Here is a 1,153,433-nt window from a genome sequence, read left to right on the forward strand (position 1 = left end):
CAAAAGTTGTATTTTAGACAAGAGAAAATCTGTGGTTCCTTGTAATTTCCTGACACTACCCAGTCTATCATCTTTGCATTTTGTAAGATACATTATGAAATGTCCACATTAAAATTTGGTGTCATTTCAACTTCTTTAGTAGTATAAAAAATAAGAACGGTTCTTCAGTTTAACTTGGGCACCAAGATATAATACGTTAATGACCAAAAATACAATCCATACAAATTGCAATGACAGTTTAATAAAAAAAATATACTTCTTAGTAGGTCAGACTGGCAATTAATTAAAATTAAAGGTAAATTAGATAACAGTCAATATGCTTTGGTGTGGTGTTCAAATATTTTTGTTATTTTAGGTAAAGCTTCCCCTCGCACATATGTGCTAGTCATTCCCAGCTCTAGGGGATGGTGTTCATCTCCATTTCAAAGCCGAAGAGCCAGCGCTGTCCAAAAACATCTCCGTGATCATGTGGCTGGCATGACTAAATGCCAAAGGTGCACGGAACGCTGTTACCTTCCCACCAAAGGTGGTCCTTATTTTTCTACTTGCATTTTTTACTTGCTTTTGAACTGCTAAGTTGGCAGAAGCTGGGACAAGTAACAGGAGCTGACCCCGTTACGTGGCACTAGGGATTTGAACCATTGACCTTTCGATTGACAAGCTCAGTGTCTTTGCCACTGAGCCACCACGTTCCTCATTTAAAACCTTGTGATAATAAACTTGTTATTTTAGATAAGATAAGAATATACAAGCTTTACACTGCAACAGGCAGATCAAAGATTCAACCGCTCTTTTACTATAATAAAAAAATTAAAATCTTAATATTCTGGTTCTGTTCAAGAAGAATATAATGAAAGGTTGTTGACCAAATGGTTTGTTTAAGTCACTAAAATATTTTTTCCAACAAATTGACCCATTCTACCCAGTCCATCATCTTTGCATTTTGTAAGATACATTATGAAATGTCCACATTAAAAATTTGGTATCATTTCAACTTCTTTAGTAGTATAAAAAATAAGAACGGTTCTTCAGTTTAACTCAGGCACCAAGATATAATACGATAATGACCAAAAATACAATCCATACAAATTGCAATGACAGTTTAATAAAAAAATATACTTCTTAGTAGGTCAGACTGGCAATTAGTAGGTCAGACTTAGTAGGTCAGACTGGCAAGTAGGTCAGACGGGTCCACAACTGAGGACCCAGTTGTGGGGGCAATAAGCTGACTTTGTATAAATATACAAAAGAATGAAGGCTATTGCTTAGCACATTGTAAGCCGCCCTGAGTCTCCGGAGAAGGGCGGCATATAAATCAATTTTTTTAAAAAAAATTAATTAAAATTAAAATTAAAGGTAAATTAGATAACAATAATAACAGACTGACAGAGTTGGAAGTGACCTTCAGGTCTTCTAGTCCAATTCCCGGTCTTGCAGGAAACCCTATACCACTGGGGTAGGGTTTCCTATACCCAGTTTGAATGAAATCCAGATTGATTGATACAGAAATTAATGTACATTTCATAGTTCGAAGACCAATTAAAAATAAAAACATATTTATATTGTGAGAAGTCATAATATACAATAGCTTTGTTGGAAAAATACAAATAAAGACTGCAAGAGAAACAATCAGTTCTTTAACAAATATTTAAGTAGAAAATGATCACACACACAAAAATCCTTTGACTCTTAATGATCACAGTTAACCAGTGCTATGGTATATGGAACTCAATAAACAAATGTTTTCACTAAGAACAAACATTAGTAAGCATGCTGGATTTGATAACATCAGGAAATATCTGTTAAGCTATTCTGGAATGAATCTGTTACTAAACCTTTATATGGAAAATGTATATAGAATCATTGTTTAGAAGACTACTTCATCTTGAAAAAAAATATCCAGTAATAATAAGACAGTCTGCAGAGTATATTTTAATCAATGGATATCACACATATAATTTTTTCAGTGAAAAATGAATGTGTTTAACGGCTTTCATACCAAGGGGTGGGAGGGAGAGATAATATATTAGCAACCTTTATGGTATAATATGAAAAAACAGATAAGAAATTATCTCAGTTCGTCCAATATAAATTGATAACTCCTCTAATATGAATTTAGAGTTCAGCCAACACAGATCAGTTACTCCTCTAACTTGAAAAGAGAAAGTTGAGCTTGAACTTGATCTTCATGCATTTTCGCTTCTAAAGACTTCCAGCAGCATATGTTAACTTGCATTGCTTCTTTGAACATCGGTCTTTTCCATCTATCAATAGAAGGGGCATTCGTTTGAAGTAATCAACAATTTCAGTCACTGAAGTGAAGTCCTGTGTAATTTGCAAAATACCTTTCAGTTACTTTTGTGACAGAAAAAAAGTTCAAACAACTTCATTTTGCCTACTTTGTAATAATTTCATTTTATAGAATTATTTAGTTGAGGACAGATCAATGGATCTTTATTTAGTTACTAATATTTTTATAGAAATATTAGATCAGAAGATGTGAAGAGACCTGGCCCATTGAATGGCCACAATTTGGATATCCTTTAATAGATAACATCATCATTTTTATAGATTTGATTCTGCTCAGTTAATATATACAGATTTTGTAGAACATCTGAGGGAGGACAATTTGACTGACATAGAAAGTCTTACATTTAATAAACTTTCATAGCGGAAATATTATGGAGTTAAGAGAATGATGCCACAACATACCTCATTTCCTTTCAAGCTAGTTCCCAAGAAGTAGACCTGAGTCTCTTGTTGATAACGTATCTGGATATTGTAAACTTTGTTGTGGTAAAGCACCATTAGAACATACGGCTGCGCAACTGATTTTTTGGAGCTGTCTCTTACTAAAAATGAACCATCCTAAAAAAGTAACATATTAAAACATTTTTGAGAAATGATGTCATCACAACAGCTTTATAAATTAAAAATACATAAATAACAGATAAATTTTGATTGCATTTTTAAGCAGTTAGCAATTTTCTTGTATACATATGTACTAGAGTTTCTCAACCTCAACAACTTTTAAGATGTGTGGATTTCAGCTCTCAGAATGCCCCACCGGCATGAAACCTTCACCTCTTAAATTTACTGAGGTTGAAAAATACTGATCCATACAGACAATAATCATTGAAATCTTTACCTGGTTTATATTCCTAAGTGCAACTTCTGCATCTGACCTGGTGATATCAGCAGCATACCACTTTTGATTTTGTTGACCCTGATGATCAGTCAGCCAAATGAAAAAAGAAATGGAAAAATGTGTTTATTATCATAATCATGGAGGTGGAATTTTGAAATGTATTTAGAAAAGCATACAGATCATTTAAAGTCCTGAAAGTATTCAACTGCTGAGAGTTGATTTTGCTTATGTTGCTAAATATGTATGTTTAATGTAAATAAACAAATTAAATTGTATCTTCTTGAAAAAGTTTTGTTTATCCTTCATGGCTTTTGGATGCCATTCTAAAATATTTTGCACCTGCCATGTATTTACTTAATAATACTTCTTTGCAATTGTCCAAATTCTGTCTTAAGTTAAAATTACCAACTAGTATTTGGAACTTTTCACCATAACCAGAGGTATTTCCTTCATATTCTTTCCTCTCCCTGCTACATTTTTTCTTTGCTTTCTTTCTTTATTCATGGCAGAAGTATCATGATTAAAACAAGGCATGCTTCACAGCATAACATTTAAAATATAAAATGCAAGATTAAAATATGTACAAGTTAAACAGATCTTGGCCAGAAATTAGCAATATTAATTGCATCTCATGGCCATGAGATCCTCAAGTGTACACTAATCAGGACACAAAGCACAGGTATACATATGTGTTGTTGTCTGCCTGTCATCACAATCGCAAGGGCAGAAGCCACCGGATAGTCTCATTTGTTCAGAGTATCTCTGAATCTTGTTGTACCCATCTGTAGTTTAGTCAACTATTTCCATACTTCCCAGCTTTTGCCAGACCTTTGTTTTTGCTTTGCTTTGTCTTAAATCCTTGCTTAAGGGTCTATACAGACGTTCTGCATATTTTCTTTCTAATACAGGTAGTCCTCAACTTACAACAGTTCATTTAGTGACCATTGAAACTTACAACATCACTGAAAAAAAGTGACGTATGTTTTTCACACTTACAACCGTTGCAGCATCCCACTGTTCACAAGATCAAAATTTGGATGCTGTGCAACTGGTTCATATTTATGAAGATTGCAGTATTTCGGGGTTATGTGATCCCCTGACAAGCAAAGTCAATGGGGAAGCCATATTCACTTAACAACTGTGTTACTAATTTAACAATCGTAGCGATTCACTTAACAACCGTAGCAAGAAAAGTTGTAAAATGGGGCAAAACTCACTTAACAAATGTTTCACTTGGCAATATAAATTCTGGGCTCAATTGTGGTAGTAAGTCAAGAACTATCTGTATATAATATAATTTATAATACTTCTGCCTTGTAAGCTAATATTATAGTGTTTATAAAAGCAAAGAATGAGGAAAGCAATAGAAACAGTGGGGAAAATCTACAGTTAAGAAGTTGCAGTTTAAACTAAGAGGGGTGTTAGTTTGACCTGAGTTTGGATTGTGTATTCTCTTCTGCCATGTCACCAACCCACGATTAGACAGGGTTAAGACATTTTTAGCTGTGTTAGCTTTTTTCCTTTTCTAATACCAATGTCTCCTTGAGATTTATCAAATATGTTAGCTAACTACTAAATTAAAATATTATCCATTTATTTTTGGATTGCTATAATTCTATGCCACCATGGAATTTGTTGTCCCTGTTGCTGATTCCCTTTGCCTGTCTTTTAGTCCCCCCACCCCAAACCAATGATGGTGTCCTGATTTCATGTGTGCAGGGCATGTTAAGCAAAATGATTGGTTAAATCTGGTTTATTTGCTTCTGGAGTAAACAACTGGCAAGAACCTATCCATCAATTATGATAGTGAATATGTGACTGAATGGGCACGTGCTTTCGGAGGACGGCATGTTTTGCCTCTTACAGATTTAGTTCCCACCTCTGGAGGCCACAGATATTATAAAAAAGCTTCTACTTTGTGTAGAGGGAATCATATAACAAGTTTCTTTACACATTTTCCTACAAAGCCTCTTTTTATCTTATTTAAATAATAGAAGAAGATACCTTCCTGCTGGTCTTTATTGTTGACTTCAACTTGCCTTGACCTCAACTTACCTTACCTAACATCTTATGTCCATATACTGTTCCCTTGATTTCATATGTATCAGCTGGGTCTGAGATTTTATTGAATAAATCACTTACATGTTCCAGTATTTAATTTTTGTATACCTTATGACTTTGTTCCATTCTTTCATTGTCAGCTTTAGGAAATTCTGCATTTGGTTTATTGGGAATTGGTAATGGTGGTCTGCCATCTGCTGGGGTTTTGGAAAAGGTTCTGGAGAGATTACCTTCAGAAACATTAAATATGTTTAGAAATTAAAGTTAGCCCACTGAATTCATACTAAGATATAGTTAAGGAATCTATTTCAAGTGAACCAGATGTACTTCATATTGACACCAAGATTTAGATTAATGCTGTTTTGCTGTCAATCCAGTATACAAACTGATTAAAAACAGACTATATTACCCACAAACTTTTACTCACAAATACATTGATAGCTTGCTAGAGACGGAAAAATTCTCAAAATTTTCCATTTGTAAAATCCACCACAGATATTCTCTTTCACTGTAATGTATATACAGATGTTACTCCTCTATCTGGTGCCAGCAGAGTAGAATTAGCAAAGACAAGTAGATAATGATCTTCTGTGATAAATCATGTACAGTGCTATCTGGTTATATAGTACAGGGTAGATTATTTGTTGATCTTGGCTTCCACTGGTACATGTGCATCTCCTTAATTTTATTACTCTACCCTAATTATGGTTTATTCTTTGGAATAATGATTCATCACTATATATGTAAAATGTCCCCACACACATTTTAAAGGGTCACCTTAATTGCTCATATATTTAATACCCATATTTATTGGCATGTACAGTAGCGATATGCATCCCCATCACTGTGTAATTATATCACTAGTTCAAATCTAGAACAAAAGGCAATACATGACATCGTGCCTGATTTGCAAGTATGGGAAGCTACAAAAAAGAATAGTGAAAGTTGTTGGGTGAATTTACATTTCTGTTTTTCTTTCATGTCTTTAATTTATTTGTCTTATTCTGTTGTGACACAGAGATCATTGATGCTTTATAAATTTGCATTAATACAAATATTTTATGGTTCTCCAACTGATAAAATTTAATGAAATACTAGATTTCAGTATCTGTAGATTATCTCAAAATGCAAACTCAACATTCATAAAATAGTTCTAAAATACATACTTGGCAGAAGTCGTGGTGGTAATGATGCACTTGAGGGAATGCTATAATGAAAACAAAGACTGATTAGGATACACAGATGAATTCTGATATAGTACCCTCTTAATCTATAGCAGCGGTTCTCAACCTGGGGGTGGTGATCCCTTTGGGGGTCAAACGGCCATTTCACAGGGGTCGCCAAAGCCCTCTCTCACCCCCCCATGCCTTCACTCACTCTCACCCTCTGCCTCTGTTGGATCACCGGTCGCCAGTTGCTTACCCCGCCCACTCCCAATCTATTGCTGCCTCCTGAGTCCCAGGTAATGGCTAGAGGGAAACAAACCAGTGGTGGGATTCTGCCGGTTCTAGGTTGTTTGGTCGAACCGTTTGTTAAATTGCTGGCTCACCCCGTCCCTTGCCAATAAATAGTGGGGGTGGGGTGGGGCGAGGGGTGGGCGAGCCAGTAATTTAACAAACGGTTTGGTGTTTTTTTGCAATTTATTGGCCTCGCAGCACACCGAACCATTTGTTAAATTGCTGGCTCATCTGCCCCTCGCCTTGCCCCACCTCCCACCCACACGGCGTCAGCCTACCCTAGCCCAGGACTGGGCAATTGTGGCTCTTTTACAACCTGTGGACTTCAACTCCCGCCTAGCCCATTCTGGGGAATTGTGGAGAATTCTGGGAGTTGAAGTCCACAAGTTTTAAAGCTGCCAAGGTGGGAGACATCTGCTGTTACACTGTAGAATCCTTTCAAGCATGAAGATGGCCAAGTATCCTCCTTGAGAGACAACAGTTGAACATCAGGAGGGCTAATAGAGGGCAGGGCTACATTTGGAAATTTTTGCATTTTTGCAGGTGGTGCAATACGATCTGGTGTCTGCAATGGAGAGAAAATCCGGCTTCTTCTCTCCGCTGTAAGTGCGGCATCAGGATTCCACCTTGGTATATTTGCAGCACAAGGCAGCCCTCCTCTCCTGCCGCTTGGGACTCAGAGTGGTAAACAGCGTCTGGTTTGGGGATCAGCCGGACTTTGCTCTCCATTGCTCTCTCAGCCCCCTGCAAGCTCTCGTCTCTCGAGGAATGCTCCCTGAAGTGGTGCGGGAAACTTTGGTTGGGCTTCTCGAGAGATGAGAGCTTGCAGGGGGCCGAGAGAGCAATGGAGAGCAAAATCCAGCTGCTCCCCAAACCAGACGCTATTTACCGCTCCGAGTCGGCAGGAAACGAGGGCTGCCTTGCACCGCAAATATACCAAGGCGGAATCCTAATGCTGCACTTACAACAGAGAGAAGAAGCTGGATTTTGCTCTCCATTGCAGACACCAGATCAGCCCCCTGCAAGAGAATGAGAGAGAGAAAGTGGGGGAGAGTGGGGGAGAGAGAGGGAAAGAGAAAGGGGGGGAGAGAAAGAGAATGAGAGAAGGGGGGGAGAGAGAAAGAGAGAGAAATAGTGGGGGAGAGAGAGAAGGGGGAGAGAAAGAATGAGAGACTGGGGGAGAGAGAGAAGGGGGAGAGAAAGAGAATGAGAGCGAGAGAGTGGAGGAGAGAGAGAAGGGAGAGAAAGAATGAGAGAGTAGGGGAGAGAGAATGAGAGAGAGAGAGTGGGGGAGAGAGAGAGAAAGAGGGGGGAGAGAAAGAGAAAATGAGAGAGAGAGAGTGGGGGAGAGAGGGAGAAAGAGGGGGGAGAGAAAGAGAGAATGAGAGAGGGGGGAGAAAGAGAGAAAGAGGGGGGGAGAGTGCCTGAAGGACCCTATCCCATCACTGGGCGTCCAGGTGCTTCAGCAAGTGGCACACTGGATTCATATTAGTAGTCTGCGAAATTTAAAATTATGAACTTGGTGGTCCCTGAGGTCCAAAAGGTTGGGGACCCCTGCTCTGGAGGATTTAAGTAGCTTAACTGTGCTTGCTTGTCAATACCAGAATTACAGAGTTGGAAGGGACCTTTGGAGGTTTCTAGTCGAGAGATCTCCAACTTTGGCAACTTTCTTTGCCTGGGCCTGATGCTTCCTGAGGCAGGGGGTCTCTCCAAATGGGACCCCCTCCCCAAAAGGCTGGCCCCAAAGCCCTAGCTCAAGAGGTCTTCAAACTTGGCAGCTTTAAGACTTGTGGACTTCAACTCCCAGAATTCTCTAGCCAGCATAGCTGGCTGGGGAATTCTGGGAGTTGAAGTCTGCCAGGCTTAAAGTTGCCAAGGTTGGAGATCTCTGGACTAGAAGATAAATGATGGCATAAATGATGACCGGTCAAAAGTGCGAGCACCTGTCAGAAATTACTTTTTTCAGCCCTCTGGGTAGTCCTTTTGTGCACATGGACTACTCAGAGGGCTGAAAAAGTTATTTTTGACCGGTCCTCGCACTTTTGACCAGTCCTCGAATTTACGACTGGCCTCACATTTTACGTTTTTTGCCCTATCTTATCACCATGGTGAAGAGAAGCAGTTGTGAAATGAGTGACATGGTTGTTAAGAATGCTGCATGGGCATAAATGTGAGGATGGTCATAAGTGTGAGGACCAGTCAAAAGTGTGAGGATCTGTCAGAAATGACTTTTTTCAGCCCTCTGAGTAGTCCCTATACACATAGCCATGGCCACCCGGTCACATGACCAGCTAGCCATGCCCACCCAGTCACATGACCTCCAAGCCACGCCCACAAAATAAGCCACGCCCACAGAACCGATAGTAAAAAAATTTAGAACCCACCCCTGGTTGGGGGTCACCACAACATGAGGAACTGTATTAATGGGTCACGGCATTAGGAAGGTTGAGAACCACTGATCTATAGCTATATAAACAGTAGTTAAGTTTTGCTGTCCCTTTTTTTTTTTCAATCTTCACTATATGTAAACCAGAAATTGCTTACTGCAATCCTTTATTCTAGAATTCTTGCAAGCAACTAATATTTACAATACTTATATTAAAAGAATGTAGTTTTAGAGTAATCTAAGGCAAATTCTAATGCTGATAATACCTTAGGAGCTTTAGATGCAGCTGGATCATGTCAGAAAGACAAGAGATGTTTTAATGGAATATATTACCATTTCAGTTTTAGGTAATATACATTCCTTTTATAATAACTGAAATAATTTAGAGACTTGATTGATAAACAGTTGGTTAAACTTTTTAAAATTTATCCAATTTCCTAAGAATCTGTGCAAAGCCAGGCACAGGATCAAGTCTTTCCACTCCAACAACATTGACTGAAATGACCTCAAAAGAAGGAAAATTGTCACAACATTGTGTCCCCAATCCCAACCCCCTTAGCCCATCCAGAAATATATCATGATTGATAATATCAAAAGTCACTGGAAGCTCAAGAAGGACCATCCTGTTCCCAGGATTTATTGGTCCTGCAATAAATTCTGCTTCAATACTATAACTAAATATGTAATCCAAGTGAAATAGGTCCAGATGTATTCTGGGCTCTTTGAATCTGTGTCATGATCAATTTCTGAATGACTTTCCCTAAAATGGGCAGCTTGGACAGAGGACCAAAATTGCCCAATTTCTGGTCCAAAGATTGAGTCCAGCATTGGTTTCTTAAGAAAGGAATGGAAGATGAACCATTGCTATCTTCTTAGGCAGAGGTGGGATCATCATTTTACTGGGGCAGATGGTATTTTGATTTCCAAAATAAGAGTATAGCCACTATTTTCAAATTGCTATTGTTCAGAGTGAAATTTTATAGTGTGAATAAATATTAAAATTATACTTCATTGTACATCTTTCAAATGTGTCTTGAAGGTTTTAATACGAGAAGTACAGTAGCTCTATGGCTAAAGCAAGCATCAAACCCTTTCTATAAAGAACATAGAGGGAGGCTGTATTTTCTTCTATATTCTTTATAGAAACAAAGACATAATTGATAGTCTCAGACCAATGCTAAAACAATTTAATTTGCTTGTTAGCTTTATAAACAAATAATAAATTATTATAGCCTTAGCTATTGGTTTATGGGATTTCCATTGCAGTGAAACATCTTTAGATTAAAAATCTTAAATACATTATTATGAAAGTTTCTTCTTTCAGACTACTTAACTATTAAAATGGATACTAATCTAGCATAGAACATCATTATTAAAAGAATATTATTTATAGAATTAAATGATGACTAATAATTGCAACATAAGTTGATTCTGTACTTTGGGTTGATAGTTCATTCAACCAACCTTTCTGTATGTAGATCTGTCTTCATTTTGGGTGGTAAAGGAATTAAATTAGACTTAGTGGTTCTGGAAGGAAAGGTGTTGAAGGGCTGAGGTGATGGCTGTGGAACTGGCCTTTGGAGAATATCTAGAGAGAAGAGCAAAAACAAACAATTGACAAAAAAAAAAAAATCCCCTGGCTGTGAAAAAGACCAATTTCATGTTAACGATCACTAGGAAATGGGATTGAAAATATAAACGCTAACACTGTAACATTCTTATCAAATCTATGGTACAGCTTCACTTAGAATACTGCTTATGGACCTGGTGGTCTGGTAGCCATCTTTAGCTACTCAATAGGGCAACCAAAATTAGCTGATGGCTCAAAGACCTCCTCTGCAAGAAAAGGCTACAGCATGTGGCACTTTTTAGCATGGAAAATAGGTAACTGAGAGGAAACATGAGTTAGGGATATAAATAGCATGGAGAACATGAATAGGGAGGTTTTGTCGCTACCTCAAAACATTTGTCAAAACCCCATACAATAGAGTTGATTGGAAGATGCTTTAAAAGACACAAAATGAAATACTTCTTCACATCATGCACAGTTAACTTGTGGAAAGAATAACCGCAAATATACTAATCACCTTTCTTCAATGGTCTTAAAAAGAAATTGGAAAAATTGGGAGGACAGGCTTATTAGGAGCTATTGGTCCTGGAAGGTTCTAGATTAATTCTCACTGAGGGAAGCCTGCATCCAAATAGAATTTGCATGGGAGCAATGGTAAGAGTGAGGAATATATCCATCTCCTGCTGTTGAGCACCCTAAAGGCATCAGGTTTACTATTGTGAAAAACAAAATGCTGAACTAAGCTGGGTTTGCCCTGAACCAGAAGGACTTTTTTACATTCTTATGCATTCATATGAGCTATATTATATGGTGTAGCTAAATAATTATGCAAGGACAGTAGGTCCTATTCATGCTTTCTATATGAACATCTAATAAGACTTCTAATAAACTAAGTCCATTGATATTGCATGGCTACCACTGGCTCCAAATTTGCCCACTAATTTCATATCATGTGTAGTTTGATAGCATTCCTAGCACACATCATTGTTAGCAATGTACAGTAGTGGCATCATCATGTAAGTGGTTCAGTACAAATTGCTTATTTCCCATGGAAAGTTTTTTTCAATTCCTTCTCCAGAGCTTTTTTTTTTCTTGGAAAGTGTTTGGAAAGACACTTGGAAAGTGACTCATTCTTTACTGCTAATATTTAATAGAAAACAGATTCACTGGGTATGACAATAGTAGAGTAAATATAAAACATTACGTACTGTCAGATTCCATCTGAAAGAAATATAACATAAATCAATATTAGTGTTGCCAGTTCTTTATTGATTAACTGAATTGGTTTATTTAGAATATCAAATAATCTGTACAAAATTTACAGAAATCAAAAGAATGTATCATAGACATATGTATGTGCATATCCATACATCCATACATGCATACATATGAGTGACATAATAGGAATTATCTTAGAAGACGAAAGAAATCTTTTAAGGTAATTTCCTATGTTTCTCCTTCCTTCCTTCCTTCCTTCCTTCCTTCCTTCCTTCCTTCCTTCCTTCCTTCCTTCCTTCCTTCCTTCCTTCCTTTCTTCATCCCTCCCTCCCTCCCTCCCTCCCTCCCTCAATAATTGTCATAATAACCAACAATTTGCCAGAATTGAGACAACAATTCAATAAATCATCACTTCTATAATTAAAACCACATAGTTTTAGGTCTAGCTTTGTTTTGCTAAAGGTAATTTTTGAAATGTTTTATTTAGGGACTAAGAAAGAATGGATATTTAAGATCAGTCTTCTTCTTTTTCAATCCCTTTTGGCATCAACTTGATTGGGACATCATTGTTTTCAAAAGGTACACAGTGACCTAAAGTTATTCTGCCTGGATACTATTTCTGTGCCAATATAAGGAAAGATACTTCCATATAGACACCAATATGTTCGGAAGCATTTCTACACTACTTTGTTGCCCACTTCACTGGCCTCTATTGTCCCATTTAATGATCACCATTCTCTCCAACTAGTCCAGGTAGAAGCATGAAAAATGGCAGCAAGGCAGCCATCTGCTCCCATTCTTACTCTTCTCTCACTGCATCTGCTTATAAGGGTGGGGGAAGAAAAGAATACAGGTGTCTCCTATGCAGGGTAGCAGCAGAGTCACCTCAGGAACTGGGAGAAAACCACCAAGGTGCTATGGAACCTTGACTACAATGTAGAAGGGCAATCCTGAATAGCAGGAAGATGGGAATCCCTGCCAATTGGAACCCATCTGTCTTCAAGCTCTCAAAGAAACACCACAAAGCTGCCTTTATAGGACTTCCCTTATTAGAGACCTAGGGAGAGGGTACAAATACTTGATACAAATATTATTGTATTTGTACAATATAGTATTCAGAAGCAGTTGATTAAACATAAAAGATGGAAATGTTCCTTAAATCCTGGGATGAGAGATAGTACAGGTAGTCCTTTTCTTTTTTTTTTTAATTTGATTTATATGCCGCCCTTTTCCAAAGACTCAGGGCGGCTTACAATGTGCTCAGCATAAGCCTTCATCCTTTTGTATATTTATACAAAGTCAGCTTATTGCCCCCACAAACTGGGTCCTCATTTCACCTACCTTAGAAAGGATGGAAGGCTGAGTCAACCTTGAGCCTTGGCGAGATTCGAACCCTGCAGTCCTTGACTTACAACAGTCCATTTAGTGATCATTCAAAGTTACAACAGCACTGAAAAAAGTGACTTATGACCGTTTTCACAGTTACAACCTTTGTAGCATCCCAATGATTATGCGATCAAAATTCAGATGCTTGGCAACTGGTTCATACTTATGACCGTTGCAGCATCCTGGGGTCACGTGATCACCTTTTGCAAGCTTCTGACAAACAAAGGAAGAAGTCAGATTCACTTAACAAACCAGGTTACTAACTTATCAACTACGGTGATTCACTTAACAACTGTGGCAAGAAATGTCGTGAAATGGAGCAAAATTCACTTAACAAATGTCTCACTTAACAACAGAAATTTTGGGCTCCATTGTGGTCATAAGTCGAGGACTATCTGTATTAAGTGGAGTCTCAGGAAAATTCCCCTCTGACTGAGGTACATGAGGAAGGAAAGGAGAAGCACAATCAGACTTTCAAAATAATTTTATTTTAGCCGTAAAAGTATGACCCTTGCCTTCCTGATCTGGTCCACTCAGTAATTGCCTTACTTGCAATTATATAGTCATTTTCCCCATTGTTGGTGATGATCTCAAGTCAGTCTAGCCCTTAAATGTGGAAGGAGCCTAATGTTTACCAGCTCAGCCAAAACATCTATATCATCTTCAAGATGGACACCTTCTTATACTCTCTATTCTACACTTGGCAGCATAATTTTGAGAGGTTCTGTTTTTAAATCTTCCAGGGTAGGAAGCATGTATTAAATATATATATTTTAAAAAATCCAGATTGTTAAATGTACTGCTAATTTATCCATTAAGTTAACCATATTGGAATGTAGTATATTAAGGCAGCAAAGAGATCGTATAAACTAGTTCAAGGATTAGTGAAATTAGAAAATGTAAAAAAAAAAAAAAAAAAAAAGACCTGTTAAATTGAGAACATGTACAAATGACATTTTCAAAGAGAGAGTTTATATATGGATATACTTACTTCTGTCTGTCTTTCAAGCATCTGATTGCTCCTAGAAAACAAGTAAAATTACTAATATGTTCTGCAAGTATTATTTAATTTAAAAAAAATAGTTGATCTGTTTTTAAAAAATCAAATAAAAAATAAATCCTAAGTAATGAAATTGCATGATCAGTAATTAAAATGGCATTTTGATTCCAAGTAATTTGCTGTTGTTCTAAACAAGGAAAAGTCATTTTGGACAAAAGATTACAGTAGTTGCTGTTCCCTTAGGAACCTAAACAAGAAAACTGAACTATGAAATCTTTACTTAGTACCTCTGTTTATGCAACATATTAAACCAAAATCAACCAAAGCAATTTTGGTTTAATATGCAGTGTGAACTGAACATTGTGGTTTGCAAACTATGCTCTATAATAGTGATGGCTAACCTTTTTGCCATCGCGTGCCAGGAGTAGGGAGTGCGCACACATGGCCACACCCATAATTCTATGTGCCCCGCCCCTGTGCATGTACGCATGACCCCCCCGCTCCCTCCTGCTCCTGGCACGCGATAGCACAGTGCCTTTCTATGAGCTTGGGTAGGGCGAAAACAGTCTCCCCCTCCCCCAGAGGCCCTCCAGAGGCCGGAAAAGGCCCATTTGCCAATTTCCGGTGAAACCAGAAGGCCCGTTTTTTGCTCTCCCCAGCCTCCAGAGTCTTTCTAAGAGCCTGAGGAGGGCGAAAAAGGCCTTCCCCATCCTCCCCGGAGGCCCTCATTTTGCTTAATGACAGAGTGTCAATTGTAGTCACTAAACAAGAATTACTACCAGTAATATTAGGGGCAGTGCTGATAATTGTGGGGAAACAGCTCAGGAAGGAAATTCTATGTGAAATTTATATCATTTATATCCCCGTCTTTCTAAGTGGGCTGCTGACAATACCTATTTGCATTTCAGTCATGTGACATTCTGCTATTTATGTTAGAGCTTAAAAATCAAAATGTGGTATTCAGAGCATGTTCAAAAGAACATTAGAAGATACTTTGCTAACAAGAAATCCATAGAATTGTTTTCCAGAGATGTAGCCCATCAGCGCACCGCACTTGCTGAATGGTGAATTATTTATGTTTTACAGATATAGTTACTTTATGTGTGGCAGCATTTTTCTAGAGGAAGGACTATTTTTTTCGAATCTCTCAGTGGGTGGCAGAGGAGGCTTCTGTATCTTTGCCAAGTCTTCTGCCAGAGATCTAAGAGAGAAAGAGAGAGGATTTGGGAGTGAATTTCTTCATATTGTGTTTCTTTGGCTAATTCTGATGGTTTACTTTACAGAAAATTAAATGGTTACCTAAGCTTTGGTGTTAGAGCCTAGAAAGAAAGAAAGAAAAACAAGGGTACATTGAAAAAAATTGAAAAAACAAACTAAAATATTGTATTTATTCACTAGAATAAAGCCATCTCTTACCATTTCAGCTCGTTTGCCTTAGTTGAAAAAAAAATGAATGAAAAGAGGAAAAAACAGTTAGTTACTCATCACTGAACTCAGAAAACTAGACAGTGTCGCTAAGGTTACATTTAAGTTTAAAAAAAGCTGAAGAATATTACCAGGTCTTTGTGAAGAAAACAAAAATCTAATAATGACTTTATCTCTTATAAAACGTGTTAAAATACAGATAGTCCTCAACTTATGACCACAATTGAGCCAAAATTTAGGTTGGTAAGTGAGAAACTTCTTAAGTGAGTTTTGCCCACATTTTTGCCACATTTGCCACTGCCATTGTTAAATTACTAACACAGTCATTAAGTGAATTCAGTTTCCCCATTGACTTTGCTTATCAGAAGGTTGCAAAAGGAGATCGCACAAGCCCGGGGCACTGCAACCGTCATAAATATGAATCAGTACCCAAACATCCAAATTTTGATCACATGACTATGGCGATTCTGCCATGGTCTTAAGTATGAAAAATGGTCATAAGTCCCTCTTTTCAGTGCCATTGTAACTTTGAACGGTCACTAAACAAACTGTTGTAATTCGAGGACTACCTGTATTCATGTTTTATTTAGCCATAGAGCACTCCCATCTTGCTCTGTGGACAACTTGCATGTTGCCATGCAACTTGCATGTTGCCAAGCCTTAAAAAGAGAATCTCTTAAAGGAATTTCTTGTAAGCAACATTTGGATGGTGGAGTCCCTTGTCTCCTGTGCTTGAGGACTTGAAATCAGGATAATGCAGGGGCACAGCATTGAGACTGGAACCATCAGTGTAGTTTACTATTTCTGCAACTTTTGGCAGCCCTGTTCACATTTGATTTTTTTTTATTTATTTATTTTTTGGTGAATGGGGCTGTCACCCTGCACAATAACTCTGTAGAAATGTTTCACATCATAATTACACTGATGGCAATGTAGACATAAGTAAATCTGCAATTTGGCCAATCTGAGACAAGTACATTATCTTAACACCAGCGTTGGGTTTCACTTACCTTTGCTACCAGTTCGCTCGCATCTGTGCATGCGTCTGCGCATGCACAGATCATATTTCATGACGTCCAGGCAGGTGAGCGGAGCCTCCCGCTGCCGCTGCTACCCATTCGCCCGAACTGGCGTGAACCAGTAGCAACCCACCACTGCTTAACACAATTTCTTTCCTTTTTGTAGGTATATCTATATCTATATCTATATCTATATCTATATTATATCTATATCTATCTATTATCTCTCTCTCTCTCTCTCTCTCTCTCTCTCTCTCTCTCTCTCTCTCTCTCTCTCTCTCTCTCTCTCTCTCTCTCTGTGTGTGTGTGTGTGTGTGTGTGTGTATATATGATGCAATATTCTCCAGAAAGGCAGCAAGAACATGTCAAAGTCATACTTGCAAATTTGCACTAACTTGGCTTCATTTCTAAATGTGAAGGAAATTGATATTGCAGATAGAATTGTTCTCTTTCTGGAATGCCAAAGAAATGATAATGCCCTTTGAGAAACTGCTTTACTGTTAAAAGTCCATTAAACATGCCTTAAGCATGGTGCGTTTCTTGTTCTTTTATTTGATAGATCGATCAACTAAACTCTTCCTTGTTGAAAACAAAATTATGTAGTCTCATTAAAATGTTCTTGCAAAGACATAACACTTTTTATCTTCAGCTTTATACACCCACTCTAAATTTGTTTTCTGACCTTTATCCAATTTTTCTCTGGTTTGAATCATGCACTATTTCTAACAATCTCCCTGTAGACTCATCAGAATTATACTTCGGTTGAAAAAAATCTCTTGCTATTGCTTGCCCACTGTGTTTTTCTGAAGCTTTACATTTCATCTATACATTCTATTTTCTAATAACCTGCACCGTATATTTGTCCAGTGCCCTCTCTTTTTCAGGCAATTAACAAATCTGACCCTGAACAAAGGCCAGAATTAAAAAATGATGATTATGAATACACGCTCACCAGCTCCAAGGCTTTCTCTCTCAAAGGTTGGCCCAGGTCGATCCATTGGTGGTTTTTTGCTTCGATCGACTGGTGCTGGAATGAAATGCAAAAAGGATATTGGATCAGATAGCATGCTACTATTTCTGTGCACTATTTCCACAGCTTAAAGTCATCTTACTTATTTTTAGAATTCTAATAACAACTTTCATTCAAAAATTGGTTAAACTTAAAGAATAGCTTTAACTGCCTGGGTGGAATAGCACAATTTTGGGTGCTATTGATATCCCCTTTTTTCTACATAAATCAAATAAATAAATCAAAAACCCTTTACAAAATAAAGTTAATTTAAAAACTCAACATGCTATCATTAAAAAGAATCAGATTAGTATTAGAATTGTGGAAAGGCTGGGAAGGCAGGAGGAATATTTTATATTTTTAATAGTGGAAAGCCATTAAATGCAAGAAAGAAAGCACACTTACGTCTAAAGAGATTTGCACTTTTGTCTCTGTAACTCTCATTATTGCTTGAAGGAGAACTGAAAGGTGTCTGCCAAAGTACATTAACATAAACAAATAAATAAATAAATAGGAGTGTATTCAACAATATGGTACCTAACTTGAGTTAAATTTGCATGAAATAATTTTAGATGCCCTCCAGAGGTGCCAACAAAGTATCAGAATGATCTTCTAACTATTACATCTTTTATGGCTGGATGCATATTGAAGTAGGTTAAACTATAAAGAAAAACTCTCCTTTAAGTTAAGATTGAGTCCTATTGACTTCTTATATATGCTTATTTAGGGATTTTGACAATAACATATAAAATATTTGCCTTTCAATTCTTCCACACTTTTTTTTTACATCCCCATATAGACTATGGCCTGGCTGGTTCCTCATCCAAATATTAGCCTATCCCTGCTTTATTTTTCAAGATTAACCAAGGTTGGGTTTATTTATACTTCAGAATACTTTTAGTGAAGAATGCCTCTTCAACTCTGAGATGCAGAGTATACCTAAAGCATACTCAAAGCAAACATTCAAAACAGTTTGATTAAATGTTGTGAGGAAGATTATACAGACATGTATACATTGCTATACAGCATTTCTTCATGTTGTGGTCTGCCAGCAGCCTGCGGAGCTGGCAGCGGAGTTGGACAGTGAGGAGGCTGGGGAGGAACATGGGCCAGTCCTGGAGTCTGGGGAAGGCCCAGACGAGGGCTCTTTGTCAGAGGCAGAGATGGGCATCTGGGACTGATGCACGGACTCCGGAGCCTCCAGAGTCGGACAGCAGAGGGGCAGAGGAACAGGAGGAGCCTGTACCTAGTGCACACATGCGCAAAGCTGCCAGAAGGCACGAACAGTTAAAATGAAAGGGACGACTTAGGAGTAAGGCCTGGAGATGATTGGCCCGCCCATAAGGCTTAAAAGAGAAGCAAAGGCACGTGGGCCCTTTGCAGGAAAGCAATGTTGTTAATTCTGTTCCCAGTCGGCATCTCTGTTTGATTCTGGACTTCCTTCAAATAAATATGAAAATAAGCTATTTGAACTTCAAAGAAACTACATACCCCATGGACTCTGCTTCGGGATGCTCCTGGTATGGGGCTGTGGGCAGGCCTCTGTGGGGGAACAGGAGGCTGGAGAGAAGTTTTACCTCTCTCTGTTGCAGGTCTGTCTAACAAAGGCAAGGGCATATATATTAACCTCTTTTTGTTGTGTGAGCTAGGTATTTTTAAAACATTTCTACATTGCCACAATAAACATGGTTCTTAGTGACTTCCATAGGGGGAAAAAAGAGCTGAGGTGGCACAGTGGTTAGAGTGCAGTACTGCAGCTACTTCAGCTGACTGCTAGTTCAGCAGATCAGCAGATCAAATATCACCGGCTCAAGGTTGACTCAGCCTTCCATCCTTCCAAGGTGGGTAAAATGAGGACCCAGATTGTTGGGGGCAATATGCTATTTAGTATACTGTCTTTGGTGTAAGCCGCCCAGAGTCCTCGGAGGATGGGCGGCATAGAAATAATAATAATAATAATAATAATAATAATAATAATAATAATAATAATAATAATATATATATATATATATATATATATATATATATATATATATATATATATATATATATATATAACCAATATAAAAATAAAAACACACTACAATTCAAACAACATAAAAATAAAAACAGTACAATGCTGCAATATAAAAAAATAGAATAACATGATAGCAATATCAAAATCAATTAGGGGAAAGCTCTCTAAAACAGCCTGGAATTTAAGAGCTTTTGAAAAGCAGCACAAAGAACCTAACCTGATCTCCATAAGGAGGCTGTTCTATAGATACAGCACTGCAATAGAAAAGTAGTCCCTGAATCTCCAGAAATAGGAGGTTTGTACCTGTTTTTTCCTATTAGATTTAGAGTCAGGCCAAACTGGTTGGAGACAGCAATTCTATACATCCTAATGTCTATGGAGATTCTTGGTCATCCAGGTCATGGTTGTCCCAGAGATGCTTTTTCAAGAGGCAACTAAAACCAGAAAGTCCAGTTGTCTCTTGAAAAAGCATTTTTGGGATATAGATCAATGGTAGGTTTCAAAATTTTTTACTACTGGTTCTGTGGGTGTGGCTTGGTGGGCATGGCATGGCTTGGTGGGCGTGGCTTGGGAAGGTTATTGCAAAACCCCATTTCCTCCTGATCAGCTGGAACTTGAGAGGCAGAGAATAGATGGGGGTGGGGCCAGTCAGAATTTTTACTACCGGTTCTCTGAACTATTCAAAATTTCCACTACCGGTTCTACAGAACTGGTCAGAACCTGCTGAAACCTATCTCTGATATAGATGTTAAGGTGTGAAGGGCTTTAGAGTTCAAAACAAAACCTTAAATTGGATTCAAAAGGCAACCAATGCAAAGCCCTCAAAACTGGTGATATGTACTGCCAGTTTTGAGAGCCCCAGAGCATGCAGGCTGGTGATTTTTGGACCACATGCAGTTTCTGAATATCTTTTATAAGCAGGCCCCAAGTAGAGAGTATTATAGTAATCTAGATAAGTAGTGGTCAGGATGCATAATTTTATATCTTTATGTTTTACTTTTATATTTATATTTAGGCTGGCTTTTCAGAAACTATGAATGAATTCCATAACGCAGCTTAAAAGAGCATGCAAACAAAGAATGAATTTGAAAAAAAATATTTTAAGGAATAAGAAAATTGTTGCTATTATTATTCAATGGGGAAAGTTCTCCACATCTCTTCTGCAAAATACCACACCTCCCCTCCCAATTATTTGAATAATGAGCTGCTTCAAATCAGATTTAAAATAGTTACCTATGTATGTTTTTGTTTGTTTTTTGTTTGTTTGTTTTAAACCATTTAATAATTTTTTTTTAAAAAGTAGTTACCTATGTAGTCTGAAGTGGCCAGAATTGGTTTGTGAGGAAATATAACATTGCGGACAGTGTCCTCATCATTTGATGGAGGAGGTTCATAATCTGCATCATTTTCATCAAACCCATCTTGATCATTGGGCGTCTCATAATCAACACCATCTCCAGTCTGATCTTCATCCGGGCTTTCATAATCATCACTTTCATCCTGTCAGAACAGATGTGTCCTTTTGCCAAAACAATCTATCATTTTAAGATTACCTTTCGGGGTACAGAATGAATTCTATCACAAGCCACAACCAAGAGTAACATTTAATACACAAACATATACACATACTCCAGAAGCTAATGATTCTATTTATAGTGATTACTCTGATAAGGTGGTAGAAAAGCTAACAATGCATTCCTTAATTTTCAAGATTATGCTAACTGCTCTCTCCCCAATGACTGATTTGAAAAGCATCCTTCATTTAGCTTTGTCAGGGAAATAAATTGCTTAGAGAATCTGTGACAATTAGAAACTTGGTAAAGGGTGATACACTAAATTCACTTTCTTCAAACATGTTTATCTGTTCTTGAACTGCATAATAGGTTTCATTAGAAAGTTGAATTATTTCTGATACTTTGGGGGTTTTTTGAAACACAATAATGTTCTTCAAAAAAACTGGATTTATTTATAATTTTAATTTATAGGACTGTTCATTCATGGATAATGAATGGCTTACAGAGATTAAAAACAATATTACAATATATGCATTGTCACATTTTAATAGTAGCTTCAACCCCAAACTGTTAGCAAAGTAAAGCAAAGAGTACAGTAGCAGTCTTGTCATGTTTACTATAATTCCGTTTCTTTCAAACATATCAATTGTGGTTATTTAAAACCAAGATTTAAGTGCACAATCTATGTCTATCTAGAGCTTCATCAAAATTTACCACTGAGAAACCATCATTTTCATAGCTACAGAAATGGGTAAATTTTTCTATTTATATGGAGCAATCATATTAAATTAATGTTTAAATTAAATTAAATTAATATACATTTTCAGTTAACAGACTTTATTTTTTGCCTGCATGTTCTTTAAAACAAATGCAACACTTGCCTCAAATGCCAAAATATACTTACAAAGGAGGACCAGCCATCACCCTCCTCTTGTTTATATTCTATGGAAAAACAGTAAAAAAATAATATATTTCTTAATACACAGAAGAATATAAACATTGAAATTTGGAATGGTTCCCCAGTTAACCATTAGTGCATAGTTAGCAGAGCTTGGTAGAGGAACCAGAGCTAATAAAGTCATGTATACAGTGGTGAAATGCAGCCAGTTCTATCCGGCTCGGGTGAACTGGTAGCGCCGGTGGCGGGAGGCTCCACCCATATGCGTAGGCATCATCACGTCCCATTTTTGATGCTCTGCACATGCACAGAGGTGTCACGAGCGAAGTGAGCGCGCACGCACACACTCCCATTTGCAAACCGGTAGCGAAGGTAAGTGGATTTCACCCTGCATGTATATATTATCTGATAGGTCATGATAATCCCTCCACAATATTATTTGTCTGTCTCAGTTGAATATTTGAATGTATTCCACTGAAAATGATAGAGCGTGAAATTTCAAGAGTCCTGTTTTGACATTTCATGTATCAGATTATAGCCATTTTCTCCATCAATGATTTACAGCATCTTTTGGTTTCACCTTGTCATTGTTAAGTCAATGTTAAGGTTGACCTGTTACATCAGCACAATCATAGTTAGATAATACTAAAAATGTTTTAAGTCATTAGCAGAGATCCTGCTTATACTGTATTGTGGATATTGAGTGATAAAACGGTGTATACCCGAATCATCCTTAACTGAAGCAGATATATGAGCAAAAAGAGGATCATAAGAAATGATCTTGAAGATCATAAGAAATGATCCTGAAGATCATAAGAAAAGAAACTGAAGCCTATAGCCTCAGTTAATTACAAAAAACAATTTCACAATTCATACATCAGGAAGTACATAATTAATTAGTATTTATTTACTAGGATAGCAAAAATCTTTGAGACACTCAGTAGTTCCTGTTTTGACTTAATTCTGTTAGCACAATTATCTACCGGTATGATTTATCTGTTCAAGAATGAGTATTATATTTATGTGTTTCCTACTTAATTATAATAATGATGGCACTCTTACTATATCTCTTGGGAGAATATATAAATTAAGAGCATGGCTTCAAAATGATTCCCTATCTTGTATTAAAAAAACAAAAAACAAACCATACCATCTCCAACTCAATTGCATTGCCAGTAACAAGGTTCTAGAAGGAAGTGTCTGAAGGAATAGTAATTTGAGTGAATGGATTAGTGTTAATCCTAAATGGAAAGTGGTAAACACAATTGTGTGTATCAGGCTATATGGCCTGCACCCCATCATTAGTCTGTTCTCATTGAGTGTGAGTGGGAGACAGAAACAAAGATTGAATTGCCAATTTGTTCATTATCTGTACACGGGACAGAGAGAGTGCTTTTTTGTCTTTCACCTCAGGCAGGAAAATGTCTTGCCTTGTTTGTAACCTATACTTTGATCTCCTGATGTCCTTGCCTCCCATCTTCTTGGAATGCTGCAGTTATTCCTCAAAGATTCTTTAAAATATTATACATCCACCTTTTATCCAATGATAATCCCTATCCTGCCTCTGTTCTGCATCGCCACCAAATAGTGTTGTCCATTTGGGACAGGCATGGCTATTTTTTTTTCCTCTGTTTTACTGCTCTTCCCTTTCAGCATGGTATCAGCCAGTCATGAGGATAATCATGAATCATGGTAATCACTGAGGCACGAATATGATTAGTCTCTTATCAGGATTCTGCTTGGCTTTTCTAGGAAGTTCCTCCTACATCTTGAGATGTTTAAACATCTCAATGGTTAAAATATGTGAAACACACGGCAAGACCCCAGGAAGACCCAGATAGGAAGAAGACAAATCCTGCTGAGTATGTAAAGAGAACTAAAATTAATTAACCATTAGGCAACTATTTCCATTACCATCCCAGGACTGGTGGGGGGGAGGGGGGAATAACTTAAATAGACTGATATAGGGGAAATGACAAATAAGTAATGAAAATCCAGTTTACTGTCCTTCATCATTTTCTGGGCACATAATGAGGAAAAACAGAACTATTGTATCTTCAATTAAACATACATTTCAGAATATTATTAAAGCAGAGGAGTGCCAAAGTGATCCTTCTTCTTCTTTAAATAAAATAGTGGATGTCTGTTCTACTCTCATATCTCTAGCTGAAAGCCTGGAGAGAAGTTGTCACCATAAATAGGAAGGTGATGGATAACAAAGTGATGAGTTCAGAAGAACTTATTGAACAAAATACTAATGAAAAGGGTAAACACTGGGAGAGAGATGACTATAGTTGAGGCTACTTAATAACCAGGAGGAAGGAAATATGTAATATCTCTCCCCAGTTCACAAACCAACTTTATCATACTCCCTACTGTACATCTAACTTTGCCTCCAAGAAATAAATTGCAAAGCATAACAGATTTTACACACCTTGATGCTTTTGTTGAATTATATTCAAACTTTATGTTCTTACTGATATATTTAAACATGATTTACAATTGTCTCATTGAGTTAGAAGGAGGGATTTTAGAGCAAAATCATGTGGTTAAGGGAGAAAGTTGACACTGAAGTGAAAACAGTGCCTATGATTAATCAGTATTGAAACAATATATGATACTAAGCTCTTAGGTAGTTTTGTTTTGATTCTGGGTAACCATAATTTCAAAAGATCAAATAACAAATGCAGCACTATGTTGTGACTTCCACCCTTTCTGAATGTGTACTGTGGCATCCAACCCAAGTTTGAAAGGGGTGGAGTTTGCATTGCAATGATGCAATGCTGTTGAAATCCTTCAATCCTGGGCCTGCCAATCAAAATGAATGGAAGAGAGAGATAAGTCCGAAACATTAGCAAAATGCAAGTTTTGTAAACAGTCCTGCTTTATTTATCTGTTCAATTTACATGGCTTTGGTGGAAGCCCAAACTATGAGTAGGTTTTACAGCTGCAAAACAGGAATCTTTTAGTATGGCATCAAAGGACAAGTAGGAAAAATGTTTTTCCACTTGTGGTAAATTTTATTTAACGCTTTTGCTCTTCAACTTTCATTGTTTTAAAAGCCATTATTATGTATCAAACTGTTGGCTCCAAGGTAAATTGATTTCATTTATTTCTCTTGGAAATCATTTAAATTAAACATCATGTTTAACATTTCGCATTGATTTCTGTAACATTGAAGTATAACCAACATAGCCTAAAGCCATACCATCAAGTAGGAATATTAAAAAAAAAAAAAAAAAAAAAAACTGGTTACCAGCATGAATTCTGAATATTGGTGCACAGTGAATAGGCATAACAAATATTTTTACCTGTATGTTCAGGAGATTTCTGTATCTGCGTTCTGTAAAATTAGAAGAGAAAATAAGCAAATTGGTGTTTTAGGTGATAAGACAATGATAAGAAACTTGGGTTATGTGTGGTGGAATCTCCAGCTAAACTGGAGGGAAGCCTTGTCTGGCCATTCCCAAAGGAATGCACTCAATCTGGTGAAATTCTTGTAACATATTTGCCTAACAATAAAGTTTCTGCTTGAGACAATTCATGAGCAGTTCTATTTGCTTGCCCCTGACAGGTTAATGCAAGTGTCCTGATTGCTCTGGTTTACCATTTGTGGAAGACATGAATATGTGACATTGTCCCCAATCCAGCCTTGGCCAAAGATGGCAGTTCCATCTCTCTTTCCTTGCATCAAAAAAAATGGTACCTTTTCCAGCTTTGGCCAGCACAACACATTCTAAACACTCCTAGATAGTGCGTGCCTTTGCGTATACACCCTCTCAGATCCAGACAGCTGTACAAGTTTTGCTCTGTGCAGATATATAGTTCAGATATTTGTGCAGTTTCTGTCTCTTCTCAGACTAAGTATTCAGATTCTTTTTTTAAAAAAACCACTCTCACAAGCTGAGCTTTCTTTAAAGAGGTTTTTTGTTTTTTTGCTGCCTTCTTAGTGCAAACCATTGGAGTCAGCTGTGAAGCTAATGAGACTAAAAGCCCCAGGCACTGAAATTAATGACACTTATTTCAAGAAATGTGCTCAACACTAGAGTCAGAATGGAGTTGCTGCAAATGGAGGGCCATATTATTTCTGCCTTAAGTCCCTTGCCCCTGAAAGGAAATCTACTAATTAGCAATAAAATATATGATATGACACCACTAGATTGTGAAACTCCCTAACACTTCATTTCACTCTTTGGGTGTTGTTTTGCAGAGGCCAAAAATACTCAGAAGCATTCTGAGTGTTGCATTACATTTCGCAAAGAAGCACATGTCATTGACTTTCAATGCTTACTTCCTGCCTCAGTAGGAAAAAGAATCTGAGCCCTTGTTGTAAAAGAAATTCACAGCTGAAAATAGTTAGATAAGTGAGCCTTGTCAACTCCAGCTACCTAACATTAGTATCAGACATGCCCCGGTCAGATCCCTTAAGAAGGAAAGACCCTCAACTCCATTTGGTTGAAGTGAAGTTGAAGAACCTATGTTCTTTTACTAAAGGTTGCTGGCTGCAGTAAAATCAGGCTAGAACTAAGGTTCCGATGCAAAAGGTTATATATTCCATCACCATCCCAACCCAGGCCTTCTTCTTTGACCAGTTTGGCCAATGGAGAGCTGCATAGGTGTTGTGAGAATCACTTGAATGTTTCACATTCCATTCCCAGGCCGCTCAGGCATCATGGCCTTAGAGACTGGCACAAACTGGTTCTGTGCATCTCTGGTCTTTCTCACAATGTCAATCTCCCCTCCCTATTTCCCCCCATTTCCCCATACAGGTTTATTGCCCATTGGTCCCCCTCCCCACAAAGGTTTTGATGGCAGGATGCCAGCAAGGGCTCAGGCCAGAAATGGTACAACTGACAATTAGATTGGAAAGCAAGGTTGTCTGCAATGAAGAAGAAGAAGGTATCAAGTTTCTGTTTTAGAAGCTGGTTTTGGAATCTGCTGGTGAAACTGAAAATATTAAAGCCTTTCAGAGGGACTTTCAGATTAACTAATTCAGTACGCTAACCAAGAATGAAATTCCTGGTAATTTCTCCCTATAAGCAATAGTTGTACAGCTGAATTGGGTGAATAAACCCAGCATCTATTCAAGAGAAGGTAAGTGCCAAGTCATACACTCATTAACATAATAGTTTCTGCTGGTGTTTAATAAAATGTGTTCTGTTGCAATATGTTAATGCCACTCATATTGAGTTTTAAAATTCAATCTCTTGAGCCATGCTGGATGATTTGGGCTGCACTAAGTTTGCTTTTGTTATTCCTTCCTTGGATGTGGTTTGGCAATTAATACTGTATCAAGCGAACACAGCTGAAAGCGGTTCCATTCAACCTAACAGCTGGATTTGCATCCTCTCCTGCCCTCTAATGGCAGTAAGTAACAGGAAAGTTTTCATTTACTATTGTTACAACAGAAATATACTAAACTTTTCCTACCTTTTTGGAAAGATGCTTCTTTTTTCTTCATGTCGGTTTATTTCCTGACTTAATTTACTTAGAATGCTGAGATGAGAAAAGAAACAAGGAGCAATTAATAAAATAATCATGATATTAAAACTGGATACAGTATGTTCAATTTGGTTTAACATCCCGATCCTGTTGCGAACTGGTAGTAAAGGTAAGTAGAACCCACCCCTGATTTAGTTGTGCCATTGCTGCATATTCTTCTAGTTAAGTTCCCAGCTAAAATACCTGTTGTATTCAACAAAAATATCTTCAATATTCAACAAAGTTCATTCTCACAGTTGTAAATGTGTATCTCAATATATTAGATATTAAATTTGAAATGAAATCATATTTTAACTAGATACTCTGGAATGCATTAACAAGAAACATCATATTTACTGAGACAACAATTTTAGTTTTCTTGGAACTTGTTTTTCGATTTTGACTTTTTGACTCCATGTAGACATATTTGTGCTTTTGTTTTCCCTAGGAAGATATTTAGATTAGAGGTTTTTAACTGCCATTGCCCAACAATATCCTGCAAAATCTAGCCTCAGGAATGTACGTGGATCATATTTAATGCAATAATTTTCAAAGGGCTCACTGTTGATTTTTCTTGGAAAAATTAACCAGGTTTCTGTGGAGCAGTGGTGAGATTCTACCGATTTGGACTGGTTCGGATGAACCATTAGCTCTGACTTTCAGCTGTGAGCAAACCGGTTCACTCCGACTTTGAAGTGGGCCCACCCACCCACCCCTGCATTATACTCACCTATATTTCTGAAGCCCAGCTGATTAGCGCAGCAGAGTGGATTGCCGTGCCTCAGATGCTTTCCTTGCCAGCAGTAATGCGGAAGGTGACTTTTCTCCAAACTGTGCATGCGTGTGTACTGTGCATCTGGCCCACGCATGCTCAGCGAACCAGTTGTTAAACCGGTAGGATCCCACCCCTGCTGTGGAGGATTGCAAACTACTGTTTATGTTTGGATATGATCTTGACTTGTAAAGAGAGTAACAGGCAAGGATCTATAGTTGGAATTATATGGTAAACTTTCAATCTCCAGTAAATTAAATGGTGTCAAATAAAAAGAGGCAGAGGCAGCCACAGTTTAAAGGTCAACCTTCACGCCAACTCTTACTGTATGTATGAAATGGAGCTTTTAGAAGTTTCTTTTCCTGTACATTAAAGTAATTACTATTACAAAAACCACTGTCACCTTTAAAACAAAAACCTCTCAGATTTTGGTTTAATTTTATTTTTCCATAGGAAGAAGGTTAGTCAAAATGCATGCATTAAGTAATCTTTTAAATTAAATTAAAATTTATTTTTATAAAGAAGGAACTGGTAAGACCAAATTTCTCTTTCTTTTCCTTTTAGTTTGTTGATGGTTTATAAAGTGGTCATAAATGCAGAACTATATATTTATGCATGCAGTGTAAATATATCGTGACGGGTCAAGAGATTATAGTTTATAACCTTGTGAACTCTCAAGCTTCCCCTTTCTGATATGTATTCAAGATGGACAATGATTAGTGTCTGTCTGTCTATCTATCTATCTATCTATCTATCTATCTATCTATCTATCTATCTATCTATCTATCTATCATCTCTCTCTCTCTCTTTCTCATGTATGTATGTATGTATGTATGTATGTATGTATGTATCTATGTATGTATGATTTTCTCTTTAGCTAGGTTCTTCCTATGTAAACCAAGATTTTTATGCAGCCCTAGTTCAGTGAAATCCCAATCCACTAGTTTCTAGGCTTTTTTCTGGCAGCCAGCAAGCACCCTGCTGCCCATTGGGAAACTAAGGAGACTTAGTCTCCTTAGTCTCCCAATGGCTAAAGAGAAATACACATAAAGGCCTATGAAAAGAAAAGAAAACATATATATATATATATATGAAGACATACACACCCCGAGACCTCCAACCAAATCACACTCCAGCCAGCCACAAAGATGAAGCCCTGCCACCTGGTGGAGAAAAAGCAACCATACACTCGAAGCCAAGCCAATAGACACAGACTGGGACTCCCAACCAATCAGAATGAAGAGGTGGGGCCATCCCAGCAAAGCAGACTACCAGCACCAGATTTGAAATAGTAAGGGCAGTTGCTGCAGAAGACCCCTTGCATAAGTCTGATGATGGCAGATGAGATTCTGTCGAAACGTTGCCAAAGTGAGGAGCAATGTGTGTAATCGCAGCTGTTTCTTCCTTTTAACTGCCAGTGGGGGTGTGAACTGATTGGGTGGGAGCTTGGCTGTGTTCTGATTGAGTGGAGGTGTGTTCTGATTGGTTGGGGGTTTGGCTGTGCTCTGATTGGATGGGGGGTTGGCTGTGCTCTGATTGGATGGGTGTGTGTTCTGTTTGGGTGGGGGCTTGGTTGTGCTCGGGTTAGTCTGAGTAGCAGGGGGATTTGAGCTGGTGAGCTGTGTTACTGTTGTTTGGCTTCGTGTTCGTGGCCGTGCCATCTCTTCATGTTGAGTGTCAGTCTGCTTCATGTATGGATTGGAGGGGTTTAAAGTGGCTAATGATGCAGCTGTGGTCTGGCTTCTGATCCGTGGTTGTGCCTGACCATCAGTGTGGGTTTGAGTCTGCTTTCTGCGTGGATGTGTAGTGGTTACATCCTGTGGCTCCTGTGGCTCTCGTGAGTGTGAGTCTGGTGTCATTCTTTGTGTTAGGGACTCGTTTGTCAATAAGGGCGGGTTTCCAAATGGCTGGCAGGTGGGAGGTATCATCTCGTTTATTCATGCTGTGTGGACGTTTTTCTATCTCGATGGCTTCTCTGATTATTCTGTTGTTAAAGTGTTCAGTTTTGGCGATAGTTCTGGTCTTTTTAAAGTCAATATCATGTTCTGTGGCTTTGAGGTGTTGGACCAGGGAAGAAGTTGGTTCCTCTTTTCTAACTGAGTTCTTGTTTTCTTCAATGCATGCACTTATTCTTCTGTTGGTTTGTCCGATGTATGTGGTGGAGCAGGCGGTGCAAAGGATTTCATATACTCCTTGATTTTCTAACTCAATTTTGTCTTTGGGGTTTCTTAGGATGGTGGATATTTTTCGGTTTGTGCAGAATGCTGTCTTGATGTTGTGTTTGTGGAGGATCTTGCTGATTCTGTCTGTGGTGCCTTTTATGTATGGGAGGAGGGCTTTGCCCGTTTTCTTGTTCTCTGTCTTGGATTTTAGTGGGGGTTTCTTTTTGGATTAGGTTGGTGATCTTATTTCTTTGGAATCCATTGGATGTTAGTACGTTAGTGAGAGTGTGTAGTTCAGTTTTTAGGTGTTGTTCGTCAGCGAAGTGTTTTGTTCTGGAGATGAGTGTCTTGGCTACGGAGTTGATCTGTGCTGGGTGGTGGTGTGAGAGTGCGTGCAGATAGCGGTTTGTGTGTGTTTTCTTCTGGTAGATGGTGTGTCCTAGGGAGCCATTGGATTTTTTGTAGACTAAGACATCCAGGAAGGGAAGTTGGTTGTTCGCTTCTGTTTCCATGGTGAACTGTATTTTGGGGTGTAAGCTGTTGAGGTGTGTGAGGAAGTTGTCCAGTTTTTCTTTCCCATGTGGCCAGATTATGAAGGTGTCATCTACGTATCTGAGCCAGAGTTTCGGTTTGTGATCAGATTTTTCTAGAGCTTGGGTTTCAAAGTGTTCCATGTAGAGGTTAGCAATGACAGGTGAGAGGGGTGATCCCATGGGTGCTCCTTCTATTTGTTTGTATTTTTGTCTGTTATAGATGAAGTATGTGTTGGATAGGCAGTGGTTGGTCAGATCTAGGATGTGCTTGGGGGATCTGACCAACCACTGCCTATCCAACACATACTTCATCTATAATGGACAAAAATACAATATAATTTATAATTATTATAATATACAATATAATTTATAATTATAATTTATAATATATAATTTAATTTATATACCGCCCTACTCCCGAAGACTCAGGGCGGTGAACAGCCACAAGCTAAAAGTACATCATACAAAAGTTAAAAACCATTTAAAAGTATACTAAATAATTTTGGCCCAAAAAATGAATTTAAAAACACCCAATTAGTATAAAACTTAAAAGCAAATTAAAAGGGAGAGTCAAGCCAGACCAGCCTGCTGGAATAAAAATGTTTTGAGGGCGCATCGGAATGTGCGTAAATCTGGATCCTCCGTATCTCCGGGGGGAGCTCATTCCAGATGACAGGTGCCCCCACAGAGAAGGCTGTCCCCCTGGGGGCCGCCAGTCGACACTATTTGGCCGACGGCACCCTGAGGAGCCCCTCTCTATGGGAGCGTACTGGTCGGTGAGAGGCTACTGGTGGCAGAAGTTGGTCTCGTAAGTACCCTGGTCCTAAGCCATGGAGCTCTCTAAAGGTGGTGACCAAAACCTTGAAGCACACCCGGAAGACCACCAGGAGCCAGTGCAGCTCGCGCAGGAGGGGAGCCACGTCGCTCCCATAACCACCCGCACGGCCACATTCTGGACCAGCTGGAGCCTCCGGGTGCTCCACAAGGGGAGCCCCATGTAGAAAGCATTACAGTAGTCCAGGCGTGAGGTGATGAGGCCATGAGTGACCGTACATAATGAGTCCCAATCCAGAAAGGGACACAGCTGGCGAATCAGGTGGACCTGATAAAAAGTCCTCCTGGCCACAGCTGTCAAATGCACTTCTAAAGACAGTTGTGAGTCCAGGAGGACACCCAAGTTGCGAGCCCTATCCGTGGGGGCCAACGACTCGCCCCCAATAGTCAGTAATGGCACCAACTGACTATATCGGGATGTCGGAAACCACAGCCACTTGGTCTTGGATGGGTTGAGTCTGAGTCTGTTTCTCCCCATCCAGATCCGCACGGCCTCCAGGCACCGGAACATCACTTCAAGGGCATCATTGGGGTGATCCGGGGTGGAGATGTACAGCTGAGTGTCATCAGCGTACTGGTGGTACTTCACCCCGAAACCATGGATGATCTCGCCCATCGGCTTCACATAAATGTTGAACAGAAGGGGCGAGAGGACCGATCCTTGTGGCACCCCACATACAAGGGGCCTTGGGGCCGACCTCTGCCCCCCTGTCAACACAGACTGCAACTGGTCGGAGAGAAAGGAGGAGAACCACTGCAACACGGTGCTTCCCACCCCCAACCCTTCCAACCGGTGTAGCATGATACCATGGTCGATGGTATCAAAAGCCGCTGAGAGGTCTAACAGGACCAGGACAGAGGAGCAACCCCTGTCCCGAGCCTTCCAGAGATCATCAACCAATGCGACCAATGCTGTTTCTGTGCTGTACCCAGGCCTCAAGCCCTACTGGAACGGATCTAGATAAACCGATTCATCCAGGTACTGAGGCAGTTGTCGCGCGACCACACTTTCAACAACCTTTGCAACAAAGCGTAGGTTGGAGACTGGGCGATAATTAGCCAACACTGCCAGGTCCAGGGAAGGCTTCTTGAGGAGAGGCCTCACCACTGCCTGTGTCAAGGTGGTGGGGAAAACACCCTCATTCAAAGAAGCATTTATAGTCCCCTCGAGCCAGCTTTGTGTAACCTCCCGAGAGGCCAGCACCAACCAGGAGGGACACGGGTCCAATAAACATGTGGCCGCACATGTTGTGGCCGCAGACTGAATGGCCACACTGTCCATACTGTGGACAGTATCCTGTCCACGCCTTTGGGAGTCACAGGATCAAACTCTTCCCAAATAATATTCCCAAGACCTGCCTCCGTCATCCCTCCTGGATCTACCCAGTCAGAGTCTAGGTGTTCCTGAATCTGAGCGATTTTGTCATACAGATATTGTACAAAGTCCTCAGCCCTACCCTCCAAAGGGTCCTTCCCCACCCCCTGGTGGAGCAGGGAGTGGGTCACCCTAAACAGGGCGGCTGGGCGATTATCTGATGATGCAATAAAAGTGGAAAAATTAATTACTCTTCTCTGTTTTTATCGCCACCGGGTAGGTCTTAATATAAGACCTTACCAGTGTTCAGTTGGATTCAGAACAACTAGCCCTCCAACTGCTCTCTAGGCGTCTTTTCTGGCGCTTCATCTCCCTCAGCTCCTCGGTGAACCAAGGAGCCAGGTGAGACCGGCACTGGGTCAGAGGCCGCAAAGGCGTGACTCGGTCCAAAGCTCCAGCGGCCGCCCTATCCCAGGCGGCCACTAGGTCTTCAGCCGAGCCGTGTGCCAGAGCCTCAGGAAGTGGCCCAAGCTCCGTCTGGAATGTATGCATGAGTGTAGGTATATACATGTGTGTGTGTGTGTGTGTGTGTGTGTGTGTGTAGCCTGTGTATATGTGTGTTATGTATGTGTACACTTTTGAGAGTAGGCAACAGAATTTCATTTTTAATGTGTGTCAATGTGCCCACAGTAAAAAAATAAAATAAAAATGACAATAAAGCAGTGGTGAAATGTAAAATTTGTTACTACTGGTTCTGTGAGCGTGGCTTGGTGGGGGATAATATGACTGAGTGGGCGTGGCCAACTTTTTTTTTTTTAACTTTTTTAACTTTTAAACCATAAATAGGAAGAATCTGGCTAAAGAAAAATACACATAAAGGCCTCCCATTCGGCTGAAGAGGTTGTACAAAAATGCTTTTAAAAGCCTCTGACGAGCCCAGTTGACTTGCCTGATCAGCAGAGGCTTTTCTTTCTTTTTTTTAAAGCCTCTGACGATCCCAGCTGACTTGCCTGATCGGCAGAGGCTTTGTTTTTACTTTTAAAAGCATTTTTCGGCTGAAGAGGTTCTAGAAAAAATGCTTTTAAAAATAAAATAAAAAGCCTCTGATGATTGCGCGGCTCAGTTGGGCATGGGGGTGGGCAGGGATTTTTGCTACCAGTTCTCCGAACCACCCGCTGCCATCGCTACCGGATCAGGTGATCCGGTCTGAACCAGGAGCATTTCACCCCTGCAATAAAGGTTATCTATATAGTTCAGTTTTTACCACTGCAGCATATTTCACACTTTAAAAAAATCCTTAATGCTTAGGAGATGTACATGAAGAACTGAACAACTTCTTACTCTTGTAGCTCAGTGCCACTTCCCTCTCTAAGCTTCTTTTGAGGTTAAACTCCTGCAAATAGAATCATGTAGAAATAGCTCGAGTAGAGGGATTTGAATCTGGGCTAATTTTTCTTATGACAAGTGTTTGCATTTATCAACTTAATTATTGTCTTAAACTGAGTTTTATTGGGGATCCTTTAGTTTATTGATTTTGCAACCTGAAAGATACATGTTGCTGTAGCTTTTCAAGCTAATTTTTGCTAGCAGTCTAGATTCAGACGTTCAAAAAAAGAAATCAAGCAACTTCTGCAAGACTTAATAAATTGGGAATTCATAAACTATTCATCCTGTCAAAGTACCCATATGACTATATGGATTTAAACCATCACAGAGCTTCATCCCAAGATTATATTAATGTTCTACCCTTGACAATACTACAGAGAAAAATACAACATTCTCCTGTCAGAACTTCATTTGAACTTCAAGACATTGAGTCTCTAACCCACATATCACTTCATGGCTCTCTTTCATTCCATATGGTTTTGATCAAAGATTCCATCATATGTTGTATGAAATTTTGTACACTAAGACCATTATATATCTACCTTATCTATAATCTTATCTCCATTAGATTAGACAAAGGTCTTATCATGGTTTAAAACAGTAGTGGAAAAAAATAGTAAGACTCATTTGCAGAAAATCCTCAGGAGGAGATTGACACAACTACATTAAAGCTTAGGTGATTAAAAGAAGAAAACAGTCTTGTCATTTACTCTCTTCAACCCAATCAATGTTACCGCATGAATTCAGAATTCAAAATCAAGTTGTCAGGGTTCCAACACCCTCAACAAAATAAAGCTCTGAGGCCTGAGGTTCCTCAAAGTTCCAATTTATTAGAAATGTCATGTTGGCACATCTGGGAAAACCCGAATCTGAAAGCTTCCAGGTTTTCCCCACCCAGCTAAGAGTTCACAGCCCTGCCCCACACCCACAAGTTCATCACATTGTCCAATCAACTCTTCACACTCCACCAGATACAATCTTCAGGCAGTCTCCATCAGACGCAGGCAAAAGTCCTTGAATACGGAATGTTATGACTAACTTTCTACTGCTCCAACAACAACCCCCTCGCAACTTCCCCAGCTAAAATACGTGGCAGTTTAGAAGCAAAAAGAAAATTGTCTTCCAAAACTGACACAAGTCATCTAAAGGATTGCATAATTCAGTCTTGGTCAGTAAACACAGTTGCCTGTACCACACACCCAACATTTTTTTTCAATCATATAAGTCAACAAAAAGAACTCAGCAAGATCCAAGGATTCAAATCATTTTAGGTTGATACCACATATAACAACAACCCAACCAATTCTAGAATTTTCAGTTGGGGAAAGAAGCAATCCTGTTTAAATACAGAGGAAAAAAAGCAATACAAATGCAACATTAGAAATGCAAATTAAAAACAGCAAAAGGGGTTTTATATTGCAGCTTGGCATTGGTTGATTGATTGATTGATTGATTGATTGGTTGGTTGATTGATTCATTCATTCATTCATTAACATATTGCCTTTATTTTACATATGTATACTCTTCAACATCTCCATAAATGATTTATACAAAGAAGGGGAATTCATCAAATTTGCAGAAGATAGCAATCTGAGGGGAATAGCCAACAGTTTAGAACATAAGGTCAAGACCCAGAAGGATCTTAAGAGACTTGATCACTGGGTTCTATCCAACAAAATGCAATTCAGTAGCGAGAAATTAAGATTTTATATATAAGCAAAAAAAAAAAAAAGGCACAGGTATCAAACTAGTGGTACCTGGCTCAACAGCAGTAACTGTGAGAGGATCTAGAAGTCCTAGTGCACAATCACATAAGCATGAGCCAGCAGTGTGCTGCAGCTGCCAAAAAGGCCTGTGCAATCCTAGGTTGCATCAACAAAATCAGGGTATCAAGATACTAACAAACAAAGTGTTAGTATCCCTTCATACTGGTTTGGTAAGACATACTTGGAATACTTTGTCTAGTTTTGATCACATGATGGGGATTCTGGTGGTAGAAAGATGGCAATGGAAAACGGTCTCCTACTAGCAATAAGAAAAGGCTGAATGAACTTTGAGGCTAGATGAGTAACAAACATACAAGCCACAAAAGAGCAGAGGGAGGGAGGGAATTAAAACAAAAATCTACACACCCACTGCATCCTGTTGCATGTTCTTACCAGATTGGCAATCTCTCTTTTCTGTTCTTACCTGAGAGAAAGCAACCATCCAACAGCGTATCAAACAAAAGTCAGGTAATGTAGAATTCACATTATTGGGCCTTCATCTGATCAGCAAGACAATGTGGTTATGCAAAAGAAAACCTGTGTTGTTTCTACTTGCATTTCCTGCCTTGCAAAAGTCACTTGGCCTCACTGAAGCTTTTTAAAAAGCAAAAAGATTTTTGAGTTTGGAGAGACTGGTGAAAAGCAACAATTTTAGAAAGTTGCCTCTGTTAAGGTTACAAGAGCCCAGACATGTGGGGAATCCAAATCATGGGTTTATGTCAGAGGAATGGCAGAGGAGGGATGTGCTTTTGATTTTCCTGGTTCTGGAAAAAAAACCTGAAGATCAGCCAAGGAAAGTATTTTCCAGTGAGAGAGAAACAACATAAGCTCTCCTCTAGCAAAATCAATAGTGGCCATGTTCTTTTCCCACTACCTTCCCTTCCCTTTTCTCTTACATTGTGTCTCTCATTTCATTTCTCAACATCTCTACTACCCTGAGGGGGGGAAATCTAGGAGATTTATAACATGATAGCTTCTATCATGCCCAACTGGTATGATATAACATGATAGCTTATATCATGCCCAACTGGTATGATATATGATTTACAGTATGTTGTTTTATATTATGTGTTTTATGTTTTTATTTGTTTTATTGTAAGCCATCTGGTGTCATATAAAAGTGAGGTGAGTGGTTATATAAAACAAGTAAGTAAACACACACACACACACACACACACACACAATATAAAGCAAATGATAAGAGATTTTCCCCCCAATAGAGAACATTTCATAAATCACTATTGATGAAGGCAGACTTGATAGCACCACAGCAATGGCTGGATGACGTTGTAAATTGACATAAATCCCTGGTGAAGAAGCTGCCAGGATCAACCACTTACTGAATCCAAGCAGAGGTTCTCTGAATTTTTAGAGTGGCTGGATAGGCTTCAGTGGTCAAATGAAAGAGCCCACAATGCTTTTTGAACAGTTCAGTAGCTTTTTCTCAGAACTTTAATACTCAAATTTGAAAACTGCACATAGAATATGATTCCTCACCAATGTTAAATAAAAGCATGATCTGGCAAAATTTTAGAATCAGCAGATTTCAACTAGAGACAACTCACTTAACATTCTAAAGTTAAAACACACTAAAACAGAAATGCTCAATGGAGAAGTTTCTCCCCCTTCCTCCAGTTCCTCTATTCTCTACTTCCTTTCTTTTTGTATGTCTGCAGATCTTGGTATGGGGGAAAGAGCGAGGATAAGGAAACAAAGGCTTAAGTGTTTACATCCTAACTATGCTATTACTTACAATTCTGCTGTAAGGCAACTTGGCACATAAAAATTAATTAAACAGCCATTATAAAAACAGATAAAAAGACAAAAAGCCATAGTAATAAACATCATAAAAACCAAAATACTAAAGGAAGGATTAAAAATGACCTCCTCAGCCACAGAGCCATCAAGACAAATATTTGATTCCTGGGAGTCCCAGGCCTAGCAGTATAACCAGTGTCAAAAGCAATGGGACCAGTCTAATTTAAAATAAAGGATATTCTAAAAGGCAGGCACCATAGCAAAGAAGGCACATCTTCTGGGACCCACCAAATTTAAGTTCCCTAAGTAATGGTAACATGCCTTCTTTGTGAGATCTAATGGGGCAGGCTGATGTCACCCCAATGATGCCCTTGAAGTGATGTCCCAGTGCCTGGAGGCCGTGCGGGCCTGGATGGGGAGAAACAGGCTCCGACTCAACCCCTCCAAGACCGAGTGGCTGTGGCTTCCGGCGTCCCTATATAGCCAGCTGATGCCATCGCTGGCTATTGGGGGTGAATCACTCGCCCCCACAGAGAGGGCTCGTAACTTGGGCGTCCTCCTGGATGCACGGCTGTCTTTGGAAGATCATTTGATGGCCGTAGCCAGGGGGGCTTTCTATCAGGTCCGCCTGATACACCAGTTGCGCCCCTTTCTAGATCGGGACTCCCTACGTACAGTCACTCAGGCACTCGTCACTTCCCGCCTGGACTACTGCAACGCTCTCTACATGGGGCTCCCCCTGGGGTGCACCCGGAGGCTCCAGCTGGTCCAGAACGCGGCCGCGCGGGGGATTATGGGGGCGACGAGGCGCTCCCATGTGACACCTCTCCTGCGCGAGCTGCACTGGCTCCCGGTGGTCTTCCAGGTGCGCTTCAAGGTGTTGGTGACCACCTTTAAAGCACTCCATGGCTTAGGGCCGGGGTACTTACGAGACCGCCTTCTGCCACCAATAGCCTCCCACCGGCCAGTGCGCTCACACAGAGTGGGCCTCCTCAGGGTGCCGTCCGCCAGACAATGTCGGCTGGCGACCCCCAGGGGGAGAGCCTTCTCTGTGGTGGCGCCCACCCTCTGGAACAACCTCCCCCCAGAGTTACGGATAATAACAGACCTCCGGATTTTTCGTCGGGCCCTGAAAACCCATTTATTTCAACTAGCTGGGCTGGCTTGAGTCAAATTTTAAACTGATTTTAAATTGGAATTGTTTTAATTACGGCCAAAAGATTTAATTATTTTAATCAGTTTTTAGATTTTGTATGTTTTGTATGTATGTTTTGTTTTATTTTGGCTGTTCACCGCCCTGAGTCCTATATTGGAGAAGGGTGGTATAGAAATTTAAACAAATAAATAAATAAAAATGTCAACTGGCTTCCTTAGGCACAGAAATTTCAGATTCTACCTTTTGGATTAGTAACTACTCAGTTCCTAGTTCTCCATACTTCCAGGACTTGCAATTGTTTGTTTTCCTGGCCTCCAGATAGCCTGACTTTGGAACTTCATTTCCTAAGAGAAGCTGGAAAAAACATCTATCTAGTAGTTGCCATCCATCCAGCCATTCAGCAGTTTCCCAGTAGAGAAACCAAGATATCCTAAGTCAACAACAATATGCTCACCTAGGCTTGGGAACTAAGTAGGAGCAATGATTAATACTTGGGCAGGAGATCTTAGAGAACTTCAGGATTGGAGGCAAAACCATGAAGTTGAAAAAGAACCCTACTGTTACAAAAAAACCTATAAGGATGTGTCTAAGAAGGCAAGAGTGGTTAAGCTCAACTTAATGAAGACTCAACTCCAAGACTTCATGGCATTAGCCTTTTCAAGGCTACTTCAAGCATGAATTTTTCTCTTCAGAGTAGTTTCCTTATAGCAAATTGTATTTTTTTAAAACTTAAATCAATTTTTAGTCTCAATGTCAGGGTTCCAAGTAACACCCCCAACAGAAATAAAACTCCAAGGCAGGCATCTTCCTCAAAGTCCTATTTTATTAGAGATGTCATATTGGCACATCTGGCAAAACCTGAATCTGAAAGGCCCCTGGGTTTTCCCCACCCAAAGAAAAGTCAAAGTCCCTTCCCCTGCACCCACATGTCCATCACATGGCCCAATCAGGTCACTATCCTGATTGGAGTTGTTTCCTAGTTACGCCTCTTCAGGTGTAGGCTGAATATCCTTGATTCCCAGGGAAAAGAATGTTGTTATGGCTATACATCTCATTCTGTCTCCATCCAACCTTCCCCTCCTGTTTCCTACAGCATGCCATCCACCAAGTGTGGCAGCCCTGAAGATCCAAAGTAAAAGATGGCCTCCAGGGCTGACACTCTGCTATTTTGATTGAAAAAGAATGGTTTATAATATGTTTGTATATATAGCAATCAGCCTTAAAACTGATAATCAGGGTACTGAAATATTGAATAGTATTTGCTTTTAGAATCATGTAAAACTAAAGGAATCAGCATTTTATTTTTTTAAAAAGCTACAGGTCAGTATCTAGTAGAATCAAGATAAAGACCTTGAAAAAGCTGCTGGGATGTGTTTATATCTATAAAGATTAGAATCATGCAAGCAATACTTTTCCTGTGAAATTTGATGGAATTAAAAATTAGAGCTTGAAACAGTAAAATAGAAAGAATTCTGATTGCTTGTGAACTTTGGTGTTGAAGAAAACTCCTGAAATCAGGCAAATATATCATAGCACAAATTAATTCAGAGTTCTCATTTGACATGCAATGACCAAGCTGAAATTATATTATATGTTTGATATATTATGCAAAGACCTAACTCTCTGGAGAAATTCATAATGCCAAGAAATTCATAATGGCATGAAAAAGAAAAGGCACAACCAGCAGGAAGGTGATTGGATTCCATGTTGGATGATCTAATATCCTGGAGAAAATCCATCTATGTGGTCACTAAGAGTCAACATTGACTTACTGGCACATAAGCAATATAGTGTAAGTCTTCTGACACATGGGTATGCATATAAACATGTGAGAAAGGGAAGGGAGGATGCTGGCTCCGCATATAGTATCAACACATATTTTGTTTAAACCATGGTCTGTTAAATAATTCACAGCTGAGTTATAGCTCTGTGTCAGAAATCATACCTGATAAATTACAAGAGTTATATAAAGTTTAAACGAAAACCAAACAAACCATATTATTGGCTTAGTACCATGGATTAATTCAGCCAGTACATATATATATAAGATGTGAATGAATGAATATGATAAATCAGATAATAATGTTTGATTGGAATTGTATATGATTCTCATTGCTTTTTATTATCTCATCTACTTTTCTTGTGTGATATGGAGTGACAAATTTATACTCATTGGTCTTGACAAACATGTAAGTGGATGGAAGAGTGGAAAGATACATAGTAATGTGCAATAAAGTGAAATGTAAGAACATTTGAATGTTCTGTGTTCCAACTGAATAAAATTTAAAAACATTTTCAGAGCTCTTATCATTGGGTATTTAAAATTAATGGAGCAATAGGAGATAGGTATTTGCACACACACACACAAAATCGACCAAAATCAGCTAATAACTTAAACAATATTTTTTTAAAAAAATATTTTTAAAAAAGTCCTAGCAAACAGTGGAAGCAACCATTAAAGATGGTTTCTGAAACCTTTGCTTGCAGAAAAAGCAATAAAACTAAATTTAGCAAAGATGTCAATAGCAACAGATAGATTTCAACAAAGCTGATGAACCATAAACAAAAACCTAAGTGGCAATTGGTTTGGGACTTTTTTTTTCTTAAACAAATAAAGCAACATAGTTTTTATATTTAGTAACCTGAATGAGCAACAGCAACACTATTTGTTAAGGCAACACACAATGCACTCTTTTGCATTTGTCAATCTGCCTGTCAAACAAAACAAAGTATTTTCTGTGTTTGGCAATCTGGCAGAATAAAGCACAACACAATCAGAGAACAAACAGTGACCACAATGTAACATGAGTTCACATGATTTAGGCCATGTATGTACAGAGATTCCAAACCTCATGCAATAAAGAGGCTTCTTACGGGTCTCCTCTCTTTTCCTTTTGACTTAGTTCATGCATGTCAATCAAATCCCACAGAATATTTGTGGCACAAATATGACTCTCAGGTGCTATGTTTTCTATTTTGGGAAGATACCAACAAAGCTTTCTCAGTGCTTTTTTCCATTATCTAAAGCAATCTGATTGGTCAGTCTGAATAATTCCTGTCTAAGGCCTATGAAAAACAGTAATTCTTTCTCAATTATGAGACCAACATTCTTCCTCCTACTCTTAACATTGCCATTGTCGAAATGGTTGAGAAAAAAAGCAAAAGAACTATAAATGGGAGGGAAAAAACTTGAGAACTACTATGTGGGTGGTAATAAAACATGTGATCTTGAAGCTATTTCAGAGAGTGAAGCCGAGACAGGAAAACACATGCTACTGAAAGGAAAAACCATATCAAAATATTGCAGAAAAGATCAAATATTTTTGTACCACTGCACTCCACATCCTGGAGCTCTTGATATATTTTGTTTCTAAAAGTTTCACAATTCTCACCCAGAAGGATTCTGCCTAGGATGCCTGAACAGTTTTGGGATATATTTGGAGCAGCCAGGAACAATTATGACATATTTCAGAAATTGGAATTCTACACAGTATTGCATTTGTGACAGAATATTATTTATATTCCCTAAATGTACTGAAACAACCTCAATAAATTGTTGCGTGCATTTGCAAAGATCCCATAGCAATAATTTAGGTTAAAAAAAATGCACGTGGTAGAACAATACAACTGCACTGCTTCTAAAGCAATTAAAGAAGGACAATAATAGTGTCAGAATGATTTAGATTTTTTTTTTAAAAAAAGCCATAAGCCTGTGAGTCAAAATATCAATGGATTATGTAATTTATACATTAATGCCTAATGCCTACCATAGAAGACGGGAATGAATGTTTTTTGCTTGATAACAATTAAATTGTAGACATGCATTCTTACAAACCCAAACATGTTGCTCCCTTTTGGAGTAATAAGTGGTGTTATACCTTGTTTCCCTGAAAATAAGACCCTGTCTTATATTTTTTGGAACCCTGAAATAAGCGCTTGGCCTTTTTGCCATGCGCTCAAAAGCCCGATTGGGTTTATTATCAGGGGATTATCAGGGAATGTCTTATTTTGGGGGAAACAGGGAATAGCCCTGAAGAAAGAAGTAATAAACAAAACATATTAAAAGAAGCAGATAAGAAAAGGAAGCATCACTAAATCTAGTTTATACCAACACAATTGATTGCTCTCCAGGCATCTCTATTCTTTCCTGCTGTGAAAAGTTAAAAACATATTGTGAAAGTTTTAGATGTTCCTGACATTTCTTGCAATATAATCGAAACTGGAGCTTTAGGGCCAGCTTTATATAAGGAAGAAAAAAGGATACTATATTTGGCTATAAAAATTTTTGAAGGGGTTTTGCACCTTACCATTATTTCTATTTCTTTCTACATTTAATTCTATAATAAGTGTTAGAAAATGATAATGGCATCAATGGCATCTAATTCAACTTCTTTATGGTCCCATAGTAATTTGGACAAAAAAGTGGCTGTAACTTATTCTTACTGATTTGAATGAAATCTGACTCCAGCACCACTTAGATTCTTACTTTAGGTATACTTATTTATAAATAAATAAACTCAGTTTGGATTCTGACCAAGTTGTTTAAATTAGAAAAGGTTGTTTTGGCTGTATCTATTTCTCAAGTAGATTCCAGTAGTATTTCCTGTTTGGGCCAACAATTGCTTTATCTTTCAGAAATAGGTTTTTGCCCTCATCTCTACATCGTCACGGAAAGGAAATTAATTTTATCTGATCCAGGGCAAGACAATTCGAGCCAGGGAGAGGGGGACGGAAGCCTCTAGTGAGCATAAGCAGAACTTGTGTTCAAGGAATTAGTTTTCCTTTTTAATTGGATTGTGATGGTTTTCTTTTCCACATATTTAGCATCAACTTACTGGTGACAGAATCAGATTTTAAAATGCATGTGATTTACTTACGGAACTTTTAGCTTTGGAAACTTCTGAATATCATTTTCAGACAAGTTCTGAAACAAAAAAAAAAGCAACATGCTATAATTAGGCACATGCCATTGTTTTAGTTACTGAGGATGATTATTCTAAAATAAAAATAAAATCTATTTTTATTCTAAAAATAAAAATAGAATTGCAATGATCACATGAGATCACATGTAACTTTCAACACATGCTGTTTCCTCATACCTTCACTTCTTCCCTAATTATTCACCAATACTCCTTTGTTTTTATTAGCTTACTTATTATCCATCAATAATGATTGATTGATTAACTGATTGCATACCCAAAGAGATTAGAACTTTTGACATATCTTTCTGAAAATTGTAGCAAGGTTTAAATGCTGTCCCTGAACTTTCTAGAGAATTAGATTAAATAATCCTTATGTTCAATTCCAGCTCTATATTCTGTAAATCTACAAAAATATTGAAAAACTTACCAGAAATCTTTGTCCAGTTATGTTAAGTTTCCTAACAACTTTCTCGCAATCCTTGAAGTTTAACTGCAAATGAAGATAAACTTTGTTAATGATAAGAACACTTGTAAAAATCACTGTTAGCCTGCCATCCTCTACTCATATTTTTGGGGAGTAAATGCCATCAAATTCAGAAGTTATACACAATTTTGCATTGTTAGGCTTGTACTGTTAATAATTAGAAGCATATTTGTAACCAGATTTAAACTGTCTGAATAAAGCATAACTGATTTATTCCCAAAAATTAGAGATGCTTCTTCAGAAATAACACTAACTTGAGTAGGAGTTATGACTCCAGAATTGTTTCTATAATGATAGCAGTCAGATGTAGTATTCAAGACTATTTCATCATCATCAACTGAAAGGTTAAAAACACAATTTGTCAGAGCTTTCAAATGCAGATCTAACCTGATTTTTTGGAGTGTTTTTATTTTAAAAAATAAACCTTAATTGCAGAAGAGATTGTATAATTTTAGCTCTAAGATCGTAACTACTCACAGTGAGAAGAGTGCTATAAGATTTTTTAAATTGCCATTTAAGTAGAAGTTCAGTGAAATGTGTCTTCTGTACAGCTTCACACCTTGTACAGTTTCACAACTTATTTAGCCTTAGCAAGCTTCTATTAATGTATTTGCTTTACTATTTTCTTGGTTTGTTTTCTTCTAAAAGAGCAGGTGGAAGAAGGCTTTTGCCCAGCTTTGGCTAATGTTCAGTCAGGAGGCTCCAACAAAGATAACTTCCACCTTGATCAGTACACATCTGGATTACTGCAAGGCATTCTATGTGGATCTGCCTTTGGAGACAAATCACAGCTGATACAGAATGCAACAGTGAGAAGAGTACCATAAGAGTGCTATAAGCTAAACCACTGACATGGCCAGCTTGTTACTGCAGACTTATTAAAGTATCACTTATAAAGTTGCAAATAACATAACACTCAGATATATCAGGAACCAACCACTTTTCATATGAATGAGTCTACCCATCATGTCCGAATATCTAGTGAGGGCTTGCTGAGTTTCCTATCCACTTAAGAGGTACAGCCAATGTGGGCTAGGAAGCAGTTTTTTTCAGTAATATCTCTAAGACAGTATTTTTCAACTTGGCAACTTTAAGATGTGTGGACCAACTCCCAGAATTCCTTAGCTAGCATTTGTCCCATGCTTCCCTGTCAGTGGTGGTATTCAAATTTTTTTTACTACTGGTTGTGTGGGCGTGGCTTGGTGGGTGTGGTATGGCTTGGTGGGCATGGCAGGGGAAGGATACTGTAAAATCTTCATTCCCTCCCCACTCCAGGGGAAGGTTACTGCAAAATCCCCATTTCCTCCCAATCAGCTGGGATTCGGGAGGCAGAGAATAGATGGGAGCGGGGCCAGTCAGATGTGGTATTTACTGGTTCTCTGAACTACTTAAAATTTCTGCTGCCGGTTCTCTAGAACTGGTCAGAACCTGCTGAATAACCACCTCTGTTCCCTGTTCTCCCTAAGGCAATTAAAACTGTCCTATTCTGATATGCCTTTGACTTTGAATAGTGGAATTCATTATATTAATTGGTATACTAATTCATGTTGTAATTTTGTTTAGTTTGTGTTGTCTTGTTTTCCTTGCTGTATACTATCCAGAGTTTGATGGCAAAAGTTTACAAATATTGATAATATTTTTAATGGTTTCTCCTGTGCATAGCCATTATCTAACCACCCAAAAGCAAATCTGAGTGCAGAACAGTTTCATTAGGCCATTGCTAGTGGCTGCAAATTCAACCTGAAGAGGTGTGTCACACGACAGAGGCAACATAATTCTTCGCACTGAAGTGAAAAAATAACTATAAGTATAATACTTTACATTATCTTAAAACTTTCTCCAGGAATCCCACAAGCAAAAAGAGTGTTTTGCACATGCATCAAGAGATTGACATTCATCCACAAAAATTTCTTCTACCAGTGGGAACTGCTGGATGATGCTTTTAATTGAAACAATGTGACTACATAAGTTTGGTTAAGAAAGGGCTTGCTGGGGGGCGGGATTCAATTTTGAAGAACTTTTGTTCTCATTATGTTAATTGGATATGTTAAGAGTGAATGGGAAGCTCAGACAAACAGTCTATAAACCAAGACATAGAAACGATGTTCTGTTTTTTCCCCCCTAAATTTAAGTTCAGTTTTAAATGAATTCACTACATTTCATTACAGGTTACATTATATTCATTATGGTGAACACCGAATTCATGAGAGTTTCCTGACTGACTGAAATCTCTCTTCTTGAACCAAAACATAAAACATCTCACTCATATCCTTGTTGAGATTTTCTTCCAGCAGCATACATCTTAGCCAGAGGAATAAAACGGATCCCTACTTAGTGATCATAAATACATGCAACAGTTCTCAATACAAAATCAGAGTCCCACCCTCTAGCAAGATAGTAACTAAAGCATAATTCTTACACAATTTCACCCTGAAGAATGGTCCAGAAAGGTTTTTGAGTCCTCAACACTACTCTAAAAGACTAAGAGAAGTCAGAAGTCAAATATAGGACCAACATAGGTGGCAAGATAGGTATGGCATAGGTCAATCAAGCAGTTTAGCTCTCAAAATTATTTTAGAAAATACAAAAATAATAAATATCTTGATATTCCTAAATAATAAGGAATCAAGTAATAATTCAGGAATCAAGTAACATTGATATTACCACCAAAGGGCTTCATCTAACTCACAGTTGTCAAACTTGCTCTGTCACGTTGTCGTCATGTGACATTTTGTGATGTTATTCCCATTCGCAGAACTGGGGTGGGTATGGCCTGCGCATGACGCATCCAGCCTGCGGGCCACCAGTTTGACACCCCTGATCTAATTGGTAAATTTGACACTGGCTGGTAGTCTAAAACAGTTATTACAAAGACAGCTTTTATATTTTAATTTAAGGCAATTAGATTGATTGATCGACTTCTGTCTGTAAGGACAGAACATGTTGCTCAAGTTGAAAAGTAGTACCAAGAAAAGGACATCTAAGGAAACTACTTCTTTACAGTTATACAGGAGATGATCTAGCACTAGAGAAAACAACAACCCAGGAAGAAAAGACTGAGATGGTTTGCAGCAACTTTCCATATTGTTAGTTAGTTATAGATAGTTAGGACTGCAGAAAAAACAATTGCAACCAGCCTGCCTTCCATTGAGGATCTGTATACTGCATGGCCCAGAAAGAGGGCTGTGAAAATATTTACAGACCCCTCACATTCTGGACATAAATTGTTTCAACTTCTCCCTTTATGTTGTCGCTGTGAAGCATTGCATGTCAAAACAACTAGATACAAATATAGTTTTTCCCCCATGCCATCACTCTACTGAACATCTAATTCCCACAGCACTGTCTTAGTCCTCAACATATTTACCCATATAGTAGGCTATACTGTTATTATCATTATCATCTCATCTTCTCATCTTTCCACTATCTTTTCCTATTGGTATCTTATGATTTATCACTTGTTGTGGTATCTTATGATAAATGATTGTAACTATGACCTATGATGTATGATCTATCACTTTGTTACTTGTATGTACACTGTAAGCTTATACACTGGAGACAAATTTTTTGTGTGGCCAATCACACTTGGCCAATAAATCTGCATACAGATGGGAAGTTGAACAACTTGCCTCATGGTGCTACTGGAACAATCTGGAACCGAACACCTTTCATTGAGACCTGTATACTGCACGAATCAAAAAGAGGGCTGTGAAAATATTTACAGACCCCTCACATCCTGGACATAAATTGTTTCAACTCCTACCCTCAAAACGACGCTATAGAGCACTGCACACCAAAACAACTAGACACAAGAACAGTTTTTTCCTGAACGCCATCATTCTGCTAAAATAAATCCCTCAACACTGTCAAACTATTCACTAAGGCTGCATTATTATTACTATTAGTCTTCTCATCATTCCTATCTCCTCCCACTTATGATTGCATGACTGTAACTTTGTTGCTTGTATTCTTATGATTTATATTGATATTGTTTCGTAGTATGATTTGATTGCTTATTTGTACCCTATGACTATCATTAAGTGTTGTACCTTATGATTCTTGATGAATGTATCTTGTCTTTTTATGTACATATGTACCAAAGACAAATTCCTTGTGTGTCCAATCACACTTGGCCAACAAAGATTTCTATTCTATTCTATTCTATTCTATTCTATTCTATTCTATTCTATTCTATTCTATTCTATTCTATTCTATTCTATTCTATTCTATTGCTGATTGCATGATCAACCACTACATTGAAAATATGGCAAGTAAAGCTGCAGGAAGGCCAAAAGTTGAATAGGACTTTGCATAGCAACCCACTGCTGATCAATTCAGAATTCTCTAATGCTTTAAACATCAATGTGCTGAAAAAGTCAGTCCCTAATTTGACCTGATGCTAAATTAACATGGGTGGCATTCGGGGAACCCACTTTCAAAAATATTTGAACTATAATATTTGCACCCCACAACAAACAACTTTTCTATTTCTAGAAATCCACTCTGCTAAAAAGTAGAGCATGTATCCATAAAAATAAATTCCTCATATCAGTCTCCATCTGAGAGTCAAAGCTCCCAGTCACACTTTACATTCCTACTAGGAAAAGAGTGAGAATTCAGATGTTATACATGTGGAAAGGATTCTACCTAGGCAGAGCCATTTGGGTAATTGGCCCAAGGGAAATGGGAAGAAGTTTTTGTTTATGAAGTGCAAGACAGTGTTGTCATAACAGAACTGCTCACTGGTGCTTTAAAAAGTGTAGAAATAAAATAGTCAATGCCTGTGTAATTTTGGTTTTGGTTTTGGAATCACATTTACAGTATTTACTGGCAGAAAGATAAAGTTCTTTCCTCAGAGAAGTATTTACAAATTCTGGAAAGGAGGGGAAGGTGTTGAGATCAACCTAAATTCTGCTGAAGTCAGTACTGTAGAAGAATCTGTTCAAAACAAAGGAACTGCCAAGTGTAGATGATAAAAGAGCTTGTTTCTGAAAAACTGGAGGCCTTGAAAATTAGCAAATCACCAGCTGCTCATTTGATTAATTTAACATTAGTAAACACTGATACAAGACTTTTGTCTGAATCCTAGATGTATTTTGGATTCATTGACCAGATGTCCTTTATTACAAAGAACAGTCCTTTATTTCAGAAAGCTGAGTTTTAGATTTGTTTATTTTTTAAAAATTTTCTTGGTCTGGCTCTTAGATTGTCCTTGCAAGGCAAAGTTATAAATATAAACAATTGATTTTTTTTTTATGCTTATGAACCACTTTCATATTTGTTCCCCTTTTAGGTCTGTCCTTTGTTTTTTCCCAAGAAAATATGGTCACTGTAATTTTTTCCAAGAAAATATGGTCACTAGAAGAAGCTAATGGAACATATGCTATTTCCAGAAGTTTCCAAGTTCAATCCCCACCACCTTCACGTAAAGAAACAGGTAAGAGAAGGAAGAGAATGAAGATGAGATCCATCATTTATTAATATTGTCAACTCATACTGTAATGTAGAAGCACATGAAAGAAATTTGACTTTTAATATGCAGAGGGCATGTAAATCAAGCTCTTTCAGCAAACACAATATTTTGTGGCTTTGTGTAATTGTCGAGCCCTGGCCGGGACTTGACAATTTGGGGGTCCCACGAGAGTGGGATACGCGGAGGCTACCTGTAAAGAAGCTGCGACGGTGGTGGGAGGCAATTCAGGTGGCGAGTGGATGGCAGGCATTGAAAGGCTGTCAGCAAAGCAGCAGGAGATTGATGACAACTGCGGGAAGGTTTCTGGCTCCCGGCATGGTCTGACAACTTGTGATGATGTCTCAAAGTGCCAGAGTGCCGCGGAAGGGCGGGAATCGCAAAAGACCCAACGGACAGCTAATGGAAGGGTGGCTTCAAACACCAGATGCTGGCTAACCAAACCTAAATGTATAAATAGCGCTGAGAGGTGGTTGCTCTCAGCACTGACTTTGACCCGATCACTTGCTTTGTCCTGCCTGTTGGCTGTGTTCGGCTATTAAAGCTTTGCAACTATCTTCATCTGCTGGTCTTTATTTTGAATCGCACAGACCCGGAGCAGAAAGGCCAAGAGTAATATTTTGTGTGCAATCTTTTGTGCAAAACTAGAATGAGCAAAGCCAGATATTTTGTGCAAAAGCTGGTTGTCTGCTGAGATTTTTTTCATAAAAAGAGTACAGACCACAAGTCTGCAAAGGCAATGCAAGAAGGGTATATCTGGAGAACACAAAAGCAATTAGTAAAAAAAGGAGAAAAGAACAAGAAATCCATCCTCAAGTTTTCCAAAGAACTTAATCTGTACATTCATTTGAACTACACAGAATTGTAGTCTGTTGCTGGGCCACTGCAAAGTTGTCACTCGAGCTTGATTTATTCTTGACTATTGCCTGGGGGTATAATAAAGCTGAAAGAGACTAATTGAATCTGTCAAGGCTAGAAGACCTGTAAGTCCAAGGTAGTGTAATTGTCAATGCTCCTGCTGTCTCCACTCCACTCTAATGAAGTCTGCCACTTGGTTTAACTTCTCTCTGACTGCTAACATGGTATTCATCTGCGAAAGCACATTGCTATGAGTTGTAGGAAAAATAAATTAAGTTGTCGTAGCCACATAGTGCAATCAAGGCAGAAAGTGCTGTGTCTCCTGAAAGCTACATCAAGCTGAGCCTGAACTATTGGCCCTAATACTGTGGGGTTACTATTTGGGGTGTCTATGTAGCACCTAGTCACTTATCATAGTTAACATGGTATTAAAGAGAAAGTGATTGACATAAAGGGATGGAAAAATAGGACGAAACTTAATGAGACCGCAAACTATTTCTAGAATTAAAGTCTTTTTAATGCTGCCCACTGATGGCTCTAAAAGCCATGTTCAAAACTCTGCAGTATACTGCACAATCTATGCACACTGTAATTCAATTTGGGGAAAGGGGAGATGGCATTTTATGGCAAACACAAGCAGCATTCCACATTTGCTACACAAGAGCACCAGTGTGTGATCATAAGAATGTCCCCTTCCTGGCACAGCAATAGCTCTTTGCAATTTGGTTCTTATCCTTCTTCCAATAGTTATAAAGCTAAAACACCAAGCTATGCAAGAAAGCCTTCTCAGAGAACTTTAGAAAGCACAACCAAATGCTTCTTTTTCTCACCAGGCATTAATGGTGAGAAATGTGTCTTTTGCTTAAAGCCTTTAATTATGGCCCTCCAAATCAAAAGTCAGCTAAGTTTCAAGCTTTGCTTTGAGGCAGAAATGTTGCCTCTCTCTCTGAAGAATGTGTAGGCCAAGAAAGAAAGAAAAAAGAATTAGCCTTGTCCTCAAGGCCTAGATAGATTTAGATCATGATACAAATAAAGAGCCTTCTGGTGAGGGTGAAGGAGAGTGCAAAAGTTGGCTTGAAACGCAACATTAAGAAAACTAAGATCATGGCTTCCGGCCCTCTCAATTCCAGGCAAATAGATGGAGAAGAAATGGAGGTAGTGACAGAGTTTATTTTCATGGGCTCCACAATCACCGCACATGGGAACTACAGCTAAGAAATTAAAAGACGCTTGCTCCTGGGGAGGAAAGCTATGGCAAAGTTAGACAGCATACTAAAAAGCAGAGATATCACCCTACCAACAAAAGTGCGTATAGTCAAGGCTATGGTTTTCCCAGTTGCAATGTATGGCTGTGAAAGTTGGACCATAAGAAAGGCTGAGCGCCAAAGAATTGAGGCCTTTGAACTATGGTGCTGGAGAAGACTCCTGAGAGCCCCGTGGACTGCAAGGTGATCAAACAAGTCAGTCCTAAAGGAGATCAACCCTGACTGCTCTTTAGAAGGTCAGGTCCTGAAGATGAAACTGAAATACTTTGGCCACTTAATGAGAAGGAAGGACTCACTGGAGAAGAGCCTAATGCTGAGAACGATTGAGGGCAAAAGAAGAAGGGGACGGTAGACAATGAGGTGGCTGTATGGAGCCACTGAAGCAGTCGGCGTGAGCTTAAATGGTCTCTGGAGGATGGTAGAGGACAGGAAGGCCTGGAGGAAAGTTGTCTATTGGGGTTGCAATGGGTCAGACATGACTTTGCAACTAACAACAACAACAAATTGAATGTAAATAATGTGGCCTCTTGTAACTTTGAATCTGGAATGGCAGTCATTCACTCACACTTTACAGAGAGACCATATGACTTTATTGCCAATTAGTAGAATTCTAAGCTCTTATTACAAATAAGTGGAGAGAGTGTAACAGATAATAATAATAATAATAATAATAATAATAATAATAATAATAATTCCATTTCTCCCTAGATGCAACCTAATATACGATATTCTTTGGGAAGGATCACTTTGGAAAGCTGAAATTACATAAAAAACATATATATACAGAAAAATATGTTTTCTGTAAACAAGGAAAAGAGACAGAATCTCAGGCTTTCCAATGAAGAAAATTGGGAATGCTAATTGGAAAGGGTAAAGATGACAGTGTTCAATTAAAATGAAACTTACCCTCCTAAAGTAGTCTCCCAAGTCATTGGGCGACCAGCGGGCCACTTCGGAGCGATAGGGTGTGCTTCGTAAATCCATTTCTGGTTCTGATTAGTCAGTTAGGAAGCAAAACATGTTAATCTTTGGCTGTGACACACTGTAGGATATTGCCTCAGCAGCAACGGAGACAGGAAAAATGTGGCAGATCCACGGAATTCATTTAAAAGAAATTGAACTCCTGGGTTTGGGCTTTCCTTAGAAGTGTGCTGCAACTGAAGACAGCAAAGCTTCCGGTATGAGCTGAACGGTTTCTTTCTCAGAAAACCTGTCAGCAAGCAGCTCAGTTTCACCACTTCCTTTTCTGAATCTAAATACATAAGTAAGGAAAGAAGGTGGTTCAATTCCATTATTGCAAAAGAAGGCTTGAAAATCATGTTACCCTTGAGCAAAGACATTGTTCTGCTCAAATGTGAGAAGCTAGGGATCAACACAACTGGGGGAGTCAGTGGCTTTGTGGAAAAGAACATGATAACATATTGAGACTGCAGAATGGGATTTTTTAAAAAAATTCATGACGAAAAAGAAAAAAGGAGGACTCACATAATAATAGGAAATGAAGAAGCCAGAATAAGTCTTCCTCTGTTCCTCTCTCACTTGATGACATAATCACTTGAATGAAATTTATTGTATATGTAAAATAGCATTTCAAAATTTGACACTTGTCTTATAATTAATATAACCATCCTGCTCTGGGGTGACAAGACAGTTTGCAAATAGCTCTAGTTCTTTAGCAAAGTTGAAAGACAGCCAAAGATTAAGTGCAAAAAAATAAAGACAGCCAAAGATCAAGGGCATAATCTGAAAGATTATGTTGAGCCACTAAATGAAGCCTAGACTTATTTATTGAAGCCCTATTGAATAAGCCACAATGATCAGGCTTCACAGTAAAAATAAATAAACAAATAAAACAAATAACATTTAAACTAGAAATTGTGTTTTGTAAATAAAGACCCTGGATGCAGATCACACCCAGCTCATTTTGATTCAGTATAATGGATAAGTCTAATCAAAGATGCAAGCGCAAGTGTGTCTGTGTCACAGACACTATCCTAACGTCATGCTGCTACAAAATGAAAGTGCATGTGTCCAGAAGGAAGGAAGGCGAGGAAGAGGAAGAAGAAGAGGAAGAGAAAAAAGTTGAAAACCACAATTGTGCAACTGAAACTCCATTGTCCAATTTTTTGGGATCCATCCCTGCAGATGCCCCTTCAGTTCAACTTCAACTGTTAAGTCTTCCAATTTCTTTCAAGTACTATGCAACGTGCTATGCAAATACAAAGTAAAGATATGAAAAAAAATAATAATTATAAGGAAAGAGAATAAGGGATCAATAAAATCAAAACCGTTTTTTGTGTTTATTTTTGGGTGATGTAAACGTACATTAAAATAAACCCTTTGTTAGATTTCTTCTAGATTTCTCTTTTCGCAATTACATTAACAACTGGGTTAGCATCCATTAGAAGTTACTGCAAGTTACACATCTTATCTCATCCTATGTTACAGTTATGAATATTAAAATAGTATAATGATGTTTAAAGATTATAATCACTGTGATGATCTTTTTACTTCTCTTTCGTATCAAGAAATAGAAAAATGAATAATACGTAGTGCCCTGCATCACCACAAGAGTGCAGTCAAACTCAATTCTTCTCACACACATATGAGACTTGTTCATAATATGAATGAGGAGGATTTCAGCATTCAAACTTGCAAAACACATGCATTGTCACAAGATGGGCTGGGGAGGTGCCTTCTAAAAATATTGAGTTCCCATAGTTTCTAGCCTGCAAAGGTATTTAGGGGAATACCCTCTTTATCTTTGACCTTGAGTTTTTCTTTTTTGAAAAATAGACAAAAGCGAATTCATTAAAACCTTTTCTCCATTTTTCTTTTGTAGCTTTTTCTAATGTTACAACTGTTGCATACAATTCTTTGATCTATGTAGTTCTTAAAAGTTAATTATCTAAGATTTTTTTAAAATTGCAAAAATCTTTGATGTTATTCTTTGTTACATAATATACAGAGGGCTTTCAAAATTGTAGAGAATATTCGTAGCTCGGTTAGTAGATTTAGGCAGAGATCTGTCCTCTGAGCTTGGCTCCCAGATGTTTCATTACCAAACTAAGTAACATCTTCAGTGGGTCTGAGCTGAAATGTTTTTTTTTTTTTTTTCATTTATAAAGTGTCTTTTTCCTGCCTGGTTGGTTGGTCTTGTGACTGGTTGAATCACAAGACTGATTCTGGTCTTGTGACTTATGATTGGTTGCTGTGAGGTGTGAAATTCAACTGGTGAGGGGGTGACCCACTTCCTTATTGATTCATATGCTGGTACTAAGTCAATGTGTTTGTTGATAGACCCGTTGGTATTTGGCAAGTTTTCGACCGCAATTGAGCCCAAAATTTCTGTGGTTAAGTGAGATATTTCTTAAGTAAGGCTTCCCCATTTTACAACTTTTAATGCCACAGTTGTTAAAGAAATCACTGCAATTAAGTGAATCTGACTTCCCCCATTGCTTTGGCTTGTCAGAAAACATCTGGGAAAATTATAAATGGTAATCACATGATCCCCCTCCCCAGACAGTACAACTGTCATAAATACGTGCCAGTTACCAAGTGCCCAGATTTTGATCACATGATTATGGGGCTGTTGCAACGGTCGTAAATGTGAGCCTGAGTCATAAATCACTTTTTCAGTGCTGTTGTAACTTTAAACAATCATGAAATGAATGGTTGCAATGCTACCTGTATATTTCCCAGTGTATATTTCTGAAGTATATGCAGTGACAGTGTTTTAGAAATAGGTGTTTTTTGCAGTGATCTGTCATAAACAAATATGTTTTGTGTAGGTTTCTTTGGAGAAAAATGGACAGTAAGAACCAGTAGGATAGTCAGTCCAGTATTATTGTCTGTTCCATGGCAGGTACTTTTTTCTTCTTTTTTAGTGGCTTTTACAAAACTGAATTGAACAGCCATTCTATGATGGCTTTTTTAAGGATTAGGTGAGTGATGTTCACTTTTTCATGTCACATGAAAGAGTGAACGCTACTCACTTAGTCCTCCTGTTAGTCCTTCCATCATTGAAGCTGTCTGAAGTCTTTTTAACTTATTATTTGACCTCTTATCGCAAGCTGCACAGTTCTTGGGTTTGAAATGACTAACTCACTAGGATGCACTAACTCAGATATGGGATTACTACAGTGGAATCTACAAGGAGATCCCAAAAAGCCAAGATGGGTATCACATTCAATACAAATGAATCCCCGTCCCTTTTGTAAATGCATGCATCAATATCACACATATTTACAAAAGATTAGAATGGCTCTGACACTTCTGATCTTTCATAAGGTCTTAAAAGATTCTGGTTCTGTTCCACAGCCCATTGCCCTAAGTGTGTGAAGGGTCCCATCTCTTGGCTGTGCTAACAACTATTGATTGTGACATCTTCCTCGGTTGCTGTGCATTTTAATATTTGTATTTATGATGGGAGTTTTAATTTCTAATTGTTGTTTAATAATTTTGAAATTATTTTAAGAGTCTTTGCCCAGCAAACAATCTTAAAATAATGTGTGGCATACAAACATACAAATACAAATTTGTATGTACAAATACAAATAAAGGAGCGGCGCTTCAGCTGAATAGTGGCAACTACCATCTTTACTTTTTTTTTTTTTTTAGATCCTTTGCAGCCCCACTGGGTTATTTTACTTAAAGCCACTTAACTCTCTCAATTTTAATGGTGTTGTTCTTATTAGTCAATAAAAGAGATCCCTCCAATCCAATCCACAGGCAATTATTTGAGGTAAAAAAAAAAATCCTTTAGAAATAAAATGTGTGCCATATAGCTGATATATTATACACTTTCTGAATCATTAAATATTTCCCTCACTTTACATAAAGGAAATAAATGTAGCTAAAAACAGCTATGGGACAATTTCAGTGAGTGAATGAATTTCTAAACTGAGAATTAAAAATGCCAGAATAAGTTTAATTTAGGCTCCAATCCAAAATTCAACACTACAAAAACCAACCAAACCAATAAATGGAAGCACCCTAAATCTAATAGACAATTTGCATTCTGTATGTTGAACTGAGTCAGTACTAGTTTTTATATGGGTAATCTAAAGTTTAATATTTTTTAGAACAGCAGATAAGTCTACTAGTCAGATTATAACACTAGGCGCCTAGAGTTCTTCATGGCATGCCAGAAAGCCTTGAAGATTTTGTTGTGTTTTCAGACTTTGAGTTAAGAGGAACAAAGTCCCTTGTTGGATGTGTTTTTGTCTCTTTTTGTATCGAATGAATGGATCCTAGCTTCTTTTGATCTGTACTGGTTGTTATTTATACATAGCTTCGATTTAATACCACAATGTAGCCCAAAATTTCTGATGCTAAGTGAGACAGTTGTTAAGTGAATTTTTCCCCATTTTACAACTTTCCTTGACAACTTGAAGTTGTTAAATTAGTAATTTTGGGAGTTTTTGGAGCTTTGACTTACTGAAGGAAACCCCGGGCTTTTCAGATTCGGGTTAATGTCAGCATTCCAGAAAAACCCCAACTCCAAGTAAAGACGCGGAAGCAAACATTTTCTTCTAGTAAAGTTCTCTTTACTAGAATAGACAAACTGGTACAACTGGGAAAACCCGAATCTGAAAAGCCCAGTGTTTCTTTCAGTAAGTCAAAGCTCCCAAAACCATCCCCTTTTCCCCCCAGTCGGTCACATGCTCCAATCAATGTCCACTCCATTTCGATCCAGCCCCCTGACCACTCCTTCTCCAGATGCTGGATTGCCCTGACCTTGACTGACATAAGAAATAAGAATGCCTATTATGTCTACTAACAAACCCACTCCTTAATCCCCCCTCCTACTGTCCCACACACAAGATGGTGGCAGCATTGGAGCTTCCGGTCTAATATGGCTTCCAAGGCTGACAAGTAACATGGTTGTCAAGGGAATATGGCTTCCCCATTGATTTTGCTTGTCACAAGATCACAAAAAGTGATCACATGACCCAGAGACACTGCAACTGTCATCAATATGAGCCAGTTGTCAAGCATCTGAATTTTGGCCATGTGACCATGGGGATGCTGCAAAGGTCGTAAATGTGAAAAATGGTGATAAGTCACTTTTTTCAGTGCTCTTGTATCTTGAGAACAGTTGTAAGTTGATGGCTATCTGTATTATTATTTATCTGTTGTAGGTGACACTGTGAGTCATTCAGGCAGTGCCTATATTTAGACAAACAAAGACATACAGTCTGATGTTTAATATTTCCTTTTTCTGTTGAAACATAGTCTGGTCATCACAAAACTGAAGCTGGAGAGGTGGAACTTCTCAGCCCAGACTGCCAGCTGCTCTAGTGTGTTCAAAGAACCAGTGAAATATCCACTGACTCCATAAAGTGAAAGGAAAAAGCTTAAATTTCTAACTCTGAACACGATCATATAAGGTTATTGCTGTAAATTGCAGTAGAAGTAGACATTACTTTTTTGTTCTCTGCAGTTAACCACTTAGTTAATTTTGCTGGGCCTGCTGTTAGCTCATTACAGAATGCAGAGATGAGTTTTTGGAAAGTAGAAATTGATTGCTGTGGCTGGCATGAAGTCTGAAAGTTATGTGAAACTATTCAAATAAGGTCTGTTTTAAATATGTTCCTTTTAACATTCCTTTAATTACTGGCACTTTGGATGCAATACATTGTAATACTTAGAAGCCTTTTCCCTGAAAACACATACGCAACCCTTTAAAGAAGGTGATGCAATTTCCCCAATAGTCATTGGTGAGTAATGACTATGGTCTCTGAACAAAACATTTTTCTATTTGCAGGAGGAAGAAATCAAAGAAGATCCATCTAGAAATGGACAAGAAGGATAAGCTAGAAATGGGCAAAGATAACCCATTTGATTAGAGGAACGAGATCATTGGACTGAGGATCCAGCCCTGATCAAACCAGAGATGGTGCAATTTTTCTTCATGGGTTGATTTAAAGCCATCTCAGACAGCTGAGCACAGCAGTAGATCACAAACAATTATAAAATTAGGTCTCCATGTATGGATAAAACAAACCATGTATCACAAACATCAGAGCAGAGAATTGGAGCAAAAGGTAAATATGCCCTCAGATCAAGAGGTAATAATGATGTCCATGTAACTTTCTGGGCAAAAGAAGTAAATTGTTTTACTTTTTAATAAAATTTTCATCCACATTAAATTCCTTTGTTCAAATAAACTGTTGTGCAGTTCTGACACCCACCTTAGGTGATGGATAGGAGGCATTCCAGTGAGATCCAATCAGGTTTACTTTCCCACAATTGTATAATGTGGCAGCTCTACTTTACTAATCTAATAGTAGGGATTGGAATCCAAAATTTCTTTTTACATTTTGCTTTTGGAAATGGAAATTTGGTGAGGCAGTTTCAAATGCTGTATTGCCAGATCACTAAAGGTATCTATACTGTTTCTATTTGCAGTCATCCCACATTTTTACTCTACTGTTCTCTCATCCAAAGGAAACAAAAACCAGTAATAGTACCTGGTATCCTTCCTACTTGGGGAAATTGGGAATAATTAACAAAGTAAAGGCAAGGTTGAAAATAATGGAAAAATAATACACAGGGCAGCATTGTTAGCAACCAGCTAGAATAAGCTATGCTACATTGGGAAATCATTGAGGCTTTTTTGACTATATCCAGAAAACTTGCTCTTGTCCTATATGAGCTAGAACAAAATGTTTGAAGCTGCTTCCAAACTGCTTTTGAAGTATGATACTCAAAGGCACTCAAATGACCTCATTAGTTTACATATGAGTTCACCTTCATGGAAAACACTTCCAGAAAACCAAAGGTTATCAAACTGTGTTTTCTTTCTTATTGCTAAAGGAATACGAATATCATCCTACAATTCTATAAACCTTGATAGTTAAGCCTGAACCTGGTATGTGGGAAGTAGGTATGTGGGAAGTGGGGAACCAAATGATGTTGGGAGTTTAAGCATAGGAAAAACAAAAGAAAGAAAGCTTAGTACAAAACAAACTCTCCTAGAAAAAAATGTACTATCTAGCTTATGGCATACTGTTCTTCTTAGTATAATACATGGTAATTTATGTAACTTTAATAGTATTTAACTTTATTTTATGGGAAGCTAATTCAAGCAAGGTAAAGGGGGAAGGAGATTGGGCTGATTTGCATACTGTAATTAAATAATGACTGCAATCATGTTCCCCACGCTTTGCATTGGTGTCTGAAAGATGGCATCTTCCAGAAGTTAATTCCAAAAGCAGAGTAGCAGAAACTTCCACCATGAATCTATGCTCTTAGCATTTCTTATTTGTCTTGCTATTTGTGATCTCGTATACTACACCTGAGGGAGATGGTTGGTTTAGAAATATGAAATATTGGTACATGTTGTAATACTAAACATGTTCACTTTGCAAAAAGCTTGATAAACACAATGGAACTTATTTACAAGTAAATGTGTGCAGACTGTGAGCCGAAATATTGTTACTACAGAGTCAATAAAGATGTTTTGAAGCTATACTAGATTTGCTATTACATTTAGGGTCCTAAACTGGTTTACTGTAAGGACTATACTGACCCCTCCTTAGCTTCACTTGGTTTCTTCAAGCAAATATGATGCTGTGGATGACTTCACCCAAGGTGGTGACTTCTGAAAAGTCATTCTCTTTCTTAGCAACTCATATACAATAAAGCAAGACCACCTCATGATATCAAACACAATACTGGTTTACTGCTAACCTTCCACCAATGTAAAGAAATACAAAAGTTACAGAGGCATTTAAAAGTTTCTGAACCCTTTTGAATGTTCAATATGTCTGTACAAATATGACCTAAAACATGATCTGTTCTCTACCCAAATCTTAAAATGAGATACAGAGTTTGGTCTAGTAGTTAAGATATCACACTAGAAAGCAGGAGTTCAAGCCCCACCTTAGCCATGAAAGCCACTGGGTGACTTTGGGCCAGTCACTCTCTCTCAGCCAACTCACCTCACAAGATTTTTCATTGTGGGGGAAATAGGTGGAGGAAAGTGTGTTGGATATGTTTGCTGCCTTGAATTATTTCTAAAAATAGCAAATGTGGGATACAAATAAGTAAATAATAAAATAAAAAAAGAATCTAATTAAACATAGGAATCAAAACATTTTACTTGTTCATTTATTTATTGAGGAAAATTATATCTTAAAAGAAGTCCTCCTTCCAATCCCCTTTTTCAATTTTCAACTCGTCCTCTGTCACCTATGTTTCTGCAGCCTTGATCTCATTTAAGGAACAATAAATATATGGGAAGCTTACATGCTTTTGTCTCCAAAAATAATTCTGGGCTCCAAATGGAAAGGCATCCAAAGACATCCTTAGAAAATAAAATAGTGTTTGCTTTGTAAGTGTGATACTGATTCTGAAAGGAGGAAAAAGGAATGTAAGCAGAGGCAATAGGCAGGCCCTTGAAAAGATGGAGGGAGTGGTTAGGTTAACTTATTTCTGATTGATATCCAGTTTTTGATTGGCAATGCCTGTAGGGGTGGTAATAATGGGTTTTCAAATTCCCAAATCAGCACAAAATAGGTGGGGGATCCTCACTCTGAAGTTTCTTTTCCTAATCTTTACAGAACAGATCTTTTGAGCCAGTTGGACCAACCATCTAATTGTGTATAAGGCACTTTTCCAGTGAACATCTTTTCCTAGCATAATGTGTACTCAAGGTACTAAATCAGAATGACAGCTGAAATTTCCGGATGGCCGTTAATATACGCACTCAAGACTGTTTTTGCTGCTGAGGTGAGTCATCATCATTTCTCTATTTAAAACAAGATTTTGTTGATGGACAAGAATGGGAAAAATAATCAGTACTTTCTTCCACCCTGTAGCCTGTCTCCATTTTGTAAATGAAGGAAATTGTTTTGTAAAGGCCCTCAGGGTGACTCTGTTTTCATTGTTCCCACTTTCAGCCCTCATCAACAAGATTATGATTCCTACCAGCAGATACAGTGCCTTGCTGGGGAGTTTTCCTGCTAAATTAATGGCATCTTCTCTTCTCTTCTCTTCTCTTCTCTTCTCTTCTCTTCTCTTCTCTTCTCTTCTCTTCTCTTCTCTTCTCTTCTCTTCTCTCCTCTCCTCTCCTCTCCTCTCCTCTCCTCTCCTCTCCCCTCCCCTCCCCTCCCCTCTCCTCTCCTCTCCTCTTCTTTCCTCTCCCCCCCCTCTCCTCTCTTCTCCTCTCCATCATAGCTGCCTTTCTATCAATGACATTTCCTCATCTGAATATACTATTCTGGTATTTTAATCATGATTTGCCTCTGCCCTTGTCTTTCTCCTCAGGACATATTATTCCATAAATTATTTGGAAGTTGTGCCTCAGTTTTCAGAACTGATTTCATATTATTTTTATTTTCCCCACTCTTGAATCCACAACTCAGTCTTTCTCAGACTGCCACTGCCTTCCTCTCTCAGTTGGCAGCCTCTTAGCATTCCTAGGCAACAATCCCATTCATCTGAAGGATGCCAAGTCAAGGAAATCAGCTCTGACTGAAATTCAAGAGGCATAAATCATATACGCCATTTCCAGTTGTAGAGTTGCTGAGTTTCTGGTCGTTTCCCCCAACAAGGATTTGGATGAGAAATAACTGTGCAGTTAACTGCCCATGCAGCTGAAGCTCTTACCCAATGCATCAACAAAAAGCTTATAATGTTGATTATTTTATTAGATTTTAAGCAATTAATTAATGAGTATTTGTAAAGAACATATGTGTCAGGGTATATAGAATTCTTTTGTATAAGCCTTTGCTCTAATTTCTCTGATCTGTTCCAAACTGCTCTTCAAGAGAAAATACATGCAGAATTCTTATGTTGCTATTTTTACTGACACTCTTGGAATTCTTCATTACAAAGTTTAAGAAAGTTTTGGATTAAGATTGAGTGCTATATATGCATGATTTTACAATGTGCGTGAGAATATTGCTGATTCTGAAGATTAAACTCTGATTCAATTCAATTTATCTTTCCAGAAAGATTTCCCTTCAAAGTAGCATTTATTACCTATAATAATTACTTGTAATGTCAAGTGTAATTTTTCCACTCTAAAATATAAGGAATATGATTTCCATTTCCCTGAAACTAATATAAGGTTAAGATAACATAGACACATACTTTTTTAAAATATTGTTACTAGCAACTGCTGCCTCTTTTGAGTTTTCAAATTAATGACTTCTTGTTGCTCCAAATAAAAGTATATATTGGCATAAGAATGATCTCATACAGCATCTGAAAAGAGAGGAATATTAATGATTCTAGCAACATACCTTCATCTCATAGAATTCAAAGTAGATATGCCCCTTATAAGAGAGTGGGATGGCTCAGCAGTTAAAGATGCTGACCTTCTCAGCTAGAAAGCTGATAGCCTGTGTTTGGCTTGGCGATCTCCCTTATTTGCCACAACTCCTGCCCACCTAGCAGTTCGGAAGCATGCAAATGTAAGTATATAAATTGGTACCACTTTGGTGGGAAGGTAACAGTGTTCCATGTGTCTTGGGATATAGTAATGATGGCTACATTACCATGGAAGCATCTTGGGACAATGCTGTCATCCTCAGCTAAGAAACGGACATGAGCATTGCTCATTAAAATGATCTCCCCCAAACAATTTTATTTCAGTGCATCAACTGCAATTTCTCCCACAAAGAAGGATAGAATGTACTTAATTCTCAAGTTATCTAATCAAGGTTTTTTTTTTTTTAAAAAAAATTAAAATACCTTGAAACTGACAAAATACTTTTTTTCATAAACTTTATATGAGCAAATCTGCCTAGAAACAGAATTTACTAGGAAACAATAACCTTTCCATCTGTCCTTTTTAGTGATATGGAAATGTTATGTTCCTTCTTTTTCCTCCCAGAAGACATCAGGAAGTAAAAAATGGCAGTATTTGAGAAGCATAACTCTCAGATAATAATAATAATAATAATAGTAATAATAATAGTAATAATAATAGTAATAATAATAGTAATAATAATAGTAATAATAATAATAATAATAATAATAATAATAATAATAATAATAATAATAATAATAATAATAATAATAACAACAAACAACAACAACAACAACAGTAATAATAAAACAATCTGCCATACCCGTCATCAGATATACTGCTGGGATCGTAAACTGGACACAGGCAGAACTGGACAGTCTGGGTAGAAAAACAAGAAAACTGATGATCATACACTATGCGCTGCACCCGCGTAGTGACGTTGACAGGCTATATTTGCCCAGAAAAGCAGGTGGCAGAGGACTTCTGCAAGTGAAGCAGACAGTCGAAGAAGAGAAGCATGCTCTGGCAGATTATGTGAAAGACAGTGTTGAACCAGCTTTGATGGAGGTCAACAAGAGGAAGCTGCTCAAAGTGCAGCAAACCAAGAATCAATATAGGAAAACAGTGATGCAAACTCGGGCTAACAGCTGGTGTAACAAAGCACTGCATGGACAGTTCCTTGAAAAGATCCAAGGAAAAGTAGATAAGGAAAAGACCTGGTTATGGCTGACCAACGGAACACTGAAGAAAGAAACAGAAGGACTGATTCTTGCAGCCCAAGAACAAGCCATCAGAATGAATGTAATCAAAGCCAGAATAGAAAAATCTGCTGATGACCCCAAATGCAGACTCTGAAAGAAGCATATGAAACCATTGATCACATATTGAACTGTTGCAAGACAATAGCTCAGACTGACTACAAACAACGTCACAACACAGTCGCTCAGATGGTCCACTGGAACTTGTGTCACAACTATCATCTGCCTGTAGCAAAGAACTGGTGGGATCATAAGCCTGAAAAAGTGGTCGAAAATGAGCATGCAAAACTACTGTGGGACTTCCGAATACAGACTGACAAAGTTTTGGAACATAATATCCCGGATATCACGATTGTGGAGAAGAAAAAAGTGTGGATTGTTGATATTGCCATACCTGGTGACAGCAGAATCGATGAGAAACAACTTGAAAAAGTCACCAGATATCAGGACTTGAGAATCGAACTGCAGAGACTCTGGCATAAACCAGTGCAGGTGGTCCCAGTGGTACTTGGCACACTGGGTGCTGTGCCTAAAGACCTAGGCAAACACTTAAAAACAATTGGCGCTGACAAGATCACCATTGGTCAGCTGCAGAAGGCCACCTTACTGGGATCTGCTCGCATAATCCGCCGATACATCACACAGTCCTAAATGCTTGGAAAGTGTTTGACTAGTGATTTGTGATACAAAACCCAGCATGGTTATCTCGTTTGCTGTGTATACTGTCATTTTTGTGTATAATAATAAAACAATCCAAACTTCCGACTTTGCAACAACAAAGTCAAAACTGTTTCACATTTAATATGTGAATGCAGCAAAATCACACAAACTGATTACAAAGCTAGACATGACCGAGTTGCTAAATTAAGGTCATTAAGTAAAAAATACAATTTACCTGTATCCAAAAAGTCATGGGAACATAAAGTGGAAAAAGTTATAGAAAATGAGAAGGTGAAGATCTTGTGGGACTTTTGAATACAGACAGATCATCACTTGGAACACAACATGCCAGATATCATAGTTGTCAAAAACTGAAATGTACAATTTATTGATATTGCGGTACCAGGAGATGCCAGATTTGAAGAAAAAGAACCGGAAAAAATCATGAAATATCACGACCTGGCCATCGAAACTACATGGTAATGGATGAAACATGTAACAGTGTCATCGGGGCACTTGGTACCATGTCCAAGAATTTTATAAGATGCATCAACAAATTGCAGCTTCCTGCAATAACACCAGTGGAACCGCAAAAAAACTGTGCTACTTGGAACATCGTACATCTTAAGAAGGTACTTGGTTGATACATAGGACCCTGACAGCAACCCGTATTAACCATTAGCACCAGTCAATGGTATTTGTGATGCATTTTTGAATGTTCAGTTGACTGAGTTTCATGTTTAAAGAACAAAGTAAATAATAATAATAAAAAAAATGGAACAAGTATGGGAAATTTGCAAACAACAAAAAAAAAGAGAGACAGTGTTCCATAATGTTAGAGGTAGCAGATCAGAGTGGGCACCTACATCACCAGTAGGTCGGGCTTCATTTGTTGCAGTCAAATGTCTGCATAAGACTACTAGCTCCATTACAATAATACAATACTCTAAATAACACTGTGAGTAAAGAATATTCAGATGAATTATTTTCCAATGACTAACAGCTAAAGGTTTTATAAACCATCAGACTGCACATCTTAGGAAGGGACTTTAGAGGTCTTCTAGCCCAAACCCAGGAGACCTTATACTATCCTGGACAAATGGCTGTTCAATCTTTTCTTGACATCCCCTCAAGTGCTAGAGGACAGTTGTCATATTCTCCACAATCCTTCTCTTTGATAGGCTTGATATTCCTAGCTCCCCAACTGTTCATAATACAATTTAGCCTCCAGACACTTTATTGTCTTTGTTGGTCTTCTCTGCACACTATTCTATACTTGTGCTTTTGGTTTTTCTTGCCTAAATGCAGAAGCTTACTTTTCTTACCACTGAACTACAACTTTGTCAGGGTAATGATAATTTAAAGCTGACCAGCCAATGTATGTCTCTGTGTGCTGTGTTTTGCTCCTGGGTTGTCTAATAGTAGTCATGCTGCAAAAGCTCTGACAAACTTGACAAAGCAGGGCCCAATGCTTAAGTCTCTCAAGATCCTTCTGAATCTGGAATATATCTTCCAAAGTGTTAGCAATCCCCCCTCCCTCCTCAGTTTGGTGTCATCTGAAAATTTGATGAGTTCCCCTTCTATCCCCTCATCTAGATCACTTATGAAGAGAACTGGGTCAAAGACAGAACCTGGAGGTATCCCAATGCCTACTCCCCTCTATGTAGATGCATTTCCATTGAGGACTACATGTTGAGTTTGGTTGGTCATCCAACTTTGAATTCATCTGGCCTGTGGTCTACTGTGTCAAATGCCTTACTAAAATCCAAGTATACTATAGTGACAGCATTTTCCTGATCTACTAATTTAGTTGCTTTATTAAAGAAGGCAAAAAAGTTTGTCTTGCATGATCTGTTTTTAACAAACTCATGCTGGCTTCTATTAATTAGCTTGTTTGTTTATAGGTACTCACAAATCCACTGCTTAATTATCTTTTTCCAGGATTTCCCCATGTATTGATGTCAAGCTGATTGGTCTATAGTTTCATGGATGAGGTTGAGAAATACTAGACACTTAAAAACTGGAAAAAATGTATAATTGGGTATTAGCTTGAAAGTCTTCCCAATGGTTTACCATTGCAGTTTTCTGATTCTGCATGAGATTTTATTTTTAATAATGTTTGCAGGATTGTCAATGCTGAGGTTTACTGACTTCACAGAACAATAATAGTAATAAAAACTGGTACCACATTTGAAGATCCAGGAAGGATTTGAACAGTAGTTCAAAATAATCATTGTAAGGGAAGGGGATGAATAGAAAATATGTTCCCACCCTCCTCTCTCTCTCTCTCTCTCTCTCTCTCTCTCTCTCTCTCTCTCTCTCTCTCTCTCTCTCTCTCTCTCTGTGTGTGTGTGTGTATGAATGTTCCCATCCACTACCATTGTCTTTTTGTGAATCAAAACAAGTAATGGAGATGAAGAAAGCAATTGCAGCACACCCAGCCAAGTTTGTGGCATACATAACACAGAAGTTAAAGGCTATTCATACAGATAAACTTCATGATCAAAACCTTAAACTCTCATTACAATCCCAGCAAGAGGGGAACAATTTAAGCACAGCAGGTATCCTTCAGCTTCTGTTAGTTTCTGCCATTCCACACTTTGCTTTGAAACAAAATAATAAAAACTCAAGTGGAAAATAACTAATTTTCAAAATGGAATTTGTGAGGCTTTAAACCCAATAACAGATATATTGTTGAGGGCTCAGTGTAATGAAATTGTCCAATGAGGGGAAACAATTTCATTAAATGTTTGCAAATAGCCATTCATCATATATATGTTGATTTTTTCTTCCAAAATATATTACATATGATGGAAAAGTATACTGTATCTATGTTGGAGAAAGAGCTCTGCAATATATCCATTTGTATTTTTACTGAGTCACCTGATAGGGGAGATGGGTCCATAAAAAAATTATTAATAAATACACCTTTATCAGGACCACACAAATCATTCCAAAAAGATACTTTGGAAGGTATTGGCATTTTATGAGGCCCTTCTTTCTGAATAGTTTTGAATACTTCAAATGAAGAGGCTGTACAAACAAGGAAATGAAGAGGATACCTGACAGCAAGCAGCTTCTAGGTAGGATGTGATTATTTTAGTAATTCAAAAAGAAGTACTTCAAAAAAAAGTACTCTTTCTATGCAACACAGATGATCTATTTCAAAGGATTTCCATCTATCTATCTATCTATCTATCTATCTATCTATCTATCTATCTATCTATCTATCTATCTATCTCATCTACTTACCTATCATTAACAAAGGACATTTTTGTAAAGTGAGATTAGTCCCTTGCCATACTAAATATATAAATGAGATTAGAGGCATAAGAATATGGCATTGTGGCAAAATCTAGGTCAGGGCTTCAAACACCTGGCCCATGGGCCGGATGCGTCATATGCTGCCCACGCCCACACCCAGTTTAAAGAAGGGGGAAAAAGTCCCGATATGTCATGTGATGCTGCCGTGACGACGTGAGTTTGATACTCCTGGTCTAGGTAGTCATAGAGCATCATGCACAGAGAATACATTTTTACTTAGAGCTATAGTATGTATTTCTCATTCACAAGTACTGTACTAATTTAGTAATATGTATTTAGCATACGGAATGTATTCAGTTACCCTCTCAATTCTTTTGGGAGATGTCCTGTAGTACAAAGTACCAAAATGGAATATACACCTTGATTCCCGCAGTCCACCAATGTACAAGATGCTCAACTCTTGCATAGTCCTACTGCCCAGACTACACAAGGATAAAAAGAAATGGTAGATACATGCCCACCATATTAAATTATAATTATTATATATTATGCAGCTAATATTGAGACAGACATTTCAAGATGAAAATTATTGCAGGAATAATTAATTGAATAAATTTGGGTAGCAAATACACAAGACAACTAATCTGGTTTTAAAAGGGGATTTTAAAAACCCATAAGCTAAACTTTCCCCTGTAGTATTTTTAGGATCCAGAAATTCTTAATATCGCATTTTGTGCTATATGCATTTACCCAATAATAGCTTGATATTATATATTAATAATAGCAACAGCACCTAGACTTATATAGCACTTCATACTGCTTTACAGCCCTCTCTAAGCGGTTTACAGAGTCAGCATATTGCCCCCAACAATCTGGGTCCTCATTTTACCAACCTCAGAAGAATGGAAGATTCAATCAATCTTGAGCCACTGAGGATCGAACTCCTGGCAGTGAGCTGAATTATCCTGCAATACTGCATTCTAAACACTACACCACCATGGGTCAATAAATAAACAAACAGCAGCATTTATGTTATCTCAAATGTGACCTGTACATGGAGCAAATGCTTCTTTCTTCTCAGTTAAAAAAAAAGTGAGTTAAGAGCCAAACTAATAAACTTTCCCTCTAAAAGCAGGTGCCAACAGCTTTTTATTAGAATGAGTTTCAGCTATTATATTGTGAGGTGTTATCCGAATAGAAGAGGTGTGTACCAATGGTGGGATTAAAAATTTTTTACTACTGGTTCTGTGGGCTTGGCTTGGTGAGCATGGCAGGCTTGGTGGGCATGGCAAGGGAAGGATCTTGTAAAATCTCCATCCCCTCCCCACTCCAAGGGAAGGTTACTGCAAAATCCCCATTTCCTCCTGATCAGCTGGGACTTAGGAGGCAGAGAATAGATTGGGGCAGGGCCAGTCAGAGGTGGTATTTACTGGTTCTCCAAACTACTCAAATTTTCCGCTTCTGGTTCTCCAGAACTGGTCAGAACCTGCTGAATACCACCTCTGGTATGTACAGGAATGTACCACATGTGTGGTATGTGTGGAAGGAGAGCTAGCTTTTCACTGGAACTCAGGTATTGTAATATAAATTGTATTTGGAATAATCTGTGAAACCCACTAGCAGTCCATGAGGGAAAAGTTCTTTATTTTAGTTTGGTAAGATTTCTCTTGTTTTTGCATGTAGCCAAAAACCTTAGAAAGTTGATGTGTTTTTTTTCTCAATGTAATTCATTATTTTATTTTATTTTGTTTTAAAAAGTTTTTGATGGTTGTATTCATTTTAACTAAAACTCTTTCCTCTGTGACCTTTGTAGAAGCATGAGTTGTTCTGAATAAAAAAATTATCATCTCTATTGATATTTATTTTATGTAGCACGGTAGCCACTTGCTGTATGTGCACATCATTATCATGCAATCAATACTTTAGTTTCAGCTGTTTTGAATGGAATCCAAATCTAATTTAAAATCAAGCATTTTATGTTTGCTTTTCAGCTAAATGGCTTTGCTTTTGAGAGGATTGCCCTTCAACATGAATCCCGTGAATTGCTATTTCACCATTTTTTTTCCTGATTTCACAACAAGTTTGGAATATTTCTTTAAGGCACAGAGCTAGAGACAGGGAAACCACCACGATTTCTTGTCTTGCCTTAGGGACAAATCTGACAATTTGGGGCCAGTCACTCTCTCTCTCAGCTCTAGGAAAAAAAACACTATAAGCCAGTTTCAAAACTCATTCCAAGAAAACTGTAGGAACTTTGTCTGGGCAGCCAGAAGGAGTCACGATTGACTCAAAGACAATATAAATATGTCTTAATTTGAGGATTAACATGAACTATTCAACATGCTACATGTTTTGCACAATTCTCAACTTGAAGTAAAAGGACTCCCCAGAGAACCAGTCTAAGTTCAATGCCTGGCACAGAACTTGCCACCTAAATCAGAAAAAGTGTCCAGCCCCAGCAAGGCAAGATGGCTGCTTCCCAGCCATCTGGATAATAAGGAATTTGCTCCTAGTCTATGCCTGAGCCTATTCTTTAAATACTATTACAGATTGATTGAATATCTACCATCAAATCAAGACTGACCCTTAGTGACCATAAATTGAATAATCGGACAGAATCCTGAAATTCAATCACCCTATATGATTTATCATGGAAACCTATTAGAACTCTTCTTCTTCAGAGGGGACACCCAGCCTTACTTTAGAGGTTATAATTTAATATCTGACTGCACTGGCTAGTAAGTGCCCTAATTCACGGATTAAAAGACAACACATTCCTTTGCATTGTATTGCTTGTATAGAGTTGTTGTGGGCAAATAGGCAGCTATATAAATTCTCTAAACATGCACGCACACACCCACACCCACACACAAACACTACTTAGTATACTTGTGAATACAACCAAAACAATATGATAAAGTCTGAGGCTAAAACATAGTTCTTGGAATTGATGTTTTATAAAACATTTACCTATTAGGTCATTGTGGAATATCTCTGAATATTCTTTATTCACAATTTCATTGAGTATGATTGTAGTGGAGCCTTATAGAGGTATCTGACTGCATCAAACAAAGGCTAAACTAGTGGGGATGTAGGTGCTTACTTATCTGCCTGGCCAGAGCTAAAGATCTCTGGACTTTTAACTGAGTCCTCTGAGAGAGATTCATACTTACATTTACAATCCAATCCTTGGTTTACAATCTCATGAAGCAGCATTCCAGAAGTTTATGCTTGATATGAGCCAGAATACTCACAACTGGATTTATGATTTTTCATGCTGCCTCAAAAATTCTACCATAGAGCAGTCCATCTCCTTCCTGGTTTATCTTTCATGAATTGCAAAGAAATGCCTCCATAAATTCAGTGAAAATATCGTATCAAATGTTCTATGACTTCAATGGCCATGCCCTCTGAATGTGTTAGCTCATTCTTTTTCTAATTACATTTCAACATTTCAGGGTAGGAGGGAATAAATATGAGTTCTGTTTGATTTCTCTAACATTAATAACAGACTTTGGTTGACCCTGAAAAGCTAAGTATCAAAACTGTAAATTAAAGTAGAAAGAAAAAAAATTATTGGAAAAAGGGCAGTGACAATCTGCCTCTGTATCAATGTCCAGAAAAATACATCCATGTATTTATGAGCTCATCAAGAATTGAGGAAGTAAACATTAATACTGACTCAAAGGAAACCTTACCTGTACACCTATAGCAAGCAGAAGCCAATAGATCATATTGTACTTTAGCCCAAATATAGTCAGGCAGGTGTGGGTTATTCAGTAAGTCATACTTAAATCATGACTTAGTGTACATGTGAGCACAACCAATTTGTGTGCTTCTACTCTTAATCTTTCTTTTCAGGGCTTAACAAACAAGGTTTGGAAATCCCAATGCCCTAGTCTGTCTAACAGTATTGTACTTCTTATTGCTATTGAAATGTTTCTTTCAGAAGTACCCAGATTATGGATATTTTGCATTTGTAAAGTGGAAATTTTTAAAGCTAAATCTTTAATGTTAATTTGCATAATGAATATCAATTGACAATGCTAATTTAAATAAGAAGGCATTCAAGCTTGGGAAAATGTGCTAACTGTTGTAAGATGTATATTCCATACAGAGCATTGGCAAAGAGCCTCGGTAGTACAGTGGTCTAAGGCACCCTGTTATTAAGCTGGTTATTAAGACCAGCTGCCTGCAATTACTGCAGGTTCGAATCTCACCAAGGCTCAAGGTTGACTCAGCCTTCCATCCTTTCTAAGGTAGGTAAATTGAGGACCCAGTTGTGGGGGCAATAAGCTGACTTTGTATAAATATATACAAAAGGATGAAGGCTATTGCTGAGCACATTGTAAGCCGCCCTGAGTCTCCGGAGAAGGGTGGCATATAAATCAAATTTAAAAAAAAAAAAAAATTGACCAAAATACATCTTTTGGATCTAGCTCTCTGTCTTTAATGACACAATGAGTGACAGATATAATTAATTGCATCATTTTTATGTTTTAGCTTTCAGGGAAGATAGTAAAATATGGTTTATGGATGAAAATGTTGCTATACTTACTTGCTCATTGGAGTCAATGGCAAAAATGCAAAATGGAAATAATGAATCTTCATCACAGAGCAAAAACAAATATTTTACTTAGCAGTAGGAGATTATGCGTAACATGTGATCATGGTCAATAAAACAATTCACACAGTCCTCTTCTCAATAACCAGGAATGTATCAGATTTCGCAAAGATTTCCTACATTAAATCACAACTCTTTCATTTCCTGTTCACCCTAGTGCTACTAAACTTAATTAGGTATTTTTTTAGATTGTGTAAGTATTATATTTTTCCTCATAATGTTATTACATTGTACATTACGTTGTGTTTCAGTGTTAAACCAAAACTCTTTATTTTTATGTACGTTCTGATAAAACAGAAATCACTGTTTTCTCAGAAGTGACTAGAGTGACTAGGCTTTGAGAAGCGTCTTCCCACAGTGATTTCTCAGAATCTCTGAAATCTGAAGAATTTATTTTCATCATATCTGCTACTAAACCTCCCGTCATTGAGGCTCTAAGGGGAACTTACCTCCCTCCTTGGATATCTAATCAGATTTTAAAACAATGAACTTTTCACTGATTGTATTTATAACATTAGAAAGAGTCTCCAGTCACATTAACTATAGGCACAGTAGCAGAATAGAAGTTTTACACTAAGCAAGCAGATTGAGTAACTATCTATCCTTACTGCACTCTTCCCAATTGTGTTCCTTCTACTTGTTTTTGCCAATGTCAATATACTTTTTGTAGCTGCCTTCATGGATCAGCATTTCAAAGCATTGTTCTCCTCTCACCTCATTGTTTTCTCCTTGGGGTTGATCTTCAAACTCCTTCTCCTCACCGGTGAAACTTTCAGCTCTTCACATCAAGTTGATGTAGCTGTCAATCATCACTCTGATATTTCTTTATACAAAAGCTTCCTATCCTTTCTTCTTTGCTGCTGGCTACTCTTTGTAACTGAGGTCTGGATAACCCACTAGTTCCAAACATCCTTCTTTTCCTTTCTCCCTTTTTCATACACTTCTTGTCTTCCACTTTTTGATTTTTAGGCTGCAACTAGTTAAACAATAACCTAGAATTAGCATGGAATGTTTAGCATGGAAATCTAACCATTTTTATTCTCCAAATCTGTATTTTCATCTCAAAAATTTCTGTTTCTTATGTCCTGCTATTTGGCTAGGTATCTTATATGTTGTTTCTACCCAAATTCCGTGCAAACCACTGATTTGCATTTAAAAATACATTTGCATTTAGACGATACAATGATATTGGGGCTTATAACTGAAAGGGATGAATCAGCATACAGGGAAGAACTCTAGAAGGTATCCATATGATATTCAAAAAACAACTAACATCTAAATACTAGCAAGATAAAGGAGATGGTGCTAGATTTCCTGAAACACAGAGAGGAACCTGTCCCACTGTATATTGAGGGGGACTGTGTGGAGAGGGTTTCCTCTTTTAAATTCTTGGGAGTGCTCATTAGTCAAGATCTCACCTGGAAAAACAACACGTCCCTGGTGGTTAGTAAGGCTCAACAGAGACTTCATTCCCTTAGAGTCCTGTGGAAAAATCAGGTGGAACAACGGCTGACGACTTCTTTCTATTGGTCCACGATAAAAAGTGTCCTCACATACTGTATAACAGTATGGTATGGTGCTCTAACAGCTGTGGACAAGAAGGCACTACAGAGAGTGATCGATTTGGCACAAGAAACCATTGGGCCACTAGATGACATCGGGTCTTGCTGTTTCAGCAGAGTAAGGAAAATACTTAGGGATGATTCACACCCTGGCCAGTGTCTCTTTTTGCTTTTATCATTGGTCAGAAGACATCGAAGCATAGCCTGCTGGACAAACAGGTTTAAAAACAGCTTCTACCCATGGGCTGTCAGACTCTTAAAAACAATCACAATCACTCCATGCACATATGGAAAAATATGACTAGTCTTTTTTCCCCAATTACTTGTATAGGGATTATTCTCTATACTGTTTGTGTTGTTTTGTATTTTCTGTTCTGGATTGCACCAGAGAGGCTAAACCAATTTTGTTGTATATATGATGTACAATGACAATAAAGGCTATGCTACTAAAAAGTTCAAAATATATATTTAATTGTATCTTTTCTTTCATTCAGGGGAATGACATAGATTCACAGTGTTACAAAAAAATGATATCTGGTAAATGTTATGGACCTATATTTTGGACTACACTGTAATCCAAGAATATCGATCAGAATATTTCACCTCCAAATTTACAAGTCTTTCTCAATTATTTTAAGCCATGAAAGACTCTGGAATCCCACCAAAGGAAAAAGCTTATTAAGCACATATTCTGTATGCTAAAATTGATTGAATCTCTTCTTGGTGTGTAAAGAATGACCAACATCTGCTCTATTCTATTCACAAAAGCTGATTTTCTTCGTTCTTTGGTCAAAAACAATTGGAGCCTTGTCACATTATGGGTGCTAGTTGTATCCAGTCAGAGAGGCTGGTGATTATATTAGGCAATAAGATTTAAAACACATGCAATAAAAAATGTCCTAATTTGATTTTAGACCATAACAATTCTATTCCATTTTGCTTCTGATGCAATTTGTGTGAATCATCTATATTTGGAGAGACCAATTCTCAGTGCAGTGTTTGCGGATACATTTAGTTAATTTTTGTTTTTCTTCAGCAGATAGCAAAGACTCCTGTTTTTCTGTGCCAAAATCATTGTTGTTTTCTTGAGGCTATTTTCTGTGTTCTGACTCTGCACTGATAGAGTTTGGAAGGGAATTCAAACTAGCATTTTTAATGAAAAATATTTTTGTTCCAAACACCATAGTCCAGGAATATATTACATTGGCTCTGTTCTTAAGACACATTTTTGAACTACAAGTTACCCAACCATAGATTAACTTACAGTATTTTTCGGAGTATAAGACACACTTTTTTCCCCCCAAAAAGAGGGTGAAAATCTGGTGCGTCTTATACTCTGAATGTAGCCCTACCCAGCTTTTCAGAGGCTGAAAAAAGCATCAGAAACGAAGCTTCAGAAAAGAAGCTGCCAAACAGAGCTTCAGAAAAGAAGCCTCCAAAAAGAGCTTCAGAAAAGAAGCCCCCAAATAGAGCTTCAGAGGCTTTTTTTCTGAAGGTCTGTTTCGGAGGCTTTTTTTCTGAAGCTCTGTTTCAGAGGCTTTCAGAGTCAGGAAAAAAAGTTTTTTCTGAAACAGAGTTTCAGAAGTTTCAGAGGCAGAAAAAAAAAAGGAAAAAAACAAAGCACAGAGCTCACAACCAAGGAACCTGTTGCTAAAATTCAACTCTGAGAACAGCTGATTGGGGGTATTCCAGGAGGCAGATCCACCTGCAAATCAGCTTTTTTCTTATTTTCCTCCCCAAAAACTAAGGTGCATCTTATACTCCGGTGCATCTTATACTCCGAAAAATATGGTACCGTATATAAGATGCACTGGAGTATAAGACACACGTAAATTTTGGGGGAGGAAAACAAGAATTCTACCTCTGCCTACCAGCATTTTGGAACGGTCTGGGGGGAATCTGCCTGGCAGTTTCGGGAACAAGGCAGGTGCCACGATTTGTGGCTGGTCACCCCTCTGGCTGCCCAGCAGGCAGCTTAGGGCAGGCAATGGCCGCAAAGACTTCACTCCCCTGCAGTGTGAGGAGCTGCCACCTAAGCCCTCTGCGCTCAGGAGCCGAGCAAGCCGAATGAGAGCTCCTAAAGAAAAACACCCCTCCTTTCCAGCCACCGCTGCCCGGATTCCCCAACGCAATAATCAGATCCGCGTTTCATGTGGCGGGCGGCCAATGTGAGGAGCTGCCGCCTCTCTGCGCCCAGGACCTGAGCGAGCCGAACGGGAGCTCCTAAAGTAAAATGCTGATATGGAAAATTAAAGCAAAATTTCTGCCAGTAAATCTCAGAGCACAGTTTTTCTCTTCAGAAAGAGATACTTCTTCTGCTGCCCATTACTAACAAGACTAGAAAGAGAAGCATGTTTTGCTTGTGTGTATGCGTATGTGTATTCCTGGTTCCTATACCAAAATAACATAGCAGGTTTGTGGGACCTTATTCCTTGACTAATGGAACATGGGAGGCAATATTTATAGCTCTGCTCTGCTAAACAACAGATTTTGCTTCTCCATCGTATAGGTATCAGGATGGAAGTAGTTTTACAAAGGTTACATACAAGTATGTACTAACCGAAACACACCACTGCTCTTTCACTTAATTTAAGGGGCCACAACAGCACAATCTGAAATACATGAAATACAATGAACAAAGAAGTGGGCAGACGTTTGCTCACACTGCCATCTCTTGACTTTTTTTCTTTTTACCACATCCTATTTGACCACACTCTGATCTCCAAGATGGTTACTATAATATAGCACTTAAAGAAAACCACACATCACCCTTAGTATATTTGGTTTCAAATGTTGTTTTTAACTCTTTTTTCCCCTCCAAATAAGTTTTATTAAAAGTTTAGAATTTTTTTTAAAAAACTGTAGAAACATAGACAAACAAATAGAAGAAGAAATTATAAAGAGGTAAAAGAAAAAGTGAAGGATTTTTAAAAAAGAAAATGGAAGATATCTAAAGAAGTGACTTCCAATCTTCTCTTTAGCTGTAACAAACACAAGAATTATCAACTCTACCTTCCCACTTTGCATATTATAGTTCCTTTCTTCTAATAAACAAACTTTTGTAATCAATAAATCACAATATCACTTATTTATTTTTATTTATTTTATTTATTTATTTATTTCCAGCAAAAAATTCATAATGTCTTTGCAGAATCCCACGGTCACATGATCAAAATTTATACACTTGGCAACTGATTCATATTTATGACAGATACAGTGTTCCAAGGTCATGTGATCACCTTTTGCGACCTTGTGACAAGCAAAGTCAATGGGAAACCAGATTCACTTAACAAACATGTTACTACCTTAACAACTGCAGTGATTCACTTAACAACTATGTCAAAAAAGGTTATAAAATGTGATGTGCCAGTGCCTGGAGGCTGTAAGAATCTGGATGGGAGTCAACTGGCTCAGACTTAACCCAGACAAGACCGAGTGGCTGTCGATATTGCCTCCCAAGGACCTTGTCGATTGTCCATCCTTAGCCCTGGTGGGGGGAAGCTGTCCCGCTCAGAACGGGTTCGCAATTTGGGTGTCCTCCTTGATCCACAACTGAGATTAGAGCAACACTGGCAGTTGTGGCTAAGGGACCTTTGTACAGGTTCGCCTTGTACACCAATTATGACCCTACCTGGATCGGGAGGCTCTTCTCACAGTCACTCATGCCCTTGTCACCTCACAGTTGGATTATTGCAACACGCTCTACATAGGGCTACTCCTGAAAAGTGTTCGGAGACTACAGTTAGTCCAGAATGCAGCCACTCGAGCGGTCGTCGGTGTACCTAGGTACTCCCACATTACACCAATCCTCTGTGAGCTGCACTGGCTTCCTATCAGTCTCTGGTCACAATTCAAGGTGGTGGTTATTACCTTTAAAGCCCTATATGGCTTAGGGCCAGGCTATCTTCGAGACCGTCTTCTACCGCATAGCTCCCAGCGACCTGTAAGATCCCACAGAGTTGGCCTCCTCCGGGTCTCATCAGCTAAACAATGTCGGCTGGTGGGTCCGTGTGGGAGGGCCTTCTCTGTGGTTGCCCCAGCTCTCTGGAATCAGCTACCTCCTGAGCCCCGGACTGCTCCCACTCTACTGGCCTTCCAGAAAATGGTGAAAACCTGGCTTTTCCGGCAGGCTTGGGGCCGTTGATCTCGCCGCTGTGATCGTGTGAGATCCAGCCATGAGCAGTGTGTATAGGGTGTTTTTAACGTCTCTTATTGTATATTGTTCATATTGTCTTTGTTGTAAGCCGCCCAGAGTCCTCGGAGAGTTGGGCGGCATAGAAATACAAATAATAAAATAAATAAATAAAATAAATAAAATGGGGCAAAACTCACTTAACAAATGTCTCATTTAGCAACAGAAATTTGGGGCTCATTTGGGGTCGTAAGTCAAGGACAACCTGTGAAGGTTTATCCATAGGTCAATGAACAGACATATAACATTATTAAAATGATATTAAAATGAATCTCTTCCAACCTCACAGCTGTTATCAATGCTTAGGAAAACAGATAGTTTCAAGGTAGCATTAGGAACCTGGTCAAAGGAGACCAGAAGCTCTTTTGGACCAGGAGGCACTGGCATGCAGATAAAAGGAGAAAATCTGGCCAATTGGCTACCACCAGCCTTCTTCTAATTTGATGAAAAAGGGAAGCAGCTGGAAGAGGGATTTGGATTAATTTTAGTACTAAGTGGTGCTGATATTGCAAAATCCCAAAATAATATCCCAAGTATATCTCTAAGCAGTAGGGAGAAAATAGGGGCCTTAGGGCCAGCTGTGGATATATCTTTAGACGTGTATCAAACATAACAAAAGCTGGAACAGAAAACAGCCTCATTTGGCACTTGTTTAGTATCATTAGTGAGCCAAATTGAGGAAATGATTTTGGCCAAGCAGCTGTGATAAAAATCAAAGCTTGAAACAAGAATGGGAGACCTGAGCTTTTATTAAACCAGCGTTGCCCTAAGCAGAAGAAAATGAGGATTGGGGGAAGTAGACCCTTCCCTTCTCAGAGAAGGCCAGGTCTTGAAATGCCTCTTCCTATTTGTCTCTGTTGCAAAATATTCCCATCAGTAAGAAAATAATTCTTTTCTTACTGACGTTCCACTTGATTTCAGTAATGGGGCTGAAATAGCTCTTTTCCTACAAATTAAATCAATCAATCTCAGCTAAAACTGGGTTTGCTTACTGGGAGCTGCTTTCTTTCTAGAAACATATTCTATGCTGAGTCTATTGTGACTTTCAAAGAGATATTTCAAGGAAAATAAGCGTGTTGATTAGGCAACCATTTTTGCAAAGAAAGTTTGAATTTGGGCCATATTCCTTAAAAATAGTAGGACTTTTATTTCAGCAGGAAATATTCACCATTCACTCTAAATCTTTCCCATTGAAACCAATAGATTTTAAAAGGTTTCAATGTTGGATGGATTGTCCCTTGGTTTTTACACTAGTGAAAACCACAACCTACGTCCAAAGCAGGGGTGAAATGCTCCCGGTTCAGACTGGATCGCCTGATCCAGTAGCGATGGCAGCGGGTGGTTTGGAGAACCAGTAGCAAAAATCCCTGTCCACCCCCCCATGCCCAGCTGAGCTGCGCAATCATCAGAGGTTTTTTTTTTTTTACTTTTAAAAGCATTTTTTCTAAAACCTCTTCGGCCGAAGAGGTTTTAGAAAAAATGCTTTTAAAAGTAAAAAAAAAAAAAGAGTCTCTGATGATCACGCGGCTCAGCTGAAATCGTCAGAGCCTTTTAAAAGTATTTTTTTCCACTACCTCTTCAGCTGAAGAGGTTGTAGAAAAAATGCTTTTAAAAGTTAAAAAAAAGATGTCCACGCCCACCCAGTCACATTACCCCCCAAGCCACATCCACAGAACCGGTAGTAACAAATTTTACATTTCACCACTGATCCGAAGGCCAGTTTTAATTTTAGTCCGAAGCTGAAATTCTATATATAAATATATATATATATACACACACACACACACACACATACATAATGAATCTAGCTTTATACAGCCTTATGTAGGGACAGCAAGTATGACCTTAATCTCTCCTTTTTCTCTAAAACTATAGTTTTGAAATACAGCCAGGCCTTTCCATTGGCTTGGTTTTATATTCTGCTTTCTTCAATGTTGTTGGTCAGATATCAAATCATTCTGTTTTTATAGTGTGTTTGCCCTTGCAAATTAGGAAAGGCTGAAATTGTAAATTATTTTCTCCTTTGTTATCCTTCTATGTGGACTTATGTGTTTGACTCATTTACCATATTTTTCGGAGTATAAGGCACTCAGGAGTATAAGACGCACCTTAGTTTTTGGGGAGGAAAATAAGGAGAAAAAAATTCTGCCTCTGCCTACCAGCATCCATCAGTATTCATCTGGCTAGTGTCCTAGTGTGTGAGAGAGTTGAGGGCTGTTTGGAAACTGAAACATTATTTGCTGTGTTAGCAACAAGGAAGGAGACAACAAGAAGCCTGGGCGTGGCTTAGCTCAACTGTTCTAAAGCTGCATGCTGTGCTGATCTCTGAAACAAAAACTGAAACTGAAACTCCTCTCCTCTGCTTGTGTTTTGCTTGTATTTACTACCACGTTGGAAAACCTGCTTTTGGTATTGTATATTTACTTCATGTGTTATATTATATATAAAAAGAAGTTATTGAATCCTGCTGAATCAGTTACATTTGTGTGCTTTCTGGATTTGATTGCTGCTGACAGTCCTTGCAGCAAATAGCAAACAGCCAGGTCAGCTTCAGCACATTATTGCAGCCTGATTCAGCATGAGCAGCTGATTGGCGGGTGGATCAGCATCCCAGAATACCCCCAATCAGCTGTTCCAGGCTGCAGGAATTGCCACAGACCATCGCCTCCTACGTGCCTCTTTTCACCCTCTTTTTTTGGGGGGGGGAAATGTCTTAAATTCTGAAAAATATGTATACTGTGAGGTATTTTTAGTAGGGAGATCAGGCCAATATGTGGCTCCTTCTAGCACAAGAACCAACTCTAGACCATCATGTACATTGTCTGCTGCTAGAGCTAGACAATCATGACTTTATAACATTATAACTTTATAACTCTCCCTTTTAAATTGGGTTTTAAATGTTTTTAGATAAATTGGATGTCTTAAATTTGTTTTTTGAGCCCAAATTATTTAATCTATTTTTAATAGTTTTTAACTTTTGTATGTTCTTTGTATTTTTATCTTGGCTGTTCACCGCCCTGAGTCCTCCGGGAGTAGGGCGGTATACAAATATGATAAATAAATAAATAAATAAATAAATAAATAAATAAATAAATAAATAAATAAATAAATAAATTATAAGCAAATACTCTGGAAACATCTCATTATTCATAAGTACTGTATGTATGTATAAAACCATACAGAGCAATTAGAAATATCTTATTCAACTCTTGTGCCTGCCAAGTTTGTTTAATTTCAATGATGTATTATACACATTATTTGTCCTCCTTTAATTGTGTAGGTTAATAGAAGAGTCTGCTAACAAATCTTGGAAGTGCAAGAAGAGTTATTTTTACTCTGTTACAAACAACATCCTTGTGTATTGGAATGCACAATAATTCTAACTTACAAATTTAATTTAAATGGCTATTAATGAACATTATCATGATATGGATAGAGGCTATCAAATTGGTATAAATAATCCAATGTATTGATTTACCAGTAATTTACAATTCTTTGAGCACTGTACCATTTTGACAGCCCTGATTAGAAATAGGAATAGTCAAGTCAGACTTTACACTTTTTACGAATGTAAAACTTTGGGTATAGGTCTTTAGGACTTTCCCACTTATTTTTTTAAAAAAAATAAATTAATAAATAAAGCTATGAACAAATCCAAAGCACCAGTAGTGGGATTCCCACCACTACCAGTTTGCCCGAACTGGAGCGAACCGGGAGCAACCCATCACTGCAAAGCACCTTCCTCTTCCTATTTTCCCCACAATAACAATCCTGTGATGTGATTTGGGCTGAGACAGATTGCCTGGCCCAAGGTCAACCAGCTGGCTTTCATGGCTAAGGCAGGACTTGAACTGATGGCCTTAACCACCAGACCAAACTGGCTTTCTTACCTTGAACTAATGCATTTTTAGACAACTGATGTGACCTTCACATTTGATCAGTAAGGACTCAGCAGTGAGCCTCTGTTCCTTGAAAATCTATTTCGTTCCACTTTATTAATCTGGCCCAAAAGAAGAACTGAACAATCATTCTCTTTCTTTCAAATCAAGTGAGAATAGTCTTCCTCTTACAAATGGATGGGGTAACAATTTGGGATGGTGATGGTACAATGAGCTTTATTTTTATCTTCTTCAAAACCCTTCCTTGGTGTCATCTTTATCTGTGCCCTTGGTGAAACCTCAGTTCCTAGATATGTTTTAGATTTCAGCCTCCCTGGAGAGATTTTAAATTGCCCTTTGTTATACCACTGAGTTTAAAATCTCTTGGTGATTTAGAATGAGAAGAATTCCACTAAAATGACTTCTCACTATACATGGCAAACATAAAAGATAATTGCTGCTGAAGAAGCACTGAATATGTTATTATGAAAAACTGTGATTGTTTGAATATTGTGGACTAAATGAAAATCTGTTACTGCTTCTTTAAATCCTTGAACAAGTTTTTCAAGTAGTATGTATACAGCAAAGGACTAATGGGCACATTTGAATTTTCAAAACATGCTGAGGAATTCCAGAAAAATTATCCTGGTGTCAGGTTAGTTATTAAAAAATAGTTGTCAGTGATAATGCACCCATTTAACAAAGTCAAACATGTAATGATTATCTCTGCAAAATACAGTTTGCCTTTGTCTACTTTACTGAACAAGTGGACACACTACAAATTGCAGCTCCCACCATTTTTATTCTCTGACAAAATGTTATAGTCCCAAAGGCAATTTTAAAAATAAATTGTTTCTGGATGTTGGCAGCTTGTTTGCAGAATGCCAGGTTCACATTTAACTTCATTTAAAATTAAATTTCTATATGTTAAAGAAAAAGTAAAAAGATTATTACCTTCTATAATTTATGAACAGTTTGAGCAAGAAAGAAAAATAAATAACTGATAAAACTGAAGGACTTGAACCCATTATCTTTTTATTGTATTATTTTGTTTTTTACCCTCATTTTGTTTACTGTGTACAATTATTACTCCGCAGTAACTCATGATTCAGTACCAAGAACAGCTCCCTTCCTTTTCTTTTTTGTGTCTTAGTTATATGTTGTGAAGAGAGAGGTAATTCAAAAGCTAATATATTTATATGGTTTGTTCCATTTGCTTTAAAATAATTAACTTTTTGTTCTGAAGAAGCATAGCTTTGTCCTCTTTACATGCTCTGATTCCTAGTGGTTTATCATCAGAAAGTTAGAAAGAATGCAAAAGTGGTGACAAATTCATTGTAAATGGAATTACCCTCTTACCAAGATAGAGTATGTCCATTTTTTTTGTATTCTGAATGAAGGGCCACGTCTTAATTTTATTCATATTGCATTTGATTATTAGCATCAAAATGTACAATGTACAGCCATGAAAACACACACACACACACAAATGATTACCAAATAAATCAACTCAAGAGTTTTCACTTAAGGCACAAATGACCAGGTTCAAAGTATCAGTCTTTGGACACATTATGCAAAGACCTATGTAAGTATCTCTCTAGAGAAGGCTCTAATTCTGGTAAAGGTGGAAGGAAACAAAAGGATGACCAGCAGCAAGGACTCAGTTGCAGTAGCAATGAATGCACCATTGGAAGACCTGAAAACTGAGGTGCAATGGAGACTATCTTCCTCATGGTGTGCACCCCAGGCAACGTGCAGCTAAATAGTTTACACAAGGATCTCTCAGAAAGAAACAGCAGCACGAGTATTGAAATAAAGCAATGGTTAATGCCTATTGCTCCTTTCTGTGATGCCTTATGAAATAAATAAATTTATGGCTTCAATGCTGCCATAAATAAATAAACCTGAAAGCCAAGTTATGGGTTTTAGAAATTGCTCTTGACATTAGTCATGCATCCTTGCCTCCATTGAAGTAGGCCCTGTACACAGCCATTTGCATACAGGCAAATTGCGCTATCTCTGCAATCTGTGTGTAGGTTTTCTGGCCCCAAAGAAGATTATACACAAACAACTGAAAGAATGTCTGTTTACTGAGTCCAAATATTTCCCCAAATATCAAAGGACTGAGGTTGGTGTTGAAACAATATCGAAGAGGAAATTGTAAGTAAAAAGCTTAGTCTTGCAATCACTTTTGTTCTAATTATTACATTAATTCTGGAATAATAATATTAACTTTTCAGCAGAGTTAGTGTACTCCAGGTTTTCTCCATTAAACATATTATGGGATTGAGAAAGTGTGCCTTCTCTGTTGAGGCCCCCACCCTTGGGAAAAGCGTTCCCCCACAAATAAGGATAGTGTCCTCTCTCCTGGGGTTCTGGAAAGCTTTGAAAAAACAGTCTTTGATCCCAGGCCTTGGGTTGATGTTTCTTATTTGTTTAATGTCATTTGGCTTTTTGTTGTTGTTGTTGTTGATTTTGCTGTCTACTACCTACCTCCACCACCACACCACCACTACTACTACTACTACCTCTACTACTACTACTACTACTACTACTACTACTACTACTACTACTACTACTTTAGTTTTAGAAGCCTGGCACTCTGACAAATGAGCCTCAAAAGATACATAGATATTAACAACATCTATAGATTATGCAAAAGAGACAATCAACCAGCCCAAAAGAGAAAAAGACTCCAGCACCTTTCCACCAGCAATCAGCACTCAGATCAGCATGGATTAACTCCAAAATCAACATCAGACCAGCAATCAACTAAGCAATACCCCAACCAAGAAACTGCCAAAGGGCCAACAGTAAACAGCCTAACCAAAGAATCTCTAAGACCCTCACCCACCCACATAGACAGGAATATAAACTGACAGCAAACTACACTCCTGATGTTACCTAGTTAGGGTAATGAAACATCTGCAAGAAAACAAGCAAGCTCAGAGAGGATCTCTTATTTTAGTTTTGTGTTGGGAACTAAATTATCCTATCAAGAAATTGATTTGGAAGAAGGCAGTGGCCAACCTCTTCTATTTCTTTGTCAGGAAAACTGCATTGACTTTCCCCAGAATCAGCAGGACTGGAACGTTATAGAAGACTTAAGCTTTTATCTTTGAAACTTTCACATTTAAAAAACAATTAAAGGTATTTAGGTTTCTTATGAGTGACAGACTGAAGGACAACATTTCTCTTAACAAATCCATCATGCTGTTATTTTTTGGGGAAAACAAATGTGCTGTCAATTTTTCCTTTACTGAGTGTACTTTTTGAATACAGAAGGCTTCTTACATAAGACTTGATTAAAATGTCGGAGTTATTTACTTACCATACTTTTTTGCTGCATAAATTAATAGATATTAATTAGACTAAGAATTTCCAAATTTTCAAAACAATAAAATAAAATAAAAATTAAGCTTTGCTAGTTTTTCTAAGAAAATAGTTGTTATTCCTAAGAGAACTTCAGAATTTTTTCCCCCTCACTTCCAAATATTTTTTTAAAAAAATATATATTAATGCAATTTTCTTTGAATATTTTATCAACTATTTTTATGGGCATTTATATCCACAATACCCCAGAATAATATTGGACCTCTTGTGGATGATGCAAAATGATGTCTAGGAAGCCAACAGAGTTGCTGTTGCTGTTACTTGTATTAGAAGAAAAACCAATGTTCTTTAAAAAAAAAAAAATATTATTATTTTTGCCACTGCCAGTTGGGAACATAATCCTCGAAAAACTGTTGACCTGTTTATCTTGTCCTTGGAGAAAGTGAGTGAAAGTTAGTGAATTTCTCTGTTCTTAATGTTAAAGGAGAGAATGTTAATAGACCAGCTGCAGAAAGTACTCCATATAGTTGGTCTAAATGGGTTTATTTCTCACAAGCAGTACCAAAACTGAATTCTGGAAGTCATCTGTTCCCAAATTAAATTATTTTTGATTAAGTGCTTCAAACAAACCTTTTAAACCAATCAATCAATTTGTTTACCAGTTTAGAAACTTGCTTAAAGTCATAAAAAGGGAAATCTTTCAGCAGCATCCTGAGAACAAGGCCAGACCACACTTTCAAAAACATGTGGCTTTGGCATATTCACTTCTGGTACATGCACTCAGTCCTGATCTGAACAATAATTGCCTAAAGTTTCATTTGCTATTAGCATTAGAGTAGAAGTGGTGAATAGTAATCATAAATTTGGTGGCAACTAGCAGTCAAGAACTCCCAGTAGAAGGTAGGGTTGTGACTTCCATAAGAAGCAAATTTCAGATTTGCAAACAATTGTTACCAATGTATTATATTTGTACTATTTGCCCTGTGATCCAGGAGATTGATCCATAAAAAGAAGGAAATGGGAAAGTTATTTTATGTAAATATGGCACCAACCCCCTACTATTTTTAATAATTGGAAAGAGGCATACTGAATATCTGCCATAGCTCAGATGTTAATTGACTTGTTGGATGTGTATTTAACATTTGTGCCAAGGATGGTAGTCAAGTCAATTCACAATAAAAATAAAATGTTTCAAAATGAATTAAACAAGAGATACACTAAAACCAAATAAAAATACAGGATTGTAAATGTAAGACAATCAATGATTCAAAAACTACATTACATTCTATTCAATTACATTCTGGAATCGTCAACAGCTTCCTGTTGACAAAGCTACCGGTGGCACCGGGATCTTATCTGCTTCCAGGCAGAGCTATAATTCATCATGTCTTATTTCTGGACCACATTTAAGGGGCCTGGAATTACATTCTCAATAGTAGTTTGTGGGGCCAGGAGAAGAACTAAAGTTGATTCCCTTTCACTTATTTTTACATTTAATCAAACACAATTCAGGTAATCACCCTCCTATCATAGATTTTATAATTCCCCTTTGGATATGTTTCAATGGCACAAATCTGACAATTGCTTTTAGAAATCTGGAAGCTTTATCTAAAGTTTGGGGATGATGGGTGAGCGATTCTTCTTTCCTCCAGTCCCATAGTTTTATGAAAGAAATGCTTGGTCTTCCCTAAGACAGATTTTTGGCTGGCTGTATGGAGGAATTAAAAGATGTACTCCTTATCCTATCTGAAACATGTATAGCCTCAGGACACTGAATTTATCAGAGTTAAAGAGAAAAGCTACTCTCCAAAGATGTTAACATATTGACAGTGATTCATTGCTGCAAGCATATTAGTTAGGGATGAATTTAATGTGCAATTGCTGAGTTCTGACTTCTGAGTAGATTTTATTTCTCTCTTGATTTTTTTCCTGAAAGCCTGCATGCTGCTCAGTTTCTCCCACTTGTTTTTATCTCCTGCTGACAAATGGGTGCCTGGATTAGGACCAATATAAAGGATTTCCATGAGGGCATTACGGAGACTACTATAGAAATGGATGAAAAATGCAGACTATTTGTCACTAATGTATATGTTGGTTTCCATTCCTTGAGACCTTAAGGTTTCTGCTGCTATCTTTTGATTGTCAATAAGCAGCTGACTGTGTGCTTACGAGCTTTGTGATGCTTGAGGTCAGATGCATGAATTTAGTGGTTCCCTCCCGGCTTGAATTATAAAATTATCAGGTACACTCTAGGTTAAGTGGGACCATTTTTGTGGGTGTATTCTAAATGGATAGCAGCCACACTGTGGGCACAAAATGTACGAAGAAAACATGTTGCTCCCTGCCGAGTTCAGAAAACATTAAATTCAATGCAAATAGCTAATGATTATTATGTGTGCCTGGATTATAAGCAAAGTAGGCTTTGATGGAAGAAGCTATATTTTAGCACGTCCATGTTATATACTTTGCTGAACTGGTGTGAGTGATGTTGTATCAACAAGCCTTCGGTCCTTTCTATCTGTTTCTGAGTACTGTAGTAAGGAAGGATTGGAGAAACTTGAAGGTCTGAATGATTTGCAGTAGAGTAAAAACAGGTCATTCCAGTGTGCATTCTCATTATGTACTCCTATCTAATTTGATTGTTAATTCTATATTGTATGTATGTACATGTATGTATGTATGTATGTATGTATGTATGTATGTATATATGTATGTATGTATGTATGTATGTATTTTACTACCCATCTCACTATTTGGGGAGAGTCTGGGCAGCTTTATAGCCTTTCCAGTAATCCTTTCCTCTCCCCCTCTCATCTTGCTCTAGCTGGCAAACTTGGGTTCTAGTTAAAAAGGTTGAAATCTGCCTAGGCTGGAATGGATATATACAAGAATTGGAGGAAACTACCAAGTATGCAGTGAATGCCCCATCCCAACTGCATTTAATGTATTCATTGTTATTTAAACTTCAAAAATAAATATTTAAAACTTCTTTTTAAAAGTTAAGTATTAGAATTAATCAAGTGTTAAAAACTGAATTTCTATTTCAATATCTGAAATTTTTATTAAATATAAATTACTAACCGCTCTGTACATAGTAACTGACACAAGGACATACTGTCAATTTTTCACCGAATTTAAGAAACAGATTTTCTTTCTAGGCACATTTTTGTGAGAGTGCATTGAAATGAACTGCGTACTATACAAAATATGTTGTAAATTTAAAACATTATACAATGCAGGCTATTTTATTCAAAAATTGTATCTACTGAGCAGGGGTGGGTTCTACTTACCTTTACTACCGGTTCGCATCATGCCCACTCACACAGAAGCTTCTGTGCATTCGCAGGTTGCTTCTGGTGACGTCTGGGTTAGTGGGCGAAGCCTCCCGCCAGTTTTACTACTGGTTCTATAGAACCGGTCCGAACTGGGGACAACCCACCACTGCTACTGAGGCTATCTTTAAAAATCCATCTATAAAATCACTTTAAAAACAGAAAAAAAGATTGCCAAAATATTTCTGAGCAATAGAATTGTAGTTTAATGAAAAGCCATTATCCCAAAACCCCATTATCTGTATAGAATCTGTTAACCATTTGGTATGATTGTTTGGAAACCATTTGGGATTGTTTGGGAACTCTTGTGCTAACCAAAAAGTTAGATATTGTTATGGGTTGTGAGAATAACCTCAAAGAACAGGGAGAAAAGCAGAAACCATGGTCAAAGAAAAGAACCCCACTGTTCAACCTAAAGCGACTTTGTGAGAAAGTATCTGCACTAGCAAAATATCGTACGACAGAGATTAAAATCTAATTCGCATTGTTAAACCTCTATTTATTTATTTTTTGATTTAGCATATGGTGTAAACCGTATATTATAGTTGATAAATTGTGATATGCAGCCTAAAATGATATTTGAAAATGTGTTTTTGGAATAAGCTGAACATCTGCGACTTTGGGCTAACCACTATGTTTCAGCCCTACTTTGAACTCAGTATTATTCATTTTTGACTCTATAGCTTTTTGTCTTCTTCTTTAAAAAAGAAAAAGAAAGAAAGGTAAAGGTTTCTCCTGTCTAGTCATGTCTGACTTTAGGGGGTGAGGCTCATCTCTGTTTCCTAGGTGAGGGAGCCAGGGTTGTATGAAGACACTTCCGTAATCATGTGGCCAGCATGATTATATTGCCAAGGTGAAAGGAATGATAACTACTCCCTAATTATCCCCCTTATTTTAATGTTTGTCCTATATGGTTTGTTTCTTGACAGAAGCAAAACTGGCTTTGTACATGATGATGCTTCTGCTTACTTTATTACATGTAAATGAGAACTGGGTGTGTCAGGAGAAACGTAAAAGTACATTGAATAGAGTAGGAATGGAACTTTAAGAAGTGTTTCTGCTTCTTAAGGGATAGAAGTGATAGGATCAAGATTGGATAAATGAAGGTTGAATGGTAAAAATGGCTGGCATGAAATACATTGAGATGGGGGCCCAGTACAAATAGAGAGTGGGTCCCAGAACAAATAGGGGTAGGAGGTCTTGGGGAAGTGGAAAAAAAATCACACTCAGATGGATATTTTAAATGTAATTAAATGTTTATGGTCTGAATAACAGATTTTGCCCATAAGTACTTCAAAGAAGCTTAACATTTTTTACACAAAATACAATATATACGTCGTCTATACATTCCATAATTCAATTTCGTCACTGTATTAGGGTTGCTCTAGTGTTAAAATAGAAGGGATGTGGTGGCTCAGTGGCTAAGATGCTGAGCTTGTCGATCGAAAGGTCGGCAGTTCAGCGGTTCGAATCCCTAGTGCCCCGTAATGGGGTGAGCTCCCGTTACTTGTCCCAGCTTCTGCCAACCTAGCAGTTCAAAAGCACGTAAAAATGCAAGTAGAAAAATAGGGACCACCTTTGGTGGGAAGGTAACAGCGTTCCGTGAGCCTTTGGCATTTAGTCATGCTGGCCACATGATGACGGAGACGTCTTCAGACAGCGCTGGCTCTCCGGCTTTGAAACAGAGATGAGCACCGCCTTCTAGAGTCGGGAATGACTAGCACATATTTGTGAGGGGAACCTTTACTTTTACCTTTAGTGTTAAAATCTGTCCTGATATGTGCATGTGATTTAGGTGCAGCATTGCCACTTATGTTTCACATTATATTGCCGCTCAAGGAAGCATCACAAGGTACAGGCAGTCCTCGACTTACAACCAGAATTGAGCCCAAAATTTATGTTGTTAAGTGAGACATTTGTTAAATGAGTCTTACTCCATTTTATGAGTTTTCTTGCCACAGCTGTTAAGTGAATCCCTGCAGTTGTCAAGTTAGTAACATGGTTGTTAAGTGCATCTGGCTTCCCCATTGACTTTGCTTGTCAAAAGGTCACAAAAGGTGATCACACGACCCTGGGACACTCCAACAGACATAAATATGACTCAGTTGTCAAGTGTCTGAATTTCTATCGCATAACTATGTGGATGCCACAATGTCCATAAGGGTGAAATCACATTTTTTCAGTGCCATTGTAACTTTGTAACAGTCGCTAAATGAACTGTTGTAAATCAAGGACTACCTGTATTGAAAAAGTAAATAATTCAACATTATTCATTGCCTTTCGTAGAGAAGAAGTCTTGAGATGTAAAAGATACTCTCCTAATGATTTTTTTGTCAGGTTATTACCACTTGGCTTGTAAAGTATTTGCTTCCTGCTCTCGTGTAATAACAGCAAGCTGCAGGTAGACAGGCAAAACAAGACTCATTATATTTTTGTTTTCAGGAATAATCTTATGCTATGTTATGTTCTGTTAGCACAGAACCATGGCATCAAGATCACCTGAAGGGTAATTATCACTTGATGCACTGGGTATATCTCTTGCTCATACTGTAGAATAGAGTAGAGTAGAGTAGAGTAGAGTAGAGTAGAGTAGAGTAGAGTAGAGTAGAGTAGAATAGAATAGAATAGAATAGAATAGAATAGAATAGAATAGAATAGAATAGAATAGAATTCTTTATTGGCCAAGTGTGATTGGACACACAAGGAATTTGTCTTGGTGCATACGCTCTCGGTGTACATAAAAGAAAAGATACATTTGTCAAGAATCATAAGGTACAACACTTAATGATAGTCATAGGGAACAAATAAGCAATCAAATCATATTAGGAAACAGTTAATATACCCATTTACCCAATCAAAGGGGAGACTATGGTTGGGTGTGTTTTGTAGGATTTTTTCCCCAAGATGCGTTTGCCAAAGTTGGAATCTAGAATTAAACATAAGAGGGAAGGGTTGAACTGGGAATAAATATTCAGCCAGTTTTTCACAAATGTGGCATAGATACTTATGCATTTTGGGCCTTCTATATAGTCAGGCTTGGAAAGACAATAAAAAGTAAAAACTACTTCCAAATGCCAGCACTACCCTTTTCTTTAAAAAAAATTTCTATGGCAGGTGCAACACACTGGCAAGTATAACTTCCACAGAAGTAGTAGTATTTCTAGATATAACTGTATTTATCTATGATATATTGGCCTATCAAGAGTATATTTTCCTAATAGAGGTAGCCTACTCACTTCAAAATTAGTCCCAGGCTAATTAATTCCTCCCATTATATTGGGAGAGGGAATCTTTTTTGCTCTGGGAAAAACAATAGCACTTAGCACTTAAGATTTATATACCGCTTCATAGTGCTTTACAGCCCTCTCTAAGCGGTTTACAGAGTCAGCATATTGCCAGCATCCATCATTTTATCTCAGAAGAATGGATAAGTGTGTAATCTGTATTTTTTGGGGTATTGGGGTTGGTGGGTGGTGGGAAAGGTATACCCAACTTTACTTTAGCAGAACTCTTCTGAACCAAAAGCTAGAGAAGTTGCCAACTTTTTTTGTTTCGTTTTTTTGAAACTGCAAGGTGGTGCATAGCAATCTGCTAAGGTGCTTATTTCCCCAGGATGGTAAAATGAACTTCTGCAGAGACCAGGGCAACATCGATAAGAGGACGAGGGGAGGAGGAAGAGGGGGGAAAGGGAGAGGAAGAGGGGAGGGAGAGAGAGAGAGAGAGAAAGAAAGAATGAGAATGGAAATTCAAGCACCAGTTGCTACTTTCCTAATCAGCAGCATCAGAAGCGTTAACCCCTGCAGGAGCCCGTCAAACCGGTAGCGGACGTCGGAAGCAGAGCTCCCGGTGGGCTGCTGTAATTTCAGAAAAGAGCCAGCCGACAGGCTCGCTGGGGTAGCAAATCCTTCCAAGCACGGTCTTCTCTTCGAGAATAGTCGCTCCCCTCGTTTCTGAGAAGACAGACCAACGGGTCGGAGAAGCCAAAAACGGGGCTCCCCAACGCCCGTCCCTCGCCCCCAGTGCTGCTCTCCACATTCCTTGCTGCATTTCCACTGCCCCAGAAGGCGGTCGGCAAAGCGCGGTGCGGCAGCTAACTCCTCGGGCTGCTCAACCCTACGGGGCATCCACCATCCTTCTGCCAGGGTGGAGGGAACAGGAGGGCAAGGAAGCAGCTGCGCCTTTAACACGGGGTAGCGCACACGCCTCGGCTGCTCTCCCCATTGCTGGAAACTCAGCGTGGCAACCCGGCGTCCGGGAACAGCAGCGAAAGGGACGAAAGAGAGTTTTGCGCTCTCGGAAGTTGTCGAGGACTTTTCGGGCTAGTAGGAGAGAAGCGGGCCCTTTCTCGGGAGCCATGAGCGGGTGCTCGAAGCGGTGCAGGCACGGCCTGGTGAAATTTGCCCGCACCCTCTTCAAACTCGTCACGGGCACTCTTAACAAAGGTAAGATGAGGAGCAGGCGACGCGGGAACGGCTGGCCACAGAGGAGAGAGGGAGGTAAAAGGAGCGAGTAAGCCAACCGTTGGCCAACCGTTGGGTTTGGGGAGAGGAATGGGTCCCTGGTCCCTTCGGAGAGGGCGTTGCGCTGTGGCGTTTTTGCCGTGCCGAGGAAGATGCTAACTGTTGGTGGGTCACTTCTGGGCGATCGGTGAGGCTCCGGACCAGGCAAGCATTTTTGAGTCAGCTTCACCAGGTTGCTGCGGCTGTCTGGGTGCAGCAGCTCCAAGAAGTCTTTTGCTCGGGAGTCTGAATCCTTTTCAGGGTCGGGAGACCCGTTTTAATATCCAAATGAGCGTCGATGAGTGGATTTGCAGCGAGCCTCGTAGAAAAAAGGCTTCCATCGGGACATGCTTTCCTGCTTCCGAAGCTGCGATTCGTCCTTTTTCATTTGCAGCAGTAACGGCAGAGGTTAGAAGGCGGTGTGAAAACCGATCCGCGAATCTCTAGTTTCTCGATGGGAAGACTCGTTCTCTGTGCTTTTGCCTCTTTCCCCTCCTCCCCATCACTCTCGATTGATGCCCGGCCGGGTCAAGGTTGACAGGCTCGGAATGGAATGGAATCGATGCTTTCCCCCCACCCCACCCCCCAAAAAAAATAAAAATTAAAAATATCCTCGTTTTGATTAACTTTCTCTGAAGTTTTAGTAATGGGAAATGTTTCTTCAGTGTTCTTTAATTGCCTGAAGAAGTTTTGTGATTTCACACTTGAACTGTTTGATGATGGCTAATGGAGACATTTTAAAGTTTTGTTGTTGTTGTTGAGCTCAGTCAAGAGAGGAATGCAGATGTGAAGTCGCATTAGGATTAGCTGGTGAAATTGTTTTCTTCTCTCGCCTTTCTTCTCCAAAAAACAAAACCCCAGAAGCTTTGAAATACCCTCTAGGAACATTAGAAGAAATTAAGGCTTGTTTTTGTGCAGTGTGAAATCTCAGGTGTGCCACTGCTTTATTGGCTGTGTTGTTTTTGGTGACGAGGGGGATATGGTCAAGCTTTGGATTTTATGCCTTTCCCCAAAGAACTCAATGTGTACCTGGAGATGTTGGGTATTTGTGATCAGCTATGCAATAAATATTTCCAATCGCTTAGTAAATGATTGGAAACTTAACTCATTACAGTAGATTCCCTCATGTTTTAAATAGTTAGGTTAAATGATTCAATAACTGGCATCTCCTGAGGAAAATATTCTGCACTAAACATAATAGTGGCATTGTCTTCCAAGCTGAGAATCTGGAACCAGCTACAAACTTCTAACAACTGTCTAGCCTTAGTGGCAATGACCCTGACTTTTCATTATTGCCAAAATGGCTTGGTCATGAAAAGGTTAAAGGACAAATAATATGCTGGGCATCTCAGGGCTGAGTTAGAAGTGGTGACATTCAGACCTCTGGCATCCTGGTGTGCTAATTCCTACTGCTGCTGTAAGAAGTACCACCATTTGTGTGCTTGACCTCTGCACTCTGAAGGAAATGATGCTTGTTAATCACATACATATAGACACTTTTTTGTTGCTGTCCTTTGGTTTAGCTGACTTCTTTCTGGATACCAGCATTATAGCAATTCACAACATCCATACTTTTTATAGCTACAAGATGTTTATTTCTGTATCATTTTAACTGATGGGCACCTTTAAAAGATAATTACCTTTATTTGGATGCAAGATTAGCAAAGTTGGGGAAAATGCTGTGCTTCCCCCATCAGCATATAGTAAAATACAAATCAATAGTAACATGCAAGAGAAAGAATATAGTGCAGAAGATCAGACTGGATTTTAAATAAATGCTTGATTCTGAACATGTTTACTTGTGAAATCAGTCCTTTTGAATTAAGTGAATGTATTTTTCTTCCCTAATTAGTACAGTAATATATTGCTCCTCATACATGAGAAATGCATAGAAGGGAGTGAATATCATCAACTCCAACTACGGTAGCATTATATAGCTTTCATTGTAGTAATTATAAATCATTCTAAAAGTTACAATTTCCCCTACAAGATATTGAAGGACATTAGTTTTTCTGACTTTCAAATTCTATTGGAAAAATGCCATGCAAACGTTACCTTCTTGCAGAACTACGACTTCCAGGTAGCCCTGGGATAAATGGATAATTTTTTGTCAATATTGTGATTAAAGGTTAAAAACTTACTAAACTTCTGTATATAAGCTCTTCTATAGGCTCTTCTATAAGTTCTTCTCAGGTTTTGACTGCATATGGTGCTACGTATTAGTTAAGCATGGAAAACCTGGCAAAGTATTCCAAATAGCATAAATTACTAGCAAACTTCTCATGAATTATAAAATACTGTTATTGGCACACTGCCATTATTTTGCTCTTGGATATTTCGATTTACCTGTTTGTTTTCAATAACAGTGTCTCATTTCAGAACTGCAAAGATTAAAAGTTTGTGATCTCTAAGGAGTTGATTTAATCATGTATTTTCCCCCCACTACATGGTTTTCAGTCTAGAAGACATGGACTTTGGATGGCGTCAACAGCAGGAAGAAGTTGCTGCTTAAAATCTCTCTCTGATTCAATGCAGTTACTGTTGAATGTTCCAACAGCTCAAATAATGAAAACTTAAGTGGAGAGCCATTACTTCGTAATATATTAGACATCTTAAAGAAATCTACCTGCCTTGAGTAAATATTTCTTTTATATTGTGTCTTTAGTTCCTGTAAGTTGCCTTGAGTTGCTGAGAAAGAGTAGGTGGCAATATAAATTTTCCAAATAAATAAATAACCAAACTTCTCTTATTGGTCATGACAAATGGTGGTAGTAAAAAATGTTTCTATATAATCATTATTTATTCTGTTCTGGACTCCAAGATACTTTTGACACAGCATTTGTTCAAGGGTTCTCTACAAGAGCTTCCTGTCCCTAACACAGATTTGGCACTCTCTTTCTTTGGTTTTGAACATTTCCCCCCCCACATCTTTTACAAACACAATATGTAATTTGTTAACAGAGATACATAAAGCACAGTGTGACCTATGCCAGTAATATGCTCTAACTCAGCAGTACTATAATGGTAAAAGAAAATACCTCTGCACCATTTGGAATCACTAAAGTGTGAAAAAGATTTTTATCCCTTTCCCATGTTGACTGAGAAAATCTGAAAGGAGATTATAGCTGCCTGTAGCTGTTTGGATTTTAGTCCTCCAGGAGCTTGGAAACTCTATGCGTGGTTTCTGAGATCTTTTGGGGAACTGCAGTTAAATCTAAGTGAACATAAGTTGCATTTGCTGTTCATATCTTCTATATCTATCTACTGGAAGGAGAAAGATAAGAGTACTTTGACTGGTTACTTCATCATTTATATATTTTCCAGGATTCTTCAGAAAATATTAGCCTGATCTAATTGTGTAAATATTTTCTGTCCTTGTATAAACCTGCTACCTAAATAGTTTTCCATGCAGAGGAAATAGTTCGTAGTTCAAAGGTGGGTTCAGAAACATCTTATCTTGCTAGAAGCCAAACTCATCAGGGTATTTCACCTTCCATTTCCATTGTGTTAATTAGAAGGAATAAAATCATGTAGAAGTTCATCTAGGGCAGGAGAAAAAGAAACATTGCCCCTGATTTTGATCTACCAGCTGTCTGTTGCCAATTCTGCATTACTAACTGTACTCTAGATTGCTTTGCTTTTATAGAAAAGTGGAAAGCAATGTTTTAAACAAATGGTATACTTTACTGATGGTTTGTTTATTGAATGAGAGCTCTCAAAGGGATTAAATTTATCTGTCCTGCTGTGTTGAGAACAGATTGATTTCACCCAAAGAATTGTGCCACCTTTTGCATAAGAAAGAAAAATTCTTATAAAGAATTTGGGAAGGTTTTATGCCAACCGATACTTGATGTCTAATGTATTTGGCAATCATTCTTTATTTGGTGCTATTTCTGCAATTTTTCATGTTATCCTCATTTTCTAAACATTGGAAGGCTAAGGCTAAACTAACTGTATAGGTGTGTGTGTGTGCACTCTTGTCAGCGAAAGGTACCTGGTAAACTAGGGAGGGATATGTGCTGGGGAAAGAGCATACAAATTGTCTGGAACTGGTGACTTTAATGTTAATGATTCTGTAGTTCCTTTTGTGCCCTACAAATAGAATCATTTATTAGTTATATAACTACACACTTCACCCTAACACTTGCTTTGTTTAAGCATGGTTAGTTGACACTAAACACTCAAACACTAAACCAGTGTTGAGTTCAGACATTGAATTAACCCATAAACCATAGTTTTCATATCCCAGTGGCATTATACACACAACATACGTTGATAGGCGGCATATACATTTAATAAATAGGAAACATGCTAAGCCAAATCTGAGAAAGACATACAGATATAGGACCAATAACAGAGTCTTGGGAATCCTCACTTGATTTTTCCCTCCAAAGGATAAGTACTCCTTAGGTCTGGGTCTTCAGTCAGAAACTCATTTGCTGAAATGCAGTAGAATATCCTGGTTTATTCACTTTTCCTTTGTCAACGAGCTGTCACAAGAGACTTTGTCAAATGTTCTTCTGAGCTCATGGTGTACTTCATTAACAGCGTTCTCCTGGTCTACCAAATTTCTAAATTTCTAAAAATGTGATAAGGTTAGCCTGGCATGATTTATTCTTGACAAACCCATACTGGTTCCTTGCAGTGGAAACTTTCTTTTTGAATGCTCCTAGATATTTGCTTAATAGTCCTTTCTAAAAAAAATTGCTAAGCACAAATGTTAAGCAGTCTGGTCTTGTTTCTTTCCCCCAGATTACCCTCTTCTATGAATGTGTTTATTATTTTTTTCTCAACCTTTTGTCTCATTGCCAATTTTTCTCAAATTTTCATAGATTAGAGTCAGCACTTCTGATGTCTCAGCTCTTTTAGCATCTGAGAATTTGTTTAAGATAGAAATGTGAGCTCTTATGCTCCTTTTATCAAACCTGAGTTCCCTCTTCCTTAGTCATGTCAGGAAGGCCTTTTTTCCCTCTTGGGCGAGAATGCAAAGAATGTGTTTCAGTTCTGCTTTCTACCCATTCCCAATTATTATTTCTCCACCTCCCTGTGCAACAACTAACAGCTTCTTCAACATCTGGGAGCTACTATCCATTTTCATCATGTCTTGCATTAATTGAGCCTTTGGGGTATTATTCCTATGGAATCAAACTACTGATTTGTACTCTTTCTTCATTATCAGCCCCTGATATTTTATGCATGTGCTTTCCTTTTTAGCTGCTATTCCTTCATATATGGACATCTTAAAACTTTTCCTAGTTTCCCTTCTCTGGAAACCATTGGTTTCTGCACTTTCACTCTCTTCTTCAAGATCTCCATCCTTGTTGAGCTGGTTTATCTTTTTAAGATATGAAGACCTATTAAGCTGGCTTGTTTTCATTTGATTTCATGAAATCCTGCTCTTTTGAACCATAGGATACATGATGTATTTCTGTCAGATTTTCCTCTATTAGTTATCCTGAATTCCAACATAATACAACCTCTTTTCCCCATGGTGTCTGACATTTTCAGACCATCAACTAATTGCTCTCAACTTGTCAGGATTTTGTCCAGGATAAAGTTTCTTTTACTTTCAGAAAAATGAAACTCACCACAAGAGAGGTCTGAAATCTGAATCTTCATTCTTAACTGACTCCTTTCTCCAGCAGATATCAGGGTAGTAGACGATACCATTTTACCATTTTAACTTATCTTTTGAAAGTTTAGTTAATTGATTTAGAAAGGCATTCTGGCTAGGTGGCCTAGAGTAAGCTTTTACAATGGTACTACTTTGGGAGGGGGCGTTATGCCTTTACACTTTTTTTAGTTGGTGATACATATAAAACTTCAGTTTTCAAAGAATCAAAAATACTGGAGCATGCATAAAAGGAAATATGATCTATAATATTAAAGAGAAAATATTGAATTTTAAGCCAGTGCATATGTACAACATACAGCTATGGCATTCAAAATAAAATAAGCCAGAGCAAATTGAGCTGTGGGAGTTGGGAAAAAAAATCTGGCTATTTTCCAAATACAAATTAAATGAGTGGCCTTGTGCAATTGTGAGCATTTCTCTCTCTTTTCTTTTACCAGGTGAAATTGAATTGAAAAGAATTCTGCTAGTTTCTCCATCTAGCTCAGGAGACAGGAAGAACTGCAAAACTGCAGTGTTTTCTTTTCCCTTTTCCCTGGTGGATGCACCAGAACACAAGGTGTTAGGTGTAAATGAAATAACAGAATAAATGTAAGTGAAATAACAGAAATCTTCCAAGGTTGTCAGGGCAAAATATCGGTTCTAAAGAGTAAAGGAAAACAATGTGTGTTTGATTTCCTGGCAGAGGTAGAAGGAATAAAGAAGCAGGGGAATCCACCAACTAGTCTTGGTAATCCTGGTCCAAGCAGAATAGCTGATGAACCTCTTTTTCAAATCTGAAGAATAGCTTCAAATCTGGACATGGCTTTCTTAACCCAACTTCCTTTCTAACCAGTTTCTGCATAGAAAGTGAGCATCTTAAGGAGATTTAAGACCAGGTAATAAAGGAGTTTGAATACTCAAAATAATATCCTAGAAATAATAATGAGCAAACAGGTGTATAAATTTCGTGGAAGGAAGGATGATTTACAAGGGACAGAAAGGCAAGAGTGGGATAATGAACGATGTTGGTGAAAACTAGATCTCATAGGATTACCTTTTTTCTTATTACCCAGCTTTAATTCCTTACCCTGAAAGGGAATAGCAGAATATATATATGTGATATATATATTTCGGGCTAAAACATAAAAAATAAAAAAGTCAGGCTGCTCAGTTAGTTTAAAAAATATGCAGGGGAAATATGACGCTGTGGGGTACAAGAAAGCTATAACTGGAACACTGAAAACCAAATTACTGTAGAAATTGGAATGACACTTAAAGAAAATTAATGTAGATGAATCTTTATTTCAGCAAGGCTCATATCAATTTAAGGATGTCTTATTTAAGACATCTTAAATAAGCTTGATATTAAAGATATTAAATAAATCATAAAAGCATAGGTAATACAATCATAAGTTAAAGGTCATTTAACCCAAACCTGTGCTCAGTCTCAGATGTACACAATCTCAGTCTCAACTACACAATCTTTTTGATCGTGACCATCTAGCATCTGTTTAGCGAAAGAAAATCAACCACTTAGTATTGACAGCCTCTTGAACTATCTGACATCTGTAGAATCTGGATATTCCTTCTGAAATTTTCCTTGAACTTGTTTCCTTGGAGTAATTTCTTTAATTATTTCCTTTAATCCATTGGTTCTGGTCTTGCCCTCTGGAGCAACACAGAAAAAGTTGACTCCCTCTTCTTTGTAGCAGCCCTTCCAATATTTAAAAACTGCTGTCATATCTCCCTTTAGCTATCTCTTCCATAGGTTAAAGGTTCTCAGATCTTTAACCATATCCCATACATTTCATTTGCAGACATCTTAATGCTGTCACAGCCCTCTTCTGAACTTCAGTTTGTCATTGTCCATTTTTAACTCTGGTGCACAGAATTGGATAGGGTACACCAAATGGAGTCTAACCAGACCAGTGTAGCTTGGAACAGTTGCTTCCGTGATCAGGACTGTGTGGTGTCCAAGAGAGGATTTGCCTTTTTAGTATCTGCATCAAGTGGCTAGATCCATATGGTTTACTAGGATACCCACAAGGCAATCATGGCCCAGCCAATAAGACTCTCCACTGTTGCTGGCATATCCATGAAGCCAGGATGAGTAGATTTACTGCTCTACTAAGACTGCTGGCCCATTCCCATAACTGAGCTGTAGCACTCTGACTTTTCCAGATAACATGCTAAGCACCAACGACTTGGAGAGCTGCAAATTTGAGACTGCCTGTTACAGCTGACTTTGATGGCACTGTGCTACTCTTAAGCAACACAAGAAACTTTCTTTGGCTTCCTTAATGGACCTTACAGATGTATACATTGAATTCTGTTTGAACTCCTGGTGATATTGAGTTCCATTGATTATGATGCACTTGATTTAAGCTCTGGACACTTGTCTGCTTGTAGTATTGGATTTGGTTGAGTGTGATGGTCCTGTGATAATTCAGAATGAGTTTCAATATTTCAAATTAAGTCCCAGATAAATACTGAGAATGTTTTCTTAAAGAAACATTCACATGGAATGTACCATATTCATGGTACTTGTTGAGCTGATACTTTCATCTGTATTGTTTTATTGGACTTTTCACCTACTGATACTGATTTCCAAATATTTCCTTTTTTTAAAAAGATACCTGCTTACATTAAAATATGTATCCATTTTTTTTTAAATTTGATTTATATGCCGCCCTTCTCCGAAGACTCAGGGCAGCTTACAATGTGCTCAGCAATAGCCTTCATCCTTTTGTATATTTATACAAAGTCAGCTTATTGCCCCCACAAACTGGGTCCTCATTTCACCTACCTTAGAAAGGATGGAAGGCTGAGTCAACCTTGAGCCTTGGCGAGATTCGAACCCTGCAGTAATTGCAGGCAGCTGGTCTTAATAACCAGCTTAATAACAGGGTGCCTTAAACCCCTGTACTACCAAGGCTCTGTTTGTGTCCTTTGATAGTGGCCACTTCCTATAATCCTTCCTGATAAAGATTCAGAATATGGTTTTATAAATGACTGCCTGCAAGCATCTTATTAGCGAAGTGACCCACTAGATGGGTGATTTGCAGAAAGCCAGTTTTAAAAAAAAAGGGGGGGGGAGAAAACTTCACCATGATGTATGGTAGGGATGAAATATCTGTTTCCTGCCTGGAAAATATTCCAGTTACCAGAATATTTTATATCCACATTTTTGTAATCTTTGCTCAATAGACAAGGTGGGAATCATGCTTGGAAACAGAATTACTTGTAGTTTTGTGCACAGGCCAAGAGCATAACAGTAGGCACATAGAGAAAAAGGATCCCTTTTCTGCTCATGGGTAAAGCTGCTCTTTCCATGCAAAGGATGCATTTGCTTCCAGACATCTCTTGTTCAGGAAAAAAGGATTACCATTTTCTGTAATGTGGAGAAGGCTCTAATTGATACGGGCAGAAATGGAGTTCATACGACACTTTGAAGGCACTTGGGAGCTTGGCATTGAAAAACTTTGGAAGATTTTCTAGATTTACTGCCCCCTATTTCTTCCAAGGATTGGGAATCCACTGGAGAAATATTTGGGAAGGTAGGTAGTGAAGAGGAAACCAAAGACATACCAAAGACTTGCATAACATAAAACACACCAGGAGAACAGATTAAAAGAACTACAGGTAGCCTTCAATTTACAGCCATTCACTCAGTGATCATTCAAAGTTATCACAGTGCTGAACAAATGATGGTTTACAACCGGTCCTCAGCATTCCAGCTGTCCAAGTACTCCTGCAGTTATTTTTGATTGCAACCTGAGTGTTTGACAACTGGCTCACATTTATGGTTGCTTGCAGCACCCCACAATCAGATGATCGGCATTTGCCATTTTCCCTGCTGGCTTCCCCAGAAAGTCAAAGCCGATCTCTTGCACCCTCCTGCACCTCTCCCCGAGTCTCTTTATGCCTCAGTGCCATTTGTGCCCCTCCACACAGCTTACCTGAACTTCACTGTGCTTTTGTGTCACTACTGCAGCACACTCCTTTTCTCACCCACCCAGCAGCAGTCACCTACGCCTTGCTGCACTTGCATCGCTCCATCTACCTTTGCACCCCTGCATGCCTCCTGGGACATTCAACTTCCTATCAGATTCCCTATGTCTTTGGTTGTTATTAGGGGGGAGTTGCGATCTTGTGCTTGTCTAGCGACCACTGTGATTAAGTTAATTTAAAGCCCTACATGGCTCAGGGCCAGGGTATCTTCGAGACCACCTTCTACCGCATAACTCCTAACGACCGGTAAAATCTCACAGAATTGGTCTCCTCCGGGTCCCGTCAGCTAAACAATGTCGGCTGGCGGACCCGCGGGGGAGGGCCTTCTCTGTGGCTGCCCCCAGCTCTCTGGAACCAGTTACCTCCTGTGGTCCAGACCATCCCTGCCCTATTGGCCTTCCGAAACGTGGTGAAGACCTGGCTTTTCCCGCAGGCCTGGGGCTGTTGATCTCGTTTTGCGATCCAGCGAGATCCAGCCATGAATGATGTGAATGAGTTTTAATGTTTTTAATTTTTAAATGTTTTTTATAATGATTTTAAATGCATTGTGAGCCACCCTGAGTCTTCGGAGAGAGGCGGCATACAAATTGAATTAATAAATAATAAATTTGGACTGCAGGGACTGCTGCCACTAAGCAGTATGGTCTTGCTTTAAAACCACATCGCTTATTGATGGACATTTTGGTCCCACTTGCCATTGTAACTTTAGACTACCTGTATGGATGTTTCCTTAACAAAGAAAGCAATACAAATGCCTTGTGCATGTTTCAAGAAGCAGTCATAATAAATGGCTTGTTTCTGACAGGAACTGATGTTCAGAGGTGTATCTTATGCATGTCTTTGGAATGTTTTACTGGTTTTATCTTGTTTTTTCCTCCACAGCACACAGATTGAACACAATAGTTTTCAGGAAAGGCTAAAAAAAAGTAAGATGTGATTTCAGGGAGGGTGAACATTTGACCGAGGTCTACTTGGATGAGCTTGGGAAGACTCTTTCTGGTGTTTTTTTCCAGTCATCTCATTCTGCCCTTCTCTTATCACTTAATAAATCAGGTAAAAGATTCTGGCTTAAAAGTACAACTAAGACTCTTCACATGTAGTTCTCAATTTACAACTATTCATTTAGTGACCATTTGAAGTTTCAATGGCAATGAAAAAAGCGACTTTCCATGACCATTCTAGCATTGATCATGGTCACACGATCATGGTCACATGATCAAAATTTGAATGCTTGGAAATTGGCATGCATTTATGACATTTGCACTGTCCCAGGGTCATGTGATCACGTGATTCCCATCCAGCTTTCAGCAAGTAAAGTCAATGAAGGAAACCTGATTCACTTAACAACTGCATGATATATTTAACAATTGTATGGTGATTTACTTAACAAGTGTGGCAAGAAAGGTTGTAAAATGAGGCACACCTCACTTAATAACTGCCTTGCTTAGCAATATAAATTTGGGTCTCGGTTGTGTTCTTAAATTGAGTACTACCTGTAGTTTGGTCTAATCTCCTAACATTGGCTTTTGTAGCCAATTAAACTAAATAATGTAGTTGGTAAACATTAAAAGTTTATGAAGGCATTTTTTTTGGCTCAAGCAATGGAACAAATGGCAAGGATTTGTCTTGTGCATAGTGTATTATGGGTAATCTTTACCCAAACTGAACCTATTTTTTTGTTTCATTTCAAATGACTCTGGAGCTCTGACTTTCTTCTCCTGGGGCTGTTTATCCTCAGAGAGTATGAAAAGTTTATTTTGTTTTTGCTGCCACTTCCTTTGATGTCCTCCCCTTCTCTTCTAATTTATCACCTCGATAGATATCTGCCATGACCTCCCCATAGTTTTAAGGCATCTTTTAACTCTGATTTGTAGAAGGAATGTCTGAGAATAATACTAAGGTCCAGAGATGCCTTATATAAATCTCATGAAACAAGACACCTTGGAATATTACAACTACTTCTTTGTATTTATTTATCTATTAAATTGGATCAGTTTACATTAAAAGTTATCGTGAGTTTCAGGAACTGTCTTGTACAGCTGATTGTCCGACACTGAATTTACATAGTTGCTTAATGTCATGACAAAAATATGAGTTCCATTTCTGTAATTAAAGGAAACAATGACAATAATATAGTATCTTCATGAATGTGGATCCTTCCACCTCATTTGCCTTTTAAAGCAACTGCCCTCCCTCTTATCTACCAACTGGAATTTCATCATTTCCAGCAACTATGCAGTATTTTATTTTTCTTTAATGTGACCAATACTTTAATTATCTGAAAGGAATAACGAGTTCCCCTTTATCTTGAAGATAGAAGGCAATAGTAAATCAGCAGATTGGCTCCAGACCCCCAATTTTAGTGAAATGAATAGTATATCAGAGGAAATATTTCTAAATATATAGTTGTTATTAAAAATGGCATGGTCAAATTTCTCATCATAGAATTTATCAGTGTAATATTATAAGCCATTTTAAAGCTTGAATATTTGAATAGCTGGCACCGTATTAATAATAAGAAATATAAATATAAATAAAAATATTGGTTTAGTACCAGAAAAATTGAAGATTTGTTTATAAAGCAACAAACAGCAATAGATAGGAAAATTGAACATGAACCTTCCAATTTAAGCAAATTCAGTTTCTTCTTGATTGAAGAAACTTCAACCAGTTTCTACCAAAGTATAAATAGCAGGAGAAATTCTGAAAGTGGGAAACCAACAAAAAAGAAACAATCCAGTTTTGGAAAGACCAATGGGAAACAATCCAGTTTTGGAAAGATCAATGGGAAACTCAAAAAGACTACAATAAAATACTGGATTAATAAAACAATTTGAAGATGAATTTAATAAGAATTAAAGGTTAGAATCGATAATAACAACAAAATTGGTTAAACATTGAGTAACAAGATTAAAAATTGAACATTTCCTGGAAAGATCAATTGCTTGACTTTTGGCTCAAATATCTGACTAGTTTACATCCAATTATAGCTAAACAGATTAATGAAGTATTGCATCAGTGTCTGGTTAATTAATAACTAGGCAAAAGGCATCTGATTTTTAAAAAATCAGTGAAAGGGACAACACAGGAAACTACAAGCCAATGAGATCTTGCCTATAGTGTTTAAATTACAGGCAAAACAGTGGACAACAACCAAGATTACTTAGAAGAAAATATCATTCTTCCTGTAGAATAGAAAGGAAGTAAAAGGAAAAGCAGAGGTATAAATGATCATGTTCTGATTGATAAAATGATTCTGGAGAATTGCAGAAGCCCCCCCCCCACCCCACCCCCCCAAAAAAAACACACCAAAACCATTTACATGTGGTCTGGATTGATTCTAAAAAGATTTATTACCACATAATAAGATCAAAGGTTTGAAAACATCTTGTGTCAATAAAAAAACATTAAGATGTTTATAGAAAAACAATGAAGCAGTGAAGAAAGGAATTGGTTGTTGGAACTGAAAAATATGGGCTTGTCAACATTAGGAAAGGCATCTTCCAGGGCGATTCATTATCACCCTTACTATTAGTCTTTGCTATGTTCCTACTTTTGAAGGAAACAAATCTAGCTATCAAACACCAAAAAATGCCAATAAAATCTCACATTTGCTTTATATGGATGATCTGAAGCTTTATCGAAATCAGAAATTGAATGCCAGTCATTGAAAAGTATTGTAAGCATGTTTAGCACAGATATAGCAATGGAATTTGGCTTGAAGAAATATGCCATAGTAGCAACAAATTGGGGTAAAATCGCACACAGTAATGGAATTGAATTGATTCTGATGATTTGGCTGAATGGCCAAATCATCAGAAGCCATAAGGATGAAGCCTACAAGTATCTGGATATTTTACAGTTGGATAGTATCAGGTACAGACAAGTGAAAATAATGTAATTAATGAACAATACATCCCAAAAGTGAAACAATTGCTAAAGACAAAATTGAATGGTGGAAACTCTATCAAAAGTATCAATACCTTTATGTAATTATGTAAAAGAGAGCCAAAAACAAGCATTGATGCAAGTTAAAAATAGGAACTTCCTGAATGTATAAGAAACAAAACATGAATATTTAAATCTTGTAATAAAAACACTAACAGAATGTTGGCAAGAAAAAGCATTGCATGGCCAATTTCTACAAAAGATCAAGGAAAAAGTAGATAAAGATAAAACCCGGGAATGGCCTACAGCTGGAATATTTAAAAAAAGAAACTGAAGGCTTAGTTTTAGCTACTCAAGAGCAAGTTATTTGAACTAATTCAATCAAGACCAAAACTGAAAAATTATCAAGTGTTTCAAAGTGCAGATTGTACAAAGAAGTTGCTAGTAGAAGACAAAGAATTGGAGAAGGTCAAAAAATTGGAAGAACATACCATCAGCCATGGTGTTGGTTATCAGCACACTGGGTGCCATACCAAAAAAATCTTGGGGAGCACTTAGAAAATCTGTGCATTGACAAATCTCGATCTCTTAATTACAAATGGCTTCAATTCGCACATACACTGTGCAGATACATAATAACTTCTTAAGTTCTTGGGAAGAACTTGATGTATATGAAGGCCAAATCCAGTTAAAGACCTGCAGCTGTGATTTCACATTATTTTGATGATGATGATGATGATGATGATGATGATGATGATAATAATAATAATAATAATAATAATAATAATAATAATAATAATAATAATAATAATAATTTGATACCTAGGATGCTGGCAGCAACCCATATCAAACATTAGCACCAGTCAATGGTATTTGTGATACATAAATGTTCAGTTGACTCAGTTTCATGTTTAATGAATAAAAGAGATAATAATAATATTATAATTGGGATAGAGTACAGGACAAGGAATGTCCTTAAATATATTATTGTATCTTTTGTATATTTATGATACTGTTTTGACTTTGAGAAGTAAATAATGATTAACTTAATGTTTGGAAACATTTTTCCTCTTATATGAGAAAAGCACTTACTCAAACAAGACTTAGTTCCATAGTAGTTAAAAGTATGATCACTTCTCCTAGCATAACTATTCATAGCTTTGAAATAATTTCACCTTTTAGATCATTTAGTAATTTTTTCTTAAGGAAAGGAAGAATGTTCTGTGATTGTAACTTTACTTACAGTTTGGCTGACAGCTGGTTGTTGTGAATCCAGCTGTGGTTAGACTTCTTTGCATAGGAAATCAGATATGTACAGCCAACAGGTTGAGAAATCTTTTATTAATGACTGATATATACACTTTGGCTTCTTGCCAATCTCAATAAAAAGCATTTATCCATTCCAACTGCACTGAATTAACTCAAGTATTAAACATCAGTGTAATATTGTCTGCTGTAATATTAATGGCAGTATATCAGCATGTATGTATGTACATATGTGTGTGTGTGTGTGTGTGTGTTTATGGTTATACCTTTACCACTGGTGGGTAATGATGCTGGAGAAGGCCAATACTCTGATGATTCAGGTCCTAGTCATTTGAAAGCATATTACATGCAAATAGATAAATAGGTAACTCTTTGGTGGGAAAAAATGGCACTTCAAGTGACAGTATGATTCAACTGGTGCCAGATCTGCTCGAATGTGAAGGATTGATGGTGGCAAAAACCCCTGATATTATGGCAGATGCCATCAAGCCTTCTGAGTTCAGAGCCAGTTCGGTCCCAATGTGGTGCTCTTTGGATAAGCATGCAAGCATGAACTGAATGAACTAGCTAGCAATCATTGGCAGCCAAACAACTACTTTGTATTAACACCGTAGTCTCCTAGCTAATGGAACATTGCCATATGCTAAATACATACATACATACACGTATCTGAAAAGTGAGTCAGCCTTGAGGTTGGACAATGTGAAAACTGTCTACATTTTACCCATGAAGCAAAGAAACGAAGAATATTGAACCTGTCCAATGACCTGTGTGGCTCATGTATATAACCCTCAGTGAAGCTGTCCTGGATTAAACTAAAGTCCTTTCAAATCCAGTGTTCTGATTACTTTCCCCAACAGCTAATCAGATACATTGGAAAAATGATAGATAATGACCCCCACCTCAATTTGTGTAACAGTGTAGGTAGAGTAGAAGTGGGCTATACAATGAATCAAACTATGGGATAGTAACATATCACTATGTTTGTACAGTTTTTTAAAAAAAGATATCTGACATTACTTTGATCCATGGATAATTAATTTATGTTGTATTGTCGCATTACTGGTTTTAATTCTCTTTTACGAGATTGCTTGTTTCAGTAACTGTCCTTTATGCTTTTTAAAATATATTTGATTGTCTTTATTCTGATGCTGTCACTCCCTCAAATTTTTCAAAACAAAGGCAGGTGGAAATGAAAAAAGAGTCAGCTCAACCTTTGTTGTACTAATCTGCTCCATTCCATCACCCCTATGCTTTTTTCGTTTCCACATCATTGGCTTCTGAAGTGTGGAAAACTCATAACGTCTAACATAATTTCTTACAGTTTGTCTTACTGCAGTAGAATAGCAGAGGTAGTGTTCTGTGTTTGAAGTCAGATTTTTTTAAAAAAAAAAGCAATTGGAGGAAGCTATTGAAACTAGAGGTGAAGACCTGCAAATTGCTCAAACTTCTTTTTAATATTAGTCCTTTGATCTGTCATGATCAATATGCTAGTTTCTTCTCCCTTCTTCAAATAATTAGAATGCCAGAAATTTTCCAACTGAGGAAGGAGGCAGGGGTGGGCTTCAAAAATTTTAGCAAGGGGTTCTCTGCCTGGTTGTTGGGTGGGCGTGGCCATGGTGGGCGTGGCCTAGTCAGCTTCCTGCACCACAGCTTTCCTTGAGCCTCTGGGAGGGCGAAAATGGTCTCCCCAGCCTCCAGAGGCCCTCTGGAGGCTGAAAACAGGCCTTCCTGAATTTACAGTAGGCCCATTTTTCATTCTCCCTGAGCCTCCATGCACACCCTGCACTTACCTGCATCCAAAACAGGCCACATGGGGACTCCTGGGAGGGGTGGGGTGGGGAGGGTTGGGTGGCATGGGGCCAGCCAGGAGTAGGATTTAGGGGTTCTCTGAACTGCACAGAATCTTAGCTAGAGGTTCTCCCGATCCCTTGCGAACCCCCAGCAGCCCACCCTGGAAGAGAGGAACTTTCTATTTTAGCAGAGACGAAAACACTAAAAGTAAGAGAATGTGCAAGTAGTAGGGCAAGTTATCGAGTGAGTCACATGTGCTGAACTTTGCATTCTTGAACCTTCAGCTCCTATCGCGGGAGCTAAAATTCAACAAATCAAAATAGGAATAGCTTGAAGAAGAGTAGCTTAACTTTCTGTACTAACCTGAAGTGTTCTTTTATTAAATACATAAAATGATGAAGATGATAATTATTCCTTTTTCAGTTGGTGTCTTTCCTTCTGTTAAATTTAATCTCCTGCTGCCAGGAGAAGTTCTTTGGTTTCTCTCTAAATTTATGTAAGCATTTGTTATAGGTCTATGGCTTTGATTAGATCTTACTGACATCATTGATTTTCTTTTTATGTCTGCTGCTTCAATGATTTTACTGTGTGTGTGTGGGAGAGAGACTGTGTGTGTAACTGCATGCTCCTTTTATATAGAGTATATATGGAAATATGCTTTACCTTTGCTTTCTTTGAAATGCAGTGTGGTTTATAAATGAACAACCTAGAGCAATAGCAGAGTTATGGTAATGTATTGCAAAATGAAATTATGATTCAATAGAGAATATAAAGGGTTAGTACCATTTGCCTCATTCTGCACTCATATCTCTTATAAGAGCTGTTATAAGAGAATAACCGAATGGCAGCTTTCTAAGTTTCATTTTATTGCCTTTGAAAATCCAAAGTCAGCATGTTTTCTTGTCATGTCCATAAAATCCTGTGTACTCAATGAATGCCTAACAAATTACAATCCAGCAACATTATCTGATGCAAATGTTATTGCAAAGCAATTGTCATTTAATGCATATAATTTTCTACTTGGCTAAGGTTTATAAGGAAGCAGAAGGATACAGCACTTTTTTGTCTCATCTTGGATGCAACTACCCTTGGAATTTATGGGTGATTTCCTTTCATTTGATTTTTGATTTGATTTTTTGATTTTGATTTGATTTGATTTGATTTATATGCCGCCCTTCTCCGGAGACTCAGGGCAGCTTACAATGCGTTAAGCAATAGCCTTCATACTTCTGTATATTTTATACAAAGTCAGCTTATTGCCCCCACAATCTGGGTCCTCATTTTACCTACCTTAGAAAGGATGGAAGGCTGAGTCAACCTTGAGTCTGGTGAGATTTGAACTTGCAGTAATTGCAGACAGCTGATGTTAATAACAGTGCTTTAGTCTGCTGTACCAGCAGGGCTCAATTTATTTGATTGTTGGGCTACATAGAGCAAGACACTGAAAGTTTTGTAAGTACCTGCATATATTAGTTTATTTATTTATCTACCGATCATATTTGAATAGCTGCCCATCTCATGTAGTGATTCTGAGTGGCATAGAGAATAGAACAATCATAATACATAACCATTAAAAACCACCCATTTAAATTAAAAAGATAAAAACAAAATTTTAAAAAGTGTAATGGCAGAAAAACATACAAAGAGTGCATCCAATTACCTGTAGCAGGCTCCACTCCCTCATGGGAACATCTACCTAGTTGACAGAACCATGTTTTAAGGACCTTCCAGGTTGCTGCCATCCTTACCTCAGAGGAATGATATTCCAGAGGGTGGGGGCGACAGCAGAAAAGGCTGTCCTCCTAGATCCTGCTGACAAAACTCCCTGGTTGATGGGTTGTGCATGAACTCTAACATAGTTCCAAAAGTAGACTCTAATACAATTGCTTGATGGTTAATCAAGTGTGGTTTGGTTCATATACTAAGAGATTATTCTACCAGTTGGTGATTCCTAGCCTACACATAAGACTGAACATCTGTTTCTGATTTGTTATGTACTGATGACATGAGATTGAATATCTAGCATCCATTACTCCTTAAATTATTGGGAAATGCATAGAGAATAGTATATGGAATATATAGGTGAATGTACTCCTACCAAAGATGAAGTGTGTATTATCTATCAGTTGCCATTTACAGTAGTATTGTTTATGTTTCTTGTGACATGAAATTCTCCCAACTGAACTAGCTTAAAGTCTATTAAGAAAAATAATAGAACAGTTGAAGAGGTGTAAAGGACTCATTTGTTATTTCCAACTTATTTGTTATTTAGTTGCTGCTGCAACTTTTTCCTCTTATAAATGGCTCAACATTTTCAGTAATGTACCAGCTTTGCTGTCAAAATAATGTAATTCGTAATTATCTATTATAAACTTTGCTGTTGATAGTAAATCTGCTTCCAATTCTTATTCTGCTCTTGGTTATAAAAAAAGAGCCCATCAAAATAGTACCATCTGCAATGGACTCCTTAATTCCATCGATACTTTCTGCAGTGAAGTCTGTCCTTTGTGGTGTGTGACCTGTTTTTATGATTAAGGCCGAGCTTTTTCCCATAGGGGATAGTCATTTAAAATAAAGTTTACTGGAGAAGAAGGAGGTCTTGACTAAGTTTGAATCAGATTCTTTCCAGCCCAAACCTTGTCTTTTTTCCACTAGAAGAGACGGAAATATCCTCAAGTTAGCTGAAGACTGGGAATGTATGAAAGTGCAAGTAGGACAGAATTTTAGCTACAGGAAATCGCACTATAGGTCCGGCAGATTAAATGAGTATTTTGTGAAACTAGGAAAATGATCCCATTCAGCAACTGGTGCGTCTGAGGATTTTCATTTGATGACTTTGGAAGCAATTATTGCAAAGCTTTCTTTTCTTTTCCAATGAACAAATGAATTCTGTAAAAGGTTCTTCTTTCCTCCCAGTTCTATTGGCAGCATGGTAATTTCCAGTATTAAAAGAACGATGGGGCTATTCTTGAAAATAATGATGCATGTGAAGTTCATCATTGCCTTCCAGATTTTTCAATATTTTAGTGTAAAAGAAATGTGAAAAGAAACCAGCAGGTAAACCAGCATTTACCAACAGTTCTTGTTGGTAAATGAAGCTCATGCTGTGCAGGAATGATGGAGAAAGCTGTCATGTGAAAGTGAGATTTTTCTACTAGCTTAATGGTGGTTCTCTTACTTGGTCATAAGAGAGTAAAATATTATGCTTATTTGGAAACTCCTAGCTGAATATGACAAGATAATTGCTAAGCACTTCACTGCCACTGCTGTAAAATAGCCCTTACTCGGGAATAAGTAAGGCATACAGTAGGCATTCAGATAAGGTTAGTCTTATTAAACACAAGAAGTCAGTCATAAATCCAGGGAAGATTTGGCCACTAGAGTATGTATGTAAACAAGCCAGACTTGTTTAAATCTGTGTTCCCTGTTTGAAGTGTTAGGCTTTTTCCTCCCACCTTTCTGAGTCAATGGATATTTGCCTGTTGTCTTGTAATCTTGGTGAGGGTGGGGGAGGGCTAATCTGTATTGATAAAATACTTCTCTTTATTCCAGAAAGTTCTGGTTCTTGCCTTACTGTTGATTCAGTATCATTCAGCACAAGAAGTGAAGAAATGGCAAAACCAATCTTTGTGGATGGAAACCTTGGCTTATTGCTTAGGATCTTGTGTGGGTCCAGCAAATTGCCCTGCGTTCAGTAAACCTTGGATAAATAAGCCATGGCATAGACTATAGTAGGGCTGTCAAACTCACGTCGTCACGGCGAGGTCACGTATCGGGACTTTTTTCCCATTCGCTAAACTGGGTGGGAGTGTGGCCAGCACATGACGCATCTGGCCTGTGGGCTGGGAGTTTGACAGCCCTGGACTATAGAGTAAAATCTTTTTCCTCCTTAGGACTCTCCATTCTGTTTGTGCCCTACCTGCAATTGTACAAAGCATGACTGTTGAGCAGAATTTCTAATATCTGCAACAATAACTTTTGGCCTAGGGATTTTTCTGGTCCTAAGTGTTTCTACAACTTGGTATCTCACAAAAGAACAGGCTTAAAGTTTTGCCATCAGGGGTTTTAGAAAGGAGGTTCAGTCACCTTTCTTTCCAGAGTTGACATCGGCATCACATGCTCTGCTGTATTATTTATGGCACTTGGAACTAATATCACCCCTCTATTACTCTGGGAGAGAATATATTTTTCTTTATTAGCTGATAAATCCTTAGAAAACTCAAAAAAAAGTACAAAAATGCTGTTCAATCATGTGAGCTGTAAGGACATTCTGGGTATAATTAAATTCTGACAGTGTTTCCATGCCACAAGGCAATTAGGTATCCAGTTTTCTTGTTGTTATTTTAGTTTTCTTAAAAGTTTACTGTTTGATGTTTTATACAGCATCATGTCAATGACCGTAAATGAAATGTAACTGAGGACCAAGGTCAGGTTGAACATTTTTGAAGCCTTTTCTTCCAGGAGAGTTGCTGAAAGAAAAATAGATCCACAAGTATTTATTTTTGCTTTCTATCTTACAAGAAAGGATAAAATAATACAAAAGTTGGGTCTTAAATGAGTTTTAAGGATGCCTTAAAATTTGATAAGAGCTAAGGGTTTCATTTGGTTCTTTACTTCACCCAGGAAGAAAAGTATCTTAAAAATTAGGATGTACTCTGAAAACTAGGGCACTGATGGATTAATTTATCTTGTGTTGCTGAAACAACATCATCTTTTTTTATAGACTACCATGCACACAAAAGTGGACATAGCTGGGAACATCTTACTATCTAAGATTGGAACATGAATGCGGCTTTAATATTTCAAAAAGAGGTGCATCACATCTGATCCCCATCTCCCAAGCTCCTTTTTCAAAGTAGTTGCGTAACTGTACAGTTTGCTACATCCCACATGGAATTTCAGCTACTCCTACATTGAAATTTGCCATCTTATTTTCATGAATTTTCTTTTTCTACACAAAAGGCATTCCATTTTTTCCCCCTAAGTTGTTTTAGAATATCTGCAGATGGTACATTTTGAAGTAAGCTTGTTGCAAGGTGATGTTGCTCTTGTATTATGGCATCATTCTCAGTCTCTGTCTCCTTCCCTGCTATTTTCATCTGCTATCTTAAGTCCTTTGATTTGAAGAAAAAACCCGAACATTCTAGAAAGGGCTTTCACCCCTCTACCATTTCCCTGACAATACAATGAGAGAGGAAAAATACTTCTTCCTACGATCTACCCATAACCAGTGGTGGAATTCAAATTTTTTTAATACCAGTTCTGTGGGCATGGCTTGGTGGGCATGGCTTCGTGGGCATGGCAGAGGAAGGATACTGCAAAAACCCCATTCCCTCCCCACTCTTGGGGGGGAAGGATATTGCAAAATCTCCATTCCCACCCCACTCTTGGGCCAGCCAGAGGTGGTATTTGCCGGTTCTCAAAACTACTCAAAATTTCCACTACCGGTTCTCCAGAACCTGTCAGAACCTGTTGAATTTAACCCCTGCCCATAACTTATATTTAAGGTAGATTCAAGAATGCAGTAGTAAAAATGTCATTTAATTAATTAATTAAAAGATTTTGTATGGCCAATTATCCCAGTGCACAACTCTGGGCAGCTCACAGTAATAATTGCCATAAAACCAGAGAACCAGAGGGAAAAAAAAACCTAGAAGCTAAAATACTTAGTATCTCAGTTGTCTCCTGAAAAGGCCCTACAGCTGTACATAGTCTCTCATTACTCTACTTCAGTGCCTTAAAGAAAAGTATTGATGGTTTTTCAGAAGGTTAAATGGATGAAGGCTTACCACATCATTAGGGGGATAGTGTTCCAGATTGTAGGGACTTTTTATTAATGTTTTGGTCTCCTTAGAGATGGGAAAGAATGAAGTTACTTTTTCCTTTTTGTCAGATTGAATGAAGCTAATGGAAACACTATGGATTTTTTTTTTTTTTTGGCAAAATATTGTTGTGAGGCAGTAACAATGCAACACACTAGTAGCTTTATTCCAGCAGCAATTTAGTGACTATTGACGAGCAGTTTTAAGGCATAACTATTGCTGTCATGCTACAGAATGGTTGGCTCTTTATACTAGGCACAAAGTAGTAGCTGTCTAGCACATTGACAAGAAAACAGTATAATATTGGAGCCAGGGGTGGGTTCTAATTTTTTTTACTACCGGTTCTGTGGGCATGGCTTATTTTGGTGGGTGTGTCTTGGAGGTCATGTGACTGGGTGGGCATGGCTAGCTGGTCATGTGATCGGGTGGCCATGGCTATGTGTATAGGGACTACTCAGAGGGCTGAAAAAAGTCATTTCTGACAGGTTCTCGCACTTTTGACTGGTCCTCACACTTATGACCATCCTCACATTTATGCCCGTGCAGCATTCTTAACAACCATGTCACTCATTTCACAACTGCTTCTCTTCACCATGGTGACAAAATAGGGCAAAAACATAAAATGTGAGGACAGTTGTAAGTTCGAGGACTGGTCAAAAGTGCGAGGACCAGTCAAAAATAACTTTTTCAGCCCTCTGAGTAGTCCATATGCATAAAAGGATAAAGCAATAGAGAGGGATGAAGGAAGGGAACGGAAATTAGAGTAGGAGTGAGGGTAAGAGAGGGAGGAAGAGAGAAGGAGAAGGAGAAAGGAAGAGGAAGTAGGGAGGAGAAGAAGAGGGGGGGGAAAGAGAAAATAAGAAGGAAAGAAAAGAGAGAGGTGATAGGTTTGAGGAGAAAGATTGCTGTACAATAAAAAAGATGAAAGCCAACCCCAAACAAATATAAATATATTAAGATAAAGAATGAATTGTTAAACTTTAATCTATTTTAATCTATTTTTTAAAAAAACCAATATCACCCTTCATCTTCATCTCTAATCTTAATCAAATTCAATTTTTCCCTTCTATTCTATATTATACCCCTTCCCATTGTCATCTATTTTTATATCCATCCTCACATTGGTTAATTATGTAATATTACAGTTGTTTAATACAAATTCAACATTTTAATATAAATCAATTAGTTATATAACTATCTTTTTTGTATATTAATCAATATGAACATGAATATTCCAATTATTTCCATGCAATCCAATTTCTTACAAATCAATTAATTATATTTACCAATAATAATAAACCAAATAATTTCCCCCATATATTCCTTCAAATCACAACTTAACCATTTCTGTTTTCAACACAATATACAATTAATAGTATCTCAATTATTACAATTCCCTAATTAAATAGAGATTTTTTTCTTTTGTGTTTTAAAATCTTGAACTCTCCTCTTTTGCCTAAATTTCCCATTGTTTGCAGTTTTGCACTTATCTTTTTTGGTGAGGAAAAAAAAAAATCTCTCTCTGCCTCATTTTGTCACATTGCAGCAAAGACCCCGCTTTACTTTCGGTTTTGTTTTTTCAGCATAACTAGGGGAAAAAAATATCTGCTCCAGGACTCTTTGCAGCTAGCAACAGAGCTCTGAGCAAAACAGCTGAGAGCAAATCAGCTGAGAGTCAGGAGACTCTAATCAACTTGTGCTAATTAACCTATGCTGAAGCTGAAGGGGGCTGTTTTTTCTATTTTTGCAGGCACCCTCTACTCATTTGTTTTCTTTTAACACTGATCAGCTGTAGGGCGGCCTTTTGAAGCCCCGCAGCAAGAGTTTAAACAGTTTTTTCCTCTCTAGCCATTAGCTGGGAGCCTGGGACTCAGGAGGCAGCATAGATTGGGAGTGGACAGGGTAAGCGAATGGCGACAGGGCCGGTTCAGGGGCATGGCCAGCCAATCTTATTACCAGTTCTCCGAACTATTAAATTTTTTTACTACCGGTTCTTGAGAACCGGTGCAAACCGGGAGCAACCCACCACTGATTGGAGCATTGTTTAACCTCTCCCACAAGATTAGAGAACTGGAGATATTTTTATTTTCTATTGTTTTGGCCTTTTATTCCAGGCTTCAGGATCTATCTTTATGCCTCAGATGGAAGTTCTTAGCTCCAATATCTTTGTTCTCCTAATTAGAATTACTGAAATTGAAAATAGGAAGAAAATCATTGTGATCAGTGATTAATTTTCCTATATATTGCTAGACTGCAGAACATGCAAAACCATAAATCTATATTCTTCCATAAACTAAGTCATGCATTCAGGAGCTAGATAACAGAAGAAACCTCAAGGGCTTAATAGCGCTAGGTAAATTCCATTATTGGAGACAAAAACAGATACAGATTTCCCTAATGAATCCGGAAACCATCCCACACATTTATCTATCTGTCTTTCTGTCTCTCTATCCCAGAATTTAAATCTGAAGCTTTTTCTTCATTTTGTCTGGGTCAATGGGCTTTTGGCTTCTCTTTTTCCAGTTTTGAGAGTGGAATACACAGGACTGAACAATGTCACATCCTGCTTTATCTGATACAGCCTTTATATTTTGATCATACAGAACAGAGTTTTCTGCCCTATCGTTTAACAACCTAATTCGGAGCCCTACGCTTGGAAACTGGCTCAATAATAATTCATAACTTGTGGGCTTGTCATCCTCTCTCTGTTGGAGAGCCGTATTTCCTCACTTGCCAACTCCCAGTGAGATGTTTATTGGAAGATTTTTCAACTGAGGTAGACAATAAAAGGCCAAATCCCCAGGGGGTCTGAATGAAATCAATGACACTCCCATAAGTAGCAGAAGATATGTCTATCAGATGGGACGGATGTTTTAATTTGTAACCAAAGCTAGCTGGATTCTTTCTTTAGAGATCTGATAAGAAGAATGTGCACTCTGCTTCATAAGCTTACAAAACCAATTAAATAATTCAAAACTATTTTAAAAAATCAGAACAAGATAATAAGAACAGTAAATTTAAACTGCCAGAAAAATCCTCATTGGAAAAATATGTGAACAATCACATATTTAAGCAGTGGTATTAAAGCTGGCATAATAGAGCTGTCCATATGGTTCAGGATAACTTTAAATTTTTGCTTCTAGATATAAATATGGTTTTTACAATACTGTACATTCCCATGTGGTACTATTAGTGTAATAGATATGCCTCCCCAATTCTCAGTTTAATTCACGGTTTTATAAATGCAATTGCTTATTTCTATTTACATCTCTGGACCTCTAAAAGTTCTGATTAGGAAATGGTTCTCACTTGTTGTTAGTTGCAAAGTCGTGTCCGACCCATCACGACCCCATGGACAACGTTTCTCCAGGCCTTTCTGTCCTCTACCATCCCCCAGAGTTCATTTAAGATCATGCCGACTGCTTCAGTGACCCCATCCAGCCACCTCATTCTCTGCCGTCCCCTTCTTTTGCCCTTGATCTTTCCCAGCATTAGGCTCTTCTCCAGTGAGTCCTTCCTTCTCATTAGGTGGCCAAAGTATTTGAATTTCATCTTCAGGATCTGGCCTTCTAAAGAGCAGTCAGGGTTGATCTTCTCTAGGATTGACCGGTTTGTTTGCCTTGCAGTCCAAGGGACTCACAGGAGTCTTCTCCAGCACCATAGTTCAAAGGCCTCAATTCTTTGGTGCTCAGCCTTCCTTATGGTCCAGCCCATTGCAATTGGGAAAACCATAGCCTTGACTATACACATTTTTGTTGGCAGGGTGATGTCTCTGCTTTTTAGTATACTGTCTAGATTTGCCATGGCTTTCCTTCCCAGGAGCAAGTGTCTTTTAATTTCTTGGCTGTAGTTCCCATCTGCGGTGATCTTGGAGTCCAGGAAAATAAAATATGTCACTTCCTCCGTTTCTTCCCTATCTATTTGCTAGGAATTGAGAGGGCTGAGTACCATGATCTTAGTTTTCTTAATGTTGAATTTCAAGCCAACATTTGCACTCTCCTCCTTACCCGCATCAAAAGGTTCTTTAGTTCCTCTTCACTTTCTGCCATTAGAGTGGTATCATCTACATATCTGAGGTTGTTTATATTTCTCCCGGCAATCTTAATTTCAATTTGTGATTTATCTAGCCCTGCCTTTCTCATGATGTGCTCTGCATATAAGTTAAATAGGCAGGGCAACAGTATACAGCCTTGCCGGACTCCTTTCTCAATTTTCAACCAATCAGTGGTTCCGTGTCCAGTTCTCACTGTTGCTTCTTGATCTGCATATAGGTTTCTCAAGAGGCAAATAAGATGGTCTGGTACTCCCATCTCTTTGAGAACTTTGAGAATTTGTTGTGATCCACACAATCAAAGGCTTTAACATAAGCAATGAAGCAGAAGTAGATGTTTTTCTGGAACTCCCTAGCTTTCTCCATGATCCAGTGTATGTTGGCAATTTGATCTCAAGTTCGTCTGCCTCTTTGAAATCCTTCCTGTACTTCTGGTAGTTCTCAGTCCACATACTGCTGGAGTCTAGCTTGTAGGATTTTGAGCATAATTTTGCTAGCATGTGAAATGAGTGCAGTATTTTAATTTTAATTATATTCATTTTATGTATTCAATTCATGCTTATAGTTGTATATATTATCTAATACGTATTCGACAAATAAATAAAATAAATAAAAATAAATAAATCGTTTGAACATTCTTTGGCATTGCCTTTCTTTGGAATTGAAACAGATCTTTTCCAATCCTATGCCCACTGTTAAGTTTTCCAAATTTGCTGGCATATTGAGTGTAGCACTTTTACTGCATCATCTTTCAAGATTTTGAATAGCTCAACTGGAATACTGTCACCTCCACTAGCTTTGTTGTTGCTCAGAATTCCAAAGACCTATTTGACTTCACATTCCAGGATGTCTGGCTCAAGGTCAGTGGCCACCCCATCTTGGTTATCAGGGATGTTAAGCTCCTTCTTGTATAGTCTTCTGTGTAATTTTGCCACCTCTTCTTAATCACTTCTGCCTCTGTTAGGTCCCTGCCATTTTGGTACTTTATCATGCCCATCTTTGCATGAAACATTCCCTTCATATCTCCAATTTTTTTTTTTTAAATTTGATTTATATGCCGCCCTTCTCCGAAGACTCAGGGCGGCTTACAATGTGCTCAGCAATAGCCTTCATCCTTTTGTATATATTTATACAAAGTCAGCTTATTGCCCCCACAACTGGGTCCTCATTTCACCTACCTTAGAAAGGATGGAAGGCTGAGTCAACCTTGAGCCTTGGCGAGATTCGAACCCTGCAGTAATTGCAGGCAGCTGGTCTTAATAAGCTTAATAACAGGGTGCCTTAAACCCCTGTACTACCAAGGCTCTTGAAGAGGTCTCTGGTCCTCCTTATTCTATTGTTTTCTTCTATCTCTTTGCACTGTTCATTTAAGAACACATTCTTATCTCTTCTAGCTATTCTCTGGAATTCTGCATTCAATTGGGTGTATCTTTCTCTTTCTCCCTTGCTTTTTGTGCCCCTTCTTTCCTCAGCTATTTGTAAAGCTTCCTCAGACAGCCATTTTGCTTTCTTGCATTTCTTTTTCTTTTGGGATGGTTTTAGTTGCTACCTCTTGTACAATGTTGCGAACCTCCATCTATAGTTCTTCAGGTACTCTGTCTATCAGATCTAATTCCTTAAATCTATTTGTCACCTCTACTGTAAATTCATCAGGGATATGATTTAGTTCATACCTGAGTGGCCTAGTGCTTTCCCCTACTTTCTTTAATTTAAGCCTAAATTTTGCAACAAGAAGTTCATGATCTGAGCCACAGTCAGCTCCTGGTCTTGTTTTTACTGACTGTATAGAGCTTCTCCATCTTTGGCTGCAGAGCACATAGTCAATCTGATTTTTGTGTTGACTATCTGGTGATGTCCATGTGTAGAGTCATCTCTTGGGTTGCTGGAAAAGAGTGTTTGCTCTGACCATTGTTTTCTCTTGACAAAATTCTACCAGCCTGTTCCCTACTTCATTTTGTACTCCAAGGCCAAACTTGGCCTGTTATTCCGGTTATCTTTTGGCTTCCTACTTTAGCATCCAATCCCCCATGATTATAAGGACATCATTTTTTGGTGTTAATTCTAGAAGGTGTTGTAGGGCTTCATAGAACCGGTCAATTTCATCCCTTTCAGCACCAGTGGTTGGGACATAGACTTGGACTACTGTGAATTTGAATGGTTTTCCTTGGATTCGAACTGAGATAATTCTGTCATTTTGGGGATTGAATCCCAGTTCTGCTTTTCCTATTCTTTTATTGACTATGAAGGCTACTCCATTTCTTCTGATGGATTCTTGCCCTCAGTAGTATACCTGATGTTCATCTGAATTAAGTTCATCCATTCCTGTCCATTTTAGTTCTCTGATTCCTAAAATGTTGATGTTCAGTCTTTTTATTTCTTTCTGACCATGTCCAACTTACCTTGATTCATGATTCCACGTTCCTATGGAGAATAGATCTGTACAGCATCAAACTTTCCTTTCAGTACCAGATAAGCTGAGCGTCCTTTCGGCTTTGGCCCAGTCATATTACTCTTTCTGGCGCTACTAGTACTAGCCCTCTGCTCTTCTCCAGTAGCATATTGGACACCTTCCGACCTGAGGGGCTCATCTTCCAGTGTCATACTGTATCTTTTTGCCTTTTGGTACTGTCCATGGGGTTTTCATGGCAAAGATACTGGAGTGGGTTGCCATTTCCTTCTTCAGTGGATCCCGTTTTGTGAGAGCTCTCTGCTATGACCTGTCCATCTTGGGTGGCCCTGCAGGGCATAGCTCATAGCTTCATTGGGCTACACAAGCCCCTTTGCCATGACAAGGCAGTGAACCATGAAGGGGATGGTTCTAACTACCACTTTTCTAATTTCAAAGATAATTCCATTTGTAGCACCACTCTGTTTTCCCCAGAATAAGACATCCCCAGATAATAAGCCCAGTCAGGCTTTTGAGTACATGGCAATAAAGCCAAGCACTTATTTCAGGGTTCAAAAAAATATAAGACAAGGTCTTATTTTCAGGGAAACACGGTATATACTCTGCTTCAAACAAATGTGTTAATAAGAAATGAATTGTCTGAAGTGATTGAAAGGCAATAAAATTAAATTCCTTTCTGCATGTATTTGTATTAGTCATTTTAGCATGGCCCTATAATAATCCAAATCAGAAGAGGTATAAATTGCAAAAAGGCGGGGGGAGAGAATTTGGGCCATAGGAAAAAAATAAGAAGGAAACAATTGTCTTTTCTGCCTTTAATATGTGCTTTGTCTGTCAAAATCTCATTGTTCTGTATCCTGGAAATGGGTTTTGTATTTTTAATGTCCCACTAAGGTTTTAATTCAATAATTATATGCGAAATGGGAAGGAGACAAGATCACCTTAACAAATATATGCTCTAGCTTTCTAATGCTTTTTCATTGCTTCAGAAGGTTTACAAGAATTAAAAATAAAACAAAGCCTATAAAAGTCGTAAAGTGTTGTAAAAGTGGAAATAGACTTTGGGAGTAAAAAACACTTTAAAAGAAGAGTTTGTCAATTTGCATCCTTTCCTAATTGTTAAGAATACTCCTTTAACAGGTTTCAGTTGATATATATAATCAAAAGTGAAAGAAACAATTTCAGATGTACTGAGAAGGTACCGCTTCAGGCAAGGTGAAATCAAGATTATATCTAAAAAAAAAAAATCAATCCCATTGGTATATAATATGGGGAATTAGTCCTTAGGCATCTTGCATTCAAATCAAGATGGGCTTTAAAAAAAAAATAAATTTGCAATGCTTTGAATTGATTCTGTGAACAAGTGAGCTATTGTAGAAGGTATTATGGAATAAGGGTGACAGGATTCCAGAAGAAATTGTATGAACTGGAGTGCTTCGTCTGACATTTGGGACCTTCAGATGGAGCCTCCTGGTAAAATACAGTAAACCAGTCTGCCCAACCAAAATATGTGGCAGTCATCTCTGATTTCTAAAAAAGTGTTTGTAGCTTGCACAATAACTTAACATAGTTATGGCTTTCTTTCTTTCTTTCTTTCTTTCTTTCTTTCTTTCTTTCTTTCTTTCTTTCTTTCTTTCTTTCTTTCTTTCTTTCTTTCTTTCTTTCTTTCTTTCTTCCTTCCTTCCTTCCTTCCTTCCTTCCTTCTCTCTCTCTCTTTCTTCTTTCTTTCTTTCTAAATTTCTTTCTTCCTCTCACTTTCCCTCCCGCCCTCCCTTCTTCCTCCCTCCCTCCCTCCCTCCCTCCCTCCCTTCCTCCCTTCCTTCCTTCCTTCCTTCCTTCCCACTATAAAGACAATGGAAAATTAGAATTTCTTTAAAAATAACAGACATGGGAGAACATAAACCTGAGGGACTTTCAGTACTGACTAAGTTCTTAAATTTCTGGATAGGTTTATCTTTAAAGTAGCTAGCCTATTTTGAGACTTGTCCCAAATTTTTAAAGAAATTTTAAACAAGTCCTGTTCTTATTAGATCAAAAGTTAGTTTGAGCCAGCATTTTCTTTTCCATGATAGTCAACTAAAGCTTCTTGGGCTGCTGCTTCTCAAAAAAACAAAATAGTATAGTACACACTGGTTTAATTACAGTATATATACTGCGGAGTTAAAAAAAAAACGGGATATTGGCAGTTATAGCCTTTTTGAAGTACAGTAGTTTGCTGTTTTATTTTATATTTTTAAAGTGTGAAGTAGATGCTTTATTTATTTATTAGCCTTATATAACTGCCCAATTTATGAAACACAGTTCTGGATAACTCACAACAATATTCTATTCTTACCCCTGTGGATAAAATCTGAATAATTTGAAGTTCTGCTTATTTAAGCTTTAGGCAAGAGAAGTGTCATGAAGCATCATATTGTAACTTAATACAGAATTTAGGGTGCTCTGGAATTGCAGCCCTCTGCTGCACTTAGTTACTGCTTGGAAAACAGGACCGAGAAACACCTATTGTTCTATATTTTCATTTTCTATCAAACAAAATTAGGTATGAGACTAGCCAGTATCATCTTATCACCTTGGGTCACATTGAGTTGTACACTCTAGGGCAGTGATGACTAACCTTTTTGCCATCACTTGCCAAAAGTGGGGGGAGAATGGGGGGCTCATGTTAGCTCATGCCCACACCCATAATTCAATGCGCTCTACCGCCCCATGCATGTGCACACGACCCCCCCATGCTCCCCACGCTTTGGCACGGTGGGCCTGGTAGACCTGTTTTTCAGCCTCCCCAGGCTCCAGAGGTTTTCTTGGAGTCTGGGGACAGTGAAAACGACCTTTCCCACTTGACCAGAGGCCCTCTGGAGGCCAGAAATGGCCCATTTCCCGACTTCCGGTGGGACTGGAGGCTCGTTTTTCACCCTCGCCAGGCTCCAGAGGCTTTCTAGGAGCCTGGGGAGGGTGAAAGTGACCTTCCCCACACCCCCGGAGGCTCTCTGGAGGCTGGAAATAGCCCGTTTCCTGACTTCTGGTGGGCCCAAAAGGCCCAAAAATCAGTTGGCCGGTGCGTGCATTTGCTTTGGAGTTGAGCTAGGGCAACGCTCACGTGCCTACAGATATGGCTCCTTGTGGCACGCGTGCCATAGGTTCGCCATCACAGCTCTAGGGATTATTAAATCTACTGCTGTGTTGAGAGAAAAGGCTAATTTGAATAGGACATGGAGGCATTTTGATGCATGGTATCTTTATCATATAATGGCTTATTACATGTATCAGTAATCCTCGATTTACAACAGTTCATTTAGTGATCGTTCAAAGTTACAACGGCACTGAAAAAAGGGACGTATGACTGTTTTTCACACTTATGACCATTGCAGCATCCCATGGTCACATTTACATTCAGATGCTTGACAACTGGTTCATATTTATGATGATTGCAGTGTCCCAGGGTCTTGTGATCATCTTTTACAACTTTCTGTCAAGCAAAGTCAATGGGGAAGCCAGATTCACTTAACAATCGTGTTACTAATTTAACAACTGCAGTGATTCACTTAACAAATGTAGCAAGAAAAGTCGTAAAATGGGGCAAAACTCACTTAACAAATTTCTCACTTAGCCATGTAAATTCTGGGCTCATTTGTGGTCATATGTTGGGGACTACCTGTAGTTTTATTTACTTTGTTGACATATGCTTGATTCCCTACCCTTCAAAAAAAAAAAAAAAGACCTGCATGACTAATATTTAGAAACTGGTAAAAAACATTTTTTAAAAATTAAGCAGACATTTGGGAAATTAGTGGAAGATATATGGGGGACATTGGTAATAATATTATGTGGGATGGAATTTGTATTATACTATATGTTTTAGTATTTTTGCACGATATATTGCTTCTTAGATTCATTTTTTATTAAAGTGGCATAAAAACATTCTGTAGAAGATAGATGATAGATAGATGTGATTGATATTAATGACATATACCGTGCAATAAGATCTGAAAATTTCTTTTTAAACTTGGTATATGAATGATTTATGATATTGTTGCATGGATTATTTTCTGTATTTGATTCAGTTGATTTGGGAATAATATTCCACATTAGATTCACTTAAGTTTCCTGCTCTAAGACCACCCCAGTTGGTGGGGTTATTCCAGTTTGAATGCATGGGCTTTTGCAAATTTTCAAGTACCCTATAGTATTAATAGATGATTAATTTCTCCTTAGGAGGAAGCCAACATTTGCTTGAGTTCCACACACTTTATTTTGACTGCAGATAATACTGAGAAAATGATGAACTGATCCAACTCACCACATTTACTTTACAACACTTTCACTTACACTGTACTCAGATGAAACTTACTGTACTTTCCAAAGGAATTTGTTCTTGCTGGGTGTGTATTTATTTTAAACATTTTTTCATCCCTTTTCATATAAAATAAAGTAAAATCCCAATGTGGTTTTTACAGTACTGCTCCCTATGGGGAAGTAGCCAGATCTTTTGTACTTTTAAACCCATGACTAGTGTTAAAAAATCTTTGAAGCATCATGCAGCTTCAGCATCTCAAATGCTGATTCAAATTGATTTGATTCTTGGCATTTATTATTTCAATTTATATAGCTGCCCATCTCAGCTGCGCGACTGGGAGCTTACATTTAAAAACTAGAAAGCGAACAAGTCTGATCTTAAGCCATGGTTTAAAAGCATAGAAAACCATAACAGAACATTATGAACAGAAAATTCAGGTCTGAAAATTGCAAAGTATACTCAGCCTAACCACTGTATAGCAGTAGTTATACTGATCCCACTGTATAGCAGTAGTTATACAGATCCCACTGCATAGCAGTGGGATCTGGCTATGCAGTTCTGCTGCATAGCCAGATCCCACCATCCAGTGTCACAGTTCCACTTCTAAGCCCTTACAAAAGGCCAGTAGAATCAGGCTCAATTTGACTAGGTTTCTTGTTCTTCCCATTTAATTTTTTAACTCAAGCTATATATTTTTTTTCTGAGCAAAACATTTATTTCTGCTTGGACAGAAATGTTGGAAGAAAAATCCAGTTTCAGTTCTAAGCTGGGAGAAAGGCGCTAGAAATAAAATGGAGGCTGGTTGGAAAGGATTCTGTTTATTGATGAGCAGAACCACCAACAGTTCTGTAACAGCTGACAAAATGGAGTTGAGAGTAGGGTGGGTTTTTATACCTTTTTGATTTCTATGGGGTCATGTAGGGGTTGTGGCTGGCTCTTTAGGTAAAAGGGGAAATACAAATCCTATGTGTTTGTCTGAGCTAATCTTATCTTGCCTAATTGTTTATCTGGAGTTTCTGTCTGACCCAGACTTTCTGAATGGATTACCAAATCTGCATTTCTAAAAGCTGGCTTCCTCAGTTTCTGCGGGGCAGTTTCTGCCTCCCTTAAGATTTTCCCCCATTTCTCCTTTAGAGGAAATATTTTATCCTGCCTTTTTAATATCCCCCAAAACTTCATTCTCTAGGAGGGTGTGTTGGTGCTGACTTTCTACAACACCCAGCTTTTGTAGAGTCCTTTCCATTTCATTTTAATTTAGACAAAAGAGCAAAATTCAAGTTGATGTTTTCCTAAGAGAAATAGCAAAAGACCTTCTGAAGTGTTAAAAGGGGAATGTCCTGCCTCTCCCAAATGTTCTGTTTCAGAGCTGTAGCATAATTTAAGTACATTGCCTGTAATTTATCACTAAGTGTTGTGTGGAATTGCTACAGTGAGAATGCACTGGGACATACAGTATCTGGAACAGAAAGATATACATGTCTTTATTTTGCCAATGTATTTATTGCTGTTGCAATCGAATGCTTTAAGCAGTTGTCATTGATGAACAGGGGCTTTAATTTCAGAGGAGGAAAGGAAGAATTAAATCATCTTGATACCCCCATCTGTGTTTTAATGAGAAGAAAAACGAATTTAAACAGAAGAATGGTGCCTCAATTTATCCTTGTGTCAACTCGTGAAGCTTTCCTGACCTTCTCCAGAGTTGCCATAGGCAGTGGGATGGGAAATCGCACCTCGCAGCTGCACTGAGGAATTCACAACTCAGTCAAAATGAAACACATCCTAGCCATCCGTAGTCAAGGCCATCTCCACAGAGACCCGCAACGGCCAGAGGGAGTGACTTCTATAACCTGCAAAATTGGGTTATGAGGGCAACAGGGTCAGAAGCAAGGCACGAACTGGGTGAAGTCAGAGCTGGCTTCACCTAAGTAATGCCGACATGACACGCCTAATAAACAACTGGATTTTTCTTGCACAATGGCTTGAGGATCCTGATTTTATTAGGGCATTGGTTGGAATCCTGACACCTTGTTCTTTTTGATGCAACACTAGCTAGCTATTTTTCCCCAGTTGTAAGGACAAGTCACTTAACATTAGTATTATTTTTCAATCCTTGGATTTAAAATGCCTTTTCTTTTCTGAATATGTTACCTTGCATTGAAGGCTGCTAGCCAATTGGCATGTCTTTTTACCCCTTTCTAACATAGATCGATCGATCGATCGATTGATAGAATAACTTTATTGTCCCTTTGAATGTACACTAATTGGCATACATTAAAATGAAATTTCATTGCATACAGGTCATAAGGGTCACCACCTCCAATATACACTACATAAACGTCAAAATAAATAAATAAAATAAATAAAAAGTTATGCATTTACCCACATATATTATATGACACAAAGACGCAACACAGTCTAGTCCCGATGTATACATATACCTGGCGAGAAAAACAAAATTTGTGAGTTTACGAGATGGATGGCATAGGGAATCTGGTAGTCCTGCTAGAAATGCTAAACCATAAAGTGGATGTGTGGGGTCTCTAACAATGCTTTGAGCTCTAAGTACATAGCGGTAACATTTTCCTGGAAGTGCAAGAAAGGTCTGCTTTTAATTCAAATTTCTGTGACAGAAATTTGCCAACTAGCTTGTCAGTTGAGCCAGTAGAGATAGTGACTGCTAAAGATAGCCAGCCAGCTTTCAGGCCTAAAACAGAACTAGAACTCACAGTATCCTAGTTTTCTTTTTTCTTTTTAACCTGGTGCCTTAATCTGTAGACCAAACAACTGGCTTTTCCTGAAATTTGTTCATAATTTTTCTTCTAATTTTCTTCTTGCCTTGTTCTATTCATTTTTTTTAAATGTTGAAAGTATTTTTAGTAGGAGAGTGTTTGCCAGCAATTCAAATCCAGGAAAACAGATTAGTTTCTCTTTGTTATCCTTTTACCAGCAGGCAAAAATATTGTAATGTAGACAGGCCTTGAAATGTTGAGTGTGCTTAGTGTGTATTCATGATATGCCTTAACATGTGATATGTTTTTAGGGATTCACATTACACAGATAGCTATTTTGAGTGCCACTTGTTGGTGGAAAAATGAAATATAAATGCCATGAATAAATATACACGTTTATTTTTTCATATTCCAACTTTAACCTTCTTGTTGTCTTGTTGTACTCCCTTATTTCTGCTGTTTACCATAGAGGGGATTATGAGAGTTCTAAAAAAACTAATGTTGCTGGAAAAATATGTACTACTTCTAATGTATGCTGAATATGCTGATGTGGGGGGGGATGGGACGGATGCCTTCTGCAGCACCCTGCTGGCCAAAATGGGGTGCAGGGGGTCCACGTGCATCCCCCCTGCACCTCATTTTCACCCTCAATAGCCTCCTGCAGCACTCTGCTAGCCATTTATTGCCCGTTTTTCAGTGGGCAGAGTGCTGCAGGAGGCCATGGAGGGCAGGGGTGGGTTCTAAAAATTTTTACTACTGGTTCTGTGGGCATGGCTTATTTTGTGGGTGTGGCTTGGTGGGGGGTAATGTGACTGGGTGGGTGTGGCCAACTTTTTTTTTTTTTACTTTTAAAAGCATTTTTTCTACAACCTTAAGAGGTTGCAGAAAAAAATCCTTTTAGAAGCCTCTGAGGATCAGGCAATTCAGCTGGGATTGTCAGAGGCTTTTACAGGCATTTTTTTTTCTACAACCTCTTCGGCTGAAGAGGTTGTAGAAAAAATGCTTTGAAAAGCCTCTGATGATCCCAGCTGAGCCACACGATCATCAGAGGCTTTTTTTTTTTTACTTTTAAAAGTAAAAAAATTACTGTAATTTTTTCAGCCGAAGAGGTTGTAGAAAAAATGCTTTTAAAAGTAAAAAAAAAACAACTTTGATGAGGTGGGCAGGGTAAGCGAGCGGCAACCGGGCCGGGGACTGGTTCGGGGGTGTGGCCAGCCAATGTTATTACCAGTTCTCCGAACTACTACAAATTTTTACTACCGGTTCTTGCGAACCAGTGCGAACCGGGAGCAACCCACCACTGATGGAGGGTGAAAATGCGGTGCGGGGGCCCCTGCACACAGCCCATTTTTTCTGCCAGAGGCATCGTGGGCCAGTCCTTTGATATTTCCAGGCTGATCCCTTGGGCTAGATTTAAGCACTCCTGGTGGCCCACGGGGCTTGAATTTAACGCCCCTGCTCTAGGATGATGTTTGGCAAGTCTTAGCTTCCTTTTTGCCTTTTTTTTTTTTTTTTGAAATAGGCACACTTCCAAATGCATTTTAGATTGGGGCCACATTCATTCTCTTACAGTGGCTCTTGTATCTGCGTGAGCACAGAGACATGCTTGCAGATGAAGAGAATGCCGGAGGTTGACAGTTTCAGCACACCAGTTTTATTATTATTTTTAATTTAAATATTTTTTTTTAAAGTCCAGTGATTCAGGGACCTGGGGGGCCACCAAGATGATGTTCATATGTGTTGCTACACTGAAGCCTATGGTCACTGTGGTGTCTACCCTTGTAATAAGTATTCGGCCTTAATCCTTCCTTTGTGATTTTCTATTATAGCACTATTAGGGTGGAAATCTGCATATTTGAATATTGTATCCATTAATGAATGCATAAAGTTAAAATAAAGGCTTTCGATTACCCTCCAAGAGCATTAACATTTTGCACATTTTTCTTTCTCAGTTCCATAAGTGCTGTGCTGATTCTTTTCTATTAAACCTATAACTCATTGTTAAGGTCTTAGCCTCGTGAATACACAGACTTTGAGTGTTCAGCTATTGCTTACAAATGCTCCAAAATGACTTAAGTGAACTTCGAAAAGAGTAAGCAGGTTGATTTCAAGGTAGTTCAGGTATCCTTGCTTTACTATACTGGCAGAGATTATTTGGTGGCATTTGTCATCATTACAACGAAAGAATTATCTGTAATTGCTTTAGTTGGTTAATTTTATTCCTGGATCACTTGTATTTAATATCTGGCAAGAATCCCAGGAGAACATTACTATTTTGAGATCATCCTTTCATCCTAGGGTTCCATTAAAAGAATTATGTTTTAGTGTTTTTAATCAATAGCATAACTGGAGAAAAATCAATCTGGTTGGGCTCTTTAAGTAAAAATTAGAATATTTTATGCAGCATAAATATTATATTCCCAATATATGTATATTTTAAGAATGCATCTGTATTTCTCATAGCAATTGTAAAATGTAAGCATCAAGACATATACCTAGGCGTGTATTATTGTTTGCATAAATTTACATATTATGTACATTTATTTGTTGTAAAAGGAGTTACTCGGGAAAGCAAAGAAGAAAACAGATACGTTTTTAAATATGAATACTTTCTCCAGTAGAGAAAAGCTGGAATGAATAGTGGAATAAATGTATACTGGTTACAGTATATACAGCCAAGCTGTGGATTAATATTTTAACTGCATATGGTCCTTTTTGCCACATGCTGTTTTACCAAGCAGACTAGTTTGATGTAGATGAAGCAAACAACAAAATGATAAAGTTCTTTTGAATGTGGGACTCTTTATGGAACTTCGAGCTTACTGGTAATAGTATTACCCCTCCAATAGATGTTGTGGCCTGTCAACAGCCTGTGCAGCTAGTAGCTGATTCCGACAGTGGGGAGGCTGATGTGGTGCTGTGCCAGCAGCCTGTGCAGCTGGCACTCGAGTCAGACAATGAGGAGGCTGGAGAAGATGTGGTGCCAGAGGCGGGGATTCATCCAGGGCCTTCAGAACCTCCAGAAGCCCCCTTAAGTGAAGAGGATGAAGAGGAGGAACCTCTTCTCGATGCACAGGCACGCAGACTGCCAAAAGGTAGGAGTGGCTCCTCAGGAGGAGGTCTCCTCGAGAGTAAGGTTTGGGACTAATTGGCCACTTCCTTAGCCTATTTAAGGAGGAACGCCGACTGAAGCAATTTTCAGGGAACAACTTCGTTCACATACCTTCGTTTCTTGTCTTGCTTATCTTATCAGCTTCCTGTAAATTGCTTCTGGGCATTCTGCCAACCACAGTAACCTTTCAGTATTATTATTTGAATTCTTGGCAGCTATTAATGCAGTTAATTAACAGCCGTTGTTGTAAAGAACTGGTTTATTTAGTAAACTAAGGTTTGAACAGACTTTGTACTGTATGTGCTGCATTCTTTGTGGTCCGTAGCTGGAGCAAAACAATAGAAGAGTACAATACCAAATACACATAATCCTCGACTTACGACCACAATTGAGCCCAAAAGTTCTGTTGCTAAGTGAGACAGTTGTTAAGTGAGGTTTGCCTCATTTTACGACTTTTCTTTTCAAAATTGTTAAGTGAATCACTGCAGTTCTTAAGTTAGTAACAGGGTTTTTAAGTCTGGCTTAAAATCTGGCTTCCCCATTGACTTTGCTGATCAAAAGGTTGCAAAAGGTGATCACAGGACCCCGGGACTCTGCACCCGTCATAAATATGAACCAGTTGCCAAGCGGCTGAATTTTGATCACATGACCATGAGGATTGCTGCAACGGTGGTTAAGTATGAAAAATGGTCATAAGTCACTTTTACAGTGCTGTTGTAACTTTGAATGGTTACAAAACAAACTGTTGTAAGTCGAGGGGGAGAAACAGGGTTTGCTGTAACTCATAAAGAAAAAGCATTAGTGCTGACTGGTAGAAAAAGAATTCCTAATACTCAAGTCATAGCCTATATCTACCAGGAGGGCATATAGGAAGTGGTTAAGGCACTGAACTAGGACTGGGGAGATTCAGCTTTAAAGTTGAAACTTAAAACTACAAATCACCCTCAACGTAGTTGATCTCATACAAGTTATTGTTGTGGGCATAAAGTGAAAGGAAGCATCCAGGTGAGCTGATTCAAACTTCTAGAGAAAAGGTGAGATATAAATCTTACCTAATAAATAAAGATTAGGCCAATTCAAGTTTCCCCCCAACACACACCCACACCCACACATAATTCAAGCTCCAGAGCTCTTTATCAGGTAAGAGGAAAATTGCCATATGCATGGTCTTTTATTTAGCAGAAGTGATCCATGTTTTAGATTAGATTAGATTAGAATTCTTTATTGGCCAAGTGTGATTGGACACACAAGTAATTTGTCTTTGGTGCATATGCTGTCAGTGTACATAAAAAGAAAAGGTACATTCATTAAGAATCATAAGGTACAACACTTAATGTTAGTCATAGGGTACAAATAAGCGATCGAATTATACTAGGAATAATCAATATAAATCGTAAGGATACAGCAACAAGTTAAAGTCATACAGTTATAAGTAGGAGGAGATGGGTGATAGAAATAATGAGAAGATTAATAGTAATGCAGACTTCATGAATTTTTTCAAGCCAAAATTACTTTATCCTATGAAGTTATAGTTCAGTGCAAAACGATTGGTGGAGGCACTGGTGGGATTCAGCCAGTTCGCACCACTTCGGGAGAAACGGTTGTTAACTTTCTGACCAGTTTGGCAAACTGGTTGTTGGAAAAAATTATTAGGGCAGAGAACCGGTTGTTAAATTACTTGAATCCCACCACTGGGTGGAGGTAATGGTGATGAAGATGATAATTCCCATTCTTTCCCAGTAGGTTGAGTGTGATGCCAAGCATGACTAAAATCAAATAAAAACCCCAGAAATGTCAAAGTTACATGTAGGACACATGTAGGAATACCAACTACAACACACACAAACACATGAAAGAGAGAGAACGAGAGAGAGGCGGGGGAGAGGGAGAGAGATAGATAAACATCCTTAAAAAAGGCAATGACAAGCTAATTCTATATCGCTAACCAACAGAAATCAATATCAATTTGATGGGAATACACAGAGAGAGAGGGAGGGAGAGAGAGAGACAGAGTGACAGAGCGACAGAGAGAGACACAGAGACACAGAGAGAATGAATCTTAATTAATTTTCATCGCCACCCATCTTCCAAAAATGAGTCTAGGCAGTGAACCTAGTTCGAAATATCTATGACATATGACAATAAAAAAGTAATATAACCGCAAAATATAACAATATAACAGTAAGCATATTACTCTGACAAAAGTGAGGTAAAAAGGCCTATCAGTCTATGAAAGACAAAAATAATACTAATGGGTCTTTCCCAAAAGGCGTGTCTACTCAATGGATAGGATTTTTGAGTTTCTTTTTCATAAATTCCTGATTAAGAACACTCTATTCTGATAATTGTTGTTTTACTGACTGTATGCATACTGTATATGCAGAAATGTATTTGCTGAAACATCTTTGTTGAATCCTAATACAGTACAGTAGATAGTTCCTTACACTGACTTTATATAACGAACATTTTCGTGTCACATCATCTTTAAAAAAAAAATGCCTTCCTAACAATTTTAATGGCATTTTAAGACTTTTATTATTTTACTTTTTCTCTGCTATGCTTTTGCTGATTTAATTTATTATGTCAGAACTACTGTTGTCCCTTCCACCCCTCTCCATCTGAGCTTGAGATAGTTTTTTAAGCTTTTATTGCTATTTGCCCAGGTGTTACTAATTGCATAATGTAAAAATCATGTCATTAAATTACAAAATAAAGGAGCAAATGTCACATGATGATTGGTTTAGCAAAGAGTTTCTCTTAAATTATTTTCTACCATGAGTTTATGAAGCATGTAATAGCAGTGTTCTTGCCTAGCTACAACTAGCAATATGAGCTCGTCATGCAGTTTCTCATGGAAATCTGGGATGTGCCACTCTGGAATTGGCTTGTAAAATATGTCCCAATGAGTTAAAAAATCTCCTTATAATATAAAGACAACCAGTATTTACCACATGTTGTTTAACTGGTCCTCCTGCCTGTGCACTTTCTATTCAAGTCGGAATAAATTTTTTTATTTAATTTCTATGTGATGTGTGTATATGTTTTTTTCTTGTTTTATTCTATTTTTAATTTTTAGCCAGACAATGTACTAGAGATGGGTGACCATATACATTTAATAAATAAATAAATAAATAAATAAATAAATAAATAAATAAATAAATAAATAAATAAATAAATAAATAAATAAATAAATAAATCACACACACACCTCTTCCCCCTTCTCTCTGTGTGTATTCCCCTCAAATTGATATCAATGTCTGTTGAGTAGTGATATAGAATTAGTTTGCTAGTGCCTTTTTTCTAGGCTGTTTATCTGATTTCCCAATCCTGGGATTCCTGTTGATCTCCTACCCAAGTACTAATCAGTACTGACCCCGCTTAGGTGGGTTGTATTGTGATATGACAGGGTTTGATATGAACTGCAAAGTGATATTCTGCCTATAAAAAAGAATTGTCTCCATAATATAAGCCTAAAAAATGTGCTAGACGAAGTCATCTATCTATTGTATGGATTTCCTTCTTGTTTCCCGTGCAACCAACTGCAGCAGAAGACTATATTCACATTGATAGCATTGGTGTCTATAAGCTGATAAGAAAATAGGCATGTTCCGTGTGGGTAGTCTTTGACTTACAATTACAATTGGGATGGAACTTCAGTTGCCAAGAGATGCATTTCTTATATGAGTGATGCTTGATTTTAAAACTATTTTTCCCCTATTGGTTAAGCAAATCATACCATTGGTAAAATAATCCAGATTCTCCCATTAATTTTGCTGGTTGGAAGCACCCAGCTTCCTTGGGAAGGTTTTCAATGGCGATCACATGACCTGTGATATTGCAACCCTCATAGTGCATACTGGTTGCCTCGTGCCCAGATGATTATCACATGACCATGGGGACTCTGCAATGGTCATAAGTAGGATGACCAGTTGCAAGTCACTTTTTTCAGCACCATTGTAACTTCAAACAGCCATTAATCAAATGGTCATAAGTCGACAATGACCTGCAATTAACTGATAACAAACAACTGCAGTCAGTTGACAGGTTATTCAGGCATTTCTTTAAAATGTGCATCTGAGTCATAATACTTTAATTTCAGATAGTCCAAATACAATAAAAGCAGTACCCTGCATTTTAATAGATTGAAGAAAAGCAATCAGCTTTCCAAATAGTAACAATCTACAGTCCACTGAAAAAAAGTTGCCTATCTGCATAGTTAGTAAGATTCAAAACTGAAACTGGACTCCAGAAATGCTGTGAATTTATATATAAAAAACGTTATTGTTGTGGTGAAAGAGAAGTGGGAAGCCAGTCCTGTATTGGCCTTCTCTTTTTCAGGCAGTTTTAAATTTTGTGAGAGGAATGGTGTGTCAGGTTCCAAACAGAAGGAAATAAAAGGAGACAAACCTGGATGGCTGCTACCTTAGTTTAATCACTTCTTGGCACTCACTGACAATCACAGATGAAAATCTTGTTAGGGCTACTGCCCTGTGCTTCCCACCACCATTTATCCATTAGTTATCACCACCCACCCAATCACACGCGCTGCTCCCTCCCATGTGACCCGGAAGTTGGCTTATGTTTAATTCTTGAGTATTTACAACCAGCATCTAAACAGTTAATCCACTTGTTATTTCTGGCTGGCCATGATAATGTCATCCCCCAGCTATTCCCTCCCGTCAATCCTATCAGTTCCTGGGAGGCTCGACAAAGCAGATGCTGGGCTGAAACGAGGTTTGTGCATTCCCCCAAGAATGGCAGCTCCATGCCTACAGCACGCTGGATCTGGCATGGTGTTAACTGCAGTCTCATTTTGGGGAGATGTAGAGTGAATAATAAGACAGCAGGAGCTAGTTTGAAAGATTGAACCATTTCCCTCCCTTTTGCTATACCTGCATGGACTATGGAGAAGTTCTCACATGGTATTTATCAACTTCAGCAACTTGAAGATGTATGGACTTCCACTCTCAGAATTCCTCAGCCAGTGTGAAGTCCACACATCTTTAAGTTGCTGAGATTGAGAAACAATCCTCTAACCAGTGATGGGCTCCAAATTTTTTAACAATTGGTTCTCTGCCCTAAAGACTGGCTGGGTGGCCATGGCTGGGTGTGTGTGTCATGTGACTGAATGAGCGTGGCCAACTCTACATCACTTGTGTGGGTGGTACCTGTATGGGACAGGCAGGGTTAGGAAGGGAATCCAGGGGTCTCCGGTAGGAGTGGGTGGAGGAAAGAAACATCCAACCTATGTGTGTGTGTGTGTGTGTGTGTGTGTGTGTGTGTGTGTGTGCGTGTGCATGTATGTCCATGAGAGAGAGAGACCAGGTCAAGCTAGACTGGGAAAGCTGGCTGCGAGAGGAAGAGAAGCTGAGTAAGCTGGACCCAGATACTTCCCGGGTCCCCTCATCCCAGAAGCAGCAACCTCGCACTCTCCCCTCTCTGCTAGCACCCTTCTTCGCATGGGATTGACCAGCAGCAGAGAGGGAGAGGGAGAAGGGGGCAGCTGTGGCAGCTAGAATTGAAGGGAGAGCCCCACACAGAAAGGGGAGCACACAGAAATGCCACCCCTTTCTCCCTCTCTGTCTTCGTTGCTGTGTGGGGGATAGCAGAGAGGGGAAGAGTGTGAGGTTACTGTTTCTGGGACAAAGGGACCTGAGATATTTCTGGGTCTGGATCATCTGTCTTCTCTTCCACTCACAGCCAGCTTTTTTGGGACATTTTCAGGACATTTTTCAGACCGTTTTCAGGACATTTTTGGGCTGTTTTCAGGCTGTTTTTGGGGCTATTTTTGGCCATTTTGGGGGCAAAAAATGGCCTGAAAATGCCCCCCAAAATGGCCTGAAAATAGGCCCCAAATGGCCTGAAAATAGGCCCCAAATGGCCTGTTTGGGGGCATTTTCAGGCTGATTTTCAGGCTGATTTTGACCAAGAAATGGCTTGGGTTTTTTGGCCTGTTTTGGGGGCATTTTATGGGCCATTTTCAGACCATTTTTCAGGCCATTTTCAGGCAGTTTTTCAGCTGATTTTGGCTGGCAAACAGCCTGAAAATCGCCCAAAAAACAGCCAAAAATGGCCCCAAAAATGGGTGGGGCAGGGCCAGCTGGTGGTCTGATTTGCCCACTCTCCAAACTGCACAGAATTGGAACAACTGGTTCAGGCGAACCGGTCCAAACCACCTCTGCCTCTAACTGAAATAAAAGCCATAACCAGGCAGCAACTAGACAAATAGGATTGCAGAAACAGATTTCTTCTCTCGTGTTTTATATTTATTCAATTGGAAAATAAAATAATTTTCTTGTTCAATTACCTGCTAATTGATGGTCAGTCTTAACATTGTCTGAGAGCTCATCCACACATCCTGCTTGCCTTTCTGTGAAGTTACCTCACTAACTATTTTGTGGAGGGCATGAATGTCCTCCACAATGAAAGCTGCTCTTCTCATCTTTCCTTGGTCTATGACAAAAGTGCTCTTCTAAATTTCTGCAGGTGCAAGCAGTCTGTGGAGCTCAGTTTGGAAGCAAGTAATGGGATGTAAGAGTAACCTTGAGGAGCAGGAGAAAGAGTCACAGTCAAGACAGTAATCGGATAAAGGGAATTTAAGTCCAAAGCACAAATGTCATTTGTGAAACATCTCAAATTTGACCTTCCCTAGTTTTCTTAAAGATAAAGACAGGGAGGGGGAGGCACATTCAGACATGCAAGATTATGTTATGTAACTCTGCAATAAAAGTAGTATTAGCATTCATAACTTTGATTTCCTAGTCTGGTCTATCTCAAAGAGCTGACACATACCCACCTCCAGTTGTTCACTTCAGGTTATTGTGGGCACCCTGTATCCGTTCTCCCAGTGCTCTTCTCAATCCATGGGAAATCCCTTTCGCGTATGTAGTTGTAAGTGGATAGTATCTTCCTTCACACAAGTGAAAGGCACAAACTTGCTCTACTAACATGCTGTTCTCTATTTCAACCCCAGCTCCCCCATCCTTCATTATAAGATAAAACCATCTTCTGGGGAAGGTGGGAAGGGGGAGTTGCTATTCATGGTTTCTACATGTGTCCGTGTTAGAAGGTAATTTTTTTTTAAAAAAGGTTGAATTCTTTAAATAGCATTAGTAATAAATAAACCCTAAAATTGGAATTTTTGACACACCCCTCATAGCTTTTTTATTGAGTAGAATATATTTATCTCTGAATATTTTTGTTTACATTTTCTGTATTCTGTTCTTCTGATTAAAGTAGTTTAAGGGTAGTGAAGATATAAAATTAGATATTCATCCATCCATTCCAGTGGTGGGTTTCAAATTTTTTTTTAATTTTTATTTCTTTGCAAACAAAATATATAACAACATATAGATCGCGGTGAGAACCTTACACTTTTTTTACTACCGGTTCTGTGGTCATGGCTTGGGTGGGCGTGGCAGGGGCATGGCAGGGGAAGGATACTGTAAAATCTCCATTCCCTCCCCACTCCTGGGGAAGGTTAATGCAAAATCCCCATTTCCTCCCGATCAGCTGGGACTTGGGAGGCAGAGAATAGATGGGGGCGGGGCCAATCAGAATTTTTACTGCGGGTTCTCCGAACTACTCAAAATTTCCACTACCAGTTCTCCAGAACTGGTCAGAACCTGCTGAAACCCATCTCTGATCCATTTATCCTAACCTTTGCCCCTTTACTGGTTTCAGCAAAATGCAGCATGAGCCAAGGAAGCTGAAATGTACATTTATTTTTTTATTCAGAGTTGTATTAAAGTATTGCTTTACGTGAAATTCCACTGATGTCCAAAGTGAATTTAAAAACTTTCCCTCCTCTACTTACTTTTGATTTTGTTTGCTTTTATTTTATTTGTGGTGATATATCTACCAGGACAACAATGTCAGGTTGAGGAGTGATTTCCTACTGAGATAAATTCTGCTTAAATATAAAGATAAATGGATCTATTTGTAGAGGATAGAAAGTAGAAAAAGGTGGACATGCTCAATGGCAGCTAAATATTGGAAGAAAATACGACGATGGTTGCTTGAAATTACACACTGTAGAGTGGAATTGAAATTGGAAACTTTTTTGTTGGGGGTTAGACCCGCAAATATTGGATTGACTAAATGGTATTTGATGCTGCACATAATTAATGCAGGGAGACTGGCATTCACACAAGAATGGAAGAATGAGGACTTACCAACGGACTCAAAAATAATTTATAAAATCATGGAATGTGCAGAGTCCGCCAGACTTACAAAACTGATTAAGGGTAAAAGAGACTCAGACTTTCATGGTAGTTGGAATGTGTGGTATGCTTGGATCCAGAAACGATGGGAGAGAGACAAAGGATAATGTTGGATTATAATTATAGATGATGGTATATTTATGGTAATTATGTGTGTACAGTTAATATTTCGGGTTTCCTCCCATGTAATTGTGAACATATCCCTATTCTACCCTTTTAGGGATATGTTCACAATTACACGGGAAGAAACCCGAAATATTAACTGTACACACACACACACACATATATATATGGATATTTTGGCGATGTTACACCGTGATAGAAAAATTATTATACATTTGTTTTTGATTTTTCTTTTTGATGCTTTAATAAAATTTAAAATTAAAAAAAAAGCAGAAAAAGTGTAGCGTTAATCTTCTCCTGTAACTATTAGTTTACAGATTACTTTAACTTTACAGTGTATTAAACCCTCTGTAAGCAGAATTTGACTGCACATTAAAAATCAATCTTGCTAAAAAAATTAGCACATCCTTCTCAGAACAACAGTTCTGTGTGTCTGTAGTTAACTAGAGTTTCTTCAAAGACATTTTAGATACAATTACAGTTTTGTAGATTTTTGGGTTCTCTGATACATCTTAATGTCAGGGCAGCTCACCTAACATGAATGCATCACCAGAAATAATTGAGAAAAGTTATGCCTATAGTGTATTTTTGAATAATTGGAAGAAGTTATATTCTTCAGATACTCTTGTTCATCATACAGGACTGTATATATTGAATATTTTATGTTCTAGATAACAATTAATACCTTATTTTAGGTTGAAGTTTTCTTGTGGATTTTGTGAAGATACTGGATAATCCATGTAGGCAGGACAAAGGGGAAATGTTATTAAAAATAGAACTTGGAACACATGAATAAACCATTAAAAAAAAAATCCTGTCTGGACACTTGCCAAGAATTAACACTTTTCCAAAATTTGTTCTCCGATTTCAGTTTTGCTCTTTTTTCTGCCAAGAAATGTCTTAAGTTGCTCTTGAAGTTTTCTGCGCTTTCGCTTACCGGTACATTGGAGTCTTTTACTAGTATGATAATTAAGCATTTTAAGCAGAGAAGCGGCTCAGATGGGAATTCAAGCTGAATCTATTGGCAGTTTGAAGATGAAGTTAAAGTGGAACTGCAAGCAAGGAAGAGAATAAATTTACAGAGGAGATACTGCAATGTGCTAGTGGTCTCTATTACTTTGGCAGCTTTTCAGGGCATGACTGGAATTCAAGTTTGGGTTTAGGTTTTAGGTTTAAAAGATGCACATTTCATTTTCTCCTGGGACAAAAATAGCTAAAGAGCACTAGGTCCTTGGACTGCCTTGCAACATTTAGCCTGTGAGAAAGAACTAGGGCAGAAGCTACTTATTTATGGCGAAAAACAGCTTGGAATATTCCTCCATTTCCATTTGTAAATAATAATACTTAGTATTATTATTAGTTAGTATATTATTATTACTAAGTATTATTACTTAGTATTATTATTTACTTAATATTAATACTTAATAACTCGAATATAATCAAACAGTAACAAGAATAAAACAATATACCAGATTTCATAGTTCAAGCTGACCACGTTCTTTTACCTAAGATCTTAATAACTTAAGGAAAAGATCTGGGATTTGTTTCATGCAAAACAGATCTTTGTTTTCTCCTGAGAATCTTAGGTGGACCTTTCAAGCTCCTTCAGAAATTGCCATGGAATTGTAAGTTTAAATGTGACTAGAAGCGAGGGTGATAAATGCATTTAAAGTAATCCCATTTGTTGTTGTTTTTTAGTTTTATTTATATTGGCATGAAAATAAAAACAAATTTAGCTTTTTTTCTGGTTTTTCTCATTTTTTTTGTAGTGTAACTATTCCATATCTTCCTCCAAGGCTCAGGGTAGTCCTGAGTTTGAGAATTGCTGTGCCCCCTTGTTTTACTGTGAATTGAGCCCTCGCCTTTACTAGCTGCTGATTTAATGAATATGATCTTACTTTCTTTGAAGAAAGGTGAAGCTGAAATCTTAAACATCTCTTTGTGTTGATTGGAAATTAGAAGATAGTATTCATAAGCACTTTTTTCATTCATTGATGCTTGAATAACATTCTGTAAATAACATTTACAATTTAGTTAGTCTTATAAGCTGCATTTATGCCTTTTAAAAGCCTATGTACTGTTTTCTGAGTCTATTAATAATATCTCTCATCTGCTTGATTGTACTTAAGTCTTGGGATTTATCACCCTATACCATTGTTTATTTGCTTGGGGGAAAAAACTTGTACAATTTTTAGTGAGTTAATCAAGAAAACATTTTAAGTTCAATTTACTGCAAATCTGAGTTGCCTCATTTCATATATAATGCTGCTCTATGAAGACTAAACCAAAACAAACAAAAAACAACCCCATTGTCACTTAGAGCATTATTTGAAGACATATTGTGCATATGGTGTATTTGTTAATAAATACAATAATTTATTTGATGAAATTTATAAGCCATCTGATTTAAAAGGACTGTGGATGAAGTAGCTTTTTAAAAAGTAAGGAAGAATAAATAGGTTAAAAATAGATACATATTATATCAACAGAAAACCAGCAGGGCTCAACAACCATTCTAGCCCAAAGTGTAGGACAACAAAAATGATGACAATATCAACCTTGAAGCCATATGGATTCAGGGGTAATGGAGAATAAAGTAGTTTTACACAATTGTAGTGAAAGATACATTTTAGATCTAAAGTAGACATTGTATTAACACATCAGTTCTTACATATAATTTTTTTAAAGAAAGCTAACTAGAAGCCATCAAAACCTCCTTTGAAGATCAGGTGGTGAGAACATGGCACATTTAATCCAGTGGTGGGTTGCCACCGGTAGTGACGGCGGTGGGAGGCTCTGCCCACCTGCCTGGACACTTCTGTGCATGTGCAGAAGTGTCTCACAGGTGACGGCACACGAGCGAACCAGTAGCGACAGGATTTGAAACCCACAACTGATTTAATCCCATATCAGGAGAGGTGTCTCCAGATGTTCTTTGTGCAATTGCTGTTATGGCCTATCACTAGTATGGATTGTAGCAACTATTCAGCCTATTCTAAGGTTATTGGCCAGTCTGGAATGTTCCCAATTCTTAATGTTGACCTTTGTCTAATCTAGAGGATCTTGTTACTTTGAATTATAAGCCGCCCTGAGTCTCCGGAGAAGGGCGGCATATAAATTAAAGCAAAAAAATAAAATAAAATAGTAATATTTTAGAATTGTTGAAAAGTGTTGTTTTCCATTCTTCGCCTTCCTCAAAAATCCATATAAGTTTGCAAATAGGTGCACATTCTTTCAGAAGCAATTCCTTTGTAATTGAGTACTGACTCATCCCTCTTTTTAGTGGCATGATGTACTTTCATCACTCCTGTTGTCTATTATGTGATGACTAATGACTCTGCAAGACGCAAAGTTGGAATATGATGAGTCCTCTCACAAATAAATAGTCCCAATTGCCCCCTCCCAAAGCCCACTTTCTGACCAATTCTCCCCATTGATGAAATGTCAGTATTATATTAGAATTACCTTACCCTAACTCAGTTTATAACTAACTATAATCACCCACTCTTGGGCTTACAGGTCCCAAGCAATGGGAGAGAAAACTTGAGGAAAGTTTTTCAGTGAAGACTTTTGTTTTAATGCAGGTTCATCCAATGCATATTTTCTGAGCAGGAGCCTTACATTGGAGTAAGAATTACTGGAAAAATCACATAGACCAGAAATGAGATTGCGTTTCTACCTTTTAAAAAACTAGAATAAATTACAAGCATTTGCAGATATTTTCCTGCTAGGATGTAAGTTGTTGAGGGTATAAATCTGTGAAAAAATTCGTCCTCATGGTTTTTGCACACAAAAAAATTAATTTAATCTTCTTTCTTAACATATATCAAGGATTGTGTGCATATTCAGCAGACCATACTTTACTTACTCTTAAACATGGAAAGGCAAAATGTAAAAGTGTGGCATCATGGATTTTGAGAGAATAATTGATTAGGCTTTATTGGAATTGCAGGAAACCTACTGAGAAGTTGCTAACTTGCTTCTTCAAAGCAATTTAGGATGTCTTATGAAATGCCGTAATAGCTGAACAAAGAAAATGCTTAATATGACATAATGAACACTTTGAAAATACAAATAAATGCAACTATATTAAAGAAAACTGCATATCAACATGCAAGGCCACACAGGGAATAACTAGAAAAACAATTAGAAAAATATTTTAAACAATGTCTAAATATTGGAATTATACCTCTTAATTTAAGATTGCAAAAGGTGATGATGGAATAAATTATAGAGTTATGTTATTCAAACTAGAAATGTGCTTACACTTTTTCTTATCAATTAATAAATCAGAGCTTGTTTAGATACGTAGAATAATTTATTTACTTAGGTTTAATTAATGTTAAATTATCTTGCCTCCCCTCAAAGTAGTAATCATTCATGGCTTGATACGTATTTTAGCATTGCAGGATTAAATGATATACTTTTTAAAAGGGCAGATTTGGAGAGTTGAAAACTGTGGATAAGATTAATGATGAAATAATTTCAGGACAATATATAAATGTAGATTGCTTTTGAAAAGGGCAACACTCTTGAACAGCCAATCCAATATTGGATTAAATACTTGGCTGGAACTTAGATGAAAAAAAAACTAGTTTTCTTATGGGTTCAACGTATTGAATACTTAAGGCATTTAGAAAATGCTGTGTGGGTAAAATCTTAAATTCTTCAACATTTATGGAGAAGAAATCATTATATTCATTTTTATATTATAGTTTGACATCAAGCTTTACAACATCAAAAAAGAAGTTCAGCTGAATCAATCCTGGTGATCAATGGGGTGACAGGTATCATAGCCAGATCACCATCATATCACAAAAAAGAGGTTGTGAGAAATACCATGTAAACTAGATGGCTGCAAGGCATCATCCAAAAACAAAAAGAATACAAATTAAAATGCAATTACACTACAATTTAAAACCAATTAAAAAGCCTGCGGAAATAGAAAGGTGTTCACGTGGTCTGAAATGATACTAGTGTGGGTGTCAGTTGCATCTCTCTGAGTAGGGAATTCCATAAAACCTCTCCAATTTGTAGAGGTCCACTTAACCTCCTGGAGAAGACCTGGTTAAGAACCTCATTAAAAGATAAGGTACATGAGAGAGAAAAGTTTGAAACTCATACAAAGCATGAAGGATCCCCCTTTGAATATGCAGTTCAGAATAGCCACAAGGATCTCGTTTTCATTGCCAATGGGACCAACAAGATCACTGATCTCCAATCTTTCTGACTTTTCAGACTAGTGGGGGTGGGGATGGTTCCTACAAGTAGTGGGTGAATGGTGCGTGGAGCTCCATTTGGGCAAGCAGGAGGTAGACACGCCCGCTGCTCATACAAATGGAGCTGGGTGTGCACTTGCCTGCCATTCCAGTGGTGGGTTGCTACCGATTCTCCCCAATTCTTTCGAATGGGTAGTGGAAATTTTGAGTAGTTCAGAGAACCAGTAAATACATCTCTGCTTGGCCCCATCCCCCAATCTATTCGCTGCCTCCGGAGTCCCAGCTGATCAGCCAGAAGGAAAAAATCAGGGCTCACTTGATGGAGAGAGAGAGAGAGAGAGAGAGAGAGAGAGAGAGAGGGAGAAACAAGACAGTTTAGCTTTAAATTGAGAAGCCAAGAAGCCTCCCAACTGATCGGCTAGAACTGATCCACTCCTTGTAAACTGCTCGGTGGTGGTAGATTGGCAATTGAGGCCAAGCTGCCTGAAAGCGTTTTCCGATGCTCTCGGTGGTGGCAGTGCGGCAAAAAACTGTTTAAACTCTTGCCGCGGCACTTCAAAGGGCTGCCCTACAGCTGATCAGTGGTAAAAGGCAGTGTGGTGGTAGACCAGTGCACTCCAAAAACAAATAGGTAGACTGGAACACTCCAAAAACAAATGGGTAGACCGGTACAGCTCTGCAAGCAGTTAAAAGCCTGATAGACCAGTACTGCTGCTAAATCCTAAAGAATTGTTTGTCACATGACCATCAAACCACACCCACAAAATAAGCCACACCCACAGAACCGGTAGTAAAAAAAATTAGAAACCCCCCCCCCCCCCCGTGCCATTCCCATAGCTCAGTTCCAAACAGACCACAGCCCAGTACTGGACCGCAGCCTGGGGTTTGGCGACCCCGAACAAGATTGCAATAAATGAGCAGAATTGATTGATGTTGTGATAAGGCAATTGAAGGCAACTTGGAGATATGGATTAAATATCCTGAATAGTGGCATCTATTTCTGAAGAATTATATTGTCATCATTGTAAACTGTAGAGAACATTGTTTCAGTTTTAGTGGGAATGGGATAATCTTTCAAATTTTTGGAAGAAAATTTTAAATGATATAAATAATAGAATATTAATTTGTCTACAAAGTTAGGTTTACTATGTATATATAATAGTTAAATAAAAGTAGCAAATTAAAACAAAAGTAGCAGCCAAATAAAGTAACACACTCAATAATAGAAATATCCAGATAATGTATCAAGGATAGAAGGTATAGTAAGATTTAGTCTACAGTGCTGCTTGAAAATTTTTCTGATGAAATTCATTGTGGGTCATTGCAAAGTAACAAACCATTATTCTACAAGGAATGGTAGAAGAAATAAACATCCTTGAAACACTCTGTTTCAGAAACTGTGAGGTATACACCATCCTTTTATGAAAACTCAGTAAGTAACAATGCATTCCTTGATTATTCAAAGGCCGAACAGCTTCTGGGTATAATAGCCATTGTGACTTCTCTAGAAATAGCAGGCATTTTAATATATTTGTTGTTATTATTTAAGTGATGTCTGTGATAAGGTGCATGAAAATATATAATAATAATAATAATAATAATAATAATAATAATAATAATAATAATAATAATAATAATAATAATAATAATAATAATAATAATAATAATAAATTTTATTTCTATACCGCCCTTTTCCCAAAGGACTCAGGGCGGTGTACAGCCAATTTAAAAACACAAGACAAAACAATGATTAAAAATTAAAATAATTAAATAAATTTGGCCCGGTTTAAAACCCCGAAAATTTAAAATACCCCAATTTAAAATTATTATGTTGATAGCCCAGCCTGGCGGAACAAAAGGGTCTTCACTGCACAGCGAAACACCCGGAGGTCGGAGATCTTACGTATTTCCGGGGGCAGTTCATTCCACAGTTCATCCCACAGAGAAGGCCCTCTCCCTGGGTGTCACCAGCCGACATAACTTGGCTGATGGCATCTTGAGGAGACCCTTTCTGTGGGAGCGAACTGGCTGGTGGGAGGCTATTGGTGGCAGAAGTCGGTCTCGAAGGTACTGGGGTCCTACGCCATGGAATGCTTTAAAGGTGATGACCAACACCTTGAATCGCACCCGGAAGACCACTGGGAGCCAGTGCAGCTCACGCAGGAGGGGTGTCATGCGGGCACAATGAGTTGTGCCCATAACCACCCACGCGGCCGCATTCTGGACCAGTTGGAGTCTCTGAGTGCTCTTCAAGGAGAGCCCCATGTAGAGAGCATTACAATAGTCCAGCCGGGAGGTGACAAGGGCGTGAGTGACCATGCGCAAGGCGTCCCGGTCCAGAAAGGGCTACAACTGGCGAATCAGGCGAACCTGATAAAAGGCCCCCCTGGCCACGGCCGTCATATGCTCTTCTAAAGACAGCCGTGCATCCAGAAGGACACCCAGATTGCGAGCCCTCTCTGTGGGGGGCAAAGATTCACCCCCAATAGTCAGCGATGGCACCTGCTGAGTATATCGGGACGCTGGCAGCCACAGCCACTCAGTCTTGGACGGGTTGAGTCTGAACCTGTTCCTCCCCATCCAGACCCGCACGGCCTCCAGGCAGCGAGACATCACATCAAGGGCATCGTTGGGGTGGTCTGGGGTGGAGATGTACAGCTGAGTATCATCAGCGTACAGATGACACTTCACCCCAAAACCACAGATGATCTCACCCAGCGGCTTCACATAAATGTTGAACAGAAGGGGCGAGAGGACCAACCCTTGTGGCACTCCCCATGCGAGGTGCCTCATGGTCGACCTCTGCCCCCCTGCCAACACAAACTGCGAGCGGTCGGAGAGGAAGGAGGAGAACCACCGCAGAATGGTGCCCCCTATTCCTAACCCTCTCAACCGCTGCAGCATGATACCATGGTCGATGGTATCAAAAGCCGCTGAGAGATCTAATAGGACTAGGACAGAGGAGCAACCCCTGTCCCGAACCCTCCAGAGATCATCCACCAACACGACCAATGCCGTTTCTGTGCTGTGCCCCTGCCTGAAGCCTGACTGGTACGGGTCTAGATAGATAGCTTCACCCAGGTGCCTGGGCAGTTGTCGTGCCACCACACTCTCAACAACCTTCGCCACAAAACGAAGGTTGGAGACCGGACGGTAGTTGGCTAATTCAGCCGGGTCCAGGGAAGGCTTCTTGAGGAGGGGCCTCACCACCACCTCTTTCACGGTGACGGGAAAGACACCCTCACTCAGAGAAGCAGTTATAATCCCCTGGAGCCAGCCTCGTGTAACCTCCCGGGAGGCCAGTACCAACCAGGAGGGACACGGGTCCAATAAAACATGTGGCGGCATTATAAAAATAATGTTAGCCTAAAACACAAAAGAAGAGATTAACATGCCAAACAATTGAGAATGTTTTTCAAATTAAGGGGTAAGGTACACAAAATTTAAAAAGGGGCAACATTAAATCAACATTAAATCTATCATAATTGAGAGAGACAATATGTTCAATGCAGATAATCTAGCAACTACCAAAAAGGTCTACTATGTTGTTATCAAGGTGATGAGATATATCACAGGGCTTCTGATGACAATTACAAATTACAGAACAGTTTCATATGGAAACTGTCATGGCTATAGTGAGCATTAATGTTGTTATAAATTTAAAATCAGTAAATATGAAATAGGATGTGAAGCCAGGAGAAGACATGAGTAAAGTTGACCCAAAGTTGATACAATGTGATCTATAAAACAATTTGCTGACAAATATTTTTTGCATTATATTTGCAGGACAATGGTCCATGCTAAATTCTTTATAATAAGCTAAATAAGCCAGGATGTGGTAATTCATGACCTGCCTTCTTAAAGACAGTGAAGCTGGACTTCTGGGGGATGAATGATGAATTAAAGTGCCAACAACAGCAGCAAAGAACTGATGAGTAGACCAATTCCTGGAAACTTCTCTGGATAGAAATGAACAGTAGATTGTCCACGGGTGCTCTGGATTGCATTTCCTTTTGGAAAGACCACAATATAGTGCTTTTCTGTGGATTTGATGGCTGGGACATGAAGAGATTATTTTGTTTGTTTGTTTGTTTGTTTGTTTGTTTGTTGTTTATTTATTTATTTATTTATTTGATTTATATGCCGCCCTTCTCCGGAGACTCAGGGCGGCTTACAATGCGTTAAACAATAGCCTTCATACTTTTGTATATTTATACAAAGTCAGCTTATTGCCCCCACAAACTGGGTCCTCAATTTACCTACCTTAGAAAGGATGGAAGGCTGAGTCAACCTTGAGCCTGGGGAGATTCGAACTTGCAGTAATTGCAGGCAGCTGAATGTTAATTATCCATCTTGCTTGGAACCATAGTGGGGCCTTTTAAAGGACACAAAGTTTGCAACCTCACTTCTTATCACCTTTGGAAATTGCAACAACTTCAAAGCTGTTAAAGACCTTTAGAATGACAAGTTTGAAAAGTCTTCATTGGGAGAATTTAACTTCAACTCTGAACAAAAGAAAAATTAATTGCAAGCTTAAGAACATATGGAATCTGAAATAAAGAGCAAAAAACTGATAAGATTTTGATCTTAGAAAGTTATAAATAAAGTTCTATATAAATCTTGAATCCTGAAACTTTTCCAAGATTTTGAAATTATTTATGAAGAACAAACAGCTTCTCATGAGAAATAGATGTGTTTTGGTTTTTGGAAGACAGAGATATGTAATTTCATGATTTAAAAACTGGATACTAGATGCTAGTAAAGAAATGACAGATGTAGAACAAATTTTATCTGACTAGAGAAAAATACAAATTATAAACCAAGAGAGTGACTGAGACAATTTCTTTCTTATTCGATTAAAATAAGAGGCTTATTAAAACCTAGAAAAATTCTGTGTGATGGGACAAAAAAGAAATAATGAAAAAACAAATCTTGCAACAATAATAAAGGTGGGATACAAATAAATAGATAAAAATATTTGAATTGGCTAAAGATGAAGACTGTTAGAAATAAAAACAAGGAATATAAAGTTGGTTTATTTGATCAAATTTAAAATAAATTACCTCAGGCAACTCTTTATGGACTTAAAAGAGAATTTTTATAGATTTGTCTATAGATAAGGGGTGGGATATAGGTCGAAGAGTTAATTGTTTGTAAACTACCATAAGAGGAAATGAAGAGTCACTAAATTTGTTTATTCTTGTGACAAAGGTTGGAAGTCATTTCTTTATATTTTTTATTTATTATAGAAATATTAATTTCTTCTTTTGTTTCCTTGCATCTTTTATTCTTTCTTTCTCTTTCTAATTTTTGTTCGTATTACATTTTACTATTATAACCAACATACTTACTAAAATTATACATCATAAAAATAGTGAAACTGGCAGAGCAAATAAAGCTCAGTGGATACATTTTTAACTATTGTTGGCACAATGATTCAAAAGCAACACAGAGAATTGTGTTCCCGAAGAGATGGTCTATGGTTAACAAATTGGGTCTAGTTTAGGCTGAGTTCATATACTAGAAAGAATAAATGTGGAAATATGTATGCTGGGAGAATTCAGCCGAGTCTTAATTTTAGGTCTAAATCAGTGATTTGCTGGGCAATGATAAACCCTATGAAAGAGGAAAGAATGCTGAACAAATTGGTGTTCAAAGCAGGTAATATCCCTTTAACCAACCCACGCTTTCTGTTGCAAGTGCCAATTCATTATGGCAAAATAATTGCTTTGTAGTAAGCAGTGAAGAGTTGCTCATTAGAAAACATTGCACAGACATAATTTCTTTAGCTCAAGCTGCTATTGGACTGATAGTTAGAATCTGCTTTTAAGAAGCTTCTGTGAATGTGTTAACTATGGCTTTAGGCAACACATAGGCAGGCAGCTGTGCAGTTCACTGAGCACTAAAGCTATAAATGTTAGCTTAATGCACAGCTAATGATAATGACTACAGTAGTGCATCATAGTAATTTAATAGTACATTGAGTTTTTTATGGTGCTTGCTTCAAGGCTGGTGAAGAAAATCATATAAACTGCACCTTGAATAATCTAATTAAAATAAGTGCATTTTTACTCCCTGCAGATTCGTTACAACTGAAAAATGTATGTTCTTCCATCCCACAGTTACTGGATAGATAGTTTTTGTTATCATCGGTTTAACAGAATCTGCCATTCCATATAATAAACTGATCTTGCAGGGATAAAAGTGTATGCTGCATTAACATGCCTCAGTAATTTGCCTAATTTTCTAAACTTGAAATACAAAATCTTTTTATTATCACCTGAATTTTGAGATGACCTCTAAGGAAGGAGGTTAGGAAAGAAAATGTAAGTTCACTTTCACTTACTCATTACCTCAGGGTTAATCAGATACTTAGATGTTCATTTTCTTAAAAATGAATTTGGAAAATGCTTAGAATAAACTGATTTAAAATAATAATAATATGTTGCCTGGTTGTCATGTCACCACAATAGACCAACCCTCATTTTCTGGAGGACAGAAAGAGACAGCAACCATCCTGTTAATTTCATACTGAATATCGAAGTAACTCACGGTGCATTTTTCTGCTCCACTTTCCAAAACACAATTTTCCGTGTTATGTTGCCTAGAGCACTTCTGTTTCTTTGGGATAGCTTGCTTCAGTTTGTTAAGGATAACCTCAGAAATTCATTAGCTATTTTACAGAGGCAAGAACACCCCTTCAATGGAGAAAGTGCTTACATGGTTCAGTGATCATGTAAACAAAAATTAAATCAGCTACCTCATCCAAATTCCTCACGATGACTAGAAATATTAACAAAAGGTATTTTGTCAAATCTAAATAATATAACTGAATTTGTAAAAAATGTGGTGAACTCAGACAAGTATAATTTGAATGTCTCCTGTCTAATTTGATGTCTCCTCTTATCTATATTTTCCTTATCTTTACTGCAGTGTTGTTTATCCTCAGTGTAAACTTGAGAACTTACTCCCGATTTGCCTCTAATACAGGTAATCCTTGATTTACGACCATAACTGAGCCCAACATTTCTGTTGCTAAGTGAAAAATGTGTTAAGTGAATTTGGCCCCATTTTATAACCTTTGCCACAGTTGTTAAGTGAATTATTGCAGTTGCAGTTGTTAAGTTAGTAACACAGTTGTTAAGTGAATCTGGCTTCCCCATTGATTTGGCTTGTAAGAAGATTGCAAAAGGTGATCACATAACTCCTGGAATGCCGCAAGGGTCATAAGTATGAAAGACGGTCATAAGTCCCCTTTTTCAGTGCCATTTGTAAGTTTGAGCAGTCACTAAATGAACTGTTGTAAGTCAAGGACGACCTGTACAAAAGTGAATGCAAAATCCAGATCTTAGTTAGAAAAAGCTATATGAGTGTTCTGCGTTGTTTAGCAGAGACTAAGGCAAGATACTGACTTAGTTTCACCAAGATGACTATCAAGATTCCACCAATCAGTAGCACAGTTGGCCAGGCAAAAGCAATGAGAAGGCCTTCTGGAGGATACAATCTCTTGAAAAGGACGCTCTTTTCTTTCCTTGATGGGTCATAATGGCAAAGAAACCTCTGATGCTTTCTGAAATTGTCTCTTATCATTTCTACATGCTGCTGAACTTTTTTATAATTCTCCATATCAGGCGGTATATAAGAGCACTGCAGAAGAAAAGAAAGAAAACTCAGGATTACTGCTTTTCAAAATTATTGACCGAAAGTAAAACAGTAATTTGGGGGTACTTTTAATCAGTGCTGCCTTAATATTGTTTTTTTCCTGCACTGTGGCTGTTGTGAATTAGATTATGAATACTACATGTATCCTATTGTGACTTTTGTAGGGGAATCCATGAACTTTCCAAAGCTATCCTTCATTTACTTATTGTTAATCAGAGTTTTTCAGGGTCAGAGGAAGATCATAACTCAACCTATTCTTACAAGCAATTAAGGAATCAAAAGTCTTTTTCTCTGCTGTGATTAGAACTAAAGGAACTATTTGTTCTATAGGTAGAGTATAGGATTACAAGGAAAATATTGCTAGGAAAAACTGGGATCATAGATTTCCTTCCTTCCTTCCTTTCTCCCTCCCTCCCTCCCTCTCTCCCTCCCTCCGGAATATTATCTATGTGAGCATAGATAGAAGGGAAATTGTTTATTTAGTTATCAAATCTGTACACCACCCATTTCATCTGCATAACTGTGGACAGCGTACAAATAGAACATTAGGAATGAACTGACACATTTGCTAATAAGCAAGATTTTAGATTAGAGGAAAATGGATTCATTAAATTTTGCTGAAGAAGGGGAAAATATTATAGGATTTTTTAAAAGTACTACATTTTTATACATTTTTGAAATTTGAGAATTATACTCAATGTTTTGGAATTAAATATTTGAATTTCATCTTAGAGTTATGATAGTGAGACTTTCTCGTTTGTAAACAATGAAGGGAACACTATGTCTATCCTTGCAATTAAGTTTCATGTATAGTTTGCTTCCTTATAATTTTCTACAGATGTTTGATCTGTAGCCTTAGGGAGTAAATCCTATTGGATAAATTGGGATGTACAGTAGATATTTATAATGTTATAGCTTGTGTTTTCACTTTTTCCCCAATACACATAGAGATGAGGGTCGGGGTGAAATCCAGCAGGTTCTGGAGAACCGGTAGCAGAAATTTTGATCAGTTTGGAGAACCGGTAGGGGAAATTTTGAGTAGTTTGGAGGACCGGCAAATACCAGCTCTGGCTGGCCCCAGAGTGGGGTGGGAATGGAGATTTTGCAGTATCCTTCCCCTGGAGTGGGGTGGGGTGCTGAAAGCAGTAAAGGGGCAAAAGTTAGGATGAATGGATCAGAGGTGGGTTTCAGCAGGTTCTGACCAGTTCTGGAAAACCGATAGTGGAAATTTTGAGTAGTTTGGAGAACCGGAAGTAAAAATTCTGATTAGCCCGCCCCCATCTATTCTTTGCCTCCCAAGTCCCAGCTGATCAGGAGGAAATGGGGATTTTTCAGTAACCTTCAGTAATCCTAACCTGGATTGAGGAGGGAATGGAGATTTTACAGTATCCTTCCCCTGCCACACCCACCACGCCACACCACTCTCACCAAGCCACGCCCACAGAACCAGTAGTAAAAAAAAAATGGGATTTCACCACTGGTGAAATGAAGAAAAAATTACAAATATTGCAGTTAAAGTGGACTAATATATACTTTAAACTATAAATTTCTTGGGGGATAAACATATATTGAATGATGCTGTTAAAATTTTTAGCATGCTGAAAGGTTAGGTTAGCCATTGATATTGGAGACGATGTGAATTATTGGTGAGATGAATTTGATGTTCTGCTAAGAGTAGTATCAATTGTCTAATTATATAAGAAGCCTTAAGAAATATTTTGAGAAAATTCGAAATATTTAGCATTAATAGGATTCTATGGTATCGGAGAAGGAAAGGACGAAAGTCTAGTGCTATGAACCATATGATGGTCCAGTGCCTTGGGTAGAATGCCTTGGAATGTCTACTATATTGTTGTAATATGAAATTTGAAATGTGCTTATTTTTATTTACAAAGTCAAAACGTTGAAAATAAATGAAGCAGCATTTCTAGTTATAATTTAGAGATCCAATTTTACTTAAGATGAATTAGCTCATAGTAATATTTAATTTACGGGAAAAAAAAGTACTCTCTTAAAATTAGGACTATTTAATTGAAAAGGCTGGAAATCTGAGGTCCACCCCAGATTCTTGAAGGAACTAACTGAATATTGCTGTCAGCGTTTCAACGCTGGCATAGAGAGAGCAGAGGAGAGCGAAAGATAAACTCTGAAACTTTTGCCTATGCAATAGCGTGAGTATTCCTGATTTCTCTTTTTAATTGCTCTTGCCTGCTGGAGATTGAATGTGTAAGCACCATTTCAAGGCCTTAAAGTAAATGTTGAGCTACCCCTTAGGGAAATTTGCTTCATTGTTTTTATCTACAGAATTATAGATTGCTGTGTAAATGAAATGATTTTCTGCTAGGCTATGAATTATAGCAAAGTGATGGCTTCCATAAGAAATGAGCTTGAAAATGAAGGAATGTAAAACATGATTAGGTAGAAGAAACAGCATTTATATATTATAGCAAATATACACAGCTTATAGTATTTGATATAATTATAAATTGCTCTTGCATAGTACAAGGATGAGCATGTTTAGTTTTATTCTGCTATAACCTCTGATGATCTGTATCGCTCAGAATCCCAGAAGAAAATGTGGATTTGGGAGGACAGAAATAATTCCTGCACATGTAACATTGCAGTAATGATACTGAATAATAATGACTTTTATTTATTGTACGCTGCCCAGAGTCCCTCTTTGAGAGAGATGAGCCATTCAGAAATATAATATATGAAGAAGGTAACATTATTGGTTTAAATATAACATTCTTTGAAAGCTGCTATATGAAGTATGTCTAGGAGTTGAGGCAAAGCCAGTATAAATTTATTTATGTGGGGAACTTCCCTGAGGCAAAACAATGCTGCCTTCCATCAAACTATTACTTAAATACCTTTGAGCCCAAGTGATGCCTGACTTTTATGCAAGGAACAACTGCATAAATACCATCAAAATTGCCCATCGCTGACAGGATAGGAATTCAGGATTGTGGTTGAACAAAATTCATTACTATTCAGAAACCTTTATTATTTGCATTATCTACCAGGACAAACAAAATTCTGCCATAGGGAGTTACCTTTTGCTTCAATGATATTTCAGGACAAGAAAGGATAATTTGGCAAGAATAGCCATTGTATCACCATTTATTATATCTCTTCTTGCATGTATCCTGGTTAGAATTTGCTGAGTAGTAATAGAACGCACAGCCTTAATATATAGCATACAAACCTTGGGATTTCTGTCCACAGTGATCTCTGTGTGGTAGAGCATGACTAATTGCCCTAAATGGGTTAAATTCACATAGATTTCCAGACAAGGATAGTGAAAAATATTTTTATCCTCAGAGCCTTCAATGAATGAACAATGGACTTTTTCCTTGATGTTAGCTGTCACTACATTGCATTCACCTTCATCAGCCCAGACACTGCAGAGACAAATTTATTAAGAATTTATGCATAACTTAAGCCTGGTAGTACATAAATATCTGTTTTTGATATTGTCAGCACAACTTGTGTGAAAAATACGGTGAGACAAAACAGTATTAAAATTATATTGTCCATATGAGTAAAGGCAAATAGCAATCACAGTAGTACTTAGACTTATATACTGCTTCACAGTGCTTTATAGACATCTCTAAGTGGTGTACACAAAAGTCAGCATATTGCCCCCAACAATCTCATTTCACCCACCTCAGAAGGATGGAAGGCTGAGTCAACTTTGAACTGGTCAGAATTGAACTGCTGGTAGTGGGCAGAGTTTGCTTGTAATACTGCATTCTAACCACTGCACCATCACAGTTCTTATGTACACTTTTAGCAAATGCTCTGGCATACACACACACACACACACACACACACACACACACACTGATTTTGAGTATGCTTTTCCTATCATCTGATAGGCCAATAAAATACAAACTCTTTAGGGTAACACAATCATATTTTTTTAAATCCCACATTTATAAACATACTTAATACTGCTTCCTCCAATTTTGTCCACAGCAACCCTGTGAGGTGGGTTGGGCTGAGAGAGTGACCAGCTCAAAATCACCCAGCTGGATTTCCTGCTTAAAGTGGGACTAGAAATCACAGTCTCCTGGCCCTTCTAGCCTGATGGCTCAACCACTACATCAAACTGGCTCTCATGTTTATTTAATTAAGATTATTAAAATTTGAATAGAAAGATATTTCAAAACATATATGATAGAGAGGTTGATGAGTAAGTGATTAGAATTAGTTCAGGATTCCTTTCCACATTCAGATCAGTTTGGAATAATGCAGAAAAGAATGTTAGTTCCTAATGGATTTGATGGCTCAAGTGGAGATAGGAATGGTCTCTATAGAAAAAAAATCCTACCTGGGATCCCACGGTGCCTCAGAATAGAATCCATAGTAGTTTAGGGATCTCTGACTCTTATGGAGGATTGACTTTTCTCTCTCTTACACCCACACACATGGATCCATACTTTTTCCCCTTCAACAACATTCCTCCCCCCCCCTAGTTCAGATGTCTTTCTTTCATTCCATCTTTCTATTATTTTCTCCCTTTTCTGCTCTTTTTTTTCCTGAAATGGAGGGAAATACATGTGGAGGTGAATTTCTATGTTTGATATGTGCAGATAGGGATGAATCCGTTTTGTTAAATGGAGTATTTTATTTTACATGCAGTTAGTTTGATTAGTAGTTGTTAATTTAATTAGTATTAATTTACTTTTTTGTCCTTACCCTCCGTGCGTGTGGGTGTATGCATTTATACCGAGACATATACTCATCTACACATACAGTTTATACTGGGTATATAAATCTCACACAGAGATTTAATGAGTCAGCTTTATGTTGTCATGCTTGGACTTTCCTCAACCTATTGTCACAAGTCGGCCTTGGGGAAAAAAGAACGAAGGAGAAATCCTGGCCCAGTTATACTATTGCCATACAAGTACGGTATTAAGTTAACTATGAAAGAAAGATGATAATTCCTGTGTTCCAGAAGCAAAAACTTCTTCCATTTAACCAACATAGCTTCCAGTTTAACAATTTATGTTTCAGCTTTAATATATTAATGAAGATTATTTATTAAATGCTTTCTGAGTACAATAGAATTTCCATTTTGAGAGGCATCACATGTTCAGAGCTACGTGACACCAGATTCATTTGTATAATCCAGCTAGCCATTCACTGGAGATGAACATACTCTCTATTGGTATCTCTCCCTTCCCCAGCATTTTAAAGGGACAAATGATGCATTAAAAATCAATTAGTTTAGTTTCTCCACCTCTGCAAAACTCTGAGAGGAAATAAATCATGGAAATAAGGCATACGTTTTGTACCTAGTCATCCCACAGCATAGAAGAAAGACATTTTCCAGTCTTTCCACTAATGTCTTCTGCTAAAGTTGCCAAAGCTTCCAAACAGACTCACTTGCTGCTTGGAGACCCACTTTTTTTTTCTTTTTTGCATGGTTTAAGAAATAACGTTTCTTTTACCTTCCTCTATGTAAAGGCACCAGGACGATACCAATAAAAAGATACATCATTGCTGAGCAGGCCATCATTCCCAAACCTAGCCATAGGGCCCTGGTCTCCCCTCGTTTCTGTAATGCCACCACCTTTTTCTGTAACATGACTTCTTGGGATGCTTCTGTGGTTCTTATCTCTGCATAAAAATATAATCAAATCTATCAGGTTTGTTTGTATGACAGCTCCACTAACAGTAAACTCATCCTTATCCCAGAGATTGCATATAACTCGGTTTAATATCATTAAGTACTTGCTTGCCAAAAATAAAAACTTGAGAACAAGCCCAATTTTGCGAGCTATACAATAGTATTTACTCACTTTTTCAAGGGTAACATCAAAAAATCACACTTCAGGTGCTCAGACCATCGAGTATCTTTTTTTCTCAATAGGAACAGTTCAGTGTTTCATTTGTAAATGCTGGTGGATTTTCGTAGCCAAAATTCTAAAGGGCATTTCATTTCCTGAAATTAGCGGTTCTCATCCCATGCACAGACTAACACAGCCAGTTTTAGCCCATTTTTGGCCTGCAGAGATGTAAGAGAGAAAGAAAGAGAGAGATATAGACACACACACACACACACACACACACACACACACACACACACACACACAGAGAGAGAGAGAGAGAGACTTGTTGATTTTAAGCTCCTTGGGGCTCAGAAGAATTGCTGCAAAACTGAGTTTCTTGAAGTTGATCACTAGACTCCTAAACAACTGAAAAAACAATCTAGTAAAAAGAAAAGTCAACCAAAAGAGCAACATGCAAACAAAAGCAAACAAAACACCCCCAGGAGCGAAACAAATTAAAGTTTAATTTGTGTGCATTGTTTAATAGACTGTTAAATTGGCCACACCCACCTAGTCACATGGCCTAGCCACACCCACCAAGTCACATGACCATCTAGCCAGACCCACCGATGAATTGGCCCCCTGTTTAAAAAGTTTAAGGAATCCTGTGTTATGCATTTCCTTCTTTTGCTAGGTAATACATAACTACCCTCCCTATCCTCTTTTGGTACAAAACAGCTTTAGAAGTGTTTTTGTCAGAGGTGTGGCAGGCAGAATAAAGTTCTCCTTTCCCTGTAGTCCGATTTTCAGGAATTTGTTTATAAGTTTGGAAGGAAGACAGATTTATTTGAGAAGGGCATATCAGTGATGCTGGGGTTGGTGACAGTGGAGAGGTTGTGATTCATTTTACTTCACCCTCAGGCTCTCCTTTCAATTGAATTGCAGTCTTGTGCAATCCCCCAAAGTCATCCAAATAGTGAAACTATTTATAACAATCCTTGGAGAGTGTATTTGTAAAGTCTATTGCAGCTCGGATGCCATGTAACTATGCCATTTGGGCATGCTGTGAAAAAGGGAACTAGACATAATATACTTCTTAATGGACACCCTTGAATAACTTCCAGTGTAAGATGCTATGACCCTAAAACAGCTTCTTTTCTAAGAACAGTGCTATGCTGAACATTTCTTCCATATTATTTCCCCATCAATTCTCTCACAGGGTGCTGGATAATAAACTGCTTTCAAATTTTAATACAGTTCTCATGTGTTAAGTCCAGGAGTCTAAAGCTTTAGATTCCTGAGCTAAATTGATAGGAAGAAGATGAGCATGGCTTTAAAACTGGAAGGGAGGATTCGATAACCTGTGCCAAATTGATGATGCTGTCTGATAGCTGAAAGTGCAAATAATCTACAAGGTCTAGTAATGAAAGTTAAGGAGCACAGACAAAAAAAAATGGGACTAAAATTAAACATAAAGAAGACCAAACTAATGATCACAGAAATAACAACCAGCTTTAGAAATGACAGTGAAGATACTGTCATACTGAAGGGGTGAATAGCTTCTGCCTAGAATCATCAACACTAAATAAATTGGTTGTCGAGAATCACACCATGGACTAGCACAGAGTAGCATTCAAGCAGCCAGCAAGGCCTTGAAAAAGATACTCATTTGTGGTTGATGTGCATATATCTATGAAGATCAGAATAGTGCAAGCAATGGTTTTTCCTAAGACTCCATGGAAGTAAAAGTTGGACTTTGAAGAAGCAGGATAGAAATTGCGTTGAAGTTTTTGCCCGTTGGTATTGGAGAAGACTCCTGAGAATACCATGGAGGGATAAGAAAATACATAAGTAGGGAATTGAATACATCAAGTCAGAGTTTTCACTCAAGGCACAAACATCAGGTGCAAATGACCTACCTCAGATAATATGAAAACCTTGCTTTCTAGAGAAGGTTCTAATGCTTGGGGAGGTGAAAGGACTCAGTTACAGTGACGGTGAGTGCACCATTGGAACGTCTGTAGGACTGGGTTGAGAAAAGATCCTAGTAGAGAAAATCCATATGGTTGTTAACAGTTGACATTGACTTTGATGGCACATAATCAATCTTGGTTGCAGGATTCCTAGTACATCAGTTTATCCCAGTCTTGGATTTGGTTTTTATCATGCTTTTTTTCTTCTTCTAGAGTCTGATTTGATCTTTCTTTTAAAAAAGAAAAGTTCTCCTTAATTTATTTATTGCCCTTTTAAAATGTTTTCAGAAAAGTTCATGAGAAATTTGAATTTATTTATTGAATCCATTATTTATTGAATCCATTATTGAATCCATTTCAGGGATTAAAGGAATTTGGATAGTAGGGAAGAGAGGATAACACTCCTCCACCTTACTTAAGTACTGCCATCATGAATTTCAGAACCCATAATTCTTGAACTCTTGATCTTCCAGCCAATTGAATCTCAATTTGAATCTCAATACTTTTACACCAAGGACAAGAACATATTGTAAATCTCTTTCCACAACAATTTTACTGTAATAATTAAATATAAATTATAGATTTTTAAAAAAAACCACTAAGAAACCTGATTTTTAAACAATAGATTTACTTGTTTTCTACTGCTTCTTTATATGCTGTTATGTGCTGCATAATTTATGCAATGGTGCTCATTTTCTATTGAAAAGCTATATCAGAGCCCAGTTCTTTGTGGAAACCATCATTCTTTCCTTAATCTCTGAAATATCAATCTCTCTATGTACTTATTTTATAAAGTGAACAATATTTCTACAAATATCAGTTCTCTACGTGCCAAACTGTATATAGGGGGAGAGTAAAGGCAAGAAAGAATCTACACTGGAAATTGGGAAAGTTTCAAAATTGCACATTTAGAAAAACACCGAAGAGAGATTTAGAGATAAAGATAAAGAAAAGTTAGTGAGACGAATCAGATTAAATTGAGATCACTGTTGAACAGGAATGATCTCTATTATATAACATTTGGTTCCAGGTCACATTTTTCTTTATCTGTACATTGTAAAGTTCAATGATAAAGACACTGTTGATAACAGAACCACAGGTATGACTTTTGACATGAAACAATGAAGTAATATTTCAATTTAATGCTGCCATTACAAGTTTAATAACCCTAATGTACTAAAAGAGTTGAAATCCAAATTAGATGGTAAACAATGTACTTTAAAGAAATCCATTTAACATCTGATTGCCTAAAATTAGAACATTACACCCCTCACCCTCAAAACTGTTACTTGTTTGCTATAAATATCTACCTTTCACAATTGGCTCGCTAGACATTTCTGTATTTTATATTACTATAGACTTTCTCAATATTAATTTGCATTCTAAAATAATGTTATTAAAGAAAATGAAAGTATTTCAAAACACTGAATCCCTTCAAGAAATCAGGAATGGACATTTCGAAAAACATCCAGTTCAAATCCTTTTCGTTAAAACATTAAATGATTTTAATTATCACTAAATAAAACTACGGTGCTGCCACTGTGTGCCCATAAACTAAAACTCGTCATCTTAACATCATAAACACAAAACTATTCTGGTTTTTTTTTTTTAGAAAATATATTGATAAAAAACACCTTGTGTTTTTTGTTTCTGTTCTTACTTAAAATAAGGTTTAAATGTTTCTGCAATCTGGTAAAACTCTAATAGGAATCTAATAGTTCAAATGTTCATGTTATTCAGAAGCGTTGTATACACAGGATTGCTGAAAAGAAACTTTTCGGAAGTCATGCTTACCGCCTTTGAAATGTGGCTGAGAAGTTCATGAATTTTGGGGGAAAAAAATGATCTGCAAAGATCAGCTCCGTGCTGGGCCCCCAAGTAGCAAATCTGTCAGCTGTAAAACGATTACCTTCCTCCAAAGTTGCTGCTGCTGATTTTTGAAAATGGATGTTTAGCTAACTTTCCTAGTATGAGATTTCTGCTACCATAAATGGTAAGGTATGGAAACATGCAGAGTTTTACAAGATTAATAGTGCAATGCAGTGACTGATGTGTTATGAACAATTGTAAGCTAGAATCCTCTATTCCTTTGTGCTGGAAATGGAAAGATTCCTGTTTTGTATGTTATAATGCAACTAAATATAATCTCCGTGCACTGGCATACTTTTTAAAGTAACTGAGAATCCGTGGCATTTTCTAAATAGTAACTTTAAAGAGATTCTACTGTCCAGCCATTACTTTTCTTCTTCTCATTTTTATATTAAGATAAGGTTTGTGTTTAATTATTCATATAAATCCGAATGCAGTATACATTTGGATTTATATGAACAATTGAACACAAAGTGTTGATTTTCTTGGACTTCAAAACATGATAAGCCATGATGTTACCTTGGTGATTATTATTTTTCCTCATGGCAACATGCCTCTCAGCAAATGAAGAAAACAGAGAAATAATAATAATAAAAAAAATAGAAAGGTTTTGATAAGGATGGGCCAAAGATTCCCCAAAGATTATGTTTACTTGATTGTTACATCTTGACTGCCACCTTTTTCATCCAGTTACGTGGAAATTAAAAGTTATTACTGAATCTGTTTGATAATTGTATGTAGAAATTTAAAGGACTTTTAAATAATGAACCATATGCTTGCAGATATGGATGCCAAAAGATTTAGAATTCTGAAAAAAAGATGTAAATGAAGGGTCATGTTTTAATGCCATTGTTTACTAAAAGATGGCAGAAATTTTGAGAAGACGATGTTTAAGCAGTGAAAAATTCCAGCAAAATATTGCAAGCAATTTTTTTTTTTAACATCTTATTTAAAGTAGCTGTGTTTCCTTTTGGGATTGTACAGTGCTACTGCACAAATTCTGCATTAGTCTGGGGCATTCAGCTGGGTTCCTTTTTTTATCCACTAATTAATATTGTCTGGTAATAATACAGAGGTGGGTTTCAGCCGGTTCTGAACAGTTCTGGAGAACTGGTAGCAGAAATTTTGAGTAGTTCGAAGAACTGGTAAATACCACCTCTGACTGATCCCGCCCCCATCTATTCTCTGCCTACCAAGTCCCAGCTGATCGGGAGGAAATGGGGATTTTGCAGTAACCTTTCCCTGGAGTGGGGAGGGAATTGAGGTTTTACAGTATCCTTCCCCTGCCACGCCCACCATGCCGCCAAGCCATGCCATGCCCACCAAGCCACACTACAGAACCGGTAGTAAAAATTTTTGAAACCCACCACTGTAATAATACATTACATTTAAGAAATAAAATATTGGAAATCATACATTTATCTTGGAGCTTAACTCAAATTAGTTAAACAACAACCTTAGCAGAAAAGCTGGGCCTGGTCTTACAGCATTCAGTTCCAGTTCACCTCAGTGCACCAGGAGTAGTCTTTTTGTTCATCAAATGAAACTCTTTGAATAAGAGAACAATGTTTTCCAGAGATATAAGCCATCGTGTTACCATTTTAGCATCATAACAAAGGTGCTAAAAAATCAAGCTGGAGTGAAATAAACAGAGTACTCATGATTCAAATGAAGAGAGGTTTTCTCATTTCCCTTTCTTCTAGACTGCTGATTGCTAGGCTAGCACTTTGGACTGAATACTGCTTCCTACTTATGGTACTTTTTTTTTTTATTGAAAAAGTTTTCAAATACAAAATTTTTCCCCCCACATTTTTCTCCCGCCCTCCTCCCTAACCCCCCCTCACCACCCATCCCCCCCATGACTTCCTCACAACAAAAACCTAATTCATAACAGATTATATAATATTTTACCATCCCCTTACTCCCTCCTCTAAATACTGACCCTTATTTACTAATAATATTATTAATATTATTACTTCCCCCTTTAACCATACATTTCAAAATATCATTTTACTATAGTATTGCGTAATAACTTCTAATTTAACATAATAATATTATTATAACTCCCGATTTAACAATAATCTGCCCTATTTCTCCTCCCCATACTTATATCTGTATATTAATACAACATTTCATAACAACCTTCCATTTTAAAACTATATAATAAATCCTGCTTTAACATTTAATCTTTTGTATATATTAATATAACATTTCAAAGCAGCCTTCCCCATAAATCCTAATTTAGCATTTATTCAGCTCCATCCATTTGCTCCAGTCCCATAAGTATATCACTTAAGCATCCCTTTTCTTAAACTAAACAATCTGTAAACTAACCTATCTCCACCCACGTTCCTACAAAATTGCCATACACAACAGTTCTTAATATCTTTAATCTACTACCCACCCTACTAAAAAAAAAGTATTCCATTATATAGAAAAAATCAATAACTTTAAGTTTATAATCCATATAATATCTTCTTTAGTGTCTTTCCACTAGATTGTTGAGTACATCATCCATATTAGGGTAACATAGCATCCTAGTTGCAACAGATTGTTCCAAATCCTCAGTTGTCTTCTGCCCCCATCAATAATGAATCTCCTCCTATATATATAAAAAAGAAAAACAACTACCCGAGTGACATTATAATTATATTCCATACAGTATCTGTAATTGTGGTTTTCTTCAGGATTATTCATTCCCATCATCATAATGGGTAACAACCAGATCTTCTGCATGACCCAGCTCGACATAAATATAATACATTTATCAATAAAAAGAACTCCAAGATAGATAATTGCAATCCAACCAGTTTAAGGCTCTTTTCACATCCCAAAATTACGGCATTGCAGAGGTCTGTCACTCTCCTCAGGATATTGTTAACCAATACTTCGCCTCAACTGTCTTTTCATATATTCGTTCATTTTTTTTTAAAAAAAAAAAACTGGCTTCACTGTTGCTTAATTTAGAAATTTTTATTTTTGTGAGACCTATTTCTTTTTTTCTTTTCCTTTTGTGGGTTTGTTCTCCATCCTAATTTCCTTTCTGCAAGTTGTATATCGACTAAGCGATTTTCATTCTGGTTTATGACTTGATCTTGTTGGTTTTGCTGTAACTCATATTTCTTTTCTGACAATTGTATATCAGCTAATTGATTTCCATGCTTGTCTGTAACTTGATGAATCATAATCACGTTAGAATCTGATGCCACTTCTCTTTTATTTGTAAATAATCCAGCTGGGGTGTCTAAAGAATCCGAAGGCAATTTGTCTACAGAAGCCTCTATAATTCGATGTTTTCCCTTTATTTCCAATTCCTTCTGCTTATCCTGTATTGTGCATAAAGATGTTGAATTCATTTTCAAAATTTTTTGATAAAATCCTTCCGCTTTTTCAACAGTATTTAATTGATATCTTTCTCCTTGATATCTCAATATAATACCCACTGGAGCGTCCCACCTGAATAGAATATTTCTTTTTTTAAGTTCAGTTACCAGAAAACCAAATTTCTTTCTTTCCGATAACATCTTGGGCGGGAGCTCTTTGTATATCCAAATCTTTCTTCCAAACCATTGCAAAGTAGAATTGTAAGAATTTTGCACAATATTATTTCTTATCTCCTTATCTATAAAATAAATCACCACATCTCTAGGCAGTTGCCTTTGCTTTGCAGTCCAGGAATTTATTCTATAAACTCTATCAATCCTACAAAATACTTCCTCAGGTTGAACCTTTAAAATCCCAGCCAGAATTTCAGAAGATATTTTCCTTAAATCATCTCTGTTGTTTTCCTGCAGTCCTCTCAGTCTAATCGCATATTCAGTAAAATTATATTGCATCATTAAAACTTCTCTTTCAATCCGTTGTTGTATGTTTTCTGCATTACAAGTCTTTTGATCAGCCTCCATTTTAGGTTTTTCTTCTGGGCTATTATCTTGAGTATTTGACAAGTCATTTTCAATTTTTTGTATTCTATTGTCCAAATTATCCTCAGTTTCTTCCATTTTGGACTCTAATAACTTAGTATTTGCATCCAACTGGATCATAAATTCTGAAAAACCATTAGCCATTTTTATAATCTTTCGTTCCAAAAAATCAAACTTTGATTGCACCAATTCTTTAATTTCCTGCTTAAATTTTTCAAGGTGCTGATTCACAATCTCATCCCTTCTTACAATCTCCTCTAAGAGAAATTCTATTATGTTAAAATCAGTTTTCTGAGACTGGAGACTTAGAACTTGTTCATGTAATTTGTTAATGGGGGAATCCCCCCCCACTGCTTGTTTGTCTGACTTTATAAATCTCAATGCCATGTTTCCGCCCAGACAAACTTTTTTAGAAAAGAGAAGAAAAGCAGGGAAAAAAAAAACTTCTTTCCAATCAAGATCAATATCAAATCTCCAGGAGAAAAAAGACACAAAAGTGAAGTTTTACCTTCAATTGTAGCCAAAAGTATTTATTCCGCTACTTTGTAGTAATAGAAAACGGAAGTACTTTCCCTTTCAGCCCCTTCTCAAGCCGCGGCAGTCGCCATTTTAAAAAATCTTTTTTTCCTTCTTACTTTCTTGAATAACTTTTATAAAATAAATAAAATACTTGCGATTCAGGATCACAGGTCCAGCTCATGTCCTCTTTGATTAATCTGTTAAATTTGTGGGCTTGTTCTTGTCGCCTAGCTCTGCATAAGCAGAGGTCTCCCAAAGCCCGGAGCGGCGACTAGGGATATGGGGAGTCTCATCTGCTCCGTCCCAAAAGTTAAAAAAAAAACTTTTGGGGCTACGCAAAGAGCTCTACCCACCCTAGCCTGCTCTATCTCCATTTCCTCGTGGAAACGGAGTTTTTTCAAGCCGCCATTCCGTTGTGAAGGCGGCTCTTTACAGGCAGTGGGGCAGGCGATCCCGAGAGATCGGCTGGCGGTGACAAGCAGCAAACCAGAAGCCCCTACTTATGGTACTTTTATCCATGGTACTTTTCAGATAAAACTAACAATTCTCAGTACTCCTGAAGATTACTCTATATTAGTTAAACTTTGACGCAAATGGAAAAGAGGGAAGATAAGCAAAATACTGTTCATTCAATCCCATTTAAAATTCAGTTTAAACCCTCGGAAACCTCAGCTAAGGGGATGCTGGCTCACGAGTTCCAAAAGTCTACATATACAAGCTGGGGGTAGTTGCTTTAAAAAAAAATCTGAAAACTATACATCATTCTGCAGGCCTTCCTTTTGATTTGGAGTACAAGAAATACATTTATTATTTATTTAGCGTATGGTTAAATGTTAAAAAGCACATCACAGTTACATTTTCAATGAGCAAATATAAAACTATTTACTAAATTCAAAGATAAATTTAAAGGTAGACTATTTATATAGTCAATGCATGATTAGTTGCATACAGATTTTCTGGGATTTCCCTGAAATTTAGTGTAATAGAAAATACACCAGAGATCTGGCTACTAATTTCAAATCAATGTGTGAAATGTGGACTTTTTCTTTCTCCATGCAGTTTTGCCTATCACTTTACTGAGAGAAAGTTGGAGCAGTTCCTGGAGGGTTGCCATGTTAGCAATGGCATATAGGTTTTAAATATGATAACCAGCCCCTCGAATTGTACCTGGAAAGAAGCCAATGCCATTTACACAGAAATGGTGTAATGGTATAATAGGAGGAGACTGTGAAGTGCTCAGAACTCAAGTGTTGTCACATTCTGAACCAGTTGCAGATAGTCTTCAAGGGCATGCCCATGTAGAATGCATTGTAGTAACGCAACCAGGAAATGGTATGGTAGAAGTTTGAATTTTTGAAATCACAAGTGATTTCATGCCTTTACCTACCATTTGTTTGAGGTAGTCATCCTCTTCCATTTCAACCCCAAAAATTGATAATAGCTTGTAGAATAATTTGCATGTCACTCAAGCTTTGGCTTAACGTCCCTTATTTATATTTACATGTATTTATTTAAAACATTTATAAGCTGTCCATCACTTAACTAATTCTGGACTTTGGACAAGTCCAAATCATAAGTTAAAACAACATATGTAAAAGGATAATTCCTAGCAAGTAACTATCTTCCTTCCTTCCTTCCTTCCTTCCTTCCTTCCTTCCTAATACTTCCTATACTAATACTATTTTTTTTTACTTACAGATTGCTTTACTAATATTAGTTTTTTATTTCCAAATTGCCTTCCTGCAACCTGATTTTAATTTCATATGGAAAAATAAATGGCTGTGAATACATATATTTTCTTCTCAGAAAGTAATCCTACTGGACTGAAGATGGAATGTGGAGATTGTTATTATTATCCATTAAATATTCCAACTCTTTCTATTGCAAAAATGTACAAAATGTAAAACTACATAATTTTATCAAAAGACTGGGATGAAAGGAAAGAGTCTTTCACACTTCAGGCTATATAGACTAATAACTAAGTGTTGACTGTACTTTATTGGTAATGAAACTGAGTAATCTAACTGCAGGGTAAATAATGTTTTTGGATACCCTAAGCATTGATAGATACCATATGCAACTAACATGTGCAGAAAAATATTGAAATTTATTTTTAAAAGGTGGGTTAATAAATGTTTTAACTGAACTGGATTAAGTTAAATTTCTATCAGGGATAGCAATTCTTTCTTGTTACTAAAGAGTCAGTGAATTATAGAATCAGAATATTTCTAATCTTAGAAAAAAGCTACAGACAAAATACAGTACATTAACAGGACATCATTTGAATGCTAGAAATTGTAATTGCAAAAGAAATGAAATGTAAATGAGAATCTTCTGAATGTGACTGTAGAAAATTCTTGTTTTTTCAGATAACTAACTGGGGAGAGTAAAAAAAAAAGTCATAATCCCATATGAATAAAATGGAGGCCACAATGTTAAAGAATTCAAACATTTCACATATAAAAATGAATGGTAATTTAAGGTGCATTTAGATAAAATAATATATACCAGAGTAATAGCCTATTCTCCATAGTGTAATGGAGACTCCTGAAAAAGGAAAAATTTAAAAAATCATGTAATGGTTAAGAATAAATATTTCAGCCACTGTTAAGACAGGTCTTTCTACCTTTAAAAGCATTTGAAAGACTTTTCTTCAGAGAATGAAATAGATACGGAAATTTGTTTTGGGCTTTTAATGCTGGAAGTTTTTCTCTGTAGTTTCACAGAATAGTAGTGGGACAACAAATAAAAGATCATGGGATCAGGGATGGTACAGATCCTAAGCAGGAGGCATACACATCAGATCTAGTCAGAAAGTGCTGTATTATTTTTTAAAAATACATTGTTTTCTGTTACAAAAGAGAGACTATCAAAATAGTTTCTCTGTCCTATGTCTATTCTTTTGATGGGCTATTTTAGTCTTCTAATCTCTATCCTGTTTTGTTTATCTCTTTCTGTTGACTTATCTTTTACCATTTTTCCATAGAGCTTCCTAAATTCATACTACCTAATTTCCATTTTTTAACATTTTCTATCTAATATTCTTAATATTCTCCTTAATATTCTTATGTCATTTTGGGGTGATTAGTTTTATATGCTAGCTCTGTCTTAACTTCATCTTACTCTCAGTTACACTACCAACTACACTTTTGATTGTTAGTTGGGCAGGTTGTGCTACCAGCTGGCTGAATTAGACTTGATTATCATGGTGTTAGAATTGCTCCTGGTGTTGTTTGACATGGTCACATCGCTTTTCTCCTTTGGAAACATAAAAGATATGATTTCCACATATTATTATGTATCCAAAAAGAATAGGAAATTTAAAAGATATGACCATTTGACCATTGGAAATGACAAAAATTCCATTCAGCAATTCACAAAAGAATATGAAACATCCTCCACAGAGAAGGAAGGAAGGAAGGAAGGAAGGAAGGAAGGAAGGAAGGAAGGAAGGAAGGAGACTTGCATCAAAGCAAACCAAAATAAAACAAATGTAGAAAATACTCCAATTAAAGATACTTCCTTTAATTATAATTAGGTTTTCTAATGACACTTAAAATTGGCTTCTGATACGATGATGTCTAGGTTTTGGCTTTTGTTCTTGTAATATTGCTTTACTCTGATTTACTAGCTGAAATCTGATTATTCTGCGGTGGCTTCCTTCATTTGTATCTTTGGCTCCTGATTTATGAAGCTATCTAGGCTCAACTCTCTCTATTTAATGTGCTTCCTGACTGTAGAAGAATGCACAATTCTTATAGATTTATGTGGGAAAATGATATGCTTAAAAAAGGATCGCTTTTGAAAGTTTAATACAAATACAAAAGATATAAGAAAATCTCATTTAGCTGTTTGGGTCCCAAGTCAGGAATGCTTTAAAGGCATATCAGTGAATAAATGGCTGAATTATTTCTCATGATAGTTTTCAAACTGGTCAGAATTCTGTCTGTTGAACTTCTAAAAATTAAAATTTTTGAAACATACTCAAGGCTAGACTCCAAATGTGAAATTACCAGGACAGAGATCATTGTGATCTATTGGAGAAAAACTAGAACTGGGAATATGACAATTCCCAATCTACTTATTTATGTTGGGAGGCATCCCCAGGTATGTGGTTTTTTTTTTTTATCAGTGTTGAAGAAGTTCTCCTGGATGACTTCATAACAATGTGTAGGCAAGGAACCAATTGCCTCTTTCACAAGACCTTCTTGGTTTTATCCCAGCCAGTCCTTTATTCAGCCATTATTTAGTCCAAACAGAAACTAATACTTTATAATTTCCATCAGATAATGATGACATTTGAATGTCATCAATGTTATAACCATAGCATATGAAAATACCATGGGATTAAGGAGAAATTCCAGTCTTCTAATTTACATTGTTGTTGGACAACATACTGAGGGAAATTAAACTGACATACAGTGAATCCTCAATTTTCAGTGTCCAGTTATGACAGTGGTTAACAAGTAGGACATATGATCAACATGCAAAGTAGTGGCTATCACAGCATCCTAGTGGTCACATGATCACAATCTGGGTGCTTGGTGCTCAGTTTGCGACTCTGCAGTTCAGCAGTTTGATCCTCAAGATTGACTCAGCCTTCCATCCTGGGGTTGGTAAAATGTGGATGCAGATTGTTGGGGCAACATGCTGACTCTGTAAACCGCTGTGAAGTGGTATGTAAGTCTAAGTGCTATTGCTATTGCCACAATGTTGCAGTACGTTGGAGTCAAATGATTATGATTTCTGAGGTTCCTTGCTGGCTCCCCACAAGCAAAGTCAGTAGGGAAACTGACAGGAAGTCAGAAGATTCTCCTGCTGCCTTTTCACTTGCTACCCTCCATAGCAATCCCAGTCCTCCTCAAGCATCTGTGCAGACGTTTGTGCTCTACAGTGCAGTGGTGGGATTGAAAATTATTTACTACCGTTCTGTGGGTGTGGCTTAGTGGGTGTGGCTTGTGGGCGTGGCAGGGGAAGGATCAGGGGTGAAATCCAGTAGGTTCTGACAGATTCTGGAGAACCGGTAGCGGAAATTTTGAGTAGTTTGGAGAACCGGCAAATGCCACCTCTTGCTGCCCCCAGAGTGGGGTGGGAATGGAGATTTTGCAATATCCTTCCCCTGGGAGTGGGGAGGGAATGGAGATTTTGCAGTATCCTTCCCCTGCCATACCCACCAAGCCACACCACACCCACCAAACTATGACCACAGAACTGGTAGTAAAAAAAAATTTCACCACTGGGAAGTATACTGTAAAATCTCCATTCCCTCCCCACTCTAGGAGAAGGTTACTGCAAAATCTCCATTTCTTCCCAATCAGCTAGGACTCAGGAGGCAGAGAATAGATGGGGGCAGGGCCAGTCAGAGGTGGTATTTATCAGTTCTCCGAACTACTCAAAATTTCTGCTACCGGTTCTCCGGAACTGGTCAGAACCTACTGAATACCACCTCTACTACAATGCCTGCCCAAGGCACCCGAGGGCCATAGCTTTTACCTGTAGCTCTCATCTGCCAGCCTGCTCAACAATGAGCTATATATATGTCTATATATACAAGAACATCATTACTTATGACCAAATATGAAATAAAATTTAGAAAATATATTACTCTATGTTAAAGTTTATCTAAAACTTTAACAAAATTGCTTTATAGATTAAAAAGTGCATGAATTCATGGGAGCACTGAAAAATGTCATTGTTATAAAAGCAGAACTAATCAATGAACAACAGAATTCAAATAAAGGGCAGGAAAGTGGTTCCTAATGTGGCAGGATTTCTAAAATAAAACAAAAAGTCCCTATCGTTTCTTTTTTTTCCCCATGTAAGAAATACTTCATAAAGTCCATCTTATCTCATACAATGGTGATATAATTGTGTAAAAATTAGAACCAAGTTAAAGGAAAATAAAAGCAGTGGTTAGAACAAGCAGTGTTTTATGCTGATGTTATAACTCTGATTTAAGATGTTGTTATTCTCCAACCAAGGACTTAACAGAGTATAGCATCTCAATTGTTCTCAGGGTTAATAGTCTTGTGCTTATCTCTTTTATGCAGCTGAAGACAGCTAATTCTCTACAACTAACAAGTGATCAATGTGTTTCCTCATTATCTTAATGCTAGTTTGTATAAAATGTGGACCAGTTGCTGGACAGATAAAGTATTCCTTCTCTTTCTACTGACTCAGAAGATAGCAAATTAGAACACTGGATTCTGTTCTCTATCAAGAATCTTTCACTGGTGGAAGAATTTAACAACAAAATCTGTTTTGTTTCCCTTTAACGTTTCATTCATTACCCAAGCTAATGAAAGTTTATAATCATTCTCTCTCTATAATAAGATTGATGGTGCTTTTACTGGAGCTACAAATTTGGGGTTAATTTAAGACTCCATTTTAAAATCTTTATTGTAAACCTCTCACAAAATTAACAAGATTATCTCAATAACCATGCCTTCATCTAAGAAATCAAATCCACTAAAAATAACATTATAAGGAATGTTAGCTGTGCTTTTAGCACAGTGCTTGGAGGGCTAACTGACTGTAAATTTCAGCAACCTTTTCCTGAAGCAGTAGATGCAAAGGTACATATTTTAACCTATCTCAAAAAATTGGGGAGGGGTGGGAGAAGAAGAAGAGGAGACCACAGGTGAGAGTGGGAAGTGAGGAGATAGTTCAGTTTGCCAGGTTTCTGAGGTAGGATTGGAAATTGGAGTCAAGTTCAAACAAAAGTCTTTAATAGAGAGGATAGAACTCAAACATAAAATAGAGGCAAACATCCTGTCTTCACCTTATGTATTATTTTGTACATATGTCCAGCTCCTACGTCTTAAATATTCCTGTATTATACAAAATGGCTATGGTTTTTAAAAATAAAGACATGAATGTTATGATTTCTTATGATTTCAGATCTTGTTGTATTTAAGTAATTCAATTCTACTATCATTCATACCTTTCTGTATCCAAGATAGTACTGTAAATCTGAAGTTGCCCTGTGTTTCCACCATTGAAAAGTGGGAAAATTAATTTCATTCTTAAAACATAAAAAGTAGATTTTAATTTTCATAAAACTTGGAGGCATTGTTTTTCTAAGCCAGGATATTCCCTTCTACATTCTATATCTCAAGCATATTACCAAAGTTAATTGTCACCCAATATTCTAATTCCATGTTAAATTAAATTGGTGACTTCACATCAAATCATCTGGGTTTTTGTTGTTTTTTTTACAAATTCTAGGAATGCATCAGGTCAGTACATTTCAATTGTATATATTGCTAGGCAAAAATTATGGGTAGGTCATAGCTAGAATGTTATCTATCAATATCTTTAAAATAGCCATCATAAATCAAGTGATATACTTATTGCTTGCTAAGCGCAGGATTTCTTATAAAGCAACTTTCCTTCTATCTTCAGACTTGGATTATTCCACAGTATCTATTTCTCGTGTGATTTTCAATCAAACTTAACTGCTTATCTATTAATAACTAAATATGCTTAGCAGGTAGGCTGGATAAGAAAATTCCTGCTTGATCATAAACATTGCAAAGATTTCAAAGGCATCACAATTACTCTATAATTGGCCCCAAAGAGGCAATATTTTAAAAAGTTGGTATTCTACAGAAAAATAGATGTTAAAATGAGAACCCAATGGTAAAACTGAAAATATCATTGTAAAGCAAGTACAATTTGGCCAAAGATATTTAAGAGATTTTGGCCTGCCATCAAAACTTTCTCAATAATTTATCCTTTTGTATTAGGAATTATCATTGGAATCCCTCTTAAATATTACCTTAGTTTTAATATAATATTCAATGGAGGTCTTTATTACCAGTCTGAACCTACTGAAACTGTTTCTATAGGTTCGTCTCATGGACAAATCTATAGATACATAATATGTACCATACAATGTCATTGACAAATTCCAGACATCATAATAGTTGAAAAGATGAGTATATTTATTAATTAACTGAAATAGTTGAACAAAAGTTGTGTCAGAATTTTCCATTTCACAGTACTGAAGGAATTTTCCATAATCAGTGACCATCATTGTAATTTTCAATTCAATTTTTCTAATTATCAGAGTGTCATGTCGCAAAAATGCTTTCCAAAAGGCAACTGGACTTTCTTGGTTTTTTTTCCTTGAAAATGTTTCACATCTAATCCAAGAAGTTGAAGCTGAAGCTTATTGGGTGAGAAGCAAAACATTTTCAACAAAGAAAGAAGAAAGTTCAGTTTCTTTTGAAAAGTATTTTTGGGATAACCATGACCTGGATGATTGAGAAGCAAGCTCCATAAACATATCAGACTGTCAATTAGTGATTTAAAATTGCTTGGGGATCTTTTCTAAAACTGGACGGTTCAAGATGGGTAATTGAAGGTGAATTGTCTGTCATCTACTATGATGGAATGTTGTCTGGATTCCCAAGGGGGAGGAGTGCATTTCAGAGTAACAAGACATGGCACAATTTATGTGGGAGAAATGGGAAGAAGACGGCTCATCTCTACAGGTAATCTTTGACTTGCAATCATTTGTTTAGTGACTGTTTGAAGTTACAACAGCTCTGAAAAAAGTAACTTATGACCATTGGAGCCTCCCATGGTCACGGGATCAAAATTTGGATGCTTGGCAAGTGGTTCATATTTATGTGTCCCAGGGTCACGCAATCATGTTTTGCGACCTTCTGAAAAGCAAAGTCAATGGGGAATCCAAATTCAGTTAACAATCATGTTACTAATTTAACAACTGCAGTGATTCACTTAACAACTGTGGCAAGAAAGGTCATAAAATGGGGCAAAACTCACTTCACTAGTACCTTGCTTAGCAACTGCTACTTTGGGGTTAATTGTAGTCGTAAGTCAAGGACTACCTGTAATAATTCCCAATTATGATGTGTAGTCACCTTTAATTCAGCAAGATTTCTGTCTATAAGTGAGAAACTCTATATAAGAATTTCATTGTCTCTTTCTTGGGGGGTTTTCGTGGTTTTTTTAGTGCCTGACATCTATATGCTTGGGTTGCTGTTAGTACTGTTATATCAACATTTAACAAGAAAATTGGATGCTAATTTGTATATTTTGTGGGATCTTCACCAGTTACAATTATTGAAGCCTCATTGAAGGTTATATCAAAACTATATTTAAAAAGACAAGGGAAAGAAGGGAATGAAAAGGGAATATAGAGTAACACTCAGTAAGGTAACTATGCCTTTTCTCTTTTCAAAGATTTAATGGTATATAATCAATTTTCTGGAGAGGTAAAGAACCAACAAAGTACTAAAATATTTTAGTTATTTACAACACCTATATGGAATTGGAAAGAAGTACATTCTTGATGCAAAGGATTTAAAAATTGACTTATAGTTGCCATTCTGACATACTGTATAGGCTTCCATTATGAGAATTAGCTTTATGTGGGATAATATTCTTAAAATGTATATATTTCGTTTTTGTGCTTTTGAGCCAGTGTTGACTCCTGGAGAAGTCCCTTCAGTTTTCTTGGCAAGATTTTGGAAGTGGGTTGTCATTCCCTCCTTCCTAGGACTGAGAGAGAATAACTGGCCTAACGTCACCCAGCTGGTTTTATGCCTAAAAAGGAACTAGAATTCACACTCATTCCAATCTCTAGTTTCATGCCTTAAGGGCCCTCCCGAGCTCCGTTTTTGCTGGCAGAAAGTTACAGGAGGCTGTCGCAGCCGAAAATAGAGCTTGAGAGCCCGTTTTTGCTGGTAGAGTGCTCGGGATACCACAGGCGCTCCCAACACGAGTGATGTTGAGCTGGCCATATCCACCCTGGCTACGCCCACCCAGGCCCTGAAGGTCAAATACAATCCTGATATGGTCCTCAATGAATCGAGTTTGACTGCCTTAAGTACTACATCAAACTGGTTTTCCAAAACATGTATGTATGTAATATACTTAAAATAAACTAATAATAATGTACTTTACATTTGTAAAAAAAAAAACCTTAAGTACCTTAAGTACTATATTTAATAAACCAACTGTTTAATTTATTTTGTTCCACTAGACTTTGAATACTTGTTAAAATTATCAAAGCTCTCTTCCAAATAATTTTGAATGATCTTCAGCTCTTGAATTTTGACTTCATCCACTTATCCCATCCATTGGAGATTAATCTCTTGCAAACAAATATAGAGGTCTTGTAAAAAAAAAAAAGTTCAGACTTTTGGTTGCTCAGTTTGATAAGCATATGCCTCTCTTATAGAGACATCTAAGGTCTTTTCTGTTCCATGATACCATGTTTCCAGGGGTGGGTTCTACTTACCTTTACTATAGGTTCACAACGGGGCCACGCGCATGCGCTTCTGTGCATGTGCAGAAGCATTTTGATGATGGTGGGATCAGTAGGCGGAGCTTCCTGCCGGTTTTACTTCCGGTTCTATAGAACCAGTGCGAACCGGGGGCAACCCACCACTGCGTGTTTCCACGGAAATAAGACCATGTCTTATATTTTTTTGAACTTGAAATAAGTGCTTGGCCTTATTGCCATGTGCTCAAAAGCCCGATTGGGCTTAGTATCAGGGGATGTCTTATTTTGTGGGAAATAGGGTAGTAGTGACATTTGTGCAGTGTTGCAAGACTCACAGAAAAAGATGAACACTGTGGGACTATGACACTGCTTTTGTCAGTCTAACTAACCCATCATCTCCCTTTTTTTTCCTGTTTGGATAACATGATATGACATTGGACCAAAGCTTAAACATCCCCCCCAAAAAAAATCATAAGTGAAAGTAAAGAAAGAAAAGACATTGCTTTTCATATTTTTTTAAAAAAGATAAACAAATAAATGTGAGCATGAATGCTAAAAAGAATTTTTTAAAGTCTCCATTGCATTAAGATTTCTGTAATGGAACATTCGAATTTTGTCAGCTCGTAACCCGTTTAAAAGTAGAAAACCTATAAAGACATTCTGGCATATTTTCCCTGCTGCTGCGTGACCAGCTTCTGGCCACCTGCAATGGATAAAACTCAGCTGATATTAAGGAATTTGCATCATACTATGAGAGTTGCTATTTCAAGACTCTGACTTAGCATTTTAGATAAAAATATCTGTTTTTAAATAGCTTCAAATTTAAATAAAATTATTGCCTAGGCAGCAGCGTCTTAGAGCTTTTATTAGCAGTGTCAAATACTATGATAATACAAATGACAATGGTTGCTGGTGATTCTGTAGCATTGAAGATGAATGCTTCAGCTGCTTGAACATATTGTCAGAGGAAACTGGCATAACACTTTACGTTTCTTGGGAAGCTATAAAGACAGAAACAGACTGCTTTGGTTGGAAAGATGTAGGATAGCTCTTTGACAAAATTTAAGGAACAGCCAGTCATTTAATATCCAGCGCTAATAAATATTTGCTTCCTGTTGTTATATCATGGAAATCTGGCCAGCCAAGGAGAGCATCCTAATGTCTGTCTTCCTTTTCTCAAATTGTGCAATGTGACATTTATTATGCCATCTAATCATAGGTGTACATTTTCTAATCTTTATTAACCATTGATTAGGTAAATGCATTTAGCCACTGATGTCACTCCCAATAGACACTTATAGATAGATTTTGTTCTTCCTCCATTTTGTTTCACTGATGACTAGTTGAAAAGCCTAGGAAATTCAATGTGCTGCACATTCACTTCATACAGTAACTGTTGTTATGTATTATGAGCCGTGACAGCACAGTGGTTAGAATTCAGTACTGCAGGCTACTTCTGCTGCCTGCCAGCTGCCTGCAATTTGGCAGTTCGAATCTCATCAGACTCAAGGTTGACTTAGCCTTCCATCCTTCCGAGATCGGTAAAATGAGGACCTAGATTGTTGGGGGCAATATGCTGACTCTGTAAACCGCTTAGAGAGGGCTGTAAAGCACGTGAAGCAGTACATAAATCTAAGTGCTATTGCTATGTTAAGGAGCCTTGGTGGCACAGCAGATTAAAGCACTGTTAAGTAACACCAGCTGTCTGCAATTACTGCAAGTTCAAATCTCACCAGGCTCAAGGTTGACTCAGCCTTCCATCCTTTCAAGGTAGGTAAAATGAGGACCCGGTTTGTGGGGGCAATAAGCTGACTTTGTATAAAAAAGAACACCGCTTAGGGTGGGGGGCAAAAGCCCTACTAAGCAGGTATATACAAAAGTATGAAGGCTATTGCTTAACGCATTGTAAGCTGCCCTGAGTCTCTGGAAAAGGGCGGCATATAAATCGAACCAATAAATAAATAAATAAATAAATAAATAAATAAATAAATAAATAAATAAATAAATATTATGATTGAGAATGAAAAATTATGCAGTGGCCAGGCTTTTAGTGACCGTCACGTATAACATGCTGAAAGAAATTATCAGCAATTTTTAAAATCTCAGGAGCCACTTCTCCAAACTTCTTCGTATTGACAATGTTTAGATGTTTGGCTGAGGCTTCAACTCTCAAGATTTCTGAGTAGATGATTAGAGACAGCACAAACCTATTTGGAGAGTCCGAATTAGGCATCTACTGTATAGTCTGGATCTATTCTATAGAGTTGCAATGGCATGGAAGTTCTAAAACTTTTAAAGAACTGAATGTAGATTTTTTTTTTAACCGAAGACACATTTTGCAAAGCATGGCTTATTATTTCTGAACTGAGTGTTCAGAAACAGGCTTGTGAGACAGTGTGGTGTAGTAAGAAAATGGATGAGGAGCAAGGAGATCCAGATTCTAGTTCAACCTCAGCAGTGGTAGGTTGCTCCCGGTTTGGCCCGGTCTACCGAATAGGTAGTAACTTTAGGAAGTAGTTCTCTGAACTACTGGCTGCCGTAGTAACGGCAGCCAGGCCATGCCCCTGAACCGGTTCCCCGGTCGCTGCTTGCTCGCCCACCCGAAGCTGACTGGAGCAAAGAAGCCTCTCAGCTGCCTGGCTGCAGGGTGCCGAAAAGTCCTTCAGCCGGTGAGAAGAAAGCTGCGCATGTGCGAAGATGGCAGCAGCAACTGGAGATTTTTCCGGTGCTGTATGCCAGTGGCTGGATGGAAAAGAAGCCTCTCGGCTTCCAAGTTCAGCAGTAGGCTCAGTCCCTTCACACAGAGTTGCTTTTCTCCGCACCCAAGAAAGATCAAAAGGCTCGGAGCAGCCTTTAATGACAAAGTCGCCTACATGAGGTAAAAGAAAACAAACCACTGATGGAAGGAGCCCACTGGGGTCGGCTGCTGGTGTTGCAGCCTACCCCCCTCCCCACAGCTTGGAGCTCCAAACGGAAGAATTGCTCGGCTGTTGCAAAGAAGCGGTAGCTCTGGGTGCGCCACGCCCACTTCTTTCTCTTTGAGAGCCGCTTTGCAAACAAGGTGCAAAGCGGCTCTCAAAGAGAACGAAGCGGGTGTGGCACACTCAGAGCTGCCATTTCTTCCCAACAGCTGAGGATGGAAGAGTTCACTCAGGAGCGACTCCAGCAAGGAAGGCGGGCTGTGTCAGAGGGAGGTGTAGCCTCTCTGTGATGGGTAAACAAGTGTGGGGAGGCGAAGGGGAGTGGACTTGGCCCTCAACGTGTTGAACCCCTCTCCCAGCCTTCACCTGCGCCTCTGTGCCACCAGCATCTCCCAAAGCTGCCGCCATTGGAGCCGCGATAGGGACTGGGGCAGCCCAGTAGTGGCCATAAGCCATGCTTACAGCCCAGATGAGCTGAGTAACTGCGGGGAGCCTCCCCTGTGTTGCATCCTGTCCCAGCCTTCGCCTGCGCTTCCATGCCGCCAGCATCTCCCGAAGCCGCCGCCGTTAGAGCCGCGACAGGGATGGGGGCAGCCCAGTAAGCTGGGTGCCTGAAAATGTTGCGGAGGTGCGTGGGCAAGGCTGGGAGGGGGTGCAACACATGGGAGGCTCCCTGCAGTTCCTTGGCTCATCTCTGCAGCTGAGTCTGCTGCTCTGAGCTGGCAGAGTGGGTTCCTCCGGCTGCAACCACGAGGAAGGCCCATCAGAGGTGAGAAGGGGTGCTTTTTGGCCAGGAAGGGCAATGGAGGGAAAGCCGAGACGACCACTGTCACCCCACGCATCCCGACCTGGATATGGGGCCAGAGTGTCAAAAAAAAAAAGTTTCAAAAAGTCCCAAAAATTTTAGCCATCTTTTTGGTGGGTGTGGCTTGGGGGGGGTCATGTGACTGAGTGCATGAGTGATGTCACATTGGCCACGCCTAATCAGTCATCCCCCGCCACCTAGCGACACCCACCAAACCGGTAGTAAAAAAATTTAGAACCCACCACTGAACCTCAGTCACAAACTCATTGAGTTATTTGGGTCAGTCATTTTCTTGGTCCAGAATTGAAGGTTCTTGTGTGTCTGGGGGGGGGGGGTATGAGTAAGGAGTTCTGTGTATGGCAACTTGACCTTTTGAATGAAAGATAAGGTATTAATTTTTGTTTAAAAAATGCTTACCATGGAATTAATTTCACTGGGGAACTGCTCTGTGATTTTGTTCATGTATCTCATATATTTTGGAGTCTCAGGCCACACTTCAGCTCAATTTTTAAAACATTGCTAATTCCATCGGTGCTGTGTTAGCTACAGTAAATCTGATCACAGTTCCTGCATTTGCTTTGTCAGTTGGCATAACAACTTTCTCACAAAGTAAGAAATCTTGCATGTTCTTTTATAGTTTTTACAATCACAAGCGTTTGATTAGGAAAATTATGAGAGAACAAGAATGCAAACTTTTTCTCCCTGAAATGTATCATCCAGAGATGCTCATAGAAATTGTTTCATACAAATTCTTGTTCTATTTTATTTGTTTCAGAAGAAAAGCTGCTAGGGTCTTTGTACTAATGTAGAAGATATTTCATTGTTGCCCTCATGAGATTTATAATGCACTCCATTAAAACTGATTGTGTCCTACTTTATATAGTTACCTGACTGTACCTCATGCACTTTAATTTGGACATCAAAGCTACCCCAAATTATTTTATTAATTTAACAAAGTCCTTTTAAGAACTTCTAAGTTTACTTAATAACATCAGATCCAAAGAAAGTGAGAAAAGCCTTTCCCAGTTTCTGATTTGTCATTATTATAGATGCTGAGGATGACCATTGGAAATAAAGAGCCTATTTTATCAATGAAAGTGCTGCAGGTTATGTAATCACATTAAAAATGAGATTTTTTTTTCATCATAGTCAGTCTCCACTGATTAAAAAAAAATTATCCCCATTTCTGAAGTTCATCCTGAGCACAAAAAAAAGTAACAAAGAGGTATGGATAGTGCTTCATTTGAATTAATGTAAATCAGACAGTGGATATTCAAGGTCAGGACTGTGGTTTAAATTGACTGGAAAGTTAAAGTATCAAATGCATATATTTTGTAATATATATAACAAGAACACAAAATGTACTTTGTAAGAGAACATTTCTGCATCAGCTAGGAGCATTGTCGGCATACGCAAAGTCATGTTTCTTACTATTCATGCCCCTCAAATGACATTCAGAAAGGCTGTTTGATAAGTTGTATTATCTTTTCTATTCTTGCAATAACCAAGTTACCGTATATCCTTGAGCAGTAAGTTGTCATTTGAATAAGGGCAGCATCATGTTACAGATACCGGCTGTGGAGCATCTTCTTGAATAAATCCTCTATTGGTAGTCAAACCAAGTTATTTAACTTGCCTTCCTGTTTTGTCTAGCAGGGGTCAACACCTGTCAGATCAGTGGTGGGTTGCTACCGGTTCGGTCCAGATCTTGCAAACCGGTAGTAACGGTGGTGGGAGGCTCTGCCCAACCACACGGACGTCATAACGGACACTCTGCGCATGCGCAGAAGTGCTGCACGTGAGTGAAGCGAGAGCACACATGCACTCCCATTGCAAACCGGTAGCAAAGGTAAGTGGAACCCACCCCTGTGTCAGACCTTGTTTCGGCTCTGAAACCAAGGAGACGTGCTTAGTGGATAGGATACCATGAGGGTTTTCCAGGACTTCAGACTAGAAAGGGACATTGAAAAAGTTCTGGAAAAAGCATGATTCAGTCACCCAGGATTTTTCTGGGACAAATTCTACTAAAAGCCATGAATTATTTGTGTCAAATAAACATTAATGTTTATTTGAAAATTAATGTGAGTATGTATGTCTGTAGTATTTGACCTGGAAGAATACTTTAAAAATTTGTAAGAAACAGACTTTGCATGTTAATATTATGCAAAAGAGAATCTAATTTTTTTAAAAAAAGAAAAATAAATGAACATATCAGAGAAGTAAAGATTAAAGTGGGTGTCTGAACAAGCTATTATGATTCTCAAAGAAAGATAACATGAAAGCCTTGGCGTCAAGGATATATAATGATTGAAAAAGAGTTCCAACATCAAACAGAAAAGGATATGCCAGAACACTTGGTTATTTTTCCCGAAAAGGGGTGTTGGTCCTACCTGATACACACCTTCTTGTTGGGTGGAGATAGCAGCCAGATGTGGGTTGTGCTCATTGGCCAAAATGAAGGACTGAGCCTGTCTAGAAGCTAAATTCTGCCCCTGTTGCTAGGGGCTCCCAGCTTTTGTCAAAGAAGGAAGACAGACTCGGAATGTGGAAAGAAAAACAGAACAAACATCAGTGACCAGATTGGCAAGGGTGGGGCTGGCTGCTGTCTCCACCCAACGAGAAGGTGCGTATCAGGTAGGACCAATGCCCCTTCTCCATTGTGGGTGGAGACAGCAACCAGACATGGGACATACCAAAGTTCATTGTCCCAGCTCACGGGAGGGAACAGTCTGGGTAGAAGACTCCCCCCGCACACCAACACCCTGCAACACCCTTCTCCCAAAGCCTCTGTGGAGGCAAACTTATCTAGTTTATAATGCTGAATAAAGGGAGAAGGAGACGTCCATGTAGCTGCCTGGCAGATGTCTAGCAATGAAACCTGGGAAGCCCAGGCAGCTGAAGTCACCGCACTTCTCGTAGAATGGGCTGTCACGGCAGCTGGAGGAGGCAACGAACGGAGCTCATATGCAATAGTAATTGTGGATCGAATCCAACGACCGATCGTGGATGAAGTCACTCTGTTACCTAAGGAAGCAGGGAGAAAGGAGACGAACAAAGATTCTGTCCGCCGGATATCAACAGTCTGGAGGTAGATGCGAAGAGCTCGCTGGACATCTAACTTATGCCACCGTCGCTCCGAGTCGGAAGGACGCGGGCAGAAATCTGGAAGAACAAGGTCCTGCAAGCGGTGAAAAGGAGAGTTAATTTTTGGCACAAAGCTAGGATCCAATCTGAGGACCACATGGTCTACGTGGAACACGCACAAATTGTCCCGCATAGACAATGCCACAAAAATGCCTTGCAGAGGTTATGGCTACAAGGAAAGCCACTTTGAAGGATAAGATCCGGAGGCTTGCAGAACCTAGTGGCTCATACAGAGACCCCGTAAGAGAGTCCAACACCAGGGGAAGGTCCCAAGTGGGGTACCAATGCAGCACTGGAGGAGACAAGTTCGTAGCTCCTCGGAGGAACAACACACCAAGGGATGGTGCGATAAAGAGTGAGGAGAATCGTAAGCCAATATCAATGAAATGGCGGCCACCTGCCTCCGTAGAGTGTTGGGAGAGAGACCCTTGTCCAGACTGGTCTTGAGAAACACCAGGACCTGCACAACAGAAGCCTGAAGGGCAGAGAAGCCCTGGATGTCACACCAAGAAGAAAAGGTCCGGCAAGTGGCCGAATAAATCCGATCCATAGATGACCGAAGAGAAGCCTGGATCATTCAAATAACCAAGGCTGGGATGCGGTCTCGCTGTAGAGCTTCGTGCTCAACCGCCAAGCGGTCATTCGTAGCCACTGAGGCTCCGGGTGTACAATCGCCCCTTGGCTGAGACCATCTCTGGTGCACGGGAGCCTCCAGGGAGGAGACACTGATAAACTCATGAGGTCCGCGAACCATGACCTTCTCGGCCAATATGGCGCTATGAGGATGACCTCCGCCTATTCCAATATAAGTTTCCGCAGGACCCTCGGAAGGAGGGGAATCGGCGGGAAGGCGTACAACAGGCTCGGAGGCCACAGGGAGCACAGAGCATCCACCGCTTCTGCCCGGAGCGAACAGAAACGAGAGAAAAATCGGGGAAGTTTGGCATTCTGTGGAGATGTGAACATATCTACCTCTGGCATGCCGAAGCGGTCTGCCAACATCTGGAAAAGGAGCGGATGGAGACTACATTCTGCGTGATCTATCATTTGGCGACTCAGCCAATCTGCCATCACATTCGCTTCCCCAGAGATATGGTCTGCCTTCAATGAAGCCAGATGGTGCTCTGCCCAAAGGCCCAGTCATTGGCTTCTAGCATCAGAGACTTGGACCTGGTGCCGCCCTGGCAATTTACATGGGTCTTGGCTGAGGTGTTGTTGGTGAGCACCAGCACATGAGTGCCGGACACTAGGTGATGAAAAGTCCGAAGTGCGAGGAATATAGCTCGTAGTTCTAGCCAATTGATACTGCGAAAAGTCTCGGAGGCCGACCACGTGTCCTGAGCCACCTGCGAGTCGCAGTGAGCTCCCCAGCCGAACTTGCTGGCGTCGGTGGTCACAACCACCCATTGAGGTTCCAGGAACAGGCAGCCCTTGGAGATCGCTGGAGACCGCCACCAACAAAGGGATGTGAGTACTTTTCTTGGAACTGTCACCTTGGTCGAAGAAGAGCCCTTTCCCGCCTTCTGCAAAGGCAAGAGAAACCACTGAAGATCTGTAAGGTGTAACCGGGCCCAGAGGATGATCGAAATGGCCGAGACCATTTTGCCCAAAAGTTTGGAGAGGAGCAAGGGGGATGCCCTCCTATCCTTCTGCACCTTGGCTACAATGGATCTCAACCCCATCTGACGGTCCGGGGAGAGGAAAATCCTGCCTTCAACGGAATCAATTACAGCTCCTAAATGAAGAATCCTAGTCGAGGGATTCAGATGGCTTTTCTCCGTGTTAATGGAGAAGCCGTGCGAGGCCAGCGTATGAATGGTAAGTTTCAGATCTGAACTGGCCTGCTGAGGGGAACTAGACATAATTAGAATGTCATCCAGGTAACACTGGAGACGAACGGCCCGAAGCTTGAGGTGAGCGGCTAAAGCTGCCAACATTTTGGTGAAACTATGGGGAGCAGAGGAAAGCCCGAAAGACAAAGCCTTGTATTGGTAGTGAACCCCAGCATAACAAAAACGAAGAAACCTCCTATGGGAAGGTAGAATGGGAACATGGAGATACACCTCAGTGAGGTCTATAGAACAAAGGAGATCGCCCCTCCGAACGCCATCCAGAATTGATCTCAAGGATTGCATTTTGAACCTTCGGTAGACTACAAAGCGGTTCAAACGTTTAAGGTCCAGAATAGGTCTCCACCCACCTGATGACTTAGGACTAGGAAGACCCAAGAATTGAACCCCTGTCCAGCTTCGTCTGCCGGAACCCATTGAATAGCCTTGATGGTGAGAAGGTGGTTAATGCCCGACTCCATAAGAGAACGGCGCTTGGCACTCAGAGACAGCGGACAGGGAAGAAAGGACAACAAATTCAATGGCCAGCCCAAATGTAATGGAGGCCCGGACCCAGCAATCCGAAGTGGTACTCTTCCAAACTTCGGCGAAGAAGGTCAAACGTCCGCCAATGGGAGGATCCCCTGTACTACTAACAATGGCGACGGATGGAACAACCCCCTCCCCCTCAAAAGGGCCACCGGGAACCGAAGGACTTTCCCCTTAATGATCTATCCTGAAACCATCGCTGTCTGGGGGCAAAATTACCGGTGTTACGAGAAGACCCCAGACCCCCATCCGATGGTCAAAATTGGGAGCGAGGGACATAAGGAGAGAAACGAGGCTCCCCTCTGCGGAAAACTGCAGGTAATATCTTTCATTTATCCTTGGTTTCCACCAGGAAGGCTTCCAAGGGTTCTCCAAACAATTTCGGACCCGAGAAGAGAACAGACGCCAGACGCCATTTATGTCGAGCGTTGGCCTGCCAGTGGCAAAGCCACACCAAGCGACGGGCAGCAATGGATGAAGCCAGGGATTTAGCTGCAAAACGTGCTGCGTTCAAGGTAGCATCCGCAGAGAACTGCACCACAGCAATGATTTTATTCAGGTCCTGCTTCAATCTGGAGTCATCAGGTGAGATCTTATCCTGAAGTTGGCGGAGCCACAGGAGTGTAGAGCGATTGAAGAATGAAGCCGTGGTGGCCGATTTAATGGCCCAGGCTGCCCCTTGATGAGCCCTCCGGAGAACCTGCTCGGACTGATGTTCCTCAGGTTGAAGGCCCTCTTCTGGATCCCCGGGAACAGAAGTAGAAGAAAGCAAAGCCGCCACTGGGGCGTCAACAGAGGGCACTTGTAGAAGTGAATTCAAATCAGAAGACACCGTAAAATTCCTCCTATCAGTGGACGAAGGGACCAGAGCCGAAATAGGCGAGGACCACTGTCCTTGAATGACATCGAGGAAAAGAGGAGGAGTAGGAATGGCAGTCACTGGCCTAGGCAACTCGACAAATAAAGGAGTTAAAGAACCTGGAACCGGAGGGGGATCAGGCTGAGCAGCAGCCCCGAGTTGTGCAACGTTGATTGCATTAAACAGAAGTGACTTAAATAGGGCCTGGGGAAACAGGCCCATGAATGTGGGCTGATCCGGTGGTAAGCCCTCATCCTCCGACAACTCAGGTTCTTGAGTGTCCACGTCTTCCAAAACAGATGGTCCACTGCCAAAGGAAGTGGCATCAGAGCCAGTCAGTGAGATGGCGTCCTCCATACCATTCCTGCCAGGAGATGCTGAAGGGTCCGAATGGAGCGAAGGAATGACAGCCTGACTGGTGGGAGGAAGCAGATGGGCAGAGATTGACTGCTGTACTGCTACTGCAATCATACATTGAATGTCCTCCGGGTGTAGCCAGGCAGACATATGGTCCCAGGCTGGTTCGGCTTCCGTAGAGGCTCGAACCGGGGGCAGAAGAATTAGGTGGTGGAACCACCATGATCACGGGAGCACTAGACTCCGCAGGACAGATAGACCCCATAAATCAGAAGATTCAACTGATAATGGAAAGTCTTGCAAAGACATTTGATCCGGGGTCGGAGGGGGAGGGGGAGGGAGAGGATGATGTCCACTAGTCTTATCCACCGACCTTGGCAAGGTCTTGTCTTGGTGTTTCAACCCCTGGTGCTTTGAGACCCCCTGACGTGGCTTAATGGAGACACCGTCCCCTTGAGCCTGACAGAGTTCTGCCCGTACAGAGGCTGCAGACTGCTCTTGCACTCCGGCCTTGCAGCCATGTCTAGATTTTGCCAATGCCTTAGGCATGGTAGGCCTTATAATGCCCAGCAAGGGCCAACAGCAGCCTACAACAAGGCAGGAATTACTAGGGAACAGCTAGGCCTGGACACCAGCAGCAGTCTGTAAACCCCACATGTGAGCCCTGCAATTCTTATCCCCTGGAACGCTGGCGACACTAGACCGCCCACTGGAGCGGAAAGCTCCACCAGTACCTATACTGACCAGTACAGTGAAGAGATGACATGATGATAGCTAACAAGGAGTAGAGTTCCAAGAAGCCTTCTGAGGAAAAAGTTTTCCACAACAAGATCAGTAAACAGAAGAATGGTCGAATAGAAAGTCCAAAGGTCAAAAACCAGAAAAATCAGGTATGAATCAAACACTCTAACGCTGAAAGCTGTCAGAGCTAGCAATCCACACAACTATCCAGTTTGACGGACTGAGCAAAAGCTGGGAGCCCCTAGCAACAGGGGCAGAATTTAGCTTCTAGACAGGCTCAGTCCTTCATTCTGGCCAATGAGCACAAGCCACGTCTGGCTGCTGTCTCCACCCACAATGGAGAAACCTTTGTAATGAATGAGAAGCTGGTAAAAACTGAACTAGGAGAAACATACTAATTCCATATTGGAAAGGGAATGAAACAAGGATGCATATTGCCCTCACATCTATACAGCAAATACTTTTTAAGAACAGTAGGATTGGAAAAGATGACAGTGGGAATCAAAATAGGCCAAAACAACTAACACTCTGAGATAGCTTTTATTTGTAGGATCCAATCTGGATTGGCCACTGGACCAGAGGTTTAATGTTCTGAGCTTTTGGATTTATGATGGAACCCATCCTCAGGGAGAGTATGTGCCAGAGTTTTCATTTGTTTATTATCAAACTTGTATCCTACCCAACTTGCCAAAGGCAACTTGGTGGCTAGCTATTTATCAGAGATATTGTCAGGTTTCCAAGTGATGAAATCCATTCGAAAAAGAAATAGGCAAAGTCTATCTTCCAAAACAAATTTCTTTTATTTAGGTGGGCATCAAACTGGCAAAGACTGTTGTAGTTCCGGATCTGACACAAACCGGAATTACACCACATAATATTGAAATTTAGAAACATCCCACAAAAGTCACATTCCCCAATAAAAGCAAAAAATCCACATTGCCCGGTGTCTTCAAACGCCACCTTCCTTTCACACCAGGAGCAGCCTCTGTTCCCATGGGAAAGAAGGTCACCTCTATTTGCTCCTTCCCCCCCACCACAAGAATGTGGGGAGCCCCCCCAAAAAACCCTTACATAGTAAAGAGAAAGTAAAGGAATAAATGAGTAAAATAGAGAGCTAAATAAAATGGCTACACATATGTCAATTTCGGGTTCGACAGATATATAATTGCCCTTCCTCCATGAGCTCATAGAATTCCGTCCCCCAATATTTCCCGCAGGTTTCTTGTAATTTGGAATGATAGCTGTATTTGGCTCAAGAAAGTCAGAAACTTCATTGGCTACTAGTGAAATCTCTCTGGATCTACTCCTGGAAGGACAAGAAAAAGAAGAAAGGTTTAGAAAAGGCCCTCATGACAAAAGTCTGATTTTCTGCTTTCCATATTTAATGTTAAATAGTAAAAAGACAAAAATAATTTCAAACAGCATATGGTACAGACAATCCTCAACTAACAACCACAATAGGGACCTGAAAATGTGTTGTTAAATGATACAGAATTTAAGTAATTTAATTAGCAATTTTATGATGTTTGTGTTTCTATATTTTTCTTGACTGTACACCGCCTTGAGTCCTACGGGAGAAAGGAGGTATAGAAATATAATAAATAAAATAAATAAATAAATAAATAAATAAATAAGTGAGGTACCATGTGACCATGATGAACTTACGACCTTGCTGTTTGCCACGATCATTAGAGAAATCATAAGCAGGTCTTGTGATTTTTACCTTCAGTTGGTAAGTGAAACAACTGGTATAGCACTTACCAGAGGTCATTCCTGCTTCTTTAACCTTCCCAACCTTTGTACTATAATGTGATAAATAGCATCAAAATGTTTTGAAAACACTGTAAAATGGATCTGCCTCTTCTAAAGCAAAACGTTAATTTTAGAACGTATTTTGGTTACTACTGCATTTTAGCAAACTTGCATGATAAAACAAAGAGCTTTTAATTCCCCCCCCCCTAATACTTGTAGTAATGAATTGGGATCAAGAATACTTCACTGTACTATGTGAATCCTCCCAGGCTTCTCTGCTCCCAGCAACAGTTATAACTTAATTCTTATGCAAATGCACCAAATTAGATTCATAAAAATATGAGTCAGTGTTAAGCAATGTGTGGCTTATATTAGATAATTTGTGAATATAAATTCACAAGTTCAATGTGCAAACCCAGTTGGGTTTACAAATCTATTCTTGAAATTCAGGCAAAGGTCAAATGGAATTCAGCTGGGATCATTCCTTTTTCAGATCTCTCTGCTTGATTAAGTAAATTCTGCACTATAAGAGGTTTATGCAATCACAAATTGTTTTTATTTTAAACTTTCTTAGAAGCCCTTTTATTTTATTTTATTTATTTTTAAATCTCTGGCAGAACTGGGCTTCTCATTACCGGCTTCACTGCAATACAGGTCAATATAGCCAATGCAGAGCTATATTTTATTTTCCGCAGCCTCCCTTGTGAGAGGGTTAATCATGTCCAAATGCTAAAAGCTTTTGCAAGTTTCCAAACAGTGTCCTCTGCCCCTACCTTCCCCTGAAGCAAACTGGATTCTTTCCAACATGGGCTTTAACAAACAGAGAGGGTTTTGTGCCAGAAGCAACTCTCAGGGTCAGCTCTGAGAATTGGAGATGGATGGTACAATTTTGTGAAAAATCCTTCCTCTGGGACCATCTGAATCAGTGTTGATAGGGATGGGAGATCCAGTCCACAGGCCCTGGTTTGTGGAGTGCCACAAGGCTTGGTACCTTCTCTGCTCCTTTTTAACATGTACATAGAGCTGCTGAGTGTGATCATCTGTTGCTACAGGATGAGCACATCAATATGCTGATGATACCAAGATATACATTTCCATCCGGGGCAAATTAGGCAATACTATAGATGCTCTTTCTTGATGCCTGGAGGCTGTGAGAGCCTGAATGGGAGATAACCAGTGATGGGATTCAAATAATTTAATAACCGGTTCTCTGCCCTAACAACCAGCTGGGTAGTCATGGCTCGGTAGTCATGTTACCATGTGGGCATGGCCAACTCAACATCACTCACTTCGATGTGTGCTTCACCTTAGCTGTTACAATGTAATAAGGGTTAACCAAAAAGGCAGTTTCTGTAAGCAGGGCAAGAAAGATTAGGCTAGAAACAACACCAGAATCTTTCAGTTCCTTACAGGATTAGCCTGTAAAGTGGGAAAAAAACAAAATAAGATTTCTTCCAACAACTGATTCTCCGAACTGCTCAGAAAGTTAACAACCGGTGCTCCTGAATAGGTGTGAACTGGCTGAATCCCACCACTGGAGATAACAGATATCAGCTGAGCCCTGATAAGACAGAGTGACTGTGGATAGGTGGCTTCTCTGTATCTGGGGTTTGTTTGATTTTGGATGAAGTAGCACTATTCCCCAGTGCATAACTTGTGATTATGGATTCACAACTTCTGCTTGAGAAGGTGGCAATCATAGCTAGGAGGGTCTTTGCTGAATGTTATTCACCAGTTACGCTCTTTCCTGGATCAAGAAGCCCTTCTCACAATCACTCATGCCCTGGTCATCTCCCGAATGGACTACTGCAATGCGCTCTACATCCTTGGAGAGTATCCAGAAGCTGCAACTGGGTGCACAATGCAGTAGTGTGAGCAGTTTTGAGCACTCTTAAGGTGGCTCCTATAACATCTCTGCAACACAAGCTGTACTGGGTGTCAGTTTGTTCCCAGGTCCAATTCAAACTCTTGCTTTGAAACCCTTAATGGCATGGAAACAAGAAACCTAAGGAATGTCTCATCCCAATTTCATCAACCTGTCCCACTTAGTCAAGCAGCATGCTATGTATCTCATTGGTCAGGATATTTCAATGGGTGGGATCTACGATGAGGCCTTTTCAGCTACTGCTCTTGCCTTATAGAATATCTTGAAGTGAAGTGAACCCCAACACTTTTGGATTTTTTTGGAAAAGTATTAAGGCCTGGCTTTGTCAATTAGCATGGCGATCTAGTATGATACAGTCTTGGGGGTACTGGTAGCTACTCTGTTCCCTCCTAGCTGTTGAATTTTAACCTGACTCATTTCTACTTCTAAAGTTTAACTTGTTTTTGATCTGGTTTTTAAGCAATGGTTTTATTTATGTATATAATATGGTTTTATTATATTGTTATAAACATCCAGAGTCATGTTAAGTGAGACGAGTGATGTAGAAATTTAATAAAGAAATAAACTCAAATCAATAAATTTAATAAATAAATAAAATTCTTTTTGACTGATGACATGAGTTGTTAATCTTAAAAAGGTACTAATATACCTGTTCTGTTTTTACATACTATTATGAGTAATTTTTAACGAAGTGCTTCTTAGTTTTTTAGGAATGGGCAATATTTATTTAATTGTGAATGTAAGGCTGTTAACTCCATAGGTTTATCCTATGGACTTACTTGCTTATAGACTGTGATCACAACTTCATGAAAATTAATTGATTTAATTTTACAGTATTTTTACCATTTATGTATTTTATTTATTATTTTTTATGCCACCTACATCTCACTAAGTAATACTTTTAATTAGCAATTTTATGATGTTTATGATGTTTTTGTGTCTATATTTTTCTTGACTGTACACCACCTTGAGTCCTACGGGAGAAAGGCTGTATAGAAATATAATAAATAAATAAATAAATAAATAAATAAATAAATAAATAAATAAATAAATAAATAAATAAATAAATAAATAAACAAACAAACTATCCAAAGGGATTCTGGGTAGCTAGCATATAAGAAGTTTAGTATATAAGCAATCAAGACTTTTTTATTTCTGGGAAAAGAAGCCAGAAAATACAAATTATCATCTCCTGTTTCTACAAATTGCTAATTATGAAGTGGATAAGAAAGTTGGGATGGCAGTTGGACAATGGCAAGGAAAAACCAAAATGATTTACACTTTGGGTTACATTACAATTTTAGAAAGCTTTTCTATAGTCCATTCCGCAAAGCATAAAACCACAGCGCGTACCTGCATTGCAGCAGAAAAGGAGCTTCTACAACAAAACACAAAGGCTCTACTACAAATTTAAAATTTTAGACCAATTATAAAGCTGTACTACACAGTTGTCAATCGCTTAACTCTGTTATCAGTGGTTATTACCATTAAGAAAAGTATCACTAACATTAAATATATCTTGGAGCTCTTTAGGCTTTACAGCAGAAATATACTAATATAAAATGCATTAAACTGTAAGTAACTATAAAGAGCTTAGCTGAAACAGAATATTAGAAATGGAAATCAAACTTAACCCCAATGAAAGCATTTTTGCTCTGCACAGGCAAAGAAACCTTGTGTTGTACTGTTGATGTATCGGGAAATAAGCTTCTACTGTTCTTTAAAGATCTCAAATTATGTTCCCTGCCTCATTAATATTTGATGTTTCTGTTGATTTAAGATGTTTCACATAAATAAAATAATCTGGCTCCTTTTTGAATGAAATTTTTTTCTTTGTCATTTCTTCCCAACTCGATCACACTTCTGAAATGAACTTGCACATAAACTTCCAGAATTTTCTCTCAATCTTGAAGTTGAGTATTTGACAAATGTTCTTATATTCATCATCTTAAGGTTCTGCTATATTTAGCAATATCTGCATAATTTTAATCAACTATAATTATTAGAAAAAGTTTTGTTATATTAGTGGAAATGAAGGAACCTTAAATGAAACTTTGACGCTTAAATGCTGTATATAACTGAGAATGGAAAATCCACTAAATTTCAATCCTTCGTAAAGATTCATTTTATTCACAGTTTATAAAATCAATGAATGTACTGTATCACAATGAGTGTAAATTCAAGATTTTAACTACTCTTGATCAAAGTGTCTCAATACTCCACATTTCTGGGTTATTACTGTTGATGATCATTCCTTTGGACTCTAGTTATCATTCATGGTCATGTGGAATGTTTTTTGTTTTTGCAATTTCTTCTTTTCTTGTTAAGTAACACCCACAAATAAAGCAAAGAGTAGGATCAGCAGCAGTGTTAAAGCTTTAATTTTGCAGACTTTGGCTTTAAAAAGTAATTGTTAGAACCCACATTCCATTTTCTTTTGGTTTAACCATTCTATTATATACATGATAAGACCATTTAATTATTTATTTATTTTATTCATTACATTTGTCTGCCACTCATCTCAACGATAAGTGACTCTATTAATAATGTACCAGAACTGGAGAAGTCTGGAGGAACTGAAGATTTCAGAAGCAGGGTGACTCATCTCTAGATCTAACCTCAAAACTCTTGTTTTATTTCTTTTTGACCTGTTCAACCATATTCTATTCTATCACATGATACCCATTAGACTATAAAAAATGGATTTACGACTAAACCTGTGTTTAGCAGTTCATCTATTGATAGGAGTGCAGTGGGAGTTCCCTTTCCCTGAACAATGTAACTCTTATGCTGTGACTGTCTGTGGAAATTCTCAATCATCCAGGTCATGGTTGTCCCGAAGATGCTTTTCCAAATGGCAACTGGACTTCCTTGATTTTCCCTTCTCATCTAAAAAACTTCTCTGAAAGCCCCTCCATTTATACAGTTATCCAAAGTTATAATTGTCATAGTGTGAGACCCAAAGGTGCTTTTCCAAAGGGCAACTGGACTTCCTTGGTTTTTTGAAAACGTTTCATCCAAAAACTTCTTCAGAGTTGGATGAGAAATGTTTTGCTTCCCATCCAAGAAGTTTCTTGGATTGTTTTGTTTCTTTCCCACTAATTACTAAACTAAATGCAGAAAAATCTGATGAAGTGCTATAAGCATGCTTAATAAATTCTTCAGTACTACTACTATTAATAATAGAAATCGCATGATGAAAATTTAAGCAGATGCTAATGGGCACAGTCAGCTGTTTGATGCCATAGCCTGCATCATCCTCTGTTATCAGCATGAATGAAGACAGACTCTATCAAATGGGAATATTTTCCAATCTTCAGATAGAAAACTCTTTTGCTGATATCAGCAATAAAGAAAGTGCCTCTTTCCTTCATGATTTAACATGTTGTCTCATAGCTTAGCTTTGTAGGTGACTGATTACTTTTGTAAACCTGGTACAGGAAAAAGATCAGTTGATTAAGTGAAATAAGCACAGAAAAATATTGCCACTGTAAATAAGATGCTACTAGTTGGAATCAGTTTATTTATGCTGATTGATTCCTGAGATGCAGATCAAAGCTAGCTATGTCTAATGAGATCCACCTGGAATATATTGATTTGACTTTAAAATATTGGAACTCTCAAATGCTTTCTTTCCTCTGGAAATACAACTATATACACTTAAGGAAAATTGACAAATCACGTTATGATTTCTTGAAGGAGTTCTAGATTTATAAATCACATGTTGCTCTCCAAATATTTTCACTTCATTTATTTCATTTCTCATCATCATCTAGCATGTCCAGCGGCAAGGGATTATTGGAACAGTATTTATTTTAGGGATTTAAAAAATTATGGGCCTCCCTTCAAAACAAATTATCTTTCACAGGGCAGCTTCAAGACACACCAAAAGCCAGTATTTTTAAGCTAAAACCAGAAGGATCACAGACACAATAAAACAATAAAGCAAAGCAAATGTAGAAGCAGTTGCTAAGGAGCAAGAATAAGATTAATTAACATATTTATCTTGGCCTTTCAAAATCTATTCAGGGTTTTACTATTTCAACACATTTAGAGTGCATTTATTTCTGGATTTTATTATTTTTAAAAACATTTGTTGCTTTGAAGTATTGAGCTAAGTAACAAGTTAATTGAAATGACGGAACTTTATCTGTGTGCTTGAGATCACAAACTTGTTTCTTGCTCCAATTTGCACCCAGATTTTGTCATTTAGTTCCAAGGCAGGTTACATTTGAATTTCCCTTGCTTTTTCCTTCTTCATTACTTAATTCCTGTCATTCATAAAGTAATTGCTCCTTCATCCTTATAATTGAGAAAGAAACTGGCCTGGAAAGAGAGGATTGGAAGGGTTTTTCTCCCCAGTGAATTTTAAAGAGAGTGATTGTCATGTAGATATAGATTTTATTAGGTTTCGTCATATCTATAGCAGGGGTGGGTTCTACGTACCTTTACTACCGGTTCGCAATGGGATCACTTTGCTGTGTGCATGCCAGGCTTCTGTGCATGCGCAGATCGCCTATGATAACATCCGGGGCGGCAGGAAGAGCCTCCCACCGGTTTTACTATTGGTTCTTATGAACCTGTCTGAACTGGGGGCAACCCACCACTGATCTATAGGATGAAACAGGTAAGCATGTCTTGTCATACTGTAGAGAGTACTTTAAACAACACTGAGAGGAAGACTACAACAACTTGATATATTTTTATTCAGAGCTGATCCTTACTTTGACATGCGGAATATAATGCAAATCAATCTAGCAAATCACATAGCAATCCAATTCTGCATAACCATGTATGAATATATATATATATTGGTTGTCTCAATTCATTTTGCCAAGGAACTTTAGTGTCCTGTCAAGCCTTATGTCAGGGCTGCTCATGCAATTATGAGAAATGTGCTGGTATCCTAGATAAGTTCAGACAATTCAAAACACATCTTAACATTAGCAGACTGAATTGCAACTTGGATCTAAGCTATATGGAGGGGAGGAATCCTGATTTGCATGCCCATCCCATCCCATCCCATCTCATCCCATCAGCTACAACTTGGAAAGACCCTCCTGACTTTTAGTTGTGAGCCACACTCACAATCATTCGTAATTTAATGACTCCTTGCTTGAACTGAAGGTATAGTTAGTCCAGAATGTGGCAGCACAAATAGTTTTGAAGACACTTCAATAGGTCCAAGCTTTAATTATTTATAGTGAAATGCCAGGAAGAAAGATGTTTCTTTCCATTTGTGTAAAATTAATGCAATTTGGCATTCTGTACTTGCACTAGTAAACTCGTCAGGAACATGTTGAGGCTAGGAAGGAACCTCCATAAAAGGTTTTTAATATATCTGTTTCATTTGGAGATTGTCTTCCTCCTGTTGGATTGAAGTGTAGCCAGAAAGGGGTAACATAAAGGAGAGAGACACAAACACACAAATTGAATATTCAAAGATTGATTTGATTTAACATTACAACAGTTAACTGTTGTTAACTGTTTCTTATAGAAATGACCACTTTTTTTCTTTTCTTGGTGCCCTCTGTCTATCAATTACTGCTACTTTTAGAATCCTGTGAGAAGTGAGATTGTTGCATATAGTGCTGGTATTTGGTAGAAGTTGTGAAAATTACTTTTTCTTCCTCTATTTAATAATAGAAATAAAGTTGCTCCACACAGTTCAGTGGAAGAGATAGATATGAAACCATGCCCTCCTGCCCTCTTCTCTCAACATGCTGTTGCTCATTGTGAAGGTGACATGGGAATTCATATACAGAAATGTTGAGGAATGCTCTCCTCACTCACTACAAACTGTTTCTCTCAGTTAAATTGATTTTATTGCCAACTGAACTGACATAAGATTTATATCTTGATATAATCAAGATTGTGTGAAGTTTTTTTCACAAAGCCTTAATAAGACCACACTTGGAATATTGTATCCAGTTCTGGTCACCACAATATAAAAAAAGATGTTCAAACTCTGGAAAAACTGTAGAGAAGAGCAACCAAAATGATTAGGGAGCTGGAGGCTAAAACATATAAAGAATGGTTGCTGGAATTGGGTATGTCTAATTTGATGAAAAGAAGGATTGGGATGACATGATAGCAGTGTCCCAATATCTCAGGCACTGCCACAAAGAAGAGGGAGTCAAGCTATTCTCTAAAGCACCCGAAGGTAGGACAAGAAGCAGTGGGTGGAAACTAATCAAGGAGAGAAGCAACCTAGAACCAAGGATAAATTTCCTGACCATTAGAACAATTAATCAGTGGAACAACTTGCCTCCAGAAGTTATAAATGCTCCAACACTGGAAGGTTTTAAGAAGAGATTGGATAACCATTTGTCTGAAGTGGTATAGGGTATCCTGCCTAAGCAGGGGGTTGGACTAGAAGACCTCCAAGATCCTTCCAACTCTGTTATTCTAGTCTAGTCTAGTCTAGTCTAGTCTAGTCTAATGAAAAGAAGTACTAAGGGTGACATGATATTACTGCTTTGACATTTGAGGGGCTCCTACAAAGACAAAGAGGTCAAACTATTTTCCAAAGCACCAAAAGGGAAGACAAGAAACAACGGTTGGAACCTAAGCAAGGAGAAAATTAACTAGAACTAAGGAGAAATATCCTAATGGTGAGAGCAATCAACCAATGGAATAGCTTGCCCCCAGACGTTGTGAATGCTTCATCGCTGGGGGCTTTCAAAAAGAGACTGAACAATCATTTCTCTGGTATAGGGTTTCCTGGTCAAGCAGTGGGTTGGACTAGAAGACCTTCAAGATCCCTTCCATCTCTATTATTTTATGTTCTATGATCTCCTTAATGATTAAAGGAAGTGATGGGCTTATTAGCAGACTCAGCTGTGAATCTCAGCTTTCCAGATATTTATTCTATATTAAAGAATCAGTTTAATTGTCAGTAGACTCTCAGACACATACATTCAAGCAATATACGAGATTATTTGTCCACTATAGTAGACTGTATGCTCCAGGTTATTAAGTCTAGAACTTTTCCTTCAGCCTGAATTATCAGATACTTGATTGTTCTTTTGATGGCTTTGAAAAGTATCTTATCTATGTTGACATAACAGTTTCTCTAGCTGGAATCACTGGGTCCTGTACTCTAGCTTTATTTAGACCAGAAGCAGAACATGTAAACCTTGGATCTGTAGTCTCCAATTTGACTATTTGAATCGCAAACTCCCTTTGCCTTTCAGCGTAACTCTAATATGTAGCTAACTGATACTATTTGTTTAACTGCAAATAAATTACCAAGAAAATAAAGTGCCTAGTCAACATTACAGTTATTCTGTAATCCTCAGCACTTTCCTCCCATTTCAGTCTTCCTGAGTAAATCCAAATTGCGGTCCAATGGCTATTGCTATGCTGCAAAATTCTGGGGAACATTATGACCAGTATCCCACAGTGAAGTACAGAGGAAGTTGCAGCTGCAAAATTTCGAGCTGCATCACAATCAAGTCTCAGCAAGCAGCAGGAAGATATTTACAGCAGTATTTTTGTCTCTGTCATTGGCTTGGCTGCAGTTGTGGTTAGCCAGATACAATTACTTGGAATATGTCTTGTACTGAATAGAATACTAAAACTACTTCTTAATGTTCTGTTTCAGCAAACATTGATTCCTGGTCACTCACAATCTCCAACATGTATTTTGTGGCAAGAAATCAATCTGAGTTTCTCAGCAACACAACAGTCAAGCAAAACAGTTTCATTCACACTGTATTCCCAGTTTCACAGCTGACTTTTTAAAAACATTCCACACAGTTTTCCATAACATAACAATGATGGTGCACAATTCACCTTCACTACTAAAAGATAAATATTCTCTTTCTTGCTTTACTCATTTATTTCCCTTTCTTATCAACTGTAGTTTAGTTCTGGTGCTATTTTGTCCACCTTTCACATCCAATGGACTTGAGCCCAACATTAACTTGAAACTGAGTTAATGTTGGTTTCATTCCTGTGAAAATCAAAACTAAATCAACCCAAAGCTTGGACTTTTAACAAAGCTTAATATATATATTTTTTGTTAAAAGAATATATGTAAAAATCTATATTTTAATAAGAAATACTCTAAAAAGTATTTTAAAAATATGTCAGATTGAAACATTTTCAGGAGAATCTGTTTAAAAATCCTTGTGTAAAAACAAGAACATAATAGATTAATGAATCTGTGTGAAAATCACCAAGCTGTAAACTGACTGACACATCAATTCTTAAGCAGTACCTATTCTAGCTTTCTCCTTATGTTGCATTACAAATCCCATAACTCTAAGTCAACATTGCAATATGGTTGGAACTCAAGTACACCATTTGGGAAGGTTAGTCAGTTTTCAGCCTATAACTCTGATACTTTTTGACCTGAAGAGCAAATAGTGAAACAATTAATCTACTTGGAAAGCGCTTCTAATTAATTCTTTAGCCGCAGGGATGCTTGAGAGAAAGAGACATTGCTCTTAGGGCTAAATTAAAACCATCTAATTGTTAATGGAGCTCTTTGTACCTAACCAGGCAATTTTAGAAGAAACAATGGAAAATTGTCTTTTTTTTTTCAGGGGTGGGTGCGTTTCACTATTGTTTTAACAGACAGGAGCTTGAACCAAAAGATCAGTTTAATTAAACCTGGGAAACACAGGATAGAGAACCTCCAGAGCTGATGCGCATAAGAATTTCTGGCCAAATGGCCAGAACTAAAGCCAGAATAAAAAATATAGGATTCTGTTGGATGCTTTTGCACCAGCCCTTGTTTCTCAATAGACACTTTTTTTCCCCTAGCTCCCATTATCCTGTTTTTCAAGGCTTCTGGAGACTCACAGTGGTCTAAGTAAGGTTACCCAGTGCTTCATAACAGCAATTCAATGAAGAGCGATCCTATTCAGGATAGGCTATTCGTTTTAATTTAAAAAAAGTTAATTGAATTACGTGTAATGACTTAGAGATATAAATATGAAGACATAATGAGCTTCAATGATGATACCTCGGATTTGAATTCAAGTCTTGTCATACTCAGTTCAACACACTGGCTGCTATGCTATGTAGGTTTTTGCTAAATTGCTATATAATGAGAAAATGAATCATGTTACATCTATCTCTATATTTGTTTATAATGCAGGGTTGTATATAATGCATCTATGGTTGTATATAATGCAGGATTATAAGATTGGGTTTTTACTGGAATTCTTAGGCTAATATAAAACCCACAAAACTGAAAATTCAGATGAATCTGCAACAGCATGATATAATCAAGTGCATCTTGTAAAGAAGTAAAAACTATTTCTTCAAGCCATATGGAAGAAGCAGGGAAGATTCTGCCAATTATTCTTTATGGTATTAGTTCTAGGTATTTAATGAAAAACTTCTGTACTTTTAAAACACACTGTAAAATTCAGCTTCAGAACAGCATTTTTATCAGTCAATAAACTCTGGTTATTAGAACTAAACTTCATAATGCAGTGAGCTGGAATCATATAGAGACTTATGATTAAATATTGCCTACCATGATTCAGGAGTAAAGCCACAAAGGCAGCAGTCTGAAGTAAATTTACAGAGTGAATTTCCATTAATTTGTTACAGACTTGTACTTGAGCTGTCAATGAAGCATGTTTAGATCTTGCTGTTCCCTATTGTTGTTTCTACAACCATCTTCCATTTCTTTTCATTTTTCAACACAAAATCAAAGGGTTTGTGTTTTTTGGCAGGTTACAATCAATATTTTGGAGTCTGACTTCCATCTTTAGTGATAGGCCCATAGACTTTGAAGGAGTGAGTGAGGGAATTTCTCATAGACTTAAATGTATAAATCCTAAACACATGACTTCCAGGTCTATGCCATTGTGTTCCTTGCTTCAGGAGATCACACTGCTGTCCTTTGGCTCTAAAATCCGATCAGGAAAAACAAAATAAAGCCACAGTCTTCCCAAACAAGGAACCAAAAGCTGGAAAGAATACTGTAAATTTTTAGAAGCTTCTTTGATGAAAAGCAAAGCCAGCATTCAAAATGGGAATAAAAATAAAATCTTGTTTTGAGCCTGGTCATATAGTCTCCAACCAGAAATATCTAGGCTGTTAGCTAGAGCTTGAACCTCACCTTTGAGATGTGAGCACTCCTTCGGGTGGAAAATTTGACAGTCCTCTAAAGTAGGCAAGGTCAAGTAATATATAGAATAAGGATCCCTAGAATGGAATCAAGCCCACCTCATGGGGTGCTTATAGAGATACAAGGTATGTATTTTTATATTATATGTATCAATTTAATAGACGTGTGAATATACATAGAGATAATTTTGCCCAAATTCTAGGACAAGCTGTATGCATTGACACACACACACACACATTTAAGCCAGGAGTTCATATTTTCTCCAATCTTTGCATGAGAAAGAGGAATTTGTAAATATTTGATTTACTTTGAGGAAATCATTTGACTTCCTTTCCAAATGGAGGATTGTAAATGTACCCATCATTTATCATATCTGACTGTTTGATTATTACTGGTGGATTTACAATAGTTGCTTTCTAGATTTCATGCAGTAATTAATATTTTGTATATAAATTTTATGAGAATATATTCTGATATTCTTGTACAGGGAAGTATCATGTCAGGTTGATGAACTGATTTCTCCATAGGCAAATGTTGACATGTTAATTAATGAAGCTACTGTGAGAATCTGCTTCTCTTTAAAAATGTTCTTTGCTGGAAGATGTTTATTTGCCAAATCTTATGAGGAGAAAAACTGTGTTATCTTCTGTATGTATTTATACTACTTTAAGCAACCCATCTATTAACCAAAAGTAATGGTTGCTTAGTCTAATATATATATCATGTGTGTTCAGGTTAATGAAGGCTGCTCACTTAAAATTTTTGCTAAGTCTCTGCAGCAGCTTATTCTGGTATAGCTCATTTCACAGCTCACTTAAGGCAAAGCACCTAGAACTACATTTACCTGCAGGTAAATTTACCTGCATGTTTTTAAAAATGTCAATGATCCACTGGTGGATTGATTTTTTTAAAAAAAAAAAAGAAAGAAAAGAAAAACCTAGTAGAAAATTTGGTAGCTCAGAGAAAGAAAAATTATAATTGAAAAAAAAATGTTTTTGTTCGGTGTAGTCTGGAGGTTTGCTGTGGTAGAAGCTATAGCACACATTAAGGAACAAACTGAAAAATTGGAAGAAAAGAACTTTTTGGTATATGCTGCACATGTGTACGTGTATGCTTTGATGCTCTAACTTTGGAAATTGCATTAAGTTTTTTAAAGAGTATATATAAGCACAGTAATAAAACACAATCAAGGACTATTTTTTGACACAAACATTCTAACCCTATAGTACAGGGCAGAGGTGGGTTTCAGCAGGTTCTGACAAATTCTGGAGAACTGGTAGCAGAAATTTTGAGTAGTTCAGAGAACTGGTAGTAAAAATTCTGACTGGCCCCACCCCCATCTATTCTCTATCTCCCAAGTCCCAGCTGATCAGGAGGAAATGGGGATTTTTCAGTAACCTTCCCCTGGATTGGGGAGGGAATGAAGATTTTACAGTATCCTTCCCCTGCCATGCCCACCAAGCCACACCCACAGAACCGGTAGTAAAAAAATTTGAAACCCACCACTGGTACAGGCGTATTGCTGGCTGTTTTCAAAAAATTCTGTGAGTGTGTCCTTCGTTGTCTTGTCCTATGTCCTATAAGAGCCATCCATAGTAAGAAAAGAGATTCACACTTGGCTTCCTGGCATGAGTGTAGGGATAAACTAACAAAATGCTCAGAGGGCATGTAAAACATGTTTTTGGCAAAACATCTAAAATTAACACCTATCACAATTCTATTGCTGGATCAGACTTGAAAATGAAATGCATTGGCTTCAATTCACAAATAATCCTTCGAGTAACGAAATCAAACCCTAAAACTTGGTGAGTTCACAAGATTTGTTCTGATGATCTGTTTTTGTAAGCACCCAATTATTGAAGAAACCATTAATCTCTTTTCTCAATTTTTTTTCCTTTGAAAACTAATTCCATATGCTCATGAAAGGCTCACAAGAATTCGGGGTGAATATATTGAGCCAAATCTTAAGAACAGTCAATAAACAATAAGAGGTCATTTTAACTTCATTACTGACTCTTTAGGCATTTTTTAAAAGCAATTATTGTTATTTCGATCAAAAGCAGCAAAGTTAAATTGATTTAAATAGGAATAGTGCTTATTTTACTTTGAAATACAGAATGTTGAATCAACATTGATATGCTTTTGATATGCTTTCTTATATGTAAGCATATGACTTAAATATTACTAGGTTGTATGATTTAACTGTATGATTTAGAAGAGCCTTGGTAGTACAGTGGTCTAAGGCACCCTGTTATTATTTATTTATTTATTTATTTATTTATTTTATTAAATTTCTATACCGCCCTTCTCCCGAAGGACTCAGGGCGGTGAACAGCCAGAAAATAAAACACAGGAAGTACAAAATCTAAAATAAATTAAAACAAATTAAATAATTTAGGCTGAATTTTAAAATACCCCATAATTAAACAGATTAAAAATTTATGTTTAAAATTTAAATTTAAAAGAGGAGATGATTTAGGCCAGGCCAGCTTGATGAAATAAAAACGTTTTAAGCGCGCGACAGAAGGTGCGAAGATCCAGGATCCTCCGTATCTCCGGGGGGAGCTCGTTCCAGATCGTAGGTGCCCCCACAGAGAAGGCTCTCCCCCTGGGGGCTGCCAGCTGACATTGTTTGGCTGACGGCACCCGGAGGAGCCCCTCTCTATGGGAGCATACTGGCCGGTGGGAGGCTATTGGGAGCTATAGGTGGTAGCAGGCAGTCCCGTAGATAACCAGGTCCTAAGCCATGGAGCGCTTTAAAGGTAGTAACCAAAACCTTGAAGCGCACTCGGAGCCAGTGCAGCTCGCACAGGAGAGGTGTTACATGGGAGCTCCATGTTGCTCCCATAACCACCCGCGCGGCCGCACTCTGCGCCAATTGGAGCCTCCGAGTCCACCGATTAATTGTTCTAACTGTCAGGAAATTTCTCCTCAGTTCTAGGTTGCTTCTGTCCTCGATTAGATTTCCATCCATTGCTTCTTGTCCTGCCTTCAGATGTTTTGGAGAATAGCTTGACTCCCTCTTCTTTGTGGCAACCCCTGAAATATTGGAACACTGCTATCATGTCACCTAGTTCTTCTTTTCATTAAACTAGACAGACCAAATTCCAGCAACCGTTCTTTATATGTTTTAACCTCCAATCCCCTAATCATCTTTGTTGCTCTTCTCTGCACTTTTTCTAGAGTCTCAACATCTTTTTTACATCATGGTGACCAAAACTGAGTGTATTCCAAGTCGGCTTTACCAAGGCATTATAAAATGGTATTAACACTTCTTGTGATCTTGATTCTATCCTTATGTTAATGCAGCCTAGAACTGTGTTGGATCCCTCTCACAATTACTACTATTGAGTGTGGTACCACATATACGGTACCTGTGAATTTTGTTTTTCTTTCAAATGTAGAACCTTGCTTCTTTCACCACTGAATTTCATTTTGTTAGATAGGGCCCAATATTCAAGTCTATTATATATCAACACATTTGACCTTTATCAATACATCAGAATCCAATGCAGTTCTTAAATACATGGATTGGATTAAGCTTAATGAAAATTGACATGGGGAACTGATAAAATAATTGGACTATGACTCTGTGCTCATAGTAACATTAATAAGAAGTTAAAGTTTCCAAGTTTGTATCACTGACAGAAGAAAAAGGTCACAGTATTTCAAGTGAAACCAGCTCTGAATGTAGTTTTCTCACTTAATTTCATGCACCGATACACTTCTTTAGTAGTTACCTGGAGTTTTCCATACATTTTTTCAATAGAATCTTCTGATCCCGTTATCCTACATCAAGCTGTGGAAAAACAAGAACATTATTATAACTTTGGAGAATACTATAGAATGGATGTTTCCATTATTACTCACTTAGGCACTAGTCCAAATGGAATGAAAACCTATACAAATTATGATCATTTTTTAAATAGTTACCAATGTTAATTTCAAACATTGGATTTGATGTCTGATGTTTTAACAAAGATGTAAAGAAAACCCTGTTTTTATATTTCCAGTTATTGTAATTTTAATGGATGCATCAATAAATGTAAACAAATCTGAAGTATTTTGTATCCATGATTGATTAATAGGCTTGACCAACAAGATGTCTGTTTTTCCAAATTTTTCTATGTCAGTTTTTCAAACACAAAACTACAATTCTTTAGGAAAGATGGAGCTGAACATTTTTGCTTTGAATTAGCTTCAGCAATCTTTCAAAATATCATTCTGTAAAATGAGCATTTAAGTTGTGGTATTTGTTAGAGTATTTGCCAGTTCTTCTTGCAATTCTTGGCACTAGCTGCTGTGATTTATGCATATGAGAAGTATACCATATTTTTTGGACTATAAGATGCTTCGAAGTTTAAGATGCACCTAGCTTTTGGGGAGGAAAAGAAGAGAAAAAAAATGCCTCTGCCTCCCAGCAATTTGCCACCTTGCAGCAAACAGCAAACAGCGTGGTCAGCTTCAGCACAGCCTGATTTAGCACATGTAGCTGATTGGCGGTTGGATCTGCCTCCTGGAATACCTATCAGCTATTACAGGCTGATCACTGCCATCCATCAGCGCTGGCGCTGCCCATCACCACCTTCAACTATCGCCGCTGTCATCTATCCGCGCACCCCATTTTTGGCCTCCATGTGTTCCATTTTTGGCCCGTTCCAGGCAGTGGGGATCGCTGCTGCTGCCTATCCCCACCATCTGGAACCGGGCCAAAAATGGGATGCATGGGATGTATGGAGGTCGAAATGGGGTGCACAGAGGCGGCGATACGTGACAGTAGCGATGGGCAGTGCCAGCACCAATGTGATGGTGATCCCCCAAGCCTGGAATAGCTGATAGGAGGTATTCCGGGAAGCCGATCCAACTTCCAATTAGCTGCTTGTGCTAAATCAGGCTGTGCTGAAGCTGACCACGCTGTTTGCTGTTTACTGCAAGGAGGTAAATTGCTGGGAGGCAGAGGCCAAAGGGTGGGGGGCGGCGGGTGGGCAGGGCTTCATCAACATTCGCTGTATAAAATGCGCAGACATTTCCACCCACTTTTTTATACTCTGAAAAATATATTAGCATTTTATAGGACCATATTATTGTTTGTACTTCCCAAACACGGTCTGGAAAGTTATTTTCTGATGCTAATCAACAAGAATTAAAAAAATTACTATAGATAGGTAGATGTTCCAAGAGCCATTGGCTTTCAGGCAGTAGGGTACATTGGAGCTTCCTCAAAGCTAGGCGGTTCCAGACACTTTACTCAAGCTGTCATAGTTGCTTTGCATAGACAATTTTATTTTCTACTTTCCCATTCCCCAAGTCATACAATATAAATACAAATGCAGTAGTTGGGCTAATTCACAGTAGTGCAAATGCCTGATATACAAAAGTTCTTAACTTTAAAAGGTCTTAACTTTATCTCACAAGCAAACAAGAGCATTAGAGAAAAATAGCAATAAAGAGGAAAAATCCTCTTCATTGAGAGATGATTGAACTCTAGAGGCTTCAGATCAAATCAAATCAAACCAAATCAAAACTTAATGCTTAAATTCAGGCTTCAGTTGCCCCAAGCCAGAATGGAACCCAATTGCATTTAGGAAGTTGTGTTTATTGCCAGGTAACAAAAAAGGACATTTTTCCTTAAATGATAAGATTTATTTTATCTGTTTATAGTCTGATCTCCATTTTTGTTAGTGGGGTTCTATAGTTATATTTGTTCATTGAGTGAACACTTGAATTTCTATTAATATGGGGAAAAAACCATTTCTTCCTTTAAGTGCTTGAAATATTAAATTCCAGACAGTCCTTTGAGAAGCAGAATTTAAACCTGAGCATCTTTAAAAATATGTCCTTTGAGAGATGATACTGGCTTTGGTTGGCTTTTTAATTTATTTTCCCTCTGCTAAAAGGTAATTTGTTTATTCAGATGTAATGCAGTTGATTCCATTTGATTCATCACAGCATTGTTGTGTTTCTTTTAAGTCCAAAAAGATTCATATTATGTACGTAAGAACTAGTTAGCAGAATTCAATAAATATTTGTCAGTGGAAGATGGGAGTCATCAGAAATGATCACATCTGAGATTCCTCCCTCCCCCACCTGCCCAGGTGATATTTATGTTTTATATTGCTGTAATCAGGTTCTGCTAATTCCACAATAATATTTGGGGGAAAAAGGGGCCATGGGCATTTACAAGGGAGCAATATGGAACAAATGATGAAATGTGCATTGCGTGGAGTTTCCCTGTTGGTCATACATCAGCATGAGTTGTCCAGAAACAGAGTAAATTGCTTTAGGTCATGGAATATTTAAAGTAGGTGAGAAGATAGTTGGACAAATTGATGGTCAAAGTGAGTGTAGGAACTTATTCATGGGTGGCTTTTTGATAATAAGGACCACTATTATTATTCTTATGCTCCTTCTAGGGTTAAAAGCTCCAATGTCCAGAGTGATGAAGTGGAATTTGCAGGGCTGCATCACGTTTGTGGCTTTCTGTATGTTTTCCTTGTGCTTCTTGATGGGAATATGCATTTTTAAAATTGTGTTATTCAATTTTATAGTTTATACCAGGGGCCCCTAACCCCTAGTCTGTGGTTGGGTACCAGGTCGCAGTCTGTTTGGAACCAGGCCACACAAATAGCGGGTGAGCATGTGAGCACACACAACTCCATATGTATGAGCAGTGGGCGCATGTATGCACCATTTATACAAATGGAGCTTGAGAGCACACTCGCTTGTTGCTTGCAAGGAACCATCCCTTCTCCTCCATTGCTGCCACCCCCACCGGTCTGCAAAGCTGGAAAGGTTATGGGCTGCTGGTTTATACCACAGATTGTCTACTTTTCCTACTAAGGTGCAAGGATTAATAGCTATTTTAGGGGCAAGAGTTGTATTTAGGGTTGTGCATCTGTGAATTCTCACAAGTGGGTAGAAGAAAGAAAGAATGGATAGAACAAAGCTGAATAAATATATAAATAATTGACTACTAGATTAAATGCATGGGTCAACAAAATATTGTGGCTGCTTCCACAAGGTTTTGAATATAGCTGTGATTACCAAAAGAGCCAGGAAGCATAACTGCCATATTTATTGATATGATTACCAAATATTTTTTTCTTTAAATTTAAGATAAAGTTTGTGGCATGTAGAATTCTTTATTGGCCAAGTGTGATTGGAGACACAAGGAACTTGTCTTTGGTGCGTATGCTCTCAGTGTACATAAAAAGAGAAGTTACATTCGTCAAGAATCATAAGGTACAACACTTAAGGATAGTCATAGGATACAAATAAGCAATCAAATCATACTAAGAAACAATATAAATCGTAAGAATACAGGCAACAAAGTTACAGTCATAAGTGGGCGGAGATGGGTGATAGGAATGATGAGAAGATGAATAGTAATGCAGACTTAGTGAATAGTTTGACAGTGTTGAGGGAAATATTTGTTTATTTGATTAATTATTTGATGCATATTGACACATATTTTGGGTATGGATATACAGAATTTGGGATGCAGAGGCACAAGAGGATTCAGAGCATGCAAGTCACAAGGATAGTTAGTGCCTGCCTGCAATCCGTTGCAGTAGCCATAACTTTTTTTACAGGAAAATGCATCCACTATCTACCTATCTACTTTCCTGTCTTGTGATCATAGCAAAATATATGTTTAAGGAGTTGCACAAAGGCTATGTGCTCTTAAGGACCTTTGTGCATAGAGGTCTAAAGCCCTGAAAACCTAATGTTTTGTCACCATAGAGCATTTTAAAACAAGAAAAAAATGTAATTTTTAAAAGCAAAGCAGAATAATTCTGAAATAGTTTCCTGTATTCTTTTTTTTTTTAAGTGCTAAATCCTATCTTTTCATATGGCTAAATAGATAGATTGCAGTGACTGTAATAGTAAGATGTTGTGTTGGTGGAAAAAATGTAATTGTCAAATCAATAAATCAATAGTTCATTGTGTTCTTTTGCATTTTCAGCAAAAATCCATACAGAGTTTCCAATCACTGGAACTTGTTCCAGCACTTGCATTTTTTCCATTTCATGAATCTTTACCATCTCAGTGTGGTGCAAACAGTTGCATTCCTGCTTTGAATGCCTCGTGATCTTCTGCTCTCCTTGTCCAAATTTGTTTGAAGCTCCATAAAGAATTAAAGTTGAATAGAGCTTTCTTGAAAGATGCTGTATTATATCATTTCAGTTTCATCTGATTGTCTACAAATAGGGGAGCCATCATCCAGAGAGACAGCACTCACCCAAAATGAATCCAGACCACCAGACTGAAGACAAGCATCTGCATTCTTTATATAACATTGCTTTGCTTTTGCCTGCCTGCTTGCTTGCTTGCTTGAATTGGTGGCCTGATGAAAACAATTTTAAAAGGTTGTGTGTGTTATCCCGGTCATCTTGTCCATACCTTTCCATTCCTGATAGATAAATTACTGATTTAGAACATCTAATAAAATTTCTCCAATCCTTAATAAATATGGAAGTGCAAAAGCAGCAATAGCATAGTGACTGAACAGCTCAATTAACAGATTTTTAAACCAAACAAATTGGCAAACAGCATTCTCCAAATTCAGTTTTAGGCTTCAAAAGAAGTTTTAAAGTTTTTTTCAATAGTACCAAATCTATTCTAGCTGACAAAATCATGGGACTCTCCAACTTGTCCCCCTTTTAACAGTTCTTTTTTTAAACTTAAATTGTATTGTAACTTACATTGCTGATTAGTAAGAAAATTCAAACGTTATTTGTACGCCAATCGTTCCGATTTGCACTTTACAACAAAATTGTACATTTATTGGACAATGAGCGGGATTTTTAAACAAGAAAAATGAATATAAAATAAAGAAAAAGAAGCTTTTTGCACTAATCAGCCAATCAACTAGCTAATACCAATTTAAAAAACAACAACAACAGTGTTATGAAATTACCCAGGACAAGAAATTGGTAATGAAACTGTCATCTGAAATACATAAGAATATCTTACTTTTAACATAACATGGTGTTGTATTTAATTTTATTTATTTATTTTATTTATTATAATTATAATTTATTATATTACAAACAAAAACGAGAACAAGAATAAAAAATTAAAAATACAATGACAGGGACGATAGGCACGTTAGTGCACTTATGCATGTCCCCTCTACTAATGAACCAAATAGCCTACATACAAAGATTATACGTTTGAGAATAAACCTGCCTGTTCTTAAGATACAACATTCTTTTCCTTTCCTTCTATGTAATGATATTTTATATATGTATCTAAAAACTGAGAGCTGCCTTGGTGCACTGATTAAAGACATTGAATTAGAGGTTGTGAGGCTGTGGATTCTAATCCTGATCTAGCTATGAAATTTGGGTGACTTTGGGCCAGTTACTCTATCAGACGCAGGAAGAAAGGTATAGAAAACATCCTAAAAAATGTTTCCTTGGAAACTCTATAATCCCATGAGTCAAGATCGTTCTGCTCTAGGGAAGGGCAAATCCAGTCCTAATTATGTCACCCTACCTCATCACCCTACATCAATATAGCTTGCATTTAATGCTAGTTTATTAACATGCTATTGATTTTTTTAAAAAAAATAACTCCGTTGGAATTCTTTTTTTTTCCATTTTTTATTTGAAAATATAAACTAAACAAAACAAATAACAACAAAACATACAAAAGATGTAAACATATAAACAAAAATTCAAATATATATAAAGTTTATCGCAACTGTACTCCATTGGAATTCTATTGTTCCTGATTTTGTGTTAGTAGGATTTTACAATAAAATAATACATCTGGCAGTATGAGGAAAATGGATGCATCTAGATTTTGCTGTTCTTTCATCATTTCACAATAAGCAAGTTCTTACCTGGAGGTTTCTAACGCTTGATGACCTCTAGCATTACCAGGCTTCATTGCTTCTTACACAGATCAGAATTTTCAAACATGATCAAAAGTAACAACTCAAGGTGGGAGGCAAGGATATGTTTCATCAGAAAGACAGTTAGGATGAACAAATTGTTTTCAAGCATGACACATTATTTGATGCCCTCTGTTTTGTTTTTTGCTTATAATGTACCAATTAATAGAAGATCTTCATTCCTGTGTTTTATTGTGTAACACCTAAATTGCAAACAAGGACATAAAAAATCAGAAGACAGACTCGTTATGTGAGCAGCAGCTCCATTGCCAGCTACTAGATTGTTTGCTTTGATCTTGGAAACAAATTGCAAACTCCCAGAAAGACAGAGTTCCCTGCTTGCATTCCCTACAGCAGGGAAAAAAAGATCACATACTTTTGTGCAGTTGTTAAATCTCTGAGAAAAACGTAATTATATGGGAAACTGTGAAATGCTTACTAGAACTATAACTTCTATCCATTATCATCTCAGATGCCAGCATCACCTACACCTCCCTGGGTGGATCTGCAATTCCTTTAGTCTTAGTTTTTCAACTGTAAAATGTAACAAATTATGACCAATGTAGCAAGACTGCCTTGAGCATTAACTGGAATAGATTTCTTATTAATAAACATTCTACTTGTTTATTTTTATCCCATATACCAGTCTCTTTTGTGTTTTATCACATATGTGTATTTAAAACAGTGGTGAAATCCAAATTTTTTTACTACGGGTTCTGTGGGCGTGGCTTGGTGGGAGTGGTGTGGCTTGGTGGGCGTGGCTTGGTGAGCGTGGCAGGGGAAGGATACTGCAAAATCTCCATTCCCACCCTACTCCAGGAGAAGGATACTACAAAATCTCCATTCCCACCCTACCCTGAGGCCAGCCAGAGGTGGTATTTGCAGGTTCTCCAAACTTCTCAAAATTTCCATTACCTGTTCTCCAGAACCTGTCAGAACCTGCTGGATTTCACCCCTGATTTAAGCTTTACCATTTAGACATAGGTAATCCTTGAAATCAGATGCCATATTTAGCTGGAAACAAACAGTGGTGCTTGGATTCAGAACTATTTTCTTAAAGGGAAGCAATCAATGAGTACATAACTTTGTAATCAGGACTTCTGGCTTAATTATGCTTAGTCAATAGTCAAGTAGCAGGACTGCTTTTTTAAAAAACAAATTATTAGTTATCTGTGAATGGAATCACTTTTAACACTCTTCTTCAGTGTACAAGGAGAGAGTGCTTATGCCCACGACTCTCTGTCCCTCATTATTTCTAACAAGGACTCCCTGTTTGCACTAAGGCTCTGCATCTCATTGGGGTGAACCTTCAGAGCAGGGTGGTTCTAAACAATTCTGAGGTGCTTTTTATCAAGTGGGCAATTCTGAATTTACAATTTCAGGAAGTTTCATGTTGTAATTTGGCATCCTATAGAAAAGTGGACAGCGTATTTGTAAAGGAAAACAAATCAAGATTAAAAAGAGGAACAGAGTCACTGATAACATCAGAATAAAGCAATGTATAATGTACAGTATATAAATCAGACCCAAAACAGCCAAACATTGTATAGTTGCTGGAATGCAATAACCCCCTCTATGTAATCTGTCTGTCTGTCTGTCTGTCTGTCTGTCTGTCTATTTATCTATTTGTCTATTTAGCTATCTATCATCTATCTATCTATCTATCTATCTATCTATCTATCTATCTATCTATCTATCTATCTATCATCTACCTACCTACTACATATATGTGTTAAAGTATGGGTTTATATATATAGTGTGTGGGTTTATATATGTTCATATCTTTATGTCTTTCTCTGTGTGTCTGTATATAAATAGAAAGAGTTTTACACATATATTACACACAATATCCCTGGTGCTGCATAAAAAAGTAAAAATGAATCAGATTTCTGGAATTGTGTTTAGAGTCAAACCTGATAGCCCCAAACTCAAACTTACTTGATTTGCCTTTTCCCCCCTATCTTTTCCAGATTTGTTCTTCCTGTTGATGTATATCTAAGTATGAATCCAACTTGAAGCTTACCAGTTAATGTTCTGATATTTTCCTAGCATACAATTAGCCAATACACTATAAACCTAGAGTGGCAACAAACCTGTTCAAAAGTCAGCACAACCACCTCATTATACAGTTTTTTTAAATCTTTGATTACTCAGCATTTCTTCCAGAATCAGACTGCAAAGAAGGCCTGAGCTGTTTTTTTCCCCCTCCCTGCTTGCCAGATGAAACCTCCAGACAGTCTTTTGCTTAACTAAAACAGAAGGTTGATGTTGAAGCCTTAAAAAAACATTTTGTCCTATAGACCTCTAGGTTTTGCTGACAACCTCAAAATGTTTGCATTATCAGCTACCTGGAAGTTTGGTTTGGTCCTCTGAGCTAGATCACCAATTGATCTAGATTAGCATAACCTCAGTGGGCTGAGATGTTGTAGTCACATTGAGAGTTGGGCCTATCATTTTCTCAAGTCAGCAATCAACAGTGCAGTTTTCTCTTTGTTCTCTGCAAGTAAAAGATGGGGTGGGAGGTAGGCAGAAACTTAAAAAAAAAAAAAACAAGAATTGCTGCTCTCTCTTTGCTGATCACAGTTCTCATTAAATAATGTCAGAACAGGAACAATGCTGAATCAGCAAGAAAAAGTGGGTGGTTTTGTTCTCTTATCCTAAAATGAAGAGGCCAGATTTGGATTGTAGGATTTAAAAGGAAAAGGAAGTAAGCCCGGTGTCATGATGATGAAACTTCAAGGAATGAGGAGGGGAGGATACAAGGCAGTAGTGGGATTCAAATCCAGTCACTACCAGTTTGTATGCGCATGCAACACTTCTATGCATGCACATGGATGTCTGGGCAAGTGGGCGGAGCCTCCCGCCACTGCCGCTACTGGTTCGCCCAATCCGGGGCGAACTGGTAGCAACCCACCACTGGTACAAGGAAACAGACTCAAACCTGCCCATTATAGAATGTAAGAATTCCTGTCAAGGTAGGCAGTTTGAGGATTGCCCAAAGAAAGATGACAGTCATTGCAGGAATCAAATGTCAAACTCAGTTCTTCTCCCTCTCTGTGAAGGCCACATGCCAAACAGGTTTAGCAGTGAAGCACCTCCTGGTTTTTGAGCCCAGAGCATGTGCTCAGATGAGGGTCTCCTTATACTAGGGTTACATATTGTTCCTGTGCCATGCTTCCAGTCAGTCACCCAGCCAATCCAAATACAGAACCAAGACAAGGTATGGTCAATTTGCAATAATGTATGTAAATCCCGTTACTTAATTGTGATGATCTAAATAACTTATATAGAGGATGAAATCCTCCGTAATCTCTTGTCTTAAACAGAATCAAAAGGCAGCATGGGACTGGTTGAAAAGTAACTTCTCAGAATGACTAATCAGCTAGCAGAACAATGCAACAGAACAGGATGAGGCAAGATTAGATGAGATAAATCACCTCTTGGCAATATGATTAGCATTTATCCATAAGTAAGTGGGGGGATGCCTTGCCATCTGGAAAAGATGAGGAGAAAGGACCCAAGAAACTTGCAAGACTTCAGCTCCTTTTTCTCCAGAGGCTGACATGTTGTGCCAGTTGCTAGAGTGGCTTTTATAGGACAACTGAAATTTCCGATAAGATTTCTTGTTTCTGGGTTTCCATTCCAAAGTAAAATTCAGGCAAAATTCCATTCTCTGAGGAATGGATGTTCTTTTATTTTAATCTTGGATTGACTGCTGCAAACATTTCTGGATTTGTTGCTAAAGCTGGTATTCTCAGTAGGGGCAGGATGTTCTCAGCAGAGAAGTTATTTCTTTTTCTGGTAAATATTTTTAGTTGTGTTTTGAGTTTAGGCTTTCAGTGGGATTCCATTGATATCTGAATTAATACTGATGGAAGCATGTGCTCATTTAAATCTTTTTTAAAAAAAAACAGTTTCATACTGGGTAGGAAAGTAAGCAACGTAGTGGCCTAGTGGTGAAGAAGCTCACTTCCCACTCGGAAGATTGAAAGTTCAATCCTAGGTTGTGGAAGATGCTTCTCTCCTAAGGCACAAATAAAAAAATATCTGCTGTGAAATCCACATAGGCGTCAGGAAGGGTATCTGGTCAGAAAACGCTTAACTCCACCTCAGAGGTGGGACTCACTTACCTTTCCTACCAGTTCACAAATGTGAGCATGCGCATGCACAAGCTTGCTTTGCTCGCATGTGCCTCTTCTGCGCATGCACCCAGGGCTCAAAAATGTGCCTAAATAGGAGGGCATTATGTCCGGGTGAGTGGGTGGAGCCTCGCACAGTCACATTACTGTTTTGCACAAACCGGACAGAACCGGCTGAATCCCACCTCTGCTCCACCCTCACTCTACCTGAATTAAGGAATTACAGGGTCATAAAAAAGAAAAACAACTGGATAGGAGAATACTGTACATACTAGATAAGTAAAGATTTATCCTGTCCTGTCATGTCCAACTCTAGGGCACTGTGCTCATCTCCATTTCTTAGCTAAGGTAGTCAGCATTGTCTGAAGACATTTCCGTGATCATGTGGCCAACATGACTATATGCTGAAGTGCACGAAATTCTGTTACCTTCCCACTGAAGTGGTACTGTTTATGTACACGCATTTGCATACTTTCAAACTTCTAGGTAGACAGGAGCTGGGGCAAGGATGGGAGCTCATCATGCGGAGCTTGGGTCTTAAGCCTGGGCTTTCCAGTTGACAAGCTCAGCATCTTTAACTGCTGACTATCGGGGGCCTTTTATATGTATTAGATAGCTATTCCTTAATTTAAAAAATGATCCGGTGTTCCATTTATCTACATTCACAGAGTGATGAAAATATAACCCAAGTGATGGACCTTGCATTTTATGACCGGTTCATGTAATATCTAATAAATAAAAATGGAACAAATCTAGTATTGCTGTATTTACCATTTTCTATCAACTCATCAGAGTCCTTCTTCTGAATATAGCACAATCTTCCAGATTGTGAAAATTTGGGATTCCCTCAATTGCAGAGGACTCACTCATGGAATCAAGCAACAGACAACAAAGGTAAGGCAAGGACTTAGACAATATGTAGGAGTATTTTTGCATTGACTGATTGGCCTCAGTTTTATCCTACATAAGCTGTCTAGAGCTGCAGTTGACAAATTAGGCAGCCATATAAATAGTTTAAATAAATCTAACCTAACACTTGGCACACAGCTTGTGCAAACAGATACATTCCCATGTAGTCATATATGACTCCTGAAGGATATTTGCTATTTAACCTGCTCTCTTTTGAGCCCTATTAAAATCCTCAGCTCATTCTGATAATGAAATAGAGATACCATGGTATTTCTGGTGATATTTCATGGTTTGAAACAGCTCGGGAGAGTGCAGATTTTCCTCCTGATGTCTTCTGTAGGGAAATCAGGCAGTCTGCAAAAGAAATGATTATACAATGAAATACTGGCCTTGACTTCTGCACCACTTAATCATCTTCTTCTACATTCCACCTGTGAGGATTTCAGCCAGATATTAAACCTTTCCTTCCCATTAAAAATTCTTCACATTTGTCCTACCTTTTCCTATTTGAGTTATTGGCATGGTGTGCACATGTGTTAAGACATGCATTTAACCTTGCCTTATACGTTTGAGAAAATTTAAATATTTTTGGATGAATAGTTCCCCAGGAACTGATATAAACAAACTAAATGTATCTTGACGTATCTAAATGTAAATGAGCTGTGGTAATGCAGTGGTTAGACTACAATACTGCAAGCTACTTCTGCTGACTACTGGCTGTAGTTTGGCAGTTCAGTTCTCACCAGCTCAAGGTTGACTCAGCCTTCCATTTATTTAATTTATTTTATTAGTCATATTTCTATGCCGCCCACTCTCCAAGGACTCTGGGCGGCTTACACCAAAGACAGTATACTAAATAGCATATTGCCCCCAACAATCTGGGTCCTCATTTTACCCACCTCAGAAGGATGGAAGGCTGAGTCAACCCTGAGCCGGTGAGATTTGATCCGCTGATCTGCTGAACTAGCAGTCAGCTGAAGTAGCTGCAGTACTGCACTCTAACCACTGCGCCACTTCGGCTCTTTCCATCCTTCCAAAGTGGGTAAAATGAGGACCCAGATTGTTGTGGGCAATAAGGTGACTCTGTAAACCGCTTAGAGAGGGCTGTAAAGAGCTGTGAAGCAGTATATAAGTCTAAGTGCTATTGCGATATGAAAGGAGGCATTGCTGCATCATTCTTTCAGTTGGATGGCTCTTCCCATCCCAAAGTGTAAGCAGATGTGGACTAGAAATAAATCCTAATATTCAGCAAAAGCAATCTGACTTTAAAATCACTGGGAAATATATATATTAAAATTACTCCAGAACTTCTTATTATCTCCTTCTCCCTGACAAAGTGATAAAATAGTAATTCATCTAGAAATACTTAATTTGCATTTCTATGCGATAATATCATTACATACAGATCAATACTTCAGGGTTTCCTAACCCTCGGTCCGTGGCCCAGTGCCAGGCCACAGTCCGTTTGGAACTCGGTTGCAGAAGTGGGCAACTGGGTGCATGTGTGCACGAAACTACATTTGTAAAATCATCCCCTGACCCTGTCCCTCCTGCCACCAGTGCCAGTCCGCCGAGCCAGAAAGGTTAGGGAACGCTGCAATACTCTTAACTCACTTATCTCCAGTTTTCAATTTTTTTGGGGGGAGGGGAGGCTAAAGGAGACTTCTATTTTTCTATTTTACTATTGCTTTTCTAAAAATAAAATTAGTGGTATTTAGTTTGTAGAGGATGATACGTATTATTGAGACTTGATTTAGGTTGTGACAACCTTGTTTTATTCTTCGGTTATGTATCATTCTGAACTTTCCAGGGCTGCTGATATTTCGTGCTTCGAAAAAGCCCAGAAGTGTGCAAATTTTCCTCCTGGTGTCTCCTGTAGGGAAATCAGGCAGTTTGCAAAAGAAATGATTATACAATGAAAAACTGGCCTCGGCTTCTACACCTTCATCCATATTCCACCTGGGAAGACTTTAGCCAGATTTTCACTTTCTTTTTTCTAAAATAAGAGCAAAGTATTTTCTTTCAGATTGTATAAGAAATGGCTGAACACAATGCAGAAAGTATTTTCAGCATAGCAAGAATTACAATGCACAGCATTTTGCGCACCTACTTTTTTTTGAGAGAAGAAATGCTACAGTATCCTATGACAAACATGGTTTTGAAAGAGAAGCAAGGCTCTTGACCACAGATAGTTGGCTATTAGAACAGTGCTTGTCAATCTCAGCAAGTTTATAATGTATGGATTATGACTTCCAGAATTCTGGGAGTCATAGTCCATACATTAAAAATTTGTTGAGATTGATAAACACTGTAGGCAGGATATAGAAGGTACATAAGGAAAAACAATTTGCTTAAGAGAAAGGATGTTGATCAGTGTTTATAAGGTGACTATATTGGTGATATAAATGTCAATGTATATTTTACTATTACAATTTGTCAGCAAATTGTTTTGCTGAATGTTTAGGTTGAATTTGAGTCCTATTGAGTCCTTCCAAAGATCTGGAATAGGCAACTGTTGTTTGACGGTGTTAAAAGTATCGTCACAGGATGTAAGCTGTTCAAAGTAAAGCTGGCAGCTGAAAGCAGTAAAAAACTGTACTGTTCATTCTTTAAGCTTTTATGCAATGGTTATGTCACATCTTTCTAGCTTTTGTGGCTTTAAGAAGTCCCCACCCCACTTTCTCTGCTTAGATTGATAGTATCAGGTATTTCACCATGATGCATGCATAAGTGTGCCTTTGAAAAAAAAAATCTGAGTTCCATTTTTTTGTAATTAATTTAAATTAGAACAATTAGTCAGTGGAACAACTTGCCTCCAGAAGTTGTGGGTGCTCCAACACTGGAAGTTTTTAAGAAGAGTTTGGACAACCATTTGTCTGAAATGGTATAGGGTTTCCTGCCTGAGCAGGGGGTTGGACTAGAAGGCCTCCAAAGTTCCTTCCAATTCTGCTATTCTGTTATCATGTTAATGAGCTGTACTCTCTGAAAATAAAATCTGCCTCTTCAGCTATCAACACTTTTCCAAAGCAAGAGAAAAATATTAAGAATTATGAACTTGTAGTTGGAATTATAGGTAGCCATTTGAATAAATTGCTCATGCTGCCAGCATGATGCTTTTGAAATAGAACATGGATAATAAAAGAATCTATGGCGTTTGAGGTTATCAGGACAAAATGTTTCCTTCCAAACATAGCTGCTATTCTTTTCAATAAACTGGTTACCATTATTTGTGAGGAGGATTCATTCAGAATGGATTGAAAATGTGGGGGATTGTTTTACATTATGCTTTTGTACATTTAAAAGAAATCAGCTTGTTTATTATTATTTTTTTACAATAAATGTTGCATATTTTATATCCGCTGTACTTTGGTTTGCCATGGCCCTGAACAAGTGGTGGGTAATGAACATTACACTAGTAGCCTAATATCCAATCCCTGATATTTCAGTGGGAAATAAGTGTAATGAATGTTAGTTGATCTAGAAATCATTTGTTTCAATTTCAAGATATTATTGGTAAGCAAAAATAAATTGGTGGTGATAGCTGGGACATTTGCTTTTAAAGCCAAGCTCAAATTTGGTTTCATTTAATTATGAATTAGTCATAATGTGCATTCTGAAGTGAGCTAAGCCTGAGTGAGCAACCTGCAGTTTCACATCTACATGTAGTCCTTGAACACTTATTTGTGATCCCAGATTCCTCCCTGATTATGTGGTGTTATTTGGCAATGTTTTTCAGAAACGTCTGTTACAATTTCTTGATATTTTGCAATAAGAAAGAAACTAAAATGATGGCATAGATAGACTTTTCAAATAGGTCACCCATACCAAGAACTCAACTACCTCCAGTTTGTGAAATCATTTAACCACGATCCTGGCTGGTCTACACAGTGGTGAAATGTAAAATTTGTTACTACTGGTTCTGTGGGTGTGGCTTGGAAGGGTAATATGAGTGGGTGTGGCCAACTTTTTTTTTTTTTTTTACTTTTAAAACCATTTTTTCTACAACCTCTTCGGCTGAAGAGGTTGTAAAAAAAATGATTTTAAAGCCTCTGCTGACTTACCTGATCGGCAGAGGCTTTCTTTTTTTTTTAAAAGCCTCTTGATGATCCCAGCTGACCCATGCAATTATCAGAGGCTTTTTTTTTTTACTTTTAAAAGCATTTTTTCTGCCAAAGAGGTTGTAGAAAAAATGCTTTTAAATTTTTTTTAAAAAAGCCTCTGATGATTGCGCTGTTCAGCTGGGCAATGGGGGGGGACAGGGATTTTTGCTACCGGTTCTCTGAACCACCCACCTCCATCACTACTGGATCGGGCAATCTGGTCCAAACCGGGAGCATTTCACCCCTGCATCAACATACTGCTCAAATGTTGAAATGTTTCCATGCATAAAATGTTCATGCCCATATTCCCAGGCCCAGCATCACCTTTCCTTTATGGAAATTATTTTTATCTTTCTTTTTAATGGCAAACTTTTTTTAGTTAAGCCTTCTTCTGCTGGGTATGTTTGAAAATTTTAACAGGTCTGTTTCAGAACTTTGCTTCAAGAAGGAAGATTGGCAAGGAGACTTTGAATATTAATTCAAATTCATATAGAAGCGCACCTTGGTAATTGTCATTAATTGGCTCCAGGAGGCACGATGAGTACCAAAACCATAAGTACCGAGCAAATTTTTCCCATGAGGAATAATGTAAATAAATTTAATGCATTTCTAAACCAAAGGCAATGCACATTTTAACGGCAATGTGAAAAAAGATAGGGTTGTATATCATTACTTTACATGAGAAATAGACCTAAAAATTAATGAATACTTACCGTATTTTTCAGAGTATAAGATGAACCGGAGTATAAGATGCACCGGAGTATAAGATGCACCTACCCTTTTTGGTGAGGAAAAGAAAAAAAAAAGAAATCTCCCTCTGTCTCTGAGCAATTTTGCCTCCTTGCAGCAAACAGCCTGCTTTACTTTCATTTTCATTTTCAGCATAGCTTGATTAGCCCAAGGAAAAAAAAAATCTGCTCCAGCAATTTACCTCTTTGCAGCAAGCAGCAGAGCCCTGCGCAAAACAGCTGAGAGTCGGCAGGCCCATCCAATCAACTTGTGCTAATTAGGCTGTGAGCTGTTTTTTCTTTCTGTTTGCTTGCAAGGAGGTAACTGCTGTGAGGCAGAGGCCAAAGGGTGGGAGCCAGTGGGTGGGTGGGGCTACATTCAGTGCATAAGACGCATCTAAATTTTCATCCCCTTTTAGGGGGAAAAAGGTGCATCTTATACTCTGAAAAATACGGTAAATAAAGATTTCACTCTACCTGTACTAATGAGAAAAAAATAATACACAAAAAGACCACAGAAGCTAAGGCAAGACTACAAGGAGGTGTGCACAGGCAAGAGCAATCATGTGACTAATGTGTCACCCTTTCTCTTGTCTGGAAAGTGTAGCAATGCAAGAGTCAACCAACACCAACAAGTTCTAGCTTTTGCATTGAGTACCAAACAAATGACAAGTACTGAGACAAAATTTTCTAGTCAAAATGTGTTTAGCAGGTTGATGAGTTTCAAAGCAGTTGAATATTGAGGCATCACTGTATTTCTGTAGGGCTCATGAAAAACATCCTTCAAAATTTATTGATTTCTTAAGAAGCTGCTTGCTGGTTAAAACTAAAACACTCCCAAAAGATTTATGGCAGTTTACAAGTGTTACAATCATTCCATAGTTACGATTTATGATTCATTATGATTTCCTCAGGTCAGTGCAAGATTCAGAGTAGCTGGGATTTCTTGTCATTTTTGCTACTTTTTCAGAGGATGGGCACAACACCTAGAGATATTTTGATGCTACCGTTATTTATTTATTTTTATTCTGCCTTTATTACTTTATGAGTAACTCAACATACCTAATAGTCTTCATATTTTCCCCACAGCAACAACTCTGTGAGGTGAATTGGGCTGAGAGAGAATGACTGGCCTAAAGTCATCCAGCTGGCTTTGATGCCTAAGGCGAGACTAGAAGTCACAATCTGCTGGTTTGTAGCCTGGTGCCTTAACCATTACATGAAATGTAGCAGTGACTTGATTGTAATCCAAAAGTTAATCAAGATACCAAATACATTCTAATGGAGACATTGTTCTTAACATACTATTGCTTATTTTCTCCAGCTAGGGACTATGGAGTACATGCTGCTATTTTTGTCTCAAATATTGCAGGCTGTATTGTAGTTATGAATTTCAAAAAGGGAAAGCGATTATAAGATAACAAGATTCAGTAACACAATTTATGATCCTTGTTATGAAATCTTTTATAACAAGAATATAAGATATTTATCTTGTATATGTGAAGAAAAATTAGTATGTCAAACCTATATTGTCCTGCCATTTCATCCTCACTTGTACAATAGATTTCTGAATGTAAACATAAATTATTTTGAAGTTATTAAATCTCCTCATCTCAACTTATTGGTTAAGATCAAATGTGCCTAATTAATTTATTTCATGATATTTCTCTGAATTTAAATTATTTTCATAATTACATCTTATAATTTATTTGTGTAAATATACACAATTTCTAATAATAGTAGAATTACACAAAAATATACAGTTACATAAAAAACATAAATTGCACTAATTTTTCATCCTGCTTTTGAAACAACATTTGAAATTGAAGTCCAGACTACAATTTTGTCTATTCTTCTGAAGCCGGCTCAGTGGGAGTCACTAACATTAAGGTTATACTTTACATCATAGTTACACAAAGTAAATAAGGTAGTAAATAAATAATTACATCTCCCACAGCTTTATTTTTACAGAACAACAGTAGAACAGCATGTGTGCCTTATGCTTTTTCCCACAATAAGTATTCCCTTTAAACTCTTAGAAGTGTTACCCTATTTTTATTCTGAAAGCTTTCAGGGTAGAATGTTAAGTCAAGAGAAGGGGGAAAAAATTCTTTGGCAAAATAAATTGATGATTTTATGCAGATAAAAGGCTAGTGAAAACCCTTTCCTGTGAAGCTCCCAACTGAGAAGGAAGGGGCTGACTATATCAAGTTTTCACTTTCTAAAATCAGCTTTCGTCCTGTTTGACTAAATCCAGAGTTATCAGAATTTGGCTAAATAATTCATATTGCCTTAGATTATTATTTTTATTTGCTTCCTTCAAAATGAAACCCACTTCTTCCGCAAAGCCAGCATAGCCAGGGACCCAGCAGTGAGAATTAGCTTTAGCCATTAATTGAAGCAGCAGATTCACACATAGGCTTTGTAGGGATTTGAAACACCAAGTACCATGGAATATAGCAGTTAAGCAGTTTTGTTCCCAGTCATGTATATTTTTTAAACACAGACCTGGAATCCATTTGCCTGGTATGAGTTCATCTTCATATAAACAAACAAATAAAAAATACCAAAATCCATGTCATCTGAGAGGAATCATGTTGGTTTCTTGGGGAAAACCTCAAGGTGTTTGAAAAACGTGATCTCATTTAAACTATTACCATCAATTATCCATCTCATGGTTTAAAAGTTGCTAAATGAAAACAATCGCCTTTGTTACAGTATAATTAGTGTCAAATTGTCTTAAGAGCTTGGTATGGTTGCTCTCAGTATAAAGTTATTGTAAGGAGAGCTATATCATTGACATTAAAAAATGCTTTGGGCAATGAAATGCAGTGTGTGTGTGTGTGTGTGTGTGTGCATACACACACACACACACAACACACACACACACACAACACACATACACATAAACTACACTGTAGTCAATCTTGGAATCATGGGGTCAACAAGAGAAGAACAGTTAAGATCTCTTCCTTTTATATCTTTCTGGATACATATGTTGGCTGATAAAGTACATTGGCTGCCACAACCAAAGTACCTTGGGATGTTGCTATGTGGCATCTTAATTAACAGTAGCTTCCTTTGATTGATGGGAGGTTGTTCCAATTTCCTTCAGAGTCTATCTGTGATGATTGGATCAAATGCTGATTTTTAAGTTCATGTACAAATATAACAGGCTTCACAGGGAGTACAATACTTTCATTCCTTAAATTTCAAAGAATAATACAAACATAAAGTTTAACTGTGATGACTTCACTAATGTGTTTGTGTTATTTTATTGGCAACAGTAAATGGCTTTTGGGGGATGGCTTTTGGGGGATCAAGGTGGGATGGAATGGGGAACTTTCTAATGTAAGGTTCAGCCATGGGATTCCCTGAAAAACTCTAAGCCTAAATGCTGACTGCTCCTGACCTTGCAGTTTTCAAATCCAGTAAAGTGTTGCCATCCATTGAGATTAGGCAGAATATTCTAATTACAGGGGTATCAAACTGGCGGCCCATGGGTCAGATGCATCACGTTCAAGCCACGCCCACCCCAATTTTGCCACAAAATGTCATGTCATGGCAATGTGACGCGGCGAGTTTGACCCCAGTGTTCTAATATAATACAGACCTTTCTTCTCTATACCCACTTTACTTCCCCTATTTTTTCCAGTTCAGTGCTTTATAATAAAGAAGTTGAACAGAGAGTTTATTGATCACACTTGGCAAATTGACTGAATAAGAACTAGCTAGGTCAGCCCTGACCCTTTTCTTATGAACAGCAAATCATTTTCATTCCCTGAAATCTGTAGCACATAAGTTAAACGAAGAAAGCAGGTCAACAATCAGTTGAGAAACTGAGAAGGACAGATTCATGTCAGATAAAAGAATATTTTTTGAAACAATATTTTTTGAAAGAAAATCAGTATAATTAGGGCATTGTACCATAGCTTAGCCAAGACATTCATGGTGGTTATTTGCTTTCAGATAATAACAGGAAACATTTTTCTTGCTTTTTTTGCACAATGCATCTTAGAATTTATTTTTAGATTCCTTCATGACGAGGAAGGAGTTGTTTTCAACTGAATGAGCTGGTAGAATATATTTGTGCTGATCTTCCAGCAGTCTGCTAATCATTTTAGTCAGTGATTTATGTGCCTAGATTCAGCACTAATGTATTATTACCCTGCTTTTATTTACTTAGGGAGGTACAATGGCTCAGTGGTTAAAGATACTAAGCTTTGCCTGGGTTCGTGCCCCAAACGCCACTCAATGGGGTGAATTCCCGTTCCTGCCCCAGCTCCTGCCCATCTAGCAGTTCAAAAGCATGCAAATATGAGTAGATTAATAGGTTCCTCTTCAGTAGGAAGGCTATATGCACCTTTGGCATATAGCCATGCTGACCACATGACCACAGAAAATGTCTTCAGACAACGCTGGCTCCCTCTGCCAAGAAATGAAAATGAGCACCACTTCATAGAATTGGACACGAATGTTCAGGGAAACCTTTACCCTTTTCTATTTACTTAACTATAATATGTTCTTTTCAACTAGGTTAGTAAATCTAATGCTTGGTAGTTTTTACACATTACTTTTTGTTTTTCAGGCTTTGAAGATAAGACAGTTAGTTGGGGTGGATTTAAACTTAAGACAAAATAGCATTCTGTGACTGATATAAAGCACGTTAAGTTCAAAGAGCTGTGTTGAATAATCTAGATAACACTGCTCTCTGCTGTTCACAGATTGCACTGAAATATGCTATAAATATCCATAGCACAAGTAAGAAAGATTCACTGCAGGGCAAATAGAACATTAGCAATTCCTCAGTTGTTGTATAAGCTAATTAATATTTAATTCTGAAAACTTCCTACATGGTCTTAAAATATCACTAGGATTAGTTTCAGGGTTTGTAATTAGTGGTTCATTTGCCGTCATTGCTACCACAATTAAAAACAAATTCATATGCAGTCTTTAAAAAGTTTATAATTTTGGAAAAAGTGAGCTAGTCTTTTGATTTTAGACTTGATGAGTTTCTCATTTTACTGCCTGCAAATTCTGCTTGTCTCTGTGAACATGAATTTGATAGGAGAGCTTTCTTTCAATATTTTCTTAATTTGAATATTACTTGTTCTAGTTAGTCCTGGCCCAAAATAATCTTGAATGATTTTTAGTATACTTTTCCTAATGTGCACACTTTGCATACAATTTTTCTAACAGAAATGTGCATAATACAATATGTATTGTTTCATGCTATATTATCAGTCTTTTGATGTACATAAGTTATATAAACAAATTCTTGAAAGCCTGACAAACTTTCTCTTTCTCTTTTACACCAGAGAGTTTACAATGAGGAAGTCTTGGGAAACTTTCTCACATTTTCCTGTTTTCCTGTTGGGCATGTTTTATTATTAATGTGTTCATAGAAACTGGTACTCTGATAATGCTTAAATAAATTTCAGCAAATTTAAACATGTCAAATTACGTCATGGAACTTTTTCAAAAACTTTGATTAAATGTAGTAGAATGAAATACCTTGCCTATCTTTTTCTTTTCTTTCTGCTTTTAGTTCAGTTTTAGACTCCTGGCATCTTCCTGGATTATATATTCTGCAGTTTTCATGGCAAGTGTCTATGGAGATTCTTATCCTGTCATCCAGGTCATGGTTGTTCTAAGGATGCTTTTTTTCTCAAGAGGCAACTGGACTTTCTGGTTTTTCTTTCATTCCTCACTATTCAGTCAGAGCTGAAGAAGCTTCTTGGATGAGAAGGGAAACATTGTCAAAGAAAAACTAGGAGGTCCAGTTGCTTCTTGATAAATGGTATTTTCATGGCAAGGTTTTTCTTTTCTTCTTTTTTTTTTTTTCAATTGCAAAATGTTTTACTTGGAACATTTTACATCCTGCAATGATAATTTTAATATTCTTTTTTTTCTTTTTTTCCCTCCAATTTTTATTTATAAGTATAAACTAAACAGAACAATGAAACGTACAAAACATAAAAACATATAAACATCCATTTCAATACATGTCCAGTTTGTCGCAACTATAATATACATTTCTCTTTGTATTTTGACTCTTCCTTATTTGGTCATTCCCTTTTATCTATCTAATATTGATCTTTGTTGACCTATGTCTGTTCTTTGTTTCCATCATATTATATTTGGTCATTTTATTTACTTCCTATTGCTTCATCTCTTTCCTATCTTTCAGCCAACTATACCATTTTTCCCATACTAAGTAAAAGTCACATTCTTCCCTATTTTGTAATTCCTTTGTGAGTCTATCTAATTCCGCACATTCCATAATTTTATTGATTACTTTATCTGGTGTTGGTATATCACTACTCTTCCAGTGTTGTGCATATAGTATTCGTGCTGCTGTTATCATATGTATAATTAAATAGGTTGTTTCTTCTTCATAGTATCCATTCACTATGCCTAATAAGAAGCTTTCTGGTCTTAGTTCTAAAATCCACTCCGGGATTTTGTAATAATGTGCCTTTTTAATACTCTGTCATGGCAAGGTTTTTCATGGCAAGCCATGTCGCCTTAGGAGTGAGAGAGAAGGACTGTCTCAAGGGCACCCAGCTGGCTAAGGCAGGACTAGAACTCACAGTCTCCAGGTTTTTAGCTTGGTGTCTTAATCACTATACCAAACAGATTCCTTTTTCTAAACTTAAAAGCCTGAGCTAGTAATTCTTTCATGATAGTTACTCCAGTCTACAAAGTAATATTGTTTGCTCTTTCTCTTGTACATTATTCACTTTTACAATGTTGTTTCAAATTCCCTTTGCTAACCAGGGTTGAACATGGCATGCTAAGTAGAACCGTATCAGATAATAAAAGACATTATTCATGTGAATTATTTCCAATATGGATACATGCCCAGCTACAGGATGTCCTGGGCTTGTTACTGTCAAGTTTGTTTGATAACTTTTATTTTTTTTTCAAGTTAGTGCAGAATAATAAATGGGAATTATGAATTTAAAAAGACAATATTAATCAGATCTGAAGACAAATGAGACAAGAGTAGCTTCTTTGAAATTTTAGTGTTAGCATTGAAAGTTCATTGAACCTTTCATTGAAAGTTCATGGAAAATTAAGTATTTTCTAACAAGAAAGTTCCCTGTCATTTATTGTTAATTCAAATTGTATATTTATCAAGTTATATTAAAGGTAAAGGTTCCCCTCACACATAGGTGCTAGTCATTCCTGACTTTTTATTTATTTATTTGATTTTTATCAAAGGATATATCCTTTGATAGGATATATTAAGTTATTTGTTGTTGTTAGTTGCAAAGTCATGTCTGACCCATCGCGACCCCATGGACAATGTTCCTCCAGGCCTTCCTGTCCTCTATCATCTTCTGGAGTCCATTTAAGCTCACGCCTATTGCTTCAGTGACTCCATCCAGCCACCTCGTTCCCTGTCGTTCCCTTCTTCTTTTGCCCTCAATCTTTCCCAGCATTAGGTTCTTCTCCAGTGAGTCCTTCCTTCTCATTAGGTGGCCAAAATATTTGAGTTCCATCTTCAGGATCTGGCCCTCTAAAAAGCAGTCAGGGTTGATCTCCTCTAGGATTGACTTGTTCATCTTGCAGTCCAAGGGACTCGCAGGAGTCTTCTCCAGCACCATAGTTCAAAGGCCTCAATTCTTTGGCACTCAGCCTTTCTTATGGTCCAACTTTCACAGCCATACATTGCAACTATACGGTTGCAATGTATCATACATCGGGAAAATCATAGCCTTAACTATACACACATTTGTTGGCAGGGTGATGTCTCTGCTTTCAAGTTATATCTACTTTTAAATAAATAATTTCAGTTTGGAATTCAAAGTAACTAGAAGACTCTATAAAAGAAGCACACTTTTTTTCCAGAAAAGCTCAGCCTTTCACTTTCATTAGCAAAATAATAATTCTTAATGCATTTGTTTAATGTACTGTATCTGAGCTGACCAGTTCCAGAAGCATGCAGTAGAGTGCAGCATGGTTCCTTTTCTTATATCTTGATGGAGGCTCAGTTGTTCCTCTGATTTGCAGTGTGCGATTGAATCACTTGTAGCCCTTAAAGCCTGAACGGGCTGCAGAAAAATTGCTGCAGTGTGTCTCAGTAAATATTCCTTTGACCAGAATAATAGATGTTTCTCTTTTTGCTTAACCATGTACATTATTACAGCAAATCCAGAATTGATTTGCATTTATACAGCGTTGAAACCAAAACCTCCTCCTCCACTGCAGAAAAATCATGAATTCATGTACTGGTGGAAAGAAGGTGCTATTCGGTCCAGATCCTGTTTAAATTTTAAAATGAAAAATAAAGGCTTTTGAAAGCAGTGCCCATTGATCTAGAAATATTTTCTCTCTGTTCAGTTGGTCAGGCATGACTTGGGAAGGGGGTTTATAGAGTAATATTTTGCATACATAAGATCCTTCTTCCAGCTCCTGGCATTTGCAGGTAGATTAGGGCCAAAAAACAAAACAAAAACCCAAACATTTATCTGAAAGCTTAGAAAACTTCTGACAAGCAGTCCTGAGTCATTAGCTCAGTTTTCTCTAATCTGATAATTTACAGCAGGGGTGAAATCCAGCAGGTTCTCACAGGTTCTGGAGAACCGATAGTGGAACTTTTGAGTAGTTCGGAGAACTGGCAAATACAACTTTTGCCTGGCCCCAGAGTGGGGTGGGAATGGAGATTTTGCAATATCCTTCCCCCAGGAGTGGGGAGGGAATGGGGATTTTGCAATATCCTTCCCCTGCCATGCCCACCAAGCCATGCCCACAGAACCGGTAGGGGAAAATTTCACCCCTGATTTACAGATATGGGGGATTACAAATCCAAGGTCCATTTAATTGAAAATTATGGGAATTACAACCCCATATATCCAGAGGGCACTCTGTTGCTATAAAGCATTTTCAGACTTTCCAGGATAATTCTAGACAATCAACGAGATGTGCAATAACCCCCAGTATAGGCTCATTGACTTATAATAATCACTATTACTATTCACATTCTGCTGTATCTATGTGAACTAATGCTTAATAAGTGTATATGTAGTATTTTATTTGTATTTTTAAGGGAGTCATTGGTAGCCTAAATCCTCCATTGTTAATTGAGTTGGTGTGTATTAGATGTGTTTTATAGGACTATATGACTTTTCAAAATTCAGTAATCATCATCATCTTCATGGATCATATTTCATTTGTTCTGTATCCCTTTCTCTATAAATTCTCGATAAGCATCACATTACCAGTATAAAATTTGGCTGCAACTTTAGCATTCAAACCTCAGTAAAGCATGTGTATTGAATGCATTCTTATAGGTGAGGTAGTTTTTCATTCATTAAGGCAGAGATAACCCAAAAGAGATAGAAAGTTTCTATGATTCATACAAACTTCAGGGGAGTTATATATGGGGCCAGAGGCAGGTTTTGGCAGAATCCTTGAGAGAAACCTTCAAAAGCATGGTGGAAAACTGGTTGCAAGAGCCTTTGCAACAGTTGGTCTAGTGGTAAAGGCACCAGGCTGCAATATAGGAGATCATGAGTTCAAATCCCATCTTAACCATGAAAGTCTGCTGGGGAACTTTGGGCCAGTCACTGTCTCTCAGCCCAAGCCACATCACAGGGTTGTTGTTGTTGTTTTACAAAAGGTTTTTTTTATTTTTTTAGACAAACACACAAACGAACATACAATATATTTTCTTTGAACAGAATATTTGGCTGGTTCACAAATTTAAACAAGGTTTAGTCATTTCAATTAAGTTTACAATTTCTATATTTCCTTTTTGCCATATGTATTCCTTATCTATTTTTTTTAAAAAAAACCAATATACCCTTCATTCTCATCTCTAATCTTAATCATAATCAAATTCAATTTTTCCGTTCTATCTATATTATACCCCTTCTCATTGTCATCTATTTTTATATCTATCCTCACATTGGTTAGTTATGTAACATTACCATTTTTTAATATAAGTCCAACATTTTAGCAAAGATCAGTTAATTATGTAACTATCTTTTTTTGTATATTAATCAATATGAACATAAATCATCCAATTATTTCCATGCAATCCAATTTCTTACAAGTCAATTAGTTATATTTATCAATAGTAATAAACCAAATAATTTCCCCCCTTATTTTACTCATTAAACTCTCCCAATAAACCAAATAGTTTTGCCCATATAATCCTCCAAATCACAATTTAATCATTTCTACTTCCATCACAATATACAATTAAAAGTATTTCAATTGTCATTATCTAGATTTCAAAGATACAAAAACAAATATTCCAAGTATTATTCGTTTCATTTTTACAGTCGTGTGATTTCCCATTTGTTTCTTACTACTATTCATATTTCAATCCTAAATATATATAACATCTTTCTCTTTCATTTCTTTTTCTCCCTTCCCATTTTTATATTTGCCTTTTTCTTTCTCCTTTTTTTCTTTTGTGTTTTAAAATCTTGAACTCTCCTCTTTTGCCCTAAATTTCCCCTTGTTTCCCATCTCTTTTCTACTTTTCTTATCTCCCCACTATTCATCCCACTGTTTATTCCAGTGTAATCATTCTGTATTTCAGAAATCTGGACTCTTCTATTTTGCCCTGCCTTTCCTGTTGTTTTCCATCCTTTTCCTCTTTTTCCTCCCTTTTCACTGTTAGTCCCAGTGTAATCATTTAAGTTTTTTGTATTCTTTCTATGCCACCCTTCATTCCTTCTTTGTCTCTTCCCGCCCTTTCTGTTTTTTTCCATTGTTAATCCCAATGTAATCTCTAAAAACCTCCTTTTTATTATTAATATTTACATATTCAATTATTTTTCCAAAATTAATCACATTGTCTTTATCTTCTTTTTTATATTCAGTCTCAGTGTCTTGCTTCTCTGTCTTTGTTTCCTTGTTAGCTTGAGCTTGCTCTATCTCAATTTTTGGATCCTCAAATTTCGATTCTTCATGTAACATTGTAATTATTCCACTTATTTCCGCTTTCCACGACAAGTACATCATTTCCATCATTTCTCTAATTTCCTGCACCATTTTATTCTTTCTATGTTAATATTGTTCCAGTTTTAAAAGTTCCGTTGTTTTCCTTTTTTTTAAAGTCAAGCCGCTTGCAGACAAAGCAATCCTCCCCAAAAGTTCTCATGACTATTATCACTAATGTAGTTCAAAATTTCCCAAAACAAAGATTCCAAATTGCAATGCTCTTTTTTCTCTTGAAGATGTCTCTCTACAATCCACAATTCTCTTAATTGTTTAACAAAGTGTCCATTTTGTATCAGTCCTCGTTCACAGTCTAGCTTCTTTTTTCTTCTTTTTAACTTTGAAAATACCAAATCATTTTTATAGTCCAGTCCAAATTAAACAATACTTTTCCCCTCTTTTTTTTTCTCCTTTATTTTATCTTTAGGTATACAGCATTTCTGTATGTTGTTCCGCCAGGCTGGGCTATCAATGTAAAGATTTTAAATTGGTTTAAAATGGGATTTAAATTTGGGGTTTTATAAATTGGGCCTATTATTTAATAATTTTAATTATTTTTAAATTTTGTCTGTCTTTGTGTTTTTAATTAGGCTGTACACTGCCCTGAGTCCTTCGGGAGAAGGGCGGTATAGAAATAAAATAAAATAAATAAATAAATTAATTAATTAATTAATTAATTAATTTCTGTTGCAGGGCTTAATATCCAATTATCTTTTATTTTTCTTAGCCTTCAAAAATAAAGGATCTATTTATTTTCTTTCCAATCCTTTAGTCAATTTTGGAGTTACTTCTTCTAATTCTTAAAATTTTCCAGATAATTTTATTCAAAAGTCAATGTTCTTTTCAGGGTTTTGTCCCTTTAAATTCCGCTTGCATCCTCTTTTTCTTCCCCCCATGCCAGTTAGCTGCTATTTTTATGCTGGGGGTTTCAGGTTTAAATATTTTTTTTTTGTTGTTGTTACTTCACCTGTAGGTTGGCTGTCACTCACCTGGCTTCAAAAACTCTGTTACATTCACCGCTCCTATCCAATACTTAGTCCGGTTGCCCCAGCTTCTTGACAGCCACAATGGCTGCTGCCCCACTGCCGAATCAGAGAGAGATTCCTCTGACCTTCAAGGAACTTGCCTGTTCCTCTTGGTCTTCCGAGGTGCCTCTCCTTCTTCCCTGTCCCTACAGGATGGTTCTGGTCCGAAGAACCCTCAGCAGTGGTTCATCAGTCCAGGTTTTCGTGGAGCTCATCAGAGCTTGCTAATTCCCCGACTGTCTTGCCGCAATGCTTCCGGCTGAATCCTCACAGGGTTGTTGTTGTGGAGAAAATAGGAGGAGGAAGATGTGTTGGACGTATTGCTGAGAGAGTGTGACTGGTCCAAAATCACCCTAAATAGGGCACAGAAGTCATGGGCTCTCTGTTTCTAGGCCTGGTGCATTAATCACTATTCCAGACTAGCTTCATTTAGGAATGTAAATAAATAGAAATCCAATAAAGAGCTTCTTTCATCTGTATTAAAGCTTAGCTCTGTCATCTGAGCTTAATAGCATATACCGTTGAGTATGATAATGGTGGGAATCTTCAGTTCACCCTCCATTCTTACCTATTCTTGCCTGCATTCAGTACCCATCCTTACCCTATCTACTTATAAAGTAAAGTTAAGGAACCTGTGGCCCACCAGAGGATGTAGAAATACAGTGCTGGAAGCTGTGATGCAACAATAGCTTGAGCCCTCCCCTCCTTCTATAAAGAATGCACATACTGTAGACTTATTTGAATATTGCAGTATTTGTCCAATAGAGATTAAAGTTATGACTCTAAACATATGTTTTTTCCCTTAATCTCTGACATCTGCTTCATTTTTCTTCTTCCATTGTAAAATAACAACTATTAGAATCCTGGCTCTGGGATGAGACTTTATCTGTGAAGTTCCATGCCTACCTGGCTTTATCTCTTTTGACATTTGGAAGATGAATCATCAACATTTCTCTAGTTTAGAATGCTATATGAATATTCAGCTCTCTCCTATAATTAACATGGGGCTGATCATGCCAAAGTTGATGGAAGGTAAATCATATCCAACCCTTCCTGTATGGTTCTAAAATGTATATTAGATAGGACAGAAGATGATGCCAAATGATAAGGAGATAGATGACAGAAACCAGATTGTTGCCCTTTCTGGAAAGAGGTGAAAGGAGAGGCAACAAGAGTATAATAAGGGGCATATTAGAAAGTGCTACTATTAGTAAAAGGGCCAGGGCTTAGAGCCCTTGTAGGAATGTACAATTTAGAGGCAGTGAGTCAAATCATAGTAAATTCATCCTGTATTGTTGTCAGTTGCTATATTTCAGCTGTAAAAATCACAATATGATTTATATAGCTTTTTATGTAACACATCTAGGAGTATATGCCACATATACTATATGTTTGGTAACACTGCTGAATTTGGAGTTCTTTTGCATTCTTGTGGCACAAAGCCCAGGGATTACTATGATTTGTGCATGCCAATAAAAGATATATGTTGCATCTAATTCCACTTAATTTGGTCTTTAATTTAAGTGAGCATTTTTCTCTAAAGGTGAAGGTGAAAGGGTAGAGCAGTGCACTGAGCAAAAGGTTTTACTGATCTGGGGGAATCTCCACATGATTTAGAAGCCGAGTTATGGAAGAAAATGGGATCGGTATATGTGTGTAGGTGTGAGGAGAAGTGGAGAAAATGCAGCTGCCCCAGAAGTAGCATACTTGACCCTATTTTCATTCATGTAAATATAATTACAAATGGGGGTTCTAGATAAAGGAGTAGGAATTTGGGCATAGCTCTTTGAATGACCGCCTCTTTTAAAAGATCTTGTTGCATAGTATTTTGACATAGTATTTTGTTGGTTTTTATTATTGCACTCAATTTTTTTAATGTAGGTTTGATAGACCAATTGAACTTAGTACACAAGATACAAGTATAAACCTTACATACTGTGGAAATAAGAGCTTTCTTAAAAGCATTAAATGCCTATTAGTCCATGTAGAAACATGTACCTCTTAAAGAAAGGTATAGAAGATTTCATAATAAGTGTACATAGCAGTCTCTGTTCCTACTTAAAATCCAGTAAGATCTGATTTAGGATTTTTCTGATTTTTCCTATATCTTTCATTCAGTTTTTTTTTTAAAGACAGCTTTTCTGGACAAAAAAAGATATCTAACAATTAGAGGTGGTGCATCATGAGATGCATAACACTTATGCTTTCAAAGTCTCATCACTGTATCTACAAACATTTATTTGCTTTTTTGATCCTTTGCCTGTGGAAGTTACAATTTCCTCTTGGGAAGGGAAGACTTTTTTTTTTTTTGAAGATTTTTTTTCCTCTTGGAAAGGCTGTGCTAGAAGCAACTACAAGAGGAAGAACACCACATTTCAGATTGATTTCCCAAAAGACCAGAAACTGGGGATCTGAAAAGCTTTTGATATGATGGGAATCAATAGCACAGTCTCACTAAATGTAACACTCTTCACCTACCATGCATTACAAGCATGTTGGAGCCTGTTTTTTGGTTACTTCCTTTCAAAAAGAACTTTCAAAAGTGTAGTTGAAGCAGTAGAAAACAGGAGACAATGGCATCTAGCTTGCATTGTAAACCTGACTACCAAGGGATGCAATCCAGCACCTTCTCCAAGAAAAGTGTATATATATAATGGGGTTGAGTCTTTGTATACTTAACATGTCATTCAGAAATCACTATTTCAGGGCACGTGTCTCTTTGTCTGGTTTGAAATCAGAATGTGATTAATGTCTCCTGCATATCACGCAGAGCAGAAGTGCACATTAAAATGCACTTTGGTGCATCTGCAAAGAACTTAAGGGTTGCACTTATTCTTCCATTAAGAATGCTTTTTATTTTCTCCATCACTTGCGTTCCTTATTACCACTCTCCTGCATTACTCTCTCATGTTAGGTTAAGCAGCACTAAGATAGGTTTATGTGTTCAAAAGAAAATGGTCAAATCTAAGAATGGTGATTAAGAACAAAAAAGAAACCCCTTTGGAAAAATAAACACAAATTATTCTAACATATTTAGAATTAAGATGCATAAATTAAAACAATGGATTATTGGCACATTTCACCTTTATGTTGTATCTTTATAATTGGGAAGACATGCTGGTGGGTGTAGGTTTCTTCCCTTTTAGTAGGTAAGCTTTGACTATGCTTCTAATTTTCCATCCTCAGAGCCTACAAAAGTTTCATTCCAATGAAACTGGATGCCATTTTCAGAATTCTCATCCAGCCTGCTAATTTGGTGAGTTGATTTGCCCAGTATTAAAGTATTGAACTAGAAACGTGTCAAAAAACTAGAATCACTTTTTGGAAACTTATTTATTGCTAGTAGGATTTTTCAACAGAACCTTGAAAGTCCACCAAAATACGTAAATTCTCCCTGTACTACTGATACTTAATATAGTTAATGATACAATGATATGAGGCTCTTTCTCTCACTTCCACTTCTGCCCTGGCCTCAAGCATCTCTTATGTACTGGATCTGTCCCCTCCCTTAATTGTCTTGCTGCTTCCTCTGTGTTCTCCAGGTCCATCCCAGGATGTTTGGTATGCTACTCAAAACTCATGAATGAATTATTAAGAAAGAAAAAAGTAGCAATATTTTATTACCAATATTAGTATTGTTGTCAACCTGATAATTATTTGCTTCTATTATCATGAAGCCAAGGATTTTTAATCTTACCCTTATCAGCAATTACAGTGGCTGTAATTTTCCTACTAATTAGAATAGAATAGAATAACAGAGTTGGAAGGGACCTTGGAGGTCTTCTAGTCCAACCCCCTGCCCAGGCAGGAAACCCTACACAAATGGTTATCCAACATCTTCTTAAAAATTTCCAGTGTTGGAGCATTCACAACTTCTACTACTAATTCACAAATTAGTAATGAAATTATTTAGCTTTATTCTTGATTGTGTTTTCTCACTGTTTTGTGAAATTCTAACAAATGCAGCCAAGTATGCCCTTTCAGAAAATAAAATCCTGAAAGGAATATCCTGACCTTATTTGTACTGACTTAATCATTTAATCATTTAAATATGAGCCAGCAGTGTGCTGTAATTGCCAAAAAAAAGCCAATTCAATATAGGGATAGAATCAAGATCACATAAAGCGTTAGTATCCCTTTATAATGCCTTGCTAAGGTGACACTTGGAATATTGCATCCAGTTTTGGTCGCCAAAGTATAAAAAAGATATTGAGTCTATAGAAAGAGTAAGGAGAAGAGCAATAAAGATGAATAGGAGCTAGAAGCTAAAACATGAAGAATAGCTACAGTAATTGGGTGTGTCTAGTCTAATAGAATTCTTTATTGGCCAAGTGTGATTGGACACAGAAGTAATTTGTCTTGATGTATAGGCTCTCAGTGTACATAAAAGAAAAAATACATTCATCAAGAACCATAAGGTACAACACTTAATGATATAAATCTTAAGGATACCAGCAACAAGGTTACAGTCATACAGTCATAAGTGGGTGATAGGAACGATGAAAAGATTAATGAAGATGGTAGAGGACAGGAAGGCCTGGAGGAATGTTGTCCATGGGGTTGCGATGGGTCGGACATGACTTTGCAACTAATAACAGCAAAAGTCTAATGAAAAGAAGGACTGGGGGTGACATGATAGTGTTTCAATATTTGAGGGGTTCCTACAAAGGCAAGGGAGTCAAACATTGGATGGAAACTAGCTAAAGAGAGAAGCAACCTAGAAATAAGGAGAACATTTCTAATGATGAGAGCAATCAACCAATGGAATAAATTGCTTTCAGAAGTTGTGGATGCTCCCTCACTGGAGGCTTTCAAAAAGAGACTGGACAATGATTTGTCTGAAATGGTATAGGGTTTCCTGCTTGAGCAGGGATTTGGATTAGAAGATCTCCAAAGTTCCTTTCAATTTTGCTATTCTGTTAACTGTCTTTTTTGTATCCATAGAACCATCTAATCTGCCAATCAACTGAATCTGGGTCAGAACCATTTTTCTCCTATTGATCAAATGTTCTTCAAATAGTTTTATTTATTTTTTCATGGATTGAACAACTCAAAAACCTAGAAAGCAAAGCCCACCATTGGAATCAGCTGAATATAGGTCCACAATAGTTGTCTCTGCTGCATCTTTTGAGACAGATGATATTGGAGTGCATGGATAGGATGCCTATCTAGCCTCAATATTGTTTCTGACCACTATCTAGCACCACCAAATGGGATAGGAAACAAATTATCATTCAAACAAACTAAATTTAACTCATTGGATGACACCCCTGTTAATTAAAGACATCTTTGCAAAAGCAATCTGTGAATAGACAGTTCTTCCGAACTCTGTGTATAAGGAGAGTATAGGAAATTGCCCACATGTTGTCTAGATGGCTCCTCCTTGCAAGGAGACCACAGGACACCAGTCCTCCATAGGTTTGAGTACTGGGAGATAAAGGGATTAACGATCTTGCTTTCAACCATAATGGAGCCTTTTAAAGAACAGTTAGTTTGCAATTCTCATTTTCTAACCACATTTGGAAATTGCCTATTAACTGGTGGTGAAATCCATTTTTTTTACTACTGGTTCTGTGGGTGTGGCTTGGTGGACTTGGTGTGGCTTGGTGTGTGTGGCTTGGTGGGCATGGCAGGGAAGGATACTGCAAAATTTCCATTCCCACCCCACTCCAGGGGAAGGATACTGCAAAATCCCATTCCCTCCCCATTCTTGGGGGAAAGGATATTGCAAAATCCTCATTCCCTCCCCACTCTGAGGCCAGCCAGAGGTGCTTTTGAGTAGTTCTACAAACTACTCAAAATTTCTGCTACCAGTTCTCCAGAACCTGTCAGAATCTGCTGAATTTCACCCCTGCTATTAACCATCTTAAAGCTATTGGAGACCTTCAGAACAACAACTTTGAAAAGTTGCTAGGTCAGTTTAGTTTCAACTTTGAACAAAATAAAACTTAATTACAAGCTTTAGAAAAAATGTGAAATAAACAGCAAAGAGCTAAATAGGATTTTGATCTAAGAAAGTTATAAATAGATTATGAGTCCAGTTAAATTTGGAATATTGACTTTTACTATAAGATTTGGGAATTAACTGTAAAACATAGATAGCTTCTCTTGTAAAGCAAATTTATTTTAGCTATTTTGAATCATGATAAAGATAAGTACCTTTATGATTTTAGAAACTGGACACTAGAATAAGCTAAAGTATGCAAAAGAAGAACAGAAATACAAGCCGGCTTTTGATGTCAATTAACTGAAAGTTACAAAATGACACCAATTATCATAGCATTGGAAATATTAAAGGAATTCTTTGAAGAATGGAGTAAAAACATTAGCTACAATATTAACAGTGTCAATAATAATTTCTGATTCTATGACTAGATTATATTCAAAAGATGTTAGTAAGAGAATGTCAGAAGTGGAGCAAGACAGAAAGTACAGAAAATGGAATTACAAATTGTAAGCCAAAATAATGATTTGGAAAAGGATACTTTATTGGATATTAAAGAAAAAACAAAAAACAAATACCCTAAACCTAACTGAAGTTTTAAAACTTAAAGGATGACTAACGGCAAACCAAGAGAATGTCTTAGAAAATGTTTTCTTATGAATGAACTAAAGAATAAGACTTTTCGAAGGAAAAGGAAAGAAATCAGGATTGAAAAGTTGATGTTTTATGGATTTGCTTACAGATAAGGGATAGGATATGGGATGAAGATATTTCTATTTGTAACTTTCTAGAGGGTGAAGTTACTTCATTGTTATAATGAAGGTTGGAAGTCACTTCTTTGTTTGTTCTTTAGCATATTCTGTTGTTTTCTCTTTTTTCTTGTAGTTTTTTTAACTATTGTATACACACACACACACACACATATCTACATATATGTACTTATATGTACTTATATATACACATACATACATACATACTTACATGCATACATATAACACCCCTAGTTAGGTAAATAGATTTCTACAGTCAGATGTCCTGCTATCCTTAAGATACCCTTAAGTTTCTTGCTCTATTCCAAACACCCTTTTCCATTTAGAACATAAATGTTTCTCTGTAGCAGATCATGGAACTGGTCCCTGGTGCCCAAAAAGTTGGCAGCCGCTGCTGTAAAAAAAAGATTAGCTTGTTTGGCTTGTAGTTCACTCTCGGGGGGCCTAGAAAAACAGAGTTGACATTGGCAGGTATCTTGGCTTCTGTTTAGTTGCCAGGCAACTGGGTTGGAATTCCCCCCTTTCCTTATTTTTCTTTTGTGTGGTGTGAGGGATGAGTGATCTTTAGTTAGTGTTGCTGGTACTATACGATCCACTTTCTTTTCAGCATTTCCTGCAGGATCACCTTTTGTGCCAGGTGGATATCCTTGACAATATCTTATTGTGGTCCCTTACTACCAGCAAGTAACTGGCGCAGGAGCTTGTAGTCAAATGTTGCACTCTTTCTTCTGGAAGGACCTTCCCCTTGAAAACAGATTAGCATTCATTGAGATGGCCTCCAGAGATTCATGAAAATTGACTTGTGCTGAAGAGCATTTATTGATGCCATCCACTTTTGATCCATTTATTATTTTATTTTGATTTTAGTTTTCTTTCTGTTACTTTTGTTGTAATCTGTGGGAGAAAGGGGGACTTTTAAAGCCTACTCGCTCTTGGAAAGTTTTTCTTATTTAAATTGCACTCCTTTAGCTCTTTTTTTTCTCTGAAGAAAAAAAAAAGATTTGGGTAATAGTTGGTAGAGATGTAATTATATTACCTGTTTCTATTACTAGTGCAACCAATATCTAATGAATTTGCAATAACTTGATTCTTTATTTATGCATAATATATGTTATGTACTTAAATTATGCATCTATCTTGCATACTTTTCAGTTTCCTGGTAGTCTAGTTTCCTGTTAAAATAAAAAGAAGATTAGTTCAAGAATCTTGGAATGAATATGTTTTTTATAATAGGTTTTTCTCAGAGAAGAATCTTGGTTGTTTTTTTTTAAAGTAGGACATTAAAATTCTAGAGAAGAAAAGGTCAGGAAAGCTTTTGTGTTCAAATGATTTCCTCCTGGTTTATCATGCAATACCATATAATTATGCAAGACAAATTTAGCATGGAATTATTTAACATCTTTATTGTCCAATAGAAGTGAGCAAGAACTGGTATCATCTTATGCCAGGACTAGTCCTCATATCTTGGCAGCCCCAACCATCGGCCATAACCAGTGATCAAGAATGTGGGAAACTGAATTCTACAAGAATTGATGACTATTCATTCCCTATCCTTGTCTTCATGGTAAGGCCCCTTCCAGGTTGACTGTAATATCATCACAGACACATCCATTATATCCAGGTAGTTTTATACATACACAAACACACACAGCCTGGAAAATGCCCTCCTAAAACTAATCTTGTCTGGCCTCTTGGTATTGCTTAGAGATCCATTTTATATTGAATTTGGCATTTGTCCTCTAGTGACATTTTGCTAGTGTGGTAAAATAAGAACTTTAAAACAAGAAATGGTATTTCAAAATTCTTGACTTATTTTAGAATAGAATAGAATAGAATAGAATAGAATAGAATAGAATAGAATAGAATAGAATAGAATAGAATAGAATAGAATTGAATTCTTTATTGGCCAAATGTGATTGGACACACAAGGAATTTGTCTTGGTGCATACTCTCTCGGTGTACATAAAAGAAAAGATACATTCGTCAAGAATCATAAAGTACAACACTTAATGATAGTCATAGGGAAACAGTCAATATAAATCTTAAGGATACCACTAACAAGGTTACAGTCATACAGTCATAAATGGGAAGAGATCGGTGATTGGAATGATGAGAAAATTAATAGTAATGCAGACTTAGTAACTAATTTGACAGTGTTGATGGAATTATTTGTTTAGCAGAATGATGGCATTTGGAAAAAAACTGTTGTTACGTCTAGTTGTTCTGGTGTACAGTGCTCTATAGCATCATTTTGAGGGTAGGAGTTGAAACAGTTTATGTCCAGGATGTGAGGGGTCTTTTGGTAGAATATAATGTAAACCTTAATGGTTTTTTTAATGTTGACATATAATGTGCTGAAAATATACCATATCTTAGAACTGAGCTATAATTGCAGGACATACAGTACTTGTGGATTATTTTTTCTAGCTCATTCTTGTTGGCACCTTTATGAATCTAGGTATAACATATCATGTAAAGATAAATATGCTAGGAGAAGAAAAATAATATTAACTATTCTAAAAATAAAATTAAAAAACAAAAAACAAACAAACTTTTTAGTATAAAAATATGTTAAATATTTGAATCTATCTGTAGGATTAGAAATTATTTTGGAATGCCTAAGATGATTGATTAAAGTTAATTGAAACTGGAAAAAGTAGCTTCTACTGTTGATACAAGTCGTGAGGGCTAGCCCAAAGTATGGTTAAGACACACTGACCTTAAAATTCTACAGGGTGTACAATGTATTGTGGGCTTAAAAGATATGTAGCTTCATACATTCTCCCAGGAACTAATTATCAGTTCACAAGACAGATATGGAGAGAAAGATCTAAATAGGATAAGGGTTCCTTTTTTTTTTTAATTGAAAAGTTTTATAAAAGATACAAACATTTTCTCCCCCGTCCCACCCCTCACTCCTCACCCCATCCCACCCCCCTTCATGTGTTAAAAAGTCGTTTTATATGCTGGAAAATACGGTAATTCTTTTTCTTTTCATTTTTATGATAAGTAAGAGTTCATAATCAGACAGGTACCCTGCAGGAGAGCTGATGAACATCATGACATGTCTTGCTTTCCAAAACTTCCTTTCCCTTCTTCACTTATTTGGCACACTCAGTTGCTTTTGTAAACTCAGATCACCAACAATCTTATACTGCAGATACCTTCCCATTCTTTCTCCAAAGCTAAGGAAACTTCTGCTTCCTGAATTACCTGGATTTGTGGCAGAAAACTGCTCCTTTGGAAGTGGTTCACTGATGAAGAACTGCTGGTTGCTGAGCAGTTGCTCTGATCCAACTATGCTTTTTGACAATGCATATTAGACTTCATTTATTTATTTTTACCCCATTTTTTATCAATAGTTTAAGATGACAAACATACCTAATACTCCTTCTTCCTCTGTTTTTCCCACAACTACAACTCTATGAGGTGGATTGGGCTGAGAGAGAGGGGCTGGCCCAAAGTCACCCAAATGGCTTTCATATCTAAAACTAGACAGGACTAGAACTCGTGGTCTCCTGGTTCTAGCCTGGTGCTTTAACCATTAGATGAAATTAACTCTTCTCAAACTGAACCTATCATGGCAAATGTCAGTGGCCAACTAGTATAGAGACTGATTTTGTTATTTTGCATATTCTTGTTCACAGAAACATCACAGTACACCACTGGTATGATATAATAACATCATATACAATTTTCATTTTTTTATGACCATCCCATAAATGGAAATAACTTATATTTATGGCAATATTATTTTTTCCAGATCTTACATTGTTATTTTTTTAAAGATTGTTGATTTTAATGCTAAATTGTCAAGCCAATGCTTTGTGTATGCATTCATCAAACCAATTTATTGTTCTTTCCTTGTAAATTTTTATATTTAGGCTCACTGAATAACTAAACTAAGGGATCCAGTTTATTTAGTTAACATATATCTTTAACATAGGGCTGGAGAAGGAAACATAGAACAGTTCCAGACATCAGACAAATATGAAATTGCCTTTTAAAATTTCATAGAACTTGAAGTAACAGGACCATATTAACAGGCAGAGATAGCTAATTAATTGCAACCATAATGTCTTTTGAAATTTGCAAATCTTCTGAAGTGTTTGAAAACAAGAATTCTTTATATATCTTCAGCCTCTCTCATCCTCCCCTCCTCTGTGTAGATATTTTACTCAATAATTGCAAAGTACAAAGATGAAGTACATTTTACTATATGATTCTTGTACCTCCAAAGCAGTTCTATTGACCTTAGGATATGGTTTTGATCTTAAATGCTAAGCAGTATTTTTTTTCCTTTCTCTGTTTTTGATTTGCAAATTTACATAAAGCCTTACTTCGGGTTCCTTGAAACATGATACAGTCACCATAACCATGTCCTTGGAGATTATAGCTAAGTGAATGAATGTGACTAAGCTTTAAATATAAAAAAGAAAATTCAAAACAGCCCGCAGGTAGAGGCAGTGTAGAAACCTACAGAAATGAATAACCTTGCTATGTCAACTCTTGGTGTATGTTAATAAGTGTATGTTGTTCTCAGTAGGTGTTTGCATAAAATAACCCTATTTTTCTCTGAGAAAGAATTTTGGTTTGATGCATTGGTAAATATTTCAAGTTAACTACTTCTAATAGTTCAGAATTCTGCAGTATTTATATTCTGGGATGTAAAGAACTTTCCTTAAAGTTGGCTTGTGCTTTATAGCTTGACATATTTATAAGAGCTAGAACAGTTTGTTGTCAGGTATATATACATACATACATACTTGTTTTCTCAGGTTTTCGCGGGTGTTTGTATGTAGGTCTTTGGTTATTCGGGTCTTCTCCCACGTAAAATTGGAAGTGTCTTGGCGACGTTTCGACGAAGTCTCATTCGTCATCTTCAGGCTGGTGTTCTCGGCTTCGTGCTTCCAGGAGCAAACCTGAACAGCCTGAGCAGCCTGAAGATGACGAATGAGACTTCGTCGAAACGTCGCCAAGACACTTCCAATTTTACGTGGGAGAAGACCCGAATAACCAAAGACCTACATACATACATACATACATACATACATACATACATACATACATGAAAAATTGCAGATCTTATAATCAGATACTGAGAACACATAAAATTAGAGGTAATGACTGATACCTGACTGGATGGATAATAGGCCACTTGTAATGGATGAACAAATACAATTCTATTTGTAAATGAAATGTTTTCGGGAATATACAGTATATTTGTTTTAGATAAGAGACTAGAGTCTGCTGGGAGGTAATGTTTTGTGAATTAAAATAAATAGGGTTGAGACAAACAAGCATGTCATCTAATATACTTGTTAAGGAGATATGAACATAATATTGGGAAAGTATCTTGTTTAGGACAAGCCCATTATGAAGCCATCATAGCACTTTAGAAAACTATACATAAAGTAGGTGCACGTGGATGGAAACAGTTCCTTCCTCTATCATAATAATGAAACTGGAAATCATCCAATGAAGTCATTATTCTGAACGGGTAAAAGGAAATAATTCTTCCAATGAAGGATAGCAGTGCTATGAAGTCATGTTAATAAAAGTAACTGGTAATAAAATGTGATAGGTAAATTAATGGAGAATAAGGTCATCGATGTCCCAAGAGCTATCTCCAGTATATTTGGAGATATTGAAGCTGTTGGAGAACATATGGGTTTTCCCTGGACATTTGATTGAGCACTATGCAAAATATGCTGTAGTTTTTCATCGCAAAGAAAAGAATTTAGACTGAAATGTTGTTTTGCTATAGCAGTTACAATTACTATTACTTTGGATATTTTTAATTATTACCTTGGATCCTGATTACGGTAGGAGCAAAAAGTGGGATATAAATCTTCTTACTACATGTTTTTCCTACATGTTTTTCTGCATGAAATATAGTATATCTATTTCAATCTAGTTTTAGCTCCAGTTTGAGAATTGAAGTAGACTCGGTCAACTTAGAGACTAACAAGCTGGAACTGGACCAGGAACTGGAAGTCAACTGTGGGACATATCCTGCTTTTTTTGCTGGACCTTAGAACATTTTTAAAATATTGAGTTGTTTGTAACAAAATTTTAGAATTCTTAGACACGCTGCTGAGAATTCTCAACCAACATAATTGGGAACTCTGGGATTGCATTTCAGCACATCTGGAAGATTCTAAGCTGAGTAAGACACTTAGGATATACAGTTCCATCTTACACATGCACATTTCTGAAAAATAGGAACTATAAGGAAAGATATGTTATTTATATCAAAAGATATCAAGGCATTCATGAAAAAGATGAAGTTTCCAACTAAAAACATAACTACAATTACTGATTAAAGCTGAACATTGTTAAAAGCAATGCACCATCATTACTGAAGATGGTTTCCATAGTGAACATCATTACTCATATATATTCTGTTTTTCTCAGCTTTTATCTAGAACTGAATATTTTATCTCAGCCCTCCTTGAAAGTTGTAACAAAAGTGAAGGGTTTTATCACAGTTCCTCAACTCGTGTTTCCCTTCCTTAAACCATCATCAGTGTTGACTTAAGGAGGTTATAGGGTATGGTAAAAAGCTCCCTTGAGTCATAGCGGTCCATGAAAATGGGCTACGAGTATGCAATCTGAGGAGGTAAAAGTGAAGAGATACAGATTCTTGCCTCTGTTGCTTTGCCCGAAAGAAGTCAAGAGTTTTTAGTGGGCAAGAGTATCCATGGCCTAATTTAGCTGTATGTCATCCATTGATAAGCCAGATCAATCAAGGTTTGGAGCACGGTGGTCACTCACTGGCTGATGCAGCTCAACAGGTAGTCAACTCTCTGCCACATTTGGGGTTGAAATTTAATTTGTTAAATGATGGGCTTGTTAAGTGATTCATCCTGTGACCAGACCATTTTATGACCATTTTTATTGCAATTGTTAAGCAGATCACATAGTCATGAAGTGAAACCAGTTTTCCCAATGACATTGCTTGTTGGACGCTGGCTGGGGAGGTTGCAAATCCTGATCTTATAACCACAAGACACTGCAGCTATAGAAAATGTGAGCCAGTTGCCAAGTGCTCTGATTGTGATCACATGATCATGGAGGTGGTGCAACAGTCATAACTTCAAGGACAGGTCATAAATCACTTTTCCAAATCCATCATAGTTCATTAAATGAATGGTTATAAATCAAGGACTACCTGAATATTAACTAGGAGCTAGGTAGGGCTGATGAGGATACATTTGCTCTTTATTTTATTGATTAAATTTATATGCCAAACATCTCACTATCTAAGGTGACTCTGGGGTCATGTAAATATTTATAGACTATATTGAAAAAAAAAAACTAGAATAATATTTCATCCCACAGTTCCTACAGCACCTATTGAGTTAGAACTGGAAAGAATTAGCTATTTCTACCACCATAATACAAAACTGCTGCAATTAGAATAATGCTGTTTCTTAGTTAAAGATTTTTATGAAAGGAACAAATACCCAGGATATTCTTGCTATAAGACCAGGCTAGAAACCAGGAGACTGTGAGTTCTAGACCGTAGACACAAAGCTGCCTAGGTAACTTTTTGCTAGTTAGTCTCTCTCAGTTCTAGAAAGCAGGCAAACCCACACCTGCAACCTTGCCACAAAATCTGCAGGGTTTTGTTCAGGCAGTTGCCAGGAGTCAATCCTGACTTAAAGGCATCAAGAAAGAAAGAAAGAGAAAGAAAGAAAGAAAGAAAGAAAGAAAGAAAGAAAGAAAGAAAGAAAGAAAGAAAGAAAGAAGAGAGAGAGAGAGAGAGAGGGAGGGAGGGAGGGAGGGAGGGAGAGAGGGAGGGAAAAGGTAGAAAACTAAAATTTGATTTTCCTTTGTTTTTTCTCATGAATTCCTTTCCTTTTCTTTCAGTTTAAGGCAAATAGACCCTCCATTTGTAACATTCTAGAAACAAAGGTGAAAAGATAATGTAGGTAAGAAATGTGGAGAGGTGCATGTAAGTACCTTAAAAAGAACGAGCGTCATTTTTAAAATGTCAGTTCCCAAAGCCGAAGATAGCCAAATGCATTGATATTACTTAATCATGAAAAATGTTAATGTATCTCGATGTCAATATGTGGCATTCAAACAAGACTTAATGCATCTGGTTTAGGTATTAGACCCAGAATAACAAATAGTTTTTGTACTTCTTTATATGCAAAGTGTTTAATTCATTTCATTGTATTTTTTTCTGTGCTCGGATACTCGGATACAACAACAAGAAAAAACCCTCTGCTCCTCATCCTCAGTTTGATCTCCAGTGAACATTATTATGTTACAAAAATCTTTATAGATAAAATTAATCAGAATAGCTTTCTGTGTTGAATTTACTACACATAATTATACCTCAGTACCTGACCTACAAAGCTCTCTCTTTTTTTATAGCCAACTAATGGGAGTTATTTTTCTCAGCTTTGCCCTTGAGACATTGTTATATTTCACAGGGGGGAAAAAAATCACACTTCTTGAATCAATAGTATTGCCATGGGGACTTCTGAAAAAAAAACCCCACAAAAAACACAACTCTAAGAGAGGCTATCTCTGTGTCTTCTATGCGAGTGTCCTTTGGATATATGGCTTAATGAAGTGAAGATTGGGGTCTTGAATGATCTCAAAGAAGTCACTTGGAAACTATTCTGTAGGTAACCAGCTAACAGCTTTAAGGAAGTGCCTGAAAGCAAGCAGTTAAATTATGAGGTGATTCTTCAGGTCACAGATAGTGCAAATGATAAAAGAGAAGAGACACAGAGAGAAAAAATGTATGTTCAAACTGCAGTAATTCAGGGAAGTCTTGTAATGAACCAGGCTGTACCTTTGGATCCAGGGGTGGGTTCTACTTACCTTTACTACTGGTTCGCAACGGGGGCCGTGCGCGCGCTCTTCTGCACATGCGCAGAAACATTTTGATGATGTTGGGGTCAGTGGGCGGAGCCTCCCGCCAGTTTTATTACCGGTTCTATAGAACCAGTGCGAACCGGAGGCAACCCACCACGGTTTGGATCAATGAAATATTTGCCTTTTTTATATTATGAGGGTTATTTCTAATTACAAAAAAAGATATTTCTTCCAGCTCATCATTACATTGGGCGATTATCAGTTTATTTATGAGACCAGAAAAGATTTAAGTGTGGGGAAAAGTTTTCTTTGCAAAAGGAAATGAATAAACCAAGGAACCCTAGATATTGGGGGAAGCCAGGGGAGAAGTGTGTATAAAGTTTTAGAAACAAGAACAATTTTTGTAACCACAGAATAAGGGATTGTTTTATATTTATATTTATAATGGCTATAAGAAAATCAGAAATCACATCTTTCACATACTTTTTTCTTTTGATTTGTGCATCTTTGCCTTTGTTTTTTCTTTTCTTTCTTCTTTTTTTATTCTAAATATTAATGCTTGTTACTTTTTTTTCTCTGCTAAAAAATTTAATAAAGATTATATATAAAAAAGAAATAGGTACAAAATGGCTACTGCTAATTCCAGCTGCTGCAGAATGAAATCCAATTTTCAACATGCTTTCATTTTATATCTCATGTCTCTCTTTCAAAAAAAAAAAACGTATTATATCAAAATACGTGTATCTTCTCTGAGAGCTTTGGGGGTGAATGGGAGAGGGAAAACGCTGTTACAAAGAACATTCAATCTCCTTCTACCTTTTAGAAATAATTACTAGAGAAGGATTTGAAGTAAAAGCAATAATACAAAGACTGTGTTTATACTGAAAATAATGGATGCTGCTCCTTTTACCTAGGGAAGAATAGACTTTGGACCATCTTCATGCTCCCAAGATTATTTTTGTGGAATAGAATTTGAGCTCAGAAATAATCTACTCAAAGTGGCAATATATGTGGCATCATCATTGTTGGTTCAGTTCACATCAGATACATCTCATCTTTACAAGTCAATTCAGACATCTGTTTTCTGTAGCAAGAATTTGTCATCCAAAAGGTAGAGGACAGAACCAGAAAGTCAGGTATACTGGATTTAATCATTACTAATAATGATGAAATGATAGTGGGGGTTGAAGTTGCGGGAACTTTGGGGGAGAGTGATCAGGTCATATTAGAATTCAACATAATGCAGGCACAAATACTACAACAAAGTCAAGTGAGTTTCTTAGATTTTAGGAGAACTGATTTCAACAAATTTAGAGCTTAAGAAGAACTTCATGGATGGGAAACTTAAGAAGAAATAAAATTCAAGAAGCTTGGGAAAGTCAGAAAAATGAGATTATAAAAGCCAAGTCTAGAACAATACCATTGAGAAAGAAAAATAAGAGTTTCCAGATGAAATCAGCATGGTTACATAAAGAATTCATTGATAAATTGAGAGACATAAAGCACAAGTACAGTATGAAAAATGAAAAGAGGAACAAATGTCTTAAGCCGAATACCAGCAAATAGCCTGAATCTGCTAAAATGAAGTCAGGAAAGCTGAGACTCACAATGAACTAAGACTTGCAACAAATGTCAAAAAAAGTTTCTTTCAAATATAAAAATAGGAAAGGAGGTGGTAGGTAGTAGAAAAAAGCAGAATTTCCAGGAGGTAGGAGCTCATTTATTTGTTTCTGAATGTTCTTCTATAAATATTATTACATTGATTAATCATATACAACATGATTTACTATTTTGATAAGAGGTTGATCTGGATCTGCTTAGTTTTTTTTTCTAGGTTGCTCCAATGGTTGATAATTCAGTGAAGATACTGATCCAGCATTCTAACTTTGTGAATTTGTGCATCAAAGGCTTGATATACATATTTAATATTTCATCTATTGGGACCTAATTATCCATTGGAGTTCACCTTTGCATAGATCTTTATTTGCATAGATCTTTCTCTCCTATCTATATGAGAGCTGAGCACACTTTGGAAATGATTGAGAACAAGTGTTTCAGACATGAATGCAGGATCTCTCTGCTGTTTATTAAACCATACATGTCTTCACGGGGAAGGGCTTTCTATGAGCCAGAAAATAACAATACTTCTTATTTAATGAGCTTAATAATTAAATAGCAGATTATATATATATATATATATATATATATATATATATATATATATATATATATATATATATATATATATATATATATATATATATATATATATATATATATATATTACTAAAACTCTTGTCATGACCTTTAATGCATTAAAGGGCAACAATTTTTCAATCAAGTTACCTCAGATGGGTTGATTTATAAAATGTATCCAAAACCCAGGACTCATGACTTCTCATGCAGGAGTGAAATTTGAAGATATTGTGGCTCGTTAGTGCTACTGGTTGCTGCTGTGCTGCTGTTGCTGCTGTGGTCCTGTGATCTTCATTTACAACATTATGTGACAGTTTCCCAGCTAGTCTTGTAATCCCTTGCTCCCTCCACCACTCATGATCAGCCACTTACTTGCAGTACCTCTTGAGTTTCCTTCCCCACCCTTTCTAACTCCCACAATATCTTTCATACATCCCATATACCAATTCTGATCCATAATCCCATGTTCTCCCTTGCTGCCTCATCCAGTACCAGTCACTTAGCTACCTGCTGGTCTTGGACTTGAAGCTTCCTGCTGGCTTTCCATTGACTTTCTCTTTGCTAGCTTCCTACAAGTAAAGTAAATGGGGAAGCCAGCAGGAATTTTAAGGAAGGAAGAAAAAAAAGATAAGAAGGCAATCAAGTAGGAAGATAATGACAGAATGAAAGGAGAAGGTAAGGAAAGAAAGGGGATGGGAAGAGAAGGGAGGGAGGAAGGGAGGGAGGGAGGGTTTTTGATGCTTCTTGCTAGTTTCCCACAAGAAACTCAGTGGGGAATTTGGCAGGAAGTTCAAGTTGCTCCCACTCCCACTAATTTTTTTGCCCACCTGTGATCATTCTCTTTCTCTGGTAAGGTAAGAAAATATCTCTGAAATGAGGACCCAATTGAGCACAAGTTGTCTAGTCCTTAATAAAACACTGAAATTTTAACATCTTTTTTTCAGACTTTGGATTAATTCATCTCTGATTCATCTCAAACACTAAACAGGTTTAGTGCTTGGCTTAAGACTATTTGGGTTTCTAGGACTGGGAGATCAGTGTGGAGCAATGGGAAACCTCTTCCATATAATGCTAAAAAATCAGAAAGAAAATTTTCCAGGCAAGTGAGAAATTTATGAGAAAATGATACATGTTGGAATTCATAGAAATTGGTACAGAGGGATTTTTTAAAAGCTTTATTTCTTTTCATTCTGGTTTTTTTTTTTTAAATGATCCAGTAACTTTGTTATCTAGGGATAGACTGTGATGAATTGCCATGCCAAATTTTAGGCACAGAGATGAAGCTTATTTGTGCATAGAGAATAGTTGTTCACAAGGAATGATAAATGTGACAGACCTGATTTCCATGGGGGCTTTGGCAGAGGTATATGGAATGAATGTGCTATTCTTACTTTTGCATTATTAGTTTCTCCTGCTGTGTTGTGCTGTAAAAACAATGCCAGTGTCCCCTCCAACTGTAAATTGTAGATCTCCCTCAGAAAATAAATAATTTCTTAGGCCTTCCTTTTTTATTCTGCTTAGGAATCACCAGAAAGATTGAAAGATTACTAGGTGACAACACAAAGGAGGAACACTTTAAATTCAGATTGAAGGAAAAGATTTTCAAATGGAAGATGATGATGATGATGATGATGATGATGATGATGATGATGATGATGATAATAATAATAATAATAATAATAATAATAATAATAATAATAATAATAATAATAATAATCATCCTGTTCTTCTCCATCATGTGCCATATAAAACCAAGAACTTTGTATAGCACTGTGATGGCCAGCTTGTCTTGCATCATGAGTTCCCGGGTTAGATAATCAGAGCAAATTCCAAGTTCCATGCAATTCAAGCTGTTCTGTTATATACTGTAGAGTTCCATTCAGAATTTTGAAGCCCAGATAGTGTGGCAAGCTATACTCCAGGGCAGAACTGCACAGCATAGGCTTCATGAACCATATGTGACCCACGAAGCTGTTTTATGCAGCCCATTGCCATTTTTCCCCCTAAAAACCTAATTACTTTAATGACAGGCTTGCACCTCTATCTGAAAAACACTGCTGAGTGGCTCCAAGTCTCGCCACTGCTGCCAACTTCAGTGCTGTCATCACTCCTGTAGCCATCAAATAGCTGGTTGACATACTGGGTATTTCTTTGTGGCCTGCAATGATTTTTCATTTATCAACGTGGCCCTGCCTGCTCTCTATAAGTTATGCAAGTCTGATATGGGGCATAAAATTGTAGATGCTAAAGGTGGTGTTGCTAATATTTAGGGTGATTAATTCATGTGGGATATTTTGTGTTCATTACCCTGTTTCCCTGAAAATAAGACATCCCCTGATAATAAGGCCAATTGGGCTTTTCAGCGGAAGCACTAAAATAAGCCTCCCCCCAAAAAATAAAACCTCCCCGAAAATAAGGCCAAGCACTTATTTCAAAAATATAAGAGAGGATCTTATTTTCAGAGAAACATGGTATTGTTTCAAAAGAATGTTGATACCAGAGACATACATGCTTATGGCATTTTGCTTGCACATACAGAAGTATGAGAAGATTGTTGTGGCTTTGGATACTTCCTGGATTATATAAATCCCAATCATTATCAGTCTTTTGTGTGAAGAACATTCAGTTTCAAGAATATTGTGTAAAGAAAATGTAGTAATTCAGGTCAATGTAACCAAAGCTTTGATGTATTATACACTGAGTACTCTATTAAATGGGCAGCTTCCCTCTGGAGATTTCAACTGTTCTTCATTGTTATTGATTTGTTTCAGTCAAACAGATGTTTAGACTGGATTTCACATTTTTACCCACCCATTAAGTCCTTCCTAAAGACCTGGGAAAGGCAGATGCTGTGGTTTGATGGTGTTAAAGGTATTGCCACAGGGTATAAGGTCTTCCAAATGATTGACTGATGGTGATTTTGTCAATCTGATGATATTAAAGTGAGGTCCAGATGTTTGGGGATAGCACCGAAGGCTTCTATTACTGTTGGTACTATCTTTGCTTTCTTTTGCCATGGTTGCTCTACTTCTATTTGCAGGTCTTGGTATCTTGTGGTTTTCTCCTGTTCTTTCTCTTATACTGTCTTCAGGTACTTCAACATCCACTTCTTTGTCAAATGTTAATGAGACAGATACCTTTAATTATTATATGAGCCTTGGTGGCGCAGTGGTTAGAGTGCAGTACTGCAGGCCATTTCTGCTGACTACTGGCTGCCTGCAATTTGACAGTTCAAATCCCACCAGGCTCAAGGTTGACTCAGCCTTCCATCCTTCCAAGGTGGCTAAAATGGAGACCCAGATTGTTGGGGACAATATGCCGACTCTGTAAAACCACTAACAGAGATCTGTAAAGCACTATAAAGTGGTATATAAATCTAAGCGCTATTCCTATTGCTATTGCTATATTGATAATTAGCTATGTGTTTTCTGTTTTGATCCCCATTTCCCAATTTGGCCTTTAGTGATGGCCTAAATGAACACATAGTAACTATATGTAGTAACAACTTCCCCGGCACCTGGATGAAGCTATCTATCTAGACCCGTACCAGTCGGGCTTCAGGCGGGGGTACAGCACAGAAACGGCATTGGTCGCGTTGGTGGATGATCTCTGGAGGGCTCGGGACAGGGGTTGTTCCTCTGTCCTAGTCCTATTAGATCTCTCAGCGGCTTTTGATACCATCGACCATGGTATCATGCTGCAGCGGTTGAGGGGGTTAGGAATAGGGGGCACCGTTTTGCGGTGGTTCTCCTCCTTCCTCTCCGACCGCTCGCAGTTCGTGTTGGCAGGGGGGCAGAGATCGACCTCGAGGCGTCTCGCATGGGGAGTGCCGCAAGAGTCGGTCCTCTCGCCCCTCCTGTTCAACATTTATGTGAAGCCGCTGGGTGAGATCATCCGTGGTTTTGGGGTGAAGTGTCATCTGTACGCTGACGATACTCAGCTGTACATCTCCACCCCAGACCACCCCAACGATGCCCTTGATGTGATGTCCCGCTGCCTGGAGGCCGTGCGGGTCTGGATGGGGAGGAACAGGCTCAGACTCAACCCCTCCAAGACCGAGTGGCTGTGGCTTCTGGCGCCCCGATATAGTCAGCAGGTGCCATCGCTGACTATTGGGGGTGAATCTTTGCCCCCCACAGAGAGGGCTCGCAATCTGGGTGTCCTCCTGGACGCACGGCTGTCTTTAGAAGAGCACATGACGGCCGTGGCCAGGGGGCCTTTTATCAGGTTCGCCTGATTCGCCAGTTGCAGCCCTTTCTGGACCGGGACGCCTTGCGCACGGTCACTCATGCCCTTGTCACCTCCCGGTTGGACTATTGTAATGCTCTCTACATGGGGCTCCCCTTGAAGAGCACTCGGAGGCTCCAGCTGGTCCAGAATGCAGCCGCGCGGGTGGTTATGGGCGCAACCCATTATGCCCATGTGACACCCCTCCTGCGCGAGCTGCACTGGCTCCCGGTGGTCTTCCGGGTGTGATTCAAGGTGTTGGTTACCACCTTTAAAGCGCTCCATGGCATAGGACCCGGGTACCTCCGAGACCGTCTTCTGCCACCAATAGCCTCCCACCGACCAGTTCGTTCCCACAGAGAGGGCCTCCTCAGGGTGCCATCAGCCAAGTTATGTCGGCTGGCGACGCCCAGGGGGAGGGCCTTCTCTGTGGGAGCCCCAGCCCTGTGGAATGAACTGCCCCCGGAAATTCGTAAGATCTCCGACCTCCGGGTGTTTCGCTGCGCATTGAAGACCCTGTTGTTCCTCCAGGCCGGACTATCAACACAATAGTTTTAAATTGGGGTATTTAAATTTATTGGGGTTTTAAATTTGAGCCACTTATTTAATTATTTTAAATTTTATATCATTGTTTTGTCTGTGTTTTTAAATAGGCTGTACACCGCCCTGAGTCCTTCGGGAGAAGGGCGGTATAGAAATAAAATTATTATTATTATTATTATTATTATTATTATTATTATTATTATTATTATTATTATTATTATTATTATATTTTTTCCAGAAAAAAAGAAAAAGAAAGAAAGTTCTACAAAGGCCTCCTCTGTTCTCCTAAACTGTTATGTAGTATTGGGAATAAATACATGATTTATAAGACAGGCTGCATTGTCTCCCATGCCTTCTGAGCTTTCCATTTATCTTACTCAAGGAGTTGAGGAACTTGAGATACTGTCCTTCACACTTTTTCTATGGTACAAATAAGTTCATCATCTGCAAGTGAACATCTGTAAATCTATTCACCTGTAGTCAAGGAAGATAGGCAATTCATTTTTGAAGTGTGCAAGAAGGAGGCACACGAGGTAAAACAAGATTGAAATTTACCTCTACCTGTTATTTACATTTGAAAAGCTCTCTCAACAGTCTATTCTTGATATATTTTTGAAAATTATTTTAATTTTAATATGTATACATGACTAAATATGTGTTTTGTCTTCTTATTCATTTGCAAGAACAATGAAGGATCAGTGAGAGTTTTGCAAATGAGGAAGGGAAATCAAAATCATATTTAATGTGCTGGACAATAATAACATTATAGTCACAAGCAGTAGGACTGAAATCTCATCCTCCCAATGACTCCCAATTAGTTCATTGATATCACACACATTTATAAATGAGCAGGGCTTGGATTACTTCCCTGTGGATGTTGTTGGTTGTGGAGTATAGCATATGTATCCAATGTAGATGATATAAAGAAACATAAAGGGAAATGAAAAAAAGAAAGAAAGAAAGAAGCAAAAAGAGAGAGAGAGAGAGAGAGAGAATGTCATGGAAAATATATCCTATATCTGTGGACAAAGTAAAAAAATTTGATCTAACATATGCTTGCATACAGGAAGAACTTATTAGAAGTTTTAGTCTAATTTTCAAGCAGAACTGCAACATTATTCTCATGTTTTTCATGTCTAAATGATCTGTTTCCAAAATTTGGGGATATTACTTAATATATAATTGCTAAATGGTTTCAGTATACTTTTCATTATTGTAGGGAATGCTTTCACGACTCACTTTCTAACTTACGATTTGAGTAAATTGATTGTTGTACAGAACATCAATATTTTTAGAGCATCATTCAGTGATTTTTTTTTCAAGGTTAGCTATGTTTCTTGGCGATTATGAGTTAATGCATATTGATCTGAGTACTTTATTAATATCAACTAAATTTAATCTAGAGTGATTTCATTTTTCCTGTTGGGAAAAGGTTAATGAAATATATTTTTGTGGTATCAGAGGCAAGTGAACAGTTAAGGACTTTAGTTGGCTAATGGGAATTGGCACTCTGCTCAAAAGGAATGAAGCTGGATGAGCACTATGAGTACATACTTTGTAGTCATTTACAGAGAAAAATCTGTTTATTGTTTATTTGACCATGTTGGCTCTAAGAAGTAGACAGAGTTATCAGAATTGTTTGCAGAGTCACTTGCCAATTTGTAATGAAGTGAGAAAACCTACAAGTTTTCCTTCCTTAGTAACAGAAATTTCGGGCTCAATTGTGGTCGTAAATTGAGGACTACCTGTAATCATATATTGCCAGAAGTCATCTTTGACTTTTGAGACAAAAGCCTAACAAGATAACTTAAGCTGTAATACAGCTTGCAGTTGAAGCTGCAGTTGAAGTTGCATTTTTAACAGCATTCACTGCTTTCCTATTTTAATGCTTTCCATTTCCATTTGTTTTGTGCCTTTATTATTCTTACAAAGAACTCAAGGCAGCAAACATATACAACGTACCTTCCTCCTCCTATTTTTCCCACAACAGCAACCCTGTGAGATGGGTTGGGATGAGACAGTGTGATTAACCTAAGGTCACCCAACTGGCTTTCATGGCTAAGGCAAGAGTTGAACACACAGTCTTCCACTTTTTAGTCTGGTGCCTTAACCACTAGACCAAACTGGCTCTCCTTCCCACAAGAAGGCACCTACAACATAGCATGTATATCTTCATTCAAGGGCATGAGGTTTCTTTAATTCCTTTATTCCATTTTCATAGTACAGGAGAAATGATTGACAGGAAAAAGCTGGCCTCAAAATAAGCAACTGTAGAAGTGTTTTGAATGAGAGGAATGCAATAGCACTAATACCTTAAGTGGCCCAATTTTCCTTGGAGATAGTTGCTGCCCATCTCACTTGTGTCAAATTAGTTAACAGTGCTGCAAGCCCAGGGATGGAAAGGTCACTGTGAGAGTCCTTCAATACCCTGGCAAAGATGGGCAAATTTCCCATCTTTGCACAGTTTGAGTGTTTTATCTCTGGGAAAATGCTTACAAATGATACTACTGCTTGCCCTTCACGCTTTTGACTGCCTGAGGTTAATGCTAAATTACACCTAAAGCCATATAGGAACACTTCAGTTTAGATTATAAGAAATCATTAATTCATCAACTAGATTGTGTGTGTGTGTGTGTGTGTGTGTGTGTGTGTGTGTGTGTGTGTGTGTGTGTGTAATGCGGCATGCCCTAGATTATAGTTCTAGGTCATAATACATAACCATCTTTTGAACAATGTTATCTTCTTTTAATGTTGGAAGTGTTGGAATATTAATTTGCTTCAAATCAAAATGCAATGAACTAAAAATGGGACATTACAGATCGTGTATATGTTTGTGTGATCAAAGAAACTCATCAAATGCTGAATATGAAGATCTGAGATTAGGAGCCAAGAAATCCAAGCAGTCACACATCTTCCCAGGATCTTTCAGGATCGTGTACAGAGGTGGGTTTCAGCAGGTTGTGACCAGTTCTGGAGAATCAGTAATGGAAATTTTGAGTAGTTCGGAGAACTGGTAAATACCAATTCTGACTGGCCCCACCCCCATCTATTCTCTGCTTCCCAAGTCCCAGGAGGGAAATGGGGATTTTGCAGTAACCTTCCCCTGGAGGGGGGAGGGAATTTTACAGTATCCTTCCCCTGCGATGCCCACCAAGCCACGTCTACCAAGCCATGCTATGCCCACCAAGCCACAGCCACAGAACTGGTAGTAAAAATTTTTTGAAACCCACCACTGATTGTATAGAATGACATCGCTAACTAACCAACCAACAACAAATACCATGGTGATATCCTATCCCAAAGATGCTTTTTTTCAAGAGGCAACTGGACTTTCTGGTTTTTCTTTGAAGACGTTTTACTTCTCATCCAAGAAGCTTCTTCAGCTCTGACTGGATGGTGTGGAATGGAATGATTTATACTCCTTGAGAGAGCTGGTCATTTGCATTCTTTTAGCCAGTCGTTAAGGTCACCTAGAAGTTTATCTGGGTCATCAAGGTCACCTGAGTGGTACAAATTGGTGTGGAGCCTTCTTGGAACTGTTGAAAGGACTGTGTTGTAGATTGGAGATAGATGATATTGTATCCCTCCCCCTCTGTTGAGAGAGGGCTGTTCAGTTTTGACATAGATGGCCTCTTTAATCCCTCTTTCAAACCAGTGATCCTCTCTGTCCAAAATATGGACTTTGTTGTCTTCAAAAGAATGGCCTGTGTCTTTCAAATGCAGGTGAAATCTAGTCTTGATGTGTTTGTTCTCCTATGTTGTCTTCTCTCTTCTGACTAGCAACAAAGAACAACAAAAAAAGAGTATCATTTCTTACCTATAACTATAAACCTTAGACTATACAGTCACAAAGTCAAAAGCACTAAGGAAGGCAACATTTAATTATATAGTTGACTTTATTCTGTACAGTCTGTACTGGAGATGTGTCAGGCTCTTCCGTGGCCTGCCATTAAAGCAAAGTTGTGAATGCTTCATAAAGCAGTGAAGCTGTTAGTGGCCAGGTATTGCATATTGCAAAAGAACACTGAGCAAAAAAAAAATTGCCAGCCTTTTAACATCACTTAATCTTTTTCTATAATCTCTGGAGCAAAAAGGCATCATAGAGTTTATGAGTTTTAACAAGTGGAGAGAGTCTTAATTTTCCAAGAATAGAAATTCTATAACAGAATTAAGTGTGTGTGTGAGAGAGACCTTGTGGAGATAACTAAATCACTGTCAACAATTAACGGGTAGAAACAGAGCAAAGTCTTCAGACATTAGAGAGATTTACAGATACTTTAGTTCATTTTAAATGTGTTTCTTGTTCCTGAAATAAGTGGAAAGTACAGAGAATTAATCAGAAATTAAATCTTGATAAAATTGCTTGTAGAAAAGAAATCCAAGCACTGAGGAACAAAACAGGCAGAGCAACAGCTTGTGTTTACCAAGTTGTTTGAAACTTGAAAAATGTAAATTAAAACTATTAGGGAATTTAATTTCATATCACTTCATTGAAATAGTAAAAAAGAAAGAAAGAAAGAAAGAAAGAAAGAAAGAAAGAAAGAAAGAAAGAAAGAAAGAAAGAAAGTTCACTTAGTTATCACTTTTAGAATTTTACCAATATTCAGTGATTTGTTTGTTTCCAATTAGACCTCTCATATTATCGTCCATAAATGGCAGAAAGTCCCAAAGCAAGTTCTTTTTAATAAAGAATAACTAGAATAGATATTATTTGTTTTATACTTATTCTGTCAAGGAAGATGGAGTATTTTCAACACAGCACTTAATTATGACACTAATGGTCTGGGACATTTAGTCTCACTAACCTTATTAAGCGGGTTTTGGTTGCAACAGGAAAAAAAATCTGAATTTGGAATGAATTCAGTGAATCATTGAACTTGATAAAGCACTCTGGACAATGTTTGTTTGTTTGTTTGTTTGTTTGTTTGTTTGTTTGCTTGTTTGTTTTATTATACTTATATGCCGCCCTTCTCCCAAGGGACTCGGGGCGTCTCACAGAAATTAAAACAATAAAAACAATAAAAATAAACTACTAAAAATAATCAAATTAAAATCTCCCCAATTAAAAATCACCCATCAGATCAGCAAATTTGTTGAAAAAGCCATGTCTTCAGGTCATGGTGGAAAGGGCGGAGGTCGGGGGCCATCCGAGTCCCGTGGGTAACCCATTCCAGAGGGTCGGTGCGCCCACAGAGAACGCCATCATCCTGGGCGCCACCAGTTGACATTGTCTGGACGATGGCACCCGGAGGAGGGCAGTTCTATGTGAGCACACAGGGCAGTGGGAGGCAGGCAGAAGGTGATCCTGCAAATACTTTGCATAATTTATATCAATTTTATGGGATTTATGTAAATGATGACTATATAAATCACATAACACAGTTTGGTGGACTTTTGTATCATTCTTGACTCCTGGATACTGGAGAAATCCCTGCAGTTTTGTAGGCAAAACCAGTAGGGACCATCCTTGGGCTAAGAAATAGTGACTGAACTTACATTTTGCTGGTTGCTAGCCTGGTGCTTTTAATTACTACACCAAACCTTTTCCCCTAAGAAGTATGTACATTACATAAATTTAGATTCAATAGCTATTCATCATTAACATATCTTCCTCCTAGTTGGTCCATTTAATCAAGGTTATATTGAATGATCATTGTGAGCCATGGGAGCTCCTAATTTAGAAGAGGCAGGTACATATTATAATTTTACTCCTCATATTGGTTTAGTACTAATGTTTTATTAATAATAATATCCTTGAAATTCTTTAGATATTTTAACAGAATAGCAGAGTTGGAAGGGACCTTAGAGGTCTTCTAGTCTAACCCCCTGCTCAAACAGGAGACTCTATACCAGGGGTGAAATCTACTTACCTTTCCCACTGGTTTGGAAGTGCATGCACAGTGCGCAGACCCTCTGCGCATGCACAAACCCTTCTGTCCATGCGCAGAGGGTAAAAAACAGGTTACTTCCTGGTTAAAACCAGGAAGTAATGATGACCAGGCAGGTGGGCAGAGCCTCGCGCTGCTGTCGCTACCGGTTCTCCAAACCACTCACCGCCATTGCTACCGGTTTGGTTCAACCGGTCCGAACCGGTAGCTTTTCACCCCTACTCTATACCATTCAGACAAATGGTTATGCAATGACTTCTTAAAAACTTCCAGTGTTGGAGCACACACAACTTCTAAAGGCAAGCCATTCCATTCATTGATGGTTAGGAAATGTCTCCTTAGTTCTAGGTTTGGTCCTCTCTTTCTTTGATTAGTTTCCAGCCATTATTTCTTGTTCTGCCTTCAGGTGCTTTGAGAATAGGTTGACCCCTCTTTTTTAAAAAAAAAAATTTTTTTTACAATTTTGATTCTTACAAGACTATTTTTCCCCCTCCATATTTAGTGTGGCCTGCGCAGGCATCATAAGAAAAACTACTTAAAGTTTCCATTGTACATATAAGTACTATGCCATCTTGCTAAACATACAAACTGTACTTATGATGATAATCTGTGGCTAGGAAGTAGAAGAATTTTTTCGCCCTTTTTTCTGAAGATTGTGCTCTTTCTTAACTTTAATTGTTCACAATCTCTCACACTTTGTTTTTAATTCATTCATCTTTTATATCTTCCAGATTTTCATTGTGTTTTTAGATTTTTATTTTTGCTCTGATGTATCCTCTAAGATTTTAAAGATTGTACCCTACCTTCCTTATGCTGCTCTGTGACTGTAATAAAGGTTTTATTTGGTTTTATAGTCTCTCGTGGACAGAGACAGTTGAAAGGGGTTAAGGAGCAAATATGGATTTAGGCAGTCTCTGACTGCTGAAGTTACAAAGAATGATTCAAAGTCACTGAAATGAAGGAGGTTGTAGTAAGGAATCTGTTTTCCCAGTTCAGATGCCCAGAGGGAGAAGAGAATCTGAAAAGGAAAGAAGATCAAGGTTGATTGAAGGACTAGAAGTTGCCTGGTAAGTTGAACTGAAGTTCTTGAGTTGAGTAACTCTTTGAGGAGTTAGTAGGAGCTACATTCTGAATTACAGCTTAGACACACTATCATTTCAGCAGTGCTGTTGCTGCAGAAAGATGGTTTCTGAACCTCAGAGTAGTTAGGTCAGAAAGGGAGTTACTCTATGCTACCTTCTTTGTAAGAGTTATTTCTCTCTCTCCCTCCCTCTCTCTCTCTCTCTCTCTCTCTCTCTCTCTCTCTCTCTCTCTCTCTTTTGATATTGGAAAGAAAAAATGTTTTTAAAAGACTTCTTTTCATTTCTACACTGAAAGCGGTAACAAATATATATATATATATGGTCCTGATTTATTGGACGCACTCTCCTGTTTTGCTGTTTAACAGTTGCAATATTTTCAGTTGTATGTGACAAATCATGATGTATTTTATTCTTATGGTCAACCTCATTCCTGCAGAAAACAAGGGCCCTTTTGTTTCTAAAAATGAAGTGGGTGGCTCCAAGCAATGTTTTCTCTTGACTGATATACTTGTGATTTCAGAGCTGGGCTCTTTGTTGGAGCTGATGTAACATTTCTGGAAAGATAGAACAGAAATGTTTAAAATAAAACAAATAAATAATGGGAGGAGGGAAGAGCAAGACAGATGGGGGGAAAGTTCAGATTCTCTGAAATAGATTTCTGTAGCTACACTCCTGGTTGATGTTAAAAGATGAAGCTTTGACATGCCATAGTGAAATGCATGAGTAGCAGGAATGTACCGTATTTTTGGAGTATCAGATGCACTAGAGTATAAGACGGACCTTAGTTTTTGGGGAGGAAAATAGGGAAAAAAAATTCTGCCTATCAGTTATTCATCTGGCTAGTGTCCTTAGTTTGGTCAGCTTCAGCACATTAGTTTGCTTGTTTTGAGCATGCGTGCGTGCGTGCTTTTTATCCCCTAATCGGGAATAAAAAACAGCTTCTAAAACATAGCTAATTGTCAGAGAGAGAAGCAATGAGAAAAGCAGGCGAAGCATGGAAGATTGCTTCACTCGCTAGCACCTCATTAAGGCTGAAAAAAAGCTTCGAAAAAGCTACATTCGGAATATAACACGCACCCAAATTTTCAGCCTATTTTAGGGGGGAAAAGGTGCGTCTCCGAAAAATACGGTATCTAAATGGATGACGACCAACTTTTCATATCTAAACTTTATTTTTTAAATAATTTTTATTCAACATTTACATCTTTAACATCCTTGTTACATTTTTACAGCTTTCTGATACCGGCATCTTTAATAATATCTATTTTATCTTTTAACCAACTATATACACAAACATTTTATATACTACTTACTACTTTCTAAATTCACTGCAATTTATACGTATTTATTACACAATAACTATTTTGCTCCTCTCTAATATCTAAACTTTTTGTGCACATACTCATTTCCCATTTTCTATTCCCAACTGCAAGGAAGGATGTGTCAGAAAAATGGCCTGCTGTTTATATTCATGATTATTAAATCAGTTTGACCCAGTAAAAAATGATTTAATATCTCATTAAATAATCTTATTTTTCCTTGAATCAAGAGAAGGACTTAGCCATATAGCAAGCATATGTCAGTAGTATTTAAAATTTAAAATATGGCAGATGGGACCAAAATCTCACAATGTGAAATTGCTTAGTGTGAAGTACATGAAAACTGCCCATGGACATAAACATCTTAGAAAAAGAATATATTGGCAAAAATAAAGAAAAAACGAAAGGTTAAAAGTATTTTTATTTTGCTTTAGTTTTGCTTAAATCCTGACTTAGACATCTTAAGTATTCTAATGCTATTGTTGGGATGTTTTTCACGTTTTATAGTTTTCGTCACTGTGAACAAGAATTGTAAGATTGTGAAAGATTTGTTCTAAGCATTTCATAACCGTGGGATTTTCACTTCAGTTGCATTAACATATTTAAACTTTGGGGAGAGCTTAGAACAAAAGCAAGGGCTTTTTAATTATAATCCTGAGAATTAACCCACTGAAATACTTTTGCTAAGCAATTGCTCAAATTGAAGAAAAGTGTGCCAGAACAGGAAAATGCTTAAAAGTTATTTGTCTAATTAAAAATGTCTGTCTTAGGTATTGTGCTGCTATCTTTACTGCTGCTGCATTTCAAGAAACTTTCTTTTATCACCATTTCCACTGGTGCCCCCTCATCTCAACCAGCATGCTAGGGTAAAGGCTAAAAAAGCTGAAACCTGATCAGAATAGATATTTCAACTGTGAACTAGGCATGAAGGCATCTACCTGTGGAAACATCTGGGAAAGTGAAGGAAAGACATGGGGACTACCGAGGAGGGAACAATCCCTAAGAGCAAAAGACAAGCACTGTAGACCTTTCCACACAGGAACCAGTCAATGAGACATCCCTTCCTTCCATGGATGGAAAGAAACAGAGGAATGAATATGTCTTGCATTGGCCAAGTAGCAGCCAGCTCTATTCTCAACCCACTGCAAGTAGGCCATAATTTATGACCTTGGATTAGGGAGCACAATGGGAGACCAGTAGTTTAGGCTGTAGTATGGAATTCCCCTAAGAATTACTCTAAGATAACAATACATTGTACCTTTCTGGGTGACTGACACAATTGTGTCCACTGCCAGAAAAAAATCCTCTTATTCAGATCTGCATTCCACTCTTCGACAACAAAAATGAAAGGAAATATTGTCTTCTGAGATAACACAGAGGAGTAAGTATTGCACCTCAAATATTTAGCATTTCTTTTCCTATCCCCAGCCTGACAGTTTTTAAAATCAATATTAATGTTTAAATGTCTGTTCGTCTGACTATTTGTTTTAGTATATTTTGTACACTGAACATATAAAATGGGTTGCATATATTTTAAGAAGAGATAAATAAAACTATACCACAAAAAAGTTGATGAACCAAAAACCCTCTATATTAATGTATTAAGTTAATTCAGAGATATAGATCGGTGGATGTGTTTGTATATGTGTGGGTGCTATGTGTTTCTGTTGACAGTTCCAAAGTTTGGGTGTGTCATGTCTTAGTTGCAAGTGCAGAATGGACACCAGATTGATTACATAAATGTTTTTGTTCAGAATATTGCTGAATGGGAAATGTATTTGATTAAACAGATAGTTGTCCATTTTGCAGCTTAGCTAAATGAATCCTTGTTTAACTGTACTCCCTGATGGGTAGTACTGTTTCATAAATAATTATAATGAACAGCAGGCAGGCAAAGGGATGTACAAGGCTGCAGCCACAATTAACAATGTTATGGATGAGAAGCTCTTACGTGAATTAGATTGCCGTTCTAAAAAGATAAAGTGGTTGATGAAGGGGATATATTTAATAGGTTTCTACATTTTGTTTGTAAATCTGCCATTCTTTTCCTATAATATTTTCTTTCTCTCTTTTGATAGATGATGATAGATAGATAGATAGATAGATAGATAGATAGATAGATAGATAATGATGTTGATGATAGATAGATAGATAGATAGATAGATAGATAGATAGATGATGATGATAGATGATAGATAGATGATAGATGATAGATAGATAATGATGATGATGAAGATAGATAGATAGATAAATAGATAGATAGATAGATAGATAGATAGATAGATAGATAGATAGATAGATAGATGAGAGACAGAGACAGAGATAGAGACAGAGACAGATGATAGACAGACAGATAGATCCACTTCTTTTACACAGCACACTAATTCCTTTTTATTTGCTAGGATCATTCTAGTTCTACTCTCTCTGCTCTCTTCCCCTAAAATGCCCTAAGAATATTTAAGCAGTATATTACAATGTAGTGATATCTAATTAAACTGAGGAAGTCTATTTTAATGATTCAGAAGCTTTGAGTCTTATTGGAGGAGTATAGATTCCTCTTCCTCCCCTCTCCATGAAAGCATTAGAAGCCAGAAAACCATATTCTCCTTGTTCCTAAATCAGCTAGGAACCAGATACCTATGTAAAGTCTCCTCTGAGTCAAACATAATTTTTTGGAACTTCATGGACTTACCTGAGTTCTTGGCAATAAATAAGAAGTGGTTTGCCATTTTTTAAAATTTCCAGTTTAGCCACGAGTGTTGGTACTACTCAGTGATTACTCATCCAGCTCCTAACCAGGTCCAGCTCTGCTAAACCCTGAGCCCAGACGGGTCAGCCAGATGTTGTTCCTACTGAGAGAGAGATGCCCAAGTACATCTCATTTATTACTCTGCCATTCAAGACAAATGTTGAAAAGCAGTTCTGGCTGAAATCAAGCTATCTTTCTAGGCAATACGCCAGTGGCTCATTAAAAATAAATTAAGTGAGGAAGTCATTGTTTAAATCAAACACCTTTCACTGTCAAGTAGAAGAGGGAAAAATGCCTTTGTATCCTGAGTATTGGCAACATGTCCTTGTTGCACATGAGGCTGCACATGAGGCTGCAAAAACTTGCTCTTTGCAAAGATTTACTCTGCACTGTTTGATTCCTTTAATGGATCTCCCCTCCAATAATTCAGCTCTTGAATATTAATGTCTCTTCACTTGGTGATAAAAGCAAGATTCTCTTACCACTTAACAAAGAAGTGAAGGATATTTTGCTTCGTCTTTTTTATCTTCGGTAATAGAATTAGCCTACTTAATCTTGGCTGGTAATTCTAGTTCATCTCTTTATTTAAGAAAGGGTGGGGAAAAACACCAGGATACTGTATAATTCAATCCAATGCAGTTTGCTGATGATTGTGCTTATATACATCAGTCAACTAATGCATGTAATAATAATAAAAAAGATTGATTCTGGGACCTGACCATTCATGTATGTCAGATAGTGAGACAGCAGAATCCACCTTGATATCTTTGCTCATTGCCAAAGACAGTTATTTTTATGATATCACATTACAAGCAGATGGAAATGCCAGGAGAATTTACAGAGGCATTGGAGATACTGTAAAGCAGTGTTTTTCTAGCTTGGCAACTTTAAGATATATGGACGTTAACTCCAGAAATCCCCAGCTAGCTTGAATTCTGAGACTTGAAGTATACATATCTTACATATGCCAAGTTTGAAAAACATTGCTGTAAACTATAGAACTGTGGGTGGTTGCTAATTGTAGGTCAAACTGATTATTTGGGAGCTGGGTTTGCAACGTTTTTTATTGGATTGGAAAAAAACCCACTATGAAATGGTGCACATCTTGATCTAGCACATTTAGAGCTGACTAGCATAGAAAACAATAATTTTCAAAATATTTATGCTGGGTTTTGACCTAGTAATCTTCTATTTAATGCACAAAGAACGTAGCCACTGTCCTATTTCAGCAGTGGGTTAAGAAGAAGTTCTAACATCATTAAAGATCGACTGTTGACACAATTGAAGAAACAGGTCTTCTGCAGAATAGCTGGAGTTAGCTTATTAGAATTCTCCAGGCAAACTAGAGAGCATCATATTAGAAAATATAAAGGAAAAACAATACTTTAAAACCCTAACAGGAAAATACACCTTGAGGTTGTTTTCACAGTGAATAGAAGGTGAAAACAGGCGATGTCCATTTCTGCACTGAGCAATGCCTCTGCTTATGCAACCATTCCGTCACACTTGAGCAGCTGGTCCCCATGGACTTGAACTTGGCTCTCTTTAATTCTACTTCAATAACTAATTATTGCAGTGCACAGAATTATAACCTTCAAAATCCAGACAGAGTAAAATACAAGAGCAATTATGTATTACAAAATACAGTAACACTGTATGTGCTTGTTTATCACTGTTTATCTGTCGTTGGAAAGGTAAGATTAGCAGATATGGTTAATTCATCATAAATTCTGGGCCTATGAATACTTGAAGTGAAAGGGACAGTTCTGTCTCTCTTTGTCCTATTCCTTTGTTTCAGAGTTCTTTGAAAGTGGCATCTCTTTTCATAACTCTTTGTGAAATGAGCTCAAGTGGAAAGTTCTAGGCCTGATGAATGTTCATTTTGTTTAAAATTTTCACGAACCATTTTCCCAAAGTTCCCAATCTCATTAAGATTTACATAACCTATTTGGAATGCTTGAGGGAATAAGATAAATATTCAGAGGAATTTCCTAATGATGGGAAATGTTTTAAGAATAATGTAGAAGAAATTATTGCTGGAATTGATAAGCTATATGAGTGGTATGTGTTTGGGTGTAAATTAAAGTGCCACAAATACTGTAAGTGTCCTGTTCTTATCAACACTTTTCTTTAAAATAAATGTATGTCCACAATGACTTCAGGAGGAAGAGAGATGTATATCTACCATTGTATATAAATGGTGAGGAGGTGGAGAGGTGGGTAGTTTTAAATTTTAAAATTGATTAAAAACTAAATACGCATGTGCAAGGGGAAAATCACTTGAATATGGCTTGAGCAATAAAAAGGATCAAAACTGGATTCTGAATTATGAGGTGGCTGGATGGAGTCACTGAAGCAATAGATGTGAGCTTAAATGGACTTCAGAGGATGGTAGAGGACAGGAAGGCCTGGAGGAACGTTGTCCATGGGGTCGCGATGGGTCGGACATGACTTCGCAACTAACAACAACAAAATGTATTGTATCTGTGTTTGGTTCCCATATTCAATGAAGTGGTATTATTATGTGCTTGTGTATATACATGTAAAATTATGTGTTGTGTGTACCCGTGTTTATATTTTACTTCACCTAGTGCTTGTAATGCAGTTTTATTGTAGTGTGCTGTGCTAATGAAGAGTCACGTCAGATTCTCAGTGTTGAAATGTTTTATTTTTGTTCTTGTCCTTAATATATTTCAAGTAGCAATAATTGCATCCAGGATTAACCATATTAGCTATAATGCTGCACTGCACCAAGCTTTTGTTGATATACATATATAAGTGTGCAATATTTATGGCATGTAATAGGAGAGAGAGAGAAAGAGAGAGAGAGAATGTATGTGATGTATATTAAAGTATGTGTGTATAAATAATATATATATATATATATATATATATATATATATATATATATATATATATATATATATATATATATATATATATATATATATACACATATTCTATAGATATACAGGTTTTATAATGTGCTTTTTTCTTCTTACTATCTCAAGAAAATGTTTTATAGTCACTCCCAGTTTATATAACCATGCAATTTAAAAAATTGTATAACCTCATTAAAAAAAAAAAATCAAATAGAGCAGCTGCTCCCAAACCAAATTTACAACTGTCTTGAAAAATGATTAGATAAAAGATGGTATAGTAGTCAGAAGGATTGACCTTAAAGACAGGAGATTGCAATATTTTGTTATTATAACTTTATAATAAAAGTAGGGTTGTACATGTATGACTTTGGTTTTCTAGTCTGATCTACCTTGAAGGTCTGAGATCAGCAGCGGAAAGTCTCTAAATAAAAGTTTCTTGTAAAGATGTGGCCCAACCTAATATCCAGGGGTGGGCTTCAAAAATTTTAGCAAGGGCTTTTTCTGCCCGGTTGCTGGGTGGGCATGGCCATGGTGGGCGTGGCCTAGTTGGCCTCCTGCACCGCAGCAGAGGGGGACTTTTTGCCCTTTCCTGGCTTCAGAGGCTTTGCTCGAGCCTCCAGGAGGGCAAAAATAGCCTCCCCAGGCTCCAGAGGCTCTCTGGAGGCCAGAAATGGGCCATTTCCCAGCCTTCCTGAACTTCCAGTAGGCCCCTTTTTCGTCCTCCCCGAGCCTCCCTGCACTTATCTGCATCCAAAACGGGCAACATGGGGACTCCTGGGAGGCGCCGGGGGGGGAGCCAGGAGTGGGATTTGGGGCTTCTCTGAACTTCACAGAATCTTAGCTAGAGGTTCTCCCGAACCCCTGCGAACCCACAGCAGCCCACCCCTGCTAATATCTCATTCTGTAGTATTCATTCATATATCATATGCCCTTTCAACATTCTAGATTAGGTGAGTGGGACAAATTTGTTTGATTTATGGCTTTTTAGAAAATAAACACTTTTTTTTTGTCAGGTTTGTGCAAATCAGGTCTTATGGAATCCAGGAAGTGTCTATACATCTGATTTTTATTAATCAAGCTCAACTCTTGCTGCTTTTATGCACATTTCCATATTATTTTTGAGAACAATGTAGAACTACTTTTGATACCTCCAGAAAGCTTTAAAACGAAATCCAAGTCTAGCATAAAGCCCTGACTCTGATCTTGCTTAGCTTTTTTGATAAATCCAAGGTTGCTGCATCCATTCATCAAACGTGACAGAGGATGCAGCTGTATTTGGGGAGAAATTACTACATGTTGCGATTTGTTGCAGAGATGAACTTTAAGACTTGTAGATTGGTTCTGAAAAATAGATGGTCTAAACAAGTCTGGTTTAATCTAAATTTAAGATTTTGTGACTCATCACTGGAAATGTACACAGCGTAGGGAAATAAATTTCAAAATTGAAAATCTAAATTTCTTCCTAGAATTCTTACCCCGAAGCATCTGTTTTTCTACTTTAGATTTCCTGGACTCCCCTTTTTTCTGCAAATTACAATATTTAATCTGGAGGTTTGGGAAAAGTTACTTCCTTTATTAGTCTCTGCCTAGCAACTTCGGTCTTGGTCTTAAAATATATTTTTTTCTTCCAAAATATAGAATGGAGTATCTATCTCTGCATATGACAGAAAACACTCCCACCCACCCGTCTATTTCTCTTTCTCATGATGCTACATATTTTATACCTGCATCTGTCTGGCAGTCAGTTGGCAAGCATAAAACATGACATTTACAAGAGAAACTCGTTGTCAGATAATTTTGGCCTGATATTTTGCTCCTCAGTTAAAATTGAATTTCTGCCCGCATAAATCCCCGTACCAATATTGACTTGGAGACCAATGCAAATTGTGAGTGCAGAGACTGTGACTTGCAAATTAATTACAACCTTTATAATTTCTGTGGCACATGAAGTGAGGTATTATTTTTCCATGATCTGGTTTTTACAACATGAGTGGAAATTGATTTTTTAAAATGCATTATTTGATTCTATGTGGAATATAAATTACTAAATATATGTATTTTCAGTCTTCCCATGCACCTTGAATTAAGGGACTGTTAAAAATGTTTTTCATGAGACTAAGTTTACCTTGTATCTGAGACCCTTAATTATATTGCATATTTGGGTTTTTCATTGTGGTATTTGGTTGTCTTTCTTACATGACAGGTGGCTTTTTGGTTTCTAGGAACTTCCATAGTATCTTAATTAAATTCAGATTTTAATTCAGTGGCTGCCTAAAGGTTAGATTCCTGGAATTTCATTTTTTAGTTAGTGATAAATTCAAATGCAAATGCTAACTCATTAACAAGGTATCCAACACTTTCTCACAGCAATTCTATTCTGTGACTGTATCAGCAATTAGTACAGCAGGAAAGGATAATAAATCACATGCCTGCTATCATTTACTAATTCTGCCCTTCAATCATAAAGTCAACTAAATAATTACTGTGAGCATGATTTTAGTACATGATGGCAACCACCAGCTATGAGCATTGCTGTAGAAAGGCCAGTTGAGAGTAAGGGCATAATTTGAATATGAAATCCAAGAAGAAGTAAGAAAGCTTTTTGTGGCTTATCTCCTTCAGGAACTTTGATAGCAACATACCCACATGATTAGTACCAGAAGCAATCTAACTTGAAGAAAAAAGGCCAGCTGGCTAACAAAACATCTAACAGACATGGATAGGCTGATGACTCATTTCAGGCACAGACTGCTAAGAAAGATGTGCAAATATTGTAAGTATTAACTCAGAATCATCTGTGTCTAATCACCTGGTTCACAGGACTTGGAGGATTTATTTATTTATTTACTTGGGTGAGTCATTTAGTAGTGCTAGCACCTAGCTTCAGTGGCTTGCAGTTTCTTTTTTTTAATAGCAGACATAGGAAATTGACAATTACTGTTCCCACACTAATAATAATTAACCCAAAGGACCTGTGGCTTTGGATGAACATTTGTCTGAAATAATTTAGGATCTCCTTCTTGAGCAGGGGATTGGACGAGAAGACTTCCAATGCCCTTTGTAATTCTGTTAATTAAATGTGGTTAGACTTCCATGACCTTCTTTACTGGTTCTTCTTACAAGAAACAGGAGAAGGACAAAGTAAAATCTAGATGAAGTACTATTGAGTTAACCAGGCAGTAGCACAGGAGACAAGCAAGAGTCAAGGCTTAATATTCCAGATTTTGCAGTCATGGATTTCGACTCCACTTCATCTATAGTACCAAGACACTAAACTGCTAGGTTGCTTGCAGTACCTTTTGTGATTACTGATTATTGAAAGGCATGGTCTATTGAGTCATATTTTCTGAATAGCTCACTTCCTGCAACTAATTGTACTCTTTAACAGATTAACAGAGTTGGAAGGGACTTTATAGGTCATCTAATCCAACCCTCTGCTCAAGCAGGAGACCCTAAACCATTTCTGACAAATGGCAGTCCAATCTTTTCTTGAAAGTCTCAAGTGATGAAGCTCCCACAACTTCCAAAGGCAATTTGTTCCATTGGTTGATTGTTCTCACTGTCAGAAAGTTCCTCCTCATTTCTAGGTTGAATCTCTCCTTGGTCAGTTTCCATCCATTATTCCTTGTCTGGCCTTCAGGTGCTTTAGAAAAGAGCTTGACCCCCTCCTTTCTGGGGCAGCCCCTCAAGTATTGGAAGACAGCTATCATGTCTCCCCTGGTTCTTCTCTTCACTAGACTAGCCATGTCCAGTTCATGTAACCGTTCTTCATATGTTTTAGTCTCCAGTCTCCTAATCATCCTGGTTGCTCTCCTCTACAGTTTTTCTAGAGTCTCAACATCTTTTTTATAGTGTGGTGACCAAAACTGGATGCAGTACTCTAGGTGTGGTCTTACTAGGGTTTTATAGAGTGGTATTAGTACCACTCACTTGATCTTGATTGTATCCCTCTGTTAATGCAATTTAGGATTGCGATCAGTACTAGCTGTACTTGAATGCAGCTCAACTGGTACTGATCATAATTTCCAATATTTCAAATGTCTGAATGCCTGAGAGTAGGCAAATGCTTAAATAACTTATGTTTGTCTCTCTGTGTAGTAGGCTGGGCAACACCTTGAATTCAAGGCTTCAGAATGTGAGGGGAGGACACATATAACACATGTCTACAACCTATTAGTTGCTCTTTTTCTGGAATTATGATGCTCTTGTGGAGGGCAGACTTATGATCTCCCCAATGCAGCTTATATAAAGAGCTGCAGACAGGTGCTATATGTCTGCTCCTCTATACTCCAAAATAACTTTTTGCATTTGAATCTGAAGCTACCTCTTTTAGGTACTAAGTACCTATGGAATAATTTCTTACTGCTCTACACTTAGGATCTTGCCTGATAATAGAGAGATTTTTATGAGAGAAGAAGCATTATCAGTGCTGTTGAATGTTGAATAAATGAAATGAATTCCATAATTTTCATCATGAATCAAATGCAGAAAGCCACCAAGAAGAAGCATGAAACAGGAGAGTGAAATGTGAAGGAATGTGGGTAGAAAAATCAGACAGGTTTTTGGTAGAAAACAATTGTTTTATAACTCTGACCCAAGTTAACCGGTGATCTGTATTAGCAAAAGTAGCATGGCCAGGAAGAATCGTAAAATATTAGGTGTCAAAGTTGCATTTCTTATACAATTAGATAACATATCTAAAAAGAAAAGTTGTTAAAGGAGGCACAATACAAATATTCCACATATTGAGAGACTGATTTTATTTATGATTTTCTTTATGAACAAGAGGAATACGTTGATAAAGATGCTTGATGCAAGACAATTTGATGATGTGGGAGAAAATAGATTCTCTCAGGTTGTCTGTTCATAAATATCTGATGAGAGACAGGAACTATTAAGTCTATTAAGTCTGTATTATATTAGAAAGAATGTACTACAAATGGCCAGCTGAGTTCCTTCATGCTTATGTCTAGTTTGGCCAGACCTATCAATAATTTACAAGCTAAAATGTAGAAATGCATTAATGATTTGATTAAGTGAATGCTCTGCCATGCCTGAACTAACTTTGAAATGTTTTGATATTGTTTTGAGTTTCAGAACCCATAGAGGCATAGATCTCCAGGGAAGTTTGACAGTGTACTTTGGAAACATTAAGCATGCCTGATAACTGCTAAGCTTTTGCGCCTTAAAAAAAATAAATAAGGGGCTTTGTTTTTGAAGATGGCACAGCTGTTTACAATATACTTGATTCCTGGTCAGTTCAAATTTTTATTAGTTTACGAAACTATAAAATACAGAAATATAGAATGGAAAAAAATGAAAATAATGGGAAAATAGGGGAGGAGAAAGGAAAGAAGAAAATGTATAGGGGAAAGGGGAAAAGAAAAAGAAAAGAAAAACTTTTCTTTCTTCTTTTCCACTTTACCTTACACAATATTTTATTACCTTACACTATATATTTGAATATATTTGACCCACAACTTTGCCTACAGTTGTACTTTGTGTACCTCCTGTAATACTTACCATTTTGTTAACTCCTTGAGTCAGTATATGGACTCTCTCTCTCCTCTCTCTCCCCCCTACCCCTTCTTCTCTCTCTCTGTTCTCATCCAGATTTCTTTATATATTTAAAATTTCTCCTGTAAATGCACATATTGAACATGCTGCTCCAAGCTTCAGATTGTTTTTGCCTAATTTAAATCCAAATAGATTTTGCTTCTTCCTATCCATTATATTGACTGACAATCAGGCGAACCGGTAGTGGCAGCAGTGGGAGGCTCCGCCCACCTGCCCGGATGCTCCTGCGATGCGCAGAAGCATCGTGAGCACGTGCCCGCCCACAAGCGAACTCGTAGTGATAGGTTTTGAAACCCGCCCCTGACTGACGTTAGACTGATCATCTTTCTTCTTGACTCTCAGCATTTTGTTCACAGGTTTTAATCACCCTCATTTACACTTTACCATTCACCTCCTCTTGTTCACCCCCCTTTAACTGCAAACGGCTGACATCTATTTCACCTAGAGTGTTGTTATTTTGACAGCTATTTTTTTTCTCAATAGTAAAACCGACAATATCATTGCCCTTCAAGTGAGCAGAAGAGTGGTAATTAGTCTATCACCAGGACAAAAGCTGAATAGCTTTTTAATAGCCTCTGCTCTGTTTCTTTTTAGTGAAAGTTCTGCATGGACAATGTAGTTGGATTTTGATTCTGTATCGGTACTCTGATCTTCTAAAAATACTGAATTCTTGATTCTGAAGAAAAAATATAGACCTATTCTCTTAGCTGTTAAATTCTCAAATCCAACTAAGTCAACAATAGTAAGATCATAATACAAACTGCTGCTGTGCAATAGACAAAAAGCCTATTTAACTCAGCATCCCATTTTTATTAGATTATAATCCCCGACTCTTTAACATCTGCTTGTGAAAAAGAAGGTGATGCAGACGGCCATTGATTCCCCTATTTGAGAATCTATTACAATTCTTTCCCTATTTTCAGTCACAGAAAGAGAAGATGAAAACTCTAAATTTCATTTACAACCCATCAGCCACATTGCAACCAACATTTAAATCTAAAGATATGGTCCTATGGTCCTTTTTAAGTGAGTATGGATGTATTGCCATTTGAACTATTAAGAGCTCAGTTGATTGTGAATCATTGCTGAACATCATAGAAGAAATGTGTACGGTTTGTTTAATTTCCAATCTCTACCTGTTCCATTTTGTTTTGTTTCAAATTCTGGTTCCAGTTTTGCATATCGTAGGCCTCACTTAATGACTATCCTGTTTAGTGATTATTCAAAGTGATGAAAAAGAATCTTTATGACCAGTCCTCACATTTACGGCCATCACAGTATCCCCTGGTCACATGATTGCCATTGTACACTTCACAACCGGCTTCCCACAAGTAGAGTCAACGGAGCTATAAAACTGCAAATCATAGTTGTGGGATTGTTGTCCCCAAAACTGGGCTCTTGCTTGGTGTCGAAAATGATAAGTCACCGGACACAAGGTGTGATACAAAATTATACTTTTATTTTGATACCAAGATATAAGGACCCTGATTCAAAAAGCTAACCAAGGGCCTTGAGCAAGGTCATACGACAATTCTTATAGTCGAAGGGTGGTCCCATACACCCCTTTGCCCTTCCCCTAATAATGCATGCATAACATATAATATTGATTGGTTAATTGGTTTACAACCCCCTAAAAGTCCTACGCTGCTTATGCTATAGCTAAAATCGTGTCACCTGTTGTTCACACAGGTCACAGGCTTCCTTGCCAGCTATGTGGTTTTGGGGGGCTTTCTTATAAGCAAGCTATTCTTGTGTCTAACATCCTAGCTATTGGTTTTCTAACAGGCAAGGTGCTAACTTCTGTCTCACTACGAATGTGTCCCCCTTTCTATTGCAGAGGAACAAACAGTTTTCTCTGAGGCAGTGCCCCCCCCATTCCCGGCAACCCCTGCCTCCTGCAGTGAGAGAAGACAGGAAAGAGCAAAGCTCTTATCTGTTTGTTGTAAGGCAAAAAAAATGATCAGAGAAAACGTTTTATCAGAATTCATATTCCTCGCTCTCATGTCCATTCCATCCATACCTGGGTCCTATCTCCACATATGACCCTTCCTCTGAATCCCAGCGGCTCATCTCTACATACATGCTATCATTTGATCCTTCAGAATATCTCACTGTATCAGGGGTAAGCTAGGTACCTATGAGAAGACCACATGAGAGAGGGAGAAAGCATTCATTTGCTCTGTTTTTTTTAATAATAATTAGCTTCACAGCTTCCAAACTGTTACTCAGACTGGAAATGTGTGTATAAGAATCTATGCTATGTACAGAGCAATGTTAATAGTAGAATCAAAATGTTTGATGCCTCGCAACAGGCAAGTATTTACAATTTCAGTGTCTCAAGGTCAGATGATCACCATTTACACTCTTCCCAGGTGCTTCCAACAAGCAAAGCTAATGAGGAATCTGGATTTGCTTAATAACCATGTGACTTGATTAATAACCATAGCAAAAAAGGTAACATTGGGCATAACTCATTTAATGACCATACTGCTGAGTACCAGAAGTTCTAGTCCCAATTGTTGTTATAAGTCGAGGACTAAAATGCAGGTCCATTTTTGTGTAGCTTTTGCAGGTAGAACTTGTGAGTGAGAAAACAAAAATTTTCTCACACAAAGAACATTGATAGGTCCACTCTTTTCTGTCCACAAACTGGACATGAAGACAATGATCCATTCTTTAATGGCAGCTTCTTTATGCTGCTTCTAATCTTAGAAATAACACAGAGAAATCAAGATTAATTATTTTGACTTTGTGTTCAGTCTTGTAAATTACACTTTGATATACAGTATGTTTGGTCTTCTGCCTTTATTCTTTGTTTATAAAATACTTAAGACTGATTCTAAGAATGTAACATTACTCGAGTATTAAATACTTTGAGGAGGAATTTATGTTGCATAAATAAACTATGATACAGTGTAGTTAAAATAGACTCTAATCTCTTATTTTAGAATTTAGTTAGAGTTGCAGTTTATAATAACAGAATAACAGAATGAAAGAGTTGGAATGGATCTGGGAGGTCTGGAATGGTTCAGGCAGGAACCCCTATATCATTTCAGACTGATTATCCAAGTGTTGGCGAACTTTTTCAGCACTGACTGCTGAAATGGGAGTGTGTGCGCCGGAATAGCAGTTCCCCGGTGCTGAACTTCTGGTTTCCAATATGTGCATGCTCCCTCATATTCAAATTGCATTTTGCGCAAGGTCACTATTGGAGGGTGAATTAAAAAAAAATCCAATCCCTCCCTGCAGCACCCTTATTTATATACAGAAAGAATCCATATGAGAAAGCAATAATATTTTCAACATTAAAAAAGAGAAAAAGAAATTTGGAGCGGAGAGGGGGTGTAAGTGGAATTTTATATCATGGAACTTTGCATGCCTGCAGCTACTCTGGTTATATAAAACATACCTGGTGAAAACACAGCAGTAAGGATAACCTTTGGGTGTCCTAGTTTGCTCTCAAACTCAAAAACAAAAACTCCCCAAAATTACTTGAATTTTTGGAAAGATTTTGGTTGTTAATAGGATAATGTTAAAAAAAAAAATCTTAAAGTCTATTGTGACAGGTTCTTTTTTTTAAATGTACCCAATTAGTTTGGCCCAAACTCAAAAGAAACACAAAAGCACCGAACATATCTCCCTGAAAGGATTGAAGAGATGCTTAATTTTCTAAAAATAAACATTAAAAAAAATTATAGGTGACTGCTTCCTATATTCTTCCCATACTTCTATGACAATTATTATATTCCATTGTCTTATTATTCAATTATTATTACTATGACAATGCTTATACTATATATTATTTGATATACGATTTTACTATTACCTATTACTCTATTACTCTACTATAATAGACTATGAGCTATACTATTATCAATATACAGCAAATTTTCCCTTCATAAATTTATTCTGCCTTAAGCGCCCCCTCTCTGAGCTTTCTCTCTGAGATTTGTTTTTCTTTTTCTGTTAATGGTCAGCATGCAGAGCTCTTGTATCTTTTTCTTTTTTATCTTGCTGTGTTTTGTCTTGCTGGGCTTCTTTCTCTCCCTTTTTTGGGCCACCCACTCTTTCTAAATGAGAACTGCCTTATTTCATTGGCTGCTGTACTCAGTTTGCTGGTAGCTGAGAGCCCCCAGAGCAGTGGTGAAATTCAAATTTTTTTATTACTGGTTCTGTGGGCATGGCTTGGTGGGTGTGGCGTGGCTTAGTGGGCGTGGCTTGGTGGGCATAGCAGGGGAAGGATACTGCAAAATCCCCATTCCCTCCCCACTCCTGGGGCAAGGATATTGCAAAATCTCCATTCCCACCCCACTCTGGGACTAGCCAGAGGTGGTATTTGCCGGTTCTCTGAACTACTCAAAATTTCCACTACCGGTTCTCCAGAACCTGTCAGAACCTGCTGGATTTCACCCCTGCCCCAAACACATTTGCCTCTAGGTAATTGTTTTATTGACAATTCCTCCATGCTGAGGTTTGGAAAAGCCTCCAATGGAAGGGAAAGAAGGAAGTATGGGGGTCTGCATACTGCATTCAAGCAGTTTGCTCTACCAATGTAATTCTCCTGCACAACTGAGACCTAATATAATTAATAATATTACATTATAAGATGAGTTTCTTTCTCTACCTTTCCCTCTCCAGTCATCATTATTTTCCTTCCAAATGCATAGAAGGCATGAAGCAAATAAGAAGGGTGCACGTAAGAGAAGGACTTTCCTATTGGACATCTTCATCTTTTTTGTTTTCTTATGGCCAGTAATTAAATCATATCATTAATCAGTAATTAAACATTAAATCAATTCTGAACTCATTTCTTCATAAATATTCTTGTTTTTTAATTATAACCACAAAAGGGAGAGGACTTTAAGAGCCCTAGCAACCTATACAAAACTACTCTATTCAAATGATCTTTTGAAAGACTCCTTCACAAGGAAAATGGGATAAAAATGAAACAGAAAAAAAATGACATATTATGCTTTCAAAATTGTCCAGATTGAGTGACTGGCATCTAATACTTTAAAAACGGCAGTACAAAACAGAACAATTTAGGCTACAATTGAATATGACTCATAAACTAGGAGGTAAGTCTTCCACAATATGAAGTAAATTCTATAAATGTATATTAGCAACAGCAGGCTTAAAAGAACAAATAATGTTCTATAATTTTAATGGTACTTTTTTAACAATTAAATATTAAGATGCATGTTTTTTTTTGTACAGGATGTGAATGAGAGTTTGATAATTAGGAAAAGACAGTAGCTACCTAGAGTCTAGTGAGTAGGCAGCATGTAAATTGTTATAATCCATCCATCCATCACTCAAACAATTAATGTCGTGTTGTCTGAGTTATTATTGATAAAAAGAGAGTTAGTGTAGAGAACAAAGAAGATGACTGACAAATATAGGTGAGATCTATTGCCAAAGTAATAAGAAAAACATGTCCTAAATCTCAAAAATGCAGAAGGAATTTGAAAGCATCTTAGATTGACACCACCATTCTCATGAGAATAGAAGGAGAAGAAAGTACAGGTAGTTCTTGAGTTACAACCACTATTGAGCCAAAAATTTCTGTTGCTAAGTGAAACATTTATGTGTTTTGTCCAATTTTACGACCTTTCTTGCCGCAGTTGTTAAGTGAATCACCGCAGTTATTAAGTTAGTAACAAAGTTGTTAAATGAATCTGGCTTTCCCATTGACTTTGCTTGTCAGAAGGTCACAAAAAGGGATCACATGACTGCAACTGTCATAAATATGAGTCAGTTGCCAAGCATCAGAATTTTGATCATGTGACCATGGGGATGCTGCAAAGGTCATAAGTGTGAAAAAAGGTCTTAAGTCACTTTTTCCAGTGCTGTTATAAGTTTGAACAGCCACTAAATGAACTGTTGTAAATTGAGGACTACCTGTATCAGATTTGCAAGATTTTCAAGATTCTGATATTTTAGCCAATCTTTATAAAAGTAGTTTTAGTTTTCCTGTGGAGTTGATTTCTTGGTCTGATTTACAGAGTAGAACTAATGAGGGATATTTTCTATCCAAATTAGACACTTTTAGTAATTGTGCTTTGTGTATGTTAGAGACTGCTTCCTTGTTTTTCCAGTAACTTATAAATTTTAGTATCTATCCTATGTACCTTTGAGAAATGCTACAATAATTTAAATGAAAATCAATTTGTCAATAAAATGTCCGGTTCTTTGGCAGCTTTGTGTATGTTAGAGACTGCTTCCTTGATTTCTTAGTAACTTATAAATTTTAAAATCTATCCTATGTATCTTTTAGGAATGCTACAATAATTTAAATGACAACCAATTTGACAATAAAATGTCCAGTTCTTTGGTAGTACTAAGGACATGTTCTGTCACTTTTCCCCTTCCAGCAAATTCTTCTAAATAAAACTTTCCTCTAATTAGTAAAGCATGATGCCCATCAGTGTGGTCCATGGTGTTTGTCAATGTCAAAAGAATTATACTTTTGTTCAAGGTGTACTTACTCTTTGTGGAATGACAAACCATTTATCCAGAAACAATTCCAAGCATATCTAAGTCAACAATCTATCATTTAGATAATTAGACCTGCAGATAAACAGAGGTTTCTCACTTCTGTGCTACAGAAGCCTCTGTAAATATAATAATGATATAATATAATGCATTTTCAAATAGTTCTTATATCAATCACAAGCCATTAGAACTTGGAACCATTAGTTTTAATATTCTGTTTGATTATTCTTTGTAATATACATTGCTTCATAATCAAGCAAATTAAGTGCCATGAAAGGAATTCAATTCCTGGCCACCAAATGGGCTAATGTTCACCTTCAATTGCATCAAAGCTATAATCTGTATATTATTGACTGTTGTTTAGAAAATCGCCCCCGTTAAGTAATTTCTATTTTCTAAATAGAACCTTTTCTATCTTGGCAATTGGTGATTCTGATACACTGTGAAGATAATAGATATACTTGTCACATATGCCCGTACTTAGCATGTGATCTAGTCCTTTGGAAATTTAAGTACAGGGTATCATATTTGTAATAACACAGTGGTAATCTTTTAAAAAGCTGTTCAAGTCTACTAGCACAAATTTGAAATGATGACATCTGTTTTAACAAATGATAGATTTTCTGTTATGTAAAATCAGTGAAAGAATTTTAGAAGAATGCAAATTTTGAGTGGACTGATGATTTGTAATCAACATGTTGTGAACGGATGTTGAGTAGATGACTTTTTAATGATGAGATAATAATGCAGATATGAAGTATATGAGACTCCACGTTTTACAAAATAACTGACAGGTGATAACCATCTCAGATGAGTAAATGAAGTCTTGATGCTGTTATAGATGACTCACTCTTAGAAAGCCTAAAAGCCCTGGATTATTGATTGGTTGATTGATTAAATTTCTACATTGGCCATCTCACTAAATGACTCTGGATGGTTGAAAACAGCATAGTAATAATATAAACACATGACTAAAAGCACAGTTAAAATACAGAATTAAAAACAAGTTAAAAATGAAAAACAAAGATAAAAAATTCAGAACCATTGATGTACACACACACACAAACATGCGTATATACATATGTATGCACTCTAGCCTCTGCAGTCATTCACTGTAATTTTTTTATGGTAAAGAGAACTTTATTACGCTAACCCAATTAATGCATCATTCAATGTTGTTTACAACAATCCTAAATGGTCAAAATGTTGCTTTAACTGTAAGAAAGTCTACATAATGGTCATGAATAAGTCAGTGATTTGTTCCAAGTCAGTGAGTTGTAAATTAGTACTGTTTGGGCTAAAGCACTCAATATACTAGGCAAAAGGAATATTAAATATCGGGTTGTGACAATGACACAAAGAACCATTTAATTTATCTTAGTTTGTATGGTAGTTTTGGTGAGTACAAGTCTTTTACCACATACATGTAGTACATGGGAGAAACAATAGAATCATATTTATCAATTCAGTTCCCCTTTTGAAGTACCTCTTAGTCCCTTCAATGATATGCTTGTGTTCCAGTGGTGGGTTTCAAAATTTTTTACTACCGGTTCTGTGGGTGTGGCTTGGTGGGTGTGGCATGGCTTGGTGGGCATGGCAGGGGAAGGATACTGTAAAATCTCCATTCCCACCCACTCCAGGGGGAGGTTACTGCAAAATCCACATTTCCTTCTGATCAGCTGGGACTTGGGAGGTAGAGAATAGATGGGGGCAGGGCCAGTCAGAATTTTTACTACCGGTTCTCCGAACTACTCAAAATGTCCACTACCGGTTCTCCAGAACTTGTCAGAACCTGCTGAAATCCATCTCTGTTGTGTTCCACATAATATCTTTAAAAAATTCATTTGCAGATACTATAAGCTATCAAGAATCTTGCAAGGTCAGGTTCTGTTGGATAAAAATGGATATGAATGAAATGAGTATCTATGGCTATAGATATTCCATTCAAACATACCTTGCCATAATCAAATAGCACCAAAAGTCACATTTTATATAGGAGATTTGTATATAGGAGATCTGGAAAAGGCACAGCATGAACTCTTTCCCACTTTGGATCCTCAGTTCCTCATGGCTCTCAGCTGCATACGTACAGCGGACTGTATTCGATTCTCCATTGAAGCTTCTGTCTAATGAATAGAAATGAGAAATGTATAGTTATGAGCTGGGGATAGTCTCCGAGTTCCTTGAAGGAATTTTTTTCAAAACGTCTTTTATGTTTTTAGCTGTACATATTTATTTTACTCACAAATATTTCATTTGAGAAATAAGTTTTTTGTGGAAGGCTTTGAAACTGTTTCAGGCAGCAAATGATCATTCTTTTCTCAAACAACATTCTTTGTCTATAGGAAAACCATCCAGACATTATGTTAGGATTTTCTGAGCATGATCTATATATTTTAACAAAAGATACAGGCAAAGTCTTATTTGAGTGATTTTGAATATGAATATGTCAATCTCATGGAAGTTCATTGATGTTGTCTTCTTCTAAGATGTCTTTCAGCTGTCCTATTGCCTCACTATTCTCTAGTGATCTCCCATCCCAATACTAAACTGGGCACATCCAAAATTAGCTTCTGAACCTAGACAAAGGGGGTTGGACTAGAGGACCGCAAAGATCCTTTCCAACCCTATTATTCTATGTTCTCTGTTCTAAATAGCTAAATACCAGAGGCAGCCTCCCAAAATAAAGAATAATGTTCTGCTGTGAGTTGAGAGAATCATGAGCAATGTGTTTGCATTAATCAAACTAAGCATATATTATACATAACAATAGCACAGCATCTTCCTTTTATTTTCTCCTTTGAGTTATTAAGTCTCCATGGTTATGGGAAAAGGAAGCGATATATCCTGTGTTGATATCTCTACAAAAAAAGGGAGATTAGCTTTGCAAGTCTTTAAGCTTCTCTTCAATATGGGCTCATCAGTTTATGTAAATTGGGTTTTATTGTTTTTTTCCCCCCTTTTGGTTACTCAGCCAATACTGCAGCCATTGCTCACTTTCTTCCAAGTGCCGCTAAGATAACTTAAGAATGTAAAATGTCCATTGTTAAGAGCTTCAGTGAAATTAAAATAATTCCTTTTAATTACCGCTAAAAATATTCTCTGTAGCCAGCTGACAAATATGAAAACTAGAACAGAAGAAGATTGTGGGGGGAGCTGCAGTCTTCACTGTCAATGCAAATTGTGAGCTAAGATAAGCAAGAGATAGAGTGGTAGCATGAGGAAAAAAGAAGCAAGGTAAGTATTAAAAATAATATTGAAAAGTATCAATTTAGTTTTAAGTGAGAAGCAATTGTAGTCAGGTAGAATATCCTCAGGTGTGTGTCTTGAGAAGCGATAGTTAATCTGGTTTTCAGGTGGCCAAAACAGTGGAAAAGTTAACATCCCTGTGACTGATTTCAATGAAGCTAGTGATCGAAGGTAAAGTGGGACAGCACTCTTGAGTTCAGTAAAAACAAAAGGTACACCTGTGTGTAAGAAAGATAGCTGTTTAAACAAATATATGTACAACGAGGAAAGGTACAGTGTTTCCACAAAAAGTATCTCATGCTGGTGTTAATTATTTAAAGTGAAAAAACAACACCAGAGATGCATTTTTTGAGATTTTTCAGATTTTTTTTTCTCCAACAGAATCAACAGTAACATCTTAAAATCATATTTTTTAGACAATCCGGATTCTCAATGAAAAGTATAATGTTTGTATAGACAAGTGCCCAGGTTTTTTTAAAATTAGTTTTGGCTTTGAAAAAAATCACATCCCCCTTCACAATGTTTCTTTGGACAGCAATCTATCCTTAATGAAACTGAATTGTTTATTTAGTCTGCCATATGCATTTTTGCCCATAATTAATGAATCCATTATACAAGAGAAACATTGGATATAGAATTGGATTGTCCCAGTGGTGAAATGTTACTACCGGTTCTGTGGGTGTAGCTTGGTGGCGGGATAATGTGACTGGGTGGGCATGGCCAACTTTTTTTTTAAAAAAAAACCTTTTTTAAAGCATTTTTTGCAACCTATTCAGGTGAATAGGTTGTAAAAAAAATGCTTTTAAAGGGTAAAAAAAGGCTCTGACGATCACAGCTGTGACGCGCAATTATCAGAGCCTTTTTTTCACCTTTTAAAAGCAGGAAGTGATGACACCTGGGCCAGTGGGTGGAGCCTTGTGCCACCATCGCTATGGATCCGAAGCACCTGCCACAATTGCTACCGGATTGCCTGATCTGGTCCGAACCGGAAGCATTCCACAATTAAATCAATGCACAATGGTTTCCTCTTCCATGCAAAACTTTTGTGTGCTCTTTGGCCATTATTCCCAGTTCCTAAATCCATCAAATTGTATATTATGAAAGTAATATAGAAGTATACCATCTATTTTCACAGTGGTGCACAAGTCATTCCCTGCTCCTACAAATTTTTGTTCCCAATATCTGGCTTTTGCAGAACATCATTCCAAAAGGTGAAGATCAACATTATGTCACATTGCTAGTGATTTTGCTGCATGGATAGCTACAAGTAATCACATGTCACTCTCAAATTTGTTAAATATCAGAATAATGCTCATATCAAGTTCCAGTTCCATTATTTCTTATGAATCACCTTGCTTCTGATAAATTTTAAATGATATGAAATTTTTCTTTATATTCTTCTTTAACTTTGCCAGTTTTTGATAAATAAAAACATATGCTAGTAATATGGAAGTAAAGATTGCAAAACATACACACAAAGCTTCATTTGCCTCAGTATTACACTCATGCAACAGCAGATACTCCAAACAAATTCAGGTTGTGGATTGCACAATTTCATATCTCTATGAAATTTTAATCTTCTCTTTGTAAGAGTTGAGGCAACTCTACTCAGTCCAGTACTTTATATTTTGCAGTACAATATTAATACAGTATTAGATTTTTTCTACCAGCAATTATCCTGATATTTGCATTCTTCCAATAATCAAGATCAGTTTCAAATTCATTACAATGCTTACTGCTGATCAATAATTTGCACACAAATCAGTACAGTTGATTTACTAACTACAACCTTCCCATTTCCTGAATGTCTACTGATTTTTTTCTTTATATTTCTTGTCATGGAAAAATAGCAATATCAAAATTCTGAGATGGACTGACATTAGCAAAAACAGATCTCAGATTGACACAGTCTTCTTTCCAGAATGCAGGATCAATGGGGCACTTAGGCCAATCAGAAAAGTAGGCATCTCATTTTAGCATGAGAGTTTTGGTAGATAAAATTTGTTTTCAGAATAACTGGCCTATTTTATTTGATCCCTCTATGACAGAATATGTTTCTGCTTCTTCACAAAGATTGCTATCATCCTGACCCCAACTGCATCATTAATGGTAATGTCCATAGGGCCTTATGTACCTTGTCCATGAACTTCAAAGGAAATGCCTTGATCACTTCCAGTGCTTTCTTCTTTTTTTCATTTCTTCATCTCTGTTATACGTTGTAATCGCTGTCTCTCTTTCTTCAATTTTTTTTGCATTCAATAATGTTAATGTAAAGGTAAAGGTTCCCCTCACACATACGTGCTAGTTGTTCCCGACTCTAGGGGGTGGTACTCATCTCCATTTCTAAGCTAAAGAGCGCTGTCCGCAGACGTCTCCATGGTCATGTGGCTGGCATGACTAAATGCTGAAGACACATGGAATGCTGTTAGCTTCCCACCAAAGGTGGTCCCTATTTTTCTACTTGCATTTTTTTTACGTGCTTTCGAACTGCTAGGTTGGCAGAAGCTGGGACAAGTAACGAGAGCTCACACCGTTACGCAGTGCTAGGGATTCGAACCACCGAACTGCCGACCTTTTTGATTGACAAGCTCAGCGTCTTAGCCCCTGAGCCACCGCGTCCCCTTAATGTTAATGTATAAATAAGAATATTAAATTGTTATGCCAGTTTAAGTATTTCTGTTTTTAAGTAGAAAAGAAAAAAAATATATAATCAGGCTCAAATAAGCTGTTAAGTCTTGCCACATATTGTAATATTTGGGTATCAGAATGATAAACTGTGAGGAGTAAACTCTCTATTTCATATCCTCACTAAATATTATCCAATTTCATTCACCTGATATAACATCAATTATCCATTCTAAAGACGATGACACATACTAGTGACCAACAAATTATAATATTCTTTGATACAGTATATTATTATATCACATATAATAATTTTGCTTTGTGACTGATGTAATTTTGCTCATTCATACAGTGCAACAATGCAAAAAAGCTCATGGAACAGAAGTAGTATTGCCTCAAACATCTTAATAAACTCTTTTCCAAAAGATTCCTATCCAACCATTCCTTATTGTGTTCAAAGCTTCAAAACCTAAACACAACCAACCACATTTTTGTTTATTTAACAATAACTTACTTGACTGGACATTTACTTATATTGAAGTTATTTTGAATGATTAAAGAACTGCTCTGAAATATTTTTCAGGAATCTTTTTCCATCAGACTTCTGGTGAGCATCATGGCGAACTGATGTCCTCTTGATTTGCAGGACTGTGTATATGAGGAAAATCATGGTTGGTGCTAGGCCAGTGAAGGGTACAGACCAGTGAAATCTCTCCATAGGAAGAAAAGATCATTGATATCATACACATGACTTTGGACTGAGAGTTGAAATTAAACTAAGTTGACCTGTACAATACAGCCTTCTACAGATATTGAGCTCATTTCTTAATCATTTTCTGGATTTTTTTAAAATTGTTATACTGGAGAGATTAATCCCCTCTGGATTGACAAGCCTTTTCTGTATTTGTTAGGTAAATCCTCACTACTTTAGAGAAAGTATACCTTAAATATAAATTTGATTAAAAAAAAAAAAAAATTAAAATACATGATTTTTTGGATTACACCACAAAAATATGAATTTCAGAAAATTAATAATGGTTTAAGGGTGCATATTGACTTAAAATTATAGCTTTTATTTATTTAGAAAAAATTTCTCATGAGAAAATGCCTTTTTTAAGGATTATATGATAAGGGGACCTTGAAGGTTGAGCACTAGAGGGAGCAAGAGGACGAAGAAAAGAATGAAGCAAAACTATAACAGAATCAGTTGAACTTTTGTCAATCATTTTTGAATAAACTTCTTGATAAAATGAACAGAGTATATTGCACTTAAATTACAGAACAAAAACAAGCTAAAATCAATAAATAAATCTGAAATCATTTTGAAGGGGGACTTAACTATGATAAACAATGATAATGCAGAAAAATATGGATATACAAATGAATTGATGGATTTATTTTATAAAGGAGATGTATAATTATTGAGCCAGGAAATGGATTTGGATATTTTGTTCTCTTATCGGATATACTAAAGAGTTAAAGTCTTGAAGGATTTTACTGGAGAAGGACAAAAGAAAAAGACAAGTGTTACAAAAAGACAAATGGCATGACGTATTTGTCTTGAATTATGGGACAGGGCAAAACAAATTGCTATTTTGTTCTAGTCCACAAATTTTTGTAAGCCAAAATGTCACATATTTAGTTTTGGCCTTTCATATTGTCTAAGTCAACCATTGTGATGTTGCTTTATTGAGATTTCCAGAGTCAGTGAATTGATGGAATCTAGCGGAAAAATTAAATTTGGTCTCTTCAGTGAATGATAACTATGTCCTGTGTTCTATCGCTCAGTGCAACATGAGAATCTAATCAATATCCTGTTGTGCATCAAGATTACGGTGAGGATCCATTGAGTTGGATTATTGATCTGAAAAGACTCCTTTTAGTTTTTATTATACTTTCTTCTCTGGAGTAACATCAATACAATTGAATTCTGACAAAGGGAAACTGTGTAATCTTTGCGATGAGTCTAGCATTTGGTGGCTCTTTAAAATTATGCAACCATTTCATGAAGCACATTCACAGTAACGGTTATTTCTGGTTTCTCTTTTCTGATGCTACAGTTATAGCTTCTGTCTCAATTTGCTTTGGCAGGAAGGATTTGCTGTGATCAGTCCAGATATTTATATAATCTTCTCTTCTCAGCGACATCTTCTTGCCTTTGAAATAGACCCTGGTTAAAGCAGGGCACGCTCCTCTCCGTAACATTGCACGCAGATTACATCAGTGAGAATGGATAGAAGAAATGCCTGACCTTTTTTCAGATTATGTAATCACTGCGATGCATCCCTGTGTAATACTCTCTACCCAGGGAAAGATAAACTCTATCATTTGCAGAACCAAATTGCTGCTGTAGCTTAATGCCAGTCAGGTAGACATCCCTTAAAAATTCAGGCTGCATTTAAGGGGACCCCCTTCTGTGCAGGATATAGCAACACTTGTGCCAAGGAATCTCAGATATTTGCTTCATAAAGCAATTAAGTTAGTGGCAGCAGCAACAGCAGCCTGTGCTTTCCTATTTTATCTAAATACCCACTGCTAGGATGCCCTCTAGAATGAAGATAACAGGAACAAAGACAAACTGGTGACCGGTTATCTGTACCTGTCTGAATATTCTTTCCAGTTTCATCTAGCTTGTACTACAGTTGGACTAATAGTGTATTTGTTAGCCAGAAAGCCAAATTGTAGAGGTTTTTCTACAGAGAGGTAAGTCCTCAACATATGACCACACTTGGGACCAGTATGTCCATTGCTGAGCAAGGCAGTGGTTAAGCGAGATATGCACAATTTTACAATCTTATTTTCCATGGTTGTCAAGCGAATCACTGCAGTTGTTCCGTGAATCAAACGGTTGTGAAGTAAATCCATCTTTCCCCATTGACTTTCTTTGTCGGAAGCCAGGGAAAGTCACAAATGACAATCACATGACTATAGGATGCTTGCAAGCATGGTAAATACATGTTGGTTGCCAAACACACAAATTTTGATCACGTGACCATGGGATGTCATAAATGCAGGGACCGGTTATTTTTTTTTCACTATTATTATAATTTTGAATAGCTGCTAAACAAATGATTGTATTTCAAGGGCTATCTGTAATTATAATTTCTGTAGGAGTTTACTTAAGGCTATATAGAAATAGCATTTAGACTTATACATTACTTTTATGATGGCGAACCTTTGGCACGCATGCCACAGGTGGCACACAATGCCCTCTCTGTGGGCACATGAGCCATTGCTCCAGTTCAGCTCGACCGTGCATGCACGCGCACCTCCAGCCGGCCAGCTGGTTGTCAGGTCTTTGCCATGCATGCGCAGGGGGTAGGGCATGTGGGGAGATGCGCGCATGTGCAGGGGTGGGTAAGACACGTGTGGGGTCTGTGCATGCATACATGGGGGGCAGGATGCATGCACGGGGGCCGCACGTGCATTGCATTTTGGGGATTTGGCTGCTCGGTCCAGAAAAGGTTAGCCATCACTGTACTACATAATGCTTTGCAGCATCTCCAAGTAGTTTACAATGTCAGCATGTTGTTCCCAACAATTTGGGTCCTTATTTTACCAACCTCACAAGGATGGAAGGACACACACACACACACACACACACACTGTATATGGTGTCTTGGGCCCTGATCTGTTTTTAAGAAGAACCGGAAGATGTGTAGGAGAAAATGACTTTTTGCTGCAGCAGGTTTGTGAACTTTGTATTTGTTATTCTTGGCTTGGAGAAAAAAAAAATCATTTTGATAGATTAGAAAGTTGTCTCATGCTGAAGACAGCACAGAGCAATTCTCTTTGTTCCAAGATGTAGAACCAGAAAGACGGTGTGAAAATGAACCTATCTCCTAGAAAGAAGTGATTGATGAGCAGATAAATACTCTTAGGAGGCCCTCCAGAAGCTGAAAGGCTTAATCATAAACTAGAAAACCACCTGTCAAGAAAGTTGGTTTTGCCTGGGCATTGCAGGTTCATCATTTAATTGAAACCCCATCTGGATTATCTCCATAGTCCTTTTTTAATTCCCTGATTCTAATATCAATTTAAATAAGCCAATACACAAAGGAAACCTGTGCTTTTATAATTCCTTGCTGGTAACCAATGACATTATCACTTTTTCACATTTCTTAAAACTCTTAAAATAGTAAGTAGCATGAAGTCCGGGCTTGCTTCTTTTCTCAATGCACATTTTTTTTTTAACTTGGTAAGAGGAGAGGATTTATGCTTCAAAGTTCAGACCACAAATGTGTGGCAAACAGTGGAAGGCTCTTAGGAAGCAAAAAGTCTGCAGAATGACCACCATGCTTACAAAGAGGTGCAAAGCTGTTCAGTGACCTGATTTACCAGCTGGCACTTCTGATCCGAGTACTTAAGATGCTAGGAGATGCAGGCAAACAATCTGGGAAACGCAACTCTTTTTTTTTTTTTTTAAATCCCATCAGCCCTACCTGAGCTGCAAATTGTCCCTCTGGATAGCGTTACTGGTTCTGAACTGAAGCAGGAGATGAAATTAGCTCTTAACTAGCTTGGCCTTTGTGTGTTTTCTTTACCTCCTTTTTGTGTTCTGCGTGCAATTTTAATTGGGCATTCTAAGTATTCACCAGCACTTAGTTTCTTGGATTGATGGCTGAAAAAAGACCAAAATATTTCCACCTTGCAGATTTTTATGGAACTGCAAATAATATTGAAATAAAGGTTGTTTGGTGTGGCTATGCAGATCAGAGGTGGGTTTCAACAGGTTCTGACCAATTCTGGAGAACCGGTAGTGGAAATTTTGAGTAGTTCAGAGAACCGGTAGTAAAAATTCTGACTGGCTCCGCCCCCATCTATTCTCTGCTTCTCAAATCCCAGCTGATCGGGAGGAAATGGGGATTTTGCAGTAACCTTCCCCTGGAGTGGGGAGGGAATGGAGATTTTACAGTATCCTTCCCCTGCCACGCCCACCAAGCCACACCCACAGAACCGGTAGTAAAAAATTTTGAAACCCACCACTGATGCAGACCCCAAATTTATTTAATAAGTCACATTCATTGTTGCTTTCCACAGCTCATGTTATCTTGAACAAGTAATTTAAGCACTGTTCTTTAAGCATTCCCTTTACAAAATGGAAATAGCATGCCATGCAGTTTAGCAAAGGAAAGAGAATATTCAGAAATAAATGAGTAGATGTATCAATGCTCTAGTAGCTTGCTCCAGGGTTACAACTGAGTGAAAATGACACTTTTACTGGTTGATGTAGTCTTTTATTGCCTGCTTGCCATTAGAACTTGAAAATGATGTCTCTGCAAAGTGATTTTTAATCTTTCAGTCATCATGTGATCAGAGCCAGGTGGAGTGAAACCCTGCGAAAGCCAGTCTTCTCTTTGGGGTATAACTTTTTATGGTCACTGGGATTCATGCTAAATCTACTCTACAGTCCCGGATGCCAGCAGCCTTATGTAGCTAAAAATTACATTTGCCAACTGCATATATTAAAACATGACACTTGACTGAGCGAATAGAAATCCTGAGACATCCTAGTAAAAAGGTAAAGGTTTCTCTGTCACTCATGTATGACTCTAGGGCATGGTGCTCGTCTCCATTTCTATGCCGAGGGATCAATTACTTTTTACAATTACAATTACAAATTTTACAATTACAATTACAAATCCTAGTATCAATTATTTTTTTCAAAGCTTTTTCAGTATAATTTTTTCAGTATAATTTTAGGAAATACATCTTAGTCATGCTGTCTTTTATTCACAGTGTTGGTTGGAACATGAAAATGGACAATATAGCAAGGTATACCAATAACAGTTCTAATCAATTATTAAACGCAAACTGGGTCTTGGCATTTCATTCATTCTGAGAATAAAGGTAAAGGTAAAGGTTCCCCTTGCACATATGTGCTAGTTGTTCCTGACTCTAGGGGGTGGTGCTCATCTCCGTTTCAAAGTCTAAGAGCCAGCACTGTCCAAAGACGTCTCCGTGGTCATGTGGCCGGCATGACTAAATACCAAAGGCGCACAGAACGCTGTTACCTTCCCACCGAAGGTGGTCCCTATTTTTCTACTTGCATTTTTTACAGGCTTTCGAACTGCTAGGTTGGCAGAAGCTGGGACAAGTAACGGGAGCTCACCCCATTGCGTGGCACTAGGATTTGAACCTCTGAACTGCCGACTTTTCAATCAACAAGCTCAGTGTCTTAGCCACTGAGCCACCACATCCCTCTCTCTTTTTTTTTTTTTCCTATTCTGAGAATAAAAAAGGCTAAAAGAAAACATTGGAGGTTCTCTTTAGCAGTTCTAGTCATCCTTCACATTATGCTCCGAATTGACCTCAAAGCTTCTGGGCTTTTTAATTCACTTTGCATTTTTATTTTTTTCTTCTGAAAAGTCAAGGAAAAACCTGGCAGCTTTATTTTGCATATTTTATGGGCTGGCTTTCAAAATCTGGGGAGAACTTTTGCTTTGGGCTCATGTAGTTGTACTAATAAATTGTTTAATGACTTTTTCATAGTGAGAACACTCTTTACCCAAATTATTCTGCCTTATTACTTTCTATATTGTTGATCCTGCTGTCAGTAAGTAGATTTGGAAAGGTCAGTTTTAATTATAAATTAAGCCTCTTAAAATGCTGTCAGTTTTTCAATGAACTCGGCTTTATTTCGGACATATTATTTAATTTAATGGTGGCCCAGATTAGATTTTGTAACATTTGAACCTTTCTTGATAACTCTAGACCAGGGGTGGGTTCTACTTACCTTTACTACCGGTTCGCATCACGCCCGCGTGCTCTTCTGCGCATGCACAGATCACCTATGATGACATCCAGGTCAGTGGGCAGAGCCTCCCGCCAGTTTTACTACCGATTCTTGAGAACTTGTCCGAACCACTGCTCTAGATCTCTCTGACCTTGATGGCACTGCAGATCTAGAAAGCTCCGTAAAGTTTATTTTCCAACTCTCAACAGAAGATAAATTTTCTTGAATTAATTAAAATTAGACTAATGGAGAGGACAATATACACTCAATTTCATATTTCCTAGATAAGCAAGAATAAATCAGGCTCTGAATTTCTGATTTAATATATGATAGCGATGATCTTGCTAATACTCTTCTATTGGAGAATCATTTGGAGGATTATTCTCTCTATTAAAAAATAGAATAATTGTTACACCCATTGCCAGATACCTGCTAATCACACATTGGATACAGTATTAACAGCAGAAATTAATGAAAATCATTATAAGTCATCCATAGTAGCAGTGCAAAATTTAAATGTATCCAGTCTAAAATGTATGCCTTTTTGCCTAGCGTGTGTAAGGGTAAAGTCATATTATTCAGCAAGATCTTGTCTAAATCTGCAGGTGGGCTTGCTGATTACGTACCTGGCTCCTTGCTGTGTGGCAATGGCCCTGCCCGAGCTCCTCAACATAATAGCCAGGGTGGCGGTTGATACCTCCAGGCTTTTGGTCATGGAGGATTTCAACCTGCCATCCATCGGTGAAACATCTGAGGTGACTCGGGGATTCATGGCTTCCATGACAGCCATGGACCTGACCCAGTTAATTCATGGCCCTACTCACGCAGGAGGACACACTCTGGACTTGGTTTTTGTCTCTGCTCAGTGGTTGAATGGCCTAGCTACAGGGGATATAGCCATCGAACCCTTGTCATGGTCAGACCATTCTCTCCTTAGGCTTGACTTTCTGATCGCTACACCCCACTGCAGGGAGGCGGAACCGATTAGGTGGTTCTGTCCCAGGCACCTGATGGATCCTGATAGGTTCCAGATGGAGCTTGGGCTATTCCCTGAGACTCTGGCTCACAACTCGACTGAAGACCCGGTGGCCGCCTGGGATAGGACGGCCGCTGGTGCTTTGGATCGGGTCATGCCTTTGCGGCCTCTGACCTGGCGCCGAACCTGCCCAGCTCCTTGGTTCTCCGAAGAGCTGAGGGAGATGAAGTGCCGGAAAAGACACCTAGAGAGTAGTCGTTCCGAATCCGACCGAACACTGGTGAGGTCTCATATTAAGACCTACTTAGTGGTGATAAAAGCGGCAAAGTGTAATTACTTTTCCGCTCTTATTGCGTCGGCAGATAACCATCCAGCTGCCCTGTTTAGGGTGACCCGCTCCCTTCTCCATCTGGGAGCACAGGAAGACCCCTTGCAAGGGCGAGCTGAGGATTTTGCACAATATCTGCATGATAAAATCGCTCAAATTCGGGAAGGCTTGGACTCTGACTGGGTAGGTTCAGGCGGGATGTCTGAGGCGGGTCTTGAGAATGTTATCTGGGATGAGTTTGACCCTGTGACTCCTGAGGATGTGGACAGGATGCTGGGGAGGCTGAATGCAACCACATGTTTATTAGACCCGTGTCCCTCCTGGCTGGTGCTGGCTACCCGGGAGGTTACACGAGGCTGGCTCCAGAGGATTATAAATGCTTCCTTGAGTGAGGGTTTCCTGCCTCCTGCCTTGAAAGAGGCAGTGGTGAGGCCGCTCCTCAAGAAGCCCTCTCTGGACTCAGCTGTTGTGGCAAATTATCATCCAGTCTCCAATCTTCGCTTTGTGGCGAAGGTTGTTGAGAGTGTGGTGGTGCGACAGCTCCCGCAGTACCTGGATGAAACTGTCTATCTAGATCCGTTCCAGTCCAGCTTTAGGCCTGGATACAGCATGGAAATGGCATTGGTCACATTGGTTGATGATCTCTGGAGGGCTTGGGATAGGGGCTGTTCCTCTGTTCTGGTCCTATTAGACCTCTCAGCAGCTTTTGATACCATCGACCATGGTGTCATGCTGTGCCGGCTGGAAGGTTGGGAGTGGGAGGCACTGTTTTACTATCTCTCCGACCGGTCGCAGTCTGTGTTGGCAGAGGGGCAGAGGTCTACCTCAAGGCACCTTGTTTGTGGGGTGCCACAAGGGTCGGTCCTCTCGCCTCTCTTGTTCAACATTTATGTGAAGTCGCTGGGTGAGATCATCCGTGGTTTTGGGGTGCAGTGCCATCTGTACGCTGATGACACTCAGCTGAACATCTCCACCCCAGACCACCTCAATGATGCCCTTAAAGTGATGTCCCGGTGCCTGGAGGGGTCTGGATGGGGAAGAACAGGCTCCGACTCAACCCCTCCAAGACTGAGTGGCTGTGGTTGCCGGCATCCCGATATAGCCAGCTGGTGCCATCGCTATTGGGGGCGAGTCATTGGCCCCCACGGAGAGGGCTCGTAACTTGGGCGTCCTCCTGAATGCACGGCTGTCTTTAGAAGAGCATATGATGGCCGTGGCCAGGGGGGCTTTTTATCAGGTCCGCCTGATATGCCAGTTGCGCCCCTTTCTGGATCGGGACTCCTTATGCACAGTCACTCATGCCCTTGACACTTCCCACCTGGACTACTGTAATGCTCTCTACATGGGGCTCCCCTTGAGGAGCACCCGGAGGCTCCAACTGGTTCAGAATGTGGCCACGCGGGTGATTGTGGGGGTGACATGGCACTCCCATGTAACACCTCTCCTGCGCAAGCTGCACTGGCTTCTGGTGGTCTTCCGGGTGCACTTCAAGGCATTGGTTCTCATCTTTAAAGCACTCCATGGCTTAGGGCCTGGGTATCTACAAGACCACCTTCTGCCACTGATAACCTCCCACCGGCCAATACGCTCCCAATGAAAGGGTGCCGTCGGTCAAACAATGTCGACTGGTGGCCCCCTGGGGGAGAGCCTTCTCTGTGGGGGCACCTGCCCTCTGGAACGAGCTACCCCTAGGGATACGACTGATCCCGGACCTCCGTACTTTCCACCGGGCCCTGAAGACTTTTCTATTTCAGCAAACCGGGCTGGCTTAAAGTTTTTAACTGGTTAATTTTATGGGTAAGGGGTTTTAAATTGGGGAAGACAAATTGATTTAATTATGTTTTAAATTATTTTAATTTTCATATTGTATGTATTTTAATCTTGTCTGCTCACCGCCCTGAGTCCTTCGGGAGAAGGGCGGTATAAAAATTTAATTTAAAAAAAAACTGGATTAAAGTCAGTAATTAATATTTTTATGAAAAAGGAAAGTAACTGAATTGTGGAAATTGTTCCATGAATGCCATCAGTACACTAGATTGTTAAATTTGAGATCACACATGGAAAATGGGAAAAATTAAGGAAAAAGGGCATTGATTTTATAACTAGACAAATCATCATTTTAAACCACCTAGAGTCCACAACATACAAAAAGCTATATTAAATACAAAGTAAATACATTTGCAAGAAAAGGAAGAGCAGCTTACTGTATCTGCCTCCCTCCCTCCCTCCCTCCCTTTGGTGCAGAGCTGTGTTGACAGCTAAAGAGATAGAAAGGTCTGTTCAATATATGGAGCTTATCAGTGCATTGTGGGCAAGGACAACCATTTGAGTTAATTTTTAAATTGGATTTTGGGTCTCTACTGCTGAATTTATAATGATAACTAATGCAAAGTGAGAATGGGGAAATATGTTTTGCAACTGTCCTGTGACATGTTTCTATAGCTTTCAGCAACTTTCAGTCAACTGTTGCTCATAATGGCCATCAACAACATCAACAGGATGTTTATTTCAAGATATTCACTTTATCTGCTGTAAAACAAAACAAAATATGCATGCCAGGACTAATGGATATCTTGCTTGGTATTGTGAAACAGGAGAAACTCTATAAAATGGACAGATTTTATTAAATTCCAATCAGGTTCCTTGTAGTAGTGTCCTACCAAAAATATTTCTACAGAAAGAGTAAGGAACAATAATTGCTTAATATCACTCCAACAAGGCATAGATCAATCTATCTGTTTTCATGTTTGTAAAAGTGGCAAAGTTGGGAAACACTTATGTAGACTGTGAATCTTTTCATAACTGAGGGTATTATATAGATAAATATTCCATTTAACCACCTGTAAAAACACCATTAAGATTTGCCTAGATACGTATCATAGGAACGGTTGAAGAAATGCCCTGAGATACTTATATATCCATGTCATGCACAATAAGTTACATTTTGCCTTTAGAATGGGAATTGTGACATAGAACCAGGTTACTTTTAGAAGAGTTTCAGCAGCTGGACTGATATTTCCAAGACTGTGACAGAGGGGAAAAGATGCCATGTTGTTCTATTAGAAAATATAACTGTGCAGTATGAAGAAATGAGTAATAGGCAGGATGCCCTGCAGTGCACAGTATGTTTCTACACTGCTATAAGGATATATAAGTTTTTGCCAGCTTTAGCTGCCATTAACTGAGTTCACAGTCTTAAATATATTTCACTATGGTTAAGTCTCACTAAGTAGGGTTCCAAGTAAACATACATAGAACTATAAATTATATCTCACTAATATAAATTTAGTTTGGTGAAGTAATTAATGCATCAGGCTAGAAACCAGGACATTGTGAGTTCTAGTTCCACCTTGGGCATGAAGCCAGCTGGGTGACCTTGGGCCAGTCCCTTTCTTTCAACCTAGGAAGAAGGCAATGGCAAACCACTTCTGAAAAACTTTGTCAAGAATACTGCAGGGACTTCTCCAGGTAGCCTCTGTACCAGTATATTTATTCTTTTTTATAAACCCACCACACCATAAGACCTGGAGAAGTATTGCAATAGGGTCCAGCCATCCTCATTATTTTAAAAGATAGAATGATGCATCTTATAGCTGTTAGCAGATACAAAGTATCTGAATAAACAAAGTTTGATCTTAATTAGATCAAGTCTGTAGCTTCCAATTAGACAAAAATTTAAGAGTTATGGAATATATAAAGCAAATGTGGATGGTTGCTAGGGAACACTGGCCATAGCCATTTAATTTTTTGTTGTTCAATCGTTCAGATGCTACTGACATTTTGTGACCCAATGGACAACAGTTCATAAGAATTGTCTTCTCAATAGCTGTGTCTTTCTGTTCTTAAAAATGCATGAATACTAGATAAACACCTCAGCAATTTAATAGATATAAAGTATTTTATACTGCAAATGGATATTTCAGGATAAGAAAACTTTCAAAAGATTTGTGAATGCTCCATATACAGTCTGTCCAAAACATAACAATCAGCTTCTTCAAGATTTATTTCAAGAAGTAGTCACATCACATTCACAGCAACCAGATTAATGGAATCTCAAAACCCCCAATGTTTTGGTCTCCTCAAAATATTGCATGGTAGAAAAACAGGTGTGTGCAACTAACAGTTTTTGTCGAAATAATGAATTGGGTGTTAGGATGTAACTATGCAGGCTCTACCCCATATATACTTTTCTGCACTGTCATAATTCAAGGTCAGAATTGTACTTTGTATTGAATTTGCTGCAACTCACATGCCATCATTTCTCCCTCCATCTGCCTCATAAACACCCATGGCCAAAATGCTACATTTTGCACATTTCTGCAATTTAACCCTTTACTAGCCAGCTCAGTGTGTTCTACTGCCATTTCTAATAATTATTTTGATGTTTTAAGTATTAAGCCATTCTGTTAATGCCTCAGTACTAATTTAACTTTTATTTGTGTTGATTTAGCAAAAATAATAAAAATCTTTACTTGTTTTAACTTTTTGCTAGTTTATAGCAAAAGTACACACATATACACAAATGAAAGTGCTTTACTTTGTGATCTCCATAAACAATTCTAGATTTGTATAGATATTTCAACATCAAATTAGGACTGATGCTTGACAACATCTGTCTTTTCTTGTTGTTTTAATTAAGAGGTTTGTTGGCTGGGCATTCTTTTTTTTTTTCTCCTGCATTTAATACTTCACAGCTGAAGTAACACTTGTTGTCATCAGAAGAGACCTTTCATGAGACTATCAAGTCTAGGCCCTAAATTTATCTAATTGCAGTGTTCTTCTTCAGTTACAGTTACTTCCTTGAGCTGAGGAGCAGTGGAGATTTGGATGAAACATCAAGATTAAATTTGGCAAGGCTGTGAACTGAGCTTTTACAATACCACATGTTGGTGCAGTACAACTATATTTTGCGTGCTGGGAAATACAAAAGGCGTCTATGGGCAGATAGATCCTAAGCTACAAGAGACAGATGGCAACTAATGCGCTCCCTGCTGATGTTCCATCTTTCATACTAAAAGCAATTTGGAATAAAATAATAAATGATAAGAAAATTAAAAATTAAAACTTCTATTTCAACTGGAAAATTGTCTGCTGTGAGAATATAGATTGCCATTACTAAGCGTTAGCCATGAATGAAACTACAGAAATAATTGGCAGCTTGATAGCTATGTTCCTGCTCTGCTTGTGTCCTTCATGATTTTTACCCCAAAGATGAAAGATACATTTCTTCTTCCTCTTTTAGCTATTCTTTTGGCCTTTGCCAATTTAGTCGTCCCCGTAGCCAGATTTCTTACCTTTTTTTAAGGATGACGTTTATATAGTTAACCACATCATAGTGTTAAGCTGTGCACATGAATCATAATGGGTTAAAGTTATACATGACTTGTGCATCTTAAGAATAATTAATCACTGACTTTTAAGGGCCAAGATTATTATTCAGAGCTGTGTTTTTTACACCCCAGCCCACTCTCAGAAGAGACAGTTCTCTCTTAACATTAGCTGCTTATGAGCAAGAGAAGACAGGTTATTGATTTCTTGTGAGGTAAATTTTGGTATGTATATGACCTATCCAGAGACAGCTCACTCACTCACTCTATTCCTTTGATGGTTGTAATCAGAACTGCAGAAAAAACAATTACTACTGTTGGAAGTTAAAACCCACCCCTCTCCTAGAAAAATGAAATATTTTAGGATATACTAAAAAGGCAGAATATTTTCCCCAAATTGAAGCAGAAACTCAGCCGCCCCACCCCCACCCCCTAGTTAATGGGCCATTAAGGCCTGGGCCAGTCTATCCTACATAACAAAGATCTACCTTCTTCAGGCAGAGCCATATAAGGAATTGCCCAAAGCCCTTTCATTACATCACCACCCAGCAACCAAACTTGGACTCAAAACACAGCCTACAGAATTGCCCCTGGATGGCCCCATGGGAGTCTGACAATCAATCAGAATACGGTCAAAGACAATGCCCAGCAGAAGGCATAAAACCAAGGCACTCTCAGCATCTCGGCCTTTTTTTTCTGCTCAGGAACTCAAGCCATGTGATCCTGTTCATCAGTAAACCTTCTTTCCAAACAACTTCCATGAATCCAGTATCTTTTCCCCCACTTGGAACTGAACCCAGATGGACATTTCTTCCAATACTACCAACCTCAAAAAGAGGGCTGTAAAAATATTTACAGACCTCTCGCATCCTGGACATAAATTGTTTCAACTCCTACCCTCAAAACGATGGTATAGAGCACTGCACACCAAGACAACTAGATAAAAGAACAGTTTTTTCCCAAACGCCATCCCTCTGCTAAAGAAATAATTCCCTCAACACTGTCAAACTATTCACATTAGGCTTCATTACTACTGCTATTGGTCTTCTCATCGTTCCTGTTGCCCATCTCCTCTCACTTGTGACTGCATGACTATAACTTGTTGCTTGTATTCTTGTGATTTATATTGATATTGTTTCCTAGTATGATTTGATTGCTTATTGTACCATATGACTGTTCTGTTCTGTTCTGTTCTGTTCTGTTCTACTCTACTCTACTCTACTCTACTCTACTCTACTCTATTCTCTGATTTCTCCCTTCTACTCTCTTTAGTGCTATGCTAACATTTCTTTTACCCTATTCCTTTTTAGTTATTTTGGGTAGCTTAACAGGGAACAATCTGTGTTTACTTATTTCTTTTCTTTTTTCTTAGAAGAAAAACTTGATGAAATTCTCTTTGGAGGGATATGGAATGGGTGCACATCATGCACTTTTATGAAGTAGCTAGGATCCTCTCTAGTAGTCTACAGCTCTGCATTTCTCAAGCTTCAATTAATTTGTTAGAAAAGATATGGAAAAGGAACTCCTTCAATGGGAATTAAAGGAGCTTTATTGAATTAGAAACTACCTTGTCTCAAAGGAGGCTGGAATACAATCCCCCTGAGCATGTGGCAGAAAATTGGAAGCCCTTTTTTTTTTCTTTAGGAAAGGCAACTCATTAGAAATAGGAGAGAAAAATCTATTGCAGTTCAGCTGCTGGCGTTTTTGGAAACATTTACTTGGCTTTCAAGCCTCCTTTACTAATCACAGATTAAACTTTCATCCTATTTTAGATAGTGAAATCCATGTTGTCTGTACTATAATTAGCATTGCCAGTTGCTTCTGAAGTTTGAAAAAAAAGTAGATATTTGAGAGAAATATGTACTGTTCCATGTAGGTGAAACTATTCTAGCAATTTTAGAGAACATTAAGATTCTACAAGTGAATAATATTAAGGATAAATATTACTGTTATTTATTGGGCTTTGTTCACATGTATTTATTACTACATTGCTTTTAGGTGAAACAGCTACAGGCATTTCAGAGAACAATAGAAGAGAATATATGTAGCTGAGGGCTGAATTATGGAGTCCTTTGTGCTCTCTGAGCTTGGTTTGCTTGTAGATGTTTTATTACATGATTAGGTCACATCATCATTGCTAGTTAGTGTTGGGTTTGCTCCCTGTAGCTTGCCCTGCTAGTGTTGGTGGGAATGTGATTTTCTCCTTGGTAGTGCTTTTATTAAGTTATTGTTTTCTGATTGTTTGTCTGGTGTTAATCTCTGTTTATCTGTCAGAGGATATTCCCTCATCTGTAGATGAAATAAATCTTAGTTTGGTTTCTGTCATTATGCCATGCAGAGGTTAGATGTTTTATCCTTAATGTTTCTATAACACTCTAATATCATGAGAAATCATGCCTTGACCATCTACTTTTATATAAGTCTTTCCCAAATTAGGTTTCCTCCAAATGGACAGATTTTCAACTCCTAGAATTCTAAACAAGAATCCGAATTTACAGAATATGATCCTCACCAGTGGTTTGCCCAGCCTAACATTTGGCATCTAGAGAAATACCACATTAGATTCTGGAGCACAAATTTATAGCTTGCATGCACACAATATTGTAGTATTGATTACTAGTAGATTGGTTAACTTTTTACTTTTTTACACTTTTTACACTTCTTTTGGTTCATGGTTCAGGGGTGTCAAACTCACATCGTCACGTGACATTTCAGGATTTTTTCCTCCTTTGCTAAACTGGACGTGGGCGTGGCCAGCACTCATGGCCCATGGGCCATGAGTTTCACAGCCCTAATGTAGTTGAATAAAATCAACATTTATGGGCCATCACCTCCCCCACAATTTAATCATGGATTTCACTCACACCTTATGGATTTGTGCATTATTCAAATGGATTTCCATTTGCTCTGCCTGCAAATGTTTTGTATACTATTGTGCTTCTTCAATTCTATTGAATTTTAGGTATATTAATATATGATAATTTAAGCATATTTCATTATTTTAGACACATTCTGTAAACGTAAAATAAAGAGCACTAGGAAATCCTAAAACGATGTAAAACCCAAATATAATTTGAGGGTGGGTGGACACATCTTAGTCATAAATTCTGTGTTTAAGCATTAATTTGGCCTATCTTTTGGTAGTAGGAAGAGTCACCCTGGAAGGGTGGAATATTAACTATGCTGAACTCTTTTTTTAATAATAATTATAACCATTTTGGGCCATAAGGGGAGAAAAACCCACAACAGTACCATTATTAGAGCCAATCAAGATGACATAAAACAGTGGGCCAGTTTTTGAATTTCCCACATCTCATTATCGAGCCAAGTGTTATAGAAAGCAGCAGATGCAGAAGAACGAGAAATTAAGCCAGGTGCTTCAGCCAAAATCCTTTTTATTCCTTGTTGTGAACTCTTTAGCTCTTTCTCTTCTTGGGCATCAGAGTTCAAATTTAGAATCTGCTTTCTTAAATACTGGTAATTCAGAGAATCTTTGTACCCAAGCATGGGCCTTTTCCTCAAGATAAAATGCAATAATTATGTGCAGTTCAAATCAAAGGGTGAGCGATTATTCTAACTTCACTACTTGGACCCTGAATTTTCCCTGCCATGTCTCCGTTTTTTATTCTTATTGTCAGATGATCAACATATGCAATGTTAGGCAGCAGTTGACTCTGCCAGTGTAATCTACTTTCCTTTAAATTCATGGACATAATCCAGATGAAGAATGATGGTGAATGACTGACAGGAAAGATGGAGGTTGCATTTCAGATGTGAATAATGAAAAGAATGGATATCAAAATAAGGATAATCTTTCATGGAATTTATCCATTTTATGCTACTGAATTTCCATTCTGTATCATTTGCATTCACTTTTGCACACCTTGAATTAACTGCCAAATGCACTTGCAGTGGAGATATCTCCGGTACACAAAAGGAGCGAATTGGATGGACTACAGCCATGATAAGGTTTATTAATTTTGGTATTCTGATTGAAATAAGTTGTCGCCTTATGTCCTGGCCTTAGAAGATTTTAAGACAGTATTATTTCTTGCTCACACTCTACCCCTGCCCTGTATGAGACTGTTTAATAACCAGGAAGGAGCTTTATGCAAAACCACAACTTTGACATCTGCTTCTCTCTTATTTTTTCATTCAGTTAAGTTGTCGTTCATTCATTCATTCACTGATTATTGCTCCCCAGCCCGTTTCCTCAGGCACCCCCTGGAGACCTTCGCCTCGCCATCCCAAGAGGTAGCTTAATCTAGAATGCAAAAAGGATTTATCGGTGCTTTCTCTATAGATCTACAAGCTTCTTGTTGCAGCCATAAAGGAATGAGAGGAAGAATTAGCCTGTGTGTTTGTGTGGCTCTGCTCCAGTAAATATTTTGATGCATCTGCTGCCAGCACTGGTCTGAGGGAATCTACCTAGCATTTAAATTTTGATGGCGAGCTGTTTTGAATAATAAGAGTGCAGCCGGCTGTGAGTCAGTGCATGTGTGTTGACTGAAGGGGGGAAAAAAATCTAAAAGCTTAATGCCTGCTGAACGCTGAGCTGCAGTGCTTTGCTTTTGCCACCACCACCACTCCTTCTCCTCCTCCTCCTCCTCCTCTTTCTAGTAGATATTCCAAACTGATTTTTTTTTGTCTTGCTCACTGAAGGGGAGGAACAAAAAAATATAGCCCCTCACCCAAGTAGCAGTTGCAATGGGTGCTGTAATGGGCACGTTCTCTTCTCTGCAAACCAAACAAAGAAGACCCTCGAGAGGTAAGGACCCTTCCCCCTCCTCCTTTCCCCCAGGTGTTATTAGTGAGGATTCAATGTTACCCCTTTTCCTTTAGAAACCGAGGGGATTAAAAAAAAAAAAAAAGACCGAAGCATGTGCCACTTGCAACTAACACAGCGAACGCCGATCGTTTGGAGGAAATTTGCAGCAAACGATGAAAGCTAGCATGCGTCTCTCTCTATCTCTCTCTTTCTGTGTATGCCTGTTTCTGTGTTAGGAGCTGCAGAAGGAAGAAAGGGGGTAGTTTCCTTGGGGTCTTCGTTGTGGTTGTTCGGAAGAGGGAAGGTGTGCCTAAAATGTTGTAAAGCCAGCATACAAACATGTGTAAGGCGGAGAACTAGAGAGGTAGCCAGCTGGGCAGAGCAGTTGCAGAAGAAACCTGTTTACTCTGGGTCCCATGCTGTGTGTGGTTCCTGAGGGGTAGTATCAACATAGGAAAAGAAAAAGAAAAAAAAATCAGCATTTACCAGCTGCCTTTGAGGATCACTTAAAAAAAAAAAGGAATAAGACATTACTTCTGAAAAAGATGTGTAAGAAATGCTGCCGGTGGATGTCAAATGTTTGCCTTTTTTGGAGAGGGAGGGAGAGAAGGAGTGATAGATTTGCGGAGCAGCGGAAGTGAGAGAGCAGTCAGGCAAGCAAGATTTTAAGCTTTCTCTCTCACACCCCAATCCTTTTTCAAATCCTGAAATTGGCGAGATTTGTATATAGCATGCTAATATTCTGTGTTAACTGTGCACTGTTTAGGATAGGGTGGCTTTTTTTTTAGCCCTGTTTCCTTACTGGTATTAACCCCAGAGTTACTGGGGTTTCTTACTGGTAAGTAAGGAAACTTACTGTTTCCTTACTGGTATTAACCCCAGAGTTGAAGAGAATTGGGGAATCCAAAGTTGGGAGGCTCACTAAGGAGTAAGATGAAAGAAAACAAGTTGGACAAGATAATTTTGTTTTGTTTTCTAAATCAACTTTATGTACTCAGTTCTCTCACACTGGCTCTAGAAACAGCATAAAAATGCAAATGCTCCATGGACAGGACCATAGAGTTGTGGGTAGCTTTTTAAAAGTAAGGTTTCTTTTTATGGGAGAAGATCAGTTCCATAATGGCAGAGATGGGAGAACCAGTTTGTAGATCCACACTCATTGTGGAGTGATGGAATAAAGTGTGATGGAAGTATGATGACTAAAAAGGTCAACTTTTCCCCAGTCAGAAATCCTTTTATAGATTTTGGCAGCCATCCTTCCCACAATTTCCTATATCCCACTGAAATCACCAGGATTTAAGTGGCTTATAGGTATCCATGGTTGCTGTCCATATTTTTTTTTCATAGATACTAGTGTGAAGGCAATTGCTAAGAAATACTTAAGAGTATCTCAATCCACATGTTAAACCTGTTGAGGTGATAGAAGTACTTTAGAATTTAGCTGAGCTTTACTGAAATAAATTCACTTGGTATATACATAATATTTTGCATAAATTTACTAATCTTTGATACTAAAGACCCAAGTTAAAAATAAGAAGTGCTGTTTATTTTTCTGCATGCAGGCTACCATTCTGATTTAACCTGAAATAGTGGAGAATTTATTCAGAGTCACTTTGAGTTTGCAGTTTCCTGCTTCCACCATTTTACAACAGGTGGTCCTATGGGGAAGAAGGGAACAGCTTGAAATGGCTGGTGACTAGATTACTTTATTAATATTTATTAATTATAAATATTTGACTTGGGGGTAGTGATTCTCTTTCAGCTACAAGTATCACCAATACTTTCCCTTAAAGTCTTTATTTAGCAGTGTTCTTGGAGATGCAGTTTTAAGGCTGAAAATAATGCTGGGCTTTCCTGAAGTCTGGGTAATTATTGTTTGTTGGTTTTTAAGTTCCTAAATAGATACTTTGCTCTGGTCTCCAAAAGGGGTAAGTCAGGATCTGTGGATTTTTATCTCCTTTCCTTACATTTTTCTAAGGTGGCCAAGTTACCTTTCCTTGCTCCATGACTTTAAAGAAGTCAAAATGTTATGCAAGCAATGCAAGTCTGCCTCTTGTCCTTATCCAAATAGGAGCGGTGATGCTTGATTGGGAAATAAACTGCAATAGCCTAGCTATGTTCCCATGTGGCATGACCCCTCTTAACATAGGAATAGTCATGAAGTTCTACATGTCCTGCATGAAGTTGTTGGTTACAGTAGAAGTAGGGGAAGGAGAGCCCTCACCTGCTTTCAAACACTTTATGGCAAGACCTCCATGGAGATGATAAGGAGTCGCTCTTAGACTTCATGTAAGTGGAAGGACTGATGGAATGAAATGGGGGCTTTTCCTTCAGCAGTCAACAAAATTGAAGCCAATTGGCAGATTCTAGAAATCATCAAGGAGAACAGTTTGCATGAACTAAGCAAGGAAGTAGTATCACTCTCTACTTTCAGACTGCTGCTTCACACTGTGGAGAACAACTAACGATGATATGTTAAATCTTAGCTGCAGTTTCTCAGGAAGCCCCTGCTGAGAAAATATTTCATTTTGTTTCCTGCTGCAAAAATATAAAAACACCAGTGAGCTATGGCATTCCATAAATCCCATATACTCACTTGTCTATGGCAGTTATAATGTTCTGGAGGCCTTAGCGACTGATTGACTGTAATGAATGTCAGGTTTCCCTTTTACATGAATAGTGAATGCGGGGAGAGGAAACTACAATCAAATCTATTCTTCTTAATCCCCTGCACAATCTACATGTGGTAGCAGATGCCATTACATTGTTGTGCAGAAAGAACTTTATATTAAGTCCCCAATCAACAACCCATTATAGATGATGGCAATTTTGAAGATTTTAAGTGGGAACATCCCAAAATTGTTTTGTTGCAAAGGCAAGGCATTGTTCATGGTAAGAATTTACTCCTATCTCTTTAGTTTTCAGTGTACAAGAAAAACCACATAACTTCTTAAACTTTTCTTGTTCAGCCTGCTACCTATACTAGAAGCTTTTGCTAAGGTTTGCTTTCAGAAGTTAGTGTGTGTAGGTGTGTGTAGGTACCCAGAAACAACTTATGGAAGCAAATATAAAACCCTCAAATTACGACCACAATTGAACCCAAAATTTTATGTTGTTAAGTGAAAAATTTGTAAAATGGAGTTTTGCTCCATTTTATAACTTTTCTTGCTCCATTTAAATGAGCCACTGCAGTTGTGAAATTAGTAACCCGGTTGTTAAGTGAATCTGGCTTCCCCATTGACTTTGCTTGTCAAAAGGTGGCAAAAATGTTCACATGACCCTGGGACATTGCAGCCATCATAAATAAGTTGTCAACCATCCAAATGTAAATTACATGACCATGGGGATGCTGCAATGGTCATAAGCATGAAAAAAAAAATTCAATGCCTTTTCAATGCCGTTGTAACTTTTAATGGTCAATAAACAAACTGTTGTAAGTAGAGAACTACCTGTATCTATCCAAACACCTACAGTCATATGCATGCATGTAGACATACTCACAGATATGCTACTTTTTAAGTGTTGGATAGTCAATGATAAATTGAACCCCACTGCTACATTTCTGAACAATTTCATTGGTCCAAAGCACACAGACACAATTGTTTATGCATTATTTCCAATTTTTCCTGTAATTTATCAGAACATTGTAAATTCTATACTTAGTTTTGATAAGAGGTTATGAGTTGAAAGGTTGGATCAGATGAAGCAATAAAATTATCTACCTCTAAATATTATCTGCTGTATAATGTAACAGCATGTAGCTATTCTATCCTTGTACATATCAACTTATTTACAGTAGTTTAGGGTATATAAATGTGACTACAGACATGACAATTCAAATGTGAAATACAGATGTATAAATTATCTTTCACCCAAGGTGAAAATGCAGTTCAGAAATCTCAGGAAATATGGATTTAATAGCTGGAAGACATTAAAACCATTTTCTCCAATTTAGAAAGTTGATCTTACTCTTATTATTTGACAATCGTTATATATATATTTTTTTTGAGAATTCTGTTTTGCAGTTAAAATAACAAGGAGAATGTGGGTAGTTTAAAGCCTAGGGAAACCTATGTTTTCTAGTACACCTGAAAGCACTTTGGGCCCTTGTAGAAATTTACTACTTAATGGCTTTGATTAAACATAAAACTGCCCTTCCCAAAAGATAACTCTTGAGATTTTCTTTCCCCAAATCCTCTCTAGTTTGCATAGTTCTCCTAATCTTTATTAGCCGGCTGAAATCACTTGGCTGCAACCACTTAGCATTTCTATCTTAGAAGAATTTATATAGAATCCAAAGGTGCTTGGGAAATAAAGATGATGCTGTAACTGGTTCTTTGCTTTATATTATATCAGTTTTACATGTATTTAATTAATATTAAAAATAGAAGTTAGTATACACTTATACTGAACCAAAGCCAATACATTGTTAACACACTATGTGCACCAACCTAAAAATGGAGACAGGTCTAGGCCAGTCTAAATAATGCCACATCTGAAGAAAATGTTCCACAAATTATCAGAACTCAGAAAAGGGACATTTATAATGAGAAAGATTTTATAATGACTTCATGTACTTTGGCTTCTTTTCAAGCCAAATCCTAGCCCAGTTGTCTAATGGAAGTCAAAATACATATTTAAGCAGAAAGGGCCAATGTCTGTCTATGTTTTGGTGGATATACACATTTTGTTGTATATGTGAGATTTAAAGGCACCCAATTTTCATTTCTTGGCAGGATTCGCATATTGTGTAAAATTATTAAATTGTTGGTTTCCAGCTTAATGTGACATAGGAATTTATCCATTATAGTTTACCAATAACATTATGTATGAACTATGTCATTATGGCTTATTCAATAAACAAGTGTTTAAAGTATCTCTGTTTATTGTTATATGTAACTGAAGCTTGGTACCTGATAACAACAGCAGTATCACATTGTTATACACTTTAGAGAGACGTTATTTGATAGTTATGTATTATGTGTGCACATTCATATAGTAATCTGAACTCTTTAAAATCAATCCCTACTGATGAGAACTCCTCCATAACAGTAAAGTCCTTCATTTCATTCTTATGAAAACAATAAGTATGAATGATACATATGAATAATAAATTTATTATTCATACTTATTGTTCTGTTGAGTGGCTCTCTTCAATCAAAAATTTTCTGTCATCTGGATAAAATTATGCAGAAATCATTGAACTATAAAACTAAATCTTGGGTATTGTATACTTGTCGGTAGGTGGGCTGATTTTAAATGATGCTCAGTTTAAATTAATTCATGGTTCTGCATAACAAGAAATGTTGTCAGATTGCACTTGTCACCATTGCTGTTACAGTGTCAGACTTGTAAAATCGTGCAATATTTGCAATTAGAATTTGTAAATCAAATAATACTTGACTTTTATATGATAAACAAGGGGAAAAAAAGGAGTATACTGGCAAGCAGTTGGTGAGTTTGAAGAAATGGGATGTTTGTAAAATTTTGACTGATGGAGATGAATGGAACCAGTCATTGTGATTATCAGTCTCACCCATTACTTAGGAAGAAGTTAGACATAATATTGCTTTTAACTGATATTTAGAAAGTTCAATAAAATTATTCTTTTTGTTCCCCCATATCCTGTGTCAAAATAAATTACAACCATGCAGTTATGATTTCATTTCTTATCACTCATTAAGGATCAACACAAACACATACCTTGTCTGGCTGACAAACACAGGGCATTTTCATGAAATCGGCTTACTATACAACCAGGGCCAGACATAAAATTAATTTCAGGGCCTTGCAAAAGGTCAGCACAGTCAGGGCTAATCTCAGGAGAAATTATTTTGGGAATTTGTTGTGATATGAATTTAATAAATTATTATTTTCCAAGAAACATGCACTCTCCTCCTGGCCCCTGCCAGCTGACACTCCTTAGCCAAAGTGGGTGGGACTGGTAGAAGAACTGGGGATATATATTTACATGTTTTCTTTGGTTCTTTGGTTCCTCTTGTTCCTGATAGATGCAGCCAACTTCCCACAGAGGGGGAAGTCTTAGAAATAATCTGCTGTTTTCTTTCATTGCCTTTCTCCAATATTATATTGCAGCTGTTTTTCACATCATGATTGAGAACAACAAATAAGCATTATGTGCTCTCAACACTTCCAATGCACAAGCGCCTGAATTCAGAGAAAGTGAGATAGAAATGTTTATAGACCTGAATATCCAGTGAACCCCTCTATCTGAGCAATAATTCATATTTTTCCCATAAGCAAGAGGGGAACTGTAATACCAGTTGCACACTCTTATAACAGCAGTGTTTCTGGTACAGCAGTCTACTATTGCTGTTATATCAATTCCTTTTGATATTTCTTGGAAGCATTTCCTAATTGTTACTAAATAGCGCTTTAAGGACCTAATTTTGATCTTATTGTTCTTTATTCAAGTTTTTCTAATTAGCATTCACAAAATCAGATCTTTGTGATTTCCATAAAATATTTTAGACTGAAGAATACATACATATCCAAACTGAATGAATAAGAGGAGTTGGAAGAATCAAATGTATGGACTCTAATAAATTTGGAAGTGATTTTTTGTTCAAAGATGTCAAGCGTTACTTCTGACGATCACAGCTTTTTCAAAATGTGTGCAATACACAAGCATCCCAAAATCAGGAACTGAATCCTTCAAAGGGTATCAAACTATCTAGATTAGCACAATTTCTTTATCCAATTATTATAGCCTAATCTGTGTTAAGCATCAACTTTTCAGCCTTATCCATCTTGAAGCATGCAGGTGTCCAATAGAGTCATCTAGCCAGAGACAGTTCACTTGGCAAAAAAAAAATAAAAAGGGAAAATCAGTGTGTAAAATGTTCCTTATAGTTACAAAGTTGGAAAGGCACATTGTAATTTATTGCTTCATATCAGCTATCAAAGATTAAATCCTGTTGCAAAATGTTCAATTTAATAGGTGTCAAGTTATCAAATACTGAAATAAAGTGTTATGAGGCATCAAGTAGAAATAACAAACCAACATTTTGCAACTATTTAACCACTTCAAATTTCTGGCAAGTTTAATATCAATTTCAAAATTCATAATAATTGTTATTTTTAACATTAATTTCACTACTCTGGAAATGGAGTAGTCCATTTAAAAATGGAGCAGTTGCAGCCTTCAAGTCTAATCTTTGTGGCAGAGGAGATAGCATGCATTACAAGAAGCTGTTTCTCCAATATTAGCATCTGTTCTCAAATCAATGATCTGGGGACAGAAGCAGAGTTCTAGAAACTTTATCATGTACATCAATTCTGTGAGACCATCCAGTTGACATATTTAGCAAATATAATAAAATTTGCTCAGAGCAGCAGATATAATGAATAACAGAGAATAATACTTAAGTGTGGAATAGATCTTACTTCTTGCATTTTTTATAAAATTTTATTTTTCTGGTAGAGGCAACTTTTAGCCATAGCTTTGTTAAAGTTGATAGGGTCTTCCAGAAGTAAATTATTTTGGCCTCAGTCTAATCTGGAGATGGGCAAGTAGTCATTGCAGTTCCTAGTTTATTTAATAGGAAAACTATTGAGTACAAAAAGAAAGCCAGGCACTAGATAGTACAAAATAAACCCATAACCCTATATAGGGAAAGAAGGCAGCTTTAAGTCAAAAGGGTATAGAACTATCCTTTTATAGTTAGCATTCTGTTAAATCCAGAGGGAAAGAATGAGACCATCCAAGGAACAGACCTTTGACTGTGATTCCCTTTTTAAGTAGGCTTTCTGTTTGTTTAGAAGCACAATTTGTACTTGTGGGTGGGAATTCTTCTACCCACGGATTAAAAATGTATGAAAAGCAATTACTGGTGGAGTGTTCTAAAAAGGAAAAACTGGGGCAAGAAAGAGAGCACTAAGGAACAAAACCATAGAAGGGAAAGAAAAAGAGTTCCAGAAATGAGATTTGTAGTACTACTAGAAGTGGATTACAAAAATGTACTCTGGATAATAGCAGTAGGAGACAGAAATATAAGCTCCCATCTAGTTGTCTAGACTTTAACAGGCCTGGTCTGGTAGCTTGAAAGAGATGAAATTCAATTTTGAAACTACCCTTGTTTTTCTTATAGAGTTTAGATAATAAGAGTAGTGTTTGTAGCTCAGTCTTGGTGTCAAATTTAATTCAAAATCATGTTCTCAATATGAAGTGAAGTTGTAATAAAGAGACTGCTAATATATGTCCCTACACAACTTGGATTAGGGAGAAGAAAACGGAGGTTTTCTGATATGATTTCCACAAAACTAGATTCTTAAAAAGTCAGTGTAGAGAGCTGGCATAAATGCCATATGCAGCAATTCATTTCCCCTCCCCTTTTTAAATTCGTATATAACAAATTTCATATTTGTTTTATAATGTTAGTGTTTATAATTGATCGATAGTTTATCTTCCAAAAATTTCTGATTGCCTTTTCAAATATTTATTGTTTGTATAAAATCTATAGTCACATCTATCACTGTGTATCCAAGTAATTGATATATAGGCAGATTTATTAATCTTATTATTATTAATCTTTTTCATTTTAATAGTTTTTGATAATAGCATTCTTTTTTTTATTCTTGTTGGCAACCCAGAATTCCATCTGTATATAGATGAGCAGCCATTTATATTTGTTTAATAAATACAAATAAATTAATTCATCAATGATGACTTGCCTCAAGGAAAATGAGCTAGAGATAATTTTCTATATACACTCAAATTGCATATAACAGTAAAAAAACATGATGTATTGGCACCAAAATTCACATATAGGAATTCACATCTAACCACCTGTGGAAAATAATATATTTAGTCACAGAATATCCTGCCTATCCTTGGTATTGAAGTTGATGGAGTCCCTGAAATCTCACTGGACAGTTCTTAGATAGAGAAACCTTTCCAACTTGTACGGCCATGGCAAATCCGATGCTACCTCTACACTTAGAGGACCAGTAAGAGGATTCTAGCATTCAGATTCTAGGCTAGAATTGAATTCTAGCAATCCAATTTTAGGCCTCTAGAAATCCAGTATTCGGGACCTTGGACTGAGACTGAGGGGATAATAGAAAAGGTTGGATCTAAATTTCTGATTTTCCTTCTCCTGTAATCCTCTGCTGTCTGTCATATCTCTTTTTGCTATCACAACTATGATCCCCCCCACATTTCTTTTCATCCCCCACGGGGCCTCTCCCATTCTCCCTGGTGGTACCTAGTGTCTCTCTGCTATCTTGCCAAAGTTACTTCAGCAGCATGGACTGCAGAGATTGACTGCAGAGATTGCCCATCTCATCTCTCCATCTCCTGGTCTCCCTTTCTCTGTACTCTTATCCTCCATGCCTCTCAGTCAAGAGAGGCATGCTTACCTAAGCTATCAGGTTCCTTCTTCCTACCGGCAAAAAGAATGCCCAGGCAGCTGTCCTCTTCCCAAGGCCTTCCCTACTGTTGCCAGTACAGTTGCTGCTCTGCTCTGAGAGCTGGTCCAGGCCTAACTGAGTTGCAGTAAATAAAGGTGGGATAATAATAATAATCATCCAAATTGACTTGTAGAGATCTCTGAGGCCCAATGAAAAGAATGTCCAGATAGATTGGAGTCTTCATATTCAAGTCTAAAAGCAACAGAAGCAGTTGGTGATGGTGAAGTTAGAGTACCTTGACATTTGATGACCAATGATACTTAATTGCTCTCAAGCTGGGATACAGGAAATTGCTTTAGCCTTTCTTTTTAAACATTTAAAAATGCCTTTTTGAACAGTTGACAATAGAAACCTATTAAGAAAATTACATACAAATTATAAAAATTTCCACACTTTATCATTTAACAAAAAAATGTTCAAATGTTTTCAGGCTGGTTCAGGCAATAACTTTGCTTTAACAATGATGCTGTTAACTGACTTATGAGGATCTAAAAGTTGTTGATTTCAGAAAGCTTGCAAAATATAAAATGGAGTATTCAAAACTGAACATATGGCCAAAAAAGCTAAATTCCAGAAATTCCAAGTATAGTACTTTCTTTAAGAGTCTGGTCCACTGATCTTTTTTTTAAGTTCATTCCTGAATATTTTATAGTTCTTAATAGTAATTAAGGGATGTGGTGGCTCAGTGGCTAAGACATTGAGCTTGTCGATCGAAAGGTTGACAGCTCAGCGGTTCAAATCCTTAGTGCCGTGTAACAGGGTGAGCTCCCATTACTTGTCCCAGCTTCTGCCAACCTAGCAGTTCAAAAGCATGTAAAAAATGCAAGTAGAAAAATAGGGACCATCTTCGGTGGGAAGGTAACAGCCTTCTGTGCGCCTTTGGAGTTTAGTCATGCCAGCCACATGACCACATCTTTGGACAGTGCTGGCTCTTCAGTTTTGAAACAGAGATGAGCACTGCCTCCTAGAGTCAGGAACAACTAGCACATGTGTGCGAGAGGAACCTTTACCTTTTACCTTAATAATAATTAACCCTATTAGGACTTGGGCTACAATATTCTATCAGTGTAGGTAACATTGGGATAATCCACGGTATTTCAAGGTTCTTTATTATTTTAATGATACCTCTGGTTCATATTATATAAAAACCTAGCTCTCTAGATAAGTGTCTAATGCTGGGAATGATGAAAGGAAAGAGAAAAAGGAGATAAATATCAGCAAGATTCAGTTATGGTGGAATAAGTGCACCACTCAAGACCTGAAAGATTAGGTTAGGGGCAGCTTGTTCCTATTTTTCTGAAAAACTATCTATGTGGTCACAGTGAGTCAACACCAACTTGATGGCTCATAATCACCCCTGGATGAAAAATTATATTTGACTAATTATAGAACAATATTGCAAGCTTATGTTGCCAAATGCCCATGTTCTAATAATAAAATGTTTATTTCCTTATTAACAGTATTTGTTATTGCAAACTTTCAAAATATATAAATAGTTAATTAAAAAAACACATTTGCATACCTCACCAAATATTCTGTACTGTTAAATGTTGAATGATGAATGACATATTGTAGATATTTCATTAAGATGGGGAGAAGCTTGGGAGAAGCAGCCATCATTTGGGAAATATAGTGTTCAAGATATCTATAAAATGAAGTGTTTTTATATTTTATATATGTGGAAAGACTTGAGCAATAAAGAAGTGCAGAAATTATAGATGAAAAAATGGACTATTGATGACGTGATGGATTTAATTTAATTTAATTTAATTAATTAAATTTATATGCCGCCCCTCTCCGAAGACTCAGGGCAGCTGAGGTTCTACCCCACCTTGAATCAAACATGTTTGAGTAAGTTAATTGACTGAAACAGATAATTGCATAAGAAGCCTCATGATGTATTTACTTCCTTAAACGAAACCTTACTTTTTTCAAGACCAAGTGTAGAAAAAGGTTAAAAGATGCTACGACAGTAAATATGATGAAACCCAAGCTTTGTTTTTCATCTCCTACCAGTTTAAAACAAAATTATTTAAGAGTTAATAGAAAATGGTACCTATGATTTCAATAAAATATATTGGATGATGTGACATTTAAAAAGTCGATCTTGGATATATTGGCTGGAATTGTAACAAGATAAAGACTTTTGGTGGGTGGTATGTATATAATTAGATTTCATTGGTATCCTGCAATGCTTTTAGATACTTTGGAAGTTCTTTTAAATAATGTATTTTGATTCAATTTTTTTAAAAAAATGCACAGACAAATATAGACTTTCAAAAATGGTGATTGCAAATCATGTGGAGTTTTATAGATCCTGCTGGTTTTTTAACTGTGTCTGTAATTGTACTAAAAAAAAACCCAGTTATCTTGCTATATTGCAATTTACAAAGCAGTCAGATGCTCTATAGAACCAGCCAAGTCTGTAGCCCAATTGTCAGTACTCTCAATCAGTAGAAACTTTCAGATATTTTTCAAAGTCAGTCGCACATATACAACATTTCTCAAGGACAATTTTGCTTCTGGAGCATTGCAGTTCAAATGGAATGAACTACATTTATCATAGTATCCGACTTGTTGGCAGAAGGAATTGCCCCACTAACCTTAGCAGTGCAAGAATGCCGTAGACCTGATTATTGCTGAACATGAGACCCTAGACTGAGATTAAAATTCAGGAGTTCATCTAGTTTCATGAGAAATCTACCAAGGCAGATTAAACCTCTATTCCCCAATCTATTTTCAAATGGCCAGAAGCACACCTGTATTTTCTGAGGGCTTTTTCAGCAAGAAGAATCTGTACCTTTTTGAAAGTAGCTTCTCACCCTTCAGTGTTCCCAAGACATCAGCAGCATTTGAGAAGAGAGCTAGTTTGTTTCCAACTCAGCTGTAGGGTATTGCAAGTGTGTAAAGTTGAGGGGCTTTGTTTCGTGGAGATACTATGATGATCTCAGTTGGGAAGAATTTTCTCGCTTCTGAACTTCAGATCTTGTAAAGGAAATTTTAGCCTAATGGCTTGGCAGGCCTTCCTCAGTATTTTAGACATAATGAGTAGCACAAAATCAACAGTTTTTAAAAGATTAGGCTACTTAGATGCTCCTTGTCCTCTTCCTTCTCCTCCTTTTTTATTTTATATAGAATGTAGGTGAGGCTGTTTTATTACTATTGTATCTGCAACAGGTTGGGGGTCAGCCAATAATTTTTCATTCCTTGTCTCACCTTCCAAAACTGAGGACAATCAGGGATTGCCTTCAAACTGCCTCTGGAGAAACAGTGCTGTATGAAAGTGCCCCGCTTTAAGCTTCAGATTTGTGTGTGTGTGCTCTTCTGGTGTTATTATTAATACCAAACATGGATTTAAAAATTGAATAACTTCTATACTTTTAGGTGGAATAGAGTGATAAGACACTATTATTAACAGTACAGATAAATGAGTCAATAATGCACACCTTTACACAGTACAAGGTGGAATTCTGATTTCATGGAAAGCAAAAACTATATTTTTCAGTTCCTTGGCAGCACTAAGAAAAACATTTCCCAAGATAAGCAGCTCCGAGAGGGCAAGTTGCCAGTTTCTGCAAAAATTGTAGCTGCTTCAGCTTTATGGAAGAGATCCATCTCTTTCCCCAGGTTATAACAATTTCTACGCTAAGAGTTTCAAAGTCTTCAGCCACTTTGCAACCAACAGTTGAGTCTGGGACTAGTAAGACACTGATAGATTGTGGCTTTTAAAAATCAACTTAGAAGTTACTTTTCCATATCAGCACAGATTTGCAGTGTAGCACCACAGTCTTGCCTAGTAAAACTATCTTCTTCCTATAATGAACAAGCTTTTTATTTCTGGCCTGTTTATGGAAGGCTTCCTTCCTGCTTTGCTTTTCAATGCCACTGACACCAGCTATTGATTCTTAAGTTTACAAAATTATCTGCTATAGTGCTAGATGGACTGAAGAGGTTGCATTTCCTGAAACACACTAAATCTCATTGGATGCAGATGACACTGACAGATATAATCATAATAAAACAGTAACCAATTAAAATATTGGTTAATAGCAGATGGAACAGATGAAAACTAAATAGCAGATTAAAACACCGTACTGAAGCAAAAGTTCAGGAAATAAAAGTGCTTGGTAATAAGTGTGAGGCAGAATTTTTGGTGGGTTATTTTAGAAAATGCCTACTCACAAGTAGGCCATAACTCCATTTCAAGACCTTCAGAATGGTTTTAGATTTCAGTTAGAAAAATAAAGGAAGTGGTTTTACTATTTTATTTTGAGATAACAGAAAATGAAAAGATTACACTGTCATACAATTTATGTCTCTTCATAAATTATTTGTGAACTGTGTGTGATCTCTAAAGATGTAGTTTTTACATGTGGCATCATAGAAAGAAAGGAACTGGCATTTATTCAACATGCACTTTCACAGGAAATGTTTTGTTAGTTACTATCAAGCAGGCTTTAACCCTGTTTAGATAATCATTGATTTTCTTTGAATATGTGTAAAATGTATATTTTGGTGGGCAGTACTATCAAACATTTTTGTATCCTTTCTAAGAAGGATACAGCTATATAATTAGTGAGGGAACATACAGTATGCTGAAAACAGGGCAGAATTTTTCCAACATTTCCATGAGTATCCTAGCAATCTTTTTTGACAATCTTTAATAGCAATAGCCCTTAGACTTATATAACCAACCCCCTCCCCCTAGCACTTTACAGCACTCTCTGAGTGGTTTACAATGTCAGCATATTGCCCCCAACAATCTGGATCCTGATTTTACTGACCTTGGAAGGATGGAAAGCTGAGTCAACCTTGAGCCAATCAGGATCGAACTCCTGGCTGTAGACAGAGTTTGCCTGCAATACTGCATTGTAAACACTGTGCCACTATGGCTCTTTAAACTTAATATGTTGTCAAAAGTAGATGAGGAGAAGGTAGATGCTTCAGCATCCAAGTTAAAAGACGATGAACATATCAGTTAGATCTCTGTGAATAAGTCTTTATTTAATTTTAATTAGAGGACCAAAAAAAAAAAAAAATCAAATTGAGCATCTAAGGCAAAAATTAAAAAAAAAAAAAAAAGGCCAGGTTTGTGAAAGCTGCTTTGAGATTTGATTCAGAAAAATATCTGTGTATCAGCTGTAACAGGGACTCATCAAAATATCTACTTTTTTTCTTTGGGCAAAATGGAATGAAAATAGCAGGGTGATAGGTATTTTAGAGTCCATTAACTCATCCAAGTTTCGGTGGATCTCTTCAAATGGTTCACTTTAGTAATTTTTTTTAATGATTCTCCCAGTACGCTTTTAAAACATAGATAGCAGGGATGAGGGAAGAACACTACAGCAGCCTTCAAACTGTCCAACAAATTGTGCTGATTTGATGTACAAAATGTCCTGTTGCAACCTAAAAATAATAATAAAAAAAACCCTTCCAAGCCCTGTTTAGAAAGCAAGCATTTTTCCAGTTGCTTTTCTAAAGCGCCAGGCTTGGCATAATGTTGAAGAAAAAGACCATTAACTTGTTCCTTTCGGTGAGGGATTTTGCTGCCTATGATCAGTAGGTTTTCCAGCGTACTAAGAAAGTTGGCATAGCTGATTAGTAAACTCAGACACTTCTGGAAAAGACCACCTCATTGCTAGCTTTAGTTGAGTACCAAGCTAGACAGGACAGATTGTCAATACATCTGGAGAGCCATTTGGATTTACCAAATGCTCATTCATGGACCATTTGGATTTACCCTTGTTGTTTAGTGTAGCTTCGCTGTGCCAGATCACTAGGTTTTATGGAGTGCAAAGAGGATTGGCCAGGACCCTGTCATCACTGCCAGGACTAGGGTATGTTAGGTTTATGGGCAGTAATCTGTACTCATTAGTAGTCTTAGTCTCAGTCATTTTATTTCAATCATTGACCGCAAATATTCATTAGCATGTATTTTAGAATCAGGGTAGCAAGTGAGATACAGTGACAAAGACTGGTATAGCAAAAGAAATGGCATTTATAGCGCTATCTCACACAGTCTTAAAAGCAGTTAAACTTCTAGGCCAACATCTAAGTCTCCTTTCATTGTTGAAAAAGCTACACATATTCTAGTTATATAGAATTTAAAAGTAAGGTTTGAGCCAAGATGGTATACCAGTCAGGGGTGAAATCTACTTACCTTCCTTACTGGTTCGGAAGTGCATGCATGCACCAACCCTCTGCACATGCACAAATCCTTCTGTGCATGCGCAGAGGGTAAAAAACAGGTTTAACCAGGAAGTAACAACAACCGGAGGGTGGGCGGAGCCTTACACTGCCATCGCTACCAGTTCTCCGAACCACCCACTGCCATCACTACCGGTTCGGCTGAACCAGTCCGAACCGATAGCATTTCACCCCTCATACCAGTGTATTCTAGACTGATAAGTATGCTTACAGATTAATTACAAGCGAATACAGTTTGGTGTAGTGGTGAAGGTGCTGGCTTAGAAACCAAGAGACTGTAAGTTCTAGTCCTGCCTTAGGTATGAAAGCTGCTGGAGGACTTTGGGCCAGTTACTCTCTCTCAAACCAATTTACCTCACAGGGTTGTTGTGAGAAAAAAAAAGTACTTTTTAAACTGTGTCTTTAATTCACCACTTTGAATTACTTCATTATTTATAAAAATAAAAAGTCAGGATTAAAAAAAACCCTACGCCTTCCCCATTATGTGTATAAGAGTCAGTGTGGTGCAGTTTAAATTAGAAATGTGGAGATCCAGCTTCTAGTCTTGTCTTATCCCAAAACACTCACTGGGTGACTTTGGACTGACTTAGTCTTACTTATCTTACAAGGTTATTGTGAGAGGAAAATGACTCTTGAGCAAAAGCTTAGATATAAGGTTTTAGCAAACACAGATCCTACTACACTACAATAGTTCGGTTCACAAGATTGGAAGAATAACTTAAGCAAATGACAAGCAAAGTTATTACATATATAAAAATGAAGTTGAACATTATATAACATTATTATCAAGCAACTTTGCAAACAGCAAAGAAGCCACAGAATCTTCAAACACTATAAAAAGTATTTGGAAGCACGTCTGAGTCAACAATCTGCTTCAGTCCCTGCTTTGAATCCCAAATCTGGTTCATTGGAGATAATTCCATAGAAATGCTGTTGAATCAAAGCATCTTGGATGTTTTGCAGTCTGACTGTGCCCTGGTCCAGATTTGAAGATGGAAAGTGATTTGGGGTGTGTCTAGATTTTCAGTCATCCAGGTCATGGTTGTCCTAAAAGTGCTTGTTTTTCAAAGGCAACTGACTGGAGTCAGAACTGAAGAAGCTTCTTGAATGAGAAGTTAAACATCTTCAAGAAAAAACAAAGTATAGTTGTCCTTTGAAAAAAAGCACCTTTGGAATGATTTAGAGTATGTAAATGTGGCTAGATAATTGTATTTTTTAGCAGATTGTATAGCTACTGTCACATGATCTTAAGGTAGGACTTATTTAAGGATATTGTTTCTATATTGTAGAAATAATTTAAAATTTTGTGAGCGACTGTGTGTTGGACTTTATTTTCTGTTTGCAAAAAATGAAAAAATACTGGATTAATAGATTCAAGGAGATGCCAGGATGTACTAATTTGAACAGGCAACTATGCCCTGGGTCACATTTTTCTTCAATTCTGAATCACTGCACAGTCCTTTTGCAACTTTGCCCAGCCTTGCTATTAGTTTATTTACATTCTGTGGGTAAAATGGGCAGGTTCTCTATGCTTTTTAAAACGTTAATAATTCTACAGTTCGTTTCTTTCATGCTACTATTACTATTCTTCATTGCTTACAAAATAATGGAAGAACCAAGAACCGAAAACAGTGGCCTTACATTCTTTTGTACTGTAATTTATATACTGAAAGTTATGATATTACAGCCAAGAATGAATATCTATGGAAGTGATGCCATCAAGCTGAATCCTCATGAATACTTTTTTTAGCTTTTTCTTGCTTTCCCCCCTTTTTTGTATCTTTTTAAAAGCTTCTCAACCAGTGGTAGAATTCAATTTTTTTTACTACCGGTTCTGTGAGCGTGGCTTGGTGGGCATGGTGTGGCTTGGTGGGCATGATGTGGCTTGGTGGGCATGTCAGGGGAAGGATACTGCAAAATCCGCATTCCCTCCCCACTCCTGGGGGAAGAATACTGCAATATCTCCATTCCCACCCCACTCCAGGGGAAGGATACTGTAAAATCCCCATTCCCTCGCCACTCCTGGGGAAGGATATTGCAAAATCTCCATTCCCACCCCACTCTGCAGCCAGCCACAGGTGGTACTTGCCGGTTGTCCAAACTACTCAAAATTTCCGTTACCGGTTCTCTAGAACCTGACAGAACCTGCTGAATAGCACCCCTTTTCTCAACTATAAATATGAAAAACAAACTCTGATTGTGTTTTAAAGCTCTGGAGCCATGCTGATGGGAACCAAACACTAGCTACCAAAAAAAAAAAAACCCCAAAAACCAACCCAAGATATTTTGCAACAGCAGCATAGAGAAAAGTTATTTTTAACTTACAAGCAGAAAAGGAAGGCATTCAAAAGGTGCTCCTTCACTGATCTTCAGGAAGGTGTCTTACTTTCCCATCCCATTTAGTCTCCAGTGGGCCACACCTCAGACTCTGCACTTCTATTTCTTTCTCTTTGAAACGCTAAGAAAAACATCACTGGATCAGGTGAGGACCTCTGATTGAAACCATTTGCTCAAAAATGGAAAGAAACCGCAGGCATGGAAACTGGACTCCAAAAACCTCTCCTGAAAGCATTTTCAGTAATGCTGGAAGCATTCACAAAATGTTGCTGACATTCTTTCCTACTGGGATAACAATACAGCAAGTCTTTGGCAGTAGCACCTGGAAATTAGTTCAATTCCCACTCCGGTAATAGCACAGGAAAAAGTGTTTTGGTGCCTTGCACCAAGGACAAAGAAATTAGTGTGAACATACCCATAGCTGAGATTGCACACTCCATGTGCTGAAATCACAATTTTCTATGGTGTGATAGATTTGACTTTCTTGTAGCTATTCGCAGGAAATAATATTAAACTGTAGAAGATTAAATATTGTGATCACATTTGTGTAATTATTGCTGTGCTATTTCCAGATACAGATATGATAAAATTTGAAAGATTTGGAGGGCGGAAGTTAATGTGTTTGATAGTGAACAGTTTTCACCAAAAAGATGAATGCACTTCTTTTCATTTGTTTAATTGTGTGATTCAACTCTTCAGTGCTGACACTTGAAAGGGGTCTCCGTAAAGCGCAGCTTGTTTTATTTTAAGAAAAATAAGAGCTGTAATATTTAAAAAATATATTGGGTATGATGTGCACAAAATTAGTGTTACCAACATGTCAGAAACAGGAAATACATGGCCATATGGTAATTGGTGGGAAAATGGCCAAATCAAAAAGCTTAATCTGCTGTAAGTTCAGTAGCAGAAGGTAGCGAGCAAGCAGCAGTTCAAGAATTCCAAAGCTAAATGCAATTTTGTCTGTACTAATAAAAATAATGGATGCCCAACCATTTGCCCTTTATTTTATGCAGAAATCAGTGACATTGTAGGCAGTCAGTGGCCCACCTCAAGCTGCAATCCTGTCCGTGTGGCCAACCTCAGGCTGCTGCTGACTAGGGAAGATCAGTTTTTGTTTACTGACAATTTATTGCTCTAGTGGAGCTGTTTTTAGCAACTCTGCAAGTTGGAAAAGCTAGATAATATTTTTCTGGACAAAACCCATACAAGATAAAAACTAACATGTTTCCCAAGAGACCTTGCTGCCTAATGCAAAGGACGAGATAGCTTCTCCCCTGTGGGTAGAGAAGCTAGCTGAAATGACAGCCGAAAATGGCATTAGGTTGGGGCTTTTCACCTCACCTGAGAATAGCACATTAGTTTAGGAGGCTCCGGATGACCTGTCTTCTAATAGAGAGGAATGGTTGGCAAGCTCAAAAGAATAGCTAGGGAGCTGTTGGTACTGCCTTCAGCATCTCTCCATTACTGCCTTAAGGTCTACAAAACCAGTTTTCAAGAAGCAGCAGTTACAGAGGATTTATTGAGCCTTGTGTTCTCTTTCATTTGTTTTCAAAATGTGCTGGATTTTTCTTTGAATCTATGTGCCACCATGTGATTACTTCTGTTTTATATTACTTGTAGTTTGTTATCTGTCTACCTACCAGCCTACCTTCCACCTTATATTTGTGTGAAGGTATAAACAAACAGGAATGAAGGAAGATTGGGGAAAAATACCAGGATGAGGACCTCTGACATGGCACAGCAAAAGATTTGGGGGAATATGGTCTTCAGAATTATCACAAAGTATTCCAGTTTAGTATTCCTGGAATTCAAACCTAGCCTGGTAGAGTTGAGAATATGCACATGACATCCCAGGTTCATGGAATGGCATGTAACTGCTTGTATCTCCAAGATGATGTCACATAGGTTGGCTTCTTAGGTCATCTCTAGGGATCCTAGCTTGCATAGAGTAGTGTCAGCATCATTGATAAATGGGCTTGGATTTAATTTTTGATATGATGGCCAGGCTATGCCAAAACTCACTGATACTGTTCTTACAATTAGCAAGGAATGTAATATGTGACACAGTATGATCAAGATTAGTAACCTAGTTTACACATTATGCATCTTACTAAAAAATAATATGTGTAAATCTTAACTGACCAAAACCATGAGTGGCAGCATTCAATTTCTATAGGCTCCTGTGGTGGCGACATATAGAACATGGTGATTTGGAGTATAAGATAAATATATAGAAAAAGATGAATTATTGAATTAAATTAAATAAATAGATGTCATAGATTATTTTTTTTAAAAAATAAAAATAATATATGAAGCAGTATATGGTAGAAAAGATAGTTCACAAGTGTGAACATTTATAGAGAGGTATAGTGAATATTGTTGCTACAGTTTTATTTTTTCTAATTTCCTGTGTTTATTTTGCTCATGATTTTTTTACTGTTTTTCTGCACTTTTCACAACACTACTTACCCCAAAAGGGAATAGCATGATGAGTATGTAGGTGGGTATCCAGGATTTGTGGTAACTGAAGCTTTTAGTTCAGAAAGTAAACAAAAAGCATCATCAATCCATTTATCCATTTATCTTTGGATGTCCATTGCCTCTGGATAGAAAAGTAGCGTAACAAACTAGAATACATAAAGACTGTCTTTGCAACTCTGTGTATGATCGTGGAAGAGAAAATACTGTCAGAATCTGAATAGATGCTTGAGAGAAAGGAGAAGCAGAGCCATTGGCATCAGAGAATTACAACATGTCCTGCCTATGCTTTGAGCTGTCCAGTAATCCTGCTCTTGACTGATAGCCTCTTGAATGAGATAATGTACATTATATAACAGCTTTTGCTCTTCTTTGCACCCAGATGCAGACATACCTGCCTTTATTAAGGTATGCTGGCATTTGGCTGAGACATTGGTTTGTTTGAAGTTGATGTGGTACTTGAAGGGCCAGAACCCCCTTTTTTGAGCTCCCCTTATCCTAGGGTAGGGGTGGGCAAATGTGGCTCGGCTGTCTCAGGAATTCTGGGAGTTGAAGTCCACAGGTTGTAAAAGGGCCACATTTGCCCACCCTGTCCTAGGGAGGTCAGTTGGTATTCCTGCCTTTCTGCAGGACATAACTCAGAGGCTCATAATATGAACATTGCATATGATACTTCTAACTGCTTGCAGATTTACCCACTTAAAAATATGACCCGGACTCTCATTTTCAGGACCATTGGCTGCTTCTCTTAGTCTGAAAGACTAACACATTGCAGCCTGATTTCCTTTCCCCTATGCCTTCTCAAGACAATCTTCCCATTATTTTTCAAACCTGGCAAATATTTGAATAATTAAAAGCCCATCTACTTCTTTGTGACACTAAAATAACCCAAGTGATATTTTTCTCCCTGTGAAGATTGCAAAGGCGGGGAAGAGTCATGCTGCTGCCTGAGGGAATTCAGTAGGATGGGAAGGTGGAAAGTGTAGCTATGAGACAGGAAGAAGTTAAGCTTTTTCTTCTCTCAATGATATTCATTCACATCTGTTTACCAGCCTGGGAGATGGTACAATGGACTGATCTACATAAAACAGATTGAAGTATTCATGATTAGTCATTAATAGATCCTGATGGAAAAAGTTGCAGGTGTTTTTGATAGGATCCTGACAGATCCTTCAAAGAGTGTTTTCCTTAACCATCTGCAGTTTCCTGAATAGATTGTTCCTTCATATGAGGTCCCTCCATTTCCCTCATTTCTACTATTTGTTCCCTTGTTTTATCCTTTAGCTTCAATCAAAATGAATTGACTGCTTGATAATCTGAAAACAAAATGAAATTGGGCATCTTCTGGACTTTACTAAGTTATGGGTGTTTCTAAAATTTTGCTAAATTCATGACTTCCTTTACTATTCATTAGTAAATATCTATCCCCTATCTAGTATCTAGTAATATCTAGTATTATCTAGTATCTAGTAATATCTAGTATTTGGAAATGCAAGGTATCCAAATCTAGCATTATGTTTTTGGCATTTTGCAAAAAAACCCATTTCTTTATTCCCTACATTTGTCTTCACACATAAAAGATTGGGAAAGCAGGTATACAGTGTTGAAAAGAAAGAGCTGTTATGTTCTTTTTAAGCAATGCACATATGAACCATTACTGTAGTTTTGATATTTATTTGCTTATTTGCATTTCAATATCCATATGCTTTTAAATGGGGAAAATGACAGTGGCAATACGATTATCTTTTCTAGCTGCTTTGGTTATATTCACAATAGAAAATACATTCCAACTTTCTAGAGCAAATACACCATCTGCATTTGTTACTTTCTTAAAATACACAAAATGATGGATTGTCACAGCAACGGTTTGTAGTTAGCTTTTATGCTATTCCTTTATCCTTCTGAAAAATAATTTCCTTATTCCATTTGTCTGATGTGTCACCAACGTCTAGAATTCACACAGAGCTAAAACATGAATAATTAATACAGCAAATAAACTGTTTAGTGTGGCATTAACAGATGCCCACTTTCACATAGTATTTAAACCCAAACATTTGAACAGAGCATATCTGATGCCTTGATGTTTGATTTAGAACATTTGCTTCCAACAGTTTTCATTACCATTTTTGCATAAGTACTTTCATTCAGTTCAACTGCCTGTTGCTTCATTTCTTTTTAATCCCATATCTTCCTTTACTAATTCCTTTTCAAGTGCTACCTGTTCTAGTTAGAATCTCAGAACTTACCTGCTTTAACTTTGGAGGAGAGATCTAAACAAACATTTTAGTTGTTTTTTCTTCAGTTGCCTTCAGAAGTCAACCAAGACGGATGAGGTAAATACTTACTTGAGGATGGTATCAATATGCATAGTCAAAAATGGGGTGTGGGAGAGAGTTTGTGATTGGAAAGGATAAATGGGTTAGAAGTCTGAAGAACCAGAAAATTGGCAAACAGATAAGGGAAACAGAAAAGCAAACACAGTAACACGCATGAAGACTCAAGTTACATTTCAAATTGACCAACTTGTTCAAAACTACTTTTTTTTTCCTTTGACATATACTGCTGAATATCTGAAATTGCAAAACACTAGAAAATAGAATACCCCATCAAGGAACCACAAATTCAAATAAACAAGCTAACAGTAAACCACAGTCTAATCAAGGAACCATGACGACCACTCCCGCCAAAATTGACAGGGCAAGCCACTAGTATATAAAATAAGAGCAAACCCCACACCCTTCTTGCACTGATGATGGTACCTAGTTTGGTAATAAAACAAGAACACAACCAAGATCAAAAAAACCCCAAAAACCCCACAGTTCAACCCTGAGCTACAAAGTTTCTTTTCTATTAACATTAGAAAAGCTCAAATAGTCTCAAGTGAGCTTCCATGGTAAGGAAGAACACAGGTACTGTAGAAGGTGCTGTCCCTGACATCACCAAGATGTTTTGATATATGAAATATTTAAATGCTTTGCTTCAGACATCGGGAGTAATCTACCATAGGACAGTAATAGTTCATCAGCTTTATACTTTGAAACTCCAGATCTTCTGGTAAGGCTGAAAAATAATCAGACTGAAATCTGGGGAAAGATGTTATTTCATTGCAACAATTTTTAGAATGCTTCCGTAGCTAAAGCAGCATTTGGAAAGCAAAGGAATTTGCAAATATAGCATGTCTCTGAATTGTCCACATGGTTTGCACCTTTTGTAGCCATTTCAATCATTCTGGGTATCCTAGCACTTTGTATAACATATTCATTCTCGTCAATGTACTGTAGTTTGTTTGTTTTTACTCTGTTGGTACTTATGTATTCATTGCCATCTCAGTTGTTATTGTTTGTCTTTGAAAGAAACTTTTATCTTTGAAAGCAGGAAAAGCTCTTATTAAATGTCATTTCTTCCTACAAAGTTCGCATAATCTTCATCAAAGACACAGTTGGCTTCTTAAAAGAAAAGGAGATAGCAGCTGCGCTCCTTACATTTGAGGATTTCTTGTACAGATTCATCTATGTCTAGACTCATATCTGAATTTGTCCATCTGTGAAAGTTTGTCATAGGTTTAACTTTGAGAGGTTATGAGTCAGAGGCAGGTTGATATACAAATGCCTTCCAAGTGGGAATTTTGTTAGAAAAATATTTACAACTCAAAGAGTTTAATTTTCTTCTGATATGTTTAGAAGTTGTTGTAATTCTTTAGTTTCTAATATGCATTTTTATAGATAGTCCTTGTTCAGAAATTGCCTTGGACAGCAAAGCTTTGCAGTTATCATGGTAATAATAATAATAATAATAAAAACCAAACCTTTTCAATCAATGCCTGCATTTAGTCTTCACAGCACCTGTCTCTCAGTGACATATGCACCATTACAGTCAATTAATACACATTGTCCGGTGCCCAGTCCATTTTTCCCTTTTTTTTTCTTCCTCGCAGAATGGAGAGATTGCTTTAAAAATATTTCTTTCTGAGTTGCTTTTTTCCATAGTTCTCTAATTTCATGTTCCCTGGCAGCTGCTTCTTGAAATTGACAATATCTTAATCAGTTTCACACTAGAACATTCCTTTCCATGTGTATTCCCCATTGTGTGCCTGCCTACTCTCTTATAATCCCTTCCTCTCCAATGAATATAAATGCAAACCCCCTTGTTTATTATTCTAGTACCAAGGTGAAGATTTCAAAGATCAGCGGAGTGGGGGGAAAGCACATTTATGGTCATGTAATTTTCCAAATAACCACCTCTTTGTTTAGTGGCTGAATTGCCAATCCCAATTGCAGTGGTCAAATGATGACTATTTGTATCTTCTTAATCCTTTCTATAGTTGTCTGTTATCTGTTTTTTTTTTAAATCTATATTCCTATCATATCTATGTGGTTTATACTATGCTCCACAATTTACAGTTTATAATTCTAGTTCTATAGTTTTCAGTACTTGTAACCTTATCCTAGTATATATGTTGATCCAAGTTTCAATTTAATATTTCTTTCTTTTTTCTGTTTGGCTTATGACTGCCCAACCCAATTCACACTATACCCCAGTCACTTAAGTGGCCTCTGGTTGTTAAAATGGAGAGTTGAAGCAGGCCTCTTGTGAAAAGTTTTCACTATTGCCAGATACTTCAGGTAGGGTGTCTAAGTCACTAAGATCTCTCCTGTAATTATTTTATCTGAGCTGCTTGGAGACATGACTACACAGGGGCCACTTACTGACACTTTAAATGTTATCCCTGGGCTTTTATTTGGGTAAATCAATATCTAGACTGTGTGCATAACACATGGGCTTTAGTTGCCAGAATCTGAGCAGCACAAAGAATTAGTGGATTTCCTATTGGTCTCTCCTCTTTCACTGCAATCTTCTTTCTTCTTTCTTCATCTCTAACATCTTTCATTCTCCGCCTTCTTTTTGAAACACCCCATCATCACAATCTTCTCTTTAAGCAGACTTTTGTAAAGGGCCAGTTTTCCAGAAAGAATAATGGTGTGTTAAAGGGAATGGGGATGCAGAGAAGGAGTGGATATGAGTACTTTAGCCACCATGCATCATTCCACATTTTTTTCTTCCAAAACATAAGCTGAGACAGCCTTTCATCCCCCATTTCCAATAGACTTTGTGCAGCTGAGTTCTGCAAGCATCAGCCTAAATGCTTCTTTTGCACAGCCTGACTGTAAAGAAAAAAAGAGCTACTTCTCTGACCTGAAAAACTCATTATGAAATGTACAGCCTTGAATATTTCATTGCATTTGCTTACGCATATTGGTAGCCCTCCTTTTGAAGGCTTAGAGGGCAATGTAAAAATAAAATGGAACAAAAAATATAAGTGCTTATATACCACAATATTAAACCTCTCATAACTAGAATTAAAAAAAAAAAATACTTATCCATGTAGCTATCTCTCTGCTAAAGAATGCCAATGCAAAACAAGTTCTGTGAACATTAAGGGTTGAAAGAAATGGGCAACTGTTTCGAAAAGGAGACATTAAGGGGAGATAGGATCTCACTGAGATCTTCAAATACTGAAAGAATTATCAAAAGATACTTGTTTTTATTGCTTCAGAGCAGCCTTTCTCCAATCTACTACTACCTTTTGGATCTGTGAGATTTCAATGCCTATTTTTCTATAAAGCAGGCCATATTGGCTGAGAATCATGGCAGTCGAAATCAAACAGCACTAGAGGGCCCTGTGTTAAGTCAAAACTGTTAGTGGAAGGAAGTGACAGATCCAAATTTAATGGAAAGAGAACCTTCTTAATTGATGGTTATTTGACAATAGTACTAAATTGCCTTGGGCATCTTTCAATTCATTTTTGCCGCAATGTTTAATTGAAGGTTAGATGGCATTTCTATATTTCAAGATTTCTATGCCGGAAAGATATTGAGTCTTTCCAATTTTTGAATCTTTCCTCACTTATTTGGCAGCCTTCAGGGCACCCTTTCAGAAGCTGTTTTCAAAGCTTTTCTAAGTTTGCCTGGCACACTAGCTCTGCCGAGTTCTGTGAAACATTTAGAAAACATACAGATGCTATATCTGTCCCCACTTCACCCCATCTCTCTTCTTCCAAACAGCTGGAGATCTTCATTTCTCAGAGTTCTGGGAAACTTATGGGCCACAGTCCCAAAATATCTGGGAGTAACCAGATGGGGAAAGCTGCTTTATCATAGGCTCACATAATTATTGTATTCCCTCATATATCTCAGTAGAAAAATAGGTGATGGAGCTATGATTAATACAGCACACCACTTCCCTGGAAACATTGTAATCAGGGGTGGGTTCTACTTACCTTTTTCTACCGGTTCTAAAGAAACGGACAGAACCGGGAGCAACCCACCACTGGTTGTATTTTATATGCTTGAGAAAATATATGCACTTCTATTAAGTAGAAGTCATATCAAGTGGACAATGAAAGCGAACAATAACCAAGATTTAACTGTAAAATATAGTGCATGGTAGAATATTTCAATGGAACTGTAATGATTTCATGAAATACATGTATTTACATTCCATTAGCATGCTAATCTGATAATTGAGCCCATAGTAAAAGCAGGATAAAATTAAACATTTATTATTTATTTGAAATTCCATATGTAGTCTAATCTTGATTTATTAAATTTTGTTATCTTCTGTGGGAACAGATACTATTGTTCAGTCCCCAAACCATTTCCCCTGGTCTACACTTTTTCAGTTGTATCAAAATAATTTGATTCGGATTTAGCTGCACAAACAAAGGAAAATGGAAAATTTCTTTAAACACTGATTTACATCAAGCCATATTTTTTCCTCTGGATTCAGTGCTGCCTATTGCCAGATTTCCCATGTGGACTTCAGCTTCCAGAATTATTCAGCCAGTATGGCTATTGAAGTTTTTTCTGGTATTTGAAGTTCCCAGATCTGAAAAATGCCCAACCTGGGAAAGATTTGCCCTATACTGATTTTCAAATAAAATGTAATCCAGCCATATTTGGAGCTGCTCAGCTACTACTGACTTAGGCCATTCTCTTTTTCATTTAGCATTTATTTTCTGGAATGAGACAGAATGAATTTTCAAGGTCATCATACCTGGTTTACCATTTATGCTCTCTATCTGTTGCAATACATAGAAGGGCTCATCAGGTTTTTTAAAAATATGATTTTTGAAGAGAGCAAATTTCAAACTATTTATAAAAGTGTCAATGTTCAAATTTCATTCTGCATAGTATTAGCAACACACTTTTTGAAGTTCTTCTCTGGTTAGCTTGTACAGAACATTTGGCATGGAGAGGATTTATCTTTTCATTTCCTATTCATCCATTTCAGCTCTTGTCAGCCTGTCTGCCTGAGTTATCTGTCTGAGGAAGAGAGATTGATTAAAGCAATTGTTTCACAGCTCTACACAAGCTCATTTAAGCAATAATCTAAAAGCCACATAAATGAAAACAGAAAAGTCATCTAAGAATAAACAACACAGACATGATTTATTTTTCTTCTTCAGAAATTCTTCCCTGTAGGTGTCATGACAGTTGTTCCACACACTTTTTGTCTTCATGTGTGAGTTTCTCTGGTTCATCACCTCTCTGTTCACTGTTGAGAAAAGGCGATGGAGGAATCTGAATTCTGTGAAACTGATTCCTGAATGAATAATTGAGAGTTATCTTTTCCCCTTCCTAGGTTTGATGATAAGCATGTTTCCCATTTCTAAAAACCTATTGGAGAAAGTAAAGCTATCATAAAAATTTATAATTTGCATATACAAAAGCATGAAAACACAATCCTAAAGGCTTGTCTTATGCATTAATACATTCAGTATCTTTCTGCATGAAACCCAGGTTGTTCAAAACTGACTTGTCTTCCCAACACCTTCCAGATTTCTACCTCCAACATTATACAGGTACACTTATGCAAAGATATGCCTGCAAAAGTGGAATAAAGGGGCATTGTTAACTTTTAGTTTAATTTTAATGCATTTCTTCCCAACCAGATAGAAGCAAAATGTGTCTTAAATAATAGAGCTTAAAGTTACGTTGTATATTTCTGTTGTTGATTGAGAAGGCATTAAATGTATTTATTTGGAAAATGTTATGTTTTTCCCACAAAACCATATTTATAAATTCATAAGTAAAACAGTATAGTCAAAGCTTCTTAAGGGACAAACCTCCCACTTACTCCCACCCCAAAATCCTTATAATTTGACTGAATCAAATATTTCATAATTATTTCCCAAATTAAATGTTAGTAATTTCAGCATGGGCAGAAATGACAGAAAATAGATGAGCTAGTTACCTTTAAATAACACTAAGACATATAGGCTGTTAGAATCTGTCTTTGTTTGGGAAGATGTAAAATATCTTTGTGGTGAGAGCTCATAGTGAGAAAATAGTAGGTAAGCAGGATTTACTTCTTACCACAATGTAAGCAGAATTCGATCTATAGACAATATTCTAAAGAAAGAATAGTGGCTACTTTTAAGAGCATTCACTCTTCACTGTATATGTAAATGTCAGACACAAAAACCAGACGCCAAGGTTGAGTTCATCAAAACAACTACGAGTTGATTAAATGCAGCCTGTACAAGAATCTGATCTACTAACGGTCAAGGCAAATTGGCGACAGATAAGAGTCAATGGATTTCAAGGGAGGCTGATCTTAGGTCTTTTTCAAACATATATCAATGCCAGACTTCTGATGCGTTTGAACCTATCCTCAGGCTCAGCCTGGTCATCTTCTACAGTAATTTGGTCATGATGCTCAGGATCATTACTGTCCGTCTTCAAATTTTCTGAAGTTGTAGTTTTATGCCCATTTATTTCATTTGCTTATTTAGGAGTAATTGGCTGAATCCTATTTATTATGTTCATAGCTACCATTCTGTGCCCTGGCGATATGCTTCACTGAACACAGTTGGACTTGTTTCTGAATAAGTATGCAGAAGATGGCACTTGGAAAGATTTTGTATTCATTTTCTGCACTAGGAACCAGCAGAGGATCCTATTAACCTTAATAGAACATAGTAAATTGAATGATACCTTAGAAATCCTCCAATTCATCTGAGCAACAAGAGGGCATTTGTGCCAGCTGAGAGAACAAGTAGGCATCTGCCTTAATTTCTATCCTCTGTGGAAATATTCATGTGTTATACTTTACCAGAGAGCTGTCCTGTATTTGAAAGGCTGCTCTCTTTGAAAGGTCATTCAGTCCAAATCTGGTTTTTAATGTAGTCATAACCAGGAGAAATATCAGATTTTTGTCAAGAAACTAACATATAGTTAGTCCCTTAGGTTGGAAGAAGACACATTGTTATGCAGTTAGTCCTGTAGATACAAGAGTTGTTTTGCAATCCCAGTCTATAGAATTGAAAAAAGGAGCACTGAAGATGGGGCAATTGTCATTACCTAACTGTAGGTTGGTATATCCATGGTCATCTCCTTAAGAAGAAAGTGCTCTTTTCAAGAATGCAAGCACCTGTACTCACAGTGACAATGGCCTGGAGACATCTCCTTATTTACCCTTATAAGCCAGGAGTGATAGGGATCTAACCCACAGGTGACATAGTTCATATTATCAAGGACTTTCTATACTTTCCAGGATCAACTGGTTCAATTCTAATCGGTAAGGATTGTAAAATGTCATCCTTGGCATCTCTGTTCACTAGCTTTGAACTCTGAGTAAACATGGATGATTTTATCTGCACATGCTCATCTATCATCTTACGGTGGCCCATTCTTCCGGCCTATTCTTCCCTAACAATAGTCTGTCTCACCTTAAGAATCAAACTGCTAGCAACATTTTCCAAATAAGTGCATTTTTGTTGTTGTTGTTAGTTTCTCATTGCTACGGTAGGACTAACAGATTATGAATGTTTAGTTATCAATCTGGGATCATTTGGAGGGCAAAGAAAAGTTTCACAACATTCAATTTTCAGTTGTCATTATATATATTTCCTGTTTCCTGTTGCTTTATTATCATGATTTTAACATAATAAAAGCTTAAGCTAGGTTTTTACCTTAGGTTTAAAAGAGATTGTAATTATATCAATATCCCCTAAGCCAGGGGTGTCAAACAAGCGACCTGCAGGTTTTTATATTAAATGTAAACATTTCCTGCACTTTCTGATTGTATCGGTAAATAATAGGGCTCATTTGGCTTTCCATTTTCAATACAATTATATATTATATATCAAATCCAAACACTACCTCTCATTCTGAAAGTTAATTTGTTTTAATAACTGCTAGCCTTATACAAAGACAACTTTTTCCTATAATTGGGCTCTGTTATATTGAATTAGTAAAAGCTTGTTGATTAATTTAACTGTCATTGTTAGTAATAATGAATTAAGGCTAAATGCTTATTTGGGAGGCTAATAGAATTGCTCAACAAATATGATGCACTGACGTATTTGCCTCTACCAGTCCTAATAACAAATTGGGTTCTTTATATGTCTCTATTGATCTCTGAATTATTGCAACCCTTGATTATTATATATATATATGGTGTCATATGATTTTTCTTATTGCATTGCTTACAAAACATGTTACATGTTTTGAAAATCCAAGGAATTGTCTTGGATCAGAAATTAATCTGTTGAATTTCAGCAGAAAGCTCTGTGATTAATATCTCTTATTATGACCCCAACTTCCTTGTCGTTTTTAATCTCATTCTATTTTTTTAATTTAATGTGCTGAAGTGGCTTTGATGTCATCCTGGAGAAAGAATTGTTTAATAAATTACCTTGTCAGAATTGGTTCCCCCCAAATTTTCAGAATCAATGGAGACTCAGGTAATTCAAATGTCCAGGGAAGTTTTAGTCATCCAGGTCATGGTTGTCCCAAAGATGCTTAAGGCCACTGGACTTCCTTGATTTTTCTTGAAAATATTGCTAACTAATTGGTGGACAATGGAAAGGATTTTTATTCTTTGCAATCATCCAGTTATTAACACTCAAAGACCCTCAGAGTATCAATTACTGGCTTGACTGTAAAGGATATAAATCCTTTCCATTCTCCACCAGTTAGTTAGAACTGAAGAAGCTTCTTGGGTGACAAGTGAAATGTCTTCAAGAAAAATCAAGAAATTCATTACCTTTTAAAACACCTTTGGGATAGGTAATTTAAGGTTCTACTGTAAATTATCATCATCATCATTGAACATTTCCATCAACAATACAATTCAAAGAAAGAAAAACTCCTCTTGGTATAAATACACCCTGACGCTTTGTTTTTCCTGGATTATATGATGCAGAGCCTTCATAGTTGAACATATCAAAATTGCTGAAGTAGACCCACCATTGGTTCTTAAAATGGATATGTATTTAGCAACCACAATGTAAAATTTTTCTAAAAACATAAAACAAAATGAAGCAAACTAGGGGTGGGTTCTAAAATTTTTTACTACCAGTTCTGTTGGCGTGGCTTATTTTGTGGGCGTGGTTTGATGGACATGTGACAATTCTTTAGGATTTAGCAGAGGTACTGGTCTACCAGGCTTTTAACTGCTTGCATAGCTGTACCGGTCTACCCATTTGTTTTTGGAGTGCACCAGTCTACCCATTTGTTTTTGGAGTGCACTGGTCTACCACCACACTGTCTTTTACTGCTGATCAGCTGTAGGACGGCCCTTTGAAGCACCATGGCAAGAGTTTAAACAGTTTTTTTCCTTCTAGCCGATCAGCTGGGACTTGGGAGGCAGCAAATAAATTGAGGTCGGGACCAGGCAGAGGTGGTATTTACCGGTTCTCCAAACTATTCAAAATTTCCACTACCGGTTCGCAAGAACCGGGGAGAACCAATAGCAACCCACCACTGAAGCAAACACTGTCAATTCTATGAGCCTCTAAAATAAGCTTACAGCCTTAATTCATTACTACTAGCAATGACAGCTATATTAACCCACAAATTTTTCTGAGACACCAATTGTAAGACCAAAAACTGTCTCTATATAAGGCTAGCAGAATTTTCATTAAAATGAATTAACTTCCAGAATGAAGGGCAGTGTTTGGATCTGAGAGTAAATATACAATTGTATTGAAAATGCAAGGGCAAATGAATCCTCCTTTTATAGTTAGAAATAATCAATATTCCCTTGTGAGTACAGTACTTCCAAAAGTCAGTGATTTCAAGCCTTTGAAACTGGACAATATTTAATGAATGCCATCATGCTTCCTACACATTGTAGGAATGTAGGGGTGAAATCCAATTTTTTTCCCTACTGGTTCTGTGGGCATGGCTTCTGAGCATGGCAGGGGAAGGATACTGCAAAATCTCCATTCTCACCCCACTCTGGAACCAGCCAGAGATGGTATTTGCCGGATCTCCGAACTACTCAAAATTTCCACTACCGGTTCTCCAGAACCTATTAAAACCTGCTGGATTTCACCAAGGTGGGTAAAATGAGGACTGAGATTGTTGGGGGCAATATGCTGACTCTGTAAACCACTTACAGAGGGCTATAAAGCACTATGAAGCAGTATAGAAGTCTAAGTGCTATTGCTATTCATATATGCTACATGCAGCCTTATAACCCCTTTTAAGTTTAGCCTGTATTGAAAGCAGAAGATAGAACTACCCAAATTAAAAAAGTGACCAGGAATAGTTGCCATACAATTGTTCAATCGGTTTGTCCACTGTTACCATTCTCATCATGTTGTCAAAGAATACCTTAACTGACAGCATACAAAATAAATTTCACTTAATAGCAATATACTGTTTGGATTTGATATCCCATGCTGTTGTAATATGGGAATTCCACTTGTCCAGTAAAGGGTAAGGTTGAAGCACAGAGAGCGTAATTTGTTATTTTTCACATACTTATTTTTCTGATATTTCTTGATGTCTAGGTATAGATTTTGCAAATTAAACAAAGTGCCAGTAAATATTGAAGGCAGCAGTACATGCTATTTTAATTTTTTAAAATTTAGCGATCACATATATATTGTTGCCCATCTCACGTAGTGACATTTGCCTGCCAGTGAGTCCTATTATTTGAGTAGGATCTTTAAGTAAGCAGATTGGTCAGACTTTATACAGTTTTAGATATGTTGGGACTACAAATCACAGAATCCTTAGCCAGTGTACAGGGGGTTGGGAACGGTTAGAGCGCTTGTCACAATGTATTTGAAGGATTGCCAAAGTAATGGCAATGTGCTCAGAATGCAGAGTAACAAGACATACGGCTGGCAAATAGTCTGTTACTTGATTTATAGCATGCCTAAAAAGGAATGGCAGGTACGACTGATGAAGATGCCAGCAGAGTGGAATAGGATGTCAAGAGAAGATAGACTTCATCGGAACCGGCTAGTTAAGAAGACTGCTAGATCCATGCTTCAGATTGAGAAGCGCAGCAGGAGAAAATATTCTAGTGTTTTAGGACTGATTATAAGAAGCTTCTGATTGGAAGGGGCTTGTTTGCTTAAGCAGATAATCATGCCTCCACAAATGTATATTTTATTTCTACATGTGTAATTCTTATTTATTGCATCATTGTGCAAGATGAACACCAGGACAGGCCTCTTTCAAATGCACCTGCTCATATTATTTTACATTCAAAGAAACAGGAATTTCCATCCAGGGGTGACATTCAAAAATTTTCCCTACCAGTTCTGTGGGCGTGGCTTGGTGGGGGGAGGGTCATGTGACTTAGTTGGTGTGGCCAACTTGACATGACTCATAGCAAGATGGGGCGGCACCACCCCACCAAGCTACGCTCATCAAGCCACACCGACAGAAAAGTTTGGCCAAGTATTCTAGCGTTCAACCTGGCTGCTTCTCGTCTCTTTCTCATGTTTGTTCAATATGAGCCTGAGAAGAAAGAGGGAAGTAGCCATGTTGAATGCTGTGGCAGAGAGAAGCCTCCATTCACTGCTCCCTTTATGGTCCCTCCTCCCTCCCTGGGGTCAAAGTACCTTAAAGGGACAGGCAGGCTGCTGCAACTCCTTTTCTTCCTCCCTTCGCTGCGAAGGGAGGAAGAAAAGGTCTTCTCCTCCTTCTTTGGCATACACACAGAGCAGAAGGGGTGAGCAGTGAACGGGTGGGGGTTGGTGAGGTCAACCAGGGGTGGTTTTTACAGGTTCAATGAACCACTTCAAATCGCTGCTACCAGTATCCACGATCCGGTCCAAACCGGTCGAATTCCACCCCTGATTTCCATATACATTTGGGATAGTTTTTCTTGTAATTCTGGTTTTTATAATTCTACCACTACAAAGGGACATGGTTATACCAAAAATCAACTAAGAGGAATTGATTTAAGCAATACTGTATGTAAGCACCAGAAAAATGTCTATAACCTGGATTTATATAGTCTTACATAACTGTAAATTTGCTAGATTTTTGTATTAAAGTTTAATCTCAAATGCACCACTCTTTGCTAACTGTGAAATGGATGTATATTTTCTTAGAATTGAATATTGATGTATTTGGCTTAGAATCAGAAGTTTAAAAAGAAGGCAGATTTAGTCTGTGATAAACAATTCAAATAAAGATTCAAAGCATTCCTTCCAAGTTAAGAATGAAGTCCTCTAAGCATCTTTGTAGCCATACAAATTGGGCAAGAGTTTCAAAATGTGAATACGAGCTACAAAGAGAATAATTTTAAGTGTTTAATAAAATCCTATAAACATGTGCTATAAAAGCAGGGGTCCTCAACCCCAGACCGTGGACTGGACCGGGCCACAGAATGCCAGAAATGGGGCTGCGCAAACAAGTGAAGCCCCATCCATAGGATGCAGGCAGCACGTGAAACCATGCCTCCTCCAGTCTGTGGAAAAACCACTCTCCACGGAACCAGCTCCTGGTGCCAAAAAGTTGGAGGCCTCTGCTACAATGGGAATTGTTAGATTCTCCTGTAATGCAATGTACTTTAGAGATGGTTGCCTTCTGAGATTGCCAGATATGCTCTATTGTGTGATTTTATTTCAGCGTTTTTGTAGTTGAGAATTTTAGTGTCTCTGTGTGGTGTGGGTGTGGGTGTGTGCTCATATCCATACCTGGGAATCAGGGTTGACTCCTGGCAACTACGTTGGAACAGTCCCTGAAGTTTTCTTGGCAAGGTTTTAGAAGTGATTTGCAATTGCTTGCTTCTTAGGAAGGCAAGCAAAGCAAATACATACTATTGTGCTTTATACCAGACCCTGTTGTGATGTGCTCTACATCACACAAAAAAGTAAATAGTGTGTGGTAAATATTTTATTGTGCTCTATACCACATTAGTTGAAGGTCATGGTGATAAAGAACCCACCCAAAAGTACTGCAGCAAACAACAGAAGCTTTCTATCATCCCAAATGTACTGTGTTTTCCCGAAAATAAGACCCTGTCTTATATTTTTTTGAACCCTGAAATAAGCGCTTGGCCTTATTGCCATGCGCTCAAAAGCCCAATCAGGCTTATTATCAGGGGATGTCTTATTTTGGGGAAAACAAGGTAGTAGAGCTTACACTCAATGGAAAAGCAGTGGTCAGAGATGTAGAAAGGCTCTGGCTGAGCAGCTATACTTTCTATGCAGAAGATCATACTTGGTCTTCTGACCTTTCTAGGAAAGGTCAGAAGACCAAGTTATAGGAAAGGTACCTTAATTGGAAATGAAGACTACAGACAAATCAATGGCCTGTCCATCATCCAGTTTAATGCATGCATATAGAGTCTAAATAATGCTACAGTCCTGCCTATGTGAGCCATTGATTTCCTCTGACTCATTAGCAATGTGTTCTTCATTTTTCAGTGGGTTTTTCCAGCTCTTCTGAGTGAAATAAGATGGGAAAATGAAGCCCAGCCTCCTTTTGGGAAGAGGACGATTCAGTACTTTTTTCCCCTGTCCTTAGAAAATTAACACATGATCTTTCTGTGTGATGTGGAACAGTTTGCTAGTGGATGAGAAGGAAAAAATATCATAGAATATAAATGTTGACGGTAAGGTAAAAGTATACACAAGCCATCAGTTAAGTCCTCTTAGGATAAAGCCTGAAGCCAGACTGTAAATCAGCCCTGAAAGCAAAAATCAGAGGAGGGGGGAGGGGAAAAGAAAGAAAGCAAACTGTTAGGTGATTATTGTCTTGAGATACCATAAACCATCAAAATTGCTACTGTCCCCCAGAGCTGAAATAATTCACAGTAAGTTCTTTGTGATCCTCCATTGAAGCAACCATTGAATGCAACAAGCAGCATTGCCTACTCCACCACATAAAACTGCTGCTTTTTTTGTCATACTCCCAATCACAAGGGTAGAAGTATACAGGTAGTCCTCATTTTGAGACTCCAATTGGGACTGACAATTGGTTGTTAAGCAAAGAGATCACTAAGTAAAACTGTGCTGTGCTTATGATCTTACTTCTTTCGTTTGCTTTACAAACCTACAAAGGTTGTAAATGCAATGACTGGTTGTAATCGCCGTCATAACTGCAAATGGTCACTAAACAAATCATTCTCTAAACAAGAACTGTATGTACACAGTATTATTTGCAGACATTAAATGTAAACGTATGACTTTTGTAGAGTACAAGCAATCCTGCATTATGTTCCTATAGATATACAAAATAACATTATAATAATCTTCTTCCAGAAATATAATTTTTTTTTTTTGTCTTCAAATCTCATGCTACTTTGTAGGTGGCATAAACAATTTATAGTAACTCAGGCAGAAACGTCAGTTCCTTATGAAGAAGAAAATTAGTAGAGAATCTAGAGATTATGAATGCTTAAGAACACGACATGCATAATTTAAACATCACTTTAATATGCCCAATAGCAAAGTAAGTAATATAACCTTGTGAAACTATCTTACATAATATTGGTAGTGAACATAAGTTATTGAGATTTGACATGTAGAAAGGAAATGGAGAGGGCATAAGTTCCTCCTGAAATAATAGGGGATTTAAGCCTTGGTATATGCTGTATTTGAATCAGTCATCATGTACAGATGTAAAGGAATACAGAGATAACCTTGAAGAAGAATTGTGTGGGTGGTTATGTAAATACCAATTTGGCCCTGACAAAGAGGAGTGTTTGGAAAAAAAATCAAGATTATACCACCTTAGTTTTCTGTGACATAAGCGGGAAAGAGAGAAACTCTCTCAGGCTTTCAAGATTCTGTTACTATAACCTACAGCAATAAACTAGATTTTCAATAGTCCTTATAGTATTTGTTTCCTGACACTGATTTAAAACCTCTTATACTTTAGCCTTGATTTAAAACCCCTCATACTTTAATTTTAAAATTATAATCCTAAAGTAACTTGAGAATGAGAGCTGGTAATTTGTTTTTTTATGAAATCAGTGTATAACAGAACTTTGGATTTGTTCAAAGATAGTTATATTTATTAGGTGAGAAAGATAAAGTTAGCTACCTAAAACTAGTGGTAAAATAGAAATCTTTTCAATCAGTTGACATCTTACTGTCTTTCATTAAAAAAAGGAGAAATGGTACTTAAATTCTAGAAATGTGTAAATTGTATGTTATGTTTTGGTATGATACTTCATATGGGAAGTTTAGGAAGCTGGCTGCATTGCTGTAATGCTGTCCCTTGCCTCAGATTCAACTTGTTTTACTTCTTCCATATCATTTCTCATACAATCGAAATGATCCACCCTTTAGAACTGTCATGGTTTCATTACAGATTTTGGAAAACTACAAAGCTATAACAACTTTTAAGAAGCTGCTGTACCTCACCTTTAAGAAAATTCAGTGCCTTATTTCTAACTGGTTGCATATCTTCAGCTTTACAAGCCGTTAGTGCCATCTCAAGAAATATAATATTAAGAGCACAACTAGGTTATCCTGAAGGATAGTTAATGGAAATTGAGGGTCTTAAAATTCACACCTGTGTCTTTTTGAAGTATATGCTAGGTGGATTCATGTTTTCTGTTTGAATTAATGTAATATTTATTTTCCAGCCAAAAGTCATTTTTCCAGTCAACAGTGGAATTGAAGCCTATAGGAAGCAGATACTTCTAATTAGGAATATAAGGATCATTTTAAATACATGTTGGTATACCAATGTCTCGACAAAAGTTAATTTGTCCTCCAAATTAACTTTTCTGCTCATTATTGAAACACGTGCACACAATGCATTTGTTGTTGAACTTGGCTCCCCAAATGTATGCTTTTTTCCCTGTAAAACATAGTATGTTTTTTTTTTTTGAAAATTGAAAAGCACTTTGAGATGGACATTATAGATGTTGTGAATGATATATTTCTCTGTGCCCTATTCATTTTGGCAAGAAGTTAGTAATTTATTTTATATCCCAGCTGGTCATCTTTAGCCACAGCTATTTAGAATGTCATGAGAGCACATCTGGATCCGTAGATATTCCTTAAAATCATTTTGTGCAGATAGTAAAATACTGAAGTAAGTTATGTTATGAGATGTTTCTTGGATTGACCACATGGATTATTTTAACCATCATGAAAATCAGAGCAAACACAGATTGTGTAGTTTTTATCTCTATTGCAGCATTTCCTGAGAAAATTGTGCATGGGCGCTTCCTGAACTTAGCAGTGATGCAAGTATGAAGGTCATCTTAAATGTTCTAGTATTAAGTTGGATATTTGGAAACACTGAAGCAGACTCAGAGATTATGTTTCTTCCATATCTCTAATTCCCTCCAATATTCAGCTAAATAGAAATGCTCTTCCAATTCAAATGCCTGTTGATGGAGAACACTGTGATCATCCGTGAATAAGTCTACCTTCTCTGGGTATTTTATCTTCAAAATCTATATGCCATTTATTTCTCCTTGTTTTAATAAAACACAGCCATTCAGTTATATCTAGACTCTTGGTGGTGACAAAGATTGCATATCAAAGAGTAAGATCTGCATTGTAGTTCCTGTTTGTTTAGACATTAGCTGAGGTCCATCCCTCTGGCCTATATGTTGGAACAGGGGGAAATGATGTAGGACACATGTATATGTGGTTAATGTATATCCTAGAGCAGCAGTCTCCAATCTTTTTGGGCACTAGGAACTGGTTCTGTGGAGAAAGATTTTGTGTGGTGCCTGCATCCTGTAGGTGGGTCTTTGCTTGTTTGCACAGCCTAGTTGCTGGCATGCTGCAGACTGGTGCCAGTCCATGGACCAAGGATTGGGGACCCTGTTTTAGAGAAATAGATGAGGATTGATAGATAGATAGATAGATAGATAGATAGATAGATAGATAGATAGATAGATAGAAAGATAAACCAAATGAGTTGGGCAATATTCTATTTTTCATCCCAGTGAGGTAGATACATGATTGTGAGAAAAGAAAAATACTCCCCAATATAATAGTTTAACAAGTCTTCATTATGAAGTTACATAACTCTAGCATCAAAACATTTTCCCAAGACAGAGAGAAATAACAACCCAGAGTTTATTTTTTTAAGTATAAAATTAGGCACTGATAATATATGTAATAATTTTCTTTATTTCTTTATTGCTGATTGCAAAGGTGTCCAGAGAGTTATGCAATATTGACCAATTCATGACAATATTAAGTAACAGGTTTAGGATGCATATGACAAGTGAAGCAAATTGTTTGCTTGAGAATTAATTAGGTGAAAAGGCAGTCATAGTAATGGATTGCTACTAATGTGAAAATTCTCTTTGTGTATGTGTGTGAGAGAGCAAAAGAGCGAGGGAGGGAGGGAGGGAGGGAGGAAGAGGGACAGACCAGCATAAGAAGTTATTGGATTTCAGCTTTGATTTGAGGCTGATCAATATTTTTGTACTGTTCAATGTTCGCTTATTTTTTACTTAAATACCTTAGCCTAAATGTATATTTTATAAGCAGGGCTTTTAACTTTTAATGGGGCTCACTAAATTAATTGTCTAAATTAATTAAACAATGAGAAAGCTTTTGTGGGAAGTTGCTTGGCTATAGGGCATTTTTATCTCCTCCTTAACAGGTCCTCTGTGAATTGCAGAGATCCTTTCATCTGTTGCGCTGCTGTTCTCTTTGCAAATCATTTCCCAAAATTACAGACCAAACCCGTCTCTTGACCTTTATGCTTATGGCAGCCTGAGGGGACCTGACAAATAAACATCAGGAGTATTAAAAAAAAAATAATGGCCTATGAAGGCCATTTCATTTTGCTTTGCTTTCATCCTTCCTACTCAAATTCATCTGGCAGCTACAGCCCAGGTAGAAGTGTAGAAAGTTGTGGGAACTAGGCCAGAGATGAACCCCCAGGTGGATAGAGAAACAAATGAGGAAAGAAGCTCTATTTATTTTCTCTTAGCTTTTTCCTCATTCTTTTGCTTTCTGTTAAAATTTATCTCCCAGCTACAGTCTAGCTGAAGGCTTTGAGGTTGTTTTTAACAGTCTATTTTAGAGTCCATTTAAAAAATCCGTAATTAGAGTTGAAGCCCTCTAAAAGCATCATGGATGGCAGGAGCGAGAGAGAAAAACTAATGAAAAAAATGGAGAGTTTCAATAGTCATTTTAGATTTTGTACATTTTGTCAATATTTCAAAACAGTTCTGAACAATTTGCAGAGGGAAAGGGCCACGTGAATACATTAAATTTAGTCACGATCCACAAAGAAATATCTGCCACTGTGATCAAGTGGAGCTGATTTGGAGGTATGCAGTAGCCCCCCCTTTTATATATATATATAAATATTCTATTTGTTTTTAAACATCTTAAACATAAAATATATCTTTTAAGAATGAAGGTTTGGTCCGGTATTAGATAAGTACAATTGCCCACACTTCTTTAACCAATTTGATTCCAAATTTCATCCATTGCATGCAGTAGCCCTTTTTAAGGCAGAAATAGCAAAGACTTTATTACTTTTTTAAAAAATAATGTTGGTGGGCTGCTAAAGGCTTAAAACCACTCAGGGGAAAGGTGGTGTGTGGGTTTTTTTTAATACATTCATAATGATATGGAATTGGGAGAAAATCAATATTTTAAATGATGCAGAGACTTGATCTCAATTAGAAAACTAACCTCATTTCCATCCTTATGTTTTACAATCAACATAAGCAGACATTGTCTAGTCTGAATGGCTTAAAATTGAATCAAAATTAGAGAGGGGGTGCTAATTATTATGTGGCATAGTTCTGTTCCTTAGGTATCTGATTTTCTTGAACTGCAATGGCTTCACTATATGAGAGTCAAAAAAAATTTCTCTCAACCTTGCTACCATGATCACACTTCCCAACCCAATATCTGTGTGTGCGTATGTATTTTCCAAAGCATCTGAAGGCCAGAATAATGACTGGAAACTGAACAAGGACAGATTCAGCCTGGAAATAAGGAGAAATTTTGTCACTGTGAGAGCAATCAACCAATGGAACAGCTTACCTTCAGAAGTTATGGGAGCTTCATCACAGGAAGCTTTTAAGAAGAGACTGGCCTGTCATCTGTCAGAAATGGTGTAAGGTCTCTGGTTTGGCTGGAGGATTGGAGTAGATGACCTACAAGGACCCTTCCAACTCTGTTAATCTCTCTCTCTCTCTCTCTCTCTCTCTCTCTCTCTCTCTCTCTCTCTCTCTCTGTGTGTGTGTGTGTGTGTGTGTGTGTGTGTGTGTGTATATATACATACATACATATACACATATACACACTTAATTAAATACTAGTAAATAAAATTATTTTTCTTTTTACGTCTGAATATTTTCCATTCCAGAGAGGCAAATAAGAAAGTATACTTTTGCTTTCTTTTTAAAAATAGTTTTTTCACCTCAGAGTTCCATTTTTGTACCTGAAATATGGAAAGTCCGAAGGTATTCATAAGTGAATAGAAAATGTTGTCAACTGGAAGACATGAATTAGTATCTGCAGCCAATCAAAATTTTTATATTAAAATATCAGAACAAAATCAAATATTAGTAAAAACAATAAATGGAACAACCAATCCTCCTGTGCTCAGACTGACTTGCAAACCAAACAACAAAATGAAAATAGGAAAGCATCTTGTGACGTCTTAAATCCATCAAGTTTTTGTGGGTACCACTTTACTGCAACAGATGCATAGGGCAGAGTACTCTCAGAAAAGGGACTCTGATCACTTGGTGATTGGTAAATAGATGCAGATAGTATCTGGCACTATATAAACTATGTAATTGGTGTTTTTCAGGATGCTTTTATTTTATTTTATATTTTATTTCCTCTGCCTTTTAAAATATTTGTTTTTTTAAAATATTAAAGCCACTAAGTACAGTGAAGACAATCAAATGTCTGTTTTGACCCAATAAATGGCATTTAGATTTTAATGGAATTGTTTTGGGATATCAATATATATTCTTCAGTGAGACTAAGTTATAACACTAGAATTGACACAATCACTGAAGCTACAAGAGATAAACTAATTTATTTAGCTCAAATTATTATATAATTTATTTTAGTCCACGGGGGCCTTTTAAAAATGCATTTCCTACCTTCCCCCTGGAAATTTATTGAATTTATTGACTTTGACTTAGTTTCAACTAGCTTATTATATAAACAGCTTTCTACCAGCTAATACTGCAAAGATGCGTATTGAGCATTAATAGGTGCTAGAAAAGAAATTATCTGTCAGATTTGATTACATATTTCTTGGAAGGAAAAAATAAATTCCCTAGTGTGATTAAGATCTTTATGGTAACAAATGGGATACATGCAAATTTTCAACAAAGATTTCATTGAGGGAATGAGCATATTTATCACAGCTCATTATTAGATACTTCACAATAGAATTAATAAATCTAAAGTATTATCACAGAAATAGAGAAAAAAATATCGCAACTATTCTATAAAGTTTGCTACTGGTTTAATTAGTAGCAATTGCCTAGCCTTTTGTAACTGATATTATTTTTGAATTAATATCCCATCTTGAATAAAGCAAGTGTGCACTATTTGTAATATTGCACATTAATATTCATTATATAGAAGAATATTTGTCTTCAATTCAAAGAGCCATATTAGTTTTCCAGAAAGACTGATAACTGAGCTTGACAGTCAATAATTTTTAAAAAATTGACAAAATGAAATATTGGGACATTGCAATAGAAATACTTATTTACCACACAGGAATGCCAACTCTTAATATTAAATGCTGGAGGTAATAATAAATGGATTGTGGATTACTTTCTGGCTTTGATTTTTTTTTAAAAAAAAAAAATCTGAACTCTTCTATTTGTTTCTTAAGCCTTGAACAGATTGTGCTGACAAATGGCTCCTCATTCCTACAATAGTAATTCAATGTGCTGATAGCTACCTACAGCCCTACATAGCAGAGGGCCCAGTTACTTGAGAGAGACTGCCTGTCTCCTATAATATTCATCTGATCTTATAAGGTTGATATGCTCCAGGTTCCTTTGATTAAGCAATGTCATCTGTCAGGAAGTGCACCTTCTCTGTACTTGATGTCTGGAATGAAGTTTTTCCCAAGGTTTGAATGCCCTCTGGCCTACTGGTATTTCAAAGGGCCCCAGAGATGTGGCTTTTGGCTCAGGCCTTATGCAAGGATGATCCTTTCTTCTTTTTCTTTGTTTCCATCTAAGTTTGTTTGCCATCTTTTTCCTTTTGTTTTTGTGTTATTTCCTTATTACTAGTGATTTTTAATAATCCAAAACCAACCAAAATCACTGGGAGTCCAGTATAAATCTAATACATTATTATTGTTATTTCAACAACAAGTGTTTTTAAAGTGAAGCTCATATAAATGGCTGAGGAACAATAGTACAGTTTTTTTATATGAACATTGGATATATGATACAATACAAAATATGTCTTTAAATTGTCTTCTATCTCTGAATGGAGCCACCTTACAAAAAGAGTGGAAAGAGTGGGGCATTTAGGATTATGGTCATAAATCTGAGGCCATAAATAAGACTATAGACATGAGGAGGGAAATATTGTTTGATTGAGTCCAGTGGTGAAATCCTCTGAAGTCTGCTACTGGTTCTGTGAGTCTGCTACCGAGCGTGCGCTTCGCACATGCATGCACGCCTGAGGTGTGCCCATGCAGCACTAAAAAAGGAACATTTTGAAGCCTTTCGAGTCTGCAAAGGTAAGTAGGACAGCAAGTGGGGGGAATCCGCTGTGCCACACAATTTAGATTAACTAGAAAGCAGGAAATTCGATGATTCTAGCTAATATAAATCGTGCATCACAGCTGATCGTTGCCCAGCTGATCATTGCAAATACTGGTTTGCCTGAACTGGTAGCATTTTTTACTACCGGTTCAAGAGAACCGGTCCGAACCAGTAGCATTTCACCCCTGATTGAGTCCATTGTCATAATAGTATAGATTTGAAAGGAACTGAGATCAATTTTGTGAAACTACAGTTGAGTAAGATAAACTAGACAATTGCTGCTTCCCTCCCTACATTAAAACAGAAATCTGTAGGAACAAAATCTCATGTTTTGTTCTGCTACTGATAATTTCAGCCCCAAACAAGCATTGCTCATACATTCACATATATTAGATTTTAAATTAATACCCAAGATATAAAGAAAGATCATGAAAATATGTATTTTTAACTGGATGGATATAGATCATATTTTCATGAATATAGGAAGTAGACTCTTGCTTTTTATAGTGAAATCCAAGATGTGTTTATATAGAAATAAGCATTATTGAGTTCAATGGGACTTTTACCGAGATAAATGAATATAGAATTATAGTAATTAATTTCTTAACCACTAGTTACCTATGTTAATATGTTACTTGGATGTACTTGGATGATTGATAGCAAACTTTGAATTTTAGTTTTTTAAATATTGTGAATTATTTGATAGGAAAAAGGTTTGTTTTAAAAAAATCTAAGTTATACAATAAACTTTGTGCAACACCCAGTTATTTTCTACATTTTCCCTTTGAGAAACCTAATATTTTGCTAAGTAAATTAGACACAAGCTGTTTTCTACCCTGCAATCAGCTCAGAATAAATAATTTGTCACGTTAAAAGTTTTTAAGCAGCTTCTCTAGACAGACTTAACACACTATGCCTTAAAAGGTCTTTTAAAATAAATAACAAATAGGATGTTGTCATATTAGTGCATTGTATTGACATTGTGTTTGGGGTATGAGCGGTTGTAAAAGGCAGACAGAAAAGTGCCTGTTCCTTTGGTTAAGAAGCTAAATGGCATTTGCAATATATATTCATTTATAAGGCAGGTATTAGAACGGTCAAACAGGACAGGCTTTTCCATTATGTAGAGTAGGTTGGCTGCCTGAGCAGCAAACGTGAGAAGAGAGCAATGAAGTCTTAGAGGACAAAGTATTGAATGCTTCCTGAATCTTCTCAGCAATCTTGTTGATTTCACATGTGGTCGTGGTTACAGTATTGCATAAGCAAACATAACTTCTCTGTATGTGAAACGTATGTATGTATGTATGTATGTAAAATTTCATTTTGATCTCCACTTCGGGCAGAAAAATATCTTGTGTTGGTCTTGACTCTAAGGATGGCAAGCATCTCTCCCTTTCCCATGTACAAAACTTCATGACTGTAGCAGAGGTGGGCTTCAGCAGGTTCTGACCAGTTCTGGAGAACCGGTAGTGGAAATTTTGAGAAGTTCGGAGAACCGGTAGTAAAAATTCTGACTGGCCCTGCCCCCATCTATTCTCTGCCTCCCAAGTCCCAGCTGATTGGGAGAAAATGGTGATTTTGCAGTAACCTTCCCCTGGATTGGGGTGGGAATGGAGATTTTATAGTATCCTTCCCCTGCCACGCCCACCAAGCCATGCCTATCAAACCATGCCACACCCACTAAGCCACACTCACAGAACCGGTAGTAAAAAAATTTGAAACCCATCACTGGACTGTAAGTAAAAGAGATGAGTCTGTTTTCAAGCATCTGATGAATAAATATAAAAACCTTTAAGTAGTTTTGGCAAGTCAAAATGTGCCTCAGATAAAGTCTTTAAATTCCACAGCTTTTTCTAAAATGGAGGACAGCCACAAAGATAGTTGTGATGGAATAGACATAATATGGAGAATTCAAAGAAAGAAATATTTTAAAAGATCTATCCTAGTGATCCGAAAACTCAAATAGATCTTCATATCCCCTTTCACTACACAGTCCTATAGCACCTGCAATGTCTTACCAATAGACACATAGAATATTAAAAGGCTTCCTCTTAAAAGTGGGGGGGGAGATCTTACCCTGAGGTTGGTAAAATAAGGGCCCAGATTGTTGGGGAAAATATGCTGACTCTGTAAACCACTTAGAGAGGGCTGTAAAGCACTGTGAAGGAGTATATCAGTCTAAGTGCTATTGCTATTTCCTATTCATTGTTAAACAATTCATTAAGCATTGTCCCTATTCTCACCCAAGTTTTATTTATATCACATACCATTCTTACTGCATTCAACATCTAACTTTAAACTCCAGATTCATGCAAACATCCCATAATTCAAGCCCATTCCCTTTATCACATGTTTCCCCCAAAATAGGACATGTCCCAAAAATAAGGCCAAGCCTGATTTTTGGGATGGCCCTAAATATACGCCCTCTCCCAAAAATAAGCCCCCTCTCTCTCACACAGACACACGTACACACAGGTCCCTCACCCCCCCCCAACCCTCCCAAGGCAGCCACATCCCTGCAAACTCCTGCTCCCTCACCCTTTTCGCCGCCCATGGCACCAACCATAGGCCTCAAGTGCCTGCTCCTGCACCATGGTAGTAGCCCGCCTGCTCTCATCCCCATGCCCAGGCACTGCATTCGCATAGCCTGTGCTACCGAGTGCCTGCCACAGCAGCCCCAGTGCAAGCATCGCCGCCCCAGGGCTTCCTTTGCAGGGCAGCCACTGGCAGCCAAGCTCAGCCATGGGTGAGGAGCGTTGGCCATGGCTGGGCCGGCCGAGCTGTGTCTGTCGGCGCTGCCCTCGCCATGGCTGCCTGATGTCTCACTGCCGGGCATGTGGAAAGAGTAAACTGGACCTGCGGGCTTGCCAGCAGGCGCTCCGGTCAGTCAGTGCTCGGGCAATCAGAACGGAGAGGAGCAAGACGGGAAGGGGAGGCTTGCAACGAAAGCAGCAGAAACAGCAGAAATCTTTCTTTTTCTCTCCCAAACTCTCCCTCTGTGGCTTCCAAACTCCAGCCAGGGCAGCGGCTGCTCTAGGAGTGTGCTTCCCACTCTATGGTGACGGATGGAACTGGAGCCTGCAGGGAGAGCTGGCCCAGGCTGTGGCTTCTGCGCGGGTGCTGGTGGTGGGTGCCAGTGGCATTGGTTATGAGCTCAAGAACCTGGTGCTCACCGGCTTCGCCCACATTGACATGGTGAGGCCTGGGAGGTGCACAAGTGGGGGGTGGGGCTTGGCACCTTCAGGCCGCTCATGCTCTAAATGAACACCCTGGGGCAGGGGAGGGGCTTGATGGTGGCACGCAAAGGGAGCCTCTCTCTGCCGGATTCCTGGCTGTGAGTGTGCAGGCCGCCCGGGCCTCCTGCACACTTGAAATAGTAAGACCCCCTGATAATAAAGCCAAGCCCTTATTTTGGGGTTCAAAAGAAAATAAGACCCTGTCTTAGTTTCGGGGAAACATGGTAGTTGAAGAGCAAAAATAACATGGGGGTCTATATAGATAAACAGTTGGCATATATAGCTTTATAAACATGTAGTGTGGGCGTGTGTGGTTTTGTGTAAGTGACTAGTTGTATGCATATGAGCTTAATTTAGGTGAGAGGGTGTCATGTGTGCCATGACCTGTCATTAAGGATCTTTCATTGTCTTTACTTTTGCTTTTTACTTTCATTGTTTTTTTTTTACTTTTGCTTTTTTTTTTTTTCAGTTGGTCAGGTAGGTCTTTGAGAATCAGCACTTTGCTCATTTTTATTGACCCTACAATAGGTCTCAATTCATTACACAGAAAATTATATGGAAAAGAAGAAAGAAAGAGCAACTAAAACAAAATTCCTTATTAATGAGCAAGGCATTAGTAGACCTTTTTCAACCGTTAGTCTCTTGTGGTTGTATCATAGCTGCTGCACAGCCTATTCTTCAATTTACCACAGTTAAGAATAACTGTATCATTTATAATGGATATGAATGGCGCTTCCTTAATTCCATAGAATAGATACAGGTGAATAGTTTAATGCAAAATAAAAAAAAAGTTTTACTTATTTATTTGCTCTATGCAAAGAAAAAAGAATGAGGAAAATGTCAAAAAATATCACTTTCATACGGATATATAGCTATAGCAGAACTAGTACCATAGGTAAATGAATTATTAAGATTTAAGTCAACGTACTTAATAGTGAGAGGGGAAAGGAAATTAATCATATAAACTAGCATATATATTTATAGCTTTAGTTCCTCTTAAGAATTGCAAAAAGTTCAGTGATTTTTTTTCAGTACATATTAAGTCATCAATGGATAAGAAAGAAGTCACATAAGCATTGCTAACTATGCATAAATGAGCAAACCATAGGTTTTTTTCAAAGATTTTTTTTCAATGCAGCTTTATTCCGTTTAGAACCAAGACTGCCTAAGCTTTATGTGTCCTTGACATCTCATTTAAAATGGCATTTACACAGGGCTTCAGTGCTTAGTTTAGATCTGTATTGATGGTTTCTAATTGAAGCTGGAGCTTGTGAATCAGTTGTCTAAACAGTCTGTGATACTTGGGAACTAGATATTGCCTCTTCTTCTTACCCACAAAGGATTTGAAAGGCTTATGCAAGTGTGTGCAATTCTGAAAAAATACCTGAAGTCAACAGTAGATAAAGCTAATACTGACATCCTCCTGGCTCCTTCAATGTTTAAATGTAACCCTTCTGGGACATACTCTAGAAATGCTTCCACAAGATGCATTTCGGCCCTTGTAACTTTATTCGTAAACAATAAGCAACTCCCCAAATAACTCCAATTAGATTAATTACCACTTAAATAGTGCTTACTATTTAATATGGAACTATAGCTTGAAAACCAAAATCTCAAACAAGTCTTCCTAACAGGAGACAAAATTGTAAATTAACCTTTCCCAACTCGGTATCTTATCCAAGATGTTAGACTAAAAGTCCCTGAATTCCTAGGTAGAGTGATGAAATTGACATTATTTCTGGTCCAGAAACCAATCTGATTTTATAATATATAGGCACTTTATCAAAACTTACACAGACCTAGAACAATCAAGGAAGAATCGAAGTGATGGGTTTCGTGATGAAGGAAGACCAAGTTCTTCTAGACTTTAGGCGTATAATAATGCTATTTTCTTTTATGTACACTGAGAGCATATGCACAAGACAAATTCCTTGTGTGTTCCATCACACTTGGCCAATAAAAAATTCTATTCTATTCTATTCTATTCTATTCTATTCTATTCTATTCTATTCTATTCTATTCTATTCTATTCTATTCTATTGACCTCAACAATGTTTTTGATCTAACATCTTCTGAACTCCATTATCAATAGTCTGTATAACTCTTCATAGATACAGTTCAATTCCTTAGATTTATGCTAAGTTTGATCCTCCTTTGGAGACCAAAGGAATGTCAGAGCACCTTCTAATTCTCTTATTTGCCAGTTAGATTTGTTTGCAGATTTCCCTATAAGAGCTTACAAGTTTAGTAACACTCATTCTGCAGGAAGCAGAATTTCCAACTACCTTAAAGATGTTGAATTCCTTATTTAAGATGCAACCCTGTGAGTGACGCAGTAGCTAAACTAAGGTTGAAGATTAGAATTTTCTGTTTCTCTTCCATTCAAGAATTGGCAGGAAATAATTGATTTATTTCCTTCTTTCATTTGAAGCTCCCCAATTCAATATTATTCTGAGTGGCATACAATTCCACTCAGATTAATTTAAAATCAGATTAATAATAAATAACAGAAGAATAGAAAAAGTAACCATTCAGCTAAACCATAGGACCAAAGCATGAAGAATGTTTTTATAAAATAGGAATAATACTGTCAATAATATTAATTCAGTGACATTCTTCACCAAAGACAACAGTAACATCCATAATACCTGTTTATTCTACATTTACAATGGATGTGATGCACTGAGATCCATACAGTTTTAATAGTCAGGTTTGCAATTGGTTGACATTTTAGATTTTTTCTCATCCAGCCCATGAAAAAACTCCTCTAACTGTCATGCAGAAAGCTGTGCACACTCCATGCATTGCATTTTTCCCCTTTTATTTATCATTGATCAATTAAAGTTTGTTTGTTAATTCTTAAAACGTGATCCAAAAGTGCTTTTTCAAAAGGCAACTGGATTTTTTTTTTCCTTGAAGACATTTCACTTCTCATCCAGGAAGCTTCTTCAGCTGAATCTCCATAGGAATCTCCATAGGCACTCTTAAAACATGTTGAAACTGTTCAACATATCAACCACTAGATGGGACCAAAGAGTTGGAGGGGATAGCATCTATTGGTTATCATCCAGAAGTTATTCAGATATGTGCAGCCAAGATCCAGCCAGAGTGCTACTGAAGCAGTAGTGGGTTCCACTTAACCTCGCTACTGGTTTGGAACTGGGAGCACACGCGCAGCGCAGGGCTTCTGCACATGTGCAGAGCGTCCATGATGACATCCAGGAGGGTGGGTAAAGCCTCCCACCACCGCCACTACCAGTTCACCTGAGCCGGGGTGAACTGGTAGAAACCCACCACTGTACTGAAGAGCTAGAATTTAAGACAAGTTTAGCTGTCAGTACTACATGGAAACTGTAAATTATTCTAAGAACATAACTTTAGAAAAAGAAAAAGAAATAAGGAGACAGGGGTTCCCTGGGAGCAGCGGCCATTGGAAAGAGAATTTCCAACTGCCCACTTTGAAGCTGAATTCTTTCAATTATACTTCCCACTAAAGGTGTTAATTCAAGTTTACTTGAATCTAGTGAACTTCAGACTTTCATGTTTGGTAAGTTGGCAGTCAACTGACCCATTTAAATATAAAAGGGGCGGGGGAATGGCTGCAGAAGTCAGAATTCCAATTTCCTTTGCAGCCAAAACAGGACTGGGGAACAGTCAAATACTAAAGGGATAGCCCACAAAAATGAGCAGAACCAAATGGAGCCACTGGTTGGATGACAAAATGGATATAATTGCCGGCTTCCAACATGACTTATACGTCCTATCCCACATGACACGGGACAATAGGGAAAATATCCCTTCTAGAATATAAAACCTTAACACTTCCTTAGGAAGTCTCAGCTGAGGAGTGACATTGAGATATGAGTAAAGGATGTGAACATAGACCCAAGAAATCAGAAAATAGTGAGCTGTCCTGGTGCTGGACAAGGCAAGGAACCCATGAGCTTTAGAGCAAATAAATGTTTAGTCTGAGTTTATGCAATAGCTTTGCTGTTGCTGCACAAGCAAATGTTTGTATATCACTTCAGACATTGTAAAGCTTTCCATAGTAAGCTGACAGTCCACTAACACTTTAAAAAAAGAAACAAAAGTAACTCATATCTAAATATTATTAATGTATAATGTCTAGAGACTAGATTGGCTTAACTTTTGGAACAAAATTGTTTGGACTATATACATCTCTCATTTATATTGTGCAGACTATCTCTTATACTGTTATAACTATAGAAAGTCAGATTGTCATATTAAACAAAGTATTTTGATTTCCACTCATCATGCAACTGGATCATTTAATTTGATTTTGTATTGGTAAGAACGGCAAGGACTGTGCAACAGTAGATTTTGTGGGCTTCTCTAAAGTTGTGTAGCTGATTGTCATTTAACTGGTGATATTGTTGTTAATTAGATCTTCCACTTAGTTCTTCCTGCCCTCTAGATATTGTTGAACTTTCTTATTTAATTCACTTTTTTTCTTAATGTTTTTGTTTAGCTTTGATCTGTCTCTTTTCAATATTTTTCTTTCGGGGTTTGGATTTTAATGTTTTGAATAAAATAAATTGCTTTAAAAAAGAAAATCTGGCGTTCTCAGGTGTCCTACCCCTTTAAGAACTCCAGCCTCCTTACTGTAAATATAAATATGAATATTCAACTCATTGCCATTTATATCAAGTTCTAAACTCAGACACTTTTAGAAGATAATTGCCTCACTTCCTGTCTGCTGCGCTATTCACTATTCAATGAATATGAAAAATGAAAACAGAAGGATTTTCACAAGCACCCTTTGAGAATGATTTGTGAATATTAAAGAAAACATGTGATGCTATGAATGAACTTTTGGGCATATTCTTCATGCCCAAATATATTGCAGAAATTATATGAGCAAGTAGCTTCCTATCTTCTCTCTCTGCCATAGAATTTGCATTCATTTTATTATTAATTTGATTAAGCAGTTATATTTATTTATTTATTTATTTATTGGTTCGATTTATATGCCGTCCTTCTCCGGAGACTCAGGGCAGCTTGCAATGCATTAAGCAATAGCCTTCATATTTTTGTATATACCTGCTTAGAAGGGCTTTCACCTCCCCCTAAGTGGTGTTCTTTTTTATACAAAGTCATCTTATTGCCCCCACAATCCGGGTCCTCATTTTACTTACCTCGAAAGGATGAAAGGCTGAGTCAACCTTGAGCCTGGTGAGATTTGAACTTGCAGTAATTGCAGGCAGCTGGTGCTATTTAACAGCACTTTAGTCTGCTGCGCCACCAAGGTTCCTGTGCTGCATGTAATATATTTAATATTTTCTGTGTGGGAATATGAAGATTTAGCAATACTGAGCTTCAGCAATCAGGTGATCAAGCCACATATTTCAAGAAAATTGAAGGGAGCATATGCAGGAAAGTAACGGAGAAGATCCTAAACTGAAAGGGAAATTGAAATGGAAGTATTTTGAGTGATATTGAGGAGGGAACCTACAACTATATTAGAATAATGGGTGCTTGAGTATTCTAGAATTTATAACTTCTAGGTTCAGAAATACATATGATTTCCAGAGTTGGAGCTACTTCTTGAGTATGCCTAGAAGTTCTTGAACAGGCTAGGAGAAGCTGATAGCTTGAGATGTTCATATGGGCTGTGGTAAGTTTTGAAAATCTTACACAAAAGTCTTTGCCCTAAGTGAAGAAAGAGTAGAATATTCACAGTGCTAGCAGCGACAAAGAAAAATTAAATGAGTTTACGGCTACATTTACATAATTCACAATCTTGTTCCTCATTAAAAAACTTGTCATCTTCAAATATATTGGAACAATATATTTAGAAGGCCTAAGTTCAGAAAGTTGAATTACAAACAACTATAGGATTTCATTATATACTATCGTCCTTTGATGTGGACAGGTAGTGGTTCTTATAAATGAAGAGGCAGAATGTTCCAGAAGCTACAATTTGTGTGAGAATTAAAAAGAAGTCAGAAATTAGATTTCTGTCAACTGTCAATAACTTGCCACTATCACATTTGCCACAAATTTATAAAATGAAAAAATTTGAAGCTGAATCTCATATAAAATGGCACTTATAACTACCATGGTGTTCTTGCTGCCAATTCTACCATCTTTGCCAACAATAATAAAGTCATTTTGTTGTATAAATTAACCTACAAGAGATTCCATAGTGCCCTTCTTTAATGCAAGTGAGATTTTATACTGGGATTATTTGCTGCTGGGAAATGTGTATAAGGATTGTAATCAATTATGTCTGGTTCTACCAACAAAAACAATGTAGAATATATATAGATCTTTAAGCTATACTATATTTTCTGAGTTCTCAAAGAGCAACTTAAATTGGCTTGTAATTCCTTCTTGTTATGACAAATATATGAAAATTAGCTCAGAATATATCTGGAGGAGTATCTCTTATTTCTGCATTGGACATTTTCTTGCTTTGTTTTCTTTCTGCTGTAATAATTACTATAATACAGTGGTTTCTATATTTATACGAACCCAGCTGATCAAAAATTGGTACTACTAGCCTATTTTATATACACTTCAACTTGCCTGAATTGAAACATCTACCCCTTTCTAAGAGCTAAGCAGTCCTGTTCCTGCTTAGCATCTGAATGCAGACAAGGTTGTCCTGGTATTGTTTCCCACAAAAACAACCAATACATACAGGATCCTAAATTAAAGGCAGAAAGAATATGTGTAAAAAATGAGAGACCCATATTGAAGAGTCTACACTTCCTATTTAAAAAGATACAAAAGGGGTAGGAAAAATCCATTCAGATTTGTGAAAATGTATATATGCCTTTGGAGAAGGCAAATTATTCCCTGCGTCCCTTAATTTCAGGAATGGGATAGCCCAGGACAGAACTATTACAGAATTATAATTCCCAGAATTTTTCATCACTAATAACACTGATAATTCTGAGCGTTTCAGGACAGCAGCATTTTTCCCACTTCCATTTAGCTGGAAGTGATCTACAAATTAATTACTGAATATAGTAGATGAGCAGATAGCAGGAATCAGAAGTACTTTCCCGGGGGAAAACATTGGTGGATTTGTCTAATCCTGTTTCAATATTTTTCATATCCCTTTCCCCTTGGGAATAATTCTAAACCTACTTTGCCATGATTGAAGGAGTAATACCAAGTCCTTGAAAATTGGAAATAAATGCCTATGGGAAAAAGAGATAATTGATTTCAGAATTAAGTTCATAGAGATTGCACAAGGTTTAGACACTGCAGAGATTTATTACTTCTGTAGTCAGACATATCAGTCAGTCACTGTTTGACCTGAGACAAATGAGAAGTGTAACTTTGATAAGGGTCTAGTTGCAAAGGGAAATGTTGATACAGAGAGTTATACTTCAAAATCAGATGGCAGTCATTGGGAAGAGCTGAACATAAAATCAAAGTTGAAATGTTAATTATCTAAGACAATCTCTGGTTTATAACAGATAACTATGTTACTTAAGTTTCAGCTTCCCTCAACCAGAAAATAATGTTTAGTTCAGGAGCTGGGTCTGCACAGTATACAGAGCTTGATTGTGGCATTTCAAAAATCAAATTGGAATCTGCATCAAAAAAGACATTTACTACACCCAATGTTCCTCTAATTGTTTTCGGATGCAATCTGAAAAATGCTGCCAGAAAGTCGGTATGAGTCACTTTTCAGATAGAATAACATTCATAGCAGATTTTGGCAGAGAACTTTGCACCAGTGGGTGGCTGAAGATTATTAACCGTATTGTTATGCCTCTTACAGTGCCATCTCTGTACTTGGCGTACACAAGCACTTGCAGGGGCAATCATAATTTCAATAAAGTAAAATATAATTAGAGTCTTAAGAAATACGTGTCAACATTTTCCAAACCTTCTGCCACCACACTGGCTAAATCCAAGTATCGTAGCATTGCCAGTTTCTTGTGGGTGCAAGGTTTGACTGTGAGCAGGGATAATATTGCTTTCCTGCACACACATTTTGAACATCTCTCCCTCCCTCCCTCCCTCCCTCTCTCTCTCTTTCTCTCATTCTCTCTGTCCCACCCCTCCTCCCTCACATTATTGATAATCAGATAGGGAAGGAGATTAACATAGAATTGTAATTATCTAATTTACAATAAGACCAGTTTAAGCAAAAGAAAAAACAAGTATTGATAAAGGTATTTGAAAAGCAATTATTTGATAAAGGTAGTTAAACCTGAATACCATGTGCCTGAGTGTTTAATCTACATGTTATTCATAACTCAACTCACCATGGAAGCAGACTATGGCAGCCTTCCGAATAAGCCAATATAATTTACCCACAGGTCTGGTCTTCACTGGGTGTCTCGTAAACACACAGTATTTCCAATTGCAGAGCAGTCAAAATAAGATGATTGTATATTGAAAGTCTGTAGTGTGTATTTAAAGGGAGACAACAGAAGATCTGACTGTACTCCATTCTGCCTGATTGACTATATAGACTATGGAAGTAAAAGCACTTAACAATAAGAATTTCCAATGGATAGTTATAGACACTTGAAAAGCATTACTTGGCTGATGAGGCCATCTTCACTGATCTTGAAAATTTAAGTACAGCTTAAGTTTGTTAGTACTTGGATTGGAATCCACTAGGGGAATCTCAAGGCTACAGATTAGATTGAGAAGATAAGATCACATTCTGGAAGAGGTCAATAGCAAATCACTTCCATAGTGTGCAGAACAAGACATTTTGATTTGAGAGGCATTACTTTTATACTGGGATGAATCATACCGTACATTTAAAGCACTGTTGTTGTTGTTATTGTTGTTGTTATCATTTCATGGATCACTTCAATAGCCTTTCCCAACTTGGTACCATTCACGTAGATTGGGTTTTTCTTTCTAACCCTGATTCACATATCTGATGCCAAAAAAATATGTCCAGACACCCAAAATTTAGAGATTTGCACACCTGGAGACAGCAGGTTCAGGAGGCATCATAGGACATGCAGTTGATAAATATTTATTAACCATTTAATATTGATATTAAGTACTTCTGTGCATTGATTACATCAAATGTTCATTTTGGTTCTCTCAGGTTGTAGAATGGAAAAATGGGAGTCTGACAGGCTCAACTGACCAGCTTCTCATTTCTGAAAGCTTGTCAGTTTTGTAAAATGGTCACACCTTACATGCTGCATTTCTAGAATTTAAATCTTAAAAATCAATGTGGAAGGTAAAGGCACAGACTAGTTGAATACTGAATCCTTGCTGAGGAGAGACTATAATATACCATGGAAGGATACTCTGAATGGCATGAAATTACTTTTAAATGGTCATCAAGACATTATGTGGAACAAAAAAATGCACTTAAAATACTAATGTGGCATAGTTTGGATCAAAGCAGGAGAATGAGTATTTAAATTGTCCTATATTCAAAGAAATGAATAAGAAACATGCCCTGGTTTCAACCATTGGGACCAAGATTGTAAAGAAGCTACATTCCCTGCATATTATAGCAAGAGGGACACCCACTATTCTCCCAACCCAGAATCTATCTATTCCATAATAGTTTTTTCCTGATTGTGGAGCACTGCGAGCTGCGAGCAGAGCACGAGAGAGCTGAAGGGCAAGATGTTAAAGCCTCATTCATTGATTGTAATAACTCTGGCCTCAGAATTATTGACCAGTGGAGGAAAAAAACACAAATCATAGTTTGGCAAGAACTATGTATAAAATTTAGCACATTTTTCCTTTCTCCTTCTGGATTGGATGAACTGGTCTCTCAATCTATTCTCTTTAATCTTCATTGCGCTTCCATTTGTGAATCTTATTCTTATAGACAGTGAGCATCAATTCCCCTTCCCTTTAGCCCCTTTGGGAGTCATTGAGATAAGGAGATACAGATTATTCAGACCTGTTACAGCTTGTTTCAGGAACAGATATGGAACCAAGACAATATTGATTTTATTGATAGGTGACCTTAGGAAAACAGATTAGAAGTAATGCAGCCTATCTGATGATGCTTGATCAATCAATTACTTTTGATACTGTCCATCATGGTGTCCTTTGCATTACCTCTAAGGCTTGAGAGGAGGTCACTGTTTTGCAATGGTTTTCCTTCTTCCTAAAAGAGTGGTTCCATTTGGTTGTGGAAGGAGTGAGAGATTGTGCCATAGGAATCTCACTTAGGGTTTTTTGTATGATTGATACTCTCCCCATTCCTGTTTAGCAACTAGGTTATCTGTTGACATGGGATCAGGTATTACCAGTTGGTTGATAATATTCAGTTTTGCATCTTGATCAAAATGCTAGCCCATTGTAAGGTCTAGATTAAAATGAACAGATTTAGGATTAATCCTAAAGCTAAGGGTTCAAAAGCCATCTTTAATTTCATATTTGAAATTTATTTCGATGCTTCATCACCTGACTTTGATTCTCAGATCATGCAATACACTTTCTAAAACTGTTCCTCTTCATTTCTTCTTCTAAGCAACCATAATGTCATCTGTGTTTTGGCATCAATATTTCTTATTTTCAGTCTAAATTTAGCAACCATTAAAATCACACCATGTAATGTATCTGGAACAGTGCACAATTCAGTCTGAATTAAGTTTCTTGTCCTAGCTAAAAAAGAATCTCAGATTGCTCATTATTGTTGTTTTGGTGAGAGCAAGTAATTGACTTTATGTAGGATCTGAATTTCCTGAAGTTCTCAGCTGGAAAATGGGAAGCAATTTAACTTGGTGCTAAGGTTAAGAAAACCACTGAAAAGCAGGAAACGGAGGATCTCTCTTCAAAAGTAACTGCTTGAACTGAAAGAAAACTTTACTGCCTCAGCAATAATTTAGCCCTGGCAAATTAAAACAGTATTGATTTGAACTGCAATGGATGCCTTGACATTTCCATTGATGGAACAGAAAACCAATTTAAAGCAGAAGAGCAATTCACATTTTTCCAGGGTAGTTCATGAATTATAAATCAAGTATGTCAATAGCAGCTCTCTCTCTCACTCACTCACTTAAATATCAAATCAAGATTTAGGGTGGAGTGAGTTGTTTGCTTAGTAATTTGGAACATGAATCAACACTGATACATAAGTTAAGACAATGGAACTACATTTCCTACTTTAGTGGTGTGCCAGTTAACGGGGAGATAATTCTAACTCAGAGTAAAATTATCCTGCTTCTTTTACGTAATACCTTCCATGACTCATTGAAAAAAAGCCAGTGATGTGCACTGAAGGATGTTGCATTGTTTCTATGATTCTGAACCCTTGTCAGCAAAAATCAAGGCACTTTGGGAGGAAAATATGAACCTAGAATATTTAATTATATAGTCTACCATAGTAGCTCTGATGTTTATTAAATTTTTCTTTGTGAATTTATAAGACCAATTATTGAAAGTATAATATTGAAAGTACAATTACTGCAGGTTCGATCTCGCCAGGCTCAAGGTTGACTCAGCCTTCCATCCTTTCTAAGGTAGGTAAATTGAGGACCCAGTTGTGGGAGCAATAAGCTGACTTTGTATAAATATACAAAAGGATGAAGGCTATTGCTTAGCACATTGTAAGCCGCCCTGAGTCTCCGGAGAAGGGCGGCATATAAATCAAATTAAAAAAAATTTAAAAAAAATATTGTGCCTCTGGTATTCATGGTATAGAATTTGAAACCATTTGTTAGAAGTCATAAGTCTGGACTATTGTAACACTCTCTACATGGGGCTCCCTTTGGGTGCACCCGGAGGCTCCAACTGGTGCAAAATGCGGCCGCACGGGGGATTATGGGAGCGACGGGGCGCTCCCACATGACATCTCTCCTGCGCGAGCTGCATTGGCTTCCGGTGGACTTCTGGGTGCGCTTCAAGGTGTTGGTGACCACCTTTAAAGTGCTCCATGGCTTAGGCCGGGGTATTTACGGGACCGCCTTCTGTCACCAGTTGCCTTCCACCAGCCGGTTCGCTCCCACAGAGAGGGCCTCCTCAGGGTGCCGTCCGCCAGAAATTATCGGCTGGCGACTCCCGGGGGAGAGCCTTCTCTGTGGTGGCACCCACCCTCTGGAACGATCTACCCCCAGAGATACGAGTGATTCCAGACCTCCGGACTTTTCGTCGGGCCCTAAAAACTTACTTTTTTCAGCTAGCTGGGCTAGCCTGATTCCATGTTGGTTTTAACATTTGATACCGATTTTTAATTGATATGTTTTAAATTATGGGCCAAATTTCATTTAATTAGTTTTAATAATTATTTTAACTTTTGTGTACAAATGTTTTTATTTTGGCTATTCACCGCCCTGAGTCCGAAAGGAGAAGGGCGGTATACAAATTTAATAAATAAAATAAAAATAAGTTACTACTTCTGTGTCACACAATATATGATTATCAAGGTTTTATTAGGTACATCCATATTGCATATTCTTATTTCTTTTTTGTCATGATAGAATCATCACCATATTACAGAAATGAGCTGAAAATTGTCAATATTGAGTGTCATCAGTCTCATTGTGGGTTAATATAAAGATGTGTGTTGGTAGTTTTTGTAGAAGGGGATTAACTGTTTACTGTTGAAAGAAATAAAAACAGACAGATTGGCATGAATACCATTCAAACTGCTGGTGAAACAATTGGCTGCTAAATGCTTTGAAAATGAAGAGAATAGGAATTCTAGATAAAGCATCATAATAAGTTGTATTTTTCAGACTATAAGATGCACTTCCCCCCAAAAAAACCATGGGTGGAAATGTGTGCATCTTATAGAGCGAATGTTGCTGAAGCCCCACCCACCTGCCAGCCCCCACCCTTTAGCCTCTGCCTCTCAGCAATTTGCCTCCTTGCAGCAAACAGCAAACAGCCTAGTCAGCTTCAGCACAGCCTGATTTAGTATGAGCAGCTGATTGGCAGTTGGATCAGCCTCTGCGTGCCCCATTTTTGGCCTCCACATGTCCCATTTTCTATGCATCCCTTTCGGCGGTGATAGGTGGAAACGCAAATCCCCACCGCCTGGAATGGGCTAAAAACGGGATGCATGGAGGCCAAAATCAGAGCATGTGGATGCCAAAAATGGGATGCACAGAGGCCAAAAATGGGGCCTGTGGATGTGGCGATAGGTGGCAGTGATCCCCGCAGCCTGGAACAGCTGATCGTCAGTATTCTGGGAGGCTGATCCAACTGCCAATCAGCTGCTTGTGCTAAATCAGACAGTGCTGAAGCTAACCAGGCTGTTTGCTGCAAGGAGGCAGAGGCAGAGGCAGATTTTTTTTCTTGTTTTCCTCTCCCAAAGCTAGGTGCATTTTATAATCCAGAGCATTTTATAGTCCGAAAAATACGGTAATTTTCTTTTTAAAACAGGGATGATAAACTGTCACTCTTTCCTGTTTGCTGATCTTTGGAAACCCCCTTTGATCAGGATTGCAAAAAACGAATGGCATTTGAATCAAGAAACATGGTGTTGTATGGAAGCCTTTAAAATAGGCATGACATAATTAAAACAACAGCTATCACCACCAGGAGAACCTACCAAGTCTCAGTATTGCTCACATGTGTTCTTCCACTTTGCCCTCAACCTTCTCTCCAAGATGTCTACTGTGGCCCTTGGTTTTAAACTCTTCTAGCCAGTTTCTGACAAGCAAATTCAATTGGGCAAGTTGGATTTGCTTAATGACTGCAGTAAAAATAGTTGTAAAATCAGGTTTGGTCACGTGATGAGTTGTTTAATTTCCACATTGCTTTGTGCTGGAACAAAGGCTATATTTCAAAGTAACTGAATAACAAGAGCTGACTTCAGAACTCAGAATTTTCTAAAAGTTAATGCCATGCTAACTAGAAACTCTTATTCTGCAGTTGTCTGAAAAGATTAGCATTCAAATGCCAGTGAGATTTATAGAGCTGCGGTAGAGTAGGTATCACATTTTAATTGCTCTTTAGTTTAAGATTTTCAAGATTTGATGGCAAATTAGTTACTTACCTGTCATTATTTCTTTAATTTAGTCTGTTAATAAATTGCATTTCTGGAAGTTTTAAGTTCTGAAGATGCTTAACTATTAACTGATTCAAGCAGAAAATGTTCTCCAGTGAGAAGTTCTTTTCTTTTCTTTTCTTTTCTTTTCTTTTCTTTTCTTTTCTTTTCTTTTCTTTTCTTTTCTTTTCTTTTCTTTTCTTTTCTTTTCTGTGGTGTCTTCCCCTTTAGAATTTGGCAAAGGGCAACGAACAGTAGTTGATTTAGTGAACAGTCATTATTTATGGGAGAGGACATTCCATCCAATGACATTTTTATCAAAAATTAACTCCTCCCCCCCACCCCCGGAATTAATAGAACAGCACAATGAATAGCATCAAATATAGCTTCATAAAGGAAATGTACAGTTTTGTAAAATTCTTTAGGTATCCAGATAATTAATTTGGAAAGATTTGGGGATTCTAGTATGAGTTAAATCCATAGAAATAATCACTCTCATTCAACTGAATTCAAATTTCCTCTACTAGCTTTGAAATATTTTTGCAAACAAGTTATCTACCATACTTCTTGTATAATATCTCCTTGCTGTGGATAAATTAATGCTAAAATCACTCACTATACTTCTTTGTGACAAGCTAAGAATAATTTTACATACAGTAATGTTATCTTTCCAACCAAGGAATTACTTTCCCGGGCCTGTTCTCCCTTAAGTATTCTGCAAGTTCATATGACTTCGCTATCTAAATTATTTTTAATCTTCTGAAAATGTTTTCTTAAACTGTGGATTATTTAAAGGGTTTGGCATTGCAGGGGGGGAAAAAACTGTATTAGTCTCCGTTAGCAAAAATCAGCAGAAGTCTGGTAACTTCTTTCTCTGATAAATTTTATTGAAAGGCAAACTTATTTTTTTCATATGATGTAGTAAGCTGCTGCTCAAAAAAGCTTATGGCTTAAAAAAAAATCTTACAGTTGGAAAAGGTGCTACCAGAGCCATTCTGATTAGAGAATTTGGGAGATTTTTTAAAATGGTATAAATTAGTTTTTCAGTCTCTTCATGACAATATCCTTTCTTTTCTGTTCTAAATTTTAAAATAAGTGTAATAGAGCATGGAATATAAAAATTTAGAATTCCCTTCCGAAATATAGCTCCTAAAATTATAGGCAGAGATAAGTATATCAGTCTAAGTTTGAATCACTTGGTTGAGTTGAATATCATGTCCTTCAGTCATGTCCACATTGCAGGCCAGTGGGAGCTGTTTGGCAGAATTATCAGGTTTACAGTCATATAAATTGTCACTGTGTTGACTAACAATTGATTAGATTTATTTTTAGACTCAACTTGAGCAACCAACTTTTTAAAAGCTCAGCATTTTAGCTTAGTGAGACCTGAGACCTAGGGATAGCTTTCCTTCAGATTTAATTAAAGCTTCTCTTTTGAGGATGTGTTTTAGATCTCTTAAGAAGCATTTGGACAGGCTTGATTCCAGGTCATCTGTATATTATTGCAATAATTTTGTAGTGTCTGAATCAAAGGATTAGTAACAAGAACAGGACAAAATAACTACTTTATAAGCAAGATTACATGTTCTGTACTATTAAAAAAAATCAACTGGGTATGAACTGTTCCATTAATTTGGTGTAGAAGAGCTATGACTGCATTTATTTTTTGAATTAAATAATGAATGAATAAAGGGCATATCCAGTTTTGATAGAAGAGAATATTTGTAGCTCAGGTTTGAACTGTGCGATCCTTGCTGCTCTGGTGGTTTTCTTGCAGATGTTTCATTATCAAACTAGCACTGATAATGTTACCTAGTTTGGAAATGAACTGTCTGCAAGAAAACCACCACGGTTAGGGAGCACCAAGGACCCCACAGATCTAACTTTACCATTAGCTGATATAGTTGCTTCAGGTATCTCTATATTGTTAAAAGTTGATAGATACATTGTTTGTTTAAAATATTTTATTGTCAAGAAAAGAGAAAGATGTTTATTGGATGCTCTGATTCAGTTGTCAAAATAAGTTGGCTAGCCTTAGACACTTCGATCTCCTGAGAATTGCGTTGCTGGTTCTGGAAAATAATAAAGTTATTACCATTGCATAATAATGATTTCAACATTAATGATTAATTTTAAAAAAGGACCAATAAAATCTAATCTTGAATTCCACATGCCATACAATTTTCAGTAACTTAATTCAAGTGCTTATCATCTTTGTGTAATCATCTTTGTTTTAGTCTTTAAAGAAAAAATGTGATCAGGTACCCTGTTCCCCCCAAAATAAGACATCCCCTGATAAAAGCTCAATCGGGCTTTTGAGCGCATGGCAATAAGGCTGAGCACTTATTTCAGGTTTCAAAAAAATATAAGACAGGCTCTTATTTTCAGGAAAACACGATAGATAGATAGATATTACAATGGTGGTTAGAAACACTAGGATCATTTTTTTTCCTATAAAGTTCATCAACTAAATTAATTTCTCCTGCAAGGCTGAGAGGGTCCTATTTCAAGGACAACTCCAATCTGCAGAATCTACCATGCTTTCAACACAGCTAGCTGTCAAACACAGAAAATATCCAAAAGATACAAAGAAGGAATTGGAACAAGCTCTGCAAAACAGATGCTCAGTCTTGTATCTGGTATTTCTATAGGTCAGAGGCATTATTACACAAGTACCTAATTTACATCGTTTGTGAGATGATGTCATGAGGGCACCAAACATTATTTTGATGAAATCAAGACATCTTGAAAACTGTTTGAAGGGAAAACTATCTGATGGAAGTTTTTCAAAAGCTTAATATTTGTAAAATGTCATCTTCAATAACTAAGTTACATCTGTGAAAGTATTTGTTCTGAGTGTAACAGTTCTAATCTAAATCAATAAGATACAACAGCGATTCTCAAACATTTTGATCTTAGAACCCTTATACTTTCTTTAAAATGAGGGAGGATCCCAAAAAACTTTGCTTTACGTGGTTTGCATCCCTCAATATCTTCTGTGTTCCAAATTAAAACCAAGAAATGTTAAAATATTTATTTAATTGATTTTGCACATCCCTTGAAAAAGTTTCTCTCTATATATATATAGTTTATAGAGCTTAGGAGAAATTCAGAAACATTCTTACATTATGTCTGCTACTTTTCTTTGAATTTGCTGATTTGTCCATTCATTGTTTGGCTTGTTTTAAGCAAACATCTAATGGGTGGACCAAGAAACCTGATAAGCGCCAAATAATCAGAAAGGAGGATGTCTCAAAAACTAAAATAGATAGTTTTATCTATTCTTATAATGTTATTCTGATTATTTAGAAAGGAGAGATTACAGGAAATCATCATTTAAGTAGAAAACTCTTGAGCCATCCATGAGGCTATATCTGCCCAAATAATTTTTTTTGTGTGTGTGTGTGTGTGTGTGTGTGTGTGTGTGTGTGTACTATTTTTTGTGTATGACTATATATTATTGTATATGTTTATTGTATATCAGTAAAATCAATTGAGTCATGGTAGTCATAGCAGAGATGAAAAGAAAATCCAACTCTGTGCATGAGTATCATGACATCTGATAGAACTGATAAAGGATGTATACCAAATCATTAATTTAAATATTAGTTGCATAACCAAAATCTAGTGTTGATTTATAGTAATGAAATTAGGATATATCTTCATCAAATCAAAAGCAATTCAGTACCCAACGGATGTTGTAGATTACAATTTTTCATATAACTAATCCCAGAACATCAGGAGAACACCAAATTTTCAGACTTTGTTCTAAATTATTGTCAGTGAACGCCACTTTCTTTAAAATGATTTGAAACTGGACAGTTCAGTGACAGTATGGAAAAGTACAAAACAATACTCTTTGGTAAGTTTCAGCCAGTAAAGACTCAATTTGGAAGATTTTTTTTCTGTCTGTTTTACAGGCAAAATTCCATAATATCTTTGAAGTCTAAATTAGGATAATCCAAATAGTTCCTGCTTGAAGCTAATGTTCTGTGACAAGAAATTTACTGGGACAGCTTCTTATATCCCAGAAGTACACAAATGTGGCCATTTTTAACCTGCAAATTGAAACTACCTGGGCCCTTGATGCATCTGTTTTGTGAAATATAATTTCATGTTGGGTCATTGCATTACGATAGAAGATGTAAATTGGTGCTTAGACGTAAACCAGATAAACTTTGATCATTAGTGTTAAAAATAAAATCTGATCTCTTGACTATTAGAGGACAAGTTTTTAAAACCCTTGCAATCTTTGGTTTATAAATTTGTCTATTAAGGAGGAGCACATTTTACAATTAGGAGCTTCACCCCAGTATGATATTTTCTATAGAGTTTCTGTATTCTTACTTTACTCCAATGACACTGTGGTATTCCCTTAATTTATAAATCTGAACAATGCAAGCTAAGATCTCTTCTTTTTTTTAATAATTGCATTAAAGATTATGAGTGCAAATATAAAGACTAATACAAATTAAGAAAAATATATAAAGTAAAGAGAAAAAAAAGAAAAGTTCAAAATGACAAAAGTAAAAAAAAAAAGACATATAAAGCAATGACTCCCCACTTCCCGCCAGAGAAACAATCTTCTCATATCTCATCTGTTACCAATAAGCATATTGTAAAAACTCATCATCCAGTCCTACTCAATCGATTAAGAGTTACTAGAAATAGTAATATATTACTGTATATTTTAATCAAATAAATCTATTTTATATTTTTTATATTTCAACTTATCACTTTCCCTAAGAAATAAAGCAAAAAACAAAAAACAATCTTCAAAGCCTTATCATTTGAGAAGTGTCAAAAAAAGAAGTGCCTTTACTGACCACCAGAAACCACAACAGGTCTATTCAACCTGGTTGAATAAATCTACATTGCTTTTAAAAACCTTGCTCTTTAATCAACTTTAACTTTAATCAAGTTAAAAAATGTCCGAAAGCTGATTTCTTACAATTTTCTTTGTCTTCTCTCAGACACAGCTTTAGTAGTTTAACATCCTTTTGTTAAAGCCAAGATAAGAAAGCTTTCTATTGTTATTCTGATTTATTTTTTGCCTGTCTCCTTTAGTTATTAAAACATCAGTCAGTGTCATTTGTAAATTCATTGTAGTGTATTTATCCATATCGCTTTTGAAGTCTAGTATTTTAAAATCCATTTTCAAACATATTTTTTTTCTATATCAGAATTGAAGTCTGGCATTTTTTTTAAAAAAAAAATTCAAATCCACATTCAAGTCAGCCTCAGCCTCAATTTTATCCAGTAAAATCTGTTCCTGTCCTGTAGCTTCTGTTAAATCCATTTTGTAGTGTCAGAGAATCTTGAAAGTAATTTCTGAGTACATTGTTACCAAACAGCCTACATTTATACTATAATCCAATAGTATTGCACCATTGTGTTATCGTTCATAGTAATTGTCAGTTCATTCTGGTTCTCCCTTTAAAATGCCCTCATGTAACATATTTATTTCCCAATAAACAAAACTTTCTCATGGGACAATTTCTTACAATTAATTTGAAAAACTTGATATGTATTTTTTAAAAAGTTTAAATAACTGTCAACAAATGTTCTTTTATCTGGCTCCTTAACTTACCAAATCCCCTTTTGCTGTTTTCCATAGATTTAAAGCAAATCCTTTTGATTAAAATTACATGAAACTTTTTTTACCCGGAGGATGCAGTGGCCTAGTAGTTAAGTTGCTGGGCTTATCAACCAGAAGGTTGGCAGTTCAAGACCCAAGTATCACATGACGGGGTGAGCTCTTGTTCATGCCCCAGCTCCTGCTAACCTAGCAATTTCAAAGCATGCAAACACAAGTAGATAAATAGGTAACACTTTGGTGGGAAGGTAACAGTATTCCATGTTGTCCACAAGACCACAGAAGCATATTGGAAAAATGGTGGCCCCCTCAGCTAGGAAACAGGGATGAGCACTGCCCCTTAGAGTCAGACATGATGGGACAAGGGGAAATCATTACTTTTTTTTCCCATCCAGGGTAGAAGGAATTATCTCAGTAACATGAAACTGTACTCTTACTACTCTTGCCCTTCAGGAGATTCTTAACATTCAAAAATCAATAATAAGCAATTTCCTAAAGTAGTTAAGAAAGAAAGTGAGTAAATCCAATGTCCAAATGACGGTACCAAACCATCATTAGGCAAGATGAATTTCCTCCAGCTCTCAAACCTACTGGAAATGGCTATTTTATGATATCTTCATGGGAAGTCTCTATGTGAAACAAACTTATGGATGATCTTAGTCCTATCCTTTATTGGGAGAGATGTTTTAAGAACCCATTGCTTCCCTAGACTTTTCAAACCAAGCTCTATTCAATAACATAGTAAGAGAGCTGTAGACAGCCTCACACATAAATTTATTCTAGGCTTGTTTAACACTTATTTCTCAATTCTCTCACTTGAGCTATGTCAGTATATAAGAGTTTATGAATTGGAATAGACATGGCAACAGGTCAGCCAATGGGGACTGTTTGGTGACTCAGACAGTTTGGAGCCTGGGCATGGCTTAGCTTGACTGTTATATATAAAAGAGGTGGTTTGTCCTTGCATTATTGCTTCTGTGATTATATTGATTCTGTACTTCTGGATTCTGAGTACTGGTTCTGGCTTCTGCTTCATGGGTATTGTATACATGCATCATGCTTTATATTATTGTATATAAAGAAGTTTCTTATATAAATGAATACTGCTGAATTATTTACTTGTGTGCTGGTTGGATTGCTGCAAACTCTAACAAGCTATGTAAACAAATTGAAATTGTATAATGTGGTTAACATCATTTTCCTGAAGATAGGTCTCTCTGAGGAACTGATTATAACTATGTATTTTACCAGTGAAGACATACTTAAATATATATGAGGTGGTGAGTTGACCACCTCAAGCTAGGACCCCTAAGGCCTTCCCACATATTTTTAATTTTGCACCCACTTATAGTCTTGAAGAGTGGAATCTAGTTGCTGCACCACCAACTCTTTCCTGCCATATTTCTTTTCTGAGTCTTTCTTTGTAGAGGAGGAGATTCTTTTCTCTTGACCTCTTGGCTTCTGTGACCAGCAGAATGGCTGATTTGTGAGGTAGGCCATGTTCCCTGTCAAAATGAGAGTGCCAGTTCAGAGGATGATATAAGGTGCAAGATTATGGATTTCAGGTTCAGTTGTTAATTGAGAACTAAAAGCAAAGACAAACTGGAATTTGAATTCTGCAAGTTTTAGTTCACAAATATACTTCCAGGCAACATTCATACACGTCTACAATCTCGTAGAACAGAACAAGACTGAACACACACACACATACACACACTCATACGTTTCAAGGTCAGTCCATAATAGGAATGATGAAAAAAATATCTTAAATCATATTTAGTACTATTTTTCCCTCAATGGTTATTCTCTTCTGGTAGGCAAGAACAAAGCTCCCTTGAGACAGAGAGAAATTTCCCTACTCCTAACTTCTTCTCAGAGTTTGAATTTCTTAGCCTTAAATGATCTCTGAAATGGGATCTTCTCAAAAAAGGAAAAGGAACAGAAAGAAAACTGTTTTTTTCAAAATGATTCTTATCCCAATGGATTAATTCAAAATATTTGATGGAAATGATCATTTTCCTTTGCCTGTTCCCCAATAGATAAAAGGCAGTACTTTTGTCAGGTGAACTGCACATATCCATTTACTCATGGAGTATTTACATGGATTCTAAATTAAATGGCTATATTCAAGATTATAGTTTTTCAGTGGTTATTTGCATCAAAACTACTCATAATTTTGTATGTCTTGCAGTATACAATATTTTAATTCTCATATCTCTATGGTAGTACATTTCATTTTCTTTGCTAATCCATAACAAAAACCACCAGCTCTAATGTATAAACAGATTTTAAATAACTATTATTTACATTTGAAATGTTAAAATTGAATGTTGCGAAACATATGGGGTCAACTTATTTTCCAAAGCACCAGAAGGAATGGATGGAAATAATGGATGGAAACGAATCAAGGAGAGAAGCAAACTGGAATTAAGGAGGAACTTCCTAACAGTGAGAACGATTAACCAGTGGAACAGCTTGCCTTCAGAAGTTATGGCTGCTTCATCACTGGAGGTTTTTAAGAAGAGACTGGACAACTACTTCTCTAAAATAGTAGAGTCCCTGCTTGAGCAGGGACTTGAACTAGAAGATGTCCAAGGTTCCTTACAGCTCTATTCTGATTGATCTACACTTAAGAATCAGAAGATTTTTTTTGAAAATGATAAAATTTTGTGTTGTTATAATGCAGTGTGAGTTGCTTTCCTCCCAAACACCCCTTGTTAACGTGTGTCTAATGATAAACTTGAAAGTAGAATGGTATCCTACCCTACCCTTTTATAATTCGAAAGGCACATTAAATACTAAGAATACATATTTTCAGAAATTTCAGGAAATGAATATAGAAAAAGATGTATCTATCAATATAGTCCATTAGCATATATCATTGTACAAGGTCTAAAGGAAAAAGTGTACATCAGGTACTGATTGGACAGCTCTCTCTTTGACCTTCTCTGCTTGATTGCTTGGATGAAGTGTCTGCATACGTCATTCAAAAAATCCTCTTTGCTGAAGACTGTGTGCTCCTGGCACACAAAGACAATTATCTACAGTTGATGATGAACAAATTCTCAGACTCATGGGAGAATTGCTTTTCGGTGTGACTATTAGCCAGAACAAGAATAAAATACTTTATTAGTCTATGCCAGATACCAAATCAGTAGAACCAAAACTCATTGTTGACAACATCCAGATAACAAATGTAAACAGCTTGCAATACTTGGGAAGCATCATTTTGAGAGATGGGCCGTTTGAACAAAGAAATTGCCTCTAAGATAAGCAAGGCCATTCAGGCCCTGAGACAGATGTGTACCAGAGTGCTCAGTCAACACAATTTTTATATCTCCACAAAGCTGAAAGTTTACACAGCTTTTGTAGACTCCTATATGGATATAAGTCCTGGACTCTGTACTGAACATCAGAAAACTGGAAAAAAAATTCACATGCTTGCTCTCTGTTCCATCCTCTGTATTTGTTGGGAAGACCGCTTTTCCAATCTGGAGGTCACATGGACTCCACCAGCATTGAATCATTGCTCAGAGCCCAGATAAGTGGATTGGACACATCACCAAAATAGAATGACCACCATATGTCTTTCCAGTTACTCTATAGTATACTGGAATCTGGAAGAGACCTCAAGTTTGACCACACAGATGCTACAGAGACACTGTAAAAGAAATGTTTTGCCATTGTGACACCCAAACATGGGAACTAGAAGCTGTGATTACTGACAGAAGCCTCTGATGAGCCCAGAGCTCTGAAGCCTCAACCAGCTCTTTAAGATCGGTGCCAACAAAAGCTGATAGAAAACTGTGAACAGCATTACAGAATAACACCCAAAATTACTGCAACAATGGATTTTCATTGCCCCTATTGTGCTAGATTCTGTGCCTCCAGACTAGGAGTACAGAACCATCTTCATGTCCACAGGTGAACTGCACAACAAAGTGTCTTCTTTAAATCTGAAGCTTTACCACAATTGCAGAGAAAAATTAACCAAACTTCCTGATAGTTATTCTCACAGTGCATAATTTTCTGCAGTATCTGGCACAAAATAACAAACTGATTGCCATTTTCCAGATTCTTCCTGCACTTACTTTGTGCAAATTTCATAGCTTTTGAAGCATACTAATATCACTTTTTTTATTAGTTTTCCCTTTAGAGTTTTTCTTCAGCAGCATATTTCAGTGGTGATTTAATTGCTCCTCAAATATTTGTCACTATTTTAGATTGTTAATATTTTTCTATCATAATAGATGGTGCATTAGAAAGATTTTTCTTCTATAACTCAGTGGGGAAAAAGAAACATACGGTGTGGGAAAAGAGTGAGAGAGAAAGTGGTAATCTCCTGGAAAAACAAAATATATTCATTTTGTCTTATAAAAAGTATTGCTTTCCATACCCCGAGGTGTTCTTTATAATTTATCATTTACTTTGAAGTTTTTCCTCTGTGTACAAGTGTTTTTTTTCTTTGTGCAATCAATCTGTAATTGATCTCACAGTAATATTCTCTTTTCTTTCTCAGTGATATGCAAGTGGAGAAGAAAAACTTTAATGTGTCAAAATAGTCTGTGTACAACTCTATATAGCTTATAGAATGTATTCATTACCTTACAAAGAAAACAAAAGTATTTTTGTTCATCATATTTTTGTTATTACATAACCTAGTAAATAGTTACTATTATGCCCAATTTGAATATTTTAATAAACATTCTTTATTAGCAACCTGACACATCCTATATCTTATGAGAAATTATTGTTAATTATGTTTTCTAAATGCTATTCATTACAGTTTACAAGATACTTTTATTTAAAAAAATAGCAAGAGGCAATGCATGCCACTATGAATCAACTACATGGAGAATAAATGTTAAGCAAGCTGAATTAGACAGTTACCAAGAGTGCACATTTCTTTTGTAACTCACCCTTACTTAAATTGTGCAAATCTGTCTTGTATGGTCTCTACTTTCTGATTTTCAGTTCCCAAGAGAATAGATCATGAAGGGACTGTTCCATAGCTCAAGAATGTCCCACAAATTTAGGTGAAGAAATATGAGATGTGAGAAAGATAGCAGAATAAGGAAGAGATGTGGAATAGAAATGTATAGTGACTGCCATCTCTCACAATTAAGCATTTACCATGGTGTGTGCTAGTATATACAAAGTCAACATGAACAATCCTAGTGAAGATAGAATGCCTTCAAAAATTACTGCTTTTAAGTACTTTTAAGTTTGATACCTAATGACCAAGCGGTAGATTGAAGCTTGAACATGAATTTTAATTTAAAGATAAAATGTATGTACACGTATTAATTTGTATGTTATTCACCAATTTTTTAAATTATCCAGTGTTCTGCTTGAAGCTTAGCTCAGTTATATGTTTATAGTGATATGCTTCTATTTTATACAAGCTCAAATGAGTGTTGCACCTTTGGATATGTGTGAAATTCAAACATGTCATTCAAGGCCAAAGGGAACCAATAGCAGTTCTATTTAACTTAGACTTTCCAGTCTGCCTTCCAGGAAATTAAGAAGATGAGAGTAATCATCATTCTCTGTTATTTTGACAAGTAATCCAGTTTATAACTTAAATATAAGATCATATGCTGTGCAGGAATTGGTAAACACAGAACAGATTTTTCAATGCTAAATTAACCTAAACATACCAAGCTCAGCAGAATGCCAAGTAAATCAATGAATCTTTTGGTAATGAATTATTTTGGTAATAAAAGAACAACAGTCTCCCCACTCCAAAATAATAACATGAAACCATACTGAATGGAATGTTGTTTTAGCTTCTGAGTTAGGATTTGGTTTGAGCATCTATTATTGAACTCAAAAGCTTGTGTTGCCTGGATACATTGAGTCAAACGTTTGATTGGATGAGAGAAATCCATTTATTTGAACACTGACGGCAAATGTCAGAGCTCTCCTTAGCTTGTTTGTCTTCATTCTAGCTTTGTCCTTTAAGTAGAGAATCTCAGCTGATGCTCAAGATGACATATTATTTCAGATGTCTTAGTTTGTGGGGATATCTTAAATCAAAGAAAATCTATCTGAGAAAATATTCATTAGACTTGTGTGTACTTTAAAAGTCCTATTCAATGATTTCCCCCCCCTTTTTTTTTTTTTTACTTTTGGTACAGACTTTCATACTGGAATTTCTGATGAATATTTCCAACATTTACCAGTTGTTAGATATTGATCAGGATAAATTTGAGTTCAAAAATAAAATAAAGGCTTCAGCTAATAAAAAAATACTATAGTAGTAAGCTGCATCAATTATCTTCACACTGATTGGGCAAACGCATGTTCTGTTCATAGAAGTAATATTTTTGGTGCCCAAATGACTGCACTTTAGGATGGTTGTGCAGACTTGATAGGAAATGCAGTCTAGATAAGAATTTTGCAAATCAAAATTCTAAAAAATGCAACTGCCTCTAAATATAAATCATTGTCAAGGAAATCAGCGTGGTTGAATCTGACTTCAGCAAAGAGACTTATCTAAAATTAAGGATGTTCTGAAAAAGACAGTTATGGTAAAGCGGAAAAGTTGGGTTTTGGGGGTTTTTTGAACACAAGAAAAATAACAATTCAACTTGAATTTATACTATTTGTCAGGAATGTTGTTGCTTTCCGAGAAAAAGGCAGTGGCAACCCCAAGACGGCACTTTCGGTCATTGCCATTTTGGAGGTTGACAGATTGGTGTCCTGCCAGAGCTGATAGGCAGTTGTGTAAACATTGAAGAATTACCATATTTTACAGAGTATACGACACACTTTTCCCCCCTAAAATGGGTGAAAATTTGGGTGCATCTTAAACATTAAATGTTGCTGCAGCCCCGCCCACCCCCTGGCCCCCACCCTTTGGCTGTTTTCGGCCTCCGTGCATCACATTTTCAGCCGGTTCCAGACGGTGGGGATCAGTGGCAGCAAACAGGCCATGGTGAATGCGCCACGCTGAACGGACTGTGGTGAATGGGCCATGGTGGCAGCAAACAGGCTGCAGCAAACGGGCGGTGGTGCATGAGCCGCGCTGAATGGGCCACGATGGGGATGAATGGACCTCGCCGAATGGGCCATGGTGGCGGTGAATGGGCTGTGACAAATGAGCCACACCAAATGGGCCACAGTGGTGGCAAACAGGCTGAGCCAAAGGGCCATGGCAGCGGCGGCAGCGATATTTTTTTCTTGTTTTCTTCCCCCCAAAGGTTAGTGTCTTATACTCTGGTGCATCTTATAGTCCGAAAAATACAGTACTCAATTTCAAGGCCACCAAACACTGCAGAAAGTAACTCTTAATTTGTGAGACAGAGAAAGGAACAGTGGATTTGAACCCCTGCAGGCATTTGGATATTCACATTGGCAAAGAGAAAAATTATATCTTGACTGATATAATATGCTGTTGTGAATTTATAAATTACAAAATTAAACTGAAATACTGTTACAGTATATAGAAAAGGTTGCCATTCATTAACAGAACCTCTCACAACTGGGATGGGGATGAATTAATTGTTCTCAGCAATTTATTTTTAAGAAAAGAGCAACCCTCCATCTTTAGGGTTCTTTTAAAAATGCAATTGTATACTCCTCATTTGATATAGAAGGTTTTTCAACTTGTATCAGTCTCTCTACTTGCACTCATTAGACTCTAGTCACCTGTTCTTTGCCGAGTCTGTATTATATCATAATGGAATTCACTGTGGTGTTTTTTTTTTTTTTTTTTTTTTTTTAGTGTAAAGGCAGCTCCTACTGAGATCAAAGTGGGGAGGGAAGCTATTTTGTAGTAGAAAAACCTGCCTTGGATTGTTGCTGTAAAATGTGTTAACTTGGATGTATTTTCTCATCATTCTCCATGTCTCAGCCTGTATGTGTAAAGTAAGAGTTTGTATGCAGTGCTCAATTCCTTGGGATATCTTTGTGGGAGAAGAAAGCTTCTGTTGCAAAGCAAATGCTGGTATTATTTTTAATCTGAAATTTCAGTGTCAGTGTGAGGTTATCTAGATAAAACACTGTGACTTGGAAATAGCTTATGAATGCATAACAGTTGGGTCTCCTACACTAGCTTATTTATACTTGCAGAATGCTGCTGGTGCTTTTAGAGATGATACATGATGCTTTTAGTTGCTACGTGATGCTTTTACAGAAACATAGGAATTGATGGTCTCAGTCCTCTTCCAAGCTAAGAACTTTCTCCTCTTCTTTTTAAAAAATGTCTCTTTCAATTACTGCATTGGTTGCCTCTTGGTTGATTCTTCATACATCTGAAAATGAGATAGCAATAGCAATAACACTTAGACTTATATACCACTTCATAGTGCTTTTTCAGCCCTCTCTACGTGGTTTACAGAGTCAGTGTATTGCCCCCAACAATCTGGATAAGAGGGGAAAAAACACAATTCTCCTTTTTTCAGGGGTACAGCTACTTCTACAGTGAGTAGAAAGAAGAAGCTTCAGAGCTAAGTGAGAAAATTACTGAGACACATAGATGCAGTTACTTATTTTTTAGAAGCTTCTTCCCAAGATTATGTACTTTTGGAATGATAGAATGTACTTAGATGAATATATCAGTGAATAATTGAAACAATCTTCATATGGTATGTGAAAATAATGGAATTTGAAATCTTGGTGGCTGATTCTCATTTCAATAAAAGTTACTCAGTGTGAACATTTTGAAAAACAACATGGCATAGATATGGAGAGACTAGTCAGTATTTAAAGTGATTTGGGACAAAGCAACCTCTTGTGTCTAAATCAGTGAAACAGCGCAGCCCCACTGCGAACCGGTAGCAAAGGTAAGTAGAACCCACCCCTATTTCAGTCTGCAGACTCTAGTATGTCTCTCTACCTGCAGGCTGGATCCTTTTGAGGGGCAAGTAGGCTAAAGACAGGAGGTGGTAAATACCTCATGGTAGCAGGACATATTTCCTGCATACTTGAAGAAGGTTATGATACACCAAATCCTTCAGAAGCCTTTTGTGGAGATCTCTCTCTCTCTCTCTCTCTCTCTCTCTCTCTCTCTCTCTCTCTCTCTCTCTCTCTCTCTCTCTCTCTCTCTCTCTCTCTCTCTCTCTCCCTCCCTCCCTCCCTCCCTCCCTCCCTCCCTCTCTTTTTTTTGGAAAAAAAATTTTTTTACTAACAGTTCTGTGAGCGTAGCTTGGTGGGCGTGGTGTGGTGTGGTGTGGTGTGGCTTGGTGGGTGTGGCAGGAGAAGGATACTGCAAAATCTCCATTCCCACTCCACTCCAGGGGAAGGATACTGCAAAATCTCCATTCCCACCCAACTCCAGGGGAAGGATACTGCAAAATCCCCATTTCCACCGCACTCTGGGGCCAGCCAGAGGTGGTATTTGCCAGTTCTCCGAACTACTCAAAATTTCCACTACTGATTCTCCAGAACCTATCAGAACCTGCTAGATTTCACCCCTGCCATTAATACACAGACACATCTTTTCAGGCATAGGTTGATGAGCTTTGTCAGAACACAGATGCTGTGTGAAGTGTAGACCATTGCAATACACTCTGTGTGGGGAGATCTGCAACGCTGCACCACTGTCCAAAGTCCACAGGAGTCGTCTGTCGTACTCTGGTTGAGGTTGTGGATCATTGGTTAAAGCCAATGTGGCGAGTGGAGTTTGTAGATCACGCCGGGGACCACGACGACCTTGTCTTCCGCCTCTGCCTCTGCCTCTGCCTCTGGAATCTGTTCCTCTGGGCTGGTATGTGACAGGAGCTGGAACTCGTTGGGGACAATCCCGGGTGGCATGTCCCACACGATTGCAGGTGTTGCATCTTGGCATCCTTGGAGCATAGGTCCTTCCTCGGAAGGGGCGCCTAGCTGGAGCTCTTGATGCGGGTGGTCCTCTCAAGTGTGGAGTAGCTAGCATGAATGCCTCTTCTTCAATTAAAAGCCTACAGACATTGTCCACTGTGCGTTGAGCAATTGGGACTTGGTTAATTTTTGTAACAGCATCTTTCCATTCATAATTCAAAGAGTTAATAATGATGCTGATCATTTGAATATCTTCAATGTTATGGCCTCTTTCTCTCAATTCTGTTCTCAGACCTTTCAGTTTGGTCAAATGTCCTCCAATTTGTTCACCAGGTTTCAATCTCGAACCGTGGAGTTCAGACATTTTTAGTTTTGACTCACCAGTTAGTGGAGAGACAGAAAGTGCCTGGTAAGGAGCCTGCACTTGGTACGCTGGCTGTGCTGGCAGAAATGCCTGTGGTATTTGCTGTGCCTGTTGTGGACCTAAAAATGGTCTTGGTTGTGCCATTGGAGGTGGGCCAGGAGGTGGCCCTATTTGCACTTGTGGCTGGGGCACATATGCAGGCATTTGTAGCTGCTGTGGCTGATGCACTGGAATCTGCTGTGTTCCAGTTGCCATTTGTGCTTGATCTGCAATATTGGCATGACCTGCTGGAGATGCAGTCATTTGCCTTTGTTTTGTTCCATCTAAAAGGACACCAACACCGCCAGGGGGTGTTTGAGTTTGGGCCTGTGGAAACACTTGTGGCATTTCAGCTTCCTGTAGTAAATTACTTTTGCCAGCAGATGGTGCTGCACCTTTGGGCAGCTTTGCATACGGGGCATTGTATGCTTTAGAGTAGGAGTGGTTATGTAAGACATGTGTAACTTGATCAGGGAGACTTTCATGTGACGTATGCAGTGCTCTTTGTCTTAATTGGCCTGACACAGAATCCACCAGGGGGAGTGTCTTTGGCTCTGAGGAAGAAGACAAGATGGCCTCTTTTGAAAATTTTAAGTTATCTCCCATATCTTGCTCAAGCATAGATATAGCCATTTTTGCCTGGGATAGCTGCTGTTCATAGAGTTTTATACGGTCACGATAGGTTTTCATGGCCATCTCACGCTGGGTGAGCTCAGGGCTTTGAGGAGAATAATGAATTGTTTCTCTCTCTGCGTGGGAGTAATTTTGCTCAGCAGTGTTTGCACCGAGCGTTACAAATTCAGAAGGTTCTGGGGAGACTTTTTCAGAGCTTGGAAGACCAGAAGAAAATGTTACTGACCTCAGTCGTAAATCATCATCTTCAAAAACAGCTTCTGTCTTATCTCCATCCATTTCTGTTCCCACGGCTTTTTCTTGTTCCAGGCGTGTGGCTGTAGTAAGGGGCTGGAAATCTGGAAACCTCCTGTCTGCCACCTCTTCGTTGGAAAGATCAATCAAATCATTTACGAAGAGTGGTCTTGGTTTCACTTTGCCTTTTTTCTTCTGTTTCGGCATCTCAGCAATATAATTAGCGTACCTCAGTAGCTAAAAACTAATTGCCTATGCGCTCTTATCAGAAGTAACAAAAACAAGGAAAAAGCCATAAATCAAACCATCCTCTGCTACCAGAATGTCAGGGCATTTATTAATCCCATGTTTGGCTCTGGGACTAATTACCCTGGTTTAGAGGAGATGGATCGTGGCTTATCCTTGTTTCAATAATCTGAAAAGAAACGCGAAGGAAGGTTTCTAATAAAACTCATTTATTTGTTATAAAGAAAATAAAACACCTCACTAACTAAGAAAAGTTAATTGTTACATTTTTGAAAATAATTCTTGCCGGCTATCTGAGCCGGACTTCTGGCAAGAGAACAAAAGGAAAGAGTGTGTGAAGAGCAAGTGAAGGAATGTGGGTGGATACGGAAACACGTAGCTTACTGATAAGAAGTTGGCAAAGCTACGGAGAGTCTGACAGTCCAGAAATAATGAGCTCAGCTGGTAAATAAAATAATGCAGTGACAACTCTGAAGCTGCTTCAATGCAGAATGTGGCAGTCTGACTGGAGATTGGCATCATTCACCAGGAATATATTACATCATTGCCTACAGCCTTGCACTGATTGCCAATAAACTTCTGAATGCAGTTTAAGTTATTTGTTTTTGCTAAACAGGCAGTTAATTTTGTCTATATCCTGATAAATTATATCTACATAAAACAGATATTAAGAGCAAAAGAAATGGCTTGTTAAATTATTGGCTTTCTGATGGAAACAGCTACCTCTGAGCAATATTATTCATACAATCAAGGATATTTAGGGTAAAATGTACCGTATTTTCACTTCTATACTCAGCTTTCTAGTTATATGTTAAGGCTATAGAGGAAAAAGTTAAGCAGTTTTAATATCTTTCCAGAAATTACATAGGATCAAATTGGTTGGTTGGTTGCACCTATATCTTTTTAGGAAACAATATGAGAACTGGAAAAGATCCAGGCCCCAATGGCAGTATAGCTCTGTAATTGGAATAAATGCTTTATCATTGGTTTGGCTCAGACATTGTCCAGATTAACAAGGTTCCAGATTAACAAGGTTCTTATCAGATGTTGAGGAACTAAGGCAGTCTGGCACCAAGTGGGCTACTGGAACAAGCACTGATGAAATGTAAAATTTGTTACTACCGGTTCTGTGGGCGTGGCTTGGGGGGGGTAATGTGACTGGGTGGGCATGGCCAACTTCTTTTTTTTTACTTTTTTAAAGCATTTTTTTTACAACCTATTCAGCTGTGGCGCACGATCATCAGAGCCTTTTTTTAACCTTTTAAAAACAGGAAGTAATGACACATGGGTGGGTGGGCGGAGCCTTGCACCGCCATCGCTACTGGTTCTCCAAACCACCTGCCACAATCGCTACCAGATCGCTTGATCCGGTCCAAACCGGGACCATTTCACCCCTGGGGATAAGCCATTCATGGATGAGGCAAAATAATTTGGGATTAATGGAATGCTATTACAACATTAGACCTAATGAGAGGGGATATATGAAACATATGAGAGAACTATGGATGGACAGAAGATCTAAATCCATACTAATTTAGGAAAAGTTTGTTACCTAACTTCTCAACATAATGAAAAGGAAGCTGTTGTTTCAACAAGAGATAGAGCAAATACACATTACATCCCAGACTTAGAAGAATCAGGAGAATAACTAAGTGTGCAACCAATACCTGATCTAGAACATCACTGCCAATCCCTCTATTACAAAGCACAACAGCTATAAATATATAGAATAAAATCATGGGTAAACTAGTTAGTGGCAACCCTCAAGATTCATTACGAAGGCTCATTGGAGAACTACTATCAGATAGTAAGCTAGAAGATGCCAATAGAGCAGTCACAAGAATTCTCACTGTCATCATAATTCAAACCAATCAATTGGCATACACCACAGATGCTATAATTCAGGAGGCTCTACAATGGAATAAACTTTGTACAGATGTAACTTTAACTCAGCCTTTACCTGAGCCTTTAACTCAGGCTCAGACTCAACCCCTCCAAGACTGAGTGGCTGTGGCTCCCGACGGTCCGATATAGCCAGCTGACACCATCGCTGGCTATTGGGGATGAGATCTTACCTCCCTCAGAGAGGGCTCGCAACTTGGGCGTCCTCCTGGACTCATGGCTGTCCTTGGAGGATCATATGATGGCTGTGGCCAGGGGGGCTTTTTATCAGGTTCACCTGATCTCCCAGTTGCGTCCCTTTCTGGATCGGGACGCCCTGCGCACAGTCACCCATGCCCTTGTCACTTCCCAGCTGGACTATTGTAATGCTCTCTACATGGGGCTCCCCTTGAGGAGCACCTGGAGGCTCCAGCTGGTCCAGAATGCAGCCGTGCGAGTAATAATGGGGGCAACTCGTCGCTCCCATGTAACACCCGTCTTGCGCGAGCTGCACTGGCTCCCGGTGGTCTTCCGGGTGTGCTTCAAGGTGTTGGTTATCACCTTTAAAGCGCTCCATGGCTTAGGACCTGGTTACCTACAGGACCGCATTCTGCCACCGATTGCCTCCCACCGACCGATATGCTCCCACAGAGAGGGCCTCTTCAGGGTGCCGTCAGCCAAACAGTGTAGGCAGGCGACCCCCAGGGGGAGAGCCTTCTCTGTGGGGGCCCCAGCCCTATGGAATGAACTGCCCCCGGACATACAAAGGATCCCCGACCTCCGTGCCTTCCGTCGCGCTCTGAAGACCCTATTATTTCAGTAAGCTGGTCTGACAGGATAAAAGTTTTTTAAATTGGGTTTTGATAGGGGTTTTAAAATGATTTTAGTTGGATGTTTTAAATTTGGCCGAATGATTGAATTATTTTAATAAGCTTTTAATTTTGTTGTACATTGTTTTTACCATGGCTGTTCACCACCCTGAGTCCCTCGGGAGAAGGGCGGTATATAAATATAATAAACTAACTAACTAACTAACTGTAAATTACAGCTATAATTTTTCCTCTTCTCTTATCCTTCAGGATGATCATATACTCTGTGTGTGTGTGTGTGTGTGTGTGTGTGTGTGTGTGTGTGTGTGTGTGTACACAGCATATATATCTTTCCCCTGGCTCAAGCTGATGAAGGGAGGAGAACTTGTGGTTCAGAGGTTAATTCAACTGTCTAACATGCAGAAAGCCCAAGTTTGAATCTGAGTAAGAGTATGGCTAGCTGATGAGAGCTAAATAACTTGAAATAGATCTATACTACTCTCCCTTTATTTCTTTATCAGCAAAATATAAATTATATATATATAATTATTATATATATAATATATATATAATTATTATATATATAATATATATATAATTTTATATATATATATATATACACACACACTGTTTTTTGAGTTGATAATCAGTAAAGTGTTCTCTCAAATGCTGTCTCTTTAACAATTCTTAACACTGCAACAAAGCTGCACAAATCTGGACATCTACTTGATGACAGTCAACTCTTTGTTGCCATCTAGTGACTGCTAGGTCAATAGCTGGTTGGACAAACTAAATAGGCTGTCAAAGCACAAAAGTGTAGTCCTTTCATTTGCATTTTCAATTGCATGTACAGTATTAAGCCAACTACAGATTAGTTTCAGGAGTTTATATTCAGGAGTGGTGGTTTCAAATTTTTTTACTACCGGTTCTTGGTGGGCGGGGCTTGGGTTGGTGGGCATGGGTTGGTGGGCGTGGCAGGGGAAAGATACTGTAAAATCTCCATTCCCTCCTCAATCCAGGGGAAGGTCACTGCAAAATCCCCATTTCTTCCCGATCAACTGGGACTCGGGAGGCAGAGAATAGATGGGGGCGGGGCCAATCAGAATTTTTACTACCAGTTCTCCGAACTACTCAAAATTTCCACTACCGGTTCTCCAGAACTGGTCAGAACCTGCTGAAACCCACCTCTGGTTTATACCTGTAGGTCAACCAGTCAGGCAATCTATTGGATTTTTCAATCAGGGACAAAAAAAAAATGGAATTTATGATAATACTACAATCAAAGGTTACAAGTCTTTAAATACAGTAAATTGATATCAACAGATCTAAAATAGATTAATCCAAAAATCATTTTTTGAGTCTGTTGGATTCCCCAAAGAATATATTTGAAAGAAATGTCAGATATTCTTTGTTGATGTGAAAAAATTGATGGATCATTGATCCATGTGATTTCATCTTGTGAAGTATTAGTATCATTTTGGATTGGGATTTCAGGGCCCATAAGTAGATTTATAGGAAACTCATTAATGTTAAAGACATTAATGCGATGCGGAATTGTATCAAATTTTTGGAATTTATTACTGTGAAAATATAGTTGTACCAGGCAGTATAGTTGGATAGGAGGGGAAGAGGGAATTATTCTGAGTGGAATAATAGAAAAGTTTCAGACATTTCAGACATTAAAGTTTGGCATGTGCTTAAAAAATTCTTTTTCATAATCATTTGGTAGTATTAAAATTTTTATTTATTTATTTCATCAGTAGCAATAAGCTACCTATGACATGAAATTTCCAATATGAAAACCATTTACCAGCAAATGGTACATGGCTGGTATTCGTGATGCTTTAAGCTACTGAGTACATGAGACATAAAACCTTGTTTAGCATCCAACTGTATTGCTGGCAATGCCATTGAATTTTGCACTACAGAAGGAAGTATGTATATATGGATTTTCTTTTAACACTTTTTTTAAAAATCTGTCAAAAATTTTGAATCTTATGTATGATACCAAGTCTTTTTAGGATTCAGCCAGCAAAATTACAAGGTAGATTCTTTTATCATTTTTTAAATAAATAATAACATTCTTACGCCAACTGCCACTTACTGCTCATTGCCTAGGATGAAAGCCAGGGATTGGCAAAATATATAACTTTTAATATGTTAAAAAATATTTAAGCTCTCGTATAATAATATACAGAAACTTAATAGGAATTAAGATTTTTACTTTGAAAAATTATTTATTCAGCTCAGAGGAGCTATCTTGCAAATATTCTGATACCTGTGATGACCCAGGTCAAGGCACGAAGGTCACACAGCCAGCTGAGACTTCAAACTCCCCTCTAATGTTCCAAATATCCCCCCAAATGCTCCCACATTCTTGGCAAGTCCCAGAGCAAAGGGTGTGCATACACACACACACACACACACACACACACACACACACACACACACACACACACACACGGCAGCCTGGCTGTGCCCTGTCCAGAAAAACAAAGAAACAGGGAAATGAGTCCATGAAACAAGGAATAAACAATGAGTCCAATGAGTAAGAAATAAGGTACTGAGTCCACAAAGTAAGGAAGAAGCAAGCAGTCCTGCAAACTCCCAATGTCTGTACCGGCACATCAAACTCTACCAATTCAGCATTTGTTCCCAACAAATGCCCTTCCTCACAATGTCTCCTTAAATCTCAGTCCCCGGGTGTCCCCTGTGAAGAGGGGTGGAGCACTCTCCTCCCAAGTTATCGGGTCAGCCTGTGCTGTTCCTGCTTTTTCTCCACTCTCCATGCTCAGGGATCAGGAGGGGGGTCCTTGCTCATCACCTGAGCTCTGTTGCTTCTCATGTCCACTGCTTGCCCTTTATCGGTCATCCTTCTTCCGTTTCTCCCTGCTAACAAGCCATTCCAATCCTGAGGGACCCTGGGCTGTCTTGGCCTGCTCCTCCCCACATTCGTCTGAAGCCAGTGAAGCCACTTCCTCGATCTCCATCGACTCCAGCTCCAGCTTGTTCTACTTTGCAGATTCAGGCTCCGACGGGGGCATGACAGAAACCTATGTGCATTTCATTGCCAATTCCTGCAACAATTTTTTATTTTGTTGTATTGTTCATATTCCAGATGGGAGAAAAAGCCACCCAACTTACTCTAGGTCATAAAATTTGCCTTTTCGTAATGGAGTATAAATAATAAAACAAACTAATTTGGAGTGCCTACACCTGAGCGATGATTATCATAATTATTTATTGTTTGGCAAGACTAGAGGGAATGTCACACGGGGTGCTTAACAAGTAGAAGGCTGAGACTACAGCACTGCAGGTGTAATCATTATGAATCTTCTGTTTGCATATATGTGACAGTGCAGTTAAAAAGACTTTATCAGTTAGGTGGGTTTGCAGCAAATTACTATTTTGCTATTGAGATGTTTTTATGGATTTCTTACATGACTATCATGTCATTCCTTATATGACTATCCGAACCAGAACTGGTATTCTGGTATGATGTAGAAGAAATATCATCCGTTAGATTTACGAAAGCAGAGTAAGGACTGGTAGCGAGTTAATTGTTTTTTGCACTCAACTGCACACATGCAAATACTACCCAGAATCTTATGATGAAGCAGATCTATTCCCACCTCCCACCCAAATTTCACGGTCATATGGATAAAGTAAATTTCCTTTTAAAAGAATTGCCCATTCTCTTTCTTCAGAAGGCTGCAGAATATGATAAACATTATAGCACATAAAAACCTAGGTGAATTAGAGCTGTTGATGCCTTCAGTATTGTTGTATTTCATGCTAATAAACAAAAAGAACAGCAAACATTTTTCTTCAGGCTGTTCTTTTGGGAAATTATCTGGAAAGAGAAAATTTAATGCTGGCACTCTGTTTCAACTCTCAAAACAGATCTATGACATATTGGGATCCTTGAGGAATAGGCAATAAGGCTTTTCTTTATTTTACTTCAAAAGTAGGAATCGCACTAGTTTGGCAAGACTCCAGCAAGCTGGCTTTTTAAAGCTGGGATGAATGTGTCATAAATATGAATGGTGGTGTAATAGTAATAGCAATAACACTTAGACTTATATACCACTTCACAGTGCTGTACAGCCCTCTCTAAGTGGTTTACAGAATCAGCATAATTTCCCCAACAATCTGGGTCCTCATTTTACTGAACTCAGAAGGCTGGAAGGCTAAGTCAAACCTTGAGCCTGGTGAGATTCGAACTGCCAAATTGCAGGCAGCCGGCAGTCAGCAGAAGTAGCCTGCAGTACTGCGTTCTAACCACTGCGCCACCACGGTGATACTTCTCTTTTCTTTTTGCTTCTGGATCACTATTACTGGGAATATTGGCAGATGAGCATACACAATGACCTGTGACCTATCTTTTCCCAACTTTTATAGACTTTTCTATTAGATTTTTGCCCCAAGGTTCAACTTGACTATAATAATAAGTAAGTTGCATGGCAAAAAAAAAAAAAAAGAGAGAGAAAGGAGAGGTGTAGCGCTTTGGAGTCATAGTGTAAATGGAGCTAAACAAGCTTAAATGGTATCTGGTCTTTAATAGGAGCGATCATTTACCTTTCTTGTTCTCTTTCTCTCTCTTTTTTTGCTTAGGGGAAAGTCAGCATGAATGCCTGAATTGGCCCTAATTGCCACAGTCTAGATCACCATCTCCCAATCTATTATTTGCATCGTGAAAAACAAACAAACATTGACATGCAAATTGCCAGTGCAGGGTCATGAATATAGATCAGAGCAGCAGCAGGGGAGCCCTCCATACTAAGACTACAATCCCCAGATTTCAAATAAGAAAAATAATGTCTGTGGTGCTTAGGGATGGGAGATTTAAAACGAAGGGTGAAGTTTTTGTTAAAATGAACTACTGAAACCGAACAAGGTCTGCTGCTTTAAATAAGAAATAAGCTAAAGAGCTCAGAGCAGAATGTTATGAGAATGAAGATTTTCATTTTACAGCTTTTTTCATTTTAAATCCACATTAAAAACTAAAAGGCAAAGTAAGAAAGGTGTTCCAAGTCAAAAAGCATATTTTCCTCTCCCTTTATATACTTGCTGTTCTGTTCGGAATGACCCCTGGATTCCAAGCTCTTTCCAGTTTGAAAAGATAAAACAATTCTTGAACCCAGAAACAAGCTAAAAATGGATGCAGACCAAACAAAACAAATATAATATGTAAACGTTCTATCCCACTCAGACGGCAGCATTTCATACCAAATACTTTTGAAAGCCAGGCTCCCATCAAACACTTTACAGTAATTTCAACTGACCTGAATATCTACAGCAAGCACTGATTTCATCCAGCCCAAAACTAAAAAACAAAAACAAAACAAAACAAAAAAACCAAGCTCCTTAGCAACAGTTATTGATATATTTGTAGATCTAACAGAAACATCAGCTCACAGAGGCAACCCTTCCCATACTATGTACTTCCTAAGCAATAGTGATCAATATTCTAGTTATTTTCTTTTGCAGCTTAATTGATTTAGGAATAGAGTAAAATCAGAAGCTTGTGAATTATTTACCAACTAAAAATGCATATTTATCTATAAATTGCACACACACATACAAAACCCCAGTGTAAACTACTGATATAAATATCTAGAAATAAATTGTGCTTGACTTGTGACTTTAAATACAGCATCCCCTAATTTCTCGGCTTTATTAATTCCTAAATACTCCGTGAATGATTATTTTCATCAATAAGCAAGAATGCAGGGATAACCTATAATTTACATTAGATGTTGCAAGAACTGAACCTATTATTAATCTTGGACCTACAGACAAGGAGAGGAAGAGAGAGAAAAAAAAATCATTCATTCGACCTTGCCACACTGAGGAATATACATCACTGGAATCAAGTCATTTTTAAAAATTTCATTATATAGCATATGAGAGAAGGTAGGATCTCAAAATGAAATAGATTGATCATAAGTTTCCTCCTATGGATATTTTTAATATTATGAAGTATTTTTCCCCTCAGTGCTGCCTTTTTATATTCCTCATTTTAAAACTGATCCTAATGGCATACTAATCTTCAAGACAAAATATACATTGGCTCAGGCTTAATTTGTATCATTGAATTATTCTATCATGGTACATAGTCAATGGCTTGGGGGCTGAAAATACTCTGACACAATCTGTGTTCTCAGTGTCAGAAAGAAACACTAAATTATTAGCATTATCTTCATGCAGGCTAGCCCACAGAATCCCTACTGTGTAACATATAACAGATAATTGTAAGGTCCAGATAAATGCAGTTTATTATCTGCAACTAACAAGCAAGGAGAATTAACGTCATACTTTCACACCTGCAAATCTTTTTATCACCATCTAAGGATGTTTAGGTATGAATTAGACTATAATAGAGTGTGTTTTTAAAATAATTTTACATTGACATATTCTGCACTGAATCTCATGGAAACAGTTAAGTGCCTATCTTTCTTAGTTCCCTCTTTGACATCTTGATCTCCGTTATAATGGCAGCATAAAGAATGTCTTAAGAACCTTATTCTATCCATTAGAATTATTCAAATTACGATGTTGATTGTTAGTGGTCTATAAACTTATTTGAAGGATACTGCTCAAAGTGTTGAAGCTCTGTGTCAATCAAAAACTTGTTTGGGCCACTCTGAGGGACTCACAGCATGAACTGATTCTCCAAATGTATGGACAGACAACATTTCCACTAGATTTATGGCATTGTAAGCCATTCAGAGTCATTTGATAGTGAGCAGCAGCATACAAATTTAAGTTGCTTATGAGAAGGAGGCATCTGAAAGCTCGTGTTTATTCACAAATGATATTATTTTCCTATCCACTCTTTTACTGCCTCCAGTGCCAATCAATATTTTCCTGGCCTAGGGTAACGATATATATAAATGATGCCTCCTTCTCATAAGCAGCTTAAATTTGTATGCTGCTTCTCATCTCACTATCAAGCGACTCTGGCTGGCTTTCAGGGCCAGAAATAACAGAATAAAACAACTGCAGGATTAAAACATTGAGCATTAAAAGTTAAAGCATTAACTTTTAAAATTAAAAGTTATAATTTTAATTATAAAATTAATATAAAAGCAGATAAAAAGAACCAATGTGTAGACGGAGAGGAGGTAGGAGCTTCTACTAATCTACTAGATGTCTGAGCACATCAGCCAAGGTATTGATACAAATATGCAAAATTAACTACCTACCTGGAAATGTGTTCTGGGTAGGAGTAGATGAGGTGCCACGGATCTTGGACAAAGTCCAGATGAATCATGGAGATGGGTAATAGCAAGGACACAATGAGAGAATGAATCCCTGAAGGATTCAAGAGATACTAATATTCTGGCTCATTCTTTCAGATTTCTGATTCCAGGACAAAGGCTGACTGACTGATAAATCCATTCTTCTGACGCAGGGATTATAAATGTATTTGGAATCAGACAGTATCCTGTGTTGAGATAGTGTGAATAATTCAGGAGTCTAGAGTTTCCACCAAAACTGATTATTTTAAAGCTGCCATTGTAATTCATTGCAAGGTGACTGGTCACCATTGTTTATATTAGAGCGATGACATCTCTCTTCCCCTTTTAAGACCTGTGGTGGTGCAGTTGTTAGATTACAATATTGCAGGCTAACTTTGCTGACTGCCAGCAGTTCAATTCTGACCAACTGAAGGTTGTCTCAGCCTTCCATCCTTCCAAGGACCCAAATTGTTGGGGACAATATGCTGACTCTGTAAACTGCTTAAAGAGAGCTGTAAAGCAGTGTGAAGTGGTATATGAGTCTAAGTACTACAGTGGTTTAAAGCACCCTGTTATTAACACAGCTGCCTGCAATTTACTGCTGGTTCGAATCTCTCCAAGGCTCAAGGTTGACTCAGCCTTCCATCCTTTCTAAGGTAGGTTAAATGAGGACCCAGTTTGTGGGGGCAATAAGCTGACTTTGTATAAATATACAAAAGTATGAAGGCTATTGCTTATTGCTTAACGCACTGTAAGCCGCCCTGAGTCTCCGGAGAAGGGCGGCATATAAATCAAATTAAATAAATAAAATAAAATAAGTGCTATTGCTATTTAATATTTTCAATCTTATTGCAGATAAATTATTGAATTGTTATGGTTAGAGTTTTAAAAATTATTATTTGCTAATTATTATCATGTTTTCTTCCATGTTTTATTTGTATGTCTCCCTACAAACTATTCCTTCTTCCATTTTTTTTCTTCACAAGGACCTTGTGAGAGACAGTAGGCTGAGAAAATGTGATTGGTCCAAAGTTTACCAAGTATACTTCAGGGTTGACTCAAAGCTGTATCTTCAAAATCCTAGTTCAGCATCTTAACCTTTACACTAGGATGGAATTTTTAAATAAGTCAGTATTTATTACTGAAGTCTGAATATTGAAAAGTAAACACCACTAAAAGAATTTATTGCCATGTCTGCAGAGTTATGCAGGCTTCTAGACTCTAATTGTTTCATTTCTTGGAAGAATTCATAAGAATCTAGTGGATTTCCCCGCTAGTCTTTTTAAAATAAATTTAATAAACCTTTGAATGGAGACATATTAACTTAATAAACAATATTTATTGATGCCATTCCAGCCTGTTTAAGAGACAGGATCTTTAATATAATTTGTTTGATAGTCCATAAAATAACTGACGTTATTCTGTCAATTCATTAAACTTTGTGTAGCAATAAATATTGGCAGTGTTTGAAAGAGCTAGAGGCTACTTTTCAATAAGAAGTAAGAAAATATTTTTCTAGGGAGTTTTCAGTGATAATTCTTCAGATCTTAAAGCTATTTATTATGGGGTCCCATGTCAAAGCCTGTACTCTGAACGGTGCTTAAAAATCAGTTAGCATTCAATGCAGTTCCTGCATAGCTGCATTGGATAGTAAAAGATTATGGTTGTTCTCACCCACCAAAAATCTTTGTACCAATTGTATCTGTTTGTCTATCTAGCTATAATATAAATGATCGACACATGCTAAAACTGACACAGATAAATAGAATAAAAGTAACAAGTTATCAATATAATACAATAGCATTGAGCTGTGATTAAAAAGAACATGCAAAATCATACAAACCAAACTCATCTAGCATCCAGGTTTGAGGCATGAAGTATAATCCAGATGTGTAGGACCTTACAGGATACCAATAGATTTGGAGCTTCATGGATCCTGGGAGGGAATGGTATTCTTCTAGAGCAGGTGCTGTGGCAGAAAGGATCCCCTTAGATAACACTCATAGAGGGACCTCATAGAGGGACCTGATATTGCTCTTGAGGATCTGGTGGAACAGGCAAAAACAATGGGAGACAGGTAGTCAAGCAAATAACTCAATCCCATTAAGCTTTTGTAAATGATAACCAACACCTTGAATTTTACTCCAAAGCCTACTGGAAACCAATGCAGTTTGTAAAGCAGTTAGGATAGATGGGCATAGCATGATGCTCCTTAAACTGCGTGTATTGCTGCATTCTGAAACAGTTGAAATTTCAAAATACTCTTTAAGGATAGCTACATGTAGAACATATTGCAGTGGTACCAAACAAAAAGTGACTAAGGCAACAGGGACCATCGACAGGGCTCCCTGCTCCAGATAGTGCTATAATTGAAGCACCAGCTCTTTGCCATGGCTTCTTTGCTTCTCTAGCAGCAGCTATGAATCCAGATGGAACTCTAAGAAACCACAAGATGTAGACTTGATCTTTTATGACAAATATTACCTGATGCAAAAGAGCAGATAAGGAGCCTGATGGTTTCTAGACAAACAATGTTTCCGTCTTGCAGGGATTTAATTTCAGTTTGTTCCTTCCCATTCCGTCTATCTCAGCCTGCGGATGCCAATCAATAGATTCCTAGCCTGGGGTAGTGATGTATATTAATGATTCCTTTCTCTCCCAATCAATAGATTGTTTTCCCCAGATCTTTATGTAAATGTTGAAAGACAAAGGAGAGATGTATTAAGTTGTAATTTAAAACAAAGGAGAGGTTGAGTTCTGCTTCCCTCTGGCACTTTCAGAAGGGACTGGTTTAGGAAGGACCAGCACTATTGTAAAATAGTGTTCCCTCCTACCAATCTTTTTTTTTTGTTTGTTTGTTTCAATTTATATACCACCCTTCTCCCTAAGGACTCAGGGCGGTGCACAGCCAGAATTAAGAACATAAACTACAAATATTAAGAACAATTAATATATATATAAATTTGGCCCAAAAATTTAAAAATCACAAACCAATTAAAACATATAAAAAATTTTAAAATTTCTTCTTAAGCCAGCCCGGCTTGCTGGAAAAAGTAGGTTTTAAGGGCACAGCGGAAGGCACTGAGGTCTCTGGGGGCAACTGATTCCAGAGGGTAGGTGCCCCCACAGAGAAGGCTCTCCCCCTGGGGGTCACCAGCCTACATTGTTTGGCTGATGGCACCCTGAGGAGGCCCTCTCTGTGGGAGCGCACGGGTCGATGGGAGGTCGTCAGTAGCAGCAGGTGGTCTCGAAGATAGCTAGGCCCTATGCCATGGAGCGCTTTAAAGGTGATAACCAACACCTTGAAGCGCACCCGGAAGACCACCGGGAGCCAGTGCAGCTCGCGCAGGAGCGGTGTTACATGGGAGCGCCATGCTGCTCCCGTCACTACCCGCGCTGCTGTGTTCTGGACCAGCTGGAGCCTCTGGGTGCCTTTCAAGGGGAGCCCCATGTAGAGAGCATTGCAGTAGTCAAGGCGAGAGGTGACGAGGGCGTGAGTGACTGTGCACAGGGAATCCCGATCAAGAAAGGGCCGCAACTGGCGAATCAGGCGAACCTGATAAAAGGTCCCCCTGGTTACAGCCGTCAGATGTTCCTCCAAGGACAGCTGCATATCCAGGAGGACTCCCAGATTGCGAGCCCTTTCTATGGGGGCCAAAGACTCACCCCCAATAGTCAGTGATGGAGTCAATTGACTATATCGGGATGCCGGGAGCCATAGCCACTCAGTCTTGGAAGGGTTCATCTTGAGCCTGTTCCTCCCCATCCAGATCCGCACAGCCTCCAGGCACTGAGACATCACTTCAAGGGCATTGTTGGGGTGGCCTGGGGTGGAGATGTACAGCTGGGTGTCTTCAGCGTACTGGTGGTATCTCACCCGAAGCCACGGATGATCTCGCCCAGCAGCTTCACATAAATGTTGAACAGAAGGGGCGAGCGGACCGATCCCTGTGGCACTTCACAGATGAGAGGCCTCGAGGTCGACCTCTGCCCCCCTGCCAACACAAACTGCAACCGGTCGGAGAGAAAGGAGGAGAACCACCGCAATACGGTGCCTCCCACCCCAACTCTTCCAGCCGGTGCAGCATGATACCATGGTCGATGGTATCAAAAGCCGCTGAGAGATCTAACAGGACCAGAACAGAGGAGCAAACTCTGTCCCGAGCCCTCCAGGGATCATCAACCAACGCGACCAATGCCGTTTCCGTGCTGTGCCCAGACCTGAAACCTGACTGGAACGGATCTAGATAAGATGTTTCCTCCAGGAATTGTGGAAACTGTCGTGCGACCACACTGTCAACAACCTTCGCCATAAAGTGAAGGTTGGAGACAGGACAATAGTTGGCCAATATTGCTGGATCCAGGGACGGCTTCTTGAGGAGAAGCCTCACCACCGCCTATTTCAAGGATCCTGGGAGGGAATGGTATTCCCTCCCAGGATCCATCTTCATAGGTAGTTCAGAAGAATTCCAGGGTCAGTTACATTGAAGGTTTTAAAAAGTCTGGATGAGACAAACACCCCCATCCAAGTCAGATGAAGGTCATCAATCAGGATGCTTAAGACCTAAATCCTGACTGAAAGATATTCAGATCTGCTTTTTACTTAGACTAGACACCTAGACATAATGCTTATATTGTTACTGAAAATTTAATGGGATTTCAGAAACTTATTAATAATATTACTAGCAATGTTGGGAGCAAGGAAGGTAGACAACCATCTACCAGATCTTGCTCAATAATTTCAATTCTAAATAAGGGGTTCAGCAAAGTGGGATAGATATGACAATCAGAAACATACTGTTGCTCATATCTACAGGATCACTGAAGCATGATTGAGTTTTTTGTCAGTTTTCCTAAAATGACAGATTGTTTGCTTGAGATATAATTGAACATTGGGTGCTGCATTGCAATTTCTTATGGCTTATTTGAAAACATGTATCAGAATACAGTATCTGTATTCTGCAGTATCTTTCTTGCAGTTACTTGGAAGGGGGCAATTTTATTGAAATACCAAAAGATATTCTTAATGCAGTTAGGTATTGTATCCTTGCAGTTGAGCTAGTTCCACTTTTTTAATTAATTATATAATGTTTAACATTGATATTTGCAGTTTCCTAGCCAACTGCAGATAATTATCAAATTTCTTAAAGACAAAATGTTTTGCAAGAAAATTAATAATGTACTTCTAAGGAAGTCATTATTTCAGTCAATCTGTTGTTCATAAAGTATGCTCATGAGCTGAAGTATTCTCAGAATTTTCAGTTGGGCATGCAAAGTGGTTCATATGCATGTTTAGATTTATGTAGCTGTAAATGTGTAATAGCATTTAGTTACATTTACACATGTTCATGTATGTCCAATAGGTATGTGGTAATAAGTCTATTTCAATTTTAGACAAATTGGGAAGATGATGATAAAGGAGAATATGTGTAGCTCAGCATTAAACTGTGGAGTGTGAGTGTGAGGAGGAGGAAGAGAAGAGGAGGGGGAGGAGGAGAGGGAGGAGGAGGAGGATATCTAGTTGGGCAATGAAAATGACTGCAAGCAGGAAGAGGACGTGGCCGGCATCAGGCAATATGGTGTGGATTCTGGAGCTCCAGAAGAGCACCAATATCCCAGCCGATTTTGGGGATCCCTAGGGTTCATAGCTGTCTTGTAGGGACAGTGAAGAAAGAAGACGCAGGCTGGCACGGATAGGGAAAGAGCAAGTTCCCTGAAGTGCCGGCATTAGTCTTCGACCTATCGGTGAAGGAAGGCAGCCATGGAGCTGTCAAAAGCCGGAGCAGCCATGATCAGAAAGAGGAAGTGCAGGAGTGGTGATTGAACAGAGTACTGTTCAATCACTAGATGAGTGATTGGCCAACTCACAGGTAAGAAGAAAAAACTTTTAAAAGCTTGAAAGAAGTTCCAACGAGCAATTAGCAGCTAATTTGCACTTGGGAATTTAAGCAGAGGGGGAAAAAAGGAGGAACTTTAATGTTAAAATGAAAGCCCTAAAAGGAATCTTCCACCTGGATTTAAAATTGGATTTTGAAAGAAATAAAAACAAGACAAGGGAAAAGGAGACAGAGGAACATTTTTTAAACAATAAAAAGATTTAACTCGGAAGAGAGGAAACAGGCGTTCCCATGGAAAATGGATACTTTGTTGCCAAAAGAGTTGTGAATTGAAGAGAGACATCTGCTGGAGGAGAGATCGTGGGAAAGAGCCGTAGGAGTATACAGCTGAAAAGATTAAAAGAAGCAGAGAGGACGAGGACTGAGATTGTGATGACTCAGTGAGCATTTGAACTGGACGCTATCTGGAAAGAAAAAGGAGCTACCACATGGACTTTGAAACTAGAAGTATAAGTAAATGAAAATAATAAATTGGAAAATTCTAGCCTTCTAAAGTGACAATATGGAGAATTGGGAGGATGAATGTGAGATATTAAGGGAGATGTTTGAAAAAATAAGAGAAGCATTTAAGGGAAATAAGAAAGCAGAGGATTGGTTAGAATGCAAGAAAAAAGAAAGAGAAAAGATGAATGAGAAGCAAGAGAAACAAGGAGAAAATATTGAAAAGGAAATAAATGAAAATAAAGATAAAGATGATTACACTGGAATTAACAGTGAGAATAAAAATGGATATGAGAGAATAGATCTCAAAACTTAAAAGAAGAGAAATAAATGGGGAAATATTGAGAGGGAAAATTAACAGAGTGAAAATTAAAGAAAAGAGGCAGAAAGGGAGATATAAGAAAAGGAAGAGGAAGAAGATAAGGGAATGGGAGAAAGGGAGGAAAGCATCAAGAAATGGGATTGTGAAGAGTTTAAAAGAAAATGGTTAAGAGTCAGTGAAAATATTAATATGTTAATAAAGAGAAGGAAGTTAGTTGTAGAAATTATATGTGAAAATACTGTTTAATGTAAAATAGATCAGTAGATGAAATGTGGAAAAAAATGAACTATGTTTTTGATGTTGGAAAGGAGGAGAAGGAGAAAGGAAGAGGAAGTAGAGAGGAGCAGGAGAGAAGGGAAAAAGAAAGTAATAAGGAAAGAAGAGAGGGAGATGGCAGCATTGAGAAGAAAGATTGCTGTACAACAAAAAAGATGAAATGGAAGAAAGGCAACCCCGAACATATATAAATATACTAAGATAAAGAATGAATGGTTAAAAAATAAAAGAGAATAAATATGAATAAGCAGGAAAATCAGAATTTGAGGGCGAATGAAGATGTTGTTTATATAAGTAAGCAAAGAAATATTGAGATATGATTAAAAAAAGGGAAAAAAAAAATTGTGGCAAAAAATTGTAATTGAGTAAAATGTATTTGAATTTGATAAATTGTATAAGATAAGATATGGCCAATACTCTGTTAAAAAAAGATGTGGGTGAATGTGGGGGTGGGGTGGGGACCAATAAAACTTGATTTAAAAAGAAAAAAAAAGAAAATGACTGCAAGCAAACAATCAAGCTCAAAGAGCATCACGAACTTCACAATTTAAAAGTGCTTATTACTATTTTGTGGTATATGCCACAAAAGAGTACAATCAAAGGTCTCAGGTCAAAGTTGGGAAAAAGTTGCAAGGAAAGAAATTCTTTCCTATAAAACAAGTCACAGCTAAATATGCACCACAAGAATAATTTCATATAGATAGCAACGTTCATGTAATTTTCAAGTCTCTGTCTGCTTTCTACGGGAAGGCTTTCTTTGCATTCCTCCAGATTTTAATATTTCTCTAATAACTGCTTGGGTTAAATGTGATGACATGGGAGATAATGTTTTTCTCCTTCTTACCCCAATACAATGGAAAAGTAGAAGCAGACAGTCTTGGCTTCTCAGAAGACACAATAAGAGAACTTCATTATAGCTAGCCATGCAAAAAACAATATTTCTGTTATGTGACAGCGAGCCTGTTCTGAAATCATTTAAATTGTTGTCTTGTCTCAAAATAAAGTTTCTCCATAAAAGTTTCTCCATTTTTGTAATTTGGGTAAAATAAGCAGGAAAGGCATTTGCCTTCTCTTGTCAAATTTTGGAGGAAATATCCCTAACAAAAATTTTAAAATTTCCTGAACAGGAATTAAAACAAAAAACAAACAAACAAAATGTTTGCTATGCTAAGAAATGCTATGTCTTCTTTCTTATTTGAAGAGTAGTCTGCATGCTGCAGTACAAAATTAAGAAGAAAACACAAAGACCATTATTATTATTATTATTTATTGAATTTCTATACCGCCCTACTCCCGAAGGACTCAGGGCGGTGTACAGCCATGAAATAAAACACATAAATATACAAAATTTAAAATCGAATAAAATGAATTAAATAAATTTGGCTGAATTAATACCCATAATTTAAAATACCCATAATTTTAAAATACATTAAAATTTTAAAATTTACACTTAAAAGGGAGAAGATTTAGGCGAGGCCCGCTTGATGAAATAAAAGCGTCTTCAACTCGCGGCGGAAGGTGCGCAGATCCGGGATCCTCCGTATCTCTGGGGGGAGCTCATTCCAGATCGTCGGTGCCCCCACAGAGAAGGCACCATCAAGCATCCATTTTATTTTGAAAACAAGATCAACAGTTCTGAATGCATCAATCTGGGGAGAATGTCATATGAGAATTTTTAAAGCATCACTACTAAATGAAGAAGTGAAAACATAGCAAAGGAGTCGTAACAACTGTGTGGCAATATCCATTGCTTTCAAAATTTGTCACAGCAAAATTATTCCAAGATGAAGGAAAAGTGCCAGTAGTTTAAGTCAATGATCTAGAAAAGATGTTATGTGCTTGCTATAAGAATGTAAATCCTGTTTGACAGCCTTCAATCACAAATGCAGACGTTCAGAAGTCTATCAAAATAATAAGCTTTTTTCTAGATACATGATCGTTTATATTTTCTCAGATATAAAACATAGTTGCTATAATGGTGAAAACATGCTCTACATTTCAACAGAAAATCTTTTTTCTAGCATGCTTTTTTAATTGTTGAATTTTCACCCCTAGGAAATTTAGCCAGCAGAGTAATAATGAAATTTAAAGATAGATGCAGTTACCACAATTTCTTTTATGGGGAAGAAATGAAAGTGAGACATTCAGAAAAATATTATTTACATTGTAATGCATGGGCCTCGGGGAAGGTTCCCGAGGAATCCTCTAATGAAAAAGACAAGCGAAACCTATGATTCATTTTAGGCAAAAGGATTTATATATCCTTTTCTATGGGCCTAATTCAGAAGTCTGTTTGTTTCTATGTCATTTAAACATTAAGATCCTTGACATTTAGATAATAAGCCAAGTGTAGAAAATATCTTTGGAGTTAAGGGTAGATGAAGAAGAATATGTCTTTATGAACATAACATTTAAAACTAATTACTGGACCAAGCGATTATATGTGCTATCAGCTGCCAGCTGTCCCTAGGCATTTAGTTGCTCTTGATAAAATGAGATCGTCTGATTGAATAAGAAAATGTAGCCATAATAGAAAAACATGACTAGAATATGCATAAACATAAATATAATCTAGTTTTAGATTGATGCAGAGTATTCAGTTCATTTATACTTGCAAATGCCCATTAGGACAATTTGCCAACTTATATTAAATTATGTTCATAAGGTATTGTCTATTTAAAAAATAAATAAAAAGCCACGGTGTATGAAAGTAAGGGGAAAATAAGTTCAATAATCCTATTGAAAGTTAAGAGGAAAAAATATGTCCACATGTATATTATAATCTATGATCACCTATTTATTTTCATTAAAAATGTATGGTTATAGCTAATTAACTGCCCCCACTAACTAAATGGCATCTGTTTGTGACAGGAGAAAGAAGGAAAAGGTTCAGGGTGGAAGGAGATGAGAAATGTGTTTGTGCAACCTTAAAGCAAAGACTCCATGTCAAACTTGACTCTTGGCAACTTGCTGCCTTCAGGTTGGACTAAAGGTCCAAGGTCTCTTCCAGTCCTATGACTATGATTTGTGGCAAGTTTCTAGGATCCAACAGGTACTAACCATATCTAAACCTCTTCAGATCTTCAGTTCATCAGGATCAGTCAAGGTTAACCAGTGTCAGAAATATCGGATTTGGTAGTGGGGCTTTGGGGACATCAAAGAAAACTTTAAAAAGACAACATATTATCCAAAATAGTGATTATGCCATCCAATCTTGATTCTTTCTATTCAGTCACAAAGAAAGTAGTGAGGGAAAGTAGCAAGGGAAGTGTCATGGCACAGAATTTTGTATGAAAATAAAAATAATAATATGGAAAGTGATCTTTGGGAATAAATATTGGCTAATTATATTTTTGCTTAATTAATTAACCCTGAAGTAAATATTTCATTTTCCAGGCAAGAACGTCTAAGTTGACCGCTGACTGATAATTTAGCAGAAATTATCTCTGATCTCTGATATATGAAAACTGGTAATTGTTACTTGTAATAATTTGTACTATGATTTACATAAGTGTATTATTTTCCCCATTTGAATAACACCATGTTTTTATGTAAAACTGTTATTGAATTCATTTTCTTTCATTTAATTAAAATATATTATCCAGATAAATCATTTTTATTATTTATAGAGCCCAGACTATTATTTATTTATTTATTTTTATTGATATCCTGCCTTTGTTATGTTGTTATAAACAACACAAGTTGGCAAACTTATCTAATACTCCTTCTTCCTCCTATTTCTCTCACAATAATAGCCCTGTGAGGTAAATTGGGAAGATCTCTCCTCTCGCTCTCACTCACTCTTTCTCCCTCTCTCTTTCTTTCCGTATGTGTGCATGGGTGCTTTGAAATACTGTTGAGTGGTTGACTCCTTGTGACGGCCTGAATTTCCTGCAATTTCCTTGGCAAGATTTTTTAGAAGTGGGATTCACCATTACTGTCTTCCCATGGCTGAGAGACAGTGACTGGCCCCAAAACACCCAGCTGGTTCCATGCCTCAAAAGGAACTAGATTTCATAATCTCCTGATTTCTAGCCTGGTGCCTTAACTACTACACCAAACTGGTTCTCCCCTCAATTCATTGTTTTTACATAAATATCTAAATTCATTTTTTTTACTCATTCCATAGTAAATGTGCATTGGTTATATTGCTTCAGATTGCAAATAAGAGCTCTGTAGCTCTCTGTACATTTGATCACTCTGATTTCTGCTAGTCTGGGCTAATAAGGACTCCCCCCCCCCATCTTTTCCAATTAAAGATTATTCTCTATTTTATTCTGTACAGTACTGGAATATTCCATTAAATTGTAATCATGCAGTAAGAAACACTTTTTAAAAGGTTCAGAGAAATTGTTTATTGAATGTGAAATTGTCACATTCCTGGTTTTTTTTTTTTTTTTTTTTTAAGAAAGACAGATGTTTCTCTACACTGACACTCAACATGGGGAAATAAGATTTTCATCAATATGTTACTTGGGAAATTAGAAAACTATGCTACGAATTCATATATTTCATCACCAAAGTTAGCATTTCTGTATAGGGAAGACTTTCCAGATACACACCACAATAACGACAACAACAAAATACAATCAAAAGCCAATAAACCTCTCAAAACTGTTAATAACCAGAATAAAACCTAAGTGTATTGATAAGCTGCCTCCATCTGATAAGAATGCCACCACCCACCTCAACATCTGATGAAGACATTTTAACTTTCTTTATTGAAACTTTATATTGATGCAGAAAAACTGACTAGCTAGACGACCAGCCCAAACATCTTGCTGCATTATCTCTGAAAATTCTTAGCTGAACTGGCTTGGAGCCTATTTAATTACCATGGTAGACTGAACTTTTGCATCTGTCCTCAATGCTGGAGCATTTTTAAAAAATATTGTTAAAAATAATTTAACTCCTTTTCAACAGCAGCACCTTCTTGTATGTATTAAGAGATTGAGAAGCGGGATTCGATACAATTCTACATGTGTATACAAAAGATTAATGTGGAGCTTTGTGCAAAAGCTTTGTGCTGGTTTGTACTGAAAAGTGTCCTTTAAGGTGAATCTATAACCAAACCTATAACTAAGCAATAAAAAAAAAAACATTTAATTATTCAAAGCAGATACTGTGAATACCATATGCAAATGCATGGAAACCTGGACTAAAAATATATGAAAATCAATATGTTAATGAACAGAGGAATTTTACTTATTCATTAAGTTAACAAAATATAAAGCTCAAATACAGTTCCAGAGGTGCTTTTCCAAGAGGCAACTGGATTTTCTGGTTTTTCTTTGAAGACATTTCGCTTCTCATCTAGGAGCTTCTTCAGCTCTGACTGGATGGTGGGGAATGGAAGGATTTTTACTCCTTGCAGACAGCTGGTTGTTTGCATTTTTTTTAATACTCAAATACAGTTGGATTTCCAACCAAATCCATGTACTTGCCTTTCATAAGTTAGTTCCATGTGAGTTACATCTCATATTGAGAAATGGGAAAATAAACTTCTTATGTGGTAGTCCAGATAAGAAACACACTAGAAGTACTATCTCTAACTCGATTGTAAAGTTACCAGAAGCTTGCAAGTCAAAATACATCTCTCCTTCATTTCATCTTTAGAGTTCAAGAAACTAATGAGTGTCCCTTCTGAGACATTTACCATACCCAGATTCCTTCTGTGGGCTCAGCTGCTACTTCATCTGATTTTCTCCTGTCTCCAAAAGTTACCCCCCACATTTCATTACACTTCTGCTTGCTACAAGAATAGTATTATTTCATTCATACATCAATAACATAATTTAGGATAAAGCAATTCAAATGCAATAATAAAAATGAATTAAAATAGTATTTTTTTAAAAAAAAGTCATTAAAAGGTTGTGATTGAGGGAAATAGAATCCATCCAATATTGCCAGTCTGAAGCAATAGGCAGGTAACAGCATCTCAAAGATGTAAGGATACTTATTTCATGAATTTTGGGGAGGAGACCCTTGCAGAGTGCAGGTACCACTATAGTGAAGCCGTGCAAGTTACTGCAAAATGGGATTCTGCCTATTTCACACATTTCCCCTAAAAATCTTAGTAGTTGCCTTATCAGGTCCCTTGTTCAGAACTTTATATATCATAAGCAAAATCTTGAAGCTGGCTCAGCATCTAATTGGCAACTAACACACTTTTTTCAACAGTAAAGTTTGCATCAAGGCCAGATGTCTTATTCAGCAACCTGCATTTTGTAACAGCTGGAGCTTCTGGATCAAGCTCAAGAATATCCCGATAGGAGCATATTTCACAATTTAAAATGAAGGGTACCAGAGTACGAACCATAGCTAGCTTATCTCTGTCAAGAAAAACGGAATAACCGTTATAACAGCTAATAGATACTTGCAGCTACAGAAATTCCTTGGGCCTCTTAACCATCTCTTGCTGGTCACATTTACCCAACACATCAGAGAGTGGAGGCATCCACTGTGGGTCCCATCCCCTAGAGACATACACCTGGTGGGACCCAGAAAAAGGGCCTTTTCCATGGTGGCTCCCTCTCTCTGAAACATCATTCCCCAGAGATTAGAATGGAGCCCAGTCTAACACTCTTCCAAAAGGCGCTGAAGACCTGGTTCTGCCAGCAGGCATGGGGAACTCAGAGCGGGATGGGGCCCGTTAAATGGCTTGTGTAATCTGCTGTTGCCGGGGCAGGGGATGGGGGTGATTTTATTATATTAATTTATTTGATTATTTTTTATTAGTTTTATTGTTTTAAATTAGGTTTTATATTCTGTAAGTTGCCTTGAGGCGCCATGTGCGAATAGACGGAAATATAAATTCAGTAAATAAATAAACAAAAATAATGAACCTAGGAACATGCCCAAATTACAAACCTGTCCTTTCTGGGAAAGTGTAACACTATTAGGAATAAAGAAACTTTCCCATTTGTTTATCTGGGAGCTTAAAAAGTCTCTGTTTTCTCAGAATTCCATCTCAATTTATTGCCCTTCCTCACACTATCACTAAGTCTAAACATTATTGCAAAATGTTCATAACTTCTCTGCTTCAGAGAGTAGAGATAAGTGTATGAATGACACTTATCCCCCTCAATATCTGCTCTAAGAAACTTTATATAAAGGTTAAATAGTGCAGTGAAGACTCCTTTAAACAATATAACTGCCAGAGTTAAGCTATATAATACTATATATTGAGATACCTCTGTATTCTGAGTATGTGAAACTGTATGAACATGCCTGCAGTAAAAATGAATTTCAGAAGTTCATGTAGCATACTGACCAAAGCGTGTGCAACTGTAGTCCCTGCAGTTTCTTGGCAAGGTGTTTTGGAAGTGGTTTGCCATTATCCTTCCTAGGGCTGAGAGAGAGAGTGACTGCCCCAAGGTCACCCAATTGACTATGTGCCTAAGGCAGAGCTAAAATGCACAGTTTCTAGCCTGATGCTTTAAGCACCTCATGGCTCTCTGCTAGGCTTTGTGATGTTGCTGCTTTTTTCTGTCCCTTTCAGAACTTGCTATTCTTGCTTTCAGTTCTTGATCAATTTTGGTACATTAACTGCACATAGGGAAAATGAAATCAATGTCTAAAATCACTATCAGTTGAGCAGTTTACCTCATATTTATCTGACTGGCACAACATTTTTGACTCTGCGGTATGCAACCTTTTACAAGGATCTACAAAATTGTATGAGGCCTGAAGTGGTCATAAAGTTAGCCTGTTTAAAAACATCCCTGGCAGAACCTAAGCCTTAGAAATTCTACATTTAGCTAGATCATGTAGGACAATTTTCTACTAAGCAAACCGCCATGCACCTGTTCACATCCATCATGTAATGAACATAATTCAAACAATCCTTTCTGTGATTGCAAATCAAAGATCCTGGGGTTCTTCAGCAGAATTCATAATTACAAATGAATCTTGGCTACTAGTTCATGGAGTAATGTGTTAGCTCTTTCTCGAATATGCAATTAGTATGCCCTGAGAGCATAATAGATCTCCAGCTGTTTTTCTACTTGTGCCACTAAGCTTTCAACTTCAGATGATAAATGACCACTGTTATTAAGGAAATAGACAGATAGCACACAGTGGCAATCTAAATCTGATTTGAGGCAGCTGCTGTGGAAAGTCTTGCAAAAAGATGGACTATGTGTACATTGGCTTAAGTGGGTTCCACAAATCCACCATTCCAAAACTGAATGGAGTCAGTGTTGAGAGTAGTCCCTTAAAGATCAGGGTAAACAATTAGAGTACCTTGGAGCTGATCACTTATGTGGAAAAAAGAGGCATATGTTGTTCTTACTGATTATAATGGATTACTGCAATCAAAATGAGTAATAAAATACGGGTTTTCTTCTGTTGCATTTTTTCCAAAAACAAACAAACAAAAACCTGACTGGCTGAACCGGAAAATTAAAATGCTTCTTAATCCTAAAATAAAGTTTTGTAAGGTCCCAAAATGTACTTGAGTCACCAGAATGCTGAAGAGAGAGACTCAAGAAGAGGCTTGGAAAAATATCAGCTTTAATTTGTACGAAGAAGAGCTGGGTAAACCATCCCAGTACATACAGACAAAGAGCATGCAGTGAAAGGCCATGCCTTGGGGAAGGTATGGCATCCTTTTATATCTTCAGAGACATCAGCTTAGTATCCAATTCTGGCCCCTTGGCCCATGCCTTCCTTTGGCAGTGCAGCAAGGAACAGAGGGGTTGAGTGCTTAGCAACACTGGTATTTGCCCGATGTAACCCTGCCAGACCTTCTTAGAACATGCCAATTTGTTTTAAAATGTACAGTTTATGTAACCATATATGTAATGTATACATGTACTATCATTTTATGCTAGATATAATTATATATTTCTTAGATCTAAGTAGAACTACTCTCAGGCAAGAATATGTAGGATTTCAGGATCATAAAAAACCCTGAACAATTACTTTTGAACAGACAATATATTAATATATAGGGCATGGAGATAATTAATAATAATTACTATTAAAAAGACAAATATAGAACCTTTGTTGAAGTATTTTCACAGCCACCTGTTTCATTAGGATCATCTGTTTTTAGATAAATATTTTTCTTCCACTATAAAGGCAAATTCCTGGAAAATAGGAATGATTCATCTTACGTATGTCCTCTGAGTTTTTATTACCATTATTCTGGTCAGCATGCCGACTTTCAATAATTATGGTTCAGTGACCTTGAAGCTAGAATTATCTTTTCACATTAGCTTAAATGTTCAGCTAATGCACATTGTCAAAAACATTTTGTTCATCATTTTAGTGTTCTGTTTTCTGTTTATTTCTCCTGTATCTTTTTATTTCTTCTGTATCTTGAGGTCATTCTTTTTCAGTTTGTACACACGGACCTTTCATTCATAATAATTCAGAAGTGCTCTATTTGATTTGGTAAACCTTTTAGGTTAGAATGGGAAAACAATTAAAACAAACATAGCTCCCTCTATGAATGAAAGCAACTTATTGGCCAAAGCAACTTTAATATTTCATTGCACTTATTGGAAAATGGGAATGTTTTCTTTTAAATGTTATTTTGAACATTTCAGCCTCTAATTACCATATTTTTCAGAATATAACACGCACCGGAGTATAAGACACACCTACCTTTTTTGGTGAGGAAAAGAAGAAAAAGAAATCTTCCTCTGCCTCTGAGCAATTTTGCAGCAAAGAGCAAACAGCCTGCTTTACTTTCATTTTCGTTTTCAGCATAGCTTGATTAGCACAAGCGAAAAAAAAAAATCTGCTCCAGCAATTTACCTCTTTGCAGCAAGCAGCAGAGCCCTGCACAAAACAACTGAGAGCAAATCAGCTGAGAGTCAGGAGGCCAATCCAATCAACTTCTGCTAATTAGGCTGTGCTGAAGCTGAAAGTAACTGTTTTTTTCTTGCCGATTGCTTGCAAGGAGGTAACTGCTGCGAGGCTGTTCTGCCCAGCTCAGGATTTCCAAGGATTGTGACACACACCAATGGTTCTTATCAAAGTTATAACGTACGAAGAATAAACGAAGTCCGGCAAAGGTTGGCAACCAGCCCAGAAAACAAGATACAATAAGACACTCACTCTTCAAAAAGCTCTGTAATAATTACACATTGTTTCTAGCCAGAAATTACTAACTGCGTGCGACTTAAATAGGCTAAGGGAGTGGCCAATTATCCTCAAATCTTACTCTCGAGGAGATCTCCTCCTCCTGAGTAGCCACTCAGGCAGCCCTGCGTGCTCGAGCATTGAGGAGAGGCTCCTCCACTTCGTGCTCTCCACTTGAAGGAGCCTCTGGAGGTTCTGAAGGCCCTGGCTGAGTCTCTGCCTCTGGCATCACATCCTCTTCAGCCTCCTCACTGTCTGACGCACGCGCCGGCTCCACTGGCTGCTGGCGCAACCCCACACCAGCCTCCTCGTCGTCGGGATCAGCTACAATCCGCGCAGGCCACTGGCGGGCCACAACAGAGGCAGAGGCCAAAGGGTGGGGGCCAGTGGGTAGGTGGGGCTACATTTGGTGTATAAGATGTGCCTAAATTTTCACCCCCTTTTAGGGGGGGAAGGTACGTCTTATACTCTGAAAAATACGGTATATTTTACCCACTTGCATATAATAAAGGTATAATGAAGTACTAAACAGTTTTTTAAAAAAAATCTATTTGTAATGAAGTGTGAAAGTGTTCCCAGATGGATCATATGTGGGTTGCTACTTCACCACACTGAATCAGAATTCATCTTGAATTTATTCAACTTATCTAGGTCTGAGACAGCGGTGTAGAAATCACTACATTTGGGCTACACATTCCTGCTGGACACATGTCCAGAGCACATGGCAAATTCTTTTATTTGTTGTTGTTGTTGTTGTTAGGTTATTTGATCCTTTCTACAGAGATATAAAATTGTAAGCTGCCCAGAGTCACTTAGGTGAGATGGATGTTGTGGAAATTGAATAAATTTAAAAAGAAATAAGATATACATGCTGCTGCTATAAAAAATTCTAGAAGTTTCCCATAGTTTCCCATACTAGAATATTCCCAGCCTTCTTTTGCTTGGTTCTGCAAAATCATCCTCATCCATGCTCCTTGGGAGTTTGTTAATAAATGAGGGGAGGAAAGGAAGGCTCATTATGGATATAACACCTTTCTTAATATTTCCTATGAGAGCATTGGTCTTGGATTTGGGAGATTACACTTCTGACTCTGCAAGAAGTGTAGCATCATCCAGTCTTTTCTTCTTCTCTTAGTCCACCACAATATTTGTTCCCAGTCTGCAGAAGGGACCACAGAACTCCATTGACATTCACTCTTAACAGCAATCTTTTAAGGCAGCATCTGCTATATTCCTAAAACTTACACTGCTGAACCTTCAAAATTGTAACAGTACAAAAATAAAAATGGTGATGTTTCGTCTGAAATTAAGCCAAACAGGAAACTGCAGAGATCCCAATGGTGATTTATTTTCTGAAAATCCTGGTATGGGATAGCATCCATTACAATAACATCTTGATCTAACGTAGCCCTTTGTCTGCTAAATTCTTCAAAACTATTTCTTTCACTACTTCCTTGTATAGGGTTGCCAATCTGGGCACATCAACCTTTTAATTCCTTTCTCAGATGAGATTTTTGAGCTACTGCCAAATGCCGCATTTCTATAGCTTTCAAACAACTGCCAACTCTGTGCCGTCTGTTAGGCTCCATGACAGTATGTTTTAGGTGGCAAGAAACAGTGAAATACTGTAACTACTTCAGGTGTCTGAATGCTGAAGTTTTTACAAAGGGTTAGAATCATAATTTAGAATTTGGAGTATCCTTCTTAGTTAAACTTAAATATTAAGATGAAATTGAAATCCAATCAGAAGTTGGCAATGTAGCAATCACACTCTTTGTCTCATCTACATTTAAAAGTGGAGAATTGAAGTGGTAGAAATCTTTATTTACAAGCCCCACTGACATTCTTACAAAATAAAAAGGTGGACAGCCTAGTTCTTGATTTAAATGTGTATCTCCACACATGGGGGGCGAAGGAAAGCAATTTAAACTTTGAACTAAAAAGATCAAGAAATACACAGATTCTAGGAAACGGCTAAACTGGCATTGGCTGAAAAGCTTCACTGTAGTTCCATTGTTAACTTTAATTATTAAATGTAAACGTTATTGATAATTTGATTAAACTATAATTAGAATTATCTTTGCTGGGCATTGACAGGATAATGCAATAAGAAGCAGTTCATTTTAAATTGAATAGTCTTACAATAATTATTCTCCATATTTTTATCACTTCCTTTTTTATCAGGCTGGAATTAGAATTTGGAGGATATATTTAAGGGGTTGCAGATTATTGACCTCTGCCTCTAAAGAAATATAAATAAAAATACCATATACTGTAAATATAAATTCAGTATAAATACTTATTACAACTTCTGCTATGAGGCAATGCTAATGTTTAGACTACACATTTTAATAGCCACTAGGCTGTACGATGCTTTGAATGTAGGGTTGTCTGAAGCACCCCTTCAAAGTTGCTTTGGATTGTTGTTAGTAATTTTATTAAAGTTTACAATTTACAAGAATACCAACTAAACAAAAATAAAGGAATAAAAAGTAAAAAGTGTTGTGATTGCGGCGGCCCGGCAACAGGGATGCTGCCGGCAGATTGGCTAGAAGGGAGTGGCTAACACGCGCGGAGTTTTACTGAGTTCCTATTGGTTAGCACGTTGACAGCTCAGCGTATAAAAGAGCTGTCAGTTACCAGAAGCTGTTCTGTCCCGTTCCTGTCGTTGCTGTTATAAATTAAATAAACCTTTCTCGTTCATGCTACCCTCGCCTCGTTAATGTCTCAGCTGTCAACGGAACAAAAAGTAAAAGGGGAAAAAAAAGTGGTTCCTATTGCCACTGCTTTTTTGCCCATACATGGTCATTCAGTTTTTCTGTTTAGGTGAAGAATTATTTCTGAAACAATGAGTCAGTAGATCACAGGTACAAAATAAATCTGATGCACAATGTAATTATAATCATTCTTGGGTTATAATGGTATATATTGATTTGTATACTATCCAAAATGTGATTGTTGTCCCTTTATCCATAGAATTAAATTTTAGTCTGGTTTTTAGTGCTGATTTAACTTACTGCTGCCTATTACAGTTTTGTCAGTGATTAGTTCTGTTAACTAAGTATATTCAGATCCAGTTCCAAAGAGATAATTATATCATAATTTCTTTTTAACAAGTCCTATATTTTTTTCTTACATGTTCTTTTATTTTTATTCTTTCAAGATATTAAATTGCACCATAAGTGGGAGGAGCAGAAGAAGTAAATTAAAACTGCCACAAATGGTCAAATGGTGCTTTGGTTGTCTGGAACTGCTGGATAAGAGCACCTCATTGAAGAAAATGGAACTGATTCCATGATGCACAGCCCCTGCTCAAGATAAAACACTGCCACACTCAATAGTAGTTATTAGAATCATCAACTGATACTAATGCTTATTTCATGTCATTTATGTGTAGTGGCTGTAAACAGATTACACTGAATGTAATAAAGATAAGAAACAGTGATAGATACAGTAGGAAAGACCTGTACTTAAGATTTTGAAGGAGGGGGGGTATTTCCATCGGGGTTTTTTTCAACGAGCTCCAATCACAGTTTCTAAAATAAATCTGGGTGAGGTGTGTCTCAAGTCATTTTGTACCAAATGACATTGATTAAAGCCTTGTTAAATGAATAAATAGCAGTTGGTAAACCTAAAGCTTTTCTAAAATATAGCAAAACATTTTAAAAATTAAATCCATATTTAACCAGTGAGCAAAATTTTATGACAGTCAAGCTGTCAAAACTGAGCAAGGTGGGAGTTTTTTGTTGTTGTTTTAGGACAAGCACAGATACATATTTTGGCTGTCAAAATCTGTCCATTTTCCCATAAAGAGAAAGAGTTGTGCACATTTGAATGACAGGGAAATCTAGGCTTTATAAAGCATAAACAATCACAATAGATTTCAGGCAAGCCTAACCACTGAAGAACACATGTCAAATTAAATGAGAAGGGTTAGAACGAAGTTTAGCCCACTGAATGCATAATGAAATAATCCTTCAAAAATAATGCACAGCCTGAAACTACACATGCTAGGAAGTAAAAGCCAAGTCCATAGGGCTGCCGTATTTAGAACCAATGATGTCAAGAGTGAACAAATTAGGAAGGAGGTGGAAGTATCATTTTTAAACTATGAAATAAAGACATGGATTTGATTAGCTTGAAAAAGAGAAAACCGAAGAGAGCATATCTTACGCTCTTTGAGGATGGAAGGGATGTTCTATAAAACACGGGAACAACCGTCTCTCTGTTGTTTCAGAATGCAGAACAATAATGGGAGAATAATGAAGCTAATATTCTAGAAGGAAGCTCCTGCATGAACCTTAACAGAAATCTTCCCAACAGCAACAGCAGTTCAGCATTAGGACTCATTATGTCATGAGGAGAGCGAGTTACCCATCTTGGATGTGTTCAAGTCAGATAGATCTCTATACCAGATGCTACAACAGAGGAGCAAATTAAATGTAACAATCTAAATGGTTCATTAAACTCAAAGATTCAAGGATTCCATTACTTAGTTCTTTGACTGTAACACTTTGTCTAGCATTGTACTTACCCTTTCCAAAATATGTTCAGTTTTGTCTGAACCATAGTTAAAACACTCAGAAGCACAGCACAGTGCCCCAATGAAATTTATCTAATGCAGTATAGCCATCATAAATTTCCATATCTACTAGCCAGACTAAATTATCAGTCATATTTCTTCAAAGCTGTTAAAATAGGAGGTTGATATGAAAAGAATTCTGGGGAAAAATGCTGTCTTCCGCATTATTTGTTGTTATAAATAACAACAGATTACAGATTATTTGTCGTTCACACATAGTGTGATTAGAAATTATTAAAGCAAAAAGCTAATAAGTGCACCAAGAAATAGAATCCAAAGAGCTATCTTTGTCCTTGGTGTTCTTGACCTCTCACCCACTTTCAATTCCATCAATCGCAGTACTCTCCTGGAGTGGCTCTGAATGTTGGGGGTAGCTGGTACCATGTTGTGTTGCCGCTTGATCCTTCTTCTGGGGTTGATTCCAGTTAGTGTTGATAAGGAAGGAGAAGTGCAGCCCATGTCCCTTATTATTTGAGGTGCCGCAGGCTTAGTTCTTTCTCCTTTCCCATTTAACACCAATATGAAGCTACTATTTTTTCCTCATATGGTTTCGTATTTATCCAAAGCAGACCAAATGAATTAGTTTCACTTGAAATATAATCCATATTGCAGTAGTCAAGCAGCAGTGGCCATAGAAGGGATCTCTCTTTTCTTTCATTTAACAAAATAAATTATGAAATTGAACAATTTTGGCATGCCAGTTACATAACTCCTCAGAATTTTCTCTTTCCTTCTTAAACATATGCGACTCCTCCAATGTTTCATTGTAAGTTTTTTCTTACAGGACCCTAATCTTTCCAGGGTGAAAGAGAAATGCTTGGAGTCTACTATGGCATAACATTTATTATTAGAATAAGGATGGGGAGATCCAGATTCAAATCCACTCCCATCTGCAGAAGCATCTAGAAAATACATGTGTACTTTCTGAAACTTTAAGATTTAAAATCCTTTATCTATGCTTCTTTTCTGGTTCTACATGAAAATTCAAATGTGCTTCTACATTTATTTCTCCTAATGTATACATTTTTGCATGCATTTCCTTAACATACATAACCTTTAATATTTCATGTGCCCTAATGCATACCTGTTTAGATCAGAAAACCACTTGACAAATATTAGGTTGGAAGTCTGGTTTATTTCTATTACTGTAAAATGCAAATAAGGCACATTTTATGGGGCCATTGTCAGGTGAGCCATCACTTAATCCCAGGCGTTTCTCATGAATAAAACAATTTCAGGTAGGAAACTGAACAGCTGCTCACCAAATTAAATTATTATCTCCAAACTCACTCTTAAGCAGTCTGAATGATTCACTCATTACCATCAAACAGATAATATAAAAGTTAATAGATTTAAGTGAAACACCAGTTTATCACAGAAAATTCTTCCACCAAGCTCCTTAAAGCAACAACACACTAAGATGGATGTTTTATGTTAAGCGTTTTTTAAATAAATTCTATGCCAGGCATAACAAGACAGCCTGACATTAGAGAAATAATGGAAAAATCAATCACTACAATGAACATGGTAGAACAAATGCTATGTTTTCAAACATCTACCACTGTGGCCTTTCAGGGTCTTTCACAATTATGTTTCTTTTATTTGCAAACTACATTAAAGATTGTACCACAGGACTGGGAATTACTTAATATTTTTTTCTAGCTATTCCATATAGGGATATTGAATTTATTTCAGTGACTATGACTCGTCAATATATTCTGTTTTGTATATGCATTCATACTACCCTGATATTCCTATGAGTCAATGCCTTTGCAAAAGGCATTTCTAAATGCAAATTACTGTGGTCATAGACTTAATTATCTCAAGTCCAGTGGTAGAAGATGCTAATAAATAATATTTTTATTTGTGTGAATTACTTCTCTTTAACATGAACTCAAATGGAGTTCTTAGTATCATTAGTTAGCAATAACTTTAGAATAGATAATTATTAATTCATGTAAATAAATCTAATACCTTATTTGTTTATTACACATTGCTGCTTCAATTAGTTTTGACTCTAAACCACATTAATACTACTAATAAAAAATAATCATCTTCAGACTGTTCATCTATATCTCAGTAACTGTAGGAGATGACCAGGATAAGCCCTAGGGAGGGGTATAAAATGTGTCATCAGTATGAGTCCCTGCATGCCCATAAGAGCTCTAATCCAGCCTACCTTGAATTACTTTATTACTTTATTTATTTATTGGTTCAATTTATATGCCGCCCTTCTCCGGAGACTCAGGACGGCTTACAATGCGTTAAGCAATAGCCTTCATACTTTTGTATATACCTGCTTAGTAGGGCTTTCGCCCCCCCCAAGCGGTGTTCTTTTTATACAAAATCATCTTATCGCCCCCACAATCCGGGTCCTCATTTTACCTACCTCGGAAGGATGGAAGGCTGAGTCAACCTTGAGCCTGATGAGATTTGAACTTGCAGTAATTGCAGGCAGCTGGCAGCTAAGTGCTACTTAATAGCACTTTACTCTGCAGCGCCACCAAGGCTCCTTTCTTAACTCTCCCTCATTTCCCTTCCCCTGTAGTAGTTCAGATTCTTGTAGAGAGCTTAAACTTGCAATAAATCTTTATACATATTGGAACTGCCTGAATCTCCTGATGTCCCCCTTGATAGAAAGATATACATGATCTATATTCTCATCTACAACCAAATCATGTATGATACTATTCTTCTAAATAATTTTGTATTCAATAACATCAGCCAGAGGCAAAGATACTTAGCAATCCAGATATCTGGTTTCCAAGATGAGACCAAAAGATCAGGAAATTGTAGGAAAAGAACAAGCAGAGCTGGAGGACAAAGTTAAATGTGTCATCAGCTTAAAATATGTCACCACAAATGGTCCAGGTCCAGCCCCCACTCTTTGAATTCTGTTGACCCTTATCTAGTGTCAATTTAGTACTGACCATTAGCTGATTAGATTCTTGTGTATAGGATTGAATAAATATTCTGCACTGCAATTTAACGTACATATCTGATCCTTTGCAACTGGCAAAAATAGAATTGACCTCAAGATATCATACTAGTATAAATTAAGTGTATTTTGTATTATAGGATAGCCCAGATAAAATATATCTTTATGCTGACTGAGCATCTCAAGAAATGTTAATAAAGGGTTGGCTTTTAACTTTATTACGTTGAGGTAAAAAATGATGAGAGGACATTGTCCTATTCTTGCCTTCATTTGATTTTATACCAATTATAATCTATTAATATTGTTTTACAAACATAAGTGTGTTATAAGAATATGATGTACCCATGAATTACAAAAAACTTATTACAATAAGAATAATTATAGATTTATTGAATGCGGTGGTGTAGCAAAAAAAGAGATTACTTTTTATTGTTGTAAAGGGTAATCCCAAATTCCAGTATTGGGTTTCCAAGTCTTTCTGTTTATGAGCTAGCTGTAAAGTGATATAGTGAAATAACTGTTCAAGATTACTCCAAATGATAACTTTTTAATCTAAAGATTTAAAAATTAGGGTGATTCCCCCCATATATTAGACAATATGCTTTAGTTGTTATTTTTTCTTATTTTGCCTCTATTTTTTTTGTGTGTTTTTTCTTTCTTTCCTTTTCTTTCTTTTTCTTCTCTTTTTTGGATAGTAGAGAAATAAGAGAATAAGAATATTATTTTAAAAAACAAGCAAGCCACATCACAATAATAGATACACAGATAAAAACCTTGCAACTGTTTTGCAAGCTCTTCATTTTTTGGTTGCCACCCAAGTGACTCTTTCCAGTAGTTATTTCTTGACTGTTTACTTGATTACATTTATCTCATTGTCTTTTTATTAAGAATATGAAATTTGCAAATTTCTTCAGAAACTGGAGACAAATTGTTTGAGATTAAAAAAAAAAAAATCCTGGAGAAATTTATTAAGCTCAAGGTCTTAAAAAATCCTTTTCAGTTTTACTGCCTTCAATCATGTTTGTGATGTCATCAACTTCTTTATTGTCCTGGCAATTAGAAATGATATAACTTGAAACTGAAGAGAAAAGGGGAAGGGGAAGGGGAAGTAAGAAAAAGTAGAACTGGTTATACCAACTAATATTTGAAGCAACAACATTTGAAGCCACATATCAAACTAGAGAATATGATAATATAGTGATCTCATGCTCAGAGACAATATGGTATCATATGCTACCAGTATATGCTGAGGAAGAGTTGAAAGGATAGTAACTTTTATTCCCTTCCTGAAGCTTCTGTTGGGTCACTGTGAGAAGTAAGATCTTGAAGTCACTTAGTCTGGTTTAACAGAGCTGTTCATATGCTGCATTCCAAATATGTAGTCTGGATTTTCTTTTTTTCTTTTAACCAAATATAAGTTGGACTGTGTTTTTCTCTCTTCTCTTATTCAGCTGAATGATTAGGAAAGTTGGCAGTCATTTCAGTTTAGTATTCACAATGCCTGTTGATCTAATAACTGTAGATTTGGGGGGCAAATCTGTTTCACTTCATTATCTGAACCTATTGATCTTTTCAGTGGAATCTTCAGGCAATATCACTATTATTGTAGCAAAGCTGTGTCTACAATAAGTGTTTGGCAAGTTCCATGAAGAACCAGTTTAGAATTTTGGGCTAAATAGCTCTTTACCAGAAAACTGAGTAGATTATTTTGTCTAGGAATCCCTTGTGGAGTTTACTCTTCTAACTATAGGGAATGTGCTCATCTCTATTTCAAGGCCATTGAACCTTCAGTGCTGTCTGAAGACATAGCTGCAGTCATGTGGCCAGCATGACATCACAGAGTGCTGTTACCTTCCCACTGAAGTGGTACTTATCTACTCTCAATTGCATGCTTTTGAATTCCTAGATTGGCAATTCCTCACTGGGGCGAGGACAGGAACTCACCCCATTGAATGGCGCTCGGGTCTCAAATCCGGGCTGCCAGTTTTTCAGTCTTAATCGTTGAGCTACTGTACTCCCCAATATATGGGCATAAATTTGGTCTAGATAAGACATGAAACCTTACATGCCCCTAGGCATCACCACTCCCTTTGTAGCTTTGCAGGAAAAATTTCCAAACAGTAGTTGAAGAATAAGCTAAATGCTGGATGAATTTTTCTTTTCTATAAAATACATTTGATATAGGGAAATGTCAAATTAAATTGGGGCAGTGTTTCTTTCAGATGCCGTATCAGACTGTAGAATGATTTCGTCTCCAAGTGTTTAAAATATTATGCTTTTCTCTGGCTGTACTTTGACAGTGGATCAGGTAGTCAGACATCATTAGCTAGAAGCAAGTTTTAGTTTGGTCACCTTCTGAAACACATTTCATCACTTCTGTCATGAGTTCCAGCTGATTAAGTTCTCACTGCTCCTCTCTCATTTTTCTATTTTCACAATCTCTCTTGTCAGAAAATCACTTTTCACTCTTTAAAAATCAAAATTTTATATTTCAAAGGTGAACTCCCTCTCTTTGCAAAGGTTTTTCCCTGCAAATATGTTTGGAAAAAATAAAACTAATTCTTTCAATGAGTTACATAGTAAACAACCTCTGAAGATCAAACATAATAACAACTGAACTTATTCCAAAAACCAAAAGAAGTTTTAGAAAAGTTTAAAGGGAAATTGGGGAAAAAAATGAAAATGACAAAAAGACCTAACATTCTGGACTCTGAACAGCTATTACAAGAACCCAAGAATGTTAGGCATTACAGACAGTGATGGGATTCAGCCAGTTCGCACCACTTCGGGAGAACCGGTTGTTAACTTTCTGAGCAGTTTGGTGAACTGGTTGTTGGAAGAAATCATTGGGGCAGAGAACCAGTTGTTAAATTATTTAAATCCCACCACTGATTACAGATAATGACTTTTGAGATGTATTCTTGGCATAAATGTGGATTATAAATGTCTCATGTGGAATATAAATGGACCAAATGTTCCTCAGAAAAGAAGAATTTTTTTTCACCATTTTAAAAAGGTGAAATGAGATATAGACCATTTGCAAGAAACACATACTAGAAAAAAAAAATCATACAGATAGTCCTTGATTTATGACCAATCAAGTTAAAAGAAAGTTTTAAGGTGGATAATAGGACATTTGGAACTGAGCAGCAGAACACAGAATTTGAGTTGAACTATGAAAAAAAGGGTGAACATGTAATTGCTAAAATGTATAAACTTTTATTGAAAGTTGAAATAGAAAAATAACAAGTGAAAGATTATAAAAAAAGGAGTAAGCATAGCATATTAGGGAAACAATGGGGATATATGTGGTTAAAATGCTTTAAATTTATATTATGTAATAACTTAAAATAATTTTTAATAAATGATGCACTGTTGGTATATGACTTCAGAAAATATGTCTAGAATTATTAATGTACTTTTGATTTATGTTGGAAAGATACACAATGTGAAGGGTCATTTTATCATGCTTGGTAGTTTTGTAAAAAAGCCAGAAATTTGAGTTCAAATACATATAATGATACAAAGAATTTTAAAGTTTATAATTCTTTATGAAGATACAAAGAATTTTCAACATTCAACTGAAACCATAATTTTCTTGCTAGGATTAATGAACAATTAAAAAAGAACCATGGAAGATTATTTTTGTATATGACTGTGATGTGAGCACTATTGTATGCACAAAAAATGGAAAGAGTCTGAAATATCCACTTTACAGAGTTGATTGGTTAAGATTACAGAACTAGCAGAGATGCCAAAATTAACTTATCTGATTAGAGAAAGATCAATAACTATATTGATTGGTGACTGGAAACTCCTTAAGGATTTTTTTTTTTTTTTACTGAAAAAGAGAAAAATGAGTTTGTGATTTATGAGTTTGGAGACCAGAAAGCATAGCTTATGGAAGGAAAAAAATATAATATTAGAGAGAGGATAAAATTTAAATATATATGTAACTGCTGTCAAGGAAATCTGAAGCTGTTTCTTTAGAATCTTCCCTTCCCTTTTCGTCTTTACACCATGGATCAAATCCTGGCTTAATACTGAGTTCTGTAAGCAATCATTGAGAAAGTATAGAAACTCACTCAAACTCATCATTTCGACTACTGTCTCCATTTCTTCCACAAATTTTCATTCTTCCTAGTGAATATACACATTTAATATATTTTCTCTCTCTCTCTCTCTCTCCCTCCCTCTCTCCCTCTCTTATAACTATCTTCTATCATCTGTCAAACTTTTATCATCTATCTTTCTACTTGACTATCTGTCTCTGTCTCTGTCTGTCTATCTGTCATCTATCTGCTCTATCCATCATGACAACCATTCTCCTCTCTCCTTGGGCTGATAGAGAAAAGAACTTCATTTCACTGAAATTTAATATATCATTCCATCTGACCATAATTGCCCTTAAAGCAATGAGTCTTCCTGCTTCCTCATTTGTCAAACTCCCAGCATTAAATTCTTATGTTATAATTAAAGTGAAGAAGGAAATTGTTCTGCCTACAAGAACCTCATTATTCCAAGCTGATTAATGCTACTTCAGACTCCACATTGAGGATGGAAGCTATAGAAATTAAGAGGAAGCCGTGGCTTTTCTCTGAAATTTTCTGCAATCTTTTCTGTTCAAAGAGGGAATATAGTTTAGTATTCAATCTCTAAGGAAGGCTTAAGCCATCTGATTTAGATAAACAGTGCTCCATATAATTCTCTAGATTTGAGATGGGGAAAAGGTTTTTACAAAAAAAAAAAAAAAACACGCCACATTTGTGAAGAAACTAATTACTCTTGGTAGTTACGAGTTGCAGTTATTTTCTATGTGGATTCATCTGGCTGTGAACAGAAAAGGCTGTAGGGTTTATGGGCAAGTGGGTGGTATGGTATTTTTATCAACATACATTCATACAAATCCATATTATCCTATAATTTTGGAAAAAGAGCTTGGCTACTAAAGATATTCAGGGTTCTTGAAAAATCAATAATGCCAAAGCTTTTCAGAGAACTTTGAAGTTGAACTTTTTTTAAGCAATTCATATTTTCTTAAGATAATTAAAAGGGTACTTCCTATAAACAAAGAAGAAATGTTAATGGCTAACATGGCACAAAAGTAAAACTTCTGAAATGGAAAAAATTAAAGGAATTTGATTACATTTCTTGGACACACAGATAACTTTCTTTAGACCAATTGTTTATTCTTATATAAACCAATGTTATGCCTAATGCAGGTTTCCAAAAAACTTTGTTAGAGGTATTTCATACATGCCTGCTATCTTTAAGTGAACTGGAAGCCTTCTGCATATGAGTATATGCATTCAGTCACTGGGCTACTGAATTCAGATTCTGTTTTTATATGAGAAAAAAATGATATAGAAATAAAGTAGATCAAGATCCTATGTATTACAGAGGACCTGGAAATCAGTGAGTCTCACAGGTCACTCTGAGTGAATAGTGGTCATTTTCCCTCCACTGAAACCCCCGTCTCAAATGCATGCTTTAATTTTATCCACCTGTTTTGCATAGAACATGTATCAATTATTTTATTTTAATTTATTTTATTTATTTAGTTTGTCAAGCATGTATGAGAAAGCAAGTATACGTATGAACATAACATATAAACATATAAGTTTAAACAGGTATAGGTACATACATAAGAAATGAGTATGAATAAATGGGAACAGTAGGACAGGGACGGTAGCCATGCTGGTCCACTTATGCATGCCCCCTTATGGGGTGAGGTCCACGGTAGACAGTTTAAGGTTAAAGTTTTGGGGTTTTAAGGATGTAACAACAGAGTCAGGTAGAGCATTCCAGGCATTGACCACTCTGTTGCTGAAGTCATATTTTCTGCAATCAAGTTTGGAGCGATTTACTTTGCCCATGTATTATTGCGGTTGAAGCTGAAGTAGTCATTGATAGGTAGGACATTGTAGCAGACGATTTTGTGTACTAAGCTTAGATCAGACCATAGGCGGCCTAGTTTTAGGTTGTCCAGGTCCAAAATTCCAAGCCTGGTGGCATAAGGTATTCTTTTGAGAGCAGAGGAGTAGCGTACTCTTCTCGTGAAATACCTCTGGACTCGCTCAATTGTATTAATGTCCATTATACAGTGTGGCTTCCAGGCAGATGAGCTGTATTCTAGAATTGGTCTGGCAAAGGTTTTGTATACCCTGGTTTGCAGTACAATGTTACCGGAGAAGAAGCTTAATAAAATTAGGTTAACAACTGTTAATGCCTTTTTGGCAATGCTGTTACAGTGAGCTCTGGGGCTTAGATCTTTTGAAATGAATACTCCTAGGTCCTTGAGATGTAATTTAGCGGTGTTGGAAAATCCCAAGAAAGAGCCGGAGTGAAGATCCACCACTTTCTTCCCAAATGAGGTAGGTGTCCCAGCAAAGGCAGGGACCGTGGGCTTCTTCTGGATCCAGATGGGGAGAGGTCACAGCATTTGCAAGAAACCCCCTCCCCAAAATCACCTTTCCATTTTGAAACAGTTCCGGCGACCCACTGCCCCATTTCCAACACACACACCCCCACTGCCGCTGCCTGCCTCCGCTCTCCCTCATCTTTGCATCTTCCCCTCCCTTGGGATTTCAGGATGGAGCAGGCTGCCTGATTGGGGATGGGGGGGGGCTCAAGAACTACGTTGCTCAGAATGCCTTGCTCTCCAGCTGGTCTAGGAAGGGAAGGGGGGGTTATGCAGAATGGATGCAGTATTATGCAGAATGGATGCAGTAAACTATTTCCATCCTTGACTGCAGTACTTTTATTTGCTAAATTCTTTCATTATCAATAACCTTAGTTATGCCTATGAAGCCATTAATGATTAATTTATCCCCAAATAGTAATGATGGAGCCAATCATGAATAATATAAATAAGGATATTTTTCCTTCTCAAAAATCCTTTTTGCATTTAGCTGCAACTCTCTTTTCTTTATTTATTTTTTTCAAATTTAACCATTATTAATATGCAAATTTACAGTAGATAATAACCCCCCAGAAGGGAAGGACAGAGTCACCCTTGGGTTCTGTTTAGAAAATTGGAAATGAAGGATGATTAATGCATTGGTATTAAAATCATTCCCTTCTTACAGCCTGACGATTGTCTTCTTTTGGCCAGCTGTTCCTATATTCTTGTTTATTAGTACTGGAACATCTTCAGAGAATTTCAAGGACAAACAATATTACATGTTATCTTCAGCATCATCAGACTATGGTATTTCTATTTTTCTTTCACTGTTTGCACAAAATTAGGCATACCTCCTAATGCAGTTGTAAACGTTACCCAGCAGATTTAATACAGAAAAGAAAATATAAATGTTCATCTGTGAAACACTTTTCCCCAAACACCATTTTGTCCATTAGAACACCATTTTGTCCATTGGTAAAAATAGGAAACCCATTAGCTGCCTATAGCCTTCTACTTACTCCCTTCTGAGGCATAAATTGTTCTGCTTTTTAGCCTGGAAACATTTCTCCACTCCAAAACATCCAGTAACCCCTCTGCTGAAGTCCAGTATCAAAATTGCTCCATATACGTGTAAATTGAAACAAAAACAAATTATATTCCAACAAGACCCATCCCTTTGGAAGAAGTTGAAGTACAAATATTCATGGTCTGGAGCCATCTCTGCCATGCAGTTATGGTGCCTGATTCAAATTCAGCTTAACTCCTACTGATAGATATGTGTTGTTTTATGTATTTATTTATGTACTGTGTGTACTATGTTTAATATAGCCCGTTTATTGGCAACAGTAACAAATAGTTACTACTGTCTATTTCTGGAATTTTGTTTCTCATCTAGCATGTGGTCTTCAAATTTCTTGAGGTTCTCCCATTCTAGGTCTGACCAGATCTAACTCTCTTAGCCTTCTCAAGATCATCCACTTGCTACACACACACACACAGAGGGAGTCGTGTTCCCTCATGGCAACCTGGAAAATGCTGCACCCACATTTAGCTAGGTGTTGAGTGAGATGTACGTATCCATTTCTTTCAATCATGTTGCTACTATCTTAGACACAGATGCATCACTATGTCTACTGATTTGTCCTAAATTGCAATTGTCTGCCTGTTTGCTTGTCCCAAACATAGTGATTTAATGCAATCTGGGTTCCATTTTTATATTTTATTAGTTTTTCAGAATATAAAATACAAAAATACAAAGAAAAATGAAAATAACTGGAAAATAGGAGAGGAAAGGAGGAAAAGGAAAAAGTGTAGGGTAAAGGGGAAAAGAAAAAAAAGCATTGACTTTTGACTCCTTTTGGTGCAGTAGAATAAGGTAATAATATACATTTTTTTTACCTTTACATATTAATATATACTAGCATTTCTATAACAACAAACATATCTAATTAGCCAAACCCAAAATCAAAGTTTCATTTTTCCACCTCAATCACAAAGTCCAACAGCAGTTCCAAGTAGAAACAAAATTAATTATAATCTTTTCTTTAATCAAAGCAGTCATTTTTACCATCTTTGCTAACACCATCAATGTTTGCAACCATTTTGTCCATTGTAGGAATCAAAGTATCCTTCCACAATGTTGTCTGGATTCCCTGGGGGGAGGGAATGCATTCCAGAGTAGTAAGTGGCAATTCAGTTCAGATAGTTTGTGTGAGGGAAAGATGGTGAAGAGCCCCTCCTTAATGGTTCCTAAAATATATGCTTCGTATAGATAGTAGTCTGCTTCAGTTTGGCAAGACTCTGTCTATATGTGTGAAACAATAAAGACATCTGCTTAGAAGAATCACTATGTGTCTTCCTTGATTTTTAGAGCCTGCCAAACACTTATGCAATTTGGTATAATCTAAACCATGCTTTCATAATGGAAAAATGGTGGCAGCCTTCTCCACAACTGAAAGAAGCAAGACAGTAGGACATATGACACTACTTTCCAACTCCTCAATATTGTTGGTGGCAGATATTGTACAATGGTGGCAGATATTGTAATATCTGCACCATTGTACCTACATAGCTCTGCCTAAAGTTGAGTTGAACCTTGTTATGCTACATAATTGGAGGTGCCAGGAGTTCAATCTGGAGTTTTCTTCAAACAAAATACATATTCTATAACTGATTTTTAAAAAAGCCCAGAAATGATCCCATATTTTTATATATGAAACCAAATAATTTCTGAAGAAGACTTTTTGTGGTGAAGGTTGTTGAGTGTGGTGGCATGACAGCTCCCCCAGTATCTGGATGAAGCTGTCTATCTGGACCCTTACCAGTTGGGCTTCAGACAGGATACAGCACGGAAACGGCATTGGTCGCATTGGTGGATGATCTCTGGAGGGCTCAAGACAGAGGTTGTTCCTCTGTCCTGGTCCTATTAGATCTCTCAGTGGCTTTTGATACCATCGACCATGGTATCATGCTGCAGCGGTTGAGGAATAGGAGGCACCGTGTTGTGGTGGTTCTCCTCCTTCCTCTCCAACCGCTCACAGTTTGTGTTGGCAGGGGGGCAGAGGTCGACCTCAAGGCGCCTCGCTTGGGGGGTGCCGCAAGGGTCGGTCCTCTCACTCCTTCTGTTCAACATTTATGTGAAGCCGCTGGGTGAGATCATCCATGGTTTTGGGGTGAGGGTACATCAGTATGCTGATGACACTCAGCTGTACATCTCCATCCCAATGATGCCCTTGACGTGATGTCCCACTGCCTGGAGGCCGTACGGGTCTGGATGGGGAGAAATAGGCTCAGACTCAACCCTTCCAAGACCGAGTGGCTGTGGCTACCAGCGTCCCGGTATAGTCAGCTGATGCCATCACTGTCTATAGGGATGAATCTCTACCCCCCACAGAGAGGGCTCGCAATCTGGGCATCCTCCTGGATGCACGGCTATCTTTAGAAGAGCATATGAAGGCCGTGGCCAGGGGAACTTTCTATCAGGTTCGCCTGAGTCGCCAGTTGCATCCCTTTCTGGACCGGGACGCCTTGCGTACAGTCACTCATGCCCTTGTTATCTCCCGGCTGGACTACTGTAATGCTCTCTACATGGGGCTCCCCTTGAAGAGCACTCGAAGGCTCCAACTGGTCCAGAATGCGGCTGCGCGGGTAATTATGGGTGCAACTCATTGCGCCCATGTAACAACTCTCCTGCACGAGCTACACTGGCTCCCAGTGGTCTTCCGGGTGTGATTCAAGATGTTGGTTACCACCTTTAAAGCGCTCCATGGCTCAGGACCTGGGTACTTACGAGACTGCCTTCTGCCACCGATAGCCTCCCACCGACCAGTTCGCTCCCACAGAGAGGGACTCCTCAGGGTGCCGTCGGCCAAATTATGTCGGCTGGAAACACCCAGGGGGAGAGCCTTCTTTGTGGGAGCCCCTGCCCTTTGGAATGAACTACCCCCGACATACGCAAGATCTCTGACCTCTGAGTTTTCTGCTGTGCTCTTAAGACCCTGCTCTTCCAACAGGCAGGGCTAGCTTCATAATTGAGTTTTAAATTCAGAGTTCTTAAATTTTGGGGGGTTTTTAGCTAATTTTGTCCTTAAATGTAATACTTTTAAGAATTTTTTAAATTTAAATTGTCTTATTTGTATTGTGTTTTACCTGGCTGTACACCGCCCCGAGTCCCTCGGGAGAGGGGCGGTATAGAAATAAAATTATCCTTATCCTTATTTAATGTAACAAACTATCTAATAACACAGTTTTAGTTTCTTTCTTAGTACCCTGTTTCCCCGAAAATAAGACATGCCCTGATAATAAGCCCAATTGGGCTTTTGAGCGCATGCACTAAAATACCCCCCCCCCCCCAAAAATAATCCGTCCCCGAAAATATTTAAACACATGCACAGCCAGTCCCCACCATTTCCTCTGGTTTCTTCCACATGCCCCAAAATAATAAGACCTTCCAAAAATAAAGCCAAGCGCTTATTTTGGGGTTCAAAAAAATATAAGACAGGGTCTTATTTTCGGGGAAACACGGTAGACATTATTGAAGAGGAATGGTGTGGCCAAAATTCAGAAGGGGGTCTGGTCATATCACATTTTTTATACCAATAAATTTTATTAAAATACATAAGCTTTCATGAATTACAACTCATTTCACCAGGTCTGGGAGGGAGAGGGTTGGGAAGAGCCATTTTTAATCAAATCTGTTAGTCTGAAAAGGTGCTACCGAACTCCTACTGATTTTTAATTTGTTTCGTCAGAGCACTGGTTATTTATATGTTTATTTTGGTCACAGTTTAGCAGATATAGTATGCTTCATGTTATTTGTATGGCACAAAAGGCGAGTTGAAAACGTTGTCTTCTCTTGAATAAGATGAACAATCAATAGACCAATGTTATGCCACCTGCCATGAACACCAGTTTTGTTATTAACAAGTGAATGCTACAACAGAGAATCCACATTGATGGATGTCTTTAGACTTTCACATGCTGTGGCCTTGTAAAGGGCTGAAATGTTCTCCTCAAATCTCCTACTGTTTTGATTTAAACTGGAAAAAAGGGGGTTTCAGGCAGACCGCTGCTTTGCTATATCCAAATACACTGGCAACAGGGTTTGGAAAGACAATTTTTAAGAATTCACTCTGCTAGGAGTTAAATATGTCTGTTGATGAAAGTATACAACATGACAACTACATTACATTAGTCTTCAGTTTTCCCTACAGGGGTCAGTACTAAATTATCATATAAAAGCAACGGAAAGGTTTTGCTCCCAAAATCTCAAACCAAGAAATATTCTTTTATAGTGCATTTCAGTCAAATAAAATATGATTAGGAATGGACATGTGCCCACATGTAAAATGTTGCACAAATAACAGAGCACACTTGATTTACACTCTTCCTGACACCTAGGTTTGTGGGCCTCTTTCTTATTTTGTCCATCAAATCCATATTGCTACACAGCCCTATGGTGGTTATAAAGAATAAAAGGCCCCATTTTTTAAACTTTGAAAATAGTAATTGTTCTTTTAACTGTAATAGAAATGAAAGACTTCAGAAACTACGAATTCTAACATAAAATGGTTTATGGTTTTTGGAAGGTCAAATTTCCATCAGACCATTTTTTTTCCTCCTCAGAACATTTTTACTTGAATAGCCAAATAGCCTTTCTCAAGATGGTTTTACAGACAACTCTGTGCCACCCCGTCCCCTTTCACTAGAGGACAGAAGGAAATAAATCAACTCCACTGTCAGGCCTCTGATTAAGTTATTCAAAAGCTGAAATGGTTTTGTTTAATGGATGTGTCTCATCACTACGTATAGACAACTGGATAATTTCTAATTATGAAGCTATGTTATTATTTGGTATTCAGTGAAAAAGATTAGAATACAGCATCTTGACATCTGTAGCTCTTTGAGCAATATTTCTTCAGAAACAAAGCCAATTTATTTCCTTTTACTTCAGAATTTTTGTTGTTGTGGCACCTGCCTTCTGGCAGAGCATCTCCCAATGATCCTACAAAGGATGTCATAAGTCCTTGAAGTCTGCTTTGTTGTCAGGCATGGGGTTATTTGTTGAGTCCCTGGTGACGTATTTGTATATGGAGAGTTTAGGCAATAATAACAGCTGGACAATATTCAGGTAACACAGAGGAGATACTATTTTGGAGGCCTGCTTAAATGTTCCCCTCTGATTAGGGAGAAAAATAGGCCCCAAATGATATTCCTTGTCCAACTCTCAGATTCAAAGAAAGCATCAATGGCAGTGGAACTTTTCCCACCTGCCATCATTTTATTTCTTCATAGTTGTCCAGACAGACACATTACCCTAACAGATATGGTCCTCCTTCTTTCAAACTTAGTTGTGATTAAAATGGAACAATATTTTGACATCACTTCTAGTATAGATATAATTCAACTGTTGTATGCATTACTTTATCTTGCTATTTTGTGAGAAGGAAAAAAAATAAAGAAAAAATAAAGGGTAAAAGAGAAAAATCTGAAGGATTACTTGATCTAAAAGATGAACCAAATGTAGTGTTATCTTTGAACTTTTTCTATTCTAAACCTTGCAGGAAAATTGAACAAGTGATTACATACGTGTCTTTAATTGATTTTAATAAAAAGCTAAAGCATGTTTTGCAGAATATGACAAGATAGGCTTGATTTATACCAAGAGTGGGTTCCAATTTTTTTTACTACTGGTTCTGTGGGCGTGGCTTATTTTGTGGGCATGGTTTGATGGTCATGTGACAAACAATTCTTTAGGATTTAGCAGAGGTACTAGTCTATCAGGCTTTTAACTGCTTGCAGAGCCGTACCGGTCTACCCATTTGTTTTTGGAGCGTTCCGGTCTACCCATTTGTTTTTGGAGCGCACTGGTTTAACACCACACTGCCTTTTACTGCTGATCAGCTGTAGGGCAGCCCTTTGAAGTGCCGCAGCAAGAGTTTAAACAGTTTTTTGCCACTCTGTCACCACCGAGAGCATCGGAAAATGCTTTCAGGCAGCTTGGCCTCAATTGCCAATCTATCACCACCAAGCGGTTTACAAGGAGCAGATTCGTTCTAGCCGATCAGTTGGGAGGCTTCTTGGCTTCTCAATTTAAAGCTAAGGTGTCTTTTTTTTCTTTTTCTCTTCTTTGTCAAGTGAGCCCTGATTTTTTTCCTTCTAGCCAATCAGCTGGGACTCAGGAGGCAGCGAATAGATTGGGGGTGAGGCCAGGCAGAGGTGGTATTTACCGGTTCTCTGAACTACTCAAAATTTCCACTACCAGTTCGCAAGAACTGGGGAGAACGGTAACAACCCACCACTGATTTATACATAATGCCAAGTGTTCAACTGTCATAATCTATAATGATTGAGTTCTAGGTTTTTTAAAAGGAATGACAATTGCCTTGGGCCATTTTTGAATTGAAGATCCGCAACTGAAATATAATTTGGCATTTGAAATGTTCAGATGAATCAATATTTTTCCTCCAATCAAAAAAAAAACCCCTAATTAGTTGCAATGTAATGACAATAATTACTTCAGTTATTCAGGTTTCCTCACACACTCACCATTCTACACTATTGATTTCAGTGGAGAACCAACAATAGTGAAAAAAATTTCCATTGATGCAGAATGGAATGTGAAGAAAGGATGTAGGTAGTATGAGAGAGGTACTCCAATGAATCTTGTATTTCATTGATTCACTCAACACACTGAGCCAAAGCCAAATAAACCATACTATAACTTATAAATAAAGCTGTACTATAGCATGCTTTGAAAAGCATGAATTCCCTAGTAGCTGAGAGCTGTGCAATGAAATACAGACTTACTCTCACTGTTCTACTGCTTCCCTCTTTCTCTAGAAATAAAATGCCTTGGCTTTGTTTCAGAGTGGAATAGATTGTGTGGCATATAACTGGCTGGCTTTCAGTGTGTTGTATGAGGTATATTTTAGGACAGTTCTGCCTTTACCCCTGAGGGTGGAAATAGAGCCAGAATGCATGCTGCTCGAAGCTGTGGATAATCTTATCTATTCAAAAGCTAACTTCAAATGCTAAAATATATTAGGGGACACTAGAGAGATTTGCCTCATGATATTCTCTTCTATTCCATACTGTTAAATGACAAATTTACAATTGAGTATTATTTTTATAAAGTGAGGACAATGATAAATATTTCAGGCTTGGTTCAAATGTACATTGATTCTCATGTAGTAGTATCAACAATTTCATGCAGTGTATCTACCAAATTTAGACAGTAAAGGCATTTTTTAAAAAGTGACTAGCACAGAAAAATGGAAAAATTAACTAGCAGTTTTTCTTTTCTTTGTATATGTGAGTGCAGTATCTCTGGATACTGATGAATGATGTAAAATATGTGGCTTTGTTTTTTATTTCAGTGTCAATATAATTTTTTCTCCAGATTTCATACTAACTTATGAATATATGCATTTGAACTCAAATATGGCAATATTGGAATATTCCATATATGGCTAAGTAGACCTGATACATCTCTATTTGGAAAACTATCTTTTGGATGGTCAGATAAAACAAAAATGGGACTGTGAAGGCATAGCAATGACAGGCATTAACTTAATTTCTCTTTAGAAGGTAAACAAAACAATTCTAGTAAGGTTATCTATAATCTCTCAGATATTCTTTAGCAACAGGATAGAAGAATCTGTTCTCAAATGTAGCATGGTGCTAAACTGCACTATATGGTATATTTTGTTTTTATGGTTCTCCTTATTGGCTTTGAAAAATATTTGAAAAAAATATAAACTTTTAGTCTATTGCAGCGATGTCAAACTCGTAGCCCACATGCCGGATGTGTCACGTGCTTGCTACGCCCACACCCAGTTTAGCGAATGGGAAAAAAGTCACAATACGTCATGTGACAATGCCGTGATGATGTGAATTTGACCACCCCTGGTCTATTGGATATTTAATATGTCTGAAGAAGCATTAATAATGAATATTCATTTATAATGTCACTGTTTCAATGCAGAGCTAGGTGGTTTACAGTGCTTATAAGAAAATACAATAATACAATAATATAAATATGACAATATATATTGTAAATGTAATCAAATGTTAATGTGTATTGATAGCTCTAGAGTCAATCTGGAAAATCCATGTGTTTATACCTTTCCAGAATAGCATAAGAATAACATAAGTCATCTTAGTTATTATCCACTATTGAAAACTCAATCATACGTGTGTTTATTTGTTAGGAAATACAAATATGTATGACATTCCAGATTAGCTCATCCTTTTTTCCTATTAGATTTTAGTACAGTCGTGAATGGGAAGCTATCTGAACTGGATCAGAAAAAAATATGGAAAACATGTATACCAGGGTCCTCCTCAATGTTATGGTTGTTTAAAAATATTCCTTTAAAAGAGCATGCAGAAGATGATAAGCTCAATGCAACGTAAATGTCCCACTTACTCCAGCTTCAACTTCTCCCTTCTTGAAGAAAAAAAATCTGCAGTGAGGGCTAATAGCAGGAGTTCAGCAAATTATTAGACAGCAGCAAACGCATCCGAAATGAAGCACTTGGGGTTCTCTGAACAACAACAAGAGTTTTAAGTTAGCTGTATGTTTCATGATTAAGTATCATCAAATTGTTGTATGTCACCCGGAATCAATTTTGGTGAAATGAGAGGCTATATAAAGTAGATGAATGAATGAATGAATGAATGAATGAATGAATAAAAATTGATTCTTATTCCTGAACAAAAGAGAAACAAGTCGTTTCTATTTATTTATATTTTTAAAAATACAATATAATCATGTGTATATGATGTGCAAATTGCTTACCTTGAGGTGGTATTCTTTTTCTGTTGACAGGCCCCTGTGGCCTACTTGAGTCAGTTCTGAGTCATATGAAATCTTCATTCTTGAAGTGGCTTTGGACAATGCTCTTCCATAGCTTCTGCAGACTTCAAAAACCATGTGAAAGCATTCTCCATTCTTAAATTATTTTTAGAGACTTTGCAGGCCACAGAGCTTCTTCACATGACTTCTGGAAAATCCAGAGGCCATGTGAGAGCATACCCTATTCTCACACAGCCTCCACAGCCTCTGAAAAATCATGCAAGAATGGGCTTGCTTTCAAAAATAATTGTTGTCGGATCTTGATAAATTTCACCCAAAACATTGTGGCATGTCTCCTTGGACATGCATGACATAGGTTCACCATCACTATGTTAAGCTTGACACAATTCTGGTGTGCTAGATGAGTTTACTCAATGGATCAGAATGGAGAGAGTCATTATACTTCCTGTGTCCTTTTTCTAACTTCTAAAGCATTTTTGAAGGCATCTGCTTCTTCAATGGTGGTGGTGATTTTCTCATGATAATTCTCTTTAACAAATAACCATGGTTTGGGGTTGTGGACCTCTGATGGTAATTATTTTTGTTGTTAGAGGGGCCTTTTTGTTTTTAACAATTTTATTGTTAAATATGATATAACATACAAAAAATATACAAAAGCAAATAGTAGGAAAAATAGGGAAGGGAAAAGTGTGGAAAAGAGTGGGGGAGAAAGAAAAGGCATTGACTTCTGACTCCCTTTGGTGCAGAAGAATAGGGTAGTAACATCAAACCACAACTGTTTACTTCTATTTAGTAGTTTAAACTAGCCATTTCTATAAAAACAAATCTATCTAATTGGTTAAACACAAAGTCAAGGTTTCATTTCTTTTCTACCTCAAGCACAAAGTCCAGAAGTAGTTTCCAGGTAGAAACAGGGGCCTTTTGTCCAGACACGTGGGATTGTCTTTTGTTGTTTTCCTCTTATTGTTCTTATTTTTCTTTCACTTGTGAATATGATAGAAGGATAGGTAGGTCACGAAGCAACTTACTGAGCTGGTGCTGAATTTAGGTTCGGTTTGATTTTCTGATTCAAACTGTCATCAATTAACAGTACAGGAACATTTGACATTAAAATGTTGATATTCCTTTAAGATACTATTCCAGCTATATTTTAACTGTAAATATGTCAGTGTTAATCTCAATTCCTAGCTAATCTCAATTCCTAGCTTTGATTGGGACATGAGTAATAACTTGGAAAGCTTTTGGTGTATGCAGAAGGTTGGCAAACGTGATACTTCAATCTATTTACTAGTTGAAATGCTTGAGTCACTTCCAAGTAACTTTGTTATGGTACATTAGTAGTCAGAACATAAACATCCCTAGACTTCTGTAATTTTTCATGCAAAGCCAAATTGAAAAAAAAAAAGTTTTAGACTTGTTCTCTGTGTTGCATGAATAAAGGAACAGAGCAACCCTAGTGGCATTCTAAAGTTGCATTGATATAGCTCTGCTTGGAAGGACAGTAGTTTCTCCAATATGACATTTGCTTAAATTGTTCTATGAACTACAAAGTATTGCATAGTGGCTTATTGAAACCTGAACCTTGACTAATTTATTCACATGTTTTTCCAAAATGGCTTGTGCTTTGAGAAAACACTTGATTAGTAAGTACCCCGAGTGCAGAAAAAATGGTTATGAAGTTAGACTACAGAAAATATGTTGATTCAAGGGAGTAATTTCTTTCAATCAAAGCACATATTTTTATAGCATCAGAATTGCTCTACATGCAGATGAAATATTCATGTGGCTTTAAAACATGTACTTTCCATATCAAATTCTCTTTTTTGTTTCAACCAAATTGGAGAAAAGTTAGAGACGATATCTCCAATGGCACAATGTAAGATTAGCATAGTAGACATTTCTAGATAACTCTATCCCCTGTAATATGCTGCAATTTCAGGTACCAAGTAGCTATTAGATTGTTTCAAATGTTTCCCTGGAAAATGATTATTTAATCTGTAATGTGAGACTGTAATTGAGATGTGCAACAAGATTCCTAAGATCACTGTAAATCTGACTGAATTAAGTAATATTTGCACCACAATAAGTCTGTTGAGAATTATAGTTTAATATGTTAGAAATATAAAGTAATCATTATAACATAAATGATAATATGTTGAGAAAGAACAACCTGCATTGCATTTATTACATTTATGGCTACTTTCAAAATCTACCACAACACTACACAATTTACTGCCTTTGCATTTGTATTCAAATATCCTTAGAAAACAATAGGAACATCCTTATCTTCCACACATGCTGTTGATGTGCAATGTATCCAGCATGGAGAGCTGTCAGTATGCTTTCCAATGCAACAATTTAGATCAACAGTTTGAGTAGGAGCCAATTACAAGGGCTATAATTCAGAAACTGCAGGCCACTTAGATGTTAACTGAATTATGATTTCCTGTGCATTAGAAAAATGTCAGTAATTAAACACGATGTAGACAATGCACTGTGAATACTGAACTTCTGAACTTAATATACCTTTGTTCCCTTAACAAATTATTGGGAGCACTACAAATATATCTTTCAACTTTTGTGAAATTAAGCACAGAGTTAGTTCACACAATAATATATCTGTGACTATCCTTGGACATGAACATGCTTGCAAGTATCTTGGGGAATTACCTTGAAGCAGTTTGATGGATTTGAAAAGTCCTAACAAGGACTTTTCAAATCCATCAAAATGATAATAATTTTTATTAAAAAAAATTTATCCCACTTTTATTACTTTATAAGTAATAAAGGCAATGAACATATATAATATTTCTTCTTCCTCCTATTTTTCCCACAAGATCCCTGTAAAATAGATTAGGTTAAGAGAGAATAACTGCCCCAAAGCCAAGCTTTCATTCCTAACATAGGACTAGAACACACAGTTTTCTGGTGTCTAATCTGGTGCTATAGACACTAGATCAAATTCCACCAATAATAATTAAAAGGATGCTAAGTATATTTTATGTTCTGCTGTATCATGGTACATTTCTCATGTATTCATATCAGACTAAGCAGGATTCATGCTGAGCAGGGGTGGGTTCTATTTACCTTTACTACCGCTTCACAATGGGGCCACGCACTCGCGCACTCGCTTCACTTGCATGTGTGCACGTTCTTCTGCGCATGCGCAGAAGCATTTTGATGATGTCTGGGTCAGTGGGCGGAGCCTCCCACCAGTTTTCCTACCGGTTCTATAGTACCGGTGCGAACTGGGGGCAACCCACCACTGATGCTGAGGGGGGAAAAGACCCAATACCAGATCCTCTAAACTCTGAAGATTTAGAAATCTTGTCTTGTGGGGCAATGCTTTTCATGCTAAAGATGATGAGTTTTCAAACTTTTTCACCCCTTGAAACCTGTTACTTTTTTTAAAAAAAAATCCTGGTTCTCCTGAACACGAGACAAAATCCTAGTCAATGCAAATTAGCTGCCTTCAAGTTATTACGTCTTTTTCCTTAGTTGCTCATGGAATCCTATCAAGCACACCTCTTGAAGATGACCTCTGAAGTCATCTGCCAGGTGGATAACCCAGAGGACATTTAGTTAAAAAGAATTGTTATGCAGTTTTTTAAGAATAAGATTTAGTTATCAGGTTCTTTTTTTCCAATTTAAAACAGATTATAAAGAGATATTGTCCTTGTTATGAGCTTAGTACTTTGATGATAGTGAGAAATCAAACTGGAACGATGTTTTTTTTAAAGATCCAGAATAATCATTAATCAGTCTGAGCTAAGGTGCTTCTTCAAAGAACATACATTCCAACTCATATAAACTATTTTTGAGAACATTGCTATTATATCTATCTCTGTACTAATGAGCAATAATTTTTCAACCAAGGTACATCAGATGAGCTAATTTATGGAATGCATCCAAATTCCAGGATCTGTGACTCCCATGAAATTGACATTTGGCAAATTTATAAAATAGTTCATGACACAAAGATTATCATAAATTATTTTGTGACATAATACAGAATGTCATATAACTGGCCTGTCAAACTGGCCTGCATGTGAAGTGCAGGCCACGCCCACCCTGACTCCGCAAAGGCAAAAAACATTGTGATCAAGCCCATGACATGATCAAGTTTGACACCTATGTCACATAACATTTCCCATAGTCAACTGCTGATGTTTGACTGTGCTATACAGTTCAACATGGACTATTTTCAAAGTAGATAGGGTATATCTCTGAATATCTCCCTGAATTTTTAAAAACTTTCAGTGAAGGCAGAAGCTCTGTCACTGTTGAAGGCATTAAATAATCTAATGACGAAGTATTTCTGAAACGATTATCCAATGGGTCATAAGCTGTGTAGTATACCACTGAAACTCTCCTGTCTATGTGTAGTATTCAATTAGTGAAAAAGGCACATCATAGGGCAGTAATTTTTGAATGAAAATACTGGTGTACACTAATTTAAAGCATATATACAAAATCTGGAACCCATTTCTCCTGTGGAATTAAAATTTCAAGGATCTTCAGACTAGTTGTATTTGCAAAGTTGAGGCTACTGCAGGGCTCCCATAATCAATTGTGGCCTTGTGACTATAATTTCTGATACCCGCTCCCAGTTTCTTACAAACAAAGTCAATTGGAAAGTGGCAAGAATTCAGAAGACACTCCCACTCCCACTGGTTTTTTTTTTTTTTCCCCATTCATGGCCATTCTGTTTCTCTCTTTAGGTAAATAAATATTGACAAAGGATGAGCCAATTTGCCATAAGTTGTCTAGTAGAACTGTAGTAGTAGAAAATAATGTTGCACTACATAATAATATACATGTTACATTTATAAAATATGCAAAACTATTAGTTAAAAGGCCATAATATTAAAACCATCTATATGAATTTGTGTATTCATCTATTCTCAAGATATAACAAATTTAGAAGAACATTTTCACTTTCCAGATGTTTTTTGGGCTTTTGTGCTAGGTGTTGTGCACATGTATTTACAAGGTACCAAGATACAAGTTATCTTGATGCAAGGCATCAAGTTGACTGCTTTAAAAAAAAAAATGATCAGAACTGTTGAATATCCTACCTTCAGTTGTAAATGTACAATCAAGCCATATGCCCATTTCCCAGTTTTTCCCCCTTGGCCGGTGTTTAAATTCCTGGATATTGAGAAAGAGGCAATGAAATATATTATATTCTACAGAATATGAAAGACAGGTGGGAAGTAGATTTGAGATTAAAAGGATATATAGCCCACCCAATTACTGCATTCTCCCCCTAAGAAATAAAAAGATAATGCTGCATATTTACCCCATCAGGATTATATTATTAAAAAAGATTTTTGAATTCAGAATGAAAGAAAAGCTGGTAGAGTTGGCAACAATATACACTCTGGGGAAAATATTAATATTGCAGAAGTGCAATATATTAGAACTTATGTTTACCAAAAAAAAATCTAATTAATTGCAGCATCTATGAAAATAAAACCTTCTAGGTGAAAATGTATTTTTTGAAATACTGCTGGATTGTGCTTGAATATGAAATGGCTAGATGAACAATATGTTTATTTTATCATTCAAAAATTTCTGCACCACAGTTTATATAGAACACAGTTTCTTTTACTAAAATAAGCTGGCCAAAGATAATAAAATACAGAACATCAAATACTTCCCTCCAGTTACAAAAATACTGAAAATAACTGCAGACCAGAATGAAACCAGAAAATAAAGAACTTCAAACTCAGCTTGATTCCTGATGACTATCTGGTGATAATTGTCTTGGTATTTCTATGGAAATACGAAAATGGTGTCTTCATGTTTTGGAATGCCAGCTTGTCTCTCTTGAGGCGATCCCTCAAGTAACCACAGGTAGTCATCAACTTTTGAAATTTTGAGCCTAAAATTTCTATTGCTAAGCAAGTCAGTGGTTAACTGAGTTTTGCTTTTTTTAATTTATTTATTTATATGCCGCCCTTCTCCGAAGACTCAGGGCGGCTTACAATGTGCTCAGCAATAGCCTTCATCCTTTTGTATATTTATACAAAGTCAGCTTATTGCCCCCACAAACTGGGTCCTCATTTCACCTACCTTAGAAAGGATGGAAGGCTGAGTCAACCTTGAGCCTTGGCGAGATTCGAACCCTGCAGTAATTGCAGGCAGCTGGTCTTAATAATCAGCTTAATAACAGGGTGCCTTAAACCCCTGTACTACCAAGGCTCTTGATCATTGTACAACCTTTCTGGCCACAGATGTTAAGTGAATCTGGTTTCCCCATTGGCTTTGCCTGTCAGAGGGTCGCAAAAGGTGATCACTTGATCCTGTGACACTGCAACCATCATAAATGTATGTGGGTTGCCAAGCTTCCAAATTTTGATCATGTGATCATGGTGATGTTGCAATGGTTGTGAAAAACGGTCATAAGACACTTTTTTTTCAATGCTTTTGTAACTTTGAATAGTCACGAAACAATTTCTTATAATAATTGCCCTAGTTCTTCTATAGAAGCTTTTTTGCACATACATCAATTAATGTACCATGCAGGAGTTTAAATGGATCTTATTCTATAGTTCCATTAACACTAGAGTAAACACTTGTCCACACCACTGCTTATATGCTATTTATTCAAATGGTAAGTGCCACTTTTTAAACTGCAGCACATCAAAGGATAGAAGCCTTATTTTAAGTTTTTTTCTTGTGTACTGTGCTTCAGATATTTTGACAACAACATGTTTATGGTTTATAGTTCTGGTTAAACACTGAATTGAGAATAACTTCCTTTGACAAGGTAAAAGTGATTTTACAAAAATAACACTTTTTTTGCATAATTCATAATATTAAGTTGTTAAATGATTGGATCTAGGAAAAGTTACCTAAGTGCTTGTTATAACAGAGACAGAAAAAAAAATAGCTTCCCTTGTCAACTGCTTCCAGCACTTGTCACTCAAAGATCTATGAACTGTGGTTACTCAAGGCTATTGAAATATAAAATAGTACCTATTGTAGATGACGACTCTTTCACCTCTTCAGGAAATTTCCCACGTTGCCCAATCTTAATCTCAACAAACCTGAAGTTAGAACTTTTCCAGTTAGAACTATTATGGAGTCCTTGATGTTCTCTGACCTTGTTCTTTGCTTCCAAGCTTTTTGTTACCAAACTAGTTAATATCTTCAGTGCTAGAAGGGAGTGGGATTTCTTCTCTGCTTATATACAATAGCTGTCATTGTTGACAGGGTTGTTGTTTTCTCTTTGATTGGTTACTGCTTGTTTGTCTTAATACAAAAGAGCATTCAATGGGGTTCTGAATTTAAATAATATACAATGTCCATCAAATTTGGCTGGCTTTCTATAATGTCAGTGTTGACCTTAACAAAACTCAACAAATTGTCCAATTTTATTTGACCATTGTTCTGAATATAAGCAAGGTCTACGTTATTCGCCATAGAGTGTCCATCACTTTCCCCACTTACCAAATAAGTGTAATTAGTCTCAAATAAATGTATCTTTATTCATATCAAAGCCAGTTACATTAATGCATCTCCATTCTTCAGCACTGTCCAAATCCTGAAATTTAATCTTATCTACCATCTGAAAATGTTATTTCAGTGAATTAAGTTTAATATATTTTTCCTTTCAATTTTCATCTCTTTCTCATAAAAAAAAAAAAATCTCACCTGGGTAATACCCAGAATTTTAAAATTATTTTCACTCACACTCACAAACAAAAATGAAAAATTAGTAAGTGAGACTGTCTATGGAGATTCTCAGTCATCCAGGTCATGGTTGTCCCAAAGGTGCTTTTTTTTCAAGAGGCAACTGGACTTTCTGGTTTTTCTTTGAAGACATTTCACTTCTCATCCAAGAAGCTTCTTCAGCTCTTGACTGGATGGCCATTTTTTTGAAGATAACAAACTCCATATTTGGACAAAGAGGATCGCTGGTTTGAAAGAGGGGTTAAAGAGGCCATCTATGTCAAAATTGAACAATCCTCTCTCAACAGAGGGAGAGGAATACAACATCGATCATCTAACTCCAATCTACAACACAATCCTTTCAACAGTTCCAAGAAGGCTCCACCCCAATTTGCCCTGTGTCATCAGGGTCACACCAATTTGCCCTGTGTCATCAGGGTCACTCAGGTGACCCTGATGACACAGATAAACCCCCAGGTGACCTTAACAACCTGCTAAAAGAATGCAAATGACCAGCTGTCTGCAAGGAGTATAAATTCTTCCATTCCCCACCATCCAGTCAGAGCTGAAGAAGCTTCTTGGATGAGAAGCAAAATGTCGTCAAAGAAAAACCAGAAAGTCCAGTTGCCTCTTGAAAAGAAAAAGCACCTTTGGGATAGTAAGTGAGAAGCTTTGAGCTTTGAAATTTCACTTTAGACTTGTCTTCAAGTTGAGTTAAGTAGCCTCCAAACAAGTTGAAGTTTTTCCACTATGAAATAAAAATCCAAATTAAATTCTGTGGTTGATACATAAAAGCTGTGTAAAATTTGTTGGAAGAATAGAGTACCTGTGCCTTAATACATATTTGATGCAGGGCATCCATTTCCATTCTGTAAATTTTAGTGGGATTTTAGATTTGATCGTCTTATAACATACTTGTTATACATACATATAACATGAACCTAGGAGAGAGAATTTCAATTTCCTTTGAACTGATCAATGAAAGAATATCTTCCTGTCAGTTCCTACATCCTGAAATGAAATTTTCCAGATGTTTATAGGAAGTTAGTAACACTGGATTGCCATCTAGTGTTCAAGACAGGATACAGAAATAGAGATAGAAACATGTTTTTCATTGGTGAATTTTCTGTTTAAAAAAAAAAGGAAATGCTAACAGCATGTATCTAAATATTAATATTTAAGGACAAAGAACAGGAAAAATTAGCTGTTGAAATAAGGAATATAAGTGATCTTTGTTGATAGTGAGCTATAATTGGAAGAGAAGGTCTATAAAATTAAATGCCTGAAAACATGAACAGCTGTCTGTAGATGTATTTTGAAAATTATAGATATGTAGGATATTTTTAAAAAATTAATTGGGTTGCAGATTCTAGAAAGAGCACTTATAGTTTATTTAAGGGGAGTACAACATAGATAGTTGAGATGAATTTCTCCATGTCCGTACCAAATTTAAGCTAAACTAAACAATTGTATACATTATTGTGTTATTTGCTTCTTAAAAAAAAAGACACAGTGATGTCTAGTTGAAAATAGATAAAGCCGGGTATCTATCATACAATTTTTAAAGTGTTAGCCTTTGCATTTCAGAAGTATTCAATCTGTAAACTGTACAATATATCAAAAAGTCATGCTTTCTTTACATTTTTCAATAGAAAGGCAGCACCAGCCTATTCCAACCTGCATCTTCTACTTATAGAAGAAAATAATGCACTCCTGAAAAATTGATTTTATTACTGACTTTATACCCTGAGTGCACCTTATTTTGCACTCTGGTATTGTAACAGACTTTGCTATGAGGACAGATTGAACTATATATAATCAGTCAATTAGAAATTCTCTCTGATCTTGATACAGATTTTATGACAGCCTCCCAAAACTTACATATTTGGAAGAGAGAGGTTGAAAAGGCATCAAATAATGGTATTTGAGTAACAATGTAACCATGAACAGGCCATCAATGACTTACTAGCATCAGATAACTGACACAAGTTCATCTTGATGGCATTTGTGTTACTACATCATCATACATTTGTTGTTGTGTTAGCACCCCCAGGGCTTGCCAGGGCTTCTGCAGATGCTACTACATACTGGGAGTGCAGTTCCTAACTTATAACTAGACTAGCTATGAATACTGCAAACTGTAGTTCCAATATTCTCAATACCATAGAATTTATTTTATTTATTTATTTTATTTTTAAATTTATATACCTCCCTTCTCCCTGAGGACTCAGGGCGGTGTACAGCCAGAATTAAAAAACATGGAATACAAATATTAAAAAACAATTAAAATATATATAAATTTGGCCCAAGATTAAAAATACAAACCAATTAAAACATTTAAAATTTCTTCTTAAGCCAGCCCGGCTTTCTGGAAAAAGTGAGTTTTAAGGGCACGGCGGAAGGCACTAAGAATGCTGCCCTGAAGTTTGTAACAGATCTTTGCGGAGAACGGCTCTCACTGGAATGGTGCTATTTGGATTCACCCATTTAGAAAAGGGGAAAAAACCCACAGTATGGCCTCAGCACTTACAACATAGATAATTAGAGCATAAAAGTAATTTTACGGAATATCAGGTATACAAACTTTTCCTTCTTTAAGTTTCAGAGAGCCATATTTGACATGTTCCTTTTCTCAGGTACCATTTGGCAACTTTTGGAAGGTTTATAAGAGTTGTGCCATGATCATAAATAAATCTACAAGAAATACAGTGTATTTTTAGTATATTTAGAATTTTTTGTAAACAATTGTCATTGTGACTGTAATATATTTTATATCCCTATCCACCACTGAAAAATGTACAGAGCTCTGTAGAAGCTCCAGATCCGTGATGGCGAACCTATGGCACGCGTGCCACAGGTGGCACACGTAGCCATATCAGTGGGCACGCGAGTTCAGCTCTGGCAATTTTTGGGTCTTCTGGGCCCACCAGAAGTAGGGAAACAGGCTGTTTCCTGCCTCCAGAGGGCCTGGGGGTGGTGGGGAAGGTCCATTTTTCTCTCACACTTGGCTCCAGAGCGTCTCTAGGAATCTCTGAAGGCTGGGAACAGCAAAAAACGTCTCTTCCTGTCCAACCAGAAGTTGAAAAATGGGCCATTTCTGGCCTCCAGAGGGCCTCCAGGGGGGTGGGGAAGGCTGTTTTCACCCTCCCGAGACTCATAGAGAGGCTCTGGAACCAGGTAAAAGAGAAAAACGGGCCTACCGGGCCATCGGTGCTAGGAGCAGGGGGGAGGGGTGGTCTCACACGCATGCGTGGGGGCAGGGTGCATAGAACTATGGGTGTGTGCACGACCCCCCCTCCCCCCTCCTAGCATGCAATTGCAAAAGGGTTAGCCATCACTGCTCTAGATCATGAATTCATGTTTGGTATTCCAGATGTTCTGAATTGTATCTCCCAGCTTCCCTCACTATCATCCAAAATGTACTGGTCATATGTACTGGTCACTTTAAAGATTGTGAAAGAGTCACCATACGTGTATATATGGTACATGTATGATATACACAAAACAACTTCATGTGAGAAAGAAATCTGACTGGGAAAGAATCTTTCATGATAGAAAAACTCTATATTGGCATGCCAAAAGGCGTATAGAATCCCTTCATTCAAGGGTGGAGTTATGAAGTCTTAATATTTGGTTCCTGGCCAGTTCTTTTAAGGTATGAATTGATTCAAGTATATTCCACAGGTAATGAAAAAAGGATTTCAGCATCAACTATTAAGCCATATTTGTTTATGCCTGTTTTTCTTCATTTTTCAGCTAGTATTTTATTACAGGTGATCATTTCACTCTTATTTGTTACTCTTTGCTCTTATTTATGTGATAGCATTCCTCATTATTTAGTAGCAGTCATATAGTTACTAAAAAGAATAATTTACTAGTTTCATGTATCATGAACTACTCAGGGATATAATGTTTAATGGCCTTTGGGATTATAGAGATCATAAATGTAAATTCTTTGGATAAAGAAGAATTAGCCACTTACAAGCTTTATATATATCCCTTCCTCTTCCCCCTCCCAGCCAAGTCTTTAGTCCTAAATAAGTGCTGTGCCAACTCTTTGTAATTAAAAGAGGGGGAATCAGCAGCACTTGAGTAACTTGTTCTTGAACAAAATAGGGTATTAAGGAACATTTAGCTACTATACTTAGTAGAAAATATCTTGGCTTCTCTGTGGAGTATTTTACATTTTTTTTTGGTATGAGATTCTTCTCCATAGATCATTTAATGAAAATGCTTGCCAGGTATCCTTTAAGAATGATAAACAGGCCTAGGATAAAGATAAGGTGATGTTCTGTCAGTGGTTTATTATATAAATACATGCCAAATTTATAACTTGCTACTCCTGCAAAGATACCAGGAGAGTCATTTTATTCTCAAAATTGATGAGTTAGGTTAGTCTAAATAACTAGCTAAATTATCCAATAAAATTCATGGGTGGTTGTAATTGCTGGAGTTAGTATCTTATTTCCTCTTAACGCCTCTAAAAGTTAAACGCCTGAGACCTTTCCTCTGCATATCCATGCACATGGGAAGGAAACATAGTTCAATCATGAAATTTGAGATTTTCTGTCCTAAGGTCAGGTTTATCCAAATATAAGTAATTTCAAATAGTAAGACTGTATTGCTGGAGAGGCATGGCCTGTCAGAGTATTTAGCGTCCTTCAAATTATGCTAAAGTCCCATCATCTATCACTTTTGGGCATAAAAATAAGAATTCTGAATAAGAGCTGATAGAAATTAAACTACAACAGTAGACACTGTTGGGTTGGATAGCTGAAACACAATATAAAACATTCTGTATTTGTAAAAGGAAAGGCCCCATATATTGCACAGGCTGCCATGGGATATATCAGAGTATATACTCACAATATATACCATCTTACCCTAATGGAAATAGCCTGCCCCACTCATTTAGGCAGAGGGGACATACTTCAAACCCTGTCACTCAGGAGCCACACCCTCTTGGCCTTCCTTCCAAAAGGGTTCAAAAACCTGGTTCTGCCAACTGGCTTTGGATCTCGATGGGAACGTCTCATGCTGGAGATAGTTAGTAGACTAACAAAAATCCAATCTTTGCCCCATTTTGTGTATTGTTTCCTATCTTACCCAGTTTTAATGTTCAATGGTTTAACAATTTAACCTTTTAATGTTTTATATTTCTGCTTTTATGAAATTGTAAAAAAAACCCTCCCAAAATTATTGGGTATTGCTATGGGCAAGCATATAAATTAAAAAATATATATTGTTAGATAATTATATGTCTCAAAATAATTTCAACCAGAACCACAATCTGCCTTACAGGTTTGAAGTAGTAACAACATAAAGCTACTGCAGAGTAACTCTACCAATTACATAAAAAACATGTTGCCTTCAGCAATGTGTAGGAGTAGTGAATCAGCACTAATGTACACTGTGAAGAGAGAACTGTTGCAACATTACTGTTGAAATTTGTGAAATAACAGAGGATGAGATAATCATAATTCTTCCCCCTACACTATTAGAAGAAAAAAAAAAAAGAGTTGTAAGCACCTAACTGTAGAATGATGGTGAGAAAAAATACGTTTTAAGTTTACAAAATGTAGCACTGAGCAAAAAATTGCCTCATACCTAGTTACATTTTTTTTTTTAATTTGATTTATATGCCGCCCTTCTCCGGAGACTCAGGGCAGCTTACAATGCGTTAAGCAATAGCCTTCATACTTTTGTATATTTATACAAAGTCAGTTTATTGCCCCCACAAACTAGGTCTTAGTTACATTTTATGGATACAAGATATATATATTACTTCATTTACCTAAGAAAATTAGGTTTTTGTTTCTGTTGTGGGAGGCATCATCTAACATCGTCTGATAAGAAGAAGCAAGTAGAAATTTTTTTAAAAATGAGCAAAAATTGAAATGGCTTGTAAATATTACTGCTGAAAAGTATGGGTGGGTTTGTTTGTGTGATAAATTTAATACTTCTTTTGATGCCTAAGCAGGCTTTTTCCTGCTCTTTCTTTCTTGGGTAGTTATCTCTTGCCTTTGTCTCTTTTCCATGTAGCTTTCTCCTACTTCATAGAGTCAGTTTGGTTTAGTGGTTAAAACATCAGGCTAGAAAGCAGAAGACTCTGAGTTCAAGTCCCACCTTAGCCATGAAAACCCAACCAAGTTCACAGGGTTGTTATTGTGAGGAAAATAGGAGGAGGAATGTGTGTTGGATATGTTTGCCACTTTGAATTATTTGTAAAAATAATAAAGACAGTAAACTAACTAACTAACTTGTTGCAATATTTTCAGGATCAGACTCAATAAGTTATGAGAGAATTAAGAGTTCAAATATATTTTCTTTTATTTACATAAGGCATTCTATATTCACTGAATATTCACAGATAGAAGCAAAGAAGAGAGTGTGTGTAGCTCCTTATATATACAATGGGTGGAGCTAGATATGGGAGTGGTGAAGTATGAATACATTAAGAAATGAAGAATAAATTAACCCCTGACATCCCGTTCATATACTATTTACACATTAGAGAATAAGGCATTTACTTGTGACAAATCCCCCTCTAAATGCCGATTCGATATGCTACATTTATTACATTCAGATTCAGAACAATATAATACATATAATTTGGAAGTCAAATATTTATGTTGCTTAGATGGCAAAGGCTTTGTCAATATGTCAGCTAACTGTTCCGATGTCTCACAATGCACTGCCTTAATAAATCCATCTTGAGATAATTGTCTCACATGTTTAAATTTTATGTCTATATGTCTAGATCTCTGTCCAATGGCTTCGGATCTAGATATTTCAATGGCTGCTTTATTGTCTTCGTGCATGACAAAAGGTAGTGCAGGTTTTTTCCAAACATCAGAAATCAGATCATTAAACCATACAAGGTTATTTGCTGCTTTAGATAAACAAACATATTCCGCTTCTGTTGTTGAAGTGGCCACTAAATCTTGTTTGCCAGTGTACCAGTAAACTGGACAATCGTTTAGGAGAAATAAGTAACCAGATGTACTTTTTCTGCATGAAGTGTCTCCAGCCCAATCTGCATCTGCGTAACATGTGAGTTTCGGTTCTTGACATTATTAGGTTCTAACATTAAGCAAAAGTCTAATGTGTTTTTTAAATATCTTAATATTCTTTTAACAGCTTCCCAGTGATACATAGTTGGTTTGCTGACATGTCTGGACAATAAATTAAGGGGTAAAGTGATGTCTGGTCTTGTCCAATTAGAAATGTAAAGAAGTGAACCTATGATTGATCTATAGAATGTGTTATCTTTGAATTCAGGGGATGATTCATCAGCATTTCTTAGGAAATCAGTTTGCATTGGAGTGTCACAGGGCTTAGCATCATTTAGGTTACATTTGTTCAAAAGTTCTGTGATCTTATCTTTCTGAGAAAGCTTGAATCCCCTTTTAGTCTTACTAATTTGAACACCAAGATACTTATTTACTTTACCTAAGGATTTCAATGAGAAATGTTCATTTAACTTTGTTACAAATGTTTCTCTTCTTTCTTTGTGATTACCTATATATAAAATGTCGTCCACATAGATTAATACAAATTCTATGTAATCATTACCCTTTTTAACAAAGAAACAATTATCAGCAGTGGTAGCATTGAATTCCATAGTTCTTAGTACTTTTACTAAACAATCATACCATCGTTTACCAGATTGTTTTAGCCCATATAGACTTTTGTTTAATAACCAAATCTCATTCTTATTTGTATATTGACTGTGAGGTGCCCTTACATATATTTCCTTATCTAATTTTGCGTGTAAATACGCAGTCTGTATGTCATACTGGAATAAATCGAGATTGAGTGCTGATGCTACAACTAGAGCCGTTTTTACACTTTCAGTTCTTACTGTGGGGGAGTAAGTGTCAGTATAGTCCTCTGGATATTTCTGTGCATAACCTTGTGCAACTAATCTAGCCTTGTATAGAGTATTGCCTTCCTCTAAATTTTTAATTTTATATATCCACCTAGTGCCAATAATTGTTTTGTCCTTTGGTGCAATCGTAGGTGTAAATACATTTAATCCTTGTAAGCTTTCCATCTCTTTTGTCATTGCTAATTCCCACTTTTCTTTTTCTTTAGGGGGAAGTTTTAACACTTCCTCATATGTGCTAGGTGTCATAGTTTCTCCATCCATATGCATTATATAATCTTTATATTTATTTGGTATTTGGTTTCTAGTGTTTCTAATTGGCTTCTCGGGTTTACTATTATTGTCATGCAAATATCTTGCTTCCTTTTTTGTTAATGTATCTGTCTTTATTTTGTGTTGACTATTTGTCCATGTTTTGGTTTTGTTTTTATATTTGTTGTCTTTTTGCTTTTCTACAGTTCTTTTCTCTTGGGATTTAGTATCTGTGTTGTTGTTTGGGAATATTTCATTAAGATGTATTCTAGACCAGTTGGCCTGTTCATGAAACACAGCTGTTCTGGAAACTATAAATTTGTTATTATTATCAATGAATCTGTATCCTTTTGTACCTGTCTCATATCCCATAAATCTAAGTCTTCTAGACACATTTTCTCCCTTTCTTCTTAATTGTTTAGGTATGTGTACGTCTGCGGTGACTCCAAAAATGTGCATGTGTGCTAGTTTTGGTTTTCTATTATACATCACTTCATATGGTGTCTTATTCACAATGCTGGACCAAGTTCTATTTTGTGTGTAATTGGAATATTGTAGGGCTTCTGACCAGAATTGTTTGCTTAAGCCAGCATCTTCCAATGTGCATCTAATCATGGTTTGTAATGTTGAGTTCTTCCTCTCTACAATTCCGTTCTGGAACACGGAAAATGGGCTAGATGTGTAATGTAACATTCCTCTGTCCTTCAACCATTGGGAGAATTCCTTAGACATGAATTCACATCTCCTATCTGTCATTATTTGTTTTATTTTGATATTGTGTTGTGTTTCTACGCGTTTGTAAAACTCTTTAAATTTTTGAAAGGTTTCATCTTTGTGTTTTAATGTGTAAACAAATCCATAGCGACTATAGTCATCCACAATAGTTAAGAAGTAACGTTTTTTATAAATGATTGATGGAGTCAGTGGACCAACCAGGTCCATGTGTACTAAATCAAAAATCTTGTTAGTTGACCTTGTAGATTTTCTAGGCCTGGGACTAGTTTTTAGTTTTGTAGATTTACATACTGAGCATTCCAAATAGTTTTCACAATTTTTTATTTTGACACCTTCTGCGTGTTCGGTCATTTTCTGTACTACAGGAAAACTGGCATGTCCTAACTTCCTATGTAAGACATGAGCACACTCATCATGAATTGGCTTACCTATTTTTGGTTTTTTCTCATTATGTGCATCCTTGTTATCATGAGCTATTTTACATTCATCATTGTCACTGTTGCTAATGTTTTCATTATCTAGTTCAATACAATCTTCCATATTTGAATCAATGTTGTGTAGCCATTTCTCTTTAGTTATTAAATAAAGTAGGCCTCCTTTAATCATTACTGTACCTATATCTGTTTTATTTTTCTCCAAAGTTGCTTTTCCTTTTGAAAACACAATATTAATATCAGAATCTCTGCTTAGTTTTATGGCACTTAATATGTTATGAGGTATCTCAGGTATCAGTAATACCCCCTCTATTTTTCCTATACCAGGCAAGGTTACATTTCCTCTTCCTAATACTTGGACCTTTTCTTGGTTGGCTACCTTTATTACAAATTTATCTTCTATAAATGAAGATAGTATGTTCTTATTATTAGTAGTATGATTGGTTGCTCCAGAATCAATAAGCCAATTATTATCCTCAGTTTGCTGTATGTTAGTGTTGTCTTGCTTGTTTAGTCCATTTAGTGAACCAGATTTTCTGTCCTTTGAATTATCTCTACCCCCTCTATATTCTTTGTAATTTGGTGGGCTTCTATATCTATGTCTAGCAATGGAAGACTGTCTATGGATGTATTTGTTTCTGTGTTCTGACCTATGTCTTTCTTTTGTAATTTTGGGACAATCTCTTCTATTGTGTTCCCTGGATCCACAATTGTGGCATCTGAATGTTTCATTATATCTTTCTTGGAAAACCACTTTTCTATATGGTTTATGTTCAATGTGATTGTTAGAGCGGCTCTTCCTTGAATTGTCTTCAGCTATTAACTTATTGGATAGACTTTCTATGGATAAATATCCAAGATTGATTGTGTCTAAATGTGACATATAATTGTCCCATGATGGGTCAAGTGAGTTTATGATAACACTTTTCATTGTTTGGTCTGAAATCACCTCCCCCCTTAAATGTAGCTCAGCTCTTATTTTGTTTAAAGATATTAAATGTTCACTTATGGAAACCCCTGGTTTTATCCTAGAAGAAAAGAAATCTTTAGACATTCTTGTGGTGGTAGCTACACTATCACTGTGAAACAAATTGAACATGCATTGAATAATTTCTGAGACAGTCAGATTTTGCTTAATACTGTGATACATGGCAGGAGACACACTAAAAATTAATAAGAAAAATGCTCTATGGTGTAAGCAGTCTAACTTTAAAGTCCAAGGTCTTTTTGGGGGATTAGTGATGAAAAACAGTAAGTTTTCTTTCATAAAGACCACCTGGAGCTGCTGATACCATTCTTGTAAATTAATGCCATCTATTCTCAGCTTTGGGAAGTCACTGGGCAAGTTTCCGACATTATTAGGTCCATTACTTACAACCGGAGGTAGTCCGTGGTCTCGTAGATGGTGAAAATTACAAAACGGCGTGGGAATGCTCGCGACGAGTCTGCAGGGTCCTTTCGGCAACTCATGTCTTCCCGGGCCATCTGCGTAGTCTCGCGCATGCGCGTTGCTCATTTCGATCCTGGAGTCGTCGTGAGAGGTTCTCGTCGTTGCGGCTCGCTCACTCAGCTCCTCCTCAGATGAATCGGTCTCCGGCTCGATCTTAGGGGTTCTGACGATGGCGTTTGTTCTTTTTCTTCTCCTGAGTGCGTTGGTGCTTTCATTGGTCTGCGGTGTGGGACGATATTTGCAGGGCTCTCTTGGTTCAGGCGTCGGTGCTCTCGTCGTCAGGATGGGAGCGGGTAGATTTTGAGACGTTGGCTTGCTCGTTCGTTTTCTGGTTGACTTTTTGGTAATTTTTAGTTTTGGTCCAAATGCAGCAAAAAGCGTTTTCATTGCTGACTTTATTTGAGTATCTGTTGAATCACCTTCACTTTCTGATTCTGATTCTTCTGAGGTGTTTGATTTTTCTTTTTCGTTTTCGTTATCCAGTAGTGCCTTTCGCGCCAGAAATTTTGAATCAAGTTTTCTGATTGGCTCTGCTTCATTCCTTCTGGAGGTCTGTTGGAACCAAGATGGCTGCCATTCAAAATTTTGCGCGGGATCACCGTTTTTCTTCTTTATAGCGTTCTTTTCTTTAGTCGTATCACTTACTATTTTGGAGTCTTTTGACTTTTCGGTGGCGATGTGCTTCTCTCTCGCTGCTCCGCTGTTTTTCAACATGTCTTGGAGGTTCGCGATGAGGCTATCATCGTTTTTCTGGCTCTTTAACAGTTTTAATATTTCTGACCTGAGTTCGTTGTTTTCTATTTTAATTTCCTCTCGGTCACCATCTTCATCTATTATTTCTTCGTCTTCAGTTGTGTATTCTTCGGATTCTCTCGAAATTGCATTTGTGGACTCATCTATTATTTCTTGATCCGTTTCCATTTCTTTGCTGTATGCCCTGGTGTTGGGCCTATCTCTCTTAGACATATTTAAGTTTTTATTGAGTCAATTTAACCATCCTCTGCTACCAGCTTGTTGCAATATTTTCAGGATCAGACTCAATAAGTTATGAGAGAATTAAGAGTTCAAATATATTTTCTTTTATTTACATAAGGCATTCTATATTCACTGAATATTCACAGATAGAAGCAAAGAAGAGAGTGTGTGTAGCTCCTTATATATACAATGGGTGGAGCTAGATATGGGAGTGGTGAAGTATGAATACATTAAGAAATGAAGAATAAATTAACCCCTGACATCCCGTTCATATACTATTTACACATTAGAGAATAAGGCATTTACTTGTGACATAACTAAATAAATTTCCTTCCTACTGCCCCTATACCTTCCTCTCATCCTATCTTCATTCTGTGTTTGAGTGTTATTTGACTTCTTTTTTAGCTATTTTTGAAAGAGGGAAGGCAAAGTCATATGCATTCTTTAATTCTGTTCCTGATAATGGTTTGAATATGAGAGGAAATGATTTCGGTGTGTAGATGAGAATCAATTCATTTCATAGTACAAGCCTTTATAACAGGTTTATAGGCAGCAGAATTTAGATTAGACGATTAAATTTACTTAAGCTTAATTAAGGTTGGAGCATAGCAATAAAAGCCCCAACTCTTTTTTTTAATGTGCAGATCACAATATGGATTATGAAAATAGGTGGGACTTGCATTTTAATGCTCTAGCTGCCATCTTGTTGATTTTGATTCCTGTCTGCAAAGACCACTGGCTACAAGCAAATCATTTTATTAGCAGTTAGTAATTTCCTTTTTTCTAGTGTTAGGCTTCTGACACATATATAAAGAGAGGTTATCAGAGCCAAGTTAGTATAATGGTTAAGGCGTCAGGCTAGAAACCAGGAGACTATGACCTTGGGTGGCATTGGCCTAGTCACACTGTCTCAGCCCTAGGTAGGAGGGCTATTGAAATGTTGTCAAGAAAAACTGCAGGGACATACTTATCCAGGAGTCAAGTCTGACTCAAAGGCAAAAAAAGAAAATGAAATTAAAAAATAGTGCCTTTAGATCTATGCTACAAATATCCATACAATCAGAAGATAGCTGCAAAGGCATACAGAATATTCTTTGCTGCCATATAGTGTTCACCCCAACTTTTATAGCCAAGATCTAGTAGCCCTAATCTATACAAGGGTGTCAATAAGCAAAATTTATGGAGGAGAGGGAAAAATCTCTAGATGTTTCATCTAGAGCAGGGGTGCCAAACTCAAGGCCCAGGAGCCAGATTTGGCCCACTGGGTGCTTAGATCTGGCCCATGGGCCTGCCCTGGAAACAGCAAAGGATCAGCCCGCAGTGCCCTTGCCAGCAAAAATGGAGCTCAGGAGGTCCCTCATGAGCTCTGTTTTCACTGGCAGAGTGTTGCAGTAGGCTGTCTCAGTCACAAACAGAGCTCAGGCACCCATATTTGCTGGCAGAGTCCCCGAGCCACCACAGGCACACCCAACACGAGTGACATCATGCTGGTCATGCCCACCCTGGTCATGCCCACTCTGCCCCCACCCTTGTGGTCAAACACAATCCTGATGTGGCCCTCAATGAAATTGAGTTTAACACCCCTAATCTAGAGTTTAAATTGATGAAATATAGAAAATGGATATTCCTTTGTGCTAATTCAGGCTTGTTTTCCTTCAGTTAAATATGGCATGTACAGAAAAGTTGATTGTTTCACAGAAGTATGAGAGATCTATAGTATCTTACATAATGTTGTTAGCAGGAAAAAAATGATATCAGGCAGCCATCTCCCTTCCTTCACAACCCTATATAATGAAGGATATATTTTGCTCTGCTTTTGCCCTCCAGGGTTGTAGCCTCTCTCTTCATCTTCGCTTTTAATAGAGACTGCCTCTGACTAATTTGGCCATTACAAACTCCAAACATAGCTGGAATTTTATGCAAATCTGAATGCATCTCTCCATTGTAGTTTGCACTTCTTTAAATTTTGCAATGCCATTTTTAGCTGAAACCTGATATAAGGTTCATTAGGGAAGCCCATTTATATGAAAATTTAGAAATGCATCTTTTGAGAGGAAATACCTTTTTAAAATACTATTTAAATGTAAATGTTAATATATCCATTTAAAAACGCAGTGGAGGCATAAGATGAATAGGAAAGGATATATATATATATATATATATATATATATATATATATATATATATATATATATATATATATATATATATATATATATATATATATATATATATATATATATATATATATATGTATGCAAGACTTTGGGGATTTGTTTATTAAATTGTGGGGGAAGACCATGAGTCTTTCTGATATACGATAGGAAAGTTCTAGAGGAATGCAAACATGATTTATTGGCATCTTGAGCTTTAATAAGCAGCAGAGGGCAGCATTAGACCTGGTATTTTATAGCGAGTGATAGTGTCATGAAAAGACTACAGTTTACATCTGCTGTACCTGCTTGAGCTATTAAATTAGTGAAGCTTGTAAATAAGTTTAGCTGTTAATAAAATATTAATGCTGTAATAAATTTCTCTAGCAGAATTTTATTACGTTTGGTCCAGCAGCAATCTTATTATTTAGTCCATTGCTTAAGCAAAGGGAAGAGAAAGACCGAGACATCTCTCTTTTAAAAGCTACCAAGCAGCTTTGGGTGACAAGCTGTTTTTTGCAAGAATGAGGAACTTCATCCAGCCATTCAGATTAAGAGACTTTAATGTTTTAGGGAGGATTATAATTCCTATATCAGGGATAGGAATTCCTTATACAAGGGATTCTTAAGCATTCTGATGTGATGCATCTTCAATTATAAATGATTTTTTTCTCCACCACCAACCTCCCAGACCCTAAACAAAATTAAATTGCCAACTGGCAAGAAACAATTTACTAACCATCAATCATTTATCAAGTGTTGCCTTGATTGACAGGTAGTTTTGACAGATGGTTAGATTAATGTGTTTAGCCAGCATTCAAATACCCCCTGGGCTTTCATTCTCACTTTGCTTGTACCAGCTGTCAGTGAGCTTGCTAGATGGGATAGCTTTGGTTTCCAGCTACTCACTTCCTCATCATTACATGCCTCATCAGGCAAAGAGGGACCAGGTATGAACAGGGTTCCTATTTTGACTTTTGCCAGTTTTATCATCTTGTAAACAAACAGTGAATCCTTCCCACTGCCAGTGATCGACAGTTTGATCATTCTTTCCTTACACCCACCTCATTAAAAAGAAATAATAATAATAACAACAACAACAACAACAACAACAACAACAACAACAACAGAAAGAGCAAGAACCCACCCATAGATATCATAGATATTCCAAGAGAACATTTAATGGGGACTTAGTTTCAGAACTAGTCTTCATAGTATGTCATTTCTGGACTCTCTCTAGACAGCACATGAAGATTGTTTAATGTCTTTCCAAAGTGCAGAAGAAGGTCAGGGTACAACTCTCTCCTTATTACAGGAATGAACGAGTGGTGAAAAATGTAAGAGATGTTTGAAAAGCATCAGGATTTCCTAAATCAAGGAACCTTTCCTGCTTGTAGCCCTGGTTGTAAGTCTGTGAAAAAGGGAACATTGTTAGCACAAGGCTTTCTGGATTGTGATTGTAAATGGGGTCAGAACCTGACCATTACTGTTGGCAAATTGAGAATCTAGCTGCTGTTGATTGATGATCAAAGAAATGTATTTGAAGTCTTTTCTAGTCATAATTTGCCCATTTTTGACCAATGTTTGTTTAAAAGGGTAAATATCTTCAGAGCTGAAGAAGCTTCTTGGATGAGAAGCAAAACATCTTCAAAGAAAAACCAGAAAGTCCAGTTGCCTCTTGGGGGGGGAGCACCTTTGGGACATATCTGTAAATGTTTTCTCATATAAACTATTTTCTTAGATTTGCCAAACATTCAGGGATGTAAGCCTGCCCACTCTACACTTACCACAGTGTATATTTTGCCTTAAAACCCAAATCATTTCTGAGCGAAGAGTTGAATGGGTTTTTGATCAGCTGTATATTAATATTAACTCTGAATAACTGTAGAATTTACCTATTGAAGTAAGTGCATTTGTGGCAGCATCCTTTTGTCTTTCTCCGATATGGATTTTCTGGCAAGATTACCTTGTAAACCAACACACTCTTCCCCTCATTGTATCAACTAGGAGGGACATGCAGCATATTGACATACCCTTAGAGTGTTGTAAAAATGTTTAAATTCTTTACTAAAGTTAATTTGTTGTGCAGAGAACAAAGAAATGAAAATCAATGGCTTATGATGCTACACAGTCCTATCAAATTAGCCCTACTCATTTATAAGATTGTAGATCCTTACCTGATAAGCTAAACCATCAAATTTTAGCTCAGAGATACAATAGAAAAGGAGAAATACAATGGGGATGTATATGTATTTGCTTCAGTTATGTATATTTACCTTGCAACAAGCCACAGTACCAGTTGGTTAGAGGATAGTCTCTGGAACCTCTTCAACAATTGCCATTGCACATACTGTATAATTTGTAATTTGACAAAAAGAATGATTTGACAGCTGTCTGGATGAATGTGACTCTCAATTGAAAAATGCTTTTGCCTCATGGCAGTATGAAGTACGGTATACAATATGGAGGCTGAGGCAGTATGCCAAAAGAAAGTTCAGGTTTGGGTAGTGTATGTGAAATTTTACTACTAGTTGGGGTTGGGGCTAAGCATTACAACAGTTTCAGTTACATTGAAACAGAGTGACTACAGACTGACGTCTCCAAGTATCTGGTGGGTTTAGTTGCAAGTGGCATCATGACAATAATAATCTTGTAATATAAGATGGCTTTATTCAAAAATATTATGGTTACTGAAATCCCAGTGATTTACTTCAAGTACATAAGGCACATTGGTAAAATGTTTTCTCCTGTCTCTACTGCTTTATACTGAAATGTTTAATTGCTTTGAGACTGATGAGATTACAGATATCATTTTGATGTAATATTGACTGATGATATACAGATATAATAAAATCTGGGGGCTGGGCAGGGGACAGAATGTATCTGCCCTCAGATGTCCCTTCTGTGTGGAAGGGATTGCCACTCTCGAATTGGCCTTTTTAGTCACACTAGATGCTGTTTTAGGACCTCTTTCCAGAGCACAATACCATAGTCTTTTGAGACTGAAGGATGCCAATATTGAAGGACAACTGAGTCATGTTGTTATAGATGTGATGAAAAATTCATTTCCTGTCCAAGAATATCAATTCCGTGGTAGCAAATAGATGATCTTTTCCATGGATTTTCAAAACATTAAAATGGAACACAAAGGCTAGTACAGATTCATGTGCATCTGCCAATGAATATTATGGAAACAACATTTACTCAGTAAAAAGAATAGAGGAAGAAATAAGACTAGAGAGTTATCTCCAACTAGCTCAATAGTACATCTTGGCATGGAAAATACCTAAAGTTTCAGGGAAGTTGGCACAAATAATAGATTTTTTTAGTACATGTCCATTTCAAATTAAATTACAAGAAAGAAAAGGCAATTTCAATTATTTTCAACATAATCTCTCCAGTAGTGGGATTCAAATCCTGGTGCTACTGGTTTACTATTGGTAGCACACGGTGCTTCTGCATATGTGCAGAGCGTTTTTGATGACATCTGGGTGGGTGGGCGGAGCCTCCCGCCGCCACTACCAGTTGGCCCAAACCAGGGCGAACTGGGAGCAACCCACCACTGAATCTCTTTCCATAAATAAACAATTAGAAATTATTAGAGTTCGTTGTATAATGATTTGCAGCTTATTTCCATAATGCAAATGATTATTTCCCCATTGTTGTCAACACCCATTTGTGCAGAAGCTCGAGCACTAATCAAAGCAATGACTATGTTTCTCTTTTTTTCTTTGCAGGTAAGTCAGGATTGGGCTATTTGGTGAAATGTGCAATTTGGGGATATAAGGAACCAAAGTAAGCCTTCATCAAGCTGTCGCAGCCTGTTAACAAGGTTAGAGTGTCATCTTAAAGTTTGCTCTGCCCCAGCTATTTAAGCAACTAAAATGCAGAATATGCCACCCATCAAATTAACAATAATCACTACTGTAGTGTAAGATGAGCTCTGCTGCGTTCAGTAGTGGATTGTATTCAATTGAGTTTGTTTTCCAGATTGTTAAGAGATCTACTTGGAAAGCCTGAATCAAAGCCTCACAGCACTACATCCAAATGCCTTGTCTTTAATGTGCATATATGTACATGTATGTACCCTAGAAGGCTGATGATTCTATTTCTTACGTTCTTCCCTTATGTATTAGGTCTTTTTTTAAAAAAAAAAATGGCTCCTTCTAGCCTGCCATGCCCTACGTTAACAGGCCATATGCTGAAAAGCTTACTTTGAGGGCCAGCTAAGAGTGGCTAGCTTCCTCAACTCATCAAGCCAAGAACATTGCTTCTCCTCTTAACCATTATTTGACTGCTGTAGAACAGGCATGCCTTGCTTCCTATTTGGCCATTCTGCTCTAAACAACTACTGCTGCCATGAGCAAGTTCTCTCATGCATCTTGGCATCAAAATCAACTCCTTCGATTCATTGAACCAGTTGTCATATTTCCTTTTGCCATCGTGCTAAATCTAATTTTATTCCAGGGTCCACACCTCTTGCTTTTCTCTCCAACCCAATCAGGTACTCTGAAATAATTCCCAAGTAATAAAGTATACAGAATCGGACCTCACCTACGGGAGGGCAGAAGGAACTGACAGGAGTTTGTAAAGAAAGTGGCATCTTTGTCCTGATGAAAACTTAACCATTTCTTATATTCTGCTTAATTTTCTTTACACATTACTCTTTCCAAGAAATGAAACTGTCTTCTGATATTAATGGGTGACTTGATTTGGCTTAGATTGTATATTTCCTTTGTCCAGATGTGGACTGTTCTATAAGACGAAGTTTTTCTGGAAGTTCCCTAAAGATGTATCAAGTATTTCCTTAATGTCATGATTAAAAGATTATATATACTCTTTAACACAATGGCAGGGCAACTCTATGCATGTGTAGAATGTAAACAAGTAGATAAATGTGCATAAATCTGAATTTTGTAGAAGTTTATTCTGTGTATTTCAAATGACCATCACTACTAATGCATCATCTTTGTCAATAGGTTAATCACTTATGTTAAGACAAAACTCCAATGAATGAAAAGGTCATCCAATTTTGCTGGATAAACTGTCTTTCTTTATAATACAGGGCTAGCAGGATTTTCACACATGCATTGGCATCTGCAGGACTATTTGTAAGCCAAGGGGTAGAGAATATTTGCCACTTCTCTGCCCTTGTGCAAATATCAGCTACCATTTTCACTTATTTTTGCTAACCAAGAACAGTAAGAGCCTTCTTGCAGACATCATACCCTCTTGCATTATGTCCTCTTGCAGACAAAAAGCACACATGTATTCATCAGGCATTCCATGAGTCTAATTTTTCCAAGAATTTAATAATCATTAGAAAATGTTAAAAATAATATGACGAAAGTATGTATCACTTGTCTGAACTCAAAAGCAGAACCAACTGTATGACCATTAGAATTACAGCATTTATTAGTGTCATTCCACATCCATATCTGAGGATCCGTTTAGAAACTATGATGCTGAAATAAAAATAGCAAACACTTTTTTCTTAAAGAGCATGGGGGGGGTTACGCAGTGGTTTTGCATAATCAGTTTGTGTGAATCAGTCTTAACTGTATTGGTGGTGTAACATTGCATTAGAAGAAGACCAATTGCATTAAATTACTTAATTGTTGAGCAAGTGAATGAAACCCAAACAGTATTAGCTGTCTATGCTAAAGAGAGTTTTCATGGGCAAAAATGTCTTCTATTTTTTTCAAGAGAGGACAATGTCTTTCATGAATGGGAATTGAAGGAGGCAACAGGTGGTATATCTTAGAGTAATTTGCTTATTGTTACATATGGATCAAGAAGTAGGAATAATCACTGCAGTCAGGCTTATGCACTTGAGGATAGAAGAAATAGAGATGAACCCAGTGATTCAAAATAGAAGTGAATTTGTTTCCTAATTTAAATTACCCTCTTGGTACGGTGATCCAACTTATTGGCCAACTCTTCCTGTCAGTGTCATAAATCTGACCGTATCTTTTGATCTCTTCAACATTTCCATATATGGAAATGAAAGTAAAATACTGTATATTGCCTGTATCGCTGCCAGACACAGCAGGAAAGCCGTCATGCATGCAAAGTGCTGAAAGGCTTCAAGGCTCTTCAGAGTCATGTGATTTTATTTGCTACTATACAGGAAGCTTCCCCTTTGATCTGTGAGTTTGTTTCAGTGAGGTAATTCTGTTAAAGCTTTGCTGAGGCAGAGTCCTTCTTTGAAACCTTGCACAAGCCTTTGGTTTGAGTCAGAGCTCTCAGATTCAAAGGCAGATATAGTAACTGATACCTGGCAGTTCACAGAGATTACCTAATAACATTCCTCGGCAAACAAGAGCACTGATATGACTTTGGTATCAAATTGGCCATGTGGTGTCACAAGTCCCCTCTAGCTTCTCATGATATGAGAAGCAAAGCTTCTGATGGAACCTGAGAGCCAAGTGTGATTTGCCAACTCACCAATGCCAGCTGCACAATGCTTGATGCTAACAAAATTAAAGTGCTAAAAATAAGCACAGGAGCCATTTGAAAATATGGCTTCAGGGGAAAACAGTCTAGATCAGTGATGGCTAACCTTTTTGCCATCGCATGCCAAAAGCGGGGGGAGCGCAGTGGGGTCACATGCATGCGTGCCCACATCTGTAATTCTATGTGCCCCGCCCCCCTGTGCTTCCCCCGCTTTTGGCACGCGATGGCATGGTGGGCCCAGGAGGCCTGTTTTTCGCTCTCCCCAGGCTCCAGAGCTTTCTAGGAGCCTGGGGAGGATGAAAAAAGCCTTCCCCACCCCCCAAGAGACCCTCCGGAGGCCGGAAACAGTGTGTTTCCTGACTTCTGGTGGTCCCAGAAGGCCCAAAAATCAGCTGGCCAGTGCATGCATGCGTGCCAGAGCTGAGCTCACGTGCCCACCAAATGGCTTCACGTGCCACCTGTGGAACCCGTGCCATAGGTTCGCCATCATGGGTCTAGATGATCTATCCAAAATAGGAGTGGAAGGAATTCGGAAACTGAAGGCCAGAATCAGAATAAACCTGGAATTAAGAGTGAAGAGAAAATGGATGGGAACCACTCCTTCCTCTCCCAAAGGTTTTTTTCAGGGAGCAACTGGACTTTCTTGTTCTTTTTTTTTTCTTTTCTTTTGAAGTCATTTCGCTTCTCATCCAAGAAGCTTCTTTAGCTCTGACAGGATAGTGGGGAATGGAAGGATTTATATTCCTTGCAGACAGCTGGTAATTTGTATCCTTTTTTAGAGGGTCGTTGAAGCACTTGGAGGTTTATCTGTGTCCTCAGGGTCACTTGAGTAGTGCTCCTGGTTCCTGTAATCTGCAATTTTTCCTCTGGAAATCCATTCCTACTCCCACATTATTCAAAGTGTGTTCATTCCAAATTGTATAGCTAAAGGTCTGTAGAGATTCTCAGTCATCCAGGTCATGGTTGTCCCAAAGATGCCATGATCTGGATGATTGATAATCTCTACACAGTCCTTCCTCTATTACTGAAGACTTATGAAATTGGTGAAGTCAGAAAGGAGAACCTTAAAGCTCCCCAAGAGTGCACAAAATAATAAATCTCTTTCTATCAATCATCATTTTGGGTTCAGTCATTAGTAACTGAAAGAATTAAGACATGTAGAGTAGACTTCATCACCCTGGTGTCCTTTTGGCTGATTGGCAGTCCTCGAAGCTGCACTCAACATATCTGAAGAGCACCAGTTGACAAAACCTGTGCAGAATGAGCTATGAATAGCAAATATCATTTCCTTTTGGCAGGAACAAAAAGTCATATTGGTGTGAGCTAATATTCACTGGTTTGTAACACAGCTGTCAGGTAAGCATTCTGAATGTTAAAATTGTGCCAGCGCTGTTTATCTTAATGAGGAGTTATTAATTCCTCACACAACTGTGGCTGCTACATTTATCCCTTCACCCAGAAAATTGGATGGGATTATCAGCGACATGGGAACAGGGAGAGAATGAAAGTGGAGAAATTATCATTCAGAGTGACAAGTTGTTTTTGTCTACCCAACATTTCTGTGCCATCATAATAGCAAAAGTATCACAAAACAGCAGATACATATCAGCACTATGGGGAAAATGACTTGGTAGATCACCCATCTTTTTTGCATTCAGTGTTGAAGCTGTTGATGTGAAGAAGAAAATATTGGGGAGGGGAAAAAATCATGCATTTTAACCTAGCAGCTAGGAAGGAATGTTTCATCAGCTGGTTTCTTTTGAGAAATGATAAAATCTCTTATTGGAATTCTTAATAAGCAATTGCTATTGGAAGGAGAGAGATCTTCTTAAAGGGTTAGTGGGATACATATCAAACGGAGCAGCTATCATTTCTAAGAGCCAAATATGATCTTGAATTATTATTATGAAAGTAATGATAGATCTGCGAAACAAATTGGGCCTGTATTATATATTGGGTATAAATAAGTCATAAATATTACAATTTTGCCCTTCGTGTACAACCAATTGCCCTAGGAACATTCTCTCCAAAGCAGGAGCTTGTTTTATAACTCATAGAAAAAAATAATATCACTAAAACAATCCAAACAAAGACTCTGAGCTACTTATACACAACCTGTTTTTGCTTCTTGATTATTTTTCATAGCCCCGTTGCGAACCGGTAGTAAAGGTAAGTAGAACCCACCCCTGCCCTCCACCATGGTGCAGCATGCCGACTAGGCTACGCCCATCATGGCTACACCCACCCAGCAACCGGGCAGAGAACCCTCTTTAATGGCTTGTTTATTGGATCCTGGAAGCCAAAGTCTCTAACTCATTTCTTCAAAACAAGCTAGGAGCCAGACGCTAAGGTCAAACGATGGCTTTTCACTGGCTTATTACCGGGGTATATAAGAGACCGCCTTCTGCCACCAACAGCCTGCCACCGCCCAATACGCTCCCACAGAGAGGGGCTCCTCAGGGTGCCGTCAGCCAAACAATGTCGACTGGCGACACCCAGGGGGAGAGCCTTCTCTGCGGGGGCACCAGCCCTCTGGAATGAGCTCCCCTTAGAGCTTCATCTTAGCTCTGACCTGCGTACCTTTCGCCGCGCCCTGAAGACCCTTCTGTTCCAGCAAGCCGGATTGGCCTAATACGGATTTTATAAGGGGTGTATGTACGTCTTAATTTTTGAGCCAAATTTTATATATCTGATTTTAATTGGTTTTAAATTTTGTAAATCTATGTGTTTTAATATGGCTGTACACCGCCCTGAGTCCTTTGGGAGAAGGGCGATATAGAAGTCTAATAAATAAATAAATAAATAAATAAATAAATAAATAAATAAATAAATAAATAAATAAATAAATAAAAAGTGGAACAAATCTGAGTTTTTGGTATACAGATTATATACTGATCATGGAAGGACCTTCCATGGTTTGCTTAGCCATTATGTACTCTTTTTTTAATAGCAGATAGTCACATATGGGAGGGGAAATCTATGAAATATGGACAATACTCTAGTAGACTGAGGACAGGATGAAATGTGGTGATTCCCTTGGAGTTACAAAAGATTGAGTCTATGAAGAGATGGTTGAGGAGAGAAACCTCCTCAAGACCATGAAACAAAGAAAACTGAGTTATTTGGAAACACAATCTTATTCAAAGGACCTTGCTAGAAGACTGGCTGATAATTATATATTTCACCCCAGCATTGTTAATCTCTTTACATAACTGACTTTACCTTCTAAATGTCATCCTGTGACACTAGGGCTGTCATATGGCTTCAGTCCCTAAATGTTCTAAGTTGTCTGTGGCATGTTTTTTTTCCCCCTGTGATCAGAAAACTGGTTTTCCAGAAAGAAACATTTGACTGTCTGGTCTTTGATTTGCTTGTTTGTTTTAAGTTCCAGAGCAAAAGCTGCCAAAAGAACATTTCTATTTGATAACCTCAAAACGCTTTGCTTGTGATTCATTTCAGAGAAAGCTGCTCCCAAGAAAAAAGAGAGAGTGAACAAGTAAGCAAGAGAGATGGATTTAGACTCATCAGACAGACTATTAAACTCTTGTCAAATCTGGCTTGTCAAAAGACTCTACTGCATCTTCATTCATTTGTTCCATGTTACTTAATGTGATCATGATTCTCACTATACTGAAGCATATTTTCTGGTTTCTCTTTTTGAAATTAATTTCTTTGCTAAAAAGCTCTACACTGACTTATAAGATGAAAACAGAAGCAGGTTAATAACAGCTATCTGATATGCAATTAATGTTTCCTATTAAGAAACATGGAATTTCCAATAGAATGAAAGAACTTGTTGCAGAATATATTCAACAAAGTGTTGTGTTATGTTTTAAAACACATAGCTAAACTTCTAATATTATAGAAATAGTTTCCTTTCTTTCTAGCTCTACCCTAAAATAAGCTTCATGGGTCTTATATGCAACTAAATATATTAGGATTATTGTGTGAGAATGCAGTTTACACATGCAGTTTACACATAGGAAAACACATTAAAATCAGTGAAACTGTAGGCATTGCATTATAACTTAAATTATTGATCTCATAAAATCCAGTACAGTTGACACTAATTACAAAAAACATATCATCATAGGGCTGGAATGGATCTCTGAGGTTTTGCAGTCTAACCAGTGGTGGGATTCAAATTTTCTTACTACCGATTCTGTGGGCGTGGCTTGGTGGGTGTGTCAGGGGAAGGATACTGTAAAATCTCCATTCCCTTCCCACTCCAGGGGAAGGTTATTGCAAAATCCCCATTTGTTCCCGATCAGCTGGGACTTGGGAGGCAGAGAATAAATGGGGGCAAGGCCAGCCAGAGGTGGTATTTACTGGTTCTCCGATCTACTCAAAATTTCTGCTACCGGTTCTCCAGAACTGGTCAGAACCTGCTGAATACCACCTCTGAGTCTAACCCCCTGGTCAAGGCAAGAAAAGTCTTATGCTATCCCAGTTAATGGTTGTCCAGTCTATTTTTGAAAACCTTCAATGATGGAGCTCACACAACTAAAAGAGGTAAGCTATTCCATCGACTAATTGTTCTCACTATCATATAAGTGTTTTTCCAGTGAGACCAATCTATCAGGGCAACCTGGTCTACCCAATTATGGGACGGAGCATACTGCTTTCACTTTCGCCCAGCCCCAGTCCAGGGGCCTTTGCAGGCAGTCGCTTTCACAATGAACTATTTTGTGTGAAATTATGTTTACCAACAAAGAAATAAAGGGAGACTAGTATAGATCTATTTCAAGCTATTTATCTCTTATCAGCTAGCCATACCCTTACCCTTCTGGGATTCGAACCTGGGCTACTTGCATATTAGGTAGATATATTAACATCTAAGCCATGGGTTCTCCTCGCTTTGTCGGCTATACCAGGGGAGAGATTGTTTTTCTGGTGAGACCGGTATATCAGGGCAACCTGGTCTACCCAATTATGGGATGGAGCATAATGCTTCCGCTTTTGCCTTTCTGTCATAAAACTTCTCCTTATTTCTAGCCTGGATCTCATTAACAAGCTTCCATCCATTATTTTTTGTCTTGCCTTTAGTGCTTTGGAGAATAAGTTGATCCCCTCTTCTCTATGTCTCTCAAGTACTGGAGGACAGCTTTCATGCCTCCCTCCAATTCTTCTCTCCAATGCATTTGACATATCTAGGACCCTCAGCCATTTATCGTACAATTTAGTCTCCAAACCCTTTACCATCACCGCAGGAGCCGCGGTGGTGCAGTGGTTAGAGTGCAGTACTGCAATACTTCTGCTAATCACCAGTTGCCAAGTTTGGCAGATTGAATCTCACCAGGCTCAAGGTTGACTCAGCCTTCCATCCTTCTGAGGTGGGCAAAATGAGGGCCCAGATTGTTGGGGGCAAAAGACTGATTCTGTAAACCGTTTAGAAAGGGCTGTAAAGCACTATGAAGCAATATATAAGTCTAAGTGCTATTGCTATTGCTATTGCTATCTTGTTCCTCTTCTCTGCACATTTTCCAGGGTTTCAATTTCCTTTTTGTATCATGGTGACCAGAACTGCATGAAGTATTCCAAGTTTGGTCTCATCAATATGGCATAAAGCAGTACTATCACTTCTCGTAATCTTGATCATATTCCTCTATTGATGCAGCCCAGGATTATGTTGGCTTTTTTGGCAGATGCAGCACATTGCTGATTCATACTTAAGTGGTAGTCCACTAGGACATCTACATCTCTCCCATAGTTACTACTGGTGAGTCAAGTACCACCCATTCTGTAAATATATGTTTGATTTTTTCCTACCTAGTGCAGGACTTTACTTTTCTTACCACATAACTGCATCTTGTTTGATAGGGCCCAGTCTTTGTCAAGTTTGTCAAGATCCTTCTTGATCTTGAGCCTATCTTCCGAACTGTTAAGAGCCCCCTCCCAAAAAAACTTGGTGTCATCTGTAATTATGATGATTCTCCTTTTATGTCCTCATTTATGAAGATGATTAAGGGTATTGGGCCCAAGACAGAACCTCGAGGTACCCCACTGCATGCTTCCCTCCATGCAGTTCCATTGAGGACTACATGCTCAGGTACAGTTTGTCAGACAATTACGAATCCATGTGATGATGATACTGTCTATCCCACATCCCACATCTTACCAAGAAGTAGGTTGTGTTCTGTTTTGTCAAATAGCTTAATGAAGTCCAAATATATTATGTCCATAGTATTTTGCTGTTTCACTAATTTAGTCACTTTATCAACAAAAGGCAATAAGGTTTGTTGGGTATGATCTGTTTTTAGCAAACCTGTGCTGGCTTCTAGTAATCACCTTGTTCATTTCTAAGTGCTCACAATGCTTTGCTTAATTACTGTATCTTGACCAGGATTTTCTCTGGTATTGATGTCAAGCTGATTGGCCTATAATTTCCTGGATCCATTTTCCCCTTTTTGTAGATTTGAACCTTATCAGCCTTGCCAGGAGTTACCAGGGACATTTATATATTTCAGTGTATGCATTCTGCCAGTGACCTGTAGGTATAACATATGGACAAGTGGACATATGCAGTACATGATGCTGAGAATTCATTTTTTATTGAAACAAATTATTTATTGTGGGATGGGCAGCCCTATAAACCTGATGAATAAAAATTTTAAGGCAGAATCCAAAATATGAAGCTGGAATGTCACATTGTTAACCTATAAAACAGCTAAATAGCTTTCAATAGCTGTTGAATAGTTATTACCATGAGTCTGAACTAAACCAAATTAAAATATGATGTAGGTCATAGAGAACAGAATTGCACCATTAAAAACGTATATATAATAGATACACTTTATATGCATAAAAATACATTCTGAATCTGAACATTAGTTAATTGGCAGGCTTGATGGAATTGGATCGGTTCTGATTATTTGAATGAATTAAGTTTAAAATACATTCAATCATATGAATTTTATTTGAATATTTAAATTGATTTGAAATTGAGTCAAAAGTCTAATTTTGACAGAAGGGCCCAAGAAGACAAAAATGGTCATATTACAATGTATTTTACCCAGATACTAGTAAAGGTTTGCTGAATTGAATCAACATTACAATGACTTGCATAGCCCTACAAAATAAGCATTGATCATGAATGTTAACTATAAATCTGTCTTCAGCCACATCTAAGGGAATAAGAAAGGCACGTGGTAGTCCATTCAACCAGGTTGCATGAAAACTTTAAAAGTAACCAATACAAATTTTTTAAAAAGTCATAAAGGTCTTCAGAAAAAAAAAGTTTTACTTGTACCATCTAGTGACTAGATTCGCATATTGCCTACATCATAATGTGTTTTGTTTAGTTTTAGCTTAGCATGATGTTTGAATTTATCAAGCCATGGCCAATTCAACAAATTGTGATTAAGTCATGCCATGGATATGAACAACTTCCCTCCTTTAAAAAAAACTGTTATTAAATACTGACTTAAAATAATTTTAAACGTTACAGTTAGAAGAAGCTATGTAGACCCTTGTTCTGTGCAGAATAAAGCATCCACAACAGCTAACTGTCTTGCTTCTGCATAAACATAAATTGTGGACATTCTATTTCTCTGAGTAATTGATCACACTGTCAAATACTCTTCCTGTTACAAATTATTTTTTTTAACTACTAGAACATGCCTTCTGTAATATATGTCCATCCTTCCATGTCCTTCACCCAGGAATGATAAACAAGAGATCTTGAACTTCTATTGTTTCAAGAATTTGAAGAGTGCAGTCATCTTCCCCCTTCGTTTTTTTTTCAATGTTTCCAATACCTTCTTTTTCTCTTCATAGGACTTAGTTTCTGATCCCCTAATAATCCTTTTTGTCCTTCTCTGAACCTGCTTGCATTTCTCTGAATCTTTCTTAAAACATTTTGCTCAGAACACACTAATTCAGCGGTTCTCAACCTGGGGGTCACGACCCCTTTGGGGGTCGAACGGCCATTTCCCAGAGGTCGCCAAAGCCCTCTCTCGCCCCCCCCCGCCTTCACTCACCCTCTGCCTCTGCTGGATCGCCCGGTCGCCGTTCGCTTACCCCGCCCACTCCCAATCTATTGCTGCTCCGGAGTCCCAGCTGATGGCTAGAGGGAAAAAAACTTTAAATTCTTGCCGCGGGGCTTCAAAGAGCTAGCTGCAAAGAGGTAAATTCCTGGAGCAAGTTTTTTTCCCCCTAGCTATACTGAAAAGAGAAAGCAGGGTCTTAGCTGCAACGTGACAAAATGAGGCAGAGAGGTTTCTTTTTCTTTTTCCTCACCAAAAAAGGTAGGTACAAAACTGCAAACAATGGGAAATTTAGGGCAAGAGGAGGTTCAAGATTTTAAAACACAAAATAAAAAAAGCTCTATTTAACTAGGGAATTGTAATAATTGAGATACTATTAATTGTATATTGTGTTGAAAGCAGAAATGGTTAAGTTGTGGTTTGGAGGAATATATGGGGGAAATTATTTGGTTTATTATTATTGGTAAATATAATTAATTGATTTGTAAGAAATTGGATTGCATGGAAATAATTGGAATATTCATGTTCATATTGATAAATATAGAAAAAAGATAGTTATATAACTAATTGATTTATATTAAAATGTTGAATTTGTATTAAACAACTGTATTACATAATTAACCAATGTGAGGATGGATATAAAATAGATGACAATGCAAAGGGGTATAATATAGAATAGAAGGGAAAAATTGAATTTGATTAAGATTAAAGATGAGGATGAAGGGTAATATTGGTTTTTTTAAAAAATAGTTGAGGAATAAATATGGTAAAAAGGAAATATAGAAATTGTAAATTTAATTGAAATGACTAAATACTGTGTTGGAAGAAATATCCTTCTGGGTTCTGCTCCAAGTGGGGAAAAAGACACTGGAAACATGGAGACTGTTTGGAAAGATGTTTTAATAGTGGACAGGATCACATGGCTTGATGGGGCCCATTGTGTTAGTTTCTGTTGCTATTGTGTTGCAAATGTCCTTTGACAAAGGATTGACTTTCTGCCTCTGGCCCATTAACAAAGGGTGGGGGGCAGGAAGGTGGGAGCTGCTTTGTCTGTAAAATATGCTTCTCCATTTCTCATCCAGGGAAATATAATATTCTGCCTTTTTAATATTTCCTAAAATATTTCATTCTTCTAGGAAAGGGGTGGCTGCTAACCTCCTACAACTGTTTAAATTTGTGGACCGGCCAAATACTCTGTTCAAAGAAAATATGTTGTATGTTTGTATGTGTGTTTCTAATTATTGCTATTTATTGCTATTTGTTCTCTTTTATTCTTTAAAGTTTAACAATTCATTCTTTATCTTAATATCTTTATATTTGTTTGGGGTTGGCTTTCTTCCCTTTCATCTTTTTTATTGTACAGCAATCTTTCTCCTCAAACCTACCACCTTTGTCTTTTCTTTCTTACTTACTTTCTCTTCCCCCCCCTCTTCTTCTTCTCCCTACTTCCTCTTTCTTCTTCTCCTCCTCTCTTCCTCCCTCTCTTACCTTCACTCCTATTCTAATTTCCCTTCCCTTCCTTCATCCCTCTCTATTGCTGTATCCTTTTATGCATATGGACTACTCAGAGGGGTGAAAAAGTTATTTTTGACTGGTCCTCGCACTTTTGACCAGTCCTCGAACTTACGACTGTCGTCACATTTTACGTTTTTGCCCTATCTTGTCACCATGGTGAAGAGAAGCAGTTGTGAAATGAGTGACATGGTTGTTAAGAATGCTACAATGGGCATAAATGATGACCAGTCATAACTGCGAAGACCGGTCAAAAGTGCGAGGACCTGTCAGAAATCACATTTTTCAGCCCTCTGGGTAGTCCTTTTGTGCACAGGGACTACTCAGAGGGCTGAAAAAGTTATTTTTGACTGGTCCTCGCACTTTTGACCAGTCCTCGAATTTACGACTGTCCTCACATTTTACGTTTTTTGCCCTATCTTATACCATGTTGAAGAGAAGCAGTTGTGAAATGAGTGACATGGTTGTTAAGAATGCTGCACAGGCATAAATGTGAGGATGGTCATAAGTGTGAGGACCAGTCAAAAGTGCGAGGACCTGTCAGAAATGATTTTTTTTTCAGCCCTCTGAGTAGTCCCTATACACATAGCCATGGCCACCCGGTCACATGACCAGCTAGCCACGCCCACTCAGTCACATGACCTCCAAGCCATGCCCACAAAATAAGCCATGCCCACAGAACCGGTAGTAAAAGAAATTTAGAACCCACCCCTGGTTGGGGGTCACCACAACATGAGGAACTGTATTAAAGGGTCGCGGCATTAGGAAGGTTGAGAACCACTGCACTAATTGGAGTAGAATTTGACTAATGCAAAATTAGGTGGAGCTATTAATTCTCCTTACTTGAAAACTATTTTTCTCTTGATGTAGCCAAAATCGGTTTCTCTTCCTCCTCCTACATTACTACTGTCACTATTACTACTTTGTCTTCCTCCTCCTCTTCTTCCTCCATCATCCTGATGATTCATATTCATTTTGCTTTCAGTTCTACATATTTATTCTACATAATCTGAAATAGGGCAGGATATCAAAGATATATCAAATCAAGGCAGTACAAAGGTGGAACCCATAAAATAGCAAATGGTGTGACCAAAGTGATTGCTCCATCAGTCTCCATCAGTCTTGCCAACTAGTCAACCATTAGATATATGGACTACAACTCTAATGGAGATACTCTGTCTTCAAATAACCTGAGACAGTATCCAATTAGGAAAGGTTGGTAGGTAGGTTGGTTGGTTGGTTCAGAAACCAACTAAAAATGAAACAATAGCAGTATATTAAATTTGTGATAAGCCACTGCTTTCTAAGCTCTCTAATTTAAAGGTGCTAATATCTTGCTTTACTTTTTAGCAAAAGGAATCTGGTTACATAAACAAGAATGAAGAAAAAATGATAAAAAATGGGAAAGGCACAGTATTACAGTACAATTACACCTCGTGTTTGTATATAGCCTATTTTATTTCCTTGATTATGAATTATTTTGAAAATAGATATCAAGCATTACTGATCTCACCTCTATTACTATGTAGTAATAAGAAGTAAATGGGGTTTTGAAGTCTACAGGAGAATATAATATTACTTTCTCCTATGTATTATAAAGTACAGAAATCCAATAATGGCCTTGGACTGTTAACCATTATTCTTTTGAACTTTCAGTTAGCACTGCATTAAAATTGGAAAAGGCATCAGTTCTTGCATTTTAAGGCTTAATTTGCATTTGCATTAAACTCTCAGCATATTGGGTTATACCACTGTAAATAATAAAAAGATAATCATTGAGTGTCACTTTTGAGCACAAAATAAATTGCTCTTGAATATAATACTTTTTTAGCATTTCAAGAAATATGAATGATATTATAGGACTGTGGAAATATTGAAGTGGCACGTTCTGCCTGAGTGAACGTCAACAGTTTTTTTAACATAAATTATTTCTTTTTAAAATATAGCCATAGGCAGAAGAAAATTAAACCATTACTCAGACAATAATACATTGCACTTATTTGGGGGGATGACTTTTTTAAAAAAGGAAGGATATGAAGAAACTCATATATAGAACTGTAACCAAACTATTATTTTCAAAGAGTCTAAGTCTGTATTATGAGCTAAGATACTCTTTTCTTTAACGTAGAATTGCAGTCTTTCTTTCTCCCTACCACCTTATAGGAATTGTTTCCTTTTTAGGGTCTGCTGATAACAATTTGTGTTCGGCAAATAAGGAAAAATAAACACTGTGAGATTTCTAGTAATTTGATGTTCAGATCAGAAACACAAACACTTATTTCGGGAACTGTTTTTTTTTTTTTTTTACTTTTACTAATGTTTGATCTAACAGATGATATAAATGACTTTGATAAATGCAACATCATTGTTAGAACATAACTCAAGATTAGGATGACATGATACCAGTGGTGAGATTCAGCCAGTTCGCACAACTTCGAGAGAACCGGTTGTTAACTTTCTGAGCAGTTTGGTGAACTGGTTGTTGGAAGAAATCATTAGGGCAGAGAAGCGGTTGTTAAATTATTTGAATCCCACCACTGCATGATACCTACAGTAAATGGAAATGCTAATAAAACTGAATAGCAGAAAACAGAGATGGAAGAGACCTTTGAGGTCTTCTAGTCCAAACCCCTGCTCAAGCAGGAAACTCTATATTTGGACAGACAAATGGCTGTCCAGTCTCTTCTTTAAAACCTCCAGTGTTGGAGCACCCACAACTTCAGAAGGCCAGTCATTCTACTGATTAATTGTTCTGTCAGGAAATTTCTTCTTAGTTCTAGGTTGCTTCTCTCCTTGATTAGTTTCCATCCATTGCTTCTTGCTCTGCCTTCAGGCGCTTTGGAGAATAGGTTGACCTCCTCTTTTTTGTGACAGCCTCTTATATATTAGAACACTGTTATCATGTCACCTGTAGTCCAAAAGAACTGAAAGTGTATTTTGGTCTTTAGCTGCATCTAGTCAATTCATGCTAAATCATATGAAAAGCAACTGTTGAAAGCCTTGCTTAAGGTGTTCTGCCACCAGTGGCTTTAATAAGGATATGGAGCCTTGGGCACATCTTCTCCAAATCCATTTCTTCTCTCCTTTCATAAAGAACAGTCTTTCCCAGTTTACTTTCTTGCCAAGAAGGCTAAGACTAGGTTTAAGACAATGGTAGTCTAGCACATTGAACGGCCATCAGGCTGATGAAGCAGCTCTTTCAGAAATTGTGAAAGCCTTGATCCAAAATTTAAAAAATGTCCCGGAATTTATTGACATTAAACACCAGCAAGGATTGCTTGCTAAGACTCAGTTAACTTGCAATTAAAGGTCCAGCATAATGAATTCAATTCCAATCATTGCAGGGAACTATACAATGCTTATCTAAATGTAAGCTGGAACTTTTACGTCTATAGATTTTTTTTGTTCCTTCTTCAAAAGCTTGCAACAAAATGGTTGTGCCCATGCCAGAGTAAAATACAGCAGCTATTAACATTTACTTTTCAGTGTTAAGAAACCTTGCATCAGATTATGTGCAGCAAGCTCCTTTTTTACTATTAACTCACCCAGATCCATAAACTTCTAATAGCCGATGCTTGTTTTAAACAATTAGACACACATTTTATGGGTGCTATGAAGTCGAAGAGATACTTGGAACTCAAAACAGTAATATCTCTCTCTCTCTTTCTCTCTCTCTCTCCTCTCTCTCTCTCTCTCTCTCTCTCTCTCTCTCTCCTCCCTTCCTCCCTCCCTCTCTCCCTCCCTCTCTCTCTCCCTCCCTTCCTCCCTCCCTCTCTCTCTCTCTTCTTTGTAGTTTATGGATGAGAAAGAACAGAGCACCAGTGAGTTACAGGAAGGTAAAATGTAGCTTTGGGGAAATAAATGGAAGTAATTATGTAGGCTGAATGCAGTGTGATTTTTAAAATAAAACTGGAAGGGTTTACTTCTCTTATTTTACAATGCAGTTAAAAAATGCAGTAATTTTTCAGAAATCCTTCAGGGAGGATGTGCGATTGAAGAGGTAGTAATTAGTGAATCAGCGGATTGAGAAATCAGGGAAGCTGTTGGATTTTGTCTGGATTTATATTTATGGTTTTTTGGGGTATGTATTATGTTGTGAACCACTTAGAATCATTAAATAAAGGGGCATGCTAATTTACACAACTATATATTGGTAGAGAATATTTAGGGATGATTGTATTAATACATTTTTAAAGTACCATTTGAAGACATTTTAGTGAATTTTCCCCCTTGGTCCTTTCTCTAAACATACTCAACTCCTGTAACATTTTTCATATGTTCAACCTCCTAATTGTTTTTTGTTGCTGTTCTCTGCATTCTTTCCAGAGTCTCAACATCTTTTTTATATTATGGTGACCAGAACTGGATGCAGTATTCCAAGTGTGGACTTACTAAGGCTTTGTAAAGTACTAGAAGTTCACATAATCCTGATTCTAACTCTCTATTAAAGCAGCCTAAGATTGCACTGGCTTGTTTGGCTGTTGTTGGTTCATATTTAAGTGATTATCCACTAGTACTCTAAGATCCTGCTCACAATTACTGGCATTAGTCCTTACCTATACATGCCTAAATGTAGAACCTTACTTTTATCTATGTTGAATTTCATTTTGTTAGATAGGGCCCAATATTCAAATCTGTCAAGATCTTTTTGGGTTTTGAGTTTGTATTGTAATGTATTGGCTATTCCTGCCAGTTTAGTGTCATCTGCAAATTTGATGAATTACCCTTCTATTCCCTCATTTAGATCGTTTATGAAGATATTGAAGAGTATTCAGGCCAAAATGAAATCTTTGGTATCCCACTGCTTACTTCTTCCCATGTAGATGTAGTTCCATTGAGGACCACATGTTGAATATGATTTGTCAGCTAGTTACAGACCTATCTGATAGTGGTGCTGTCAACTAATTTAGTGCATGATGCCAGCAGGAATGTACTGTACAACCCATGGAACTAGTTCCTCCTGTCCCAATTTTTGTTTTCTTATCCTTCAGAGAAGGATGAAGGAAAGGCCTTCATACTATATTTGTAGGCATTTTTAGGAATGGAGGTGTATTTGTAAGCATATGTAGATGTATGCATGGTCATACACGCATACATGTACACACACACACACACACATGCATGCATGCATGCATGCACACACACACACATACACACACACACTGTTTCATAGTAAAAAACAAAGCAATTTTGTTAGTTAAATGAAGAAAAAGAATAGGCTTGCTAGTTTGCTAGCTTACTTGATGTAAACTAGTTTTAAAAATTCCACAAAACTTACTTGAATGAGCACATTATGCAATGAAGCCCCCTATCCCCCACATCCCACTGTTTCCAGTTCTGACTGTCTGTTTTGCTAGAAATTCTCTAGAGACAGGAAGGGAGGTTGATTGTCTCAACAATTTATGTGTTCAGTTGTTTTCTAACAGAAGAAAGACCAGTGATATGCAACTCTATCTGAAGGCAACTCTATCTGTATGCACGGCTATAATATGGAAATAATTCATCCTGGCTTTCAGTTGGTTGTAGACAAGACGGGCAGTGGTGTAGCACAGCTCTACATCTTGCATCTCATCCTTTCTTCAACCAATGGTGTTTTATATTCGTCTATCTCATAAAGGTCCCATTATGAAAGTGGTTATTTCTCCTGACTGACAAAGGAATAAATATTTTTGTTCAGAATCATTGTTAGATGTTCTGTGAATTTTTGTGACGTCTCTATTGATTTGGGAAAGGGGAGTAGTTTATGGAGGAAGGACCTATGTTTCCCATTCTAAGATACAATGTAATGCTATACTTTAAATCCTACCAGTAGCTCTCAATGATTCCCATCAGTGGTTATTTGCAGAAGTTCTACTAAAGCTTACTGTCCATTTAGGTTGTATAAAGATTCAAAGAGAAAAGGGTGACTTAGAATGTGCCTGGATGTTCACATTACACCTGTTAGAATTCCTTAAAGAAACTGTGTCACTTCTTGTACAGCAATCACCACGTAATCTTAGGAAAGTACACCTTTGGCTTAAAAAGACTTCAGCAGATAGCTTTCCCCCCCCTTTTTTTTAAAAAAAAAACCACAGATCTCTGCATTGCCTTTCTCCCTTTGTCTTTTTTCTTTCATTCATTCCAAACAGGATGGGAAAAAAATAGCATATTAGCAGTGAAGGAAGTTAAAAAAAAGATGCCAAGATCTGAAAGAATTTATATTGGCTTGATGCTTTTTTATCTCTATTCATGACTTCATTAATAGAGTGCAGTCCAGTATATCAAGGCCAGGTTAAATTAGATTGGGAGGAGCTGAAAATTGTTGAGAGAATAGGATAAAAAATGATTTCATAAAGCAAAGGGCAACAAGATAGCCAAAAATGTACTCAGCAAAATCAAATATCAAAAGGTTAAAAATATTCCCAGAGGCATGCTCATGTTTAACCTTCTAACTTGAAACTTTTTTTCTTCTCATTTGGAAAACTCTTTTTCACCTTCTGCACATTTTCTTTGAATCTTCCTGCTACTTAAGGCTCATCCTTAACGTCCCCCTCACTGCAGTAAGAACATGCTTCAGTAATAATTTTTATATGATGTAATAAAGATGGCACATTCTTGCTACAGTTAGAGGCATGCCCTCATGACATTGCCTTCATCTCATCTCCAGCCCACAGCGGAGGCTGCTTAAAGCTGACTTTAGCCACCCTGGTTTTAAAATAGTGTTTTTCCTCTTTTTTTGCAAGAGTCAGTTCTCAGCCTGAAAAAGACTCAAGCAACTATCAAGCCACAGCTGCAGGGTCTCCCTTTAGCAAGAAAAAGACTCCCTTGTCTCCAGTCCACCATGAGGCTGTGAGAAAAAGAATCTGTCTTAAGATACGCATGGATGTATTAGTTCTGAACTGAAAATACTTCGCTTGAGTATTGTTTCAATTTTATTGTTATGATAATTGTGCTAAAGAGAACCCTGCAATATTTATCATTGGAAGGAAAAAGCACTTTTAGTTCAGGTGGTCTGATGTTCTCCAGATACAATTTTTTTCCAAAGACATGATCTAGTTGGTGATTCAATTATGGCTGGGATTTGTCCACTCCTTTTGGCCACTTAATATTCTGTGAGCTTCTCTCCTTTGATTTCTGCCCATTATAAAAAACCTGGCTTGGACTCCAAGAGATACCAGACCCTTAACTACTACAGGAATATCTGGATATGTAATACCTGATTGATACTTTCGAAAATATTTGTCAGGTTTTACCTGACTTCCTTATATACCCAAGCTTAAAGCTACTTCGAATGTGCCCTAGACCTATTTTTGTAAACATGGCATTAGAGGCTTTCTTTTTTTAAATAATAGTTTTGTGTTTAAAAAGTAAAACCAATGCTCTCTTGAGATTGCACTAGTTCTGTGCTGTACAGGATGATGATTTAAACCAGGAAAAAGAACTGGATGCCTGTAAGGACCTGCCTCAGCTACCTTCTCAGGAAAGCATGACTCTTGAAACAATTTGCATTTTAAAAGGAACTTTTACTGAGAGACAATGACTGCAGAGAAGTCAGGCGGAGTCTAAAAATTCCCGCGCGAAGCATTAAACTAGTTTCCCCTGTTCAACTCCCACCCAATACCGCATGTCTACAATTAGCTAATATGATGCTGCAAAGGTGTTATGAGAAGTCTGAGGCGGGATGATGATAACAGGTCACCCTCGGGGTGCCGCGGCTCTGGGTAACAGGTTGGAACCAGGTGATAGAGAAGCCATCCTGATGGTCCACTCCTCCCCCCCTCATTCCCCAAGAAGTTACAGCAAAAGCGAAAGCATTCCAAGCATTCATCCCCCAAGAAGAATCCCCCCTCCCCTTCAGAATGTCAGCATTCCAGTAGGAACCTGACATGCTACTCCCCAGAAGAAAGAGATCCACACCTGGAGGAAAGAAAATAATAAATGGGGAAAAAGAAAAAAAAATGGTTATGGTCATTTTGGCTTATCAGGGAATTGATTATGGAACATTTAAACAACTTAGGGGCCTTAACATGCCACTTATCTACCCATTCATTCTAGGCCCCAGGAGCTTGGTCAATCTCTACTTCTTTGGCTAGCAAGCACCAGTCATGGAGACGAGCTGGGGCCCCTCTTGCGATACAAGCAGTATAAAGGTTGTCGTTCAGCCCATCTTTGAAACAACTCACTAGGATGTCTTCTGACCAGTCAGGATGACAAGCTAGATCTTGAAATTTCTCAATGTACTCAGCCACCAGCCAGTGTCCCTGCTGCATGGTTTTTATGCAGGCCACCCCAACAATGCCCTTGAAGTGATGTCCCAGTGCCTGGAGGCTGTGCGGATCTGGATAGGGAGAAACAGGCTCAAGCTCAACCCTTCCAAGACTGAGTGGCTGTGGCTCCCGGCATCCCGATATAGCCAGTTGACTATATCACTGACTATTGGGGGTGAGTCTTTGGCCCCCACAGAAAGGGCTCGCAATCTGGGAGTCCTCCTGGATATGCAGCTGTCCTTGGAGGAACATCTGACGGCTGTAACCAGGGGGACCTTTTGTCAGGTTCACCTGATTCGCCAGTTGCAGCCCTTTCTTGATCGGGATTCCCTGTGCACAGTCACTCACGCCCTCGTCACCTCTCGCCTTGACTACTGCAACGCTCTCTACATGGGGCTCCCCTTGAAGAGCACCCGGAGGCTCCAACTGGTCCAGAATGCAGCAGCGCGGGTAGTGACGGGAGCAACATGGCGCTCCCATGTAACACCGCTCCTGCGCGAGCTGTACTGGCTCCCGGTGGTCTTCTGGGTGCACTTCAAGGTGTTGGTCATCACCTTTAAAGCACTCCATGGCATAGGGCCTAGCTATCTTCAAGACCGCCTGCTGCTACCGACGACCTCCCATTGACCCGTGCACTCCCACAGAGAGGGCCTCCTCAGGGTGCCATCAGCCTAACAATGTAGGCTGGTGACCTCCAGGGGAAGAGCCTTCTCTGTGGGGGCACCTACCCTCTGGAATCAGTTGCCCCCAGAGATAAGGAGAATCCAAGACCTCAGCGCCTTCCGCCGTGCCCTTAAAACCCATTTTTTCCAGCAAGCCGGGCTGGCTTAAGAAGAAATTTTAAATGTTTTAATTGGTTTGTGATTTTTAATTTTGGGGCCAAATTTATATATATATATATTAATTGTTTTTTAATATTTGTATTTTATGTTCTTAATTCTGGCTGTACACTGCCCTGAGTCCTCAGGGAGAAGGGCGGTATATAAATTGGAAATAAAATAAAATAAATAAAATAAATGTGGTCGTGGGCTTTGCAGTCTGCTGGGGGTCTTCAAATTGCCATTTTAGGGCTATCATGAATCTGTTGAAGTTTCTCAACTTAGGGGCATTCGCGTTGTGGAGGCTCACCATTCATCTGGCCACAGCCCCCTCTTTAGCCAATGTGACAATCCGTCCTTCAGTAGGGATCTCATGGCCATACTTCTGCATGTAGGTGAGAATGTGGGCCAAGAAAAAGCTTAGTTGTTGAGGGCCTTCATTGAACTTTATGTTGGGGGGGTCTTCTGTTTTCAAAGAGTTGCCCTATTACCTGCTCTCGAGATGTTTGCTCCCCTTGAGCCCCCCTGTGGATTCCTTGCAGCCACCCCCATGATGTTGTACAGGGATGAGGCTTTCCCATCTCAATTTTCTGCTCTGCTCTGATGGCTGTCATCTCCCAACATCCAAGCTAAAGCCTCTCATGCCTTCAGGCTCTGGAAGGCATCCATTTCATGGCTTGTTTCATGAGAAGGTTGGCATGGTCAGGTTTGTCCCGTTCCTCCGCTTCAACTTCCAGTGTCTCCAGCTCATCTTTCCCTCCGCACCGATGACTGCCTCAGGTGAGGGTTGCTCCCTTTGTTCTCCCATCCCAGTCGCCTTCTTTCAATGCATATGGACCACCTAGGCTTAGTTGAGTCACCCAGACTTATAGCTTCCTCCTTCCGTTCAGCAGAGTTTGCTCCTGGGTAGGTCTTGGCAGAGGCCTCCTCCCAGCATTCAACTTCTTCTTGATCACTGTCTTGAATAGACATCATTTGCATGATCCCCAGGTAGGACAGATGCCTCTCTGGGTTGACCACTTTTTCAGACTCCGCCTAATGTAAGGACCTGCCTCAGCTACCTTCTCAGGATAGTATGACACATAAAACAATTTGCATTTCAAAAGGAACTTTTACTGAGAGACATTGATTGCAGAGAAGTCAGGTGTAGTCTGAAAATTCCTGCATGAAGTGTTAAGCTAATTTCCCCTGTTCAACCCCCACCCAGTACCCCATATCCACAATTATTCAATATGATGCCACAAAGGTGTTATGAGAATTGTGAGGTGGGATGATGATAACAGGCCTTGGGATGCCACGGTCATGGGTAATGGGCTGGAACCAACTTTATTATTATTATTTATTAGTCATAATCCTATGCCGCCCACACTCCGAGGACTCTAGGCGGCTTACACCAAAGACAGTATACTAAATAGCATATTGCCCCCAACAATCTGGGTCCTCAGTTTACCCACCTCGGAAGGATGGAAGGCTGAGTCAACCTGGAGCCGGTGAGATTTGATCCGCTGATCTGCTGAACTAGCAGTCAGCTAAAGTAGCTGCAGTACTGCACTCTAACCACTGCGCCACCTTGGCTCATTTGGGAAAGAAGGCCCACTATTTTCCTCTAATTCCCCAAGTAGTTACGACAAAAGCATTCAAAGCATTCATCTCCCAAGAAGATGAATGCTTCCCTTCAGAATAGCAGCATTCTGGCAGGAACCTGACAGTGCCTTACTGATTCTTCCACCAATTAATGATTACAGATTTTAGGCAGATTTTTCCTGACAAGGGATTTCAGGTGACAATATCTCTCATTGGTTTTATTACTGGACTGGTGGAGAATACCATTTTACTGATATCACAGACTGTTTCTAGGTGTTGCCTAGAATTTTCTTCCATTCTGAATTGAACTGAAGAAACTTCTTGGATGAGAAGTGAAACATGTTGAAGAAAAAGAAAAAAAAGTTCAGTTGCATTTTTTACAAAAGCATCTTTGGGACAACCATGACCGGATAACCTCCATGGACACAAAAAAACAAATCCCATTTGTGGCTCAGATGTTTATTGGTCAGGTACATGGTTCCTACAAGAACCGTGAACTCCCAAGAAGATATTGTTCAGAGAAAACTATCAACTTGAGAGATTGCCAGTATCAATCACCCAGAGTCACTGGGAGTTGGGCAACACATACACTTAATAAGTTATTATGGTTGGTCACCCAGTCAGCCAGAGGTTTACATGGCATTTTGGTTTACCTGTCAAGTTTTTTCCAAGGACCTGGGATAGGGAAATGTTGTTTGATGGTGATAAAGATATTGTCACAGGATATAAACTGTTTCAAGTAAACCTGCCTTTTGTGAATGACTGATGAGTATCTTGTGTACAGGTGATACTCCAGATATTTTGAGATGTTTTAAGATTGTACCCAAGGCACCTCTTACTATTGGTACTACATTTTCTTTCTTTTGCTACAGTCATTTATTTCTTTTTCCAGTCTTTATATTTTGTGATCCTCCCCTCCCCCCCCCATTTTCTTTTCTATTCTTCTGTATCCAGGTATGGCAATGTCAGAAGGCTGTAAAGCATTATGAAGTGGTATCTAAAACTAAGTACTATTGCTATCCAGACATTTTTTGTTTTTCTTATCAACAGTTGTTATGCCTGGGGTGTTGAGGGGGCAGATGTTTGTCTGTTTAAAGTCCAGACCACTTTAGCTTCTTCATTTTCTGTTACTTTGTCTATTTTGTGGTCCCACCAATTCTTGCTTGCAGGCAAGTGATACTTCTTGAAGATCTTCCGATGCACTATTGTTGTTGTTTTGTGATGCCATTGTTTGTAGTCAGTCTGTGAATCATCTTGCAGCGGCCAGCTAGACGGTCCATAGTTCCTTCAGCTTCTTTCTATTGATATTTTTTATTAGTTATTTCATTATATATTATTATTTGGGGAACTCCACTGTCATTTCAGTCACAGCATTGAACAGTTAGGTAAGGAGGCCAGGAGAGGAGCAGCCATCCCACCTCTTCCCTGAGGCCAAGTTCACACACAGGATCTCATATGAACTTATCTGAGGAGCGGTGTTGCAAGAATCTCCCAGAAGATAACAGTAAGAGCCATTCTCCCAGCCCTGCCTTGGGATCCTAGCTAGTGCTATACTTGAAACCAAACTCAGGTGGGCATATTCCAAGAGGAAGCCTCCTTCCTCCACTCCCATCTAAGACAGTAACTACAAGGTCTGCTCCCTTATAGATGAGGACAGCCTTATTGCAGGCTGATCTGCTTGGTTGTGCACTTAATTTCTTTTCTAGTTTCCCCCCCTCACCCTCTCCAGTTTCCTTTACATGTTCTTTTGAATGTTAGACTTTTTCACCATGTGGGAGGTTTATATTTTATTGTTTAAGAGGTAACTATTTGTCAAACGTCATATTGAAGGTGAATTTCACTTGTAATTGAAAGTTGCTGTTGAAAATGTATGTCCCAAGTTTAGAGGCTCTTTCAAGTATGACAAACGAATCTTTCCAAACCGGTAATTTGCCAGACCAAATCCCTGACACGTGGTGTTAGCAGTGCTACTTTTTCCTTCTTAGCTATGGATAATGACAAAAAAGAAGAATGACACACTTTTATCCACCTATGGGTCCCCCCTCTTTTTGAATATGCAAAAAAAAAAAAATAGTTGAATAATGTATTCAGTTCAAACATGCATAGGTAAATGTAATCTTCCTTATGTTCTGAATGTCCGTTTCCAGAGATGGTGCATGTTGCAGTCTAATAACTTGCATACCTTGATATTGGCTCATAAGGACACATATCTTCTTCATAGAGGCTCCCCTTCCCTTCCATCCAAAATGTTTGAGATGGAAAAATCCCAGATTAGTTGTCACAAGCAGAGGTGGGTTTCAGCAGGTTCTGACCAGTTCTGGAGAACTAGTAGCAGAAATTTTGAGTAGTTCGGAGAACCGGTAAATACCACTTCTGACTGACCCCACCCCCATCTATTCTCTGCCTTCCGAGTCCCAGCTGATCGGGAGGAAATGGGGATTTTGCAGTAACCTTCCCCTAGATTGGGGAGGGAATGGAGATTTTACAGTATCCTTCCCCTGGAGTGGGGTGGGAATGGAGATTTTACAGTATCCTTCCCCTGCCATGCCCACCAAGCCATGCCACGCCCACCAAGCCATACCCACAGAACCGGTAGTAAAAAAAATTGAAACTCTCCACTGGTCACAAGTGGTATCAGTATCTATACTATGACTGTCTACCCAAATCCAGCTAGTGTGTCAGAACTTTCTGGGAATACAAGTAGATCTCAATTTACAACAGTTTGTTTAGTGACCATTCAAAGTTACAGCGGCCCTGAAAAATGGGACTTGTGACTGTTTTTCACAGTTATGGCCTTTGCAGCAGGTCATTTTCAACAGCAACTTTCAAAGGTTACCACCTTTGAATGTGATCATGTGATCACATGTCATGTGATCAATGTTCAGATGCTTGGTACTTGGTTCGTATTTGTGACCTTTGATGTGTCCCAGGGTCTTGTGATCACTTTTGGATCTTTTGACAAGCAAAGTCAATGGGGAAGCCAGATACACTTGATAGCCAAGTTACTAACCTATCAACCACACTGATTCACTTAACAATTGGGGCAAGAAAGGTTGTAAAATGGGGGCAAAACTTACTTAACAAATATCTCACTGAACAACAGAAACTTTGGGCTCAATTGTGGTCGTAAGTCAAGAAATACATGTAGATGGAGCATTCGTCAACCTTGCAACATGGACGGTGGTTTTTATCAAAGCGATGGTCCCATTATTTCACTGTGGCTCTTGAATGTTCTCTTCAACTTTTGGTTTCCTGAGAGAATTTGTTCATTTGAAAGAACTGGAAGATAGCTACACTGCAAATAGAGTAAATATTGTGGTGCATTCAGTGACATCCAGATGAAAATGTATAGTCACACCTATAATGGAGCAACAGTGGTGTTTTAGAGGGCTCTACTTTTATTGTATCTTTTATGAAATACTTAGTTAGCCTTTTCATCTGGTTTACAAAGGTTACACTAAGCAGTCTAGAGGCAAATTCAGTTGACTATTTCATAGCCTACTTATGAAGGTAAAGTTTGAAATTAGATGCTTTGAATTTCTGCTGAACCTTTGTGTTATGTGGTAATATCATCTGGAGCTGGACCAATATTTTTGGAATGATTTGCAATGACTGTGGCTTGAAAAAGCAAATATGATCCTTATGCGCATCAAGTGAGCTACCATTTTATTGATGATGATGATGTTATGCATTCAGTCGTATCTGACTCTTGGTGATCCTATGGACCAGGCCTCTCCATGTTTTCCGAACTTGCATACTTACTTCATTAGACTGACCCATCATGTACTGAGGTTTATGTATATACGTATGTATTTGTTTATGTAGGTATGCATTGAAATTGCAGCACATGCAGGACATTACTGTTTGACTGTTAAGGAGAAGAACCAAATGTATTACATTGGTTGCCCAGAAGTAGCTGCTCCATGTCACAGAGTCCTAAATCATTAGCAGTGTCCACCAGCCTTCATGTTAAGATGATCTGGGGAGATCCTTTTTCAGAGTTCTTACCTGTGGATCTTATGCACAGTATGGTTATAAGAAATTAGAACTGAAGGAATCCTTTTCTTTGAACATTTGTTGAGATCAGACTCTCTTTCTGAAGAAAACTGTTTAATCGTAGTAAAACTAAAATGCTGCATTTCGTTTTATTTTATAACAAATTGCTTTGTTGGACAGTGATTCATGCTTCCTCAGAAGGAAAAATAGCTTATAAATGAAAGGAATAAATCTTTATCGCTGACCATTTTTCAAACTTCCAAAAATAAGTTAACTGGAAAATGTACATATTTGAATGATACCCTCTGTAATCAGTTACTGATTTTATTTTAGACCTCTGCCCATAATGTTGCAAAGCAATTGTAGTAGCTGTAGCAAAATAATTTAATGCTATTGCTTCGCATGCCCTTATTTTAGACTGAAACCAGATGTTGTTTTTGCATGCAGTAATGAAGCTTCGTTTACAACGAACATATTGAAAAATGCCATCAGTTCTAGCTAAGCCACTATTTTGTAAACTTTGGCATAAATCGTGTGTGTGTGTGCTAAACAAAGTAGCTCCTGTATATTTCTGTTGCCTTAGAGACTGAAACATCTGTATCCTATCTGTGCAGGCAAGTGATGCAGACATGGTAAGATATGACTTCCTTGCATTCCTCTCTTCATCTTGTTGTCAATAGTACTGTTTTTGGGGGGCAATGTGTAGGGCTTCCTTTACATTGTAGAGTAACCTGGTTGTCTAGCGTAACATAATCTGGGACAGCTTTTTATGAAGCTCTTCTAACTCCAAAGTCAGCATGCTGCCCTACGAAAAGATGCTCTCACACAAATAATTTTTCAAGATGAACTTGGAGGGACTTGAAATGATTGTTGTTCTGGTGATAATTGTGGCATTTGTGAAAGCCCTGGAACATATGGGACTGCTGGAAGATACAGATGCAGGTAGGATGCTAAAGAAGAATTATTGGTGTGTGTTTTGTTTTGGGGTTTTTTTTTGGGGGGGGGGGTTGCTGGAAAAGCTTTTTTCCAAAGGATAATCACTTTGTTTTTTTGTTTTTTTTTAACCTGCAATAAAGCTGGAAGGGAGAAAATTACAAGTGAGCTTCACGGTTGTTAAAAAACCATGTTAGAGATCCCTAGATATAAATGTGTGTGTATTTGAAGGTATGTTTGTTACTGCCTACCTGTACAGTATGTAGCTTTGTTTTCAACAAATGAGATTACTGTACTAAATTGTTTTTAATAACATTAACGGCATGTTATGCATAAATGGTAAAAATGATGTTTGTTACCCCTAATCTCTCTGTTCATAAACTTTGATACCCCAGTCTATTTCAAAGGAAATAGACTACTGCAGGAAACCTTGTTTACCAAATACGTTTTCCTACCACAATAATATTCTAAGCTTTTTGCATTGATTTTTTTCTTTTTTTTATATTGTTGTACTTTTTAGCAAATTAATATGTATGCAAAATCATTCCTGAGACTTGGGAGCCTGTAACAACAACCACCACAACAAAAAAACTTCACAGAAAAATGTTAACATCCAGTTCACAAAAATATCAATGTGAAGTTATGAAATTATACTTAGATCGTGCATGTTTAGAGAAACTCTTGACTATTGTTGCTTTTGATACTATTGTAGAGGAAAGTATACTTTACACTGACATAAAAGCAGAAATAGATGGCATAAAAATGAATGTATATTTTAAAAAATTAAACAGAACAGCAGTTTTAGAAGAGAAGTCAGTGTTGCTGTTATAGAAATAATGATTTATGTGAAATGTGCTTTTATTGTATATGCTTTTGTATGTACAGTAATACCGACATACAGTGTCTGTCTCTCTGTGTGTGTGTGTGTGTGTGTATAAACATGCATTTAATTTTTATTCCAAAGTCCATAGCACATATTAGCCCCACACATACTAAAAAAAAAAGTATATGGAGCAGTTAATGATGGTTCCTATCACTATATATAGTCTTAGATTCTTTGAAAACAAAACTTCATTAAAGTTTATATGCTTCAATTAATATATAACTTGCATGTTAATATGCATTATTCTTATAACAGTTTCATTGTATCATATGAATTTAAGTTTAAAGAAGAAAGTACATAATATTGAATATTGGACATATATTATAAACTACCAGATTTATTGTTAGGGTTATCATTTCTGCCTGTTAAGATTGCAAGGCAGGAAATGCATATAGAAAAATATTTTTGTTTTGCCTTCTATTGCTTTCAAGAGGCTGTAAACACACATCAGAAAAAGTTATAAATGCACTGTGAGGACAGTAACATTCATCTGCAGCTACACCAAGGTATTGTTTTGTTTTGTTTTTATTTTAAGGAATAAAAATTAAAGTCATTTAATATTCTGTCAAGTATAGAAATGGAAAAAAATGAGATACAAAAACAAAACAAATACTGAAAAATTTTAGGAAGGTTGCATAATTATACATTTTGTTTTTGTACCTATTGCATGCTTACTTTGTTTACATGTGATACTTCTGTACAAATACACATACATATAAGAAATGGCTGTCACATTATACCTGTTTTAAATTTGTTTCAAACAAAATATTCTTCAGTATATTTATTATTATTATTATTATTATTATTATTATTATTATTATTATTATTATTATTAATTATTAATTAATTATTATTATTTACCTGGAATTATCTGAAAACATCTTCATTTCTTTGGTAATGCGTTCTCTGCTGTCTCAGGACATGGAATGTTTAGTTTTTGTCATAGTTAGGGTCCACCCCTTTCATGCAATCTTAAAAAATGTAGAAATCATGCTATGTAGCTGGTCCAAATTTAAAGACACCCATCTTTTCGCTTCATTACCAACGTGTATATTCCCTGCCTACTTTTATATGGGGGAAAACTACACTTGATATGGAGGTTTCCACATATAGAGATGTTATTATATAGATGTTCAGTTTTCAGTATTAAAAACCAACTGGAGAAGGCAGTTTTGTGGAGGCAAAAATACTGTCATAAGGAGTACATAAGGAGTTTTTTAGATAGCATAATGCACCCAGAATATTTAGCCCAGGCATGTCTTGCACCTGAGTTCGTTCATCAGCTACGCTAGGCATGGTATAAAGAGCAACTTCAGAGGACTGAGAAGGGAAGGTTATGCTTTGAAAGGATGGAAAGGTTACTAAACAATATAATACAAAACAAAACAATCTTGCAACAAGGGCTGTCCTACAGGGTACAAGAGAAACAGCATAAGACGGTTACTGTAATTGAGCAGACAACACCAAGAATACACACAACTAGGTTACTAAATGTTATTCCTTTTCTTGTGGCTGCAGAGATGTTTTAATGAATATCGTCTGAGTGTACCATGAAATATGTGGCTTTCAAGTTACTCATAGTTCTGAGTGGATTTTTACATTCTTAGTACTCTTTCCTTCTTGCACTGTTCACATTTCAGGAATTAAACAAGAGCCACAAGTTCATCTTGTAACCAAAGTAATCTTTGCGCAATCTCCTTGTAAAAATGTACAGATTTCAACCCTATTTTTCCCCTTTCTAGAAGAAAAATGTATACTGTATACTAGAATCAATGCAGTAATTCGATCCATTTTCTACTGATTCTTTTAGAAGGTCCTAATAAAACTTTGGACTCACTTTTTTGTTTTATAGACCTATAAAAATGGCTGGAAACGTATTTTCAAAATGTAAAAATATAAACAAACAGATATTCTGAATTATCTGTTCATTGATATCACTAAGATTAAAACAAGCAACAAATGATAGCTAGAAATTCTGTAGGGCAGCAAGATTGGGATGGTTGCATTAAGATTTTCTTTTTGAAGTTCAGCTGCTGGATTGTCCAAGGTTGTACAATGCTAATGGGACAATAATTATACCAGAGCAAAAAATGCTTCTAAATTCTGGCATTAATTCCTCTCCTGTAACTCTGGCACGCTTTCTCGAAGTTCACTGTGTTTTCAGGAGTGGATTTAGGGTGGCAGATTGGGGTGCAGCAGAAAACTAAAGTTAGGAATGCCTTGTGATATAAAAAGAGTTGTATTCAGTTGGTCCCTAATGTAAAAGTAGCTATAATTACCACAGCACATTTATAATATGCAATGAGAAGCTTTCAGTTTTGTTGCTTCGTTTTAAGAAGTTACTAGACAACCTGTGGTCCATTGGGTCATTCTTTCTGTATACATTATAGGCTTCTGCTGTTTACCCAGAAGTATTGTGAGAATGGGATGCTGGATTGGAGAATGGCACAAGGCACCTTGGTTAGAAGGTCTGGCAGGGGCAATTGAGGTTTTGTAGAATGCTGCTTGCCTGACAAGGCATGGTAGAGAGTTTTGGGTGGCATTTCTATCAATTGATTAGCTGATACAGTCTAACTATTTTAAATTACTTACTACTTTGTGAGACTGTTTATTCACTTATTGAGCTCAAGGCAAATTGTAGCCAACATATTTCAAATCCCAACTTTCACAATTAATTTATAAAGCATCTTTTTGCAATGTAGAATTTTGTCTTGAGTCATTATTCAGCATTTCATAATGCTTCATGTTTTACTTCACATGGGGCTTCCATAGGTCAGTGACTTTTTTTATTGAAAATAACCTTCAGTGATCTACTTCAGTTCTGTTTCTAAATGACAACTTTGTGCAGATGCTAGCACAAATATCTGATAAGTCAGATATTTTTCTTTCTTGTTTAGAAAATTCTGAACTATTAAATGAGGATCTTGACTGAATCCATAAAAGAATCCAATAAGGGATCATTTTCTGCATCTAGTCCTTCTTTTTTAATATTTCTAATTTTCAAAGTCTAAATGTAATTGATGTGACTTCCATGGCATTATCCAGCAGGTCCTTGGCAGAAGACATTATTATTTTGTTCAGCTTATTGTTGCTTTCTGTATCACATCCATTGGGGAACATTTGAGTTAACTGCATAGATAGCTGGTCTTTTAGTTTCCAAACAACGGGCTCTCACAGGAAGCCATGCTGTGTTTCAACATGGATGACCTAAAGGATATATTTTAGTTCTATATAATAAAAGATGAGAACTGTGAGATTTGCATGTGTTAGATATTTTACTCTCTTTGAATTTTATATAATTTCTAACAAGCACCCACACATTTCCCACAAATGATACTTTTGCATCCAAATCTGCTTTTTAAAATTTTATTTCCTCTTCATTATGTATGTAAACATTTTCATACTGTTCTTCATTCTGTAAATAATGAGAATAATAAAACCTGATCAAATAGAATAAAATGTAGCACTTATCTAAAATATACGACCTCATAAGGCAATTGGAGATTAACATCTCTGAGCAAAAGTTTGATCTAGCAACAAAATTAACTTCAGAAAATTTTCAGAAGTCAAGAAGGATTTATCAAGAATAACACTTACTTCACTGAAAAGATCTAGTAGCTTCCTAACCAGGTTATGAGAATGTTGTGGACCTAATATACTGTATGATTTCATGTATTGATTTCAACAAACAAATCTGATTAACAAGCTAGTGAAGTATAAGCAGGATGTATAACAATTAAGTGGAAATTAAAATTTGTACTCAAAGAATGCCCATCAATAGCTTCTTATCCATTTGGACAGAGATATGGTATCACAAACTTCAGTCTTGGGCTCTCTATCAATTAACCTATTTTCTTAATAATATGAAAGCAGAGTAAAAGGAAAAAAATTGCAGGTGACCCTAAATTAGATTCTATAATTCATAGAATGCCATCTTTCTAACCCCTTACTCCATGCAGGAATCTTTTTTAAAATCTTCCTCAGTTACCTAGCCTTTACTCGAACACTTTCATGAAAGGAAGCCCATCAATTCTCTAGATAATTAATTCCACTGTCAAACTCCTCTTATTGTTAAGAAGGCCTTCTACTATTAAATCAGAAACTTGCTGTCTATAAAATAAACCCATTCTTCTTTGTCCTTTTCTCTGAAGCAATAAAGAATAGGTCCTGATATTTTTTCTGTCCAACACCTTTTCAAATCTTTGAAGAGTGCTACTATGTCTCTACCATCTCTGCTTACAGTTTTCTTTTGTTAAAGGTAAACTTTATCATTTCCCTTAATCTGTCCTTGTGTGCTATTCCTCTGCTCATCCTTCTTTTCGCTTGTTCCTCCAAATCATTAATAAAAATGTTGAAGAGTATAGCCCCCCAAATTAGCACCTCACTAATTAAAAACTGAAATAAGGTTGTGTTAACAGGACTTCTCGCTCATAAACAGTGGCATATCCATTTCTCCATCCATTGGCAAATGGCATAAGAATTTGTCCTTCAGTTCTCACTGGCTGTCCTGAAAGGCTGGTGTGTAAATGAGAAAATAGCCTATAATGAGGGGGTGGTGACAGCAAGGACACTTAATTTTCCTTTTATTGTTCATCCCCATACACAAATTACCTCAGAATCTAAATGCCTAAAGGGAAGAATAGGTTTGTGGCCTTAATACAGACAGAATTAATACAAAATTCGGTCCCATAATCTGTGTTCCTTAACAGTACCGACTGTCACTCTTATCACCTAATGGGCTGGTATGAATGTGTGTGGAAGCAACAATTTGTTAAACTGAACTCCTGAAGCAAATAATTTAAAAAAACAGATCATTTATTTCATTTGCTTCTTATCCCAAAAATGAAGGCAGAAGTGGTGGCACAGCAAGACCACGCAAAACTTCAGTTTGGACATTTGATTTGGAAAAGAAATCTATTAAACTTCAGAATTAGAAGTTCCTTCAGAAGTCAGGTCAACAATTGGAATTGATTTGACTTTCCAAATCAAATTGCTCCAACTGAAGTATTTAATTCAAAACATCAAATCAATTGACTTTTCAAGTTGAATCAATATCGCAGAGTGAGCCAACTTGATTCAATCAAATCAGCCATTCAAATCAAATTGCAACCAATTGTACGCAGTATGCAGCTGTCTTTTTTTAAGCTGTGGAGAAAAGTACTGAACTTGATTCTAGATTTCTTAATCTACTTAGTTTCAGATTTTCTATTGCAATACTCATTGTGAATTGTCTCTTTAAAAAAAAGAAAGAAAGAAAGATTAATGGTGATAGTCATACATTGTGTGGACTTTCCACTTTTTTTTTTTTTTTTGTACTTTGAGATCACACATATTTTCTAATACTAAGGACATCTATGATTTTTAAAAATGGTCTGTTGTTCCCTTAAGTATTTAGCATGTGATGGGCACTGAAAGAATCTGCTTCATTTTTATTGATGCAACACCACAGACTAACCACCAGCAAACTATTGAGCTAAATTCATCTATCTTGGAGAAGTGCCAGTTACTTAATTTTAATAAAAGTTAGATTTACATTATTCTAATCTACTGGAAGAATGAATAAGATGGAAATAGATTTTAAGAAGCATCTACTATCTTAGATGTCTGATCTCGATTTGCATCTGCCAGGCAGATAGTGGGTGGTGGAGGGAAATGACTAAATGAGCATTGCCACACTACAGCATAGACACTGTCTCTTTTGTATGTGCATTATGATATTGTATGTCTGTATGTAAGGAATACAGTTTAAATTGTGACATCATGATACTCACTTCATCATTCTGCTGAAACTGTTGAATGCTGAGTAGGTTTGATTATAGTGAGCTTAGCATTGTTCATTCCTGTCAGCCTTCCTAGCTAAACCAGAGAGGTCTAGATGAACTAATTATACTTCTTTGCAAACTACATTAACAGAATTTGGCAAGTCTGAAAGTACAAACCTCCCACTTCAATTATATCTGCTTGACCCATTAAAGTGGGTGCTTCCTAAGTTTTTCTCTGACCATTAAGCCACTAGGGATTCTTCCCTCTCTTGCCTAAACATCCCTTGTTCCTCCTATGCTCAATAATAGTAACTGTGAGAGGGATCTTGAAGTCCAGTGGACAACCATTTAAATATGAGCCAGCAGTGTGCAGCAGCCAACACAGTTCTAGACTGCATAAACAGAGGGATAGAATCAAGATTACATGAAGTATTAATACCACTTAATAATGCCTTGGTAAGGCCACTCTTGGAATACTGCATTCAGTTTTGGTCGCCACAATGTAAAAAAGGTGTGGAGACTAAAGAAGACTGCAGAGAAGAGCAACAAAGATGATTAGGGGACTGGAGGCTAAAACGTATGAAGAACGGTTGCAGGAACTGGATATGTCTAGTTTAATGAAAACAAGGGCTAGGGGAGACATGACAGCAGTGTTTCAATATCTCAGGGGTTGCCACAAAGAAGAGGAAGTCAAACTATTCTCCAAAGCACCTGAGGCTAGGACAAGAAGCAATGGGTGGAAACTAATCAAGGACAAAAGCAACTTAGAACTAAGGAGAAATTTCCTGACAGTTAGAACAATTCATCAGTGGAACAACTTTCCTCCAGAAGTTGAATGTTCCAACACTGGAGGTTTTTAAGAAGATGTTGAATAACCATTTGTCTGAAGTGGTATAAGGTTTCCTGCCTAAAGTGGGGATTGGACTAAAGACCTCCAAGATCCCTTCCAACTCTGTTATTATTCTTATTCTATTATATTATATTCTTCAAGGTCAGCCACACATTTCATTACAATTCCCATTTGCTTATTGAAGTATAGTAGCACTGAAAACTGCATTTCAGTTATAATAGGGCATAGAGAAGATCTGGTGTCTTATCTGTCATTTTAACCTTTTTAACTGTTATTTTATAAAAAATACAGAAAGCTATATTTAATTAATATGGGGGGGTTGGGTGTCAGATTTGGTGATTTTAAAAGCCCCACTTCTCTGCCTACTTATCAATCATGACTCAAGCAAGTCATTTTGTCTCAGATTGACATATTTTACATGTAGAATGGAAGACCTATAAAGACTTGTAAAATGAGGGGTCCTTGGTGCCCGCTGAGCTTGCTTGTTTTTGCATATGTAGAAAAATACAGAAGAAATTATAAGAATTATCAAATGCAAAGATCTCTACTTATGACTTTTTAAAAATGTGGGTACAAACTTTTCCACCTGGAATTATGTTTTGTGTGCAGTGATTTTAGAAGGATACACTGCTGAAAAATATGTTTCTTTGTAGCATGAATCAACCATCGCATTTTCCCCATTAATTCCAGAAGGCACATGCTTCATCACATAGACACTTTCTTTGGGGAAGGTCGTTAGACACAAGACCTTGTGGACAAAAAATGATTGATTCTATAGTGAAAAGAGGTGGATGGCAGCCAAACGTTTTTGATTCAATTTTCAGAATGTCAAACACAAAGTTTACATAAATGATAATGCAAACCTGAGTTCATTCAGATTCAAAGCCTGGGTACCTATTAGTAATAAGTGCCATGGATATGGATATTTGCAAATAAAACATTTGAATTTAATTGTGTTCTTTTTAAAAAACAAAACAAAACACAGTGCTTTAAATGTTTAAAAAAAACATTGCATTAAAGCAGGTACAGATATATAATAATGTATCTGTAAATAAGATAGCTCCTCCTCCTTTCCCATATTGGTTCTGCATTAAAAATAAAAAGTAACCTCCTTATCACCATGCTTAGGATCAGGCAAAGAAGATTGAAATCATTCATAGTTCTTACTTATAATCAAGTTGACCGGATAAAGAGAGTTCTTGGATTGTGGATTAAAAGTTGTAGAGTTGTAGAGTATGAAATTTGAACTGTAAGATACTTGAACATATCAGCATAAAATTATTTGGAAGTAGTCTGAATTTGGAGGGCTTTGAAGTTGTTTTGGAATGGAGAAACCGAATGATATCTTCCATTGGAATATAAACAAAATAGAAGCATTACAACATCATTTCACTAGAAAGTGGGCGAAAAGGAGCTCTAGTCCTGCCCATGCCTTGAAAGCCAGCTGGCTAACCTTGAGCCAGTCACTCTCTCTAAGCCCAATCCACTTCACAGGGTGGCGGTTATAGGAAAATAGGAGGAGGAAGTTGGGTTGGTTATGTTCACGGCCTTGAGTTATTTATGTAAATAAGAAAGGTGTGAGACAAATAAATAAAATAATGTGCAATTGATCCATTTTTGAACAAGCAACTCAACTCAAACCAAATGTTATTATTGTGGTCAAAGCTCAGAATGTCAAAATAAAACAGAATAAGATGAATAAAACTAGAAAATAAAATTAATAAAGTGGAATTAGGGGGTCTAGATTCATACTGATGGATTTGTCATATTTGCACAGTTGCTGCCATGTGCTCACTCGAGCCACAAAAAGATTGGCTCCTGTGTGGATAGAAGCATAGATGGGGTCCAGGGGTAAAATGCACTCACCTTCACTACCGGATCGCAAATGTGAGCATGCACCTCCCCCAGACATGCACAGAACCTTCTGCACATGCGCAGAGGGTCAAAACCAGGCATGATTACGTCCGGGCGGGTGGACGGAGCTTCCCGCCGCTGGCCTTACTGGATTGCGCAAACCAGATAGATCTGGCTGAATTTCATCACTGACGGGATTTGAACAAAGAAGATGGAAATAATATATTTCTTGGAAGATGCTGCAAGAGTGGAAAATAGACACCTTACACAGATCCCTGTAAAATTACCTTGAAACAATATATGTTTCTATTTCCCAAAAGCCACATGGGCAGAGTACCTTAATGAATCTACCTTTGTAGGAATGCTGATGGAACATCATTGTGCCTAGTTCTCAAAAACTCCTTCCTAAAAAAGGCATTTTAACAGCTAATTGAAAAACGATGCAAAATATTTCTCTTTGCACAGATTTCCTAATACCTTACAAAAATTGGGGATTTTGTTTTAATTTGAATTTTTCATGTATTGTTTACTACCTGATACACTGAAATGGCTCATAACTTTTTCCCTTTGTTTTGTTTGATATTATTTAGCATTAGTTGCATTGTTTTATTTATCTTTATAGTTTGTTCTGGGTTTTAGTTGCTGTATATTGTTCTGGTTTTATTTTCACATATAGTTTCTCCTTGGTTTTGAACTGGGTTAGCATTGAGAGTTACTTGCAAATAAATGAATAAAGATTTTGTCTGTTTTTAGATATGCCACTGTCTAAGATGGATACTGAATCCTGGTTTCATAACAAAGAGGAGGGAGAGAAATGTGAACACAGACAATATAAGCTAGCATGCGTGGAGGGGGAAAAAGTTTTACAATGAAGCTGTATTTGTCATTTAATAGTATACCTGGATACATATATTTTTCCAAACTAGTGATGGTAAAGTCTTCTTCCATAGGACCTGTTAAATCACAGGATCTGATCCAGGAATTAAATCCAGCAGGTTCTGACAGGTTCTGTATCGGAAATTTTGAGTAGTTCGGAGAACCAGAAAATGCCACCTCTGGCTGACCCCAGAGTGGGGTGGGAATGGAAATTTTGCAATATCCTTCCCCCAGGAGTAGGGAGGGAATGGGGATTTTGCAGTATCCTTCCCCTGCCATGCCCACCAAGCCACACCACACCCACCAAGCCACACCCACAGAACCGGTAGTTAAAAAAAAATTGGATTTCACCACTGGTCTGATCCTCTGCTAAATGAAGGCTCCAAATTAAAATAAGTACCGATGTGTCTATCCAACCTAGGATAGATTGCATCTCCCACAGCCATTGGTTTTGCTGTCAATAAGGTCTTAACTTCAGAAAAGTTTTCTAACATACCATTAGAATCTATATTCATGTAATTTAAATTCATTATTCAGTATTCTGTATCAAGAGATGATAGAGAAGAGCTCCTTGCTATTTTCTGGGTAGTTTGCGTTCAGATACTGGAAAAGCTATTGTTTCCTGTTTTAGTCAAGTTCTTTCAAGAATGAAGATATCTGCTTCCCTCTGTTTCATACATGTCATTGGCAATGTTACATGGGTTTTTGGCAGTGGTGGGTTGCTCCTGGTTTGGTCCGGTTTTTGCGAACTGGTCCATCCACCCACCTCAACGTTATCACTAATGATCTGCGCATGCGCAGAAGCTCCCATTGCAAACTGGTAGTAAAGGTAAGTGGAACCCACCCCCAGGTTTTGGTACTATTCCACAATGAGATTGGGGCATTTCTGCTCTCATTTTATCATCTCCACTCAGTAGTAGATGTGTTCCTGTTTCAGTGTGGCACACAAAAATTTGCAAACATTGAAGCATAAAATGCAATAGTGACGTTCTGCATAGCTTCTGACTGATCTCTTCCCCACTGTTAGGAACTCTTGCTCAGCCTCACTCCCAGCAGATGGCTTTTATCCATCACTGAAGTTTGTTGATAGGCTCTTAAAAAAGAAAAGAGACTTAAGAACTTTGCAGATCCCCTGCACAAAGTCCATGCAGGGTCTTTCACAAATAATCAGACAACTATACACTATTCTATTGATTTCACTTTAAAGGCAGCTGGGATTGACCTGAGCTTTTTTGATTAATTGCAAATCCAGTTATTTAGATATTGCAATTTGCCCTTTCTACCTCTGGAATCCAATATATATCCCCCTTGAATTTTTCCTCTCCTCTCCTCCTCCACAACTAAGACTAAAGGAAGAGATGGATCAGATAAGCACACAAGGCGTATAGGGCATTCTAATATAGAAAATAACTTAATTCCACTTTAAAAGGCAATTAATTCAAACTCCTACACAAAGCCAGTGCAGCAGCTTGGGAGTTGACCAATGGAGAATAAAATAGAAAGTCTCCCCCGCTGATTTTGATATAACCTATGATTGTATTTGCCTTATTGACAGTATCATCTGCTTAGTCAGATTCAGCTTGTGATCAACTATACTTCATGCATTGTGGCGATGGCCTTGTTCATGCTTATTGATGACCTATGGCAGAGCCAGTATAGAGGTGGTTTGTGCTCCCTGATCTCTCAGTGGCTTTTGGTACCATTTGATCTCTTTCTGACACAACTCCAAGAATTGAAAATTGGAGCCACCACATAATAGAGGTTCTCTTCCCTTCTTCATGGACAGTTCCAGTCAATATTGGGTATCTGTGGACATATCATGAAGAGCCATCCAGAACATGTGGGCAATCTTCCAATCTCTCCTTATCCAGGTAGGTTTGAATGAACTTGCCTAGTCACCTGTTCCTTGGTTCTTTGCCCTGATCATTGGCTCAACTTTCACAGTTTACCATAACTCTCCTGGAAGCTCAGCTAGCTTCTAGCTTGGGTAGCTTGAACATTTAAATAAATAAATATTAAATTCTTTAATTTTTCATATAAAATATTAAGTACAGAAAATGCTAGTAATATTATGGTTCATCACACAGTAAGCCAGATGCTCAGACTAGATTTGGCATTTTCATTCAGCTATTGAGTCCTTTCCAAGGACCTGGGATAGGCAGAAATGGATATTTGATAGAGATACAGGATGTAAGCTGTTCCCAGCAAAACCATTGACTGGTGGTGATTTTGTCAATGTCAATGGTGTTCAAGTGGTGCGCCAGTTGTTTTGGGATTGCACCCAAGGTGCCGATTACTATTGGTACTACTTTTGCTTTCTTCTGCCACAGTCATTCTATTTCTATTTGCAGGTCTTTGGAATTTGTTATCTTCTCCAGTTCTTTTTCTTCTATTCTGCTGTCTCCAGGTATTGCTACATCCACTACCCAGACCTTTTTTTTTGCCTTTCTTATTGACTATAGTTAAGACTGAGGTGTTATATAGCAAGAACCTGTCTGTTTGAATTCTAAAGTCCTAGAGCACTTTAGCTTCTCCATTTTCTAGGATTTTTTTTTTACAGTCCCAGCAATTCTTGCTTCAAGAAAATGGTATTTCTTGCAGATCCTCCAACGTGCCATTGTTGCTACTTTGTCATCCTGTTGTTTGTAGGCAGTCTGTGTAATCTTCTTGCATCAGTTAACCAGGTGATCCATCAGCTTCTTTGCAGAAGCAGCATTTGCTATCTGTTGCTATCTTCTCAGTTCTGGCTTTGTATGCATTAATTCTGGCTAATGCAATATTATTATTATTATTATGGTCCATTGCATAATAATTCATTCAGACTGGATTTGGCATTTTTATCCATCTGTTGAATACTTCCCAAGGACCAGGGATAGGTACATGTTCTTGATTGATGGCGTTAAAGGTATTGTTGCAGGATGTTCCAAGTAAAGATGCCCTTTGCAATTTGACCAATTGTGATTTTGTCAGCCTTGATGGTATTCCAATAGTGCTCCATTTTGTTTTGGGATTACACCCAAGGCACCTATTACTATTGGCATTATTTTTGCTTTCTTTTGCCACAGTCTTTCTACTTCTATTTCATTATCATTATATCCTCATTCCTGTTCCTGCTATTGTTGTTATTAACATTTCAATGGGAAGAAAATGAGAGTTGTGAATCGGAATATTCTTTTCCTCTTGTGTTTGCAAAATCTAATGTAAAAGAAAAAAAAACTTGTAGCTTGTATGATTAAGATTTTGAAAGGGATGGGTTTTTGTTTTGTTTTTGCCATCATTCATACACCATAGCTGTTTTGTTTACTTTATATCCTGAAAATAGGCATTTTGCTTTAGGGATAATTTGTTTTTCCAACTATATCAAAGGGTAATTACCTTGTTCTTTTTTTTATAATTAGAGAAGAACACTCTATTTCCAGGCTTGATCTTTTGCTATCATCCATCATTTAATTTGCTGGATGCTAGCAAGCCCAAAGGCACCACGAAAGCTGATGAATGCTTTTGATCCCCAGAGTTGATAGAAGAGCAACTGGTTTATATGACATAAGACTCCTGTTTAGAATAGGCTGACTCTTGGCTAGGAAAATCATAATCCCTTTATAAAAACAGGCTACACATCCAGGTAGCTTTTTCAATGGCAGAGTTTGTCTTCATTGGGTGAAAGTATAAAGATGTAAAACGTACTGTCTTTGAATACAAGTAGTCCTCAACTTACGACTACAATTTTAAAATAAAATTTTTATTGTTAAGTGAGACAATTATTAAGTGATTATGATTAACCTTTCTTGCCTCATTTGTTAAGTGAATCACTGCAGTTGATAAATTACTAATTTTTTAAATGAATCTGGCTTCCCCATTGACTTTGTTTGTCAGAAGGTCGCAAAGGGGGAATCTCATGACCTTGGGATAACAACTATGGTCATAAATATGAGCCATCTGACTTTTGATCACGTGATCATGGGGATGCTGGAAAGGTTGTAATTGTGAAAAACGGTCACTTTTTTCAGTGCCATTGTAACTTGGAATGGTGACTAAAGGAACTGTTGTAAGTGAAGGACTACTTGTACTCAATTCATAGATATCAACACATATTAATTGACCAAGTACCTCATCAGTCATATAATTAATTCAGTCTTTTCAAAACCGAGGTTGCATCTTAATCTGGGGCTTGTCACTGTTCTTGCAGAAGTTATCATATGAGACATCTCATAAGTTTACGAGATTTCAGCCATTAAATACACACACACAGATTTTAAATTTAAATTTGGAAGAGGAATGATGGTTGTATGGCATGCATTCAGTACATAATAATTATAAGACCAAAGTAATATTCTAAATTGGGGGTTTGAATCAGGCCTGGAATTGTTCAGACTCCTCTAGTCATTCTTTCCATCAGTTCAGCTAGCATAATACAATTTTTATATGATTTAATTCCTTTGAATTACATAATTATTTCTTTGGAATTGGATATTAGGGGGAAAAATGAGCTGCTAGTACCACTCCACCATACAGTAAATGTTTCTTAACTTTTAATCATTCACAAGTCAAAGACTGCTGGTTTTTGCCTGAAACTTGCCACAAATGCCATCCTAATTATGCTATTGTCCAATGTATCCATGTGCTCTATTCTTTTCCCAGAAATGCAATTCATGCCCTATTTCCTGTTTCATTTGATAGATGATATATATAGGGATAGATTAAAAACCTTGCTTCTGGCATCTATCCAACCATTTGGAAGGAAAAGCTTGGGTACCCAAATTACACCTTTTTTTCATAACATTATAGGCAGGTAAATGAGATGTTAATGCATAGTTTGTTCCTTTGTTTAGTGAGTGTGAAAATTTTACTTATACTTATACATCATGGCAATGGAAATGAAGTTAAAGATTCCTATTCCAAGAAAATATTAAATTAGGAGGTATTTTCATTTGGGTTTGCATTTTTTCTTTTCCTTGCCTTTCCTTTTTTTCTTCAAAAAATACTGAGAAAAAAAAATCCTTAGACTGAGATAATCTCATCCACTGGTTGAAAAACATCAAACATTAATTTGATACTGAAGTGCAGTCAAATATAATGATTGCTAGAATAAATCAATTTAGTCTAATTTTCTATTCTTCTGTAGTCTTAACGTTTTCTTACTTCTGGTGCAAATGTTCAAAGACAACAAGACTCATCATAGTCAAAGGATGGCAAAATCACTTTATGTATGTATGAATTTTTTGGAGGGAAAAAGATTCAGCTGCTAGTTTAACGTTTAACACTAGAAGACCTCCAAGGTCCCATACAATTCTGTGATTCTGTTACTCTGTTATTCTGTTAAAAATATTTTCTCCCTCCCTCTTCCCCAATTTTTTTTGTCTAGCTATAGCAGTCCCTTCCATTCCCCCCCCCCTTAAATGTTAATAAGATTACATTGATACAACTAGCAAATTGGCAAGCTCTGCTTCTTAAAGCAGATATGTTAATTTGCTTCCTGCCACTGCCTTGGAACAGATTAGTAATAATCTCTCTTCTCCCTCCTCATTTTACTTCTCAATTTTTTCAAGTATCATGAATCTACTATTATAAGTAGTACTCAACTTAGGACAGATGACTTCATGACCGTTCAAAATTACAACATTGAAAAAAGTGACGTATGACCATTTTTAACACTTAGAACCATTGCAACATCCTCATGGTCACATGTTCAAAATTCAGACGCTTGGCAACTGGCTCATATTTATGACTATTGCAGTGTCCCAGGATCATGTGGTCCCATTTTGCGACCTTCTGACGAGCAAAGTCAATGGGGAAACCAGATTCAGTTAACAAACCTGTTAGTAATTTAATAACTGCAGTGATTCACTTAAGAAATGTGGCTTAAAAAGTCATAAAATGAGGCAAAACTCACAACAAATTTCTCACATAGCAACATAAATTTGGGGCTCAATTATGGTTGTAAGTTGACGACTAGCTGTACTAGAACTGGTTTTTGGTATGTGGGTTGGTTATTTGTTTTTTGTTTTAATTTTTTAACCAGTTGTAAGTAACAGAAAATACAAATAGCCTATTCTGAATTAGAGAGTAGCCAGCTTTCAACTATGTACATGATCTGGGCCTAGACAATAGGACAGAATTACCTGCATACCTTGCTTCCATCATGAATTACACTGGAATTCGTGGGAGAGTCAGTTTCTTCTTCCTGGAGACCTTCTGCCAAAGTAAACAACAGATGTTAAGAACACCAATGCATGTTTCTGCTGCTGAGAATTAAGATCCTGCTCTCAATTTCTGAGCATTTTATTTCCACCTGCTTTCATTGCTAATGTTATTTTTGTGATCAGTAATGATTTGTCCAAATGCTTTACAATCCTTTATGGACATTAAGCAACATGAGTAAGGAGGAGAAGAAAATGAAGTTGTGGATTATTTGGAAATCCCAAAGATGACACACAGGAGATGTACCAGACATAATTAATTAGCCTCTGTTCCTGCATGTGAAATAGATTTTGGCTAGGAAAAATCACCGCACTATTAAGCAGTGACTGCTGAAAACCACACACACACCAATAACTTTCAAGTAGCAATACAACCCCAGAAAGTTTATTTCAGCCTGACTGCTTTTTGTGTACATAAAAAGGACACTCTTTTACCTTGCTGATTATGGTTATGGAGAATATCTTAGAACCAACAACTATCATGTGCTACAAGTATTAATTACAGTAACATAATTAAAAATATTACTCTTTTAGCCTTTACTTTCTGTAGAAACACAGAAGTGTGATGGTAACTATCTATAATGGTGTAATGTTTTCCTGTCCTAGTCATAGTGTATATAAATGATTTCAAAGTCACCAAATTAAGTAGGATTTAGTTTCAAGTACTTTCTTCAGGATTCATTTTTTCACTTTTTTATTTGTTTGTTACCTCCTAGATTCTCAGATATTGATAATTCAAGTAGGCTAAAATCTGGCAATCCTGGACACTATGGATAAAGTGATATTAATACTTCATATTAAGTTGTACTATATATTATAAAGTTATTGGCGATAAGCATTTTAGTATATAATGAGATTAATTTAATCAGCAGATATTTATTTATGACACAATACAGATAAAATGTATTTCTCATACTGCAAACACAGTATGGAGATTGCCACTGGAGCAATCAGCCATTCGAATTAGACTTCTTCTTCTTCTTCTTTTTTTAATTTGATTTATATGCCACCCTTCTCCGGAGACTCAGGGCGGCTTACAATGCATTAAGCAATAGCCTTCATACTTTTGTATATTTATACAAAGTCAGCTTATTGCCCCCACAAACTGGGTCCTCAATTTACCTACCTTAGAAAGGATGGAAGGCTGAGTCAACCTTGAGCCTGGGGAGATTCGAATGCCATTCGAACTTCTTTCCATTGGTGTTTGTGACTCTTTCTGTGCCTTATAAATCATCTATATGTGAGCTGAGCATGTACAACTCCCTGGATTTAGTTCAATAAAAGATTAAAAATAAAACAAACCAAAATATGTTGCAATGTACTGCCAAACCTTACACAGACTTAAAACAAGTTTTATAGACCAATCACCAGAGGGAGGTAAAGATCCACTGTGTAAGCATCTGCGAATACAGAAAAAGTTTCTGGCGGGAACCTCACTGTTGATGGGTCAATTGTGTGATATCATTTGCATTTAAAAATGACTATTTCATAAGCTGAGGAATGTGTGTGTATATGTCTAGACTGCTTTAATGCTGGTAAAACTGATTTGGACCATTCAAGATTTATTTAAAAATATTCATCCCAATGCAGCTTTAGATCTTGGCAACTTTTCCTCATGTTCCTTTCTTTAGAATTTTAGACGTTCAGGTTCACATAAATTTAACATAAATTTCCTGATAGACAGATGAAACTATGAATCTAGAAAGTCACAAAAATCAGGCTCTTGTCTTTCATGGCATGAAAGGACACAGCATGTTCTTGCTTTATGCTACCTGGTGTTAATATCTAAGTCAGAAATAGGTGAGAAGAATGTAAGGGGACATCAGAAAAGTAATCCCCTCTATAATTCCAGTTATAGAGGTCACAGTATGATTCACAACATTTTTACATCATTCCTGTATAACAAATGATATAGCCTATGGTTGTATATAGCTTGTCACCTTGTTTTATTCAGGGCTCCTTTATATTTCTATTTTATATTTCTTTGGCAAGGATCCCAGCAATCACTGTAACAATAAAGGATACTTGATTTCGACTATCTCCCATCACTTTGATTCCTTATTAAAATTGGCATTTTCTTACAGTGGAACTAAAGCAGGATGTTGTTATGCAGAATGCTTTGGTTTAGTCACCACTTCATTAATTCTTTCCAGCAGGAAAATAATTCATATAAATATATATCATAAGGAAAACGGCTACCCAAATAATGTAAAGGTTTGTATGATGTGTATTAAATAAGAGAGGCCTCTACTCAAATGGGGGTTATCTTTCTATTATGGACATTTAGAATGGAATTCTAGGAAAAGAGTTATGAGATCAATTAAACATAATAGAAGAAATGACTTAAAGAGATACTAGCAATAAGCTTCGATGTTCAACGTTCTGTGTAAAGTTGAAATGTTTAATTTCTGATTAGCAGTTAGGCAAATGGAAAAGGAAGGGGGAATGCATCACTCCTGCCTTATACATTTTTTCCCTTTTTTAAAAATCTTTATTCTGCTGTAATTTTCTTTAAAAATTGTTACAAGTGTAAGCTTAAAATAATTTTTTAAAAAGACAATACCCCCCTTAATTTTAGCATTTTTTTCAAGAGCAGAAGTCTAAGTCAAGTGACTCCACAAGTATTCCATCTATTTTATAATTTTCAACCCTTGCACAGGTTAATAACCAGAAGCTATAAAATGCATTCTAAAAATTAAAAAAAAATCTTTCACACAAAATTTGATGAAATTGTTGGGTTCTCAGTGCTCTCTTGGTTGTTTTCTTACTGTAATATCATCAGTGTTGGGAAGAGTGGTGTTAGCTGCTGTCGTGGTATAGGTGTGGCTTCTTCCTTGAGGGTTCCTTGATTATTGGTATTGATCAGGTTATTGTTTCTTGATTGATGGTTTATCTGGTTCTGGATGTTGGCTGCTGTAAGGATCTGTTCAAAATGGTTTATTTCATTCCTAGGCTTTTGATTGCATTGTTTAAATGGTATGTAAATAGGATTTATCTCTTTGTATCTATGTGGCAATGAGTGCATCATTGGCAGACTTAAAAGAACAGGTTTGGGGAATACCTGTGGGATTGATAGGAGTTGAAAACAACTTGAGGCCCATAATCAGTCAATCAATCAATATATCTAATGATTACTGATTGCTAATTGCACAACAGTACTAGAATACTTATCCAATAGTACATGCTTTTACTCTTTGGCTATTACCGGTTTAATATAATTCTTAAATAATTAATGCACTTACTTTATTCCTTCAGTTTGATTCTTTCCGTATGCAACTTGAGCTATGGCAGAAGGAGGAAGGTCAAGAGAAGAGGTTTTGAGATGTCACAATCCTGCGGCCAAACCCACTCCATTCTGCAGCATTATTATGGGCAGATGGTTTCCTTGCCAATTGGTGTTGTTCAGAAAAAGGAGGCCAAGAAAGCCAAAAAAAAAATCCCAACCAATTATTTTACTTATCATGCACTGCACAGGCAAAATCAGGATGGTAGCATCTGGCCCTGAAACAGAACAGATGCAATAGGGGCAAGATAAGGACTGCCAATTCAATGAGAAATAGATTGCACTTCAAAAGTGAGAAAAGGCCAATTGACTAAAAACAAGTTATTAGACATGAAGACCTTTGTATCAATCTGTCTTTTACAAGCATTGAAATATTTTTAAAGAGCAGGGTCTTGTGAAAATCATTTGCACTCAGGAAGAAATGTTCCCAGATCTGATTGGGTAGGGATCTCAAAGTGCTTTTGCCAGTAACATAGCCTGATACATCTACTTGAAACTCTGGCATTTCAGGTGCTATTAACACATTTTGGGGGATTTGTTCAACACTAGATATTTGACTGAGAATTTCAGTTACTTTCTTCCTTGTTTTCATTCAGATTTCTGATTCCATAAACTTTATAAATACACAATTAGGGGAAAAAGTGAAGACATTGCACATAAAAATATAGAAGTCTGAAGTGAGGGATCAAAACCATAATTCTGATCATTCTTCATGCATTTTACCTACAAAACTAACCTTGTACAAAAAGTGATATAAAATTAAGAAGTTTTTTTTTTGTTTAAAGATTTATATGTCCATCTAACTTGCAGAATGTGACTCCATACAACAATAAATACAAAGTCACAAAATCCAGACAACAGCAGCAAAACACATAGCTGGGGCACACCCACCATATACTCCACCACTATAACAAACTCACCTAACATTCTGATCCCAACATTTGGGGAAATAGCAAGGACTTAAAAGCCTTCCTGAAAACTAACAGAGTTGGGGCAGTTAAATCTTAGTGGGAAATTGTTTTATAGGGCAGAAACCACACCTAAAAAGGTTCTCATGTCCCACACATTATCACATACCTGGTACAGCTTTGAACATATCTCATCTCGAAATCACTTTTATGTTGTTCCATGTCACCCTGTCACAAGTAAGAACACTGAAATCTCATGGAAACTCATGTGGGACTGTCGAATGTTGACATTGACGGCTCTTGTTACTATTTTAAAATTATTTTCATTTAGTTTTATGGAGTTATGAATGTTGTTTGGAGGGACAATTGACAACTTCATGGCCTGTTACTGATGTCTTCGTTAACTAACATGAAGTAATTACAATGCAAAATACTTTAATGAGTAAAACCCACTCATGAATACATTAGACATTTGACTTGACCTAACATGTATAGGATTAAATGTACATGACGGAATGATGCTTGGAAAGATGGATCCATTCCCAGACCTTTTTAAAACTACAGCAATAACCATACTTGGCAGATTCTTTTTCTTTTCTGAGAAAGAGAGCCATTAAGGTCAAAGGTGTAGAAACTTATATAATACAGTTAGACACCAAAGCACACAACTGTTTGTAATAAATAGCTTTTATTTCCTTGTTTAATTGTAAGAAACTCATATTCTCATTATACATTAATATGAATGTGGTATGCAAAGAAGAGGATAGTTTTAGGCAAACAGTAGGCATATTTATAATTCAGAGAACACAGATGCTAGTTATTGGCTCTACACTGCAGAACCTAATTGGTAAATGAGTTTTCTCATATTCATAATACAGCAAATTACTTGGGTTGGACACCTCAAGGGAATGGTATTGTCATACATAGTATCCAGTACTTTAATGTTTTAGATTTCACAAGGGAGGAGGAGATGTACATAACTGTGTACAGGGAGAGAAAATTAAGAATTCTTAATAGTTTCCACTCTACCTTTCTGGAAAATGCTGCTGCTGAAGAGAGTTCTAGCATCTATTTTTGCTAAATTGAAGCAGAACAGATGGTAGCACCTGGCTAGCCTTCTCTAGCAAAGAATGGTTGGCACGTGGATAGGAGGCCACAAGGAAATCCTAGGGATATAAGCTAGAGATAGTAACTTTTTAAAAAAGATTCTAGAAGAAAAGAATGGCAGGGCTTCACCTGACAGACAAACCCAGGATCAATTTATGAGCTTGTTGGAAGATATGATTCACTCTTCTAGAAAAAGGAAAAGAAACTAAAAAAAATATTAAAAGAACAGGAAAATTTCCCTAAAAGAAAATAGAAACAAAAACTCAGGCAGAGCCCCCACCTTTGTCAATGGGCCATTAAGAAGCTGAAGCCACCCTATTTTCCACAACAAAGGAAGGACAAAATTACAGGAGCCTGCAACATCCAAACAGGTATGGGACACAGAAAAAAGCAAACACCCAAAAAGGAAAAGAAATCAAGCCAAAGTAATTAGAATTTTAAACACATGAGAAAAGGAGATATTCACTAAAACACAGCAAACTGATTAATTATAGGGAATGAACAACTACAAAGGGCTAGGAAAAACAGAGATTGGACCATAAAACAATTACTTATTTGCCAGATCCAGGACAGAAGAACCCAATCACAAAAAGCAGGATTTAAACACAATAAAACAATCACACATACAAATCAAAGGATTCACATGCCAAATCAAAAGAATTTCAAAAGACTTTAAAGGGTCACATAGAAAAATCAAAAAACATTTTAGGATATAAAAAAGGGTTTTTCTTACAGCTCAAACAGGATAGTCTGGGAACTCTGTGCTTGCATTGGTTTCTTGCCTGCTTTCCTATAAACAATAAACTAATTCTGCTCTCAAACAGCTGACCTCCAAACATTTCAAAGTAATCTCCCAGCTGGGAGTTTTGAATTTGAGAAGGGAAAGCTCTGCCTTCCAACAATCCTTAAAGGGAAAGGCTTCTTTTTTCTTCCAACAAGCTCAGAAGAATCCTAGAACTCCTGGTAAGTAGTTTTTATAAGATATAACAAAAGAATTATACAGCTACAGTCTTGCAAGGCAAACATATTTATAGATTTAAACCCTTTTGCATCCTATGTTAACAGACTTTTTGTAGAGCTGGCTTTGGGCTGTAGGAAGTTAGCACTCATCCCTCTCCTAGAAGAATGAAATATTTTAGGAAATATTTAAAAAAGGCAGAATATTATATTTCCCTGGATGAGAAATGGAGAAACATGTTTTAAAGACAAAGCAGCTTCCTGTCTCCCCCCCCACCTTTCTTAATGGGCCATTAAGGCCTCAGCCAAGCTCATTCATTTCCCCCCAACTTTGTCAATGGGCCATCATCTGCAACACAATAGGACCCATCTAGCAACAGAAACTCACCACATGACAAGACTCAAGCAAGCTTGAGAGACAACCTACAAAGTTAGCTAAGACCCCTAGACAACCTGAGAGTCTGACAACCAATCAGGATATTCTTCCTGTGCTCCAGGAAGTTCAAAGCACAGAGAGTGCATAAAACCAAGGCACGCTCAGCATCTCACCCCTTTTCTGTTCAGGAACTGAAACCATGTGATCCTGTCCACCATTAAACCATCTTTCCAAGCAGTCTCCATGTTTCCAGTGTCTTTTTCCCCACTTGGAGCTAAACCCAGAAGGATATTTCTTCCTACAGGGCAAGGGAAAGTTCTGAGTTGCACCTGTCCCTTGTTTAGCAGATAGCCTGAACTTTATTATGTTGTTGTTCTCTGACCATCTGAAAAGCAACTCATAAGCAATGGCAAACAAGTTCAATATTGCTGCTGTAACAATGACATGGATGTGTTGATGCAATTGCCAGAAGTCAAACTCATTGAGAAAGAGATTTAAAACAAAAAACAAAAAACAAACCACAGGTACAAAAATGATCTCCAGCTAGAGCATCAGATTAGAACTGGAGAGATCCAGGTACATAACGGGGCTATCGGTCATTGTCTCTCAGCTAGCCTACTTTGCAAGCTTGATGTATGTTAAAACTGGAAAGAAAGAGGCTACAGTCAGCTCTTCATAGAGAAAATCAGGTTATAAATGAAATATTATATTGCACACAAACCTTGGCCATATCTTTGAGGAGCAGCTGTTTCATGACAGTATTGAGCCAGGCTAAGATTCGATATTGGGATAAAACTCAAATATTAGAAATCCAAATCTTTGGTCAAGACAGAAGTGCCTCTCCCGTGCCAAGGTGCTGAAATGACAAACGGTATTTGACGTAGGTACAGAATTGTAGAAGGGCAAACTGACCCTAAACAGATACATTCTGTTGTTTAATGTTTATTGCATCCCAAATGTCATGCATATCCCTGGATAAGGGGTGCTGCTTCCTTATTGCCCTTGAGGCGTCTTCTAGCCTCTTATCTCCTTTTGTTATGTCTTGAGCTCCGGAGCTGAAAGCCTGAGCCTGTGGGAACCATGCTGTTATGTCTTTCCTAGAGATAGATTAAAGGGTAACTTCTACGTGTGAAATGTTGTACTCTTCGTAATAACTTTGTCTTTATACTGTATAAATATCTGGTTGAAATCATCCATCTTTGTTCAAACTTTTGGGGTCTTCGGACTGTTTGAACCTTTGCGCAAATAAAAACTCTTTCCTGCACTGAAGAGCTTGTCCTAGTCCGTCATTTTTCCTACAACAGCTGGCGACGCCGCCGGGACTGGGTACAAGGCGATATTTCGCTGAGGACCGTTTTGACCCCTCGGGACCATCGGGAGGTCGCTCCTGAACATTCTCCAGGCGCCACAGAGATACATCTCTGGGAGACAGCCGCGATAACCCGGTGGGCCCGACGGTGCTCTGATCGAGTCCAAGAACCCTGCGGTACAGGAAAGGTGGTCTGAACAAATTCCTGGCAAGGAATCTACGGAGTGGGAACGTTTTAAGTAAGTATATTGTAAAAGAATTGTACCTGCTTCATTTGAAAGCAGAAGGAGGGAATTGATCACTCCCTCGGACTCGGGGTAGGCTACCCTAATGAAGTCCATGTCAGGTTGTGTGGGTGGTTAAGCCGTCGCATTTCTCATTAGTGGCTGTGAGTTTCCAGGGCTATGAGTCAACGGCAGTGTGGTAGAAGGGATGGGGTTCAGAGCGTGCCAAATACTCCGTTGGCATGCATGTTAAAAGGTTTTGACAAGTATTTTAGCAACCCTTCCTATCTGAAAGGATCAAAGGATCAATTAAAATTCTTATGTAAATATGTGTGGCCACAAAGGGAGATGGGCTGACCCCCTCCCCCTCAGGGATGGTTAAAGGAAGAAACAGTGGATAAGTTGTGGGGAGTGATTGTAGTGAATCAGGATAAATATCCTGATCAATTTCAATATATTGATCAATGGGTGAAAGCCCTGTTGAAAAAAGCTGAGGATTTATTGCAATGTAGGGCTGAAACAGTCGGGTTATGTGTATCTGAGCAGGCAGGAAAAGTAAGGGGGCTGCTGGAGGGAGCGGAGGAGGAAATCAGAGGCGTATGAGTGATCCTGGCGTGAAGTCAAAAGTCAGGGGGAGTCATTCGCCTAGAGGTAGCAGTCAGAGTGAGGGAGGGGATGATGATGAGGAGGAAGAGGAGGAAGATTTGGAGGCTGTGGGGGCTGTAGGTGGAGAAGAAAGAGCAGGAGGCACGGATGAATAAAAAGGCTAGTTTGTTGGTAGGAGAACTGCGAAGTGGGATGCAAGGGGGTTTTTCTCCCCCCCCCCTTCCTTTGAAGGGGAGAAAGAGGAAAAGAGATGCTTTTAAAACTTTTTTTCTCCTTTCTGGTGTTTGTCTTGTTTTTTTAACAAAATAGGCTGTACACCGCCCTGAGTCTTTTGGGAGAAGGGTGGTATAGAAATAAAATTATTTGGGAAAAAGGAATTACTTGGGAAAAGGAATGCCCAAGACAGATGGTGAGAAGTTGAGGGATGAGAAGAGCGGATTTTGGGTCAGGGAGGCGTGGGCAGTTTGCAGGAAGAAGGGGAGAGTATTGGATTGGCAGACATGGTGTGGTCAGATTGAAGGGGACCAGGCTTGGGAGAACCCCCGCCTGAGCCGTTGGTTACAATGAGGATGGGGGGCCAGCAGACAACATTTTTAGTGGATACAGGAGCAGGTAGATCAGTTGTAAATTAGCAAATTGCAGCTCTTGGATCACATAAAATCCAGGTCCAGGGGGTATCAGGGCAAGCCATGGGGCGGCAGGTCTTGAAATCAGAGATGTGTGATTTTAAGGAAGCTGAAATCCAGCATGAATTTTTGTACATTTCTGAGTGCCCTATTCCATTGCTAGGCAGGGATATGCTGAGCAAATTAGGGGCAACAATTTCTTTTGATGAAGATAGTCAGAGAATGACCATAAGGCATTCTCCGGAGGAGATTTGGAGGTTGTTTGATGTGCGCTGAGGATAACCTGCCGGGTTTTGCAGCTCGCCACCCTCCAGTGGGGGTGGAACTAAAACCTGGAGTGGAGTCTGTGAGTATGAGGCAGCGTCCCGTTTTTTGGGGAAGCTATTTGTGCTATTTATGAAAGCATTCAGAGATTTGGAGGCGGGGTTTTTGGTGCTTATTTAGTCCTCCTGGAATACTCCAATTATCCCAATTAAACAGTTAGATGGGTTTTACAGCCCGGGGCACGGTAACTTTACACCCGGCCGTGTTGAATCCATATACCCTGTTAAGTTTAATTCCACCCCGGGCTGAGTGGTTTTCTGTTATTGATTTAAGGGATGCATTCTTTACAATTCCCATTCACCCCATAAGCCAGCCACTGTTTGCATTTTGAGTGGGAGAATCCTTACACAGGAATGAAAATGCAATATACTGGGACTCGGCTGTCTCGGGGATTTAAGAACTCCCCCGCATTGTTTGGAATAGCGGTAGCTAGAGACTTACAGTATTATGTGCCTCAACAACCAGGAGACACAATACTGTAATATGTTGATGATGTTTGGATCAACAGGACTGACAGAGGATTTATGATGGGAGAATACTAAGATTAATACACGATGATGTTAGATTTGTTACTAGAGTGTGGTTATTGGGTAGCAAGAAAGAAAGCTCAATTGGTGAAAAGGAAAGTTAGATATTTGGGATACAATATAAGGGTTATCGAGCTTTAGGACCAGAGCAGGAAAAGGGCGGTCCTAATGCTGGTAGAACCCCGAACAAAAAGACAACTGAGAAGCTTTTTAGGACTAGCTAGCTTTTCCTGTAATTGGATGGGGAGGGGGCCGAAAAGCTGGCCCCACTGTTTGAAGGTGCTGGCTGCAAGTGCAGAATTGATTCAGAATTGTAATAAACTTACTTTTTCTTGTCCTATACTCATGCACTCCCCTCATGAGGAGCAGTCTGTGTTGGATACTAAGGGACATTTGTGGATTAGTGGGCAAAGGCTGACAAAATATCATGCAATTAGGAGTGAGAATCCACAGGTGTGTCTGGTGGTGTCTAACTGATTAAATCCAGCAACTTTGTTGCATACGGAGTCTGTTTCTGAGTATGATTGTTTACAGGTATTGGAGGTTTATTCCACCCGACCATGTAAATATGGTAAAATAAGGTAAATATGTATGTTAGGTGGCCTGATTTAGGTCATAAAGGGGGGGGGGTTGGAATATGGAGATGGTACAAGAACTTAATAAGCAAATTGAGAGATTCCAACAATATGTGATGGAATAAGTACCCCCTAGATTAGTAACTTAATGTCACTCATTTGAACCTGGGGGCCAGGTGGAAGATGGAAGGGATCTTTTATTGGTATTATGACTTCTCCACTTGCTATTAAGATTGCAGAATCAAAATCATGGATCCATCGGACATGAGTCAAGGCAGCAGCTGACACTGGCTGGAAAGTGTCCGTGGATGAACAACATCCAACAAAACTGACATTTGAATATGTTTAAAGAAAGCTTTTGTATTCTATATATAGGTTACCTTGATGTATATCTGCTGATGTAACCCGCTGTAAGCTAAAAAGAGGATGGAGCACCTGCTCTCTTGGATTGGTCCGGAACTTGGATCCTGACAAGAGATTGGAGATCATTGCGGATCCATGTGGGAGGCAAATTGGGTGTGGGCACTTTGAGTAATTGGGGTAGTAGCTTTATTGATTATTGTGTTTTACAGATATAAGCAATGGTTTTGTGGACAACCAGGGCCCATTTGATTTCTCAGTCGTTCCGATTCCTAATAATTCCCCAACCGGCTGCGGAGTGTGAACCTCTTACAGATGAAAGAAGTCCCTGCTTAGGACACCCTGGAAGCTGCCTTTTGATGCAAAAGAACGGAAAAGAGAATTTTCTTTAAATGTGTTGGTTTTGTAATTGTGGGTGTGAGTGTTGTTGTTGCACTCACTGTATTGATTGTGTTTTATGTATAAGCTGTAAGGTAGAGTGGGACGTGAAAATTATAGAGGAGGTGCTAGTATATTATTTGGTAATAAATCCTGAACCCTTGTAATATTATCTGAAATGGAAAAGCTGCATATACCTGAAATTCCTAGTCATGTAACAAATACCTTTGTCAAATTAGCCTATTCTCTTATTTAGATTCAAGTTACTTCTGCATTTTTCTTATTATTCTGTTGTTGTTGTTTTTCATTTTCCTTCATGTGTCTTTGGGGGGATTTAAACTGATGTTTAGAATATTATGGATTCCTACTGAAAGCCGCATTTGTCTACAAAGAAACTAATTCTGTAATTTGGATTGAAAAATGCATCTTATATAATAGTAATATTATGTAGTAAAAGGCAGTGAAAGATGTACAAGTTGCTTTCTGTGACAGAGATATTCATTTTATTACATTCACAGTTCAAGACTAAAGGGAATCACAAATACGTTATCTACCAATAGACAAAGTGAGAAGTCAGCACATTAGGGAGATGGAATTAGTGGCTGACATTAAAAAGTTATTAGCCTTTGATCTCTAACATAGCACACCTGATCATCAAGTGGAAGTAAGGCTTAAACAGCACCTTCTAAAAACAGTTATAATGGACAAGAATTTAGCACCTTGGGTAGAAATTTCAATAGATTAGTGGAAGTGCACAACCTCTATTTCAGACCAATTTAATGAGGAGTAGAATACTGATATTTTCTTCCACAAATGATTGTGGGTAAACACTTTAAGAGTTATTTTCTGTTTTTGTTTTGTTTTTTAATTGTACCGGCAGGAAAGAAGGCTACTTGTATTGATATTGTTATTACAGGTAGCCTTTGATTTATGATCACAATGGAGCCCAAAATTTCTATTACTAAGCAAGACACTTGTTAAGTGAGTCGCACCCTATATTACAACCTTTCTCTTGCCACTTGTTGTTAAGCAAATCGCTGCGGTTGTTAAGCGAATCATGTAGTTGTTAAGAAAATCTGGCTTCTTCCATTGACTTTGCTTGTTGGAAGCCAATTGGGAAGATTTTAAATGGTGACAATGTGACACCTAGACAGTGCAACTGTCATAAATACATGCCAATTGACAAACACCCAAATTCTGATCACGTGATCATGGGGATGTTGCAACTGTGGTAAGTGTGAAAAGACAAGTCACTCATTTCAGTGTTGCTGTAACTTTGAACAGTTACTAAACGAACGGTTGTAAATCGAAAGCTACCTGTACTTGTATTCTTCGTGCAAAATGTGTAAGTGCTTTCATTTAGGACCATAGTGAAAATGCTTGCCTCCTACTTGGAGGGTTGAGAGTTCAAGCCTAGGTAGCAATGTAGGTCTTTGGTTATTCGGGTTTTCTCCCACGTAAAATTGGAAGTGTCTTGGCGACGTTTCAACGATGTCTCATTCATCATCTTCAGGCTGGTGTTTTCGGCTTCATGCTTCTAGGAGCAATGTGTGATCGTAGCTGTTTCTTCCTTTTAACTGCCAGTGGGGGTGTGAACTGATTGGGTGGGAGCTTGGCTGTGTTTGGATTGGGTGGAGGTGTGTTCTGATTGGTTGGGGGCTTGGCTGTGCTCTGATTGGATGGGGGGGTTGGCTGTGCTCTGATTGGATGGGAGTGTGTTCTGTTTGGGTGGGGGCTTTGTTGTGCTCGGGTTAGTCTGAGTTGCAGGGGGATTTGAGCTGGTGAGCTGCGTTGCTGTTGTTTGGCTTCGCGTTCGTGGTCGTGCCACATCTTCATGGTGGGTGTCAGTTTGCTTCATGTATGGATTGGAGGGGTTTAAAGTGGCTAATGATGCAGCTGTGGTCTGACTTCTGGTTTGTGGTCGTGTCTCATTATTGGTGTGGGTTTGAGTTTGCTTTTTGCGTGGATGTGTGGTGGTGACACCTGTGGTTTTCGTGACTGTGGGTCTGGTGTCGTTCTTTGTGTTAGGGACTCGTTTGTCAATAAGGGTGGGTTTCCAAATGGCTGATAGGCGGGAGATATCATCTCGTTTATTCATGCTGTGTGGGCGTTTTTCTATCTCGATGGCTTCTCTGATTATTCTGTTGTTAAAGTGTTCAGTTTTGGTGATAGTTCTGGTCTTTTTAAAGTCAATTTCATGTCCTGTGGCTTTAAGGTGTTGGATCAGGGAAGACGTTGGTTCCTCTTTTCTGACTGGTGGGGAGGTGGGGAGTGCTGGCTTTGTTGCTGTAAGTGGGTTGGTTGGCTGTGTTGTTACATCTTGATTAGTTGATGGAGTTGATGTTTGCAGATGTAACAACATCAAGATGTAACAACATCAAGATGTAATAACACAGCCAACCAACCCGCTTACAACAACAAAGCCAGCACTTCCCACCTCTCCACCAGCATTTATAGAGAGATGGCATCTCCGATCATGCTTTGGTCGCACATGCATGAAGCCGAAGAAACCAGCCTGAAGATGATGAGTGGGACCTCGTCGAAATGTCGCCAAGATATTCTCAATCTTACATGGGAAAAGACCCGAATACACCAAGACTTGCATACCTGTACCTGTGAAAATCTACGAAAACATATATAAGGAGTTTATTTAGGGCAGAGTTTTTGAAATGCTTCTAAACAGATCTCCTGCTAACATGTAGGGTTCTACTTACCTTTAATACTGGTTCTCAATGCGATTGCGCATGCGCATGAGTGAAGTGAACACACACACCTTTATTATTATTATTATTATTATTATTATTATTATTATTATTATTATTATTATTATTATTATTTTATTTATATACCGCCCTTCTCCCGAAGGACTCGGGGCGGTGTACAGCCAGAATTAAAACATAAATATACAATATCATGGTTAAAATTAATTAAAATCATTAAATAGTTTGGGCCGAATTTTAAAACCCAAAGTTAAAACCCAATTTAAAATCATTCAGTTAGACAGCCCCACCTGTCGGAACAGTTGGGTCTTGAGGGCACAGCGAAAGACCCGGAGGTCAGAGATGTTACGAATATCCTGGGGCAATTCATTCCAAAGGGCAGGAGCTCCGACAGAGAAGGCTCTCCTCCTGGGTGTCGTCAGCCGACATAACTTGGCCAACGGTACCCTAAGGAGTCCCTCTCTGTGGGAGCGAACTAGTCGGTGGGAGGCTGTGGGTGGCAGAAGGTGGTCCCGTAGATATCCTGGTCCTATGCAATGGAGCACTTTAAAGGTGGTGACCAACACCTTGAATTACACTTGGAAGACCACTGGGAGCCAGGGCAGCTCACGCAGGAGAGGTGTTACATGGGCGTAACGAGGTGCGCCCATAACCACCCGCATGGCCGCATTCTGGACCAGTTGGAGCCTCTGAGTGCTCTTCAAGGGGAGCCCCATGTAGAGAGCATTACAGTAGTCCAGATGAGAGGTGATGAGGGCGTGAGTGACCGTGCGCAAGGCATCCTGGTCCAGAAAGGGACGCAACTGGCGGATCAGGCGAACCTGATAAAAAGCCCCCCTGGCTACGGCCGTCATATGCTCTTCTAAAGACAGCTGTGAGTCCAGGAGGACACCCAGATTGCGGGCCCTCTCTGTGGGGGGCAAAGATTCACCCCCAATAGTCAGCGATGGCATCAGCTGACTATACCGGGATGCCGGAAGCCACAGCCACTCAGTCTTGGAAGGGTTGAGCTTGAGCCTATTTCTCCCCATCCAGACCCGCACGGCCTCCAGGCAGCGGGACATCACATCAAGGGCATCATTGGAGTGGTTTGGGGTGGAGATGTACAGCTGGGTGTCATCAGCGTACTCGTGAACTCTCACCCCAAAACCACATATGATCTCACCCAGTGGCTTCACATAAATGTTGAACAGAAGGGGCGAGAGGACCGACCCCTGCGGCACCCCCCAAGCGAGGCACCTCGAGGTCGATCTCTGCCCCCCTGCCAACACAAACTGCGAGTGGTTGGAGAGGTAGGAGGGGAACCACCATAACACGGTGCCTCCAATTCCTAACCCACTCAACCGCTGCAGCATGATACCATGGTCGATCATATCAAAAGCCGCTGAGAGATCTAATAGGACCAGGACAGAGGAACAACCCCTGTTCCGAGCCCTCCAGAGATCATCAACCAATGCGACCAATGCCGTTTCTGTGTTGTACCCCTGCCTGAAGCCCAACTTGTACGGGTCCAGATAGACAGCTTCCTCCAGGTACCGGGGTAGCTGTCGTGCCACCACACTCTCGACAACAAAACGAAGGTTGGAGACTGGACGGTAATTTGCTAATACAGCCGGGTCCAGGGATTGCTTCTTGAGGAGGGACCTCACTACCGCCTCTTTCAAGGCAGTGGAAAAGGCACCCTCATTCAAAGAAGCATTTATAATCCCCTGGAGCCAGCCTCGTGTAACCTCCTGGGAGGCCAGTACCAACCAGGACGGACACGGGTCCAATAAACATGTGGCAGCACTAAGCCTACCCAGAATCCTGTCCACGTCCTCAGGAGCCACAGGGTCAAACTCTTCCCAGATAATATTCTCAAGACTCACCCCCATCTCCAGGGGTGGGTTCTAAATTATTTTACTACCGGTTCTGTGGGCGTGGCTTATTTTGTGGGTGTGGCTTGGAGGTCATGTGACTAGGTGGGCATGGCTAGCTGGTCAGTGTCATTTCTGAAAGGTCCTTGCACTTACGACCAGTCCTCGCACTTACGACCCAACTCATTTGTTTGCTTTTAACACTGATCAGCTGTAGGACAGCCCTTTGAAGCCCCGCAACAAGAGTTTAAACAGTTTTTTTCCCTCTAGTCATCATCTGGGTCTCAGGAGGCAGCAATAGATTGGGGGTGGGACCAAATAAAAGGTAAGAATAACGTGGAGGGGTGGGGGGAGGGTGGGGGGAGAACCGGTTTGGTGACATCATATCATCACCGCTACCGGCTCGGCCGAACCGGGAGGAACCCACCACTGCCTGTCTCCCTCCCCGGACTCACCCAGTCGGAGTCCAAGCCTTCCCGAATCTGAGCGAATTTATTAACCTTGCTTCTTCACATGCGCAGATCGCCGATGATGACATCCAGGGCAGTGGGCAGGGCCTCCCACCAGTTTTACTACTGGTTCCACTACTGGTTTCTGCAAACTGGTCCGAACCAGGGGCATCCCACTGATGTAGGGTCTGCTGATGCAGTAACTCTGTTTTCTGAACTTCATTTTTTATGAAAAGAAAAAACAACAACAGGACTCAAATGCTGCACATAATTATTCTTTTATAATTATTTTGATCATATGATCCAAATTTGGGTGCTTAGCAATTGTCATGTATTTATAACAATTGCCAATTCTAATAAGCCTAGAGCGTACAAGCAATACACATCCAAGTCCAGGTGATGTGGCATCCGGGAACTGAAAAGGTAAATCTTGTGGTGAGAGATTAAGCATCGACATACATATTCCTGCCCTAGGACAACTCTATTGTTAATCTTTCTGCACATAATGGAAGAGGCTTTGATATATAGTGAAACTTGCCTTTATGGTTTTCAGTCCTGCATTCTGCTTCTTGAAAACAGCCTAGCATCATTTTATTAGAAACGAGTCATACATTTATTTTTATTTTTCTAAAAATGAAAATATTTGGTGCTGCATGAGAACATCGGAAATTGATCGAATTAAGCAGTTTCAAGGATCTATTCAATTATTTGTTGTAGGATTCCCACGTTTTACAAAGCCATTTAAACAAAAGCTCAGAAAATTCAACAGGGCAGAATTCCACCTAATATATGTTAAGAATGACCCAACTCCCTGCAAGCAAGTTTCTTCAACACTTTTTATTTATTTTCAGTTACTTTATGGCAGCTCAGAAACTATTGAATTGATTCCTTTTTTTAAAAAAAGAATCCATTTTAGCCCAAGTCTCAGAATTCCAGGAACCGTCTGTCCGAAGCTGGGTAAAGCACAACACACACACAAGGAATCGGCTAATACAACCCAGGGTTTAATCTCGGTTAACGCGACGGTTTTACAGAAAATGCTGGCACCGTGACTTCAACTCAAAGACGGAGTTAGCTGGCTGCTCAGTTGCTGAGTTTCTATTGGCGTTGTAGATGAGTTATAGCTATAGCATGTTTGAATATGCCGCCTGCTTCCGCCCCTCCCATTCGAAGGCTGAGAATGCCGGTGGATGATGTCATCAGCTGTCATCACCGCTTTAGCTTTAGATCGCCCGGGTTTCCCCCCCCCTTGGTTTCCTTTTTCCTATACCGTTCGTCACCTACTACCATCAATGTGTTTCCTATACGCACACCCCCCTCCACCGTGCTCTGTTGCTGAATCCAGGTGTATTCTTGAACGCCCCTTCCCTGCATGGATAAGGTTCTTGCCATCAGGTTCATCACATTGGTGACATGTGTGTCAAGGAGATTTGCTACTTGACATACTGCCCCCCCTACCAGGTTTCCTCCTGCAAGGGTGAGAACAAAGACATCGATTATCCGTTAGTTGTCTCATTTCCTGGTTTGTCTGGGTGTTCTATGCCTTATTTTTGAATCAAGTATTGTTTCCACCTCATACGGGTTACCTGTTATAGGTCCTGGACAATTAGTTGTTATCCATATGTTATTTGCTGGTTTAAGGAGGCTACTATGGAACACGGGATGTATTCGACTTAACAAAGGTGGTAGTTTTAACTTTATTGTTACAGGATTTATTATTTTAATAATGGTGAAAGGGCCTATATACTTCGGACCCAGTTTCCTACTTGGTATTCGCAGTTTAATATATTTGGTGGACAAATATACTCTATCTCCCACCCAGAAGGGTGGGGTCTCAGGTCTCCTTTTATCGGCATATTTTTTAGATTCTTTGGATGCCTTGGTTAAAGCGGTTTTTATGTGTGGCCAGCTTCTATTTATTTTTCTATCCATTCAGGGGTTTTGCATTGGTTTGGTAATTGACTATCCAGTTCGGGAATGGCAGGAAATTCTTTACCCGATACAACTTGAAAAGGTGTAAACCCCGTACTACTGTGTATAGTGTTATTACAGTGTATAGTGTAATTGAAGCCTCTAATTACTTCTTTTTATAATTAATTGCTGAGAGGCAGAAAAAACACTTGTCTGTAAGAGAGGATGGGCTGTCAAAACAGCTTCTAATTTATGTTCTGTGGCTACAGCCTTTATTTTTACTCGATTTGTTTTCTTTTCTCATATTTTATTCTAATGTATTGTTTTATGTTATCACGGTAATTCTTGTTAAGTGAAAATCCCTGCAAATTATACAGAGCACTGATATTGTTGAGATTATAGTTCTTCCTATTTATGGGTCTTATTATGAACTATTTAGTTTTTATTAGGTATATATCCAGACTTGCAAATTTGTAAAACGCTAGATTAAAGAAAAAAAAGAAGCTTTAAACATCTGGCAGCATTAACACACTATTAAAAGGCTGGAGATAATAAAGATGTCTTCACCAAGAATCAAACGCATAATAATATAAGGAAGAAAGCGAACAAAAAAAAAAAAAACCCAACCCAATATGTTAAAAGCAATACTATGCTACCTTGTTCTTTTTTATTTTATTTTCATTGAGCCCAATTTTATATTATTATTTTTAACTATCAATTTTGATGCAAAAATCTAAAAGTAGATAAAGAAAAGTTACATGTGAAGTTAAAACCTACAATCAGCAACTTTGATAGATTTCTTATACTTTTAGATTTTTTATACTTTTAAATTTGACTGTTGCTGATTCGTGTAAACGAATCCTTATGACTGCACCTCATGGCTTTGAAATTAGCTTGTTGTATGTACTCCACTGGAATACCAATAACAGGAGTTCCCGTGAATCTGCAAAGTAAGAATTAAATTGTACTTGAAAAAATTGTATTGCCATTTGTTTTGCTGTGAAGAATCTGAATTGGTGACAATAAATCCTTCCAGTCTCCATGCAGTTGTAACTAAGCTTATGACAAACTGAATGGTGAAAAACTGGGGGAATAAGAAGGTAATAGTAAAATGTTTTGCCCCTCTCAGAAAAGTCCCCCATAGGAAGTTTGACCTTACTCCTTGTATGTGCGCAAATTACAGATTACAAATTAACAGAGTTGGAAGGGACCTTGTTGGTCATCTAGTCCAACCCCCCGCCCAAGCAGGAGACCCTACACCATTTCTGACAAATGGCAGTCCAATCTCTTAGAAAGTCCAAATCTTAAAAAGTCAACTAAAGAGAACTATGAATCCCACTTACCTCAGTCTTTTTTCTTTCCCCTGTACTAGAATCTCTGGAGAAAAGAAAAGGATAAAAGGGATGGGGCGGGTATCTACATATCATAATCAACATCTCTATATCTGTATTCTCAGAGGTACATTCTATTTATGTATGTTTTCTGAATCTGAGGTACTTGACTAAAGGGGTATAAACTTGACTTTGCCTGCCCAGTCCCAGTGGAACTCCCATTCTGGCTTTTTGTGTATGTGTTCCCAAAGGGCTTGCTTACAAGATCCTTACTTACATTTTTTTAAAAAATCATAGAATACTTACCTAATTAATTCACCTTTTCCCCATTCACCTTCCCAACTATTACAAATAGTTTATTCTGCATACAGGCTTCTCAATTATATACAGCTAGAACTGGTACCTGTTCATTGCTGACAACTTAAGTCATATTCATTGCCTTTATACATGTAGGAGACCATTGATGTGATAACATTTTAGAAAATCCAAGAAGGCGTATCTAAAATTTGAGAGGCAGGAGGACATAAACAACAGAATAAGGGCAATAACATGGAAGAACAGGTAATCACAGATGAATGCACATGATGAATTTGTTTCATTTACAATAACTGTTATCTTTAAAGCCAGCTCATCAAAAATAGGTATTTAAACACATTAAAACGTGTGCTTTTCATCCTGAAATTTTTTTGCTTGTTGGGCAAATTAATATTTGAAATTTCAGTGTAAGTATTGAACTCCATTGGTAATAGTAAACAAGATTGGATAGTTAATTCCCTGGAAGCATGTCTTACTATAGTTCTGTGGAAATAAGCACTCTGTATACAGTCCTGTAGTTCTGTGCATACTGTGCATACATTTGTTGTTTATATCAAGTGTAATATGACATTTGCCAGCTTTGTATATATGAATAGGTATAAATTAAAATGTGGCAGATACCAGTTTGTACAGAATGCAAACATCAAATGTGGCAGATGTATCATGTCATACACACCCACACCCACTGATAACACAGGGTTTTGAAAGTGTGCCATGACAGCAGACAAACCTTTCAGAAGCAAAATCTATGGAATCTTATCAGCATTGCAACATTTATATTACTCATAAAACCTGCAGAGCTCACTTAATTCTCAAATAAATCATAACTTGTTATGGAAATAGTATGATTCAATTAATAAAGCCTTGTCTGTGAAAGACAAGTGCTTTGAAAGTAGTAAGAGCACAAAACTTTATATACTGCATACAAATGATAACATTAACTGACAACACATGACACATTGTTTCAAAATACTTCCTACCTAAACTAATAAACAGAATGACCACAGGCAGGCAGTTGGAGTAAGAGCAAAAGTCTTTGCCATCTTCCCCATTGACTTTGCTTGTGGCGAGCTGGCAGGAAGCATCTGAAATTACAATTATGTGATGGCATCTGACCACAGCGGTGCTGCAGGGGCCACAATCTTACAAATACAACTGGTCTGAAGATCCTTGAAATTTCAACTCCAGAGAAGTAATGGGTCTCAGACTTCCGATGCTCTCTTTAAATTAATCTATCCAGTACCTTATTTCAAAAATTGTGCCCTGTGATGCACTGTTTCGCCCAATTGAAGGTTACAAGCAGACAGGAGAGTTTTAATAATATATAGATCAGTGATGGCTAACCTTTTTGCCATCGCGTGCCAGGAGAGGGGGGGGCGGGGGAGGGTCGCATGCGCACGTGCCCACGCGCATGTGTGTGCAACCCCCTCCCCCCCCATTTTTCTTTCTTACCTGGTTCCAAATCCTCTCTGGGTATTTGGGAACAGCGAAAACAGCCTTTCCCACTCCCTTGGAGGCCCTACGGAGGCTGACAGGGCCCATTTCCCAACTCTCGGTGGGACAGGAAGTGACATTTTTTGCTGTCCCCAGCCTCCAGAACCTCTCTAGGAGTCTCTAGGAGACTCTCTAGGAGTCTCTAGAGGCTGGGGACAGGAAAAAAATCACTTCCTGTCCCACCGGGAGTGGGGAAATGGGCCCTTTCAGCCTCTGTAGGGCCTCCAAGGGAGTGGGAAAGGCTGTTTTCACCGTTCCCAGATACACAGAGAGGATCTGGAGCCAGGTAAGAAAGAAAAACGGGCCTTCCCCACACCCCCAGGCCCTCCAGAGGCAGGAAACAGCCTGTTTCCCTACTTCTGGTGGGCCCAGAAGGCCCGAAAATCAGCTGGCCGGCGCACGCATGCGCCCCAGAGCTGAGCTGGCATGCCCACTAATATGGCTCCGCATGCCACCTGTGGCACGCATGCCATAGGTTCGCCATCACGGATATAGGTCATTGATCTTCCATTAGGCATTACATTAAAATAGATTAAACATAGTCAGGCCCATCTGGCCCTGATATTTCATCCACCCAAAGCCTTCTAGAGGAATCAAAAGCTTTTGTAAGGCCATAAAAGTGGGAAGGAGCCTCATGCTGGTTCTCAGGATAGGAGCTCCCACAGACCATTTCCAAACCCTCTCCTGCCATACTTTTGGGGGCCTTCAAGCAGGTGTTCTCTGCTCACTTGGATGGGACAGGCAGAATCTGTGTGAGATACATGGTCTGATAGATATCCAATCCCTTTACAAAGCTTTATAAGTAATAACAAGCATTCCATTATATTTAAAGGAAGTGAAGGCATTATAGTTTGGGCCCAACATCATTTTCTTGTCTTGTCCTTAATACGTGTCTTTGGCAATTCTATTGCCTTTTTAGTTTTTGTAAAGTGGTTGCTATTTTCCAAGACCAAAAAAGAATTGTGAGAATAGGCTGTTTTCCTGAGATGGTTGAATGAAAGTTGAACCAAATGCACAGTTTGCATTTAAGATTCTGATCTTGTATCTGCATTGGATAATCTTCTGTTTTACACCAAGCTGAGCAGCCAGTCACTGAAATTGTAACAAAGAGAAATCAGAACAACAATTTTCCCTTTTCTTTTGAACACCTGGCCAATATGTAGCACTCTACCGCTTTGAGACCTATGCAGCTTATGAACCCCGACTCTGACTTTCAGCCTATAATTTGGCTTTGAGAAATGTGTTCAGTAATATTTAAATGCATTTTTGGAGAGTAAATTGTTGTTCTCAAACATTTTAAGACTTTGCAGAGAGAGCCTTTTTCCAAACAAATTGCCACTTTTCTGAAAAACTGTATTTAAGGCCAATGACAAATTTTGTAACTTTCTTGGACTAACTTCAATTTTTATACGTCATTGACAAGATGGATGCAATGAGAGAAAAGCAATTTCAGCCAGGTAGACATATTTGAACCTATTAATGCTGAATATTATTTAAATTTTGAAAGCACCTATCTCTACAGTGATTCTGGGTGGCTTACAATTTTAAAAAAATAATGAAAATGAGGCCATATTGCAAAGAAAAGACAGAAACATAAATCACTATCATTCTAACTAGAGGCTTGGGAAAATAGAGATGGCCTTCAGCTTACAACTATAATTGAGCTTGACAATAATAGTGATAAGTCATAACAGTTATAAAATAGATCATCAGGTGACCAATCTGATTTTATGACACGTTTTGCAGGAGTCATTAAATAAATGCTGTGGTCATTAAGAAAACCCATTGTTTGATATCGGCAGTTTTTTCTGGAAAATGGTAATAAACACTGGTTTCCGGCAAAATTATTATAAATCATGATGACATAATCATGGGGGCACTGCAAACAGCTGAAAATGCGGGTTGGTAGCTTGTTACAGATGAAAATACCTAACCTGATATCTGTAAATATGTGTGCTTGTTTATATGTCATTGTGTGATGTCATTGTGTCACTTACCATTGGTTAGTACTTACCATTAGCCCCGCCTTCTCTGTATATAAGTTCTTGCTCCTCCCAGATTAGTGCCTGTCTAATTGTGTTCCTGAGGAAGAAAAGAAATAAATATTACTATTACAAGAAAGCCTACAGTCTCTTATATATGGGCCTAACCAGGATAACCAAACTAGCAACAAATTGGTAGCAAGAGGATGGTTTGGTAGGCCCAACCGAACATAAAGATGCAAGACTCACATAACGACAAAAGAAGACCTGCCACCAGATACATAACGAAAAGAATGGCAGCTCAACTAACTCCTGACAAATATACACCACTTGAAAATATTAAGAAACAAACGCAATTACAAGAAAATGAACTGCTAACACCAAACAAAGAAGATGAGGTAAAAAGAAAAATACTAGAATTAATAGAAACAACTACAGCTGAATCAAATCTGCTTGTGAAAATCCGCAGCATAATAAACGACCACGGAACAGCAGCAGATAACGAAAATAACAAACAAGAAAACTGCAAGGTAAGAAATTCAACCCCTGACTTCAAAAATGACACCAAAGATGGCGACAGCTTCCCGCCTTTTTCATGGCAGCCATCTTACCCACCTAATACCTCTAAAATGCCTGACCAATTACTAAAAGAATTCCAAACCTCAAACTACGAAATAAAAAACAAAACCTACCAAGAAGATGATTACCCGAGTCCAAAAACAAATAAAAAACAATTATTTAAACAAAACAAAGCTCAACCTACTGAAGTAGAAATAGACAATGCTATACAGGTGCTAACTGCAGCACTCGGGACTAAACTAACAATACCAAACAAACAACCAGAAAATGAAATAGAAAATTCTAAACTACCATCTACCAAAGGCCAAAAAGAAATAGACTGTCTAAAGAAAGGCCTAGCCACCCGAAGAAAGACAAGCTGGCAATCATACTTACCTACTGAAGAGCAGCTCCCTGAACAACCCGGCTCCATTGGCAATGGCGGCCCGCCTCAAGCTCCACTTACTGACGACCTCAGAGAAGACTCCCCGATGAGCAGAGCAGCACCCCAGGCATTCTTCAGTCACCAGAGGCCCTCCGGAAACAAAGCAGAGCAACAGAAGGCCGTCTGGGACTTCACCCCAGGAGCTGCAGACACAGGAACCTCCCTCATCGACTGCTGGAGAAAAATGAGGACTGAGCATGCCCAGAACGAGCCTGCAAAGAAAGAAGAAGGAAACATAAATACAAGTCAGCGCAACATAGAGATAAGTAAATACAGACATACATCTACCATACCCAGGCCTTATTGTGAGTATGCTAAGGTCTTAAATCATGGACAGCTACTAAACATGAATAACACCTCACTACACTCAGGGACAATACCTCCAGACTTTATAAAATTGAAATTAGATGGAAGCAACTTAATGGAATGGGATCAGTGTTTACAGATTGTATATATGAAAGAAAATGTTTTATTTTTTATTGATAACCCACCAAATAAGCCTTGGACCTATGAAATAGACTGCCTCCACCACAAAGCATACTATATGTTAATTGTTTCTATTTCCCCAAGTATACTCCCCAGTATAGAGCATAATTTAACTGTATTTGAAGTATATCAAAAATTATTCAGACTATTCTATAGCAAAAATGTAGCCACTACCACAAAAATCTCTAGGGAATTCTATTCTGCCAAACTAAAACATGATACATCCATGAGTGAGCATATCTTGAATTTAAACGCTGTAAGAGCAGACCTTATTCAAAGGGGAGAAACCATTTCTGACAACACCATGAAAAGCATTATAATTAACTCACTAGATCACAGCTGGGATAACTACATTACACTAATAGATAACCTAAGTATAGAGCAAATTACTTTAGAAAACCTTACCAATAAGCTTATTACTGAAGATAGACTTAGAAGAGAGCGATATACACAACAAAGAGAAGGTAGAAATCAAAGAAGGACTGATTTCAGGGCCAGAGACAGATACCCACATGAATGTCTCACATGTGGATCTGAAAGACATCAGAGTAGAGACTGTCCCAAGAATATAGGATACAGTGACTCATATAAACACAAGGATAGAAGAATACACTTTTTAGACAGAACCTCCCCAGATTACAGGTATAAGAGAAGAGAATCACCACACTCTAGAGAAAGACAAACATACAGAAATAACCCTAGAGAAAATAAGAAAGGATCACTATATGGAATAAGAAATAATAACACTTTGATATCTGATTCACTCAACACCTGGCTCATAGATTCAGGAGCCACATGCCATACAACTCATAATAGAGAAATATTAAGTAACTTCACTGAAAAGAAATATTATATTAAAGTAGCAAACCAAAATAGAGTCCTAGTGAGAGGAATAGGAGACACGCATATAAAAGGTATAGGAAAAATAGAGGGGGTACTATTTGTGCCCGAAATTCCAAATAACATATTGGCAACCCTAAAGTTAAGCTTAGACAATGCAATAGAAACCACTTTCAGAGGTGGAAAGGTATTCATGACTAAGAACAACAGAAACATAGGTAAACTATTTACAAATGATGGACTAACATACCTACTGCCACAAGATAACGAACTAGTCTATGCAAACTATCAATTAAGAAACAAAAAACCAAATTCAGATAGCCATGATGAAAATAATGATAAGAATGCATCAAACACTGATACTAATATGTCTGAAAATTTAAACAATGGAAAACCTATTCACGATAATTGTAGTCACTTACTCCACAGAAAGCTAGGACACGCGAGCTTTCCAGTCATACGAAAAATGTTAGAGTGTTCCGAAGATTTAAAAATAAAGAACTGTAAAAATTACTTAGAATGCTCTGTATGCAATTCTTCCAAAATTAAAAACAAGCCAAAACCCAAAAAAGCCACCCGCACCACACAATCAACCTTTCAACTAATTCATATGGATGTAGTAGGCCCATTAAAACCTTCAATTAAATACAAAAAAAGATACTTCCTGACCATAGTCGATGACTATAGTAGATTTGGTTTTGTATACACCCTTAACCACAAAAGTGAGGTTTTCAAAAAATTTAAGGAGTTCTTTAAAATGGTAGAAACACAATACAATACCAAAATCAAACAAATAATGACTGACAGGGGGTCGGAATTCCTATCCAACGAATTTTCAATTTGGCTAAAATCACAAGGAATATTGCACTTTAAATCTTGTCCATTTTCCCCATTCCAAAATGGAGTCTCTGAAAGGAAGAATGGTTTGCTACAAACCATGGTTAAATGTGTGTTAGATGATGCTGGTTTAAACCAGTCATTCTGGGCTGAAGCCCTTAATTATTCCAATTACACTATAAATCGCTTATGGTCCAGTACAATCAATAAGACCCCATACGAACTCATGTATGGAAGGAAACCAAAAATTGGGCATTTACACGTATTTGGTGTATCTGCTGATGTATATGTGCCCTCACAGTTAAGACGCAAAGGAGAGAAAGTATCCAAAAGACTGATATTTATGGGGTACGAATCAGGAACCAAGGGATATCGCTTCATTGATAAAAATAATCACTTCATTGTATCCAGATCTGCCGTGTTTCATGAACACATGAACTGGTCAAAATTACATCTCAATGAAATTTACCCAGAATCAAAAAATATTACACACACGCACGCAAAACATCACACATCAGATACGAACCCCAAATCCACATCTACTAACAGAATCAAATGCCCAGTAATAGTTAATGATGAATGGAAAAAAGGACACCCCACTTTGAAAGTAGATCAATTAACCGAAAAAGAAGCTAAGTATATGCATAGCGATGAACATCCCCAGAATAGGCCCATTAGATCCAATAGGGGCATAATTCCTAAAAGATTAGATGATTACGTACTGTCTATCCAAGCTAAACACCTGACTCCTAACACATATGATGACATACTTAAGCTACCCCTAGAAGAAAAAAGTAAGTGGGAGGAAGCAATGAAAAAAGAGATGGACAGTTTGAGAGAACTAAATGTATATACACCAACAGACCTGCCCACTGAGAAATCCCCTATTGGCACTAGGTGGATCTATAAAATCAAGGAGCTAGAGGATGGTAAATTCCTATACAAAGCCAGGTTGGTGGCTCAAGGCTTTGCCCAAAGATTTCCGGATGACTATGAAGACACTTATTCCCCAACCGTTAGATCAGAAAGCGTGAAAACAGCACTAGTGTTAGCTTCTATCTTAAATCTGGAAGTATATCAATTTGACGTGCAGACAGCCTATCTGCACGCTGATCTAGATAAAGAAATTTATGTGAAAGCACCCCCAGGAAAGGATACAAAAAAGGGAGAAATTTGGCTATTAAACAAGAGCCTTTATGGACTAAAACAGTCCGGTAAGCGGTGGTATGAGTGCTTATCAAAGATACTTAAAAATATGGGTTTTGTAGCTACTTCATCTGATTTTTGTTTTTTCACAAAAAAAAATAATGATTCTATTGAATATGTTTTGATTTATGTTGATGATATATTGTATTTTGGACACGACAAAATTAAATGTGATAATTTCGCTGAACAACTAGGCAAAAATTTCAACTTAAAAATATTAGGAAAGGTAAATAAGTATCTAGGAGTCCAAATTGACAAAACAGATAAGGGGTTCAAATTATCTCAGAAAGACAAGATTATGGAACTCATACAAAAATGTAATTTAATTAATTCAAAAATTTGTGATACTCCTATGTCAACTGATTTTTATAGGAATGTGTATAATGAGTACGAACCATTCAAGGATAACACGTTATATCGATCAATTATTGGGTCCTTATTATACATATCTAATTGGACCAGGCCTGATATCACCCTTGCTGTAAATTTGTTGTCAAGACATGTAAGCAATCCTAACTCATACCACTGGGAAGGAATTAAGAGGATTCTAAAATATCTAAAGTCTAGCATTGATATGTGCTTATTCTTAGAACCATTCATTTCTGAAAAACCAACTTTGACCTGCTACGCTGATGCTGATTGGGCTACTGATTCAAAAACCAGAAAAAGTACTTCTGGATATGTTTTTCTTATAAATGGCTGTGCGGTGCACTGGTACACAGGCAAACAGAATTTAATTGCCACTTCCACAGCGGAAGCCGAATATGTTTGTTTATCCAAAGCGGTCAACAATCTAACTTGGTTCGATGACTTGTTAACCAATGTGTGGGATGAACCTGTTTATCCAATTATTATCAATGAGGACAATAAGGCAGCAATTGATATATCAGCTTCCGAAGCAATAGGTCAACGATCTCGACATATCGATATAAAATATAAACATGTAAGACAACTGTCAAGTATAGGATTTATTAAAGCTATCCATTGCAATACTAGTGAACAAATTGCTGATATCCTCACTAAGCCATTGCCAACCAAACAACATATGTATTTGACTTCCAAACTTGATGTGCATATATAATCTTAATAACCCACCATTAGTTAGGTATTTTAGAGGGGGATTTGTTACAGATGAAAATACCTAACCTGATATCTGTAAATATGTGTGCTTGTTTATATGTCATTGTGTGATGTCATTGTGTCACTTACCATTGGTTAGTACTTACCATTAGCCCCGCCTTCTCTGTATATAAGTTCTTGCTCCTCCCAGATTAGTGCCTGTCTAATTGTGTTCCTGAGGAAGAAAAGAAATAAATATTACTATTACAAGAAAGCCTACAGTCTCTTATATATGGGCCTAACCAGGATAACCAAACTAGCAACATAGCTGAGCACCTAAAGCATAGTCACATGACCACAGTAGGAGTGGCTATTGGAATCTCAGAATGGGTCATAAGTAGCTTTGGGGGGAATTTACAGCAACATTGTTAAAATAAAACTCAAAATAGTTAGAAAAGGGTAAAAAATGAAAATAAATTGTGTTGTTTATGGTATGTGTGAAATGAAAAGAAGCTTTAATATTCCATTGTTCATTTTGATGCACACAAATTCTTGCAAAGCATCAGTTACAGTCAAAAACTCATTGATAATAAGCTGATCTAACTCCTTAATATCCTTGTTGTCTCCTTTACTCAAAAACAAACCAAATCAAGATTTTCCTGTGATTATGAAATTAGAATTTGTTTGTTTGTCGAATTTATATACATCGTACTGTTTGGGCGACTTTAGGTGGCTTACAATAAATGGACTATCTTGAAGTAATCACTTTTGTTTTGAATAAGGATCATAGTTCAATCAATTAATTCAGTTCAATTTGATCAAGTATTGGAAACAAGGACAAAATGATAATTAAATAACAATAATGTAAACATTGCCTGTAGACATTCATTTGGGCTTTTATTAGGTCACGTGTTTTTAGTTATGGGCAGATGGCATGCCAAAATTTACAACCAAAGTTTTCTCGTTTAATGAAATAAAATTAACATAAAATTTATCAGGCCAGCTTAGACATGGGGAATAAAAAAGAGGCATTTGCAGTTTTACAAAGAAGCACTGCATGATAAATGGATTTAACAGCATTAGAGCCGACGTGGCGCAGTGCAGCACTGCAGGCTATTTCAGCTGACTGCTAGCTGCAGTTCGGCAGTTCAAATCTCACTGGTTCAAGGTTGACTCAGCCTTCCATCCTTCCGAGGTCAGTAAAATGAAGGCCCAGATTGTTGGGGGCAATGTGCTGACACTGTAAACCACTTGGAGAGGACTGTAAAAGCACTATGAAGCTATATAGAAGTCTAAGTGCTATTACTATTGCTATTAGTGCTGAAGAGGCAGGTACAAAAGTTATAGAGGCTTTATTAATTTTCCCATTAAAAGCTTTGTTAAGATGCTAAATCTAGTTCCAAACAAGTTGTTGGCATGGCAAAGTTATTGTCATGATATAACTACCCAGTTTCCCTCTCAAATATTTTGTTCATTCTCTGATAGGTTCTGAAATCAAGCAATGCTCATTTTATTACCTTAGTATAAAAACCTTTGTCTAATTATTTTCTTAGCATGTATACATTGTTAAATTTAGAAACCAAATTCTTCAATGTATGAGTGGCAGCTTTTAATTCTGGAAAAAAGATTGAATCTTCACTAAACGTTTATACAGGTAAGATCTGTCTGAAGAAAGCTGAATGACGAACTATTATTGTATAACATGATCAATGTATTTAATAATTTATAAATCAAGAAGGATCCTCTCCTCCCCATACTCTTTTATTTTTTATCAAATATTATTTATTTCAAGTTGCTCAGGGTAGCATATAAGATTAATCAACACAAATATAATAAACAGGTAAAAATCAATCCATTTTTAAAGCAAGCCAAAATGTGTTGTTGACTGTGTCTGCATACCATAATAGATCAGAATTCCACAAAATTCTGATTCACTTTCAATTATCAATTGGCTTCTTCTACCATTGACTGAATAAACTTCAAAAGCTCAGTTATGCAAACCAGGATTCCTGACTTGTTCCTCATATTTGGTAAATGAAGCCGGAAGAAGACATTTTATGTATCAATCCACAGAACCTGAGGCTTTAACTCTTAACTCAAATCCATTACACTTTTAAAAAGAGATTAATATGTGGACCATGTCATATATTTTATATTTGTTATGAAAGTATGATCCAAACTGGGTGTCAGGTTTTATTTTATACAGATCTATTTAGCTGTAGGTGTTAGTTTGACATCTATCTATATATATATTTCTATGGCGCAAAATATCAGATGTTGGAGAGATTCATTTATCATATGTTCACAAGCTATAGTAGGTTCATTCACGACTGGCTTCAATTCATCACACATAAAGTATCAAACTACTACATTCAACACTGCTGTTATACAATATAGGTAGACATTTTGGTGGCACAGTATTTAGTTACGATTCTCTCCCAAGAGTTATTTGTATGAATAAGAAGATTCTTCTTATCCTTGAAGACATTACTTTAAAATGTTGTTATTTGGTTTACTCAGAGTGCTTTAATTACACTAATTAACTCGCGCATTGGTGAGATCAGAACAAATGACAACATTGGTTGTATTGCAGTTAATTTACCACTTATGCAAATAGCGTTTTCAAAATATTTGGGCATTGTTGAGATTATGTTATGACTTTGGTATAAAAGAAATGTTTAAACTTCTCTCAGTAGGTTCTTCATTTGAGAAATATAACAGAAAAAATCTTTAGCTTTTCAAATGAAGGAACCAATTTACAAGAGTTTGAAATCTTGTTGGCATCAGGTTTTATTTTGTTTTTTATGAAAAGCCAGAGTTCTTCACTCTGATTTAAAGAAATTAGAAGAATATTAGAATAGTTGGAGGAAAAAGAATTTAATTAGTTAATCTATGTGTGTGTTTCCAGAAAAGCATCATAGAAAATGGTTTGTAAATATTTTGATCTCAGTACCTCTTTACTTTCTTAAAAAATAATGATGAACTCAGAGCTTTGATTTATGTAAGTTGTATCTATCAATATTTTCTGTTTGTTTATTTATCTTAAATGCCACTCACCCCACCAAACAAATTTAAACGTATTTATTTATTTGAGATTACAACCCTTCTGAAAGGATCTCAGGGAACCTCAGGATTCTCCAGGTCACTTTGAGAAGCACTGATCTAGGACATTAAGCTTACACTCATAATTCAACCAGTTCAGCTACTATGAGCAATTGCCAGCTTTTCCTCAGAATATGGGACCATTCTGAAATATACATAAGGAGGGAAGACTTTAGCTATTTAGCATATTTTAGTATGCTCAAGGAAATTCCACACAGGAATTCCCCTCTGCATCATATTCAACAACAATACAATATAGCAAACAGAATTTATATCAGGCTAAACTCATAAGTTATTCCACTGTTCTAGACTACTAGTGCAATCAAGGCTGAGAAACCCTTCAGGTACAAATAAATTCACAATTCTGAATCCTCTGTTTCTCATTTATCTGCCATTCCATCTTCTACATTGTGCTGTTTTCCTTTTCTTTTTGCTCATCGAGTTATGAAGAAAAGGGTGGCAACGCTTGAAACCTTTCTCCAAAGTGTCTTTAGAAAATGTTAAAATTAAAAAGAGAAATATAATCAAAGGAATTACTTGAAAGAGGTGAAAAAGAAAGAAGGAACTGAGGAAAAGAAAGGAAATAAAAAAAAGCACAGAAACATGGTGATAGAAGGGACTATCTGGATATTGATTTACTGTGGGTCATCAAGTCACTTTACTACTAAGCTACAGTTTGTATATTCATATAGTTATTTTCTTTAATTACTCATCTCTCCTTAATGTCCTAGTTACAACTCAGCTATTTGTTTCCCATAAAATTCTAAACTCAAGCTATAATCAGGAACTTCAATTTAGAAAATGTAAAATATTTTGCCTTGCTTTTCAATATTCTTTAAATTTCAGTTCACTTATAAATGTATTTTTTTCTTTCGCACAGTTTTTTTTCATTCCAAATTATTATCCTCAACCTATAAAATAGTATCTGTCTATGATTCAGATCTATGTTTCTGTGCTGAGGGCGTGTTATCCTTGTCTTAGCCTCAGTGTTTATATCTACCATTGCTGGTGATATCCAGATTTTTTTTAAAAAGATGCTGTAAAAACATTTCCAAGGCCTTCAATCCATCTGTTTCATTATTTCTAATAATATTGTTGAATAGCAGTATTTCTTTCTTCAGGAAAATTTAGCCTTGCATTAAAAGCTTCTGATTTTTTTGGGGTGGGTGAGGATATCAGATATATATTGATGGTCATGCTCATTTGGTTCTATGAGGAAGTTATTTGGTCAATACAGCTTCAGGTTCAAAAGGTTGTTTTTATTATTTACAAATATATACATACATACGATAATGAACAGGGTGTCCTGTTACTTTTTTACCCTAACTGTATGACTCAGATGTTGAGAGGAGAGAGAAGTTCATGTGTTGTCTCGCTGAGAGATAGATGAGAGAGAGAGAGAGAGAAAAAGGGGAAGATATCCAAGTGGTTTCTAGGTAAGAGTCCAATAAGAGAGTTCATTGGCTGATATAGACACATGTGATGTCTGTAAAGACTTAACCCCTTCTAGTCTCTGGTGCATCATATGCAGGCAATATCTGACAGAGGAGGGCAATACATTTGAAACATATATTTGGAAAAGTTAAGCAGCTCCTCCATCTTTTTTCATGCATGAGTAGCTGCTTTGAAGGTTTTTCCTGTTTGGTCACCTCATGTTTGCCATTCAATATTTCCCCACCCCTGGTATCATTGTGATTATTATTTTCAGTTCTTTTCTTAATGATTACCAATAGTGAATTTGCCTTTTTTGCCCCCCACACACTGAAAATTCACATACCTGGTGAATACTTTCCATTCAAAATATTCATTGCAGTCTCTCAGACACTGATTGCTTACATCTGCATCAATGTGTATATTTATTCAAAAGAAAGCACAGTTTCTCTTTTTTACTCTTGATAGATTTGTAAGTGTCAAATAATATATCTAGAAGAATTCTGTTATTATCCAGTAATTAATAAGCCTCCTTAAGAGTCCTTGAAAGGTTCTACACAAGTGTTCTGTACTACTTTAGGGCTGGCTTTGGATATGAGTGATATCACCCCACTGTCTGTTTTTAGTTGCTGAGATAATTATTTATTATTTATTTCTGGTTGTTGGAAATTGCAGCAACTTTTACGCATTCTTCTGAATTTCTGAGGTGAGTGATACATTTTTTACATTGGTGAGAATTCTTGCTTCTCTCACTCCCCCTTCCCCCCCAAAAATCTCTGGGATTCAAACCAGACACGAATCTCTTTCACTCCTCACATAAAGATCCAGTGATATGTTCCTGGAGCTTGGTTTTTTCAGTATCTGTTGTTGTGTCCTCCCATCCCCATGCACGAACACTTTTTAATACAACTGAAAAATGGTATAAAGGCAGCTAGGAAGCCTTTAAGAAAGACATTTGTTTATACTCTGTGCAATTGATCTTTGCTAAATATTTTTGGCAAAAGAGAGCCAGTTTGTACACACTCACCCACCCACCCACAGACAGAGAGACATATATACACATATATACATATACCAGTACATACATATATACACATACACATTGTATATATATATACAGTATAAGGTATCAGACTAGAAATTAAGACACCATGAGTTCTAGTCCTGCCTTAAGCACTGATCTAGAATGAGCTTGGACCAGTCACTCTCTCTCAGTACTAGAAAGCAGGCAATGACATGCTACTTCCAAAATCTTGCCAAGAAAACTGCAGGGACTTATCCAAGCAACTGCCAGGAGTTCTCTGCAGTGGAGGAACAAACATCCAGTTTAACCTGTTTTGATGAGTTTCAATAGAAATGTCGATCATACAGAAATTCCTGTCATCTGTGGTCTGCATAAATCTTATCTCTTAAATCATAAACCCTCCATGTTTAAACCTTTGAAGAATTATAAAATATGATTGAAGTACAGCTTAACTTTTGCTAAGCCCAAGTTGAGTCTATTTCATTGAGGTTTGATCTTCTATGTGCTTAAGGATTTTGACTTTAATAATGCTTCCCACTAATTTGCCAAGCGAGAGAAAGTTATAAAAATTTGTTGATAAATATGTCACATCCTACTTCCCTTTTAAAAAATTGTTCTTGCATTGGCCATTTTCCAGTTCACTGAAGGACATATGATCTATTTCTGTTATAAAAATTAGCACTTTCACACTTAATAGATTTGCATCATTTCTGAGTTCTCCTTGTCTACTAATGGGCCACAATTTCGGCATATTTTAGTTTTATTGCGTTTACCAATATCTTCATTTGATTTATTTCTGTATTATTTGTTTATTTCCCTTGGCTCAGTGCTAAACTACTCATGATGTTATTCATATCTTTGTAGTTTCTCTTACATTTTTAATGAATGGCTGGGAAGGAAGGGCTGAATGTAGCAGGGATGTTTTTAATCTTTTGCCTAACAGAATGTAGTGAAAGCTTTGTTCCCAATGCAGTAAACCAATAAAAGGGACTAACTGCAGGATGAACCTTCAGGAGAAGCTCATGATTAAAGAACCTTCTCCCATGCTACAATTTTAATTTAGTTTCCTCTCCCTCTGCTCCTGTTTTCTTGGTTATTTATTTATCTATTTTAAATCAGACTCTCCTAGGCTTTGAATGAGAAACTGACTAGTCTGAATCTTACTTTTCATTTTCCAGTTTGTTTGCATCACAAATAGTAAGCCTTTACTATACCCTCCTGCCAACTGTTCCCTAGCCATGTTTACCCAGAAGAAATTCCATAGTTTTCCAGATATGTGTTTTTGGTTACAGATGCTAAAGTTTTTAAAGGACCTTGGCTAAAAGTACTCTTTCCCTGGAGCCCGTCTTCTGTTGGGATCTATGAATAATGTGAATGATAAAACCCAGCCAAAGATCAGTATTCCCACAAGAAAGTGAAGTGACACCATGATTGAGGTTCTTCATCTCTGGACAATTTGATGAGAGCATTTAACATTCATAATAAGCCATGACAGATCAGTCATAATTAAAAAAAAACCAAACCATCAAACATCATCACATGACTTGCTTGGGGAAATGATTTGCCAAAGATGTAGAAAGCTTCTTATCATGACTCCTGTCTGTACACATAACTTTTGATATATACATTTGGGCTTTTTTAACCCTTAAGGTTGGTGATTGTGTTTATTGACATAACAAGCACAGCAAGACAGTGTGTCCTTATACTTTCCCCTTGTCTGGCTTGTAGTTTTGAAAACTCCAGTTAAGGAATGCAAAATTCATAAAATAAATTTCTAATATTTTAGCGCATAGTTTATATCTAGGTTGTATTGAATATTGGTTTGAAGATGGTTATTCACCTTGAGGGGTTGGAATGCCCTTTTTCTTGTTCTAATAAACATTGCCCGTGAAACAGACCACCAGAATAAAGCATTTTAAAAGCATTCTCTTTCTCTAAGGCCTGATAAAAGTGGATGAAATGTTGAATCATCTTTGAAGTTTCCATAAGTGAAATGGTGATTTAATTGAAAATAACTTTATCCACCTTCCCCAAAGGGCAAGATAAAAGCAAAGCAGAGCAAAGAAAGGGGATGGAAACTGGGAAAAAAAAGGGAGAGGGAATCCTAGTGAATTCAATTAAAAAATACAAAGACAAGCTACAGATTCAGTGGGGAAAGGAAAGGAAGTGAGCTTTATCAAATGTATGCAAAAGTTACCTATTATTTGAATGAATACTTTTACCTTTATGTTCATGATCTTTCTTTACAGCATTGTTAGGACTCTTTATTTCAGTTGATTAGTATCCATATTAGTCTTGCCATGTAAAATGAAATAGAACACGGCAAACTCAGGCTTCTGTTTTCCTCTACCTCATTCCTCCTCCTGTGGCACAATTAGGAGAAGAGCAGTCTACTTTAAATTAGAATAAATCACTGGTTAAGATTAATTCAAATCCATCAAGTTGTGATTCATAGCCATGGAAAATAAAAGGCAGCTTCATAAATGATTTTAGAAATTCAGGGGTCATGCCCTTGACACCTCTATTTTCTGAGTCAAAAGAGTCTTATTCTACCTTTGTTTCTAGTACCAATACTGACTTTTAAAAAACATTTTTCAGTGAATGCATACCAAGGTCAATAAATAAATCTGTCTGCTCCAAACTCGATTGCAGAAAATATGACTTCAGCAACAGAGTGGTCAATGCCTGGAATGCATTGACTCTGTTATTACATCCTCAAACCCCCAAAACTTTAATCTTAAACTGTCTACTGTGGACCTCACACCATTCCTAAGAGGTCTGTTAGGGGTGTGCATAAGCGCACTAGCATGCCTACCGTCCCTGTCCTACTGTCCCCATTTATTCGTACCCATTTCCTGTGTTCATATCCATGTTTATACTTATAACTATTATCTCATACATGTTTGACAAAACAAACAAACAAACAAGAGCTGGATCCCAGATTTAGCCTAGGTTCCCATTCCCAATCCTTCTAAGTGATAACAAAACAACAAAACCCAAAAGTGTTGATAGCTTGATTTGGAACCAGCTTAATTTTTTCATGCTAGGAGTCAGAAATGTCTTGTCCCTGACAGCAAAACCTTTTTTAAAAAAACTTTCAAATCAGGAGAAAGGCTTGCCTTTCTGCATGAGAGATGACTGCATAAGGCAAGACAACTGATGGAAAAATAAATAAATAATGAGACTTGTCTCATTTTCTTGATAGGTGAGTTTCTATGCGTACTGGAACCATTAGTAGCTTATTGTCCTCAATACATGCATCAAAAGTATTTACTTTTGGAATTTTCATCATCTATCAGTAATAAAAAAAAGTCTTATTCAATGAATATAAATTCCATAACATGATAATGTTGACTATTAGTTATACCTCAATAAGAGGATTTTTTTCCCCTTAATATTTTGGCTGACTAAGAAGTCATTAAATGAAACTTGCTTGAGAAATGCCATGCAGAGAAAATGGCTAATATTCAAGTTATATTTATTGTGTTTTCTAACAATTGGAGAAAAATGTGCCACAATAATGCTGTGAAAACATAACTCTTCTGTGGTAATTGTTTTTAACTTTAATTAAATGAGTTGATGAATTGGCAGTAGCTAAATGTGCTAGAAAGTTCTGTAGGGTGGATTCATCATTCCATTCATGAGAAGTTTGCACCAAAAAAGAAGAAATTTTTCACCAGTTTCAATTTGCCCCCTGCAGTCCTCAAAATTTTTGTTCTGGGAGGGTTTGGGAATCCAAAGGAACAAAGGTAATGTTAGAAACTGTAGAAGGAAGGAAAAAAATAATCAAAATGTGTTTCTTCATTCTGAAGAGACCTTTTCTGGAGCTGAAAGGAACCAGTTATAAATCTGAAACCAACCCTTATTTATTTCTAGTAATTTTTTAACTACATGCCAACATTAATATGTTATCAGTGATTGGTTATATAAATTTAAATGTCACTTGAGGTGTTAGTATACTATTAAAGATCTCTTTTTCTCAGCCAGAATTTAGGGAAAACAATAATACAAGAAACTGCTGTCATGCACCATAAACCAAACATCACAACTGCCCTTCTTTTACTGTACAGGCATAATAATAACATAATAACTGAAAGTCTGTAGGGGTAAAAGAATCCATTCTCTCAGGTGGCCTATACAGAAAAGAAGCAGCAAGATACTGAATTGTTGTATGCCATTCAGATTATCTTACTTATACATATATATATATAAATTTATATGCCACTTATCTAATTGTAGAACAACTATGGGCAGCTTAGCCTTCTAAGAAAGAATTCAATCTTTATAGAAAGTTAAGAAAACTGCATTGGCTTTTATATACGGCAGGGATAGGGGCGTTTTGTCTGTCACCTCAGGCAATTAAATACCTTGGATTAGTTTTGAGTTTATCCAAGAACATAACATCAAGGATTTAAGGCACACAAAGCAATTTCCTTTGAATGTGCATTTCCTATTCAGTATTTAGAAGTACTCAAGGATAATATCTATAATAAGTCTTCTATATATGTTCAAAGCACAAATCTATGTAGACAATGTGGGCAAACCTGAAGACCCCATTAGACCAGAGATTATTGTTTTGTTTTTGAGTACAAATAAAAATATATCATTTTCCTATTTTGGTTTGTGTCTCACCAATTATTAGGTGTCCTAAGGGGCAACCACATGTATGAGACAGCAGTGTGTTGCAGCTGCTGAAAAAGTCCTAGGCTGTATCAAGGTAGTGATAATACTGCTTTATACTGCACTGGTAAAACCATACTTGGAATATTACATCCAGTTCTGGTCACGACACAAAGTGATGTTGAGAGTCTAGATAGAGTGCAGAGAAGAGCAATAAAAATGATAAATGGTCTGAAGGCTAAACCATATGTTGTATGGTTGTGGGAACTAGATACATCTAATATAATAAAGAGAAGGACTAAAGGCGACATGATAGCAATCTTCCAACAGTTGAGGGCCTGTCACAGGGAAGATGGCTTTTTAACTTTTCTGTGAAGTTGATCCTTTGTTTTTTTTTTCTACCTAGTGGAGCTGACATAAGCTAATTCTGATAACAAAATAAGAGGCAATTTGAATATGTTTTAAAATGATCAGTATAGCAGATTTAATGACTTCCAATCAAGCATATTATAAAACTATTAATTTTTGTTTTGTATTAAGACTATCATCAACATTTTACCATCATTTTTCTTTTAAAAAGTTGCTTCTGGGTTAGGACGTGAAGGAAGGAGGAAAAAGTGAAGATGCTTAATGGACAGAACACTTTTTCCTCAATAATTATACCTGATTGTAAAATTGCCCTTTCAAGAAATAGAAATCTGAATCATTATTAGTTATAGGAGATGTCTATGTTTCCTAATTAGAAAAGAGAAAAGTTGCACATTTCTTTGTATGTTATTGTCACATTTTTCCTCTTTCTGGCAGTATTCTCTTTAAATTGCCTACCCTTGGAACAAAGAGAAAATGGCAAGATTACCATTATTTTAGACACATAACTACCCTGGAACTCATCCATTGAGCACCATATCTTGGTCACCTATTAATTCCTATTAGCTATCTAATTGTTGTAGTGAAAGACCAAGCCAACATATTTGTTATTTTGTTTATTTGCTTTTTTTTTATCAAGTGGTAAAAATGGTAACCTTCTCCCTATGGCAACTCTCTGGTACACATTAGAAGAGCCCCATCATGTTCAGGTTCCTGCAGGAATGTAAAGAAGTAGAGGGGTTGCTTTTAATCTACATAAATTCTTAAAGCAACAGCAGCAGCTTTGTCTCCTCTCCTGAAAAATCTGGGGGAAAAAAAGCCCAAGCTCCTTGAAAAAAATCTGAAGCAGGGGTGAAATCCAGCAGCTTCTGATAGGTTCTGGAGAACAGGTAGAGGAAATTTGGAGCAGTTCAGAGAACCACAAATACCCCCAGGAGTGGGGAGGGAATGGGGATTTTGCAATATCCTTCCCTCTGGAGTAGGATGGGAATGGAGATTTTGCAATATTCTTCCCTCTGGAGTGGGGTGGGAATGGAGATTTTGCAGCATCCTTCTCCTGCCACACCCACCAAGCCACACCCACCAAGTCACATCATGCCATCCAAGCCACTCCCACAGAACCGGTAGTAAAAAAATTTGGATTTCACCACTGATCTGAAGCTATTTGTGGTTATTTTCCCAAAAGATACTTAATTTGCTTGACAGCTGGGGCCATTCATCACTTCCTATTAGAAGTCCTATTTCTGTGTCCATCAGTACATCACTGTTTGTGCATATTTTAAACCTACAGGATGTCATTCTGAGGCTATATTCCAGCAGTGATTTTTTTATTATTATTATCCTAAGGAATCTGCTTCTTCCTAAGAGCAGATTTCTGGACTTTTCACATCACAGGGGAGATGCAAACTGCTAATGTTTCTGATCCAAATTTTAACAAGAAAGATTAAGAGATTTTAAACTATAGGTCCTGAATGAACCAAAAATTGATATTTTACATGGCTTTCAAATTAAAACTCTGCAAGCCATGACAAACCATTCTTTTAGGGCATTGAAAATCCCAGGATGAACCAGTTAATGAAAGATTAAGAAGTGCTTTCAAGTTTTATCTCATTTCCCTTTGAATCATTTCCCAATTCCCAGTGGCTAATTGTTTCTACTTTTTCTCCGGCTCAGTCACTAACAATATGCAGCTGATATGAAGCCAAAATAGAGAGAATAGGAGACAGTAACTTTTATGCAGGTTTCTTGGGGTTCTGTTCTGCCCGAGCTCCGGATTTCCAAGGATATTGACACACACCAATGGTCCTTATCAAATTTATTAAGTAGCAAGAATAAACCAAAGTCCGGCAAAGGTTGACAACCAGCCCAGAAAACAAAATGCGATAAGACTTTTCCAAGAATGCTGTGATGATAATTACAAGTTGTTTCCAGCAAGAAACTTACTAACTGCGTGTGACTTAAATAGGCTAATGGAGTAGCCAATTATCCTCAAGCCTTACTCTCGAGGAGACCTCCTCCTCCTGAGTAGCCACTCCTGCCTTTTGGCAGCCCTGCATGCTCGAGCATTGAGAAGAGGCTCTTCCATTTCGCTCTCTCCACTGGAAGGAGCCTCTGGAGGTTCTGAAGGCCCTGGCTGAGTCTCTGCCTCTGGAACCACATCCTCTTCAGCCTCCTCGCTGTCCAATGCGAGCGCTGGCTGCACAGGCTGCTGGCGCGACACCACACCATCCTCCTCGTCATCGGGATCAGCCACGATCCGCGCAGGCTGCTGGCGGGCCACAACAGGTTCCTTTTTTGTCTTGCAAAAAAAAAAAAAAAAAAACACCCCACCCTCAAAACATCTTCTCAACAAATAAAAATAAGGATCTGGTTTACCTCTATGTTTTCCAAGAAATGTTCATTATAATGTGTACTGACATTCTTGATTCTGAGGGATCCTTGGTGTTCTCTGAGCTGGGCTGTGTTCTTGTAGACGTTTCAATAAAACATGTAAGAACACAAGCCAGCTCAGAGAGCATCAAGGACCCCTCAAGTCGACCCTGAGCTACAAATATTCTCCTTCATTAGTAGATTTGATTCTCCATTGTGATGGGATTATGTTGTCATTATACAGCAGTTATGAAGAGTGAGAGTCATATTTTAAAGATTTTTGAGCAAAGGTATTGTCACCTGGGGGGGGCGCAATGGCTTGAAGATTAACTCGCTGAGTTTGTTGGCTGGAAAGCTGACAGCCGGGGTTCCAGACCTGAACACTGCATGATGTGAGCTCCCATCCTTATCCCAGCACCTGTCCACCTAGCATGCAAATGCGAGTAAATAGATACTACTTGGTAGGAAAGTAACAGCAGTCCATGAGCCTCAGTATATAGTCATGCTGGCAATATAACCATGGAAATGTCTTCAGACAAGGTATATATATACATTAAGTTAGAATAATATATATTCAAGTTCAAGGATAGCATTGATGCTAGGGGAACTTAACTAAAATGTTGAGATCTGGTAAAGCATAACTAGAATGATTTATTTAGTACTTTAATAACAGTATGAAATCTGTCTCATAGTTATTAGGTATGTGAATGGAGTTTTCGAAATGCACAATTTGAAAAAGTGATCAGTGACAGCAAGCACTGATCTGTAACATAAAATTCACCATGAATTGATAGCTCATGCAGTAAAATTTGATTTATGTAACATGGTACTTCTCTAGAGAATTCCCTACTGACCTATACCTTCTGGATCTGATAGAGAGGAATGAAAACAAATGTGAATTCTAATGTGATGTGACTTTCCAGATGGTTCAGTCTTTCAGGATTCATTTGGCACCAAATTGTCTTCACAACTCTATGTATATTCATCCAGGAATCATGTTTTTCTCACTATTTAAGCAGCCGTAACTATTAAAATGTCAAGAAAACTGCTTGCTATTCATAGTGCTGACATCATTCAACTACTTGTATTGTTTTCATAGCTTACATTTTTTAATATATTCATGATTAAACAAAATAAGTTATAGGTTTAAAACTCAACAGACCAACTGTCTTTTACCAAAGATTTATACTGATTATTTTACTTTTGGACCACTTTTCATTCTGCAATAGCCCATTTTCTATCCACAATTCCCATTTCCAGAGCTTTTATAATTGGGCATCACCATTATTTGGTGTGGAGCAATGGAAAAACAGTTTATAGTGTCCCAAAAATTGACTGACACCTTAATGTCAAATTCTTTAAACATTTTTAAAAGACAGGTCATTTTGCTGTTGTTAAAATTGCTTATTTTTCAGCAGTGAATGTGTTTAAATGATAAATAACTACCAGGATAGATTCATTTTTCTTAAAAAAAAAAAAATACTGCCCTATATATCTGTTCTATGTCACTTTACCCAATTCCTTTTTTAAAAAAAGTATTTGCATATCTGATATTTAAATAGAAGGAAGCCTATGCTTTTGCTTTTGTTTTTGTAGTTTGCCCAGATCTACATTATTTTAGTATACTTTTCTAGAGGAGAACAGCAGTTACACAAGAGAGATTCCATTTATGCAATGCCAGTGTTCATTTTGGTAAGTTCATGACAAAATAAATCCTTGCCAGTTTTCATTATCTTGTTTAGCCTTCACTTGTACTATCACAAAAACTGAAAAACTTCACCAGAAGTTTTAAAATTAAGGTCGTTTATCTGGACCGGTCTGTAAGTTTTAATTAGTTCCTAGCTTTAAATCAAAGAAGAATCCAGAGCCAAGAAGAAAAGTTTGCTTAGCAGAATTAAAAATGGGATTAAGATTTATGCTGGTAGCATTAATTGACTAGAGTGAAAAGCAGATTTAAGTGTCAGTATAAATGTCTGTTATCACAGTTGAATTGAATTTCAGCTGAATCGCTTATTCTGGATATAAACTAGGATAAATGAGATCAGAATTTGGTGTTCTGATGATAAGAGGTTTTTTAAGCTGCTTTTGATAATGCTGCCTTCTTTGAATTGCTGCCTGAAGAAAGGAGAAGTTGCCAATTCAAAATTTATATTGAACTACATTTAACACAGTTCTAAAACAGAAATAACATTTTTGTAAAAAAAAAAAAATGGATCCAAGTGAAAGATTTGCTTATCAAGCAATTATGAAAATACTATTTGGAAGCTTACTCAAAGGGCAAGGTTATCGCTAATATAGTTTTGGGGTTTATCAAAGATTGGTATGTGGATAGAGAGGATTAATTGATTAGGAAGACACAAAACTTGTTTACAGTATATTGAAGCATAATTCTTTAATTGTATAAGTATATACTACAATTAAGAGGTATTATTTATCTGTTAGGGCCCTGGTTCTACAAAACTGCCTTTCCCAAGAAATTGGACCCATTGTTGACCAGTTTTTTGTTAAGAACAAAACTTTTCCAGAGAACTTTTAATTATTTTATTTCATTGATTAAGTTTGTATGCCACCCTCTCACTATAATAGCAACTTTAGGTGGCATCTTTTGATGATGAATTATATTATGCTGCCTGTTGGCTATGTATCAATTGTCTTAATGGTCTTAGTTGCTTATGGAGAATTATTTCCATGAATGTTTTAATGTAGTTTAAATTGACTTAATTCTTCATTGGATCCCCATGGGTATTAGATTGTATTTGTTATATTGCAGGCACCTGAGATTCTTGGTGAAATATGTTGGCAAATAAGACTGATGAATTAAAACTTTGTTTAAGACATTGCATTGATAACTGTCTGAAGGGTGGAGTTTTGATACTCTAAGGGTGGATCAGTGAAAAACTAAACAATGGTAAAATTCCATCAACAATTTCGACAAATATGATTCGGAGATAAGCCTTTATTGTAATTCTTGAATGACAGCCTTAAGATAGTTGGCAGTTCAGAGCCTTGGTGCTCCCTGAGCTTGGTTCTTTTCTTACAATCATTTCACTGCATCTGCAAGAAAATAATCAATCTCAGCGAGCACTAAAGATTCAACAGTTCAAGCCTGAGCTACAAATATTCTCTTGTATTGATAGCTATCGGTCTCTGAGCTACTGCATACCTTAAAAAAACAATCAGAAATAAAACAAGAGACTGTCAGCTTGAAAATATATATGTAAAAAGTTAAAATCTCGGGTGTTTTCCCGCATCATTAAAAGTCTGTTAGTTGAAATACTTAAAATCCTGGCTAAAATCCCAGCTTAAAATCCTCCAAAATCCCAACAAAACACTTTGTAAGGTCTTTTGAAACTCTGGCTAAAATCCTAACCAACACTTTAAAAGTTTTCTTTTTGGCAGCGTTTCAACAAGCTCTCTAACTTGTCATCATCGGGCCCCTACTTTCAGTTTAGGAGCTGTGGGTATGCTGCGAGATCGGAGTTGTCGCTTTTCTATGTTCGCTGCTGCTGACATATGCTGGTTGGCCTGCAACTCTGTGTCCTGATTGAAGGGCAGCAGTTTTTTCTCCTGCTTCATTATCCTAGCTGCAGCCTGACTGTATGAGAGAGAGAAAGAGAGATAACACTAACAATACCTCCGATGTCAACTCTATCATGCGTATTTCTAATTATTTTGGAAGATATCAAAACTCATTCCTTCTGTATCAATGAGATAACATCATAACTATTTATGCTAGTATTTGCTAAAGAAACTAACTGTGGTGACATCTTGATGCTGATCTTTTCATGATTCTGGGAAGAAATACAAATGCATGCCACTGCCTTCTTGAAGACTGAAACAGAATTATAATAGATTTCAAGAATTTCAAGAAATTGCATATGGGTTTTAAAATATCATAATTGAAAAAATGAAAATTATGTTGCCTTTAATGATATATTTACTACCATTTTCAGAAGTGAAGTGCAATAGTTTCAACTAAGTTCCAGTATAAATATAAAAGTATAAGTTATATAGGTCTAACTCAGGGGTGTCAGACTCAAGGCTGAATCCGGCCCGTGGGATGCTTAGATCTGGCCTGAGGGGCTGGCCTGGAAATAGCAAAGGACTGGCCCGCAGTGCCTCTGCTAGTGAAAATGGGGCATGGGAGGGGATGCGTGTGGCCCGCTGCATGCCATTTTGGCTGGCAGAATGCTGCAGGAGACTATCCAGGCAAAAAATGGGATGCAGGAGGGCTACACATTGGCCCCCTACAGAGTGCTGCAGGAGAGTCCATCGAGGCTGAAAACGGAGCACAAAGGGGCTACATGTGACCTCCCCGTGCCTAATTTCGGCCAGCAGAATGCTGTAGGAGCCAGCCATCCCATCTCCCCCCCCCCACCCGGCCAGCCTGCAGAGGACAACTACAGTGCTGATCTGGCCCTCAATGAAATCCAGTTTGACACCCCTGCTCTAACTAGCATAAGTAGTACCGGTATAAGGACTCTAGACAGATTAAATGGTCTAACCTGGGAATGGATTCTATAAAAATAATCTAAAAAGCTGGATGGTGATTTCTACCAACTAGCAGCAGTTTGATCTGATCCCTTCATGACATAAATATGGCCACAAAGAGTCCCAAAAAGAGTAATGCTAATCACTTAGATAGGCTGTATTTAAGTATGCTAATCCCCAACACTTCCAGCAGAGATGAACTTTATGACATAATTATGAGGTAATATATAAAATGGTTACCATCCAATAAAGGTGCAAGTAATGATTCATAAGACTGGCAGTTTCAAAGTACCTGAACTTTTTAAAAAATATCTTAAATTTTATTAATTTGGGATTCCAAGGTATTATGAACATTACAAAAATATAGACTTGAAATTGAAGAACAGTTCATTAGTTATAGCATGACAGGAGGATATAGTGCAGAACTCAAATCAGTCCATGATTCACAAATCTTACTAAGAGGAGAAATAGGCTAAACGATTACCTCATAAATTATAGACCTTAGATATTATGTTGATTTATTCCAGAATGAATAGTATTAAATTTGTAAATCATCTATAAATTTGTTATTCATAAGAAATGGGGTATTTTAATCCTTGATATGTAAATTGTACAAAATTTATAGTAAATTTTCCACAAAGAGAAATCAACTGGAGTACCATCCTTTCTGTATGAACAGGTTTAAAATATCTACTACAAAAGTGGCTGATAAACTTTCTTTTCTGAAAAAAATATTAAAAAGCATATAAAACAGTGTTTCTTTGTTTAGACCAGGGGTGAAATGCTAATGGTTCAGACCGGATCACCCGATCCGGTAGCGATGGAGGCAGGTGGTTCGGCGAACCGGTAGCAAAAATCCCTGCCCCCCCCCATTGCCCAGCTGAGCTGCGCGATCATCAGAGGCTTTTTTTTTATTTTTAAAAGCATTTTTTCTACAACCTCTTTGGCCGAAAAAATGCTTTTAAAAGTAAAAAAAAAGCCTCTGATGATCACACGGCTCAGCTGGGATCATCAGAGGTTTTTAAAAGCATTTTTTCTACAACCTCTTCGGCCGAAGAGGTTATAGAAAAATTGTTTTTAAAAGGAAAAAAAGTCTCTGCCGATCAGGCAAGTTAGCTGGGATCATCAGAGGCTTTAAAAAAAAAAAAAGCTTCTGCTGATGAGGCAAGTCAGCTGGGATCGTCAGAGGCTTTAAAAAAAAGAAAGAAAGCCTCTGCCCGTCAGGCAAGTCAGCTGGGATCGTCAGAGGCTTTAAAAGCATTTTTTTTTAGGTTGTAGAAAAAATGGTTTTAAAAGTTAAAAAAAAAGTTGGCCACGCCCACTCAGTCATATTACCACCCCCCACCAAGCCACGCCCACAGAACCGGTAGTAACTGTTAAGGATATTGTTGAGTTACACCGAAGTTGTGGTTTATAAAGCAGAGTACCGTTAGAGTTTTACGCACAGAAACGTTTTGAGAGTAATTGTGAATAACATACAGACAAACTGGGTTTTATAGTACAGTATTTTACTTTTAGGGAAAAGCAAAATCATAGTCCTTTATCAATCCAAGTCTTAGCCATATAAAGTGCAATATAACATCAATCCAGGGATATAAAATCTTCTTACCAGTTTGTAGAAAAATACAAGGAACAATCAGGAACAATATAAAAACAGTTCAATAAATATCAGAAAGCAGTAAATAAATAATCATGATCAATCAATTGACCATAGAGAGATCAAAAAGAGTTACAGCGTAGCAGCAGGTAAAAATGATGTAGTGTCCACACTAACCATAATTTAGCTCTCCTTAAATACATTGGCTACAGAGCCAATCAGATGCAGAATGACTCGGCACAGTTTTTAAAGCTACATAATAAATTCACATAATACAAACATACAATGTTGGCTTATATATTTCCTGGCCAACCAATTAGGCAATAACCATTTCCTAACAGTAACAAATTTTACATTTCACCACTGGTTTAGACCAAATTATGCAAGTGCCTTACATAATTTTCCACTTTCTGTAATGATTATAATTATGGCAATTACAAATATCAAATATTTGTAATAAAAATTATTGACTAATCCCATAGTCATTATAGCCTAAATAATAAACTAAAAATATTTGTCTTAAACTATATTTACATGTTATCACTTTATCAGTGATTTACATGTATACTTTTTTCTGTTATTTTCTACTTTGCTAAAAGCAATTATATTACAAGACTGCCTTTAATGTAATAAAAGAAAACCTAACTTTTAGTTTTCAATTCAGTAAACTTAAGAAATAAGCTTTTGATTTTGAAAAAAAAAATGTAATTATAGAATGTGTTTTGAATGCCTTTATAGAATGTTTTCTTGCTTTATAAAATAGCGAAATCTGAATCTCACTCTAATTGATTTACAGGCTGATACACTGCAGCAAAAATGAAAAAAATATATTTGAAAATCAAAAGAACAAACAGGAGGTCACGGGAGCTCATTCAGTTAATTAATTAAGCATCTAGGATTTTCAAAAAGTTCCAGTTAATTAATTTCAAGATTCTAAATCCGTGCAATGCATATTCTCAACTGAACAGGCCATTTTTATGTATGGAAGTCGTTGCTTTCTGAAATTAATGTAATGAAAAAGTAATGAAAAAATGGTTTTATCAGCCTCTGCTTCCTTATTTTAAATTTAAAGATAGTAGTCTTGCTCATGCAACATTTTATTTATTTATCAGTAAAATCACCTCAAGATGTCACTGATCCACTTGCTCCCCAGGCCTGATAACATAGCCAGGTGTTGAGGAATATGAGCAGGAAGGTTATGCAGGATATGTTCGCTGACTTGAGTTATCTGTAAAAATAATAAAGAAGGATGCAAACAGGAATGGAACTAACCTCACTCTGGGAGGGAGAAAGTTTCATAGGTAGGCAATTCTTTGGTACAAATGAATGGATACAAGGCATAAAATGGCAGGAGCATCCATTACCAAGATATTACAATTGTGCTAAGATATTACAATAGACTTACGTAAATCATTTAAAATGGGTGTTTTGGTATGCATGAGAAGGATACAAGAATGCTTATTGTCAAATTGTTAAAGCAGCCACACCCTTTCCCAGAGTGTTTTGGAAGTCATTCTCAGCAGATTTCACATGCATGTCCATCCACAACCACTTTATTTCACTGGGATAAAATCCCTCTCTTTTTTTCAGTGTCTTCAAAAACTCTATTTCAAGGGATTTGCATAACCCTAATGTATAGGGTATATAATGTATGTATGTATGTATGTATGTATGTATGTATGTATGTATAAGGTATATATATATATATATATGTATAAGGGGCATGCATAAGCGCACCAGCGTGCCTACCGTCCTGTCCTAATGTTTTCTTTTATTCATATCCTTTTCATGTATTTATAATTATGTTTACACTTGTATCTGTCATAAAATACATGCTTGATGAAAATAAAAATAAATAAATAAAAAATATAGTTTGCCTTATAACCAACATGATGTTGAGAAGTAGTAACAAAAAAATGCAATCTCATCTGCATATTAAAATTTACTGATAGAGCTAAGTTTTATCTTAAAAACTTCCTCAGGCTGCCTTTTCTAGACACAGTGTTTTTCTTGATCACTGTGATTAACCTTATGAACTAGTAATGATATAATAAAGCTTTCTGTTCAGGAGGCTAATGTACTTGATATCTCTCCTGCTATAAACATTGGAATTATGGCCATAGATTGCTTTGATTGCTTCAATTATTGGCATTCGGTTATTTTGTAAACTTCCTAGTTTTATACCCTAAGAACTCAGAAAGTTCTGTCTGGATGTAATTGATTGATTTTCATAATTTATAACATCTCTATGTGCATGTTTCTTAGCCAATGCAGAAATTAAAAAATTAAACTTTCTGAATTAGCATAATTCACACATATTGAACAATTTACAAGGCAAAGGTTAGTTTTCCAATAAGCACAGAAAATAACTGCAAATAATTTATTCACTGCTTACCATATCCTCAACTTAGGTTCAATAACAGATAGGAAATTAAATGTTTATTCCTGATATCTGTAGACATCATGAATAACACTGGGCTCATCTGAATTTCAGATCAAGGATGAGCTTTAAGGTGAATAAAGAAGGGACTTCCTACATGAAGCTAGTTTAGAGGGAAGAATGGCTGTCTATGAGAAGACCAAGATCTCTATCAGTGTATAAAGGCTGTCATTATTATTATTATTATTATTATTATTATTATTATTATTATTATTATTATTATTATTATTATTAAAATTTGTATACCGCCCTTCTCCCGAAGGACTCAGGGTGGTGCACAGCCAAAATTAAAATACATACAATACAAAATTTAAAATAATTTAAAAGCAGAATTAAATCGAATTGGCTTCCCAAAACATTAAAACCCATTACCCTTAAAATAACCCATTAAAATTTTAAGCCAGCCCATCTTGCTGAAATAGGAAGGTCTTCAAAGCTCGACGGAAGGTATGGAGGTCCGGGATTAGTCGTATTCCTGGGGGTAGCTCGTTCCAGAGGGCGGGTGCCCCCACAGAGAAGGCTCTCCCCCTGGGGGTCGTCAGTCGACATTGCTTGACCGACGGCACCCTAAGGAGGCCCTCTCTGTGGGACCGAGTTGGCCGGTGGGAGGTTATCGGTGGCAGAAGGTGGTCTCGCAAATAACCAGGCCCTAAGCCATGGAGTGCTTTAAAGGTGAGAACCAATACCTTGAAGCACACCCGGAAGACCACCGGAAGCCAGTGCAGCTCACGCAGGCAAGGTGTCACATGGGAGCGCCATGTCGCCCCCATAATTACCCGCGCGGCCGCGTTCTGGACCAGCTGGAGCTTCCAAGTGCTCCTCAAGGGGAACCCCATGTAGAGAGCATTGCAGGCGAGAGGTGACGAGGGCATGAGTGACCATGCATAGGGAGTCCCGATCCAGAAAGGGGCGCAACTGGCGTATCAGGCAAACCTGATAAAAAGCCCCCCTGGCCACAGCCGTCATATGCTCTTCTAAAGACAGCCGTGCATCCAGGAGGACGCCCAAGTTGTGAGCCCTCTCTGTGGGGGCCAATGACTCGCCCCCAATAGCCAGAGATGACACCAGCTGGCTATATCAGGACGCCGGCATCCACAGCCACTTGGTCTTGGAAGGGTTGAGTCGAAGCCTGTTCCTCCCCATCCAGACCCGCACGGCCTGCAGGCACCGGGACATCACTTCAAGGGCATCATTGGGGTGGTCTGGGGTGGAGATGTACAGCTGAGTATCATCAGCGTACAGATGGCATCGCACCCCAAATCCACGGATGATCTCGCCCAGTGGCTTCACATAAATGTTGAACAGGAGAGGCGAGAGGACCGACCCTTGCGGCACCTCACAAACAAGGTGCCTCGAGGTCGACCTCTGCTCCCCAGCCAACACGGACTGCGACCGTCGGAGAGATAAGAGGAGAACCACCGTAGAATGGTGCCTCCCACTCCCAACCCCTCCAGCCGGCGCAGCATGATATCTTGGTCGAAAGCCGCTGAGAGATCTAATAGGACCAGGACAGAGGAACATCCCCTGTCCCGAGCCCTCCAGAGATCATCGACCAATGCGACCAATGCCGTTTCCGTGCTGTACCCAGGCCTGAAGCCGGACTGGAATGGATCCAGATAGACAGCTTCATCCAGGTATTGTGGGAGCTGTCGCACAACCACACTCTCGACAACCTTCGCCACAAAGCGAAGATTGGAGACAGGACGGTAGTTTGCCAAAACAGCCGGATCCAGAGATGGCTTCTTGAGGAGGGGCCTCACCACCGCCTCTTTCAAGGCGGGAGGTAAGACACCCTCACTCAGAGAAGCGTTACTAATCCTCTGGAGCCAGCCTCGTGTAACCTCCCAGATAGCCAGTCATTCATTTATAGATGTCATTTTACATTGTTGTGAAAGATATGCATGTGGGGAAGTGTATTTATATTTGGCTTTGACCTAATCTGGGTGAAGATTAATAAAATTTAGAAAAGGTGCAGTTTCCCAGTTTAACATATATGTAAAAGACACACAAAGAAAGAAACAACGGAAAGCAACAGCATGTATTCTACTACCATTGCTTTGCCTTTCACATCTCTGCAAAGACTTTTCCCCAGTGTTTTTGCAGGCTGGATGTTAACCATAACATATCCTGTTTCTCTGTTTCAGTCTTACGTACTAAAAGTGTGTCAGACATGAGGATAGCGAGAGACAGAGATGGAGAGCGCTTACTATGGAAAAAGAACAATTATATATGCAGAACATTGTGCTGTTATGGAAAGACATAAACCTGATCTTCTCCTTGGATTCATGACCATACTCTTTTTAGCAGTGAAGAGGATGATGGTATAATTCAAGATACATTGCAGTATCCTGAGTTTTACTAGCTTATCTTCAGGGGTGAAATGCTCCTGGATCGGACTGGATCACCCAATCTGGTAATGATTTTTCCCGGTGATCCGGTATCGATCGCCGCCCGGGTGTCATTACTTACTGGTTTTAACCAGAAAGTATTTTTTTTTACATTCTGCACATGTGCAGAAGGTTTTGCGCATGCGCAGAAGGTGTGCACGCCCCTGTGACACGAACGGATAAGGAAGGTAAGTAGATTTCCCCCTGCTTATCTTCAATATTAACTTGCTCTCCTAATCATCTGTATCCAGATTACTTCAGCTGCCTCAATTTCCTTGGCAATAGAGCATGAATGTTTTAGTACAAATATAGTTCTGCCCTTTTGTATGTCACTTTGCTGGAAATTTGATTGATGGGAATGAGTTGACAAGGCCTTTTGTTGGAAAACCCAACAGAACGTTGCAGCACTTTGAAAATATTTAATAAAAAGCATTTCAGAGTACGCAGGAGCTCAAAGATAGTCTAACTCTAAAAAGCAGCTCTCTTCATCCTATTTCTGCATAGTGGCCTTCTGCAAGATCCTAGCAAAAAGACACAGCTGCCTTAAAGAAATGCCTCTGTAAGTACATTTTCATCCCCACATGCTTAGAAGTGCCATTTTGGAATCCAAGACATCGCACTGTTCTAATATTTACCATATGGTATTTCTTGACAAGAAGTTCATCATATTATGCTCGGTCTGTCATGCTGTTCTTGCTGAAAGAAAGGCAAGATGAAAGAGACAAAATCATTGTGTGTCACTTTGTAATACACAATATAAAGCAACACCTGAAAGAATACATCCTTTTGATTCATACCCAACATTGCATGATATTTTGCTGTGAAGAGGGACGAAAGAAAATATGATTTGCCAGTTGATAGAGCAGGCTGCAAAAATGTTTGCTTTGTTTATCTTCAGCAGGGCTGCCAAACTCCTGGCCCATGGGCCAGATGTATAATGTGCTGGCCATGCCTAATTTAGTGAAAGGGGAAAAAAGTCCCGATACGTCGCTTGACACTGCCGTAATGATGTGAGTTTGACACCCCTGATCTTCAGCCAGAGATTTATACCAGGGGTGAAATCCAGCAGGTTCTGACAGGTTCTGGAGAATCGGTAGTGGAAATTTTGAGTAATTCGGAGAACTGGCAAATACCACCTCTGGCTGAGTGGAGTGGGAATGGAGATTTTGCAATATCCTTCCCCCGGAAGCGGGAGGGAATGGGGATTTTGCAGTATCCTTCCCCTGGAGTGGGGTGGGAATGGCGATTTTGCAATATCCTTCCCTTGCCACACCCACCAAGCCATGCCCACCAAGCCACACCATGCCCACCAAGCCACGCCCACACAACCAGTAGTAAAAAAAATTGGATTTCACCACTGTATCCCCTTCCCTTCCATCTCTGACCTCACCTCAGTGGGAGTTTAATTCCCAGTAACTGCCAGTTTGGTGTAGTAGTTAAGACACCAGACCAGAAACAGAGAAACCATGAGTTCTAGTCCTGTCATGAAGCCAGCTGAGTGACCTTAGGCCAGTAGGTATTTCTCAATTCTAAGAAGCAGGCAACATACTCCTGAAAATCTTGCCAAGAAAACTGCAGAAACTTTTCCAGGCAGTCACCAAAAGTCAACACTGACTTGAAAGCACCAAAAAAAAAAAAAAAAAAAGAGAAAGAAACCTATTTCCATGAGGGCTACTGCTATACGAATGAAGGCAAATATACATGTTCCATGATTGCAGGATCTAATCTGGGTCGGTCATCAGGACCTGAGATTTAGTTTTTAGTCTGCTACTGCAATAATTTACTTAAAGATGTTAAAACTTTTAAACATTTTTTTTCAACCTCACCCTCTATAACAGGACTGTTAAACTCCCGGCCCACGGGCTGAATACATCACGAACTGGCCACACCCAGTTTAGCGAAGGGGGAAAAAGTCCTGATATGTCATGTGACAGTGCCATGACAATGTGAGTTTGACACCCCTGCTCTATAACCACAGATAGCCAAAGAAAACCCTATTATAAGGGCTTATATTTAGAACACTACCTCAATTACCCAATCAGAATGAAAAGCCCAGCTGTTGTGCTGATACTGGTAGTTACCCAACTTCCGGGCTGCAAGTTGAGTTGGATACTTTTCAGCAAAATCTTGTACCGCTGGAAACAAAGCAGAGCCCCCAAATTAGTTTAAAAAGAAAAAAAGCACTTGAAAAGCAATTAGATTCAATAGAATTAGCTAAATTTCTCTTTTAATCAGTCCATGGAGAAACAATAGCAGCTGTCTCAATAAGGGGTAAATGGAGTCCACTTTCATTTAAAGGCTGGGCTTGCCTAGCCACTTTAATCAGGTCAGCTGAACCTGGCAGATGTATTTGCAGAAAGAGATGAGTTTGATTAGTTTTAATCTGAATAATTGAGAAGGGTGTAAATTTGTGCAAATGGGTTGATTCCATAACCAAACTAACTGCTCTGCAAAAAGGGAAAAGGAAAATCTGTGTTGCATACACAAACAAGCTATGCTTCTCCAGCTGATAAATCCTATGTGTGGCTGTATTCTGGTGTTGAGATATTTATTCCTAGTAGCAACAGCATGAAGATTATTCAGTTGTCTCAAGAATGGGAACCCAATCATCTTTCAAACATGTTGCTAAATGTTGCAGTCTCTGCAGCTGTTCTCACTGGGTTCAGGAGAACATTTCCTCCTTGGCAGTAATTTAGCCAGGTCCTTCCATAGACTTCTCACCTCCAATCCAGGGAGCCATCCACCCCACAATGCAAACCCAAGAGAGCAACCATAACCCATCCTTCAAATCTTCCTGTGGTGCAATTCTTTCAATGAGACACTACTGTCAGTGTAAATCTTTTAATCTAATGTAGAATAATTGGAGTCCCTCACATACCATCATGATTCAAACAGTCAAGTTTCCCAAGGGGAATTTCACTTGATTTCTACCATCACTGCCCCATCTCATCACACTACAGTGATCATTTAGCTGTCCTTGCCAGTGATCAATGGCTGACCCAATTGAAAAGGAATCTGGAGTATCTCCCCTCTTTCCATCAGGCTCCCAGTTTGCATCACTGATGCTGCCTATGACCTCTTCTGCTCAGGAAGAATCTCAGCACCCTGAGCAATAAGAAGTCTATAAATAAAACAATAGTCCCTCACCAAAACCAAATCTTCTCTTCTTAAGCAAAGAATTCCTCCAAGCGACTCTGTTCTTCCAAAAAGTACTACCTCAGTTTGTATCCTGGCACCAATACTGATTTTAATATCCTCCCCCAGCTCCTGGTTTCCAGGCAATGGTGGCACCACTCCATTTGCTCCTCTGATGCCATGGTTGCTCTGAATGCTACTCAATCTTTAGTCATAGAATCTGCAGAATTTATGCTACCTAACCGTCAATTTCTTCTATGCCACCACCCTGGTATTTTCCTCCGAAAGTACATTTGTCAGTTCCCAGATATTCCCTTCTTCCAGATATTCACTCTACTCCATAGTTTTCCATCCAGCTCTTCAATTAACTCCCACTTAACGCTAAATTTCACTTTAATAGCTCCTATACTTTCTGGTAAAAGTGCTTAATTCTGTTCCTCTGCATACAAACTTCTATTATATGATATAAAACTATTTTGAAAGAATTATATCAAGCATGTCATATCATGCATATAGAGAAGAATTATATCAAATATGCAAGATCTTTTGGTGAGTTTTTGAAATCATTTGATGGTATATTTTCAGGAGATAGAGTGAATCAATTGAATTTCACTTATTAATATATTCCAGGCAGCGTTATAGTTTATAATAGGATTTATGTAAAAATCCTTCAAGCAATTTAGACTCTAGCCTGAACTGCCTTAAATATTGATAGAGTTTGCCTGTGCTTGGATAAACATCTGATCATATCATATCTCTTGAAATACCACCTATCTTTTATTCATGGGAAAGTATTGGGAGAGGAGCATAGCTTTGATCTTTGGCCAGTGAGCATGGGTGGTTAGAAAGTAGTATTTTATTACCTGAGGCTATTTAATTTGTATGTGTGTACTGATGCACACTTCTGACAAATCTGTGGCACATTTGGATTATAGTAGCAGAAATGTTCTTTTGAACATGAATTTTTCACACCTTTAAAAACACACCATTTCAGTCCTTTCAAGGCACTCCTCAAATCTAGTCTGAATAGAGCTACTCTAGTCTATTACAACATGTCGGTACCTAAGACGCTGTTGTATTATACCAAGAATCCCAACAGTCTGCTTTCAAATTCTCTTGAAAGCACAAAAGTGCACAAAACTAATACTTATGTCATTCTTTGTGACTGAGTAATTCTTTGTTTCCATCATCAGGCACACAATCGCCACTTTTCCATAATTCTTAACTGTTGTTGGCTGAATTTCCACGAATTTTGATTTTGCTTAAAAGGCTAGGAGTGGCCATCACCATTTATATAAGAAATGACTACCTTATTACACATTCTTAGAAGAAGTATGGAATGACATTTCTCTTTGTTCTGCAATTAGTTACTCAGTTTCCCCATAATTCATTTCATCTATAATAGCAATTGGCAGCTATATGCGACTGTCTTCCTAGTATGTAGGCTTTGTGCAAAGCATTTGAAAGAAGTGCTTTGGAAAACATGAACATTTGTCTGAAGTACTCCTCTTTGAAGTATTACTGCAGCCTTGCTTCATAAAATGCTTTGCACACCCTGCTAACATATGCTATTTTTTCTACACCTTGATTGAAAGAATGATTAAGATTTATAGGCATTATTGGACCCACAAATCAGATCTAGACTTTTGCTTCAAAGTGACTGTGAATGTAAAATGTTAATTTGAAGAGTTTTGTTGCAGCTAGGAAAATATCCAGTAAAAAAGAGCTTTATTCACAAACTGAGAAATCAGATTGAGACAGGGTGATCAATTAACCCAAATTATAATATCCTTTGCCTTTAGTGCAGGCCTGTCAAACTGGTGGCCCGAGGGCAGGATACGTCATGCACAGGCCACACCCATCCTGGCTCCACAGAGGCAGAAATCGTCACGATACATCACGTGACATGATCACATTTGATACCCATGCTTTAGCATGCTGGTGATTTTGTTGTTTCAAATATACTTATATCATAAAAATGATTTTTTGCAAAACTCTGGAGAACAACTGGCTGACAATTTTCTTAGACATGCTCTACAATCATGGAATAACTTTTTTCATACCCCAAGTTGATCAACCCCATGTTGATACTATAATATTGTGACACTAAACACACTGGAAGTCTTAATTAACTGGTAATGATAGGCTTCTGCATAAATATTTTAAAAAATTCTATTTTTTTCATGCACTGGAGATTACCATTGGATTTTTTAAAAAATACATTTGTTCAGTAATGTTCTTTGTTCTTACAGATCAAAGCATCCTTTATTTTTAAGTAAAAAAGACAGATCTTAGCTTAAAAATACACGAATAAACTCATGAAGAGACAAAAACACTTCCAATGTCTTTCAAGATATAAGAGCCATCTTTAAGAGTCCTCTTAAAGTCACAGATGATGATAATGGAAACAGACGTGCTTCTTCAGTCTAATGCTCACTTTGAGGGTGAAGGTTAGTTTTAAATTTAGGGCACCATTTGAGATGCATATATGGTACGCTCAGGCCAGTTTCAAGTACTATAGGATTTCAAGCCTGTGAGAGTGAACTACTCACTTGGCAAATTACAGTCATAGCTACTCAATCCTTCATGTCCACTGGGAAGGCACATGCCTATGCTGTAACTTGAATGAAGGTGGCACTGTACTGAGTATGACTAAATACTAAGGAAGGAAAAGGTTTAAAAATGTGCTTCCCATTGTGAAAACATATATGTATTGGAGGCCAACCCCCCATCCAATCAGAGCACAGCCAAGCCTCCAACCAATCAGAACACACCTCCACCCAAACAGAACACAGCCAAGCTCCCACCCAATCAGTTCATACTCCCCACTGGCAGTTAAAAGGAAGAAACAACTGCGATCACACATTGCTCCTAGAAACATGAAGCTGAAAACACCAGCTTGAAGATGATGAATGAGGCTTCGTCGAAACGTCGCCAAGACACTTCCAATTTTATGTGGGAGAAAACCTGAATAACCAAAGACCTACATACAAATACACGCGAAAACCTCAGAATATATATATATATATATATATATATATATATATATATATATATATGTATGTATGTATGTATGTATGTATGTATGTATATGTATATGTATATGTATATGTATATGTATATAACTTTCTGATTTTTAACATTTTAAGATCTATTTTCTTTCATATTTCTAATGTTTAGTAATAGCACCAAGAATTCTGATTTACAGGGAGAATAAATCAAACATCAACATTAGACGTACATAGCTAATTGGCAGCCTAAAATCATTATTATTGCAACTGTGCAACGTTGATACCCCTTGAAAGAGGAAAATGCTTTATTAAGCATGAAAAGAGCGTAGCTTGATACATGCAACTTCTAATATAGTAAAAGTCATGTCCTTAATTGTAAATATAAAAATCATTTCTCAGTTCAATAATTTTTGAAAATGCCTTAAAAAGAACAGGTTGTAATGATAATTTTTAAAAAAATCAAAATCAAACTGAAGTCTCTAGAGTTGGTGCCATAATGTTAATTCTTGGAAACTGTATATCGGCAAAGAAATAAATATATGTAGTAGCCATTAGCTATAGGGATGAATAACTTAAGGAATGTTTTTTGCTCTTGTGTTTTTGGAGAGAATAAATAGGGAATATTCTCTTTGGTATGAATTATAAAAAATCTGTTCTGCAGCAGATTACCTCTCTGGAGATATTAATATTCATATGAACTCTATAGTATGCTAGCCTCAACTCAAGATAAATTTGTCAATCATAGCAAATACTTCATTATTCGCTAATGATGGTGTAGTAAAAAAAAGTGAGATGTTCAAAGGCTAAAGAAACCCCCTGAAAAAGCTGTTTATAGATCTGCTGAATATTTTATATGTAGTAAATCAGGGGGCACAGCCATATATTGTTACTCAAGGAATATTCATGGGCACAATTTCACTGCACAAATATTGTGGTTTCATCTTTGTCTAAAAACATCTCCAATTTCTTTCCCATCCTTGAAGAACTCACAATTCCACAAATGTCACCAAGCCCATCATCCAAGCAGTGTCCCTTAGGAAAGTTTTGTCTTTACAACAGAAAAACTTTATGTGTTTCCTCCAAACTCGTAGAAATAATTCACTGCAATCTTTTCCAGAAAGCATATACTACTTTAATAACTCCCTTTTCATCATGTTAGAAGAAAACAAAGTATTACTGAATTTGGTTATAACTAGTACATTTGCCCACATTCTCTGACTTCTTTAAATATAGTTTTAGTCAGCACATGAATAATCTAGTATTACAAGAAATTTATCATGTCATTGTCAAAAATAATAATAATTAACTGTGGTGTATTAGAAGTGTTTGGCATATGCAAAATGTTAAATAGTCACACTTCAGGCATACGTATTCTTTGATCCAAACAATATTGTATAAAAATAATTTCCCCATCTATTTAACAGTGCATCAAACTATGATATGTTGTAATCAACTGTAACAATGTAGTATGAAAAAGGTGACCTTAACTTAGTCTGCTGAAAGATGCAAGGAGGAGATACAGATTAAAAAGGGAGTTTTTGTCTGCAATTCCCTGCACTTTTCTTTCTGAGAAAATATATTGCATTCTTTAGAATAAGTGATAGCAGTTGAGCATCAAAAGTAGGAGGGGAGAAATTATATCCAATTTTATCTAAAGATGGTCCTCTGGTGGTCTTTATGAGTCATGTAGTAAAGTATGAGTTGAGGAAAAGTAATTGCTTTTCTGAGTTTAGATGGGAAAAGTAGAGTTCAGTTGGGAAAAAGCTCCCAAAATTTTGAACACATCTGTTAAAATTATTGAGAGAGAGAGAGAGAGAGAAGAGTACAGTTTAAATCTTGGTATGTTCATTTATGATATCTTCACATTGCAGCCACAAGCAAAGTTTAATTTGACTAGGCAGAAGATAATCTCATTTTGTATGAGGGTATGAACTGATTGTGGGTTCTCTTTAAAATAGAAATGACTGCTTAAATAGCTTCAATAATTAAATTTTATGAGTTGAAAATATCATAATTTGTGAAATATTGTTCCAGGTAAATAGAATCCCAGATGAAACCATCTGTTCATTATCTTCTCACTCTCTGATTCATGTACAAGGTAATGCATTCTAATTAAAATTGATACAAGTTTGTCAATTTAAATAATCATCTCTAAAATGTATATTATATAATTGCATCTCATTTGTAAGAAGTTGGAAGCAAGGTAATAAATATATACTTGCCTGTGAGCTTATTTACCTTTGTTTCTTGCTTGTACAGTAGTTGTCAGACTTCTCTTTCTTTTCATTAGCCCCATTCTTTTCATTAGCCCCATTTATTCTATCTCACTTCAGTCTTTGGATTAAAAACAATTAGAACATAATATAAAACTTTTAAGTCTTTTGGAATAATGTTAGCATAAATGGTACTTGTCTGATACTGGCCTTCAAAAATAAGTGGGTATTTTTTTTTTCAGTATGTGAATATTTATAAAATTTAAAGTATATGTAAGGTGGAAACCACTCGGTTCTTCTTTGAATAGAAGCCAATATGCATGCAATCTTATTTACAAAGACTTCCTTCCTGCATGGATATGCATGGACAATTGAGTGTCAATGAAAATGTCTCAATCTTATTTTTCAATGTCTATTGCATACTTGTAATACAGTGATGGTTTTTAGTAATCTATGATCATAGTGGAATGTGGAGAGGGGGTTGTCTTTCCCCCTCCCTAGTCACCCAGTAACACAAGAGAAAGCTGCTGGCAAGTCTGATGGTTATCTTCAATGCTCTCCAGAAATGAGTTTTCAGCACACATATTTGGATTTTTGCAAGAATTGCTTTATATTAATATGCTAGCGAAGTATGTTGTCAGAACTCTATTCCTGCTTGCTGATTTCCACTGTATATTTACAATGAGCCAAGCTTATTCATGAATATCAACTAATTCTTGACATGACAGAAATTGGTTTCAAATAGTTAAGGCTACAAGGAGAAAATGAGGATGCTAACACCACTTGATAAATTAGCAGCTACTGCAATTCAAGTGCTGACAAATACAAGATGAAGTACTTGAGATGGAATAATTGAAATGATTCCTGCATACCGGCACATTGCATGTAAACTAGTATTATCATAGAATAGGCAGAAGAGTGGGGGGAAGAATACAATAAAGAAGATAACTGAGCAGAAATAATTCTACAGCATATGGACTGGATGTGGATAAGCTAAATACACAGAACTATCATTTCTTGGAGGGGGGGGGGTCTTTTTTTAGAATTTAGTTCTGTTTTAAATGAAGATTGCATTCTTCTGTAAGAGTTAGGTCCACAGTTATGGTTCCTGGATTTGACATTGCTTCTGAATGGTGTTGGTAATCAGGAACCCTTTTCATCAGCTTTAGCTGGGAAAGTTGATTTCTTTTCCTGGAGAAAACATGCAGAGCTATCACCATGCATGCTTATTAACATCCCAGTTACATCATTCTAATGCATTTTACATGGCATTGCTTTTGATCTGAAGACTGCAGTTAATTAAAAATGCAGGGTTCCAATTGCTGGGCTCCTCAGAAGTTGGGCTTCTGAGGGTCAATGTAATTCTAATGAATTTCCAGCTTCTCTGCTTTCTTATTTGTTTTGGGCAACATTCAACTATTGATGCTGCAAGATTTGTAGCCATGAGCATACTGTGACAGGAAACCAAAAAGGTTGCCTTTCACATGAGATAGACCACTTATTTATTTATTGTCTCTAGGACTCTGGATGGTGTACAACTCTAAAACATAATAAAACAGTAAAAGATGCCACCCATATACATCCTGAAAAGGCAATTCTTCAAACAGATAAAATCTTATAGGGAATCAACATCCATCTTAGCCAAAGCCTGAGGTAACAGCTGGGTTTCAGGGATTTCTTGAACATCAGCAAAGTGTGAACCATATGGGGGCAGTTTTGTTCTAGATGGTAGATACCATGACAGAAAAACATACTTCCTGGGTCCCAACAGGTAGTAGGCTTTAACCAAAGAGATTCAGAGTGCATTCATTCTGATTTTTCATGACTGGATGGATGGATACTATCAGAGATAGGCAGTCCCTTAAATAAGCAGGCCCTATGCACTTGAATTGCACCCAGAAACTAATTGGCAACCAATGCATCTTGTATAGTTGTGATATTTCATGCATAAACCAAGGTAGGCTGGACAAGTTTTAACTTCTGAGTGATCTTCAAGGACAGACTCATATAGATCACATTGCAATAATCTACCCATAAAGCAATTAGGGTGTGAGTGCTGCCTGGAAGGCCTCCATATTCAGCAACAGATGCAACTGGATAAGATGAATCTGTACAAATACTATATCTTCTTTGTTGTAGTTACCACTTTCTCATTAAGCATAAACTGTAAGTCCAGATTGCTTACCAGTCCCAGATTCAACTTTATTTCACCCAGGATTAAAGATGGAAGATTTCTGGGTTGAATGGCCCAAATGCCCACAGACACATAGTCTTGCTAGAATTCAGCGTCAGTTTGCTCCTCTCCATCCAGTTCTTCGCAGTCTCCAGACACTGGGACAAGACTTCAACAGAATTACTTGATCAGTCTGGGCTCAAGATATACAGCTGGCTATCATCAGCAAACTAATGCTACTTGACCCCAAACTGATGAATGGCATAGCCCAGTGGATTTGGGTAGATGGCAAACAGAAGATACATGCCAATTTCAGCATTCCTATCTTATTACTATCTGAGGCATGGGAAGATTGATAAAAACAAAACATTTGTACTTGTAGTGCATTGTAGAATCTGCTTGCAAGAGAAATTTTATAAGGAAAGTGTTTATTTTGTAGTACTGTGCACTGCTTCATATCAGGCAGGTAATATTGGTTGGCAATGTTTGAAAGTTCCTATGGCTTTACTAACGTCATGCTGCATCTGGGAACGCAGCTGCACAATCCCATTAAAAGATAACAGCTGCTGGAGGGAGTATCCAACTGTCTTTTTGTGAATGTCCTTATAAAATTGGGAACTCTTTTTCTCTTGATATGAGCCACTGCATAGCCATTATATCTAATATCTACTATGGATTTGTTCTCATATCACCATTTTATCATTTTACTTCAGATTCACAGATGGTTTTTGATTCAAACAATGAAGTAGAACTGGACTATAGCTAAAGAACATGCTTTGCATTCAAGAAGCATCAGGATGATGCCAGAAAAAGACTCATATGAAATACTACACAGACTCAGTACTAAACCATTTTATGTACAACTAGAGACATAAGCACCACCATGCTTTTCCAACAGGAATAAGGCAGATGGAAATAAGTACAGTTTCTGCTATATGACTGCATGCCAATTATGGAACTCTTTACGTTTAGGACTCTGGGATCTGTAGTGGTGTAATTTTCAACTTTTTTCTCCATTTAGTACATTCATTTTTATATTGTTCTGTATATTTGTTATTCTGACCTTGGAGCCAGAAGGAATCTAATAAATAATTTTATAAATTGCTATGTTCCTCAGTATTTTCCTATTGGAAAGTCTCTTCATCTCTAAAAGAGCAATCTGTTTTCAAAAACAATAATGGCTTGATAAGGCAGAATGAGGAGGATAAGGAGCCTTCAAAAAGAATAGGCATGAAACAGAGAATCTTGCAGCAATCTTGTTAGAGTGAGCAGCATTAGAAATGATTTTCGATAGCACTGCTTGCATCTCATTGCAGATGTACTTGCTACTAGGAATTCCATCATTTCCTTTTACAATCCTTTACAGATTGATGTAAATAATTCAGGCAAATGATACTAAAGTCAAATATGGATGGCAGTTGGATTGCATTAAAAACTCTGACAGAATAAAAAATAGCAGATCACTCTTTCCTCCTAGAAATCTTGATGGATAGAATAAGAATGTCATTAGTCAAAATTATTTTACAGAAAGTAGAATTGGAAGTGGTGTTCTTTTCAAAGATAGTATCCTTTGTATTCAGTGCCAAGGGATGCAGAACAGCAAAGAAAGGTACAATGTGTTTTTCACAAATTGTTAACATGATCAAAGAATAAGGGACTTTCTGAATTGTAAGGGGTTAAATTTCAAGATTACAATCCTTAATATAATGTTCAGGAAATTTATCCTTATTTTATACCAAGATAGAATCATATTAAAAATATTTTAAGGGGTTGGTAGCCATAGTATTACTTGACTTCTTTTTGTAATGATTAAACCTTTTTCTGACTGTATTGCCTAGTAACAAATTAGTAGTTCTGGTGGCTCATGAAATGGATCTCTATACATTTTGGAAGCCGTCTAACAATGGGTGAGTGGCTGGAATAGAGATCTGTTTACCTCATAGTTTACCAACTTTAGAATGTTTTTAATACTTGAATTCTATTTTTCCATTATAGCATAGTTCCCAATAGTATTAAAACAATCATGCTATCCAAAAACAGTTTCATAGAAGCATAGAATTACAGCATTTGGAAGGGCCATTCAAAATTATTGCCTCCAACTGCTTCCTCTGTTTCAATAATCAACTCAAAGTATTATTGACAAATACATTTTTAGCTACTTACTACTTCATGTGCTTACTGCTGTGGGAGGAAAGATTTCAGGGATAAGAATCAGTAAAGTGCAGTGATTCCTCACTGCTGTCATTCTCTAACATGACATACAAAGACTGATGAAATAGTTTAGTGATATTCTAATGGGATTCTGGTACGGAAATGAAATAAATACAGTCAGAGTTATTTGGGCTAAGAATAAGAATGTAGGATGTGCTTTATGATAATCCATATTACTTTGTCCTCTGGTTTAAAAATATTCCTGGGAGCCATTTCAAGCTATCAAGTTCCTATGGTCATCCAGAATTGTCACTTTGAAGTCAATTAAGTTTGTATTATATTTTTTCCTACTTAGAAACTACGTCTGGATTTTGTGCTTGAGACAGAAAAAAAAATGAAACTTTGACCTTGGGATTTGCTGTTTAGACAAGTTTGTTGTTATAGAAATGGCTAATACATATTAAATATGCAAAAGTAGAAAGTTGAGGTTCTAATGTTATTTTTATTCAACTGTGCTGAAAAGTGTGAAGTTAATGTTTTTCTTTCTTTTTCCCCCCTTTATCCTTCATTGCTCTCTCTCCCCTTTTGCCCTTCTCTGTTTTCTAACTCTTCATTTTCGTTAGCATTTTATATTTGATATGTTTAATAAATTATGTTTTAAAAAGTTTGTATTATATATGCTGTGTGTATGTATATATATGTGTATATATTTTTACTGGAAGTACATAAACTTGATCTGGACACTTCACAATTAAGTAGAATTGAAAATGTCTGACTTTGCTTCACTTCAAAAGATACCAAAGAGAACTTTGTATTTTTTGGTTTCTTATGTATCTGGGAAACTTTCCAAGCAAAATCTGAATGTATTTCATATCTTAAATCTGAGTGTCATTCTCTGAGACATAAGGTTTATCTAATAAGATGCAATTTAGATCATGGGAGCTATCAATACAAAACTGTAAGCTTCTAAGCTTGGGGTAGCACTTATTCTACTGAAAATTTATGAGACATCTATAGTAATAGCAGGCAAGATTATGTTTCTGGATGGAAGATATTACCCTTAGTCCTCCATTAGTTAGGACTAGATGGCTCTTTACCATTAGGCAGATTTTATTCATTTCCATTATAGTGAATGGTCAAATGAGATTCCAGTTTCTCACTGCCTGTATGAATTTCAATCTACATTCAAGCCAATTGAGGAATCATAAAGACAGAGAAGTTTAAGTTTAAGTTTATTAATTTGTCAAGCATATATAAGATTACAGGTAAATGTATAAACATAATTTGAATACATGAAAAGAGTAAGTAAAAAGGAATATTAGGACAGGAACGGTAGGTTGTCTTATCTTACTCCAATTCTGATAGAGACTTTTAAAACAACGGCAGAAAATGGTTACCAGACTTAGATAAAATTAATGTTGTCCTCCTGAGTCCTTGATTAAAGGCTGAATTTGATAAGAAATTGGAAAAAGCCCAGAGAGGCAAGCAGAAGGCTTTTGCTTCCTGGTTAGATGATTGAGTTAGAATTTTAATCTTTGTTTTCTCGGTGTTTTTTTTTTCCATATAAACCCATGAGTGTGCACTTTATATAAAGTGGAACTTCTTTACAGCAAAGTTGCCTCTAAATTAGGAGCAATCAAGTATATTGTGGTTTGCCCAGAGCTTTATATTTTTCTTTATGTCTGTGTATGGGGAATCTTTTTAAGTCATTATCTGTAATTTGAACAACTCTATATTTTATCTCCTTTACTACTGAAAAGTTTTGCATGTGCCAACTTAAAGATAAAGGGAGTTTTACATTATTTCTTCTCTCTCTTTCTCTCTCTCTCTCTCTCTCTCTTTTAAATCAAGTTTGTCTATTGTCCAAGAAGAAAAAGGTAGGAGGATGGTGATTTCACCCCCCTAGCCTTACACCTTAATGTTACATAATGGCATTATAGAATTTATTTTCTTCTCATTTTTTTCCTCTTTTTGATTTGTCAGAAAAACAAACAGGTTGTGGGTGCCCCTTGCTTCTTTCACATAGCATATTGTAATTAGGAAGAGATTGCTAAGTAAGATGCCTCCTATAAGATAAATAGTGGTAGCAAGAACTACAAGAGGTTACTCAAGAGGCAGAAGGCAGGGCCAGTGTCTAAAGGTTAGGAAATGTCTCAGAGAGGAGTCCTCTGCCCTTTATGTTCATTTGTTCATTCAGGTCACTATGTAGTGGCAAGGTGAAGTACTAAGAACACTAGAGGTCAGCCCAGAGTTGTTGTTGTTCCTCCCCTCACCCCCAAAAGGTAGGGGTGTGTTTGTGTAAAAGAACATGGGACACATGATTTTCATTTATTAGTCCAAAAGTTGTTTTCATGTACATCTTTTCATTTCAGGCACACGATGAATTAGTGCTAGAGGTTAGAGCTTGATTGTATGCTATTGAGGAGAAGCAATCTAGTTGAGTTCAAGGAATATCAAGAAGGTCAGAACTTGTCCAAGATCCACAGAGAGATGGAGTCTAATCGATCACCAAAATTTATAATGTTATATTTTATGCAGCATTTTATTATTATTTTCTTATAGAGAAACTTCTGGCCACATTTAACTTTTACAGACCATCGTAAGGCACTTAGGAGTATGATTGATCTATGCTTTTTTGAGAGTTTCTTCAAATGATTTGGGGGTGGGGGGAATGGGAAAGCTGAGTAAAGAAGAAGGATACAAGTGGATGGTAATGCAAAGCAATGCCTGTTCCTAATCCCTAGTATAGGTCTCCTGCGTGAGCAGGAGGGTTGGACTAGATGACCTCCAAGGTCCCTTTCAACTCTGTTACTGTTACTAATGCTGGTATTATAAAGATTGTTTGTGATCCTGATAATAGTCCCAGAATAATTTATTTGGGTAAATTTTGTGAAGCTTTAAAAAAACTTGAGCCATGGCATGTTAGATGAGGGTGGTCAGAGCCAAATCAGTCTGCAAACCTCTACACCAGGTGTCCTCAAACTATGGTCTGCGGGCCAGATACGGCCAACCAAAGTCATTAATCCGGCCTGCATGGGACCATGAGGCTGTCCCGCCCACATTTCCTCACCTATCTGCTGGCCCCCACTCACCTTCTGGAAGCTGAGGGGGCCAAAAACAAGATGCCCAGAGGCCTCAGGAGGCCAAAAACAGGACTGTTTTTTGACCACAAAGTGGTACTGGAGTGGTACTGTTACCCTCCCCAGGCTGCAGAGAGAGAGAGGGGGAGACACACACACACACACACACACACACACACACATACACACACACGCACAAGTCCCTCCCCCTCCTCCCCAGGCAGCCACATCCCTTCACTAACCTGCTTTCCACCCCCAGGAACATAATAAATTAAAATTTAATTTGCATGTATTGTTTAATGGACTGATAAATTGGCTATGCCCGCCCAGTCACATAACACTTAGCCACACCCACCCAGAAACATGACCACCTAGCTACACCCACCCAACTGGTCCGCCCCCCAACAGTCTGAGGGACTGTGAATTGGCCCCCTGTTTCAAAATTTTGAGGACCCCTGCTCTACACCATTGGACTTCTTTCTTTCATTAACTGACTATGCAAGGGTAGATTGTTTTCCCCCCCCCAAGACTTCCTTCCATTTTTTTTTTATTTCATTTCCTGAATCTTCTGCATGAATTGCCATTTTGGAGGATTTGGAAGATAAAGAGGACTGAGGAGATATACCAATGAAACCTAGTGAAACCCATCATAAAGAATAACTTTGAATGTGTTGTTCATATCCAAATCCACATTATCCAGGTGTGTTATTCATATCCAAATCCAAACAATAACATTATATGCATGTGAGGTGTATGTGGGCACATGCTTCAAATATAAAGGTGGAGGGGTGGAAGCAATCAAAAGTTACCTAGAGACTTGCATTGGCTTTTCCCATTCCCAGACTCTAAATTCTAAAGAAAAAGGAAGCCTAGATATATGCTAATAATCAGCCTATCACCCTATCTTTGAGAGTAATTTAACATGAAAATCTGAACAATTGCAGGAATTCTACCCATAACTGATTGCTCCTCCTTAGAGCTATCAAATCGAACTAGATACAGGTTCCTAAGTATCAACTTCCATTCCTGGAATATTGTATCATCAGGGAAGATGATTTATCACAAACGATGAAATATCAGAAAGAAATATTAAGTTCTGGAACACTACACTAGTTATTTATACTGGAGAAAACTTAAATAATAATAATTCCAATTCTATAACTAAGCAAGGTTATTACTCCTTTTTCTGAAATGGTACTGGGTCCTGCAAGGAAAATATAATCTGGAAATACAGATTCTTTTGTGAGAAATGGGAAGGTACTTGATAGAGATAGAGATAGAGATAGAGATAGAGACAGAGATGAAGATACGGTCTGTTGTCTTGCAATGGTGTTGGGAAGGTTTGAAATATTAAAAGCATTTTCAACCAGAAACCACAGTGGGCAGAAAAATTAGTAGACAGCACTTCAGGAATAGGGATTCTATCATATATCCTTGATGTTTCCCATGTCTGTTGTTAACTAGGAAGGATCTGGCTTCACAATTGCACACAGTTCCTGGGTGGGAGTATCAAGAGTAGAAAACAGAATGTAAAATCCATGACACAGCTGACAAATCTGATTCATTTCTTGTGTTCTTCCTCTGCCTGGAAGGAACCAAGCTTTTGAAAAATTGCATGCTCTCAAGTGCCAGATGAACTGATATGCCAATGCACTTAAAATGGCAATGCCTATTTATTTCTTGCTTGAAGATCATAAGTAACTCAAGTTGGGCTCCACAATAAGCATCCTTGAAAAGCTTATTAGACTCAAGCTTTAAGACTTTTCTCAACTAAGCAGTGCATTTGGATTCTTGGGTTTAAAGAATGTGATCTCATAGAAAAATGGGATGGCAATCTGATAAATAATGTAACAAATTGGATGTATTATTATATCAGATGGCACTTCAGAAAACGCTTTCGTTATTTCTTCTGTCTTTTAAGATAACACTTTCAATTTTTTTCTTTTCTGGATGAATATCTCAGTATTCTTGAACTTTTGCAAAAGAAAAAAAATGTAATCTTTTATTAAGAATTGGTCTGAAACTCACCTTGATTAGACATTTTACTTTTCAAGTGATTTTAACACATTTTTTTTTAAAAAAATAAGCTATCCAGTTATACCTACCTAGGAATGACATTTTATGGCATTACCGAATAGATTTTGAAAAGCATAGCTGACCACGCTAAGAATGAAATAATGCTGTGCATGCCAGTCCTTTCATGTCACCACACACAAAACCCATCCTCTCATTTTTAGATTTTGCAGCATTGAATAACAATATCTGAATAGGAAATTTATATAGTGTTCAATGGAACACAAGCAGAAATCTCATATTGTTTCTGCCTATGCATTGGATGGAAATGTTGAGAGTTAAAATAACCAGGAAGCAGCAAAAAGGCTAAAATCCACATAAGTGTTTAAATTGGATTGACAAGATTGACCTTTAAGTGGTGTGTTTGCTGTGTAAGATAGCACACAAATATGCAGACACATTTCATCATTATTCTTTAATAGTATCATTTCCATTCTGCATTTGCTATTCATATCTAATTTAACACTGCAGCAATGTTCTAAGTTATTTTTTTCCCAAGATTCAATGAAAATATAATTTGATTAAAGAAAGAAAGAAAGGACATACATGAAAGTATGTATGATGACTCCCTGATATATGAGCTTATGTAGTTAGAGAATTACATTTTTCTTTTTAATTTGATTTATATGCCGCCCTTCTCTGGAGACTCAGGGCAGCTTACAATGCGTTAAGCAATAGCCTTCATACTTTTGTATATTTATACAAAGTCAGATTATTGCCCCCACAATTCGGGTCATCATTTTACCTACCTTAGAAAGGATGGAAGGCTGAGTCAACATTGAGCCTGGTGAGATTTGAACTTGCAGTAATTGCAGGCAGCTGATGTTAATAACAGTGCTTTAGTCTGCTGCGCCACCAGGGCTCTCCAAGATCTTTATACTCTTTCAGTATTATCCAAGGGACATATTTTTAGGATTTTTAAAAGAAGGAATTTAAACCAACAAAAATTTGAAATAAATACATGTATACTAAGACCAGACCTTTTGACTATATTTTTTAAAAAATCTAATATATGTTAAGAATTATGTGAAATGCAACCCAAAAGTTATGATCTTAAAGGAATACAATAGCATAAAGTTAGCACAAATGTAACCTAACAGAATAACAGAGTTGGAAGGGACCTTGGAGGTCTTCTAGCCCAAACCCTGCTCATGCAGGAAACCATATGCTATTTCAGACAAATGCTTGTCCAGTCTTTTCTTACAAGCCTGCAGTGTTAGAGCACTCACAACTTCTGGAGGCATATCATTCCACCGATTAATGTTCTGTCAGGAAATTTCTCAAGAAATTTCTCCTTTCACTAAGCAAATACATAAGGTGTAGATAATTTTAAAAAATCTGCATAGAAAAATATGTTAGTGGAATTGGAATCGGATAGCTGTGTCCCGTTGTCTTAACATTTAAAATTAAATAAGACATGCTTACATGGAACATAAATTTTCATGAACAAAAACAATTATCAGCTTCCAGTTCTCCAGGCTACAGTTCTGACATCTAAAAACATAGGCTGGATGGAAGACTGATTTAACCATCTGGGGAAAAAAAAGACAACACAAGCACAAATATCTGATATGAATGGGGCAGAGTCAGCAGCCTTTTCAGACACCGGATAACCAGTTTTAATAAAAATAATTTTAGTGAAGCTGAAATTATTCTAGAAAATTATGGGATGCTTGCTGGATATGTGGCGATGCTTCCAGGCACGAACTCTAAAATCTTGGATTTCAGCATTTAAAAATGGAAGATCTATTCTATCCATAGTCCTAAAAGGCTTATTAATAAGGCTTGACTTGACTGATGAGGGCCTCGTTATTAAACAATAACTTATCATTTATTAAAGGACAAAATACATATGCTTTGGCTGACTGGGGACATATTAAAATAAGTTAATAAGTTACCATCTCCCTGTTTTTACATTTATTGACCAATAGTGGAACTGAGGAACTGGATGACTAGTAGTAGTGTCAGCAGTAAGTGAGGCAGAGGTTGTGCTTAGCTCGGTCTTGCAACTTCTTCAGCTGACCCCTGGGCATATTTGAAGCCCTCAGTTGGACCAGCTGCATATTTCCGAATGGAAGTCTTGAGACTCAGATATCTTACTTGGAGCATCGAGAAGTGTATAATAGGGGAAAGGGAACTGGGGAGAGATTTCCTACCACATCTTCCAACGTACAAAGCAAGGAAAGCTAGAAGAAAAAGAGTTAAACAAATAATCCCTAGTGGAAAATAACAGCTCCACCACAGACACTGCTGTATGACTAGCAATGTGGAGTTTTGTTCTAAATGAACGATACAAACTGCTCTGGAGAGGCAGAGAGAGAGAGACTAAATCATCAGTTAAAATATAGAAATGATAAGCCTTAAGAGTGTGTATTAGGGGAGGAGGGGAGGAGAAAGAAGAGGGAAACAGGCAAAGGGTGAGATTCTCACTCCCGCACACACGGAGAGAAGCAGAGGGATGAATGAAGGAAAATGAGGCTTGCACTAACAGAGCAGCAGGAAGAAAGGCATCAAACGGCTGGTTTTCCCCCTGCTTTCGACTCCTGCCTGCCGTTTTCTTAGCATACCAGATCGGTGTGCTACTTTAAAGGATGTGGAGCAAAGGCGAGTCGGAAGGGCTCCAGACTTTAGGGATTGTGGTGGTGATTTGTTCTTCTCTGAAACTTTTGCATTACCTTGGACTAATAGACTTGTCAGATGGTAAGAAACTCTACAACTTTTATTCGCTCCTCAAAACTTGATGCAGCTGTTTGTGTATGTGTGTGTATGTGAATATGATATAATTAATATCGTCTAATGTAATGTTAATAATGTGCTGAGATTTAAGCCTTATGCCCATTCACTGGGAGTTACGGTAAGCTCATCAAACTCTTGAGTTTAGATTCATAGTATTGTGGCACAAATGTGTTTTTTTTGGGGGGGGAGGGGGATCAGTTTTATTTTTATATATCCTTCCAACTGAATTCTGCAGTGCTGAATGTTGCTTTGTACTTTTTGCAGGCTTCTGGGATTCTCACTGAGGAAAGATTTAACTTTTTTAAAAAAATGTATATAAAAGTGTCATCCTCCTTCCATTACAATTCACTTTACTACCCTGAGTTCTTGTTTAGTGGAATATGCCTCCCTTGGGATATCTGTACATCATTGAACTTTAGGAGTACAGTGTTTGACAGAGAGAAGCATTAGTGATGCCTTAACTGCCTGGATCTAAGCACGTTTTCTTCCCAAGTAAGTCTCAGTCAGCTCTGGAGGACATGCCTCTTGAAAAAGTACAAAAGGTGACGAGAAAGAGTATGAAGAGTAAAGGAGGAGGAGTCTGCATTTGGTACAAAGAACACTTTAACAAATTAGTGATAGAAATAATACAGTAACTTTTACATTAAATACATTTTCCCTCCCTTTGTTAAAAATGTTGGATGCTAGTTTGTTGTTTGATATTAATAGTTTACATGGCATTTAGCAGCCAAATTCCATACTTCCATTGAATGTGTTCCCATTGGAACACATTCCCATGTGGCATAAAAAACAACAATAGATATCTGTTGACATGCTAGTGCTTAAAATTAAAATAAATTTATCTAGGGAAATCTTTGAACCTTTGTTCTTGAATTTATACGGTATCCAGCAAGAATTAAATATAAAACAGAGATACAGATGATTGCTTGGTATTCAGTTAGTGAGAAATGTGTTCTATCATCTATCATGCGAAAGAGCAGATCTCTCTTATATAAACTGTTGTTGTGTCTCTATATAGAGTTTTTTTAAATTGCCTTGGGCTCCAAAGAAATAGCAAGGCTACCCTATACTTTTTCTTTTTAAAAAAAATCTAGATATTGTGTAGATTGTTCATACATGTTTACATACTGTAAACATGAATGTAGATCACATTACCCTGATATGAAATTAAATCTAACAGGGAACTTATCAAATGGAAAGGCTAGAATAATGTAGATGCTATGAAGGAAAGGACTCACCTGGGTGGACTGTGGGTGGAAAGCAGAACTGTGTGGGATTCCATAGGAGCTTATGTTTTGGAATACCATCCATATGAGTGCAAGACTCCCCCCCACTCTTCTTTATGGTAAATTTATGGTAAATCCATCTGTGAACGTCTGTGGTTACCTGGAAGATAAATCAGTTGTCAATAAGCTGTTACGATATAAATCAAAGTACTGTAATAACTTCATAGAGGAAGCTATAATGTAATACATATGCCAAAGTATATATGAGGGCATGATTGCATTTTAAAACCATTGAATTGCTGCTGTTATAAAATCCTGGATTAGATAAATATTTGAAACTATTTAGCTTTGGAGTAGCACCATTCAACTTCATTCAAATCCTGCAATTTCATTTACATATAATATTTGCAGGAACCAGCATGCACTAATCCAACATCTCTCGGTGCTAATAGACTACATCTCTTGTACTGCTCTGGTTGTTAATTGCAGCTACCTCTTGGTTGTAAAAGTGTCCTCCTAGGATTTGGCAGTATGTTTTGCAACATGCTGTTAAATAGCTTCAGTGTTCTGGTTTTATTTTTCTCTCTAGCCTTCTAAAATTTCTAACTGGAGTCCAAAGCCATGCCAAAGAGCAAGTATATGAAAAGAATCTCCCAGAATGAATGAATTCTATTTGCAATGATGTCGTGGAATTAAGCAGACAAAAGTTCCAGACTAGCCTTTCTCTTCTTAGTTTCCTTCAAATATGTTGGGATGCAAGAATTATAATTCCAAAACTTTTGAAAGTAGATGTTTATAGAGTATTGGAGCAGTGAGTGTGATTATAAATTTGTCTCCAATCCAATGTTTGGGTGAAAGTAAACTAGTCAAAAATATTAGTAAGACCACAGCAGGAAAATTTATATTGGAGCAAACATAAGGAAAAATATACATGCTTTACGCAAAGGAAGGTATTGTTTAATTAATGTTCTACAAGGTCCTATTTTTTTAAAAAAATAAATAAAATTATGGCATTTCTAGACTCTATAGGTCAGGGCTGTCAAACTCATGGTCCACAGGCCAGTTGCATCACACGCTGGCCACACCCATACCTGGTTTAGCGAAGGGGAATACATCACATGATGACGTCATGATGCCACGAGTTGGACACCCCTGCGCTAGGTGACAAATTATTGAGTGAGCAAACTTGGGAGGGGGGAATTAAAGTTAATGATGTTTATTTATAATATTAATTTGGTTACAAAATATTGTAGCCTATCATCACCCTTAGGTGATATTTATCTATCCTGTTTAGAGTTTATCTATCCTGTTTAGAGTTCTAGGTGCCCTAGAACAAGAGCTTTGAAGAGCTCTTCACCTATTTGGCTGAAAGATATATAATCATAGATTTCCCCCACCAAGATAACATGTATCCATGTTTTCCCTCTCCTTAATTTTCTTTACTTTTTTGAAAAAGGCAAATTTTCAACTGACATTCTAAGCAATTGCTTTCAGTCATAACTCTAATTGGCAGTCACTTGACCCTTTAAAATTCCCTACAACACCCAGCATGATATATGTATTGCAGAGTGAAGAAATTATTTTATTTTGAGATGGGCCTCATTTGTTTTCTTATATAAGAACTCAGCCATGTAAACTTTGTAGTAAAGTACATGCAACTTTTTTTTAAAAAAAAGCAAAGAATATATATGAATTTAAAATACTAACACCCTGCTAAGTGAGTCACAGTCATAATTTGAGGGAAGAGCTATTCGTTTCATCTAGTCCTGCCTGGTGCCTTTTGAACTCTTGTGTTAGGAGAATACTAGTACAGCTTCATTGTAATAGTGACTCTTTTCTAGCATAGCAGCAGTGAGTGTGATTGAATATAGCCACCGATCATCTTTGGAGATCTTCTGTGTTTCCTTGTCTTGATAATCCCATTTTATTCTGTGCTTTTTCATTTTATTCCCTTAGAGGATTGTTTGGGGAAGACTTAATCCCAGGGTTGAAAGGTTCAAAGAACAGGGATACAGGTTGGATTCACAAATGATCTGGTACAATACTGGATTAAAACTGATCTTTCATCACAATATGACTAGATTTATTAGTTTACAGACCTTATTGGATCCTTAATCAATCTAATTAATCTTGTTGTGTAAATTTTAAAATTTTACATTTTTAAAAAAGAAATAACAGGAAAAGTCCTATGTAATGGTAAAACATGCATGTACACACACATATAGATACACAAATTCTAAATTGACTCCTTAAATTTGCTGTACTTTATCAAAGAATTAGCTTCAAATTCTGATTTTTTTTTCTTATTCAAATGTAATATAGAGATACTTGAAATAAATTAATAATGTAAACTGAAAAGCTACATCTTGTTTGATACTATAGCTGTTCTCATTGCCTCACAGGAATATGATAGATGTGCCAAGGTTTTATCATATATTCAGGAATTGCAAGGTAGGAAAATTTACATTCCATACTAGATAATTGCAAACTGTGGTGAAACTCACTAGTTTAAAATGAGGTTTCAAACTCTATAAAATGCCTTATCATGAACATAAAAACAGAGAGGGGAAAAAATCAATAATAAGAGCACTGAAGATGGTTCCCCCTTGTTGTTTAAATCATTTTCTGTTAAATCTGTTGAATCATGCGTGTTTTGATGATCATGATAATATAATAGACTAGGCTACATGCACTCATCTGGGAATAAGACTCACTGAATTTAATGAGACTTATTTCTGATAAGATGCAGATATGTTTTTTTTTTAATCTAATGGATCATTGTCTGAGGTTTCTAAAAAGATTAAACAAAAATACTTCATCCAAATATGCTTCCTAAGATTTACATAAAAGTATATATTGATAAGTACCTCTGAATATTTATGTAGCAAGGACATGTGGAATATTTCAACTTTAAATTGTTCTATCTCAAAATGGCCAATATGAGCATTCCAGCTTCAAAACAAAACCCAGCCTTTTGAGTGGCATTGCTTTGCATGTTGTCATTTCTAAAACTGTCGCTGGAGGCTTAAAACTCTTCCATGCAAATAATTGCTTTCTTATATTCTTAAGAATAAAGACATTGAACAGGAGAGCAAATGATCTTAGTGAGACCAAAACATCAAGAGGCGTCTAGTGGCATCAATTCTGACTAACACATTTCATTAAAAGTGCTGTGAGCCACAGCTCATGAAAGTGTGTCTTTTAATATAAGGTTTTGTCCGATTTACCTAATTTTTGGCTACCTTAGATTAATATGGCTCGCCTTCTACAATGTAATCAGTAAGAACAAGGAAGATTTTTCTCTGGCCTTTCGACATAACTAATATTCACTGATACATTGAGAGAATTTTAGCAGGCCAAGCAGCAAGAAAGTTTTCATTTACTTAGCTCTGGTGGATCAGTTTAATGAGTTTGGTTCTTATTCCTTGCCAGAGCCACTGTCAAACAACTGGGTAATTTTTTATTTCTCTTAAATATTATATATACTCTTGAGAGGTGTTAATATTGATAAAATGGCACAATAAGATATAGAGTCTTCACTGAGAAGCTTTGTTTACTTTTCTGGAAAGTGCAGGCTGCAAAGAGTTAGCTTTTGATGTGGCAGATTCTTAGATCTCCCATTATGGTGTCTTGTTTCTATCAAAAGTCTATTCTCCAGAAGAAGAAAGTATAATAAAGAGGTCCTAAGAGATTTGTCAGGTATTGAAGATGATATATGTGACTTGTAAAGATACGAAGTTTCTAACCAGATGCCTGGGACTTAGGAACAGGAAAAAGTTGCAATGTTTTTAGGATTTGGGTCAGAAAATATTTTATATTGTAGACTAGAGCAATGCTATTTTAGGCTACAGCAACAAATTTTATATTTTAGGCCAGAACATTAGTCCATATAACTCAGTACTGACTAGCAGTCATTTCCATGAAGATAATGGCACTGAACCTGGGACATTCTGAATGGAATTCAATTATTGATTTGCAATCTTTGCTGATCTAAATTAACTTGTGTTGGTTGATTCATTTGAATAATCCTTTTTTGGTATGTATAGTTTTATAAGAGGAACCAATCTGTGTTTTTTGTACCAAAATGTTTTTGGTGTAGATCTATTTGTTTTGTATTGAAATATATAAAAATAGAAATGATGCAACTGAGTATCTTTTATCATCTCCTGAGTCCTTGAATTTCATTTTTATTTTTATTCATTTAGAATACTGACAATCTGAGTATGGTTAGAATCATGAGAAATGGGGTGATGGCATTAGGTAGATTTTTTTTTTATTTCTGTCCATTAAAAGAAATATTTCCTTAAGAACAGTGAAAATGTAAAGCAGAACAATATAGAAGTGAAATTAGTTTAAATGGTGGGTTATTTATTCTTTAAATAAAATTCTTCCACAAAATATTGTTTGTTCAAGCAATATTGTTTAGCATCTTTTAATTTTTAATGCTTTTAAAGTTTTTTTTTACATTTAAATTTTTTATAGTCTGCTTTTATATTTTAAACCACCCAGAGGTGCTTGACAGTGAGATGGGCAGGATATATATTTAATAAATAAAAATAAATCAATAAAAACAAATCCTATTCCACTGCTGTTTTTAAATCCTTTAAGAAAAGTTCATTTTCAGTAATATTTTATCAATTAAGAAGGGTATTACATTTACTGAAATTGCTAGCATTTTCATACCATGCTCAGCATAATTCCTGAAATGAGTAGAAACATAATAATCTAATGGTGCATGACATAAAGCCATGTTTTTGAGCAATCTAGATAGATTTCATCTTGTCGTTTGTCCCAGTGGGCAGTTGACTAGAAAGTGCTGTCAGCTTTTTATAAAGGGGGGGGGGAGAATATAATGTCCAATTAGTTCCAGGGAAAAATGTATATGTTTCTATCAACACATGGGCATTCACTGCTTGTCAATCAGCTTTATATTTACATTTTACATGCTTTATTTTCCCTGGTGCACTACCAATTATTATCAGACTCTCCTTCCTATATTAGCTATAGAGGATATTGTTGCAATTTAACTGCAGAATATCAAGCTACCCCTCAGATGCAAACCCATTATTCTTAAGATTTTAAAATATTTTTTAATTAATTTAAAAATCACATTTTTCTATTCAATAGCTTAGGCTTTATGCACATCCTTCTAAATAACACAAAGAGTTTGCATATGTCTGAAATATTGTGTTCTTATATGAGGTTATGAAAAGGCTAGCTGCTGGTTTTAGAGACATTAGCTTTTAAGGAGCTCAGAGCTACACTGCAGTTCAACTGCCTTTTGAGACAAAATATGCAAGTGCAGATAAAATATGAGAGGTTTAATTTTGCAATTATCTTCTGCTTGGTTACTATTCTTGTAACTTTATGAACCGAGCCAATCTGTTGCACCCTTTTCCATTCTCATATTTAATTAGCTGTATTTTTGTAACACAATAGTTGCATGGGTATTATATACAGGTACTGCAATTTTCAGCAATCACACATTTCCCAACTTCATGTCTTCCAAATATGCTGGGTTTCATCCTCCATAATCTCAGCGAACCAGCATATTTTTCCAATACAGCATTGAGCTACAGTCTTTCACTAATTTCATTTTCTAAGAAAGCCTACAGGAAGTAAGTGAAGTTCAAAGGATGATGATGTTGTGGCCTGTCGGCGGCCAGCAAAGCTGGCAGCAGAGTCAAACAGTGAGGAGGTTGGGGAGGAACATGGGCCAGTCCTGGGGGCTGGGGAAAGCTCGGATGAAGGCTCTGCGTTGGAGGCAGAGAAGGAGCTAAACAGCAGTGAGGCAGAGGAACAGCTGGAGCCTGTTCCCAGTGTACGCATGCACAGAGCTGCCAGAAGACATGAACAACTAAGAAAGCAGGGTCGACTTGGGAGTAAAGCCATACCTTGGAGGTGATTGGCCCCTCCCTAAGAAACAAAAAATGAGTGAATGGGAAATGGACTTTTGCAGGAAACAGTTCATTCGTTTGTTTGTTTCAAGAAACTGTGACTCTAAGAGACTCTGCCAAGTTTTGCCTTACACTGCCTTTGGAAACTAGTTATCTGGCAACTTTCCAAGTGAGATAAGGTTTGTGTTGATAAATATTCCTTTGAAAGACTGTTTGCCAAGCCTTGCTGACTGTGAATGAAAGGAATTCACAGTCTTGTAAACAAAATGAGTTTTGCCGGGACCAAGACTCTGCTTCATACTTTTTAAGGAAGCCTAGGTCAGAACAGATGAGGCTAAAGCCTGGAAGATTATTTGGCTGCATTGTTTTCTTTTTCTAATGAAGAGGAACACAAAAAGTTGGCTCAGGTGGGGAATCTGGTGTAATGAAAGGAGGTGTTCATAGACACCAGCCTACCCTTCCCAGAATAGAGTCGTAAAAGCTCAGCACTAGTTCTAACTTTTACAAAAGGTTCTATTGTAGCACATAATTAGACATCATTTAAAGAAGAGAACTGGAAGTTATTTCTCCTAGATCTACACAGGAACTTGACAAAGCATGAACAACTTTCCTTATCCAAATGAAACCTATAACTTCAATAAGGCTGATCCCTGAGAGTTTCATAAATCACCTGCTTTTCTGCTTGTCTACCACCTGACAGATTGTAACATTTATCAGCTGGGCTCTATCTGTTGAAAAATTATTCAGTCCTAGAAATTTTATCATCTTATGTTAGTGTCCATGAGTTGTTATTCCTCATTTATAGATAGGAGAGGGAGAAAGAGAGAGGGGGGCATCACGATAGCATTAGGTAGAAATCTCCATTATACATTATATTTTTGTAGATTTCCTTTTATTCCCAGTAGTTATTTAATGTAATTTCAGTAAGCTAATTAGCTGATGTAACTTAATTTGGTTTTCCATTCAATAAAAAAAAGTCCTGCTTTTTGGTAATAGGAGTAGATTTATTCCAAATGTAATTCCAAAACTGCTTTCATGCTCTTTCTTCTGTCTGCACAACACTGGAATTCTATAACTCTCTTAAGATTGAATTCCCATTATAATAAAGAGTTGGGCTAGACTGCTTGTTGGATAACTTGGGCCTCTTGAAAATATGACAAGAGTCTTTGTCAGCATTTCCCCTAGGTTCTGCCTCATTACATTTTCCTCTTGCTGAAGAAAATGTAAATCAGCACTCTTATTAGGAGAAAGTTCATCTGGAGGTGGCATAGCTTTTGACAGAAACATTTTAGAGATCCTCTGAGGCCTATATCCTAGCTGGAGGTTGGTTGGGCTAAAAAGGCTGTATTCCTCACAGATGAGACAAGATACAGCTAATCACCCATATTCTTTCTTTCTCTCCCCCTTTCTTTTACTTATTTTCTTTATTTTTTTCTTGACAATTTTTTATTGAAGTTGACTTAAAAGACTCAGCTGCCAGCAACAGAAATCTCCTTCCATCATTTTCACTTTCATAGTTCATTGGGGGGGGGGGGGGAGAGAGAGAGAGAGAGAGAGAGAGAGAGAGAGAGAGAGAGAGAGCGCTACCAAAGAAAAACAAAGAAAATGAAATTCTTCCTAAACAATTTGGATTCCATGTGAACCCTATGCAATTTCTCCTCCTGCTGTAGGTGATTTCATTTGAGTTTTTTTATAAATCACATAGAGAACCTCTTGCCTCCATAAAATGGGAGTGCAGTATCCTAAACGATTTCTCTCTCTCTCCTCCCTCCACTGCATTCTGACCTGCCCACTTCATTTACTTCATAGACCCCCATTAATTTTACTAGAAATAAATGGCTAGAGAACTCTTGACTTGACTATACAGTATTATGTTTCCAAACTCTACAAACTAACCACATAGAGGTGGTAAGCTGGAGTCTCATGCTGTTTTAGCCTTTCAAGCTGGCTTTATTTCACATTTCAATAGGTATGGGTTTAAATGAGCTATTGATTTCTGCCACTTCGTATGCAAAGGACATATTCCTGATCTCTTAATCCCTAAGGGATTAGTACATTCTTACCATTACACTGAAGGTATTAATGATTTAAATTACTTACTGCATTATTACACAATGCAACTATTAAACTTTTCTGCCTCCATTGTATTTTAAAATTCCTCATGCAGTATATGCAGACCCAAACACTCTTTTTAAGTTGGTTGTTATTGTTTACATTTATAACCATCTAACTGAAGATCAATTCTAATGCCAAGAGTTGTTGTTGTTGTTGTTGTTTTGCTTCCATAAGATATAATTCTAGTGACACATAACAAAGATCTCTGCTTTGAAATGGGCTGGCAAATCCAAAATAGTATATATCAACTCATAATGCCAACAAATGAAGGCTGATTTAGGTTCCTTTCACAAATGGAAGTATGATTTAGACAGATGTTATGTGCAGGTAGACAGGCAGAAGAGGACAACTGGGGGGGGGGATAAGGCTTTATATAAGGAGACCTGGCTAAGAAGAACATCCAATCCCATTTTGAAAGGATCGTCAATCTTATTGTTAAGGGAATGAGTAATACTGCTTGTCTATTTCTGTGGTGTCCATTTCTATAATACACTGCTTTTGGATTTTGTACATCATAATGTCTTTGAAAGATACACTCCTTGTAATAGGGACAGCTGCTTAATCTGAATCTGAAGTTCTGTTTCAGATTTTGTTTTTTGTTTTTTCTGAGTAACAGGAATTGAGCAGGAACCTTCCACGGGAAAAGGCAATACTCTAGAGCCTTTTCTCAGAACAACCAGAAAACTGAAAGGTTCAGAGCTAAACCTGCAGCAGAAATTTAGAAGCAGTTTGTGTCAAAGGTCTTCTACTAAAGCTTTCTTTTCTGTAGGAAGTCTGTTTTTCCTTCCTTGTTTAGTACTCAGTACTTGCCTGAAGTATTTTAATCATCAGCTTTTCTTTTAATATAAGTACAGGTTTGTTCAGATGGTTTTTGTGTATGTTGAGCTGTAATTCGGATAGTAGTTTAGATATGTAGAAAATTGATAATATACAGGTAGACCTTGACTTACAACAGTTCTGACTGTTCAAAGTTACAACAAGTGACTTATGATCATTTTTCACAGTTATGATCTTTGCAGCATCCCCATGATCATGTGATCAAAATTCAGATACTTCACAACTGGTTCCTATTTATGATGGTTGCTGTCTCCCAAGGTCATGGGGTCATCATCTTTTGCGAGCTCCTGGGGTCAATGGGGAAACCGGATTTACTTAATAACCAGGTTATTAACTTACCAAATGCAGTGATGCACTTAACAACTGTGGCGAGAAAGGTCATAAAATGGGATAAAATTCACCTAGCAAATATCTCACTTAAGAACAGAAAGTTTGTGCTCAATTTTAGTTGTAAGTCGACGGATACCTGTACTTAGTTTTCTTCATTGTTTTGGGTTTTGGTTTTGGCTTTTAGAAAATAAAGGCTTGTATGACCTTAGATACCATGAGAATAGATAAGCACATGAATGTTCAAAAATCTTTTCAATGTTCACCTTAAGCATATACATCATCGTGCACTTAGCTGAAGAATGCTTTACTATTAGTTCCAAGAATCTCAGGGACTCTCTTCACATCCAACATAAGCTGAACAATCTTCCCAAATGCATAAGATGTTGGAATTGGATCTGGGAGATTCATTCTCAGTTGCAAAAATGCACAAGACAACTTTGATCCAATTATTATCTCTTACCCTAGCCTACCCTAAAGGATTAATACTATTGGAAAAATTGGAAGAGGCAGGAATTCAAGATGAATGGCAGGATATATATCTAATAAGATTAAAGTATATCCAGTCCCTCTGCTAAATTAATACTATTTATAAAAACTATGCTATCTACATTCAAAGCACATGCATCAGCACACTGATTCTACATGCAATTAGAGATGCTTGAATCATCTAATCAATGGAAATTCCAAGATGGCTACCTGATCATACCTTTCAGATAGATATGCAGGTTGAATCTTAATTACTCTCTGGATGTTCTGATATATTGTTTTGGGATGAAAAACGACAAGCACAGGAAATCAGGAGTCCAGGCAGTTCAAATACATATAGGTTTCTTGTATGCTAATGCTTTCAAGAATCTGAACCACTAACAGTCAAAGTGAATTGAGATAGGCAAGGGTCATGGAATTCAAGGTGGGCTGGACCTGTATCTTTTGTGGGCACAAAGGAACTAGAGACTCATGACATACTTAACCCCTCCATCAGGCTCTGCTAATCTACAAAAAATATCTAAAATTAACTGAAATGGGCTGTATATGTGCAGATTCCCAGATTAATGAGAAATGAAAAGAAATGGATATCTTGAGTATAAACATTAAGCAAATGTGAGATGGGTAACAGGACACCCCAATCACCCATCCTATTTCAGAGTGAGGAAGGAAAATTACATGCCTGAATGAAATAATTCTAGTTAACCAAAAGGAAGATGACTCTGGTATTATAAAGGTCCCTCCATGCCACCAAAGGAAGGAATAAATCTGCAAAAGCTGTGCGATGTAATTAATTTGTGGATGTGACATACTTGCTTAAATGTGAATGTGCTTGTGCATGTGGCTGTCAGTATACGTATCTACTTCCTAGAAGCTGCCTGACTAGAAAAGGTCAGGATCCAGTTTTTAAAAGAATATTCATTTAACTAATAAACGGGGGTTAAAATGAGGTGTCTACAAAATAGGATATCCTCTTCATAAAAGAAACTGATTTCCCAACTGCTTCTTCCAAAGGAGAAAAAGAAAAAGAGAGGATAAATGACTGGGAAGGAAAGAAAGTGAAATGAGATGCAGAACTGGAAGAAATGAGAAGAAGGGAATATAGGACTGGAAAAAGAAAGAAAGAAGGATCCAAAATTTAGATTTTACAAAAAAGAGTTAAAATCCCTCAGATTTCAAAGATAACCTCAGAAATGGCGGTATGCAGCCATTTGTTCCTCCCATCTGCTAATTTGTTTTTAAGAAAATCCTGAAGGTAAGATGTCTCACACGCAATTCTCCTTGTACAAGTCATTCACAAGGAGATCCACATAGGAACCAACCTGGCAGCCTCCAGTTGCTGAATGAGCAGTTTTGTCTGCCCAACCATTTTATCTCTGCAGTCAGTGATTGTATTAATTGGGACTTTCTATCTACACTACTGTATGCCTGCATTGTGAGAGCATAAGAAATTAAATGAGGCTGAAGAAGCGTTCTCTTGCTGAGGGATGTGAGAGAGCACAAAAGTATATTTTACCTTCCTCAGTTAAGACTGAACTATAGTTGCAGAACCTAAAAGCTGGCCCCTTCCTTTTCTGAACAATTAGTGTGATCACCCACAGGCAAAGACATTTCACAAAACTATGGCCACAGCGTGCCAATTAGGGCTCCCTGCATGTTCCTATATTCAGGACCTCTTGAACAATGGGAAATGACTCCCAAGTCTCTATCAAGAATGCATTGGTATTTTGTAAGTGCTACAGGATCATATTATGTGAGCAAAATGCATAGAGGATGGAAGAAGAGGCTAGATAAGTTAGTTACCCTCCTAAAGGCATTTTCATGTCTCTAGACACAGCATACCTAACCTAGCTCTTCAAAAGAGAAATGTTGCCTTACAGCATCTGACTTTGGTCCATTCCCCAGGGCAGAGGTAGTCTTTCAGTATCCAGATCATACTTTGCCCAAACATCATGCAGTTCATAAAAACATCTTCTGGCAATCTCTAGCCCTAACATTGAACTCATGGACTTTGAATAAGAACTGTCTAACATGATTGCTATAAAATCATCTTCCATACTTTAGAGAGCTTTGCTGCAGTTAAATCGCAGCAAAACAGATATAGTCCTTGAAATGTGGCCACCAAATTACCATTTTTAATGCTGCTAGGGGAAATGATTAAATAATGAGTATTCCTATTTACTGTATTTATTTTTATTACGTTTAAAATATAAGTGAAATCAAAGTTTTGTCTTACTGAGTTTTTTGCTCTGTTTGTTTTCTAGAGTATATCCTGCAGCGTATTACTCAAAATTCAGATCCAGTCATTTGCATTAAAAAAGCCAAAGCAAAATCCTGCATCCTCAGTTTAGGGGAAACTAATCAAAATCCTGCCAGCTTTACTGTTTAACCATATAATCTGTGAAATTGTACTCACAGGCAGGCAGGCTGCTATTGGTGAAAGCTATTGTAGTAACTGTATATACAGAAATGCCTAGGAATGAGTCACACATTTATGTCCCTCAAATTCAGTATGAATTTGAATGTATGAATTTCACTCTCTCAGCCCAACTTATTGCATAAGGTGGTTGTTGTGGGGAAAATAGCAATAGCTATTACTGACCTCGTAAGGAGGGAAGGCTGAGTCAAACTTGAGCCATTCAGGATTGAAATCCTGGCAGTCAGCAGAATTAGCCTGCAGTACTGCATTCTAACTACTGCACCACCACCATGGCTCATAGGAGAAGGAAGGAGTATTGGGATATTCACCACCTTGAATGAAAAGGGCAGGCTACAAATATAAAAACAAAAAGTAGATAAGTAGCATTTGTGGATGAGACTGACAGAATTGTATGTCATAATTGTATATTAATCTGAATATGGTACTTTATAATAGTAATTTGGAGGTAAGAGGGCATATACATAAACTCCAATTCCCAGCATCCTATATATCAATGAGTTTGCGCATTTATGCACAAAGCTCTACAAAGGAGTCTATCTTCATGAAATACTTGGTGGTCAATGCATGAATATTCAAGGCATGCAGAGGCAGGTTCATTTATGCACCATGTTCCTCAAGCTATTTAGCTTTATTTCTATGTAGATATATAAGCTAAGATATAAATTTGCATATGGCTATATAAACTGCTAAAACTAATTAGTTTATGATGGAGACACATTCCCCCAAATCCAAATGTTTACCCTGTATTTGCTTGAACCCTGGTTATCACTTTATAGTTTTGAACCCAGCTCAAAGGAAATGAATGAAATGGTTGTTCTTACTAATGATGTTTAATTTAAAACAGTGTTTTTCAAACTTGGCAACTTTAAAATGCATGGATGCTGGCTGGGGAATTCTAGGAATTGAAGTTCACTTAAAACTGCAAGTTTGAAAAATACTGATTTAAAGGATTTGAAGCTGAGGCCCTGAGAATACATGCCATTGCAAAATTGATAAGGAAAGAATAGAACCTGGCTGGATGGTTACAATGCTTTTCCTCCCTTCAGGTACTTCTAGTAAAGTTTGCTAGGTTTCCAGAACTGCTTGCCAAATGAACAGCAGTTCTTGCTCTGTGTATAACAATTGTACAATTACATGAAAATGCTGAACAATTGTTTTTCCTATACAGCTGCTGCTTAATTGCTATAGAACTTTGAATTCTGTATATCCTTGGAGGACTGTTCCTGGTTTTTGAGATTGGGAATCAGATGCATTTGAAGATTTTAGCTAGATTTTGATTAATTTTGTCAGAGTTTCTTGCTTATTTTTATATAAGAACTAAGAAAGTAATTTTAGATCTTATGTTTGAGTTGAGTTCATGATTTAGTGGTCTTGTGTTTCTTGGAAGTATAGTTCACGTTAGATGAAGTTACAAGAAGTGCTGTGAAAATGCTACTCACTCAAAAGTGCCATCAATCAAACATTCCATCACTTTCCCTCCAGCAACAGAAAAACCATCTTCCATTCCATATCCTTCCTTAGAATGTATGATAGGTTATATCTATATAGGGTATTCACAGGATTCAGGGAAAGGGTGGATTTTTTTTGGCATTTGAGATTCCTTTACTACAAAGTTTCTTAAAATAATTTTCTCTCAGGGCTTTTCCCCACTTTTCAAAATTATGGAGAATCCTCAAAGAGCTTTTGTTTGTATAATTACATCTTTCAATATTTACCATAGTAAAAATTAAAATTGATGGATTCACTTCTCTCATTTGTTTAATGGGATATTAATATTGTATTATTATTCAGCTCAGCCTAGTAAATAATGTTGATTTGTGGACCCCTTGAGGGGGGTTCCTAAAACCACCCTCTAAAAAACACAGGCCATACTGAGCCATGGTGGCACAGTGGTTAAAATACACTATTGCAAGCTAATTCTGCTGATTGCTAGGAGTTCGGTCCTGACCGGCCCAAGGTTGATTCAGCCTTCCATCCTTCTGAGGTCGCTAAAATGAGGATCCAGATTGTTGGGGGCAATATGCTAACTCTGTAAACTGCTTAGACAAGGCTGTAAAGCACTATGATGTGGTATATAAGTCTAAGTGCTATTGCTATTAGAAAGAAATGCAGTCATCGTTCGAACTGCTAAGAGAGCACTGTTCTATCTTATAATGAGCAGTTAGACCCCAGAAGGGCTATGTCAGCACTAGTAGTCCAGGGCTGTGATTCTGTAGGAATGTTGGGAAATTATTTGGAATAGTTGAAGTTCTTTGAATTCACTAATAGAAAAAATATTTTTGATTGAATCATATTTTTAATGTTAAGTCTGTGATTACACTACAGCTATCATATTGTAAGGGGCTGTTCTGTTGGTTTGTTTTTTGTTTGTTTTTCTTAAGGGAAAAACATTCATTTCAAATCTCAGTTGCGATATTGGTGAAAGATGTGGTCTGTTTTAATATTTTCTCAGGTTGTATTTTCTCTCTTGGTATTATTTGTACTTTAGAAGCTGCTACTTTCCCTGTAGTTGTATGGAAGAGTTTACTATTATTGTTGGAATGGAGCCAGAGATTTTTTAAAAATCCTTCCCTAGTTCTGGAGCATCAGCACCATACAGTAGCTGTATTTATCATTTGAAATAAATAAATAAAATCTTGAATTTTCTCAGTGTCTTCTCAACGTTGGCTTTTGACAGTGTGTATGGTTCATTTAGTTCATGTGTGCATACCAGGGGTGAAATCCAGCAGGTTCTGACAGGTTCTGGAGAACCAGTAGCAGAAATTTTGAGTAGTTCAGAGAACCGGCAAATACCACCTCTGGCTGGCCCCAGAGTGGGGTGGGAATGGGGATTTTGCTATATCCTTCCCCCAGGAGTGGGGAGGGAATGGGGATTTTGCAGTATCCTTCCCCTGGAGTGGGGCAGGAATGAAGATTTTGCAGTACACTTCCCCTGCCACGCCCACCAAGCCATGCCTACAGAACCGGTAGTAAAAAAAATTGAATTCCACCACTGGTGCATAAAGAATTACATCTTTAAGTAGAGAAAAACTAGGTGATAATAGGACTTTTTGAAATTAACAGTTATAAACCCCTTAATTTTTGCCACTTTATTCCATAAAACTTAAATTGCGTCGTTACAGATTTTTCTAAGCATGTAACAGAATTGTTATTCCAATGTGCGAGAGACAGAGTGACATTTATTGCACAATAACTAACAGTATAGCTGACAGCATCTTTTATTTTATTTTTTTAAATGAAACTTCATTTCAGAGATCCTACTTCAAGCATCAGCAGGCTTTACTAATTGATTTAATGATTCTTCAAGGCTTCAACTTCCCAGGATCTGCCAAAAATAAACAACAGTTACTTTCATTTCTGTAAGGTATGGTTTGTAAACAGAATGAGAGGATAAATTTTGAATTTTATAAATTAGGATGAAAAATGCCCCAAAGCACAGCTGTTTTAGATCACATAGCTACAATTCATTGAATAAATCATACTGCTAGACTTTATAATGCACTTTGTATTGCGCTTGATTTTGCCAAAAATCGCAGACTTAGATGTTAAAAATTCAGGAGTTTTAGAAATTCAGAATTGCTGTAAATAGATGCCAGAATGGTGCTTAGAATTGCACATTTGAGGCTCATATATTTGGAGAGAACATAACAGCAGTGCACTCAACAATTGCAAGCAGGAATTTTGGGAACATCAAAACTTTTATCAGCAAGCATTTTTCAGGCCTTATGGCAGCAGCGTTAAATATATTTTAAACAAATATATTGTTTAAAAGTAGTAAGGACTTTTTTCTTGGCAAAGAGCATGTTGCAGAATTAACCACAAAAGAGAGAGAGAGAGAGAGAGAGAGAGAGAGAGAGAGAGAGAGAGAGAGAGAGAGAGAGAGAGAGAGAGACTGCTTTGAGTCCATAGGCAAACCTGCCTTAGCTTCAGACCCATTCCAGTCTCCAAGAAATGAATACTTCAGCCTCCAAACGGATGGATGGATGGATCGATCGATCGATCGATTATGCATGTTCAAAATGGCTTACAAGTGAATGAACAATATGCTGGTTCATGTCCTTTATTACTCATGGAAAAATAACATGTTTTTCTATTTAGAATGTCATAGGTTTAAGGCATCTCCACCTGAGGCTAGAACTCATTTAAAATTCTGAAAAGCTAGCCACTGTTGACAATTGGGAGGTCTTATAAATGCAGATTTTTAAAAAATCTACTTATATTCTAATTATACCTCTTCCTATTCCCAATTTTTGCAATGCAATAAACAACAACTAATGCCATCATCCAGGTTTATCAGCTGTATTGATAGAAGACAATATTTGTAGCCAAGGATTAACTGTGCTTCCTGAGCTTGGTTGAAGCTGTTTGATTACCAAACTAGGTAATATCATCAATGCATTATCAACTGTGCCTGGTGATATAGTAAAAAAAGCCCTTCCATAAGCACTTTAAATAACAGTAAGACATTAAGATGAAAATTCTGAAGAATTCTGGCTTACATTCTGCATAAATGAGACCAGTTTAAAAAGTGACTTACCTTGAAGAATTGTTAAAACAAATTATACCTTTGGTCCGTTTTGAATGTTATTATTACTGTTGAGGAATTATAGGCAAGGGCAATGATTCAGCCAGTTCGCACCTATTCAGGAGAACCCGTTGTTAACTTTCTAAGTAGTTCGGAGAACCGGTTGTTGGAAGAAATCTTATTTTGTTTTTTTTCACTTTACAGGGCTAATCCTGTAAGGAAGGCAGGAAGGAAACATTCTGGTGTTGTTTCTAGCCTAATCTTTATTGCCCTGCTTACAGAAACTGCCTCTCCGGTTAACCCTTATTACATTGTAACAGCTAAGGTGAAGTACCCATCAACGTGAGTGATGTTGAGTTGGTCACGCCCACATGGTCACATGACCACTGAGCCACGTCTACCCAGCTGATCATTAGGGCAGAGAACCGGTTGTTAAATTATTTGAATCCCACCACTGGGCAAGGGTATACTTTCTCGTCTGCCTTATTTATTTATACATTTATACATTTATTTCAATTGTGAACACTAAATGGTCCATATCTAAATGGAAACATATGCCATTTTGAGAAAATGCCATTCTTGCATGGGAACCTATCAGAATCTGTATACAGAGCTAAAGTAGCCTTCCTGATTCTAATATCTCCAGGAGATATTGGGATTGCAGAATTTCCACCCAAATGGTGGTTAATTAATTATGGATCCAGGGAAGAGCAATTGGGGAAAATTTGCTAAGTGACTGGGCATGTGAAAATTATAAGCTTGCATAAAGAATTCCAACTCCCAAATGGGTAAATTTTTGCTTCAGTTTATCTACCATGCCAGTGGTGGGTTTCAAAAATTTTTACTACCAGTTCTGTGGGTGTGGCTTGGTGGGCATGGCATGGCTTGGTGGGCGCGGCATGGCTTGGTGGGCATGGCTTGGTGAGCATGGCAAGGGAAGGATACTGCAAAATCCCCATTTCATCCCGATCAGCTGGGACTCGGGAGGCAGAGAATAGATGGGGGTGGGGCCAGTCAGAGATGGTATTTACCGGTTCTCCGAACTACTCAAAATTTCCACTACCAGTTCTCCAGAACTGGTCAGAACCTGCTGAAACCTAACTATGTACCATGCCTATTTGCAGTGAAATCACTTATTCAGTCAGCTAGGAGGTATTACCTATACACCATGATTTGAACTATTGATCTCAATTGTATGTCACAAATTGTGTATACGAAATCTTATAAGAAAACTTGGAAAGGATTGGAAATGACAAAGAAAAAAAAAAAAAGGCCACAGGACCCGAGATGATTAGTAATAAATGCTTCAATTAAATCAAGGCATCCTTCACATAGCAATTTATGCTATTTCCCTGCAATTTATATTAGGCAAAATGCTGCATTTTCCCCTCAAGCTTTCACCTTTTAATCCCATGGGGTATTAAATATTCTATGCAGTTCTCCTTGACTGATACATTTAATCAAAATTTATACAGATCAAAATGAAAAGCAAGAACAAAATAAAATCTAAATGCAAGGGAAATTATCAGACTCTTCTCAGATACAGTAAAAAGCTTAGCTATGGCAAGTATACACTATACAAACACGAGACAGAACAGCTTAAATTCTGGCATGACTATTTTTTTTTCTGCTGCAAGTTAACTGTAAAATCCTAGACTAAATCTTTTCTTTTAATTCCCAGAATTCAGTACAACCATATTCCCTAAGACATGTGGAAATATATAATAATGTTTTGCACTATATATATTGTATATGCTCTCTTACAAACACACATGAATTTTAGATTTACTGCAGTGGGATAAACAATCTCTTGTTGACAATTAAGGTTTGTATGGAAAAATAGTCCCTGGACTTGTTGCTCCTTTGTATCTGTGCAATATGGGTGAAATATCTTAGAAGTCCTTGTTTTAGAAAGTTTGGCTAAATTGGATGAGTATGCAAGTTACACGACCTTTTCTTTCAACAAGATATTACTCTCGATGTGCCATACCCTTTTGTTAAACAAATATCATAGAGAAATGTTCGGACTAATAAAATATACATCTGGGATAGTACTCTACTTGAACAGAAAGGTGTCTGCTTTGGATATCCAAACCAATGACTTCAGCCATTTCATCTTTATTAATTAGAAAGGTTCTATTCCCACTCCATGAGTAAATTGAATTAGTTTCTATGGTAAACCATTTGTGTAATATAAATATAAAGAAGAGGCATGTCAGAGATAAACACTTGAAAGCTAATCAACATGGGGATTTTTGTTCCAGGTTTTACACAGTAGGACAATTCAAGATCAAAATCAATATAAGAGAGCAGAATCAACAAAAGCATAAAGATGGATCCAAAGCATTATGTGTGTGGCTGCAAGGAAAGCAAAATAAAGGCAGAATTTTCCAAAAAATATAAGAAATTGATTATATTAAATTAAATAAATCCAGGGTCTCAACAGCAAGCTATTAATGGTTATGGAAGGAATTGAATAATGTAGGTACTAGTCCGTGTTAAAGGATGACTATGCTGCACAGAAATTCCTTTTAAGGAATTACTACCTAGGGGATAGCAAGGAGGCACAAATAAAAAAAAAATGAATCATGACATCATAACTCCCATTTCATTATTTTGATGAAATAATGTCTTGCTGTGATTGTACCTAGTATTACATATATTCTCTGTGTCAATGATTTTTGAGTTAAACTCGTTCAAGTGAACTGTTTTCTAATCCAGAAGCTCAATGTTATTAGTTCTTGAAGCTCTAAACATTTTGGATGAAATGTTTGATATAATTTAGCCACAAATGGATGAGTGATTAAGAGAAGAGGCTGTTTATCTCTGAGCTATCTTAACTTTACAATTCTTATTATACTTGAATACTATTTTTCAACTTAAATTTGTCTAAAAATAGGCACCAAGTTATGCTAAAACAATCATGCTCTAAAACAATTGCACAGAAACATAGAATTATACAGTCTGGAAAGGTCATTCAAGGTACTGTTTTCAACTATATTTCAAGTACATTGTATTCCTGCTCATTGTAGGAATACAAATTGAGGCATCTATGACAGGTGGTATATAGTTTTAGTTTGAGCATATCCAATGAAAGAAGCCTATCAGGTCTCTGAGTAATTGGTTCCACTGTTGAGTTCTTCAAAATATTAGAAAGTTTTTTCCTAACACTCAGGGGAGATCCCGCAATTCAAAGACATTATTACACACCTTGCATTCTCGACCTTCTGTGCGACATCCACTCAGGTTTAAGAATGCTATTATATTCCCCCATCTCGGTGTTTTGTTCTCAAAGCTAAATCATCTCATAGTCTCTATTCACCTGCTTTGCCGTTCTCTGCATCTGTTCACATTTAATAAGGATTCAGACAAACTATACTGCCCAGAAGAGAATACAATTTTTCAAACAGGTCTGCCCAATGCATAGTGTGGCAGAGCTTCTATTGCCCAAGATAAAGGAATTATGTTTTTATGAATGCAGCTTAAAATTGCATTCCCCTTTTTTCCCCTGCCACATCACACAGGTGACTCACACATTTACTTTGTAATTAAATACTATTCCTAGATCTTTTTCATAAATAGTATTCCCAAACGAATTTCTCGTTATAGATGTAGAATTTCATTCTATTAAATTCCATGTTATTATTCTAGCCTATTTCTCCTATGAAATTCACTTGAATTTCATTTCTGTCTCTTAGTATATTAAGTATCCCAATTTTCTATAAATCTGTATGTTTTATAAATTTCTGCTTTTGTCTTTGTTCTATTCATTTATATAAATGTTAACAAGAGCCTTGATAGTACAGGGGTTTAGTGCACCCTGTAATTAACACAGCTGCCTGCAATTTCTGCTGGTTCGAATCTCTCCAAGGCTCAAGGTTGACTCAGCCTTCCATCCTTTCTAAGGTAGGTGAAATGAGGACCCAGTTTGTGGGGGCAATAAGCTGACTTTGTATAAAAAACATACAAAAGAATGAAGGCTATTGCTTAACGCATTGTAAGCCACCCTGAGTCTCCGGAGAAGGGCGGCATATAAATCAAATTTAAAAAAACAAAAAAACAAGCACAAATCTCAAGGCTAAATACAAAATCCAAGACTGAACCTTGTTATCCACCTGATACTATACTGTTTGTGAGGCACAACTGAAATGCATTCTTTGAAATAACCTTTTTTTAATCAGCTGAAGATCCAGTTTATTATTAGAGGCATCCATTTCATTTTCTTATTTGTCTAGAGTGGTTAATTAGAACATCATTTAATTAATTTAATTAATTAAATTTATATGCCGCCCTTCTCCGAAGACTCAGAACTTGCTTAATCATGATTAAGCAATCCCTGATCTGACATAGATTTCAGTATATTTATTGAAGATACTTTACATCTGCAGCAATCCCGTAATCTACTGGGGAAGTTACCCAATCAGAAAAGGATATAACATCAGATTAGCTAAACAAGTTTTCAAACATCTATGCTGTCTTTGAGAAATGACATCATTATTTAAGGTGCTTACAGATGTCTTACTTTTTGGTTATGGAATCTTTCTAGGTACTAATATTTATCTCCCTTTTTGGATGATTAGAACATTTGTCAATTTCATTGTATGATAGGATTTATATTATTTTCAAATATTATAAACTCTTATTATCATGATCCTTAAGATATAAATAAATTCAAAATAATGAGCGATCCCTGACCATCTTTCTATTAACTTCAAATTTCAGTTCTAACGCTATCTGGCTCTTAAGTGATGTGATAAAATTCCTACTTTTTTGTTGGAGAAAACTGATCCAAAATCTGACCCAAATAATTCTATTTTTATTAGCATTTTGTCATATTTATTGGATTTTTTAAATTCAAGCCTTATCGTGTGGAAAATTCTCCTCCCTAAGATCCAATAGGCTTCCAGCCAACTAGCCTTCTTGAAGACCTTTAAAAGATGAGCTAATGTTTTTTTGTTTCTTAAATAATGAAAATATTGATTTAGGGGTTTGGGGTTTTGGTTTTATTTTTGTGGATGCTAGTGTATTTTATCTTAATGTTGATGAGAGCTGCCCAGCAATATAGCTCATTAAGATGACTGGCCATTTAAGTCAAACAAATGAATACTGTTTCTTTTCTCCTCTTTTTATTATGGATATATTAAAGAAATCTTTATTTTGTCATGTCATTATCGGGCTCAGCTGATTCAGAGCATTAACACTTCTAATGCTAACACAACTATATAAGCCACTTGTACCTCTTTTCTCTCTGTCTCTCTTTCTCTCTTTGTCTCTCTGTCTCTCTCTCTGTCTCTCTCTCTGTCTCTCTCTCTCTCTCTGTGTGTGTGTGTGTGTGTGTGTGTGTGTTTTCCGATTTTCACTAGTACTTTTTGCAATAATCTGGGCTTTATTTTTATCACCCATTCTTTTCCTCATTGGCATTATTTCTGGTTGTGTTTTTAGTATCTCCTTATTTTGAAACATCTTGTTGTGGCCCACCAGCGGCCAGCAGAGCTGGCAGCAGATTTGGACAGTGAGGAGGTTGGGGAGGAACGTGGGCTAGTCCTGGAGTCTGGGAAAGCTTGGATGAGGGCTCTGAGTCAGTGGCAGAGAGGGGCCCAAGGCCATCTGGTAGTTCTTTGCTGCCTCCAGAGTCTCAGGAGTCTGACATTAGTGAAGCAGAAGAACAGCGTTAGCCTGTTCCCAGTGTGTGCATGTGCAGAGCTGGCAGAAGACAGGAACAATTAAGAAAACAGGGTCGACTTGGGAGTAAGGCTTGGAGATGATTGGACCCTCCCATAAGACAAAAAAGAGAAGCAAATGGGATGTGAGCTTTTGCAGGAAGCAATTAGATCATCCGGTCAGTACAAGCTCTGGAAAACCTTTGTTTGACTCTGTGCTAAGTTTGGCCTTGCCCTGCATTTGACAATTAGTTCTCTGGCAGCATTCCAAGGGAGATAAGGTGAGTGTTTGTAAACACTCCCCTAACAGACTGTTTGAGAAGCCTTTCGGACTGAGAATGACAATAAGGTCACAGCCGTTTGAATTAAAGAGGTTTGCCGGGACTAAATTTATGCTGTATACTTTCTAAGGAAGCCTAGGTCAGAACAGATCTACCTTTCTTGAGCTACATCCAAAAAAACAGAGCTAAGTAAATCCACGACGACTTGTTATTAAAAGATTTTACTCAGTTCTTGTCTTTTTTTTTCTTGCATCATTTTTCTTCATCAGTTTAATTAAACACGTGCTGTTAATGGTTCATTTATTCTGCATCTAGAGAGAGAGAAGCTACTAAACCTTTCTTTCTCGGCTTTGTCTTGTCTTCTCCCTGGTTTTTCTTTGTTCCCTTAGGGCACTGTATTGATCATTATCATTGCCTAAACAGTAGAAATACTGTATAATTTGTATTTGTTTATTGAATAGCCCGAAGGCCTTTTCAAACAAAACAGAAAAGAAAAAGGGAAAAAGACAAAACAGTTACAGAAATAACAATCTAAAAATATATGATATATGACATTAAAATTTTACAATATCAGATTTCAATAGCTAAGTTGCCAAGACTAGATAACCCAAATAAGATAGCTCCTCTCTAACTCAGCTCATCTTTCTTACAATCAATGAAATTCTTTTCGATATAACTGGCTTGTATTGCTGTCATCCTTTTAAGATAGCGAGTGATAGTCCTTACCATGGGAGGAGAGTCAGCCTTCAACAGAAATGCTAATTTATGCTTTATATTCCAGTGGGGAAATTTATTTATAATTGGGGACAGATATTGTTTTCTTACTTCCTCATACAGCCTACATTCGAATATTATATGCGCCGTGTCCTTCACGACGTTTACCCCACATATACATGTTCTTTTGTCATACGGGATTTTCCCGTAACGGCCGAATTTAACGTTGGTATCTAAAAGTTCGAATCTAAACTTAACAAATAACTGTCTCTCCACTGATGGCATTTCTAAATGTAAATACTTTTCCAGGGTGAAAGTTGTTTTAACTGCTGTCAGCAGTTTAAGGGAGTGATTAGTTGAAAGAGTTGTTATGTCCATTTGCCCATGTATATCTTTAATCCGTTGTTTAACTTGCTTCAGTGTGTCACACAACGGGAACCCTACGCCATATCGGTTCAATATTTGACAGCCGGGTTAGCCAGGAATACCTTTGAGGATTTGAAATCTGCTGTTCCTCTAGGCAGATTTTGGGGAGTCTGCTGGCTTCCATCTGAGTCATTTTTAGCCAGTAGGCTACCGCCCTAGTGATTGTATAGGTGTACAGTGAGAAATATCCCAATTCAGCTCTGACGGCTGCAGCTGAAGTGGAATTGTTTACCCCGAGCATCCTCCTTAACAAATTATTTTGAGTTCCCTCCAATATGGGAAATACTGTATAAGAAACTGACCAAAATGCTTTTAATAGAACCAGAAAAGTCTGTAAGATGATCACTTATGAATGCATAGAAATAAAGTTAGCTTTAATCATACTGGGTTTTGTTGCCACTAAGATAAATCTTTCTAACTAGTTGTCTTCCTGTTCTTAGTGGAAGTATTGAATCCCTTCCCATCTGTTCCTGGGCTACAGATGCATCCTTTGTCATCCAGTCTTTCTCCCACATGCTTTGGTTCCTGACTCCTTCTGTTAATTCCTTCTTAATTTCATTAGGCTGAATGTATTTTCTTTCCTTCTTTCTAGCTTTCTCAGAGTTTTCTAAATGCTGCCAGTGCTGCAATACTTTAATCTAGGACAGCAAACTAACCACTTCTTTTGAATAGAGCTATATACTTATGCTTTTTTGGTACTTAGCCATAAATCTTTCCTTATTTATTTATTTTTTGAGCCAGTGATACAGGACTGCTAAATTATATGATAAACTAGAGGGAACTAGCTAGGTTATGTCTAGCCTGACAAAGAGAAAGGCTAGGGGTGATATGATGATGGTATTCCAGTATTAGAGGGCTGTCACAGAGAACAGGGAGTCAATTTATTCTCCAAAGCACCTGAGGGCAGGACAAGAAGTAACAGGTGGAAGATCATTAAAGAGAGATCCAACCTAGAATTAAGGAGAAATTTCCTGATAGTGAGAACAATTAATCAGTGGAATGGCTTGCCTTTGAAAAGTGTGGTGGTCCATCACTGGAGGCTTTCAAGAAAAGAATAGACAGCCATTTGTCTGGAATGGTATAGGACTGTGATGGTGAACCTATGACATGCGTTCCAGAGGTGGCACGCAGCACCCTCTCTGTGGGCATGCAAGCCGTCGCCCCAGTTCAGCTCTGCCGCGCATGTGTGCACCTTCAGCAGGCCAACTGGTCATCGGATCTCTGTTGTGCATGCATGGGGGCAGGGCATGTGCAGGAGGGATGTGTGCATGTGCATGCACAGGGATGGAGCACATGTACAGGAGCCATGTGCACATTGCATTTTGGGGGTCCGGGTATGCACGTTTTGGGCACTGTGTCTGGAAAAGGTTGGCCATCACTGATATAGGATATCCTGCAATGGACAGGAGATTGGACTGGAAGACCTCCAAGATCCCTTACAACCTATTATTCTATATTTTATGTAGCAGGATAATAGTATCAACTTCACACTGTACAAAGAAGCCACAGCTGAAAGAATAGTGACTTAAAAATACAAACAGTTCCCTGCTGGATCAGAGCCCTGGTTAATTTTGTCTGTTTATACAGTGGCCAGTGAACTGCATAAGGAAGCCCACTAGTCTCCTAGCAGATGACTTTCAGAGATATCCAAGCTAATAGCTACTGAAGAAAACTAGCAGAAAATATAATGCCTTGGTAAGACCACACTTGGAATATTTCATTCAGTTTTGGTTGCCACGATGTAAAAAAGATGTTGAGACTCTAGAAAGAAGAGCAACAAAGTTGATTAGGGGACTGGAGGCTAAAACATATGAAGAACAGTTGCAGGAACTGGGTATGTCTAGTTTGATGAAGAGAAGGACTAGGGGAGACATGATAGCAGTATTCCAATATCTCAGGGGTTGCCACAAAGAAGAGGGAGTCAAACTATTCTCCAAAGCACCTGAAGGCAGGACAAGAAGCAATGGGTGGAAACTAATCAAGGAGAGAGGCAATTTAGAACTAAGGAGAAATTTCCTGACAGTTAGAACAATTAATAAGTGGAACAACTTGCCTGCAGAAGTTGTGAATGCCCCAACACTGGAAATTTTTAAGAAGATGTTAGATAACCATTTGTCTGAAGTGGTGTAGGGTTTCCTGCTTGGGCAGGGGTTTGGACTAGAAGACCTCCCAGGTCCCTTCCAACTCTGTTATTTTATTCTATTCTAAAACCATAATGAAGGGCTAAGTTTTGAAGCAGAAAGTTCAATGTTCAACATTCCCCCTTTAAGTTATTATGATATAGTATCTGTAACTATGAAGGATAAGACAGTTTATTTCTGCAATTTTCCAATGCTCTTAAACACCAAATACTTCTAATCCTAATCCTAACTCCTTATACAATACAGCTATATTTAATATAGATTTATGCAACTCTTATTCAGATACAGCTTTTCCACGAGAGTAGTAATCTTATTTTTTATTATTGTTCCAAATAGGGTTTTCAATTTTGCCTAGCAGCTAGTTCACACTTGGGGGTTATGACTGGCCAAGCAGGCAGCAAAGATAAGAATAATACATATTCTCTAGGATCGCGTCACTGGATAGTATGTCTCATGCTTCATTGGGTTGAATTATTGTTGTTAGAGATCATTGATGATGCCTTTCACCACAGGAAGGATTTGATTCAGATATACCTTCAACACAAAGTCACAAAGCCAAGCAACATCCCATTTCTCTTCACTGAGTTGGAACAGCTATTATTAGCTGTTGATAGTGAAATGGAGACCAGTTAAGTCAGACTGTCATACTTCTCTGTGAGGTGAAAACACCTTTTTGCATGTATACAGAAGGCTCTTTTCCATATGAAAATTAATTGTTGCAAAGCCAATTTTTTAATCTATATATTTTTTTTCTAAATATATTACAACTACTTCATCTCAACTTTGTGCAGTTGATAACCATAGCACAAAGTAACCCCAGAATTCTTCCAAAATACAACAATCCAATTTGGCAATTGATTACTCACACATATTGAATGAACATTCCTAATTGGGAGCTTTAGTCTCCCAGGGCAGTGGTAGGTTGTACCGGTTTGCCCTGGATCGGGCAAACCGGTAGCAGTAGCAGTGGGAGGCTCCACGCACCTGCCCGGACATCTCTGCGCATGCACAGAAGCGTCACATGTGCGAGCATGCACGCACCCATGAGCAAACTGGTAGTGAAGGGATTTGAATCCCACTACTGTCCCAGGGAGTTGTAATCTCATTCATATTTGTTCTTGCACATAGTAAGAAAAAAAAAAAACATAATTAGTTCCTTAGTCATTCCCTACTACATCCCGATTGTAAAAGTTTTGTGTAGTTTCAACACTAAGAGTTCAACTCTTTCGAAGCTCACCTGTCCTTTGTGTGCCATCACTTCTAATGCCTCTGTTCAAGTTCATGCTAAATTTATGATTTATCATCAGCTGGGTGCCTCATTCATTTTTCTATCCAAATGCTTAAAATATGCTGACACCTAGAAAACTAAGGTATTAATAAATCAAGAAACTCTACTCTTTTCAGTGAGGTCAAATCCTTATTAAATGCAAGAGTTCTTCAGGGAATAAGACATTTATTTGCAATGCATTATTTGAGCTCATCATAGGAAGTTCACTATAACCTTTGCAAGAAAGAAAAGAAAACAATTAAAACTGAGTAACTTCATTTATAATTCAAAATGCTTTAGCAAGAACTTTGTTTAATAAGGACATTGCCTTTCAAATCTACTTTTGAAAAGGGATCAAAGCTTAATAATTGACTGGTTTTTGGCTAACTTGGGGAGCATATTCTTTTTTGAATGGGATCTTCATCTTTTACTGCTGTAAAACTGCTGTTATGTTAGTTCCCACAGAACTAGACACTAAAAGACAAAGGTTCATTTCTCCCAATTCATAATTGCAGGTCCTGAAAGTTCACTCTATGCCCTTCAAATGTACAGTCCCGTCCATTTTTGTCAGAGCCAAGATCTACTACCTAGTGTATGAAAAAATCTACTGAAATGATAAGCTATCCAACCAAAACTGAAAAACTAAGATTGTTTCATGATTTTGAGTTTGGACTGAAAGAAAATATGGGAAGACATGACATAGATATATAAAAATATAAATGGAACGGATAAGGTGATTATAGATTACAATGTCAGAACTTGGGGTCACCCATAAAATTAATGATTAGGAATCAATTAAAGTAATGGAGGAATTGGAATCAATTAAAGGTATTTGTTTTCACTTTATGGTGGAATTCCTGTCCTCAATTTGATGCTGGCTCTGAATTTACTTGGTTTTAATAGACTTGGGAGGGGGGGAAATCCATGAAGGATTGGATGTTTACTACTCCTTAGGGATATTTGCTCTCTCTGAAATCATGGAATCACATAACTGGAATACCTACGAAAGAACAATTGAAGGGATTTATCCTGTTTTTGTGCACATCTCTGAGCTTCTTAAATATACTTGGCCATTAAATCAGATATAATATTGGACTAGTGTCTTATCCATCAGTACAGTTTTCCAAGTTCTTGCGCTCTTAATTTGAACAAATAACTTCTTTGGAATTTAGGTTAATTAGAATGCTGATAAGATAAGATTATATCAAGAAGAATAACAGCTTTGTACGGTATGAAATGGTCTTGAGTGATAGTGAGAGTTTTCTTTAGGAGTGCTGTGATGGAGACATGCAAGCATCTGATTTTTTTTTTTCAAATCACCAAGCATTGCAGAATTACAGCAGAGTTCACACACTTGCTATACTAAGCCATGTTTTAAAAGCTGTTATTCAAAACAGCTTTTATTCAAGCTGTGAAGGCTAATGAAAACAAAAAAGAAACAAAACAGAGAGTCTTTATATTCTCCAAAGTGGAAATAAAGGTTTCTCCTAGCTGGGTATCTGTCATTCAGAGTCAATAGGATAGAAGTAACAGAGAAAGGTCAATAAATATTTCAGGATGATAGAATAACAGAGTTGGAAAAGACCCTGAAGGTCTTCTAGTCAAGCAGGAAACCCTATACCATTTCAGACAGATGGGTGTCCAGTAGGATTTCTTGCCTGAACAGGGGGTTAGACTAGAAGACCTCTAAGGTCTCTTCCAACTCTGTAATTCTGTAATATTATCTGGGCTTTCCCTGATATTTCTATCCTATTGGCTCTGAATGACTGATACCTAGCTAGGAGAAACCTTTATTTCCAGTTTGGAAATAAAGTGGGGAGCTTTAATTCAGGAATATTTGGAGAGCCAGAGTTCCTCATTCCATAATAAAAGAAATATCAAATATTCAAACATATGTTCCTTTTTTAACACTATGTAAATAACCATCCCGGTTGCAAGAGAAATTCTTCCTTGACAGAATGTTGTGGCTACTGAAGAAGGAAGACGAGAAAGATGTTACATCTGAGCACATTCTTCATTTCTTTATTATCTTGTGAGCAAATTTTAATGATGAAATGTATTATCTTCTTTATTAATGAAAACTCAACTTCCTGACTTTTGGGATATTGCGGCTAGCAGAAAATTAGGGCAAATCAAAGCTTTCTTGCTATTTCTGACATTTTTAATGGCCTATAAAGGTAATGGTTCACTTCAAATTCTGGATGTTATTTTAAAGGCTGCCACCCAGCCACCTTTGCTTTTTTTCATTTTCATAGGTACTTTTGAAGGATGAACATTTTTTTAAATTTGAATTGTACTTTGCAGCTATTGTTCAGATCAGCACTGAGAGAAACTGCATGCTAATAGCAATAGCACTTAGACTTACATATCACTTCACAGTGCTTCAAAGCCCTCTCTAAGCAGTTTAGAGTCAGCATATTGCCCCCCCCCCCCCGCCCAACAATCTGGGTCCAAAATACAACAAATTTTGAATTTTGGATTGTTCATTTCCATGGGACTGAACAACAGATTTATGTGAGAAACTATTTTGTGTCATGAAACTAGTCACAGGAAATAGGGATTTTCCACAGAAAGGGAAGTTGATGCCCTGATCTGAATTTTATTGTCTCTTAACTAAAATAAATATTTTCAATAATTTACCAACTCTTTCTTACACAATTTATAGCTGCTCTTTTGTCTTTGCGCTTGTCATTGAAGGCAATGTTATATTTCAGTCTCTTGAAAGAGATCTTATCACCCCAACTGAGCCATAAAAGAAAATATTAGCTAGCATAGGTTCTGAATTGCTAGATTTATAGGGTCTTTTTGTTTGGCTGCCTGAATAATAAAGAGACAATAAAACAGCTTTGCTGAGCACTTGAGACCGTAATCCATTTTCTTTCAGGAGTCAGTGACAATGTAGCACTACATACTGTCTGATTCTGATCTTATTTACCGCAATATAAACAGAGGGTATATCTATTAGATATAATGTCTGTTTAAAAATAAGACCGAATAGGGCAACGTGTTTTTTCCAAATGTCTTCTTTTCATTTTTTCCAAGCTGTGGGCCAAATTAAATGACATGCTGTTTAGAAATCTCTTGATGTTTCTGTATTTCAGTTTAAGATTTGCTCAGAGTTATACATCAACAATTACAATGATAAAAAGGAGCTGCATATATTGCAAAACCGATTAACTCTTTTCTATTGCTTTTTGTGATTGTGCTTTTTGTTGAAAAAGCTTGCTGCTGATGCCGTAGTATAGAAAATAGAATATTGGATGAGAGAGACACCTGAATTCAAATCTCGGTTTAATCATGAAATCTTGCCTGGTGAAATTGAGTTAATTATTCTAATTTGCCCACACATTTTCTATGAATTTTCTATGAAGATGAAACTGAAGTTTGGGTTTGGGTTTTTTTTAAAGAAAAGAATATGATGTTAGAGAACATTGTGTATACTAGTTCAGATCCTGGAAACAAAATGGAATAAATGCAATAAATAAAGATATATAAGAGCTATTAAAGCAATAGTGAGTCCCTTGTAAAAAAAAATAAAATCAGCTCATCCTGGATTGATTTTGAGCAAATTTAAAAAAATAGCCCTCTTTACCTATTGCTCCTCTATTGTCAGTGCTGCTTTTCAATGAATAATAGCAATAGCACTTAGATCTACCCAGAACACAAAACTCTGGCACTTAGTGCTATAAAATAAATAAATATAAAATAACCTCCATGCATTGTATTGTCATGTATTGGTGATGATTTATAAAAAAAACTTTAGAGTTATTTAAGTTCAGTGTTAATCATCTTCAACTATTAAGCAAAGGAAAAAAGATTAAAAGTCCCCATCATTGAATGAATGAATAGATCAAAGCTTCTTTATATTTTTATTTATTTTCTTTGTGTATTTATTTATTTATACATAATAGCTGAATTCACTTAACATGCCTTAATGGGAATTGGTTAATTACGGTATGAATATAGCTTCTGTCCATGTTACTATATAATAATATCAGAATGTTAACTAATATTTAGTCCTGTTTGGTGTTTGTTTGTTTGTTTTTCATTTTGCTCAAAATCAATCTATCTATAGCTGATTTTTCACCTAGCTTTCACAGTTCAACCGTGAGTGACCCTTGGTTAATTTTAACTCTGATTCATATGTGTTTGTTATATGAACCCTGCCTGTTTGTTATTTTATGGTCAGTGCACTATGTGAACCCAGAAAATGGGTTAATTCCAGGCTGAAAGTTGTGCAGATTTAGGCTGTCTCTTTTAAATGTTTACTTGCAATTCAGAAACAGCCACTTCAACATATCAGTAAAACTCTACATTAAACTACAAAATGCTCAAGAGAGCCATAAACTTTAATTAGGAGGTCAGTCAGCTAAATGTTTATAATTAATCAGTGAAATTCAGTTTTAATTGGAGAGGTGAGCATTTATAGGCACATTTGTTTATTGTTTAAGGCTATTTACATTCTTTATTACTACTATTCTACTGTTTAAAGGGATTTAGAAAAGAATCCAAAGGAATACATGGAATCTTCTTGTATTCCTTATTCTTGGCAAGTGCTACATTGCCTGAGAATAAGAGCGTGATTGCAGAGATCTGGGCTGGAAAGAAAAAATGGATTCAGAGCAGACATGGCCATGCATATAGCCCCTAATGAAAACATGTTAAAGCAGCTCTGCCTTTTCTTTGGTCCATGTAGCAACCCTGCACTGCTGCTATGCATTTCCAATATTTTTTATTTAAGGTGTCTCCAACACACAAGTGTTTTCCCTTTTAGGTACTTCACAACAACCAATAGCTTTGGTTATTAAAGAACATAACACTTCATTCTTTTTACCCAAAAGATATTCATACTGAGTTTTATAACTGGTTGTCTGAAATCAACTAAAATTTGTTTCCTGTACAGGCAGTCTTCACTTTAAAGCCTAATTGGGATGACAACTCCATCACTAAGCAGCACAATCTTTAAGTGAGTTATCATGTGCCTATGACAGACTTATGACCTCACATCCATTATGGTTATTAAGTAAGGCATTATGTGACCATAACTTGCTATCTTACTGCTGGATTCTCCATTGACTCTGCTTGCTGAAAGCTGGATGTAAAGCAACCTATGGTGATCACATCATTGTGAAACAATGATGATCATAAACACCTGCCCTAGCACCCAAATTAGTCATGTGACCTCAGGGACGCTGCAAAGATTAAAAGTGTGAAGACCAGTCAAAAAGCTACTCTTTCAGTCATAACTTTGAACACTTGCTAAACGGGGCAGTTTTTAAGCAAGGATTGAGAATTTATATTACTATTCAACATTCATACCATGATTCAGACAAAATGTTATAACAAATTAAGTATAAAAGAGAAATGCAATGCAATTAGCTCATCTGTAACAAACAGTCACCCCTAGATTGTAAAATAGAGTATGTTAATTGAAACTACATACAGATAAACATATCTGGTCGTATGGCTACCTAAATGCGTCTTTCATTTTACTTTTGCTGTTGGCTAACAAATGCCTTACCAGCTACAATTCATCATCTTCTTTCATTACATAAAATGTAAGAAGTTAGCATTGGAAGTCCCAAATACTGTTGTGACTTCACTAAGAAAACCCAGACACCTTTGAATAAGAAATATGGATCTTTTCATTCATCCAAGAAGGATCCAAAATAAAGAGAAAGCGAATGAAGTTGTTTTTCATACAGTAATTTTCCTGGAGTAAATAGCTTTAGAGTGATAGTCTTTTGTGCAGCATGAAATATAATAATTTATATAACAAAAAGGGTGCTTTTTTTTTTGAAAATAAGCATAATTTTTTAAAGGGAAATCATAAGTAAAAATGTATAATCCACATTTTTTAAGTAACTGTAATCCTCTAAAGCATGGTGAAAAACACATGTTTTCCCCCCCCATCCTACATCATTTCGAAGATTACAGTATTAAAATCCAGCAACAAAATGTCGAAATTAAACAGCTATTTCCTACTACCCTCAATGAAAAGTGAATGGAAAATAAGCTTAAGATTCATCTAAAGTAATTCCCCAGCCCCTTCTCTTCAAGATTGTTTTCTGGTATCTTCATGGCATCATCATCAACCCAACACACCTAACCTAATCTGATAAACAAATAAACAAATCTGCTTGCTTTAGAATAAAGAATCATTTCTATAAAGATCAATTAGACAACCTGAAAATAATGGGGCATATAAATTATTTCAGATAAAGACTGGCCAAATCCCACATCCACTCTATCTCTTTAATTAAAAGGTGAATGTATGCATAAACCATCTCTCTCTACTTTTCTTAATATTGTAACTGTCTGCAAATTTTGGCATAGATCTGATGGGATTATTGAGAAAGTGATATGATTTTTAAGAGAAGAATTACATATAATTCAACAAGGTGGCCAAATGCTGATCATGATTCTTGTTCTATTTCTATTTTTTAAAGAAAAGCCAAATCACCATTCCATGTAGCTGGTTTGGCAGAGTTTGGCAGTTCTCCTGCCATTCACTTTGAAAATCTGCTCAGAATTCCTCTGGGCAATGTTTTGTCTGCTTGGAGCAGTGACTAAGCTTTATTTTTTGAAAATTAAATTGGTAAGGGATTGAGTGTATGTTTCCAGGTAACAAGCCATGGGATGACTTGCAATATTTTCTATAATCCTATCCAAAGGATAATCATTCTATCTCTAGGGTTTGGGTGAAGTTTTCACAACCCCAGGAAACGTAGGGTCTTCACCATGTCCATAACTCATGTGGTAGCCAAAATGCCAGCAAAATACAGAAAAAAGTAACCATACAATTAACTTTAGAATAGCAGTCCCTACTTCAATATAGAATGCCAAATATGAGCTGCTGATAATTCATTGAGGAAAGTTTATTGGAGTTAATCTACTCCACATCATAGAACAGATGAGATGGCTAGCACAGGAAGGAAGGAAGGAAGGGTAGGGAAGGGAAGGGAAGGGAAGAGAAAGAAGGAAGGAAGGAAGGAAGGAAGGAAGGAAGGAAGGAAGGAAGGAAGGAAGGAAGGAAGGAAGGAATCTAATTCAGGACTAGATTTCCTGAATTACTAGAGTAGATGATGGGGCTTTCAATCTCCTATAAACTTGGCTGTTCTGTTATTATATAGATCTTTTCATTACATAGAAACAAATCAGAGATGCCTACCTACCCTAAAACAATGAGGATGAAAAGTTCCCATCCATGGGTAATCCCTAATCCCTACAAAATATGAACATCATGTCATTCCTCTTCCTTTTCTATAGCTTTCTAGGAATCTGTCATTTCATATCATAAATAACAGTTTGCTGAGCTACTTAAGTACTGTTTGACTTTGGAGAATTATTATGGTGGGATACTTGCATTTTGTATTATAGGTAACTGACACTTTTGAAGTCCAGTAGATCTCTAATATGGGTTATGGTCAGGGGTTTAACACATCTACATCTCCTCAATAAATACACCAAAGAAAAACAAATCAAAGCTAGAACCAAGAAATGCCTTTACAAGGAATATTGTCCTAGTTTTGGAGCTTGTCATGAAGCAGTTCTTTCAGGCAAAGCTTAGCTACCTCACAAATGGCTGTTTGTTTGTAAACTTATTTTTGTGCTTTAAAGGAAAACATATGGTTTCTTCATATGGTTTGTCTTCTATGTAGTTCTACTCTGCTTATAGTTCTTGCCAAACTTGTGCTGATGTTGCTGATTACTATAAATATCACTGTTTATGTTGGCAAATCATTGCAAATCTAATGCTGTAGAAATCACAACATAATCCTTTCCCACAAATTTGTAGGTTACCTCTTTACTAATGTGAATCTTCATCCAATTATTCATACATTATTATTATTTTTGTTTAAGAAAGGAGGGATATTTTCTCCAGTGTTTGTATTGGTAATTTCACTGATCTTGTTTAGGGGTAAAAGTGATGCTTCTGAAAAACCAATAGTAGTTACAATTCCCCCATCTTCCTACACTTAAAAATATGAGGCTCTTTTACTTGCTCGCTGTAATTGTTTCATTATTTTGTTGTGGCTTTAGCACTGGATAAAGTTATTGTTGGCGAACTTGAATATGTTGTCCTTTTTGGAAGTTGATAAATATATCCGCATGTGGGCCATCCTGATTAATTTTAACAGCATATGTGCAAACGGGATATCCCTTCTTACACCTAAGAAACAAACTATGGTTTACAAAATACAGTGGATCGGTTCCATACTACTAAAACATGATGGCTTAGGGCTATGCCTTAGTAAGGAAAATACCTGGCAAGAGTTCTGTATGGTTTGAGTGGTATTAATTTTAACAATACATGTTGCAGTTTGCAATATGAATGTAAAGTGACCAATTAAAGCCCTTAAGAATAACAGGGAAGTCAGGCACATGACAAGCAGTTAACAATACAAACTTTTTTTTCCTGCATTTGCCAACCTTTGTGTATACCTGATGTTTCTTTTTTCATAGGAATGACGGGATCTGTTCTTTGTGGTTGATTAAATTGCTTATGCCCCTACTGAGAGTGTTAATAGAATTTTTGTGCAATTCCAAAGTGGCTGTAAATTGCAACACATTCATGCAACGCCACAGGTTGCACTTGGATAAATGAAGCCTATAAACAAGACACAGGAGATCTGTATTATAGCTTTTAGAGAATTGGAAAAAGCTGGTTGTTATGGTCTAGAGAGAGAAAAAAAATGGAGTGAAATTTCATATTCATAGCACAAACCAAAAGGCCATAAAGCAGTACTAACTGGATTTTCATAGAAGCAGATTTCTCTATTATAAATTCAAGGCTGGAGAAAATGTGGCTGTTATTCAGAGCAATTCTAACTAATTCTACTTTTCTTTCCAGGATTTACCATTTGTAGGATTTTGAACTGAAACATGGACAGTAGATGCTGTTTGTCTCTTTTTTTTCCCCTGCTTTATTGCTAAACACTTTATTTCTTCTTAGGAAAAGATGGAACATTTTTGGTTATTGACAATACTTTTGATCACTTTGGTTTTTTAAAAAATCAAAATTGACTAGAGGTAGGCTTTCTTTGCAGGGATCATTCTTCCTTTCTACTACTGACAAGAAACAGAAGACTCAACTCTTTCATTTCAGAAAATAGAACCTAAACCTTTCCAATTCCCTTGTTAAGCTCTTGAAGTTGCATGAAAGGTGTCCTTTCATATCTTTAAAAGATCCTCATGGTTTTCAGGAATCATTACTTCTCCAACTGTTTCGTGAACCTTTTCTTCAGTTGCATGGTTGCATGAGCAGATGGCCTGCTGCCTTCCTGTTTTGTCTTGTCATTCATTGTCCTGTGGTTTCATGTAAGGGAAAAGTTTCACATTTGTTATCTCTACCTGGGAAAAACAGCAGGGGCCATTCAAATGAAAAAGTTCATATCCAGAAGAAAAAAAAAATCCAAACATACCATTTAGAAGATAGGGCTCTTTTCATAGCAAGAATAGAATCCCATCAACTTTTACATTGACGGTTTTTTTGGGGAAAAAAAAATTAAAGTGTCTATGGCCCTTTTTTGTTAAATTGTTTTCTTACTTTTTCCTAGAATTCGCCCGGTGGTATTACCTGTCTCAGAGAGGTAAAATTTAAATCAATTTGACTAACTTTCAAAATAATTTTCCCCCTTTTTATTCTAATATGATATAAATGGTTGTTGCGATTTCCCACCACCAAGGTTCTGTTTAAACTGGAAAAGTAGGGTGGGACTTGGAAGTTACAGGTACAAACCATGCTTCTGATCTGTTGCAGAGTGCATATGCAGATAAATTAAGAAGAAGTTGACAAGGAATAACTAATAATGAGCTCTTGCAAATATTCCTAACAAAGAAAACCAACTAACACTTTAGCATCAATCAACTGAGTTCTTCCACCATCTTCCTCAGTCTTATTATTAAGACCAAGGCACTTTTCACAGATTTCTAATAAGTCTACGGATTTGGAGTATGGTCCTCATACAAAGCAGATTACTGAGATATAAAATCATGAAGTGTTCCAGTTGTAGATATATATCATTCATGCAAGTATTTGAGGTAAAACTATGTATGGTTACAGCAAGCAAGCAAGCAAGCTCTTCTTTAAGTGTTTCTACAAGCAGGGAAGACCCTGTTCTGGTCCAAGAGGTGATCTCATTGCTTTCTCACCACTATCTACAATCTAGTGGTGGCTTGTTGCAATTAGCCGAAAGTTATGGCTGTACTGCAATCAACAGAAGCAATATTTTTTTATTCCTGCACTCCTTTGGATCAGAAGAAAACCCTTGGCAATCATGTGTCTCCAACCTTTGATTTGCAACTGAAGATCTTTGTTCCCTATCATGTCCCCAGTCTCCCAGCTTTTCAATATGGAGGAACATGGATTGCAGCCATAGAGGGTAAGGTGGTATGGGTCTACACATGTGTTGGACTTTAAAGTGCGTTTCTGAAAGCTAGTAAACCAACCAGATCTTTGTGTGGTACGGCTCGCTATTACAATCCAAATTAATATGTCCTGATGAAGTTACTATTATGTAGACTGTTAACTATGCTTATATATTCATAAGTATTCAGGGGCATTAAAAAGTTACTTTGAATCAGGTTATTTAACCAGTGAACTAGAAATCATTGAAGTAAATGCAGATGATTAAAAAAGTTCTCTGGAAACATGATACTGGGGTCATGACCCAGAAATGAAAAAAAGGTCTTTGAAGTTCAAGAACAATAAGCATAATATGAAATAATATATTGTTTCAGTGAATTTTCTTCTGTAGCTATTAAATCTGCCAAAGAGACCAGCTATAGCTTAGAAATGAAAGTAACTTTTTCTTAATTAAAATTTTAAACAAGCTTTGAGTAGCTATAGATGTTAGAACAAGCTTTTAAGCCAGGAAAATCTTAAAACCAATCATTTTAAGTCACTGCCAAATGGGAAATAATTCCAAGTTTATTCTTAACTTGTATCTAATAATATTTTTATATAAATTTCACATATAATATCAAATCTTTCTTTTATAATGATAAATTCATCCCGTTCCTACAATTCATAGCAATTTTATAAGTAAAGATGATGATTTCACATGTTTGTTCATGTAATCATTTTCTTTTCTTACCTAAGTAGAAATTTCATTTATATATCCTCTTAAATGTTGAGAAATAAATCATCTTTCCTTTAAATTAAAAAAAATGATGTGAAAAGCTTCTGGCTAATTAGATAGGAAATCTAAACATTCTCATCAGATATAAAAAATTATTTCTGCCACATCTACATTGCACACTTAAACTACTTTTGTTTTAATTTTGTAAATTGAATGTATATATACTCTAGAAAGTACCAAAATCAGATACACACACATCACGTAATCAGCTTTAAAATAAAATTTCCTTTCTTAATGCCATGTTGGCCTTTGTTGTCTCCTAAAGCAGGGGTTTTCAAAGTTATCCAAATTGGAGAACCTGTTACTTAATTTTTTTTTAAAAAAAACACAATGAAGAACTCTACCTTAGAAAAATTGCTATAGTTTTCCTTGGCTGAACTTAAGTGCAGCCTATGCTATAACCAGAAATCCTATAACAGCATAATATTTATAGCACTTTTGTTGAAAATTGAGATTTGCTGAATTGAAACCAGAATATTTTAATTACTATTTTTCTTCCCCTGAGGTAGTTACTTTTCTCTGGCCTCCTATCTTCATGTATAATGTAAGTCCTGGATTGCACCATTTCATTATCTTTCCAGGCACTTCAAGTAGAAGGGTTTTATCCTCAACTCCCAAATAGCCCAAATAAAATATGGGTTAAATGATGCATAATTTGATTTATTTTCAAAAAGCTTAAGAAAAAAGGATAATACCTGGAGGGGGGGAGCCAATAATAAAAATAGAAAAGCCTGTCAGGTTTACTTACTAGGTAGGTGTTACAGTTATGGTGCCATTGTAACATAATTCAAAAATCTAGTTCTGGAAGACCTTAATGAACTTAATAAACATTGATTCAGTGGCGAGGCATTTCTCTCTCTGCAAAATAGCAATTGAACTGCTGGGGTTATCCTGTAACAAAGTAAAGTACACCAGCTGAAACTGATAAGAACATTCAAGGTGACATAACAGGGAAAGAATAAAGACTATTTAAAATGACAAGAAGAAAGCATGACTGGAGGTTGCATTTACAATGAATACAGAGCAATGTTACCCATTCTTGCCCTCCAAAAATGACTGTTGCCTCTTCTTGTGATGGGGCTTTCAAGTAGGATGAATAAAGTGTGAATGCTCCCAAAAAGGATAATATCCAATTCAGAACTAGTTTGAACAAAATGGTTCCTAAAGAGTATCTTAGAATAGAATAATTTATTGGCCAGGTGATTGGACACCCATTGAATTTGTCTCCAATGGATAAGCTCTCAGAGTACATACAAACAACAAAGTAATATAATCATGTTATATAATATAATATAGTAATCCGTAATTATAGTACTATAATCATGTAATATAATAATATTAAGCTACGACATATAAAGTTCTATCAGAATAAAATGTAGGATCTTGTTTTAATGTATATTGGTAGATCATTTATTAATCAGTGACTGTGGGAGATAAAAACAAAACAAAAATCCATACAAAATAAACAAAGTTAAAAAGATGTGAAGAACGTTCTCAAGCACCAAACACCATAAGATTGCCTCCCATTCTAGGATCTCCATGCTAGTTGGCAGACCCAGGTCTTAACACACTTCTGGAAAGCCAACAGAGTGGGTGCCAACTTCACCTCAGGGGAAAGTTGTTCAGTAGGGCAATGACAGAGAAGCCTCTTTTTTTTTGGACCTTGCCTGTCAAAATTCTTTAATCAATGGGGTCCACAACATGCTCATTCTGTCTGACCAGGAGGGACAGGTTGATGTAACTGGGATAAATGATTACTAGTTTCAGATATTGTTATCAAGCAATGCCTCAGCAGCAATTTCAGTCCATTTCCTAAAAGCTTTTTGACTACTATGGAGGCATACATCTTGGGCATAAAAGCTTGTCAGCAGGATAAACTGTTAGACTTGCCTCTTTCACAGCGGCCATTGTGTTTAGCATCATACCTTTAGACTCCTGTTAATGGATCTTCAGACCATTCTGGGTGCATTAAGTTTAAACCACTTACGGATAGCCAGAATGGGAACTGAGCATTTTTTTCAGTGACAGAGTATAAGAATAAAGTTTATCAGTAAGTGTTGCATACCAATCAAATATCTTTAACTTCTGCCAAGTGAAGTCAAATGCCATCTAACTGATAACAATTCATTTAAAAAAAAACTTTTACAACATACTTCTGTCCTGAATGTTTATTAAAACAATCCCAAAGTGGTGCCAATTTAATAAAAATAATTCATAATAAATTAAAAACAATTAATGGTTCTGTCAAATGCAGTTTAAATTCATTATTTATTTGTAACTTCTAACAAGGATTAATCTAGTACCTGACTTTAGAAACAAACCTCTCTTGTCTGAGGTTTGTGAGAAAGTAATATGCTCTTTGTGATAATTATTTATGTCTCATTTGTGAATTATTTGAGTAATTCCATGGTCTTTAAAATGTTCACAGTTTTTTGTTCACAGTTCATGATTGTTATTATACTGGAATAAATTCTTCATTTCTCATTTAAAAATAGGAGACAAGTTTGTGTTAGTTTGTTTATGTTGTGATGTATTGTTCATATAAATGCAATAATTTCAATAAAGTTACAATTTTAATATAAAGAAATTTTGTCATTTTTAATATCTTCACCCGATAGTTTATTTTAATAAGGTATTTTTCTCTCTCAAACACTATATGAATAGATATGTGCATGGCCAATTTTACTACATCAAGTGTAGTATGTGATATTTAAAGGAAAATATAACAAATATCTATTTAGATTCCATCTTTCTTCCAAGTATAAGAGCCGCAGTAGCGCAGTGGTTAGAGTGCAGTACTGCAGGCTACTTCTTCTGATCACCAACTGCCAGGAGTTTGGCAGATTGAATCTCACCAGGCTCAAGGTTGACTCAGCCTTCCATCCTTCTGAGGTGGGTAAAATGAGGACCCAGATTGTTGGGGGCAATAGGCTGACTCTGTAAACCGCTTAGAGAGGCTATAAAGCACTGTGAAGTGGTATATAAGTCTAAGTGCTATTGCTATTGCTACTCATGATGGTGTACATAATACTCATTTTACATTTTTTTTCCACAAGAAGAATTCCTTGACAATTCCTTGGGCTGAAAGCAAAAGACCAGTCCTAAGATTACAGTATTAATGGGTAGGAGTACACTTCACCTTGGAACTCCTCAGCCTAACACCTTAACCACTACACAACACTGGCTCTTGTTTCAAACTGTACACAAAAATATAAATCAAGCAGTTTCCCTCATAGGCAGCCCCATTAAATACTTTGCTCATGGTAGCCAGAAATCAAGTATCCAAGAGAGCATGCAGCTAGAATATCAAGCACAATAGCCAGCTACTACTGAGAGTTCTAGAACTTCCCAAACCTTTAAGACCATTTCACTGGGAAAACAGGTCTCCATCCAGAATAGGCTTGTTATCAATTCTTAGTTCAATTCATTTGTTGCTTATTGAAAACTTTTTTAATGTAGGTATAGTTTAATTTTTGACACAGAGAATCCATGAATCACTGAGATTCCAGCAAATTAAAATAAATAAATAAAGGTTATCATCCATAAATGATGATATGGAGTGCCAAATTCTCACGGAAAATTTCCCAGTGATTTCATATAGCTAAATGGCATAGAAAATAAGGTGTAATCAGACTGTCACGTAGAATTAATCAGCTAGAGATTTCGATCTGGCAGAACCCAGGAAGAGTCTTTTTAGCCATGGCACCTGCTTTCTGGAATATCATCTGTCTTGAAATGAGACTTGCCCTGACCTTGCTGGTGTTTTCCAAGATATTAAAAAAAAAACCTTGCTATCAAGCCTAGACTGTCAGGCCCTGATAGTCTGGGTGAGCTCATCTTATGACACATTTTAATATAGGTCCTTGTGAATATTCTTGGCAGCTATTCTATGCAATAGGTGTTGTTTTTTTTAAAAAAACTGTGGTTCTTTTATCCTGTTTTTTATTTTACTTTTAATGGTTAACCTTCCAAACTTATGTATTTGAGATAGGTGGCCATATAAATTTATTAAATAAATAGACAATGAATATTGTCAATTATAGGAATCTTTCTTATATCATCAGGCTACACTAAACGACAGGAATGCGAGTCACAATAATAGCAAGAGGCTATAGTAATCCCACTGGAAATATCTACAGATTATATATGATCTGTAGTTGTTGGCTGTGCCTATATTGTAGAAAACAGCAGGTGTCAAAACATTTTAATGTGCTGGTTCCAGTTATTGCTTTGGGTAGCAACTTGGAAATGTGAAGTGCCATCACTTATTTCCAGGGGCTACCTCATCTGTTCTCTACCCCATGATAGCAGGGTGTGAGAGAGAAAGGGCTCTCGCCACCTGTGCTGCCTTGACATGTGTTGCCAAGTGTGGTGTCAGATCTGCTCTGAAAGCATGGCTTGTGGAATATCAGAATGCAGACATTGGCTCATACACCAGAACTTGGACATCGTTCACACACACACAAAAAAAAGTAGCCACAAAAAACTACATTTTGTTATGTAGCTGCTCATTTCTCATTTGAGAACACATTTTAACTCAGATGCATTTTATAGTACCCACCTATTCATTCACAGCAAGTGTGAAAATTTAACGCAAAATGTAACACTTCTTCTCCATTTCAGTCTGAATAAATGGCATGCTTTGATTGCTCGATTCTAATCATGGGAGTTATCCCGCCAAGTCTCAAATATGCTTATTAAGTAATACATGCCTTCTTAATTACTCATATACAAAGCATTAATGTTTAAATAATGAAAGACATGGATGTTGAGCCCATATTCTCTCTTATTTTTCTTATTTATACTGTATTTTTCAGAGTATAAGAGGCACCTTAGTTTTTGAGGAGGAAAATAAGAAAAAAGCTGATTGGCAGGTAGATCAGCCTCCCTGAATAGCCCCAATCAGCTGTTCCCAGAGGTGAATTTTAGCAACAGGTTCCTCGTTTCTCAGTTGTTAGCTCCGTGCCTTGGTTTTTTGTTTTTTTTTTTTTTGTTTTTTTGCTTTTTTTTCTGCCTCTGAAACTCCTTTTCAGAAAAAAAATTTTCCCTTCTCTGAAAGCCTCAGAAACAGCTTCAGAAAAAAAGTCTCTGAAGCTCTGTTTGGGGGCTTCTTTTCTGAAGCTTCATTTCTGGTGCTTTTTTCAGCCTCTGGGGCCACATTCAGAGTATAAGACGCACCCAGATTTTCACCCTCTTTTTTGGGGGGAAAAGATGCGTCTTATACTCCAAAAAATACGATAGTTCCTATTACAGCAATGTTCCCATTTCTTTCTCAAATGAATGCATTCACTTTCAATCCTTATTTCAATGTTTTTGTCTTTAACTCCCCGGGATTCATTTCGTCTCAAGCTTTCCCTGCTTTGACCAAACAGCTTAGTTTGTCATGGGAGCTGCGTCAGTTAAGAAATTCTAAACATTCTCAAGAATAATGACTTCAGTTTGGATTTTGAAACACTGCTTCTTCTAATATTGTGGAATAAAAGACATTCAGTAACTTGTTCTGGAATTTGCATACAAGGAAAAAGGACAGAACATAAGAAAACATAAGGGAGCTCTGGTGGTGCAGCAGACTAAAGCACTGTTATTAAGATCAGCTGCCTGCAATTACTGCAAGTTCAAATCTCGCCAGGCTCAAGGTTGACTCAGCCTTCCATCCTTTCTAAGGTAGGTAAAATGAGGACCCAGTTTGTGGGGGCAATAAGCTGACTTTGTATAAATATACAAAAGTATGAAGGCTATTGCTTAACGCATTGTAAGCCACCCTGAGTCTCCGGAGAAGGGTGGCATATAAATCAAATTAAAAAAAAAAACACATGTGCCTAGAATCTAACAACATATATTGTTGATGGGAGATAAAAAATTGTTCAGCTTGCATCTCCTTTTTGGGGGTGGAAGTCTCGAGAAGTGTGTTGAGTCCTGGCAAGTCACTGCCATTTTTCATGGCAAGATTTTAGAAGTGATTGACCCATGCCTTCTTCCTGAGTAAGAATTACTGGGCCAAAGTTATGCAGTTAGATCGATGCCTAAGGCCAGAGTAGAAGTTATGGTCTCCCAATTCCTAATTTGATGATACCATGACTATTATCTAGTCCAGGGATATCAAACTTGATTTCATCGAGGGCCGCATCAGGGTTGTGTTTGACCTTAGGGGGTCAGGGTGGACATGGCCAGCTCGACATCACTAGTGTCAGGGGCACCTGTGGTGGCCTGAGTGCTCTGCCAGCAATTTTCACCTTCAACAATCTCCTGCAACCCTCTGCCAGTGAAAATGGAGCTTGGCACGGCTGCACGCAGCCCTCCTGAGCTACATTTCTGCTGGCAGAGACACTGTGGGCCAGTCCTTCACTGTTTCCAGGGCAGCCCCGCAGGCCAAATCTAAGCACCCCATGGGACAGATCCAGCCCCCAGGCCTTGAGTTGACACCCCTGATCTAGTCTGATGATACCGTGGTATCTGATGATACCATGATACCAGAACATTCCATTTTGCAATTCAGTTTGCAAGTAAGAACAGATCTCTGACTAAGGCAGTCATACATGGACTGCAAACTCTGCATAATCCTTTAGATGGCAGCAAAGAGTTAGAATATTATATATTTCCTACCAGTACTGCCATTTAATGGCCATCTGGATTTTTTCCACCCAGATATGGCAGTTCCAAAACTGGCAAAATGAATTTCAGAATGAGGTTTGAAACTCAAAAGTTGCATAGAAAAGTAAGATTTAAAATGTCTTCCAAAGAGTATCCCTAAATACATGTATTGCATACAAAAATCTACCCAGATTTTTATGCTGGGTTAGTTAGTTTGAAAAAGTCAGAAACTGGTACAGAAAGTGATCAAACCAAATTTAATACAGAACAATAGAAAACTGAACAATGGGTAGTTCCATCCATTCTTAAAGCAGGTAAATTTAATAAATTTAATAAATGTGAAAATGAGTAAAGAAGACAGAATAGATAATCAAGTAACTTCACTTCCAAATTGCTGTCCATCAGCTGCAGACCATCGCTGTCCTCAAAGGAGTGGATACCCACAAATGAAGCTCAACTGCAAATTAGGAAAGTTCAAAGAAAAAAAAAGTTACTTAGAGTCAATTAAAGCTTGACAGAGAAAAAAGGGATAAAAGGGAAAACAAGAACACAGCATTAGTATAGATTAAAGCTTTTGAATGAACAAGATAGGCTTTTCCAATAAGCACTGGAGATAAGTTTCATCAGCTTTAAATGAGACCTGCTCGAATTTGTGAAATATCTGCATTGCATATTTATAAAAGACATTAGCATGATTAGGAAAGAACAAAAGCCTTGATGATTTGGCTGATAGTAATATGGCTCAGGGCCAGGGTATCTTTGAGACCGCCTTCTACCGCATAGCTCCCAGCGACCGGTAAGATCCCACAGAGTTGGTCTCCTCCGGGTCCCGTCAGCTAAACAGTGCCGGCTGGTGGGCCCGCGGGGGAGGGCCTTCTCTGTGGCTGCCCCAGCTCTCTGGAACCAGTTACCTCCTGAGATCCAGACAATCCCCACCCTATTGGCCTTCTGAAAAGCAGTGAAGACCTGGCTTTTCTGGCAGGCCATTGATCTCGCTGTTGCGATCTAGCAAGATCCGGCCATGAATGGTGTGAATAGGTTTTAATTGTTTTTAATGTTTTAATTTTTAATGTTTTTATATATGGTTTTTAAATGCATTGTAAGCCGCCTTGAGTCTTCGGAGAAAAGCAGCATACAAGTTGAACAAATAAATAAATTGAACAAATAAATATAGGAGGGGCACCCATGTTTTAAAAGAAATCACTTAATCAATGGTATTGATCTTTTGTGTTGGAAAAACTATTAGGAAAATGAGCACGCACATGCGCTCTTCTGCGCATGCGCAGAAGCATTTTGATGATGTCGGGGTTGGTGGGCGGAGCCTCTCACCGGTTTTATTACTGGTTCTATAGAACCGCTGCGAACCAGGGGCAACCCACCACTGGACCTCTTTAATGATCAAGAAGATCCCAAAATGTTCCTTAAACAAAATCCCTCGCATTCTAATCTTGAACATAACTGCAAACATTTACTGTCTTGGAGGGAGGGAGGGGGAGAGAGACAGAGATTTTCTCAAGGATTTTGTTTTAATATTTTAGGTAGGAAAATGGGTACCTTAAGGTTTTGACTTTATTCTACTGGACAGGTTATAAATTTTATAACCTGTCCTATACATACATACATACATACATACATACATACATACATACATACCAGTGGTGGGTTGCCCCCTGTTCGAACCAGTTCTATAGAACCAATAGTAAAACCGGTGGGAGGCTCCGCCCACCGACCTCGATGTCATCAAAATGCTTCTGCGCATGCACAGAAGCTTCTGCGCTTACGCAGAAGGGCGCATGCACAGCCCCATTACAAACTGGTAGTAAAGGTAAGTAAAACCCACTCCTGATACATACATACAGACAGACATACAGACAGACAGACAGACAGACAAATATATCTCACTCTCAAGTCACAATTGACATATAAATTACTAAATGTGAGCACACAGATGCCAGATGCCTATCATGCATACCTAAAACTAACTTCAATGATTGGAATCTATGAAGAAAAAGATACCTCATAAAAACGAATTGAATATGACAACAAATTTGGTGAGTGTCCATATGACTAACATTTCTCTGCCTAGAATGCATATAGATATCTTGTCCTACATCAAGTTCTTAACTCACTTCAGGAGCTGAGGATGCCAGGTGGTTGGTCATCACACAGGTAAGCAAGGGAGTTTCCAAATATAATCTCTATTGATCTTGGCATCCATTGCGATATCTGAATACAATCTTCCTATATTACTAATATTCATTATATTACTACAACCATTTTTCCGCCACTCCCCACAGTCAGGAGTGGTGTCTCCCATATGTAGGGAAAACATTCATCTTTTTTTTCAGTTAAGTTCTCTCTTGCATTCCATGCCAATGACTGCTATCACTGACCAAAGTCTGTTGTGCACCTTTTGCTTTCCTGATGCTTAGTTTAAATGCAACAATGCAAAGGGTGATTTCTAACAGTCTCCAATTGAAAGGGGGCTTTTCAGGAAGCTGCTGTTTGCTCATGTGTCTTTCCCTCTCTCCTTTTTTCCCTCACCTCTCTTAGTTTCTTAGGCTGCTGTCCCAGAAGTACAAGATCCATCCAGCTGCTCCTTTCATGAAACCTGGATAGGAGTCCATCCCATAACCAGCAGCAATGTATAGGATTCATTCTTGCTGGTTTTATTCCATGGGACTATGCTCTAGACAGATTCCTGTATCTTTGCAGGCTCCATGAAAAATAGTTAGGCAACAAGGGAAGTATTTCTAACAAGGAATTGAGGCCATTGAGAACACTCAATCTGGTATCCTATTGTTTGTCAAGCCACAGATGTTCTTCTGGAGAGACTAATTGGCAACCTTGCACATGTGCCTATCCATTTCAGGTTCTCCATTCCATTGTGTTCAATAAAAGTTCTTATTTTGCCACATGTATTTTTGTTGTTGTTGTTGTTGTTGCTAGATTGGGCTACATAGGGATCAACGCGATACATCCTAGCAGGGCCTGGAGTAAGCTGGCCTGTAAATGAGATTGTGAGGCAGGAGAGTTTCCTCAACCATCTCCCTGGCCTGTGGATGAGGATGTACAAAGAGGACAAGTTTTAGCGTCATGAGAGAGGAGGCAATCTTGTGGAAGGGAGGCTGAAATAATTAGCACATAGATAACATGAATTTAGGGAGAGGCTTTTCAGTGTCTCTTAGCTTTAAATGTGTTACTTCCTATATGAAGACATGGAGCAATTCCACTGAGCTAAGGTTATTTCTGCTGGTACTTTGTGCTCATAGCATCAGTGACATGGCTCAGCATGAAATAAACATCTATGCCAGTTTCAAAAATCCATTTTCAGTTTTGGGGTGTGTATGTATGTGTACGTATATGTACAGAAGGAAAGAGACATTTAGGAAAGAGCCTGAGACAATGTCCAGATATAATATGTCCACAGATATTATCTGTACTACAAATGATACTTTGTTCTGAGATACAATTTATTAACATTGGCAAGAGATCAATTCTCGCTCCTTGACTATGACTATCATTAAGTGTTGTACCTTATGATTCTTGATGAACGTATCTTTTCTTTTATGTACACTGAGAGCATATGCACCAAGACAAATTCCTTGTGTGTCCAATCACACTTGGCCAATAAAAAATTCTATTCTATTCTATTGCGTTTATCTCCATCTATGAAAACCACAAAAACAGTGTCTTCCTTGAATTTAAAACTCTATCAAAATATGAATAAAAGTGGAAAACCCGAGTCTGCAAACTGTACTGGGTAGCTGAAAATAAACAGCTAACTACTAATAATGCCTCACAAGAGCCAGTTTGGTGGAATGGTTAAAGCATCATGATAGAAACCAGGGGACTGTTAGTTCTAGTCCTGCCTTTAGCACAAAGCCGGATGGGTGATCTTGGGCCAATCGCTCTCACTAAGCCCTAGGAAAGAGTCAATGTTTCCAAAAAAAACCTTGCCAAGAATACCGCAGGGACATGTCCAGGCAGTTTGAGATTTGGCACAAATGAATGGAATGGAAAAAAAAAAATACCCCAGTCATCTATTTGCCTTTTCATTACAAAGATCCCCATTGAATACACAGACACTTGGAAAAACTGGATAATTGAAGAAGCATTCCAGAAGAGGACATACTATTCCAACATTATAAAAAAAAAAAAATACATGAAGACTTAGATTACCAGGAGTCAGTCTTAACTTGACGAAGGTTTCACCTTTCTTTCTTAAAGTTGGATTCAAAATGTAATTGTTCGTCCTGAAGAATGTATTGGGGAAATGTATGTAACAAAGTTCATTATTAGGGTAATTTATTTTAAAAAAAAACAATCTCAGAATCTGTGTTAACAACTATATAAATTGCCTACAGAATTGTGGATGTTAAGGAAAGTTGTAACTTTTACTGCAACTTTTTCGCCATTTTTAAAGCTTATGTATGTGAAAAAATCTGTAGATTAAATTGATATTTCTCTACATATTCATATAATCAAGTCAAGTTCATAGGTTCTAAAATGTTCTTCATTTTCATCCTTTCTGATTTCCAAGTGATGGATTGTATATAGCCATAGAATGCAATGAGGCACTTTGCTACAAGTCCCCAAGCTGAATGCAAACTTCTAATTGTAATTAGAAACACAGACAATCAAACATAGAAGACAATATCTAATTACATTGAAATTGCTCTCTGCTCATTATCTTAGGAAGTTGCTATTCCATCTATGGACAAGATATATGTGAATAGTAGCAGTGCTCAAAATTATTATACAGAAAAGCAAGACTTTGGGGAAAAGAAATGTTCTCCACAGTGTCACTGCCTGTCACTTTAAAGAAATATTTATATATTTAGCTTTCTAAACCACTGCAGTCATGTGACTCTCGGTAATATATAAAAGGAACAATATATAATACATATAATATATACAATATATAATCATAAAGTATAAATAATATACAACAAATATAAAAATTAAGAACAACTAACATGCATCAATATAAACGTATCCTTAGAATAAGCACTGATTTAACTTCTAGAATAGTAATTCAGCAATAACATCAAGGCTAATTAATGTAGCTTCTTTTGGGAAGGCTGATCTATAACATAGGCAAGATATACTTACTTCACAACCTATACATTTCAGGAACTTATTGCCTTTTTACTATTTCTTCACTTAGCAAGATAAAAACCATATTTTGGGGAAAATAATTCCAAAATAATTTACACTGGTTTTTGCTAACACTGTATTAGTTAGAATGTCGTCTCCAACTCTTTTGTTGCATAACAAAAGAAAAATGGATCTCCATGCCTGCTGAATGTAATAATTGTTCGTTCTGCTCTTAAATATATTATGTGGAAGTAATTTATATCTGTTAAGCAATACACATTGCCACATTAGTGTGTTAGAGGGGGATTTCACATCTTTTTGTCTACTCTGTTTTAGCACGTTGGGTCCTTGTTCTACCTGCAATTTGTGATATCGTTCTAAAAAAGTTGCTGCATGTTGGAAAATATTTTCAAATCAGTGAGCAGGAACTTGACTCTGATCTTCTGGTTGAATTTGAAACATGTTTCAAATGTCATTAAGGAATAGAGCATTACAACAGGAATGCAATAATAATAGTTTGTGTGATAATAACTCTTATAAAAAATGTGCAATATGCCTCTGCTTCTTGTGTTGATTTTACGTTAAATGGAACTGAATGAGTATACAGCTCAATGTGTAATTATGTCCAAATTAATTGGTTTTTGTTGAATTCCTTCCACTACTTCTCAAACAGTATGGTGTTCCAAATCAAACTCTGTCCTTGTTTTAGATAAAATTGAAGATGAATTGGAAATGACAACAGTATGTTATCGACCAGAAGGATTAGAACAACTTGAGGCACAAACCAATTTCACAAAGAAGGAACTTCAAGTGCTTTACAGAGGATTCAAAAATGTAAGATGGTAAAATATACTTATTATGAACTGACCAGTAAATCAGAACAGGAGAGGAAGTTTTTCTGAAGTCCTTCTTTAGGTCTAAGATCAGACAGATAAAAGGCTATTATGGCTATTTTTAATGTCATATTTAAAAGGAGGCCAGACTGAAAACTTGCCGCTCACCTGTTAAATGTAGCCTGTGTTGTAATTTTCTCATGTACATAGTGGATGAACTTAATAGCTCTGTAACCTGGCAATTTCAGCCAATCTCTTTATTGCTTCTTCATTGTGTCAAATTAGATTTTGGGACAGTCCATTGTTACTTTGGGATATCTTGGACATATTTTGTATTTCACAATTGTGGCCATTCAGGTCATATCTTTTTTTAAAAAAAAAAAAATCCAAGCATTTAGGAGCTAAACTTACCCGTACAAATTGTTTGACAATAACAGAATGAATGACCTAACAAAATAAGTATTTGTAAGCTCCAATTTTCACTGAAGTTCTCTTTTCCTTCCATAGTATTATGAAGATGCTTTTTTTCTTGGGGGTGGGAGGCAGATAGGATAGTATGATTACTTCAAAGATAAAATGTTAAATTTCTCCTCCCTCCCTCCCTCCTTTCCATTATTAATTAATGTGAGTCTTTAAGACGCAGCTTGAACAGTGAGCTATTGCTCTCCATAGTGATAATTCATTGTTCAAGCTGCATATTAAAAAGACTCATACTAATTAATAATTTGATTCTGCCACAATTATTCAAAACTTATTCAAAAGGTACAATTGTATTGTTTTCACTATGTATATTATTAAATGTAGTGGATTCAGATGGAGAGAATCCAATTTAGGAAGAAAAAAATGAATATATATGTTGTAATTTATCTTAGTCTAAAAGCCTACAGTTTGGGCAGCTATAAGTGTACACAGTGTGCTGGACTGTTGAGATTGAAAAGAAACATATGACTATCAGATCAAATTTCTACTTCAGCAATGAACCATAAGTATCATTCACTGAAATATATTAATTTCATAAAAAGAAAAATGTTTCATAACGTTAGTGCTTATTGATAAGGTGTGTGGAAGTAAAGTTTTTGCTTCATTAGTCATCCTGATTTCAATATTTCTAAGGGGGATGTATTTTGCTATGTTTGATCTCAATTATTTTGCCAAAACTTTTCAGGGTCAAGACAGATCCAAATCTTGGTGTATGGCAAACCAATAACATACTTAAACAATTCAACATCTTCAAATACAAATTGGCTAGGAAATTGCTTTTATTTGCTAGAGCAGAATTTGACAACTTGAATGAATATCTCCATGTATTAGATAGATTATTATTGAACCTATTATTTTCTTTTAAGAAATCAGCAATGTTCATATAACAAAAAATGTAAAACCTAGAGTGCCCTTGATTGGCTGGATTAAGGCCAATTGATGCCTTAAACTCAGCACATAGTGGTATCCCCCAATCCTTCCATTGCTTAAATGACAAGACATTAAGTCTAATTAAGTGCTGAAAAGTAAAATTGAGTGTCAGTGAAATAGTTAAAGACATGATAGCTAAGGGAAAAAATTCTTGGTGCCCCCACACCTTCTTTTGGTTCTTCATGATGTTTACACTCCATCAATTCATTGCCGACTCCCAGCAACCCCATGCATAGATTTTCTCCATGATGATCTGTCCCTAACCTGGTGCACTCTTCCAATGGTGTACTCAGTATCACTTTAACAGAATTCATCCATCTTACTGTTGAACATCCTTCTTCCACCTTTTCCAGCAATTACAGCCTTCCCCAGAGAGCTAGATCTTTACATAATGTGTGAGAAATAAAATAGTTTGAGCTTCAGGTGAGAATGCCCTAACTAAAAGCAAGCAAGGTATTTGAGAAATAGAAACAACAAAATATACTTTCGTGTAAATACTTTTTTTTTTTAATTTGATTTATATGCCGCCCTTCTCCGAAGACTCAGGGCGGCTTACAATGTGCTCAGCAATAGCCTTCATCCTTTTGTATATTTATACAAAGTCAGCTTATAGCCCCCACAAACTGGGTCCTCATTTCACCTACCTTAGAAAGGATGGAAGGCTGAGTCAACCTTGAGCCTTGGCGAGATTCGAACCCTGCAGTAATTGCAGGCAGCTGGTCTTAATAAGCTTAATAACAGGGTGCCTTAAACCCCTGTACTACCAAGACTCTCACTTACAGTGAGTCACGGGATTCCCTACTGGCAACCTGCAAGAGAGAACTCTGAACAAGCCCGCTCCTCATGTTATATATGTTGGCAATAACATTTAAATAGATAGGTAACTGGAAGATAAGGGGGGGGGAGGGTGGTAATGTAGTCAGCCAGTGCCATTTCCTCTGGAGTGCTTTGACAAGCTATGTGATTGACCTTACTGCTACCTTTTCACACCTTTCTCATGGCATCAATGTACACCATAATCATTGGTGTCTATTTGCTTTCTGTTGATCATTTCCACCCTAGGGTCACAGCACCAGGTGTTAGATTATGGGTTTACTTCTACCAAAAGCCATGATACATTTTTATACACTTACTATAATGTGGAATGCTCCATACTGCTGTGTTACTTTGCTTAATGGTTAATCAAAGACTGTTCTTGGCCCCTCAGGCTGGAGGCAAATATTTAGTAAGCATGAGAGGCAAACATCTAGGTATAGATACAATCCAAGTGCGTCCTGTTAGCTAAGGGAAGGCAGCATTCATCTCCCAAGAACAGTTTATAGCAAGGACTACATTTCAGGCACTAGGTGGAGCACAGTTGAAAATTAAGTCTCAAATATGCAAACCTAGGCTGTCCTGGAATGTTGGAAGCTGTGTTGGGTGTGTTCCTGTAAGTGTTACAGAAAGTGGGAATCCTGTCAGATAAAAAGTGATGAAGCAAGTTTTATTCCTGTTGGCAACAGTAAGGAGACTTATTCAGGGGAATACCTGATAGTGTCAGGGAAAACCTGATGTAGCTAACTACATTTTATTAGGAGGATAGTAAACAGTGTGGATAACTATGTGTATATGCAGCTAGGATGAAAGGCAGATACAAGTGAACTCAGATTAACACTGTCTCGGACAAAGAGCAGGCGGAATAGTATACAAAGAGGTGACATGGAGTATAATGTTAAATCTTGATTTCTCATGTAATAAAGGCAGGGTAAAAATCTCACAAATAAATAAATCTACTGTCTCCTTGTGGTCAGTATGTGATGAGGTACTAATAAGACAGTACGTTGGTGGATGTGAACTTCCAAAAGTTTTAATGCTGGTTTGCTTTTAGAGGAGACCTTAAATTCCGGAACCTCTGGGCATAGCTGACATGATCATTTCTGATTCCAATATCAAGAGTGATATGAATTATCCTGGCTAAGCCCAATTTTTCTCTATACAATCGAGCATTTTTTTTTGTCTCCACATGGATTAGGAAGGTAAAACTCTAATGTCAAGGGCCAAGAACACCAAGGACGTATGCATAACATGGTTGTTAGTGTTGACAGCGCTTGACTGATTAATCCTAGTTGAAGGCTGACTCTTTCTTGCGCTGAAATGCAAAAGATTTTGATATCTAGGTTACTTATCAAAATGTGTTTATAAAAAAAGTAATTGTACGATGGTATAATGTTGCATAGTATAAGAATGCACTGATTTTTTTTAAAAAAATACTTTTGTGGAGAAAACTTAAGCTAGCTTCTGGATATGTAAGAAAAAAGGGCTAAAAAGTAACTTGTTATTTTCCCATAAAGTTTCATACCCTAGCTGTGAAAATTCTCAATTTATGGAATTGCAGAGGAACATCGGAATACCCCAATTATCCCTGATATGCACAAATTTCTAGTTATATAGTTTAAAGGATTGTGCATAATTAATCAGACTGAATATTCATCAAAATTTTTAATGAACTAATTTTGTCATAGTTATGTAGAAATTACATGAAGGGGCATACCTGCTTGATTTCCCAAGGAATAAGTCTGAAGATTTAGCTGTATTAAGTTATTCTCTCTATTGCTAATGAGATCTCTTGAGCATTCTTGACTCTTGTGAAACAAAACTGTGACCATTTAAGTATAAATGAATTGGAACTAGTAGGCGCATTTGAAAGCAGTCCAAAGACTGAAAATTAAAAGTACATGTTCACTTTGACACTCAGAAAGGGTTATTCAAATCTTGCCAAAAATTATCCAAACTTCCTCAAATTTATTTACATGGAGGGGGAACAGCAAAAATTTCAGCTGTGCAGGAAACCATTGTTACCCTTCAGGCCAAGAATGAAAACACCCTGAAAAGTCATAGCTTGAGGATATCATTTGGCAATTATAGCTATTCTCTCTTCCCTAAAGAATGAAAACTACACATTGCCAAAAGAGCACATTTAGTTTTGCATAATATTTATTAGAATAACATAAAAAGAATTATAAATTTTAAATAATAAAAAATTAAATAGTTAGAAATTATTTTATTGTATTTTAAACAGAAATACCAAACAACTTGATAGGTACTGTCTAGGGCGTGTCAAATTTTTCAACTTTCAATTTTGAAATACTAAGGGTGCTCAAATGTTGTGACATGCCTTGGGGATTGTAAAGATATTTTGGTTACTTAATATAATTTAGATGTCCTTGGTAAGTACCATGTTTCCCCGAAAATAAGACCCTGTCTTATATATTTTTTTTGCCACAAAAAAGGCACCAGGTCTTATTTTTTTGGGGGGGTGTCATCCACTGACTCACCTCATTTGCATGTGTCACCCCCTAGCTTCCTTTTCGCTCTCAGAGGCCTTCAGGAATTTCTTCTGAGGCCAGCAAGGCTTTCTTGAAGGCCTCTGCAGCTGATAATTACATAAACATAACTTTTTAACATTTTGTTTGTTTTATGTGACACCAGGTTATCTATATGTCTGTTTAGTTTGGGTTGTTTTGGATGCTGACTGTTGATGAACTGCTTCGATGTCCTCGGTTTCCTTTCTAAAATAGTTCTTTACCTGTAAATCAGAATTGAATTTCAGTCCTTGAAAGTGATAATAGTTCTGCATAAAGTAAAATGTAACATTTAATAAGTTCAAATGCATAGCAATAGTGATAGCACTTAGGTTTATATACCGCTTCATAGTGCTTTGCAGACCTCTCTAAGCAGTTTACAGAGTCAGCACATTGCTCCCAACACTCTGGCTCCTCATTTTACCGACCTCAGAAGGATGGAAGGCTTCAACATGCTTCAAGCATAGAATTTTATAAGACTTCCAAACTTATAACCATTTTCCACATGTACTTCTCCATGATCTCTCACCACTTTTTCCATTTTTTTTAATCATTTTCACAAAAAAATGGCAACATTGGTATCACAAATACCTATCAATTTAGAGATAGACTTGTACCAACAATGTTTGTACATATTCATAATAGATTTTTGATCTATAAATGCAAAAAATAAATCTCTATTTTATAACTTGCTTCATAATGTCCCAATTCCTTTTCTATAGATGATAACCAGCTGGGTCATTTTAATTTAATTTTATTAAGCATTACAATTAAAAAGATAAAAATTAACATGTATATGTATATATGTACCGTATTTTCCGGTGTATAAGATGACTGGGCGTATAAGACGACCCCCAACTTTTCCTGTTAAAATATAGGGTTTGGGCTATACTCGCCATATAAGACTATCCCTCTTCCAATGCACACCAAATAAAAATTTAAAAAACATCAGCTGGCTCACCTACAATGTAAAAGCAGCTGTGCTAGTCCCAAAATGGCCCCTGCAACAAGCAGGAACCTCACACAGCCACAAAAAGCCCCCCAAAAAACTTTCACACTCTACACACACACAACACAACTGGCTCACCCACAATGTAAAAGCAGCTGTGCTAGACCCAAAATGGCCCCTGCAACAAGCAGGAACCTCACACAGCCACAAAAAGTCCAAAAAACCAACTTTCACACTTTACACACACAAAATTCCACATACAGCTTTGTGAGATTTTGTGTGTTTGTGTAGTTAGAGTGAAACACTACAGAAACACACTAAATCTCAGAAAGCTGCACAAATATTATTTTATTTTATTTTTATTTTTATATGAAAGCTAAATTTAAAACTTCCTAAACTTTAAATGGCTAGGTCTAAAAAAGAACAACTAAAAAAACCCCACTTGACTATTTTTTTTAAAGCTCCCAAAGGGGAAAAAAACTTACCCAATAGAACAGGGGTCTCCAACCTTGGCAACTTTAAGACTTGTAGACTTCAACTCCCAGAATTCCTCAGCCAGCTTTGCTTTGCTGGCTGAGGAATTCTGGGAGTTGAAGTCCACAACTCCCTGCTTGCTTGATTGCAGGCAGGGAGTTGCTTGCTGATGGAATGGATTCAGGCAAGCGAAGCAAGGCAAGCGTTGTGACTAGCAGCTGAGGTAAGCAAGCTGGAGGGGGAAAACTTTTTTCCTTTTACATGGCTCTGGCCATCCCAGCTGAGTTGCAGGGAACTCAGCTGGGATGGGATCAACCGTCAGAGCTGGGACCGTCAGAGCCATGGTTCTGGCAATCCCAGCTGAGTTGCAGGGAACTCAGCTGGGATCGTCAGAGCTTGGATCGTCAGAGTAAAAGGGAAAAAACTTTTTTCCTTTTACATGGTTTCTGGCGATCCCAGCTGAGTTTCAGGGAACTCAGCTGGGATGGGATCGACCGTCAGAGCTGGGACCGTCAGAGCCATGGTTCTGGCGATCCCAGCTGAGTTGCAGGGAACTCAGCTGGGATCGTCAGAGCTTGGATCGTCAGAGTAAAAGGGAAAAAACTTTTTTCCTTTTACATGGTTTCTGGCGATCCCAGCTGAGTTTCAGGGAACTCAGCTGGGATGGGATCGACCGTCAGAGCTGGGACCATCAGAGCCATGGTTCTGGCGATCCCAACTGAGTTGCAGGGAACTCAGCTGGGATCGTCAGAGCTTGGATCGTCAGAGTAAAAGGGAAAAAACTTTTTTCTTTTTACATGGTTTCTGGCGATCCCAGCTGAGTTGCAGGGAACTCAGCTGGGATTGTCAGAGCTGGGATCGTCAGAGCTGGGATCGCCAGAGCCATTTAAGGCTCGTCAGAGCCTTTCGGGCTGGTCTGCCTGGTTACAGGAGAACGACACCCGGCGTATAAGACGACCCCCGACTTTTGAGAAGATTTTCATGTGTTAAAAAGTCGTCTTATACGCCGGAAAATACGGTATATATATATGTATGTATGTATATGTGTATGTATGTATGTATATGTGTATGTATGTATGTATGTATGTATGTATGTATGTATATATATATATATATATATATATATATATATTGCTGGAAAAAAGAAATAAAAACAGAAGAAAAAATAATATGGTAAAGGAGAAGTAGATACTGTATATAAACAAACAACTTCCCTCTTCATCACAACAAATATAAACAATTTTATTTTAAAATTTATCATCTTCTCTTAAAACATAACAACTCTATTTTGTTATTCCAATATGGGGAAATTATCCTAGCCACTCTTTTGATAGTTGTTATTCTATATACTTTTTAATTAGTAAGACAAAAGCTGGTTTCATTTGTATAACTAGCGGAGCTTTTTTTGCCATGTCTTTTTTGTTGCATATAATTTTTAAACCCACTTTCAGATCAGTCTCAATCTAAAATGTCTATCATATTCTTATTCCATATCATCATTTAAAAACAGCCTATTTTAACTCTTTTGCCACAGTCATCAATCAGTTCCACTAAAAATAGAGCCATCTTCATTTTACCATTTTTTCCCCAGAAGTCTGTGCCAGTTGGGTCCTTCTGACAGAGAAAAGTCAAAAGTGCTTTTAAGTGCAGTTTTTTTTTCTCATTTTATTACTGTTCTAAAGAACATTTGCTAATTTATCCTGCTTAAAAGTATTTTAAAGCTTTCCAATAAAATCAATAGAACTTAATTTTGCTCGCCCTTGGTGGGAACGAACTCATTTGCTCCTTCAAAAGCTATCACTCCTTAGCACTTCAGTTTTTGCTGTTTGTCAGCAGATGATGCCTGCTTCTGAGGAATTACTTTAATTCTCATTTATTCATTTTGTTCTCTTTTGACCAAGCATCTTTTGCCCCAAAGATATTTAAATATCTAAAAGCAAAAACATCTTTTCCTGGAAAATTTGCATATCCAGATATTTCACTAAGTACAAATGGAAAGTTTTGGGGTTTCCTTAAGGCTGATCTGTCTTGAGGCTGTGGCAATGGCACCAGGATGATGCAGAGAGGAACAACAAGAAACGAGTGCCAAAAGTATTCTAGTTTAATTATCAATTCTTTCCAATCTCTCAATAAGCAAGCAAGGTAACAGAGGTGAACATAAGTGCTGTAACACTAGAACCAGAAGGCATAGCCAGAGCCTAAATCTGGTTAACAGCATGGGACAGTTTTTTTCTGTATCTCTGTAGTTCCACTTTGGTTTCCAACAGCCAGCAGTGCTAATATGATCAACAGTCGCCCTCCCCACTATAGATGAGATCAGAATCTTGTTATGCTGCACATTTATAGACAGATTTACCTACAGGTAAATTGCAAAACAACTGTGTCTCTTCAGACAATCAATTGTTCCCTAATTAGCTTTGATTCTGCCGTTCCTTTTTTTTTTTTTTTTTTGTGGGGAATCAAATAAAATTAATTGCCTGAGGGGATCTGGCTCAAAATGGTCTCTGCAGGTCTTTGTTCCAGGCGGCAAAATGGATTTTAGCACCCCCTCCAACAGAACAAGGATTTGGACTTAAACTTGATTTTCACTGCATGCTAATGGCAAAAGAAATTGCTTACTGAGCAAAGAGGGGAAAGTATTGATTAAAACTGCCATAAGAGAATTTCTTCGGTTCTAAGCATATAGCATTCAGTGGTCAGAAATATGATGGTAAGAGTGTAGTGGGGACCAGGTGATACTATAAATAAAAAAAACAACAGCTTTACTCTTTGTTTCCCCATAGGAATGCCCTAGTGGAGCTGTTAATGAAGAAACATTCAAACAGATCTATGCACAGTTTTTCCCTCATGGTGGTGAGTGACAGCATTTCTTTTATTGAGAAGAGCTAGCTTAAAGTATAGAACTCATGAGTTAGACAGAACTGAAGATACATTTTTTCAATCTATAGTTCCTGAAAGAGAAGTATGGAAACTGGAAAAGAAGGAAAGCACACATAAATTACCTATGCACTGTGGAAAATGGCGATCTGTCAGCTATACTGTTTCATATCAGGCCTCTCAGAATCGAAAATGAACCCAGAGGATATTCCGTTCAGCTCTGCATAGGTTTACTTTCGTTATTTTAATAATATAATCTTCAATTGACTTGTGTTTTTCAGATGCTAGTATGTACGCCCATTATCTTTTTAACGCATTTGATACAGCGCAGAATGGATCTGTGAAATTTGAGGTAAAGAAATCATAATAATCTCCAGGTGATTGTACCAAATACCATGTTTTAAATTGCTGATAGAATGGCTATTTGTCCTTAATATAAGCCAACAAGCATTAGCTTGTGTGTTTATGTCTATCTGTGCAAATTTCTAGGTGTATACACCTACATGAGGTCACTAGGATTTCTTTAATAAATTATTTCCTATACAAGGTGAATAGAGGTGATGCATAAGAATGCGCTTTGGGGCTTTTTACCTGTTGCATCAATATTTTACAATGCAAATGTTTGTGATAGTTGATTTAATCAGTAAAGTTATTAATTCTAAAATGTATAACTCATATCTAAAGAATTATTCATACCTGATTCAATGCCTATCATAGGCTTCTTAAGCATGTCTAAAATATAGCAAATTTTCTTTCACTTTCTGCCATTTGAGAATTTAATAATATAATCATCTGACTTCCCATTCTTTCAGCTGTTTTGGAAAAGTTGTCATCTAGTCAGATTGGTCTGACCTTAGACCTGAACAAAGGCATTATTAAGTATAACTGAATATTTTTATATGAGATCTTGGTTCTAATAAAGTATCATTTGCAAACATTGTTCTATGAAAGCATTTTCATTTGGTTAAAGCAAATCAGTATTCAGTTAAATCAGATTTGTATTCCTGGATCCACAGGATTTTGTGATGGCACTCTCCATTCTTTTGAGAGGAACAGTTCATGAAAAGCTACGATGGACATTTAATCTCTATGACATAAATAAGGATGGCTATATAAACAAGGAGGTAAGGTGGTTTATAGTCCTCTCCAGGCTTTTGGTTGCTGATTAAACCTGCAAAATGCAATTCAGGCTAATAAAAAGTTTTCTATTACTAGTTCTGGATTAAATATTTTTTAAAAAATAATAATGATTTAGCTTTTAGTATATATAAATTATTGGTATCTGTGCATTTCTAACCATCTTGTCAAACATTTCAAACATCTGTTGTATAAAATATAGAATGAATGTTAGATCTATATAGACAAAGGGCATTAAGATTTTTTCCTACTCCCTGTTGGAGCTAAAATCTGCCTTGCTACAAGGAGGAAATCTGTTTTGCTCAGAGATCGATCTTGGTTTCCATGTTGCTTTAGTTCAGGGCTAGCTGGGAAAACCACTCAATGCTTAAAACAAGCATTGAAAGAAGGGAATATTACAAGCAAGTATCTAATTTTTTTGGAATTCATTAATAAAATAATTAGTTTTTAAAATGCCATAGCTTTTAGCATACAATAAGTTTTATTGGTTTTATAAGGATTAAGACAACTGGAAGGTGCCAATATGAGATAAACAGTGAAAGAGAAAGAAGGAGAGAGACCACACTGTAACACATGTCACAGATACAACAGCTTTGCTCAGGGTTTTTAGGTCATATTTAGAAATAGTGTCTGTATTATCACCAGTCTTCCCATGTTGAGAAGAGGTTGTCTGGAGGGACTTTTACTTCTATCCATGCAATTCAAAAAGAGTTGAGTTGAGATGATGAGATGAGATGAGATGAGATGAGATGAGATGAGATGAGATGAGATGAGATGAGGAGATATCAGAGTTCCAGTGTTGTTGGTCATATAATTGTGGCCTCACTCAATTCTTATAAAAACCAATCAACTCTATCAGCACTCAAAATGTTGTAATACTGGCCTTCCCATTCAATATAGAAATTAGGAATGGTGAACATAGTGGAGACAAAGCCTGGGCAAGACTTCTCATGTCTGTTATTGGGGTTTATATACCCATAACATCAGAATGGGCAATAACCTTTAAATCTTACTTCATTCTCTTTAACTGCAATTCATTGAGCGGAGGCATTTTAACTTTGTCCAGATCACACCATACATAGGAAACACATCTATATAGATATTAACAAAATTGAGATGAATTGAACCATCACGTGGAATTGAATAGCGTATGTTGCAAAAACAATAACAACAGAGCAGAGCAGAAAGCAATCTGATTGCTGGGTGCCTTGTCCCAGACAAAACGTTTTGGAAGAACAGACTCTCTGACTTGCATCTCAGCAAAATTATTTCTTTGGGAAAACAGGAATACAAAGAGAGAAGTACATAGTGCATTTATGGCTCCAGTAATAATCTCACAGACAAATTTGCAATGCACAAAGCACCATATGTCAACTTGGCCATTTTAGCCCTTTACAAATTTACATGGCAACAACTTCCCTCAATATGTTCAATAAATTACACAAGCTCATTATCTCTTCTGAGCCGCACACTATGCCAGGAAATGTTTGCAAGGAATTTTTGTGCTGTTCTTTGAAATGGAACAGGCAAACATCAGATTCATCCAATAACTGGGTTGAATTTTGTGACAGCAGAGTTTCTACATGTATTGGTCCAGTTTAATCCAAGTGAGACTTATTCCCAATGTAATTAAATTAGAACTGAGAAACTAAGGAGAAATTTCCCATTGGTGGGAGCAATTAACCAATGGAACATCTTGCCTTCAGAAGTTGTGGGTAGTCCATCACTGGAGGTTTTCAAAAAGAGACTGGACAAACATTTGTCTGAAATGATATAGGTTTCCTGCTTAAGCAGGGAGTTGACTAGAAGACCTACAAGGTTCCTTCCATCTCTATTTTTCTATGTTCTGTTGAGATTCTGAAGGACATGCTGTTTTCCAAGGGAGAATGAATAAAAGCCGGAACGTCTTACTCAAAAAACTAGCCTGGATCATATAGTAGGTATCATACTGTTTTCATTTTTGCAGGGAAATTAAAATATTTTAACAATTAGATTAAAGCATTTTAATTTCCTTGAAAAAATTCTTGTTAAAGGATGTATAGTAACACCTAGAAGCAGGAATTAGCATCAGATAAACAACTGGGCAAAAGTCTATAATCAAGTCTAAGCAATGATCAAACTACACCCTTATCTTTACCTCACGAGCTACTATGTATAAAAACAGGCAGCAAACCCCACCCTCATTCACACTGATGATATTACCTATTGGGGAAGTGAAATGTCTGCAAGCAAACAGCTAAGTTCAGAGAGCACCAAAATCTTCACAATGACATTTTGGCTCATTGATTCAGTTAGCATATGCACAAAACAAGTTAATAAAATACATGAATATAATTTTCCAGAGAGTTGTACTAGAGTTTTGCAGCAGCACCTTTTTGGTTTAAAAAGTTTATTAAGGTATGCATGCATTTGATAGATAGGATCAAATGAAATATGCAACAGAGTGAACAGCAAGTCCTTGAAGTTTATGTTATAATTGATGTGTTAGCTTTTAATATGCTGCAAGATTTTTTACTTTTAGTGGAGTAACAGCACTTACTGCTTACTTATGTGAGACAAACAAAGGGTTGCATCCAGCACGACTGACATTTTCTTATGTACATATAATTGTTGACTGTACTGTATTGATGAGACTGACTGGCAATATCCAGGGATGGCTTTTGCATTAACAAATAATTACATTATTAACTACAGCCTTAGATGCTAATTAAAAAAACTGGACTTCAGAACTGAAGTAACACTCCATAACTGTAAGGATCTAGTATAGGGAGCAAAAGGAGATAGGAAAACTGAAAAGACTAGATGACCCATCTTGGATAAAGAGAAATGGGTTTTGCTGATGCAAAACTGTCTTTGGATATAAGCTGCTGACAAAAATATCTGAATTTAATTTAGAAATAACAATTAAGAGTACTGATCTGTAAACATAGTTATCAGAAATCCAGTCCATGGTCTTGCAAATGCAAGTAATGTTCAACCTGTGCCTTATAAGATCTCTGACAAGATCAAATATAGCGCCAGGTCTGGGCATGCCGAACAAATTTTGTTTTGAGTATAAAAGTTTATTGAATTCAAAGTTACTAAGTAGACATTTTCTAATGAAAGGATCAAAACACAGGTATGCATAACATAATACATATATATTACTCTGCATTTATGTTTTAAACTTTCATTTGAAAATGTCGGTATCACAGCTATGAATTTAATAAACCTTCTAATCGAAACAATTCTGTATTATGTGCAGCTTTAAACCTCCTAATGGAATATTGCCATGTTAGTGTTGTTTTGTTGTGGAAAATCAGCACTCAAAGAAAAAAAAATAGATTTCTAGGGTGTCATTGCCATAGCTGCATTGGATTTGAAAATTAATCTTATTTGATATCTCAAATAAGTGCTTTAATTGTCATAATTTCAGGAAATGATGGACATAGTAAAGGCAATTTATGACATGATGGGCAAGTATACTTACCCAGTGCTGAAGGAAGATGCTCCAAGACAACATGTAGAAGTATTTTTCCAGGTAATATTCATGTGTTTCTACATGGAAAATTTATATTTTTAATCATTTCATATTTGGAAAATACAGTCTGGAGACATCTGCAGAATGTAGAGCTGTGCTTCTGCAGCATTTCTGTCTTATGCTTCAAAGCCAATACAGAGTCAAAATGTTTCCATTTTTCTTTCTTTTTCTTTACAGAAAATGGACAAAAACAAAGATGGCATTGTAACTTTGGATGAGTTTATTGAGTCATGTCAGGAGGTAAGGACAATATAGGCAAGGCAAAATTTCTTTTGGGGGGCTGTGCCTGCCCAAATCCGCAGTAGGCAGTGGAGTTTGGAAAACCCTGAGATATATAAATGAAAATGTAATTAGTAAGAGTAAATGGTCAATACTTCCTTTTTTGCCTGCCATTAGGATTAAAATCTCATGCCCAAAGGTTTTTTCCCCCCACAACAGATTTAATTGATTGGCACAATATTCTTGTGGTTATGCTGTAAAATATCTACATTCACAAAGGTAATTGTCAATCATTAAGTGATAACGCTAACTCTAACTCTGATCATGTGGTGTGGAAAAATGTATTGAAATAGCTGAAACAAATGGAGATAATTAACTGGTGCATGAAATTCATTGGAAAGAACACAAGCCAAAGGGTCTATTTATTTCTTGTCAGTTAACTCAGTTTGTTTTATTCATTGGAGAGGGAGGGGATCATCATTGCTATACAATGAACAAAATAGAGACACTAACTTCTTGTAAAGAAAATACCTGTTTCCCCAAAAATAAGACATCCCCTGATAATAAGCCCAATTGGGCTTTTGAATGCATGGCAATAAGGCCAAGCGCTTTTTTCAGGATTCAAAAAAATATAAGACAGGGTCTTATTTTTGGGGAACCATGGTAATGAAGGCTCAAAGAAACATTCTGTTTCTAATCTCTCCCAGTGTTTAAAAATCCTTTATTCTAGTAATTTTTAAAAAACTAACCATGGAGGAATTTGCCCTAAAGATTGCTTCTACTGCTTTGCTTTCTTGATTTTGACACTTCTAGTACAGATCATTTTGGCTTACCAACCGCAATAGGGACTGGAACAAATCACTGTAATGGAACAAATCACTGTGAATCATAAGATTGATGTCATGTGACTGTGACTTGGGACTTCCTGCTGGCTTTCCCATTGACTTTGCCTGTTGGAATCCAGTTGTGAAGGTTGCAAATGGCCAACAGGTGACTACAGGACACTTTGACCATTATAAATGTGCAGTAGTTGCAAAACACCTAAATCACTGTTTTGAAGCTGTGGGGATGCTGCAATGGCCATAAACTCAAGGGATGGTCATACACTTATCTTTTCAACACCACTGTAAGTTTGAACAAGTGCTGAATAAGGCAGTTAGTTGGTAAGTATACAGTAAGAATACTGTATATTTCAGAAAGCCATTGTCTTTCTGCCTTTATATGTAGAAAAAACTACAGATATTATCAAACTGTTACTGAAAGGGGAATCAGCCAAATAATAGTGTAAATATATTTAGAATTTCATTAAAAATTGAAACGTGTAACCCATCTGCTTCCTAAAAACTCTTTGATTTTTTTCAGTGGCTACAAAGTCCTTTTAAGAATAACTTGCATCCAATAGAGATCTCTAATATTCCCTTAGGAGATCACTTTGCATTCTCCTTAATTAAAATAGCTAAACTTCATTAAATACATAGCATATATTTTATATATTTTTTTCTTCCTATAATTGTTTATCAGATGAATACTTGATGATCAGTTGCTTTGCTGGGCCTTGCAGATCTAATTAAACATTGCATATAAACACTGTTTTTCAAATAACTCTTCATGCTTATGATACTTGGTAGAATATATATGTAACAAAATGCCATAAATATAATGAAAATACATATGTAATAAAAATGTAAAGGACTACCTTTATATGTAAAGTGGGGACTTTTTTTCAGTGGGGCATAGAAGCTTAGTTCTTCCTTTACAGCACGGATATCAAACTCGCCACTTCACGTTGCCGTCATGGGACATTTTGCAACATTTTTCCCACTTGCAGAGCTGGGGTGGGCTTAGCCTGCACATGACACATCTGGCCCGTGGGCCGCCAGTTTGACATCCCTATTTTATAGTCCTTCATATTTTTATTAGAAGCATTAGAAGAATAGACCTTCATATTTTTATTAGAAGCATTTGCTTGTACGTCTCAGTTAGATTCCCAGTGGATAATTTGATGTCAGTTTTAATTTTGGTAGTTATTATTAGCTTGTAAAATTAAATTTCCTTATTTTATTGAATATGAGCATTCAGGTCACTTTATTCAATATTATGATGGAAATAAATTAATATCATTTTAGTTTCCCCATTTAGCACAACAGGCAAGACAATAGCAAAACATCTCGTCCCCTTTAATTTACTCAGTTCAGAAAGAGCGGGAACAAAATAAAAATCCTTCATTTCAGAATACTTTCCTTCAGAAGAAGAAATTATCTTTCTATTGCTCCTTTTAAAAAGAATCATCCGTGTTCACTGTCTTGATCCAGATTCTCCTCTGTAGCTACTTGCAAAGAATGATCAACTGTCATACAGTAGTCTATTGACCACACAATATTGTACTCAAGTTATCATTCTTGATTATGTGCCATCAAGTCATGTTCAACTCCTAGCAGCCACACAGATAGATTTTCTCCTTGAGGACTGTCCCTAACCCGGCCTTTCAGTATTCCAATGGTGCAACCATCACCATTATAACCAGTGGTAGGATTCAAATAATTTAACAACTGGTTCTCTGCCCTAATGACTGGCTAGGTGGCCGTGGCCATGGGAGCCAGGCAGGGGTGGGTTCTACTTACCTTTACTACCAGTTCGCTTCGCTCATGTGCACACCTTGCTTCTGCACATGCGCAGATCGCTGATGATGACATCCAGGGCAGTGGGCTGAGCCTCCTGCCAGTTTTACTAGTGGTTCTTGCGAACTGGTCCAAACCAGGGGCAACCCACCACTGGAGCCAGGGAGGGTGACAGGCAGCACTTTGTCTCCTGCACCCCCCTGAAAGCAAAAATGGGCCACGGGGGCATCGCCCCCCCTGCACCCTGTTTTGGGCCTAGTAGGGCTCCCTGCTCTTAGCTGAGAGCCAAAATGGGTGCATGGGGACTCCTGGAAGGGGCATGGTGGGGAGGGCGGGGCCAGCCAGCAATTTAACAATTGGTTCGCCCAAACCAGCCCGAACCAGCTGAATCCCACCACTGATTACAACTGAATGGATTAACTTTCTGCTAGTCATCCTCTTCTTCTCTTTAAGTAGGTCAAAGTTATCTTTTCTGTACTCCAAAGTACAGGAGGGTAGAGTTACCCCATGTTGCTGCAGCTACTTGTGAATGCATGCGTGCTTAACTTTTTTTAAAAAAGTAAACAATTGTGACCAGCTCTTCTTAAAAGACTGATTGCATTTCCCTTTACTTAAACATTGTCTGTGACAGACTTCCTATTTTTCAGGCTCGGTTTCAGTCTTTGCAACCGGTTCTTTAAAGTTAGGTTTAACCTCCCTTGTCTCATTAGAATACTAAGCAGACATAAGCAGGTTTTTTTTTTCTTCTTTCCCTTTCTGATTTCTTGTATTACCATCTGAGCAAAGCAATTCCAATTATACCCAGGATGAGAAGCAATTTTGTCAGAAAGAGAAATGTAACATTTATAATAAATCTATTAGTTCCTACCACAATAAATTTGAATTTGAGTCTATTTTATTTAAGCCCAAATCCCAAACAAGAGCAAAGTAGTTGTACAGAATCGGCAGATCAAACTTGTATAACCATTTATGATTTACAATTACATTTCCTTATCTCCAGGAAACAGGCCTTGGGGTAAGCAAAATAAATAAACATTATCTGAACACATTTTGTAGTTCTCCTAAATCATTTGTTCATGTTTGCCTATTTCACTGGCCTTCTATTCTGGTAGAGAAACACCAGCTTTATCAAATATGTCCTTCTTCAGCATCCATCTTTCCTCAGCATTGTTTGATCTGTCATGCTAACCCTTTCCCATATTATCATGCACCCTATTTTATTTGTAAAAATGAAATTATCACCTTTTTCCAGATTATCACAGGTCCCTGGCAACAACAATTTCTACCATTCAGTTGATGATCATAAAATAGAGCTGGAAGGGTCCTTGGAGTTCTTGTAGTCCAAACCCTTGCCCAAGGAAGAAGTCTTTATATTATCCTGGGCAAATGGTTGTCTATTCTTTTATTGAAAATCCCCAGTGATGGATCACTGGAACAATTGTGGAAGGCAAATTGTTTCACTTATTAAGCATTCTTGCTGTCAGAAAAATTCTTCTTATTTTCAGTTTGGTTCTCCATCTGACCAGCTTCCAGCCATTGCTTCTTGGAAGAGTTAGGGCATAAAGAAAAGCACTTGAATGGCACACTATTAATTAGAATAGAATAGAATTTTTTATTGGCCAAGTGTGATTGGACACACAAGGAATTTGTCTTGGTGCATATGCTCTCAGTGTACATAAAAGAAAAGATATGTTCATCACGAATCATAAGGTACAACACTTAATGATAGTCATAGTCAAGGAGCGAGAATTGATCTCTTGCCAATGTGAGGACCCAGTTGTGGGGGCAATAAGCTGACTTTGTATAAATATACAAAAGGATGAAGGCTATTGCTGAGCACATTGTAAGCCACCCTGAGTCTCCGGAGAAGGGCGGCATATAAATCAAATAAAAAAAAAAGCTATTGGGGCATCTTGAACTGTGATATTTGCCCATATTCTACTGTATATGTGGCTATCACTAACCATATTCCCAAGCCTAAAGTACGGGGCTCTGAATAACAGAGTAAATTGTAGTAATTAAATGGCAATTTGCTATGGAATTGAAGAAAATGGTTTAGGAAAAAGAGCTGGAAACAGGTTCATCACTTTCTTATAGAAACCAGGGCTCAGTTTCCTAGAAATGCAGAAACTTGAGTCTGCAGAAGATAGAGTCATTTTTAAAAAATATTTTTATGTTATAAGAGTAAATCAAAAATTATAACAACAAAGGTATCAGAAACAAGATTGTTACTGATGTCAATAAAAACTGACAACAAACTCATAAAAGAAGAGGGAGGAGAAGAGAAATGCATTTAAAGAGAAATGTAATATCCAATTTTTTTTTTACTCCTACCATCATTCTTTCTTTTCAAAAGAGTATGTATACAACACGTAAAGGTCATCTGTAAGGAAAAAATTATTAATATTTTATTTATTTATTTATTTATTTATTTATTTATTTATTTATTTATTTATTTATTTATTTATTTATTTATTTATTTATTTATTAAATTTCTATACCACCCTACTCCTGGAGGACTCAGGGCAGTGAACAGCCAAGATAAAATACAGATAATACAAACATTAAAAATCCATTAAAATTATTAAAGATTTTGGCTGAAAAACAAATTTAAAACACCCAATTTATAAAACAAATCAAACGATTTAAACATTTAAAAGGGAGAGTTAGGCCAGGCCAGCCTGCTGAAATAAAAAAGTTTTGAGAGCACGACGAAACGTGCACAGATTTGGGATCCTCCGTATCTCTGGGAAGAGCTCGTTCCAGATGGTAGGTGCCCCCACAGAGAAGGCTCTCCCCCTGGGGGCAGCCAGTCGACACTGTTTGGCCGACGGCACCCTGAGAAGCCCCTCTCTATGGGAGTGTATTGGTCAATGGGAAGCTATTGGTAGCAGAAGACAGTCTCGTAAATAACCCGGTCCGATGCCATGGAGCGGTCTAAAGGTGGTAACCAAAACCTTGAAGTGCACCCAGGAGCCAGTGCAGCTCGTGCAGGAGGGGGGTCACATGGGAGCGCCACACTGCTCCCATAACCACCTGCACGGCCACATTCTGGACCAGCTGGAGCCTCCGGGTGCTCCTCAAGGGGAGCCCCATGTAGAGAGCATTGCAGTAGTCCAGGCGGGAAGTCACGAGAACATGAGTGACCGTAATTAACAAGTCCCGATCCAGAAAGGGATGCAACTGGCGAATCAGGTGGACCTGATAAAAAATCCCCCTGGCCATGGCCGTCAAGTGCTCTTCCAAAGACAGCTGTGAGTCCAGGAGGACACCCAAGTTGCGAGCCCTCTCCGTGGGGGCCAATGACTCACCCCCAATAGTCAGTGATGGCACCAACTGACTATATCGGGATGTCGGAAACCACAGCCACTCGGTCTTGGATGGGTTGAGCCTGAGTCTGTTTCTCCCCATCCAGATCCGCACGGCCTCCAAGCACTGGGACATCACTTCAAGGGCATCATTGGGGTGGTCCAGGGTGGAGATGTACAACTGAGTATCGTCAGCATACTGATGGTACTTCACCCTGAAACCACAGATGGTCTCACCCAGCGGATTCACATAAATGTTGAACAGAAGGGGCAAGAGGACCGACCCTTGTGGCACCCCACATACAAGGGGCTTCGGGGTCGACCTCTGCCCCCCTGTCAACACGGACTGCGACCGGTCAAAGAGAAAGGCGGAGAACCACCGTAGGATGGTGCCCCCCACCCCTAACTCCTCTAGCTGGTGCAGCATGATACCATGGTCCATGGTATCAAAAGCCGCTGAAAGGTCTAATAGGACTAGAACAGAGGAACAACCCCTGTCCCAAGCCCTCCAGAGATCATCAACCAACGCGACCAATGCCATTTCCGTGCTGTACCCAGGCCTGAAACCCGACTGGAACGGATCCAGATATGATGATTCATCCAGGTACTGAGGGAGCTGTCACGCTACCACACTCTCAACAACCTTCGCAACGAAGTGAAGGTTGGAGACTGGATGATAATTTGCCAACACTGCCGGGTCCAGGGAAGGCTTCTTGAGGAGATGCCTCACCACTGCCTCTTTCAAGGTGGCGGGGAAGACACCCTCACTCAGAGAAGCATTTATAATCCCCTGGAGCCAGCCTCGTGTAACCTCCCGAGAGACCAGCACCAGCCAGGAGGGACACGGGTCCAGTAAACATGTGGCTGCACTCAGTCTGCCCAGTATCCTGTCCATGTCTTCGGGCATCACAGAATCAAACTCTTCCCAGATAATACTCACAAGACCTGCCTCTGTCCTCCCCCCTGAATCTACCCAGTCAGAGTCCAGGTGTTTATTTTTATTTATTTATTTATTTATTTTTAAATTTATATACCACCCTTCTCCCTGAGGACTCAGGGCGGTGTACAGCCAGAATTAAAAAACATGAAATACAAATATTAAAAACAATTAAAATATATATAAATTTGGCCCAAAATTAAAAATACAAACCAATTAAAACATTTAAAATTTCTTCTTAAGCCAGCCCGGCTTGCTGGAAAAAGTGGGTTTTAAGGGCACGGCGGAAGGCACTAAGGTCTTGGATTCTCCTTATCTCTGGGGACAACTGATTCCAGAGGGTAGGTGCCCCCACAGAGAAGGCCCTCCCCCTGGGAGTCACCAGCATACATTGATTGGCTGATGGCACCCTGAGGAGGCCCTCTCTGTGGGAGCGCACGGGACGATGGGAGGTCATCGGTAGCAGCAGGCGGTCTCGAAGATAGCTAGGCCCAATGCCATGGAGCACTTTAAAGGTGATAATCAACACCTTGAAGCGCACCCGGAAGACCACTGGGAGCCAGTGCAGCTCGCACAGGAGCGGTGTTACATGGGAGCGCCATGCTGCTCCCATCACTACCCGTGCTGCTGCATTCTGGACCAGTTGGAGCCTCCGGGTGCTCTTCAAGGGGAGCCCCATGTAGAGAGCGTTGCAGTAGTCAAGGTGAGAGGTGACGAGGGCATGAGTGACTGTGCACAGGGAATCCCAATCAAGAAAGGGCCGCAACTATTCCCGAATCTGAGCGATTTTGTCATGCAGATACTGTACAAAATCCTCGGCTCTACCCTCCAAGGGGTCCTCCCGCTCTTCCTGGTGGAGCAGGGAGCGGGTCACCCTAAACAGGGCGGCCGGGCGCTTATCTGATGATGCAATAAGAGCGGCAAAATAGTTATACTTCGCCGCTTTTATCGCCACCAGGTAGGTCTTAATATGAGACCTTACCAGTGTTCGGTCAGATTCAGAATGGCTGGCCCTCCAACCGCTCTCCAGGCGTCTTTTCCGGCACTTCATCTCCCTCAGCTCCTCGGTGAACCAAGGAGCCAGGCGAGATCGGCACCGGGTCAGAGGCCGCAAAGGCACAACCCGATCCAAAGCTCCAGCAGCCGCCCTATCCCAGGCGGCTACCAGCTCCTCAGTCGAGCCGTGTGCCAGAGCCTCAGGAAATGGCCCAAGCTCCGTCTGGAACCTATCTGGATCCATCAGGCACCTGGGACGGAACCACCTCAATGGTTCCGCCTCCCTGTGGCAGGGTGCGGCGGTTCGAAGGTCAAAGCAAAGGAGGGAGTGATCCGACCATGACAAGGGCTCGATCACTATATCCCCTATCTCAAGATCACTCAACCACTGACCAGAGACAAAAACCAGGTCCAGCGTGTTTCCCCCCGTGTCAGTAGGGCCATGAACTAACTGGGTCAGGTCCATGGCCGTCATGGAAGCCATGAACTCCCGAGCCACCTCAGATGCCTCACCGGCGGATGGCAGGTTAAAATCCCCCATCATTTAATAGTAATGATGACCAAATGTGATTGAATTTTCTTTTATTGTAGAGTTTTCCAAAGCTCTTACTGTTAATTTTTCAGGCTGAACAACTTTCCACATTGAAATATCTCTGAAATACTTTACATGAGATGCACTTCAGATTTCCATTATTTTGCAATAATAAATCTAGTCACTAACAGTGAAACTGAAACAAATTAATTAAGAGTCTATATCTGGGTGCCTCTGGGTTCAAATGTGATATATAAAATTCCCATACTGATTACATATACTTAAATGTCTAGACAATATAGTAAATTAACTGAATGGTTTATTATAAAATATTGCCAAAAGATTTCCTAAAGTACTGGACATGGGCATCAAAGTTGGCAACATTTATCAATTTATTTCTGCAACCCCAAAAGGGTTGCAATTTATATAGCATCCTATAATACTTTATATAGCATCCTATAATAACAGCTTGCTGAGACAGACCAAGAAACCTTCTTAGTGTTTTAAAGAATTAAAATCAGATCAGAATCATGCTTATGCCCATTTTTCAGCAGGCACAGAGATATTCAACCTCTTGACAAGATGACTGCTTGGGATGGTGGGTTGGTCAATTGGTCAGGGATAAAATGTTCCTTTTTTGCTGGAGCTTTTGGTTATGCATAAAGTCCAAAGCTTTCACCTACAAAGTCTGCTAAACTGTGTAGCTGTATTAACATTATAACAAAAACAAAAAAAACCCAGAAAAATATATTTAGAGTATGTATGTGCATACACAGAGAGACAAGACACCAGAATTCAGGAAATCAGCCAAAGTAATATAATATTCTGATGTTTTAAATATATCCAGAGGCTTAAAATTAATGAGTCCCAAAACAATTAGGACAGATGCATGGGATCAGAGAAACTGGACTTTGTACTGATTGCTCTTTTTCAGAGTAAACATCTCACACTTTTGCCTCACCATACATTCAGAATCATGTGATAATTTGTAAACTAGATCATCTGTGGGTCTTTGAAAACATTCCCCCATCGCTATCACAGACTAGACAAAACTGTCAGCAATTAAAATATGTATATTGTATTTTCTTGTTGTTTCCAGGATGACAATATCATGAGATCTTTACAGCTTTTTGAAAATGTCATGTAACAGCAACTGAAGAGCAGTCTAGAAATCTAAGACTTTATATGTACTGAGATCCTGAAGAAAACAAGTCAAGATTTTTCTCCCCACCATCTTTTTTGATGAAAGCTTTTTACTACTTGGACAGACTCAGTGTATAAGGATTTTGTATGTTACTGCAAACTGAGCTGTGTCTCTGAATGCAACAAACTCAATCTTGCCTCCCTCAAGAGACACTGACTAGAATTTATTTCATTTAGAAGCATGCTAATAAAATCCGACCAGAGAGACCTGCTGCTTAAAGTTTAATAAATTATTGAAGTTTAAATTATTGAAACAATATTCAATATTCTATTAGCTAATCACAAAAAAAAAATCTGCTGCTTTGACTCTAGCAAGTTGGATTGCATATGGTAACACAGCATCAGTAGCTTCTTTAATCATCCGTTGTGTTTTTGTATCATCACATTGTGTTAACATTTTCTTTTGATGGTACTGGAAAAGTTTGTGCTACTTTTACAAGCTGACACAAATATAACATGGTAAATGGGGGTGGGGGTGAATTCATTTAGAACCTGTCTGGACAATTATTTATTTACATTTATTGCACAAATATTTATTGGGCAATAAATGTAGAGCAGTTACTAATTTATTGTACCAGATTCAGGCATTTGTTTACCCAAGAAAAGACTTTCCATTCAGCAAAACTGCATTTTCTTAGCTTTTAGACTGTTACTGGAAATATACATTTCTTTTCACCACTAACAAAATAGTTGCAATCTGGAATCTACCTGCAAAAGGGTATTTCCATGTATGCTAAAATTGTCACTTTTCAAGACAAAGATTTGACAAGCTGGTCCATTTCAAAACTGCCACTATAGCCTCTCCCTCTCACCCAGAGCAAATGTTCAAGCATGTTCAAGTGAAATTAATAACTTGGGGCTGGGCCTATGCAAGAGAAGGGTTACCAAAGGTGAAACTGAAAAGCATGTGTAGGTGTGTTTTTGACACATTTTGCTATCTGATTACTAAGTGCCAGCTGTTGTGGGAGTTTCGTCTGCGGGCTGAGTAAAATAGAGTCTGATGCAATGGAAAGAGGAAAGAATCAAGGACAGTCAATACCATAATCTACTGTATAGGTAAGCCTAGTGTTTTATTGCTTTTGACTTAAAAAAGTATTACTATAAAAGAAGACCGTGTGCTTTGAAATAATATTTAGAGGGATTGAAGCCAATTGTCTACCTGTCCCATTGTTTACCAAACCTGGTCATGCAGTTGCCTTAAGAGTTGAATTTTTTTTAAAAATGGTTCTTTAAAGACTGCTTAACATGTAGCAGAGAAGTGATACTCTCACAGGAATTCCAAAATATTTCCCTTGTACCTTTTCAAAGTATTTAATCACTCCCTTTTTTGCTGTCAAAAAGTCCAGTTTAGGTTTTTCCTCTATGCCTTCTGGTGATTATTCATATGAAACTGAGACTCACATAAAAACAGACTACAGTACACTTTTGGCAGAAAATGTCAGGAAAATATTTAGCTAAATAGGACAATGTTTTGCCTTATTGTTCCAATTGACCTAAAGGTATAGAACCAAGCTTCAAGCTTTTGAAATGTTTCAGGAGAATGAAATATCCAACTCTTCTAAATCATTGCTCAGTACAACATATAAGATATTATTTTATTTAACAAAACATTCACCAGTTTTTATGCCTTGTATTTAAGCTGAAATGTGCAGGCTCTTCTTTGTATATTGTGTACCTACAGTTTTCAAGCACAAAACCAGCCATACCAGCCTCTGTATGCTGAAACAAAGTCACTGCATAGTTCATAGTTTCATAGTTAAAGCAACTTAGATTGTGTTGCAGAATACAAAAGTGTTAAAATTCCAAGCTATCTTCAAGCAAACCTTGATTTCACTGGAACTGAAGGTTCCAGTTTTTAATACAAGGATATTAAGAGTCAGGATGAACAACTGCTGTTTGGAGATTTGGGGGTAGGGAGGTTGCATTGTTTCTAAAAAAAATTCTCACATCTTATTGATGTTTTTGCCCTTTTCAGATACAAATATTTAAAAATAAAAAGTCAACCTGTTATTTTGAGCAATTTTGTTAGCAGTTAACATGGCTGATGCTGAAAGACATGATGAAAGATAGATTGATGTTTTTAAAATGAAATTTGAGGTTTCAAAGTCCAAGACTACATTTAAAATTGTATGCAATATATATCATTCACATTATGACAATTTCAGTCAACTAAACCTAACCATGATATGCTGCACACTACTATGCTATTTTTTTTTTCAAATAGAAGTCCCATGAAATGCAAACAGAATGGTGTTTTAAGGTAACAATCCTAATGAAGTAGCTTTGAAGTAAATTCTACTGAAAGTATTAATGGAACTTACTTCCAAATAATCTTGGTTAAGGTTGAATTTACTGATTCAAATAGAATTGCTTTCAGCAGCAGCCACAGATTTAGCAATTAAAATCAGTACATCCAGTATATGCAGAAACCTCTAATTGAACTTATTGAGGGCTGTTTATTTGCCTAACACAGCCTTGTAATGAGACACATGGAGAAAGGAACTCAGAAAGAAGTCATTCTTGGAAATATATGAATGCGAAGGAATGTTTATATGACCCCAACACCTTCGTTCTACATTTGTACACCTCCATTTCCTTACCCACCTTAAGATATTGTTAGCATACTTTTGCTCTAGCAAAATAGTGTTTTATTTCAGATAAGTGAAACAATAGGCCTGATCTATGGTTAAGCTAGACAAGAGGTCAAGAGATAGGGAGACCTTCCAACCCAATTCTGTCCTGGAACTTCAGGTCTGTTCTCCACCAGTGGCAGATATACATTTCAGCCTGTCATTCCCAGAGGTTCCCAAGCCAATTTGGCAGGGAAAACATTATACACCAACAGAAAACTGTCTAATATGGGATTCACACCCTATGCTGCACCATGTTAGCCATCACCAATAAAAACTGTGGCCACTATTTTCCCACTCGTTCTCCTGAAAGTGAATAGAATCAGCTCTGGAACATAAAGTAGCAATTTTTAGCTGACCTTAAGAACTAACTGTGCTGGATTATAGCTGGATTATAGCTGGATTGTCATGCATATAAAATAAAATATTGAACATTTATAGTTAAGCTAAATAAGAATTAAAACTAAATTTGATTTCCTGGTTTAAGAAAAAATGTTCAGATTATACATTTTTAAATACACAGGAATGAAGTTATTTGATTTTTTTTTTCCCTGGGGAAAAAAATAACGAAGGGCTGCAACAAGTAGCTTTCCTTATATTGTTCTAACTTGTGACCATCATATTTTCAATAAGGTTTTAGCTGTATTTTTTACAACAGATTATGTATTATTGGCAAGGAAAATATATTTTAAAAATATCATTCATAGTTCTATATTTTATAAAACACATTAACTGTAAAGTCTTTATACAGAAAGTTGTAAACCTGATACTACTGTAACTGGGTTTGTAATGTAATGGGCATGTTCTCAGAAAACTTTTCGATGCCCTTTAGATATCTTGTAGAATATATTTGGAGGTTTTTATCCCCAGTGATTCTCCAGTTCCTAAGTGTCCCTCCTGTGTCTGGCTCAACTGCTTTTTAGTTCCAATATCCACTGTCAAACCTTGGAATTAGGGTCACCATTAAAGTACTGTAGGTATAGAGATATGTAACCTTCCAGATAGACTTATGTGGTTCCCCTCCAATGCAGGCACCATGGCCTTTGTGCAAACTGAAACCCCAGAGAGGGTTCCCATCTGCACCTCTCTCTCTTTGTCAATCAGTTGGCAGGATTTTCTTCTTTTTTCTAACAATTTAGCATATGAAACACTGACTGCTTAGTCCACGCTCTACACCTGGTCTACTATATAGCAGGAAAGAGACTTCAGATTGGGAAGATGGAATGGGGAGGAGAATTAAACTGAGTTTATGAGTCTTTGTAAAGATGGAATAGTCAAGCAAATAATTACAGATATAGGAAAAAGAGGTAAGGAAATTAAGAATATTTTTCCCAGCTTCAACCATTTAAGGGTTTGATGAAGATGAGTTAAACTAGTAAAATGATACCATCAGCATGAAGGAGTTAAGTAGATAATTTTACATGAAATTTAAACAGGTGTAACTTTTTGGAAGCAAAGTTTATACAAGCCTTTCCTCAAAATATGGGCTGAGGATGACAGAATTCGTAGCCAAAGAATTTATATATTAGACACACAGCTGACAAATTTTAGATAAGTTTAGCTGCTGCAATAAATTAAATATATATCTTGCAGAATTCATCTTTTGAAAGTAATGCTTCTGAATTCCTGTAGGAGAGTTCTTTGTCTAAAATCAAGAAAAGAAAGAGAAAAAAAGACAGAATTTCTTAGTACAACATAGTTCTCACAAATTCTGACGCACAATACAAACATTTGTTCAGACAGAGATGTTGAGAACCCCACTGGGGTTACTAGGGAGAGACAGATTCCAAATTTATCCTATTGCAGTCCCACTTTTTGTAAAACTTTACATTTATATAAATCAGCATATTTAATAAGAATGTGTATCAGATTCAGGTAAATTCTGAGTTGGATGTGATATCTTCATGCTCTGAAGTTCCATGAAGATCTCTTCAGTATGACCCAAACTAATTTGGTATTAAATTGCTTTCTATAAAGAGAGCAACTCTGCATATTAATGTTATCCAACCCTATCAAAACTAAGGATCCATCAATAAAATGAAATTATTTTTTTTAAAAAATAAGAGCCTTGGTAGTACAGTGGTCTAAAGCACCCTGTTATTAAGACCAGCTGCCTGCAATTACTGCAGGTTAGAATCTCGCCAGGCTCAAGGTTGACTCAGCCTTCCATCCTTTCTAAGGAGGTAAATTGAGGACCCAGTTGTGGGGCAATAAACTGACTTTGTATAAATATACAAAAGGATGAAGGCTATTGCTTAGCGCATTGTAAGCCGCCCTGAGTCTCCAGAGAAGGGCGGCATATAAATCAAATTAAAATAAAATAAAATAAAAGATGAAGATTAGTTCTAAATACCATATACTTATTTCCTTGACATTGGTAGGTTTTGTTCTTTTGAAAAGCCTAATGCACTTGCTTGCTATATCTAGTTTCATCACAAACTAAATTCTAGAACTGATCCTGAGGTTTTTGTAGGTTGGTCAGTGAGAAATTTTTGTCATACTAAAGCTTTGAGTCAAATCAGCAGCTGACTTTCAGATGACTTGGCCACCTTCATAATAGCTGCCTTATAGATTAAATTAGAGTAGTCTGAGTTTTTTAAAAAATAATAATAATTAAAACTAAAGGCTATCCACTAATGTAGTAAGATTAACGGATCTGGCCTGTAAAAAGTCCAGACAGCTACCAGATGGGAGTAGAAAGAGTTATCCTTGTTGCTATCTAATAGTCCTCCAAATCTAGTAGCCATTATGTAACAAATTCTTTGCATTATTTTGTCTGCCAACTTTTCAATCAATCTAGTATTTTTTGCTAAGTAGGTTGAGACCTACTGTACTGTGTGGGTTATAAATTAATCTGTTGATCTATTTTTAAATTTCTTTTTAGTGGGACAAAAAGCAAAGATATTGTTTCCTTTGACTTTCTCAAAAGTAAAAGTTTCCATAGTTGCATATATTTTGTGTCTCCTAATTTTCCATGGATTGCAGCTGTGCTACAAATACACATTAATGTGGGCTGAGCTATGAGGTTGGAAGCAGAAGACATGAGAATGAGACTGCAGATTGGGAAGGCGAAGTGGGGAGGAGAATTAAATTGAGGTTATGAGCCTTTGTAAAATTTACTTGAGAATAAATTTGAACTATGGGGAAGAGAGAAAGAGCCAGTGTGTAAAACACTTCCTCTTTTCTCCCAACAATGACATAATCTTCCTATTATTCATCTCTTGAATATCAGAAAAGCTCTACAGTTCCTTCCAATATTACTATGCTAACAAAAAGAAAAAAACATGAAATGAAAATCCACCCTCTAGAAGCCTAGTAGCTAGTTGTTCAGTGTTGTTCAAGGTCTTCTGCTGTAAGAAGGTATAACTTTTATAAAACAAGACATCTTGCAAGAGGAGAAGGTTAACATGGCATGATAAGACATTTTTCCTAGCCCAGTTGATTGGCAAAACTGGTGACCACAACAAGAATATAGAATATATCGTCTCTCTGCAGTGATGCTTAAACAGCTGCTAGCCAAAAATAACTAATGTTACTTTTCGGGGTCTTTATTAATGCATGTCATAAAAGGAGACTGAAGCCATTATCACTTTCTAACAATATTAAACTCTGTGATGATCCCAGAGTCCTTAATACATTCATTTCTTCTCTTTGTTGTTAATGGAGTTCTTATCCATGAACAAATCCATGACTGTAGCATGTATCCTGATTAATAAAGAAAGATAAATGCATAATTCATGATAGTATCATTTAGTATTAAAAAATAAGCTCATGTATCATGAAGCATGTGCTAACCCAGGTTATGTGCTACCTGAAAATTGATGAGATCAACTACCTGTAGAAAAGAACTAAGCATCCAGTTTACAACCTGGATTTAAAAAACTGTGTACTTTAATCTGAATTATACCCAGTATGAACATTTTGGAGCTCATAAGCATGTTCATTTTTCATATTTGTAATATGTATGACAACGTCTTGGTGACAATAATTGAAATTCTACACTCAACAAATTTTGCTTCATCCTGAATTTTACTTTCAATATATAGAAACTAACCTGGACAAGAGATTTAAGTTTTAAATGATCAGTGCTCTCCATTGTACAAAACTGCTCAGAACTGTAATTGTTTCGACAGTGTCTAAAATATTTGTCAGATCATTAGCTATGAGTTATTACAATTAAATCAGGAAATTCATTTTTTCCAGATGATGATTATATACATTATGGGCAACAGATTGATAAAAATAGAAATGATAAGAATAGTGATGCAAAAAATTGATGTGATTGCTGCTGTGGATGTTAGTTTTCCTGTTACTCATTTCATTTGCATGAGTAACCATGAATTATACTGATTGTAATGGATTGATAGAAGATATTTGCATTGTTCAGTTGGAATGGCAGATTAAAAGTATCTTGGAGATTTTCTTCATATTATCAGAAAACTTCCCCAGTGTGTTGACATTAGAAATGTGCAGTAGTGTTACAGCTTCCCTTCTTTGTGTGCAACTACCACCATTGCTTTTGAGCTCATCAGAAAAATTAACAAACATCCATGATAAGTAAAGCCATTCTATTGAAGCAGCAACATATAGTTCCACTTCCACAAATATTATGATCAAACAGCAATTTGTATAATATTTTGTTGAACATTTTCAAAGATTTTGGTTTTAATAATAAAAAATATAATATGTACAGAAGGTGATGTGACTGTCTTCTTTATGAGCATTCAATCTCAACTCTGCTTGAGGCAGAGAGACAAGGTTATAGCAAATTCTTCTAGGCAACGGGGAGTTAGTCACACAATGGGTCAACAAAGAAAAGAGCTATTGTTAATGTCTAATGACCTCATGCAGTTGAAAATTTACAAAGGCTAGGTAAGATGACAACTGAATTCATTGGTCAATGATTGGTGAGGAACAGGTTTGAAGATGGGACAGATATAAAAAGTGCATTACCCATAGTTACCTTCATAAGAGAAATTAACCCATACATTTACACAAAGCTTCTATTTCACTGTAATCCTCTATGTTCTTTCTTAGAAGCAACCCTCATTAAATTCAAAAGGCTTTGTGGTAATGGTCTTAATATTGTCACTTTCATAGTGGATGTGGCAGAGATCTTTACAAGGAAAGAGTGGGGAGCTGGCTAGTGACTAACTGAAAGCAATCTCTGGACTCTCCACATGTGTAAAGAACCTGGGAAAATTTATTCTATCAGCATTCAAAGTCATGATCTGAAAATAAAAATAGTTCTTTGAAGCTTCACCAGTCCAAACTAAGAACTCAAAATAGCAGTCAAAATAATGCCTAACCAAGGACATCATCTCTTCTGGATGAGCAGTTTGTTGTCCTGCGCTCTCACCAAGAGTCACAATAAACCTTCCAATCTCAGCTGTGGGGATATAAGCAGCTCCTTATAAGTCTTACTCCTTTCCTTCCACATGAGGAAGGCTTTCTAGTCTCAATAACTAGCTTTCTTTTCTACCTGGACAATATGTTGCAATGGGTGAATTCACTTATATAGGCCTGATAAGAATGATCTACTGATCTTCCTCTTCAGGTTTTTGTTTGTGATCTTCAAACCTGCCATCTCCAACAACTTTTTCCTCCAGCCCCTGCCACCTTCGTCAACAGAACAGGCTGGCACTGAATTTCCAGACACTCATACTTCTGCTGCTATGGCTTACAAGGAGCCTGGTGTTTTCCCTTCACCACAATGGAAATTATTGTCCTTAAATAGACCACATTGTGTGCAACTAAGCATCACCCCAGGTGACACTTCTCTTTCAGAGTAATCTTGTGCATGTTTACTTATAAACAATCCCCATTATATTCAGAGGACCTGCTTAATGGTAAGTGTTCTAAGACTGCCACTTTCATAGCAAAGGTATCATTCTCAAGTGGACCATATTGTGCAACTAAATATAACCCATCTCCTTCTGATTTAGAACAACGTTCACCGAATTAAGTCTGTTGTTTGATTGGATTAGATTTGAAAAATCTTTATTCCTGACCACAAGAGCAGGGGGAAAAGGTACCATACAAGAAACTTTATATGTAGAAGACTCCATTTGTCCACAGATGGGATCTCAGTGTTTGTTACAAAGAGAAAGAAAGAAGAATAAATATTAAAACATTTCAGCAAAAAAAAAAAGAATCCCATAAAAAAAAACTATTGTATTGTTAAATTACATTAAAGTGGGGAAATTATTTTAGATAGTTCTCCAGGTCATTTCCTGTGCAGATAGACAACTTGTATTTTCTGTACTATCAAGCAGAGATACTTCTATTTCTGGTATGGGGTGCAATTCAAGGTGTGGTTAATTCCTGACATGGCTTGGAACTGGAGTACCTGAGGGATCTCCTTTTCCCAAGCCTTTATACATCCAACTAGATCTAGCAGGATGGGCATGCTCCAGATCTCATCAGCCAAAGACTATCTGCTGGTGGGGGTCTAGAAGATGGGCTTTTTTCCACAGTGGCTCCTGATTTATGGAACATCATCCTTTTAGAGATTAGAACAGTGGTTCTCAACCTTCCTAATGCTGGGACCCTTTAATACAGTTCCTCATGTTGTGGTGACCCCCAACCATAAAATTATTTCTAAGACCATTGAAAATATGTGTTTTCCGATGGTCTTAGGCAACCCCTCTGAAAGGGTCGTTCGACCCCCAAAGGGGTCGCGACCCACAGGTTGAGAACCACTGGATTAGAATAACCCCAATCCTGGTAGCCTTTCAGAAGGCCCTAAAAACTTGATATGTTCCTGAACCTGGGATGATGAATATATCAAGAACCCCATTTCTATTGTCAAGAACTGTATTGCTAACTGGCCAAGTATCTTGGCTCCTAGGTACAGTATGTTTATTTTGGATGTTTCTATTCTTTTTATTGTTTTAAAATGTTTTTATTATTTTGATTGTTATATATATAAATTGTAAGATGCCCAGAGTCATTGACCCATTCAATAGAAATTGAATGAATGAATGAATGAATGAATGAATGAATGAATGAATGAATGAATCCTTTTTGTTAGTACTTTTAAAGGACTTCCTTTGGCAGAAATAATAAGTTCTAAAAGTCTTCCTATCCTTGCTTTTGAAATCCCCCCCTCCCAATATTTCTCCTTGCCAGACTATCTCAGATATATTCTTAGGTGCATGGCACATTCAAGATGTTACTGCAGACTTTCAATAATAGATGAATCACAGAGACTGTGAAGGACAGTTCAAATCGTTTAGCTTCCTTTCTGTTTTCTTTGGAAGCTGTGATTACATTCAGTGTGTTACAATACTGAATGTATTACAATTACAATACAATACAGTGTGTTTGGATACTGAATGGGTATCCAAAATTTTTGTTCCTGGTTTCTTAATATGACTCTGTTATCAACTGCACATCAATAAGCGTTCATTCACATTTGCAGAAAGATATTGTGTTTAATTTTATACCATATAGAGATTGGAAGGGTGTTTTTTTTTTCCCCTTTAAATTTAGGGATTCACAGAATGATAGGTTAGGATTTTACAAAGGGTACCAATGTTTGTAATTGCCTTCCTGTTCACTACAGATGAGATACGTTTCTAATTTTTTTTTAATTTTTAATAGTGGCATACAAACAACTACAAGTTCAACAGCAAAGCTACAGTAGGGATTATTCACTGAAATGCAAATCTACATATATTGGTGGCAGTGGTGAAATCTAAAATTTGTTACTACCGGTTCTGTGGGCATGGCTTGGTGTGGGGGGTAATGTGACTGGGTGGACATGGCCAATTTTTTTTTTTTTTTACTTTTAAAACCATTTTTTCTACAACCTCTTCGGCGAAGAGGTTGTAAAAAATGCTTTCAAAAGGCTCTGACGATCCCAGCTGAGTTGCCTGATCAGCAGAGACTTTTTTTCTTTTAAATGCCTCTGACAATCAGGCAACTCAGCTTGGATCATCAGAGGCATTTTTTTTCTTTTAAATGCCTCTGATGATCAGGCAACTCAGCTTGGATCATCAGAGGCATTTAAAAGAAAAAGAGGGTTTTTTCTTTTAAATACCTCTGACGATCCAAGCTGAGTTGCCTGATCGTCAGAGGCATTTAAAAGAAAAAAAGTCTATGCTGATCAGGCAACTCAGCTTGGATCATCAGAGGCATTTTTTTTCTTTTAAATGCCTCTGATGATCAGGCAACTCAGCTTGGATCATCAGAGGCATTTAAAAGAAAAAGAGGGTTTTTTCTTTTAAATACCTCTGACGATCCAAGCTGAGTTGCCTGATCGTCAGAGGCATTTAAAAGAAAAAAAGTCTATGCTGATCAGGCAACTCAGTTTGGATCGTCAGAGGCATTTAAAAGAAAAAAAAACCTTTTTTTCTTTTAAATGCCTCTGACAACCCAAGCTGAGTTGCCTGATTGTTAGAGGTATTTAAAAGGAAAAAAGTCTCTGCCAATTAGGCAACTCAGCTTGGATCATCAGAGGCATTTAAAAGGAAAAAAAAGGTTTTTTTTCTTTTAAAAGCCTTTGATGATCCCAGCTGAGCCGCGTGATCATCAGAGGCTTTTCTTTTTACTTTTAAAAGCATTTTTTTGGCCGAAGAGGTTGTAGAAATAATGCTTTTAAAAGTAAAAAGAAATGCCTCTGATGATTGTGCGGCTCAGCTGGGCATGGGGGTGGGGGGCCCAGGGATTTTTGCTACCGGTTCTCCGAACCATCCGCCTCCATCGCTACCAGATCGGGTGATCCGGTCCGAACCAGGAGCATTTCACCTCTGATTGGTGGTAAATAAACTAAACAAAATAATGGTAATTAATACATTTGGATTTAATAAACAATAGATATTTATTGCATTCCATTCTAATATATACCCATCCAATATTATCTAATCTTGAGAACAGTTAACAGATCTTTTTTGGACCTCTTCTTTCTAGCTGAGAATCTAAATTCAATTGAAATTGCCAGCACAAATTATATGTTTGATAGTTTGCAGAGTATAGCTCAGGAAAAGTTTGTTCTTAGTGGAGCCATAAACGTGAATGCCTTATTTAAAAAAAGAGTATCCATCACTGTCACAGTTTTTATATTCCACTTCAATTTTAGAATTGCCATCAAATGTAGTAACTGTCCTTCATGCTTTATTTGACCAATCACTATTAGGTTTCTCCAATCCAGCACCGGGGCCTCAAAAAATGTTGTTCAAATATCTGGTTGTAACATTTCCAGGTTATTACATATTTGTCCAGGTTATTACACAGAAATCCATTTAGTTACCAGCTGATTCATGGTGCTATGCCCTTCATATTGACAAGATATTTCTCAAGGTCAGTTTCACAATATTGTAGGCGTACTGCACTCTAATAGCAGATACACAAATGGAAAACTTTTAAATAACATGGATCTAAATTAAAAGAAATGAAACATGAAACAAAAAAGCACGGTAAAGGAGAAAATATCCAATGTACTATAACTATATTATTTTTTTAAAAAAAGAATAAAAGAAAAAAATCCATTTTAAACCTCCAATTTTGCAGATTACTGCCCTTCTCTTTTTTGACTCTGAAAATAAAGACATAGAAAGTAAGTATTTATGCTTATATACAATAGTAGCAGCAACTGCTAAACAAAAGAAGCGGAAGAAAAACAAGATTGGTACGCACCAGATTTGGTATCAGATTAATACTCAGAGCTTGTAAAAAATTCACAACAACAGATGCGTTTCTAAATGTGTTTTTTTTTCCTATTCTCCAAAAGCAAAACAAAATTGCTGGATAAAAAATATGTAAAAAAATATATAACTTTCTGTCTTGCAAATGTACCTGCAACCTCAAAGTCTTTTCTTAAATGTACTTGTAAAGAAAGATCTGGGTAACCCAATATTTTACTTAAATAATATTTCAAATTGGTAGTTTGTCTTGAAAGTGGTAAAAAGCAGTTTCTTGATGTCAGACTTCAAAAACTTTCTTCAGATTGTGTAAAATCTTTTGCCTTTTACTAGTATGAAATGCACTGAGCATATAACTAGAAATGTATCTTATATAGAGCAAGACAAGGTGCTAGATCAAAAAGATTCGCTGTAAAATTCATAATAAATATTTAAACCATTTCTTGCTTTTTCAGCCATCGACTTTCAGCTTTTTTATGATCAGTTCAAAAAACCTAAAGCATTGTCAATTCAAGGTACTGGTTATTATCTTTAAAACCCTACGTAGTACAGGGCCACGTTATTTGTGGACACTCCAGGTCCCATCCCTTAATGTTGCCATCTTGTAGGACTTAGGTACATGCATTTTCTATAGCAACCCCTGCCTTGTAGAACACTCTTCACTCTGGGATCAGGCCAGTCCCCTCCTCTTTAGACTTCTAGAAAAGCAGTAAAGGGGTGACTTTTTCCCAAGGGTCTAGGATAGAATAAGATTGGAGTTCAAGGATTGTGTCAATTGATGCATTGGATATAATTGTTTAGAAGTTTAATTTGTTTGCTTTTTTCCCTTTATTTTGTTGTATCTTCTTACTGTTTTTTTCCTTTTATTATTATTAGGAGACACCCCAAGTTGTATTCTACAAAATGGGCAGTCATATCAATCTTTTAAATAAATAAATATAGCTTTGCATCTATTCAGGTATTGGTAACTATGGATGTCCCTGGTGTATCAACTTCTGTGAAAATGCTGCAGTAGTTATATCACCAAGGCTGACGTTTATAATGTTGAAAATAGGAAAGAAGGCAGTGGTCCCTAAAGTATGCTAGAAAATGAGAGAAAGAAAATGATGCAGAGAGTGAACAAGCAAGCACAGGGACATTAGGAGAGGGAAAGGGAGAGAAAGACTGATGGATTTGTTGTGCATATGGGCGGTGATTGGGGGGACTAGTATGTTAATGTGGCTTGCTATTAAAATGGCTTAATATGCCGCTTGTTCAGTCATGTACATAGCTGACACGTGAATCCTGAAAAGCTCAAATCATAGTACTGCAAATCGTGACAGACAAAAGATTCCTCAAGCCTGCAATGCATCTTCTTTACTGGAGCTGACATAAGCCTATCTTCTTGCAAATTCTACCTACACAGAAATGTACTTCAAATTTACTTCACCTATCCATTGGAAGAGAAAGACTAGACAGACAAATCTGTCTGAGGCAGATGCCCCATGCCACAACTCAGCTTTGGAGCTGGCCTTGATTTATTTTAATTTATTTTTTAAAAAAACAACATGTGAAAACACAATGCAATGTTAGTCAGGGTGCTGCTCTATAACTTAGGAGGATCCATGGGATTTCATGAGTTTGAGTTTAGAGAAAACACTTTTATAACATTCCTTAGATTTGCTTTCCTTTGGTGCCACAGTGTGGTTACCGATTGCTTTCATTTAAAATAGAGGATTTCCCCAATATTATGTTGCAGAAACGATGCCAGATTTTCAATTTAATAATATAAATGTATATTCTAGTATGCATTTCTCTAGTCATGATAGAATGTCTTAGGCGCAACATCTAAAATGACTCTGCATTCATTTTAGTGCTGCTTAGTCATAGGGAATCATCTCAACAGTATGGGTTTTGCTAGCATCAGGATAGTTTCCTGTTTCTAGTACATGGCTCAAAATGAACTGGTTAAAATAAAGGTGCCTAAATAGCAGAAGGTTAATCTTTGTCAGATGATAAAGAGCTAAAGATGCAAATAATAATAATAAAAAAATAAATAAATAAAAAATATAGGTATCTCTACCCAAAAGGATTAGCATCATCAAAAGTGTCAGGAATAAGTTTCCATAAAATTTGCATCTTCCAATTTCTTTGATATTTATTTCTTACATAAAAATAATTATGTAATTAATAATTAATGCTATAATAATAAATAAATAAATAATGATATAATAATTTATAATTGTTTTTAATGATTTAGGAAGAGGAGAATTTAAATTCCATAGGCAAATAGATTTCTCTCTCTTTACATATAACTTCATTGAAAGTTTTAAAAACAAGAATAATACAAGCTATAATAGAATAAGAAGGAAAAAAGCAAAGAAAAAAAGGATCAGGAAAGCTAAATACAAAAAGAAAGAAAGAAGAAATAAATACAGGAAGGAAGGAAGGAAGGAAGGAAGGAAGGAAGGAAGGAAGGAAGGAAGGAAGGAAGGAAGGAAGGAAGGAAGGAGGAAAGAAAAATAGAAAAGAAATAAAACAGATATAAAGTGACCTGGTTTTATTTACAGCAGTTATAAGTATAATTGTAAATTTATCTCGCTAAAGTTTCAATGTGACTTCTTTTTATAATCTGTATTATCTAATCTTCAAAACCACAAGTCATAAATTTATTTTTTTTAATTTACTTTTCAAGAATTGGAAAAGAAATTTATAAAAAAGAAATAAAAATAAAGTAAATCAAAGAAAATAAAATAAGCCCCCTAGATCAACAACAGCCACTAAGATTGCTCAAAAAATAAAATGCTTACAGTATAGCAGTATGAATGCATGAGCTTCACTCCACTGGTCCTGCACACAAGCGAAAACAAAGGAATGCCAGTTACGAACTGCCCAGATGATGCTTGCTCACGTGATCCTGGGAAAGCAATCATTATTAGCGCTCACTGCTTCTGGTATACCATATGTCAGCCACATGATTGTGGAGGCCTTGCAAAGGCTGAAAATGGCCACCACTTCTGAAATGATAAATGTTAATCACATGATCATGGAGGTCTCACAGGGGTTGTCATTTCCGAATTAGTCACAAGTCTATTTTTGAAACACTGTTGTTACTTCGAACAGATACTAATTGGATGGTCATAAGTTGAGGACTATGTGTAGCCATACTGAAAATTACTAGAAAAGAAGAACATAAATCAGCTACAGTTTCAATCAGAAAATCAGCAGGAACCAATAAAGGCTTCCGAACCAGATACTTAGGTTAGATACAGTGCCATAGCCAGAACCAGCATTATGGAAGGAAATGCAGAACTTGTTTGCACGTGAAAATCAAATGTGGACTAAAGATGCAGATGTGATGACAAAGTCATTCCCAAGACTCCAATTTGAAGAACTCAGAAGAAGGATGGGATTTAAAAGAGAAGTATTTGTTGAATGAGGATGTTAGGCTACTATTATACGCTATCACATAAGTAACAAATAACACAAATATACTCTGTTTTATAATATATTGTTTGGTTTTGTCAGTATGTGGCAGTGTTTAAGGTTATTCTTGAAAAGGTCTCTGTGAGATGATGTCACATCTATTTCTTCTTCATATTGGGTAAAGATGAAACTGTCAGCCATGTTTGAAATATCGTCTTGACTGGAAAATGTCTGATTGAAACAGCATCTCCTGATGTCAAAATATTCTACTAACAAGTTGTTTAAACTTAATCAATAATGTTCTCTTATGCTATGGGCCATAGAGTTACTTCACAGATAGCAAGTAAATTAGACGGGGTTGTCTTCTAAACAAAAACCCAGTAAAATATTTGTTTCCCAACATTCTGGAATACATTATTCATCTATATTGTTATAATGCCTTGCCTGGGCTTGTAAGATTAGGAAAAAATTGTTTTAGTAGTGGTGTCAGTTGTATGCAAATATCCCTATTGTTCAGCACATTCAGTCTTCCTCTGTTTCATGCATGATGCTAATTTTGTTAAATAATGGTGAGAGAGTCTCTGACATCAAAAGGCACTTTTTGACAACAAGTTCTATTGAGGGAGATAATGGAGGAAGACAAATATTATTTACAAGTCTCTAGGGGATTTGCATGAATGCCACCAGTCTTTAAGACTGCTTTGGATAGATCTTGCCCAATTGAATCTAAGCGTCATACATCTCCTGCTCCTTGATTTCATCATTAGATACAAATTCTTCCATACTCTTAACAGGCAATGTCTCAATGAACAGAGCCTACAGATTTGAAACTTCAAGGGAATCCAATGAATTTATTCATCCGCCAATAAAATTCTCCATTGTTCAGAGCCCAAAGTTTTTTGGGTTCTTTGGGCTTGTCTTTAGTTGCCTTTTCTTATTCCACATACTAGTTAGTAAAACTTTAAAAAATGAACAGCTCTTGCCAGATTAAAAAAACACTTCACCTGTGTTAAAAGAGAAATGTTATAGTTTAACAGGAGGGAGAAAGAAGAAATTTCTAAATATAGAGAGCCATGCGTGAGCTGGTTGTGTCATTTTAGTATTTTGGTTTTTTTCCCCCAAAACTATTAAAAGATGAGTGCTTTTCATGCTGCAGTATCTATCAGAAGAAATGATGAATAATATTTATTAAAGAGAATAAAGAAAACAAAGAGAGAGAAGCAGGAAAGAGAGAGGGAAAAGAAGAAATCTGCTAATTTACATACTATTACCATGTTAAAGGGATTATACAGTATACATATGGGGGGAAATTTTCATGCCCATAACTATAATAAAAAAAGGACCAATAAGAGACTACCCACAGAACCATCAATAATATTTTTAAAGGAATCCAGTTTACTAGAGAAGAAAAAAACAACAACTTGCTACCCTTCCTGGAATCTTGATCAGCAGAGACCACAATGGCAAACTAGAAATGTAAGTCTACAGAAAAACCATCCATACTAACCAACTGCTCCACTACCAAAGCAACAATCTCCTCCCACAAGAGAAACTGTGTAAGGACTTTATTTAAATGAGACCAAACACACTGCAGCAACCCAGAACAGCAGAAAAAGGAAATGGAGCATCTATACAACACATTCCAACAAAACGGATACTCACACAACTTTATCAAAAAGTCCCTGACCATTCAACTCAATACAGTACAACCAACACAAATCCTAAAAAGAACTACACTGCCATACATCAAGAATATCTCAGAAACCACCAACAGACTACTACAATCACATGTATTACACAAGCCAACTAAAGCCCTTCAAAATATCTTAAGCAAACCAAAAGACCTAGCAACCCCAGAAGAAAGTCATCTACAACATACAATGTAAGAACTGCAACAACTACTACATAGGACAAACAGGCAGAATGCATCCATGAACACCAACTGGCAGACAGAAGACCTGACGAAAATTCTTTAATTTCACAACACATAAACAGATTTAACCATAGTTTCAATTGGGAAAATGTGACAATCCTAGACTAGGCCAAGTCCAAAAATGCCAGGGAATTTCTAGAAGCCTGGCACTCTGGCAAATCAGCCATCAATAGACACATAGACATTAACAATATCTATAGATTATGCAAAATAAACGATCGACCAGCCCTAAAGAGAAAAAGATTCCATCACCAGTGCTCAGCATTCAGATCAGCATAGATTAACTCCAAGGTTAACTTCAGACCAACAGTCAAGTAAGCAAGACTCCAATCAAGAACGGCCAAAGAGCCATCAGTAAACAGCCCAACCAAAGAATCTCTAAGAGCGCCCCCACCCACACAGACAGGCAAGACACCAGAATATAAACCGAGAGAAAACCCCACTCTTTACTAGCACTGCTGATGTTACCTAGTTAAGAGTAATGAAACATCTGCAACCCCTCATTTCCTGCCCCTGGTAGACAAAATGTTTTAATCTTTAAAACTGTCATAAACATTATGATGATTGTGAAAAGGCAGTTCAGAAGATTTCCATATAAGCATTACACAAACCACCAGAGGGGGATATAAACAAAAAAGATTAAATATACTAATGCTATAACAGTTCAAAATGATGTCTACTTAAACAGCTTTCATCCTTTTCACTGTTACACTTTAACAATATTAAATAAATCTGAAAAAAACCCATTAAGATTGCAAATCTGGGCATATTTATCCCAAAATTTCAAATACTGTAACATAGGAGACTTCTGACTTAAGTAAGAAAATGAAAAGAAAAATATCTAAACTAGTTTAAAACAATTCAATTTGATACTCTTCTCAATATACCTTTGTCCTTATAAACCGCGCTTCATATATTGCATTTTATTTCTTAACTTTTTCACTTCTTTGTCTTTAAGATTTTATTAACTCCATCTAGCCACATCTTTCTCATTCTTTCCTTTCCCCTCAACCCATTCATCCTTCTGTTACATATTTTTATGACTCAATTCTCACTCCTTCTCTCTACATGATAAAAATAGATCAGCATACTTTCATTGTGCTTTTGTATACAATTGACATTCATTTGGGGAGGGGGAGGGGGGAATTACTTTAAGTCAGAGTTGACTCCTGATGACTGCCTGGACTAGTCCCTATAGATTTCTTGGAAAGATTTCAGAAATGGTTTGTCATTTCCTGCTTCTGAGGTCTTAGAGAGAGAGACTGTTTCAAAGTCACCCAGTTGCTTTGTGTCTAAGGTGGGATTAGAATTTATAGTTCCCAGTTTCTAGTCTCATGCTTCAACCGCTATATCAAAGTGGCTCTCATTCAGTTATCTGCTTATTATTGAACCTCCTCTGTTTTTGTTTTAATATACCGTATTTTTTTGGACTATAAAACCCACTTCCCCCTCCCCAAAAAAGTTGGTGGAAATGTCTGTGCATTTTTTAGAGTGAATATTGCGGCGAAGGAAAGGGGGGTTGGTGCAGTGCCAATCAGCTGGTGATCGGCAGTGAATGGGCCATGGTGAACGGGCTGTAGCAGTGGTAAATGAGCCGTTGCAAATGGGTGGTGGCAAATGGGCCACAGTGAATGGACCATGGTGAACGGGCCGTGGAGGCAGAGGCAGGTTTTTTTTCTTGTTTTCCTCTTCAAAAGCTAAAAGCATCTTATAGTCGAAAGCATCTTATAGTCCAAAAAATACAGTACATATTTTTTACATCACTGCATTCATCCTACTTTTATGTTTCTCTGACATACTCAGTCCTCACTACCACATAACAAAGTTAACACCTATATTTTCATGAATTCCTCACAACTGAGCTATCACCTACTTGTCTGCCAACATTTGCATAGTCCAAAATTCTCCATTCATTTTCCTATTGCTAAAAAAAAGGGCGGGGGCACATTAATTCATCTATTTGTTCTACTTACCATTTAGGAATAGTCTTGCAATTGTTCACTCTTATTTCCTGTGAGATCGATACATTAATTTTCATATCCTCCCTCATTGTATGATGCAATCTATAAATTTTGCAATATGGGTTTATGGTTTTATATGGTTTTTAAAATTGTTCTTAAATTTCTGTATTATTTTGATACGTTTATATTGTTTTGTGAGTCGCACAGTGTCATATCTTGAGATGGGTATCTATTAAAAAATGGAAATAAACCAATAAAATACAAAGTAAATGAATGTCACACATGATTTTTTTGTAAAATGCACATTCTAATATATTATGAGTAGGAGGTTTTATTATCTGAAATAATTATATTACTTGAATGTAAGTTACATTAAATTTTACAGCAAAATTTATCAATGTAGAATGTGATATCTTGAACTCATTGTTCAGAAAATGTACAAGAGAATTCATCAGTCTTCAAGAATATTCAAATCCAGAAGCAATACTATGCTATTACATGTATCAAGTCACTGGGAGTATTTGCATAACACTAGAGGATTCTAGTGCCAAAAGAAGCTCACTGCAAGCTTAAAAGAACTCAGACTTTGTGCTGTGATCACCTAAAAATCTAAGCAGGAAGTCTACAAGTTAATATCTTTTTGAAGCTGCTCAAATCCTGAACAGTAACAAAGCCATGGAGAAATAATAATAATAATAATAATAATAATAATAATAATAATAATAATAATAATAATAATAATAATAATAATAATAATAATAATAATAATAATAATAATAATAATAATAATAATAATAATAATAATAATAATATTTATATACCGCCCTTCTCCCGAAGGACTCAGGGCAGTGTATAGCCAAGATTAAAAACATAAATATACAATATTATTATTATTATTATTATTATTATTATTATTATTATTATTATTATTATTATTATTATTATTATTAATTTTATTTCTATACCACCCTTCTCCCGAAGGCGGTGTATAGCCTAATTAAAAACACAAAGACAGACAAAATTTAAAAATAATTAAAATTATTAAATAATAGGCCCAATTTATAAAACCCCAAATTTAAAATCCCATTTAAACCAATTAAAATCTTTACATTGATAGCCCAGGCTGGCGGAACAACATGGTTTTGAGGGCACAGCGAAACACACGGAGATCAGAGATTTTACGAATTTCTGGGGGCAGATCATTCCAAAGGGCAGGGGCTCCCACAGAGAAGGGCCTCCCCCTGAATGTCACCAGCCGACATAATTTGGCCGATGGCACCCTGAGGAGACCCTCTCTGTGGGAGCGAACTGGCCAGTGGGAGGCTACTGGTGGCAGAAGACGGTCTCGAAGGTATACAGGTCCAATGCCATGGAGTGCTTTAAAGGTGGTAACCAACACCTTGAATCACACCCGGAAGACCACTGGGAGCAAGTGCAGCTCACGCAGGAGGGTGTCATGTGGGCACAATGAGTTCCGCCCATAACCACCCGCGCGGCCGCATTCTGGACAAGTTGGAGCCTCCGAGTGCTTTTCAAGGGGAGCCCCATGTAGAGAGGATTGCAGTAGTCCAGTTGGGAGGTGACAAGGGCATGAGTGACTGTGTGCAAGGGGTCGCGGTCCAGAAAGGGCCACAACTGGCGGATCAGGCGAACCTGATAAAAAGCCCCCCTGGCCACGGCCGTCATATGTTCTTTTAAAGACAGCCATGCGTCCAGGAGGACGCCCAGATTGTGGGCCCTCTCTGTGGGGGGTAAAGACTCACCCCCAATAGTCAGCAATGGCACCAGCTGACTATATCGCGATGCCGGGAACCACAGCCACTCGGTCTTGGAGGGGTTGAGTCTGAGCCTATTTCTCCCCATCCAGACCCGCACGGCCTCCAGGCAGCAAGACATCACATCAAGGGCATCGTTGCGGTGGTCTGGGGTGGAGATGTACAGCTGAGTATCATCAGCGTACAGATGGACTCTTACCCCAAAACCACGGATGATCTCACCCAGCGGCTTCACATAAATGTTGAACAGAAGGGGTTCCCTGCAGCACTCCCCATGCAAGGCGCCTCAAAGTCGACCTCTGCCCCCCTGTCAAGACGAACTGCGAGTGGTCAGAGAGGAAGGAGGAGAACCACCGCAATGGTTCCCCCTATTCCTAACCCCCTCAACCACTGCAGCATGATACCATCGTCAATGGTATCAAAAGCCGCTGAGAGATCTAACAGGACCAGGACAGAGGAGCAACCCCTGTCCCGATCCCTCCAGAGATCATCCACCAACGCGACCAATGCCGTTTCTGTGCTGTACCCCTGCCTGAAGCCCGACTGGTACGGGTCCAGATAGATAGCTTCATCCAGGTGCCCGGGCAGTTGTCGTGCCACCACACTCTCAACAACCTTCATCACAAAACAAAGGTTGGAGACTGGACGGTAGTTGGCTAATTCAGCCGGGTCCAGGGAAGGCTTCTTGAGGAGGGGCCTCACCACCACCTCTTTCAAGGCAGCGGGAAAGGCACCCTCACTCAGAGAAGCACTTATAATCCCCTGGAGCCAGCCTCGTGTAACCTCCCGGGAGGCCAGTACCAACCAGAAGGGACACAGGTCCAATTAACATGTGGCGGCACTAATCCTACCCAGAACCCTGTCTACATCCTCGGGAGCCACAGGATCAAACTCCTCCCAGATAATATTCTCAAGACCTACCCCTCATCTCCTCCCCTGGACTCACCCAGTCGGAGTCCAAGCCTTCCCAAATCCGAGCGACTTTATCATGCAGGAATTGCACAAAATCCTCAGCTCGACCCTGCAAGGGATCTTCCCGCACTCCCCCCCGAAGAAGGGAGTGGGTCACCCTAAACAAGGCAGCTGGGCGGTTCTCTGCAGATGTGATAAGAGGGGAAAAATAGTTGGATTTTGCCGCTTTTATTGCCACTAGGTAGGTCTTGATATAAGACCTCACCAGTGTCCGGTCGGAATTGGATTGACTAGTCCTCCTAATGTTCTCTAGGCGTCTTTTCCAACGCTTCAGCTCTCTCAGCTCCTCGGAGAACCAAGGAGCCAATTGAGGTCGGCATCGGGTCAGAGGCCACAAAGGCATGACGCGGTCCAAAGCCCCGGCAGCCGCCCTCTCCCAGGCGGCCACCAGGTCTTCAGTCAAGTCGTGTGCCAGGGTCTCAGGAAATGGCCCAAGCTCCGTCAGGAACCTTTCGGGATCCATCAGGCACCTGGGACGGAACCATTTAATCAGTTCCATCTCCCTGCGGTGGGGTGGAAACAGCAGGAAAGTCCAAGCGAAGAAGAGAATGATCTGTCCATGACAAGGGTTTAATGTCTAAATCCCCTCTACCAAGATCATTCAACCATTGACCAGAGATGAAAATCAAGTCCAGAGTGTGTCCCCCTTTGTGAGTGGGGCCCTGAACTAATTGGGTCAGGTCCATGGCCGCCATGGAAGTCATGAACCCCGAGCCACCTCTGACGCCTCACCTGCAGATGGCAGGTTGAAATCCCCCATGACAATAAGTCTGGGGGATTGCCGCCACCCCGGCAATAATGTCGAGCAGCTCGGGCAGGGTTGCTGCCACGTGGCAGGGAGCCAGGTACGTAGTCAGCAAACCCATCTGCCTCCCATGGCCCCACTTCATGAGGAGGGACTCACATTCGGCTATCTGAGGAACAGTGGTCTCCCTCGGACTAAGACTTGCCCTAATAATCGCCGCCACTCCTCCACCCCTCCCCTGAGCCCTTGGCTGGTGAAATGCACAGAAACCTGGTGGGCACATTTCAACAAGGGGAACCCCACGCCCTCGTGGCCCAACCAGGTCTCCGTAATACCTGCCAGGTCTGCACCTCCCTCCAAAATAAGATCACAAATGAGGGGGGCTTTGTTAACAACAGACCTGGCATTACATAACATCAGCCACAGACCCAGGGCCTGAGGCTCTGTGCAACCCAGGACCCGAGTCGCACATTGGGGGCCGGAGTGCGCAATCGCTCATAGACAGCATATGCACACTCCCGGAACATGATATGGTCCCCTGCGCCCATTGTATCTGCCCCTCCCACTCACTATTTCAATTGCACTGCCCTTCCCAAAACCTCGTTGTTCCCCAGACAAATTTCCTTCCGTGATCCCTCTGCTGTGCCCAAGCGACCCATCATCCCGCCCAATGGCTATAAGGACCCCCCCAGGTCCATCTCTACAACCCCCTCCCCTCCTCCCAGGTCTCCTTAAAATTTTCCTTAAAAATCCCAATAAAAAACCCCTCAACCCCCTCTTCGCTGCATGCCATCTCTCGGGGTTCCAAAGCCCATCATCAAGATAGGCCCTCAATGACGTGGAGGGCCAGGCCTGCGAGAGGGGGGGAGTCTCGCAGCACTAGTTTATCATATTTAAAATTAATTAAAATCATTAAATAGTTTTGGGCAAATTTTAAAACTCAATATTAAAACCCAATTTAAAATCATTCAGTTAGACAGCCCTGCCTGTCGGAACAGTAGAGTCTTGAGGGCACAGCGAAAGACCCGAAGGTCAGAGATGTTACGAATATCTGGGGGCAATTCATTCCAAAGGGCAGGAGCTCTGACAGAGAAGGCTCTCCTCCTGGGTGTCGCCAGCTGACATAACTTGGCCGACGGTACCCTGAGGAGTCCCTCTCTGTGGGAGCGGACTGGTTGGTGGGAGGCTATTAGTGGCAGAAGGCGGTCCCATAAATATCCTGGTCCTATGCCATGGAGCGCTTTAAAGGTGGTGACCAACACCTTGAATTGCACCCGGAAGACCATTGGGAGCCAGTGCAGCTCGCGCAGGAGAAGCTAACACCATAATCTGCAAGGTGTATACTGTGTTTGCACTCCTGCTTATGGAGGACTCAAATTATGCCTGCACCAAGTGCAAATTGATCATATTGCTAGAGAATAAAATGGAACATCTGGAGGCACATCTAGCCGCTCTGACACTCATCCATAAAAACCTCAAAAAGGCAGGAGATTATATTCAAACTAAATGAATCAAGGAAGAAAGAAGTACAAGGAAAAATTAAGCCCTAGAGGAAGAAGAATGGCTACATATCATTCAGAGGACAAAAAAAAAAAACACAAAGATTGTCCCTTCATGTGGAGTTGAACAATTAATTTCATATCCTCCTCATGGAAGAAAATATCTGGGCATCCGGAGTAGGGTCTTTATCAAGTGTTCCAGTGACAGGAAGAAAAGTAGTTTAGACTGTCACAAAGAGGAGGAGTCCACTGAGTTCCCTAAAGAGAAGGCATTGTACGGTGATGATTGGTGACTCACTTTCAGAGGAACAGAATCAGCAATTTGTAGACCAGACAACCTATCAGGGGAGGTATGTTGTCACCCAGGTGTAAAGATCAAAGACGCAACAGAGATGCTTACCCAAATAATTAAGCCCAGTGATTATTATCCCTTTCTCCTGCTTCATGTTGGGATGAACAATAGAACAATAAAGAGCCTTAGAAAGCATACCAAGGGACTATGAGCAGTTATTTGTGAAGGCAAAAGAGTTAGGAGCACAGGTGGTGTTTTCATTTGTGCTTCCAATGGAAGGTTATAACCCAATATGGGCACAAACGATTTTAAAGGTAAACCATTGGCTCAAGAGATGATACTGTTGAGAGAACTTTGGTTTCTGGACCATGTCTTACATTAGCTACAGGAAGGGCTTCTGACAAGGAATGGGCTGCATCTCACAGACCAGGGAGAATGTTGACTTGGCATCCATAGGTCTTCAAATTAATCTGGAGGGGAGTGAGATCAATTTTTAGGAGCAAAGCATATATCCCAAGTCAACAAATCAAACAATGAGGAAGGGAGTAGTAAGAAGTAAGGGGTACTCAGGCATGTAACAGGAGATACAGAAAGCAAATGCAGAGTTAGACATAAAGGGTTCAGATGCCTATATCCTAATGTTCAAAATATGGGGACCAAAGAGGGAGAATTTGAGGTTTCAATACATAAGGTATGATATTGTAGCTATTACTGACACTTGGTGACATGGAACCCATGATTGGAATATACTACTAGGATATACATTGTTCAAAGGAAACAGATCCAACAAAAGAGGGAGAGGAGTTGCAATGTATGTAAAGAACTGCTAGATCTCTGCAGAAATACACTGTCAAGTTCTGACATACCCAGAGCTGACATACACAATATCAAGGATCAAAGCATCTTGAAATTATTTGAATGAATTTTAGGGGGGGAGATAACAACATTGCTATAGGTGTGTAAACAGGCTACCCAACCAAGCTGAGGAAATGGATAACCTTTTCACAAAAGGATTAATTGAGGCATGCAGGAAACACACCAGTGTTGTAGTGGGGGGATTTTAGCTACTCTGACATCAACTGAGAAACAAACACTTCAGGGAGTGGGAGATTAAACAGGTTCCAGATGTGCCTAGTTAACAACTTTGTCTCCCAAAAGATACATGAGGGTACTAGAGGGTCAGCAATACTGGATTTAATGCTGGACCATATCACATTAGAATTTACCATGATGCAGACACATATAACTAAACAAAGTCAGACTACTGTTTAAACTTTAAGGGACTGGACTTTGAGATAATAAAGGCCCAAACAAAAAATCAGTACTACAGAGAAAGAAAAAAAGATTTCAAATGAGACCAGCATGTTTGCACAAAAAGCTCTCTAACAAACCGGGGGACACAAAGGACAAGTATTAAAAAATGGAAAGAGGTGCATACTGTACAGCTAGAGCAGAATGCAGCAAGTAGCCCAAATCTGCAAAGAGAGTCAGGAAGGCTAAGGCTCAGAATGAACTAAGACTTGCAACAAATGCCAAAAATAACAAAAAGGTTTATTTCAATATGTAAGGAGCAAGTCAAGGAAATGGTTGATCCACTAATGGGAGAAGGTGGCAAGAAGGTGAAAAAAAGCAAAACAGCTTAAGTCCTTCTTCGCATATGTCTTTACGTAAAAAGGAAAAAATAGCCCAAGACATTAAAAGCACCATAGAAGAAAGATTAGAAATGCACATCAAAGTAGGCAAGACATTGATAAGAGAACACCTATCTGCTTTGGACAAATTCAAATCTTTGAGACCAGATGGTTTACATCCTAAGGTATAAAAGATGTTGGCAGATGTGATCTCGGAACCACTGAATGAAATCTTTCAGAGCTCCTGGAACATGGGTGAATGCCAGAGGATTGTAAAAGAGCTGATGTGATTCCAATATTCAAAAAATGTGGGGGGGGGATGGATCTAGGAAACTAAAGATCAATCAGCTTGACAACAATACCTGGGAAAATTCTGGAAAAGTAATCAAATAATGGATTTGTGACCAACTGAAAATGAACAAGGCGATAATTGGAACCCAGCATAGGTTTTTATTACCTTCTTTGTTAAAGAGATTAGTAGATCAGGGAAATGCTGTGGATATAGTATACTTGGACTTCAATAAGGCATTTGACGAAGTAGACCACTTCTTGGTAAAATAGAACAATATGGATTAGACCACCACCAGATGGATTCACAGTTGGCTGACCAATCTCACTAAGCATAAAGTCCTAAATGGAGCTATATTTACATATAAAAAAGTATGCAATGAGGTATCCAATGTTTGGGCTGATGCTCTTCAACATCTTCATAAACAATTTGGATGAGGAAATAGAAGGGGAACTCATCAAATTTGCAGATAATACCAAGCTGGGTGGAATTGTCAACCATTTGGATGGTAGACTCAAGATTCAGAAGGATCTTAACAGATTTGAACATTGGATCCTATCCAACAAAATGAAGTTCTGTGGTGAGAAAAGTAACGTCCTGCTCTTAAGCAGGAAAAACCAAATAGAATAGGAAGTACCTGGCTCAACAGTAGTAATTGCAAGAGGGATCTAGGTGTCCTGGTGGATAACTGCCTAAATATGAGTCAGTAAATATGCCAAAAAAGCCAACACAGTTCTAGGCTGCATCAACAGAGGGATAGTATCAAAATCATTGGAAGTGATAGTACCATTTTATGCTGCATTAGTGAGATCACACTTGAAATATTGTGTCTAGTTCTGGTCTACCATAGAAAGAGAGCCGAGAAGAGCAACAAAGATCATAAATCATATGATGAATGGCTAAGGGAACTAAGTATGTTTAGCCTAATGATAGGAAGGCTCAGGGAAAACATGTTAGCAATCTTCCAATATTAGAACAACTATCACAATGAAGAGGCATTGAGTTATTCTCCGTAGCACTTGATGGCAAGATAAGAACGGTGGTTCTCCTCCTTTCTCTCAGACCGGTCGCAGTTCGTGTTGGCAGGGGGGCAGAGGTCGACCTCGAGGCCTCTCATTTGTGGAGTGCCTCAGGGGTCAGTCCTCTCGCCCCTTCTGTTCAACATTTATGTGAAGCCGCTGGGTGAGATCATCCGTGGCTTTGGGGTGAAGTACCATCAGTACACTGATGACACCCAGCTGTACATCTCCACCCTAGGCCACCCCAACAATGCCCTTGAAGTGATGTCCCAGTGCCTGGAGGCTGTGCGGATCTGGATGGGGAGGAACAGGCTCAAGCTCAACCCTTCCAAGACTGAGTGGCTGTGGTTCCCGGCATCCCGATATAGTCAGTTGACTCCATCACTGACTATCGGGGGCGAGTCTTTTGTTCCCGCGGAGAGGGTGCGCAATCTGGGAGTCCTCCTGGATATGCAGCTGTCCTTGGAAGAACATCTGACGGCTGTAGTCAGGGGGACCTTCTGTCAGGTTCGCCTGATTCGCCAGTTGCAGCCCTTTCTTGATCGGGATTCCCTGTGCACAGTCACTCACGCCCTCGTCACCTCGCGCCTGGACTACTGCAACGCTCTCTACATGGGGCTCCCCTTGAGGAGCACCCGGAGGCTCCAACTGGTCCAGAATGCAGCCGCGTGGGTAATCACGGGAGCTGCCTGGCGCTCCCACATAACACCATTCCTGTGTGAGCTGCACTGGCTCCCACTGGTCTTCCGGGTGCGCTTCAAGGTGTTGGTTACCACCTTTAAAGCGCTCCATGGCATAGGACCTAATTATCTTCGAAACCGCCTGCTGTTACCGATGACCTCCCACCGACCTGTGCGCTCCCACAGAGAGGCCTCCCATGGTCTTGTCGGTTCAGCTACTGGCTGCAGCAGCCCGGGAGGTCTTCCTGGTCGGGTTTTCATCGTGGCACAGATGGTACAACTTTTTACATAGCTGTCTATGTCTTTTCTCACGTGAGGCCACCAAAACTGTCTTCGTACTAAGTGCAGAGTCTTTAGGAAACCGAAATGCCCCGCTGGCTTAACATCGTGGCCCCTTTTGAGGACCAGGGTGCGTAGAGTCTTTGGGATATAGAGTTTCGTCCCTTTCCATGCTAGGTCATCCCTTTTTGTTAAGAGATGTTGATTGTCTCGGAACCAGGGGTCCGCCAATGTTTCCGCTTTGAGCCTTATCGTTAAGTCACTTGCTGGTTGGCCCTGCTGGTCGCGACACTGCCATCTGGTGACTACTTGACCCACCCTTTGGGCAGAGGGGATGATGGCATTCACTACCTGCTCTCACTCACTGTTATATTGGGGCATTTGGGAGAGGGCATCGGCCAGAAAGTTTTTCCCCCCTGGGATGTGCTTCAGCTCAAAGTTGAAACGATTGAAGTATTGGGCCCACCGGACTTGCCTGGGCGATAACTTCCGTGGGGTCCTGAGGGCCTCCAGATTCTTATGGTCAGTCCAAACTTTGAACAGTCTCTGGCCTCCTTCTAGCAGATATCGCCAGGTCAACAGCGCCCACCTCACTGCGAACGCTTCCTTTTTCCACGCCGCCCATCGTCTCTCATTCGAGGGCGGGGAGATGGTGCCTGGCCTAGGCTGCTCCGCCTTTGAAGACAGCCTGAGAACCTGACACTTGAATCAACTGCCCCCAGAGATGAGGAGAATCCAAGACCTCGGTGCCTTCCGCCGTGCCCTTAAAACTTTTTTTTTTCAGCAAGCCGGGCTGGCTTAATATATTTTTTAATTTTTAATTGGTTTGTTATTTTAAATTGTGGCCAAATTAATATATATCTTTTTAATTGTTTTTAATGTTTGTATTGTATGTTTTTTTATCTGGCTATACACCGCCCTGAGTCCCTCGGGAGAAGGTGCGGTATATAAATTCGAAAATAAAAAATAAAAATTTTTTTAAAAAAGAAGCCATGGGCGGAAGCTCATCAGAGGGAGATTCAACCCGGATATAAGGAGGATTAATCAATGGAACAGCTTGTTTCCCAGCTTGTTGTAGTTGGCCTATCGCTGGTGGTTTTCAAGAAAAGATTAGGCAACCATTTGTGCAGGACGCCATAAGAATTCCTGCCTTGGGCTAGAAGATCTCCAAGGTCCCTTCCAGACCCATGATTCTATGACTTGTATACAAAGTATATAATTTATATGTCATATTTAGGCAGGAACCATAATAATTTTATGTTATCTCAAGGAAGGGTCTCCATCCATGTTCTTCATATAGGAAAATGTTTACAGAGAGAATGTTTACAGGTAGGAGCCAATATTGTAAGGTTCCCCCCCACCACTTCTTAGGAACTGTTTTGTGGATCTAATACAAGTCATTACAACTGTCCATCATTGATGCCAGTAAATACATTGTTATTTTGCTGTTACTCGAAGTGTGTATGTCATCAGCTGCTTTGCATAGAATTCATGACATTTACCATCAGTTACTTTGCATGGAGACATTTTTAAATACTTGGACAACATCCTAGAAATGTTGATAAATGTTTAATCATCATACTATATATGATGTTTAAAAAAGATTAGCACCTTTTCTTTCTTTTTTTCCATCAAAAAGGAATTTAAACAATTGATGTGGTTGGCCGAATGTAAATGGCAGAGTTGGAAGGGACCTCGGTGGTCTTCCAATCCAACTCTCTGCTCAAGCAGAAAACCTTATACTATTCAAGTAAATAGGTTCAATCTCTTTTTAAAAACTTTCAGTGTTGGAGCACCCACAACTTCTGGAAGCAAGTCGTTCCACTGATTAATTGTTCTAACTATCAGGAAATATCTCCTTAGTTCTAGGTTGCTTCTCTCCTTCATTAGTTTCCATCTGTTGTTTCTTGTCCTGCCTTTAGGTGGACAATAGGATGACCCCCTCTTCTTTGTGGCAGCCCCTTAGATATTGGAACACTGCTACAATGTTACTCCTAGTCCTTCTTTTCATTAAACTACACACACAATTCTGCAACCATTCTTTATATGTTTTAGACACCAGTCCGCTGAACATCTTTGTTGCTCTTCTCTGCACTCTTTCTAACATCTTTTTTTATATTGTGGTAACCAAAATTGGTTGCAATATACCAAGTTTGGTCTCATCAAATCATTATGAAGTGGTACTAATGCTTCATGTGATCTTGAGTCTGTTCCTCTGTTAATTCAGCCTAGGACTGCATTGGCTTTTTTGATAGCTGCAGCACACTGCTGACTCAAATTTAAGTGGTTGTCTACTAGGACTTCTAGATCCCTCTCACAGTTACTACTATTGAACTAGGTACCATCTATTCTATATCTGTGCATTTTGTTTTTCTTGCCTAAATGTAGAACTTTATATTCTCACGATTGAATTTCATTTTGCTAGATAGGATCCAATGTTCAAGTTGGTGAGATACTTCTGTATCTTGAGCCTATCTATGTTGACTATTCCTGCCAGCTTGGTGTCATCTGAAAATTTGATGAGTTCCCTATCTATTCCCTTATCCAATTCATTGATGAAGATATTGAAGAGTACTCAGCCTAAGACAGAGCCTTGGGGTACCTCACTGCATACTTTCCTCCATGTAGATACAGTTCCACTAAGGACTACATATTTAGTGTGGTTGATCAACCAGTTACGAATCCATCTGATGGTGATGCTATCTAACCCATTTTTCTATCTTATCAAGTAGTAGGTTGTGGTCTATTAATCAAATGCCTTACTGAAGTCCAAATAAATTTTATCTACAGCATTTTGCTGGTCCACTAATTAGTCACTTGTCAAAAATGCAATAAGATTTGTCTAGCATGATCTGTTTTTGACAAACCCATGTTGGCTTCTGGTTGATTTTGTTTGCCTCTAGGCATTCACAGATTCATTGCTTGATTATCTTTCCAGGCATTGAAGAATATTACCAGGTATTGATGTCAGGCTAATAAGTATGTAGTTTCCTAGAGGCATTTAAAATAAGCAAACAAAAAGAAAACAATATTTAGATCTAGAGTGGAATGGCTTTTTTGAAAAATTTAGAAACAGCTGGAGATGATATTCATCTCTATCATCTATCTATCTATAGTATCCATCCATCCATCCATCCATCTATCTATCATGTACCTATCTACCAGTGGTGGGTTGCTCCCGGTTTGGTCCGGTTCTATAGAACCGGTAGTAAAACCGGCGGGAGGGTCTGCCCACCCATCACAACATCATCATGGGTGATCTGCGCATGCGCAGAAGCATGTGTGCTCCCGATGCGAACCGGTAGTAAAGATAAGTGAAACCCAACTCTGTTATCTACCTATTTATTCATTTACACCAAACTGATATAATCACAACCACAAGTACCCAGATCTTTAGCACTTTCTTAAAGGCCAGTAGAGTTGAGGCCAATCTGATCTCAGAGAGTCAGGTCTTCCAGAGGGCAAACAGTGTGACCCAAAAGGCAAGCTTCTGCCCTGAATAATGCTAGATGACATTTTTTCCATTGATGAATCTTGAAACATATCCCTCCCCACAAATCTAGTAGAATGAGCAGAGACTAAGAAAGAGAAAGAGAGGGAGGGACGGAGGGAGGGAGAGAGAGAGAGAAAGAGATGTTTCTTTAAATATCCTGGCACCATACCATGAAGGGCTTTAGCAAGGATAACCAGACCTTGATTTATACCTGGGAATCTCCTGGGATTCAATGCAGCTTGTGTAATAAAAGTGTAATATTTGTGATTCAAGATATTGTCATCATAGACTACATCATTGCATCTTGGATCAGTTGCAGCTTTCAGATGCTCTTCAAGGCAGCACATTGCAGCAATCCATTTAGGAGCTGACCAAGTAAGAGTGATCATGCACACTACCCCCTGGTCTAGGAAAGAGTGCAATTGGCACACAACATGAAGCTGTGCAGTAGTTCCCTGTCCATGGATGCCTGCTACTTCTTAAGAAGGATCCATGAATCCAGAAAGACTCCAAAATTGCACACTGGTTATGTCTACAATAGTGCAATCCCACTCAAAATTAAACATTAAAAAATGGTAAATCCATTGCCCCTATACTGGACATTGTTTAGAAGTATTCTTCATGCCAAATCGGCTGCAATTTTCCCACATATTTTGCTTTGTTTCCAAATTTCTTTGTTGATCCCTGTAAAGCCAAAGTCATGTTTCTCACTATAATCTGCTGGTCTCATTTGTTTTTAATTAGCCTCTATGCCGATTGATGGAGTATCATGACATAACCTAGATCCCATATCCTTCCATTTTGAGCAACAACTTCTGTTGCTAGCCATATTAGAATAAGTAATTATCAATAATTACTTAGAAAGTCAACATACTGGCATTTAACTCATTTGTTTCTTCTGCCTCAGACACATTTCAGTCCAAGATTCAGACAACATACAAAAGTCACAAGACTGATTTGTTTCAGGTCTGTTACACTTCTTGAAGCTCTCACTCTCCTTTTATAGGAGACAATCTATCCTACGTTACATTTTTTTCCACAGTACACAATGGAACTCACTTTTGTGAAATGGAGTATTAAAAACTTTCTTCATCTACGAATGTAATAATAATAAAACTGCCGACATTGCAACAACAAAACTGTTTCACATTTAATATGTGAATGCAGCAAAATTGCACAAACTGATTATAAAGCTAGACACGATCGAGTTTCTAAATTAATCCACTGGTCATTATGTAAAAAATACAATTTACCTGTATCCGAAAAGTCATGGGAACATAAAGTGGAAAAAGTTTTAGAAAATGAGAAGGTGAAGATCTTGTGGGACTTTCGAATGAAGACGGATCTTCACTTGGAACACAACACGCCAGATATCACAGCTGTCGAAAACCAAAACGTACAATTTATTGACATCGCGGTACTAGGAGACACCAGAGTCGAAGAAAAAAAACTGGAAAAAATCATGAAATATTGTGACCTGGCCATAGAAACTACATGATTATGGATGAAACATGTCAAAGTGATACCTATTGTCATCGGGGCACTTGGTACCATGTCCAAGAATTTCACAAAACACTTCAAGAAATTGCAGCTTCCTGCAATAACACCAGTGGAACTGGAAAAAACTGTGCTACTCGGAACATTATATATTTTAAGAAGATACTTGGTTGATACTTAGGACGCTGGCAGCAACCCATATCAACCATTAGCACCAGGCAATGGTATTTGTGACACATTTTTAAATGTCCAGTTGACTGAGTTTAATTTTTAATGAATAAAAGATGATAATAATAATAATAATAATAATAATAATAATAATAATAATAATAATAATTCATCAATTCACAGTGCTGTTTGCTGTTCATTTTCTTTTTCATAACAGCCAACTTCTCTCAAGTGCAATGGATTTTTTTTTGTTGAAAATGTTCCCATTGGCCTTCCACATTTCCAACAAGCTTCTGGTGATGACTTCAAAGCATCCATTTTTATTTATTTATTTATTTTATTTATTTATTTATTTATTTATTTATTTTATTTGTTTTAATTTGTATACCGCCCTTCTCCAACAGGACTCAGGGCGGTGAACAGCCAGAATAAAACAGAACATACAAAATTTAAAAACAGTTTAAAAATAATTAAATATTATTTAAATATTTATTTAAATTTATTTATTAAATAAAAATAAATATTTTTATTTTGTTTTATTGATTCATTTTTAACAATGACAATAAATAACTGTAAATCTGTAAATCTGATTACAGATCTATAAATACTGTAAATCTGATGGCAAAATTTTAGCTATATGCTGACTCTGTGGTTTGACAAACTAGTAATACTTGTCTTCACTAGTTTTATCAATCTAGAACAGTGATTCTCAGCCTGTGGTCCTTGGGTCTCTTGGGGCGGCAATATTATCACAGGGGGTCCATGAAGGCTTGAAGAAATGTTATGATTTAAATCTTAAGTCTTTTTTATTAAACATTTTATTAGGTTATAAGATGATACAAAATACAAAAGTAAATAGGACAACAGTGGGGAGAAAGAGGGGAAAGAGAAGTGAAGAAGGGATGGGAAAAAGGAAGAAAATATTGACATCTGACTCCTTCTGTTGCAACAAAATAAAGCATTAACATCAAACCACAACTTTTTGCTTTTTCATAGTAATATAAACTAGCCATTTCTATAAACATCTATCAATCTAATTGGTAAAACTCAAATCAAAGTTTAATTTTGTCCACCTCAAACACAAAGTTCAGAAGCAGTTTCCATATGGCTTATATTGTTTTCTTTAATCAAAATGGTCAATTTGGCCATTTCTGCCAACTCCATCAGCTTCTGCAGCCATTCATCCATAGTGGGAATCGAAATGTCCTTCCGTTTTTGTGCGTACAGTAGTCTTGCTGCTGTCAACATATATATGCATATATATGGTCAAAGTTCCATTTTTTTTCTCCAAGTCTTTTTCCATGAACCCCAAACCTTTGTTTTAATAATTTTCTGTATTAAAATATGAATCTTACTCCAAAATTTCTTTGCTTTTTCACATGTCCACCATAAATGATAAAAAGTCCCTTCTTTACTTTTACACTTCCAACATTCATTTGAAATACCTTTATACATTCTAGATAACTTATCTGGTGTTAAATACCAGCGATACATCATCTTATAAAAATTTTCTTTTAAATTATACTTTAGTGTAAATTTTAAATCCTTCATCCACATATTTTCCCATTGTTCAAGCATCACATTATATCCAAAATTCTTTGCCCACTGAATCATACAATGTTTCACGTGTTCACTTTCCAAATTCAATATCAATAACAATAAAATCAATAAGATTTTATAAATCTTACTAATAATATGTTCATCACTATCACACAGTAAGATTTCCAATTCATTTTTAATGAAATCAAACCCGAAACTCTTTTTATCTAATTTAAATCTTTCTTTCAGTTGATATGTAAACCAATGGCAAACATAACTTTTTGATTCAAGTTCTTCCCTCGACTTTAGTGTAGGGTCACCAGAGTTGAAAGATAGTATTTTACCATATGTCCAGCAGTCTGGCTTCACCACCATTAATTTTCTTTAAAAAAAGGTTCCTGGGGGGACACCCAAAGAGGCAATTTCGTAGAAAACCTTGTTTTATATTTATTCCAAACTCTTAGCATGGCACGTCTAGCAAAGTGATTATTAAAATCAACATTAGCTTTAGTTTTATTGTACTATAAATTTATTTATAACTATTTATTTATAAATAAATATTTATAAATATTTATTTATTTATAAATTCATTTATAAATAGAGCATACAAAACATTTGCTAGACCAATTCTCGAATACAGCTCATCTGTCTGGAACCTGCACTGCATATCAGACATTAATACAATTGAGAGTCCAGAGATATTTCCCGAGAAGAGTCCTCCACTCCTCTGCTCACAACAGAATACCTTAGGCCACCAGACTTGAAATTTTGGGTTTATACAACGTAGAACTATGCTGCCTTCGGTCTGGCCTAAGAGTAATACATAAAATTATCTGCTACAATGTCCTACCTGTCAATGACTACTTCAGCTTCAACCACAACAATACACAAGCACACAATAGATACAAACTTAAGGTAAACCTCTCCAAACTCGATTTCAGAAAATATGACTTCAGCAACAGAACGGTCAATGCCTGGAATGCACTACCTGACTCTGTGGTTTCTTCCCCAAACCCCCACAACTTTAACCTTAGACTGTCTACTGTTGTCCTCACCCCATTCCTAAGAGGTCTTTAAGGGGCATGTATAAGCATATATATATATATATATGAAAAAGCAGACATTCTGCGAACTCCGGAACTTTAAGATTTTAAAATTTTAAAAGAATTAAAATTTTATTTTACTAAGTTTTCGTCAGCCATCTGCTGACATCGTCAGAGTATTAAACTACCATTACAACCTGGCTGACCACGAGGTCACAGACAAGGCAATGAATCGCAATAACTGACAGGCTAACATCACACACCCCCCACTGATAAGCAAGCTAGGAGGGAGGAAACAGTAGGAATCAAGCCTCCATCATCCAGCATGACGACAGAAAAAACAACACAGCTGATTACAAGTGGGAGACGGCTGGAAGGGCCTATTACACACGCAAGGACTAAATTGATTAATGGCATATAAAGGCAGAGATGTCTGTAATGGTAGTTTAATACTTTGACGATGTCAGCAGATGGCTGACGAAAGCTATATATATATATATATATATATCTTCTCCCATGTAAAATTGGAAGTGTCTTGGCGACGTTTCGACGAAGTCTCATTCGTCATCTTCAGGCTGGTGTTCTCGGCTTCATGCTTCCAGGAGCAAGGTATCCACAGGACATGATATTGATTTTAAAAAGACCAGAACTATCGCCAAAACTGAACACTTTAACAACAGAATAATCAGAGAAGCCATCGAGATAGAAAAACGCCCACACAGCATGAACAAACGAGACGATACCTCCCGCCTACCAGCCATTTGGAAACCCGCCCTTATTGACAAACGAGTCCCTAACATGACGAATGACACCAGACCCACACTCACGAGAGCCACACAGGATGTCACCACCACACATCCACGCAGAAAGCAGACTCAAACCCACACTGATAATGAGCCATGACCAAGGACCAGAAGCCAGACCGCAGCTGCATCATTAGCCACTTTAAACCCCTCCAATCCATACATGAAGCAGACTGACACCCACCATGAAGAGCTCGCACGGCCACAAACACGAAGCCAAACAACAACAACACAGCTCACCAGCTCAAATCCCCCTGCAACTCAGACTAAGCTGAGCACAACCAAGCCCCCACCCAAACAGAACACACCCCCAGCCAATCAGAGCACAACCAACCCCCCATCCAATCAGAGCACAGCCAAGCCCCTAACCAATCAGAACACACCTCCACCCAATCAGAACACGGCCAAGTTCCCACCCAATCAGCTCACACCCCCACTAGCAGTTAAAAGGAAGAGACAGCTGCGATCTCACATTGCTCCTGGAAGCACGAAGCCGAGAACACCAGCCTGAAGATGACGAATGAGACTTCATCAAAACGTCGCCAAGACACTTCCAATTTTACATGGGAGAAGACCCGAATAACCAAAGACCTACATATATATATATGTATGTATGTATACGTATGTATATATATATATATATACATACACAACATGGATAACTGTGCCAGCCAAACCCTAATTCATGCCTTGCGCACGGTCACTCACACCCTTGTCACCTCCCGGCTGGACTATTGTAATGCTCTCTACGTGGGGCTCCCCTTGAAGAGCTTGGAGGCTCCAACTGGTCCAGAATGCGGCCGCGCAGGTGGTTATGGGCGCAACTCGTTGTGCCCACGTGACACCTCTCCTGCATGAGCTGCACTGGCTCCCAGTGGTCTTCCGGGTGCGATTCAAGGTGTTGGTCACCACCTTTAAAGCGCTCCATGGCATAGGACCCAGGTACCTTCGAAACCGACTTCTGCCACCAATAGCCTCCCACCGACCAATTCGCTCCCACAGAGAGGGTCTCCTCAGGGTGCCATCGGCCAAGTTATGTCAGCTGGCGACACCCAGGGGGAGGGCCTTCTCTGTGGGAGCCCCAGCCCTGTGGAATGAACTGCCCCCAGAAGTGCGTAAGATCTCCGACCTCCGGGTATTTCCCTGTGCACTCAAGACCCTGTTATTCCGCCAGGCCGGGCTATCAACATAATAATTTTAAATTGGGTGTTTTAAATTTCTGGGGTTTTAAATTGAGCCGAATTATTTAATAATTTTAAATAATTTTAATTGATGTTTGTCTTGTGCTTTTAATAGGCTGTACATCACCCTGAGTCCTTCGGGAGAAGGGCGGTATAGAAATAAAATTATTCTATTCTATTCTATTCTATTCTATTCTATTCTATTCTATTCTATTCTATTCTATTCTATTCTAATTGAAGTAACCTCTTGTTCTGTAGGTTCACCCACTCATTTAACCAGGCCAGACAGCATGCCTCAAAATACAATTTCAGATTTGGTAAACCCAAACCCCCTCTTTCCTTAGCATCTTGTAATAGTTTCTTTTCCCTTGCCATATAAACTTGGAAATATCCTTCTGCCATTGTTTAAATGGATTATATTTTTAATTCCAGATTTAAATCTTAAACCTTGGGTCTGTGGCCATGGTCCATGGCCACAAAACGTATTTAAAGGAGGGCTGTGGTAAAAAAAAAAAAAGAGAGAGAGAGAGAGATTGAGAAAGATTGATATAGAAGATGTTCTGAGGTGATTGTTTATTTGATTTGTTTGGCCATCTCTGGATATCTAGCACATTATCAATGCTACACAGGAATTCAGCTTTTCTGCTGGCACCAGATATTCATTTACAAGAAACCATAAGAGATGAATTAACGATGTTTATTATAAATCAGCTTGGATTCAGATTTGATCTGGAACCAAAAGGAAGGTAAGACATTTCAAGAAATATATCCCTAACTTATAGCATAATAATAAGGATGTTCAACTTCTGATAAATGCCAACCACCTTACAAGACTGAACTAAGCAGCTCTGATTATTCTTGGGTGTTATTTGTTGATCTTATCCTGAGCAAATAATAAATAGTCATACTTTTGGATCTGCGATGAAATTAACCTTTCATTTAAACATGTTTATACAGTGTTCTACATGATTTCATAATATAGAAGAGGTTAGCACATGTATTAACACAATTTTGAGACAATATGCTCAAAACCTTATATGTCTTGTTTGTAAAAGATAATGTCATGGATGCTCAGTATATTATAGACATGTGCAGTGTAATCTGAAGAATTCACAGCAGAACTAAAAAAACCTCTCTCATCTGCTACCTATATCTCTCTTCACATAGGCAACTCTTAGCCTGTGATCCAACATTTTTAGACCTAAATGAAATGGCTCATCCATGCCCTTTTCTATCTGGTTTTAAGGTGGCCTTAGAAAATTGAGGATGACTGGTTAAAGGACTTCCAGTGCAATTTATCTATGTTTTCAGAGAGACCCATGAAAAAATATGCAAAAAGCATCTGTCAGGTGTGCCTCTGTTCAAAACCCAAAAAAGAAAACCCTTGACTCTATGTTTGTAGAGAAGAAGTACTTTTACTGAGTTTGAAATGATAGCAACGAAAGAAAAGCAGAAGCTGACCCAAAAGGTGCGAAAGTTACAAATTAAAAGTTTCTCTAAATCTCCCTCCCCCCCCCCGCCCCAGGGACCCAGGCTGAATGTAAAATCCCTATTCCATATGGTGTCATGTGGGGCACATCTTCAGGTGTTTTGCCCATCTGGTATGCTGAGACGGTTGACCTTGACTGGGTATAAACAAGTCCATTCAGCTGCGCAGTAGATCATGCGAGCATCCCTCCCTTTTGGTTCACAAACAGGCCATCTTCACTCCAGCTCACTTCCCCACCCAAATGCCAATCTTCCCCCCTCCCCATTACTATGTCAGCCAATAGCAAGCAAGCATCAAAGAGGCTGACAGCGTCATATTAGAGACATTGCAAATCAGGGGTGAAATGCTCCTGATTCAGACCGGTAGTGATCCTGGAGGGTGGTTTGGAGAATTGTTAGTTAGCGATCCTGATGCGAGGTTCCGCCCACCCGCCCGGTTGTCGGTTTTAGCCAGGAAGTAATGTTTTGTACCTTCTGCACATGCAGCTGTGCTGCGAGATCATCAGAGCCTTTTTAAAAAAAATTTAAGCATTTTTTTATTACCTATTCACCCGAGCCGGTAGTAAAAAAACACTTTCCAAAGATAAAAAAATGCTCTGAGGATCACAGCTGTGGTGCACGATCGTCGGAACCTTTTTTTTTACGGGGGTGGGGTGGGGGTCCGTTTTTGCCAAAAATGGAGGGTGTGTAGGCAAAAAACAGGGATGGGTGGATTTTTGCTCCCAGCAGGCTTCCCTGAAGATCTTATAGCCCCATCCAAGATCTTCCCGGAGACCGACCGCAGGCTTTTTGCTGCCGGGACTCTCTTTCTTTCTTTCCTTTTTTCCTTCCTTCCTTCCTTCCTTCCTTCCTTCCTTCCCTCTCTTCCTTTCTTCTTTCCCTCCCTCCCTTCCTTCCTCCCTTCCTTCCCTGAAGCCTGCTAGGCCAAAAACGGGGGATGTAGACAAAAAATGGGAGGTGGGGGTGCGTTTTTGAAAGAGAGAGAGAGAGGGAGGGAGGGAGGGAGGGAGGGAGGGAGGGAGGGAGGGAAAGAAAGAAAGGAAGGAAGGAAGGAAGGAAGGAAGGAAGGAAGGATGGAAGGAGGGAGAGAGGGGGAAGGGAGGGAGGGAGGGAGGGAGGGAGGGAAGGAAGGAAGGAAGGAAGGAAGGAAGGAAGGAAGGAAGGAAGGAAAGAAAGAAAAAGGAGAGGAAGGAAGGACTACAAACCTGGCACTAGACGCAGCTTCAGAGGATAATCCAGGGCTGGAAGGGCTCAGGAGGTCATTTAGTCCAACCCTGCTCCGGCAGGACATTCTTAGTGAGTTTCTGTCTTTTGATCCCCCAGTCACATGGTCACATAGCCACGCCCACCCAGTCATATGACCCTCTCACCAAGCCATGGCCACCAAGCCATGCCCACAGAACCAGTAGGAAAGAAATTTAGATTTCACCACTGATGCAAACAATTTTATTTCAATGTAAACTTTTAAAAAAAGCTGTCAAGTCTGATGAATCAAATTCACAAAAATAAGAAATGGGGGAAAAAATTAACTTGGAAGATTTGCCATTCACCTAATCACAGTGGTACGTATGCTTTATTTCCACTGCCTGTTTCGTGAGACGCCAGTTAACTTCTTATTCTTCTTATTGCTGCATTTTTTTTTTATTTATAAGAGCTATGAATAGAAGTGTTACTCATGATTTGGTTTGCTTTAACTGTGACACTACAAAGCCAGTGAAATTTGTCTGACATTGGTAGTCAGATAAAGTTGGGAACAATGCTTCTTGACCTCAGTCTGGCTTCTTACAGTTAAGAAAACTGAAGGAAAAGTAACAAAACTATCATTGGCAAAACTTTTAACAGCTCCTCTCCAAATAACAAAAGATCTCCTGCTTTATACCATTGGGGTGGAAGAAAACTGGGAAGCTCTTCAGTTCAGACTTGATCTTTTGTGCTTTGAATCCCCTAATATGCATCATCATCAAAGGAGGCAGGTGTCTAGTTTGAACACAACAAACAAGCTGCTAGTATAATAACTCCTGAGATAAAGCCTTAAGCACTTTCTCTTTTAGTCTTACGACTGAATACATTTGGATGAATTTTGGGATCTCACCAATTGCATTATGGAGGAGATAGTAATCATCAAATGGGATTTCCTTGTTCTGTCCCAAGCTACGTCATCAGTAATTTCAGATGTTTCCACAGGAGACAGAAGTTCTTTAGAAAGCTGATCTCATTATCACTCCTGAACCACACCGAGAACATTTATGAATATTATATAGCAGTTATGCAATAGTAATAATTGCTTGGTTTCGTGTTCTGATCAAGAAGTGGATAAAAGAGAGCCTTCTTGGACTTTTCTGTAAGAATTACCTCAATGTCACTGATGTATACAATAAGACTAGAAAAAAAATATGAACATGGAGGGGGGAATAACTAGATTCGTGGTTTTATCCATATATAAAGAGAATGGAGCGGAAATGGCTTTCTCAACAAACAAAAAAATTCATTTTCAGAAAAAAAAAAAGAACTTACCTTGCTTGAATACATCAAGATTTATTTGGCCAGGACTTCCTGTTTGCTGCTGGCCGCCGCCAGACGTTCCTTTGGGATCGTCAGCTTCCACTGCCTGTCAGAGCCGCCTTCACAACGGAACGGCGGCTCGAAAAAACTCCGTTCCCATGAGGAAACGGAGATAGAGCCGGCAGGGGTGGGTAGAACTCTCTGCAGAGTCCCAAAAGTTTTTCTTTTACTTTTGGGATGGAGCGGATGAGATGCCCCATATCCCCAGCCGCTGCTCCGGGCTTTGGGAGACCTCTGCTAATGCAGAGCCAGGCGTCAAAAGCAAGCCTGCGAATTTGACAGATTACTCAAAGAAAATGTGAGCTGGACCTGTAATACTGAAGCGCAAGTATTTTACTTATCTTTTAAAAATTACTTAGGAGAATAGAGGAAGAGAAAGAGGAAAAAAGTTTCTTTTTAAAATGGCGTCTGCCGCGGCTGGAGAAGAGTTTGAGAGGGAAAGTTCTTCCGTTTTTTATTATTACAATGTAGCGGAATAAATACCACTGGCTACATTTGTAGACAAAACTCCGCTCCTGTTTTTGTTTTTCTCTTTTTTCCCTGGAGGATTGTTGCTGGCTGGAAGTCTTTTGTCTTGTTTTTTTTTTTTTCTTCTAACAAAGCCTGCTTAGGCGGAAACATGGCACTGAGGCTTGTGAAGTCAGACAAGCAAATAGGTGGGGGGGATTCCCCCACTAAGAATTTAAAGGAACAAGTTTTAACTCTTCAGTCCCAGAAACCTGATTTTAATATAATAGAATTTCTCTTAGAGGAGATTGAAAGAAGGGATGAGATTGTGAAGCAGCAACTTGAAAAATTTAAGCAGGAAACTAAGGAATTGGTGAAATCCAAGTTTGACTTTTTGCAGCAAAAAATTTTAAAAGCGTCAGAATTCATGATTCGGTTGGATACAAATACTAATTTACTAGAGTCAAAAATGGATGAAATTCAAGATAAATTGGACAATAGAATTCAAAAAATTGAAAATGATTTGTTAAATATTCAGGATTATAGTTCAGAAGAAAAATTTAAAATGGATGCTGACCAAAAGTCTGGTAATGTAGAAAATCTGCAACAGAGGATTGAAAAAGAGGTTCTAAAGATACAACATAATTTCACAGAATATGCAATAAGACTTAGAGGTTTGCAGGAAAATAACAGAGATGACTTAAGGAAAATATCTTCTGAATTTCTAGCTGGGATTTTAAAGATTCAACCTGAGGAAGTGTTTTGTAGGATTGACAGAGCTTATCGAATAAACTCCTGGACTGCCAAGCAAAGGCAATTGCCTAGAGATGTGGTAATCTATTTTTCAGATAAAGAAATTAGGAATAAAATTGTGCAAAATTCCTTCAATTCTAATTTGCAATTGTATGGAAGAAAGATTTGGATTTACAAGGAACTCCCACCTAAGATATTAATGGAAAGGAAGAAATTTGGCTTTCTGGTGTCTGAGTTAAAAAGGAGAAATATTCAATTCCGGTGGGACGTCCCAGTTGGTATTATATTGAGATATCAAGGAGAAAGATACCAGTTAAATACTGTTGAAAGAGCGGAAGAATTTTATCAAAATAGGTTGAAAATGAATTTAACGTCTTCAGATATAATACAGGATAAGCAGAAGGAGCTGGAACTAAAGACAGAGACTGTACCAGATAAATTGCCTTTGGATTTATCGGATACCCCAGCTGGATTATCTACAAATTTGAGAGAAGTGCCATCTGATTTTAATGTGATGACTTATCAAGGCAAGGACAAGCATGGAAACCAATTAGAGGATATACAAGGGATAAAAAAGAAACGCGAGACACAAAAAATTAGGATGGAAGTCAAACCCACAAAAAGAAAACAAAAAAAGAAATAGGTTGTACAAAAATAGAAATTTCTAACCCAAGCAACAGTGAAGCCAGTGATTTTAAAATATGAATGATTATGTGAAAACATAGAGGAGGCGACATATTGGTCAATATCATCCTGAGGATAGTGGCAGATCTCTGCATTGCCGTAATTTTGGGACATGGAAAGAGCCTCAAATTGATGGTTTTGAATTATCTACTTTGAAACTTCTTTTTGTGTTGATAAATATATTATAATTATCTTGAATTATAAGGCAAGAGAATCACATTGGGACATGCAGAAGATCGGGTTGTTACCCAATACGATGATGGAAATTAATAATCCTGATGAAACCCACAATTATTATTATATGGAATATAATTATAATGTCACTCGGGTGGTTGTTTTTACTTTTATATATATAAGAAGATGTTTACTACTGATGGGGGCAGATATGATTGGAGATCTTGAATAAACTGTTGCATCAGCAAGCTATGTTACCCTATTATGGATGTTGGTTTTAACAATCCAGTGGAAAGACTTCAAGAAGATATTATATGGACTATAAATTTAAAGTTATTGTCTTTTCTTTTTTTATTTAGATATAATGGAATATATATATATATATATTTTTAAGTAGTGTGGGCAGTGAATTAAAGATATCAAGAATTGTTGTGTATGGTAAATTTGTAAGACAGTGGGTGAATAAGCTAGCTACAGACTGATTAGTTTAAGAAAAGGGATTTTTAAGTGATACATTTAGGGGAGTGGAGGAAATGGATAGAGTGGAATAAATGTTAAATTAGATTTTATGGGGAGCCCGCTTTGAAATGTTATTAAAGTAGGACTTATCGTATAGTTTTAAAGTGGAAGGTGGTTTTGAATTGTTGCAATAATGTATAGATATAAAACACTATTATGCTAAATTAGAAGTTATTTTATAATAGTTATAGTATAATGTGTTTGTTTTTTTTTGTTTTTTTTCTCTTCTTCTTTTCTGAAATGTATGGATAAAGGGGGATTTATAATACTTTTAGTAAGTAAAGGTCAGTATTTTGAGGAGGGAGTAAGTAATCTGTTATGAATTAGGGTTTTTTTTTGTTACGAAGAAGTCACAGGGGGGGAAGGGTGGGGAGGGGGGGTTAGGGAGGGTGGGGAGGGGGGGGAAAAAGGGGGAAAAATTTGTATTTGAAAACCTTTTCAATAAAAAAAAAAAAAAAAAAAGATTTATTTGGCCAGCACTCTGATCTTCAGCAATGATCAACCACTAATTAGGATTTTCAAAAGTCACACACAAAAATATCTTTCAAATGTTCTGGATTTCTCTTTTACAACTGAAACTCAGATTGGGACATTAAGAGTATGTTTTAGGCACCTGGAGGCTAAAACATATGAAGAACGGTTGCTGGAACTGGGTATGTCTAGTTTAATGAAAAGAAGGACTAGGGGAGACATGATAGCAGTGTTCCAATATCTCAGGGGCTGCTACAAAGAAGAGGGAGTCAAGCTATTCTCCAAAGTATCTGAGGGTAGGACAAGAAGCAATGGGTGGAAACTAATCAAGGAGAGATGGAACCTAGAACTAAGGAGAAATTTCCTGACAGAACAATTAATCAGTGGAACCACTTGTCTCCAGAAATTGTAAATGCTCCAACACTGGTTCCTGCCTAACCGGGGGTTTGGACTAGAAGACCTCCAAGGTCCCTTCCAACTCTATTCTATTCTATTCTAAATTGAAAAGTATCCTTAAACAATTCCCAATTATCCAATACTAGTAGTACTAGCATCCCAGGCTGTTCAGACTTTTTCTGAAATATGAAATTCCATAGCTCTATGCTTAATGCACATTTTGTATCAGTATATACCGTGTTTCCCTGAAAATAAGACAGGGTCTTATTTTCTTTTGACCTCCCTAAATAAGGGCTTGGCCTTATTATCGGGGGGGTCTTATTATTTTGGGGGTGCAGGAGATGGCGAGTGTGGGACTTGATGTCCCATCACTGCTGTCACCTCCCCTCCCTGATCTTCGCACCAGCCGAGTGGCCCAACACGTCCCACCCCACCCCAATGGCTGCTTCCCTTTCCCACCATCTTTTTATCAAGAGGGGTGGTGGGGTGGGGGAGAAGCAAGATGCATGGCTCCCCTTGCCATCCCTTCTCCCCCTCTCGTTGGGCATGACAGGGCTCCTGCCCCTTGCTTAGCCACCCGTTCCCCTTAGGGATGCAGTTTGGGGGTGGCAGGTAGGGCAAGTAAGAAGTGGGACACGCGTCTTACCTTTTCAGCTCCGTCGCATTCCTTGCTGTTGTGTCCAGGGAAACATGCTGTAAAAGAAGACCTCGCGAGTTCGAAAAGTTTGATTGAACTTTGAGAAGGTTTTCTTTTACAGTGTGTTTCCTGGACACAACAGCAAGGAAAGCAACAGAGCTTGAAAGGCAAGACCTGTATCCCGCTTCTCGCCCATCCCACCTGCCACCCCCAAATTGTATCCCTAAAGGGGGTGGGTGGCTAAGCAAAGGGCAGGAGCCCTGTCATTCCCAGTGAGGGGGGGAGAAGAGATGGCAAAGGGAGCCACGTCTCGCTCCACATCTTGCTTCTGCCCTGCCCCACCACCCCTCTCGATAAAGAGATGGAGGGGAAGGGAAGCAGCCAGGTGCTGTTGCCATTGGGGTGGGGTGGGATGTGTTGGACCACTTGGCCAGCATGAAGAACAGGGAGGGGAGGGCATGTCCCACCTTCCCCACCCCTCCGGTCTCACCTACTCAACTCATTTTGGTTGCTCTGCAAGCAACCAGAGGAAATGGCGGGACCGGCTGCGCATGCGTGTAAGTAATTGGGGGGGGTATTTTGTGGGGGTAGCTTATATTATCACATGCGCTGAAAAGCCCGATTGGGCATATTATCTGGACATGTCTTATTTTCGGGGAAACACAGTAGTTGCACTTTTTTTGAAGTTTAATGACAGATCCAGATGGCTTCTTTCATTAAACTTCAAAGAAAGTAGGAAGTACAAAACTCTCATAAACTAGGAAAAGTAACTTAATATCCAACAAAAGATTTCAATTTTGAGTGCAGAAAAAATTAATTAAAATTACAGATTAAACAGTTGAAGATATTTAATACTCTCCCCCATCCAATACCACTGAATTATTTATTCATTTATTTATTTTGGAATGCACAAATCTTGCAGCTCTACTGCCACTACAAGTCTGTTTGTACACATCTCTTAAAGAATAAATGAGAAATAATCCAGAGATAATACTCAGTGAATCATTTTAAAGGAAATAGGTAAGGTCACATACAAACTAAGCATAGGCAATATCGGAATCTTCTTTCACTTCAAGTTCTAAAATATTGGATCCAAGCCACGGAAGCCTGAGGTTATCGCTACCTTGATGATTTTCTTGTAAATGTCACTTCTTGAGAAGTGCTGTTTACTCTTTATTTGGAAGAGAGTCATTCTTGAAAATTATTTAAAAGGGAGTCATTCATGTGAACTTTCACCTATTTATAAATTGACATTTTGTATATCTGTTTCAACTTGCATAACACATCCACTTCCTGGTGCTACTAAGAAATCAATCAATAAAATCTGTTTAAACAGCATATTAGTGTTGCAACTTCAAGAATGGCACCAAAATGATGAAAACGATGCATATATCACTGAAAACAGAAGTAAGGGAAATAGTTACAATGCTGCATGGAAAACCGGAATCTGATGAACTGGAAATTATGTCAGAGTATACTCAAGTGGATAAAGAAATAACAAATGAGAAGCAAGAAAGGGAGACCGAAAATAAAGATGAAGATAAAAATAAAGATATTGACTATGAAAAATTAAATGATCATGTGGGTAGTAATAATGAAAAGGAGAGGAACATAGGGAGTAAAGTGAAAAACTTAGCAATAGAGGTGAACCTAAAAGATTACATTGGGATTAACAATGGGAAAAATAGAGAAGGTAGAAAGAGACAAGGAGGGAAAAAAGGGTGGAATTGAAAGAATACAAAAAGTTCAAATGATTACACTAGGATTAACATTGGGAAAATAAGAAAGAGGAAAAAGGGATGGAGAATAATGGGAAATACAGGGCAAAACAGAAGAGTTCAGGATTTTAAAATACAAAGAAAAAGATGGGGAAAGAAAAAGAAGAAAAATTTTAAAAAATGGGAGAAAGGGAGAAAGAAATAAAAGAGGAATATGCTGTAAATTTTTAGAATTAAAAAAGGAATTTAAGTAAGACTTATAGATACAATGAATTTTAGAAAATGTTATAATTAAGATTGTGATACTTGGAAGGTATTGAATAGTAATAATGAAATTAAGTAAGTATAAAGTAATGGAAAATTACATGGATGTATAAATGAACTGAAATGAAATTTAAAAATATGAATACATTTAATATATGAGATTGTAATAGGTGGAATATTTTTTATTGTAATTAGGGAAATTGTAGTAATTGGAATATTTTTAATTACATGTTGTGAAATTAGAAATGATTAAGATATTTTTGACAAAGAAATTGAAAATTGGCGTTAAAACTTAAGAAAATGTATTGTACAAAGTAATTTGGTTTGTTATTTAATAAGAAGAGATCATATATTTGAAAAAAATAATAGAAAAGAAATGAATGATTGGAATGTTATATACTTAACTGAGCTTTATTAAGATGTTGGATTGTACTATTTGGAACAAAATAAGATTTAGAAATATGAATAAGTTTAATATATGAAATTGTAATAGGTGGAATATTTTTGACTGTAATTAAAAATTGAAGTTAAAATTTAAGAAAAATAATAGAAAAGAAATGAATGATTGGAATGTTATATATTTAACTGAGCTTTATTAAGATGTTGGATTGTACTTTTTGATAAAGAAAAATGTTTATGATTATAATAAGGGGATTTAAGGAAATATTGGGATTATTTTATATTGTGAGATTTTAAATTTAAGGGGTTTAATTTAGAGATTAAAAGGGAAAAATTGAATCTTACTAGGATTAGAGATTAGGATGAAGGGTAATATTGATTTATAAAAATTAGAGAGAATAAACACTATGGCAAAAAGTGAATAATTAAATTGTGTTCGAAATGACTAAAGATTATATAAATTTGTAAATCGGCCAATACTCTGTTCAGAAAAAATGTATTGTATGTTTGTTTGTGTGTTTGTGTAAAAAAAAAAAAAACTTTATATATAAAAAAAGAATGGCACCACGCTTCAGGCTTTTAAAAATTATTTTATTTTATTTTATGTATTTATTAAATTTATATGTGCTCATCCCACCAAGAGACGAGTCAGTGCAATATCTCTTTATAAACTACTCTGTCTCCTTGAAAATTGGTATAGAAGTGATTATACTAATAAATAACCAATTATAAAGGTTACATAACTATTTTTTTAAAAAAAAATTAATAACTAAAGCGTAGATAAGATGAAATACCTGGGTGAAAAAAAATGCTTTTCCTTACACCAGAAAAAAATGCATTATAAATGCCAAACATTGGCAACCTTCAGTCTCAAAAGACTATGGTATTGTGCTCTGGAAAGAGGTCTAAAACAGCATCTAGTGTGACTAAAAAGGCCAATTTGAGATTGGCAATCCCTTCTACACTGATTTCGCTGATTCCGGAACTGCCTCTTTGCCTCAGCCTGCCGAACAAGTGTCTCTTCGAATTGGAGAAGGCCATGATGCCTCTTTAGCCTCCAAGCTGAACAATTGGAGGTCAGGGTTTCCCAGTTGTCCATTCCCAAGGCCTTTAGGTCCCTCTTGCAGATATCCTTATATCGCAGCTGTGGTCTCCCTCTGAGGCACTTTCCCTGCACTAATTCTCCATACAGGAGATCTTTCGGAATCCGACCATCAGCCATTCTCACAACATGCCCCAGCCAGCATAGACATCGCTGTTTCAATAGTGTATACTTGCTAGAAATTCCAGCACGTTCCAAGACTATGCTATTTGGAATTTTGTCCTGCCAGGCGATGCCAAGAATTCGTTGGAGACAGCGCATATGAAAGGTGTTCAACTTTCTCTCCTGCTGTGCGTAGAGGGTCCAAGACTCACTGCAGTACAAGAGTGTGCTCAGGATACAGGGTCTATAGACCTGGATCTTTGTATGTTCCGTCAGCTTCTTATTAAGCCATGCTCTCTTTGTAAGTCTGGAAAATGTGGTGGCCACTTTACCAATACGTTTATTCAGCTCAGTATCTAAAGAGAGAGTGTCAGAGATAGATGAGCCGAGGTACACGAAGTCATGGACGACCTCCAGTTCTTGTGCAGAGATTGTAATACAGGGAGGTGAATCCATGTCCTGACCCATGACTTGTGTTTTTTTCAGGCTAATTGTTAGTCCAAAGTCTTGGCAGGCCTTGCTAAAACTGTCCATAAGTTGTTGAAGGTCTTCAGCAGAGTGAGCAGTGAGGGCAGCATCGTCAGTGAAGAGGAAATCCTGTAAGCATTTCAGCTGGACTTTAGACTTTGCTCTCAATCTAGAGAGATTAAAGAGTTTTCCATCTGATCTGATCCGGAGGTAAATACCCTCTGTTGCAGTTCCAAAAGCATGTTTCAGCATGACATGCCCAATGGGTAGCTATAATGTATACAAATTCCAAAAAAGAAGCAGGCAGATGGACACCATGAACTAGATAAGGAAGCAAAGTTAACTTTCGAGTAACTGGAATCATGGATAATAGCCTCAATAGTTCTGTATCTTCATCTATGATGTAATTTGTAATAAATAGCAAAGTGGTCATTTTCGTAAGCACATTCACCAGTAAACCAATGAAAGTCATACAATTGCACAGTTATGGAGATAAGAAAATAAAATCCTTAATAGCAGCAATACCAAACACTATCTTTAAATGTAGAACTAATCTGTATATAAATTAATCACATTAAACCTTCAACTTCTCCCCTTTTCAACTCAGAAAGGAAGTTTCTCATTTGACCCATATGTACTGTCTATGCAAATATTCCCAGTGCAATAAGGAAAGGAAAACTTCCCAAATGTTATTTATTTCTAAAGTATATAGCAATGCTCTATAAAGTTTTAGCATCTTGTGTAAGAAAATTATCTCAGAAGTGAGGAATTAATATAGCACATGATTTTGATTAAGATCTATTGTAATGCCTGTTCATTATGACGTATTATTATATACTATGATGCAAGTAACAGTTAAATGGGAAATTTATGGTTATAAAAGGGAAAAAAACCCTAAATTAGGCAATCAAACATTTTAAATTCAGTGTTCAATGATGTAACATATTTTAATGTTTTAGAAGTGATTGGGAGACTTATTGCTAAATACATTGCACATTTTTCTTACTTCAATGCGGCTATTTAAAGTAGCTGCATTTTTCTCCATAATTTTGAAAAGGCACTTGATTGTTTTAAGGAGTTGATACATGAATGCCACTTTGTCTTCAATGCCACTCACTAAAGTAGCCAAGTCTATGTTTAAGCTCACATGGAAGCCTTCAACAGGACATATCCGTTTTAAAGATGTCCTGTGCTCATGCTTCCACCAATTCCAAAGCACAGTTTCTAAATCATGTTTGAAACATTGACTGCTCTAATAAGAAAATTAGGCAAAAAGATAAAATGTAGATGTAGACAGGAGACACATGTTTTATTTTCCTATAATTACTGTAATGCTGTAACTTGCTCTACTTTCTGAAAACAAGCTAGGTAAAAACTTAAATAAGTAAAAGTTGAAGAGCTAGATAAAAATTTAAATAACTAAAAGTTGTGTTACAAGAATGAGCTGACAATCTTGTATTTTCTTCAGTAAGTAAAATGAGGTGAAATCAATGGTGGGATGCAAATAATTTAACAACTGATTCACCCATGGTCAGGTTGGCTGTCGTGAGAGGCATGGCCCATCCTTGTCCTCCAGCTCCACCGCACATGCGGGACGAGTGTCCCACGACAGCCAACCTGACCCTAGCCAGACCAATTTCCACCCTTTGCCAAAAGTTTCCAAGGGTGCTTGTCTGCATGTTGGTCTTTCAACTATTTCAGCCTCTGAATGGCGCTTTTAAGAGGCAAGGTTTCTGAGGAACAAGAACCCTGAGGGGGGTTACCATAGAGTCAAGGAGTTGATGCTCCTGAGATCTCGCGCAAGGAAAGTGAAGAATTGGGGGGAAGTGGAGGGAAGGTTCTCCCCTCCTCAAGGAGCTGGGTGCAGGGGGTGTGGGTCAGTCTGTGGGAAAAAAGTGAGAAGGGCGAGGATTTAAGTTGGCAGCATGATCAAAGCTGGGCCCAATGTAGGGGAGACTGCGGGATTAGTTTGACCAGGCAAATTATTAAATACCCCCCCCCCACTATCAAAGTGGATCCTGGGTGCTGCACTACGCTCCAATGGAAAAATGGACAATGGAGTGGCCAGCATGAAGGAAGCAGGGAGAAGAAAGAGGGAAAGTGGCCTTCTCCTTCCCTCACACTGGCTGCTCCATTGCCCATTTCTCCATTGCAACACAGCACCCAGGATCCTTTTTGATAGCGGCAGAGGGGGTAATTTAACAGCTGGTTCACCTGAACCAGTGCAAAACAGCTGAATCACATCACTGGGTGAAATTACCTAAGCCAGAGGTCCCCAATTGCCGGTTCATGGCCCAGTACTGGTCTGCGGCCCATTGTGAACTGGTCTGTGCAATTGGTGAGCAAGTGCCCAAGCGTACGAAGCTCCATATGTGCAAATGGCAGGTGCACATGCAAAACCAGCCCCTCTGCCCCCACTACTGCCGCTGCTGCCAGTCTACAGAGCCAGAAAGGTTGGGGACCACTGACCTAAGAGAATGAATAATTCCACAAATGATCAGCAAAGCCCTAAAATCCATTCATTGTTTTGATATATTTTCTCTATGGAAAATTGGTTTCATTGGTTTAGTGGGTTCCAGTAGTGGGTTTCAATTTAGTTTGTAATCGGTTTGCTTGTGCGCACACACAGAAGCTTCTGTGCATGCGTAGAAGCATGAGGGTGGGTGGGCGGAGCCTTCCGCAGCCACCGCTACCAGTTCACCCGATCTGGGGCGAACTGGTAGCAACCCACCACTGGTGGGTTCTTTACTTTAGAAAGTACTATGTTATGTAAACTAATTTGAGGGGATCACATTTGAAACCTGATGACAAGCATCTATTTTCATATTTTAAAAGGACAGCTCTACTGACTGTCTTCTCTTTACTAGTAATCTCAGAATGATGTGTGAAAAGATAATGATAATGAATTTCCAAACTATCTCACTGCCAATTTCTTTATACCACCACCTGGTTTCTATGCCTGAAATAAAACATTAGATTATCTACCAGAATTCCTAGTAGTATATATCTGGGAGTTTTTTAAAAAAAATCTTTGGTTGTTAAATTTACATAATTAGAAGGGGAAAATGATATAGCAAAGATAGAAACTCTCTTTATTACAGAACGGGAACCTAGTAGAACTAGACATACACTTCCTCTGATGGCATTTGTAAATTTCTACACTGTGACCACAGAAATAAGAAACATGAACTTGTCTGGTGAAAATTGCATAAAGCTAAATGTCCTGAAAGTTATATGGCTATTATTAACTGCACGCAATAAATTTACAAAACTCATGAATGCACATTGTGATATTACTGTCATGTATTTTATTCTTTTTATGTTATAACCAGCATGCTTTATTGAGTAATGAAAGGATATCACTGGCAGAGCTTTCCCTTTGCAGCATCTCAAGTGAAGTCTACAAGGGATTGGACTCTAAAGGCAACAGAGAAGCTTCAGCTCGCCCACAAAATGGGCAGTTATGGATGTATCTCTGCGGCACAAGCTGTATTAGTTATCAGTATTGTTTAATGACCTGGTTGTTACTTATGAGGCCCTTCCTGGCATAGGGTCTCATTATTGAAAGGAGTGACTATCTGCCTGTCCAAGAAGGCCCCACAGGCTGGCATGCCCCAGATCCCATGTTTAAAGTAGTATTATCTGATGGGACCCAAGAGGTGTGTTTATATGCTGCCTAGTATTTTCATAAGTTAGGCAGTTTTATAAATAAAACAGGGAGGGAATTATTTGAAAAACAAATAATTCCCTCCCAATCTACCAAATTGTGAGAATCTCTAAACTAAATGCCAATGTGGTATATCGAAGGGAGGCAGAAGATAGATTTGAGAGATTTGTGTAAACACCATCTGAAATCCACTCACATGACATGAATGTAGCCATTCATCCTAGAGATATAAGACATTGAGCACGGCATTGCTCCCGCATTGCTCCCCCCTCTAAGATCTATTAAAATATACATGCTGATTTTTTAATTAAAAATGGAAACCAGTAATAGGAAATGTAAATCTAATTTACAGAGTCAATCCTGTCCTCCCACAGAAATGTAGATCCTCACCCAGCAGTTCTAGAGATACTGCTTTATTTTGGATCAAAATCTTTGTATTTTATACTTGGGAGTTTCATTTTATTTAGACAGTAGGAAATTCTGAGGAATATCAGACCCAAAAATCTAGGTCTATGTCACATTTTTTATGTCACATTTAATTGTGTGTTTTGGGTCTTTGTATACTACAAAACATTTTTTTTTTGGAACTATACCTGAATTATTACTATAAACAGTGGTTAGATCTAGCATGTAGATATGTCTGGATGAACTGAGAAAGTGGTCAGGAATAAATAGTGGCTAGTGAAAGACATATCAATTATATATATAAAACCCAGGTCACAGCAACACTAAGTGTCCCTATCACTAATGTCTGCACTCTTGATTATAGAGCAAATTGAGTCATAAGAGAAGAAAGAGGAACTTGTAACTCATGAGCTGCATATGCCATGCATAATATGCAAATAAATTCAAAGGTCCTAAACATATAATGAAAATAAAACTTTGCTTCCTAGGAAAAGACATCAAAAAGTCTGATGAAAAGCAGAAGTGAATTACATCAAAAACCTAGACTAAAAATGAAACAAGGGTTACCCACATGTATATCATCATCATCATTAAAAAAAAACCTGAAAAAGCAAGGATCATAAAACCAATCTCTTTTTTTTTTTATTGTTACTATATTTTGGGATTGTTGGTTGTATACCTGATATATTTATTTAAGATTGTTTTTTAGGAGGCTGACAAGTTCAGAAAACAAGAATTACTTAGATTTTTATTGCTAGTAGAATAATGTAGCAGAATCTGAAAAGCCTACCAAGGTAATTTTCCTGCATGACTTGAGATAATTAAGGCAGACTACTCCAGAGTTTCTTTCTCATGGTTACCCTTCTAGGCTCAAAATTATCTTCTTTGATGACCCCGTTTCTTTCCTTAACTGTCATGCTACCCCTTCTGTGCCCTGAGTTTGTTAGGTGTTCCATCATAACAGTTGGGGTGTTGTAAAGATTCTCAGTATGAAAAAAGGGATTGCTAGAAAAATCAGTTTTGGATTAAATATGCTAAGTATCGACAGTCAAGTTATGCCAAAAGACATGTAGTTTCAAATGTCTTTGAAACTTTCTAGCATTCCTTGGGCTAGTCATTGTCAGACAAATCTTTCTCACAACACTGTTACAAGCATAATAAAAAGTGTGTTCCTCTGAAACAGATTTTGATTTTAAAGAAGAGTCAATGGAATATAGTTAACGTAGCACTGAGGCAGAATGAAAGTTTCTTTGAAGGTTAGAGGTATGTTACTAAATGTATGAAAGGTGTCATCTGAACAGATATAAGATTCTTGGATTTGTCAGAACACCTATGAACAACTGCACCTGCCTTTTAGGCCAAGACTCCTAAGGGATAGAGTCTTGTTTGCTCTGTGGTTTATATTTCTGGGTGAACTGGGGGTGTAGCAGTGGTGGGTTGCTCCCATTCACCCCAGTTTGGGCAAACCGGTATTGGTGGTGGTAGGAGGCTCTGCCCACCTGCCCAGATGTCATAAAAAATGCTCTGTGCATGCACAGAAAAACCGCATGCCCGCGAAGCGAGAGTGCACACCCACACGCTACCAATAGCGAACCAGTAGTGCCAGGATTTGAAACCCACTACTGGGGTGTAGTATGTGCATCAAACAGAAAGGGTTAAGCCATTGGAGGACAATAGGGAATGGAGTTTAGAGAGGATCAGTGAAGGAATGAGCAATGTATCTGAAGACCCCAAGCAAAATCGGAAGAACATCTGGGCAGAGTGGTTGATAAAGGATTGGACAACAAAGAACAGGAACTATCTGGAAAAGACAGCCCAAGAGTAACTGATTGAAAAAAAATGACCAAGAAGTCCAGAGTCATTGAAAGTTGGGTGGCATACAAGTTTAATACAGTTTAATAGTCACTTAATGACCCTAAGACCAGAAACTCTTTTGCTGAATGAAACAATCATTAAGTGAGGACCATGTTGACATGACAATGTTTTTAACATTTTTGTGTGATTTTTACGCAAGGACCACACAGGTCATTAAGTGTGGCTTCACATGACCATGTCTTGTGACTTCCTGCTTCTGAGAAGCTGGTAGGGCAGGTGACAAATGGGGATCACATGACTGGGAGATGCTGCAGCAGTCAGAAACATGGGCTGGTCACCAAGTACCTGAATTTTGATTATTTGACCTCAGGGATGCTGTAACAATGGCAAGTGTGAGGGCTGGTCATAAGTACCATTTGTTCAGCACAGCTGTAACTTTGAATAATCAAACAAATGAGTGATAAATAAGGACTACCTATATGTTACAATGATGATGGTGGCGGTAGAGATGATGATGATGATGATGATATTCCAAGATGCTCAGAAGAAAAGATCTATTTCCCTCTTCCTTCTCTCTTTCTGGTTTAGAAAAGACTAAACATGTCAATAAAGTTTGAGAGAAGAAAGAATAAATATAACATAATCAGGTTATTACCTTTAGCGACTCTGTAGATAAGGCAAGGAGCTATTGTAACAGTCAAAGAATTTCAGGGAGGTCTGAAAATAAATGTACATTACATTGTCAAGTTCATTGTATATTGGAAACTTAAGCATAACTTTAGCTTCTTTACAATAATAAAAAACATCACTTTAATTTGGTCTGTTTATATGGATAATTTTTTGGTCCTACCCCACAGTCTGATATTTGAATTCATTTCATGGACTTCTATTTACTGCAAGTTCAATTCTCACCAGGCTCAAGGTCGACTCAGCCTTCCATCCTTTCCAAGGTGGGTAAAATGAGGACCCAGTTTGTGGGGGCAATAAGCTGACTTTGTATAAAATATACAAAAGTATGAAGGCTATTGCTTAACGCGTTGTAAGCCGCCCTGAGTCTCTGGAGAAGGGCAGCATATAAAAATAAATTAAAATTAAAATTAAAAATTAAATTAAAAAGTGGATTGGAATGAACACTTAGGGATTCCATGACAGGACAAGCTAATGGGGAAAAAAAGTTCAATATATGTGGCAATTCCTAAAAAGGAGGATGCTGAAAGAACAATTGCAACATTTCCAACAACAGGAGAAGAAGAAAGCAGCATTATGGAAAGCTTGCTGAAGATTTAAAAACTAAAAAGGTCGCATACAGAGGATAGAAAAGTTGAATAGGTTTAGCTCCTAAAGCTAAAACACTGTTTAAAGTTACTTGAAGAACAAAGGTCCATTATTTTAATTCCTGATAGAGGGTTTGAACCCCATAGAATAATTTCTGACTACCCATGTCTGATGAATCTCAAAACAATTAAATTGATGTCTCCTGGAGGTCAGCATAACTAAAAACACCACACAGGATATATGCAGTGTAAAAAATAGAGTATTCCCCCCACCCTCTAAAAATTTCCACGGGGCAAAGTTTGTAGAAGTCATGCAAAACTCTCTGCTCTGCTCTGAGAGCTTAAGGGAAGGCACACTGTATAGAGATTCTATAGTTAGATTCCTTCCTGCAACTATAACATGCTATGAATTAAAGCTAATGCATGGCATAAATCACAGGACAAAATAAAACCTGAATATCCATAGCTGAGGAATCCCAATACAGAGACTACTTGGGTTACTTCAGCCACCATTTAAAATTATGATAGCACTGAATGAGGGGACTTCATAGCTACGTTGGAGCCTGGGTCTGAGGAGGAGGAGATGGAGCTGGGGCCAATGGAGGGAGTGGGCGCAGGCCCTATGGCCCCTGACAAATGATCTGGGGATGAGGACGAGCAGTCCCAGATCCCTCAGGCCTCAGAAGAGTAGGCAGGGAGGAAGAGTGGATGCAGGCTGATTGAGGAAGGGTGAAGGAGATGAAAAGGGCAGGCAGTGGAGTAAAGGAGTGGCGGAGCTCCGGAGACAAGCAAATGCTTCCCCCACCTGATCCCTGAGTGCGGAGAATGGAGAGGAGACAGAGTCAGCACAAGGCGACCCGACTACTCGGGAGGAGGGTGCCTGTCCCCTCCTCATGAGGGTCAGCTGGAGAGTAGTAGTTAAGGAGACACTGTGGGGAGGGGATTTTGTCTGGAGCAAATGTTATATTTTGCGGCAACATTTTCCATGGCTCCAAGAAGAACTTTGCTCCAGAATCCTTGATGTTGGCGACTGTCATTTGATCCTTTGCCTTGATGTTGATGGACTTCCACTGCCCAGAAGTTGAATGAACATGTTCAGGCACATGGGTTCAAGCCTTGCTCTTGGAGTGTAGGTGTGCCCTGTGGGCAGAGACTTTGGGGAACGGACCGAGAATTGCTGGATTGTAGGGATTTTGGGGAATGGTGGTTGCGTGCCAATCCTGGATCATAACAGAGACTTACAACCAGTCTTCAAAGTTGCAATTGTTGCAGTGTGCCTGCGATCACATGATTACGATTCAGTGCTTGGCATCTGGCTTGCATTGTATGAGGGAATTCCCTCTAACTTAGTCATGTTCCATAGTTATTTTGAAAGAAGACAATTTCAAAGCTGTCAACCCAGATTCTTTTTTTACTCCATCTATCAATATTCAAGGAGATCAGGGAGATCTGCCTGTTTGTTTAGCAGTTAATCCAGTGTGGTTGTTTCACAATCCTCCTCTATTAGTTCACCTTGCAAACATGAGAGCTATTCTGTTGGTTTTGAGGGGCTTAGAAGTATCGATTTAATTTGTAAAGGATATACTGTCTCTCTGTAATACATTTTAGAAATTTCCAGACTTATAGACTTGTAGTTCCCTATAGGCCAGTGATGGCTAACCTTTTTGCCATCATATGCCAGGAAGGGGGGGCAAGGGAGGTTCACACGTGCGTGTGCCCACACCCATAATTCTATGCGCCCTGCCCTATGCATGCGCATGCGACTCCCCTCCCCCTCCACTCCTGGCACACGATGGCTGGGTAGGTCCATTTTTTTTTCTCATCTGGCTCCAGATCCACTCGATGAATCTGGGGATGGTGAAAACAGTCTTCCCCACCCCCTCAGATGCCCTCCGGAGGCCCAAAATGGCCCGTTTCCCAACTTCCGGTTGGACAGAAAGTGACATTTTTTGCTGTCCCCAGCCTCCAGAGACTCCTAGAGAGGCTCTGGAGGCTGGGGAGAGCAAAAAACGTCACTTCCTGTCCAACCGAAATTGGGAAACGGGCCGTTTCAGGCCTCCGAAGGGGTGGGGTGTTTTCACCCTCTTCAGAGGGATAGACAGGATTTGGAGTCAGGTGAGAAAGAAAAACAGGCCTTCTCCACCACCATCCAAGCCCTCCGGAGGCAGGAAACAGCCTGTTTCCCTGCTTCTGGTGGGCCCAGAAGGCCCGAAAATCAGCTGGCCAGCACACACATGTGTGCTGGAGCTGGGCTGGCATGCCAGGCGACAAGTCTCTGTGTGCCACCTGTGGCACGCATACCATAAGTTTGCCATCACAGCTATAGGCTTTGGATAAACCCAGACTCCTGAGTTTACAGGCCTTAATTGTATACCATGCAGTGATCTATGACTTAGAATCTCAAGACTTTTTCAGACTCTACTTTCTCCCACATTTCAAGTACTTAGAGCATTGTGAATTAATTTGAATCTTGAAGTTGGTTGACGCAATCAAAGGCTTTTCCTGTAGGGTATAGTAGATTGATCCATATACATACTGGGCTGGTTTAAGTTAAAGCTATTTATTGAAAAAAATTACTTATATAGTAGTATTCATCAAAGTTTGCAAAGGTTCTGCATATGGGTTTGCCAAAGAATATTTTATATCACCTAACTTGTTTAAAATTTTAATCTACATATCTTTTAGAAGCTACCTAAAAGTAAATTTAAAGTGACTTCTTTAGTAATATATCCAGAAAGGAGTATTTTTATGGGTTATTACAATACTCACAATTCCTTTTTCTGCAACCTCTCCTTATTTGCTCTGTGGCATTATCATGATGACTCAGCTTGCCAAATCTGTGATGACACAATTTGGATAACTTTGGAAAAGTCCAGAAACATAATAATTTTAAAGAATATTGGGAGAACAGGCTTGTTTTTAAACTTTAGCAAAATTTTGCCGCTGTTGTAGATCCTCCCACCCATTTTACCAGTCCACCTGAGACATTTGACAAATAAAAGTTGGCTTAGGTTAGGGAAAAGATAGTTCCTTTCAAAGAAAGTAGTTTTCCTTTATTAAGGACCATACTTTGGTCTGCTTGAAATACACAGGGAGAATGCTGATCTTTTTTCTGGGTGGGGAAAAAATGACAGCTCTCTAGTTGTTTCTGTGCAATTCAGAGATTTTCTTTTTCTTTTTTTAAAAGAAACCTCTGACTCCCTTCTATGTTACCTTTCGAGGAAGCAGTTAAAGAGTGTTGAAACAAGTCACTTATTTATGAGGTTAATAAATGTTTCAGAAAATAGGAAGCCTTATTACACTATTAGGAGTACATCTATTATTACATCTATTACACTACTAGGAGTACACTATTAGGAGTACATCCAGATAAATTGACTCAGACTGCTGCAATTTAGGCATATCCTGACTAGTAAATTTGGCAGTCATCTGAGGTATCTTTCTGAGGGAAGATTCAGAAGCAGTTGAGGAGGATAAGATATAATTTACCTTCTAGTGGTTAGAGAAAATATATCATTATCATTTACCAATTTACACTTTTTGAGAGGAAGCAAAGTGTTTTCAGTTGTTTGGAAGATTTTTGAGGGCAATGATGTACAGAAAAATGTTAATAGTAATAGCACTTAGATTTATATACTGTTCCATAATGCTTTACTGCGCTCTCTAAATGGTTTACAGACTCCGCATGTTGCCCTCAATAATCTGCGTCTTCATTTTACCAACCATGGAAGGATGACAGGTTCAGCCACCTTAAACCAGTCAGGGTCAGACTCCAGACAGGGCAGAGTCAGCCTGCAATACTGCATTTTAACCACAGCACCACCACAGCTCTTCAAAAATATCTTGCTTCCCCCCGCCCGACTCTTCCCAGTAGGCATCTTAGAGAATGCATTTTCTATAGGATGGAAAAAAACTGGCTTAGCCTTGCTGGGTTTCAGAATTCTAGAGCTGAAATTCATACATCTTAAGGCTGCAAAGGTTAGAAATGTAGCTTTAGCTAGCTGTTCTTGATAATAGACTTCTGGAGACAAGCAAAGGCTGAATTGTGATTGCATTTGGGATGTGATCTTTTCCCATCATCAATTGGTCTTTATTATGTTTTTGTTCTTCCTGTTGTTAGCTCTTTTTTCCCAGCTTGTTTATTTACAGAATTCTAGGTGGTTCCAATCAATGGACTCTGAACTGGTTACCATATTTTTCGGAGTATAAAATGCACCTGAGTATAAAATGCAGCTTAGTTTTTGGGGAGGAAAATGGGGGAGGGGGGAATCTGCCTACCAGGTATTCATCTGGCTAGCATCCTTAATCTGGTTAGCTTCAACACATTAGTTTGTTGGTTTTGAGTGTGCACGCTTTTTATCCCTGCTTGGGGACAAAAAACATCTGCTAAAGCACAACTGATCTTTGGAGAGAGAAGCAATGAGAAAAGCAGGCAAAGCACGGAGATCGCTTCACTCACTAGCGCCTCATTAGGGTTGAAAAAAAGCTTCTAAAGAACAGCTGAATTGGAGGGAGCAGGCAAAGCCCGGAAGATCACTTCATTGAAAAAAAAGCTTCTAAAGAATAGCTGAGAGTCAGAGGAAGCAGGCAAAGCCCAGAAGATCGCTAGCGCCTCATTAAGGCTGAAAAAAGCTTCGAAAAAGCTATATTCGGAGTATAAGAAGCACCCAAATTTTCAGCCTCTTTTAGGGGGGGGAAAGTGTGTCTTATGCTCCGAAAAATATGGTACTTGGTCCTGCATCTGTAATTTGGGTTAAAATAAATACTTAATATCCCAAAATTAAAATCAAGATTATACATTATAAAACCACCATATAACAACAACAACAACAACAACAATAACAACAACAACAAATGCGCCACAGTGGCACTGAAGAAAGGGAAGATAGTAGACAGTGATGGAATTGAAATGCCCAATGGACAAACCATCAAGTGCCAGCGAAGCCTACAAATACCTGGGCATACTGCAGCTGGACAACATGAAGCATGGGCAAGTGAAAAATGTGGTCAGCAAAGAATACACACAAAGGGTCAGGAAACTTCTAAAAAGCAAACTGAATGGTGGTAACACCATCAAGGCTATAAATATTTGGGCCATACCCGTCATCAGATATACTGCTGGGATCATGAACTGGACACAGGCAGAGCTGGACAGCCTGGATAGGAAAACAAGAAAACTGATGACCATACACTATGCGTTGCACCCGCTATATTTGCCCAGAAAAGCAGGAGGCAGAGGACTTTTGCAAGTGAAGCAGACAGTCGAAGAACAGAAGCATGTTCTGGCAGATTATGTGAAAGACAGTGTTGAACCCGCTTTGATGGAGGTCAACAAGAGGAAACTGCTCAAAGTGCAGCAAACCAAGAATCAATATAAGAAAACAGTGATGCAAACTCGGGCTGACAGCTGGTGTAATAAAGCACTGCATGGACAGTTCCTTGAAAAGATCCAAGGAAAAGTAGATAAGGAAAAGATCTGGTTATGGCTGACCAACAGAACATTGAAGAAAGAGACAGAAGGCCTGATTCTTGCAGCCCAAGAACAAGCCATCAGAATAAATGTAATCAAAGCCAGAATAGAAAAATCTGCTGATGACCCCAAATACAGACTCTGCAAAGAAGCAGATGAAACCATTGACCACATACTGAGCTGTTGCAAGACAATAGCTCAGACTGACTACAAACAACGTCACAACATAGTCGCTCAGATGGTCCACTGGAACTTGTGTCAGAACTACTATCTGCCTGTAGCAAAGAACTGGTGGGATCATAAGCCTGAAAAAGTGGTTGAAAATGAGCATGCAAAACTACTGTGGGACTTCCAAATACAGACTGACAAAGTTTTAGAACACAATACCCCAGATATCACAATTGTGGAAAAGAAAAAAGTGTGGATCGACATTGCCATATCTGGTGACAGCAGAATCAATGAGAAACAATTTGAAAAAGTCACCAGATATCAGGACTTGAGAATCGAACTGCAGAGACTCTGGCATAAACCAGTGCAGGTGGTCCCAGTGGTACTTGGCACACTGGGTGCTGTGCCTAAAGACCTAGGCAAGCACTTAAAAACAATTGGCACTGACAAGATCACCATTGGTCAGCTGCAGAAGGCCACCTTGCTGGGATCTGCTCGCATAATCCGCCGATACATCACACAGTCCTAAACGCTTGGGAAGTGTTCAACTAGTGATTTGTGATACGAAATCCAGCATGGTTATCTCGTTTGCTGTGTATACTGTCATTTTTGTGTATATAATAATAAAACCAACCCCAGCCATTCTGGATAGTTTACACATTGTTTAAAATATTAAAAGCAAGGAGAACATGAGGCAAAAACAAAGATAAGAATGGAAAGATGACTAAACCAAATGAGAACAAAGGAAAACAACTCACATTGTCTAAAGGGAGCTAAAGTCATGTTTGCCAAACACCTGGGCAAAGAGCCATGTCTTCAAGGCCCTTTAAAACTCCAACAGGGTGGAAGCTGTTTGTTTGAGTCTGTGGGCTAACGTCATCCCAGAGGTAATGTTACAGAGAATGTGTTCTTCTGCCTATATACACCACGAGCTCAGCTTTTCAATACATCAAATAAAAATAGGTAATCATTCAGAGAAAGAGTCACAGCAGCCCTAGTCCAAATATTAGTAAAATAAAGTCCTACAGACTTTCTGAAAATCAGAAACAAATGACCATCTGAATTCCCAATTGTTTTGGGTCCCGGTGTTGTGGGAGGATACTTTTTTCCCCTGTTCATATCATAATAATTTTATTACATTTGCTTTTACGGGTTTTTTTTCTTACAGGAGACGTTTTTACTGTATTTTATTTTGTGGTAAGCAATTGGTTGTCAGAAGGATTTCACGGCATACAAAATTAATAAACACCTGCATAGGACATATTGGTTTGTTACTGTTTACTAACTCAGTATGAAGGATGAGTGCAATACAATGACAAGAAACCAGATAAAATTGTAAACTGCAGCCACAGAAGTAAGCTTTCAAAATCACAAATTATTTATGCTGCACCTTTATTCTGTATTTGTCAGGCTCCACATCTAGTGATGGGTTTTTTTGTTTTATGAATGATTCTGAAAAGTAGGAACTGATTCTGAGAAAGACAGTGAAGATTATTAGGAAGTGAGTTATTAAGTCCTGTGAAGAAGAGGCTGAAGGAGGTGGGACTTTAGACAGCATTCTTAAAATATCTGTCAGAATGTCAATAGGAGGTCATGATTAGCTGTCAATTATATGAATAACAATTCAAAGATAAGCTCTCTACTAAGTGGCACAATACCAAATTTACTTATGGATAAGCCATCCTCAGATAAGCTGACCCACAAATTTGCATTAGATAAGTGAATATGGAATTGCATCTGTTTACTAGTATAATGACATATCCCACTTTCTCTCTTTTTTGTCACATCTTTCACTTTTTGTAAAAGCGCTTTTTAAGTATTCCTTTTTCTCTCCTCTTTGGCAATGTATACATAAAGAAAGAAAGAAAAATAGTATGAGACCGTTGCTTGGAAGAACTAAATGCTAGTAGGGCTGCTTTAGAAGAAGCACTGTATCAAAGACACAATTGGTTCTTATCCCTTGACAGGTGCGACCAGAGTACCGTATATGATTCTGGGTACCACATTTCCAGAAGGATATTGACAGATTCAAAAAGGTTCAGACAACAGCAACAAAGATGATACAGAGACTTGCCCATATGCCCTATGAGGACAGATTTAATGATAGGACAGTCAGTCTGGAGAAAAGACACAATGGGGACATTAGTTCAGGTAGTTAAAAGAATAGCTAAGCAGGGAAGATGGGTCAGAAACCACTTTCTACCTCTACAGAAATTAGGATAAAAATACTAAGTATTATTTGAGCTACTTGGATTTCATTCAAATAAGGAAAAACTGTTAAGATCTGTAAAACAATGAAACATGTAAGTTCTCCACGTCTGGAAGTTTATTGCACATTGTGTAAGGTTGAAGTCGATGATCCTGGTGATCCCTTATAACTTACAACTTCATCATTCTATTACTTTTTTCTAAATCAAGAGGCAAACTGATAGATAATTGTCTTAGCTTCCCAATCTCTCAATATGCACCTCGATATTGTGGGGACAGAAGGGTCCTGTCCATCTCCAAAGCAGTGTAGGACTTGCAAGGTAGAACATCAAGAATGTAGAGCTTAAAGCAGACACACACATGTGAGTGTGAATTAATGTATGGAAACAAAACAGCAAGACAGTATTTTTCTGGGGGAGGGAAGAAAACTTGTGTGCTGAGAGGGAAAAAGTACATGTTCTAGGGAAAGAAGAAAAAGTATGTGTGTTTGAGAATGAAAGACAGAGATTATGGAGTAGAAAAGAAACTATGTGGGTGGGTGAAGAGAACCTATGTTGGAAATTATATATTTGTGGGAGAAAAAGAAACTGAGAGAAAGGAGGATACCAGGAGAATGGAAGAGGAAGCAGACAACTGTGTGGTGGGAGCAGGAAGCCCATGAACAGTTGGGCCTGTATGTGCAGCTGTATATATATATATTTTAAAACAAAAACAAAAGTCTTCTGGGAAGCAGAAAGAAGTTTTATTTCATGGATACCATTCCACTTTTTTTTTTTTTAGAATTGCAAAGGATTAAGCTAAAATAGTGGCTAGGCTGCCATCAGGAGTCCTGTTATTTTACATAAGAGAAGAAGAGGATAAATGGTAATAAAACTACCTTGACATGCTGATTCTATTCTCTCTTTCCTTTCACTTTTGCCAGATGTCTTTCTTAAACCAGACAGCTCTTGCTGCTCAAATTCCTTTTGGAATAAGACGTGCCAAAAGCTTTGACGTTGGGCACACTCCCTTTATGAGCCCTCAGGGAATTGCACAACATTCCATTTTCCTTTCAGTTTTCTTTCTTTCCAGATTGTTTTGTTTCACTTGTTAATTTTTGGCTATTCTGTAAAGGAGGAAATAGCGTTGGGTGAATGTTCCATTTTTTAATGTTTGGCCTCAGACATTGTTAATGCCTCATTGGATTCCCTAGGAACTGTCCTAGAGAGTTCTCTAGGAACTTTCTGATCTTGGCCAAAGCACTCAACATCAGTTATCTTGATCTTGGATTGTCATCTCTACACATGCATTTAAAGGGACATTTCAAAAACATGCTAGCATTAGTAAAGCACTTCACATTAAAGTAACTGTATCCCTTGGAGGGGCTGGCACAACTTCTTTTCTATGTTCTTTGCACATGTGTGTGCATGTGTATGCACAGCTACTTTGCTTCATAGACAGTCTCGGTAGGAGTCTTTTCTTTTGTTCGACAAGTCACATCCGACTCTTCACGACCCATGAACCATAGCACACAATTAGGGATTCTAAATGAGGAATATCTATACATTAATTATAAAAATGAAAGAAAAATAAAAAATGAAGATCCTGCAGTTCATTACCTAATAATGAAATACAAAAATCAAAAAGAGATTTTAATTTCTTTGTTGAGTAATGTATCCATTAGACTTTCTGATATACTGTACATGACATATTTATTTTCTAGATTCATAGATAAAAGACCCTGGTAAATCTTCATAGATTTTCGATACTTTTCACCCTAGTGCTCTCTGAGCTTGGTTGTTTTCTTGCAGACATTTCATTACCAAACTAAATACTAGAAATGGGTGGGGCTGAAAGCTTAGTACTAAGACAAATTAGCCATCAACAGGCATATACACCATCCACCTGTGTCTTAAATGACGTCATGCAACAGTACATGCTCCAGAGACTTATTAGGCATATAAGAAGCACAGCCAAACCACTTCATATTGCAAATCTACTGATTGCAACACATCTTACACATAGAGATATGTGGGGGCCAAGGAGGGGCCAGTAAAAAAAAATGTCAGAATTGCATAATACAGACTGCACCCTTCATGTTCCTGCCAATAATAACATGGCAATAACATGGCCAATGATCCTACATGCTTCCTGTTTCTTCCCAGAACACAAGGCAGTATCCATTGCCACGCCTCACGATACCGTTGTACCCGTTCAGATTCATGACATTTATCTTTACAGTCATGAGTTTTAAATCAGACACTGTGAATCAAATAAAGCAGACAATGAAGCCAGGGACGAATGGAAGGAGATGAGAAAGGCTCGATAATATCCAGGGATAAATTGCTAGAGTTCAGATGGAGAAGAGAAAAAAAAATAATAACATGGAATACCCTTTTTGCTTAAAACTGTCAGAGCCAATTACAGGTAATCCTCATCTTACGACCATAACTGAGCCCAAAATTTATGTTGTTAAGCAAGTTGGTAGTGAAGGGAGTTTTGCCTCATTTCATGACCTTTCTTGTCACAGTTGTTAAGTGAATCACTGCAGTTGTTAAGCTAATAACATGGCTGTTAAGTGAATCTGGTTTTCCCCATTGACTTTGCATGTCAGAAGATCGCAAAAGATGATCCCGTGATCCCAGGACACTACAATTGTCATAAATGTATGACAGTTACTAAGTGTTCAGTTTTTGATAGTTTGACCGTGGGGATGCTGCATTGATTGTAAGTGTGAAAAACAGTCATAAATCACTTTTTTCAATGCCATTGTAACTTCAAACAGTCACTAAACGAACAGTTGTAAATCAAAGGCTACCTGTATCACCAATGATACTGACAAGAATCTTAGAGTCATGGAGAATCTTTCTGATGAACAAGCTAAAAGAGTTATCGTATTTTTTTGGAATATAAAATGCACCATTTCCCCCCAAAAAGAGGGTGAAAATCTGGATGCATCTTATACTCCGAATGTAGCCCCACCCAGCCTCTCAAACAGAGGTTTCAGAGGCTGAAAAAAGCCTCAGAAATGAAGCTTTAGAAAAAAAAAGTCTCCAAACAGAGCTTCGGAAAAAAGCCTCTGAAAGGAAGCTTCAGAAAAAAAGCCTCGGAAACAGAGCTGCTGTTTCAGAGGCTTTCAGAGGCAGAAAAAATGTTTTTTCTGAAACAGAGTTTCAGAAGTTTCAGAGGCAGAAAAAAAAGCAAGGCACAAATCTCACAATCAATGAACCTGTTGCTAAAATTCATCTCTGGGAACAGCTGATTGGGAGCATTTCGGGAGACCAATCCACCTGCCAATCAGCTTTTTTCTTATTTTCCTCCCCAAAAACTAAGGTGCGTCTTATACTCTGGTGCGTCTTATACTCCGAAAAATATGGTATTTATCAGCAACCACACTGTTTGGCCCAGTAATATAGACACAGGAACCAAACTTTATGACAGGTTTGTTGCTAATGTTCTTCTCCTAGCTGTAGTACTAAAGAGAGTTCTGCAATATATGAATGGTTTGGAATGACTTAATGGAGTGACTCCTTTCTGAGGTTTCTGTGATGGCTGTTAAGGTCCAGGAAAATGCATCTTTAAGAAAAGAAGATCCTTTGGGGTAACAAAATGTCTGTAAACAAACAGCCAAACTCAGAGAGCACCAAGAACGAAAGAGTTCAATCCTGAGCTGCATACTCTATATTCTATTCTATTGATATTTTCAGACTTACACGTTTCTGTTGGTAGTTTTACAATAAAGAAAAATAAGCTTATCTGACTGTACTTCCTGGTCTACACCAGTTTATCTGGTGTATGTAGGAAGGCTGACAGATTCATAGAATCATAATGAAGGTGCTGCTATATTTTGTTGCCCTTGCTTACTGCCCAAATTGGTAGGATCATTCATGTTTAGAAACTTTAACATTACACCTTACATTTCTCTGTCAACACTAAGCTTTTGGTGCCATGACATTCACAATACTTAATAACAAAATATCCCTGATTTGCACTAGCCGTCAGAATGAGTTGTAACCCAGGGTTGTCAACACCTTTTGTAATGAATTAAGGGAGTGCAATCCTGTCAGGTTTGGACTTATAACCAAATCATTCATATTTAAAGACGGGACTATTATGTTGATGTATCATTAGAGCCAGTGGTGAAATCTAAAATTTGTTACTACCCATTCTGTGGGCGTGGCTTGGTGGGGGAGGGTAATGTGACTGGGTGGGCGTGGCCAATTTTTATTTTTTTTTACTTTTAAAACCATTTTTTCTACAACCTCTTCAGTGAAGAGATTGTAAAAAAAATGCTTTCAAAAGGCTCTGATGATCCCAGCCCAACCCATCCCTTTTTTTCTTTTAAATGCCTCTGATGATCAAGCTGAGTTGCCTGATCGGCAGAGGCTTTTTAAAAAACTCGGCTGGGATTGGCAGAGGCATTTAAAAGAAATATAGGGGTTTTTCCTTTTAAATGCCTCTGACGATCCAAGCTGACTTTTTTAAAAAGCCTCTGCCAATCAGGCAACTCAGCTTGGATCGTCAGAGGCATTTTTAAAAAAGGGGGGTTTTTTCTTTTAAAAGCCTTTGACGATCCCAGCTGAGCCGCACGATCATCAGAGGCTTTTTTTTTAACTTTTAAAAGCATTTTTTCCGCCAAAGAGATTGTAGAAAAAATGCTTTTAAAAGTAAAAAAAAAGCCTCTGCTGATTGTGCGGCTCAGCTGGGCATTGGGGGAGGGCATGGATTTTTGCTACCGGTTCTCCAGACCACCCGCCTCCATCGCTACCGGATCGGGCGATCCGGTCCAAACCGGGAGCATTTCACCCCTGACTAGAGTCTTACAGATCTGAAGGATCTGGAATATTCTGAGGTGTTACAAAATGATTGAGCAAATAATCCTGTCAAGATTCTACTTTTTCTATGAAAGGAGAAGATCTGAAGGACCTCAGATGTTGTGAGGTTTTACAAAAGGATTCAGCAAATAATAATCCTGCATCTGCAAGGGTGTGACAAAATAAACAAGATGGCAAATTTAGTGTCGACAAACAAGCCCCACTGTTTGAATGTTGCATGAATGTTCAGAAAGGTTGGCTTGTATCAGAATACTCTACATTATGGATTTTGACCTTCCACCCCATGCTTGCTGCTGTTTTCAACTGATGTTTACAGTACAATCTGGGACCAATCATACTTTCTCTAAGAAGACAATTCCATAACTCTGCTCTGTATGAGAAGTTTCTACTGTTAGCCACTTTACTTTGATCCATACCTACTGATAGACCATGAACAGAGAAGAACTTTTAAACACCATTTTAACACACCTGAGCCACTAATGTTTGTATATGAAATGGGACCATAATTAAAAATAGAGTGCACTACTTTAAGGACCTATATCAGTGGTAGGTTTCTACCAGTTCACTCCGGTTTGTGCGAACCGGTAGTGGCAGCGGCAGGAGGCTCCACCCATCCACCCGGATGTCATCATGAACTCTCTGTGCATGCACAGAAGGTTCTGTGCATGCACAGAAGTGCTGCAAGTGAGCGAAGCAAGCACGCGCACGTGCGCGCTCACAGTTCCAAACCAGTAGCGAAGGTAACTGGAATCACTACTGACCTATATGATATTGTGCCATTTAATCATGCAGTTAAAACAGGGCTATCAAAATCCAGGCCCACAGGCCGGATGCGTCATATGCTAGCCATGGCTGCACTTGGTTTAGCGAAGGGCAAAAAAGTCCCGATGTGATGTGATGCCGCCATGACTTTGTGAGTTTAACACCCCTGAGCTAAACAATCAGAAAGTTGCGTCCTATACCAGTTGCAGCTTCTTTAACAGCAATACATATAAAGAGTGTGATAGTAAAGCTGTCATAAGTTTACTAGGACTATGTCACTGATAACAGAAGCTAAGGAGACTTAGTGGCATACAAATGACTGTGATAATTAATTATAAAATAAATAATATGAACATATTTTACTATGATTCATATAAATTTATAACACCAAATCAGTCTTGTTTGACCTGATGGATGACTTTAATCAGAAGAGAGGTAGCACAACCTGTTGATCTATCTATCTATCTGTCTATTCACCCATACATACATGTGGATAATATAAATTTACGGTAGACTTAGACTTAGAATAACTTTATTGTTACTTTAAATGTACACTAATCGCCACACATTAAAATGAAATTTCATTGCATATAGCTCTCAAAGGACATAAACATGATAAATAAATAAATAAATAAATAAATAAATAAATAAATAAATAAACAAGCAAACACTTTATTAAAAAATTTTACACATAACATAAACACAAACAGTACAATACAGAGACCATCTCTTATTCTTTTTCACCATTGTAATAACTATTTAAATTTTCTGTCATCTCCCCCCAATTTAATCTATAAAACCCTTTATCATCAAGCTAATATAATCTAGAAACAAACTCCGGATTTTAATAAAAGCCTCTGTAGTCTTTTGTTAGGCATGTCAGTTTGCCATCTCCATCAAGTCCATAACTTTAAATATCCAGTCTTCTACATTTGGAGCTTCTTTATTCTATTTCTGTGTACAGTATGTAATAATCTTGCTGCAGTGATCATATACAGCAATAAGACACCATTTTATTTACTCAGGTCTTCCATAAATCCTAATAAGTACAGTTCTGGTTTCATCTGAAAGGGGATTATTTTCACCAATGTTCCATAGTTCAGCAACCAAATATTTTCAACCATTTCACAAGTCCACCTTGTATAATCATTTTCTTTTCCATGTTAGATATGCTCACTGCCTTGAGTTATTTAGAAACATTAATAAAGGCAGGATAAAAATCAAATAAATCACTGTTCTTTTCATCCATAGGCATCCTCTTTGACCATCTGATCATGGCAGGAACATTAAAAAAATTGCCTGGCAATTCTGGTTGATAGTTGGATGAGAATGACTAGATGTGCTTCCTTTGAAGCAATTAAAGATTTCTCCCTAAGAAATTGTATATGGATGATCAACGCCTTTAGGTTTTGAATTAATTCCCATCCCAGAAGGTGATCATCTTAATTTAATCACTTATTGTTGCACAATGTTTTCAACAGGAGTAGTACTGGCCCAAGCACAAGTCAGATTGTATCAGGATCAGAATGCTACCTGGGATTACAGCCTACGGGCAGGTGCAAGCAAGAAAGTGAGCATATCAGCAAAATACATGTGAGAAAAAATTACCTCCAAGGTGGAAAGCCCCATACTTTGCATTGTTAGTTTCTCATAGAAGTGCCAAGTTTAAAGGCATGACCTTACGTTCACCTAAAGCACATGCCAGCTGCAGAAACCCAAAAACAAGTACCACCATTGTTCTAGGCTCCTGAGAAGAGAGCAGAAGAAACAAAGGTGATGTTTTGACTATGAAATCCTGAAGAGTTTTGAAGATAAAACTTAATGGACTTTGAGGCAATGGTCCTCGTAAGAGTCTAATTTTGATAGTTAGGCCCTTGAGTATTTGGTTTATTTTATTGCATTCATATTCTTTCTTTCCATTACTTTCTGTTTTCCAGAAAAGCAATGGGTCTGCTAAAATTTGTATCTATGTCGATCAGCGTGTCTATTTACAATTGCCAAGGTATAGAACACAATGGCCACTGGATTGCTAGCCAACCAATAACTCTTGTTTCACTTTAATTCATTCCTTAATTTCTCCTAGAGAATTTTTTTGTGTTGGATGTTCATCTTTGCATCAGTCTTTATATTATCAAGCCAGTATCCCTTCTTCTTGTTCTACTAACCATTCCCAGCATCATTGACTTTTCCAATGAATTTGCCCGCATGACATAGCCGAAGTAAATCAGATGTAGCTTGTGATTTTGGCTTCTACTGACGTGTCTGATGTGTGTCAAATGCTATAGTTCTCCTGAATGAGGAGCATGAAAAACTAAGAATAGCAATTTTTCAGAATGGAATGGCCTTTGATTTTATGCTATTCAAAATTGTGCACGGCTGTGACGAATTTCCAGGTGTGTGTTGGTTTAATCTCACTGATCATTCCTTCAAAGTAAAAGCCATGGTAAAGGAGAGATTTGGCGAAGCAAGTTATAGAATATGCTTCCAGTATGTAATGCAATTGGCTTAGTTTATGGTAACTTAGGACAGGTTGATTGCACAACTTGGCTCTAGGATACCTAATTCTTCTGGCAAACGTTATCCTACTACTTTACATAGGGCGGGTGTCAGCAACTCGTGGCTCTAGAGCTGCATGAGGCTCTTTGGGCTCTCTGCTGTGGTCCCTGTCCCATCACTGGCTGTCCCAGTCCTTGTCCTCCCCTCCCAGTCACTCTTCGCCTGGTCTGAGAAGATAAGGGTGACAGCGTGGGATGGAGAAGTTGCTGTGGCTGATTCTCCAGTGCCTCACTCTTGCTGGAGCTTCTTCTAGCCCTTGTTGGTGCTGGGCATGCCTCGGTCGTGTGGGGAGATGCTCAACCTGCTCTCCATCCTGAGACACTGGCCCGACCCAGCCACGACCAATGCTGGCCTCACTAACATGAGGGCTGGTGGGGTGGGAATGGGATCTGGGAGGATGGGATGATGGAAAAAGGTATGGGCCCGCAGCACCCATTTGTGGCTTTAAGAAGCTTGGGCAGAGGGAAAAGGGGGCTGGCCCCACTGAACCTCGCATGCCCACCCTGGGGGTCAGGCTCAGAGAAAACCGGAGGGCCCTCGCCAAAGACGCTCACCCATCAGCTGGTCTCCCTCTCTCTGTCTCTCTCTCTTTATGTCTGTCTATCTGTCTGTCTGTCTGTCTCTGTCTCTGTCTCTGTCTCTGTCTCTGTCTCTGTCTCTGTCTCTGTCTCTCTCTCTCTCTCTCTCTCTCTCTGTCTCTCTCTCTCTCTCTCTCACTCTCTCGTGCTTCCTGTCTCTGAGCCTCTTCTCACTCTCTCAGAAAGCCCAGCATGCTCTCCTTGGAGCTCTTTGGTACCTCTTTTTCTTTCTTCCTTTTGAAAATCCTTTTGGGCTGACTGAGGAACAAGTGCAAGCTGTGGCGAAGGCTTACCTCCTCCTCCTCCTTCTCCTCCTCCTCCCCCTCTTCCTCTTGTGACCCCCTGGCTGGCTATGAAGGAGCTGGGAGGGTGCACACAAGAGGAGAAGGAGGGGGAGGGAAGGAGGAGGGGAAAGCCTTTGCTGTGGCTTGCGCTCATTCTTCAGCCAGCCTGGATTTCCAAAAGGAAGAAAGAAAAAGAGGCACCAAAGAGCTCCAAGGAGAGCATGCTGGGCTTTCTGAGAGAGTGAGAAGCTTCTTTTCTTTCCTCTTGGAAACTTTGGGGGCGTTGTCCCATACTTTGCCTGCCAAGCGTCTTCGGGGTGCCCAAGGACTATATTTTCCAGCCACTTTGGATCAAGTTGCAGGATGTGTATGTGTACCTGTGTGAGTGTGCTGCTGCTTGGAATGATGCTTTCCTGAAGTGTGTGTGATGATGTAAAGCAACAACCTCGTGGTGCTGTGATGTAACAGCCTGACAGTCACTCCTTTTGCAATGAAAGGTTTATTTTGTATCTTTCCAGAGACAGAATGTGGCCAAATTTCCTTACAGTTATTCCCTGGGTGTATGGGTTGGGAAATGGGTTGCGTGGGGAATGGGGGAGAGGGAGGGAGGGGAAGAGAGAGAGAGAAATAGAAAGAAAGAAAGAAAAAGAAAGAAAGAAAGAGAGAGAGAGAGAGAGAGAGAGAGAGAGAGACGGGGAGAGGGTGATAGAGAGAGAGATCAGAGAAAGAAAGAGAGATGAGAGATGGGGAGGGAGAGGGAGAGGGAGATAGAGAGAAAAAGAGAGATCAGAGAGAGGGAGGGAGAGAGGGAGAGGGAGAGAAAGAGGGAGAGATGAGAGAGAGAGAGAGAGAGAGAGAGAGAGATGAGAGGGAGGGAGGGAGAAAGAAGGGGGAGAAAGAGAAAGATGGAGAAAGAGAAAAAGAGAGAGACCTGTTTCCCACACAAAGAAAACACTGAGCGTCACATAACCTGGGTAGGTATGGCTGGGGGGGATGACATGTGACTGGGTGGGAGTGAGTGACATTGAGTGTTTAAGGTTGCAAACCCCTGGCATTGGGCAATGCTTAATAGGAATGTTTAGTCATTGTTTCAATCCTGTTCTTCTGTCAGATATGTATGTTAAAGGTCAAAATGGAAGAGAAGGGTTGTGAGAAAAATTAGTTCCTAGGTGTGTGGAATTGATTAAATAAAGTTGACATATAGAAATGAAAGGCCAAAGTGTGTTATCTCATATACATTTGCATATATGACGTATACATACATCCTATACATTCGTAATGAGAAATGTTTTTCTTTTTTGTGTCTAGCATTCCCAAACTGCTCCCTCCTCTTGATTTATGGGAGACACCTGTCAGGGGGAAGGTATCTCTCTCAATACCTCAAAGAAACACCTAAGGAATCTATGATTATTTGCTTTGGCCCATGGTTCCGTATATATTTTAATAGCTATTTATAAATTCTTACAATCACCTTTGTCACCTTTGTATAAAACTATTTCAAATTCATCCCTATTCTCTCCTATACCTTCTCTTTTCCTTTCTCAAATTGTGTCCTTATTTATGCAATGGCCAAACAAATCAAATTTATAACTTCTGTAATTAACTACACTCTAATACAGGTTTGCCAGGAAATGCTCATAATTTAAGCATTTTTCTTGGCCTGCTTCTGGAGTTGTGGTGTACAATGATCATCTTGGGGACAGCCTTGTCTTATATTTGTTCCAGATATTTAAAACAGGTAATCCCTCATTTACAACCACAACTGAACCTGGAAATTTGGTTGTAAATCATTGTAGTCACAAGTTGAGCTACCATGTGACCAGACTCAATATTACGGTCATTTATACAGTAGGTATAGTAGGTTAAGTTGGTCACCACAGGCATGAAGTGAATCATACGGTTGTAGTTTCAAATCCAGCTTTCCAATGGGTGTTCATTCCCAGATAATGGCAAGAAAGTAACACAATACAATTGTATGGGATGCTGCAACCAGTCATAAAAATGATCTGGTTGCCAAGTGCTTAAAATGGGATCGCATGACCATGGGATGGTGCAGCAGTGATAACTTTTTTTTTTTTAATTTGATTTATATGCCGCCCTTCTCCGAAGACTCAGGGCGGCTTACAGTGCGTTAAGCAATAGCCTTCATACTTTTGTATATTTATACAAAGTCAGCTTATTGCCCCCACAAACTGGGTCCTCATTTCACCTACCTTAGAAAGGATGGAAGGCTGAGTCAACCTTGAGCCTTGGAGAGATTCGAACCAGCAGTAAATTGCAGGCAGCTGTGTTAATAACAGGGTGCTTTAAACCACTGTAGTACCAAGGCTCTTTGAGGAAGTGGCATAAGTAACTTGTTTCAAATCTGTGGTAACTTTGAACAGTTGTGTTCATATGAATTTATTGAAATCTGTTTGTCATTGTACCAAAGGCACACCATTTTTTTCAATGCAGGTATTGTCTGTAACAAGAAAAGCATTATAGGTAATACATTTATTTTAATTGATTAAGTTTTTACCATCTCACTAAATCTGTTTTTTTTTATTTCCCTTGAAATTTTTTTATAATTATTTTTAAACAAACAGGTATTTCACCTTGGACATATTTACTCCCAAGTATTTAACTATCTTAGATTCCAGGACAAAACCAGTCAAATCCACTAACAGTTTCTATTCATCCACTGTCACATTTTTTATTTAGTATCTTAAAGGTTGTTTTTCTTTTTTTATTTTACAGCCAGATAATTTTCTATATTCCATTAACTTATCCATGAAAACACCATTTTAATTAGTCTCCATTAATGTATTGTTAAAATCAGATCATAAACTCATGAAAGTGTCATAAACTCTTAATTTATAATTTCAGCGACTAATTCCCTCAAACACCCCTTCCCCTTATTTTTTACAGGTGCAGCCTGTAGATCATAAACTCTAGAAACACAATTCTGGACACAGACGGTCTTGTGGATTCTGAAGCAGATGAATACACTGGTTCAGTTCTTACTTGCATGGCAATCATTGGATGATTATACTAAATCATGTGGCAATTAAAATGTTTGGTTCTGCTAACCCTAGCCCTAGCCCTTTCCTTTTTCCATTTTATTCCATGGTGCTGTTTAACATTAATACAAAGGGTAGGGTAGAGGTCTAATTAAGACATTTGGACTGCCATCAGTTTGCTAATGATGCTGAATAACCAGGGTATTGAATGTAATTTCCCTTCTGTCTTCTAAACCCCAGGATCTTCGTTTTATTGAGATGAAATGGCAGAAGAAATATGAAGAAGAAAAAAATCTTCCTGTACATGGAAAAGAATTTATCTTCAGATCTACACAAGGAGAGAAGTATTTGTGTTCTTCCAACCTTGTGTTGGAGCGTTATCATTCAGTGACCCAATCTGAGGTAGCCTACAACCTGTAAAGAGAAATAGTGATGATTTTATGGGGATATGGAAGTTCCAGTTGCCATGATTATGAGCGGGAAACATATTTTAAGTTCACAGTGGAGTCCCTAAGCAGATTTGATAGACACTGCCCTAATTCACTGAACTATAGGTAGGAGGAGGAGGCACAACATAATCAGTTGAGATTCTGTTATAGCCATTCTTAATAAAAGTAGTCCTGTGGAGTTGATTTCTTAGTCTGATTACATAGTGGGGCTGATTCATCCTACCTGATGGACTGGAAGAACTGGAAGAACATCAGGCTATCATGATGCATTGCACATTTTGTCAATATGCCATGTACAACATTTGCCACAGTGATACATTGCACAATATTTGTCTTGACACCATGTATCTGAGTCAAAGTCCACTGGGGCTACATTTTCCAATGTAACTTTCATCCTGAGGACTGGGATGGTATATAGCAGACTCTGATGGTAGAGTGCTATCTAGCATGATTTCATCTACCTCTGAGTTTGAGCCAAGTCTTCTTGGTTGCTTTGGGAGTGGAGAGAATGTAAGAAACTTGATCCAGGAAGTTTTAGTGTCTCAGTGGAGGAATCCTGATGAAGACAGTGATGTAGCTTCTTTGTAAGACTTTTTCTTTGGAATCATCCATTTTAGACAACTGCCATCTGAACTACAATCTTTTCTTGTTTTTAAGGTAAGCAATAGCACTTAGACTTATATACTATTTCACAGTGCTTTACAGTCCTGTCTAAATTGTTTTATACAGTCAGCATATTGCCCCCAACAACAATCTGGGTTCTCATTTTACCAACCTTGGAAGAATGGAAGGCTGAGTCAACTTTGAGCTGATCAGGATGGAATTGCTGGCAGTTGGCAGAATTAGCCTGCAATACTGCATTCTAACTGTGACACCATGGCTTATCAAGCAATTGAAAAGATGGTGAGGTTTCACTTACCATTGCCTATGATACAGGCAACTAGCATTTTCAAGGCCAAACAAGGGATGAAAACAACATTACTCATACTAGTGGATGAGGCACTCGTCACTTCCCGCCTGGACTACTGCAATGCTCTCTACATGGGGCTCCCCCTGGGGTGCACCCGGAGGCTCCAGCTGGTCCAGAACGCGGCCGCGCGGGGGATTATGGGGGCGACAAGGCGCTCCCATGTAACACCTCTCCTGTGCGAGCTGCACTGGCTCCCGGTGGTCTTCCGGGTGCGCTTCAAGGTGTTGGTGACCACCTTTAAAGCGCTCCATGGCTTAGGGCTGGGGTACTTACGAGACCGCCTTCTGCCACCAATAGCCTCCCACCGGCCAGTACGCTCACACAGAGTGGGCCTCCTCAGGGTGCCGTCTGCCAGACAATGTCGGCTGACGACTCCCAGGGGAAGAGCCTTCTCTGTGGCGGCGCCCACCCTCTGGAACAAACTCCCCCCAGAGATACTTACAATAACAGACCTCCGGATTTTTCGTCGGGCCCTGAAAACCCATTTATTTCAACTAGCTGGGCTGGCTTGAGTTAAATTTTAAATTGATTTTAAATTGGGTTGTTTTAATTTACGGCCAAAATATTTAATTATTTTAAACTGCTTTTAAATTTTGTATGTATTGTTTTTTACTTTGGCTGTTCACCGCCCTGAGTCCTATTTGGAGAAGGGCGGTATAGAAATAAGAACAAATAAATAAATAAATAAATAAATAAATAAATAAATGTCCTTCATCAGGACTTGGAAAAAGGTGAGCGTTCCCCTTGTTTCTTTCATTTGCTTGGCTTATTGCTGGACTTTGATAAACAGTGGCACTTGTATCTGCTTGTTGCTAGCACCATGAATTCTTGGACCATTTCTTATATTAGACATTATTTTTGCTTCCTTTTCAGTGACTCATTGCACTGCATTGCATCCTCTCTTGTAAATCCAAATAATTACAGAACTTCGGCAATCAGAATTTTGGCAAATTCTGGAAGGCAGGAAGCCCAACCCACTTTAACACAACCTTTTCAGTTTTCCATATCTTTCTGGACACCTTTTTTGTCCTGCCCCTTTTTTCAGGAAGTATTACCTCATTTACCTTTACCTCAGGGCAGAAATCTTCTATAAAAGAAGAGCTTCTCTCCTCTCAATTAATTGGTGAAATCTTTCAGGACTCCAAAGAGAAACAGCCAGTCCTGAACTTTTCTCTTCACCTGCCAGTCATTTACTTATCTCAGAGAGAAACCTCTTCGAAACATCTGAAGCCAGATTTCCCTCAGCAGCCTGGACATGAACCCAGTGAGTAGAAGAAGTTGGTCAGGGTCTTTCACTAAATTACAAACCCAAGGAGCCTAATAGGAGCTAAACCAAATGCCTATAGCATATTACCTTTATTAAGTTTAAAAGTATAGACTTCTCTGCCTCTAGTTCTTGCTAAGTTGGGTTCCACATCCTGGAAAGGTTCACCAGCTTCAGCTTTATCCAGAATCAAACAAAATAATAGTAATAGTGTGCTGATGCTCATTCTTTGAACAGATTTGAGTTACCAAGAGAATTGTGTCCTCAGAAAGCTTGGGACCACATCAAACTGACCTAGGCAAAATAACATCAAGAAGCAACTACTGATAGGATTTCCTATCATTTTTCCTATCCAACTGTTGGAGGAACCATCTAACACCAGCCTTCAAGACCAGGTCTGTGCAAGCAGTTCAGCATTGAAAAGAAAAGGTGATTAATTTTCCTTCTGTTTTTTTTTCTTTTCTATCCTTTCCTAGATTATATGAAGACTGTACAAAAGATACTCTCCCTTAGCATATGTTATGTCTATGACTATCAAAAGCTACATCTTGCATATGTTTCCTTTATTGTTGTAGGAGAAAGTCTGAAATATTCTGACCTTTGTTCTGGCAAAAGTGTGCTTTTCTTTCTGTTTTTATCTTCTAGGACTGAGTAAAATTATTTAACTCTACTTTTCTCTATCTTCTAGGACTGAGTAAAATTATTTAACTCTACTTTTCCTCCAGTTTCCCTGTCACTCACTGAACAACTTCTTCATCTCCCACTCGTTGAATAATATAATGTGTGAATTCCTCAAATAGATGATTAGCATCCATTTATATGTTTACCTTAGATGGTATTAGCATCAAATATTTTGCAGGTGACCTTTCAAATACATTATTAAATGTTAATTGTTTGACTGTTGTATATATAATTAACCTCATTTTTTAAAATTGTACTGATTATCAATTATAGTTTCATTTTTGGATGTTGAAAATGCACACACTGGGTTAATAAACTGTATTACTAAAATCATGACAGAATGATTCTGGGTAGAGGTCTCTGTTTGTAATAATGAAGAAGGGTTCTCTAATCTGACCTTTCAGCTTTCAGGTTCAGCTGAGGCAAGCAATTCCATGACAAAATGTCCCTTTTCCAGTTCTTCTTCCTGCAGTGACAAAGTCAGACTATTATAATATATTTTATATGGCACTAAGGTAGGAAGGGAAAACTTGGATTTAGGTTTCCAAAGAAAATAGACTCTAATGAACACATTAATCTGTTTGGAAATGAACTGAATACTAGTTGGCTATTAAGTCAAGTATAAGGGACTTGCAGTACCGTATATCGCTTAAGAATATTGATAAAATAATCATAAAAATGAAATTCTCTTCCTGTTGATTTATAGCAGAACCTTTTTTGCTTCCACAGTTTTCAGCCAAATCTATGCTGCTGTGTACTGTGTTCTTATTCAATATTTTAATTGCTTGATTTTATAAGGTTGTTACATAGTAGTTTCTAAATCTGTTTTGTGTCTTGTTTTGGGACGATGCTCATAAATACAATACAATACAATACAATACAATACAATACAATACAATACAATACAATACAATACAATACAATACAATACAATACAATACAGCCAAGTGTGATTGGACACACAAGGAATTTGTTTTTGGTGCATATGGTCTCAGTGTATATAAAAAGAAAAGGTATAATCATTAGGAATCATAAGGTACAAAACTTAATGATAGCAAATAAGCAATCAAATCATACTAGGAAACAGTCAATATAAATTGGAAGGATACAGCAACAAGTTACAGTCATACAGTCATAAGTGGGAGGATATGGGTGATAGGAACGATGAGAAGATTAATAGTAATAGTAATGCAGACTTAGTGAATAGTTTGACAATATTGAGTGAATTATTTGTTTAGTGGGTACTTGATATCACACATAAATATTTATTATTGATAGGTAATGGAAAAAAACAGTATTAGAGACTGAGGTAAAAAAAAAAGGAAAGACTGCATGTCAGGAAAACTAATTTTGAGAATCAATAGGCTCTGACTCATTTTGTCAGCGTTACAGGGAAGCAGGATAAAATGGAATCTTCTATATTCTCTAAATTCCCCATAAAAGTTTATGACATCATAATGGGAAACCATCTTGTAATCTGGACATTTTAATGAAAAAACTCTCATTTATATGAAAATTCCATAGTTTAGATCCCAACACAATTTCTAAGAATCTAGTATATTCCACTCTCATATAGAATTCTGATCATTCATTCATTCATTCATAGACTGCTGATTTTCCCCCTCTTAAAATGTGGTTTTTTGGGAAAGGATCCTTGGAAAGGATTAAAACTCTCTCTTATATTCTGAATCAGCCTTTCTCAACTTTTTTACCCTTGAGGAATTCTTGAAATAATGTTCAGGTCTTAATTGACACCCTAGATAAAATTATTGTATCTATAGTTCACCATACACTACTATAATTAATAAGCACATAAAAATGATAACTTTAGTCATTTGCTATGAAGGAAGCTATCTCCTATCCCCAAGATAGACAACTAAGCAATATTGCAACAATGCATTAGAAGCATTAGATGAAATTATGCACAAATGCTCTCAGTGTACATAAAAGGAAAAAAAGAAAAAAGAAAACAATACATTCATCAAAAATCGAAAGATACAACACTTAGTCATAGTCATAGGGTACTAATAAGCAATCAAATCATACAAGGAAACAAACAGGACAATATAAATAGTAAAAATACAAGCAATGTGGTTATGGTCATAAGTGGGAAGAGATAGGTAATAGGAAGGATGAGAATAATAATAATAATACAGTCTTAGTAAATGGTTTGACAGTGTTGTGGGAATTAGTTGTTTAGCTAGAGTGATGGCATTCAAGAAAAAACTGTCCTTGTGTCTAGTTGTTCTGGTGTGCAGTGCCCTATAGCATCATTTTGACGGTAGAAATTGAAACAATTTATGTCCAGGATGTGAGGGGTCTGTAGATATTTTCACAGCCCTCTTTTTGACTCGTGCAGTATACAGGTCCTCAATGGAAGGCAGGTTGGTAGCAATTGTTTTTTCTGCAGTTCTAATTATCTTCTGAAGACTGTGCCTGTCTTGTTGGGTTGCAGAGCCAAACCAAACAGTTATAGAGGTGCAGATGACAGACTCAATAATTACTTCCCTAGAACTTAATCAGGAGCTCTTTGGGCAGTTTGAGCTTTCTGAGCTGACGCAGAAAGAACATTCTTTGTTCTGCTTTTTTGATGACGTTTTTGATGTTAGGTGTCCATTTTAAATCTTAAGATATGATAAAACCTAGAAACTTGAAGGCCTCTACTGTTGATACTGTGTTGTCTAGTATTGTAAGAGATGGTAGTATAGGAGGGTTTCTCCTAAAATCTACCACCATTCTACATGGTTTTGAGTGTGTTTAGTTCAAGATTGTTCTGGTTGCACCACAAGGCTAGTTGTTCAGCCTCCTGTTTCTATGCAGATTCGTCATTGTCTCAAATGAGACCAATCACTGTTGTATCATCTGCAAACTTCAGTACTTTAAGTGAAGGATCTTTTGAGACGCAGTCTGGTGGGTTGGTAAAGGATTAGTAAACAGCCTGGCGGATTGGTAAATGAGAGAACAAGGGTGTATATTTTCTTCTTATTTCTTCAACCTATATGTGAAATATACTGTATATTGAGGGAAGCCGGGTAGGAAGAAGATGAATGTAATTTTAAAACCAGAGGAAGAAACATCATAGCCTGGGCTATGTTGAAGTGTTGAAGACCAGTGGTGGCTAATTTATCATTTTTATGTGCTTATTAATTATAGTAGTGTATGGTGAACTGTAAATACAATAATTGTGTGTCCAATCACACTTGCCCAATAAAGAATTCTATTCTATTCTATTCTATTCTATTCTATTCTATTCTATTCTATTCTATTCTATTCTATTCTATTCTATTTGATTCTTTCACCTTGTTCTGTCTGTAATGTGGCTTTTTGAGCCATGTATAGATTTTGCATGATGACAATGAGATATTCTGAGGATTCCTATTTATTTAAGTATTTTCCACAGCTTCTATTCAAGCAGATATTAATCTCTTTTTAGTATTATTTGACTCTCTTAATTATCCAGCATTATTAGCAATAATGTCTCAGGTTCCTCAGCCTTTTGTAAAGCAAACTTGAACATATAGGGCAGTGATGGCTAAACTTTTTGCCATCGCGTGCCAGGAGGGGGGGCAGGGGAGATTCAGGTGTGCGCATGCCCACACCCATAATTCCATGCGCTCTGCCCTGCACATGTGTGCGCAACCCTGCTCCCCCCCGCTCCTGGCACGCGATGGCCCGGTAGGCCCGTTTTTCTTTCTCACCTGGCTCCAGATCCTCTTTGTGCATCTGGGGAGGGCAAAAACAGCCTTTTCCACTCCCTCGGAGGCCCTCCAGAGGCCTGAAATGGTCCATTTCCCAAATCCCAGTGGGACAGGAAGTGATGTTTTTTGCCGTCCCCAGCCTCCAGAGCCTCTCTAGGAGTCTGCCTGCCAGAGCTGAGCTGGCGTGCCCACTGATATGGCTCCGCATGCCACCTGTGGCACACGTGCCATATGTTCGCCATCACGGATATAGGGCTTTCATTTTTGTGGGATGGTGGTAGCATTATTTGCTAGAAAGGAAAATTAAATATATTGTACTTTAGTTTCCACAGTCAGTTAAATCTCTTTGTTTGATATCAGAACATAGATTGAGCTATTCTTGGGCAATGTATCATTCTCCAGATTTGCTGATTTAAGATCAGTAAAGGTTACAACGTTTACTGATATTTTTCTCTTGCTTACCATATTTCTGAAAATGTTCCATCAATTCCTGTAATTTCCTGAATGGTAATAACCAGAATGCTGATATAACTATCATCGAATACTATAGATTCTTATAGGTAGGAACTGTCTTCTAACAAATCTTGGAGGTTGACTACTGTAAGTTGACAACACTTCTTTGCTTGATCTTCTTGAAATCAGTTACTATTTATTTTTTTATTAAATGTGTGTGCCACCCATCTCACTATCAAAAAATTCTGGGTTATCTGTCCATTGGTGACCTTAAACATATTAAACCTATTTCTGAGTTCAAAGATCTTTTGGAAGACTTTTCTTGTTTTTCCATGCCTGTTTTTACCCTAGATATCTTCAAAGTTGTTGTTTTAATACTGTTCCAGACACTTCTAGCAATTCTCTGGAATTCTTTTTTTAAGTTCCTTCTTGAAATCTTTCTCTTTCTTGACTTTGGCTTCAATTCTCTTCTTGGCAATTTCTTCAATTTGTTCTAAAATCCAGTTTTCTTCTGTTTCCTGATCTTTGGCAGTCTTTTTTCACATTCATCCCTAATTTTTTAACAACAGCAGGCTCATTCTATGGTTTCTCTGGTTCTGATCAATGATGTTCAAGACTTCAGAGAGATTCCTGATGTTCTCCATGAAAATAGCAATAGCACTCAGACTTATATATCACTTCATAGTGCTTTACAGCACCCTCTAAGCGGTTTACTGAGTCAGCATATTGTCTCCAACAATCTGGATCCTCATTTTACTAACCTTGGAAGGATGGAAGACTGAGTCATTCTTGAGCTGGTGAGGATCGAACTTCTGGCATTGAGCTAAATTAGTCTGCAATACTGCATTCTAACCACTGTGCCACCACGGCTTGGGATATGCTCAAATTCATATCATAGAAATTAGGTGACTTTCTTCTCCCATTTTAGTTTTTGAACTTGTAATTCATGATCTGTTCTACAGTCAGTCACTGCCCCATTTTGGCTGTTATAACTCAGCTTTACTTTAACCAATAAAATTTTGTATACTCCTTAATGTCTATATATCTTGGCATTCGTTCAGATGTATGAAGACTGTTAACAACAATCACTGGATTAGCAGAAACCTATAGGTTGTTTTCCTGCTTCATTTCAGTTTTCTAGGTCATGTGGTCCAACTACATTTTCATCCTTAATATTTCCAAGAATAGCATTTCTGTCTTCTACCATGCACAACAAATCTGGTTTACATGTTCTTGTAAATTTTGATTTAAACCTGATCATACAACTCATCAACTTCCTCTTCTTCTGAACCAGTCATTGGAACATAAACTTATATAATCATCATATTAAAGGATTATCCATGATGGTTGATTGATATTGTTCAGCTATTGATGTCATTGTAGCCGAGCACTGTTCTTGCTATAACCTTCTTCACTATGTAAGTAACACTGTTCCCTCTTTGTTTTCCATGTCCTGAGTAGAAAACAATGAATCTTCTGACTGAAAGTGTCCAATTCGTATCCTTTTCATGTATTTATAATTATGTTTACATTTGTATCTGTCATAAAATACATGCTTGACAAAATAAATAAATAAATAAATAAAATAAAATAAAATAAAATCTCATTTTGCTGTTGCCAACTGTGCTAATCTGTACTAGGCTCATTTAATCTTTAACAATACTGAGCTTTCCTGTGTTTATGTTTCTTACATTCCATGTTGCCATTGTAATTCTGTTTTTGCAATTTTTCCTGCAACTAGATGTCCCAAAGTTTTCGTATTCTGCAAGACCCTCAACTCTTCTTCAGTTACATATTGAGTTCCAGCTGCTGCTCACCGTCTGGCATATTATCCTAACTAATATCTATTTTAACTAATACAGGTAGTCCTCGACTGACAACAGTTCATTTAGCGACCGTTCAAAGTTACAGTGGCAATGGAAAAAGTGATTTATGACCGTTTTTCACAGTTACAACCTTTGCAGCATCTCCATGATCATGTGATCAAAATTCAGATGCTTGGCAATTGGTTCATACTTTTGACTGCTAGAGCATCCCGGGGTGATGTGATCACCTTCTGACAAGCAAAGTCAATGGGGAAACCTGATTCACTTAACAAACGGATTTCTAACTTATCAACTGCAGTGACTCACATAGCAGCTATGTCAAGAAATGTCGTAAAATGGGGCAAACCTCACTTAACAAATTCTCACTTAAGAACATAAATTTTGGGCTCAATTGTGGTTGTAAATCGAGGACTACCTGTACTTTAAAATGTATTTTCGTTTTAGAGCATGATGCCTGCATCTGAGTTATGTTTTCTCCTGCTTTTAATGCATGCGAAGACAGGACTTTGAAATCCATCCAGATTCAGTTATTTCCATTTCTCTAATTCAGAAAATATTCTGGATTTCCAGTGAGGTCACGCTAAAATCATAGAGCAAAAGCTTGCATGGCCTGGAAGAAAATTAGGCAGGAAAGGAAATTCCTGTTGCATAGTATAAATGTTAGTCTAATAATCTTATTTCCTCTCTGAGAATTATTAGGGACTCCCAATTTTTGCATAGCGGTTTCTTTTGTATTTAATTTTTTTTATTGCTTGCAAAAAGGGAACTTATTCTATATGTTGTAATTCTGTGGCCCTGTGGTTTAAGCCAAGTGTTTTTTTGGTTTCAGAATTTAAGCGTATATATATATACGTAAGGCAACCAGTGTTTAGCAGATAGAACGCAATTCAGTGAGGTTACACTACCATTGGCAATAGCTGACATAGCTGAAAAGGTAAGAATGTATTTATTTTTCTTCCAAATTCAGTCCTACCAGGATAGGAGTACTGACTGGCAAGAAGTATATATGAAATGTACATCAATATTTATTTGTGTATCAATTTATTTGTCACTTCTTGTGAGATTGGAAGCCAGAAAGGAAGGAAGGAAGGAAGGAAGGAAGGAAGGAAGGAAGGAAGGAAGGAAGGAAGGAAGGAAGGAAGGAAGGAAGGAAGGAAGGAAGGTGGACCGATGGACAAATAAATGATAGGAAATAATAAGTGGCACACTATAGAATTCTAGACTCCTTTACTTTTCAAAATGTTTGTAAATTATTTGATGAGATGTTAGAAAATGTGGTTATCCAATCTGTAGATGATGTAATAATAGTAAGGACAGCAAACATCTAGGGGACATTATCAGGATTCAGGAAGATTTGAAAACTGGAGCAGTGGGCAGAAACAAGCAAGATGAATTTCAATGGGAACAAATAGAAAATCTTTCTTTGTATAGGAATAATTCAAAGGCATGAGTCTGGGATCAGAGGCAAATCCATGTAGCAGTATATATGAACAAGATTTGGGATGTTGGTGGACCATAGATAGTGTACTTCTTTGAGGAAAATGTATCCAGAAGATCCTTAGTTAGGATATATTGGGTTTAACTAAACCCAATTTATTTTATTTTATTTTATTTTATTTCGAATTTATATACTGCACCTTCTCCCGAGGGACTCTGGGCGGTGTACAGCCAGCTAAAAACATTAAAAACAGTTAAAAGGATATATTAATTTGGCCCCAATTTAAAGTGATAAACCAGTTAAAAATGTTTTTAAAAAATGTTATGTTAAGCCAGCCTGGCTTGCTGGAAAAAGAAAGTTTTAAGGGCACGGCGGAAGGCACCGAGGTCTTGAATTCTCCTTATCTCTGGGGGCAGCTGATTCCAGAGGGTAAGTGCCCTCACAGAGAAGGCCCTCCCCGTTCTCTGGGAATTATTAGAAATGTTGTTTATGATTAGCTTGGTGAACGGAAGACTCTGGGCAGGCCTCTTTAAGTTGTCAGGGGGAAAAAATGACTTTTTCAAAGAAAGGATAATGAACAATGGGTTTAATCTTACAAGGATACAGTTTTTTGCTGAACTTCAGGAAAACTGTCTGAACAAAAATAGTTTCCTCAGAATGATGAAATCTTTTCTGTTGAAGGTGTTCAATAAGGAATGATAGATTGTCTTTGATTCTCTTGCTTCTATGATGTTTTGTATTTTTCTATTTATTTTGGCATATATATGCCATATAATGGCATATATTGCAATTATTCTAATATGCCCCCTTTTAAAAAAAAATCAAATCAGGTCCAATAACAATCCAAAGAAACTAGTTAAGATGTATCAATTGTAAATTATATGAAAGAAAGACTAATTTCAACCCCTGAATAATTTAAAAGAGAGAAGTCGTGTTAAATTTACTGAAAATAAAGTAATAAATGCCAATTATTTTTGCCACATCAAATCTTCCTAGTGTGGGACAAATAATCTTTCTTTTGCTATTGGAGTTACCACAAACTCAATCATTTTAATTTCTTAGCACTGAGCCCTTTCTGTTTTCAGCATCAAAACCATTGCGTTTCTCTGACCATTCAAACATCAGAGGGAAAAATATGTTTATGGTATCTGAGTACCCTGATGCTCCATTTTATTTTCAGTCTAACTTGCTTGGTGCAACTCTAGGTTGCATAGTTTCCATTATATATTTTAACCCTTGCTTTTAGCAACTGACATATTCTATAGGTTGGGTATATTCGCCATGAAAATGGTAGTAGGATTTAAGGCTCTGCTAGCTTCTTGCCATGATTGTAAATGAGATTACTTTATTAAAGATTACTACCAGTATCAAGAAAATACTTTGCAGATAATATGTCAATTCATAAGTTACAGAGGAAGATAGTTCACAATGTAAATAAACCCACGAAACATCTGGAGCCTTCATTTATAAATATGCAAGCCTCCTAAATAATGATAGGTGCAATGATATATAGAGTTGTTCTTTTTAATTTTTACTTTTATTTATTTATTTTTCCTTACAGATGACATTCATTGTATTTATCCTGATGTTTACACTGACTTTGGTTGCTCACAGAGCAGCAACACAAGAAATAAGAATAAATGGTATGTCACTGAGTTTTTGAATGAAATTTTGTAGTTAATTGAAATGTATTAATTACTTGATAAGATTCTGTTTTTCATCCAGGAACTTAAAATGACATTCACCATACACTTCCTCCAATTTTTCTCCACAATAATCCAGATAGTTTTGCATGAAACTGGCTTGAAGTCATTAGTAAGCTTCCATTACTAAGAATAGACTTGAATAATATCTTCTTTACCAAAACCATAACTACTGCACCACACTAACAATGTGTGGGGTTATGCTATGCAGGCCTTAGAGCACTTCAAATGCAATCCCAAATATTTATTTTTAAGAAGAATTCAATAATTAATTAAAGATTCAGGAGTTTCAGTATCCAAACCCAAACTACACTCCAGTATAGTCTAAATATTTCTCATTGCCTGCACTTTTGAAAAATCAAATATCTTTTCTATTAAATGCTGTTCCAAGAACACTTCATGAGTGTAAGGGAAATAGTTAACTTTCCAGAATAGCTGTGTTTGGTATATCTTCCTGAAGTAAATGAGGAGAAGTAAATGGAAGATGTGGTTGTCTTCTCCTAATTCAATAACAATAGAAATGTAGAGGAAGTTACGTTGCATTTTAAACAGCAGTCTTTTCCAGGACGGTCTTATTCTGTTGATCAGGTTAGGCCAAGGCAAGAAAGCAAAGAAAAAAAAACACATACCTCATTTTTTTCTCTTCCTTAATAAATATTGGCAACTACCAGATATTGAATGCAGGTAGTCCTTGATTTACAACTATTCATTTAGCAACAGTTCAGAGTTAAAATGGCATTGAAAAAAATAACTTACAGCCTGTCCTAGCACTTAAGAATTGTGCAGCATCCCTATGGTCATATGATCAAAATTTGGGAATTTGGCAATGGGCATTTATTTACAGTGATTGTGATGCCCCAGGTTATGTGATCGACATCTGTGACCTTCCCAGCTAGCTTACAACAAAAAAAAATAAATGGAACAAGTGTAAATACTACTTAATAATGCCTTGGTAAGGCTACATTTGGAATCCTGTATCCAATTTTGGTTGCCATGATGTAAAAAAGATGTTGAGACTCTAGAAAGAGTGCAGAGAAGAGCAACAAAGATGATTAGGGAACTGGAGGCTAAAACATACAGTATAAAGAGCGGTTGCTGGAACTGGGTATGTCTAGTTTGATGAAAAGAAGGACTAGGGGAGACATGATAGCAGTATTTCAATATCTCAGGGGCTGCCACAAAGAAGAGGGAGTCAAGCTATTCTCCAAAGCACCTGAAGGCAGGACAAGAAGCAATGGGTGGAAACTAATCAAGGAGAGAAACAACCTTAGAATTAAGGAGAAATTTCCTGACAGTTAAAACAATTAATCATTGGAACAACTTGCCTCCAGAAGTTATGGGTGCTCCATCACTGGAGGTTTTTAAGAAGAGATTAGATAACCATTTGTCTGAAATGCTATAGGGTTTCCTGCCTAAGCAGTGGTTGGACTAGAAGACCTCCAAGATCCCTTCCAACTCTGTTATTCTAAGATGGCTTTGCTTAACAATTGTGTGATTCACTTAACTGTAGTGAATTGCTTACCAAGCATAGCAAAAACAGTTGTAAAATCAGGTGTGACTTACTTAATAACCACCTTGCTTCACAACAGAAATTCTGGTCCCAATTATGGTCATAAGTTGAAGACTATGTGTAAGTGTATGACAGTAATGGATTTGACAATGAGTAACTACAAGCATCACTTGTAGGCATATTGCAAATGTTGAATAGAATGTTCTGTTCCACAGGGGTTCAAGATAGAAATGAAACTATACCGAATGATCATGTATATAATGCCTATGTTGTCAGCTATTTGTAACTCTGTACTAAAAGGGAAAAAAAATGTTATCACATAACAGATGTACATGAGAGTTCACTATTTATTTATATATTTAAGAAAATTTATATTGCCACTCAACTCACTTTTAGTTACTCTGGGTAGCTTTCAGAGATAAAAACTTAATATTTTTTTAAAAAAGTTTAACGGTGTTGACAATTCCAATTTCCTGATGACAATTCCAGTTTCCTAATCAATCAAATAAGTCACTTGATAGGTTCCATCCTACTCTGGGCTCCCTGGACTTGTTGGCAAAACCAGGTCTTCAGGGTTTTGTGAAAGAGTGTCAACTTGGGGCCAAAGTTAATTCTGGAGGAATGTTCCACAGGGAAGGAGCCACCACAGAGAAGGCTCTTCTTGGTCCTGTTAGATGTACCTTCTCCTGCTAGATGTACCTCCAATATGGGGGCTATTAAACATTAATTTGTATCCATGCCAAGTTTTCTTGCAGGTAGAAACCGAGCCTTACCCAAGCTACACACCCTATTACATTCTTCTGAAGCTGTTGCCTTTTGTTCATGGGTTCACTATGGTAGCTGCTTACGGATGAGCACTGTTTTGATTTACATGTGGTATAATCTTTACTTTTTTAAACTAAGTGCTGTAATGTAAGAACATGTTAGCATTTTCAAGGTACATGCACTGGGATCTAGATGAACCAGTTGGTTGACCATTGCCTGCCCTTTTAGAGTTTTACAACTTAATGATTTTGAAATGTTCAGAGCACTTCGTGGAATGTCAGTGGTCTTCAGATAATTCAGCACTTCCCCAAAACCTGATGCTCATCTGCGACACATCTGAAAGTCAGCATGGATTGGTTTATTGGAAGAAAGGCTCGAAATGGGCAGGAAATGGCAGGACTTTGACAGTAAGAGTCAGAGGGACTCCAGATGCTGGCAATTATACCTGTTGGAGTAACACTACACATGAGCTTCTAAGTTCCAATGCTGTTTACATTACAAAGAAGAATGAAAAAGGAGAAATAGATGAACCAATTCTCAAGAAAGGTAAGCCCTCTGAGCAGCATCGATACTGCATACTGTTTCTTCTTTTTAAAATATAATATTATTGAAGAATTTTAACAAGATAATACAAATATTATTCTCTTTTAAGTTCTAGCATAATATAAATTTTCCTACTATTCCAACAATATTTTATCTTCAAAATTCTTAGCCATTTTACCATACATTTTTTTTCCACTTGTTCATCTATCATTTTAAATTTTAGCAGAACTTTTGGCAACTTTTGGCTCATCGTTTGTATATAATTCAGTTTCAAATTCTGCCTTTGATACTCAATTTCAAATGTGCTTATCTATCTTGAATCTTTCTCTTAACTGTGTGTACAAAAACTAGTAAAAACTAAATCCCTATGCAACCAATTGTTCTTTGATTTCATCTTATATTCTCCATATTCTTGTTCACTAGGTTTATCATTTCTCTTTAGCTTCTGTTTCTTTCCTATAAAATGTTTGTTTGCCGAGACACATAAAGGTATTTTTGGGCACTTGATACTGTGGAGTGCTTCTAACAGTTTTTTCTCAGTTTAGAAACCTTGTCAATGAAATTTAGCCTAACAGTTCCACGTTTTTCAGAGTTCTGAAGTGATTTAGCAGAAAAACCCAAAATGTTATCCAGAAATCCCCTAAAAGTGTTCAGGAATTTTTCAGATTCCATCAACTAATCTAATAGATTTCCTACTTCTACAGAGTTGAATAAGTTGTGAGAGTTATATTTCAAAATGAACGGATCCTATCAGAGGTGGGTTTCAGCAGGTTCTGACCAGTTCTGGAGAACTGGTAGCAGAAATTTTGAGTAGTTCAGAGAACTGGTAGTAAAAATTCTGACTGGCCCCACCCCCATCTATTCTCTGCCTCCCAAGTTCCAGCTGATCGGGAGGAAATGAGGATTTTGCAGTAACCTTCCCCTGGATTGGGGACAGAATGGAGATTTTACAGTATCCTTCCCCTGGAGTGGGGTGGGAATGGAGATTTTACAGTATCTTTCCCTTGCCATGCCCACCAAACCACACCCGCCAAGCCATGCCACGCCCACCAAGCCACACCCACAGAACCAGTAGTAAAAAATTTTGAAACCCACCACTGGATCCTATGATTACAGGTGAACCAGATACTCTAACACATTTACTTGACAAGAGTACTTCCATACTGCATTCTTAAGATGATCCTGCCCCATTCTTGCGCTGACTGATCTAAGTCATGAAGTCACTTTAAGAAAATTATGTCCAGATCAAGATGCTGGACAATTCCACAGCTGTTATGCTATTCCTTTTTCTCTCACTAGACATTCATGCATTCATATTATATTTGAAAAAAATGCAATACAAAGTTAACAAAGTTAAAGCATCAATATGTAAATACAACGATCAGGTTTAAAGTAAATGTTCCTTTCTTCCATTTTCCCTGTTGGGCTCCAAAATCAATGCTGCAGTTGTTATTACCAATGATGTTCCATTAATAACATTTGCCTGACATGCAAAAATAAAATCAGTTGTGAAAAACCTGGGAATTATTTTTTTAGAATATTTTTTTTTCTTTCCCAGAGTCAACTACTTTAATGTGCTTTCTTTTTTCTTCTTTTCTTTTCCCAAGTTCATTGGTATATCATTTCATCAGTTTTGCTACTACTTATAAGGAAGAAGGGTATCACTCTGGCTCCTAAATAGCCCAGTGTGTTAAAATAAGAAACATTCTAGCATTTGAACAATACACCGGTCAACTTATTAAAAATAATAATAATGGCAGTGTAAAGTGAGGACAAGTAGTAGGTGGTATTGTCTATTCTTGCCCCATAGATCTGATCAATGATCCATACTCACAATAACCTGGCATGTGGCTATCCCCCAAATTAAGATGTTCAGGAACAGCTATATGGACTTGATAGCTGTCATAAAGCTGTGACAAAGTTAGGAAACAGCTTCAGCATGAGAATTGATATCCCAAAATCTACATTTAATCAAACAGTGTTAGCTAAGGAAGCAGATGCTCTATATACCTTACAGAACCCAAGACTATCCAATAGTAAGCCATTATATATAGATCCTTGACACTAGGATTTGCTAGCACAAGAATCCTAAATGTGGGATTGCAACTCAAGAATCGGATGCTATGATATCATGGGCAGAAACTTCAGAGACAGAAAGCTCTGTCCTAAATGCCTATGCCCTTTTGTCAATCTTTCCACGTCTCTCTATATCATCATCTTCATCTTCATCATCATCATCATCTCCTTTCTGGAAAGGGAGAAGCAGTTTTTCTTCCCTGAAGGAAGAGAATGAAATGTATTACTTCCCCCACTCCTTCCTTCACAGGGACAAACGCAACTTATTTCTCATACGCAAACAGCAAGGTTGTTTACATTTCTTTACTTGCTTGTGGAAAGGGAATAGAATTAAGGATGGGAATGGGAAGGGCTTTTCTAATCAATAATGTATTTTGGAATATTGTTTGGACTGGTACTTACTTTACTTTATTGATTAGCCCCTGGGCCATATTGAAGTGCAGAGTTCCAGACACAAATTATTACTAAAATCTGATAAAAACAATTTAAAATGAAATTGGAATAAAATACAGTTTAAAATGATAGCCATATCTATAGCTATAGGCCATATCAAAGCACAAGGTGCAAACACATATCGCCAATAAAATCTTATACATACAATTTAAAATAAGAGTAGGGTAAAATAGAGAAGGTTTGGATTGGTAATAATATTTCCACTATAGATAAAGAAGAAAAATTATCACCAACAGGAGTAAGGCATGACCGGACTTCTTCCTGCCTTTGCAGAGACAATGGGAAAAAGTATATAAACTTAATAAATAAATAAATAAAAATATTTTTTTTTAAAAAAAGATAGAATTCAGATGATTGGAAGGAGAGAATAGCATGAACATTAAGAAACAAACTTGAGAATCCTTTCTCTCTCTCTCTCTTTCTCTCTCTCTCTCTCTCTCTCTTTTTTTTTTTTTTTTTTTTTGTGGATCAGAATTATTATGTACATTGTACCATAATATAATTTACTTGTGTATATTCGCAAAATAAATTCTTACATTTTTTTATTCATCTTGATGCTTTCAATGCCCTGAAAATGCCCTGCATTAAATCATAAATTAGAAATAGTCACTAGCATGCTCTAAAATATGCTGTATTTAAGGCTATTTTATTTTTGCCTTCTAGATCCAGAGAAAAAGGCCTATTTCTACTGTGAAGCAAATAATTATTCGGGGAACTTCACATGCTTTTGGAAAGTGCAGAGTCAAAATCCAAACTTAAAATTTCGGATTGAATATGAAGATGAAAATCAAACAAAGTAAGTCATTTAATGTATTATTATATTGCACATATAATTGTTAATTGCAGGTTAAAAGGAAGGTCAAGAATTGGGCATGGATACATAGATTATATCCATCTTGCAAATACCCTGATCAGAAAGCTGTTTGTGAAGGAAGGACAAGTGATGAAGCTTGAACTGTGACATAAACTCTGCCTCTTAAGTACTTTCATATGATGTTGCAATGCAAAAGAACGATGGAGCAGTGATGTGATAGTACAATTCCATTTTGAAACTTCATTAGAATTTGGAACTATTGCTTATGCAATAGCGCTTTAGAGTGGTCTCAATTAAACTCAATAAAATCTATGTAGAATACATAGTATTACATAGTATATAGTATTACATACTATATACATAGTATTCTACTATGTAGAATACATAGTAAAGCATTGTATATGAAATATTTTTAAGAGATGAATGAGCCAATAATGTAATGGCTGATAGCATTGGGCTTGTCATATTGTCTAAGCTAGGGCAAAGTAAATGTTTATGATTATTATGAGGTGTAGTTTTTATCTACTGATAAAATTATCTAACCCATGAAAACTAATTGTGGGATAGAGCTATTAAATGTTTTGATCCCATAAGAGAATTCAGTGTAACTAACAATACTAATACTAGCAATAATTTAAGGGTAACCTTCTAAAACATATTTTCTGAAGTCTGTATTTATTTATTTTCATTGAGGATGTTTTAAATCTGATAATTAGTTAAGGTTTTTTTAAAAAAGAAGAGGTAGAAATCATGGCTCAGTTGGATCTTGGTTTCAAATGCAGGTCTGCATCAGGAACAGTAATTTGTGACATTAATTCTGAGACAACAAACACAGAATATTCGGCTTCCTGCAGAAGAGAAAATCCCTGTTCATATACTGAGGAGTATGAACCAATTGTAGTGTTTCTTCATGTTTTTTTGACGGATGTATTTGTCTATGAGAAACATACCAGACATTTCTTCATCAAGGACATCCGTAAGTCATGCAAAATAGTTCATTTTGTCAATTCAACAGACTGTGAGGAGAAACAAAAAATAACAATTTCCATGTACGAAAATAATTTCTCCTTTTGGCTGCAATATATAATATGGACAGTAGAGGGAAACATACGCTCACTCGTGAGTCTTTCTGAGAGAGAAGGAGGTGTCATTTTCCAATGAAAATTTCTGAGTGGCTTTTTTGAAATCAAAACAATTTGCCAGACAAGAATAAACAATGCATTTATCCAAATTAGGATTGTCTAATAGTAATCTCTTTTCAGGGATAATGTTTAAATTTGAAAACCTTCCTGCCCACCAGTCTTACAATGTCTTTGATTTTTCATATAGTTCAAATCCAAGTCTCGAAAATTGAGTTTGACTTCTATAACTTCATGATCACATTCAAATAGCTTCTTGACAATTTCCCTTTCTTTTCCTAGCCAAGGGAATTCCAATTAGTCTCCTATCAGGTATTAACCAGGTTAGTCAGTTAGTACTAGGTCTGCTTAATCTTTTTACTATGTGCCAAGGTGAGCACACAGACCACCTGGCTAATTTTCACAGAGATTTGACACCATTTACACTTATGATGATCAAAGAGTATACATTTTTAAGCACATATATGTAATCTGGGTGAGCTCCCTCTGAATGTATTGGACTCTAGCTCCCTTAATCTGATCATTAGCCATGCTGATTGGTGCTTCTGAGAATTGTAGTGTAGTCTCAATTATTTAGAGGTCCACAAATGTGTTAATTCTGATATAGGCTACCCAGTTTTTCATTCGAAAACTATACTGTAGGCTTCAAGGAAACTTATATATCAACACAAGAACTTTGACTTGGTCACCTTTCTTGACAGTCACCTTTCTTATTCTGAAATATTTACTTTGAGTTGGTTCCTGCCAGTTTTCTCCCATAATAAAAGAACAAGTAGCTAATATGCAATCATATTGCAGCCTTGAAATAAATGTGACCCTTCTGAGCTCATTAAAAATGACAAATGTTAACAGTATGTAATAATTTAAAAGTCTAAGTAAAATAGATACAGTTACATATAATATTCATTTGCTTGTTTCATGCAGTAAAGCCGGATATCTCTCTGTGCCAGGTTACCAGAAATGGCACATTGATTTTGTTACATCCTGCAACCTGGAGCACCCCAGTTTCTTATTTTGGGCTTACTTACCAGATCAAAACGGTTTTCAACAATAATGAAGAGGTAATTTTCTTAAGCAGATGTACTTTCCTTGAAGATATTTTAAGACACACAGCTGCAGAACTATGACAATAATGAGAACAGGAAATAAGATAGTTGATGAACTAGAAGCAGACAATCTGGTGTAGGCAGTTCTGCTGTCCAATAAAAGTTTGGATACAAATCTCTGAAACATTGAACTTTAATCAAATTGGCTGGGAATGAAGTAACTCAAAATCTGTGATGAGTATCAAGTTGTCTATCTCTGTTTTATCCCATATATTTTTGGTGAATTAATAGAAATAGAATACTTTATTGGCCAACAATAAAGTGTTATTAGACATACCTTCTCTGGTTCAAAATCTTTCAGTGTGCATGCAAAGCAATAGAGCAATAATAATTATAATAATGATACCTATAAGAGGGAGTAGTAAAGAAGATGAGAATAATAATAACAGCCAGACAACATGGGTAAATATACTTAGGCATAAGACAGTACTATGAGAATAAGGTGTACAGCAGAATGGTGGCACAAGGGAATTGCCTCTGTGTCTAATTGTCTTGGCATACAATGGCCTGTAACAGTGTCCCGAAATGAATTTTCTGGATTAAATCAAGGATCCAGATTTTTAGGAATGTTGCTTCCTGTTGCTTTTCTATATAGATACATCTGGAACACTTGGAAGATAGTGATCTTTTTTCATTTGCTCCATAGCAGAAGACATTACCTCTTAATAGTAAAGGTTGGGAAATGTCAATGATTCAGTTTCTATTGCCTGATATTAATCTCATGAATTTTCAGCCAATTCAGTTTTAGTACTTTCCATATATTTCAATGGACATAATGAAAATCTGGATAATCTTTTCATTATGTAGGGAGCAGATGGTCTACTGATTAAGGTATTGAGATCAAGGAAATCTAGGCTCAAATCTCTACATGATCATAGAACCCACTAGATTGGACCAGTCACATTCTCTCAACTGAACCTGATAGATTTGTTATGAAAACAGAACAAGGAGGGATTTATAATTGTCTTTTTTTTTACTCCTAAAACAAGAATGAGAATCACATGTAATCAGAATTGAATTGAATTGAATTCAACATCACCATCCTTGTCTATCTCGATTAAGGAGAATTGACACATCCTTTCTGGAAACTCTATGCTTTTTAGGTTTATGTGCTTGGTAAATGAATTTACAATTCATTAAATGGAAGTTGTAATTTTATTCTCAGATTTCTGAAGTTGATCATTCATCATTACTTCATCATGGAGACATCATGACCATTACTAAGAAACTGTGTTGCTATTCTGGTTACCGCTGCTTAATTCGATCCCGGGATCATTATAACAGCCATTCTGCTTGGAGCAATTGGTCAAGTTGCAGGTACAATTAAATAGAGCTCATTTTTAATGGTCACCAGCAGTTTTATTGTATCGGTTTATATTAGGTTTTTTTTTTTTACAGTCACTTTATATTATTGGTAAAACCTGAATATTTTTTTAGGCAGAAAAAAAATATGTTGCACACAATAGATTATTCAAGATAAACCTTACTATACAAATGTTCTAATTCCTAATTTATCTACTTGCACATATTAACTAATAATTTTTAAAAACCCAATAATTTTCATTGATAGTGATTCATATAAGAAACAATATAGCCACATGATGTTGCTATATTGTTCATAACATATGATAAACAAAATTGCTATTTTGCTAGTTTTGTGTAAGAAATCAGGAGTCAGAGCGGTTCAAATGAATACAGATTTATTGCATGTTAACACTTTCTACAAGAATCTGACATAATAATGGTCAAAGTAAATTGCCGATACATAAGAGTCAATGGAATTCAAAGTGGACTTGGACTTACATATCTTGTGGGAACAAAGGGACTCAAGACTGATGACACATTTGACCCCTCTCTCAGCCTCAACCTAGTCATCTCCTACAATTTGGCCGTATGCTGCTTCCCCACCATCTCCTTCCGAAGTTTTATTTTTTCCCATAATTAACATATTCAGTCTACTAAAATTATGGCTTTTATGCTTCATTTTCATCAGAGCAGAAAATTTTGAGGAGTTACTAGCTTTCCTCCACTCTTTAAAAAAACATTGAGAAAGAAAGTTAACACAACAGAGTTTCTCTGAATCTTAAATTAATTAACTTACATTGCTGAATGTTGAAATTTTAATAAGATTGTGAAGCACAAACCATTTATTTCTTTGTCCTCTCTGGTCAAACAGATTTTTCAGGTCAGTGGATATTTCAAATATATGGAAAAACTGTTTAAATGTATGATGAAGGGGATAGGAATGCATTTTGCAAGCAATAACAATTCTTCAATAGAATATTTAACTCCCCTGGATTTTTTTTTCCTTCCTCCCATACTTGTTCAAAAAGTAGAGCCATGAGTGAAAGTCATGACAGCAAACAGCATTTGAGCGTATTGATTCTCTGCTCTTACTTTTAAATAAGGGGTTAGACTTAAGCAAAAGCAAGCTGAAATAAGATGTTATGCACAGTTCATTATTTCACTTAGCAACTACTTTACCTAATTATCAAATTGCCAGTTCCAAATTATAGTCATTAGATGAGGATTTCCTGTGCTTTAATGAAAAACAGTTTTTTGTCATGATTAAGGCACTAAACTAGACTCTGGAGGACTTCAAAGTCTTGCCTTAGGCATAAAGCCAGTTGGGTGATCGTGTGCCAGTCAGTCACTGTCAGCTCTAGGAAGTAAGCAATGGCAAACCACTTCTGAAAACTGGCAGCTTTCTGAAAAACTGAAAAAACTGAAAAAAACTGAAAAAACTGAAAAAAACTGAAAAAACTGAAAACTGAATCCCTGCAGTTTTCTTACCAAGAAAACTGCAGGGACTAGTCCAGGAAATCACCAGAGTCACCAAATGCCTCCAACACACCAGTCCCTCAAAAAGTATTTTAAAATAAAAACAGTGATATGCCATCCAGACTACTACTCTTTCTGTTCAAAAGGATTGGGAAAAATTCATAAAAGAAAGTGGTTGTTTAGGGATAATGTGAATAGAGATAAAATATTGATGCAAATACTCCAAGTGGACTTGCTAGAAATAACAAGTCTCTATCTAGAGATAAAAACTAGGGATATGGTGCTGAAGATGCAATATTTTAAATTTGTTCTTTCTCCCTCCATTTTAATTTAGATACCGGATCAACTAGAGGAATCTCATATGGGATGAATCAGACAATTCCATCTATGAGATCAGAAGGAAGTAAAAAAAAATTGCAGGTGTCAGAACTGAAAATAAACATCTGCTGAAGTTTTTGTTATACTTATTTATAGATTGTTGTAATTGTTATTATATATTTATAAAGGACTTTTAAAATTGATGCTTTTAGAATTGTATCAGCTTTCTTTATCTAGAAGCCTGTCCCCAATATTGGGACAATAGATCACAGAATTCCCAGTCAGGAGGATGGAAAAGTTCCAAGTCTATGCAATATAAATTGAGAATTTTGTTACAGGAATCTGTAGGAGAAAATGTTTAAAGAAAAAATAGTTTTTTTGTGATTTTGTTTTTATGTAATATTATTTAAAATATTTTAAAGTCCTGTGGTAACTGATTTCATATATTTACTGTGTATTTATCTGAATTGGTGGTGGAAATTAAATTTGCCTCCCTCATTCTTGGTTTTCCATAAGTTTTTAAAAACTGAATTGTTTAGAGGAATCTATGGAGGATGAATTGATACCATTGGTTTGTTATTGTTGTTATTGATGCTGTATTGTATTGTATTGTATTGTATTGTATTGTATTGTATTGTATTGTATTGTATTGTATTGTATTGTATTGTATTGTACTGTACTGTACTGTACTGTATTGTATTGTATTATTTAAAAATATATATTATGGATATTTGACTATACTTGATTGTATTTTTACTGCATTTTAAAATGCTATATGGTATAGTTAATCACTATATTACTAATTAAACTATCACGTTGAGGAAGGGAGTGACGGAGGGAAGAAGGAAGGGAGGAAGGGAGGAAGGGAGTGAGGGAGGGAAGAAGGAAGGCAGGGAGGGAAGAAGGAAGGCAGGAAGGAAGGAAGGAGGTTTATAAAATGAAAAACACATAATATAATGGCACAATTAATAGTGGATCCTTCATAAAAATGAATTAGTAATGCTATTTCATCTACAACATTGTAATTAATTTACTGATATATTGATTTTCAGTTGTCATAGGCTCTGCACTTATTTCTCATTCTCTGCAGTTCCATGCTCAAATTTTGTTGAATACACTTTATATCAGGATTGTAACACATTCTACTTGTTGATATTTCAGCCTATAATATAAAACTGAAGAGTTGGGTCAACCCTTCCTTTACAGAACACCTAAAGAGCACCTAGTGTATTGTATTTACAAACCAAAAATAGTTGTAAAACAGCAATGTGATGTTCAGCAAGAGTAGTCTTAAACAAAACATTTTCAATAGCAGTACTGTTAACTGTGTTGATATTTTGTAGGCATTATAAAAGCTATGAATTATCATATGGGATTTTGAGAGTTCTCTGTCTGATCCATGGAGCAGAAGCCTATAAAAGAATGTATTTGGGGCTCATTCAAACAGACTCCCTTCCCACAGCTTGCTCACATGCAAAAGTCTGCTTCCCCTTTTGAGGTGAGCCAGCTGGGGGAAAAACCCACTTCAGCAAATGCCCCAGCTGTCCCAAACTGTGGCTTTTGACCATTCTAATGTTTGTTGCATAATTATTAACATGAAAATTATTACTATGCAATTGGTAGTTAGGTCAGTTCTAAATTACAAAATCATTATTTATCTCTTGCATTAGGATGCATTATTTGACTTTATTGTATTCAATATTCAATATAAGACACACTTTGTATATGGTGCTATAGGGCTTTTTTTTTTTACTTTAATTTATATGCCGCCCTTCTCCGGAGACTCAGGGCGGCTTACAATGCGTTAAGCAATAGCCTTCATACTTTTGTATATTTATACAAAGTCAGTTTATTGCCCCCACAATCTGGGTCCTCATTTCACCTACTTTTGAAAGGATGGAAGGCTGAGTCAACCTTGAGCCTGGTGAGATTTGAACTTGTAGTAATTGCAAGCAGCAGATGTTAATAACAGTGCTTTAGTCCACTGTACTACAGGCTCTTTTGGCATTGCAGGCCAAAACAACTAGACACAGAGACAGGGTTTTTTCTTCCTCAGGCCATTACTCTGCTAATTCTCAAAGTTTTGTCTAATGGCTATGTGTATTTACCCAAGTAGTAAGCCTGTAGCATTTTTATTTATTCTTATTATTCTCCTTCTTGCTCCCCCTCTTATTATTACTATTATGGTGATTGTATGGTGATAATCATAATTATTCCTTGAGTGTCCAATCATACATGGCCAAATAAAGTATTCAATTCAATTCACTAAATAATAATAATAATAATAATAATAATAATAATAATAATAATAATAAGCCAAGTACATTCAGCGAATTCATAAGATATTAATGTCCAAACTGAGTGAAGGAAACATCATAAAGGCCATAAATACTTGGGCTATACCTGTGATTAGATACTCTGCAGGAATAATTGACTGGACCCAGATGGAGTTAGACAATTTGGACAGAAAAACAAGGAAGCTTAAGACAATGAATCATGCCTTGCACCCTAAAAGTGATGTTGACCGATTATATTTACCAAGAGCAGAGGGTGGTCGAGGACTCCTACAAGTAAAGCAGATTGTGGAAGAAGAAAAACACAGCTTGAATGATTACATCCAGAAAAATTAAGAACCAATGATTAAGGAAGTAAATAAAGGAGGCCTTTTAAAGACAACTAAAACAAAAGCAGAATATAAGAAAGAAGTAATTGAGCAGCAAGCTGAAAATTGGAAAAGCAAAACTCTGCATGGCCAATACTTGAAAAGTATTGAAGGCAAAGCTGACCAGAAACTAACTTGGAACTGGTTAAGATCAGGAGTACTGAAAAAAAAAAACAGAAAGCTTTATTTTGGCAGCTCAAGAACAAGCCCTAGCCACAAACTGCATGAAGGCAAAAATTCAACATGTTACCACCAACAGCAAATGCCGCCTCTGCAATGAGAAAGATGAGACAGTTGACCACCTGATCAGTGGGTGCAGCAAAATTTCACAAACTGACTACTTACAACACCATGACCATGTTGCTAAGATCATTCACTGGAAATTGTGCCAGAAGTTTGGATTTGAGTACAGCAAAAACCACTGGGAACATCAGGTTGAGAAAGTTTTAGAGAATGAGAAACTCAAGATCTTGTGGAACTTTAGGATTCAGACTGTTGCAATATTTTCAGGATCAGACTCAATAATATTAGTAAGAGTTAAAGGTTTAAATATATTTCCTTTTATTTACAATAGGCATTCTATATTCACTGAATATTCACAGATAGAAGCAAGGAAAAGGGTTTAGGTGGCTCCTTATATATACAATGGGTGGAGCTATAAGTGGGAGTGGTGAATTATGAATACATTAAGAAGTGAAGAATAAGTTAACCCCTGATACCCCGTTCATATATTATTTACACATTAGAGAATAAGGCATTTACATCTGACAAATCCCCCTCTAAATGCCGATTCGTTATACAACACCAATTACACTCAGATTCAGGACAATACAATACATACAACTTAGAAGTTAAATATTTGTGTTGCTTAGAAGGTAAAGGCTTTGTCAATATGTCAGCTAATTGTTCTGAGGTATCACAATGCACTGCTTTAATAAATCCATCCTGAGATAATTGTCTCACATGTTTAAATTTTATATCTATATGTCTGGACCTTTGTCCAATGGCATCAGATCTAGATATTTCAATGGCTGCTTTATTATCTTCATGCATAACAAAAGGCAAAACAGGTTTTTTCCAAACATCTGAAATTAAATCATTAAACCATACAAGGTTATTTGCAGCTTTGGATAAACAAACATATTCCGCTTCTGTCGTTGAAGTGGCCACTAGTTCTTGTTTACCAGTGTACCAGTAAACTGGACAGTCATTTAAGAGAAATATATAACCAGATGTACTTTTTCTACATGAGGTGTCTCCAGCCCAGTCTGCATCTGCATAACATGTAAGCTTTGGTTCTTTATTGTCTTTAGGTTCTAATATTAAGCAAAAGTCTAGTGTACTTTTCAGATATCTTAAAATTCTTTTAACAGCTTCCCAGTGATACATTGTTGGTTTGCTGACATGTCTGGATAATAGATTGAGTGGTAAGGCGATATCTGGTCTAGTCCAATTAGATATATAAAGAAGTGAACCTATGATTGATCTATAAAATGTGTTATCCTTGAATTCGGGGGAAGATTCATCAGTATTTCTTAGAAAATCAGTTTGCATAGGAGTATCACAAGGTTTGGCATTGTTTAAATTGCATTTATTTAAAAGTTCTACAATCTTATCTCTCTGAGTAAGTTTGAATCCCCTTCTAGTCTTATTAATTTGGACACCAAGATATTTGTTTACTTTACCTAGAGATTTTAACGAGAAATGTTCATTTAGTTTGGTTACAAAGGTTTCTCTTCTCTCTTTATGTTTTCCTATGTATAAAATGTCATCCACATAAATCAATACAAATTCAATGTAATCATCATCCTTTTTGACAAAAAAGCAGTTATCAGCAGTAGTAGCGTTGAAGTCCATGGTTCTAAGTACTTTCACTAAACAATCATACCATCGTTTACCAGATTGTTTTAACCCGTATAAACTCTTGTTTAACAACCAAATTTCATTTTTGTTTGTGTATTGACTGTGAGGTGCTCTTACGTATATTTCCTTATCTAGTTTAGCGTGTAGATACGCAGTCTGTATGTCGTATTGAAATACATCAAGGTTGAGTGCTGATGCTACCACTAGAGCTGTTTTGACACTCTCTGTTCTTACTGTGGGGGAATACGTGTCAGTATAGTCCTCCGGATATTTCTGTGCATAACCTTGTGCAACTAGTCTAGCTTTGTATAGAGTATTGCCTCCCTCTAAGTTCTTAATTTTATATATCCACCTGGTACCAATAATTGTTTTATCCTTAGGTGCAACTGCAGGTGTAAATACATTTAATCCTTGTAAAGTTTCCATCTCTTTTTTCATCGCTAATTCCCATTTTTCCTTTTCTTCACGAGGGAGTTTTAACACTTCCTCATATGTATTGGGTGTTGTTGGCTCACCATCCATATGCATTATGTAATCCTTGTATTTATTTGGCATTTGATTTCTGGTGTTTCTAATGGTTTTTTCAGGTTTACTATCGTTATCATGCAAATATCTTGCTTCCTTTTTTGTTAATGTGTCTGTCTTAATTTTGTGTTGGCTATTTGTCCAAATTTTGGTTTTGTTCTTATTTTTGTTGATATTTTGCTTTTCTATGATCCCTTCTTCATGAGATTTTGTACCTTTATATTTATTTGGAAATATTTCATTAAGATGTAATTTAGACCAGTTAGCCTGTTCATGGAACACAGCTGTTCTGGAGACTATAAATTTGTTATTGTTATCAATGAATCTGTACCCTTTAGTACCGGTTTCATATCCCATAAATCTGAGTCTTCTGGATACGTTTTCTCCCTTTCTTCTTAATTGTTTAGGTATGTGTACGTCTGCAGTGACTCCAAATATATGCATGTGTGCTAATTTTGGTTTTCTATTATACATCACTTCATATGGTGTCTTATTTACAATGCTGGACCATGTTCTATTTTGTGTGTAATTTGAATAATGTAAGGCTTCTGACCAGAATTGTTTGCTTAAGCCAGCATCTTCCAATGTGCATCTAATCATGGTTTGTAATGTGGAATTTTTCCTCTCTGCAATCCCATTCTGGAACGCAGAAAATGGACTAGATGTGTAATGTAACATTCCTTTGTCTTTTAACCATTGGGAGAATTCTTTAGACATGAATTCGCATCCCCTATCTGTCATAATTTGTTTTATTTTGATGTTGTGTTGTGTTTCTATGCGTTTGTAAAATTCTTTAAATTTTTGAAATGTTTCATCTTTGTGTTTTAATGTATAAACAAACCCATAGCGGCTATAATCGTCCACTATTGTCAGGAAGTAACGTTTTCTATAAGTGATTGATGGAGTTAATGGACCAACTAAGTCCATGTGTACTAAATCAAAAATTTTGTTAGTTGATCTAGTAGATTTTCTTGGCCTGGGACTAGTTTTTAGTTTTGTAGATTTACATACTGAGCATTCCAAATAGTTTTCACAATTTTTTATTTTAACACCTTCTGCGTGTTCAGTCATTTTTTGTACTACAGGAAAACTGGCATGTCCTAACTTCCTATGTAAGATGTGAGCACACTCATCATGAATTGGCTTACCTATTTTTGGTTTTTTTTCATTGTGTGCATCTTTGTGATCATGAGATGTTTTACACTCATCATTGTCACTATTGCTAATATTTTCATCATCTACTTCAATACAATCTTCCATATTTGAGTCAATGTTATGCAACCATTTTTCCTTAGTTATCAGATAAGGTAGGCCTCCTTTAATCATCACTGTGCCTATATTTATTTTATTCTTCTCCAAAATCGCTTTTCCTTTTGAAAAAACAATGTTAATGTCAGAATCTCTACTTAGTTTTATAGCACTTAGTATGTTATGAGGTATCTCAGGTATTAGCAATACCCCCTCTATTTTTCCTAGACCAGGCAAGGTTACATTCCCTCTACCTAATACTTGCACCTTTTCTTGGTTAGCTACCTTTATTACAAATTTATCTTCTGCAAATGAAGACAATATATTTTTGTTATTAGTGGTGTGATTAGTTGCTCCAGAATCAATAAGCCAATTATTGTTCTCATTTTGCTGTATGTTAGTGTTGTCTTGTTTATTTAGCCCGTTCAGTGAGCCAGATTTTCTATCCTTTGAATTATCTCTGCCCCCTCTATTTTCTTTGTAATTTGGTGGGCTCCTATATCTATGTCTATCTATGGAAGACTGTCTATAATTGTATTTGTTTCTATATTCTGACCTATGCCTTTCTCTTGAAATTTTGGGACAGTCTCTTCTATTGTGTTCCCTGGATCCACAATTGTGGCATTTAAATGTTTCATTATATTTTTCTTGGAAAGCTACTTTCCTATATGGTTTGTGTTCTGTGTGATTGCTAGAACGATTCCTTCTTGAATTGTCTTCTGCTATCAATTTATTGGATAGACTTTCTATGGATAAATATCCTAGATTGATAGTGTCTAAATGTGACATAAAATTGTCCCATGATGAATCAAGTGAGTTGATAATAACACTTTTCATTGTTTGGTCTGAAATCACCTCCCCCCTCAAATGCAGCTCAGCTCTTATTTTGTTTAAATATATTAAATGCTCACTTATGGAAACCCCTGGTTTTACCCTAGATGAAAAGAAATCTTTAGACATCCTTGTGGTGGTAGCTACACTGTCACTGTGAAACAAATTAAACATGCATTGAATGATTTCTGAAACAGTCAGATTTGGCTTAATGCTATGATACATTGTAGGAGACACACTAGATATTATTAAGAAAAATGCTCTATGGTGTAAACAATCTATTTTTAGAGTCCAAGGTCTTTTTGGGGGACTAGTGATAAAAAATAATAAGTTTTCCTTCATAAAGACAACCTGGAGTTGTTGATACCATTCTTGCAAATTAACGCCATCAACCCTTAGCTTTGGGAAGTCACTGGGTAAATTTCCGACATTATTGTGTCCATTACTTACAACCTGAGGTAGTCCGTGGTCTCGCAAGTGTAGAAAATTGCAAAACGGCATGGGGATGCTCGCAACGAGTCTGCATGGTCTCCTCGCCAGTTCATGTCTTCCCGGACCGTCTGCGTAGTTTTGCGCATGCGCGTTGTCCATTTCTTCTTTGGAGTCGTCGTGGAAGGTTCTCTCCATTGTGGCTCGCTCGTTCTGCTCCTCTTCAGATGAATCGGTCTCCGGTTCGATTTTGGGAGTCTTGACGACGGCGGCTGCTCTTCCTCTTCCCCTGAGGGCTTTGGTGCTTGCTTCGGTCTGTGGTGTAGGGCGGTACCGGCAGGGCTCTCTGGGTTCGGGCGTCGGCGTTCTCGTAGTCAGGATGGGAGCGGGCAGGTCTTGAAGCATCGGCTTGCTCGCTCGCTTCTTCGGTAGCTGTTTGTTAATTTTTAGTTTTGGCCCAAATGCAGCAAAAAGCGTTTTCATTGCTGATTTTATTTGGGAGTTTGTTGAATCATCTTCACTTTCTGATTCTGATTCTTCTGAGGAGTTTGAATCTTCTTTTTCATTTTCGTTGTTTGATAACGTTTTTCGCGCCAGAAATTTTGAATTGAGCATTTTGATTGGCTCTGCTTCGCTCACCCTGGAGGCCTGTTGAAACCAAGATGGCTGCCATTCAAAATTTCGCGCGGGATCACCGTTTTTCTTCTTTGTAATGACTTTCTCTGCAGTCATATCACTCACTATTTTTGGGTCTTTAGACTTTTCATTAGTGATGTTTTTCTCTCTCGCTGCTCCGCTGTTCTTCAGCATATCTTGGAGTTTCGCGATGAGGCTTTCATCATTCTTCTGGCTCTTTAATAGTTTTAATATCTCTGACCTGAGTTCGTTATTCTCTATTTCGATTTCCTTCTGGTCATCAATTTCATCTATTATTTCTTCGTCTTCAGTGGTGTATTCTTCGGATTCTCTCGAAATTGCGTTTGTGGATTCGTTGATTATTTCTTGTTCTGTTTCCATTTCTTTGCTGTAGGCCCTGGTGTTGGGCCTATCTTTCTTAGACATTTTTAAGTTTTTTATTGAGTCAATTAACCATCCTCTGCTACCAGCTTGTTGCAATATTTTCAGGATCAGACTCAATAATATTAGTAAGAGTTAAAGGTTTAAATATATTTCCTTTTATTTACAATAGGCATTCTATATTCACTGAATATTCACAGATAGAAGCAAGGAAAAGGGTTTAGGTGGCTCCTTATATATACAATGGGTGGAGCTATAAGTGGGAGTGGTGAATTATGAATACATTAAGAAGTGAAGAATAAGTTAACCCCTGATACCCCGTTCATATATTATTTACACATTAGAGAATAAGGCATTTACATCTGACACAGACTCACAGGCACTTGGTCCACAACACACCTGACATAACAATAGTTGAAAAGAAAAAAGTATGGTTCATTGACATTGCAATATCTGGTGATGCACGGATTGAAGATAAGCAGCAAGAAAAAATCACAAAGTACCGGGACTTGCAAATTGAAGTTGAGCAACTGTGGAAAAAGAAATCGTGTGTTGTCCCGATTGTAATTGGAGCCCTTGGAGCAATACCCAAAGGGCTACCCCACTATTTAGAAATTCTAAATTTGCCGGACTTGAACAAAAAACCACCTTACTTGGAACAGCTTACATCCTCCAACGATACCTTAACAGTTCCTAGGTCCTTGGTTAGGACTCGAGCTGCTGAGCTATTAACCAGCGTCAAAGGCTGTGAATCTCACTAAAGATTAAATAATAATAATAATAATAATAATAATAATAATAATAATAATAGTCATACCCATACAACGAAATTCACTTAACATCCAAAGACCAGGTCCAACACACATAACAATCCCCAAACATACTCCCACCCACCACAATTCTCCACCCCTAAACCATCCAAACATCCACACAACAGACCAAATAATGCTGTCCAACAGCTCACTGAAGGTGGCCCTTTAGTTCATTACTGAGTGCAACTACAGGTCTGGGATAAAAACTACTCAGAAAACATGTGGTCCAAGTTTTAATTGTTCTGTATCTTCTGCCAGAAGGCAACAGTCCAAAAAGATTGTAAGCAGGATGGGAAAAGTCTCTGAGAATGTTATGCAACTTCCTCAAACAGTGAGATTCGAAGATGTCGTCCAGGGCTGGTAGCTAGAGCCTGACGATATTCTGGGCAGTTTTAATGATGTACCAAATAGAACGATCAGAATCAGAGAGTTTTCTCCTAAATAACATTGACTGACAATCTGAAAAGCCGAAGATTTTTATATCTATGAATTTCAGTAATGATTGATGTAGTATTTAAACTAGGCTCACATAAAAATGTCTTCCTGTCATTCTCAGTGACACTGAACATTTCAAAGTGCTGTATTCAAACACTTTGGAAAACTACACTATGCAACACTTTGTTTTTCATACTTGCAAAGGACACATATCTGCCACTACTTCTTGTTCCCCACAAGAAGGACCCACTAACCATTTCCCAGGGACAGGAATACATGCCATTTTCCTCTACATGCCCTCAAACTACTGTGAGGGCAAAGTCTGCTTGTCTTTTCTTGCTCTGAATGAAAAAAAATTAGTGCTTTCTCATATTTTATGACGCTAGCAGAGCTGAGTTTCATTTCATTATAGGCAAATACCTCTACTCTAATTAGGTAATGAAAGAGGTTTGAAAGTATTCCTTTCTCTATGACATAGCCCTTCATGCTGAACTGTTTATTTTACAGGTTCATGGATCAAAGGCATTTTTTCTGCTTTTTTACAAGCTTACTTGTTGCATGCTGAAATGCTGAAATGTAATTTCTCCGAATGTCAGTAGAGTTTGAAATCTAGTCACCAAAGTTAGCAATATTTAGATATTATTCCTAAAGACTGTTTATTAAAGATTATTACAATAATAAAGCAGCATGTTCCAGACAATGTAAATTATAATGTGCTTACAGAATAAAGCTGAAGCAAGAAAAAAACAGTACTATTTGTGAATGATTAACCCAAAATCTTACCTCAGAGTTTTGCTAAGAAAAGTTTTTTATGTTTTACCATTTTAGCCACAAAGAAATGGTTCATCTGTTGGCAGACAAAAATAGATTTGGTTTTTGACAGCTCTTTTGTAATTTTGTAGCTGAGCTTCAAGATAAACTTATATATCAGTTTCTAGATATAGGCAGTTAAATAATTAGATATAGGTAAGTCTCATAAAATTCAACAGGATTAACTTCTAACTAATGTGAGTAAAATTTGATTTTATTACTTTTCCAATTAACAATGATTAAAAAAAATCTGAAATATGCAGATAGGAATTAGCATATTTACTCAACTAAATACACAGAAATTTTATCAGGCTGTCTTCAGATAGGACAATCTACAAAATATACTGACACCATGTAAAGTGATACCCATAATTACATTAATATAATTGGATTATTTTATATCAATTATTTAATGAAATAAGGAAATGTAATTAAAACAAGATCAAATATAAATATTAGTGTAATTTATTTTCATCTTTGCCTTGGAAAAGTATATTCAAATTCCCTACCTCCACCTCAGTTAAAGTACCTTAGAGGTTGTTCTTTTTTTAAAAAAATAAAAAAATAGAAGCCCTTGATTTTGCAGATGTAAGACATTTTGAAAAAGGTTCCTATCTTAACTTTATCAGGAATAACCCTCCATCAACATTGTGGCACAATTTACATGTCAAGAACCCGCATCAACATTATATTATAGTAGTGGGAAAACTACTATCATGTAGGCCATGGTTTCATAAAACTCATAAATGAGGATACACTACATCATTTATGGTGGCAAGTAACAAAAATTCAGGAGCATGCTGAGTCACATGGTTAAGACGCTGGTTTGGAAGTTAGCAAGCTCATGTTTAAGACCTGAATGCTGCCCTGGGGTGGGGTGAGCTCCTGTCCTTCATTCCAGCTCCTGCTGGAGATATGAAAGGACCCTGATACTGGGTGTCCCCAGGCAACATGATGTCACCAGCTAATTCTTTCAAGCTGTAAGCACCTCGCTGCTCCCAACATAAGTGTGATGCAATGAAAATTCAGCACTGTGATTTTTTTTATTGATTTTCAAGGAGAAAGCAAGGAAAAATGTTGCACTAAGTCTTCAACTCATAAGTTGCAACTAAGTCTTCATTTACCATGCCTAAGAGAGCAGAAGGGCTATTTCATCTTGTGTGCTAAGTTTGTTATTCCCCCTTTAAATTTTATATGTTTCATCGTTTTTGTGTTGTACATTGCTTGCTTAAACCAAAGTCAGCATTGTATAGTAGGTATTTTCTCCCATGTTCACACTCACTATTGCCTTCCTAGTGCAAAAGTATGTGATGGCCCAATTTCAGTAAAAAAAAACTTCCAAATAAATAATTAAATGTTTAAATTAAATAAATAAATAATTTAAACAAAGCCATGGAAACCATTTCATCATATTTTATATCTGCAGTTTAAGGTTTGCTGGCTGATCAATATTGTCCAGGTCCAGAATGGCGAAAATGATACTAAAAAATAGAAAAGTAAATAGTAATTATTTTGCAACTTTGCAGGAGAGAAGGGACATTTACTGGGGCTATCCCGAAAGGAAATGCATATTAATAATTTGCAGCTATTAGAATTATACTATCCTAACTTGTGATTATTATTTAGCAAAACTAATTGGCCACATTGCACAAAGGTGTGTGAAATCTAAAGCCCTGATTTCACAATGCAACCTCAATTGTATCTCTGAACATTTGTAAGAAAAGGCATGTAGATCAGAGGTGGGTTTCAGCAGGTTCTGACCAGTTCTGGAAAACCGGTAGTGGAAATTTTGAATAGTTCGGAGAACTGGTAGTAAAAATTCTGACTGGCCCAGCCCCCATCTATTCTCTACCTCCCAAGTCCCAGCTGATTGGGAGGGAATGGGGATTTTGCAGTAACCTTCCCCTGGATTGGGGAGGGAATAGAGATTTTACAGTAACCTTCCCCTGGAGTGGGGAGGGAATGGAGATTTTACAGTATCCTTCCCCTGGAGTGGGGAGGGAATGGAGATTTTACAGTATCCTTCCCCTACCATGCCCACCAAGCCACATCCACCAAGCCATGCCACGCCCACCAAGCCACACCCACAGAACCAGTAGTAAAAAATTTTGATACCACACACTGATGTAGATATATGTGATCTTTTACAAAGGAAGTTTTCCACAATACAAAAGAGACTCTTTAGGAAAGTGTATTTCTTCTCTTAGAAGTCCTAACTAAAATGCTGGGTTCCCAAGATACATGCTTCAAAAGAAAAACAGCAGACAGTTAGTACAAGTAGCACAAGTGATCTTGAGATAGGGGATATAGTCACTGAGCCCTTGTCATGGTCAGATCACTCTCTCCTTCGTCTCGACCTTCGAACCGCTGCACCCCGTTGCAGGAAGGCGGAGCCGGTAAGATGGTTCCGCCCCAGGCGCCTGATGGAACCTGATAGGTTCCAGATGGAGCTTGGGCCATTTCCCGAGGCTCTGGCACACGCCTCGACTGGAAACCTAGTGGCCGCCTTTGCGGCCTCTGACCCGGCGCCAATCTCATTTGGCTCCTTGGTTCACTGAGGAGCTGAGGGAGTTGAAGCGCCGGAAAAGACACCTAGAGAGTAGTTGGAGGGCCAGTCTTTCTGAATCGGACCGGACACTGGTAAGATCCCATATTAGGAATTACGTAGTGGCGATAAAAGCAGCAAAATGTAGTTATTTTGCTGCTCTTATTGCATCATCAGGTAACCGCCCGGTCATCCTGTTTAGGGTGACCCACTCCCTGCTCCACCAGGAAGCGCGGGAGGACCCCTTGGAGGGTAGAGCCAAGGATTTTGTTCAGTATCTGTATGACAAAATCACTCAGATTCAGATTCGGGAAGATCTGGACTCCGACTGGGTAGTCTCAGGGGGAGGGACTGGGGCAGGTCTTGAGAATGTTATCTGGGATGAGTTTGATCCTGTGACCCCTGAGGACATGGACAGGATTCTGGGCAGACTGAACGTGACCACTTGTTTATTGAACCCGTGTCCTTCCTGGTTAGTGCTGGCTTCCCGGGAGGTGACGCGAGGCTGGCTCCAGGGGATTATAAATGCTTCATTGGGTGAGGGTGACTTCCCCACCACCTTGAAAGAGGCGGTGGTGAGGCCTCTTCTCAAGAAGCCTTCCTGGACCCGGCAATGTTGGTTAATTATCGTCCTGTCTCCAACCTTCGTTTTGTGGCGAAGGTTGCTGAGAGTGTGGTTGCGCAACAGCTTCCCCAGCACTGGATGAGACGACATATCTGGATCTGTTCCAGTCAGGTTTCAGACCCGGGTACAGCACGGAAACGGCATTGGTTGCATTGGTTGATGATCTCTGGAGGGCTCGGGACAGGGGGTGCTCCTCTGTCCTGGTCCTGTTAGACCTCTCATCGACCATGGTATCATGCTGCACCGGCTGGAGGGGTTAGGAGTGGGGGGCACCGTTATGCGGTGGTTCGCCTCCTTCCTCTCCGGCTGTACACAGTCTGTGTTGGCAGGGGGGCAGAGGTCAACCTCAAGGCACCTAGTCTGTGGGGTGCCACAGGGGTCAGTTCTCTCGCCCCTCCTGTTCAACATTTATGTGAAGCTGCTGGGCGAGATCATCTGTGGATTTCCATCAGTACGCTGATGACACTCAGCTGTACATTTCCACCCCGGGCCACCCCAATGATGCCCTTGAAGTGATGTCCCGGTGCCTGGAAGCTGTACGGATCTGGATGGGGAGGAACAAGCTCAGACTTAATCCTTCCAAGACCGAGTGGCTGTGGTTTCTGATGTCCCGATATAGTCAGTTGACGCCATTGCTGACTATTGGGGGCGAATCGCTGGCCCCCACGGAGAGGGCTCGCAACTTGGACGTCCTCCTGGACTCACGGCTGTCTTTAGAAGAGCACTTGACAGCCGTGACCGGGAGGATCTTTCATCAGGTTCGCCTGATTCACCAGTTTCCTTTCTAGATCGGGACTCCCTACATGCAGTCACTTATGCCCTCGTTACCTCCCGCCTGGACTATTGTAATGCTCTTTACATGGGGCTCCCCTTGAGGAGCACCTGGAGGCTCCAACTGGTGCAGAGTGCAGCCACGCAGGTGGTTATGGGAGCAACATGGCACTCCCGTGTGACACCTCTCCTGCGCGAGCTGCACTGGCTCCCAGTGGTCTTCCGGGTGCGCTTCAAGGTTTTGGTTACCACCTTTAGAGCGCTCCATGGCTTAGGACCTGGCTACTTACGGGACCGCCTACTACCACAAACAGCCTCCCACGGGCCGGTACGCTCTCATAGAGAGGGGCTCTTCCAGGTGCCGTCAGCCAAACAATGTCAACTGGCGGCCCCTAGGGGGAGGGCCTTCTCTGTAGGGGTACCTACTATCTGGAACGAGCTCCCCCCGGAGATACGGAGGATCCCGGATCTGCACACTTTCCGCCGTGCTTTGAAGACACTCCTATTCCAGCAGGCCGGCCTGGCCTAATTTTTTTCCCTTCTTTTAAATTTTTAAACTCAAATTTTAATTCGTTTTAAATTATTGGGAGTTTTAAATTGTCTCGGGCAAAAATTATTTAATTGGGTTTTAATCATGTTTTAACTTTTGTATTTATGTGTTTTATTTCGTGCCTGTTCACCACCCTGAGTCCTTCGGGAGTAGGGCGGTATACAAATTTAATAAAATGAAATAAAAATAAAATGAAAGATATTTGCCACTTTCATATTCTTCTTTATGGAATTATTTTGTCTATCAAATCTCTTGTGCTGGTGTTTGAACTCTGATTACTCCAGATGTAATAATTTCTGGGGGAGTGATAAAGAGTTGAACTAGGACTAAGGAGGCTCAGGCTGAAGTCCTCCTTGAGGCATAGAGTTCACAGGGTTGCTGCATTGACAATCCGAGCAAAGAAATGAACTTCATCAGTGAATTCCCAGAGGAAGGCAGAATAGAAATGTACTAAGAATAAGACATGCAGTGCCCAGTATAGTTAATGGTGGGACATGAAACTTCAGATCTTATTTCCTTATTTATTCATGTGTTTGATAACTGCTTATTGTTTATTTATTTACTTCCTATTTGATTTGGAATAAAAATGAGATGGGCAACTGCACCTTGTGCAAAATCTGTCCACTTTCCAAATGACCAAAGTAAAGCCGAGGCTGAGACTTTATAATATCCATTTGAATCAAATGCATAGGCTTTGCTGCATGTTTTGAACTCTACTAACTATCAATGATTTCATATATTGCAAAAGGTTTTATGTCACTAAACAGTATGAATTTCAAAACAGAACATTCCACACCAAAAAAAAATAAAAAATCTTCTGACGTCTTCTAACATTTTTTTTTTATGTTAAGAATTCATTTTCTGAAAATGACTTACTGCGAACCAATCATCATTAGACAACTAGATTCAGGCTAGAAAGTACTATGTCACTACCATATCAGCTGTTTCACCATAACTCTATAAAGATATTAACTAGCACTCTCTTTCAAAGCCAGAAAAGAATACAAAATCCTGGAGAAACTGGATGTTCTGGATGAGCCAGTTTAAAAGTATAGCAGAGATTGACATAAGGATGGGGGATGAGGGTTAAGGAAGATATCAATAAAAGAAAAAATATTCTTTTTAAAAAATAAAAAAACCTCAAAGGGAAGACTAGGTCTTTTCCTGCCATCAGTCTTCTATGTTTCTATATGCAATAAAAGGGAGGATAGATTGAAACATATCTTGATTATCGACATCCGGAACTAAGATTCTTTTCTGGACTCTAAAGAAATATTTTTAAGCTGCTTTAATTCCATAGATACCAAATTGTTGTGGGCCAAAAAAGAGCAGAATAATTTCCGTGAACAGCTCCAAGGATATTCTCTGGAATTAATATTTATGAATTACATACATAGCAAGTTTTCTGTAGGTGAAACCAAACATAGCCTGGTTTACGATGAAGTACAAATCTTTTCAGCACTTAGGGCTGCTTAATTTCTGATCTCAATAATATAACTATTTCTCAGTGGCTTATATGGTATTTTTGGACTTAATAGACTTGAGTGAGAAAGGAACATTCTCTCATTCCCCTAATCAGCCATTTGGGTTTATAAGGTCAATGTCAACAATAAATGAGGAAGTGATTTTAAAAGAGCAACAATGTGTGCATAGTTATATACTTGCATCCAGGTTGTTCAGTGAAAGGCCAAGCTTTTGCTAATTACACATTGTTATATATCAATTCAAATTTGCATTACAGTTAGAGTTTCTCACAACAAAAAAGGTCATTTACCCATATTTTTCGGAAAATAAGATGCACTTTTTTCCCTCCTAAAAGAGGCTGAAAATTTGGGTACATTTTATATCCAAATGTAACCTTGCCCACCCACCGGCCACCACCCTTCGGCCTCCGCGCATTCTCTTCTTGGCTGCAGAGATTGCCACCTACAATGGCTTGTGTTTTTGAGCTCCACGTGTCACGTTTTCACCGTCCAAATGCTCCGTTTGAGAGCCCTTCAAGGCTGCGGGATCATCAAAGCCCATCGCCGCTGATTGCCACCCGAAAACGTGATACATTTGGAGGCTGAAAATGCAATGCGCCGTGCCCAAAATGACTACCCAGAACAGCTGCTGCCTTCTCTTATCCCTTCCGCGCTTCGCTTGCTTTAGTCCCTGGAGCTTCCTCTGACAATCACCTGTGCTTTTGAAGCTGTTTTTCAGCCCCAATGCGAGCTAAGCGATCTTCCGTGCTATGCCTGCTTTTCTAATTGCTACTCCCTCTGACAATCGGCTATGCTTTAGAAGCTGTTTTTTAGCCCCAACCTGCCCCAACCTCAAAACCAGCAAGCAAACTAATGTGCTGAAGCTGACCAGGCTAAGGACTAGCCAGATGAATACCTGGTAGGCAGAATTTTTTTCCCCTATTTTCCTCCCCAAAAACTACGCCTTATACTTCGAAAAATACGGTATATAGCAGTTGGATGAAAGGAAGCCTTTTACTTCATTCTAGATACTGGGGATGTTGGGAGAGGCAGAGTAGCAGAACAATATATATTCAGATTTAGGGGCATGAAAATCATGGACAGATAATCTAATACATTGGCCTGGTTTATAAGTAACACTAAGTGGAATAAAATTCACTAGGAAAGGAGAAAACAACAGACTAGCCTTCCTGGATATCCTTATCAGCAGAGAGAATGAAGGCAAATCAGAAACACAAGTCTGTCATAAAACCACCCACACCAACTAGGTGCTCCACTACTAAAGTAACAACTCAACCTTCCATAAGAGAAGCTGTGAATGGTTACTATTTAGATGAACACAAACACAATACAGCAACCCTGGACAGAGAAAGGAAACAGATCATCTATACAATCTCTTCTAACAAAATGAATATCCATTCATCTTCATCAAAACCCAAGCAGCACAAGATGTGAAAAAAGAACACTGCCATACATCAAAAACATCTCAGAAATCACCAACAGATTATTACAACACATGGCATCATAGGCTACTTAAATAGGCATTGGAGGACAAAGATTGTGATACTAGGATGTATATATTAATGAAATGATTGTTTACAGTTACGGTATATTATAGCATTATTTATTGTATGTTTCATTGTATTTGTAAGCAGCTCAGATTAATTTGATGGAAGCTACATAAACATACTTTTAATAGACAAATAAATTTAAAAATAACTTTGACAATAGCAGTATACCGAGTTAAAACTGCCCTTTCTAGATCAACAGAAGCAGAAGCATCTAAGTTAGTCAGACCTCAGCAACCATGAAATTTATACCAGACTATATGCCTTTTTTATAATCTCCATTTTTTTAATTCAAAGGTTTTTCTGAAAGCAACTCTTCCTCCTTATTAGAAAAGATGGAGACAGGAAAAACTTGTTTTTTTATGATGACAATATTCCTCCCCAAAATTTCAAGTCTTAATTTACAATAACCTAGAAAAGATTTCTGTTAGTTAATTAAATAAGCAATCTAATACAGAACATATAGCCACGTTTTAGGAGAACAGTCCAACAGCAGGTAACAGAAAGGCAAGCAGATTTAAAACTTTTATTGCCCAGTTTCTGAACTATTTTTTTTATTCACTCATACTATCCAAAGGTGCTTTTTCAAGAGGCAACTGGACTTTGTGGTTTTTCTTCGGGTCTCAGCTTCTTGGATGAGAAGCAAAATGTCTTCAAAGAAAGTCCAGTTGCCTTTGAAAAAATACCTTTGGGACAATCATGACCTGGATGATTGAAAATCTCCATAGACACTCACACAGCCACACACCTGGGCGGGGAGAGGGAGAGGGAGAGGGAGGGAGGGAGGGAGAGAGAGAGAGAGAACACATGGTCACGAAGTGTAGTTACTGCCTGAATTAGATAATACAGTTTGTGTGATCATGTAGTTATCATACATGTTTGTGGAAGTGCCCAAGCAAGTACTACGGTATTGTGTGGCATCTCATTAAGAAGAACTGCAGTCTTCCCTTGCTTAAATAATAAGCATCTCATCCTCTCTGTGGCACAAAGTGCCTCTCTAAGGCAAAGGCACTTTTCATAGCCAAAGTCTGTGCATGATTACTTCCCAGAGACAAAGACTTTGTATTCAAAGGCTCTATGAGAAGCACTTTGCAGCTTCCTTTTGCTGACAGTCCCTTTGTATCCATATCCATATACAGATACCATATTTTTTGGAATATAAGATGCACTTCCACCCCCTTAAAAGAGGGTGAACATTTAGGTGCATCTTATACACTGAATGTACCCCCGGCCACCCGCCACCCTTTGGCTTCTGCCTCCCAGCAATTTACCTTTGGGCAGCAAACAGCAAACAGCCTGTTTCAGCTTCATCACAGCCTGATTAGCACAAGCAGCTGATTGTCGGTTGGATCAGTCTCCTGACCCTCAGCTGTTTCAGACTGGAGGGATTGTCATTGCCTATTGCCACGCAGGCCTCCACTGTTTGCTGCAAGGAGGCAAATTTCTGGGAGGCAGAAGCAGATTTTTTTTTCTTGTGCTAATTAGGCTGTGCTGAAAATGAAATTAAAGCAGGCTGTTTGCTGTTTGCTGCAAGGAGGCAAATTGCTGGGAGGCAGAGGCAGATTTTCTTTTTCTTGTGCTAATCAGGCTGTGGTGAAAATAAAAATGAAACTAAAGCAGGCTATTTGCTGTTTGCTGCAAGGAGGCAAATTGCTGGGAGGCAGAGGCAGATTTTTTTTTCTTGTTTTCTTCTCCAAAAAAGGTAGGTGCATCTTATAGTCCGGAGCTTCCTATACTCCGAAAAATACAGTAACTTGGAAAAACCTCTCAAAGCAGCCCCACCAAGATGTTCAGAAAGCACAGTTGCCTCAACTCTTCAAGGAAATATTTGAATGCTTTGTACATTCCTAACAAAGATTGCGAGCATCCGAAAAAATAAAACTGTATTCAACAATCTGTTTGAACAATTATTTGTAAAGTTATAGTTCTAATTTGTAAAATAATTCATTCTGAAACTATCCTTTTGACTAGTAAATTACTAATCTCTTTTGTGAAGCACTGCATACATGAAATATTTGCCAGAGGGGAGAGGATGGGAATGGCAGCAGGATCATTCTTGCCTATGATATAGAATACCCTTTCAGTTTGTAAAGCAGTTTACAAATCATTGTCCTGAATACAGGCCATATTATATCAAAAATATTGCAGGGAGGCAGAAGAATTTGAAAAAGAATCTTGCTGGTTTAACATCTTTAACAAATTACTGCCTAAATTGTTTAACTTGCCTGAAAATGCCTTGTTGCATCTTGCTAATAAAAAAAAATAGAGAAAATTCACACGTTTGCTCTATACATTGCTTCCTGGATCAACTCCCAAATTCCCAAAAGACCTTGACACTGCATGTCTGAAAGTGAACTTAACTCTAATAGTAATAATTATTCTATTATTTCATATAACTTTATTTATTATTCTATATAATTTGAAGAAGTAAGCTGATATCACTAACTAAGGGACATTTATCTTCCATCTATCAATAGCATGAAGAGAAACAATCAAATGATTGCTTTCAGTTGTGCAACAGTCTAGCATGAGGAAATCTTTTCAGGATGATAATTATACAGAATAACTGTATAGTAATGAGGATATGAAAATGTACTATGTCCATTAAAAAAGTGGTTAAGCAAGTCAATGGCTATGGTTTTATTTGTTTTAAAATATAACCCCTTTCTAGTGTGAGGGTTGAGACAAGTTTTTAAGGGGAAAAAAGGTTAAAGGTTAAAAATGTAAGTTGCATTATAATTCTCACTGGGAGTAAGGAGTGACCTTACCTTATCTTAGATTTGTTATCTAAGATAACAAATAGCCTTGGACATGGTTACCTTATCATGATGAAACATGAATATAAGCCACCAAATGCATTAGGTGACATTTCAGGGATTCATACTCTGATTTTAGGAACAAGGGACAATGGATCTCTGCACCACCAAGGCAATACATGCCTTATTGATACTTTTTTGCTGCTTCTCAGGTGAGTACTCTAGGCTTATAGAGTGAGGTTTATGCCACCATTTGAGTCCTAAAAACACATACTTGGAGATGATGATGATGATTTTCCAAGAGATCAAAACAATGTCCATGAAAAGTCCTATTTCTGGGGGGGGGGGTAGGTAGGTAGTAGATTACAGCTATAGCTATAGATAGAGACATATATAGATCTAGATGATCTAGATAATATAGATGATCTAGAACAGTCTGTCAATAATCTGGTTATGAATATGAAAAGACAATTTGGCACATGTGTGGCATGAACATTTCACTTGTCAGCAATTCCTTAAAGAAACAATGTCTTCTCTTGGGCTCCATAGCAGCTCACGGTCCCAGGAAAAGTGTCATTTGACATCAAAGAAATGACAGCAGGGGAAAGCTGGACACATAGTAAGACTACTGGAAATCAGATTTTATTGCCAGAAGGCTCAGGTTCAGCTCCATGTGTCAGGGTTCCATGTAACACCAAGTATGTCCAACTTACAGACATCAAATTTAGAAAGCCAAAGCCAATTAGAGCATACTCATTTTGGACTAGATGGGGAAAAGACCATCTTGGGCTAGTATAAAAAAAGTTTCCTTTGTTCCTAATTCCTTCAACTGAAATTCACTTGCCTTTCTCTGAACAGAGAAAAAAAAACAATAGCTTTCTTTTCTTTTCTAAACTGATGAAATAAAATTAATAAATGTAGAGTAATTTTTTGTCATAGTACAACAGGCTTTTGTATTACTTTGAATCTATGCACTTCTTTTCTTAAGATAATGCCTTCTGCGTCTACAGTGTATAAGTCTATATTTTCATTCTAGGAATTGCTAGTAAAAATGGAGAAGAGGTTAGTACCAACATTATGTTTTTATGATTCACATGGGCCAAAATACAAATGGCAGCACTAGTTGACCCCGAGCAAAGAAGGTAAATTTTATTTTATTTTATTTATTTATTTTATTGAATTTCTATACCGCCCTTCTCCCGAAGGACTCAGGGCGGTGTACAGCCAGAAATAAAACCATGACAATAGAAAAATTAAAAACAAGTTAAAACAATTAAATCAATTGGCCAAAAATTCTAATAAAACAACCCATTAAAAAAGTAAAAATATTATTATTATTTAGGCCAGCCCTGCTTGTTGGAATAGTAATGTTTTTACGGCATGGCGAAAGGTACGCAGGTCGGTAATCCTATGAATCTCCGGGGGCAGCTCATTCCAGAGGGTAGGGGCCCCGACAGAGAATGCTCTCCCCCTGGGGATTGTCAGACGGCATTGTCTAGCTGATGGCACCTGGAGGAGTCCCTCTCTGTGGGAGCATACCAGTCGATGGGAGGCTATCCGTGGCAGAAGGCGGTCTTGTAGATACCCAGGGCCCATGCCATGGAGCACTTTAAAGGTGGCAACCAACACCTTGAATCACACCCGGAAGACCACCAGGAGCCAATGCAGCTCACGCAGGAGCAGTGTTACATGGGAGCATCGGGTAGCTCCCATAATTACCCACACGGCCACATTCTGGACCAGTTGAAGCCTCCGGGTGCTCTTCAAGAGGAGCCCCATGTAGAGAGCATTACAATAGTCCAGATGGGAAGTGATGAGGGCATGAGTGACTGTGCGTAAGGAGTCCCAATCCAGAAAGGGACGCAACTGGCAAATCAGGCGAACCTGATAGAAAGCCCCCCTGGCCACAGCCGTCAGATGATCTTCCAAAGACAGCTGTGAGTCCAGAAGGACACCCAAGTTGCGAACCCTCTCTGAGGGGTCAAGATCTCACCCCCAATAGTCAGTGATGGAGTCAACTGACTATGACGGGACGCCGGAAACCACAGCCACTCGGTCTTGGAAGGGTTAAGTCTGAGCTTGTTCCTCCCCATCCAGATCCGTACAGCTTCCAGGCACCGGGACATCACTTCAAGGGCATCATTGGGGTGGCCCGGGGTGGAAATGTACAGCTGAGTGTCATCAGCATACTGATAGAAATCCACAGATGATCTCGCCCAGCGGCTTCACATAAATGTTGAATAGGAGGGGCGAGAGAACTGACCCCTGTGGCACCCCACAGACTAGGCGCCTTGAGGTTGACCTCTGCCCCCCTGCCAACACAGACTGTGTACAGCCGGAGAGGAAGGAGGCGAACCACCGCATAATGGTGCCCCCCACTCCTAACCCCTCCAGCCGCATGGCCAATGGTATCAAAAGCCGCTGAGAGATCTAACAGGATCAGGATAGAGGAACAGCCCCTGTCCCGAGCCCTCCAGAGAGGATCGACCAATGCGACCAATGCCGTTTCCATGCTATACCCAGGCCTGAAACCCGACTGGAACAGATCCAGATAATTCGCTTCATCCAGGTACTGAGGAAGCTGTCGTGCCACCACACTCTCAAACCTCCTCTTTCACGTATATCCTGCATTATTTTTAATTTAACTCTCGGTCTCTTCCCTACCCAAACAAAGTTATTAATGCCTTTCTGCCATTCCTCCAGATTTGCATCCTTTTTAAGTATTGGTATCATTTGAAAGAGAAATAGAAACTTGGGCAGAACATTCATTTTAACTACTGCTATTCTTCCCAACAAAGACAGTTGTAATTTTTTCCATTTATCCATCTCTATCTGTATTTTATGCCATAACAATTCATAATTATATTTGTATAATTTCACATTTGACGTTGTAATAAAGATTCCTAAGTACTTAACCTTTTTCACTATCTCGCATCCTGTTACTCTTTCCAATTCTTCTTTTTGATTTGTATTCATATTCTTAGCTATCATCCTTGTTTTCCCTATATTTATTTTAAACCCTGACACTTGACCATATTGCCTAATTATATCCATCAAACCTGTAACTGAGTTTACTGGTTGGGTTAAAGTTACAACCAAATCATCTGCAAATGCTCGTAATCTATAATCATGTTGCCTGATCTTAATACCCTGTACTTATCCGAGTCCTGTATTTTATTCAGCAATACTTCCAAAGTTAAAATAAACAATAGTGGAGACAAGGGACATCCCTGTCTTGTTCCTTTCTCAATTTTAAACTACCATTAGTAGTTTAGTAGAGACTACCATTAACTATTATTTGTGCTGTTTGTTTCTGGTATATTGCCTTAATAGATTGTATGAAATGCTCTCCCAACTGCATCTTTTGTGCTACTTTCACTAAAAACTGCCAATTCAATCGATCAAATGCTTTCTCTGCATCCAAAAATATAAGCACTGCAGGGACTTGGTTGTTCTTCCCCAAATACTCCAGTATATTAATGATTTGTCTTACATTACTTTTCATTTGTCTCCCTTGTATAAATCCAGTTTGATCTTTATGAATCACTTGTTGCATAACTGACATTAGTCTATTTGCCAAAATTTTTGCAAAGATTTTATAATCTGTATTAAGCAATGATATGGGTCTGTAATTTTTGGGTTGACTATGATCTTGATCTTCTTTCGGAATCAGGGAAATAAAAGCTGTTCTCCAGGATGGTGGCACCTCTCCTCCCTGTTGTATTTTAGCAAATAACTCCTTAAGAGGTTCTACCATTTCTAATTGAAAATTTTTATAATACACTGCTGTCAAACCATCTGTGCCAGGAGCCTTTCCACTTTTTAGTTGTTTAATTGCCAGAAGAATTTCCTCAGTGGTTATTAATACATTCAATCTTTCCCTTTGTTCATCAGTAATTGCAAGAATATTCTCCTTCTGCAAATATCTCTCTATATCATTACTTTGTATATTATCACCAGCATATAACCTCGTATAAAAATCACACCACCCTCTCAACAACCTTCTCCACAAAACGAAGGTTGGAGACAGGACGATAATTTGATAAAACAGCCAGGTCCAGGGAAGGCTTCTTGAGGAGGGGCCTCACCACCGCCTCTTTCAAAGCGGCGGGAAAGAAACCCTCACTCAAAGAAGCATTAATAATCCCCTGGAGCCAGCCTCGTGTAACCTCCCGGGAAGCCAGCACCAACCAGGAGGGACACGGGTCCAGCAAACATGTGGTCGCATTCAGCCTACCCAGGATCCTGTCCACGTCCTCCAGAGACACAAGGTCAAACTCCTCCCAGCTAACATTTTCAAGACCTGCCTCCGTCATCCCATATGAACCTATCCAGTTGGAGTCCAAGCCCTCTCGAATCTGAGCGATTTTGTTGTGCAGATATTGCACAAAGTCCTCAGCCCTGCCCTGCAAGGGGTCTTCCCGCGCTCCCATATGGAGAAGGGAGCGGGTCACCCTAAACAGGGTGGCTGAGCAGTTATCCGCAGACCCAATCAGAGCAGAAAAATAATTAAATTTTGCCGCTTTGATCGCCACTAGGTAGGTCTTAATATGAGACCTCACCAGTGTTCGGTCAGATTCGGAACGGCTGGCCCTCCAACCACTCTCCAGGCGTCTTTTCTGGTGCTTCAATTCTCTCAGTTCCTTGGAGAACCAAGGACCCAATAGAGATCAGTGCCAAGTCAGAGGCCGCAAAGGCACAACGTGGTCCAAAGCCCCAGTGGCCGCCCTATGCCAGGCAGCCACTAGTTCTTCAGTCGAGTCGTGGGCCAGAGCCTCAGGAAGTGGCCCAAGCTCCATCCGGAACCTCTCCAGGTCCATCAAGCGCCTGGGACGGAACCATCTGACCGGTTCTGTCTCCCTGCGGCGAGTGGTAGCGGTTCAAAGATCCAGTCGAAGAATCAGACCATGACAAGGGCTGCATAACTAAATTCCCTATTTCTAGATCATTCTGCCACTGACCAGAGACAAAAATTAGATCCAGAGTGTGTCCCCCTGTGTGAGTAGGGCCTCAAACTAACTGGGTCAGGTCCAAGGCCATCATGGAAGCCATGAACTCCTGGGCTGCTATTGATGTGTCACCGACCAATGGCAGGTTGAAATCCCCCACGACCATCAACCCGGGGTACCAACTGCCACCCCGGCTATCACATCAGGCAGCTCGGGCAGGGCTGCTGCCATGTAGCAGGGAGCCAGGTACACCTGCACCCCACTTCACAAGGAGGGACTCACATCCAGCTATCTGAGGAACAGTGGTCTCCCTCAGACATAGATATTCGTTAATAACAACCGTCACCCCCCCGCCCTGCCCCTGGGCCCTCGGCTGATGGAATGCCCGGTGGGCACATTTCTACAAGGAGCACCCCCCCTTCCAGGCCCAACCAGGTCTCCGTGATAGCCACCAGGTCTGCTCCCCCCTCCTGAATAAGATCAAAAATGAGGGGGGATTTATTTACCACAGACCTGGTGTTACATAACATCAGTGAGTTGTCTTCAAGTTGAAATGAACTTCTGGTGATGTCCATGTTGTTTCTGCAGAACGAAAGTGGATTATCACTGTCTTCTACTGTGCTGCTTTTTGACATTCACAGAAAGACAGGTTACTGTTGTTTACTGTAGCAGCTGAGCATCCACCAAGCCTTAGAGGTTTCACCTTGCCGCTGGTGCTGGCAGTCAGAAATTCTCTTTTACTTATTTTGAAATAAACACCATGATCTAATTCACAGCCACTTAGTATTCTTAATTCTTATTTAATTTTGATGGCAGGATGAATGCAGTAAGTTTCCGGAATTCATGAAAGGCAAACCTATTTTCTGCACAGATGATTATATGCCTATCTGTGGCACGAACAATGTGACCTACCCCAACTTATGCACTTTCTGTGCGGTGAGGTAAGAAACACTTGGGATTGCAATTTTCCAAACTCTGCCTTGACCACTCAAGACGATCTTGACTGTTCTGAACACTTAAGGCTACTGCAGAGACTATCAATATGTCCTTGAAAACATCAGTTAAATTACACTACCTTTAATATATAAATAATGTTTAATTTTTTCTCTTTATTTTATTTTAGGTCAGAAGAGAAAGATCTAAAGGTGAAACATAAAGGAGAATGTAAAGAAAAGGTATTGATTATATAATATTTGACCATATACCTTAAAATCGTTTTGCAAACTAGATGTATCTACCAATAGAATATGGAAAAATTAATGCATGTGTGTAAACAGCAATTTACATGCCAGAACTTTTCCTAATGGAAAATGTTAAAAAGAATCAATAAAACGTACCCCCATAACCCTGATAACATCAAGGATCAGCCTCCTTACCAGTAGGAAAAGGATGCTGGGGGAAACCTATGTCCTTCTTTTCACAGGATAAGTGCAGCGAGTTCACGATGCAACTCAGAAGCTTTCCCAACAAATGCCCATTTCAGTCAGCTCCCATCTGCGGCAGTGATGGTCTCACCTACCCCAATAAATGTGCTTTTTGTATCGCCAAAAGGTGAGCTCTTGCGATCTCTGTCAACTTGGATGAGAAAGTCCCCCCGGGGGCTCATTCTGTCCAGATGAACGGGTCCCAAAAGCAAGTCAGATTGACTGAGGAAAGTCCATGCAGCTCACTCTGAAGTCTCTTCTGTTGAGACCTTTAGAGATCCTATGGGACAGCATCCACTACTTCTCCCGGCTTTGGCCATTGCGTGTCTCACATGAATCTGAGGCCAAATTCTTCTTTCTTTCAGGTTGAGTGGAAACAATATCACAGTAGTCCACCAGGGGCCATGTGAACAAGGGGTAAGCGTCTTGCTTAGAAAAATTGTTGCAGCCACACGAGGGGAACCGTAATGGAAATGAATTGCCCATCTCCCTTCCCGGCATCTCCCAGTCCTTTCATTACCTCACAGCTCCAATGTGCTGGGGAACAGCCATATTTTAATGCTTTGCTAAAGGCAACAGAATTTGAGCCATGAAAATCCCCATAGGAAAGGTGCTGCATCAGAGAAGGTACCAGACAACCTTAATGGTCAAGTGTCTTCCAAAAGAATGGGGATTTCAGAAGGGGATTTTATCACTCTCCTTTCCTAGGGCCAACAGGCTCCTCAGATAGACATCTGTAGCCATATCCAGGACTTGTCCGGTTGCCCCAGAATATACATTCCTCTCTGTGGAACTGACGGTGTGACTTATCCAAACAAGTGTGAATTCTGCAAAGCGAGGAGGTCAGTTGCTTTCTTTCTCTGAAACTCAATGGCACATCGTCCCAAGCAAGTGACAGCTCATGGGCAACTACTGCATGCCCCTGCTGCCCAAGCGTTAGGGCAGTTTGTCTCAGACACAGGCTGCCCATCCCCTCACCTTTTCTTCTTTCCTGTTTCTAAAGGGAAAGTGGAGGAAATCTTCAGATACGGCACAAAGGAGAGTGTGCACTCAAGGTAAATGACACTGGAAAAGCAACTAGGCTCACCTCTCCTCCTTCTCGGGTTTACCCAGACCTTGACGTGACTCTTAATCATGGAAGGACAAGGAGGCAGAGAAGTTATCGAGCATTTCCAAATTCCGGATAACACCAAGGATCAGCCTCCTTACCAGTAGGAAAAGGATGCTGGGGGAAACCTATGTCCTTCTTTTCACAGGATAAGTGCAGCGAGTTCACGATGCAACTCGGAAGCTTTCCCAACAAGTGCCCATTTCAGTCAGCTCCCATCTGCGGCAGTGATGGTTTCACCTACCCCAATAAATGTGCTTTTTGTATCGCCAAAAGGTGAGCTCTTGAGATCTCTGTCCACTTGGATGAGAAAGTCCCCCCTGGGTGCTCATTCTGTCCAGATGAATGGGTCCCAAAGGCAAGTCAGATTGACTGAGGAAAGTCCATGCAGCTCACTCTGAAGTCTCTTCTGTTGAGACCTTTAGAGATCCTATGGGACAGCATCCACTACTTCTCCCGGCTTTGGCCATTGCGTGTCTCACATGAATCTGAGGCCAAATTCTTCTTTCTTTCAGGTTGAGTGGAAACAATATCACAGTAGTCCACCAGGGGCCATGTGAACAAGGGGTAAGTGTCTTGCTTAGAAAAATTATTGCAGCCACACGAGGGGAACCGTAATGGAAATGAATTGCCCATCTCCCTTCCCGGCATCTCCCAGTCCTTTCATTACCTCACAGCTCCAATGTGCTGGGGAACAGACATATTTTAATGCTTTGCTAAAGGCAACAGAATTTGAGCCATGAAAATCCCCATAGGAAAGGTGCTGCATCAGAGAAGGTACCAGACAACCTTAATGGTCAAGTGTCTTCCCCAAAAATGGGGATTTCAGAAGGGGATTTTATCACTCTTCTTTCCTAGGGCCAACAGGCTCCTCAGATAGACATCTGTAGCCATATCCAGGACTTGTCCGGTTGCCCCAGAATATACATTCCTCTCTGTGGAACTGATGGTGTGACTTATCCAAACAAGTGTGAATTCTGCAAAGCGAGGAGGTCAGTTGCTTTCTTTCTCTGAAACTCAATGGCACATCATCCCAAGCAAGTGACAGCTCATGGGCAACTACTGCATGCCCCTGCTGCCCAAGCGTTAGGGCAGTTTGTCTCAGACACAGGCTGCCCAACCCCTCACCTTTTCTTCTTTCCTGTTTCTAAAGGGAAAGTGGAGGAAATCTTCAGATACGGCACAAAGGAGAGTGTGCACTCAAGGTAAATGACACTGGAAAAGCAACTAGGCTCACCTCTCCTCCTTCTTGGGTTTCCCCAGACCTTGACGTGACTCTCAATCATGGAAGGACAAGGAGGCAGAGAAGTTATCGAGCATTTCCAAATTCCGGATAACACCAAGGATCAGCCTCCTTACCAGTAGGAAAAGGATGCTGGGGGAAACCTATGTCCTTCTTTTCACAGGATAAGTGCAGCGAGTTCACGATGCAACTCGGAAGCTTTCCCAACAAATGCCCATTTCAGTCAGCTCCCATCTGTGGCAGTGATGGTTTCACCTACCCCAATAAATGTGCTTTTTGTATCGCCAAAAGGTGAGCTCTTGAGATCTCTGTCCACTTGAATGAGAAAGTCCCCCCTGGGGGCTCATTCTGTCCAGATGAACGGGTCCCAAAGGCAAGTCAGATTGACTGAGGAAAGTCCATGCAGTCTGAAGTCTCTTCTGTTGAGACCTTTAGAGATCCTATGGGACAGCATCCACTATTTCTCCCGGCTTTGGCCATTGCGTGTCTCACATGAATCTGAGGCTAAATTCTTCTTTCTTTCAGGTTGAGTGGAAACAATATCACAGTAGTCCACCAGGGGCCATGTGAACAAGGGGTAAGCGTCTTGCTTAGAAAAATTGTTGCGGCCAAACGAGGGGAACCGTAATGGAAATGAGTTGCCCATCTCCCTTCCTGGCATCTCCCAGTCCTTTCATTATCTCACAGCTCCAATGTGCTGAGGAACACCCATATTTTAATGCTTTGCTAAAAGCCAACAGAATTTGAGCCATGAAAATCCCCATAGGAAAGGTCTTGCATCAGAGAAGACACCAGACAACCTTAATGGTCAAGTGTCTTCCAAAAGAATGGGGATTTCAGAAGGGGATTTTATCACTCTCCTTTCCTAGGGCCAACAGGCTCCTCAGGTAGATATCTGCAGCCATATCCAGGACTTGTCTGGTTGCCCCAGAATATACATTCCTCTCTGTGGAACTGACGGTGTGACTTATCCAAACAAGTGTGAATTCTGCAAAGCGAGGAGGTCAGTTGCTTTCTTTCTCTGAAACTCAATGGCACATCGTCCCAAGCAAGTGACAGCTCATGGGCAACTACTGCATGCCCCTGCTGCCCAAGCGTTAGGGCAGTTTGTCTCAGACACAGGCTGCCCAACCCCTCACCTTTTCTTCTTTCCTGTTTCTAAAGGGAAAGTGGAGGAAATCTTCAGATACGGCACAAAGGAGAGTGTGCACTCAAGGTAAATGACACTGGAAAAGCAACTAGGCTCACCTCTCCTCCTTCTCGGGTTTCCCCAGACCTTGACGTGACTCTCAATCATGGAAGGACAAGGAGGCAGAGAAGTTATCGAGCATTTCCAAATTCCAGATAACACCAAGGATCAGCCTCCTTACCAGTAGGAAAAGGATGCTGGGGGAAACCTATGTCCTTCTTTTCACAGGATAAGTGCAGCGAGTTCACGATGCAACTCGGAAGCTTTCCCAACAAATGCCCATTTCAGTCAGCTCCCATCTGCGGCAGTGATGGTCTCACCTACCCCAATAAATGTGCTTTTTGTATCGCCAAAAGGTGAGCTCTTGCGATCTCTGTCAACTTGGATGAGAAAGTCCCCCCTGGGGGCTCATTCTGTCCAGATGAACGGGTCCCAAAAGCAAGTCAGATTGACTGAGGAAAGTCCATGCAGCTCACTCTGAAGTCTCTTCTGTTGAGACCTTTAGAGATCCTATGGGACAGCATCCACTACTTCTCCCTGCTTTGGCCATTGCGTGTCTCACATGAATCTGAGGCCAAATTCTTCTTTCTTTCAGGTTGAGTGGAAACAATATCACAGTAGTCCACCAGGGGCCATGTGAACAAGGGGTAAGCGTCTTGCTTAGAAAAATTGGTGCAGCCACACGAGGGGAACCGTAATTGAAATGAATTGCCCATCTCCCTTCCCGGCATCTCCCAGTCCTTTCATTACCTCACAGCTCCAATGTGCTGGGGAACAGCCATATTTTAATGCTTTGCTAAAGGCAACAGAATTTGAGCCATGAAAATCCCCATAGGAAAGGTGCTGCATCAGAGAAGGTACCAGACAACCTTAATGGTCAAGTGTCTTCCCCAAAAATGGGGATTTCAGAAGGGGATTTTATCACTCTTCTTTCCTAGGGCCAACAGGCTCCTCAGATAGACATCTGTAGCCATATCCAGGACTTGTCCGGTTGCCCCAGAATATACATTCCTCTCTGTGGAACTGACGGTGTGACTTATCCAAACAAGTGTGAATTCTGCAAAGCGAGGAGGTCAGTTGCTTTCTTTCTCTGAAACTCAATGGCACATCGTCCCAAGCAAGTGACAGCTCATGGGCAACTACTGCATGCCCCTGCTGCCCAAGCGTTAGGGCAGTTTGTCTCAGACACAGGCTGCCCAACCCCTCACCTTTTCTTCTTTCCTGTTTCTAAAGGGAAAGTGGAGGAAATCTTCAGATACGGCACAAAGGAGAGTGTGCACTCAAGGTAAATGACACTGGAAAAGCAACTAGGCTCACCTCTCCTCCTTCTCGGGTTTACCCAGACCTTGACGTGACTCTCAATCATGGAAGGACAAGGAGGCAGAGAAGTTATCGAGCATTTCCAAATTCCGGATAACACCAAGGATCAGCCTCCTTACCACTATGAATAGGATGCTGGAGGAAAAATGGCAAAAATGCCCATTGACATTCTTAACAATAGTATGGTTTGCTTAATGATCATGTGATTCAATTAATGGCCACAGTGATTTGCTTTATAACCATCGTAAGAACAGTTGTGAAATAGAGTCTGGTCAGGTGTTCCTCAAGTTATGACTGCAACAAATTACAACCATAAATCCAAGCTACATTGTGGTTGTAAGCCAAACTGCCTAACTAAGTTTATATTTCAAATAAAAGTAACTTCAAACTTCAGAATTTCTCACCATTAACAATTTGTAACTTCAGCAATAAAGAGACAGAATTTAAAATTTTTCAGCATATAAGTGGAAGACTTTGATAAGACTGAAGGTAAGATAAAGAATCAGGCTGACTTGCAAATATTAGAAGTCAAAAATGGGAATTTAATAGATTTTCCCCGAACTGGACTGTTGCGTATTTAAAGTATTATAATGTTAAGAGTGTTTCTATATACAATTCCAGTCTTGGTGGGTGAAGAGGCAAAATTGGAACTAATCAGGAAGAATCTTCATTCCCTCAGAATTTACTCTGCAGCCAGGTTAGGCATCCTAATGTCTTCCTGATTTTTGAAATACAGCCTCCCATCAATCCAGATATAATGAGAAATGAGAAAAAAATGTGGGAGTTCCATTTGCAGATATCTGGTTCATCCTCCTTACTTTGAACACAAACCCCAGTTTCTGACCCTGGCTTTTCCAGGTGAGCCTGGAAAACTCCTGCTGAAAACATTGGAGAAATATTCAGTAGCAGCATCTAAGATTTTTATGTTTCTTCTTCATCTTCTTTACAGATTTGAAGCTGTGGAGGAAGATATATTTTTAGGAAGGGAGCTTCCTTTTCAAGGGAGAATTGCAGTTGTGGGACAGGGTGATTATTGCTAGATTTGGCAGATGGAACAAGAGTTATTTTTGGCTCATCATCCTTAACATTATACTCCATATTTTCATACCCTGCAACAACAGACCTTATTTTAAATGATATCCCTATATAGTACATTTTGTAATAGTTACAGCTTCTAAATCCCAAGGGAGGAATAACTGATCTTCACAACCTGTTAGCAATTCCTTGAATTACATTGATCAATAACCATCAGTGTTTACATACTGCCATAGTTTGTAATGAGCTACCATGATATAACTACCAATTTTTATTTAAATATCAAACAACTCAGTTAAAAGTGACCCATTTGCCAAAAAAGAAAAAAGAAATAGTCTTTTCCCATCTGTTTTCTGTTTTGTTTTATTTTGTTTGGCACAAGAATTTGTGTGGAACTAACAATATATGTTTGAAAATCTTATGACGAAGCTCTGGTCTTGACAAAATAATCTGTGCAATTATAGGGGGGGGAGAAACACAATACTTATTCTTCATTCAATTGTTTAGCCTTTGAAGCTGACCGCCAATTATGATTGAAGGATAAACACAGAGAGTCTTCCCAAATCCCTAACAAGCTGCACAAAGGAGTTCAATCTAGGCTGTGACACCAATGGTTTGACGTACAACAATAAATTCAGGACTTGTTTAGCAAGACACTTAACGAACAGTTCATAGAGTTTGTTGCCAGCTAATAGATCATTTGGAATAAGATCTGAGAAAATCTGTCACCATACATGTACTGATAGGCCTAATCCAAACCCTCGCAAGGATCCTTGGCCTGTTTTAAAAGAGTCCTTGTCTTCTGGCTACTGAGAACCTTACTACGTCAGTCAGTGAACAGTCCCTCCCTCTCCTTCAGCTGGCCAACAACATGCAAAACCCAGTACTCTAGCCAGCATTATAAACTTGTAGACCTTGGCTGGTCATTTTGTTTGTTTCTGAAGCAAAGAAAAAGAACATGTACAGCTCCTGCTCCTCCCATGAGATTGATCTGAAAGGACATAGGGAACCAAATAACTTAGAACTTTGATTGATGGAGTGAGGGGGAACAAATAATGAGGAGAGATGACCTGGGAGTTTCCTATCAGAATCCATCAGTGTACCTGTGGTGCCCCATCTCCAGGGGAAATGCTCCCACAATGTGCATGTCTATTTACTTCCTTATGAAGATGAATGTGACCAAAAGGTAAAAATGGTGAGCTGCTCATCCTATATGAAGTTCTATTAAACATGCTTCACAACACATTTTACCTTAACCAGGTCATGTTGTTAACCAATTCTTTGAAGATGTTCAATGAAATATATTCCAGAACTTTTAAATATATTCTGAAGTAGTTAATTCAGATTTATGCATCAGAAGCTTTCAAATGCTCTTCAGCCATTTTCTTACATTCAGGGACTCTTGGACAAAATTATCCATTGTTTTAACCAAACATGAAATTGAAACAGCCTTTCTTTTATAGGCCCACATTTTCAGAGGAAGTAGACACTGTTGATGTACTTAATGACTTTTAACAATACCGCATATACTATGCTATTCTTCTACTCAATCATAGTTGATTTTCCTTTCCTAATTCATAAATGTTTTTATGAATCAAGAAAATATACAAGAATATGCTTCCAATTATGTTTACATCTATAGTATTATCTTGTGGCTATGGCTGGCTTTCCTCCAGGCAGAAATGTTTTCAAAAGTTCTTGATGTGTCTCAATGGTGGAGTCATTCATGGTGATTGAGGGTTGGCCACTGTAGCTTCTATCTTGATCACCTTAACCATCAATCTGATTGTTTAATTAAATTATGGTATGTGTTCCAAAGATAATATTGGATTTTAAAAATGCTATTTTATGATACTAGCACATTAAAATTTCTTTCACTGCACATTTTAATGCTTCATTCATTATTTTATTTACCCAGCAAACCGACCAGAAATTAAAAGACATAGAGGAATTATCTTGATTTGAACACACTTCTAAAAGAGGTATTTATGAAAAAGCTTACTATACACCCTGCCCTTTATTGTTCTGACTGTGAAGCTAAGCATAGATAAACTATCCCGAATACTAATTCTATAGAGAAGCACAAAAATAAATCAATTCAGTACCTGTGTTTCATATATTTGTTGTAACAATTTCCCTTTTTAGCAATTAGTTTGGGAACACATTTAAGTAATCCTATTAACTTGACAGTTCTATAAACTGGAAACATCTCAAGGCCTTCAAACCTATGTTGTGGCAGAGAGACTGTTCTTCAGTTGAACAAATTATGAAATGGGAGCAATTTTGATCCTCTGATGGACCCATATCTGAGAGTAATTGAAGTCTTGCACTGGGTCCATTCTAGGGCTGCTATTCAGCAGGTTCTAACAGGTTCTGGAGAACTGGTAGTGGAAATTTTGAGTAGTTCGGAGAACCGGCAAATACCACCTCTGGCTGGCCCCAGAGTGGGATGGGAATAGAAATTTTGCAATATCCTTCCCACAGGATTTGGGAGGGAATGGGGATTTTGCAGCATCCTTCCCATGGAGTGGGGTGGAGATGGAGATTTTGCAGTAGCCTTCCCCTGCCACACCCACCAAGTAACACTACGCCCACCGAACCAGTAGTAAAAAAAATTTAATTCCACCACTGGTCCATTCCTTGTAGGCCCAACTTTATGCAAGTATCTAAGATATACTATACTTAAATCTTGGTCAGAATCTGTCCAGAGCCTGGAAAAAAACTTTTGTAATCTAAATATTTGCACATTATTGTTACTCCATTAAATATTGTTCCATTCTTTCACTGTAGTCATGCCTATGTAACTAAGGGTGCTATCAGATGGATCTCAGGCAAGACTGAAATTACTTTGGAGGGCAAGTGCACTAAGACTGTAGTTCCTATATAAACAGCAAACTATCTCTTAGAACACTAAAATATAAAGGAACAGGTTAAGAGAAAGAAAAATGAAGTCATGTAAATAGAATATGTCTTCTCAATATTGCAAATGACAGGCTGAAGGAGATGACTATCTTCAATTATATTAGAGTAACAATTTCTTTTTCTTTTCCAAGACAAATGAAAGAAGACTTGACTGCAAATCAGGAAGCGCTATTCGTGATGAAGAAAAATATGTATCTCTGTTAAAACTATTCCCTAGATTTTTAATTGCTAGTGTTAGAAAGTTAATTTCTACTGATCAATAAAACAAATTTAACTAAATTCATTTTAATTTGATATAATCAAACTTTTCATCTAGAGAGCTAGCTTCCCAGTACATAGGACCTACTCCAGCTTTTATAAATGTGACTCAGTCTAAGCTTTGTTCAAAATATGTGCACACTGCAAAAGAAGCATTCATCATCTACTAATATTATTTTAGGATATATGGGCAGAATAAAATATTTCTTAATGATTATTCAGTTTGTTAGATTCAGTACATATTCTTCTAAAAAGTCACTAAGACATGAAACTATTGCTTGAAGATTCTGAAAATAAAAGCAAAAATGATTCACTGACAAGTCTCAGGTCCTCTATGTCTCCTTCTTCTATGAATTTTTCATATACCACCCAGGGTTTACCATCATTATGAAGCTCGTTAAATTATCTCTGTAATTTTATGGACATAGAATAGAATTCTTTATTGGCCAAGTGTGATTGGATACACAAGGAACTTGACATATAATGAAAAGACGTCTACCTATTTTGTACCTTGACAGACCTCTGTTTAAAATAAATTTACCCCTAGGGGGAAAAAATCCAGCACATTTAAATCTGAATCATACTTAATCTTCACTGAACTTGCATAGCCTCAATAATGAGATGGGTTCCACCGGAAATTTTATGCTAAGATATTTTTCTACATAAATGGTAGCCATTATTATTCTGACATGAAGAGGCAACAATGGTACAAGCTATTTTAAATAAAACCAATGCAATGTTCTAACAATATCACCTTATTTATATGCCATTCAATATTAGATTATTGCATTATTCTAACTTTCTTGTACTGAGGGAATAGCTATACTAAGGCTGCTAACTCAGAAGGAATTAGGGATTCCCAGTCTTTCTTGATGACTGTAGATCTGACCCAATTTTAAATGACTCTTACCTATAAATAGGGGATCAAGAACGTGGTGGCCTTGAAACTCTGGCTGTATTTGAGTAATATTGATTGCCTGCACATATTTCAATTTTGCCTTTTATCTGGAATATGGTACTAAAACTGCTTTCATTGCATTGGTGGATGACTGATACTGGAAAGAAGATAGGGGAGGTATAGTTCTCATAATTCTCTCACTTCTTTTGATGAGTTTCAATATCATCAGTCATAGTATTCTTATAGACTCTCTGACCCAACTGGATCTCAGAGATATTAATTTGCAGTGGACCTAGATCTTTCTATCAGGCCACGTCCAATACCACAGTTCAATACCACAGTTAACATATTGTATCTCACAAAACTTCAGCTTGCTTTCTCCTCCCCCGCAGTCCTCACTGATATCCAAACCTTTATGAATCTGCTGGGGAAGACTTTTGGAATTTGGCCTCTACTGGTCTTTCCCAACTAACTGCAAGAACTGTTGCTGACTGCTAACTGTTACCATTGAATACTGCCAAACCTCAGTAATGGCTGAATAAGAGTGAATAACCGAAATTAAATCCAAACAATGCTATTTGTTAATAAAAACTGGAGTTGGGATTGAAATTCAGCTGGAATAGTGTTACACTTTCCTGAAAGAGCAGGTCCATAATCTCTGGCTGTTTTTTGATCCTCAGCAGACACTGGATTCACATGTGATAGCTTCAGTGCATGGCATATTTAAGGATTCTTAGAAAAGATCTGAAGATGATGCATAGGAAAAGAAAATGGAAAATGGAAATATCTAGGCAGGTACACAAGAGACATTTTCCTTAGCTAATATTTGGCTAGAGTCTATTGTCATTTAAAACTAAAGACCAAATAGGTCTTTAGTTTTATGGGATAAGATCAAAGGCCTTCCAGTCCACAATGTAGCCTTTTTCTGCACTGATAAACATAATTCTGCTTACATTCAAATGAAAACAAGCAGAATCCCTCTTCAGGCTTCTCTACTTGACTCAGAGAGGAGAAAGCAGATGCGTGGGGTGGGTGGGTGATTGGTGCTGGGCCAGACTGTAAGTTGCCCATTACACTATCCATATTAATTCCTATAAAGTTTCAGTGAAAACATAAAATAGGTAATAAATGGTATTCAATATTCAAAGAAGGTTTACAAAGAAGAGCCCTTTATATTGAGTATTTATAACATAACATATATATACTTATATATAGATAAACTGACTGTCAACATTTTTATATGTTTTAATTTTTCACAAATGGCATATCCCAGGAAGCACATTTTTTGTGCTATTTTGGATAAAAGAATTAAAGTCAGTGTTAGAAAAGTTTTTAGTTTGGGTTGTAGAGGTCAATAAGTTCTTGGAATGTCCCAGCAGCTACAATTAAGCCAGATTTCTTTTATCAAGAAAAACTTTGTTTATTTAAAATCAATAAACTATTTACATTTTAAATCACAGAACATTGTATCTTGGTCTTTATTTATTTCTGAGGTAAATGTGCCTAGAGCATAATCCCTTCTTCTCTCTTTTCTCCTCTGTGTCTCCCCTGTGTCTCCCCAGTGTGTGTGGGTAAAGGGATTATATTTATAGAGTGGCTAAGCCACTCCCCCTTCAGTCCCTTAGACAAAATGGAGGGAAAGTATAAACACAAAACCATCCTTCCAGTATAGACAGTGTGGTTCAGTGGCACTGTTTTAGATAATTATCTGACAGTCAGCTTATCCATAGTTGGGCTTATACATGATTATCTATGACTGATATCCCAATGGCTCATAGCCTAGTAGTGGGCCATGGGCCACTACTGGGCTATGAGCCATTCAGAATTGGACTGCGGAAGTGGCGGGACAGCACAGGCTCTATCTGTGCAAGCAGCAGATGAGCATGTGCCCACACACTCCATTTGTGTGATTGGAAGGCACGTGTGCCCGCCGCTTGTGCAAATGGACTGCACATGTGAATATGTGCACTTGGTGGCTGCTCATGCAGAACCTTTCTCTCCCCCCACCCCCCCAAGCTGATCTGCAAAGCTGGAAAGGTTGGAGCACTCTGAACTATGGAATATACAGATACTGTTTGTTTGTTTGTTTGTTTGTTTGTTTTTTTGTTATTCATTCATTCATTCATTCATTCATTCATTCAAATATATATAATTGATCATTTCATAGAAAGCCACTCTTAAAAGTATCATCAGACATACTCACAGATAATGCCATCTTTGGATATACTGAATATCCAAAGGGGGGCCAATATGAGGGCCGTATTTTGGCACCTAAAATTCTTGGCTTATATGTACGGTATCTACTGGATACTATTCAAATTATGGCTTCTTGGAACCAGTCCAGTTCATTTTTTCTGTTTGAGAATATTTTCTCAAGAAAATATTGTGTCCTATATATAAGGTAAGATGTGATGGCTCTCCATTGAGGGATGGATGGAAAGATGGATGGATATTGATACATATTCTTGATTCCTGCAAGTAGTCTCTTCCTTAGCATACACAAAAGAAAGGTACAAGTGGAACCCAAGAGTGTTCATCTCAGCTCTTTATATTGAAAATTTGAATGACACATTCTTTTCTGCTAGAAATGAGAATATGTGCACTACAAATGCTTTATTAAAGTTTTCATTTATTGTTTGTTATCATATATTAACAATGTCCTAGATTTGAGCATGGCTCCATGCTATTTTCCTGTGGGTATTATGATCACCATTACCTGCCTTCAGGATAGCAATAGCAATAGCATTTAGACTTATATACCACTTTCTAGTGCTTTACAGCTCTCTCTAAGCAGTTTACAGAATTAGCATATTGCCCCCAACAATCTGGGTCCTCATTTTACCGACCTCAGAAGGATGGAAGGCTGAGTCGACCTTGAGTCTGGTGAGATTCGATCTGCCAAACTGCTGGCAGCTGGTGATCAGCAGAAGTAGTCTGCAGTACTGCATTCTAACCACTGCACTACCATGGGTCATGCTTTTTGAACTTTCCTGTCTTGCCAAAAGTCTGTTATTTTCTGCTGGTCCCACTCACAAATATTTCCTCATCTAGCTATGGCTTACCTTTCTGAGATCAACCACAATTGGCTAGATTCTACATTCATTTAGAATGCAGTCAGGAAGTGATTGTGTACAGGAGAAATAGCTATCAGCACAAAGGAAATGGAATTCAATGAACATCATGTTAGAAAAATCTGTTCACAATTAAATCAACATTATTATCTTCCAAAATGCATTAATTTGCCACTAGGAAAGAGGAAAGAGTTGGAATAACTTTAGTAAGTTAGCTAAGTACTAACCAGGGCTGGTCCTGTTTGCCTTCCAAGATCAGCAAGATTGACCAAATGTTGCCACCTACTGAGGCACAATTATATATACTGAAAGGGGAAAGTTTTGAATTTGAAATTTTAGGTTTAGGAGATTATCCTCAGTGATGAAAACTCATTAGGTAACTTTGGGTCAATCGCTCTCAACCCAACCTTCTTCACAGCATTGTTTTGTGGGGGGAAATTGGAGGAGTGGGTATTATGAAGGTCATCTAAAGTTCTTGAAGGAAAGATGGGAATCTAACAAATTAAATAATAGGGAGCGCAGCAGCATGCAAATACAAGAAGGTCTACAAGTACATTTAAGGACACCTCAAGGCTTACAGAAGTAGTAGTGATCTTTACAAAAAGACATAAAGCAGTAATAATGTGTAGTGCCATTGGCATAGATTAGACCTAGAACTAAGAAGAAATTTCCTGACAGTTAAAACAATTAATCAGTGGAACAACTTGCCTCCAGAAGTTGTGAATGCTCCTGAAAACACTGGAAGTTTTTAAGAAGAGATTGGACAACCATTTGTCTATAATGGTATAGGGTTTCCTGCCTAAGCAGGGGGTTGGATTTGAAGACCTCCAAGGTCCCTTCCAACTCTGTTATTCTATTCCATTCTATTTCAAAAAATACTATCCTACAATCCCTGAGAAGATACTCACTGAGTAGGAGAGTGGGAGGGCTCCTTTTATATCTCATTGTTGAGCTGTTTTTGAAAAGAGGCTGCTTTCCTGTTTCCTTACGTCTGCCCTGCTGAAATAACGTAAGATTGCCCATTGTTAAAGAGCAAGATGATAAACTCTGTCCTGATTGAGAGAGAGTGTGATGGCTTCTATAGATATGGAGTGCTATAAGTACATTCATGATTGCTGTCACTAAGTTCTTAGAGCAAGTCAGTAGCTGGATCTTGGAAGAACAAAAGGCAGACTTCATTAGTCATGAAGATAGTAACAACAATATTTGTGATTCTTTCTCTAAAACACTGCTGTGTTTTTTCAGGTAAGTATTATGCTTCGATTTTCAAATCTCCATAAGTGACCATAACTTCATACATAACTCTTTGTTCACATTTTTTTAAAAAAAAACCATAACAAGGTAGGGTAATAAGTGCTTTGCCTTATGAAATGCTGATGTGTTTTTGACACATTTGGGCTAGTCAGCCTCTATTGCCTGCTTGATGCATTAAATTGTCATTAGGAAAATTAAGGTGGATAGTGAATCTCTACACTGAATTTAAGGCAGTGGGCTGGATTCACACATAGTCATACTAGGACTTTTAGAATTAGTTTGGTTTTGGCTAGTCCTAGTAACTTGCCTTGTTTAGTTCTTTCAGTCTAAGTTATGACTAGGTAGCAATGACACCTATAGAAATTAATTGGCACCAAAAATCAATTCATGTTATTATTATGGCTTGATTGTTCTGTTACAGAACAGGCCAGCAATTACTGTATTTTTAGATACTAGGAATGGACAACATTGTTTAATTTCCCCCTCCCATTTTCAAACCTTGGAGGTGATTTTCCTATTATATTTTTAAAGAACTGTTTTCTCACACCAGTTGCTGGTGTGCTTTAATCCCCTATAACATTTTATTAGCTACACTGCAGAGAAAGGAACACCCCTTGATGTCTTTTTCAATGTGCTTCTTCAAAAAAGTATTTTGCTGTCATTTACAATGTTATCTCAATAGCATAGTAATTGGAATGCATGATTCACATATATAATGTCCAAGACTGGAAACATAACAGAATATGTTATTTTATTGTTGTTATTGTTGCTGTTGTAATTACTGCTTTTCGTTCCCTACTCTCTCTATTTTCCCTGGACTGTAAATCTTGGTGCACTGTTTCATTGTTTCTGCAGTCACTTGTATAAATATCTTAAGAAATTGGAGATTTAGGTCTCCACATGTATGCAGAAGAGACAAAATGGTGCATTCCTGAACTTAGTAGGCAAAGAAAAAAAAAGTCCAGAAAAAATATAAAGACAACAGTTTTTAAAAAATCTGAAGGATTTCAGATATTCTGCCTGTGCAACCAGGCCAGTGAAATAACATTGTAAGAAAGGCAGCAAAACACCTTCTTGAAGATAAGTTTTAAAAATGAAAGAAAGATATTTTAATGTAATTGTATTTTTTGAAGCTGGCTAAATGTAAAGTGAATGGTGGTTGTTTTGCCTACGTATAGATGCATTTAATGCATTAAAGTTTTCAGGTCCTTCTTGAACACTAAGAGGGTAGGAGACACTTTTTGAGACAGCAAGGGACGGAAGGAAAGAGATGATTTTCACAGGGTGGGCAGAAAAGGGACACCTCAAAGGTCCCATCATAAGATATTGCTTCAAGCAAGAAGCCTGTATATTTTTCACATATACACACACACCACACACTCATGTATTTGTGTGTACAGTAAGGCCTTCCTATAAAAAAGAAAGCTATTGTCCGCTACTTTCCTCTGGTAGACAAATCAAGTGGGCACAGCAGCCAATGAGAAGATGTGGAAACCTCCAATCCAGATTGTACCCTTTTCAAAATGCTGCGGTCATCTTAGTCTGGATAGGTTTAGACTTAAACTGCAACTGGAAATGGCACTGCAAATATGCTCTGAGTCAAAAATGATGAAAGAACTTATAAAAGGCTCATCAGCCAAGTTATTAGAGCTAATGAGAGAAAATCTCTACATATAGGATCTGAGACCAAAGTTTGACGGTGCTGTAGGAATTCACTGAGGTAAACCTGGTCATTCTTTCATGAGTTTTGTCAAGTACATTGACCACCAGTGATGTGCAAATATTTTCTTTCTGCCTGTCTCATATTGTGTGGTACATGAGAATGACCTTGGGAGACCGGAGGCAGCCTAGGCAATGGTCTGATAAAAGGCAGTTCAGTCAACAGATGGGGGAAAACATGGGAAGTGTTTCAGAAAGGACGCTTCCTAGTTTTCCTGAGACTAAAATGCGAGAAAGAGAAAATACTTTCAGTCTTGCATGATTCTGTTTAATGTAACCCTCCAATATAGTGCTGATGTTCTGGTTATGCTTCTTGTCTAGACTACTTCAAAGGGTTAACATACATCTATCGGCAGCAGTAGCATTTAAAAATAATAGTATTTGTATTTATTTTTATTTAGGAAATTTATATTGCGGCCTATTCGCACATAGAGACTCAAGGCAGCTGTCAGAATATAAAACCTCATATAAAAACAATAAAACTAATAAAAGAAGAGTCATATAATAAATTAATATAATAAAATCATACACACACAGCCGCCCCGGCTACAGCACCAATAGTACATGGCATAGTACATAGGGCCTGGTTACTTGAAGGACCATGTGTGTCCTATAGTATTGGCCTACCTGGTTCAATATGGCATGGTTGGTGCACTCCAGGTTCCATCAATTAAACAATCCACCTATCAGGATCCCAGAAGTGTGTCTTTTCTGTAGTAGCACCTGCCCTCTGGAATGAGGTTCCCCCAAAGAGTCAAATGACCCCCATTCAACTGGAATTTTGAAGGGCCTACAAGACCAGGCATTTTGCCCAGGCCTTTGATGAGGACAAATGAAGACTCTTTTTTCTTTTTGCTCTCTACTGGGTTTGTTTTCTTTGCCATCATTGTTCTTTTGTCTTCTGGTGTTTTTGTATTTTTGCATTGTTCTTTGTTTTTCAATGTTTTTAACAATTGTAAACCACTCAAGTTGCTAGATGTTGGTCAGAATGTATATTTAACAAATAATAAGCAGGAACAGTGGTAGTTTTGCATCACATTAAAATAGTCCTTTTAGGAAATACATCGAAAAAATGTAAATGCTGAGAAGTTCCATTAGCATGAAATTTGCCAAAAAAATGTTTTTAAAAGATCAATGTTTTATTCAGTGATTTATTATATATGCCCAATCTACAAGCTTCTCTGTGAATGTAATCCAGACAGCTAATATTTCATCTACGGAGCATGTGACAGAAAGAGAGAGAGAGAAGCAGAATGTAAGCATTTTTAATTGCAAACTTGTTCATAGCCTTCCTAAAGAAATTCCATAGAGGTAATGTAGAATACTACTGGGAAGAACAGCTCTCAGTTAGCCTCATATGAGCAGATAAGGTCAGGGAATCATTGTTCCAATTTCATTTTTAGTGCAGCAATGAGGAAGGGCTGGTGAGGATCCAATGGTGGGAGAACATAGAATTAATGGACATTCAGCCATAACAAAACATCACCAGAAAGTCAAATGTTTGTTTGTTTGTTTGTTTGTTCGTTCATTCAATTTGTACAGTCACCCATCTCAAACCAATGACTGTGAATGATCATAGAAACATCAATTAATTTTCTGTGGTGCTGTTTTTAGTATCTGATCATTGTTTAGAAGAATTGCCTCTTAGAATAGAATAAAGCTGAAAGGGACCTTGGAGATCTTCTAGTCCAGCTGCCAGCTCAAGCAGGAGAACCATTACTATTTCAGATAAATGACTGTCTAGTCTTAAAAACCTCCAGCAATGGAGCGCCCACGATTTTGGAAGGCAAGCTGTTCCACTGGTTAATTGTCCTCACTGTTAGGAAGTTTCAACTTAATTCCAGGTTGTTTTTCTCTTTGGTTAGTTTCCAACCATTGTTTCTTGTCCTGCCTCCTGGTGCTTTGTAGAATAATTTGACTTCCTCTTTTTTTGTGGCAACCCCTGAAATACTGGAATACTGCTATCATGTCGTCCCCTAATTCTTCTTTTCTTTAGACTAGCCAAATCTTGCAGCCGTTCTTCATATGTTTTAATAATTGAATCTTAATAATTGAAACTCAAGTACTTAATAAAACTGTGAGATGAGAGGGATTGAATATACCTTGCAACTGAACATTTCTAATACTTTGTTTTTCAGCTGTTCAAGCTTCAGAAAAGGTCAGGTAACATATTGTTTATATTACTTTTTTTTAACTTTTTTTTTTATTTAGGAATTAAATAAATTCTTCAGAATCAGAAACAAAAAGAAGTGTCTCAAAAATGAATATCATGGAATGCATATACATCTATGGAATACATTAGTTGCTTAATATGCTGTGGGAGTTCCCCTGCTTTGAACTGCACATAGTCCTGGAATGAATAGTAATGCCAATTCATTCTTCCCTTCCATGAGGGCAACCAGATCTTGGTTGCAAATATATGGATAATCAAGAAATGGCAGCACAGAATGTATTTTCTGTACTGCTGTCTGTATTTTTGCAGCTCAGGTCAGTAGCCCCATTTCTACATGAAGATGATAGGTTTGACCGCAGGGAATGGCTCCATACCAGATAAAGCTATAAACACTTATTTTATATAACTAATGGAACTGGATCATAGACTGGTTCAATTTAATCAACAATTAGGCAAGGGAAACAAGTCTGAAGACCAGGTTGAAACTTTAAAAAACTTTTTGGTACTTACAAATTTGATTAAGTACCAAATCCCAAAATGAAACTAATCAGATTTTAAGAGTAAGAGCAGGCAAAGGGTGACAGGATTATTGATACCCTTCAAGAATGTTTCAAGAAATTGCCTGCTTGTGATACTGTTAATAAATAGATTTGCAAGGCTGAATATCAAGGGTGGGTTCTACTTACCTTTACTACCGGTTTGCAACAGGATCGCATGTGCAGATCGCCGATGATGACATCCGCGGCAGTGGGCAGGGCCTCCCGCCGGTTTTACTACTGGTTCTTGCGAACTGGTCCAAACCGGGGACAATCCACCACTGCTGCATATCCTCTGCATTGTTAGCAAGAACAAAATACATAGAAATGAACACACAGAATTGTCATAGGTCATTTCTTCCTAAACAGAAGAATCAAATTAGGAAAAGATGCAATAAAGCAAATTGAAAAATGGAAGTATCAATTCAGCTTATCCTTTGTAAAAAGTGATTGTATGGAAATTTCACATTTGTAAACTTGATGTCAGCCCTTTGATATTTGTCAGATCAAGAAAGACTCCACTAGTAATACTGTAACTGTACTGATATAGGCTATAACAACAGAATTTTAAAGGCTTTTACAGCATTAGCTGTCCCCTGCTCTTTTACGATAAAGAATTAAGGTGGAGCTAGTTTAATTTTTTTTCCTAATATTTTATTTCGGTCCTATGCTTAAGTCATGTTTTGCTAACTGTCAACATATAGTTTTTTTGAAGGTCATCTCAGTGGTTCTCTACACTTAATAAATGAAAGGCTGTTTTGCATAGAACAACCTGAAATACAGAAATAAAAACACACAATATGCCAGTTGTGTAAATAAATATATAAAAGTCAGCAACCTGACTTTTACAAAATGTAAGCCGCCCTGAGTCTCCAGAGAAGGGCAGCATATAAATTAAAGCAAAAAAAAGCAAAAAACAAACAAAAAAAACCCTGTAAAATAATATATTCTCTAGCTAAGAAGCCAGAAGTCCAATTCTGCCATCAAAGTAGAGAATCTGCATGGAATTGAAGTCTACTGCCTTTAGAACAGATGAGCAAAAGGAAAAAGCTTTATCCCAAGCAAATCAAGAAAAGGTGATCTGCAATAAATAGATACAAGAAAAAGAGGAAACAGAATACTACCTAGTCTGGGAGAGATGGTATAAATAGTTGGAAGAAAAGGGAAAAAAGGACAAGGGAAGACTAAATAACAGTTGAATTAGGTGGAGAAATATAGGAAGAAATGGGAAGAAATAAAAATTGTGGAAAGGAAATTGGGTACACGTTTATGTCAAATGTAAATAAAATAATTAGAATAATATAATACATTATAATGGTATATATATGATATATTAGAAATATATGTATAAAAGATATATTAAGATAAGAGAGAGAAAATGTATAAATATAAGTATGGATTACCGATACCAAACTGTTGAAAAGAAGAAAGTGTTAATATCTCTTTTTGGTGTTTTTTTTAAAAAAACTGTTTAATAAAAATATTTCAAAAAAAAGAAAGAAAGAAAAGAGTGATCAGCCTCTTTTCTGACAGGCTGCTGCATCTCTGTGGCAGCTGTGGAAAAAGTGACTTTTCTTTTCGCTGACCTGAAGTAATTCAAATTGACTGGTGGAAGTGGGAAGGGGCAGGCCATATCTCCTTGATAGCCTGCACACTTGACTTAATCTTGAGTGAGCAATGGCTATCAAGTCATGCTTTTAAATATAAGACTGCAGTAAAAAAATAATAATTCAGGAGCTTCACTGCATGTTTCAATGAAGATTCCCATGATTCACCAGATTACAAGAAACAGATGGTGTTTTAAAAAATCAGTTTCCATTTAGTTCTTAAATCAGATTTTTTTCCCTTCTCTTAGGTTAAGACTGACTTTTGGCCAGGTTGGTCAAGTTTTGGCCACATCCTGGCCATCCCACCTAAAAGCCATTTGTTTCCAAAAGTGGTTCAGATACCGACCCTCCACGTAAAAAAAAAAGTAAGTTATTAACTCTTATAGAGCTTAAGACAGAAGGAGGAAATGTGCAGACTCTATTCTGAACAATGGCTTAACAAGACGCAACTTTATCCCTCTTTAGGAAGTTGTGGTGTCCACCTTCATATTCGGTTTACAGGCATCTGTCCCTGTGTTGATCTAATATTCTGAAGAGACCTTTTGTTGATTTGTTTTGTAAACAAGTTTGTAAATTTGTTTATAATTTAGAAAGACATTTAAAGCAGCAAGTGTTCAGCTGACCTTAACATGTCTGTCATCCGTCTGTTGGAAGATGTATTTAACCCCATGGAATCAAAATAGATTCTTAATGTGTAAAAAAGATGGGTGGATAGAGGCAAGTTCTTCTGAAGCTCTTTCAGGAATCTCATAAAAAGGTAGAAGATGGCAGATCATTATGGTTGTCTGATCAGGAAGGGTAGGCGAGTGACCTGAGATGGAAGATGGAACATAGACTCCATATTCTGAGAAATGGCACAATCCAACAGAAAACAGGGGAGAAAAGAAAGCAAGAAATGAGGTAATGTAGTAAAGTATGCAGGAGGAAAACAGGAAATACTAAAGTTAGAATGGAGAGCAATGGGAAAAATTAAGAAGACTTGAAGATTAACCTGATAAGGGAAGAAAAAAAACAGGGAGGGATTCCTATGGTCAGAATAGAGAATCTGATTCCTTGAAATATAAATGAGAAACTTTAAGGATGATCCGAAAAAGGACAAAATGACTAGTTCTTATGAGTGGAGAGTGTTGGATGATACATATTTTGGTAGCCTCATGGAGATGGATGGATGGATTCAGAAACATAAGAAATGTATTTTAAAGCTCTCTCTGCATTTCTGTTGTTGTAGCAGTTTCTTTTAATTTCCTATTTCTGCTGTTCTTTGATCATTTCTCCACTCCCAACCTCTAGTCATCTAACCATTTTTCCAATAATAATTTATGACTACACTTGGGGGATTGGAAATTCCATCATAAGTTATTGTGCTTGTAAGTTGAGGCACCAATGTGACTAGATCTGTTTTTTCAACATTTTTCATGGCAGTTGTTAAATGAATCATGCAGCCGCTGGTGAACAGCATGGTTATTAAGCAAACCAATTTTTTGAATGGGTGTTTTTTGCTGGAAACTGGCAAAAAAAGTTGCAAATCATGGTTATGTGACTACAGGGTGCTGCAACCATAGTGTAAGGCAAACTGATTGACAAGCATCTGAAAAGCAGTCACATGACTACTGGGAGAGAACAAGATTTTACCATGACCAGAAGTTGTTTACGGTCCATAAAGCACTGTTATAACTCTGAACCAACATAAAAAGACTGGTTATATGTCAAGGACTACATGTAGTAATGAAAACAGATTAGGTATTGCAATGATTACACTATAGGTAATTTGTGAGAAATGGCATGTATCTATCACAAAAGCCATTTTATGATTAGACACTCCATATAACTCCTGGACTTCTTCATCCCAAGCCACATAATCCTTGTGCCTTCTGCAGCAAGTTCCCTCCAGAGGTGATGAGATATACAACTCCCCAAATTTTCAGTCACAGAGCGTGGTGGCACAGTGGTTAGAATGTAGTATTGCAGCTAATTCTGCCACAGCCAGAAAGAGCGATCCTGACCTACTCAGCCTTCTGAGGTTGGTAAAATGAGGATCCAATTTGTTGGGGCAATATGCTGATATTGTAAATCACTCAGAAAGTACTGTAAAGCACTGGAGACAGGGAAGAGTAAATTTGCTCCATTCAGAGTAAATTCCCAGACCTTTACCATACTTGCACCCATTTTTTAAATCATTGTTCTGTCCATTAAACCACAGTATCCCAAGGTGAAAAGGATCAGAAAAGCAAGATAATGATCATGGTATTCTGAACATCCATTCAAAAGGAGAAGGACTTTGATGGCTGCCAATGCTGTTTTGCCTTTTTGAATCCCACCTCTGTAGATGCTGCTGGACAAGACACAAGTTACAGAGGGGAGCTAAGTGAGTGTCCCACATGTTCTGAAGTACAGGTTTGCCTTCAGAGCTGAAGTGCACTAATAATTTGAAGAGATAAGAAAATTATATAGGCTCCTACCTTGAGCTTAATTTTTAAATCCCATTGAAGTACATAAAAATACCAGGCCTTTAGAGTGCAACCCCATGCCCAACTACTCAGAAATAAATATAAGTAAATAGGTAAAACAGTCAATTTTACTCCTACAATCTTAAAGAAAATAGCAATATCCTGTGTATTGCACCTTGTGATCTCATTTCATTTTCCTTTTCCAGCTTAACTGCAGACAGTACCAAACATATAAACAAGGCCTGTTTCACTGCCATAAGGAGAATATGCCAGTTTGTGGAACTGATGGACATACTTATGACAACGAATGTATGCTGTGCAACGAAATCATGTGAATATTTGATAATGTGGATATTGTAGGAATCAGCAGAATGGTGGTTAACAGTAACATTTTTTAGGGAAAAAGAACTGCTATCACCTCTGTTGTTCAGATATCTTATTATCTCTTTCAGTATACCCAGGTCATCACTTCTCTGCTTCATCCAGTCTATTTGACTAATATCCTGTCACTGAAATATTAATATGGATATTAATATGGCAAAGTAGTTGAGACAGAAAGCAATATGGTGTAGGGTCTCCTGCTTGGACGGGGGGTTGGACTAGGTCAGGGGTGGGCAAATGTGGCTCTTTTACAACCTGTGGACTTCAACTCCCAGAATTCCTGCCAGCCAGCTTGGCTGTCCCAGGAATTCTGGGAGTTGAAGTCCACAGGTTGTAAAAGAGCCACATTTGCCCACCCCTGGACTAGATGACCTATAAGGTCCCTTCCAACTCTGTTATTCTGTTCTGTTATTCCATATGACTGCCGAATGAAGTTTACTTTAAGCCAGTGGTGGGTTTCAAAATTTTTTACTAGTGGTTCTGTGGGTGTGGCTTGGTGGGCATGGCTTGGTGGGCATGGCAGGGGAAGGATACTGTAAAATCTCGATTCACTCTCCACTCCAGGGGAAGGTTACTGCAAAATCCCCATTCCCTCCCGATCAGCTGGGACTTGGGAGGTAGAGAATAGATGGGGGTGGGGCCAGTCAGAGGTGGTATTTACCAGTTCTCCAAACTACTCAAAATTTCCGCTAATGGTTCTCCTGAACTGGTCAGAACCTGCTGAAACCCACCTCTGCTTTAAGTCATTATGGGTTTATACAGTAGAAGCCTTTTCCATTTAGTAATCCATTCGTATTATTACAGATGTTTAGAGGAAAATTCACCTTATTATTTGTACTCTAGTGATTTAAGTACTTTCTACCTGTTGTAAACCAAAGTCTGTTTTATGTGTGTGTGTGTGTGTGTGTGTGTATCCGCTATCCAATTTATTCTGGTTAAATTTAGTCAGTTTACAATGACATAAACACATACATATAAAAACATTAAACTTAACAACAATTAAAGGATAAAAACCAGGGGTGAAATCCAGCAGGTTCTGACAGGTTCTGGAGAACCAGTAGCGGAAATTTTGAGTAGTTCAAAGAACCGGCAAATACCACCTCTGGATGGCCCCATAGTGGGGTGGGAATGGGAATTTTGCAATATCCTTCCCCCAGGAGTGGGCTGGGAATGGGGATTTTGTAATATCCTTCCCCCAGGAGTGGGGAGGGAATGGGGATTTTGCAGTATACTTCCTCTGGAGTGGAGTGGGAATGGAGATTTTGTAGTATCCTTCCCCTGCCATGTCCACCAAGCCACCCCCACCATACTCACCAAGCCACGACCACAGAACCAATAGTAAAAAAATTGGATTTCACCACTGATAAAAACCAAGAGGACAAATGATGCAGAGACAAATAGACTATTGTCTCCCACTAAACCAACCACCCTCAGCATAGAGTGCCCCCAACAGGGCCCCCGGCCAAGGTCCTTCAGGAAGGCAGAAAGTTGGAAGTGGATCTTATCTCCGGCAGCAAGATGTCCCAATATCTACTTATGGATATATATACCCTGTTTCCCCGTAAATAAGACATCCCCTGATAATAAGCCACTCGGGCTTTTGAGCACATGGCAATAAGGCCAAGCACTTATTTCAGGGTTCAAAAAAATATAAGACAGGGTCTTATTTTCGGGGAAACATTAGATAGATAGATAGATAGATAGATAGATAGATAGATAGATAGATAGATAGATAGATAGATAGATAGATAGATAGATAGATAGATAGATAAGGATGGGGGTGTATACACATACATATATATACATACACATATGTATGTGTGTATAATTGTGACACTTATTAATGAACTGTTTTATATAAGGAATAAGTATCATTATGGTAAAATGTTTGCTAATTTCAGGGTTTTTCTTTAGGTGCGGAAATTATATAGATCTAGCATATACAGGAAGATGTGTAAGTATTATACTTAATTTGAAATCAAATTTTTAATCATTCCTTTGAAAAGCCTTCCTATTTCTCTCATGCACTTGAATATGACTTGTAATTATAATAGTAATTTGTATTAGTAATTAATAATTTCTATACCACCTTTTGTTCAGAAGGATTTCTGAGGCAGATTATATTATGAAATAGATAGAATCTTGTACATGGATAAAATGCAAAATACATTGAAAATAATGCTTCTAAAACCTCATTTTATTCTGAACTAATATAGTCTCCCTAATAAATCTACGAATAGAAAAAAGAAAATGTAAAAGCGAAAGATTTATACGATCTGAAGAGAAACCAGAGTTTCTCTGGTTTATATTAGTATTTTAATCTATCTAGCAAGTGCTTCCCAAGGATCTGGGGTAGGCTTTGTTTAATAATATTAAAGGTATTATCAAAGAATGTAAGCTGTTCCAAGTAAAGCTGCCTTTTGCAATTGAATGATGGTGATTTTATCAATGCCAGGAGCATTCTGCTAATACTCCAGACATTTTGGAATTTGGAAAGCTAGTACTATTGTTACTATCTTTGTTTTCTTTTGCCACAGTCATTCTACTTCTATTTGCAGGTCTTAGTAAGTTGTGATTTTCTCCAGTTCTTTCTCTTCTATTCTGCTGTCTCTAAGTATTGCAACGTTCTGTGTCCAGACTTTTTTTTCTTTCTTACCAATGTTTAATAAACATTTTACCAAACTACACAAATTTATCCACTTACTCTTCTTTTTGCCATTTAAGTATACTTCCTATTGTTCATTCTATTTTTCAAGTCAAGCACAAACACCTTGGGTTCTGATGCGTTAGTGTTCAAGTCCATTTATTTTTATTTTTTTGCATTGTGCAAACTATCTGACATGAAGACTGCCATATGGCAACATATTCAACTGGTTGACAGCTCATATAATCAGGAAGTTTTTCCTAATATCTAGCCTGAACATGCTTGTTGTTTAACCCATTGGTATTGGCCCTGCTCTTTGAAGTAACACTTCAATTCCCCCAGCAAATATCACTTTTAATAAGAAAAAAAAATCTCCATATGTCTTTCATTGTCCTAATTTGAGGCATAAATTCTCAGCCTCAATGTTTTGCAATTTAACTTCCACCCCAATAAATACGCAATGCTCATTTAGTCAGTAGAAGTTCTGGTTATAGTTGGGGATTTATACACGAACAGCTCTGTTTCTTTGTTTTCTTACTGATTTTTTAAATAAATCAAATATTTTATGTCCTTTTTCTGTTTGTTAGTGAATAAAAGAATGCTTGCAGATTTGCTTGATGGGGTGGGTTGGGGAGCCACATGGAGCTGGGGAGAGAAGGCAGTTGGGGAATGATAGTTAGCTGAGGCTTCCTGAGCTATGGCAAGCAGCTGCAAAGCAGCACAGTTCTGGAATTGCTTGCCACCCTACAAGACAGAGTGCAGGGTGTCCAAAAGAATAGAGATGGGGAAGGCAGATAGGTATGTAGGGAGAGTTGGAGGCAATCTCTTACCTCACTGAGGCTAGGGGATGGCAGGGACCAACCTCAAGATGGTTTAGATTGGGGTGGGTGTTCAGTTAATAAGTGCAATGGGAAGAACTAGGATTGCAGTCATTTGATCACTACAGTCATGTGAAATCTCGCTTTTAACTGCATTGATTTAAGGTAGAAATTCCAGTCCCAATTGTTGTCATAAGTTGAGGACTACTTTAAAAGGCACTTATGCCAAGTAGTAGTCTGCCTTAAAATATAGTACTATTTAATAACAGAGAGAAGGATAAGGAATAATTTTTCTTGCTGGAAACAGATTATTAATACAGGTAGTCCTCGACTTATGACCACACTTCAGCCCAAAATTTATGTTGCCAGGTGAAACATTTGTTAAGTGAGTTTTTCCCCATTTTAGGACCTTTCTTACCGCAGATGTTAAGTGAATCACTGCAGTTGTTAAGTTAATAACATTGTTGTTAAGTGTATCTGGCTTCTCCATTGACTTTGCTTGTAGGAAAGTTACAAAAGCTGATCACATGACCCCTGGACACTGCAAATGTCATAAATATGAACTTGTTGCCAAATGTTTGAATTTTGATCATGTGACCAGGGCATGCTGCAAATGTCATAAATGTGGAAAACGGTCACAAGTCGCTTTCTTCAGCGTCATGGTAACTTTGAGCAGTCACTAAATGAACTGTTGTAAGTTGAGGACTACCTGTACTTGTGTTTTTTTCCCTTTCTCAGCAAAGTTGCTTTCTCCAAAGCTACTATTTCTGAACTACGAAATTCCAGACAACATTGAGATGGCCACATTGCTAGCTAGTAATCATCCAGATCTTTACAGACCAATAGGGTGGCCACATTTTTTCTGTATAATTTTTCTCCTTTTTCATGTGTAATTTATAATCAGTATGCTTTTGCATGTGTTTGTAAAAGATATGCTTCTATTTTTCATGGAAGACTATATGTTGTTATTGGTGGACAAATGTAAAAAAACAAAAACAACACAATTTGGTTTGAAGAATAAACACTGAACATTTTCATTATCATTGCAGGATGACTGCAAGGAATTTTCCAAGTACATTACAGTATGCACTAAGGAGTACAGGCCAGTCTGTGGGACCAATGGAAAAACATATGATAACAAATGTATGTTTTGTTTTGAAAAAAGGTAAGTAATCAATTTATAAGAAGTGTTCCCAGGAGAAGGCCATTCAGGGTCTTTGGAAATAGAGTGACATATAAACTGAAGCATAAAATAAATATATATGTTGTACATTATTTTACTCAACCTGCAGGGCACTAACAATATAGTAGTCATTTTCAGCTATTGGAATAACATCTTAATGTTTTATGGGTTACTGTAAGAGGAAATTTACAAACAGCCTTTAGAAGTGCAATAATATTTAATTATTTGTGTAATATATTGAGATTCTACTAACAAAGTTCTGCCATGTGCATCAGTGTCTTGGACATTTCATCTGCTTAATGAGTTATTTTTTTCACCAGAGTTAGCAGCTTGATTCAAGTATACTGCTGAGCAGCAAACATACTGAATGCCATGTTCCAAAACATGTACAAAAGAACATGAAATTGTTATCAATGTCAATTTAATTAAGGCTCATTGCTACATTTGTTCCTTCTGTTTTCCCTGCTAGGAGCACCGGAGCTAACATTGGCATAGCCTATGAAGGCGAATGCAAGGTATATGTTAGAATTTTAATCTACATCTATAGACTTTTCATTCTGTAACCCAGAGTTTTAAGCTAGAACTGATGCTAAATTGTGTGTGTGTGAGAGAGAGGGGGGGAGCGGGAGGAGGACATACTAAAACCATTAGTAGCATTAATGATCTAGGCCAGGGTGTCAAACTCACGGTGTCACATCGTAGTCACATGATGTATCGGGACTTTTTCCCCCTTTACTAAACTGGATGTGGGCATGGCCAGCAATCACGTTTTCAACCCATGGGCCGGGAGTTTGATAGCCCTGATCTAGTCCATAGTATTGGCAAGAAGTTCAAACCTTCCCTTCCCACCATCAAAGCCTGATTAAAATCATGGGAGATATATAGCAAATCTAGTACTCAGTTTTACAGAACATAATATAATGCTAACATTATTTGAAACCTAGGAAGCATGGGTAATGGATTCTTACCTTTTGATCATTTCAATTTAACTTGAATTTAAAAGGGGAAATTAAAGGATTTGTTATTATATGAAAGAGACAAAAAGATCCACTTAAGGCTTAGGCTAACTAGGGAACAAGTAATGGCAGTATAGGAGTATCAAAGTACAGAAGGCAAATCACTATCAAACTGTAAGCTTAGAAGGAGAAAAATTGCGCATAGGTGTGTCTGGGAGTGTGTCTGGGGATGTGTTTTGTGTGTGCATATTGATAAAACAGTGAAAATAGAAGCTGATACTATTTTCCTTATATGTATTTATCCCATGAAGGATTTCTGGCAGTTAAATTCTTGGGGTTGTGTGTATGTTGATGTTGTGAGCTTAAAGTACCTATTTTGAATAAAAGTTTCTCTCAGTCCAAATATACTAAAAAAGCTAAAAATGTGTCTCTTGAAGCTCAGAAGAAAAAAAATGTCTACTTTTGCTGCAGAAGATGGTAATAAGGTTGACTGCCTTTTAAAAATATCATGACTCAGTATCACTGTGTCTTGATGACAATTCCATTAATCTAACTCAGCGGGTCAAACACAAAACCCGCAGGCTGGATCTGGCCCATGGGGTGCTTAGATCTGGCCCACGGGTTGGCCTGGAGCCAGCAAAGGACTAGTCCATGGTGCTTCTGCCAGTGAAAACAGAGCTTGGAGGGCTGTGTGCGCCCCCGGTGCTCTGTTTTTACTGGCAGAGGGATGCAAGAGGCCATCACAGCCAAAAATGGGGCATTGGGGGCACAAGTATCCCTTAGCTCCATTTTCACTGGCAGAGAGCTGCAGGAGACCATCGAGGCTGAAAACGGGCTCCATTTTTGCTGGCAGAGGGCTATCAAAACAAACTAAAAACAAAACAAAACAAAAGGAAAAGTTTCTCCTTTTGCATTTGAGCATGGAAGAAGGGACAGGAAAGGAGAAAGACAAAGAGGAAAGACAAAGAAAAAGAAGGAAAGATGGGAAAGAAGGAAGGAAAAATAAGGAAAGAAGGGAAGGAAGAAGAAAGGAGAAGAAAGAGGGAAGGAGAAGGAAGGAAGGAAGGAAGGAAGGAAGGAAGGAAGGAAGGAAGGAAGGAAGGAAGGAAGGAAGGAAGGAAGGTAGGTTATAATGAGAGTGAGGGAGGGTCTCAGGGAAGTCCTGCCTTAGCACTTGGCCACCACAGGTGTCCCTGAGCTGGCCATGTCCACCATGGCCATGCCCCCCGGTCCTCTGAGGTCAAACACAATCCTGATGAAACCCTCAATGAAATCAAGTTTGACACCCCTGATCTAACTTCAATATAACAAGTTTCAACCTCCTGCTATATAAGAAAGTAGGGAATAGGTAGAGAAAAATCTGACATTTTTTAAATTTAATTTCCTGAGTGAAATGGACATGACATGAGAATTAAGGCATGGTAATCAGTATTATATGTTAAACATATACTTGCATACAGCAACTCTTTTCATGCAATGGCTTGGGTCTTGTTTTGTTTTTTTTCCCATGACTCCTTTAGCAAGATCTCTGCTGGATCTACCCAGAAATACAGATATGCACTAATGAGCATAACCCTCTCTGTGGTACTAATGGAGTGACGTATGCTAATATATGTCTCTTTTGCAAAGCGTGGAGGTTAGTGTATTTTGTATTTAATAGAATTTGGATAATTGCAAGGGCACAATTTGATAAATAAATATAGGCAACTATTTGTACTAATCTTTCTCCCCATCTGTTTTTTTTTTCTCTCTCTCTCTCTCTCTTTTGTCCCTGAATGTTCATGGACAGTATTATTTGTGTGGAAGTGACTAATAATTTTTTGTGATTTAACTGATTGAATGATCACATTTATGTTACCCTTTTTTTTTTTAAGGAAATACGGAGATACTATTAACATACAGCATGGAGGACAGTGCATAGAAAAGGCAAGTTACCCCAAAATAGCACACAGAAATGTCATTAAAAGGGCCAATTTCTATACCTGGAATCATTCCCAATCTGCTTGTTCCTTCATGGAACTTTTAAAATTACTACAGCATTCATAAAATTATGAATACTGTTGTAGAAGAATGGCTAAGCTGTAGGGTAGATTGATAGAGGTCTCAAACTTTTTTTTCCCTCTAAAATTAATTCTCTGTATCTTTAAACCCAGCCTCTGAATCCTATTTTGGCTTACTTCTTGATACTCACCTACCTTGCAGGGATACCTAACTTGGTGTCCTTCCCCTAATTTCAGTGTCTAAAAATGACAAGACTATTAAAACTAAGCTGCCCCTTTTTTGCAACTAAAATGTAAGAATAGCACTACCACTCCTTTTGCAAATAATTTCTGCAATGCAATCTCCTGGTTATATAGCTTAGAGATATGTGACTGTCTTTCCTTTCTTTTGTGGGAGACAAACTAAGCAAAATCAAAATTGATTTTATAAAATTAACAGATAAATTATAATAACTCTTTTAAGCTTTAGATTTCAGAATATTGCAGGAGGTAAATACTGAGATATTCACATCATAGCAACAGCTTTAAAAACAGAATACATAAGCTACTACAATTTTCCAGATATCTTAGGCTACTACATATAAAAAATAACTTGCTGTAAAGAAATTTGAGTAAAATTTAAAATTATTGTATCAAATCACAAAAGGTTCTAAGGAAAAATTATTTCCTCATATATAAACTGAAATATGCACAAAAGACACACACATATATATAGGATTGGTGAGTTTACACAGAAAAATAGAGATTAGTGAGTTTACATAAAGATCCCTTCATTTTGGAGGATTATTGCACAGTCTCCAATCTTTCCTTTTAGGAAAGATAGCAATTACAAAGGATCCTGGAGGAAATAGAGTATCTGTACCAGGGGTGTGTTCTACTTAACTTTACTACCGGTTTGCAGCGGGGCCACGCGCGCATGCTTGCTTCGCACGCGCATGCGCTCTTTTGCGCATGGAATAGAATAGAATAGAATAGAATAGAATAGAATAGAATAGAATAGAATAGAATAGAATAACAGAGTTGGAAGGGACCTTGGAGGTCTTCTAGTCCAACCCCCTGCCCAGGCAGAAAACCTTACACCACTTCAGACAAATGGTTATCCAACACCTTCTTAAAAATTTCCAGTGTTGGGGCATTCACAACTTCTGGAGGGAAATTGTTCCACTTATTAATTGTTCTAACTGTCAGGAAATTTCTCCTTAGTTCTAAATTGCTTCTCTCCTTGATTAGTTTCCACCCATTGCTTCTTGTTCGACCCTCAGGTGCTTTGAAAAATAGTTTGACTCCCTCTTCTTTGTAGCAACCCCTGAGATATTGGAACACTGTTATCATGTCATCCCTAGTCCTTTTTTTTTTTCTTTTTGCAATTTTTTTTTAAAAAAATTTCCAAACATAAAAATTACATCCTTTCGGAACAGAGCTTTGATCCGGTCATCACTTTGTTCAATTGTCAAAATCTTTAACAAAATTTTATCTATTCTATTTTGCCATAGCACTTATTTCTAAATCTTAAATCACATATACAACTAATACCATCTTTAAAAAAATTAACACATATTTACTTAATCAAAACAATAACCCTTCTATTAACCCACTTTAATTCTTAATTCAATTAATAACTCATAATACAACATTTCTTACCCTAAATCCTCACTATTAACAATACAATTCAAACATATTTATGTTTCATTATGCTCATTAAATCTTTATTCCATTATTACTTTATTATTATAACTATCAATTTTCTAATTTAATCTTTTCTTTTATCCTTCCACTATTTTTTTTATTTTTTTATTGAAAAAGTTTTACAAACATCAATTTTTCCCCCATTTCCCCCCCATCCCTCCCTAACCCCCCCAAACCCTCCTTCCCCATGACTTCCACTATTAATCCCAATGTACAAAATACATCTTTATTCCACTGTTAATCCCAGTGTAATCATCTTTATTTTTCTCACTGTTAATCCCTTTGTAATCATTTTAGTTACTGTTAATCCCAGTATAATTATCTTTATTTTTCTCACTGTTACTCCCAACATAATCATCTTTTACTTTTGTAGTTATATTATTAAAAATATTCAAATTATAACAATTGTTATAGGTATTTAAACAATATCCCAGTTATTATAATCATCAATTTCCTCAAGTAGTATTTTAACATCTTAACAAAAAATTGGTTCATTATATCCATTGCTATATTTCTTTTAATGTAATCTGTTTTCCATATATTTTAGCTTCAATCCCTGTTTCATTTCTAAATATCTATAACATAATTCTTCTCATATTTATTTATCTCAATATGGTCATTTTATAAATCCAGGTCCTGGACTTCTTTAAATTTCTTAATATTTTCCAACCTTTTATTCTTTTATCATTCAGTATTAATCTCCATATAATCATAATTATATCATTATTAATCTCAGTATAATCATCATTGTGTTATTGTTAATTTCAATATAATCTCTAGAGACCTCCTTTTTATTATTAGTATTCACATGTTCAATTATTTGTTCATATTTAATCACAATATCTTTATCTTCTTTATTTTCCACTTCTATGTCTTATTTCTCCATCTTCATTTTCTTGTCCACAGATGTATACTCCATTTCAATTTTTATATCCTCAAATTTTATCCGCTGTGCAACATTATAGATATTTCTTTTATTTCCATTCTCCAAATCAAATAATTGCTCCAGTTATAAAGTTCCATTGTATTCCCTTCTATTTCTTTTTTTATTCCTCCAAAAGTCAAGCCTCTTGTAGACAAGAAAATCCTCCTCCACAAGTTCCCACGGTTATTATCTGTGAATTTTCCAAAACAAAGAACCAAGTTGCAATGTTCCTTTTTACTCCAGATGGTGTCTCTCTGCAATCCAAAATTTCCAATTGCTTAATAAGTATCCATTTTATTTCCATTACATCATGATCTTACTTGACTTCTCTTTTTCCTTTTTCAATTTAAAAATATCAAATCATATTTAAAGTCCAGTCCAAATTTAAATAGCTCTTCTCACTTCTTTTTTTCTTTCCCCCCTTTTATTTATACATTCTTTTTCTTCTTCTTAAAACTTATTATCCATTCTTTTTATTTTTCTTGCCATTTAAAAAAGAAAGGGGGAAAAAAAGGATCTCTTTATTTCTTTCCAATCCTTTGACCATGTCTAATTGTTTAAAGTTTCTAATTGGTTTATTCAGAAGTCATTTTTCATTTGGGTTTTTGTCTTTTCCAAATTATGTTTCAAAATCCTCTTTGCCCCCATGCTTCTTAGCCGCTATTACACATTAGGGATCTTATAGTTGTAAAATATTTCTTTTGTTGTTATTCAAGCCTGAGTTGGCTGTCACTCACCTGGCTTCAAAAAAAACGCTGTTCCGTTTCTTTCTTCTTTCCAGCTCTATACTTAGCCCGGTTGTCCCAGCTTCATGGCAGCTGCCATGGCTGCCGCTCCCCACCGCCGACTCACAGAGAGTTCCCTCTGACCTCCGAGGAACTTGCCTGTTCCTCTTGGTCGTCTGAGGCGCATCTCTTTCTTCCCCGTCCCTGCAGGACATTTCCGGTCCGAAGACCCATCGGCAGCGGTTCGGCAGCCAGGGTTTTCACGGCACTCATCAGAGCCCGCTATTTCCCCAACTGTCTCGCCGTGATGCCAAACCGAAAGTCATCCCTAGTCCTTCTTTTCATCTGACTAGACATACCCAGTTCCTGCAACCATTCTTCATATGTTTTAGCCTCCAGTCCCCTAATCATATTTGTTGCTCTTCCCTGCACTCTTTCTAGAGTCTCAACATCTTTTTTACATCGTGGCGACCAAAACTAATCTGATGCAATTGCATCAGTGGTACCTCCGTGCTCAATCCTCTTTTCTCTCCTGCTTCAACATTTACATGAAACCGTTGGGTGAAGTCATTGGTCAATTTGGGATTCAATATTATCTATATTGCTTATAACTCAACCCTGAGCTACGCAGATGAAGCTGTCAATGTGTGGACACAGTATCTGGAGACTGTTTGGATCTGGATAGACAGAGCAAAATACTCAATTCAGCTCAATACTGACAAGACTGAGTGGTTGTAGCTGCAGAGAGAAGAGCTGCATCTAGAGTATGGTTGACTAAGAGGCAGCCTAGGCCACAGCAGAAATATGGACATGATAAAGAGCAAGTAGCAGCTATGAGCAAGAAAGGCTTTCCACAGGTTCATCTTGCACCTTTCCTCCATTATGAGGTCTTTCAAACAGTAACTCGTGTTCTGGTTCATGGCTTGACTACTGCAATGTGCTTTATATGTGGTTTCACATGAAAATCATCCAGAAGTTTTAATTTGTCCAGAATGCAGCAACATGGACAGTAATGGGCATGCCCATGTAATCCCCCTAATTTACAAATTGCAATGTTTTTCAGTTTGATTTTGGGTGCAGTTCAAGGTGTTGTTAATTATCTTTACATGGCATGGCTACTTATCCTTCCTAGCATCTGTCTGGCCACTTGGATCCAGCAAGGTTGATGCACTCCAGGTTCCTTCAATTAAACAATGCCTTCTGTTGGGATCCCAGAAGCACACTTTCTCTGTACACTGCCTGTCCTCTGGTCTGATGTTGCCATGGAAATAAGACCCTTTCAAGGTCAACCCTACTGACCTTCTCAAGGGCCATGATGGAGGTGTTTCCCTAGGAAGTGTAGCTCTCTTGGAAAGTGGGTATCTGTCAGCCCTTCAAGATAGGCCAAACTTGGAAATGAAAGTTATATACTGTAGACCAATATTATTTTTATTACAAAGTTATAGTAACAGAATCTTGCATGTCTAAATGTTCTTCCCCCATCCTTCCCTCTATCTTTTTGTGAACGGGGTGTGTGAATGCGTTTAGGTATAACATGGTTCTGAAATGGACTCAAGTTTCTTTTGTCTAATCATTGCCTTGACAGCAATTCTTGCTACATTTTTCCCAGAGTTGTTAGAGGTCAGGTGATTTACAAATAGGGGTCAGGTGATACACAAATAGAATAAAATTAATTAAATAAATAAAGCCATAAATTGATGTTTCAAATTTATTTTGTTGAGTTAGGGTTATAAATTAAGAAAAATTGTTCATCACATGTAAGAGGAATTAAGTTTCAAACAAGATTTTAAAAAGCAAACCATTTTTACAGCAACTATTCTAAGTGCGAATAAAAATATCACTGTGGCCTTCTTTCATTTTAATTACATTTTAATATGAAATATAAATTTATAGTGACATTTCTTTAAATTTGTTTTAAATATATCAATTCCATTAGACTAATATAATGTGATACCTTGAAGATATTTATGTGATTCTTATCACTAATAATTAAAGTAATAAGTGCACCAAAATTATCTTCTAAATTTCCTAATTCAAATTTGAATTAATACTTATTCTATTTTAACTTTTTAATTAAAACTTTACATGACAATATATATTTTATATTAATATCTAAAGTAATTTTATTCAACCTAATACACTGTACCAAAACTAACATATATAGTACATGATATTAATTTTTCATTTCAATTCTTTTGAACCATGTATAGTCTGATATTTTATATTTTTTCTAAACTCTGGATTTTCTATTTCCTTATAGTATCTAATTCCAATAAAATTAAATAAATAATTACAATTATTTATGAATTTTTTAACCATTTTTCTTTTAAAATTTGAATAAAATAGTTCCTACAATCATATTCATTAATTTTACAGGACTTTTATATCATCTTGATGCCAGATTTATTAACTTAATTACTTTAGATTTTACTAAATAGGTTACAATCGTGTTATGCATTGTATTTCAAATAAGTAAAATAATAATATTCGAAAGTACATGCTGTATAACTTCTTGCTCTAGAAGAGAAACTGATATTTATTAATTAACTTACTGAAAACATTCCTATTTTTTCCTAATTGCAGAAGAATGACCCCAAATTAATTTTTTGATAATCCACTAATAATAAATTTGCTTTCTGAGCTGGAATGTGTTTATTGTTATATTAACTGGATTTTTCAAACATACTGATTTAATTTAGGGGGTCATCACTGCTAAAGACCAAAATAAAAGAGAGAATTTAAAGGGATGAGAATTTAAAAATCAATAACAATCATGTATGCTGCTATTCTATTCAACTACAAAGCCACACTTCCTGTTATTCTCTGATTCCCTCTGTGTTAATTTGTGAAGAAGTGTCCTCCTTATCATGTAAACCAGAAAAGAAAATACAACCAGATGAGCTAATTCTGTTTTATTGTAAGGCTATATTAACATAAATCCTCCTGTGATCTCCTTCACAGCCTGAGAACTTGCGGGGGAGTCCCCTGTCTCCCAAGGTCATTCTTATATACATCATAAGCACTTTGTTATTGTTGTTGTGAGTTGCGAAGTTGTGTCCGACCCATCACGACCCCATGGACAATGTTCCTCCAGGTCTTCCTGTCCTCTACCATCCTCTGGAGTCCATTTAAGTTCATGCCTACTGCTTCAGTGACTCCATCCAGCCACCTCGTTCTCTGTCGTCCCATTCTTCTTTTACCTTCAGTCTTTCCCAGCATTGGGCTCTTCTCCAGTGAGTCCTTCCTTCTCATTAGGTAGCCAAAGTATCAGGGTTGATCTCCTCTAGGACTGACCGGTTTGATCGCCTTGCAGTCCAAGGGACTTGCAGGAGTCTTCTTCAACACCTTAGTTCAAAGGCCTCAATTCTTTGGCGCTCAGCCTTTCTTATGGTCCAACTTTCACAGCCATACATTGCACTAAGCAACCTCAAAGCTGCAATATAACCTCATTCACTTGTTGGAACAAGAAAGGTTATTCAATTACTGGCAGTGTCCAGTAGATGGTATCATTTCTCCCACTTTGGAAAAAAAAAAGTCTCTCCTTTGTAGACCTTTCATACCTTTATAATACACCCTTTTATTTTTCCTTTATATTAAACATTCTGATCCTTAATAACATTTATCGAGGTGTTTATTATGTGTTATCAGGTTGTTTTCAACTCCTTGTGACCACATAGATAGATTTTCTCTATCACCATCTATCCCTAACCTGTTCTTTCAGGTCTCCTAATGATGCATTATACTGTAACTGAGCTCAGCCACTTTTGCTGCTGGTCATCCCCTTCTTCTCTTTTCTTCCACCTTTTCTAGTATAAATGTCTTTTCCAAAGAGCTAGGTTTGCACATAATGAATCCGAAGTAGGATAATTTGAGCTAGTTTATTTGTGCCTCAAGTAAGAACTCTGTCTTGATTTGTTTGATGATCCATTAGCTTATTTTCTTCCTGTCCACAGAATTATTGGTAGTCTTCTCAAACACCACAGTTCAAAGGCATCAATACTATCCCTATCCTGCTTCTTTAAAGTCCAACACAGAATGTCACTTCCATAGAATGTCACAAGGAATATCATGGCTTGCATAATTCTTATTGTTGTAAGTGTAGACACATCACAATATTTTCCAAGACCTTCATGGCTGCTAGTCTCTGACATATTTCTTCAATGCAGGTAACTTTACTGTTAATGGTTGATCCTAAAAAGTAGAACCTTTCCTCCACTTTGATATCTTCATTATCAACTCAAAGGTTGATGGTTGCATCTGTACCATCAAATCTTTTCCTAGCAAAATAAGGCCAAATCTAGTTACAGTCTTGAAAGAATCTTGGTTCTGCTGATTACTCTTACTTCCACTACCCTAGCATCTTTATTTAAGCATTATAAATGAATCTACCACATGACCGTAGGACGTCATCTTCTTAATAGGTAATGGAAGAGGCCATATGACAGGCTTGATTCAAAAAGACTGATTGGTGTCTTATGTTCATATGGCTAAAGTAGCTTCAATATACCTGAATACAATTACTATCATGTGCCAAGTGGTAGCTAGAGTGCCTCCCGCCAGGCAAAAAGTTTGGGTTGATTAGGTTTTCTGAAATTTCAGAAGCTTGCTGAAATTTCAGTATTGGTTACAAAAGTACTATACAAGATTTATCTGGTGTATAGTATATATTTCAGCAATTTGGGATTTTTAAAATTTATTTTGGAATAGTGTGTCGGCATTCTGAGTAATGCACCCATTGAAAACATAACTCCAAGGCAGTAGACTCCTGAAAGAATATATTTATTGGATACATCATATTGGCACAGCTGGTGAAAACCAATTCTAACAGTTCCCATAGTTTTCACCTAATTAAAAAAGTAAAATCCTCCCTCCCAGGTGTCCCTGGTCACATTGTCCAATTAAGGATGGATTACAGGCTCATCCCCTCCTTCAAAAGCCACTAGTTACAGTGTCTTGGTTCCCACAGGAAACTTTTCATTTTGATTGTTAGCCAGACTATCTACTTCTCCCCTCCCTTCCCCCTCTCAGGCTTCATGGCAACTATGAGGCAGCACAAGATGGCTTCAGCCAGGTTTGCTTCAGAGTTGACATAGTGTCAAGTCCACTGTCACTGATTTATTCACTCTTCCATGCTCAGCATTTCTTATCTGTCAATACTCACTATGCACTATCATGCACTATTCAAGAATGTGGGAGAAGAAATACTACAGCAAAAAAGAGTATATATTAATATACTATACATGGTGCGTGAAGGAAAGAAAGCAAAGTTGCTGGCCCCACCCAATTACTTGTGGAATAGAGAGATAAAAATATAAAGAATAAAAAATCTTTGGAGAGTTGGTGAATAGGCATTACAAGCATTAATCCAATTCAATGTAAGCAAGCAAAAAGGACAAAAAAATTTCTTAATTTACATATGTTCTGATGGGAGCCATGAACTTGCAATTATCAGTTCTTAGCACAGAATGGATCACTATTTGTCTACTTGTGAGATGACACCAATGCTTTCTATCTTGCTGATGTCTTTTTCTCCTTGTCCTTTTCCTGGTGGGCACTAATACCTACATGGTTGGCCAAAAAGATGGCAATCATAGCAGCACTTTTTACATGTGCATTATGTACAGAACAGTAGGACTTTGACTGGTGTGTGTGTGTGTGTGTGTGTGTGTGTGTGTGTGTGTGTGTTGGGCTGTATGCATATGTATGTGTATTTGCCTCTCCTTTATGGAAGTTTCTGCATATGTTGGACATTATTGGAGACTTTGGTCTTAGTTCAATTGAGACATGGAGAACAAAAACAGAAAATAAGATAAAAAAATAAAGGGAGAAGGAGTTCATGAGTGAAATGGGGAAGATGAGAAATGAAAAATAAAGAGATAAAGAAAGGGGAGAAAATAAAAGAAACAGGTTGTAAGGTAAATGAAAAAAAAGAAGCTCTAATTGAGACATCAAGATGAATATATGAACTATAGGTTTTTATAAGATATATGGAGTTCTGCTCTTTATTCTTGACTTTGTGGGTTGAGATGAATGGATTTAGAATCTCTTTTCATGTCTTTGCACTTGATATAGAAAGATCAGGAAGATGTTTATACATTTTAAGTTTCTAGACCACCCAATTACACTGAATCTGGCCAGCTTGACATATACAAACATATACAAACAAAAAGAAAATTAAGCCCTATAGACAGTATGGCCTGCCCATCGCTGCTCATGTCATCTGTTGTGAACCAGCTATAGCTTCTGAATGGCTTTCAAATGCAGCCCCATGTAGAGTACATTGCAGTATTCTATCTAATAGGTGATCAAAGTATAAACAAGCATAAGACAATATCCCAGTCCAGGAAAAGATGCAACAGGTGCACAAAGTAAATCTATGTGAAGGCCTTGCTAGCCACAGCTGCTATCTGCTCTTCAAGAAGAACCTGTCAGAGATGAGATCTATAACAGAGTATATCCACAGGCTGATGACACCTGACCCTGATGCCTATTCAGTGGCTTCATGCAGCTGTTAAATAAGAGGGCTGAGAGAACTGAGTTCTGAGGCAACACACATATAAAGGGCATCCAGCTCAATCTTTCTCACAAATCAACTAGTTAACACATAGACCACAAACTAATGTGCAGCAATTTGAGTTATCGCATAATTTTTGAGACACGCTGCCTGCCATTTTAAACCAATGCCTGCCTGCCATTTTTAAACCAATCACTTTTTGGCTTTATTCCTACCAACTGCTAACTCCAGCTCTATATTGTAACTCCAAATGTTTCCATACTGGGAATGAAACCCTCACCTAAATATATGGTACACTTGATGCAGAGAAAATTATCTGTCATAGATCTGAATACTGAATAGAAATGAATCCTTTGCCATTTGGAACAATGCATAGATATTGTTCCACAAAACTATTCCGCAGCCATATTTAATATAATGTTGAGTGCTGCTGCTAATGTAGGTTGCTGTCATCGGAGCAACAATTCCTGCTGAGTGAAACGAGATGAGTCTTAAACTCATGTCATGTACTGCTTGGGAGTTCAAATTTTATGAAACTGATAAAGAACTCAGGTGTTGTATATTTATATAAAACTGAATATATTTTATCAATTAGTGTGAGCAGAAAGGACAAGAGGAGGAAGAAAGGGAGAAATGGGAGCCAGAAGAAGAGAAATGGGAGCAACATGAAAAAAAGGAGGAAGATGAAGAGGAGGAAGAAAAGAAGGAGGAGTCACACCATAAAAAAGAGCAAGAAGAAAAGGAAGGGGAGCCACATGAAAAAAAGGAGGAGGAAGAGGAAGAAGAAGTAAAGAAGGAGGAGGAAGAGGAAGAAGAAAAAGAATGGGAGCCACATGAAAAAAAGGAGGAAGAAGAGGAAGAAGAAGTAAAGAAGGAGGAAGAAGAGGAAGAAGAAGTAAAGAAGGAGGAGGAAGAGGAAGAAGAAGTAAAGAAGGAGGAGGAAGAGGAAGAAGAAAAGAAATGGGAGCCACATGAAAAAAAGGAGGAAGAAGAGGAAGAAGAAGTAAAGAAGGAGGAGGAAGAGGAAGAAGAAAAGGAATGGGAGCCACATGAAAAAAAGGAGGAAGAAGAGGATGAAGTAAAGAAGGAGGAAGAAGAGGAAGAGGAAGTAAAGAAGGAGGAGGAAGAGGAAGAAGAAAAGAAATGGGAGCCACATGAAAAAAAGGAGGAAGAAGAGGAAGAGGAAGTAAAGAAGGAGGAGGAAGAGGAAGAAGAAAAAGAATGGGAGCCACATGAAAAAAAGGAGGAAGAAGAGGAAGAAGAAGTAAAGAAGGAGGAAGAAGAGGAAGAAGAAGTAAAGAAGGAGGAGGAAGAGGAAGAAGAAGTAAAGAAGGAGGAGGAAGAGGAAGAAGAAAAGAAATGGGAGCCACATGAAAAAAAGGAGGAAGAAGAGGAAGAAGAAGTAAAGAAGGAGGAGGAAGAGGAAGAAGAAAAGAAATGGGAGCCACATGAAAAAAAGGAGGAAGAAGAGGAAGAAGAAGTAAAGAAGGAGGAGGAAGAGGAAGAAGAAAAGGAATGGGAGCCACATGAAAAAAAGGAGGAAGAAGAGGAAGAAGAAGTAAAGAAGGAGGAAGAAGAGGAAGAAGAAGTAAAGAAGGAGGAGGAAGAGGAAGAAGAAGTAAAGAAGGAGGAGGAAGAGGAAGAAGAAAAGAAATGGGAGCCACATGAAAAAAAGGAGGAAGAAGAGGAAGAAGAAGTAAAGAAGGAGGAGGAAGAGGAAGAAGAAAAGAAATGGGAGCCACATGAAAAAAAGGAGGAAGAAGAGGAAGAAGAAGTAAAGAAGGAGGAGGAAGAGGAAGAAGAAAAGGAATGGGAGCCACATGAAAAAAAGGAGGAAGAAGAGGAAGAAGAAGTAAAGAAGGAGGAGGAAGAGGAAGAAGAAAAGAAATGGGAGCCACATGAAAAAAAGGAGGAAGAAGAGGAAGAGGAAGTAAAGAAGGAGGAGGAAGAGGAAGAAGGAAAGAAATGGGAGCCACATGAAAAAAAGGAGGAAGAAGAGGAAGAGGAAGTAAAGAAGGAGGAAGAAGAGGAAGAAGAAGTAAAGAAGGAGGAGGAAGAGGAAGAAGAAAAGAAATGGGAGCCACATGAAAAAAAGGAGGAAGAAGAGGAAGAGGAAGTAAAGAAGGAGGAGGAAGAGGAAGAAGAAAAGGAATGGGAGCCACATGAAAAAAAGGAGGAAGAAGAGGAGGAAGTAAAGAAGGAGGAAGAAGAGGAAGAAGAAGTAAAGAAGGTGGAGGAAGAGGAAGAAGAAGTAAAGAAGGAGGAGGAAGAGGAAGAAGAAAAGGAATGGGAGCCACATGAAAAAAAGGAGGAAGAGGAAGAAGAAGTAAAGAAGGAGGAGGAGGAGGAGGAAGAAGGAAAGGAATGGGAGCCACATGAAAAAAAGGAGGAAGAGGAAGAAGAAGTAAAGAAGGAGGAGGAAGAGGAAGAAGAAAAGGAATGGGAGCCACATGAAAAAAAGGAGGAAGTGGAAGAAGAAGTAAAGAAGGAGGAGGAAGAGGAAGAAGAAGTAAAGAAGGGGGAAGAAGACGAAGAAGAAGTAAAGAAGGAGGAAAATGAGGAGGAAGAAGAAGGTGAGAAAAAGGAAGAGGAAAATATAAAACAGGAAGAAAAAAAAGAAGAGCCAGAAGGAGAAAAGAAGCAGGAGGAGCATGTAGAAAAGAAAGAAGAAGAAAAGAAACAAGAACAAACTGAAGAACAGAAGAAGGAAGTGGAAGAACAGGAGGAAGAGAAAAATGATGGGGAGGAAGAGGTAAGTAATAATGAATATTTTATCATGAGTCATATATGAAATACCTGTTTTACCACAGAATTATTCTCAATATACAATCATGTCAAATTGTATTCAATACAAAAATAATGTAAGATTCTCTTACATTATTGCAATATATTGCAAAGGCTGTTTTCCAACCATTTATTTTATTTTTTATTATTATTGTTTCAATAATGTCCCAAAGCACCATATCTTCCCTGAAACAGACTATTCAATCACTTGATTTCTTATTTTCAAGTCAAAATGAAATCATGTGAATGGGCTGAATGCAACCTGTTCCTTATTGTGAGCATGTTCCTTGTTATGTAAAAAGAGAACCTGGGCACCTCTGAATCATAGAAAATGGGTAGGAATTTAATGTCTCAGTACCAGCTGAGCTATCCTCTCCACATTGCTCAGTTGCAATGCGTAGGAAGCCTCCACTGATTCAAAAAGAAAATATGATATTCATTATTATCAACTTATACCCAACAGAGAAGCAACATTTTATCTTCTGGGCTGATTTGGAATTTGAATGTATAGTCACAGTATAGTTGCCATGGGGGAGTTGCTTGCTTATTCAAAACAGCTAATCACAAAATGCCCTTTTATTAAGTCACAAGCTGAGGAATTAACCATCTTATTACTTCTTTTTCACTGATTTGTTCCAACTTTCAATTAAGAATATTGAATTATTATTGCAGGATGAATGCAGCATATTTGCCAAACCAATACAAATATGTCCACCAAACTATCAACCAGTCTGTTCCAAGCAAGGTGTTTCCTATCTCAATATATGCGCACTTTGTCATATGAAAACGTAAGTCAAACTATTTGTAGGACTTGTTGCTAACACCTAGATCAGTTGAAATTCTGCTCTTAAAAAGACATTATCGCACATACTTCCTCGGAAATCTACTTTCCTAAGAGCCATTCCTAGCACTGGAGATTGGAGGTAATGCATTATGAAAGAACAATGCATATTCTTGTCATGTGCTGAACCCTGCTGATCACATCTGCCAGGCAAGGAACTCACACGTTTTGCTCTACCAGCACTGTGAGAAAACTGTACACATAGGTAAGGTCTGCCAGGTAAGTAGCTGGCATGGCGTTTGTAGTAAAGCCATTCTCAGTCTCCAGAATCACAGTGGCTTAGGTCTAAAGCAAAATTGTACTGCAACATGCTATGGCAAAGTGTGTTTGTAAAGTCTGGCTCATAGCTGCCATGTCTATAATATGCACCCTTAGACAGTTAAACCTAAACACAGTCTTGGAATTGCAGCAAAATACTAGAGAGCAAGCAAATCAGCCTGGAGTAGGTGTGCTTGCCCCAAATCTTACTTCTGGCCAAGCCTACTGCAAATCAGTTGTTGGTAGGCTTATTCAGCAGGATTGTGACTGCAAAAAAAAAAAAAAAGATTCTATCTGGGTATATTTGTATATGAGTCTGACATGTCAGGAAAAGCAGTTTGTGTGCATTTGCAACTACTTAGTAATGGAAATCCTAGCTAGCCCACAGACATTTTTTGGACATTATCTATTTTTGGCCTGAGGCCCTTGATTCATTGCTACAGATGACTTTGGGACAGAAAGCATTTCTACCCCGATATGTAACACCAACTTCTGAAATATGTGATATCAGGAGGCTTCTTATTACTGTTTTTTTCCTTCAAGGGCAATGCCTGAGACTGCCTTAAAACATAAAGGCGTATGCGAGACAGAGTGATAGAACTACGTATGTATATACTTATTTGTCTATTATTTTCTCTCCCTCCACATCCCTTAGTCCCTCACGTCTCTCTGGCAGTGTTATCTGAAGGTAGGGTAAGCATTTTTCTGCTCCTTTGAAATCCTAAACTTGAGAATGACAGCCAGGTGATAGAGCTGAAAAGTGGAAAGAAAAGTCTTCAGCAACAATAATAGTATAGCGCTGCGGTGGTGCAATGGTCAGTGTGCAGTACTGCAGGCTACTTCCGCTGACTGCTGGCTGCCTACAATTTGGTAGTTCAAATCTCACCAGGCTCAAGGTTGACTCAGCCTTCCATCCTTCGGAAGTGAGTAAAATGAGGACCCAGATCGTTGGGGCAATATGCTGACCTTGTAAATCACTTAGAGAGAGCTGTAAAGCACTGGGAAGTGGTATATGCTATAGGCCTGAGGGGAGAAAATATATATATGGGAGAATGTTTGGGTCTGATGGAGTCAAGTCTCTTTTTTTATGAAGTGGACACCTCTTGACTTACATTCTTTGATTTTGGAGTATTACTTAGCTTTTTCAAGATCATCCAGATATTTCAAAAAAGAGAATTCCTCCAGTTTACCAAGGCAGCCTAGTGTGGATAATTTACAAGATGTGCTTATCAACAGTGGAATCATGTTGGCAGGTGAAGTGTTTAAGCTAAGATTCCTGAATTGTGCTGAGGTCCAGATTTCTAGCTAGAAGAAGGATATCCAGGCCTCAATCCATTATCATGAGAGGGTGGGGGAAAGAGGCTAAATAAACTGCAGATCTTACCTACATATATTATTGGAAGCAGGTCTCCTTTGATGCTTCTTTTGTACACTTTATCAAAGCTGTTGGAGTGACTATTGAAGCATTTTCTTCTTTCTCAGATCATGATGCAAGAGGGAAGAATGGTAGTTCCACAATTCCCCACCCCTTATTCTTCTTTTTGAAGACAAGGATCAGAAAGGGCAAATTCCTGTCCAGAATCCTATTACCAAACAGTTTACAGGAGAATTACTACTTTTGTCCAGAACTGGCCAGTCATGGCTGGTTTCTACTTAAATAGAGCAGATATACCAGAAGGAGCTATCCTTAAGACTGTGCTACTGATAGCATTGTTAACCATAGGCAAGGAGGGAGGGAGGGAAAAAAATAAGACTTCTAGTCTGCAGAAAATGGCTGTATCTTTCTTAATTCCATAAACTGTTAAAAGAGTCTGATTTTGTTTTCCTATTTGATCTTGGTAGGGATAGATTAAAGCCTGCTAAAATTTCCTTTCCACTTCTAAATTAGAACATATTTTCTATCAGACATTTTTATCTACTCACCTGAAGCTTTCTTCATTGCTATGATAAAATTTACATGTATGTTTTGTTCTCCTTTTATTTTCCAGAAACATGGACAATGATGAAGACTGCAAAAAAGAAAACATTATTCTTAAGGAGAATACATTCTTGTGCTTTTCTGTACAAATATATATTATCTTTAGTGTCTATTGTAAAAAAAAATCAATTTTCTTGATTTACTAATAGAATAAAGTTAATTAAACTAAATTATATCTCTTCATTCAGTTTACATGAACCTTTTATCTGGTGCACTGAAAAATGATATTTGATAAAGATGCTGCTTTCACGCTTCCTGGTGCATATACCATAGCACCCATTCTCCTTCATTTAAAAAAGGGAGTCAATTATTTTCATTAGAAGGAATATGCTCAGTAAATGGCTTGGAAACATATATTCTGATTTTTAAATTGAACTGCAGTTTGATTATGAATATGCCTCATGGGGCAGAGAGAATAAAAAGAGAAAGGTAGCACAAAGTGGAACAAATCAAAATGTGAAAGAACTTTCAAAATAATATTTGAAATTGTTTTTTAAATAAAAGTTTTAGTAAGTTTCAGGTGTAATTTGCCTCATGGGCAAAAGAACTTATTTTGTTAAGAGGGCCATTTACTTAAAACACACCAATTCTTTTGGATAATGAAGGAGGCTAATTTTTACACCTGGCCTACCACATTAAAGCTCAGCTATGGAAAGCCTATTGTTACATGGTATAATAACAGAATCTTGAACATCTGATAGAATTGTTCTTATACTAAAGAGAATCAAAACAGAAAGTTCCTTTATCACTCCTACCATCTCAAGGGTACCTTGATGTTTTCCTAACTATTCTTGCATTCCTCCTTCAAGGCTGGTTTTTAATCCTCTACAAAAGTAGAATGTAGCGCTTTAGCAATCTGATGCAACCTAACCCTAACACACAGGGGCTATTCTAAATGAAGTTTTAATTAAGCAATCATTCTGTTTCCTTAGCTGAATAGTATGATGGTCCAGATGAGATTGGACTTGTAGTTGTAATCTTTCTCCTCCTTTTATTCCACTGCTTCTTCTATTTCTCATCAACAATTTTTAATTTATTTTTAATTTATTTAAAGGAATCATTTTACAACTTTTTATTACAACTAATAGGAGACCAATAATTTATTATCCTAATTGTTAAAGGTGCTATTGATGAATTTTAATGATTAGATTTCCAAAATTTAAACCAGACTAAAAGTGGGTGGAACTTTCTTTATTACTATGTGTTATTTGTTTGTTTGGGATCCTTTTATGCTCCTTTAATCATTCTGACCATAAGCACCTCACAGCATGTCAGTCCCACTAGGTAGACCAGACCCTCCCAAAAAAATCAACACATGTTTATTGTAACTAGCTTTATTGAGATTAGCTAGAATAATGGAAACTTGCAAGAATGATTGTATTTTATCTCTCTTATACAGTATTTCCAAGAATTAGGGAGGTGTTGGTCTGAGCCACTTATGAACTGTGTCTGCCTGTTGTGGTCTTAAAATGTTTTTTTAATTGTCACTTTAAGGGAAGTTGCATATTTCTATTGAGTTAACTTCCTTAGTTCCCTGCACAGCAAACACACAGCAACATGATACATTTAACATGAAATGTTAAAAAGTTAATGTTTGGAAATTGAAAGTTGAAAAATTTGACGCATGATTATGAAATAATCATAAAGGTCTTATTTAAGGTAGAGTCGCATTCTGCGAAAGGGGAACTTCATCAGAAAATACCTCCAAATATCTTGCTGCTCTTTGCAAAGAAAGTTAAAACAAAAGGTAAAGGTTTTCCTTGCGGGTTTTACTCCACTAGTCATAGCCAACTTTAGGGGGCAGTGCTCATCTCTGTTTTTGTAAGTCATTGAGCCAGCGCTATCATGATTCCAGTCATAGCCAGCATGGCATCACACTGCAGTGCAGAACCTATGGCGAAACACAGAATGCTATTACCTTCCCACCAAACTGGTACCTATTTATCTACTTGCATTTACATGCTTTCCTACTTCTGGGTTGGCATGTGCTGAGGTAAGTGATGAGAGCTCACTCTGTAACACAGTGTTAAGACTCGAACCACTGAAGCATAGACCTTTCTCCGGTGTCTTTTAAGCCACTAAGCCACCACACTTCTTTTGCAAAGCAAACACTCTCTGCAGGCAACTTCTATTTAGAGTACATAGTCCCATAGATATCCAGGGGGAGGAAAGGGAAGGGAAGGGAAGGGAAGGGAAGGGAAGGGAAGGAAAGGGAAGGGAAGGGAAGGGAAGGGAAGGGAAGGGAAGGGAAGGGAAGGGAAGGGAAGGAGGAAGGAAGGAAGGAAGGAAGGAAGGAAGGAAGGAAGGAAGGAAGGAAGGAAGGAAGGAAGGAAGGAAGGCTAACAGAAGGTTCGAAGTTGCTCCTACTGCCACTGCTTTTTTCCCCCACCCACAATAATTTTGTTCCATTGTTTAGATAAGGAAATGATGACAAGTTGTGTAATAGTGTTAAGTATACACTACTATATAACCTGTCATGATTTCAGAGATATTTCCTCACCTAAACTCCCTCAAACAGCCAAAATATACAACTGGACCAAATGTTATGGTCCTAACGGTGGCCTCCATGGGGAACGGTCCCATATTTATGATGATTAAGTGCTGTTTAATCTTTTTTCTATATTTTGCCATCTTCTATTCAGATTTGTTCACCTGTGTATCTTCCTTTGTAGGAAGGAAAGCTAGTGTGAATAACAAATGTAAGTTGATATATACTACAAAGAGGAAAGAAAATGCTTCTTCTTGACCACTTTTTTTTTTAACTGAAATGTGCAGTTTGGCAGTTTTTCCTTCAGGGAACAAATGTGCAACATAAGAAATAACTCAGACGTCTGCCACATATAGTTTAGTTTGATCTTCAGTGCAAAAAGTTCTTCCCACCATAGATCACAAATTGACCAGTTAATTGTCAATAATATTAACCAGTATTTCAATTATGTCCCATCCCAAGCGATCCTTGTAAACCTCCTTAAACCAGGCAAGGGGAGAAACCCTTCCTTATAGGCCAGATGTTCGTATTTCAGGTTCTGCTGGAACTTCCCAGGTAATGTGAGAATGTAATGTAATGTGAGAAAGGGCAATGTGGCAAAGAGAAGCCAATCCAACCTCTAAAGAAGGGGATTTTGCAATCTCTGATTCTGGTAAGATAATGATTGTGACAGTTCCTTACTTTTGCATAATATCTAATAGGATGTTGGAAATGTAACCAATGAGAAGTAGGGTTAGTGGGCTTACAAGAGTGCCAAGAAATATTGGAGCAAATAATGTATTTTGATACAGAAGATATTAAAAATCGATGTGCAATTATAACCAGAAGTTTTTCTTTTACATACGATGGATACATAGATTGAAAGGAAACCTGGGATATTATTCTTATTCATGATAACATCAGCCAGACTTCTATATGCACAGAGGTGGGAAGATATACAAACTCTTACAATGAAAGAATGGATTGTGTGAAATGAATGGAGCTGGCTGAGATAGCAAAATTGACCACTTTGATGAAAAACAAAAAAATATTGCCTTAGTTTTGTTTCCATTTGCAAACCACTTTTGGACTTCTTGCTTTAAAAGGGTAGAGATTAGAAATGAAATTATGATTTTGGAATTCATGACTAAATCTGTTTTGATTGTAGAAATATTTTGTAATGTTATTTTGTTGGTTACTATGTATGTTTTACATGATTTGCCTTTATTTTATTTTTTTTGTTACACTTCTAATTCTTCTTTTTCTTGCTTTTCTTTTTTCTAACATGTCTTTTTCTATTATTCTGTATTTTATCAGCTTTTGAAATTCAGAGACCTACTAGGATGCTCTTACTCTGCATGAGTGGGTGGATGGTGGGTGGATGGATGGATGGGTGGATAAGTGCCGTCAAATCAATATTGACTCTTATCTGTTGTCTACTTGCCCCTTTAGAGCTCTTAATAGTACATTCATTGCCACTGTTCTGGATACATTCCCTTTGCTGCCTGGCCATCTTCTTCCTTTGTTTCTTTTAACTTTCCCAAGCATTATGGATTTCTGAAAGTAACTGAGTTGTGCATGATGTATTCAGAATATAATAGTTGGAAACTGGTCACTAGTGCTTCAAGTGAGAATTTTAGCTTAGTTGTTCTGTGATCCATTTCTTTGCTTTTCTAACTGTCTGTGATATGACACTTCTTCTAGGCCCAAATTTCACATACAATACTACATCAAAATTTATAGCAGTTATATGTAAATAGAAGATTGGACCCAGACATTATATTTTGCCAGCAGAAATGCTTCCATCAGGAATTCAATTCAGAACAGCCTCCTTTTTGAAAGAAATAAACCCATTACTTTCAATTCCTGCCATGTTTGCAGACCTCAAGGTCAACTTATTTACTGTTTTGGAAAGATCCCAACATTGAACAATGGATTTTCAATAATGGATGATAAAAGGGAGAAGAAATGATGAAAACTACCTCTCCATTTAGCCAGCAAAAAGGCTCAGCTGAACAAAACAACTTTTATTGGACTTAAGCCATCAAGATTTCCTCCTGACTCATATTTTAAGTTATTGTGCATGAAAAGAAGAAAGCAAACAAACCACCTTAGGTTACATCATCAAAATTATTCAAGAAGGTCACTGTTAAAGGTCACTGTGATTAAGATGAAGAATGACATTGCATTCAGGTATTCTAGTATAAATATGACTGTGAACATTTATACTTGGACTGGATAGTGTACTCAAAATCCAGAGAGAACAATATACTGAGTTCACTAGCCATGAAGTTCACAACGACATGTGTGATCCTTTGCCTGGTAAATTGCTGTTTATTTTTAGGTAAGATTCTGATTGATCCCAAGCTAATATCTCTAAAAATATAATTAATGTACTTATTCCCCTATAAAGGAAGATTATTATATGATTTCACTACTGATAGCAAATATTATAATTTATAGCTTTGTTTTTTAATAGACCTTAGGTTTATTACAGAAGGGGATGACAGAAATATCAAAAGAAATAGATAAAACGTATAGCAAAATATGAGCATTCCAATACATGAAGTGTGCAGCAATTACTTTTTCGTTGCTTTGGGACACAAGATTCAAGCAGCAGGTCTTGATACTGTTTTTTCTGATAAATGTATTAAAAGATATAGAATGAGAGGCCTGGACTAGTTTTCATATTATTCATATCATTTCATACTACAATTTTCTTAAAAATTCCCAAATAAGGTGGGGTTTTTGTTTTTTTAAAACCAAAACACTGATAATTGTTATCTGGTATCTTAACTGTATCTTAGACAGCATAATTCAAGATAGATAAATTCCGAATATTTAAGCTGAATGCCATTAAAATTGACAACTTGTTGCAGTTTATTTAAATATTATTTAAATTTCCAGAACTCTTTTAAATACAGGGAGAGAAAAGCAGAACAAATCCCACCATCATATCCTCTCAATCCTAGATCACAATTTGCTTAAAAAGATATATGGAGTTGATTTAACAAGGGCAAAAATGGAGAAGGCAGAGATGCCCCATTTTCCTTGATTTAGAGTCCCATAGACTTTCTCTGCATAAGTGCATAATTATTTAGATTGGGGAGATATTCACTTCTTTTACAGTGGCCTGAAAGATGCTTAGATACTTTCAGTGACTCTGGGTCTTGCATTTAGAACTGTCCTACCACAACAGGGCAGTAACTTTTTACGAATGGTCATTACATTATATTCATCCCACTCCCGTTGTAAATGTGACCTATGGGCACATTTTCTTGCTAGCCTTTTTCCCTTTTGGTGCCTCAATTTCTCCTAGTTAAGTATTTTGTTACAGGCTAACTTCAACAATTCATTGGTTACTTTGTAGAGGCAAAAATATCCCCTCAACCGAGTCATTGTCATGCTTTAATGCTTTCTACAGCTACCACTGCTAGTGATGGTAATAGCACAACAATTATAATAGAACACTTGTTCTGCAAAGAGAACTGGTTCAAAATCCTTCATATTTTTTCATCATATTGCTATCTTTCTTTCTCTGAACTGCTTATTTTTTCCTGAGCTTTTTAAAAATAGGTCTAGAATTACATCATTTTTCAATCACTTAACATACGTTTTCCACAAGTGGCTGAAGAAATGATTAAATAGGGCACCTTAAAAAAAAAAAACCTAAGGAAAAGTATGCAGTTTAGGAAAAGAAGAATAACTGCTGGACTATTGTAACAGTATTGATAAAAATATATCTAGAAGACATTAGAAGCAAACAATAAGAACCAAAGTTATATTTTAAAGCTGATTGTTATAGCTGCAAGTATGTGCATTTTGATGTTTCAACTTTGTATGTATTAAATTAACTTGTTTATGTACACCATACATGTATATGTATAGACTTGAAGACCAGGTCAAGGCTAGATTGTCATGGAGAAACTCTATCTGGTCGCTAGGACTTAAAAACTACTTGATGGCACGTAATCACTCAATCACTATGTATATATGGGTGTATGTATTTGGTGTATAAATTGGTATATGTATAAGTGAAAAGTAAAAATAGAATAGAATTTTTTATTGGCCAAGTGTGATTGGACACACAAGGAATTTGCCTTGGTGCATATGCTTTCTTGGGGTGCATAAAAGAAAAGATAAGATTCACTCAGTAGAAAAAATATATTGAGAATCTCCTGGTTTGAAGAAATGGAAGGGCACAGCATCAGCAGAACTGTCCATTGGCAGATATGGTTACCTGTAGTCCAGACTGAATATCTTGCAAGCTGTTGCCAGAGTGTCTCAGTTGAGACAAGATTTTCTTAAAATGGCTTGAATTAAGGATAGCATTTTAAGTGTAATGCAAATAAACCTTTAGTCTTGGCGGCTTTTATTTATTTGCTTATTTTATTATTTTTCAGCTCCTGGGATCTCAGGACATAAGGTCAGTTTATAGTTTGACATATATTGGTATGTTCCAAGTTTGCTTAGCAGCTGACATTATGCTCACAGTCATGGAATTAAAGTATCAGTACTTTGCTATGATTCTCTGTTATATGTAACAATAAATATAAACAATCTAATTCTTGATGGGCAATTGTTGAAGATGAGACCTTTATGTTTCAGAGCCATTTTCTGTAATTTGCAGTTTGAAATACTAGAATTAAAGTGGCCAGTTTCAATTCTGATAGCAATAGCAATAGCACTTAGACTTATATACCACTTCACAGTGCTTTATAGCCCTCTCTAAGAGGTTTACAGAGTCAGCCTATGGCCCCCAACAATCTGGGTCCTCATTTTACCCACCTCAGAAGGATGGAAGGCTGAGTCAACCTTAAGTCAGGTGAGATTCAATCTGCCAAACTGCTGGCAGCCGGTGATCAGCAGAAGTAGCCTGCAGTACTACATTCTGACCACTGCGCCACCACGGCTCTTAGAATTTATGGTAAAACTTATGCAACCATGCCGGTTAAAAGAACAGAAGAGCAGTCCAAAAGGAATGAAAGGAGGAACAGAAGAACAGAATTTTAGAGTTAAAAGGGTGCAATATTGAAAGTAGAACATCAAGCCTCCCTGCTCAGTGCAGGAATCCAAATTAAATCTTTTCAGACAGATGACGGTTCACCATCTCTCAAAGTAATGGATTCCCATGTGCCATTCTACCGTTACAAAATTTTCTTCAAAATAAAATGAATCTGTCTTCCTGCATTTGGGAAGAACCACACAGGTACAGATTTGGAAAATAAAATACGCTATTTCTGCATGGAGAGAAAATAATCTTGACCTTCTTCTTCAGGTATTTGAAAAATGCTATCATAGCGCATACCGTCACCAGCCCAATTCCAGTGTTCTTTTCTCAATTCTAAACTGTTCCTTTAGCCTTTCTATATTTTATATTCCTTTTCTGAACTTATTCTAATTTCTATAAAGTTGGGGACTCAGAATTAGATATTACTCAAGGTGAGTTCTGGCCAAAGCAGGATAAAGTACAAAAAGATTATTGCTTGTGATTTGGAGTGATACTTACGTTGAGGATATCTGAGGGAAAGCAGAAGAAACAGGATGTCACAAAGAGAAGCCACCCACTTTGGCCTCTGAACTACTCACTGTTTCCTACAGCTCACCTACTACGTGACCTTGGCAGCAACACTCATTAAAGAAGATTGCTGATCTTTAGTGTCAGTTGCATGTGGATCTTTTAATTTCATGTTTAGAGAAAGAAGAACATTGCTGTTACTTTAACAAATTACTTCTTGTCCTCTAAATGTGTATTATTGACTTTTTTCCACAACAGGCTAGTCCATTGTGTCAAATTCCGGTTAAATCATTAATAGTTAACCACATTCCTTTTAACTCAGGTAGCCCTTAAAATAAATTAAAAAAAACAACAACACAAATTCCTAAAGCAAATAGCACGTGCCCTTTTTGGCCATCATCCAAAATTAGAAGGGACATTAATTCAACAAGCTCTGTTTTTCTGAAATATAAATAACAAAGAAAAAGGGACTCCTATTGCAATCTGATTTTTCATTTATTTTGCAGATTGTTTGCAACCAATATCCAAAAGATAAAAAAGGCCAGTATGGTTGTCCTGATATCTATGATCCAGTGTGTGGAACTGATGGCAAGACTTATTCTAACAAATGTGAATTATGTTCCAAAATCTTGTGAGTGCTTCCATCTTTCCTCTATTTACGTACAACAGCACACTAGTTAAAGGTCAAAAAATGGCATTAGCCTCCAGGATAAAGTAAAAGAGCCAAACATTTGAAAATTTAATCTACAATCTAATGCAGAAATTCATGTTGATTTATATTTTAAGGAGCTTCTGTAGGTCACAACTCAAAACAGAGTTTGTGTAGTCCTCTGTTTACCTACATTATTTAACTAAACAATGTTTGAGTTATGTGAAGACTGATTCTCGGCCTTATAAAGGCAATGTGTATATATCTTCCCATTTGATGACAGATAGTAAAAAATGGGGGGAAACACTTGAATTGTTGGGTTATTAACAATGAATTACATGTGAAAATACAATGAAACTAAATAAATGAAACTAACTAAAAGTAGACAATTAGAATTCTTTTGTTAAGTGGTAACCATTAGCATAAGAGAAACTTCTTGAATGTAAAAGCATGCCTAGAATATGCATTGCCAATTTTTAAAATGTTGTTTGCCTTACTTTGAAACTTGACCGTCACATTTGCTACTTCCTTCATTTATTAAGTTCAGATCTTTTTTTTTTTAGAAGTAAACCCAAACTAGACATGGCACATGAAGGGAAATGTGTAAGTATTACTATTATGTACTGTAATTTAAAATTGAACTATAGCTCATTCTGATGTAAAACATGTCTTTTCACACACTCACACACACACACACACACATATTTGCAACACTTTCTACATGGTGCTACCCTTGAAGAGTATTTGGAAGCTACAATTGGTCTGAAATGCAGCAGGACAGTTTTAAAGGCCTCTAGGGTGTCATACATAACACCACTGTTACATGAGCTTCACTGGCTGCCGATCTGCTTCTGAATGCAATTCAAGGTGTTGGTTATTACCTTTAAAGCCCTTTATGACATGGGTACAAGATACCTGCGGAACTTTATTTTCCCAATAGGATTGACTTGTCCCACTATTCATTCATTCATTCATTCATTCATTCAGCTCTTGCTCTTTGGAACATCTTGCCACAGAAGATAGGATCCATTGTCTCTCCTTTAGTTCATAAAGACCTTAAAAGCCGGCAATGATGGCTGACATGAGGTCTATTGGCTGGAGATGGTTGATAAACTGACAGAGAAGGCATCTAACTTCTCTCCTCCATACCCTTATTTTTTAATTTGTTTTCATTTTTGTAATTTTAATCCATTTTTTAATATTTATAATTATTGGATATTTGTTTTATCTGGATATTAAGACCGACAGAGTTGCCTGGACCATGAAATGGGCAGCAAATACATTTGATAAACAAACAAACATGCATATAAATAAAATTATGGGATGAGAAGGGGCCCAGTATGAAGGAACAGGAAGGCAGATCTGGACAGCTGTCTTCTCAGATTGTTCAAAATAAGCAATACCAAAGAGCATTTGTTAAAACTGTCTGGAACATCTTTGTAGGTTGACTGCAGTAAATATCCACAACCACAAAAGGGCACGGCTGCAGACTGTCCACAAGATCATGTGCCAGTGTGTGGCACTGATGGGAAGACCTATTCCCACCTGTGCGTCTTGTGTGCTAGAATCCGGTAAGCTCGGCATAAAACAAAACTCAACTTAAAAAAATATTAGACAATGAGTATTGTACATATAAGTAGCTTGCCTTTCCAAACGCATGGTCCCATTATGTTGTATTTACCACTCCTTCCCTATTCTGAGCATAGCTCTTTATCTGTGTAAAATTCAAGATCAGTTGCAGCATGCTCGGCCAAGCGTTGGCTGCATCCAATTTTGAGAGGAAAATGTGGTGAATGGCATCAATGTGCCAAGCGTAGTCCTCATTTTCATTTCCCACCATGCCTGCTGCATCAGTATACAGTATATAGCACAGCTGGCTGGAGAATTCTGGGAGTTGAAGTCCTCAAGTCTTAAAGCTGCCAAGTTTGAAGACCTCTGGTATACAGCATTAGGAGAAATTAAGAAATGGCTGAATCCAGCCAACAGCAACAATAAGGGCTACTTCTTTTCATTGGCCCTTTCATTCTACCATTGCTATCTTGCCTATCCATTGCCACTCTTCTTTTCTTTATATGGTGAGTGGTAGTGAGTAAACCCTTTTCCTTCTCTTCCTTTTTCCCTGCTTGTATAGCAGCAGTTATCATGGTATGTGCAAATAACGGCTATGCCTGAAAGTCACATTTGGCTGCAGCTCTATTGACTAGTGGCATAGATATCGCCTATGAGAGCAGATATCCATATAGGGCAGTGGAACAGTTGGTGATTTAGGATCCTCACTGACTAATTCTCAGACTTCAGCTTGCTGGTTACTTATGGATTGGGGAAACATATAGAACTGGCTAGTTAGCACTTCATTTTTGTATAGCATGTGCACCATTGAGTTATTATACATATTGTCTCCTATTCAGATGAGAGCATTTGGGAAAGTCCTGGATTGTGGAACCCAGATCTAGCCCAAAGGTTCAGTTCTGATCGTATAAACAGACCCAATTCCCAGTCCTGTTAAAATTTCCATGAAGGCACAATAATAGAGGGAGACATTTTCCCAAAAGGCCACTTATATCTGGCATTGATCCTGTCTAGAAAGCTTTATGAAATTTTAAGTAGCTGAATTTTTCATCATGAATATGCGATTAATGTGATTTAGCCTCCTAGAGGCTGTCCTCAGCCTATATCAACTGGTCAGATTCCGAAGAACGAAGCCTAAATTCATCAAACTAAGTTACAGTTTCTCAAATTAAGACTTAGTGAATTAACCATGATGAAGTGGATTTACATAACACATTAAGCCAAACACCACATTATGATGTAGAACGCTAAATAAATAAGGCATATGACACATAGCTATTGATTGAGGCATGGTTTACTGAAATGGCCAGATTCTTGCATAAAAATAATACATTTAAGTTTATAAGTTATAATAGCTGATTTCAAAATCACATTTTAAAAAAACATACAGTATGGCTTAAGGCAATAGGTGAACTCTGTAAGAAATCTGATCATCAGTTCACTGTTTTATATATATAATTTATATCAGTTCACTATATTTTTATATGTATAAAACATATAAAGCATTTTCTTTATGAAATTGCCTTCTGAAATCTTTTAAGCAATCAACCCAATCAGTATTTTACCATTAGATAATAACATAGTTGTTTTTAACTAGAACTATCCTTCCTTCCTTCCTTTGTATCTTATTGTAAGTTTTTAATTAAGATGCCATTGTTTTATGCTATGCTTTGTGGACCATATAGCCAAAAGGTGAAATAGAAATATTTTTTAATCTTCAAGCACTTTCTATATATCATTTCAGCAATATAACACCTGTAAGGTTGGCTGGTACAGTTCTAGGCTTTAGTCATTCACACAAATTATTTCTCTGCTGTTACAGGGCAACTGGGCGTAAAATTGGCATACGTCATGAAGGAGAATGCTCCAAAAAGGTATATCCAGTTTGTCATATTGCACGAATCTCCAGTAAATGTGCTTAAGATAGAAAATAAGCATTGGTTGGTAGAATACCAACTTCGATCACAGATTTAAAAATGTGCCATAGGTTTCTAAATTTTTAGCAATATTGATCTGAGAAACAGCTAGTTTTGTGTTAAGGCACTAAGCTAAAAACCAGAAGACAGGAGAACTAGAAGCCTTAGATATAAAGCCAGGTAGGTGACTTTGAGCCAGTCACACTCTTTCTCAGCTTTAGGAAGAAGATAATGGCACTCCCTCTCTTAAATCTTGCCAAAAAAACCTACAGAGTAGCTCAGACAGTGGTGAAGCATAAAGACATGCATAAATATGGTAAAAATGTTCAAGAAGTCATATTGATATGAAAAATGAGGAGTGGTGGGGATAAAAATTAATGGGACACAGAGCATATTTACCCAAAACTACTAAATCTCAATTACTATTGAGATGTTATTACTTACAAGTATCAAGGAAAAAAGCATAAATGCAAATGCATTTAAAAAAAAAATGTTTCTTGGTAATGAGAATTTTTAATCTTTTCTTTTTCCTTCCTTGTATTTAGGAATAGAAGACCAAGTGCGAAGTTGAATGGATCATCTTTAAAGAATGAAAAAGGCTTTGGAAACAACTTTTGGTCCACTGTCTATCTAATTGGCAATTAAAAAAGCTATTGACTTGCAAATTCAAACATATCTCTTATTTCTCTGAATAAAAATTAATCCTAAGTGATAAACTGATGTTTTACATTGACACAACTAACATAACTGTGTGCAGCAGGAAGGTTAGCAACAAAATGTGAGTCTCTACATAAATTTTGTCCTAGTGTGTGATGTTGTGATGCAAATATGGAAGAGAGAAGCTTGCATTGTGATGTCACACATTTAGTCATTTTGGCTTCATCAAGGTTAGGAACAGGCAACTATGAGAAAAAATGCACATATCATTCAAATTGCCCCAGTGTCATATATTGGTAGGTCACAAGTTTCTTTTTGGCAGTTGGCTTTGTATTACACAAAGAGCCTTACTACTACTACTGATATCTTGCATTTGTAACTTTCCCAGGTTTTCTTACATATTCTATGACACAAACAAGCACTAGAAGGGAATAGACTGAAGAAAAAAAAATTATAGGCTTTTTAAAATTCATGCTTAGATGTTTATCATTCAAGATTCAGGATTCTTCCATGCCATTATCTGGGACCAACATTACCAAAAACAGTATTTTTGTTGACATATATTAAGAAAATTGTTTTCCTCATATCAAAAACTAACACTGGTGTCAGAAAGATTACAGGTTGTAATGTTCTACAGCGGGGGTGTCAAACTGGCGGCCTGAAGGCCAGATGCATCACGCACAGGCCATGCTTACCCTGGCTCCACAAAGGCAAAAAATATTGCGATACGTCATATGACCCGATTGAGTTTGATACGAGTTCTACAGTATGGAAGCAAAATGGCCTATTTAAGTTTAGACAACAGTCTGACTTCAGCCTATGCATATGAAGAATGGGAATGTATTATCAGTGGAGAGTCTAACTATATGGTCTGGATAGATTCATGTGAAAGTAAATGGTCTATTTTACTTGGTACCAAGTTGATCAGGGCTTTCGGTTTAAGTTCACCATATTGAGATAAATATACTATATTTTACTAAGAATCCTGATTTCTGGACATTGACCAGTTTTCCTAACTTCCATTTCACCTCATAAACAATAGCTGAATAGTTTCACAAGTACAGGCAGTCCTTGACTTACAATAGGTCATTTAGTGACTGTTCAAGTTACAATAGCACTGAAAAAAAAGACTTATGACTGTTTCTCACACTTACGACCATTGCAGAATCCTTATGGTCATGTGATCAAAATTTGAATGCTTGGCAACTGTCTCATATTTATGGTGGTTACAGTATCCCAGGGTCATGTTATCACCTTTTGTGACCTTCTGGCAAGCAAAGTCAATGGGGAAGCCACATTCATTTAGCAACCGTGTTACTAACTTAACTGACTTACAGTGATTCATTTAACAACTGTGGCAAGAAAGGTCATAAAATGGGGCAAAAGTCATTTAACAAATGTCTCACTTAGCAACAGAAATTTTGGGCTTAATTGTGATTGTAAGTTGAGGACTACCTATACATACAACAATGGGATGAAAGACTATAATACAGCATTAAAAAACACCAAGAAACAGTCAACCAGTATCCCTTCTACAACAGAATTTATACCATCGCCTCTGGAAATCTGAGAAAAAGCCAGGTCTTCATGGCCTTCCAAATATTTGCAGGGTTGCATCTGCTCTAATTTCCAGGGGTACGCTGTTCAGAAAGTGTAGCAATACCCTGAGAAAGGAATCACACCCAGAACAAGCCTTCCCTTCCAGTTCTTCTTGAGTGGGGCAATCCCACTTGAAGTAGCTGTCAGATATCCAGATGTTGTCAGACCCAGGTTGAGATATATTAGGTTTTAAAGGTGACAACTGGCACCTTGAATTGTACCCAAAAAGCTTACTAACAACTCTTGCAGTGCAACTCTTGCAGTAGAGGTGTCATTTAGACAAATCAGGTTGTGCTCCTAACTATTGAGGTTGGTCTCTTTGTACCAGATGTAGATTTCAGTGTTCTTCAGGAACAACCTGATATAAAGTGCATTGCAGTGAGTTCTACTGAGAAGTCACCAAGCCATAACTAACTATAGCTGAGCAGGGCCACCCAATCCAGAACCAGATTGCCTTCTGAGACAGAAATTGCCTACAGATGGCTTTGTGAACTAAAATACATTACTCAGTGTTACAATTTAGCAGATTATTCCTAAAATTATAGGGCATAAAAGCAATGGCTGATGTTCTAGTCCTGAAATTCAGAGACGGTTCTATTAGCTGTCTTGGGCAAAAAGCTTTTAAGAGCAGCAGTAAAGAGAAATATGATGTTCACTATTGGAGTAAGCAACTCTCCTTTTACCTCAGAGTTACTCCTGAATATATCCGAATAAAACTATGTGTTAAAAAAAAATAGATGAAGGGCAGAGCGGGCAAGGGATACAATCTATTTTTAAATAACATCATTTTATTAAGTGTTTATTGCAATTGAGAAATCAGTGGAAGATGTGAGAATACTTTTTTTTTGCATTTTTCATTAGCTTATACGATAACCTTTACTGATTTTTTTTTTGTGTGAACACACTATCATACATTAAAAAATAAAATTCTGATGCCCACTCTCAAAAGAAAATAAGCCAAAATGTTGAAAATCCACCTAAGCGAACAGCCTATCCAGGACGGAATGCTTTAACCAAGTTTCCATTGCAATGACACAGCAATTTTTCATTTACTGGTTTGTTATTAACACAAGTTTATGAAGCGCTTCCACTGATGCACCAGCATATTCTTGATTAGAACTGACCTTAGCGACTTTTTAACCACATGCAATCACACCAGATGTATCTTACTCTATAGCTTCTATGGGACAGCAGTAGCTAAAGCTCAGATTTACCACCAAGTTAAAAGAATCCAGCAGGCACACCAGTATAGAATCATGGATACATCAATCCATAATTCTAGTGCCGTAATAACTATTCCTTTCACCTTGAATTTTTGCCCATTTTCTGTGGACACAAAAGCTTCCATTTTTATGCAATCCCAGGCATTCTGCAAAGATCACTTTTAAGGGAAATTGGGATCATTTTATTTTTAATTACCACCTTTCCAAAGAAATTGATTTTTGCACACCATTGGCACTATGGTGCCAATAATCAGAGCTGGGATTACTTTCTGGCAAGGAGATAGCTGTCATTTTAGGGTCCAGGGATTGCAAATCAAAGGCCTCTTTTGGCAATATTGTCTTCTATAAATGTAATTGCATTCCTAGCCCACCACCGTCACTACACCCCCCTCCCAAACGGCTACAGGTGGGAGGAATTAATGGTCTTTAAACTTGGCATCTCTCTTCTCCACAAAGGCATTCATCCCCTCTTTCCGGTCCTCCGTGGCAAAAGTGGCGTGGAAGAGCCTCTTTTCCAGCCGGTTGCCCTCTGCTAAGGTGAGCTCAAAGGCGGCATTGACCGCTTCTTTGGCCATGGCGGCCACCAGCTTGGAGTGGCGGGCGATCTTCTCCCCGCAGCCGATGGCTTCGTCCAGCAGCTTTTCCACCGGGCAGACTTTACTGACGAGGCCGGCCAGCTTGGCTTCTTGGGCCGAGATCCGTTCCCCGGTCAGGACCATCTCCATAGCCAGAGACTTGCCCACCGCTCGGGTCAGCCTCTGCGTCCCGCCGGCACCGGGGATGGTACCCAGCAGGATCTCCGGCTGCCCGAACTGCGCCTTCTCGCCCGCGTAGATGATGTCGCACATCATGGCCAGTTCGCAGCCGCCGCCCAGCGCGTAGCCATTGACGGCGGCGATGACCGGCTTTCGGACGCTGGCCAGGCGGTTCCAATGGGCGAGGAAGTTGCCGCCGTAGCACTCCTGGAAAGTCCGGTGCTGCATCTCTTTGATGTCGGCGCCAGCGGCGAAGGCTTTCTCGCTGCCCGTCAGCACGATGGCGCCCACGCCCGGGTCCCGCTCCAGCGCGTCCAGCGCTTCGCTCAGCTCTTTCATCAGATCGTCGCAAAGCGCGTTCAGGGCCTTCGGGCGGTTCAGCTGGATCACCGCCACTCTCTGCCCGGCTCCCTTCTTCTCCACCAGCAGGTGCTGGAAATGCGCCGTGGCCGCCGCCGAGCCCAGAAAGCGTCGGGGCGGCTGACCGGCCATAGCCAAAGACAGACGGCGAAGGAGCAGCGCGGTGGCCATGCTGGCGAGGGTAGCAAGGACGCAGGGGTTCCAGTCCAAAGAGGCCCTCGGAAGCACTTCCGGTTCCCGAGTGATGCGTTCTTCCATATGCGGGGAGAGTTTCACAGGGCATCGCCCACTTGCTCTTCATTGGATGCTCTCACGACAGGACCCTTGTTGTTGTTGTTGTTGGATGAAAGCAGTGGTGAAATCCAACTTTTTTTACTATCGGTTCTGTGGGCGTGGCTTGGTGGGCGTGACAGGGGAAGGATACTGCAAAATCCCCATTCCCTCCCCATTCCTGGAGGAAGGATATTGCAAAATCTCCATTGCCACCCCACTTTGGGGCCAGCCAGAGGTGGTATTTGGCTGTTTTCCGAACTGCTCAAAATTTCCGCTACCGGTTCTCCAGAACCTGTCAGAACCTGCTGGATTTCACCCCTGGATGAAAGGCATTCTACTAAACCACTGTTCACCTCAATAAAAACAAAAAGAAAAAGCAAACACAATGCATAAATCTCTTTATGTCCAAAAAATTCCCTCTGCGGGATTTTTTAAAAAAATGTCCTGACCCTTTTTTTCCCAGATCAAACATTTACACTAAGAAACCAGCTGTCGGAGGTTTAAAGGCTCAAGAGTTAAAAAAAAAAAAAGTTATATTAACTTCTTTTGATGCAATGCTAACAGTTTCAAGTAAAAGCGAAAAACGAAGATGCAAAGAGCTGCAATATCTATGAGGGGGGGGAAAAACTGGAATTCTCTTTTAAGGCTAGGATAATCAACAAAATTATGGATTTGTCAACGCTTGTGGGGGGGGAGTGCTCAATTTTCTAACCAGGTTGAAATGAGTGTAATGAGAAGATCCGGTTTAAAGAGCAAAAGGCAGAAAGGCAATGGGGAAAAAAAAAAAACTTCCCAGCGACGGCTTTTAGAAAATCTCTTTCCCTTCGGACCTAAATCTGGTCTCTCTACGCGTGCCGGAAGTGAGGGTTGCGGAGCCACTCGTTCCGCTTCTCCCTCCCTCCCTCTTCTCTTTGTGGTCTCTCTTGGGGAGGAGGGGCAGAGTTTGCGGAAGTAGTGAGGGATGGACAGGAAGCGGAAGTGTTGTGAGGCAATGGGGTGGGGGTGGGGGGAAAGCGTCTCCTGAGCTGCTCGGATTAGAGTCTCAATGAGGAAAGGTAGGCGCCCGAGGGTGAGGGTGGGACTTGGTCGCTGAGGGTGCTTTGCGGGAGGGCAGTTGACGGTTGGGCAGTCAGGGCTGTTTCTGCCGTTGCTTTCGCGACGGGGGGGGGGGGTTGTCTTACGGCAGGCCGTTTTAGAGTGGGGGTGGGTCAGCACTGATTTCTGACCTTCCCCTTTTCCGGACAGGCTGGTGTGAGACAACTCAGAGATGTCAATAGAAGGGAGCAGCCCCTGTGGGGATGGGTAAAAAAATAAATAAATAAAAAACGACGCTCTTGAATGACCAGCTTTTTTCCCCCGTGTCTTGTTAGCCTGAGCACCCGCGGCCTACTTATTATCCTATTGAGAAAGGAGTGCTCAGCGGTTATTGAGGAGCCAAGGAAGGGCGAAGGGTTGGTGATGGAGTTTTAAAAAAGGAAGGAGGGAAGAGCAAGGAAGACACTTAACCCCCAAACCCTCCCCCCTCCTTACTAACTTGTTTAGGCTTACACAGCTGGGGTTGAAGGTTGGACTTGGTCTTGCTGTTGTCTTCCAGACTTGACAAGCAGTTCTCTTGTGTTTTCCTCATTCCCATTGTCTTTTTTTTTTAAAAAAAAAAGCAAGATGGGGGTTATTATGGTTTCCGTTGCTGTCCCCCGGCACACCAAATGAGTGTTTTTATTTTTATTTCTTCCACTTAAGTTTTTGTAGAATAGTGGAGCTCTTCAAACCCTTGGAATGACTTACAATCCCACTATAGGGGGATTATAATGCTAGCACATGGATGATGCCACTTTACAGAATTTTTTGAAATAATGATTCCCCCCCCCCACTCCTTTAGTACAGTAAAGGATTCTTACAAAACAAGTATTCATAATTGCATGTTGTTACCAAAATACAGTTACTGGCTTCACAGAATAAACTGGAATCCATCTGAGCATAATCTACTCTGTTGTGTGGATTCAGCCCAATTGAAGGGGAAACTAATGAATTTCTTGGATTACGAATTTAAAAAAAAAACCCTTCGTATATTCTGTAGTATAATTGTTAATTCCTCTGAATAATGCATTTATTTACTGCATTGAATCTGCGTTTGAATCACATAGACTGTGATTCAAAATCTTGATGCAGATGCAAACTCTTGCATACTGATGAACTTGTTATGCAGTATTTGATTTTTAAATTATAGGCTACTTTATGAGAGGCATGGGATGTTATATGAATTGCACAGTGTACAGTTGTGGGAAGATTGTAAATAGGGAGACTGGTGGGAAATTATATACAAAAAGTCTAATTGCTAACAGTTTTTACAAAATTTTTACAATTTTTACAAAAACTGGCCACTTTCTTTTCTAAATTAATTTTATGGATGTTGACTTAACTATCCTTTGATAAATTCAGTGAGATTTATTTCTAAGACAGCAGAAGAGTTGGTATGTCTTTTGAAATTTGCTAACGGTTTTAATCCTTCACTACTTATGTTAGCAATTCTCTCTGAATTTGAGATAAGCACCATTGGAATAAATTGTGATTATGACTGAATATGAATGCCTGATATTATTTGTTAAGAACTTAAGTGGAGTCATGCAGGACTAGGCTAATCAAAAAAAAAAAAAAATTCCTTTGGCTTTGGAACACTAATTGTAATTCTTCACAAACACTAATGATTTTTTCACAACAGATGTGACTTGGGGTTTCATTTACAAACTGGTTTCTCCTAATCAGAAAGTCCTTACATCCAAATGGAAGATACTGTGCATAGTGGAGAGTATGACACATCTTTCCAGAAGGCTTCTCTTAGTTTTTGAATTGTGTTTTTTAAGCTTTGTACAGATATAATTTTTACATAGACTTTATGTTAATTTAAGTTGCCATTAAAACTGTTCACTTATTTTAATTTTCTCTTTCAGTTCCACTGTCCTTAGAAGTGCAGTACTCTGCAATCTGCAAATACAATCAAAATGGGGCCTAGACGGAAAAACATGAAAATGTATTCCACAAGCCGGGAAAGTCCTGTATGCATCAAAGCTGCTGAGCTGAAAGACTACATGAACCAGCTTTCACATGAAGTGCTTTGCCATATCTTTAGGTAAGAAAACAGATTTTGTTTTAGTTTTAATATCTCCCATCATTCACTTTAATGGTCAGTGATAACAAGCATCTGCCTAATGTTGACATTTAACTGTTTCCATTTAGAGGTTTGGGTAACATTATGCCAATACATCATGTATTACTTTGTGAAACGTTTTGTGTTGCAGAAAAAAAGTATCCTAATCATTCACATGTTGCCTAGTGCCACTAGGCATTAGGATATTACTCTTCAGGAGCAAGTAACAATACTCACCATATCCAAAGGCCCTCTGAAAGAGCCAGGTCGTAATGCTTTCTAAAAGTAGAGCCTGCCCTTACCTTTGGGGTTGTGCTGTTCCAGATAGGGAGTGGGCTTTTGAATTGTTTTAAAAGTTTCAAAAGAAGGTTCAGATTACCTCTTTTGGTGTAGTAATAATTTGCCATTGCTGAATAATCATTGACCTATGAAATTAAAAAAAAATGTTCTACAGAGAGGGTTTTCTCTCTATTTGGGATAACTATAAAATGCAGGACTCATTTATCAAATATCCTCTTTGGTAACTTACGTTATTGTTTTTTCATTGCCTGACAAATATAGTTCCCAGCTATTCTAAAAATTCAGCCTGGTAATTTTGAAGCCCTGGTGCCATGATTGGATGGCAATGTTTACACACGTGATGTCTTTGTCTTTTTAATATTTTAGGATGTGATTCTCCCAAAGGAACAATTGTTACTTGATGATTGAAAAAGAATAAATAAATCAAATGACCTGTTTTATTACAGTTTTGTTTTTATTCTGTTGAATTTATTTCTTGCTGTAGTTGTTAATAAATGTTCTTTAGTATACAAATTGTTCTTTAGTATAATAGTAGAGAAAAGAAACCATCTAAAAATTAATCCCATTTTATTTTCTTCCTGAAGGTATCTTCCCCTGCAGGATATTATGTGCATGGAATGCCTCTCCCGGAAGTTAAAGGAAGCTGTCATCTTGTATCTAAGAGTAGTAAAAGTTGTGGATCTCTGCGCAGGTCGCTGGTGGGAGTATATGCCCACTGGTAAGTGGTGCTGTAAACTTGACAACTTTAATTACATTTTCTGTTTAGCTATAGTATTAAAAAAAAAAAAAAAATAGAATTTCCACAAACGTTATGTGTGTATGGGAAAGCTTCCCTGAATAATAAAGAGATAGCAGAAGCTCTTAGTAACATGTATGTATTTTAAGAGAAAACAACTTGATTAGGCAGTCAGCTATGCAGAAATAATGAAATAGGGATCTTCTGAAATGGAACTTTAATCTTTAAATTTAATCTTCATCCTGAATCACTGGGGATTTATTCTAGATTGTTATGGTATCTGAAATTGCCTAATATTTTGCAGGCATTCTGAAAGGTCAGGAAAACTTAGGAAAAGTTACAGATTCAGAAAGGGCAAGTGTAGTACTTCCTTTTAAAGTAGGGAATAAGGAAGCCTTGTAGAACAATGAGCCAACTGTCTTTTCTTCCTTTTGAAGGAAAATTTAAAATTGGGAGTACATGAATAATGTATTCGGATGGAAATTAAACCTCATCTTTCTCACACACACACAAATCTAAGATGTGTGATGAAAAAACTAGTCATGATCCATTATATTATATCCTTGCAATTTATACTGATATTGATTGTTTCCTAGTATGATTTGATTGCTTATTGTACCATATGACTGTCACTGGGTGTTGTGCCTTGTGATTCTTGACAAGTGTATCTTGTCTTTTTATGTACACTGAGAGCGTATGCACCAAAGATAAATTCCTTGTGTGTCCAATCACACTTGGCCAATAAAGAATTCTATTCTATTTTATAACATAGATCTCTGATACCACTTACCAAACTATACTTTGGGGAATTAAATATTTATTTGATTAAATATATATTTAACACCTTTAACACCGTAAACAATTATTTCAGTTATGTTATCTTCTTGCATATAGTTCAGTTTTTCCTCAATACTAGTAGCATCTTTCTGCAGTATTGTCTTTGAATTCTAAAATTACAAAAGAGTATGCCAAAATGGAATGGTAGTGCATATACGATAAAATAAAGATAGTTACTTGTCTTTGTGCATCTACATACAGTTTTTAATTTAAAAAATGAAATACGGATTGTTTGTGTAGGATTCACAGATTCCAGCTTCCTAACCTTACTGAAGAAAATGCCAGACATTGAGCAGCTATATGGCCTTCATCCCAGGCACCTTGACAGACGTAGGGTTCGGGGTTATGAAGCCTTCAGCATTCCCGGGGTACTAGAAGCTTTGCAGGCTTGCCCAAATCTCTTGGTATGTGTTCAAAACATAAATATGTAATTTCATTTGACAGCTGTCATTTTGGATAAGAATTAGGGGGACAAATATAGCAGATATTGGAGACAATTTGGAAGGACAGATGGGTTTGCATTTTATGGATCAAATTTATGCCCTTGAATCTGGATTTCATTATCGCATCTGAAGCAACTGTAATTAAAATCTCACATGCAGTTTTCTGTTTCAATTAAATCTGGAAGTTTAAAATGCAATCTGTTACTATAAGAAGAAATCTATGAATGAAACATAGCATAGAAAGAACAGTGTATTACATAAAATCACATGATATATACACTGATTATGTTTGCTTTGTGTATAGTTTAGTTGCAGAGTGAGGAAAAATAATTTGGCAATGGAGTTGCAAAAATTGACAACTTTAATGTAACTAGCTATGATGTATCAACATGTGTTTTATTAAAATAGTCTAAATAGATATAGTTTTATATAACAGTCTGAAGAGTTGTTTTATGGATACTTAAATGATAATTTTATTGGTTGCTATGTATGGGTTCTTAGAAAGGCAGGCTATAAATTTTAGCAAAGAGATTTAGATCTGCTATTTTTAATTCATATATTATATGCAACTAATGTACAACAAATAATTATCAGTGTACTTGGCTTAATAAATACTAATTAGGATTATTCATAAATTGGCAATATTCAGGTAATACAAATAAGATAAATATTGTTTTTGCTATGATGATGCTTGACTGTTTATTCTGGATTTTTTCCCATACTACTTAGGGTGTTGAGACTTCCCATTTGGAACTAGTAGAAGCCATTTGGACATACATGCCCCAGGTTCACATCCTAGGCAAGTTTCGTAATCGTAATGGTGCCTTCCCAATTCCACCTGAAAATAAATTGAAAATACCAATAGGAGCTAAAATTCAGACTTTGCACTTAGTAGGTAAGAATTACGTATTTTTGATATTAAGCTAAGCATTTTGAAAAGCTATGAAATCAGAACATATTGTGAATAGATTTGTTATTGTTCTCAATAGTAGAATGGTTGCTATTCATATTAATAGATAAAACAAATAGATTTTTTTCAACATTGTAAAGTACATGCTCACTATGAACATTGTATTACTAGATTAATACTACAGGTAGTCCAAAACTTACAATAGCTCATTTAACAACAGTTCAAAGTTATGATGACCTTGCAAAAAGTCACTTACAGCCAATCCTTGAAGTTATGACTGTCACATTGCCTTCACGGTGATATGATCACAATTCAGATACTTGGCAACAAGCTCACATTTATGAAGGTTGCAGCACGTTGTAGTCACATGATTGCAATTTGCAACCTTGTCGGCCTGCTTCCGACAAGCAAAAGTAAATTGGGAAGTCTGATTCACTTAACAACCATGTGGTTTCCTTAATGACCATGGTAAAAATAGTCATAAAAATTGAATCTGGTGATATGATGACTGAAGTTCCGTTACCAGTTGTCGTAAGTTGTGAACTACCTGTTGACTGACAAATCAAACCATTTATATTTGCAGTGTTTCTCTGAAATGTCTGGTTTTGACCATAGCTTGCTGCTCTGTGTATTTTTTTAGGAGTTAATGTCCCTGACATTCCTTGTATTCCAATGCTGAGGCATCTATACCTGAAGTGGGTGAGGCTCACCAAACCACAACCTTTTAAGGATTTCCTTTGCATCAGCTTACGCACTTTTGTCATGAGAAATTGTGCAGGTAAAAGCCGTCTTGCTGCTTCAAACATTATGTAGGTTAAAATATTACAATTTCTTAAACATTTCAAGCTTTTGTAAAGAAATGGATTATTAATTATTAATATGGAATGTCAAGATGCTCCAAATCTGATTAATACTGATTCAGTTGTTAAAATTGCTGTTCCTTGTTCACAGTTTGAAAACGGAAGTAATTTTTTTCTGATAAGTTGTGTCAGCTGCCTTCTCCTGTATGACACAAGATTTAGTTACGTCATTTGGTGGTAAAACAGGGAAATTTTATCCCATATATCAAAAATAATCTACCATGACTTTGCAGAATTACAGGAATGTAGACAAAATATCTTTGTATCTATGCATTTTCTGCTTTTACATTCTTTACTGAGAAAGTAACAGTTTTGTCACATGAATGGAAATGCTTGAAATCCTATTAAAAGAGAAAGTATATGCTAACATTTCTATGCTTCTGTTTAGCTGCCTCTGAATGTGAATTACAATTTTTCTTTCTTCTATAGGACCCACAAACTCATTGAAGTATGTTCCCCTGGTCACTGGCTTAGCTTCTGCTCGAAACTTGGAACATCTGGAATTAGTTCGAGTTCCTTTTCTTGGAGGTCTTATTCAGCATGTTGTAGAAGACAGTTGGAGATCTGGTATGTAAATTCTTTGGAATTAAGAACAATTCTTACTTTTCCATGATTTCTTCATCTTTTCCTTTATAAAAATTAATATTGCTAATATCTTCAGATATGGGTTGCTTTTAGTATAAAAAATACTAGGTACATCTGACTATAGAGAATTCTTATATTTGAAATTTAAGGAGTTAATACTTCCCCTTGGGCTTCTCAATGGATAAAATGTTCTCTTGGTGAACATGTGTTTGTGAGACGTTCGAATTTGGCTGCAGTTCCTGAACTTGCAAACTGTTGAAATAGAGAAAGTTGGCTAACAATAAAGCAACATACTGTATTTATGTTGTTGGAGAATAGTGTAGCTGTGGGGACTGAAGAGGTTATGGAGGACAACAGTAGAAATAAGTCCATCCTCCCCAAGGTTTTCTTAGTGTGCATGTTCTTTATTCTTTTTAATCTAGGGGTATGATTTCGCTTTGGACTAACCCTGTGATCCTGGAGTATGAATCAATGTTAAAAAAAATTGTTCAATATATTAGAAAAAAAGTTACAGACTGGTATGCAGAGATTGCAGTGAAGGATGTGTACTGATATTGTTTGACATACAGGGAAAAAAAGTATGTATTTGTCAATATTTGACTGTTGAATTTATTTTTTCAGGAATAATTCCAAGTGCTTCATATATTCCAAAGTTACATCTTTTCCAATACTGAGATTATTATCTGTTAACTAATAGTAGTCATATACTATAGTATATTTAAATGAAGTATTCTACTTCATTTAAAGTAGAAATGAAAAGTTTGGGTTTTCAATTTTGCTTCCAACATTTCTTCTGTGATTATTGCTCCTGAAACACAATGAAAATTTATTACTTTTTTATTTTTTGGATTTTCAGGGGGCTTCAGAAATTTGCACACTATAGTTCTAGGAGCTTGCAAGAATGCTTTGGAAGTTGATCTTGGCTACCTCATCATAACTGCTGCACGAAGGTAATTACCATATTTTTCGGAGTATAAGACTCTCTGGAGTATAAGACACACATTAGTTTTTGGGGAGGAAAACAAAACAAAAAAAAATTCTGCCTCTCTTACCAGCATCCTTTGGTATTCCTCTGGCTAGTGTCCTAACAGCAAACAGCATGGTCAACTCCAGCACATTATCGCAGCCTGATTCAGCAGTTGATTGGCGGTTGGATCAGCCTCCTGGAATACCGCCAGTCGGCTGTTCCAGGCTGCAGGGATCGCCACAACCCATCGGCACCTCTGCATGTCGTGTTTTTGGCCTCCGCGTGTCCCGTTTTTGGCCTCCGCGTGCTCCACTTAAGGCTCGTTCCAGGCAGTGGGGACCACCGCCAATCCCCATTACCTAGAACCAGCCGAAACCGTGATGCACAGAGGCCAAAGATGTGACGCGCAGAGGCAGCGATCGGCAGTGATGGACTATGGTGATCCCCACAGTCTGGAACGGGCCTTAAATGGGGCATGCGGAGGCCGAAAATGTGACGCATTGAGGCCAAAAATGGCTGGCGGGTGGGAGCTGGCAGGTGGGTGGGGTTTCAGCAACATTCTCTGTATAAGACATAGAGACATTTCCACCCACTTTTTAGGGGGGGGTGGAGTGCGTCTTATACTCCAAAAAATACAGAAAGTTGTTGACTGTTGTTTCCTTGTACTGCCAGATCATTGGCTGTTAGGTACCTGATAAACTGGTGGGTAAATCAGCACTTCTCTTGAAGAGGCTGTTTCCTAGGCTTCAATCATTACCATAATTATTCTGTTTACCATTACCATTTACCAATTACCATTCATGCAGTTTTGTTTATGCTTTCTTAAATGCGGTGTATTGCTTTTTTGCCATGGCTTGTTTTCTATTTACTTAATTCATGTAATATATATCATAATAGATGTTACCAAGAAATAATACTGATGTAATAAAAGTGTTCTGTTGTTGCTTTGCTTTGATCAAGGGTTCTAATATCAATGGACTCACGTTAACATTTACTTCTTTCCTTGGTTTTCATTTATTTCAGGTTGCATGAAGTACGAATTCAGCCTTCCCTAACCAAAGATGGAGTATTCTCTGCTCTAAAAATGGCAGAATTGGAATTTCCCCAGTTTGAAACACTACATCTTGGATACGTTGATGAGTTTTTGTTACAGTGTATGAAATCCTTCACTCTTTCTGTTGGTTATCTATCAGCAGCTAGGGTAGATCTGGATTTTATTATTTGCCTAAAAGGAGTACAAATGTTAAGATACATTCTTGTGTAATCTAGAGGCAACCCTAAAGTCTTGGTTGCTCATCAAACTTGCTTGGGACTTAGAGAAGGAATCTTGATTATAATAGTATGTTTACATGGCCTGGACAGCATTTCATTTCTTGAGATTAGCTGCAGAAAACTCTCTGTACATCATTGGGAATTTCTCTTTTGGGAATTAAACCTTGATCTGATAAGACCATAGAATGAGATAATGTGCATATGTCTTATTGGAAAAAAAATATTGGAAGTTCTCATTTCCTGAAGAAGGTTTAATCAAGCATGTGCAAAGGGAATAACCAAAGTATATACTGGTGGGTCTTTTTAGCAATAACATATGGTAAAGCAGGCCTGCACAATTTGCAAAGGTCCAACAACCAGATTGATATCTTAAAAATAATCATGGATCACAAAGGAATAACTAGCGGGCCAGTTAGTTCTTTGGTAGCTAACAGCAAAATGGCAGCAGCAAAGCTGGCAGTGTCCATGAAATCTAGAGGTACTGATGTGCCTTTTGAGATGGACATTATGTGAAAACTAGCTGGAAGCTGTAGATCCTTCCTACAGGCAGTAAAATTTGGTGGCAGTCAGCTAATTACTTTTTGAAAATGTGTGGCTTGCAGGCTATACATTATGCAGGCCTGTGGTAGAGTTTTACACCTAGCTTTATTCTTTTGTGTATGCCAGGAGAGTAATGAAATAACAAATTTGCTAAAGATTTTTTCACAGAAACTTCATATCTGTAGCTGTAATGGGATATTGATGTTTCATCTTACTGATTTTGTATATCTCAACTTTGCAGCCCATTCTGTCCTAATCTTTAACATTAATAGAATAATTAATTATGCCAATTATGTTGAGTGTCTTTTAAAACAGAAATAAAGTAGGGGCTGGGTAGAATTTAACCTTAGCACAGTTTGTTAAGTTAGCTCTTACAGATCAGTTCTTAAGTTTGTGACTATTAGAAAATATGTTGTTTTTTTTGTTTTGCTATTATTGTTTTCTAAGACCAAGAGATGAATAGTTAATATAGCTGTGGCCAGTATTCAGACTGCATTGCCATATAAAGTCATAGAAAAAAAATGGCTCTTTTTTTTCCTTTCTCTGTGTCTAGGTAAAATGATCAATGCAGATCTGGTGAAATATGGATTAGCAGATGTGGTTGAAAATCCAGGCATTATCACAGACATAGGAATGAAAGCAGTAAATGAAGTCTTCTCTTCAATTAAATATCTTGTCATATACAACTGTCCTCATTTACATAATCCAAGTAGCTGGATCACAGGTATTGTACTCACTAACATCTTCTAAAATCCCTCAATATATTTCATATATCCTCTCCTTAAATAAATGGATTATTTTTAAGAATTGTTTTTGTTGTGTATATGACAAGTTTGAGGTCTCTATGTTTTCATCATGTCAGCCTATATGACTGATCTAAAAATATCACTTTATTTTAATTCGTATAGTCCTGAAAGGAAACACTACTGTTCCATTTTTTACTGAATGATGAATACTATCAGAACATTAACATTGTTATTCTATACCTCTTGTTCTTTTTTTTGTAAAATCTAAAGTGGCTTATGATACAAATAACAAACATGGAACAATGCAATATGATAAATGAGTCAAAAATTAAAACCATAAAATCAAACTATTAGGGGGAAGAGCAAATGAACCATAGTGATTGTAATGAATACTAATGTAATTATTATTTGTATGAGGTCATTGTCATTTTATATTGGATATATATTGTAAAATATATAAGCAAATATTTTTAAAAATATCAGAGTAGTAGTTCCACACAGTCCTCATAATGGTTCCATAGTTTTTTTTAAAAAACTCTTTTACGCTAAATTATCTTCAGCTATCTGTAGACTTATTGTAATCATAAGAAAGGGATCTTCCATAGAACATAAAGAGCAAGTAAGCTTAGGTGGAAGTATTGAAAGTGGCAGCTCCTCAAATAACTTGGTCTTAGATTATTTAGGGGATTATAAACCAATAATATACTGAGTGTAACTCAGTATTTAATTGTTATTCAGTGCATATGTAAACCAATAAGAGCGTTATTGAGCACTCTAGTTCCTAAATATTAGTTGTAGTTTCTAAAGCACTCAAGAATAGCCTCATATAAAATGTATTTTAATAAAGTATGTCAACTCATTTTATGAAAAGTTACTATATAAACCTGCCTGGACCATGAACCCCTGATTACAAAGCTAGGAGGGTGTTAAATGCATTATTTAAACATTAAATGGATACCCACTCATGATTCAGTGAGTAATATCTACTCAATTCATAAACAGAGGAAACTTCTATTTATGAAATGAAAGCTGTGCTAATGGAAGGAATTATTTCATTGAAACCTATAGATTTTAAACTCATTGTGATCAGTCACAAAAAAATCTTCATTTTCAATGCTCCCACTCTAAGCTTCTGAAATAATTAGTATTAGTTTCCAAGATGTTTGATTTGTTATTTTTCTGTGTTTCACCTGTACTGTAACAAAGGGAATATATTTTAAGTTTGAGAGGGGTGAGGGCTTTTTTTAGTCTTAATAATATTTATTATTCTGTGTAACTAGCCACCTGTAAAAATGGAGGCTTTCAGAAAAATAGATTAATTAGAATAACTGGGAATCCTCTTTGATAGCAGTGAAGAAGGAAACTCAAATTGATGTGGTCAAAGAGGAGTAACTATTTATTCAAACTTGGAAAGGGCATTTAGGAAAATATATTGTTTTTTCTGTAGATCATTCAAGATGGACTCGGCTTTTTGATCTCACTCTGGTGAGATGCCATGCAATAAAACTAGACTCTTTTAGTCAGTTTATTGAATTATTACCAAGCCTGGAGTTTATCTCTCTGGACCAGATGTTTCGGGAACCACCCAAGGTAATCATAAAAAAATAATAAGTTTTGAAGTGTGCACCAAACCCACTATATTAAGCTTCTACTGAGTGCTTTTAAATAGATAACATTTCATCTGGTTAATGTATGGAATTAAAATCATATGCAGGTAATCATCTGCTCACACAAAGGGTAAGCCTGAGTTGAAAACATGAGCCTTCCATAAGCTTCATCGTAATTTTCCTGTGTTTTCCTGCATCCTGTTTTTTGGTAGTTTTTCATGCAATAGAAATGGTAATTTGAAAGAAAATCTTCAAAGTAGCAAGGATGGTCGGAATCTGGGAACAGGATTTGTGTGCACTCCACATCTCAAGTCAAATTAATTCTGCATAATGATAAGACATAAGTGTTGAAAACTAGTTCAGTATTGCAAGTTACAATAGAAGTATGAAGCAAGAGGCCGATTATAAAAATACAGGTAATCCTCGAGGTGTGACAGAACATTTAATGACTGTTCAAAGTTACAGCAATCCCTCCCCCCCCAAAAAAAGCTATATACCACCCTGTTTCAAAGTTAAGAATTCTACAGAATGAAGAATGACTGAGTGGGTTCTGTAAAATTCTTATTTTTGCAGAGGTGCCTTAGAACGTCCATCTATCAATTTCCCACACATACACAAACACCAATTTCCTGCACTTCCAGGTCCCCAAAGGCATTGGACACACCAGATGGTCCTCTTCAAGGGCCCTTAGAATTCCTCACTTACCTTCTGAAGATCTGCAAAACTCAGGCTGGGAAGGAGTGGGCTACATGTTGTGAACCAATACTGGACAAAATAGCTTCATTGTCAACAGAGCCAGGTCAGGTTACAATACTCAGGCTTTTCTATCCAGCATGAGGAGGAAACATTTGTGCTTTGCGGAGTAACTTGGCAAAGAAACTTCAAAGAAGCTGCTTTGGCACTTTTCTTAATACGAAAAAGTATTATTTACCCTCATATTAAGCCAACAACAAACAAAGATAAAAGAGCAGTGTTTATACAGCCTATTTCAGAAGTATTCGGTCTTCTCTGGAGAAGAGCATTGAAATATCTATGAAGGGTCAGAAGCAGTCACTTTGTGTTCAAATGTCACAGTTTTCTGTAATCTTGTGATCGTTGATTAATTCCATCCTGTCAGTAATCCTTTAATGTATTTCAGGGATGTGCTCGTGTAGGTCTGAGTGCAGGTACAGGAATTGGAGTTTCCTCTGCTTTGGTGAGCAACCAGAACTCCAACAATGAAAACGACAACAATAATAATCACCAGAACAATAATGCCAATATTCACCATAATAACCACCAGCAAGCAAATGATCAAAATGAAGAGAATGAATTGCGACAGGAGGAACAGATGGAGGAACAGCAGAATGCAGCAGATGGTAAGTTTTATTAATAATTTTTAATAATTTTTTAATAATGCGATTGAGTGTCTATATATGGTATACAGGCCACAAACAAGGAGAAAAGTATCGTCCTCTCCTTCCCGAGAAGTTTCACATCTTTCTTTTTCTTCACTTTTAACTTAATTCCTATTACTAAACTAATTTTTTATGCTCTGCTTTTTTTCTCCATTCGGTCATGCCCAATTTTCAGAGACTGCCTGGATAAGTCCCTACAGTTTTCTTGGCAAGGTTTTTCAAAAATGGTTTGCCATTGCCTCCTTCCTAGGTCAAAAGAAAGTGACTAGCCCATGATTACCTGGCTAGTTTTATTCTTCAACAGGACTGGAATTCACATCTCCCAGTTTCTACCCTGATGGCCTAACCCCTGCACCAAATTGGTTTTCATGCTATACTTAAGCCTATACAATGTATCTATGTTCATCCTTGAGTGTGTTGTATATATAAATCCCAACGTGTCCTATAAAGAATTTATTTCTCTTTTGCTATACAAGTGTGCTTATTGAGCTATAATAAGCCACCATTTAGATAACATGCATTTAGTTGGCATCTGTTACTATCAACTGCCATTCTGAACTGCTACTGAAATGTTAGCTTTGCAGAATATTTCAATATTTGTGTGTGCTGTGCACGTGCTCCTTCAGGGCAGTGTTAACCTGCCAAGTTTTCTTGGCAATATTTTCAGAAGTGATTTGCCATTACCTTTTTTTATGAGAAAGTGACTGGCCTGTCGATCACAGTTTTCTGATTTATAGTGCTTTAACCACTGTACCAAACTGACAGCCCTTTTCATATTATAACATTTATAAAGTGATTGAAGGAGTTCCTGTTTGGACTAGTATGCTAAAGAGTGCCAATGCACAGATAGAAACCAATTTAAAGAAACTAGAACAAAGATGGAAAGAGTATATTGCAATTCTGTACATTAAAGTTACTGTACAGTTTGTAGAATTATGATCTTTTTATTGTAAGCATTCTTATCTCTTAGTTTGGTAACTACATTTTCTCTCTCAGATTACGTTGTATAGTACAACATGGAAAGCCTCCATCAAAATTTAAAATTTAAAAATGGTCCATTAGTTATTTCCAGGCTAAGAGTGATGCTGTTCCACTATGGAAGATTTCCTACATGAACAGCTCATGGATAGAGTGTTCTTGTTTTTATCTGGATCATTCTTACTTGTTTTTACAGCACTGAATGAGATAGAGGAAGTGGCACAGGAAGATGGAGTGGCCTTGGTAGAGAGCCACAGTGAAGCAATTGCAACTAATCAAGCACTTCTTCCCATGGAAATCGATGAAGAACAAGCAGGTAATTTTCATGTCAACATCCTTCTCTTATTTACTTCTTTCACTGGCTGCATGCAAATCAGTTTATTGCTGTTAAGGTTCACCAAGATACTATTACTATTAGAATAAATGGTACAGTTTAAAGTGGCATAGTTTGAAGTTAAACATCTGATATTGACATTAGTTGCTTTCAAATATTAAATCAATTTTCTGTACGGAAATTTGATTTTCTGTACAAAACTTTTCTGTACAGCAATTGTTACATTATTTTGGAAATAGACCATTGATTCACTGAATTGATTAAGTGACATCAAGTCATTTTCGACTTCTAACAACTGCATAGATTTTTCTATATTGCTGATGTGGAGGTTGAGATTCATTGCTAAAACATAACCTTGTTTATTTATTTATATTATATTGCATTATACATATATAATAAGTTAATAGTTCTAGCAAGGTAAGAACTTTTTATTTCAAGCTTGCACTGCTGCCTGGTATACCACATTAACCTTGTTCTGACTGCCAAAACACTTTACTTGCTACTTTGCTATTCAGTGAGATACTATTATGTATCCTTTTCCTTGAGGATTGGTGTTGTGCAGAGATATTTTAGAAATATAGTTTCCTGGCCAAGAAAACATTACTTCCAACCAACAAGAAGGCTTTTAGTAATCGCTGGTTGTCATTACGATATCTGATACCTTTCATTTTTCTCTCTTTTTTGCTATATTTATGCAACAGAATACATTTTTATCATTTTACAAATATACAACTGGATTAATCTATTTGTATTGTATGGTACTAATTGTTTGTGGCAGGAAGGAACTAGAAGATCTGAAGAACATCAAAAAACAAAATCTAATTTGCCTAATCCTGTGAAGGACTCAGACTAGATAGAGATTGGAGTCATATATGTAATGCGACCTCTCTCTGGCCGCCACATGGGAGGTCTGAAGGATTACTACCCTTGTATATTCAGCTCTGAATATCATCAGGGCCTGAAGAAAGCAAGGAACACAGTCTCACCAGTAGTTGTGTTTGCATTCATATGAACATGCACATAGCTCCCTTCAGACCTCCCACCTGAACGTTTGGAAGCAGTAGTGAATCCGCTTTTCTTTAAGACTTCAGTATGTTCAGGTGAATATCTAAAGGAGGGTTGTGAAGCATTCCAGCTTGATACAAAACAGAGTACACACTTGTTTTTATTACTCTCTGTGGTATTTGAAGGGAACTTGAAGAAGAGAAAAAGAGATATATGGACTGCAGAAACTCCTCTGGGTAGGTATTCCAAACCATAATACAAATCCCAGTTAGTTTATACACATGTTTGAATCAAGGTGAGACATGCTCAATCAAGGTGAGTCATGACTTAAGGAACATGAATAATTGATTGTTGATAATCTCGTCTTTTTCAGGACCTAGTGGTCTTCAGCCTAGTGTAAACCTAGCCCCCATTACAGTCCATGATTCTGACAGTGAAGATGAAGATGAAAACATGGCAAGCTCAAGATCCTGTATCACAAACAGCATTGCACAAAGTTACTCAGATGGAGACGAAAGAGTTAGAGATCCAGTGGAAATCCAGGAGCCCTTAGGTGAGAGTTTTAATTTCCTTGGGTATGTAGAAAAATAGTTTCTGTGTTACAAAATGGGTCTGCGTAGCGCTTCAAATTCTATTGAGAAGAGAAATTTTTAAATACCAAAACATTTGGAAAACCAAATGCATCAGTATAGAATAGATAGCACCTGGCTCAACAATACCTATGAGAGGCATCTCAGAATCTTAGTGGACAATCACTTAAGTATGAGCCAACAATGTGCTGAAGTTGCCAAAGAAAGCCAGTGCAGTCCTAGGCTGCATCAACAGAGGGATAGGATTATGTGAAGTGTTAGTACTGGTTTATAGTGCACTAGTAAGACCACACTTGGAATATTGCATCCAGTTTTGGTCACCACGATACAGAAAAGATGTTGAGATTCTGGGAGTACAGAGAAGAAGAACAAAGATGATTAGGGGAGGCAACAACATACAATGAATGGTTATGGAAACTGGTTATATCTAGTCTAATGAAGAGCAGGGTTGGAGAAGACATGATAGCACTCTTCTAATATCTGAGGTTTTGAGGTTTTTATCTAATTGTGTGTTGCCCAAATCACTTTTGGTGAGAAGAGCAGTTGCATATCTTTGATTAATAAATAGTAAATAGTATAGCTTTTCAAATCCTGTTTTAATAAGATGTTCACATTTATTGTAGAAACAATCTATACATACAGCTTTGATCACCTTAAGGCAGTAGCCTTGTTCAATAAAGATTCCTTTCAGAATTATTATTGGAGTACAGTCTATGCACTGCTGAAACTCTTCTGTTTGATTAGTTGTAACCATTAATTTGGGCAAATCATGCATTATAGGGCACCAATTTTTGAATCATCATACTTCAAATGGGCTGATTTGAAAACGTCCAAAGTCCAGGGCTCATGAATTGTGGCTGCTTCAGTGTTGCTGTGTGGCCATACTGCTGTGGTTACATCTTTCCAACACCCCCTGCCAGTTTGTACAAAGAAAATCAATGGGCAAAGCCAACAGGAAGTTGAAAATTGTTTTTGTTCCCACTGCTTTTTTACCTTCCTAAGGTCATTCTGTTTCTCTAGTTAGATAAGGAAATGTCTCTGAAATGATGACCCAGCAGATTATAGATGTCTACTTTGTTTTAAAAGGAGTTTAGAATTAAATCCAGTCATGGATTGTATTTTGAGTTTAACTAGATCTTGGAATTTTAAATCAATAAGGCAAGATATTAAACTGAAGTTTGAGGGATCAAATCATACTATAAATTCTCTTAAGTTCATACAAAGGAAGACACTTTGATTTAATGTGGCCGTTTTCTCTGTCTTCTTGGGTTTTAATGAGGTTAAGGGAATGTGCGTGTTTCAGAATTTATACAGTTTCATTTGCAATAATCTGAACTAAGCCTTTTACAGTAATTTGTAAAATGCTCGATATGTTCAAATTTGTTTCAGAATGATAATCTGACAGATCTACAATTGCTTGATATTAATTATATTTATGTCAAGTATATTTGTTTTCTTCATATATATATATTTTTTTTGAAATAACACATACCTTAGCATTTTGTTGTATAAACTACCATATTTTTCGGACTATAAGGCACACTTTTTGGTCTCCCAAAAGGGGGTGAAAATGTCTGTATGTCTTATAGACCGAATATTGCCAAAGCCCCGCCCACTCCCCAGCCATTTTTTGGCTTCTGCATGCCCTGTTTTCAGGCCTTTTTTGGCCCATTTTTGAGGCTTTTTTTGCCGTTTTAAGGCTTTTTTCGTCTTGTTTTTGAGGCTTTTTTCGACCCTTTTTTGGGGGGGGGGAAAAACCAAAAAAAAAAGCTTGGAAAACTGGCCGAAAAAAGCCTTGAAAACAGACCAAAAAAAAGCCTCAAAAACGGGCTGAAAAAAGCCTCAAAAATGGTCCAAAAAAGCCTCAAAAAAACAGGCTGGAAAAAAGCCTCAGAAACAGGCCGGAAAAAAAAAAAAAGCCCCAAAAGGGCTGAAAAAAGTCCCGAAAATGGGGCAAAAAAGCCCCGGAAACAGGCCAAAAAAAGACTGGAAAAGGCCCGAGAAAAGGCCCGAAAAAAGGTAGGCCAAAAACTTTTTGTTGTTTAGTTTAGTTTAGTTTAGTTTATTTGATTTGTATACCGCCCTACTCCCGAAGGACTCAGGGCGGTGAACAGTTGTTGTTTTCCTCTTCTAAATTTAGGTGCATCTTATAGTCTGAAAAATATGGTATAATAGTTCTAGAAAAGAATGGTGAATTAGGTAATTTTAGTTGTTTCTAGGCATTTCAAACCTTCACAATATTTACTAAATTTACAAATGACTTAACATTTAAACTTTAAATGGGTTCATGGGGAGGCAAAATGACTGTTAATACTTAACTAATTTCAGGAAGTTTTTAAAATGCAGGGATGGATTTCCAGAGGCCCATGAGTTTGGATGGGAAATATATTACAATGAGGGGTCCTTGGTGCTGTGAGAACTTGGTTGTTTTCTTGCAGACGTTTCATTACCCAAACTAGATAACATCAATATCACTAGCATTGATATCTACAAGAAAGCATCTGCAAGAAAACAACCAAGCTCTGAGAGCATCAAAAAGTCCTCATTTCAACCTTGAGCTACAAAAATTACAACTTTTACTTTTCTCACCTCTGAAATTTAGTGTTTCCAACAGAATAATTTATGGCCCTTAAATTCCAAAACCCATTTGTTAATTTCAATTAATCTCACTATCTAAAATGATTTGATTTTTTAAAAAATGTTTTGATAACTATGGCCGTTACACAAGGGTCTCATGCCTCTCCTACCTGACAAACGGCCTGTGCTTCAGCTCTCCCTGCCTGCCCATCTGTGCCCTTTTTGACCACCCTCACTCTACCACCTATCTCTGCTGGCCTCTGCTATCCCCCACTGACCTCTGCTATCTAATTCCTATCACTACATAGCTTTTTATCCTGGGTTTTCTATTCTAGTCAACCTAAGACTTACATTTATGTGTCCTGTGTCCTGTAATTGTCTGTGTTGCTGGCTTTGCATTACTTTATATTGCTCTTCTGCTTTTCCAATATTGCAGCAGTGAGTGGTAAAGGCAAAGCTCCACTGCGGAAAAGATGTAGTGCCAGTCGGGTGAAACTTTTTCTTTCTGAGGAGAGCAGCTGTGAAAAGGGCTGTCAAGTCACCAGTGAGCAGATTAAAGCAGATATGAAAGCAGCCAGTGATGTGACCACAGAAAAAAATAAAAACAAAGAGTGTAACCCAAGCTGTGGTGGGGACACTGGACCTCCAGGAAGCTCGTCCTCTGCTGCTTCTCAAAGCCTGGAAGATGTCAGGAAAGCAGATAGCTCTACTGAGTCCCTTTCTATAGCTGCAGAGGATTCTGAGAAGTGTCTCTGTAGGAATGAAGATTCCAGTGAACGGGATGATGAAGATAATTCTTTATGCTCCAGGTGTTCCTGCTATGTGCCTCAGAACCAGCAAAAGAGAACTAATGGTGCTTCTGATGATGAGTGTCCATCTACCAGTGGAGCCTCTGGTACAAATGGGCCATCTGTGGGAGGAGCAGAACTTTCTCTGAGAACATTAGCAAACACTGATTCCTCAGGGGAAGCCAGTGATGAGAGGACTAATGAGGGTGTCTGTGGGACTGCTAATGAGGAGGGCAGTACTTTACAGCAAGCACAGTTTGAAATGGAATACAATGAAGATTATCCTCGTAGGCCTTTAACAAGAGCCAGAAGTAAACTTTCCCATGTGCCTTTGGTGTCTCAGCCAGGTAAGATTACATTATGTAAATTAATGTCTTGTATAAATTGTCTTGCTTTGTCACCCTAGCTCCAAAGAAGTGTAGAATACAAAAGTGATATATTATTATAATAGCAGAAATGCCGTCTTAAAATCATTATCCCAATTCTTGTATTAACAGATCTGCATATGAATAGAAATGGAAGAACGAAAGCTGCTTTGGAATGACATTTTTGAGTTGATTTCATATAGGAATCCTATTATGGTATTGCATTGTAGTTCTATACTTGTTTTTATCAGTATAGTTCTTTCAATGATATTCTCTAACCACTTTAATATGACTCCCACAGAACCTGTACTGTACTTTCCCTAAGAATTTTAGCAATGTTGAACACCTTCCCAATAAGGTGAACTGAGAAATACTGTCAGCACACAAAAGAGATATTGTTAACCATATTCTATAGTCAGTTCTTCAATTTAAAATATATACTCAGGGAAATAACGGTAATTCTTGCATGTTTCATTTTTCTTACGTGATTATTCATTTTCCAAATTAAGGGTACTGTATTTTAATTATAATGACAGTAGGAATTGTAAATGCCTCTATTGTTTATGTGGAACTCAAATGATTTCTACTACAGTGATTGTTATCCTCAAACCATTGCTTCATTGCAATTATACAGACAGTAAGATAACATGTATGCTTCAGCTGTGGAGGTCCAAATTATGAACTGAATTAAACAAAAGGAAGTGTAAATCCTAATGCTGAATTCTGAGGAGTTGAATATATATATTTATATGGACATATACATAGTTTTTCATCAGCATTTCCGGGGCATTTTTGCTTTGAATTATATCTGTGGTACTACATCTCGGCTTTTACTTTTGTTTATAAAGTGAGATAACAAACAGTTAAATCTCTTTGTTAAATCCCAAGAAGTCTACATTATCTAACTTACACCTAGAATCATGTCATTTTATTTAATTGTACAGTACACATCTAATCCCATTTGTGCAAGTCATATATAGAAAATACTATGCATATTTCCTGCCTTCCTCAACAGACTAAATGAAACTTGATAAAACTTCAGCCTATTATTTGTTTCATTTTAACACATTTTATGGTTTTTTAACATTTTTTTAATTTGATTTTGGGATAGACTGAAATGTTTTTTAAAAAAAACATTCCAAAAGAAGTAAGTCTTAATATTTTGTCACATTGACTGGCCACTGCCCACCATTCTGAAATTGATTTTGGAATCTTAATTCTATCTAACAATTTTTAAGGAAATCTTCAAGATACATCATTATTGTCAGTATTTTAAAACTGTCACAACTGTAACCAATCATTTATTTTATTTTGCCTTCTCAGAAGCAGCCAAACCAAAATCTCGACATTCAGTGAAGAGAAAACGGACAGCTGACAAGTCCACAAGCACCAGTGATCCTGTGATTGAGGATGACCACATCCAGGTGAGTACTTTGGGTCAGAATTATGGACAGTCAGTCACATCCAGGTTGATTGAAACTTGTATTTTCTAAATATATTTTCTTGCTAAATTGATTGCGTACAATTTACACTTCAGTATAAGCCAGAGTAGCCAGTGTTTTCCAGTTAAGAACGTTGCAGATGCCAGGAGAGAAGGAGAAAGATTTTCTAAGAAAAGAGAATTTCAGATACAGATCCCCATTTTCAGTGCTGCCCACATTTTGTCACCCAACATTAGGTGTCCTGGCGATTATTAATTTGACTGGTTAATTGGTTTGGCGTGGTCCATGTAATAGTTTTTAACTCTAAAAATAAATTCTCTAGGTTTTGACACTAAAATCAAAAAACCTTGTTGGAATCACCTTGACTAACTGCGGCATAACAGACCTGGTGCTGAAAGACTGCCCTAAAATGATGTTCATTCACGGTATGTACATTTTGTTTCTTTTTTCTTTTTTTAATATACCTCAGTATCAATACATGAACACTCAGGCATCTGAGTGTCATTCATTTGAATACAGGTAGTAATGATAGTATTAATATTATTTGTTATTTAAATCCCTTGGGAGTTGGGTGGCATAGAAATGCGACAAAAATAAATAAATCATACTTACGTAATTGTAATAATAATCTTATACATTTTTTATTAAAATATCAGCCTTCATTATTTAATTGTTCAACATTTTAGTCCCCCATTCTAGCTATTACTTTTAATATATTATATTAAAAATGTGCATAATAATATTTTCCCTGTTTCTTGTGTCTGCCTCTGTATTCAGTCCCAGTATAAAGCCAAACTTGTGTTACAAAACATTTCCTCTATCCGTCATCTCTTGTCCATTTTAATATTTCAATTCTTATCTGTTTTTTGACTTGCCTTCCAAATTCCTCCCTTGGGTCTTCATCTTTGTCTACCTCAGGGGTCGGCAACCTTAAACACTCAAAGAGCCACTTGGACCCGTTTCCTACAGAAAAAGAAAACACACCAGGAGCCACAAAACCTGGCTGGGCGTGGCCAACTCAATGTCATTCCCACCCAGTCACATGACCACCTAGCCACGCCTACCCAGCCGCAAAACTATTCTCTATGTCTTTCTCTCCCTATCTCTCCCTTTCTCCCCCCTCTGTGTCTTTCTACCTCTGTATCTCTCCCTCTCCCTCTCATCCCTCTCTTACCCCTCTCTAACCCCCTCTCTCACCCCCTCTATAAGTATCACTCTGTGTCTCTCTATGTCTCTCTCTCTCTGTGTATGTGTGTGTGTGTGTGTCCTTCGCTCCCCCCTCCCTTCTGGTGACCATCCTCCTCCCCCCCTCCTCCTCTCGTAACTCCCTGGCCGGCTGTGACTGCATGCACAGGGAGACTCCAGCCTGAAGTGTCAGGAAGCAAAGGCTGCCTTATGTGCAAATGTGGTGCGAAGGCAGATATAGGGCAGCTTTGCTCCTGCACTCTTCGGCGACCCTCTTCCCCCTCCTCCTCTCAGGATGCCCGGGATAACTGTGGCTGAGCCGGGAGCTACGCACGGGTGGGAAGACCCTCCTCAAATGAGCGCCAAAACTCAGGAAAGGCGCACTCGGGGCGGGCAGCGGCTCGCTTAAGGAGGGTCTCTCCGCACGTGCACACACTCCCAGCTCAGCCACAGCCAGCCAGGGGGTTACGAGAGGAGGAGGGAGGAAGAGAGTGCAGGAGCGAAGCTGGCCTGTACCTGCTTTCACGTCACATTTGCACGTAAGGCAGCCTTCACTTCCTACCGCTTCAGGCTGGAGTCCCAAAAAGAAATAAGAGGGGCGGGGTGAACCAGTGATGGGACAGGGAGCCGCAGCAGAGGGCCAAAAGAGCCACTTGTGGCTCCGGAGCCGCAGGTTGCCAACCCCTGGTTTACGTCTTTCCTGGTTAGCTTAGATATTTCTTGCATCTCTACTATCTTTCACTGTCAAACCTCCAGAGGATTTGCCCAACTCTCCATTTTCTTTTCCAAGATATCTTTGTGTTTATCCAGTATCATTTTTTGGTCTTTTATCATAAATATATGATAAATGATCCCTGAATTGCTTCATAAATTTTTATTACCTTCTCCTTCTTATCTTCTTGTTTTATTTGTTTATTTAGTTCTGCCTTTTTCCCTGGTCTCTCCATTGTCTCCTCTATTTCTTGGGTTTTTTGGTCATTATTCATTATTCCTTGTGGAGCACTTTCTAACTTCCCATTTATGTTATTCATTAAGTCCATTATCTCCCTGTGATTCCTTGTCATAGTATCATGAATGCTTTGAAACATCACCACCAATTCTTTTTGCAAATTAAGCTAACTGTCCATGCTAAACTGTTTCATAAAGATTGGCAATCTGAGATTAGTTTCTTCATTTCGTCTCCCATAGCTGTAATATTAAATGACTAATTTTTATCTATAATTGTTTACTTGGTTGCTTTTCCATTTTAGCCACCAGATGTCGTGTTCTTAAGCACTTAAAAGTAGAGAATGCACCCATTGTCAATCGTTTTGATTATGCTCAGTGCAAGAAATTAAATATGGATCAGGTCCTAGATCAGATACTTCGGATGCCTCCAGAAAGAAACCGGATTATTTATCTTCGTCCAATGCAACAGGTATGTAGCTAGCTTTCACTTAAGCAAAAGAGTTTGTGTATTGTTCTATACTCCGCTATTTTTTCTTTTTAGCATAAGAAGACTACTAGCATAAACTGACTTTAATGGCATATTTTAATTGATTTTTTTATTCATCTTATGTTTGTTGCACCGTTATATCAGTACTTCCCAAACCTGGGTAAATTACCCAAAATGGGCACATGTCTTTTAAATAAATGTTGTTTCCCACTTCTATAAACATGTTCTATTGGAGGAAATTAGATCAGTAATAAAATATAGAATCATAGAGTAGGGTTTCTTTTTCTTTCTTTGTTAGTTGCAAAGTCATGTACGACCCATTGCGACCCCATGGACAATGTTCCTTCAGGCCTTCCTGTCCTCTACCATCCACTGGAGTCCATTTAAGCTCACACCTACTGCTTCAGTGACTCCATCCAGCCACCTCATTCTCTGTCGTCCCCTTCTTCTTTTGCCCTTGATCTTTTCCAGCATTAGGCTCTTCTCCAGTGAGTCCTTTCTTCTCATTAGGTGGCCATAGTATTTGAGTTTCATCTTCAGGATCTGGCCTTCTAAAAAGCAGTCAGGGTTGATCTCCTCTAGGACTGACCGGTTTGATTGTCTTGCAGTCCAAGGGACTTGCAGGAGTCTTCTCCAGCACCATAGTTCAAAGGCCTCAATTCTTTGGTGCTCAGCCTTCCTTATGGTCCAACTTTCACAGCCATAAATTGTAACTGGGAAAACCATAGCCTTGACACACACTTTTGTTGGCAGTGTGATATCTCTGCATTTTAGTATGCTGCCTAGATTTGCCATAGCTTTCCTCCCCAGGAGCAAGCGTCTATTAATTTCTTGGCTGCAGTCCCCATCTGCAGTGATCTTGGAGCCCAGGAAAATAAAATCTGTCACTAACTCCATTTCTGTCCCATCAATTTGCCAGGAATTGAGAGGGCTGGATGACTTTTGCACTCTCCTTCTTCACCCGCATCAAGAGGCTCTTTAGTTCCTCTTCACTTTCTGCCATTAGAGTGGTATCATCTGCATATCTGAGGTTGTTGATATTTCTCCCAGCAATCTTAATTCCAACTTTTGATTCATCTAGCCCCTCCTTTCTCATGATGTGCTCTGCATATAAGTTAAATAGGCAGGGCCACAGTATACAGCCTTGCCGGACACCTTTCCCAATTTTGAACCAATCAGTGGTTCCGGGTCCAGTTCTCACTGTTGCTCCTTGACCCGAATATAGGTTTCTCAAGGGACAAATAAGATGGTCTGGTACTCCCATCTCTTTAAGAACTTGCCACAATTTGTTATGATCAACACAATCAAAGGCTTTAGCATAGTCAATGGAACAGAAGTAGATGTTTTTCTGGAACTCCCTAGCTTTCTCCTTGATCCAGCATATGTTGGCAATTTGATCTCTAGTTCCTCTGCCTCTTCGAAATCCTGCCTGTACTTCTGGTAGTTCTCAATCCACATACTGCTGGAGCCTAGCTTGTAGGATTTTGAGCATAACTTTACTAGCATGAGTGCAATGGTGCGATAGTTTGAACATTCTTTGGCATTGGCTTTCTTTGGAATTGTAATGTAAACTGACGTTTTCCAATCCTGTGGCCACTGTTGAGTTTTCCAAATTTGCTGGCAAATTGAGCGTAGCACTTTTACTGCATCATCTTTTAAGATTTTGAATAGCTCAGCTGGAATACCATCACCTCCACTAGCTTTGTTGTTGCTCAGATTTCCTAAGGCCCATTTGACTTCACATTCTAGGATGTCTGGTTTGAGGTCAGTGACCATCCCATCTTGGTTATCAGAGATGTTAAGTTCATTCTTGTATACTTCTTCTGTGTAATTTTGCCACCTCTTCTTAATCTCTTCTGCCTCTGTTAGGTCCCTGTGATTTTGGTCCTTTATCATGCCCATCTTTGCACGAAACGTTCCCTTCATATCTCCAATTTTCTTGAAGAGATCTTTGCACAAAACGTTCCCTTCGTATCTCCAATTTTCTTGAAGAGATCTCTGGTCCTCCCTATTCTATTGTTTTCTTCTATTTCTTTGCACTGTTCATTTAAGAAGGCATTTTTATCTCTTGTAGCTATTCTCTGGAATTCTGCATTCAATTGGGTGTATCTTTCTCTTTTTCCCTTGCCTTTTGCTTCCCTTCTTTCTTCAGCTATTTGCAAAACTTCCTCAGACAGCCATTTTGCTTTCTTGCATTTCTTTTTCTTTGGGATGGTTTTAGTTGCTACCTCTTGTACAATGTTGTGAACCTCCGCCCATAGTTTTTCAGGCACTCTATCTAACAGATCTAATTCCTTAAATCTATTTGTCACCTCTACTGTATTCATTAGGGATATAATTTAGTTCATACCTGAGTGGCCTAGTGCTTTTCCCTACTTTCTTCAATTTAAGCATAAATTTTGCAACGAGAAGCTTGTGATCTGAGCCACAGTCAGCTCCTGGTCCTGTTTTTACTGACTGTATAGAGCTTCTCCATCTTTAGCTGCAGAGTACATAGTCAATCTGATTTCTGTGTTGACCGTCTGGTGATGTCTATGTGTATAGTCGTCTCTTGGGTTGTTGGAAAAGAGTGTTTGCTATGACCATCGTATTCTCTTGACAAAATTCTATCAGCCTGTGCCCTGCTTCATTTGTACTTCAAGGCCAAACTTACCTGTTATTCTGGTTATCTTTTGGCTTCCTACTTTAGCATTCCAATCCCCCATGATGATAAGGACATCATTTTTTGGTGTTAATTCTATAAGGTGCTGTAGGGCTTCATAGAACCAGTCAATTTCATTCTCTTCAGCACCAGTGGTTGGGACATAGACTTGGACTACTGTGATATTGAATGGTTTGCCTTGGATTCGAACTGAGATCATTCTGTCATTTTGGGGATTATATCCCAGTATTGCTTTTCCTATTCTTTTATTGACTATGACGGCTATTCCGTTTCTTCTGAGGGATTCTTGCCTGCAGTAGGATACCTGATGGTCATCTGACTTAAATTCACCCATTTGTGTCCCATTTTAGTGCGCTGATTCCTAAGATGTTGATGTTCAGTCTTGTCATCTCTTGTTTGACATGTCCAACTTGCTTCAGGGCTATCTTAAATAAACTTCATTCTCAAGCGCAAAGTCTCTAATGAATCACTTTTATTTTAAGAATAGCAGAATCCGACATTCCTGATTCAAATTGCAGCCAAACTGGCCCCTCCTTCCAACCCCCTCCTCTTCCGCTCTCCAACCCCAATGTCCCATTGGCCATCATGCAGATCCATCTCTACACCCCGGCACGTTCTTTTCACAGGAATGTGGGCCCCCCCTCGTCACCTAGGAAACACTATCTGTACATTCAAAAAGCTAGGTAAAAGTTCATCTCAGCAATAAATCAAGCTTGTGCTCTATGCTTCATCTTGTTCATGTCAGCGCTGGAAGAGAGCCTAATTTGGAACGCTGACACTTGCCTTGATTCATGGATCTTACATTCCAGGTTCCTATTGAGAATAGAACTTTACCGCATCAGACTTTCCTTTCACCACCAGAGGAATCCACAGCTGAGCGTCCTTTTGGCTTTGGCCCAGTCGCTTCACTCTTTCTGGCGCTACTAGTACTAGCCCTCTGCTCTTCCCCAGCGATATATCTTTTTTCCTTTTGGTACTGTCCATGGGGTTTTCATGGCAAAGATACTGGAGCGAGTTGCCATTTCCTTCTGCAGTGGATCACGTTTTGTCAGAACTCTCTGCTATGACCTGTCCATCTTGGTGGCCCTGCACGGCATAGCTCATAGCTTCATTGAGCTATGCAAGCTTCTTCGCCATGACAAGGCAGTAATCCATGAAGGAGTTTTTGGGGGATAACGACATATAAATCTATTGCTCATTCAACAGGAACATTTAAATTATGCCATATTTAGTAAAATAGATTCAGAAATCTTCAAAAGTATTCTTATGGTGAAAATTACTGAAATTATCTGTTTGCAGAAATGTATTTTGCTATTTTCTGTTGTTATAAGTGTGTTGTTCCCCATTTTACAGGTTGACACGCTGACTCTTGAGCAAAAAATATTTAGTGGTCCTTATCCATATCATATCTGTGTCATTCATGAATTCAGTAATCCTCCAAATGTTCGCAATAAAGTCCGGATTCGCAGCTGGATGGACACAATAGCAAATATCAATCAGTAAGTCAGCTAACCATATGCTCTTGATCGCCAAACATTTTTGTTTGTGTTTCTGTTTGTGAGCACATGCATTCCTCAGAATTGAATGGGACAGACAACTTCCAGCTTCAGAATGATGGCATTGATTTTTTCAAATAAAACAGTTGGTATGATTTGGCTCAGGTAAAAAAAGCCTGAAATATTAATGGCAGTCTTTAAAGTCAGACATCTTTTGAAAAATTCTGTTCTTTTGGAGTTTTAGAAAGAACAGTACTGTCAGTATTATTATTATTTAAATTGTATGCTTCCCAAGTTGCAATGATTACAACCATCAAAGAAATTACAATCAAATCAATAAAACATAAAAGTTAAATATAAAATGTGCCTTGCCTGATCAAATGACGGATCTCACACTTCCTTGCCAAAGCCCTGGGTGAAGAGCCAGTAGATACATACATTCATGCGTACATGTAGTTTGTGTGTGTTGTGAATGAATAGGTAGATATATTAATAATTCTTTCATCTTATATTTTACACATGGAGTAAGGTTAAATCACACTCTAGCACAGCTGTACTTGTTACTTTATTGCCTCTAACAGTAGTCCACAAATTGATTTCCTTATATGTTCTGCAGTTACCCTGAATATTTACTTAAGTAATGATCTAAATTGAATAAGTAGATAAAAGGAGTTGAAGACCAACAACTGCTAAAAAATGAGGGAGGCTGGGAATTATGAGTTAGAAACATCTATTGAGTGTCAGTTTGGGAAAGTCCTGTTTGTAATTTCAACATCTTAGGTTGTTTTTGATAAATATCTCATTTATTTGCATATATTTTCTTCATTTGGTCCTACAGAGAGCTTATTAAATATGAATTCTTTCCTGAAGCCACACGAACAGAAGACGATCTAAAAAAATATACAAGATATCCCTGGGGGAGAGATATTTACACTCTAGAAGGTATTACAGAGAACTTGAAAGCACTTATGAAAATTTCTTAAGAAAAGATTCTCAAATTATAGCCTATATGTTAGACAACAAAAACTAGCTCATTCCAGCTTTAGATTTTTTAAAAAATTATAAATTACATTTAAAATCTAAATTGTATATATATTTAAATATTCAAATATAAATTATATTTAAAAGTAATTTATTTTTCATGATGAAAATGTGAAATGTCTGCAGGAAGAAAAATTTCAGTTGAATGGATAATATGCATATGGTATTACAAATGTTTTGATTTCCTTAGTTCAGTACAGTTCAGCAAGGCAAAATGACAGCACAGGAGAGGAGCAATTTCCTCCCAGTGGCAGACTTCTCTGTGTTAAAAGTGACATGTGTGCCACAACAACACAAAATGTAAAGGCATAGAAGGTATATGTAGGCCATGTTTCACCTATAAATGTGTAGTCACAAAAGATACACAAAATAGGTGCAACTAGTATGTCTCCTCATCCTATTGTGTATATCTTGCAGATAACCAAATGTCTGTATTATTTTATGAATGCTGCTTCATCAAAGGTCTAAGACAGTTGTAGGCAAGACAAGCTTATTTCAATTGAAAAAAGAAGTTCAGAGACCTATTTTCTGTCTGTTCTGCTGTAGGTGTTGTGGATGGAGCTCCCTATTCGATGATAACAGATTTCCCATGGTTGAGGTCCCTGAGGACAGCTGATCCTAATGGCTATGCAAGATATGATTTTGAAGATGATGAAAAGAGTAAGTAAACATTTGAGTGCCCTGTGTTTACCAGGGAAACTGAAGCATTACACAGTAATGTAATTTCATTTTAAACAAAAGTGTAATATATTTACAGTGTTACAGGGAATATCTTTATCTGTGTGCTTCTTATTGATGTATTTATGTAATTGTTTAAATACTTTCATAGCAGTAACCCAGTTTGAAGTGTTCACTTAGGCTATGGAGTCCCTCTGTTTCAAACTCTAAAGCATCCATATCCACAATAGATGATTGTAAACTTGGCTTTCCGCGACCATTTCCCCACCAGTGGATCTCCATGAGTGAGGAGCTGCGCTCTCCTCCAGTCCTCCTGGGGCAGTACAAGAACCGCTCTTGCTGGGGGCAAGGGGTTGGCGGTGGCAGGAGCAGCAGGCCGGGGCTTCCCTCCGGAGGCCTGGGGCTATGCCAGAAGTCTTATCGGGCAGGGAGACAGGGAAGCCCCGGACTGCCCTCAAAATAACGACTTTCCAGGCCCAAAATGGAGGGGACGGAGGGGTGCCCGAAGTGCATGTGCAGGGCGCGCATGCGCAATGTGGGGGTCATGCGCGGGGGGTCATGCGCATGTGGGAGGGTTCGCATTGCATTATGGGTGCTGACATGCACACGAGCTATTGCGCACGCACATACACACTTCCGTCACGCCACGAGAAAAAGGTTCGCCATCTCTGGTCTATAGCTGGTGCAATATGAAGTCCAGAATATGAAGATAGTTAATTTGGGATAAAGAACACAAATTTGTTTTTGAATTCTGCATAATAGCCTAACTTTTTCTTTTAACTTTCTAAATCAGTTACAGTATTTCTAATTTTTTTTCCTAGCAATTTTTTTTCATAGCAATATGTCAATTATGGATTTTTTCCCCCATGGTTAATTGAGAAAGAAATTTAGAGTACTAAAGTGTAGGAAGGCTATCTAGACTGTATTTGTATCTTTTCAAATTCTATAGAGGCATATATGAAAATATTTTATATGACATTGGCTTCAAGTGGCATTGAAGCCCAACAAGAAAGGAAAAGGTCTAATCAAGCTGGGCTTTGAAAGAATATATATCTCATAATAATTCAAATCATACTGTTATTAATTTTTCAATGGGAAGCTATTTTTGTATGATAGATTGTTAAATACAAATGTTTATGCCTGATGTAGCATTTATTATGGATTTGTTTTAAATTGTCATTCCAGTGACAATTGTATTTGTTTCCATTCTCTTTTTCTTTGCATCTAAAATTAGCTACTATTTACGCTCCCCGGAGAAAAGGACAACTGTCAGCAGATATCTGCATGGAAACGATAGGTGAAGAGATCTCTGAACTCCGTCAGATGAAGAAAGGGGTATTCCAGAGGGTAGTTGCTATCTTCATCCATTACTGTGATGTTAATGGAGAGCCAGTAGAGGACGATTACATCTGAATGCATCCAGGTGCAAGCTCTCTCGGGCCTTCCTGTGTTTTGACTGGCATTGCTAGCACAGAAACCAGATGGATTTCACCCACTGCTGTAGTGCACTGAGAAATCTTCGAATTTGTGTGGTTCACGATTACCCCAACATCTATTGGAACGATAGTAAATGTATCAGGAGAAGTTGCAGTGAATGTTGAGGACCCTACATAAAAAAAAAAATCCTCATGAAGTTGACTTTATTTCATATGTTTATATTATGAGATTTAATTCAAATTTTATTTTAATGAAGGCAATTAATTACGGCAAGGCAAAACATTTGAATTTCTTAGCTCATTTAATTCATAGCAGTATTTTTTTGTTGGTTTGCCAGAAGCAAAACCCTATATGTGCTGTGTTCAGGAGCCACAAGAGTCTTTTAATCTGTGCCTTTCCCGCTCCCACCCCCCTTACGCATCTAAGAGTCCATTCTGAGTAAATCTGTTGAACAGCCTTTTGAGTCTTGTGCGTTTTTCAAGGGGAAGTGAAATTGGAAGACCTTAAACCACTGACAAATGGCAGAAGTGGAAAGAGCAGCCATGCAAATGATTTGCAGAAAGCTATCCCAGAAATCAAATTAAAATCAGCCTGAGTGTTCAAATGAAAGCACAAGTGGGATAGAGGATTCAAGGCAAATAAAAAGCAATAAACTAATAAATGAATTTCCTCTGTTGCAGTTTTCTTCTTCAGTACGTATTACTTTCAGGAAAGATGCATGTACATTCTTTTTTTAAAAAAAAACAAACTAGTCCACTTACATAGTTTTCTATGTATGGCTGCTCCTGTTACTTTTGCCTGAATTCTGTGATGCTACTTTTTACAACATCTTGATTGGATTTACCCAAAACATGTTCCATGAGTCCGTTTGGTATCATAATTCTTTTCAACATCTGACAGGGACTGAAAAGTCTCAAAAATAATATCTTGTGTAATAACTTGTATGCTTATAACTAGTATCATAGAAGTGAGCTAAACCAAATAATATTGCCAATAGTTATTGTCTTGTCATGATACTTAATTCATCAGAAGTTTATAGTATTTTACTATATAATAAGTAGATAAACATTTTGTTGAATTTGTTCTTCTTATGTTAAAGGATGCGACGTTTATTTCTATTATAAGAACAGTCAAAAAGAAGAATTGCATTTCAGTTCCATTGTTTATTTGCTGTGTTGTGAACTCTGAAAATGACAACATACTCCTTTCTTCTCTGGATGGCCTTGAGATAGCTAAATTAGTTGCATAATTAGGCATTTCAAAAACAAGATTACCAGTTGTCTGGAATAATATATTGACACTGAAAGTTAAATAATCAAGGTTCAAATAAAACACCCATTGCTTAATAGCAGTTGATAGGAATAGGTTTCCTGCTCAGCAAGTGGAAATGTATGGTGATTGGTGTCCAATCGTGTTTTTCTATTATGTATGTCTCTAGAGAGCTTATCTCTCTGCTTTTTCATGCTGGTCTGAAGCAATAATTATACTTTTTGCATTCATTAGTGCCACTGAGAAGAGGGGTGTGAAAAGCAAGAATAAAAAGCATAGTCAAGGATTTACGTTCTATATTAGTACAGAACTAAGCCCCGTGTAAAGTTGGCCTCATTTTATTTGTATTTTTTTAATTGTATAAACAATAGGAATTTGTATGTATATTTCTCTGTGGTTGAGTTGTGTTCGATGTGAGTGTCAGTGTTTGCACACGAGCGTATACGTATACTGATGTCATTTGACTTCTATTTTGCTTTTTATAAGAGCAATTAAAAGAGCATTGAAGTTTAACTTTATAATGGTAACCTTTGAAAGACTGAAGTAACCATTTCAAACTAGAAAATCATCGGTATTTCCTTTGCAAGCCTCTTGGACCTAAGTGTTCATCCCTTGTGTTAATACATTGGTTTTAGTAATAGAACGGAGGAAATGCCCTCAAGCCCAGCCAACCACAGATTTTTTAAAATAATAATATTTATTTTTGAAAAGGATAATTGTCACTTATGAAGTCTTTTGCTTATCAGAACTCCTCAACCTTCAAATGTTCAGATGTTCCTCGAAAGTTCTACTGGTACGCTTGTTAACTGATTTTTTTTTTTCCTCCTCCTCATCTGTATTTGTTTGAAATAAATAAGACCAGAACTGGAGTAAGCAAATAGAGAAACATTTCAGGCTATAAAGAACGTCTGGACACCCAATAAAAATGTAGGATATCTTAAAAGAACATGTAAAATTTGTTATAACCACATTATGAAATGAATGATACTCTCAATTGCCTAGTTGCAATTTAAGATACCAAACTGTCCCACTAAATTGCACTACAACAGAAAAATGGATACACATGGGTGATAAAGTTGTCAAAGTCTCTGCAATTCCAATACAAAGGATACCACATGCTTGCACTTCATGTCAAATGTAATGTCAACCAAGGAAGGTAAGCCTGTTTGAAAAGTAGTTGTGTCTTTTCCTTAAGCCAGCTTTTACACTGTGAAACTTAATTTGAAAAAGATGGGGACATTTCTAAGGGCAAGTGATGTAGCACAATTTTATTTTAAATGCTCAAATGTTTATCAAGAAAGAGAACTATAAAAGTATACAGAATCAGGTAACGTGGCATTTGGAGCGCCAAATGTTTTAAAAATTGCCTCTATTAAAGATTTTCAGGAACAGATGGGTTAAAACAACTTTTTTAGTTTATTACCAAACTGAAAGTCTTGGTAGATTGACAGTTGTTCCTTGATGATTCTATACACCATCTCTCCCAGTTAAAATGTTGCTTTGCCAGCTCTCAGGCAAGGAACCTGAAGGAACAGATGGAGCAGATATAATATTAGAAAGCAAATATTTGTATAATTCCATGTACTACCTGTAAGAGGAAGCTTGTTAGGGCAAACCACTCCAAATGATATCACCCATTTAATGGACAGGAATAGAGAACAGTTGATAAATCAGTCGCAGAAGACTATTAGTAGCCTAGAAAAACTTGGAGAATAGCCAACAAAACGTATCAAGATGAACTTTGCAAATGAATTGGGACAAAAGATAAAATTTTAAAAAATGAAACCAGCTTACGGCTCATTCAGTTCAGTAGAGCAGAGGAAAGTCTTGAAGCAATATGAAGATCAACAGATCCTGATTTCCTGGAATACAATTGGATGTACTGTAAAAGCAATGATCTTTGGATTTTGAGATTATTAATAATTTTGATATTGTTAAACTTTGAAAATGATTTGTATCCCTCAACAATTACAAGAAAAACAAATGAAAGCTGAGAAACATTACGGATCATATATAGGATTAGACATCGCTGTATTTTGATTCTGCTGTGGTTATTGCTGGTGGTTTTCGTATTGACACTGTCCGAAAGCTGAAACTCTTCATATTTGCTTCAACAGTGATCACTCTTCACATGATGCTTTAATATTTCTTCCATTTTATTGATCCAAGAAAATTAATGGGAGGATTAAATATGATCATTCTTAAACAGGTCTAGAAGAGAATCTAAGGGCTTTTTAATTACAACAATAAAAATTAATACAGCCTAAACGTAGAGAAAGAGAAGAAGCTGAAAAGGAAAGAACATAAATAAAAGAAAAATATATAAAGATGTGTCTTCCAATCTTCACAAGTATAAACAAATTTAATAACACCTCACCCACTCTAAGATTAAACAGACCTCCCTTGATCCCATATCCCATCTTTTATCTATAAGAAAGTCCATAAAGCAACCACTTTTCAATCCTGGAAACGGCCATAAAGGGTTAGCAGAACATTGAAAAAAAAAAAAAGATATTTTAACCTTGATCACATAAACCAACCTTATATTCCTACCTTTTACTTCCAACAGTTTTAATTTTTAATCCAATTGAATACTGTTGTAGGATTTTATTTCAATTATTTATCCCACTCCACATATTTTGTACACACACACACACACAAATGCATTTTGTGCCATTTTATGCAAGGTGGTTTATAAAGGGCTTCAATCAACCATAAGTGTATATTTTGTTTTTTCTCTAGTCAAGTTAATTTAGCCATCCACACAAGTTACATCATTTTCACCAAAACAAGTCCCTTTTGTAGGTTTAATAAGAAAAAGTTTTTCAGGCCATTGTCATGGTTTTTCATTTGTATTTTTCCTTTAATTTGCTCAGTCAGCTTTTTGTATGTATCCAGGAAAGCATCCTTTTTGAAATCATTCTCCAGCCTTACCATTTGTGGTTCCACATTCTGTACTTTATCTTTCTTACCAGATAAACATTTGTTCTATAACCATCACTTCTTCATCAACATTTTAAACATGACAATAGAAGAAGAGCTTGAAGGTGCATATAAACATTGGGCTAAATGTGGTGCCAAGACTGTTTCTTTCATTCTATTTCAAATACAATAATCTTATAAACCTTGGTGAAAAAGAAAAGGTGGAAGGCCTAATTGATCAATACACAAAACTAGCCCAAATAGTCACGGAAACAACTTGGCTGCATTCTGTGGTTTGATAACCCATTATTTTCCAAAAACAATAATTGCATGCAAAGGTTTAGGGAGCTCTAGCCAAATTATATGTTTCAGTAAATTCTTTAGCAAACAAAATCTAACAAAATCTCTACATGGTACAGAGTTATTTTTGATGTATAGTTTTTTATATACCACTTAATTTTTTTAAAAAAATGTGAATTGTGGCAGTTATAGAGGTTTGGACACCCTTTCAATCAGTGCTTTATAGCAAGCACTTCCTTTGGAAGAAATAACAGCTTCAAGATGTTTTCTGTGGCCTGCTAAGAGTCTTTTTATTCTAGGTTTTGCAGTTGTTTTCCACTCTTTCTTAAAAGCTTCTTTTCTCATGCTTGAGATCTACCCACTACTCAGACTTGGGACTGTGAAAATAGAATAGAATAGAATTTTTTTATTGGCCAGTGTGATTGGACACACAAGGAATTTGTCTTGGTGCATACGCTCTCAGCGTACATAAAATCAATAAATGTTTCATGATATAGATCTAAGGAAAAATCTTCAAGCCTTTGCCTATTTGGGGATTATTGTTAAAGGAAATCAGAATCTCACCGTGTTTTAATTGTTTGAGAATTTCATTTTCTCTCTTTTTTATTGTCTTCCTGATTACGTGTAGTGTAAAATTGACAACTGGTCTTTGATCAAAAATAAAATGTGTGCATATGTGTGTACATGCCCTTGTATCATTTCCCCGTATCACACTTTACAGTGATTAGCAGCTTGAATTTTTTTCTATTTGCGGGGGGTGGGGAATACAATTTCTAAGTGTAAATTATGATTTTCAACCAAAGTTGAGGCTAATTTCTCAGTTGGGAAGATCTGGGAGAGGTAGTGGTATTTACATACAGGTACTCCTCAATTTACAATCACAATTGGCTCAGAATTTGAGTCATAAGTCCACCATGTGATATGCAGGGCCGGATTTTCCTATAGGCTAACTAGGCTTCAGCCTAGGGCCTCAAGATCAAGAGGGGCCTACACAGTGGTGGGATTCTGGGGGTTCTAGGGGGTTCGGCCGAGCCCTTTGTTAAATTGCTGGCTCGCCCGCCCCTCGCCTCCCACCCGCGCGGCGCCAGCCTACCGTAGCCAGGGGTAGGCAATTGTGGCTCTTTTACAACCTGTGGACTTCAACTTCCAGAATTCCTGATGCAGCTTGGCTGTTTCAGGAATTCTGGGAGTTGAAGGCCACAGGTTGTAAAAAAGCCACAATTGCCCACCCCTTCCCTAGCCTGAGTTCTGCTGCCTGGGATCCACGTGGGCTGCCACGTGGTTCCCCACCGGCTCCGGACGCAAGAGAGCAGGATGGAGAAAGCCGCCTCCACGCCTTCACTCACCCTCACTCTCTGCTCTGTTGGATCGCCGGCCGTTCGCTTACCCCGCCCACTCCCCATCTATTGCTGCCTCCGATGGCTAGAGGAAAAAAAAACTTCAAATTCTTGCCGCGGGGCTTCAAAAGGCCGCCCTAGAGCCAGTGGTGCAGCCGAACCCTTTGTTAAATTGCTGGCTTGCCCCGCCCCTCCGCACCACTATTTATTGCCAATAAATAGTGGTGGGCGAGGGGCGGGGGAGCCAGCAATTTAACAAAGGGTTCGGTGTTTTTTTTGTAATTTTATTGGCCCACGGAGCTTCAGCATAGGCTAATTGGCCTCCCGGCTCTCAGTTGATTTGTCTCAGCTGTTTTGCTCAGGGCTCTTCTGCTTCGGTGCAAAGAGTGCTGATATTTTTTCCCCTACCTATGCTGAGAAACAAAACTGAAACTGCTTTGCTGTTGCTGCAAGGTTGGAAAATTAGGCAGGCAGAATTCTTTTCTTTTTCCTCAAGAGGAAAAGGTAGGTGCAAACAATGGGAAATTTAGGGAAAAAGAGGAGAGTTCAGGATTTTAAAACACAAAAGAAAAAAAGCTCTATTTAACTAGGGAATTGTAATAATTGAGATAGTATTAATTGTATATTTCTGAAAGCAGAAATGGTTAAGTTGTGGTTTGGAGGAATATATGGGGGAAATTATTTGGTTTATTATTATTGGTAAATATAATTAATTGATTTGTAAGAAATTGGATTGCATGGAAATAATTGGAATATTCATGTTCATATTGATTAATATACAAAAAAGGTAGTTATATAACTAATTGATTTATATTAAAATGTTGAATTTATATTAAACAACTAATATTACATAATTAACCAATGTGAGGATGGATATAAAAATAGATGACAATGGGAAGGGGTATAATATAGAATAGAAGGGAAAAATTGAATTTGATTAAGATTAGAGATGAGAATGAAGGGTAATATTGGTTTTTTACAAAAATAGATGAGGAATAAATATGGCAAAAAGGAAATATAGAAATTGTAAATTTAATTGAAATGACTAAACACTGTTTAAATTTGTGAACCGGCCAAATACTCTGTTCAAAGAAAATACATTGTATGTTTGTATGTGTGTTTCTAATTATTGTTATTTATTCATATTTGTTCTCTTTTATTCTTTAAAGTTTAACAATTCATTCTTTATCTTAATATCTTTATATTTGTTTGGAGTTGGCTTTCTTCCCTTTCATCTTTTTTATTGTACAGCAATCTTTCTCCTCAAACCTACCACCTCTCTCTTTTCTTTCCTTCTTACTTTCTCTTCCTCCCCCTCTTCTTCTCCTCCCTACTTCCTCTTCCTTTCTCCTTCTTCTCCTCTCTTCCTCCCTCTCTTACCCTCCCTCCTACTCTAATTTCCCTATCCTTCCTTCATCCCTCTCTACTGCTGTATCCTTTTATGCATATGGACTACTCAGAGGGCTGAAAAAGTTATTTTTTACTGGTCCTCACACTTTTGACCAGTCCTCGAACTTACGACTGTCCTCACATTTTACGTTTTTGCCCTATCTTGTCACCATGGTGAAGAGAAGCAGTTGTGAAATGAGTGACATGGTTGTTAAGAAAGCTGCACGGGCATAAATGTGAGGATGGTCATAAGTGTGAGGACCGGTCAAAAGTGCGAGGCCCAGTCAGAAATGACTTTTTTCAGTCCTCTGAGTAGTCCCTATGCACATAGCCACGCCCACCTAGTCACATGACGAGCTACCCACGCCTACACAGTCACATGATTGCCAAGCCACACCCCCAACTAAGCCACGCCCACAGAACCTGTTGTTAAAAAAATTGAATCCCACCACTGGTGAAAGGGCCTCATAAGTGGAATAGCCTAGGGCCTCTTTTCATCTAAATCCGGCCCTGGTGATATGATGCAATTTTACAATCTTGTTTACAATAGGCATAAAGCAAGTCATTGTGGTTATTAAGTGAATCCAGTATATAAAAAAACAGTGTTTTACAGGCCATAAAGTATCCCTTCTGAGTCCATCATAACTTTGAATGTTGTTAACTAGTCATTAAGGGAGGAGTGCCTGTAGTTGTGATACAGGTAGTCCTCAATGTACAACCACAATTGAGCTCAAAATTTATGTTGCTAAGTGAGAAATTTATTAAGTGAGTTTGGCTCCATTTTATGACTTTTCTTGCCACATTTCTTAAGTGAATCACTGTAGTTAAATTAGTAATACAGATGATAAGTGAATCTGGTTTCCCATTGACTTTTTTTAGTGCCCTTGTAACTGAATGGTTACTAATTGAACTATTGTAAATCACGGACAAGTTTCCCAAACTGAAACGAAGTTATAACAAAAGCATAAATACATTTTTTTTGTATCATAATAACATATGCTAGACTTGTTTTCCTACTAGAGCAGTAGCTAATGGAATTCTTATGTCTCTGCAAATCTTATAATTTGGGAACAAGGAAGTCTGATGCTAAAAATGGGGTAGCAAAGCAACTATTAATGGTATGAATGAGCTAATTTTGAGAGGAATTTTTATGAATCCTAACTTCTGTGTATCTATCTATCTATATATGTCCCTATGTGAGATGCGGTGGTTCAGTGGCTAAGACGCTGAGCTTGTCAATCGAAAAGTCGGCAGTTCAGCAGTTCAAATCCCTAGTGCCGCGTGATGGGGTGAGCTCCTGTTACTTGTCCCAGCTTCTGCCAACCTAGCAGTTCGAAAGCACGTAAAAAGTGCAAGTAGAAAAATAGGGACCACCTTGGTGGGAAGGTAACAGCGTTCCGTGCGCCTTTAGCATTTAGTCATGCCGGCCACATGACCACGGAAACATCTTTGGACAGTGCTGGCTCTTCAGCTTTGAAACGGAGATGAGCACCGCCCCCTAGAGTCGGGAACGACTAGCACATATGTGTGAGGAGAAACTTTACCTTTACTTTAAGCCCTATTAAAGGTAAAGTTGGGGTGACTGGATGGAGGTGAGTGTTTACTGACCAGATGCCCTTCTTGACGCCCACATGGAGTTTGCAGCAGATATTTTTTCTTTGTGCCCTAGGAGAGAAACATCTGCCTCTATCTAAGACTGAACTCTCAACCCTATGAGTGGAAGGTGAGCATCTTCACCACTAGGCCATCACGCCACTCTCTTGTGTATGTATAGCTGTATATGTCCCTGAAACTATTTAAAGGTCTGTGATGCAATTTGTAGAGTTAATCTAAAGGTGCTTCTTGTACAGGGATCTTTCAGAAATTTTAATTGCATGTAGAAGCAATAAAGTAAAGAATTAAGCCAACCAAGGTCAGTGCAAATCTGGTATGTACAGTTTGCAATCGGATAGTAAACAGGCAATGTCCAAAACAAACAAACAAACAAACTATGACTGCTGACCAGGAATCTTAATTTGATATCCATGGAAGACAATTTCCCTGTGGGCATCCTGATTCTGGTTCAAGTAGTTTGAATTTAAGCTTATTCATAAAATAGTAATTAAAACAACATGCCACGTTGATGAGGTTGCTTTGAAACCAGACTCTTGATAAACTATACTGATTTAAACTGTCAGATATTAAGAGCTGGTAATTGATACAGTTGTCATCCATTGTAAAATGGATTTCTGACTGTGAGTTCTATTTCTTGGTAAAAGGACAGGGTATAAAATCAATATTAAAATAGATAACATAGTGTATTATATAGGTATTACCTGGGGTACTTTCCTTAGGATATGTTTGTAAATCTTTTTCATTAATTATATTTTCATCTTTATAGCTTTTTATGTTTGCTGTAAGAACATAGATGTTAGCAGAAAAATGATTACACTTTTAATAAATATAACAGATAAACTGTTCTTCCCCCTGCCTGTCAATTCACAATCTGCTCTGGATTTATTTCTTTCCCTCTTGTCCTTTATTTGTTCCTAAACCTGTAATTCTACTCATAGTTTTCTCTATGTAAATTCTATTCAAATTAGTCGGCATATGTAAGAATCAATTGTCAATATTATATATGAGTTAAGTCTATGAAAGTCAAATATTGGAGATTTTCCTCAGAATAAATCTTCAGTACTAGACATAGCTACTTTTGCAGTTAAGTAAGTCAAATTGCTTATATGATATAAATTGAATCATAATTGGAAGGGGCTGCTTTGGTCTCTGATTACTAATTCAGTGCAAGAATTCAGATTAACTCCTAAATTACATCACTGTCTAGTTTCTGCTTGATCTGTTTCAAAGACTTTTCTAACATTTAGTCCGAATCTGCTTTCTGTAACTTATTATTCCATATCCTATTGTGTAAGTTGATAAAAGACAGGTCTTAATCACAGCTTCTGTGTGACAGCTGCAAATATTTAAAGTGCTATAATAGTTCAGTTTTCCCAAGGCTTGAACGGTTTCTGGCATCCTGATTATCCTTGTTACCATTCTATAAACCTTTCAGTGTTGCCTGAATTCCTCTTAAAGAGTAGATCCAGAGAAGGACATAGTATTTGTGGTGGAGTCTGACCAATACAGAATAAAGTGGGGCAGTTAAATTCCATGATATAAAATCAATACTTTTGCAAATGGCTGCTACTTTTTAGCTGTGTGACACTGAAGATTCATACTCATATTTACATCCATAAGATTTTGCTAAAACAACTTGATTAATTAATAATACAGTACAATGATCTTTCATATATGTATGTTCCCCATTCTATATCCGTGCATGTGATATTTTCCCTAAATGAAGAAATGTGCATTTCTTTCTATTAAAGCTGATTCTAATATCTTCAGATCATTTTTAAAATGACTGATTCAACCTGGAGTCTTCTCCATCCCGATGTTAACCATTTGAGATGGGCTGCTAAAGGCCACCTAGCAGTCTCTTGATGTTACAGGATCAACCTAGACTTTATTTTAGGTCATTCTTATGTTCAGGATATTCCACATCTCATGGATGCTTTTTTCCATTCTAAGTAATGAATTCTATAAATCATTCCAATATTTTGAAATATCAATCAAAGTGATTAAGATCTTCTTATCTAAGATGCTTTAGATTTTGTTCTTTGCTTTCACATATTAAATTCCCACATCAGATAACTATGGAATCAAACCTAGAAACAATTCAGCCACTAGATGTAGCTGTTTTACAGATCTAAAAGGTCTAAAAATAAAGTCACTTACTGTACCTGGCAACAGTCTTGCTCATCTATATATCAACTCCATTTCTTTTGGCTTGTATAATATAAAAGCCACAATATTTCTCGAACTATTGTTTTATCACCTATTTACTAAACATTGACTACTAATTACTTATTTAAGTGATGTGTATTAGATTCTATAAATTGCTCGCCAGCAATTCTGGCAACTTATAAAAATAAAAAAAAATTGTTGGAGCTTACACGCTATTCATTTAGTAGTTGTCTATCATTGGAGCCAACTTTGTAAGACATTACAGGGAAAACTTGTGTGAATAGATCATTTAGGGTGAATACAGAAGTATATCATCATGGAAATTTATGCTATTTGTATAATGGTGCCATTATACAATTGATGCAAATTACATCATTTCCTGCCATTACTGTCATTTACATAATAAAGATAAAAATGACACAATGCCATAAAATTAAAGTAAATTATCATACATTTCAGTACCTCATGTGGACTTTCTATTCAGTGACTTGTTCATTATTTCAAGGGGTCCAGATGGAAATTTGCTTCATTGCAGCCAAAGACCACTAAATGGAGTTGGTTAAATCAAAGTGTAATTGTACTGCAAAGTGTAATTGTACAGACAATTCTGTGGGTGGGTAGGTGGATATGTGTTTCTAAAAATATTTAATTTATACAGTATATCCTCTGTCATGGTCTGTTCTTTTAAGCTTGCTTAAAAGTTTTAAGTTTTGAAGTTTTCCAAAATATTTAGATATTTTGTGATATATTACCTCAACTATATATATCAGATTATTCTATTCCCTCTAATCCATTTAGCAAGTATCAATTCCTTTTCTTCCTGAACCCTTTCACTGGCATACTTTGAAGAATTAGTATTTGGAGTGGGAAGATAATGAAAAGGCTCTGTTCAGGGAAATCAATTCCTTCAGTAAGCAGTACTCACCTCAAAATTCCTCTTCCCTCTAGACATTTTAGTGGAGAAAATTGTCAGGTTCTCAGTGTTTTCCTGAGATATTAATAGTATTTATCTCTGAAATTTTAGTAAGCAGCATATGACTAAAAGTATATGCCCCCCCCCCCCAAATGCAATCTTGCAAGGCAGCTCTTCCTCAGTTGTGGCTCCTCAAGATGAGGCCTGAATTAGGGAGGAATTGAAGAACAGGCTACCCTGATAAGAAATGAGTAGACCGAGCAGAATCTAAGAGAAGGGATCATAAAAAGAGAAAACCTGATGAAGGAAGTGCAGTGGAGACTTCAAAAGACATAACAAATAATAGACGTAAGAAAAATTATTGAAGGGTTTGAAATTGAACATAATGAAAAGACAGGAATACCTTGTGTATGTTTTCTATAATATGTTCAGTATTCAAGGAAAGAAAATAACACTTGACCTCTTAAATCTCTCAACAGGAACAGGTTTGCTAAAGATTTACCCAGGAGAAGATATTGTAGATATTCTGTTTTTCGGATGTACTGTAAAAGAAGTGCTTCCCCAAGGTATGGTGCAACATAAAATTGATTCATTCTTTTAGGAGCCCTAATGGTTGAGCCAATCTATGAGGGGGAGGGGAAAATAGCACTAGCACTAGCATTTAGACTTATATACCATTTTACAGTTCTTTACAGCCCTCTCTAAGCGGTTTACAGAGTCAGCCTATTGTCCTCAACAATCTGGGTTCTCATTTTACCAACCAAGGAAGGATGGAAGGCTGAGTCAACATTGAGCCTGGTGAGATTTGAACTGCCAGATTGCAGGCAGCTGGCAGTCAGCAGAAGTAGCCTGCAGTATTGCCCTCTAACCACTGTGCCACCAAAACTCATGATTATTATATAATTATTGGTGTATAATGATATCTAAAAATAAGTTTTCTAGATATCTCCATAGCTGTTAATATCATTTCTCATGACATTCTCCGGGCTATCTGGAAGGGTTGGACCTTCCTGTTCAAATGTGTTCAGAAGGTAGTGGTAGGGAATTATTGGTCAAACATGTAGGCTGTTGACCTAATCTATCCCACTATTATATATTGTCTCCATGCTACCCAGTCTGTGATGATCATTTGAAGTTTTATAGTGAGATTGTGCCATCAATTTTCACTACTGTTTCCCATCAAAAAAAATCCAAGAAAGTCACCAATAATCTTGATGTCTCTTAATCTTTATAATGAGGGAAGCTTAAATGAAATCCAGACAAGCCAGTGATGTTAGCAGCAAGGAGAAAAGTGGATTATACAAATGGTTACTGGTGTCAGGGAGCTTCCGCACCACTATGTTAATGAACTAATTTTAACCCTTACTACCAGAATTTGCTGCCAGTCTGGAAAACATGGCAGCCAAGTTGGAAATTTCTACAGTTGCCATTATGAAGAGAAAATATTAATCTATACCATGGAAAGTGAAGTGGGAATAGCTACCTAAAAATAAAATCCAGATTTCAGGAATCATGAAAAACTAAGCAAATCTCCATTTCCCTTTAAAACATGGTTTTAGATATGATCAGTTTATTACTTGCCATGAATTTTTTTTTTAATTTTATCAAGTTACAAGATACTATTATTGTTTTATATGCTGTACAACTAAATCTATGATTACTGAAAGTAAGTGGTACATTTATTTCTACTTTATTCTTAACCCCAAAGAAATAATTTGCTTTATTTACAGGAAGGGATCCACACAAACTCATTTATCATTCTAGAGCTTACAGCACAACATCCTTTGATAACTCCTGATCTATGGATCTTCATTGCTTTACTGTTTTTTATGGAGGCTTACAAACCTAGAAAGAGTAAACAGGATATCTAAAGGTGCAGTCAACATAATGAGATCATCTGTCTCTCTTCCATCTTTTTCATTTTTGAAAGCAGAAAGCTAGACCGCTGAGAAGGTGGCTTCTTATTACAGCAATATGGATCTTCTGCCTTCTCTCACAACATGGAGGGCAGGAATTGTACTGTTCTTATCTCAAAGGTCCAGAAGTTAGCGAGGAATTGATTTTAGATGAATCCCATCCACAGAAACTAATTGTTTAAGCCTCAAGCAGGGGTTCTGCTATGGCCTTTCTTTGAAGATCTTTGAAAAGATGAAATACAAGTAAATGGATAAATGGAACAAACATTTCCCTTATTTGTCCAAACTTCTCTCTCTCCCAACTTTTCCAAAGATAGTGAAAATGATAAACTAAGTTGCTTTTTTGCTTTTGAAAGACATTCGCCACATTCCATCTAGTGGTAGAGAATGGTTCTGAAATAATCGTGTCTCTTATATCAAATGAGAAAGTTTATTACTTTATTTATTACGAAGTCTTGAAAGGCAGGTTTTATCCAACTACTTGTTACAGAAGACTGGCTTGTGGTACTATAAGAGAAATAAAAATCTTCCTTTTATGGACATTTTCACCAAAATTAAATAAGATTTCAAATTAATTGAGAGCAATATAGAGTCGTTTTATAACATTGAGAGAGAAAATTATATTTTTGTTTTGCTTTGATATTGTTGTTCCAAGTGTGACTTAAAACTATTGCTAAAAATATTTTCATACATGTTGGTGCAAAGGATGCTGTAGCTTATTTCAGCTTACAAATTGACCCCAATAAGTGGATGTCAGTATTTGGGGGAACTAGTAGATGGATATATCTTGAATAGGACTGAGGATCCACCCACTGAATAACATTTTTAATCAGAAGTAAACATCTAAGCTGTATGTCTTACGTATTGTTCTCATTAGCTATTTAATGAGTATTATGCTGTACTTAGAGTCTGTACATGGTTCTAGGACAAGGATAATCAACTTGGAGTGCAACTAGAAAATTGTTTGGCAATTTGACTGGTTTTCAAAATGTAATGATTTTTTTTTTCACAGTAATATGAAATAAAGGATTCTCTCTTTCTGTCTCTCGTGTGGGTGGATGCCCACTTGCACAATTTTTCCTCTCATACAATTAAGCCTGTAAAAAAAAAAATCTACCACACTTTGCTTACAAATTAATAGGGAACGAGGAGTTAGATGAATAATTTTATAAGCCTGGATTTCTACTTATGTCTGATCTAGTGTATGAGCAATATTGTGAACAAAAATGACTCATGTAGCTCTACTTTTCAGACCAAGAATACTAAAGATACGAAGTGAATAGGAATTGATAGCAAGAACAACTTTAAACAGTATTTTCCAATATTAATGATGCTTCTTATATGTTATATGAAGAGAATAATTCAGTTTGGGTAGAGACGTAACTTAAAGATGGTGTTTTACATGCAGGAGCAATTCCTGGAATTTTCAATTCAAGAGAGAGAAGACCTGTCATTGCTTAAGACCTTAGAAAATGCTACCTCAAAGTAGCCATATACAATGAAGTAATACTGTCATTAAAAGCTGGTATTATTATATTATTATTATTTATTCAATTTATATACCGCCCTTCTCCTATTGGACTCAGGGCGGTGCACAGCCAAGGATAAAAAACATACCAATACAAAATTTAAAATCAATTAAAAGAATTATACAGCTTTGGCCCACAATTTAAAACAATCCAATTAAAACTCAATTTACACTTAGAAAGCTAAAAAGCTAAAAAGAGCTAAAAAAAAGGGGGGGTCACGCCAGCCCTGCTTGATGGAAAAGAAAAGTTTTTAGGGCACGGCGAAAGGCCCGGAGATCTGGTATCCTTCGTATCTCCGGGGACAAATCGTTCCAGAGGGCAGGTGCTGTCACAGAGAAGGCCCTCCCCCTGGGGGTCGCCAGCCGACATTGCCTGGCTGACGGCACCCTGAGGAGTCCCTTTCTGTGGGAACGTACTGGTCGGTGGGAGGATTTTGTTCAGTATGTGCATGATAAAATCACTCAGATTCGGGAAGGCCTGGTCTCTGACTGGGTAGGTACAGGCGGGATGATGGGTGCCGGTCTTGAGAATGTCATTTGGGATGAGTTCGATCCTGTTGCTCCCAAGGACGTGGACAGGATACTGGGGCGGCTGAATGCAACCACATGTTTACTGGACCCGTGTCCCTCCTGGTTGGTGCTGGCTTCCTGGGAGGTTACGCGAGGCTGGCTCCAGGGGATTATCAATGCTTCATTGAGCGAGGGTGTCTTGCCGTCCGCCTTGAAAGAGGCAGTGGTGAGGCCCCTCCTCAAGAAGTCTGCTCTGGACCCGGCTGTTTTGGCTAACTATTGTCCAGTCTCCAACCTTCCCTTCTTGGCAAAGGTTGTTGAGAGTGTGGTGGCATGACAGCTTCCTGTCGTGCCACCATTATGTAAAGGATAAGGTCAGGATCATTTCTAATTTTCCTGGCAAATAGATGGAGCAGAAATGGAGATAGTGACAGATTTTATTTTCCTGGGCTCTAAGATCACCGCACATGGGGACTTTAGAAATTAAAAGACTCTTGATCCTGGGGAGGAAAGCTATGGCAAATCTAAACAGCATTCTAAAAAGCAGAGAAATCACCCTGCCAACAAAAGTGCGTATAGTCAAGGCTATGGTTTTCCCAGTTGCAATGTATGGCTGTGAAAGTTGGACCATAAGAAAGCCTGAGTGCCAAAGAATTGAGGCCTTTGAACTATGGTGCTGGAGAAGACTCCTGCGAGTCCATTAGACTGCAAGGCGATCAAACCGGTCAGTCCTAGAGGAGATCAACCCTGACTGCTTTTTAGAAGGCCAGATCCCGAAGATGAAGCTCAAATACTTTGGCCACCTAATGAGAAGGAAGGACTCACTGGAGAAGAACCTAATGCTGGGAAAGATTGAGGGCAAAAGAAGAAAGGGACAACAGAGAATGAGGTGGCTGAATGGAGTCACTGAAGCAGTAGGTGTGAGCTTAAATGAACTCCAGTGGATGGTAGAGAACAGGAAGGCCTGGAGGAACATTGTCCATGGGGTTGCGATGGGTCAAACATGACTTCACAACTAACAACAAATTTCTAATTCCCTTTTAGATATGAAAGCTTTCTGGCAAGTTGAAAAACATCTGTCTACCAACTTGCATTGGACCAGCGTGGTAGATTGTGGTCAATAATCCTCAATGAACAGGGCTTCATCTTGCACTAGTTTGTTTCAAATGGATATATTAAGACTGTCCATAGTGATATTTTATCATGAGTGAAACACTTCTCAAGCAGTTCAAGCAGCTACATCCAGTGGAAGACACATACAGTTGCTTCCAGTGTACAATGTTTCTAAATGCACAGACATGACATGGTGAGTCTACAGGAAACATGGTTCATGCTTACAATCAGGATCAGCATATGGAAATAAATATTTCAAATTATATAGCTGCTTTAAAACTGTGGGGAATGAGTTTGTATCAGATCAAAGCAAGTTGGATCTGCTTTGCAAAACACCAACTTTGAACACCCTAATAAATATCAGTTCCAAAGGACATCCCAATTCCAGGTGTACTTCCAGGTAACTCGATTTAAAGTACAGGTATACTCAAGTTATTAACAGTATCTGAAACAGCAGGGAGAATAGATTTCAGAGATATATTTGAGGTCCAGCGTGTTTCATAAACTCTTTCTTCAGAGCAACTGACTCTTTAAAAAGTGATTTATCTCTTCAAGATACTTGGATATGTGTCCTTATTGCCAAACTTTTAATAAACAACAATCAATTGCCTACAGAACAATTCTAGCTTCAACAATAATTCATTGTATATGAATTCCTAACTAAACTCCAGCCTAAATATTTCCACCTTCCTTTCTAATAAAAGTAGCCTATTATTCTTACAAATTGGTGTCCTTATCCAGACTAAACACTTCAATCCTGGGTCCAAAGGCTGAATCTAAGTATTCCCTCCCAAAATTATGATTCTGGGTTATTGATATTGCACCAATCACAAAAATGATGGATAGAATCATGCACAGGTTGGGAAAGGCTACAGCATGAAGGCAAATAAATACCTGCTTTGTGGCAGGTGTTCTCCTCTAAGTTGATTTTTTTACAAGGAAAAACTAGATTACAATGGGAACAAAGGTTTCCTACACTGAAGCAATGTGATGGCATGTATGTGTGTGTTCCAGATAAACTACATGATAAGTATCACTACACGTACATATGAATGTATGTGCAACAATCTAGGTATATTGAGACAACACTGTTGTAGGTAAGGCGATTTAGCAGAATATGCTGAATTATGCAATGGACAGACTAAGGGAATTATAAAATTCTATTTCAGCAATTTGTGTCAAAGTGTGAACGTAGAGAAGGAGCAGTGGTCCAGTTAATCAATTTTTTAAAAAATGAAAGCATAAATTAATAATGTTGATATATGGATCTCTAGATATTATGGTGCAATTCAGAAATAAAATCATTTCATTAAAGGTCATTTAATGTTAATCAGATTATAGAAAAGAGAAGCTAAGAATAGTGATCAAAAGCATTTGTCAGATGTTGGATTCCTGCACCAATACTGATTTTCACAGTGCTGAAATCTTTGTGAGATCTACATTGAATTCCCTGCCTGACCAGGTTGGAAGGACCAATGTAAGGGTGGGGTCCATGGTTATGGAAAGTATACTCACTATGAGAAGGGCAATCCTGCTTTTGATTGGCCAAGAAAGTCTTGCTCTGAACATTCCTGTACTGTTTTGTTCCTGGAGAACGTGAGACTTTAGGTAGATGTGATATGCTTAGATGTCTGCACTTTGTTCATGTTGTTGAACATCTTTAATATGGCTTATAGCACATTTTGCTGCAAAACCATTTTAAGTATTGGCTTCTGATTTTTGATCTGTTTACTGAAATTTTTCTTCAGTACTTCAGGAGTAAAAGGAAAAGTTGTTTTGCTGGCCAAGTGTATGTCGGTGACTCATGAATTCTCTTTTGTTCTGTGCACTTCTGAATGTTGTTTAGTTTTAAGGTATAAATCCAGCAAGGATTTTAATTTTCTTTTCTTTTCTTTTCTTCTTGTACAAATTATAATTCTTTTGTTTGATTTTTGGCAGTCAGCGGGTGGAGGGGGCACTTTCAGAGTAACCTTTGAACATTGGTATGTAGAAAAAGCAGATAACATCCCCAAATATAAAGTTAGATTTAGGATTGGATATTCTACTTTTTTTTTTCCTGTAGGAACTCTTGACAGTAGAACAAAGCTCTCAGGTTCCCTCAGTGGATAGTCTTCCTGTGTTGATGTTTCTCCATCAGGGGATTGTGCACAACATAAAAGTTAAGACTAACAGAGTAAATAAAATATGAATAGTTACAGGCTATTTTCTTTTAATGGTGAACAATTGCTAGCCTTACCCAATCGCTCTAAAATTTGAATTCCCCAGCTCTACTTTCCATAAGTTTATTGTTTTAAAAAGCAGCAAGATTTCCTCATCTGGAGAAAATTGTGCCCATAATGCATCCAAGGAAGAAAAGAAAGAAGGCAGGAAACTGAAGAATGCCTAAATGTTTGGGATGAGACGGGGAGGAGACAGAGCTTCACTGAATAGATGACAAGAATTGTGGCTACTCACAGGTCCCAACTATATGATTGTTCACCTGAATTGTTGAGGAAGAGAAAATGGCTTTGGACCAGGGGTGAAATGTAAAATTTGTTAGTATTGGTTCTGTGGGCATGGCTTGGTGGGGTGGGGGGTAATTTGACTGGGTGGGCGTGGCAACTTTTTTTTTTTAACTTTTCAAAGCATTTGAATGCTGATCAGGCAACTCAGCTGGGATCGTCAGAGACTTTTCAAAGCATTTTTTTTACCACCTCTTCGGCCAAGAGGTTCCTGAAAAAAATGCTTTGAAAAGCCTCTGATGATCCAGCTGAGCCGCGCGATCATCAGAGGCTTTTTTTTTTTTACTTTTAAAAGCATTTTTTTGGTCGGAAGAGGTGGTAGAAAAAATGCTTTTAAAAGTACAAAAAAAAAAAAGCCTCTGATGATCGTGCGGCTCAGCTGTCCATGGGGGGGGGGATGGATTTTTGCTATTAGTTCTCTGAACCACCCGCCGCCATCTCTACTGAACCCGGAGCATTTCACCCCTGCTTTGGACCAACAAACAGACTGCTGATTTTTTTCATCACTAAAAGTTATTTTCCTACCAGGTTTCTTAAGTAAAGAAACCTGGGTAATTCCATCAATCCCAATGGAAGACAGGAGTCTACTTCGGCTGACTTTGCTCATCTGCTTTAATTGTAGGAAGAACCAGCTTCCTTAAAATGAAGTGTGCTGCTCTTGCTGTTATCTTGACTATTGACTATGCCCCTTCCCTCTCCTTCAGACACTCCTAAAAATCATGTCAGAATGACCAAAATGAGATGCCCACAACTTTCTAGGGCTCCTAGTTTTCCTGGTTAGTAATTTCCCATTTTATAGGAAAATGGTTCCTTGTTAAAAATGTCATTGCCAATTCAGTTAGAACTCCACACATTTTTTAAAAGATCTTTGCTTTAGACCAGGAATGCTGTCGGCTCAAACCAGGATTAAGAGGCTGGACAGAAGGTTGGTGTCTTACTTTGTATTTCATAAAGGAATCTGTTGCTTCCAGTGCAATGGTCCATCACAAGTGCTGAAATAATATCCAGGAAGTGCTTGATAACAAAGCCCGTCAGATCTGCCATCTTTATCTTAGCACTTTGCTGGCAACGTGTCATAAATTGTTAGAGGAAGGTGGGGGGAGAGGAAGTAGGCAATTAGCATATAGAGGGTACAGATGAGCAAGGGGAGAAGAGGGAGTGGCAAGTTTGATGGAAGCCAGAGATGTAAGAACCAGCCTGTTCCAGTCTTCAAGGCCACGGAGCCTGAGATAGGAATGCAAAATGCACCAAGTGGCACCAAACATTCGAGCTGTTCCCAAAACACCTATGTGGCATACCATTCGATGAAGACAGACTGGTCAGGAGTGAGGGGCAGAGAGAAGGGGAAATTCTGTAACACTTTGTGTGGGAGCGTCAGTTCTGATCTTGGTTTTGCTGCAACCACTAATCCTTGGTAAAAGAACCTATCACTTCAACCAAATGGAGTCGAGGGTCTTTCTTTCCTAGGGACCTATCTAGGGCAGGTCTGACAAAGCCATTGGCATTTGGCTAGGGATAGCTTTTTCCATTGTAACATCACTATTAAAGAAAAATCAGATTAGACAGAATAGTTTCATGTACATTTTCTGTTACAATCAAGTCCTTAGTTTGGGTCTTTGTTGCTCTCTGAGTTCGGCTGTTTCTTTGCAGACGTTTCATTATCCAACTAGTTAAGACCTTTGGCTTTTTTCTTTTTTTTTCTTTTTTTGCTTACAGCCTTTGAGCTTCTCCTATATGTCTGCTTTCTTCCTGGCATCAACATGCGGTTACTCCCAGCCTTAAATCACCTTATTTTATGGCTTGCCATTTATTAGACTGGTATGCAGCTGTTTGCTCAGCTGAATCCCTCAAATAAGCTGTGTAGCTTTACGATCCTGGCATTTAAGCTGTGCACTTATTGCCATCCAGCTTCCAGGCAGGCTTGATCAACTTTTAATTGAAGTATTTAATATCTTCTCTTAGTTTTTAGTAATTTCCAGGGTGTGTTGTTTTTTTAAATGTTCTCTGTAGAATATATTAATTAAATTTCCTTTATTGCATCTTTGAAAAAGCAAACAGCTAATGGATACAGGAGAGATCAGTTGTTGTGCACTTAGATTAGAAGTTATTTTCATAAAATAGAATCTTTCCGTTTCAGAATATATTTTGCATGAGCTGCAGTGTAATTCTTGGAAAAAGTAGAAAAATCTGATTGCTGTCCATGGTGCAGCTTCAGTCTACTCTAGGGGCAAACCTGTTGCTCCGTGTAATGTGTGCAGATGATAAAAAGAAATAAAACATCCAGCAGAATTCTACTTGGGAAGAATGACCAGCACACCCTCAACCAAACATGGACTTATTCAACAGGAAAGAAGACCTTCTAAAGGTCAGGTAAAAGTACTTTAATTAGAATTAATTAATTAACCTTAGGCATTAATCTAAGGCAACCAAGCTTGCACAAAAACTTTTCAGGATATAAATATTGTTCCTGCTCGTTTATCAAACCTAATTGTCAGACTTATTGGCATGATACAAATAAATTCAGGTGAAAACCTAAAAAGTGATCACGAATGGAAACTTTGTGTAATGTCCAATGTTAACAAATGTTAGGAGCGGTCATTCAGGAACATCTAGAAGCCCTAGGTTCCCTACAGTACTTTATAAGATACTTATAATTCTAAAATAGTTCTTCTTCCAGTCACATGACAACTATTTTATCTGTGTGCAGGGCTGTATAAGAGGACCTTGTACACCTCTTGTTGTGGTTAATTCCCCTAAGAAACTGCAGAGTGATTGGACTCCCACCCAAGTCATTTAAATGATTTCTAAGCACATGGAACTTTCCTATGGATGAGTATGACTATGCCATGTCTTGGAGTACATCTGAAAAAGAGGGGAGAAATGTTTGGAAGGAACTGGGAATGGTTCGACGTTCTGATGCGAAGATGCTATTGGCTCTTTACTTACATGTGCTTCGTGCAGGTCAGTAGATCTCAGCCTCAACACATGAGCAAAGCTGCTTAGGGAATGGAGGGAAGAAGATTAAGAGAATTCCCAAGGCCTAAGAGAGACATATGTATAATGAATATACATTATACATATAGTGTAGTAGTGTAATCCATTAAAAAGCCTATAAGCTCTCCCATGGAGAGCAAAAAGGAACAGAGCAGCAGCTGGTTCTTCCCATTTCCTGATTATTGGAAATAGAGTAGAGATACAAGTTTACATGATGCATGACTTGACCAACCCACTGGCCTATCCTAACTCAAATCTACACTAAAACTCATAAATATTGCATTTGGTACCCTCTACATAGTTTGCTCTCTAATTCTCCAGGTTGAAACCTGGTTTTAAACTTCCCTTTAAGACATACATTGTTGATATTAGCATAGCTCAAAAAACTAAGCACAGTTAGACCAGGGAAGTTTTAAAATGATCCCTCCAAAAATAATAATAGGAAATCACTGACTTACTGTTGCCAAGAAAACCACCCAGCTAGAAAGCCTTTTAATTTTCTCTGCCCTTTAAAAGTGAAATCAAGGCTTTTTTTTGGCAGGACAGAAGTGTTCATGCATGGAAATTAACAGCTATATGGGGCCTGCAGAACAGAGTATATATATTCCTGTTGAATCGAGGGATATATCTTGTACAATTGGAAGGAATGAAAACAACACTCAGCTTGGACTAAATCTCACTGATGTTAGTGAGATTCTAAGCAGATGTGAAAAGGGATTATTATATTGTCAACCACCAAAATTAAAGTCAGTTTCACTTACCCAAGAGACTAACAGAAGGCCAGCATACAAAACTTGAAATTCCCCTTGCAACCAGATCACCTGCCAAGACCAGGCCAATAACAATGTTTTTGAATTGCATTTGCTCTGTCCCTTTAAAGAGATACTTCCTTCTTTTTACTCTCAGTAATTGTCACAGAGGCACAGAAAAATAAAATAGCAAGCACAAATAAAAACTAACAAGGTGTTAGCTTGTACACTTAGAAACCTTTAATGGGCAAATAGTTATTTATTTTAAAAATAATAATAAATAATGCAGAATTATCTCCTGTATATTAAAAAAATGTCTGTACATAATTACACAATGTAACAAAGTACCTATCTACTTTCTTGAACACAGTTTTCATCTTTGGTTAGATTTTCAGTCAAGGACAGGACAAATAAGAACAATGCAATGATTCAGACCCAATTTCCAAAAGGTGCTTCAGTGTTTGCAACTGTGCAAATACAGCACTTGTCATGCAGGATCGTGCAGCTGTTTTCAATAATGTGAGATGGGAGCTAGTTTGTGCTCCTGTGTCTCCCAACCACCTTTTGGGAATCAATGCTGAAATGTTGCACAGCCTTCCTACGAATTTATACTTAATCTGTTTCTTCCAAGAACATGAAAATCAACCTTCCAGCATCCCTTGGGTTTTCAGCCATGCCTGTCAATATAACATGAAAAAAAAAGGGGAAATTTAATATAGAGAGTAACATCTGCATGCAGGACACAGCAGAAAGAACTGTTGACAGTGACATTCTTCTTTCATCCTTTGAAACAGACAGTCATGTTGAGAAATAGCTCTGCAAAGTGCAAGAAGAAGAAAAACAACAACAGGAAAGGGATGAGGCATCTGAAAGCTTAAGATTCCCAGCAACCAGCGTCTAATGTCCTCCTGCATGTCAAGCAAAGGAGCTGTAGGTTGATCTGTTAATCCAGAGGGGCAACACTGCAGCTTTACTGTTCCAGGCAGATAACACATTCAAGTGTCTCAAGGTGCTGATGAGCTTCTACTTAGCTCTATAAAGTCTCTGCTGCTGATCTTCACCCTGTTGAACTTCAGAGCTCACACAACATACTGGTCCATAAAACACAGTTTACAAACCTTAATGGCTGGGTTTGACACCCTAAATCACAAGTCCACAAGTCACATTACTATGTAGAATGTTGTGGGAGCCCAGTCAATTAATCTTCTACTGAGAATCTGGAGACTAAACTTTTCCTTGCTATCCTGCCCTTCATTACTCACTGTTCCTACTGCCATTACTATTTCAGCAAGCTGCTGAAGCTTATGTCATTTGTTCCTGGAAATGGCTTCCTCCTGATTTATCTTATGGCCCTGATTCTTTGGGACACTGAAATCATAGTAAATCCTGATCAACTCAGACACTTGAGTTGCTTTTACGTTCATTGTTCACTATCCCGGAATGAATGTCCCAGCTTGTGACAAATTGGGGTGAGAAATAAATGACCTAAGGAACACATCAATTGTTTTTCCTACTACATTATCAAGCTACGGAGGTGATTTGAATGTGCCTAAGTAAACACGCCACAAGATGCCAATTAGTTGGCTGGTATAGGTAAACTATTTGTTTCCTCAATTGTTTAAGTCCCCAAATAACTTTTCCTTCAAATCAGTAAGATCAGGGTATGAAAATCCTAATGAGAATGTCAGGAGATTAAAGCTAATGGGCTCTGACTAGTGAAAAATGAGTCTTCTCAACTGACTACTTTTCTTACAGTAGATCATTTTGATGGGGGTTGCAGGACATTGTATTGCATCAATTTCACCTTCAAGAATATTATTTATGTTCTTTGGCATCTACAGGCAGCCTAGGAAAAACAACACACAGCAATGCTTCCTTTTTGTTGTTGCATCACCAACAAAGCTCGTTATTAAAAATAATTGAGAAACAACCTCTCAGTTTTTGGTAAAGCAGAAATATAATTGCATTTTAGCACTTTCAGGTCAAACTTCAAGGTCTGGGGAAAAGACGTATATTGTTAGCACATAAGAAAAAGATGTGTGAATGACACATCACTTAGAACAAACACAAAGACAATCAAGCATGTTGCTTATCATTTGTTCATCACGTGCAAAGCATTATGACTTCCAAGCATCAATCAGAAGCAACAGTAACTTTGTACCACTCCATGTCGCTCTATGTTATTGTTAAGCACACTTGAGCTGTTGGTGCCAATGTCAAGCCAATACAAGACAGCATTATGGCAACGCAGACAATATCAATCTGGCATTTAAGTTCCTGATGCATGAGCCTCTTGTGTCTTTCAGCATAGACCACTTGTTAGAAGCAGGACTCTTGGGATTCTGGATCATTGTGGATTGGAAGCTTGTCAGGTTCCAGGTGATGACCATTGTACAAGACTGTGTACCTATAAAAAGGGGGGAAATGACATTAGAAACCAATGAAAGAAATGCCTTGAGTGTCCCTGTATGAAGTTCTAGGCTGCATTTTCTTCATGAAGATCCTCTATGCTTCACTTTCCAAGAATCTGAAAATCCAAATTCAAAAGTAAATAGGCAGCTGCTCTTCTCGAGAGCCACTATCATGTAGTCTTTGGAATATGTTTTTTTTATTAAGACTATGAGCTGAAATATCAAGAATATTAAAAAAACAAACAGATATTGTTGTCTAATTTCCTTCTTTACTAATGTTACTAAATATACAACTCGGAATTTCTTTAACACCACTTTGTAGCACTAGTCGATATTTCCTTGTGCTTTTTCCCCCAGAACGAATGAGCTTGATTTGCCTCTCCTTTTTCTGATAAGTGCAGCTTATCACAAATACACATAGGAGGACCTAATACATAATAATCAGAGATGCTAGAATTGAAGGGTTTTTTCCCCCTACAGGCTATGGATAAAAATGGACAGCTCTGTTATTCAGGAAAGCATATTTAAGATGAAATATGCACTGATCATTTAAGTGTTTCTCACTGCTATCTCAGATGCCCTCTTTTCTTCAGCACTTTCCACAGCATATAAAAATACGAAGGGCCACAGTATTCTCCATAGTATATCAAGAAGATAACCCTTTCTGACCCAGGAATATTTTGTGATAGCTAGTTATGAATACAATAGTTGACAAACCCAAAAGCTTGATTTGATTTGTAAGTGATCCTGATTTTTTTCTTCTACTGTTCAGAGAATGTATGTGATGGGAAAGGGCATCGGGTTGTTAATATTGAAAAATGGAATTCTTCAATTTGGAGAAGTATCCTAGGACTTTGAGAAAGCAGGAGAAGTTCTTCAAAAATAGCAGATAGACTTTTCAGCCTTATTTTTAGATAGATCAGTCCATCTATTAAAAAGAATGTGAAAAAGAAGATCAAACAGCTCACAGAAACCCTCCATTTATGTATTAACTGATAAATGAAGACTTGGGTATAATTTAATTTCCAAGATGATCTAACCTAACTTTCCCCCCCCCCAGCATTATACCTATTAATGACATTAGGCATGAACTTAGTTTGCTTGGCCATATTTACCATGCTGGAAACAATGTGCTTTCAGGCCTCCAAAGTCTACATATCTTCAGGTCCAAAGAAAAATTATTATATAGAAATAATGCTTGGAAGAGAAAAAGGTGATTTGGGGTACGCGGGGCCATTTCCATGCTGTTTGATTTAAGGAGATGGTATGATGTATGTTTGGAAATCCTTTTTCTCTTTTCTAGCTCAGATCTATGCTCAGTTCTAATGTAAAGAAACCCATCCTCTCCTAATAATAATAGTACTAGGAGAGACATTGCAAGTGCAATACAATGAACAATGAATCAAAATCACACAAAGTGTTAATACCTCTTTATACTGTTTTGGTAAGACCACATTTGGAATATTGCATCCAGTTTTGGTTGCCATAATATAAAAAAGATGTCAAGACTCTAGAAAGAGTACAGAGAAGAGCAACAAAGATGATTAGGGGACTAGAGGCTAAAACATATGAAGAACAGTTGCAGGAATTGGGTATGTCTATTTAATGAAAAGGAGGACTAGGGGTGACATGATAGCAGAGTTCCAATATTTAAGGGGCTACCACAAAGAAGAGGGGGTCAACCTGTTTTCCAAAGCACTTGAAAGCAGGACAGGAAGCAATGGATGGAAACTAATCAAGGAAAGACGCAACCTAGAACTAAGGAGAAATTTACTGATAGTAGAACAACAGGTCCTTTGTGGCAAAGAGAGGGAGTGATATACAATTCCTACATCTACACAATTTGCTATAGTCTTTTCTGAGATTCCCATCTATACATAGTCTGAGTTTCTGGGTGTCTGGATTTGACTATTTCACCTGGAAGTAGTTATGCTACCATCACCTCTTCTTAAGAGGAGAGTTGCCCCCTTACTGGAAGCGGGATAGGGGCAAAGAAACAAATTCTCCTTTTCTGTGAATAAAAGTTTAAATAAATGGATACACTTTTCCCATTGTGTTAGAAGGCCAGGCAGTTTGGAGCTGCATTGTGCTAATACAGACCTAACACTGGGAAACAAAAACTAAAATATTTTCTTTTCCATTTAGACAAAAACTAGCAAAGATTTCCGGAAACAGCCTTAGCTATCTAGCAAGCTGCATAAATTAACCTGTAAACAGACAGAGTAAACAAAGTCTATGTAACACAGGACTCAAACTGAGCCCAAGCAGCACTGACAAGATCTTGAAGGTGTTTGCCTACATTTTCTCTAGCAACTTTATCTTACTGGTTCCAGTTTTGCCAAACCCAACCAGGAAGGAAAAAAGGGGCTTCTACATTAATTTGATGCTTGCAGGACCTTCCTATCCAACTGAGATAACAGCTAACCCCCTGAATCCCTCCCCTTGCTACTCATGAGTTAGTGATAGGTTAGAGCTCCGTATCTTTCCCCTAGCATAAATACACACATGCACACATAAAAGCAGCACAGAATAACAATTTCAAAACATGCATGTGGTTATTAATTAGAGAAATTCACACATTTCAGAAAAGAAATCTAAATTGGGCATTCTCCCAGCTACACTTAAATCTCAAGTGAAGCATACGTACTCATGCTCCCAAACCCATGGTGACACCCAGCCCACATAGGCAGATATTCTGTATAGTTTCTCAACCTGGGCCACTTGAAGATGTGTGGACTTCAATTCGCAGAATTCTCCAGTCAGCCATGCTGGTTACCCAGAGAATTCTGGGTGGAGTTAAAGTTCACATCTTCAAGCGACCCAGGTTGAGAAACACTGCTATACAGTATATAGACAAATAAACTCTTTCACTTCAGTTTATCTCATCCTAACCAAGTTATTTTTTGTTATTTAAAAATGAAGTACATATAAATTCCCTTTGAATCAACTTAATTCCTTGTGACTTCTTGGACATGTGGTTTGCCTTCTACTGGGAGCTCCATGATTACTTGACACTTTCCTATTCAAGTATTAAGTGCACCTGATTTTCCTTTTTCCAAATCAGTCAAGATCAGTTAGAAGCTGCCACCTGCTGAGCCTGTCGCTTCTTGTAATTCTTACTTCAAAGAATGTCTCTGCAGTCTCCATGAGCATCCCTGTTAAAATGTCTTTAATGTATGGTGAAAAAACAACAGCCAAGTTAGAAAAGTAGTAAAAAGTAAGCCACTTGAAAGTAAAAAGCAAATGTGATAAAATCTTTATTTTCCTTATTTAGTCACAGGGTACTTCCAGCAAGCAGCATGTATTAGAAGGCCTTATGAGGCAGTAATCTATAAAGGTAAGTATCAACCTTTCTCCCCAGGAATTTCCTCTCAGAAGAAACATACTGTTTTAGACTAAAATGTTGCCTCAATGCAAGTTTGCTATTAACATCATGAGGTTCACAGCCACAGTTCTGCAGCCAGCGAAGTATATTTTCCATTAAATGAAATTTTCACAGTGCCCTCTGGCTTCTAACCCGACTCCACTGTCATTTTAACCATTTCCTAGCAAATCAAAACACATGCATCAATTGCAATTAGCTTCCAACCTGCTGGTATTTGGGCAAGTAGTTTGCTTCAAATCTGCTGATATTTGGGCATGATTTATCATTCACTCTCCTTCCTACATTATTTCAGGAATATGTCATGGGTCACAGCTATTCTGAACAATGTTTAAATGCAGCTGTAGCACCATAATGTCATTTGTGCATCTGCTCAATTTTTTTCTAGCCAGCTTTGCTTTTATGTTGTCATGGCAATGGTGCCACTGCATTTGGAGGCACATATTTACATCGCGTACAATTACTCTTCTCCCATGCCTATACAGTCAACTCTCAGAAGAGTTTGTTTTCACTGGAAACAAAACAAATGATAGAACCAAGGTTTGTGGGAACAGAGCTGCTAGCACTTCTGGAATTTTAGTGAGATAAATTGTTGTGCGGCCCAATTTTTCTTTTTCTTTTAACTCATTAGGCAGATTTTATTGGGCCTTCTAACAAAGGTGAGCAAAAGAAGTTACATTTCTAGAAGCCTACTCATTAGAAGAAGACTCAGAAGTCTTCTTTTTACAGACACACATATAATAAACAAAGGTCTACAAAACATTGTGTTCATGGCCAGATTTCCCTAATGGAAATTAATTTGGAAAAAGATATTTGGCTGTTCTCAACCCACCTGAAGCCCCTTTGAAGCAAGGGAGGGCAGAGACAGATTTTCGGTTCTCAGGCTTGCCCTTAGTGCATCTCCATCTCATTTTTTTCAGCAGCAGAGCCTGTGGTGTGGTGTGGTTTTGAAATTCCTGATAGGATTTGTAGCAGCCGTGATAATTCTGCGAACTCCAGGCTGCAAAGCTCTCCTGGAACTGGCTGGCCAATTTTTCCTACTTTTATTTTCATCTAAGAAAAAGGATTATAAGGTCTGCCCCACAACAATGACTCCCATGCTGCTGGAGATTTCAGTGCTATCCTATTTTTTTGAAGCCCAACTTCCTACTCATCCCAGCCTAGCCTTAATCCCAATCCTTATACAGCTAGTCCTCAATTTATGCCCACAACTGAGCGAACTTTCTGTTCCTAAGTGAGATAGTTAAGGGAGTTTTGCCCCATTTTATGACCTTCCTTATCAAAGTTGTTAAGTGAATCACAGCAGTTGTTGTTAGCAACACGGTTGTTAAGTGAATCTAGCTTCCCCATTGACTTTATTTGTCAAAAGGTCACAAAAGGCAATCACATGAATCCAGCACACTGCAACGGTCATAAACATGAGTCAGCTGCTAAAATCTAAATTTTGATCACATGATGCTGCAACGGTTGTAAGTGTGAAAAATGGTCATAAGTCATTTTTTCCAGTGCCATTGTAACTTCAAACAGTCATTAAACGAATTCTAAGTCAAAGACTACCTATATATCCCTAGCTCCCAAATGAACCTATAATACTGTTACTTTTATCAGCCCTGATTTTAAGGTTGTCATAGATTATTGTGGGGAGGGGGAGTTTCATATATTTTGAGAAGAGGTATAGCATCATCCCTATGCCACGTTTTCTGCAACAGTGTTCATTATTTCTTGGAAGCAGGAATCATCTGAGCTCAGCTCTGGAGTCCTCTCATACTTTATTAAGAATCCTAATTTCTATTGTAGAAAAGAGGACACCATTCAGGTTCTAGACATGCCTATTTTTTCATTGTATAAACTCAGTGCAACTACTAAAATGAAAATCCTACACAGATTTTCTTCTCTAATTTTGGTTAATAAATGAAGAGTAGCATCTGATGGATGCAGTTATTCCAAGTTAACCAATACAAATTTTATTAAACAAAAGGCAACTCAGTACTGCTCAATCCAATTTCACTTCATCGCCCCGCACAATCTGGGTGGCATTCAATGCATCCCAGATGTTTAAAAAAATGTTAAACATTGCAGTGGCTTTAATTCAACTTTTAGGAATAAGATAGATGTCAATAAACTTTTGTTAAAAGGCGATCTGTTGATTTTCCATCAGCCTTAGGGATAGAAATGGCTTTAGAATCATTGTGGAAAACAGTTAACATTGAGAGAGAAAGGGAGAGTAAGATTAATTTTGAATTATATGCATGATGCATACACATTCAACTAAAACAACATTAAGCCTAAAACAACCCACTGTGCTATTAAGTAGCACTTCACTATGGATCATTGCTCTGTAGAATATCTGTCTCTCTGTGCCGACTTACCTCAATAAAAAACAGAGAGTACATAATCCTCCATTTAATAGATCAGGGTTGTATTGGGAACCCTGACTTGGTTATTTCAGTAGATGTCTTGCCTTGAAATAAATCTTCCTCCATCTGCTCAGCTCTTTAATTACAACACAAACAAGATAATTCACAATCGCATCATAAAGACATAAAGCACAAAGATTAAGATGACTCTGTTAGTTATTGCAGACTGCGAAGCATCTGCTCTCTCCTTCTTAGAGCACAGGTGGGAATCCTGTGTGTCTATGTGTCTGTGTGTTTGTGTGTGCATGTGCGTGTTCTTGTATGTTCTGTGCGTATATGTAGGGTTCCTTTTTCAAAATACATCCCAGTTTTAGCCAAAGGTCTTGGGATTTCCTGCCTGTCTTCCATCTAAGTATCAACCGAGCTCATCTCTTTTATTTCCCAGTAATTTTATTTAGAATTATAAATAACGAGAATGAAAGTCAAAACAAACTACAAAAATGCAAAAAGAAAGAAAGAAAGAAAAAGAGAAAGAAGGAAGAAAGGAAAGAAGGAAGGAAGGAAGGAGTAAAAGTTTATTGAGAAGATGGTTGTGTGGCAGTTCCAGAGGTTTCTGAATGAAACAGATTATCTAGATCAGGGCTGTTAAACTCCTGGCCTGCCGGCCCCACTGCTTTGTGGGGTCCCACAGGACTTGGTACTCTCTCTGATCCTATTCAACATGAAGCCATTGTGTGAGATCATCCATCACCATGGACCAAGTTATCATCAATATGATGATGATACCTAGCTGTATATCTCAGCTCGTGGTGAGTTAAGTGATGCCGTGACTTCCTCTCGCAACAGCCTGGAGGCTATTAGGGGCTGGATGGGGAGCAACAGGTTGAAATTGAATCTTGGTAAGACTGACTGGCTCTGGGTTTGGGATTCTTTGGTCCATGGAGAACTGCCAACTTTGGTCTTGGATGGGGTGGCACTGCCCCAAACAGACCCTGTGTGTAATCTGGGTGTTCTTCTGGACTTGCGACTCCTGCTTTTTGAGCAGGTGGCAGTCATGTTCAGGAGGGCCTTTATGCAACTGTGGGCTGTGCCCTTTCCTGGACCAACAATCCCTACTCACAGTCACTCATGCCCTAGTCACTTCTCGTCTTGACTATTGCAACATGCTCTACATGGGCCTGCCCCTGAAAAGCATCTGGAAGCTCCAGTTGCTGCAAAATGCAGCGGCCCACATGTTTTGTGCAGACCTTGGTGTGTACATGTATCATCTCTCCTGCAGAAGCTGCATTGGTTGCCAATTTATTTCTAGGTAGAATTCAAGGTGCTGGTTGTCACCTATAAAGCTCTTCATGGTTATCTGAGGGACCTTCTCTTGCCGGTCACATCTACTTGACCCACTTAAGCAGGGAGGCAAGGAACATTGCATGTCCTGTCCTCTAAGGAGATACATTTGGTGGGACACAGAAGAAGGCCTACTCTGTGGTGGCTCCCTCTCTCTGGAACATTATCCCTCCGGAGATTAGACTGGCCCTCACTCTAATACTCTTTCAGGAGGTCCTGAAGACATGATTCTGCCAGCGGGCCTGGGGAACCCAGAGCAGGATGGAGCCCATTAAATGGCTGGTATGAGTGTGTGTTGTCACCAGGGTGGGGTGGTGGGGTGTGGTTATGATTTTATGATTTTTTTTATTATTATTATTATTTCTTTTATATTGTGTTTTTATGTCCTTGTAAGATGCCCTGAGTCACCATGTGCAAGTAGGCAGCAATATAATTTTTCTAAATCAGGGGTGTCAAACTTGCATAGTCATGGCGTTGTCACAGGACATATTGTGACTTTTCCCCCTTCGCTAAACTGGGCATGGGCATGGCCAGCGCATGACACATCCGGCCCACGGCCCGCAAGTTTGACAGCCCTGTTCTAAATAAATAAATAAAAGATAATAAGGGATAAAGGGGGAAAGAGAAAGAAAAAAGAAGTAACTTCACTTCAGCAGGTAAAATCAATTTTATTAGTTTATCATCATCTCTAAATAAAATGTAATCTCTCTGCTTCTCATAATTCATCTTTTTGACAAGGAAAACAAAGTCCAAATGCTGTGTCAATCAATCTTTGTCAGCAAAAGATCTGTAAGAGCAACCAGATATAACTATTTTTTTCTTTTAACCCTGGTTGAACAAGCCAATTTTATAAATCTTCCCTGATATTTAAAATTATTCTTTAACCCCCTTCTTAAAAAATATTCCCAGAAGTAGCTTGTTGCTCATCTGTGTCTGAAAGAGAAAATCCTTCAGAACATTAATATTCTTTTGTATTAATAAGTAAAATGTATTTGTCATTTCTAAAAGAGTCCTTCCAAATTTTAGCAGAGCTCTTTTGTATATTCAGAAGAAGAAAAAATATCCAAATCAGTTCCCTGGTTTAATATCTATTCATCTCCTTTTAGGGAATGAGTCATCCATCAGATCTATTTGTATTACATTTGAATCCCCATTCCAATTAATTTCATAGGCATCCATTGTAGTTCTTCTTGTTTTACACTTCATTAATACATGTCCTGTCAATTTTATCAAGCATTTGACCCATTCTGTCCAAACACTTAGCTAAAAAGTATTCAAAAGTTTTCCCTGAGGATTTCTGATCCATTTTCTTTTTCCTTTGGCTCTAGTGTTCAGCCTTTAAGGTTTCCTTATTTTTTTTTTTTTTAAAAAAAGCAATCTCCACTTTCCCATAAGAAAATAGCTTCTAAATAATGCAAAACTATCATTTCAAATCCCTCTGGTCCCTTAATCAATTGTTAACTTTCCAAACCATTAGTTTTAAGGAGTTAGAAGCTCACATGATAACTACAATAAAACCTTAGCTACTCCACCCATTAGCTGACCATAAAGATAGCAGTTTTTGTAGTCTACTCATGAGGAGCAGCTGTACAGAGTCATATGAACAACCTCATTTCTCTCTCCTTTACTAAGGAGAGATCATGCTGGCTTGGATCCAGCATCCAGTGACAATTCCCTTCTCAAAATCTGTCTTCCTAGCCAGCAAAAGCCAGTAAGGCATCAGCTCACCATGCCACTTACAAGAACGTGACCCAACTCTTGAGATCACCTAAGGCTGGTTAGATGTTCTACCTATTATAATGTCAGTCATATGAGAAATCAAATGTCTATGAGAAATCCAGTTGAAACATCCCCAGGATTAAGAGTTGCAGTTTACTCCCTTGAACAGCTGGAAGGCCACAGGCAAAAGCATGGAAATGTTAGTGGATTCACAGGAAGAAAGAAACCAATTTTTCAGCTTCATTCATTCTCCCATCCATCCATCCATCATTCTTCTTTTAAGGGTTGGATAAAAAAGCCTCTGGAAGGCGAATTGCTCCCATTTCTAATTCAAAAATCTGTTAGGTACCCAACCTCATGCCCAAAGTGCCTGAATTTCAACAACATAATTTTGGGCAATCTGGATGAATTTGTGTGGATTGGAATGTAGAAATAGAAATAGTGTATCTCCTAGTGATTTTCTATTCCCATTTCTACTCTTTTGTAAAGAAATTTTTTTGAAGAGTTAAATGCTGAATGTTTGCATCACTCACATGTTACTGACATCAGAATCACATGTTACTGACATCAGAATCTTTACTGATTAGGTAAAGAATTTCCAAGTAAAGATATACAACTAACTCTATGAAACCCTCTGAAAACATCTACTCCAACTCAGGGGCGGGTTTCAAAACCCGTTGCTACCGGTTCGCTCATGGGTACACACACGCTTGCACACAAAGCTTCTGTGCATGCGCAGAAGCTTCTGAGCATGCACAGAAGCATCTGGGTGGGTGGGAGGAGCCTCCTGGAGAACCAATAGCAACCACCACTGCTCCAACTTTAAAAAGTGTTTTTGATATTTTAATAATTGTCTACATTTTGATTTTCTTAAAACGGTGAAGGTGTTTGAGTTTGACTTTAAAAATACATTCATATGTTTAAGAAACTCCAGTGACTAGGAAGGGAAGATTTAACATTGTCTGACAGTGAGTCAGGATAATGAAAACATTCACAACACTTATCTATAGACTGAGTCAAATTTACCATTTCTTAATGGGCTCCACATTATTCTTCTCCTTTCCCTATTTGGATAAGAAATGTTTCATATCTTGATGTTGACTTTAAAGCTTACTGTACTTACATTTGGACATGAATTTTATTCCCCACAATCTGATAAATACTCATTTTATATTTTCAGAATTATTCATGCTAACAGTTAGAGAATCATTCATGTCTGAAACCGAGCATTCATTCATCTTGTAAAATTAAACTTCGCCATAAGTGTTTGCTCTGACAAGACAACACTGAAGAAAGTCAAAATGTAAGTTTATATTTTCATTTCACACACACACACACACACACACACACACACACACACACACACACACACACACTTTCCCAAGGTCTTTGGGACCAGAGAATGCTGAAACTATATTTCTCTACTATTCCTACCGATTCCCCTAAAATAAGGCATTCCCTGATAATAAGCCCAATCAAGCTTTTGAGCGCATGCCCCCCCTGAAAATAAGCCCTCCCCAAAAATATTTAAATGCATGCGCAGCCAGTCCCTGCCATTTCCTCTGGTTTCCTCCATGTGCCCCCAAATAATAAGACCTCCCCAAAAATACGGCCAAGTGCTTATTTCGGGGTTCAAAAAATATAAGACAGGGTCTTATTTTCGGGGAAACATGGCAGTAGATCTTTGAGTATATAGCCCTGGTGTATATAGCAAAGAAGTCTAAGAACAATATCCAAAAATTATGTTAGTCATAATTTAATCTCAAAGAAATGTATAACTACAGTATATAAATTTGGTAAATACTGTAAATAAAGTGAACCACATTTTTTCAATACTTCTGAAATATTGAAGATGTAAACTCATATTTTCAGTCTCTGTCATGAAGTGGAACCATTTTCTTCTAGTCTGTGCTGGAACTGCTCCACAGTATGGAAATATGAGTCCAGTTATAATGCAATGCCAACAATTTGCTATGCAGTTAAGTTGATAGCATGATGGACACAACGTGATCCTTGACAGGCTGGGAATATTTTCAGCTTAAAAATAGTGGTGTTGTGGAAATATAAGTTTGGAAGGATGATGACTGTTAACTGACATAAAAATAAAATAAGCAATGTATATAAGTATTTGATGAAGCAGAGCACAAATCTGGAAAAAAAATTGGTCCCCAAACAATTTTTTAATGGAAATCTATTTCCTAATCTTTAAATTGGTTCCACAATTTCTTGCTTATTCTAACAATGTTTATACCAAGAAGTAAATGCAGTTATCTTCCTTCTTTCCAGAGTTTCAAGCTCAGTCACAAACTTTGTCTCATAAACTACAGTGGTACCTTGGTACTCATTGTTAATTGGTTCCTGAAGGTGGGATGAGTACCAAAAATAGTACGTACCAAACAATTTTCCCCCATAAGGAATAACATAGTGAGTCACATGGTAGCTGACACTGACAGTTCTAGCTTGTGCATTGAGTACCAAACAAACGACAAATATGGGATAACATTCTCATGTCAAAATGCGTTGAGTACCAAATGCAATGAGTTTCAAAGCAGTTGAGTACCACAAGGTACCACTGTATAATATATATCACTCTCTTATTCCTTTGAATTAGTCTAAAATAATGAAATATTCCTGTGGTGTCTAGATTTTTTTTTTTTGCCAGAACCTAAACTGCCATGTAATGTGCAGTTATATATTACAGGTAGTCCTTATTTAGCAACCACAACTGAGACTAAGTGAAGTGGTCACTACATTAAAACCATGACTGCGCTTATGATCTTATTTCAGCTTTCCTTCACAGACCTGTGAAAGTCATAAATGCAAGGACTGATTGCAAAGTTACTTTTCCATCACTGACATAACTGCAAAAAGTCACCAAACAAGTCAGTTGCTAAATGAGGTCTACCCATATAATAAAAGCATTCCATTAAAAGAGATCTCCTGTCCAGCCATATTTGTTCATGTATTTTGTTTATGAGAAGTAAGTTTTTAAAGTCAGCCCAGTTCTTTGAACCTTGCTCCAGTGGTGAAATGCAGCCGATTCTATCCGGCTCAGGTGAACCAGTAGTGCCGGCGGTGGGAGGCTCCGCCCACCCACCCAGACATCATCATGTCCTGTTTTTGATGCTCTCCACATGCACAGAAGGTCCTATGCATGTGCAGAGGTGTCGTGCGTGAGCAAAGCACTCGCACGCTCCCATTTGGAAACTGGTAGCACAGGTAAGTGGATTTCACCTCTGCCTTGCCCTCATAAGCTTGGTTCAAACATAATACCGAGTAAGATACAGAGTATACTACTCTGATGCTTAGAAATATTCAGTGAATTTGCAGTGTTCTATCTACTTCAGAGCTGTCAAACTCAAGACCCGAATCCGGCGCATGGGGTGCTTAGATCTGGCCTGCAGGGCCACCGTGAAAACAGCAAAGGACTGGCCCACGGTACCTCTGCCAGCAAAAACCGGAGCTCAGGAGGCTGTGATGGCCTCCTGCAACCCTCTGCCAGTGAAAACGGAGCTCGGGAGGGCTGAAGGGCTCTGGTTTCACTGGCAAAGGGTTGCAGGAGGCCGTTGCAGCCTCCTGAGCTCCGTTTTTACTGGCAGAGTGCTTGGGCCACCACAGGCGCCCCTGACATGAGTGACATCGAGCTGGTCATGCCAACCCTGGCCACGCCCACCTAGCCCCCAAGGTCAAATACAACCCTGATGTGGCCCTTAATGAAATCGAGTTTGACACCCCAATCTAATTGAATTCCAATTTTTCTCTCTGTTCTCTCTGTTCAAATAAGGAACTTATTTGAGGAGAAATCTGGACCTGCAAACCTATCTTTTATCTCAAGCCACGCTCTGAAATCAGATGCACTGCAATTGCAGCTAGCTGAGCAGGCAAACCTTACTACTAGAATGAGGCGAGAGAGTCAAATGGAAAATGTGGCAAGGTAGTAGCTAAATTATGTGCCTAAACCACCATATAATGTGAGGTTATATATTACAGATAGTCCTTATTTAGCAACCACAATTGAGATTAAGAATTGGGTCACTAAGTGAAGTGGCCGCTATGTGAAAGAGCTTTAAATCCCTTAGCCTGCTTTGCAGGAAACAAAAAACCCAACTTATTGGCTTAATGCACAAGAGAGAACATTTTCCCTGTCCTAATGTGGTAGAAATTATCTATTGCCTATTGAATTGGTATTTGTACAAGGAATAGCAAAAGTCACTCTTGGACTCAGGCAGCAGAGTGTCTTGACTACCTTTGTTATTTTTTTTTTAAAAAAATGGTAGGATTAAAAATGAGATGTTAGAAGCAATGGACAAGTCACAAACATTCTTAATGGCCAAATTCTGCCTGTGACATCTAAAGCACACAGCTGTATTTCTACCAGAAATTCTAGCTTTCCTCTTACAGAACTTTTCCACATTCATTATTTCAGCTGAAACATGACTTCGTGAGAAGGGAAAGACATAGCTTTGCATATGACATTAAAAAACTAGGCTACCAATAAGCAGAAATGTATGTGCTTCAGTGACGCATAGTAGTTTAATTATGCTGGCTATTGGCTGCCAACATGAAAAATCCTCAAATTGGGTCTGTCATATGGAAGCAGAGAGAAATATTGTGGAGCACAGGATTAAGAATCAAAAGCACTTGATGCCCTTTTACATTTCATATACAATATTTCATATTGTATGCATTGACAGATAATTAAAATTAAATCCAATTCTTTCTTAATACTAAAATAAGCCAACATTAACTAAATTAAATGTAATTAATTGGGAAAAAAAGCATATGCAAATCCTATAGATAATCAAACATGAATTTCAAATCTGTTAATAGTAGAAAGAGAATGTTATTAGAGCAGTAATATTATGAAAGGAAGCTATTTTCATAGTGCATTATATATCTCAGTTTCTTCATCATCTAATGCAGTCATTAAATCCTGCTTTTCAGGAGGTCAGAGATTACCTAACAGTTTATCTTGCATTACTAAATCTGAGAAGCAGAAATAGCTATGGAATTATGGCTGTAACTCTAAAGTGTTGAGTTATTTCTGGATTTAACAATACAAGAGAAGGTTCTTTTTTTTTCATATTTTAGAAATGAGACAATGCTCACAGAGTTTTAAATTTTTGCAGCAATATGAAATGGATTAGGCATCAATATCCACTTGTTTTGCCAAACCCAAAGATGGGTTTGAAATCTGCTGCATAATACAATTGTTATCCTGAATACATTGCAGAGCTTTTAAAAAGGGTTTTACTTTCTTTTTTTAGAATTTCTCTTTACAGAGCCCACAGTATTCCTGCAGAGGATGAATCATAACTGAAAAAATTCCCTTTGGAAAACAGCAACATGACCAAGCTCTGATGACTGTATTTCTAATTGCTGTTATTTGAAGCTTATACGTTTTTCCTCTGAAGTAAGCAAGCAAAGATCTCCAATTGTTTTTGACAAAAACGCTCTGAAAAATACAGCCATTTTCATCAATAATTTAGATTGCCCAAACAATAAACACAATTCTGTGAGTCTTCATGCTTTAACAGTGCATACATTTTAGAGTGTCAGCATATCAAATATACATATATCCACACATGCATGATAAAATGCTAAATAGAAATATCCTAAAGGTGCTTTTTTCAGGAAGCAACAGGACTTTCTTGTTTTTTCTTTTGAAGACGTTTCATTTCTCATCCAAGAAGTTTCTTCAGCTCTGACTGAATGGTGGGGAATGGAAGGATTTATATACCTTGCAGACAGCTAGTATTTTGCATTCTTTTAGAGGATCGTTGAGGCTACTTGGTGGTTTATTTATTATTATTTATTATTGATTAGTTCGATTTATATGCTGCCCTTCTCCGGAGACTCAGGGCAGCTTACAATGCATTAAGCAATAGCCTTCATACTTTTGTATATACTTGCTTAGTAGGGCTTTTTTGGCCCCCCCTAAGTGGTGTTCTATTATCTGTGTCCTCCGGGACACCTGAGTAGCGCAAATGGGTGTGGAGCCTTCTTGGCTGCAGGATGTTTTCTGCCCTGTGTCCCTTCACTGTTGAAGACAGATGCAGGCTTGAGATGCAGACTGAAGTGCAAAGTATACCCTTAAAAGTACAAGGAAGTCCAGTTGCCTCCTGAAAAAAGCACCTTTGGGACAACCATGACCTGGATGACTGAGAATCTCCATAGATGTTTTGCTAAATAAAAAGTGCAGCCACCGTAACAAAACCTGCTTATGTGCTACACTTGAGCTTTCAAATTGAGAAGGGAATAATCTTGTGGGGGTTTTTTGATTTTTGATTTTTGAGAAGCAGGTACAGAGACTTACAACTGTTGACTTACAACAGTTCATTTAATGGACCGTTCGAAATTACAACAGCACTGAAAAAAATGACTTATGACCATTTTGCACAGTTATGATCTTCGAAGCGTCCCCATGATCATGTGATCAAAATTCAGATACTTGGCAACTGGTTCATACTTATGACCGTTGCTATGTCCCAGGATCATGTGATCATCTCTTGCAACTTTCTGATAAGCAAAGTCAATGAGGAAGCCAACAACCGGGTTACTAATTTAACAACTGCAGTAATTCACTTAACAACTGTGGCAAGAAAGGTTATAAAATGGGGCAAAAGTCAGTTAACAAATGTCTCACTTAACAACAGAAATTTTGGGCTCAATTGTGGTCGTAAGGTGAGAACTACCTGTAGTTGTTAATGCTTACCATAATAACAAAGCTAGATCAGTTGCAGAGATCAAAACCACTGCATATTAGATGTCCATCCTTGTATAACCCAACTTTTGGTCCATATATCACAATGCCTCTCAGCTATTTATTTGTCCCAATTTTACAGGGAAGGGGTTCCCCCAGCTATCTGATACTTTTCATATGAGGTACCTATTAGGTGTTCTTCACCTTTAAGTGAATGCACATCCAATATTTCCAAATTAGGACAGGAGAGTTCTGAGATTAACATGGGATAAATTGGATCAGCAGATGGTTGTCTTGAATGCTGATAAAGCTTTTTATATGGCACTCAATGTTTTGGAACACAGATGAAGTTACATTTGGTTTTGGTTTTTCTTTTGGTTATCATAAACTGTCTTATTTTTCTACGCGCCTATTAGGATGATATACAGACTGGAGTAAAGATAAATATTTGAGGTATTTTTTGTTTGCAGTTCTGGTCACTGACTGCAATAAATACTATTCATTCATTCAATCATTCATTGAGGTAGTTCATCTCAGGGTTAGTTCACATTTCCTGGAATGGGTATAATACAGTTTGTGTAGTTTTGTAAACAGAGACGAATACAACTTTCTCAATGGATGCTAATGACCCAGAAAGGTACTCAGCTGTTGCCATTTTTGGTACATATATACCCAGTTAAAAATCAAGAATGTCCAAGATATATATACCGTGTTTCCCCCAAAATAAGACCCTGTCTTATATTTTTTTGAACCCTGAAATAAGCGCTTGGTCTTATTGCCATGCACTCAAAAGCCCGATTGGGCTTATTATCAGGGGATGTCTTATTTTGGGAGAAACAGGATATATATGAAACTAAACTAAATTAAGGCAATTATCAAAGCCGTTCACTAGAGAACAAAAAGACTGCCTTTTCAAGTGAAATATTCCAGAAGAACAGATGGTCAGGAATTCTACTCATTATTGCATTTATGTTTTTTGTGTCTTATATTTATTTTTACTAATATAAGAGTGCCTTTAAGTCATAGATCTCAAACAATTTAGACTAACAAAAATCCGCTGTTACTGAATGCATTATGAATTTAGCTTTTTTTTTTTTTTTTAAAGAGGCCCGTTTCCATGGTTGCATTCCAAATCAACATATTCCACAAGTGCCTCACTTGAAAGGAGATACAAGGCTAATTTTCTGCCCCTTATTATTCGTAGAGAATGATGTATGCATCTAGCATCGCTTCCTTCAGAATAACTATTAAACATTTATTTCAACAACTCTCTGCGTTCTGACCATGAGGCTACTGAACATGGATAGCTATAGAAGTTGGGACATCTGCAAGGGGGAGTCAAACAGCATCAAAGGGATGGATGCGAACAGGTGATCAGAGCCCTGTCTTTTTGGTAAATGCATGCGATGCCTATTCAAAAAGGGTGGGGCTTTAGTTTCTCAATTCTGCTTTCCATTTTGATGCTACAAATCCTTTATCACAGTTTTTCAGGTCAGTCCCCCAACTATTTCACCAGAATTCATGGATTTTGTTTAAGCAGCAGGAAGAGACTGTAGCTGTAGTCCTGCATGCCTTTGCAGAACTTTATCTGGGACACTAGTTGCAGTCCTTTTTGAGGTAGCAAGTTTCACTGAGAGTTACTCATGTACCCATCTCCACCCCAAGATTGGATCTATGCAATCTGCGAAAGATTATCTAGAACAAGGGTCCCAGCCCCTGGGCCATAGCTCATACTGGGATGCAGCCTATTCAGAACTGGGCCGCATAAGCGCCAGGCAAACACATGAGCTCGTACAGCTCCACTTGCATGAGCAATATGTGTCCTTCACTTATGCAAATGGGGCTACGTGTCCACGCACATGCACCTGCTACTTCACAGAACCATCCCTTCTCCTCCCCCACCCACACCGCTGGGCCACAAAGCCAGAAAGGTCGAAGACCGCTGATCTAAAATATGGGTCCAAACTTTTGGCTTGTTTGGGCTGCAAAGAAGAATTGTCCAGAGAAAACCTACATATTCATTCTTTCCTACAGGACCATCTTTTTTATATACATTCTTCCTGACTTGAGCAAGAACCTCAGAAGGGAATACTATGGTTTCTTTACCCTTGCAGGCAGAGAGAAATCTGCAAGCAGACTTTTTAATGGTAATCTCATCTCTTTGGAAGAATTTGCCAACTAATATTTATATAATAATATAACAACAGTTCTGTTTATAAATCCATTGAAAAGTGTACAATAATGAAATTGATAGCAAACTGACAAAAACGCTTTTTGGATATGCCAAAGTGTTATTATTCCATTGTCCTTGCTAATAAATAATTTGTTCCTGACATTCTTTTGTTATTTCATGACAGCGCACTTTCATTTAAATGCTTTGCTAAAATCAATCTGAACTGAACTTTTCCAACTATACACACAAGACTTATTGGAATATATGAGCACTGAATAAATATGTACGACCTTTAAACTAATATTTTGGTTGCTGCTGATCAGATAGGGTTTCCTTCCTTCTTTCCTTCTTTCCCCTTCCTTCCTTCCTTCCTTCCTTCCTTCCTTCCTTCCTTCCTTCCTTCCTTCCTTCCTTCCTTCCTTCCTTATAATTATCACTTTGGACTTAGGAGAGTGTAATATACAAAACAAAAATACATACACAAACCCCAATTATTAAGTATGGTTAATGCATGTATCTCTGAAGAAAAAGAGAAATCTATAATATAAGGGCTGCCACACCAAGTGCCACACCTCAGGAAGTGGTGGACTTTCCTTCACTAGAAGGGATGGCATCGGGATTTAAACAAAGATTGGGTAGTTATTTGTTGGAGATACTTGTTAGAGATATTTGTTGGAGTTGTGGATTTCTACCCTGGTCAGAAACCTAGAATAGTTACTCTCAAAAATCCATTCTAAATCTTATATTCTATAATACTTTTTAAAAAAAGTATTCTTAAATTAATTTACTGGACCAAATTTTGTTCCATTAAGTACAGTTTTTAATTTAACATGCATCCTTTTAAACAATAGCAACTTTTATGAAATAATACAACAAACAATTTAAAAAACTTCCCATCTGCACTGTTCCATATACTTACTTCCTAATGGATTTGAAGAAAGAAAATATCCAACTATTCAATACAAACTGTACAATACAAATATCTATTTGATTCTAGGCCTTATTAGCTTATAATAAAGCTTTAGACAAACTAAAAAGAATTTGTACTCCATCAATCATTCTATGGTTGAAAAAACTCTATAGTGAAGGTAAGAACATTTATCAACAGTTTGACTTGTCCAAGATAAGTTTCTTTGGACATAGACCACAGAGTGTAGAGTGGTCGATTTTACTGAGCAAGGTCTGACTCCTTCCCAGAGCTGCTATTCCTGCAAAAATTAAGCCTCTAAAAGGTCTCTGCTGGAATCTGTGGCTGAAAAGTCATATCTTGCCCTGAGCATTTTTCTTCACACGATAACTGTTGAATGAAACAACACTTATTAGCAGAAAAACAGTATAGCAAGCTCCATAGCAGAGCACCTCAAATTGGATCTGTTGGGTTGAACTGCTATCAAAGGCTGGATTTAGGATATCATATGTCAAACTGGCGGCCTGCAGGCTGGATGCATCATGCACAGGCCACGCCCACCCCAGCTCTGCAAAGGCAAAAAAAAAATGTCACAATTCACCACGATACGTCACGTGACACAATCAAGTTTGACACTCATGATATAGAGCAAAGATTGTCACCAAAACAACAGCTACGGTATCTTTATGCAACATCACTCTTTAAAACTTGAAAATATTGGCCTGTTTCTTTCTTCTGGAAGTTAAACTATGGGCCAAGATGTTAAGAAGAAGAAAAGAAAAAATGTCATTTGGTTTCGCTATAGAAGGGAATATTTAAGGAAAAGTATTTGGGTTTTCTAGTTTTCATTCATGTGCAGTTCCTTATGCATATGAAGGGATTGACTATCAAACTTAAGTAGCATCTCATCTGAAATTCCATTTTGAGTATATTTGGGATAAACTCGTGATGAAATTCAATTTTTTTTACTACCAGTTCTGTGCGCGTAGCTTGGTTGGTGTGGTATGGCTTGGTGGGCATGGCTTGGTGGGCATGGCTTGGTGGGCATGGCAGGGGAAGGATAATGCAAAATCCCCACTCCAGGGGAAGGATCCTGCAAAATCCCCATTTCCTCCCCACTCCAGGGGAAGGATACTTCAAAATCCCCATTCCCTCCCCATTCCTGGAGGAAGGATATTGCAAAATCTCCATTCCCACCCCACTCTGGGGCCAGCCAGAGGTGGTATTTGCCAGTTCTCTGAATTACTCTAAATTTCCGCTATCAGTTCTCCGAACTACTCAACGCTACTGGTTCTCCAGAACTGTCAGATCCTGCTGGATTTCACCCCTGAGATAAACACATAAAGTTATGCTGCTGACAAACATTGGTTACAAATATAGAGAACTATAAATAACTGTGTATTTCCATGAAACACACACACACACAAACACACAAATCTACAATTGAGAGTGTGCTTTGCTAGATTATTTTTACATTAAAAAATCTTAGAATTGTACCACGTAGTTATCAACCAGTTTTATTTACTGCTAAGCGTTAAAAGCCTTCAATTTTGTGTCCATGCTGTCCATGCTACAACCTTAAACACATTCACACATCCAAGGCATCTACAACATCTTCAAGTGTACCACTTCAAATTCCCAATGAACCACTTCAAATTCCCAATGAACCACTTCAAATTCCATGTTTGACAGAATGGGCTTCACTGTTTTCTCATATTAAACTATCCCTTTAAATGCAACAGCATGTTCTGTTTCTAGCAAACAAGCCAAAGAAAAGACTAATTTATGTTGAGATCACCACCAAAATAATTTTGGTTACCCTGCTATGTCTATCATGGGAGCTATTAGCATCTTAATTTGATTTGTGCCATGATTAAATTCCAGCTTCCAAAATTTACATGAGCAATTGAAACTTTATTATCACCAAGGCTGCCTTATTGTTCTGCTGCCAAATGGTTTGGAGTTACATACTTGTCCTTATTTCTATATCCCTAGAGTGTTTTTTTTTTTCCTGAGTCAGAACGCTTAACTTTATGAGACAATTTAGCAATTGTATATAATCATAAAATCTCGCTTGCACCACCGGACTGAGTTGCCATAATAGCAAGAAAGATTTGAAAGGACTTGATTGCATGCTTCTCACTTGAGGCCCTTAAATGATCTTCCAAACCCTTATTTAAAATAATGTACATAGTCTTGTCTGAGATGAATATACTCAAAAGTTCTGGTCCTTCTTAGCTCCTATAATTGAAAACAGAAAGACTCTTTTTTGTGGTCTTTGAAACCGCATTCATCCACAGTTGCTGAAAAGAGTTGACAAGGATTCCTGCTATGCTGAGCATAGAAACATTTAGGATTCTACTGGTTGCCCTAAAATAGGATTAACATTATTTGATAAAAAAAGAAAAGGACTCCTCAAAGTCCTCTTAAATCAAAGACCTCTTACATCTTGGTCTTTCCCTTTTGGTATCTCCTATACCCATGATGGCGAACCTATGGCACGCGTGCCAGAGGTGGCATGCAGCTCCCTCTCTGATGGCATGCAAGCCATCACCACAGTTCAGCTGTGCCACGCATGCACACATGCCTCCCACCAGCCAGCTGGGTTTCTTCCACACATGTGCAGGGGTGGGGCACTTGCAGGGGGGTGCGCAGGGCACATGCGGGGCACTGCGTTATTTTATTTACCAGCTGAGCTCATTATTTCTGGACTGTCAGACTCTCCATAGCTTTGCCAACTTCTTATCAGTAAGCTACGTGTTTCCGCATCCACCCACATTCCTTCACTTGCTCTTCATACACTCTTTCCTTTGTTCTCTTGCCAGAGGTCCGGCTCAGATAGCCGGCAAGAATTACTTTCAAAAATGTAACAATTAACTTTTCTTAGTTAGTGAGGTGTTTTATTTCTTTATAACAAATAAATGAGTTTTATTAGAAACCTTCCTTCGCGTTTCTTTTCGGAATATTGCAAACAAGGATAAGCCTCGATTCATCTCCTCCTCTAAACCAGGGTAATTAGTCCCAGAGCCAAACATGGGATTAATAAATGCCCTGACATTCTGGTAGCTCGGACGGTTTGATTTATGGCTTTTTTCCTTGTTTTGTTATTTCTGATAAGAGCGCATAGGCAATTAGTTTTTAGCTACTGAGGTATGCTAATTATATTGCTGAGATGCCGAAACAGAAGTAAAACAAATACAAAATGTATTTTGCTGAGAAGGTGGCAGAAAGGAGGTTTCCAGATTTCCAGCCCCTTACTACAGCCACACGCCTGGAACAAGAAAAAGTCGTGGGAACAGAAATGGAGACAGATAAGACAGAAGCTGTTTTTGAAGATGATGATTTACGACTGAGGTCAGTAACATTTTCTTCTGATCTTCCAAGCTCTGAAAAAGTCTTCCCAGAACCTTCTGAATTTGTAACGCTCGATGCAAGGCCAAAGCACACTGCTGAGCAAAATTCCTCCCACGCAGAGAGAGAAACAATTCATTATTATCCTCGAAGCTCTAAGCTCACCCTGGATGAGCTGACTATGAAAGCCTTTCGTGACCGTATAAAACTCTATGAACAGCAGCTATCCCAGGCAAAAATGGCTATATCTATGCTTAAGCAAAATAAGGGAGATAACTTAAATTTTTCAAAAAGCGCCATATTGTCTTCTTGCTCAGAGCCAAAGACACTCCCCCTGGTGGATTCTGTGTCAGGCCAATTAAGGCAAAGAGCACTGCATGTGTCACATGAAAGTCTCCCTGATCAAGTTACACATGCCTTACATAACCACTCCTACTCTAAAGCATACAATGCCCCGTATGCAAAGCTGCCCGAAGCTAAAGGTGCAGCGCCATCTGCTGGCAAAAGTAATTTACTACAGGAAGCTGAAATGCCACAAGTGTTTCCACAGGCCCAAACTCAAACACCCCCTGGCGGTGTTGGTGTCCTTTTAGATGGAACACAGCAAAGGCAAATGACTGCATCTCCAGCAGGTCATGCCAATATTGCAGCTCAAGCACAAATGGCAACTGGAATACAGCAGATTCCCGTGCATCAGCCACAGCAGCTACAAATGCCTGCATATGTGCCCCAGCCACAAGTGCAAATAGGGCCACCTCCTGGCCCACCTCCAATGGCACAACCAAGACCATTTTTAGGTCCGCAACAGGCACAGCAAATACTACAGGCATTCCTGCCAGCACAGCCAGCATACCAAGTGCAGGCTCCTCACCAGGCATTTTCTGTCTCTCCACTAACTGGTGAGTCAAAACTAAAAATGTCAGGACACAATTACAAAGCCTGGGTCAGTGAGATTACACTATTGCTTCTTAGAGAAGGCACTCATTTTATGGTTTTTAACCCTCCTGCACAACCATGGGACTTTGCAATACGAGATCTAGAGATAAGGGCTCGTACAACATTATTGATGTCCATGGATACTGAACTGCAGGTCACTTTTCCACCAAACACAACAGCCCGACAAATTTGGGCTGAATTGGAAAATTGCTACAGGCCTATCTCAATTGAATCTTCATGTTTACTCATGTCTGAACTCCACGGTTCGAGATTGAAACCTGGTGAACAAATTGGAGGACATTTGACCAAACTGAAAGGTCTGAGAACAGAATTGAGAGAAAGAGGCCATAACATTGAAGATATTCAAATGATCAGCATCATTATTAACTCTTTGAATTATGAATGGAAAGATGCTGTTACAAAAATTAACCAAGTCCCAATTGCTCAATGCACAGTGGACAATGTCTGTAGACTTTTAATTGAAGAAGAGGCATTCATGTTGGCCACGCCACACTTGAGAGGACCACCCGCATCAAGAGCTCCAGCTAGATGCCCCTTCCGAGGAAGGACCTACGCTCCAAGGATGCCAAGATGCAACACCTGCAATCGTGTGGGACATGCCACCCGGGATTGTCCCCAACGAGTTCCAGCTCCCGTCACGTACCAGCCCAGAGGAACAGATTCCAGAGGCAGAGACAGAGGCGGTAGACAAGGTCGTTGCGGTCCCCGGCGTGATCCACAAACTCCACTCGCCACATTGGCTTTAACCAATGATCCACAACCTCAACCAGAGTACGACAGACGACTCCTGTGGACTTTGGACAGTGGTGCAGCATTGCATGTTACCTACAGAAAGGAACTTTTCACAGAGATGCACGAGCCTGAACCAGAACTACGTGAACTTTACTCTTTTTCAAATCATCCTTGTCAGGTCAAAGGAAAAGGAACTGTTTATGTTGAAGAGCTCGATGCATTGATTCCTGATGTTTATTACATACCAACAGCAACCAGTAATTTGCTTAGTCAGTGTCACTTGTCTAGAACATTAAAATTTCAGGTTGACCACCTTGAAAAAGCAAGTTACATAGTTAAAGATGGAGATATTGTTCTGAAACCATATTAATTGGTGGTGTTTATTACTTAAAGCCAAAGCCTAAAACACAAACACAGGCAAATATGCAAACTCCAAAAAGGGAAGGCACAGGCCCAGATAGAGATGCTCCAGAGAGAGATCCTGTTGCTATTCCTAAGGCTCCTAAAGCCAACAAAAATAGAATTGGTAAACAGGTTGCTCAGAGCAAGCCTGAGGTTCCGCATAAAAATGTAAACCTTTGCATTCCAGGTGTATCCACAAATGGCATAGAAGATTGGGGCATGCCAGTTTCCGTGTTCTTAGGAAGATGCCGGAGTTCGCAAAAGGTTTGGATCTAAAGGGGTGTAAGGTGTTTTTGGATTGTGCTGTATGCAAAAAGGCCAAATCCAAAGCAGCAGCCATTCCCAAACGCGCTACACGCCTGTCAACACGCATTTTTGATCTGGTTCACATTGACATAGTTGGTCCATTTCCGCCATCATTTGGTGGTAGAAAATATTTTCTAACAATTGTTGATAATTACTCTAGATATGGATATGTATATCCTATGAAAGAAAAATCAGAGACCTTTCAGATCTTTAAAGACTTTGCAACCCTTGTTTCTACCCAACACCAAGTTCGCATCGCCGGAATCCAGAGTGATCGTGGTGCCGAATTCATGTCTCAGCGTTTCCAGGACTGGATGCGTAAGAATGGAATTATTCATCAGACGTCGGCGCCTTACACACCGGCTCATAATGGAGTCGTAGAACGAAGACAAGGGGTACTGCAAACCATGATGCGTTGTCTCCTAGAAGACGCCAACCTTGGTAAGATATACTGGGGTGAAGCTATCAAGTATGCAAATTACATTGTTAATCGTACTTGGAGCAGTGTAACAAATCAGACTCCTTTCTTCATGTTGTATGGCTACAAGCCCGATCTTAAAAACATCCATATTTTTGGTTCATATGCTATGGTGAACATTCCCTTAGCTCAAAGAAGAAAAGGAAGTCCAGCAGCAAAGAGACTGAGATTTATGGGTATTGATGATAATTCAAAATGGAGCAAATTTATTGACTCTAAACATGCAATTGTGATTTCCCAATCTGCTAATTTTGAGGAAGATATTGACTGGTCCAGGATTCATTCCAATGATCCTGGAGTTTATTTTCCTAGAGATGATACTGCTGATACCACGCAGATTGATGATCAAGATTCCACTGATTCTTCTCAACCCGATGTTCCGTCTTCGCAAGCTGATGCTAGCGACGAAAGTGAGAATGAGGACGAAGCAGAAGAAGACTGGACAGTTGTTCCGAGACGTTCCAAGAGGGCCACAAAAGGGATCCCTCCACAACGATATTCTTGGCAACTGACAAAAGCACCCTTGCCTTTGATTTGCAATGTTACACTTCCACCTGATAATTTCACACAAATCAAGCAGCTCCCTGATTCAGAGCAAGACAAATGGTATGATGCAATGCAGGTTGAAATGGACAGTCTAAAGAAACTTAAAGTATTTACACCTGCAAAACCTCCAGCAAACAAAAAGTTCATTGGCACTCGATGGGTCTACAGAATCAAAAAGAAACCAAATGGTGAGTCATTGTACAAAGCCAGACTTGTAGCTCAGGGTTTCGCTCAACGTTATCCTGAGGACTACACAAATACTTACTCACCGACAGTTAGAACTGAGAGTGTAAAAATTGCTTTAGCAACTGCAACTATCCTTGGTTTAGAAGTTTTCCAGTTTGATGTTGACACGGCTTATCTACATGCAGACCTAGATGAAGAAATCTACGTGAAAAGTCCTCCAGGATTCCGACAGCAAGAAGGGGATACCTGGTTCCTAAACAAAAGTCTCTATGGTCTGAAACAATCTGGTTTAATGTGGTATTTATGTCTTACTGACAAACTAAATTCAATGGGCTTTATTAAGTCCGAAACTGATGAGTGCGTGTTCACAAAAAGATCTAACAATGCATATGAGATAGTTCTTGTTTATGTTGATGATATTGTTTATATTGGTCCAAATAAGCAAATGAGTGAAATTTTTGCCAAAGCTTTGCAGAGATACTTCACATTGAAATCATTGGGTCATATTAGCACTTATTTAGGTGTTCAGATTGAAAAAAACACAGAAGGGGTTTAGTCTTTCACAAGAAGATAAAATTGAACAAGTTTTGCATCATTGCAACATGAAAGATGCTAACACAACAAAGACACCCATGCAAACAGATTCTCACAACTTGACACAAGAAGAAAGTCCTGAGTTCGAGGATCAAACACTTTACCGTTCAGTCATAGGGTCACTATTGTACATTAGTAGTTGGACCAGACCCGACACTGCACTTAGTGTTAATCTCTTATCACGACACGTAGGTAAGGCAAAACAGTTTCATTGGACATGTATTAAGAAATTATTGAGATACCTAAAATACACCAAACACATGAAATTATTGTTAGAACCAACACATACTGATTATGGAGAATTATGTTGTTATGCAAATTCTGATTGGGCAAGTGATAAGAAATCACGTAAAAGTACTTCAGGTTATATGATGTTCTTAAATGGATGTCCTGTTTATTGGCAAGTACGTAAACAGAATTTTGTTTCTTGTTCATCTACTGAAGCTGAATATGCTTGTGTTTCAGATGCATGTAATTCCCTAACTTGGTTTGATGCTTTAGTCACAGATATCTGGACAAACCCGATCCGACCGATCACCGTGATGGAAGACAATGAATCGGTGGTTTATATTTCTGAATCTCATTTCACAGGTTCTAGGTCCAGACACATTGACATTCGTTACCAAAACATAAAACATTTAGTGAAAAAAGGTTTTGTCAAAATGCAATATGTATCTACACATGATCAAATTGCTGATATGCTCAACAAACCACTTCCAGCAGCTCAACACGAGTATCTGCGTGAGAAGATGTGCCTTATTTGATGATGTACTGATATTCGCTCAACTGGCAAAAGAAGGGGAATGTCACTGCGTTATTTTATTTACCAGCTGAGCTCATTATTTCTGGACTGTCAGACTCTCCGTAGCTTTGCCAACTTCTTATCAGTAAGCTATGTGTTTCCGCATCCACCCACATTCCTTCACTTGCTCTTCACACACTCTTTCCTTTGTTCTCTTGCCAGAGGTCCGGCTCAGATAGCCGGCAAGAATTACTTTCAAAAATGTAACAATTAACTTTTCTTAGTTAGTGAGGTGTTTTATTTTCTTTATAACAAATAAATGAGTTTTATTAGAAACCTTCCTTCGCGTTTCTTTTCGGAATATTGCAAACAAGGATAAGCCTCGATTCATCTCCTCCTCTAAACCAGGGTAATTAGTCCCAGAGCCAAACATGGGATTAATAAATGCCCTGACACGGGCATGTACAGGGGGTTGCGCAGGACACATGTGGGGCATGGGGCACGTGCAGGGACAGCAGAGGCGTGTGACGGGGCGCCTGCAGGGGACACACAAACACATATGCACGGGAGCTGTGTGCACAGTGCATTTTGGATGCTCTGGGTGCGCTGTGGGCACTCAGTCCAGAAAAGGTTAGCCATCACTGTCCTATACACTAGTTTACCTACTAGGCAGTCCCAATACAATAATAGAAATAAAGGCTGGCCATCAAACAAATGAAACTAATGATGATGGTTTAGGACTGAATTTCTTAAATGTTTCATAATGTCAGAACACTAAACCATGTTCCTTTTTAATGAGGAATACCTACGATGCTCTCTTTTTTAAAAAAAGAGGATGGGATGTTGAGATCAATAGAGGTAGACTTTGACTTACGATCATAATCGAGACCAGAATTTCTGGTGCTAAGCAAGGCAATTGTTAAATGAGTTATGCCTGGTTGTATGATCTTTTTGTCACAGTTGTTAAGTGAATCATTGCAGTTACATGAATCACACACTTGTGAAGCAAATCCAATTTCCCCCATTGACTTTGCTTATTGGAAGCCAGCTGGGAAGACTGAAAATAGTGATCACGCTGCAACTGTCATAAGTACATGTCAATTGCCAAGCACTCACATTTTGTTCACATGATGATGGGGATGCTGTGACAGTTGTAAGGACTGCAAGGACTGGTCATAAATCACTTTTTTCAATACTTCAAATGGTCACTAAACAAATTGTTGTAAGTTGGTTGTATGTTTAGCCACATTTTTAAAATTCTCTTACTTGATTTGTGATTTATGAGCTTGCATAGAGCATCATATTTCATCGATGCCTGGAAGAAGGTAGTGTAATAGTCTCCCTGTTTCAAAAACTTGATTTTGATTGTTTCGAGTGCTGAAAAGAAGACACTCTCACAAAGATTGTGCAGCCAGTATGATCTTCAGTGATGTTTCACTTAACAGCTCCTTCTCTGTGAATTTTCTTCCAAAATCTTCTAATGATTTTTTTTCTCAGATCATTTAAATGTCATATTATAGTAAATAAAGGCCTATCAATATAGTATTTATTTATTGGGTAAATGGTTTGAATCAATCCCAACTACTCTTCTCTTGGAACTTGGAATCAACTTATGGAATACTTTCATGTTATTTGAGAAGTATTGGCTGGCTGTAGGACATAATTTAAGAAACTCTGCCTTAGGATGGGTAATTTTAAGGTTAATTAAAACATAACTATGCAGCTAATACTAATTTTAATGCCTGCAAGAAATCATGAAGTGGCACTTTGCAGAAGTTCAAAGGAGAGCAGAAAAGTCATTACATAAACTGTGAATTAAAATGGGGAGGATTTTCTATGTGAACATACTGGCTTATACATTTCTTCCTTCTTGGCTAATCCATCTGTTTTCTGCCTCTGATTTTATGTTGTCAGCTTCTTAGAGGAAGACATAGCTGTGGATATGTATACACATGTATGTGCATGAAAAAAGTGGGGATTGCAACATTTTGAATAATAGCCTAAACACTCTGGCTTTTGAACTGACCTCACATCTCCTCTTCCATATGTAGTTGCTCTGCTAAGATAGAGGCAGTGATGAAATGCAGCCGGTTCTATCCGGCTCAGGCGAACCAGTAGCGCTGGTGGCGGGAGGCTCTGCCCACCCGCCCGGACACCATCACATTCTGTTTTTTACACTTTGTGCATGCGCAGAAGGTCCTGCGCATGCACAGAGGTGTTGCGTGTGAGCGAAGCAAGCGCGTGCGCGCATGTGCTCCCATTTGCAAACCAGTAGCGTAGGTAAGTGGATTTCACCCCTGGATACAGGAAGATAGTATGCTCTTCTTGTTCTCAGACTCAGGCACAAAAGAGGTTGCAAGACCTTGTCTGTCAACAGCATAATCCATTCCAAGTTGCAAGAAATGATCTAGGTACAGCAACAAGAAAAAAAGTGTTCTTATGGAAAACATTACACTCTAAGCTGTACAGGTAGTCCTTGACTTATGACCACAATTGAGCCAAAAGTTAATGTTGCTAAGTGAGACATTAAATAAATTTTGCCTCATTTTACAACATTGCTTGCCCCAGTTGTGAAGTGAATTACTGCAGTTGTTAAGTTAGTGACATGGTTCCATTGACTTTGCTTGTCAGAAGTTTGCAAAAGGTGATCCCGTGACCTTGGGACACTGCAACCCATCATAAATATTTGAGTCAGTTGCCAAGGGTCTGAATTTTGATCAGGTGACTTTTATTCGTATCCTTTACATGTATTTCTAATTATGTTTACACTTGTATCTGTCATAAAATACATGCTTGATGAAATAAATAAAATATTTTTTAAAAAAAATAAATAAAAAATAAGAAGTGTGTAAATGTGAAAAATGGCCATAAGGCTCTTTTAAGTGCTGTTGCAACTTTGAACAGTCAATAAATGTACTGTTGTAAGTCGAGGACTACCTATAATTCTGGTTTCTCAATGTTTAAAATGTTTTATATTTCCCGCATCCCTGTTTGTTTGTATTTTGGTTCTTTTCTGGAATTCTGAACAACTGAAATATATTATGGCAAAACAGTTATTCAAAATAATATAGTTATTATGGAAAGGTAGGGGAAAAAAACAAATACATGCAGAGAAAGTGACCTAACTGAAGTTGATTTGGGATGCAATGGGTGAAATTTACCCTTTAGTTCTATTAGCACAATGATATCATTGAAGAAATTATATACTCTTTAATTGAGTGGGTATAATGGACACTCCCTGTTGATGCATTAAACAGAGGTTTCACCTTAAATGGAATAAGCTTGTATGTGCAACACAAAGCACTAACTTCTATCATCATCCTTATTTCCAAGAATAACTTTTGGCTGCATAAATATTGCATATGTTTTCTTAGAAAATAAAAATTATGGGTGGCTACAGTGATTCCCACCTTCCAAGAAACAGGAGGAGCGCCAGAAACAACATGAGTCATTGTCAAAGATTACCAAAATTTGCAGTGATTAGGCATTCCACAAATCAGAGTTCCCACTAAGCAGACATTTATGGTATGCAGTAAAACCCCCAAACATATTATTGCTGATATTGGCCATAATAGGAGTAAAAAATGCTTTCCAAATGACTACAGTAAATCTATTATCAGTAAATCAGTGTATTATAAAGTCTGGTGTATTTACTCATGATGTGCACTTAGGCGTAAGATTGCAACGCATTCCTTTGCTGTGTATTAAGTTGGTTAATAAGATTTACTGAGTAAATCTATGGTTGGCTGGGTTTGCACCACATGGCAAGCCAACATCAAATAAAACTTAGCATGGGGCAAACCGTTTTCCCAATGTTAAGTGTCACAAGAATGGGTTAGAATGAACCAAGTATGGATAAATCCACACAGAGTCTATGAAAACGCCACAGCGAACTCGCTGCGACTAACTCACCATGGCTAACTCATCACAGCCAACTTGCCATGGCCATCTCATCACTGGACAACTTGATGTGGGACAAGAGTTACACTAATACCAAAGAAATTGTGGAATGGAATCATTAAAGAAAGGATGCAAAAGGAAGGACAGAATGAAATGTGAATGACAAAAATTAAAATATTTATTTATTTATTTTAAATAATTAAATTGAATTGTTAAATTGTCCTGCAGCGAGTTGGCCATAGTGAGTTTTCTCATGGTAATTTAGCCATGGTGAGTTGGCTGTGGCGACTTGTCCCATTCCAATTCACAGAACAATATATAAACATCAGTACAACGCTTTTCCTTCGATTTGAGGCAGAGTTTCTGTTTGGCAGAATAATATGTTCAGGGAAGCTTGTAGAACAAATCTAAAAACAATGTTTTGGAGTTAACAATCATTTAACATGGTACAACATGTACATTTAACATGGTACAATCTTTGATAGTGTGAAAGGCATTCCAGCTTGCCTACACTTAATGCTTCCTGTTTTACAGAGCAAAAATGCTTGCCAAGTTTCAGCAATCAAAGCTTTTAGAATAAATATCTCTTAGGCACAACATTTACTGCCAACAAAGCATTTTCTGTGAAGTTCATGATTAAACAGAGCAGTCAAAGACTTAGAACCAATTAGTACATTACAATAGTTTCTCGTAGAAAATTATCTTTCATGCCCACTAAAGTGCATTAGACACCACTTGTGTTAAAGTGTTTTCTTTAACCGAGAAAGTCTGGATGGATCTAAGGAGATAGCAGTTGGAATCTGAAGCTGAGAATAATAATACCAACATCTTTACTTTTTAGGAACCTTTTCTAGAATGAATATTGTAGCATTTGGAGAATGATTCTTGTCTTTAAAGCAGCCAATAAAAGAATAAAAATTCACTTTCTTATATGATAAGAGAGCACTTCCTTGCCCCAAAGGGGCCTGTATAAAATCAATGGTTAAAGCTCAAGAACACATAGTCCAAGGAGCAAACGTTAGAAATCATCCACTGCATCCACCTTTCTTTCCCTTTCAAAGATACAACAATCAACTTTCTCTTTTAAGATTAAGATTAAACAAAAGTTGTAAGAGAAGAGAAGCAACAGGTTTCTTATCAACAATGTTGATAAGGAACAGGGAGAGACATCATTTGAGAGAAAGCCAACACTTTATGGAAAAAGAATAGTCAGATAAATTTTGGCTTGAGATAATTAGCATAATCCTCACACTTATTTTTTTTTTTTATAAACTTCAATTTTTCAGAAGATCATGGAGGATGAGGGTTGGGAGTTGAGCACAAACAGAGATGAGGAAGTTTTAAATATGTCTCCAGTTAAAGGAAATGTATTTGTGGTCTTCCATTTCTTTCAGTGGAAGAAAAATAGAAAATTATGATGGATTTTACCCCTTGCCTAATATGTCTAAGATTTTATGCCAGTCAATAATCAAAATAAAGAGATTTGACTAATCTAAACTCCCTCTGCTCCCATGCTGTCTCTGAACAAGAGCAGCAGTAGTCACCAAAACATATTACAGTACAGGATGCTATTATGTTCTCTCAAGCAAGATTTGACTTGCATGATATTTGGGAAGTCCCACATAATAATCTTTCTGTACAAATCTTTTCTTTTAGCTAACCTTCAATATGATAGCTACTTACTACACTACAATAATGTCATGTTTATGCCACAAAGAAGAGGGGGCCCTGAAGGCAGGACAAGAAGCAATGGATAAAAATTAATCTACAACTAAGGCGGAATTTCCTGACAGTTAGAACAATTAATCAGTGGAACGACTTGCCCCCAGAAGTTCTGGGTGCTCCAACACTGGAAGTTTTAAAGAAGAGATTGAATAACCTGTTGTTTAAAATAGTATAAGGTTTCCTGCCTAAGCAGAGAATTAGATTAGAAGATCTTCAACAGCCCCTTCCAATTCTGTTATTCTATTCATCCCTTTTAATGGGGACTAAAATCAACATTAATGTGGAACAATTCTTTTTCATCATCTGGAAATTTTGAAATAATCTTGCATATGAGCCACGGTGACACAGTGGTTAGAATGCAGTACTGTTGGTTACTTCTGCTGACTGCCGGCTGCTTTCAATTTGGCAGTTCTAATTTCCCCAGGCTCAAGGTTGACTCTGTCAGATGTAAATGCCTTATTCTCCAATGTGTAAATAATGTATATATGGAACATCAGAGGTTAACTTATTCTTTGGACTTTAATGTATTCATAACTTACCACTCCCATTCCTAGCTCCACCCCTTGTATATATAAGGAGCCACCCTCACCATTCTCGTCGCTTCTACCTTGAATATTCAGTGAATATAGAATGCCTATCATAATTAAAAAGAAATATATTTAAAGCTCTAACTCCTATTATCTTTATTGAGTCTGATCCTGAAAATATTGCAACAAGCTGGTAGCAGAGGATGGTTTATTGACTCAATAAGTAATTAAAAATGTCCAAGAAAGATAGGCCCAACACCAGGGCCTACAGCAAAGAAATAGAAACTGATCAAGAGATGATCAACGAATCCACCAATGCGATTTCGAGAGAATCCGAAGAATACACCACTGAAGAAGAAGAACTAATGAGTGAAAATAACGACCAGAAAGAAATCGAAATAGAAAATAACGAACTCAGGTCAGAGATATTAAAGATACTAAAAAGCCAAAAGAATGATGAAAGTCTCATCGCGGACCTCCAGGAGATGCTGAAGAACAGCGGAGCAGCGAGAGAGAAAAACGTCATTAAAGAAAAACCCAAAGATCAAAAAATCGTAAGTGAGATGACTACTGAGAAAATAGTTGTTAAAAAGAAAAGATGTGATCCCGCGCGAAATTTTGAATGGCAGCCATCTTGGTTTCAACGAACTTCAAAAGAGAATAGAGCAGAGCCAATCAAAACGCTCAGTTCAAAATTTCTGGCGCGAAAAACACTATCAGACGAAGAAAGTGAGAAAGAGGTCTCAAACTCTTCAGATGATCCAAAATCAGAAAGTGAAGACGATTTAACAAAATCTCAAGTAAAATCAGCAATGAAAACGCTTTTTGCTGCTTTTGGGCCAAGACTGAAAATTACCAAGACATCTACGAAGAAGCAAGAAATCAAACCGGCGACTCAAGACCTGCACGCTCCCATCCTGACTTCGAAAGCGACGACGCCCGAGCCCAGAGAGCCATGCCGATTTCGCCCTACACCACAGACAAAATCGAATACCAACGCACACAAAAAGAAGAAAAGAACCGTCACCACCACCAGAACCCCAAAAACCGAGCCAGAGACCGACTCATCTGAGGAGGAGCGGATCGAGAGAGCTGAAAGGGAGAGAACCTTCCACGACGCCACCAAAGAAGAAATGAGCAACGCGCATGTGCGAAACTACGTAGACGACCCAGAAGGACTTGAACTGGCCAGAGAACCGCGCAGACTCATTGCAAGCATCCCAATGCCGTTCTGTAATTTCCTGCACTTGAGAGATCACGGACTGCCCCAGGTTGTAAGTAATGGACAGAATAATGTAGGTAACTTACCCAGTGACTTCCCAAAACTTAGAATTGATGGCATTAATTTACAAGAGTGGTATCAACAGCTTCAGGTTATTTTCATGAAAGAAAATTTACTATTCTTTATAACTAGCCCTCCAAGAAGACCTTGGACTTTAAAAATAGATTGTTTACATCATAGAGCATTTTTCATAATAATATCTAGCGTGTCTCCTGCAATGTATCATAGCATCAAACCAAACCTAACTGTATCAGAAATAATTCAATGCATGTTTAATCTATTTCACAGCGATAGCGTAGCTACAACCACAAGAATGTCTAAGGATTTCTTTTCCTCTAGAGTAAAACCAGGGGTTTCTATAAGTGAGCATTTGATAAATCTAAACAAAATAAGAGCTGAGCTACAATTGAGGGGGGAAATGATTTCAGATCAAACAATGAAAAGTGTTATTATCAATTCACTTGATCCATCATGGGATAGCTTTATGTCACACTTAGATACCATTAATTTGGGATATTTATCCATAGAAAGTCTGTCTAACAAATTGATAGCAGAAGACAATTCAAGAAAAAATCGATCCAGTAACCAAACAGACCACAAACCTTTTAGGAAAGTAGTCTTTCAAGATAAACATAATGAGGCCTTTAGATGCTACAATTGTGGATCCAGGGAACATAGTAGAAGAGACTGCCCCAAAGTCTCAAGAGAGAGACATAGACCAGAATATAGGAGCAAATATAATTACAGACAATCTTCCACAGATAGACACAAATATAGAAGCCCACCAAATTACAAAGAAGGTAGAGGGGGTAGAGAAAATTCAAAAGAGAGGAAATCTGGGTCACTGAATGGGCTAAATAAACAAGACAGCACCAGAACACAGCAGGATGAGAATAACAATTGGCTTATTGATTCTGGTGCAACAAATCACACCACCAACAACAAAAGTATATTATCTTCATTTATAGAAGATAAGTTTGTGATAAAGGTAGCTAATCAAGAAAAGGTTCAAGTACTAGGCAAAGGAAATGTGACCTTGCCTGGTCTAGGGAAAATAGAGGGGGTATTATTAATCCCAGAAATACCTCACAACATACTAAGTGCCATAAAATTAAGCAGAGAATCTGATATCAATATAGTTTTCTCAAAGGGGAAAGCAACTATAGAAAAGAACAAAACAAATGTAGGTACTGTAATGATAAAAGGAGGTCTACCCTATCTGATAACTAAAGAAAGATGTTTACATAACATTGATTCAAATATGGAAGATTGTATTGAAGCAGATGATGAAAATGTCAGTAACAGTGACAATGATGAGTGTAGAATAACTCATGATCACAAAAATACATACAAGGAAAAGAAACCAAAAATAGGTAAACCAATTCATGATGAGTGTGCTCACATCTTACACAGGAAGTTAGGACATGCAAGCTTTCCTGTAGTACAAAAAATGACTGAACACGCAGAAGGTGTCAAAATAAAAAATTGTGAAAATTATTTGGAATGCTCAGTATGTAAGTCCACCAAACTAAAAACCAGTCCCAGACCAAAAAAATCTAACAGATCAACTAACAATATTTTTGATTTGGTACATATGGACTTAGTTGGTCCATTAAGTCCCTCAATTACCTATAGAAAACGTTACTTCCTAACAATAGTGGATGACTACAGCCGATATGGTTTTGTTTACACATTAAAGCACAAGGATGAAACATTTCAGAAATTTAAGGAATTCTACAAACGTATAGAAACACAACATAATATCAGAATAAAGCAAATTATGACAGATAGGGGATGTGAGTTCATGTCTAAAGAATTCTCCCAATGGTTAAAGGATAGAGGAATGTTACATTTCACGTCCAATCCTTTTTCTGCATTTCAAAATGGAGTTGCAGAGAGGAAAAATTCCACACTACAAACCATGATTAGGTGCACATTAGAGGATGCTGGTTTAGGCAAACAATTTTGGTCAGAGGCATTACATTATTCGAATTACACTCAAAATAGAACCTGGTCCAGTATTGTGAATAAGACACCATATGAGGTGATGTACAATAGAAAACCCAAATTATCACACATGCACATATTTGGAGTCACTGCAGACGTACACATACCTAAACAATTGAGGAGAAAGGGAGAAAACGTATCCAGGAGATTAAGATTCATGGGATACGAAACTGGAACCAAAGGGTACAGATTTATTGATAGTAATAACAAATTTATAGTATCCAGAACAGCTGTGTTCCATGAACAGGCCAATTGGTCAAAATTGCACCTTAATGAAATATTTCCTAATAAATGTAAAGATACGATATCTTGCGAGGAAGGAACAACAGAAAATCAAAATATTAACAAAAGTAAGAACAAAACCAAAACTTGGACTAATAGTCAGCATAAAATAAAGACAGACACATTAACAAAAAAGGAAGCTAGATATTTGCATGATAACCATAGCAAGCCTGAAAGAACTATTAGAAACAATAGAAACCAAATACCAAATAAATACAAAGATTACATAATGCATATGAATGGAGAACAAATAACACCTAATACATATGAAGAAGTATTGAAACTTCCACATGAAGAAAGAGAAAAATGGGAACTAGCTATGGAAAAAGAGATGGAAAGTTTACAAGGATTAAATGTATTCACACCTGCGATCGCACCTAAGGATAAAACAATTATAGGTACCAGGTGGATTTATAAAATTAAGAACTTAGAAGGAGGCAATACCTTATACAAGGCTAGACTAGTTGCACAAGGCTATGCACAAAAATATCCAGAAGACTATACTGATACATATTCACCCACAGTGAGAACAGAGAGTGTCAAAACAGCCCTTGTAGTAGCATCTGCACTCAATCTGGACGTATTCCAATATGACATACAGACCGCATACTTACATGCAAAATTAGATAAGGAAATATATGTAAGAGCACCACACAGTCAATACACTAATAAGAACGAAATTTGGTTATTAAATAAGAGTCTGTACGGATTAAAGCAATCCGGCAAAAGATGGTACGATTGCTTGGTAAAAGTACTTAAGACCATGGATTTCAACGCCACCACTGCTGATAACTGTTTCTTTGTAAAAAGGAGTAATGATCATATTGAATTTGTATTAATTTACGTGGACGATATTTTATACATTGGAAAGCATAAAGAGAGCAGGGAAATCTTTGTAAATAAGTTAAATGAACACTTCTCACTGAAATCTCTGGGTAAAGTGAATAAATACCTTGGTGTGCAAATTAACAAAACTAAAAGGGGATTCAAACTTACACAGAAAGATAAAATCATCGAACTCCTAAACAAATGTAACTTAAATAATGCTAAAACCTGTGACACCCCTATGCAAACTGATTTTCTTAGAAACACTGATGAATCTTCCCCTGAGTTTAAAGACAACACATTTTACAGATCAGTTATAGGTTCACTCCTTTATATATCTAATTGGACTAGGCCAGATATTGCATTACCTCTCAATCTATTGTCAAGATATGTTAGTAAACCAACCTTGTATCATTGGGAAGCTGTCAAAAGAATTCTAAGATATCTGAAGGGTACATTAGATTTTTGTTTAATGTTGGAACCCAATAATGACAGAGAACCAAAAATTACTTGTTATGCTGATGCAGATTGGGCTGGTGATACATCATGCAGAAAGAGTACTTCTGGTTATGTTTTTCTATTGAATGATTGTCCAGTTTACTGGTATACTGGTAAACAAGAACTAGTAGCCACTTCTACTACAGAAGCGGAATATGTTTGTTTGTCCAAAGCTGCAAATAACCTTGTATGGTTCAATGATCTGATCACTGATGTTTGGAAGAAACCCACCTTACCATTTATTATGCATGAAGACAATAAAGCGGCCATTGAAATATCCAGATCCGATGCAATTGGACAAAGGTCCAGGCATATTGATATAAAGTTTAAGCATGTGAGACAACTGTCTCAAGACGGATTCATTAAAGCAATACATTGCGATACTTCTGAACAATTAGCTGACATATTAACAAAACCCTTACCTTCTAAACAACACAAATATTTAACTTCTAAATTATATATATTATATTGTCCTGAATCAGAATGTAATTGGTGTTGTGTAACGAACCGGCATTTAGAGGGGGATTTGTCAGATGTAAATGCCTTATTCTCCAATGTGTAAATAATGTATATATGGAACATCAGAGGTTAACTTATTCTTTGGACTTTAATGTATTCATAACTTACCACTCCCATTCCTAGCTCCACCCCTTGTATATATAAGGAGCCACCCTCACCATTCTCGTCGCTTCTACCTTGAATATTCAGTGAATATAGAATGCCTATCATAATTAAAAAGAAATATATTTAAAGCTCTAACTCCTATTATCTTTATTGAGTCTGATCCTGAAAATATTGCAACAGACTCAGCCTTCCATCCTTCCAAAGGTGTGTAAAATGAGGACCCAGATTGTTGGAGGCAATATGCTGACACTGTAAACCACTTAGAGATGGCTGTAAAGCACTGTGAAGCAATATACAAGTCTAAGTGCTATTGCTATATGATATCAGTATATTCTGTGGGTAAATGCCCAAGAATTTAGCAATCCTTTGGCAGATGAGATTAATATTATGATCACAGGATACAATTTTTATTGCTACTGTAAGAAAAGGAATTTAATTATAACAAATTATTTTTGTTTCAGTATTGCATATTTAATGTGCATATATTTTCTATAACCCCTGCTGAATTTGCAGCATATGAACAAAAACACATTCACACATAGATTAGTCTTCTTACTGCTGAATAATTCTGCTCTTAATTGTTTTAGAGTTAAAGTACAATATGAATTCCTCTTCTAATTTAATTTTCTCCAATACCAGATTCTAGCGTCCATCATTCACTCGCAGATTTCCTACTAAAAAACTTGATAAATAGTACATTGTGAAGAAACTATGTTCAATAAATTAATTTGTACGATAATTTTTGAAATTTTAATCTTAGCTTTCAGTAATAATGTGTGTTACTGCACAAATTGTTCCAGCATGTATTTGCATGAATCCATTTGCCATAGGCAAATTTTAAAACTAATGTATCTTACAGCCAATGTTCAGACTTCTGCTTTGTTCATTCCCATTCTTTGTTATACAGTAAATCACTTTCCCTAATTAGTTCTAATTAAGTATTTCACAAAATCTCTTTATCTCGCTCATTTTTTTTTCATTTTATTGTAGTAACACTTTGTTCTATCTTTAGTGCATTACACTTTACACAATATTTTAATTCATCCAGTAACAAAGAGGTTAATTGGTTCTCAGGGTATAGAAAGAAACAAGGTAAGAGCTAATGTGTTCATCTTTTCAGTCTTAAATAACTAGCATTTATATTTCCATAGTTACTTTTCTTCATAGAGAAGATGTTTCATAGATGCAGTAAATGACAAAGAGACTGCATAAATCTTATAGATTGCATTTATGTTGCAAGCATTTAATGGCACACATTTGAGAACTTGAAATTATTTTGGTATTTGTTTGGTACCACATTGTTTATCAACCCAAATGCACAAACCAATTTTCTTTTTGCAGAAAACCAACATACTTCTCTCATAGAGCAAAAACAAATGGACTGGAGGACCAAAATGATTTGTGTGTATGCATAATCCAGGATTAATAACCAATTAATACCCATCACTAGAGATAACTGATCTTGTCTTCTACATAATCTCATATACTCTATGTATAATGTCGAACATTTTCCAGGCTTCTGATGAATTTGAATGTATGGAAACAAAAGCATTGTGTAGTTTGATTCATATATCACTGCTCAAGAAGTGGTTATCTATCTCCTCAAGAAGTCATTGTTGGATTCAATTTCAACCTTTCCTTTCTAAGAAGGTAGCTGGACTGCAATTTCAGAGAAATCTGGAAAAAGCATATGATGGGCATCTCTTTAACACATAATTCAGACCTGGATACAGTATTGAGATGGTATTGAATGTTGATAATCCATGCTGGGACAAGGAAGAAGGCTTGTCTTTGGCTTTTCTGACTTTCTTAGCAGCTTTTGGTGCCATTAATGATGGTGTCCTTCTGGACAGGCTTAAGTAGTTGGGAATAGGTATGGTGTTATGCTGGCTCTCCTTGTTCCTTATGCACAATTCTCTCCCCATTCTTATTTAACTTCTAGATCAGAGGTTGTGGCCCATAGGCCAGATGCGTCATGCACTGGCCATGCCCACCTATTTTAGTGAAGGGGAAAAAAGTTGCTATAGAAAAGTTGCTATAAAAGTCACGGGTTTGACACTCCTGTTCTAGATGAAGCTGCTGGATAAGATCATTCTCAAATGCTGTGGTGTTGATAGTTATGAGTACACCTTAATACCCTCCTGTAACACTGCTAACACATGAACTGTGTAGCTTGCCAATGGGCTCTTAGTGCCCATTCTTGATGATTGGATGACTACTGAGGTTTTAGTGTGTAATCAATTCATCACAGATACTGTTTCTATACATATTTTCATCTTGACAATTAAAATAGTTTAGTTCTACTATCCTTTCAAAACCTTCAGAGTATTCTGCAGAAAGTTATCGATCAGAGTACTCGGCAGAAAGTTGCAGACCTGATCAGTATAAAAACTGTCAGAAAGAGACAGTTACAGCAAAACTTTTTAAGTACTGCTCAATTTCAAAATTGGATTTCCTTTTTTAACAGCAGCAGTTACTACTGATCAAAATTAAATCAGAAACCTGAACATTGTTTCAAGGCAACGCTCAGGTTTAATAGAACAACTCAGTACTCTAATGATCAGATAGATTGCTTTTTGACTGCACAAGGACAGATTATTTAAACAGAAATCACAGAAGAATAAATATATAGAAACAAAGTAGAAGATAAACAACTCCTAATAAAACATAAGTCAAAACATTATTTTTTTTAAAAATGATAACACATTCTTCCCATTTATTTGATTTATTGTCCCAGCTGCTAAATAGTGTCTAAATATTTACACCATACTTTGAATATTAAGCACTGGAGATTATTCATATATCTGTTTAAATAATGCCATCTGTTTCTAATTGACCTTTTAATTGGATTTTTTTTGGAAAACCCATATTCAAAATCTCTGAATTGCTGTGTAATACATTATATATAAGGAACCATTCCTGCTTGAACTTACTTGAGCTTGTACTGACAGCTTCGCCATTGTTGCATTTGCTCCAATTTTGGTTTTCCAATCTTGTCTTATTGGCAACAGTAGGGAAAAGATTTGACGGCCATTTGCCAACCTCATTTGTTATTGCAATCCTTACTTGCTCAACAAAACAACAAATTAAAAACTAGGATAATTAGACCCAAAAAGAATTCTTGGGAAAAACACTGACTAAAGAAGAATATTTAGACGAGAGGAGATGTTTACCACATGTTTATTTCTTTGATGCATAACATGGCAAGAAGAAAAGTTTAGATCAGTAAGGGCTGTATCTACATTAGAGAATACATCAATGATTTGGATAAGGGGATAGAATGGGGAACTCATCAAATTTGCAGACAACACCAAGCTAGCAGGAATAGCCAACATTCCAGAAGACAGGCTTAAGACACAGATGGATCTTGAAAGACTTGAACATTGGGTACTATCTAACAAAATGAAATTCAATGGTGAAAAAAGTAAGGTTCTATATTTAGGCAAGAAAAACAAAATGCACAGGTACAGTATATGTGGTACCACACTCAATAGTAGTAATTATGAGAGGGATCTTGGAGTCCTAGTGGACAACCATTTAGATATGAGCCAGCAATGTGCAGCAGCTGCCAAAAAAGCCAACACAGTTCTAGGCTGCATAAATAGAGGGATAGAATCAAGATCACATGAAGTGTTAATACCACTTTACAATGCCATGGTAAAGCCACACTTGGAACACTGCATTCAGTTCTGGTCACCATGATGTAAAAAAGATATTGTGACTCTAGAAAGAGTGCAGAGAAAAGCAATGAAGATGATTGGGGGACTGGAGGCTAAAACATATGAAGAACGGTTGCAGGAACTGGGCATGTCTAGTTTAATGAAAAGAAGGACTAGGGGAGACATGATAGCAGTGTTCCAATATCTCAGGGGCTGCCACAAAGAAGAGGGAGTCAACCTATTCTCCAAAGCACCTGAGGGTAGGACAAGAAGCAATGGGTGAAAACTAATCAAGGAGAAAGCAACTTAGAACGAAGGAGAAATTTCCTGACAGTTAGAACAATTAATCAGTGGAACAACTTGCCTCCAGAAGTTGTAAATGCTCCAACACTGGAAGTTTTTAAGAAGAGATTAGATAACAATTTGTCTGAAGTGGTGTAGGGTGTCCGCTTAAGCAGAGGGTTGGACTAGAAGACCTCCAAGGTGCCTTCCAACTCTATTATTCTATTCTACAGTACAGGTAGTCCTCGATTTATGACTACAATTGAACCCAAAATTTATGTTGCTAAGTGACAAATTTGCTAAGTAAGTTTTGCACCATTTTATGACTTTTCTTGCCACATTTGTTAAGTAAACACTGCAGTTGTTAAATTAGTAACCCAGTTGCTAAATGAATCTGGATTTCCCACTGACTTTGCTCGTCAGAAGGCTGCAAAAGATGATCACATGACCCCGGGACACTGCAGCTATCATAAATATGAACCAGTTGCCATGCATCTGAATGTAAATCACATGACCATGGGGATGCGGCAACGGTCACTTTTCTCAGTGCCTTTGTAACTTTGAACGGTCACTAAATGAACTGTTGCTAGTTGAGGACTACCTGTATGAAATTCTTTTTACATCCTACAGGTTTCCTTTTGGTCCACACTACCCAACCAACCACAATAGGGCAACCTTAAAGAACAATGAATTTATTACTAAGTTTTGTGAATAACAATCTACAATCTTCCGAAATGTTTGCAATAATTTACTGGTTTTTAAAATGCTTCAAGAGTCTTTATATATTTACTTCAAAACATCAGTAGGGTTACTTTACTAGAAACTACTACAATGAAAGAAATGACACAATATTTTCTACTCCAACTGATCAGGATTCTACAAACCCTCAGTCATACTGCACCTTCCTTCCTTTTTTGCCTTTTTAGAACTTCAGTTGCTAGAATTGAACCTGGTACTATTTGCATGTAAAATCTGTATTCTCCCACTATGCAAAGGATTTTCTCCATTGCATTACAGGTATGAATGAATGTGATTGCCTCTGCATTCAGCAATCCACTAGGTTATGCCTAAACTGCTTATTGAAGTGGTCTATGAATTAGCATGTTATAATTTTTTACAAATTTCCTGCTGCTATTTACAAATAACTCAAGGCGGTGAACACACATAGTACCCTTTCCTATTTTACTCAACTCTGTGTAGTAGATTGGACTGAGAGTGTGTGACTGGTTCAAAGTCATGCAGCTGGTTTTCACGTGTAAGGCAGGACTTGAACTCATGGTCTTCTGCTTTCTAGCCTGGTGCCTTAACCATTAGGCTAAAGTGGTTCTCTCATGTTCTTTCACTTTACCATTTCTAAAAGAGCCAGTAGATTTACTAATGGTGATCAGATCTTTTTCAAGCCCTGAAAATTTCTATCTTACTTTTTCAATGTTAAGTTAATGTCATTCCTTTTGTTATGGCCCGCTGGCAGCCAGCGAAGCTGGCAGCAGAGTTGGACAGTGAGGAGGTTGGGGAGGAACATCGGCCAGTCCTGCGGCCTGGGGAAAGCTCGGACGATGGCTCTGCATTGGAGGCAGAGAGGGAGCTAGACAGTAGTGAGGCAGAGGAACAGCTGGAGCCAGTTCCCAGCATGCGCATGCACAGAGGTGTCAGAACACAAGAACAGCTAAGAAAGCAGGGTCGATTTGGGAGTAAAGCCACACCTTGGAGGTGATTGCCCCTCCCATAGGGAACAAAAAAGGAGCAAACGGGAAATGGGCTCTTGCAGGAAACAATTCGTTTGTTTGGTTGTTTCAAGAGTGGAAAGTTCTGTTTGTGACTCTAAGAGACTCTGTGCCAAGTTTTGTGTAACTAGTGTAACTAGTGAAACTAGTTATCTGGCAGCTTTCCAAGCGAGATAAGGTTTGTGTTGATAAATATTCCTCTGAAAAGACTGCTTGCCAAGCCTTGCTGACTGTGAATGAAAGGAATTCACAGTCGTGTAAATAAAAGGTTTTGCCGAAACCAAGACTCTGTTTCCTGCTTTTTAAGGAAGCCTAGATCAGAACACTTTTAATTTAATTTAATTTAATTTAATTTCCAATTTATATACCGCCCTTCTCCCTGAGGACTCAGGGCGGTGTACAGCCAAGATAAAAAACATAGAGTACAAATATTAATTTAGCTTCTCCATTTCTACTTTAGAGATATATTAAAACTTTGAACAACTTTGGGTTTTATCAAATTACAAATCCTTAAAATGACGCTTCCCAATCTAAACTTTTTTTAAAAAAATTGAAATTTCATTTTGGAATATACTTTATGTCATGATAGCCCTTACATTTCCTTTTAATGTAATGAACGTTTCTATCTGTTGAAAGTTTTTATTTGTTCTAAATAAAAACTCTGTAGTCTCTGTATTCAGAAGAATTTCTTTAATTTTCAATGTTTTTTTTCTGTGTTTGCAGCACAGATTATGGGTATTGTTATTCACTATGGTAAACAGACAGAAGAATAGATTTGGCCCATTGCTTTATTGAAAAGAATTATCAAACACATTTGCACGTACACACATCAAAAAATGAAATAGATTACCCCATGGACACTGTAGTTCCTACAAACTGTCTCCTGCTATTTTCTTCTTGCTGCTGTTCTTCCCATGGATCAGAACATATGTATTTGTCTTATAAACTCATTGTAACAGCTTTGCAGTTCGTTTAAACAAATGAAAACATCCTCGGAGTATTTCCTCTGAAGTTTAATGGAGTATTCAGTCCCACTTCAGGATTCCACATTATTTAGGAAGATAATCCGCTTGACCCAAGACCCTTATACATTTAAATGCTGTTTTTTCAGTACATACGGCAGTACCATTCAAAGAGCTATGACAATGATACTGTTTATAGCTCTGAAAATGGCGCTGCCATCTGCACCATGATTCACCAGGAAGACAAGAGCTCAAGCAGATGGACAATCCTTTAGTCTGCTGCTCTAGCATGTTAAATGTTTAACTACTGATATAAACACACTAGCCTCCCCTTAACCAGACTGGAAATAAAAACAAAAACAAACAAGCGCAGTGATGTGAGGATTGCAGGAACCGACATATTTCCGATTGTGAGAAAGTCGATTGTCCAAATTTCAGCGGGTGGAGAAATTTCCATTCTGCTGTCACACTGCAGAATCACAAAGCTGAATAATTTCTTATCTATTTCCACTGGTATTTGTCTGTGTGAGGGCTTCTGATGGAGAAACAGTTCTCTTCAAGTGCACTTCAATGAAAAAGATATATTGACTTGTCTACTATTCTCTTGGGAGGCATGCTTCACTTCTTGATCATTTCAATGCTTGGTAAATACAAAATATTCCTTTTGCATAAAAATGTGTGATTCTATCCAGCTCCCACTTTTCCACATTTCTCTACAGAAATCATCAGGAATTTATTTTTATTTCATTTATGATAAGAGCAAACAAGATACTAAATAGATCAGACCCAGAAAATCCATTGGAGAAGAAAAAATACCATCCCACCACCCCTGACTTTGTCCCTGAACACCAGAACCAGAATCTCATTCACTCAGTTGATGGATTCATTGGCTAAATGTGGATTCGCTCTCAATCCATATTTAGCCAGGAGACAAGGAGAAAGGAATAGGCAGTTATATTAGGAGGTATCTGATCCAGAATGATCTACTCAGGAATTGGTTGGTGCATTCAGCAACTTGGTTTGGGATAAACAGTTAGAAATGCTGTGAAAATTGTGAGAGTCTTTTATTTAAGTATCTTCATGAATGTTATATGATGCCGAAATCTCTTTGGAAATCTCAACTTTTTTCTGGAACTAGAAGCATATATTAATTTGCTATTGAACCTTGGTTGCTGGTAAGGCTTCCAATTTGAATTTTGACTGGAGTAAAACTATGGCCTTAATCTAAGAGGATGCCCCACCCCGCTAACCAACAACTTTGAACAATTTGCTATCAGAGTCTAACTTCAGAAGCAAAGGTGCAAGGGTAAATATTAGAACTGTTTATAGGTCACAAAGTTCATTTTTTTAGTATTCAGAAAATGTCCCTGTTCATGATCATAACTTATTTGAAAATTTTGAAATTCAGCTCGTATCAGAATCTCTGTATTTTCCATTTTCTATCTATAGACATTAATACTAGATGTTTGTCAGGTCCTAGTCCAGAGATGAGACAGCAAGTTCTATCAAGTTCAATCTTTTATTTTCTTATTCCTAATGGACAGAATCTTGCCAAACTAAAACTATAATTTTCTAACTTACTAAATGTATCCTGACAGATACTAGGGCGTGGTTACACTGAACTTCTTCCTCCTCCCACTTCCAGCTTATGACTGAGCAGTTTCTTGATCTGGGTCGCTTTCTGAGAAAGCTGTGCTTTGCCAAACCACCTCACAAACAGACTCCTACAGGTGCACATTCCATCACAATGGGCAATCATACCAAGATAAAGAAACTCAAAGAGATTTTGAGTTATACTTAAGAATATGAAGTACTGCTGTTTCTGGCTTATTTACTATATTTTTACCGAGATCAAACTTTAGCTTAGCATGTAACATTGTAACAACCAAAGCACACTTGATTCAAATTTTATCAACATCTTTAGAATGGTACATTACAAATAGAAAATAGCCATTACAAAGCAACAGCTTCTAAGGAGTATTCCAGAGCACAGATTGTAAAAGGAAGTTTAAGAAATTATCACTGCTGAAAAAAGGTAGCAAAGAAGTTGTGCAGACAGTAAAGTAAATGTTATTTTTTTATCTGCTATGGTTGCCAAAAATACTAATGATTAAACCAAAATCAAGAAGCTAATTTAATTATTGTATTTCTGATCTTTTAAAAAATCACAGTTTTCTTAACTTTTAAGTTCAATCACCTACTAAAAGCTAATTGTTATTTAGATTCAGTTATTTCTTTTAGAATAGAATGAACTGGTTGGGATCTTGGAGGTCTTCTAGTCCAGCCTCCTGCTCAAGCAGGAGAACCTATACCAGGGGTGGGCAAATGTGGCTCTTTTACAACCTGTGGACTTCAACTCCCAGAATTCCTGAGACAGCCAAGCTTGGCTGTCTCAGGAATTCTGGGAGTTGAAGTCCACAGGTTGTAAAAGAGCCACATTTGCCCACCCCTGACCTATACCATTTTAGATAAGAAAATTTGTTAATCTTTATCTATGAACTAGTTCGGAATAGCATCAATTGTGGGTCAAAAATACTATGTTGTCTAAATTGTCAGATTATTCATGATATCCATTTTGATTCTCTCAGATTCTGGTTATATGTATTTGATATAATTCAAATGCTTTCTGTTCATATACTTGGAATTACTGAAGTATGAACACCTTGAATTCCCTTATAGTAGCAAGTGTTTTACATTGAGTAGTAGTCTCAGTTTATGCATAAGTTTTATTGTAGCCTTCTACAGCCTGAAACCTTAAAGATGCAAAGGGAGAAGAAGGGACAGAATTCCATGTCTGCATGATCAATTCCATGCCTACTAGAGACCAACAGGATTGTCCTTACAGAGATTCTATCGAGTGGGGAAAGTGGAAATTATTCTAACAAAAATCTCAGTGTGTTTATGAGGAATTTTTTCTTAACCTCAATTTAATTCAAAACTCAAGTTGTTTTAAAAAGCAGAGTGTAAATTGAAGAAATACATAATAATTTCTTGATATAGACCTCAGGTCAACAAGACAGACTTCTCAAATATACCTGTGCATTCTGATTTTCATCAATTTAATTCTCATTACCTAAAATTCCCAAGGAGTATTTATTGCAATTATTTATAAACTACCTACTCTAAGCAGTTTGGAACTTACATTCAATAAAACATCCATTAATTCAATATAATGTCAATAATATATGTATGATTCAGGATAGTAAATCCTCAACTTTTGGGAGTGGCAAATCCAAGAAGGCAAAATTTGACATCTTGGCTTTTCAAACTAAAACTCCTACCCAGTCCCAGGAATTCAAAGGAAGTGCTGTTGGTCTCTCAATATCTCAGAAGTATTCTCATATGGACAAGAATTCACCAGCAAATTCCTCTGATTTGTACACCTCTAAAGAAGGAAATGATTAGAGATACAATTCTAAATTAAAAGACATGAAGATAATGACTTTCTAAAAGGTATCTCCTAGCCAGATTTATTTGCTGCCAGCTATTTCAGAAGTGAGCTGAAGTAATTTGGATTTATCTGTATCCAAATCGCTCTCCATGGTCCTGAATATCAATTTCTAAGTATATAGAACAACTATCCAGTTTCCTTGTTCTGGATGTCTTACGTTTCTGTGATTAGCTGACTTTTACATTGTTATATGTGCTCCCAGGTTCAGCTAATGCTCAGTTACTCACAGCCCTGGAAAATAGCCACACAGAATGTCTATGGAGATTCTCAATCATCCAAGTCATGGTTGTCTCAAAGGTACTTTCCATATACAGTAAATGCTTTTTCTCACATGCACACACTCATCCACACTTGTCATTCTTGTCAACACAGCTGGCAGGCACTAGCCAATGGGATGGAAGCTGCCAAGTCTGTATTCTAAGATGAGTCTAAAAGTAGGCAGATTTCAGGATCTCTTTTATTCCCCAAAGTCGTTGCATTGCTATTTTTAAGTCTGGTAGCTGTTGATGGGACTTGGGGATGGGTTTTCCATGTTCTCATGCCGAATTTCTTTTGCCTGATTAAGGTGACATTTTTTTCCTTTGTTTCCTTAACAATTTGTTCCTTTTTAATTATTTCTCCTAAGGGATCTTGTTTTGGCTTTTGTCCACCCTACTTATGCGGTTGCTACATCTTTAGATATTCAGCCTAATCTCAAAACACCACTTCCTTTGATTGAACCATCACTGACTAGAGACTGAGATGATGGAAGTAAATATCAAACAGCACAACTTTGTGCTGAATGAGTAGATTCTCATTCATGCAACATAATTTTCCTGTATCTCCTACTCCTGAGACCCAACATTCTCAAACTGTCCAGAAAAGATTTATTATATGCAGTAAGAGAAAAATTAAATTGTCTTGTAGATGTAAACTATGCTTCAGGAGGAAACCATGGATGGAGAGGCACATACTGTAGTGCAGTAACAGATAACCTGCTAAATGTTTCTTAATAAATGCTTAATATTCCTATTACATCTTTCCAATAAATTCTGCTAATGCATTCAACTGTTGGAATAGCAACAAAATATCACATACAACTAAACACTACAATACACACAGAAAGCTTCTGCTTTATAAATTAAAACTTAAACTTATTGTCTCCATATTTCTATTTCCACTAATAAAGTTTTCACAAGGATTCTGTCCTTTGGCTCATAACAATAATGTATTAAAATCATTCTACATGTTTATCAGCCTTGAATGAGCCTGATGATCCCTCATTTATGTACTTGGCAGTTTCCCACAATCACAGCTCCCTTTACCCCTCCCTATCCATGTTTCCTTTGCAGACTGTCAGCATTAATCATTTGATCATAATTAGTACTGCTAATTCCCTATTAAGATGAATCACTCTGTTCCTAAATTGCCTTAGCAACATGAATGTTTTTCTGCTGGAGTCTAATCAACACTCTGCCTTTGAAGTCTGAAAAAATATGATCTGGTATTCTTAATATTAAGAATTTGCTAAAGGAAATTGTAGAATGTGTTTTTGATTCGAATCCATCATCCCACAAAGATGTTTTAACATGGAAATAACAATATGATGAACAGACCACCAACATCTGTTCAGAGAAGCAAATGGGATTTATTCTGGTTCTCTAGATTTCTGTTTAATGTGAACAAACATGATCCCTACTTGAAAAGGGTTTCTGCCTACAAAATAGGAATTTTGTAGAAGTTCTCCAAGAATTTCTTTGGAAATAGTAGAAAAGACATTAACTTGGCCCACATTTTTGTAATGAAGCCATGCATGGTCAAGATGAAAAACACTCCAAGGGCACACCAAAAAGTGTAATCTCTCAGGGTCTTACTGTCCTAGATACAATTCAAGATTAACATATCTAAGCTATTAACGGACTCAAGCATCACTCTGCAAAATTAACTCCTCTATCTCTAGAGTTAAAGCCAGAAGAGTTTCTGGATTTACAACAGGTAAGAGCTACATTGTTCCTAAATACATAATCCTTTGTACTAATCCTGGTGTCAAAATTGCTGACTAGTATGATCAGAGCTTTGGGCATCTGTTCTACTAAAGATTTTACCTACATGTTTACCATTTTTCTTTCCTTTGTTTTTGTACAGGCTGAAGAAAATAAATATTAATAAGTTAATAATAATATAGTAAGGCAAGATCTGACTTGGACACTTGTAGCATAGTAATGTATTTCAATTCCACCACCAATGAAACCTAAATATACATATTGCTCCATTTAGCCACTTCCCTTCCTGTATTTAGTAGGTTTCAGAGATGATATAGTACCATGATGGCGAACCTATGGCACGTATGCCACAGGTGGCAAGCAGAGCCATATCTGTGGGCACACGAGCATTGCCCTAGCTCAGCTCCAGCCTGCATGCGTGCTCTGGCCATCTGATTTTTGGGCCTTTCGGGCCCACTGGAAGTTGGGAAACAGGCCATTTCTGGCCTCTGGAGGGCCTCCGGGGGAGTGGGGAAGGCCGTTTTCGCCCTCCCCAGGCTCCTAGAAAGCCTCTGGAGCCTGGGGAGGGCAAAAAATGGGCCTGCTGGGCCCACCGTGCCATCGCATACCAAAAGCGGGGTCACACATGCATGCACTTGGGGGTGGGGTGCATTGAATTATGGTTGTTAGCACGTGTGCACTTGACCCCCCCCCCATGGTCCCCCTCGCTTTTGGCACAAAATGGCAAAAAGGCTAGCCATCACTGATATAGTATAATTGTCAAGTTCTCTGTCCTCCACAGCCCGTGTCTTCTATAAAGAAATAATGTTACATTTAGGAATCTAATCCATGAAAGATCTAACCCTGAATTTGAAAATACCAATAGATATTCTAGGGGGAAAAAATAGTCAATTCCTAAAAATGTGAATTAACAGGCACTCTTAGATTACTTTTTGAGGAATGCTCCTTAGACATGATTTTCAGACTTGGCATTATCTGTTTCACCATTACTGTAATCTCCTGATTCTCCAGAGTTGTACTTAACAGAGGAATAATCTCCACAGGGTTTAGTTTATGTTTTTCCCCAATTATAGCTAAAATTCTGGTCAGTAAGGTACTCTTACATGTCTTTTGAGTCCATTTATCTTTTATCAGTATATATATATATATCAGTATATTCTCCTTTTGCAGTCTCCTTTTGTATATGGATTCTCTTTCCATCAAAATCTCTTTTTACTGCTGTTTCTATGGGGATGAACATACTCTTGCTCCTCTTATTACTGATATACTTAAGCACATAGCAATAGCAATAGCACTTAGACTTAGACCACTTCACAGTGCTTTACAGCCCTCTCTAAGCAGTTTACAGAGTCAGTTTATTGCTCCCAAGAATCTGAGTCCTCATTTTACCCACCTTGGAAGGATGAAAGGCCGAGTCAACCTTGAGCCTGGTGAGATTCAATCTGCCAAACTGCTGGCAGCTGATGATCAGCAGAAGTAGCCTGCAGTACTGCACTCTAAACACTGTGCCACCGTGGCTATTTACATGATAAATAGAGAGAAGTTCTTATTGACTTATAAAAAAAGGGGGGGGGGAGTGGTCAGTTGCTTGATTACTTTTCATTTCCTTTATCCTTCTATAGCAAAGTATCATGCAAAAGTTCATCTTCTCACAGATTTATTTATTTATTTATTTATTTGAATCACAAATAATCAGATTCAGTAAAGACACAAAAGCAATGGAAACCTGAACAGTTGGTTGGCTTTTTTTGTTTTATGTTTTGTATCTCCTTTCAACGGATGGGTGACATTATTTTACAAGAACAAGAAAATCCCCCCCACCAAAAAGAAAAGTAACTGTAAATTACAAATGCCTTCAACTATTTTAGAAACTAATATTTTACAATATTCTCTTTTAATCATCTACTTTGTCTTGACCCTGTATCTACAATAGATTTTTAAATTTCATTGAAACTTCATATCATTCTATTCCATATGTCTAGAGTTTTGCCAAACTCTGTAGTTTTTTGTCTTAAAATGTATGCATCCTTATGGTGTAGAGCATATTTGATTCAGCAGCTCAATCTGTCTTTATTTATTTATTTCAATTTCAATTTCCATTTTCTATTTCTGTTCTTCACCTTTTCTGCTTGTTTGCTCCTGTCTTGGTTTGACTCTTCTCTTCTGAAGCTGCTACAGCCAAGGGAAATGGCTAGAAGAACTTTCCCCTCAAAAATAATAATAATAAATAAAAAATCATACCCATTTTCTCAGCTCTTGTCTCCTTTCTTGCTGCCTCTTTCTGGCTGCCTTTAGTTTGACTCTTTGCTTTTCCTCTTGGGATTTGGTTCTGTCTAGTCCATCTATTCTTCATACAGAGCTCCCAGGCAGGAATCTTGTCTCGCCTCTTCTTCCCCCTACTTGATTGGCAATTCTGTAAGCCTGACACTGAAGGAGAGCTAAGAAGGGAGGGAAGGAAGGCTCACTGATGCTTCTAATCAGTTTTTCCTCCTAAATATCGGTTTGTTTGTTTTTTGTTTTTGTTTTAGTAATGAGTACATACTGTAACTTGCCTAAGTCCATCCATCTTTACTGAAATTCTAGGTTGGAGAAACTTCCTAACAGTGAAAACAATTAACCAATGGAACAGCTTACCTTCAGAAATTGTGGGTGCTTCATCACTGGAAGTTTTTAAGAAGAGATTGGACATCACTTGTTTGAAATGATATAGGGTCTCCTGCTTGACCAGGAGATTGGATTAGAGGACCTCCAAAGTCCCTTCCAGCTCTATTCTGAATACAGTGAACATTCCAGCAAAGATTGACTGAAGCATTAGTGCACTAGAAGCATTAGTGCACCTTCCTTCCTCCCTTCTTAGCCCACCTCTAGTGTCAGGCTAACACAACTGCCAATCAAACAGGGGGAAGAAGAAAAGAGACAAGATGCCTTCCTGGGAGCGCTGCATGAAAAATAGATGGATTAGGCAGTGCCAAGGCCCAAGAAGAAAAGCAAAGAGTCAAACTAAAGGCAGCCAGGCTGAGAAAGAGGCAGCAGGAAAGGAGGCAGAAGCCGAAAAAATGGGTTTGAAAATGAGTTCCTCCCATGGCATCACATTCAAGGAGATAAACAGGTTGTGTTCAGGCCCAGATATGGTATTGCCATCTTGGTTTTGCCTCAACAAAGGAGTGGGGGAGTACTTGAGTGGCTGTGAGTGTTGAATCATTATAACTGGAGCTCAGAGTTGGCCTCTCTCTCTCTCCCCCTCCCTCCCTCCTTCCGTGTCTCTCTTTCTCTCCCTCTCTCTCTCCCCCCCCTCTCCTTGGAATAGCATAGCAATTTGATATCTTTTTGTCCTTGAACATAGGTATGGGAGAGATATCAACAAAGCAGGGAAGCTTGAAGGGTGGTGTGCTCAAATATTAGCAGAACTCTTCTTACATCCACAGCATGGCAGTAACTTCCCTTAAGATCAATGTTGTTAAGGACTTCCGGTGGCACCGCAGGCACTGACAGATTCTCCTTTCAGACTGTCAGCCCTGCAATTTTGTTAAAACCGCCAAGACAGCGCAAATCAGCTGTCTGGCGGTTTGGAAACCTTTCCTTCGGGAGAAGAGAGGAAGGCGAGCAGCCGGACAAAGGTAGAGCTCCCCAAAAGCCCTAGGAGCAATTCTGGGGCTTGGAGGGTGAGAGCTCCCTGGTAGTTTGACTGAGCTCCGAATCCGAGGCTTTTCTGCTTCAAGCAGAACAAGACGCCGCGACCACCCCTGCAATCAACATTCAGATTCAAAATAAGCTTAAAGCAGGCAGAACAAAAACAGGAGTCCTAACAACTGCAAGTACTGAACTTTAACTCTGTGTCTATACTTCTTCCTTCTAAGACTTTTAAAATGAAAGCAAAAATGGCGCCTAAACTATAACAGGGTGTGAAAGTGAAAGTTATAGTTAAAGTGATAATTAACATCGTTAGCGCTTCTGAGGCTGTTTAAGATTACTGGGTTCTACAACAAAGAAAGAAAGATTTAAAGTGGAAAGACTACAGTTTGGACTTTAAATAAACTATAATACTTAAAAAAGATTTAAAAATATTTGGATTTATTGATTTGGTTGCTGTAGGAAGTATAAATTGAAAGCTAAAAATGGCTTCTAAGCAAATAAAATCTAGCTTTAAAAGTGCTGGAGGATCACCAGCACAACCATCAAAACTACAATCTTTGTCTACTTCAAACCCAAAATATTGACTTTGGAAGTTCTACAGGAATCTCTGCAGGACACTTTGAAGCAACAAACTTCTTTTTTAGAGGGGAAAATTAAGGGAGTGTCTGAAGAAATGGCTGAAATTAAAGAAGTTATACAAATTCAGAATAAAGAAATAAGAGAAGACATAGTAATGGCATTTCAGGGTCTGGCAAAACACATTGAATTGTTGGATGAAAGAGTAGAAGAAATTAATCAGTCCAATTTGAATTTGGAAAATAAAATGAAGTTCAGACCAAGATGGATAGGGCAGACGATGAAGTGGTGATGTTACAGTATAGAACAATGGAATTTGCCATGAGAGTAAGAGGTCTGAGAGAACACAATCGAGAGAACTTGAGAGAGATCTTTGCAGGGATCTCAAGCAGATCTCTCATTGCAAATTGACAAAATATATCGTGTTAATTCCTGGTTTGCCAGACAGAATCAATTGCCAAGAGACATTGTGATTTACTTTACAACGAGGAGGACCCGAAATGAAATTTTACAAGTTTTCTATAAAAATAAACTTCAAATTGCAAGACAAGAGGTTTTAGTACTGAAAGAAATTCCCCCCAAAATGTTGAGTAGCAGAAAGGAGTTTGCTTTCTTGGTGGATGAACTTAGAAATCGACAGATTCAGTTTAGATGGGATGTTCCAGCTGGACTGGTGGTGAATTATATGGGAAAAAGGTATCGCCTTAACACAATTTGGAAGGCAAGAGATTTTTATACTAATGTATTAAAGGCTGGAAATTTCCATCTCAGGAAATGACGAGAAGAAAAGAAGAGCTGGCGATACAGGGACAGAAGGAAAGTAAACAGCCACAAGCTGCAGGAGAGACCTCGCTTATTGAAGAAGATTTATTGCAATTTTTTGGTACTGATCAACCTTTGGAAGTAGTAGAAAAAAGAGAAGAACCAAAAGATCAAAGGCAGACTCACGCTGCAGCAAAGCAAAAAGAACAAGATTTAAAGTTGCAGCAAACCCAAATGAAAGCTCAAGAAGCTACAAAAACAGAAGCAGTGGGAGGAGCAAGGCTGAAGAGAAAGGTGAAGGAGGATCTTCAGCTGGCGCTCTTAAAGCTTCAAGGTGCCAAGAATGGTAACTAAATTTTTGACCTGGAATGTCAATGGTTTGAATTCACCACAAAAGAGAAAGAAAATATTTCATTATTTGAAACAGTTTAAAAACGATGTAATTTGCCTATTAATTTGCATATTAATATGCGTGACAGATCAAAAATACTTGATATATTCAAGATTGGGGACACATTTTGTTGCATCTGCTCCAGAGAAGAAAAATGGTATAGTTATATACCTAAGGACAGATTTAACAGCCAAATTAATTGAGGCAGATGCTCAAGGAAGATATATTGCAATTGAATTCCTAATAGAAGGGAAGAAAATACTTTTAATTGGAGTATATGCTCCTAACCAACAGCAAGAAAAATTTTATAAGCTTTTGCATACCAAAATAATACAATGGGATTATAAATCGTGTATATTAATGGGTGACTGGAATGGAGTATTGGATACCCAAAAGGACAAAAAAGGATTACTTCAAAATACCCAAAATCGTGCAAGATTGCCTAAATCTTTTTTTGATATAATGGATGATATGGAGTTGAGAGATATCTGGCGGAAACGAAATGTTGAAGAAAAGGATTTTACTTTTTTTTCTGATGAACATCAATCCTTTTCTAGGATTGATTTCATACTAATTACCAATGATTTCTTTTCTAGGGTAAAGAAGACAAAGATATGTTCAAGAATTTTATCTGATCATAGTCCAGTGTGGATGGAATTAGAGCAAGAAAAGGGAGCTAGAAGGTCTTGGAGGCTAAATGAAAATTTGTTTAGATATGAGGAAAATGTGAAAGAATGTAAAAAACAAATGAAAGAATTTTTTGCTATGAATATGCATAAGGGTACGCCTATGGAAATGGTTTGGGATGCAAGTAAAGCATATATGAGAGGAACCTTAATATATTTGAATAATAAATATAGACGTAGACAAGAAAAGAAATGGAGGGACTTAGAAGAGGAAATAAAAAATAAATCCAACAGATAAGAAAATAAAGGAAACAATAAATTTGTTGCAAGGGCAGTTTAATATGTTAATGGCAGACCAAGTGGCAACTAACTTACAATATGCTAAACATAACACTTTTTGTAATGCAAATAAACCAGGTAGATGGTTAGCCTACTTGTTAAGGAAAAAACAAAAGCTTCGTACTATAGAAAAAATAGAATACAAAGGTAAAGAGGTATATGAACAAAATATGATTAAAAAAGCTTTTTTAGAATTCTATACAAAGTTATATGCTAGTGATACAATTCAAGGTAAAGATATAGACAGATATTTACAGGAGGAGAATATTCCGGTAATTACAACAGAGCAAAGGGAAAGACTGAACCAACCAATAACTTTGGAAGAAATTATTTTAGCAATTAAACAGTTAAGGGGGGGGGGAAATCTCCAGGCACAGATGGACTGACAGCTGTTTATTATAAAAATTTGCAGTTAGAAATGGTAGAACCGCTTAAGGAATTATTTTGCAAGATTCAAACCGGAGGAGATGTATCGCCTTCCTGGAGAACAGCTTTTATTTCATTGATTCCAAAGGAGGATCAAGACCGTAGTCAACCTAAGAATTATAGACCAATATCGCTTTTAAATACTGATTATAAGATTTTTGCTAAAATATTAGCAAATAGGTTAATGGTAATCATGCAACAAATGATTCATAATGACCAATCTGGATTTATAAGAGACAAATGAAATGTAATGTAAGACAAATTGTAAATTTATTGGAATATTTGGAAAGGAACAACCAAGTCCCTGCAGCGCTTATCTTTTTGGATGCAGAGAAGGCATTTGATCGATTGAATTGGCAATTTTTATTGAAAATAATAGAAAAGATGCAGTTTGGAGAATACTTTACACAATCTATTAGAGCAATATATCAGAGACAAACAGTACAAATAATAATTAATGGTGGTTTAACAGAAACATTTAAAATTGAAAAAGGAACAAGACAGGATGCCCTCTATCACCATTATTGTTTATTTTAACTTTGGAACCTTTATTGAATAAAATACGAGGGTCAAATAAAATAAAGGGAATTAAAATTAGACATCATGATTACAGATTAAGAGCATTTGCAGATGACTTGGTTGTTACTTTAACTCAACCAGTACAATCAGCTACAGGTTTAATGGATATAATTAGCCAATATGGACAAATGTCTGGATTTAAAATAAATAAACAAAAAAACAAAGATAATAACTAAAAACATGACGGTAAAGCAAAAAGAAGAACTAGAAAGACTAACAGGATTTGAAATAGTAAAAAAGGTTAAATATGTAGGGGTATATATCACAGCCTCAAATGTAAAATTATATAAAAATAATTATGAATTGTTATGGCAAAAAATACAGAAAGAGATGGAGAATTGGGGAAAACTACAACTATATCTGTTGGGAAGAATAGCAGCAATAAAAATGAATGTTCTACCTAGGTTTCTATTTTTGTTCCAAATGATACTAATACTCAAGAAAGATGAAAATTTGAGGGAATGGCAGAAGGTATTAATAATTTTGTTTGGGCAGGGAAAAGACCGAGAATAAAGTTAAAAATAATGCAAGATATACGTGAAAGAGGAGGTTTTAAAATGCCTAATCTAATCTAAGATTATACTATGAAGCAGCTGTCCTAACAATAATTAGTGATTGGATTAACTCAACAGAAGAAAGAATATTGAACATTGAAGGATATGATTTGTTATATAGCTGGCATGCTTACTTATTATATGACAAAAAGGTGGATAAGACCTTTAAAAGCCATATATTAAGGAATGCCTTGCTACGAGTTTGGAAAAAGTATCAATATAAATTAAATTATAAGATACTTATATGGGCAATACCCAGACATGCGATAGCGAATATAAGTGTAGAACAAAAGCAAGAGGTGATTACTTATAAAGAGCTTCTTAAAATGGAAGGAGGTGTATTGCAGTTAAAATCTTTAAATGCATTAAAAGAAGAAAGAATAATTCAAACTTGGTTTCAGTATGGTCAGTTGCAAGCCAGATGGAAAGAAGATCAGAGAATTGGTATCATGCAGAATGAGGAAAATTTGGTAAAACAAATTAGAGACCAAGATCAAATGCATATAAAAAGATTATATAATGTATTGATAGAAATAGATTCAGAAATGGAATTAGTTAAGGATTGTATGATAAAATGGCACAAAACATTCAGGAACCAATAATGATGGAAACTTGGGAAAAAATATGGGTTAGAAATGTAAAATTTACGCAAGCACAAAATTTAAGAGAAAATTTTTATAAAATGTTCTATAGATGGCATTTAGATCCTAAAAAGTTGGCTTGTATGTATCCGAATTTACAATCTAAGTGTTGGAGATGTGATTGTGAAGATGCCACTTATTATCATATACGGTGGACTTGTAAAAAAGTTAAAGCATTTGGATTAAAATATGGTGGATTATCCAAAATATTCTTAAAAAGAAGATAAAGTTTACTCCACAATTGTTTTTGCTGGGTACGGTTATAGAGACTAAATTGATTTTAAATTTAAATATGCAGCTAGACTTTTGGTGGTGCAATATTGGAAGAAGGAAGATTTGCCTACCATTGAAGAATGGACATTAAAAGTAACAAATCTGGCAGAAATGGTGAAGATTTCAGCATTTTTGAAAAATCACTCACAAGAAAGATATATATCGGAATGGAGAAGATGGATTGATTATATTCAAAACAAATATTGGACTAAAAAGTATCAAATAGCTTATGAATGAATAGAAAAATTAAGAGTATTTATATCTAGTTAAGTAAAAGGGGAGTTAAAGTGTGAAGGGGGGGATAGGAATCCTTAGTTAATTAGCTTAGTTTAGCATATGATTGTTAATTGTTATACCCTGTATTTTGTTCTGGGAAGTTTGGGGGGGGGTGGGGCGGGTAAGGAAGGGAGGGGGGAGATGGGGAAATACTTGTAAAAAAAAGTATTTTTTCTTCTTTTTGTAAAACTCTTTAATAATAAAAAAAAAGATCAGTGTTCTTACGAAGACATTGTTTTGAAGTCTATTAAATGACCAACTCCAGTTATCCTGTTATATTTAATGTTATTTTGTTTGGTTTATATGTGTAAGAATTCTTGAGACATGCTGCATTTTATTCATTGGGTTCAATTCTTATTTTTTAATAATCAGAGTCTCTGAATTTTTATCTATTGGAATTAGGTGCATATTTACTCTGCATGGCTTATCAAGAGCGTCAAATGCATCTTTCAGCTCATTTATTTTCCTACTCATTATTACCATCCACACAAATATATCTATGATGGTTCCAGCAGTTAAAAGACATTGTTTAACCTGAACATCTTTTAAAGGGTTCTTATAAAGTAGATAATTTTGTCTCTATGAAAATATTCTATCTAAATCATTGGAGGTGATATTAATAGATTAAGTGCCATCAAGTTAGTGTCAACTCTCAGTGACGAATGAAATATTTCTTCAATATTTTACTTATTTTATTTCTACTGCCACCCATTTCAACAAGTGATCCTAGGTAGCAGTACAAATCAAATCAAGTCAAATAAAATCAATTAATAATTTGACTCCTATAGCTGTCCATCTCAACAAGTGATTCTGGGCTGGTATATAAATCAAATCAATAAATAAAAACACTGAAGATGATCTATTCTCACCCTGACATTTTAGTCTCTTAATGGTGCATTTGTTGTTATCTAATCCATCTATCTTGCTGCTGGTTGTCCTCTCCTTCTATTTCTTTATATTCTCCTGAGCATTATGGATTTCTCAAGGGTACTAGATTTTTGCATAATGGAGCCTTGGTGGCGCAGCAGACTAAAGTGCTGTTAACTAGCACCAGCTGCCTGCAATTACTGCAAGTTCAAATTTCACCAGGCTCAAGGTTGACTCAGTCTTCCATCTTTTCAAGGTAGGTAAAATGAGGACCCGGATTGTGTGGGCAATAAATTGACTCTGTATAAAAAAAAAAAAAAAGAACACCGCTTTGGGGCCCCCCGAAAGCCCTACTAAGCAGGTATATACAAAAGTATGAAGGCTATTACTTAACACATTGTAAGCCGCCCTGAGACTCCAGAGAAGGGCGGCATATAAATCGATCGAACAAACAAACAAATAAACAAACAAACAAATAGTCTAAACTATGGAAGTTTGAGCCTATCATTTGTGCCTTGACTCTGGACTGATTTTTTTAATGCTTAATTTGTTTTTTCCATGTCTCATCATGGTATTGTCAAGAATCCTTTCCAAGATAAAATTTAAAAGCTCCAGTACATTTTCTATCCTGCTTTTCAAAGTCTAACTTTTGCATCCGTGGAACATCATATAGAAAACCACAGTCTCACAATTTCACTCTTTGCAGGTCCAGACACATCACAACATTTGAAAATCTTTTCTAAGGTCTTCAATAATCCTACGAGAGCTAATCTATGGCATATTACTTGACTGATAATTCCTTTAAGGCAGAAGCTATCCACTACTTCTATGTCTTCATTTCCAATTCTAAGACTTGTGGCTGTACCTGCAGTCATTAAATGGGTTTTCTTTATATTTCTTGTGCAATGAAATTGAATGGAATGCTGATTGTTGTATATTTTAGATATGGTACTTACTGAATTAATAATTAATTAATTAATTAATTTCCCATTGTTATCATTCTAAATATTTGAATCACTTTAATAATATATGTCACTCGCAATTTTCTTTGCCGGGATCAATTTTCAGTTGTTTTAATGCTTTAGGTGAATTTGGACAACCATGGCTGCCCCATGTTTCTTTTTCTTTTTAAATATTATACAGCTTTTGGGATCTATATATTAGCACTCCTAACTCCATTTTATCAGAGAGTGGTATGTATGTGGAATAGTACCAAACATTAAACAATTCAAAATGAAAAGAAGTAAAAGTATCTTCCATCTTGTAAAAGCTAAAATGAAATAGGCATAAAATGAAATAGCATGTTTTGCTAAGAACTGATCTGACAATATACCTTGAATCAATCCAGTGACAACACACTTGATAACAGATACACAGAAGGAAAAAAAATGGTTCTAAATTTTATTCTGTTTTATTCTTTTAGCTTGCTTTCCATTCTAAAAGTCCCAAAGTGTACAATAAATGCTATCCTCTCTAATAAACCCGTGCTTAATTAACTGCTGTGAGAAGTTATACTTCATTCCATAATCTTCCAGATTGTGCCATTTAATGGCTTCGTGTTCCAGTTTTTTGAGTAATAAAAAACATTTCTAAAGAAGTCATGACTTTTTAATCAAATTCTTCACCAATTGTTTTAGCTTCTCTCTCTCAACAATTTGTGTACATCATCTCTCTTTTTAGCTTATTTCTCTTAATTCAGTGTCATTCATTTCAAATGCACAAAAATTAGGGTAGAAGTGGGGGAGGAGAGATTTCTCTTTTTAAAACATTTCTACCATCCCATATTTTTTAGTCATTATAATATCAAGATTCCTGGACATCAAACATGATATCCAAAATACTAAGTGGAAAAAAACTAATTCCATAATAGGAAGCACTACATATTGGCAATATCATTTAATTAACTGCTTTCCATTATCCTCTGCAACAAGGTTGACATTTTTCAGATCTCTCTCTCTCTTTTTTAATTTAAGGGCTCTTGTTGTATAACTTATATTTCAGAGATTTTCTCAAGGGCAAAAGTCCATATAAAACAGATTTCAGTAAAAGTGATGGACAACTTGGGAGGCAGGTAACTGGATGGGATTTATATTACAAATAGCACTTAGTTGCATCTCTGTACAAAATTCCTACTTTCCTTGTGTGCCATTCTCGGACAGATAAATAAACAAACAAATAAATCCATCAATCTATCCAGCCAGATAATCAATGTTATGCTCTCTGCTTTGTTGTGTCCCTGATAAAATTCATAATCTTTGTTCTACTGAGCAGACAGCTGGACAAACAAAATTATTTTTAAAAAATATTTTTAAAAAACCTACCTTCCTTTCCTTCTTTTTCCTGATGTGATAAAACTCTTTGTGTGCATGATTGGTGCCCCTAGTGCATCACAATAGTTTATCCTTATCACTCTACTTACTCAGGCCCAGAAGTATCAATAAAAGCAATTGCTACTTGTCTTGTACTTTGGATTGGCTAGAAATTGACACATCTTATAATTTGCAATAAATTCTACATAATTTCCTGTCTTGCTTTGTCAAGGAAAGCCACGGAAAGACCAGAATAAGTTCTGGCATGGTGGGACAAATGACAAAACACATTTACTGAAGGCACAGCATTTTATTTCCCAAGTGGCCAAGCAGGCTGTCATTGGGAAGCCACAAACAGGCTATACAGGTATGAATATCTTATCATTTATGTCCCCCAGCAACCTCAGCCGGGATGTCCTATAAAATCATCAAGATCGGTAGCCATTATTAATATTAAGTTCCATGAATCTAATGTCTTTTTAAAGTCAATCACTCTGGTGATGTATATTGTAAGATTTTTCTTTCCAGGAGAATTGATTTAACTTCTTCATTATTTGGGCTGGGTTTTTTTTGGGGGGGTGTCTTTTTTTTCAGCTCAACAAGCCCCATTTTGATATACAGAACTGTATAGCACATCATTAGGAAAGCATTAGAAACCAGTAGTTTCAATTTTTGTTCTTTTCCTAATGATCCCATGGCAGAATTTGCTTTTTTTTTCACGGCAGATGAACTTTGGATGGATGCTTTCATTGAATTATCCAAGATCATGATCCCTAAGATCCTTTTTCTGGCTAATCACTGTTAACTCAGGAATTTATTTTCATATTTAACTGTCGTTATGCAAAATTACTCAGTGGCTAAGATGCTGAGCTTGTTGATCGAAAGGTAGGCAGTTCAGTGGTTAAATCCCTAGTGCCGCATAATGGGGTGAGCTTCTGTTACTTGTCCCAGCTTCTGCCAACCTAGCAGTTTGAAAGCACATAAAAAATGCAAGTAGAAAAATAGGGACCACCTTTGGTGGGAAGGTAACAGCGTTCAGTGCGCCTTTGGCATTTAGTCATGCTGGCCACATGACCACAGAGATGTCTTTGGACAGTGCTGGCTCTTTGGTTTTGAAACGGAGATGAGCACCACCCCCTAGAGTCAGGAACAACTAGCACATGGGTGCAAGGGGAACCTTTACCTTTATACAAAATTACACTGAGGTTCATCGGCTCTTTTGATGCCATTTTACTAGTCCGATACTCCAGTTGCTGCTGAAACGGCATTGGTCGCGTTGGTGGATATCTCTGGAGGGCTCGGGATAGGGGTTGTTCCTCTATCCTGGTCCTGTTGGATCTCTCAGTGGCTTTTGATACCATTGACCATGATATCATGTTGCACCGGTTGGAGGGGTTGGGGGTAGGGGACACCGTTTTGCGGTGGTTCTCCTCCTATCTCTCTGACCGGTCACAATCTGTGTTGGCAGGGGGCAGCGGTCAACCCCGAGGTGCCTTGTTTGTGGGGTGCCACAAGGGTCGGTCCTCTCGCCCCTTCTGTTCAACATTTATGTAAAGTCACTGGGTGAGATCATCCGTGGCTTTGGGGTGGAGTTCCATCAGTACGCTGATGACACCCAGCTGTACATCTTCACCACAGGCCACCCCAGGCCATCACCCTTGAAGTGATGTCCTGGTGCCTGGAGGCTGTGTGGGCCTGGATGGGGAGAAACAGGCTCCAACTCAACCCTTCCAAGACTGTGGCTTCCGGCGTCCTGATATAGCCAGCTGGCGCCATCGCTGGTTATTGGGGGTGAGTCATTGGCCCCCACGGAGAGGGCTCGCAACTTGGGCATCCTCCTGGATGCACGGCTGTCTTTAGAAGAGCATATGATGGCCGTTGCCAGGGGAGCTTTTTGTCAGGTTCGCCTGATACGCCAGTTGCGTCCCTTTCTGGATCGGGACTCCCTACTCACAGTCACTCAAGCACTCGTCACCTCCCACCTGGACTACTGCAATGCTCTCTACATGGGGCTCCCCTTGGGGTGCACCCGGAGGCTCCAACTGGTCCAGAATGCAGCCACGCGGGGGATTATGGGAGTGACGGGGCACTCCCATGTGACACCTCTCCTGTGCGAGCTGCACTGGCTCCCGGTGGTCTTCCGGGTGCGCTTCAAGGTGTTGGTGACCACATTTAAAGCGCTCCATGGCTTAGGGCCTGGATATTTACAAGACCACCTTCTGCCACCAATTGCCTCCCACCGGCCAATATGCTCACACAGAGAGAGCCTCCTCAGGGTGCCGTCGGCCAGACAATGTCGGCTGGTGACCCCCAGGGGGAGAGCCTTCTCTGTGGTGGCACCCGCCCTCTGGAACAACCTACCCTCAGAGATACGCACGATACCAGACCTCCAGACTTTTCGTTGGGCCCTTAAAACTCACTTATTTCATCTAGCCGGGCTGGCTTGATCCCATCCTTTGGTTTTAATTTGAAATTAATTTTAACTGGGTTATTTTAAATTGTGGCCGACATTATTTAATATTCTTTTAAACTGTTTTATTTTTTGTATGTTGTGTTTTTACTTTGGCTGTCCACCGCCCTGAGTCCTGCTGGAGAAGGGCGGTATAAAAATAAAATAAAATAAAATAAATAAATACTGTATTTTTCCTAGTGTTCTTTTAGGACCACCTAGAAATATTCTGTTTCATGAAGATGCCCTAGATATGGCTCATCTATCTTTTGCTTCAATAAGACAGACACTCCCTATCTCATTTTCCATAAACTTCCTGGTGAAAACATCAGAGGGAAGCAGAAGACCTATAAACCAAATTCTCCAGGGTCCTTTCCAACTAAATGCCAGATGTGATCCATGAAATGATGAAAAAAAGCTATGGAAGTTTATTAAAAATGATAAGTACACAAACATGCACATACATGTATGTGTAATCCTATGTAATAAAATAAAAGACTTACAGAATATATTCAGGGTTAGACAGGAACTGGTCTATTGCAGAACAGCAGGAGGAACTTGGAGATAGTGGAACAGCCACTTTTAGTGCAGGAAGGAGGGACAGACAGACACAGTGGGACGAGGGAGGAAAGGAAAGAAAAACACAAAACAGGATTAATGAGAGATATAGCTACAAATAATCAGATAATTAAACTCCTAGCAAAGATTGTGCAAATAATATGGAATAACCAGAAGGATGTATCAACCAGCTCCTGGAAGAAAGTATAGATGATGACCCTTAGTATTTTATCTTGTTTATTACTCTGACAGTGGTAACTAATTCAATAGGAGAAGTTCTTTCTTCAAGATGGTGAAAGACAGAAGCAGAAGCTTGCTTTTTCTGGTCATTTATCAAAGACATGATTCATTTTGGCTGACATTGTGGGGTTGTCTAAGTTTTACTTAATAATCCTTTCCTATTAGCAATAGCAATAGCACTTAGAATTATATACTGCTTCACGGTCTTCTCTAAGCGGTTTACAGAGTCTGCATATTGCCCCCAACAATCTGAGTCCTCATTTTACTGATCTCAGAAGGATGGATGGCTGAGTCAACCTTGAACTGGTGAAATTTCAACTTGGCCGGCAACCAGCAGAGGTAGTCTGCACTGCACCACCACAGCTCATTAACTTGTTATATTATCTCATTATTTTGAATTGTGAATGAAATGTGTGTTCATTTACTGCTTCTTTTACATATTTAAGAGTATAGATATTTGCATGTCTACTGGTCTACCTAGCTCAGTTTCAGGAGTTGACAAAAAAAAATTCTTTCTTCTGGATTACAATGAAGTGGGACTTTTTATACAAAGCATATGTACTACATATCCATTCTTCAGATAGTAACAGCAGATTAGTCCTTTCATTCACAAGTTTAGTGTCCATGCACAAAAATCTCCATAGAACAAAATGTGAGCTTTCTCTTATTTCATCCCCATATTTGATAAGCGCATATAGTATATACAAATACTAAACAAACTCACAGACTGCATGCCTTCCTTATAGCTAACTCTTTCCACTAGAAGTTCCAGACAGATTAACTTAAATTAAGATAAAATCATTTCCTTTACAGATAAACCTATTACCAAGATCCTTCTGAGAAAGCCAGATGAACATTCTTCTATACTGCCATAATGTCTTGGATTTCTGCCTTTAATGTGGCATGGTTTCCATGTTGCTTTAATATTATTTTCAATTTATTATTTTACTCCTAGAGAAATAATGATACAAACTAAAAAATATTACCTTTAAGCATCAGTTTAAAATAAACTTTACGGAAGTAAGAAAGAAGTCTATAACTGATCTATTTGTTCTTTCCAAATAGTATCAGAGTTTACTACCTTCAATACTCTATAAAGAGAGATTTGTAATCATGCAGCGTCTGCTGTAGACCCTTTGTGCTTGGTGGACATAGCAATAGCAACAGCACTTAGACTTATATACCGCTTTACAGTGCTTTATAGCCAGTGGTGGGCTTCAAATAATTTAACAACCGGTTCTCTGCCCCAATGACTGGCTGGGTAGGTGGGGCTGGGTGGTCATGTGACTGAATGGGCATGGTCAACTTGATGTCACTGAGTTGAGGGGCGCTTAGCCTCACCCAGCCTCTCATGACCATGGGGATGCTGCAACGGTCGTAAGTGTGAAAAACAGTCATAACTCACTTTTTTTCAGTGCCATTATAATTTTGAATGGTCACTAAATGAACTGTTGTAAGTCAAGGATTACCTGTACAAAAATAAAAAAGCTTCTTTGCTTGCAAAAAGCTGCCATATGCACCAATCATTAGACTAGAAATGGGAGAATACACACTGAAGATCAATGAGTCACAGCTGTCATGGAAAGCTAAACCATTCTGTCTGAATACTTTCCTTTTCTTCAGCAATACCTGCAACCCAGAGTTACAAATCAGGGTGGGTGCCAGAGCACATCGAGGAATTAAAATAGTTAAAATATAGCCAACTCTTGCTCATAAAGTGAAACCCTTTAGCAGACCACTCATTTAAGTTCTCCAGAAAGTGGGTGCGCATATTTGGGCTACAAAATGCCGAGCTAAAGAGACAAATTAACAATTTGAGTGAAGCTAATTCCATTCTGTCTTTGTTCAGACCTTGCTACAGAGAATATTTGCCTATGAATATAACTATCTAACTCTTTATCTTTAAGTGCTGACATCTGCTGTGAGCTATTAAGAAAGGTGGGGGCTGCTTTCTCCCTCTAAGAAAACATGTTTCTCCATTTCTAATCCAGGGAAATATATTCTTCCTTTTTAATCTTTCTCAAAATATTTCATTTTTCTAGGAGAGGGGTGGGTGCTAATTTTCTACAACTGGTGCCATGTTACTATGCCATATTATCATGACAACAAACTATAACAAATTGGAAGGAGAATCCACTTATTATCAGTGAGCAATCATGTAGCTTGGTCACTCTGAAGCAATGCAAGAGACTCCTGTCCCAAAGCTGCTTTTCCAAGAGACAACGGGACTTTCTGGAAACCAAGAAAGTTGAGTTACTTCTTGAAAAAAGCACCTTTGGGACAACCATGACCTGGATAACTGAAGAATCCCCATAGACAAGAGACTCCTGTGCTCAGTGAACTGACAAAGCACCTAGGAGAAGCAATCATTAAATCCATTTGCACCACTTAAAGATACCAGCTGGTCTCACTCACTTCACAAGATATCCTAAGGTAATCATCCAGATTTAAGGAAAAATCACATGCCCTCAGAAAGGCAGTAAAAAAATCAGACATAATGCCAAGTTTACATCCTGCCTCTCAGCCATTTCTTCTATGGCTATGCCAACCCTTCTGTAAATAGCTGTTCAAGCAAAACTGGCTGAGGAATTTTGGGAGTCCACAAGTCTTAAAGTTGACAAGGTTGGAGACCCCTGCACTAGAATCTTTCCATCCTGCGTTCCTTGCAGGATTAGCCCTGTGAAGTGGGGAAAGATTTCTTCCAACAACCAGTTTGCTGAACTGCTCAGAAATTTAACATATGGTTTTGGGAGAACTGGCAGGAGTAAACCGGCAGGAGCCCACCACTGTTTATAGCCCTCTCTAAGCACTTTACAGAGTCAGCATATTGCCCTCAACAACTTGGGTCCTCATTTTACCCACCTCAGAAGGATGGAAGGCTGAGTCAACCTTGAGCCTGGTGAGATTTGAACTGCCAAATTGCAGGCAGCTGACAGTCAGCAGAAGTAGCCTGCAGTACTGCACTCTAACCACTGCCCCATCATGGCTCATAGAATTCCTTAATTATAAGTAATAAATGACCCAATCTTTCTAGTTGTATTATAACATCAATTCTTCAGAGTAGCAGAGGTACTTCCAAGCAGGGCAGGCTGAAAAATGATACATTCCCTCTCCTTTTCAATCTTGCAACTGGGGGTGGGTGGCATAGAAAAAGGAATTTGCAGACAAAAAACCCACAATTTATTTAAGATTCTTTTTCACAATGAACCTATGAAGATGCACTGCTGTGAGCAAAGACATACAGTAGTTTACAATTTGCATTCCTCCAAAGCCTAAGAGGTTTCCATACAGTTATCGGATTAAACATAGTTACACTTATCAAATTGAACAGTTTCGCATGAACACAGAGAGGCAAAAGTTATAGCAAAATTAGAAGTAAATGTGTGCTTCCATTCCTTATGCAATTTCACTGCTACATGTGGTTTCAGGCAAATGCCTGTGGTCACTGGAGGTAACGCAAATATCACAGCCTGTTTGAAACAAAAGAAACAAATGTCTATACACTGTAGACCAGGGGTCCCCAATCCCTGGGCCGCATCCCAGTACCAGGCCTTGAGCCATTTGGAACTGGACCATAGAAGTGGCAGGTGAGCACAGGACCCCTCCACACACCTGGCTCAAAACCAGAAAAGTTGTGGGACTCTGCTGTAGACCATAGTTGGATATTTTCCAAGTAGCACCAAAAGAATTAGATTAGTGGTTATTGAGAAAAGAGAAAAGAGCCTTGGTAGTACAGTGGTCTAAGGCACCCTGTTATTAAGCTAGTTATTAAGACCAGCTGCCTGCAATTACTGCAGGTTCGAATCTCGCCAAGGCTCAAGGTTGACTCAGCCTTCCATCCTTTCTAAGGTAGGTAAATTGAGGACCCAGTTTGTGGGGGCAATAAGCTGACTTTGTATAAATATACAAAAGTATGAAGGCTATTGCTGAGCACATTGTAAGCCGCCCTGAGTCTCCGGAGAAGGGCGGCATATAAATCAAATTAAAAAAAAAAAAAAAAAGAAAAGAAAAGCATCAGAATTTCACTTGTCAAGCAGGAAAACACCATTAAAATTATTTGTCCCAAATAAAATTAATACTAGAACTTTAAAAATTAGTTTAATCTGAAGCCAGTCCAAGGTAGAGAAAACAGTTTTGACTTTCAAAACTAGCACCTGAAAGGTTGGCAAGAAGATTTTGGCTGGCAGGAACAAAATGTCAATAAAGATTTTTAGATTCCAGGTGGTGTTTACATTGGGACCAACCGGCTTATGTACCTGTTTTCTTGCTAACAAGTCATTATGAACATTTAAATAAGATATTTATCACAAGATGCATGAGACAGAAAGTGAGAAATAAGATGAAAGAAAGAGGTCCCCAGACGAACAACAGAAAATAAGCGGTGGAAGCAATCTCGGAGAGTATCTATTTTAATTGTGTAGTGCCAAATCCACTACCAAAGCATCCCTAACAGATGGCCATTCAGACTTCATTTAAATGTTTCTATCATGGAGTCCCAAAAGTGCTTTTTCAAAAGGCAACTGGACTTTCTTTGTTTTTCCTTGAAGATGTTTCACTTCTCATCCAAGAAGCTTCCTCAGTTCTGACCTTTTGAAAAAGCATCTTTGGGACAACCATGACCTGGATGTCTGAGAATCTCCATAGACATACTTCTATCACAGAGCCTAAAACATAGTCTGCACTATGTTACTCAATACCTGAGTAACTGACGCCACTGCCGTATATAGTAGTTATTGAGTAACTTTTAGTTTACGGAGTACCATTCATCAAATGATAATAACTGTTCTAGGCCACATTTTATCATCTTTTCTATTAGTGTCTAATGGGAGATGTATCAAATGCTTTGCTGAAACAAAAGTTCACAGTGCTTATTGTACTGTATCTTTATTGTCAACTAGTCACTAAGTTCAAAAAGGAGAGCAGATCAGTATATCAGGATTTTTTTTTAATCTGTGCCTGCTTCTTCAAGAAATGCATTATTGACTAAATCCTCACAAACTGATATTTTTTTTAATTTGATTTATATGCCATCCTTCTCCGGAGACTCAGGGCGGCTTACAATTAACAATCAACAACAGTTGATTAATCAACTGTTCCATAGTTTTGTCTAGAATTGATACGATGTTGATTTGTTTGAAGTTCCTTCTTTTCCATCTTTTCAAAGGTACAAACAACATTTGCCCTCTTCCAATCCTCTGGCATTAAGCTGATCATGTGGCCCATGTGAAGGACCCTTGAGATGACATCTGAAAACTTCTTCAAGCCTCTTCAGTATAACTGGTCTGTCTTGGGAGATTCAAACTTGTTTGAAGCCTGGAGATCCATAACTATCTTTCTACTGACTTGATAATCCTTCCTTGTATAAATTCTTCTGTTGTGACTCACCTTCCGTCATAATTTCTATTATATTAATTGTTCAGAAATCCAGTATATATGAGACAGTATTGTTTTATTAAAATAACACTCATAAGCAAGTAAGCATGGATATAAAGTCATAATACTTTTGTAGTTTAATGATTAGGCCTACAGGATTAGAAACAGGATTCCCAAAACTGGGGAGGCAGCAGTGAACAATCCTTTAATCCAGTGAAAACAGAGAATAGAAACTATAGACTTAATGATTTTCCACTTTCCAATCTAATTCTGGCAAGGGGAAGTATACAAAAATCAGCAGGCTCCGTACTGTGTGTAATTGCTACTCTTGACACCATGGGAAAGTTTTGAATGCATTCAATGGAATTTTATTACAACCCCCTGCATATCTTCACAATTAATGGGAGATCTACAGATGGGCCAGTCTGCAGGTATGTTGATGGCAGCTTTCAAACCCTACTATACTTTTAGCTTTCAAGCTGAATGCCAGTTAAGCAGAAGACAACATGGGCATTTAGCCTGCTGAGCAAAAGCCAAAAATATATACAGCCTGTTTCCCCCCCCCACAAAAAAACCCTAGTATTCCCATGTTTCCTTGCTTCTCTGCATGTTTGCTCCAACTAAATTAAATCTTCCACCTCAACACAAGAAAGTGGATAATAAAGTAGGAGAAAATTTGCATGTTACCTTTGTAGTTTTTGCTGCTATGTCACCTTTGTAGATCTCATGAGATACTGGAACTTGAATCTCACTTTCTTAAAACTCTATGTACATTACTTTCTTTGAGTAGCTGTAGTGAAGTTTTCATCAAATGTAATCACAACTTTCCCTTCTTTCAACTTGGTCCCTAAGCAACCAACAAAAACCCTCATCATCATAGACTGGCTAGCTAGCAACAACAAAAAGAATCCCACATAGATTCATTCTATTTACAACAGTGTTCTCATTGGCTGCATGTACAAGCAATGCCAAGAATAGTTATAGATATTGTTTTAATCATCAGGAAAAACAATGTGCACAAAAATTTGATCTGGGAATTAATATTACCAAATGATCTCTTAGATTACACTATTTTGAATAAATTGTTAGTTATGGTTTGCCTGTCAAGGGGCTGTGCAAATGTGGATCAAATGAAAACCCTTATGTTTGGACCAAGCTAATAAAAGAAAATGTATTCAAGGAGAAAGCAGGACATTCTTTAATGCAAAGAGACTTTGAGATAAATAAAAGCAAGGCATACATATGTCAGTCCTAATCTGTGATACTGTTCTCTTATGCTGAGATTAAATATAACCTTTTCAATAGGTGGTTTCTGGAAGTACTCAAAAGACATTCTCTTGTGCTGGTGGATTGTTTAGGAGAGCTTTATATTTTTTCCTTTCCTTTCCTTTCCTTTCCTTTCCTTTCCTTTCCTTTCCTTTCCTTTCCTTTCCTTTCCTTTCCTTTCCTTTCCTTTCTCCTCTCCTCTCCTCTCCTCTATGTCTTATAATTGCAAGTGAAATTAAGTTAAATAGTAACTTGCTGGTTGTGGAAATAATTTCTGGGGACAGGGCTTTTTTGAACTGTCAAAAATCATCTCTGATATTTGTTTTTTCATATTTGTAGTGTCATGCTTTAAGCATTTCACACTTTATTTTATCTAACTGCAGATCAGATGTCACCCCCTGTATTATAAACAAGTCTGCTATATATTCCAGGTAGAGAAATAAACTACTTTAGCTGTAGTAGCTCAATATCATGTAACCATCTAAAATTAATGATGGAGATATGCATTTACACAGGCGTGATGTTACATTCTGAAACACAATTTGCATAATTTATTGCATAATTTGCATAAATTATTCCATTTAAATATGCTTTGCAGTTCAATTTGTAAAATACTTTTTAACTCTGACATCTTCTTGTAAAAATGAGATTAGCTTTCAATACATACTTTGGCTCAAACCAGTATGAATTTTCTCTGATAATCTTATATTGTATTAGTATTCTTAGCCAAGCCTTTAACAATGTGATTTTGAATAATAATAATAAACATCATCATCATTATCATCATCACGACCACCATCATCATCATCATTGCTGTACCAGGAGACACCAGAATTGAAGAAAAAGAACTGGAAAAAATCATGAAATATCGTGACCTGACCATTGAAACCACACAGTATGGATGAAACATGTAACAGTGATACCCATTGTCATCGGAGCACTTGGTACTATGTCCAAGAATTTTACAAAACACATCAAGAAATTGCAGCTTCCTGCAATAACACCAGCAGAACTGCAAAAAACTGCACTACTCAGAACATTGTATATTTTAAGGAAATACTTGGTTGATACCTAGGAGGCTGGCAGCAACCCATATCAAGCATTAGTACCAATCAATGGTATTTATGATACATTTTTAAATGTTCAGTTGACTGAGTTTCATGTTTAATGAATAAAAGAGATAATAATAATAAGTTTATAATCCATTGTTTCTTTTGACAAACTGCTGATGGAGAAAACATGCATTGGCTGATTACATAAACAGAAGAAACATGGATACAACTTAAAAGTTAGAATTTACTGAATATACAGGAAACAAAACATGAATATCAAAATAATGCAATAAAAACAAGAACAGAAAGCTAGCAAGAAAAAGCATTATATGGTCATTTTTTCCCCAAAAGATAAAGGGGAAAGTGGATAAAGATAAAACCTGGCAATGGCTTAAAACTGGAACATTAACAAAGGAAACTGAGGACTTGATTTTGGCTGCCCAAGAACAAGCTATTTGAAGTTACCAGTCAAGGGCAGAACTGAAAAATTGTCAAATTATTCAAAGTTCAGATTGTGTCTAGAAGCAGAAGAAACAGTAGATTCATACGCTCAAATCATGAAAGAAGAGTGCACGAACTAATTATAAACAACATTATAACACAGTTGCCAAAATGATTCACTGAAATATCTGAAAAAATTATCATATGCCGGGAATGAAAAATTGTTAGGAACACAGAGTTGGAAAAGTAATTGAAAACGAGCAGATTAAAACACTGTAGAATTTCTGAATACAATCTGATAAAGCCTTGAGTATAACACAGCAGAACTAACTGTAGTTGTAAAAAAGAAAGTGTGGCTAATTGCTGTGGAAATATCAAGGGATAATAAAAAAGAATTTGAAAAAAATCATAAAATAAATCAAAATTGACAGATTATGACATAAACATCGGCACCTAAGGGTCCTAAGTAGTTATTGGTACACTGGGTACAAAACCAAAATAATATAGGACAGCACTTAGAGAATCTGAGACAAAATATCTATCTGTTAATTGCAAAAGTCCACACTGGTTGGATCTGGACATAATACATTGATGTATAATACTATGCTAATACATTACAATATCCTACGTTCTTGAGAAGAACCTGATGTGTATGAGGGCCAACACCAGTTGAAGAACTGGCAGCTACAATTCCACATTTTTGTGTCTATAATAAAAATAATGAGTATATGATCTACTGTTTTTATACTGTTTTTATGCTGTTTTTACATAATCTCCACTTTGAATTATTTGATAATTTTTCAGTTCTGTCCTTGATCGCGTTACTTTGAACAGCTTGCTCTTGAGCAGCCAAAATCAAGTCCTCTGTTTTTTTTTTTTTTCAATGTTTTACAACTGGAATATTAAAAGACAATTGGAATTACCCTGAAAACAACCAGCTGATTTAGGGCAGTCAGTCTCTCTTAGCACAACAAACTCACAGGGTTGTTGCTGTGAAGAAAAGTGGCAGGAGCATGACCTATGTATGTCCCCTTGAGAAAGGTAAAATATAAAGCTCATGAATGAATGAATAAAATAAATTTCACCTGAACTTCACTCACAGGGTTTTTATGGGAACAAAATGAGAGAAGCTGTCTTGCTCCAATATCCTTGACCTCATTGTTCTTCATACAGACCACAGAAATAGTCTCATTCATTGTAAATGCACCAGTCTGACTGAGTCTATAAACTGACAAAGTGATTGCTCAGGGTAGTACATACATTATAGCTGAGGCGGAGGAGGAGGAATGGAAGCAAATAGGACTTCATCTATATAACTGTTTACTTTTCAGAAAAATAATCCCCCTCTTAGAGATACTGAGAGGGCAAAACTCTATCTGAAAGCACCATTTGTAACATCCTGATACAGTAGAATAAACATGGATGAGTTCTTTCTGTGAAACTGCAGATCCATCTCTTTGTGAAAGCAGCAGCTTTGTGAAAGGTATTGATACCTTAGTTATTGCTTTGGTCTTTTATGCTGTGAAAAGCATCCTTGTAATAGAAAAGACTCAGAAGTGGCTGCAAACTTAACAGAGGCACAGATATTAAGAAAGAGCCTTTAAATGAATTGCTACGGTTGTTTTCTGTAAGAAGGGAATGGGAAATTCCCTAGAAGGATTTCTTCAGTTAAATTGGCTGATCGGTGACTTTCCAGTATGATGTTAATTGGGCATCTAACTTTTTCTAAAATACTTGGCTATATTGAAGATCCACAGAGACAGAAAATGAAGTGTGTTACAGGCCGTTTTCCTCTGCACAGGAAAGATAAGAAGACTGTCTCCACCACCACTGAATCTGCATTGCTGTCACCAGAGTCCCAGAATATCCAAACAGAGCTAGAATTTGTTGTTATTGACTCAATGCAAGATGGGCTTGTTAGCTATAGTGCCCAAAGTGGTATGCGGAGCCATGTTGCCTGATGCGTGCAGCGTCACCTGTTCCTATTCTGGATTTCTGGCGTGCATGCACATGCACCGATCAGCAGGCCTTTGTGCGCATGTGCAGCAGTTACCAGAAAACTTGCTTGCAGGTGCGCATGTGCGCATTGGAAATCAGAAATACCTTATCCAGTGCACACATGCCCCCTGGACAGCTCCTCTTCAAGGTCACGGCCCTGAGGAGCATGTGTGTGCTCCCTTTTTGGCACTCCATGCCGAAAAGGTTCACCATCACTGCTATAGTGCATTCTACATTATTAAAACCATCATTAGATTCATAAATGTCCAATAAAATACAAAATTTCCATAACTTCTAATGAATGTTAGAACTCTAGCCCTAATACTGAAGTTCTAACCGCTATATTTACTGATTGTATATATAGTTTTAGGGTGGGAAACCCCACAGAGATATGTAAATAAGTTTAGGAGTCTCTTTCTGGGCATACTGGAAGGACCTTATTAGAGATAAAATGATTAAGCATGCAGAAAGACAGACCTGGACAGGTGGACAGAAATCACCAGTGTGATTTTTGTAAAAAATAACTCACTCTGCTTTATGAGTTCTTTGAAGTTGTAGCAAATGCGCACATAGGGGTGATCCAGTAGGCCCTTTTTAAGTGCACTGTTACCATAGCTTCTAGTCAGTCTCCTACCAAAGATTTCTGAGCTTTCCCAGAATATAAATGTGTATATGTATACACACATTCTTTATGTAATGATTGTGTAATTATACATACTAATTGCATAAACAAGACAGGTTCAAAATTAACCAGCTTAAAAATTCACAGTATTATTCTTGTTATCCTGGAAGTAAAGCAAAGGATTTGTACCAAATAAACCATTTTTTCCAAATGCATTTCTGATTTCATGCACATCCCTACTACTCATAGCCTAGTCCTGTTTTGAAATTTCTGTTCTGCTTCTATCAAATGTGATTAAACTACATTCAGAATATAGTTGGCCTATCAGATATTAGGATTCAATGTATTCTATTGCCATCAAAAGAACTCAAGCAATAAAAAAAAGTATTTTTTAAAGATCATATGATTACCAACGACTGCAATAATTATGTTATTATATGGTGTATACTCATATAGACCCTAAATATTTAGTTATTGCTTTGTTTTGCATTCTGTAGCTGCAAGTCACATTTGCAGGAAGAAAGATCTGGGAGATTTCTCTCAGCCAATTCTAGAGGATTGTGAACTGTGATGCAAATATCTGAGCTAGGCTGTCTCACATTATATAGGCAGCCACCTTGGACAATGCTCTCTCATATTGAACATTCTGGATCAAAATCATGCCAAATATTCTGATTCAGTATCAGTGAACTACAATCTGAAGTTTCTTCCTTATTCAAAAGAAATCTATCAAAAATGTCTAAAGCTGTCTGAAAATAAATCTAAAGATAAATCTTTTGCTATGATAATACCAGATGCCTAGAAAAATATACCATTGTCAACTTTCCAATTAAGCAGCTTGGAGATAAAGACAGGTTGATTCGGATGTCTCTTCCATTCAAAAAAAGAATAGCAGGAACAGATGGGAAGGGTGAACAGACTTTTAATGTTCAACATGAACCAATATTGATTCTGCATTTTATACAGAGAGATTCCCCTATGAAGCCAACAAACATGGGCAAATACAGGAAAAGCAATACCCAAGTATCTGCAACTAAACCCTTAGCTTTTCTGAAATCAAGTCTGAGGTTGCTATTGAACTTTCAGTTTCATCCCCAGATCCTCCTAACTTTAAACTTACATGGTGCACATCTTTTGGCAAAAACTAAGATACTGAGATGGCCAAGCCCATAGATAATTTCAACATCAGTATAAGCTACTCAAATGAAAATAAAGCAAAGAGGTCACTAGTGTTGGTTTTATTACAGGCATTCTCTCTCATATTAATACAGAATAACAGAGTGGGAAGGGACCTTGTAGGTTATCTAGTCCAAACCCCACCCACTCAAGCAAGACCCTATCCCATTTCTGATAGATGGCAGTCTAGTCTCTTTTTAAAAGCTTCCAGAGATGAAGCTCCCACGACTTCTGAATCCCAAAGACAATAGATAACATCCTGCAAGCCCAGTGGTGGGATTCAGCCAGTTCGCACCACTTCGGAGAACCGGTTGTTAACTTTCTGAGCAGTTTGGTGAACTGGTTGTTGGAAGAAATCATTAGGGCAGAGAACCGGTTGTTAAATTATTTGAATCCCACCACTGTGCAAGCCCCTGTGCTAATGACAAATTTATTTCAACTTAACTAACACCAAATAAGGACCATGTATTTTACTACAAAGCCCCAAAGAATCAAATGCAATGTCTAATGTGAAGGTAAGGTTATGATGGAAGCTTTTCAGACTTTCAGTATCTTAGCTAATGTGACACTTCAGTTTATAAGGTCTAAGGAGAAAAAGAACACAGAGGAGAGACCATAGCCTGTTCTATGGGATTCTTTATGCATGACAGCAAAGCAGAAGAGATTAAGAATTGCCAAATGTCGATCCAGCCAGGCCCCTGGGAACAAGCCTCACTGCCAGTGTTTTATCTGTGAAGGAGGCATTAATGGAACACCTGGAAATCTGCTACCATTGGACTCCAGCAACCCATAAGGAAATTATGTTCCTATTTCATGCTAATGCTCCCAAAGTGAAGAATTAATTCATTATGCAAGCTGGCTGGGCAAAGCATATTGAAACAGGAAACAATCATGCATATGAAATAGCAGAGAGATTTAATTTGCTGAAACATCATTTAAATTACTTTTAAAAAAGCATACTCAAATTAGAAATGCCACTGTAGAGGACATCCAACAAGGTAATAGTAGGCATTCAGTGCAGCCACAGCAGGAAAAGAAGTTGTCCTTTATTATCAGAGATGCCGAGCTCACGAATATGTCAAAGGTTTTGCCTGTTTCTCCATCCTCCCTCCTTCCCTAATGGATTGTAGGTGTAACTGAATCACTGTAGTTGCAGACAGGTGTGTATGTGGACAAAAAACTGTGCTTGCTTCATCTTTCAGCACATTCTGGAGGGACTGAAACGGCCTAGAATGGATTTCTAGGCTGTGATCCAATAACTCAAAACAATAATTACTTATTGTTTTAGGGCAATGCCTGTTTAAAAAATGGTATGGAAGAAGCCTGAGGGATATTGCATGAATATCCAGAATACACACCAGACAATTTTGCTATTGGTTAAAGTAGCCCAATCATCCATATGAACTTGGGGGGGGGGGGAATGACACTGGTGCTTTAAGGGATCCTTTCTTAAAAAAAAGTGCCTCTTTTTTTTAGGCTCATAGGAGAGCCTGCTGTGATGAAGAAACAGCTACTGCACATCAACAAGGTCCAAGGACTTCTTCCTAAACATTTTCAACATGTTAGACTGTTATTCCAAAACAACACTGTGTCAACTTGCAAAGCTTTCAAGTTGCCATGAGCAGGAGGGAGGGAGAACTGAAGTGAATTCCATACATTCTTTCCGACCGCAATCAGAAGGAGGGCGTTAGGTTTCACAGCCAGCCAAAGTGGTTAATTGGAGAATGTGATTTATGACATGGCCAGAGAGGAGGGGAGAGACAGGGTCATAGGGGAACGTAAATCTACGGAGGATCAGTGCTTGGGTAAAGAGTTGAAACATCCAGGCTGATCACCTTATAGCCAAATTTCATGCAGAAAATCCAAACAAGCCTGGTGGGGGGTCACGTCCCTAAACTCTGCATCTGTACTCAAATTGTTTTGCTTTGTGCAGGTTGCCCTCGGGAAGTGAGGGGAGCCGAATATCAACTTGCAAAGCTTTCAAGTTGCCATGGGCAGGAGGGAGGGAGAACTGAAGTGAATTCCATACATTCTTTCTGACCGCAATCAGAAGGAGGGCGTTAGGTTTCACAGCCAGCCAAAGTGGTTAATTGGAGAATGTGATTTATGACATGGCCAGAGAGGAGGGGAGAGACAGGATCATAGGGGAACGTAAATCTACGGAGGATCAGTCCTAACTGCATCCCAGTATTGCTGAAATGTTGCTCCTAATAAATAACTATATTTCCTTTGAAGTTTGGATCATGGCTCATGAATTAATTAGGGCATCTTTCGGAAACTTGACACACTGATTTTTATCCATTGTTAATGAAAACGCATATGGTGGTTTTTACATTACTGAATAAGATATATTTTAGATAGAAAATAATTATTCATTCAGGAAGTGAAGCAAAAGAGCAGAAAACAGTAAAACTATTGGATTGTCTCTGAAATACCCATATGAATTATTACTGAAAACAATTTATGGATTGGCAAACAACCCAATTGAAAAGCAATTGATGTAATGTGGTGTCCTACGCATGTCACCTAGAATCAACTGCTTCATCTATTTTTATTACAGCCAGTAAATTTATCATATCATTTACCTGTGTTTTATTCTTGAGAATTTAGTTGAAACTAAGACAGCACCTTGATTGGATCATACGACTGTTTGTTTGGGTAGGTGGAAAACTTCTACTTTTAATTAGGTGAAAACCATGGAAACCTTCAGAGTCAAGTTTTTACCAGGACTGTACCAACATGATATGCCCAAATAAAACTATTCTTTGAGGAATCTACCTGCCTCGGACTTTTGTTCATCATGGGTGTATTACTTGGAACCCTGACACTGATACAGAAAACAAGACAATGGAGCTTCTTCTTCTTCTTCTTCTTCTTCTTCTTCTTCTTCTTCTTCTTCTTCTTCTTCTTCTTCTTCTTCTTCTTCTTCTTCTTCTTCTTCTTCTTCTTCTTCTTCTTCCTTCTTCCTTCTTCCTTCTTCTTCTTCTTCTTCTTCTTCTTCTTCTTCTTCTTCCTCCTCCTCCTCCTCCTCCTCCTTCTTCTTTGCTATTTACAGTGAAGCTATTTATACATACTCGTACAGAGCAAAACCAATTAAATCCTACGTTCCAATCTATCTTGGTGGCCCATGTTTTTTTGTGTTTTACCTCTTGCCCTTCCCTTCAGCTTTGGCCCTGCTCATGGATCAGTGAGTTAGTTAAGGAAATAAATTGCCTGCATTGGTGCATCAATAGAAACCCAACTTTCAAGATGTTTTGATTACAAATATATTCATTTCCAAAGTCAGACGAAACACAAAAAGAAGGGTTTATCTCAAATCTTCTAACAAAAGGTTTTATTTTCAATGTTATCACTTTCTTTCAGAGTAGATATTTACAAAAAATACATTAATCTTACTTGTGCTGTTTTAGAGTCTAATTTTTGTTTCCTAGGCTTCCTTTGCCTTTCCGCAATGGTAAAAGATAAATATCTGGATTTAATTTAGTACTGCTATAATAGACTTTCTCTATTCACTTTGTTTGGAGTTGTTTCCCCCACTCCCTTTTTTTCTCCCTAGTGAGACTTCCAAACTAATTTATAGCAGTCCTTTTTACAGCTCAGGGCAACTAGAGCTAACTGTGAAGGTTAGAACTGTGTGACTGAAGTTGGTTAATGATTGTTTATAGTTCAGGAGCTGGGCTCCAAAGTGCATATGGAATTGTCAGATAAAAATGACAGAGTTTCCACTGAATACTCTGGACAACACTGCAGGCATTAAAACGAATGTAGATCACAGGTGCTGAAGAAATTGTGTCTCTACACAACTTACTTCCCTAACCCAGGTCTTTCTATGGACCAGGAACATATTTGTTCTGTTTAGATTAAATATTGCATTAAGTAACCCCATTACAAGTTAGATGATTGAGAGATAAAATAGATAGATAGATAGATAGATAGATAGATAGATAGATAGATAGATAGATAGATGGATGGATAGATAGATAGATATGATTGAGAGCAGGCATCAGAATTTCATTGTATATGTATATGTATATGTATATGTATATGTATATGTATATGTATATGTATATGTATATATACATATGTATATGTATTTGTTTTGAGAGTGAGCATTAGAATTTCAAAATTATTGGGACGCAATGGCTCAGTGTCTAAGATGCTGAGCTTGTCGATCAAAAGGTTGGCAGTTCAATCTCTAGTGCTGCATAATGGGGTGAGTTCCCGTTACTTGTTCCAGCTTTTGCCAACCTAGCAGTTCGAAAGCACGTAAAAAATGAAATAGAAAAATAGGGACCACCTTTGGTGGGAAGGTAACAGCGTTCCATGAGCCTTTGGCATTTAGTCATGCCGGCCACATGACCACGGAGACGTCTTCAGACAGCACTGGCTCTTCGGCTTTGAAACAGAGATGAGCACAGCCCCTAGAATCGGGAATGACTACTGTATTTCCCTGAAAATAAGACCCTGTCTTATATTTTTTTGAACCCTGAAATAAGCGCTTGGCCTTATTGCCATGCACTCAAAAGCCTGATTGGGTTTATTATCAGGGGATGTCTTATTTTGGGGGAAACAGGGTAGCACATATGTGCGAGGGGAACATTTACCTTTACCTTTATACACAGATAAAGTGACAATAAAGGTTATCTTATCTTATCTATTTTATCTTATTACTTGTTTGGAATTGAAACAGCCTCTTTGATGTTGGATAATATATAGTAAAAGAACAAAAGAATGCAGTTATTATAGCAGATAGTTTTTGCTCTATATAAGAATGATTATAAATTCAACTAAAATCAGTAATATATCCTGTATTGCTAAATCTCAATAATTACAATAATCAACTAAATGTATTTGAAGAACTTTTAAGATATTTTAAGTCTAAACTGAAAAACTCTGGATTAAAAGAAATCCTTATTAAAAAAATTTAAAAATCTATTTTTTAAAAAAAGGAAGTTTAGTGATAGAAATCGAGAGGAAAACTATCTCAAGATAAAATAGCTGAAATCCTAGTCGAAGTTTAAAAACTGTACTTCCTTGTGATTATTTTTTGGGGTTGAAATAATTGCCACAGTGTCACTGTATGCAGCAACTGATTTAAAAGCAACAACTGATTTAAAATGAAAATGCAACTCATTAGGCTTGTAACGATGCAACTTTACTTTCAGTCACAAGATGCAGAATTCTCACCAGTTTTTCTGAGATACATCTGACTATCTCCCAGTAATTTCCCCTCTCTCGCCCACAGACATTACTGCCTTCTCAGCCCTACAATCTTTCTTCATCTGATTGGTGGATTGAAACAGTAGTATGAGGTACCTGGGCTAATGAACTGCCAGCAGTTTGATCCTGTTGCTGTTGCTGCTGTTTAATGAACTGACAAGGTCTATGCCATCTACAGATTCATTGGGTTGCTGTATTTCCGCTGCTTTCTAGTGGTGTAAGTTAACTAACATATATGACAGAGCCTGAGAAATGCTTGGTTTTAAAAATGGGAAACCGAAGAGCTTGGAGGACTGGATAGTAGGAACATTTCTAAAAAGTCTATGTACGTCTATCAGACAGAAAAATAGGCAGGCAAAGTGAGAGGACGAGAAGGAGAAGGGAAGGGGAAGTAGAGAAGAGAAGAAGAAGGTGGGGAAAGAAAGTTGGAAGGAGAAGAGGGAGAGGCTAGATTTGAGGATAATGATTGCTGTACAATAAAAAAAATGAAGTGGAAGAAAGGCAGCTCTGAACAAACAAATATAAATATATTAAGAAAAAGAATGAATTGTTTAAGAATAAAAGAGGATAAATATGTACAAATAGTAAAGTTAGAATTTAGGGATAAATGAAGAAGGTATGCAAGTACAGAAATACTGAGGTATATTCAAAAAAAAAGGAAAGGGGGGAAGACCAATATTGACAAAAATTTAAGTGAGTAAAATGTATTTGAATTTGACTAATTGTTTAAGATAAGAAACGACCAACACTCTGTTCAAAAACAAAGAAAGAAAGAAAGATGTGGGTGAAGGTGGGAGAGGAGAAAAGAAAAAAACCCAATAAAACTTTTTTTTTTTTAAAGAAAAACAGCAGGCAATGTGAGAGAGACAAGGATTACTGCTAAGGGAGCTAGGGAGTTTCTCTACCTGCCTTTCATGTCCCAGCATTTGCTTTTCCATACCCATTTATATTTCTCTGTTCTAAAGGCCTCCTGAATTTTGTCTCAATCTTCAGCCATGAAGGAGCTTTTTTGACAAGAACTGCTGGCTGTTTACCCAGAAATGATACATAGAACATACACTTACAAGAACACTATACTACCAATGTATTTCTGAATTCTGTATTAGTCTGCCATCAAACTAAAGATTTTTTTTTTTACCAAATAAAAAAAAGGGTAAGTTTAATCACATTTCAGATGAAAGAACTTTCCAAAGAAGTACCAGATCACTTGTCATAAGCAGAAATGACAAGTGATCTTGAGGGGGAAGGGGTGTATCTATTTCTGCTTTATACGACTTCAGCATCTTAAATTGGTATAAAAGGAATTCCTGAATAATCTGCATTTACAGTATACAGTCCCTCCACACTGAACACTAGCAATCTGGAATAATGCCATCTTGAGTTACTAATAAAAATATTATCATTTCTTAAAAAAAAAAAAATTAATTTGGAAAGTTAACTCTTGTCAATGTCTTCTTGCCTTTTAAAGTTGGGGCACTAGTTTGAATTTGCTAATAATATTCACAACGATTCCATACAAAAAAGGGTAATTTCAAATCCAGATTTGCACCTTGTGTTTTGAAACATAAATTCCAATCCCATTATATACTATAGTGCTCATTATTTGTGGATGAGCATGAACTTTTCTTGTCTTGCAGACAGATAATATGCAAACTCCAGCAAAATGTCAAAAATTTCTGAGATGCTGCAACATGCACCAACCAATGCTGACAAATCCCCCTTTTTACATTTTTTTTAAAATCTATAATATCTGCAAGGAAACTCATTAAAGAAAACCTATATTTTTGTTAACCATCATGGCATTTCAATAAAATTTTCAAAGCAGAAGCTAATAAAGGTTGATGTTTTAATAAGTTGGTCTTTTTATAAATAAACTTAGATACTATGGTAATTATAGCCATGGTCCTAGAGAAGAAAAGTTCTACTCCTTTATCTAACATTTATTTAAAGTTGGGTTTATAACAGGGTGGATAAAATTCAATGTTTTTTTAAAAAAAATCAAAAAAATCGAATTTTTTTGATTTAAATCGGATTTTTTTGATTTTTATCAAATTTATTTTAATAAAAAACTTTTGGGGTAAAAATCTATCATAAGATAGTTTTGTATTTAAGATACATAAATAATTTAGTTTATTCAGCATGAAATGGAGCTTAGTTATGTAGCATGAGGCTGTATATTCTGCAACACTGGGACTATCAGTGAGTCAACAGTGGGTCAAAGGAGTAGCAGAGATGACAGTTGCTCTTTAAAAATTATGATTTAAATCAAGTTGATTTAAATCAAGCCTTTTTACTAGTGATTTAAATCATGATTTAAATTGTGATTTAAATCAACTCGATTTAAATCAAATTTACCCTGGTTTATAAAATACTTTCTATTTCATTTTAGGTTGCTACCATATACCTAGGTAGTACTCTAGATGTCACTTACATCATCTTCCCTACTTCACAAAGTTTTGTGTTTCACCTGAAGGACAATGTGTCTTTCTTTTATTGAATAGCCCAAAGGCCTTTTCCAAAAAAAAAGAAAGAAAGAAAGAAAAAAGAAAGAAAGAAAGAAAAAGAAAAAGATAAAACAAACAGTTACAGAAATAACAGTCTAAAAATATATGATATGTGACATTTAAAATTTAACAATATCGAAGTTCAATAACTAGATTTCCAAAACTAGATAACCCAAATAAGATAGCTCCTCTCTAACTCAGCTGAAGGACAATGTAGGAACCTTCAACTACATAGGTTTAAAAGAAATGCACAAGAATACTTTGCTCAGGTGCAAACAGGCACTACTGCTTCACTACCACTATTTAGCCCATTCTGATGAAAAGAGGGCACTGTAATTTCTCTGAATTGCAACACAGATTTTCTATATCTGTAGATTTTTTTTTATTTGATTTATCTGAAAAGATTAATTTAAGTCGGACATAGGAAAAAAATAATTATTTAAATAAAGAGCACTAGTTGCAGATCTTATTGAAATGGCTGTAGGGGAATTTAGTAATTTTCAGATTTTTTTTTTTTAAGTCAATAAAACTCCTGAAAGTTTCTACCATCATTTTCCAGTTAAAAGCTTTTTACAAAAAGAGTTTAAAGAAAAACAGGCATAAAGAAATAATGCGCAGTGACATTTTCATAAAATGTTGCAAAAAGAAAAAAAATCTCTTGTAATATAAATTAAACTGGATACCATTGTTCTGATAACATGTAATATCTATCAAAGTAGAATACATGAATATGATTAAACCCGTGAAACCTCAAACCTTTTCAACCTTTAAAAAAAAAAAAACCTTTAATAGGCTCAAATTATGAAAATTAGCCAAATTTAACATTAAATGTATGACCCTATTCCTTCCAAAGATAGACTTTCCATTATCTCAAGTGAAATCCAGAATTATGATTAAATATGACCAAGTTGGCTTGGTCTTATTCTGATATTGTTGTATTTTTGGCAGATATAACTGGAAAATTAATATGACTCTGAATCAATATATTCCAAGAAGACATTATGTTCTTCTAGACAATATGCCCAGTAGCTGGAAATTGTCAAAAGAACCAGAATTGTGAATTTTTCAGGTTTAGGGTTAGGATTCTGGTAATATCCAGAATTTATTTTATAACACTAGAAGAAGAATATTGCATTTGATCTGCAACAATGAATCAGGCATACATGTTTTTTTCAGCCTTTGAATTAGTGGGGTTTAGGGGTTTTTTTTGTTTTGTTTTTTGAGAAGAAAAGAGAAGACTTCTCAATTACCAATCCATTTGTTTTTAATCTGTCAGAATTAAGTGCTTCCTGCTCCAGAGTTTATTGTGCATGAGAATAAAAGAAAAAGAATGCTGCACTCGATAGCATATTCCACAGTTAGCTACAGGGGAACATCTAAGTTGAATTTGTTTACTTTCTATCAAACAGCTGTTCTTTATACCTACCATAAACTAGGAAAACAGTTGCCCCAAAGCTGGCATGCCAGGAAAGAGATAAGAAAGCTAGCCTACTACAGATAACCTCATTTGAAAAATTCAGACACCTTCCTAAATAGTTATGGACATATGGACATTGTGATTAATAGCCAGAGAAGCAGCTTTGAGGCTAGGCAGATTGGACAGCCAAGAAAACGAACAATAAAAGAGTTGCCTTTTAAATACTGTCCAGATCAAGGAGTACAAAAGCTACCTTTAGCTGACCTGGGAACTGGAAAAAAATGGTCTTCTTCAATAGAGGATTTTTCTCCTAAATGTTTAAGAGCAATTTGCTGAAAATCTAATGAATGGCTTTATTCCATCTTTAGACAGTTTCCTCTCCAGATCTCTGTTTAATGTCCAAGGGGAAAAATATAAATCAGAAAGACTAAAGAGAAGAAACATAGAAACAAGTAGCATATTTCTATTGAAATAAAACCCTTAATTAAAAAATAATCCATATGCTACATGAAGACATATTGGATAGCAATGTGGAATATCTGAGGAATGAGCCAGAGTAAATTGGATATCATCAAATGGGAGATGGCCAGATTGAAAATAGACCTCCTTAGCATCAATAAACTAGATTGGATAGACAACAGCTATTTCCAGTCTGAGGAATTCACTATCTATTACTCAGAACATGATATCAGGAAAACGAACGTAATGTCATTTATCATAAGCAAGAAATATGCCCAAGCAGTGGAAAGCTCCTCAATCATTAATGACTGCATTAGGACCACTGGAATCTCTTCCAAACCCCTCAAAATCACCATTCTCCAAGTCTACATCCTGACAACTGATACAACAGAGCTGGAAATAGAGGGCTTTTTATGTCAGCATTGAAAAATCTCTGAAAGAAATGCTTCCAAAAGACATATAAATGATTTCAGTGGAAAAGTTTGTAGCCAAGCAGAAACAGGCATCACTGGCAGCTTTGGACTTAGAGAGAGGAATGAAGCAAGTAATCGTTTGGCTCAGTTTTACCATTAAAATATTTTTTTAAATCATGAACTGCTGATTCAAACAGCATGCACATCGCTTATACACTTGGATCTCATCGAACAAACTGCACCATAATCAGACAGATTATTTCCTATGCAAGCATTGATGGTTTGATGCAGGGGTGAAATCTAAAATTTTTCCCTACTGGTTCTGTGGGCATGGCTTGGTGGTGGAGGTGTCCTGTGACTGAGTGGGCATGGCCAACTCAATGTCACTCATAGCCACACCCACTCAGTCACAAGACCCCCTTCCACCAAGCCACGCCCACAGAACCAGGTAGGAAAACTTTTTAAATTTCTTTCTCCAGCGGCTCCGCCCACCCGCCCCATTCCCCGGACTCCTACTGCTCACCTTTCTCCCGCGGCTGGCTGTCAGGGAAGGCAAGCGCCCAAAAGGTACCAGTGTCGCTCACTCTCCTTTTTGAATGAGCCGCTCTGGTCCACGCGCCGGCTGCGCAAGCGCACAGTTTATTTAATTCAGCGGCAGGTTGGAATTAAATTAGCCAGCCGCGGGAGAAAGGTGAGCAGTAGGAGTCGGAGAATGCACCATTCCTCAACTCCGGCCTTGCCGCAGAGCCGCTGCCTGCTCGCCCTTCGCCACACGGCTCCGCCCAACCTGCCGCTGAATTAAATAAATGATGTGCACTTGTGCAGCCGGTGTGTGGACCAGAGCGGCTCATTCAAGAAGGAGAGTGAGCGACTCCGCTACCTTTTGGGCGCTTGCCTTCCCTGACAGGCAGCTGCGGGAGAAAGGTGAGCAGTAGGAGTCCAGGAATGGTGCATTCCCTGAATCCGGGGAATGGGGTGGCCGGGTGGGTGGAGCCTCCAGCTGCCATTGCTACCGGTTCTCCAAACCACCGGCAATCATCGCTACCTACTCGCCTGAGCTGGTCGGAACCGGGAGCATTTTACTCCTGGTTTGATGGTCCAGTTTAGTCCTTGCTGTCATGACATATCTGATTGAGTGCTGCTGATTGTGATTCAGAATACGTATTGTAAGTGGCTAAACTCAGAATCAAATCATGCAATATCAGAAAGAAGAAGTTTGACCAAAGAAGTCTGACATTACCAAAATCCCTTCCACGTATGCAACTGAAGTAAAAAAAAAAAATGGAGTGAGTAGTATTTCTAAACCCTTAACCCATTGGATTCTTGCACTAGTGGAAAGAGCATGGAAGATTCCTCAACAGAGATCTGGAGAGGAATCTGTCTAAACATGGAATAAATATTTAGATGTGCAATAAATCAGATATGTGCAAGAACTGCCACCTAGGTGCTGAAACACTTTTTAAGTCTAGAGCAGAGTGACATCATTTAGAAGGAGCTCAGACAGCTACCTCCCTAATTCACTGGATTATAAGAAGGGAAAAGAGATGCAGCATAATCAGACTTGTGAGATTGTGTCATCCAGCCAATTTCAATAGCCTTCCTGTGGATTGATTGCTGGTCAGTTCAACATAGTGGCATTAACAATTAGGTCATGAGTTAGACTAGATCTTCCCCAAGGTTCCTTTTAACCTTTTTGTTCTTTTAATCTATTGTTCTAATGGCATATGCGGCTCCGGGAAGGGTTTTTGTTGGTGAAATAGATGAGCAACATCCTATATATACCAATGCCATTCTGTCTCTTATATCTTCCTCAAAAGGCAACCGTGTTACACCGTTGCTACAGGAACAAAGTTGGGCAGCCTCAACATTACCTTTCAAGGTAATGAAGTCCATGTTCATTAGAATCCACGTTAATAGACATATGAAGACGTAGAAAGAAAAAGAAACCAAAGCTCACCAAAGAAGGAGAGAAAATCCTGTGGGAAATAACAACTTGAAAGAGAAACCAGTGAAAAGGGCTAGATGTGTTCAAGCTGGATATATATATTTTTCAGGAATGCTTTTGTTTCATTCTGATTCCTGTACCAAGTTTGTTTCAATGATCTAAATTGCCCCTTTCAATTTCATGCAATTATTGAGTCTAGGAATGCAATGAATGGCTGAGACATTTGTGCCTTCTTACCAACTTGCATTCAGTCAGTAAATATTTTTCACGATTAGTAATGGAAAGAGCCTAAGATTGAAAACCAGTCTGATCTTCTATGGCGATAAAAAGAACTATCTGGTTCTTGTTGGATCCTGTTGCTGCAAAATCTCTTAAGACTTAACTATCCTCCTGCTGTATCTTTGAAAGAGAGAATTGCTATGCTTTACCCCAGGAATGCTGCGTTGCAATTGCTACGAGCTGGAAATATGGGTTTCAAATTACATTAAAAGCTTAGATATGAATCACCAATTCCAATGGATTTGGGGCCATCAGAACCAAAACATCTTTCTGATGCCAGCTGCTGAGTGGAATTTTAAGAAGCTACATTAGTTTGATGCTGATACTTCTTGCTGGATCAAAGTATTTTGCCATTCACAACTGAAACTGCTTTCAGTATGGCATTATTTGTTGCTAGAAAAAATACACTGGAAGACCATATCTTTAGGAATTGCAGAAGGAACTTTCTACTTCTTAAAACCAAAGTACTGTATAAAGATTTCCCTTGACACAAGTCCACATACGCCTATCCCCACACAAAATATGTTAAATGGCAAAGACAGGAGATAATATTTTGTTCTTTCTTCAAGGGAAAAAAAAATCCTTTCCTACTGCAGAGTACAGAGCAACATCATTGTGAGTGGGTGAATTAAGACAGCCCTGAAATATATTCCTCTACAAACCCATTCATGCCAAACATTATTCACTCCTGTCATTGCTTAGATAATGTTCACACAGAATAACAGAGTTGGAAGAGACCTTGGAGGTCTTCTGGGCCAACCCTCTGCTTGATCAGAAGACCCTATACCATTTCACCCAAGTTGCAATAATGGCTGTGCAATCTCTTCTTGAAAACTTCCAGCAATGGAGCACCCACATTATGGATTACTATTAGGAGTCATGAAGGCCAAGAATTTGGGGAGTGATATTCTGAAGAACATAAGCTTTGGGGAAAGTTGATGAGAGGTGCCTCTTTGTGGTACATCAGAATAACAGAGTTGGAAAGGACTTTGGAGGTCTTTTAATCCAACCCTTTTCAAGCAGGAAACACTATACAAATGGCTGTCTAGTATCTCTTTGAAAACCACCAGTGTTGGAGTACCCACAACTTCTGGAGACAAGCAGTTTCACTGACTAGTTGTTCTGACTGTCAGGGCATTTCTCCTTATTTCTAGGTTGCTTCTCTCCTAGATAACCTTCTATTTATTACTTCTTGTCCTGCCTTCAGGACTTCTTTATGACAATCCCTCAAATACCGGAAGACTGCTATCATGTCACCCCTAGTCCTTTTCATCTGACTAGACTTACCCAATTCATGCAACCATTCTTCATACGTGCCTCCACTCCAGTGGTGAAATCTGAACCAGTTTGGTACTGGTTCATTGGCCACGCATGCACACTGTGCGCCAAGTGCACACTGCGTGTATGCATGCACAGTATGCACCAAAGGATTTCCTGCTTTCTAGCAAAGCTAAACCGTGCGGCTCAGCTGATCGTTTGGAGTAACTGGTAGCTTTTTTAACTACCGATTCTACTGAACCTGTAGCTTTTTTTTTTTTCTACCGGTTCACCCGAACCGGTAGTTTTCATCACAACCAGTTCACCCAAACCAGAGTGAACCAGTAGCATTTCATCCCTGTTCCACTCTCCTAATCATTTTTGTTGCTCTTCTAATTTTTTTTAAAAAATCTTATCTTAAAAGAAAATCTATCCAACTGAAGTTTTCTTTTTTAAAAAAAGGGGGGTAACTTTTCTAAAGATCTTCTAAGACACATATCATATTGTATTCCCTCCTATCCTATCCTATACCTAGAAAAATGGTTATCACAGTTTCCTCTAAGGTCTTGATCAGTTGCAAGAACCCTTCCTTGCCAGTGTTATTTCCCTGGGGAAGAAATAGATTAACAGAATAAAGTTTTTGGGCCTACTTGCTTTTGTGCAAACTAAATCTCTTGATAATGTAAGACTTTATGCCATGTAGCAGACAACAGCAGTAAATGATGTCTGATCATTTGAAATTGTAAAAGTCTATTTCTTAAGAATGATATTGGCAGGCAGAGGTATCTCCACAGAAATTAGAATAATATGAAATCTGAACAGGACTATGAAATGTTGTAGATTAGAAGATTGTACCTGTAATATAGAGATAATTGCTTGCCTATATATTATTACTCTCTTATTCTTGGGTCTAGTTATGTTTCTTTGGATTTTAATCATAATCAATTATTTAATCATGATTAAATAAAGTAATGCATGCCCTAGGGCTGTTCAATACTTTGGATCTGATGGGGAAGAGATGCTTTGGAATGAATGGGAAAATCGACACAACTGTTGTCTTCAACACATTAAGGAAACTGTTCCTTTTCCTAGAATTATGCAGCTGCTGAAGGGCTACTTGCATTGCAGCTGGGTGAACTTGGAAATACAAATTGCTGCTTAATGAGTTATAAATAGGTGCTAGGTTCACGGTCACATATATATTTAAAGTACTTCTTCATCATCAAAAATAAAATCCCATCAAATTGCACAGTCCTAAAATACAGTACACTCTGATACATCTTTCATCAGTTCTTGTCCAGATTTAGGATTCAGAATGGCAAACAGCTACATTATAAATATTGATCGTTAGTCATCGATGGGCAGAGGACCATTTTTTGCAACTGTTTTTTGTTGTGGTCACAAGTATGGGTGGGAGAGTGAGATTGATTAATTTATAATGGTCACAGGAATATCTGACCACATATTAGTCCTACATAAAACAGAAAGATTCATTCTGCTCTCACTACTAATGGTATATATATATCCAGTTAAACTAGAGTTTTATTCTTAAGAATCTTGAAATGTTCAGATGGTTTCAACAATGGCTTTCTTATCTAAAGAGACTGTGCCTGTTATGACATAGACAAACATTTTGCCAAATTAGAAGTACTCTGAGTGAAAAGACTTTAGTGGCGTAATATGGGAATGGTAGTGGAGGGAAGAAGCAGGAAGGAATTATTCACAAACCTGATGCAGTATTCAATACTATCCGAAAATATATTTTGAGGGCCAAGTGACTTTCAGCTTATTATGCAGGAGACAAAGCTAATACAAAGGAACTTAAAATCATGGCACTCACGAAAATTACAGCTATGACTCACATAGCTTTTTTAAGATCATTTCAAAAACAATGGAGGCACCAGATTGACACTGAATGGTCTTTATTTCCCTCCCTAACCACTGTCTGTTCTTGCATTATACAGGGAGCATCATTTAATCACGTTGTATTGTAACTATTGTATAGTGCTTTGTCTCCCATAGGGAGCTAGACTTTGTATTGGCTAGGTTAGACCATTTGCAATAGTGGAAAGTCTGTTTAAATTATCCAAAGCCTCTGAATACTTAATCCAGCAATTTGTCAAAAGAAAATCCATCCAAATGCAAATGTAATTTACAATTACTTCCTCCAATCTGTTGCCATTTACAAGTGCTGTCCTACCTTTCTTCTCTTCCCCCCCTCCTTTGTCCCCCTTTCTTAGTCAACCTCTGAAAGCCTCTTGGAAGTGGAAAATATCAACAATACAAAAAACCAGTTGGATTTCATGGAAGTTTAGTAACAGTAATTCTATCAGCAGATGGAGAATGTTATCAATAAGATTACAATCTCCTGAGTGCCAGAGAAGGCAGCAGGTTGTTCTTTTTTTTAAAACCAAGTTTAGGCAGCAATCATGATAAGCCAATATACAACTTTTACTAATCAGCAGAAGGTGTATGTTCCTCTACATGGACATAAAACAACCTAGAAACATCTGTAGAGATTCTCAGACATCCAGATCAAGGCTGTCCCAAAGGTGCTTTTTCAGGAGGCAATTGGACTTTCTTGTTTTTTCTTTGAAAACATTTTGCTTTTCATCCAAGAAGCTTCTTCAGCTCTGACAGGATAGTGAGGAATGGAAGGGTTTATATTCCTTGCAGACAGTTGGTCATTTGCATCCTTTTAGAGGGCCGTTGACCTCTAAAACCTCCAATTGCTTCAACGACCCTCTAAAAGGATGCAGACGGGCCTGGTGGCTCAGCAGACTGATAGCATTGTGATTAACACCAGCTGCCTGCAATTACTGCAAGTTCGAATCTCCCCAGGCTCAAGGTTGACTCAGCCTTCCATCCTTTCTAAGGTAGGTAAATTGAGGACCCAGTTTGTGGGGGCAATAAGCTGACTTTGTATAAATATACAAAAGTATGAAGGCTATTGCTTAACGCATTGTAAGCCACCCTGAGTCTCTGGAGAAGGGCAGCATATAAATCAAATTAAAAACATTTTTTAAAAAAAGATTACCAGCTGTCTGCAAGGAATATAAACCCTTCCATTCTCCACTATCCTGTCAGAGCTGAAGAAGATTCTTGGATGAAAAGCGAAACGTTTCAAAAGAAAAAACAAGAAAGTCCAGTTGCCTCCTGAAAAGGCACCTTTGGGACAACCTAGAAACATGGCAATGTTGTTGTGTTAAACCCTCAGATATTGTGGGGGTTCCTTTATTTCATGCCATTCCCCCCAGAATCCATAACACTTAAATCCCTTTACTAAGTGATAAGTATCGGAGTTTTCTTTGGTGAATCCTTACCTTAAAATCACTACATTTTAAGTAAGTTCATTCCTTTTTCATAGAATGTGAGGATTTGAAAGGACCTTGTGATCATGTTATCCAACCCTTTGTAGCAAATGAATCCACTGTTACAATATCCTTATGCCATCTTTAAAGATCTTTCAAAATATTCTACTTTTTAAAGAGGGAATGATGCCAATAAAATTTGGCCTTCCTATAATTTAATATCACTATTTATTTATTTATTTATTTATTTATTTATTTATTTATTTATTCATTTATTCATTTATTTATTTATTTAATGCACTTTATATGCCGCCCTATCTCTGAGGACTCAGGGCGCCTCACAACAGTAAAAATGCATAGCTCCTCATTAAAAGCGATATAAAATTAAAGTTCCGATTTAAAACAATTCAAAATTCATTAACCCCCCCCATCAGTCCAGGCTGCGGAACAACCAGGTCTTCAAATTGCGGCGAAACGAGAGAAGGTCAGGGGCCATTTGGAGCTCCAAAGGAAGTTGGTTCCAGAGGGTGGGAGCGCCCACAGAGAAAGCTCCCCCCCTGGAGGTCGCCAGCCGACACTGTCTGGCCGACGGCACCCTGAGTAGGCCCTGTTTGTGGGAACGCACCGGGCGATTGGGGATTGTCGCTGGCTGCAGGGGGTCCGACAAATATCCAGGGCCTAGGCCATGAAGGGCTTTGTAGGTGATAACCAGCACCTTGAACCTCACCCGAAGGGCAACCGGTAACCAATGCAAGTTGCGCAGGAGGGGTGTAACATGGGAGTGTCGGGATGCTCCCATCACAACCTGCGTGGCTGCATCCTGCACCAGCTGAAGCCTTCGAGTGGTTTTCAAGGGCAGCCCTAGGTAGAGAGTTGCAGTAGTCAAGACGGGTGACCAGTGCATGAGTAACGGTGTGTAGGGCATCTTGGTCCAAGTAAGGGCGCAGCTGGCACACAAGGCGAACCTGGGCAAATGCCCCCCTGGTCACGGCCGTTACATGGTCTTCCAGAGACAACCGTGAATCCAGGAGGACACCCAAGTTGCAAGCCCTATCCACTGGGGGTAACACCTCACCCCCGATGGTCAACGATGGAATATCTCAATCAGACCAAGATGCTGGTACCCACAGCCACTCGGTCTTGGCAGGGTTGAGTCAAAGCCTGTTCCTCCCCATCCAGGTCCATACTGTATCGTATTTCTTCTTTTGACTTCTGGAAAAGGTCTAACCAATCTTCTACATCTTCAGTTTTGATTCACTAAAACACCCAGTTCTTTTTTGCTTATAATGCTGCCCAGAATGATTTCTCCCATCCCAAACTCATGCATTTGATTTTTCCTACCCAAATAAAGGATTTTGCATTTTTCCATGTTGAAATTTATCTTGTTAGCCCAATATTGTAATCCCATTATTTCAGTTTATCAAGGCTACCCTTGACTCCCAAGACTGTCCTTACCTGAGTTGCATTTACTTACAATGCATGAAATACCCCCACCCAAAATAATAGAAACAGGACAGCCCTCGACTTACAACCACAATTGAGACCAAAATTTCTGTTGTTAAGTGGGACATTTGTTAAGTGAGTTTTGCCCCACTTTACAACTTTCCTTGCCTCTGTTGTTAAGTAAATTACTGCAGTTGGTAAGTTAGCAACCCAGTTGTTAAGTGAATCTGGCTTCCCCATTGACTTAGCTTGTCAGAAGGTCAGAAAAGGGGATCACATGACCTTGGGACCCAGCAACAGTCATAAATATGAACCAGTTGCCAAGCATTTGAATTTTGATCACATGATCATGGGGATAATGCATAGGTCATAACTGTGAAAGGAGGTCATAAGTCACTTTTTTCAGTGCCATTGTAATTTTGAACGGCCACTAAGCAAATTGTTCTAAGTCGAGGACTATCTGTATTACCATAATTTGCACAGAAGGTATCACTTCCCGTATTTTAAGAGAGAATGCAGCAGTTATTTTGAACCATACTTCCCCCCACCCCAAGAGATCAAGATGACAAGATACTTTCAAATATTGCTAGGTACTGCAATGGAAATGAAATTCACGTCATCTTGAATCCTCTACTGACATCTTATGAAGCTTCCTATGGCAAGAATATCCTTATGGACAAAAACCACAGGGACAACTTAAATATACGCAGGCAAAACCACAGCAGATCCGATTGCACCATCTCTACTGTCTTTCTCTTATAGCCCTCAAAATGTATAACTCAATGCTGAAGTTTAAAGTGTCTTGAAACAAAGAGCAAGACAAATCTCACTGGTTAAGACAATGATCAAACATAGAAGGTGAGCGTTCTTTACAAATTTGTAAGTAAGAGGAAACATGCAGCAGGAAAGACTAGCTACATAGTTGCATGTTTCCTCTTAATTACAAATTTGTAATAAGAACTGGCTGTTTTCAGATTTTTAAATTTGAGAGCCTGCTATCTCTCTTACATGTGCATGTACACACACACAAAATAGTATAGCACTAACAAGAACTGCATCTTACTGATGAATATAACAGTCATACAGTACAAAATATACAAAGAAAACTGTTCACAAAATAGCATCTTAAAGGCTCCCAAAATGCAACATCTGTACATAAATTCATCCCATGGTCCATTGGCCACATTGACTAGGCTGCCTGGTGCTGTAGTTCAATAACAACTGGTGAACCACTTCTATTATTTTCTTTTCTCAATAAAGTATTTTCTATTTCATCCATCAGAGATGCAACAATTCTCACAAGAATACAAATCTCTGAAGACAGTCTTTCAGTTACAGCTCACTAATTCTATTCAATTGAACTTTTGCAGGTTACTTTTTAAACAATATCTTCACAATGTACTTCATTAATCCTTATGTGGACAGGGAAGTGGTGTCATTAAACATCCAACAGTCTTTTGCATCAAATCTCAAGAGATCTGTTTTGGCATGTTTCATTAATGTCTTCTGCATCCATATTTCTTTATAATTTCATAATTTTCATAAGTTTATTTGTCAAGTATATATAAGATAACAGGTAAAAGTATAAACATAATTTGAATACATATAAAGAGTAAGTAAAAAGGAATGTTAGGACAGGGATGGTAGGCACGCTGATGACTTATGCACACCCCTTACAGACCTCTTAGGAATGGGGTGAGGTCAACATTAGACAGTTTAAGATTAAAGTTTTGGAGGTTTGGGGAAAAAACTACAGAGTCAGGTAGTGCATTTCAGGCATTGACCACTCTGTTACTGAAATCATATTTTCTGCAATCGGATTTTATCAGTGGAACTTTCTTTTTAATTCTATTTTTATTTGATTTTGAAAAGCAGAGATCACTGGTTTTGAGCGTAGAAAAGAGTTGCAACAGTCCAAATCCAGCCTTATGTATGTTGGTTCTGGGAGATTATCCCAAAGAACCATGGCTATCCCACTATCCCACCGCGAGCATGAATCTTGGTTGGCTTCTGTATTAGCAGGAAAGTTTTGCAATAATTTTTGTCAAAGGCAGCCCAGGGCCAGCAATTTTGTACAGGTAGGAGAAAATTCTTGCTGTGCTGAGAATTTAAGGTTGGAGAGATATGACTATTTGAAAAACATCTATAGGTAGGATTTTAATTTGAACCAATTTTTTGATTTATTGGTTGAGAGATCAGGCTAAAAACTAGAAAACTGAGTTCTAGATTTAGACATGAAAGGCAGTTGGGTGACTATCAGCCAGCCACTTTATCTCAGCCCAACTGATCTCACAGGTTGTTGTTGTGGGGAAAATAGGAGGAAGAAGGACTATTATGTATATTCTCTGCCTTGACTTATTTCTAAAAATAATGAAGGTGGAATAAAAGTAAATAAAAGAAAGTCAGTTGCATGAAAAATTAGCTTTCTTTTCAGGCAGGCTTCTATAAACACCCCCAAATTCTGATCTTGAACTCTCTATCTTGAACTTAGAGAGGTTTTCTACAACTTTGAGGAGCACTTACATAGCCATATGTCTAGATATTGTAGCTTGATTTGAATGTTGAATTCTACTAGATTATACTTGTTATCATTTATAATACTTTATAATTCAATAAAAAATGCTGACAAAAAAATAGATTATACTCATTACATGCAACTCTTAGAATGGCATATTTTCCCAAAATCCAAACATTCTACAAAATTCAGTTCAGTATACCATAAAAGGTTTAAGCTCAACTGTGAACCCTTTTAGTTTATATCTGATGGCGCCTTTTTTTCAATTTTATATATCTGTGCCTGACTGGAATAAAAGCTCTCCTGCTTCATCATATTCATGCTTCATTAAATAAACTTGCTGTTTTAATGCTGGAAGGAACTGAAACTTAAACCTATCATTAATATTTGTAAGCAGGAGAAGTAAATCCAAATGTCAAGGCTCCCGTTTCAATTCTACTTTGGCTAGAGTGCATTCAAGTCTGCTGTTTGTCACAGTGTTGCTTTTGGTTTAACAACACATTACTTATACAGTAGCTACTAAAAACATAAAGCTTGCAAATACTGTAGGATCAAATGAGTAGTTTCTTTAATTCTACAAAAATACTTCCCCATCGTAACTATTTTTTTCCCGCTTTGAAAACAAACTTGTAACATAATAGGGGTGTACAACCAGTTCTGTATTCCTATATAATACTCAAAATTGTAATTTGTGAAAGTCTGCCTATCTTGTGTTAGCACAACTGTGGGAAACTGCACAGCTAATGTTGGTTTGCTAGTGCTGGCTAACTAGTGTTGTCTCAAGTATTGGTAATGGCTGGGGACAAATCTGGAATGATTAGACTAAAGTAGTCCATTTACAAATAACTCCTAGGGGAGATTTATTCGTTATCTGTTATTAAAATGATTAACACAATAGGCACAATCTGTTATAAAATGCTCATTTACCAGAATGCAAATTAGTCTCCCAGGATGTTTTTTTACTATTCTAGTGGGACTGTTGTGAGGCATAAAAGCTATCCTAAAAATAAATATTAGGGTGTACAAGGATTTGGTTTCTATAGGAAGAAAGGGAGGGAAGGAGGGAGGGAGGGAGGGAGGGAGGGAGGGAAGGAAGGAAGGAAGGAAGGAAGGAAGGAAGGAAGAAAGAAAGAAAGAAAGAAAGAAAGAAAGAAAGAAAGAAAGAAAGAAAGAAAGAAAGGAAAGAAGGAAGGAAGGAAGGAAGGAAGGAAGGAGGGAGGGAGGGAGGGAGGGAAGGAAGGAAGGAAGGAAGGAAGGAAGGAAGGAAGGAAGGAAGGAAGGAAGGAAGGAAGGAAGGAAGGAAGGAAGGTTGATGGATATGAAGGGAAGTGGTTGTGGATACTATTACATCTATGATTTCACAATGCTTTCAGCTGAAGAAAACAGACCTGACAATTATTACATCTACACTAAACAATGTATAAAGTACTGATAATTTATTTCAAAACTTGAATTTCAACACTTTTTGAAAGCTTTCCTTGGAACAGAATTCAAGTTGCTTGTGCTGATCACTAATGGAGCACATTACACTACTATCTTTGCCTGGAAAAGGAACAAAAACACAACTCTTAATTTAAAATTAAAGAGTCACTTTGGATAGTGAGATGGGTGGCAATGTACTGATTAAGATTAAGAAATAAAAAAATAAAATTTAAAAATAAAATGAATTAAAATATTCCTACACTTTCATTGAGGAAAAAAAAGCTTGTTTCTCTTCAAATAGTAGTTTGTACCAATTATTGATTTACTTCTGAATTTAGTTCAACTGGCTAATATTGTCCTTTAATTATTTAAATCATATGCAGCAATTTATCAAGGGCTGACTTTGCTTTGATCATTTCCTTAGCATCACACTGAAAGGATCTACTTATAACATTAGTTATGTTAGTAATTATTATAAAAAGTTTTTTTTTAAAAAAACTAGGGGCATATATTTATAGCTTCCTTCTGAATTTAAAGCTCCTCTTTGCTTTGAATTGACCTCCAGAAAAAAACAATCCATCAGGTTTAAAAAGATTTCCCTGAATTTTAAAGTATTTCTCTGATTCTAGAAATTGCATGGTTTTTATTGTTCTGATAAAAATCTCCGTGCTACTTATTTGGCCAGTGTCACATATTGATTCTAAATTCAGAATATTAATTGTAATCTATCTTGAGAAAACTTCAATCATCTTTTTTCTGCAGCATATTGGGCTTTTTAGTTATTATACCATGTCTCTGACAAATCTCGAAATGGCCACATTTTAGCATTGTGGAGAGTTTTACATATTGGCAATAGCATACATACCCCAGCTGTTGCCACTTAACTCCTTCTGCAGTTAGTAAGCCATCTGAGACAGAAATGAAAAGTTTGTCATTAAATGTGCGCTTATATTTCTAAAATATTATTCCCACACAAGGTAGGAAACATGGTATGTGATTCTGGCTTCTAAAAGATGCATAACCTTGCTTCTGGCAACACCACAAGGACATCACTGGGGGAAAAGAGCTAGTTTCCTCTGGAATTATGATTTGTGGTTACATATTGTCTAATTTCTGACAGAAATGCATTTTTTTCTGACATCCTTGGAACATGTGCTTGTAAATCTGCAGTTTTTACTGAATCAGTTTCAGAGTAATATACAAAGCAGTGTTCAATAATCTCCTTAATTAATGTTCAGAATCAATGTAAATATTACATTACCTTTGGATTTGCACAGTTCTTTTATATATATATACATATATATACATATACATACATACATACATATGTATGTATGTATGTATGTATGTATGTATGTATGTATGTATATATATATATATATAAGTTTGGGGGGAGGGGGTTTGTAAATAAATTATTTTCCACTACTGTACTATATCCACCTGCATTTGATTGCATTGATTTGACACTTTTATTTAGAAATAAATTTAGTCTCTTTGTGAATCCATTTCAAAAATCTTTTGCTTTCCCATACTTGGATCCATTATTTCTAACAACACAATCAAAAATATTAAATGCGGGGGCATGTCTACAAAAAAAAAAAAATACAAATTCCTAACTGCAGCAGGATGGATAAATGTATGAATAAATGTATACACAGATATAGATATAAATGTAAAGAATTAGAAAATATATACAGAACATAGACATTAGGACAAGAGTTACAGAAGATTAAAGAAAAATATCCTTCAACACTTGACTGAACATATCTTATATAACATCAAAATAGAGGTTATCATCAAAGTCACCCTCAATTTGCTGATGAGCCTCATACTGTATTTTGTACTTACACAAAAAAATCTCACTATTCTTTTTTCTCGATAACCCCTAAATTCAGGAATCTCAGGAAATATTCTTTTTTTTTTATTGAAAAAGTTTTCAAATACAAATTTTCCCCCCTTTTTTTCCCCTCTCCCTCCCCCTCCCTAACCCCCCCTCCCCACCCATCCCCCCCTGTGACTTCTTCATAACAAAAAAAAAACCTAATTCATAACAGATTACTTACTCCCTCCTCTAGATATTGACCTTTACTTACTAAAAATATTATTAATATTATAACATCCCCCTTTATCCATACATATCAAAAAAGAGAAAAGAAAGGAAAAAAAAAAGACATTATACTATGACATTATAGAATAACTTCTCCACTTTAAAACTATACGATAAGTCCTACTTTAACATTTAATCTTCTATATATATTACTATAACATTCCAAAGCGGCCTTCCCCATAAAATCTAGTTTAGCATTTATTCCACTCTATCCATTTCCTCCACTCCCCTAAATATAACACTTAAAAATCCCTTTTCTTAGACTAATCAATCTACTAACTAGCTTATTCACCCACTATCATGCAGAATTGCCATACACAACATTTCTTAACATCTTTGATTCACTGCCCACACTACTTAAAAATATATGTCTATATTTTCCATTATATCTAAATAAAAAAAAAGAAAAGACAATGACTTTAAATTTATAATCCATATAGTATCTTCTTTGAGGTCTTTCCACTGGATTGGTAGAACCAACATCCATAATCGGGTAACATAGCTTACTGGTGCAACAGTTTATTCAGGATCTTCAATCATATCTGCCCCCATCAGTAGTAAATATCTTCTTATATGTATAAAAGTAAAAACAACCACCCGAGTGACATTATAATTATATTCCATATAGTAATAATTGTGGGTTTCATCAGGATTATTAATTCCCATCATCGTAGTGGGTAACAACCCGATCTTCTGCATGCCCCAGCATAATTCTCTTGCCTTGTGATTCAAGATAATATAATATGTTTATCAACACAAAAAGAAATTCCAAAATGGATAATTCAAATCCATCAGTTTAAGGCTCATTTCACGTCCCCAGATTACGGCCATGCAGAGATCTGCCACAAACCTCAGGATGATATTAACCAATACGTCGCCTCTTCTGTGTTTACACATAATCATTCATATTTTAAAATCACTGGCTTCACTGTTGCCTGATTTAGAAATTTCTGTTTTTATGCCACCTATTTCTTTTTTTCTTTTCTTTTTGTGGGTTTGGTTTCCATCCTGATTCCCTTTCTACAAAGTGTGTATCATCTGGTCGGTTTTTATTCTGCTTTGTAGATTGGTCTTGTTGGTTTTGCTTTTGTATCTCATATTTCTTTTTTATCCCTTGTATATCCCCTAATTGGTTTCCATGTTTATCCTTGCCTTGATAAGTCATCACATTAAGATTAGATGCCTCTTCTCTCAAATTTGTAGATAGTCCAGCTGGGGTATCCAATAAATCCAAAGGCAATTCATCTGGTACAGTCTCTGTAATTCGATATTTTACCTTTATTTCCGGCTCCTTCTGCTTATCCTGTATTATACCTGGAGATGTTAAGTTCATTTTCAACCTATTTTGATAAAATTCTTCCGCTCTTTCAACAGTATTTAGCTGATATCTTTCTCCTTGGTATCTAAATATAATACCAACTGGGGCGTCCCACCTGTAGGAGATATTTCTCTTTTTTAACTCATTCACCAGAAAACCAAATTTCTTCCTTTCCATCAATATCTTAGGTGGGAGTTCCTTGTAAATCCAAATCTTTCTTCCATACAATTGCAAATTAGAATTGAAGGAATTTTGAACGATATTATTCCTAATTTCCTTATTGTAAAATAAATCACCACATCTCTAGGCAATTGCCTTTGCTTAGCAATCCAGGAGTTGATTCGATAAACTCTGTCGATCCTACAAAACACTTCGTCAGGTTGAACCTTTAGAATCCCAACTAGAAATTCAGAAGATATTTTCCTTAAATCATCTCTATTATTTTCCTGCAAACCTCTTAATCTTATCGCATATTCTGTGAAATTATATTGTACCATTAAAATCTCTTTTTCAATCTTCTGTTGCAGATTTTCTGCATTACCATACTTTTGATCAGCATCCATTTTAGGTTTTTCTTCTAAGCTATTATCCTGAGTGTTTGTCAAATCATTTTCAATTTTTTGAATTCTATTGTCCAATTTATCTTGAATTTCTTCCATTTTAGACTCTAGTACATTAGTATTTGTGTCCAACTGTATCATAAATCCTGTAAAACCATTAACCACTTTTGAGAGTTTTTTCTCCAAAAAATCAAACTTAGATTTCACCAATTCTTTAATTTCCTGCTTAAATTTTTCAAATTGCTGATTCACAATCTCCTCCCTTCTTTCAATCTCCTCTATAAAAAATTCTATTATATTAAAATCAGGTTTCTGAGACTGAAGAATTAAGACTTGTTCCTTTAAGTTGTTGGTGGGGGGATCCCCCCCTTCTTGTTTATCTGACTTTATGAGTCTCAGTGCCATGTTTCCGCCCAGGCAGGCTTTGTTAAAAAAAAAGCAAGAAAGAAAAAAAAAGGGACTTCTTTCCAATCAACAACAATATCAGGTCTCCAAGGGAAAAAAAAAGAGAAAAAGACACAGGAGCAAAGTTTTGTCTACAAATGTAGCCAGTGGTATTTATTCCGCTACATTGTAGTAATAGAAAACGGAAAGACTTTCCCTTTCAGCCTCTCCTCCAGCCAACGCCATTTTAAAAGGCTTCTTTTTTTTTCCTCTTTCTTTTCCTCCTCTCTCTTAAGTAATTTAAAAAAAAAAAAAATCAGTAAAATACTTGCGGTTCAATATTACAGGTCCAGCTCACATTTTCTTTGAGTAGTCTGTTAAATTTGCAGGCTTGCTTTTGACGCCTGGCTCTGCATCAGCAGAGGTCTCCCAAAGCCCGGAGCGGCGGCTGGGGATACGGGGCGTCTCATCCGCTCCGTCCCAAAAGTAAAAAAAAAACTTTTGGGACTCCGCAGAGAGTTCTACCCACCCCTGCCGGCTCTATCTCCATTTCCTCATGGAAACGAAGTTTTTTCGAGCCGCCATTCCGTTGTGAAGGCGGCTCTAACAGGCGATGGAAGCTGACGATCCCAAAGGAACGTCTGGCAGCGGCAAACAGCAACCCGGAAGTCAGGAAATATTCTTTTAATGTAACACCTTTTCACCCACAGGGAAAATAAATTGCAAAGATAGAATTTGTGCTGAATTTATAAGGCAACATGCATAGCATTCGTTCTTCCCATTTTTTAAAAAAATAACAAATGTGTGAGGTACTTTGGGTTGATAGAGAGTGACTGGCCCAAAGTCAGCCATGAGTTTACAGCTGTGGGTAGATTTGAACTGACTCCTAATCCAACACTTTAACCATTAAACTATGCTGAATCTATATAGAATAAAACTCTCGTGTCTGTTTCTTTGTTTATAATCTTCAATTGGGCAAAACATTAAATAATAGGGTAACAGTTTTTGAATCAACATACAGATAAATCCTCAATTTACGACCACAATTGAGCCCAACTTTCTGTTCCTAAGTGAAACAATTGTTAAGTGAGTTTTGCCCCATTTTATAATCTTTCTTGGCACCATTGTTAAGTGAATCACTGGAGTTGTTAAGTTAGTAACACAGTTGTTAAATGAATCTGGCTTCCCTGCTGAATTTGTTTATCAAAATGTTGCAAAAAATGATCACATAATTCCAAGACACTGCAATCGTCATAAATATGAGTCACTTGCTAAGTATCTGAATTTTGATCATATGACCATGGGGATGCTGCATTGGTCATAAGTGTGAAAAATGGTCATTTTTCAGTGCCATTGTAACTTTGAACGGTTACTAAATGAACTGTCAAGAACTACCTCTATTTCAAATGGGCATAATTTAGAGAAGGCATAATTTTGGCAAAGTTGTGGCTGCTTCAGTGCTGCTATGCTGCCTTCCCACCATAGCCAAGCATGGTCATGTAATTGTCGTTTCCAATGCTCCCTGTCAACTTCCCATGAAGAAAGTTAGTGCGGAAGCTGGCAGGAAGCCGGAAGTCTTAGGTTGGCAGGCAGGTAAGTGCCTGGTGGGGGAGATTGCACAAGGGTGTGAGGGGGTGCATCAGAAGTATGTGCAGGTTGAGGTGAATGTATGAGAGGTGCCACATGGTAAAAGAGGACTTGTGGGTATGCATGGAGCAGTGCTGCACTGGTGAGCGAGGGTGCACAAGGGTGTAGGGAGGGGCACAGGAGGCACCCCATGGGTCAGGTAGTGGTGTGAGGGGTGTGCAAGTGGTACAGTGAGTGTCTGGGAGGTTAATACGGATGCAGCATGGATCAGGGAGAAAGCATGGAGATACACAAGCATTAGGTTAGGAGATATCACCAAAATAATGACTCAGTCTAGTTTCCTTATATTCTCTCTCTCTTATCAAATCCACATGTTCTTTTGGATTGGAAAATTTGGTATTATGAGATGCAGAAAATATTCAACCCTTTAACAAAGAAATAAAGAGTAGTTGTGAATTGTTTGCAGGATCCCAGGAATCCTAACTTTCATTGAACCCCAAGTTGTGATGTTAATTTTCTTTCCAGAAGTTCCAGTTTATAGATCCACTGGAAATAGAATGTTACTGTAAAAATCTTCCCACATGACAGATTATAGTTAGGAAGCTTTCATCTTCATCAGAGATGATCATAGCTGGAGAACCATACCTTTCCCATGATACACTGAGAAAGTTTCCCCCCCATTTCTCAGTAATAACTTCAGATGAACCACTAACTTGCAAGACTCCACCATTCAAACCCAGGAACATAGATAGAGGTATAAAGTAAGCCTCTTGGGTTTGAGGATGAAGGCTCTCTGGTGCACCTTCTAATACTATCAGTTAGGTGAGTTCAATGACATCTTTTTTCCTTTTTTAAAAAAAGCAGCTCACATAATGTAAACCCACCTCTAAAGAGAGTGCAATGGACCGCCAATCAAAATCAGGATGAGTCTCCATCCTTAATTCACAGGTAAAGTTTTAGTCACACGGGAAGCTAACAAAATAGCTTCTTCATCAGTTTAGGAAGGTGAGGAAACAAAACCTAATTGCAGCTTGATGAAGTGAGTCCACAGCACGTATTTCTGTGCAGTCATATTCGATCGATCATTAAGGGTCTCCAGCTGAGAGAGGATGGATAGAAGTGAGTTGGCATGATGATGGAGCAAATTTTCATGGTTAAATAGAGTCTGGAAAACATCGAGGCATTAACATTTATTTAACATGACCCAGCAAAAGAAAAATAAACTACCTGGTCCCTTCAAACATTTATGTGTTATCCATCATAGCAACTAAGTAAAAATTAAAGGTCATAAGTCCATATGATCTTTACAAAAAACAACAGCAATCTCAGACAAATGACTAGGATATATCAATATGGTTCCATAAATTAAATAAGAATTATGTGACTCAGAATGAAAAAAGCTTTTTTTTTATGGGTGAGCAATTTTCCCTATGTGCATAACAATTTACCCTTATTCTGAGGCAAGAAAAAAAAGCTCTAAAATATATTTATAATATTTAAAAAGAAAAAAACCTATTAAAAATAATATTACGATTATTATTTAGATTATTTATATAGCTGCCTTTTCAAAATGTCTCGGGACAATAATTAAAAAAATACCCCACCCCACACACACAAAAAGACACAGTTTGGTCTAGTGCTTAAAGCTCCAGGCTAAAAAGCGACAGAAACCATGAGTTCCAGTCCTACTTCAGCTATAAAAGTTTGGTGACTTTGCTCCAGTCACTCTCTCTCTCTCTCTCTGCCCAATCCACCTCACAGAATTTTGTGAGGAAAATAGGAAGATGAAGGAGTGTTAGATAGGTCTGCCACTTTCAGTAATTTGTATAAATAATAAAGGTGGGATAAAAATAAATAAAAAATACTGTCCACAGGACAAAAAACAAAAGGTAATAGAAAGTACAGAACATACCCCTCTCATTTGAATACGATAGACATTATTTGTCTTTCTTCATATTTTTCATCCATGCAAGCTGCAAAAATATTACCAAGATACCAAACAGCCGCCAATCCCTGGAGTAGGTAACACATATCACAACATATCACATACTTCCACATTTTTAAGAAGGCCCTGCTTCTACCTTAAAGCATGACACTCCTGAAGTTAATTTTCTAAAGATGAGACAACTTCCAATCATAAGTAGGAGAAGTAAGCAATAAATCCTGTCTGCAAGTAAGAAAAAGGCCTCTCTACCATGACCCATATTAATTGCTTGATTGTATATATGATCCTGGGAAGTATTACTGGTAAATATCTTCATATATAGAGAAAAAGATTTGGGGACTAAAGGCCCCACCAACAATCTGCTGCCATTTGAATCTATCCATCGATTGAGTTTTTCTGAGACACTGCTTTACAGGTGCTTCCATGCATCACGCAGGACAAGAAATCAGTGCCATCTGATTTGTAAATCAATTTCCTACATCTTTCCATGTGCACAGAAATTGACATTTTTGGAAATTTGATGATGTGGTTTTCAATTCCAAAACTACTCATGAAATGTAGCAGTGGTTAAAAGTTCAGCACAAATAATACATTACATAATAGAAATGTTTTTGCAAGGGTACAGGACAGAAAACTCTATGTAAAAATCAGTTTTAGAAGAAGCATACACAAGGTAGTGTTTGCTGAATTTGTTAATCAATGTGGAAACAAAATATCATTATAGTCAGGAAAATAAAAAAATACTGTGCAGAAACAAAACTGAGAGATTTGCCCTAAAATACAAATTTATTTTACTTACTTAAAGATTTTAATGTAATATTGACTTTTTCCTTCTTTTAGCTTTCAATCAAGAGTATTTTTTTCAAACTTTTCAGAGATAATAATATTTTGCTGTGTTTTTTTAAAAAATATGGCTTCCTTTAAAACCATATATCCCTTTTTAAGAGCAACTGGATTTTGATGTTTGAAAGCAACTTTATCAGATGGTGAAATGTCGGATGTAAATAATTCAAATAAACAAATAAAGTTCAGGATTATTCAACACATGTTCCTTATGTAATTGAAACTACTAGTATGACCTACAATTTTTCATATTTCCTAGACATATCATGCAAAATTTTGTACAGTTTTCAGACAGCACTCTACAGGATGCCTGCCTGCAAACTGGGAGAAGGAAGAAGTTTTACATCAGCCTTCCTGAACATCACTGCCCACCAGTTCCTCTAAAGGAAAGGCTCCTTTGACAGTTTTGCAAATCCCACTTCATGTAACAGGCAAAGCAGCAAAGGTGAAAATTTTAAGATGCTGTCAGTTTTTCCCTTCTCTTAGGGAAGGGGCAATGTAAAAGAACAGGCTGCTTGTGTTTTTTTCCTATCTTTTTCCTATCACTATTTTTTAATAGAATAATATTAAAAGAATTTTTGTTATTGCAGAATCTTTATTTTCAGCAGATGAGATTTGTGATTTGATTTTCATCTCTTAAGGTACTTGAATTATCAGATTTTTTTAAAAAGGAACAATTCCTCAAAGACTAAGGAATGAAAGCAGCAGCAAGAAAGTGTCCATTATTTACCTATTAATATTTTTTTCTTTTAATAGCAAAACTGTCCATCCTACAGCACTATCAGCAAGAAAAATTAATTAACCTGATGCTGCCTTTGGAAACTCTTCAAAATAATTGTCATTATGACCAAATATCCATCTGTTTTTCAGAAAGCATTCCATTACACAGAGATTAGATAATGCAGAGATGAGAAGCTTATTGGAATTTAGGAAATGTTTTATCTGCCTCCTAGCTGAGAACTGAAGGAGATATCTTGAAGGTACTGCAACTGCCAGATATTTGCTATGCAAAGACCCAGGAATGTGTGTTTTGTACCTGTATATAAGTAGCCCATTGGCATTCATTTCTTGTTTCGTTATGGATGATGCCGAACCTTTTAAACTTTCAGCACCTATTTAAGATATATCTTTTGATCTATGCTCTTCACTGAACCATGTTCTTATTTAACACAATATAATTTTGTTCACCCAAGCACACCACCTCTGTACTTTTACCTTAACCTGTCACATACAAAAATGAAATATTGCATCCTTAATCATCTCTCTGAAAATTTAAATTTTAGGATATCATAGGGTTTTTTTTGTAAAGGACACAAAATTTTACCCTCCTGTAAATGTTTCACAAAACTTCTCTCCCTCCACCTGAAAATGTATATACAATCATTTACAAAATTACAAATTACATATACCATTATTTCTCTGAAAAGTAAAAATCTTAGCTTTCCTTTATGAATTCATAGATGGACAGCTAAAACATAGTTAGACATAGTTATTTTTTTAACTATTAAAAACATAGTTATTTTCTCAAACATGTACGTTATTCTTTAAACTTCCATCAAAGTAGATAGTCTTGAACTCACCTCAGTACATGAGTTGATCCATTGATAGTAGTGGTAGAACAAGGTACCGTTTGTTCCAAGATGGAAGGTCTTCGATATCGTTCATCACCACAACACAAGATGATGAGGAAGGCACGTCTGAAAGACTTGTTCAAGAATGCATAAAGGAAGGGATTCAGTCCTGAATTGATGTATCCCAGCCACAAGAAAGCAGTCCATATCTGATCAGGAACTGCATAATGTATGAAAGGGTCTATTATGTTTGTGATAAAGAAAGGTGCCCAGCACAAGCAGAAACACCCCATGATGATACAGAGGGTCTTTGCAGCTTTAGTCTCAGTCTTCATACGGTGTGTGCTATGCTGATCCGGGTGTTGGGGTCGTCCATCAGTTGGTGCTCCTGCACGCTGTAAGATTCGTATCTGGTGAGCATGCTCTCTTGCTGTAATGTATATTCGGTAGTAAGCTAGAACCATTAGCAGAAATGGAATGTAGAAGGCTACGACTGAGCAGGTGATGGCATACGGCTTGTTCACCATGAATATGCAGTAAGTTGAGTTGGATGCATTGTTGAACTGCCTTTTCTCTACCTGAGGAGGTAAACAAACAAATAAAAAAAAGCACAGAAATATTAGAGGCTTACTGAAATATCCCTGAAAATAAAATCTTCTTTCTTAGCTTCATTTATCCATTGCGTACAAATGACATTAGCATCACAGATCTTTCTTCACCAACCTCTAATACAATTTTTATCTCACAATTAGTCCATTTTTTCTTTCATAATTATGTTTTGTCCTATTCATATTTTTCCTATTTTTCCACTGTTGTTAACTCTCTTGAATGTTTTTTCTATTTTCAACAACTTTTGAACTTCTTCAGAAAGAAAATATAGTACTGAAATATCAAAATGGGGAACAAATGAAGTGCAATTAATAATAATAATTTATTAAAATTTTATGGTGCCAGATTTTGAGCAACTCTGGGTGATTATTTTTTGGGTTTGTAAAAATCTGTTCTATTGTCCAGCATATATCAGTTTTGATGAGAGGAAGGGATGGGAAGAGGAAAAAAAATGAACATTACTAAGCTTTTAAGGAAAACATTGTATTTTATTGCAATGAATGCCACTGATCGATAATGTAATATCCAGATCTGGAAACTATGGTTTCAAAATACCTAGGGTAGCATGCTGGAAAAAACTATTCTACACATTGCACAAGTGATAAACCATTACAATAGAATTGATATCAAATATCAGTATTATTTCATGCAGTTACTGTATGCTGGAAGGGAATATTAGGAGTTGTGATTTCAATACATTTGGAGAGGCTGAGTGGGGAAACCGGTTCCGAACTTTTCTCCATCTGCTCATGGTTTCCTGAGACAGGTAGGGTGATTTAAAAAAAAAAAACTCAAAAGCTATAGAATTTGCATGGTTACTATAAAATCTATGAATTAAACAAAAATTGTATCAGACCCATAATTCATTAAAAGAGTTAATATTGCCTCTCGTGTTATTGACAGCAGATTTTGTCATGGATTAGAATCCTTCATCTAGAGAATAATAATCATGAGAGTTGGAATACTGTCAATGTCAGGCAATAACTACAGAAAAACAAACTTTCAGAAAGGAAGTCAATGGAAAATGGGAAGTGGATTAATGAAGCAAATGTTTATTTGAACAACGGATCTACTGAAGTGTTCTGGGAAGCAGTCTAATGCTGTACGTGTAGTCAGCCATCCTGTATGCCTAACAGAGGAGAAGGGATATCCAGAATATATGTAAGAATTAATGTTTCTGCCATACAATGTATGCTGTGTGACTCGGCATTCAAAGCACTGTTCACTTAACTGTTGTTTTCTTTTAAGTCTAATAGTAAAAATGGTTGTCCCTCATCCTGCTATAATATTTCTGAGACAAATTGAGAAAAAAAATTACTAAGAGCAATTTTGTTTTCCTATCATAATCTTCTAGGATTACGGGGCTGTCAAACCAGAAATCTCAGATATGGAAGATTCCAGAATGACGATTCCATCAATATTATGGAGAGAGGTAGACTTAATAACTGCCTCAAATATCTACCTTTGGATCTCATTGTTGATAGTTAGTTATATTTGTCTTCTTAGTTATATTTATCTGTAGCTGTCTATAATCATGAATAGTTACACTGCTATGCAAGCCTCTTTTTGAAAATTTTGTTAAAATAACCATTTTAGGAAGTAGATTAACAATATTATTTCCATAAATGATGACAGAGAATTTTTTTAAAAAAAACCCTGCAGAATAAAATATGTTCCATCTTTTTGAGTTCCTGAAAAAAGGCTTGCTCTTACAGCTCTGCTTAATAATCTTATATTTTTCTTTTAACTTTTAAAAATTATAGGTTTTATAGCGAGTTCTGGTACCATTCAAAACCCCATATTCATTTCCCCCCCAAATCCTTGAAATTCATCACAGCTCAGAGAGGCTTTCCAGTGCAAAAATTGCCAAAGACTCAGTTTTTAGAGGCTCTTGGATCTGTGTAGTTATAGAACTAAAGAAACAGAACACACAGCTGAAAGAGAACTGTCCAAAATTTTATGGTTTTTGGTGATTCCTCCCTCTCAAAAAAAAAAAAAAAAAAAACTTGTCTAGGCTACATGACAAAAAGGATAAGTAGAACTACAAATCCTTCCTCCATGTACTTCCATGTGGTTAGTAGCTCTAATGATCTGAGCAGACTGGCAGACACTATCTAAAGATTTTGGCTGCATGGAAAGCCTCGTATCAGACCATTAGGTTTTACTTTTGTCCTGTTCATTGCTACATTAAAAATGTATTATGAAATATAAAATAGTTTATTAAATATTTTTAAAAGGAAAAAGTACTAATGCAGCTAATATGAAGTAAGAAAGAAATTGAAGAAAAAGCTAAAAGTACAAGAAAGTAATAGAAAAAATAGCAAAGGAAGAAAAAGTATACAAAGAAATAGCTTCTGATCTTTTTTTACAGCAGTTAAAAGTATAATTATAAATGTACCTCTTATTTTATCATTCAAACCTAACTTTCTTCTTTCTATAATCTGTACTCTCTAATTATCAATTTTCTGTTTTATGCAAAAGGTCCATATGGGAGCAATAAACATAAATATTGTATTTTCTTTTATCAAAGAAGTCAATTTAGCCATCTCAGAAAGTTCCATCATCTTCATTAACCATTCCTCCATAGTAGGTAGTGCCAAATCTTTCCATCTTTATGTATACAACAATGTTACTGCAGTTATCATGTACAAAAACAAAGATCCAGGATCTTTTTTCCCCCAAAGGGTATACTATCAATACAGAAAGATAGATAAGGTGGACAAGTTGCCTATCCTTAAACTGAAAGGACTGTTCTTTAAGGACAGGGGTGTCAAACTCAAAGCCCGCAGGTTGGATCTGTCCCATGGGGTGCTTAGATCTGGCTAGTGGGGCTGCCTTGGAAACAACAAAGGCCCATGATGTGTCTGCCAGCAAAAACGGAGCTTGGGAGGGCTGCACACGGCCCTCCAGAGCATTGTTTTTGCTGGCAGATGGTTGCAGGAGGCTGTCGCAGCCAAAAACAGACCTCGGGAGGGCTGTGCATGGTCTTCCAGAGCTCAGTTTTTGCTGGCAGAGGATTGCAGGAGGCCATCGCAGCCAAAAACGCAGCTCAGAAGCCCATTTTTTATGGCAGAGCACTCAGGTGGCCCCCAACATGAGTGACGTTGATCTGGCCAGGCCCACCATGGCCACGCCTACCTCGGCCCTCCGAGGTCAAACGCAGCCCTGATGTGGCCTTCAATGAAAGTTTGTCACCCCTGTTTAAGAAAACCCTCTTGCAGAAAACATACTCAGATCTACCCCTGAAATAGAATAGACATCTACCTATCTTATATAACCAAGATCTCCCCCATTAGAATTAAGTACAAAATGAATACAACATGAACATATTCATTTAGAGAAGTCCAGACTTTCCTATTGTTCCACCTAAGTCTTGGAGGGATGCTTGAGAAAGAAATTATTTTACAGTTTAACTATTATTTTAGGGTGCTTTTGACCTCAGAATTATAGGATACGACTCTATAACTTTTGTGACCAGAAAGAATACCAGGGCTTATAACAACAGATTTAAAGGTAGTAAACTGTCTCTGAATGTTCCAGACTTGTTTTAACTTTTTTTTACTGTTAATCAAACATTTCAAAATGAATGAACACAGAGTACTGGTATGAACTAAATGTACTTTCACTTTACAGACATTTTCATTTCTTGGATTCAGGGAGCAAACTTTCCATTGTCATTTAAATCATTTAATAACTAAGGAATCAAGTTTATAGTAATCATCCAAATTACAGTAAGCCACAAATAACAGAAAACAGCAAATTGAAAAATGTGCCTATTGCTTAAAGCTATTTAAAAAATGCAAGTAACATACATTTTGGAGGGTACATTTACTCAGCTCTATGATATGGAGAAAAACTTCGCGATAATGGTGTAAATTATCTGGAAACATTTTGAAATATTTGGACTGGATGAGCACAGTACCATTAATTATTTTTATATTATTTATGAAATGTATAGGCTGTCCTAATCTGTTATCACTCTGGATAGTTTACACAGTAAAAACATAAAAAAACACTAGAATAATCAAAAGTTCAAAAAGAACCAACAATTATTCAGAAAAGTCAAAATATCACATGAGATTCATCACCTGTTCTACCCAAAAGCCTGTGGTAGTTTTAATTTAAACAGCTACAAAACAAGGATTAAATGGAGTTATCCTTAAAAAATTTGAAGCTCTCCCTTCCCCCAGAGATTAGTTTAGCTCAGAGGTTAGTTTAGCTCAAATCTTAGTGGGATATACTTTAACTAAACTAAAATCATCTATAGAGTTAAAGCTCAGCGTTAACATTATTTTTCTTGTTTTAAAAACACTTTTTATTGCAACACTTTTTATTGCTATAAAACTTTTGAAAGATCAATTCCAAATGCTTATGGCGGATCAAGTTGCAACAAATTTACAATATGCAAAGCATAATACATTCTGTAATGCCAATAAACCGGGCAGATGGCTGGCTTACACATTAAGGAAGAAACAGAGTATGCGGACTATCGACTGTATTGATATTGGAGGGAAAAAAATTTTTCAACAAAAATTAATTAAAGAAGCTTTTGTAGATTATTATACTAAACTATATGCTAAAGATGATATACAGAATGGACTTATAGAAAAATATTTAGAAAATAAAAGAGTTACAAAAGTTACTAATCAACAAAAGGAAAGAATGAATCACCCTATAACAGTGGAGGAAATAATTGCAGCAATTAAACAACTGAAAACTGCCAAAGCTCCGGGAACAGATGGCTTGACTGCAGTGTATTATAAAACTTTGCAAGCAGAAATGGTGGAACAACTTAGAGACTTATTTTGTAACATACAACAAGGGGGCAAAATACCCCCATCATGGAAAACAGCTTATATTTCTTTGATACCAAAAGAGCAAGCAGGTCCTAAAAAACCGGAGAACTATAGACCAATATCTCTTCTGAATAATGACTATAAAATTTATGCAAAAGTACTAGCCAACAGGTTGATGCCAGTAATTCAAGAGGTGATTCATGATGATCAAGCGGGATTTATAGAGGGTAGATATATGAAGGACAATGTAAGGCAAGTTATAGATATATTGGAATATCTTGAGAAGAATAAACAGATCCCTGCAGTGCTGGTTTTTTTGGATGTGGAGAAAGCCTTTGACAGAGTGGATTGGAATTTTCTATTAAAGACTTTAAAAAAGATGGACTTTGGGGATCAATTTATACAAGCGGTTTCAGCAATTTACCAAGAGCAAAAGGCACAGATTATTATTAATGGAAATTTAACAACAGATTTTAATATTGAAAAAGGAGCAAGACAAGGTTGTCCGTTATCCCCTTTGTTATTTATTTTAACACTAGAAGTCTTGTTGAATACAATACGGGATTCGAACAGCTTGAAAGGTATAGTGATAAGGCAAGAGGATTACAGAATAAGGGCATTTGCAGATGACCTGGTTGTTACCCTTTCATAGCCGATGGAATCAATAATCCAGATGAAAGACATTATAAAAGATTATGGTACAGTATCAGGATTTAGATTGAACCAGAAAAAAACTAAGATGATAGTTAAAAATATGACACAAGATCGAAAATATGAATTTGAAAGGATGGCAGGCTTTGAGATTGTACCAAAGGTTAAATATCTAGGAGTTCAGGTTGCAGAATCAAATATGAAACTATTTCAAAACAATTATGAGGTGTTATGGCGAGACGTACGAAAAGATATGGAGACTTGGAAAAAGCTGCAGCTCTCGTTGCTTGGAAGAATAGCAGCAGTTAAGATGAACATTTTGCCAAGATTTCTTTTTTTGTTTCAAATGATTCCGGTGCTTAAAAGTGATAAACAACTGAAAGAATGGCAAAGTGGAGTGAATAAGTTCGTTTGGAATGACAAAAAACCGAGAGTGAAACTAAAAATTATGCAATATGCTCCAGAAAGGGGAGGTCTTAAACTTCCAAACCTACAGTTATATTATGAAGCAGCAGCTTTGACTCAAGCAAGCGATTGGTTTGGAAGGAATAAGACTGGAATATTGAATATAGAAAGCTTTGACCTTGATCTTGGTTGGCACGCTTACTTATTTATGAAAACAAAGTGGATAAAGTATTTAAAAGCCATATACTTAGAGACTCATTGATGAGAGTTTGGAAGAAGCACCGATTCAAATGGGATTACAAAATACCACTATGGTTGGATCTTGGTCATATTATGTGGAATACAAATATAATGTCACTCGGGGGGTTTTTATATAAAGAAGTTCTTTTTACAGATGCGGGCAGATGGCAACTAAAGACATTAGAGACACTGTTGGACGAAGGGATTAACTTAACTTGGTTACAGTATAATCAACTTCAACTGAGATGGAAAGAGGACCAAAAAACTGGTATTATGTTGCATGAGGAAGAATTGGTTAGACATATAAAAGAGAAAGGTCCAATGCATATTAAAAGGCTTTACAATGTTTTGTTAGAAAGGGATTCAGAAACTGAATTGGTTAAAGATTGTATGATTAAATGGGCACAGAATTTTGCAGAACCAGTAATGTTGGAAACATGGGAGAAAATATGGGTTCAGAACGTTAAATTTACACAATCGCAGAACTTGAGGGAAAATTTCTATAAAATGTTTTACAGATGGCATTTAGATCCCAAGATTTATCCTGTATGTATCCTAATGTTCAGCCAAAATGTTGGAGATGTGATAGTTTAGATGCTACATATTATCATGTTTGGTGGAATTGCAAGAAAGTTAAGGCTTTTTGGATAAAAATATGGTGGGTTATGCAGAATGTTTTGAAGAAAAAAATTCAATTTTCTCCACAATTGTTTTTATTGGGTATAGTAAAGGGTTTTACATTGGATGAAACTAAGTTGATATTGTACATGATAACAGCAGCGAGATTATTGATAGGTAAATATTGGAAAAATGAAGCCTTACCCACCATTGAAGAATGGACTTTCAAGATGGCCAGTTTTGCGGAGATGGCGAAGATTTCAGCATATTTAAAAGATCGCTCACAAGAGACTTATGAATGGGAATGGAAAAAATGGATAGATTATGTGCAGAAAAAATACCAAGTTAGGAAGTATCAAATTGCTTTTTACTGAAAGTTATATAAAATAGAAATGTATGAATTGTGAAGAGAGAAAAAATTATAAGGGGGCTTGAGGGGTTCAAGTTTTTATAAAAAAGGGGATCTTGATGGGATTATATTCTGTGGAAGTCAGAGGGGGAGGGTTAGGGGCGGTTCGGGGGGGTTAGAGTGGGGAGTGAGGGATGGGTTGGGGGGGGAAAGTGGGGTGAAAATGTAATTGTAAAACTTTTGCAATAAAAAAAACACTTTTTATTGTTCTTTTTTGCAATTTTCTTCTTCAATTATTATTATAGAATTTTAAACTGTAGATAATATTGAGAACCTAGAACAGTTTTTCATAAGTGATATTTTGTGGAATCCAAGAATTACACAAGAAGTCACTATGAGAAAACATCAAAGAAAAATAACATTTGCTTACTGCACAAGTCTAGTGTACACAGTGATGGGAATTTTTACACACCATGACTCAGCTGCCGGCCTGCTGCTTTACACTGTGGCAGAGAGAGTTGTGTGGGTTCAAAGGGAATTAACCTTGAGCCAGTCAGGATTGAGGGAAACAAACTTCTGGCAATGTGAGCAGAGTTAGCCTGCAATACTGCATTCTAACCACCGGGCCACTGTAGATAGTATTGAGAACCTAGAGCAGCATTTTTTACCTCCAAAATGTATGTTACATTTATAATTTATGTAATTTATATTTAAATCAATAAAAAGCCACACACAACAGGCACCATATAAATACCACACATAGAACAGCCCAAAGCACACACACTATTAGAGAGTTTTCCTGAGGATAGACTCCAGCATGAGTCCAAGAGCTTGGAAGACTAAACCTCTGGTCCTGGTGACTAACTCAGATTGGATCCTGCAACATTATCCTGGGACATGTATATTTGCCTTTATTCGTAAATCAATAACAATGGTATAGAATCATTCAAGGCTATGCAGGGCTGTAGGCAAAATAAAAGCATTCGGATTTTGACCTGGAATAGGTTTCATATCAGGCAACTGAGATCTACTCACCAAGTCCATGATGCCAATGCTATTCCAGCCTTGCATTATAGGAAGAAAAGAAATAAACATTGGGATTACCCAGCAGCCACTCAGCAATAGAGCAATGCGTAGAGGAGTCATCTTATTCCTGTAAACCAATGGCTGGCAGCAGATGGCATAGTACCTGGAAAGGCAAGAAGAGAAAGCTAGCATAAATAAAGAGCAAAGGCAAGATCAATATGGCTTACACTCTCAAAGGTACTTTTTCAAACTTTGTTTTTCCTTGAAGACATTTCGCTTCTCATCCAAGAAGCTTCTTCAGTTCTGGCTAAAGAAGCTTCTTGGATGAGAAGCGAAATGTCTTGAAGGAAAAGCAAAGTCCAGTCACCTTTTTGAAAAAGCACCTTTGGGACAACCATCACCTGGACGACTGAGAATCTCCACAGACATTGCTCAAATTCATATCCCACTTCCTTTAGAACAGGAGTGTCAAACTCATGTTGTCACGTTGTCATCATGTGAGGTATCGGGACTTTTTTCTCCTTTGCTAAAACGGGGGTGGGCGTGGCCAGTGCATGACACATCTGGCCCGTGGGCCGGGAGTTTGACAGCCCTGCTTTAGAATGTTGTCCTATTTTATCCGAGGACATGAAAGGTCTAATAGTCTTAAATTTAAAGCACACAAAATTTACAAATGAGAAAATTTGCCACATGTCTGAATCAAACGTGATTTCCCTTTCTCTCGCTCTTTCCTTTCATGTACAGCGTAGCTTTTATTTTTGCTCTTCGATATGGTCCCAGTGATTTTTCCAACAATAAGGAAATAAACGTCATCTTTATGCATTTCTGAATTTCCTTGACAGGGAAAAAAGTTTGGAAGTGGATGAAAGTTACTGTTTCTATTCAGAACAAAATCTTCATGAACCTTTTCATTCTTCTCAAAATCTCCAAACTCAAATTGGTTTCTTATTGCTCTTTCAAAGAAGTACATTCATTTTAGTTTGGATGCTTTCAGTGAGAATATGAAACAAACTATGAAAGGTTGTTTATGTTTAAGGCTGCAGGCTGGGGCTTTGCAAGATTAGTAACAAGAGTGTTGTCCTCTTTGTAAAACTCCTACCCAAAGAATGAACATTTGGCTCTCCCTCCAGCTAAAGAGCATTAGAAACCGTTCTTCTGTTTTCTTACAATGTTTAATTAACAGTATCTGGCTTTTTAAACTGCTACTGATGGTTTCATATTCTTATTTTTTTCCCTGTGGAATGCTGCTCTGAACTGATGTGGCTTTACTCTGCTCTATTGATTCATACAAGCCAACATGCGCAAGCAGCCTTGAAAGAATCTTTCTGCCCTGAAGTAAAACGCAACAGGATCAAAATAAAGAGATTGACAGAGATATGGCAATCTGTGTCTGTCTTCTATTTATCTAAGCTCATTTTTATAGCCCTTAAGAGTTTTCCTTTCTCGTTTTTGTGGACTGTTATCCACACATGTGTTATCCACACTTTCTTTGTTCGTTGGTTTATCATTTAGCTAACAGTAAGATATCTAAAATACCCTGTACTATACAAGCAAAACTTAATGGAGCTTAATGGAACCTTCCTTCCTTCCTTCCTTCCTTCCTTCCTTCCTTCCTTCCTTCCTTCCTTCCTTCCTTCCTCCCTCTCTCCCTCCCTCCCTCCCCCCTCCCTCCCTCCCTTTCTTTCATTCATTCATTCATTCATTCATTCATTCATTCATTCATTCATTCATTCATTCTTTTTTTTTCTTGTTCAACCTGGTCTCCCCACTCTGCTTTTGATCTAACCCAGTCTGAAAGGTTAGAGGACTAAATTTATTATTTATTTATTATTTATTAGTCCAACTTATATACCGCCCTTCTCCGTAGACTCAGGGCGGCTTACAATGCATTATAGCAATAGCCTGCATACTTTTTTGTATATACCTGCTTATTAGGGCTTTTGCCCCCCCCCCCCCAAGTGGTGTTGTTCTATACAAAGTTGGCTTATTGCCCCCACAATCCAGATCTTCAATTTACCTACCTCGAAAGGATGGAAGGCTGAGTCAACCTTGAGAGATTTGACCTTGCATTAATTGCAGGCAGCTGGCAGCTAAGTGCTAGCACTTAACAGCACTTTAGTCCGCTGCGCCACCGAGGCTCAGTGCCCCTAGAAGTCTCAAGAAGACCAAATTTGAGGAAAGAGAGAAAAATTCATAGAATAGAAATGAATTTTAACCATTTCTATTCTATGGATTTTTTTCTCTATCAATTCTGTGAGCTCCACCTCTTCTTATGTTCATCATGCAAACAACCTTGAGATATGCAAGAAATCTGAAGCAGCATCTAACTCACCTCCAGAGTGTGGGAGACACTCTGTGGTAGCATTAAAAATGTAAATATTTGGTGAATAGGGAGGCAACTGTCATTATTTGAACCACAGGAAAGCATTATTGAGGAACATCCTAATGATTCTTGTCTCGGAAAGAGTTTTCCCCTCCTGCTGATGTTTATGCTAAATGAGCCGAAAGGTCTGCACAGGTGGTCATATACTGGCAAGAATGAAAAGCATTGCACTATTGTCAACATTAAGGATAACTTAGCACTTAACTTATTGCTAGAGCAAAGAGAAAGACAGAAAAAAGTTGTTTTCCACACGGGGAGCCTACTCAAAGGTAAAGTCCTTACTGGAGATGAATGTTTAAAAGCAGTCTCTGCATATCATTAGAAGGTATGATGAGATCATTAAAATACCAAAAAGTGTGTTAATTTATTTACACAGGGGTTAAGTCTCCAACATGAAGCCTGGAAATGCCTGCTGGCAGTTCCTTGAGGCCCCCAGGGCTTTCGCCTACTTGACCTTTCATGTGTTAGAGAGAGAGGGGGCGAGGGAGGGAAGGAGGGAGGGGAGAGGGAGGGGGCAACCCAGAGAGAAAATCACATGCTACAAAGCAACACATGAGCTTCCAGCATCATTTCAACCAATGGTTTCCAAATGGACTTCATCAACTAGCAGCTTTCCCAGGAAATGGGGTGTGTGCATGAAATTATAGCATGTTGTGGCATTGCACCACAAGGTCTACCCTACACTACCTGAGTTGCAGTGTTGCCCATAATTCTAAAGGAGTTTGTGTTGTGACACTGGGGCATCCTGATTAAAACAGCAAAAGCTGGCAAATGCTGTTTCTGTCAGCTTTCTTGGAAAATAAAATAAAATAAAAATACTTACTTTGGAAGTAAGGTCCCTTCTTACAAAAGTAAGCAAGGAATGAAAGTTTGTTCTCCAAAAAAGGTGAACAGAGGTGTAGCGGGTTGCATTCTGGCAAAATGATATTTTATAATGGGATACACCCCAGTTAGAAAGGAAGTGACCTTTTTTGGGGCTTAATGGAAAAAGACCTGGAGAAAAAATTTGGAATTTTGTTACTATATATGTTAACAACAGTAAGACTATTGTAAGCACAAAAATGAAAGGACACTTTGACTCCTACCATGGACAAATGGTTGCAGAAGTTGATGGAGTTGACTGAAATGGCAAAATTGACTATTTTGTTTAAAGAAAAGAATATAAGTACTTTTGTTTCCACATGGAGACCACTTCTGAACTTTGTGCTTGAAGTGAATGAAAGAATGAAACTTTGATTTTGGGTTTTACCAGTTAGATTGATAGTTCTTTATAGAAATGGCTTGTTTATATTATTATGAAAAACAAAAGTTGTGATTTGATATTAATGCCTTATTTTACTGCAACAGAAAGAGTCAGAAGTCAATGTTTCTTTTTCTTTTTTTCTTATCCTTCCTCACTTCTCTTCCCCGCCCCCAGTTCTCCTATTTACTTTTGTATTTTGTATCTTATTTTATCTTATAACTCAATAAAAATGTTAAACCAAGAAAGGAAGTAAACCTTTTTAGCCAATTATATATGGTGTGAAGACCATTTTTTCCTAAGAGTATTACTGTTTAAAGTAACTGGAAAGGTACATAGAAATTATTCAGGATTGTCAATAAATCTTTTGAAAAAGAACACAAGCATTTGGACATACTCATAGTACACTCATCTAAGGTAAGACTTCTTGCCATTTCCAAAAGAAGGCTGCATGTCATATCCTAGGTGCTTCTCCCATTAAGTGTGAATTTTCCCCACTTACAGTAAATAAAAGAACATCTTAAATGAGATGAGTGGGAGGAGATTAGAAATACTCCTTTTCTTTTTGAGATTTCCAGTAATTTTTATTAGAATTTTTCTATCTTTATGCAAGAATGTGTGTTTGATGTACAAAAATCAAAAGTGGTAACCTGAAGCCCATTAGCAATGTCTCCACATTATTAATGAAAGAATGGAGGAGATAAATTATAAAAATGTACTAATATATGGAGAGATTATGGTATCACTTCAGGAACAGAAGTTGTAAAGATTCTGAAGATAGTTCCAAAAGCCATTCTGAATATGCAATTCACAGTAATTTTTTTTCCAACAAGATAGGTAAGTGGTAAGTGGATTTTCCTTCTATCTCCTACTACTGTATCTGCCTATTATGACCGCATCTGCCATTAGTAGATGATGTACCCATACAAACTGAAACAATAGATAACACACACAGATGTCTCTGCACACACAAACACTTTCACTCTCTCAGAGTATTTAAAATCTAAAGGTTTGTGTCTGATACCATAGGAGCATATTTAGTTGCAGTTCTTAGGAGCATACTAAACTAGACTCTTTGAGAGGACAGGAAAAGTATAGAAATCACAGCATTCAGTCAAAAAGAACTCCCTCACTTCAAGTGTCACATTAATCAAGTTATAACACACTAAGACACTTCAAGAGAGACAGGTTGGGCAAGTATGCCACTTAATCTGACAATGACAAGCCTTCATCTAAAAAGAAATCTTACATTTTTGTTATTTACAATTTCATGGCTTGTTGGGCCACAATCCTGTAGGCTTCTTCAATTGTGTGGTTTGCTGCTCAGGGGAATGGAGTGGTGAAGATACACCCTTTAAGGCAGGGGTGTCAAACTCGATTTCATTGAGGGCTGCATCAGGGTTGTGTTTGACCTCAGGGCGCCGGGATGGGTGTGGCCAGCTTGACATCATTCCTGTAGGGGGCGCTTGTGGTGGCCCGAGTGCTCTGCCAGTGAAAACAGGCTCCTGAGCTTCCTTTTTGGCTGCCACAGCCTCCTGCAACCTTCTGCCAGTGAAAATGGAACTTGGGAGAGCCGGATGCAGCCCTCCCAAGCTCCATTTTCACTGGCAGAGGGTTGCAGGAGGCCTTGGCAGCTGAAAATGGAGCTTAGTAGCACGTTTTTCCTGGCAGAAGCACCATGGGGTGGTCCTTCACTGTTTCCAGGGCGGCCCTGTGGGCCAGATCTAAGTACCCCATGGGCAGGATCCAGGCCCTGGGCCTTCAGTTTGACACACCTGCTTTAAGGACTGCTCCTGTGAGGATGTCAAATCATTAATTCTTTCACATTTAAAGAGTCCTCTACAGGATAGCACCTGATAATGGCTTTGAAACAATTTTGCATTGAATATTTACAAGTCTGTGGATTACTTTTCTTTTTTTGGCAAGACAGAAAATGAGCAGGAAATCCCCTGGCTCTGAATTCACTGAAACTAAAGTAGTAAAATGATATGGAAACCATTGGGAAATGTTGCTAGTTTAACCACAATGAGAAGACAATTCAGTCAGATTGTTCTGCTTCATAGATTTATGAATTTTTGGTCATCTGCAGCTGACAGGCTCATGTAAGGTTATGTTAACTAATAAAAGCAAAGGCTATAAAAGTGTCATCTTGGAATTTCATATTTGTTGGGGTTTCCATGTTAATAGGCATATTTCTCCATAAATTTGCACACTTATAGTCATAAATACATGCTCAAGATATCCTCTACATGTTTAGTTAACTAATAACAATAAAATTCTAGTAATATATTGAGTACAATTGTAGTACAATTTTATTCAGACCACATACATTTTTTATCATCACAATAAGAATGTAGGAAACACAGAGCTTACTAACAGGAATTATTTTAATGCCACCACTAAATTATACCTTGTTATTTTTCTGCAATTAACTTGTAACTGAAATTCCAAAGTTTTAAAAGCAATTTGTGACATGGCTTTAAGGTGTACAATTCATGGGGGGCGGGAGAATTCTATTGCCCCTATAAACTGCATTGGGTCTTCAGATTTATCTATCTGTATACTATTAAAACACTTACTGTGTTTATCTGTTTGTACCTGCAAGTTAGCCCAAACAGCTACATCCCAACAATTTTAAAATCAAGATACCTAAAATCTGCTAGTTTAAAGAACATTTAAAAAATCCAGGACTCATCATTTATTCCTCTGGAATTGAAATTTCCATGATGTTTAGATCATGTTTATTCACAAAGATGTGGCAATTGCAATGCCCTTATAATCGTGGGATCATGATTGTATGATCAATGCTTCCAGCCAGCTTCCCACAAGCAAAATCAATGGGGAAACTAGCAGGAAGTCAGAAGTTGCTCCCACTCCCACTGCATCCTTGCCAATTTGTGGTCTTTCTGTTTATCTGTTTACAAATACTAAATATCTGTTATCTTAATATCTGTTCTGTTCATGTGTCCCACTTCTAAAAAAAAAAAAAGTAAAATTCTAAGAAAAAACATTCCCATGTTTAGATTTCCTCCGAAGAAGAATTCCACTGAAATTTTAATGATCTTGTTGAACTTCAGAATATGTTGGATATATACACTCTTCCTAGGCAGCAATCCTCTCTAACAAACCTTTGATGATAAAGATTATACAGCTAAAAATGCATAGACTTGGATTAGCTTGCACACATAAGCATCTGCAATAAGCATTATGCTTATCATTTATCTATGGAAGGCGAAAGCATCTCCAAGTCAGATATCAGGAATTTCTTTGAAAACCATTGACCATTATAGATTATTAACAGCAGTTCATTTAACCAAACGAATTGGGAAGCTACAAGACTATAAAAGATTGCACTCCATATACGTTTGGGTTGTGGAAGTCAAAGGCAAACGCTGAGAACTGAGGTGGGTTGGATCCTGAGAATTATACTTTGGTGGAAGAATGTTAAAACTGGTTTCTGATAGATAAGATTGAAATAAACCAGACTGAAGAACATATGTGCATTTTAGAATAGTAATTTCTAGCCTGCCATATCCAAAATATCTCAGTCCTAAATATTGTGGTAATAATTTCCACAAATTTAATTAAGAACTGAGGAACGAGAAGTAAACTGGCCAAGTTTGCTGATGCCATCAGAGACATACAAAGCAAAACAAATTTGTGAAGCTCTCTAAAATGGATAAATATAATAAAATGTGCAGCATGGTTAAAAACAGGAACTCACTCGAAAAACATTTCTAGCTTGACATATAAATAGATGTCATTTGAGCTGCTGATAACTGATTAGGAAACAGAATTTGACAACATAATGCATAATAACACTCTTGGCAAAGCAGAATCTAAACCAAGCTAGCACCACTCCCAAGTGTCCTAGAATAGCTGGCATGGTCATAGTTGAGAAAAGCATTATTTCCCCTGAAAAGCCCTCTCAGGAGGCATGTTTTTAGCAAAGAGAAGATGTACAGTAGGCCAAGATCGAAATCATTCTCCAACAGGCTAGGCACATATTGCAAATTTTGTGTATAATGTAGAGCAGCTGGTTTCAGATCTCTGGAAGGAGCTGGGAGGTAATATATTAGGTGTAGCTGGTTAGCTAAATGAAATAGTAATGTAGGAGTGGTTCTTCTACAAGGGGAAAACCAGTCAAATGGAATAAGAAGTACACACACCATGCCTGCCAGCTGATGCCACACATAGCCTATCTACCAAGGGTTACTTGGATGAGAAGCAAAACATCTTCAAAGAAAAAACAAGGAAGTCTAGTTGCCTCCTGAAAAAAAAAACAACTTTGGGACAGACGTGACCTGGATGACTGAAACTTTTAGCTATGCACTTTGGGATGAGCACCCATGAATGGTGTGGCAGTTTCCAGAAAAAACTGCAGACTACAGGAACCATTTGCACTACTCAGGGGACCCTGAAGTCACAGATAAACTTCCAAGGGCTTCAACAACTCCCTAAAAGAATGCAAATGACCAGCTGTCGCAAGGAATATAAATCCTTCCATTCCCCACCATCTAGTCAGAGCTGAAGAAGCTTCTTGGATGAGAAGCAAAATGTCTTCAAAAAAAAACAAAAAACAAGAAAGTTCAGTTGCCTCCTGAAAAAGCACCTTTGGGACAATCATGATCTGGATGAGTGAGAATCTCCATAGACTTTTACCAAAAGTTATGTTACCCAGCTTCGAATTTAGAGATGGGAGAGTTTAAGGATGGATTGAATGAATGTGAGAAATGAATGTGAGAAAACCCAGATGTTTCCGTGATGACTCTCAGGGCTACTCTCCTACTGTAACAGGGCTGTCAAACTCGTGGCCCTTGGGCTGGATGCGTCATGCGCTGGCTATGCCCATGCCTGGTTTAGTGAAAGGGGAAAAAGTTGTGATACATCACATGATGCCATCATAATGATGTGAGTTTGACACCCCTGTACTGTAGCAAAACTTAAGGGTTTCAAAGAATTCACATTGGTGTTTTCTGTGATTGTCTGGAGCATGTGGTTATATGTACATGGCATAAAAATGGTAAAACTTGATCCACTTCTCCAGTGGTGGGTTGCCCCTGGTTCGGACCGATTTGCAAGAACTGGTAGTAAAACCAGCGGGAGGCCCCACCCACCGCCCTGGATGTTGTAATCGGCGATCTACACATCCCGTTGCGAACCGGTAATAAAGATAAGTAGAACCCACCCCTGCACTTCTCCCATTTTGTACCAGATTCAGTACTATGCTTATTGTTGGATTTGGCACAGTGTATATAAAGTTCTTCTCTATTCCATACATGTAAGAATGTGGTTTTTAGTAGTGCTCACATATAAAGTACATTGAATGAAAGAGAATCTAGATATGTACATAAGCAGTGTCAAGACACTTAAAGATGCAGCATGATTTTGATGGTTGCAGATAAAACTTTCTGAGGGTCTGACCCTGTCACTGAAATGAGTAAAAGATTTCATTATCAACTCTTTCATTTTATTTTTAAAAACTGGCTAAGTATTTCAGGCAAGCTCTTTCCTTATTCAAACAACTTATTTTCTTCAGAAATTGATTAAGAGCTCAAATGAGTCTATGGGAGTGTGCAGTTCTAATTTAAATAAATAATAAAGATAATAATAAGGGGCTTGGCCTATTCAAAAGAATATTTTACTTCACAGCTGCAATTAAACTCATCTTATTCAAAGCAATATTTTATTACCAAAATCTATTTAATTATGAGGGCTTTGCTTATCCCAAATTGTATTATTTAGATGTGTTTCTTGGGCATTGAAGAAATTACTCCCAGAGTGGCAAACTCAGTTACTAATGTCTTGCTTGGTTGGATCTATTTATTTAGGGCTTAAAGAGACAAAATACATGCTTTAAGGAAGGAGCAAAAATCAATAATTGTAACCTTGCACATCATATATTGCACAATGTGTCTAAATCATGACCCTATTTCTGTCATATTAGTAAGTTTGAGCTAAGAAAATCTATTTACTAACATACATACATGTTTTGCAAGAGGGTTCCACTAAAGTATTTGGGGAGGCTTTCAGTGACAATAGAATTAATTACTGTTCTCATATATTTAAAAACAGATTAGTAAAACACTGTTGAACCGAGTAGAACAAAAATGTTCCATAAGTGATTTCCTGTCCCAATTACAAGGATTCATTTGTACCCTTCAGCATCAGTCCTGTTCCTTTCATTTCCTTTTTTGCAGTAACTCTCCTTCATTACAGCTGAACAACTAAAATACCTTAGGAAGAGGAATGTAGTTCATTTATAGCTGGGACTAGGAATTAATTACTTTTACCTATTTTAATTCCAGCTACTCAATTCCAGCTCTTGGTTTGTTTTCATCTGTACAAAAATTCAGCAGGCTCATCTAGAATGGAATCTATATTAGAGATTATGTAAAGATATTTACAAAAACTACTTGATTTTAAGAAGAATCTCAGTCTTTACTGAGACTGAGAATTTACTTTATGGGATACACAATGGAATATCCATAAACTTGAATGTTCCCCTCCCCATAACTATCAGTTGGACTTGTGCATTCAGATAGACTATCATGGCATAGCATCTCCAACATCAAAGTCTTGCAAGTGGCTTAGCAGAACTCCATGGCCAATGACAAGTAACACCTTTGGGAAGGATCTAAACAGGTATTTGAAGATCTCAGACCTTAATCACAGATGGATCACAGAGGTGCTAGAGGGATAAACAGGGACTACTCATATACTGTACATATTTAATCATAAATTTCAAGGCGAAATAGATGTGGAAGAAATATATTTCAATATTGTGTAGCTTTATGTCTACCGATACAATGTTTGTTTTGGATTTCTATATATTCAAAGAGATTTATTAGCGGAGGGGAACAATGTATGTCTTTGCAAAAGGCTGTTGAACTTTGCAATCATAAAAAATCAGCCACACACATATAAGAGTATCTCTACGTGGATCAGAAGAAAGGCCTATTTTTCTTAATATTTTATTTTCTAGATACTAGATGTCAATTAAATCTTAAACTGATCTTTTAATACAAAAGGTTGAAACTATTAATGTTCTTTCATGGAATAATACACAATTCTTCTGTTTGAATTTTCCAGGACTGTGCTAAAGAATGGCTTTACATTCTTAAGCTAATGACAATCCTTTTCAAACATGACTAATTGTTTCTGAGCCTAGTCATTATCTCCCTTGCCTTTCCAAATTGCTAGATGTATTGTAGACATTAACAGGGATTAAAGGAACAAGCAAGATGGGGTGTAAGGAAAGCAAAAAAGGCATTTATATTTTACAAAGAGTTATCCCAGATTGTGGAAGGAAAATAGCTGGGGAAAAATCTGTTTAGAGATGTCCCCAAATTCTTAGTCTGAGAATTCAGCTCTAGCACTATTCACAAACATCTCCCAGACTCTATTATCTCAAAAGAACCTCTTTCACTTACTCTTTACTAATCAAGGTGCTGATGAAACTAAGCAAGGCTACATTTCACATTAAACAATGGGATTTTCATGAAAGTATGACAGGTGTTCCAAAAACAGAATAGACAAATAAGAAAATAAAATAAGCAAACACTTGTTAGGGGATACAGGCAAAGAGCAGCAGGCCTTCTGATAAGCAACTCCTAGGAAAGTCCATCTGACATCCATTTATATCCTGTTCTTCTCCAGAATATTTTCTGAGATCTAGAGTGTTGCCAGTGGTGAATTGTGCCTTAGATGCTTCCATGAATCAGACTCCTCTAGGCAGAAAAAGTCTGTCCTCTCATCATTTATTGCTTGTCCTTTTTTTTTTTTTTTTTTGTGGACTTCATACAGGGTTTCAGGACTGAGTTTTGACTGAGCAAAAATGCAAACTGATGTAGTTCCTGCCAAGTAAATTTGCAAGTGAAAGAACTGGGCCACATTTGCATTAGTTCTTTTTTCCTACAGAGCTGTCCTATAAAATATTTCTATCAGCATGTGATGGATATAGAGGAAAACTGACACTCCTAATATCATATTTATTATTAAAAGGTGTATGTTGCCCTTCAAACAGTTTTCCCAAGGTAGTTTATGCCAGAAAATATAAATAAAACAACGTATCAGCAATAAAAGCATAAACAATAGACAACTTGGTTAAAAATGTCATTATGTTACATATTCTCAGTTTAATATATTGAAAGGTTTGGGGCATCCATGGCCAGTAAATCTTATTAGCATCAATCCACATGGGCAAGAAAAGGCTGGGTGCAGAAATGTTGACCCATTACATCTTTCCTTCATTTACTTTCCTATAAAATAGATTGCAGGAAGCCTAAAATCAGCCATTAGGTTTCTTCCACTGGCTGAGAACAAAAGGTTCTGCCTGTTAAAAAAAAAAACAACCCAGCAGGTCAGTTCCGGTCAATAGATGCATGAGAACCCAGATGGCCAGCATTGATGAAATGAAGCTCTGTCTAATTTAGGAGGCAAGTCATTAATAAGTTAATCACATAGCTTAATGAAGTAATGACTCTAGCCCTGGTTCTCGTGAGGCAGTTATTCCACATAGACAAATGGTGTTTAATATGCAAAGAATCCTTCCTATGTTTTATGTACTGAAATGTAATTATATACATACTGTATTTTACTATCAGTGGGTCAATAGAAAGAAGTATTTGCTGAATTAATAAAGGTGTTATCTTAATATTAATTAATTAATATTTGAATATTAAATTCAATCTTTGAATTTTAATATTCTTTGAATCTTAATCTTAATCTTTGAATATTAAATCAATATTCAAAGAAAATAGCTAGATAAATGAGAAGAATATGCTTACTTTATGTGCTTGTGTATCATATTTGGGGAACAATATCATTTCTGTTCTATTGTAATTGGAGGAGAGAGTGCAGCAGTATATACATATATTATGCTGAATAAAAGAATTTTGTTGTAACTCCTATTTTTGTACCCTAGAAATTCTAGCATTGTGCATAGAAGTCTCATAAAGAATATCAGCTGCGGCCATGTACTAAGTTGTCATTTATTGCTGTCACAGCTGCTTCCTGTCATTATTGAACAAACTGGCACAATTCCAAAGATCAGCTCATATTTTTGTATTTTTCAGGCCAATGGATGTCACCAGAGATAGCACTTTGTTTCAAAGCAACAAAACATGGGCGTGCAGATGTATCCTTCTCCATCGCTAGTTTTCATTCTGCAAATCTTCCCTCTTCACTACTGAGAAGGAACGGGAACAGTATCTCTAAAGATTCTTCCTTAAGAGAAAGCTGGGAAGCTTTCTCCAGCAGAGGAGGAAAAAAAAATCAGGTTCAGATGGAGAACTGAAAATCAGGAAATATCACCTGCAGGGGGAAAAAAGTACATTCTTCCTCTTTTAACTCTGTACTGATTTAAATAAAACTGAAATAAATTTAAATTTTTAAATAAAATGTCTTAGTTAGAAAAACTGCTATCTGACTCCTCCTGACTTGCCTTCATGGCAAGTCAGGAGGATCTAGTATATCTTCCATGTACGTGAATCTCTTGTGAGCATTTTAACAAGGTTACTCTGCGTAAAATGGAAGGATTTTACATACATGAGATATTTGCCTCTCTAGGAACCATCAAATGACAAATCTATCAGTGGAATAGTTCTGTATTGGTAGGAAAAATATAGATTATATCTATATATCTCCACCATCAAAAACTGTTTTTAGTAATTTTTTAGCCATAGTGGAATATTAGAATATTAGTTTCTTATGCTGAATTTAGCACTCCTTTAAAAAAATTGATTTTTTTAAAAAAATAAAATAGAATTCTGCCCAATACTGCCCAAGTGTGATTGGACATACAAGGAATTTGTCTCCGGTGCATAAGCTTTCAGTGTACATACAAGCAACAAGTGATAAATCATGATCACAATCATCATAAAATACATTCACCCGAAATCATAAGATACAACACTCAGCGATAGTGATACTAAATAAGCAATCAACATAAATCATACCAGGATGCTAAATAAAACAAATAATGTAAATAATGTAAAAGCAACAAAGTTATAGTCATAAGAAGATAAGGAAATATAGGTAATCCTTGATTTATGACCACAATTGAGCCCAAAATTTCTGTTGCTAAGTGAAACATTTGTTAAGTGAGTTTCCTCTTCTTGCCACAGTTGTTAAGTGACTCACTGTAGTTGTTAAATTAGTTGTTAAATTAATTTAACAAACTAGTTGTTAAATTCAAACTGTTGTTAAGTGAATCTGGCTTTCCTATTGACTTTGCTTCTCAGAAGGTCACAAAAGGACACTGCAATTGTCATAAATATGAGTCAATTGCTAAGCATCTGCATTTTGATCATATGACTATGGGGTCAAAAGTGTGAAAACTGGTCATAAGAAACTTTTTTCAGTGTTATTGTAACTTTGAATGGTCACTAAACAAACTGTTATAAGTCGAGCACTACCTGTAAGAAAGATGAGAAGAAGAATAGTAATACAATCCTACTAGGTAGTTTGACAGTGTTGTGGGAATTAGGGAATTAGCAGAGTGATGGCATGGGGGGAAAAAACTGTCCTTCTGTCTTGTCGTTTTGGTGTGCAATGCCCTATAGCGTCTTCTTGAGGGAAGAAGTTGAAATAGTTTATGAAATTTGCTGAAACAGAGATGCCTTTTAAGTGAGGGTCGGGACCCAAAAGGAAGCCAAAGATGATAGCAAAGAGCATGAAACCATAACAGAAAACCCTTGACATATAAAGCAGATAAATCCCACGGAAGAAGCCGATGTTCTCAAGCATCCAGTCACAATTCTGGAGGAATAAATCACTGCTTTTGGCAATCTGGTACTGTGAATTTCAATTACATAGCTCAGTGCTTAAGATGGGTTTGACAATTAGTTATAATGCCTTGTCAGCTCCTGCTAAGACACAAGCAACAGAGTCATTGTCACAGACTACAAGTATCATTTGCCTAGGGCAGTGAGGCAGGATCAAGAGAGAGAGAGAGAAAGCAGAGCAGAAGATCTAGCAGGACATTTTAAGCTTAGTCTTAAAATTGGTCACCAACTTCTAATTTTACTTTGGGGAATGGAGTGGTTAGTATCAGTGACATGCCTTCAGGTATGCCACACTGTATCTGCTCCCAGGTGAAGTATCTAACCCACATTTTCTGGCATCATAAAATCATAGAAGCATAAAGTTGGAAGGAGCCATTTAGATTCCGGAGCCTAACCCCAGCATGAATAATGGATCACTTTTCCATTGTTAATCAAAATTCAGCACTTGCCTTCAAGATGAAAGCCTGCATGTCTCCCTTTTCATAAAAATGATTTGTCGGTATTCAAGACTATTGTACTTATCCCTTTTCCATTTAGCAGCCTTTGATAATGCAAAGATGGCTTGAAATTAGTCCTTGGAGAAGGAAACCCACTCTTGGATAAATAGCCTATTCCTTCTAAGTCTGTTTCCTATGATATAGGATGTCAAGCCTTGTGGGGAACTGATGGGCAGTCTGGATATTCTTGAAGAAAGAATGGGAAATATCTTCCTCTCTTGGAGGTGCTACTGCCCCCATATTATCCCCTCATTTGGAACTCCTTTGTTTATCGTAGTAATGTGACTAAGTGCAATATGGACAGGCACACAGTATGCAGTATAATGTTTTGAAGGTCATCTGAAGTTTGCTTTTATCGCAGCCAAGGATCACTCCTATGTGAGAATAATACACGAAACAACATAAAAAGCACAATCCCTTTCTGTAGTCATAAAACCCTAAAATTAAGGCAATATTTTTCTGCATTAAGCAATGACAGCTCTAAGGAGGAGAGCTACAGCTCATGAAAGTTTATGTCCTAAATAACATTTGCTAGTTGGAAAAGGTGCTATTTGCCCGGGGCCATTAAGAGCAGAGCTAGTACTTTGTAATATTACTTGTAATAAACAAGAACAAACATGTTGGGCTTTTTAATGTTTCAGACATCAGGAGGTTTTAAGAGCCCAAAAAGTAAGTACACACATAAAACCATAGGAATAATCAGCATGATGTTTTTGAAGGTTTGGAATTTTAAAGGTATGCCGGGTATTTTGAGCTTCTATAATGATCAATACTCTCAAACTTTCCCCCAAAGCAAAAAAGGAACACAAAATTTCCTCCAGCCAGGGTATCCAGCTTATATATTTCACTCCTTATGCAGAATTAACACCTATTAATGAAGAGAGGTGGAGCACAGAGTAAGTACTGCATATAGAATAGTTCTCTACAGCCTGATCTTAAATTTGCATCTCACTGAAAAGTATAGATTGTAAGGAACCAGTGCAAAATAAAATAGGCATTTCTTTGCTCCTACCTGTCTAATGAGATACAGCACAGATGAAGAATTGATGCAGTAGTGAGGAGGACATCAAGAGAAGTGCGAACCAAACAGAACATCCTTCCATAAATCCAGTTATCTTGAACCAGTTCAATTGCTCCAAATGGCATCACCAAAACAGATACTAGCAAGTCAGCAAAGGCGAGAGAGACTATGAAATAATTGGTCTTGATTCTCCTGTAAAATGAGATATACAAGCATTGATCCTTAAGTATTAGACAGAAGTTAGTTCTGAATTTAAAATTGGTTACCCATTTACTGCATTATTTCTGTATTAATCAAATGCACATTTTGTTTAATATTTGTTTATTTGTAAAAGTTGTTCCAAAAGGAACTCTATTTCTCCTGAAGGTGAAATTTACAGATTACCCTCATCAGCCATACAGAACTGATTTATATTTTAGTACGTTTTCAATTTGAACAAGCTCACTTCAAGTGCTTTTTCCATTTTTAAAACAATTTTCATTAGCAATCATGGTCAGAAAACATTAGGTAAAAAAACCTATAATTTATCCATCAAAATGATGCATTTTAATTAACACTATTCTGATAGCAACTTGATTTCATACATTTTGAAGCATCCTATTGTATTGTTAAAAATGTTTATGAATATAGAATTTTCTAAAAAGATGGTATCAAACTGTTTTCTGGTCCTGAATGCGGTCATTACTCACGCATGAAAAAAATTTCATTTTAGTATTTGCCAAGCATTATAGACTATATAGAGAGCCAGTTTGGTATAGTGGTTAAGGCATCAGGCTAGAAACCAGGAGACTGTGAATTCTAGTTCCTCTTTGGGCACAAAGCTAGCAGGATGATCTGAGGCAGACCACTGTCTCTCAGTCCTTAAAACAAGGCAATGGCAAACCACTTCTGAAAAGTCTTGCTAAGAAAAGTACAGAGACTTGTGCAGCTAGTGTCTGAGAACTGGTCATGATTGGATGGAAGAACTAAAACCAATCCATATATTGCAGATTCTTTGGAATCTAGAATTAGTATTGGAACCGCAGTAACTATTTCAATATAAAGTTTGCAGCCTCGGAAGCTTTAGCTAGGATCAAAAGATATGTAGATTGATGCCAAGAAGAGAATGACATATAAACCAAGACTCTTGTTTGTAGTATTCTCTGCAACTGTCACAACTATGAATTGAGAACCTGGAAAAAATTGCCAACGTTTCTCATAAATTCCCTTGCCAGTCAAGTATTTCTGTTTTTGAAATATGTAATAAAGCTTTCCTTCTACATCAGTACACAATGGACTACTCATTTCCTTACTCTAATATTAATTGCTACCTTGAAGGCTTGGAGTGTTTGACTATACTACACACACAAAAAGAAAAGAAAATCTGACACATTTTTGTTCCTCCGCAACAGCTATGTAATTCTGTTCTTAAAGCACTATACAGTAATATTTGCTTTGGATGTAACTGTCCAAGAAATAATAGATTATTAAATTGGCAATATAATCAAATAAAAATACTTGACATAAATAACATACCTGTTTGGAGTGAATTTGCTTGTGTCTCTCTATGTGTAAGTCACACTGCTTATTTAACTTATATGTAGAGTACATCTTACAAAATGTCGGCTTGGATGAATCACAAGTCAGAATTAAGATTGCTCAGAGAAATATCAACAACCTCAGATATGCACACAATATCACTTTAATAGCAGAAAGTGAAAAGGAACTGATGAGGATGAAAAAGAAGGATGCAAGAGTTGGCTTGAAACTGAACATTAAAAAGGTAAGTTCAAGGCTTCCCATCTCATCACTTCCTGACAAATAGAAGGGGAAGAAATGGAAGCAGTGACAAATTTTATTTGGGGGGGGGGGCTAATATCACTGCAGACAGCGACTGCAACCATGAAATTAAAAGACACTTGCTCCTTGGGAGAAAAACTATGGCAACATATTAAAAAGCAGAGACATCCCCTTGATGACAAAGGTACATATATTTAAAGGTATATATATTTAAAGCTATGGTTTAATATATATATGTAATATATGACTGTGAAAGGTGGACCATAAGGAACTGAAGAATTGATGCTTTCAAATTGTGGTGCTGGAGAAGACTTTTGACTGCAAGGAGATCAAATCTATCAAACCTAAAGGAAATCAATCCTGTTCTTGGGAAAGACAGATACTGATGCTGAAACTCAAATACTTTGGCCACCAAATCAGAAGAAAGGATTCATTGGAAAAGACCCAAGATGTTGGGAAAGATTGAAGGCAAAAGGAGAAAGTGACAGCAGAGGATGAGATGGTTAGGTAGTGACATCAACGCAATGAACATGAATTTGGGCAAATTTTGGGAGACAGTGTAGGACAGGGAGGCCTGCATGCTATGGTCCATGGGGTCACAAAGTCAGACATGATTTAGAGAAAAAACAGCAACTGTGTATGTAAAGAATAAAAAGAGATATCCTATTTCAATCCTTACTTGAAGAAATATAATCATTTTACATATTTTCTCAATTGCTGATTGATATTTACTGGTATTTTCTTTCATATTTTAAAATGCTTTACACACTGGTTAAATATTAAAAAGCTTTAATAAAACAACAATGTTCTTCAAATAGTTGTGATCAAAACAGCAAGCACTGCACAATTTATTCAAGTGAAATAAGGCTCCTTTTTTGCTATGAAGATTTGTGTGGCAGAACAGAAGCAAAATAAAAATAAAATCACGTATTAATGATAAGTAATGGTATAATTATCTGTTCTAATGCTTTAATTAACCAAGCTTGAAAACAAGATTTTTCAAAAATGAAAATCTAAGCTTCAAAAAAAAAACAAAAAAAAAAAAACAAAAACCTACAATGGTTGGTTTTCAGGTTTTGTTCTTTTCTTTAAATTAAGAAATCTTTCCGACAGGTTAATAAATGTTAATCAATTCTGAAAGATATATATTTCCTGGAAGGCATCAATAAGACACTAGTTTCTCTCTAAATTATTTTTAAATAAAAGTCTCTAAAACATAATCAAATTAAATGGGGGATGCTGCTCAGAACAGTAATTCCTATGGATGTCAAAGACTGACTCAGGAATTAAATTTTTCCAGTTGTTTTATTTTTCTTGTTTTTAAATGCTTAACTGTATTTAGTACATCCAATTTTTCTTTGGATAATTTGGATAATTTATCTACATCTTTAAAAACCTTCATTGTTCTCTCGTATGTCTGTATAGTCAGGAATTATTTTTATACAGGCAGCAGAGGTCAAAGTGAAAACTCTAATCCACTGGTTCTCAACTTTTTGTTCACCCTTAAATACCTTTTGTGACCAAGGAACCCCAAGATTTAAAACATAATATTTCTTCAAGCCTTCACAGAACTCCTGTGATGACATTGCGGTCTCGCAGAGCTCTGAGGAGCAAAAGTTAAGAACCACTGCTCTAATCCTAATAAGACTATGGGAACTTTATTAAAGGATTTCACCTTAAGAACATCGTGCAGCACATTCAATCAAATCAATCAATTCTTCAAAAGGAGTTTAGCATATACCTTCAGTGATTAAAATCTTTTTGGCTAAGATCCAAGTCCAGCTACTTTTTGGAATCCTAAAAGTAGGAGCTGGGCCCCTACAGATCATTCCTTCTTGGAAAGAGTTCAATTTAAATTTTTGAGACCCATTTCTTTAATCCCCTTGTTGCACTTCAAACTTGGTCCTTCACTATGAAACTGGCCTACTGCTGTCTGGATTTTCATCTTCTCCTATTGTCTTAAGATATCTTTTTTTTCAGCTGGCTTGACCCCTTTAATTACGATTGAGAGCTTTCAGTCTCCCTGGTGCCAAGCAATACATGCCAAACTACAACTCTATGGCTTTTCTGTTACCACTATTACCACTTTGATGGGTTATGAACGCACACAAGCTGATCTCAAACAGCAGGCCATAGATTTAGAACTTCAAGCAGACTTTCCAGTTCTACCAAGAAACACCTTCTTGAGCCATTCTGCACATCTTCTCCAACCAGCTAACTACCCACATAATGATCCCAAAATTTAGAAGTGCTTTCTTCTTTCAATAGCCATTACTAAAGGAAGATACCAAAACGACCCCTTTGAACAGAGATTTTGCCCTGACAAAAAGCTTAACAAGAATTTAAATGGTTTAATTTAAATTTGAGATAATAGGATGATGGAGCAGGAGGAGGGGGAGAGGAGGAGGAGGAGACAAAAACGGATAAAATATATGGATGGACAATATCCATATTGAAGAACAATATTTCAATATCAAATTAAGGATTAACAATGTCAGAATACTATGTAAGAGCAAAAAATATAAAATTGATTTGTTTCATGAGGGATGAAGGTAATGAATATTTTTATAAAATATTGGAAACCCTTTATGAGCTTTTTGCTGAAACTAGAAAAGACTATCACTGGTTTTTGGATGGCGGATTGAAATGGAAAGAAGTGATATATGTAAAGTAATTTCAAAGGGGGAAGAGGGATGTCACATTTGCTGGTACTTGATGTAAAGAAGATTGGAAGTCACTCTTTAAATATGTTTGTTCTTTTTTTATTTATTTTCTGAATTTTCTTTTCTCTATATTTCTTTTTTCCATTCTTTCTCTTTAAATAATTTCATTTTGTATTAGCTTTTATTACTGTTAAAAATCTTCAATTAAAAACCATTTTAAAAATAGAATTGTAAATGCTAGACATTTGCAGACCAGCTACATATATTCCAATCCCAAATACACTGCAAACATCAGAAGTTTGATATGACACTAACAGCCAGGCATGAGCGGGAAGCAGAATGTTCTTTATCATACTGTTGACATTCAGTGTTGTTTTTCATCTTTTTATTTCACTTTTTGTGAACCTCTTTGAAGCAAAGAGATTGACGCTAACATATGCAAGGACTCACCTCAGTTGCCTGTCCCTGCATACGGCAACCATCACCAGTAGGTTTCCCAAGATAGCCATAAGAATAACTGCTGAAATAAAAGTGAGCAGTGTAATCTTCTCTGCCACACCAAATCCTTCAGTTGAGCTGTAAAGAAAAGGTACAGATGTAAACCCTCAAGAATATAAATAGGCAGTGCCAAATTGGTTTGGTTATTCTGAGTCTCTGTACATAATTTAGCTTCTTCGTCTGCAGAAACCACACTAATTTCCAACAACTAATGGTTGTAAATAAACATAATTTACAAGGAAACTGGTCTACTTACAGGGTAAGTAGAAAAGTAAGAAAAACAAACATTACATGTAAGGTGACCAATCCCTAACACCACTCCTATTTTGTAGTTCAAAACTTCAGGACACATTTTACAGACTCTTTTTGTAATTAATTTTTCAACCTATATTTAGAATTGCTCTTCAATAAATTAATTAATTACCCAGAAATTTAATTTATATATCTTGGTTTTATTAAAACAGGTGGTTCAGACATGCAATTTTTTGAAAAAAATATAGAACTGACAGTACCTATATGATGATGTTATCTAGGCTGGAAAATTACTATAAAATAATTTCCTACTTAGTTTGCACCCAGAATCCTCTAAGTCAATCCCTACATCAATCAGAGCAAGCACACTAACCATAAATAAAATCTCTTTTTTTTTTTCATCCATTTCTTGTGGTGCTGGGAAAACTAGCAAGAAGCTGATAATAGGAGATTATACAAAAAAAAAAGGTTGTATCCTAGTCAAGGCCATTACCAACATGTTAGATAGGATTCCAAAACAAATCCCTCAAATCAGTCCAATTGTTTCAACAATTCAATGTTTTACAGGAACTCTCTTCAAAAGGAAACCATACCCAGAGAGATATACAGCAAACCTTTGTGATTACCATACCTACATAAGCATTTTCCAGGAATAAGCACTAGCCTATAATGGGAATATTGGTCTCAGGCAGACTCTGGGCATTCATATTTATGGTTACATTAGAACAACTACAAATTTGCATGTAGGAGAAATGCTATTCCATCCCATACAGGTTGAGCTCTTCATTTTGCTCAACTGATCACATGAACCTGTTTTTGTCTGTTTGTTTGTTTTTTGGATTACGCTTCAATATTGTTCCCCAAGATTTCCATAGCTTTCTTGAAATGTGACAGAAAAATGGGAGTCCCCATAGCAGTATATTTATGTGACACAGCCGTGTTGTAGTTCTGGGATATGAACATTTGGCTGAAGTCAGGAAAATAGAAATCTTTGAAGCAAGAGATTCAATTTGACAGTCTTGGATCCCTTATAGCCAAGGCAGAATGTAATTCAAACTACATTTGTCTTTTCCATCATAACAACAGTCTTCAATGTTCAACAGTCTTTTTGCTTGTATAAGCAAAAAGAAAAAATGGCACCTGTTGTGTAAAGGAAGTCACCTTGCCATGAAAGAATGTCCAGAGAGAACGAACCTGAATTCTGGGAAAGTAGATGCAATTCCTAATTGTATTAATTACTGAATCTTTAAGTAAGAAGAAACTGGAACATATTAAACCATAATTGAGTAGGCATTAATGAATTATTATAGACAATGTTGAATCAGATAAAAATGTTAATTATGGCCTGTTATAATTCTGAGATGAACAATTATAAAGTACTTCAATTAATATCTGAATTCAACCATTATTAAGTGATCATACTCTTTGGGATGGAATAACCTTCACCTCTCCTTCATAAAATATTGGATTCTTACAAGTGTTCTGTCATCCGTTCATAAACTGATAATGACAAACTTACACAGTAGCAATTCATTGAACCTTATTTTAATATTCTATATTTGGTTGTCAAAATGAAAACTTTTTTTCACTGTTAGAGTAAAGGAATTTAAACAGTTCATTTTGCAATGTGGTACATTATTTCTATTTCCTTTCTAATACAAAATTTATATAAGATGTGTTTACATAAGTTTTCAGCAGTAACTCAACTCATACCAGCTAATTCTTTATGCAAGCCTGCATTGTAATAGATTATTTTCCAGAAAGGAGCTTAGGGTCCACAAGTTATATTTTAAATCAATTTCCTAAGAGTTTAAAATGCAAGCAAAATCCTACCCTATATAAGCACAAGTGGAGCATATTTGAAAATATTATCTTTGAATCTGGGAGATCCAGATTTAATTGTCCACACAGCTACAAAGGGCACTGAACAATCATATGAATTTAAAGTATAGTACATGGGTTTTCTATAATTTAGATTGTTTAAATTGTACATATTATTAGGTTATGCATGTAAGAACTTTACACATAATTTACTAAAAAAAAAATCATGAAAAGAGTGGGCATGTGCTCATGATGGTATCATGGAAATTGGTTAGCTTCATTTGGCTGCTTTTATTTTCTTACTTGAACAGTTTGTGATATGTTCCAGAGTCAGCCCCAGTCATGACTTTGCTGTGATAATTGAGTTCTTCCCCTTCTCTGTACCAATAAAAAAAAGCAAATTGATTTCTATCTACTCCATCTGGTAATGTCCATGTAGATAGATGCTGTTTGCCTGTTGGAAGAATTTATTATCTATTTATTTATTTATTGCATGGGGGGGGCTGTCTGACTCCTAGATGAGTCTGAATGGTTTACATTCAAGGACAGGAAACAATAAAACAGAAAAAAAGCATATACGTCCAGAAAAAAACACAACTTAGCAAGAAATCAGTAACTATCATGAGCTGCTATCCTAATCTTAGGCCTGGGAGCAAAGCCAGATCTTCAAAATCTTCTGAACTAACTGATAGGGTGAATCTTAAGGAGGGGTATTGTTCCAGGGGGCACTGCAAAATCATTGGGTTGACAGAAATTGATAAGCCATTCTCATTTCTGTTTCTTAAGTCATACAACTGAACTATGTTTTTTTCCTTTTCATGACAATTTTTGGCATTCCAAACTGCAACTCCAAGCGACATACTGTAAGTTGTTTGAATGTTCTGCTGAGTTCAGACTGCACTAAACCATAAAACTTATTAACCTGGTAAACATAAATTTGGATGAATATCACAGTAAAGGGGTTCTCCACAAAATCATTTGGCATTGACTATTCTGTGTCCCAGTATTGGTCTTTTTGTAGACTTCCTCACTATGTAAACAACATCATTCCTTCTTTGTTCTTTATGTCCTAAGTAGTAAACAATATGATATTTTAACTGAAAAATCTGATGTGCAAATCCTATTCATTTCAATTTTCTGATGCGTAAAATGTCAACATGTAGTTGACATATTTCAGCTTACATTGTCTTGAGCTTTCCTTTGTTCATGCTTCTTACATTCCATGGTCCCACTGTAATTCTACCTTGGCAGCTTCAGGTTTTCTTTTTCTACATGGCAACATCAGCAACTTGACTTTCCAAAGATTTTTATTCTAGCTTTATTATAAATATCATTAGTACTCCAGATGATCCTCAGCATTTCCTCAGTAACATGTTGAGTGACATCTGACCTTAGGGGTCCATCATTTGACATTGTATCATCCATCTTGGTATAATTTTTTCCCATATGGTCTTCTTGGTAGCATATAGATATGGTTTACTGTTATTTTCTCCCATATACCATGAAATGATCCTTTTGTCATGATTAACCAGATAATCACGAACACCCAGCATATTCCTATGTTGCTGCTGCCAACGTCAATGGCTGCTTGCTTTAGCTGGGCATTTGGTATAATTTTCATGTCTTGGATGACTCTGCCAGGGACATATACTCTTTTCATTCTTCACTAATTTCCACATATGTAAACTCCCATGATGAGGTTGCATAGGAAGTACTTCAGGACTTTGGTCCACTTTAATAATTTAATTTACTAAATTTAATAATTTAATAATAAAACGCTGAGCTTGTTGAAAGGTCGGCAGTTCAGTGGTTAAAATCCCTAGTGCCGCATAACGGGGTGAGCTCCCGTTACTTATCCCAGCTTCTGCCAACCTAGCAGTTCGAAAGCATGTAAAAAATGCAAGTAGAAAAATAGGGACCACTTTTGGTGGGAAGGTAACAGTGTTCCGTGCACCTTTGGCATTTAGTCATGCCAGCCATATGATCACAGAGATGTCTTCGGACAGCTCTGGCTCTTTGGCTAGAGAGATGAACACTGCCCCCCAGAGTCGGGAACGACTAGCACATATGTGCAAGGGGAACCTTTACTTTTACTTTTATTCATAAGTCTCCTCTATTAATAGATGGAAAGCTTGGACAGTCTTCCAATATTTGAAGGGCTGCCACAAGGAAGAGGGGGCCAACCTATTTACCAAAGCACCTGTAGGCAGGACAAGAAACAATGGATGGAAATTAACCAAGGAGAGAAACAATCTTGAACTAAGGAGAAAATTCCTTAACCAGTGGAACAATTAACCAGTGGAACAAATTGCCTTCAGAAGTTGTGGGTACCCCATCACTGGAGACTTTTAACAAGAGACTGGTCAGCCATTTATCAGAAATAGTATAAATCTCCTGAGAGAACAGGTTTGGACTAGATGACCTCCAAGGTCCCTTCCAACTCTGTTACTGCTTTACGATTAGGTTACACCTAACCCTTGTCATTACTGGTCCCACTACCATTGTATTCAGCATAACAATTAAATTTCCTGAATTTATGGAAGAATTCCTCTCACAATTTTGCATTATGTAAAAGTAGTGCTCTTAATTCTGTGCTGAGTCTCTACAATCAGAAAAGGCTTTCCAGTTCAGATGTTATACATGGTAAAAGTGCAGAGGAGAATGGCTTTAAAGACAGGGATTCATGCATAGCTCCTTTCCATATGGTTACTTTACTCATGTAAGTAGCACATCAATACTGCTTATGGAACTTTTTGGATCAACAATTCACAAGAGGTAAGCTCAAAGTTCTTAAAAGAGATTTTCAGAAAAAATACAAGCATTGTTTTTCTTTCAATTGTAATCAGGTGAAGTTTTGTGAGATATTATCTACCACTGATAGTATTTCACTTTTCAGAAACAGTTGAAGGGTTTTAATCCTCTAATATAATAGGGGTATTTAGTAAAAGACTATCTTCTTCATTCGGTGCACATATATTAGATTGCGGATTGTGGTTAGAATGTGGTATAATGGTTAGAATGCAGTATTGCAGAGTAATTCTGCTGACTGTCAGCTGACTGCAATTTGGCAGTTCGATGCTGACCGGCTGAAGGTTGACCCAACCTTCCATCCTTCTGAGGTCAGTAAAATGAGGACCCAGATTAAACCGCTTAGAGAAGGCTGTAAAGCACTATGGGACGGTATATACGACTAAGTGATATTTCTATCCTGAATCTCAACTCACAGGCCTTTCCGTTCAATCTGCCTTTCTGTTAACAACTTAATCTACTATCCTCCATCTATTTGTGTCTTGTAATCCATAGAATAAATTACGACAAAGTAATATGAGTATTTTATCCAAGAGAGATTTCAGCTTCCATGGGTAAGACAGTAGCAGAACTTCAAATAAAATGACAAATGGCTGCATCCAGGGAAATAGTACTCTTAATTAGGCAATTCTGTCCCACTGAGCATACTTTAACTCAACTAAAAATGCAATTATGGCTTCAGCAAGTAATACACAAGAGACTGTCAGGCTGTCTGCTATAATCTGAACGGTTTCTAGTCTTTGCTATAATTAGTTTCAATGCCTGCCCCAGACTTTGGGTCACTGCATTTTGGTCAGTTCATGAAACAAGTTGGTTTGATTCTGCAATGATCAAAGTATCTTGAGCCAAGTATAACTAAGTAATCACAGTTTGGCTCTCCAGTTCTCTCTCTTCCTGTTTTTACATCAGTGATTTTCATACTTACACTTATAAAATTCCATATAGTTCTACATAATATCACATTTTTTAAAAAAAACTTCCACTTCCAGGGACTCAGATTTAAGAGACATCTTTTAGGAGTCCGAGAAAAAGTTCTAAAATATATTTTTTAAAAATATCCCTGCTCTAAAAACAATGACATGATTGATAATTTGATTGCTTTAAATTTTAATTACATTTCTTAATTCTATGCTTTTAAACTTGATTTCTTATTTTACTAGAAGTTGTCCTGATCACTCTTTTCAGACAGAAGAAATGAATACAAATTCAATAAATACTAATTTGGGGAAAATGTCTTCATCTTTGGTGAAGAATTTGGTAGAATAATGATGATAGCTGCCTACCTTATTCAAGATAATTCTAGGAGACTCACAATAATATTAAATAAAAACAGAATAAATAAAAAATTAAAAAAGAGATTTCCTACCTGGAGGTGAGAAACAATAAAGGGAACTGCTTAGAAGAAACTCAATGTGTGTCCCAAAGGTGCTTTTTCAAGCAGCAACTGGACTTTCTGGTTTTTCTTTTCTTTGAAGACATTTCACTTTTTCAGCTTCCTGGATGAAATGTCTTCAAAGAAAAGAAAAATCAGAAAGTCCAGTTGCCTCTTGAAAAAGCACCTTTAGGACAACTATGACCTGGATGATTGAGAATCTCCATAAACTCAATATGTCTTTTTTAGTTTTTGGAACTGGACAGTGAGCTCACTTTATTCTAACCAAAAGTATGGGTGAGGAGCTTTCTGCTCTACTGACTTTTTGGAACAGCTTTCCATGGGGGTGGGGCTGTTCCAAAGAGTCAGGGTGGCAACAACAACAAAAAGGGAATGTCTCCAAGATCCTTGCAGATGATACCTTTAAGGAAGGGCCTGGAACATGTCTATCTAATCTGACTTGATGGGATGGGCATATGCCCTCAGGGACAGGTACCATCACAGATAACCTTGCCCCATGCCATTTAGTTGATAACCAGCACCTTGAATTGCACTAGGAAAGAAACCAGGAGCCAGTACAGCTTGTGCAGCAGTGGCTGAAAATGGGCAAGCCAAGTACCCAGAACTACTTGGACCTTCATGTAGGATGGATGGATTATTTTGAAGCCACATGGAAACTCAATTTTTAGATTGTTAGATTTTTAAAAAAATCTAACTATTAATTTCCATTGGGTTTGGTGCTATGACATGAGTCTCATAATAATATCCTAAGAAACAAGAACACAGAAGCACAAAGTTAGAACATATCTGATACGGGTTAGGTCAAACTAAGACTATAAAATAACTTTCCTTTTTTGGAAATATCTAACATTCTCTTTCCCCATTGTTCTCTACTGTTCTGGACAGGCTGATGCACAAGTTGGGAAAGGAGTATACTTGCTGACCTACATTGAGGGGAAAATGCATTTCACTAAATCATTCATCTTCCCAATATATTGTGCAAATTTTGAAGCCACTAATACATAGATGGGAGACCTTCAAGGTATCCTAGGGCTGTAGATTAGAGTGTGAGACTTTATTCATAGTCTTAGCATGAGGTACCTAAAACACTCCGGTTGTGACGGAAATGAAATATTTTTTTTTTAATTTGATTTATATGCCGCCCTTCTCCGGAGACTCAGGGCGGCTTACAATGCGTTAAGCAATAGCCTTCATACTTTTGTATATTTACAAAGTCAGCTTATTGCCCCCACAAACTGGGTCCTCAATTTACCTATCTTAGAAAGGATGGAAGGCTGAGTCAACCTTGAGCCTGGTGAGATTCGAACTTATAGTAATTGCAGACAGCTGGTGTTAATCACAATGCTATCAGTCTGCTGAGCCACCAGGCTCATCCATATTTTTCATGTTTCCTTTAAAAGAAAATCAGTTCACCCTATGCAGATTTATGAAACTGTGAAAGAATGTAGATCATTAAGTGCAGGCATGGAAGCCTCCATTAAAGTTCAGGGACAGCAGTTTAATTTCCCAATACCAAGTGAGTTTCAGGTTTAATATCCTCTCTGTCTGAATGGCCATTTCTGGCAGCCATGATTTATTTTTAAGTTCTTTATAATAACTGCATGTGCAACTCTACAGTATTGTATATTCCAAATAAATAAAATAGTCTACAATTATTTGTTGATCTAAACTACACCATGGAGGTATTAAGAGACAAATAGGCCTAAAATTATAGATTTCATGTCTGCTTCATTAGATTTCTTAACACACAGTAGGAGTGTGATGTCCTAGTTTTCAATATATGTACTGACTATGCTGAATTTATTTTTAAAAAAGTCAGCCAAAGCAGGCAAGGTGCAGCCATTTGAGTGGGGACAACATACAGTATAATATTTCCATCTAATCTGGGTTAGTGTTAGTTGTCATCCATCCCCAAACTGGCCCTAGATATCTGCCATCTTGGCAAAGAAATAAAGCTACACCATTTTCATACACTAGTGTATATTACCAAATACTTCAATATTATTTTTCTCAGTGATTTCTGGCAGTTAAGGAAAAACATACAAGACTTAAACCCAAAGTATTTTAAATATTAGTGGCCAAAGTTGCAGCCAACACCTCACTATGGGTCTTTTATTTCCAAAGGAGAACTATTAGATGTTAGAACTATTATAACATCCCAACATACTCTGGAAGTATACAATGGTCAGCAAGACCCACTAAGAGATTCACATGAACTCATGCTTCTTGTTGTTCTTCTTCTTCTTGTTGTTGTTTCTTCTTCTTCTTCTTCTTCTTCTTCTTCTTCTTCTTCTTCTTCTTCTTCTTCTTCTTCTTCTTCTTCTTCTTCTTCTTCTTCTTCTTCTTCTTCTTCTTCTTCTTCTTTTTCTTCTTCTTCTCCTCCTCCTCCTCCTCCTTCTCCTCCTCCTCCTCCTTCTCCTTCCATATCTGTCATTGGGTGTTGGTGATCATGTTGACAATCCTATTTTTAGCCGCACTAAAAAGTGCTGTTGAGTTTTGTCCAAACCAATCCCTTGGATTTTGAAGCTGTGATGTTCTTCTGCCTGGACCTTGTTTGCCTTCAATCTTTCTTTGGAGGATTAAGTGAAGTATGCCATATTTTTCTGGGTGTCATATCACATGTCCAAAATAGTCTAACTTTCGCTTTTTTATGCTTTTGATTATTTCCCTTGCCTTTCCCAGGCGGCTTGTCACCTCCTCATTTCTGATTTTATCAACCCAATTTATATGTAATAGCCGCCTGTAAATCCACATTTCAAATGCTTCTAGTCTCTTCAAGTGGCTTTTTGTCAGAGACCAACTCTCCACTCCGTAGAGCAGGATAGAAAAGATGTAGCATCTGACAAGCCTGATTTTCAATCTTAGGCTTATGTTTCAATTTTAGGCTTATGCTCCCTTTACCTATTCCTTATCATATGTCATCTATCAGGCTACAATTTCTTTGTATTATGCAGAAGAGGGAATGAAAGGAGGCAATCTAAAATATCCCTCTGTCTACCACTTTCTATACTCTCTATCCTTCGGTCATTGAAACGAACAGGGAAGTTGCCTTTTGCAACTAGAATTTATCTAGATATTTCTAAGGAAAATTTGTTGCTTGAGATTTTTGCACCAGTTAAAACATATTGTGTTTCTCCGAAAATAAGACCCTGTCTTATATTTTTTTGAACACTGAAATAAGCGTTTGGCCTTATTGCCATGCGCTCAAAAGCCTGATTGGGCTTATTATCAGGGGATGTCTTATTTTGGGGAAAACAGGGTAGCTTGAACGGGCAAAATAGTATATAAATTGATCTGTTGATTGCTCTTTCTCTTTATTTCTCTGAGTTTGGCGTGCCACCCAGACCCCATGACTGCATATTTCCACATCTAGCACATGATACGTAAGTCATCCTACTTATAATCGTTTTCTTAATGGCAGAACCTGAAAGGCACTAAGGCTATATAAGTCAGCTTATTTTTATATGCATAAGATGCAATTTCATTTCGGCATAAAAGACAAATTTGTACTCAATAAGGTGTCTAGGTACAACTGAAGGGACAATGCAGAAACTTTAAATTTTAAAAGATTCTATCTAGAGACAAGTTCCAAAGAGAAAAACAAAATCAGAATGAAATAGTAAAAGCCAAAGAAAGCAGAAAATACCATAAACAAAACAAAGTTTGAAAAAGAAAATGTACTTAGTATTCATACTTTTTATGGAAAACATATTTCAGTTCAAAAACAGAGGAGGATACATAAACCTTTGCTTTATATTAAAATCTAAATCTAGTTCCTGAAAAGGTCTGTATTACAGGGCAACGATATTGCATAGGGTTTTTTTTATCAGTTAATTGCTTGCTTGGAGCATTGTGAGAAAGTCAGGTACTATTAGAGCTATGACATAGTTCTCATTAATCTTCTTCCAATACCAAAAAATAAGCAACTAGACAAATGTAGATGCCAAATGGATAAAATTATTTTGAGTTTCCATGAAATCAAGATGTTTTTTGAAAGCTTATTACTTTATCTGGATATCATCTTTCTGCCCCCTTCTCTCTCAATATGTCAGTGAAGTTGTAGAGTATTTTAAAATAAATAATTAACACTCAGTTTCAGCATTTGACACACTGTATTTTGGGAATCTAAGGACTGATAATGGAGTTATTGTATTGATGCAAAGGTTTTTTCTTTAAAAAATAGCTATTTTTTTTAGTTGGAGAGGGGTTATTTTACCTTTCACTGTGAGAACAGAAGAAGCTGTTAAAAACAAAGGAATGAACAAGAAGAGCAAATGCTTCAGACAGCATTGCTGAAAAGTGTGGGTGTTTTTGAAGAGCCATTATAAATTAGCTAACGTGTGACAGACAGGGCTTGAGGAATCTAACTGAGTGTGTAACAACTTCTTTATTGATTTCTCTTTCCCTTCTTCTCTCACAAATCATCATGCTGCTTTCTGTTCCCCCTCTTCTTCTTTCATTTCTCAGTGCAGCTAATCATTAAGGAAATCTAGATGTACAGCAATCCAAAAAATATTCTAGAATTCTTCAGTAGATATCATTTGTCTTCTTTTACTGTCTTCTCCAGCTAGAGATTGATAACCATCAATGATATTTGTTGTTTTGATTGCCCAGAACAAAAATATTGTATTTTTATATATCACATTTTTAATCAAAGTATTGTGCCATGTAAAATCAATTACTAAAAATGAGGCAGAGAGCGAGGTAGAGAAAAACAAGAGCCCAGAACTGCAAGGGAATTTGTAAACCGGCTATTCTTGGAGCTTATAATATTGTAGCTACAACTGTCCATGGATATTTTTTTTACTGTCATCTGTGTTTGTGTTCAGCTGATTCTATTATTTTTAGATTCATTTAACTAAACATAATAAAATGGAGGTCATATAAAGCTGTGAAGCAAAATGCCAGCCTCCAGCATTATTCCTATATGCAACAATACTTCTGGGCTTTATACCTTTATCCATTTTACCTTAATGGGTAAAAAACATTTGGTATTGCAACTCAGTACTTCGTTTAGAAGTATCCTTCTCTGCCTAGAACATAGACAAAGTGAGATGGCAGGATTTAAGTGGTGAAGAACTTACTTAAATAATTACAATGAGAGACAAGCCCATAAATTCCCAAATCTATTCTACTGTTTAAGAATTCTTATTGTTAAAAAGTTTTTCTTCCCTTCATTTTTAAATACCCTTTTAAAATGGGGTACTTCTAATTGAAAAGAATATTCCCAGTGAGATCTGGCCATAACAAACTGGAGTATAATTATTGTTATGATGACTATTCATGATTGAAGTACTATGTTTCTGTGTACTGGATTATACCCAAAGGCAACTGGACTTTTTTTTTCCTTGAAAATATTTCACTCCTCATCCAAGAAGCTTCTTCAGTTCAGAAATTGAAACGTCTTCAAGGAAAAACAAAGTCCAGTTGCCTTTTGAAAAAAGCACCTTTGGGACAACCATGACCCGGATGACTGAGAATCTCCATAGACATTCTTGCTATACCTTTTCATCTTCCACATATGAAATTCTCATTAGAAGTTAGATCCTTAGTTAACATCAACAACAAATAAAATCTCCACATTTTGATAGTCTAAGAAAAATTCTCTCCATCTTGTATCAAATCCTGGATTTTTTTCATTTAATTTATCATCGCTCCTCATTTTTTACCAACTTTTTTTTTTTTAACCTAGAAATAATTTTCTGGATTCGTAGAGCATTCCTTAGTTTCTTAGCATTTGAATGAAACACGATAATGAAACTTCTTCTAATATACATCCTACTCTTTCTATTTATACTAAATAGAATTTTGCATTCCCTTCTTGAATATTAAATTTGTCTGACAATTACTTCACATTCCTGTAATATTAATAGGAAACTTACTTGGTGTTCATTCCTGCATATGAGAAACAGTATTCAACAAGGAGTTGCTTCAGCAACCACCCAAACTCTATAATAAGCATAACAACAACAAAAGTGAGTCTGAGTCATATTTTAAGGTAGATCCACTGGAACACGATATAAACCTTTGACTATGAAATTAATAACCTGCCTTTAAAACTGACTAGGTGACCCTAGCCATTCCTTTTTCTTTAGTCAATAGCAACAGCACTTAGCACTTAGACTTATATACAGCTTCTATAGCCCTCTCTAAACTGTTTACAGAGTCAGCATATCGTCCCCAACAATCTGTGTTCTCATTTTACCGACCTCGGAAGGGTGGAAGGCTGAGTTAACCTTGAGCCTGATGAGATTCAAACTGCCAAACTGATGGCAGTACTGAAGTAGCCTGCAGTACTGCATTCTAACCACTGTACCACCACAGCACAGTCAAACTCACTTTTGCAACTACTGTGAGAATGAAAAAATATACAAATATACAAAGGACATTGCAACATATAGCCAATTGTACTTAATTGGCATGTGAGGAACAATTCCAGAAGTATGTGTAAGTTTATTTAAGAAGTTGTGGGTTTTTAAAGAAACATTTCCGAATATATAACCAAATCCACCCAATTATGCAATATGTATAAAACTCTGTCAACAAACAATGTATTTCAGATAGTTAGTAATGTTAAGCGACGGTGCCACAATATTATTGAACTGGTAACTGCTTATTGTTGAATTTCCCTGTCAGTTTCTAAGGTAAGCACTATATTTATCAGGATGCCTTCCCAAACAACTCCACCAACACTTAATTAATCAAACCACACAACAGTTTGTCTCTAGTGATTGCAAGTTAATAGCAAACTTATGTACAACTATTAAGAGAACAAGAAAGACACCAGTAAAAGCCATCATCTGAAGACTTCCACTTCATATTATATAGCTTTGATTCTTTTAACTTTTATGAAAAAACAAACAAAACTAGCAATCATACACCAGAAAGCACTATCAAATAATTGACAATGAAATATGCTGAAGGAGAGAGATTTTAGAGATTCATTTTTATGTCCATACAATAAGCCTAGAGAGACAGTTTGGTATAGTGGTTCAGGCATCATGCTAGAAAATAAGAGACCATAAATTTTAGTCCCACCTTAGGCACAAAACCAGCTGGATAATCTTGGGCTAGCCACTTTTTCTCTGACCTAGGAAGAAGGCAATGACAAACCACTTCTGAAAAACCTTGCCAAGAAAAGTGCTGGGATTTGTCTAGGCAGTCTCCAAGAATTGGATGCAATTGAACAGAAGAAAAAAATAATAAGACTATTTGAGCTGAATATACACAAATGCACTGTGTATAGATTAATGGGATACTAAATTGCAGACTAGAATGGTTTACTTTAATGTTTAAAATACAGCTATGAACACTGTACTGTTAAATGCTACTTTTCTTATAAGATTCAGATTTCGTATAATCTACATTTTTGAAAGCCAAAATAAGATATTTTTTTAAAAAAAATCAACATTACCTAAGTGAAGACTGAAGAGCATAGAAACGGAAGAAAACTTAGACAATATAAGGCGATAATGTATAACAAACAACCAAAGGAGTATTCTGCCATCACTATACAATATGTATCCCTTTTTATATGCACCATGATGTCTCATACATACATACGAAAGAGATGGCACTTAGAGCTAATACTCGAATGCTTTACAAAGTAAGGAAATTGATTGTACTGTTGTGGAAATGATCTTGAAAGACAGGAAGAAAAGCTGCAGCCTCACAGAGATTAGATAAGAGGCAATGTATCAGCTTTCAGAATTGCAAGATTACTGCCAGCTTTCCAAAGTAGTCCAGACAAAAAGCACACCCAGGAGTATTCGCTACAAGTCTGAAAATACATCTCTGCTCTCTCACCTTTACAGTAAATACAGTACACCTTTACACCTTTAAGAAACTAGAAAGACATGCCCCCCCATTCCTTCTGCAAGCTCAGCCACCTCTCATCTGACCATTGCCTAGGCCAGTGATTGTGAACCTTTTCAACACTGAGCGCTCAAACTGGAACATGCGTGCCTGTGTGTGCATGAACGTGCACTGGATGGTGAGAAACCTGAAGACCAGCTGGCTGCCACATGCATGTCTGGTTTTTTGGGCATTTTTGGGGCATTTGCAGGCCGTTTTTTGGGCCATTTTTCAGGAAGTTTTCAGGCTGTTTCAGGAAGTTTCAGGCCATTTTTTCAGGCCATTTTCAGGCTGTTTTTCAGCTGTTTCTGGCCCGAAAAATGGCCTGTTTCTTTGCTGTTTTGGGACAATTTTCAGGCTGTTTTTTGGACCATTTTCTGGCCATTTTTAGGGCATTTTTCAGGTGTTTTGGGGGCATTTTTCATAAACCAGAAGAGCAGCACGTGTACTCACAGAGAGGGCTCTGTGTGCCACTTCTGGCACACATGCCATAGGTTCGCAATCTTGGGCCTAGGCTGTGGCTTTTCCTGCTGTCTCCTAAGGTCACTCCTTATACATTAACATTGACTGACTGATTGATTGATTGGTTTTATGCCATCTTAGCAACCATGTATGACAGTTGTTTTTTTTCTCTTCAGCCTGGTCCTTCAGGTGTTCCAGTGATGAACCCATTGCTAAAGGAATTGTCCATCTACCTGGCTGAAGGTTGTCCTCTTTCGTTCTACATTTCCTACCATTGTAGGCTTCTCAAGAAAGCTAAGTCTTTGCATAATGTGTCCAAAATTAGGTAATTTGAGTTTGTTGATTTGTGCCTTGAATGAGAACTCTGACCTTATTTTGTCTATAATCCATTTGCCTGCTTTTTTTTAAAGGTATAAGGGAGCTTATACCAATCTCATTGTACATACATTGTGCACTGACAATAAAGATTTGAATTGAATTCCCTAAAATCCTAGACAACCAATGCCCCAAAGTAGCAACATTTTTCTATCCTGTTTCTTCAAAGCCTAACTTTCACAGGGGGAAAAATGTCTGTATGATTCTGATCTTAATGGTCATGGACAGGTCACAGCATCTGAATATCTTTTCCAAAGAAGAAGGAAATTCTACCTGAATGACAAAATTTCTTCCTGTTCTTAACATTTCCTAAGTAGAAAAGTTCTATCTTGGCATTTTTATATAATTGTTCAGAACAACTGTTGTGTAATTCTTATGATTAACCTGAATGTCAGGCAGAGTCACGCTATCTTAAACTTGTGGGTTACATTTTAAACACCCATAAAATCATCATGGAGAGAAAGATAGGATTATGTGATAACACTCTTTTCTAATGTAAATATTATAAACTGAATGTGGGAATTTAACATAAAGATATGAAATCAGCATATATCACACTCTTGCCAAATTTTCCATTAGCAATAGTTAGAAGTGAGAACTACTTTTGTTCCCCATAATTCAAATACGAAACTTCATCCAGAAAATATTAAACTGGCTGCCAGTTTCTTTGTTTGTCACACACCCAGGCTGTGAATGAGAAAACTACACAGAACAGATTTCTTACAAGGCAAGTTGACACGCAGACAATCTGACTGTTATTTGCTCTAGCAATCGCTTTTGCATATGATTTGTCTAAACTTTACATAGCTGCCACACATAAAATTCTGTTTTTTGGAAAGACTTCTGTTGTGGTCGGATACCATCCTAAAACTCGACATGGATGACTTAAGAGAAAATAAAATAAAATCACTTTTCTTTTCTTTAGAGAAAACAAGAAGAAGCAGCAGAATTCATTTAGTTCAGTTGTGTACCTGACAGCCAGGTTTGTTACTCCAAATATATATATAGTAGATGAATAGATTAAGTGTAAGTATTTCTTTGTCACATGGAAAGTAAACTGCATGTCTGGGGTCCTTGTAAGAAGGGCAAAGAGGCCAGCAAAAAAAATTCATACTGATGGAAAATTGGACATACCACCGAGAGGTTTCTCCTGGTGTTAAGAAGCAGGTCATTAGCTTGGAGCTGCTCGTGCTTAAACAGTTGCTACTGTTTCAGAATTCGGACATCTTTAAATTCCTGTGCTCCACTTCTTTAAGGAAAGCTACTAAATCATTAATTAAAAAAAGAAAAGCAAGCAGTTCCCTTTGCAAAATTTTGTCCTGGGGTGCTCTTGATCTATAATTCTTCAAACCCGCAGATGATACCTGTAGGTTGCATATAGTCTTTGAAGATTTCAGTGCATTAGTCAATGCAATAGCCAAGTTTTGCTATCCTTCCTATGTGGTCCCCAGTCACAATGCAATTATAGTAAAACAGGCAAACACTGTGTTTTCCAGTGGGAATACCAGCATAGCAAGCGTCAAAGTGACAAGAAGATGATTTATAAAAACAATAACATTTAATGCTTCATAAACTGTATACCAATTCTCTCACTAAACATAAGGTAGAGGATGAGAGTCAGATGTGGATATAAGTATGTGGTCAGATTCATGCTCAGGGAATAATCTGGACAACAGACTCAGATTCCATATTTGGTACTCAATTACAATCCAATTACAATCCAGCCTTTGAAATATCACAGCAGATCAATCAGGCTAGTCTAACTAATTGGATAAAAACATTAAAAGCCCAGAGACCATTTTGTGTCAGCACTTCAGGGTAGTCTAGAGAGGAAATCAAAGCCATGAGTACTAACACTACCTTTATTGTAAGATCACAATAACAGACACTTGCAAGTCTGGAAGCACTTTCTCTCACGCCTGCCTTTACTTTCCAGAGGAGTATGAAGTACCCTTTCTGAGATATTTTCTCTACCCTCCATGCCTTGTATGGACTGAGATTTATTTTTTCAGACTGTTGCAGGGGTGAAATCCAGCAGGTTCTGACAGGTTCTTGAGAACCGGTAGCAGAAATTTTGACCAGTTCAAAGAAACAGTAGCGGAAATTTTGAGTAGTTTGGAGAACTGGCAAATACCATCTCTGGCTGGCCCCAGAGTGGGGTGGGAATGAAGATTTTGCAATATCCTTCCCCTGCCACACCACCAAGCCACACCCACCAAGCCACACCCACAGAACCGGTAGTTAAAAAGTTCTGATTTCACCACTGAACTGTTATTGTCCAGAGCTGGACTACAGCTCTTCCTCCTGTTTCTTAAAGTTATTCTCACAGCCTATTGCATTCTAACAACTCATGTTTAATGTGCCTCACTAATATTCCTATTACTGAAGCACAATACTTCAAATGCCGCATTTAAATAGGCATTCAAGAAACTGAGCATCCTATTTCTAACAATCACTGCTGAGAACTGCTCTTGCTCCAAGATATAGTTTTCTGTTCTTGTTTGGCTAATTTTCAGAAATATCCTGCTTCTGGTTCTAAAATGCCAGTAAGCCATCAAGCCTATCAGCCACTGTTAGACCTGACTTCCATCAATTTATTCAACTCTTTTAAAAGCCTATACAACATGCAGTACAGTAACACATATAATTCTGTCATCATACAACAGTTATAGTTTATATAAAGAGAGCTGGCAGTTTAATTGAAAGGGCCTTCTAGGACACTAGGCCTTGACTGCCAACCGCATTACTTGAGAGATGACTGGGGAGGATCATAATGTTTTCCAGATAAATCCTTGCCTTAGAAAGCAATTAGAAGTCTGGAAGCAGACATGCTGCAAAGTGTCTCCATGCCTGCAATCACCCATCACTTGACATTTTTTTGGCAGACATGCTGCAAAGTGTCTCCACATCTGCAATCACCCACTACTCAACTTTCCCCCAGAGAAATGGGAAAAAATTTAACCTACATATTGGACAGCTCACAAGAACAAAACACAAATAAACAATTTAAAGCAGCTGTATTCCAAACAGTCCCCCTTTTCTATCTTTGGAGGCAGTTGGATCTTGTGGTTAAACATCAGACTAGAAACTGGGAGATTGAGAGTTCTAGTCGTGCCTTATGCACAAAGCCATCTAGGTGACCTTGGGCCAGTCGCTTTCTCTCAGCCCTAGGGAGCTGGTAGTGGCAAGTATTTGGGTAGTCTTCTGAAAAAGCTCCCCAAGAAAACTGCAGGGCCTAGTCTAGGTAGTTACCGGTCATCAAAAACTGGCTTGGGTATACACACACAATTCCTTCTCCATATGACTTCTATCCATTTCAATACTACTGCTGACTCTTGTCAACCTATTTATAGAAACATGCACATTGACTAATTCATAAATAAAGCAGTTTCCATTTTGGATTTGGGGAGGAAGGTAGCTCAGCTGATTTTCAAGCCATGTCAGTATGAATTGCTAATAAAGTTCATCAAATTTTTAACCATGTTTCTTTTCAGTCACCTTTTTTGATAACAAAAAAACAAAAAACAATACTATATGCTTTCTTAGATAGTGGAACAACCTATTTATTGTTTTTCTTAGTCTTTTTTTAATAATTTATCAAAACTAAATCATCTCTAAGATAAAACATTGAAAAATCCATAATATTTCACACCAATGCTAGATGTAAGTACTAGCGTGGTAAACAGATTTTCAATCCTTTCCCAATAATTCCTTAATCAAAAATGTCTGATTTTTTTCCTGCTTTCCTACTTTTTTTTTTTTTTTGCATACTCAACTGAATTTGCAGAAAGTATGCTACCTTTATTATTGATATTTCTTGGTCCACTATTGCCATGCCAGCAATAGTGTTAATCTAGGAGTGTTTTTGTCCAATGTGCTTCATTCTCTTCTTTGAATACCATGATTCAGAATAATTCAGTGTTATCCACAAGGCTGGCTAAGAATGATAATAGACACAAAGTGTTTTGTTTATCTAGTAAAGTAACCTAGCCCTGTTTAACAAGGCAGATTTATCACAATAATAAATGAAAAATAAACCATAAGGCAAAACAATGTGTTTCAATCTTTTCAGTGAAGCTTATTCTGAGTTATGTATAGATCTGTAATCTAAACAGAAATGTTAATTAGTTGAATATCTTTAATTACAATCCTTCTCAATCCTAGAACTGACATCTCCAAAATGGTCCGAATTTAAAAGTGTTTCTTCCTTTCAGATATTTACCTAAATGTTGATTACTGAATTACCTGTTCCTCAGTGAAATAGAACCTGCATTTAGTCATATTCAGATCAATTTTTTTTAATAATGCTTAGTTGAAATATGTAAAATATGTAATATTTTAAAATATGTAATAAACGTTTATGTGGAAAACATCTATCATGTTTGAAAGTAGAATCCAACCTAATCTAGCCCAGATCATAGTGTAAGAAGTCCAAATGAGATCTGGAACAAAATGTCTATGGAGATTTTCAATCATCTAGGTTCTGGTTGTCCCCAAGATAACTGAAGAAGCTTCTTAGATGAGAAGTGAAATGTCTTCAAGAAAAAACAAAGTCCAGTTGCCTTTTGAAAAAAAGCAACATTGGGTCATTTGGAACAAAAGAATTAACTACAGCCTAACTCCTGTACAATAGATATGATCCATTCTCTTAGAACCAGGATTTTCAATATCTGTTTCCAGGCTTTGGTTATCATGTCTAGGTCACTCAGGAATAACTTTTTAACATGTGTATCAACATGGACCATCTTAGAAGATGTGGGATAATGGAACTGAACTGCCTTTGCAATTCATTAAAAACAATTCAAAATATAGAATGTGCTAATAACCATATTTTTATTTACTTTATACCTAGGCTTCAGTACGTTGCTTATCCATTTATCCTTATTTATTACCTGCAAAAAATAATTTTTGATACAAGCATTAGAAATATATATATTTCTCTTTTTATGGCAAAAGAATTTATCTAAAAGAATAAACAGAAAAAAGGACTTTCTTTGCTTACCTTTATGCACAGGAGAATAAGGAAGAAATGTATGTTGGGATATTTAGATGATAGGCATGTTCAAATGTCAGGCTTTAAACAGAGAGTCAACCAACATAGCTCCTTCAGAATTAGTTCTATCTTAAGCCCAACTAGAACTTTTATAATTGAATTTTCTATTAGACAAACTTTCTAAACTGATTTCAAGAATACTGTATGGTGCACAACACTGTGGCTCAACCTGGAGGTTACTAATATATCAATCACTGTCAAGTTACCTCAGTTTAGAAAAGGGCACAGCTGGTGCACCAGATAAACCTGCTAAATTCATTACTATAAGAAATGAAGCAGCTATTATGGAAATGAAAGAGCAGAAAGGAATAAAAGAGTTAATCTGCCAGTAATTAAACTAGTATATAATAGACCTCTTGCTAACCAGATAAAGGGAGGCATTAACAGCCAAAGACTGAATCTGTTTGTTGCTCCAAAATAAAAATAAAGGTCCAATGTCATTGCTTAGAGGATCTCAAAAATTTAGCTATAATTCAACATGATTGCTTTTCATCAAAAGAAAATGTATAAACAATATTACCCTTCAGTTTTTCTCCTTTGAAGATATATCTCAAGCAACAGAACTCTTTTGTTTTACAGAAATCTCTCTCTTCCCCATCAGACACAACCTTTTTGTCTACTTTTTATATTACTTATGATTTTGAAAATTATATTGATGTATATAAAAAAGGACACATATCTGTAATGTATACTACTTTTATGTGAATGTTGCCAGGCAACAACAGGCCCCCATACTAATTTTCATGATGGACAAGATTTTGAATTTAGGGAGAAAAATAATAGTTTAAGCAAACAGATAAGATTGTACAGCTAGGATTGTACAGCTAGTCTGAATAACATTCTACAAGCAGGTTGGTATGAGTGGAGTTCATGCCAATAATGCTGCATCAAATATGAAATATTATGTGTAACGTTGGCTAAGAAGGGACCAAATATGGCAGCAGGAAGATAAAAAGGCAGAATTAGAAAATCATAGATCAGCCTTCAAATAAAGCGGGTGGCACAACCTAGTTAACCTTGACTACTCTTGAAAAAAATTAAGTTTTATTTTAATATATTTTTATATAGCATATTTAGAAACTGCTCATATTGGATCTGGCTAATACTTGGATGGGAATTCACTCAAAAATCCCAAAGATGTAGATTTGGATTGGGAAGAAGGTGATGCCATTCCTATTTCATTGACAAGAAAACAAGGTAGATATATTCTATGTAATCACATCATCAAGAGATGAGCTCAATTATTAGGTAGCAATTCCTAAGTAGATTGATTGCTGCAATGTCACACAGTGTTATGTAAAAAATAGTGTGATGAAAATTTTCAAACATTGTGAGGTAGTTTAAGTATATTGTTTAAATTGGTAAAGCAATAATACTGACTATCAGGCATCCTATGTTTTCCCCCTAACAGTCATTGCTAAATTGTAAAAATATAGCATACCAATATATTATGACCTATATAAACCAAATGTTCTTTTGGGGATTTTTGGAAACAAATTTTATTAAAAATTTTCTTTCATCATACATATTTTATGAACAGAGTGTTGACCGGGTCACATCTTATATATTTTATATGTATTTATATTCGGGAGAAGGGCGGTATAGAAATTTAATAAAATAAATAAATAAATAAATAAATAAATATTAATCTTTTTAATCTATTCCAATCTTCCCATTTTTTCCATATTCATCTCTTTCATATAGTTCTTTATCATAAATTAATCATTTTTCACCATATCTTTTTATTTCAACTTCTACCATATTGTTCTTTTTTTCCCCCAGTTCATTTTACATATTTCCAATTTCAGCCATAATATTCTTTTTCCATACTTGTCTTCTCTTAATTTTTCTTAATACATAACACATAAACAGTATCACTATCCACCCTTAATTCCTAATCTCTTGCAATAACATCAATTAATTATCTTATTTCTCCATTACAGAATTTATTTCTCAAAATCCCCATTCCACTTTTTAACATTTTAACTTTGTGTCTTAATTAAAATTGTCTTCAAAATTAAACCAAATTACCATTTCACATTTCATCTGCTATGAAATGTACAATATGTACAATAATGTACAATATACATCATCATATTTAAATCTTACATTAAAATCCTTTAACTTAATTGACCATCCACAATTAATAATACTAATACAATTCCCTTAAATCTACTAATATTTACCTTATTTCCCTTCCTCCTTTCCACTGATCTTCCTTTCTTCAACCATTTTCTCTTGGTTTCTTCAAAATTCCACTTCTTGATAATTTTGTCCTTTTTCCCCATTCTCTTAACTTCTTTTTCTTTTTATATTTATTATATCTTTTCTTCAGAAATACTTTTTCTCACTTTTAGATATATTAGTCGAATAGTTCTCCCATGTTTTCTCCTAATCTCTTTCCACTATTTCCCTCTTTACCCTTTGATTGATTCTTTTTGGGGGGATGTTCCACCCATCCACTCTTTTTTTGCCACTGTAAATCCCAGTTAAATCATCTAACTGCTTTTTTCATTCAATTCCTTTTCCTTCAATATTATTTTCTTGCTTCTCATTTATGCTCTCTTCTGTCACCTTCTCCCCTATTTCTTGTTTTCTGTGTTCCAGAAAAAATTCTGACTTTTAGTGATTCACGCATATTTTTAAACATCTCAATTAATTCCTCACACATCCAAGACTTCATATTGCAAATTTAAGAAAGTGTTAAAACTTTTAAATTATGTCACATTTAATTAAGATTTAAAATCCATATAGCCTTTTTTAGTTTTCAAATAATGTCCAATTTAAGTATTTATCCAGTCGACTCCAAGTTAAATATTTGTATCTTCCACAGCCATTGAGATTCAAGATCAAGCAATGTAGAAAGACAGATACTCCTTAAAAGTTCTCTCAGTTTCCAAATTATCTTTTAGTGGTCAAGGTCACAGCTGTACTTTCCCTTCTTCCTTCTAGTAAATATTGCAGTACTCTCTTTCAGCCAGCAGGATCTCTCAAATTCACAATATTTTCAAGCCAACTAAAAGTCAAAGCTGTCAAAAATATTTGAATCCACATAAAAAATACTTTTCCTTGGGTTCTTTTCTTTTATTATTTTTAGTTTCTCCAAATCCAATTATAGATACAAAAACTTTCTTGGGCTTTAGTATTTTAGCCTCTTCTTTGTTCTTCTCCCTCCATAGAATTTCCTAAGTGCCAATTCAGCTCCGGGACACCTTTTAATCCAATTCAAAATTTTCTTTTACCTATGAGTTGTTCAATCACTCACCCTGTAGATTCACTCACTCACTCCATTCAAACACTGCTCCTGCACTAAAACTTAGTCCGGTTGCCCCAGCTTCAAAGTGGTCATTTTACAATGGCTGCCACCCCTGCACTCGGTTTAAAGAAGGAACTCGGTCTAAAGAAGGAACTTGCCTATTCCTCTTGGTCTTCCGAGATGCCTCTCCTTCTTCACCATCCCTACAGGATGGTTCTGGTCCAAAGACCCCCCCCCCGTCCCCGACAGTGGTTCATCCAGATGGATTTTCGCAGAGCTCATCCTAGCCTGCTATTTTTCCAGTCGGTCTCGCTGCGATGCTTCCAGTTCCTCTCAAGCCAAATGTTCTTCACATGATTTTTCATACATTACCTAATGCACTAACATAGGATCTTATCCTTGACCATAATTGACTTTGTAAAAGGTAGCTTTGTAAGGAAACTGACACCTTCACATTGCAAAAGCAAACAAAATGTCTAAAAAAATATAATCCATTCATGGAAATAGCCCTTTGTTTCCAAAGCATTGCCTGTAATTACTCTCAGTTCTGTATTGACTTAGGCATGTACAGTAATTTCTACTAAAGTTGGTTTATTAAGCCAATTTGACCCCCCCCCTTTAAAAGTATTAACTTCACCCTTTTGAAATGTGAACTTATGTGGAAGAAGTCCACAAGTTTCTAATGATGTGGGGAGGGAACCTCTCATTTACTTTTCTCGACTTTATCCACATAGTGATAGTCATAGCTTACTATAAGCAATCAAATCATACTAGTAAACAAATAAAACAATATAAATTGTAAAGATACAAGCAACATGTTATAGTCGTAAGTGGGAGGGGATAGGTACTAGGAAGGATGAGAAGAATAATAGTAATACAGTCTTAGTAAATAATTTGACAGTATTGTGGGAATTAGTTGTTTAGCAGAGTGATGTCATTTGGAGAAAAACTGTCCTTGTGCCTAGTTGTTCTGGTGTGCAGTGCCCTATAGCGTCATTTTGAGGGTAGACGTTGAACAATTTATGTCCAGGATGTGAGGGGTCTGTAGATATTTTCACAGCCCTCTTTTTGACTCATGCAGTATACAGGTCCTCAATGGAAGGCAGGTTGGTAGCAATTGTTTTTTCTGCAGTTCTAATTATCTGTTGAAGTCTGTGTCTGTCTTGTTTGATTGCAGAGCTAAACCAGACAGATATAGAGGTGCAGTTGACAGACTCAATGATTCCTCTGTAGAACTGAATCAGCAGCTCAATTTTCCCACATCGCTAAAAACCCTTCCTGATGGGGGAATAATTCTATGAAACTATACTAGATCCTGCCATCAAAACTGTCACTCATTTTTCTTCATGCACTACATGGAAGCTGGTGTTTAATTACTCTTCTGTAAACCAGATGTCTAATTTACATGCATACTGTTGGTTATTAAAATTCTGTGAGTGCACACAGATGTGATCAATACAAAAGCATATTAAACTGTCTCTTAACCATTCGTATATCAAGTGGATTCATTTGCTTTCTTTTGTCCTTATTAATGTCATAATAATTGCTGTTAAGCATAAAGTAGCCAGGAAAAAAAAAAGACAATGCTATATTGTAAAGAACTGTGGATCCACATTTTTGTGAGCAAGTTTAACAAAGAAATTAATTTCCCAAATTTTTAAACAGCACCACAGGTGACTACAAAGGTTTTATTTTAGGGCAAATTCCTGGGACTAAATTCAGAAAATATTAATATTCCATTGTTAGGATTCATATTACTGCCTTCCCATAATATTTGACAGTTTTTTGTTTTTGGTGATTGTTAATAGGACCACAGATTTATATAGCATCTTACTGATTTTTAACACAACAGAAGTCAATAGGGAATTCATTGAGTTCATCGGGAACACAAGACAACATACAAGTCCCCACTCCTATTTTTCCTCACAACACTATTGTGAGATAAGTAAGGTGAGACACTGAGACTAGATCACAGTCAATCACTGAGCTTTTGTGGCTGAGGTAGACTAGGACTTGATGTCCTTGCTCTCAGTCCAACATCATGATGTCACTGAACTTTGAAGTTGATAATCATGTATTACATATGTAGCCAATTTTCTCATGAAATAGAATGTGGGGAGCACAGCAGACTGTTCATCTGCTTGTTTTTAGAATCAACTATATTTTAAAATATCATGCAAAATAACAAGAAGTGTATTGGTCTAGTCTGTTATTTCTTACTCAGAATCTAATTTTTGTTTAAGGGAACATCAAAACATTCGTTCTTATTTGTAGCTGGTTGTGGTATATTTCTATAATCTCAATAGCTATAGTTTGATTCAGATCTAACATGTCTCCATTTATAAAATAGGCATGCACATATAATATACCCATGGACAACCTCCTTCTTTGATGAACTGTCACTTGTATGTAGTGCTAAATCTTATCTTTATCAAATACACCTAGTTTTGTGGCAATTCCAAGCTAGAAGTATTGCATTTTAGAATATGTGACTCATTTCTAGATTTGCCCTATTAACGCCACCAGCTGTATTTACTCATTACTGAGACTAAGCCAATTAATTGCAGTTAGAAGAGCTTGTTATGAAAGAGTCTGTAGGAGTAAACATGTCTTTATAGGATGTTTGAAGCCTTGAGATGAGCCCCTAAGCTAAACTTATTGTTGATTGTAATAAAAAATACATAGTCATCTTTCTCACATCCAATCAATAATAGGATGGGAAGCAATGAATTATATTAGTGGGGTCTAGTATAATTGGGTCTCACATTGCAAGTTGTCTTGGTTTGAAGGTGTAAAAACCAAAAGCCGGTGAAGACTTTTTGCTGCCATCTGCTGTTAGGAATCCATAGCTCTAAACCTGTTTATTGTTTTGTCTGTTGACAGTGACTGCAGTGCTTCATTTATGCCTCAGATACATATATAAAAATAAAAAGACTGATATCCAAATATCCATATTAAAGTAGAATCAGAGTAAATGAATACATGCACGCACACACAGAAATCTTCCTACATATAAATATATATGATATTTGCCGTATCTTTTCGATTTTTGTTATTTTTAGGAACAACTTGCTTTGCTGTTTTTTAAGATGTATATTTGTTTTAAATTAAACATGACATATCTCTGAACAAAAAAAAACTATACCAGACAGCTCTTACAATGTAGCTTTTTAGTGAACTAGGTTTTATTATTCCTTTGTAATGTGGATGTTTAAAGAGTTCCAAATTAGAAACAGCAATGGGCACTTAATAACCTTAAGGTTTACCAAGTGTCTTTCACCCCATCCCTATAAAACTGTTAGTGAGGTAGTAAAATCTTAAGTCAAATTAAAAAGAAAAAACTGGTATATATTCCAGACTGATAGGACTAGTTCTCAAAACCCATGACAAAACAAACTTGATAGAAATATCTTTACCCCTCTATTATTTTACTTCAATTACTCACTAAAAGGCTAAAAATGGCAATTACCATAATACTATGGTTACACAATTCCTTCCACCATCTCAACTAAAGGTGTATACAAACTAGCCTTCTTAAACTACATACTGCTTTTTCTGCATAAAAGCAAAAGGGATCAGTTTGTAGCATTTTCATTTTAGCACATTTTGTTCAATATGTTTTGTTTCAAAGTATACAGTACCTACAGATAAAAATAAATTGGGTCTGAAAATTTATTAGTCTGTTTTGCTGAAGCGTTAACGAAATACTATACTACTCTGCATATTTCAGCAAATATTAATTTCATACAAGTTGTATTAATCAAGAACTCACCACTTCAGTACTTTTTTCTGCCATATGTGACTTGGCCAACATTTTCAGCTTGATCCCACCAACTTTCCACCTTGATAAATTTATCAATTTTACAGATTTAATAGGAAAGTCAGAGTTATTCAGGCTGGGCCCATTTATCCTTTCTAGTTCATTTCCTTCTCTTTTCTATTACCTCGTAAAAGGTGAGGAACATATCAGTGCTTGTCAGAATAGCAATAACCTCTAGATCTTTAAGTTCATGGCTTACTCTATTTCCTATTCCAAATTCAACAGCCTTAAGATGTGTGTAGATTTTGACTCGCAGATTTCCTCACCAAGCCCCATCCATGCTGGCTAGGGAATTATGGGAGTCAAAATCCACATATCTTATTGTTGCTGAAGTTAGGAAACACTGACCCTTTCTGCAGATGGATTTTCAACTTCAGAAGCAGGAGATAAAACTGAAGAAGCAAGTACATAAAAGTGCGCCATTGATAAACTGTAGAATAAGTATAGGGAAGATACTTTGTGTTTTAGCTAGTGATACTATGATGAAAATGTCCAATGTTTTTCTTTACATTGCAGGGCACAAAAGATAAGGCAGAGTCATCTTTGATTGGTATGTGCCCTATGAATTTGTTCCTCTTGAAAAGCATTAAGCAACATGCACTAAAAGATATCTTCCAATTTCCTGACTTATTCTATCCTGAGCTTCATCACAGGGCAACAGGAAAAGATGAAGAGTGCATTGAACACATTTTACCACTATTGCTTGTTTTTGGATTTCCTTTACAAACAAAAGACAAGACTATACAGTATTTCTTACCTCACATCCATCACAGGCAACAGGCATGAAAAACTGGGACCTCAGCATCCACAGAAGAAGTGTAGTCCTAAGAGAGAGGGTTATTATTAAAGAGTTGGTATTTCATATACATTTATGTAGTATCTCTTTTTCAAGCAGATCCTGCTTTAAAATGGGAAGGAAAATAATGTTATTTTAAAGAAATAAATTTCTAAAGCAGATTCCTTTTATCATCCTAAAAGAGATAACAGAATAACAGAGTAGGAAGAGAATTTGGAAGTCTTGTAGACTCCAACTCCCTGCTTAATCAGGAAACCTATAATATTTCAGGCAAATGGTTGTGTCCAAACTCTTCTTAAAAACCTCCACTGTTGGAGCACCCACAATTCTGGAGGCAAGTGGTTCCACTGATCAATTGTGAAATATCTCCTTAGTTGTGGTTTGGTTCTCTACTTGATTTGTTTCCATCCATTGTTCCTTGTTCTCCCTTCACATGCTTTGCAGAATGGGCTGACATCTTCTTTGTGGCAGCACCTTAGATATTCAGCAACCATAGCCTTAATAATAGAATTTAGAATTTAAATTTAATAGAACTGTTCTTCTCATATTTTTAATCCCCTCTTAGTCACAGGGTTAGGGTTAGTGATCCTGGACTTTCCCAATCCTAGTTCAGGATCCCACCCGTTGCTCTATAGTAGCTGCAGCATAAATCAAATATGTTTATCGTTTTGATCATACAAACTGAACAGTACATACAGATATTGGGTAAATAATTGTATTTTGCATGAGAATCTATTTCAGCATTCCTTTATTAAGTTCAAATCAGCCTACACTATATTAGTCTATAGTTCCAGATTCCTCCATATTTATTAAATCATCCATAGGTTGTTATAAAACTCAACAATACTGTTAAATTCAACAACTATTAAAAACAGAATTACAAGATGATTCACAGTGCTATGTTTGGTGAAAGTATAAGATAGTAACAGGGCCTACAGATGTTCTAAATGATGTGGCCAATAATAATTGAAAGGGCATAATATGAAACTATATAGGATTATGCTACTTTCTTTTAGCTATTCTTGCTCAGAAGCTACATAAATAATGATATTTTCCGCTAAATTTGACTTTGCGTTAAGGCAAAAAAGACTTATTCCTTTCCATTTCTTTCCCATGCTCATTTCCCCACAATTACCTTCTTTTTTTAGATTTATTCACATGTTGGATCACACATTATATTTAGTTTAATAACCTATTAAAAACAAAATTGTTAGTTTTATAAACGGGAACATATTGAAGAAACAATCCTCAACAAATTCTCTGTAGTATGGAAATAATAAATATCTCAGCAGATGTCTGACTGAATAGCTAACTGACTTTGTCTGGGCTCAGAAGCTAAAAAGAATCAAGCCTAGTCAGTACATGGATATGAGACTACCAGGAAACCTCAAGGCTATGTTGGGAAGATAGAAAAACACTCTGGAAGAAGGTAGAAAAAGAAAGTAGAAATCCATTTACATTTTGCTGCCAAAAAAACATGAAGGTGTTCATGATGTTATAAGTAAATTCAAAATAAGCAATGAAGTCTAACTAATGTAGAATGAATCCTCTCAGAGTTCCCTCTGGTGCATAATTTAAAGTTTAAGTCTCATGAATTGCATATAACCTTTAATCAAAAATATCAGTCTACCAAGCTATAAAATATTGACTTTAGGAATCCACAACAAGCTTTTCTGTGCCAATGAATTTATGTTTCATATATATTGATCTAATAATTTCTTACCTAAGGAAAACTTCAAATGTTACCTGCCACAGACTTGAATAAAGATATTTGTTAATGTTTGCTTTATTTTAATTTAATGTTATATTTAAGACCTAATCTAAATTTTGAGAATAACTTGCTCTATAATATGAGCCCAACCAAGGAGAAAGCAAAATTAACTGTTTTTTGAAGACTGTTCACATAGTCTTTCCAGAACATGTTTTCTACCCTCAGTTAAACTAGATAACATACCATAACTTCATTGGCACCAACAGCTAGGAAGGAAGAAAATATTAATTGATGACTTAGATGGCATTTTGCCCAAGAACATTTATTCATGTCTATTGGACCATATCTATTGGAACATTTATTCATGTCTATTGTAACTTAGTTACAAAAATACCATTACTGCTTAATGGTATTGCCTGAACATATTGGCTTCCACAATCTTGTTTGTACAAGATTAAATTAAATTGGGGAAAAAATGAAGGTGGCCTGTGATGTCAGATTAAGTAGAAAGGATAACTTTCTTCCCTGTTCTGACATATTCCAATTTGTTTCAGAATGAATGAACAAAAATTGATTGTTTAATACTTACACCTCCTGAATCTGGGTTCACTATTAGAATATCGTCACGTACATGAAGGTGGCCTTATTTGCGCAGAGAGCTGATGATTCACCTAACAGAAAACTGTTGGTGATATTAGACTCTAACAGTCCTATATGAACATGTTTTAGAGAGTCAGTGAATAAACCTCAGTTTATTCTGAGGTTTATCTACATTGCCTGAGGACCAGGTTAGATGTGACAACATCTTTATAATTCAATGTTTTTTATAAGTAACTTTTAATGGGAGTGGGATGCATGATTAGAATCCTGTCATGGGATAAGGGGATTTACATCTCCACTTAAGATCGTAGTTTGGTGAGATTATAATGGTGATGATGATATGTTTTTGTTATTTTCCTCCTCTTCCTTCTTCTTCTTCTTTTCTTTTTTTTTTCCAATTGTGAAAATACTGTATTGCTTGATTCAGCAATGCAAATTGAAACTTAGGGATAAATAGTTATTGATTTTAAGTAGTCCAGCAGTAGCACACTGAAGCTTCCATCATGACCCCTTATAAATATTTTTTCCAAGTCATATAAATAAGATATAAAAATATGATGAAGAGCTGATAACAAGTTTATATTTAACTGAAACATTTTTCTCTTATAACACAGGGGCTCACACTTAATAGACATTTTCTCAGACATAAAAGAGAAAAACAAAAATGTTATGTTCCTTTTTATTATAGAAATTTGTTTAGGTTTTATAGATCTTACTGCTTAAACGAGGGCCAAACAATTAATTTTTTAAAAAGATGGAGCAAGGGGTTGTCAAAGGCTTTCTGTGCAGCCTGCCTATTTCTTTGGCACTGTGCTAGCTTGCTTCTGCCAGCTAACATGACCTGAAAGCCTCATTGCTGCCACTACTATCTAGAGATGGCCAAACCTCACCAATGTGCCCCTCTTATCTTGGTGTCCCACTGAAATCAGTGAAAAGGGCAGCCTTCCAAGAAGGAAACAACTACTCCATCAACTATTCCACTTGTCATAAAAACTGAGTGATCAGAGAATGCAAAGCTACTTTATTTCAAAAGGACAAATCAGTAAGTATTATACCTTCCAGAAATGCAAGGGAGTAAAAACTTTTAAAATATAGTCCGTGAAGCTTTTTTTTAAAAAAATTTCTCCTGCATTAACTCTCTCAATTCTTTGTTGAAAGCTTCTGTGCTGTCCTTTCTTCAAACCTGCTATATTTATCTATCAACAAGTTTAGAGGGAATATAGCTGAAGAATCACCTATCCTGATACGAATCTACATGGGCACCAAATCAGTACAGTAGATCTTCACGAAAATATCTTCATTTCCAAAAATGTGTTTAATAGGAAGATGGAAAAAAGCTATTCCTTGGGTTGTTCCTGTGTTTTGAAGTGCATTTCCTCAGGAGCTGTACTCAGCCCCCACTCGTCTGCTTTTAGGAAAAGGATAAATACCTTCCTCTTTCATCAGGCCTTTTTACTTTGAGCTAGCTGACACTGAATTGAAACTCTGTGTGTGTGTGTTTAAGTGTGTTTTCTATATTAAAAAAATACTTATTCACCATCTTGAGGGCTCTATAGGCAGAAAGTTAAGTAGAAGAAAGAAAAAGAAGCAGCATTTCCAACCTGACATTTGAATTATAGTATTGTATTTCAAGTTGACTAAATCTTCATTTTTTTTCTATTTAAAAAAATATTTATTTGGTTTTATTTATTTATATTAGCCACCCAGTTCCAATGGACTGAATTATTTAAAAATGAAACAGTGTATGTATATACGTGTCTGTGTATGTATATATGTGTGTGTGTGTGTGTGTGTATATGTATTCATTTCCCTTTCCTTCTTTTAAGAACTACATTTTAGAAATATTAAGAAATATTTTAGGAGAAGCCCTACTATTCTACCGCCTCTTACAATACTAAATAACACAATATCAGCAGTAGAGATCTTCAAGTTTCTATGTTCTACAATATTTAAGGACTTAAAATGGATACCTAACATCAAAAATGTCATCAAAAAAGCACAACAATGTTCTTCCTGTGCCAACTCAGAAAAGAATTCTATTCTGTTCTGTTCTTTTTTTTTGCTTTAAATTATATGCTGCCCTTCTCCGGAGACTCAGGGCGGCTTACAATGCATTAAGCAATAGCCTTCATACTTTTGTATATATTTATACAAAGTCAGCTTATTGCCCCCACAATCTGGGCCCTCATTTCACCTACCTTTGAAAGGATGGAAGGCTGAGTCAACCTTGAGCCTGGTGAGATTTGAACTTGCAGTAATTGCAAGCAGCAGATGTTAATAACAGTGCTTTAGTCCACTGTACTACAGGCACTTCTGTAGTACAGAAGAGGCTACAGGCTGTTCTGTTCCGTTCTGTTCCGTTCCGTTCCGTTCCGTTCCGTTCCGTTCCGTTCCGTTCCGTTCCGTTCCATTCCATTCCATTCCATTCCATTCCACTCTACTCTACTCTACTCTACTCTACTCTACTCTACTCTACACCAACAATGCTCTTAATAAAAGCTTATATTATTATTATTATTTAAAACAAAGGTATATTTTCAAAAAACATATTATCTATTAATAAACATGGCTAAATTGTTGGTACTTGAAACTTCAGCTAGTACACTTGTGGAAGTAAGGATGTGTAGAGGTCTTGATTACACATACATTACACAGAGCAGAAGCAATCATCCAGGCTGCCTTTTAGTTTCGGTGCCAGGTTCAAAACTGTGTTGGTATATAAATACTTTGACAAGTCAAAGTAGGTCTTATTGGTGATGGCAAAATTGCAAAAAGTGTGGCAAAAAGTGAGAAGCAGACAGACTTTTGCTGGTAAAGTGATTATTTTGGGAGCAGCCTATATATACATTGACATTTCAAGAAGTGCTAAAGTGACATTTATTAGATACTTATTAAAGACTATATATATTCCCAAAGATCATAATTACTGAATGTTTATCCTAACTCTGTGGTACTTTAAGATATCTTTGGCAGAGAAAGATGTATAAAAGGTAACTAAAGAATAAGAGTAATAACTATAAATATAATTGACTACTGAAGCAAAACAGACAATTAAATTGGAAGCATCTAAATAATCTGGTAGGTAGACTTTGAAATCTTTTGAGCCATTCTCCTTGGTTCAATTAATATAAAACATGCAGTACTGACAGATGTAATAGTCTCAGCCATCTCTCCAGAGTATTTGCAACCTCCAAAGTATCTTTTTGTGGAAAGGTGAGGAGGCGGCAACTAAAGCCAGGTGCAAAATCTAGATATACAGTATGTACTCTAATAATAACAACAACACAGTCATTCCAAAGCTGTGCTGGCAAAAACAGTTATTTGCTGAAGTCTTCTCTTGTATCTCCCTTGGGAGTTGGGCGTCATAGAAATGCGACAAAATAAATAAATAAATAAATATCTAGAAACTAAGAATAGTGTAGAATGTGAAGAAACATAAAAAAAACCCTAATCATCTAACCCTAGAAATATATTAAAGAAATGAAGCTGACAAGTTTATACTTGAAATCAGTGAGAATGTTTTGTTGTCTAATAAACAGATTTTCCATCTACAATTGCCAGATGTCATTTTTCCTTTCCGCATAAGCAAAATTATGGTGGTATACCTGTTGTTCCTATGTAGCTTCATCTGCTGCTTCCAATTTTATCATCTGAAGCAGAGTGGGATGAGAAATTTCCATCCAAAGAAATAAAACTTCCTAAAGTAATTATTGGGAGAGCCAATTAAATACCTGTGTTAGCTCTCTCTGTTTATACTTCAGTTTCAAAAATATACAGTATTAGTCTGCAATGTTAGCAGGACAGAACTGGAAATGGAAGCATTAATATTTAGAGTTACAGTCAAAGAGATATACTTAAGAGAGCTGGGAATATAAAGCGGATGGGTCATTTCTTCTAGTTCTGATTTAATGCTGTTTAGATTTCCTGTTTCCATTGTTCCCATATCCTCTTATCAAAGACAATCTTAAAATATAGCATGTCTTCTTTTGTTAAAATGCTGTAAACACTCTGGGTAATGTTCCACACTGTTTTATGGAAAGGCAAATATGACTGTGACAAGTATCATGGAAATAAACGGATGTCTAAATCTATGGTATGAATTACTATCCCAAAGAATCAGAAGCATGCCATCCCAAAACTATTTTGAATGGCATTTATATTATCTCATACAAAAATATTAATGTCAATATATTATGTATTCATTTCAAGTTCTGCCCTGTAACTGTATCTATCAAAAATGTGGACATTCCACTTTCAAACATAACATGAATCTTGGTGACAAGTGGTTAAAATCAGTATTGCAGACAAACTCTGCCAACAGCCTGGAGTTCGATCCTAGCAGGGCTCAGGTTTGACTCAGACTTCTATCCTTCCAAGGTCAGATTGTTGAGGGCAATATACAAATAATGCTTCTATCTTTTAAATCATCTACAGAATGCTGTAAGACATTATGGGATGGTATATAAGTCTAAGTGCTGTTGCTATTGCTATTGCTATAACATAAAAACTATCTTTCACTTTCAGGATATTCAGGATCCATGTTGGAATCAGGAAACACATTTCACTTTCAAATGAAATTGTTCTTTGTGGAAGACATTCCAGAAAACAAGTGCTATGAAATTCTTAAAGTTTTCAGATAAATCCTTCACTTCACTTTATCAAAAAGCATATTTATGTCTCATGATAATGTGGATCTCTGTGGAAAAACCTAGCTTTACTATTCCTACGAGTCATATTTTCCTTTTTATTCTATAGCAGGAATGGGGTCCAGGAAGACAAGAACTTCAGTAGCTCTGATGGCAGAGAGAAAGACAGAGACAGAGAGAGAAAGAGAGACAGGGAGATTTTGATTGAATTGATAGAATGGCAATTGATTCATTGTCCTACAGTTAATAGAACATTTCAGTTCAAGCACATCATACTGGTTGCTGGGTAGCAACACTAGGAAACTATTATTGCTTTAAATTAGTTTCCTGGTGGCCTAAAAGCATTGACTGATGATTATGGAAGCAAGATGCTACACTGAATAGACATTTGGTGCATTCCAAATTTTCTTCCTGCTTTTAAGAAACGGTTGAAGGGGGCAAGAGGGAAGAGAACAACAGGCTGAATATAGATAGTAATACATCAATTCAAACAAGCTCTTATATCAAGACCTGGAGGAAAGATATACAGTATCTCTGATTTGAAAACATGGAAAATATCAGTTTGGAAATATTGTCCATTCAGACAGATTGTTAGCCTTTTATTGTGCTAAGCAAATTTGCAAATGCATCTTCAAATGCTCACCTTAACTTCCCATCTAACATACACAAGTATTTAGTGGGATGTGGAGGTAAACTCCATAGAACTGGAGATAAACTCCACTAAGCTTGAATTAATACACCATTAAGTGTGGCTGCTGTTATTGTTTAACTTACAAGCCTATATTTTGTATAATATAGGCACTTGTAATAAGAATTTGTTAGTGAATAGACTTCCCTGAGTTTCAGAAGTATCCTGCCCAAACCTGCAACACAAAAGGCATAGTGAGATCCATATGTCTTAGCATAGTTACAGCTCCTACCATATATATAGAACAGAACAGCGCAGAATAGAATAGAATTCTTTATTGGCCAAGTGTGATTGGACAAGGAATTTGTCTCCAGTGCATAAGCTCTCAGTGTACATATAAACAACAAAGTGATAGGCCATATATCATAGATCAAAGTTACTATCATTAATCATAATATACAACAGGTACAGACTTCATCAGATAGTTAGAAATGATAAATCATAGATGCCAATAGGAGAAGCTAGTAGGAAAGGTGAGAAGATGAGAAAGAAATGACAATATCAATACAGCCCTTCTACATATCTAGGCCAAATATTTTTAGGCTTAGGACATTGTGGGAATTAGGTGTTCAGCAGAGTGATGGCACAGGGGAAAAAACTGTCTTTGTGTCTTGTTGTTTTGGCATGCAATGCTCTATAGGGGCAATCCAGAGGGGAGAAATTGAAACAGTTTATGTCCCGGATGTTAAGGGTCTGTAAATACTTTCTCAGCCCTCTTTCTGGTTCATGCAGTGTACAGATCGTCAATGGAAGGCAGGCTGGTTGCAATTGTTTTTTCCTGCAGTTTTAACTATCCATTGAATCTTTACTTGTCCTGTTTGGTTCCTATGCCAAACCAGGCAGAGGTACAAATGACAGGCTCAATAATTCTTCTATATAACTGTATCAGCAGATCCTTGGGAAATCTGAGCTTTCTGAGTTGACTTAGAAAGAACATTCTTTGTTGTGCTCTTTTAGTGATGGTTATTAGGTGTCCATTTCAAGTCCTTGGAGATAATAGAACCTAAAAACTTGAAGGTCTCTACTATTGATACTGTGTTGCCTAATATTGTAACAGGTGGCAGAATAGGAGAGCTTCTTCTAAAATCTACTATTCTTTCTACAGTTTTAAGAGTGTTCAGCTCCAGGTTGTTCCAGCTGCACCACAGGGCCAGTTGATCTACCTCCTGTCTATATACAGACTTATCATTGTCTCAAATGAGACCAATGACTATTGTATCATCTGCAAACTTCAGTACTTTAACAGAGGGATCCTTTGAGGTGCAATCATTGGAATATAGAGAAAAGAGTAATAGAGCACACATCCCCTGTGGGGCTCCTGTGCTAATTGAATGGGTATTCAATGTGATTTTTAACCTAGCTTCACCTGCTGCTTCCTATCTGTTAGAAAGCTTATAATCCATCTGCAAGTGCAGTCAGGCACAGCTAGTATTAGAAACACTTTAATTAGCTTGACTGAAGTAACTTATCGGCATATATTAAAGCATCATGCTTCATAAAGGTTCACACTTAAAAAGTTCAGTACCCAAAGTTGTCTAGTTATATTTTCTGGTGTATGTATGTATGTATGTATATACGTGTATACATACATATATACATACACACATACACACACACACACACATTTATTTACTTACTTACTTACTTACTTACTTACTTACTTACTTACTTACTTACTTACTTACTTATTTATTTATTTATTTATTTATTTATTTATATATTAATTAATTAATTAATTAGAATTTCTATACCACCCTTCTCCTTTCGGACTCAGGGCGGTGAACAGCCAGATAAAAAACATCTATACAAACATCACAGTTAAAAAATAAAGTTAAAATAATTTATAAATTTGGCCCATAATTTAAAAATTGTCAATTTAAAATAAATATTAAAATTTTAAAACTAGCCCTAAAATCAGGACAGACTGGCTAACTGAAAAAAATAAGTTTTTAGGGCCCGACGAAAAATCCGGAGGTCGGAGATCACTCGTATCTCTGGGGGTAGATTGTTCCATAGGGTAGGTGCCACCACAGAGAAGGCTCTCCTCCTGGGGGTCGTCAGCCGGCATTGTCTGGCCGACGGCACCCTGAGGAGGCGCTCTCTGTGGGAGCGAACCGGCCGGTGGGAGGCTATTGGTGGCAGAAGGCAGTCCCGTAAGTACCCTGGCCCTAAGCCATGGAGCGCTTTAAAGGTGATCACCAACACCTTGAAGCGCACCTGGAAGTCCACCAGAAGCCAATGCAGCTCGCGCAGGAGAGGAGTCACATGGGAGCGCCCCGTCGCTCCCATAATCCCCGCGCAGCCACATTCTGCACCAGTTGGAGCCTCCGGGTGTACCCCAAGGGGAGCCTCATGTAGAGAGTGTTACAATAGTCCAAACGAGAAGTGACGAGTGCTTGAGTGACCGTGCGTAGGGAGTCCCGGTCCAGAAAGGGGCGCAACTGGCGTATCAGGCGAACCTGACAAAAAGCCCCCCTGGCCACGGCCGTCATATGCCCCTCTAAAGACAGCCGCGCATCCAGGAGGACACCCAAGTTGCGGGCCCTCTCCGTGGGGGCCAATGATTCGCCCCCAATAACCAGTGATGGCGTCAGCTGGCTATACCGGGACGCCGGCAGCCACAGCCACTCGGTCTTGGAAGGGTTGAGTCTGTTTCTCCCCATCCAGACCCGCACGGCCTCCAGGCACTGGGACATCACTTCCAAGGCATCATTGGGATGGTCTGGGGTGGAAATGTACAGCTGAGTATCATCAGCGTACTGATGGAACTCCACCCCAAAACCTCGGATGATCTCACCCAGCGGCTTCACATAAATGTTGAACAGGAGGGGCGAGAGGACCGACCTTTGCGGCACCCCACAAACAAGGCGCCTGGGGGTCGACCGTGCCCCCCTGTCAACACAGATTGCGACCGGTCGGAGAGATAGGAGGAGAACCACTGCAGAACGGTGCCCCCCACTCCCAGTCCCTCCAGCCAGGGCAACATGATACCATGGTCGATGGTATCAAAAGCCGCTGAGAGGTCTAATAGGACCAGGATAGAGGAATAACCCCTATCCCGGGCCCTCCAGAGATCATCCACCAACGCGACCAATGCCGTTTCCGTGCTGTACCCAGGTCTGAAGCCGGACTGGAGCGGATCCAGATAGACAGCTTCATCCAGGTACTGGGGAAGCTGTCACGCCACCACACTCTCAACAACCTTCGCAATAAAGCGAAGGTTGGAGACTGGACGATAGTTAGCCAAAACAGCCGGATCCAGGGATGGCTTCTTGAGGAGAGGCCTCACCACTGCCTCTTTCAAGGTGGCCGGCAGGACACCCTCGCTCAAAGAAGCGTTAATAATCCCCTGGAGCCAGCCTCGTGTAACCTCCCGGGAAGCCAGCACCAACCAGGAGGGACACGGGTCCAATAAACATGTGGTTGCGTTCAGTCGTCCCAAGATCCTGTCCACGTCCTCGGGAGCCAAAGGATCGAACTCCTCCCAGATAACACTCTCAAGACCTGCCTCAGTCATCTCGTCTGAACTAACCCAGTCGGCGGCCAAGTCTTCCCGAATCTGAGTTATTTTATCATCCAGATACTGTACAAAATCCTCAGCTCGGCCCTGCAAGGGGTCCTCCCGTGCTCCCAGATGGAGGAGGGAGCGGGTCACCCTAAACAGGGCGGCTGGGCGGTTATCTGATGACGCGATAAAGAGCGGCAAAATAGCTAGATTTCGCCACTTTTATCGCCACTAGGTAGGTCTTAATATGAGACCTTACCAGTGTCAAGACAGACTCGGAACGACTGGTCCTCCAACCGCTCTCTAGGCGTCTTTTCCGGCGCTTCATCTCCCTCAGCTCCTCGGAGAACCAAGGAGCTAAGTGAGTTTGGTGCCGGGTCAGAGGCCGCAAAGGCACGACCCGGTCCAAAGCTCCGGCAGCCGCCCTATCCCAGGCGGCCACCAGGTCATCAGCCGAGTCATGAGCTAGAGTCTCAGGGAATGGCCCAAGCTCCATCTGGAACCTATCAGGGTCCATCAGGCGCCTGGGGCGGAACCACCTGGTCGGTTCCGCCTCCCTGCGACGGGGTACGGTGGTCAGAAAGTCAAGTCGAAGGAGAGAGTGGTCAGACCATGACAAGGGTTCAATATCTACATCCCCTATATCAAGGCCACTCAACCACTGACCAGAGATAAAAACTAAGTCCAGAGTGTGTCCCCCCATATGAGTAGGGCCGTGAATTACTTGGGTCAGGTCCATGGCCGTCATGGAAGCCATGAACTCCCGAGCTACCTCAGATGTTTCACCGATGGATGGCAGGTTGAAATCCCCCATGACCACAAGTCTGGGGGTATCAGCCGCCACCTCGGCTATAACATTGAGGAGCTCGGGTAGGGTCGTTGCCACGTGGCAGGGAGCCAGGTACGTGATCAACAGACCCATCTGCACCCCATGATCCCACTTCACAAAAAGGGACTCACATCCGGCTATCTGAGGTACAGTGGTCTCCCTTGGATCAAGACCTTCTTTTAGAATGACCGCCACCCCCCCGCCCCTGCCCTGAGCTCTCGGCTGATGAAATGCACGGAAGCCTGATGGGCACATCTCCACGAGGGGAACTACCCCCTCATGGCCCAACCAGGTCTCTGTGATACCTGCCAGGTCCGCTCCCCCCTCCTGAATAAGATCACAAATGAGGGGGGCTTTATTTACCACGGACCTGGCATTACATAACATCAGCCGGAGACTCGGGCGCTGAGACTCTAAGCAGCCTGGGGAACGGGAAGAGCTAAGGGGACCGGGGCACGCAATCGCTCAGAGATAGCGAGCACGTGCCCCCACCACATGATATGGCCCCCTGCTCCCGCCATACCTGCCCCTCCCACTCAGCGTGTTAATAGAGAAGCCCTCACTAGAGGGCATTCTAACAGTCCCCTTTCCCCCAGAGTCTGCACCCCCTACGGCACCATTAATAGCAACCGGACTGGTCTGCAACCCCCGTGGGTTTTCCCCCAAACCCACATAACCTCCCCCACCCTCAGAACCCCTTAAAAGTCTATTTAAAAAAGTCTTTAAAAAACCCCTCAATCCCCTTTTTGCGACATGCCATATATATATATATATCACGAAATATAAATTTAGGTATAGAAACTGAAAGCAGCTCAATTAAAATGTTTCTATTCAGAGCAATTAAGAAATAACCTGCCACCATTTTTTCTACTGCATAAACCCTATTTTTTAACATTATAAATAAAGCATTAATAAATTCATTTCTAGTTATAAAACAACTGGACCCCAAATCAACCTCAACAAAATAAAAATTCTTTACATTCAATAAATTTTGACATTTAAAAAAAAATTGTCACTGTTTTTAATACTACAGAACAGAATAACAGAGTTGGAGGGGCCTTGGGGGTCTTCTAATCCAGCCCTTCTCAAGCAGGAGACCCTATACCATCAAGCCTATACCATCAACCTCAAGCAGGAGCTTATACCATTCCACACAAGTGACTGTCCACTGTCCAATCTCTTCTTAAAAGCATCCAGTGATAGAGCACCCACAACTTCTAGTTTGACTGGTTCTCACTGTTAGGATATTTCTCCTTAGTTCTAGGTTGCTTCTTTTCTTGATTAGAACATGGAATAATACAATTGTGACAGGCCCAATTTTAGCTTCTTGAAGATTAATTATTCAAGAAACAATGTGACAGGCAACGTCAGATAGAAAAAATGTTAACTTCTTGGAGATTAATTATTCAAGAAATAATGTGATAGGCAACGTCAGGTAAAAAAGCTGAAAAAAAAACAACTTGAGGGAATCAACCTAAATTTAACGTGGTGCATTAGAACACAGGACCTGCCTCACAGAAAGTCATGTCTGTTGACTCACCAGGCCAGCTTGACAACTAGAATTATTGCTCTATTATTAATTTAGGGTCAAAGAGATTCTTATTATTTTTCACTGAAAAAGAAGCTGGAAGGAAAATGCCATCACTGGCAAAGCTTTCCCAGAGCTTTCTACAGCTGAAGGATGCCTCCCCCACACACCATCTGCACTCAAATCAAAGATATCAGGTACTCTTCCCTGAAACATCTTGTTCTTCTTCCCTCACACATGCACACACACACACACACCTTTTTCCTCTCTTGTTATATATTTTGATATCCAATTAGGATGCCTATATCCTAATTAAAATTGTATGTTGCACAGCATAGCCTCAAAAGTACATAATGGAATATATCTCAATGATAGAAAGGAAAATAAGCTAAAAGGAAGAATAAGGCCAAAAATTAGGAGAAAGAAAAACGTTTTCTGTATGTCCTTTATGAGGAGGGGTTACGTGAGAAGGGCGGGAAGGATTCTGCAACTCCATGCAGAGCCCTCTTTAGCATAAATTAATTTGCCAGTCATGAGTCTATTAAAATAAATGTCACTGAAAAAAAGTGACTTATGATTATTTTTCATACATAAGAACCTTGCAGCATCCCCATGGTCACCTGATCAAAATTTAGACCCTTGGCAACTGACTCATATTTATCATGGTTGCAGTGTCACGGTGTCATGTAAATCACATTTTACAATCTTCTGACAAGCAAAGTCAATGGTCACTTACTAACTGAACAACTGAACAACTGTAGTCATTCATTTAACAACTGTGGCAACAAAAGGTTGTAAAATGGGACAAAATTGACTTAACAAATGTTTCACTTAGCAACAGAAATTTTGGGCTCAATTGTAATTGTAAGTCGAGGACTACCTGTATACCAATCGTTCCCTTTCTGTACTAGCTATCAATCCATTTCTGAACTAAAGGAGAAGTCCTGGAACAGTTAGGCACTGGTCACATAAAGAATTGCTTCCTCCCATACCTACAGTCTCTAAGATCAAGTAAATCTGTCTCAGGAAGTCTGCCAAACAACAGGTAGGACCTGCCTGATGCATATATTATATTCTTTGGGGCACAAGGTGAAGAGATTTCCCAGTTTCCATGGATTTTGTTATAGGTATTTATTGGTGGATCTTAATGTTTTGCAATTGCTGATTTTATTTTAATAATGCCTTAAAATTATGATTTTATTGTATTAATTTAATTTATATTTATAGTAGTTACCATACTATAATATTTGCCCACAGGTTATTAGTAGGCCACAGAAAATTATTTTCAAAAATAGATTAAATACTATTTTATTTCCAATTTCAAATGTGGAAGCTTTCCATTAATAGTGTATTAATACTTCTTCACATTTGATATTAAAATTTATGGGCTCCAGTTGCCACCTGCTGCCATAGGAAGCAGCATGGAAAATCATATTTAAAACATTAAAAAGGACTTTGTTGATCAACATAATACTTGGCCTAATTGAACAAGATTTTTTATATACATATCCTGATAAGAGTTCTATTTTCTGGATATTATCACCAATAAACAAACCTCTCCTATATGTATATCACAAATGCATTCAGATCATGGTGAGTCATGGAGAAGAATTTTACCGCAAGAATTACATGCTCGCAATCATTCTTTAAGTAATGTGGCCCTGAACCATTTTAAGATTTGGATTTGGTAAAGGTAAAGCTGAACAATTGACTTCAAATTCAGGTGATCTTATTGGTACACACCTGTAGCTTTCTTAGTGATAAAATGGCAGTTCCCCCAAAGCAGTGGTGGGTTGCCCCCAGTTCGGACCGGTTCTATAGAACCGGTAGTAAAACCTGAAGGAGGCTCCGCCCACTGACCCCAACATCATCAAAACGTTTCTGAGCATGCGCAGGTAAGTAGAACCCACCCCTGCCCCAAAGCATTCTTCTGTTTAGTTTTTGGCTTCCAAATCAAGCCTACAGACTCCTAATAAAGTCCAGGGATTTCCTGGTAGTTTTCAATCCCAATCCTAAACAACCAAATTTAGCCTGCTTAGCCTTCTGTCAATTGCTTAGTGTGATGACTGGCACTTGAAATAGTATTCAGAACAATATAAGGATATTGATGTAAATCAATTAATAATGAAACATGGTAAAAATAACACATTGCCGAGATAAAGATATGCACACTAGTTTATAGATGATTCCATTTTCTTGCTCTTTATCTTTTTTTTAATTTATTTTTAATTTTTTATTACTTTAACATTACAAACAACATATACAATATTTCACCCTGTGCTATACATAAGAAAGGAAGATTTGGTTCTTCGGATATATCCTCATGATCGCCAAAATCCACGTTCTCGGGGTACAGGTACCGAAGCATCCAATTTTCCCAGCGCATAGTCCACAAATGGTTTCCAAATTTTCCAGAAAATATCTTCTTTATAGTCACCATTTCTAATTTTAATATCACATGTCATTTTATCGTTTAAAGCTAATTTCCACATTTCACAATACCAAGTATAAATTAAAGTTCTGCAGAACAGTTTTGTTTTTACTACTTTCCTGAAAACTACCATCCGATTATCCAAGAATAGATAGAACATAAACAGAAAAACATTGCGCCCTGGTCCTATATCCCAAATGTCACATGGAGAGAGGGACTCAATAGTCCAGTTTCTAGACAGATCAGCTCTATTAGAAGCTGGTGATTCTAAATATATATGCCAACCACAAATCACTTTATAAGTGATAATCAGTATCTTCAATTTATCTACTAACAATTAATGCATCACTCAGAACATCTGAGGTATTATGTGATTATGGCATCTTTTATATCACAAATAGGTGGTCTAATATATTTTGGTACCTCCTGCCACTTCAGTCTGCAATTGCTTGAGGGCTTTAGTCTTCAAAGCATGTGGTACTCATTGCAACAATCTAACCTAGAACTCATAAGAGCATAGGTATAGAATGCCATTTGAGGCATGAATTCTATCAATTATCTAACTTTTACAGAATTTATCCAGGGTTTTTAAAATGGAGTACTTTTCTTAATTGGCTTAATTTTTCTGCTATAAATTTGCGAGTCAAACATTTAACTCTTCAATTTAAAGAATTAACTGGACTTTAAAAGTGTATCATTTTGGCTGTACTATATCCAAAGATTTCTCCTGTATTATATTATTTAGATAAGAGTGACGCTATTCCGGTTCATTTTTGGCACAAGTCAAACACTATTTAACTTTCATGACCTTTTAAGCAATACGAAGTTATCAGAGGAGCTAACAATAGACCAACTACATATTTAGGATTCAAAAATCTTATAATCCCTCTTGGCTATAACTGTCAGATCCAGTTTAGGTAATTATAGGACAGGATATTCTTCAAGAACAAATTTTATTCCCAATCCACTTTTAAAAATACCTAAGTAAGAGGTATTTTAAAGAAAAATCACATAGTATTTTTGCTATTTTTAAAGAAATACATGGAATGTTTCTAAGATCTGTTTTCATACACTTATAGAGCAGATTTACCCTTAACGAAAGAAAACGAAACAATAGATATTTGAGTGTTGCTTAATTATGTTCCTTAAATAATGCATTATAGAAGGTTAGTGGAAAAATATGAACTTTGTGGCAATTAATTCACTGCTTGTGAAAATCCCATCAGAGGTGTCACTGAAAATGTTCAGCCAAGAGCTATATATATACTTTTGAATTATTTCAATTCCTGCTTTAAACAAACTAGTTGATGGTTAGATCTTTCTTTCTCTTTCAGAAAAACCTAGGTCTTATGTGAATCTTTGCCAGAATCTCCTGGAATATTCAATATATTGAAACAAATGGCAGATTCACATCAAAACCTTGGCTTCAAGTTCCCCCAAAATAAGTTATTATTTCCCATAAAATTATTTTACTATTTTTTAAAAGCCATAGGGTTGCTCAGAGTGGTAAGTAATAACATTCTGTGCTAGTGGTGTGCTTTATTCTAATTTAATTGAGACACGTCCTCATTAAAAATCCATGGAAATAGTTTATGCCATGGAGGCAGTGGTGGGATTCAGCCAGTTCACACCATTTCGGGAGAACCGGTTGTTAACTTTCTGAGAAGTTTGGCAAAGTGGTTGTTGAAAGAAATCATTAGGGCAGAGAACCAGTTGTTAAATTACTTGAATCCCACCACTGCATGGAGATTATATTGGGGTGAAGCAGAATAAAATAAAGCAAAGGCAAAGTGTCATGTATGAAGTAGCCAGGATTATTCTAGTACCGTGATGGCGAACCTATGGCACGTGTGCCACAGCTGGCACGTGGAGCCATATCAGTGGGCACGTGAGCATTGCCCTAGCTCAGCTCCGGTGTGCATGTGCACACCAGCCAGCTGAATTTTGGGCCTTCCGGGCCCACTGGAGGTCGGGAAACAGGCTGTTTCCAGCCTCTGGAGGGCCTCCAGGGGAGGAAAAGCCCCTTTTTTGCTCTCCCCAGGCTCCAGAGCTTTCTAGGTCCCACCGGAAATCAGAAAACAGACTGTTTCCGGCCTCCAGAGGGCCTCCCGGGGGGGAAGGCGTTTCGCCCTCCCTAGGCTCTAAGAAAGCCTCTGGAGCTTTGGGAGGGCAAAAAATGGGCCTACCGGGCCCACCGTGCCATCACGTGCCAAAAGCGGGGGAGCTCGGTGGGGTCATGTGGGCATGCATAAGGGGATGGGGCGCATTGAATTATGGATATGGGCACACATGCGCATGACCCCCCCCACTCCCCCGACTTTTGGCACACGATGGCAAAAAGGTTAGCCACCACTGTTTTAGTACCTTTCAGCCATCCATTGGGATTTATTTATTTGATTCATTTGCCATTTTTCCTTCAGTCCAGAATGGTGTACATATTCTCCCCTCCTTTTTTTATTTCTTCCCAAATATTGTTCTACATGGTCGGATGAATGGAGGGACACTGGCCCAAAGTCACAAATTGGCTATGTACTCATATTATTGCATTTCCATTCGAAAAACATGAGCTCGACACAAGAAAATATGAGAAAGAAAATTCAAGATTGTCTTGCCTTGTCTTTCTTTTGAGGGAAGGGGAAATACTGGGAGGTTTTCAAAACTTATATCATAGCCAAAATAATTAACTAGAATTTTAGTTTTTTTTTTTTTTTTGGCTGATCTAATCTACTTCAAAGGACTAACAATTTCTAAAAACTACTCCCCCTAACAATTACATTATAAGGGAAACAGGAGTCTGTTTAATGAACAATGTGTCAGGGTTCCAAGAAACATCCCCAACGAAAGAAAACTCTGAGGCTTGGATTTCCTCAAAGTTACTTTTTATTAGAGATGTCATATTGGCACATCTGGGAAAACCTGAATCTGAAAGTGGGTTTTCCCCACCCAAGTGAAAGTTCAAGTCCCTGCCCATCACCCTCTTGTCCATCACATGGTCCAATCATCCACTGTCCAAATGAGAACAACTCCCAGTCATCTGACTCCAGGTGCCAGAGCAATGCATCCTTGACTCTCTGAGAAAGGAATGTTATTTTGACTATATATTACCTACACTCTATGCAATTCCTCCCTTCCATTTTCCCACAAAAGAAGATGTGGCAGGCCTGAAGGCCTAAATGTAAAATATGGCTTCCAGGTCTGACCCAATGATGATGTTCTTGTTTCAGAGCCTGTCAAAGATAAACTAGCTCAATACTATTTTTTTAAACATGATGATTAAAATATTTATATTGTTAGGGATTATTTGCCAATCTCTTGGTTTGGTCACTTGGCAAATTCCATGCACAAATGGTGACTCTGAAATGCACCTTCAAACATTTCATAGGTCAAAAGAATCATAGTTTAACAAAACAGTCCATGCTTTTCTCATTAGAGATCCCAATGGAAGAGAAACTATATTAAGAACTCCAATTTCTTAAGGGCCATTATGGTCTGCTTTTTGTCTTTGGCAATACCAGAAGAGCCAGGAATTGTGAAAGCCCATGTTTGGGTTTCCAGCAGTCTAAGCTTTTTTTTATTGTGAGCACGTGATATTTTTTGGGCTGAACATTATTAAGAAATGAGTCTTCCTCCTTATAAGAGAATTTGAGATTCAAAAATATCAAAAGAAATGTATGCGCATGTATATTTTTCACCTTTATTTTTTATTTTATCTATTTATTTATTAGATTTATGTGCTGCCCATGTCATCTAGAGGCAACTGTTATCTTGAAGCAGGTCCCAAGTTTTTGCATCAGATGTCTTTGAATATGGTATGACCTCCATCCCGCAGTCTGAAGCCTATTGATTACATGCAAAGATGAAAGGAATAATTTGTCTCCTACAAGTCTTCTGTTTGCAATAAAAGCTCTAACAAAAATTGACATTCCAATTATACCACTCTCAAGTCAGACCAATGAAGACTTTTCTGCAGCATATCTTTATCACCCAGTGGCACATAACTGTCTATGCCAAAACATGGTCAAATCCATGTATTTTTTTGCCTTTATTAGGAAGTGTAACTTCAGCTTGTGAGGGAGATGTAATTAGAAGTGTTCCTAAAAGGGAAGAATAAGAGGAGAAGCCAATACTTTTTATGGTAAGGAAGAACCTAGAGGGCAAAAAAACAGGAATTGTCAGGGAATTAGATTTTTACTAAAAGAAGTAGACTAAGAACAGTAAATGGTTTACCTAAATTTGTTATTGTAAAGAAACAATTGCCCCGCCACTTTAGAGGTGAGAAGTCTGAGTTAACTTGCCCACTGGAGATCTTTTGGAAGCTACAGGTAAGCAGAATTTCCATCTGAAACCTAAAGTTCTATAACTTGGAGGCAGAGGATGGCAACATTTTCCCTTTCCTGTCCCTACCTCCTAAACCTAAATATGTAACTTTAAAAAACTTCTTTGTTTGAACAAAAACTGGAAAATTATCAGTTGTTTTCTTTATGACATCAATCAGAAGTGGTTTATCATTTTTAAAAATACATGTGCACAAAGGGTAACATATACTGTTCATTTATGGAACTTATTTTTAATATTATTCATAAATTGCATAAATTGCTCTAAAATAAATAATCTACACTTCTCATACTGCTTACCATTTGCACAGAAATTACCTACTTTTTCTCCTTATTCCCAGAATTTTCAGTTTCCCAATCCACAGTAGCAAAGAACACGTCATCAAAAACAGTCAAACATTTAAAAGCAAAGGTGAACAAAACTTTGCATTATGTTATAAGGCTGGAGCCATGGTATAAAAAAAAGTAATGTACTGTAAAAGTAAAATAAAGGATCAAAAAATTACCCTGATCATTTTGTTTTTAAGCAATGGAAAATTGACTGGTGGTAATCATTTTGCTGATTTGATGAAACTGACAATATTTTTATCGTGTATTTTAATTTTAAAAATCCAAATAATATGATTATTTTAATTGTTTTAAATGTATTTGGATAAATATTTAAAAGAATGCAGCACCTAATTTTCTGTGGGAGATAATTACTTTTTGTTTGTGCAGGAAGTAGTTAATATAGTTTCTCCTAATCTACTTAATTGCAAGTAAAAGAACTTTATGAATGAAAAATCTGCACTGCTTAAATACTTAACTCTTTTCCCCCTATAATTTTTATTAAAGATTTTAACCACAATAGTAAAAGCAAATACAAACTAAACACAGAAAAAAGAGAAATAGAAAAAAAAAGTCTGAAAAAAGAATAAAACAAAAAACCAGAAAGTAAGATAAAGAGAAAGAAATATATAAAGAAGTGATTTCAGATGTTCATCACAATTAAAAACAAATTTGATAAACTCTTCACCCCTAAAAAAGTTACATACAAATATCTCTTCTCATCTACACATTTCAGTCCTGATGTCAACAAAAAGTACATAAAGGGTTACCAGAGCTTTATACAGTCATTTTATTTATTTTTTGTTATAAAAGAAATCACTTTAACCTAGATAAAGTTGATGAGACAAACCAATTTTATGTTCTTTCCATTTACTTCTAACAATTGTGACCTTTGATTCATTCAGATGTTGTAGGGTTTGGTATCTCTGATTTTTTCCCCCCTTTTCCTATCCCAAAGCCTTCTCCAAGGCTTTAGATAATCCTTTTTGTAAATCCAGTAAAAAGTTATTATCTGGATCATTCTTTGGTATATCCAGTAATAGGTTCCACTTACCTTTGCTACCAGTTCAGAACCGTGAGCGCTTCGCTTACATGTAGTGCTTCTACGCATGCGCAGAGAGTCTGTGATGACATTCGGGCAGGTGGGCGGTAGAAACCCACCACTGGGTATATCAATTTTATTTTCACTTTGATTTTCAAAACTTTAACCAACTTCTTTTATATATCCAGTAAAAAGTCTTTATCAAGGTCATTCTCTTGATTTGTCATTTGTAATTTCACTTTAAGTGCTTATTCTATTTTGTAATCCATACTTTTTTAAATTACCCAATATTTCTGGTTCTTCTGTTTCTGCATCAGATTTAACATCTTTTAGACATAGTTTATCCATAGAAGTAGGTATCATTACATTTCTGATATTAGAGCAATCATTAATGTGGAGATCAACTGACAATTATCCCAACTTTTCAGAGGACCATCATAATTTAAACAGTTTTTAAGTAGATGTTCAAGCAAAGGAAGTGGCTGCATGTCATGAGTGGGGAAGACCAAAGAATGATCTGTGCAGCTGAATCCCTCCTACAATCCATTTTAAAAAGAGCTCCCACTATTTGAGAAAAAGTGATTTTGTGAGGCACTTTTACTGTTAGGCAATAGATGCTGAATAGGTATTCAAAAGGTATAAAATCCCTTTTAAATATCTATTACTAAATTATTCAATATGTTCTATTATAAAAATATGTCACAAAGCAGTTTCTAGCTACTGTTGCTTTTTTGGTTCTTCACTTGGTTCTTTAATGAATCTGTAATTCATTAAAAGTATGCTCACCTTAAAAATAACCTTGCCCGGGCTAAGCACATTTCTTGGAATAACAAGAACAGCCAGACAGATGAATGTGGAGACATTTTAAACAAAGCCAAGCTAGCTATTTATAAGTTGCTCAACTACAGTCAACTAAGTACCGAACATCACAGTCAAAGCAGGAAATGCTATATGAAATTTTTTAAAAGAATAAAATTAAACAAAAATGGGGCAGTGGATGAAAAATCTATGACTAGAATTTGGATCCCTTCAAGAAAAAAAAAACATTTGTCAACCATGTTATTGCTTTTATTTATTATCTGCTATTTATTACTTTCCATTATTAAGGGTTATCTATTGGCTGGGCAAATAAATTGGGCCTGCTGAAAACCAACTCCAACAATAGCATTGAAGATAGTATTTTAGATCATAATTTGTTTCCTTCTCAGTTGTAATAATCCTGACAAGCTGAAATAAATCATTTTGGTTAAAAAAAAAAAAAAGTCTATTTTCATTCAGATATCCCAGCCCCCTTGAAATTGAAATGTGGTACATCACATATCATCTTTTATATTTATATTTCACTCAATCATTAAAAGACAAAAACACTAAATAGCTTGTGAACCCTTTCTTGAAATGTGATTCACTGGATTTATTTATAGCAGATACATGGAAGAAGTGGAAAATTATGGATTTGTATTTGTTTCAGTATGCAAATATGCTAAATAATTATTCTGTAGGATCAAAACCACTGTCCTCCAACAAAACCCATCAGTTTCCAAACAGCAAATGTAGTCTTGATCTGAAAATATTAAAATGCCAACCATTTCTTCCTCTAATAGCACCTGCAATCATGATGACATTAGCTGGCTTTGTATATCGTTTTGTATCTTTATTTTAGCGTACCTGTCTTTCTGAAAAATGTTCCCAGCCAATAAAATTAAACCATTTATTTTTATCGGGAAACTGTCTGCATTATTTACTTCTTGCCACCAAAGTGGGTGCATTCAGCAAGCATGATGGTGGCATCATTTTCTGTAGCTGGTAAAGTGGGCTGGCTTTTAACAAACGTATTGTAACCTATTGTAGCACTTTAAGGGATTGCATCACCATAGTGAAAATAATGAGCTGGCAATTTAACAGAACCTAACAGCAGAAACTTAGCATTAAAAAGAGAAATCATCTGCACGAGAATGGATACATCTAAAATATTTAGAATTTTTATTTTATGTGCAACCTGGTTCCAAGGCGATTGGCTTTTGGTGGCTCAAAATCTAACAAAAATGGCCATATACAAAATGTACAGAGCAACATCCATTTGGACAACACAATCTAAAGCCAAAGATCCAGCTAACAAGGGGACCACATCCACCATACTTCAAGGGCCTGGGGGACTAGGCAGCTTTTTAAGGTCTTCTGGAACACCATCAGGGTGGGAACCACATAAAAGTCTAGGGGAGAATTCCATTCCAGAGGGTAGGCACCATGAGAAAATACAGGTAGTCCTCGACTTACAACCACAATTGATCCCAAAATTTCTATGGCTAAGTGAGACATTTGTTAAGTGAAGCTCTACCTCATTTTATGACCTTTCTTGCAGGAAATCACTGCAGTTGATAAGTTAATAATATGGTTGTTAAGTCAATAGCACAGTTGTTAAGTGAAACCGGCTTCCCCATTGTTTGTCAGGTCACAAAAGGTGAACACATGATCCTAGGACACTACAAGTGTCATAAATACGCCAGTTACCAAGCATCTGAATTTTGATCACATGATTACGGGGATGCTGCAACGATTGTAAGTGTGAAACACGACCATAAGTCACTTTTTGCACTGCCATTATAATTTTGAATGGTCACTAAATGAACTGTTATAAGTCGAGGACTACCTGTATGCCTTCCTTGGTCAGATGTCAGTGTTTAATCAAAATGATCACAGATCACAGCAGCTCTTACTAGACAGCCAGAAATCACAGCTGGGCCTCCAAAGAGTGGAGAATAGTTAATTCAAGTTCAAGTTCAAAGCCTCTATTGTCATTGTACATCATGTATACAACGAGATTGGTTTAGCCTCTACTGGTGCAGTCCACACATGAATACAAGACAACATGAATAACATAAGAATAATCCTTATACAAGTAAAATTTTCACTTTAACCTGATGTTTCTTAATCTAACATGCAGAACCAGCATTCCTCCCCAAATGTTTAAAGCTCAACTATTCCTCAAGGGTGCCCTATAAGCTATCACACAAACCCTACTAACCATTTTTCATAGAAGATTACACCAGGCCTTAAGAAACCACCAATTCAGAGCTTGCCTTTATTTTTTTGATTTGTTTGTTTATCACATTTTATTCTGAATCACCCTCAAAGAGGCACCCATATAAAAACAGTATATAAGCATTAAAATGTTAGAATTAAAATTTCGAGAAGGACACAAGAATAATTAAAATAATAATTATAATAATATTATAATAATTATATAGTTGTTATATTATATTATAATAATTATTATAATAATTATATAATTAAAATAATTATTTTAACAATAATTAAAATTGTTAAAATTTATTAAAAAGGGAAGGAGGCCCTTAGGGTGCCAACCATCCCCGGGGCTAAGTAACCCTTTGGATACTCATACAAGGCCACAGAACCATGTTTTAACTCTTTTTTTTCACAAAGGCAGAGGAATGGGGGCCTGCCTCACCTCTGGGAGGAAAATATTCTATGGGTCAGGGACAATGGCAGAGAAGATTCTCACGACTGAAGGCAAAGTTCTTTAACTGACAGGGTTTCTAACATACCTTCTCAGATTCCAAAGGTAACCTGGTCCCATGCCTTCCAAGCTACTCAGCTCATCTCCCTTCAGAGAATCCTACCAAACCTCTTTCTCCTCTGGAACTTGTTCTATTCTTTGCCCTGGATTAGATTAACCTGCTTACCTGTCAATGTGTTTGTTCCTTGGTTGATTTGTTTTTTAAAAAAGTTGTTTTTGGATTTGGCAATTGAGTTCTTAGTGGTCAAATCTGCACCATTGCCCCAGATGGATAATGGTGAACATTTGCACAGATATCAGAACCCTTGGGGCTCTTTATACCAACAATATATGGCATTCCACCAAGTTTTCGTTTCAAAGTGCTGTGGTTTATTCAAAACCTCTTAAAAGTATCTATCAAATTTAAGGTTCTAGTATTTTCTTTTTTAAAAAATTAAAATTGATGGCTGCAGGGCTAAAGGGAATAAATTCGGGCTGATTTTAATGGAGGCTGAGTTCAAGTGAACAAAAATATCATGCCACCAAAAATTAAGTGGGCATATATCCATGTGGGCATGATACCATGGAGGTTTATAAATTGGAGGTAGGAGGCATATATGGCTGTAACTTACCCATCTCTTGACTTAGTACTTAAGCAGGAAAGGAAAACTTGTCAAAGTGAAAGTGAAAGATTATTCTGTTGCTACTTGCTAGTAGCTATTTACAAATGCAAACAGTCTTAATTTCTAAGAAAACAATCCCAACTGTGGTGTAAATGAATGTTTTGTGGTATGCCTTTATCAAGTTATTTTGAAATAGAAAATGTAGTTTTACTAAAGATCTACTAGCTAGCTGGTAAACGTTGTAATATTTTTTCATGGTCTTTATGGCAAAAAAATATCAGACTTCCAATCAAGCAAAATTGCAAATCAAGCAGTTTTCATGTAATGAATTTGGAAACCCATGTAAAACATACACAAATGTAAATGAACAAAACCTAGGATTCCACTCCCCCAGTGGTGAAATCCAAATTTTTTTACTACTGGTTCTGTGGGTGTGGTGGGTGTGGTGTGGCTTAGTGGGCGTGGCTTGGTGGGCATGGCAGTGGAAGGATACTGCAAAATCCCGATTCCCTCCCCACTTTGGGGCCAGCCAGAGGTGGTATTTGCTGGTTCTCGAACCTGTCAGAACCTGCTGGATTTCACCCCTACCCCCCCCACTTCTTTCTATGTTGTAATTAGTTTAACACAACAAAGAGCAGGGGGGAGATTGTACATCTTTTGAAAAGAGATCTTACAAAGCTCTAGGGAGACTTTTTTAAAAAAATGAAATGGTGATTTGTTTTCTTGGCTTTTCTGTAGGCAGTTTTATTCATTGCAAAAAATAGCTTGATTAGTTGATTCATATTGATAGGTATGGGACTAAAAAAAGTTCCATACTTATCAATATGAATCAACTAATCAAGCTAATTTTTGTAATGAATAAAACTGCCGCAGAAAAACCAAGAAAACAAATCACTATTTCATTCCATCAAAATACACTTGGCTTGTTTTATTCCTGAAAACAACACTCTGTTTCCTCGTGAATTTCATACTCTGTTTTAAGAAGTAGCCAACTGCTACTCTCTAATCAGCTCTCTAATCACAAGATTGTTGCAAAATTACTGTTTATTTAACCCCACTGTTGCTTTCTTATTATAAGGAAACAAAACCATTCACTTCTTTCCCTGCAAAGTTTCCAGCTCTAATTGGCTAATCACCCAGCTTGTCAGTGGTGTATAATCTTGCACTGAAATAGGAGCTGGGTCCAGATTTTAACAGCTAGGACAATTCCATGTGATAAAATATAAACCAAAGAACCCAACTATTAAATAGAAAAAGTACTTGTGTTTCTAACTCTATATTTTGTAAACATGCTGTTGCTACAACAATGGCATCAACCAGTGTATTTTATAATATATAGCTATAAAACTATAAAACAGACACAAGGAAATTTGGGGGTGGTGGGGAGTTGTGCAGACAAGGCACTGAAACGCATTAAGGGAAGTGAACACTAGCCATAAAGATTTCCCAATTCAAGTAACTCTGATATGATCCTCACATTTATAACAGTTTCATCAAATTATCACATGCTTATTCCCGATTAGATAGCTCTAGACCAGAGGTGGTATTCAGCCAGTTCAGGCGAACTGATAGTAGCAACCGGCGCTATGCCATCCTATTTAGCCACGTTTTCAAGCCAAGCACATGCGTGGAAGCCGCGCGTGCGAGCAACGCACACGCACGGAAGGCCGTGCACATGCATGGAGGTGGGCGCGCTCACATTTTCGATGCTGGGCAAACTGGTAGATAAATTATGTGAATCCCACCTCTGCTCTAGACAAATCTTTATTGGAGTTTTTTTGTAGCCTGGCCCTTATAATTATTTGCAAAGAACAATAAATCTAGCAAAGCAATGGCAGATGTTTAGTGCTTTTGGAAGCTTAGTTTGAATCGTCACCCTCAAACAGTGTCTTAGAGACCACAATTATAGATCACAATTAGTTCTTCTGACATACATGCCCACAAATGTCTCCAGTAGAATTAAAAATGAGATTCTCCTTTTAAACAAACAATCTTTCCTTGGGAACACATCCAAGAGGAAGCAAAAAAGGGAAGTGTCTATCAGAAACATCATGCAATAAACAGTATAACAGATGAGGGAGCTTGAGATAAAAGAAGATTAATTACTGGAACCAATGAGTTTGTTGACTCATTGGTTCTTTGTTTTGTTTAAAAAGGTATAAACTTCAAACTCTAACGTAGTCTTTAAATAAGGTTAGAAAATCCATGTATAACATAAGTAGAGCTGACTATTAATGATTTTTTAAAATCTCCAGCTATAAGCAAGGATGGGTTTAATGAAGTTTTAGATATAATGTCATCCCTACTTTAATTATCATTCTACACTCTACAAATTACAATTCTACTATTGGCCCTGAATTACAAGAACTCTGACAATAAGCTCAAGGAAGTTTCTTATAGTTCTAGCAGTGCGGTCAAAGCGGCCACTTGTTAATCTGTTTAAAGGATATAACTCTATCATCAATCACTGGACAAAGACATGGGAACATATGCACCTCAAACACATTCAGCATTGCTGATATCTATATAATGAACACAAGTTGGAGTATGTCTTTTTGAGTCAGGGGTTGGTGAACACTTTCTCAATACTTTGCAGAGCTCTCTGCTCAATTGCTATACAAGAATTTGACTTACCAGTAAAAGCTTTATCTTTGGCAGACTTCAAATTACAAGGATTAGCAGACAGAAATAGAAGATTAAAGGCCTTTCTCTCTGGGATACAAACTATAAATTAAATGAAGAAAGATTTTCAGAATCCTCAATCTAATCCAATTTTTGACCATCTAGCAACAATAATCTACTAGTCCATTTTGAGACTAACCTTATGTTCCCACTCATGGCTGCAATGTCTAATATAACATATTTTTTTATTTTTTATTTATTTATTTGTTGAGTATTCCACGTATTTGTGGAATTGGGATCGTAGAAACACCCAGGAGCATAGAAGAGTTCAGAGGCAAATGCATAAATAAATGTCTTAAATGTATTTATTCATATGATAAATCATATTAACTATGTACAACAGAGATCAAGTCTCATGAGGAACAAACATTAAGAGAGAGAGATGGAGAGAGCAAGGTGGAAAAGGTTGGAGGGGGTTTTATACTCAGGGTAAGCTCCTCCTTTCCACATTGGGTGGAGACACTCTCTGCCTCCACTGGTGTCTATATGACACATGTGCCAATGGCTTGCAAATACTTGACAGTTTTAGATAATATATATGTATAAGCATGAATTGAATACATAAAATGAATACAATAAAAGGGAACATTAGGACAGGGACGGTAGCCACCCTGGTGTTCTTATGCATGCCCCTTACAGACCTCTTAGGAATGGGGTGAGATCAACAGTATCTAAGGATTTAACCAATCTAAGGTTAAAATTTTGGGGGTTTGGGGATGAAACCACAGAGGCAGGTAGTGCATTCCAGGCATTGACCACTCTGTTGCTGAAGTCATATTTTCTGCAATCAAGTTTGGAGTGGTTCACTTTAAGTTTGTATCTATTGTGTGCTCGTGTATTGTTGTGGTTGAAGCTGAAGTAATCATTGACAGGTAGGACATTGTAGCAGATGATTTTATGAGCTTTGCTTAGGTCATACCGAAGGCGTCGTAGTTCTAAATTTTCTAAGCCCAAAATTTCAAATCTGGTGGCATAAGGTATTTTGTTGTGAGTGGAGTGGAGGACTCTTCTTGTGAAATATTTCTGGACATGTTCAATTGTATTAATGTCCGATATGCAGTGCGGGCAGTGGGACAGAAAAACCCAAACATAAAACATTGGTCTTCTTGTTTTTTTTAACTGTTGTCATTTGAGAGGCACCAATCTCCAAATGCTACAAATGGCACTGATCGATTCAGACCTCCTAATTTGAATGAATGTAGTCACGTGAAATGAAGTTACTGTAGGTGCTCACTGAAGTTTAGTTCCTTGAAGAAAAGACTGTTTCCACCTAGTGAAAATGAAGGATCTTAGAGGGGGAGGGGGGAAATATCATGTAATCCCAACCCAACCCAAGTTATGTAAATTATTTTACAGGCATGGAAGAACAAGTTTCTTAAAGCTATATAAATAGATGATTAATAGAGTATAAGTCCCTTAACTGCAGTGAATACCATGTTGAGTATCAAGTCTTAGCTTGTCAGACAAGGAATCGCTTTTAAATTTTTGAATTTCTCCTTGAGATTTCAAATGTAATACACATTTTAAACATGCAAACATTGTTAAATATGTGCTTCATTTATTTTCATTACAGTTCTTTCTTTTTAATATTTGTTGTTCACTGCTTGTTCATATAAAAAACTTAAATAAAAAAGGTATGAAACCGTAAACATATTAAGACATTTTAAGGATCATGGTTTCCTAATGTCCTAGTAATAAACTTATAAAGAACCCTTAGCAATTAATATTTTTACTTATACAGAAAAGTAATTGGATCAGGTTTTATTCAACAAAAGTTATTCTTTTTAAAAACTGCCTTATTTAAACTGCCCTTTTTAAAAATGACCATAATTCAGCTACATAAAATTCTTGTATAAAAATAAAATTTGTGATGAAAAGTAAATGACAGACTATTTAAATCCTTTCCTTTTCACACATTCACCCCTAGGTTCAAATTTTATCAGGAGAGCATTCTAAGAACGCAATTCAAATATGCTTAATTTAATCCTCAAAAAAGAGTTTTTAATATAAAGTGATTCAGTGCCTGTTCCATGCATTCTTTTCAAAAATCGAAAGCAAGCTTAAATATATGATAAAATTTAAAATTTCACTGACAAGAAAATTACAGGCTTAATCAGTCTGCAAAACATCTTCAGGTAATTTTTTTTTCAATAACTCCTCCTTACCATTGCTTAAAATAGAGTTGCTTCAATTCCAATTTAAGAGCAAAGAGTTCTGTAAGCTTGCAAAAAAGGTTGAGTCATGTGTTCATACAAATATTATATTTATGAATATACTAGAATCTGTTCTTTATAGAATGAACTGATGCTTTCAACCACAGTATTTAACCTAATTTACAAGTGATATCGAAAGAGAGATCTGCACCAGGGGTGGGTTCTACTTACCTTTACTACCGGTTTGCAACGGGATTGCGCGCATGCACGCTTCACTCGTGCTCACGCACACAGATCGCCAATGATGACATCCGGGGCGGTGGGCAATGCCCCCCACAAGTTTTACTTCCAGTTCTTGCGAACCGGTCTGAACCGGGGGCAACCCACCACTGATCAGCACACTGCTTGCTAGTCTTGGTTTTCTAAATAGAAGGCTTATTTCCCCCTCCTAACTTATTTAGGCAGTTTCTAGGATCTTCCGTAATAGTAAATGGCAATAAAAGATACTGCCTCTTCTGCTATTCATTGATGATGTCGCATTTCTTTACATACTTCATGGAGAAAGACTTATTTATACTGAATCAGTATCTAATACAAACATTAATCAACCTTGACAAGAGTATAGAAACATATACAGTATGTCACATACTTGTTTCTTATAGATTAATCTCTTGGCACACAGTGAATGTCATGTGGTGATTTTATGTAAATAGCATTCCATATGTCCAACATAAAAATTACTACCCTGTTTCCCCAAAAATAAGACCCTTATATTTTTTTGAAGCCTGATATAAGCGCTTGGCCTTATTTTCAGGAAGGTCTTATTATTTTGGGGTGCATGGAACAAGATGGGGTTCCTCTTGTAGTCTTACCTGATTTCCAGCTCTGCATTTAAATATTTTCAGGGAGGGCTTATTTTCGGGGCTAGGCTTATTTTAGCGCATGCGCTCAAAAGCCTAATTGGGCTTATTATTAGGGGATGTCTTATTTTCGGGGAAACAGGGTAGTAATAACCAGTTTCCCTACTGTTACTAAATATCGATCTAATACCCTCTAGGAACCCAACTATTTCCAGTGATTATGAGCTATTTACTCATCACAGTTGATATAATTTAGCTAACATATACAGGTAGTCCTCGGCTTACAACAGTTCATTTAGGTTATCATAGGTTATCCTTATGTTACCTAAACTATACTTTAGTCAGCCAAAGCTCTTGTAAAGTTTGATAGCTTCAGAACTTTCTATTTATTCAGTTCTGATTCTTTCATAAAGATTGTATTTTACTTATCCAAAGCTTAGGGGGAAAAAATTGTAAAATTTATTTGCAGAAATCGTTATTCATGCTACAGGTTAAACTTTAGCAACCCAAAAACTGTATTACATGTGCAAGGCATATCTTTATCAGACAAGTAAAAAAAAAAAAAACCCTAAGAATTTAACGTGCTTAGTTGTTTTAAAATTACCATGCTGCTTGCTGTACAAATATGTGTTTACTTTAGAACACTATGAATTTGCTGTCACACAAAAAAATTGAAAAATGTGTATGGAAAATAAATTAGGGCTCTTTGAAATAATACAGCTATAGATATTTTGAAATTCCTTTTCCTAGGAGTGTCTTAAATGATTCCCATCTAACCTCTTAAAAAGAGCTGAAGCATAAGCAGCCTTCATTATTAAAAGCTATTTTTACTACCAGTGATACACCCTTATTCCACTAGTAAATACTATTATGTGATCACCATATGTTCATACTTGCATGAGGAATTATAAATAGAATTATAAAAGTACATAGAAAAAAAACATACAATTTTTAAAAATCTAAATCAAGACTTTGTTACGTTTGCATTTCTGAAAAGTAAACTAAGCAGATTAAATAATGTAAAGATTAATTTGGAGATGTAGCATCATGAAAAGGTAGCACAGTTACAGGGTCAGAGAAGCAAAGTTATTCTCTTGCCTAAGAGCCACGGTGGCGCATGGTTAGAATGCAGTACTGCAGGCTACTTCTGCTGATCACCAGCTGCTAGCAGTTTGGCAGATCGAATCTCACCAGGCTCAAGTTTGACTCAGGCTTCCATCCTTCTGAGGTTGGTAAAATGAGGATCCAGATTGTTGGGGGCAATATGCTGACTCTGTAAACCGCTTAGAGAGGGCTGTAAAAGCACTATGAAGCGGTGTATAAGTCTAAATGCTATTGCTATTTGAAGAAAATTCCCTAATTCCCATTTTGTGTTGCAGGTGTCACAGTTTGTTAAAAAGATCATATAAACATTAGCATTTTCAGCCAGAAAATTGAACAGTCATAACTTACAGCAGAATAAAAAATTAAACAAAATGTTCATAATTTTTAAATGTATCTTATTGGCTAGAATTCTAGAAATGATAAAAAAAAAATCCTAGACAGAAAAGGCTAAAAGTGCTTACCACTGATAAGTTAAATTAATGAAAGTCATAAAAAGTCCATTTTTTGCATATCAGAAACAAGATCAGTTCTGTTCAAGATCTAATTTAAAAAATGAACGATAGAAAAGATAGGACAATAAAATAAATAATGAAGTATGTCAGAACTACCCCATAGGCAATGTGAAGTGTGGAAGTGTGGAATCAAAATTTTCTAAAATTACTGTCAGTATCTCTTATAATATATAAGAGTAGCTATAGCTCAGGGCTTAACTGTAAAGTTCTTAGTGCTCTCTATGTTTGGTTATTTGCCAGCATACATTTTACTACCCAACCCACTGAAGATGTTACAAAAGATGTTAAGAAATGTTATAATATTTGAGCAAGTTAAAGAAGTTTTAAAGACGGGGTTAAATTTAGGCTTTAAACAACACTCACATTTAGATTCCGGACACGTTTGACCCTTACATCCAAATAGACAATCCTATTAATTGTGGTAGAATGTAACTCAGATTAGATGGATAGACTATAGTTCCATTCTCGAAGAAAAAGAAGAAGGGTTTAAGGAAGAAAAAAAGAAACTTCTGGGAGAAAAAGCATAATGCTGAAATGTGATTTATACTTCATTGTCTTATCTCCCGTTTAATTTTCTAAAAATTGTTAGTAATCAATCTGTGGCTCACATATGATTTAATAAGATCAGACTAAAGCAGGCTACTATTTTAAATTCCAGTTGGGCAAGGTTATCACAGAAAGTATTATATACCAAAATCAAAATGGAATTTGAAATAGAAATTGATAAAAGAAAATTTTCTTGACAGGGATTCTCTGTCTTGGTCTCCTGTGAAATTTGGATTCTCTGCAACCCCATGATATTTCAAAATACTTTTTTTTCCATCCACAATATTGCAATCTTACACCATCTATGCTTCATCCTGCCAACAAAAGTGTATATAGTCAAGGCTATGGTTTTCCCAGTTGCAATGTATGGCTGTTGAAAGTTGGACCATAAGAAAGGCTGAGCGCCAAAGAATTGAGGCCTTTGAATTATAGTGCTGGAGAAGACTCCTGCAAGTCCCTTGGACTACAAGGTGATCAAACCAGTCAGTCCTAGACGAGATCAACCCTGACTGCTCTTTAGAAGACCAGATCCTGAAGATGAAACTCAAATACTTTGGCCACCTAATGAGAAGGAAGGACTCACTGGAGAAGAGCCTAATGCTGGGAAAGATTGAGGGCAAAAGAAGAACGGGACGACAGAGAACAAGATGGCTGGATTGAGTCACTGAAGCAGTAGGCGTGAGCTTAAACGGACTCCAGAGGATGGTAGAGGACAGGAAAGCTGGAAGAACATTGTCCATGGAATCATGGACAATGGAGTCATGGACATGACTTCACAATTAACAACAACAAATGCTTCTTCATGATATTTTTGTGGATATCCTAGATGGTCATAGTGCGAGTGGACAGCACTATTGAAGTGGTTGCTTCAGACAAATCAAGTTTATATTAAGTCAAAGAATCTTAAATAAATCTTACCTTGAAAAGTGTTTGAGAATAGCAAAAGCATAACTCTACAATTCAAGGTCAATCTCCAAGAAAGGCATTCCAAATGTCAGTCTTCTTCCACAATCTTACTATATCCAATTGTAACAGTCTTGATGTTCCATCCTGCCCCATTAAATCCCCAGGTCCACCCCACCCCTTTCTTTCTCTTGTCCATCCACTTCCCATTCACAAACAATCATCCACCAAACTCACCACAAACTCACAAGTCAACACAACACATTCACATTACCCTAAATAGCCCACTGACCCCATGCCAACCTGCACATGCAGACACAAAACACAAGGAAGGCACAGATACCAGTTCCTAGGTTCTAGAGAGGGGACCTGTTGGCCTGTATCCAGTCCTAATCCAAAAGACAATCTCATAAAGCTCAGTAGTAGTGATCTTCTGGTGCCAAAGAACCACCCATCCCAACATTGTCAGACCCTCTTCAGGGTCTAACAATGCTTTTGCTTCCCCTAAGCAAAAGTAACTCAGGGAACTAGAACATCAGAAATATCATTCTACAGCAAAAGTTTCCTACTCAGGCTGAGGATGGAATGGTGGGTTCTAACAGAGGGTCCTATATTATTAGCAAATGCAGCTTTTTAATTTGTTTATTTAATTCAACTTAAATAGCACCAGACTCTGATTAATTCTGTCAGCTTAGAACATAAATCCATGTTCTGCCTATCTTTATATTGCCCTTTATAATTTTTTCTATCTTCTTTGCCACCAGTGCTTTACATTTAACTACTTAAAGCAGAAAGGTATTTTTACTTTTTTTCTTCACTTTAGTAATGTTTTATTATTTATTAGATTTTTTAAACCCTGCCTTTTATTTATAAATAACTCAAGCTGGCAAACATGTTTAATATTCCTTCCCCCTCATACTTTCCATCTGCTTCCCTAGTGAAGGGAGACTCATTTTCCTTAGTTGCATATCTCAAAGCTTCAAGACTTAGAATTTTTTTTTTATTTTCATTGTTTATTTTGGCTTCCCAAAAGAAAAAAAATTATTAGTAACAATGCTAAATTAATGTGAGCAAATAAGCAAAAGGCGCATTACAAATAGACAAGCCGTTATGACTGAGTTTCTTGGCAAAAGCGGTCTTAAAATGGCTTTCCTCTTTTGTAAAATTAATTGGTCTAACTGTGCGTCTTTTCATATCTCCAGTAAATCCCCTCACATTGAGTGAGACACAGTTTCAGTAAGTGCGTATAGATGGCAACCCAAGCAATGTTTGCCTTCATATATTTGGACTGATTATTTTACGTATTTACATATTGGCAATACCTTATGTGTTCCCCGTCATACCAGTGAACTGAATGTATTCCAACAACAAATGTTTAAGGAAAGTGACTTAGCACATTCAGTGCCTTGGCAACAATGAAGAGAAGCAACAAACACAGAAATGCCTCTCTGAAACTGAAAGTTCAAAATTCAAGGAACTGTAGTATGTGTCACAACTGTGAAAACTAAGCAATAAAGGAGGATGTTCTAGAAGGAAGCAGCAAAATAAAAAAAGTTTTTAAAAAAGTAAAAAAAAAAGCAAACTTCATGCATAGAAAATAATTTTGTACCCTCAGTGAGGTCATGCCCTGTCTAAGTGATGGATTGTCCTTGCGGATTCTAGGCCATGTTTGATTCAAATGGCCAAAGGGCTACCTCATTTTTTCATAGCCTCTTTTCTCTATAAAAATCTGTAAACTAACACAGTGACTTTGCACTAGTTTGTCCTATTTAGAATGCAAGGTAGAGTTTATATCAGATGATGAATTGGTGTTACACTCACTTGCTGTGGCCAGGAAGAGCAAAAATACAGGGGGGGGGAGGTCACCTTCATTGCTCCAGCATTTCTTACAGATATGGTCAACACTCTGAGAGCTTGATATGATGTACCAAAGCATTATCCTAAGTATAGATTTCAAGCACCGGGTCTACATCTTGGTAAATGAGGTGAATGAACGACATGTTGATTAATATGCAGATGTCTCTTTTGTCAGGGTTCCAAGTAACACCCCCAACGAAAGACGACTCCGAGGCTTGAGCTTCCTCAAAGTTCCATTTTATTAGAGATGTCATATTGGCACATCTGGGAAAACCCAAGTCTGAAAGCTTCCAGGTTTTCCCCACTCAAAGGAACGTTCAAGACCCTGCCCAGCACCCACATGTCCATCACATGGTCCAATCAAAGCACTGTCCCAACTGGAGATGCCTCCCAGTTCCAACTGGTCAGGTTCAGGGCAAGATGTCCATGACTCTCTGAGAAAGAAATGTTATTATGACTATATATCACCCTGGCTCCATGCAACCCCCATCCCAGTTTCCCACAGTAGGAAACGTGGAAGGTCTGAAGGTCCAACAAAAAAGATGTCTTCCAGGCCTGACACCTTTAGTGAAAATAATGACTAATGGCAGATATGATAGCACTCTTCAAATACCTGAAAGCATATAATGAAGATGTTCAAGGCTTATTCTTTCTCATTCCTGAGTAAAGAATATGGATTCAAGTACAGGAAGGTAGAGTCTGATTCTGTATTAAAAAACTGTTCCATGTTTATGAATCTTCTTAATAGCGAGCACAATTCAGCAGTGAAATTAACAAGCCACAGAGCTGATAGCCTTCCTTCACTCGATGCATTACATAGAGAGTAGACAGTCATCAATGCTTTAACTGAGAATGCTACATTGGCTATAGCTGATTGACCTTTTAAATAATTACATAACAGACTTGCCTGCTTCAATTATAGGACAACATACTACAAAAACTACGCTAACATAACGGCTACATTGTGAAAATGATTCAGAAAATGATTTCTGATGTGGGAGTATAGCACCTCTTTAAAGCACTCATTCCTTTCAGACTTCTCTACAAGCTTCAAAAAAGATAGTTGCTTTTGTGTACTTAGGCTCATAAGGAAATCTAAAAACAGATAGAGTTACTATAAAATAATTGTTTCCCCCCCACTTAGGAAACAATCAGTAAAAGGAAAAGGAACAAGAAAGTTTTTAAAAAGAGTAAACATTTTCCATATTCTCTTGAGAATCTTAGAATAACAGATTTGGAAAGGACCTTGGAGGTCTTCTAATCCAATCCCCTGCTTAGGCAGGAAACCCTACACCATTTCAGACAAATGGCTATCTAATCTCTTCTTAAAAACTTCCAGTGTTGGAGCATTTACAACTTCTGAAGGCAAGTTGTTGCATTGATTAATTGTTCTAACTGTCAGGAAATTTCTCCTTAATTCTAAGTTGCTTCTGTCCTTGATTAGTTTCCACCCATTGCTTCTTGTTCTACCCTCAGGTGCTTTGGAGAATAGTTTGACTCCCTCTTCTTTGTGGGAATCCCTGAGATATCGGAACACTGCTATCATGTCACCGTCCTTCTTTTCATGAGACTAGACATAGCCAGTTCCAGCAACCATTCTTTATATTATCCTCAAGTCCCCTAATCATCTTTGTTGCTCTTCTCTGCACTCTTTCTAGAGTCTCAACATCTTTTTTACATCATGGCGACCAAAATTGGATGCAGTATTCCAAGTGTGGCCTTACCAAGCCATTATAAAGTGGTATTAACACTTTATGTGATCTTGATTCTATCCCTCTGTTTATGCAGCCTAGAACTGTGTTGGCCTTTTTGGCAGCTGCAGCACACTGCTGGGTCATACTTAAGTCATTGTCCACTAGGACTCCAAGATTCATCTCACAGTCATCACTATTGAGCAATGTACCACATGTACTGTATGTGTGCGTTTTGTTTTTCTTGCCTAAATGTAGAACCTTGCTTTTTTTTCATCATTGAATTTCATTTTGTTATATAGCGCCCAATGTTCAAGTCTGTCAAGATCGTTCTGTATCTTAAACCTATCTTCCAGAGTTTTTACTATTCCTGCTAGCTTGGTGTCATCCGCAAATTTGATGAGTTCCCCATCTATCCCCTCATCCAAATCATTGATGAATATGTTGAAGAGTACTGGGCCTAAAACAGAGCCCTGGTGTACCCCACTGCATACCTCCCTCTTACCTCTTAATTTTTGAGAATCTTGAAAGAAAGAGATCCTTTTATGCACAGCCAATTATTTAATATGAATGCATTAGCACAAAGTAAAATATTCTCCCAAGAGTAGCTGGGACATTCTGGGTGAAGGATGTGCCTCAGAACTGTCACTATAAGCAACTGCTGCTGGCACAAAGCTTTCAGATTTCTGCCTGGAATATGTCCTAATAATGTTCCCAATTGTACTCAATTCAGTACAATTTTATTCAGACCTATCCTGTTCAGACTGTTATTATAATTGAGGATTGATAATCACAGAGCAGGGTGTTTGTAGTTGTTGTTTTTCTTTTTGGGATTCCTTAGTATTTTCTTCTTCTTCTAATTTTAGCATTGTACCAAATTCCAGTATTTAACCTTGGAGGGTTTCTGATTTAAAACTCCTTCACCTTCCCAATTATCACCACCCCACCATCATCAATGCCAGCCCTGAGGATTATGAAAATACTGTATATTTTGCAGCAAAATAAAATTCAATGGGTGTAATAAAAATTAAAGGTTGGGTGATAATGCAGAGTAGTTAAAAAATAGAGACCCTTCAAAATTACTTGCATCTCTTAGAAAAATGTAATGAATGTAAACTATTCAGAAAATTTCTTTAAAATGAATTACTTAAGTCCTCTACATATGGGGTTAATAACCTATAGTGTCCTTCATGTATCTTTTAACAGTCCTGTCTTGGTCAATTTTCAGGTCCATATAGGAAAGGAATATTATTACATCAGCCTAAGTGCTAGAAGAAGAAGAGATGACAAAAAGAGAGGAGCAGTTCTATAATGGATTTGCAGTGCTTTTCACAGTTCAGATCAGCCTATGGCCATGATGTACAAATCACTATAGAATAGAGGTAGGAACTTTTTTTTTTTAAAGAGGGGAACTAAGGATACTCTTGATCTCTGAATGACATAGTTGAGGGTCCACAACACCCAAGAAATATACTGGATATGCCCTTAGTTTAAGAGCATTCACATTAGATGTCAACCAAATAGATTTAAAATATAAAATGCTGCAAATAATAAAACAAACACTGACCTTGCTGCCAAATTGCATCACAGAATTCCAACAGAAAGTACAGGGAAGGCACAGAAAAGTCTGTGTGGCCTGCAATTTCCTGATCCTGCCATATGTAAACTTAACAGAGCTAATAAGAATAGGAACTGAGATGCTTATTACTGGAAATGCAGTAACTGTGCTTTGACTATGAAATTTTTATTCTCAGAAAGAATGTGCTGTGAAAACAGAACTTGGATGCATTTTGTGAATATTATATAAGCCATGTCAGAAATGTCTTCGGGCTAGTGTACCTGTTATTTTTACCTTGTATTCTGTCAAGAAACTGCCACTTACTTTAGGCACTTCATATGATGATGTGATCATTTCAGATGTTCATTTTATGGGATTGATAAGGATGGTCTGATAATACATCAGTCTTCCCTTCCTAAAACGGACACAACAAAGATGTGAAATGTAAATGTAAAAAAAGAAAGAAGGTGGGTTCATTATTATTAAAGCTCTATAACATTACAAGCATTTCCTGCTTAACAATGTAAATCATTGGATGGATATTGGTTAGTTATAATCTTTCAGGGCAGTTATGAGATCAAAGGTAGAAGATGGGATTTTTCTTCTGAAAGTTTAAGAGAAACATAATAAATAGCTAATAAAGATCAAATTGAATGCTATTCATTGTCAGCAAATCAAGGCAGGCCAGACTAGGAAGCCAAAGTCATGGGGACCAATATTACTTTTATTGTGAAGTTATAGTAACAGAATCTTCCAAGTTTGAATTCTGACTCTCATTCCCTTTTTCTTTGTGTAAACTAGGGAAAAACTTGTCTGAGATATTTACATGTGTAACAGTTCTGACTCTGACTCAGATTTCTTTTATCTGACCATTGCTTTGGCAAGAAGGCCACTCATGAAAGTGATGTGCTGTAAATCGTAAACGGCAACAATTTCTTGAAAGGCTAAAAAAAGCACAGGTCTTGGGGTCACGTATGTCTTAAATAAGTTTTTCCAAGGGATTTTCAAAGTGCCCTGTCACTTTCTTATACTTTACTGGAATTTATCTTAGAAGGGTAAATTGGAAGTAGTGATTAATCTTTATGCAGTGCTATTAAGAAAAGAAATATTCACAAAGGAGCAAAGAAAAAGACTTGCAAGCAATAAAGTCAATGTTTTTGGAGTTGTTCTCTTCATAACATGATATTCCAGGTGGTAGCTTCTTTTTCTCTTCATCTTAATTTTACTTATTTATTTTGGAAGTTGGGTTATTTCAGCATTATTGGGGATTCTTCATTTTAACCTTTCTATTTTAATTTTTTAATAAATATTTCATTTTTAATTAATTCAGCATAATCGAATTACAAAACACAAAATAAGAACGAGGTGTCTATTAAACTGTGTAGATTGATGGCATTATAATATTAATATAGAATAAGTAGGCCAAGAGGCTTGATTTCATTACATAAATATATATCTATAGCAAATTGTTTTTTAATGGGAGAAAAAAATTAAATTCACATCACTGCAGTACACACCACTGTAAAAAATATTAGTGATAGAGCATTGTGATATAGCACTCTACTGTGCCTTTCTCCCCCCCACAGAGATAATTGAAATATTTAATTGAACTGAATAACAATTATTATTTTATATACTTTTAACAGATAGATATAGTTCAATTAATAGACACTCCCACACACACACAACTATAGTATCTGTTATCTCAATTGTTTTAAGACAGGGTGCAGGACCCAGGATACAACACCTAACTACACTGATGATTAATAATTAATAACAACAGAGAGAATGATCAACCTAAACCAGTTAAAGCTGGAATGAACTCTGTGGCAATTTCAACAAGCATGCATTAACTGACCAAGAAAATCATTGTATTTATTTTATCTGCTTTGAACAATATAGCTACTGTATGCTTTGATTTGAAAAAGCAGGGCAGCGTATTAATATACTATGTATAATTTGTTCTTATATACCTCCCATCCACTTCAGTAAAAGAGAAAAAGACAAAAGAATAGGTTTTTAAGAACAACTTTCTTTAAACTTACAGTGGACAAACAGCCTTAATATCAATAAGTGTGTAACTAGATAAATTGGCATGAGTTCATTTCTTCTCTTCTCCCTCCTCCCCACCCCATTGCCTATCTTTTGGGCAAACTCCTCAGGTTTCTCTCAAGACAGCCAAAAGTCTCCACCACTTTTAATCCTTGAAGCCCTTTTTTAAGTTTGCAGTCCTGAATTGAGTAAATCTCAAGAAGCCTCTCTCCATCTTAAAAACATTATTCAGATATTCACAAAATAAACGTACTGTCAAGCGGGGAAACATCGGGAAGTCCAGATAGTTCAAATGAATAGAAAGGTTTATTGTAAATTTATGGTCTCTACAAGAATCTGAACAACTAACAGTCAAAGCAAATAGGCGGTAGATAAGAGTCAATGGAATTCAAAATGGGCTGAACTCTTTTGGGCATGAAGGGGCTTGAGACTGATGACATGTTCTACCTCTCACCCATTTCCTATATCTATTATTTTTCCAAATAAGAACTGCACTCTTAAATGAATAGATTAACCTTGATGATTAAGGATAAGGAAGAATCAGAATATTTTAAGACATGGAATCATTTTTATAGTTGGTTGGAAAAGAAATATAAATGACCGATATTATAACTATGTATAAATGATGATTATAACATTGCTTTAGCAATGAAATGTTAGAATGGTTTGGACGAAGATGAAGATAGAAAAAACTTATGTAAGATGGAAAAGAAGCCCAAAAGATAACACCGAGATGTCACAGGAAAAGGAGTTGATGTATTAAATGTTTATTTGTTTTTTAAAAAAAAAATACTAAAAAAAAAGGAACTGCACTCTTAAACTAACTGGACACCACTGTGAGCTTAGCATTTTCAACTTAACTAATATTTCTTTTTTTATTTGTAACTATGTGGATATGGAATTATGCCATTTTTCTTGATGCAGTCATAATGTGTAACTATTTGGATTCAATTTCTAAATACAGTCAAACTGAGTTCTGGAACCTGTTTACTTGCAGTTGTTTTACTAACATTAAATTCTAAAACTGAGGTCTTGAACCTTAGAGAATTAAATATATCTTCAGGTTGAGGGATGATATTATTTTAGCAAGATATTGTATATTATATAATGGGTAAAATCCCAAGTGGGAGTGGAAGTTTATAATACTGGGATTGGCTTTTATGGAAGGCATTTTTGACATTATATTTTCAGAAGGGTTTCTGTTTCAGATAATTTGCTTATGATATACTTGGACTACAGATGTGCAGGTAGAATTCTGTATAAATAAAGTATTTTAAAAATAAAACCAGTCAGCTTTTGTAGCAGTTTCTGTACTTATTATAATAATAGAAAAAAATACAATTGCTATACTACACCAAACAAGTACAATGACATAACAAAAAATGGGAAAAATCAATACGCCAGCAATATATCTATAGTTATATCTGTATGTGGAACCAGATACAAATATAGAAATGGCACAATGTTTTCATCTTCAAGGCCTAACAAATTTATGATGCCATTACAGAGAAAGGGGAATGTCCAAGAAATAGTTGACATTACATAGGTGTGAGCTTAAATAGGATCTAGAGGATGATAGAGGACAGAAAGGTTTGGGGGAATGTTGTCCATGAGGTCACGATGGATCGGACATGACTTTGCAACTAACAACAACAACAACAACGTGTATATATGTCTGATGGAAAAATGAAATATTCAAGTCCTATTCATGTGAGATCACTTTGCAAAGTTAAAATCAAACCAGATGCTTACTGAAGTTGGCAAACCACAATGATGCATAGCCTAGCTGAGCTGGACTTTAATTTTTTTTTAAGTTCACATTGATTTTTTCTAATTAAATTCTGTTTCTGTTTTCAAGATTAGCTAGTTTTCATACATTTCTTGTAATCTTTTAATTCAGCTTGGTTGCTTTTAGGTACTTAATTTAATTTATTTAAACTAAACATAAACTACATTTTGTAACTTTTTAGGTATAAAGTATGATCCAAAAAATTACTAATTTTGTGGTTCAATTATCTGCATATTAAAAACACCAAGCTTCAATAAATTCTAAATGAATATAATTAATATGACTTGTTTAATACCAGAAAACCCTGGAATGATACATCCCATTCAAAGCTCAAAATCAAGGAGCCCATCAAAAAGATAAAAATCTTCCCTCAAATTTTTAAATCAGTTTTGTGAAGAAGAACAGTGACATTAAATCATATATCTTTATGATATATTACCATTACCATTTTATTATATTATATATTATATATTATATATTACCATTTTATTTTTAATTTCGGTGTTGATACTTTAATTAAAAAGGAGCAAAAGAATTAAGGAAGAGTGAATACTGAAATAATGAACACATGCCTAATTCCAATATTGATTTATACTGATTTTAAAATCCAGAGTGAATTTATATATACCATATAATTTTAATAGTTGACAATTTCTTTCAGGATTATCTAAGCATACCGTGTTTTCCCGAAAATAAGACCCTTATATTTTTTTGAAACTGAAATAAGCGCTTGGCCTTATTGCCATGGGCTCAAAAGCCCAATTGGGCTTATTATCAGGGGATGTCTTATTTTTTGGGGAGGAAACAGGGTAGTTATCAGTTAGTGATGTCTGCAACTTCATAGTGGAACAGATTGATAAACGTGTTTGTTTGTTTTTTTAAATTCAGTTGAGTTTCTGCATTACAAAACTATTTTGGAGCTGGTGACACCTCCATTAAATATGCAGTTTAAAACCTGCCATCTGTCTATCACTTATATTTGCATAAGAAATGCAATCTTTTGAGAGAACATAAGTTATCTATAAGAGTTCCTTTCCCTCAGTCTGCCTCCTCTCCAATTGTTGTTCACAGATCAAATGACTTATTCCAGTGATCAAAATAACAAATTCCTTGAAGTGCAGTTCATTTCCTCTTTCTTTCTTACGAATTCAGTCATTATCTTCACATTAAAAAATCATTAGGGAATAATATAGGAACAAAGGAGAAAGACAGACCCACTTGTCTATTATTCTGGAAACTTTCTGTCTTCATGACAAATCTGGTAATGCAGAAACAGAAGGATCCGGGTGCTTAACTGTGAACTAACAAATGGCAAATTCAATTGTACTGCCAGCACCTCCAACTTTCCATCATCAACCAAGTGTATAAGTCAAACATCTACCTCCATGGAGATAAGGGGGCTTGCTAAACAAGACACAGAAGCTGTGAATGACATGTGCATTGTATTATTAACCTAACTGGCAAATTTGCTAAATAAGGCATAAAGAGCAATATTTATTGCTAGACTTCAGCAGCAGCTTTATTAGGACTACCAAAAAATTGATGACCTCTATACAGTTATCAACATGCTCTTTGCTGCCATCTGGTGGTTATCTGGATTTTTAGCCCAAAATCCAACAACAGCAAATCCAAATGTAGTTCATTTTACCTTAAAAGGAATGATGAGCACTACCAAAATCTGCTTACATGGGTACCATTAGGTTCTTATTTAAAATCAAATTGTGAGTTAATTAGACGTATTGCCATATTTTTCCATGGGAAAGTGAGAGGAAATTCTGGTTGGACTCTCAGGTTCCACTGTTAGCTTCACTCTCAGTATGAAGTGGTAAACCACGGTTTATAAAGAACAGTGGCAAGATTCACACAGTACACGAATTCATAACCAAACACATTATACCAATGTGTAAACTTAGTCTTATCCTTGGAATCTACATCCCGGATCTCCAATAAAGGATGTATTTATGGAATATAATTGCTAGGGAGAAAGAAAAAATCATTGAGATAGAGTACCACTATCATCCTTGAAGTGCAGAAGCACAAACCTAAAATTAAAAAGAAAGGTGAATGAGCTTTGCCAGGTTTTCATTATGTTTTCCTTTAAGTTCAAAAGCAACAAAGGAATATTAAGGATGAAGACTAAACTAAAAAAGAAAAGGTACAAGGAAGAGAAAGAGGAATTGCAATCCTTTTATTTCATATTGTTATTCTGCTAATAATCTAATAAAGAGCCTTGGTGGCGCAGCAGACTAAAGCATTGTTGAGTAACATCAGCTGCCTGCAATTACTGCAAGTTCAAATCTCACCAGGCTCAAGGTTGACTCCGACTTCCATCCTTTCGAGGTAGGTAAAATGAGGACCCGGTTTGTGGGGGAAATAAACTGACTTTGTATAAAAAAGAACACCGCTTGGGGGGGCCCGAAAGCCCTACTAAGCAGGTATATACAAAAGTATGAAGGCTATTGCTTAAATGCATTGTAAGCCGCCCTGAGCCTCTGGAGAAGGGCGGCATATAAATTGAACCAATAAATAAATAAATAAATAAATAAATCTCAAATATTCACCTAGAAAAGGAAAATAAAAATAACTGCATCCTTTTCCTTCAGCAGCCAAAGAACGTGTGTGTGTGTATGTGTGTGTGTGTGTGTGTGTGTGTGTGTGTGTGTGTGTGTGTTTAAAAACTTTAGAAGGCTTCCGTTCTCACATTCACAGCTGCTTTCCATCTTTAGTTTGCAGTTTCTATGGCTACATTTTATAAAACTGAAAATATTGGCAATAAACTATACTTGAATGAGCATCAGTTTGGACCCAATTTACTTCTAAATAAAGGCACTCCATTAGAGTAGCAATCTGTTTCTGATCATTACAGTAAATTCTACTATCTGCCTTAAATTTTTTCTCATTCAGATTAGTACTTCTAGGAAGTTGCCATTTAATAGCACCCAAGTCCACTTCCACAAGTGGAAACGTTCAAGAGAAAGAGACTTTAGAGAGCTGCTACCTTCCCAAAATGCAGCAATTATCCAGCAAGTAATATTAGTTGCCCTTATACTCTGGTAGTCTCTTTTCTGACTCTAAGGAAGCAAACGAGCTTGGAGATCAGGAGGTGAGGAAACTAAACTATGAGATCAATCAATCCAGTGCTTGCCTTATTTTATTGAAAATATTACTCCCTCCACATTTTCTTTACTGTTTTCCAGAGAAAGCCCAATTCAGCAAATATCAAATATCTTCCCAATCAATCTCAACAATGGAAGCTCTTTGGTTTCAGTGCAATTCGACTTATGCCCCATATGTTCAAACTAAGATCTTTGGGTACCTGATACATTTTCTAACTAGGTTCCATCATAAATCTGAACCAGGTGAGACCTTAAAAATTAACTTATCTCATACAAAAGGAAATGGAAATATCATGTGTTTATGTTCTTAATGTACCACTCAGTGTCACTCTGGAGTAGCCAGTGGCAGAATATTGCATTCAGATGAACACAGATAGTCATAGAGGAATGGAATGGAATGGAATGGAATGGAATAGTTGGAAGGGATCTTGGAGATCTTCTAGTTCAACCCCCTGCTCAGGAAACCCTATACCATTTTAGACAATCTCTTCTTTAAAACTTCCAGTGTTGGAGCATTCACAACTTCTGGAGGAAAGTTGTTCCACTGATTAATTGTTCTAACTGTCAGGAAATTTCTCCTTAGTTCTAGGTCCTTGATTAGTTTCCAGCCATTGTTTCTTGTCCTGCCCTCAGGTGCTTTGGAGAATAGCTTGATTCCCTCTTCTTTGTCGCAACCCCTGAGATATCAGAACACAGCTATCATGTCACCCGAGTCCTTCTTTTCATTAAATTAGACATACCCAATTCCAGCAACATTTCTTTATGATTGTTCTTTATGTTTTAGCCTCCAGTCCCCTAATCATCTTTGTTGCTCTTCTCTGTATTCTTTCTAGAGTCCCAACATCTTTTTTTAACAACTGGATGCAATATTCCAAGTGTGGCCTTACCAAGGCATTATAAAGTGGTATTAACACTTCACATGATCTTGATTCTATCCCTCTGTTTATGCAGCCTAGAACTGTGTTGGCTTATTTGGCAGTTGCAGCACACTGCTGGCTCATATTTAAGTGATTGTCCACTAGGACTTCAAGATCTCTCTCACAATTACTATTATTACTACTACCACCTATACTGTACCTGTGCCTTTGTTTTTCTGGCCTAAATGTAGAACCTTACTTTTTTCACCATTGAATTTCATTTTCACGGCAATTCTAAAAAGGGAGACTAGTCTGAACCCCCCTTTTAGAAATTACTTTTATTTTTATTTTATTATTTTTCATCTAAAAAGAACTCCTAGTTAAGGATTTTTTTTCCTTAAATGGCAAAACTAATGGCAGTACATTTCTTTTCTACTGTTGCATATGTGAAGTGGAATTGGAAGTGGAGCACACAGTTTTTCCAGAGTTGGAGGCAAGACTGCAGATTCCTGTCTGCTTCCTTGACTCTTCAATTCTGGTCAAGTAATTGCTCATGGTTTATTTCACTAAATGTATACAGGACCATTGACACTGAAAGGGAATTTTTAATCTTAAGGGTAGGATATTATTAGGAGAAAGAATGGTAACAGGACGACACAGACCAGAACTCTGCTAAGAATTGTATTTTATTTATTCAATATTTCATTTTTGGTCCTATATTTGAAATAATATTATCTCAGGGATTATCAAATACATATATAGAATAACAAAAAAAATCCCCAAGAAGATTTGAAAGAATTCTACAATTTAGTTATCCTAAAAGCTGGTCAGGGAACTCTAAGCCCTTTTTTTTTTTCTCAGCAAAGGATACCTGAGTCATATTCTTCTGTTAATTCTACCTCTAATTAAAAATAGTGTATCCAACAGAAATTAACATTTCAAACTTAGTATATCTTCATCTTCCGTTTTAGCTCTCAGTACCTATGACGCAGAAGGCCATTGAAAACAGGATGAATTAAGAAGTTCTTCATGTAAACCAGTGATGGCGAACCTTTTCAGTACTGAGAGTCAAAAAGGGAGCACGTGCGCGTCTGGGCCACAACCCAGAAGAGGAGCTGCCTAGGGCGCATGCGTGCACCTGAAAATGAACTTCCGACTTCAGCTACTGAACTTCCAGTTTCAGCCAGCTACTCTTCCAGGTTTCTGGCACACATGCACGCGTGATGATCAGCTGGCTGGTGCGCATGCTCATGCAGGAAAATGGAAGCTGATCGTTGCACGCGCATGCACACCAGAAACCCAGAATAGGAACGGGTGACGCCACGCGTGCCAGGTGACATGGCTCCACATGCCACTTCGGGCAAACGTGCCATATGTTCGACATCACGGATCTATACTATTTGTTTTCTTCTTCACAGCCATTTATCACACTTCGATATAAAACATCTTTGGACCTCCCCATTTTCAGATTGTCAGCAATGGACAGTTTCCTTACTAAAAGGAAACTACCATTCAGCCCTTTTTGTCACAGCATTTTTTAAGATCCACCACAAATTAAACACCTGCCTATATACAATCAAGATGCTAATTTATATAAAGCAAGCCGTGTTTTACTGAAGTACCCGGTGAATAAATTAATTACATAGGATAATGCCAAATGCTAGAAATTAGAAATAACCATTATGATGCAATGTTGCTGAAACTGATAATTCTCTAATCCCTTCTACAATCCGGGCATGAAACAGGATTGTACAAAAAGTAAAGAATCACCCTAATGTCCCCTTATACAAATGTTATCCCTGTGATTTGATTTCAAATTATGCAGATTTAATCTAGCATAGAAAATGGTAAAAGAATTGTTTCCTGAACAATTAATGCTTTTATTGTGTCATAGTAAACTTTTTTAGTGAGTTCCCATGATATTATGGCATCCTTCTAGTCATTTAAGGGTTAAGTGTAAATTTTTGTAGTTCTTTTGATGCAACTAGTAGATATGTCAAGTATACCCACTTGCAAAAGTTCAATTTTCAGTTCTGGACTTTCATTACAGAAAAGCTGAGCTTGTCTGCTTTCCAATGCAATCAAAAAGCCAAAGTAGCAGATATTCATTGCATTGTCAGCTTATCAGTGAAATGGGTGGTATATAAATTTAATAAGGAAATAAATGGAACTGTCCATCTGTCATTAAACTGTGTTCTCCCACAAACTGATAGCATTCTTCCCAACCTCACCATACCACACCATGAACCAACAACATAGAGTAGTGTAAAAGCACAGTCCAACTTCCTTCATTTTTTCATGAAACTCAGTTGTTGAGGTTCAATATAAAACTAACATTTTTTTAAACACTCATGCTGTGGTAGAGCAATGTTTTCTTAAGGCAATAGTGTAACCTACTCAGATAAATTTCCAGTGATGTCTATGAAAAAAAAAGATAAAAATTCATAAAGTTGTTTTTTTTTAAGAGTTAACTTTGAGAGATCACATTAAAGTTTTTATAAAAGCTAGACACAACACAGGCAGTTATTGACTATTATATGTCATTATTAGACAGATATAGCATAGCTCGGTTTAATATTTTAGTTATGCTGATCAAGAACATTTCAGTTTATTAAACTTCATTACTAATTGAGTTTAATAAGGGCACAGAAATTAGCTTTGTTCAGGCTGCTTTCTCAGAGGAATAATCGTTCATTCTATGTTCAAGACTTCTCCAGTTAGAAGGCTTTACTTTACTTTACTTCCAGCACAGAAGATGAGCCCATAGCAAAATCTCAATTTTTTTTTTCTTAAAGGTAAAGGTCGCACATATGTGCTAGCCGTTCCCGACTCTAGAGGGCGGTGCTTATCTCCGTTTCAAAGCCGAAAAGCCAGCGCTGTCCAAAAACGTCTCCATGGTCATGTGGCCAGCATTACTAAATGCCAAAAGCACACGGAACACTGTTACCTTCCCACCAAAGGTGGTCCCTATTTTTCTACTTGCATTTTTACGTGCTTTCGAACTGCTAGGTTGGCAGAAGCTGGGACAAGTAAGGGGAGCTCACCCTGTTACATGGCACTAGGAATTTGAGCTGAACTGCCAACCTTTCTGATCGACAAGCTCAGCATCTTAGCCACTGAGCCACCATGTCCCTGTTTTTTTTTCTTACTCTTTTTGTGGTTTTTTTTTTCTTATTCTTGCAAAAAATCTGTGTTTGCAGAAAGACAAAGTGTAAAACAAATAAACAATAAAACCAAGATACTTGTGTTTAAACTGTCATAAGAGCTTCTCCAGAAGGGAGTAAAATTAAACATATACAAGATCTTAGATGTCTGACTTCAGTTTACGGCAAGTGTCAAGGTCTCTGCTACTGCTGACAAACAACTTCCAGCTGCTTAAACCACAGAGAGGGATGCTGGGAATTGCAGCTCAGCAATGTGAGACAGCATCCTTATTGTCCAAGGTTTTAATTTCCTTTGCATCCCTGCCCTGGTTTTGCCAAGCTTGTTGAGTTCCAGACCTTGCTTATCCAGACTTGACTGATCCACTGTGATCAGACTTTTCCTGTTTAGAAATGACACTATGGAACTCCTCCATATGGCTCAGATATGGTAATGGGACACAAAGCAGATGTCTGGAAAATTTCATGGAATATTACACAGAGAGGTTCATGTTGTCTAGAAACAGTATCTGAACTGATATTTCCTGATCGCTGAATACTGCTTAGTGTGCTTTATATTTATGGAATTCTTTCCAGAGAGTTTTTCTTAGTAATCAGCTTTGTTTTCTCTTCCCAACATCAGTTTACACGTAGTCCTTGACTTACAACAGTTCATTTAGTAACTGAAGTTACAACAGCACTGAAAAAGTGAGTTATGATCCTTTTTCACACTTACGACCATTGCAACATCACCATGGTCTTCTGATCAAAATTCAGACACTTGGCAACTGATTTATACTTATGACGGTTGCTGTGTCCTGAGATCATGTTATCATGCTGTCTTTTGTGACCTTCTGACAAGCAAAGTCAATGGGGAAGCCAGATTCACTTAAGAACCATGTTATTATCATAACAGCTGCAGTGATGCACTTAACAACTGTGGCAAGCAAGGTTGTAACATGGGGCAAAATTCACTTAACAACTGTCTCACTTACTAACAGAAATCTGGGGCTCAATTGTGGTCGTAAGTTGAGGACTACCTGTATATTTTTGCTCATTGAGTAATACAATAATCCTCTCAAGCATTAGGAAATGCAACATGGAAAATGTCAAATTTAGTAGCGCATCCGTTAAGACCAGTCAGAATATTCTACACAAGCTGGACAATGAACTTTCCATGCTCAGGAAATGATTATTTGTTTTACTGAAGTATCTGAAACACCGCTGTAGTACATGACTCCTAAGACTAAAATCAAGTAGATAACCGTTGCTCACTCTAGCTCACCTCTGCAAAGAAAAATAGCACATTCTCCATCATTCTGAAGGGTGCCTCAAACTTCCAGTAAATAATAGGGAGCCATGGGAATTGTAAACAAAACTATCTCAGCTCACATTATGTTTCTTTTTCTCTTCCCCACACTCTTTGTGCTAGTAGCATGCCTTTCTAGTTCACAAGTTCGCCATTAGACTGCTTCAAAACCAATTCAGAAAAACGTTCTATGCAACAATTTTGCCAAATACTATAAGAGAAAGTAATCAACTCTTTCTTAGGCAAACAATGCTACCTGATAATCAACTAGTTATTTAGTGTGATAACCCAAGCACTTGTTTCTGACACTGTATTTATATAAGCCTGATGTTATGTTGTGCTGTTCCTAACTAAACCTTATGATTAAGATTACTCATCCAGTTTTGGAGTATTCAACAGCTGTGTCCCAGCAAAGTGAAGAAAATAATTTTTTAACTACACAATTTGGATGCATTGCACAATTGTATCATTTGATTATGATTCCCTAGGTGCCAAGGGCCAGACTCCTGTGATCTAGGCTTAAATATGTCGTTAAAAATTGATCTTCTGACTATTTTTTCAAACAATGTTATCCATATGATATAAAGGATTCAGACCGATTAAACTCTAAGCATAAACATACAGAGAATCAGTCGTGAATATTTATTTAGCAGTTGACTTTTAAAAGAAAAACTTTTGTCTAACCGGAATAATACCTAGAAAACTTTGAGTCTAATTTCCCATTCAGCACAATTAGAATAAAGAGAATTGTTTATTATTTCCCAGAGGAAAGTAGTATGGATTGGAACTTTCTAATCTTGTGTGGGAAAAAAATGTTAATTACTTAGAACTATCTTCCAGAAACTGCTGCTTACGCATGAACTCCAGGAAGAGAATATAAACTGTTTCATTTATTATTGTCACCGCAAGCTGATTAAAGAAACACTAGTCTGTTCAGCTATCAGCTGCACAGGTCTACAGGTCCCTTTTTATTATAGGACTGCAGGTCCCTTTTTATTATAGCACATAAGCAGTTAAATCCTGGCACTGACTTGAAAAGATTCGTTGTTCTTCCAAAATGTTACTTTTGACGCTTACAGTGTGGAGAACATAGCCAGAGGGGAGATCAAAGTACCAAGCAGTTGCAAGTGCAAAGCCATTCTTTCCTAGGATTGAATTGGTGATTTGCTGCCAATCAACAACAAATCTTGCACACTTAGGAATAGGATGTCAGCTTTGGAAGTCATATTAGCACCAGAAGCTTCCACGCTGCCACCTTCTTGTGTGTGGGAAAGTAGGAGGGGGGATTCAGTAGAGGGAATGTAGTTAGACAATATAGCATTTTTCTTTTCGGTCAAGGTCATGACAGTCCTGCATCCGGAGAAGGAGTGGTTGGAGCGATATCTCGAGATGGGATGGATGGTGATTGGACCATGTGATGGACTGATGGGTGTAGGGGATGGATTTGGCAGTTTTGAGTTACTGAGGGGAAAACCCGGAACTCTCAGATTCAGGTTTTCCCAGATGTGCCAGTATACCTACTCTAATAAATGGAACTTTAGGAAAATGCCTGTCTCTGAGTTTTTAATTGGAGCTGGGTTTTTCTGGAATGCTGACATAGGGATCAGGCCATTAGGAGACCAAGCTTTTGAGCATCAAAGCTTTTGAGGAGAGTCTTATGGAGCATGGAAAGTCTGATATTCTTACATATTCTGATTCAAATTCAGTTGAGGGTGATGTAGATGTTTCATGCTACAACAGCAACTAGGCAAGATTGTTGTTCAACTTTCAGGGTCAATCTAACATATCTTCACTTCAACTATCAGATTCCTGAAGCTTTTTTTTAATAAAATGAACTGCCAAACTATGGTCTTTGGCTTTCTTTAAAAAAAAAACCAGGCAAAACCTCATTTCTTCCTATTTTCTTATTTCTAAGCCAATTTATTGAACGTAAATAACTCATTTGGGTGCAAGGTTTTATGTCTTTTGTGATTTGTTCAGAGCTACAGAGATAGCTCCCATCATCAGTTTGTCCTCAGAGTACAAGAAAATTAGAGAAAACAAGTAGAAACATGGGAGAAAAGGGAAAACAACTAATATTTCCCAACAGTTCTCTCTCTTTTGACAATTCTCAATCAAGGCATATTGCAAGGGCCTGGTTATTAGTGCACAATCCTTTGCGCAGATAACACAACATAAAATAATTGGCTAGGGTGAATAACAGCATTTAGAAACAAGACAAAGTTCATTATTACATTTACATTCTCAAAAAGTTTCTTTTGGGAACAATACATTATTTGCTGTCCATTTTCAATTCTCTAGAAATAACCAAATGTCAAAGAACTGAAATGCTGCCTGACAAATTCTTCCCACTGGAAGTACAAAGTAGAGTGAAGAATTTCATATGGCTTGGATGAAGTCAATGCCAAATTGTATTTAATATCATCTCTCAGAAAATATAGCTGCATAGGCACAAGCTGTAACTATACATTTAGTGCTATAATGCTGGAAAGACTTACAGTATCAAAACAATATAAACCCAATGCCAATTATTTGGAACTTCTTATTTATTTATTTATTTATTTATTTATTAGATTTCTATACCGCCCTACTCCCGAAGGACTCAGGGCGGTGCACAGCCAAACAATAAAAACACATACAATACAAAATTTAAAAAATAGAATAAAATCAAATTAAATAATTTTGGCCCCGACAAATTTAAAACCCCAAACTTTTAAAACCAATTTAAAATTGAATATATAAATACTAAAAAATATTTAAAATTTTAAAAATCTTTTATAAAAGAGGGGGAAAATTAGGCCAGGCCGGCCTGGTGAAATAGTAAGGTCTTTAAGGCGCGGCGGAAGGTGCGCAGATCCGGGATCCTCCGTATCTCTGGGGGGAGCTCGTTCCAGATAGTAGGTGCCCCCACAGAGAAGGCTCTCCCCCTGGGGGCCGCCAGTCGGCATTGTTTGGCTGACGGCACCCGGAGGAGCCCCTCTCTATGGGAGCGTACCGGCCGGTGGGAGGCTATTGGTGGTAGTAGGCGGTCCCGCAAGTACCCGGGTCCTAAGCCATGGAGCGCTTTAAAGGTGGTAACCAAAACCTTGAAGCGCACCCGGAAGACCACCGGGAGCCAGTGCAGCTCGCGCAGGAGAGGTGTTACATGGGAACGCCATGTCGCTCCCATTACCACCCGCGCGGCCGCACTCTGCGCCAGTTGGAGCCTCCGGGTGCTCCTCAAGGGGAGCCCCATGTAGAGAGCGTTGCAATAGTCCAGGCTACTTAATGCTGTCTACTTAGAATGCTCACTCTACTCTACAGGTGTCAAACTTGTGGCGTCACGTTGCCGTCACGTGACATTTCATGACTTTTTTCTCTTTGCGGAGCTGGGGTGGATGTGGCCTGCGTGTGACGTATCTCGGCTGCCAGTTTGACACCCCTGCTGTACTCCCTCAACTGTTACCAGCAGTGGTTAGAATGCAGTACTACAGGCTACTTCTGCTGAACTGCTGGCTGCCAGTAGTTCAGCACTTTGATTCTCACCAACTCAAGGTTGACTCAGCCTCCCCTCTTAAGAGGTTGGTAAAATGAGGACCCAGATTGTTGGGGGCAATATGCTGACTCTGTAAACCGCCTAGAGAGGGCTGTAAAGCACTATGAAGTGGTATATAAGTCTAAGTGCTATTGCTATTACATCGGACATAACTGTTCCTTTTGATCTTTCCACCTTCTCATGCATGCCTATACCTTCTTTGGATTACACAGCTATATCCAGGCCTTTAAAGATTATGAGGAATTCAGGAGCAAAATGTTCAATGGGACATTCCTTGCTATTACACTGTTGTTCTTCTTCCATTCAGTGTAATTTTATATGATTGTGTGCACTAAAGTCAATGCAATCAGGATATGGGAAATCCTATATAACTCTTTTTATATTTTTAAGAGATAAGTTTTGTTGCTTGGTAAGAATATTGATCCATTGGATTTTAAGAGCTGTTATGACGCAATGCAGTATTACAGGCTAATTCTGCAAACTACCAGCAGTTAGATTCTCACCAGGCTCAAGGTTGACTCAGCCTTCCATCCAGGGTGAAATGCTCCCAGTTAGGACCAGATCGCCTGATCCAGTAGCGATAGCGGTGGGTGGTTCGGAGAACCGGTAGCAAAAATCCCTGCCCTCCCCCCCCCCATGCCCAGCTGAGCCGCACGATCATCAGAGGCTTTTTTTTAATTTTTAAAAGCATTTTTTCTACAACCTCTTTGGCCGAAAAGATGCTTTTAAAAGTAAAAAAAAAAAAAAAGCCTCTGATGATCCTGCGGCTCAGCTGGGATCGTCAGAGGCTTTTAAAAGCATTTTTTCTACAACGTCTTTAGCCGAAGAGGTTGTAAAAAAAAATGCTTTTAAAAGTTTCTGACTATCCCAGCTGAGCTGCCTGATCCTCAGAGGCTTTTAAAAGCATTTTTTTTACAACCTCTTTGGCTGAAGAGGTTGTAGAAAAAATGTTTTTAAAAGAAAAAAAAAGCCTCTGACGATCAGGCAACTCAGCTGGGATCGTCAGGGGCTTTTAAAAGCATTTTTTTACAACCTCTTCGGCTGAAGATGTTGTAGAAAAAATGCTTTTAAAAGCCTCTGATGATCCAAGCTGAGTTGCCTGATCGTCAGAGGCTTTTAAAAGCATTTTTTTACAACCTCTTTGGCCGAAACATTTGTAGGAAAAATGTTTTAAAAGTTTTTTTTAAAAAGTGGGCCACGCCCACTCAGTCACATTACCCCCACACACACCAAGCCACACCCACAGAGCCGGTAGTAACAAATTTTATATTTCACCACTGCTACCATACTTCCGAGGTTGGTAACATGAGGACCCAGATTGTTGGGGGCAATATGCGGACTCTGTAAACAGCTTAGACAGGGCTGTAAAGCACTGTGAAGCGGTATATAATTCTAAGTGCTAGTGCTAGTGCTACACTTCAGATGTAACCCAGGGTATCTAACCCTATATTAAAAGGTTCTGGATATACACTAATTACATTGGGAAAGGCATAAAACTGGCTTGATATTGCATTAATTCAGTTTAAAAAAGGGTGAGTTTCTGACATATAATTCCATGGAGAAGCTTGTTTAGATAAGAGATGAAGAGGCGACAGCTTTTAGTCAATACAAAACATGTTAACATTGTACCTTTTGGAATTTATGTATGTTGACTTTCATATATAGACCTGTATTTAGTCAAGATGCGCATAATGGAGCCATATGTAGAAGAAGAACGTGAACATTAGTTACTCTGTCTTTTATTTATGGAAGCAATGTGAGAAAGACAATTATTGATACCAAAGCATTCCTGAGCTTTCCTGTTTTCTAAGCTCACCAATTATTTTCTCCCATCCCCAGGCAAGGATTTTTGTTTCCCTACCCCAGTTCCTACACCATCACATAAACGAGAACTAGCCAAAAGGGAGAGAAATGGTGTGAGGATGGGAATTTACAGGAAACTTGAGAAGGGTTAAATTTTCCTGCTACTCGTGTATGAGAATGTTTATCTTTCAAAAAGAAATTTGCCATTGTTTTACTTGGAAAAGGTCAAAACAACTAAAGTATCAAGACAATAATCAGAGATTAGCATTTGGACAAAGCTGGAAAAACAAGGAACCTGCAATAAAAATATAACCAACGTTTATTTTTTTAAAAAAAAACTATAAGAAAAAAATGCTGTGGATTCATGACATCAAATGCATGAGAAGCCACTGCCAAGTATTAATAGTAGAAAGAGCACTGACTTATATTATTGCAATATACTCAACATCTACTGACTAGCATAGAATGCTTATAGGATCCATCTAAGAGGATTGCTTTGCATACCAGAATGAAGCAAGCCTTTATTTGATAGTAATAACTGCTCAATAGATCTTTTTCCCAAGATTCAACTAAATCTGTTTCCCTCCCCTCCTCCCAAAAATAACAGTATTTGTGTAAATATTTACAGGAACAGGCTTCTTGCAATTTTATCCTAATTTCTGTGCAATAATTAAGTTTTATATTTATTTAGAGACACAATGCCAATCTTATAGCTTCAGAATATTACAGAATATTACAGAATATTCAGAATATTACAGTAGTTGAAACTGTATCTAAAACACCATGCAAATCACTAACTTCTAACTACAATTTTTATAAAAGATTAACAGTTTAGCATTATATAATACATAGAAGAACACAATTTAACACAATGCCGTTTACTGTTTCCAAAATTACACAATTCAACAAATTCATCCATCTCCTGCATTACATTTACTCTACTATTTAGAGAAAGGAAGAAACTTCTTACAAAAGCATAAATGTTGTTCTTGTATTTTTTTGGAATCAAAAACCTGTTCTTTTCCAATAAAAGCTATCAGGTTGTAAGTTTATAAAAATAAAAATGAGAACATAAGATAACCAAACTGGAAGCTTATGCATTCATCAAATTAAACTTTGTAAACTATTTCCATGAAAACAGCCATCCCTAAACAGATAGAAATATAAATTGCAAGAGTTGAATGTTGCAACAAAATGAATAAAGTCCGGTCTAACCACTAGGATGAGGAAATACACTTTTATTTTTCTTACTTAATCTGAATTTACATGAAATATTTACCTTACTAATACAAGCATCAGCTCTTGCTCTGTAGAAAATGCTGCTACAATATCTTTGTTCTCACCAGCTATAACATTAACTTTATGCTGCTTGCGTGGGGCATATCTTTAGTCTAACCAAGTGTAGAATAAGCTGAATAAGTGCAGGTAGGAGTAGCATAGGATTTACTCCATTAAACATGGAGACACAACAAAAAGAAACAAAAATGCAGCTGTTAAGAAGCTCTAGGAAATATAGAACTGGATGCAAGACACTTAAATAAGAGTTTAACATATGACAGTAAAACCTGCTATCATCTCCCACCTACAAGTGGCCCATTATCAGAAAAAGACTTATCTTCTGTTATTAATCAATAAGCCTCCTTGAATATGCTAGCTTAATAACATGGACTGCAATCATACTGTAAAACCAAAATATCAGGAGGACCGGGGTGAAATTCTCCCAGTTCGGACTGGATCGGACGATCCGGTAGTGATTGTGGCTGGTGGTTCAGAGAACTGGTAGTGATGGCGGCGCAAGGCTCCGCCCACTCACCCGGGTGTTGTTACTTCCTGGTTTTAACCAGGAAATAATGTGTTTTTTATCCTCTGCGCATGCAAGTGCACTTCCGAACCGGAAAGGAAGGTAAGTAGATTTCACCCCTGAGGAGGACTCCTTGCTAAAATCATGCTAGCTGGGAATTCTGGGAAATGTGGTCTATAGAATAGAATAGAATAGAATAGAATAGAATAGAATAGAATAGAATAGAATAGAATAGAATAGAATAGAATAGAATAGAATAGAATTTTTTGTTGGCCAAGTGTAATTGGACACACAAGGAATTTTTTTTTTGCGCATATGCTCTGAGTGTACATAAAAGAAAAGATACATTTGTCAAGAATCACTTCCCCCATGCCATCACTGGAGGATACCAATTTCAAAAAATGAAAATTAAGACACAGCAAATAAAAACAAAGGCTGAATTTTCACCCAGTACTAAGCTATGACTTGTTTAACCATGGTTTATTAAATTAGCCACAATTAATTAAGCCATGCATATCATGCTAAGTTATCAACCATGGGTTACAAATCATGTCTCAACTCACACAATATATTAATCCAAAATAAACCACATTCCATTACTGCAATACAATTCGAACTACTGCTATACCAAATCCTCCTTATAACTTCCTTCCATTTTTCTAACTCATTCTTGGGATCCTTCAGATTCTTTGGGACATAATTTTGTGCTTCTTTTATTGCTATGAGGCAGTGAAAAATCCTGTAATACTATTGATTACTAGTACACTTTTATCCATCGCTCTTCAATCTCCATGGATGTTCTCATTTGATTTTAAAAAGACCCTTACAATGTTTTCCCTTCAGATTTTACTAAAGTATTGGAAACATTTTTCAGAGAGTGCAGACTCCTAGACAAAAGAGCTGTTTGATAAAAAACAGAACACTGACTTTTTCTTCCTCATAAAAAAAAAGAAAGAAAAGAAAAGAAAAGCCACCAATTGAGAGAAACTTGCAAAAATTGTAGAGATTTTTGTCTCTAAAGAGTCTCTCCTTTTTTTAAAAAAAATTTTTGATTTATATGCCGCCCTTCTCCGGAGACTCAGGGCGGCTTACAATGTGCTCAGCAATAGCCTTCATCCTTTTGTATATTTATACAAAGTCAGCTTATTGCCCCCACAACTGGGTCCTCAATTTACCTACCTTAGAAAGGATGGAAGGCTGAGTCAACCTTGAGCCTTGGCGAGATTCGAACCTGCAGTAATTGCAAGCAGCTGGTCTTAATAACCAGCTTAATAACAGGGTGCCTTAGACCACTGTACTACCAAGGCTCTTCATTGGTGATGGACATACATGAGATATATATCTGCATTTAAAGGGAAGAAAGTGCTTCCTTTGGACGCGGTGCACCAGTTGGCAATTCCTTCAAACATCTGCTTTCCTCCTACTTCAGGGAAAAGTATGAGAAAAGAAAATTTAAAGATGAACAACAACATGGAAAGTGATAAGGTGTAAACTTAATATTTTAATATAGAAAGAATGGAGGCTGGTATGTCATTAGATCTCTGGTCTTTCCTACATACTCAACCCCAAATATAGAAAGTTGTAAACTTTAGAAAGAATGGAGGATGATATATTAAAAGATTTCTGGTCCTTTCCTACACATGCACACACCCCTAAAATAATTTCCGGTGTAAAATCTGAAATATATGTCCGTTCAGAATTGACATCTTTCCTTTAAAATAGTAACACCTTGAATCTGGTATCTGCAACTGGGCTCCAGTTCTAAAACTCTATTTCTCATGCCATTTCTGAAATCTGACTTCCACGGTAGGACTTACCTCTGAATAAACATGCATAGAAATCACAGCTCAGTTGAGGTATGGCCAGAAGCACAATCCACACTGAAATTCTGTACTGCTGAACTGTTTAATAAGAATAGTTTTGCCACTGTAACACCTAATCATAGTGCAAGCTGGGTAGTAATTACATTTCCCATTATTTTCAATAATTGTTCACCTAATTACATAAACTGGCTAAGCTCAATTTGTCTTCTCTCAGATTAATTTACTTTCCACTACTTATTACTAGATGCATCTCCCTCTGCTACTTGCATATCGGCAGCCACTCTTATTCATTTAGGACTATTTTCTCATTTAAATGAAATTATTTATTATAACAATGAGGGTAATGGATTATGTAATGTGAACAGATTAGAGGCAGCTGCATTGAAAGAAAGCAATCACTTCAGTTTTGCTTTCTTTTTTTCCCTTCATTGGATTATATCTCAGGTTACAAAGCATCTTGGGACAGAAGGTTTTCCTACTTTGTATTCCCCCCCCCCTCAACAATCGCAAAGTGTTACATCCAAAGGGGATCAATAAGTATCTTCCTGAATACAGTAAACTAGGAATAATACCTGGGGATCTTCCCTTCAATAAAGGCCAAGGAATGAAGGACAAGACTTACAACTGAGCACCACAGCTATCACTTCAGCAATTTATTCTGAAGTTAATTTATTTCACTGGAATCTCCCTTTTCACTAAAAGGAAAGCATGAGAATTTTCCTCCATTTTTTTAAAAAAAATGAATAGATGTCTCTGTATTGCAAACCAGCTATTCTAAAAGGGAAGATAATCAACCATGAAACATGTCAGAAACATTCTGCAGAACCTCTAAAGATAGATTGCACACAATGAATGATTAGAAACCCAGCATCATCTGATGAAAGTCTCTGGTAATAATGATAGCTTAGGTGAGCAGTTGCCTTCTGGAATAGAGGGCAATTGCAGATTTAAGTGAGATGGTGCCTTAGTGGCCTCTTCTAGTTCGCTGGTCCAGCAACTGTAGGCAGTACATGATCTCTCTCTGTACATCAACTATTTTGAAACCACACTGGTTACCAGTCTGCTTGAGCTCAAGATGAGGTTAATCATCTTTAAAGCCCTTCATGGCTCAGCATCTGTATCTCTTTCTTCCACCATTGCCTTCCTAATATAATCTTTTGTGTCCCTACATTCAGGGACTGATATTAAGAGAAGTCTCGAAAGTGAACTTTCCAAAATTAAAGCTTTTGAAAATTAAAATCTGGCCTTTTTTTTTTTTAGCAGGCTTTAAAGATCCATATGTTATGATATGTTTCCTCTTGTGATGTGCAAGAACTCACATTGTGTTAGGTAATTCTTGCAAAATCACTTGCACTTTAAATAGCACACAGACCTTGAAAGCCTAGGTAAACAAACAACAAGGTGAGCAAGGATTTATATAAAACACAGAAGGAAAAACATTCCCAAATCTCTTCAGGCATTTATCTACCCAACATCATCTCAACACTCGGTATAAAGCCCAAACCCAGAGAGAGAAAATCAATTTGAGTAGTTAGAAAAAAACACCAGAGGGGGAAAAAGATATCTAAGTGTTTTCATTTTGAAAGATGGTACAAGGAATATTAGCTGAAAAATGCTAAATCTAACATTGTGTCATGGCACAAATTAGGGGGGAGATCCTTGGTGCTCTCTGCGCTTGATTATTTCTTTACCCAAACTAGGTAACATCATCAATTTCAACCCAGAGTTACAAATATTGTCCTTCATAGGTACTGCACAAATTGTACTTATTCTGGATTTCTTGGCATTTTTGCAGCCTGCAGCAAAATGCAGGGATTTTTTTTTTTAATTAAAGATGAGTGCCCAGACAAAACTGCAGTCAATTTTATGAAGATATTCTGGAGACTTGCCATCAGCTTCACAATAACTTCACCAGCTCCAAAAGCTTTAGCAAAGAGCTTCTGTACATCCAAGGGATCACTGTAACTGACCGTATCAGGAATTTCCAAACAATGGGCTATAACACTGAATTGTTAGAGATAGTTGATAATATTAGGGATAATATAATGAACTTTTTTTACCTACACATCTAAAGAAAAATTACTTACATGCTCCAACAAATGTATTCTGAATAGCTACTGGAATTTTTTTGAGATCTCAGAGGTTAACAGATCAAGATTCCTTTAATATTACCTACCAAGTATCAAAAAATACAGCTCCTAAATTTCAGTTGACTCAGATTTTCATGGAGTTTCATTATAAAATGTTTACTTTGGAGTCATTTTTAAATGTTCTTAAAGTGGAATGAAATCAAGATGTCACTCAAGATACTTTGAAGGGACCAACACACCAAGATAGAGGAAATAGTTGGAGATAAATGACACTTTTAATTCAACACCTCTGGAAGCCACAAAGGTGAGATAAGCTAGTTGGTCTGATTTTTCTTTGTTAATTATTAATGTAAATGAAAAATTCATGTTTAAAATTTAATGCTAGCAATAAATGTGTCAGTATTTTATTTTACATTTGGTAGTTCTCCCATTTAAGCTTACTTGCCCCAAAATTGGTTATTATAAATTGGCATGAATTGATTTATAGCACATTACCATGAATTATAGACAACTACAGTACAGTTGATTGGATTCACATAACACACCAAATCATTATCCATGTTTACAAGTCACAGTGACTAGATATTAAAGACATGTATGAAATAGAAAAAGTGCATCGTTTTCAGCTTGAAACAAATGTTGTACACCAAAAGTTCTATCAATGTTCAAATCATGTTTTTAAGGTTGGCTGAAGTTTGTACTTAAATCAGTTTGGGTATTCTGTATTTCAACAAAACCAAATTCAAGAAAGTTTCAAATGTTTCAGTGCTACTCAGAATAACTCTCTACAGCTGCAAAAATCAGATATCTTGAAAAGAAATACATAAAATGTTAAATCTTTGCTGTCATCTACTGTTCATCTGGATTTGTGCAGCCCAGATCTGATAGCCATAGGCCTAGCGTTTCTGGCATATATGGATTCTAATTTAATTACTTTAATGTGAGGACCACTAGACTAACTCTGTGTTTCTGATCTCTCACACAAGACACAATGTTTTCAGTCCATCACCTCCTACAGGGCAAGAGAACAACCTGGAAGAAAATATGTAATTAATGTTTAGTCAAAATGAGAGATACATTTACATTTTTAAAAAAATAAAATAAAACTTAATCAATGTCCTAAATCTAATCTTGCAGGCGAGAACATAAGATATCACCCTTTACATGTACGTCAGATTTGCCATAGTTATTTTTCCACATTTTTCAATGCCCTATAAAGTTTCCATAAACAAAAACAGCACAAGAGAATTCAACACACAAAATGCAACGAACTGTATGAATAATTCCAAACTAAAAAAAACAAAACACTCTCCAAAATAACCTACTAAACCAAACCAAACCAACACAACACTTTGGGGAATGGGAGAGAAATAACAATTACATTGATGATTGTTAACTATGAATGAATGTGCTCTCTATTGCTGCTCTTTTGTTCCGTGGGCAAACTTGCCTTTGAACATACTCATTGCATAGGCTTGTTGGATCCCAACCAAAACTAAGACCATGCACAGAATTCACCCATTGCTACACACAGAGATAGAGCAAACAAACTTAACTGACAAACTAATCACACCAGCATTGTACTAGCAAGTTTTGAAATCATATCAGTTGGGTGTCAACTCAGGGACAGTTGTACTTGTGTACACAGAAACAACATACCTATGAAATGACCTCCAGCACATCACCGGTTTTTCTTTCAAAGGTATATTAAACACATATTAAAACTCCTGTTTACAAAAGTACAATGGCTTACTTTCCAGGCCATCAGGAATAGTATTTTTTTTTCCTTTCTGATCTGTGTTCACTCCTGATCACTTCCAAGTTGTAAGTGTGTGTGTGCTCTCAATATATGGGGCCTAAGATCCAATATACTCTGTATCACTCAGCTGGGTCATCCCTGTCCTTAAGGATCATAGACAATGGCAAGGCAATGGGATTGAGGAAGAGTCATAAGCTATGGGAGGAGGGATAATGAATGCAAGATTGCAACACAGATGATGCAGGGACTAAATAAATCCACATGGACTCTCTTCCAAAGTCTGCCACATTTAGACATTTGCTCATAATTGAAAGAAATGGCTGGTATGCATTTCTTAGGTGACGTGAGCCACTCATCCTAGTATGAGGTATTCCATTAAGGAAAAGTCTAGCTCAGAGCGTGATTTAAGTATGCTTAAGGATAGCAGTCACCATATCTGGGTAGTGGACAGGCTGCTGCCATCAATTTGAAGAGTAGGGTAAGGATCTAGACCACAGTTTCCCCTCCAGTAGAAGTTCAGCAAGAGGAGCTTCATCTTGTAGAAGATGAGTTAATGCAAGCCAGCATTAAAACATAAGCGGTCCCCTGCCTTGGAGCACACTTTCTTGCTCAGGATGTTAGGATGATGAGCAAGAGAAGTACTGCCAGACAATAAAGTGCCAAATCTGGCCAAACGTTGTCATTAGTTGCCAAAAACTGAGGCATCTATATCATTCGCCTTCCTCTGATTTACTCAAATAGCACAGGCTAGAACATTCTGCATTATTGGCCGTACCTAAAGACAATACTTCTTTTCCCTCTGAAGGAATCAGAGCCAGGATTCTGGCTTCTGTGACTGATAGAAAAGGATGACCTGGGCAGCCTTACTGTTTCCTCCAAGATGCAGTCTAATTTTCTCTCTTCCATTTTGGCCACTTGCACAACCAAAGTCCTTCCTACCATGTGAGACTATCAGGATGGATTTCTAGGAACAAGCTGGAAGGCAGAAATGCTAGGCTGGGAATGGGCTTCGGGGTGAAATTAATTGCCTAATCTCTGCTTTTCCTTGGAGTTCACCTTCTTGGGTTTACATCAGACTTCTATCGTCTAAAAAATGAACATGTCCCAGCATAACTATACTCAAGAGGCCTCAACCATCAGCCTCCATGCCTTCTCCATGGTTGAGGAGACAGCCACCCAAGTAGCTTCACATGCTTTGTACAACCACTTGCTCTTAAGCAGCCAGTTGAACATTAGGTTGGTAAAGTTCCTCCAGATGGGGACATCATAAGTAATAAGATGTTGAGGTAGGGATTCAATCTAGGCACTATCCCCTTCCCTTTACAATCACAATAAAAAGTAACAGAAATTTTATAGCATTTGTTCATGACTGTCTTTGTGGCAAATTTGTCAGCTGGGATAATTATGATGTTGGCCCATCCTGCACAAACAGATGTAGTTTTTGAGCACTGCAGCAAATGTCAACAAGCTGTGTCTCATGGACTGCCCTTCTAATGCTGGTTCCATTGTCCATAACCATGAAGCTATGGTTGAAACTCTGCTGCCCAGAAAGCTGGCTGTCAGCCATGCAGTTCATGGCTACATCCATCTCATTCCATGTGAATTCTGCCCAGCACATTGGTATGAAACAATACCCACCTCTTGTTCTATAACATGAGTAGTGCTGCAATTTACAATAGCAGATGTCCCCGCCCTTCACCCCAACCAGTCAACCATGAGATGATGGCAATAAGCATATCTTCCAAGTGCCAAGATGAAGAAGCTATACAGTAAGCATGACAGCCTTCTATTCACAGCATAGCCAACATTTCTTCTCCCCACTGCTGATACAGGAAGAGTACTAACACCTTCTGTGTTTGAGGGGATAGTCAGAAACCATCAGATGAAAGTCTTGGAATTCCATCTCCTTCATCATGACAAATGGTCATGATCATTCCAAGCATTTAAGAGCATGATATCACATGTCACATCTGATGCCTTTGGATAACCATCCTGCAAGCAGCTTGCTTTGCCTGAAAATGCCTTACTAGCAATCTACTTTTACCTGAAAGTGACTTACTGTTAATTAGTAACCTAGGCTACCTACCAAGCACTATCAGTGATGATAAAAGCATTTGGATGGCATCTATAAAGGATATCCAAGATAAAAAGATGCATGTTGTCCTTCTTCCTGATGGCAGGTGCTTTGCATAGAACATGGATGGGTCTTCAAGTAGAAGCTTAAAATAATCCCATAATATGAGGCCCCTTAGGCCTACAATATTCTTGCCTTGATGATTTTGGGATGTCACTAAATGCCATGAACTCTGATTTATTGGAAGGGGATGATCTTCCCCTTCTCTTAATCTGGGTCCTTAGCCCCTTAGTTGTAAGAGGTGAATGGGCTAACTCCCAGAATCATCACTACCTCTTCTAGTTCTTCCAGTTCTGGGCTCTTTCTTAACCTTATCTATGATGATGCTAGCTGGAGCCACAACTGTTGCCTCAGAAGAAGTGATGTAGCCTCCTTAAAATCCAGCCTCCTTACAATTGTTGCCTTGCTGTCTTTCCCCCAAATCAGCAAATATTTTAAGATTGTGTCTCCCTAATGGGATTTACCTGACCCAATAGTCTGACATGAGAGGCAGGACTTCAAGGGAATACCATCTGGCAAGTTCACAGAATCTTTTCTGCGATATTCATTCCCTGAATATTGGTTTTGGATATTGGTTTTTCATGAGGCTTTAAAGAACTGGCTTTGCAATCAAGCCTGAGGCCTTATTATTGGGAGGGGGAAACCCATTTCATGGTGGTATTTATTGTAAAGGTCTGCTTTGTGTCATTGCAGAGTCAGCTGCTATTTTATATTATATGTGGCTTTTATTGTTTTGCTGTTTTGATAGCTGCCCAGAGCCATGTAACTGAGATGGGTGGCCATATCAATTTAATAAATAAACAAACAAACATTCTTGCTGTCACCTGCCTCTGACTAGCCCTCTAACTGGCCTAGTTCTCCCAGGCAAGAGGTATTTTTTTGAGGGGGAGACGTGTAAAGTTGTGGGAGTGTACCTGGCTAGCTCTAAACTGGGGATTAGAACTGGGGGAAAAGCTTTCAAGCTTTTTTAATAACAAAGGGGGGGATTATTAGCAACCTTTAGTTTTCAAGGCAGATGTATTGCCTTCTCCAAGTATTTTCCCTCAATAACATGCCCTGGGACAGTGGGTATCTGGTCCAAAATCACCTAGTAAGCTTCCATAGTTCAAAGTGCACTTGAACATAAGTATAGGAAGTCCTTGCCTTACAACAGCACAAAGTTACAACGTCCCTGAAAAATGTGAATTATGACCATTACGACCTTTGCAATATCCCCAAAATTCAAAATTCAGACACTTGGTAACTGACTCATATTTATGACGGTTGCAGTATCCCGGCTTCATGTGATCACCTTTTGTGACCTTCTGACAAGCAAAGTCAATGGGGAAGTCAGATTCACTTAACAATCAGGTTATTAACTTATCAATTGCAGTGAGTCACTTAACAATTATGGTAAGAAAGGTCTTAAAATGGGCAAAACTCACTTAACAAATGTCTCACTTAACATCAATTTGGGCTCAATTGTGGTCATAAGCCAAGGACTACCTGTATTACTTGGTCCAGTCCACACCTTAACTTAACTTAACTTAGCCTGGCTAGGTGGCTCAGTGGCTAAGACACTAAGCTTGTTGATCAGAAAAGTTCAGCAGTTCGATGGTTCGAATCCCTAGTATAGGTCTCCTGCATGAGCAGGGGGTTGGACTAGATGACCTCCAAGGTCCCGTCCAATTCTGTTACCTGTTATCTGTTAACTACTGCACTCAATTTAATGTGTCCATGTATATCTAGCAAGCAGCAAAGTTAACAACATCAGTTTTGGCCAAAGAAGGAAGTAGGCCTAATTCAAGAGAAAACAGGATTCTACGGAGGAAATCTTATTTAAAATCAAAAGGGAGCGGATTGCAAATCAAGAGATTTGAAAGGGGGATTTTCCCCTCCCTTGTTTGTGTCTGAGTAAAATCACCAGCCATCCCATTGAATCAAAATTGAAACTAAAAGAAATATATGCTGGCATTCAGGCTGTGGACACTGTTTTAGAAACAGGCAGGCACCAGAGACTATGCACAAAAGAGCACCAGACCAGCAGAAACAAAAACCGGGCCCCGAGACTTTCACAGCAATTTCTTCCTCCAACTTTTCTACAGCCATTCTTCAATGGCCCTTAGATCCAGAACACTTCCCTCAGAATGCTGACTGACCGTGTGCTCCTGAACTGCCTGTTGCTTTGCTCTAACGCAGTGTTTCTCAACCTTGGTAGCTTGAAGATGGGTGGACTTCAACTCCCAGAATCCCACAGCCAGCAGTGCTGGCTGTGGGATTCTGGGAGTTGAAGTCCACCCATCTTCAAGCTTCCAAGGTTGAGAAACACTGCACACTTCATGCAGCATTGCAGCTCCACCAAACCTAAGCCAAGACCAGCAGGAATATGACCCAATGTTTCTGCTGTCCTGAGGAGACCTTGAAAGCTAACACTCCAATTGCAAGAGACAAGACAACTTCCAGCCACATCACTTAAAAAAAAACTCCCACTCAAAATGCTTTCTACCTGAAACAATTGTTCTGTGTTTTATCCAAAATATGTGATTTTTTTTCCAATGCGCAAATCACACAAAACAGCTGTTTCAGGCTCAAAGCAGCTCATGCTTGATATGTCTTGCATGTAACTTTAGCCAAAGCCAAACAAACCACACTGTAGCTTAGCGTGATCTCTAATTTCAATGTTTGCCTTCCTCCTCCTAGGTGACCTTTCCATATATTATAAAAAGTGGTAATTCATTCAAATGAGTTTGTTCTTCTGTTCTTTATTATTGAGTACCTATAAATCACTTGACTGTCTACTGAGATTTTTCTCTTGTAATAAATTACATAAAATGAAAGGCAATGGCTTTAAAACAAAAATAAAAAGCGGAAGAAAACAATATTAACATTAATCATTGTTCATCAAAGCCCAAGTGAAACAATATGATTTTCTGTACTTCTACATTTCAGTAAGGATTGCAGCAACAGTCAACAGCCCACAGTTGCCACAGCAAAGTTTCTTTATACTGATTGACCTAATCTTGTGATAGGTTGTAGCACAGCATTTATGATAAAGAAGGTATATAAGGGTATATTTATACATGAGGTAACATCTTCGCTGATATTCTGCCACTAACCTGTTTAGGATTTCCAAAACAAGAGTAGAGACCTACAGTAGGTTCAGAAACTAACCGGAAGCAAATATGGTTGATTCCAAACTGTCCCAAAGCTGCTTTTTCAAGAGGCAACTGGACTTTCTTGTTTTTTCTTTGAAGACGTTTCACTTCTCATCCAAAAAGTTTCTTCAGCTCTGAAGGACAGTGGGGAATGGAAGGATTTATATTCCTTGCAGACAGCTGGTCATTTGCATCTTTTTAGAGGGTCCTTGAAGCACTTGGACATTTATCTGTGTCCTTGGGGTCACCTGAGTAGTGCTCCTGGTTCCTGTAGTCTGCAATTTTTTCTCTGGAAATCCATTCCCACTCCCACATCATTCCAAGGGTTCATCCCAAATTGTATAGCTAAAAGATAAGAAGCTTCTTGGATGAGAAGCGAAAGGTCTTCAAAGAAAAAACAAGAAAGTCCAGTTGCCTCCTGAAAAAAGCACCTTTGGGACAACCATGACCTGGATGACTGAGAATCTCTACTTTTGGCTCCAGACTGGTGATAATTTTTGTCTAAACCTTATATCCAATAGGTTCATCACTTGTTATCCTACATACACTAAGCTTTTCAAGGGCAGCATGTTACAATGATCTAAATGCGAGGCATTGAATCACTACGGCTACCTTCTCTCTTCCAGAGGATACTGCTGCCTAGTTAGCCACAACTGTTCACAGTGCTCCTGGCTGCAGCAATCACTTGGTGTCCGCCAGAAAGTTCGATCGGCTCAACAGTTCTTTGAAGTAATGCCTGGATTCTAACAGGGTGAGCAGTGCTGTGGGAGAGGTGAGCCCATTCATTTCTAGCTGGCTTTAACGACACTGTAGCTGGTTTTAATGATACTGTAACTCCACTTCCCACAAAAGAAAAATCTCGCCTACCCCTTCTATGGGTCATTTGCGTTAGGATCTGAAAAGATATTGCTATTTTGACAGCTGTGCATCTCCCTTTCAGTAACCCAAACTAAACAAGCAAAGCTAAACAGGAGTTTGTCAGTTCTACCTGGTTCATCTGCAAATCTTTTTCTTTTTTATTTCCTCCCTTTCTTTTGGACTTGGGCAATGAGATTTTGCATCTGCAGAAGCGCAAAGCAAAACAGTGATCTTTTCCACTGGTTCTCAGAATTACAGACAGATGTTGCTTCAGGATGTGGCTAAGGGTACAGGAATAGAAACATGGAAAGGATAGAAATTCATCATGAATTCCTAGAGCAGGGGTCAGCAACCCACGGCTCTGGAGCCACATGTGGCTCTTTCATCCCTCTGCCACGGCTTGCTGTTGCCAGTTGGCTCCACAATTCATAGGGCTTTTGGTTAGGACAGGTAAAGGAAAAAGGACACCATGAAGGAGAAGACTCTATGGTGGGGGAACCAGATTTCCAGTCGGTAGAGGAAGAAGGACGCCGTGCTAGGAGGAGACTCTATGGTGGGGGAACCAGACTTCTGGTCAACTCCAGAATTGAACAAGGGGCTTCCGGTTAGGATCTTTGTGGCTCTTTGAGTGTTTAAGTTGCAGATCCCTGTCCTAGAGCTTGGCTCAATGGCTCATCCTCTGACTTCCCTCTTTCAGACAGATTCCAATTATCATTCAAAGAGGAAAAGCTAAGCCTCCCTTTCCTCCTCCTTCTAACAAAAGACCTTTTTTAAAAAATCCATAAAAGCTACAGATGCCCATTCCTACAATACTAGATGCTTCTTAGCAATCCAGGAACATAGTTATCTGACCCACTTCACACCACAGCTGACTCACAAAAGGTGGACTTTCTTCCAATTTTGTTTAACAATAAATAGGAATTAATACAAGGAAAACTCAGACTGGTCCTACTGCTACTATGTTTGGCTTTGATTGCTCCTGCCTATAAGATGGGGAAAATAATGACCTCCCATTTAAAAACAAATCACATTTACATTCTACTGTGATATAATGAATACAAAACTGCCATTTTAGTTAATCCTTGCTTACTTTGGCCTTCATCCATGAGGTAAATAATTTTTCCCCAGACTTGTTTGGACTCATAGAGGAGAGAAATTAAAAGAAGTAATCTGGAACCAGCCCTGTCAATGAAGCTTCTGCTGTGAAAGAGCAATAGATGGAAACTAATAAAGGAGAGAAGCAACCTAGAACTAAGAAGAAATTGCCTGACAGAACAATTAATCAGTGGAACAATTCATCTTCAGAAGTTATGAATGCTCCAACACTGGAAGTGTTAAAGAAGAGATTGGACAACCAACCTTCTAGGTCCCTTCCAACTCTCCTCTCCCCTCCTCTCCTCTCCTCTCCTCTTCTCAGAGCTTGAGTCTAATTTAGCAGCTCTTCAGGGAGCAATGAAGAACCAGTAGCCCTCTAGATAAGGCTGAACAATGGTTCCCAGCATCCCACACTCACTCTTTCCCACACTGACTGGGTTGCCACTGAACAACTTCTAGATGTCCCAATCTGGCAATATAGAGTAAAATTGTTTGACAATATTCAGTTGCATTTGTTTAGGGGCGGGGGGAGAGGAAACCTGCAGAAACTTCTTTCCATCTAACAGAGAATTTCTCCTTTTATTAACAGCAACAGCAAAAGAAAATGAAGGGTGACAAAGAAAAAATCCATAAAACTTTCTGCATTTAGCAATCGATAGATAGAAATTAAACATGTCTCCACTGAATATTCCTTACCAGCACATGTCCAACTTTGTTTCTTTTTGATTCCATTACCCTCTGCCAGGGACTGGCAGTTTGCTAAAGAACCGGTCCCTCTTGCTTCTCCATGGATCATCAAAATGTCAGCAACATTAGCCAGTTCATTTCTATAAGAAAGCAACAGCCAAGTTAATCTTCGTGGGTTTTTTACTGCAATTATGCAATATCTATCCTTTCTTATTATATGACTAAAAACATATTCGTACATTCAAGACATGACCTTTTTTTTTATTAAAGTTTTGCAATGTGAAGTATGAAACATAATGATTGGCAAACTGTTCCTCAGTATTGCCAACAGAATACCTTCACATGCTCATTATTTTGGGCACACCAAGCACAAGCTACAGCTGCTGATGAAACAAGGCAATGAAACAAGTATGCACAATGAATTTTCAAGTTCAATAGTGCTCTCTCTCTCCCTTTCTCCCTCTCCCTGTCCCCCCCCCTCTCTCATACACACCTTGTATTGGGTTCCCTCTTCCATCCACCTATCTCACTTTAGTGCTCAATACAAGGCAGAACAGCTCTGCAAAAGCAGTTTATCTTTGATAATCTATTTTACCATTAATTTTCTTTGCACTGGAACACCAGGAAAATGAGGAGAAATACATATAGAAGCACTTTCTGATGACTGTGCTTGGCTTAAGACTGCTAAACACTTTGGGTCCTTTAATTTTATTCTGACCTTTGCATCAGTCCTCACCTTCTTAGAAATCATATTTTGTTCTCATGATCTTCAGGTCTCTTCTTTCCACTCCAGAGGTAACACAATCTTACCTTTCCAGGACAGCCTCTAAATACATTTCTTTCCACATTTAAAATAAACTGCCACTATTTACCGGTACATCTTTTGAATTTCATCTGTTTTTCTTCTGCTGCTGCTGCAATATATATACTGTATCTCTCTGTGAATGAACACTAGTCAATGGTGCTGAAATAACTCAGGAAGACACTTAAGAGGTTCTCTAATTACGTCAGAGAGGTGGGAATTTTTTTTTTTTTGTAGCCTCTGAGCCATGTCTAATGCAATTATAAATGAAATAATAAAACAGTCCTCTGACCTGCTAAGAGACTACAGAAGGACACAGACCATAAATGAGGCAAAGTTCCAAGTTGTTTTGTGTTCCTCTTTGCAGACTTTCTGCTTACACAAAACAGAAAGATACTGCAGCAACACTTAGGTAATACAAAGCTGAAGAAAATACCTATTTTCATCTCATTCAGTGCCTTCAGCATCTTATATTCAGGTTTTTGTCTGGTATGAATTGCTTTCCTGAGGTAGCTTCCTTTACTGTCCTATTTTTCCAACAGGTTGATGCAGAAAGAGAATGATGTTGGTTGTCTACTCTAATGAGCTACATTGAAGCTTTATTTAGAGGAATTTTTAGAACCTTAGCCTCCTCCATATGCGATGGCCTACAACTCCCATCATCCTGTTTGTCTGAAGAATATTAAAGGTATAGGTTGAGAGAGTTACAAAAATCTAGCTATCACTCAATGTCAACGAAGAGACAAAGAAAAGTCTACATTCTTTGACGCTATTTGGTGCATTTTTATTTCAGCAGTCCACATCGGGTAGCCTAACAGACATGCCTTATGGGGCTCATGGGGATGGAAATTTCTCACCATCACACAGATCAGGGCCAAATTATCTCCGGCTAGCCTTGAGGTAGGAAATACCTTCCCCAAATTTCTAACTGCCTTGTCTTAGAATCCTCAGTAACTGACATTTTCCACATCTCAAACTATCTGGAAGTAAAAGTCTGCTCTGAGACTTCATTTCAATCCCTTTTTTAAAAAAAACAAAAAATGTAGGCTCAGGTACCTCTAAAGAAAAGCGGACCTCTGGAGGCATGCAGAATATTTTCTCACCACCAGGTAATCAAAGCCTAATAAATAGGCATTTCCACTGCGGTGCGAGAAATCGCTAACTACTTTCTTTTTTTGGGGGGGGGGTGAGAGATAACGGAGGATAATGATTATTAGTAAATCAACTGATTAGACGTAGCGAATCGAATAGCAACATTCCCTTCGATCGGCTGAGAAGACATTCCGAATCTGTTATCTTACCACTGCAGGGAGAGAAGTCCGGCGCCCCCATTCAGGGTACGGCTGACCACTTAGCGGCGGCTGGCTGCATCTTGTCCGCAGCGCCTCGTAAAGTAGAGAAGCGATCGCGTTAGGAAGGAGCACTCTACCTTAGCCCGTACGCTCCCGCGCCCTCTTTTTTTTTTTTTTTTTTTTTTTTTTTTTGGCGCCCCGTTCCTTTTTGCAAGTCTCGTGTGAGTCTTGGCAAAGTTATCGTCCCGACAGGAGCGAGCGTAGAGCGAGGAAGACGGGAAGTCCCCCCCCCTTCCCCTTCCCCGATCGACCAGCCGGTTCCAAAGGTACGAGGCGAGCTCAGTCAGCCCAGCTTCCCGGCTTCGATCTCTCCCGTTGCTCGGCTTCTCTCCGGGAGGAAACGCCGCGCGCTCTGCCTGCTTTTTCGCCCCGCGCAGCCAATCACAGCGCTCGCTGCAGCCGAGAGGTTTCCTCCGCTCCAGAAGGAAAGAGGCGGACGACGACGAGGAGGAGGAGGGAAAAAAAGAAAAAAGGCGAAGAAGCAGCGGGAGGCAAAAGGGCTCTGCTCGCCCGGCTGTTCTCAGCACCTGGAGTCGAGCGCGCCGACCCTCCCGCCGTGCTTTCTCGTGCCTCCTAGTGCGGTTCGGTCTCTGATGACTCCTTGTCCCAGGTCGGCGGAGCGTCCTCCTCTCCCGCCAAAACTTAGCTGGGCTGGCGCAAAAGGGGTGAGCGCCTTTCGCTCTTCCCGTCAATGCTGCTCCCAAATTGCCCGGAGCTACCCGCTATAAATCCTGTAGGCTACGGGAAAAAAGGCAACAGGTGCGGCTTCTTGGGCTCGCCCTTCGCAGCTCGGGTCCCATGAGGGTTTACTCCAAAGCTTCTCTGACTCTCTCTAACCGGAGCAACAAAAAAACAAAAAACAAGGACACTTGTGAAAGTGAAACAGGCAGCTCAAAAAGTAACTGCCCTGAATTCATAGTTTAGGAAAGGGAGGGGGGGAAAAGAAAACACCTGTGTCCTTCCTGAAGTTTTGCAAGCCCAACTTGCAGCTCTCTGAGCTGACCTAAACTGGGAATGGTGGGTTCAGCGACATGTAAAAAGGCTGTAGTCTCATGCAAAGTGGTAGAAAAAGCTAGTTCGTAAATCAGCACAAACAAGAGTTTTCATTTGGCGTGGGCCGGGGAGCCTGACCCGAGGGACATTTGTGATACGCACAAGACCACGTAATAGCAATAGCACTTAGACTTATATACCGCTTCAGAGTGTTTTTACAGCCCTCTTTAGGTGTTTTCCAGAGTCACAATATTGCTCCCAACAATCTGGGTCCTCATTTTACTGACCTCGGAAGGATGGAAGGCCGAGTCACCCTTGAGCCTGGTGAGATTTGAACTGCCAAATTGCTGGCAGCCAGCAGTCAGCAGAAGTAGTCTGCAGTACTGCAGTCTAACCACTACACTACCACAGCTCTTAACACAACTTTCCTTTCTTGGCAGCCAGCTTTGTGGCAGCATGTTTTCTTTGGTCTACAGGTGTCCACCCCAAGGAAAAGGAGATGCTATGGCTGTTTAAACAGCAAAAGACACACCTGAGAGTGTGTCACCGAGAATCATGAGAAGGTCTAATGAAACTAATTTATTGCTGATTATTCCTATGCACAAGAATCTTCTCAAGTAATGGTTAATATCTGCTTAGGGTTAGATGAGGGTCAGCAGAATTCAAGGAGGGTTGGATTTAATTTGCTTGTGGCTATATAGGGATTCTAGGCTGATCCCTCTTTTAACTCTGCCCCCAGGTCCTACCATTCCTTCTACATCATCTAGAGCAGCAGAAAACTAATGGAATAGGGTTGCCTGCATTGAAGCTTGTCCCAACGAAACAGCTAACACAAGCATTAAAAGATTGATTTTATTGTTTTAAAATGTTTTGGTGTCTTAATTGTAATGTATTCTTTGAATTGTAAGTTGCCCAAAGTCATTGACTGAGATGGGTGGTTATAGAATTGAATGAATGAATGAATGAATGAATGAATGAATGAATGAATGAATGAATGAATCAGCTTAGAAGGCAGACTAAGAAGAATCAGCATTAGAGAAACCAGCATAACTATTAAATTGTTTTCATTTCCAAACCAGCCACCCTCTCCTTTGTCTTCTCCTGAGAAAGAACAAAGCTCTGTAACTAAAGAGGAAAAATTGAAACAAAGAATAACTGAGCATCTGTCATTCATGAAATATCAGGTCTATACATGAAAGTCCATTAACTGATTTACTGCTAATCATGGGAATCTGCATGGGAATCTTCATGGGATTCTTCTTAACTTGCATGGAAATCTTCTTAACTTGGAGTTAAATAAGGGTCAACAGAATTCAATGGAAGTTGAAACTTAGTTCATTTGTGGCTGTTTGGGAATTCTAGGCTGATCCCTCTTTTAACTCCACCCCCAGAGGTTCTACCACTCTTCCTACTCCCAGCTGCCTTTGTATTTTAAGTGGAACTAAAACTCAGAGTTTCCTGGATTCTAGCTTGATTCCTTAACCAACTCCCGTTAATACCAAATACTAAATGTATTGTCTAATTTCCTACTCTACATCTTCAATTGTACCCTCAGTTTGGTTCTCTGCTTCTACCAGTTCAGAGCTTTGACCAAGAAAGAAAGCCAAAATGCTGTTGATAGAAAGCAACCAACAGTTCTAAAACATTGTTTTGTCCCCCTCAGTGCAGTTCATTGCTGTGATAAACAGCCATTTACTATTTTCTTGGCTGTTTGCTCTTTATAAATGCTCTGTATCCAAGTTATTTTAAAAAATTGAACTGCAACTCATCTTTTTCAAAACCACAAGCATGAAAGACCATTCCAAATTGTCAAAAGCTTTTTCTGTATCACGGGGGAAAAAATCACAGGTGCTTTTTAATTTAATCTTGTTAATAACATCCACAATGTGTCTAATGTGGTTTCTGATGTCTCTGTTTGGAAAAAATCTAGTCAAATTGTATCATTTTAATTAAGTCATTTGTCTTCTTGCAAGTACTGCTGTAAAAATATGGTATAACTGATAACCACCCAGAAAACATAACTACAGTTTGTAGTTACCAGTGTCCAATGTTGTTAAAATTCAGGCAAGATTTTTCAAACTATGAAGATGAGTTTCTGCAAACATCCAAGATAGTGATATCTCTTAATGCTTCCCCTTTTTTGTTAGTACTTCTAAAATTATAGGCATTGTCCCATGGGGAAAAAAAAACTTTCAATGAAAAGATAAAACATATTTTAATTTGAACATTCCCATTTAAGCCAGAAAGAAAAACTGGGTTGGACTGGGAATGGCTGTATGTGTCTAAATATATGTATACGGTGTATGCTTTTCTTAACTTTCTGATATTGATTTGAAGGATTAACTTTTGAGCCATTGAAATAGTTGTAATCTCGCTGTTCATAATTTATCGTGTCTTTTGGCTGTGTCTAAATCTGATCATCACAGTAAAACCTTTTATTTAAAATAATGATTAAGTGATCCTGTCTATCACTGCTCATTCTGCTAAAAAAAACTTTATTCCCATCCCTCAGTCAAGAAAGAGGAAAGAAAGAGCCATTTTTCTCTTCTGTTTCACAATTTACTGATGATTTAAGTAAGTTAATGAGGTTAGTAAGGATCAACAGAGACTTCATTTCCTTAGAGTCCCATGAAAAAATCAGGTGGAGCAACGGCTGATGACTTCTTTCTATTGGTCTACAATAGAAAGTATCCTTACATACTGTATAACAGTATGGTACGCTGGTTCAACAGCTGCGGACAGGAAGGCACTACAGAGAGTGATTAATTCGGCAGAAGAAACCATTGGTTGCCCTCTAACGCCACTGGATGACATGCCAGGTCTCGCTGTTTCAGCAGAGTAAAGAAGATACTGTGGGACGATTCACATCCTGGTCAGTGTCTTTTCTCACTTTTACCATCGGGCAGAAGACACAGAAGTATAGCCAGCCGGACAAACAGGTTTAAAAACAGCTTTTATCCATGGGCTATCAGACTCCTAAATACAGCTACAATCACTCCGTGCATATATGGGAACATATATGTTCCCATTTCTCCCTAACTACTTGTATAAGGACCATTTTCTATTCATGTTGTCTGGTAATTTTGTTATGGATTGCACCAGTAGAGGCTAAATCAATTTTGTTGTATATATGTTCAATGACAATAAAGGTTCTTCTTGTTGTTGTTGTTGTTGTTATTGTTATTTCCCAACTTCCTGAAGTAAAACTTGGTTTTCTTTTTGTTAATTCTTCTGGGAAAGGATAAAAATGGTCAAAGGGGAAGAATATTCTTCATTCACTTTTATTTTCTGTCTAACCCTTTCACTCAGGTAGCCCAATGTTACAAGAAAGGTGATATTATCTTTCTCTCTTTCTCCTTCTCCATCTCCTCAAACCAAAAAATCCCCTTTTCCTTCCCTCAGATGATATTTTCTTTATTCTCCATTCTTGAGCTAAACTATGCCTTTCTTCCAACTCATTTAGCCCATTTGGGTATGAATGAGTGGTACAACCTTAAACTCCTTTCCTTTCTCCCCTCTGTTGAGAATCTCCATTTTTGGTTTCTGCTTTCTCTGCCTATACCTGCTCTTGGTGTTCATTTCATGAAGCTGAATATCTTCCCTAAAAGTCTTATTTCCCCAGCCTTTTTAGAAAAGTTGCTCTTTGTCTTTCCCTCACTGAACTGAATTTAATATATTCAGTTCAGTGAGGGAAAGACAAAGAGCAACTTTGAATGTTACGGTAGAATGTTAACATAGAATGTTAACATTTTA

The 1,153,433-nt window shown here is 37.6% G+C and overlaps 9 protein-coding genes and 1 long non-coding RNA gene across 28 annotated transcripts; 5 read left to right on the forward strand and 5 right to left on the reverse strand.

Annotated features, from left to right (window-relative positions):
* Positions 1-1,085: 1,085 nt before the first annotated feature.
* Positions 1,086-53,443, reverse strand: LCP2 (lymphocyte cytosolic protein 2). The gene is made up of 20 exons (XM_087885165.1): positions 53,177-53,443; positions 44,621-44,683; positions 44,149-44,195; positions 27,539-27,604; positions 25,420-25,451; positions 22,115-22,152; positions 21,004-21,196; positions 19,171-19,277; positions 18,085-18,151; positions 17,623-17,697; positions 15,643-15,659; positions 15,526-15,545; positions 15,323-15,427; positions 14,218-14,248; positions 10,517-10,707; positions 6,376-6,416; positions 5,318-5,439; positions 3,149-3,226; positions 2,713-2,868; positions 1,086-2,325 (listed from the first exon to the last, which is right to left on the reverse strand). Exons 1-20 carry the CDS (start codon positions 53,252-53,254, stop codon positions 2,203-2,205), a joined length of 1,650 nt encoding a protein of 549 aa, XP_087741291.1. The 5' UTR covers positions 53,255-53,443; the 3' UTR covers positions 1,086-2,202.
* A 40,052-nt stretch (positions 53,444-93,495) lies between these two features.
* KCNIP1 (potassium voltage-gated channel interacting protein 1) lies at positions 93,496-661,117 on the forward strand. 7 transcript variants are annotated; one of them, XM_034405923.3, is made up of 9 exons: positions 307,483-307,893; positions 617,910-617,942; positions 631,894-632,018; positions 640,975-641,044; positions 641,350-641,420; positions 642,085-642,192; positions 645,621-645,725; positions 645,903-645,965; positions 655,435-661,117. In XM_034405923.3, exons 1-9 carry the CDS (start codon positions 307,833-307,835, stop codon positions 655,480-655,482), a joined length of 684 nt encoding a protein of 227 aa, XP_034261814.1. In that variant the 5' UTR covers positions 307,483-307,832; the 3' UTR covers positions 655,483-661,117. The 7 variants fall into 7 exon arrangements, with proteins under 7 accessions (XP_034261821.1, XP_034261814.1, XP_034261828.1 ...); XM_060688584.2 differs by lacking the exon at positions 307,483-307,893 and adding an exon at positions 598,039-598,202; XM_034405930.3 differs by lacking the exons at positions 307,483-307,893; positions 617,910-617,942 and adding an exon at positions 93,496-94,079.
* KCNMB1 (potassium calcium-activated channel subfamily M regulatory beta subunit 1) lies at positions 151,044-164,048 on the reverse strand. 7 transcript variants are annotated; one of them, XR_015732529.1, is made up of 8 exons: positions 163,904-164,048; positions 162,056-162,180; positions 160,167-160,372; positions 159,816-159,984; positions 157,562-157,757; positions 154,193-154,338; positions 153,244-153,323; positions 151,044-151,144 (listed from the first exon to the last, which is right to left on the reverse strand). XR_015732529.1 is itself a non-coding variant. In XM_087887387.1 (7 exons), exons 4-7 carry the CDS (start codon positions 159,950-159,952, stop codon positions 153,296-153,298), a joined length of 507 nt encoding a protein of 168 aa, XP_087743513.1. In that variant the 5' UTR covers positions 159,953-159,984; positions 160,167-160,372; positions 162,056-162,180; positions 163,904-164,048; the 3' UTR covers positions 151,881-153,295. The 7 variants fall into 7 exon arrangements, 6 of the variants coding, with proteins under 6 accessions (XP_087743513.1, XP_034261860.1, XP_087743514.1 ...); XM_087887387.1 differs by lacking the exon at positions 151,044-151,144 and having other exon boundaries at positions 151,881-153,323; XM_034405969.3 differs by lacking the exon at positions 151,044-151,144 and having other exon boundaries at positions 151,881-154,338; positions 163,904-164,036.
* On the reverse strand, positions 494,369-512,659 carry LOC117657872 (uncharacterized). The gene is made up of 5 exons (XR_004589193.3): positions 512,587-512,659; positions 509,798-510,056; positions 506,478-506,550; positions 499,495-499,721; positions 494,369-494,431 (listed from the first exon to the last, which is right to left on the reverse strand). It is a non-coding gene; the product is annotated as an uncharacterized LOC117657872 (long non-coding RNA).
* A 56,780-nt stretch (positions 661,118-717,897) lies between the features above and the next one.
* LOC148115448 (uncharacterized) lies at positions 717,898-719,615 on the forward strand. Its single transcript, XM_087885065.1, has one exon. It carries the CDS (start codon positions 718,260-718,262, stop codon positions 719,526-719,528), a length of 1,269 nt encoding a protein of 422 aa, XP_087741191.1. The 5' UTR covers positions 717,898-718,259; the 3' UTR covers positions 719,529-719,615.
* Positions 719,616-741,096: 21,481 nt separating this feature from the next.
* Positions 741,097-757,778, forward strand: LOC117657780 (interleukin-12 subunit beta-like). The gene is made up of 8 exons (XM_034405901.3): positions 741,097-743,475; positions 745,541-745,622; positions 748,219-748,503; positions 751,693-751,825; positions 752,626-752,819; positions 753,907-754,043; positions 755,254-755,405; positions 757,204-757,778. Exons 2-8 carry the CDS (start codon positions 745,541-745,543, stop codon positions 757,217-757,219), a joined length of 999 nt encoding a protein of 332 aa, XP_034261792.1. The 5' UTR covers positions 741,097-743,475; the 3' UTR covers positions 757,220-757,778.
* Positions 757,779-835,647: 77,869 nt separating this feature from the next.
* LOC148115449 (double-headed protease inhibitor, submandibular gland-like) lies at positions 835,648-841,159 on the forward strand. Its single transcript, XM_087887390.1, has 5 exons — positions 835,648-835,754; positions 837,814-837,836; positions 839,435-839,559; positions 840,141-840,180; positions 841,021-841,159. The coding sequence occupies exons 1-5, from the start codon at positions 835,697-835,699 to the stop codon at positions 841,150-841,152; spliced, it is 378 nt and encodes a 125-aa protein (XP_087743516.1). The 5' UTR covers positions 835,648-835,696; the 3' UTR covers positions 841,153-841,159.
* A 1,263-nt stretch (positions 841,160-842,422) lies between these two features.
* On the reverse strand, positions 842,423-848,786 carry ECHS1 (enoyl-CoA hydratase, short chain 1). Its single transcript, XM_034405891.3, has one exon. It carries the CDS (start codon positions 847,912-847,914, stop codon positions 846,958-846,960), a length of 957 nt encoding a protein of 318 aa, XP_034261782.1. The 5' UTR covers positions 847,915-848,786; the 3' UTR covers positions 842,423-846,957.
* Positions 848,787-848,868: 82 nt separating this feature from the next.
* Positions 848,869-880,744, forward strand: FBXO38 (F-box protein 38). Its single transcript, XM_034405822.3, has 22 exons — positions 848,869-848,984; positions 850,878-851,056; positions 851,959-852,092; positions 853,188-853,351; positions 854,120-854,285; positions 854,941-855,078; positions 855,590-855,727; positions 856,602-856,695; positions 857,736-857,866; positions 859,078-859,248; positions 860,718-860,860; positions 862,016-862,235; positions 863,449-863,568; positions 864,965-865,144; positions 868,195-868,893; positions 870,235-870,335; positions 870,676-870,778; positions 872,789-872,955; positions 876,989-877,134; positions 877,970-878,073; positions 878,719-878,832; positions 880,085-880,744. The coding sequence occupies exons 2-22, from the start codon at positions 850,929-850,931 to the stop codon at positions 880,261-880,263; spliced, it is 3,540 nt and encodes a 1,179-aa protein (XP_034261713.1). The 5' UTR covers positions 848,869-848,984; positions 850,878-850,928; the 3' UTR covers positions 880,264-880,744.
* A 2,065-nt stretch (positions 880,745-882,809) lies between these two features.
* On the reverse strand, positions 882,810-1,149,441 carry HTR4 (5-hydroxytryptamine receptor 4). Of its 7 annotated transcripts, none has more exons than XM_034405873.3 (9): positions 1,148,637-1,149,441; positions 1,146,543-1,146,673; positions 1,113,876-1,113,966; positions 1,045,970-1,046,095; positions 1,041,069-1,041,269; positions 1,025,159-1,025,312; positions 1,016,465-1,017,033; positions 883,351-883,418; positions 882,810-883,079 (listed from the first exon to the last, which is right to left on the reverse strand). In XM_034405873.3, exons 3-8 carry the CDS (start codon positions 1,113,887-1,113,889, stop codon positions 883,358-883,360), a joined length of 1,125 nt encoding a protein of 374 aa, XP_034261764.1. In that variant the 5' UTR covers positions 1,113,890-1,113,966; positions 1,146,543-1,146,673; positions 1,148,637-1,149,441; the 3' UTR covers positions 882,810-883,079; positions 883,351-883,357. The 7 variants fall into 7 exon arrangements, with proteins under 7 accessions (XP_034261764.1, XP_087743515.1, XP_034261771.1 ...); XM_034405849.3 differs by lacking the exons at positions 882,810-883,079; positions 883,351-883,418 and adding exons at positions 903,729-905,918; positions 971,733-971,808 and having other exon boundaries at positions 1,148,637-1,149,439; XM_034405834.3 differs by lacking the exons at positions 882,810-883,079; positions 883,351-883,418 and adding exons at positions 903,729-905,918; positions 1,073,869-1,073,935 and having other exon boundaries at positions 1,148,637-1,149,431.
* Between the last annotated feature and the right edge of the window lie 3,992 nt (positions 1,149,442-1,153,433).

This window comes from Pantherophis guttatus, chromosome 2, assembly GCF_059756535.1.
Source record: "Pantherophis guttatus breed Tessera chromosome 2, ASM5975653v1, whole genome shotgun sequence".
In the NCBI taxonomy this organism is placed as follows: Eukaryota; Metazoa; Chordata; class Lepidosauria; order Squamata; family Colubridae; genus Pantherophis; species Pantherophis guttatus.

Bases quoted from the DNA above. Each gene is read 5' to 3' on its own strand.
- LCP2 (XM_087885165.1), bottom strand. From the start codon at position 53,254: ATGGATTTACGAAGCACACCCTATCGCTCCGAAGTGGCCCGCTGGTCG. The intron at 44,684-53,176 runs GTAAGTTTCATT...CTTCATTTGCAG, and splicing joins TGGGAGACTACTTTAGGAGG to TTAAACTTCAAGGATTGCGA. The intron at 15,428-15,525 runs GTAACCATTTAA...TTTCTCTCTTAG, and splicing joins GCTCTAACACCAAAGCTTAG to ATCTCTGGCAGAAGACTTGG.
- KCNIP1 (XM_034405918.3), top strand. From the start codon at position 579,860: ATGTGGAGCAAAGGCGAGTCGGAAGGGCTCCAGACTTTAGGGATTGTG. The intron at 641,421-642,084 runs GTAAAGAAATCA...CTGGATCCACAG, and splicing joins ATGGATCTGTGAAATTTGAG to GATTTTGTGATGGCACTCTC. The intron at 645,966-655,434 runs GTAAGGACAATA...TGTTGTTTCCAG, and splicing joins TTATTGAGTCATGTCAGGAG to GATGACAATATCATGAGATC.
- FBXO38 (XM_034405822.3), top strand. From the start codon at position 850,929: ATGGGGCCTAGACGGAAAAACATGAAAATGTATTCCACAAGCCGGGAA. The intron at 855,728-856,601 runs GTATGTAAATTC...TTGGATTTTCAG, and splicing joins AGAAGACAGTTGGAGATCTG to GGGGCTTCAGAAATTTGCAC. The intron at 872,956-876,988 runs GTATGTAGCTAG...CCCATTTTACAG, and splicing joins ATCTTCGTCCAATGCAACAG to GTTGACACGCTGACTCTTGA.
- HTR4 (XM_034405828.3), bottom strand. The intron at 1,025,313-1,041,068 runs GTAGGAGCAAAG...TTGCCTTTCCAG, and splicing joins TGCTGTATCTCATTAGACAG to GTACTATGCCATCTGCTGCC. The intron at 905,919-1,016,464 runs GTGAGTTCAAGA...CCCTTTTTATAG, and splicing joins GGATCAACTCATGTACTGAG to GTACACAGTCTTGTACAATG.
- LOC148115449 (XM_087887390.1), top strand. From the start codon at position 835,697: ATGAAGTTCACAACGACATGTGTGATCCTTTGCCTGGTAAATTGCTGT. The intron at 837,837-839,434 runs GTCAGTTTATAG...TTTATTTTGCAG, and splicing joins CTGGGATCTCAGGACATAAG to ATTGTTTGCAACCAATATCC. The intron at 840,181-841,020 runs GTAAGTATTACT...ACATCTTTGTAG, and splicing joins TGGCACATGAAGGGAAATGT to GTTGACTGCAGTAAATATCC.
- LOC148115448 (XM_087885065.1), top strand. From the start codon at position 718,260: ATGGAATTGAAATGCCCAATGGACAAACCATCAAGTGCCAGCGAAGCC.
- KCNMB1 (XM_034405969.3), bottom strand. From the start codon at position 159,952: ATGTTACAGAAAAAGGTGGTGGCATTACAGAAACGAGGGGAGACCAGG. The intron at 157,758-159,815 runs GTAAAAGAAACG...TTGTCTCTGCAG, and splicing joins GTGCCTTTACATAGAGGAAG to TGTCTGGGCTGATGAAGGTG. The intron at 154,339-157,561 runs GTTTGTATGCTA...TTTCTTCTGCAG, and splicing joins CTGTGGACAGAAATCCCAAG to TGCTCTTATATACCGCCTGA.
- LOC117657780 (XM_034405901.3), top strand. From the start codon at position 745,541: ATGACATTCATTGTATTTATCCTGATGTTTACACTGACTTTGGTTGCT. The intron at 745,623-748,218 runs GTATGTCACTGA...TGAAATGTTCAG, and splicing joins ACAAGAAATAAGAATAAATG to AGCACTTCGTGGAATGTCAG. The intron at 751,826-752,625 runs GTAAGTCATTTA...TTTCAAATGCAG, and splicing joins GAAGATGAAAATCAAACAAA to GTCTGCATCAGGAACAGTAA.
- ECHS1 (XM_034405891.3), bottom strand. From the start codon at position 847,914: ATGGAAGAACGCATCACTCGGGAACCGGAAGTGCTTCCGAGGGCCTCT.